Source organism: Platalea leucorodia (genome assembly GCF_965183815.1).
Source record: "Platalea leucorodia genome assembly, chromosome: 1".
Classification (NCBI taxonomy): Eukaryota; Metazoa; Chordata; class Aves; order Pelecaniformes; family Threskiornithidae; genus Platalea; species Platalea leucorodia.
The window spans coordinates 23,973,805-25,102,257 of record NC_138823.1 but is presented as its reverse complement, the minus strand read 5'-3'; the positions used below and the strand labels follow the sequence as shown (position 1 = coordinate 25,102,257).

Sequence of the window (1,128,453 nt, the reverse complement as noted above, 5' to 3'; positions counted from 1 at the left end):
TGAAAAAATAAAGTACAATAATGGTAAAGTGTCATTATGCTGAACAGACACTGTAAACACTCCAGGGGTCTAGAAAAGTAGACCCCCTGTGAAAAAGTGAAACTCAGAAAAACTCATCTGTAACCGTTGTACTCCTATTAGCGCTGAGCAACATAACATATGTTTCCATAATTGCCGCTGTGCGGCTGTGCAGCAGCAACATTTAGATGTGGGTTTCATTTAACCGCTAGAGCTGCCTTATCTGTGGCCCTTGTACAAGAGGCTGCACGGGCAGCACAGTCCCAGTTGAGCTGGGACCAGCTCAATTTACACGAGCAGCCTGAGGATGAGCTACAAAAAGGGGTGTCTGAGAAAAGGAGGGAGGTGACTGTTTGAGGAAGTATGGCTTTGCCTCAGGGGTTATGAGAACAGATAGAGTCATGAGCTGGGAAAATTTCAAGATGTGATCCCTGATCACATTTGTGATGTCTACATACACCCAACATATGATGTCTTTTCTGGACATTTTTTAGTTTCTAACTAGCATTCCTGTATTATACTTATCACAGATAACAAAGTACATATAATTGATTCTTCTTTTCTTTTGAAGCAAAAAGAGTTTATTCATCTTATTGTGAGTGTTGCTTTTCCCTTTGGGTTGGATTCAGTGGCAGCATTAGCAGTATCCTTTTACTACCTAACCAGGTTTAACTCAGCTACAAACTGTACTGAAGTTACTACAGATCTTCTTTGGCATCTCATACTTTTTCTTTTACTGCAGTTTTGCTCTGATGCCTTTTTCTGTGAAATATCATCTTATATTTGGATAGATTTTCCAAATATTTGGGGGCAGGGAGGGTTGAGGACTTTTTTTAACATTACTAGGAAAACATTAAATTATTTAAGATATTCTATCTCTACAATATCTATTACTATATCTAGTATTATTTTCGAGAAGCCTTTTATCCTTTGTCCTTTCACTACAACTTCTTTTTCAAAGTTTTCTTCCTCTTCAGTCTTTAAAAGCACAGTGATCTGGTGCAGAGGCAAAACATTGGCAAATGCCACCACCACCACCAGTGATGGTACTCAAAAAGCATGTTTTGGAGAGTTCCTGAATTAAAATTTTTAGACTTCACGTATAGCAGACGATTCATCATACAAGGCTATAACTTAGGGAGGCTGAACACCACTGCTGGGGATTTTTTTTAGGTCACTTCCTACCTAAATTTTTCCATAATTCTGTCATTTAGTGCATGACTCAGAAAATTGATAATAGAACACAGGACTGCTTGGGGAAACACACTTTGTCAAACTATCCTTTTTTCCTTTTTTAAAGGGGCTACGAAATGGATCAATATGGGGTCGAGTGTAAACATTATAAACTTGGACATTTCTTAGGCACTTCACCTGATACAACACAATATTTTGACTAGGGAACTAGAATGATATAGCAACAGCATTGCACATATGAAACAGATTGCAAAACAGCCAGTAAATCTCAACTGTATGTGAGCAAAGAATATTCAGTAAGTGAATGTTTCAAGAGAAATTCTGCAAGGATCAGTTTTTTACTCCACGGTGCTTAAAATTCTTCATCCATTACTTTAAAGAAAGCATAACTCATCAATAAAAAGGCCAGAAAAAAGATTGTATTTTGCTGTGAATAATTCAAGCAGAATGTTTAAAAAACCTTGGAGTGGGTTAGCAAAAAGCTGAAAGAACCATTAGAGAGTTGGAAAATATGCCATCAAGCGAAAAACTCAGGAAATGCAATGTCTTTAATAACTCAGATTTAGGAGGTGACTTAAGGACACCATATAAGTACCTAGGGAACAAAACTTCAGTACAAAGTGTCCTCAATGCAGCCAACAGAAGTGTAACAGCACCTAATGATAGAAACCTGTAGACAGAAAAATCGGACTAGAAACAAGCTGGTTTTCTGCTATTCTGCATCTCCATCCTTCATATTTGATAAAGTTTTGTAGGGGATTTTTTTTCTCCTTGGCAATTTTTTTGAGTAATAAAGGACAGTTTTTGTAAGGCAATCCATAAATTAATTCAGGAATTAATGAATTCAGGGATATTCTGTATCTTTTGATATGTAGAAGGCTCAAAAAAGAACTTGGATACTTAATTCCAAAACTGATGTCTAGACAGCATGTTCAATGGCTGCCCAACCTTACAAATGCTTCAACTTGCTCAATGTGTTGCTGCTCCCATGGTGCCTGCAGTTCTGCACTGCGGACCAAGTTTTCTCCAGCTTGTGGACCTTGGCATTCACCTCCTGCCTGGGCCCCAGGGGGATCTGGTAAGGAGAAAGACCTGATAATTATGTTTAACACACCACCAGTTTGAACAGGGCTGAGCAGGCTGGTGCCCAGCTCATGCACAAGCTCCCTAAAGCTGTTCAGCCACCACTGCATGCTCTGACAACACACCCAGCACAAACCAGCAGAAATCTGCTCCTCACAAAATGCAGAAGTGGCTCCTAGTGTCTTTTGCAGGACAGTCCAAGGTGCAGGTGTGGCTTGGCTGTTGCTGCCTGCTGTTTGCACGGAGGCTTGGAGCACCTGCCCTGGAAGCGTGCCTGAGAGCGAGCACAGGGTGACCAGCACAAGGACTCACGGAGACCTGGACAGACCTGCCACCCTTTCTCGGCTCCCAAGGTCCTCTGCACAGCCCTGGCAGCAAGGACAAGACTTCTTGTCCTATGGGCGTTGGAACAGTATTGGCAACAAAGGGAATTAACATCTACATTTCCTTATGCACTTCATGAAGCACCACGTTTTTGCAGTGCCATTGCCACAAACCTAGGTGTTGCAGGGCCAAACTTTCAGGAGTCAAATAACTCACACCAGTGAGTTATTTGCCTTTTTCAGATGCCTTAAGAATATGAAGGGATTCCTAGAATTGCGTACAGAGCCAGCCAAGATCCTAATCCTCAAACATATAGAACTAAAACACAGCAAAATCAACACAGAAGTGTGGGAGAAAAGTAAGTGCATGCTCTTTACAAATTCATAGTCCTTCAAACCCTTTGATCTGTTTCAGTTCCCCTGGTTTTATATATATAATGAAGTTCATAAACTGTGAACCATGAACAGAACTGTGCAATTCATGTATCATCGGTCCATCACCATCAGGTAAGTCCTTTTTACCACAGGTGAGAATAAAACACTTCTTTGTCATTACATCTGTGTTTGAATCTTTACTGAATTTGTTTTCAACCAGCAGCATGTTCCTGGAATTATGGAAAGCATCAGCTGAATGGAAAGGATCCGTGTAAGAAGACAGTATGGGTTTTCAAAAGATCTCTCTCTTCATTTCTTTTTAGAGGCTATATAATGTACTGTGTACAAATTAGAATCATGTAAGTGTCAAGGAGGTGGCTAGCTATGGAAGAGATGCTCAAAACAGCTAAGAAAAGAAGTTAAGCACACATCTGAAGTAGAAAGGGCTTGTGGACATAGCAAAAGGGTAATGTTTTGGGGGGGATGATGAGATATGGCGTATTATCTATCTGCTTCTTCAGGAAAACACATTAGATACAGCCTCGAACCCTATATCCTTATCTTTTATTTAAGTGATTTTAAGTGATAACAATGGAGAATCATAAAGTAATTGACAACTACTGACAAACTGTAACATACCTGCTTTACATGACAGTAGTTTTAACCACAACAGACATCTAAGCAAAAAAAAAAAAAAAAAAAGGTCTTGTCTTTATTTAGGAAGGGTAGTAGAGAAAGAAAAGTTTGATACAGTTTTACTTTCAAGCTATTGCAGAAATTTTAAAATCCTGCTGTAACTAGAAGGAACTTGCATTGTATATTTCTTAAGATAGCAAGTACCTGCTGATCCAGCACGTCAGGAGTCAGTGGAGACAGCTTCATTTCAGTGAGCACTGGACCCAGGAAAGGGTCAAATTATAATTATATAGTTATATAAAATTATATAGTTATATAATATATTTATTATTTTATTATTATTATAACTGTTATTATATAATGATATAATTATAATTAAGGCTTGTGCTCCCATTGATAGACTCCAATTTGCATACGCATTGGAAACTCTGCTTGATTAATTGCAGTGCAGTGTGGTTTATAAACCCCATGAGTTAATATTACAAGTACATTATAATATTTCCCATCATAAGGCTGTCAGATACAAACTTTTGAAGTGATTTAAAAAATATGGTTTGATTTCTCTATAGACTAATAAAGACACTTAATAGTACAACAGCTTTATGATCTTGTTTATAAGCATTTCAGACCTTGCATGTCAATAAATAAAAAGCTGAATTCCTCCACTGGCAAAAGCCATAGACTTTTTATTGCACTAACGACCATTTTTATGTATTTATTTCAAGCTTTTTTACTAAGGTCTCAATATTTTCTTGCTTGCAATAGAAACTAACAAAACTTTTATCTAGGCCTTTGAGAAACCTGTCTTGCTTCTGCTTGTCTACCCAATGCTAAAAACTTTGCTATCTATAAATATTTTACTGCAGTCAACACAGACAAAGGCAGGATAATAAGCAAGAGCAGCAGCAACTACAAGCAAGGGAGACGTGAACCTAAACCACATTCACGTCAAGGGGAGCAGACAGTTTCCATCCCAAATGACAGCGCAGGTATCATACCAAATTTTCTTAACAAGTGGATTGAGTCAGGTGGTGCCCAATGAAAAGTAATTAATACCTTAGAGCAACTTGACTTGTACAAATGCCATCTCAGCTTTTATTCTGATCCAAGTAGTACTGGAGGCTTCAGAACAAATTTTGAAGCAAAGAATAATTAAAGATGTTGTGAAACATGAACAAGTGATAAATGCAGGATTAGTTTCCCAGCATTAGGTTGTGCTCATCTAACCTGCTTTTTTTAGGCAAAGGAAATGCAGTAGATCTAATCTGTCTGCACTTCAGAAAAGCATTGCCGCAGAGGAAATTCCTACTTGAAATAGGAACTAGGAGAAGGACTGTGAGTATGGACCTAGCTCATGGCAATAGGAAAACGGGATGAGGGAGTGTTCAAAGGGGAAAGTTAGAAAAAAAGTTATTAGCAATTACTAAAAGATCATTTTGGGAATCTTATTTAACATTTAACTTTTTCATTCATGAAACTGGCACGCAAAAGTGGAAGTTTTCTGATAAAACATAGGAGAGTCAGTAGGCATTGTAAATATAAAGGATAAGGAGGATCTTGTTTGGAAAGAACTGAATGAACTTAAGAATGAAGGAACTAGAAGAGAGGTGAAATACTATAGTATAAAATCAAAGATCATGTATTAGGTAGGATTTATCCACTGGCAAACAGGTGCAGCTGCATCTATAAACTGAACACAAAGACGACCATCAGCCATCAATGGTAATGTGGCCACTGAAAATTAAAATGAAATCCTAGACCACATCAGGCAAAGTATTTTCAATAAACAGAAATATTCCGGTGAGAGTTCATACGGCGTATCATGTTCAGTTCTGCCACACGCACCCACAGGAACCAGCTCAGCCCATATGCAGCGAGAACTTGCTTGCTGAGTGAAACAAGAGCGAAGGCTGAGAGAGAAAATGGTTGCTGTCACTAAACACACTAGCTAGGCAAGCCTTGGAGAAGAAAAAGAGCTGTTTAGGTTCAAAGACAACATTGGTACTAGAAAACAAGTATAAAATGGCCATAAATACATTTAGGCTGGAAATTAGTAGGAAGTGTCCAACTACCAGGAAGGTCTGAAACAGTCCTCTAACAGCAGGAGGAAAATCAATTCACTGCTGTTTTACTAAAGCACCTGCTTTTAAGATGGAACGTACTTTCTGAAATGTGGTTTTTACATTATGTGGTTGCCTGTGATAATTCAAAAGCAGCCTACATCACTGGGAGTTTCTTCCAGACCAAGAACTATCCTTCCAGGCACTGAGAGAAGCCAGGAAAGGAAAGAGGAGACTCAGAAAGCCTCTGGTATCCAGTTAGCAATCTTGAAGAAGATTAATAATTGCCTGCAGATCAAAGCATGGCTTGATAGAAGTCTCCAGCTTTTTCTAACTTAACATCTTCCAACTTTCCTCTACCCATCCTCCCAAATGTTGACAGACTGAACAATGTCTCTCCCAAATCACAAAGAAGTCACACTGTGGGAGTGGAGGACAGAAGCTTGGCATTTGAGGAAGGACAAGTGGCGAAGAGACAGTGAGACTCTGTCACGTGGGGAATACACAGAACTGCTGGTACGGTATTAAATAAATAGCAAAGTTGATTAATAAAGTCAAGGAAATAATAAGCTATCTCATAAAAAAAATAGATGCCTTATTGTGCTGACTGACTGTCATCATACCCCCTCCTCCAATCTCCAGCTGGGATACCTTCTGTGTGTTCAACTTGCCAACAGCAGCAGGCTGCACGGCCTCTGGGAAGAGCAAGTGTTGGGACTTTATGCGTAAGTTGGAGCTGAAGCGGCCAAGCCGAGCCTCGGGGTGCTCACATCATCTCCTCACCACAACACTTCTTCTCCCTCCTTTTGTCTTCCTCTGGCCACTCAGCTGGTGCCTCAAGCCACAGCACAGTGGAATCTTCAGGGGTACGGATTCTGTATTTTGAGATGACAGAGCATTATTTGGGACTGTGGCTGGGGCCTTGTCCTGGGCTGCATTACAAAGGATGAAACAGAACGGGTGAACTGTTCTGCACTTGGCTCTGCTGGGTTTGCTATAATGTCTATCAATGTTCATCTGCCTTTTTAATTTTTTCCCTTTCTTCTAGCTACAGGAGAGGTTCAGAAGCCAGTGCTCAGAATGAAAGATGGGGCGAATCCGGCCCCTTTCCGTTTGAGATTTGCTTGTCATTCACATCCCTGTTTTTAGGGATTAGATTTTGTACACCCACCTCACAACTGATTGTGCCTTACAAAACTTACCCAAATTAGCTCTGCTGATTTCCAAGTTTGCTCACCATCCCAGCAACCCTGGAGGGGTACAAATCTCCTCTCTCGGACCCCGCTGGCACCCGATGTAGTGGAATTGGCAGGGCTTAGAGATTTTACCCCTTTCCTGTTGGACGTGACGGTGAGCCCGGCTCACCTCTGCCATTTGGAACGGCTTTCACTGTTGTTTTTTTCCAGGAAACAGAAATCGTGATTGCTTTGGAACAAAGCAGGGGTTTTATTTTTTTCTTCTTCGTACATAATAAAACCGTAAGTGTTGATATAAGCCCCACACTCAGCTTTTATCACCTGGACTACTGACTGTGCTGCTGCCCTGACAGCTGAGAAACGACGGCCCCTTCTGCCTGGCCCGTTTCTTTCGCGATCCCCTCGGCGTTTCCCCCGATGGAGACTCCCACAGGCTCGCCGCGGTGGCAGACACCCGCATGATTCACCGGGGGCTGTTTGCCTTGGCCCGGAGGTCCTCGGCGCGGGGAATGGGATTTCCATTCCCCGACGTTTCCCTTGGTCGGCTTCCCTGGAAGGGAGCGCGGGCCCGGCCCGGGGAGCACGGCGCTGGCCGGGGAGCGATGCCGCCGGCCCGGCGCTGAGCCGCCAGACCCAAACCACACCGCTTTCTTCTAGCGGGGACGCCACGGCCCTCTCCTGCGGGGAGAGCCCCCTCGGCCGGGGCAGGCATTCCTCCTCGGGGCCGCAGGAGCTCCCCTCGCCGCCCCCTCGCAGCGCAGGGCCAGGTCTGACAGGGGGGAACCGGCGGCGGGGCCGAGGTGCGCGGCGAGCGCGGGGCGGCGGGGCCGAGACGGGGCCGCCGCAGCCGAGAGCCCGGAGGGGCGGGAGGGAGCGGGGCCGGCGGCCCGCGTCCCTGACGGGGCTGACGGGAGGGAGCGGGTCCCGCGTCCCTCGGGGGGCAGGCGCGGGGCCGGTGGCCCGTGCCCCGTGAGGGCCGTCGATCCCGTTTCTTCCCTCACGGCAGGCGGGAGGGAGCGGGAGGACGGCCCGCGTCCCTTACACGGGGCAAGCGGGAGGGAGCGGGGCGACAGCCGGCGTCCCGCACGGGGCAGGCGGGAAGGAGCGGGACCGCGACCCTGACGGCGGAGGCGGCTGAGGAGAGAGGGGCCCGGCCACCCGCGGCTGCCTCCCGGGGAAGAGCCGGCTCTGGAGGTCTGGGCAGGGTGGCCGGGGTCTCCCTAGCGGGACCCCCCCTTTCCCTCCCCTCGGTACGGCTGAGACGGGCTACGGCCGCTCGGGGACGGGGCTGGCGGGAGGCGGCAGCTCCCCTCAGCCCGCGGCGCTCCCGGGGGGGCGGGAGGGGGAGCGCCGTCCGGGGCCGCGCCGAGGGGGGAGGAGGCGCTCCCGCGCTCGCTCCCGGCCGCCGCCGCTGCCCGCCGCCGAGCGGAGCGGCCCCGCCAGCCCCTCAGGTAAGCCCGGCTCCCGGCCCCGCTAGCCCCTCAGGTAAGCCCGGCTCTGCCGCCCGCGCTGCCCGGCCCCGCCTCGCCTCTCCCGCCCGCCAGGCGGGTCCGCGGCGCCCCTCCCGGGGGCACCGGCAGCCCCGCTGCCTCCGGAGCCGCCCGGCGGGGCTCGGCATCGCTGACACCTCTGGGGCACGGCACAGCCTGCCGTCACCCCCGCCCCGGGGCCCCGGCTGGGCGGAGGGACGGTCCTGCCCCGCGGCGGCGGTGCCCGGGGGCCCCTCCGGGTGAGGGGGCGGCCGGGGAGGGCCCCGCGGCCGGCGGGGGCGGCAGGGCCCCGGCGGGGAGCGGGAGGCCGAGGCGAGGGGCCGCGGCGGGGTCCGGGGCTGGGTTGAATGCTGGGTCCTGCTGGGGGGGTTGCGGCTCGTGGTTCAGCCGCAGGAGAAATGCTGCCCTTTCGTTTGGACTGCATGGGACTGAGCAAGCTCCCCATGTGCCCTCTTCCCCGTGCATGCTTCAGTAACTCATTTAACGGTGTATGTGCTGTAAGGAAAAAACCCCATTGTATTCTCAAATCAGCGCAGAATCGGAGCCAAACTTTACCTAGAAACATTTGTTAGTGAGTAGCCTGCAGGTGTCTTTACCAGCTTCCAGCAGGACGGGATGCGGCTTATCCCGGTGCAGGGGGTACAGCCCCGCAGGTAACTGCGCTGGAGCAGTCGCCTCTGACATGCAGCGTGGGCCTGAGAGCAGCGCATTTGTTGGAGATGGAAGGAGCGGGGAACGGTTTGCTGCGTGTAATGTACTTACCCTGGAAACCCAACCTAGATGGTGCTCTTTAATCTTATAAAAATTGTTGTGGCATCTTTAATGACCGCATACTCCTGTTTCAGAAGACAGTTCTTTCCATGTCAGACTGGCTGCTGTGACTGCTTAACCGTGGGTTAGTGTTGACTGGGAGGGAAGAATGCAACCTACTGATTTATGTAATACTTCCTAAATGCTTGGGTTTTCTTTTGGGGCTGTCATTCAAGGGGTGAATGATCCTGACTGAGATCTGAAAAGGTGACATGCTGTGTTACATGTTATAGCTGTGCTACCGTCAGGCAGCTGACTACTTTCAGAAGAAATTATCATACTGAATCCCATCATAAATTCTCCTGAAATCAAGAGCTTAATAAAATGCATGTATGGCTTTTCCATAAAATCCTATAAAATGTATAAAATAATTTTTGAATGATACACTTTTCATATAGATGTGTCAGCTTTAAGCACTGGATTTTTAAAACTTTTTCTCATGTATCAATACGATTATAACTATATTCATCAAATTAAATTTGATTTACTTTATATCTTAAGAAAATGTAGCACTCAGTTACACAAGGCTGCAGCTAAGACCCTAAATCCTGCACTCAATATTCACACCTAATTACTTTACGTGAGTCTTTCCATTGACTTCACTGGGATTTCTCATGAACAAACTAACACACACTCTAGTGCTTATGAGCTGGGACCCTGGGACCCAGCTGTAATAGTAAGAGATGTTTTAGTCAGTCCAGGCAAACTAGGGAAAGGCTAATCAGATCTAAATACTCTCCCGTGACTTATAAACTGTCTCCATGAGAGTGTAAAACACTAAGCACTGCTATTTAATTATAATCTGGACATCATTAACAAGCTCCTTTTGTATAGTGTACTCATTGTTATATTGTGTTTTCGTTAAGAGTACGGAGTATTTGGAATGGAGTGGTTTTAATCCCCAAATTACTGTTTTACACTGGTGTGGGGGTCAGTACAGGTTTGCAAATAAGTTTCAGAACTACTGTATCCTTTTTTTCAAAAAAAAAAGCCTTTGTCCTTGCAATTAGCAGTCTGTTACGGTTTGTGATCACTTCACAGAGACAAAACTAAGCAGCCCACATATGTATTGTATGTCATATAATATATACTTTCATATAAATACCTACTTTTCATGGTAAAAGTGAAGCTTCTCAGTTTTGCCATGCTACTCTTCTGGGAACTTTGTGGAAACTCTGATGTCTAGATCAGATTTGGAACCAGAAAGTGCAAATGAGTCTTCCCCAAAAGAACAAGATAATGAAAAGGTCTATTGTCCAAATGGCAACTGAAGAAAAATCATAACATGGAGATTGATGCTGTCATAAAATAAGAATTCCCATTGCTAACGATTGCTGTCTGACCACTGGAAACTATGCAGAGTAAGCCATACTATGGGTGTACTGTTCTACAGCATCCCCAGTAACTTTTATAGGGCAAGTTTCTGAAATTACTGAAATGGTCATCAGCTTCAGCTCTGCTGGGGTTGGACCTGATGGCCTACAGAGGTCCTTTCTGACTTCAATTATTCTATGATTCTGTGATTTAGTAGTTATTAGTTTTACGACAGTGGTATCAGGAAGTCTATATGTGATTTAGATGAATGACTTAAAATAATTAATACATCCCTTAATGTTCCTTAGTTCATTAGAGTTGCAGAAAATTAAATTATACATGTAGCGTATGTATAATGTAGCATAATATACTCTAAGCCCTTTAGATAACTGAGTCCATTGTGTAGAAGTCCTACCATGATATTTACACCTCACAATAAAATCTAATGCAGAATTGAAATGCCGATCTTTGCTCTTTCCCGTACGCTGTATGTTTTGGTGTGTGTACTCATCAAGACATATACGTGCTTATCTGACCCCTGTGCTTGAGTAGGCAAGCTGCTCTTCCCCCATGCCCATCGCTCTTCTGATGGCTTCCAGAATGTGGTTGCCCTCCTGTATACTCTAGCACCTTCAGCCACGCTCTGTGTACAGGTAGCCATGCACAGCATTGGGTTTGTGGGAGTATTTGGCTGACTACTAAATGTCATTCACCTCCCTTCGATGAACTGCTCTATAGTGCATTTTAGGTCTTCCCTTTACAGTTTCAAGATGTAAGTTTAGTCGACTGTAACATTTGCTTTTATTGATCTGGGACACAACTCAGCTATGGGCATTTGTAGCAGCAGTCAGAATAATTAGGTACTGATGGAGTTTGTTTCAGCCGCAGCCCAATTGCTATGCAAGGCAGGGGTATCTCTCAGTACAGAGGGCACTGGAATATCCTTTTAGCTGCAGAGGTAGGGATACATGCTGGATGAGGAGGACCATGTGAAAGCATAGGAAACAAATCTGGGAGACTTTGTCAGTCTGTGGTTGTCATCCTGTCCCCATCCGTGTGCAGACATGTCTGGAACAGGCAAATTGCCATCAAATGCTGGGGTCGCGTCCTGCAGACACAAGACAATGATGTGTAGCCCTAAAACTTCCTGTCAGGAAACAGACCTTCATGGACCCATTGGAAGGATTTGTCCCAGTCTTGTGCTGGAGTACGCAACTTCTGGTCCCAAGCCCACTGCAGATTTGGGTTACTCTTACTGTCTGGACACTCACTATTTTAGACTGATAAAGGACTGATCGATGTTTCCAAGTCAACAGTTAGTTTTGTTGTTGTGGTTGCTTGCTGTGCTATTATGAAAGCTGTTTGCATTTGGGTTGTCTGTCTCAGAATACACCTGAATTACTAACTGACTTTTAGATAATGGGCTTCCCAGATTCATCTGATACTCCTGACAGCATGAATAGCCAAAGTTAGTCTCTTAAAAGGAGCTGAAGAATGTGTTAAGAAGGGGAGTACCCCTCTGTTGCTTTGCAGGACTTGGTGCAGGGCTGGGTAGGTTCATGTGCTCTCATGCCATCAGGGTTGGGGGGCAGATGAGGAATTGACAAACTTAGAGCACCTGCAACCTTGTTCCTTCTTAATGATTTAACCGTATCAGTGAGATGCAGGTGACAACCATGATTTTAGGGGAGTTCTACCTGTCCTGTGCTGCTGAGCCTAGTGAAGCCCTCCTTGTGCAGCAAGGAGCTGCAGAAAATCCAGTGCATCATTTGGTGGAACAGGATGATAGTAGACTGCTCCTTTATAAGGATGAAGGCAAGATGGTGCTTCTTGCTGATGTGCTAAATATCATCCTCCTGATTGTGGCCAGCTGCCCCCACATAACACCTGCATAGCTAGGAACAGATATTTTATGATGTTGGACTCTGCAGGACTCTATCTATTTTTCACAACTGGAAAATGCCTGAGTCAGCAATCTGGTCCAGAAAGACGGGGGAAATTATTAATACTCAGTGTCCTGCCACCCATGCCACACACAGTGATTTTAATGAGTAATGGACTAGTAATGCATGTGTTGGCTTGTGGATAGTGAAATACTTCGGAACATGTTCTAACTGATAGTTAACAGGGCTTTACAGTGCCTGCTGTCCTTAATTTGTTTTAATTTCTGAGGTGATGGGATTGAGAATGAGATATTTTGTGGCTTGTATGTAATAGGAGCTCATTGGTTTTCCAAGCAACTCACTGTGCTTGCTAACTTGGGCACACGGACTCTGATTTTACTGACTTACGTGGATCGCTTACAGTTTCTTTAACTTCAGTAAAAGCTTTTGATTTGATCGCAGTTTCCTGTTATCTTAAAAATGGGTAGATAATAAGGACTGCTGAACGAACTTCAGAATGTTTTCCCTTTTATGCCCTTACGTTCTTTATAACTTAAAAACACTGATGTTAGATCTTCTGGCAGCTTAATGAAAGTAAATGGCTGTCTCCTTTAACTATCAAACACGGAAAGCTGAAGGCAGCCTCTATAGTGGTAATAACTGCTGCCTCTGGTGCTTTTATTGTCTTCCCGTTCCTTCCCATCTATGATGAGAAATTATATAGGGTTCAAGAGAGTGGATATTGCAGTTACTAAAGGTGTTGATGTTCCAGGTAACTGCTGAGAATTTCCCCTTCTGTGCATTGTGCCAGTTTTGGTGGCAGCTGGTGAAGGTGGGGAGGTAGGGGGTTGTGGAGTTCATGTTTCTGATTTAGCCTTGGAGGACAACTTGTACTGCAACATGAAAAAGGAGACTACCTAGAGGAGCAGGAGGCATGAGTTGAAACATTTTACTACCATGTTTTTCCAATTTCTCTTTCAGCATGATCTGCCCAGCAAAGACAGGTACATTTTTAAGGTACCTGAATGAAAGAGGTGGTGGGTTTCCCAATTCTGCGTGAAAGAAATTCCCCTGAAGTGGGGTAGGAGATGGAAGGGCACTGACTTCAGCATGAGCCACAGAGCATCTCTTCTCTCTTGGCATTATTTAAGTTATCACAGGAAAGAGGACAAATCTTAATAACATGCACCATGCAGTGGAGAAGGTCATTGATTTATCACCCCTGGCACTGAATATTCAGTAGTGTCTCTGTCCAAAACACAGCCATCAATCCCTTATGAGGAGACTTCCATGGAAAGATATTTGAAAGGGTAGAAACAGGCTTGTGTTGCTTGAGTGCTGTCCAACAAAGGAAACGGGTATTTTAAAGATGAAGTCTCAATTTCATTTTTCAGTATTCTTACACTGTAGTTCATGAAAATTGAAAATCCATAGCTGTGCATCACAAAAATTATTCTCTTGCATGAGTATATGGCTAAGCAAGCATAGGTAAAATTGATAAGAAAACACCATGGAAATATTTCTGTCTTGACTAACAGCCAGTTAGGGAGCAAGGGAAGCCTGAAAAGAACAAGAGAGCCTGTCTATTTACTTGCCATCTTCTAGGAGAATCTCCTTTATACCAAACTTCTTCAAGACAGCTGCAGATATTGCAGGCAGCCCTCATCAGATTGTACCTCTGTGAGCAGCAGTTGCCTCTTCACTGTTAGGAGCTTCTTCACATGTCCAGCAGAGCAGTGTGCTGCACTGACTGCTCCAAGGTTGCTGTGGAAGTCCTGCATAGGACCCGCTTCTTCCTCTCTCCACGGGTAGGAGAATGGCGCAGTGGAAGCTGGTGGATCTGGTGCTCAGCCTGGTTGAGCCCCATGTATTGCCACACCTCCTCTTGGTGTCTTCTGCTTTTGAGGTGTTTGGGATGTTTGTCATGCGGTGACTTGGTCTTGGGTCTGCCCAGGGGACTTTGCTCCCAATGGTATAATGCTGAATACTCCTGCTGCAACAGCTGGAATTGAAGTTCTTGAAACATGTTTTCCAAGTAGCCACAAAAATATGTGTTTGTAAGTTTGGTACTGTGGGAGTGCATTCTCAGCTGGTACAGCAAGGGTTAGCCAGCAATGTGAAGCTACAAAGGGCTGTGCCAGCAGCCTGGCTTAGCCTGCTGGGAAAATGAGGTGTTAAATACCAAATGTGGTGCAATAAACACCATCCAACTTCTAGAGCGAAGGCAGGGGACCTTGCAGAAGGCGCAGAAAATAAACAGAGAACTGTGGGAGGACTGTATGTGGAAGAGCTATGCAACCACAATCCAAACTGATCATGTAAAAATGCAAGCAGAAGTAGACACAAATACGTACCTGGAACTAGAGCAAAGCAAAAAAGTCCAGAGTGTCATCACCTCAGGAAAGCAGCACAGAAGCTTTCAGTGTGAATGAAAGGGTGGCAAGAGGCTTGGATCAGTGGTATGTGTTATCACATACACAGCCTTTGGCTTTGGGAACATGTTGGGTTTTTTCTCACTGAAAATGGATGCAATTTCACTTTAATTTTTATTTTAGATTATCTTACACATCGGAACTTGTAAGATGAGGCAGCTAAAGCTCTCTGCTGTTAAGCATTGCTTTCTCCTGAAACAGTATGTTAAAACACTGTTTGTGAGGGTAGGAGTGTGTTGATAATAGTTTGGGTTTTTTTTAATCAGAATTGGATCGTTTTTGGTGGAGCTTTAAGTAAGATTATTTTCTGGTTATCAGGCTGGTAAAGATATTGAGATCTAAGGTTTCTGAATCAAAATGAAATACTGTTGAACAATAGAAGTTATGTTAAGTTTGAACAGAAAGTTCCCCAGAAAACTAGGCACTGTTATTCAATGCTTCTGTTTCTTTAGTACTCCCAACCGTACTTTTCAAAGGGACTGGTAAAATCATGCAAAAATTGAAAATGTACTGCTTTAATATGTTTCAGAATTCAGTGACAGCTAGTGAATGATTACATAGGCTTTTTGGTTTATATGGTCAGCTAATCATATGACATTTGCATGCTATATAAACACGTTCCTAACAGAATTCAAAGACTTAAAATTATAGCAAACAAACTTTTTTTTTCTTATTGCTGAAGTTGCTTGGGGACAGTAGTGAGCCTAGTGAATTTGAAATTGTGATCAAATACCAAAAATTGCTACAAAGGCATAAAATATGTTAAGTGCCAGAATGTAAGAGGGGTGAGTTTGGGGTACTTTTCAGAGCTGGTAGGACTGTCCTGAGTCACGTCTTTATCACAGTTTCCTTTGGCACCATGCTGTTACTGGCTCGTTCAGCAACGCATTGTGAAAGTGCTCTGCCACAGTAGCCTTGGTTCTCCGTTAAGGTGCCATCAGGAACAGGTAAAATGGCTTGACTTAGAGATTAGCCCAATCTTCACAGCTGTTTAGGATGGATAGGAAGGAGGGATGAGTTAGGCCACTGATAAGTAGGTAACAGCCAGATAGCCCTCTTGAAAAAACTGTTCATGCCTGGTTCCTTTGGCAGCCTTGTAAGGAACATATTTCTCTATGCTCCTTAGCTCTCTGAGCATGGGTTCTATGTTTCTAAAACACTGGTGCTAGAACTGGCATGTATCCTTGAGGCCCATTTGTCTTGTGTGCGGAAGGAGCAGGCCAGAGAGAGAGGAGGCCCCCTTGCACAGCCCTGTGTTTGTTGGCGATGTTCTGAGAAGTGAGGAGACAACCTGGGAGAAGCTTCCAGCAGTAATCTCCAGCAGTAACAACTGTTGCCTCCAGCAAAATTTTGTCCCATTTTCAGTGGTGCATTGCAGAGTCCGTCTGTTTCTGACTAGAGCACTGGAAATACTCTACCAATAGCACCATCCGGGTGTCCATGCTGCTAGGGCTCCAAAAATTTAAATTTTTGTGGCCCCTATTATAAGCACCAACTATTTACATCTATTTCCTAGTTTGAATGGCCTTAAATCGCGTGTTACCTGTTACTGCATAATATTGGACATTTAAGCAAGGCTGGGCATTTTGAGTGCAAAGACTCAGTTCATTTTGCTCTCTGGCATATACTCCAGAACACCGCGTTCACAATTGGGGATGCTGAGTAGGATACACAAAAGGAAAAATAGATTGATAGACAGAAAAAATAGAGCAATGTGTAATGGTTGTGCAGGACAGGCTAAAGAATAATGTATAAAATCTCTTTATTAGACAGAAAATATTTACTCAGAATTTACTTTTCTGCCAGTGAGTACCTCATGGTGAGAAAAAAATCAATTCTCTATCTGAACTGGGGCATTTAGTTGCCTTCTGTTACAGATCTGTGGCTCTATGTGCTTATCAAGACCCTATTAAATTTTTTTTCAACATCTTAGTTACTTAACCAAGAATTACTGTTAAAATTGGCACTGTTTGTAAATTTTCCACTCAGATTCAGGTAGAACAGTTCTTTGTTGTGAAAGTGGGTAGTTGTATCCATCTCTTGCGCACCTAGGGGAGCTCTTGACTAAGCTTCATCATATCACCAGTTCCAAGGCTGAATCTAGCTCCTGTGAGATGCTGTCTTCACAACCCACAAGAATAAAGTTTTGGGGGAAGATAGGCAGAATCGCCACCTGAGGAAGCCCACCAACAGGGGACATGGCCAGATGATCAGCCTTTAGCGTGTCGGTCTTAGCTTTCTGTTTGTGGGCACAGTCAGCCATGGCTTTTGATGGTGCCGTAACAAACTGCTGGGCAGGAATCATCTCTTAATGTAGGAATTTTGCCATTAATTTGTTCTTCCATGTGACAAAACTTCTCCATAACCTATGGCAAGCTCATTGCCAGTCCTCAGAAGTCTCTTTGAGTAAACAAGATTCATTCTGCACTGTTATCTTCATGCTAGCAACCACAGGCAGTCTTCTGAAAAGGAAGCATGAGCTGTCACCAGTTCTTTTGTAGTTGCTGTTTCTGGAATATATTCCCTTGTCTTGTTTTAATTCTCCAAGATTTTCTGAAGCAAGTATCCCTCAGACTACAGGAACCATTAAACTTCTGAAAAAATGCAACGGAGTGCTGAGTAGAATATGAAAGCATATTTGTGTCCTCCTCGTACCTGTTTATGCTGACAGGCTGACTGAAGCAAAGTTCCTTTTCTTGCTTTAAAAACACTTGATTGTTACAGATAGTTGTAAAAGTCAATACATTTTAAATGTTAACTATGAACTTCAACTAACAATACTTGTAAAGACTATGCAGGGTGTGCTTAACTGCTACTTTATTATGTAGATCCTCTTTCTTGAGGGTGTAGATATTATTCCATGCCAGTATATCTGCATGTTTGTGTGTGATGGGAGGGAAGCAGTGCAGCTGGGTGGCTGGCATGGTTACAGTGTGTCTTCTTGTGTAATCAAAGAGCTCATTGCTTTCTCTCCTTTATTGCAGGTTCACATCCTTGAATGTCCCTATATTTCTTGAAGATGAAGAAAATGATTGCATGCTTCTTCCTGCTGTTTGGACATACTCTGCTTTCTGCTGTCTCTGTCATGGCAAAAGATCTCCCTGGAGGACATTTCACCCGAAGAAGGGATGTTAACTCACAATCTCTACTAGGTAAGTTACAAAAAAAAAACAACCCCAAAAGCCCAAACCCCACCACCAAAAGCCATCTCAAATACAAATGATAAAAGGTATGAGCAGCTGACCAAGCCTTGGCTGAGTTAGTTTATAATAAAAAGGAGATTGCCATTTGCAAGCAGGAATATGAGAAAGTGTTTTGACCAGTTAGCAGCTATCGAAAGAAGGTGTTTACTTTTGGAGTACTAAATCTAAGTGAATGGACGATAGTAATAAAAGCACACCAGTATTACCAGGCTCTTGTCTCCAAAGCTGCATGCATTGTCTCTCTGCTGCTTCAGTCTCCTGCCTGATACTCACAATGAGCCAACTCCGCTAACCATGTGCTGTCAGCCATGTTCCCCACGGAGGTTGCCATCAGGAGATGGGGCCAGTGAGGCTCTGGTGGAGGCAGCAGCACTTTGTGTAAGTGGTATGAAATAAATATTTGCTACAGGATTGTTGTCTTGGAAAAAAGACCTTATTTTCACTGTTTAGAGAAAATACATATTGGTCCATGGAGGTTCTGTCAAAGCTGCCTTTTACCATGACAGCAAGTTTTAGCTGTCTAGGTGTATGTGCTGTGCATAATGATGATTGAATGGAAATCAGTGGCTATTGAAATGAGGCTTGTCATTAAATTACTTTATGTTAATCCCTCCCTTTTGTCAGGTTAATTTTATTTATAATGAGTAGCTCATTTTTCCCCTTTTGACAAAAATCTGAGGACAGGATCTAGCAGTTGTAGCTTGTATCTGTCATATTTTAAAACATTAAGATTCATCTCTCTCTTGTTGATCATTGCTTGTACATCATCAAGCAGTGTGCTGGTCAACTTTTTCACCTGCTAACAGTTCATGGCTTAGAATAATTTTCTTTTGCTCATTGTTTAAAGTAGTTGTCAGGTTATACAAACACAGCATGGATGGGGCTTTGGACATGGCCCGTCATTAGGGATTCATGATACACATCACCAGTGTCAGGTATCTCTCTCCAGCCACTGGGAGATGTTAAGTGGCCTGCCTCCCCATAAAGGTGACCTAACCTAGGTGAACATGGCGAATGTGAAATGTCTTCTAGAAGATGTATTGGGAACAAAGAAGAAACAAAGGCACCCATGGGAGAACGGGTGACAGAGAGGGGAGCACTGAGTTTTATCAGTGAAACTCTTCTCCAAACAAAGCGTAGTCCTTTAAATATGTAAAATTCCATGAAGTACCACTCACAATCTGTCCTTCGTTAAATTAAAACCATTGTTTTTCAATTCCTATAGAAAAAAATTTAAGCCAAATGACAACAGATTTCTCTTTCTTATTCATCTTTCTCAAAACTAATAGGTGCAGTCTTGAGACACTTGGGGTTCTACAACTGAAGGCTGAAAACCACAGTTCTGGAAATCTAGTCCATCAAAAAATATGGATGTGGAACAGCAAAGAGAAATACCCACATTCACACCTTACTCAACAAGCCTCTCAAACTTTCTAAAAGCCTAAATTCTAAAATGTGATTAAATAGCAGCCCCTCCCAAATATTTTAGGGTCCCCAGGAAATACCCTAAGTGAGCTTATTACTTTAAGAAATAAACTACCTGTCTCTCTAGAAAATGAACACAATAGCAAGGTATTACGTGGAGAAACTAAAAGGTGTCATGTTTCTCAGCTTGCCTTTTTTCCCTGTGATTGTTTACATTGCTTTTATAGCCTTTTTTTCTTATTTTAAATAGTGGAAAATATATCAAAAGAATTAGCACTCAATATAAATCAAAATGTATAGATTAAATTATTCCTTTCTTCTTTCAAAAGCCAAGCGATTTGTGGTCCCTGCTTTTGGAAAATTCTGGATCCCTGTTCAGTTTGGCATGTGCAGGATGCAAACAATTCTGGCATCTGTGGCTGAAAGAACCTTTTCAAGACATTAAATGATGCAAGAAACTTGGGACATTCTCTGGTCCAGCCCATAAAAGTACGTGGCAGTTTGGAGTCACACTCTTGGGCCTTGCATTCTGTTATAATAAATTAGGTCACCTGCTTCAAATTCAGCAGCGCATATAAACAGTGGCATGGTTAAAACGTGCCTCTCTGTAAAGAACAGACTGTGTAAAATGCATGCCACTCTGCTGGAAACCTGTAGTGTTCCTTAAATGACATGAGAAAGAACGGGGCCAAACCATGATCTCAGTGACATGAAGTCTATTGACTTAATAAAATCGCTCCAGAATTACAGCAATTTAACAGGGATTAGAAGCTGTCCCATTCTATATAATGCGTATATTATAAATAGCGGTGGTGATGACAATTGCTGCTGTTGTGGAAAGACTTGGTTGGCAGGCAGAAGTGAGCAATATAGCTGCAAAGATCCAACGGATACCTGGAAAAGTAATAAAAGTTCAGGTTGTTTTTTTTTTTGGGGGGTGGAGGTCTCTATGTTTTTAGGACTAAAATGAAGGATTATGCTATGTAAATATTAGTAGCATTAAAATAATTTTATTCCTTTTTTCTTAATTTTACCAATTTTTAAAACAAAAGTGTACTGCTGTGCTAACTATTTAATGGTAAAATACTAGTAGTGTCCATGTACAGAAGTAAAAGTCCTTGCCCCAGGAAACTGTCAAGATAAATAAGCAAAATGGAATGGACGAAAAATCCTGTGGGATTGTCCACATAGAGATAAAAGCACTTTGGGATCCAGCTTTAGGAGGATTTAATTTTTCTGCAGCTATGCACTAATACTTCATAGATTTCTTAATTGTCTTGTTAGGGCTAATAGCTTTGTATTAGTAGAATTATTAGCTATAGAAATAATAATTTTAAACAACAATAAGTGATGCAAAGATCTGCCAAATTAAAACAACACATATTGAGGTTTAGCAGAAAGACTGGGGATAAGAGAAACAGAAAAGACATACTTCATTCCTTCTGAAACCTTATATTAGTACAGTTTTAACTATAATAATAATAATAATAATAAGCTATCATTTCAAATTATTGTTGCTATAGCTAATAATTTCTATTAAAGATATGAAATCTTTTGTGCAAGGATCGATTGGATATAAAGTGTTTGGAACTCTCTCTATGTGGCCCTTGACAGCCAAACTGCTTTGCAGGTTTTTCTTTCTTTAAACACTGAATCAAACTTCAAAGTATTTCAAACTTGTCAATTGTGCCAATTTGATTAAATTTGTTAACATTTTCTTAAATCTTTCTTGCAGCATATTAGTTGTAGAACATGTGTCGTTGCTTTAGAGATAGAAAATATACATGTTTTTCTCATAATAACAGAATTTGTATTAGATTGGTGGGAAATACTGTTTTAATGTAGGTGTATTTATGTGTTAAAGGATCATTTCCATAGTCCTGCAAGATCTTGTGAAATAACAGAAAGAAATAGGGTGGTCCATTTGTCTCTCCTGTAGCAGAGGGCGATTACCTCTTCCCCTTACGTGACATATGAACTAAGTTTTGCCTTGTCTTTCTCCTCATCAGTAATTTGATCCTGAGTATTGGATCTTTGGCCTTATCCTGATTCCTTAAAGGAGATTAATCTTCTGTTTTAGAATCTTCTCTTTTAAAGGCTTTATCAGAGCTCTGAAAAGTTTTTACTTAGCGCTCTGACAAAATCATTGTTCCTGCTGAGCACAGCTGCTTTGTTAGATTACACACAGATCGCTGAAAGCACAGTTTGCCAGCTTAGCATTGCTTTCTGGATACTAAAGAAAAGCAGTAATGGAAATATACTTGGCTACATGGTTTTAAAGATAAAATTATGTCTGTCACATTAGCTACTTCCCTTCAAATATAACTGAAGTGGACTTCTGCACCTAAACAGGCCGATGAAGAGCAGTGTCAGTTGTCCAGGGTGGTGATTTCCATACTGTGATTTCAAGGCCATGGTCAGAGGCCCACAGCACCTTTCAGCAGGATCCATGTTCAGAAGCAACACGTGCCCAGTCCTTGGAAGATGTAGCTTTTTTTGGTGTTTTGATGTTGTGGGTTTTTTTGGTGGAGCAGATTTGGGACTTAGGCCCTACTGCGGCTTAATCATTTATTATAAAACAAAGCAAAGCAAAATTTCAACATTGTGGAAAAAACACAGGTCTTTGTGTTGTTTTTTTTTTTCTTGGTGAACTCTCTTGTAAACTGGGCGTGTATTTCATGTCACATGGGCATGTTTCTTTGGAGAGCTCTGAATTGGATGCATGGGAATAATTGAATAAGCTGTAGAATAATATTCTAAGCAATAACATTCCTTCTGTTCCTTAGGAATATAAAATAGGCACCTACCTGTTTTTGAAAATAACTGTTTAAGTGAGGAGAAAAGCTAACTTAGGGGGCATTCCTTTAGATACTACATGATGCCAGAAGAAAGAAACTACAAGAGATTAACTGATACTGCACAAAATTGAAACAGAGAGGGGAAAGGAGGCCCAGAAGGAAATGTACTTGGCTCCTGTTCAGTAGAAACTGCTGCTAAACACAAATGACCCTGTCTGTGTTAAATTATATTTTGCAACAAAATATATAATGATTTATCTCTTGGTTGTATATATATGATTCCACTAATAATATGGAGGGAAGTAATATGAAGTACACAGAGTGCTCACTAAATTTATGAATTACTTGCTACAGTCAGTTAAAATTATTCCAAACATTCTTATATACAACCCAGTTTTAAACTTGTGTGTTTGTAACTTTCGGATTCAAGAACATTATCAGGTTAACCATTCTGGGTTAAATTTTAACTGCAAATTAGAGGGGAAAATATGTGACAAAAGTGAGTCCAGTCCATGATGCTTCTGTGGAATGCAGATAAGATTTCTGTTTAGTTTTCATTGAATTCATTGTACATTTATGTGCTAAGAGCTGGCCAGAGATCTCTAAATCCTGCTAATGTGGACTGCTAAACAACCATGGGATGGTAACTGCTGGAAGAAACTAATTCACAGCCTCAGCGTATGCATGTATGTGTTATTTCTTCACATAAATGCAATCCTGCCAAGTTTTTTTTTCCTCAGACATGTTAAGTAGACTCATTGTAACTGAAGTCTGCATTGCAATTGAAGTCAGAATTGTGTCATGATAACCACATCATGTGTTTGACATACTATGCTGGTATAGTATTTGGGGAGATCAAAACTAGTCCAGGTAGTACATAGAGGTAGGAAGAGGCTGCAAATTACATCTTCTGAATTATCACATATTTAGTTAAAATATAAGCAAAATCCTAACCAAACTTTTATAAGGATACAAGGTAATCAAATACATATCAATTTAGACTCTCTCTAATCAAAACATTAAATTGCCATATGAATAGACACGTGTTATATTTGGAAAGAGAGAGAGCAAAGCATTTTACAGTCTGTGAAATCACCCGTTTCTTCCTTCTGAGGTGTGGAGGTACATCTTACAATCATTGTGGCTCAAGGCAATATTAGCAATTGCCTGCTTTGCTTCCCAGTAGTGATTGTCCCAATAGCGGAGAGGTCTCCTGTGGACTTTATGCCAAGTCTTGAAATTTCAGGTTTCACCTTAATCTCTCAGCTGTTGGCCTCTCCCCTGCAATAGCTGTTGTCCATTATCTACCTGGCTGGGGTCTAAAACAGTAGCAGGAAGGTTGCACTTGCTCAGACCACCCCGCTCTTTAAGGTTTCTGGTTTTGTTTGCAGTGGGAGACCCTCTCTCTGTGGCTCTGAGGCTTGATAGCCTGGCTTGTGCTGAGGCTGTGCCTCCCAGGCCCTAACAGGGGTCCTGGAGTCTGAGAAGGCGAGATCTGAACGAAGATCGTATACCTGCCTGGCCAGTTGTTCCCTGCAGAAGCTGTTATCTCTTAAGCAGGCCCAAATAATGAGCCATGAGGGCTAGCTGGGACCATGACAGACCCCAGGGATTTGTGTCATATTCTGAGTACACTCATCTGCAGCCAGTTATCATGGAGATCAGAAAATTTGGATTTGGTCTGTGTTAGCAATTTTTAACCACATAACAACATTATGCTTGCCAACTGTCATATTTAGCATTCATTATTGATTTTCAAGTCATGTATCAAAATAGCATACACTTTTAAGCCGCTTAAAGGGCAATTCAGTAATTAATATTATATGGGATATAGCTCTATTTCTAGCAGCACAAGAATTTTTCTTGTATTTCTTTAATGTGTAAGTATTTCCTCTAGCAAAGCCTCTTCTTTTCCCTCCTTCCTCTCTTCTCTTCTCTTCTCTTCTCTTCTCTTCTCTTCTCTTCTCTTCTCTTCTCTTCTCTTCTCTTCTCTTCTCTTCTCTTCTCTTCTCTTCTCTTCTCTTCTCTTCTCTTCTCTCCTCTCCTCTCCTCTCCTCTCCTCTCCTCTCCTCTCCTCTCCTCTCCTCTCCTCTCCTCTCCTCTCCTCTCCTCTCCTCTCCTCTCCTCTCCTCTCCTCTCCTCTCCTCTCCTCTCCTCTCCTCTCCTTTTCTTCTTTTATGTCCCCCCTCCTTTTTTTTTTCTTTTCCTCTTTTCCTTTTCCTTTTTTTTAAAAAAGTGATTTGTAAGTTTTCCACAAGTAGGAAAGAATATCTGCTGCTACAGAAAAAGATGAGTCACGTACTAAACTGCAAATGCTCTTTGTATTTCTGAAATTGTTTGTTACAACCCCCACAAATTACGGTGAAATACCATTTCTGTTTGAAAAAGAGTTTGCCTTGACAATAATTGACTGAGTAAAATTACAAACCGTTTTTATGTGTATATTCTCAAAGAGCTCAAAGCCTCCTCTATGTATTTTGTCTCGAAGGAAGATCAGGCCAAAAGAAAGAACACTGAATGTTCAAAAATGTGGTGTGTTTGCCTTCATTGTGAGTGCTTTAGCTTAATAATTAAAAAAAGCACATATGTGCAAAATTAACTTGAAAATCCTTGAAACAACATTTGTATAACTTAAGGAACATTTCATTTTATAGGCATGAGTGGGTAATGAGACACTATTGTGAATGAAGACAACGTGCCTTTAAATTGCTTTGGAAGCTAGAAGACACCGTCTACTTAAATAAGTACTTAAATAAGTACTGCTTACTGCTGAAGTGGTAGAACTAATGGTTTGCCAGTGGGCATGATGTCCCACATATTTTTGGGGGCAAGGGGAAATGGTATATGGCACTATCCCATGGCGCTGTTAATGAAACTCTTCTGGAGAAGAGTCTAATACTTAGACCGTTACCAATGGATAGAAATATGTGGTTTCAGGTCAGCTGATCAATGAGTAATGTTGAGGTTGCTAACAGCTTTCCCCGTAAACAAAGGCATGGGTGACTTTAAAAAGAAGTATGGATAAGAGTTGTTAAAACGTTAAGCTAATGTCCTGAAAGCAGAAAAGCACAAACTCATTAAGGTCACATTTTTTCACTGAATTTTCTATGCTGCTACTAACAATTACTTACTTGCTCTATCTGTTCCTTCTCTAATAATTTCTGTGTCCTTCCAACAGCACCCCAAATAGTTCAGGAAAGATAGGAGTTTCAGATCTTCAAGGAGAAAGATACGAAGATCATCTTCCCCATACAATCACCTTTTTTTGTGTTGGTTGTGATTTGTTGTTTTACCAATGTGTGCAGGAAAAGACAGAGTCGCAGGCAGAATAAATACCTCCAGGCTGTCTGTGGGAACTGGTCAAAGTAGCATTATCTGTGTGTACTACAAGGCTTCTCCATCAGGGCTCAGAAAATTACTTCCTCCTCTCTCCTGGGTGTGAGCTATGCTCAGCTGAGGGCATGTAACATTTGCTTCTGTCAGGAAGCAGTGGGTAGGTGTTGATGCTGCCGGGACTGGCATGGGGATATCAGGATGCTTCATCCCTCTATCCAGGTGTTCCCCTGCCTGCAAGGGAAGGCAACCCACTCCCTGGTCCTCCTGACCGTGAAAGAAGGTTTGACTCCTGTCAGGAAACCCAGTAGTTTCCATCTCAGAACAGCTGAAATATGCAAAAAGAACTAAGAAACTTGAGAGTACCCCTACACCATACTTTAGCTTCATGCCAGAGACAGCAGCAGTCTCATGAAGAAATGGAGAAATACTAGGAGTCAGTTTCGGGACTCTGGAACTGAGAGACTTTATATTAATAATGACCTTGTTATTTTGGAAAGGATGACAGGGAAGGAATAGAAATAGTGAGGTGAAATGAGAACAAGGTAATGGACCGTCCTGCAGTGACTGACAATGAAGCATTTGCATGTAGAAGGAAATGGAAATCTGTGGACAAGAGCCTACTGCTGTACAGTTCTCCCAGAAATTTTGGAATTTCAGAAAAGATTTTGTCAGAGGCAATAACGAAATGTCTGGAGGCTGTGTTGCACTGTTGCAGTGTGAGAGTGTGAGAGTGTTCCCAGATGAAGAAATTTGTAAGGAGGAATGAGTGAGCTGCCAAACTCATGATGAATCTTTGGGTTAGGGCCAGAGGCCTGTGAGTTTGGGGAAAGGCTCTGAGCAGGGATGGGGCCAGGGAGTACGGGGGCAGGTCTTGGGCCCAGGGTCTGTCCCAGAGGTGGAGTCACCTGCAGAACTGAGTGCAGCATGTATGCATGCCAGGAAAGGGGTACTGAGAAGTTTCTAATGTTTACTTCAGGAACTAGGTATGATGATATCTGAAATACACCATACCATCCTTTGCACTTCTTTGAATTAAAATGAGAAAAAAGAAAAGGGGTGGAAGTTAACTTACACAAAAAGTCTCCCTAGAGCCAAGAAGTGCTTGGAATTACTACTATTCTCATTTACTCTTGGCAACAACCACAAAATGTGTTTTCCAAACGGGAACAACGTTACATTAACCACTATGTACTTCATGCTTGATCTTTGCAAATGAAGCTACTGCAGTTTCCTAGAGGGTGCATGTAGGTCGTACATAGATAGGTCTTTCTTCCCATCAGAGCGTTCTGCTCTTAGTATATTTATGAATGAATTGCAAATTTGAGTATTCTTTTATGACTGTATGGCAAGAAGATTAAACCTTCTTGATGAACTGAGAAATCTTTTGGAAATATCTGAGAACTTGTCAAACCCAGTCTTTCTGGCTGTATACTTAGCTAGGGAAAACCAGAATTCTGGACTTTTAAGAACAAATATTTGACACCCAGCAAGTTCATACGTTTTGAAACAAATTTGGTAGGAGTTATACCAAGATTTATAAAGAAAGAAGTTGCAAAGAAAAGAGAGGCAAGTAAGGTTGAGGGCTAGAGGGAAAATGAAATAATAAAATGGCAAGGAAAGAAGAAAAATTTAGGAAAAAGTTTTATAATGTGCTAGCTGGGAGAATAGTTTTCTCCTCTTTTATGTAGTTCTGAGTGAAGACTTTTGTTCGGTTACTCAAAGATAAAATCTAAAAATAAACCTGGTGTTATTGCTGGCAATGTCACAGGACATGTAATTTTCTGTATATACATTACTGTGGAGTGAGCTAAGAAACAGAATATATTGAGTCTTAAAATTGCCATTAATGCATTCCCTGCTCAGGCAATAATTTTTCTATGATCTCATTTTTTCTTAACTGATCTCATCCTTCCTTTTTGCTTAAATTGTCTTACTCTATAACAAACATCTTCATGGAACTAGTATTTACTTGTTATAAATTACTTTTTCAATGTCTTAACGTTGCTGTAGTATTTACCAAGTTGAGCTAACCTCCTTTTGCTTTGCATACAGCAATGGCCTTCTTTAACATTTATCCATTCTCATGTATTAGGATAAAGACCTACATAACCAAATAAGTAATATCTAGATTAAAAAAAAAGTATTAAGGGGTCATAAAAATGTAGGACAACAACAGAAAATAAATAACTCATTTTTAAACAGTCAGTCTTTTCAAGGGAGCTGACTTGCAAAAACTTTTGAAAAATCACTGTCTAAAACTTGGGTCCTTTGAATGTGTTCAGTTTGAATATCCCAAAATGGAAATGTTTGAGGAAATTAAACAGTGCCTGGAGATATTCTTGGGATTGGGACTCCAACATTATTGTTGCTGTTAAATTGCTGGAGCTGTCTCTGGCCCACAGTGATTAGCACTCCCAAGCAATCCCCGTGTGTGATTCAGAGGCTGCAGGGGGACAGGGATTATTCCCAGTAGGCAGCTTGCATACAGCCACTCTATTTTAGCGGGAAGGTGAGTTTAATACTGTGGATGCAGGCCAGCTGGCTTCTGAGCTTAGCTTGTATCTTAGACTGCTCTCTGGCACTGCGACCAGCAATATAAAGCAGGCTGCTTCTGTACTGCTAAATACCCTGAGCTTACAGACTGGTTGCATACACATTGCTTATTAGGATGGGTCCCTGGCTCTTGCTACTTCCCATATCATGCCTGAGGATTGTTTGAGAAAATGTTCATTATCCTAGGAGAAACAATACCAGGAACTGTTCTAATGATTTAACAGCCTAGAAGAGTAAATTCCATGGCCCAGGAAAACTCCCTGGTGCTGCTTTAGTTATATTAAGGCAATATAGCATTAGTTAGAAATAAGCTGAGAGGGTACAAACACTCTCAGACAGAGACCCTGGGTGGGTGAGCAAAGTCAAAGCAGCGTGAGCTTCGTCAAAGCGAAAGTAGGGGTTCAGGCCTGAGCATAATTTGCTTTGAGAAAGGAGTAGAAGGAAACTTGCAGAGATCAGAGAAAATAATTTAATAGAATTTTCAGCTTTAGAGGAAATTAAGATGCTCAACATGAAATATTCTTTTAAGCTTTGTTTTATGTATCTCTTCGTAATTGAATCCCAGCTGGATTCTTCCAAGTAGAACTGAAATTTCCTTGCATTGTTAATTCTGCAAAGGTGGCATCGCTGTAACTGTCATTTACAGACAAACTGGATATTGAGTGGAGGAGGAGAACATACTTACTATTGACTTCACCTTTCCTTCCCTTGCCTTGCCTGTCCTTGTCTTGACTTTCCTGGCCTTGCCTTTGCATAATACAACTCACACTGAGGGTTTAACTTTTGTGTTGGCAATACAAAACCTCTGCTGACTTAGAACTTAGGTTTATGGATGAGTAGCTCTTTTCAATGAGTATGTCACTTTTCATAAGAAGACCTGAAGGGAATTACTTTTGGGTACGAGGATGTTTGTCAAAGTTGTGAGAAAGTTCCCTGTTTAAAATGAGAGCTGGTAAGAGGAAGAGGTTATAGTTTACAGGGCAAGTGCAAAAGCACGCAACTGCTAAAAAGGTATCACTGAAAGTTTATCTGAGGGGATGAGTGTTCAGATCTGTTAGTCATTACTGACTGCCACTCCTCAAAATACCACCCAGCTGGAGATTTGCTTAGTAAAAGAGTTACATTTTATTTTTCATGGAGCCCATCTCAGCTAAATCTACTTTAATAATTACAAGGTTATTAAAAATTCCCACCAAGTCAGAAGGCAAAGATTTTAAATACATTTTAATTTGGAAATTTTTGGTGTTTCTATACATAGAATTTTGCTAGTGACAGTAGTTTTGAAATATACTGTATTAAATTCAGACTGATAGATTTTTCTTAAGTAATTTAGCACAATGGGGTGTGTTTCTGGTAGTACTATCCACTAATGCCATCCAGGTTTTTTCCCATCGAGGTTCATGCCTGACTTCAAAATACATAACCAAGTCTCTTCAGACTGGGATCCAAATCTTTATATTCAAATTAAAAGGATTCAACACCATGTCTCTAGTTTTAACTTCTTTTAAGGGAAATAAAATAGCAGTCATTTTAACCTTCTCCCTTCTCTGCCCTTCCCCTCATATACACACATGTATTCTTAGCCTTTTTTCTGTAATTATCTTTCTTTCCCCTCGCTCTGCTCCCACAAATAGTATTTTAGTGTTATCTTTGTATTACAACTGTGCTGGAATATTTCATGTTATATTAGTAAAAATAATTAATAATTAGATATGCCACTAAGATAATAAGGTGAAAAATAGTTAATATGTCAGAATATCTGTAACCCATTAGAACTGGAATTTTGTTTCTGCTCAATTTGGCTTGCATTCAGCATCCTCTGATTTTGAACGAATAAGCAACCCAAGCATATTCCTACGCTTATGAATAAAGCCATACTGTAGACTGCACATGAATAAATCCAGGCAGTCATTTTTATTGTCATCAAAGAGCATTTTTATTCTATGCCCACAAATGTTCTTGGTAATCTGTGAAAGAGGCCTCTGAGTTAAGAAGTGAAAACAAGCATCTTTCTCACCCCTTGCCTTGGCAGAAGTACATGATTAGCATTCATCAGCAGTCACAAGTGAACTCATGTAAAGGCTTGCCTACAGACAGATGTTTTTCCAGTTGAATCTTTGATTGGCCCACTTGTACTTGTGCAGTATGACATGACCTTTAATTATGCAGTCAAATACTATTCCACCGAGCATTTGCCTCATTCAGTGCACAAGATGGATGAGAGTGAACTGGGAATTGAATTGGGTTGGGCAATAAGGAAGATTACTGATTAGGGGTATCTTAGTAAGATGAGGACACCACTGCAGTTTGATGACCATCCTTGCCACCTTTAATCTTTCAAGCCAGGCAGACAAACAGGCAACTAGCGACCTCACAGGTTTATTCATAGCCACAAGAATTTAAGAACATGAGCAGACACACTGATTGAAGCCATAGGTCTATCTAACCCAGTGTCCTGTCTCTGGCAGCAGTCAAAAGTTGGATGCGTATGAAAAAGTTTAAGGGCAAGACAATACTACCTGCAGGTATTCCCCCAACTGCCATGCTTTTGTGGCTCAGGGATTTCCTAATCTGGAGGGCTCTTTAATGTAAATACTAAACCTCAGCTGATTTCTCTTTACCAGCATCCCATTAAGCCCTTTGAAGTCCTTTTAATCTTCTGCCATATGCTGCCTTCTGTGGCAAGGCTCGTGGCTCACCTCCCCCTGCTTGCCTTACGCCTGCCGTGTGCTGGCTTTCTGTGAATGGTCAGTCCCTATCCATTCTCGTCATGAAACTCATGCATATGTCTGACATTCTTTCAAAAAAGAAGGATGCTGAGCAGAAGCCAGAGGATGTACCCAGGATCCCAGAAAGCTTGTAGCATGCCCAGAAGGGAGCCAGCCTTCACTTCTGCTGTTATCCATGATAGCTTGGCCTGCCCGCCTGTGCAATTGTCAGATATAGACATACTCTGTGGGATTTCTGCTTTAGTGGCTCTTGGGGAAAAAAAGACTGCTGATGGGTGAAATAGAAGACTTCAGGAAGTGTATGAGTGCTCTTTTGGCCAAGTTAAGTGCCACTGTAGACAACAGGATTTTCTCTCTGATGCAGCCACAGAATTTCTGTGTGATGGTGAGCTAGTCCAATAGACGAGACTTTTCCCAGATGGCCGTTCAGGATGCGTTTGAAATCACTGGGTTTGATTTGCAGAAGTGCTGAGCACTCACAGCTGCAGTTGACTTCATTGAGAGCTGTACTTTGTACATGCAAAGTGCTGCTTAATGCCAAGTTCCCTGAAAACTCACTCCCTTCACGTCTCGTATCAGTCACTGCAATTAACAGATGCTTTTGACCTGAATTTCTTTGTGTTCTGTTTTCTCTGTTTGTAATGGAGGACTGATACCACCCTGCCTCATTGGAGTGTTAGATTTCTAAATTCTCAGGCACTACTACAAAAAGCATCACAGTGCAGCCCACTGAAGTAGTAACTATGTAATTCAGAGGGGGTTTCCATCCTGTACGGGGTATGAGGTCAAAATCTCAACAACAGTGACAAAACAGGGTACGGCACAAGTATCTACCCATTCCACTGCTATTAGCCACTCTGGGCACTGATCTCACAAAAAAAAATACATATATATATACTGATAATGTAACAGGCAGCTTTTGTTATTTACTGGAGGCTAAATTTATATTGCCCAAGTAGCCTTAGTTCTAGCATCTCCTATTTTTCCTGTATTTTCCCAGCACTTGTCACTGTGTTTAGACAGCAGGTTTGAGACTTCAGGTCAACCTGAACCTATTTGTATTTTGAAATTCTTGTAAAGCATTTTTGTTTGCATTTTGCCTTCCAGAAAATACTTGCAAAAACAAACGTCTGGACCTTGTCTTCATCATTGACAGCTCTCGCAGCGTACGTCCTTACGACTTTGAAAAAGTGAAGGAGTTCATTTTAACCATCTTGCAGTTTCTGGACATCGGTCCTGATGCCACCCGTGTAGGTCTGATTCAGTATGGCAGCACAGTCAAACATGAATTTTCGCTGAAGACTTTCAGGAGGAAGCAGGATATCGAAAGAGCCGTGAAGAGGATGATGCACCTGGCAACTGGCACCATGACTGGACTGGCTATCCAATATGCAATGAACATTGCATTTTCAGAGTCAGAAGGAGCTCGGCCTCTAAAGCAGAATGTGCCTCAAATTATCATGATAGTGACGGATGGGAGACCTCAGGATCCAGTGGCAGAAATTGCCACTAAAGCACGTAACTCAGGAATCTTGATTTTTGCCGTTGGAGTGGGAAGAGTAGATATGAACACGCTGAAGTCCATTGGGAGTGAACCACATGAAGAACATGTGTTTCTGGTTGCTAATTTCAGTCAGATTGAAACGCTGACCTCTGTCTTCCAGACCAAACTTTGTGGTAAGGTTTTTATCTATAGATTTGAATGCATAGGTGAAAGTAAAACACAGAAAAAAAAAATGCATTAGAATTAAGCTTTTTTTTTACATGGAACCTGTTAGAATATTGAAAAAAAGGGAGACGAGCCAGACAACATTCAGAACAGCAGTCATACATATGGGGAAAAACTAATTCTACTGCTAAGTGCCATAAAATGTGATCTAATTCCTAGTGGTCATAAGCAGTGAGGCAAACACACATATCATGATTTTCCTGTTCATTGCATAACAGCAATAAATTTACAACCCTCTGCTATCTGAATATTAGATAAGTTGTTTCATCTATTGATTTTAAATGTGATCTCCCTTAGTACTGAAAATTCAAACTGATATACAGTCTTTTGGTTATTTAAAACACTCTATGGAGTTCATGGATTCCTCTTCCAAAGCTTACATGTTAATTCTATGCAAACAGTTATCTCTGTGCATGCTTTGTGACTGGAAGTGAGACGCAGAGACATGGTAATGTTTTTATTCCATCCATTTTAAATACAGAAAGTTAGGAAAAGCCATTACAGTGATAATTCGTACAATAAAGGAAATAATATTTTAATAGGTATTAATTTACAACAGAGAAATCGCTTCCATCTGTAATTCCCTGATAAGAAATTACCTCTTACAAATATCATGGCATACATAATTCATTTTATTCCAATCTGTGTACTTAATATAATTTTCTTCTTTAGTTTTTCCTGAGGTAAGTATGAAAGATCTTCGTACAGATTTGGCATTAAGCTGAGGCATTTTCAGCAGAGTCCAGAAAAAGAATGCATGGTGAAATTGAATGCTCGCTCATCTCTAGGGATGCTTTTGCCAGAAAAGAACGGAGGCTTATTGTGAGGATAGTCTGGAGAATTTTCCTTACTTGATCTTTTCCAGAATTGTTTCAAAGAGCAACAGGGCTCCAGCTGAACTGCATCAGCACAAAACACCATCACAGACATTCATCAGATAATAGATTTTTCCTGTTTCTTCCTTGCCGTATTATTAGCTGGCATAGTAAAGATACATTTGAAAACCAAGAAAGAGTAAACTAAACATGGATTGAGAGTTTAAATGGAGTGAACAGCAAATGCTTCAAAACTTCATCTTATTGGATTTTTTTAATTGCATTTTAGAAACAAATCCAGTACAAATACCACTTATTCATTTTTTTTTCTGACTAGACAGTGGCCAGTAAATGTATTAGAGATTTATAGCTCACTTTTAATCCAAATACATGTGGTCCTCAATAAAACCACCCCCCCTGCAGATGGAGGAGTATGGAGGTGACAAGGATTGCTGCTGCCTCCTTTTCTCAGGGAATGCCTCCACACATTTGCTGTGTCAGGAATTGAAGGTGAGATCCAAAAACGCACTTAAAAACCGAGATACAGATGCAACAGAGAATTTAAGCTGTTAGATTCTTATGGATTTCAATTTAAGGGACTAAATTGCAGATAGGATCCTTACTATTTTATTAAGTCTGGGCTGTGAAGCAGCATTCAGCTTGCTGAATTTCAAGAGAGCAATCTAAGCATCCATAGCCTCTGCTTCCTAGAACACCTACATTCCTCCCGGGAAATGTGGTTAGTTTTTTAAAGTCCTCCCCAGTGTGGACCCAGACGCAATGTCATTGTAGCTGAATCGAACATCTGGACACCTTGTTTCTTTGCTAGAGCAATTGAAGGCACCCCTCTGGTCAAGTCTCCTGGTATGCAGTCTGCTGGACTTCGTGCTGTGGGAAAAGACCTTGGCACCTGAGCTGTCCTTGTGTCTGGATTGCCCTTGTATCTGTGGGAGTGTGTCTTCCTGGTTCCTGCGAAGATAAGAGAAGAACCTGGCCAAGTGATGAAGCTCTGTGGGGAAAATAAAAACTAAGCCAAACTAACCACTGTTTACCTATGGATGGCAGAGATTACTCAGTGCCTAGCAGCGATATTCTCAGAAGAATCCGTATAAACTGACTGTGCTCCATCCTCTGCCAAGTCAGACTTTCTCTACAGTTGCTGCCTTTGGCTGCCAAAGATTTGGGGGTGTCAGAAACAGCAGTTGAAGCCAGGGGATCCCAGAGGCCTCCTCTTATTACCAGTCAGCAAGGTAAAAGAGAAGCAAACAGTATACTGGAAAATCGGAGGCATGAGGAGTGAGACAAGAGTTGAAAACTCAGAAGAGAAATGGAAATGGGGACAGGATCCAGGAAAGGAGGTGGAGATTGAAGAGAAGAAGAGTGAGAAAGACGGAAGTTGGGATGGAGCAGTCAGGAGCAAATAAAGTCTTTATTATTCTCCTGTAAAGTAGATAGTGGTATCATCCCCATTTTACATTGGAGGAGCAGAGGCACAGAAACAGGGTTAAGACTGTCAACATCGCCCACTAACTTTAAATATTTGACTCAGTGCAATTCCTGGTCTGATTTTCTGGGGCATTTAGCATTTTTAGACTAATAAAACATACCAGTCACAGCTCTACAGCCTTCACTTGCAGCTGAGAGCCCTGCATTCTTGCAAATCCAGATTCAGGTGTCTCTAGCTGAACACATACAGTGTGAAGGTTGATGCTTGCTTGAAGATACTGATATTATTGGCTTGCCCAAAGTCAAATAAGGACCCTGTGATAGACAGAGATAAAGTCTAATTCACAAGGCTCACATTCAAATTCCTTAACTATGAGATCACCCTTTCTATTACTTCAGTCCCTGGCTGTGTCCACCAAACACATCCTGCAACAAATGAGAGTGCAAAAATCATACAGACAGCTGCCTCCTTCACCGCAGAAATCTGACTGATGACCAGAGTACCACTGACTTTGAAATGGGTGCGACAGAGACACTTTGGAAAAAATTTTATGTGATAGTATATTGGAAGATTGGTAACAGGTGGTAACAATATATTCTCAGAAGGGACTGAGTTACTGAGACACCTATCATTCAATGCTTTTTTTTTGCCTTTTTTTTTTTTTTTTTTTTTTTCATTTTTTAGTACTCTGTTTTGCAACCTTATGTTCTTTTGGTATCGGAGGACTGACTGTTTTTGTAGTAATGTTCTATAGATTCACATTCTATAGCATTAGTATATGGTAAGATTTTCTGACTCTTAAACTACTGAAATGAGTATATTTTTCATTTGTTGCATTTGAAAGTGCTTCTTTGGTCATAACAAGCTATACCTGATATTGAAAGCTAGTGAAATATAGCCAGGAGGAAACTTCTGTTTAGAAAGTGTCAGAGGTCATAAGCTTCATTTTCAGAATGACAGAAAGATGAAAAGACAAGAAGTCCAAGCAGGTCTGTATTCACATAAATAAAAGTACTTGAGAAGTTTTATTATGGCAGAAGATTATGAGATCCAAAAAGCTGATTAAGAGATTTGGGAATTGTGGTGGTTTGTATATTAGTAATAAGTGCATAACTCTGGTAACCATTCCAAAGACCAGATACATAGTCTGTGTCTCAAAACCACATTTTTTTTTCCACAAGTACCACACATACCACATGTTAAGTTATTTATCAGGCTTCTGTTATGGCTGCTAGAAGATTACTGTTAATATCTATTCCATAAATTTTGATCTTCGTTGACCTAGCACAATAAGGAGCACATCAATCCCTAATTGTTTTTGAGCAAAATAGATTATTTTCTACACAATGTTCTCTGAGAAGTAATTCACATATATATTATAGAAATTACATACAAGCAATGCTCCACAACATCAAGGATATTTCTTAATTCCCAAATACAGATCTGGAGAAAAATAGTTCAGCAATGGACTTGGCAGAATGGGCCCACTTTTCTTTTTCTTTCTTGCTGTCTCAGTCTGTTGCATTTTACTACTTTCTATTAGAGACATAAAATGCAAACAGATTAAAAATAGACTCAGAAAGACTTATACGCTGGAGTGTAGCTCAGCTCCCCCTTACTGAATCTTGGAGATGCATGACCTCGGTGTCATCATGAATTGCTTGTATGTTCGTCAACGCTGATAACTAAGCAAGCAAGATTCTTCATCAAGTTGTTTTCTAGTCATTCTTCTTTAGTATTGTGCTGTGTGGTGATTTTCTCCATTCAAGAAATTGAATGTCCTCTAGAACAGTTTGAACTTAAATTCCACTTGTTTTCTAATTTTGAATGTGGTAGGATTGTTTCATTGTCTTCTTGGAACCACCAAGTAATTAGTGTTTCCAGATACTCTATTGTATATTTTTATTTTGTTTCTATCTCCATTCCGCATGTAATTTCATGTCCAAAAACATGCCACCAATGTCAACCAGACAGAAAACATATAAATTCCTACTTTTTTTAGGAATAAATACATAGTACTGTTTGTTGGGGATTTTTTTATTGTCTTATACACTTAAGCTTCCATTTTGTCTTTACTGTCAACACTTAATTTGAAATTTCTAAATTACTTCAGTAAAATTTTCTACACCATTTTTTTAAATAATGACCACAAGTAAGTAAGACCAGCAGTAAATAACGTTTTACTTTTTTTCCTTCAGTGCCCCATATGTGCAGTACAGTTGAGCATCGCTGTGATCACTTCTGCATAAACACCCCTGGCTCCTACGTATGCAGATGTAAACAAGGATACATTCTGAATGCTGACCAGAAGACTTGCAGCAGTATGTTATCTTTCTTAACTTTTCTCTTTCGTGCTCCCAAAAAGTGCTTAACATCACATACCCTCTTTGTTGAGCTCATAAAGAAGGACTGAGCCCAGTACGTGATTAATGGTAATCATCAGAAAGAGTCTGAAAAGGTGAAGTTGTAATTCTTTTTCTTGTTTTGTGCAAATGAAGTTCTTATAAACCTGTCTGAAATACATCAAGCTAATTTTTATACACAGCTCTTCAGAGGTACACTGTAACTACATAAAATTGCATTTTAATTTTATTGGTGTAATAAGTTCAACAATGAAGCAAGAATCAAAGAAAGAACTGTTTTATCATCTCACATGAAGTGAATCCAAGTACTTTAGTAACTTGTCTAGATAGCAACCAGTACTAATAGTACAGAAAGGTGTAATAAACCCTGTACTAGAGAACTGTGAAATAACTTGCCATTCTGAAAAGCTCTTCCTAACTGCTGCTTGAAGTATAAGGGTTTGCAACCGTTCAAAGAATAGTTTCAAAAGTCTTGCTTATGCTCTCATTTCCTTCTTTAAAAGGGTTGACTTTTTTCAATTTTAACTAATTGGCTTTATAATTTATAATAACAAACTGTATTTCACTTAGTTGTGATTTTTGTAAGCAATATTTCTTTTGTCCATTTTACCTTGCTTCCTAGTAATTAACAGCAGACTACATTAGATGGGTATGCCAAATTTATTTCTGTATCCAGCATTATTTTAAACAAATTTTGCAATACTATTCTTACTTACTTGTGGAAAATGTACTTGCTAAAAATGCAGTTTCTTATCCCACGACAGTGCATGGATTCAAGTGAAATTTGCCAAACTGATTTTAGCCAGAAGAAAAATTTTGGAAAACGTCTTTTCAAAAAGCTGGAGGAGACAGTCATGGTGAGAGCATAGGATGTACCCCTCACAACTGATAATTTAGAATTAAGGTGAAGGATGCAGGCTCAAATCCTATCCTTGTGTTTGAACTCGCGTGTTCCACATCTCAGGAGAGTGCCATAAAACAATCGGGTAGCTTGGGATTAGAGGGTTCTTAGTCTCTCTTGCCTAGTGTTGTATTTTATATCAAATACTTAATGACCACTGAAACAGCGAGAATATGTCAGTATCTGAGGCGACTCTGCAGCTTGGGGACTAGAGTCCTTACATGTGCAGTGGGACACATGGTTTCAGTTAGAGCCTCAGTAAATAGGATGGGAACAAAAGAATGTCAGCACCAGAGTGATTTGCACATTCTGGCTGCTGCGTGGAAGCATCTTCAGACCCTTTGGGCTACAGCAGGAAACTACGAGCTATGGGATGAGTTACTTTTAGGAATCTCTCTTTTCTAGTCCTTCTCACCAGCATCCTTCACCAAATGTAGACATTTGTCATTTGCATGTGTGTGAATTATAGGGGAATGCTTTGTGTTAAATGGAACAAATTTAACACTTCATTTGTGTTTTTGTTTTCTCAAGGAGACGCAAAAAAATTCAACCCAATCTGGAATATTTCCTAATTATTATTTGGTTTAGCAGCTGAGCCAAGACAAGAATAGTGACAAGAACGTTTTTTCACACATTTTTCAAAGCCCATTCCTGCATCGCTTTACTTTTTTTTTTAGCTATGACTCAGTCTTATATTAGTTTTCCCCACTTACCTGTCACACATGATTTGCTTGACTGTGTACTTGCTTTGATCATCAATCAGACGATACTAGATTGCAGTTTGCTAAATATGAAAGGGACATGAGTCGTTCAATGTGTTTGTAGCCTGCTTCTAATGGACTTTTTTCTACATCACCAAACTATCATTTTAGCGATTAGCACTGGAAATCTAATATTGAGAGCCATCAAATTGGCCTTAAATGTGCTAGGATGGTGCAAATCATTGGTGAAGGAGGGAGATGATATGGTAGCAGTCTAGACAAGGTCAGACCATTATGTCTAAAAACTCCCCAGAGAAGTAACAGAATTCATGAGGAAAGGGACCAAGCCTGGACAAGCTGGACAGCTTATTTCTGGAGCTAAGGGGAAGCATGGCAATAGAAAAATACACAGTCTGCGACCATTTTAGTTATCTTCATCGGCTGCTGATTGTCCATAAGTGCACAGAGACACTCGCACACAAGTGTTCCTGACTTGACCTCTAAATAAAATAAATCTTCATCATGTTTATGTTTAGTGCAATACATGATCAACATAAACCAGATGTATTTATCTAAGGTTTGGATGTATTTGTCAGCTCTTTCATGAACAAATAGTTTCCTTACGTATATATTTTAACACTTTCTAAATTAAACAATGCAGAAAACATGAATGGTATGTACCTAAAGTTATATTCTCTTTTCATTTTTCTGTACGTAAAGTTATACTCTTCTTTCATTCTTCTGTTCCCTTTTTTTATATTGTGAGAGTACACCGTATCAGCATTCAGTTTTTAAAAGCCCTTAACCAAGTGACTTCAATCAGCAGTGAACTGACAACTTTGCTTCAGGCTGGAAAAGGCTGCATTTCTGTTTTGAATAGATGATAGTTTTGTTCCTTGATACATTTCATTATAACATTCTTTCTAAAAAAATTATTTCCTTGCATTGAAGGACGAAAATCTGCCATACTTGTGATTTGTTACTTTCCACATTAAAAAAAAAAAAAAAGAAAAAGGCAACTCGGCTATCTTCCAGAACAAAACTAGGGGAAAAAAAAGTTCTTTTGTTTAACTTGAAATATTCTTACATTTATTTCAGTAAGATGGTTTTGCATTCATGCAAAGGATGCTCCTTTTACACACTCTGGTCTAACTTTTCTAGAGTGGTTGTGTCAGATACTGGCTATTCTTTACTCATTACATTGTATTTGTTTCACTTAATCTCTTCCATTCTTCTCTAGAGATGTTCAAAACTTACATTAATTCACAAAATAGTACAAAAGAGGAAATGTAGCTGAAAGAAGCTGGAAAATTATCTATTTGTGGGTGTTTATACTGGAACAAGAGAGTTAAATGACTGTTTATACTGTTCATCATGCCACTTGATATGAAGCAGACAGCTATAAAAGAAAATTTGTATTTGCTTGGCTAGTTTCCTCAAACATGTTCCAAAAGCCTTTTTTGTAGCTGTAAATGATCATTATGTGTTGAGCAGTCTTTGGGCCTGATCCTGAGCAACACAAAGTACTTCGCTTTCCAGAGATTTCACTGGGGAAATTTGGGGTTCTCAGAAAGCTTTAGTCTATAGAAAGGAAAGCCCCATGTGCTTCTTTCAGCCAGATGCTGAACTGACCTCATCTGTCATAGTAATTTTTCTAATGAGATCTTTTGCTTGGGAGGGGTAGCTTGCTATGGTATTTTGCACAAAACTGAAAAATTATAAAACTCAGAAATGAAATATCCCCAAGTCTTTTGGTCTTGTGTTTTCCTTTTCTTTTCCTTTCCAAACTTGTCATCATTTATCTGGGAGGGTTATGCAAAAAAGAAAAAAAAAAAGACACAAATAAACACCTTTTTTTTCCAAAAAAAATGAAGAATGCCCTTCAAACTTTTTAGAGAAACACAGTCAAGCAACTCTGCTAGGCGCCATTGGCCTATCCATAGTCGTTGCCTTCAGCTGAAGGAATGAGCTCCTCAGCTTTGAGTGGTTGTTCCCTGGTGGCATAAGACTTTCACTGTTTGACAGAACATTGGCGTGATCTGTGTTAAAATGAGCTCATCTCTAAAGAGTTGTTCATAGCTTCCTGAAATTTATTTTTGATCTATAGTCTACCTGTGCATTACAGAAGGTCAAAGAATTTCATATTCATGCAATTATGTTTTGTAGCTCAGGACCTTTGTGCTGTGGAGAAACATGCCTGTGAGCAGATTTGTGTGAACACACCTGGGTCTTACGTCTGTCAGTGTTATGAAGGGTATGAGCTTGATGCAAATGGAAAGAATTGTGTCGGTGAGTATGAGTTTAGCAATTCACATTTGACACAAACCAAAGGGAAATTCAATGTAAATTAATGACCAGTCTAGCCATAGACAATGATGAGAAGCTCTCTTCTCCTATGTGAGTGGTAGATAAGGAAGAATACATATTGGTATGTATGTAGGCCTTTACTGATAATGAATGGTGACTTGGGAAAATTGTTCCAACTGATTTCACACAGAAAGTAACGTTGCTGTTTTAAAACGACACACCAAATGTGTTATTCTGGATCCATGTAGGTGGCCAGCAATGTACTGGCATGACATATGTGGCCATTAAAAAACAAACAAAGCCAGACAAATTCGGTAGCTCCTCTCCAGACAGAAGTTATACATGGAAGAACTTGAAAGTGGACAATTTCTTGCCATTTCTCACTTGGTTTTATGGTCATGCCTGGAGAGATTTCAAACTCTTTTTGGCAAGATGACTTTAAGGAAAGTTTAGCCCCCCTTAAGAACCCATCCACTATGTGCCTTTAATTTTCGCTGTGGGCAGTAAAGAAGCAAACATCAGCTCTAAGAATTACAACTCAAAAGACTGAGTGTGGAAATACAGTATAATAATTTTTTAACACAAAACATACTTTCCTCTCTATTACCATATAAGTATCTCACTCTTCTTCCCCGTTTATACACAGTAAATACTTTTAGGATAATCTTTTTCACTAGCCTATTAGCCTTCTTGTAAACTTTTCATCCCATGCTACAGTTTGGGAAAATACTGTCTTCTGGTATCCACCACAAAAAAACCCTAGTGACTCCTTGAAAAAAAATTGCCTTATTTTTTAGGTATTCTCTTTAGGCAAGCACTTAAATGCATGCTTAATTTCAAACACATGCTGAAATCCCATGGAAGTGAATCCAAGTGAATCTTTGGCCCCAAATCTGCCACAGGCCACCACGAAGCTTTTGTCCAACAGCTTACTCTTTCTTGTCATTTTAAACAACTCTAACGTAATACAATCTGTCTCTCATTACCTTCACAGAGCTATTACCTTGCAGGATAATCCTATTTTGAGATGCAAAATAGATGACAGTTTGTGGAACTGAACTTTCTGCATGTAGTTTCACATGGGACACACAAATGAGGTTCTGAGGTTTTTTAGACCTAGGATCACATATGCGGTTTTGAAGAACATTCACTCTGTACTTACTCTTCAGAAATGTTTCCTTTACTTGTAGCTTCATGATCTCAGTATAAGAGTGTTTAAAATTCTCAGCATAATTTGGCCACTAATATACCATTTTAAGAACTTGCTTTCTGAAGTTGAATTGTTTTGAAAATGCAGCTAATAATGGCTATTTAGGCAGGAAGGCCTGATAGATGTTCTGGCCCAAATTTCTACATCTAACACTATGCAGAAGTTCATCCAATAACCTTAGCTAATCCTCATTACCTTTACCTCTGTTAAGATAAAGTGTATCTTTCTCTGTTATTGATTTGACTATATCCTGAGACAGAAAATCTGTGACTTCTGTTGGTAGTTCTTTCATCCCCAGTTCATTCCTACCCTATATTTTAATTCAAAATATTCATGCTTAGTGTCATCAGCTGTTGTTACTATTTTCTCTCCATTAAGTTGAAGGGTCCTTTACAGTCCAAGATATTCTTACCGGGAAGGTAGCTACCATAGCATCATAGGGATAAAAATAAATTTTGGTGAAATTCTTTGTATGTCAAACCTACTATTATAAATACAAAGTCTATTTTTCTTATTAAAAGCTTCGAAATATTTCTATGCCGTTTATTAAATTTCTTACAGTGGCACTTGTTTTTTGCCTGTTAATTTCTCTGAAAAGTCTAAAGAGTGCTATTTAGAGGTGTGATACATCTTCAACATTTTTTTTCTACCTCCTCACTGACTCTCTTTGGCATGGAGAGATACAGGCTTATTATAAGCTCTATTGATGACATTTGAAGCTTTTGTATTCTCAACTATTTTCAGTTATTTTCAAAATACAGTTCATGCATGGGTTCACTATGGTATCTTGCATTTTATAGCTGTCTTTCCTCTCCACTTGATTTCTATTCGTGTATACCTAGTTTAGCAAAAAACTATGAACTTACACTATTCATACCCCTGCAATAATTAGCAGTATTAATTGTGATTTTAAAGCACATTATTAGCACTTCTATTTTTCAATTTTCTTTGGCATTTATTTGACCATTTAACTTTTTCATTTCTTACTGATGCATGTGAATAGTTCAATGTATATTAATTATGTTTTACCCATGCAGAACTTAGCCTTTCTACATTTCCTGAACAGGAAAAGATTGTCTGGGTAATTTGCAGTTTTGATGCTGATTTGTCTGCAAATCCTATTAGCCGTCAATCTCCAGAATTTGACTTTTCAGATTTGAACAATTTGAGATTTTTGAGGAATATGCTACTACCAAGAATTCACAGCTTCTGTAGATGTGATCACCAATGAATAATCATCCTTGCTGGCAAATCTTGTAAAGGAGACTATGTATAATACTGAATCAGTAGTGATAGCTCTCAGTTTGCATTACTCTTAAGCTAGTTCATTTCAGTGAAGTATTTATTATCAAATGAGCAGGATCAGAAGAAAGATCTTGATGTACACATATACCAGAGACCACTGAGTACAATGACAATTTTGCAAAAAGCAGTGACTTCATTAAGGTTACTCTCTCCTCTTCATCCAGTGAATGGAGAATTTCAGTAGGACATACACATCGCCGTTCTCTCAAAGAGCCAAAGGCTTCTCTCTAAGATATCTAAGACTTCTAAAATTTTAACTCCAGCAAAAGTAAATGAGAAAGTGCAGAAACTCATTTCACAGGCAGGTTTATTAAGTTCTCTTCCTTCTTTCTGATGGGCTAATTTCTCTGGTTAAGGATCAAAGGCAATACTAATTGCTTTATTGACACATGTCAGCCAGTTACCTGAATGGCAATAAAATCTCACCACCAACAGCTAACAACTTATCCATTCAAAGTGACCACTGTATGGCCAACCACTCTGAGTGTTTGCAACACACAGTTTATGAACACATTTGTAGACTAAATATTTGAAACTGTCTGCTCAGTGATAAGTATGGCTGGCAGAGCTCTATCACTTCGCCTTTTTAAACAGCTTTTCATGTTAACTGCCCTCCTTTCACATGAACAAAATCCTGTCAGTTAAAATTTGGTGGTAATGAGCCATTCTTTCTCCATCATGCTCCTGGACACTCAGTCTCTCCACCTTCTTGGTGTTGCTGGACATGCTGTCCTCTCTTTCCTGGCACTGGTGCTAGACTGTGTCCACATTGCTGCAGCTGTTGGGCTTGGGACCTCTTCTCCTGGCAGTGGTTTGGCTGCTGGCACCTCTCTGCAGTCCTGGCACCGCTAGATTTTTTTGGCTGCTTTCTAAGTTCTTACAAGTCTTCCATGAGTCTGCTCTACTCTTCCCCCACGTTCTTTTTCATCCTCCTTATGCCTTTACTTATTCTGTCACTTTTTCTTCCTGCCCTTTTCTTCTACCCTTCGTCTTAACTTACTTTGTTCTCCTAAGCCTGAATAACCTATATAAACATTGTAGGAGTAAAACAACAATACAAGAGAAAGGTGACCCTTGCTGTCCACAGTTCAGAGAGGGCAATGTAAGCACCCAGAGTGCAAAACTGGTAACTGGAAGTAAAAGACGGCTCTCATCTCTTACCAGCTAATTCCAAGCAAGAAAAAACGGGGTGGAACAAACATGGGGAGATGGCAACTGAATTATTTGCATGCTCACTAAAAAGGTCATTAATTCATCCTTTAGAAAAGTTTCTTATTGAACTAGACATGAGCTAACATTAAAAACATAAAAAGTGAGATCTCTAAGTGTTCACATTCTAGTGTTATCTCATGACTCAGTGCAGAAATATGAAAATAATAAAACTTAAAAAAAATAGGAAAATATTATTCTGCTTTGCTCTTACACAAACTGTGTATATTTTCTGCATACCAACTAAAGGATTAGGGTACTTCAATATAAGAAATATAGATTTATAATTTTTCTCAGTCTTTTCAGGAAGATTTAACTCCATGGACAACTTACCTACTTGCTGACTGGAATGCTGTTGACAAGTTTCCCGTCTAAGCAAGTACCACCTAAATGAAACGTGAAGCTAAAAGTGAAATGAATTTGTATGTCAATTACTAGTGCCAGTCTGCAGGGCTAAGGCCTGCCTGGAATTAGGGCAATTTGTATACAAAAATTATAGGTAAAAGGGAATAATACTTATCTCCAAAAGCAACTGTCAAAAGAGAATGGTCTCACTTCTTAATTGTGTTATTGGAAAGGCATTATTTAAATTTATATGTTCATTATTCTTACAGGCCAACAGACCTAGTTCTGTGAGTACGAGGTCCCCAGAAGGCTATAAATGGAAATAAGCAAGCCTGGAAAAATTATTTATTTCTTTTTTTTTTTCCCCTTTCTGTCCACAGTACATTAGCAGCTAAGTAGCTGTAAAAGGGCACAGTTCCTCCCTCAAGAAATTGTTATCTGAAAGTGCTTAGGGTCATAGTTGCTCAGATGTTGATAATAAAGCATTCCAAGACCTGTTTAGTTGTCCCTCAAACAACAAAGCTGGTGAAAGGGCTGGAAGGCATGTCCTGTGAGGAGTGGCTAAGGACTTTGGGCTTGTCTAGTCTGGAGAAAAGGAGGCTGAGGGGCGACCTCATTGCTCTCTGCAGCTTCCTGAGGAGGGGAAGCGGAGAGGGAGGGGCTGAGCTCTCCTCCCTGGGATCCAGTGATAGGACATGTGGGAACGGTTCAAAGCTGTGCCAGGGGAGGTTCAGGCTGGACATCAGGAAGCCTTTCTTTACCAAGAGGGTGGTCAAACACTGGAAGAGGCTTCCTAGAGAGGTGGTGGATGCCCCAAGCCTGTCAGTGTTTAAGAGGCATTTGGACAATGCCCTTAACAACACGCTTTAACTTTTGGTCAGCCCTGAATTGGTCAGGCAGTTGGACTAGTTGATTGCTGTACGTCTCCTCCAACTGGAACTATTCTGTTCTATGCTATTCTATTCTGTTCTGTTCTGTTCTATTCTGTTCTTTATAATCATTAGTTGGGCAGTTGCAAGTATTGTGGTTAGAAATGCATTTCGTTAGGGTTTAAATGCAGAGGAGGAGGTGACTTTATGGAGTGATCCATATGGGCTGTTTCCCAGGTATGATGCTAGACAGAAAAAAATTGTATATTCTTTGGCCTACTTATTTCTTAATGTGTCTTTTAAAACACTCAAAAATGTGCATGTGGTTAAAATTAATTTAAGAGGAAAGCTGACTAATTGTATGACACATTATATCCTTGAAATATATATTCAGTAAATACGTTTTTATATGAAGCTATTCAGTCTGGAAACAGGAAGGTGCTTGCCAGGAAAATGATCTCACAAAGTAGCCAGTAAGTAGTCTAATTTGACTTGATTCAACACAAATATTCTGAAGAGTTAAAAGAAGCTCTTTCAAAGTAACTAAATGGATTATCCACTTTCCTGACTACATGACCTTGACTAAATATCTTAGCACACCCAAGTATACGCATGATTTGCAAAGGCAGGGCTATTGAGGAAGGAACTGATTTCATTACAACAAATTACTGCCTCTTAAAGCAATTCGGGAGGCTCAGCAGTATAAAGTAATGAAAAAATTACTCAGTTGGCAAAGAAGGGGAACCTGTGTCGTCAGATGTCTGCTTGAAGCTGAGCACATTACTGTCTTCTGCAGAAAGAATCAGGTAAACTTGCCTAATGTGGGCCTGGCAGCTCTTTGGGGACAGAACACCTGCTTTGTGACTTATCTTTAATTTCTTCTAAGACTTTCTTTGTGAAGAAGCAGCTTAACCTGCAAAGAAATTAAAAAAAAAAATCATTTAACTTCTTTGGCACTTTTGAATGGGCTTGATTGAGTAAACTCTTAAGTATTACCTTATTACCCTTTCACAATCTATCTTGTAAATATGGGTTTGTGTAATAAATGACTGGACTTATGAAATAAGTGACTGGACTAGCTATGATATTTTATCTCTCTCATACAAAAGACATTATATAATCAAAACATCAGTGGTGAATATCAGCCTGAAGCTCTCAGGCCTCATAGCTGCAGCTGCTTTGTACAGGATGAATCTGGAGCACATTAGAGGGAATGAATGTACTGAGAGAGTCCTCGGTGCAGAAGGTCTTGCCATTGGTCTCCTATATACTCAGGCTGCATGAACAGCTCTTGAGAACTAATGCAGCTGGGAGGGAACTAAGGAAAATTAGAGCAATTCCAGGACTGGGACTGGATAGACAGAAGACAGAACTAAATCAAACAACCTTTGCTACACCCTGACCTACAGTGTGAACATCTGGACAGAGTTACTGACTGAGGTATGGTTTCCAGATCTGAGAAAACATATTGAGAAGGCTCCTGACAATCCAAGACCTGATAAATGTTCAAAGGGTAGGAGAAATGATCCAGGACTCATATAAAATCTGATTTACCAACTGGTATTGAAAGTGCACTACTTTTTGCAGAAAGGCTCTTCAGGACAGAAATTATGTCAGCTTTTCCTTTTTTTATAGCTACTGTGTGTAACTAGTACCATAATATCTATGCATAAGAGTTCTAATTTTGTTTTTCTAATTGTGCCTGTTTATCTTGTTCTCTTTCAGTTGTAGACTACTGTGCTTTGGATAACCAAGGTTGCCAACATGAATGCATTAACACTGAGGACTCCTATTACTGTAGATGCCACCCGGGGTTCATTTTAAATCCAGACAAAAGAACTTGCAGAAGTAAGTTGTAATAAGGTTTAATTACAAACAGTTTGTACTTCTGTCTTCCAGGTCTCAGCAGTAATACTCCCACTGGTCCTGGGGACACTGAATAATGCGTCAGGTATAGAAAATGTTGGAGTGCCCTGGAAGCCAAAGGTCTTGAAAGCAACGCAAGTTGTTTTGGGGGGTAGTTTGGCTTTTGGGGGGAGGGGCTAAGGATAGGCGTCCCTCCTATGAACAGGAAGCTTTTAACATGAAACCAGGCTCCTCTTCAACAGTAAAAGCCCAAAGCTTTGTCTTGCATAATCTCTTTGATTATCCAGATTTTTCAGTTAGAATATCATGTCCCTAGCTGGGTAAGCAAACAAGTCTGTACAAGACAATTTATAATCAGCTTGGTTTGTAAGACAAGCTGAAATTAAATAGAGTAGTTCCACAATCAGAGGAAATATTGCAGCCTATTTTCCTATGGATTTTTCTCAAGAGTGAGTTCTTTGATAGTGTGCCAAAGCTCTGGCAACATCAGGATCTTCTACCAAGCTTCCATGTTTCCACCAGCTTATAATAACTTCATGGCTTTGCTTGTTTGTTGTTTGTCAAATTTGATTGATACCAGGATAACAATCTCAAAAATTACCAGAGTTAGGAGTGGATATAAAGCAGAGGGGAACCGACAGACCATAAAGTCCTCTTGCCAAAGCTTCCTGTAATTGGGAAAACAAGCTAAAACCTCCACAGTGCTTAATGTCATAACTCACTTTCAGGAAACATGAAGGGAAAACTTTAATGTACCTTCCTAGTTAACTTTCTTCATAAATATGCGCCTTGATAACAAGAAATGTTACTATTGTGTCTGTAAGTAGACAAACTCCATTAGTTTTAGGTGAGTGGAACTGCTGATGCCAGTGGTGAATTTAGCCCATATCATTGAATAATGTGTTCAAACATTATTTATCAAAAAATGCATCAATATAGCACTGCATTTCTGTGCTTTTTACAGCCTTGGGGGCATTTCAGTCTTTATGATGACAGACTATGTTAACGTGTAGACTGTATTGTGTATTGTGCTTGGTTTCTATTTCACTTAAATTTAACATTTAGAAAGAAAGCATCTAATCCAGGCTGTACATCTGACCTTATGATCAAGGGAGAGAGACACACACTTCTAGAAGGCAATTGCCCACAGCTCTGACAAATTTATGGAAGTGCCTGTATTTTCCTTGACTATGCAGGGAGCCTGGATGACTTGACAGACCAGACACCTAATTTTTAGATGGTCAGAGTCAGGGGAGATGAATTTCCTGCCTCCCCAAGGGTCAGAGTGCAGTTTGTACTGGTTTACGTTGTTTGTAGATTGTATGAACTCACCCATTTGTCAAGTATCTGTCAGCTAAGCACTGGCTAAATTCTCTTGTACTTCCACATATATTTTCACATCCATATATTTTTGAAATCTTATTATAGTGTAAGTGCTTTCTACTGCCCAAGCACACATTTTTGTTAATACCTTCAATTTAAGAATGTGGATTTTAAGCAGTGTTTTCTCCCCCAGTTTGAACTGAACAAAGACCTTAAAACTGCATAAACTTTTTATATGTCTTGAGTGGTTTTTAGCTTATGGTCTAACTAACTATGAGTTATTTTAACCTGTTTAAATTGACAATCCACAGAATGCTGGAAGCTGAGAGAGTGTTCTGGGAAAGTAGTATTTCAGGCTTGTCTGTCTCTATCCTCTGACTTAGGTATCTATTGCTTGAGACAGCACGTTGGGCTATGTAGACTGTCAGTCTGATCTTGTGCTGCTGTCTTTATGTTGGAAACATGAAAGCTTTCAAATGCTGGTTGGACAGGATCTCTGGAAGTCAACTACTCTAGCCTCCTCTTCAAAGTGGAACTGCCACGAACTGTGGATCAAGTCAGCTATGGTTTTGTCTAGTTGAGTCTCAGAAAGCTCCAGTGGAGAGTCCACAATTTCTCTGGGCAACCTGTTCCACTGCTGCACTATCCGTCTAGTGAAAAACATTTTCCTCATGTCCAGCGTGAATCACCCAAGCCACAGGTGGTGACCATTGTGTCCTTGTTACATGATCTGGCACTACCAAGAAGGGTTTAGCTCCGTCACCTTTGTAGTGACCTACAAGGAGTAATTCTAGGCTGCAGTTAGGTAGTAAGACAGATTCCTCAAGTTCTCTGCACAAGTCAGGTGCACTATGTCCCAGCAGTTGGTATCTGTTGAGCCCTCTTCAGTTTATTCCCTTTAACTGCGGGGAGAAGGGAAGGGATTGGTCCAGAACTGGAGAAAACATGTCAAGTGCAGTCTCCAGCTGGGCCTGGCAATAGCCCTTGTTGATCCAGAACCTGACCTGACTGACTTCCCAGCTTAACCATGGCCTTGCCTTGCCACTGTGGACCTACCTGTCTATCACTGGGCTGTGTCAGACCTTGGCTGCCCTCAACAGGAGTGGCCTCACCTCATCCTGACAGGCAGGCTGGCTTCCTGGCTGGACCTCAGACCCGCCTCAGCAGCGTGTACTTGTCTGATGATCTGGGCTTCTGGTTAAACCTGGCTACCATTTCCAGGCCTGCCCTGCTCACCTTGCTTGGGTACTGCAGGGCAGTGCCTGTCTGGCAAGGCCCCTACCCTGCTCAGCTGTATTATCGCCCTTGGCTTTTGGCTCTCCTTCCCTTAGGGAGCCGCTGGCCTATGCTGCTCCCTGACAGCAGGTCACTTCCCAGTTTGTACAAACTATGGGGTGTTTCCAGCCCAGGTGCAGAACTTTGCAATTCTTCTTGCTGAACTTCATAAGACATCTTCTGGTCCAGTCGTCAGGTTTATCAAGGTTCCTCTGTATTGAAGTTCTGCTATTTGCTATTCACTGTCCCTAATTTAGTGTCACCCACAGATTTGCTGAGGGTGTGCTTTGTGTCATCATCTATGTCACTGATTAAGATGTTTAGCCATGTGACCCCCAGTACTGTCCCCTGTGGTACTCTGGTCATTCATTATCAGCAACCAGCCAGACATGAAGCCATTGATCACTATCCTTAGAGACTGGTGGCCTGGCAAATTTTCACCCCACCTAACGGTTCTTTCTTCCAGCCTATACTTCCTCAGCTTCCAAATGAGAATGCTGTGGGAGGCAGCATCGAGAGCTTTGCTAGTGCCAAGGTGTATTACATCCACTGATCTTCCCTTGTCCACAGATGCAGTCATTTCATCACTGAAGGTGAACAGGTTGGCCAGGCATGATTTTCCCTTGGTAAATCCATGTTGACTATTCCCTATAATCTTCTTGTCCTTCATATATTTGGAAATTGATTCTGAGAGGATGTGCCCCATGATCCTGGGACTGAAATGATGCAGATTGGTCTGTAGTTCCCTGGGTCTTTCTTCTTGCCTTTTTTTAAACATGAGTGTAACATTAGCATTTTTCAGTTACCAGGGACCTTCTTGGTCCCTGTGAATTTTCATACATGATACACAGTAGTGCCACATCACCTAGCTCTTTCAGCACCCACAGACGAATACCAGTCATCCCATGGATCTGTGTATATCCAGTTTCTCTAAGTAGTCTCTAACCAATGTTGCTAGCCCCTCTCCTTCCCAAACTGTGCTGGTACACATGTAAATCTGGGAGCAGACTTTGTTTGTGAGAACCAGGAATAAAAAGGGCATTCTTTTTTTCAGCCATTTCTGTATTGTTCATCACTAGGTTGTTCCCCCAGCCAAAAGACCCACATTTTCTGTGACTTTCTCTTTGCTACCAGCACATTTGTAGACTCCCTTCTTATTACCCTTAGTGTACCTCAGTAGTAACAGGTCCAGCTGGGCTTTGTTTTTGTCCCAAAGTACCTAAGCAATCGTTTTATACTCCTCTTTTGTCCTTGGTCCTTCTTTCTCCCTCTTTGTGTTTCAGTTCACTGAGAAGCCATTTGATCTTCTAAACAGATTTTCCAGTACAATGGGATCATTTGTTCCTGTGCTCTTAGCAAGTTTTCTTTAAAAATAATTTAGCTCTCCTGGGCTTCTTTCTCTTCTTGGCTTTTTCCCAGGGGATTCTTCCTAGCAATTCCCTGAATAAGCTGAAATCTGAGCTTTTAAAATATGAAGTATGAATTCTCCCCTCCCAGCCTTCTGGATTGTGAACTGTCATCTCATGGTCACAGGAGCAAGTCAAGAAGAACATCACCCCTCAAGAATTCGTGTTAAGGAGTTATCACCAAGTCTGTGCAGAAACCTCCTGAGTTGCCTGCACAACGTCTTACCCTCCCAGTAGACGTTTGGCTGGTTGAAATTTCCAACGTGAACAAAAGCCTATGAGTTGGAGACTTCTGCTATCTGTAGAAAGCCTTATTCACTACATCCTTTTGGTCATGTAGGGTAACAGACTCCACCACCAGATCCCCAGTGTCATTTCCCCTCTGATCTTGACCAGAAACTCTCAGCAGGCACATCTATGGTTTCATGTTGGATCTCTGTGGAATGAAGGAGATCTTTAACATATAACACAAAAGTATGCTGCTCCGCAGGGGAGTGCAAGCTGGGAGCCAAGGATGGCTACAAGGCAAGCAGGGTCAGTAATCTCTCTGACAAGGCCTTTGGTCCCACAGTACCCAAAGAAGAAGAATAAAACAGGTCCTATGACAGTAACCAGGCTCAGCCAACAGTCCAATGATGTCCAGACAAGTCCATAGTGTCAAGAGAGGTCTAAGGCCAATTCAGGAAATCAAGTCAGCCAGTCAGCAGGTCAGGATCAGCAAAATGCAAGGCCAGGTGCAGGCCTACCTATAACATAGCTCAGGCAAGAACCAAGGGTGAGAGCTTGACATTAAATGCAGCTCCCAAGCCAAGGGGAGAGGCCACAGACAAGGCTTCTCACAGCTCTGTGCATCTCTGCCATGTTAACTGCATTCTGTTTTGTTGTAAATGCTTTAAATTAGTTTAAAATTAAGGGAGAAAATTCCATCAGGTTGCAATTAGGGAAAAATCAAAGTGACTGGACATGGTAGGCCATAGAGATTGATTCAGAAGGAGCAGTCAGGGAGGAATGAGCAAATACTATGTCAGATCATTCTCTTTCAAGATGCATGTCCTGAATCTAAGCATAAATAAAACTTACTAAGCCACTTTTCCTTACACTTGATATCTTCTGAGCCTTGCTAGTAAAATAAAGCATGGATCAAAGAGCAGTGTAGCTCTTAATGCTGGGAAAGTCAAGACAGCATGAGAGCTCTTCAGAGCAAAAGTGTCCCCTAGCTCCCATATGTTATGAATCACGCTGCCTTTGAGTCAGCATAAACAACATGAAGAAACAAACTTCAGATCACTGTTTTTAAAATGTTTGTAAATTTAAAACCTTTAACATAAATTTCTACATATTTGGCTTACGTACTGAATCTCAGGGATGATCACCAGCTAGCCAAGACTCACACCCATGCCAGACCAGATCTCTGCATCAGCAAGCAGACCTTGGCCTGGGGCGCCAGCTCCCAGAATCTTGTGATTATCTCAGAATCCTGGCTTTCCTTTCAAAAATAGAAAGTAAGCTTTCATGCTCATGGCTACAAAGAAAAGCTTGAAAATGTAAATGTTGTCAGTACGGTCATGCATATCTGACGAATGTTTTCTCTGGGAATTACTCCAAACTTCTTAGAATGGAATACAAGGAACACAGCTCATGAGGGCAACCCTGCCAACACAGCAGAGTACTCTATGTGTGGCTGGAAGAGAGCTTTGGTAAAGGAAATGTTCTATAAATATATGAAGTGGAGTTCATAAATGATAAAATACTCCTCTCAGGTTTTCTTAGAAAGCCACGTTCCACTTTGTTTGTCCTGAAAATATAGGTGGTTTATTATTGCTAAGAGTTTTCATCATCTATAAAAGCTCAATTGCATTAGCCTGCCACACATACAAGGAAAGAACTGTCCCTGCCTCAGGAAGCCAATTACCTCTGGGAGTAATAATTAACCTCTGAATGACAGTTTTCAGGTTGTGTAATGAGGTGTTCAAAAGTGCCTGGATGTCTTTAAAAATGTGACTTACTTGATTTGTGACTTGTTTATCTATTTTTAGCAGTGCTGAGGGGTTAAGACCGTTCTTTGACTAGTATAAGTTAATTAATTCCACTGATACAAAACTAAGTGATGGCCAGACACTGCATCTAAGTGAACATCAGGTTCTTTGACTTCATCAATAGTGGTAAACACTATGTGGTAAATATCCCAGTGTTTACTGCACAATTACTTTCCTTTTTAAAGGACTTTATACACAAGTAGTAGCTGTTTCTAGACTTTGCTCGTCTTCCCTTTCCTGAGCGTTTTACATGGAAGAACTATGTAGCAAACACCCAGAGCTGTTAAAACACCAATGCTCCTGATGACCTGATCTAATGAATGGCACTCAAAAGCATGTCTGTGTATTTATTACAGATCATATCTAACTTGCTCTGAGTAAAATAAAGAGGCGATTTTGATGAGGCAATGTATAGGACTTAGCTGAAAAATGTTAAGAAATAGTTAAAATTCTAGCTTCTCTACTGCATGTAGTACATGTGTTCTCGAAGAATTCATTGAAGTATACATATCAGGTATACCTAAGTATAGTAGATATTTGGAAAAAAGGAACATTTTATTTTCATAGTTGGAAACAATATGGTAAAAAGTCAGAATGGTGCCTACGAAAAAAAAAAAAAAGAGCTTAAGAAAAGAAAACAAAGTAACTGGTTTTTGCCTAGCTTATTTCTGAGGAATTATATTCTTCAATGACACAATATTTTCCCATTTAGGACCAGACTATTGTGCTCTTCAGGACCATGGCTGTGAACAGGAATGTGTTAATACAGACGATTCCTATTTTTGCCGATGCCAAGAAGGGTTTAGACTTAATCCAGATAAGAAAACATGCAAAAGTGAGTAATCCTTTGGACACAATAAAGTTCATCTGCTTTTATTTCTTAAACCTGCTGTGAATGGTTTTCCTTCTGAAAGGATGAAAGTTTTCTCTATAATTAAGGTTGAAACAAATGTTTCTTTATAAACCTGAATTTTAACGGAGCCAGTCATGCTGGAAAAATATGCTCTTTGCTGTTTTGTAGACTAGATTCTACATTAGATGTTTTCTGAAGAGATTTATGGAAACCTGAGGCGTAATATAGAGTGCCTCAAAAGCAATAAGTTCATTACTTATTTGAAACTTTCTGACCTTGTCTTGTAGTGACACAAACAGCTTTAAAAAAAAAAAAAGAAATTAATCTTGCTTTGACCAGTTGGTTTAGCCAAGGACAGATGTATTTCATTAGCTTGGGAAACTATTGGATAGGTAATGTAGCTATTAAAATCAACTTAAAGTCACACATGAAACCCCACAGTTTCCTAAAAAAAATTGTAAAAACAGCCTCAGCAATGTCAGGGTTCTAAACCAGTCATGCATACTAAGTACTTTAAAAAGACTTTAGTGTTACAGCTCTTCTAGAGTGGGGGCCTGGATTCACAGCAGATTTTCAATGTAATGTTGTTAAAGTTTAAGGAGAATATATTCAGCAAAATGAACTATCCTGATCTGATGACTCAGTTGTTGCGGGGAGGAGAATTGTATGGCTGATATTTTATGAATAAGAAGCTTGCTTGGAGCAACGTAATTATGTTTCTAGATGCTTATCTGGTTTAACCAATTTATCTGGTTTTGGAACTGTTTTGGACTTTTCAGTCTTAAAGATGCATTCCCATGAAGCATCTTTGTCTACACAGTGCCGTTTTTACAGTAATCCATGCTATTCTGTTTTTTATTATCTCTACGGTATTTTAATACATTCAGGTTTTTATAGATTGGATACGCCTTGGTGAGTATAGGAGCAAAAAGAACAGCATTGTGTAGAATATTTATTGCCAAAGATGTAATTGTGAATTAAAGGCAAATTGTAATTCCCATTTGGGGTATTTTTCCTTAACCTTAGGGGGCTTTGGATTTGGCTGTAAACCTGGTGACATTTCTAGGATTAAGCTCCTATTCCAAATCTTATTATAACAAGGCTCATGTTAGATAGGCTTGTAAAATAAAGTAGAACCATTTGCATATAGGCCCTCCTTATAAATCAGGGAAAATGCATCCCTGGTGACTAGCACCAGGCATTCCTCCTTCACCACAATGAATGACTTCTGATGAGCAAGTCTATGGGAGTCTAAGTGAAGTCTTGCATAGCCAAGTATTTGCAATGCGCTCTCAGATCCTCAGCTCACTATCAGCTTTAACAGGTGTCCAAAGCACAGAATCCAGTATAGTTTAATAAAAGTGAGTTTTTCTAAGCTGTTTTACTTCAGAAACCCTCATGGCTGGCTTGAGTTCTTCACTGTTTTTCTCTCCACAGAAGTAAACTTCTGTGCTTTAGGTCAGCATGACTGTGAACATGAATGCGTTAACTTGGAAGAGTCATTTGTGTGCAAATGTCATCCTGGATACACCCAACGACATGACGGCAATATGTGCAGAAATGAATGTGTCTCATGAACTGCAGCGACTAGTTACTGCAGTGGGGCAAGGTGTGAACAGAATGACAAAACGCTTCTGGGTCCCATTTGAGATCTTTCTGAGTGATGCAAACCTATGTTACTGTGAAGTCCACCATGAGCCAGGCCTAGTGAAGTCATGCTATAGTGAGATCCCTGATCCAATAGAGAACTAAAGCAGCATCTTCCCAAATCCAAATAACTGGGAAAATGCGTTCAGCCAAGGTGTCTAACACAAAGGCAGTGCTTACTGTTGAACACCTGTATTATTGCTATGGGCTGTGTAAACTGCAGCACACCCGATACTGATGTAGGCTGATACGCAGAGACTTCCCCCTTCTATATGTTTACACTTTCAGTGATCTGTTTGATAAAATGTCCTCTTTTAAGAAGACTGTTACTAAACGAAGGATCAGTGTTGCACCAGAAAAACCCAGCAACATTGCCCACTTGATGTCACCCGGTTTTTAGAAGATACTTTTATTGCAGAGAACCATTTTGCACATCATCTAAAATATTGGCAGCATCTTTCCCTGATGTACTTATGACGTATTTTTCCAAAGGAACACTCAGCCACTGAAATTAAAAAAAGTTGATAGGCCAGGAAGTCATTATTTTAAAATAAACCGTTAGTGATAAAGCCATATTTAAGGAAACTTGGATGTGTTGCAAGAGCTCAGAACTTTTTAACAATTATGGTTTTAGGCTATCGCAAGTTGAATATCTAAAAATTAATATATCCCAAGACACTCATTGTTTTTAAAAATACTGAGCCTTCCCTTGTCCCTTCCCCTTCTTACATTTTTTTTATATGCATGTAATGAAGCACACATGATGACCCAATTTACAGTTATACTGATTTCTAAAGCCTGGTAATTAGCAGCTTTGTGATTACTCCACTCTTTGAAAGAGAGTGTTAAAAGATGCTGCATGAGAACCCAAGGTATTTAAACGTTAAAATTCATATTAGTGTGGGTGTTTGTATTGTAAAAGATGGTGCCAAACAGATGCAATTTTTCACAGAGAATACTGGGGGGGTATTTTCTTTTTTTTTCCAAAATTTTTTGTGCGCTCTGAGAAGTTACACAAGCCTCTTCGTGATGATGTAAACTCTTGGAAAAAGGAGAATGTTCCAGCTGGAACTTGCTTTAGCTAGTAAAACACTTTTTCAAGCCAATGTTATTTCTATCTATGTATAATGGTAAATCTGGATGAATTACTGCCAACTTGTTGCTTAGTTAAATAAACTAATAAACAACAATATTTAGAACTCAGTAATTTTACATTAAGTACAGAATTTTTTCATGTAAACAAATAGCTGCAGACATGTCTGTTCACATCTGTAAATGATTTGCAAATAGAGACATAGGAGACTGTGTTTGTGTCTGAGGGAACTCCACTACTTTTGATCAAGTTAAGCTAAAGTGATTTGGTCCTATATAACTAAAAATAGCCATTAAAAAGTCGGCAATAAAATATTACAAGGAAGTTCAGTATAAAGCTTTTTTCCTAAAATGTGCTTTTTCTATACTTACAGAGTCAGCACATTACATGGTACATCTGCAAGTGCACGTATCTCACCCTACTGCTTTGCTGTCCATTCTGTGAGACAGTGTAATTTTTAAACCCAATTCACACCTCTCTCTGCTTTCCCCCACCCTTCATCTTTCACACAACCAGTTACATACAAGACTAAAAAAAATATTCCATTTTATCTTACTTGGAATAGGAATAGGAAAATCAAAGAAAAGGAACATATTAAGACACTCTCACACTCATCATTTGTATCTGTCCCCCACTAGGCTTTAACTGCTTGAACCTGTTGGCAGGTTAGTTTTAAATTGGTGATTTCTCATCCTGTTGAAAAGGAATTTACTGTTTATGAAATAATCTGAAAGCCATAATTTCTATTTCAAGAGATACTAATACTCATACTTTCTCTCTGAAAAAAATTTATGGTGAACAGAAGTGAGTCTTGCTTTTTAAAGAAAGGAAGCATGATTCTGCGGATAAAACCAGGCGGGATGTCAAGGTTCTCCATTCACTCCACTTCGCATTAGTTTCCCTTTGTGATTTTTGGCAAGGGAGATCTGCACTTCGTCAAGTTTGTTATCTGCCAAGTGGGGTTATTGTATTCATTTCACTTAGGTGGTGTACTCAAATAGGTGGGGATACTGTATAAATAAAAAACTGTACTGATCTTTTTCCCTTGCTCTGCAAAGGCATCGCGTACTAACTACAGTGTCATAGTGTATGTATCTAAGGCTCCAATGTGATTTCTTCAATTATTAACACAAATCAATAGGAGTGGACCACTGTGCTGAAAGCAATCATGGCTGTGAGCAACTGTGCCTAAATACTGGTAGCTCCTACGTCTGTCAGTGCTCTGAAGGTTTTGTCATCAATGAGGACCTAAAAACCTGCACACGTAAGTCTTTTGAGAACCTCCTTGATCTCAGCTCACCTGGGAAAGGTTTCTGTTTTCATACAGGGAAGAAGACACACCTTCAATTTATTCTTACAGTCTGCATTTCGATAATACTTTAATAATGACTTGAAAGCAGAAACAGACAGAAAAAGGACTTAGGAAAGGATACTTATCAAGATAACTGTAAATCCTCACATATTCAGAAAAGTTTTGGAAGATCTGTTCATCCCCAGGTGTTGAGGACAGTTTTTCAGTCACATGACAAATGTGTCTGACTGACAGGTCATCTTGACAGCAGTGTCCCCCAGGCAAACTGCATCAGCTTCCCTGGGGCAGGAGAAGCGAGGGCCCCACACTGAGCTTTACAGTTTGCATGGGAACCCTTAATAAGTGAACAAAAGTCGTCCTAACAGTTCTCCACCCTTTATAAATGTAATGATCATTGAAAATCTTTGCAGTTTTGCAAATAGCTGAATTGCCTCCTTCACTGGAAAAATAATATATAGAAAGGGCCAGGAAAAGAGGAATGTGAATGCATTTTGCCTGTTGACTTTTCCTGGACCTCTTTGATGAGAGAGTTTTGGCCACTTTTTCTACAGATTTTGGGGGTACATTATTTTTTAAGCTTGTTGAGCGTTAGAACAGGTCCAGAGTTTGCTCCTTTTCTTGCACTCAGGCAACACGGTTTTAACAGAAGTCAAACTGCAAGTGCTCAGTCACAAAAATTATCTAGGGAGAAGTGAGGCAAATCAGAAGAGGCAATTTGTCTTTGTCTTTAACCTTGTCTTTGCCTCCATACTAACTTTTTTAGCCCCATCCAATACCTTGACAGACTTTGCTTCTGTCTGCCACTGCGGCTCTCTCTAAAGGGACAGACAGTAATGCAAAAGCAGAACTAGTGTACATGCAACAGCGATAGGGTCTACTAGGAACAATTTATCTAGACGTTTATCTAAAAGAACCGCTGGAAATTTAGAAACAGCCGAACTATGGAGTTTTATCAACTTGCAAATGGAAAATCCCTTTTCCTTTGTAGTAAAAAGAGGTGTTTTTTTCACTCTCGAGTTATTTTCCTCCAGGCTGTACTTGGAGATCTATCAGCAGCATTAAAACAGTGCTGTGGCTTCTGGAATCCCTCTGTGCAATGAAATGGAGCCCTTTTGAATAGCTCCTCTTCTGGCCAGCATCTCCTCATATATATTTAGGAAAGAGATTTGTCCTGCTCCTGAGCTCCAGATGAGTTGTTGAAACCTTGTGGATGTTTTTAGGCTATCATGAAGAGTTTTGGCACTTTGGGATTTCCTGAATGAGCAGTTGAATGGGAGGGATTAGCATTTAACATAGACCACTCCTAATGGGAAAACATCTGGGAATGACAATTCTGGTGTCATATACACAGACACAAGTATCTTAAGACAGCTGTGGGAACACCTGAATGGTAAACAGATTTCTACTCTGACAACTATTTAAAAAAAATGAGTGACACTGTGTGTGTAGCCAATAGACAGTAGCAAGTGCTGCCTGCAGGATCCCAGGGGTCCTATGTCTTTCTTTGTATTACAGAGAAGAAACACTTTTAGGAAATTTGAGATGAAAAATGGACCATATTTAACAGTACTTGTCGTTTACAATTCTTTGCAAAAGCTTGGCTAGTCTAAGCCAAAGCCCACTGAGGTCCCTGAGAGGTTTTCTGCTTGCTGCCACAGTGTCAGACACACGAGTGAGTTCTGGGGACTGCCACCTTCACATCGGGTCATTTAGAGACTGTATTTAAAGAAGAATGTTCACAAGGTAGCTTTTAGGTCTTTGCCACTGTCCTATATAAAATCATTGCTGAAGTGTTCTGTTTTGTTTTTTTTTTAAATTCAATTTGTAAGTACTGAGACATGGACTCTGTTGAGCTCTGTTAAGCATAGGAAAGCATGATTTCTCAACTGCTTAAAGCAACCAATGGAAAGTACACCACAAGGCTCTCTTACATTTTATTGAAGCTATATGTATATCATATATTATCATATATTATATTATCATATATTATATTATCACATAAAGAACTGGATTATTGTTTAAGAAGTTCAGTGTATTTATATTTTCTTGCTTATATGCCATGCAAATACTAGAGATGAAAAATAATTGATTCATTATTTGTTAAATTTTTTAATAACTTCAATTGCTGCTACAGGAGTTGACTATTGTGCTCTGAGTGATCATGGCTGTGAACATTTGTGTGTAAATGGCGACAGATCTTACACTTGTCAGTGTTTTGAAGGATACAGGCTTCGTAACGATGGCAAAACATGTAAACGTAAGTTATTATTCAGCAACTCAGAGTTAGATTTTTATTACACACATAGAAGAAATATGGAAGGTAGGATTTGATTACCTAAACATTGGCTGTCCAGAGTCTTTTTAAATGCTCGAGGATTCCAAAAGTTCATAGTTTCCCCTTTGGTGTCATATTTGCCAGCAGTATGTCAATATCTTAGATATGCTAAGGTGTCTAAAGTGGTACTGGATGCATACTTTCAGGCACCTGAATCATACCGTAAATGTCTGTGCCATTTAAAAAGTAGCCCTGAAATTAGACTGTTGTAAAATTGGACTATTTTATTCTGACATACATCCTTATATGGGACAACTGTAATTTTCTTCTCAAATCAAGGGAAAAAAATGTAATGTTTCTAAAGCCTTATACAGCATGAAGCTTGCAATATTATTAATGGAAAGTTCATTTTGTCCAGCATGGGATAAGAATGATTGCAAAAGAGATATCATAATTGCATTACATATTTGATTACATTGTGCAGTTATGATAAGTGGCAGATATCAAGAAAAAATTAATTGCAAATTTTTCTCCATTCTTATAGCTTTGATCACTAAGTGATCAAAGAAGAATCATGGATAAGTCTCTGAAAAACAGACAGGCATTAAGTATTTTGTAACTGTAATCCCAATAATATCCATAGATCTCATCAACATCTGCTGTTAAAAAACATTTACAGAAAAAAAATTAAAGTCATCCAGATATTACCATGACAAATGAAAAGTTCCTTACTCTTGGTTTGTGTATCACACCACCCCCCTACTTTATTATTCCATGCAAACAGAGACAACTTCTGCTTGTCTCAAAAAGCACTGACGCTCTAAAAGCAAGTGGAATGTTCTGTCCATGCAGAAGTCCGGAGGGATCTAGATAGATTGGAACATTGGGCTATGATTAATGATGGGATGAAATTTAACAAGTCAAAATGCCGGATTCTGCACCTAGGATAGAGTAACACCGGGCACAAGTATAGTGGAGAGCAGCCCTGCAGAAAGGCATCTGGGGGTGCTGGTCGACAGCAGGCTCTGTATGAGACAGCAGTGTGCCCTGGCAGCCAAGAGGGCAAACCGCATCCTGGGGTGCATCAAACACAGCATAACCAGCCGGTCAGAAGAGGTGATTATCCCGCTGCGTTCAGCATTTATGTGGTCTCACCCTGAGCACTGTGTGCAGTTCTGGGCCCCACAGATTAAGAAGGACGTGGAGGTCCTTGAATGTGTCCAGAGAAGGGCAACAAAGCTGGTGAAAGGGCTGGAAGGCATGTCCTGTGAGGAGTGGCTAAGGACTTTGGGCTTGTCTAGTCTGGAGAAAAGGAGGCTGAGGGGCGACCTCATTGCTCTCTGCAGCTTCCTGAGGAGGGGAAGTGGAGAGGGAGGGGCTGAGCTCTTCTCCCTGGGATCCAGTGATAGGACATGTGGGAACGGTTCAAAGCTGTGCCAGGGGAGGTTCAGGCTGGACATCAGGAAGCCTTTCTTTACCAAGAGGGTGGTCAGACACTGGAAGAGGCTTCCTAGAGAGGTGGTGGATGCCCCAAGCCTGTCAGTGTTTAAGAGGCATTTGGACAATGCCCTTAACAACATGCTTTAACTTTTGGTCAGCCCTGAATTGGTCAGGCAGTTGGACTAGATGATCGTTGCAGGTCCCTTCCAACTGAAATTAGTCTAGTCTAGTCTAGTCTGTTCTGTTCTGTTCTAAGTCCTTGCAGGAAAATAAAGCGTGTGGAGAAGAAAGTAAAAGCAAGATGTTAGTTTATCTAATGTTAATTAATAGATTGTATTTTATTTTATTTTGAAATATGAATTGTATCTAAATTCTGTATCAGAAAACCCCACTGAACATCTGCTTGCCCAGTTATAGCTGATGATAATTTTCCAGAATTTCACAGCAAGATCATATTATTTGTCCTTCTCACTGCCCTTAAATACTACATACACTTCTGTAATCCTACTTTACAGAAAAATGACAAACAAACACCTTCTCAACTTAAGCACAGAGAAAAAAAAGCATAACTTTCAGGTTTGAGCAGGTTCATTACTGAAGATAAAAAGATGATGATAGAAAGATCTGTCTCTCACCACAAAGTTTACTTGAAATGTGGATGTGGGATTTAGGTGCCTTTGGAAATCTCTGTGGGTCACTAATCTGCATGCTAGGGACACGTGAAATCCTACAAACTCTGGAACAGTGCACTTTTCCTTAATAGTAAGGTTGTAAAATTAGCAGGACAAAGATGTACCTTTTTGTTACAACAAAAAAAAAGACAGTAGGTGCTATAAATGATTTGCACGATTGAGTCCAGTATGCTAGCAAGGACAAGAACATTCAGTAGCTTGGAACTGTAAGACTTTTAATATCTTGTCCTTAACTAACACAATTTTTTATCTGTTAAATTATTCCCAGGTAAAAATGTCTGCAAATCAGTCAACCATGGCTGTGAGCATATTTGTGTTAGCGCTGACAATTCCTACATCTGCAAGTGTCGTGAAGGATTTGTATTGAGAGAAGATGGCAAGACATGCAGAAGTGAGTGACTGGTATCTGTTGAACATTTTTGCATGTGCATCAGGCAAGGAAAGAAAGGATTTTTTCACTTCTTACTGGGAAAAAAAACTTCCTTTTGATATCTACATTTCTCTAACATGTTTTCATTCAAAACCTATATTTATATCAATCATTCCCAGGACGGGACATCTGCAGATCAGTCAGCCATGGCTGTGAGCATATTTGTGTTAATGAAGATGACTCATATGTTTGCAAGTGTCATGAAGGTTTTCTGCTGAGAGAAGATGGGAAAACATGCAGAAGTAAGTACTCTGATAATTACTCATAGACTGTTATCTACAATATGTAGATTTGTGGAAGTGTTCTAACAAACACAACAACAACAGTTTACTGTTATGATATAGGAGTAGTATTGTTATACCTGCCAGAAGCTTGTAAGAGACTCTGTGGACAGAAATAGTCTATTTTAATAGGCAGTCTGGTATGACTGGAGACAAAAAAGACTCACAATTTTTCATGTACCAAGAGTTAGAGGTGTTTGCTGCCTAAATTTTTGCCCATTTCTTCTGGTGATATCAGTAGACCTAATAAAAGCTATTACCTCTCCCTGCATGATACATTCGCTGTAGATGTGCTTTAACCAAATATCATCAACTATTCTCAGATAAAAACATTTGCAGTTCAGTTGACCATGGCTGTGAACACATGTGTGTTAATGTTGATGAGTCATACATCTGCCAGTGTTATGAAGGATTTGCACTAAGGGAAGATGGAAAAACATGTAGAAGTAAGTATCCTTATCTTTAATAAAAGATTTCCTTTATAATCTGTGCATTTGTAGACGTTTTAAATACCAGCAACCTTATTTTTTTCCAGATAAAGATGTTTGCAATTCTGTTGCCCATGGCTGTGAGCATGTTTGCGTGAATACTGATAGTTCATACATTTGCCAGTGCTATGAGGGTTTTGTATTGAGGGAAGATAAGAAAACATGTAAAAGTAAGTTATTTTATGTTGCTGTATTTTTTGCACTCAGAGGTCTACGGAAGAAACATATTATGTTAGAGGTAGGTCTTCTTATAGGGGATTTTGCCTGACCAAAACGGGGATAAATTCTTTATTTACTGGGAGCTTATTACTTTTAGTCTTTAAAGATGTGAAAATGTTCTCATTCATCAAACTGTAGTAAATAAAATCTAAATTATTCCTAGATAAGGACATCTGCAAATCAGTCAGTCATGGCTGTGAACATCTTTGTGTTAATAATGACGATTCATACACTTGCCGATGCCATGATGGATTTGTACTAAGGCAAGATGGGAAAACATGCCGAAGTAAGTAGCTTATGAATAAAAGAAGAAATTTCATTTTCCTTTTATTAGGCAATTATTCACTGATTCATAGTGGTCAGAACAGAATATTGTTCTCTATAGATCATAAGACTTCTATGAATTAATTATTGTTTGAACTAAAAATACATTTCAGAAAATCAGCCAATTTTAAGGTTTGAATGTAGCTTTTAATATGTGAACTTCATTTCTAGATTGAGTATGTTGACTTTTAATCTTGAGCATAGGATGCTGCTTCATTTTACTTTGATGGGGTGAAGTTCTAATTGCCACTGTGTTGTGCTGTGTATATTCATGCAGATCATGACTTAACCTGTTCCTTAACTTAACCTCTTAGCATGTTCTTTTGTAAAAGATATGCAGATGAAACTCCTTCATGCTCTTTATATGTTTTCTAATCTTTTCATACGTCTCTTCCTGCTCCCCTAAAACCGCTGCTATTTATCAGCATCCTTGCGGGGGCACCACAGAGGTACAAAGTCTTCTAATAGGAGACAGAGCAGGGCCCAGGGTAGAGGAACTATAACCCACCTAATTCTTATTTGAATGTACCTATCTTTTCTTATCTTTTATCTTTTATTTTGAATCTATCTTTTTTTTATGACCAAAGATAGCGTTAGTCCGTGACCAAAATATTCTGCTAGTGCTTGTGTTCAGTTAGTTATCTACCATGATCATAAGCTGTTTAAGACTCTCAGTCACACAGGTGTCCCGCGTCCTGTAAGTACAGCCTTCATTCTTTGTTTCTAAATGTATAAGCTTAGTTCTGGTGATTTTAAAATACATATGATCTGCTGTTATCCAGCTTGCAAAAAGATTCCTGTCTCCTTCTATCAGCAGCTGCTCTATTTTTATTTGCCATTCTCTCAAAACTGAAGTAATCTACAAACTTTGTCAGTGATTATTTTGTATTTTCTTTTGGGTTGTTCATAAACATGTTAAGTAGTAGAGGAGCAGGGCAAATTCTTAGAAAGAAAGCCACTTGATATTCCCCCATTTACAATTTATTCTGAAGACCTCTCTAGCCAATGTTAATCCATATAATGTTGATTCTGTAGTCTGTTTTCTTAATCAAAATAAATACAAAGACTGCTGCCTTACTAAATGCTCCATCATAGGAACAGCATGAGCTCTATGAACCAGCCTCATAATCAATTAAAAAAGATATTTATTTAGTTTTCCAGGATCTATTTTTCCATAACACCAAGTTGATTGATATTAATTCTCTTTCTTTGATTTTACTCTGAATCCAGTTCCACATTATCTATTCCATTATTTTAATGCAGATCAATGTCAGCTGACAGGCTTACAATGAACTACTCATCCTTTTCAAACACTGGGACAACAGCATTTTTTCAGTGTGTGTGCATACGCTGGGGATGGAGACTGCTCAGTGTTTTGGGGCTGCCTTGGAGTTCTAGGTGTTACTGAAAAATAACACTAAGCATCCAAGGTATTCTTCAGCCAGCTCTTTTACAACTCTTCGCTGCAAGTTATCTGGAGTTACTGATTTAAAAATGTGTGTGTTCAGTAGGTGCTGTGTGACCTACTTCTCAGCTGATGAAACTCTTCAACAATATCATCAGTAGCCTATTTCATAAGTTCAGCTCTGAATACACTAAATATTTTTAACATTTCCGCATTAAGATTGGCAATTCTACCATTTCTGTCTATTAATTAACAATACATTGTTAGAATGCTTTTTGTTCCTAATAGTCTTTAAATAACTTACTCAGGCTATCCTTTATTTTGTTGGCCATGCACCCCCTTGTCTTTTATTTATTATTTTAGTGTTTTCAAATTCCTAATATTTTCATGTTCAGTAAATACTGTGAATGTTCCTTTCTTTCAATCATTATTCAAATCTTATAGCTGTTTTCAATTTCAATTTCTAAATGAGGTTGCTTTTTCAACTACTCTGGGATTCTTTTTAGATTATGGAACTACATTTTTGGGGGGTATCTAGAAAAATAACTTTAAATAGTGCAATCACTCCTTTTTTTTTTTTTTTTAATTATTTCCCCCATCCCAAAATACTCTGGCTCATATTTGCTTTCAGCTGGGTAAAATTCATCCTTTCGAAGTAATAGCCATGTCTGCTGCTGGTTTGTATTTGATTCTGTTTATAAACAGCAAATGTGTCTGAGTTGCACACAACTGTGTATAAGCAGATGCTAATATTTACTTACATGATAATTTCTTCTTTATCTGCTATAATGGGATCTAGTTTAAATTGTCATGTCTTAAATGTAATGCTTGTTGAGTTAGAAGATTGTCCTCTAGTAGTTTTTGGATTTTTTGTATTGGCAGTATGAGACCTCCAGGTAATTTGGCTCAGATTGAAGTTCTTGTATTTCTTCTCTACACATTAAACCTAAGTATTTTGCTGAAGAGTCAATCTGAACTTGGCTGTCAGTACTGTTCTGCTTTCTATGTAAAGGTAGTTCGCCATTAGCAATCGAGAATATTTTCTTTTCTGTTGCAGTGAAAAAGAAACAGGGAATGCTGATAGATGGCTACACTTCATTCTGTGCTTTCTCCCCATCTGTCCTTCTTGAAGAGGTTTTAACCAACTGGTTTTAACATTGCAGTCATACAAATCCTCCCATCAATTTTCAGCAATACCAATTAGATTTTATTTATCCTCTTAAATGAGTAGTTCCTGTTCTTCTGGGGTTTGTTTATGCAGACTCTTGGCATTGATGTAAGGATGTTAAAGAATTATTTTACTTCATGTCCTGTGGTGTTTTGCTTAATTTTGTTTTTACCAGCATGAATTTGTGCTAAATGACTGTGCTAAATTATTCCCTCCTTTCACTCTTACTGCTCTTAATGTAAAGTCTTCCTCCTTAATCTAGTCAGATTAATCCTAAAGTGATTTATTGTCAGTGGGAAGCCATCCAAACCATGCAATTCTTTCTGCTCAGATGGTAAAGAACTCATGTTCCATGTAAGCTAAGCTGTCTATCATTTAACTAGCCAGAGATTTGCTTTCAGTTTGCAGGCTTCCATCTTTCTTTGCTCATGGGATTACCCCCACGGTCTTTATATTTATAAAAAAAGTTTAACTAGCAAATCACATCATTAAATATTATCTAACTATTCCCAGGCAAGGATATTTGCAAATCAGTCAACCATGGCTGTGAACATGCTTGCGTTAATGCTGGTGATTCATTTGTTTGTAAGTGTCAGGAGGGATTCCTGCTAAGAGAAGACGGAAAAACATGCAAAAGTAAGTAGTCTGATATTTATCAGCATACTTTTTATCTGCAGCTCATGCTTGTGTAGAAATGCATTAACCAGCAAGAGCTGTCATCTGTTTTCAGATAAAGATCTTTGCAAATCAGTCAACCATGGCTGTGAACATGTTTGTGTTAATACTGATGATTCATATATCTGCAAATGCCATGATGGGTTCCTACTGAGAGAAGATGGGAAAACCTGCAGAAGTAAGTAGCATGAGAGCTTAATTTGATGAATTATACATGTAACCGAGGCCTCTGCTGATGTATGTTGACTACCAACTCTTCTGTTTGCAGACAAGGATGTTTGCAATTCAGTCAACCATGGCTGTCAACAAGTTTGTGTGAATACTGAAGATTCCTACATCTGCAAGTGTCATGAAAAATTCATATTGAAGGAAGATGGAAAGACATGTAGATGTGAGTAGCCTGAGCTATAAAAGTATGTTTTCAGTTGAGGCTTTTAAGTGTTGTGGCTGTGAGTGTTTGCACATGTGTATGTTCGTGATTTCCAACTATTTGAGCTGGTTAATAAAAGATATTATCTCTCCCTGATGAACCTCACCTCACAAACTCCATCCACTTTCCTCAGATAAAGATGTTTGCAACTCAGTTGACCATGGCTGTGAACATATTTGTGTTAATACTGGTGATTCCTATATCTGCAAGTGCCATGAGGACTTCATACTGAGGGAAGATGGGAAAACTTGTAGGAGTAAGTTGTTTAATCTTTGTTTTGTACTTCCTGATCTGTAAATGAAACACACTATGCAACGGTAGTCTGTTATTTGTGTCTTTAATACAGAATCAACTTCATGGAAGTGAGCTCCTTCATGGAAGATTATTGCCATAATTTTTACATTTTGTGAAAGTTATTTACCTAGCTAACTGTGCTAAATATAATTTTCATTATTCCAAGGTAAAAATATCTGCAAAACAGTCAACCATGGTTGTGAACATGTCTGTGTTCCAACTGGCGATTCATACACGTGTCAGTGTCACAAAGGATTTATACTGAGGCGAGACAGGAAAACATGCAGGAGTGAGTAGCTGAAACTTTTACGGGGAATACGTTTTTTCAGTCATGAAAGAAATAACAGACTTAATTTCACTCAAAGCTTGTTCATGCCAGTTTCGCATTTGAGAAATGGTCTAATAAGGAAATTCTCTTAACAATTCTCAGGTAAAGACCTGTGTAAATCCATTGACCATGGCTGTGAACACGTGTGCATTAATAATAATAACAATTCATACAGCTGTCAGTGCCATGAGGGTTTTGTCCTGCGACAAGATGGGAAAACATGTCGAAGTAAGTAACTCAATATGTCTGTCAGCCACTCTTCTCTGGCATTGCTACATAAACGAACAAAGATGTTATACTCCTTTGTCATACATTCTTCAAATATCATGTTTGGAGTCTTTGAATTTATAAATGTGTTAAATAGAATACATATAAATATTTCAATTTTTCCTAGATAAAGATGTCTGCAAATCAGTTGCCCATGGTTGTGAACATATTTGTGTTAATAATAACGATTCATATATCTGCAAATGCCAGGAGGGATATGTACTAAAAGAGGATCAGAAAACATGCAGAAGTAAGTACATTTTATTTAGAAAGCATTTGTTTCTTTGATTTCTAAAATTACTTGACCTCGCTTCAAATGCCTCACTTCAAAAAATGCCTCACTTCAAAAACTGTATAATATTTGAAAGCCCAAAGCATATGTGAGTGTGATAGAAAATGTCTTGAACAATTAACTTGATGCTCTCGTAAGTAAAATACTAACAAATTGGAACAGTTGTTTTGGTATAGCATCAAGTAGAATAATTCTTTCCAAACATTAGGAAAAAGCCAAAGTGAAATCGTATTATCAAGGAATGTGCACTTTAATCAGATCCATATACTGTGGAGCTTTTATCTTTATATACTCCATTTTAAAATATCATTAATTCTATTTGCTTATCTTCTAACATGACATGCTTAGAGTATGACATGCATTTATCTCATCATCCCTTAATACTTGGAGGAGAAATTCTTCTACTGGAACTCAGTAAAAATATTTATTCTGCAAAAATGGATGCCTTAGTTGGGGAGACTATTATTATCAACAGCGTGGTAACATGTTCATGCCTGATCTCAATCCTAACTAAAACCATTCACCATGAACTGCTGCCCTATCTTGACTTATGCAATGATATTGAGGTGGTTCTGATATTCATATTCGTTGCATTTCCATCACCTTAGTACGTGTGACACATCTTTTCCTCAGATGACTGCAGAAAAGAATTCTTGACAGCAGTTTTAAAATAAAGCTATTGTCGAAGAAGAAAAGCCCAAGCTTTAACTTATTCCTACACTGACTTGGTAACGGACATCTTCAGTAAATTTCTGCAGTCAGCATAATTTCTGCTGCACAATTCTTTCTCATATAGTGTTTACAGCATTCTTACTATACAAACATCAGAAATGAGTAGAGCTCAAAGTTCATTTGTCCAGACTAAGATGCAAATCTTACACTCCTTAGCATGGCACATTCTCCCTGGATATTACATTGATCAAATAGGAGCTGAGCATCTCTGCAGCCAGCCCCTTGCACAAAGCGCACTAGTCTATGCCTGTCGAGGCAATTGCTTTCCAAAATAAGAGAACACCTGGCAGAACCAGTCTGCAGCTTCGAAGACATTCTCCAGTCCCTAAATTCCCTAACCTTGTCATGGATGCACAGTGCCTACAAACTGCTTTGATTTTTACGTGTGCACTTGCCAAAAAGTATGAGAAGTCAGTCTCCTGACAAACTCCCAGCTTTAATGGGTAAACCAGAAAAGGTTAATTTCAGTAATACATAAGGCTTCTAATTACAAGGTTGTTAGAGACTTACAAGCAAAAAGCTTATATAAACAATTCTGATCCATGTTTAGCAGCTAGGCACGTTTCTAGCATTTACTCTCTCACCTATAGTTTTTTAGCTGTTTTTCTGCCACTAGAGGTTTAAGTCTGTGCTATAAAAACATGTGCATTGTTTGAATTTTGTCTTGAACCTCATCCTAAGCTCTACAGCAGGCTACCTAACCCTTCTCTTTTCACTCAGCCTTCCCCAAGCTCTTTGGCTTTTGCCTCACTGTTCTCTGCCACTCTAAATATGACCCCTAGGTTTTCACCTTATATACAAGTGTGGCTTCACTGACTCATTTCTTTGTACCACCTTTACCTTTTTGCTACTTCTGCAACACAAATGCAGCTCCAATGATTCTCGTCCGTGTCTTTCAGTGCCAGTCATCTACACGATTGTAAAGTTAGCACACTGGCCTATCCCTGGAAGAAAATGATGGCAACTCTGTCTCTATATCCTATCTATGTTGTTCAGTTATGCAATTCTCTCCCCTTAAGAGTCATTCTTAAAATTTGCTGATTGTTGCTGTATTTTTAAGAGTTGTAGTATTCTGCAAAGCAGTATGTCTCAGTAAGTATTCACTGTGATTATAGTTTCGTTAGACTCCTGGTCATAGGCACACACTTAGCTTTTGATATAGACTGTATACAACATCTTTAGACACACTGGCAAGGCTGGATGAGCCAGAAACAAGGTACTCTGGATGATCTCTGAGTTTATGCAGTCCCTGGGTATCTATCTAGGTCCCTTCTTCAGCTTTGTGGATTTTTTTCATGATCTGAACACTCTGCTGCTTATTTCACAGGATGCACTGAAGGCCCAGTTGACCTGGTGTTTGTGATTGATGGATCAAAAAGTCTTGGAGAGGATAATTTTGAAATTGTAAAACAATTTGTCTTGGGAATCTTGGATTCACTTGAGATCTCACCCAAAGCTGCTCGGGTTGGTTTGCTTCAGTATTCCACCGAAGTTCGCACAGAGTTTACATTAAGGCAGTTCAGCTCAGCCAAAGACATGAAGAAAGCTGTATCGCAAATGAAATACATGGGGCGAGGTTCCATGACAGGACTGGCTCTGAAGCAAATGTTTGAGAGAAGCTTCACAGAAACAGAAGGAGCAAGACCATTTTCAGCAAATGTCCCTCGAATCTCCATTGTGTTTACAGATGGACGAGCCCAAGATGAAGTCTCTGAGTGGGCTGCTAGAGCAAAGCGAAATGGTAAGTGGAGATGTTTTTGACTCATTCTGAAATGCAAATATTGTTAGAAATAAGATGTGGTAATAGTATGGATGTGCTAATCAAGAGAGCATTTGCCATAGCAGCCTGGCTAGTACAGTGACCACTGTAGCAGAACATCAGATCTTTGGTGTTCACAGGAGCCTTTGCTACAAGGCATGTACGTCATCCCTAGTGCAGGACCCATGAGGAGTGTCTCACCACTGGGGTTCCGTGCCACCCACAGGTAGTGGTACTACCCACCTGGCATGCCATGCAGTGCCCTGAACTTATCCGCTAAGGGTAGACATTTCATACAGAGATTTGGGAACACTGGGAACTTCATCGAAAATTGTAAGAAAACAATTAAAAAAAAAACCCAGCCTGTCTCTTCAAAATACAGAAATCTATCCTCCTGAGAAATATTACGGTAATAATTGGTTACGTTATATTTTTATTTACATATATTCTGTATTTTTAACCAATTTTATAGTGCTGATGGTGTTCTGAAAGGAAGATGAGTCCTCTTTACAAAAGGATATAGCTGTAGTGTTGTCTATCTTTCTGTTTCTATGTGCCTTATCAGCTGATATGCTGAAATGTAACTGAAAACTAGTGATTTTTAATTTAGAATCTGTCTGGGCAGAAATCCATCCTCTAGGACACCTGTACCACAAATCAGAAACTTCTCAGCTGTTTAGCAGAGTCAACTGAAAATTTCAAAACTTTTCAAGAAAATAAAGGATCCCTTCTTTGCAAAACATTTTCTATTTTATGAGAAACTGCTTTAAGAACCATGGCTGATGGCCCATAACACAGAGAAAATAGCCAGACTTTAGAAGATGCTGCACAACTTTTTTTCTGTTCTTGTTTTATTGACTTGATATATCAGTCATAACTTGATACATGATTAGTATAGCATCGGTCAGGACCGATACCTCTCTATAAGGGGGAAAGCGGAAAATGTCTAAGGATATGAGAAGAGAATGTGCTAACAAGCGTGCCATTACAATGAAATATAAACAAAGTGTTTTTTAAAATATTAAAAACAAAACCAAAGATTTATATGCTAACTAGTGAGATCTGGGAATGTACGTGGAAGATTTACAGGACTGAAGAAGGAAAGAATTACAAGCCAACCTTGCTTACTTGCTGAATGAAACCTCAGCTCTGGACTGCTTGCACTGATATTTGTAATGCTACAAGCCAAATCCATCCCTTGTGTAATTGCAGTGTAGGCAATGTAGTAATGCTGAATACGAAATTGGCCTTGAATGCTTTATCACTGATATCTCCAAGTCTTTAAAAAGCAACAGACCTCAGCATGACTGGTCCATTCATTAAATTGAATCAGCTTCTGGTGAATGTTTTACTTGCCTGGCTGAAGTGCAATGGTAGGCAGATTCATGACAAAAAGTAAGGAGATGCTTATGTTAAATGTTAAAGAGTTGGAAAATGCATATTTCATGATGTTATCAGGCCCAGGATTCTTTGGCAAAAAGGTTCAAGTTGCAATTCAGTGAGTGTGTAGCTGTTATTGCCCCATGATGATGAAGAGATATCAAACCTCCTCATCCTAAGTTTTATCTGAAACCAACCAGATGAGAAGGCAGCCTCTGCTCTTGAATCTTATAAAAGAGCTTGAAATGCTATGAAGCTAATAGTTGTGTTATGAATCACAAAATCAGTACTAGTTGCGGACGCTTTCTAAGCCAGAACTGATGTAAAGAGAAATGTTGTATCAGATCATATTTTCACAAGAATAAAAAAATAACTGCTGAAAAAGAGAACATTGAAGATCACTATGTTTTGTATTCATTGCTTGTTTAAAATCTGTCTGGTGAGAGGGCTGTGAACTAGTTCCTCCTTCCCTGCTTTCAGAGTGAAGAAAACTACAAATCCTCACTTACTTTCTCCCTAGCATCTCTGCTGGCAAAATGCTTGTGCTGAGCATCCCTGTTGTAAGGCTCTTTCTCTCCTGGCCCCACAAATCATTTCTTTTCCCGGCAGCTCACTAGTGTGCCTTACAGTGTAAGACTCTAATCTCAATGTGCTCTGAGGAGTTAGATGAAACACTATGTATTTATATTTTTCTGAAAACATTACTGCCATATTTCAGGATTCTGCCCCATTTGCTAATATATAACAGGTCTTCCCATCAACCCAGTAATTAGCTTTATTGGACACACCGTACGTACACCGACACTTTTGGTGCAACTGTGAGGCTGACTTACGTGATTCTCTTGGATGTTTTGCAGTACTCATTCTGTGTTCATTTACTATCAGTAGTAGTCGGGCAACTGTTGTCACTTTAACTTAAAAACTATCTGTTAAATTACAGCAAAGCAGTAAGTTTCAACACATCTCTCAATAACTAAAGCATATTAAGCTCGTTCAAAACCAATTTTGAAGTTACACAGCATATACATTTCCTGTGCTCTCCCTTCTCTCTCTCTCTAAAATGACTAATGCTCATATTTTCCTCTCATGGAAGAACAAGGGTTTAGAACTGCTGATGTAATAATTATGTGCAATTTCTTTTGAATCTAGGTATAATTATCTATGCCATTGGAATAGGAAAAGCAATTGAGGAAGAGCTGCTGGAAATTGCTTCTGAGCCATCATATAAACATCTCTTCTATGCTGAGGATTTCACAGCTATGGAGGACATAAGTGAAGAGCTAAGAGCCCAAATCTGTGAAGGTAACAGTATTCCACTTTCATTGAGATAGAAGAGGAATGAACGGTTATAGATTTCTTGCAGGCCTAAAAGGACAACTAGTGTTATAGTATAGGTCATAGATCATTGCTGTCAGACATTGCAAGGTGTAAGTCACTCTCAGTAATTTTTCTGCCCTTTAATATGTGAGGAATATGTACCCTTAATCTATCACCAGGTAAAGGTATATAATAATTGTCTTTATTTTTGATAAAGGTTCCATAAAATGTACACTTCTGTGCCCAGAAGAATCAATTGCTCCCTCCCCTTTCTTTTTCTACACTTAAGTCAGCCATGCACTGAACCCCACCCCACCAAAGAAGCATGATCCGCTTCATTAGGAATGTGGGAAAATAATCAGGGATTTGTAACATCTTAATGAGAATAAAAAATTACTCTTAAGACCAGTGGCAAAAACCTAAACAACAGCAAAACAAATCATCAAGAGCTGCTGTGCGTATTTATAGAAGACTAAAAATAGTTCATTGAACATAGATTCACAGCTACAAAGGGTGGATCTCAGTTACGCGTAAGCTCCAAGTTTTGCTCCACAAACGTGGAAGGTTTGTTCCAGAAAGCACCCTTCTTCACTCTGGCACAAACAGCCTCTATATAAACATTCCTAGATGAATTTTTGCAAGGGGAAGGGGGAATGTGAGCTGGGATGAAAGCTGTTCAGCCAGAGAGAGGACAGCATGTCTCTCCCACTCACACATTCCCAGGACTCAGTATTATTTGTACATTCAAATTGGTACCTGAGCAAAACTCAGAAACATCACTGTGAATAATATTAGTCATAGCACTAGAATTGTGTAAGATGATTCCATTTTCACGAGTTTTCATTTGGTTGTTTTTCTTGGAATTAAATGCAAACAGGTTTTATTTTATTCTTTAACATTACTGTGTAAAATTGGCTGGCAAGCAGCAGTGCATTTCTTCCTCATCCAGATGTCAAGGAAGAATCTGAAAAAAAGAATCTGAGAATGTTTCCTAGCTTGTATATTCTTTGTGTTTCTCTCAGTTCTAAAAAGTCCTAGTTCCATCTTTCTGAAATACAAAATACTACAATAACATGAAACCAAGTCTGTTCAGTTAACCTTCTTATTAGGCAGATAATCTGCTGATGACAGCATGCCATCTTAAAAGCTTGGGGAGACGCCAAAACCAAAACTATCTGGCAACGGGTATAATTCTCACTCATTAGCAAACCCCAGAGCTCAGTGATGGAAATGCATCCTTCAGGTACCCACAGCGGTGTTCAGCAGCCACGATTTTCTTTTTTTTATTTTTTTTTTTAAACTACGTTACTTACCATATGAAAAATAAGTAAATCCTGCCCCTTTGTGGCAGTTTCTAGACTACACCTCTAGTAACGGCAGAGCTGGTGCCTCTCAGCTTCTGTCCTCCTCCTCTCTCACCAACAGGCAATGCCTCACACCTGTGAACTGAGGACTGACCCAGCCTTGTTTTTCTGGACACTCCAGGACTACCTATTGCTCATCAACTCACTCTACCAGAAATTCTGCTCCCAAGCCTGTTACACAAGCTGAAAGTTCTTTTTTTTTTTTTTTCCTCTGTTTTAGTTTACAGCCTAAATTTTTTCCCTCCTTTGCAACAGCAGTAATTTCATTTTTACTCCAGCCTTGGTCCTTAGCTGAGGACTTCTGAGGCTCCAGCCTGTGAGGGCAGTGGGAGACCCTCTGAACCTCATGGACTCCACTGACAAAGCCTCTCATCCCCAGTCCCAGCTGTGGATGGGCTGCATGTTTCCAAGTAAAGCAGAAGCCCTCCAAAACTCCTTTGGGGTAAGGCTTTTTCCTTTTATTCTGCAAGAAAGCATCAGCCTTGTAGAACAGCTGCTGATTACTATTAATTATTCTTGATAACTAATGGTAAAGAAAAAAAAAGTGGGTTTCTCTTTTGCTTATTAAGAGGACTTCAGTCAGAAGGTTCCCATGCATTGCCTTGGTTAATGTTCATTTCTCATCTGACTGGAAGCACTAACGAGGCTACAGCAATGTCATACACAATACGCACTCATCACGATTGCCTCTTCACTCCTGTTCTGAGCATGTGCATTATGGGAGCCTTTAACTACATGGTCACACGCTATTTTTGTCACAAGACCCCAGCCCTGGTCAGATGACAGTACTCAGCAGTCTCCTCGTCAACATTCTGTTCTCCTTCCAAATTGTGGATCATCATCACTGTGGCAAATAGCCACTGCTTTTGAAGACACACTTTTTTGAAGACAATTTCCCACAGGCTTTTCCTAACAAAATACTTAGGTTTTGTTACAAAACAGAACACTAAAAACAAACACCCAACTTTAGCATTGTTCACCAACAGATTTGAATGTTTATGTTCACTGCACTGACTTCACCAAGGGAATCGGTTAGGGTAGCAGCCTCTGTCACTACTTGTCTGATTATTCACAGCTTTACAGAGTTGATGAGATCAGAAATCTTTAGGCTCCAACCAGTTTCTGAAGCCTGAAGATGCATTTCTGAAATGCCCAATTCCTGTCCCAAACTGGAGACCTTCTGCCACACCTCTACCAGTGTATCTATCAGTCTTCTTTCCTGTCCCTTACATCTGAATACTAGTTATTTGTCTATACCAGCCCAGCGTACAAAGCTCAAACTTTTCAGGTCAGTTCTGCTCTTCCTAGACAGCCTCCTAATTAGCCTACAGCTCTTAAACAACTTCTAGAGCAAGTCGTTACCCAGGGTGAAACACTCAAGGTTCATCTTACCTGTTTCTTCCCTCCTACACGGGAAATCTCACCATCCTTGTTCCCAGCTGATCATTCTTCTGATGGACTCCTCACCCAGTTTGTTTCATTCCTTACCTCCTGATCTCATCCCACACCTCTCTGCCCTGAACTCTTCTCCAAAATCTGTGTTCCTTCCACCAGCTGGTTCCCACACAGACTTTTTGATATATATATAAATACTGTAGTTCTGCCCACTGAACTCTGGTCTTCTCACTCAGCCACTCACCTCTGTTCATTCCCTGTTCCTCAGGCTCGGTCATTCCAGCCCACCCAGAGGGTCTCATCTCCTTCCCAGTGCTATTTAGCACAGCTGCGTATTATTGTGCATCTGTCAAAATTCACTAGACCAATGGAGATCTCAATAGCTGTAACAAACCTGTGGGGCCCAGAAGCATCTTCCACCTCCCTACTGCATCTTCATGGCATATCAGGAGAGTTTGCACCATCACCTTTTACCCTCACGCATTCACTTTTGGTTAGGGAACTCGGGATATTCACAGGGAGGCAGTCCCAGATGCTCCATCCGCTCCCCTGGCATAGTCGATCAAGTCATGCAGTTGTTAAATGCGTGTTCTTCAGCTCATCTGGGCCATTAAGGGCTCCACAGTTAATTGAGGGTGAAGCATTTATTTTCTAGGAAAGAACCCATTCTTAAGGAACCGAAGCTGCCCCTACATTACCCTCTCGCGGCAAGAAAGGGGTAGTGCACAGAATGACTCTTCAGGTGGTTATACCTACACATAAAACAGGTTTCCATTTGTCTCCAAGCACCCTTTGACTAAAAAGATCGGTACGGGGAGTCTGGAATAAAATCCTACATTTCAAAAGCTGTGCTTCCCGAATTAGAAACTTGTATTTTTGCTTATAACTGTAATGCATCAAATAGACTCTACTGCACCCTTCTCACCTAAACACTATCAACTCCCTGATCAATGTTTCCCATTATAAAGGAGAAAACTGAAGGAAAGTAAGAAATTTTTTTCCTTCTCCAAGCAGTTTTTATTCTTATTCAGTTCACCCCAAAGGACTGATAGATGACAATGAAACATGCAAGAATTTTCACTGAAGGACACAAAGTAAGTTGCTGTCAGTTCAGATTGCTTCAGTACTGTTAATCTATTCATAAAGCACTTCTGGTTTTGGAAAAGTTCCTCTGATAGTCTGAGTTGAAGGGTGAGTCCTGGAGCTTCCAACACTGGACCTCTTCTAAACTGCACAGGTATGAGGCATTCTCCACGTGTTATGACAGACAAACACCGAGTTACTGGTAAGAAACATCTCCATTTCTAGGGAATGTGAACATTTCTATTGCTCCTTTTGAGATCTCATTTCCTTTGGCAATTTCTTTCCACCAGCCTTGAAAGAGTCAGCTCACCAGCAGGATCCATCATCTGGGAGGCTTCGTAAGACTGGTCCACAGCCTTCAGGTTGGCTGTTTTAACTCAGTGTCCTGCTGTCTCCCCAGATCATTGCTAAGTTGCCTCTTCACGCCACCTTCTGTAGAGAACCCTAACAATTCACCTATGAGAGAATTGCTCATCCCATTCCCCTTTCTACCCGCCTCCAAGCCACTCTCCTTTCTGCAATTCAGATCTGCTTTGTACAAAATATTCATTTCACTGTAACAAACGCATGGCTGCATGCTTCTTACACCATCCAAATGAATTCCTTCATGGGGAAACTTGTATTTCAACACTGTGCTTGGTATTTTAAAGCATGTTCAGCTTTCAATCACATCTGTTTCTCACAGGAACCTTCACAACTCCCTTTCAGTTCTGCAGTCCACAACTTAAATCACATATACAGTAAATATAGCCTAACAGCTCGGTTCCTTCACATCTTTGTATCCCTAGTCCTCTCCATGAATGATCCTCACTGCAATCAGTGAGATTACTCACTAGTTAAGGAGAACTCTGTGCATGTGAGTAGAAAAAAAAAAAATACTGTATCATTAAGTGAAGTGGGTTTGATTTTTAGACTTTTGGGGGGTTTCCTGCAGGACCTGAATCAACCACAATAGCCATCACAGATGTCATTGCCTGTCCCAATCTTGCAATACACCACAAGTATCTTTTTGAAGACGGTCACACTCACTCAACAAGAACAACAGGTAATCAGGTTACCTTTGTTTGGAATAATCCAGACTGCTCTTTGAATATATAGGCCTGAGTGTTGTGCACTATTTTCCAGTATTTACAAAATCTGCCCCAGAGCACTCCTTTGGATGTTGACCTGTTTTGAGAACAGGAAGCTGTATTAAACCTGCTCTGCATTTATAAGTCCTTGTCATTTCCTCCCCCATCCCATTCAATCTATTATGCTTGACTGTTTCTGTTTTTCAGCAAAAGCTTCGAAAGATAAAGACCAGTGCAAATGTGAAAACCTTGTGACATTCCAGAACTATGCAACCAATGAAGTAAGAAAACTCACCCAGCGATATATCCTTTCAGAATAATTGTTTCTTGTATGTAAGACAAGGGGAGCAGGTTAAAAGAAGTAATTTTAATGCGCCAAGTCTAAGCTGTCTCCATAGCTCAAAATCAATCTAGTGTAATGAAAAGCTAAGCTACTTAATAGATAATGTTAATCTCCAAGAAGCAGGGCTTTTAATATTTGAAATCTGCCTCTCCTTCATAGAAGGGACCAAAATATTAATAAGGATCTTAACTTTTAATAATCCCTAACAGTAAACACTTTCAGGGACAGCAAAGAAATGACAGGTTAAATTCAAGACTTAACACTCTTTGCTTTGGGTTATTTCTTCAGATGGTATCAAAATAGCATTTACTGGCTACAGGAGTCAGAATACAGGACATGTTTCCCTTCTGAACTGCTTGGTGAAGCACCAGATGCAGCGAGTCATTTAAAATAATAATCCAAATGAAGAGGAATTCAGAGGACTGGGGTCTGGTTAATTGTGCATAAACAAATATGCAGATAAAAATTAGTTAAGTGCAGATCTATAGCTTTCCCTCCCAAAAGTTAGTCTGTCTTTGCAAGGGAGCTGTTAGTACAGTAGCCTTTACACTATCTGTAACATCCACCAGATGTCTCAGGAGACAACAGCAGCAAATTGGCAATACTTTTTGCAATATCTTGCATCATGCAGTATTTATGCAGTGAATTCCTGTGTGTTCTTCATGAAAGCTGCATCTGCCTAATCAAACAGTAAGAAGACATCACATTTATTTAGGTTTTGTAACCGTGTGCAAGATCAATAAGCACTTATTTTCTGCGCAGAAGAGTGCAGCGATACCAACAGCTCATAAGCATGTGCTTCCTAGACAAGCACAGCTTCAGACTGAGGAACCTGCGGAGGTAGCAGCCTGTCCCGTCAGGCTCAGAGCCCTCCATGGTGGTGGCAGCAGGCAAGACCACAGAGGGCTCTGTGAACCTGATGCAAAATACTGCATACCAGTTCAGACCTTACCTCCAGCTACTTCGTGTAGCTGCACCAGCCAGCCTCACCGTATCTCTCACCTTCCCAGGTGAATCCTTCAGCAGGTAGCTCAAGGAATCACGTTCTGATCACTTGATTAATTTTAAGTTATTCCATGCAAAGTAGAATTACTTCATAAGGGGGTAGAAAGCCATCGCATAAGGTTATTGCTAGGTGATTCAAATGCTCATCAACATTTATACTTCTCTGGGGGGACTTCTCCAAAGTCTCCAAATGACTTCGGAAAAAAATCTCTGGGTCATTTCCCACATTCTTTAGAGCATTATCCAGACACACGCAGTTCCAACCTAGATGCTGACAAGAAAGGAGACCACTCCTTCCCCCTTCAGCAGACACCTTAGCCTCTTTACTGTCATCTCCTGCAGCTGGGCTATGAGGAACTTGGAGCTTACTCAGAATCAAAGAAAACAGAGCTTAGCAACGTGTGCTTTTTCCTTTACAATTTGCGCAGGCAATCCTGTGATTTTTAGAGTCCAAGAAGGACTCGGGGTGATGGAAAAGCTGCTGACACTGAGCCAGAGACCTAAACATTTTGATAGGAACAGTGCCGAGCACTTCCCCAGAGCACTGTGCCACCACTGCTTTGAACAGAGTAAGAACCATCCAGTTTCCTCTCCATTACAAACCTCATTTCTCTGCCTTATCCAAAGAGCAGCTCAGATACTGAGTGACAGACTAGTTCTTGGTAACTGCCAAAGACTCTGCTGGCCAGTCCCCATCCGACGGATCTGGGAGGGAGGAGGGAGAGGGAGAACCGGCTACAAAACTAGCTCCGGTTACAGAATACACATTTAGAGGGGCCAAACTGCTGATGATTTGTATCCAACTACATTTAATTTTTTCAATCAATAGATGAATGCAGTTTCTACTGCTTGAACTTTGCCTCTGTAAACACTTGAGAAGCATTGATGTTGCATAGAAAGCAGCTCAAATGATGCTGCCATGCATATAGTAATCCCTTCTGTATGACAGACAGTTGAGCAATTACCAAACATAAACCTGATGTACGGGTTAGTCCCCACAAAAGCAGCAGCAGGACTGCCACTCTTGCTCCGTACTGGCAAGGAGATAGGTTTTCCTGCTGCCAATGCAACACGGGGGTGGGCAGCACGTGGCTGTTCTGGCCAAACTCAAGAGGCTGAATTCAATTTGCGCGTGTACCCTAACCAATTTCTAACAGCCCCTTGTCAAAGATCCCGCTTTTATATACCCAGTTGTCCCTTTCTCCTTGTGCAAGACCTTAAAACATTGAAATCAAGACACCAGATACACAAGCAAAGAGTGGGTGCAACAACTTAGTCCCTTTAAGGCGGGCATCGGTGCCTTCAGTTACCTCTTGATGCTAGGTCCCCCCTTCCTCTCCGCTTCCCCTAGCTCCAGCCTTACCATGGCTCTTGGGAGAGGTGGTCAGGTAAACGGTACCCATCCCACCTCCTCCTGCAGCAGACACAGCACTCCTGTCAGCTGGAGGTGCTCCTCAGGAAAGCGATGCTGTACACTCCTTTGCATTGCTACGGCTTCTTACTTTCAGTGCCGCCAGCCCTAGATCCCATGGAGCTTCTTGTGCTCTACACCTGTCTGAAAACCAGTGGCTTTGTAAGAACAGTACCCTATGCTACACCACAGCAGGCATTCATACCGCAGTCACGGAGCTACGTATGGTTCTACAACTGTTCGCTTACATGTAGTTTTCCATGTGATTAAGTGAAACATTTTTTAAACAGCACTAACTAGGATAAATATATAGCTTCCCTTTGAAAAAGATGAAAACAGCCACTTTTCAGAACCACCAGCCTTTTTAATAAGCTGCAGCCTGAACTCCATGTTGTGGTATGCCTGTTAACAAATGGGGCTTCACACAGCTTTCTCAACTCAGCTGATCAAAGCAGAATAAAAGTACAGGGGAGTCTTGTATCAGAAACTACTGGGAGTCAAAGAGGGTAACAAAGGAGAAACAAGAGCGAGTTTATGGACCATTGCAATCAAGCAGCTGACACTTTTTCTGTTAATGCATGCTATCTGTAGCTCTCTTTCCTTAACTTTTGTCTACTGGAAGAAATGACGAAGAGAATGGAAGACTTGGAAAACAGGCTAAAATACTGATCAAAATTTGAAGTGTATACTACACTGTATATTTATACATACAAACTTGTCAGAGCTATTTTCTTAAACTGGTTCAAAGTAAAATAACAAATCCTTGTGTCTGAAGTTGAAAAGAATATTTTGGATTCCTGCATCTATATACTACGTGTCCTGTCTTGCATTGATTGCAGATAAGAAATATCAAAAATTTTATATATATATATATAAACGATTTAGTAACTAGCAAAAATTCTAATTAAGCAGAACTAAACAACTGAAATAAGCTATGCAAAATAATAAAATGCTGTTATTTTTTGAAGTGAAACCTCCATGTTTTGAAGTACTTCTAGGGTATGAATTTATTTGGCTTGCTTTTCAGTATTTCCCTCCTCCACTCACTCTGCTAGTATTTTAAGCACCCTATCTGTGTGAATATATATAGTTCTATACATACAGACATACATAAAAACAGAACAAGTGGGACAGCATTCACAGCCATTAGGTTTCACTTATATTCTTCCAACAAGAGTAGACTACTTAAGTCAGTTGGAAGTAAAACTAGAAGTTTATACATTTGTGTTGAAACTGTGATGAAAGTAAATGAGCAAAGTGTGAAGTCTGCTGGGTTATCAGGGTATCACAATCCGAAGTTTCAAGTCCTTTTTCTCTTAACACATCCAGACCGTGTAACTTCTCCCTACTGGTCCTCGGTCAGCATTCAGTGATTCCCTAACTTTCCTGAATGCAACTAGTATTTTAATTATGAAACCATCTTTTGGGCAATACAACTAGCTGCACACCTGTCTGTTACAAACACTAAGACACAAATGAAAACAGCAAATTGATTCCAGCCATTCTGGCCAGCTGAAGTACCTTGAAGTTTTCCTCCTTCCCCTTGGAAGCAACAGCGCTCCTCTGCTAGCTTTCCTTTCACGCTAACAGCAGTATCTAAGCTCTCTCTTGAACCGATCCAAATCTGGGGTTTAGCAGGTAGAAACACCAGCACTTCCTCCTTTGATTTGACACACGTTGGTTTGCCTCTTTACTATCAACTTCATCTATTCTATACCAGAAGCAGTAGCTGCAGCAAAACTAGATGAAGTGATCTCAGATAAGCCAACAAGTGCGCATGGATACGTAACAGCAAGCTTTAAAAGGTACCCTGTGCTTTGGCATACTTTGGCAAACAGAACGCAAGTTCTGCAAGGACACCGGTACATACTGGTTTTCATTAAGTGTTTCTTTTACCGCATGTCAGCAAAGTGCTGGCACCTCAATTAATAATCACTAGTAATAAGAAACATGCTGCAGTCATGGTCTCGCACAGAACAGGCACAAACCTGTAAGAAACCAATGTCTTCAGCAACAGTGACTTGAGAACACCAGCTCATCTGTCACTAACATAACATCTTCAAAAAACTAAAAAAAGAAAAAACAAAAACAAAAAAAAACACACATCCAAAAAAAAAAAAAGGACTAATTTAAAATCAGCTTTGAGAAGTTAATTTGTATCTTATTGAAAGTATGATGTTATACATCATGTCTAGCAGCTATCCTATTTGCCATTTGACAGACAGATACTCTCTTGGAATGAGAAGACAAAGGGGATAATTTGCATTAGTACTGTGTGATTGATTTGGTAAAAATAGTGTGAATTTTTTTTAAGGTAAGTAAATCCTTTGGGGTCCCCCACCATTATCCCAAGTTTGCTACTGTACCTCACGTTACGAATTGTTTTTGCATTAGAACTCCAAAACCAAAAAATAAAGAAGCCCTAGCATGTTGGGATTTGGCACTACACTTGCCGTGATCAAGTCTTACTCCACTTACCTCTCAAGATCCACTTCTAGATAAAGAAACAGGTAAGTTTTGTCCTGGGAAGGTTATTTCTAACAGAACAGGAAACACAGCAGTAGTAATGAATCTTCGTTTATATAATTTGTTGCCTAAAACCAGCAAAAGTATAATACAAATTTTTCTTAAAACAGATCTGTAACCAGTTTTATTGTAGAAATAACACCTTTACAGCATTTACTTCTCACTGGTTTGTTCTGGCATGCTTCTAATGATGTCAGAGTCACCTGTAAAACAAAAGTATATTGTTACAAGAGGACCCACAGAAAGATCTGTTCTCGGGAATAAGCCAAAACATTAAAACAAACAAACAAACAAACAAACAAACAAACAAACAAACAAACAAAACCAACACACAGATTCTACAAATAGAAAACTTAAAAGCAATACAAAGACAGTCTGTTTAGGAAAAAAACAAGTAATTTTCATGGCTTGATAAAAAAATACTTGTAACTGTATTTTGCTAATCCATACACAATATTTTTACAATACTTATGTACCTGTCACTAGCATTTACAAAGCCAGTACTAGAGCAACAATCTAGTCCTGGAGGACACAATGCGTAGTTTTAATATAGCGAATGTCTAGCCTCCCCTGATCACGAAAATATCAGGACAGCGAGAATATTCGCATTACGTTACACAGCGATAAGATTTACTTGCAGTTCCTTAGCTTACAGTTAGCCCCCCCCCGTCTAAAATCAAACATAAAAGTTAACGTTTTGAAAATTAAGTTTACAGCTAGTATTTGAATAGAAGCTAAATAAAGTCTTCTGAAGAAACAGCAAATTCAAAGCAATGTTACTTGGGGAATATTCGGTGAAAGTTATTATAGAGACATTAAATCTGCGTGTATGCATTTTAGTCAACAAGCAAAACAAAAGTTTGATTCTTCTTTTACAAGATTTTGGAAAGAGGATGCGAAGTCACCTAATTAGCTGTCTATATGAGGAACCTGAGCGACTCTCTGGGACAAAGAGTGCTACCAAACCACAGTAATTACAAACAGATTTACAGTTTTAAGTTTAATATAATTTTCAACCCTGGATTAGTATCCACCTGCATATAGGTTGTTTTTGTATATATCATTCTGGGAAGCAGGACAACTCACAATCCTTTGTCTTAGAATGTTGCACCAGCTCATATTCTAGCTGATGGGCTCAGGAACATGTACCATAAAGTTGCCTCCCAGCCACTGAAACCTCATTACAGACAGACGGGCAGACAAAACGCACGCTCACAGGGTTTAGCAGTAACGGGAGCTATGCACAAACATAAGCAGCAGTAATTCCAGGTTCTAAGAACCTAGGACTCACAAAAGAACAGGATCTGGGTTAGAGGAAATTACAATTAAGAGTTAAGTATGACAGAAAAGGACAGCAAAGTATGTCGTCATCCCTGCACGTTGCTTGCTCAGTGCTGCTACTCACAAGTGAGGGGAGGAACCACCGATACATAGCCATTTGGTCACTATCCCGTAAGAGAGACATACCTGGGTCGATGATAGCCAGTGTGCACACTCTGTAGTATTTTCCGCACGCTGTGCCCAGCTCAATGTTGTTGCCGCTATAGTGATGGACGCCAGTCTTGGCAAGCATAGCGTAGTACTCGATCTCCGATTTTCTGAAATTCGAAAACGAGGTGTTACAGTACTGACAAACAATTCTGACTGACTGTAATACAGCGAGAGCAGCTTTAACTCCAATCACCCTTAAACCTTACACAGTTTTCGTCCCACCCAGAAAAACACATCTGTTCCTTGCCAGCCAACATCACTACTGCGTTGTGGTTCAGGAACCCTTATCCAGAAGTATGCTGAAGGTAACAGCAAACCCACTTCTAGAGTGCAAATCCTTGAGGTTGCTCCTACACATGCTCATTTCTACAGGAAAGAAGGCGATTCAGGACTTTCAGACTTCCAAGAGGTTACAGGAACTAAGCCAAAGTGCATAAACAATGACCCTTATCGATGCTGATACCTAGTGGCCAGATGCTGAACAGAGATCTGACTGCCACTAGCTGTGAAAGTGTATTTTCTTACAAAAAAAAAAAAAAAAAAAGTCATCAATCTATATTCCCTTCTCTTCTGATTTCCACCAGGAGATTCTAGTGATCAATACTGTTCCTCAAGCACTTTTGGGATCCCCACTAACATGCTGCCTACTCTAACAGCCCTGCCATTTCTCAAGCATCTAATTTTGATTTTCTGCATTTAGTTTCCTGAATCTGTCAATATCCCTTCAAGATAGAAAGGGCTCAGAAATTCAACAGGGAAAATGTCAGGAAGTTTGTAAAGATTTCATTCTCAAAAAAGCAATTTCACTGGCCAGGAACCTAAATTTATAACTTACTTGGACAGCAAATTTTGTGTGGTTCAAATATTTTAAATCAGTGTCAATTGCTAGTTTTCCTACCTATAAAATTATTTTCCAATACACTACTCTGAAAAAAACCCCAGGAATTCAGCTCCATATACTTTTAACAAATGCTATCACAGTGTGAAACGCTTACAGTGTCTTCACTACTGTGAACTCTTTGAATTAGAAAGCTAGAAAAATGTTGGGAAGCATTTCAACACATCCACACCTGAAATCATCATCCACCAAAAAAACCATCACTTTTATTTCACAGCACTCTGGACTATGCCAGCAAGTATTCTGCATTAATGATTCACTGTAGCAATTAGCATGAAGTACACGCTGTATTTGCACAAAGAACCTGTCTTAGTTTTGAAGAGAACTGTTTTTTCATACATCTGCTTACCTCAAAGCAGGACAGTTGTTGGCTAGGATGACCAACTTGGCTTTGCCCTGCCGAATCATTTTCAGAGTCTGTTTGTATCCTAGCACATATTTACCACTTTTCATAACCAGCTGAAGCCTGGAGTTTATGGACTCTAGGGACTTTTTCTGAAAAAGATGTAGAAAAGCATTATTGTATGTTACTTTACATTTTGCAAAATGGCGGAGAGCATAAGGAAATGAAGAAATTCCAAATACAAATAAATTTTTAATATTTTCCCTATAATTTGCAACATGAAATAAAAAAGCCAGCCTACCATATGAATATGAGAAAGCTTGTGGATAAAGGGGTTGCTGACACTAAGTCTTCCCAACTTCATAAAAATACCTCTTACCCACACATCTTATACATCTCAAAGCATTGTTGCTGCAATCTACGTTAGTCAGTAGCATCCGGGTGTATTTGACAGGCCTTTATCAAAGCGCAGCTAGTCAAGTCCAAGTAAATACTACTTCTGCCTTTCAAATCTAAGCCAGGTTTAGAGCATGCCTCCTCCCAAGGCACGTACTAACAGCGTTATGTCGGTCCGCAGAAACAGGTAATGACACGCAGTATGAGCTGAGGCTCCAACAGGAGAGCGTGATGCTCATGCCAACAGGCAAGTGCATTTGCAAGAACGACCACCACCATCTAACAAGAAAACCAGACCTGCTGGAGTTCGAAGAGAAAGGCAAGAACATGGCAGGAAATGCAAAAGCCGCGCTCCGCCCGCACTAGGAGCTCAGCACCAGCTCCCCCCTCCTCCAGCTAGCACAGGGGCCCTGTCAGCGCCCCGGGAGAGCGCACGGGAGCGAACCGAGGGCAGAGAAGCCGGTGGGAGGCGGCCGCAGCCTGTGCGAGGAGGGGACGGCCCGCGCTCCGAGGGCCGCGACAGGCGACTCGGGCCGCGACAGGCGACGCCGGCTGCGCCCAGGGCCCCCCGCCGCCCCCGGTCCCCGCCACAGGCCACGTCGGGGTCCGCGCTGCCCCACCGCAGCGCCGCCCGCCCCGCCCCGCCGCCCCGTCCCGCGCAGCGCCCGCCGCTGGCGGAGGCCGGGCCGCCGCCACGTGAAGCCGGCGCGGCCCGCTCCCACTCACCGTCTTCTTCGCGGCCACCATGTTGCTGCCTGGCGTCGGGTCGGGCGGTAACTGGAACACAGGGGCGAAGAGCGGAGCGGTTAGCACCCGGCGGCGGCCCCCCGCGCCCGCCCGCGCCGCCCCGCCCGGCCCCACTCACCGGAGACGCGCCGCCAAGATGGCCGGGCCGCCAGAAAGGAGCGAGCTCCCACAAGGCATCGCGCATCCCCGCGCCGCAGCTCTCGCGAGAGCCGCGCGCAGCCGCCCCGCCCCGCCCCGCCCTCCGGCTGCCAATGCGCCTGCGCCCGGCCACCCGTTCCTCGCCTCCGCGGCTCCCTGCCTCCCTGCGCCCTCCCCTGCGCTCCGGCACGGAGCGATTTTAAACGCCCTTTTCGCCGTCACAGCCTTGCGGGAGACTTCAGGCGCTGCCCAAGGAAGCCCCTTGCAGGGGGGGTCCCAGGGGGCCTGAGCCTCCCGTCCCCTGTGGGGACTGTCAGTGCCGCCACAGGGCTGATGTGGAAAGTTACGGTGTGGAGGAAATCAATCTCTCCGGCATCAGAAGCCACTGGAGCAACAGGCAGACGTGCGGGTCTGACGCCACGTTCCCCTGCTGTAAGCGCTGAGCACTTCATAAAGCAGCACTGCCTTCCTTTCACCAGGCCTGGCGGCAGCTGCCTGCCCCTCATTCATAGAATCATAGAATCGTTAAGGTTGGAAAAGACCTTTAAGATCATCAAGTCCAACCTTTAACTTAGCACTGCCAAGTCCACCACTAAACCATGTCCTCGAGCACCACATCTACCCGTCTTTTAAATACCTCCAGGGATGGGGACTCAACCACTTCCCTGGGCAGCCTGTTCCAGTGCCTGACTGCCCTTTCGGTGAAGAAGTTTTTCCTAATCCAACCTAAACTTCCCCTGGCGCAGCTTGAGGCCGTTCCCTCTCATCCTATCGCTTGTTACTTGGGAGAAGAGACCGACCCCCACCTCGCTACAGCCTCCTTTCAGGCAGTTGGAGAGAGCAATCAGGTCTCCCCTCAGCCTCCTCTTCTCCAGACTAAACAACCCCAGTTCCCTCAGCCGCTCCTCATAAGACTTGTGCTCCAGACCCTTCACCAGCTTCGTTGCCCTCCTCTGGACACGCTCCAGCACCTCCATGTCCTTCTGGTAGTGAGGGGCCCAAAACTGAACACAGTACTCGAGGTGCGGCCTCACCAGTGCCGAGTACAGGGGCACGATCACCTCCCTGGTCCTGCTGGCCACACTATTCCTGATACAAGCCAGGATGCCGTTGGCCTTCTTGGCCACCTGGGCACACTGCTGGCTCATGTTCAGGCGGCTGTCGACCAACGCTCCCAGGTCCTTTTCCGCCAGGCAGCTCTCCAGCCACTCCTCCCCCAGCCTGTAGCACTGCATGGGGTTGTTGTGACCCAAGTGCAGGACCCAGCACTGAGCCTTGTTGAACCTCATGCAGCTGGCCCCGGCCCAACGATCCAGCCTATAAATTCTGCACTGCTGCCATAAATACACTGTCCCAGTGAGATGCAGCCCCGGGCTGAGCAAACACCTGGATTTCAAGCATTAAGCATGCCACTGAGCTTGGGAATAGCTCTGGGCCTGAGGCTGCGTTAGTGGGTTCAGTTCTGGGCTCCCTTAGCAAAGCCCGCGGGTTTGCTGGGGGCGATGGCAGTTCTGTCCCACGGAGCTGTGCGGTGGCCTTGGCCTGTGCGAGGGCAGCTCAGCCCTCTGCTGTGCTGGAGTCACGGCACAGGGAAACCTCCTCCTGCCCCCCGTGGGCTCTGGAAACCATCAGCTTGAAAATTAGGTTGCTAAACACACACGCACTAGCTATGAACATGCCTGTGACATGAGGTTCTCAGTTTGAGGCTAAGAAGGGTTGTGGCTGATCCCTCGGTGGTGTCTGGCCTAGGACAGACACCCCGGGTTGGTGCAGGGAGGAGCAGCGGGCACCAGGTCAGCTGGCGCCTGCCTGGGCATTGCGGGGATGAGCAATGTGGGTGCTCGGGGTGTGAGTTTGGGGGGTTCCCCTGTGACACCCCCCCAGGAGGAGGCCTGGGGATCCACCCACAGGACAGCAAGTCTTCTACTGGTATGGCTTCAGGCTCTTAGGACACACTGCACCAGAAATGTATACCGGTGTATACATTCTCTTATGAAATTACAAAGCTAGCATAAAAGCTTTTCTAGACTTGCCTGGGTTGGCACAAGCATGGAGAGCATTGTGCTTGTTGGCTTTAGGAAGTCTGATGCCTTTGCCAATATGGGATATGTAGCAAGAACCTAAAAAGCCAAGCCAAAGCACATTGTATTCAGTTATTCTAGTATGCTTATATTAACAGAGCTTATTTCAAATAAGGGAAATAATTTATAGCAATATACTGTTACGCCTTTCTACTGGTATGGCTGCCTCCATGCTGACTTTTTTCTGGTATATGATCACACACCTTACCCAAATATTTATAACAGGTTAACCTTCTCAGTGACACGCAGCCTTTGATCAAAATGCACACCAGCATCCCAACCACTTTTTCTGTGTAGACACTGGGTAACACCCTTAGGTTTTGACAGATCAACTTGAGCACCTAGATTGAGATCTAAACTGCTAACACTGAGATAAAGATGAGATAAAGGTATGTTAGTAAAAATATCACCAAACTTAAGCGGAGTTTAAATATCCCAGGTGAAACTCAGAGATTGGTCTATCTCTAATTGTGAAGTCCTCTGGGAATAATTTCTAGATTTCTATAGTATATAAATAATAATATACTATATAAATAATAATATAAAAATGTTGCATTTTGATGTGTCTCTATAGCCCAAATTCACTTACTGAAACAAAATAAGTTTTGGCCCTTTACAGAGCATAATTAAATCAGTTTTCAAGTGTACTTCAAACTTTTACTTTCTTTGGCAGCTGAAAAGTAAACTCCATTCTACATCTCATTCTTTTCTTCTTCCTCTCCGTGCCCCAGCACTCAGGTGCATTGCTGTTATTCCTACAGTCAAATTGTGACTCTGATTTTAATTCTTTAAACTTTCACCTGGTTGGTTGTGGTCAGGTGAAACATTCATCTCTTCTCGCTTGTTGAAATTACTGGCAAGAGAATATAAAGCTCAGTGGGCCTCAGGAAGCCCTTGGTGCGATTCCTTTCGGCTATGCCATGTTTTGTTACCTTGCCAAATGTGGGAGCCGCGCACGGCTCCGGAAGAGGGAGCTGTTTTCAAGGGTACCCTTGCAACCTCTACTCAAATTAGGAGAGCATGCAATCCTTCCCTTAAGAGTTTATGAAACTAGTTCTCTCCAGTGATGTGTGTTTAAAAAAACCCTACATTTCCTAGAGAACTTTCTGACAGACACTTTGGTCATTGGACCCCAAATTCTGTCCCTACATCTGGGTGGAATAGGGATCTGTGGGGGGGAAATAGATGCAGAAATGGGCACTAATGTCTCTCACCCCCCAGATGTCCCTTCTGTGGCCGTGAAGGCCTCTCCTGGGTCTGTGGTCCATAAAGTGTCCTTTATAAAGGCAAAGGGCCAGTCCAACTCAGATGAAAGCAACACTAGAAGGAAGAAAAGGCTTTGGCCCCACCAAAATTCCTTAAACAATATTATACAGCCATTGTTTTGTTAAAAATCAGCAGCTGGGAGTGGATGGGCATTTACAATGCAGGTGTTCGAGAATTAAAGCATGGGGGAAGGCAAGTCAGGCAGAGCTTGGCACCCAGGCACCCTCCGCAGGGGACACTGAGCTCCCCTCCACAATGAGGCCGTGATACAGCAGAAATGAAAGAAAGGGAGGGAAGCAGCAGACAACGTCTCCATCTCCAACAAACAAGTCTCAAGATGGAGAGATCCAGGGAGCAGCTGGAAACCTCGGGAAAAGCAGCATTACTTCTCCCAGCACTAACAGCAGGCACCGTGGCCACATCCAGCCCTCCTGCCTGCCCCGCCAGCCACGCTCAGCTCGGGAGATCAACGCCTTCACGGGCAGAGTCGGGCATTACTCTGGCTCAGGGGCTCTGCAGGCTGGTGCACAGTTTGGCAGTGAAGATGAGCATGCAGGGGATGGAGAGTACGTGGGGAAAGCAGGGCCACTCCTCCTCCCTTACCGCTTCTCCCACCCTGGCCTTACTCTGCGCTTGCCTAGTGAGAGGGCAGGGGCAGGGTTTCCAACGGAGAGGGAGAAAATTTAATTCAAACTGGAGAGCAGTGGTCTGGAAGGAGGTCTCTCACCACCTTCCCCCCCTAAAAACGCTGATAAGGTTATGTAAGAAAGCACCAGTCAGAGGTGTGAACCAGGAGAATGAGAGCACTGTGAGAAAAGGCACTGGTGGAGCATTGACCTACCCCAGAAACTGGAGAGCAACCTCATCATTTTGGGCCTGGAGGAAAATGAAACCAACTCAGTGTATCTGAGAAATTCTAAGTGACCTAGAAGATGGAAAATATCTACGATCATAAAGAAGCCTTACTTTCTTTGAGTCTGGACACGTGATCAGAGATCCCTGAGTCATGACTGGAGTAACAGTCTAATGGCCATCCTTGAGCTGGGGCCATAACTTCATGATACATCGACTTCAGTAGAGATGGCAGGTGAAGGAATTCCCACTCTGAGCCTTTTTTTTTTTTTTTTAGAGTTGTTTTTAAGTCAAGTCAGTACTTCATTTGGTGATGCATCCCACAGCAACACAGCCGGTGGGATGTCCTGCTGGGGGTGGAAATGTGCAGCTAGGGAGCGGGAGACGAAAGGGCCAGGCAGGGAGCTCCCGCGGTAGCACTGACGCCGACGCCAGTGTATCGGCAAACGACAGCGCGAGCCACGGTGGCTGGCTATATTCATACCTGAGGACAGACAAGCAAGTTCATGTGTTTTCCTCCACAGCTGGGGCTGGCCAGGATCACCCATGGGGTCTCTTGCAGCAGTTCAGCTGCAAGGACTAAGCACTGGGCGTACTGCAGATGCGGGCCTGTCTGCACAGCACAGGCACACGTGTTTCTGCAGAGAGATCCCAAAGCAACTTTTTCTCCATGTTATGGAACCCCAAACATTGCCCCCCCAAAATGCAATGGTAATAATACTGTCAGCTCGCTAATAGGGCGGTCTCATTGCTCATCGAAAAATGACATGTAATCTGATGACAGTAAAATGAGGCACTAAGAAAAAAAGGTATGTGTGCTAATTATGTATGCTGTTGTAGACGGTGTATAGTTAACTGAGAGCAAAGGCTGGAAAAAAGAAGAGAAAGAGAAAAGAAGAAAGAGAAAAAATAATACTGAAGTCTAAAAAATGAGCAGTACATGGACATCCTATGGCACAGCCCGGGATGGATCATTCTGTTAAATTCTCTGAACTTCTGAGATCTTTATAAAGCTGAAGCGGCAGCACCGCTGACCCTGAGAGAAAGCGGGGATTACCCTGACAGCCGGGGAGGCAGAGGAACGTCTGAAGCTGTAGCCCTGCTTACCCCCCTTCCCTGAGCATCAGCAGGCAATGGGTAGAGCTCAGGACTTGCTCCTTGTCCGAGCTGCTGAGATGATAACAGGTCCTGAGATGAGAACAGGTACTGAGCCGTTACCAGCAAAGAACCAGGAGATGTTGTGTGATGGGACTGGGGGCGGCTTTCCAGTTGTGACCTCTGCTAATGCCACTGCAAGGGGGAGGCAGCCTATCTTTATCTGTCCTTCAGGTGCCAGAGATCACACGCTAACCCTGAAAGACAAGATTCAATTCAAAAAAGGAGACTGATCTTTTGAAAAGCTAGACCTACATCTTTATTTTACCAGTATGACCAAAGTATACTATTTTGATAGGATGAAAACATGCAAAAATACAGTCCTGTTCTTACATTTTCAGTCCCGTCAAAATCTCTGCACAAGTACACAACGTTGTGTGAACACCTGCAGCCATTATTTTCTCCTTTTGCACTTGTCAGGGCTATTAAAAGTGACAGGCTGTGTTCTCTGATAATCATCGCATTTACAGCAAATGCAAACATGTTCATCCGATTTTCACAGGGTCATGCACCAAACTATCCCCTGTATTGTCAGGCAGACAAATGCAGCTCTTTGTTTCAGATCACTGGGAATTTGGAGTCCCAGTAATGCACAGGTCCACTGGATCCGGCTGCAAACCTCTCCTCGGCCACGCTTCCAGCGACTTTACTATGAAGAAGGAAGGAAAGAAGGAAAGAAAAGAGGTGTAGAGGAAAACGGGCCAAGTGCAGAAAGGTTATCTCATTAGGGAACAGGGCAAATCTTGAGGTTAAATACTGTCTATTGAGAATACCTGGATATCTGCACACCTTGGACACATTTTCAATCGGTAAAAGGATGCTAAGTAGTATGTGTGTATGCACATATATAAATATATACATACATAAACACATACATTTGTATACCTGTATGTGTAGCCAGCTTAAATACAGTGCCAGTACAACAAGATACTTGCACTTTCTAAGGGCCAAATTGTGCAGAAATCCACAGGCACAGATTTCTAAAGTTAGTAATTAGTCTGATAAGAAGATCTTCAGATTCCCTCCTTTCCAGGAAATTACAAGGTATGTCCTAGGAGCTAAGTTTCAAGGTCATTGCCATCCCAGGCAAAACGAAAACAGCAGTTTCAGAAGGCAGTTCTCTGCAGTTCATAAATCAGCATCACAGAGCAGCCTTCAGTGGAGCTACACAAATTTGCATCAGTGGAACATTTGGCCTGAATTATCTGCCACGATAAACAATTCAGGATATTTTATTGCCTGGTCAGTACTGGTCTTTCTGTACCGAACAGCCAAAGAGTTGAGAAAAGGAGTCACAGTTTAAAAAAGAAAACTCATGCTTAATACAATGTTTTGAAAAGTCTACTGTGATTTGTAAAGTCCTAGAATTTGTGTCTATCAGAAAGTGGATATAGATTTAATAGCTGCAGTAGGAATCATATCTAAAATATTCAAAATTATTAACAGCAAGTGAGCTCTGGAATGAGTGAAACAAGTTTGATCATGTAGTACTGGCCTGGGGAACTTAAAAATTGCCAGGATCTTAGAGAAACCTTTACTAAGTTTGCTTTTGGAAGTGTATTTCTGTTTGTGTATGAGGACATAGGTATTTGTTGCTTTACCTCTGGAGATAGAGCTATCCCTGAACACTCCCAGTTTACATCTTATTTTAATTTCCCAATTTATATTGCTGAATAAAATAGTTTTCCTTTGTAAAAATAACTAATTCAAGATGATTGTTTAGTTAGCTTGTTTTTAAAGGCTATTTTTAGCTACTTTGGTACTGCCTTCATTGGGGCAGTACCAGGGTGGTTCAGGTTAGGGAAGGCAGGGAGTCTGTGGAGAGGTGCCCTGCCCAGGGAAGGGACAGGAAAGCTACCAAGGATTTTAATCTGCCAACATCACGCTGCGGCCGCTGGATCACTTGCAGTCATTTTTTTGGGACTCCGTACAAGCACGGGGCACAGCTTGTGAGTGGCACCACCACGGCCCCTGCCCCCATACCCTCTCACTCCCTGCCCCTGCCTTCGCCCACCGCCTGTCGCACCCAGGAACCTCACCTCATTTTCAGTCTCAGGCTTATCTCTCACTTCCCCAACCCTGAGACTCCTATTTCCAAAGCTCCTCACCCTGCCTCTTCACTGGAAAGTGCATGTCACTACCACTTACCCTGGCCAACAGGTGAGCATGCTCACACAGTGATACTCACTATCTAGAAAGCAGAAATAAAAAGTTTGAGCCTCACTGGCATCAGCCCCAGCCCTATCTTGGCCTCAGTGGCATTTGCTCAGACATACAGAGGCTTGAAGAAGCATGCACCAGTTCGCATTTGCACGGTGAACTCCTGATCTACATCAGCGTGTGTAAACGAGCCTCGATGGGAAACCCATGGAGTTACCGCTTTTGGTGCAGGGGCGAGCATCTCGGTGCTCCCAGCAAGGCAGGACAGCGGCACAGAGGCAGCTGCAGAGCAGCACATTATCCCGCGGGAATGTGTTTGTGCTGAATGATCTGCAAAGGGCACACGTTGTCCAAGCCTGACCTGGTACGTGGCGATACAGCTGATACACTGAGGTGCCTTGTCTTGCCATGGCCCGACCTATGTCCAGCTCCAGCACCAGCTCTGTTGTCTCCAGTCTTCCTGCTGAAAAGAGGCAACTTCTCCTTTACTTGTGGGAGGAGGGAAGAAGACCATGAAATTGTTATTTAGCGATTCTGGGAGTTACCTGCCAAATGGCCCTTGGGTTCTCATTTCTATTTCTGTACTTTATCCAAGGCCTGTTTAAAGAACGTGAAGTACAGAGCAGCCCTGGCCCTCCCCGTGAGCGCCCTTGGCTGCCGATACATGCCTACGCACGTGCCCTCTCTCGGGCCTCGTGAATCTTGAATTCCTTTCTGCACTGTTTCAGTAAGATGGATGGTAGGTGCACTCTGCACAACCTGCCCTTTGGTTAGGACACAGAGGGAAGCAGGTACGAAGCTCCGCAGGCAAGAGAAGGAACTGAATGTAGCTTTCCCGTTTTTATTTTCCTGAGTGCCCAGTGTTCGATGGGTCTGTCCTGGTGGCCCAGCCTCCTTGCTTTGTTCTCTGAAAGAACATCGCAGAAGAAAGGTGGGATATCAAACACGTTTGCCATCCCTCCCTTGCATGTGTGCTGTCTGCCGGCAGCCTCCTCAGCTGTCAGGACTCCTTTGCAAGCACAGACACTTCTACTTTCCGACCTGTGGCAGCAGAGCCCACCCCAGCTGGTAGGCGATAGGGGTGTGCCTGGGTGCCTTCACACGCACATCCACCTCTGACGCTGAGGCACCCGCATCTGTGCTGTACAGGGAACCCACGGGTGCCGTGTAGGGAACCAGCCGAGCTCCCAGCACAGCGCTGTCGGGATTTCACGCCAGCAGCATGAACGTTAGATATTTCTGAAATTAACTTTTAAGTTGCTAAGCCCTTCGTTGCACTTCTGCTTTTGTGCTTACACAGCAGCATGCTTTGCTCATGCTAAAGTTACCATCATTTCACTGGCTAGTGTCTGGTAGAAACCTTATATACAGCCACAGAGAAATCTATACAGCCTACAGTTTTTTCTATTATTTTTAAAAAGTGTCCTAAAAATGAACTCAAGCTGAGGAAGCAGAAGTTAATGTGTTTAGGCTTACGTGGTGTACTCCCTCCTGTGCTGCTCCTCGTATGCTTTCCAGGCCATTTCCCAGCGTGACAGGGGTGCACTCAGCGTGCATTGCACATGCCATGAGTCTGATGGCTCCAGGGTACACCGTGCATCCATATGATACATACCTTATCTGCATCGGTCTTTCCCAGGTGTGCCAGAGCTTGATGCTTGTGCTACAGTGCTAGTACGCATACCATACCACATGCCCAGGGTTTCCATATGTCCTGCAGCCGGGCTGGAGTTATTGCTGCACCTCCACCTTGGCTGCAGGACATCAACAAACCCTGGACAAGTGTCCGCGGACAATATGATTTGTCTGGACAAGCTTCTGGATGGATAAAAAACGTTTATTTAGAAGAATAGGTGATTAAATTTGAAGGACATAATGAAACATGTCTTGGGTGCAACAAATAAAATACACTGGACCTGCTTATGCAAGCAAATATATGGCAAACATTCTTCATTCTTACTCTTTGGGAAGTTTCTAAGTCACCTGGACTTCCCTGGACATCTGCCGATTTGCCTATATGCAAATATAAAAATCATATTATCTTTATTTTACCTTTAAGGCTGATGGTAAGGATGTTACAGGTGGCTGCTGAATCCAGAGGACTTTGCAACCTGGGGACTCCTCCTTGCCTCCCGGCTGCTGAGACCTCAGAGGCCTCCCCATCCCAGCCCCGCGGATGCATCTGCTGCTGCTCCCGTTTGCAGGCAGGGCCAGCAGCGAGGCTGAGCCCGCTGCGTGCGCGTACAAGCACACGCACCCGGGACGCTAAGGCAGAGCGCTGCGTTTAGCAGCACCAACATAAACCACATCCAGCGTAAGCACGGACAGCCCGGTCCTGCTGCTCGTCGCCCGCTGGTCCGGCCTGGGGTTCCCTACAGAAACCCCACACCCTCATCTCACGTTCACAAGCACAACCACTTGACGGACCCTCAAACATCAGCATGGCCTCAAGTCGGTCTCGTATCCCTGCCCAGACCCTGGACCCTCTTACCCGCCGCATGGGTCTCCCTCCACTCGATGCTGCCCTGGCTTGACGTTTGCTCGCGAGCTTTACCTAGGGGCACACGCACCCAGGATTAAGTTCAGCTGCTGCCGCACAGACCTGCGGTCCCCTTCGCGGCTGCTGCCACTTAGACCTCGCGGCCGCGGCAGACAGCACAGGACAACGCCTCAAGGTCGGGGATGAAGAGGGCGGGCGGGGGGGGAGCGGGGCAGCCCCGCCGCCCGGGGGGAGCGCTGGGAGGCACCGCGGCCAGGGCCACCCCCGCCGCGCCCCCGGCTCCCTCGCTCGGTGCGGCACCTCCAGCCCCTCCTCACCTCACCTCACCCCGGCCCGGCCCGGGCAGCCGGGAAGGGGCCGCCGCGCCGGCCGCCGCGCCCCGCCATGGGCTGCTCCAGCAGCGCCCGCGGCCGCCCCCAGGAGCCGCCGCCCGCCGCCGCCGGGCCGCGGCCACCGTGGGGTGAGCGGGGCCGGGGCGGCGGGCGGGGGGCGGCCCGCGGGGTGAGCGGGGCCCGGGGCGGCGGGCGGGGGGCGGCCCGCGGGGTGAGCGGGGCCGGGGCGGCGGGCGGGGGGCGGCCCGCGGGGTGAGCGGGGCCGGGGGCCGGCGGGCGGGGGGCGGCCCGCGGGGTGAGCGGGCCCGGGGGCGGCGGGGGCCGGCCCGCGGGGCTCGCTGAGGGCGGGAAGCCGCGTTGTCGGGAGCCGCCGCGCTGCCCCGCGGGGCGGCCCCGTCCCCGGGCCGGCGCGGCGGGGGGCGGCCCGCGGAAAGCCCGCGGGGGCCGGGGGCCGGCGGGGCCGTCCCGGCTTCTGCTTCTGTCCGCGCTGCCGGTGGAGCTGCCCCTCGTGAACGATGTCTTGGTAAACGGCTGCTTCTTGTAAATGAATCGGTCGCGAGCTTCCCTTCCTCCCCGCAGACTTTGTTTTGATTTACGGATGGGTGCTGTTGTATCGAACCTTGTCAATCCTGTGCCGCCCCCCCCCCCCCCCCCCCCCCGCCTTAGAAGAACAGTCAACTAGCAATACCGACCCCACCGCCCTTCCTTTTTCTTACAAAATCTGTACATCCACCCCAGCGCAGTTCAGAGCGCCGGCAGTACTCTTGTGAGTTTGACTCGGCTCAAGTCACAGAGGATTAATTTTGGGTGCCAGGCGTATTTGTAGGATGCTCCATAAGAATATCCTTGCTATTCAGTGGCAGTTAAATAAAACTTTGTTTCCATATTCATCATATTTAGCTCTTTGCTCCCAGGGAGGTTTGGAAACACTTGTGTAAGAACCTGCATGCTGCAGTTAGAGCTACTGGCCTCTCCAGGAAGATACATCCTGAAGACAGATACTTAAAAGTTGTTTGCCTTTCATTTTACTGCATTTCTTTCCTGTATTCTTGAGTTATAATATCATCTGTTGCTGTTACTCTGGCTGCAGCATCCCTGCTGAAAATATCAGCAGAAATCTCTTCATACTGCACCTGCTGTCTTCTTCACCTGGTCAATGTACCAAATTCCTCTGCCTTTGCATCCTCTGCTGGAAGATGTTTGCACAGGAACACTGAAGGGCTCAGGGAAACAACTGAAGCAATTTATTCTGAGTATTTAAGGAATTCTATCTAAAGGTTTGTTCATGTTAGGGTATGAAATGTACTAAGTACATAAACTAATGTCATGGTAATGGGAAAGTGCAGTTTGTAGTTACGGCTGAAAGATTTCCATTAATTTGGCTGTTACCAGCCAGATATGTTAGTTATTTTCTAATTTAGTTTTATAAGAGAGGGTAATTTCAGAGAAGCTTCTCTAAATGTGTTAATGGAAAAAAAATGTATTTAATTTTCTTCCATTGATGTGTAACTCACAAAAATGTGAGGCTTTTCCAAAAAGAAAGAAAGAAGGCAAAGGGAAAAATACTGTAGCAGTGGCCCACTTAAATTCACTGTGCTTTTCATTGTTTCTCCAGCTGAAATTGTCTACAGCAGGGAAAAGAAAGATTACAAATTTAAAAATAAAACAAAACTGGAATGCATCCTAGGAATGTTGACTGCCACATGATGTTCATTCTTCTTGGGGATAAAGGTATTGAACAGATTACTGGGAGGATTTATTTTTTCCATATTAGAGAATTCTTTGCATTTCAGATGAGAGCGGAGGAATGCTTCCAGGGTTTCCAGCAGTGCGTGGCATGGCAGTATTTTATAATCCAATTTATATAAACATCTTGATGAAGAGAGGGCTAGCTGGAAGTTACAGGGCTGATGTTTATAGGAGCTGCAGGAGATTCCTAATAATAATGGGTTTGAATTGTTTCTTTTACTGGTAATACCAATTGAAAACTTCGTATAACACGCTGGTTTTCATGGCTCATTTATTTCTGTCTGTAGGTTTTAAACGCTCCCTGTCCATGTGGTACCAAGCAAGGTGAAGGCATGAGAGGTGTTTAAAGAGATAAAACATAAAATGTGAAAAGATCGAGTCTCTGGTCTCTGAGCATACACTCCTCTTTTTTTAGTCACTGCTTAGAGTAGTTTAAGACTTACTTGCTGTTATTCTGTTGGGTATCTGTTTCACATTCAGCTTCGTGTTAGGAAAAGGAGTGCCTGGAAGACAAGGTGTGATAGATATCTAGAGAAGGTAAATAGGGAAATATATTTGCTGTTTCTTTAACACGAGAACTGTGTCACTTGATGAAATGACTAGCAGCAGGCTTAAAACCAGCAAGAACGTGTTTTACAGGGGGTGTAAGTGGGCTGTAGACCTCATTGCCACTGGTCATGGTGGAGGCCAAGAGTGTGAATGGATTGAAAAGGGGCTTGGGCAGGTTCACAGAGTGATGTTCACTGACGGACTGAAACCCGTCCCCGGGGGCTGGGTCCCCCCACTGCCCCTCGATAGCTGCCAGGCTCTATCTATGTGAATTTGGAGGGGTTGTTTGGACCTTGGATGATTTTACCGTTCCCGGGACAAATGAGATTTTACGTGTCCAATAGTCAAAGTTGCTTTCTGTCTGTCTTGACAGTCCACATTCCCTGTTCTTGCCCTTCTCCTTAGCCATCCTTCCCCGGGTCTGTAGGCACACGCTAACTAGGCGACGCTTGCTGGGGAGGTGTTTTGCTTGAATGCCTTGAAAGAACTGTGAAATGATCTTAAGAGCAGCAGTAGTCAAGCAGCTGTTTTAAGAGCAGGATGTGTTACGTTTTTTCGCTGTTCATCTATGTGTGTATGAAGTATCATACGGTTCTGCTCACTGGCTTTGACACTGCAATCATAATTTTCTCAGAAAATTCAATTTGTCCAGTTTTGTAATCATTATATAAACAGATTTTGTGCATGAATTCTCAGGGTTTTCATCTTGACATTCCTTTGAAGAAGGTTAAGTACAAGCTCTTGTCAAACCGAATTTAATCAGAAAGCTTTTAAGTCAGTTTGATGGGTAGGTATAGCTCATTTCGAGTCTTCAACTTTTATCCTTAAATACCTGTCAGAGTAATTTTGCCGTTTCTTTATTCATAAATTTTGTCTGCCAAAAAGGCCCATTGCTTAACTTAGCCAATAAGTTGATGAAAGAAGCAGAAGTTTTAATTTGTTTAGGCTTCCTGTTTTTAAATGTTTTATTAGACAAAGCGTACTACGAATGGTAGTTTAGTATTTAAAAAGACAGACAAACTGGTTTTTGTTTTAAGAAATGAGCACTGCTCGCCCTCTGGGATGAGAAAGTTGTTCTCGGTGTTTTTCGTTCAGCACCGCCACAAGTTTCCCACGTGCGGCCCAGGGCAGCAGCTCCCTCCTGCTCGGCACGTTGAGTCTGTGCTTGGTTTGGGGCAGCAAAAGGTGCTTCCTTGCATAGCGTCCCATCACAGCAAACCTTCGGCACGCTTCAGATCCGTAAGGCAGAATGTAATAGAACATTGACCTGTAAACAGGTCAGCTCTCTTCATATAAAAATCTATGATGTGCATCAAGCCAAAACTTTTTTTCTATGTGTGCCATCCTCTACTGGATATGTATAAGAGCAGCAGACCTGTGAAGGAGTATTGCCCGTGGCCAGGTGGGAGCTCTTTGGCAGATTCTGCTTGTGTGGTCCCCTGTGGGTCTAGTTCTCATCCAGCTTACGTGCCCACTCATCAATTATCTGTAATTCTCTTTTTTCTTTCCTTGTTCTGCCATAACTAAAAGCATCATCAGGTGAAAACACCTTGACTGCAGACAATCATGAAACCATAGCTGACCAAGCACAGTTGGACCCAGTGGAGGATGTGAGTTTTGCCTCTGAGGAGACAAACCGGGGCGAGCATCCACCAGGAGAGGAGGCTGCAGCCATGATTCTGGCCGTAAAGATCAATTCGGGCAGTAAAAGGGAAGAGCCAGAGGGCACCGAGCCCCTGCCTGCAGGAGCGGAGGAAAGCTCTGAGCTGCCGTCTGCATGGCAAGAGGAGAGCACTGGGCCTTCACCTCCAGCACCGGGAGAAGACGCTGGGGCACCGTCGCCAGGACCAGCAGAGGACAGTGGGCTGGTAGAGGGCAGTGACAGCTCTGTAGTCGAAAGCATCGAGAAAGTACATATTACTGAAGAGGACCACCTCATTGAGGGTAATATTTGTGCTTTCATAAATTCAGGAGACCAAATTCTGCCTCCAGGGACTTGTGCATGGGTCCTTTTGACTTTACTGAGAGCCTCACATGAGCTTCTGGAGTCAGAATTTGGTCCAGGGAGTCTGTACAATGTGGAGCGTAGAATGTGGCTGGGGAAGCCTCAGACTCACAAGTCCAAGCTGTAATAAATTTAATCAGCATTTCCAGTCATTATCTCTGCTATTTCATTTCATGCCCTTTTTGTTCTTAGCAGGTACAATGCCCCACCATACCCCTCATTTAAAATGTTGTGTTTCTGTGTAGCTCAGACACGTTCCTTAATATTTACAGAGACCAAAGGCTGTATTACTTAGTTACATGTATTAATTGTAAAGCAACTGTCCCTGTGCACATGAAGTTGGAGGGTGCATGTCTGGATGTAGAAGCAGCAGCATCTCTCTGATGCACCCTTGGCATATCCAGCCTGTCCTAGAAGCTTGGCTACTACACAAGCAGAATAGAAGTAGTAGTGAAAGGACATAGGGATGGGCTTTCCAAAAATGTTTGGAGCTGACTAGCTGGGGAGGAAGGCTGCTTGAGGAAGCAGCGGTGTCTGAGATGGCAGGTTATTTCCACGTTCTGTGAGAGGGACCTCTACTGGGAGGTATGGTCATTGCCAGAGATTGCAGGCTGTGCTCATCTTTGGGTTAGTGCCCAGAGGACGTGTCTCTCCCATGGACTGCACACGCAGAAGGTGAACACTTCACAGGAGGAATCGGATTTCTGCTAAATGGTACAAAGCAGCTCAGTGAGGAATTGGATACTTCCTGGGGGAGCATTTCTTCAAGGAATAAGCAGGTGAAGCGCATGAGAAGTATTTCATAGAATCATAGAATCATTTAGGTTGGAAAAGACCTTTAAGATCATCAAGTCCAACCTTTAACCTAGCACTGCCAAGTCCACCACTAAACCATGTCCCTAAGCACCACATCTACCCATCTTTTAAATACCTCCAGGGATGGAGACTCAACCACTTCCCTGGGCAGCCTGTTCCAGTCCCTCACTGCCCTTTCCGTGAAGAAATTTTTCTTAATATCCAGCCTAAACCTCCCGGCGCACCTTGAGGCCGTTCCCTCTCATCCTATCACTTGTTACTTGGGAGAAGAGACTGACCCCCACCTCTCTACAACCTCCTTTCAGGCAGTTGTAGAGAGCAATCAGGTCTCCCCTCAGCCTCCTTTTCTCCAGAATAAACAACCCCAGCTCCCTCAGCTGCTCCTCATAAGACTTGTGCTCCAGACCCTTCACCAACTTCGTTGCCCTTCTCTGGACACGCTCCAGCACCTCCATGTCCTTCTGGTAGTGAGGGGCCCAAAACTGAACACAGTACTCAAGGTGTGGCCTCACCAGTGCCTTAGAGAAGTGCAAGACGCAGGAGAAGGACTGATGTGTGTGAAGCCCAGAGCCAGCTACACGCACTACCACTAACCCTGTGGCTTTTCTGTGCACGTCTCTGAACTGGCTATATAAATCTGACTCCTTGCATCCCAGTAGCTGAGCATGGGGGTTGGCTTGCCCTCTCCTGTGTCTCTTCACAAAAGAATTTTGAGGTTTCTTCTACATCAAGTGGGCATCTATCATTTGGAATTAAGTCTTGTTTATGTAAGTAGTAAATGACTGGGTGCTCACCCATAAAACACGTAGTCTTGCCCAGCTGGACACTCCAATTTCATTAATGAACATTTCTAAGCTTCAGGACAGTGCTGGAGGCAGAGCAGTACACCCTGATCGTTGTGGTATGACCTCATGACCATGGAAACAAGTTTACAACTGGCCGTTTGCCTGAAGATCAGTTATGGGGCTTTGACCACCACCAAGTGATTTCGTGCTGCTCGCAGGGCAAGTGAATGAGGCTTTTGGGAAAAAGAGTTTTGCTCCTATTTGTTCCAAGCTAGAAGTAATAACTTGTGTGCATTTTCTTTCCATCAGGCATATGATGAAGAAGGGACCTTCCATTTTTATGCTGTGGTGCATATGATACTTAGCACTTGTTCTGCTTTCCTTTATTCTTCAGTAGCTGTGCGAGTAAATTAATTAGGTAGCTGTTTCCCAGGGAAAGCACGGTTTCAGCCAGACCGGCATGTTACCATGTTTTCTATTTCTGTTTTGTTCCAATTGCAAATAAAACTGCACATATATAAAATACAATCCAGGAAAAATAATCTGAACAGAAATAGTACTCATGATGTGTATTGAATAGAGCAGCAAGGGGATTTTGAGAAAGCATCAGGAGAGCTTTACGGGCATGAGGCACACATGTAGCAGGATGATGGAAAGTGATTGGGAGCATCCTGTTTGTTCCCTATGGATTCATTCAGGGGGTACCTTCGTAAAGGGCATTGGAGAATTGACAAAGTCGAGTCAGGTTTACAGAAAGGAGCTGGGGCACTTGGTGCTTTTCTCAGTGGATCCTAATTTGATCTCCGTGGTTACCGTTCCCAGGTGAGACGGGAGAACAGGTGGAAAGTGAGCTGCTCAGTGAGATAGTAAATGGAGGGCCTGAAACAAAAGAAGAAGAAACAGGAGAAGCTGTGGATGGTGCAGCAGTGACAGAGATAGGTATGTTGACAGAGGAGGGAAGGACCACATGGGTTATTGTTTAGGAGACAGAAAAGACTGTGCTGTCCTTAATGAGCACATCTTGTCATCCCCCTGCCAGCGTACTGCTGCTTTCTGCATCTTAACACAAGAGAGAGAGTCATAAATATTATTGTTTACATTAAGAGATATTTTTGGAAGCAATCAATTGGAAGTCATGCTTTTTGCATGGGTCATCTTTATATAATACATGAGTCTTACCGGTGATAAATTATCCCTGTTTGGGGAGAATGCTAGACTGTAATATGCAGTCTTGGAAAATAAAAACCTGTGTTAAAATCATGACTCTGCTCATTATTATTTGCAGGCTTGTTTTTATGAGCTCATGCCTTAACGGCGCTTTATGATTTCCTTTCTATGCCAGACAGTCATTTTAGATCCCCTTGTTCTCCTTATCAGCTGAAATCAGCAGTGTAGCGCTGGGATGAAAGCACATTGCACAGCAAATGCAGTCACATGGTGGGAGGGAAAAATCACAGGCCAAATAAAATGCCTTTGGAAAATTGTAACACTAGTGAAGAGAAGAATTCGAGGGGATAGGACTGTCCCTCTAGCAGACTTGGAAATTATGTTCACAATTCTTGTTGTCACAGTCTTTCTCTAAAAGTTATTTCTTCTCCCTCCACATATACTAAGAATCCCACACTCATTTACTTTGAGTCCATCATGTAAGGTATTCGCATGCCCCAGAAGGCAGAGGTTACCCCATGGTATTGCTGGAATGTGGAAAACGATGAGCAGGCAATGCAGATACCTCCTCCCTTCCCCCAGTGAACATTACTGCAGTGATTGAACCCGCTTTTCCTCTGTCCCCTCCCTCCTAACCACTGGCCTATGTAGCCATGCTCAAAACCTCTATGGGCTAGTGAGTATATCTGTAATTCAGAAGAGGACAGCTTCAGCAGGAATGGGGGGAGATATCTTAGACCAGCACCTTTCATGACTTCCAAATGAACCTCTTCCACCTGGGGTGAGAAGTCTTTGGTTCCTTCCCAGTGCTAGTATATGTTCTGGCCTTTGAGCTGCTGAGTATAAAGGGTGAGGGCTCCCTTAAACAGACCAGCAAGGCGTGTTACGTCTGTCATCCTTCCTGATATGCTGGGAGGATGCAGAGCTCCATTTGGGGGGAGATAAATGGGAAGCACCAAACTCGTGTGTTCCAGCAAGGTGGAAGTGTTGCTGGGCAGGTCCAGAAATGTGCATTTGAAAGGATTGGCAAGACTTTTGCAAGCCACCTTCTGTCACTGGTGGAGAAAGACAGTTAAAAGTGGGGAGACATTGAATATCTGCAATGATTGTCTTGCAGGGAGCAGCCGTGTAAGAAAATCTTAAACAAGAGGGACTATGGGACAAAATATGAAGAGCCACTGCCCTACAGGGCAGTTCAGAGCAGCCCCCTGTCTTATTCGTGGCTGCTGGCACTGCTGAGTCTTTAACACAGTCTTTAACTGTGCCCGAGATCATTTTATTTGTCTTAGCTGTCCATAAAAACTTGTAGTCAAGGGGGTTGTTCAGTGCGTTTTGCCATACGCATTAGGCATGCCTGTGCTATTTTGTCTTAGTTACACTGAGAGCAGCAAGCCAGCGCGTTCCACCTGTGCTGCAGGATTACGGAAAATGGTTTGCGGTGTGAGCGCTGCAGCCTGGCAGAGCAGTAGGGTGGTGGTCAAGCTGTTTGGCCAAGGTATATGTGCCTTTATGACCTTGTGATTACTCAAGTGGAATTAGATAAGCAGAGACCAAAAAAAGGCACTCACCTCCCTTTAATTCTCATCTGTTTAACTGTTGGTGACCTTTATATTGTTACTTTTTAAGCTAGCCTGTGATGACAAGCTATTGTTGGCTGTTGGGAACTGTGCTCTTGCAGGATCTTCAAACTTACGCCATACAGCTTTGCCTATGAAGTCCAAAAAAGTTTATTCACGCAACTTGTTTTTAATGTCTTGCCCCTATGCTTTTGCAAAGAAATATCTGTGCTGTGAGTTCAGCAAAGCACTTAATTTGCTTCTGGGAAACCTCAAAGAGCAGCAGCACCCTCCTCCTGAAGAATAAGAGAGTTCATCATGTAATGATTACAGCTTTATCGAAATACTTTCTTCATTTACCTGCCTTGACAATAGTCCCCCCAACAGTTTTGTAAGGAAGCAGAAAGAGCAGCCCTGCTTCTGTGTCCGTAATACATTTCAGATGATGGGAGTACCGATGCAGACAGCTCAGAGAACAGCTGTGGGTGAGAAGAGCAAACAATGTTAAGAATGGAACAGTAGCCATTTAAATCTGGGATGCTGTTGTGTAAGGGAGCAATTCTTCTATCTTGAAAGGATATTGAAGAACTAAAACAAGATTCTGGGCAGGGAAGCAAGATCGCTCAGGGGAATGGAAAAATTATTACTTTGAGAGAGATCAAATTCAGAGTCTTATTTCTGAGAGGGTACGACTAAGAGGATATGAGCTGATCCTAGTGCAAAATAAACAGTGCGCTAGAGGCAGCTGAGGTCCATCTCTGAACAAGGGAATGCTCAGTGACACGCTAAGCATGTTGAATCCAAAACCACTAAAGGGGATTTTTTTTTCACCTTATGTTAGCAATGTTCATGCAGATTAACTGTCAGACTCTCTGTCGCAGAGAGTCACTGCAGTTGGACGTCTCTCTCCTGTCACCTGCATTCCCCTGCAAAATTCCCAGCTTCCCTGTGTTCCCTACCCAGCCTCATGGTAATACCACCATTCACTGCAGGGAATTCCCATGTTCCCAACCTATCCTTGCAGGATCTTCTGGCTGGGAAAGAAGTACCTTGAGCTGGAGTGGTCCAACACTATGATTTCTGCCAGTCATCCCCTTGGGCACCATCTTTTAGCTGTCAAGCAAGCCAGCGAGACTCATAGCTTCTCAGCTGCTGATGGCCAACACATACAGTTTCAGGGGCTGGGTGCAGTTCCTCAACCGTACGCTATCATGGAATAGTTGAGGTAGGAAGGTACCCCTGGAGATCGTCTAGTCCAGCCGCCCTACTCAAAGCAGGGTCAACTGGAGCAGGTTGTCCAGTTGGGTTTTGAATATCCCCAAGGATGGAGACTGCACAAACTCTGTGGGCAGCCTATTCCAATTGGTCAATTGCCCTTACAGTAAAAAAAAGGTTTTCTTACATTTAAATGTAATTTCCTGTACTTGAATTTATGCCCTTTGCCTCTTGTCCTTATTTAAGACTGCTGTAAGATTTAATGTCCATGAGATCTTTGCCTCTGTATCAAATATGACTGAAATTATGCAGTGATTTCAAAAGTTAAGAGAAAATGCAGCAGGGTGGGGAGGAGCATAAGACTGTTGCAGCGTAACTGGATTTCACATAGGTGGTATTAATATCTGTAAGAGGAAGACTGTGTATGAATGGGATGGGGAGGAGGAAGCAGAGCCAGTGGATGCTTGTGGCTGCTTCAGAACATCCTTACAGATCTGGGAGAAGAGCGGATACCCCCTTCATGCTGTGATGCTTCCAGGGAACTTTCACATGTAAGATTTATTGAATATCAAGTTGTACCCTCAAGTAATTGTTAAATTATTTTTTTCCATGTGTTTCAGAGACAGCTAATAACAAGGAATAGAAGTTATTTCTCTATGAACATCATCTTCTTGGGCCTGCTCTTCTGTCCACATGATCATTTTTTAATTTTATTGGGTTGGGAAAATAGAAAAGCTTTTATGGATTGAGCCATGAGCCACGAACATGAATAAGAGGCATCAGAAAAAGTTTTATATTATATATATTTTTTGAAGTCAAGCTGCCAAGACTTCAAGTGTTTGAAATACCTGAACTTTCACCTCCCTGCCACAGAGTGCCTTCTGTACACGTCTAGCACAGTGGGATCATTTTCCAACACCAGTATAACCATTCAGTTTTCAATTAGGATTTTTTCCAGGTTCAGATAACTAACTTCAAACCTTTGGAACCTTCAACCAGCATTATATAGGATAAAGAATATAGTGTAGCTTCTTTTTTTTTTTCTTAATGGTAGTATGCAGGCAATTTCTCTGAGTGCCTGGACTACCAGTGTATGGAGCTGCTGAAGTGTATAGCACGCAGAGGACTGGAAGATGAAAGTGCCCATTTACCAGGCTGGAACTAAATGCAGCGGTTAGTTTTTCAGAAAATGGAAGATATACAGGGTGCAGTGTCCAGGACCCAAGTGGGTGTCTGCTGCTCACTCTCCGTTTTTAAACCCGAATTTATTGCAAGGCTAGTAGTACAATATATGTGATGACTTCTGCAAAAGAAGAGGGCATTTTTAACCCCGAGGAGGTTTTGGTCTTATAAATTCTAGCACACTTACTTAAAATAAAAAACTTCCCAGCTGTTAACATTCATGGTGATTAATAACCTGTCTTTAGCTGTGTAGCTCCTCATATGCATTTGTGGCTTCTAAAATAGATTTCTAACCAGAGACATACATAAGCCTTTTCCCAAAGGAGAGGTCATCTATTTTATTTCCCTGTAGTGCTGTCCTCCAGAAGAAGTATGCTATCAGGCACTGTCTTGGTTATTTTCCAAAATGCTAAATAATCATTTTGGAGCTGAAGCTGAATGGCAAAGCTTTCAAACAAATTTCCTGTGAAAGCAGGCCCTGAATATAATTGATGTTATGGATCTGATAGAGGGTAGAAGTTTGTTCTGATGGTGAATGTTGCAAAGGGACTATACGGTATCATTGAGGACTGTGTTTACAGGATTCTCTGGCATAAGGAAGTAGAATATGGAGAAAAGGTCTGTTGTCTAAAAAGGGCAAGCACTTGTTGCTATTTTATTAGCTTTACTGTACAAAAGGACTTCACAAAAATTTTGCTGTCACTAGCAAATTATACAAATCCCCTCTAAGAGCTAAATTTTGTGCTGCATGTGCACATCTGATTCCAGCTGACTTTGGTTTGTATTAAATAATCTAATTGATATTCCTGGCCTATCAGCCTTTTGTGTAAGCTGATATTCCTTGGCTATATCACTAAATCTAAGGTTTTCTGCTTATCGGCGCTCTTACGGACTTGTCAGCTTCATTTAATATCAACTTTCTGTAGGCAATACCATAAACTTTTAGAACCAAAATGTGTACTTTCGGGTTTTTTAGGAATTTGTTGTAGAGTTTTATTTTTTATTTTTACTAGCCTTCTATAATAGAGAAGTTAAAACGAGCAGCTAGTTCTATTAAGAATCTATTGACATTAAAATGGGAATTAAAAAGTCAAACGGAGGTAGTCAAGCTTTTTGTCCACACGCCCAGGTCATTCCATGACAAAAAGCCATGAGAAACGTACCGTGCCCTTGGGAGAGCTGAGGAGTGGGGGAACAGGTCCTGAGCAGGATGAGGAATCCCCGGGGTGATACAGGACTGGGCTGGGCCTTCAGCCAGGGTCCAGGACACCCCAGGAACTTCCACCGTCAGCTCCTTCTGGTGGCTGGTTTCCTCCTGTGAGCTGGGAATTCGGTTCAGCCACCGGCACCTGTGCCAGCACCGTCAGTCCTGCTCCCAAACACAGGAGATGAAATTGGGAGGGGAGCTGTGCTGACTACTTGCAAGTTGCGTATTAGATCATGAGTTGCAGATTGACCAGCTACGTTGAACAATTTAAAAGCATAAACCAAGAGGAGTTCTGTGACAGAGATCAGTAATATTAATAACAACAGAAACAACTTGGAAATAAAATATGAAGATATAACGGAGTCAAGATAACCCGCTCACCGCAGCATCACTCTTTCTACCACTGTTGTTACAAGGAAGACGGGTGACAATACGTCCTTTCCTCACTGTTCAACTTCTTCAGGTCATTAAGCAATGCTAATTGGAAACGAGGAGTATAAGCCAGTCAATGACTCAACAGTATCAGCCCTTCTCAGTCATCTTCAGTCCTTACGTATTCTGTGATTACAACAAATGAAAGCTATTTTTCCTAAGAGATGAAATACGCTTGACGCTGTGCTAAACATGAAATGTTAATCACTTAAATTACCACAAGATGAGAATTTGGCTGCTAGATGTATGCTGAACATCCCTACCTTGACAAATACGTTGGGGCCTAGCATTCCTGGTCTGTAAGCTACCAAAACACATACTATGCATAAAGGGCCGAAATATGCGCAGTTATTTGCCTTTGCAAACCTGGGACATCATAGAGATTGCCAAGGGCAGAAATTGGTCTGTGGATCAAAGAGCTTTCTCACATAAAGGCTGAGAAGAGGATATGCTCCAATGTCTGTGTTTACAGGATATACCTCCAGAGACAGGGCAATATACTTTAGGGTTTGTTTTTTTTTTTAATATAATCAAAATAGAAAACAATCCTCAGAAATGCTTATCGAAAGTTAGACAATTTTCAGCCCTTAACTTATCCACGGTGGAGGTAATCATTCCATGCCGCAGAGTGCTGGGCAGGACACTGGGAGGAATAGACTCAGTTTCCAAGCTCACAAGAAAGTTGTTCTGGTAGGAATTTTGTTTCAATTACCAATAAACACAGCCCTAGAAGAGGTTAAATTTGCACCCTGTCAGCTCTATGCAGGCACATACGCACCTTGTGTTCGGATCCCAGAAGATACTTGGCCTTCTGGCTGGCTAGGGTTGGCTCTGTCAGCCAATGCGGAACTGCTTCAGGTAAAAACTGCAACAAGAGCAAGGTGCTTGTAGCAGAAGATTCGGGTGGTTTAAGTTTGGCTCTATGTTTTAGCAGAGAACAAAATTTTATTAAAATCATGTACTGAGCTTTATTTTTGCATTGTTTAATCTGTAGAGAATATAATCTTTTGGAGGGAAAAAACCTACTTAAAAACGTGGAGGAACATGTAAATTTAAGTATTACTTTTCTTGCACAGAAATAGAGGACCTGTTTTGTTGGTTTTTTAGAAGTTACCTGTGATTGAAACAAATTTTAAATGCTGAAATTAGTTTGCCACAACCTGAATTGCAACTTCATATTTTGCATGCTAGAGGCTCAGTCTAGCAAACAAAAAAAAAGCTAAGTTAGCTCTAGTTAAAACAGAGTTTCTTAAATGTTTGTGTACTTTGCTGAACTAAGAGATCCACAATGCTTGGTTTTCATATTGGAGAATTATGGGGCTTAGCCTTTTTGTCTTAAAGACTAGAATCAAATAATATAACTCTGCTTAAAAAAATAAAAGTTTTAAACATCTCTATGGAAGGCTAATTGTTTATATTGAGAATTGCTATGTTATAGCTGTAAATAAGAGAGTTTATTTCAGTTATTCTAGAATTCCAGTACTTGAAGAATGCAGATTTAGATCTGAGGCACTGAAGAAACTGTGCAGCTGGTCTCCAGCTAAAAGCTAAAGAATCGTAGAGCTACAAGTGGATTTTAGTTCCTCACTTTTTGCAGAATGGCACCTACTTACTGATATGAACATTTCTAATGGAAGTAACGTGTTGTGGCTTGTTAGCTGCATCCAGCATGCATTTATTTTCAGGTGTTTCACTTACATTTCAGTCCTAGACTGTACTGTGGAAAGCAATGGTATATTCACCCCCCTTTGTATTGGCAAAGACACCCAAAGGAGTTCTAGAAAGGATCTGTATCAGGAAATGGACAAGTCAGCACACACACAAAAAAATCAAAACTGCCATCTAGCGTTAGGTTCAAGGTTGGCAAGAGGCAATAGCACAAGTAAGGCAGCGAAGACCGTGAGAAGGGATAACCGTAGCGATTATACAAGGCTGAACTTCGCTCGTGTTCGACACTACTGAAATCTGCTGAAGGTGAACTTTAACTAAATCTGCTGCAAATAAGTGAAATATCGTCCAACAAAGTAATTATATCCAAGCAAAGCTGTAACAGAGAAGCACAAATATAAATTAGGAATCTGTTTAAACGTAACTCCATTCAGTTAAGAATAATGTAATTGACAAAGTGAAGCAACATTTGCTCTATGTTTTCTAGAAACTCATATTCATGTTAGTACTAGCTCCTTCCTAACAAGTCTGGTCATGTTTTTTCTTAGGTGGGACTGCTTCTTCAGTCAGAGCTGTAGAGCATAAAAGACATTAATAGTATAGCCGAGGAGAGAGAACAAAAGCAGAAGCCAAGACTAATAAAGTTTACGTGTAGGAAGATATATATGCAGAAAAGTCAGGTACTTTTCAAAGGTTGTTGCTTGGAAGTTCACTGTTTGAAATACTGAAAGCATTATCTTGCTTCTAATACAAGTAAGTATCTCCCATTTTGTCAAGGGAAAGCAAGATAATGCTGTAAAAAAATCCATACATCTGTACATACTTGCTGTGACAACCTCATTATTAATCTTTTTCCTACAAAGATACAATTTACAAGCTGAACAAAAAGCAGGAGAAATGGCCACTTCACACCATATCAAGGGGTAAATGGGGTTGGCTGTTCTCACAACTTTCCAACTGCCCTTCTGGTGCACGCTAAAGCGATACCAGGAACGCATGAACAATACAAAATACAGTTACTGCAGTAGCGCAACTGAAGGACAGCTGGAAAGCGTGGCTGACAAGCAGGAAGGTAAGAAACCACAAGTGGGACACTTAGAGTTTATCCAAGGATGGAAGATGATTGACACAATGTGGCTGTGGTATTGAACGCAGAGGGATTCTCAGACGAGGCAACACCTGCATGTGCCGTGGAAAGGCAGACAGCAACAGGGTGCTGCCAGATTGGATCTTTCTGGCATGCTTACCACATGAAAATCATTAACTGATTAAAAGTATGCGAGATGATCATCCGTAAGCATTGTACACAGGAGACAAATGATACACACACAGGAGAACTGAAGTTTGGATTTGAGTTGTTGGACAGTGAACCCACAGTATTGCGACTTGACCTATGGCAAACTGGCATCATGCCCTCTCCTTGCTATACCGCTGGTTTTGTGGCTTACCAAAATTGAGTTAGTTTGGTCATGCGAGATGGGACTAGAAACAGATTCTGAAGCGCTCAGTCATGGCACGCTGGCATACGAACAGCAGCCTCTGGAAGGAGCAGCCTACAGGATTCCCTCTCACAGTAGACTTGATAAAGCAGGTACACGTTTCTACCACTGAAACGGTACATTCTCCCGGCTGCTGTGTATGGCTACTTTTGCTTTCTACACAAAGAAAGCGAAGATACAGTGACAGTAGCATCCCATATGTAATTGGATGGGCATCTTCACAGAAGAGAGCAAAACAAAGACATGGAGGTGGACAGATGACAACAGAAAAGAATTTCTGCTCATTTCCCCCCAAATAAACCAATACTGTGCTTAGTCGTATGGCTGTGGGGAAGACAGGGAATCAACTCTACCATGAGGTAGCTGACTTGCAAATGAGTTCCTTAAAAACATGGTATCCATTTCTACATGCTTAGAAGAGAAATGCAGAGGGATGCAATAACTTACTAGCATCACCAGTCTGACTTCTCAATATTGCTTCATCACCCCATCAAGCAGATGCTTCTGTCCTTAATGGCAGAAAGAAAAATGCCAAGAACTGTAATGCCATGGTAGCCGAAAGCTTCCTGTCTTGGAAGATTATTTTCATCCTTAGCTATTAGGAGATAGATAATAAACCTATTCTTTCAGTTTGAATTATTTCTTAATGAATAAGCAAGATAGGGACTTTTTTTTAATGGAGTATCAAAGCATAATGAGCAAAAGAAAAGTCTGTTCCCAGAATAGACAAGCACAGTTTCACAGATGCAATTATCATTTATTCTCATTAAACAGGATTTTTTGTTTGTTTGTTTTTTAAAAAATCAAAAGCTAGTAAAAGTTGAATTGCTATGAAAAAGATTATGAAAAAGGTTACAGGTAGAGATTCATTTACAGCTGATTTAAAGTTAGCACTTTATTTCAGAAAAGTGTAATTTTCTTCTTTCTGAAATTAATATTAACTTTCTTAAGCAATTGCTTCCATATGAAAAAAATGTGAGTCCCAACAGTAATCTATTCTGTAAAGGAAGAGTTTAAGACAGTTCAGAAACAAACACAGCAGAATTCCCCAAAACACAAAAGTGAAAACATACGCTAAGCAATTCAAGTGTTCCACTGTTTTCCCATTTGTCATTTTTTCTTATTTAAAATCGTTACTAAAAACCTACTATTCCAAATCATTAGTTTTCCATGTCCAGATCACCCATAGTATAACTGTCATACGTTCACACAAACGTGTACTTAATATCTGAATATCCAGTCACCATCACAAAGGGCGGGCCCTGTCCTGCAATCAAGCTCGTCTGATTTCAGCAGGACTCCTGGAGATTTCAGGGTTTGCCTGCATAAAACTCACTGCAAGCTTGTATTTTAGCTTGTATTTTAGAGAATCCAAGGCCACAATTCAGAAGAAAGCATCTTTCCTCGGTAAGTTTAGTGATTTCACCTGTATGTAACTGCTGATAGTCAACTGTAGGAATAGGATGTAAGGGAGAAGTATTAAATTTAAAACTGCTGTCATAGGATATTCAGTCTCTGTTTATAGTCAGGCTGAAGCATCTTGGAGGGGTCCCTGAATAGCAATAGCTTCAATCTCAACTCGGGCACCCTGTGAGAAAACAATGAAGAAACGTATTAGGAATTTAATAGATCTATTTTATTATGCAAGTGGATGTATAACACACCCTTGTAAGAACAGAGTGACATTTGAGGGAGATTATACTTCTGACAGTTGTATTACTAGTTTAGCAATGTTAAGTAATACTGACAATTCACTTTACTCTTACTTAAGTATCATAACCCCTTATTTCAAGTGTTGTAGCCATCTTCCACCATAAAAAAAAAAAGTATCTCTCATATTCAGATCTCTTATCATCTGTGGGAATAAGACCGGTATACTTAGGAAAAAAAAAAACAACAAAATACTGAAGAGTCTTCATTAAAATAATTGCAATTGAAGCTCTTCCAGAATAAGAAAAGCTGTCAGAATGCTTCAGAAGTAAGGAATTTCAGAAAATTCATTTTTGGTAGGCAGAAAAGTGACACTTACTTTTGGCAAAGCAGCAACCTGATAGGCTGCTCTGGCTGGGAAGTTTGTCTTGAAAACTGTAATTTAAACAGAAACATCCACCAATCACTTACCTTTGCTTGATAAAACACAGTTCAAAGTAAGCTGTATAAAATGCGGTCATTGGAACAGTTTCAGGTTCAAGGCTACAAAACAAATAGTCTTCTGTGCCAGCTATCATTTCCCCCTTGTTGGTTTTTTTTTTGGTCACTGACTGGTCTAACACCTCAGCAAGCTACCATTCATCATCAAGAAGGCAGCTACAGTTGTGACCTAGCAGCCAGTGATAACTTGCATTCTGCTGACACTGCATGGCCTTAACACCAACTTGGCTGAAAAGGAGGATTAAATCAGAACAGTGATCATCCAATTGCAAAGACAAGAGAGTGGGAGAGGGCTCTTGCACAGACAGAGCAAGAGGGAGAAACAGGCCCCTGCCAAAAGAGCCATAAGCAAAGATCCCAGATTGGCCAAAAGTCAACAGGGGCCAACCTTACTCATATAAAAGGAAGGCAGAGTTAAAATAGGCCCTTGACCTATTCCTCCATTCACAATTAAGCCTGGCACTCAAGGATACTAAAAGAACAGGGGAAAACAAAAAGAAAAAAAAAAAAAAAAAAAAGGATATTGGTCAAGATATAAGAGTCGAATGTATAGAATCATAGAATAGTTTGGGTTGGAAGGGACCCTTAAAGATCATCTAGTCCAACCCACCCCATCCAACCAGACTTTGAACACTTCCAAGGAATTTGCGTAATTAAATATAAGTTTTACTAGCGAGAGTTAACGCTAAGCTCAGAAATGTTAATTTCAGGGTCCTGCACTGACAAGGCAGGATAATAACTCACAATCAAAGAACAGCAGCAAATGCTCTCTTGAGCTACACGTAGGAGACAACAAGTAACTGAGTATCCAGCTGGTCTTTTTTTACCCTGCTTAAATACACACACAATTCCATTTTGACATGCAGAAGACTATGTTGATAGCTCATAAATAAAAGTACTTGTTCAAGACCAGATGTTGCTATCTAATTAAAAGCCAAAGCTATATAAATAAGGAACTTCTGTGCATACTCTCCCAAATTCTCCTGTACAATATGGCTCATTGGAATAACCTATTTCAGCCTACATTCAGTTTTGTTAACCAAGCATTATTTTTTTTTCTTAAGTGGACCCATGTGTCTCATCCTTGTATAAAAAAAAATGAGCCCTGTCCCATAACAATAACCCACAAATCACTCAAAGATACAAATCAACTTTAAAGAAATAGAGATACAAAATCTGAAATTAAGCATTTGAAGGCTGCCTACAGTAGAATTACATGAGGGACAATACCCCATCTGTCAGGGTAAAGAGGCACGGAAGATCAACCTGCAGGGATAGCAGGAGTTGATCTTCACATGACAGTGAGTTAGTGGGATGGTAGGACACAAATCCACATGAAATTGGGCTGTGCTTGATCTGGTGCTTGCAAAATAATTTTTTTAAATGTCATATTTCTACTGGAATCTCAAAGAATCTGGAACTACATCATCTGAGTCATTAAAACACTTTGCTTACTGTGAATATAGTTAGTTCCACAAGCCATACTGGTAAAACAGAAACAAAAGATCTACTTACATTGTTTGTAAATATCATTAATATCATTGAAGTCCTTCATGTCTGCCATCAAAACCGTAGTCTTCACAACTAGAAATTACATAACTGCAGTTATTTTGGACCTCTGACTTTTATACAAAAGTTGAAAATTGTTAGTGCATTTCTTGCTTTTATTTCACTAATTTCTCTCAAATATTCTAAAAGTTTTGAAAAGTTTTGCAAACAGATATTGACCATTAGAGCTACCACGTAGAGAACCATCTAAAAAATCTGAATACCTAGTACATAATAAACTATAAGGAATTAAACATTCCTGGCCAGCTCTGAAAATATCTGTTTTAAATTTTGTTCTAAGCTCAGTTCTTCCAAGAGGCACAGAACTGATAAGCAGGTCAAATAAAAAAGCTGTTGTAAGCCAACTGTTGGCAAAAATTACATCATATATAATACCTGCAGCCAAAAAAAAAGTCCATAGAAGGCCTGAAGATATAGTCTATGCTAGAATTTTTTACCCATGACTGCCCAAGCCAACATTAATCCTGGTTTGGCTCCACTATTACAGTCATCCTCAAAAAAGGCACTGAAAGCTCCTAGAGTATTAACGCCATAGATACAGACCTGCTTTACCTGGAGCAAAGTCTAGGATGCTTAAAATGCCTGTAGTCAGTTGCAGCTTTGTCTATACCTGAGCTTCATCAGTTAGAATTAAAATATTAGTACTGTGGACAGGAACTTACAGCAAAAAGTAGTGTCCCATCGGTACCCACCACAAACACTTGCACATTGATTTATTTCTTTTCTTTTTTAACCCAGACTCATGATTCCTTTTGTCTCCTTCAGCTATTGGTAACAACTGCATGTTTAACAAACAGCTTTTTTTTTTTTTTTTCTTTAAAAGGTCACTTTTTTTTTTTAAACCAGGTAGGTAAAAACAACCGCTTGATTGCCACCATCAGCGCAACACTTACCATTGCCATAGTCACAGCCTGCAGCTTTCAGGATTTCTCCCATGTTTTTTAGAGCCTAATGAAAAATGAGACAAAAATGTTTAAGTATCAGCTGGGTTGTATTTAGCTAAGTATGTAAATATGAGTTGTAATCTGGCTACATCCATGTTATAGTATAAATTCACCCAGCAAATCTTCAACTGTCATCAGTGAGTAAGCAAAATCAGAAATAGACTAAAGGGTAAATTAATAAAAGGAAGCTTCTAATAAACCAAAAATATTAAACCATCCATTCATTAGATGTAAAATGCATGATGCAGCGCCATCTCATCCTACCTATTATCTCACACAACCTCTTTGCTGCTGGGGGAACAAATCTTTCCCCGTCTCAAAGCCAGGCTTTTTACTAGGGTCTGAACCTTTGTTACAAATATTGATTCTTTGCTACACGAAATAGAGATTCCTCCCCTGACCTCCACATTGTTTGAGTGGAAAATGACAGGGACAGGACGGAATGACTTCCTCCTGCTTTTCCTTCATCTTGGAGGATGTGTAATGCATTCTCTAGGGCTCTTCAATTTCTCATAAGTCCATGTTTAACTGAGCACTTGCCAACTCCATTACAGGTTTATTGCTAGAAGACATCTTACCTGCTTAGCTTCTTCCTTTGCCCCTCCAGAGACAAGCTGCCCGGTGGAAGGTTCTATACCTATCTGTCCGGCAATGTACATCGTCCGGTCTACTAGCACTGCTTGGCTGAAAACATAAGTGACATTTTAGGTTTAATGTTTCCCCATCGAAACATTTAACTATCTGAAAGCACACTTCACATTTTCTTCAGTAGTTTATAGTATCTCAGAAAAATAGAGGACTTAGGTTATGCACGCGCAAGTCTGTATACACAGTCATATGTTCAATCTGCTTACGCTGTAGGAGACCTGGGATTAGATCACCTACAGAAAAACATAGCTACATTAGCACAGCTCTTTTTTTGAGCTAAAAAACCCCGTTTCTTGGAAAGGCAAAAGGCATGAGTGCAGCAACACAACACTAAACAGAGCTACACAGCTTCCACACTGCAGATAGGACAGAGGGGAAGCAGAGTAAACAAACTTTTTGCACGTGCCCAGATAAATATTCCATCCCAGTTTGATAGGTAGACAATACTTTTCATCTACATCTCAGCTGCAGAGCAATGAAGTTTAAAAAAAAAAATTAAAAAACCAGCTGATTAGTAAATTTACCATTTTCTTCTCAAATGGGCACCACAATAAATGAGTTACAGCTGTGAGGTGAAGCCCTGCACACTAGTTTTCTGGCATTATTCCCCCAGAGTCATCAATTTGGCCTGTCAGCACACGACCTTGATCACTCCATTCCCAGAACAATCACTCTCCTCTCACAGAATAACCTTGATGACCTGTTGGCTGGGTTAGTTCAGAAGAATGCAGAATTCAAGCTATTAGCAAAACATTTTTATATAAATGTCAGGTGTGTTTTTGCTGAAGTAGAGTTAGCAATTATTAATGTCTCTAATTACCACAAAGAGATTAAAAGATTAAAACCAAGATTTAAACTACCTAGCAAACATTATGCAAGACACATAATTTACTTCTCTTCAGCTGGTAATTAAAAGTATTTTGCAAAAAAATTAGAGAAAGATTCTTTTGAAAGCATTTGTGGTGAAGAAAAACACTGTTTTTCTTATCTCTTTCCATTCCACAAGAAAATGCACTTTTTTGACAGTTCAACAAGCCTCTCAAGTTGCACAAACTAGAGTTACACACCTCCCTTAAGTATCTAAATTAGGAGGTTAACTTCCCTTTAATGTCAGTGGAGAAAGAAAGGGCCTCTTTCAGTGAACATTTTTATTACGTTTCTTCTCTTAATTTTCTTCTTTTCTTAATTCTCTTAATTTTGCCCCTCTGCTCTGGTGAGACCCCACCTGGAGTACTGCACCCATCTCTGCGGTCCTCAGTACCAGAAGGACATGGACCTGTTGGAGCGGGTCCAGAGGAGGGTCACAAAAATGATCAGGGGGATGGAACACCTCTCCTGTGAGGAAAGGCTGAAAGAGCTGGGGTTGTTCAACCTGGAGAAGAGAAGGCTCCTGGGAGACCTTACTGCAGCCTTTCAATACTTAAAGGGGGCTTATAAGAAAGATGGGGACGGACTTTTTAGCAGGGCCAATAGCGACAGGACAAGGAGTAATAGTTTTAAACTAAAAGAAGATAGATTCAGACTAGATATAAGGGAGACATTTTTTTACAATGAGGGTAGTGAAACACTGGAACAGGTTGCCCAGAGAGGTCGTAGATGCCCCATCCTTGGAAACATTCAAGGCCAGGCTGGATGGGGCTGTGAGCAACCTGATCTAGTTGTAGGTGTCCCTGCCCATTGCAGGGGGGATGGACTAGATGACCTTTAAAGGTCCCTTCCATCCCAAAGCATTCTATGATTCTATTCTATGAATTGAGATTGACTCAATTGGATTGTCTCAATCCATTGACTTCACAGGGTACCAACCTAATTTAGGGACTCAACAAAATGATTACAGTTAGGCAATCCGAACAGTGCCATCAGTCACATCCTTCCTTTTACGCCTGTCCTACATCCTCCTGTAATTTCATAAGGGGAAAAAATAGCAAGTAACTTATCTGATATAGTAAAATATCTTGCGTGGTGATTATTTTCTCTACCATCAACTAACAAAGCTAGAGTAAATCACAAAACTACACCATTTAAAGAAGAGAAACTAGTGAATGAAGTAGTTTTCTAGCTACTCCAGTCTCGTTCATAGAAAATATGTGTATGAACCAAACACTTATGATTCTTTAATTTTATTTTCTTTCCTACCATGTCCTGCTTTGTTTGAGGCACAGGCCCTCAGACCACAAACTTGTTTCTGTCTGAAGCACAGAGAACCATGCAACAAGAAGGTATGAGCTCTCTAAAAAAACCAGATTGTCTTGTACTGCTTATTATAAAGCAAATGACACAACGAAACGTTTATCCCAACAAAGGCCTTTGGACAGTCCTAAATCACAAATAATTGGGGGAAAAAAAAAGCTGAAGCCTTCTGATACCACTGCCAGATCAGTATCTGCAGCAGTCTTATTGGGTCCCCTTCTCTGCTCCTCAACTTCTTTTCTTGGTATGCTTACCAGTGGAATTCTCCATGCACTGAGACTATTAACAATTTACCAACTAAAGGGTATACTTCTACTGCAGTCAAATGCATGAGTGAAATTCAGAGAAACTTCAATTACACAAACGCCAATCACACTTTAACTGCAGATGTATCCTACAACTAGGGTCAATTGTAGCTACTCTTTAATCTCTGATTCAGCAGAGATCGGAGCGTGTGCCTAAAGTCATTAGGGTTCAGTATACCCAAAAGCATAACTGGATAGACATTATGACCTTAGAATAACATCATCCATCAGAGAGATGGTGTTAAGAAGCATGCTCTTTAAAGACAAGGACTGCAAAGTTAATCAGATCTTCTTTACACAAATGGTTGTTGATTAATACAAGAACGGTACCTCTGCTGTGTCTTTTAAAAAGTTTAATATCATTAATGAGATGTATCTAGATACACATACAATGAGATTTATATATATATATACACATACACACTCACACATATGAGTCTTTATATATCTACCTACCTACCTATCTCAAGGTACTGGAAATTGGATGCAGTAAAGGAAATACAAAAAATACATTAAAAATAGGTCATCAAAAAGCATACTGAAGGGCTGTAGCAGAACCAGGAATGCAGCCCATACATCCCAATTCTTCATTCCATATTAAGCCCTCATTCCTCTGTTACCATGCTCAAGACTCCACAGCAGAGATGTACGTGGCAGTTATTTCTTGTGCAACTTTTGCTCAATGGACTTTGACAAGTCTACTGAAACTTGGTAAACTAAGTTAGTGATAAACTTATTGATGTTAGACCCTTCATAGGATTAACAGGCTGCCTAACAAGCAGTATTTCATCAAGAACTACCAATAAGCACAAAATGTTGGAATGCAGTTAATCCACAAAAGAAGTGGAGAGCTATGTTGAAGGCTAGGCCAGTTGGGGTGGGTGGGTGGCCGTTGGTGTTTGTGTGTGTGTGTGTGTGTGTAGCTAAAGAACTGTTGCCTTCTCTATGTCTTAGATGTTCTCTTAACTACAAGTGATGGCGGGCCCCTGGTTGAAATCCAGTTTATTGTTTACAGAAGTTAACCTTCATGTCATGTCTCTCTGCTTCTACACTTTGTATTTCTCCATCTTCCTAATTCCTATAAAGAACACACAGTTTGAAGCTCAGAAAACTCAGTTTCAAAGTAATGGAGACAAAAATGCACCTAGAAGGCACTAAGATGCTACAAGTGGAAAAGTTTAAACCAAAGGAGTCTATGTTTATATTGGGAAAACAAAGCCTGAAAGCAGAATTAAAAATTCCCAGAAAATGCCCTGGGAAAAATCCCTCAGTACCTTTATATATGAGTCTACTATAACTATTGAACAAATAGCAAAGAGAAACCTTTCTCCAATTAAAATTGGGATTTTTTTTTTTTAATTACATTCAGAACCGTTGCAACTAACAACTTACTTGTGAAAATGTTGAACAACATCTTATATATTTTTACAGCAGTTAGTTTTTAGACTGAAAAGCATTTAAACTTCCTGGCAGTCGCATTCAAAACAAGAAAAGATTTGCGGTGCCCAGGGAGTGAACTCTCCAAGCGCGTCCTGGTCGGGCTCAGCCTCCACAGCCAGCCTTCACTGCTAACTTCCCTACGCAACATGCTTTTTTCTAGACAAACACTTTTCTCCTTGAGGGGGAATCATTCTTTCTCTTGCATTTTTTTTTTTCCATTCGCTGCTTATCGCTAATTTCAGAATTATTTTCCCCAACTGACTTTTTGAGAGACGTTTACCAAACCTCACCTAAACGGCCAGGACCCCCGCTCCCAGTCAGGCTGGAGCCCGCCGCCAGCACTGCGGACCCACTGGTGCCGCAGGGCCCCAGGTGACCGGGGCGGGGGTTGCCGGGGAGGCGATGGGTCCCCACTCGGGGGAGTGGGGGGTCACCCGCACCACAGCCCCCAGGGCTGCCTGACAGACCCCCCTCCAGGGACCTGCTCAAAACCCTACCGGCAAAGCCCGCTCCTGCTTCTTCCAAGAGACCCCGCTCTCGCTAAGGCATACCTGTAGGGACCCAGTGCAGCAGGGGCCTTAGCAGTGCTGATTATTTTCTTCACGAGCGAGGCCATAGCTGCCAGCAGCCGGCTCCTGCCCTCCCCTCAGCGCCCCGCCGACTGCTGCCTCCCGCCGCCTCCCCCCGCCCGCCCCATAACGCCATGGCGCGTGCGCGGCCGCTGCCGCCCGCAGGGGGGTCTGGGAAATGTAGTCCGGAGGGGGGGCCCGCGTGTGTGGTAGCTGCGCCGCGCGCATACGCGGTGCTCAGGCTCGGGCGGCCGCGTGTGGCAGGCGTAGGCCGCGCCGCGGGTGCGTACCGGGACGCTGCCGGTGGCCCCTCCGCTCGCCAGCCCCTGCCCGCCTCCTCGCCCCGCTACGGAGAGGCCGAGCAGCCGCCGCCGGGCGCCTGAGGCCTGCCTGAGGGGCGGGTTGGTGTGACCCTCCTCTCCGCACGCAGCCCGGGCCCTGCCGGAGATGTCCGGGGCGAGGCAGAAGAAGCAGGCCAAGAAGATGAGGAACCAGCCGGTCAGCATCACCCTTCCCGGAGAGCCGGGGCCCTTCCTCGGCGGCGGGAGCAGAGCATCCCTGTCCCCAGGTACGGCTGGGGGACCCCCTATCCAGGCCCGGGGTGGGTGAAGGTGGAGAGGCTGTGTGTCGTCCCCCCGCCCAGGGCTGGGTGTCCCCCGCCCAGGGCTGCGTGTCCCCGTCTCCTCAGGGCTGGGTGTCCCCCACCCAGGACTGGGTGTCCCTGTCTCCTCAGGGCTGCGTGTCCCCCACCCAGGACTGGGTGTCCCCATCTCCTCAGGGCTGGGTGTCCCCCCCCAGGACTGGGTGTCCCCGTCTCCTCAGGGTTGGGTTCCCCCCCCAGGACTGGGTGTCCCCGTCTCCTCAGCCCCGGCGGCCAGCGAGGCGTACCCAGTGTGGGAACACCCTGGGGCTTCGTCCCCTGCCGTTGACTTCTTTAGCCCTGGTTCTGCCACAACTCTCGTTAGTACGTGCTTCTCTGTATCATCCCTTCGATTACACAAGTCCCTATCTGCCCGCTGCGGTTTCTAGTCTTAAAATGAATTTGGATGTTGTACCCCGTCCAGCGACCTCCCTTCTCTTTCTGTCAGAGCTAGGAGCCACTGGAGGAGCTGATTAAGCCTGCAGGCCCTGTGATAAATGCACTGTTTTTCAATCGGATCAGCATGCCTGACCAATTTGCCTTTTGGCGCTTGTGGCTCCTATATCTATGGAAGAGCACTGGCAGGAGGCAGCAGGGTGTTTCGCTAAAATGGCAGCGTTGCTAGGTCATTGCTGGAGCATTTCTGTACACAGGTAACCTTTGCAGCTGAAGACTGAAGTATCCTGTCAACCTGTATGCCGGATGGGTGTTTCGACCAGCATCCTGTATGCTTCAATCAGACTTCGATTTCCACCCCCACCCCCCCATTTCATGTTTTTATTTTGTTACCTATATTATTTCTGGAAAAACAAGCACACATGAGAGCAGGGCCTGTTACTGTGAGGCCTTCAGAAGTTGACAGATTACATCTTGTGGTTGAACAAAAAAATGCTGAGGTGTCACTGCATGTTTGGGTGACCGAAAAGTTCCTAAGCAGACAGAATGACATAGCAAATTATGGTCAGCCCTGTCTGAAGATTTTGGAATATCGTTAAAGGAGTACTGCCAAATTAAACACAGTTGTCTAACTTTCTTTGTAGCAGGGAACTTCTAAGATTACGTGGTTATGGTTTTCTGTCCTGTTGAATAGTATGGGTTTTCATCTGTATGAAATTCTTCTGTAGCGTTAGTGAGTATCTCGGGTTTATAGGGCTATTTGGTAGAAGCAGGAAAGAAAAAAATCTAGGTATGTGTTATAAACTATGGATCTACATAGTACCTGAAATAATTTTTTTTAGATATGAAGTCAGTCACTGTCTTTTGAAATACTCTTCCGTCTTCTGATTAAAATAGTTAGTTCCTCCATTCTTAGGCTAACTTGATAGTGAAAGGATGTTTTTGTGATATGAGTTAATTGCTGTCCACTTACCCTCCCACGACTGACTTGGGAGTAGGTCTACACAGGTTTGCTGACTCAGGCAGCATCCATCTCTCTCTCCCAGCTGTTTCCTTCTCACCTTCACCTTACAGTCTGGACAGTGCTGCTCTCAGCCATGTGGAGAACCCAGATCAGGGAGTTATTCCCCATAAAAACTAACATCTGTTTCCACCCCAAATTATTTTTTCATCTGAATTTACTGCAGTTCTGTGTGATGTGTGGTTGCATTGGGGCTGCAACAGCACTACTGCTGAACATAAAACTTGAGCTTCATGTTTACTTTAAATGGAAAAAGGAGGTTCCTTGACATTTTAAGTTCACATGAACTGAGGCTGCTGAAGGTGAATCTGCTCCTGGCTGTTCCTCATGCCAATGATAGCATTTTTGGGACAATGTGATAGGCTTGCTTAAGAAGCTGATCAACCTGAAGACTGATTTTTTTAATCCCTTACCCCATTTCTCCTGATGCGCAGGTTGATTTTCACTAGAGGAGCTCCCTGAATTGTATGGCCCTGTGTTCCTTCAAGCAGTCATCTTGATGCAGTGGGTGGGGTGGTGGGAATGGCTGTCTTGGCCCTTTTTAGTCCAGTTGTCCAGCATGAGCTGCCTGAGAACCATATCTCAAGTTGTACTAGAAATCCTAACCAAGACTTAACTGAATAGCTTGAATATAAACGAATCTTTAAATATGGGCTTCTCTTAAACTTGAAGTACTGTTAGGCACTTGTCAGTCTTGAAAGGTATTTCTGTACCTTAGGAAGCTTACTGTAGGCTTTAGTTATTTAATTTCAATATTGGTTTAAATGCCTGTACCAGTAAAGTAACTTACTGCACCAACATATATGTATCATGCTTACCTTATTTATTGCTGTAACAGAAATACACATCAGTGAGACAAGAATACATTTGCTTATAGGAAAAAAAAATCAAGGGGCAAGAGGGAAAAATATTAACTTTGCTGGTTTGGTACTAAAACGCTGACTAGACAATAGTAAAAATCACTACTGATGTTGCATAGACTGACTTTAGTCAGGTCTTTCGTATTGGATCTAATAAGAGTATTGGAGGCAAAGTCTGGATTGGGTACCATTTTCAGAATGTGCAAAAGTTACTTAATCTGCTGCAGGCTTGCTGCAGGACAGTGCAAAATTTTTATTTCTTCCTATAAAAAATAACTTAATTCTTCTGATTTCTGATGGCTTTTTCAGGTACTTATATTAAATATAATAGGAGGAACGTGCAATGCAATCTTAGGAGGAAAGACTGTGTATAGTTATCAGTTACTCAGACTGCTTTGCATTTCTGTTACCTCTTTTCATCTTTAAACCCTCCAGGAGATGTTCGTTCTGAGCAGCAGTATCAGCAGCAGAAATTTTCGAATCAGTCATCTGGGCCTTCTTACAGGAAAGACCAGTATTTTCCAAAAGGGCAAAACAGAGGAGAGAGAGGCAGAGGAAGAGGAGGATGGCAAGGAGGATGCCAGAATGTTTCTGAGGAAATGCCGAAATACATAACAGGTTTGTATATAAGAAAAAGGTCATAATTTATAAATTCAGGGCAACTTGCTGGTGAGTAAAGTTGCTGTCTGTCCTTGGTTTTGTGCAAGAGCAAAAGTGAGAACTGATGCTATGTTCTTCTGTTTTTCTTAATTTTCTCCAAAATACAGAAGTAGTTGTGTACTGGAATGAATGACCAGCTGTTGTTCAATGAGTCCTTTCAGACTTCTGAGTTGAAAAGTTGCACTTGTAATGAGGGATATGCATTTTGGTTTCTGTTTGCCAGCAAAATGAGTACTGACAGTCATCTGCTTTTAATGTAGCCAGTGAAACTGATGTGAGTTAAAGACAACTTTTCATCTAACAGAACGTTTATATAGGAGAGCAGATAAGCATTTTAAAATGTGGCGGTGCGCTGATAGTAGATACACTTCCATAAGCATAAAACAAGACCGATGTCTGGATATTTTATTTGATTATTTAAAAGGGTCTGTAATATGATTACTGCTTCCTTTTTTTTTCCCCTGCTGAAGTTTTTTCATCTCTCTGAATACCATCTGAAAAGATTGCCACTCTAATTTAATAAAGAAGTACTTAATGCAAATAGGACTTGTTGGTTTTACCACGGCTTTGGGATTCATTCATGTATGAGTATTTGCTTAACCGTATCTGTAAGCTTGAGAATATCTAAAGAATTGAAATTTCTTCAGTAATAGTGTACAGTATTTACTTTTATCTCAAGAAGTCATTAGACTGATATACTAGGAATACTCTGCTGGAATTCAGTAATTTATGTACAGTGTCCCCTTCTTTGATTTTTGCCATTTGTCATGCTCTGATGCAGTTCTTTTCGTTCCAGTGTCTACCTTTGCTCAAGCTCGTGCTGCTGAGATCAATGCCATGTTGAAAGCAGTTACGCAGAAGTCTTCAAACTCTCTAGTTTTCCAGACTCTACCTAGGCATATGCGAAGGCGAGCTATGAGTCACAATATTAAACGCCTACCCAGGCGGCTCCAAGAGATTGCCAGGAAAGAGGTATAAGTGTGTTTTATAGCATTTGATAGACTGTATAGTGGGCATAGTTAATGCACAATGTTCAGCTGTACATTTATTAATGTTCAGACCTGAGCTTATGTGCAAAACTTCCTTGTGTACACCGGTTCTGAAACTTTGACTGACATTTGGATTCAAAATGCAGGAACACCACAGTTGTAGATGGTAGCTCAAGTAGATCTCACCAACCACTTGGCTTTGTGATTATTGGACATCTTGAAAAGTTATTAGAGTAGTGATGATAAAAGGGCCCACTGCAGGAGGGGTTGTTCAGGCAGTGCGTTAGTCCCAGGTGATCCAGGAGTCCTCGGTAACACCTGTTTGCCTTGCACCCCACCACAGCTGTAGGGTGTGACCCTGCTGGCCTCAAGCCAGCATAGCCCGTTTGTGACTGACACGATGGTTCATGTGTTATAGCTCAAACGTGGGAGGTACGCTGGAGTTGTTGGCAGGCTGCGTGCAGCTTAAGACTTACTGATCAACTCTTCCTTGTTGCTTATGAAATGCTCTCATTTTGTGGCAGCATCTCAATGTTTAGTCGGAATGCTGCTATGGAGTTACTTGCTCCTTACCCACTGTGGCCTTCCTGTGTGGTTTTTTTTTTTTTTTAAAAATGGGTTCAGCAGGATTTTACTGTGAAATGATCTGTCTGATGTTTGGCATTGATCACTTTACCATCTCTAGACGCTTCTTAAAGTGATCAAGTGAGTTTGCTTGGTAAGTTTTCTATGTATCAAGGTTGACTGCTTAACATATTTCTTGCATTCTTTTTTCCCTTGCATTATCTTTTTTAAGTTCTTTGAGACCTTACCCCCTCCACCTGGAGTTCCTGAAGATAATTGTTCATGATTCAGAAATTGCTTCAGGTATTTCCACACGTGTTCCTTAGGGCGTGTTTTATTGGATCTTCATAACCTGTGTCTCTTCTTTTGCTGCTCTGGCTGGCATTCTTTTTGCTTTGTTAGCCATGACAAGAGATGCAATTTGGCCTGTTTTCTGAGAACTGAAGGAAGAAGGCATGCGCTCTTTTGCGTAGTTAGTTATGTACTCTATCTTTGTTAAATAATCTAGACTTCTTTAATGTTTATGCTTGGTTCTTTTGTTTCCTGCTTTTTTAACTCCTTTCACGTGATAGCCTTTCTAACTTCTCTGTACATGCTCACACTTATTCTCCCATCCTTATTTCCAGTCCTTGTACGATTCCTGAATTTTTGGGATTATTTAATTGGCCCTGGTGCAGCTGTGTTTCTTATGCTATGTTTTTCTCTCCTCAGGTCTTTTGGTGTAGTTTGTGTCTTTGCACAGGCTGTTTTGTTTCATGTTTTCTTGCAGTTTGTCATACCTCCTGAGCTATTTCCTTTTGTAAAGGTTCTGCCTATTACTTTTCAGTGTTTGAACTCTGCTTCTTCAAAGTTAACTGTTCTGATTCTGCTGCATTTTCTTCCTTTTTCTTAGATGCTTTATCGTGACCATTTTCATCCAAACATTTACCTGGACCATCTCTTAGCTCTTCATAAGCTTAAAGACATAAATTTTTCCTCTGCAATACCACATCCCTTTTTCTCCAATTGTCTTTCTGAATGAATCGGTCACATACCATTGATCCAGTGGCTTATATTGCCTACTCTGTGGTGGAATGATGGGTCTGATGGGAACACATTTTATTTTTTTGTGCATTTCTGCTTTGAGGTCATGGTTTGCTTCAGTGTTTTCTCTGCTCTTGGCAGTGATCTTCTAGCATTCTCATTCCTTTGCTGTTCTTACAACCAGTGGTCTGTTGTCAGCTATTCCTTCGTGAGCTTACAAAGTACATCCTAAGAATTTTTCTGTGTGTCTTATAGTCCCTATTTCTTTCTACCACTTCTCTTCACAAAAAGACAAATCAAACTGATTGAGAGAGTCAAGCCTTCCTCTCCAGCCATGCATTCACCTGTAATATAATTCAGACCTTGACTGGGTATTTATCAAGAATTTCACCAAGACATCACCACGGTCCTTTGCTGTTTGCTTCTAGGCGTTGTAGAATCCTTAGGGTCCTACCTGGCAGTCTGAGAGTCCCTACTGCTTCTGTACAAGCTCATATCTCCACGTGTTCCTAATGTCATGTTCATTTGTTCATGTGGATATATTGATGCTGGGCAAAAACTTGGGAAATAGCAGATCTTACTGTTCACTGGTGATTTTCTGAATGTGTCTGAGGATTTTGGTTTATCTATGGGTTCCAGTCAAACCTTGATGCACTTGTGTGGATGGGGCTTGTGTATAAAGTTTAAAAGTGTTAGTTAGCCTCAAGAATTACGGAGAACTAACATCAGAATAAAGTATAACGTAATGCTAGTGCTTCCTGTATCCTTATACATGCCAGCCTTTTTCTTCTACAGAAGTTTGTCCTTTTGAGATTTACTTCAATATCCTCTCTTTTAAAAACAGGCTGAGAAAGCTGTACATCAGAAAAAAGAACAGTCAAAGACTAAATGCCGCAAAGCTAGAAGGCGCCACATAAATTTGGTAGCAGAGTTTAATCGCAGGCAAAGGAAGAATATTTGGCTGGAAACGCATATTTGGCATGCAAAGAGATTTCATATGGTAAAGAAATGGGGATACTGTTTAGGAGATAGCCCTACGGAGAAGAGCTACAGGGCTTGCTACCGAGCCATGACAAAACACTGTCTTCTTCAGGTACCACATTTACTTCTGTTTTCTTTGTTATTTTGTCAAGGTGAAGTAATCAACTGTTCAGTTATAATGAATATTTCTGTCTCTTCGAAGTACTGTTATGTCAGCTGTTAATAACTGCTAAGTATGAAATGAGTGATTTCATAATTATAATGAAGGGTGGCAAGTATCGGAGAGAACAGGATGAACCTTTAGAAGAGTCTTAGTCTAACTATGACTAAAATACTACATCTTCAGTCTTCTCAAGAGCTAAGAGGTTCAGTGAATCCCTGCATCATCTTCCTGAGCAGGATGCTATTGAAGACAGGCACTTTTTGGTCTGTTGGTTTGAGAGGCAGGTTGGCCCTAAAACGAGTAATGCGTGACAGCTCTCCTATAACTAACAAGTTTAAGTTCAAAAAGAAAACTCATTTCTCTGTGACACAAATTTTAGTCAATGAAAAATTATTACTTCAGTGTAAATTGTGAAGCTGTGTCTGGTCCTTCCTTGCCAGGCTCACTTTCACGAGCTATTCTCACTTCACCACTATCCTGTTGTTTCAGGATTTATCATATTATTGTTGCCTGGAGTTGACTGGTAGAGAGAATGAGCTTCTGAAGCAACTTGCTCGAATATGTAGCACTGACGCAGGTAAATTTTATGTAGTTCAAAATGAAGTTAAGGTTCTGAATAGACTAAAGGATGACCCATCCTTTTCCTTTTTTAATATCCTACCAATCTCAGTAGTACTACCAGAGTTGATACTGAGTTGTGATTTTGGCTGAAAAACATAATTAAAATGTCTCATACTAGGACTAGACGTTCTTATTTTCAGTTGCTTATTAATAAACTAATTGTGGTACATGTTCTTTCTTTGATACCGTCCCAGCAGCCAGACTGAATTTCAATGTTTTCTTTTTTAAACAAGAGATTATTTTGGTTTTCGGTAAGTGTCGTCTTCTTTAGGATTAACATTTGAAGAGGCTTGTTGTCTGTCTGGAAGATTCGAGGGTTCCCTGAATCTTTACCGAGCAGATCGCTATCCTGAGGATATGCTTGGTCCTGTTACATTTATTTGGAAACCCAGGGATGGGTCTGAAAACAGACAGTTGTGGATCTGGATGCATCCAGCTCTCAAACAGGTATTTTTTTTCTTTATAGTTGAATTGTGATTTCTTAATGCATTGTACATTTTTAATGCTGAAGGTACCTTCTGAAAGGTGTAGAAGAGCTGGATGTAATACATGGCTTTAAGAATTTAAAGTTGGAAGACTGTCTGCTCTGACAATATTTATGTTCTGCAGCTTGTTTTTATGAAGCGTGGACAGAAGGTGCATGCCTCTGAGTTTTTTTAGTGTTTGAGCTTGTTAAGGTGTCACTTGCTTCAGGATACATTTGCAATATGATGTTGCTTGATTCACATCCTTCGCACTGGCACTCCCAACAGCCTAAGTTTGGTGTCATCACAGCTACTTATAATCTGATACTTAGCTATGAACTTTAAAATGCAAAAATAAATACAAGTAAAATTTTGTGCACAACAATTTTTCTTATGTTAATTTGAGTGAGAATAAATTCTTAGCAACATTCAGTATTGCTTTCAGCTCTTCATAGTAAGCCCTGGACTTCAGCAGAATGAACTTGATTCCCTTAGATCCATATAGGAAAATAAAATAGCAGAGTGTAATTCTTAAAACTGTACTTAAGCTTTACAATGCACTGCTTATCATCCTAATCCAAACTTTTCCTTTTTCTTAAGGACATGCTGAGAGAGTTAAAAGCAATTTTTCAGTGTTCAGAGCCTGAAGAAATCTATGTTCCTGAGCCTATTACAACGTCAATTCAAGAGGAAAAACAAATGGATGTTGTTCTGAGCCTTGGCAAGAAAAGAAAGAAGGAGGATAAAGAAGGAGAAAAAGCTGTGCCAGTGAAAAAAATAATTGGTGATGGCACTAGAGATCCATTCCAGTCCTACTCTTGGGTCTCCCAGACTACTGACATTGTGATCAGGTTTGTTCATAGTAGAGTCAGAAACTGTGACCCTTATCGGTTAATATAGCTGCATTCTGGCTTAACAGTACTGGGGGAAAAATTGTGTGTTGTACGATTGTACATTCACTTGAAATTTTCCTCTGCTTCAGTGACAGAACCATGGAGATTCTCAGATATCGGTTGATCGGCCCATTATCACACTCCGTCCTTACAGAGACCTTGAAAGCTGCTTCTCTCCAAACAGTAAGGAAATTGGCAGTTTGGATATTACTGTAATTTGTATCAGGTTTCTAGAATGTGGAAGCTTGCTTTTGCTACAAAGAATCATAAACTATCTAGCCTTGCTTAGTATAAAGGCTGACTTAGGTACTTCTGCTCTGTTAGCTTCTCTATATTGAGCCACTTGACTAACGCTGATCTTGGGAAGAACTCCTGTCTGGATTTTAAGTGGGGATAGGAAGAAAATAAAAGCAATGGTGCTGATGTGCAGGCTATGCAGTTTCTGCTGTAGTGATGTATTGTGCTGAGAGGTCCAGAATAATTCACATTCTCTTTCACAAATCATAGGTCATGTTTCTCGAGCAATGAGCTAGAGCACCTAGAGCTAAAGGGCAAGACATGTAAGGTATAGGAAATTTTTGTGTTTTCAATCAAATATGCAGTTTCTCCAGGATTTAGTATTTTGTCCACCTCTTTGCACATAACATCCTTGTGGTTTTAATGGGGCTTTTTTTGTGTCTTGCAGCAAACAGGATGAGGGCATGAAATCTCTGGCTTTCTGTAAGAAATAATTCATGACAGAATTAGGAAGCATTATGGATTTCTTTGTCTAATTTTGGAACACAGGTTAAACTGAACATCTTATTGGGGATTACTGTAAGGTGGAGTATAGGAGTAGACTGCATCAGAAAAAAATTATTTTGGTTTGAAACTTGAAGGGGAAGAAAGCAACCATAGTGATTAAGGCAAACTGAGAGTGAATTCATACTGATAGAAAATACTGAATGAGCACTTGAATTTAATCAGACATGTTGTTTTCCAGGAGATGGCAGATTCAGAGTCAGAACTGAATAACTGGTGGGTAGAAAACTGCAAGGACTCTGAAAAAGTATCTCTTCATCAACGTCAAAGTGCTATCTTTGAGCTATTAGAAGGTATTTGGGCATGTGGGTGCTATGGGAGGAAGGGGAAACTCTTAAACTCTAGTGGTCAAAACTGGCGTGCTAATAAGTTGACTTCGATTTGGAAGTGCTTATTTTTTCCTTGATCAAGAGAGTGATGCCACTGAGCATGTGCTTAGGTAATTATGGTGGCATGTCAAAGATTTGAGAAATGTTACATTAACTTTTTTTAAGGGAATTTTAATCCTCTGTGTAGTCCAAACTCTTAATAGATAAACTGAATCTTGTTTCTTATCTTCATGAACTTAGATTTGAGATTGCTGATGGGATATACAGTCTGACATATGCTCTTACTCTCTTACCCCCATACACACCAAATTAAGGCAATAAGTTGTACAGTACCTCCACAGATAAAATGGTAGGCTCCTCACCAAGGTGAAAGTATTACACCTTGCTTTATATATTTTTGTTTCTAATGAAGAGTTGTATATTTGGCTGAGTTGTAAAGTATCATAAAGTTAACAACATCTCACTTTCTAGCACTGAAGCAGGTAAGGAACTGGCTTTGGTAGATCTCACACTGTACTCGAGCTATCCAGTGTGAGGCAGTTAAGCAGAGATAAGATAAAACTTTTAAAAAACATTTTTTAATTTCCTTTCTCTGGAAGACAAGTACAAACCAAAGGTTGGTTGTTCTTTAAGAGATGTGCCAAATGCGAAGGATGTATTGAGTCTGTAAGTTGTGAGAATGACCTCACTTCTATGCTAAGCATAAATGTAATTGCAAACTAAGTCTTATGCTGCTATTGTTGTCTTTTGTTATTGGACATTTAACAAGCATTGGTGAGTTTTCAAAACATGTTAAATTGAGTACTCTGGATTGCTTCTCTGGGTTACCGTGATGTCACATCCCTGCAGGCAAAAATGCACAAAATAGTAGTGCAGAAAAAGATCACAACTTAAGTGGTGGTTTCATGGCAGTGTTCATCTGTGTATTTTTAAAGGGATAAGTTCACCATCAGAAATGCCACCAGGTACAATACTGGGCCTCACTGTTGGAGATCCTCGAGTCAATTTGCCAAAAACGAAGACAAAAGCCATGCCAGACTTTGAAAAATACCAAGGTAAAATGTCTTGCTTATATTATACTTCTCCTGGAACTGCCAAAGGCAAGAGAGTCAGTTTCTCTCTGTGCTTTTGTTCTCATTTACTGTCATCTTCTACTGATTGTCTCTTGCTGTTTTCCTCTAGCATTCGATTTCAGAATGTTTCCTTCCCCTTTCCACAGCTCCTGGCAGAACAGAAACAGATTGAAAGTTGCATAGGTTTTAGAACAGCAATTGTGAGGGAGGGACATGCACCAAAGCTGGTCTTGTGCTCAGTGGAAGCCTCTGTCTGACCATACAGATGATCCAGGTTCGAATCCTGGCAAGGCCAACCAGGTGCTAAAAGCTACTTAGTAAGTTTCTGTTTGGTGTTTAGTCTTCCTGATGCTCTTTATCTCTCCAAGAAGATATCTGCTGTTTCTGGTTTGTAGTCCTACAATGATGAAAGTTGAAATTCCACTGAAAAAAAATATTCCCATTGCAAGATCAGCATTTCAGATGGCCATGATGCTGGTTATGATAAAAAATGAAAAATGCAAGCATAACTTCTGAAACTTTCATTGCAATGCTGACTTACACAACATTTCAGTGCAAAATTCAAATTCAGTTGGGTTTGAATGTCCTTGAAAAATGTGCAAGAGCATATACAGTATACAGCGGGATTTGTGTACAGTGCTGTGTAGGCGTTTCCAATTAGGTTGACTGGACACAGACTGCCTCACCTGATATGAGAAACATAATAGCCAGCTAGCAAACGGTAGCAAATAGGACAAGTTGAAGGTTCCAGAGACTTGAAAATACTTCATTTCCTTGGTGGTGTGTTTGCAAGACGCTAGAAGAATCTAGCCTCACTTTTCACTTAAATCAGGTTGAACGCCTATTTCAGTTACTGTCTTTTAGCTCTTTGCACAACTCTGTTTTTTGGATTTTCTTACATCCTCCTGTTCTACCCTCTGTATCTAGAACAGTCTTTCTCCTGTTAATTAGTTCTGCTCAGCTAACTTTCTCATCATTAATGTTCCTGTTGGAAATGCTGCAGCATACATGACCTCTACTTTGGTTCCTTCCTGTTGAGAAGTAAGGTGAGCTATATAGCACTTGTTTACAGATACTGGTTTGAGCTGGTAGAGGAGTTAGCAACTACAAGAAGTAATTTGGCTCCCTTCATTCTGCTTGTCATGTCTGTGAAGATGTGTTCAAGAAGGCAAGATCAGCAGAAGGCATCTGGGCATTGGAAATGTCTCATAGTAGTTTCTGTCCCGCTGCCAGAGATGGTTGTCCCTCAGGAAGGAGGGCCATGGTAAAGAGGTAATGATGTAAGAGAGGGAGTCAAGAGGAAGAAAATACCGGCGCCTTTTTTTCCTTTGGCTGGCTCAAAATGGCAAGATCTTTCTACTTGGTGTTATCCTTCACTTGCAAAAAATTTTCTAAACCAGAAACATTCAGAAAATCTGGTGTTGCTTTCTGGTTCCTTTCTGAATGTTTTTTTGTTTCATCATGAACTTAAAACTGCATCTGCCCTCTCTGACTTTTATTCGGAGAAGGTCCTTGATCAGCTAGCAAGGAAAGGTAAACTGCATGATACCTTGTAATTTAGGTTCTGCTAAAGGACTTGTGTTACACAGGCACATCACTACTAAATAAGTTGAGTAGGCAAGATAGACAATACAGCTGTCTTCTAGTAGAAAATCAAAAGGACATCATGGTAAGGGAGTAGAAAAGGAGAGGCCAGCCCTCCTACAAGAAGCAGGTAAGGAGAGAATACAGGGAACTAACGGTTCAGCAGGGAAGTGGCTGCTGTTTTCCCTGTTTCCCACCTGAGTGACTTCCTAATGCTGTGTGGGAAGAGTTACAGGATCATTCAGCATCTCCTGCATACCTATTACATGTGCAGTGGGGGAATCCTATGCCGTGGTAGTTCCTCTCTCCTACCTGAGAAACTCAAGACTGAGGTGTAACTGCCACTCTGCTGTCTCCCTCATTGAGTATTCCTAGGTGTTAGTTGGAAAGAGAGACTATTGTCACTCTCCAAAGTCTGTCGTTCCTAACCTAATTTTGTCATTGGCTGTATGACAGCTACTACCTGTGCTATATCTCTGCCTTAACAGGCCTCCTTGTTCAAGTAGTTAAGAGCAGAGAAGTTATATTTTTTTTCAATACGTCTAGAAAATTAATCCATGTTAGATTATTAAACTCAGATACTTCTATAATTTTCTAGTCAGGCGAAAGCATTCAAGTGCACTTAATTCTTGGTGTTTTTAAAAGAAAAAGTAAAATTGCATATGTATTAATAAGAGGAAGTCTAAACATAATCAGTGCCGAATGTATTTTATGTCTAATCTGTTCTCTCTCTGCAAGCATTATGCTTTATTGCCACTATTTACTGTTTCAGGACCTGTTATAAGGTCTTCCTGAATTCTGTCAGCTTAGTTTGTAATCTTGGAGCGTGGGGTCTTGTTGCATATTTCACTGCCTCTATACACGAATTAGATTTATTCCTTTTTCCTCTAAGCCTCCTTGATTGCCTGGCAAGTTTGCAGGAGTTAAAAAATCAGTTAAATATATGAAGGAGAACCTGTTGAGGGCTGCTCAGTGCAAAAGGATCACCATTAACTGAAGAAGGCTGTAAGCCACAAGTGGCTAGGAACTGGCAGAGTGAGGAAATGCAACACTACGTACTGATTCAAGTGTTGTACTCTTCCCCAGGACCCTGTTATTGGCCATACTTGGAGTCAGATTACTGAAATATCCAGCAAGAATTTAATCAAAAGCAATATATTCCCAAAGATTATTCTAGTTTGATTTAGCCCTTTTGCCAGCATTTTTCCAACCAGTTCTGTCCCCTCGTTCTACTGGTTCTTTTCATAGAATCATAGAATTGTTAAGGTTGGAGAAGACCCTTAAGATCATCAAATCCAACTGTTAACCTAACACTGCCAAGTCCACCACTAAACCATGTCCCTTTTTGCCAAGAGTGACCCAGGAATGGAGACTATCCTCCTCTTCAGTTTTTTGAAGGGCGATTTGTTTAACCAAAAAAGGAAGGAATTTAATCATGGTACGTAGTATACATCACTACAGCAATAGTATTACCAACAGTTCCCCAGTTACACCCATCCAAAAAAAAGTTAGACTTTTCTAAGATCTGTAATTCCATTTGGGTGGTATTAATTTGCCCCTTCTGTAAGAAGAAATCTTTTTATGAGCTTTAGAACTACATGAACTTTCTGAGCCTTGGTTTTGATGTAACCTTGCTCAGATGTGGTAATATAGTGAGCTGATCTTTATTTAAGAAATTTTAGTAATCATTTGTTTGCCTTAATGACATGTCATGTTGATTGAGCAATAAAAAAGAACCCTTGCTGTGTTCCACACTTTTTTCCCCTTTTTGCTTCCTGGGCATTCAAATACTTTTAGGATTAGTATTAGTAAGATTGAAGTGGCACTGCATATGTTAGCATATTCTGTATATGCTTTAGCCTCTCTTGTTCTTTAATGTTATATGAAAGCTAACTCATTTTCTTAGGAAATCTTTACTAATTTAAAGATGCATTGTTTGTCAAATGAGTGAATAGTTTAGGTAAGTTACAGCCATCATCTTTGCTTGTGGATTGTCATACATGGAATGTGTGAAATGATACACATCTGTCCGTATCCCTTTTTTTTTTTTTCCAAAATGCTGTTCTAAGATATGCCTGTGTAGTTTTCCCCTGTGAGTGACATGCTAACAAATCAAAGGTAATTTCAGTCTTTCCCAGTTACTCTGACTCCTGAATGCATATGCGTGTGTGCAAGCTGTGTGTTATAGACACATGCTGATGGGATTTAATCAAAAGACCGTCCTCACTTCTGCAGGCTGGGGGATAGAAAGTTTGTGAATAAATCGCATTTCACTGCCTTCTCAGCAGATTTATGCCTTCTGGAAATCAAGACTCCCAGTAAGCAGTCAGTGCTTACATGACTGCAAATTAGTGCTGTCTTTTCTCCATTTTAAAGTATGCTTCTGACATTTGATGATAGGCTTTTACTGTCTTCTGTGGGAGAATATGAATTCCACTGCCTTAAAAACCGCTCAACACGGAGCATGGTGGAGCTTTTAAACAATCAGTGAATGAGATGCATAGAAGGAGAACGCATCATGAAAGATAAGTGAGCTAAATTTCCTTCTGCAGACACAGAGCCCAAGTCCTTGCCTGGAAACTCACCTCTTGCAGAGGTTTAGGTATCTGGCATCAGTTTTCCTGGTACCACGCACCCCTGTGTACATATGGCTCTGAAACTGCTCCCTAGCCGTGCTTATATTTTTGCTTTTTCTGCTCTTTCCTCACAGAGGGAAGGAAAAATTTCATATAGAAGCACTCTTACTCTTAGGCCTGTCTTCTAAGACTGTTAAGATAATCAGCTATACAAATCAGAACAACAGCTTGAAATGGAACAAAATCATCCTCTATCTGCCGGTGTTTTCTAAGCACCAACCATTGACACCAGCAGAAGTAGATTATGTGCTGATTGTCGCTGAGCTTTGCGTGCTTAGTAGTACAACTCCCTATTTCCTATACTAGCTCTAACATCTTACTTCCACTATCATCAGCAATTTATTCATCAGTAGGGTTACTTCCCCAGCAATCTTAAAATGTGGACTGAAGAAGACAGGAGAGAGGTAAGAAATAAAGAAAGAGAACTGGTGTGAGAATTTGGGATTATGATTGGAATTATAGTATGCTTAGTAGAGAGATTAAATTCTCTCAGTGGGGATCAAGGAGAAAGAATGTACCAAGTTAGAAAAGGATATTTTAGGGTAGTGAGGGGGATATTGGATGGACTGTGGTGATTGAAAGAGACTGACTTAAAAGGGCTTTCTAAAGTGGAAAAAAAATACTCATGCCATTATAGAATATAGGAATTGTAAATAACTCCAAGAATATGACAGGGACAGACTGCCTAAACTGTGGTAATAGAAAGAAGTGATTAAAAAAAAAAATCAGAAAAAGTTACAGTGAGTAATTTACAGTTGAAGGAACTAGAACATGTTTACATAATTTAACATAAAGAGATTCTGGTGTTCACGAATTCTTTCTGTACAGAAGACGGAAAAGTCACTTTCCTTACCTTGTGTTTCCTTGTACTTATCTGCCCTTCCCCCTTGGTTATCTGTAAGAGTCAGGAAGGAATTCCCCAGCACCACTACACACAGTTTTGTCGCTGTCTTCTTCCTTTGAGGAACTGATATTTGCTGTATCTCCAGACAGAATGTGCTTTGCCTCTAGGAGTACTGAGCTCTTTTAGGTTCCTGCTCAGGTTCCTGTCCTTAATTTTTGGTCTGAGAAGGAATTCTTCTGGCTTAATTGTCAGGAAATTAGCAAGGATTTCCTTTTTAGTTGTCTCATTCTTAATTTGAAGGAATGCTACCCTAATCTGATAATTTCTTTTGTATTTCTTCCCCTCATGTAAATGTAACTCATGAGCAAGAATGCGTAGCAAGCCTCAGCTTAATAACACCATCAAACTGTCAGGAGTGCTGCCGTATTTAATATTTCTTTCGAAGGATTTTGCAACTCTTAATAATGGGGACATCTGAAAGACTGTAGACTTTAAATAAATAATTATTGCAATTACCTATTGTATTGTTAGTACCACTGAATAATCCATATCTTCTGTGCTCAAAGTCTTTGTCAACATTAACTGGAAAGATTAGCTGAATATTCTTTTGAAAGACTAAGTGATTTAAACAACAAAACAAAACCCATACTAGCTACTATAAAGAAAATTAACTCTATCCCAGCCAAAACCAGCACAAATATGTAAGACCTTGTAGATGACAAAATGACCACAGTCCCTGTAATTTTTAATCACAGAACTATTAATACGTTTGTTGTATTGTTTATTGGTAAGAATTATTTTACTTAAAATGTGGATCAGCATGCATTACATACTGTACACTGAAGGTTTTTAATCCATAGGTCACTAAAGGTAGGCATACATTTTCTCTGCTTTGGTTAGATTGCGGAGCTGAAGAAGAGAGAGGTTATTTAATACCTCAGTGGTCAGTTTTAAAGCTAGAAGTGTTACTTATCTTCAGTAATGCACACAACTGTTGGTCTTTGCAGACATAAGCAAAGAATAGTCCCTTCCTTGAAGTGCAGAGCCTGAAAAGATCCTGAGTGGGAAGCTAGTGCTAAATCAGTAGTTGCATGCTAGTCATATCCATAAAAATATTTCCTGTAGGTACGTTTCTTAAAGGTCATCCTCACTTCTCTTACAGGTTTACTTAGGCGGACTTATTTCAGGCTTTGTAGTGTTGCTTTTTCTGATTTTCACCAAACCTGTTGAGCTTCGCGCTTTGCCTGAAAGGCGAGATTCCAGAATATTAAAGGTGGCATGCTAAAGATGTAACTTACATTGCCAAAGGTGATGTCACTTGTAATAAGAAATGCCTGTTTGTAAGAGGATGCCAGGTTAATGCTTTTAAAACTAACAGTTTATTTCATATTTTGTATTTGGAAAAACATGTGATAGTAAGATATTGCAGTGATGCTTGTTAAGCTTTTAATAGTCTGTTTACGTAGTTGTCTGCTCATTGTACTTACGATAGTGGAGTGGTTTTGGTAATTTGATACTTAAGCCACAAAAATTGTTTGAATTTTGTTTGAAGGTTCTCTTCTTTTGTAGATAATGATAAAGTTAGGCAGCTGTACCTGGAGGGTGTACCTTTAGACTGTGCTCACAGCTTTATCTGGGACCAGGACATCTGCAAGAACGTCACTGAAAATAAAATCTCAGAGCAGGTAACTAAGAAAGTGGCTTGCCATGAAGAAAATGGCTAATGGTCCATAGAGTCCGTAGAGCGAGGCTCTTGAAACCTCTATAAATCCAAGAGCAGTAGTTTCCTAATGTCATAGTATCCAGCTGCTGAGTTGAAGTGTTTATTTTGTAGTCTTTGTGTAATGTTCTTGCACAACCGTTGTTCATGATTCAATTAAAAGAAGACTTTATTGGATTGTCTACAGGACTAAATAGTTGTAGGTTTATTTATGAGAAGGGTTTGGAATTGGATTTTCCTACATCACTTTGACTCATGTGCAGCAGATAAAAGGGATGAAGTGGCACAGGGAGGCTCTGGCCATTCATTCCTCAGTCATAGCCAGGATGATTCTCCTGACAAAAGAATTGTAGAAGTTGGAAGGAAATAAATCCCTCTGGTTCTGAACTGCAGCATGTGGTGTTGTGGGTATTCTGGGCAATACCTGTGACTTCTAGATAGCATTAAATGTGCTGTTACAGGTTTGAAATCGCCTGTCTTGACACTTCCATTGGCAATGGAGGAGCAACCCATAAAATGCATGGGTAAAATCGTGATATAGTCACAAGAGGTGATAAACTTTCAGCACCGTTGTAATAAAAAAGAGAAAATATTTGTACAGCAGAAACACCTCTCTAAACATTGTCTTTATGAAAATCAGTTTTGTGCTCTTTCAAATTGGCTGCCATAGTGTAAAAAAAGCAGAGTACTTACAAAATACTATGCTAGCGCATAACAGTTATCAGCACAGTGCTTTTGTATATGACAGTCTTCTTCATACTGTCATGAAGTGTAATGTTTACCTTATAAAACAGCTGATGCAGAAGGGACATGTAAAGAGGCAGTCTGATGGTCTGTTTTTTATAAATGTATTCTTAATGTGGTACAATGAAATATAACAACTGGTGACTGACAAAGCCTTGGTGCCCGCACGCTTTATGTGAAACTGTTTCGTGACCAAATGTTCTTCCCACCTACCTGGGTGTGGTTCAGATTTCCTCTGTGTATTGACACTGTCTGAAAGCACCTGTTCGGTCTAGTCTTGTGCACAAATCTATAAATATAAAGTTGCAATACATTTTTCTCCTTCTGTGCTATACATTGTTGCTCTGAGTTTCAGTACCTGCCCTCCATCAAGGTCTGTGGAAGTAAGAAGGGGAGAAAAAAGGTCCTTAATACTTTTTTCTAAAAACATTTTTCCTGCCTCAATGAAGGTCAGTTCAAACGTGTAGCATATTGCTAGTATATTTTTCCTAGTTACAAGCTCACCTCCTCTCTGTGTCTTGGAAGGGTATCTAGAAGAGGGAAGAATGGTTACTAACTTATGGGAAATGTCTCCTCCTTCTCAGGATTTAAACCATATGAGAGCTCAATTACTGGTACCTGGATCACACCTTGATTTGGGTCCTTGTGAATCTAAGATTCCCATACTGTTGGTGCAGCAGCCAGGGAAAATGGCTGGAGAAGATCGACCAGGATGGGGGAGTGGCTGGGATATCTATCTCCCAAAGGGCTGGGGCATGGCTTTCTGGATTCCTTTTGTAAGTGACTTTCATTGCAACTTGCAAGTAAATATGACAAATTATATAATTTGGTTCAAAAGAATTGATTTTAGAGAGTATACTTCACATTGTGTAACCAATTCACAATTACAGGATCAAAATCCCACTTTAAAAGAGAGTGTACGAACTGGTTGATGCAGAGGCTTGGTCTTAAAATCTTAAACAATCGCATTCCACACCTTCTGTTGGGTATAACTGTGCCCACATGGCTGTCTAAAGCAGGAAATCAGAGTGGAGAGTAAGGAGAGACAGCTGATGCTATAGCTCTTTGGTTTTGTGTCTCTAAGGGCATATGTCTCTCAAGAGAAATAATTTGGTGCCTGCTGCTAATGCATTTCCAGCTTGGCTATCTCCACCACTCTGTCAACAAATTGGTTGCCTCTGATTTGGGAAAGAGCTTGAAACACAAAGTTTGAGTTAAGCTTGAATACTTCTCTGGTGCCATTTGGAGCATCCTGCTTTGGATGTTTAGATGGCAGTTTTAATGTCTTTCTGCAGTTCAGTTTATGCTTTTGAATGTGCAGGGGGATTAATTGCAGTGATACCTATTGTACAGTTAAAATAAATTGGGCAGTGACTTTGTTGGAGTAGTATGACATTCCTGGCAATGTACAAGATCAGAACCTGTGAAATTCTCTTCAGTTTTATTGATAGTTTTTCAGAATTAAATTTAAAGAGCATGACTAACATTTTTGTTGAAATGAGCATCTAGAACTGTGAAAGCCATACTTAAATTTATTTTTTTTGAAAGCTAGAGTGATAAACTTTCCCTTTTCTAAAGCAGTAGCTTCTGGAGCATTAATGGTTTTTTTTTTCAGTTGGGAACCTGGAATCAGTACAAACACTGCTTTTTTTGGGGTTTGGTTTTTATAACAGATATATCGAGGTGTACGAGTCGGTGGCTTGCAAGAGGCTTTAAAGCATTCCGAATATCAAAGAACGCCTCACACTCCAAATGATTTCCCAGACTCCCAGGCGGGAATGCAGTTTGCCAAAGAACTGGAAACCAGTCTTCTTGAAAAATTCAGACGGTAATATTAACTTCAAAATTGATTGCAAGAATGAAACAAATGAATACTTCTTAAAATATTTCCTTAATTATCTGTTGTGTTCATTTAGTCTTGGACTTTATTAAGATCTTTCACTAGTGTTTTAAATCCTAATATTATAAAAAAGAAAAGAATCCTAGATGTATTTAACAGAAAAGCTCTGCTGAACAATGCATACAAATTAACTAAAACCTTCTATTCCCAGAGATATGCTCCGTTACAAGGCTGTAACAAGGCTGCATAACAATAAAATAAACAAAGCTATTTCAAACTTCCTTAGCAGCAAATGAGGGAGGAGGTAGGAGAAGGCAAAGGCAGAATATCAAAGTATGTACTAAGTGTTACAGAATGAAGTGAATGAAGAGGTATATTTCAGTGTCCACTTTTTAAATGCCAGGTATTCTGAAGTTTGCCTTCATCTTCACTACAATAAACACAGAACTCGTAACCATGAGTATGGGGTAGCTGGAGGTGTGCTCTGCACCACCTTGTGTTGGCTTCCCTTCCAGATAGGAGGGGGAAGTAGGAGAAGTTTAGAGGAAAAGGTGGTGGTGTCAGTCAGAGTAGACAGAAATACCCAGCATGGGTGAAAGGATATGGTGGTCAGAAATACAGCAGTGTTGTCGGGAAGTATAACTTTGAAATTCTTGCTCAATGAGATTGCGAAGGGAATGCACAGTTAACTTTCTGTTCTAAATACTTGGTTTTGAAAACAGAAAACATTATTAGACCAGCAGGACAAAGTAGGCAGCCTTTTGAAGTGCTAGGTACTGAATAAGGGCCCAGGAAACAAATATTCTTACGTACTTGATTTATCATTTAGACGTCCACCTGCAAAAAGAGCAAATTATGTCAAGCTGGGCACTCTGTCCCCTTTTCTCTGTCCTTGGGGGCAGCTGACGAAGAACTGGGAAGGAAGAATGAAAGCTTCAGGAGAATTTGTACATCCTTCTTCCCCACACCCTGAGTGCTGCACAACTGAAGGGCATAGCTTTTGTGATCCCAAAGCAGAGGTGGTCAAAGAAGCTTCCCCTGAGACTGGTGAGGTAGAGGAGACCATGGAAATCACAAGCTCGGAAGGTGTCTTAAAGACAGAGGAGGTTACAGGCACCCAAGACTTCGGTGAGAGAGGTGAAACTATGACAAGTGACTTTATTGTTCTCAGGTATGTCAAAATGATAGACACATGTGAGCTGTTATTCTTTATTGGGAATTATTGAATTGGGGAAAGGAAGAGCTCAGCCTTCATTATTAAGATGAGAGAATTATTTGATCCAAATAGAGTGAGAAGATTAAATAGTTTTGTTATGGATCAGGATTTGCTGTTGAGTGGAATTTTTTCTCCTGCTTTTCCCCAGCAAACTTGGTGACTAGATTGGCATATTCTGCCTGCTTCCAGGTGGATGAAGCTTTTAGAGGCTCATATTTGTGATTTTAAAACTGTTGCTATGTAAATCAGCTTGCATTCTCTTTTCTAATATATCATCACAGGTGGTTCTTGCACTACTTAATAAGGTCTATAAAGAAAATAAAGAATCCCCTGCATTCCAGTGCAACGCATGAGGGCAGCAACAGTGTTTGGAAAGTGCTTGAATGCAGGTCTTTCATTTTTATGTAGTTATCAGGGGAAGAAAACATTGGCAGTTCTGGACTGCATTAATGTCACTGAAGGTTTTAGAGCATTTGTGATTTAACAAGTTTTGGGGGTTTTAACAAGTAATGTCTCCTTCTGAAGAAATAGCCTTGCACATGAATTCCACTCACCCATGTTCTTTTTGTGCTCAGAGTGATAAACATACCAGCTTGGAAGGTTGCAGAAAGCCCCAGGGCTTTTTTTAATCATGCTCTTGCAAATATGCAGGGTGCTGGATTTCTGTTGTACTACTTGTTAATAACTATCCCTGATGTTTATGTTTAAAAATTTTTAATAGGAGTGAGAAACTACTAATGCAGTTATCAGCCTGGTGCTATCCTACTGCTGGAAAAGATAGGCGAGTCCGCCTTATTTCTCGACTGGGACAGAAGGAAATGACTGAAGACGTCTTTTGGCCAATCTTGATGAGCTATCCAAGGGCTCTTGTATGGGTCAACTTGTCTCTCTTGAGAAAGGGGAACCCTGAATTACATGCCATGATTTGCATCCCAACAGAAGATGACTTGCTGCATCTAAGCAAAGACAAACTCTTCTGTGGTCCTCAAGAACCTAAACATCGTGACATATTCAAGGACAAGGTACAGAAACTAAAAGAGGAGAAGAAGAAGAAGAAAAAGGATAACACAAAGGCTTTAGAAAGTGACCCCGTGAGTGTTCCAGATAAAGAAATGGCTGAGGAGCATGAAGATCTCATTCTTGGTCTTTGGCCAGACACTCTCCCAGATGTTACTTCCCACTGCTCCAGAACTCTCTTGGGATATGTCACTCGAGGGGATTTTTCATTGGCTGCAGGCTGTGGAGAAGCGCTGGGTTTTGTTAGCTTGACAGGGTTACTTTGTATGTTATACAAGCAGCCAGCAGATAAAAAAGGGCTTGTTTTGTTAAGAACTCCAGCATCTTTCCAGTACAGATTTGCAAGACTTACTATTGAGGTTTAAATATCATTGCAATGCAGTAGAATGCCAAAAATGCCAAAGAATGTCTGTTTTGTCTTCTGTGGCCTTTTTGATATGTCTCAAGTTTGAGGTGATTCTGAGCCCCAACAACATCTTGGAGGATTATGAAATAATTAGAAAGCTTTGTAGCATTATTCATGAAAATAACTAATGCATAAACAGACCTAATGTTACTTTGATGTCTGCATTGCTAAGGATTTCTAACAGTAACGCATCCATTATCCTGATCTTCTTTATCTCTAAAGAAGCGTATTGTTCATTTTTCACCTCAGAGCAGTGGATGCTATAAAAGTACACAGAAGATCATTATTTTCCTTTTAGAAATCTTTTGGTCAGATGGATTGTAACTTTCCAGTGCATCGTTCACCTGTAAGTGCATGCGATCTGGACCAGTGTATATAGCAAGTGGCTTTTCCTGATTCTTTGTGTCAGAATGCATGTGGCTGCAGTGGAACAGAGCTAAGTAGACAAATCTATTAAGAAAGCAGAAGGATACTTACTTTGGTGGAAAAGCTCTGTGCTCAAACGAAATGCAAATGAAATATAGCCCAGCTGTATAATCTTGAATTATAGCAGCTGGAGCTCTTAAATTGGAAAGCATATCAGTCTCTCTAGTCTGAGAGAGAAAAAACTCTATTTTTGAAAGGCAGTAAGCCTTCCAGATGCAAATTGTTGTTGGTGGGTCAGGATACATTTTCTATTAATAATAGGGGATATTTCGGTTCCTTAAAACACAAGGTTATTTTTGTATGGAATGGGCTAGGATTGAAGGTTTCTTCATTTTACTGTATGGTTTATGAATGTAGTTCAAATTCATAAAACTTGTATGCTGGAGGGGTGAGGGGAGAAAGGTGTTTGATTTGACTGGGGCGGTGTGGGTTGGTTGGTTGGTTTTGGTGTTTTGGTGTTTTGGTTTTTTTTTTTTTTAATGATAGCCTTAATCTTCTAGCCATTCTTGAGTTAAGCAGCTTGAAAACAAGTTTACAATAATACACTGTAGTTTAATAGCAGCATGACACAAATATATACCAGTTGGTAAAATTACCCTGAAACGATCATGTACAAATAAAAATCTAATCTATTCTTGATTTAGGAGTCTACTGACTTAAGCTTGATTCTTTAAGAAATTAAATGTGGATCAGTTAATGACTTAGTCTTTCGAAGTATCAGTCTGCAAATTAATTCCCTCATTCACAGTTTTGTTTGAAAAAGTCTTAGGTGAATAGATAAATGTTGTTTGGAGTTGTTTGTTGGAGGAAGGATTTAGAGTGCCTTACCTTCACAGTTATTAAAATTTAGGGCCATTGTTGGATTAAACGTGGCACACACATCCAGAAGGGGGGAGAACATCTCTGATCGCAAGGGAAGTATGGGAATTGGAGCTGGATTTTTTTTTTTAAGTCTTCAGAAGACTGATTTAAGAATCATGCACCAGTCGGGAGTTACAGCGGCACGTGGGACAGAAGATGCAGCCTCCAGCACATCTTGGACTATAGCTCCATGAGAAATCATGCCTAATGGCTCCAGCATCGCTCACCTTCCTTCGATGCACCTGATAAAGCACTCGTTGTCCCAGAAAGGTCCCGAGAAGCATCTGCGCAAAAGCCGGCAGATGGCCCTCGAGGAAAAAGCTTGGTGCTGCACAGGGCTGGGATTCACATGCTCCACGTTGTGTGACTGCGAGCGCTGCAGCCTGTAGGTACGTGTGAATAAGGAGCCCTTAAACGTTACAGTCTGGCTGCTCTGATCAAGTTCTCTTGGGGTAATAATCCTGGATTTAATGAACCTTTTGAATTGTGAGCCCAGTTGAAATATTTCTAGGATCAGAGTTTCCAGACCTGTGCTTCATGGGAAGAAAGGAGGGGAGGTGATGCTTATATGGCTTTTTCCCCGCTTTGCCTCCCTCATCTTCTTAGTAGATAGATATTTTCTTGCCTCACTAGACTGAGCTTGTATGTGAGAAAGAAAGAGAAGAAACCCCCCACCCAAGCTATCATTTTTTCTTTTCTGCTTGTAGATCTTTTGTTCACTGAATCTTTCCCAGGTTTTTATTTTTTTAAAAACATCTGGAGTCTTTTTTCTTTTCCTTCTATTGGTAATTTCTGCCAGGTTTTCATTTTGACACTTCCTGTTACTTTTCTTTGATTTCCATTCTCTATTTCTGATTTATGATCCTTCTCTCTGGTGAGCCAATGAACAGAAACTGGAATCCAAGTGCATCCTGTTCTGTATATCTTGTAATATTGTTACACAGTTGTTTTCCTTTAAGTCGATGATTTATGCCTTAAGACTTCACTCTCCTTGTAAAATGCACTGCAAGCCCGATAAGTTAAAAAATGTTCAAAACTCTCAGCCAAAGTTTGTCAGAAAAATAGTGTGACTTTATGTAGCTGCAAGGAAATTTTTATCTGTGGTTGGGATTTCCAGATTCTGAGCCTCTCAAGGGTGACTTAGTCATAAAACCGTGTCAACACCGGATAATCAAACTGTGGCTAATTAAACCTGTGTTATCTGTGCATCAGCTGGACAGCAAGTCTGTGTTCATCGTGTTGAATCAGGTGTAGTTTGCAGCACACATCTGTTCTTGGGCTGTACCTTCCTGCAGTTACTACCCACTGGCTAACTACCCCAGAGCATCTGGATCAGCTCCCGCGGGCTCTGATACATGAGCATTTTTGGGAACCCAGGAAGCTCGCTCAGTGAAAGAAGCTCTCACAAGCGCTCCGGCTCCCATGCTGTTCTCCAGGTAACTTTCTCAAAATGGATGCCAGCACAAACCCTTAGCTCTCATTCCTTGCTTGGCAAGAGCTTTTGGAAGCTGATGAGAAGCACAGAAGGCAATTCTGGCATTATCTGTAGCACTGTGAAGAGCTCGAATGCTACTGCACTGCTCCTGTAGCTTTTCCTACGGCTCCCTCGGAGCGGCTGAATAAACGCTGTACTTGAGACTCGCCTGGTGAAGGGTCTTTTCCCAGCCTCTACCATGACTTACATGGTAGTTGCTGGCTATGTTAAGACAGGGGCAGTGACCAATAGACCTACCAAGCTGAGGGTCTCGTGACTGAGATGCGCATTCTTTACCATTGCAAACCCAGAAAATGAGGTTTCAGAAGCGGGTGGTGATTACTCTGTGGAATGAGGTGAGGTGGGACCCTGGCCAGATCGTTGTGCGTTTGTTAGAGACGTTCAGGGCAATCAGTTTGTTTAGCAGTGCATGAGTAATGGAAGAAGTTACCTGGCAGAAAGGCAGCTGGGGTTGTTGAAACAACTGTGGGAAAATAATTGGCAGGGAGACAGACCTCTGGATGGAGGTGGAAGCCTTGGGGGATCATGGCACACACAGACAGAGGGCAGTCAAATGCAGCGTGACAGTTTTCTTTCAGTGCTCGAAATCTGGAAGAGCCCAATGTGTCAAACCTGATCCATTCACATGTCCATGTGAGGTAGGTAGTAGGAACAGAGCTCAGGGGAGTAAATTACCAAAGGCAGGTTTCTGAAGCGCCAAGACTGAGAAAAGCAGAAAAGAAATAGTGTTATTTTCCAAAAACACAACATGCAAAAAAACCCAACCCCAAAGTCCCATGCTTCTAAATGCTCTTCCCAGTAGTCAGCAATCTAAATAGCACCCGCAGTTTACCTCTTGCAAATTCAACTCAGCTGTACTAAAATTCTTCCTTGCAAACACTGGTCTCACCAAATCCCTGCAAGAGCAAGTAAACTTGTACTGAATAATGAGAACTCTGGGAAAGGACAGAGGAGATGGGCTGAAATCATTTTGTGGCAGCTTTGAAAGTCAGAGCCTGATTGACCCTGGACAAAATAATGACTTCAAGGGAGTTTGCAAAGTAAGTGGGGTGACAAAAGAACAGAATAGACAAAACATGACTTTCATTTATTGCATTGGGTCTCTGTGAAGAAATACAGTTTCTTCTATAGTAGGAAAAAATGCCTACCAAGTATGATTTTTTTTTTTTTTTAAATTTTTTTAGACACTCCAAGATTTGCATAACATGTACCAGCATCGGCTTGCTTGACACATTTTAGCTGTCTTTTCATCGTGGGCTTACAGCAGTGCTGCTAATCTGACAGCCTTCCACAGCTAAGCCCGATTCTTAAGAAACAGTAATCAGAAAGACATCCAGGACACAGCAAGAGTAAAGCAGAGAATGAAAAAGCAGTCTGAAGGAAGAGAGCAGCTCAAATTTCATGATCCAAATATGTGAGGATTTGCTGTAATTTCTAGAAAGGATGGTGCAATTCGGTATTTCATTTCATCTCAAGAAGATCAAATAAATAGCCAGGATGAGAAAGGCTGTTTGTTGCAGCTCAGTCCTTCTCTCAGCATCCTGTTTCTTAGCCCAGAAAATGTTTTCTTTTAAAAAGAATATAATGGTTGTGATGGGTGGGAGAGCTCATGCATCTGTAAACCCATGTGCCCGTCAAGGCTCACTCTCACACACCACTTTTCTTAATTACTGGTTTTGTTCTTTTTTTCACATTGGGTAATATCAAAAAACTTTTTTTTTTTTTAGTCTTTTAGCAAAAGGATGATGTGAAAGCAAGCTTGCACAGGCAAAACCTGAGTTATTTAGAGCTTTATCACTCAAAAATGAATGTAAATGCCACCTTAGAAATAAGCCACCTCCTCCTCCCCACCTGAGGCACCCTAGTTGTTTTAACTGTGGCTCTAGTGACAAATCCTATGTGGCTACAGTTGTAATTAATTATAAATACCACACATGTACTTCTGGAAAATCTTACCTGGCTTGTACCAGGTGTCACCCAAGGCAGCTTCACCCACGGGCGAAGCCAGTTTCTCAGAATGGGTTGGGTTGGGTGAGAAAGAGGGACCACACACATCAGAGTCTGTTACTTCTCCTTAGCACTCCAAAAAATCCAGAGTAAGTGCATGGAAGAACAAATTGTGAATCTGCAATTAAAAATACACTTTCCAGATTGGCAGTTGCTTAATGCAGTGATTTTTAGTTTTTTTGTTTTTGTTTTTTTTTTTTTTAGATGCATGTGGAAATGGTTTTGATACAGGCCAGCAGCAGGGATTAAAGGGTTAACGACAGATAATTTATTTTCCTGTAAGACAAAATGTCTTACAGGAATCAATTGCATCCAGGTTTTCTGAATATTTTTACAATGCAATAATTCTTGTAAATTAGTTGGCAAATATATCAAGGGGGTTCCAAATGAAATCACAAAAATGTATGAAATTGGCTAAGAACTGTAACCAGATTTTTATTCAAAGAGAAGCAGATGAAAATAAACATTAGTGCATCAATAAAATAGTAGTCCAGGGAAAATCTTAAAAGGGAAGGAATTGTAGTTTCCGTTAGTCCTTTTAAGACTTTCACTGAGCTACTGTATTTTGAGGCGTTAATGGTTTGTAAGCATTAGAGTAAATTCTTTCTTAAAAAATTAGCTGTAGCTTCTATTAGTGTCTTTAAGAACTTGCTTTTATGTCAGACAGTGACACAACTTCCAAAATGGCAACCCCAAAACTACAGATTTCTGTAGCCCCTAAAGTGTCTCCAGACCTGATGCTGGGACCGAGGAGGTTTCCAGGGCAGTGCCCAACCTGGGTGCATGTGCCCAGCGCCGCCAGCTGCGACAGGCGCTGGAGCGTGAGAAAGCAACCTCTGTCGAAATTGTGCCTTGAGCAACGTGACAGCACCCGCTGCCAAAAGCTGTGGAAGCCCATCCTTCTGCGCTGATGGCGAAGCTCTGCGAGTCCTTTGATGTTGGAGAAGTCTAACAAATAGCTTGGAGATCCAGATCCTGGCATTCTGGGCTCATTTGCCAAAAAAAAAAAAAAAGGAAAGAAAAAAAGGAAAAAAAGAAAAAAAACTTTCGTTTTTTAGGTTAGTAGGCATGCAGAAGGCTAGTTTTACTCCTTTTTAAATTGTCCAACAAAACCAGAAATATCCAGAAAATAGCAATTCCCTGCCTGAAGGCTTGTTTCTCACATCATATGCAAGCAACCCCTTTTTGTCGTACAACACACTGGTGTAAAGCTACAGCTCACCAACGTTACAAGATGTTCCTGTGCAAGTGCTTGCATGTGGGCAACACAGGTGACGCACATGGTAAGAGGGTTCCTAACAAATGTACATTTAAATCGCTTCTTCCCTTGGAGCAAATCATTTTCATTGATTGCCGGAGGAGCAGAAGAGGTTTGACACAGGTTTAAAATCAAAACTTCCAAGGCTGGAGGTGTTTTTAATCTCTCCTGGTAAGAGAGATGGTTTGAAACTTGAATTTTCTCTTTATTTAGAAAGGTAATTTGAATATTATTCTATATTTTAACCTGTAAAAATGCCTCAAGTTCAGTTCCTTTTTCTTAGTAGAAGATGTCCTTGCAGCCTGTTGAAATTATGTTGCGGATGCAGTAAAATAGATCACATCAGAAAAATGGAAGTCCTAGGAAAGGCCTCCCTGTAATACAGACCATAAAAGCATACTTCAGCGAGATGTTTGGGGAAGATGTTCTGTCATTCACATTTTTAAACAAGACAAAGATGCACCAAGTACTGTCTTGTGGCCTGCCTCAGGCATCCATCCCTTCCAGGGCTAGAAAGGTAGATTCAGTTCCCACCTGGAGTTTTTTCCAAGACCTGTACTCGTACAGGACAGCGAGGAACCTGATACACGTCCCATCAGCGACACAAACTTCTGGCTGTTTCTCTGGCTGGGCACTAAGCCCTGTTCTTGGAGTCTCCTGTGTAAACCATAGCAGTCATCCATTTGCTGTTTTGATTTTTTTTTTATTTAATTTCTTATGATTTTAGAGCACTTCAGTTTTTTACTTGTAGTGCTGTAGCCTTGGAATTATTTTCTATAGCACATGCACTTTAACATGTACATTAAAACACAGCAAATGAAGAGTTAGATACAAGTCCACAGCATTAGCATATGTGTCAAGTAACGGATCTTTCAGTAGTTAAAATGTTGTTTTTCTAAGAGGTAAAAGTATTTCAAACCAGCAGCGTAGCGCCCGGGCAGCACCCCAAAGGGGACCTCAGCCCGTGGGGGGGTTGGGTCTGCAGCCCCCACTCTGGTTCTCATCAAATCCTTCTGTGAGGTCCTCTGCTGAGTTCCCACCATGAGTTCGTCCCCAGTGCCCTCGCTATTTGGTGTGGAACAGGGGTTTTTTTTGACAATTTTCCTGTTGAAGTGTAGTAGAGACCACAGAAGAGGGAAAGGCCACATTTATGCTGTATCTGTGTGTTGAATTCCACTTTGGTCCTACTCTGAGTAACTCTTGGCCTTCATTTTGAAATACTGTGTATTTTTTATTCAGATTTCCTTCTGTAAAAGGCCGTCAAAAGCTGAAAGATGACTGTTCCACAGTACAAGGAGGGATACTGTTAGTCTGGCCAAGCAGCTATCAAAAATATGCAGGAAATACAACATAAATTCATTTTTCTCCAAATGTTTTCTACAGACAAGATCCCAGGCTATTAGGTTAACTCCAGAGACTGTAAAGACAATAACTTGAACTAGAAGTCCCAGGACAGTAGCCAGGTTTCATGTGGTCTTCAGGGATGGGAACAAAAAACCCCACCAAAAATAATAACTTCCCTTTCACCATTGAAAACAGTCAACTCCACATGTCAGCTAGGTTTCAGAGTTTATTAAGAAGCAAGAGAGGTGACCTCTTCTATCTGCAAGGTCATTAAATTGATGGCCATTAAAAATTTATTCTTATCCAGATCCATTTGCAAAATTAATTTGCATATTTTCAAGAATATAAATTAGTCTATGGGGACCTAGACTTGGAGAAAAACATACAAATTGCAGTATCTGTTTCCTCCTTTTCAGTCCTCACAATGTTAGACCACTGAGTATTGAAAAATATGAAAAGTTTCAGCCAACCTCCTGACTGAAGTTTGGGTCTCCATCTCAAACAGGAGCTAAACAGGGTTTCTGACCTCACAGACAGGATATACTTTTATCCCATAATACAAAATTATAGAAAACCCTTAAAAGATTCCCCTTTGAACTTTGATTGCTATCATTAAAATTTCTTTTCTTTAGGATATGACCTGTCTTCTTTCATAGACTGCAGTAGGCACCCTTCAATTAACTGGATATTTTTCTGTATGTACCTTCAGTTTTTGTCATGGTAAAATTTTTTCAAGTGGAAAATACAAGGGGCAAGATTGAAAAGCAGATAATTTCTCTGAGCCTTTAGACATCCAGGTATTTTTTCCCAACTATGAAGCAACATATGAGTATGGTTTTCCAATAAACTGAAATATTAATTTAAATAAAAAATACAAATATTTTTAATAAGTTTTCTGTTTCCACTTTCAAGCCCTGACATACCCTTGGATAAACTTGCAGGGCACTTCTCTTCCTTAAGTCTCTTTTGGGCACCAGCATGCACTCTGAATTGATTCCTTTCCTCTAAAGAATAAAACCGTCAGTCTCTGTTTCCTGCCACTTCAAATTCAAGCTGGATGTTGAAGGAAGAAAAATGGTGATTGGCAGAGCTTGGAGAGGGAGCCAGGGGGAGCGAGGAGTGCCAGCTCATCCAGCAGAAAAACTCATGCGAAACAATTCCTGGTCCAAGGAAACCAGACCAAAACTCTCACTCTTAACATCCATCACTGATAGAAACAAAAGCTGTCGTGCTTCTCAGTGTGTTCCAACTTAATGAAGGGACAAGCAACCAAAAGGGAAAAAAAAGAGGAACCCCCAACTGTGACAGCACATATGAACAACATCTCTTCACGAGGGAAATAAAGCACTGAATTAAAATTTATGGCTTCCCAGTAGCATTACATACCCTGGGAACAGTGAATATTTTGTTCCTTCCCAAAATGACAAGTGTTAAGATCATAAAATCAAACTCAACTGGAGTAGCAAATTGATTCTAGACTATCTAGTTCTTCCAGGCTGTGTCACGCCGCGCGGAGTCAGTGGTTGGTTGCCTAGGGTAGCAAAATATTAGGAATAACACAGTATTTAGTGACTGTTCCTTACGAGCGTGCCTCGGAGAGGGGAGGTGTGTTCATGTGTTACTGTGCTTAGCGCAGCAGAAACCCTAGAACTGAGTCAGTCCTGAGTGTTGCCTTTCTAGCCAACTTTCCAACAGCAATGAACTAATAGCATTTCCAAAGGTTAACATTTCTGTAACTTTGCCAAATGGTAGGGTCATGCCCTGTTTTTCTGCTAATACAATTTACTTCTCTCATTTTTTTTTCTCATGACCTTTTCCCCACTATTTGCCACCATCCATTTTGGCCCTTTCCCATGTTGCTACAGACCTCTAACATACTGCTGAAATTATCAGCTTCATATTTGTGTTTTGCTCGGCCTGTCCAATTAAGTGCTGCAGAACTGCTGTAGCTGTAACGAATCTGCCTAAGCCTTAGCTCTAATCATGCAACAAACAAGGTAGCCCCTTAACTTCGGATGCGTGCAAGGTTACTCATGTGTCCAGTGTGTTCAGGGCTTATATCTGGCTTTAATGGAATATTAACTTGTCAGCAGTAAGCACATAAGCACATGGCGACATTGCCCTGGTGTTTACCCTTACAATTTGGTGCCACATCCTCCCCCCTGTTTTTTGTTTCAATGAGGCAACGCTGCGTTCATCCTAGAAGAATGTGTTCCTGGAAGCCTTGACTCTTGATAAGGAGACCATCAACGCTTTCACCCCTTGTGCAGTTACTGGATACAGGTGTTCCCGCCCTTTGCTCTGGCACCACCTCGTTGTGGCCAGAGACGGGATAATGATCTGGATGCATCCCTGGTCGTATCTGATGTTGCATGTCTTTTATAAGTTTAGTAGTCCTTCGGTGTTGGAAGATATCCAACACAGCCTCAGGAACTCTTCCCGCTGGGTCTGAAACTTTTTTCTTAACAATTTTTTTCACAAGTACGGTGTTTTAATCTTTTCCCCTTGGATGCTACATACTATTCCTGATACAGCTGATGTGATGTCTCAGAGGGCCTGCAAGAGATCAGGGCTCCTGTGCCATCTCCTGGCTCAACAAAGCCATTTAGTAGCATGAAATGCAGTGAGGACAGATCAGGTATTTAGTAAGAAGAGATGCCACTCAGCCAAAAGAAAGTAAGAGACACAAATGAGAGATGATCCCTGTCCAAAGATGTCACTCTTCTGTTCAGGTTTCTCTGAAGAGATGGCCAGCATTTACTGTATCCTTGTGTTGTTTTTTAGGCTCTATTATTCCCTAGTTCTCAGAGAACTGGGCCTTCAAAACTATAATTCCACTGTGACCATATTGTCTAGTTAGATGTCCAACTTGTTTGCATTTTCGGAGCACACCGTATTTTTTTTAGCCCCACCGGATCTGCAGGCGGCACTAGCAGAAGAACTTAGACAGTGAGCAGGAGGTGGCCCACAGGCTTCCATGAAGCTCTCATCTGCAGCCAACGGACGGCCAAACGTGCCAGGCTGAGGCTTACAGGGGAGAGCACTACTGTACAATTTTGCAGTCTGCAAGAGCTCGCCCTGGGCATGGGATTTGTCCTTCTCTCCTTGGCTTCCTCAGGCCATTTATTTCTGGAGACAGCAGTCCTGCACGTGGCTGTTTGCTGCACAGAAATGCACCAGGTGCAGGTTTAATAACTGAGTGAGAAAGTAACACCCTACCCCACGTGCTCGTTAGGTGATTTCCAAATCCTTGTAACTATCAAGTCGACAACAAAAATTTCCTCTGGGACCTGGCCCTGTGCTGCACTCCACGAACCTATTTCCATAGCAAATGTCACTGCCTGAGACTGCCTTTTGCTTTGAAGTCTTGCTTGGAGGGTGGGGGAAGGCAGGGAAAAGGTCTGAGTATATTTTTATAATGAGGACAGGGTTTTTTTCTTCACTTCCTGCTCATGCGGTAATGGCTGAACTTTGCTTCCTTTCTTCTCGTGAAGGAAATGTGCCAAAATAAACAAAACCACCAAGCTGCAAGCAGCCGCGACGCTGGGAAACCTGGAACCAGGAGGCAGCAGTTTCCTAAAGTTAGGGACTGAAAGTGAGGTTAAAACCAAAGCCTTTTTACTATGTCGACCTCTGTTCTGACCCTAGGTTTTCTTATAAACCATTGCCTAAATAACTTACATGAAGACAACATGAAGAGAAGCAGCAGGAGAAGGACATGTTGGCAAAAAAGGGCTATTTTGGATATGCCAGCAGTGGGGTGGTCCACAGAAGACGCAGGAGAGGCAGAGGAGCTGTGCGGTGGTGCTGCGTGGTGCCGAAGGATGGAGGGACCAAACGGGAGAAACAAACTGAGAGACTAAAGGTGCTGGGGTGGGTTAATGGGAAGCCTCCTGTGAGGAGGGACTGTGGGATAGCTGGCGGAGGATGCACCGCTGAGACCAGGGGAACGTGCCTCTCCGAGGCGTGAAGCTGAACAGAAATGAGAGGAAGGAGGTGCCTGCCCACCTCCTCCCGGGACCATCCCAGCTGACCCGCTGGCCACGGTCCCACCGGCATGGTGCTCACGGCCTGGCCCGCCTACCCTCAGCTCCTTACCAGGGCCAACTATTTTTCAGCTGCTTTTCAAACTCAGGCTTGGGACCTGTATTTTAGCTCAAAGATAAACATTTTGAAAGCTGTCTTCTTTCTCACAGTACAGGCACGAGGTGTTTTTAATTATCTTAGGAAAGCTTTCCTTGGCCAGGCCAATTTGCTCACTGTTTCTCTTGAGTAGGTTGTCTGTTTGTTTTGTGGAGCTGGCCTATAAACCGGCTATTAGGGTTTATTGTATAACATTATCAAGAAAGTAATCTTTGAAAAAAATGAAATCACTTGTAACAACCCTTTTTTTTTCTTTGCAAATAACTCCATAGAAGCCAAATGATCTCCACAGCTGACCACCCAAACCTGCTGGAAAATGCTTGCTCCAAATGAAAATGTTTAGGTTTAGTCATGTTTTAGTCCTAAAATGTTTTAAGTGATGATTTGAGCAGGAAAAAGAAAGTTCTTCCTGTAGAGGGATGATATGGGAGAAGGAAGACTTCTTTATTTTTCAGAATGATATGTTTTTGAGTCATCAATGCATGATAAGTGCGGAGACAGGCAAGTCTTGCTCTTTGCTAGGTGTATGTCTGTTATACACACACACACACAGACACACACACATGCACATACTGTTATATAAAGAAAGCAAGCAATGGGGAGAGAAAACAGCAGCGATTACTACACCTACTGGTTTTATTATTGGTTTTGCTGTGCAGTCTCTGAACCACGTGGGTGTTGATGGCTGACTTCTTAAGAGACTTAATGAAGGTTACCTTTGGAAATTTTGACATTCACGATGATAAATGTGCTACTCACTTAGAGGAATTCAGTTATCTTAAACAGACTATGACAAAAATTTAATTTTGGTTTTTTTTTTTCTTTGACATACTTCTGCATTATTCCTTTTCAGAGCTAATGCCAGTATTTTTCAGATTACTGTAATTTTATTGCTTTCCTACTGACAAAGGGAAAAGAGGTATCTTTCTTAAGTGCTCCTCAAAATGAGCAGAAAAGCAAGACCATTGTAAGTACTGAAAGGAGACTCCTCAATATTTACATTTTATTACTATTCAAAAGGAAATTTGACTGGGCGGGAGTACTGATTCTAGTCAGACTCACCTTTCATGTCTTATTTCTGAGGCAACTCTCATTCACTGCAAAAATGTTTCCAGACTCTTAAAAGGCTACTCCTCAACCCAGAAAATGAAAGAAACCCATTAGGAAACCTGGCTCTTTTCAGGGGTCTGTACATTTACTGTCCATATCTTCTAGAGCCCACCCACCCTTCTTCCTTGGGATGCTGTTACACTGGTGACTGCTGATGCAACTTTCCTTAAAATCTACACTCTCTCTCAGTTCTTGCATGTTTTGATCATCACTGACATCAGATAGAGCATACAAGGCATCAAATGTATCAGCTCTAATTTTATACTCTAGTGCACGGGAATACCCAGGAGATCTTACATCTCGGGCTTTCCACACATGCCTGCAGAAGAACAGCATGGGTTACATTTGCATTGGGGTTTAAACATTTCCTTTGCTATGACAACAATTAGAGTGCTATTTTCTATTTCGCTGTAAGTTAGTGCTGTGAATAACACTGGAGAGGTCTAACCACCCCCTGGTCTCCGAGCAATCCCTCATGAACTCCGCAGCTTTAGGGAACAACGCAATTCTGCTCTCAGATGTTATTGTGTCCATGGGAGAGTGTTTCTCAACCTGTGCTCTGGGGACCACTCGTGGTCTGAAAGACTTCAGAGAATGTTTTGTGAGATCACTCTAAAACAAAGCAAGTCTCCCCACTATCATCTCCCCCATCCCAAAACTGCCCAAACCCACACACACATGTTGCCACAACTTTCAAAGGATGGCCTAATTTTCAGTTGATTATTCATGAAGACCACTGCATTAAGACTGCTCAAGCAGCCTGCAGCTTAGTCCTCCAAAATGTTTGGAGATCTTTGGATTAAAAAGCATGGAGGAGCACTGCTTTGGAGAAGTGTGTCCACTATTTTATTTATTTGGGAAGATACAAAATATCTGCCTCGTGCATTGTCTGTACTCTTTAGAGTCAATGACAGATTGCTGCATCAGGCTTCCATCTTCCACCAGGTGCTTAATACTCAGGAATGAAGCATACTAGATGCAGCAGTGCTAGTAATAAAAACCAGCAGTTTTGTATTATTATACTCCACTCCTTTTGTCTCCTGGACACCACCTCAGATGCTGCTGAAGCCCTTACTACCACTGTTGCAGTAGTCTAGGTTGGCTTTTCCAGTGTAAATATTGCTCCTGGAATATCTCAGCTACTGCATAGCCTCGGCTCAAATGCAAGTCTTTTCCCTTCCTCACAGCTCTGCTATACAGCAAGGAGGTGCTTTCTGCTATGCACAGAAGTTCACATTGCAGCTTTAGAGCTGCAGGAAGCCAAGACTGAATGTAACAGCTACATCAGATTGTGGAGCACAAGACGGGGAGAGACCTCCACATCAGAGGCCCCTGTGCTATTGCAGGCAAACAGATCATATATTTTGCAGGCTCCATCTTAAGACTAGTTAGGTTTCTTGCTCCTGCTGTTTCTACTGTAAAGCTTGTTCCAGAGCTTGCTTCTATCAGAGCTTGCTGGAAACTTTGTAATTCCAGACACATTGTTATGGTACATGTAACCCTATTTATTCTTGTGTTCATGCTGCCTTTTATCTTAGTAAATTATTTGTACTGCAGTCACACCCATGGGCCCTACTCAGATGCCACTGAGCACCCAACAAACTGCATATGGAGCTGACCCAAAAGGATTCAGGATGAGACTCCAAGCAGAAGATGCCAAACACAAATGTGTGCAGAGGAGTCAAACTGGTGTCCTGACTGCTGACAGCTCTGGTGCCTCTTCCATCACAGGGAACATAGAAATACCCCAAAGTCCTGCTGTGAAAGGCAAATGGAGGGAATGGGAAAGGGTCAACAGGAGTGGTTGCTCCAGAGAGGAGGAGGCCAGGTTTTATGGCTACACCTACTTCACCTGAATTCAATTCTTTGGAAAAAAGGAACCAAAATGTTGCCATACCTACAAGCACACAGGAATTCAGGATTGCCTTTTACCTATGCTGGGGCATGGTCTGTTGTAAGCGCAGGCTCAAGGCAAGGGTCTGAATGCCTGCCAGTGACCCCCAGCTCACCCCAGCAGTTTTAGTTACTAAGGAGCTGAAGGAAAGCACAGGGACTCTGGTATCCGCTGTGGCTTCTGCAATCTACGAGCACCAACATTTGCTGAAATAGAGTTAGGACCATTCCTATAATTTCTTCGCACAAATGTATTCTTGTAGGTTGATGTTGAGATCATCTTAACCGATGCTTTACTGCAGTGTGTGTTCCACGTTTTACCCTGTTTCATACAACCCCAACTACAGCCTAGCTCTGCCTGTGGCGTGATGTGTTTAAAGCCACCATTTAGCATAACAAAACAAATTAACATAGGCTTGAGTTTTGGCCAGCCAGACACGATACATTTTTAAGCTATGATTTTGTTTTGGCCAATGGTTAAAGATGACACGTTTAAAGCTGTGATTTTATTTTGCATTAGAAGACTTATTTATGCATAGCAAGTAAGCATTTTTTCCAGTTCTAATGATATTTACTGCATGTTGCACAACTTCAGTCTCTAAGAAAGAAATAAAGAAAAGCTGCCCTCTGAGCACCAAGTGGCACAGCACGTTGCACGCTAATGAACACTTGATAGGGCTGGTACCCCTGATATTAATCTATGCCACACAAGTACCCAGTTAACCAGACATATCCACAAACACATTTTTCCTCCAAATAACACTATTTCAAGAAGGCAAATGTCCTGGTCTCGGGCACAGCTGGCAGCACTGCTTCATCCTCTGCTGTAAGATCCCATTTTGAGCTGATCATAAAACTCTGCCAAATTTCTACCATCTGAGCTGAAATTTTTCATATGAGGTGTTTACCTCAGAGTGCCGCTGATGGTTGATTTAACAATATGGTTTAACTTCCTCAGAGAAAAAGGCAGTGAAAACTGTTTATTTCTTAGCAAAACAGCAGCACTGAATTTCTTTTCTTTTTAACGTAGGCGGAAAGAAGCATCTTGTCCTGATGGCCATATGAAGTGCCACCACAGCACCCTCCAGACTGCAGCAGCAGGGTCACGGCCGAGCAGAAGTCCTCATCCCCCAATAGCCCAGTTCTTCCAGTTCTGGAAGATGTAGCTAGTGGTCTCCAGTTCAGACTGCGAAAGGATTTCAACTCGGCCTTTTAAACTTCACATTAATGTTTTGGCCACTAAGAGGTACCCTGGAGCAGCGTGTACCCTGAACACGCTTAGGCCATAGAAAGCCATTTGTTCTGTAAAGAGCTGCGTCCTTTGAAGCCATGCCCACCTCCTCCACCCACGGTTGCAGGGCACCCTCCGAGTGCAGCTCGTGGATGGGGATATGCGAATGGTCCCTAATCTGCTGCAAGCAGCGATGGTGAGATTAGCAGAGGTCTCCCTTCATCGACAGTGAAGGCAATGTGAGGATGCTCAGCGTGCACTGTGTAATGGCGTTGGCTTTGGTCCGTTCAGCTGGCAGAGCTGTGGAGTGTGATGGCAAGCAGCTGGGGGAAATGCCATTTTTTACTCAGCACAGCCTTTGCAAAATTACAGTTTGTCTGCGCTATAAGTGTCTAGGTAAAGTGTCTGGGAAGTACGCATCCAGGATACTTCTGGAATTCATGTGAGTACTTGTTTGACATAAGTGGGATTCATGAAAGGCTCAGCTCAGTTAAGCATCTGCAGCATCAGACCCTGAATCAGGGAGGAGGGGGCTGACGTTCAGACCACTCCTTGGCAAAATTGTCCCAAGACTTCTCTATCTCCTTTTCATTCCCTTTCAAGGGTGCCCTTTTGGGTTCCCAAATGAAGACTTCGCTGACTGCAGCTGGAGAGCAAGGGAGCGCAATAAACAGGAAAGTAAGAGTCTATTTCTCTCTGGCGCAGCCTGCCTTTTTCTAGTCTGGATGGAAAAGAAGACGAAAGTCCACGGAGCACTTGAGCGAACAACAAATGGCATAAGAACAAATGCAGCAAAAGGGAATGCCAAGGTTGTCATCCCCCGTCAGCGGTTTGGATGGGTTTCCTCCTCGGAGAAGCGTTGGGGAGGCTCGAGGCGGGACCTCGTGCAGGAAGCAGGTGGTTTGCTTTACCAAGAGCCATGTGTAATGGTCAGGGAGCTGCGCCGCGCGCCGGGCCAAGCTACAGCAGATGGGCTGCAGTTCGCTCCGCTCAAGGATATTTTTCATGTTATGTGTGGAAAAGAGCAGTAACCCTTGTTTGTTATATGAGGCCTTGTAGGACTTTGTTTGGAAAAAAGCCATTTTTGAGATAAAAAAAAAGCCATTAAAAATGTGAGTCACTGTAATCACATTCAAAGTGCTCCAGCATGGCCTTTTATTTGCAAAGACTTCACTATTAAAAGCAGCTTTTTTTTTTTTTTTTAAATGAAGAGTTCCACCACAAATTGCCTCAGGCTAATTGAAGTGACATTACTGATCTGTTCATTTGAAATTACTAAGAAAAACCACCCCACACACCTCAAAGCACTGAGTTCAAACTATTCACAGTGCAAGGGTACTAGCAAAACAGCTGTGCCTGCTCTGTGGTGTAACACGGGACCTTAGGCTGTAAATGCACCACAATGTTCTCTCCAACACAAATGCATTTCAAAACCTAGATCCCCAAAAGGGCTGGGGGAGACTCATCCCTTGTGCAGGGAGAAGAAGCAGGACCAGAAGCACAGGACCCTGTGGGGAGCCTTGGGCACCTCAGGGTGGGGGCATCCACAGCCCGAGCAAATGGCTGATCACCTGAACGAGCCAAAGAGGCCAGGGCTGGCACGCACATCCCGCTGCTCTTTGGGGTTTGGATGCCCCATTCAGCGTTAGCAGGTGCTTGGGTCCTCTTGGAGGGTAGATGCCCAAACTTTCAAAACAAATCCTCGCCATGAGGCTGTGTGCGGCAAGGGGCAGAGGGAGCAGAAGCCTTTCTGTCATATATGATAAATATCAGCATCTTTTCACTCTGGTGCACCATCACCATCCTTGAGGAGAGACCAAATGACCTGGGCAGGGTCTCCCCACATCCAGGCACCCCTCCCAGAGCCTATTTACTTACTGCACCTTAAACAGTCACTGAATGAGTCACCTGCCTCTCAAATCCGGGCTGACCTCTCAAATCTCTCAGGTGCTGGAGGAAGGGCAGCTCTGTGAGGTTGCTTACTACCACTGCCAGGTGCCACCGCATCTGTGCCAGCCCCTGGGCCAGAGGGCTTCAGGGTCTCCTGCTGTGCTGGGTCTCCCAGGGACCTCTGAGCAGGGGCACCTACTCTTTGGACTGTCACCAAACTCAGCAATGAGTCAGAAGTCAAATAGCTGAAAATAATCGAGGCTGCTGCACCTCTGTGTGTGCAAAACAGCCGCTGTTAAATTACAGTGTCAAAACAGAAAGTGTAGGCACCTCCCAGGAGAGGTGGCAGGGCTGCAGCTGTGGGAAGGGGGGAAGCTGGGCACCCGGTCACGGCACACTGGGGCTGGTCCAGTTCTGTGCTACTTCAGTGCTGCTAGGATCTGATTTTTACTCTGTATTTGGCCAATTGCAGACACTGGAAAAATGGAGAGAGAGCAGAAAACAGCCGCAGAAAACAATTTGAGGGCTGACAGAAATGTCTGATGGTGAGAGACTTGAAAGGTCCGTCTGTTTGGCTTAGTGAAGAGCCCAAGTCGTCTTACTGTATTTTACTAGAGGGACTTACCGAGTGCTTTAAATCACTGGCAAAAGACATAGAGCTGCAAGCTAAATCCAGACAAGTTAAAATAGACACAAGGCACAGTTCAAAAGCAAACAATGACTCATTGCTAGTACAAATTACTAATGGCATTGGTGGATCCTCTACTTTGACTAGTAGGAGAGGACGGTGTGCCTTCTTCTGTAGATGGGCCAAAGGGTTCACACAGAAGTGCTTGGAGGAGGTTGCCTGACTGGAGCTGTGCAGGAGGCCAGGCCAGATGACATCGAGCTGCCTTCTCATATCAGCAACCTGCCGTTATTCACACCGCTGCATCGAATCCTACAGCACATCCACGCACCCAGCATCCAGTCAGTATTGTCAGGACGTGCCTGTTAGTTAACTGTTAAATATTGTCTGGAAAAAATAAACACATGGATAACTGCGATGCTTAGTAATAGTAAATCATATTCCTCAGCTCCTTTCCCTTGTAAAACACAGAACAGCTGTTCTTGGAAAACTGAATAGAAGTTTCAGTACTTCGTTGTACTCTATTGCTGTACAACGTGTTACCAGCAGTAACCTTCAGTGACAGGTAAGAACTGCCTAATTAGCAGCCTCTGTGCCATGCAAGCTTTCTCTCTTACGCTTAGCTGAGGGCATTACAGAGCATTAGACAGCACAAAGCTCTAGGCCTGGTACACATGCTATTGAAATTCAAGAAAAACATTTAAAATTTTTTTCAAATGGAGAGAAAAGTCCTGATCTTGTGTTCGTGCTGCTCTGGATTTATGCCCACCAGCTATCAAACAGAAGACAAATGACAGTGCTGTTCTTTCAACCAGTTTAATGATTCTGGCAAAAGACCTGGCAGCAGACTCCAAAGATTTCATCTAGGCAAGGCAATGCCTATTCCAAGAGTGGAAATCTCCAACTGGAGAGCTGGCAAGTGCATGTTTGTGCTGGAGGCTTAAATCAATCATTTCTGTTTTCCCCAATGTGATCTAGCAAAGTACAGAAATTGGCTCCTTCATCAATGGCCACAGGCCACTTTTCATGTTTAAGGTATTTGTGCCATGGGCTACAGTGATACATTCGCTTCATGTAAAACTGTGAGTGTTAGACCACCTGTTTAATCATTCCTTTAGAGTAGCTCTACTTTGAAAACTGTCAACAAATGCCTTGTTGACACTGCTGACAAGGAGTCGAGGAGACCACTGTGTATTAGTGCTCCCCTGGAGTTATTCCTCTGTGTTCATGCAAAACTCTCCTGCCACCACGGTACATTTCTGATTCTGCTGCCAAACACCGTCCCCTCATTGTTGCCTTGTGAACTGACACAAATTCCCCTGGCACCAATGCCTGAGTCCATCAGCAGTCAAAATGCTACTGAAGATTTATACTATTAAATGCACTTTCTCCCTCAAAGGCTTGGACAAATTTTAGGGGCCTAACTGAAAAAATGGAATTTAGATTAAATAAGAAACGTACTCAGCAGCCACCTAACTCTTTATTTAGGGTCCATTTGTTGTGCCTGGAAGTTCCTGAGGTGCCAATAATTCTGCTTCTGTGGATACCCAAAATTGCCCTTGCTTACTCTAGTGGGAATCACAAAGTAAAGGGAATGTAATCAAAGACTGTAGGTTTGTGCAACTTCCTTGTAGGGCAGTACCCTATAAACACTTCCCAGGTCAAGGGAAATGCCCTGGCAATACAGTATCTTCTTATCAGAGTAAGCCTGTGGTGTGTACCCACCACACAGTGTAATTTCCACACAGGGAGGACCTGGCAAGAGCTCTGCATGCAAGACAGTACATGCCAAAGAGGCAGTGATAGGATGCTCAAAGGGCCCAGACACCAGAGGCTGGTTCAGCATGTTTCAAAAATACATTTATGTACAGCCTAACGGGCCAGATCAGCTGCATGTGCTCTGAACAGATTTAACACATGACAAGAGGACAAGGATTCTCTCTAAATGGTCATGACTGCTTAATATGTAGTGATGTATTTGCCTCCTTGTATAACTCAACAGTTACTTCAGCCAGGGTGCTTGGAAGGTACCTCTACCTTTCTCCCAGCTTCAAAAGGTTAAAACATCTCCCATGTGCCAAGGGAATGTCTTATTTCCTCTCCGCTTCGCTAGGCAGAGAATAGTCACCCTTCACTCCCAAATCAGTTAAAAAAAAAAAAAAAAAGCCAAACTAAGACTACATACAAAAGATATGGAATTGCTATTTATTCGCTGATGTCCCTAATTCCCCTAATTCTATCCCAGAACCCAGAAACGTTTCAAACAGAGGATTTCTCAAACTCCTGAGAATCCAGAGTACTAAACGTTTCTCTATCTTTTTCTCCTGAAGTGGCCTCAGGTTGTAAATCTTCCAGCTTGTCCCTCCAATAATAATTATGGTAATTAGCCTCTCTCTCCTTTGGGCTAGTTGCTAACACAGTCCAGCTAATTTCTCCAAAAGAAATAAAGAAACAAATTGAAACAAGAGAAAGGCCAAGCCTCAGAGGACAGTAACAAAAGGGCAAACTGAAAGACAGCTCGGTCTAATCATCTACACCCCACTGTTATCAGAGTCAACATTTTGCTCTGCAAATAACCAATGATCCTGCATAAAGTGGGTTGGAAGGAGATATAGCAAGGGGAGACCATTTTGAGTTCAGAAGACTTTTGGTCCCAGTCCATCCTTCCAGTGTTGTTTATGCACCTTATAGCAAACAGTCAATGGAAAGAAAAAAAGTCAGTCCTTAGAACAAGTTGCATAGTCAGACACGTGTCTGGGCTTCTAGCTGACCTTAGGATGTTCCTTGTGCCGCAAGATGCCTATCTTAGCCCCATGTGGAGCCGCTCAACGCTCACTATGCACAGCCCAGTGAGTCTGGCTCAGGGTTTTGCTTTAGGAGTCAGACACTTAAAAGTGCTTCAAGAAGCTCGTAACTGCTGCATTTGGGACATGGTGACACAGGAGGAGTGAGCTTAGCAGGATGCTTGCTGTATGATGAAGCTCCTCAGAAGGAGAGAACTAATGTAATACTTCCCCCTAAAGAAGAGATGTCTCACTCCCTCTCCTCCTTTTCCCCTTCTTCCCACCAAACACTCTGGTCAGCCTGGCCAACCCAGCAAGGAGAAGAAAGCAGATGGTTTCTGCGGGGTGAGCTGAACTGGCTCACAGAGAGCCAGAGGCCAAGCAGGACCTCATGGCTGGGAAAAAGAGGGTGAGACTTTCAGCAGCACTGAACCCTTCAAGCAGCATACCAGGTGCATGAAACCACAGAAGCTCAAGCCCCTATAATGTTCGACCTCTCTCCTTTGGTTTTAGGTGACCAGCGCCCTTACACACAAAACGTGAGGCCGCCAAAAGCTGGGCGGTAGCGAGGAGCAGGCAATAAGCCTGCCAGGTGAACGCCAGGCCCCTACCATGGGCAGAAATACAAATTCAGTCCAGAATTAATGTATTTTTTGCCAGCTGAAACCATTTGGTAAATGCATCCTGATATTTTATGGCAAAAATTAAACGGCCTCGCTCTACTCCAGAGCTCCCATTTCCAGGCCCATGGCCAGTTAATACTTCATCTCTTACCGCAGCATGACCAGCAGCGGAACAAGCGCTAAACGAGTCCTGCTGGTTCTGGTCTGTCAAAAATCCCAAGCTGGAGCCTGGGGGACCACGTGAGCCGCCGCCTGCCCACCACGCCTGCCCGTGGTCTGATTTCCTCAGATCCCGTGGAGGATCTGTTCAAGAAAGTTCAGTCTGCAGGTGCAAGTTTTGCAGCTTATATCTGGCCCACAGTTTTGATGTCAGGAAAAACATTGCAAGAAAATAACTCATTATTAAAGAGAAGGGCTCCAGAGACTTTTTTGTATTCTGGTGAAAGGGCTTTTCTTTTAGCAGGCATTTGCCTGTGGTGTTTGCAACCTAAATATCACAAGCAGAATCTGAAAATGACATAGTTTAGAAACTGATTCTTGAAACAAATCATGTCCCTTTCTTGGCAGAGCAGTAATGAATTCTCATCACTGAGTTTTTCCGATCTTGTAATACATTAATTAGTTGGAACATGCTCGCATCTCAAAAATCATGTCAAATCACAAGTTTTAATTGCACATAATTCCCGCCAGTGTTTTGCTCCATAAATTAATTTCAATTACATTCAAGTTTACAGAAAACATTTTAACACATTTTTTTTTATAAACCCATAGGAAGAAAAGAAGTGTTGTTCAAGAAGAAATACAGTAGTTTAAAATAAATAAATTTTGCCACCGATTTTTACATTTGATTTCCTGCTTTAAAGAGACAATCCTATACCTGGTAACCCTTATTATCTCCTCCAGCCCTCCTGAACCCTGGAAACAGATTTTGGAAAGATGCCCAAGGCCAATCATTTAAAAAAGAAACAAAACCAAATCCTTTCACCCGTTTGTTTCCCAGGTCACAGAATGAAAAACTGTAGGCCTCCTATTTCCATCTTTAGCACACACTCTCACTTGAGACTTAGAAAGGGGCTTAAATTTGACTTGCAAAAGAAAGAGGCATGCCCTTACTCCCTGGAGAAAGCATGCAAAAGGAATGTGCTTTTTTTTATTTTAAGCTTTAGAAACTTGAACTCAAGCTGTAAGAGGGGAAAGGAAGGCCACAGCCAGGCAGCTGGTACAAGTAAGGTGCAGACACAGAGTCCTGTCCTGGGCCAGCTGGAGAAGATCCACATTGGAAAACAACTTTACAACCCCCTGCCCCACACCCTGGCTCCCGGGACATTGCTGCATAGGAAAAACTGCAGCTCTCTGTGCGCTTCGTAGGGTTTGAAATGAAACTGTCTTATGGATCTTCATCTATACCTATTTTAAAATGAAATAAACGATTATTTGGGAAAAAAAAAGACCTCATTTCCTCATATCCCACTGAAATAAAATACACACAGCCTATGGCCCCTATCCATTTCTACAGATTAATTCAAACCTAAAAGCAGTATCATCTTGTCCAAGACAAACAATTTTCAAGAGCACTTTCACTTGTTTCTGCAGAGGAGGCGTCTGACCCCCACTGTGCCAGCTGAGGCAGATCGGTGCTACCAGGCAGGGGTAGGTGGACCACGATGAATGCCCAGAAGAAGCTTTCTTGCCAGGAGGCTGGGACTGAGGGACACTGAGACCTTTGACAACAGAGCCTGTATTGCCGTGCTTCCCATCACTGCTGGCTCTTCAAATCAGTGTGGAGATACTACCATTTAATGAAGCAGAAATTGTACTGTTATGATGACTCTCTGTGATCCTGTTTTTTACAGCCTTTCCTCATCCAGGATTGCCAGTGTTTTAGGAAGGAGGCAGGAGTTCCCCTGCTTTTCTTTTTTAGGAGTATTTTCCCAAGACACATCAAGGGAGGGAGCCTGGCTACCCCATTCCCTCTGGAGAACTTTGCACTTTCTTCACTAAAACCTTGTTTTCCTGAAAACAGAAGCTAAACCTCAGGCTAGACTATATTAACAGATAGTATAGCCCAGCCCAGTCCAGCCCAGTGCACCGGACTCTCCTGGGAAGATGTAAAATGTCAAGTGTGGTTCCCTAGCTCTGCCTTGGCTGGACATCACAAATGTGTGCATGTGCGCACGTGCCTATGTTTATGACAAAGGCTCTCTTCCTTTCCCCTCCTCACACAAGTGTTTATTTCCTTGGAAGACAAGAGAATTAATCTGATGGCAGAAGATAATCAGGATTTTCCCTCTACACATAATATAAAATACTTCGTGAGTACATATTTGGGTATACTGTATATATGTCCACAGTTTTGACTCCCAAACAGGAAGGATCAGATTTTTAAAAGTATTATACATATAGCAGAGTACTTTGAAGACCCTTATGAAAATTCTTCTCATTTGCCACCTTTGTCTTTAAGCATCTACATCTGGGGGGTTTCAAAGGGGAATTTTTAGAATCCTGTTCTGTGCCTATTTGCATTTCAAGGCAATTAACACTCTAAAAATATCCCCAAGAGGTATTGATACTAGGAGAATGTTCGGTTTCATTAATGGTTATTTAGTTTTTCTTAAGGCTTCCTTTATCTTCAGAACACATTTGGGACAGCCATGGGATAAATTAAGTAGGATTAACTAATACTATGACTCATCAACATACAGGAGTTCAACATATACTTGAATACGTCCAACAAAAAGGTGCTGCCGATCCTTGCTCCAGTGGCGTTCCTCCTGTTAATTGGCATGTAAGGTGCTTTCTTCTTTCAGCTTTGACTTTTCACCGAGTCATCTTCATTATTCAAAGTGCCATAGCATGAACTGTGAGAATCTGGTTGTATTTTGCCTGTCAATTTTTGTCCTAAGGAAACGGGGTGAGAGAAGGCAAAAACAACAACTCTGTGAAGAATTATAATAAAACAAATCCCCCACCAATCCATCATTTCAACATTCTTTGCTCCAGTAATCATTGTTTTCATTTGACTGGTTGTAACAATAGCTTGGAAAAACTCTGAAAAATTCTTTGAAAAATCTGTTGGGAACAGGAATAGAAAATAAGGGAACAATATATTTATTAAATATGACTAGAGCACATTTGTGACTCAGCTCTCCTAGGTCACCTCATTATCTCATATATCTCATTTTTAAACAGAGAGACAGAAAAAAAGCCTGACTTACCGGGAATATGTCCATAGTCAATAAAAGGAATTTGTAAATGCTCCTCTTTTTTATTTCTTGCAATTACAAATACACCAAGGAAAGATAGGAGACACCTGCAAAATAACAGTGGCGTAGTATCATTAGAAACAGTTCACTGCATCTGAGATGAGAATTTCTTTCCACGTTTCTTTTTGAAGGACTCCCAAACTCAAGCTGCTCAGTTTATAAAGAAACTTTTCTTCCTGGCAGCTCTATAAATTTATCCTGGGCTCCCTTTCAGTCTAGTTTTTGCCTCCTGAAGCTTTATTATCAGTTCCAAAAGCTCTGCAGGCAAAATTACACTTTCAGCAATATATACCTAATCAAATGCCTGTGAGTGTGAGACCACAACTTTTGAATCCCTGAGCGAATCTTCACAGAGCATCTAAGCTAGCATTCTAGCATTTGCGATTTCATTAACAATTCAGTCTAGCTGCAGACAATCAACATCTCTGTTGTTTTTCTCGTTTGACTTTGTGTCTCAGGGGCAAACAGTAAGCCAGGAGCAATGAGAAACTGCTATGCTTGGATAAATCTTCTATCCGCTCTGTGTTGGACACAAAACCACTAATTCCTGCCTGCCAAATACATGGGTTGAATTTGCTCATCTCCATTTTCTGTCACTTTTCCTGCAGTCAAACAAGATAGCGGTTGTGTGCACCTCCGTGCTGACTGTAGAGCATGAAGATGTCTGTAGCTATCAGCCCCATTTATTTGACAGCACTGTGGCAAGACACCCCCAGCAGTTCTGGGAGATGCTTTTAACCATCTCACACCCATTACCAAGTAACTGTCACCTGTCCCCAGAGTTGTTACGGTGCTGGTAGCCAGCAGAAGGTTTCTGCTCTCACAACATCTAGGCCCTTCTTCAAACGTTTATTGTTAACAGCTTCTTAGCATGCTCTGAACTTTTCCACAGGCATGCTGTGTCCTTCTCGGCACAGGAGGATGAGGGAGAGATATTATAGTCCTGCCTTGTAGGCAAGCAACTCATGTAATTGCCCATGCCTAATGGCAGCAAAGACCAGCCCGACACGCCAGTGGAAGGTAACATGGGAGGAGATTTCTCGCAGTTGTTGAAGCACCCCCTATAACATGATCTTGGTGGAGAGCAGTGATTTCTCCTTCCTGCTGGAGGAACACATGCTGCTGGTTTTTCATTCCATCATGAGATTAGTAGTTCATAAGTGTCTCACATTTTTACATATTTGGATTCAAAACCAGGCCTCCAAACTCCCAAAGCATAGACATCAATCTTTCCTTTAATGTTTTTTTATCCTACTATAATGGCTATTCCATAATACTTTAATAACAAGACGGGTTTCTTCTTACTGAGAAAAGAAGGGATTCCGCAAGGCAATGCTGTTTCAGTACAAACGTTAGTGCAGATTTTAGGCCGATACACTTACCCGAACAGAAACATGAACACGTTCAGCAAAGCTGCACTTTGGAATTCCCGATAAAATACGACCCCTGGAATGTGACAGAAACAAGAATTGCAGATCTTGACTGGCTTCCAAGTGATATGAATTACAGCTGGGAGGGTCAGGAGCAGTGTCATGCTCAAACGGAGCAAAAAAATCCCAAATAAGGTATTAATACACATTGTGATGGGTTCACTTTATGTGCCCATATTCCATTTTCTAGGCTTTCTCAAGATACTTCATGGGACTGGAGAAGATTTAGTCTATCAGGTTGGAGCATGTGCTATGTTAGTAACTGCACAAATGCAGGTATTTTTTGCACTGTCAGCAACAGTTTTTATGCAGGTCAAACTCAAGGTCTTATTCACAAGCAGAGTCATACCAATATAACTAACAGGTTCTTCATGGATTTAGTTAAGCCACTCCAACAGACCTTGTGGACATCTTAACTCCAATTGGGAACAGGTTTTTGATAACTAGCTGTGTCCCTGATGTTTACACCAAGTTAAGGGCTCCAGCAGCCAAGTTTGCCAAATCTTTCTGGCTGAAGGGATCACTAGCTCTTTCTGGTTACCCCTCTTCCAGGAATTAGTACCTCTGCAGTGGAGGTGACAGAACCAGATGTGTATCTGGATCTCAGCTGCCCCAATTCACAGCCAAGTATATTAGCTTTAAACCACTGATGAGCATAGTTTTGCTTAGAAACACCAGAGTGTGAACCAGTGCAGCTGAAGTGTGACTGTATCTTCAAAGGACGTAACTTGGGATGGGGGAGTCACGAGATGAGGTATCTTCTACGAGCACCCCAGCAAGATTCAGCAGAGGTTGTTCTTCTAAGCCCTACACTGGTTTAACTAACCTGGTGCAAATGCACGTGTATCCAGTCTCAAAGCTATTAAGCCATTCCTGAATAGGTACTTGATCTTTTAAGGAGGCACAAGGCCAAATTCTCCATATGGTCACAAGAACGCAACCCCCTTTTGGCACAAGTCTCCTCTCAGTCACAAAGTGTAGGTCTCTTCTAACACAGGTGCTGAGGCAATCTGTGCGTGAAGCTAACTCCCCTTCTCATTAATGGCAGCTCTGCATGAGAAACTCCTGAACAGCAATGACAGGAAAGCCCCCAGTGTGTGTTAAAATGAGTCATAAATGTTCTAACAACATGATCATTTTGGCTCATTGCTGATACAGCATCTTAGTCGTCCTCCCTGCTCATGTTCTTACACTGCACACCATTTCCAAGATTTGCAGTCCCTCTTTAACAACGCTGAGTTCAAAGTTCTCACCCAGAATAAAATGTTAAATGCTTAAAAGGTCTTTGGAGTCATTTTATTTCCTTCACTTAACCTAGAATTCCACCTTCTGAAATGGAATATACACTAACTACTCTGAAACACAGCTGGTTGTCATTTGAGTAGTTTGCCAGGCTGTTAAAATTACTCTACCAGTTAGGATGTGGAGAAGCTGGTGTGCACATGGTAAATGCATTTACTGGATGTCAAGATGAGGCTGGGATAAATGCAGGTACTTCTAGTAAGCCAGCAAGGCACAGTAAACTCTACATATCAATTCTAGAAATGCTAGAATTTGATTATTTTTATTTTGCTTTGTAAGTTGTGAACTTACTAATTTTTCAGAACTTAAACACCTGTCACTTAGGAAAAACTTCTTTTTGTGAAATCAAACATGATGGTTTGTGTTCCTGTTCACCGGCAGTGATTCTTGAAAACCTGATGTTTAGAAAATCATTCTGTAGAGGCAGAAGGCCAGAAACAAACCTGAAATGATGGCACTGGTGGTGAAGAACACAAAATTAATGGGCACAACTGCTGTCACTTTGTACAGATGCGTTGCTTGATTCAAGAACCTGGAAGACAAGCGTTATTGCACCTCATGCCTACAGGAGGTTCATTGTACTTTAAGTCAGGTTAAGCCACTTTCTGTCAGTTTAACAATAAGCGTGACCATTTCTTACCACAACAGCAAGTAGCCCAGGACAGATGCATATGTGTATTGAATTTACCTTCTAGTTTTGACTCTGCAGAGTACAAACAAATAGCCGAAAGCAAGAAGGTTGGTATGGATTCTCCTGGCCATAGGCTGTCATTGGAGAGTCCTCTGAAGCAGCGTTGGAAAATTTTTGTCTGCCACAGATAAGGGAGAAATGCTAGGGTATGACTGCCTATGGTCTGCATCAGTTCTTGGAAGCAGAGCTCCCTGTGAGCAGCCAGGGACAAGTTGCTCTAATTTAAACAGGTTGTGTAAGGGTATATTTCCAGCACAGACATGAACACGCAAGTCCTTATAGGAACTGTTTTACTTTGCTGAAGTCCACATTGCTGCTACTGCTCAATCCAATTTGGCTAAAACACATATTTGTATGTTTATCCACGCAAGCATACCCCAGACACTCTGTCCTGCTGGGAAAGTCCAGGAAGGTGGCTCCAAGCCTGTGCTCCTTGAGTTGGAAACTCTCTGCTGTGCTCCTCAGAAGGGCAACACAAACCCTTACCAGAATCATGAGCAAGAGTGTGCAGGACAACAGGAGCGTCCACTGCAGACAAACCTGCAGGACCGAGACATTGGCCATGGAGCAGCCTGCACAGTCTGCATCAGCAGATGAAAAAGGCAAAGCAATTAACCCACTTGTACGGAGACCAGAGCTGTCAACATTTACCCATAGGGTGATGAATCATGAGTGTGAACTCTCAGATGCACCGGCAGATACTTTGTTATGTGAACGGTGCATTTCAGACCAAAAGAGAAAAATCAGGAGGCTGCAGAGTGTATTCAAAACCTATAAAAAGAACCATACTTAAATGTTTCACTGGTACAATATATGTGCACAGTAAAAATCCAAGCTTGGATCTGTTTTAGCCATTAAAGTAATTGCATGGTTATTTTAGCAACTGTTGAACAGTCTCCATGGTGCTTTAAAAATAAAGAAATCCTACATATCCACAGGATAGTCAGGATTTTGAAGTCATTGAAAACACCTCATTATTTTCTCCCATTTGCAACAAACTTGGTCACAGGGACTAAAACAGTGATACCAAAGCCCAGCATTGAATCCAGGAGGATGTTTCAGCACAGGCTGTTCTGAGCTAACACACGACAGTCAAATAAAATAAGAGAGGAAACAAATAAAATGAAAAGTGTAGAATGACAGCACTGTCTCTGTTAGAAAATGTGTCCAACAGAGAAGAAAGAGACACTGAACCCAGGGAACAAAATGGGCACATTTCACTTCTGTTTTAACTTTGACCCAGCAAATGAAAGAAAGAAAAAACTGGCAAGAAGAAGAAGTTAATTCAGCAGCTTCCTATTTACCAAGATTTTATTTCCTATTTTAAATGCCCTGAGCTGTTCTCCCAGCAAAGACAAGCTGGATGTAAATCACTCTATAATCTGTTACAGGGGAGTTCCTGAGTCAACCATGGAGAGTCACTGCATAATAACACATGGACTTTCTGATTCCACATGGGAATGGTATGTTCTGCCACAAGAAAGCTGGGTTGGCTCTTCTACCGGAAAATAATCATGCAAGTAAACACTCAGACTCACACTGGAGCAGTCTAGATGAGATTACTGAATGATGCTATCAGCACCTGAAGCAGAGGGACCGGCATAAAGGGAATGGACTCTCTGTTCAGCTGCAAGCCATATTTTACCACGCTGCCACCCCCAGCAATCTGCGAAGGCAGCATAAAACAATCACTTAACAGGCCAGAGGCCAGCAGGGAAAACTCTGATGTCCCCTGCACACTAGAAGTTAACTGTTTCCTAAAAAGGTACAGACATACAGGGTAGCAAAGTGCAACATGCAGATTTCATAGAGGCAGGGAGAAAGCTGGGGTAAACTCTCTTCCTTGGTCTGATGAGTGACATAAGCTAGGGAAAAGAGATGCATAATGAGGGTAAATGTGGCCATTTGAGTATTCAGCAGGGAAGGTTGCTAAAAGTAACAAAAAAAAAATTACATAAACATAAATTTTATTTCATGAGTTCAAAACCTGTGCCAAAACTAGAACTAAATTTGAGAGGACCTTGTATAAGGTGATAAAGAGATGAGGTAGCATCTGCATAATTAATCAATAATAAACTGAGACATAAAGCCTAAATAAAAAATATAATCAGCTGTACGCAATTCATGTATCTGTGAAGGCGCTACCAGGAATTTGTTGCCTTTAAGTGCAACTTGGATCTGGAGTCGATATCAGTACTGAACAAAGCGGACAGATAAATGGGTACAAAAGTTAAGAGATAAGTAGAAACTCACTTACTTGACTTGGAAAGCACAAGAAGTTGCCATTAAAACAATCATGATATAGAAAACAGGATAAGTTAGCTGCATTTTCCCCTTCGCAGAGAGTGTTATCATGCTGGCCACAGCCTTTACAGCAATGACAGTCGGCGATGCTGAAAGGGAAAGGGAGAGATTAGCAGGGCAGGATTCACAGCAGGGACCTCAGAGCATCAGTGAGGGAGGACAAGGTGCCAGGTCAGAGCCACAGAGCTCATCATCTGACACACTGAGGCAGGATTTGGGCACCTAAAGCCAAGCGTGTGATTTTATAAACACTTGCTAGGCTACTGCCTCAACTCAGAGTGGCCTTAACTCCATGTGTGCTCTGTGTTTTGCTTGGAAGTTCTTGTAGCACTGAGGTCTGCAACCCTGCATCTACCCAAAGTTTCCCCATTCAACAGGGTAGCTGAGGTCAGAGTCAGATAAAATCTTGCAAGGTAGGACTCTGTGTGCGTCTGAGAGAGGCTGAGCGCAGGTAGAGGAAAGAACTGGATCCGTTTCCCACTGCTGGGCACATGTCCTAAACACTGGAGTACCAGTCAGGTGGTACAACAGCCTCCACATCTTCCAGACATGCTTTATTTAGCTCCAGCTGCTAATTTGGAGCCTATGGTGCATTATTCAGGTCTGAGAAGTCTGAGGGGTCTCGTTATCTGTTCAAAGCATCTGGGACACCTCCTAATAGCAGCCTACATGTGACACCAGCAGCCTAAAATAACTCCTCACCTTCAGGATTTCTCTACTGAGACGGGAGCTGGCCAAAGCTGGCCAAAGCTGACTTTTGGGATCATATCATGAAGCACCTAACTCTCCCCACTGGTTATGTACAGAGAGCAGACAACTAACACAGGGGTCTGTGTTTCGTTTCAGGGCCCAGGCTCTTAAGACCATTACTGGATTTAGCCCACCAAATAGAACACTTCAGTAGTGTGTTTTCAATCCCTTTAGTCACTGTCATTGCATCACCACAAACAAATCTCAGACAGCAGGCAATGGTTTTAATACATATTGCCAGTTCAGAGAAGTCTTGCAATATACATCTTTTAGAAAAGGGGCTGACAGTTCAGCTAAGAGTTATTTTAGATTTCCTTTTGGAGTGCGCTCTTGCTTTGTTGAAGCTAACCCAAGAAGGCTGTGATTACTGCAAATAAAATATAACAAATTCAAAAGAAACTAAAAATTATAAGAAGAGTCAGGGTACAGAGATGACCTTTGAAGAAAGGTAACTGGTGGTCAGGAACACTGTCTCCCAGCTGGGATCTAGTTCCACCCTCTTCCAGAGCTGAGGAGTGTTGGATTTCAGTGGTCTGATTCATCCTCCTGTAACTGCAAAATTCAGATTGGCAAGGAGAGCTGCACTGTGCAAAAAGTTCAGGCCAAGGGCTGGGAGAAAAGGTGGGGCAAGAAGAACAAATTCAGGTCTGTGGTTTTGATTGCAAGCATTTTTCTTATAGCAAGTCCAAAAGTTCAGGGGGAGTTTAAGAGTTGCATACATCTTATGATGTTCCTGTCATCATGAAATTCACTTTTTTCATGACAACCTTTCCACCTAGTACTTCACTCCTTGCTCTGTAATGGAAATAGGCGGAGCAGTTCAACAAACACAGCAGTAAAAGTGAGCAGAGGAGGTCAGATCCTGGCCTGCAGTGGTGCTGACGGTGTGATAAAAACCCAAAAAACACACTCAAGCCCCAACAAGCAGCCTATGTAAAAACTGAGATGTGCACTCTAACATGGGGGAGTTATTATTTTAAAAGAACACTTACAGGTAAAAATTAGTAGTTTGAATTGTCCAACTAAGGGTAAAGATTGCTGAAAAATTGTTTCTGAAGAAAGGGCAGTTTCCATCCCTTTTAATTTTAACAAACCAGAAAAGAAAGCATCAGGGTGTTTTATTTTTTTCATTTGAGTTTGAGTTTTTTTGAAAAGTGGAATGATCTTGTTAGTTATAGTAGCCCTGGAATAAGTTTCAAAACCTTGGAAATCGTTTTCCTGTCTCTGATAGAATGACACCGCCCCAAGGCTAGCGTGACAAATGATGTCACTTTCCAGCTGTTAGGGCAGGAAACTCAGAAATCCCACTTTAATCTGAAATATTTCCCCCAAAACTTACGATAACTCCAGTATATACATGAGGTAAGATAATTCTCACCAAATGAACTTGCAGAGTTCTACTAAGCAAAATGTTTGCAGATTTTCTGATCACCTCTGTATTTTCTTCACAATTAAAGTAGCTCTCATATCCAATGAAGCTCAAAGGCTGCCTTCTTTTAAAAGAAACCTTTCTACATTTCTTTTGCATCTGTACAAACCCTCCACCAGGAATGCATCTGTGCAGATATGAGAAAAGGCAGAAATCCCCTTCCACGAGCTGCCATTGACAATTTTCTGCACAGAGACCCCAAGCCTCGTCCACCCCTCCCGCAGCCAGGGCCCTCCAAGAGCAGTACGTGTGTCAGACAGCTGGGAGCAAAGCTGATGGGCCTTTTCTCAGCCCCCCATCATTTTGCTCAGCAGAAAGGTTCAAGAGCAAGCAGAAGACTCTAAGTGTAGCCTCGTGGGGACTGCCAGGCACCAGGACGGCTGCAGGAACTAGAGCCAGCCACAGTTCTGGGTTTCCTGCTCGAGGGAAATGTCAGTATTTCAAAAGTTCCCATGAACCAGGACTTGTTTGTTTGTGTCTTCTTTAATAGAGCAGAAAAAATGACACATTTTTCCTGAAGCTTCATATGTTCATGAAAACCTCAGCAGCCACCAGCTGAAATTGTTATTTTTGTTTGATTGCAGCCTGACAGCCAAACTGCAGTTAGTGCCTGCTGGGGCACAGGTCTGTAGCCCTGCTGCTGTTCAGCAGCTCCACATGTCCCTTTGGCACCAGTGGCATCAGGGCTGGCAGGCTCCACGGCAAAATAAACACGCAGGGCTATGCAGCCCAATGGCCCAGGTCTCCCAGAGCCATGTGTTGACCTTGCCTGGGGCAGCCATCATAGTGGGTCTGCCCAGAACGGCAGCAGTCAAGTGTAGAAGCCCATCTGGGGATCTTCAGGCTTCCAGCTATGCGACAAGGAGGCTGGGCCCGCTCATAGCTCCTCATGGCAGGGTTGGAAGCTGCAGAGCAGCTCAAGTGAGCTCTGCCAAAGCTCCCAGGCTCCATGCTAGGATCTAAGGGATGGCTGGACTCACATTTCACTCCTCCAAACCAAGAGCAGTCAAACAGTTAGACCTAAGGCTTTTGGGGCTCTTCCACCTCTGCCTCATGCAGGGAGCATGGAAATCCTTCAAGGGTTCTGCAGAGCTACACATCCTAATGTTCCTAGTGCTGGGAAACTTAAATGGGAAGACTGTCCCAAAAACGTTGACCTGAAAGTCTGAGCTTTTCAACTGGGTAAGAAACCAGTCAGCGATCCGAAGGAAGGCAGTTAATAAATCTGTGAGGGTTTTTCACATTCAGTTAAATCTAAATTGTGTAACTGGCTAACTTTAGTGAAATTCTGTTTTTTCAAAACACTCATGACCAGCTCCATTAGAAATGTGCTTTATAAGCCTTTGCAGACTCATACATGGACCCGCTGAACTCAGTGAAAATATAACCATTGACTTCAGTGGCACAGTTCAAGCACCTTTCACTTCAACCAAAGAAATGTGGTGTCTCATCAGGGTTTCATGGACAAGTGACAAGACAAGGATGGGAGAAGACACGGGGTGGTGACAAATTCTTAATATATCTGCCTGCAAGCAGTGGAGCTTCAGAGATAGCCTCCTGACATTTTTTGATTCAAGTTTAACCTTATTGAAAGCTGCCTGATAAAATGATCTCCCTTGTTTCCATGGGTATTGATTGTGGCAATGTTAATCAGAAGGCAAACTTCAGTGGCCCGCTGAGTTCTTGCTATGCTTCTGGAAAGTGGTAAAGTATGAAATGTTGCATATGCAAACAGGCATAGATAATTCAAAGAAAAGTTCCCGTACAGTCACAGCATATCACTGCATTTGCTTACAGAGTGCTTACAAGGTCTTAAGCTGCTCTGTTTTAAAGAACTGATTTTCACAGCTAGCCTGCTGTCCTGGTTTCAGCTGGGATAGCGTTCATTTTCTTCTTAGTAGCTGGTATAGTGCTGTGTTTTGGGTTTAGGATGTGAATAAAGTTGAAACACTGATGTTTTGGTTCTTGCTAAGTGGTGCTAAGGAAGAAGGAAGGGGACGTTCGGCGTGATGGCGTTTGTCTTCCCAAGTAAGCGTTACGCGTGATGGAGCCCTGCTTTCCTGGGGATGGCCGAACACCTGCCTGCCCATGGGAAGCAGTGAAAGAATTCCGTGTTTTGCTTTGCTTGCGTGTGTGGCTTTTGCTTTACCTATTTAACTGTTCTATTTTATTTTACTTCAATTATTAAACTGTTCTTAACCCATGAGTTTTCTCCCTTTTACCCTTCCAATTCTCTTCCCCATCCCACCGAGGGGGGAGTGAGCGAGCGGCTGCGTGGTGCTTAGTTGCTGGCTGGGGTTAAACCACGACACCTGCTCTCCAGAACAAAGTTGCAAACAGTTCCCTTTCCCAGGATTTAAAGCTAAAGTGTTATTTAAAAAAAGCTTCAGAATACCATTGCACACAGCATATTAATTTCAGGAAATCGGTAAAAAAGAACTAGTCCCAGCAACAGGCATAGAAACTAAGTTTCATAATCAGCTTTCCTCTTCAAAAAGAGACCACAGTAAGAATCATGTGAAATGTTTCAATGATTCTCCTTCAGCACACTGCTTTGAAATGTCCCTAATCTAAACTAGCTGGGGAGACTGAGTGACAAGGAATTATCAAGTAACAGACAGGAACATTGAAGTGAATAATATGTTCTTACCCAGTAGTGCTACCATCATTAACAAAACCACGATGTGCTTCACAGCCTTTCTTTTGTAAAAATAGAGGAGAAGGCAGAATATTATAATTTCTAATATCTGAAAATAAAAGGAAAGATAGTTAGAGCTGTGAAACTATGTAATAAATGCTCCATTCAAAGTCTTTGAGATGTCACATTCATTTTCTCTGCTCTAACAGTTCAAAGGCAAATTACTTTATTAAGCATCTTCTGCTAAAAACTAACCTTATTGCCAGTTGACTGAGTTATCAAATAATTGTTGTCATTTATCTTTCCTATTGTAGCAAAAGTTAAACTTTGAGCATTTCTTATTTCTTTAGTTTTTGGTTTTGCACTTCTAGCTATATTTTGTCACTGGTAGCATTGAGAAGACTTTTTTAATGTGACAGCAAAAATACCCATGTTTATTGGTAATAATTCTTAAAGAAACTCTACGATTCCTATGGAGTAAAGCACTTACCTGGAGGAACAGCAGTCTCTCCTTCTAACTATGGTATTCCTAGTGTCACTCTTTCTGACATGGAAGCTTATTTTTACTACCTTCTTTGCCCTTCTCCCCAGTCCTACTAAAAAAAATCCCCCCGAACACTGTCTTTTTTTTCAAGCTTTCTGCCATACACCGTAAGGAGGAAAACATTTATTTCATGTGGTGGTTCTCAAATTACAGGTACCTGTCAGGAGCTTACCTTGAAAAGCTCAATGACACAGTAGCAGACCACACTGCGGACATCTGCAGCTGCTGAAGCAGCTTTACCTACACTGTGCATGGTCCAGACTTGCTCCTTCGATAACACCTGACAGCTAAATGACAGACAGTTAAATTTACTGACTTGTTAATGTGTCTCTTTGCAGATTCCCTTAGTAACTCTTCCCTTTTGCTGTCTCAAAAACGTGGGTATTCTCCCTCCTACACACGTTGCCCAAATACTCCTCCATGCCTAAAGAAAACAGCAAGAGCCAAAAAGCTTTTGTGAAGCCCAGAAGACTCATGAAAACAGGGATGCTGGACCTCTGCACTGAGAGGTGCTCAGAAGCTTGCTAGCCTTAGAGACTGCATGGAGAAAGAGAAGCTCATTTGTACATGTTGGAAAGTAATCAAATGGGGGAAATAAGACAGAAAATGAGGTTGTCATCATTAATGAATCTGGTCATTGTCATTTTTTACCAACAAAAAAGGTCATAGAAAAACCTCACGTCTATCTCCTTGCTTTCATGACCAACATACTAATTTATGTTTTATTATGCCACTCCACTCTTAAACCAACAGTCGCCATAAGGCAGCACTAGACTTGAAAAGACCTGGGTGTTGTGCTGATGAAATTTCCAAAGAAGAGACTGAAGAGTTACTAGCGGCGGTTATATAATGTGACATAGCTGATCTCTCATGTTGGAGAGTGACTGCAGCAGGAAAGCAGTCATCAGCTACATTCAGCTACTAAAATTCTCTACCACACTCACACCTCCCCCAGTTTAGTAGCGTTCAAAAATATGAACAGAACATAATTATGCTTTAATTCATTTTTTATTTACCTTCACACGGATCCCTTACTCCCAAAGACAACTGAGAGACAATTGCATCTCAGAACATTAAAAATACAAATTTAGATTTTATATCACCTTTCTTTAAAAAATGTCAAATATTTATCACAAGATCAAAAAAAACGGAAGTGTTTTTGTTTTGATTTTTTTTTGTAAAAATGTGTTGAATATAATAAAGCATTTTGCTGTTGGTTAAAAAAAAAAGCATTCCTGGACTAATCCTTGTTTAATAACCTCTGCAATCTCTTGTGGAGTGCTGGTCTCATCTCCCTCCAAAGTGACATCCCTCCCCACCAGGCTTGCACCCAGAGGTGAAAGCTGGGCCATCAGACAGTAGAACAGAGGCCTTTGCCTCAGTCTCACAGTAAGTAACTTGGCCAGCCTCCCCAGCTTTATTCAACAGTGTAACACTGACTATATCTTAACCAGGAACCAAGGCAGAAGTCATGCCAAGATCTGCAGACATGTGAGTTCATCTTGGCTGCCCTGTGGAAAACTACGACAGGGTTTTGAGGGAACTCGAGAGGAGAAGTAAAGGTAGCAGCTTCACTCTTCATGCCACTGGCAAACACATCATAGGGCCAGAAGGGAATACCGCATTATCAGGCTGCAGCTACAACAGCCTCCGAATAGCTTCAGTTGCTATTTTGACAGTGAACAATTGCTAACAGAATGGAAGAAAGCTGTGCTAAATAAATATTCCCCACATGGAAAGGTACACAGGCTAAGAAAGAAGTTCCAGGGATGTCCCAGGTATCCTCTTCCCTGACATGCCAGTTCAGGACTCGCACACAGGATGGTGTGACTGGGACGGGGCCATGGCACCAGGTAACACAGCACTGCGAAACCTGCTTCCCACCAAGTGCAAACCTGAGCACCCATCGCCTCTCCCACACCCTCAGAGTGGTTGCCACAGAGTGTGCAGAAACCCATGAGACAGCCCTACCGTAGGCAGCCAGCTACACCTCAGGTATTGATTCATTTTATATCCCCTAGACAACTTTAATCACGATGCCAATAGAAGGAAGCACCATCATCTGCCCTGTGACTTCGATTTCAACCTACGCAAGAACAATCATCCAAAACCAAGCCCAGGGACAGTCGCTGGCTCAAACCGCTCCATCACGCCAGCTCTGGTGTTCCGCTCCCTCTTCCACCTCACTCCAGCCCCCAGCATGGCAAGTAGTGCCGAGCACCACTGACCTCGATTGAGCCAAGTCACTGTTGCTGGCTCTGCCCATCAGCCCTCCATCAGTCCTCATCCTGTCATCAGCTCTTCTCTTGCTAAAGCTACCACAAATTTCCACTGTGATCTCCTCCTGTTTAAAAGCAAATAAACGCACCAAGAAGACTCACTTCTGAAAGGAAACAGCCAAGCAAAACCATCAAAAGGACATAAAAGAGTCCCTGACGGCAACTTTGGAAGGGGTGCACAGGTCTGTGTGCTTGGCTGCTTCTGCCTCAAGCCCCAAGAGCAGGAGTGGTGTAGGGCCAGAGATGGCAGTCCTGTGGCCGAACGTGGGGAGAAATCTGATGTTTGCTTTTCAGGGCTGTTATTTAAGTTTACTCAGCTCTGTCAAGTCTCGCACACTAAGCATGAAATTCAAACAATTAGTTCTCACCTCGTGCTGCCCAGCAGCCAAACTGTTCTGCCATGGTTCTCTGCCGCTTAGTGACCCACCAACAGGTCACCTTTAATCACAAGACAAGGGAGAGGCCAACACCTTGAGTCACTCTGCAAGCAGAGTGCATGGCTCCTAACAGGACCTCATGCAGACAGGGACCCTCCTGGGGTACCACAGCTGTTACCTATGAGTGTGCCCTGAGAATTACCCAAAATAGCACTTGCTCTCATAGTTGATAGCTGTGATAGTGTTAAATACAAAGTCCAGGAATGGGAAGTGCGTAGATTGTATCAGCTTCACATATTCTGTTTAGAGGAATTGAAGGAACTTGACCTGCTAACAATCATTTTTGCTATTATAACTAATCTCTACTGAAGTCTCCTCAAGCCCACATCTCATCAACATTTTTTTATAATTGTGATGTTTTCCATGTTTCTAAGCATTACCAGAAGGCACCAGAACAAAATGTCACATTGTCTGCCTCAACTGTTTTTCTGGGATATACAGCAACATAGGCACCAATGAACCAGGAGGGTCTTCTGGGCACTTTGAAGGAAAAGCAGAAATGCTTTGAACCTGATTTTACAGAGATTAAATATTAACAACCCAATATTCACTATGCTTCTGTTGAGGGAAACCTAAGAGCTTCATCTATAATTGATGTCTTCTGTAGTGACTCAAAGGGCACATAAGCAAAAGAGAAAAAAAAACAGTTAGGATAGTAGTTCTTGCTCAGACATGATTATCCTACTGCAAAGTCTCAGAAGGTGACTCAAAGTTGTCTCATGTGGGAACTAGAGGCTATTTCTGCAGAACTCCTCTGATGCCAGTGGAGAGCCACATGGGGACAGTTTATCACCCACACAGAACATTTTGTGCCATTGGGGCTTTGTATTTCTCAGCAGACCACACTTCAGGTCTACTTTTAGAAAGACTGTTGGACTGCATTATACTGCTGTACTGTCTCCTCGCTATATATTTATACTGGAAACTCTGCAAATTCTGCTGCGCTTTTTTATATCTCGGCAGCCAACCTGTGCTAGGCATTTTACAAACAATCATGAAGAGCTAGTTCCCTGCCCAAAGAGAATGTTTACAGCAGGGTTTGCTTGAACTCCCAGCAGCATACCAGGATAATCAGGCTGGTATCTCAGAGTCTCTTGTGGGGCCTTTCACTCCTCCCTGTTCTTTGGACAGAAGCAGCTCAAAACAGATGAATCCAGGGAGCAGAAGGAACAAATAAAGCTTGATATGTTGTTGAGTCAACAAGATTTGCTGTGTACTTGCTCCGTCCTTCCCTGCAACCCATGCTGTACATGTGGAATCGGATGCTGGCTGAGGCAGGGAAAAGAGAGAAGATGGGAAAGTCCAGGGGTGACCTAGCACCTCCTCATAATGTCTCCTAAGAATATAGCACAGTCTTCCTAGGCATTCAACTGTGTTCTTATTAACTTTTCCTGAAACAAAGTCAAAAAAGCCCTCAGATGGGGAAAAGCCCTTTTCCAGCAACCTGTTGGTTTTAAGAAAATGTGAAGACCATATAGCACAGAGATTTCTGGTGTCACTGGGTGTAGATGGAGAGTTTTTTCACTCCACCACCTGTACACAAATGGGTGATGCAGCAATTTAAAATCAGTGCCTAAAATGCCAGGCTGTTGTAGTGTCTATAGGTGGAACTGCATGGTAGAGGGGGATATTCAGTAGGAGAGAGAGAGGGTCCTCCAGTGAGCACCAAGACCCCTCTTCTGAACTGCCTCCTAAAGAAGTCCCTCTCCCTCTGCTGATTACATGGATTTGCTGAAGCTCTTGCTGAGGCTGAAGCTACCCTTACTGAGCACCCCAAAACTCTTGGGCATTGCCTTCAAAAGCCTCTCTACTGCCTGATTGAAAGTGCATGTTATGATTGATGGAGCATGATCTTTAATTTCTTTCACTGAGCTGTATCACCATCTTTCAGAAGCTTTTAAAATGCACAAAAATTTTAGCAAGGGGATCAAGATTTTTTTGTGTTACCGTGTACTTTCTGCTTAATCAGTAGTCTCATGGATAGTTAAGATGTATTTAAAGCCTGCAGGTTGGCTAAAAGATTAAGGTCCTTAAACTGTCTACTCAGTGGCTTTCTAACTGAACTTCCTACTGAGAAAAGCCTGGGCACTAATAATCTAACCCGCGTCACTTTACTGGGGAAAAAGTAACTGCTTCTGAAGCTCCTATATTGCATCTTTCACATTCATCTGGAGGAACAAATTTTCAGCATTCCAGAAAAAGAGAGAGAGAAATTCCTCCTACTCACTCTGGTCTTGTTCCTGATGCTAATTAAATACATCAAAGAGGACGTATGGTATTTGAAGTTTGTATACAGATACTTTAATCAAAATGGTATTTTTGTATTTGAATTCAAACTCAGATTAACTTGAGTGGCAGTGAGGCAGGCTGCCTCTTCACATCTCAGCTCTATACAAAGCTCCTTTCGGCCAGGCTTAGCAACATGGGGATAAAACAGAGTAATATGAAAGAAAAAAAGCAGGACCAAGAGCATACAAAGCCTGATTTTTAAAAGCACAAGTCCATCACATTCCAGAAAAGCACTCTAACTTAGATGTACATGCAGACAGCGTGGCATGAACAAATATATAGGAAATAGAAGCAGTGCTAATATTTAGGTTTTTCCTCAAGCCCACTAAAACCCAAAATCTTTCCATTCTTGTTAATCCTGCACAACTGTGACTTTCCCCTGGCACGTAGTTCAAAAGACATCTTTTGGTTCAGCATACGTTCAGCTTGGGGACTGGAGTGATGACCCAGAGACTCGCTCTCTCTCCCATGAAAATCACACAATTTATCTTCAGGAGCAGTTTTTCTGCCACTAATGCATAATGCTGCAAAAATCCCAGTAACCCTCGTTTTTCTGATTTAGGGAGTAGTATGAACACTGGGTACTGATAGACGAAAAGCTGGACATGAGCCAGCAATGTGCTCTTGCAGCCCAGAAAGCCAACCATATCCTGGGCTGCATCAAAAGCAGTGTGGCCCGCAGGTCGAGGGAGGTGATTCTGCCCCTCTACTCTGGGGTCCTCAGTACAAGAAGGACATGGACCTGTTGGAGCGGGTCCAGAGGAGGGACACAAAAATGATCAGAGGGCTGGAACACCTCTCCTATGAGGAAAGGCTGAAAGAGCTGGGGTTGTTCAACCTGGAGAAGAGAAGGCTCCTGGGAGACCTTATTGCAGCCTTTCAATACTTAAAGGGGGCTTATAAGAAAGATGGGGACAGACTTTTTAGCAGGGCCAATAGCGATAGGACAAGGGGTAATGGTTTTAAACTAAAAGAGCGTAGATTCAGACTAGATATAAGGAAGACATTTTTTACAATGAGGGTAGTGAAACACTGGAACGGGTTGCCCAGAGAGGTGGTAGATGCCCCATCCTTGGAAACATTCAAGGCCAGGCTGGATGGGGCTCTGAGCAACCTGATCTGGTTGTAGGTGTCCCTGCCCATTGCAGGGGGGATGGACTAGATGACCTTTAAAGGTCCCTTCCATCCCAAAGCATTCTGTGATTCTATGATTCTGTGATTCTATGAACCAGATACTCACCAAATATACCAAAAAAGGCCAGCTCACTAAGTAATTCTGTACTCTCCTTGCTGTGAGCTCTTGGGATACATTTGGAGCAAATGTCACCAACAAGTATGTCCCTGTTACTGTCAGTGTTCCTCCTTCAAAGAAAAGGACATTTTGGTAAGACAAAATTTGTTAATCATGGTCATCCTTGCTCTCCAGCTGACTTGGAAATAGTTTCTAGAAAAAAATTTAAATCCATTTAATCAGATCTGGGTTTAGGTAATTGGGTTGCCTTGCATTTGTGGTCTTATCCAGTATAATTTTTATTAAAGACTCAAAGGATTTTGGAAATATGAAAAAGCTGTCAGTAAAGCCTCATGAATTAGGGTTCCAACTCAGCAAGGCATTTTCAGATACTCTCAATTCTAATACCAAGTGCATGACAAAGGAGAATCGATCCTTTGTATTTCTCCCAGGCACAAAGCAGGTCATGTAAACTTACGCTAAACTGAAAGGACAAGTTGCTTCCTGAGGCAGACAGCTAGATCATTAACCAGGGTAAATTAAGAGAGTTCTCCTGAAGTCAGTGTGGCCACAGAGATCTGCACCAGCTATGGACCTGCCCTGGAAACATTAGGTGCAACAGATATGTTCCAGTCCAATGCTCATGTGAAGCTGTCATGAAGCCAACATTTTGGCTGCTCCCTGTTGTATTTGCAGACCTATGAACTGTTTTATAAGAGGTTGATTTGCAAAAGACTGTTCAGCCATTAGGTTGCCAGGGCCCCTTTTCAAGGTCGAACTTGCATTATTGTGCTTTTAATAAAAATCTGGAAGTTCTGCCTTGTGGACAGCCAGCTGACAAACACAGATGTTCATCGAGGTATTGAGATAGAAGTGAGCCGATCCTGAGCTCATAAACTGTATTGGATTAAGGAAGATATTAGCTAATCAATTTTTTTTCACGTAATCTTTAAAATTCTTGGCAAACCTATAAATTGGTGTGGAATACAAGACTCAGGAATACAAAATAAAGCATATCCGGAGGACTTTGCTGGCACTGCTATCGCGCACAGTTCCTTTGGAAAAGCAGAACTGTTCTATATTTATGTGCTTGCAAAAACATCACCATATTTCCCATCATACAGCTCATTCCTATGGAATGTAGCAACATTGTTAAATCCTTCTTGCAAAGTCGAACTCACAGAAATAAAATAAATCAGTGCTTGAACACTAGCTAAAGCAACATACAATGTACAAGGCCATAAGGGAAACATGATCAGTCAAGGGAGGGGGGATTTTGAACGTAGCAGCTGAGCTGGCAAACTTGGATCCCAAACCTAAATAAATATTATATAGTATTCCTGGAAGAACACTGAACAAATCTCTGCAAAACATTCATGAGAACAGCTGGGATGTCCTTGTTATGGTATGGACAATCAAGCCTAGACACTAGGAACCCCACAGAAATACCAGGTGCCCCGTAGCAACATCAGGTGCACTGTCCCAGCTGAGATGGCTCATGTAAAGCCCAAACCCTGAAATATGCTTGTCTCTCACTATTACTGTGTTTAAGCAGGGCAGTTTTGATGTGCAAAAACCATCTTGGACACGGACAAAACTTTGACATGCTTTTACAGTGAAGACCATGTTTCCCAGCAAAACATTGACAACATGATTATTTGTTCTTTGAAGTCATAAAATTAATACCAAAAAGGAAGTTGTCACTTTTAACTGAGCTTGAATTTTTGTGCAATGTCTATGCAGTAAGAAACAAAAACCCTTATATTTGAATGAATAACTCAATAGTTTCATTGTTTTTATTAAAATTGTGTTGGACTCATAAAGATAATACTAAATACAACCTCAGAGGCAAAAATAGACAATGAAAATAAATGTAAGCAATAAGGACACATAAGGAATGAGTTATGGTTATAAGAGCAGAGGATTTGGGAATGCAGTCTTTTCCACATGCATTGAAGGTTCTCTCCTTTTTTGTCACTTCTTCCCAATTTTGAAAGTATCTATCTTGAAACACTTGCTTGGGAAAGTGGGACTGTGAAGGTGGAGAGCTGTGTGAGAGCTACAGCTTGCTAAGCATATGGCGACACACATGTCCATATTAGCAAATGCTTACTTACCCAATATATCAGCAGCCCTCAGGGTCTTCTTTAGGAATAAGACAGAAATAAATGCACTACCTAGAACAGAATTTAAAGACATTTTTTATATTTGATTGATAGAATAACAAGTGCTATAGCAAAAAGCTGCCCTGGGCCAAGTATAAATATATCTCATGGCCGTTGTTTTTGCACCATACCATGATATAACCAGCCAGGAGTCCATTCCGGCAACCAACCAACCCTCAGTTTTTGCAAAATTTTAAATGTATCCAGCAGGCTCTTACATAGTTGAAGGGATGCAATACCCTTCCCGTCTCCCACGCAGACACAGCTTAAACTGCTCTGATTCAGTCATATGTGGAAGTGTCAGGAAAGCTGGGCACCAGTCAGCCTTACCATTCCACTCCCCATTTTGCCACCAACTCACTGTATGGACTTGCTCAAGGCAAATTACCTCATAGAAGGATAAAATTCTGCTTCTTTAGATTTCAATGTATAAGAAAAGTGGCAGCGGTACAACTAAGAGGAAGAAAGCCACTGCAAAAAAGTAATATTTAGTATGAACTAAGAGAGTGGTCATGATGTCTGCAAACAAGCAGGTGGAAGAACCAACATCTGCACTCTACAGGAGCACCGCCCATGGTCTTCTAGAGTGATTTGTAATGAGGAAGGAGAAAAATGGAAGCGAGCCCTGGAAATGACCTCCTGTTCCCTGGGCAACTCTTCCCCTTGTTCAGCTCTCACATCTCCCCTCTGCCCCCTCCTAGCCCTGCCTCTTTGGGATGGGCAGCAGTGAGTGGGTGAGCAGCAGTAGTGATCAGGCCAGGATTTCTGGACGTGGGCTAGCAAGGGAAGAAGGGGTTTGGACTTAAGATAGATAAGACTGTTGGCCACCTGGCTCTATTCCAGCACACAACATTAGAGTATCTGCCTCTAAGGAGGAGCAAAAGGGGCTGAATAGCTCCTATGTAAAAGATGAGAAATGGCTTTTGGGAGAGGTGCATCGGTAATGTTAGATTCATTTAGAAACCTCAAAGAAAGACTCTGCCCAGGAGGGACAGTGAAGGGACACATTGAACCTAAATCATGGGGTGCTGTTACAAGAGCTCTGTTCCTGCCTACAGTGTGAAATTCTTGGTTTATTCTTGAAATAACAGTTCAACCTTTTTGCAACCATCTTTGCCTCATTATGTCTATTGTTCTGATGGAAAATTTAATTTGTGGTTAGCTAGTAGATGTACTCTAGATAAATCTAGGGAGGTTCATACCAAGAGGTAAACAGAGAACTGGAATTCAGCATCACATCTGTGTTATCCAGTCAGTAGAAAATCAAATGTAGCAGAAATAAATTTAAACTGTATCAAGGGTGATGGAGATCTATGCAAATTAATAAGTGCAATAAAAGAATCTTCAACTGAAAATGCCTCCCTGAAAGTAAGCTGCCTGACACAGTTTTCTTTATTCAATGTTGCAGCGACAACTTTGCTGGAGAAAAGACACTGGTATCCAGGCAACACTGGTAATAGCAGAGCTACCTAGGTTTAGAAAAGAGGGAGGACAAAAACCAGGAAAGAAGCAGCAGCAACCCCAGATAGTGCAGGAATTAATTACTGCTCTGTCTCCCTGCTGTCGTAGTGCTCCCAAACTCCACCGCAGCCCACCCACCTAGGCAGTCACTATCACAGCAAAGACCTGTTGCTTAATGAACTGATGCCTCAGTGATTTTTTTTTTTGAGTACCCCCTTGTCTGGGCTCTCTGCATTCAGCAGAGATCTAGTAAATGCAATTTAGGGTTCAATTCCAGTGTTGGCATCCAATTTGGGGTGAGATGAGTTATGCCCAAAATTCCACTGCCTACTTCTCTGGAGATGACAAACGGCAGCCTGGGGGGATCACAATCTCTGAGGCTGGCAGTGGGTACAGGGAGGCACTGGAATGCATCCAGACAATGAAACTTGTCACTCAGCCTGTCATCTGCTTCAATAATGCATTCAAATGTGGCAAGCTCTTTCTCCAGAGATAGCTGGTAATGCACAAGAGATCATGAGCTTAACAGAAAGTATGTATAATTAATGCTCTTTACAATGTGTAATATGTAGAGGAATCTAAAAATAGGAGATGTTTCAAGAACACATGTTAGGCCATCTGGGACTGGAGGAAAAACTGAAGTAGAGGGGGAGATGCAACACCAAGGTGAGGAGAGTGAGATCCAGGAGAGACTCTGAACACAAAAGACAGCTGTCCCTGTGGATAAACCACAAACACTGCGTATTCATTCAGGTGAAGAAGAAAAGCAAATGGGGTAAATCTAAGCAAAGAAGCAGAGAACAGTTACACAGACCTGATGAGATGCTAGAGGACATACATGACTGATCAGAAGCCTGGCAAACTCTGGCTATTACCTTCAGGGCTGAATTTTAAGCAAGTTACGGTAGCACAGCCAAGAGAACACCTTGTTATTACACACTGGCTAGCACAATATTTTAATTTTATTTGTATTTTGTTAATTTTCTAGGTTTTGAACTCCATAAGTTCGACTTTTAAATAGTCTTTTATGTTCTTCAATTTGCAGGGTGGGTTTGAACCAGGTAAAATCAAAGAAAGCAAGGTCAGATCATCTTGATGCAGACAGTGGCTCACTAGGAACGATGGGCCAGAGGAAAAGGGTTTTTAAGGGAGCCTGTGAGCCCCAGGAGCACAGGCTGACGTTTGCTCATTTTGCCTTCTGCTGGCTTTGCAGCTTTCCCTGGCCAGCAAGACAAATGGCAGGCACCAAAGCGTACGCCAGGATCCCAGTGAGAAATGGCCCTCACAGCGGCTCTGCCCCTCTTCCTTAACTCCTTTGGGCTCTGGCTCACAGTCTCAAGTCCATGTAGTTGCTTAAGACATTAACTCCTCCAGAAAAGGCAGTTTAAAGACAATATGCCAGATGGCCAACACGTTCCCTCCACCATCTCCTCTCTGCCTGGTGGCCTCCAAGCTGACCCTGCTGTGAGCAGCAGGTTGGGTTGGGGACTTCCTGGGGTCCCTTCCAACCTGAGTTATCCTAGGAGTCTGTGAAACCTTGGCAGAAGAGTAAGTGGGCATCCAGAGGCCACAGCTAAGCCTACCAGATATTTGAGTTAAAGCCCTTACTGCATCCCAAATTCAGCTCCTAAATGGAGCCCTGCTGAAACCCCTGTGTTCAGCTCCCCACGCTCTCTGCTCCTTTCCCGCCATCCCTCAGACCACAGGCAAGGTGCTTCCCATCTCCCTGCCTCTCCTCCTCACTACCAGTGATGTTACACCCTCGCACTTTCCTCCTAGCCTGCTTCCCATTCACCATGATTTCGTCCCATCACCACAGCATGAGTCCAACTTCCTACCACCCAGCCCCAATTTTCCCTTCCCACGCCAGGGTCCTCTTGTTCCCCCTCTGTCACAGAAGCTGTGTGCCTCCTCCTCCTACAGCATTATACTGATGTGGCAAATAAATCACTGAACATTATGTTCAACTCTACAGATGAATAGATCGAGGAACTTGGGCAATTGCTGTGCTGAAAAGTATTTATATGTCTTTGCAACTGTTCATTTGTTTGCCTGTTTTTTTTAATAAAAGCTATAGCCAGTTATAGAGATTGAGATCTGTCAGAGTGAGGAATAGTCTCTGGGTTTTTTTTAAATTGTTCCACAATAAAATATAACAATACCAAAATGCAGACAAAAAATTGTGTCAAAGTGTAAGTTGGCAACAGCTTGGCAACAAAACAAGGCTCATTGTTCTGAAGCCTCATTGGTTTTGAACCACTGGTTTTAGCAATACAGCACACACACAACTCTAAGCCCAAATTGTCAGCCTGTAAGTCATTGAAGCAAAGACTGCATCCCTGGTCATCTGAGCAGTCTTGTATACTTTTGGGTGAATCAGAACATTTTTAGCTTTTTAACTACTTATTAAGGTAAAACTTTCAAAACTAGGCCCAGATCCTACTCCCACTGAAAGTGGTGGCAGATAGCCTGCTAGATCAAAAGAAGGGCAGAAAATCTGGAAGATGATCTGTTAAGGATTAAACATTACAGAACCAATACATCCTAAGGAAATCCTTGAGTTCATTTCATGCCTTAATTGTGTCATGCTTGTATTAAATTGAGAAGTAAATAGGTCCTGTAAAATATCTGTATCTATATGATAGAGCCTTTCTGAAGGCTCATGAAACTCTTCAATCTGGAAACTAGTATTTCATATGAAAAATATTATGACTTGGCACTACATCAAAATCATGATAAATAAAAACTATTGGGTAGAAAATGGGAAAAAAAGAGTTTGTTCAGGAGATTAATTTCTATGCTGAAACAACTTCATCTTCTCATACATCAGCATAAAACAGGCTGGTTTTTATTCATTATTTACTGAATACATATTCAGTGCAGCATGTGAATTTCAATTTAAATTTAAAAAAATGGTAGAAAATGTCCATTTTCTGCATGATATGCAATTAAGTGTCTTAAGGGAGGGCTGTAATGATGCTACACATAGCTTAGTCAGCTGCTCACTCTCTTAGGAGAGTGATCGTTTACAATTCTCTCCATATGTAGGTTTTCTCCTGTGCAAATAGAAACAGAGTAGTGTGATATGTAGGTTCTGCCACTAGCAGACACTGAATGGTGAGAACCCAACTCACAAAACAACTCCTCTGCCTCCTACACATGAAAGCTTCAGTTAGGATTGTTTCTTGTTTGTTTCTTTTAGAAAGCGATAATACCCAACAGGAAAATTTAAAGATAGAAAATACATACTGATCTGTAGAGTTTATTTTCTGTATTTTGTCCAATCCAACCTTAAAAAACTCAAATGAAAGAGTGTCCGTCACTTATTTTTTCCTACCCAAAACTATTTCACAAATAAATACATTTCATTATTAAGTTGCTTTCCTGGTACTGAGGCTATTTATGAATCTCATCTTTTTACCTCTATTTTTATTGTCAGGTCTTACACTAAATAATTCCTTTCATAACTGTTCATAACTTCAAATATTAGTATATCCTTCCTTTTCCTCTTTTCAGTTCTTAGGCGAGCTTTGTGTACTGTTCTAAATATATTAGTACTCTCCTCACAAATGATAGACTGCTTTTACTGCTTCTTTCTTGTCCAATAGTTTTCCAATAAAACCACAAAATTTAATATTTGCCTCAAATGTTCATTCTGTTAAGCTTAACTGATTCAGTCAGGTAAAGGCATTTAAAACCACCCATTTTGCAGAATACTTTTGTACCCATTTCATTGGTGGTCTGGATGAAATACCAAAGGAGGAGTAATAGCCATGATTCAAAGACTATTGTTTAATGTTTGCACCTCTCCCAGTTTGTGCAACGAGAAAAACATTTCACTTTGAGACCAAGCATTTACGCTGTTTTATGCAGCTTAAGGGTCTGTCTCCATCTAATGAAGCAGTTTAAGTTCACCCAGTTGATTTTGCACTCAATCTGTTCAGCAGTGCTCAAGCTGTGAGGATGCAGTTGCTGCCCATCCCATTTTAAGATGTGACCCTAAGGTATGCTTTATACAGACAGACCCGCAGTCTGCCTTCCAAGCTGCAGAGATTCAGGACCATCCCAGTACAGAAGCACTTGGAGATGCTTTAATCCATCCCCAAACTCAAGCTATTGTAGTCTGCCACACAGTCAGGAAGATCTGGAGACATGATGAGGCAGGTAGTACATTTGATCACTGCAGCTCAAATGAGCAGGAGGTTAAGGGGGCAGAGAACGGGGAGCAGGTCTTCCTGGGTAAGTACCAGTATTTCCACAGGGGATCCAGAGGTTGCACACTAAGAGGGGGACAAGAAAAAGGGCTGAACTGTTGAGGTTGCCAGTCATGAGAGGAATGTGGTTTAGCTGAAGGATAGTGTGAAAAACATTATTTTAAAAAGTGCCCAAGCATTTTTATTAAGCACATTCAGAAGGAAAGGAGCTGGTTTGGAGAAAGGAGCTGTGCTCACAGCCTTGGAGCAGATGAAAATATCTCTTTCCTGCGCAAAGGGCTATGGGGGGGGACAGAAGGACAGGAAGCACAGATGGCCCCTAATGCCCATGCACAAAACACAAGGACAGGCAAGTCCATGTGCACTCTGCAGGCACTGACAGACAAATCACAGCTGGTTTTGAGGGCCTGTAGCACCATCTCCATGGTGGAGTCTGGACATAGACAATTCATGCCTGAGAATCTCCCTGCCCTGACACTATTAGCTTAAAAATCCTTCATCTTATCCTGCCTACATCTCAGATATACTGTTTTGCTCAAGGGGAGGGCAGGAGCTCAAGGAAAAACAGTCTGCTGACCTACTGTGGGTCATTTTGGCATAGACAGGGGAGAGAATCCAGGAATGAGGAGGATGGATGCATTTAGATCGGTGGGACCTGGGTCTCCTTCAGAGCCAAAGCTCTGTGTCACGGAGGATTAACACGAATTCGGGGAAACTTAAAGAATATCTGTATGCATAGCCAGATTTAAACAGGGATCTAGCTCTGCCCAAAACATCTGGGAACAAATTCATCAGAGCTAATTGACTACTCAAACCTATTCTTAGTTTATATGACAGATATTAATGGTGCACTGAATACAAGGGAAGATATTACGGACTTTAGTTGGTTGGTGCATGACCTCTTGATAGCTATCCTGCACACTGAACATGTAACATTTCTAATATGATTAAATATTAGTTCTGGAAAAGTGGTGGACAAAACATGAAACATTCTTCCCAATCCTTAATGCCAATATGCTAATAAAAAAGCAAGTCAAATATCAGAGGAACTGTTCAAAAGAGAGAGCATTAAGGTGAGCTTAATTCTGGAAACTGGATTTAGGACATACACACTGCCGAGAGAAGGAAGAACCCTGAAAATCCTGTTGTTGCATCTTCTAGACAAGTAAAAATGAAGTATTTTAAGAATAGTCTGGTGAATGTTTCCCAGTTCTCATTAGTAACAGAGTTCTCAAAATCCCAAGTTCTTGGGCCACAAAGATGTCACATTACAGTGAATAGGAGAAATCCATTTCTACGAGAATATCTGAGAATCTTTTTCCTAAAGCACCATCAGGGATAGCAATTTTCATAGCTTAAAGCAATTTCTTGCCCCACAGCTATTTAGAAGGAGCATATAAAAATGCAAAGGGATCTCACAGAATCATAGAATCATTAAGGTTGGAAAAGACCTTTGAGATCATTGAGTCCAACTGTTAACATAATTACCAGGTCCACCTCTAAACCATGTCCCTAACCACCACATCCATACGTTTTTTGAACACTTCCAGGGAGTGTGATTGCACCACTTCCGTGGGCAGTCAGTTCCAATGCCTAACTACTCTCTCTGTGAAGAAGTTTTTCCTAATATCCAAACTAAAACTCCCCTGGCGCAGCTTGAGGCCGTTTCCTCTTGTCCTATCACTCGTTACTACGGAGAAGAGACCGATCCCCACCTCGCTACAACCTCCTTTCAGGTAGTTGTAAAGAGTAATAAGGTCTTCCCTCAGCCTCCTCTTCTCCAGGCTAAACAACCCCAGTTCCCTCAGCCGCTCCTCATAAGACTTGTGCTCTAGACCCTTCACCAGCTTTGTTGCCCTTCTCTGGACACGCTCCAGCACCTCCATGTCCTTCTTGTAGTGAGGGGCCCAAAACTGAACACAGTACTCAAGGTGTGGCCTCACCAGTGCCGAGTACAGGGGCACGATCACCTCCCTGGTCCTGCTGGCCACACTATTCCTGATACAAGCCAGGATGCCATTGGCCCTCTTGGCCACCTGAGCACACTGCTGGCTCATGTTCAGGCGGCTGTCAGCCAACACTCCCAGGTCCTTGTCTGCCAGGCAGCTCTCCAGCCACTCCTCCCCCAGCCTGTAGCGTTGCGTGGGATTGTTGTGACCGAAGTGCAGGACCCAGCACTGAGCCTTGTTGAACCTCATACAGTTGGCCCCAGCCCAACGATCCAGCCTGTCCAGATCCATCTGTAGAGTCTTCCTACCTTCAGGCAGATCAACGCTTCCACCCAGCTTGGTGTCATCTGCAAACTTACTGAGGGTGCACCCAATCCCCTCATCCAGATCATCGATAAAGATATTGAACAGAACCAGCCCCAACACTGAGCCCTGGGGAACACCGCTCATGACTGCCAACTGGATTTGACTCAATTCACCACCGCTCTCTGGGCTCGGCCGTCCAGCCAGTTTTTAACCCAGCACAGAGTGCACTTATCCAAGCCGTGAGCAGCCAGCTTTTCCAGGAGAATGCTGTGGGAGACAGTGTCAAAGGCCTTACTAAAGTCCAGGTAGACAACATCCACAGCCTTTCATCTCAGCAATGTCAGCCTAAGCAAGTTAAGTGTAAAACAACTCTCTACAGGATGATGAAAACTGCAGAAGAAATGATCTCTGATACCACTGGCCTCTCCTCATCCCGCCCCTCCCCCCCCCCCCCCCAAGTTCTTTCTGCAGGCAAAATCAAGACAATGAGCTAAAAACCACAGCAGCCTAAAATTACCCAAGCTACATGTAAAACATGATTTTTGATTTTTAAGTATAAAAAGCTTTTTAATGATCACATCAAACATGTATTACTCCTCCACTTTTAAATTAAAAATTTACCAATTTCTCCTCTTGAAGAAAACAACTGCTGTCTTCTCAAACTATTTAAAACCCTGAACAGATGTAGAGCTTGCATCATTGCAACCACACACAGAAATACTTCCACTGTGTAAGAAGAAAAATATAGTCTTTGTAGCTTAATTCTAAGAAAAAAAATAAAATTTACTGGTGTCATTCCAATTCATGGTCTGTGGTGCTGGATTCTTTCTAAAACCAGCCATCAGAAGCACCCAGCTCAATAGAATGAAGCACAAACTTTTCACTATTTAATTGATACCGGGTTAAGTGCAAAATTCAGTTGGATGCAGTTAAATGTGGTAGCACAGCATAATAGATGTTGGCTCCATCTATTTTAAGACCCAGGATGCTTCCCGTCTCAGAGGTCTGGAGATATATGATGGATACAGCCCAAATCCGTTCTGGGCAGAGACTCCCAGACTATCCTCCTCCAAAACCCTGGTTTCCAAGCAAGGGAAATTTTCCATGCAGACCCAGAGTGACGGAGATCTTCAGAGAATCTCCTAGATGACTGGGCATACTGCAAAGCACATTTCCCCTCAGTACACCATAGGTACTGAGTACCCAATGTCAGTGAGAACCAGCTCTTACCATGTGGGATGGGTTGACACCAAATTTGGAAAAAAATGCTTATCAGAAGGGTGGTTCAGATACACATTTGATGTTTGTTATCAAGTGCTTAATTTCTTCATTTAGAAAATTAACTTATGAAAGACATTCAACAATACTTCAAAACAGCTGCCAGCTAGATTGTACAAAGTCCACCCTCCACCACCTAAAAGATGTCACAACTTAACGAGAAAAATATTTCTTGGTCTTTTAAATTGGAAGACCTGCTGCCTAAACTCTCCTTTGCCCAGTTGTTAGTAGATGATGCTCATGTGTCTTGGTCAGTTTGTCATTGCCCTAAATGATGAACTCTTCTAAAATTAAAAGGATGCTCACACTCTCTGGCATTAATTTCAGAAGACAGGAAAGTATCTTGTGGTAGGAAATGTTACTGGGAAGTTACTGTTGTAATTGGCTGTCTATATAATTTTTACTTTCCCTTCCTTAAGGGAATGTTTGCTAGACTAAATAAAATTTCAGATATCTCTGTTGTTTGGGCTATGAAATGGATAGTGTCAGCTGATATATGGGAACGGAATATAAGATATTAAAGTGCTTTCTGGGGTCTTCCAGGATAAGCATTTGGGGTCAGTTAAAAAAAAAAAAAAAAAAAAGTGGATGAGAATTTTGATAAGATATAACAGTTAGGAAAATGGTTTCTTGGTATTTTTTATGTCAGGGGAAATGGAAAATGGAGGAAACAGATGCAACATTTCTTTGCATATTGCAAAGGCAAAGAAGAAGGAATCTGCCCAGATAAAAATCAACCCTAAATGTGACCTCTTCTTTGTAGCAGTTTAATAACCAATAGATGTTTTTCCCTTCCCATTGCTTTTGACTTCTTCTTTCTAGTTTTCTGTATTTGCATTTTATTCAGTCTGGGCAACAAATTAGATTGGTCAATGTCCCTTTATGTTCAGAGACATCTGGAAATGTCTACAGTTGTTAAAGATATAACTACTGCCACCAAAATCACACTGGGATATGTCATATTAATTTACATTTTCATCTCAGGTGAACTAACATGGCTTTATATCTCATTCTCCAAAATTCTGCAATAGTTTAACATTAAAGGTTACAGTAAATTGCCTGCAGTTTCCTTCCCCCACTATCTCTTTGCTAAATTGCACCCACATATGGTTGGCTGTCTCCTTCCACTACAGCCAGGCAGTCCACCGGGAAGATGATTCATCTTTTCTACCTTCCCATGCAGAATCACTCACTGCAATGTCACTTCCAAGCATGAAACTGGTAGCTAGAGACAGACCATGAAATGTTATCACTTGTCAATAACAAGCAAATGAGCTCCAGCGTATGCAGAGCTGTTGTGATATCTCAGCCCTGGATGTTTCAGCTGTGGATATGACGCGATTCGATTAAGGGATACAGCTGCACCCTGTATTCCTGTTCTCACAGCCTCTGTACAATATTGCCCTGTCCACTCTGCTTTGCATTAGCACAACATGATAACATATTTTAAAATGTAGGTTTCTTTATCAAAGAAACAGACATCTCATACCTGTCAATACCTTAATTACAGAAAAATCACATGAAGTAAAGAGTAAGATCATATCAAATTAATCCTAAGAACAGGACTTCTGCTAAAGTCTAATTAATCTGTACACGAAGGAACAAATTGACAGCTTTGATAATGACCATAAATAAACTAAACATCTCAGGAAATTTCTAGGCCCTTTTTGTCACACCCTGCAGAGAGTCAAGCAAGTTTGCCCATGTCAACATGAATCATGGTGATGGGCAGGGGACAGGCAGCAGAAACCACTCGGTGTGACGGTAACATAGAAAACACACCGTAGGTACTCAGGACCAGACCACAGCTCTGTGCAGCCAGCAGGATGCCAGGCCCCTGCCTTGGGGGCTTGCAGAGCCAGCAGCACTGGTACAGCACTGGGTGACCAACTGGCAGGGACTAGCAGAGCACAGAGTGACACAAAAGACAAAACTATGGAAAAAGAAAGATATTAAAAGAGTCTCTGAGTTAAGAAGAGAGTTTGTGTTAAACTGTCAGCTCATGTGATTATATGAATAATTTCTTTTCAAACCACAACATTAACATTTTCCCCTTGTGTTTCTGCTGCAGTTCGTGCGGTATTACTCCTCTAGTCACAAACAAGCGTTTGATTAAAGTATGTACCCGAGCAAGAAATGGCAAACTGTCTCACCTATGACAGATACACATCCCAGTGGAGCGACAAGGGCAATGGGGGCAAATCCGTAGGCTGTGAAATTGCCCGCCTCTCCAAGCCCCAGGAGGGTAATCCCACACCACCATAGCTTGCTCATGTAGTAGGGCTTCGGCTCTGTTTGGCAAGCCAGTCGGAGATGAGCGCATTTCTAGAAAATTAATTATTAGGAACAGGCATGAAAAGAAAGACTTCCATTGTGTTCTTATGTCTGACAGAAGTGGAATAATTAAGGGGGCTGTCAACTTCAAATTCCAGGTACGTCAAGGTTTTCTTTTTAAACATGACTTTCAGCTTGTTGTTGCAGACACACTGCTTTGTGTTAACTCAATGCTGCTTCAGATGTGTGCTTTCTTAGCCACGGTGGAAATGACTGAAAAATTGGACCTCTGAATAAACCTGAAAAATATTAAGTGAATACTAGCTAGTGCTTCCTAGCTATCACTGCACACCTCTGTTCTTCTCTCAAAGCAGTTGTGCTGTGAATCTGGAAACACTCAAAGGCAGGAGATGGGGCAGAATCACAACTGTGGCAATGAATTGGGAGAAGGGGACCAGACAACATGGTGTTCCTGCTCATGGTGTTCTCCTGCTCAAGGAGAAAGGGAGTGTAAGGAAATCAAACTCCCCTGAGCCACAGACCAACAATTCACAGTAACATCCAGGATTTTGCATGTTTCATTCTTATAAACAAACAAACAAAAAAAGCCCAAAAGAGAAATGGATATTAAATAATATTGTGAAATCAAGAATCCAAGTTTCTGCTGAAAACCAAATCGGACAAGTTCTTAACTGAATCCTGAGCTCTAGTTTCTCCCCATATTCTTGTAGGAATAGCTCTTGAGGGCACAGTGTGATTGAGAAGATGTGCGATGAACACAGGAGGGTGAGCTCAGCTGCTTCCCTACAGCCTTCTTTCTCCAGATGTCTGCCTTCTTTGCATAGTAATGTGTGTGGATGGTATTTAGGTGGAGGCTGTTTATAATCCAGCTGAAATACATGGCAAATGGTGGGCTGTTCTTCAGCTGACAACCAGCTAGAGGGAAGAGAGGGAGGATAACTGACTGCATGGTGGGAAAGGGAGAGAAAACAAAAAAATTTGGCCTGTCCATTTAATATGAGTGTGACAATGAATGTTGAGATCTAGGGAAAGTCATTATTCATATTTATAAAATATTGTTACTAAATGGAGAAAAACCTATTTTAGAGGATAAATAAAAATTTCAGTTGAAACTGTCTGTCAAATGCAATGCAGAGCTATTGGATTTTCCTAAACAGTATTTAAAAAGTTGGAAGATAGTTCAAAACCAGTAAATTATGTTAATGATTACAAGCCAATAGAAGTCTGTCTGCATGCCTCAGTACATCCCCTGGCAAACCATCCTCTTTGGCACTCAGTGCCCACAGCAGACAAAAGATATGAAGTCTGGACAACATCGTTATTATGGGCTAGGCCGAATTTCCACTTCACCAAGAAGAGTTTTTCCATTGCAACAGAGCCTCTCCTAGTACTGACACTGTTAGCAGGTTGGAACTCATACTGGAGAGGCAGCAGTCATCTCAACCTTCCTGCCATCTCTGGCTAAACAGATTTTTTTCTGTGGGATTCTCCAACTAGAGATACTTAAAATAGAAGGGAATCATTGAAGAACCTTCCAGCATTAATAAAATGAGTTATTATGAATAGAAGATGTCATATTCCACAGCTTTCTGTTTCATCCTTTACAGAAAAAGCAAGAAGTAGCTTTATATGAGACATATACAACTCATAAAATACAAGCTAGCAAAAATAATTTTTCTGGACATCTTACACATCAATGTCTTCTGAGTTTTAAAAACTTTTGTTAGAAGACCTAAAAATACCATGAAGTCTACAAGATACAGATCATAGTGAATTATTTAACTTTCTACTGAGTATCTATTCTAATTATTAATACAGAAAGGATTTTATAAATCTCATCCTACAACCCTTTGCCATAGTTGTAAGGTCAGCACCTCCCATTGCTTTTATGATTTAAAATAATATTTACTCAGATTATTTCATCTTAATTGCTGAAGGAAAACTAAATTGGTCAAAGTTGCTTTGGGGCCCAATATTGCAAAAAACTTTATGTCTCTATGCATTTAATTACGCCAATTGCTCCATTAAGCAGCCCCTAAGACCTTGTGATCAATTCCATTTTAGATTTGGACACTCTGAGACAGGTTCACATGACATCCAGTGGGACCACAAGTGGGTCACAGCTGGCATTTCCTTATGGCACATTACAAGGAGGAGGAGAAGTTAGGAATTTTTATTCTGTTCCCATATGGGAATCACAGCACAGAACAGGTTGAGAGCTATCATACTGCCAACAGCTACAGCAGGACATCAGTTAAAGAGAGGGAATGTTTATTAAATGCAACAAAATTTGTATTTTGAACCTCATCATAAAAACAAATTGTAACATAAATTACTTGCTAAATATAAACAACTCAGAATAAAGAGAAATAATTTTATACCTGTATATTCAAAGAGACACTAATCAGAAAATTTGAAGCAGCAGCAAGTAAAACTCCCAAGAGCTGAGTCTGCAAGATCACAAAACAAAGAAATACAAAAATATTTATTAGTTTAAGAAGAACAATGTAACAGTGGTTTTCTGATAGCACATTGTAACCCAATCAAAAACAAATTATTGCACTTTTCAGTCACTTACTTCATGCTGCACTGAATAAACTGATTAAAAAAATATCTTTCCACAGTTGACTAGGGCTTAAGTAGTAAACGGCTGGGAATGGAAAGGGCATCCCACTGCAGGAGGCGGTTTTGCTGTCTGTCAGTAGAACACCTTCTTAAATCCCATGAAAGAAAGAGACTAGACAGGTCTCAGTTGAACACTACACACATGCATTCTTCGTTTCCGAAAAAAAGGACCTGTTTTATTACATAATCCAGAAGGAAAATCAACAGCAATTGAACCGCTCGTATTGGAACACAATTATCTTACGTGTTAACATATCCACTGTTTGACAGGGCAGCCAGTACATAGGTCTCCTGACAGTTTCTTTAATGTATTGTGATATTTCATCAAATTCTTTTCTAATCAGCCTGTCTAATTTTCAGTGAGATTTTCAAACTTTCTACGAAGCTGAGAAATTAAAAACATTCAAGCAGGATTCATTATTTTGGAAAGCAGCCATTTAAAGATGCCATTTCTGCATGCTCAAATAACAGGTACATGGTAGAGCTCCCTGTCTACTTTCAAAATGTTTTAACACTTTGTACATTGTCATAAGTGTATTCAAGATCCATTCAAGGTTGCTGGTATAGTGCTGTGGGGAGCCCCATTAGCTTGTAAAGACAAACATACTATCAGTGAGTTTTTAAAAACAAGGTCATGGTAACATAACCCAGCATAACTATTGCTTGCAAGCTGTAAAGCAGCACCCAACTCAGTGCTCACAGCCTCAGCTTTTATGACTCTTCTCCAAGAAGGTCCCTGGGCGCCTGTGAACAGGCAGTGCCTACCAGCCACAGAGACTCTTGCCCCTCAACATTTCTAAAGAGGCAATATGTGGTCCAGCAAGCACTTGGAGACAAGAATAGAGGGGGATTATCGTTGTGGCTAGATAATTCCCAGACTAGGAAAGAGCATCCCCAAAAGTGTGAAGAAAAAACAGCCTTATTATAAATGGATTATAATATTCCTATTTAAGAGATACAGCTGAATCCAACTCTCTCCAGTCCATGCATTTCTGTAGGGGCTTAGACTCAGAAGGAGATGCAGACAACAGAATTACTCTGGGTGAAACGCTTGGCCGACTGCCAGGTGTCACCAAGACATGACTGATGGGTACAGGGGGATGCAGAGAGGGGGATGCAGGAGGTGAGAGGGCTCCCTTTGCTCACACACCTTCCATGCTAAGTAATACAGCACCAGTGCCACAGTCTGTGTGCAAGAAGCATCCAATGAGAAGCATTACTCAAGAGTTTTGCCCATACCCTCTGGTGCCTGGCCACTGGAGGTCCTTCCCATCTTGCATCCTCTCCGTCCCACCCCAGTATCCCCAGGTGGATGCTCCAGCAGCCCGTCCTGGACTCTCACACAAGGTGTATTTTCTGTGCTCTGGGAACACCCTCCACTGGGAGCAGTGGGGAGTGTGTGACAGGACATCTCAGCACACCTCGGCACAGATGTCTCTGCTGAGATTAGGCACTAACTGTTACAGGGACACAGGCAGCCTTGCAGCCTCCTTACACACCAGAGAAATGCTGTCAAATGGCCCCCACCCAGGGCTCCACAGGAGCAGAGGGGATGGGTTTTCCTTCCTGAGGCTTTGATGATGATGGTACTACATCTTGCACAAAGTTTGACCACTTCACAGGTGGATTATTGCACTCCCCTCATCATCTTGCACACACAGCAGCTTCAATAAAACAGCAGTTAAATCAAAATTGTTTTCTTGCTCCCAAAGGCTTGTTCTTTTTAAATGACAATATGCTCCCTTGTGAGGGGGTGGAGAAGTGGCCTTGTGAGCCTCGTCATGAAGGGTTTAAGAAAAAGGAGACAGCAGGGAATAGAAAACAGAAACTGCCACCTCATTTACCCCACCATTTTATTGTTTTCACATCAGTAATTGTAGCACATCCACATTACTCCCAGCAGAGAACCCAGTCTCTCTGCAGCTCTTTCCGTTTCAGCAGCCGATCCTGCCCTTATGGCTGCATCTCTGGATAACACCTTGCAGCTCCTCACTCCCAGCTTTCACCAGCGGGTCACAGACACTGTGCAGGACTCAGGAGGAAACTAGCACCCCAGGGAGGAAACACAGCTGGTCTCAAGCCAGCCCAAAGAAGGGTCTCCATCCAGCTCCGGAGTAAAACTTACATGCAGCTGGTGGGTGGAGGATGAGGCTATGTGTTCCATCCATCATCCAAAAAATTGTGCAAAATCAGATCCACGTACGGGTACTGTTAATGACCTGAGTACCTGCTTCCAGAGACTGTGAATCAAATGCCCCTTTGATGGCTTTACACACTGCAGGGATAGGGACTCCAGCAGGAAGCCTTCCAATGCCCTGCATCACTGCTGTCCTCTCCAGAACTGGCTGCTTTTGTACTGTAGTGGTTGCTTCCTCAGGTACATGTGAGCTTGGCTCAGATATCCCTGTAGGACACACAAGATTTCTAACCTGATGACCACCCCGTTTCTGAACAGGAACGATCTCCCAGAAGCAATGCTCTTTTTACAGGTTCCAGAAACTGCCAGGAACAGAAAGCAGCTCAAAAACTTGGGTCTTCTCAGTCTTCTCCTCATTTTCTGGGAAATACTGAGACATGTGTGACCGATGTCTCAGTACTTCCCTGTGAAATACCAAGATCAGTGTTTCCCTCAGCATTGCCACTGACATGTCGCACGGACAGTGGCGTCAGGGGCTCCCCACGGCAGCAGGGAAGGACCTGGTAGCCTGGGCCCATCCTCACCCAACCAGGAGGAGGGCAGCTGGGGGCACCAGGGCAGCCCCAGCCCCAGGCATCGGGCACCTCCCTGGAAATGGGGACAGGCCCAGGCTGGGCCGGTACATGGGCCCCTACGTGGGCCCAGCTCAGCAGGGCTGGTGGCTGGACACAGCAAGGCTGTGGGGAGCTGGAGATGGGTCCTGCTGTGGTGTTGCTGGAGCAGGGACTGATGGCCCCAGGGGCTTGAAATGGGCCCTGGCAAACACATGCAAAGCTATTGAGGTGACACTCCCTTGTGTCTAACTTGGGCCACTTCACGTGTCTGCAAATAAGCTACAGGTAAAACAGCGTGTGTTTTTCATAGTGGCAGTCTGGGCTCAAAACTTACCCTCATTGCTCAGGTCATTTTATCATAATGACCACATGTTTTGCCTGAGCACTGCTGTTGGCATATATACTGCGCTGCCTGCTCCAGACTGACATGTGTTAATGAGCTCTGGATAATATGGTAATAGCACCATACTTCCAAACCCAGGGCTGGACAGAGCCCTGAAGATTAAAAGCAGCATATGATGCCCTAAGGAGGTCAAATATCAGATGGATCTGTTCTGGGAGATGAGATGAAAGTACAGTAACGCCATGCAGCTATAGCATGGCAAAGCGGTCTTGTACAGGTTCATACTCAGACATGCCAATATTAAAGAAAACAACAGAGAACAAAAATGCGGTAAAGAAGAAAATTTGATTGCAAACTTCACAAATCAGAGCGCATCTTAAATCAGCAGGCATCATCTAATGCACAAGAGCTATCATGCACAGCAGTGCGCAAAGCAGGAGAGAAAAAATAGGATACCATATCTCAGGCTAGTAAAACCATGCATGAATGAAAGATGACCTGCAACAGAAGATAGATCACCCTGTCAAACTAAAATAGTTGCTGTATTGCCCTGAAGGCCACCAGAACCATTCTGTTCCCATCTTCCCATGTAAAAGTCTTCATTATTTGTGTTGTGTCAGCAGTTCAACATCCTTTAGACTAGAGGACTGGTGAAACAGCCAGTTTTAAAAGTAATAAACATGATATTCTCTGAACACAGAGTTTCCAGTTGTGATATCCAGTTGTGATATCATCTGCAGCACTGCAGGGCTTCCCACACACAAGTCTTGAGACAAACCTTCGTGAGGGAATACAGTTGCAGAGGCAACTTCAGAGCCATGGTGCTACTTCAGTCAACTAAGGACTTCTACAGGAAAAAGCCTTAAATATTCAAAACTGTTGGCATAAAATGCAAGTCCCTTCATCACCAAAACATCTGTCTGAAAGGCCACTTTGTCAGACCCTAGATTTCAAACTGTTAACACATTCTTCCAGTGCTTCCAAATGCGTGAGGCTTGTCACAGAAATATCCTGCCCTTAAGTTTTCCAGAAAGTAAAAACACACGACAGAAATTTGATTTCCTTCACCTTAATATGGTTTGGAACAAGCCATGAAAGTCACTTGCTGGCTTTGCAGTCCCTTCTGGACAGTCCCCAAGCACACAGATGATGGACTCAGGCTGTGGATCTGCCGACATTTTCCTTGGTGGCAGAGCTGGCTGGAGGAATGACTTCCCCTGGCCCCGCATTCCCTCACTGCCTCGTTTGCATTAAAACAACTATTTGTGAGGCTGGCAAGGCACTGTTCCAGGTTTGAAATAACCCTCCCAAAATATACCCCATTAGCATTATGTTCTTTATAAGCCACCTGCCAATGTTTAACACTGAAGGCAGATTAAAATTCACAAGCTACAGCAAGGGTTTTGAAATGGTGACCCCACACAGGTTGCCAGTGGTGACAGTGGCCAAGGGGATGTGACTGCACAGGGGACTGCCAAGGGTGAAGAGTTTGAGAAGTGGCAAATTCACCTTGAATAAGGCACCCTCAGCAGTCGCCTGGCATCTCCCTTCCAAGCTGCGTGAGGCTCTTGCACAAGCCCAGGGGTGGGGAAGGGAGGTTTGAAGGATCGGTCAGGAGGCGTCCATTTGCCAAGTGGAGTGGCAACATATTGCTATTCAAAATAAATGAGCGGCAGCGCGGCATGTTGCTGCATACAGTCCTGCTTCGAACACTCATGCAGGACTTGATGCTTATTTACCCTAACACCTTTTCACATCATTCTGGAAGTGTTTTAAAAGGCATTTTACATCCAAGGTCTCTTTTTATTGTCAAAGTAAGGGGTTTATGGCAAATGAAAGCCAGGCTGAAATCTAAATCTTTGGCACTAATTCTAATAAATTTATCCCTTGCAGACTAAAATCTTCACTGGAGACTCGGTTATACAGGGAGATGCAATTTATCGATATTATGTGTACATTTTCCTAGTGCACATTAAACAGCAGTTGCCATGCCTATGAAATGAAAACTTAGAAAGATTAACTTAATTTGCATTGACTAAAAGGTATATGGCCATTATTTATGGAAACTTGCTATGTCTGTAAATTGAACTGAGGAGCAGAAAAAAAACACTTCAAATGGATGTTGTTGGCTCACTCATCAAGGCTAGTTAAACTGTTCCTCCTATTTTTCTTTATTTCTGCATTTATTTGTGATCTAAAGGTGTTCCCAACAAATGTAATGACATATACTGCTTCAAAAACTACACATTTTTTCCAGCAATTGGGATTTTGTAAGATCTCAATGGATCTTATAAAAATAAGGGGGGGGGGGGGGGGGGGGGGGAATGCCTCCTAATCTTCCAATTCTGAGTTAACTCCGAAGCAAGGGCAATTCAGAGTCCTTAACAAAAACCATATTTTTCAAAGAGCCACCATGTGGAATTAGGAGAGGCTTATCATTCAGCTATTATTATTCACAGAGTTCTGGCTGTACTCAGTGCTTTACAGATGTATAAAGAAAACAAGGTCCTTGTTTCAGTGGTTTTCATAGTGCAATTCATATACTCATATATGGGTTCAGGCCCATATGAAGTACTGAAGGAGACCTGAAATAAAAGTAAAAGGGCAATTACCAGTGTTGGAACATGTAATGAAAATACATTTGATTTGTTCGTTGTGACATAAAAGAAAAAGGACATTGTTCAATATACAAGAAGGAGAGAATTAGAACATTTGGCACCATTTTCGTTAGGAACAGAAGGAGAGAGGAGAACTTGGTAACTAAGTCAGGATAAATTTGAGTGGAGACAAGACAGTTTGTAGGTTTTACACAGGTTGCCAGGCTGGATTCCAGACCACAATAGATAAAGTTACTATCATCTCATGAATATTACAGTACCCTTGCCTTCACTAGGTTTTACCTTTCATTACCTCACAAATTTAAAATACGTATCTTTTTTCCAGAAAAGAGACAAACTATAAAGGCTGGAAGGAGAGCCTGGTAAGTTATCAAAAGGTGTGGGAACTTGAGAGGATAAAGCAACTGCAGAAGTGGGACCCTTCTATTCATCTCCATGCTTTAATCATTTTCACGAGATCTTATTTATATTCATCAGTCTGATTACTTTAATTAATGTCCATAATGGATAATAAACTGAGCCGAAGAATATGAATTGTGAAATATACTAAAGTGACTTTTGATATGCTCACTAAGGTTATATACAAACATATCCATCCGCTATAATGTTAAGAAGCATTATGGGTAGTAAGTTTTTTTTCCTTTTTGAAGAGTTACAGCCAAACCTCCCAACTCCTAAATTTCAATTTCTTATTCTCAGGAAATAAATCTCAAAACTAGAAATATATGGGAGAATGGGGAAGGGGCAGAATGGATTTTTACACTGTTCCTCAGGTGAATAGCCTGGGACACTTTGCTGCATAATCAAAGACCATTCCATGGTTTTTATACTGCCTGTTAAATTGCAAATAAAAACCTCTCCAATGACTGTATAACAGAGGCTTTAAAAATTTCAATCAATCATAGTTGATAACATCTTAATAGAAAGATTTTCTCAAGGACCATCACGTAACATCTCCATGGCAACTACAGAAATTACATACCAGGAAAAGCAAGAATAGGATTATAAACTTTTGCCAGTTTCCAGGTCCCTCAGGAGAAACAAGGAGGCAAGCCAGCATTGCCTGACCAGCTTCTCCCACAAAATGGCCAGTTGGCTCGGAGACACTCCTCTATTGCTGCCCAGGAGCAGGCTTTCTGGGTATTCCTCTTTGACCCTGTCTAGTTCCTAGTGTACAAGGTAAGGTTCAAGCCAGACCACTCAAAACTTAGGTACATTAATTCCCTGATGCTACCGCCTGGCTCACATTGAGAGGCTGCGCTGCTCCTCTCCTTGCTTCATGTGGCTCCCTGGACCCCTAAATCGAGAGCTGATGAGGGGACACAAGGCTCCTGGGGAGCTGGAGTGTACCAGTTCATCCCTGCAAGATGGAGCTAGCTCTGCCTGTGCTCAGACAGGCAAGCTCAAAGGGGAGCTATCTGAACAACAGAGTAAATAGCACTGTTAAGTGTTACATGAGGTTGCAGGACAAGGCACAGAGAGTACTGTTGAAGAGATGGCTCGCTCTGCATGTACACACAAACATGCCTCCAAACCAAGCGTACCTAGCTCATTCCCTCTTGTTATTGTAGTACAAGTCTTGCTGAAGTACCAATGAGCTATTTCTAATTCCACTGAAATCAGATACACAAAACCCTGACAGCAATGTAGCCAGCTTAATACATTATTTACCAAATCCTAAAAAGAACTTTTATATAAAAATCTCCCTTTACCAGCTGAGAGGAGCAGGGGAACGACATGCTTTTTCCAGCATGCACCTCTCCAGCATCACTTTCCAACAAAGACAGGCTTGTCTCCCATCCTGTCTCAATTAATCCTCTGTTAGCTATAACTAACCCTTCCTTTGATGTGCACAGAAAACGCTTCTCCACATCACAACCCAAGTGAACATGCTCCAGTGTTGAAGCCCCGGTGTCACGCATGCAGGCCAGGGGTAAACGTAGGCTGGAAATGAGGACACTTCCAAGCCAGTGGCGTTTCAGAACAGTTTATAACAGGAGTAACAACAGGGGAGGGGAAAAAGAAAAGACCTGACTGCATTTAGAATGAAGTTTGATCCATCTGTTAAAAGAATTACTTGATTTTATGGTAGGGGAATGGGCAGCCCTAAGGCCCTTCCAGTCTGCTGTTCCTACGGAGGAGGGGTGCTGTACATTAGCTCCTTGTTTTCCTTCCTGCACCTCACGCACTTGGCTCTCCTAGTTTCATTTCCACAGAGAGTGTTAATCATTTACAGATAGTTCCTAATGCAAAAAAAAATGACTGGACTCCAGAAGGCAGAACCTTCTGGTTAGCAACATTATTAATTTAAATATAAACAACTGCTAGATTATCATTGATGGTTTAATAACAGGAGGTCTTGCACTCTCTAAAATATTCATGTGTACGTATATGAGTGCATACACACACAAACACACAACTGGATGCATTTAATTTGCAGATGCTTCTGGTCAAAATTTTAAGATGCAAATCTGGGGATAACAAACTCTTTAAAGAAATGATCTCATATGCAAATTTCTTGCAGGGGCCTGAGATACAGGCAATGGGCTCATGTTTTCCCAGCTGTCTCTCTGTGACACATTGCAGTTGTGCATTTTGATCTTTTACTACAAAACGTAACCTGGTTTAAAGTATTGGTTACCATTTTCTAGTTCATAGGGGGCATTGACATAAGGAGTAGGTGTCTAGTTCACAAGAATCCAAAACATTTACTACATAGTTGCCTTTTGTTGCAGAAAACAGAAATCAGTTTAGCTGGATGATCCCTTCTAGGTACCTTTATCACCTTTTTATATTCTTTGTTGCACTTAAAGAGAAAACAAAAAGTGGTGAGTTTTTTCCCCAGTTTTGAGTATTATTGATCTTTCAGCAACTGTACCTTATATGGATTCTCCCATATAGAACTTGATGTCTTATTTTCCGGTATTTTAGTGTTAGTATAAGATATAATAATTAGCAAGTTTCTTCCTGACATGGATTACTATAGAGATGAGGCCATGAAGATAAATTCTGTCTACTTGCAGGAATTAAAAAAATGGAGGAGAACTGAGCACCCTTTTCCTGAGTCAGATGCTATCATCTCTATGCTTTTGTAAACCCCTCATTGCTTTTTAGTTTGTCCTAGTAGCCCCTGACCTGTAGTTTTTGTGGTTTAACTCCAGCCAGCAGCTCAGCCCCATGCAGCCACTCGCTCACTCCTCCCCAGCAACATGGGGGAGCGAATCAGAAGGGTAAAAGTGAGAAAACTTGTGAGTTGAGATAAAGACACTTTAACAGGTAAAGCAAAAGCTGCATGCACAAGCAAAGCAAAATAAGGAATTCATTCACTACCTCCCATCGGCAGGCAGGCGTTCAGACATTACCAGGAAAGCAGGGCTCCATCACATGTAATGGTTACTTGGGAAGACAAATGCCATAACTCCGAATGTCCTCCCCCTTCCTCCTTCTTCCCCCAGCTTTTATTGCTGAGCACGTCATATGCTATGGGATATCCCTTTGGTCAGCTGGGCTCAGCTGTCCTAGCTGTGTCCCCTCCCAACTTCTTGTGCACCCCCAGCCTACTCGCTGGTGGGGTGGGGTGAGAAGCAGAAAACACCCTAACACTGTGCAAGCACTGTTCAGCAATAACTAAAACATCCCCATGTTATCAATACTGTTTTCATCACAAATCCAAAGCATAGCACCATACCAGCTACTATGAAGAAAATTAACTCCAGCCAAAACCAGTACGATAGTCAAGAGATGGAGCTAGAGTCTCGATCAGATGAAAGCTGCTATTATTTGTTTGACTGAAGCTTCCGCAGACACTACAAGCTTTGCTCTCCATCATCTTGGCATGATGACTGAGTCATTACTGCATGATAACACAGATACTGAATGATAATGTTCATGGTGCTTTAGTCACTGCAGGGAGCAAAAGATTGTCACTGAAAGAGACAGAAACAAAGCAAAGAGATTAATGTCATTAGAAGTCAATAAATACAAGAACCTTGTGACAATTCCAAAGCAGGAAAAAAAAAAAAAAAAAAAAAAAAACAAAACCCCCACAAAAATGGAAAAGAAACATTAAGAAATAGTAGGTTAGAGACATAAAATAAAGTAAATGAAGTCACAATCTGTTTACTCCCAAGCTGGAGCCCCAAGAAATTAAAGCAGTTTTTAATTGGGAGTTAACTATCTGGGTACGAGTCTGTAAAAAAAAAACCATATTTTGGTTGTTTTTCACAGGAACCTCTTTCCAGTGGGGATATCCTTGGCTGTTGAAGAAAAAGGCTTCAAGTGCAATCCATATCAGCTGGCAAAATGACTTTGTTTTGAGCAGGATGACAGTTAAGTCATTGGACATGTTAACTAAGACATTGGACACGTTAACTAAGACTCTGGTGGAGATTTTAGCTCCCATGAAGCTGATTTGGTTCTAGGGGATTAAATATCAGCAAAAGCTAGGCTTGTTCACAAAAGATGTACTTCTATGCTACTACTTCACCTCAGCTAGCATGAAGAAGCCATGTCCAAGGAGCTAGCATTTGCTTTGCTGTGAGTCATTGCTTCCACACATGCAGGAGTTTCCTCCAAACCTTGCACTCATCATGGTCCAGACCTTGCATTCACCATAGGCCTCTGCATCACAGGGTTGTTTCTGCAGAACACAGCAGGATATGAAGAGGAATATAGCCAAAGAGTCACTGTGTGCCTCATCCAAGAGTTAAACTCCAATGATCCTGTGATTTCTCTCTATCACGGTTCCATAATCTTTCTTCATTTCCCCATTATGGGCTAAACAGTTCATATCACCAAACAAGGCCAAAGCTTCTAGCCTAGGTGACGTAAATCAACCATGGACATCATGGAGGAGAAAGTGGTTATACTGGTATAACCTCAATTTAAGCAGTACACATCTGTCTGATTTGATATTGACTATTTACTTTTGAGCATACTCTGCAAATATAACTGCCACATTTCTTAAGATCTCTGCTCCAGGCCTGGCGTTGATTCGCACACCAACTGGCTGTCTTTTGAAGCTGCTGGCAGTATGTTTCAAAGTCCAGATTAGTCACAGAATGGAAAGCATATCTCCCAACTGTTCACATTAACAAATGCCATTCTTCTGGGACAATCTGTGGTGACATTATAAACATGAGCGTAACAGTTTATACATGTCACCAAAACTCCAAATGGAATAATCACAGCCTCCAGTTACCAGGTTAGCCAAAGGCCATCACCTCACTTATGACTGAAGTGCACGGTTTGCTGTTTGCTCATCTATCTAAAGCCTTGGTTTTTATGTTTGGTCAAATTTCTACTTGAGTCATTTGGATCCTTTTGATTCCTTCAAACAGGAGTTAATCAGATCCAGCAGACTGTTGGAGACATGCAAGGATAAGATTCAGACATTTTGGTTTTTTCGATGCCCAAAGCAGACTTCAAGAGCGTAGGAAGAGAAAGATCATACTTCAGCTTCAAAGAGCAATAAAGTCTTTGGGTCACAAAATCGTAAGGGGCCACAGTGTCATAGGTGATATTTTATGAGAAGGGCAACTTATATTTAAAAAATTATATCAATGAGTATTTTTCTATCGATTTAGCCAGACAAACTACCTCATCAAGGAGTCAAATGAGCGCTAGGGCAAATGAAACAGTAGAAGCACAGATTCAAGATGGGAGCAATACCACGTCTTTGGGTGGCAGTGATGTCCTAGATCCACACAGCAACCTCATGAAATCTCAGTAGCAGACAGGTGTTTGCCTGAGCAGCCAGACCTTCACCCTACATCACCTTGCAACTCCCAGGCAAGGCTGTGAGACACCAAAATCAACACGGCCAATTTAACTTAAAGTCTATTATTTGCAGAGTAGTCTAGAAGTTGGGGGCAGGGAGGCCAAAGAGCTGCACTGAGCCAGACACCTCCAAAGCAAGGCAGGGATTCAGATTCATCCCATGCCTAGTATTTCCTACTCAGTGCTGACTAAGGGAAGAGGAGAACTCACCCTACTCTGCTGGCTCCAGACTAAATCTGATTCTGCTGCTCTGGATCACTGTGCTGAAGAGCAGTGCCTATGTTTTAAGGCCTGCAGTCAGTGGCTGAGCTGGATATCAGACAGAGTCTGCACTATGCCCCCAATCTTTCTGTAGAATACCATTTTGAAGCAGTCCAAAGCAAACTAATTTCTGCACTAGGTAGGATATGTATAACTTGTGACTCAAGTTTCCTTGCATTTGTCTTCTGGACCCCACTTTCTGGCAAGAGACAAGAATTGTAATGTTCCTTATTGCCTAGAAATTTCCAAATTAACATTCTCAAACCTCTTAAAACAGATTAGCATAATTACGAAGCTCCTGTTTAAATCACTGTCACCTTAATCCTGAAAAAAAAAAGAAATCAAATGCACATGTTCTTTAATGTCCTCAGAAAAACTGAAAACTCATTTTACCATAGCAGCTGTTGGGAGGGGAAGCATTGAAAACAGCCTGAGATTTGGGAAAAATAGCCCAGTGAGAATCAGGGAACAGGCACTTGGCAGAGCTATAGCTGGTGCTCAGCATGGCCCCAGCCCTGCAAGGGCAGTTGTTTCCAATGTCCTGGCTGAGGCATCCAGGAGGAGCCACCAAGACTGCTTCTGTCAAAATGAACTGTGAGTCAGCCTAAATAAAAGAGCTTTGCTCACCAGCTTCTATTGGCTGTCAGGTTAGGAAGCACTCATTCAAGTAGCTCTGTCAGCAATGCTGAAGAGATGAAAGTGTCCAGAACAGATGGAGGATGAGCTCTCCCATCAATAACATTTGCTTTGGGTCTGTGTGCCCCAAGCTCAAAATGTGGAGCTGAGTTGGTTTGCTGTATCTGCTGCCCAGCACCATGCTGGGCTTTGGGGGGGAAACCATCACAGGCACCTGACTCCTTCCAGCCTTGGTAGGAGAAACCCGGGCAGAGTGATAGAGACCTGCCAATTACACAGCACTAGGAAATTAGGCTGTTCTGGGACCGAGAGCAGTGCCTGGTGGAAACCAGATAAGCAGGTCGCTCCTCTGGCTGGCTCAGAAAGCTGCATGCTACCTCCAGTCTTTGGGCTACTTTCCCACCCAGAGCATCCGTTCCAGACCTGCTGCCCCATCCCCTGCCTCCTCTATAGTCAGAGGTATAAACAGCTCCATGGCTTACTCCCACTCTGCTTGCAGTGACTGAAGGAAAAAAGCTACATTTCCCTAAGGAATTGGAGTCATGATGATACAAACATGCTTACGGTACCGTGCAAGGGGACAGACAAGGGGTAAGGGTCTCCTGTGCTTATATCCCTTACCTTTGAGTAATGAATAAGTTCCCATGCAGCAGCTGATCTTTCCTTAACCTGCAAGCTGCAGCTTGTATAAGCTGTGTGCTCATTTCACACCAGACATGTTGTGATCTTTATATCTGCAGGGACAGTTGATGTTTGGCAAGGCTGAATGGATGTATGAGGTTGCAAAAAAGATACTGGTGATGATTTCTAACCAGTGCTCTATTTTGCTGTCTCATGACAGCTTCTCACTCACACTAAAACTAATCAGAGCACAATCTCCAGCAGATCAGACCCACAGCTCTGGCAGAGCCTGAAAGCTTGGGTGCAAAGCTGGCCCAGCTGACAGTCCTACATTTATGACCCAAAGCCACACATCCTTTTCTAGCAGAGCTTAATTAAATGGGGACTAAGCCATGGAAATGCTGCTGGATTCCCGGCAGCAGAACAACGCCAGAAGAGCGTGCATTGGCACTGGCAGCAACTGTTTGCAATGCTTCTTCATTATAAGCTTTGACTTTTGGATTCCCTATGACTGATTCAGAAAAGGTGTATTTGAAAAGCTGAACAAAGTCCTCTTCCTAACTTTTGATTTATAAGGGCTGAAAATAACACATTTCCCACCTAAGAAAACAGTATGCATTTTCTCCCATACACATTCCTCCATAAGATAAAGGAAACTGAAACTGTGTGAACTCTGAAATCTGACAGGTAAAGAACAACACAGTGAAACAGAGTCAGTGTTTTGATACCCTTGTTTGCTTTCAGTGAACAATTTTAGAATAAGGAGCTGGGGGGAAGAGGAAAAACTTTTCACCATAGTCTTCACAGATAAGTACAGCCGCAGAGAGCTGGGTGAGGACATGTTTGTCTCTACTCTCCCCATGCCCGGGGACTGGTTTACCGCTTAACCTGAAACAGTTAACATCTGCAGTCCATCAGGGAGCAGACTGCAGCATGCGGTACCCTACAGAGACTGAGAAAATGGCATTAAAAAACCCCTACAAAACACTTGAAGTGGAAAAAAACAGGAGTGTTTGCCTTCACCTTTAATAGCCTGATAACATCTGCCAGTTGCTTCTTGCAGAGGAAAGCTGGCCTGGTTGAAACCCATGCGCGCTGTGGCCGTGCTGCCCTTTTGGCTCCCCCCCACACTCCCATGGACACCTTGACTAGCTCTAGACTTTTCCCTGGTTGAAAACCATGGTTGGAAATTTCATTGTTGAAGTGCTTAAAGTGTCCTGGTGAATGTTTGTAGGATGTGCCATGACAACTCTTTTCTCTGGTGGCAGCGCCAGCCAAAGAGGTGTTTCCTCAGCCAAGGGAAATGGAGAAATAACCTTCCTCTCCATGGTGGCAGCTCCCTGCCCTCCTGCACTGGGTCTCTCACAGCACAGGGGCATCAGCCCCCACAGCGGCAGAATTACCAGCAGGGACTGTGCTGCCACTGGAAGAAACCAGCACCAAACCATGCCCTCACCTTGCTGAGGCTCAATGGCACTAGACATCAAGCCCTTAGCAAGGGCGGATGAGTTGAAGCACTGAAGACTTTCTCCTTGAACAGAACGAGCTAAAAACCTGAATTGTGGCACTTCACACAAAATCTAGATTTCATGTATATGATAGAAGACAGCATAGAAAGACCTCACAACGATGTGTTTAATCCGTGGGATTTCTCATCGCACCTGATAGCAGCCACCACCGCCTGCTGATTAGAGCACACGAAGGATCAGGTTTCCTGGCTGCACATACTCGCCACCTGCACGTATGGCCTGTGACGGGCTGTGATATATTGTCATGGGACAAGAGGCCACGGATCCATCTAAAGGAGCTGTCAACATTTTAAACCTCAAATGTAGAGCTGAAATGATTTATTACCACAAGCAACGAAATAAACCGAGGTGAGTGTCTGGGCAGCCAGTAATAACTCCGAGTTTTTAAGAGACAGGCAAAGGAGGAAAAAGAAGCAGAAGTGAAATGAATTTCCATCTCTTGAACAACTACACACAATGACTACACACAACAGCCATGCAAATTACTGAGTTGTGGAAGAAGTATTACATCCGAGCTTTCACTGACTATTGCAACCCAGCTCTTTTCTCCTTCTCTGATACAAAGTCAAACCAAGATCAATATTGTAGTTAATAATCTCAACTGATCTTGCAAAATGTTTTTGTCTGTAAACAACACTATTGGAAATAAACAACCTTTGAGAAGTGCTGAGGGAAATAAAAAAGGATTAAACTGAAGCCATTACATACACTTTCTATTAAGCAGACCAAATCTACATGTGGTGGCTTCTTATGTTCATTACTCCAGCAGACCCAAAAATATTACAATAATATTAGTTTGTCAGGAAATACTTCAGGTAACTAAGTACATATTTCATCAGATTTTACAGCATCATTAAACACGCCCATGTCCCATGACAAACATCACAGGGCTGAGACAGGGAAGGCTGTGGGAGCACAGGATCCTGTGTTGCAGTTTTCAGAGGCGCAGTTCCTCAAGCAGCATCAACCAAGCTACATCCGCACTGATGCCAAGGAGAAGTCCTACCTCCACCCTTTTTTCCCACAACCTCGCATTCCCACTGCTACCCTCGTGCCGACAGCTAGCACCAATTAGCCTGATCAGGGACCTGGCAGGAGAATAACCCCAATTGAAAAAAAAAACCACAAAGAAATGTAATGCCAGCAAAAGGACGCATTGTACTACATAGCCACATGGACATAGGCACTTTAACTTCTTCTTCCAGGGAGCTGTGTGTTTAGAGACATTGTTTAAGGCTTACTCTAGTGCCACGGATTTCCCTAATGCATGTGTCAGATCTGCTGATCCCACGTGAATGTCTCTGATGCCCATGTGGCACTAGCCAGCTGTGACTGGAAGCCATGCTGAGCCCCTCATGTCTAGGGGCTCTTGAAAAGGGATCTCACTCTTTCACCTCCTGATGGTTTGTGGGGCTGAAGGGGCTGAAAAATATCCCCACCCTGCAAAAGCAATTCACCTCAGCGTTCCTGGGATGTTTCCAGGCAGATGACAGCTGGTGCAGTTATGGTCTCTTGTAGAGGCAGAAAACAAAGAGCTCCTCTTCAAACCAAACCGAGAGAATGAAATGGCCTCAAGAAAAAGGGAAGGGAAAGAGCCCCTATTTGAAGACCTGAAACTGGGCTGATCCACTGAGTCACAGCCAGGATAGGTGGGAATGGAGGGAGGAAATGGTTTCTGATATTTCCAAAAGTGTAAAATTTGAAAATGGAGGTGCACAGAAGAATTTAACTCTTGGGAAAATGAAGGCTGGCAGCAACACATGACCCATAGTTACCCATTACCTGCTCCAAAGCCTCAACTCTACAAGTAAATGGAAGAACAGAAAACCAGTCTTGCCTGCTGATACCCAAGTAACACTAAAAAATGATTCAGGTCTTCCCAGAAAACTACCAGGCTTAAAACACAGCAAGCCTCACACAACCACCTGATGAAGTACGTGAGCAGGGCTGGGATTTTTTGCAAGCAAACCGATAACCTCACCATGACGTGTAGGTGGGTGTCCCCATGCCAGGGGAGTTCCCTATTGCTGCCTTGCTCCGGCAGCTCTGCAAGCACTCCCAGCCCCAGGGCCCTAACTCCCAAACCCACAGTAACCCTTGGCTCCATGCTCTTCTCTCCCATAAAAGATCCCAGTTCTGGTCCTGGGAAGCACCACAACCAGCCATCAGCCAGGAGTCCTGCTGCTCCGGGGACCCAAGCACAGGAATTTACAGTTTTCCTTCCATCTGAGAACACGGGGCTGAGAAATGCCTCCTGCCATCTGGATATAGACCCAGTAGCAAATGCAGAATCCAGAGGGGAAAGTTTTTGGGACCTCCCCTGGGTTATGACCCGCTGCTGGGTTGCTTGCAGAGAAAGGACAGCAGTTAGTTGCAAGCCATTTTATGCACAATTTATACCAATACTTTGCATCGTAAAAAAGTGCTTTGCTTCTTATGCAGTGAAAAACAAGAATGTTGAGTATCCTCCAATGCCTCCTAGTTTGTGAAGCAAAAAGCAGGGAAAAGGTAAAGGGTTTAATCAACCTCCAATTCATTTTTATTGTTAGCAGATGCTACAACTTGCTAGTTCTCAGGGGCCACTTCAGTCTCTCTTTTGCTTGCCCAAATACATTGTCAGCACTGACAGTGACAGAGCCACCAATGACAAAAAGCAGCAATGCTCTAGCACAGAACAGCACAGGTCTCTGCCTACTCGGAAAGGTTCCTACTCGGAAAGGACTGCTTGGAGGGGGAAGCCAGGGCAGCACGGGCTGAACAACGGGGTGAAGAGGGAGCAGGTGTCAGCAGCAAATGCGTGCTGGAAGGGGGCTCTTTTCAGGACAGTGGGGACAGGCTGAAATGATTACCCTGCTCTCCCCAAGCCCACTCATTTCTGGGCCCCAGCATGGTGCTGCACAGCAGGCACTTACCTTGTGTGTGCTGTACCAGGGGCCGGAGAGGGGCCCGCTCCCGGTGGCTGGCCCCCCAAAGGATGTGTTCCAGGATGCCCACTCCAAAACAGGGAGGATGCCCATGTCCCTGCCCTCAGGCCCCAGCCACTGGCCATGCCATACACTGTTACACCAGTGGGGATGGGTGGCTGTCAGGATAGGTGAGCAGGACCAGAACGTGGCACTCGCTTCCTGGTGTGGGAGAGGCTGCTCCTGTGGGTCACCTGGCACCCAGTGTGTGCGGCCGAGGGCTGCGGCTGCCGGTGGGCACCGGGAGACCCTCAGCTGGGGAGTATTTGTAGCGCAGGAGAGGAAGGGGAGCTTGACAGAAGGTTTTGCTGCTCCTTCCCAGGGCATTCAGGTACCTTTTTTTTTTCCTCTCTCTGACTTCCCCAATGCCCCACCCTGCTCTGAAAAGGTAGCCTGGGAATTTAACTCCTTCAAATCAGTGCCTAAATCTAATGGTCAATTATTAATTCCTCACTGCTAGATTGCAAGAGTTGGTAGTTGTTGTTCCCATATGCTATAGTCACTCGCATAAATTCTTACTTCTGTCATGTGTTCTTCTCTTCTAAGTATTTCCTGAATAGTTTCTTCGCAGAGATTTCAGGCAATGGGTTTATTCCCAGGCTGTGGCTTTATCCATTCATTCTGTTAGTTTTGATTTGATCACTTAAGCTCTCCTGGGGAAAACAACAACTAAAAAAGCTCCTTAAAAGGGAAATTAGGAGCTAGCAAGGTAGGAGCTTGGGAGAATTACATGGGAGACAGAAATAGGCTTCTAGAGAAGCATAGAAAGGAAGAATTAAGCCACTGCATCTTCAGGCTATGGACAAAACAGCTGCTTGCAATCCAGAGAGCTTATACTGTACCTATGAAGTATTGGGTCGTATTAATTTATCCCGTTGGTCAGCTGGACTTGAAAATGTCCAAAGTCCTGACAACTAGCGTAGCAGACAAGGGTCAGCAGTCAGTTATTCTACCACCTGCTACAGCAGAGTTTTGTCCTACTCTTAGGAAGAAGTGGGATTGATTGCTTAGTTCCAGTGGGACTGGTGGTCCTACCATCAGCAAGATGCATCAAGAGAGAAGAGAACAAGTCAGCATGCAGGAGAGCAGGCTGGGGACTGAGCTTCCAGCAGGCAAGGAGATATGATACCTGAAATGAGCAGCAGCAGCAAAGTTGACTGCAGAGAGAGAAATGAGGATACAGCCCCTCAGTATGATTAATTTGTTCTAAAATGGAAGGAACATGCAATTACAGGAAAGAAACTGAAGTTCAATTAATATTCTCCTACTTGACTACATAACCAATGCCTGCATTAGCCACAAGGATGTTATTTGAATCCAGCCAGAAGGTGATATAGGAAAGGCAGAAGTAGCAAGGTTCAGTGCTTCAGTTAGATGATGATGTAACACCCCAAAACACAAAACCTTGCCTTATAACAAGAAATGTTTTGTTCATGTGTGTGGTGTAACTTGAAATACCAGTTTCTGTGATCGCAGCTCCAGTGAGTCCTCTGTAAATACTGGAGCTAGCTGCAGCCATGTATACATAGGTACACTGGAAAAAAAACAGCTCCAATATTTCATGGCTATGTAAATTGCTGCAGACTATTTTTACAGTGTTGCATAATTATTCTCTGGAGTCTAAGCTTGCATTTAAAAAAAAGTTTCTAGGCAATTTTGGTTATGGTTGCAAAAAAAACCCCTTTAAAGTGGAACTGGAGTGTAAACTGCTGCAGTGATATTTGCCCGGTCTAGAGAGATTTGAAACAATAGCTCAGAAGGAAGTGTGAATGGACCCATTCTTCTGACTGGAGCGCTAAACTGGAAGTCTGCTGACAATTTAAGTGTCAACATCAGCTACTTCAAGGCGGATCATTTTAGCAGAATCACCAGGCAAATGTTCTTATTTGTCATCCGCAATTTGCACTTGTTGGATAGCAGATCCTGGGGCGAAGAGGAAAAGCAGCGACTGGTTGTCAAAGGTTGCCGGCCTGAGGAAAGTTCTCCTGTTCCTCTGCCTCCTTCACCCACAATCATGTCTGCCCCAGCTCAAAACGGGGAGCAAAGAGGTCAATGCTTCCCCAGGCTGGGGAAGTTGTCTTTGGTAGCCAAAAGCCACAGTGGTCCCCACCAGCTTGCTAGTGACCTCTGCAGTATGGTTCTCTGTTGCCAAAAATGCACAAACTGGTAAGAGATTGAAAAGGAGTGTAAGGGGAGTGGGAGGAGAGGAGCAGTCTGAAAATATCTCTTGAGGACAGTTCTTGTTGTTTTGCTTCTTTCTTGTTGGTTCACTGCCTAAAATACAAATGTGACTGTGGTTTTCTCTTGCATAAGAGAGCTATTGGAACAGGTTTTCTGTAATGTTGTCTGTGTGCAGCCCTTGTTGAATTGCTTTTGAAGTTGGTCTAGCAGTGGCGGATCACTGTTCTGCACTGAGTCCAGACATGCCCACTCCATCTAAACACGCCAGGGGCCCTTATGGTATCCTTTATTTATTAAAAATCTCTGATTGTCTTGCATGTATAAGAGCCCGAAGTTATTAAGATGAATTTAACCTTTCTTTACATTGTAAGTGAGCCCTACTAAGAAAGTAAACAGCATTTTAGAAACTATTTCTGCTCAGTTACCACCCTCCATTAGAAAAACCAACTCAGTGTGTGCAAATGTCCTTATACTTGCTCATTGCTGTTTTCAGGCTGAAAGTGATGCTGAGGTGATTGGCATAAAGGTATTAAAGCCCTTGGGCCTGATGCTTAAAATATTCTGAGGAAATGTCCCATGGAGTGGAAGCAGAAGATGGGATCTGCAGGATGTTTTGTCTGAGAACATTATTTCCAGTTTTCAGTGGTGCTCAGCTGTGCTGCAAGCTTCTGCCCAAAGTCAAGTTCTGTTTGAGGGTCCTTCAAAGCAGGGGTGTCCTCTGCCAGATGGGTCAACAGAATAGAGTTCAAAACCATGGAAATAAAAGGTGTTTTCAGTGGGCACCACAATACACTAGCAAAACAGCACAGCAGAGATACAGCACCAGAGTCCGGGTCACATCACTGGGGACGTGTTCAGAATGCACCATGTATGATTCCCTGCATGTGTATTTTCGGTTGTTGTCCTTGTTGTACTGTGGGGAATCTGGGGTAGCTCAAAAAATACCTCAGGGAAAGTATCTTCAGAAAGGTGACCTGACTTGCTATTGCTGGCTCTGTCTGTCTTTACACCAGGGCAAAGGCAATAGAAGTACAGGTTTGTGTCTGGCTGTGGTGGCTGACCCACATCAGTATCAGGACAGGTCTGATCCTCCCTGTGAGTAGCATCTCACTCCCTCTGAGTAGCAGACAGCAGGAGGTAGCACCTGTGAAGATGGAGTAGATGCCTCTTGAGTTGGTTTGCTAGAAAATCTCAAGGTTGACTAAACTGAGTAATCTGCAAGGTGGCAATCTTTGACTCCTCCCATGCTATTGCCAGTCATTTTGGGGTAGAAGAGAAGCGGCTACACAGCCTGAGAAATGACATCCACCTTCTCTAGTCGTTCCCATCAGGCTCTTAGCAGCTTGGGTTACTTCTGAGCAATGGAGACACAAGAGACTATTGTGGGTTTTAATTGCATGGATTCCCTTACTTTGATGCTGTATGTCTATCTGATATTCTTTGGACAAGCATGGGTCTCTGTTAAGAAGATGATATTCCTCTGTTGAGTCACAAGGCTTTGGCAACTGCAATGGGTGCTTTGTCAACGTCAGGTTCAGATGATCTGGGACAGTGCTTGATCCATGTGTCTCCCTGAACTCTGGCTTGTCTAATATTAGGATCACATAAACCAACAGAGTCATTACACAGTTTCCTACCTCTAGTTGCTTTAGCCTCCTGAAGTCATCCATTGATAGCTTGCCCTGGCACTGGGGTCACTTCATTTCAGATACTCAATGCACTTGGGTGTCTGAAGAGGAAACAAGAGGGCCTTTCGTGCTTGCTTGCCCATGTCCCATGACTCTTCTGAGCTTACACTTCATCACTGTAGATGAATGACATTCTTAGCTGAGAAAAGCCCACATCCTTGACCACTGGGCTCTGATGACAGTTACCAAGACTCCCCAAGCCAGAAGATGAAAGAGGTTATGGTTTCTTCCTCTGCCAAACAGGAAAACAGCCCTTCCTCCAGGGTACCTAGGTGTTCCCACCACCGTCTGCTCTATACCGTGAGGACAGAGCCAAGGTGATGGGAAATTCACTGCTGGGATGGATGGCCCCAGCTGGGTGATACAGGAGAAAGTTGAAGAGCTTGCTTTTACCTGCTGCTCAGAGGACATGGCTGCTAGTGCCAGATTAGTGCAAAAAGTGCTAAGCTTGTGCAGGATGATCAGACATGTTTCTGAGTTAAATGTCTACAAGCAGAGTTTTGCTGGGTCAGTTCCTGTGTGTAAGGCTGTGCCTGTAGGCCTGAACCTGTGAGCTAGGGAATCTGCCTGGGGTGGGTTGCAGGCAGTGAATACTGTGTAATGTTAGTGCAGGACAACTTGTGGAAGATGTGTACAGACAATCTGTTGATTTTTACAAGCAGCTTTCGTCTCCCTTCCCCCAGCAGCTTTACAAGTCCATGATGCAAGTATGTACTACTCCATGTGCTGTCAATTACAGTTCTGACTGGAAGTTGCTTTCCATCTTGAAGTCTACAAATGTATGGAAAACAGGAGTCCTGGAATCAAGATACACATTACAGACCTTGGAGAAGGCTTTTGTCCTTCCTTTCTGGATGGTGGATCAGTGAGAGATTTGCAGACTTTGGACATTTTCATTTTTGCCTTTTAGACCCTACCAATTTAGGCTTAATCCTGATCCTTTTAAAATCAATGGCAAAGTTCCCACTGACTTCAAAAGAGACGGCCTGAGCTCTGAAATACTTTAAAGAACAATTTTAAACAAACAAACCTAAGATGGATAAGAATTGCATTTTCTCTCTCTATTAGGCATGCAACTTATTTTCTCCAAATGTAAACGTTACCTGGAGAGCTAAGCAGTGATGTGTTTTTTATTATTTCTTTAGGAGGCTACAGTACCCAAAGTATATTCCATACATACTTCTTCATTTAGAAGCCAAACATAGCTATGTAAAGTGAGCAGCTTGTTTACAGTAGGCCCTTATGGCTTGCTATCAAATTAGTGGCAAATCAGGACTGTAGTAAACAGAGGTCAAAGATCAAACCCACAAGTTCACATAAAATTCCAGACCATATACACAAAATTTAAAATGCAAAATCTTCAAATCACAAGACCATCAACTGCTCTTAAAACTAATCAAAAGCAGGATAAGGACTGGAGGAAATGAAATTTAAACATGATTTTAATCCAAATTTTAATGGAACAGCTACATCATGGATATCTTTTAAACCATGACAGCTGACTCCGTGCTACTTATTCTCACTTGCCATGAAACAAGATTTTGGTACATCTCACTCGCTATTCATACATGCTGTTTTGCTTCTTTTTCTCCAAATAAAGATAAAATAAATTACATGAGAAGCGTTACCACCGAAGACTTTACAGTGGCTCTGTTACTGCTAAAGCCCATGGTAGTTTTGCATCACTCATTTTTAGTGCAATGATTCTCCGTGCTCAGAATGGGAAATAGTAAGATGCCGTTTGCTGTTTTGTGCTGGAACGACTGTGTTTGAACACAGTCAGGTCCCTTGGCTGGTGGTCCCTTCCTTGCCTGGAGGCCAGTGCCCATGTGTCTTGCAAGAGTTCGAGGACCATGCCAGCCCCATGCGTGTGTGTTAGACTAATCCCCAGTCTGAACTCATCTGGGAGGAATCCTGTTTCTGGTCCCAGCTAAGGGAAAATAAGAATGCAGACTCCTTAAAACCAAAACTTATTTGTTTAATGAAGATTTGGTTACTGAATGCCACCAGATGTCAGCATACACTATATGATTAAAAGCAAGTGTCTAAGACCTCTGAGAAGTGAGCAGTGATAAAACTGCCTTCCGTCTCATGGAAATGATGTACTGGATCAGCTTTGCTGAGGGAAAAATTATGGCAGGGATTAGCTGGAAGAAATTGCCTGTGAGGTTTTGCTCGAATATCTGCTCAATTCTTCCATCCTCGGGGGGTGCCCATCTGCCTTCTCTTCACCCCTTCTCTTCACCCCTTCTCCCCACCCACAGACCTGCAAGAAGCCTGGATCAGCCCTGTCCCCAGTCTACACCTCCCTGGGGTTTCCCAGCACGGGCACATCTTCCTCAGATGCAGGGCAAGGGAAGGAACTCGGTAGGGATCCAGAGAGCTGCTTTTCATACACGTAGCTAGGGAAGATACACCTCGACCCCACATACAGCAGCAGTATCTGTGCTGGCTGTGTAGGAACATGAGAACTCACCGAGGAGGTGGGCACAGAGAGTGGCTAGTGATGGCTTAGGGAAAAAAATATGAGTAGCAGGAAAAGTGGAGTGTGATTTTTTTCTTCCCTGACATACTCTTTCCCACTCTGGCAAACACCAGAAAGCCAAAGCTGGTTTTTGGATCATGCAGTTGAATACCTGCTCAGAACAAGTTTTAGACTATAATCTTTGTATATGAGGGCTCTATTTTCTCCTATTGAAATCAATGACACAGCTCTTCAGAGTAAGGGCAAACCTTTGGGAACCTGCAACCAGGCTTTTTCCCTGTCTCTTCTTACCTGTCTTATGGCAGGAGCTGTAATACAATGAAACATGCCTAGTCTACATCCTGATGGCTTGATGATTTAAATTTTGCTACAGCTGGGCACAAATTGTACGTTTTCCTTTTCCTCCAGTCATGCACCTTTTAAAACAGGTAGAGCAACAAAGCTTTGTAGTGTAGTCCTGGCCTGAAAGGCTCTTTCAAAACTGTTTTTCTTAATGAATATGTACAGAGCTGAAGCCATTATTCTGCCACTGTAAATTTTGACCTAAATCTGCCACTGTCCACACGCATCCCAAGCAGTCAAGAGAACACTGATCTATCAGAAAGTACGAGTTCAAATAAGATAGCCAGAGCCCAAGGGACAGCCGAGCAAGGTGACGTTCCTCTGGAGCTGGGAGTCAAAATGCCGTACAGCTGAGTTTTCCAACACATGCCCTCTTTTTCTTTCTTAGAGATTTAATTTCATTTTGAGGATTTCTCTGTGTTTGGCTGAGTTTCTGAGTGTACAGCAGCTTTGGTTGAAGGTCCAGTACAATAGCTCCAAATGCACTGGCACCCCTCCAGACTTCGCAGCCATGGCTACTGTGCTGCAGCAGATAAATTCTGCTGCAAGCACGTGCTGTTGTCACCACGCACCAGCACAGCAGATCTTCAGCTTCAGGGGCAGCTTCACAGGTCACACATTCATAGGGAAGACACAAAAAGCACAGTGCTTCTGGACACTATCAATGCCGTTGCCTATGTGCTATTCAGCTGCTTTGCTCCTGCTCAGCCAGTCTGGCACGTCCCAGAAACATCAGATGTCCATACGAGAGGCACTCGTATGCAGACCATCTGTGCAGCAAGCTCACTGCACGTGTGTATGCAGTAACATCACGGAAACTCAAGCAATCCACGGGCAAAAAATCCATCGGGTCTTTCAATCTCATCCACGGCATGAGCTGGAGCAACCTGAGGACGGCTCTATTTGCGTCAATTGAGTGTCACCTAAAGAAGGGCACGTCCCGCCTGTGTCTTATGTTAGTGGCCTAGCAGTAAGGCTAGGGGACAAGTAGTCATGAGATTGTCTGGGGAGTGCCTGAGTGCCCGTTTAACCTGGCTCTAGCTATGGTTTGGGGAATCCCCCCACCTTTGAAGGGGATAAGGCAGGCACCTCGCTTCAAATCAGTGGAATATCCTTAAACAGGATTTGGGTGCCTATGTGCCCTTGAAGATCTGACCTGTGCCTCAGAAACCTTATTCCACTGAATAGCCCATTGACTTCAGAGGAAGGAAACTGCATATTATAAAATCTGTATTCCAAAACCACAGTGAAACCAGCCCTGGAGCCAGATACTTTATGTATTACAGCCTTGACAACACTTACATATGGTGGCAGTGAACTGAAACAGCGTATGATAAGGTCCGATCTGGATTGGATCTGTTTGAAAAAAAAAAAGTGATTTAAAAATAAAAATTATGGTATTTTGGTAAATCCATAAAATCCCTGCAATATTAAACATAAAAACTAAAATAACCTGAGGCAACCTCCAGGATAACTGGACTGAGAAAGCACTGGCTTCTTCCCTCCAAGAAATAAATTGTTAACATGAATATCACATATGTTTGTGTGTGTGTGAGTGTGCTGGGAGCAGGGGAAGACCTCAAGTATGTTTAATAACCAGTCAATTGATATCACAAAGCTTGTATATACACAATATTGCTTGTTAAAATATTTGGGGAATTGGAAACAAGCTTTCTTCACATTACAAAGGACAAAATCTTTTTATGCCTTTGCGTTTTAAATTAAGATTCAATAGGTTTATTTCCTTAGAAGTCCTGTTTTCATAAATGTACCATTTTGCCTTTTGAGAACAGATAAGATATCCGATTATAAACTAGCTTTTATAAATGCCAAAGATCAAAGTCCAATGTTTTTTGCTTTAACTACAGCAATACTCACTATGGTGTTTCGGAAATGCTGCTTTCATCCTTGTAAAACCATCCAAGCAAACAAAACCTGTACAGATCTTCAGAGATGGAGATAAACTCTTTGGATTATTTGGACAGCACAACAGTAAATAATAATAAATCAAGAACATGGTGATAGATTTCTTTTGCAGAGAACGTCTTCACTGAGGTGTATGGACGCAGATGTTTCCTGAAAGAGCAAGTAGAGATCCCCGAAGCATTTGCTGCAAAAGTGCAGATGTTTGCTTTGGTGAGGAATACTACCATGGTATAAGTAAACAGGATTTTGCAGGGGTATCTGTTGTGGGAAGGAGTGTTATGTTTTCTTCAGGCAAATGATGAATTTTTAAGTACTTCACTGAAGAAAAAGCTAACTGCATTAATGGAGAAAATACATATTTTGCCTGTGATCTGGGGTTTTTCTAGACACAGTTTTGTTAGAATATGTATTCAAGTTCTTAAAAACAATTCATATTGTTTCATCCTGAAAATACCTCCATCAGGGATGCTCCATGAGTTTTAACTTCCTTTGGGGAAAGTATTTCTTTTCTTGCCAGAAATTTGGTTCCTTATTTAGAGCCTGTAGAACATTCCTTCCTATATATATTATATTTTTTACCATATTATAATAATTTTAAGATGAATAGATCTTTTTTTTTTTTTTTTTTTTACCTTGGACTGCGTGACAGTGTCCCTTTTTCAACTTAGACATGAGGAACTGATCTTTCTTCTGAAAATACCTTTTTTATTATTAGAAAGCCATTTGTGATACAGAGTTTATAGACTGTTTATGATAGTTTTGAACATGATGGAAAGAAAAAAAGAGCAGTATAAATTGAAATCAAGCTCTACCAGACAAGGAAACATATTATATAAGGAAAAGATTTACAGGATTTCAATCAAGAGTGGCTTATGTGTGTAACACATGGAGAGTTTTCAGTTTGGTTGTTTTGGATCCTCCAGTTCCTCATCCAGTCTTTGCACATGTGGAATAAATGGATTCCACCCAAATCTCAAGCGTGCAAGGTTTTCCTTTGCCCTGTAATATACTCTCCTGAGCAGAATAGGTTTTGTGGGTTTCTCCTAAAGGTGATCAAATCCCAGATGCACGTGTGGGTGGGGAGAGAGACCATTTCCAGTCCACAGTGGAACAGGTTTTTTCAACTATTAGCAGAGTTTCATGCAGAAACCTACTCATCTCTTTATAAATCAAATGCAGCAATTCTTGTTACTTAAATAAGCACGGTTTAGAGTGTGCACAGATATCTTCACTTATTGCCATGGTTATATAGGTCAGGTTTGTATCCACTAGTTTGCTAGCTCAGGACATGTGTAACTGAAACATATGGCAGCAACTGTGGAGATAGGCTTTATAAATAGCTGAGAGAGAGATAGAAACTGTAAGCCAGAGGGGATTTTAGGTCTTTGACATTTTGAGGAGGTTTTATTTTTTCCCTTTTTCCTCGAGGGTGATTTAGATTCTCTGTAAGAAATGGTATTTTGGAGTTTGAAGGCTATAACAGGTTTCCCTTAACTTTTTACATTGGATGCAAGCTGTGTTTGCCATTTCTGTAAGGTCTTGTCTCGTCCTCCTGTCTTTTCTATTTTTGTGTTATCCTCCAGGATAAATCTTTTGTATGTACACATCCTCCCTTTTCCCTTCTGTTCTGGGATATGAGAATGGCAAAGTAGGGATTATGCCATTAAGCCTGTGGTGGACTTCTGAGATATTGCATTTATTTAACCTGTACGGTTCCTGAGTCTGCTACTTTTGAAAATCCAAATGTAGACAAAGAAAGACTACTAAAAAGAAGAAAAAAAAGTTCTAATTGCTTGCTAAAAAGATTGCAGGGTTAGCTTGGGAGATGAGAAATCCCAATGGACAGGCAGGCACCATGCCCATGTCACAGCCCTTCCCAGTCCAGGTACACATGCCCATCCCTGGTGGCAGGAGGGAAGACGGATTTGGGACACACTGTCTTTCAGCTTTCAGCTGGGATTGCTGCGCGGCAGCTTCTGCTACAGCCTGCTGGAGAGGCTGCCTGGCACGCTGCAGAGCTGTACGGTGCAGGGGATGGGGATCGGGGCAGCAGGATGCTGGGTTGGACTCTTCAATTGCTTTTGTAGCACTGCACAGATATTCAGGTCAAAGTGGGCTAAAATGACCTTTAGCTATTTTTGCCTTACCTATCTCTGAATGTGAATTTCTTACCAGTAGCAGTCATAGCACTGACAAAGCTGCTTGGAAAATAGATTTTTTTTTTTTTGCGATTTTTTTTTTTTTTTATTTAGACCTAATAAAAAGCACAACTCAGTCTCAGGTTTCCAAATGAATGTTTGAAAATTGTCCAGGAATGAACATCTTGCCACGGAAAAGACAAAGAAGAATGAAGAAAAGCAAATTTTTCATTTGAAAAATTTCAATGGAAAACACATTTGCCAGGCATTTTAGCTTTTGTAGGTCACCCATCAGCCTCAGGTATGGCTTGCAAGTGTTCCCTGTGTAGATACATCAGTGATTTTAAATAGCATGTTGCAAGTATCAAGCTTTTTTAAAAAATTAGTTCAGTACCAGTAGTTCAATTTTATGTTGTCTGAAGATGCAAATACAGATTCCTCTAATCCCCATATTTTCAACAAAGAAGGGTGTATTTGGTGTCTGTTATTGTTAAAAATTTGCATTCCGGTAGCACCTACAATTCCCCAGCACAGACAAGACTCCACTGTACAAACATGACAAAACAATAATTCTTCCCCCTAATAATGGTTTTCACATGGAGACCAACAGCAACTTCTATTTGCTCTGTGCAGTTTGATTCAATGCTCCAAGGTACTGAAAGCAGCTACTTCGAAATCGTGTTAGATCTCTGCGTGCGGTCACATCATAAGCAGTTTGTTTGTTTAGGATTCCCCATGTGTAGCATACTGTCTGGTGGTGCATGCTTATTTTCCAGCACATGCTGGTGCTGCTGAACTGTCAGAGAGAAATTCCTTCCTTTGCAAATGTAGCAGTATCTTTGAAGTGGTTCATTGTGAGCTGCTTCTCAGTAAAATTGTGTGCAATACTAACCACGAGGGAAAAAATACACAGGAATTGAAAGGGAGGTGTTTTTAAATTAAGTAAAGAGAAAGCTCCTCTAGGGATGGCTCAAGTCTTGTGTCCCTACAAGGCCTAAATTCTTACTCACAGTTCATGCTTCCTATTTATCCAGTGGAGAATAATGTCAGACAAAGACTTTCAACTGACTAGAAGTTTCACAGGCTTTCATTTGGGTAGTTCATATAGCAATACTACATGGGGACCTGGCTTTGTAGGAGCTTTGTACATCTCATCTTGAAAATCTAATCACTTCAAGGCACTCCATCCAGACACCGAAGGCTCTGAAATCACTGTCTGCTTTCCACAGGACCTTTAGTGCTGCAATGCAGGGTTAAATGAGATGTGTATAAAGCAAGCCCAAGTGTTGTGCTGCACCAGAAGAGCACCCTGTGTCCAAAGTGGTCTTCCTGCCATCTCAGATGTCAAGGACTGCTCCTGATTTCCCACCTTTCAATGTTTGAAGTTCCTCTATTTCAGAGATAATCCAGATTTCTTCTGCTCGTCTTGCAATTCTCCAAACTGTGTCCTTGAGCAAAAGTTGATCCTAAAGGATGTGGCTGGTCCTGAGGCTTCACAGATGACTTACAGCAACCTCATGGGGACTGCTACTGGAAGACCTTTTCCTTTTCTCCAGATACATCTTGCTCCAGCCCTGGCTGCACACTCCTTCCCTCCTCTCATTTCAGCTCTTGCACTCCTACAGCCCTGTGGAAAATCAGAGACTTGAGCCAATCTGGCTGAAGACTCTTTTTTTCTTTTTTTTTTCCCCTGGGTTTGTTTTATAGCTTTTTCTGCTTACAGTTACCCTTATCTTGATGTAAAAATCTCCTAATTCACCCTGTAAAATATGCACACACTACAGTATGCAAAAATAACATGTTACTTCAAGTTTGCTTAAGAATCTGGTGTGAGAAGTCCCACAACTACCACCCCTCACCAAAGCCCCGTGTAAAGTGATGCAGTGTGTGCACAGGGTGACTGAAGAGATATGAGCAGAGTACTGAACATTTTGGCATCACCTGGGAATAATTAACCTAATCTGAAATACAACCAACTGTCCTTTGGTATTTAAACTTTCCTTATATATAATTAAACCATAGGTTCCCATTTAAATTTTAAATTAATAGGTCTTGTAGGTGCTATTTTTTCTTTCTTCATAGTTGCCTAACGGCAGGGAGCCAATGAACCCTTGCTTTTTGGAGCAACTGAATTTTAAATAGTGGAGCCTCAAAGCCTGCACAATGTTTTGCCATATTTATCCTTGCCTAAAAGCACTGACTGCCCATTCAGTCACAGCATGGAGCATACACAGCCTATTAATTGACACTTTCCTATTCTGATCTTGGTTGCAGCCTGCCAAAGTTACTGGGAGAAGAGGGGAGATTTTGCTTGTTTTGAGACTGTATAAAAAAAGGATGATCTAGTTCTCTGAAGATCATTACAAAAAAAAAAAAAACCCAAAAAACACCAAACAAAAAAAAAAAAAAGCTTGTTGGCACTTATAGCCAGTAAGCAAAACTACACGGAGTGCCTGCACCATGCCATTGGAATGATGCTGAGGGCTGGGGCTCAGCCCTGCCCTGGCCGCAGTGCCTGCGGCGTGCGGCTGACTCACCCGCTGCCCAAGGAGCTCAGACGGGAGCAGGAGCAGCCCAGGCCGCTGATGCTCGGCCTCCCAACAGCTGTCTCGCAGGCCTTGTTTATGACGGGAAATTACACTGTGGTAGTCACCAGGAGTCCCGAGCAACATGTTCTAACATGATGTAATTTCCCAGTGTAAACCATCCCACCGGTGTCTCTTTCCAGTTGCAAGGCCAACAAACAACATTAACATTGGGCTCAGCTGCTAGTATTGCAAAAGTGTCCAAAGATGCCAGTGCGAGGAAGGTGCAAGCCCTTTTCTCATGTGCTTCGAGCCCAATTTAATGCAACTGTAACAAGCCCAGGTGAGACTTCACACCTATTCTGCAGGCAGAGAGATGCCTCAACTTAATTATGGCAGCTTTAAATAGATTCCATTAAGCCAGTGCACTTCTTCAGACCCAAGGTTGCAGCCTGCCTTTCTGGGTACAGCTGTGATTGCTGTCCTCCCCTCCGTTAGCACCACAGGGGATGTGAGCATCCCCACCCCTCCAAGCAGGTAAGTCCAAATCATCCTGGGTGACTTAAAACAGTTAAAATTGTTGGCCTGAGCCAATGCTGGGGTTAGGCTACAAAGCACTTCCACCTGCACCCCCACAAGCAAGCTGCAGGGATGAAGAACGTGGACACCTGCCAGCAGTATCTTTTCCATCAACACAGCTGGATCCTGAATAGGACACCTGTCTGTGCTGAGGAGTGGAAAGTTGCACTAGGTACCTCTGGGGTGAGCAGAGCAAGGGAGAGCAGGGATCTCAGCAGCTACATGTGCCGCTATAGCACAGGCACTTACACAGTCTCACAGCTCTGAGTTACTTTCAGATTTATAAGATATACACCAATACTGACATTCCCCCTGGCTCTCTAGCCAACCAGTGGTACTTAATGATTTCCTACAGGCAAAAGCAGATACTTCAAAATCACAAAGTCTCAGCTTCCCGTACAATTCTGCATTTACACTTGACAAAAGGTGCTCTCAGGACAGCACAGTGAGGGACAGAGAAGCAGAGACAGGAGAGCACAGAAGGAAAGGAACACTGAAAATTACTTTGATGTACTCAGCATCTTGCCATATGGATGCACTTTGAAGGAGGAAAAAAAGATTATGGTGACAACAACAACAGTAACAGTAACAGCAGCAACAACAACAACAACAACAACAACAACAATAATAATAGTAGTAATAATAATAATAATAATAATAATAATAATAATAAATACTTTGCAGTTGGTATGGTGCAAGGGCTAAAGCAAGCAAGCAAGCACTGACCTCACCCTGTCAGCAGGGAGAGCATTATCTGATCTCTTTGGTCTCACTCGTGACATTTTTTCTTATATAAAACTCCATTGACTGTAGCTGATTTACACCCAAGTAAATAAAAGCAAAAGCTGTTGTAATTACTTGATCCTCAAAAGATAGAGGAGAATCTATAGTTAAAAGCCTGATTTAGAACATTTTTCTCTTTCCTAGCTAATTGATAGAAGCCAGCATTTTCTGTCAGAACAATGTCACTGCAACGCAGCAATAAACGTTTGTAGAACTGAGCCTTTTTGTAAACTCCTTCCAGGCTAGGTGGATCACTGAACACGTGCTCAGCACATCAGAGATTAATTTATCCTTCTTCTTCTTTTAGTGTTGGCAAGCAAAGGCACAACAGCGTGAAGTGCTGTATCTCCAGGGACAGCATGGTCCTCGAATACAAACATGATTTCAGATGGAGAATTTAGGAAACCTAAATCCCACAGCATCTGATAGGCTCCGCTTGACGCCTACACTTGGATTTCTCACATTTTGCAGCTAGGAGGGGCAATATATTTGTGTTTATGGTGGAAACCCAGAAAACCTGGACATAGAAAAGGATGCTGTAAGAAGAAAGGTTGATGTTTGCTTTGCAGTGCTGTCCTACCCACCACTGTGAGTAAAATGCGTTCCCTTTATATGTCATATGAATCCACGGTGTCTCTTTGCCAGGCTGCAAGCATCACTACAGCCTTGTGGTCTTTGCTCGATGCCCTCAGCTCCACCACTGCAACATTTGCTGGCAGCAAGGAAAGCCCAACCACAGGTGCAGGTGTCCCTGCTACCTGCCATGCTGGAGCACAGGGCCATGGGAGGCTGGCAGCAAACACGGGAGCCACAGGCGATGTTTCCCTCTCCAAAGGCACTTCGATACTTCAGAGCTGACAGCGATGATCTCCTTCTTCAGCTGGTATCAACAGGAGAGAAGGTAAATACACACAGCGTGAAAATCACCCATCCACAAAATCCTAAGTGCTTGAATTACATTTAAACACCTCTGCACAGAAATGAGTTTCCTCTGCAAAAGGTGTCTCTCTTCAGACAGCAAATACTGTTTTAACACTGTCACTTCTCACCGCACAGCCACAATTCATTTGTGTCAGCCGGTCATGTTGTCATGAGCCTGGTTCTCTCTTGGTGACAGTTGATAGCCTTTATGGGACTGATAACGTAATCAAACCCAGAGAAATTAATAAAAGGTAAAATATTGTCTCAATTTTGCCATTACAGCATAATGACAAGGAGAAAAACGTGCCATTTGTTGCAGAGTAGTTGGATTTAATACTGAAATTGATTGGGCTTTTGATGGAAGCTTTTATTTTAATCAATTGCCATCCTTGGAAGAGCAGGCGTTACTTGCTGAGTGGCTCTAAGTGGCATATTAATATTGAGATCTTTAGCTTGTTTGCAAAATTGCCACCAATTTCTTAAAGCTTACAAAGGAGACAGTAGCAACCCATGTGTCCTCCTGTATAAAGCCACTGATCTCTTCAAAATTTGTCTGTGTGCCCGCAGAGACATCATTAAAACTGCATGATGCTGAAGGCTGCGGTGCCCAGGAACAGCCCGCACGCTGAAGACAGCAAGAGCTGGCTCCGAGTTAAAACAGTGAATTTGTATTTATTTTCTTTTATTGCTTACTCATTTATTAAGCAGGAGAACATTTGTCACTTGCTCAGTTTTTCCAGCGCTGCACCGTCTCCCTTTCTCTCTTTCTGCACAGTCTTCAGCCGGTTTATGTAGGACATACACGCTCTCTCCTACACCCACTTAACTCCCAAGGTCTCTGAAATGCCTACGCCCTTTATATCCACTAGAATGCTTTTTTTTAAAACTGCAGCAGATGCGGAGCCCCACCTCACAAAGCAGGGGAGGCAGAGGTCACCCACTCCCCAGGGAGCGGAGGAAGGTGCGGGCAGCGCATCCTGCTCTGCGGGAAAGCCTCCCGCATCACCCTCCGCTGAACCAAGCCGCCGTGCTGACCAGAGGACCCCCGTCACTGACAACCGCTCTAAAAGCCAAGTTAGCCTTGCTCTGTGTAAGTAAGGATATGTAAGACGCTGTCACTGTAAACAGGCCTGAGGGACTCGAGATCATTAACACCATTAAAACGAAGCTTCATTTCTTCATCCTCGCAGGGCTGGAGAGCAGCAGAGGAGTGAGAGCACCAGCTCCTGCCTCCTCACTGCGCGGGCAGAGGGCAGGCAGCCTCTCTCCCTCCCCGGGCAGGTGCCTGCCCTGCAGCAGCTCTTTCCAGATGCCCCTGCCCACATTGCCTTCCACACCAGCGTTCTCCTGGCTTGTCAACCTCCTTTGACCCCATGCTGGGATCGGGGCAGCATAACCTCACAGAGCTGTCGTTCGACGAAGATTTCTTTTGGTGGCCATCGTGCCTCCCTGCCGGGAAACAAAATCTCCCTCTGATAACAAACCTTGCGTGCACTCAGAGCCACGGGCAGGGCCTTTTCCTCACCGATCGATTCCCATCACTTTCTCTGGGACTCTTGCTGTTCTCCATGATGGGACCTTATACATTTATACTTACTTATGGCTTTACATTGTTTCATTTCCTGCCAGTTTCTCACTAACAGCCTGCTTTGATTTAACTCCATGTGGCCAGGCAGGATATGATCAGCCAGGAAAACAGAGAGGCTCTTGATATTGATGTAGTGATATTTAGGAAGAAAACAAAACACATATATTTTTCCTCTTTCTTTCCTCCTGAGGTTTCCAAATACACCTTAACTCAGAGCAGTAGTGCAGTAAGGAAGAGTCCCAGCACTGGGGGAGAACAAAGACAGCCTATTGCCCCTTCCCTGTCTTTTAGGAAATGGAAATGTGAGAACTACTGTGATCTTTCATGTAGGTGAAAAGTTAAAGTCTTAGAGGAGTGCCTATTCATTACCTGACACTCTCATTGCCCTCAGGATTAATGAAAATTGGACAGCAATTTTGAGTCCTTTCTGCTTCAAAAATTGCCTTATTTTTAGAAAGAGACATTCCTGCATTTATTTTGTCTCTATGTGATAGATTTTTCCTTTCCCGAGCCTAGGACTTTGTACTTGCCTTTATTGAATTACACCTAATTGCTTTCAGACCATTTCTTAAATTTATCAAGATCATTTTAGATTCTTCTCCTGGCCCCCAAAAAGCCTGCCAGCGTGGTGTCATGTGTGAATTTCACAAGCACATTTGCTCTTCCATCATTCAAGTTATTCATGAAAATACAGAACAGTACCAAGCCTAGGACAGATTTCTATGAAACCTTATTCATGCAACTTCTATTTGTCAGCAAATTCTTGAGAACTACTTTTCGAGTACCTTTTTAATTACATTTTCCAAGTATTTGTTCATCCTACCCATAGCAGTTTCAGCTAGACCAGGCTGCCAAGTTTCTGCATGAGAACATCATACAGAAAAATGTCGAAAATCTTACTAAAATCGAGATAGATCACATCTACTTCCCCCTTTCCATGATCTCCGTTTCTTTCCAAAGAGGGAAAGTACATTACTTTGATGTGATCTGTTCTTCACAACTCCATGTTTCTGTTTCTTATCATATTTTTTCCACCTAGGTGCTCCTAAATTAATGCATTTATTTGAATAACTTGAAATCATTGCAAAGCTGTCTAAGTAAGTTATGAATTTTCAGACCCTTTCTCCAACCCTCACCCCTTTTAAAGGCAGGTATTTTTATCTATCTTAACTCTGCAATATTGCCACAATTCAAAGTCAAGTGCTTCTGGACAGAGATTGCTTTTGATAACTCTTTGACTCTCCAAGTTTTATTAGGCCCTCCTGCATGAAACATCTAACCTACCGCAATAAACTACTTCTATTCCCCTCTGCTTTGTCCTAAGGCACTGGCCCCTTGTTACTATTAACTACATTGTGCATCTGCTTAAAACTTCTTATTTTCCAGTCTTTTTGGTAGGATTTCTTTACCTTCTACATCAACTGCATTTAGTGAAACCATTTTGGTTTGGTTGGATTTTTTTGCAACTCTTGCTGTGGGCAACAGCTTTGGGGTCTGTAAGTCTTTCTCACAGTTACCTCATTCTTATATTGTAGTTTCTATTCAGCTTAAGAACATGCCTTTTTTTCTCCTTTTTGGATTTCCAGATGAAGAGGAGCTCTTGAGTGCACTCCTCCTGAGGGCAAGAAGGTCCAGTAACCCCAACAAAAAGATTCAGCTGAACGTGGAGAGGGTGATGCTCTGAGAATGGTCTGCAGTGAACCTATGTGTGGGTGTTTTAACAGGGAGGGCAAAGGTGTTGGGACAGCAACAACTTGTTTGTGGGCCCAGTGATGTCCTTTAAAAGCGAAGTTGTGCTTCAGGGTTCCTCCAGTGACCAGGCAGATGTGCAGGAGGCTCCAAGCATCTCCACCAGCATTTTTTTCCCCATTCCCCTCACTAGGAAAAGGCAAAACTTTGGCTGAATGAGGGAACTGATCCGGTAGAAACAAAAGCATACTTTAGCAGACGCTTTTCTTTTTACCCCTGATCTGATTGACAACAAAACTACACAAAACACTGAGCCAGTGCCACAGAGGCAGCAGTAGCATAGCTGGAGGCAGGGAACAGCAGGAACCTCTTAAATCTCCTCCCTGGTGGGGACAGGCTTTCCGCAGGCCAGCTCTGAAGGGGAGACCAACTTGCAGATCTGAAGTAAGCGCCAGTGAAATGCCATGCAGAGCAGAGCTGGTCAGGAATTTTTGCTTTAATTATTTTTCCCCGCAAAAAAGTTTACATTGCAACTTTTGGCAGGAACAGGGCAATGGCCAGAAACTTTCTTTTTTAAATGTTTTGTAAATAATTGAAATAGGATAGTTCAAGGGGTTTTGATTCAAAGCCAGCTTTTTTCAATCGTAAGTGAATTTATAATTTTAAAAATATGATATCAACATCAGAGCTATTTCTAGATTATTACCCAGGCTGTGCAGATGAAGGGGACTCTGTGGATTAATGGCTGCTCCCTGAAAAAAAAAGAAGTGCCGTGCCTTTAGGATGGAATTTCCGTCTTCTTCTTCCTTTCTCGAATACAAAATATTTAGCCCTCCTTGAGGAGGAAATGTAAGAGAGGCAGGAGTGATTGCTGCGAGCCACAAAATGAGCAAGGGTGACCTGGATCAGAATTCAGGAGCTAAACCTGACTTCTCTGGGCTGCACCCTGATGAAGTGGGAAACCTTCTGCTGTTCAGTGACTTTGAGATGAACAGTAATAAAAGCTTTAACTTCAGGCAAGGCTGCCTAAACTTGACACAGCAAAGAAGTGGACCCAAGCAGAATTGATCAGCTGAGGGGGCTGAACAGTCAATCAGCGATTTACCCTTGTAAAAAGAGGATTATAAAAACACAAGGTAGCTATTCTGGTTAACAACATGCTAGTTAGCGATAGTGAAGCTTTGCATATGTCCTAAGTAACATCAGATAGCTCAGTTAACTCCTGAGATATGTGCCAGAGAAGTAATGGCAGGGTCTGGCCCTGCTGGAATGCGATGACTTTTAAGAAGTATAAAAGTCAAATGAGTTGTTGGTAGTGAAGATATCTTCCCAAGATGTAATCATGGAAAATTCCTTTCAAGAGCTGGTGTTTAGACCTCAGAAAATGCACAGCAAATTGCATTGTGATTTATTTGTCAGTGTCTTTATAGGTTGGGCGTTACTTTACCCCACAGCTGGAGTCAATTTTTAATATTTAAAAGTGGAAAGAAAGCAAAACCTAAACACATACAGATCTGTCTGTTTTAGATTGTACTTTTCCCAAACATTACTGTTTAGAATTGAACCCTGAATAGATTTCTGCAGAGGCCAGCTGGCAACACAGAATTAAAATAACTGGGACTGGGTAGACTGTATAGAAAGACCTCCTAAACTGCAGTTAGCTGATCTGGTATTCATAGTCCCTCCAGAAATAAATCTAATCTTTCCCTTCTTCTGATAAAGGACATGTGGTTCCATCTTCTTTTTTTTTTTTTTTTACCTCCACCTCTTTTTCTGTCTTCGTCTCTTTCTCTCATTCTTCCATAGCAAAGCGCTGCACTGAGTAGGTGTGGTACAGTGCATTCTTTAAATACAGTAGTTGCTGGTTACCATGAGAGCCTGCTGAAGAAACAGATAAATAGAGTGAGGTGGCAATGATGATTTACATCACTCTTGAATCACACACATTCGGAGCAATTAATGGAGAAATAGACGACAAAGAAATTTTCCGGTGCCCATCAGCTTTTACTCGGTTAGCCAGGAAAGGCTAACGAAATAACAGCTGGAGTCAGAAAGAGATCCTATTTCAAAGCCCATACTGTACCTACACTAGAAAATTCAGTCTCCTGTGTTTCGTGCTCAAGCTTTGTTACAAAGTTGTGCCTGGTTTGCTGCAGCATTAAATGAACTGACAGGCCAGTGCTCAAAGCACAGCTCTGAGGACCAGGATTTGGGGATTTTATTGCCTGTTCTGCCAACAACGTGCCAGGTGATTTCAAAGCTTAGGCACAAAAGCAAGTTACCATGATATAGCAGATAATCACACAACGGCTAAGCCACAGTAACTGTCTGTACATGTGTTTATAACCTCTAAGTCTGCCACTAAAGGCTAGGTAACAACTTAACTTGATCCGCAGAGAAAGACAGTTAAGTTGGATCTGCTGTGGGCTGAGAGCAGAAACAGAGACACAGCTCAGCTGATGCACAGTGAGTTGTTAAGCCTGTGTCTAAGTACTGGGAAAAATCACTTTCCTTCTTCATATCTCAACTACAAACTGCAATGACATTGCCTGACTTACAAATGTCATGTTACCGTAGTCCTTACTAAGGTCTCAGAGATCCCCAAACAGAAGGGAGCAATGGAAATGTTTTAGCTGCTTTATTATTACTGTGGATCCACCATACAAAGAATCAAAAACTGTTAAACCTATTCCCAACCTTCGTCCTTTTTTTAGGGAGAGGTACCTGTGGAAGAATTGTTGTGCCAACTGCCAGCAGCTTCCAGCTTCTCAGAGCCTCTCTGTATTATAGTAGACTACACATGGAAACAAGGCCATCTTTGCATGGCATATCAGACTTCACGCACAATTTCAGTCTCCAAGTTGCTGGTGAGTGGCCCTGGCACCCCTGCAGGGAGCCATGGATATGTTTACCAACAAAAGGGCTCTGTAATATGCAACATATGGAGATATGAAAAACAACTCTAATTGGGAAAGGCACAATCCCATTTGGTAACATTGTTGTACCTCTTAATAGTATTTTATTTATTCTCTCTTCCCTACTGAGTCATGGTGGATGCCAAAAGCCAGGACCACCAAGCAAAGCTGGCTCCTTCCCAAAAATATGCCTTGCCTGAGTGGATTCGCTCTGTGAAGGATTGCAGGGAGATGTTCTCCTTCAAAGATTTTTATATGATTGGAAGGGATGTTGTAAGATAGGCAAAGAATGCTTCCAGCTGAGAAAGGCTTTAGCTTCCTGCCTGTCTAGTCCAGAGCAAGAAACTTTTTGGCTGTCTTTGTGGAGCTGCTGTCTGCAGACCACAAGGCTCTTGGTTCAAACCTCAGCTGTGAAAATGTGCACTAAGGAGCGTTTATTCAGCAGATGGGGGACATCTCTGTTTGAGGAAGGCAGCTAATTCAGTGTCTGGCCAGCAGCTGGCAGTCCTGGCAAATTGATATATTTTTTTAAAATATCGACTCTTGTGGCTTGTCGTCCCCATCATGAATTTTCTTATCACTTCTTTGAAGATTAGCACAATTACAAAAGGTTTCTATTACAAACCTTTCAGAATCAGAAGGGATCCTTAGAGAAACTCCTTGCTCTTAAGGGCATCTGGTCTGTACTGGTCAGGCTCCGTCATGATGGGATTAGTTTATCTTTCAGAAATCTGCGGGGGGCGAGAAAGGTAATACAGATTGCTGTAGTGGCTAATAGGAAACACCAGTGAGGAGAGCTCATTGCTTCATATCTTAGACTCGATGTGCATCCTTTGAAAAGAAGCATTTTGCTAGCTCTAGAGGCTACCTGTAGTCATAGGAAACATGGCAAGGACTTGTCCTGACAAAACTATACTTCATGGGAAAATCTTTTGTTTCTACTCCTGCAATGTTTTTATTTGAAAAATCTCTTGTTCATTCAAGCTTTCACCAAATTAAATAAGCACAACCCTGCCTGGATTCTGGGCAGGATACGCAAAACCAGGGCCCCTCTCTCTGGGTCCGTGACACTGGGCCAGCCCAGCCGGCCAGGTCTGCCATAGGCTCTTGGCAGTCAGGACTTTGCTTGTAGGCCGGGTAGCCCCGGCGTCAGGGCCTCTGGCAGCCAGCCCCGGTCTGCAGGGCTGAGGGAGGGATGCCAGGCAGCACGCCCTGAGTCTGGAGACCCAACGACTCCAAAAAGTGAGAAGCTTGCAAGCTCTGGCTCTGACCAGGTCTTGGCTCCCCAGGTCAGGGCAGGGATGCCGGCATCCCGCAGAGCCTCAGGTGGAGCTGCCTGATTCCTAGCTGCAGAGCCAAGTCCTGGGAGGACTGAGACAAGCCCCAGCGTTTCTGTCTACAGGGCAAGATAGGAGCATGGGACTGCTGCAGCTCCTGAACGTAAGTAGGAAAGACAGGAAAAAAGTTTTCAGGCCAATTTGGCCCAAACCAATATTTCACAAATTTTTCTCAGATCAGAAACTGGACCACCTAGTGACACAACAAAACTCACATGTTAAAATGACTCGCAGTACTAAAATGGGGAATCTAGTCCAAACTAGAGAGGCCACCTAAAGGAGACCATCCCCATCCCCAGCATAAATGCAGTCTTATTATGAGCTGCATTTGAATCTTACTCATAGGAATTACATGCTCAGCTACCTGAACGGAAATGAGTAGATTTGGACTAGATCTACCTTTTTGCAAGAATAACCCAAATCTTACCCAAATATTGCAAAATTTTCATGTCCATACAAAAATTCTCAAGATCAAGGAAATTAAAGAAAAGCACTTTTTGGTGTGCAATAAGAGCACAGGAGAGGGAAAAGAGAAGCATATAACATACAAGGAGAATATATAAAAAGTCAAGTCAGACAGAGAAATATAAAGGGTTCTGTCTCTCTCAGGCCACAACCCATTTTATCCATAGCATGTACGTGCCAACAGGCATGCCATTCACATGTCCAAATCTTTTTTCTCTCTGGGGCAAGGAAGACATAGATGTAGAGTCTAAGGATGGAAGGATACTTGAAAATCATGTAGCTGGATCTCATATGACACAGAAAATCTCAGGGGCTGATCTCTGCATCATGTCTCAAACTTATTGTTGAACACATCCATATACAGACTTGGCCAAGAGAGACACATCCCTAAATAAATTGTTCCAATATTAATTTCTCCTCAATAGTAAAAATGTGTCTGTACATATCTACCTGGGAAGATCTATTTTAAAAGTGGTGTGGCAAAGGAAAAGATTTAAGGCATGTTATCAATTTTTGCTCAAGATTCAGATATGACAATGTTCTCACCTAGCTGGGGCATGAGGAGGTTTGGCCTGGGTACATTTCTCTAGAGAAACCAGATGTGTGTTTGCATATCCCCAAGACTGACTGCAGTAGATAAATGTGAGCCAGGACACCACAGCCCTGCCAATGTTTCCTCTGTTCAGCATCACTTGAATGTGATGGCCTTGCTGCAGTCACTCCAATACCTTAGCCATGGAGTCGTCCCAGTGACATGCCTCTAAGCTGAACAAGGCAGTCTCAGAAAATCCTTTCCTAATTCCTGTCGTTAAATCTCACTCCCCAGGGTCGCATGTGTTCACGAGAAGGAGAGGGAATTTTTTGTCATGCCACTCTAACCAAAGCACTTCTCCACAACCCAGAGGAGGTAGCACCACCAGCAACTATAAAGGTCTGTATGCAGGTAAGCTCCGTCCTCATAGAATCATAGAATCATAGAATCGTTAAGGTTGGAAAAGACCCTTAAGATCATCGAGTCGAACCGTTAAAATATCCTGTCTGAGAAACACCCACAATCTCAGAAACTTTTACAGAGACTCTCCAAAAAATGTCAGGGAAACAAGCTATGGAACAGTTTCATCCTCCTGACAAAGTGGTCAAGCAGATCAGCTAGAAATGTGGCTTGCAGGAAGAACCTGAATGGAGGCTCTGGGTCACTTTACCCCCAATTGTAAATAAGTACCTGTCATATGGCACAGGTGATCCTTCCCAAAAAGCAACACATCTCTGTACAAGAGGAGGCATACCCCAAAATAGGTCCTCATTGGCACAAATGATACAACAGTGTGCAGGGAGGGAGCAATTCCAACAGCAGCAGTGAAACCAGCCTTCCTGTTCCTGGTGAAATATGACTGATACACTCCCTGGAGCGGCTTCTCCAAGCAGTACAGCTCGGTGTTATTGCTGGGTATGAAGGAAAGAGCATTAACCTTCAGAAACAAATCCTGCTCCTGTTCTGTGTCAGGTTTTATAGCACAAATAAGGAACATGCCCAAAGGGTCTTAGCAACACTCTCATATTCCCTCTCAACAGTTTGGTTTTAAATATGCCCAAACAAGCTGTTGTCCGTCTCTCCCAGTTGGCAGGAAAGGAAGCTATAGCGCTGTAGCACTTAAATTCCTGGGTGAAATCTTGGCTGCACTTAGTCATTGAGGTATTTGCTACTTACTTCAACAGGGTGAGAACTGCACAGCTCTTTACTTGCCTGAAACCACAGAGAGGGACTATCTGCAAAGTTGGCTGCAGGAGGCTTTCACAGAGCTGTTTCATGGGATTTTTAAGACTGCTGCCCCAGGAGAGGGATTCTTTATGGTTTCTCATTTGGCAAATTCATGCTGCTTTTAAATTCTGCTATCATATACACAAGAGCAAACTCCAAAGTTTGAGGTGTGAGTATGCACCCCAGGGCAGAAATTGCTTCTTTTGATAAAAAAATTACACAGGTTGCATGTGAACTCCTGGACTTGTGAGTGGTTTTGAGGATCTTGGTCCAGGTACACACCCAAGATGTGTCCCTCTTCTGTACTTGGACAAGAACTGCCTACAAATGGTTACTGCATCCTCCTACACCCAAGAAATACAACCAGAAATGGGGCCTAAGCAGAACCCAGTGTGTCCAGTCAGGTACCTGGTATGAATAATCAGTGACCATATCCGAGTCGCACTGTACAGCCTGTCCACTGCTGCATACAGAGATAACTGGTGATGCTCCATTGCAGTTTATGTTGTCATTCTTTACTTAATGCTAGTCTCAATCTATGGGGCACCTATATTCTAGGGGCCTCTCTTGTGAATGTAAATGCTATCTGCAAAGCCCTCAAAAGTGAGAGCTCCACTTTTCTGCACAGCGCTACATTCACTGAATTTATTTTCTGGGCTGAATTGCCACTTATTAATAATGATAATAGCACCTAGCTTGTACATAGCATGCTCCAACAATACATCTCAAAACGTTTCACAAAGCAACACAAATCCCTTTTATTTCCATATGCCCCTGGAATGTCCATATTCTTAATTCAGCTTATTGCTTTACACAATCTGATACAATTCAGGAGGAAAAGGTGAAGAGGGACGCCTTCACCTGCTGTTGTTATCCAAGAGAACATCACTGCTACGACACATAGATGGAGAACCTGCAAGAAAGGGTAGGTGCAAACAGGTCAGTGAAGAGGGAGCCAGCAACTGTATGGACCTAGCCCCACACTCATGCACAACTGCACTGAAATCGTCCTTGTCTTTGAGTAGGTGTAGAAAAACCTGTAGCCTAAATTTCACCTATCTCCTTATGGCAGTGGGGGAGCCTCAGAGAGTGATTCATAGGACCTAAATAAGGCAGTAAGCAGGCAGCTGCCTGGAGCTAGTCAGTAGGAACATCAGGCACAGGAAGGCAAATGGAATTTAGCCCCAGTGGGCTAATACAAAAGATCTGCCAGCGACCAACTCGCTGCTTGGGTGGTTCTTCTGATGGTAGCTTGTGGTTTTGTTTATTACTTTCAACAAAGGAATGAGGATAATAAAGATTTCTGAGTCTAAGTTAATCTTGTGAGGCTCGTAAAAGTTATATTCTGTACCAGTTTTGTGTTAGGCACAATCCAGTGGCTTTTATTTGCCTGAATGTCCTCGACTTCTGAAATATGCACAGTACATGGAGATACCAGATTCCACAAGAAATACAAGGATGAAATTCGTGTTTATTCTGCATTAAAACACCCAGTGTTGAATGTCAAAGGCCCGTCAGGAGAAAATTTCTTGAAAACAAAGCACCTCAGATAGAGCAGGATCAAAGTTTTACTTTGGAGTCAGACGCTGTATTTTCCAAAAAAATAGCTATACTCACATGACTAGCAAATAGACCAGAACAAAATGAGAGTTTTTAGATAAATTATGCTCTTCTGCCAGCTATTGTGAAACTCTGAAAACCTACGCATGCTTGTAAATCACACTTACATGGAAGGAGATCTCTAAATGCACTGTGACTCATACAGCTTAAATATACAAGGATGGATCGTACACTGCACAGTGCTGGGGTTTCTTTCAGTATTCTACATTAACAGACTCGTGGCATGCAGCATTACAAGGGAGCATTGGTAAGAGCACTGGGGAAAGAGAGTGGCTGTTTACCTGGCAGATTTTGAGGAATAAAGATCCAGTCATCATCCAGTCATCAGTTACATCCAGTAACTACTAATCAAATAATTACCAACAGGACATTTTTAAAGCTTTGGAAGGTCTCATTTCACTCAATAAGGAAGGAAAATATACGGCCATCCTCAGAACATTATACTGCAGGCTTATGAATCTGCTCACCAATGTAATATAGGGCAGCTTTTCTTCTTTTGATTCCTTATAGTTATGAATACTCAAAAATGAATTGCTTACAGGCTTAAAGTTAAGTGCATGCTAAGTGCTTTGCTGGACTGTTGCTTTGCTTAAGTGCTTTGCTACATTCTCAGTAGACTGTGGGGTCAAATCCTCATCTGTCTTCCCCATGATTTTGGCATTTAATCTCATAGTCTATGTCTACATAGCTCTGAAGGATGATGGACTCAGCAGCCCATGCATCTCTGAGTCACTTGGCTGCTGCAGTGACCACTGGCTGGTTGCTTCTGCAAGAGTGCCTGTTGGTGGGTCATCGTGTGGCTGTGTTTGGACATGTATTCCCACATCCCCTGGAGCGTGTGTGCTGGCTGTACCTCCGATCGTGCCAAAGAGGGTAGGAGTGAGGGTGGCTGGCGTAGACCCTCTTGATGGGGGTCCTGAGACTGCTGTTACAAGACAGTGGAGATGAAGTCCAAGACACGCAGATCTTGATTTGAAGCTTGTTTGAGCAGGGCGTCAGGAATCTATCCATGGCCTTCTGAGCATTTAGAGTCTCAAATGAGCTCCACTTGTCAAAAACAAAGACTTAAAGACAGCACTGACATGTTTTATACATTTTTCACATTATTCCACAGTAATGAGGACTATAAACATCCTTTATTCAGAACTGAAAGATGAGATTTTTGGAACATGAATCTTTGGCAAATTTGGTAAGGAAGTTGCCTGGAGCACTGAGTTTGGCTGATGAGTGTACTTGCAGGCTTGTGAGCCAGGATGGGGCAGCGTCAGCAAACGCTACAGGAAAAAACAAAGAAAGAACTCTGCTTTGCGCACATCTGCCCTGGGAGCCTGCTTTCGGCCCCGTCCATCGATCAGCACATGCTTGAATGCTTCCTTTAACTGGGGCTCTGAAACAACACAAACCATTTGCTCTGAAGGAGGAAAGGAACTCCTGAGACTTCTGCAGCCTGAATTTTGAGCATCAAACACTAACATCATTAATTGCTTCCAACCGAGCTAGCAAAGCCAGAGCGATGCACAGACATCTGTGCACGAGCAGCTCACATTGAATGCATTTAGGAACGTTGGGGCAAGTCTACTTGGAAGGCCAGTAATGTTCACTAGGCAAGTCAGTCACTGCCAATTATTCACTGTGCTGTAATTCAGAACACAGTCCTTATGTTACAGATTTAGTTATCTCGGCCCCTGTTCAGAAAGACTTAGAAGTGCAAGGCACTCTGCTTACAGGCTCTGGCTCTGCACAGGGTTTCAGCATGTGAAGGACACCTATTTTCATTGGAAGAGACTCACCAGCAGCAACTGTCAGACTTTGGCCCTGTGAATTTTGTTTGTGAAAGGAAAATTTTAAATTTACTATTTGACTTGGAAAACAACTGAGTATGAGTTTGTGAACCATCTTGCCATTTGAGGAGACAAATTAATGAACCCTAGTAATATATTAGTCCAATCACCTCTTTTCTCCTATTGAAAAAAAAGATGTTATAGAAAGAGGTTAAAAAATGTTGTCTGCCCGTTGAGCTGGTGCCTGCATTTCTTGAGTTACGAGGTGCATACATTATGAGCCTGGAGGGATGCAGAGTTTTGAGTGCATTTCGATGCCTTCCACTCGCTTTGTCATTGAGATGTTTGCTGACAACCTAAAAGGGTGGAGGCACCTCTGCAGTTCTCTCTGGGGGCTTTTAAGGTTTATTTTGCATTTTTGTTGTATTCCAGACTTGCAGCTGTAATTTTTCTACTGTCCTTTTGACATTATTACTGACCATGAGTTCATTTCCTTACCCAAACTGGCTGAGGCCTGTTTGTAGCCATCCCTTTCCCTTGCCACATTTTAGGCCTGAAGAGGGATCCCACAGCCAGAGTCTCTGTGCCTTGTGAGTGGAAAAGGGGGAACACTCACCCAGAAGCCCCACTTTCCCCTTGTCACAGGCAAGCATCCTCTCTGGCCCCAGCAGGACTATGCAGTCCAGGGGCCATGGAGATGGGCACTAGCAGTATAGCAATGTGCCCAAGAGGCAGGCAGGACCACCACCACCAGCTGTCACAGAGAGACCCCGTACTGTCACTAGTTGTGGATCAAGCAACTCATGTTTCCCACAGGCCAGACTTACCGCTCATGGCCCACTGCTGGTGGAGGGGGCTGGTGCCCTCTGCCCAAGCTCATCCTGCAGAAGCAGCTCTGCAGAGTCAGGCAAGCCTGCAAGGAGTCTCTGGCCTTTTACATGCAAGGAAAGTTCCAAGAGACTCTGTAACCCCAGCCTGTCCCCTCAGCCCTTTCCCAATCATCTCACATTTTTCAAGCCCCAAGGTCTTTTACACAAGCCCCCAGCACACCACATGTGCACCAGCGCCAAGGCAAGGAGGAGCCAGGTTTGGCTGGGTTTGGCTCCAGCCAGGGCCACAGCTGAAGCAGCTGCACCCTGGCCTGTGTCCAGCTGGCATGGAGCTGCTCCCCGAGTGTCCATAAACACAGTTGCTAGCTTAAAAACAGTGTGCAAACACAGCCAAACTGCTCTTTTACCTGGGCTGGTAGGAATGCCCATGACAATGCAGCTCACTAACTCAGGTTCCTGTATTGCTTTCCGTTTGGTTTCTTGCTGCAGCATCTGAATTGTCCAAAGCTGTCAAACACTCAGAAGATATGCCTACAAAATAGAAAACATGAAATCAGTTTAAGTAGGAGCTTTTTAGCAGATCAGTCAATCCCTTCACTGTTTGGTGGGTTTTTGTGGTTGTTTTTGGTCTGTCTTCTGAGGCATTAAGATGCATGTGCATCATGTTGTGAGTTTTTCCTCTGCTGTCCTTCCTTTTTCAAATAAAACCCAAGATTCTCACTCAATTACTTCTCTCTGCAGCTCTAAGAAAAAAAAACAGAAATATGATGAGACTTGTGTTAAAATCAGTGTTGGCAGCACTATATCTCATACATTGAGTTTTTTCATGGCAGAGAGTAACTTTGCCACTAGCCCAGAATATGGAGCAACACGTAGTTTACTCACAGATCACAGCCTGGTCACCAACTGCCCCTTATTCTAGGGATTTATTATATTAGTAGATAACTTCCCTTGGCAAGCTGGTTGTCATATGGATGAGGAAAACAAACCTTCACTTCATGGGTTGCACAACTCATTTGAGCAGATGATAAACCATTAAGATGCATTGACATCAGGTAAGATCCTGTTGCAACCCCTCCAAGCCTCTCCCACAGCCCTCACATCACATTCCCAGCTGAAGAAAAGCTCCCAGCACCACAGTCCTTCGGCACAGAGCTGAGCTCTCAGAAGACATACCACATTGCTTTATATGTATATAAATAGCCTGTATTGTCATCATGAGAGTATCTCATCCTCTACAGAAGATGGCATTCAGTGCTGAATATTCACTCTCAGCATCAGTTCTTTTGAACTTTCTATGAGGGGGGAATATTTTTAATTCCCCAGACTTTGCCAAGAGAAAGATAAATGACCATGGTGTAAAATTTCCATATTTTAATGGCACCCATTTTATGTTCAGGCTTGGGACTTAGAAAAATTGAGTTAGTTTCATTTCTGTTTATAGCTCATTTCTGCTCAATTTCCTCTCCTGCCTTTCCCGCAGTAACTCAGCGTGGCAGGGCTCGGGCTGCAGATTCTACAGGAAAATGGTTAAATCTGAGTTAAAATTTGTTTCACTAAAAATACACTCACAGTTCATACAAACCTATTTATTGATCCTATTTTCAAAAAGCTTCACCTGTGACCTAACTGAACTAGACTACAACACTCTAAGCTTTTGATGATATGGATTTTCCCAGATATTGCTTACTGTCTGTTTCTGATTCATATGCATGTTCCTGATCTATGACAACTGGCTGGTTTATTTTTAATATCATTGCTGCACATGAGCAATAAAGGGTGACACTTCTTCAGAAACCCACAAACTAGCAATAAGCTTCTTCAGTTACAAAGGAAAAGAGCAGAGCCCTGCCATCAAGGAGAAATCATCAAATCTGGGGGAGAAGTTGCAAAGAGAAGAAAAGGGTCTTCATACGGTTTGCAACCCACATAGGTTTTTTTTTGGCGACTCAAAGGTTTGTTGCAATTGCCAGCCAAGTGCTACACAGCGAATTCCGGCTCCGCTGGTGCTGTCAGAGCTGCTCTGGTGCTCTGAAGTTAACCTAAAGCTGGCTTATGTAGTCAGATGTCGTTTTTCCAATTGCAGATGATCATTGTGGAAGGATGGAGAAGGTCACTAAATGGACATGTGGGGCTACCATAGATCATAGTCTAAGGCTCCCTGGCTCCTGGGGGAGGAGAGGGCATTTCACAGGGGACACTCTCAGTGACTTTCACAAAAGGCAACCACAGATGAGAAAGTACAATCCCAGGGCTAAACAGGCACTCGGAGGACAACACTAGGCTGGCCTAAAAGGTCATTTTGCTTCCCCTTCTTAAAACTGAAATGACTGTAAATAAAAGCCTCCTCCCCAGTGGCACCATCTCTCCAGCCTGCTGAAGTGGAGTGGAAAGAACAGCAGGAGCGTGACAGCGGGCGCAGCTGCTCTCGGAGGGGCCATGGAGGGAGAAGCCGAGGCCTCAGCAGGCTCCGGGAACTGCTGGTGGCTGGGAGCTCATGGCTGGGACCACATCACCGAGATACATATTGAGCAGTTATTCTCTCTACAGAGTGAGGGGATGTTACACTTTAAATTTCTAGACCTGATCAAGGTTTATTCAGCGAGTTCACAACTATACATAGGTAAAGAGCAGTTCTTTTCCAACAACACCGCTTTATTTTTCATCACGTCTTCAGCTGGTAAAGGCAATCTGTATAAATAATACACTTCCACCTTGGCAAGGTACTAGATCTAATGTTACACAATGCTCTGATGATAATGTTAGAAAATATCAATAAAGTGAACACTAAGGTGATGAGGAACCGACACATCATAGTGACAGCCATTATCAAATCAAACTGGCTTTATTAAGGGTCTGTCAGGCTGGGTGCTGAGCCTGGCACTGTTTGATATCTTCACTCGTGATCTGGAAGCATAAAATCATTGCTAATAAGATATTTGGTAACAGAAAGGTAAATAATTGTGTGGGCTGGACAGTTATGCAAGACTGAGAATCCTCACTCATTCTATCTAAATACCCTTTAATACACGTAAATTCTACGTTATATACTGCTGAACAAGGAATGAAGACCAAATCTTTGCAGAGAGGAGGGATCCTAGCCTGGGATGAGTGACTCAGACTAGGTTCCAGTAAACAAATACCTTACCAGAAATTCCCAGTGCAATATTGTAGAGGAATTGATGGTGAGAAAAACTAGGCGAAGTCTGCCACTGAGTATGGGCATCAAAACCACAGTACTGTGTATCATCAGCATTTTCTTTCTCAAGTTTTTTAGAAGGCTTCTGGGAAACTGAAGAATATGCAAAGAGACACCAAAGTATTGGAGGGCCACAAAAAAATCCCTTAAATTGGGAGACTTAAAGAGATCAGCCTGGTTTAAAGAAAGAAGACAAAGAACTAATTTGCAAGCACATTAATGGGAGAAAATACCCAATTTGAAGGGGCATTTTGTTTTCATGGAGAAAAGCATAATGAGAACCATGGATGGGAGATGAAGCCAAATGAATTCACACTGGAAATAAAGCACAGATCCTTAGCAGTGAGAACAATTAACCACTGGGAAAAAAATTGGAAGGGATGGATTTTCCATAATTTTCTCATAATGTCCTCTATTCAAGTTTGAATGCCTTTCTGCAAGCTAAATTTTAGTAAAAAACTAGTTCTTGGACTCAGAAGCAATGGGATGTAATTGAAAAGCTAGAGATACACAGCAGGTCGGGCTCAGCTGGTAGTCCCTTCCGGGCTTAAAAATCCCCTGCATCTGTGAACTGTGTTGCTAAAAAAATTGCCTCATCTCCTAACAAGTGTAATAGGCAGAGAAATGTTCTTGGAATGGATAACCGTAAGCTTTGATTGGCCAGTGATACATATCACTTAATGAAACCTAAAATGAGGTGACAGATACCATGAAAAACATGACTGATTGATAGAAATTGTTCAGATGTTTGTTGTGAGCCTCTGCTGTTAAATTTCTTTGTTTGAATATTTTTCGAAGGATTTCTTGGCATGCAGAGGTGATTATGTGCCTTATTGTACGGATGGGAAGAAAGCACTCTTTTCATGACGATGATGCAGACCATATTGATTGTAGTAGTCAATTTATTAGAGAAACAAGTTCCAAAATGCATACCATTTAGTTGCTTGGGGATTATAGTCAGTTGCAATTTTTCTGCTAATTTAAGTTACTGTAGAAATAGAAATATTTCCATGTTGATTTTATTTCAAGAGCAATGAGATTGCATGTCTAGTGCACAGCTTTATTTGACAGAGAAACTTGTATCTGTATTATATCACTGACAGCTAGAGCATTTGCCTGAAGAATACTACGGAAAGGTCATGATTACCAAGAGAAACATAAATGTGTATGCACTTACTAGCTTATTTGACTTGGAAGCTTACAGCTAGATATAGCTGAACAGAGTATTGCAATAGGTAGGAATATTTCTCAGAGAGGGGTGTAATCAATTTGTAATTTTTAAAGAAAACCATGAACGTGTAGGCAATCCACTGTTCTTGCCTTCAATTGGCTTGTTGGTCTGTGTTACATTATTTTAAGCAGCAGTTGCCTATTAGGAGATTTGTGAAGGTCCTGCTGATTCTGAAAAAGCAGGTTTCATGTGGACAGATTGAATAATACTACTGTGTTCAAGACTTTGCTTCCCACTCTGATCCGTTTAAATTCTTCAGGAAAAGAACGTGTTCTTGCTTGTAGGTATCTCATGTATGTCTCTTCCCTCAGCAGATAATAACAAATATTTCCCCGAAGTTGGCTTTGTCAGAAAATGTAGCAGCAATTGCACTGAAAGACTCAAGCTCCAGAGAGGGGAAAAGTTCACCTCCCTTGGTAAAGCTCAGCATGCCTCTGAAATCATCCAGGCTCTCAGTTCTAACTGCCTTTCTCTCCCCCACATCACAAAAATAGCCTTTGAGTTCAAAATGATCACATACTCATCTTACATAAAATGCACAGGTTCCCAGAGAAACTTGTGTCCTATTTGCTGAGGCGTTTACAGAATTATTTCGATGCCTGCACATGATGGAAAAAAATCAGGGCTTGTGCTACTGTTTTAGAACTTATACATGGACTGGTAATGATAAAAAACGTAATGTTAGAAATAATAATGGGAATAGCACTTCTGCTGAGGGACCATCAAAAATAAGACTGACAAAATGAATCCTTTTTTCTAAAGGAAGCTGGAATTCTAGGTATTATGTCTATATTGCCTGCCAAGCCTGGACCTAACGCTGTGTTTGAGGCCCAAATCACCTGCCATGTAGATAGGCTGGACAGATGTCCATTCTCAGGTGTGAGTTTTATGTGATCAATCAAGAGCACGTGGATCTCTTCTGCCTTTGAATGTGTGGATGGCACAGGCGCATGAATGCTTGAACCAAGCCCACTACTATACATTTAGCCCATCAGTCCCTGCAGGGGCATCCCATAGCCGATGTCAGGCAGACAGGTCTGCTGCAGAGGACTTTCTACGCAGGTTTGACACAACGTGCGCTGGACACTTGCTGGTGAATCCCTGCCACGGTCACCAGGGCTGCAGCAGGGACTGAAGGTCTGTGAGGAACTTCTCCTCTCAGCTCTGCAGGGAGAGTTAGAGGAAAATCCAAATCTGTCCTTTTCCTTTTCTGCCCAGCTTGCAAGCTCCCTGATAGCTCCCCAACAAGCTGAAAATGGCCAGTACTGACCCTTGAAGGTTGAAATCACACATTTTTCTCATGTTGGTACAGTGGGTGAAGAGGACAAGCCATGGTCAGAGATAAGACCTGAGTCTTTACACATTCACTTCATAATTTTGGGGTATCTACTTCCACATATGTACCAAGACAGCAGAGCATCTCCCTTTATACCTGCTGCAGCAGGTGCTGGGCAGTCCCAGGTCTAGTCCTCACCCCAGTCCCTGGCTTACAGGACTCACAGCCCCAGTGCCACCTCCCTGGTCCTGCTACCGTGAACAAGTGGAGTTTCTGTGCAGCTCACCTTGCTCCTTTGCTAGCCTGCCTGAGCTTCTGGTGTGGGATCTCCTGCAGGTCCACCTGCTCCCACTTTGCCTTCTGGAGTTAACTGGGTACATCCCCATTACTAACATCAAGGCACGTTCTGCTCAGCTGAGGGCAGGTGGCCACATGAGCACAGGATTTGTAATTGAATTAGACTTCCTAATGTGAACCTAACACGTTCCTTGAGGCAGGACCTGGTCTCTCTGGCAAAGGTGCTCCTGCAAAGCTGGAACCTAATGAGCATTTGGCCTAATGATCAAAGCTGGTCATTAAGCTGCGTGGGGGTGGAGGAATCCCTTCCCTGGAGCAGTTTTCTTCTCCTCTGCTTGGTCTGGGTGGGCTGCTAAGCTTAACTCTCTGTACAACGCTCTGAAGAACACTCCCCTATCAGAGGATTCCCCTGTCTTCTTTCAGATCTCACTTTTATTCACACATAACCGTTTAAGACCAACTCTAAACCAGGAGCCAGCTCAGCTTTCTGCCTCCCAATGAACTGGATTGCCCCAGGAGGTGACAATCTCACTGTGCTCACTGTACAGCAGGCATCTCAGCTGAGAGCCTGGCGCTGCTGCAGGGCTCCTGGCCCCGGCTTCCCTGGTGAACCGGTGAGGATCCTGCAGGAGGCATGGCACTGAGGGGCAGCACTGTTTGGTGGCACACTGTGTGGCTGTGGCTCACTGCCCGAGGCAGCCAAGAGGCAACCCAACACAGCGGAATGGTTTTCATCTCACCCACATTCACTTGAAGGCACTACTCTGGGCTGCACCCTAAGCAAAATGTCTTAACCTCAGGATTTTAGGGTTAGGACATCCTGGTTCAGCTTATCCTACTGGACAGCTATAGGCAGTGCCTGGCCCTATGTGCCAGGTAGCCCAAAGCTGGCAGCCTCTGACCTTCCTGTGTCTGCCTGCACCGCTGTCTAGGCAGGCACACATGGTTAATGCTCTGCAAAGACACTGCACAACAGGGTTGGGCATCCCCTCTGGTTTTAGGAACCTAATGCTAAGTTCCAGTAGGTGTTTGCCTTTCTTGCACCTTTCCCCAGGGACCTCAGATGTCTCCAGAATTAGATGGTTACTGAGCTGGGGTGTTTGGGAACCACATTTTTTTGCTCTGGCTCCCACAGATCCATGCAGACAGGATCCATGTATCCAAGTCCTTTGGAGAATCCAGCCCCAGAACGAAGTCTCCTTGCTGGCTTTTCTGGAGACCAGGTGATTTTCCAGCTCCAACCCAAGCCTAATACCTTTGAGGGGCAGTTCATTAGTCACAGACGGGAACTAAACACAACTCCCATCTGTTGAAAAGATCATCTTTTTTCTATTTTTCCAAGAGAAGGAAGTTCTCAAGAACCTAACAGGCAATGTGATTTGCATTAAATACAACACATTGAACTCCCCCTTAATTTAACTACAAGAGGCAGTACACTGCTATCAATGCCCTACTGTGGTTCAGGGATTTATCCAAGTAAATCCTAGTAGGGGGCTATTTAATCAGCAGAGTCCAAACTCAGAGTTTGCAAACAGACCTTAAAATAAAAAATGTAGAAGTGGGTTAGACTGAGCAGGCAGCTTGGCATTCCTTAACACAGAGGCAATTTGTTTTCATAACTTCTGTAACTACAGCCTCTCACCCCTCAGCACATAAGCACCAATCAACCTGCAGGGAATCATTAGCTTAAAACAATCACCAGCAGATTTCTTTCAGGTCTCAGGAGTGCCAGGGACTGCAACACTTGTCGTTTGGCATTCACTGCATCCTTAACCTTTCCAAAGGCAGCTAGAGAGAGCAGAAACCAACAGAGAGCCTTTCAAAAATCTTTTAATAGCTGCTTTCTTCATTTGTGTTTATAGCGACCATAGCTGTTGCAAAAAGCTTTCTAAAGCACTCCAGGCCTCCCTGGAGCAAAGACTGGCTGGTGCTGGGCATTGTAATAGCAGCACATTGTTTCACAGGTGCAAAGTCATTCTAAACCCTTCCTTTTTCCTCTCTCCGGAGACCAGAGCTGGCCATAACTTTCCACACCAAGCTGTCCAAGTCTGGTGTCATTACTGCAGATGTGGTTTCAGCACAGTGCGTGGGGCTGGGAATTGCACTGGCAGCTCACTAATGCTGTGTCTCCACACTGGGGACCCTTTCATTAGAATCACTGTGTTGGCTGAAGAGTAACATTTTAATGACATTTGCAGATGTCATTCAAACCATGGGTGGCTTTACCCATTTAAACATAGCGTTTAGGCTACATGGCTTGGTGCAATTGGTGCTTTGTGCCTTTGTAAGCAAGGTCCTTGTGAACATTTCTCACTTGTGAACAGAAAAGTCCAGATCCTCCATAGCAGCTGAAACTACTTAGTAGAACTGAGGAGCAGGGACAGCAGGGACTATTTAGTGGCTTCTAATCTTCTGTTGTACTCTGGCTTCAAACTGAGTTGGAGAAGCTTAATCCCATTTAATGCTTTAAGCTCCTAAAGGATTCACTGGAAGACATACGCTTAGTCCTGCTACAGTCTTAGGTGGAGAATAAAGCTGAAAAGCTGCTCCCTAAAAGTAATGGAAATGTGATTTTTCTGCACTGTTATTCCCATGTAATCCAAGAACCAGGATCTCTGTGCAACATCTATGCTATCTATGCCAAAGAGCAAAAACTCCTGATCTCCTTATTCCTCAGTCGGTGGATCTGCAGCTACAGCTGTCTTGGTTACGTGCTTTTTACATAAGGCTGCCAAAATCACCAGTTACCTTCACTCACAAAAGCAGTATCTTCAGACTGTAGCCCTTGTCATTTGAAGCATCCTTACAGAAAGCATGTGGCTCTGCAGTGAGACTTCTGTTAAGGCCAAGAGATCCAGATCTCATTCATAATAATCAGTATCTCCAGCATTACAGTGACACCTGTGGACAAAGCAACGGAAGGTCCATGATCTTTCTGCTGCCCCACTGAAGCAACAAGAACCAATCTACCCATGGATTCAATGGTGCAAGGCAAGGTAAGGAAATGCTCTTTTTATTCATCTCCATGCATGTGCATCCTGGCAGCTTCCTTGCCAACATTTCCAAAAAGTGCTTCACAAGGTGACCAGTCCACTGCCTGTCCTTCTCACATGGCTGCAGAGGAACAGGCATAAAACCTGATGTACTAGACCTGTTCACTGCTGGCCTGACTGCCTAGCCATAGAGCAATAACAGAGGGTGAGAGTGCCAACGCTTGTCTGCTATTCTCTGAGCAGCTTTTAAAATTATATCCTGGTCCCAACAATCCAGACATAAGGAAAATGTATTGCTGGTTGTGGGTTAAGTGGAACACACCGTGCTGGAGTATAGAGAGGCACTTCTGGTTTCACCCAAAAGCACCCGGTCAGTTGCTGTCTTTGTGGAAATGACGCAGAACTGACTTCTACATCACAACCTGTCTTGCCGACATGACTGCAAGACATCAAGCTTTCGGGGAGAGTCCAACAAAATAACATCTCCTTTGGAAACCATCCTTCTGTCTTGGTCATGGGGTCTCAGGGTCAACTGGGAGACCCGTTTGTGTGTTTGGGCAAGTGCACATGTGTGTGTGCATGTCTCTGTGCATGAGGCAACTGGAGCCAAGAGGACACAAGGGCTAGGTGCTGCGTAGGCTCGGTGTCTGACCTTATTGGGGATCCATAGTGTGCCCTAGGGGACTGGGGGGCATGTGTGTGTGTCTGTGAGTGGTGGAGTCCATAGCAAGTGGAGATTGGCCTTTGCTCCAAACCCTGGCCTACACTTTGTCTTGTCCGTTGCAGTGTATAAATCATCATCTGTGTAAGTAAATTGAAAAGCACCAGAGTGTTCCTAGGCACGGAACTCAATCACAGTAACTGTAAGGTTGTAAGAACAACCCTTGTCGTGCCTTGGGTCTGTGCCAACAAACACTCCTAAACAGTCTGAAGGCATGATTTGAGATGTAGCTCAAGTTAGGGTTTGCATGCAGTCATCCTTTTTTGGAAGCTAAGCGAACTTAAGGCCCCTCCTGTGCCAGTTAGCTGCAGTGCCAGAGATTCAGCCTGCACACATTTAATTTACTGACTGAGCTGTAGGCACAGAACCCTTCCTTGGGTCCTGCACCCCCTACTTGGTCACTGAGCATGGTTCTCCTGCACCAAAAAATTCGGGATATCAGCCTGCCTCGACTATGGTCACTGGCCCTGCTTCCTACCCAGCTCTCTGCTGGATCAAACATTAGGTTGTACCACACACCCCCATGCTCAGCACTGGCCCATACCTTTGCTCACATTGCCCTTTCTGAATCCCTCCATTGATTCCCCTGGTCTAGAAGTTCAAGCTTTTGTCTGTACTACCTATCAGTTTTTCTAACTCAAGGTTCATAAACATCCATGTACTACGCTCACTGGGAAAGCCCTGTTTGAAAATCCTCTGTCCCAAAGCCTACGCAGCAAACACTTGCAGCAGGTAGCCCACTAATGGGCTGAGACGACCACTGATCAGGTTGACCAGGATTGTTTTATTGTTTCTTTGTGCTGAAAGGCTTGAACTCTGCCCCTAAGGTAATGGGCAAGACAGTGAAATATATTTCTTGTGGAAAGAAAAGATTTTTTTACTTGCATTTCTCAGCACTGATGGACTTCAGAGGAATGAACAGAAATGCCTAACAGTGGAATGGAAACCCCACATGGTGTTTCTCCTCATAACCTCATCAGGTCTCAGTGATACTAATCCCCATGTGCCTGTCTTTCCTGCAGGATCTTAGTGATTCCCCTCGGTGCCTGCTCTGCACCAACCCGTATGGCTGAGCCATGGCAGCAGCATATTGTGGCGTGCCAACGATAAGTGATGGGGTACAAGAGCTCCTGTTACCTGATCCTGCCTTCAGAGAGCAGGTTGCTGCAGTCATGTTATAGGTCCTACTGCAATGTGGGAGGGATGTTGGCTCTGCTGGAGATAACATTTTAACCACGTGAATCTCACTTCTGCCTCCACCCTCCTAGATCAGTCACAATTTGTTTCTCAGAATTTTTCAATGACAATCTCTTTCCTCTTGCTACAAATTTGAGACCTTCCTAAGCAGATGGATAGAGTACTTGCTGGTAGGAGCCAGCACAGAAGAACAACCAGCTGGCCATCATGACCCATATTTTCCATTGTTAAGGGACTGGATTAATAAATACAATGGGATTAATAAATTCAATAAGCAGTGAAGAGCACAAGGAAATTTCATTGCTGGTGCAAAAGGGAGCACATCCCCCATCACCAGTGATGGTGCATTTGCTTAGCGCCAGCATGAAAGTCATCCCAGAGAGTCAATAAAGACTAAATCTTGCCAAACAAACATGATCACTCCTTTCTTACTGATTTACAAAACCAGCAGACGAAGGGAATGAAGAAGGAGCCTACAGCCAGTCCTGACAAAAGCCTCAGCTACAAAACATGACTTGAAAAATGAATGCAAGTTGGCTGGGAAATGAGCACTGTCACAGAGATTGAACACAGGCTGTGAGTCCATAAACAAAGAGGAACAAAAGATAAACATGAACATAAAAAGCCGATGGGAGAATATCTGGGGCACGGATTGAGTGTGGGGAGGGGAGGAAAGAAGGGCTAGAAATCTGCTCTAAGTCTGGTTTTATTTCATGTCTATTAATGATCTGGAAGGAAGCAGTAAACACCACATTAATTCAATTTATATTTGATGTAATGACTCCTATGAATTAGAGAGGTGTTGTGTAAACCAATGGGGACAGACACAAAGCATAAAGAAACCTAGACAGGCTGGAAATAACAAAATGACAGCCAATGGGCACAAGGCAATAGCCGGCAGGAGAAAGCTCAACCTCAAATGCAGACACGAAGCGGAGAAATGTGCTTAAAGAAGAGAGACAGAAGGTCCTAATAACGGCAGAGACCAACAAACTGGCTATGAGCTTGTGGAGCAAACTCATCCCAAAGGAAGCGAGAGGGTAAGTATCTGGACCTATTGATTTATGAGGAATTAAGTCAATGAGATGAGTTTGGCTGCATGACAGCTGAGCAAAGAGAGCAGAGTGTGCTCAGGCATTAATGTTGAGAGAATCTGCTGGAGGTGAGGAATCACCCTGGGGACTTCTATCTATTTGGACACTGTAAACACCACAAAGGAGGAGGAGGACTGATTTATGGAGTGGAGAGGAACAAGGGTCAGAAACAAGCTAAAAGAAATATAGGCTGGCTCAGTGACAGGGTGAGCTGTATTGCCCTGTGAAACAGCTACTGTGGAGGGGTCTGACATTTCTTCCTCTGAATCCCTTAAAACTAGATTGCATAACAACACATGAGAGAACGGGCTCTAGGAAACATGTTTTTGTCTCTGAGAGGAGGGACTGACTGAATATACAGGGCAATGGCAGCCAGGGTGACTGCGGTCCAGATAAAAGGGTTTGTCTGCTAATACATAGACTCATAGACTGATAGAATGGTTTGGGTTGGATGGGACCTTAAAGATCATCTGGTTCCAACCCTCCTGCCAAGGGCAGAGACACCTTCCACTAGACCAGGTTGCTCAAAGCCCCATCCAACCTGGCCTTGAACATTTCCAGGGATGGGGCATCTCATCTGTTGTGACATCTCATCTGTTGTAAAATCCTAAGAAGAGATGAGCCTCTCTCTCCCCTAAACTGCCCTCACAGCACAGTTGTTGGGGAAGGAAAAAGAACCATAAAACCAGGGGACAGCTAATGAAAATACAAAGAGAGAGGCCAAGGAACTAACGTGAGTGATCTGCCAGTACATACCACTAGGAAAAAGACAGGTTCAGATCAGGGACACTTCACAGCTCAGGGGCTGCAGTATTCACTGGGGACAAGGGAGACTTGAGCTCTCTGCCCCTTTTGCCAGGCTGAATTTGAGCCCACATCTCCCAGTGCCGCAAAGAGTGTCCTAACCACACAGCCTAGCAGAGGGAGCAGTGGTTACCAACCCTCCCATTCATGCTTTTACTCCCATCAAGGGTTTACTGGGTTACAGGATGAGGAAAGAAAATTATGTTCTCATCATGAGGGAGGTCTGGCTTACAGTCCCGGGAGAAAATGCTTCAGTGGTCAGGAGTGACTGCTCTAGCAGCAGAGTTACTGAGCTAGAGAAAGGCATCCACTCAGTCTCTTCTCCAGGAGAAGGGAGGAGGTCCAGGGAATCTGAGAAACGTTCAGCAGAAGAAAAGGGCAGGGTGGCAGAGTGAACTGTGAACTTCAGAGCTGACTGCTCAGCACAATACAGATTTGGATGGCTCTGGAGGCAGGACTAGAAGCTGATGATAAGAGGAACTTGGCTGACAGATGTGCAGATGGCTCAGAAATCTAGGCAATCTGAGGGTGAAGAGGAAAGGGCAAGGGAATTTTGAGGTCTAGTTTTGGTTATGGGGTAGGTCAATCTAGCATGAATATCTTACAAGATAATTGTTTTAAGGTGTTAAACCTTCTTAGTGCACCATGAGAACGTCCAAAAGGTACTGGAGAATTACCCTTCATTTAGATAACTCATTTCCCCAGACAAGCAGCTATAATGCATTATAAAATGAGATCTCATGCTCTGGGCTGAAGGGAAGGAGAAAAGAAATTTATCGAAAATCATGTTTTCAAGCATAAGACACTGGGAACTGGCTTCCCAGCTGTCTGGAGAAGATAAGGACAAAAGTGAAAGTGAGGAGCATTTTAATATATCACTGGTGAGGGAAGCATTAAACTTGGCAACAAGCTGTATTTCTTTACTTAGGCAATAGACAATGTTTTGAAAAAACTACACAAGGATGGAAATAAATTTCAAAAAAAACACTTATGCCTTACTGCAGACAGCTGGGAAGGCACCCGAACTCCAGATCCTCATGAGCAAGGGAGAAATCACACCATACAGAATCATAGAAGGTTTTCAAACATTAAGTATTTCTACTTTGATTCTCCTTATTATACAGACAGCCCAAGAGTGAAACAGCCATCTCCAATCCTAGTGCAAAGAACATCTTCAATATGCAAGAGGTAAATGCCAGGCTCATGCTTTCTGTGTACAGCTCCTAGAGACACTGAATCACACAATAGCTGAGGTTGGCAGGCACCCCTGGAGATAGTCTAGTCAATCCCCTGCCCAAACCAGGGTCACATTGCCCATGATTGTGTCTAGTAGAGTTTTGAATATCTCTAGGGATTGAGACTCCACAACTCTCTGGGGAGCCTGTGTCAGCATTTGACCACCCTTGCATTGAAGAAGTTTTTTTCTTATGTTTTAGTGGAATTTCCTGTGTTTCAGTTTGTGCCCATTACCTCTAGTCCGGTCAGTGGGCATGATGGAGAAGAGTCTGGCCCCATCTTCTTTACACCTCCCTCAGGTATTTATACACATTGATGAGACTCCTTCTCCAGGTTGAACAGCCCCAGCTCTCACAGCCTGTTCTTGTATGTCAGATAGAACCATAGAATCATAGAATACCAGGTTGGAAGGGCCCTCAAGGATCATCTGGTCCAACCTTTCTAGCACAATCTAGATGAGATGGCCCAGCACCATGTCCAGCTGAGTCTTAAATGTGGTCAGCATAGCGGAGTCAACCACTTCCCTGGGGAGATTATTCCAATGATTGACTGTTCTCAAAATTTACCTCTCGTGTCCAGTCGGAATCTCCCTGGCAGTAATTTGTACCCGTTACCCCTTGTCCTCACCATGTGCCTCCCTGTAAAAAGCGAGTCTCCATCTTCTTTGTAACCACCCTTTAAGTACTGGGGCATGGTGATGAGATCACCTCTAAGCCTCCTTTTCTCAAGGCTGAACAAGCCCAGCTCTCTCAGCCTATCCTCATACGGCAGGCTACCCAGACCCATGATCCTCTTGGTGGCCCTTCTCTGGACCCCCTCCAGCCTGTCCACATCTTTTTTGTATAACGGGGACCACAACTGTACACAGTATTCCAGGTGTGGCCTGACAAGCGCCGAGTAGAGTGGAATGATGACTTCTTTATCTCTGCTGGTGATGCCCTTGTTGATGTAGCCCAGCATCCTATTGGCCTTCTTGGCCGCAGCAGCACCCTGTTCACTCATGTTGAGCTTCCCGTCCACCGGGACCCCCAGGTCCCTTTCCACAGAGCTGCTCTCCAGCCAGGTGGATCCCAGTCTGAGCTGCACTCCTGGATTATGTTTTCCCAGGTGCAAGACCTTACACTTGTCTTTGTTAAACTTTGTAAGGTTCTTGTTAGCCCACTTTTCCAGCCTATCCAGATCTTCCCGCAGGGTGGCTCTCCCTTCCAGAGTGTCTGCTTCCCCACTCAATTTGGTGTCATCTGCGAACTTCATCAGGCTACACTTGATCCCATTATCCAGATCACTTATGAAGATATTGAATAGCGTTGGGCCCAATATTGATACCTGGGGCACCCCACTTGTGACGCGTTGCCAGTTTGAAAAAGAGCCATTTACCACCACCCTTTGGGTGCGGCCCATCAGCCAATTCCTCACCCACTGCACAGACCACTTGTCCAGGCCATAATGCATCAGTTTCTCCAGGAGGAGGCCATAGGGAACCGTATCAAAGGCCTTGGAGAAGTCCAAGTAGACAACGTCGACTGCTCGCTCCATGTCAACCGAGCAGGTCACTTTATCATAGAAGGCCACCAGATTTGTCAGGCACGATCTGCCTTTTGTGAAGCTGTGTTGGCTTTTCCCAATCACGTGCTTCATTTGACTTGTGATGGTCCCCAGGAGGATCTGTTCTGTGACTTTCCCAGGGGTTGAAATAAGACTGATGGGCCTATAATTACCCGGATCCTCCCTTGAGCCCTTCTTGTAGATACGGGTAACATTTGCCTTCCTCCAGTCCTCTGGGACATCCCCCGATCTCCACAATTTCTCAAAGATCATAGAGAGTGGCCCCGCAATGACATCAGCCAGCAGTCTCAGCACCCTCGGGTGGATGGCATCAGGGCCCATTTATTTGTAGGGGTCAAGCTCCTGTAATAATTCACATACTGACTCCTTCATCACTGATGGTGGGTCTATGTTTGGATCCTCCTGGATTTTTGTTTCCAATGCCTGGGATCCAACAGTGTTGGTAAAGACAGAGGTGAAGAAGGTGTTGAGAACCTCTGCCTTTTCAGCATTGTTGGTGACTGATTCACCTCTACTGTTTAACAGTGGGCCTATGTTTTCCTTCTGTTTCTGCTTGCAACTTACATACCAGAAGGACCCTTTCTTGTTATTTTTGACGTCTCTGGCCAGTTCCAATTCAAGTTGAGCTTTTGCCTTTCTAACTGCATCTCTGCACGCTCTGGCAATGCCCTTGTAGTTCTCAGTGGACAATCTTCCACTTCTCCATCTCTGGTACACATCTCTTTTGGTTTTAAGCAGACACAGGAGCTCGTGGTTGAGCCAAGGGGGCCTATTGTTCTGCTTACTTCCTTTTCTTTTATAGGGGATAAACTGGTTTTGTGCTTCCAAGAGAGCATTCTTGAAGAACTCCCAGCACTCACTGGCTCCTTTATCCTCCATGGAAGCTTCCCACAGAATCCCTCCCAACTGAGCTCTGAGCGAGCTGAAGTTTTCTCTTCTAAAATCTAGAACCCTTGTCTTGGTGCTAACCTTCAGCATGCTCAGCCGGATCCCGAATTCCACAATATGGTGATCACTGCAGCCAAGGTTGTTACTGACCGAGATATTACAAAGCAGGTTTTCTTGGTTTGTGAATAGCAGGTCCAGCAGTTCCTCCTTCCTGGTTGGGACATCTAACATTTGTAAGAGGAAAGAGTCCTCTACGCATTCCAGGAACTTGATGGATGACACGTGAGCTGCTGTATTGTTCTTCCAGCAAATGTCTGGGTAGTCACCTATGAGAACCAGGTTCTGTTGACCAGAAGCTTACCTTAGTGTCCCAAATATTGCTTCATCAGCTTTATCGTCGTGGTTTGGGGGTCGGTAGCAGATGCCCACTGTCAGGTCCTGCTTGCAGACGACCCCTCTGATTTTAACCCAGAGGCATTCAATAGAGCACTCACAATCACCATAGTTGACTTCAATACATTCGAGGTTTTCCTTAATATAGAGTGCGACTCTTCCACCTCTTTTTCCCTGCCTGTCTTTGCAAAACAGCCTGTAACCGTCCATCGTGATTCCTCAGTCATGTGAGTTGTCCCACCATGTCCCAGTTACTCCTATGATCTCATAACCTTCTGACTGGGCACAGAGCTCCGATTCCTCCTGTTTGTTTCCCAGACTGTGTGCATTTGTATACATACACTTGAGGTGGTTGCTCCTCTGGTGCACATCTTGGGAGACAGCTAAGGAACACCCATCGCTGCTCTGGTTGGCCCAGTTGGATGTGGTGGCATGAGCATTTCTGTTTTGGACCCCACCCCTCGAGTCCTTCAGTTTAAAGCCCGCCTCACCAAGTTAGCCAGCCTGTTGCAGAAGATTCCCTTGCCCCTTTCTAGACGGGTGGATTCCATCCCTCCCTAGCATGCTATAGTCATCGAAGAATGCCTCATTGTCGTAAAAGCCAAAACCCTCACGATGGCACCAGTCACATAGCCAGGAGTTGATATGCATTATGCACCTATTTCTGGCTACCCCCTTCCCTCGAACTGGCAAAATGGAGGAAAAGATAACCTGGGCACCAATGTTTTTCACTTGCACCCCCAGGGCTTGAAAGTCTTCCTTGATTTTACCCAGGTTTCGGCTTTCAGTGTTGTTCATGCCTACATGAAATAGCAACAATGGATAATAATCCGTTTTCTTGATGAGTTGTGACACCCTCTTGGCCACGTCTCGAACCTTAGCTCCTGGAAGGCAGCATACCTCTCATGACTCCCTATCAGGTTGGCAGATGGGTGCCTCAGTACCCTTCAACAGAGAGTCACCCACTATGAGTACTCATCGTTTCTTTTTACGGTGTCCACTGTGCGTTGCTGGTACAGTTGCCCCTTGCAGGGGGCTTTGCAGGCCTTGCTCATGGGTGTCCTCAGCTGTTAAGGCTTCATATCTGGTTTTGATTTTGATGGTGGAGGGTGCAGGTTGATGTGGAGTCCTGCTTTTTGTGAGTCACCAGGGTCCAAGGTGCCTCATTCTCAGTGGTGTCTGCCACATGGCTCTGAAGCCACCTATCTATCTCTGTCTTGGCTCCTCTAATACTGCGCAGCCTTTTGACTGTTTCCTGAAGTTTGGCCACCTGACGTAACAGATCATCAACCTGTGCGCACCTTATGCAGGTACTTACCTCTTCATCAGGGGAAGGGTTTGGGCGCTTGCTGCAACCTACCGCCTGTACTGATGTTTCTTTTCTTACCAGATCCGTCTGGGTGCATGCGTCAGATGTCTCAGGGGCTTTCTCTGTAGGAACAGTGGTTTTGGCCCTGAGGCGAGTGCCCACCATATTGCCAGAGCCCTAGAGCACTTCCCTGGGCTGTGGGCCTACAAGCGGGTTGCAGAGCCCTGCCTGCACAAACTGCTACGCTGCGCCACGCCCTTCTGACGTGCCACGCCCTTCTGACACGCTACACCCTGTTTGCCCGTCCTGGTCACTTGTGCTCTCTAGGGGATGTTTAAATCTCCCACCATAGCTCCTGGCAATGCCCACGCCGCATCAGCCGCACGTCAGCCTCACTCAGGAGAGCTGCCGGCTCCTGATGGGTCCCTCTGCTCGCCCTCGGGTTCCCCGGGCTCCAAAAACCCCCTCACCTGCCCCAATCTAGCACTGAGCCACAGGACTTACCCTTGCCGCCGCTGTGGTCCTTGCCGACTGAGTGCCGTCGGCGGTTAAGCTGCGTCCTGATGCTTGAGTCCCTTAGACATCTTAATGGCCCTTCACTGGACCAGCTCCATTATATCCATATCTCTCCTGTACTGGAGAGTCCAACACTGGACCCAGCACCCCAGACATGTCTCACCGGTGCTGAGCAGAGGGGAAGGATCACCTCCCTCAACCTGCTGGCAACGCTCTACCTAATGCATCCCTGCAGGTGGTTGGCCTGCTCTGCTGCAAGGGCGCATTGCTGGCTCATGGCCAGCCTACCATCCCAGGAGGACCACCAGGTCCTCTTCTGCCAAGCTGCTCTCCAGGCAGTCAACCCCCAGCCTGTGCTGTTGCAGACCATTGGTCTGGGGCAATTTTTAAATCTCTTTGGCAATAAAGGGATACTCTCGGTTCTGCACCCTTTACATGTGCACTATGAGGCAGTCCCACAGATAAACCTTTCTCCCTCTCCCCTGAGGACTGGACAAGCAGTGCAGCAAAGAGGAGATTTCAGCTAGCTACTGGGAAAGACGTCTTAATGCTAAGGAAAGTAAAACGATGGAAAATCATGCAATCGTGAAAATTCTGTCACTGGAGCTTAGGCAAGTGTCTAACAGGAATATAATAGGCCTAGCTGATCCTGCTTTCAGGCAGGGGAGTGGATTAAATGAACTTTCAAAGCCTTTGCTGTGGTTCTCTGCTAATTCACTACACAAAAATAGCGGCATCGATATTTGAAAAACCTTACCCTGTTATTCGAGGTATGGCACCTATCATCAGACACAGTGCTGAAACACAACTACTTATTCCCAAAAAAGGCATTTTATCGTCTACTCCTCTTCAGGATCCTGGTGTCCTACAAACACAGACAATTTATCTTCCCAGGGCTCCTGAAGATGAGAAGGAAGTATTACCTTCCACATTTACTCATGGTCATTGAGTCAAAATTGCCAAAACAAACCATAGACTTTGGTTTCTCATTTGAGATGCTTAAGAACAGTTTTTTTCAGCATCTAAAACATATCTTCAAAGCACAGTTCCCATAATAGTGAGTATTCAGCATATCCCATATCAGATTCCAGTTGTCAGGGTTTCCAGAAAATCAGTTACCATCTGTGAAAAGTTTTGAGTTAAGTGACTAGCCCAGTGTTACATAGGAATGATGTTCAGGAGAGTAATAACAAAATCCATAATAGCAACAAAATCCAATACCAGGACAACACTCAGTTTCCCAAACCACAGTACAATCCTTTCCTATCTTGAAATCCTCTGCCATCACCCTCCAAATTCCACAGTTTCTGCAATGAGGTAACCATGATTCATCCCACAGCAGGTCCATCCTCTGCAGTGAGGGAAAAAAAAAAGCAAAAAAACCCACCAGTCTGCGGTCATGCAATTAGAAATTGGAAGATAATGCACATAACGGACCTGAATTATGGCAACTTTAGTTCTGGCATTAGCCTGGCTTGGCAATTATTAAGATCTTTTCTTATGGGTTTATTTTTTTTACTGTTTCAAGTCATCTCTTAGGTTTTTACAAAAGCAAACTGGAAAGACAAATTCCTCACATGGAACCAGCTGATCCACAGCTGGGTAAACAGCAGAGCTGGAACTTTTGTGTCCTCAGCACGGTTCAGCGGGTGCATAGAGAGACATTGGCAGAGCTGCTAATACTGATACGCTGTTATCACCAGATGGTTTTTGCATTTGCGTATCTTCAGACATGACTCGTGCATTCCACAGGAAAACAGTGGTACATCTTCTTTTCTTGAAAAAGATACTCTTTGGACAAATTTGCATCTCCTTCTGTCCCTCCAGCTTCTTTCCCTCAGGTTTGGTTAATTTTATAGGTATACCAGCATACTGGCTATCCTCCAGATATAAAAAAATAAAGCTATATTGTTAAAAGAGCATCAGTTAGCTACATTTGTCTCCACAGATTTTAGGGACAAATAACCCACTGTGGATCTCTAACTGGATAGGAAAGCTAAGTACCTTCTTCCTGAAACTGTGCATAGTCCCTGTGCTGATTTCTGAATCTAAAATAAGACTGAAAGCATAGGTCTCCGTTCTGATCTTCCACAGGTTTTATATACTTCCAATTACACTGACTCCTGTAGAATTATTTTCAGATAAGTAACACCAGCAAGTAACAGTGGTGTTATACAAATACTTTTTATCATTTACATATGGCTGTTTTCCCATGTTAAAAATTCACAAATGATCTAATACATATGTCTACACATAAAGGCCCAATTAATTTCTTCTTTTTGACAATGTAAATCTCTTACCTCAATCAAAGTCAACATAGAGGCACTAATAAAACAATTAGATCCGAAGTACCTCTGGTTGTTTAATAGCTTTAGACCTGTATACAAATGGGTCTTGGTCTTCCAGCTTGAAATATCTACAATAACTGAAGAAGTCTAATGCAATTCCCTGCAGAAGAAAAGAAGCCAAGGCTGGAAGTATTGCATTTGGGATGTAGAAGCAAGAATCACAAAATCAATTATCCAGAATAAATTATATTATTATTAACATCACTCAGAAGCTGTGTGAAAGAAGACAAGCTGAAAGGATGTGTTTAAACATGCCAAATGTGTTTGGGATATCTCAGATGTATTTCACTGTCCTCAGATACGAACTGATTGTTTTTCTATTTAGGGCTAGCTAACTTACAAAGCAAGTCAGTACACTGGGAAGCCAGGAGAAAGTATCATCAGAAGAAAAAAGGACATGTTTTTGCCTGATCGTTGCTACTTGCAACTCCAGTGACTTATGGCATAAATCTGTATAACATCAGATTTTTACAATTTCTTTGTTTCTAATGACTAGGCAAAATCCCTAAATGAGCTAACTCTTATGGAAGGCTTTGAGCCAAGTTCAGGGATGATGTAGCCCATGAAACAGCAACAGTTAGCAAAGGGACCAAAATCTGATGCCACTGATCAAGCTGGGTGGTATGGCAGGAACACCAGGCCTTGAATTGTAGCAAATAAAGCACATCTAATTGGTATTTGAATCATATCCCTACTTCTTACACCCTCAGCTGATATTTGTGCTACATACCTGTGCACACATTTACTACCACACATGTTCCAGTACTGTTGCTCCATTAATGGTGCTTGATCTCTAATTCACACCCACTGTTTTGCTGCTCACCAAAAGACCATCATGTGCCTAAGAGTCAAGAGGGTTAACATCTACTTGATATACTGAAATGCTCTGCTCACCACTATCAATTGTCAGGAAGATCTGCACTAACAAATACATGAGATTCTTTAATTAAAGTAGAATGGCTGAGGCTGGCAGGCACCTCTGGGGAGCCTCTAGTCAATCCCCTGCCCAAAGCAGGGTCTGTTACAGGTGGTTGCCCATGATCTTGTCCAGTCAGGTTTTGAATACCTCCAAGAATGGAGACTCCACAACCTCTCTGGGCAGCCTGTGCCAGTGATCAATCACCCTTGCATTGAAGAAGTTTTTTTCTTATGTTTTAGTGGAATTCCCTCTGTTTCAGTTTGTGCCCATTGCCTCTAGCCCTGTTGCTGGGCTCCACTGAAAAGAGTCTGGCTCCATCTTCTTTGCACCTCTTTACCCAATCAGGTATTTTATACACATTATTGAGATCCCCTGGAGCCTTCTCTTCTCCAGGCTGAATAGCCACAGCTCTCGCCGCCTCTCCTCATATGTCAGATGCTCCAGTCTCTTAAACATCTCAATGGCCCTTCACTGGACTCGCTTTAGTTATGTCCACACCTCTTGTACTGGCGAGACCAGACCTAGCAGTCTGCACCCCTTTGGAAGAGAGAGGATTCTTATTCTGCACCCATGTGTACAGAAAATCAGCACCTTCCACTCTGGGAAATAGTTTGCCTCTTCCACGTGTTTATTCTTTAATTCCTTCACAGGTAGAGAGTTGCAAGTCTTTCTGAAAATCACCTGATGAAATATATACCCTTGGAAAAGAGAAGGCCAAAGCAATGCACCTGCACTGAAGGTAGGCATACCAGCTTCTTGTAGCTGAAGTTACCTTTAACAAGTAGCCACAGCAGTGTGATCATAGTGATATGGATCTCAGTAGAGAACAGCAATTCAAGTACAGTTCTGGGAATGTATATGTTGCCAACTTATGCTGAAGTCTGGCCTGGCCTGGCCCGTATTATCATTATCCGTAAGAGCCAGAGAACAGCTAGAGCGAGAATGCCTCTCTGCACAGTACTTGCATGTTAATTTGGCTATGTAAGCAAACACCTTGTGTCTTATCTCTTCTTGGGATGACCTATACTCTTGGGCCAGTCTCCAGGAAAGCCCCATCTTCTGCATAGAGAAACCTCACCACTGTTGTCCCTCCATCTTTGCCAGGTTGTGTCTCTGATACAAATCTACACAGGTTAACGCAGGAATTTAGTTAGGGGAATTGGATCTGTAGATAAGAGAAGTTTTCCTGGCTTAGTTGTTTGGCTACATTGCAACAAGAATACCCAACGAGAGAGTGTTTCCTGTCACTAAAGGCATCATTGAGGAATGTTTAATTCTTAGCAGAACTGCAGTTCTTTTTCTACACAGTCCAGATGATATAAATAAATAAACCATGAAATGTTCAGAGAAGACAAATCACCAGTCCATCAAAATCCCTGATAAATTAGTTCAACAGACTGGACTACAGACATGTTCAATGAATCATCATCACCAAGAGTAAATAAATTCAGATTAAGCAAAACTTGATTGAATCATGCTGAAGTTTGGCACTTAACAAAATAGATCAGTCTGAAGTCTCACATTAGGAACACATAATCTCTTAAGATTTATGAGTGGTTTTGCTCACCACATATGTTTCTAGGTTACTGTTTTCTGTGTTGAGAACTGGATGCTCTGAGTGTACAAAGGTTTGCCTGCTATTACTCATTTTAATCTCCGAGAAACTATTCTCCTTGCTCCCCACTTTGGGGTACAGAGCAAACTTTTACAGTAGTATACTTCCTAATTGCTTCCTCTCCTGCAATAAAATTCCCAGTTTCTCCCAGGTTGTTTTCGATTCCATCTGATCATTCAATGCTGCTTGCTAAGACATCTGTAGCATGTTATGATACAGCCAAAATGCAAATGGACTGAAAACTGAACTCAGTCACTTTGGTTCAGCCATTGGAAAGAATCCTCAACTTCTTAAATTCAGTGACACTATCCTCACACACTGGTCATTGTATTAATCTAGTGGTAGCTGCATATTAGGAACAACACATGTCCATGGAAATCTTTTAAACCACAAATCAAGACAAGAAATAACCTTCCCACTTTTTATCAATAATTACACTTGTTTAATCTTTACATCATGGCAATATCCAGAGGTCACAATCAGGGCGGAGATCTAGACGTGCTGACTGCTATGGAGATGGGAAGGTAAAGTCCTCTACAAAGCAAATTTAAAAATCATAACCACTTGAAAATCTGACCTCAAGTTCTCCTCTGGTGTAATAGCATAAAACCCTCAAATATCTTTGCATTTAAGGATTTCTTTGTGCTGTAAATATTGGCTGGGGATACAGTTGGTGTTATTAACCTTATCATACTAAGAGGTATAATATGCAGTACAAGTTCCAGACTAACAGTGGCAGGGACTCTCCTTTCAGCCTTGGATGGCAATCATACTTCACAGAATGCTTAAAACAACAAACCAGGATTTACCAGCCAGCATCATGGATTGCAGGTCAACATTGTCAAAAGTTGATATTTATAACCTGAGAGTTATCACACAGGCAACAAAGCCTGGTGTCTTTATCCAAGCAACTGGGTATATTTTCATCTGGAAATATTGGTCTTCCCTTATGGCCCCATCCCATGTTTTACTGAAGGAAGTGATACAATCTTTGGAGTGCCTGAACAGCTATGTCCCAAACAGTTACAATTAGAGTTATGGCTGAATTTTAAGTACATTCAGTACAAGTCAAAGTGTGCTCAACATAAATAGCCTCTACAGCTATAGAAACAAACAAACGAAAAAGTTCATAAAAGATTAATTTTGTACCAAAAAGTCCTGTACTAAAGGCTAAGAAGTGTTGGTGGTTACCATATAAGCAGTGCCTACACACATATATGTAGATGCACACACACAAATAATATTTATCATGTTATGACACTGCTCTGAAATAAGCCTGTTCATGGTTTCTCGTGAAATACAAAAGTAATATTCACTGAAGCAAACATGCCCTTCCTGAACCTGATGCTCCAGCCCATCTGTAGGGCAGACCGGACTGCTTTACAAGGCAGCTTCTTCTGCTGGCTGTAGGACATTGCTCAGTCAGACCTATTGACGAGGTCCCTGTGATGCTAAGTTAACCCTTTAAATTAATCCCAACAATACTGAGAACAGAGAGCAGAGTTGCACTGCTGTTTTCCCTACTGCTACACCTGCGAGAAGGCTGGCTGAAGTACATCTTAGCACACGTTTTGTCCTAGGAACTGCAGAGACACAATCTGCAGAGCATGCGTCTATGTCAAGCTCTCTCCAGAAAATATGGCACAAGGTGGACATCCAAAAGAATGCACAGCTAGTGTGTGCACTTGGCAGGGGACACCGGGAAATGAGAACGGAAGAACAAGGGGCAGTGGAACAGACGAGAAGGGAAGAAGAACCCATGTACCAGTGGCACAAGCACCGCTGCATCTCAAACAGCTCTTATTTCCAGACACAGCAGCAATACATCTGCTCTGCTTGTGGCAGATTGTGTGAGTCACAAATAGGATTTCACAGCCAGCGGCAAACCTGTGAGCCATAAAACCCACTCCCTTCAATTACAAAGTGATCACCTCACAGCAATGTTGTAAGGCTTGATCAACTGATATTTATAGAGCACTTTGAGATCCTGAGCTGAAAGTCACTTTAAAAGGCTACAGATTTTTCATAATGTTCATATACCACCTGCTCAGACCAGAAGCATTCACTTTTAACATCACTTGAGCCGGCCACCAATCTCGTATCTCCACAGGAATTTCCTAAAACAGATGTGGCTGTCACATTTAATCTCTCTTTCACTAGGAACTCTGAGAAAAAGGAACTCCTGGAAAAGGAAATAAAACAAATTGCATTAAAACTGATGGTGAGAAGAAGCCCCATAATTCTGTTCCCACAGCTCATGGATTCTCCATCTGTACCTTTCAGAAAGCTGCCATAGTGACTAACTCTGCGAGCTTCACAAATTAGACCTGACCTAGATTCAGTGAAGTCTTTGTTCAGCAGCTGGTTAGTGTAATATTCCGACTGCAGCGGAGTTCAGAATTGCTCCACAGAGTAGCAGTTTGAAAAGAAAAACAAATAAAATGGAATTCAGGTTTTCTTGTGCTCACAACACGCTGGCCCTCGCTCCACTTTCTACCGAATGAATCAGTCAGCGAGACGAATGGTAAAGTTTAAATTATTGCTGTATTCTCATAATTCCATAGTATACACTCTTGAAAAAAATTACTTCATTATTTCCTCTTACTCTTTATTATAGGAATAACAAACTCCAGGAGAGCAAAGAAAAGCATGATCCTGAAAAACAGAGGTGGTTATAATTAAGTGTATCGTTAAGTGCTTTGTTGAATTGAGGTTAAAAAATTTGAAGTTTAAAATCATGTTAGCTAAGGATAAAACAGTTCAGAGGCTTTTTTATAGACTGATCTGAATCATATGAAACTCTTCAGAGCATGGATCTGGACTGGCATGCCTTCAGAAAAAGGTTTCCCATGATGTTTTGGACTTTCTGCATTGTGTATAGAAACTGAGCACAGACATCCCAACATGTTTCAGAAACTTTAAAACCTTTTTTTTCCATGATAGAAGTGGGAAACATTAATTAGAATCTTGTTTAGTGATTTTTTTTTTTAATTGGCTTGTTCTTGTTTTAAATATAATCCAAAAACATTGAAGTGAATCAAATCCAAAGGAAATAGTTTCTTGATCCTTCACCCACTAGTGAGATCTCTCTCTTAACAACCAGAATATAAGGCATAAAAGAATGTTCATGCTCTTGATCAGACCCTCAGATAAGCAAGTCTGACCTTTAGGATAAATGACAGCCCAAACTGCCTTTGAGATACATTTCAGGAAAAGTACTACCATTGCAAAGTTACAGTGAATGGCTCAGAGATGGACTGTTGCTGCGAAGAATTCGTTAGTATTTTCAAAAGGGGTGCGGGGTGCTCTCCCATTCAAAAACTCAGACATAAGCATTACGCAGGCTATGAAAAAGTTTTTAAATTCCTTTTGCTGTGTGAGCAGTTATTAAAGAATAAATGGTTAAAGTTGATTGTCTGTTTTCCACTAAGCCAAATTTTTTTTAAAAACCTATAGCAATCACAGTAAGGCTTTGCGTGGCACAAAATCTTTCTCTTTGTGCTTTAGTTTCTTACAAAAAAAAGAAGTTGCTGGAGGCAACACCATTACAGAAACATATTTTGCTGGCTGCATTTAATGGTCATGTATCTCCCAGATAGTGCCCTTCCAGGCTATTTGCTACAAACATCTCAAGGAGAGAGAGATTTATCTTAAATTCCCAGCTGGCAAACTCTGCACATGGTGGTTTATGAGGCAGTGGTGAATGGCCCACACAAACTGGGAGAGAGTACTCACAGCACCTGCTTTGGGAAGCTTCAGGAAACACGCTAGGTGTGTTGTGCCTTTCACTCGCTCCCTTTTGGCGATGCTGGGCAGTGAGGATGTACCTGTGCTGCCAGTTTGGGACCATTCCTCTTCAGGCCCATGCTGCTATTTCTTTAGTCATCCAGGAGCCTTAAGCTTCTTCACATGCAGGCTGACTTCAGAGGCAAACTTTGCTTTTCTCTTGGTGGAGCAACTGGTGCACATAAAGTGGAGACTGAAGAACTGTGAACACTGAAGGCCCCAATGCAACAGCTAAATCCTTCACAAGCAATACGAAGATCAAACAAAGGATTTGATGTTGCGTGGCTTCATAAAAAACAGACAATGCTGCTATTTCATACTGAAGAAGCTGAGACCTATGTTTAGGAGGCAGGAATCAGTAGCTTCTGAATCTGTGCTGAGCTGCACAAATATTGGGAGGCGGAAAGGGCTGGAGCACTTGATGGTCCTCTATGATCAGAGCTGGGTCTTAATACTTATGTTAGCTCCCTGAAATCTTTCCACTCAAATCTCTATGACCTCAGCCAAAGATCCAGTAGAGCTTTCTCTCAAGCTAGAATATGGCTGCAGACACCAGATGTTGCAGCATCAAGCTGTTTGGGCAGCCATGAGGGGTGACAGTGACAACTCAGCCATGGAAAGCAGATGGATAGTGCATCTTCTGCTCTCTCCCTGCAGAAACACCTTTGGGAGGTGCAGGGATTGTTGCTGGTATGGCTGCCTTCCATTTCCTTTGCTTATTTGTTTTACCTCATTCATTGATCTAGCTGGACTTTAAGGTTTTCAGTTGTAAAATAAATACATTTGGACAGATGAAGTGTAACATTCACTTATGCTTCCCTCTTTTTTAAGGTTGAGCAAAGATGTTTATGATTCCAAGCTCTACCTGGCCCACTGCAGACTAGCCTCATGCTGTGTGGATGCTGGCCATCAAATGGCAGGCTGTACCCAAAGGGTGGTGGTAAATGGCTCTTTTTCAAACTGGCAACCCATCACAACTGGGGTCCCCCAGGTATCAATATTGGGCCCAACGTTATTCAATATCTTCATAAGTGATCTGGATAATGGGATCAAGTGTAGCCTGATGAAGTTTGCAGGTGACACCAAATTGAGTGGGGAAGTAGACACTCTGGAAGGGAGAGCCACCCTGCGGGAAGATCTGGATAGGCTGGAAAAGTGGGCTAACAAGAACCTTACAAAGTTTAACAAAGAAAGACAAGTGTAAGGTCTTGCACCTGGGAAAACATAATCCAGGAGTGCAGCTCAGACTGGGATCCACCTGGCTGGAGAGCAGCTCTGTGGAAAGGGACCTGGGGGTCCTGGTGGACGGGAAGCTCAACATGAGTGAACAGGGTGCTGCTGCAGCCAAGAAGGCCAATAGGATGCTGGGCTGCATCAACAAGGGCATCACCAGCAGAGATAAAGAAGTCATCATTCCACTCTACTCGGCGCTTGTCAGGCCACACCTGGAATACTGTGTACAGTTGTGGTCCCCGTTATACAAAAAAGATGTGGACAGGCTGGAGGGGGTCCAGAGAAGGGCCACCAAGAGGATCATGGGTCTGGGTAGCCTGACGTATGAGGATAGGCTGAGAGAGCTGGGCTTGTTCAGCCTTGAGAAAAGGAGGCTTAGAGGTGATCTTATCACCATGTCCCAGTACTTAAAGGGGAGCTACAAAGAAGATGGAGACTCGCTTTTTACAGGGAGGCACATGGTGAGGACAAGGGGTAACGGGTACAAGTTACTGCCAGGGAGATTCCGATTGGACACGAGAGGTAAATTTTTCACAATGAGAACAGTCAATCATTGGAATAATCTCCCCAGGGAAGTGGTTGACTCCACTACGCTGACCACATTTAAGACTCAGCTGGACGTGGTGCTGGGCCATCTCATCTAGATTGTGCAAATTCTTGCCTAGAAAGGTTGGACCAGATGTTCCCTGAGGGCTCTTCCAACCTGGTATTCTATGATTCTATGAAATGATCAGTCCATCCTTGCCAATACTTCTAGTGACAAGGCTGGGCAACAAAAGGCAAGGGCAGGCTGCCAGGCTGGACCCTTCTGCAGAGCACTCTCAGGTAGCAGCTGAGGCAGGCCAGGCAGAGCAGAGAGCGTGCTGGCAAGGTCTCTGCTAAGAGGGAGGGGGTGGAGGGCAGTGGGGCAGGTCTCATGGCAGGGTATATGCTGTATACCGTGACTATATGGAGAGAAGAATTGGACACTCATCAGAAACTCATCCAAAGAGCTGGGAGGGGGAGTCACTGGCTTAAGAAATTGTGTTCAAAAGCAGAAGTACAATTTCAATGTTGTTACTGTTTATTTGAAACAGAGGATTAGCTAAGGGTGTCTCCCAAAAAAGTCAGGAAGTGCCAAGAAAGAAGGAGATAATACTGATCCACGTGGCAGGCAATGGTGGCAACACTGGAGCTGGCCCACCATCGCAACGCTGAACAACCCTCACCTGAAGCTTACTAACCTGTGTAAAGTATTGCATGGCCCTTTGCGGCTCCAGGAATTTAGGCCAGTCTGTGAGCTTGAGTCAACTAGCTCGAGAGATTTCTCCTGCCCTTTTGCATGCTGGCTTCATAATCAAAATCAGTTTTCCTCCCAGACTGAAACAGGCACAAGTTAGGAGGGGTTTTCTCATATTCATGCTTTTTGTGTAAAATGTTTCCAAGTAGGGACTGCTCCTCCTGCTTGTGTTCAACTTGTTTTCTTTATTTAAGATTGAAATTCCTGTGTCACAGATATATATATCTATGGAAACAAGAAATGATCTCAATTATTCTTTTTAGAATAAAGGGCCCAGATTAGCTCTGGGTGAGCTTTTTCTCACTTGCTTAGAGCAAGTAGCATTTTCCCCATCTTCTTCAGAAGTGCACAGAAGAAAATTGGGAGACAAAACACACTGCACCATCTAAGCATGAGCCATGTTCTCAGTGAGAGCAAATCAGCTGAGAATATATCAAATCTGGGGATCTGCCCAGAGGAGCTATGCTGTAGCTGGATTTCCCATGGCTTTGTTTTCTAGATACACAGAAGTGTGAGAAGTGTAAGGGAAGAAACACATGGGTAGGTTCCAAATGCAAGTGAAATAGCCTTCAAATGCTCCAAGTCAGCTGACTGACAGCACAGAACTGGGCTTTTTAGTCACAATTTAAAACTAATAGCTATAACTTGGATCCAAGCAAGATCCTCTTTCTCCCCATCTCCATTCCGGCAAACATCAAAGAGGTCATGCCCGCTGTTGACTGAACCAGAGCCATTGGGAAAGTGACAACTGAACTGTATTAGGTTGTCATCTTACATCCAAAACTGCAGATCTGAAACACCTTATTTGCCATTGCTTATTGCTACTGGCAACGGTTACTCCTGCAGCTCAGCTTTTGGGTTTTCTTCATCCAAAGGAAATATAGTTCTCAGACTCAATGTAAACGAAATCAAGGTAGTGGAGCTGATCAAGAGGGTCACTTCAAAAGCACAGTCCCAATCCCAGATAACATGCTCATGCAAACATACTCACTGCAGACTCCTCTAATATACTGTCAGTGGGGTCTGCAGGTGTGGTTCATTTAACCCATCTCAGACATCAGTTTTCAGTAGTGCGCAGAAGGTTGAAATTCTACCATCTGTACTAAAAGAAAGTCACAATTACCTAATGATCCTTTCTTGCCTTGCACTCCATGATTCTGGGATATGGTGATTTAATTAAGGAAGATAATGCTCCCCACAGGGCTTGCAAAAGCAAATATTATCATGTGTCCCCCATAGTCAAGAACCGGGTGGAGCAGACACAACAGTGACTAAGCAGGTCAACTCACAACAAAAGGCATAATACTGCAGAGTCATCACAGTAAAACTTCATTGCTCATGCAGTCAGTGTACCGCAAAAGATCAGTATTGTCATTCTGTTGAGGCACTGTCAGCCAAAATGAAATGTTCAGTTCATGTTCAGTACATGGTTCAGTTTCTCTAGCTGCCAGATGGCCTTTCTGTGGTCCACTGGAGTTCCGCTCCATCACAGTGGAGGTCTGTTTTCAGGCATCACTATCACTGCCTTGTAAACTTCTAGCTTAGGAAAGTGTTTGACTCGCTTCCCTCCCCAGTTTTATACTGCAAATGCCGCAAGAGCTTGCGCAAAGCCTTTGCCTCCTAAGAAAGGCAGGCATGTCAGTCAGGACACTTGGAGAACGAGCAGATTCATAAACAAATGGCACTTTTCTGCCCGTGGTTACGGGAGGTTTGACAACAGCTGAAAGATCATGCAGCAGGGCTCATCTCAGCTTTCTTTAAACTTCCAGTGAGCAAAAGGTGGCTGTAGACTGCCAGCAACCAAAAGTCGTGAGAACGGGCAGCTTGCTGATGTGAGGGGGGAAGAACAAAGCGTGTTTAGAAGGATCCCTTCTAGAAAGCAATGCTTTCTGTCAATCAGGAGTTTTCTCAAATTCAGAGACAAAAAAATTCTGATGTACTCAGATTATTTGGATAACTATCCAGAGAGGGACATAGCCTTTATGAATTTGTTTAATCCATTTTCAACTTATTCATTCTTTTAGACTTGGCAATATTCTACAACAGTCCTTTTCCAGTATTTAAATGAGCAATATATGCAAAACTATTTTTATTTCTTTTAAACATATTCACCAATTGGCCATAGTCAATAGTTGTGGCAGTAGGAATGTTGTCACAAAAGGATCTCAGCTTCACTCCCAGTGGCCTGTGAGGCTTTGCAAAGAAAAACAGATCATATCTATTGATCTTAAACCAACACATTAAGGCCCCAGGATTTTCCAATCCATCTGATGCAAAAGGAAACAGTCAACAAGAATGTACATTTGAACATGGCTCCAGAGACAGAGAGGGACCTTCCAGTAAGTAGTAAGTTCAGACTGAAGTTCCACCTTCAGCCTAACAGGCGGTTGTGTCAAGTCCAAAGCGAATCTACCTACCACTCAGTGGAAGTGCTGATAACACCACTGACTTAGGTCCCGTATCTTCCTTTAGACTCCATTCAATATCTCATTGAAAGAGCTGGAGATGTTGTCAGAGGACATGCCTTCTTAGGCAGCAGCTTCCTACACCCAGTCAGTCACTAGCGCAGCAAAAATTCCACATTCCATCCCGGTTCAGGTCACCAGAAGCCCAAAGCAGGGTGTACAGTCAAACACATGGCGGTTTGTACATCTTGAGACCCAGACTGGCCCTGACGGGGACCTGTACATATCCCATGTCTTTACACAGTGCTGGCACCTTCTCATATTCCTTAAATAACACGGTACCATGCGTACCAATGAAACAAACCCGGTCTCTCTCACACAGTCTCGGAGCCAACAATTATAACCAGCAGAACCAAAGTTAGTTGAGCTTTTGTAATATTGCCCTAGGGTGATATGAGTCACCCATTTATGTCCCCACTCCAACAGGCAATTCTTTCATGCTTCCTTACTTCTCCCTCCCAGTCCCACCTTGGCACTCCTCTTTCATCCTCTCCAGTCCAAGAAGCACCCACAGGGCAATGGAGACAAAGTGGTGTTTTATATTTATTTGATTTATTATTAATGCATCCTGAAATTTGCTCTTATCTGACACATCACAAGCTCATTTTGTGCAAAAATGACATATCTGATTCCTTTTGACATAGCAAAGCACATCTTTTGCCTTGGATTCCACCAGTGATAGTGCATCCACAGCAATTCACCCTGTACGTACTGTTGGGAAAGGCAAAAGCACTAGGTCAGCGACAGGATCCCTACTTATGCGTCTGTGGAGCAGAGCGCACGCCTTGCAGAAACATTCAGATGAAATTTGGATTACTATCTTGAGTGCTGGAAGCATTTTAGCCTTATTAGCAAAATGCTCTGGCTGAGCCAATTACCCCTAATTACAGGAGCAGTTATATTGGACTAGGGGGAGTTGCATCCTTCCGCAGTAACTGTTTATCTCCAATATACCTGCGTAAACTTCACTGTGCCTTTTAACGAGAAAATACAGGTTAGAAAAGTGACCGGTGATTTTTCCAAGATAAGAACAGAGATGGATAAATACATTTCCCTAAATGAGTATGAGGTTGCCTATAATCCTTTTTCTTAGCCAAGTGGCTTAGAAAGTGAGAATAATGTATAAAAGCTTGTAAATCCTCTGAACATATCTCCACTTAGTTTCTTCCGAAGCAGCATTAGGGAAAAAATACCGAATTTAAGAATAAGAAAGAAAAGTAATGAAAAATAATTTTTTTACAAATTTGCTGAAGGTGTTTCAATATGTTTAAAGCCCCACACTCAGGATAGCGCAGAGCTGGCGAAAACACAGAGGCACCACCTGAATGAGTTATTTTTGTTCTCCTAACGGTGAGTGGGAAATTACAGCAGAGAAGTTCTGTGATTTATCCAAGCCCTGGGGAACATGGGGGGGGCATCCAACTCAGAAATCTCAACGTGGTTGTTCCCAGTTCTGTGTCCTGCTACCCCTTGCTCCAGGCATTAAAAGCCAGCATAACTGGAGCTCCCCAGTGCATGGTTCACCAGCAGAGCCCTGAGAGGAGGACGTTGTCACAAACTAACCTAACAACTATGCTGCTGCTGGGAAGCAGGAGAGCTGCCTCTCTGGAGATGAAAAGCCGTTGTTACAGGGATACGACCAGGTCGCCACTGCATTTGCGAAGCCTCCTCCCGGCTACGTGCAGTCTCTTTCTCCTGTGCGCCCCTTCCCAGGAGGGGAAGAGCTGGGGGGACTGAGCTGAATGTCAGCAGCACTTTTCCTGGCCAGGAGGGCAGCCTGGCGTGCGTAATTCAGTGTGGATTCAGCATCCCGTGAGATGCCACTGGACGTGCAGTGAAGCACGCGGGGACCCAGGACCCCGACCTGGGGCATCTGTGGCAAAGGGAGGGACACGCTGGAGGCCCATGGGGGGGAAAGGGAGGCAGGAGGCAGCCGTGCGCTCCCCAGCAGGAGAGCAAAGCAAGAGCAAGCACCAGCCAAGAAAAGGTGAGCAGGGGCAGCGCCTGTAAGAAGCATCGTCCCTGGGGGGCTGAGGGCGCTATGGGCCCACACACGCCACCGTGAGAGTGTCCCCAGAGGTGCTGGGGCTCCAGGCAGACACAGTACCAGCATTGGTGGGACGCGGTGGGGTGACCACAACACCCCAGGTAGGAAAGCTGAGCAGGCTCTGGAGACCTGGCCACTGACATGCACCAGGACTTACTTGCCCCACTCCACGCCTGCACTCAGTTGCCTGGGCTCTTATAGGGCTTTTCTTTAATACTGGGGGGGTCCCTTGTAAATAGGGCTCGTGCTGCCAGAGCTGGGATGTATAACCTCTCTCCCCCTCCAAGGATTTGAGGAAGAAGATGAGGGCAATGTATTGGGCTGGAGTGCTCGGGGCTCTGCCAAGACTGGGAGAAGCAAGCGAGGAGGCATCATCCCCCTGCATCCCCTAATCCTGCAAAGCGTTGACAACAATCCATTTCCAGCAGCCGGACTCCGGACGCAGGGGATCATGAGCGCGAGGCGGTCACGAGGCAGCCGGGGGGAGACGATGCGGGTCAGCCCGGTACAAAGCACCCGTCGGGGAGCTCAGGCTGGACTGGGTGCACGGTGGGCTCTGGCAGGCAGGGACTGCCACCGCTTCCCATAGCTGCCAGGAGCAGCCTTCTCCCCGGGGAAACTGGGGCTCATGCCGGGCTCGGCAAGAGGAGGGAGATTTCTTCACAGCCGCCTCCGGCATGGGCAGAGGCTGCCATCGGTGCCCATGTAATTAGACATTATTCCCCATACCCCCCCTAAAGCTCTGCCCCGTCAGGAGCAGCAGCGCAGGGAGCTCGGGTTATCCCCCCCGAAATCGCTGGGCGGGGTCGCCTGGGGAGGCCGGGGGCTCCCAGCCGGGGCCTGGGGGGGCGGTGGGCAGCCCCCCCACGCAGCCCCGCTTTCCTCACACCAAATCGCTCTGACGAGCCATCGCCCCCGTCCTTCGTGTTCTCAGCCCCCGCAGGGACGCTGCCCCGGCGCCACAGCGTGGGCGCAGCGGGGGGGGGGGGGGGGCGGCGGCAGGACCCGCGTGGGCCGTGGGCGGGGGGGGGCAGCGGCGCCCCCTCCCCCGGCCCCTTCCCGGGGCCCTGCCGGGGCTGCGCGGCGGCAGGGTGAGGGGGCGGAGGGGCTGCGGGTGGGCGGCCCCCCTCGGGAGAGGGTCCGCGGGTGCCCAGCGCCGCGGCGGGCGCGGGTGGGCGTCCCCCCCGGGGAAGCTGTGCCGCCCGGAGCCGGCGCGAGGCCGGAGCGCGGGGGGAGGAAACCCGAGTTTGCGGCGCCGCTGCCGTCCCCGCGCAGCGCCCGTGCGCGGGGGCAGGAGCGAGCGCGAGCGAGCGGAGGCACCGCCGGCACACCGGCTCCGCCGGCCGCCCCTCGCCCTCGGCCAGCCGCCCGCCCGCCCGCCCGGCCTCCGCGCCGCCGTCCGGCAGCGGCAGCCCCGCTCGCCCGGCGGGGTCGGGCCGGGGGGGAGGTGGGAGCGACGGGGGCGGGCGGCAGCCGCGGGGGTCGTCGCCATGACGAGCGCGCGTGCCACCGCCTCCCGCCGCTGAGCGGGGCGGCGCGCGGCCGCTGTCCCTTCAGCACCGCCCGGGCGGCGGGGCCGCCCCCCCTCGCCACCGGCGGCGGCGGCGGCGGCGGCGGCGGCACCCCCGGCAGCGGGGCGGCCCCGGCAGCGGCGGCGAGGCGAGCCCTGGCGGCCCCCGGGGGCGGCGGCGATGGCGGGCCGGGGCCGGGGGCAGCAGGGCGCGCCGGCGGGGGGCCGCGGCCGCTGAGAGAGCAGGTAGGGCGGGCGCGGCGGGGCGCGGAGCGGAGCGGGGCGGCTCCCCCGCGGCGGCGGCCCGCGCGGGGCGGGGGGCGGCGGCGGCCTCGGGCGGGGGCGGCGGCGCGGGGCTCCGGCCCCTCGGGGGAGGCGCGGCTGGGCGGGGGGAGCGGGGCCCCGGGCGGCGGCGGCCCGGGGCGGGGGGTCCTCGCCTGGCGGGGCCGGGGCGCGGCGGGAGGGAGGGAAAGGTCCGGGCGGACCCGGTCGCCCAAGGGCCGGGTGCGATGGGGGAGCCGCAGCCCCCCATGCAGTGCGGGAGCGGCAGCCGCAGCCCAGGTGAAGGGTACGGCAGGGATGGGAGCCTGCGGCGGGAACAAAGGAGCCGCCCTCAGCGTCTTCAGTAGGAGGTGGGAGAAAGGAAGGGGGGAAAAGGGGGAAAAGGCGAAAAGAGGGGAAAAGGGAGAAAAAGGGAAAAAAAGGGGAAGAGGGAAAGAAAGAAAGAGAGAGAACGAGAGAAAGAAAAAGAATGAGAGAAAGAAAGAAAAAAAGAAGGAAAGAGAAAGAAAGAGAAGAGAAAGAAAGAATGAGAGAAAGAAAAAAAAAGGAAAGAAAGAGAAGAGAAAGAAAGAATGAGAGAAAGAAAGAAAAAAGGAAAGAAAGAAAGAAAGAGAAAGGAAAGAAAAGAAAATAGGTGAACATGCTGTAGATTCGCTCATTCTGCTGATTTTCTGTGCAATTGCATCCTAGGTTTTCATTCCCCATACACCTTTGGAAGGAGCTCACTATGACAGGGCAGAGTCTGAAGGCTTTATCTGAAGCAAATTTTGAAGACAATGAGATCAGCATCAACGTCGGAGGCTTTAAGAAAAAGATGAGATCCAACACATTATTAAGGTTCCCTGAGACCAGGCTGGGCAAACTGCTGAGCTGCCACTCAAAGGAGTCGATACTGGAGCTCTGCGACGACTATGATGACACCAAGAATGAATTTTATTTTGACAGGAATCCCGAGCTCTTTCCTTACGTGCTACATTTTTATAACACCGGCAAGCTCCATGTGATGGGTGAACTCTGCGTGTTTTCTTTCAGCCAGGAGATTGAATACTGGGGAATCAATGAATTCTTTATAGACTCCTGCTGCAGTTACAGCTACCATGGGAGGAAAATGGAGCCAGACCAAGAGAAATGGGAGGAACAAAGTGACCAGGAAAGTACCACATCTTCTTTTGATGAGATTTTGGCATTCTACAACGATGCCTCTAAATTTGACAAACAACCCTTTGGAAACATCAGGAGGCAGCTCTGGCTCGCTTTGGATAATCCTGGGTACTCAGTCTTAAGCCGAATCTTCAGTGTCCTTTCAATAGTGGTGGTGCTGGGCTCCATCGTGACCATGTGCCTCAACAGCCTGCCAGACTTTCAGATTGTTGACAGCAACGGGAACCCCGAGGAAGACCCTCGCTTTGAAATCGTGGAACACTTTGGTATTGCATGGTTCACTTTTGAACTGGTGGCGAGATTTGCAGTAGCTCCTGACTTTTTAAAATTTTTCAAGCATGCCCTGAATTTGATTGACCTAATGTCTATCCTTCCATTTTATATTACCTTAATTGTCAACTTGGTGGTGGAAAGTAGTCCGACTTTAGCAAATTTAGGCAGGGTTGCACAAGTCCTGAGACTTATGAGGATCTTTCGCATCTTAAAGCTTGCTAGACACTCCACAGGTCTCAGGTCTCTTGGAGCCACTCTGAAGTATAGCTACAGAGAAGTGGGGCTTCTTTTACTTTACCTCTCTGTTGGCATCTCCATTTTCTCAGTAGTGGCTTACACCATTGAGAAAGAAGAGAATGAGGGGTTAGCCACCATCCCTGCTTGTTGGTGGTGGGCTACCGTTAGCATGACCACAGTTGGCTACGGGGATGTTGTGCCAGGCAGCACCGCTGGCAAGTTGACGGCATCTGCATGCATCCTAGCTGGTATCCTAGTGGTAGTGCTTCCCATTACGCTGATCTTCAATAAATTCTCCCACTTTTATAGGCGTCAGAAGCAGTTAGAGAGTGCCATGAGAAGCTGCGATTTTGGTGATGGCATGAAAGAAGTTCCGTCAGTCAACTTAAGGGACTACTATGCCTATAAAGTTAAATCCCTTATGGCCAGTCTTACCAATATGAGCAGGAGTACGCCCAGTGAGCTGAGCCTGAATGATTCACTGCATTAGTGTACAAGTTTGACAGCAGTTTGCATGAGAGCTATCAAGAGCTATGTTTATAAATGTTTTCCTATTTGTCTTCTTTTTTCCTAGAGGATAGTGTTGCTGACACTGCACTAACTTTGCACTTGAGAAACTAAAGACATTTCTATTACAAGTTGACAGTTTGCACATTTTCATCCTGTTGCATAGGTACTAAATGCTGACTTTTCCATACAAATGTTACCACTTCCATGACATTAGTGCTAGCAGTATAGTGATGATCTGTTGCTTTGTGCATTTCCTCATCTGAGCCGAGAAATGAACGTACCCAAGTGGAATAAAAATTCTCAGCTGTGACATGAGTAATGAAAAAATCACCTGTCACCTATACTGGTTTCTGTACTAGTGTAGGACTTCCCATGCATTTTACAACAGTTTAAAACAATCACCTGTGAATCACTGACACGGGAACACTTTTCCCTATCTTTGTGACCGGTAATTCTGGTCATCACGTGTCTGAAAACACCTCTGAGCTTCACGTTTCAATGGAAGTTTGCTTACTCTTGAGCACGTGTGTTAAAAACTGGGTGTTCTTGTTCTGAAATGTTATGTGTGGTAATATTTTTCAGAAGCTCCTAAGCATAGACCTACCTCTGCTTCAAAGATTAGATCAGGCCCTTCAGGCCCCCTGAAGAAGCCCACCCCTCATTTTCAGACAGCTACATATTCAAAGACTAGGTTTCCACGAGTGACTGTGGGTATGGAGGCCCATGAAGACATCTCAGGTTCCCATTTCCAGAAGTGATCTGCACACAGCTCGGTTCCAGTGAAGCTGAAGATATGCTGTATTTCAGTCCGTCAAAATGGTTCTGAGATTAGACACACAAAACCGTGGGCTTTCAACAATTAGAAGCTCCAATGAAAAACTTGGATTTGTTTAATGAAGCGAAATATTCCCACACGAACAGTACAGGCAGCATTTTAGGAACTGACATTCATATACTGCAAAAAGACTAATTATAAAGATGCCATATGTGATGCCGAGATATAAAATCTAATTTTATCGGGAAAGCTTGAAAGCAGGTGTCGATGGCAGACAATTCCATTAAGCTTTCTGCCAAGAAAAAAAAAACCCTGTAAGTCACATTTTCCCTCAGAAAGGAACTCACAACTTACAGCTAAGGAAGAGTATAAGGGCCTAAGAAAGGAACTGATAAAGGAGAAGAGCTTAATACTGCACTCACTGTGGGCAGATCCTCCTACCTGCTTCTGTGACGAAACAGATTTAAATCCTTTCAAGGGCTGGCCTGTACTTTTTTTAAAAAAAAAAAAAAAAAAAGACGTGACAGAGCAGATCATCTGGGTTTTCAAGAGTAATCATGAATCTGCATAAACTTATTTTTTGAGTGCTCAGCCTCTTCCCTTACGCAGTTGTACAGAGATCAAACACTTGCAGCCAACAGGCAGAAGCCACTGCTTCCCTCTCTTTAGACTTCTAGAGATCTGTGCTATAAAACAAACTACTGGCACTCACTGGGCAGAACAGCATTTCTCTTCAGATCCTGCTGCTTTTCCATCCCATTTATTACACATAATGTTCCAATTAATTTTTTTTTTTTGTTTTACTTGTAAAGACTAGAGAGGTTCAGAAAATAAATTTGAACTAGTTAGAAGAGAAATTAAAATACTAAAGCTAAAATACTAAAGCAAATTGTCATGTTTGGAAGCCTGTGTTTTTATACCACAACAAGGAGTGGCCCAACTGGCAGAATAAAGCAAATATCATATGAATAGGTAATTCCCCTTTTTAGGCTATCAGACCTTGCTGTCTGGTCTGGATCTTTTATGTTTCTGCTCTATCAGCTCCACCTAAAACCAGAAGGCTGAGCACCCCGGATCAGACTCCTGTATGCCCAGTGATCTATCACAGAATACACAGTGTGAAATAACTTACCCCCGCACCGTTTCCTTTGAACACCCTCCCCTCACGTCAGTTAATAGTTGATTTAGGCCATGAAGCATGAGGGAAACGGGTCCTTTCTAACCTAACCAAATAAAACTCTTGGAGATTTCAACATAGCCTGCACAAGTTATAAAGTCAATAGGCAAGACATTGCTTGCTGTCCCTGAAAACTGAAGAGCCATATACATGGCCCTGAAGGCAGACTTAGATAACCCAAGTTAGGTGCCAAAACTTGAAACATATTTTGCTAAGGTTTTCACTTCGGGAGGGCTGGTTCAAGTTCTCTGCTGGGTCACAGGCATAAATTCAATAGTCTTGTCCCTGCTTCATATTGCACGTGTGTAAACTATCATACAAACGCCCATCCAAAACACGGCACAGCGCTAGGTTGCCCATTGGATTGAAATACCATGAAAGAAAGAAGGGAAGGAAGAGACGGGCTTGCGCAGCACATGCATACACTCCGGTGGGGTTACATCCTGCGAGGGTGGCAAACTCTCCCACTGATGTCAAGGACGCTGCAAGTTCTCCCTAGGCCTGTTGGTGGGGGTCTTCAGAGAACCCAGCTCCAAGGAGTGGTTTTAGCTCAGTTTCACAAGCAGTAGATTGACGGAGTTGAAAACCAATGACTTTCAGGGCAGTTATTTGAAGAGACCTGTAAACTTGCCAAAGAGTCACAAATTCCCTCAGCTGTTGCTAGTTTAGCATCGCAAAGGTTGGATTCAAACTTTGCAACACATCATTTCAATAACCTATGGCTTATCTTATGTTCTAGATTTATTATTATTTGTAGGGCTGATGCTGTGTCATTTCTGCAAATATTGAATGGAATGTGTCCAAATTGCGTTTTACTAAAGAAAATGAAATGCCCCAAGGAATTATGACTTTTATTGTACTGGTTGAAAGGAATTTTCATTATTGCTTTTTTATATAAGTGCTTTGGATCAAAGACACTAAATAAATAAAGTACTGAAATTTAATATGTTCTTATTATCATGACAATGACTTGACACAGTACACAGGAATTCCCTTCATAAACTTAACTAACTCCATGTTAAAAGTAGTCAGATTTTTGCTCCCCCCTCCTCCAGAAGAGCATTCCAGAGCTGCGCTGCTCTCCAAGGCTTGCGCAACTTTTATCATCATTTTATTAATGGCTGCTTTATATCAGGTTTTTTTTCTCTGTTCTTTAGCTTAAATATTTCATTTTCCTCTTAGTGTTTGTATGCATGGTGTATTTATAGACAGCAACCCTATGACCTTACATGCTTATTTTCACGGGATTATACCTGCCAAGCTTCCTTGTAGTTTTCTTTTTGCAAGTCATATTCCCCTGCCCATCCTAGGGGATGTAGCCTTTTTTTCTGCATTACTTCTGCTTAGATTTAATCTGTTTGAGCCAGCATTGTACAGTATTGTATCGCTTTGTACAGCAGTTTTAATATTTCCTTATGACTAACAGAATTTTTCACCGAGGAGGATAACAATTGTTCTAACTGAAGTAATGTTGTCTTAGCTCCCCCAAAATATCTAGGTAAGGAAGAATGAGGCACACCCTTCCTGCCATTTTATGAAGTAGCCTCTATTCTAGGGCTCAGTCCAATAAGTGCTGAGAATCCTCATCTCTCATTAAATAAAAGCTACAGAAAAATGTTTACACTTTGAAGGAAAAAATTCAATCTCTCCAAAGGCTCAATGAGGAGAAGAAGTGGTGTACTTTCTGAGTAGTCAGTACTTTTGCTAGACTTCTCAAATCACTGTTTGGTGAGAGTAGGGCATCTTCACGTCTATAAAACAGCGGGTCAGAAATGAGGGACAAGAGGACTAATTAGCTGCTTCCTCCAGCGTTTGAAACTTGAAAATCGCTGTGGTCAGAAATCTGCTTACTATGGATGTGCCGTTTAATGAAAAACATTGCACTTGGCATGTGCTCCTCCTGCCTTGTGATGGCCACCTTCCTGGCACCAGCGAAAACGCTGCTCCTTTCGGCTGAGAGCTTTGAAGTGCTTAAATGAGGATTATGGTAATATTTCAAATGAGGCAACTTGCTTTATTGCCAGGAATAAATTGTTAGAGAATCTTGATTTCTAGTACAAATCTAGGCTATTATGAGTCGGAGATGTCCTTGAGAAGCAATATGTTACATTATTTTCCTGAGATGTAAAATCTATATATAGATTGTGATTAAGCTTTTTATGTATGTTCAGATTCTGTATTATTGCCTGGTTTATTATTCACTTACTTTCATCAGTTGCTAATTCTCTCTTTCCCTGCAGACTATTTTATCCATTTCGAAAGCAGACTGTTTTTTCCTCACATATTATATATAGCATGAGCTACTTCACATTGCAAACTTAAAAGCAAAGAATGTTGCATTTAATTTTCCAACTTTAATACCTCCAGTATTTGTACATTTTTGTACAGGACTTTATGAGACCGCAGGGAACTCCTGTATCTGGTGCTCTTTGTACTGCATTTCTTGTCCCAGTAGTGCATAACACACTCAAGAACTCAGCTTTGTGCCACAAAATGGAAATTAAATGCATACAAAAGTATATTTCACCAGGGATTAAGAAGTGATTTAAGTTTCAGGATATTCTGAGTATATGTTATAATCAAAGAGAAGCCTGGATCTCATTGTGAAGATATAGGTTTCTTTTTAAACATATACATCAAGCTAGATTTCTATTTTTAGAAATGCTCTTAATTGGCAGTGGTGGGAGGGGAACCCACATTTTTCAGTTGAGCAAATAGCACAAGCTTCTTGTTCTCTACCTCACAGATTAGGGACTAAGCAACATACCAATAGCACTTGTAGGCGCTAAATCAACTTGACATGACCTTTCATCTCTTCCAAAACAACCCCCATCCTTAGAGGCCCCAGCTGCGCACATATAAGCAGCAGAAAGCCCCTGGAGGAACTGCTCTTGCTGTGCTCGTTATCTGTTTCCTCTCACAATGCTCCTGACTTCAATCTACCTTTGATGGTACTTTCAAACAACATTCAACCCACAGTCACCACTCGTATCCCTTGGTGAGGTGTTGTGCCAGAACTATTCTTTTCTCATCATGTTGTTATTCCTTTTTTTTTTTTTCCAATTTATGCACCTGGCTTTCCATTAAGTTACACCAGAAATTAATTTGATCTCCTGTAACTTCTTTTCAAGTTGCCCACTATTTAGGCAGGGCTAGAAGAATATTCCCATCCAGTTTCTGAAGTATCTTTTACTGATTCTGCCTTTTTCCTGTAAAAAAAAAAAAAAAGAAAAAATAGAAAAATAATATTATGTTTCTCAGCTGAGAATAATTTACTGGGTTAACAATGCAACAACAAGCAATACATTATTCAAAGAAACAATTCTCTGCTTAGTTGATTCAGAGACAGCCGTAATGTCTGTGCCTCCAGAGCAATCATTAGGTTTGTTAAGAAACATCACCCTCGTTAAGGATCGTGGATCTCTTCGCCTCTCATATATAAAATTATGGGTCATCAACTGGAAGAGGCAATTTCCAAACAGTCTAGAAAGCATTTCCCAAGATAGCGTGACACTGCTGGCAAAGGTCTGCCTCTGGTATTTATTTCTCCTGCTAGTACAGAGGGTGGAGAATTGTCTCACAGGTGTTGAGACTTAAACTGAGCTCACACTGGGCACTGCAGAAATTTGTTTGCCTGACATCGCCTCACCCTTTACACACAACCCTAAATCATGTAAGTCCTCCTTTGGATAAAGGCATGCATCTGGCTATAGGAGGCAGTGGCACAAATCCAGCCCTTCAGCTTCACAGAAGTGTAGAAGAAACATCAGCACCTCCCACTCTCTTTCTTCTTTCAGGTTACCAATGGGGTTTGGCTTCTCACTGATCCCTGGTCAGAAATAAACAGGACTAAATTTTTCGGGATTGGACAAAGTCTGCTATAAATCTGCCAATTTCTTCCATCTATCTAAAGCACCCTAAGAGAGCTGCCCGCTTTCAGATGCACGGTCCAACATCTGCTTGTGGTCACCACATGCACAGGCACTCTGCGTGGCGCACAAGTCTGTGTAGTTCTGAGCAGACTCTTCCACTGATTAGGCTGTTGGCCTTCAAAGAAAAGTTTTAATCACATTTGGAAGATGAGTGGTACTCAAAACATCACGGGTTGCTTGCCAGCAGCCACTGCTCTGCCCATCTTAAGTCCTGTCCCCCTTGCTTCACCCTCCCGGCCTGTTTGCCGTAGCCTGACGTGGCCGTTCCTGCAGCCCCCATGATGTATGATCAACGGGCGAGGTGGTGGCGTCGTAACATAGCAAAATGAGTGGCTGGAGTTCCTGATTTAGGAATGTCAATCCCACCAACTTTCAGTGGAAATTCTCCTTTTAAATTACTATGCTATTTTTGAAATTCATGTTCTGTCCCATTCTAGGAAATGTTCTGAACATCGACACCCTAGCATAGCCCTTTAATGACCAGCCATTTAATTACCCAGTAAATTCTAATGTATTTCTATTGTACCAGTGCCCAGGCACTCCAGATTAAGGACTAGCACCTCTGTATGTTAAGTTTTCCAAGTATGGCAAAAGACAACACATCAAAAATATGGCTTACTTTTGGGAAAAATCCATTCTCTGTGTTGTTTCTTCTTTCCATAACGAGGCACAGCTTCCTACTGTCGCTGTTAGTATGATCCTTTTTCAACATTTTGATCCCTACCCTGAAGACCCAAAGGAGGAAGCCCTGGGTGTATTTTTCTCCGGCAAAGCGGCTCTCGGTGTTCCCTGTGGGAGCACGCTTTAAAGAAGACAGCCGAGACCTGGAAAGAGGCTGGTGCTGCATGCAAGCACCTGCAGGAAGCCTGGGTCATCCCCATCCAATTCCCCCTTATGCATCTCCTCCTCTCTTGCAGCCAGCGGAGAGGCAAGGCAGGCTCCCACAACAGCAACACCTCAAATGGCCAAAGTCAGGATGCAGCTCCTTCTCCGATCCTTTCATGTTCAGCCTGGCAGGTGAGCTGTCAGGTCTGACAGTTGGGTTTTGCATGGGGCTTCTCAGCTGTGGTACTGGAAACGCTTTATAAATATAGGGCAATTTTGTTTATGCTCCTGGTGGCAAAAATGCACCGAACCTTCCTTATAGTTCTGTTGGCAAAGGCAGCCCCGCTCCTGGCTCTTGCGTTCCCCAAGCACAATGAACTGGAACCATACTGGAGCTCTCACCAGTGCTGCCAGGGCAGTGCCGGAGAGCGCAAAGGACACCTCTCCACGTGAGCTGTTACGCAGCGCAGGCCTGTCCGCCAGCACGCAAAAATACAAACGTGCTTCCTCACACCTGGCAGCAGCCTCAAAGCACTGAAGCCATTCACATGCCCGGAGATGGGAGTCATGCTGGGAACAGGAGGTGGCAGGTGTTCCCAGGTGCGTTTGATTTTCTTAAGAATCCCTTTAGATTCAGAGAGAGGTCAGTCCAGACACACTAAGAATATAGAAGAAAAAGGCTACATGCTCTGACAGACATTTAATGTTTCCTGAAACAAGGTATCTAGGATATCAGAGAGTTTTCCTTCCTGAGAAAGCACAATTAAAAACACAAAATGCGTCTCTCCATCCTGCTAGAGAAGGTGAGAAAAAAAGCCATGGTGAATGAAAGATTAGTCTACTTGGATTCTGGGCTTTTTAAATAAAACATTAGTCCTGTACAGTCCAGAAAAGAAGAAGAATAACCCTGAATGGAAAACAAAGCTGCAGCCGGAAGAGTGTTCAGATTCTTTGCTTACAAAGCGCCCAGGACAGCTATGTCTTGCACGGTTTCATGTAGGGGTCCGGACCAAACATCTGAGGCCAGCTTCCCGAAGTTTAGATTCCCAAATTTTTAAGCACAGCACAGTGTTAGGCATACCCTCCCCTCACTCGGGTCAGCAACAGGCAGCTCTTACGGTATTTCAGGGGAGCTGAGTAAGCAAATATTAGGAAAGCAAGGCCATGCAGCTTCTGTCACTTGCTGTGACGAGGGGACACAGCAGCTGTTTGGGTCTGCAGGACAGCGCGCGTTCAGCCCCGAGCAGCCTCATTGCCATCGATCAGGACAGAAGCGGGAAGGTGGCTCAGAAATGCGGCAGTAATCTCTTCTTAAATGTGACTGAATCGCTGTTCCTCGTTCTAGAGCGAAGAGCTGAACTAAACACTTCCGTTCAGCATCTGTCTATAAAATAAAATGTTAGTCAAACACTTTGCCAATAAGACTTCCTCCTACTTCAGCTGCAAGATAGGACCTAACCATCATGCTTTTTGTGGAGTCAGTAACTGCAGATAAGTGCTAGATGTATAAAAATTGTGCCAGTTGATGGGCTGAATAAATCAGTCAACCACATTTAAAAGGCTTCAAACTTATACACACTCTTGGAATAAATCTGCATTAATTGCTGGGATGCGGGGCTACTGTATTGCTGGTTCTGTGATCCTAGAAATCCTCCATTCCTTATTTATCCCAATAACTACGTATTTGGGGGCTGTTTAAACATCTGGGTGCCAACAAAAGAGTTATAATTACACTAACCAGGAGAAACAGGTTTATGGAATCTAATACAACTCTATTGCCATCGATTTCAGCCACATTACATTGTGGAATACAAACAGCCCCAAAAGCTAATGTATTTCTATCAAAGCTGAGCAATCGGTGGATGTGCTTCCTTCACAGGCCAGGCTGCTGAAAAAATACAACAGGTACATATCTGTCCATCAAGATTTTCTAGCACATACCCATCCTGGGTTACCAAATTACTTGTGATTGGTTTGGAGTTTCTAATGGGATGAGAGAGACTCTCGGAATGAGTCAGAGCAATATTTCAGCTGTATTAATTGAAATACTGAACCAGTACTTACTGCATTAGAGACTTCTGTTCACTTTTCAGAGCTGAATCGGGTTTGGATTAAGCAATTATATGTGTATATAAATCAGTGCAGTGTTGAATATTAATACAGTCACCTCATTATTTTCCGGATGGTCTCAAGAACTTTATTCTGTAAAGATCAACTAACAGGAAAACCAAACCAAAACTTTTCCCGGATTTTAGGAGACTCAGAAAAAGTTATTTTATTAATTGTATTTATAAGAACAGAGTTTGATTTGTTTCTGCATTTTTTAATACAAAACACTTTGAAAAATTCTGGTCTTCTTCCATAGTTTCAGCAGGGAAAATTGGTAGATGACAAATAAATACGACTTATCTACAGACTAAAATAAGGCCTGCATTTTAAAAAGAATCTCGTGCTTTCGGATATGGTTGCTAAGAAAAATGGTAACTCTACTTAATCCTTCTTCAAATAATCTCTGACCTCCATAATCTCTGGACTATGACACCTGTTTTCACGTGCGATGAGAGATCAAAAGGACACCTCTTGCTGTTAAGCCTGTATACCCCATTGTACTGTAATAAAAATGAAGTATCAATTGATGCATCACACTAAAGGCTTAGTGTCAGATAAATCAAATCAAAAGCTTTTGGTCTCCCTCTTTGATGTATTGGCCGAGAGTTTTTCCTTAACAGTAACCATGCAGGCTTTGGGAGCGCAGGAGGAGTGCAAAGCAGCAGAAAGATCTGAAGAGGGGGAAAAAGTAGTGTTATAAACATCTGAAGGCCATGGCCATCCTCCCGTGCATCGGTCCTTTCAGTGACACCAAGGGAATGAAAGGACAAAAGGTGTGTGGGGGGTGTTTGTGTGCGTGCCTGCGCACACCTGCGCACGGCGAAAGAAAGGTGATACCGCTCAGCTCCAGATACTGTCCCTGAGGGGAGAAACAGGACTAGGAGGGCTACGTTTCTCTCTGGGAGTTGGCTAGGGAGAGATACTGTAATATAAAATATCTGTCCTCAGAAGAAATATCCACAGGGAGAAGAGGCCAGGTCTTCAGTAAAGAACATGCGGCTTAATTAATTTGACAGAGAAAACTATATCCAGATACATTAGCATGTGGCCATGTATATTTACAAATTTGCTTTCTGAAGTTGTCACACCTAAAGAAAAAAATTTGGAAGGTTGCTGGGGTTCACTGTGCACAAGTAAATACCATTAAGCTTTTCCCCCATTGTGACAGACAGAAAACCAGCATTCGAGCCCAGAATCAGATTACTTTAATTCTTTCCGATGCTTTCCTGTTGGCTGGCCCCAGGCTGCTCCCTGCTTGCTGCCCAGTTTACCCCTCTGAATTTTCTGTGGCCTTTAGAAAGGCCTGTTTGCACTGAACAGGTACCAGCACCAGGCGACAACTCTGGCTGTTCGCCTACAGCACATGAAAACTTCCCGCTCCCACCAGCACTTCTAGCAAAGATAAACCCAGTGCCTACAGTAGGAACTTGGGAGGCCGAAGAACAGCACTACTGGACTAAGAAATGTCCTGGCGTAGGGCACAGAACGATCATTAGCTGATGCCATTACACAGGCTCTTCCACTGCACTGAGAGAATTTCCTAAGGGCCACTAAACATTTTTTGTACATCGGTATGAAAGTGGACACAAGGAACTTTTTCCTTTCCGAGGGTTAAATGTGATTTTCAGATACCTTGGCGTGGGCACGCCTGCATCTGCCTCAGGGGCTATGGCCATGCTGCAGTCCTGCCAACACAGCAAAGTTGCATCAAGAGCCGTTTGCCACCGCAGCCTGGCCTTGTCCCTGGGATAAGGAGCTGGCTCTTGCAAGGCTTCCTACACCACGGGCATTGGTTTGAGCATAGGGCTACCCTGAGGCTGATCAACAGCTCCCAGATTCATGCTAAGTCTCTCGGTGGCAAAGTGGTACCCACTGCTTCGTGCTGCTTCCTCACACTTTGCAGGAGCCTCGTGCCTCCACTACAGCAGGGGAGGGAGAGGAGGAGGAGGGTAGGAGGGGGACAGTGGTTCCCAGCAGGGCACAACGCTTACAGGACATCCTGAGTAGGCGTACAGCTCATTCAGCCCTCTTGATAAAACCACCTCCACCCGTGCCCGCCCAGGGTTAGAGCATGGCAAGGCTCCCCATGCAGAGACAAACATCATCTGCAGGCGAAACCCTCCGTGACCCCAGAAAGGAGCGCGCGAGGAAAGGAGGAGAAACCACCACTCTTTCAGTGACCTTGACTGGGTTTTTTCTCCATGTTTATTTACTTGGCACTGTTATGGTATGTTTCCATTTATAAAATTTCAAAAAATTAAAACGTCTATCTTTAAAAGTGGCAACTGAATAAATAAAGCACAAACATAAAAAACAATAAACATGAATGGAAGAAAATCAGATGTGAAACAGCGATGTAGAACAGTAAGTTACACAGATGACTACCTGATTCGCTTTTGTCAGCCAACGCTTTTTTTCCTCACATCCATAGTCAGCCTCATAAGCAACCTGGCCAGGTGCAAATGCCATATGCTTTTTCTTTTCTCCCTGAATACACTTTTTATTAACGATCTCTTTCTTCCTGTTTCTGTAACAAATACAGCTCTTCTCCAACCTAGAAGACTCTCTAAGGCCTAGTGAAACTAAGCATGAATCCACACTGAGGAATCTGTGAAGCAAGCAATGGAAAAAAAGTACCTAGTAACTAGTCTGCTTGGGACTGAAACATTCTGAAGGAGAAAGATCTGGTTAGAATCTGAACATCCCGTACTTTCAAATGAAGGGAAAACAGGACAGCCGAGATGTTACTTCAGTCATCTCTGAATAGAAGAGGGTAAAAGCTGTTGCTGACATTCGCGTTTGTGCACCATGTCCCAAGAACACCTGGCTCAGGGGATGCTCTTAGAAGTAATGCCCACGTTCATCTTCCTGAGCAGGGGGAAGAGAAGCAGCAAAATATGGGGAATTTTCAAGTATTCTTTAAAAACCCTGACAAATTAAAACAAAATAAAAAAAAAAGGATGAGAGCACGCTGTGTAAATGGTCGTCCCTTTCCATAATGAATACACTAAACAGAGAGGAGAAATATATTTTGTGATAAGGTATTTTAAAACAAACTTAACAGGGCAAGTCCCCGAGTGCAACTTAATGACTTCACACTGAACCATCAATGTGATTTTGCCGTTCCTCCAAAAGATGAAGCCACCCCTTCACCTAGCACGATACAATGGTGAGAAACACCATGAGCTACCCAGGCCTTGTCTTCTCCAAGGCCTTCATTGGCAATAGTGGACATAACACTGCTGCGCCACAGCCTGGTAGAAATATCCCAAAGCCAATTTCCCAGCCAGCTGTATATTATAGAACATCCATCATCGCTTTTCGAAGTACGGAAAGAAATGCCACAGTAAGCTGGAGCCCTTGATATTTATGAATGCAAAGAAATAAAGACTTCCTCGCGTCATAAGGTCTTTTTAATTAGTTTTATAACCACATATACACTTAAAATGTAACCCTCATCGTATCACATTGATAAAACAGCGTGCACACGAAGTGCCTTACAGTATACATTCTGCTTGGAAGCACCAGTGCCTGTTAACGGCGACTAAGGCTCTCTCACGTCCTTGCGCGCGGATTCACTCGCTGTGAGCCGTATTTGTATGTGAAAGTTCAACGCACCGGATGGAGAAGCAGCCTGAGCCACCGTGCGCTCCCACCTGAATATACCTGGGCAAATACAGGCAAGCTATTATTTACGGTAGATAAACAGTAAATAATTATAATATCCAATAACTGTCGGATTAATTCAGATTAGCAGTAGAATTTTGTCACTTCAGACATACCGTGGTTCCCTAAGGAGTTTTGTTCACAAGTCCCTTTTACTAAAGTGTCTTTGTGGGCAAATTCTTAGAGAACAATTTTTAAAAAATCAGAAAATAAATGGGCTATGGAATCAAATTTAAGACATTAAACATATTCAATTTTTCTAGTGAAGCCTATCCATTACTTATTGTTCTCATTACGCTAGAAAATCAAAGGAGCACCTAAAGCTGCTCATGTCCGCTAGTACCTCCAAGGAAAGGATGTCTGTGAAGACTTCCAACGTATTGGGGTGGTGCTCAGCTCTCTCAGGATTAGGCCTTTAGCAACCTTAAATCGCAGAGGGAGGGACTTCCACAAAGTATTGAGGATTTCTGTCCTCAGACTGGCCTGATACTCTTCCATTGAGATCCTCAGACTTCAAGAGCTTGCAGCAATGTCTTGAGCTGTAAAAATCCTTTCCAGAGCTGACTTTGAGAGCTGTGGTTTTCTGCACTCACAGCTGGGCTCACAGCATTATAGAAAGGAAAAAGCATGAGACATGGCTATGGAAAAGAACATTAATGGTTACTGTTAACATGATTTAGCTTCAGTTAGAATGAACAACAAGACGACATTTATACATGAAAAATTAGCTTTTATTACAAATGTTTAGTAATAAGTAATGATTTTTCAATTTTTTTTTTTTTCTTTTTTTACTTACTAAACCTAAACATACAAAGTCAGAAGCAAACAAGAAATTACTTGGTTAAAATCTTACTGAAGGTTAACTTGTCAGTAGTTCTATCAGATTTCCTGCAAGGCTTGCTTTTAAAATGTCTTATTTATTGTGCTATCAGCTTTCCTTTACAGAGATGCTCATCCTCCAGTAGAGATGTGTAGTCATCAACATGGATGATTCGATTCATTTATATAAACAGAAGAAAGAAAAAATAAGTTGCATCCATCTCTCAATATAAACCCTATTTCTATACATTACACTTGCACATAATTTAGAGCCTGATACACTGGCTTCTGAAGCCAAAGACAGCTCTTACACTGACTGCAGCATGCACCATATCAGAAGGGCAACATTACTAATTTCATATTAATTGGTGAAAGTATTCTTTGGTCACAAACATCCTATATCTACCCAGTGTACAGTATCTCAGAAACTATTTTTTGCCTGTTTTAAGTAGCTTGTTTACATTTTTATTTTACTCCATGGGTTTCAGATTTTTCTCCTGCATGTATAATCCATACCTGTGTGCATGCATGTGCACAAAATTTATTTGCGTTGTTTCTATGCAGGCAGATCAGGAGTGAAGAAAGGATGTCCTTTATCTTCTGATACCTTTCAGATGTCAGACTGCAACAGCTCTAGTCTAAAATGGCCTTGTACTGGAGTCCCTCTGGATAGGCAATTCATTTTTAGTGCACTGCATTACTAAAGTTTTCAGAATACACAAAATATGAACATTGTGATCATTTTATTACATTGTCTATTACACCGTAAAGCCACATTAGTCACAATCAAAGTCTTAGTTTTGGTGGGAAAAGTTTAAGAGAGTAAGGGAAAAGAACGCTGCTAATGATGCAAGCGAGAGTGTCTGGACAATGACACTTTGCTTAAAAGGCACACCAAGAAAAGGCAAGCTAGGTTCCTCTCCTGATGGTTTAAATCTGGTTTATATTTTTTCTTATACATATAGCTATGCATATATATATGTGTGTGTACACCTACACAAATATACGTACGCACACACACCTTTGAGTTTTTGAGAACAGAAAGTTCAAGAATTAGAAATTAATTTTAAATAAATAAGAACGACACTAATAGGGGGAGGTTGGTGCTGATATCTTTTGCTGCATTATGATTATAATCTAATGACAGAGTGATACGATTATACCGTTTTTTACTTTACAGCATTTCATTGTATAAATGTGAGGCGTAAGACCACCAGGTGCATTTATCTTGCCTCAAGTAATTTTCATGGATCTTCTGTGTTCTTGCTTTTTCATAAGGGATGGTCATTACTTTAAGAAACATGAAGAAAGTTCAGGGTAAAGTTGTTCTAACAATCACAATTAAAATTTATTTGTCTCTAGGGTTTACATGTCAGAGCGTGGCGTGCACGCAAACACACACACACAGAATGACAATGACAACAATGGCTGCATACAGCTCAAACCCAAGTACTGGTCCCGGCATGGCTGTAGTATGCTGATCTTGTAAAAACTTCTGTTTTCCTTTTGCCTAAGCTTTATGATATAATGCACCGTTTCCAAAATCTGCACTGTTCCATCTAAATGGTCCACATATGATGGCGGTAAATGTTAAGAGGTATGAGATGATTACTAACTTCCAGAAAACATTTAACAGAAGATGCCCATACAGTAGTCACCATTAAAAGTTTAACAGCTGAAGGCTGAATGTAAAGATCTTTTCAGCTGTATTATTTAAAGAAGTACGACTATCACAGTAAAGTTATTTACACAAAAGGCAACAAAGTAAAGATATCAATAGAGAACACAGTAGATTGTTCAGAAAGTGGATCACATTTTCTGCTAAGTCTGAAATATTTCTTGCAATATTGTAAATTCTGCCTACTAGATATCCCACAATATAAACCAGACAGAAGAACTTGTAAAAGATATTAAGAGCTTGGTCCTGCATTTCTGATTCCCCAAAATCTACCACAGAAGACCACAGGAATTTTGAATGTTTAGCGATTGCAGGACAAAACCCTCAGAGGACTGCAAAATGTTGCTTCTTTTCAGTACTTATTATATATAAAGTATTCAGTTGATTTTCTTTGGCTTTTAAATTACTATTCCCTTCATATCTATAATGTGAAACAAAATCAAACCAAACCCAAACCACTAATAACTCCCCTCTCCCCTTAAAACGGTGATAAAAAATTAAATGAACCAAAAAGCATATCGAGAAAGTGTAGCTGTTACTTCATTATAAAACTACGGTGCAAAATAGAGGTTTATACTGGTCAGAATTGCAATAGCAATTGGAAATTTACACTGAAGGAGTGACTGCAAGTATTGCTTCTCCTGAATAACAGAAAAATCAAAACTGATTAGGCACTTGTTTTCTTGTTTAATGAGAGATCATTCAGTGTATGTAAAAATGATAGGAATACTCTCTAAAAGAATGCTCTGTATATTGCTCAACTACAGCCACAGTCCCTGGTTCAGGAGAGCAGAAAAACATGTGCCTATTACTTATTTTATGCTTACATCCTACTGGTATGAATGGGCTGGATACATGTTCAAGTGCTGTCCTGAACTGGGATGCTTGCTGAAATTAGAGTTTTAAAAGATAATATAGTGGTGAGCTTCTTTTCATTATACTACAACACCAATTTTATCTAATCTGGCTCTGCTCTCCACAATATTATCCTAGTACTTCCTAATAAAAAAGAAAACAGGCATAAAATAAATAGGATAACCAAAGATTACATAATAAATACGCTACTAAGTGGGAGGAAAATACATTGCAACATAAGGCTCTGTAGTGTTGCACAATCAAGAAATCGTTTCAGGTGCTCCAAAACACAACTCCTAATGTACAACACCAAGTTACCATTATACACCTGAAAAAGATTGGGAAGTAACAGATTAAATTTCTATTACATTAAACATTTGAGAATATAAACAAGTGGTAATGTGTTTCACTGCCTTTGCAGAACAGCATATGTATGTTCTTTCACTGCTCCAATTGTCATTGCTTGTGAAGGAAAATTCAAAAGACTGGGTTTTTGAAAACTCTCATAATCGAATTCCTTCAGACTTACAAAGTTACCAGTGTCCACGCTGACTCATAGTATCATCTCTGAAAGTAAAACAAACTCAAAAATTTTGTTGCCTCCGTTTCTTTGCATCCATCGCATCTAGGATAGGTTGCCTCTTTGCAGTGTACCTCTGACGAAGCTCCTCAATTTCTCGTTCCATCATAGGGTCCAAAGCCTTTAATCGCATCTGTAATTCTTCTAAACTCAGATTCTTTAGCTGTAAAACAACCACCAAACAAACAAACAAAAACCCAAAACATTATAAAGATTAAAAACTATTTACAACAAAAATGAAAACCATCACCTTTCATAATCCTTTAGTTTACAGTTGCAATGTTTTTTATTGTTTTTTTTTTGGTTGTTTTGGTTTGGTTTTTTTTTTGTTTGGTTTTGTTGTGGTGTTTTTTTGTTGTTTTTTTTTTTTTTTAACACGCTTTGAGCATATGTATACACATATATAACTGTTTATATAACCAAAAGCCTTTAGTATGCTCCACAGTAAATAATTTAACAACATATGAAAACACAAACACACACAGTACATTTAATTAAAAAAAAAAATAAAATCACTTTGCAAATAAATATAGGGCTGGAGTTTAATTCATTAGGCTGGAAAAAAGCATGCCACAGTATACACCATTATATTCATGTATATAAATTATATTGCTTAATCAAATACTTCGAACTGAACTTCAGTCTCTTGTAGAAACCTGAAAAACAGGGACAGCTGCTGTAAGTAACAGTCTGACAGATATTTAGAGGTACTTTCTGATAAGAATGACAAGGCACCCGTCTTCCTCAACAGATTGCTGCCAGAACTAGTCAAAGCAAATTGCCAACAGAGTGTTTAAATAATACATGAAAAAATGTCCTGAATTCATGGGAGGGAGTTACCTTTGACCAAGCTCTTCTCTTTCTAAAAATATTTTCTCACAAATGTTAAACAGTGCATTACATTGCATTCATTAAGAGTGATGGGTCATATAACAAGTAAATCGCTTCACTGGCTTGCTGGCTGCTGCGAGTAAGCTGGAGTCTTGTCGGGTACTGAGGCACGTCAGGCACTACTGCCCCAGCTGCTCTTGCAGGGAAGGATCCACATTGGAAATACGTTCCTTTGGCTGGCCTATGTATTTTTTTTTCCCCCTTGATGAAGTCTAGTGCCTCTCTGCATTTTCTCTCTTGTCAGAATTGCCTATGTGCCAATTACTCTTCACCGAGTGTGAAAAATATCAACAGATTTCAAATAGCACAAATAATTTCATCCCAGTAAAGTGATAATCTATATTTTGTTTGCAAATATTCTGACATTGCAAACAAGCACACCACCTAACTCAAGGGCAAAAAAAAAAGAAAACATTTTCTGAATCATCCTATTAATGAGTCAATACTTTGTTCATGAATCTAGGGCAGTCTTCCATCAATACAGTCTGATCTGTTTTCCCTGAGGAATGAAATACTACTTTTCATCTTTATTTTTATCAGCATCTGAGGTATATAAATTAGCAACACGTATTGCTACATACAGTCCAAACCCCAGCCTTATGACTTCTACTAATAGACTACATCGTACATAGTAAACAAATAACTTAAAGTCTTAATAAAGAGGGAGTGAGATCAGAAATTCATAGAAGAGCATATAGAAAAAGATGCACATTTTCATGCAATGTCATTTTAACAACGAGATTCCTAATGAAGAGGAGAATTAAAATCCAGATGTCAAAATATCTTCCAGGACCAAAGATCCTTAGACTCCTATGAGCTTCAGAGACCTCAGATGCGCTCAGTAGCTCATCAGTAATGTCTGTCACTCCCAAGGACAAATGACACCTTTTGTTTCTTAGGAGGGGAAGAGTTGCCTCACAAGGAATTAAGTATCATCTAGTTTACTGTATTTCCCCCATTTATAATATATATTCCCCTGTTTAACTGATCCCAACACAGCACAGATAAGAGGAGCAATAACCCCATGGTTTTTAGCACGTGTGAGAGGAGAAACGTATTTGGGGCTCCACGGACCAGCAAATGGATTAAGGAAGGCACCGTGAATAATCTCGTGTGTGAGTGTTTTGTCAGAACTGCCACTGAAGGAGTCTCCTACCCGCTCTGGGCCAGCCTGGGCAGCCATTTATTCCCTCTCAGTCACCACTGTAGACATCAAGCTTACACTGCATAGAACAGACTCCAACTTAGGCGATTGCATAATTATTCTGTACTGAAAAATGTTTTTTTTATAAATTGTCAGAGAACAATGTGATGGGCGAGTTTTTATTTAAACTTCAATCAAGAAACAGAGCCAGCAAACAGAATTGAATATTCTTTAAAGATCACAGACAGCTGGGCTGGAAATTAAAATATAAAAAGAATGAGTTTTTAAATCCAGGGAATAAGAATCGTTCAGAATGATCGCAACCACATCACCCAGGGGACCCAGGGAGCCGCAGTACTCCTCTGTATGAATGGCTGATGCTCGGGACATTCAAAGGAAGTAAATAACAGAAAACAGGAACATTAGGAAATGGAAAATAGAGTTATGAAGGTCTCATCTATCTGGCATCAGATGCTGGACTAGGCAGGAACAGTCAGAGAGCTCTATGTACTATAGAAAACCACTTAAGCACATCTAAAAGCCACAGCGACTCTAGGATGTGTGTGTGTCCATGGATGTACGTGTCTCCTTGGTAAATTTCAAAATATTTTTTCTTGACTACTGCCTATGCTATAGATATTACCTCACGAAGCCCAAAGCCTGCAAAAGCCTAAATGCCGAATGCAACAGCAAATATATCAAATGAGATGCGCAGAAATAATTCAAACAAGATATTTGATTATTCCTATGTAATTTATTCCCCTGCACGATAAATACTTTGATTCAAATTCTTAAAGCGATAGAGCCCATGAGTCTCACTTTCACTTGCTAACAGTTCTCAAGTTAAACTACCATAAATAATTCCCCACAACTAGGGCTACCAGCATTAATGGGAAAAGAGAGGAGAGCGTTCAGCTGTGTAAGCTACAGGAATTCAAAAAGGCTTTAAATTATATTTTGATAGCTTTTTAAAAGCTGTAAGCTGTAGCAGTTCAGTAATCAGGATAGTATTTGTCTGACCATGATAGATAGTTCAATTTCTGCCACTCCAAATAACGGAATCAATCATGTCCTTCTGGAGATCAAACACCCACAATCACACAACAGACAGCAATTAATGTCAAGATGGGCCACCTCCAAGACAGAGGTCTTCAGTGACTGGAGTTTCTGGTAAAAGCATTTGCCTTCACTGGGACCCTTCATATCACCAGGTAATCAGTGGGTTTGGGGAAGCAACAGTCCGAACTCCAACTTATAATGCCATGAATCTATCAGTTACGTACAATAACATGTAATATTCAGAAAGTGTATGCATCTGTTTTACACACACATATAGTCTTTTAGAGTGGGTATGCATACTCAGTTTTCCAGTGGAAAAATTAGGTGTTTACAGAAAAAAAAAACCCTTTTCTCCTGAAAGGTATATTTCTTAACCTAATCACTAAAGGGAGTTACAATGTATAAGGGAAGCAAGGAAAAAAACAAGGCAAAACCATCTCCAGAGCCAGATAACACTGAATAATTTCTTCTACAACCCAATGGATTCTCGAGACACAGATGCACCCAAAGAAGCCCCGCTGAAATTCTCGACTCTGCTTTGCTAGAGCAAAGGAAGCTGACTTCGCCTACAAAGAGGCCAGCTAACAGCCATCCTTGCAGGGCGAGCTCCCCGTGGTGCACGCTGAGCGCCAGCAGCTTTTGCCTCTGCCTTCTCCTCTCCCTGATGTAGGGGAAATCCTGGCGGAAGAAAGGTACCCGTGCAGAAGGGAGCCGTGCATCAACCCAGGCTTCCAGTGGCAGAAGGTCCTTTCAGCCGCACCACCTTGAGCTGGGACGGGCAGCACAGAACCAAAGCATAACTAAACCTTTTAACTCAACTTACTCTGGTCAATACTAGTCTCAGGTCGATTGCATTTTTTACGCGTCTTCGAACAGTGACACACAAGGAATTCTTCCTCACATACTGATGTGGTCGTCTCTCAGAACCAAACTTCAGCAAGGGAAGTGCAACAATTTTTACTTTTTTGGTCTTTCAGTCTAACTTCTTGCATCCCAGGTAGATCAGCTTCATTTGGGTCAGTATTTTCAGCAAACCAAAGAATAATTACTTGCAGTCAATACTACTTCTGCCTGCAGGAGGACCCACACTGTACCTTACATATTTTGTTCGCAACCCTGGTCAAATCATACTGACGAAAATTCAGCCCAAAACAGGCACTTGGAAAATATATATGTGTTCCTGGCCACAGACCTGAGTTCTGTAGCAGTAGGCTGAAAAGGAACGAGATAAAGTACAACCAAAAAAGGACCTTCAGAAGTCATCAAGTCAAAGGGTGCAATGCAAATCCTGACTACCAGCTTCTGCCTGTGTCCAGCACAGGAGTCAGGAGGAAGGACATCTGAGATACTCAGTGGTGCTTGCGGTCCATGGATTTAGGCGAAGGGGTCTGGAAAAGAGTCTGGAACTCATTAGCCACACTTGGCCAGCACATATCCATAGCCATCCAAACTTTTCAGGGGGCGAAAGCCAAAGTTTTGGTGGATGTAGCACACTATAATCTTAATCCACCCTTGACAGCTAACAGAGGTAAATAAAAGCTCTAGGCCTGTGATGTTTTCAATATGATAAAATTAGATTTCATTAGTAATTCCATAATGCATGAGTTACCATTGCAAACCTCCAGTCTATCAAACTAAATTATGGAATACTGCCATTAAGACGGTGCAACAAAAACAAGCAAATGTATTTTCAGGGTTTAAATTGTTAAAGAAAATAGATATTCAATCAAAAAATAATCTGTATCAAGTCTGTTGTGTTTACTTGAAAAAACAAATTCTTCCTAGCAACTACTTAAATGAATCTTACAGATGCAACACGCCTTATTAGAGACCTTTGATTAAAAAAATATGGATTGTTAATACTGTATTCTGAGTCATCTATTTTCCCATCTGCTAGTAATTCCTACAATATGAACTATCAACAGAATGGCTAACAACAATAATTTTCTAAGGCAATTGCAGAAGTGGGTTGCCTATAGCACTTTCTAAAATTTAACCAGTGCATGCCTTGGATTGTTTTGTGTTGTTAGTGGCCTCAGGTAAGAGAAACTCTTTCTCTCCAGCTGTTCCCTTCCCTCTGCTGAGCAGAATTTTCTTTTCTCTAATGGAATGAGCTCCACTGATGATTTCAAACTCCTTTTTTACTAATGTAAAAGGTTAGACTTGGGTCAGGATCCAAAAGGTACAAGGTGGGCCTTTCTGACCATTTTTTCTGGTCTACAAATTCAAACTCAAAATCCATGAATCTGACTTACATAGCAGTTTTCTCAGGCCTGTATGCAAGGAAATACTCCATGGTTATTCCGTCTGTTCAGCTGCTCCTGTGCAGCAACGAGGGGTGAACTGCTGTATGTCCTGCGCTGATAGAGCAAATTGTGCTGACCTGGTACAAGCAGCGTCAGGCAACGAGCTGTCTGAGACGCACTGGCCACGCGTCAGAGCTCGGACTTGCTGTCATCCCCACCCCTGTTGGCACTACAGTGGGCAAATCAGTCACAAGAAAACAAACTTGGATGGGGGATTGAGTGAAAGCATTTCTTGCAGGGTATTTGAAGAGCAAGCCTCCTTGTTGCAAAACATGAAACATGGGGTTATACAAATATAAAAAGGATGTCATTTACTAGCATTATTTTTGACAATTTATGAGAGAGAAGGACCGACAACCAAACTTTCAAAAGCCAAAGTTCATCCCACAGGACTGCAGTTATCTTAAACATTTTTTGGGGTAAAATAAGCACATGACACTGAGAGAAAATTAAAGATGGACAAGTTCATGTAATTTTAAAAAGTCTCTTTAGGGACAAAATTCTATATAAATGTCCCATGATTAATTCCTATTTTCACTAGTAAAACCCCCTCTGCGCAGACATTAAAACTGTACAGTATTTTAATAACACAAAGCTAAACCTCAGTTACCACCATCAACATTTTTCAGCTCTAGAAGGCTTTTCTTAGCTTCATACAAAGTTACATTTCAATAGTAAACCACCAAGGGGGGGAAAAAGTTTTCTATAGCATTAATGCCTACTATCATTTGCATACCTTTGTTGAATACTGCCCAGGGCTTTCCTTTGAGCACATTAAGTACTGCCAATCCTAAAATTCCAAAATCATGAGCTGGGTCCTTCACCTTCATTAAATTACCATTAAAATTAGATTCCTAAAATAAGAGGTTTTTAGGAGGAGGGAGGTGTCTTTTTGTTTCCCTTTTCATTTCTGAGTCATGAGGAGGCAGCTAGAATCTAAATGTTTCTGCAATTAAAAAGGCTAAAAAGTTCAGGGGAAAAAAATCTAGTAGCCAAAAACTTTAATGAGCAATCCTTACTACGGGAACTGAAATCTAAATAAAAGCACATATTGTCATGAAACACAGTGTAAAATTGGCAATAATGCTAACTCTTGCCTGTTGCAATTTTACCCAGTTCCTGACAAAACAAGTCATGTAGTGTGTATTAATGCTTTATCATATCCTAAGCAGTTCAAATATCGTTTACATTGTTTTTACCTACTATAGCAGCTGATGTTCATGTAGTTGCGAGGTATGTAATTTTCACTAAAATAAATAGAACAATGTAGAAGTATCTGAACACGGGGAAATAAATGGCAAGCAGTGTATCTCAAAAACCTGGCAGCAGGTAAACATCCATTAATAAGCACCTTTGAGATCAAATCTTTAGTATCTGATGGATAATAAGTTTAATAAATAAAATTAATTTTAAAAGTGTACAGAAGGAAAAAATCCTACCATTCCCTCTTTCCTATGTCATTTACAGAGAGTGTATTGTTACATTACACAGTTGAGTCTACTGAAGCATGACACTTTAATTTGATATCACCTTCTCTTTAGAATTGCATCATCCATCACAGACATTTTTAAAAATTACTTTTAGAGTATCACAGGCAGAAATTCACAGTTTGAAATGCCTCAAGAGAAAATCTTGGTGTTTTTTTATATACTGTGATTTTCTATACCAGGCATCTAAGCTTAATGGTACAGTTAGCCCTGCAGAATACTATAAATGTTTACTGGAGCTCCCAACAGAGTAAATAATCTAAAGCTTAGGAAAAACACTCCATCTGGATACTCACCATGCTATTTAAGCTTGATTGCAAATATACCCACACAGTGCTGATAGCAAAGCAGCTACCACACCTGATCTAAAAATATACAGGATTTCCCCCCAACCCTTTCTGCCTTGGGAGAAAAAAAAACCATGGGAAGAAAAAACAAACAAAGACAAGACCCCAAAACACCTTTTCAAATATTACCAAGCAAAGATATAAAGCTTTAAAATGAAAAGGAATTCTTTAGCTAGAGCTCTTAGTGTACTAAGTAAGTAGTATCAAAAAGCCAGCATTTTATCTCTATTAAGCTGTAGCTCTCCAGGGCAAGTGCTTTTAGTTGTCCTTCATAATGAGCTCAGCTATCAGCAGGTACATTACAGTGCCCTTGAGTTCAACGTATCACATTTCAGCAAACTGGAGTTATCATTCAGCTATATAAACTCAAATGTTACCTTCATATTCAAAAGTTTTCTCAAGTTAAGGCACTGCCTCCTTGACATCCGATTCTTCCATGAGCGGATCATTTATAAAATGTTCAGAAAATAAAAGTATTACATTTTTGTAAAATTCTACTAATCTCATGTACATGCAAGCTGGATTAAGAACAAAGATAAAAACTATTTGGGATGAGAGTAATTTTAAAAAATAAAACCATTCAGTTAAGACCCCCAAACATCCTAAAGATAAAAGAAAAAAAAGAAAGATGTTCCCAGTTTTGCTAAAATATTTTGTAAATGCAAATCTATATTGAAAAGTAATGTTAAAGACGTAAGTAACATGAAATAGAAGTCCTGAGGTTAAAACGAAAGCTGTATTAAAATCTACAAATTCATGAAATACATAATGGTATCATTTAAAGCTATTTTTCTTCAATAGTTCCATTTAAGATTATTTTAAAAATAGAAAGAAAAATGGAAACACATTGAATAATGAGTTATGACACAACAAGATACATGCATGCACAAAGATAATCTTGAATTTAAAAGCAGACCCAGAAAAGCACTTAACCTGAAGAGCAATGGAAGAGCCTAGAAGAATTTTAAACCTTAAACTTCAACGTCCTAGTGAGGGACAATACAAGTGAATCTCAACTTTCTTAGAAGTACAGAATGTTGATCCTCAAAACTAAAACAAAAACAGATACAGCAAAACTAAATTTTCCTAACAGAAAAAGTCTGTTGGAGGAGAGACGCACCCCCAACCCAAAACATACATTCAAATTTATATCTTACTTGCTGAGCAACCTTGATTCAGTTATATTCTTTATAAGGAAGAAAATTCAGTTCAGTTTAAAACAGCCAGTTTAGAAAGGATCTAGGCAAATAACACATCATCTTTAATAAATGGAAAAATGATAGACATACTGTTTGCTGGGTTTTATTTTATTTCATGCAGAAAGCGTTCTGGTAGTCACGTACAACAGAGGATGGGTTTCAGCTACGTTCAGTACAAGATGGACAGGAAAAATCCTATAGTCCGGAAACTTAGGGCAATTTATAGGCAACAAATGCCAAGTTTTCTAATCCCTGGGGGAAGGAAGAAAATATAGCAAAGACAGCAAAACTGAGACATCAGTTGAAAGAGGCCTGCAAAACCTCAGAAAGAGCAGAATTCGAATATAGCAACTGAACAAAGCCAGGGCTAGGCAGAGAGATTTAACTGAGCTGTTAGTCGCAGCAGGGAGAATCATAGAATCATAGAATCGTTAAGGTTGGAAAAGACCCTTAAGATCATCGAGTCCAACCGTTAATAGGAGATCCCTGCCTCAGGAAAGGCGCACGGGTTACCGTCTTGGGAGAGGGATCAGGGAGAGGACGACAGCCAAGCCTACCTGAGCTTAAGCACCAACACACAGCCTGTGGACACTGCACGAGACCTGTAGCGATGTGGGAGGGGAGACACAATCCCCTTGCCCGAGGCTACCAGCATCTTTACTAGAGAGCAGCAAGTTTCATTTTCTGTACAACTTTAAGGATGTAACAGAAGCACTGTTAGCTTTTAAAGAATGAGTCTCAGTCTGTAGTTTCTCAAATTTTCTTTATTCCTTCCTCAATCGTTTTTTGGAAATCTTTTTTCCCCCCACAGAACTGCTTCACTACCTGTTTAGTTTGATGTGGTTCACAGTTTTCCTAAGCACTGAAAGAACTCAGCTTGCTAAAAGATTTGGGCTCCCAACGGCAGCGGCATGGCCCGTGGAGCCCCTGGACAACAGAAGGGCACTGTTCCAGTCCTGCGTCGCGTTCAGCAGCTCACCAGCCACACGGGCAGGAGGTTTCATTTGCTTATGACAGCTTTGATGTTATGAGAACTGATTAAAATTGTTTAGAAACTTTTTTATTGTGCTCAAGAACTGAGCAGATTTTTTTTTAAATCTCTTTACACCTTAAACAATGATTTATTAACTCTTCCTAATGCTGCCTTCTATTGAAGTCTTATCTACAAATCATACCAATCAGACAGATACTGCAGAGTTTCAGCTGGGTCATTAAAATGGATTTCGTTTTTCTTTTGTCAAAATGCACCAGCTCCACATTTGTGAAACACAGCTTAAACACTGACTATCAAATAACCTTTAATCAACCTGATGAAATCCACCTTACGATGGTCTAAATCTATTAGACAGCTACTGTCTTGCTTCTAATCCAGACTAAATTAGATCTAAAATAAGTGAATAAATATAGAAATGGATAATCTATCAAATAGCACCACTTAGCTAGCAGCTTTTAAATAATATACAGCATCTTTTCCTTTACAGACATGTAGTAGGCTAGTCTCACTACAAGTAATACACTAAGAAATATCCCGAAAGTAGGAAAATACAGAACAAGATAATAATTGATAATCATTCATGTCAAAACACATTAATTAAGCCCATGTACCAACATACAACTAAGAGCAATACTAAATTAAAAAACCAGACCACTCTCATCTTAATGAGCAAGAAATCCAGGCTATCTCAACACTGAACAGTAAACTTAACCATAATCTAATTCTATTCTCTAAAACACAAACCACTCTGTGAAAAGTGTGATGCTCACTCTGTATTAGTTTAGAAACTCCATTTATTCATTGAACAAGATGCAATGATTCAGCAGCATATTCACTTACTGAGTCCAGAACTGCCAAAATCATTTGCCAAAGAAATACTTTATTATCAAATATTTTGTCTATGACTCAAACATTAATGTGATCAAGCCAGAAATTAGCAGTTCTTTCTTACCTTCACAGTATTATCTCCTAGGAAGCTCTACAGCATTTGATCTATTTGCTTTGTCACAGAGTACAGAACAACACTAGTTTGTTTAATTAGGTTTTTCAGATTATAATCTGCAGATACAGTTGCGGTTTATTACTCAATGCAAAAAGGTACTGTGCAAGCTTTTGTGTCAACACTGTTCATTAATCCCAGTCCCAATTTATAGCGCTCACTATTCCACTTCGGCATCTCTGGAGTAAATTATGTCAATTATATAGCCCACAACTAGGGAATGGTACGAGCTCTGCAAACCCTTATGATGTGACCCAAGTCTCAGTAGAATCTTTCCGGCCTCTCTGCTGGTTTTCCAATTCAGCTCTTGAGTGATTATCTAGGCTTCAATTATGTTTCAGTTTTCTAGACTTAAAATCCATAAAGGAAAGGAAAATAATTATAAAATCTTATTCATTGCACAGTATATCAACAATGAAAATGCTACACATAGTGCACTTGAACATCTGTGATATTCAAGTGTCTGTAACTTCAAATCTAAATCCCTCTCCAGAAAACCACTGTTGGGAATTTAATCTAGGTTTTAAAATTGATTTAGTATTCATGATTTGGAAACTGAAGTAGAACCAAGGGCCTCATCTATATTATTTCCAACCCTAACTACCAGGGCAGGAAATAATGAGAGCTCCCATCAAGCTCCAACTCATGCCAAACAATCCATCCAGCACATTCCTAGACCATATAAAAAGGATAAGGAAAATGTGAGCCAGACAAATGCATTCCTCAAATGCAAGGTGTCAGTACTCAAACAAAATCTGTGCTCAATGCAGTCAACTGCTATACAGCTCACAAGCTCACTTTAAATAAAATTATGTGTTTCACAACCGTACTTTCAGAAATAATTAAAAGCCAAATTTGATTTCAATTTACAGTGCCTTGTAAAAGCAGTTCAATTGCTTTGACCATCTTCAGAGTAGTGCTTTTCCAAAGTAAAGATGAAAATATAAACGTTGAGGTTATTAAATACTCTTGCAATGTATTTAGAATACATCACTGGGGTTTCTGCTTACAGAACATCTATTCCTCAGTTTGAATGGTATCCTGCATTCAAAGACATCACACTGAAGAGAGACAAAGTACAAATTAATAGGACTGGTCCCATATTAAGTGTCATTGTTCAGAATTTGTAAGCATAGAGAGGGTGTGAACAACTCCCTCATCACCAGCAGATCTGATGCATATGCATGAGTACAAATGCAGGGAACATAGGTTTAGTGTCAAAAAGACTGCATATCTGTCCTGGACTTTCTCTGTTAAATATGAATTTAGCAGCACACACAGATTACTTCTTGATCCAGTTATTGCAAATGTCTGGATGTGGGCATTAGCATTTACTGTTGAAGAAAAACTACTCTCAGAAACACATACAAATATATAGCATACATTCTTGAACTGATGCTAACGAAATTCACCTTATGTGGTAGAAGGATGGGGGGGGGGGGAAATTATGAGTATCTTTATAACGTTTACATCCTGTCACAAGCAGAAAACAGCACCATATCAAATAGTTTAAAACCTGGTATTAACACATCACAACAAATCCTAAGAACCTCAGAAAATTAAAGAGTCCCCAGCATTGGTCTCCTCTCCCCTTTCCACCCAAAATAGAGAGATGTATTTTCATTTGGAAACTCAAACAATTTTCCGGGTAGATTCTACTGGTGACAGAGAAGTGGCTTTTGGCTTTAAGCCACCATCTTCTGAAAAGCTGTTACAGTTTTGAATACAAACTGCCTTGTTGAACTACCACACATATCGAGCAGTGGACCAACTAGCCAATTCTTTTCTCCCAGAAGAAACAAACTGCCAGCTCAGTTTTGGATAGGGGAAAAATTATACCTCTTTTTCTGCTTACTTGCACCGCTGCTGGAGACTTTGCATTCTTATGGTCTGAAATCAGAGTGTAATCAAAGACTGGATGTCCCAGCATCCTATCATCAGAGAAGTTACACTAACAATTTAAGAATGCTATAGACATGAAGGAGGCAACGTTTTGTTGGGGGTTTTTTTGACTACACTGAAAAGGTAAGGTTCTGTGGACCTGGTCCATCAGTTCATTTTTAAAAATAAGTAATTTTGATTGCTTCCATTTTCATTAGTGATTCTGACTTTAAACACTTATTCACAGAGGTATTGGCTTCTTGCAGCCCTTACCCATTTCAATCTTTCATTTCCATCAATATCTTCCCTTGCTTTAAATACAATCTTAGAGAAATATCTCATTCTGTTGGTTTTGACATTAATATCTCCAAACATCTTCCATTCTGTGACTTTGTACTTAGGACATCTGATGGTCTGTATTGCACAGAGAACCCTAGTAATTATGAACTAAATGCTGAGTAACCTGGTTGATGATGATGTTGTTAGAAGGCCAGTCACGTTTACCAGATCCTGGCCATTAGAATAACAATAGCAAAGGAGTAGTTTCAGTAATTTAGCAATTTCTCCTACTTCCACAAATGTATTCTATTTATACTCTCATAAGTAGCAACACATTACGTAGCATAACACCTTGCCTAGAAGCAGCAACACTGCAAAACTACAAGGTAATTTAACTTAATCATATTAATTTGCTTAACTATGCTGAAAATATTTCCCCTCTTGCTCAGCAATTTAATATCATGCAAAATTTTGAAAGCAATATTGCTTGAAAATTGACAGATTTGCTATTTATTGTTGCCATAACAACCACAGAAGATTGTGTAAGAAAATACTGAGCAATAAAGGATGAAACGCCATAGAAACAGATAAGAATAGAACAAGTTGTGTCAGCACTAGCCTGGAGGAAAATTTTAGGCACAAACAAGTTCATGGATAGAATTATGAAAAGGTGGAGAAATAGAAAAAGGCAGTTAAGGTGGGAAAAATCAAAAAGGTAGTTATATGGCATACTACCAGTGTTCTCCAACAGAGATTACATGCAGATTAGTTGAAACCTCCAAGAAAACTAAAACACATTAGATAAAAATTCAGCAAAGATCATGACAGAAACTTGTTTGTTTTTTTTTTTTAAATCTCTCTTGCTTATAACAATACTGCTGCAGCGTTGCACGATATAAATAGTTAAAAGCCCTCAAAACCAGAATACAGTAATAGCTAAATTGCTGCCAGTTCTACATGGTTTTCTAAAATTCCCTCCAGCAGAAGGAACTGACAATTGACTTAGGAAGTTATGAAGGAATTCAAATGTAGGGATCTATTTTCCTGTAGGTCAACCCACTACTGCACTGTATAATAAATGTAAACATGAAATGATATCATTTAATCTCTGCTCCTCACCTTTCCAACGACCTTTCAGAGAAAACATCCTGGAGCCTGAATTTTGTTTGACATGGAAGTCGTACAGGCTGGATAATATGACATTCCTACCTACGAGCAAAACACCTTTAATGCATTTGTCTCTCATAAAATAAAAATAAATGTTATACAGATACGTCTATATCAAAGCTAGAATCAACACACGGACCAGTCAAAATCAAAGATTTGTGTACAGTAGAAGAAATAATACATTTACAGCTCTTTGTTTAAAGAATTAACAAAGCCAAAATCAAACCTCTCTCTAATAAAACTCCTTTTTGGATGTTATCCACTGACTTGTATTGAGAGCATAATAAAGAAAAAACACTTTCTTTTCACATCTCTCTTGTTTCAAAGAAGGACAAAAAAGCAGATGGGATTAAAATGGAGCTCAAACCAAAGATGGTAAATTTAGATTTGATTCAGCAGACATATGAAACCCATTATATAAAGAAGGGAATTCTTGCATAAAAGAGTTAGTTCAGGTGAGACGCAACTAAACCAAAGACAAGGATCTTAACAGAAAGAACAGCCTTGATTTGTTGCTAATAAAACAGCAGTAGAACTTGGGAGCAGTCTAAAAAAGGATAGAGATTAAGGAAGCAGCTTCATTCTACACTTAATCTGATCTAATGACAGGAGGTAGCCAAAAGGGTCAGTCCTGCCGTGTGAAACCCTCAGGCTCCTGACCGCTTCCTTACATGAGATCTACTAATTCTGCAACTGCAGGGTGAGCTGGGAGAGAGGGGAGGGGAGGACAAGGGGGTGTCAGTTGTTTTTTTGAGCACACCAAACTGACTCAGCCCGATTGAGAGGAACAGAAATGAGCAGGTGCCCCCTTCTGCCATGCCTCTCTTTCCATAACCCCCACCTCCTGAGTAAGTCTGGGGTAAGATGCCAGCCATCTACCCCTGGCTCCAAGCTACAGGGGCCAAGGTCAACCCACGAGCAGGGCAAAGACAACAGCTGACTATTGACCTCAGACCACAACCTGCACCTTAGCATAGAGGTATTCATCTGGATCCCTCTTCTCAGAGGCAAATTAGCAGTAGTAGTAGTAGTAGTACTGAAACTTGTAGCAAATTAACTTCCTTTGAAACCTCCTCCTTTGCTGAATTTGGACAATATGACTCGAAGTTATCAAGACTAACAGCACAAACACATAAGTCTCATTTCCTCAGGAAACAGACCAAAAATAATATACAGCTAGACTGCACAAAAATCTTCTTTGTATAGGGTATTGAAAAATTGGAAAGACCAATACAATTAAATGTTAACAGAAAACACACAGTAAAACTGAGTATCCCATTTTGGATAAGTATAGGTTGGCGGGGGAATCGTAAAAATCTATGAAAGATGGCCGTGCTTTCAAGACAAAGTGAGTAAAATTGATTTTATACACTACAACTACTACAGAATTAATCATATAAAATATTTCCCCCAAAGCTCTGGCAACAGGATTAGCAGTTTCCTCAAATTCAGTCTGCAAGCAGAACTGTAAACAAGTAATTTAAATGCAACAGTGGGGGATTCTGCAGGGCTGAGGGGGCAACCAACACAGAGGCTTTTCTCTTTCTGGTATTCATAGCACTTTAGAAGAAGCACAGGGACAGCGTATCCTCAGCACATTTTAGGATTCACGTATATTTGACAGTGAAATAACAAGACTGCCCTACCCATACCAAAAACGGCAGGGGATCTGAAAACCCAACAAGCTGTAAATGAAAATTTAATACCAGCAAGCAAAGCTTTTTTACCAATTATTTCTTGTGGGTTTGGGAATAGTAGACTTAGAAAATGCAACTGTAAACTTTGTTCTTACTTCACAAAGTTTATTTAAATGCAAAATGCACACAGCAAATGCTGTGGTATGATCACCAGACATTATCAGTGGGCTACACAATACATGCTTTTGAAAACTTGTTTATAACACCACCTTACAAAATAAACTATTGCAATAATTTCTGAGGTTTTTATATCTCTTTCTAATATAAACTGAAAATATCATGAGAAAAATGAAAAGGGAATAAAAGCAATAGAACAAGAATCTAGTACCATGGATTCTTTTATTATCTATAAAAATTTGATCTCCTCACATTATAAAAAGAATGTGAATTACGCTCCAATAGTGGATGTAGATGGGAATGTACTCAAACGCTGCAGTTATACAACAACGAATTTTAAAACACACTCTAACTCATCAAATGTATTTCTAAAAAGCCTTCACACCCTTGAAGAGGAAGAAATACTGTCTTTGGAGAAAAAGTTCAAGGTGTCACTGACAGTCCGCCCTTTATGTTGCTTCACTGTTACCGCTGAGGTCCTGACCTGTGTTCAATTAACTGCTCAGGCAGCCCCTGGTTGAATTTGGAAGCATTCAAAAGATTCACCCTCAGAAAAGCCTCCAGTGACTCGGCATCACATCTTCTCACCGTTGTGCAAAAGCATGACTTTATCAAAAACATTACAAATTTAAAAGCAGTACACGAATAGCAGAGTCCACAACTGTTGTGATAGCTCTGATGAAAATGCAAAGACAATCTTAACACTTCAACAAAAATGTTTTAATTAAAATATTTCAATGAGGAAATTGCTATTTCACTTTTTGCCACAGATTTTGATTATCATTAAAAACAACATAACTAATTACAATAGAAGTTTAAGTCACAATCACAGTCTCATTAGGAAATATTTCAGCAGAAAGTGAATGCTTATTAGGAAATTCTCTGTCCTATGAATTAAAAGGCATCTGTGAACCTACTGAATATAAAAAACAGGGAAAAAAAATTCTGCAAGTATTGCAAAATACTTGCACAGCCTACCAAAACTCTCCAAATACTCAGATTTTACAACACTGCGAGAAAAATGTATCTTACTCCTGAAGTAATGACACCTTTTACTGATAAGGACTACACCACCTCGTTCTGTTTTACTTCATACTATGCAACAGGTAACACTGAGGTCAAAAGGTATTACTAAAATGACAGGCTATGATTACTCCTAACCTAAACTGGCAAACGAAAGGCAGTGGGGAAAGGGAGGTTTTCACTCACTGCCATTGAGGGCAGTACACCATCCAGGATAACGTGAATGGCTATCGCAGTACCTATCCCGTAAGGCAGCTGGCTTTTCATGAAGCAAAGTTTGAAATGCAGTCAAATTGTATTTAGATTCCCTGCATCACATCATCATGACATATGTGCTAATTTAAAGGAGTCAACTAATTTCAGGTGACTGTTTTGAAAATTTCAAAATAGGAACAAGTCTGAGATGGCTACTGTCAACAACAAAGCTCTAACTGAACGTGGTTCAGTTTCACCTTTAAATACATATACCGTAAAATATCACTCCTTAACATAAGCCTCCCACAGACAAAAACTAGAAGCCCTTCTATATTCAAAATGTAAAGTTGCCTCGTATATCCACTCGGGAAGGAAGAAATAGAAAGAAAATTTTGGCAAGCAACAGGGACAGGAAACTCTCCATTAATGATGCCTACAATTGTCCATCTAGATATGAACTTCCTAAAGCACCAGTGTCAGCATGAGCCTGACATTCACAATAAACAATCTTAAGACATTTACCAACCTCCTGAGATGTCTCCTGTAGATCTCCCTAAATTGACATTGAGTCCTGCTGTATTTACAGCAAAATTCTATCTCTTGCCTGCTTCACAAATAGCCATGGCTGCTATTAGCAGAAGTAATAAAAAGCAGCATTTTTACTCTGTACTTTTTTCCCCATAAAACAACATATGCTTTTTTTTTAATTTACAAATGTAGCAAAGATTCAACAGCAACCACCACAGCAAGCAGAAAAACTCCTTTAAAGAATGTATCAAGTACGCAGGTATGCAAGACATTACTTGTACATAAAAATATATATTCCATGTTCATGAATGCATCGAACACAGCAATTCTAGTTAAATTTCACAAAATGTTAGTTGTGATCATGGACTGCCTGGCACTAAGTACCATGTATTTAGATGAGTACAAGGCAAAACAAAGCATGAAGTTTGCTGGCACAGCCAGCTAAAATATAAAACTAATAATAAAAAAAATATGGATAAGCCAGCCAGCTTTCACTTAAATGCCTGACACTTACTCAGTTGATAACCACCTGTATACAAGGTCCTTGGTAGCTTTAAAAATACCTTTTTTCTTTCTTCTTTTTTTTTTTTTTTTAAAGAATAAATAGTCTTCAAGCTATTTCCTATTATATCAAGCACAAACACGTTTTCATTTAACTTCAGGAATGGAATGTGTCTTATTTTAATCTTTCACCTTTGTTCAGTTGAAGAAACTTGCATTGCTGATAATAAGAGACAAACCAGATCTTATTAAAATATGATTTATGCTATGTGTTTACATATTCTCAGGGACACTGCATTCCAAATTGATAACCACTTGTTTTCGTGGGGTTTTTTTGGTTGGTTGGTTTTGGGTTTGTTTTGTTTTTTATGCTTTTAATGTAGTCAGTTTTGCAAAGCAGCTAGCAGGATCACCAGGCTCCTGAGTCAGTAGTTTCATACATCAGTCACTCATTTCAATTTTTAGCTGAAAAACTCTAGCACGCATCCCATAAATCATGGTCTGGTAATAGACAGGGGCATTCCCATGGCCCTGGCACCAAGACCCACTTTTGCAAAGGGGACTGCATATTCCCAGACAGGGACTGCTGCAGGAGCTGCACAGTTACAGACCCTGCACATATAGCTGCAGGTCTATGCATGTAGGCCCTCTTTCTTCGAGTGCCTTGTTAGATCCCAGCACAGAAGTGTGTGTATGTATCAACTTCAAAATGGACACATACAGGGTGGGTGCCAGCTTCGCTGTATAGCCTCCGGGCTGCAGAGGAGTGTTGGCAGCTGCAGTAGGTTACCATCAATTACGACAGCTCCAGCATATGCTGCAGATTGCGCCAGCGCCACACAGCCCAGGTATATTCGATCACCTTTGCTTGCTTTTTGAGATGGGCTTTGCAATGTACAGTTTAGACCAGTTACTTTATTTTCCAAGTTAAGAGTAGGATTATCATGTAATAAGAAACCAGATTGGCAGCAGGTTCTGAGAAACGCATACTTTTGTGGATCCAAGGTTGTCAGGACAAACTGCAAAAATAACGAACTCATTTTACAGTAGAAAATAAGATTAAGGAAAAAAAACACAGACAATAGGAAACAAGATTAGTTATGTAGCAGTAAACATGGGGAAGGCAAAACCATGAAAAGAAATAAGGGTATCTTTAGAAAAATAAGCAGTAATCTGACATGAAAGTAACTTCAAACGTTACCACATTCCTACAACTACAACTAAACCAACCCAGCAACACCATGGTACTCCTTCCTCCTCATCTGGGAATTCAATAAGTCTAAATTCTAAAACAGATAATGAGATATAAACAAAGATGAAGAATTATTGCCTCCTGCTGACCCACTTGTCACTGTTTCTGGGCTTGTTGAAATTCTGGTCCTACCTCTACAGAAATACAAATAGCAAAAGGAGTTGTCCAGCTATTCTGTGTGAGCATTCTGAAATTCTCCCTCAGGAAACACGGCATAAGCATGAAGCTCAGCAGCTTGCTTCTGGTGACTGCATTTCTACATGGCTGGCTACTCCTGATAATCCTTGTGAGGCATCTCTCTTCAATTCCTGGTCACTTTTAAACAGAGTTAAGATGTTGATACAAACTGCGAAGAATAGGGGTTCTCTCACTGAAAAGCATTTCCAGGTACATTGTAGTTCTAAAGAAAATGTGTGACTCTAAACAATCTAGTTCTTATTTCAACTGCACTGAAATGTTCTAAGTACCAAAGCCCATGAAAACAAAGTATTGACATTCCTTGTTTCACCTGAATTCAGTGAAGCCAATTTACAGTATTCCAAAGGGACTGATTTTAGAGGGTGGACTTCTTTTTCTTTTTTAAAAAAAAAAACAAACAAACCAAACACCATCAACAACAACTCCCCCTAAAAATAAACCAACCCAAAAAACCAAACTCCACAAAAACCCTGACAAAAACCCCAAGAACGATTCACATATCACTTTTGTAAGTACTAGCTTAAACTTTATGTTCCCCTGTAGCTTTGGACTATTTTAATTTTTTAAGACAAATCTAACGGATTTCACTTGCATATACAAAATATAAGCAGCATACTTTACTGTATTTGTCTTCAACTTGACTTATCCCAAAATATACACGGCATGAAAAAAAGGATGGGAGATGGAAGACCAAGAAAATCTCCCTGGTTAAACCAACTTCCACGGGCTGTGCCCTGGACCGGTCAGATGTGCAGTTTACATCCCACTCCAGCCCCGCACTGTGGGAACCGCAGGGCCCTCAGAAGAAGTTTATGCGGGTCAGAGGTGCAGAAGCAATGAATGTCATCACTGAGAGATGAATTCTGCCTCTGTTAAGGTTTGATTACTGTGTAGTACAGTGGTGGAAATTTGCCACCACTGTACTATACGGAGCATTTACAGAGCATGAAATTCAACTCACTCGCACAAAAGTAGTCCATTGTCTTTCAGGTATTACTTCTGATGCTTTGAACCAGTTGCTCGGTACCGTGGCTGTCAGTGGAAGTTCACCCTAATAACATTTTACAGAGTGCCTCATACTCTGTGGTGCCTCTTAGTACCTTTTTTCTTTTTTTTTTTTCCCCTTTTCTTTTTTAAATTTATGCCATAAAATTGTACATCATACATATTTTATTTCCATTCAAATTCAACACTAGTCATGGGAATGTATTTCTACACTACAGGTACTTTCGTAAAAATCTGTGAGTAGTTTAATTTAAAAGCCATGGACAGCAACCTAAAGCAGTTTTTGACCATGCAAAATGTTTTATAAATAGTTCCATGTGCGCTGTTCATCTGGAGTCTCAGTAGAGACGAATAATGACCTTGTATTTCATTCTCATTTACTCTGAATTAGCCAAACCTTGTGTTTTTAATTACATACTTAATACACCTGGCATGGTCTAATTACAGAAAACAAAACATCGTTTAAACAAAAGGTGACCTTGAACTTAGTCTATCAAAATACTGGTTAACTTTTCAGTTTTTAACGAACTGCCAAGACATGCAATAGCAATTTTACAAATGTGATCATATGCCTTTAGAGCAACAGACTTACTGCATTAGGAAACATCTGTACACACTCTTTATGGCTTTCCTCATTATTAATGCAAATCCCTCTTAGATTTCAATAGTGCTATAAACAGTTCTATAGGTAAACACCAAGTTCACACTACTGACATTTTTAATGTGTTAGACTATACTAAATCTAGATTTGACAAGCAGCAGCCTGTTGAAGCTGAAGCAACTTTTTTCAGAAACTAGTGATTTTCTATGAGTATCGCAACTACAAACAAAGGGAACATGAAGCTATAGCAATGACGACATGCTGCAAAAGAGGCAACAGAGGGCTTTGTCACAAGAAACTTAAATAAATACATTAGTTATCCTACTGCTGGAATGTGGTTACTTAACCTGCTTGAAACTGAGTATGTGCTTAAATTTCTTCTTCAGTTGTGTTGAAGAGTTTCAGTGACAAATTGTTTTTACAAGAATGCTTCAATATATTAGGGAATGGTCTTCACATATCTGATACAGGTTTTTTACGCCTATTTGTGACCAAGTAATGCTAAGAAATTAGGCACAGCATATTTAACAAAGCATCTGGGATTTAAAGTCAACAGAATGTAATGCCTACACAAAATTCAATAAAGCCTAAAATTTCTGTAATATAACCAGATCACATATCATTTTATGTTATGTGGGTTTTTTTGACATTGCAAATTCATTTTAGTACAGGAATAATTTAAGTACACATTCTCCTCAAAAGATTTCTAGTCATTTCCTTGTACTTGTGACTTTGGTCATCGTTACAGCCCTAGAGCTTCCCACCTCAACATGCCAGAACAGCGAACGTATAGTGCATTTGAGGGAAACTATGTCAATAACAGTATTAAGGAAAGACAGGAATTAAGATTTGAGCATACTCAGCAAAGATCTACCAAACTACTGGCTAATATATAAAGAGCTGGCTTTCAAAGATGTACTCTCAGAATACTTGTCTATGTTCTGTATTGCTGACCACTGCATACTTCTAAACCAGAATACTCCAACGCACAAGGGGTAGAGAAGCTGGCTATTAGAAATTTTGACAATGTTTCAGCATGATAACAGATTACTATCACCGCTGACACAGCCAATGTTTTGAACATAGATGACAAGAAAGTTAGAGTGTTTTGCATGTATAGGAGGTCTGAATTGGTAGATGCTTGTTCAGAAAAATAATTCTTCACCCATCATTAGGTTATACAAATTCATATGAAAGTATCCTATGTAGATAAGCAAATATATTCAGGGTGATCATGAATGGTGACAAATGTCCACTTAACTTACTGGGCTGGCAAAATAAGGATGACAGTGATTGTCTAAAGGAGAAAAGAATCCCAGACTTTTAATACCCAACAGATGGAACTCAATAAGTATATGAAAAGAAATTAAATAGTAAGAAAAGATTTTACAACATAAACCATATATGTAATAGATGTTGATTAAATAATGATACACATCTCTTATTATTTAACTGAACTGCAATAGCATCCAAACCAAGACTCCATTGCCTGGCACGTTCCAAAATGTCCAGAAGGGGACACAATCTAAATGAGATACGCTTGTCAGAAAGTAGTATATCATTTGAAAGTCAAGATGAGATATATGGGAGTTAGCAGAGTTTACGCTTCAAATGAGACCTGATGGCAGGACTCCTTCATCTTATTCCAGCTCTGCTATGAACATATTGTGGAATCACCCACTTTCTGTCTCTCTGCCATCATTCTCCTGATAACAGCATTTATTCATTTTTCATTTATACAAGGCTATAGTTAAGAAAGTCCTTGAATAAATACTCAGATCTGAATCCTTCTTACTCTCGTCTCTCAACCAAAAGGTTTCTGCCAGTGCGATTACATTGCTTTAGCTATACCAGAAAATCCTGCTCTTACAACATAGGCTATGCCAAACACAAATATTACACCCACTAATACACTGTGAAAATAATTTGTCATAGGTTCAAACAGTGTTTCATTCCCTTCAGATCTGGCATGACTATGCTAGTTTGAAATGAAAATAATCCTGTCTATCAAACAATGCTAGTGACATGAACATAACCTGGAGCAAAATAGGTGTGTTACATTAGCAGAGAGGAATAACGTCAGCACCAGCGTTTAAAAAGGTGATCTGGAGAAAAAGCCTCGAGACAATGCAGGGCAAAATGCTCTAATATAGCTGAGTTCTCATGAACTCTGAGATGAATGGGCACAAAAAGTTAAAATGCAGTTTATCGGCAACTAAAAAACAGCAATAGTTTTTCCTGAAGAGTATTTCCCTAAATAGGAAAAGAAAAAAAAAAAAAAAAGTCACCATTTCACAAGCATGACACAGGCAAATTAAGATAATATTTTTGTTCAATTAAATCTGATCCAAATAAAATGACATTATTTAGTCTCTGAACTGTTCAAAAGCACATCGTTAATCATTTCTATAGCTAGAAATACAGCACAATAAACTTGTCAAAAATATTGCAAGAAGGCAAACCTATGGAGAAAATAAGAACACAATCCTAAAAGTCAGTACACAATCATCTTCTTTTTTTTTTTTTCTTTTACTTTGGAATCAAGAGACAATCCTAAAAGTTTCAAAGACTGTTTCCTTAAGTTGGCATTCATATTTCTAGTAATGAACTTAATTAACCTATCTTAATAGATGTATAGTGTAAGATACTTTCTTCTTTCGAGCCCTTAATACCAGCCATAAGACATCACAATATAGTCCAAGCAGAAAATCATTCACTCTAAAAACATTCCTACAAACCACTGGATTACATGAATGAAATACTGAGACTGAAGATAATGGCTCCATCTATGCTTTCTACACTACACAACTATTTTAATAATCCTGGCAGCATCCTTAAGGATAAATTCTTTGCTGTCTACCAGTGGCTAGACTCTTCCTTCTGTGAAATCAGCAGTTTATTTACACGATATCTGAAAACAGTTCACACATGAAACAACAGAAGGGTTTTGTTTATTTGTTTGTTTTTAAACTTGACACTGTTTTGTATTAGTGTCCAAAAGGAAAGACTCCGAGCTTGAAAACCTTTTCTCTGAGTCTGTCTAGAGTCCATTCAATGTACAGGCAGAGTGAGTAGCTCCTTAGGGAAGATGGCACGCGGACTGACTAGTCTCCCCTGGCTGTGCCAAGGGGTTGCAAGGCAGTTACTGTATTTTTTTTTTCCATGTGCTGCTGTTCCAGATGGAAGGATGGCTTGTCACAACTTAAAATTAGTGGCCTGATGACAGATGTCCTATTCCTGGAGAAGCAGCTATTCCCACCCGTGGATGCTCATGATGCAAGTACAGAACCAACACATGGGGGAACCGATCATATTCTTGGCAGCTACTGACAACTTGGTTATGCTCCAGGGACCTTCAAAGTAGAAATGAACTCCAAATCTTTATAATAATTTCTGGGGCGGGTATTTATACACTCATGCATATATCACTTTATTTGTGCAATATTCTCCCTAAGATAGACATGTAAGGGAAGATTTAATAACCTATATAACTTGAGTAAGTTTTATTCCTCCTTGAAGGAGTAAGAATTGTTGAAGATTGTTCAAAGAGCTATAACTAGGCATAACATCATAAAATTTTAAACTGAAGATAAAAAAAAATAGTTTAGCTGTCAGATCTATAAAACTGTGACACAGACCCATAACAAAAGTGATGGAAATACCTTCAATTCAGATATGTTAAGCTAGTCTGGAAAAAGCATTCGGTAGCACGTTGTTGGAACAATCTACTTTAGCGGCGATACAGAAAAGATCATTTAGTAAGTAATTTTAATCTCTCAGTTTTCAGATTAATAGTAGTTTGGACAAGAACTACCTTACTAAATAAAAATTACAAGGAATGAAAATCTTGGAATCATTATTTAGTTGCTAATTTACTTTAAGGTGACCTCTACATGTACGTATACTTGAATTACCATGTCAACACATCCCAAGTATACGAAGCTCAGAAACCACCAAAAAAATAAATTGTTGTTCTGATCATTTTGAGTTGTAACGGATAACAGCAGTGGACTTGTGTGGTTTTGTGACTCAATGTTTTCTTTAAGTTGGGTGTTCATTTAAACATAAAGGGAAAGTGAAACTCAAGTGTATCTGAAATAAAAATTTTGAAAGGTCACAAAAAATCATGACAGTCTACATAAGTCACCTTTTACACCCTTTGCAAGAAAACCATCTAATTACAATATTTTTGGACCTATCTGCTTTTGATTTGAAGGAACTTGTACAATTCTTTCCCAACAACTTAGAGAGTCAGTATTTCCAGATTGTTTAGGAAAACCCCAAAGAGCTAAGGTCAGAAATCGATGATGCTCAGGTAGTAGTGTATTCAGGTACAACATGGCTTTTCTGCCTGCCCACAAATTCATAGCAGAAGTAAGTGTTCCTCAAATACAAGGTGTCTTCAAGGTAACCCTGTCTACCCACAATTTAGTGGCAGATGCAAAATACTATTGAGACCCTGCAGATTTTCTCACATAATTGCCTTAAATTTTCTTGCTTACAGCACCTGTCAAACTACTAGATACTCTGCAGAAAACATGCAGAAGATAGACTCCTGACTAAAGAAAGGGTATTAAAAACACAAGTTGTAAACTACAACTTAAATAACACAGGTAAGCCAAGTTAATGCCATGCTGAATTAGACCTAGAAACCTGGTATTTGCAAAGAGGAGGGATGAGAGGGCCAAAGAGGGTCAGTACGAATTCTCAGCGGGGCAAAGCTAGAGATAGGCAGATATCTTACAGACATAAGAAAGCTTAAAGTAGTTGATAAGTACAAATTACTGGCTAGAAAATCTAACTAGATCAGAATTAAGTTTATACATCTTCAGAGTTCATACTAGAAAAGGTGATAAATCAGAGTTGACAGAGAATCTATTGGCAACATATAGCTGACATAAAGAGTGCTTCCTGTGCAACTTGTTATATGCCACATCTGAGATTAATTTAATACAAATTATTTGATCTAGTCATTCATTCATTAACTGTTATCACAGTGTTGTGCTTAACATTTATAGTAAAGGGAAAGGTGAAAGGAAGAGGCAGAATAAGATGAATCTGTTTGTATACAAGCAATGGAAAGCAATTAAAAAACGAGAAAAAGCATTTAAAACAAGGGTTGCAGGTGCTATCATCAGTCTTACTGAGTGTAAAGCAGTTTTTGACTCAGTTTTTTACTTGTGTAGTTATCAGATGACTGGGATTTTACACCTATTACAGCAGAAACAAAGCAGCAGCTCAAAAAAATCCCTTCTACCCAATTTCAAGAGCCATCTTCTTTCTATTCTTTCCTTCTTTTTTCATACTGTATGGATATCCAAAGAATTTAAGTTTTAACTGAAATACCAATAACTGCTGAAATAAGAGAATGTGAATGTCTTATGTAGTCACATTGGCATATAAAAGTATAACTCAATATATTACACCAACTATTTACCTCTACAACTCTGCTTCTCTAATACGATTATAATTAGATTGTATTGCCACGGAGAATAACCACAGTCCAAGCTTTCCTCTAATTTTGATTGCTGCTAAAGTTTTTCCCTTCATCTTTGTCCCAGAATGCCTTACTACTGAAAAAAAATCCCAGTTCTTCTAAATGCCCAGATAGGAAATCAAAACCATAAACCTGGCAGTGAAAGAGAACAAGCATTACAGTTTCCAATGTTACCAGAAGACTTGCAGCCTCATGGTGGTTTCATTATTTTTATTTTCTTGCAATAGTGTGTGAAGTTAACAACCCCAAAACTTAAACGAGTGTTTGTTATGTAAAGAACCACACATTTAGATGTAGGATTCTTCAAGTAGAAAATTAAATAAGCACAGTCCAAACTGCCATTATCTCATCTTAAAGTTATTTACCCTTTTCCTTCATAAACATACATAACTACAACCTTGCCTGTTTATTAAATCCTACAATTGTGTGTCCCCTCTATATGCTCCTCATCAGAACTGCCATATTCAAAACCAGTTTTGTTCCTTTTTTCCCCAATTCTTTCCCACTTCCACTATTTTTCCTACTCAGTAAGAGTTTTCTGTACAGTTTCTAACTATTTTTGCATTTAAAAAAATTTTTTTCAAGGAGCACAAAACAAAAAAGCAAAACAACTTCTAAACTTATGTTTTGTTCTCCCTTAATTCCGCTTCTTTCATTAAGCTAGTGGATGTTGAAGTATACTTCCTGAAATTCTCTGTTTAATTCCCAAAGGGTTTTTTCTTCTTTATAAATAAGAATATATACCACCACGTAAAATAAGTTGCTAAGCAGTAACTAGAACATCTTTGAAATATGCTGCTCTTTGCACAATCCTAGAAAGATTTTTTTTTTTTTTTTTTTTTTTGCCTTTGCAATATTCATAGGCAGGCCCTGCTGCGAAGGTTGCATATGTGAGGTACCAATTGGTAAATGTGCATCCCTGGTTCCTCACATCCAGAATTCCAAGTAGCATTTAATGGGACTTCAGGCAGAGTTAGGAATATACATGTGAATATAACTTCTTGAAGAAGTTCCATTACAAGCTGAACCTACAGGTTGACTGATGAAGAAACAAAGCCTTCAGGAGAACAATGACTGAAGAACCACTCTCAAGAGCTGCATCAGGCACCCAGAAGCCCTCTGTGATAGCACCATGCTTACAAAAAGCACGTATGGAATTTATTGGGACAAATCTACAAGTCTCAGGGATGGACACATTTCTCAGATCTCAAAGCAGACTTGTGCTCATGTGGATGCACATGAATTACACCCCTAGCCCTCTTGCAGTAGATCCTGACCCAGCATGCTATTCTCATTACGCTATACCCTTGTGCGGAAATCATTATGCATGCGGACATTTTTGCCGTCCATTTGAAAAGCTGAACAATCTTCCTAAACCTTCTTGTCCAAATTTAAAATAATAATAATAAAATATCTGATGTCTCAGTCCTGGATGTGTGTGACTTTGATAACAACACAGGCAGGTTGATTTCCTGCCTTGAATCAAACTGCAGGAACCACACGAAGTGCAACCTTGTACAGTTTTTTCCAAACATAAAGAAAGCCAGTATGACTCAAGATATATTTTCCCAAGTACGTGGTAATCACTAGAAAAAACTATTTTCACTAAAAGAGTTAGAAAAATGAAAAAGTGAACGTAGGCATAAGCTCATAGAGATGATCCACGAGGGGATGTAAATACAACATTAAAATCTCAATAAAAAAATGATTCATTAGATCAGCCAGAAAACTCCTATTAAGCTCTTGGGAAATGTCACTGAAGAACGTCATGAAAGCATTTCCAGGAGAGGTGCACCCCTAAAGAGTGCCTGAAGAACAACTGCTATTTTTGTTTTCAAAAAATGATCCAGATCAAAGGGTAAAAGACCTCCCCCTCACAGAATCATAGAATAATCTAGGTTGGAAAAGACCCTTAAGATCATCAAGGTAACTGTTCAAGTTCAACCGTTAACCTAACACTGCCAACTCCACCACTAAACCATGTCCTCAAGCACCACGTCTATCCGTCTTTTAAATACCTCCAGGGATGGGGACTCCACCACTTCCCTGGGCAGCCTGTTCCAGTGCCTGACTGCCCTTTCAGTGAAGAAATTTTTCCTAATATCCAACCCAAACTTCCCCTGGCGCAGCTTGAGGCCGTTTCCTCTCGTCCTATCACTTGTTACGTGGGAGAAGAGACCGACCCCCACCTCGCTACAGCCTCCTTTCAAGCAGTTGTAGAGAGCAATCAGGTCTCCCCTCAGCCTCCTCTTCTCCAGGCTAAACAACCCCAGTTCCCTCAGCCGCTCCTCATAAGACTTGTGCTCCAGACCCTTCACCGACTTCGTTGCCCTCCTCTGGACATGCTCCAGCACCTCAACGTCCTTCTTGAAGTGAGGGGCCCAAAAATGAACACACTACTCGAGGTGCGGCCTCACCAGTGTCAAGTACAGGGGGATGATCACCTCCCTTGTCCTGCTGGCCACACTATTTCTGATACAAGCCAGGATGCTATTGGCCTTCTTGGCCACCTAGGCACACTGCTGGCTCATATTCAGCTGTCTGTCAACCAACACCCTCAGGTTCTTTTCCACCAGGCAGCTTCCCAGCCAATCTTCCCCAAGCCTGTAGCGTTGCATGGGGTTTTTGTGACCCAAGTGCAGGACCCAGCACTGAGCCTTATTGAACCTCATACAGTTGGCCTCAGCCCACCAATCCAGCCTGTCCAGGTCCCTCTGTAGGGCTTTCCTACCCTCAAGCAGATTAGCACTCCCCCCGACTTGGTGTTGTCTGCAAACTTACTGAGGGTGCATGCCCTCGATCTCTTCGTCCAGATCATTGATGACCTGGACCTCAAAACGTAGAGGATGAGTACAAAGCTGGCCACCACCCACAGAAACTAGTCCATTTAGCTGTGTATGTACATACAGTCAACTTCCTAAAACTTTTTGATACGGATGTTCTCAGAGGATCAGCGTAGGATCAGGAGACTTTCAACAATATGGCCTAAGATTTAAGGAGTCAGACAATGCGAGTCCCGTGACAGTAAGCCTGAAATCCCAAAACTAACTGTCATCATGGAGAGGTGGAAGAGATTCTAGAATAAAAACTGCCTTCATGAAGCTAGGGAAAACTTATGTCTTTTGACTATCATAACTTTCTGAGAAGCATTAGTAAAGGTAAAATGCAAGAAAAAGATTAGTAAAATGACTGTGACTGGTGTATTAAAGAGGTATCCAAAATGGGACCCTGTGGATAAACCAGGCCAAGACCAAAAACATTTATTCACTTAACCAAAAATATTTCTTCATCATTATCAAGAAAAACAGGCCCACTGAAGCATCTCAGGTTCCTGAAAATTGTCTTGAGTATCATCCTGAAGCCTAGTCACTCACAGTTCTTCAGTCTCCATTGCCCAATATTATCTGGAATCTCAAGAAGTAGATAGCCAATGGGTCTGATACTAGATGTATCAATTCCAAATATCATGAGCTTTTCTGCAGAGCATCAAGATCTCATACCCTCTTGTTTGTTCACACAAATTATTGTCTTGGTATGTTCATGTTCTTGACATACAGAGGCTTAGATTGTTCCTAATACTATGTTGCCACAGTGGAGCACAGGGTGGGATATATCCATTTCTTCAACTGCAACTGCCCTTTGGGGTGTATCTGTACATAGCATGTGCCTGACTGCTGAACTTCACCAGCTGTAATACTTAAACATTCACCAGTGTACCTACTTGCCAATCATCTAGCTGTTGCAAAATATCAAGACGGCTCCGTGCCAGCTCTGACTTGACCACGATTCTGAGGACAGCTAGTCACTCCAGCAAAAAGCCAAGAAATGTGTTCAGGCCACCCTGAAGACCTTGTACTGCAGACAAGGCCTTCTTCTGAGAAGTCCCAGAGAAAGCTGACAACTTTAATGAGTAGGAATTTGGAAGCAGTACTTCTGTACATGTGACATGGGGCAATCTGAGGACAGTTCTGTAAAAAGAAATTAAAAGACAGACTGATTCTCTGTCTCTGGCAGGCGTGAGCAGTTATGTAGAAACTCACTGAAGTGATCTTAACTGTAGGACAGATGGTATTTGTGCTTTACATCACTGAGGGGGAACCAGACCTGGCGCTCTTTCCAATAAAGCAAGCATCTGCAATGGTGCTTCTTAGTTACTGAGCTATGGCCGCACAACAGAAGTGCTGTTGCAAGGAAAAGATAAAGAGGGGCTGGTATAGACCAAGAAAACTTATCCTTATGTGTCAAAGATGGAGATGAACTTCTAGCTATAGAAGACTGCTGAAATGAGTCTCACCAGGTGTGGTGGGTTAACCTTGGCTAACAGCCAAATGTCCACCCAGCTGCTTCCTCACTCACTCCCCCCTCCTTAGTAGGATGGGGGAGAAAATAGGATGAGAAAGCTTATGTCTCAAGATAAAGACAGGAGGATTGCTTACCAACTACCATCATGGGCAAAACATACTCAACATGCGGAAAATTTAATTTATTGTCAATAAAAATAGATTTGGGTAATGAGAAATGAAAAAGAAAAGCATTAAAGCAACACCTTGCCTCCTCTCTTTCCCGGGCTCAGCTTCACTCCTACATTACAGACTCTTCTATTCACCACCACCACCCCCCAAGCAACACAGAGGGATGGAGGGTGAGCAGTTATGGTCAGTCCCTAACAGTTCCTTGCTGCCACTCCTTCCTCCTCATACTTTTCATAGAATCATAGCATGGTTTGGGTTGGAAGGGACCTTTAAAGACCATCTAGTCCAACCCCCTTATGATGGGCAGGGACATCTTTCACTAGATCAGGTTGCTCAAAGCCCTATCCAACCTGACCTTGAACGCTTCCAATGACAGGGCATCCACAACTTCTCTGGGCAACCTGTTTCAGTGTCTCACCAACCTTATAATAAAAAATTTCTTCCTTATGTCCAATCTAAATCTACCCTCTTTCAGTTTAAAATCATTGCCCCTTGTCCTGTCACTACAGGCCCTGGTAAAAAGTCTCTCTCCATCTTTCTTAGAAGCCCCCTGTATATACTGAGAGGCCACAGTAAGGTCTCCCCAGAGCCTTCTCTTCTCCAGGCTCAACAACCCCAACTCTCCCATCCTTTTCTCACAGGAGAAGTATTCCAGCCTTCTGATCATTTTTGTGGCCCTCCTCTGGACCTACTCTAACAGGTCCATGTCTTTCTTGTACTGAGGACCCCAGAGCTGGATGCAGTACTCCAGGTGGGTTCTCATGAGAGCTGAGCAGAGGGGGAGAATCACCTCCCTCGACCTGCTGACCATGCTTCTTTTTTTACACAGCCCAGGATACGACTGGCTTTCTGAGCTGCAAGTGCACATTCATAGAATCATAGAATGGTTTGGGCTAAAAGGGACCTTTAAAGATCATCTAGTCCAACTCCCTTTTTAAAAGCATTTTAAGGCTAGTTCTGCTTCTCATGGAAGCAGAAATAGTTGATAATTGAACTCTCAAGTCTTACTCACCTAATCAGTCCCTATTCTCATCTCACAGTATGCATCGTAAGACATCTACTGGGCAATTTTGTTACACATGCACTATTATATGAAGGCTGGGTTGGACTGACTCTTGTGTCTTGTTCAGAGAAATACCTCTGTGGGAGCAGCTCATATTAATCCTATGCCACGAGCAGGAGAAAGAGTAGGTTGATCTTCCTTGTTTCCTTCCATTCCCTGTTGCCTCCATCCAGGCTCCCAGTAGTCTATTCCTCCTTTTTACTTTCTCTCTCTCTCAGTCACCATACTTATTCTAACAATTGAAGACACTGTGATCTGGGTACCAGTGGTTAACAATTCAGCATTCAAACCTCACCAATATTGTACAGTGGAGGGCTGTTGTGCTTGCCTGAAATAAAGGTTGCTTTTCTTCCTCCTTTTCCTTTTTAAATAGGTATGAAATGTCATTCTATGATTCTATGTATAAAACTCTGAAAGAATGGTAAGTCACATACTTGAAAGACGTTAGGGAAGAACATGCTTACAACTCCTTAAGCAACCTTAATTTTGCTCTTTTCTTGTTATACTTAAACACCGTAACACATTCTTTAATTATACGACTATGGGTTAAAACTCCATTAAAGAATGGGCCCATAATGGGTCAAGTGATCATAAATGCATCACTCCCTAACTTTTGAGCATTTGATTTCAGCACCTAAACACAGTTTTTAACACTTTTTTGCATTTAATGAGATCAGTTGAGAATCTTTCACAATTATCACATCACTTTTTCCCAGATAACCAACAAACTAAACATCACAGATGAACATTCTCCTTCATATGTGGTCTTATAATCTCGTTAGAGATAGAGGAAGGCTTTCGATCCATGTTATTGTTATTGCTTGTTAGAGCAAGTCTGAAATAGTGCTAATAGATTGGGGGGGGGGGGGGGGGGGCAGCTAGCTAGAGCATTCTTTCTTGTCATAGCTCCCACTCAGTAAGGCAGAGGCTCCAGTATTACTATAAGTAAGGTGCTTCACTGGGCTCCCAACTACTGCTGTGTATCTGAAGTGCAGCTATGATGAGGACTTCTCTTGAAATTTATGCTTGGCGAGAATGTACTTTCCTTTCAGACATGGATCACATTACAGTCATTCTTCTCACTCCATAATAAAAAAATTGCACTAAATTGAAAATTGGATTACAGCTCTACTAACCAAACATTTCTGTTAGCATACTATACTGTTGTCCACTTACTAAGTGACAGTTTTCACAATAAGCACAGTACACTCCAGATGCCAGGTGAAGTTCACTGCGCTGATTTTCAATTCAAAGTTGTAAAATAGTTTCTTGAATTGACCATCTGCAAAGTCTTCTCTCTCCCATATGTTACAATGGCAACTGCCAGCAGCAGAGGCATTTCAGAGAGTAATTCGCTGATTAAAACTGTCAGGCTATTTTTCAATGAAGGCATCTCAGCTCTGGAATTAATTTCTCCCTAACTCATGGTCAAACAGCTTATGTTTGCTGACTTCCATAACATGGGACATGGAACTGCAGAACAAAATGATCATGGTGTTTGGTGACAGGACAGTTTGAGGACCACAGGATATGGCAACTACCATTCTTTGGAGATGTTCTATTTTGGGAAGCTGCAATAAGATAGAGAAGATGAACAAAGGAAGAACTGAGTTGAAATCAAGCTAGATTAGTAAACTGCTCCATTAGGACTTAGGTAATATGTTTTCTAAAGTATCTGTGCTAATTGTAGGGTAACATAGGGATCTGTAAAAAAGGTGGGTGTAGGAACACAGCTTGGTGTTGGAAGTGATACACCCCCTCCACATGCACGTGACTGCTGAACCTCTGAAACTTAGCAGCACTCAGTCCTCCCGAGCTGCTGTTGCCGTAGCAACAGCTCTTTAAAACGTGGAAAACAGGTCAGGTAGTTTCAAACTAACCACTGCTTCCAACATCGCTGGTTTCCCCCGTAGTTTTGAGTTAGCCCGCCTCTGAAATGACCAGTGGGCTGTTGCCATAGTGTCATTAGCCAGCAGAGAGGAGAAAACAAGGCTCTTGAATTTCACAGGCCATGGGGATGCTTAAGTAACACGGGGTTTGGCCTCCTTCCACCTATCACTCCTTCCCCCAAATCCCTCAGAAATCCTCTTCAGAGGCATCAGCTCTTTGCCATCTCTTTTTCTCTGCAAATATCCTTTACTCTGCAAACTGCTTGGGGCTTATGTTTTTTTCTTTCTTTGTTTTGTTTTGTTTTTTAAATAGAAGGGCACTGCACAATTTGGGAGTTAAATCCTGTTAACCACTGAGCATAAGTGAAAGGTGCATTATTTGGCCATAACGTCATTCCTTCAAAAGGCTCTCTGTTATAGTACCATTCAAAACACGCTAGCAGTTGTTGGAGAACTTGACGCAGGGAAAAACAACCCCTGTAAACCAGGTATCTTTGAAACATGTGAAAAGGAAGTTAACCAGCTCAAGAGACAACAAATGAAACAGCCGAGCACGTACACACCAAGCTGCACGATGATCAATGCACTCCCACCAATTCCTCCCCTGTTTCTCGGAAGCAGCATTGGTGGTGGGCTGCACAGAGGTGCTCATATCTCCGTGAATCATTAGTCGCAGACAAAATCCCAATGGACAAGTGTCAGTTTCATTTTTTTTAATTCAATGTCTTTGTTACTTTAATTGAATCTGTCTGAATGTAGGCTTGCTTACGTCGGTCTCTTTATTTTGACTCACAGTGGTACTCTATTAGTTAATGGAAACTCTTTAGAAAGACAGAAATAGCAATGAAATTTCTAACTTTGCAAAAGCAAAATAAAAAGCCCATTCCACCCTATATACACATCACAAGCACCATGGAAATATCACATTTCTATCTCTATGAACATTATCAGGATAACAGTTCTCATCTTGAGGTGATTATCCATCTCTGCAGAGTGCACGTTCTTCTTGTGCGTAGATGGCATTTAGAACATATGACTATAATTAATGGCAATCTTAAAGGAACAATTAATTTCAACAAAAAATAAATGATCATTCTGTGAAAGTGATAATCCAACTGACACTGCAGGAAAAAAAAAAAAAAAAAAGACCCAAACATTTGCACTAGAAGCACATGAAGAACTACCTTCAAAAAAATATAAGCACCTCCTCCAGGTTCTAGTGGGACCAATGCCCAAGGATCTCCCCGTAAGAAAGCCTCCTCTTCCACTCACACACTTCTTAAAGTAATTCCCTATGCCAAAAAGCACAATGTTTAAAGAGGACTCAACAAAGTATAAGGGAGTACAAATGAGCTGTCCCAAAATGACTAAGAGAACTTTTTGGATCTAGAGAACTTTTTGGAGTGATGGGGAAGTCTGGTCCGCAAGTCTCTTCAAAGAACATTTTTTCCTCCATTCTTACTTGAAAGAAGAATATTAAAACATAAAAAACAACTAAATATATTGGTCTGTAGTGACACCATGAGGGAAAAAAAAAAATCAAACACAGTTTTTAGAAAGTTCCACCTAATTCACAGCTACAAGCACTACAGCCCACTCATACAGTATCATGCAGTCAAGGCTGCACAGTTTGCAAAGTTCCTGCTTCTCAGCTGAAGACCTAACCATGTCCATGACCCTAGTCTGCTGCAATGCAAAGTAAAATAAGTTAAATTCTTCAGAACGGTTTAAGCTGACTTGTTTTAATTCTCAATGTGGCACGCTAAAACTTGTCAGAGAAATGCAGTTAGGGTTCTGAAACAGCTATAACTATGCTGCTGTACCTTCAGAGCTTTCCTACAGAGAAATTTTGTCCTGATATGTCTTACTTAAGTTAAAAACCTAACTTTTCTTACTAGCATTCTTATATCTGTACAACTCCTACTATCAACACAAACGTAAATGTAAGCAATACCAAGATCTTGAAGTACATGCTAAATAAGCGTTAATTCTTCAGGTATTTCTTTCCTAGCAACTAGGCATACTTGCCCTAAACTAAGGAATACTGAGAGAAACGGTCTAAGCTGTGAAATTTCTAACCTTAAACCTAAACGCAGTTTCACATTCAGGCACACAAATGGAAGTGGTTTCTTTAATAATCTGAGCAGCTAAACTTAACATTGCCATCAGTAGGAGCTTTGCCACTGACTTCAGCAAGTATGAGATTAACCATTCTATAGAGAGTTTGTCAATAGCTGCAGCTTTATATATTGGGCTTGCATAGCTTTATTTTTAAATTGTTACTCATATAACACTATGAAATAAGTATAAAAACTTGCCAAATTAATTCTGTGGTTTTGTTGGGTTCCCCCACCACCACCTTGGGTGATTTTACATAATTTTTCTTTTTTACCTTTTTAGGTACTGGTGCTATCCATGAGGCACACTTTTATCCAGACACAAATAACAATGAATGAAAAAAACCAAGTCTCCAAACAGCTACCTTACAGCTTTACACAGCACACACCTCTATAGAAAACCTCACCTTTTTCACCAAAAATAAAATGACTAGTGAATAACAATGCTACAACTCCCAATAAACAAAAGTAAATGTGGGCTATAAGGCATCAACAGACAGAGATCTAATGTTAAAGAATGACATGTACATCATTGTAATGTATAAATTTCACACATTACTAAAAAACAAATAAATGAGAATAAGAAGTGTATTCTTATAGAAATACAGATTTTGCTTTCAAGTTTCATAGGAGTTCCCTTTTATCTCTGAGTTATGCAAGTTCTAAGAAAAGGAAACAAAATTTACATGTAAACCAAAGTATTCTGGGCAATCCCTGGTTTTGATAAATGTGTACTAAGTCCAACCTAACAGGTATCTGAAGATATTTGTTCCAAATAACAAGGAACTCCAACTATTATGAGCCCTCTGTTTGAAGTCAATGCCTTAATGCAGAAGTCTCCTTCATCAAATTCTACAAGTTATTTGCAAACAAAAACCACACAGAATTTTTTCCGTTCTTCATAAAGCTCTATAGTATTAAATGTCAGCCATTTAATTTCCAGTATTTTGTTTATGAAATATTGTTAACATCTATGCTTAATATATAGTCTACACATGGTACTTATTGGCTGCTGATCAAAACATGAGGCACAGAAATCTAATACAAGCTTTTTGATTATTGAGAGTTAGCCATGTGGACACTGAACTAATCCAAAAATTTTTTTCTGTTGAATTGCTAGAATCCTATCTGACAAGTTCTCATGCTCCTATTTGAGTCCAGTAAAAAATAAAAAAATAAAAAAAAAAAAAAAAAAGGAGGGGGGGTAAAGCTAAACCGGAAAAAAAAAAAAACCACTCCATGTTCTTTATGAAACTACGTAATGAGGAAATCCTCTTCAAAACTAAGGAGTTACAAAAATTAACTTAAAACAGTCTTGCAAAATTCCAGTCACCCAGTCTCCTGAGGCAAGTTTTATTTTTACTTCTTTTCATTATCATTAATCATCATAGCAAAGAGTAGAACAGATTTTGTTTCTCAGTGGTAAATTTTCATTATACTGTCATAGAGATTATTTCAAAGAATTCTGCTGAAACCCTGAAGTAGAACACGCACCTCTTGGTGTCAGCACTCAGGCTGAGGATCAGGCATTACACACAAAGGTGTGGTACGCTGTCTTGACATTAACAGTGATTCATGCAACATGGAAACTATTTGGATTAAGTATATCTCTCCCTCCCGCCCCCCCCCCCCCCCCTTTGTAAGAGAAAACAGAATCGAGAGACCTGAAACTGAATTGGTTTGATGGACAAAAAAGGATCTTCTAAAACTTGTCCAGCCAAAACTGGTTTTTCCAAGTATTTCACAGTTCTTTCTAGGCTATACACATTACTTAGCTATTACACAATGATCTCAAAGAAGTATATTAGTACAGACAACTTGGTTACTAAGGTAACAAGATGTTACTTTAAACCAGCAGTGCTGCCCCAGCTCATCAGCTTCATTCATTTCTTTCCTTTTATTCTCTTTAAACTATGCACAAATTACAGACCTGCTGTGTAACTGAATATATATACACTAGAGCTACACTGCAGTGTCTCTATTCAACCTTATGAGAAAAAAAAAAGGGGGGGGGGGGGTTAGATGATGCAAGCGTTTAAACTTTTTGGAGTGAAGTAGTTTCATTCTTAACTCTATACTAAGAATTTGAAAGTTGGATGAAAAATAAGTTTTAAAGTGTCTTCTCACTAGAAACTATCTTGTAATTAAAAAACACATTGCACATTGAAACTATTTGACATGATACAGTAAGACAGCAGGGATGCTTTAAACTTTCGGGAGAGAAAACATGGTTAAGTTTTATTGACCGAATCTTGGCTGAAATATTCCAGAGGCAGACTCATGTTTGGAAATAAGTTAACTGCTAATTGCGAAAATTGTCAAGGTTACCCAAGGTCTAGCCCCTCTAAAATACTGATGCTCCTAATAAACAAAGTAAGTATGTCACTGTTTTTGAGAGCTTGAGCTTGCAAAACCTATGTGTTCTAAACATCTTTTATGATTACAAACATCAGTCCTCAGCAGTAGCTTAAAAAGCCTAGGAAATAAGGCCATCAGAAACATTTACAGGAGGAGGTCACCTACAACAATCCTCTGCTCCAAGTGGTATCAACTCCACCACAACTATTCCTGACATGTTTGTTTAACCAGGTCTTCAACACTCACAATAATGGCAACTTCTGCAACCCTCTGGGGCAATCTGCTGTCGTACGTTGTTATCCTATTAGACGTTCTTTTTACTATCTAACTTCAAATTAATTGCTGCAATTCAAGCCTGAGTTCTTGTCTTACCTTCAGAGGACATATCAATAATAAGTAAAAATCTTTGATTTTGTTTTTCACATGTAAGAATGGAGAAAGCTTTTTGGCCTAGAAGGGTGACTTCTGTGCTCTTTTAGGATACAAAACTCATATAATCTTTGTCAGACAGCACAATTCACCTTCCAAAACTGCAAAAGTACAGCACTGGCACTTTGGCATGAATGACTCGGTGATCAGAGTACCAGCTTTAAAATAATCCTATAATTTAGAGACAAACAGAAAGGATTGCTTCTGTTTACAGCCTAAACAATTTAATTATATACAAGACCAAATTACTAGGCTTGATTTTCAATTATTTACTTCTATACTAATAGGGGAAGGGACATATTAAAAGAGAAAGGATTCTATATTCAATATCAGTTAGAGAAACACTCTGCTCAAGTAATATATTCCCCCACTCTCTGCAAGAAAAATAATTCTCCTTTTGTGGTCAGAATATACAAACAGGATTTTGTAAAATCAGTCAGTATTTGTCTTGCAGAGTTTTTTTTTAAAAAAAAAAAGTGTACTAGGTTGGTCTGTTCACTTTGCCTAATGGGAAAAAAAAAAAAAAAAAAAAAAACCACGAACCGATAATGCGTTTTTCAGTTTACATGTCAGGCTGGCGCAACCTCCCCTGCTGTCTGCCTGAAAAGCTGCACGATAAGCCTAACAAACCACAACCGTGACCTGCAAACCATCCACAGTGGACTCCTAATACGAATCTCCCTTCCATTGAATTACCCACACACCTTTCATTTTTTTAATAACCACTCAACACACAAGAAGCTTCTGTACTAGCCGCCTATTTTAAGAGGCACAGAAAACCTCCACTGCTGAGGTTCACACTGACCTCACAAAATGAGCTAGATAAAGCACATTATATTCATTATATTCATTTTCCAGTCTCTCCTCTCTTAGCCATCTCTGAACCGAAATTAATGAAATTCTGCATGCAGACTGCGGACACCAATACTACTTCGGTTAGCTATATGGCATTGTAAATAATCTTCTGTTTATCTCATCTGCATACAGCCCATGCAAACCCAGAAACCTAAGTTTCGTATTTGCTTAGTTAAGAAGACGTTCTTCCTGTCAGCATCTGGAAATGCTTCATGATATTCAAGCAACTAATTAAAAACAAAGCAAAATGAATATATGTTAATACTTCATTTAAAATTTTCAAATGACTTGGAGGAGAATCTCAAATGGTTGAAAACAGATGAAATACATGCATTCTCATTAATTAGAAAGAAGACTGTACCAAACTTACTCATCTGCTGCTTAAATAAAATCAGAGTAAACCCAGCCAAGGTTTTGGACAAAGAAGTATTTCCAATGAAGCTAACTCAGCCTAGCTTTATTACTGAAGTTTTAATTAAATGCTATACAGCCTTCAGTCATTCTATAGTATTTACTTTTTTACCGAATCAATTGTCACATTATATGTTTATAAATGTTAACTAAAATGCTCAGTATCTGCAATACAATTATTTCACAATGATTATATTATAATGTATTTGTTCTGGTTGAAACCCAGAAATATTCTGCCTAGGGTAACAGATGGCTTTTTAAATTTTTGTTGCTATTCCAGAATCTTTAAGTCACCCAAAATGCATCTACTTAAACATGATACTGCAGTTACTGCAAAACATGATCTACATGTTCACTGTTTAATATTTAACAATCTGGACACCATTCCTGTTTGGAAATAATTCTACTAAAGACAGAAATCATTACCCTAGCATTCCTATAATAAATAGATTTGCCTTTTTACATTTTATCATCTCATAACGAAAAGTAAATGACTCATTTAAAATGAAATAACATATTCGATCAGTGCAAATGAAGTTTAACAACTCATTCTGAGTAATGTTAATTCACAGGTTATCATCAATTAGATATCACTTCACTGTAGTTCATGTAAATCTTTGTTAACGTAGTGTTCCACACTAACACACGTTACTAAGGGATAGAAGGATTTACAGAGCAATTTTATATCTTAATGAGACGTAAAATGTCATCATACAGTAAAAATGTAAGCAGCAGCAGGTTATTTAACAACACGTACACATAGCACATTAATCTAGCAAGCTAACACTTACCTGTTTTTCCCCACATGATAAAAATTTCAAGCATTTCTTGCTTATTAAAAGTTCACCTTTTTTTGGTGAAAACTATCTGCTATAATAGCCATAAAAATGTAATAAATGCTACACAAAATACCACAAAATCTTCAACTGTGAAAGACAAAAAGAAACTTCAGCAAGCTGCTTCAACACCACCTTGCAGTTATACTGCTCATTTAATACACAGCTCTCTCCAGCATGTACATATCTCATGGAAAACATTCCCCATGGAAAGAACAAAGCTATTATAATAGCAACATAGTCATACAAATACATAATATCTATAAAAAACAACTGTTCTTAAAAGGACTGGTCACTTAGATGGTTGAAACAAACACATCATTTGCTCTAATTAGGCACTCTGATCCAAACTGCTGACTTGTGATCGAAGACTAAAAGTTGGCCCATTAAAAAGTTAAACCTCATTATGAAAAGCTGCTTATACCATGCATCATTAACATTTCTATGAATATCATACCCATACACTATTAGCTTTACCACGTCTTTACTTAACCAAAGACATTATGCCACTTTTCTTCACAATGAGTAGTATCTTGTTGATTAGGCCTACTGGCATCAAGGTTTGCTCTGAATAAAACATCACTTAACCCCAAGTAAAACTGACAGAATCAGGGTTAAAAATACTGCTTTAATTTTGCCATCTGCTGCAGGCCCCTTAAAAATAACATAAATGTGTAAAAGAATTGCCTATAGTCTGATAGTATTCATTGAAAACAAAAATCCACTATGATCCTTCAGTGTGAAATATGTATTAAAAGTTTAATATAAAAGCTGAAGTTTGAATAAACACTGGTTTGTTTTTTGTAAGATTTATATCCAATCAGAGCTTCAACACTTTCATTTCAAAGGCTGAAGTGGAAAAAAAAAAAAAAAAAAATAAAACAAACCAAAACATTTACAAGTACTTTCCCAGAAATACATTTCTCTAAGATTCACTGATATAAAAGACCCATACTTCGGGTTTTCAGAATTTATCATGGGACAAAAAATAGACAACAAAATAATTGTAAACAAAGATCAAAAAAAGCAACCCTATACAAATTCCTAGTCACAGAAAAGATGACTTTCAAAAATGCTTGGGGTTGGTTGTTTTTTGTTTTGTTTTGTTTTTTTCTTCTTTAAAAACAAGAAGAAATGTAGTATAAAAACTCCAAACACCCCTTATGCATGGAAAACAGCACCTTAGTCCTGAAGCATACATAACAGGGTAAATTTGGAATAATGTAATATTCACAGTGACTATACAGTACTAGAATTAAGTCTAGTTGAAAGTTATTTGCAATATACCTGATTCAATACAATGCAAAACTGCAGTGGCAATTTTTTCTCATCAATTCATGGAACATTACATCAATAACCAGCACAGATTGATCATGGAACTGAAGGCCCGCAGGACCAACAGTCAGAGATGGATCTCAAATTCCCATATGGCATCAGTGAAAAAGAAATAAGATCAGCTTTTGAATTTGAAAACAGATGTACTTCAACAGTGAAAAACAAAGCATAAGTATGTACTTACAGAAGAAAAAACGCTGCTAAAATTACTTTTTTTAAATCTCAGAGTGATGACCAAAGCATCTTAATTTTCTTGGAAAAGTCTTCTATTTTCATTGGCAAGAAGTTTTTAAAACATTTATGTCAGGGCAGAAAACTATGCCCACACAAAAACTTTCAAACCAGACTTAGTGCTAAGTTCATTTTGCATTATTTTATACATTCATTTTTCTACCTTATGAGAAAAGTTTCCTGTATCATTTATTTACATTATCTAAAAACAGCAGCACGTGTGTAAGACTAACTGCTATATCTGCATTACATGTAGACGTATATTTAAACAAATTAAATAACTATGTATTGTTTTATCAAATGGTAAAATATACTAGGAATAGGATAAAATATCACCGTGACCTAAAGCAAATACACCATTTGGGCACAAGAATTAGCTTCCAATTCTGCAGGTCTCACCTTATACATAGAAATAAGCAAACTGATTAGTTGCAGGGATTTATATGGATTGTTTCTTCCTCCTGTTCCCTTCTCCCTCCCACCTCAATGGCACTTTTGCTTCTCTAGCTTATGCTCTAACAGACACATACAATAATAAACTTGTAAGTCTTTCCATTCGATATACTTGAGTATCTCTTCTTGGCATGGCACTGTCATTCTGCCCTGGCTCACAAGTAGATTACTTGTTGGCTGCCAGCACTGGCATGCTCGGTACGACTTACAAGGGTATATAGGTAAATAAGAATAATAGTATCATTCAGCAAATGAGTTTGGTGACGTCCAACTTACAGAGCATCCCTCCTCTTCTACATAGAAAGCTGGAGTACTCTTAGAGTATTCTAGCATTAAGTTAGATTTTGATCATTTATATTTTAGTTCTAGTGTATCAATCCCTTTTTTTAAATAAAATGATGACGGTCAGCATTTACTGTTAGGATCCCTTTCATAGATCCCATTAAGGCTAATTCCAAACAAAATACAATGGAATTATTTAGTACAAAAAGTTTCCATTATTTACCCCTTTCATCAATCATTTAAAGACTTCATGTCAGCAACTGAAAACATTCATGTTGATCTTACAAAGAGCAGACAATACATTATGCATGCTGCTCACTGATTTATCCTTTCAGAAAGTCTCTTGCAGGCCACTTACCAATACCGCCACTCGCTGTCTAAAATATAAATAGAAGTGCTTCTGGAATATATAAATAAATAATAATTGCCTATGGTTCAAACCAGCAGGCTGTTAAAACCAATATCCTGTGTGACATCAGCTGGTACCAGATACTTCAGAGAAATGTATTCTTGAGTGGACTACTCTGAAGCAGTACATCCATTATTGAAGACTCTTACTAAACTCTTTCTTAGGCTGGCTTATCTATGGAAGTATTTGGCTTTTGTCATGCTTAAAACAAAATCCCCCCCAGTAACTGCATACATTGCCCATGCAGATAGCTATTCACTTTTTTTAAAAATCCTATTTGGTCTTCAATCAGAATCATTTTGTAGTAACAAGCCTTACAACACTGCCTTTTTAGGAAGTCAAGGACAAACTGCACATCATGTAACTTCCATGAGACACTGGAACAGGTTGCCCAGAGAAGTTGTGGATGCCCCATCATTGGAAGTGTTCAAGGTCAGGCTGGACAGGGCTTTGAGCCAACTAGTGAAACATGTTCCTGCCCATGGCACGGAAGTTGGACTAAATGACCTTTAAAGGTCCCTTCCAACCCAAACTATTCTATGATTCTGAAGTCTTTGACTTGCCAATCTAAGACCACTAGCAAGGTTTGCCTACAACACACAAAACAGTTAGTTTCTGAAGATCAGAACCCCGCAGGTTTGGTTCTAGGACAAATTCCTATTTCAAGAAGACAACTTCATATGTACAAGCAATGTCAACAAGTTCCACAGGATTATCCACGCGTGAATTATTCATGAATAAGCACTTACAGAATCAAGATCTTACCATTTACAAGAAGAATCATTTTAGCCTGCATTTCTTAACAAGTAATGGGAAAGATAGAATGAATTTTAAATTGTTCTAAGGGCAATTTTATTGCCACTGTAATAACCTCACTTAAATAATGGCCAGTTATTTTCCAATGAATGGTGCAAATAATTATTTTGTTAGTCAATTATCAGGATGATGACTATTGCACTTTATGGTAAAAAAAAAAAAAAAAAAAAAAAAAAGGCTTAAAAAAATCCCACCCAAACCAAAATCCAACTTATTCAACTCTCCAGCAGCAACAGTTTGTACTGTGCTATTTAACTGGCTTTACTCCAGTAGCTTAAATTTAAGAGTCAGCTTTATGTAGAAATGAAGTAAGTGAAAACTGGGAAAAAATTCCCACACCTACAGCTGTCACCTAAAATTAAACACAACATTTTTCTCCAAATCCCAAGTGTACTTTCAAAAAGGTGCCATGTGATCATATTTAGCTACTGCACTGCAGTTAAGAACATGTTTAATCCACAACAGATAAACTAAATTCTTTCATTCAAGCATGTTAAAAAAATTAACAAAGGTGAAAACCAGGTATAATTATCTACAAGTCTCGAAACAGTAATTATTTATTTCCCTTTAAGAGCAACCTACAACTTAGGAACATTTTCTTTTTGCCCCTGTTATAACTTGCAACATAGGCAAAAAGAAATAAACTACACATATTTGGAGGGGGAAAAACCCCACCCTAAAACAGACAGACTGGTGTTAGATAGAATAATTCTATGTAGACAGATGTGCACTATTGGAATAGTACCAACAAGCTGGCTTATGCAAAACAGTAGGTGATCTTAACCACCTCCAAAGAGAACGATTAAATGGCTCCAATCCAGTTTAAAATGCTTATCATTTCGCCAAGATACTCAGCAAACGTGACAACAATATTCCACACCTGTAGCAATTTATTTATTTTTTTAAAATAGAACTGGATCAAATTTTAAAGTTGTTGTAACACATAAATTATAAAGAACCAAAAATACTTTTAAAAAAAACTAGTTACAAAGAAGTATATTCATAACGTCACATACCACTCCCCATTAAAAAGGTCCTGTGTTAAGCAAATGTACTTATTTCAACAACCAGCATGAAGCATTAAGGTTAGATAATTGGATGGTATTCCTGAAAGTTTACTTATTTTACTTGTATTAACATAGTTATAGAAATGGATTAACTATTTTTGGCACATAAAAAATAAACAGCATGCAAGAAAGTAAACAATAAAAATGTACTTACGAAATCAAAGTCTCCATCTTGAGGGACTTTCCAGTTATCAGGGAAAACGTTTTTGGATATGTGGTAAGGTTCATGCGTGTTCTGATTACAGTTTTCAGGGCTTTTATTCTTGGAATCTTGTTTATCAAAGTAGTCCATGAAAGAAGGTCTTTGAACTTGTGGTGAAGTAGCATTTCCTTAGTTGAAAGAAAAAAAAAGTTAAAACTATTTAAAAATTAAAGATTTACTGCACTATAAAATAAACTCCACTTATTAATCTTCTTGGATTTCACAGATACTAATACAGTCATCTTTATGTGGTGCAAGCCTCTATTTGTCCCCTGAGGATCTTTGGCATAAAAGCTCATAGCCGAAAAATGATATTTTTGTAGCAAGATATAATGTGGAGAAATATTGAAGACATTTCAGAGTTGCACACACAAATAATACTAGAAGTTACTTCATACAATATCTATTTGTTGTTATAAAGACTGAATAACACAAGGTGCTAAGCATCCCTTTGGGTGCTGAATGCCCGTAACTTCAAGGCCTGGTCCATAGGCACTTGTAGGAAAGCAACAGAATTCCACCAGTTTCACCAAAGATTTAAAAATTATTTAGAGAAAGAACTTGCAAAAAACAACCACACAAACTATATCTAGATACTGCTTAATTAAATTCATTGCCAATGAGGATTCTCAGCAAATTATGGGATCACACTCTACAGATGGCTGCAAAGCACCCTATCTCCATGGTGTGGAAACCCTGGAGGATTTTTGTCATCATCTGTGCAGCTCCAAAAGCTTTACAAAGCAGATCAAGATCAGCATGAACTCCCATTCTATTATCCTTTTAATGAAACTAAATGTAAAAAAAATTATCTACAATGTTAAATGACTGAAATTTGTTTTCATTTGTGGGATTTCAAAGCAAATTCATTACTAAATAGAACAATAAATAAAACATAAGAAATGCTTTAGTAGTTCTACATAACTGTCACCTCAGAGACTATATTCTGCGTAGCATTGACTCATGAAACGTGTACTTGCTTGCAGTGTAACACATTCTACATAGAGAAATATGAAACAGGAAGAGAGATACAAATAACCGGGGGGACACACACACCAAAAAACAACCAACAGGTAGAACTATACTTTTTAATTATAAGCATAATAAAATAATTAGGAATTTTTATTTGACCTACTTGTTTCAAAAAGTGAAAAGGTAAACCACTGGAAATATCTTTTGAGCCTGTGTTTAACATGATCACTAGGACTTGCTGATCTTCTTATCTGGCTTTACTTTTTCCTCTTTCCATTCCCTCCGTCTAAAGATCTTTTAATTCACTCTAATTTTGCTGCATGATTAATAGTGGCCTATTTTTTCCATTAATGCTTATTTTTGTACTGCCATCTTTTATATCATGTTGATTTACTTGTTCTTTTCCTTCCGCTTTTTCTACATTATTCTGTTCCAGTAAGATTTCTTCTGGCTTTTCTAATGTGTTCTTCTACTGTCTTGCTCTGGGCTTTACTGCACTTGACTCCAGTTGCTTCTCTTCAACTCCGCGATGATTCCTCCATTCAGTCTGCCATGTTTCCATACACACCTTCTCCTCCTCACATTTTTTTTTAGCTGATTTTTCTCTCAGTTATTGCCATGTTCTTTTCTAATATTCTTGTCTAATCCCAGATCATAGTTATCTCTACTCACCATCTTTTAAATAATAACAACCACGACCACAACAAAAACATTCAGTGAACTAAACTCTAGGTTTAATTTAACTGACCGCGTAACAGATACCTCTTCTCCAGAATCTCCCCAAGTTTGCCCCCACTGAACTCAAGATCATTTGAATGAGGTTTCTGGATCTCTTGAGTCTGGGACTGAGGAAGGGATGAGAAGTAAACAGCAGGGATGCCAAATAACTACAGAAATAAGCACTGAAGGGCAAAAATGGAAGACTCTCAACTTTATCAAAGCATAAATTTCAAAAACAGATCCAAGAGAAGGTAGTAGTATGAAGGAGGTGGAATTAAAAACAGAAATACAATGCATTTTCTTAATACAAACTTTTTATTACTTGCTGTTCACTGCCCAAAAACCCTGGAACTATTTGTACCAAAAAGATAGGACACCACATTGCTGGCCTTTCACAAGCAATTTTCTTTTGCTGAGATGGTTGTACTTATGTTTCATCCTTGAGACATATGTATAAACAAGAAGATTACCAGTGTCTCTGTTAGAAACTCTAAGTACCAAAATGTTGGCCCATTACAGGTAAGATAGTGGTTTCTGTTAACTGAAAGGAGGGAGACTAAAGATTTTCCAAGCACTGCTCTTAAGTTTTAGAGCTATTTATAAATATCTTCCTTATACATGTAACAGAAGACTCCCTACATACATAAAACAAACCAACCGCTCCAAATTCCTTGCTATCAAATGCATATTAAGGAAAGTGGGTCAATAGGACTGAAATTACTCCAAAATGAGCAAAGAACATATTTTACACTTTGAGGACTTGTTCTATTTGTTTTGATAAATAAGAATTTAGAACTCACTTCTGATTCCAAGTTAGTATACTTAGTTAACCCATTTAAAAGAACAAGAGCTGCTTACCTTCACTGCAAATATAAAAAAAACACACATAAAACTAGAAATATTATGCCTGCAAAACGATGAGACCAGAGGTGTTTCAAGGTTTGTTTGGTTTTTTCCCCCAATGTAAAAAAAAAAAAAGATGGATTTATCTCAAGTTTCATTTTTAAGGTTTTATTTTATTTTTACAAATATTTAAATGAAAAAAAGAGACTTTCTTAGATCTCTAGCTAACCTAACACAAACAAGTTTAGTTAATATTTCATGAAAAATGGGATAGGTTGACACCTACTAGTTTAAAGGCCCTATGAAGGCTCCTGCCTCTTTTGTATCGACGTTACAAAACACTCAGGCTCTTTATGCCAGACTAAACTGATGTAGGTTGCACTTTTTTTTTTTTTTGCAAAATGTAAGGTTATTAGAAGATCATTTTGCTCTGAAAGCAGTTTTTCTAACTTTCATGAACAACAGAGTAATGGTATCTTGTCAACTGTCTTTCAAGAACAAAGAAATATAAATAAATAAAAAATATATAAAGATTCCTTTAAGGACAATTAATTCACTCAACTAGCCAGTAAGTTACTTTTTACACAAGCTATATATTTGCCATGAAAAATCTGCAGCACAAACAGTATCACTCCACACTTGCACTGAAAACCTGTTGTGCAACAGGCTGTTCCATCCTAGGAGGATCTGGATTTTCCAGTTCTCATTTTTCTTTGCTCTTCAACAAGAGGTGATCAGGTTTAAAAATGTTTGCCACAGTTTCAACATTTAAGAATAACAGTCTCTTTTATCATCCCTATACTTGCCCACAATAAAAGCAGCAGTCTGAGAAATTGCTGGCAAGCCAAGGAACTCAGAGACCCCTATGGGCACTGAAAACATACATTATACCTCAGCAATACCCCTGACAGGAATACAGCTGATGGGGATATCCTCAAATAGTTACATAAGAGAATTTCTTCCAAAAAAAAAGTATGCTGGATAAAATGAATGAGGCAATGACATAACACCAACTCTACTACACTATTTCAAAAACATATCATAGCTAAAATAAATAATTCTAAACACGCATTTCAAAATAAGAAGGAATGCACGATCCATTCTAATGCATGTTTTGATCAAATTCAATTGATGTAATCTATAAAGAAAAATGCTTTTGTAGAGATGTATTTCCAAGAGAAAAGTATTATATTAATATTAAGTTGATTTTAAATCCGTTTAAAAATTCTGCTGTTAGTTGTTAAATATTTATACTCTATATTGGGCTGAGCCACATATACATTCCCCCATGCTGGTCTGGCTAACTCAGGGCCAGCTTGTTGGCAAAAAAATACTCTTGTCTTACTTTGTCAGGTGGAACCCTTCTCTCCACAGCAGGAGACATCTGATCCTCAGAGGGCCCCATGGTCATAAAAGTCAAACCTCTGTCAACAACACCAGAGGCGCAACCAAGTGTTGACCCATAGGACCCATCCACTCCTCCAAGGCTTTCCCTTCACCATCATGACCAAGAACATCCTCATAACCCTGGAGTTACTCTTGAGGTCACTCTCAAGGTCTCCTCTGGCAGTATCATTGGCATGTGCCCACATGGATGGGCAGCAGGAGACAGTAGTCTAAGGCCTGGACGAGACCTGGCAGTCTTTCAATGTTGTGACACTGGGCCCTGGGCAAAGAATAACTTTTCCTAGGTAGCAAGTAAGGTCAGCAGATAAGGGCATCCAGCTCCTACAGAAGGGAGTCTCCCACTACAATTTCCTGGGAGGGGGCAGGTGGTGGTATTTTGTTTGTTTGTTTGGGGGTTTCTGGGTTTTTTACAATTTCCTATGGGAATTCTCTAGTCTTTCTCTTGCTCTGTTACTACCAGGGCACTGGACCTCTTCTGCAGCTGCAAATCTACAGAGGAAAGCTTTCCTTCTTTTGCCAAAGTCACAAGCTTCCACAGCCTTCCCCATCCTGGAGATCTCCATATGCCACTTCATTGAGAAACATTTCCAGCTGCTGCCTCTTCAACGAAGTTGAAGGGGATCAGGCTCTCCTGTCTGCAGTGTTTCTGTGAAGATCCTGACAGTGTCTTTATTCCCTCAAAATATACTGCTTTGTCACTATTAGAGTGAGAAGCAATATTACAATCAGCTTTTAGCCTTCTTTGGACTATCACCTCTACTACAAAAGCTACAACAGCTTATACAACAACATATACTACTTAGGCTTTATATTTCATACATTCCTACCACTACTTTCTCACCGCACAAGGTGGCCTACAACACAGTGGCAGTAAATCTCCTGGGAAATGGGAGACAGGCGCTTTGAAAACAATAAGGTTGAAGACAGACTGGAATTTTGACCTCAGTCTCCGGGCAAACGCACTTAACTACCATGTAGAAAGTTACCACAGCCACCTCCTTCACCCATATTTTAAGCAGAAATTGTGACTGTATTTTAGGAGTGGGTGAGTTCTGCTGCTAATACATGCCTACTAGACAACCACCTCAGAGAACGAGTGGTCAGCCTACTTAGTTTCTGAATGGCAAGGAAGCATCAGCAGAAACTAGATCACCAGTTCCTTAGGCCAGAGCAGCTGGGAGTCTACCAAACGATGTATCCAAGAAATGTTTGACTGCAGAGAGCTGTGTAACAAAGTGGTTACAGAGTTCGCAGTTTTCCCACCGCAGTGAGTTATGCACCCAAGTCTTTACTCAAATTCAGGCCTCGTTCAGTATTTTGTAATATACCTATTTATCAGAAATAATTGCAACTGGCATTTAAATGGAAAATCAACATATTTTTCAATCAGCTGAAGCCTTCACAGACTTTTTGAAGGACTATGAACTCAAATTTAAAGGCTTTTCAATGGGGAAAAGTTTCCTGTACAAAACATTGCTTTGCTTCCTGAGAATGAGACTTGTAAAACTGCTTTAATAACTTTTGTTCTATTTTTCCACCTTCTGGAGAAGAAGAAGAAAATACTCAATGACACTACTATTATAAACCCATTAGTTCATTCCAGCTGAGTTATACTTTATTTCTGTTTTCAGCAAAACAAAGAAAATTCATGTTAAGCTAGCATTTTGCAACAGCTCTTGAAGCAGAATTGCCAACATGATGTTTTTCTTTGAAAAAAAATTCCCATTTATAAAAGATACTACTACTAGTGGCATAAATGAACAACTTTATTACCAATCACAGGAGAGAGCTCAAGGACTGGAATACGCTTGGAAATGCCTATCATCTCTTTCTATATATAGAGGAGTAAAGTACTAGTACACTTGCATACAGCATCGAGCAAACTGTCTTAACGTGGGCACAGTAAACATGCTTGAACAAAATTACATCCATGAAATATCAATGCCTGTGTCACAACACCACTGAAACCAGCCCATAATTAAGCTTCCTTGCTGAATTCCTGTAGGACATGGGTCATAGGTTGTTATAAAACACATAGTAGCTTTTGCTTTTCAGTTGAAAAAACAGCTGTAGGACTTAGGTCTTCCTAAAAGTTACGAAGCATAACTCAGAGCTACCCAAGCATCCACCTCCTATTACAGTGGAAACCAACTTACAGTATGGCACAATCTCTTACACTGGATGGACTGAAATCACTAAAAATAATAAATAAAACCGACTCATGAATTCTCCTTTCAAAATGTAAGTTCTACAGCGTGGTGCATGTCCCGCTGTAATCAAGGATCTCGTAATACAATAACACAAGAAAGTTCAGTGAGTAAGTGCTAGAACCAAACCTGTCACTTGCCAGCTGAACAATGAAACCATCGCTTGCCATCAGGCTACCTCCAGTTCACTGGCTTTCCTTCACTGGAGTTACAGGTCTCAAGACAGTCACCTATGGGGGAGGAGGGGGGGAAAGGAAGGCTGCTGCCCCAAAGATTATATTCTTCTGTTTGATAAGAAGGAAAAGCGTTTAAGAATTATATTGACTAAACCTAAAATATTCCATGTCTTATAGGGCAAAAAGTAATAAAACAAAAACCTGACCGCTTTTCTATATTCTATCTGTCAAACGCCACTTCATTAGTTCACTGTCCTCTTCTAATATATTCATTACCAACCATGAACTATCCAGCCCAAAGCAGATGGCAAATATAAATTTAACAGGGGGAAAAAAAAGGGAGGGTAGAGGGGGTGTGTGTTAATGAAAAGTAGAAAGGAGAACAATCAGAAGTACTCTTGGTGAACCAGAAAGCCCGAACACTAAGCCTTGCCGAAAAGCTGCAAAGGAGATGCGGGGAAGCTGGTCTGAATACTGGTCTCTGAACTGAGATATGAAAAAGCTCCTACATGAAATTAAATACAATCCAAGCAGCTGAACAAAAGTAGTACTACCTTCCATCAATCCCACTCTTTCTTCCACTCCACATTAAACCTCCTAAAGTTAAGCTCTGTCCTCCCACCTCTCTGTATTCTGCGTTTTCTTCCCTCCTTCTAGGTACATAGTCTCTGCTCAGAGCACGCACAGGCATACTAAGCAAGAAGGCATAAATGTTATTTATTGCTAGGCTGTATATTGTATGTTGGGGCAGGATGACAGGCCTCTTTTTGTTCCAAATCCCAATTTTATCTGGGCACAATTCCCTATTTGTGAAAAAAATATGGTTTTAGTTATTTTCTGTCATGGCTCCCAGAGGCCTCTAAGCATGGGCACTTATAAATAAAAACTTATTATTGTTTCTTATTTTGTCCTTGAGCAGGGAGACAAAAGGCAGAAGGAAACAAAACGTGAAACTAAACACAAGAGCAATTAAAAAAAAAAGTTTGTCATAAATATTTTGTGTCTCTAGGAAGGAAATGAAAGCCCTCTTCCCTAGTTAACTAAGTTTATTTCTCCAAGCTTCTTGCTTGCAATGTCCTATTATTCAGAAGTATCAAAGAGTACCTTTAAGCTACCTGTTCTGATTTATTATAATGAAATCACACAAACATCTGGAAAGTGCCCACCTTGCCTATAAACGTACATTGGAAAAAGCAACCAACCTCCAAAATCTTGTGTTTTTGTCAAGCACAAAGCAGCACAGAATCTCTGTCTGCCTCTCAGGGAGAGCAAGGATTTGCATGTCCCTTCCTGGTGACGTTTATTCAGGACATTTGCTATTGCTCCTGTTTCAGCCAATAGCACATGAATCACAGAACCAGAGAAGGACCAGCTATGGTGGACATGACATATTTATTTTCAGCTGAGAGATGTGGAGGCCCCATTCTTGAATTATTTCTAGTTTTTAATCAATGGGTGTCTAATGCAAAATACAGGAAAGTTCAGCAAGTAAGTGCTGGAACTGAACCTGTCACTTGCCAGCTGAATGATGAAACCATCACTTGCCATCAGGCTACCTCCAGTTTGCTGGCTTTCCTTTGCTGGAGTTACAGGTCTCAAGACAGTCGCCTATGGGGGGGGGGGGGGGGGGGAAACATGCTGTCCCAAAGATTATATATTCTTGTTTGACAAGAAGGAATAATGGGCTTAAGAATTATACTGACTAAATGCCAAGGTATAGAAAGGTAATTCCCTTTCTAACAGATTCTTACTGGAATCAATTAAAAATGGAACCTAAGAGTACATTTTAAAATCAGTGTCTCCAGCAACATAGCAGACAAACAGGACACGACTAAGAGATTGCAGTGCAAACCTAATGACACTTTTTTTGGTCTGTTTGGCATACTAACAGGTATTTCCTCTCTGCACATATAAAAACTGCACGGATAGTTATTAAGCCTCAAGTGACTTGAAAGGCCACACTAAACCCTTCTTCATAATACTTCTTCTACCCTAGGAATTACTTAATTATCCTTTACTCCAAATTTGCTTCAAATTTGCTTGTAACGTCTTTTTTTTTTTTTTTTTTTTTGGCATCACTCATTTTTTCCTTAACTTGTTGAAATTGATGAGTTTGAGACTGCTTGTACTAACCCTCCATTAGCCTCACAGCTTAATAGGCAAATACTCGTTTCAGCAGGAAAACAAATTAAAGCACATACTGAGTGTTTTCCTGAGGTGAATCATCCTGCTTAAACTAATCACCAACCAACAGGTATGTTTACTATCTTATTGCTGAGAACACTAGGGGAAGGGAAGAGAAAAAAAAAAACAACAACAACAAAAAACAAATTACCAAAACAAACCACAACAACCCTCCCCCCACCCCAAAAAATAAAATCAACAAAACCTCCCCTTCCTTCCAATTTGCTGCACATTAAACCGCAGAGAAAACATATTCCTGCCTTGCACAAATTACATCAGGTGTATATGCGCAAACACAAATACAACTTTATGTTTGCTATAAAGCATTCAACAAAGTTATTTATTTGGCACTGATTTCCACTCTTGAGACATTAGTTTTATTTATTACCTCCCCCTCCCGCAAACAGTTGCCTGGAGTTAAACATCACATTGTGCCTCATGAAATCAGGCACCTACAGCTTGAGTTAGATTCATCTACTGATGCTGCCCATTCAAGCAAATAATTCTATTAAAGTCTGTGGGCCTCATTCTGCAGTACTCTTCAGCCAAATAATGAGCACATGAATATGTAGGTACATAAGTTAAATAGTTAACAAATACGTATTTATGCATATTTCAGTGTAAGTTACAATTTTATACTTTAAAACATTTGCAAATTTTTTTTTATTTGTTAGGTACTCTCTCACATGCTGCTGAAGTCAATTTGGACTTTATACTTAGGTTTCAACTATTTTTGATCATTCCCTTAAATCAAGCATTATTGAATTACATTCCAACATATGTTCAAATAATAACACTCAATTATAAAATAAAAATCTGCTAATTGATCATGAGTTACAAAACAATTTTGCAGCAAGATGTGTACTGATTGCTGAACCCATGGAAAGTCATGACAAGTTCCCAGGACCACTGACATTCAAGCAGCAGCTTCTCACATAATCACATCGCTTCAGTTTAGCTCCAAGGAACTGGTCCAAATGTATGTGAGAGATGAGACGAAAAGCAAGAGACAAGCAGTAGAAGGGAGAATTCACAGAAGGCTAATCTTAGAGTCCTCCAGAGAGACTTAGCAAAGAACCAAAACCAGGCTTCTGCTTTGAATCTCCCACTATAGTCACCTTTTTCTCCACAAACTATAGAAAGCACTTAGGGACACAAATACCCCTTCTCCTGTTTTAACCACAGAACTTGACACGTAAAAGCCACTGATGATACAACGTCCTCATGCAGTAAGAGAAAACATTATTAAAAGAAAAGTAAATTAACAACATACTTTTCATGGTCCCATCTTCCTCTTCATCATCATCGCTGTTTATTACCATAGTCCCCAAGTCTGATTCTAACATAGTACTGTTGTGTTCAATCATTGTCTGAGCGCCTTCACTCATCGTGCTTGTGGCCCTCATGGTACCAGCACTCTCTGAACTGGTCTTCACCATGGTGTGAGAGTCCAGCTCATCTTCGTCCTATGAAGAAACATTTGTCAGAATGCAGCAGATCATTTTAAAAAAAACCCAAAGTTAAGAAGCAATGATTTAGATGCTCATTCATTAGTTTTTATATCTTCACATGACCTAGTTGTACTGCTAGACTTCCAGGTTTAAAACTTTAAAAGAAATTACAAAATAAAAAATGTTCCCTATAAAGGAAGAATATAAGCTTTCTTTCTCACAGATGTACAGCAGGATGGATACACCAGAAATGTGGCCCGCACACTCACTTTTCATCAGCAGCCAGTTTTGAGTATCTCGGCGATTTTCATGACCCATTATACCTCCTTGGGTTCCAAAATCAGTAGCACATTTTATAGAAAGTGATTTGGTTGTTGTGCAATGAACTATCAGCAAGGATTTGTGCTGATCACCCTTAACTAAATATCATGCCCAGCATCTTACATTACACACAGCACCCAGATGACAGGCACCCATTCAATTTAGGTATTAAACAATCCTCCAAAATAGTTTTCAAAGTCCACTGCAGAAACAGAAATATCAACTTGGCTTACTTCAAGTATTTAGTTCTCTTTAAAAACCTCTGTCACAAGAGCAAGCAGAATGTTGATACTATGTAGAAAAATACCTGTAGAGCAGACACTTAACTACTAAGTGGGTGGGGGAGCTAATATCATGACAAGATACAATAGCATTTTGAATCAGTGACAATAATGGGCCAGGAATGTGAAACAGAGAACTAATGGCAATCCAGTTAATGAATTACAAAATTCACATGGAATACCAGTATTTGAAAACATTAATGGGAAATCCCACTCGTTTCCAAAGTCTGATTTAGATTATATGCACAACATCACAGCATTTCAGGAATAATGTGAGGGACTATACACATTTTCTATATGAGTAAAAGCTATTACCCAAGGGGAAAACAAAACAAAACACCACCCCCAAACAAACAAAACCAACAACAACAAAAAAAACCAAAACAAAACTAAAAAAAACCCACCCAAGCCCCCAAACCCTACAAGGTCTGGCACTTTCTGTTTCTTACTGAACTTGTTCCTTTCCTTTCCTGTTATTCCCTGAGGCAGCAGACAATTTGCCTCTAGTATAGACCTAAGTGCACGAGCCAGCTACACTGCCTGAGTGCCTGCTCTCTAACGGCTGGTCTGAGCAGATACTGAGAATTGTAGTTAGTAGCAATACCAATACACCAGCTCCTGAAAATTAGTCTATTACGTTTCAACTAAGAGACACAAAAATAGACCTAATTTTGATTCAGAGAGTCTGGCTAACAGCATAACGTACTGAAACCAGGACACAGATCTAAATCCGTGATTAAAGTTTCAAATGTCAAAAGAATCATTCTTTTCCGGATTATACTTTGTAAAAATATTAAAGTTCTTCATTTGCGTTCTTTCTGGCTTTTTTTAGTTGCATCCTAAAACACTATATTTAGTACCCTACCCTTAAAAAAAACTATGATATTCCCAAAGATACAGACAGTTTACAGCGACAGCGCTAGAGGACTGTGCCAGTGAATAAATGAGAATATTTTAGTACTGCTCCTCCTGGTGGCAACTTTAATTTTCTTTACACTTCCCCCCCCCCCCCCCCCCCCAACATTCTTGCTAACCCCAGTGGTTTTTACAAGTTATATTTTTCCCTTTCTAACAAGGGTACTCAGAAAGTAAAGTCCAAAAGTGTCTTTTTGCATTGCATTTTAAAAGTGCCCGAACAACTAAGTTATTATTTCCAAGTGCTTCTTTCACTACTGCAATACAATGCAAAACTGACTTACAACGTACTGCTAGTTCTCCTATTAAGCACTACAAATGTGGCATCTCTGATGTACAGGCAGGCAAATGTCTGAGCTTAAGGCACAGTTATATTTGATTTACAGATTTGTTTGACTAATATTAATATCCACTTGCAGTGCATATGGTTCTAAACTTACTAAAACCGAAATCAGAAATGAATCAAACACTTTCCTGAGGCTTAAAAGTTTTATTTTAGAAGTTAGTGGAAAAAAAGTGATGGCTAACAATAAGAACAAGTATGAAATGGAGTCCTAAGTGACCATTTTCATATCTTCTGCTTCATTAAAAACATTGATATTTTATTTCTTCAGTCAAATCAAGTCACTGGATTTGTTCCAAAGACTAGCATTTCATTTTCCAGCGTAAGAGTGTCAAAAGCCTTTATCTTACTCTTATCTCTCAGCAAAGAGAACAGTTATCTTCTAGTACCTAGAAGACTAAGGATCACAAAAGCCCACCTTGGTACTAAAAGAATAGTTGTCCCAAAAAGGGCGATACATGACAATTTTGATCAACAGTGTTTTCCCTAGATCAGGAATGATGTACTGAGAGAGAGAGGGCAATATAAATTGGGAGGGAGGCTGTGCCTGCCCCAAAATAATTAAATTTTGTGGGTTAAGCCAGATTGCTCCCAGAACTACCATTCCAGTATTTCTCACAAATATGAGATTTAGCTAATATGTAGACTATACTAGATCTGAAAAAGTAATTTTATAAAAATATCCAGTGGATCCAAGTCATCTAAGTGCACATTTACAGGAGAGATGAAAGTGATTCTGTTGTACAAATTCTGATTCATGCTTTACAGTTTGTAAATATTAATGTAGAACTTCTGATCTGTTGTTAAAAAAGGTAAACCCACTCATTAAATAAAAACAAACACACTCTCAATTTTAACCAGGAAAAAAATATAAGGTATTAAAGCTGAAGTGTCATGTTCTCATACTGTTTATGAAAACAGATCCAAGAATCAAGCAATAAAACCAGCTAACTCTGGAATTAAACTCTTTGCTGTTCTCTTGTGTACAAGTAATAAGCACGAAACTTGTATTTGATAGGGGCTTGATACACCAGTAGACAGCAACAGAAACAGCGCACGAGCGAGAGGACTAACATCTCTTGAAATGCTACAGAAAATACAATAAACTACAGAAACTCTGAACAACATTACAGCGTAAAGTAAGTACAAGTAAAACATTGCCAATAGCCCGCAACCCTACGGGACTAACTGTTTGGATCTCCTTATTTACCAAAATAAGTTAGAAGATTAACAAAACCAACCCTTAAAGCATGAAAATGCAATCATAGATACGTGATGATCAGGACAGCCAATTCAAAGAGACTTTAGGGGAAACAACAGGCAAGACTTTAAAATATGCTCGTAACATAAAAGATCTCATCATCACACGAGAAGGTTTCTCAGAAAAGATGGCCTTGCACATCATACCTGAGCCTACATCATGATAGAAGCGAGTGAGCTGAGGTGATGAAGATTAATGGATTTTTCTGTTGCATTTTTAACATTCATAGGAAAATAGGGGATGAGGACTGATAAAGAAAAAACTAAAGACAAGCAAATACAGCAGCTTGCCTTTAAAATCTCTTTAACTATAGTTTGTGCATGTAAAAAGAACACTAGAGGGCACCAGAGACAGCTAACTAGGCTGCAATACATTAAAGCAAGATTTACATGCTGGCAAAATTTAGTATCCTGTAAAATAATTTCATTTACTATTAACACCTCATCATCACCTTTGAAAAATGTGGCTGTAGTCACAGCTATCTTTTTGTAAAAGCACTGTAGTAGCTACATAAACACATAATACAGTTTGGTCAAGAACAAGGATTTTGTAAAAGTTCCTAATGTGTACAAAGCCCAACTACAACCTGAGTACGTACTTAATACTGAGCATGCATTTAAGTTTAAACCCATCAGAAAAACAGGTAAAGACTTAACTTTCAGCACACACTCAAATCCCATCAAATTCAATAGATATATATCACGAAACAGCATTTAAGTTTGTTTTCTACCTCCTTCTAATTGATACACCTAGTAACGATGACCTGCTGCTCACAATTACCTCCCTATGTTTACTCTTCCTATAATTGGTTTCTGGCTCTAAATTGCCGTGGATTTTAACAATATGCTCTGAAAAAGCTGTTTATGCCCATTGGGTAGCTATATTTCACTTGACAAAGTATCTTTACATATTTCTAACTCCAGGACACTTAAAAGACTGCAATCAAATTTAATTAGCACATGTCAAGTGTTCTTTGACTTAAAGGAAAACTACTATGAAAACAGAAAGTTTTAACACTGTTTGACATGCAAAGTTACATATTTAGATCTTTATACGGATACATAGATATATCATATACATACTTTCCTGCATCTTTCATGTGTTTGTAAATATAAAAGCCTTCAGAAAAATACAGCCTAGTGTATCAGATTTAAAATACAGAATAACTCAAATGACTCACTAGTTCCTTTAAAAGAACTAAATAAATATTGTAAAAATATAAAGGAATAATTACAGCAATTATTTCGTAAGGTCTCAAAAGAAAGATGCCAATTTCTCATAATTAATATATGATTAAACAAAGAAACTTTTGTATGAATGAATAAATAAGCCTACATGTAGGAATAACTGATTATTGATGGTTGGATAAGTTGTTGATAGTTGTCAACCACTACGTGTCTAAGAAAAACAAAAATGGAGTACTGAAGCAGTAATTCCTTGTTTGAATATTCTAAAATAATTAAGCATTTCTCTCATAAATAGAGACATTAAAATGTAAAAGAAAACATACAGGAAGAGCTGCTTGTTAGCTCATTCCTTTAAAGATCCACAGAAATAAATATTTAGACATGTTTCCTGAGAGCTGCCAGGCAACGAGTTACTTTACATTCCCGTAATACAGCTGCCCAGCCTCAGCATCCAATTCACATCACACTTCAGAAAATGCACGAGAGAAGAAATTGGTCATGTTTAGTACTGCCTAAACTAACATTTAAACTTTGATATTGGGATTAACCTTCTGTAGAATACACCACTTGCAATTTTTGCTTAATTAAAAAAATCTGTACAATTACCTCAGCACCTATCAAAACATGTCAGTTTGTCAGAAGGCATTCTCATCACATGAGCAGCTCTCGTAATAGGCATAAAATCAATTCAGAGCACACTATTTGTAATGATATTACATCTCTCTGGAAGGATACAGACGTGAAGACTGTATTCAACCTGGCCATTTATTTACAGCTGTATAATACGAAGGTTTGAACAGAAAAAAATATTTTAAATTGACAACTTCCGATACTATAAAATATTCACAGAAAATGGTAAAAATGAAAAACAAGAATTAATTTTAGGGATGCGACTCTTCCTCACCCGAAGGAAAACAACCTGAATCGATCCTGAAGATTAAGCACACAGTTGTGAAACCTTTGCATCCGATTAATTCTCCAAACCCACCCACTCCTCTCCATTCTACTTTCAGATATAACCTGAGTGCCCATTACAATAAATACATGGCTTTAAGAGGGAATTAAAGCTATAAAAACTTATTCAAATGCAACAGTTAGGGTTAAATCTGGTTTCCTAACAAGAGGAACATCATAGTTCGAACATTTTGCACCTTTCTTCTTGATAGGTCCCAAAACACATACCAGTGAGTAATGAGCACAACTGCTCATGCTTTACATAGGAAATTCTTGGGGGTTTAGACGAATAAATTCAAGCCCCCAGCAGGTTAACTGAAATCGTTCTTTTTCAACAGTATATGGACTCAATTCACTGCCCATGAGAGAACTTCAACATTGATAGACTCTACTTGACACTAACATCAATATTTGCTCTTGCTTTTAGGTGTTATTAAATATGCATTTCTCCAGGTTTGAGTCTGCCTTTACACTCCTGCAGTGAGAACTTCACAGCAATATCATTGGGAAAAATCCACTGCTAAGGTATTATTTTCCAAAATTTAAGTGCTAGGTGGCTATTACTTTCCAGCTGAACAGTGACTCCAATTCCATGGACTCCAATCTGAAAACATTTCTAGATACTTAAATATGATGAAATACATGCATGACTTACTGTCACTACTACTACCCAAGGTAACGTAAGGACTGTCATTATCTGTTTCTAGAACTGCTGCCATCGTTGCAAGTTGGCTTATCAAAACCTGTATTATCATTTGAACTGTATGTTCATGTAGTCATGCAAACTATGCATAAGCAGCCCTTTATATTTCTTCAGGGTTCTGTGGAAACTGGTACCTAAGGAGGAGGAATGTGCAATGGTTATTTATCTTTATGCTTGGATGCTGGACTGCTGACTTCATCCGCTACAGTATACCAAACTGGTACTCGTATTATGTGTTTTCCCTTTCCAGAAGGGAAAGAATAAACACTCAGAAGCGTAAAAAAAAAAAGAATTGGTTTATTGTTTTTCTGGCAGTTCCCCAAACAAGTTCCAAATAAAATGAAAAGACAATCTTTGAGCTTATTTTGAAATTAAGCATTATTTCAAATTGAAGTGGGGGCTTTTGGGGGGTTTGTTTTTTGGTATTTTTTAAAATGACAAACACAAATGTTCCAATGCTTTCATTTTATTTTTCTGGAGTTTATCCTCGTTTCCTTTAATAACTTGTGGGTTCATTGATCAATCCCTGCCTAGTACGCTTTAAAAACGAAAATCTGTGCTGTCCAGAATTTCACTTAATTCAGGCCTCAGTCACACCTACATGTTTGCTCAGGAGCCTTCTAGCATGCAGTACATGAAAAACACAAATTCAGGAAACATGGTACAGAAAACTTCTCTGATTAAATAAAAAATTGTAACAGTTTGTCCTGCTGTTTCCTAGTTTGGCTGGTTATGTGCTTTTAGCTGACCAGAATCTTTAGTGACTGTAACTGGACAAGATGCTGGTGTCATCTCTCAAGTGAATCTGAAATTTCTTAAAATGACGTACTGCATTGAAATACAGTTGCAAGATATGGGAAGTCTGCATTACAACCAAACAATTATTAATACCAGTTCAAAACAAGATTAGTTCTGCGTTGTGACAAGACAAAAGCTATTCATAGGCCACTACTAAACATGGAGTTTTGACAAACTGTATTTGTCAACAAGGAAATCCCTCCTCCTCACCATCAGTATTCTTCATTTCACTCACTCGTACCCTCACTATTTCTATTAAAGCTAAGCATTTCTAAACTTTTTTCACTCAAGGCTTACCAAGCAATGCAAAATTATTAAAGGCATATATTTACTGATAGCAAAAGTCATGCTTACTACCAAATATCACATTAACAGTTTCAACAAAAGTAAAAATATCATCCTAATTACAAACCTTATCACAGATTGTTTTTTAGAATCATAAAACCATATGAAAATTTAGGGAATTAAAACATCTCAACAGCATAAAAGAACATAAACAAAAATCTTTTTAAAAATAGGAAAAAAAATCCCTTTTTACTTAATCTTTTTATGACAACAAACTTTTGAAAAAGTTTAACTGTTCAATATAAACCTTACAGCAAAAATAGCTGGACACCCTCTTGTCCATTACAAGACATTTTTTCACTAGTAAATACATGGTGGCTTATAGTCTTCCTTCGATAAAGCTGATGGAGCTAAAGGGATAAAAAGGCACAAAACCTCTCCAGAATAATCTCCAGGAGTCATGAAATTTATCTATCCATGACCAGGATAAAAACCATGAAATTATCACACTGACAAGCACCACTTCCCACTTCGCCAGCAGCACCTGCTAGTACTTCCCTTTTGTTTGCTCCACCTACAAGTGGCATATCAACTTCTTATCTTTGCACATGGGCTCTACATGTGGAACTTCCCCCAAGCTCCAAGAGATCTATTCCTTCCCCCTGCTGAAGTTTACAAGAATGACACAAACTATTTTTAAAAAAATATCCATTTTCTTTGCCATGAGCAAAGCTGGCCTTTGCTAGAGAACTACAGTTAAACTCTCAATCACCTTACCATGGTGTTACAAACACATCCTCTGAATTACTGTTGCTTCAAACGCACATAGGTCTGTAGTAAATGTAAGACAGCCTGACTTACCTTAGCCCACAATGAATTTGACTACAGACTATTGGTGTAGCCTATCCTACTACCGGACCCCTCTCACAGCAAACAAAAGAGACATAAGATTAGAAAGGTTAATCCGTACGTGTTTTCCCCAAAGAAAAACAATTACAATAACCCGTTAAGTAGAGTTAGAATGTGTAGTTCAAGCAGCTAACACCCCTTAGCAATATGCAGTAACCACTCACTTGAACTTAAACTTCTCTTCTTATGCTCTAAAATATTAAGGGATAGTTTGCATTAATCTCTTTTATGCTTTGTATTCGGCCTACCTTCAGTGTCACTTTAAGTCCATCCTTCACAAAGTTTACTTTGCATTAAAATAGACCCATAGACGCAGCCAGCTTATCTTGCTGATGAAGCAAACTGCTTAGCTCAAACATGCAACCACAAAGGCTTATGTAATTACGTCCAAATGCAATATATTATGCACTCAATATCCAGGATCCATCTCTCTCAACATCTCCTGCAAATATCATTCGGTATTATCTATTAATTTTAGCTAATCAATTATAGCCTGTAAGTCAGCATCACCATAGAAAACTAAAAAGGAGTACAAGACATCAAATTACTAAGGATGATAAAACAACTTCTAAAAGAACTCCAATAATTAACTCCAAGGATACTGTAGAGCATAATGTGCACGTTCAATGTATTTTATTATTTTTTTAAATAATTCTGAAGTCTTTTACAAGTACAGAAGTACAGTGGGCTTGCCCTAAAAAACATACCCTTCTTTTCAAAATGTCCATACTGCTAAAGTTTTCATCCAGACTCTCTCATCCTTCTTGCTTATTTGTCATCTTAAAGTCTTAACTAGTTATCCCCTGGAGCATCTCTCCTGTGAGGAGAGGCTGAGAGAGCTGGGACTGTACAGCCTGGGGAGACCTGAGCTCATGGGAGACCTCAATGTGTACAAATATCTGAAGGAAAGGTACAAAGAAGATGGAGCCAGGCTCTTTTCAGTGGTGCCCAGTGACAGGACCAAAGGCAATGGGCACAGACTGAAACACAGGAGGTTCCCTCTGAACATCAGGAAACACTTTTTCACTGTGAGGGTGACCGAACATTGGCACAAGCCGCCGGTGGAGGTTGTGGAGTTTCCCGCCTTGGAGATACGTAAAAGCTGTCTGGACATGGTCCTGGGCAATCAGCTCTAGGTAGCTTGAGTCGGTGGGTTAGACCAGATGGCCTCCAGTGGTCCCTTCCAACCTCAACCATTCTGTGATTCTGCTCTATCAGCCCTGCTAACCAAATATACTTCTGTTGTTTTCAGATTTGAGGCACCTATCTTTCACACTTAGTGACAAGCAGAGTCTCACTGTCTTTTTAAGTCATAACCTGTTTTCTGACTGCACCACGAAAGTACATGGCAAAATTCCCATCTACTGCAATGGTAACACAAATAACAGATTCCTGCCCCAATCCTGGATTTGAGGTTCCCTTATACTAAACACAAACTAATTGGGGGGTGGGGGTGGGGGGAAGGAAGTGTAGTTGCTAAATGGTTCTTCACTCGAGGTGGACCAAACTTGTGTTGCACCCTTCCACCCAGTAGTGGGAGAGGGAAGGTGTACACCACATACTGAGCTGGCATGGATTGTTTCACCACTGTCTGGCAATTTGATTCCGCATTTGAACCTCAGACTAAGTAATTAGATGTCATACCTAATTTTGGGTTAATGAAAAAGACATCAACAACGCCCAAGTGTTTGAGGTCTACAGCTCAGAATGCAATAATAGGGAAGAAAGCATGCTAGTAAAGACATTAGGTTTTTATGTCGGTAATAAGTCAGTCTCTTCAGAGCTCAACTATTCAATATATCAAGTCACAAACATCAACTCTGCATGTCAAGTCCCATATCTCCACAAAGGCAACATTTCCTAATGTAAAAAAAAAAATCCCAGTCTCCCCTGCCTGTTTTATTACTGACTAAGCATATGTAATCCAGCGTAAGCCATCTTTATAAACACAAGCTATCAATACTCCTAGAACAGAAGAACATCCAGCAAACAAAAGATCATACTGTCTGTTGGGATACAAAACACTCCACAGAATCTGCTTGAAAAGTATTCCTATATATAGATCATCACCTAACACTCTGTAACACATAACAAGGATTCTTCAGTTTGGGATAAGGCAGACTGCATTACTGCACTGTGCTTCTCTGTTTGCTCAAAGCTGTAAGATTTCTACTAACGTTCCAGCCTCCATCTTCTCTGTGTGTTATTCCTGAATGACCTTGGCTCACATTGCATGTGTGGCAATACAATTCTTTGAAGCACATACTGCTGGATTGCACAAGACTGCCCTAAAATAAATCACGTAGGGAGAGTAATAATGCCAGGAACACTGACTTACTCCTAACATTGCCAAACAACGCTAAATGCAACCTATTTATCACACGACCTGCTTCTCTCCTCAAACATATGCTGACAATGTCATCTGAAGAATGAAATGCTGTCGCCATTTTCACTTTATAGGTGCAACTTGATTGAAACCATATTGTTATCACTACTCGCTGTGCTTCATCACAACCATTCTGCATATTAGACTTTACAAACAAACAAACAAAAAAAAACCCTAAGTGCCCTGAACTGAAAATTAAAGCACTTGTCTAGAAGCCCATATGTGAAAGTCTAACCGTAACACTTATGGTGGTTTGTTTTGTTTTTTTTTTTTTTAATGTTAGTCTGAACAGCTGAAGTTGACATGGTTTCTTTTCCCACCTCCTAGAAAAACTTGTTACTAGGACATCTCATGGAATAGTCATCGCTCATAGGCTAAAAACTAGGTAGAAACCTGGTAAAGAAAAGTATTTGAACACAAATGTTTCTACTTCTTCTCATAGGAGAAAAACAGCAACTTATCTATAAAGTACAAATAGTTATAGGAAAAAAGGTACACACCGAATTTTCTTCCTCCTCTTCTAGTTCTCTCTGTTGTTCCTCATGTCGCTTTGCCTTTATCTCCATAGCTTCAGTGATCAGGTCCCTTAAAATTGAAACTGGCTTGGCATTCTTAATAAATGTATGCTAGGGGAAAAAAAAAAATCATTAAATTACATAATATCATTACAATAGTTATGCTTCAGATGTAATTACAAGTATTATTCAACACCACGCATTTCAGTGATAAATAGTATTTTACATTACACAATGATTAAAATATACACTAACACAACATAGAATCATAGAATGGTTTGGGTTGGAAGGGACCTTAAAGATCCTCTGGTTCCAACCCCCTTGCCATGGGCAGAGACACTTTCCACCAGACCAGGTTGCTCAAAGCCCCATCCAACCTGGCCTTGAACACTTCCCATGATGGGGCATCCACAACTTCTCTGGGTAACCTGTTCCAGTGCCTCACCACCCTTGTAGTGAAGAATTTCGTCCTTATATCTAATCGAAGTCTACCCTCTTTCTGTTTAAAGCCACCACCTCTTCTCCTATCACTATGTGCCCTTGTAAAAAGTCCCTCTCCGGCCTTCTTGTAGGCCCCCTTATACACATATACATATATAACATACAATATCTTTTAGCTGCTTCATAACTAAGATTTTAAATAACCACAAGCCTTGGGAAATGTAATCATATAACAACTGTTTTATAGTTAAGGATATAGTTGTCTAAAGGAAACGTGCAGTAAGTAGTAAATAAATAGAGTGGTGATTGTCTGACATAGAAAAACAAACTTTTTCAGATATTCAGTTACAGAATTTAATTAATCTTAACAAACTGACAGCATAAATTAGTGGCTATAAGCAGAGCAACTATAGCTGCCTACTTCAACAGACCTGTACTTTATATGTCATAAAACATTTCTTGATCTATAATGCTGAAATGTGGAACAAGCAAAAAAATATATTACTTTTATCAGGAAGATTAATTTTTAATTCAAAGTCGTTTAAAACACCACTTCTTCCTTTAAGACGACATGTGCACAATACCATTTACGTTCATTTTGCTGTCTAGTAAACACCTGCTGTTAGAAAAATTCTGACTTTTGCATCATTATATGCAAATACAATTTAGGCAAAACGTAACTCTAAGCACCTCAGAAATGTATTATTAAATATTAAAAAATTGTTCCACAAAGAACAGAATTGATGAAGCCTAGTGTCCTTTACCTATTACCTATCTTCTCCCTTGATGTATTAATTCAATTACTCTCCTTTTTCCTCCATGATCTGTCCCCACAAGCAGTACTTTCATTCCCACTCACACCCACCCACAGCACCTCCAGCTCCATCACACGTGCTCCAAATTCCAGCTGGGGGAAAAGGCAACACGTACTCATGCTGGAGACAGTATTTGGTTTTCTGGCCAGTCAGCACGTGAAAAGAGGAACACTGAAGCTTCCCCACCCGCCCTTACTTGCACACATTAATGGAAGTCTCTTCTATCCAGCTGCCAGTATTCAGCTAACCATATGAACTTCAAATCTTTAAGGTCTCAAGTGCTGATTCATACATCATACAAAAATCTCTAACTGTCTAATTTTTACTCTCCTTGCAGTCTACATTTTGGTATTCTCACAGTCTGGAAAATAAAATATTCATAACATGACTTATGAATTTGATGATCTATTACTGGAAACTACTTTGCAGAATTCTTATGTTCTCCTTGCAGTGGAGTTCACTGGAATTTAAATTTTAAAAGAGGCTCTTGCTACCTAGAGACAGAATAAATCTAGCATGAGTGTCTCACAGATGAAATTTTAGAAGATCAGATTCTTATGTAAACTGATGAACAAAGAAAATTAAGAATAATATTTACCAACAGCAGTGAAAAGTGTAAAAGAACACTAAATTATCCAAAAGTTTAATGAATTAGCAATCAGGAAAGTAAAAGGAGCAAAGGACCTAGCAAAATTTTTCACTTCTGTCTCATTATCAAAGCAAGCTTATTTACAGGAAATTTTACATTCCATTTCAATCTTCACAGAACCTATTATAATTTTTCTGGAAAACTTTTCCCCCCCTCTTTTACTACCTTTGTTCTTTGTTTTTCCTTAGTTACTTGTAGGCTTATTATCACAGCGCTGAAGGCAGTGGATAAGACAAATACAGGGCCAAAGGAGAAAACTTTCTTTGCATTTTCTCTCCCCGCCACGCACTGTGTGGCCCCTGTAAAATTATGTCCATTTCACAGAGACTAAATCTTTCTTGATAGATCAGGCTCTCCTGTTTGATTTTTGTAGTTCTTTGAAATCTTCTGCTTTATTTCTATCTCAGTACCAAAAAGATGCAACTGTTAAACTTCTGCAGCTACTAGAAGCTCAGGTCAGCGAGCGGGCGAAAGCCTGGGACACCCTGCCCTGGCTCCATAGGTCCACACTGCCAACTGTGGCTCGAATTTAGAAGTGCCCACTTGGTATAGCTCAGCCCAAGAACAAACTCGTTATACCATACCTCTGCATCAGACCCTTCTAGGACACAGAACAACCTGTCTGCTTAATTTGACATGACCAGAAGGAAAGACTGAATATACTCCATGGGTGGTCCACACTGAGGGGTAACCAGGGCTCAGTTCCTTTACTTAACACTTGCCTAAATCCTGAGATCTATTGAGGGCCTCTAACCACAAAGCAAGGATCTGATTTTAACAGCAAGAACTAGCCCTAAACTATATAAAGAGCAATTAATTTTTATAAGTGGCAAAGAAGAAATAAAATGAGGGTAGAGATACAGGAGCTAACAGAGAAAAGACCACAAAATGGAAAAGAAATAAGGCATCATAATAGTTAAAATGAGATTTGCCCTTAGAAATTTTCACAACAGTTCTGGTTTGAGACTAGAGGAAAAAAGCCATAAAACTTGCATTTCCTCAGTAACTTAAATACTGACCTGTAGCAGCTGTGTTGCTGTAGCTCTTTGTTCAGGATTTTTCACTAAGCATTTCTTCACAAAATCTGTGAATTCATCAGACCAGAGCTCAGGCTTCCGGAAGGTTGGAGGGGGATTTGTAGGAATCATAAAAATAGCCTAGATAAAAATCAAATAACAATAGCAAGTTTAAACAAAACATATCAGCACAGCACTAAAGCCAAGTAAATAAATTGCTTTATCCACCTTTCTTATCAGGCTAAGAATCTGGAAGACAAATTTTAAGTAAGTTAGGATTTCCACTCAGATTGAGATCCAGGAAGTAAATCCATCTGCTACTAATGTACCTACTTCCCATTAGATTTTCTCTATTTAAACTGTACCCCATTAAGCACATCACTTGTTATTTTATCTATTGCTGTTTATCGATCTTGAGAGACGATTTTGTTCTTTCAGAAATTCTTAGTAATAGAAGTAACAGCACTGCTTGTTTAAGCAGACATATAAAGTTGCTGTGAAAAGCCAAGTTCACCTTCTCCTCTCTTAACTGCATTTAATTTTATAGGAGAATTGCTTAGGAAATTTGGTAGGACTACTATTTCCTTTTGCATTCATAATTCTTCAGATGTAGTTTTAAAACTTGCTTTTCCTAATAAGATTTAGAAACATATGCTAAAAGACCTAAGACAACACTAAAAGATGACAAAAATAAAATAGTCAAGTAACTTGTCTACTAGCAGTGAGAATTTTCTTGAAATTGAAAAGGCAACATTTTACCAATATAACAGAAATTTCACGCTGTCGAGAACCATATGCGGACAGATTTTTCAACTAGGAAAAAAGATCCATGCTATATAAAAAAATGTTTGTCCTACTTAAGATTATATACATAGTGCCATTTTCTTTATGATTTTTCCCAGGTTTTCCTCTAATTATAGATTTACACTTGGGGGGGGGGGGGGGGGGGAAGGCAGTAAAATTCTGAGAGACTACTGTAAAATAATCGGAAATTTTGAACTTCTGCACATAATATCTCAAATGCATTCAGTATCATTAATTAAGATTTACACATGACAGCAACACACTATTCAGACCTAGGTCTATCGACAGAAATAATAAGCTATTATTTTCTTCTAAAACCAGGTTCAATTCAACCACATTTTCCAAAGTGAAAGGGAATAAAAGTTCTTAATTTGTTTTCCTACAAGGATAGACAGAAATATATACTCAGAAAAGGGGAAAAGAATGAAATGAGGTATTATGCACACCATTAACATCACAGAGGCACCAGAAGCTTCAGCCTGTGCTTGAAACATGGGAAGAAGGGAGAGGAAACTTACTGAGATTTTATTCATAACTTCTTAAGAAGTCTGACTGGCCTTGAAAGTTAGGTAAACTTGTTCAAACCCTCATTCTAAAATTCTTTTCATATGCTGAAGAAAAGCAGAACCCATGCAGAATGACGTAAAAACAGTTTACTATAATTTTAATGAAAAATTATTTCAGTACTGAATAATTTGCTTTAATTCAAATACTTAAACATTTACAAAACTCATTTCATTATCTGTCTAATACAAGAATTACAAGAAGAGACCTGAGCATTTTGTTTAATAAAGATGTATGCTACAATAGCTTTATATTTTCAGTGTGCAGCTGTGCCAAACCAGTATATGAACTCAGACAGGAAACATGGCACTCTATTACCCTGTAATTGGCCTTACCTACTTCACTTATGATACAAGATTAATCATCAGTAGAAGTGAAGTGCTTCTGGTATAAAGCAGTAGCTAACAAATTCAGCTCTTTCTGTCCTTGAAGGTAATGATCTCTTCTGAACTTTGAACTGATGACTTTTAATCTTATCTTCAGCTACTTTTCAATAGCTACTGCAGAGCTAGCTGTTAAAACACACATCTGTAACAGAAGACTAGTAACTTCTGTTTGTGGTGTCAAAATATATACCTCCTGTTTGATAATAAACATTGATCTGTCTCTCAGCAGGTAAGCAAAGCTTAGTTTCAGAGTCCTACTCAGCTCCAATGTTCTGGGAAAAATATTTGCCTTTGCCAAATATTTTCATCAACTACACAGCAATTAAGAACCATGGCAAAGAAGTGACTTCTTTATAATTCACAAAGGACAAGGAGAAGAAAGAGGGAATTAATGAATCATTCTTTTATGGCAGGCAATAAAAGTCACAAAAGGAGATATCCAAGAGCTAGAGTTAGGGTCCTAAATCCACATTTATGCTTTGTATGTTTCTTGAAAATACCTACTTCAGCAACATGTATATTTACTTAATGCTTAAACTGTAGGCTTTTTTAAATCTTGGTATGTGACATGAACTGTGTTAGTTGAAAAAAAAAGTTTAGATGTGCTTTTGTAATACAAGACAACATATAGAAACCACTTATACCAAATGTTTAGTCCGACTTGTTAATTATGCCATGCACTTGCCAGCGTATACCTCTCCCCCCAGCTCTCAGCACTCCCTTTCGTTAACTAGCCCAAAATGCTGGTTTTCAATTCCATCTTCCCCCTCTACTTCCTCATTTTGGCTTGCATATTTCTCTGCATAAAAGTTAAGCTTGCTCTCTCTTTCAAAACACTCTATCATTTAGCTTCCAACTACTTCTGTTTCCTTCCAAAAAGCTTGCAAAGCAATCACTGGGGAATTATAAAGCTAGTCCCAAATCTCCAGGAATAAAAACAAAAGACTTATCTAACAGTAACTTATTCCTCATTTGTGCTTCCACTTTTTGTCAAATACATCTTTTCTATCCTAGAGAACTCTGTTCTATTTTAAAACAAAACTAAGCTGTTTCAGTCACACTGTTCCATGGGTGCCGAGGGAAGTAAGAAACCTGAGAGACTTGGTTTTTTCATGCTTCTTTCACCTTACCCTGTACTTCTCCACTCCCTGTGTTCTCCCAAACTATTACCTGTAGTAATTTTTTGCTTCCACTCCACTTATAGTTCTCTCTAAAAGTTTCCCACAGCTATTGGTATTAGTTCAGTTCTCACAGTAGGGCTGATGACAATGCTCATACAGCCAGCGTTAGGCAACTGTTGCTTAGAAGAAAAACCAAACCAACCCAACAGCACCAGCTAGCACTGAACATAAGCTACCATTCACCCAATTACATGGGCTGAACTGGCAGTAACAACTGCAGGAAACATTAGGAGGAAATTGTTCAACACAGGGGGCAGGCTCTGACATACTACGAAAGAGCTGGCGCTAATTCTTCTCTCCCACCTTCAATATCACCTTCCATGTTTCTCTACATATCTTGAGACAGACTGGCAAGTCTTACTCAAGTAACACATCAGATATACAGCCAAGATGTTAGATTGTATGACTCAGTCTTCAGTTTTAACCATTCAATCATCCTTTTTTTTTAAAAAAAAAAAAAAAATCTCTATGCTGCGAGATGTCAGAACTCAGGCCTGAGGGACCATGGCAGCTTAATCAGAGCTTGTCTTCACCCGTCTGTAGCAGAGAGCCCATTCCAAATTTGTCCTGAACTGGCCCCTCCTCCTCTGAACCTTGAGCCCAACTCTCTACTTTGAATCATCTTTCATACATTGCTCTGAGGCAAGCCCTACACCCTCAAGTGAAACCAGAATCCAAGGTGAACTACAGTATATACATGACAAAGGATGGGGCGTGCGGGCAAGATGCATCATCCAGGGCAGCTTTTAGTGGCCACTTCTGAACTGGGCACTAGACAATCTCACACAGTTTCTACCACCATAACCGTTGCCTGGCAGCACTTACCTGCCCCATAACCAGCAGTTACGGTTAAACTGAATACTGGACTGAGGACCAGGTCTTAAATGAGAGCAGAACTGCGCAAGTCAGCACATGATTTTCTTTTTCTTAAAGTGCCGAGCATTTTAAACAATGTCCAGGCTGAAAACATTTTTTTTGTGAAAGTTCTTTTATGGACAATTTTATTGGCGTGAAAATGTAATCAGATGAATTAGGAAATGCAAAAAGAAAAATGAGACCCTCATATACTGCATTTGGAATTTCTTAATCAGAAAATCCTCGCAGCTCATTCTTCCTGTCAGTCAGGGAACTACATCTATATTTCACACAGCCCACGAGCATATTAAATGACCAACAGTAATTTGGTAGAGGTACTACATCTTTTGGGTTTTAGCTCCTTGAATAATTTATCTCTACTGCTTAGTTTAAATAAATGACTTGTAATAAATAGCAGGAAATCAAAAGAGTAACTTCTACTGTTATTATTTGCCCAGTATCATGAATGCTACTTACTGAAGGAGAGAGTAAAGATTTTATATTGTGGCGATTTTATAATTTTCATGCTGTGAAGCTCCATTGCTAGAATCTACAGAGAGAAACTTTTTTAGAAAGAGGGTAAGGAAACAAGACATTCACAGGCAATTTGTGACTCCATAGTTTTTGGCACCACAATTATACTACTTAGTTTATCGATCTACTGCAGAAAACAAACTCCAAAATACATCTAAACTCAATAACACATTTTAGAGTACGAAATCCTATTTAAGGCTGGGGGGGGTGTTAAATATTGAATACTGTAACATTTTATTAGCTTTAGAAACAAAGAATCAGCTGAAAGAGACATTTTTCTCTTCTTTGTGATAGGTGTCATAGAACTTCCCTCCCTTCTTGAATAGCCTTCAAAAGGCTATTGAAATACCACCAATTATTCAATTACACACTTCAACAGCTGTCTAGAAATAAAACACCAACATGGACAAGAAGGGTAAGATACTAGTAGGTTCTGCATTGGTTTTGCTTTGTTGAGCTTTTTTTTTTTAAAAAAAAAAATCAGAACTACAATATTCTTACAACAAAGTTTTTTGCAAGACTTTGTACCAGTGGAAAACAAAGTTACTGAACAATGTCTCGTTTTTAAAGGCAAGGAAGTCGGTTTATGACCTGCTTCAGTGTAGATAATAAACGTAATTGTTAGAAGCACCCTAAAAATCACCAGCTTCCTCCTCCCATCTGCAAATGCAGTAGTTCATGAAGATCTAGTGCACTCACACTTCTTGTGCAGAATTACAAACAGGTCTGGTTCCATCAGACATCTATCAGATACCTGATCCAAGGAGATTCTCAATATCTCCCAAGTTCGATAAAATCCCTAACTGGAATCTGAACATGCGATACAAAATGTTTGAAAAGCTTAATTCTCCTTCTGTGTGAAACATTACTTCTCTTGAAGCAGCCAATACCAGTTTTTACTCTTTCTTTTCGGAAAGAAGAAAGTGGCTTCTCAATCACGCACCAATTCTCACTCATCCAATTATCTCTTTCTTTTTGGGGGGGGGGGGGGGAGGGTGGAGGGGAATAAGTGCTGCTCTTTACTAATCTCAGTGACAAGAGCAACATGAACTACAGAGATCAAGAAAGAACCACTCAAATCAAAACTGTGCATCCAATGGCCCATGCAGTGCTACTTTCTTCATTTTCACTGCCCGTATCATACCTCGCAGACTTCTAACAGAGAAGTGGCTTGAAGAAACACACTAAAGCAGAGCATTCATTTCAATTTTGCACAGGAAAAGTGAACAGTTTATCCTGAATTGAAGACTAGAGAAATGCAGAAGTTGTCAAAGAAGTTTCATCCTCCTAATTTACCACTAATACTTTTTTGAAACTGTGTGTCATAAAAAGCATTTACTGAAGGTATGTCCAGTGAATAAATAATCCAGACTGATGTAGCCACCCAATGGACAGATAACTGCTTCTCCCATATCTTAGCTAAAACACATTTTTCGTTTAAGCTAAAATATTGAAGAAGCTTTTACCAATTTAAGGGACAAAAATGTTCATTAAAATGACTTATTTTTCAGTCAACTTTAATAATGAATTATCGAAAGAAAAATGTTTGGAAATGCCATCTAAAAAAAAAAAACACACCAAACAAACACCAAACAAAAAAAAAACCCACCCAAACCAGCAATTACATTATTCTGAAAGCTAGATCATCAAAACAGAAAGGAGACACTTTTCCTCCTTCACAAAATTTAGTACCAAATAGTACCAAATATTAAAAAAAAAAACCACACCTACTCCTACAAATAAAATTACATTTCCAACATTAAACGAAAACTTAAAGATTCCTATCACTGCTCAACCAAAAGGGCACTTTCTTCAATGGGAGTTCGCAATGACTGTTCATCCCACCAAGTAACAGAACAAGAAGGCCGTGCTGTTACACCCACCTGCCTCACAAGCTCCCAGCGAAGCACTGCTAGAATTATCAACACAGGCCTAAATGCAGAAGGAATAAGTAGAGATTCAGTCCAGAGAACAGCTGGACAACAGTAATTGATACAGAATTTTTAATCCTAATGAAGGGAAATATATGTGACATATAACATACAATTCTATTGTGCTCACCTCAATAGTTCTTCAGTAGTGATCATTGATCAAATCACATACACAATGCTACACACAGTAAAAATGACACTGAAATTATTTTAGGATAAAATGACAGACATTTCACATATTAACACCAGGAGCATTTAAAAAAAAAAAAAAAAAAAAAACAAAACACCAGAACAGGGAAGAAGAAAAAAAAAAAAAAAGAAAAAAAAAAAAACCACCCACACACCAAAACCCATATCTGTTACCAGTGGTTTAACAGCCATTCACTGTCACAAGCTTCCCTCTGGAACGATGACCTTTGCTGTTCAAAGCAAAGTATGATGCACTTAAGATGTAAAGTAATAAAGTAATAAATACAGAAAAAATACATAATGGAAAGAATAATCACATGATTAACAGCAAAGATGGGTTACTGAGAGATAAGCCATTTATATTGACCTGTATGTTTATTATTGCTAGTAAATTCATAACATTTTGACAGCGTTACAATAGGTCAAGAATGTAAAGATACCAATCTCAAACATTTTGCAATAGTTACTGCAACTGTAAATCTACTGAAAAGAATCAACCCTTGCCTTCTTAGCACCGTCACACAACAGAACTGTGCCTCAAGATTCACCTCTGAACTTACTGTTTCTACTAAAGGTGGGAGTTGGACTTAAGGATCCTTATGAGTCCTTTCCAACTTGAGATATTCTATGATTCTATGATACTTCCTTTAAAAAAAATTGCTTTAAATTTTCAGTTTGGGTTTGTTTGGGTTTTTTTACTTGTTTTAAACAAGCTCATTTATACAACTGATTTTTAAATCCCATCACATATCATAACTTTAAAGTTCTACCATATCCTGAGACAAATCTGCAGTAATATATTTAAAAGGCAGAATTTATTGCAGTGGGTGTTACCGAATTAGCAAGACAAAGAGCAAGTTCCCCCTGCTAACTCATCTAAAAGGATTGTGTCATCTGCATATGTCTGTTCATTATCAAACCCTTTTTTCAGATGAGTAACAAAAATATTTATTACCACAATCTTTTCCCAGAAATATCACCTCAGCATGCTTTCCTACTGCCAGTTAATTTACCAATTTACCCAGGGCTTTTTTTGTTTTGTTTTGTTTCTGAAAGTTTCTTGACCTCTCATACGTCATCACTTGTACTATCAAAGAGATCTAGAAGCAACTCAACAAATTACTTGATGGAGCTGTATGCAAAGAAACAACTTTATCTGCAGTGGCAAGCAGTGGCTTCCTTATTTCTTATTCCTCTCCCTTCAAGCCCAGCAGCCCTATCAATCTTTCTCCAGGCTTTTTTCCAATGTATTTTAAAAATTCCCTATGATTTGAGGAACTCTTCATGACTTTTGCCTGTAGGTTTTTTGGCTATTATCTTGTCCCAACTTTCCATCTTCTACTTTAAAATGGAATAGTTTGAGTTTTTCTATTCAATTCAGCAGGGCTATTTTGATTTCTTGAACTCAACGCTTCAGCACAAAACATTCCTGAATTCTACCATTCAACTGAACGTTGTCCTCCCATTTCCATTTTGTTTAGAGACGTAACATTGAAGTTCCCATTTCATCTGCAATGTTACGAAGTCATTGACATCAGTGAAGTTACACCAGAAGAGACAGCCAGCAATCTGATCCTCAAAATTCTCCCCTCCCTCAACTTAGATAGCAAGCCTTTAAAGAAGGGCAACAAATGCCTTTCAAAAGTCTGTAGAAATGAAAATAAAGCATGGAAATATCTGCAACATCATGAAAGTTTTTTAACTGCTCTTTGGCTTCGTTGGGTTTATTTTGTTGTTTCTTTGGGAGTTTTTTTGTTGTTTCTTTAGGGTTTTTTGGAGGGGAGGGGGAAGGTGTTTTAGATAAGTGAAATTACACAATTTTTAAAACAAAGGCATTCACTGAAAACAAAAATAATTTCAGGCTGCTCAAGATTTTGTGCTTAAACTACCCCAGGCAGCTAAAGGTTTTGAAATTTTTTTTTAATTGACATATACAGGAATTTTCAGCAAAAAATACCTAACTTGCAAATAATCCCATACAGGTACAAACCAGCATAATTATTTAACATTTTATTGAAAGGTTATATTGAAAGTTCACATCCACAATAATTGCAAGTCTCCACATCTTTACAGAGTCCAGGAACAAAACAAAACAGAACAAAAAAAAAAAAAAAAAAAAAAAACCACCACACACAACAACGACTAAAAAAATCCAAACACTACCAGAAACGAAGACAATGAAAGTCAGCAAGTCTTACAAGCACACACAAGAGTTTCAAACACCTGAAAGGAACTGCAGCATTCAGACACCATCTAGGACAGTATTTCCAACAATTTCACTCACCAAAAGGAAAACCTAAATGAGCCACAAATTAATTCATTATTGTTGTTCTGAAAAGTACCCTCAATCTCAGCATTGGGTGAGCAAAATACATTTAATCTGGAGAAGGAAAAAGGTTGTACACATGTATGCACATGTGGGGTTTTTTTAAGATTTTTTTTTTTTTTGAGGGGGGAAGAGTTTTGTGTGCGTTGTTGGTTTTTTGGGGTTTTTTTGTTTGTTTGTTTGTTTTTTGTTTTTTTAAGGTAGAAAAAATGAAATAGATATTAAGCTGTCCTTAGACTGAAAGAATTATCTGATGCAGTGGTTTAGCCTTCTAATTCAATTTTTACTTGACGCAGACTTGGAAAAGAAGGTATTTGTAAACATAGTTGTATAGGAGAAAATTTCCTTTTGATAGTGACGGGCAACACCTCCTCTTTGTGAGGAAATCACCATAACAGAGAGATGGGGCCACTTCAGACCACTAGCCACTTCGAGGTTCTACTGTAACCTTCAGGGAACTTCACCAACATTTAAGCGTCTCTCAGACCAAATGATACATTATGGCAGATATTTGCTCAAGAGCCAAGCAACTCACTGCCTAAAGGATATTTCCCAGCCACACAGGTGTCCAGGAATCAACAGAAGAAGTAGGTGTCTTCATGAATGTTGGTATGTCTCTCAGATAGAAGCATCCTGCTATCACTTAAATCCCCCCTTTCACAGAATCCAAGATCTAGAACATAAGAGAAGAGTCCTGAACCTGAACAACTTTTTCTTTTTTCAGCATTGAACTTGAACAACTAGTTTCTTATCAGTTACAAAACAAGGAAATGGTTCTGAAAGTGCACATTACACGACTGAATCCAGGGAATACTCTTCTGATTAATTAAGGCTTCTTTCACCATAGTTTCTTTTACTCCTGATTCAGTACTATCTTGAAAATTCATAGACATAATGCCTACAAAGTTCCAATTCTGTTACCCAGACTAAGAAACTTACTTTCCTTCCAAGAAAACTCCAACAATATAGCTTACTTTAACAATAAAATATTTTCTCTTCTTCCCACAGTATTTTCTGCAGTTTCTGAGAAAATGAGGCAGTGATTACATCCAGAAATATATTAACATTTACTGAGACATGAAGTGGAAAAACTGCATTTGCAATTCTATTTACTAATAAAAGAGTCAAGGAGTGAGTAACTTATATTTGTGAGAAAAAGCTGTAGTAAACTTGCTGCACATTAAATGTGAAACCTCTGCCATAACCACACGCAGTAGTAATGACAGAAGGCATTCAAGAAATATGCAGTAGTTCATCTTTATTCAGGATACATTAGACCTCCAGCAGCAGTATTGTGTTCAGTTTTAGGCACCACACTTTCAGAGATGTGAACCAACTGAAGAGGGTTCAAAAGAGAGGAACTATAATGCTTAGATATTTAAAAAACACAATCTGCAAGGAAAGACCGAATGAATCAGGATTGTCTAAAGAGGAGGTGACTATAGTGAGAAACACAGTAACAGTCTCCAACATGTTAAATGCCACTTCAAAGGAGGAGAAAATATTATTTTTTTCAAGTCTATAAAGAACAGAAGAGCTAATGAGGTTACATTTTAACAAAGAATATTCACGTTACAGAGTAGGAAAGTTTCCAATAAACTACCGCAGAAGTTCCAGAATTTATTATTGTATTCTACCAAAAATTATAGACAAACACAGTTTCAGAATTGTATGATCAAAATTTGGGCATGTGTTTTGAAGATCTTTTCTACCACCACCTCCCCGTTTGCCCTGTGTTCATGCAAATTGTGCAATCTCAGAAGACATAGTATTTTCCCCACATCTAACCTGAAAATTCAGGGGAAGAGTGCATTACACAAAGATGAAACCAAATGAAACTCCATGTACATTCTTCACAGGTTGCGCTCTCTCCCTGCAACAGCTCCTCTGTCTCTGATTTTATGTGGATTATGTAAGGACCTACATTTAAGAGTCAATACTTCGAAAGGTTACAGGCAGCACAAAAGAAAGCGGGAATTCAATCTCATCATGTCACAACTGGGATAGAGTCTTGCTAGAAAAATAATCTGCACACTGTGAATTTAAAAACCTACAGTGGCTGACAGCTCACTGGGATGTCCAAAGGTGACTTTGTTAATTTAGAAAAGAAGGAAAAAAAAGGAAGAAAAAAAAAAAAAAAGGGACTCTCATGTTTGGTCAGCCTAGGTACAGAAACAGAATGATCATGTTTCTTCTGTTAAACATGAAACACAAAGGAACAATGAGCAATGCTTACAACCATGTTTGCTGCTTTTTCCTTCACCATTTACAATGGCAACAGATGAACAGCTGACAGCAAGAGCCAAGCCACCAGCACCAGGAAAAACGACCCATTCACTTGCAGTGTTCAAACTAAGAAATAAAATTAAACTGACAGATTACAATATTCCAGATATTAAATGCCTACATCCCACTGAAATAATGGAGATGTCTAATTAATTACAGAAGATTTTCTAGTCTATGAAAGAGTAACCGAGTATTAAATTCTTATGTCTTAAAACTCTGTCTACCTTCAAGCAAAGAAGGAAAACAACTTCTCCTGTCTCTGCTCCACTGACACCCGAGGTACTGAGAGAATACAAGACTCAATGGCGCTGCTTTCCCAGCTACCAGGTACGTACAGAGAACAGTGTTACTGTCCTTGCCTAGCTAGTATTTCCAATATTCTCCCTAATAGTGCTACAAAAATATCATTTACATTGTAGCCCCTTAATTTCATTGCTAGATTAGTGTAAAAGTTACCTACATCCTTTCCTATAAGGAAATGTAGTTGCTAGAGTAAATCTAACTTTTTCTTCTACTCTATAGGCCATGATGCAGATACAAGCAGTAGGAGGCATCACAAAGTAAAATCTGGACATTTGAATGACCAAATGAAAAGAGAAGTATAACCAAGACATAGTATTACTTCCACAATGACACTAGTCTTACATTTTAAAAAATAACACCCCTTGTAAGCCAAAGTGAATAATACAACTACAAGAACAAAGTCAGAGTTAAAATTCAAATATACCACTGGAACTGATACTTCAGTTCTTCATGGCACTGTTATCTTGGTAGGTGTAACCATTGCTCTCTGAAACAGCGAAAAATATGAACTACATAATGGCATTCAAAAGTAATCCTACCAAATGACAGAGGTAAAACAATAAATCAAATTCTGGACAGATTAGGTAGATTAAAAATAAATTATCTTTCTAAAATGGTATTGCGTCTGATGAAACTGGAATTGGTAAGGATTGGTCATGATTTAATAACTGGCACAACATACATCCTAAGGAAAATTCTTCCAGAAGGGAAAATGTTCCAAAGAGGATACATACAGACAAAATTCAAATGCCAATTATTATTTTTTAAAAGAAGACAGTAAAAAGGTAAAATGAACTGTGAGCCAAAGTTGGCTCCCCGTATCTTCAGTTTTATTTATCAGACTGAAAAATCTCTCCAACTTTCTCTTTTCCTGTATAAGACCAAAACTATGAGATGTTCTGTTTGTATTACAATTACAGTAATTCAATGCAGGTCACTTGCTTTTTACTGAGTCCAGATGACATTTAGTAAGCTAAACATGGGCCAATTAGCTTTATTTTTTAAAAAGAAAAAAAAAGAAAAAAAGAAAAAAAGAAAAGAAGGGAGAGCTGATCGCCGCTGGGTAGGTCATACAGTGGCTAGAGAACACAATTGCTTGAATTATGTTTTCACTAACATCAAAACACAGAACTGAAGCTAAAAACTACCTTTTTTTTAATGCACCCCTTCTAGATTTCTCACATTGAAATGTACTAATTTAAAAGCCATCTCTTTCCCACCCTGAGGTGATAGATACAAACAGACTCACTAGAAGTTTTGTTGTTTCCTCTTTCTTCCCTCAATTTAAAAAAAAATAAAAAATAAATCACATTTTTAATATTCTAAGAAGTACAAACAATGTAGTTACCACTTTATTTTTAATATCCCCAGTGGCTAACTAACCTTTTCAAGCCTGCTCATTTGAACTTACCACAGTAAAAAAAGAAAAACACAGCACTGGAGATTTAGTGAACACTAAAAATAATAATGGTCTAAGCCTCTCTATTTCTGCAATAACATTTGTATTCTTAAACCAACCTGAACTGCCATGTAATTGGCCATACAATAACCTTTACTGATAATGCAAGAGAAACTAGTTCCAGAGGGGTAGGAAAATCCTCAAGCTTATCTCCAAGAAGCAAATAAACAATATGTCTTTGTTAATGTCTTAGTTGTGATCAAGGGCTGAATCTTTTCTGACAAAAAAAACAGCTATAAAATGATAATTAAAATCTATGCTACTAAATAAAACATTAGTTTAGACTTAGTGTAACTGACTGCAAATCTGCCAGTGGTATTCTTTCTAACCATGTCTGCATTTGGCACCTTTTTTTTCAGAAGTTTTCCACCTCTCAAACAGTACTATCAACTACTAAAGTAAAATGTAATATTTTTTATAAAATAGTAGCTCAGTTACTTGTTTATTCTACAACACAGCGTATTATGCAAGTTAGTTACTATTTGTATCATCTCAAGGTTTTGTACCCATGTCTACTTCCTCCCAACATGATCTGCTCAGCTTTTAACAAACTTCACCCAATACAGGAAACAGAAGCATAATGCAGACATGCTAATTAGATGCCATTATGTTAATGACATCTAACACTAATTAGATGTCCTCCAGACTTGGTCATCGTCTTCAAAATACTGCACACCCTAGAGGAACTACAGACATGTCATGCAGATAAAACTGTTTAGTTGCATGTACATGATATCACTCTACACGAACAAGGACATCGAAAAAAAATTTCTTCATGTAATTAAGAAAAAAGCTCATAGCATAAGATGTACCATTCTGAGCCCAGAAAGATATACAGACACTGAGATAAAAGATCCACAATAGTGTGAATTGGTTTTGCGTCTAAATTTCTTCGCTTAAACCTTCGTTTTAAACAAACCTGAAGGAATAATATTAAAAAAAATAGCAAGCATCTATCAAGATTCCCAAATTATTTAACCTGGAATATTTTATTGCAACACTGACAAAATTTTATAGGTTTTGGTTCTGATCTGTGGTCTGTGTTGTACTGCCCTGTCCAAACACTTACTTATTAATCACATTTTCTAAATTTTTGTTAGGGTCTGGTTTAACCTGTTGCATTTTGTTCCATTAAAAGACATGTATCATAGCTTCCCTACAATGACTGACACTGCAGAGGAAAAAAAAAACAATTGAAAGCAAAGCCCTGTTACTATAGGTACACACAGAAATAACATTCCTCCACAAACAGTTCAGGGAACAAAAATTTACAGCCTGTATTACTGGAAAAATTACAGTTTAGCAATGTGGCTGTTAGAATCACTCAAGTATGCAAATAATATAGCAATGGTTGAAGCAGTGACTAAAAATGCTGATATTGTATAAATGGGCCATATCATACCCATAATTCCTAGTAGCTTGTCCCCAGTTTATACAAAAAGACCTCAAGGCAGAAGGGGGGAAGGAATTTTGAATGCAAAGGTTCATCAAGACATGGCAGCCCTATACAGTTACGTATATATGGCCTTTCCTCTCTCCTTCAACAGATGCATTAGCGTTCATACTCCCGGCTTTCTAGCAATATGATAACTATTCACTGAGTAAACTACATAGTTTACATGAGAAGTATCTCAAAGAGCATCTTACCAAGACTCGTCTCACTTTAACAGCCTCCAAATGGCACAGTACTTTACAGCATATGTATCGAACTACCAAGTGAAGGCTTTGCAGATCTGAGAAAGACACACTTTGAAAATGTTGAAGATCTCACCTCTCTCTCTTGCTCTAATTGTATGTATTCATTCCACTCAAGCAGCTTCACAGAAATTCCTCTATCCAACATGATGGTCCCCAGCTTTAGATAATAGTATCTAAAGAGCTCCCTATAGCAGAGACAATAGAGGCAAGAGATATTCATAAGCAAATAGAAAAATAAGCATGCCTGACATCTATAACGTTAGCTGAAGGATGCATGCAATTTGGGGGGGGGGGGGGGGAAGTCAGCTGGTTAGCTTCCCAAGAAAATAATAACCTAATCCCAATAAAAGTCTGCACAAAGAGTCACAAAATTAATCAAACTGCTCTGTTCCTCTGCAGATCCGAGGTCAACAAAAAGCAAGACTCAATTAAAAGGTGCGGATAGAAGCAAATGACTACAGACTCGAAACAATTTCTGAGGGATACCAGAGAGTCACAGAATCACAGAACGGTTGAGATTGGAAGGGACCTCCGGAGGTCATCTTGTCCAACCCCCCTGCTCAAGCAGGCTACCTAGAGGCAGGTGCCCAGGACCATGTCCAGACGGCTTTTGAATACCTCAATATGCTCCAGCACACTTCCTAGCTGAATAGGGCTCCTAGCACTCAAATAGAGCATGACTTAAGAGAAACAGTACCTCATGGAAGCCAATAAATGGAGAAGTAACACAAGTGATAAAAATCCTAAAGAAAAGGCTTGACATGAAATAGGGAGAACTGTTACCTCCTGTGAATTTCCAAGGCAAAAAGACCTCCTTTGGAAGTCCCCCATCTCAAAGGATATGTTTCAAATGTCTTGAAACATTGTCCCAGATCCCAATTTTTCTGAAAACTGTCAGAAGCTGTTCCTGACAAATATTACATATAGATAAAGATAAAAATTGAGCATACTGAACAAACAGCTTCATACGGACTTGAACCTCCCTTGACTTCTTCCATCCTTCCTTTGCCAGTGTTCCTCAGGAGACTGACCCTCATCTGGGAGAAAGCTCCTCTTGGGAGATTGCTGCTCTTGGTCATATCTACATATAATGTCCTCAAGCCACAGAGGAGCTCTTATGTCAAAAGTTTCTGATGTGAGTGATGAGAGGTGGATAATAGTGTCATCGCCTTGTTAGAACAGGATGAAGACTGATGCCCCCATACCAGGCAACCTGAGTCTGAGAGATATCGTCAAAGTTAGTTATGAGCTAGCACAGTGTGGATGCAAATTCCAGACATACAGTCCATTCATCCAGACCAAAGCAATATGCTAATATAAAACAGGGCCACCATAAGACTTTGCATTAAGAGTGCTGTGACTGTACCCACAAACTCAACATCTCTATTAGTCCTTATTTTTTTCTGAACAGTCTTTCCTCTATCACTGTTATTTAGAGCTGATGTCTTCCCTCTGCAACCCTACACATTTAGCCTAACACCAGGCTGCAAAGTGCACCCAAATCTATTTCAAATCAGAAATGAGAGCAACTGAATTGGAATACAGCACGAGCTGGAAAGCTGCTGAAGACTACTGGCTCAAACTTCAGGTAGAGAAAGGCTGGGTGCTTTGCATGAGACATGAAGTCTGAGGGCAAGTGATAAAGCAAGGGTTTCTCTAGAACAGACAGCAAGACCAGAAAGCGCAAAGGGCGATATCTTGATTATTCCTCCTGCGGTTTCTCTTGGCTCCTTACAAGGAGCTGTGTGGGGTGATGTTCTGAAGCAATGACTCAAAAACAGCATAGAATACCCCAAAGGGCCTTTCCTGTGGCATAGCCCCCGGCACTGCATAACCAAGGCCCCCAACAAGCCCAGTGTCCAGTGAATTATCATCTTTGTCCATAAATGGATATGCCTGCTGAAGAAGGGAATAAGCCTTCATAAGTTAAAGGGAACATAAAAACATAGCTAGGAATGCCATAAAGATGATTAAAGAAGTTATCCAACGAGGATAAAGAGCGTTTACTTGAAGAAAATTTCACTTATTTTAAGGGGGCCTTTATTTTAAGCAGTACCAAAGTCCATAGACAATCCTAAATCAGCTGACATACAAAAGGAAAGGGAAACGTGAGATACCTCCACCTTTCCTTTACACGCAGGAAACTAAAATGAGGGAGTATGAGCGTGCCTGTTACAGACTGCTGGGCTGCAATGCCTTACTATGTTAGACTGAGACAAGCAATGATTTAGAAGGGAACCATGTAAAGAGAAAAGACAAACAAATAATTCAGTTGATTGTGTTGAAATTCAAGCACAGACTAAACTAAAAAGTTGGTCTTAAAAACAGCAGCAAAAGTTTTAGATAGGACAATTTCATTCAAAGATTTAATGCCTGTAATTATATTTTTCATACGACAGTATCCAATGACTGGAATTCAACGTTAAAACAGTTCCACGTGAATCTGCCTAGCAGTACAGATAAATACAGAATGATTTACCAGGAGCTCTATTGAATTCTGCTCTAAAGGACATATCTGACATCCAATTAATGTTGGGAATGCATAACAAGACCCATGTAAACAACAAACATTTTTTTACATACTAGTTTAGCATTCCCGAGACACCCATTCTTAGCAATAAAACTGACAAAGCCTCAGTTTAGTATCAGACGGAGACTGAAGCTCATCACAGCTCTTGGGCATAAACATTTCATAAAGAGCTATATAGAGACAAACAGTTCACACTGGTGTGGTCAGCAAGAAGACATCATCCAAGTTACTGAAAAAACAATGCCTTCTGAGTGTTGGTAAACATGGAGATTAAAAAAATAACTAAACAAATCCACACTTTTTTGCCTGCCTGAAAATATCCAGCTGTGGCAAGGAATTATTTGCAAATACATATAATCAAAGAACTCACGTGTGTGTATACACACATATATATATATACACAGGAGTTCTTTGAGAGAGATATATCCATACATATATATCCCTGTATACAAAAAACTAACTCCATTCATGGAGTTAGAAAATTCATGTGGAAATCAGGGAAAAAGACAACAGTTCTGAGCAGATCTTGTCTGACCTTAACAACACAGACTAAGCATCAAAGTTTGGCTTTAACTTACTGTGGGGGACCATCCAACCATTACTCTGGCTCAAAACAGGGTCATCTAACACTCTCCAGTTCCAAAACACATCCCATGCCTGCCAAAGGACACAGAGTCTTTTTTTGAGAACGACTGTTCTATGTATTAAAAATACAGATTAAAAATAAAAAAGCTAAGCATACATATTTTAATTGTCTATAACAAGTAGTCACCTTCATTTTAGTAGTGAATACTCAACCAATTTCCTTAATTAAATTCTAAATACACTTAATGATAAATTGAAGAATTGAAAACTTAGAACTTATAAATTTGCCAGTTTCTGTGAAGAACAGCATCCGAAAACAACACGCCTTACCCTTGCATGCCACCCGGCATTAGATTTCTCTGCCATTTGGACTTAACACCCCATACATATAAAAGACTCTCTCAAGGAAGGAAAAGCCATCTTTGGTTGACTATCATTGGAATGGTTATTTGAAACCAGTAATCACACAATTCTTTCAAATTCTTATCATATTACAATATTTTATCGGAAACAGATGTTAGTAGAACAACTTAGTCAGAATTATTGAACAACTTTTCTTTCAATTTCATAACAAATTAGGCAATGCTTAGTTGATGCATCTGAAAAAAGTTACAGAATCGCAAGCCCTAAGGCACAGGACTGGGTGTCATAATTTAAACCATCACCAGCCGAAATGCAAAAGCATTAGAAACATAACATTTTACTCTGTAGAACAAATTTCTCTTACAGATGATAATCTTTATTTGTTAATAAATTCTGAAGTCTCAACAGCAACCAAAAGCTGCCATTTCAGTGTCAAAAGCCTAGTAGAAGTCTTACAAACTCAATACTAGAATTCCCTGAATGTTTACACCTAAGTACTGAAACATAAATAAATAATTAAATAAAATTTTGTTTATTTTATTTATTAAAGGCCATCCTGGGCATAGTGATCATGAAATGATAGAGGTTTTGATTCATAACATGAAAGCGAAAAAGGAGTTTAGTGAAGGGACTAATACAGAAGTCACCTCACCTTGTGAGTCTACTACAGCAACTGAGCCTAGGTAACAATTCTCCATTTTAAATAGAAAGGAAGATATTTTCAGTGGTTGTCTTTAGCTCCGGATTTTGTGTCTTGGCCCTAGTAATCCAGTCACTCTGCAAGGCTATTTATAAAAACATAACTGTCAAAGGAAACCAAAAAAGGTGGAGACTTTTGTCAATTGCTAAAATTCTAGAGTGTGAAATTGCTTATTTTAGTAACATGCACCAAGAGAGCCTTTTGTTCAAAGTAATGTTAAAAAAGGAAAAAAAAAAAGTTACTGTGTAATTGCCAAGGTTGCCAGTCTCCATATAGTCACCATGTGTCTTCTGATAACTGTTATGAGTTAACTGTGTTACAAATGTAATTATGACATTCACTATAGACCTTTTTCTTCTGTTAACAGTAAAGGTTAATTTTATGGAAAAATAAGTTCCCTTGAGGTCTGAAAGAAAGCTGAGCCAACCATGTTTTTATTTTCTGAATATAGGTAAGTAACCAAGGTAACATCCTAACTAGACTATTAAGCAGCAGTGGGAAAAGAACGCACTCAGTGCATGGAACAATACCTGGAGAACACGTATGGGCCTTCATGGCTTATGAAAATGAACATTATACACACTGACTTCATCATCATTCATAAGAAGAAGATAAAGTACTATGGGGTCAAGAACAAACTCTACAAAAAGCCAGCTAATGAGTTCAATTTGGCCCAGGAAGCCAAAGTGTGCTATATCAAAATCTATGCCTGTAAGGATTGCCAAAGACAAGAAGTCAGAAATATAGAGTCCTAATGATTTTTTTGTTTGGTAGGTTGTTTTTTTTAGTCTGAAGTTAACACCAAAGTTCAAACACTATTATTCAGAAACAGAATTTTACCCTTGCTCTGCAGTTACGTTAAAATATTTACAAAGGAAGAGGTGATAAAGAAAAGGAAACAAAAATGAAGGGGGAGGCTGTTTTCATTAAAACTTTCTTTCCTGCATATCTGCACGTAACCTAATGTTAGTGTTAATAACCCTCAAGAGCACTAAATATTGATTTCCTTTTTTTTCAAATATGAGGAAATTGATTTGTACGATACCATTTGCTGAAAGCAAAGCATGCCTAAATACAGGCCAGTCTTCTTTAAATCATCTGTCAACCACAGATGTGAAAAATAATAATCACAAGGATAACTTAATCTACCAATGAAACACTTTCAAGAAGCAGATGAATCAGAAACAGATATAGTTTTGATATGTGAAGGGGATGCTTGTAACTGCATCATGATTTCAGAAGAACATATATATAATATACGATAAACCTAACACGAAAGAGCAACATCCTGCTTTGACCCCCCTCTTGCATAAATCAAAGTCTACGAGCAAACGTGCAAAAGCAAGTCTAATGAGAACAGCTTTTGTGAACAGTGAAAAATGTGTTAAGTAATTTAAATGTTCTGCATGACTCAGAAATAAAGGGTAGGATTAAACTTAGACTACAAGAATGTAGTTAATCTCCTTCTAGTTTCTTTGATGGGGCAAGGAACACGAGAGGCTTTCGATCAAAATAATTGATGTGTCTTGAAAGAGAAATCAGAACACTTCTTCCCAAAGTTTTTAGGTTTTTCCACCCAACTCTTCAAATACTATAAATACAAACATGTATTTTTCCATTCGTTTGAAAGTCAATACTATTGAGAGCTCAGGTACATCAAAAACTCAATATACAGGGTTGTTTGGTATCTCTGGGAATCTTTAAAAAAAATAATCTGTACCTCTAAAGCATTTCAAGACAGACAGAAAGACAGGCTGGGTGCTTGGGAGCAGTTTCTCAACAAATCCTCCATCTGCAGACCTTTATGTTCATGTATACTAAGATAAACTTCTTCCGCCAGAAAGGTGTTTATTTTTCCCCCCCAATCAATATCACATCAATGAAACAATTTACAACACTGTTAAAAAACCAGCTGTGTCAGCACAGCTGACGTGATACAATTATGCTGATGTAACAGCTTCTTCCACAGAAAAGGGATATTACTCTTCCTATGTTTCCAACTCCTCCAGTGCTCCTCTGACAGCATTAAACAAACTGAACTCATTATTTCTGTAGAAAATTACCCCATCTCAAAAAAAAAAAAAAAAAAAAGGCAAAGCAGCTTTCTATCAAATCAGAAATTTGGATCAGCTCAGTGACAATACCAGACAAGTTTGTCAGGTAAGACAAGCGTGAGAGATCATAAAACACTGGGTGCAAAAATCCTGACACACCTTAGGGGTGTTCCCTGCCATGGCAGCAAGCCCAGTTGATTACATTTTACACTTCTGTTAAGTTGGGAGAAAAAGGTAGCAACGGCATTTAAAAATTTGTGATTATTTTCTCAACTATTTTTCTGAAAGGTTTGGGGTTTTGTTTGTTTGTTTTTTACACTTTAGGAAGTATTTTAAAATTTCTCTTCATACAGTTCAAACTCTGAGAATTTTTGTCTTCAGTTACAGCCATTTTATGCAAGTTTTCAGAAGAACCCTGGATGACAAAGGTTGCAACTGAGGGTGTTGCCGTGACATTCTGGTATAGCTAGGATGGATGGAGTCAAGCCACAGCAATATCCATCTTCTGCATTCATTGAGTAAGTTTGTCCAGGACCATTGGCCAGTTGTCCCATACTGCTGTTCCACCACATAATCATTGCTCTTGGGACACATGCTAGATAAAACACATGTAGCATAGACATGTTAGTATCACAGTCACACGTGTGTTGTGTAGCCATATTATGGGCATGTTAATCCAGCTGATTTTTCTTAAAGCTCCTTTCAGACAACACTAAAGCAACTTTAGGAATCGTAATGCCAGATCAGAAACATTGCAAGAGAATGCACTCTCTCCTCCAGTAAGTTAATTTAAAAAAAAAAGAAATTTAATAGGTTAAACTTTGTATCAGGTAACTTAATGCTGAACCAAATCTTAATCTACTCTCAACTCGCATTAACTCAACAAGCCAGCAGCAGAAATACTGCAGCGTATGCTTTAGCCCCTTAGAGAAATGCAAATCTGTGCCCACACTCAGTCTAGGCACGATGAATGACTCCAGTATTAACAGTTATGAACTGCAGCCTGAAGCAGCAGGTATTTTTTACACAGAGAGAGGTAAACATGTCAGCGAACTCAGAGGCCAGGTATGTTACTTTGGATACAGACACACATTAGCGCAACGTACTGCTGCTGAGCTGGAGCCAAGTCACGTACTGCCCTCCGAGAGCACTGCTATCTGAGCACCCATCAACTTTTCAACACCCATCCAGACAGACATGCCCTTTGGCTTTTAGCCTGTCCTACTGTTCATCCAGGGCTACAGCAGTAAAACCTTCCTCTAGCACCGTCAGCTTACTGTAGTATTTCCAGTCTAGCAAGAACCTTCTAGCTATTTCGTACTCCACGTATTTTCACACCAGGAAAGCAGCATCACATTCAATTGCACCAGAGTCACCGTTTATATATCACAATTCACATGAATGCAAGAAGGATCAACTTTTAAGAAATTTCGTACTGATTTCTCTATACAATTCAATTAACCTGACTGTTTAACAACACTGCATTCATTAAAGCTCCTCTTCTATTTTGTTCTAAAAGTTTGGAACTTACACATGCTCATTTTCACCCCCAAAAATCAGGAGGGGAGACCTGATTGCTCTCTACAGCTACCTGAAAGGAGGTTGTAGCAAGGTGGGGGTTGGTCTCTTCTCCCTAGTAACAAGCAATAGGACAAGAGGAAACGGCCTCAAGCTGCGCCAGGGGAAGTTTAGGTTGGGTATTAGGAAAAACTTCTTCACGGAAAGGGCAGTGAGGGACTGGAACAGGCTGCCCAGGGAAGTGGTTGAGTCTCCACCCCTGGAGGTATTTAAAAGACGGGTAGACATGGTGCTTGAGGACATGGTTTAGTAGTGGACTTGGCAGTGATAGGTTAACAGTTGGACTCAATGATCTTAAGGGTCTTTTCCAACCTTAACCTATGATTCTATGAAATGCTTACCACTTCTGAATATCAAAAAAAATACAGTTTGCACAAATTAGTTGTATTATTCAAAGAAACAAACAAAAAGCAAGATGGAGTAACATTCCTCCCTCATCTGACAAAAAATTAAAGTATTTAAAGTGCACACACAGTTGCTCTGGAGAAACTCCTGAAGAAAAATAAGAGGAGGACAGTACGGGCAAAGCTCACTTGTGTCTGTACGTACCTGCCCAATGCAGACATGCCCTCTGTCCCAAGGTCAGAGTTCATGATTATTACATTTCTTAAGGAATATCTCAGTTGAAACAGATGACTATTTCAACACATGCATGTCAGTTTGCCCATAAATCTTTTGCTTGCTAATGCTACCTGCTTTACATTTACCTATGTAAACATTCACAGCATGAAAAAAGGAGCAGCAGCAGAGGGAATACTGGGCTGCCATCTCTATTGCCAAGCCTACAGTCGCAGCACCAGAATGCTGGGAAGTACCGCAGGGGCCATCATAGGTTCCCATCAGAGGTCCTCCCCACTAAAATAGTCTTTTCTGAGAACAGACCATTTTGTTATCTTCCAAAACTATGCTAAATTTCTGGGGGAGAATGGAAAACTTAACACACCTGAAACTTCCCAGACTCTCCAGTATTTCCATAATTCTCACTATAAATCAGAAGTTCTCTTGTTAGTTCTGATTTGCTCCACCAGAACACCAACTTTTTTTAAATCATCAACAGTATAGCATGGAGTTCAGGAATATACTTTGCAGAGGAGGCTTTTGTTGGTAAAGCAAAGTTTTTCAGGTATGCCGGTAACGATAAGCAGTATTTCCAAGAATTACATCCATGTTTGCTTTTCTGATAATGCATTAAGATTTGAGGTGTTTGGAATGCCATATAATCTTCATAATCAATGTGAATTCTCAGACATAGTAACGAGCCACAGAAGAAAGAAATCTGGAGGTAACACTTGTGTTGGCTTTCTTTCTTTCCCATGGGAATGCCAATAATGAGAACTTATATCTGGAATAAAAAAATATGGATCCATACAGCTTTAAAAACAGACCATGCTATCTAAAGACTATGAACATTTACTCTACTTTTCAGAGGTAGACAATACAGCTTTCAAACACAGCTTTTTCTGCCATAGGATATCAAAAGTACTTCCTGTATATTCTCTCAATGCATTTTTAAAATAATGCAACACACACTATCATTAATACAGAAATTTCTAATACAAAAAATCACAAATTGCATACCCAAATCATTCGAGTTAGTTCACAAACTACTGGCTGTGTGTTAGAGCTTTGTTTAAGTATTTAGTCAGTAAAATAAAAGGCTGAAATGAAAAAGCCAGGCTGGTTTCATTCTGCTCTAAAACCAGGGTGGTCTACGGGCAATTTTTGATACCACTGGTGTTGCCGGGGAAACAAAATGAAAACAGGTGCCATCAAATACAAATTAAAGATTTAGTTCTATTTTAAACTACCTTAAAACAAAGTTTCCATAAACTTTTTAACTGATACTACTACAAATTTAACAATACTTTATAACAAGAAAAGGATTATAAGTTGTCTTCAGACCATCAAGTTTTAACTGAAACAAATTTAGACTGATTGGCAACCCTTCCTTTTAAATAGATTTCTTCCATAAATATGCATCATCCTCTTTAAAAATGACCTAGTGTACATTTTAAGGCAATATAATACCAAGACAGAACGAGGGTACATACAGTCTTAATAAGCTTTCTACATTCCAAATTTTACCTTCCTTTCAATCTAAGCAATTTTTTAGATTTTTTACAAAGTAAACAGCCAGCATAGACTTAAAGCATTTAAAAATCTTACTGTGAGTAGCAACAGAAGCTTAATATTTTCCTCCTAATCTGATTGCGGTTTTCTTCCACGATTAAAAATCAAATATATATCCCTTTAGCTAAAACGCAAGTAAAAACACACTTTTGCTTTTAAAAACTGTAATAATGTGTTAAGAATTTGGCAATATAGTAGTCAAGGTCTCTTTAAAGCACTTCCTCTAAGCCAACTAGCTATACTGACAGAAAACGTGTCAAAGTTTAAGAAAAAATGAACATGTAATTCACTTCAATAAAGAAGCATTGATTCAAGCTTCCAAGAAACTCTTAAAATTATTTACTGAGTTCTTTTTTGGCTTAACAAGACACTAGTCACACACAAAAGTCCAAATAGTCCTACTTCAATTAAAACAATACACAAATTCCCTCCTCTTCAATAAAGCTAGCTGCCAGACCTCTGAATAAAAACTAACCTTGTATATTCTGTGTTAACCCTGGAACTTCAAAGATGATAGAAATAAAAAGAAATAGAAGCATCCGTAGTAAATATATATAGCTCTTCACTTAGAAGTTTTCGTATCTGCGGCATATTTTACAATATCCCGCAGGGTATTATAGAATTTTTAGTAAAAGGAGTTCTCATAAGTTTGTGCATAATCATTTTGCTGAATGATTTTCCAATTCCATAGTGCCAGTTAAAAAGAAATTGAATAAATTCAGCATACAATGATGTGTAAAAATGATGGAAAGGCTTTTTCAAATAAAAATATCTGTAAAGTTAATCAATAAAAAAAAGTCTTGCAACATTAAAATTGTGATTCTAGTTTTAATGCATCTTGATGATTTACTACTCATTGCGTATTTCAAATAAAATTTACTTGAGATCTTCAAGTTGCAAAACAGCTTTGCTTTGCACTTTGATCTATGTTTACAGTTTTACTAACATCACAAATGAGTAGATCTATAGCGATTTAAAAAACTTATGAATGAGCTTTTGGGTGGGGGTTTGTTTGCGTGTTTGTATTTAACATTTGTCCAGGGAAAAAGCAGCCAGCTCAGCAGCAGAGTATATTGTTAACCTATGCTGCGCTAGGTTTGTTGAATACATTCATAGCTTTACCCACATTAACAGTTCTATCAAATAATCTTTAACAATGCTTATAGATATAGGGCTTGATGCAATGCTCACTCAAGTCATCAAGAATCCTTCCATCAGTTTCATGGCTTCATTCAGCCTCCATTTATTGTTCCAACATCTTTGAAAAATAATATTCCCAGGTCAAACATTTTCCTATTAAAGTGTCTTGCAAATAAATGGGTAGTATCTTTGTATGGTCCTTTTTTCAGATTAGCACTTCTAAGAATCTGAATCATACACAAAAGATACACAGCATTACATGAAACTAGCCAACATCAAACTTCCTTTACAGTTATTTTAGTTAAAGTTTCAAGTTAACTCACTTGTGTGTAATTATGAAATTACTGTACTGATCCTCCGCTTACTTTGAAAGTGATTAATCAAAGTCAGAGAAAACCAACCATCAACTGAAGTATGTTTCAAATTTCCTATTCAGGGGTAAGTCTAAAAAGATGAACTAATTTAATTTTAATTAAATCCTCATTTGGAAGCATGAAATAAATGTTTTCCATTTAATTCAAATTAAACTCCAGTTCCAGTCCAAATTTAAAATATTCTCCGCTTCTGCTACTTTATTACACATGACAGATTAACATTTCCTTTTTGTGCACGTATACAACCAACAAACCTAATATCATTAAAAAATGTAAAGATTTTATACTTTTAACAGTAATAAGCATATTATTTATTCTACCTCTAAAAATTCTAGTGACATGAAGGAGTGAAGATGCATTCTCCAAACCACAGTGAAACATTTATGCTAAATTCTATAACCACAAACACTTAACTGCACTTTCGTTATACTGCAACAGTTTTACTATGTGAACTTTCAAGCCATCTCTTCACTGAAGGAAAAAAACAAGCTAGAGAAATGCAACAAAAAAGAAGAGTAGATAATAAAAGCAATACCTACAGGAAGACAACAATTACATACATCAGACTGTAGACTTTTCAGAAGCTTTAATGTGGACAGGACTAGGGCCTTGTCATCCTCCAGTTTAATCATCATACACACCTCAAGTAATCTAATGTTTTCACAGTATGTGTATCAATGCTAACGTCATATCATTCTGTATTGATTAGACAAACAAATATGAATGAACGTGAACCTTTATAAAGCATTGATTTCCTCTCATCAGTGAGCTCTTCCAGACTTGACATAGCTTCCCCTGTCTTACCTCAGTAGCATCTTCTCAATTTCTAAAGCTGAACTCAACCCAACCCTGTTTGCCGTTATGCCCACCTTTCACTTTCTTCTGCTCCTTACATCCTGCTCTATGTCATTTTTCCTCTCTATGAAGAGCCAGATGCTGACAAGGTAGTATCTTGATTAAAAGAAACTACATTATCAGGCCAGTTCTGCACCCCTTTGTGAATCTCTAGGGAAAGAGAACTGAACTACTGTATGTATCCAGTCTTACGTGGTTTGTACTCTCAAGAGTCCCATAAACCAGAGAGATCTGTCAATCTTTTCTGTGGGAAGAAGGGAGTACAGGCTCTTGATAAAGCAATGTGGCAAAACCTCTTCAAAAGTTCCTTGGAGTATTAGGGAGAAAATATTTCTCATCTGTAAGTTTTGCCAGAGGACAAATGACATTTTTCCTATCTTGCTTTCACAACAGTATTACAAACACTCTCCTTTCCACATGAAATGGGCTGATGTTAGGCATACTACCCCTTTGCACAACAAACTGTCAAGTCTCGGAAACTGAATGCTGCCACGCTAGGACATTACTCTCCAGGAGGCTCCATACATTTAAGTGAATCTGGTAAAGTCAAGCAATGAATTATCAATTGCAATTTAAGAAAATAAGCAAAATATCACAGGCTTTATTTCATGTGTTTTGCAACTGGACACCTCTAAATTTGTCTTCAATGTCTGAGGACAACTCACATACTATTTCTTTTACTCTGTTCATCTTTTTTAGATAAGCCGTGCTCGGTATATAGGAACCTTCATTAAAATTCTATGCTAGACATTCTAAAAATGGTAAGAAATTATATTTCTATATCACAAGAAACTAGACTATACCCGGGGCACTTGCCTGGGTTGACCTCCTTGCTCATCAGGATATTCCCCACTGTCTCCTCTACAGCGAGTCCAAAGAAGGGCTGGTCACAAGCAATAAGCAAATTAAATCCTTTTGAAGTTCACTTCCTCCATGAATCCTGTGGGCATTAAATACTAAAAAAGAAGTTATGTTCAAAAGGGTACTAAGTCTGTATCTATGCCTAGTATTTCCACAAATAATACGAGCCTAAGGAGGAAAGCACCTGAATCCTCCCCAGATCCCCCTACATATATAAGTGAACACCAAGCACATTTTAACTAAAACCATAAATCATAACTTTAACTTTGGAGATCCATAAATATCTTGGGGCGGGGGGAGGGAATCTACAGAGCAGGATCTCTGCAGCTCTATGAGCAGTTTGCCCATGAGCCACAAGTACAACTTTGACAAACAATGATTTTTCTGCAGGACCACAATTTGCGTTTCGTTTCAATCCTTCTAAAAAACTGCTAAAAATAACTCTGCCACAGTGAAAACTAACGTCAAACTGACACAATTACCAAGTACCTAAAAACTGACTCTTTTCACCTAGTAAAAATGACATTGCTGCAATAGTTAACAGTTGCCTTAATTGTATTCCAGATAATTTATAAATGTATTTCCTCAAGTTAAGTTACATTAACAACCCATAGAAAACTTGCTTTTACATATGTATTAAAGAATGCTGACAAAATAGGCAACCAAGTCCAACTCTCATTACAATTACAACAAGCACTAACTGGCATCTTAACTCACAGAAAGAGCAATTCTCCTGGTGATCAGCAGATCTAATATCTGGATATTAAGGTTTTTAGCAAAGTCTATGCAAATATCTCATTTAGATATGCACATCAGGTATTTGCTCACCAAAAGATGGAATACACACAGATGTGCAAGTTCAAATGTACACAATTACTTACTTTAATTTGCCCAACATTTATCATCTCTCAGTTCCAGAAGCCGTGTTTAAAGGAGTCAAATCATGAATAGGGTTTTAGGAATTGGCCTGCACCTCAGCAATAACTTACCACACCAGTAGCAGTTCAGGTAAAGAGGTCTGTTCACACACTATAAACATTGATCATTTTTCAAAGTTTGTTGTTTTTGTTTTCGTTTTTTTTTTTTTTTTTAAAAAAAAAAGAAGCCTATGCTTATTTTGACAAGTGAAATAAGTCGTGAACAAAAAAGCATTTGACACTTTTTTTTTTTTTTTTTTACATGTACTGCTGAAAGAAGTGTCTTAATCTGTTGGGTTTTTTTTATTCATACAAAAATCACCATACAACAATTATTCGCATTTTGATCAGAGCAGGTGGACAGGTTGCTTATTGATTTGAAGTAGCAGCATATTTAAATGAAAATTTAAAGCTTTCTTTTTTAAGAACCCTTAAATAAAGTAAGTAATTTCCTTAGAGTTCAACCCTGAAAAGAAGGTTGTTGAACAGAAAAAGAAAACTACCAAAGATACAATTCCCAGATCAGCATTTGTATTAGTATAGGTACAACTGGTTTGAACCACATAATACTACTACTGTCTCAAAGGAAAAATGCCACATATCCTATTACCATATGGAGTTGCATTTCTCACAGTGATTTATGTGGGAAGCAACTCATTTGACGTAGATTCCCCCCCCCCCCCCCCCCCCCCCATCTATCAGAGAACATACTTTATTTTCCGTTAGACAAATACTATCTGGTATTAATTGTGCTCTTTTTTTTTCTTGAATAAAGTTATAATACCTATTTTAAATTTTGGCTATAGAAAGTACCATAGAGGCAAATATATTATGAAGCAACACCTGCCTTCAGCCGCCTGCAAACTGAAGGCCACTGGAAGTTTACCCCATGAAGTTCAGCTGTATCATGGCAATAGCATTTAAAGATGGAAGAACAGATGAGGTGTAGAAGGAGGGAGGCTTTGTGGGGGGACACTTACCCATGAAAGTTCTAGAACCCTGTCTCATTTTATTGATATGCCCAACTAGAAAAAGTCCAAAAGGACGGGTAGGACAGGCTACAAAAAAGTCAGTTTGTACAAGACAGGCATTTGTAAGGGCCATCTCCAGAGAAGCTCCACAGTCTGCAGACACTTACTAGTCTGTCAGAAAAAGGAAGAACAATCTCATTCCTTCCCGTCAGACTCGCTCTGCATTCAAAGGGTAAATGAAATCCAGAGCAGCAAAAACAGCATGGCAGTACTGCACCTACAGCTATAGCTCCCAAGCACAATGGTATCTGGATACACTATGACCTTTGATGTACTTACGTATACAGGAGTTTCCTTAAATAATGATTAAGTTTGAATGACAATAACTTTACAGACAGCTCAGACTCTGGTTTTGCAACTACTTTAAGTCAACCTCAGCACCAACTTGGCTGATCCCCAAAAAGGGATGATCCAATTCTCCTTCCGGTTGTAGCCACGCATTTTTGTCCCCACCTACTCCAAGCACTGTGTTAACAATATCAGTGAAAGTTACTTCTTGTTACTTGGTTCGTTTTCAGATGCATCAGTTTTCCAATCCAATTTATCATGTGGCCACCTAAATGCTCATTCCGACAGAAATGGGTGATGAAAATGTATGGAAACAGGAGGGAATACCACCCCTTTGCGGCCATCGCCTGCATTTAGGAGAGTTTAAAGTAAACGCAAAAACTCCATTTAAAGCACAAAGAGGTCCAAAGGTCTCCCAACAGCTCTTTAGGAAGCATGCAGCAAGACACATGCTTCTCCAATTCCACTCTACTGCCTCAACCATATCACATCAGTGTCTTAGATCCCCACTGTAAATATACATTATACAGTATATCATCATTTATTGTTTAAGAATTTAGAATGAATATGGCATTGTGTAAGACAGCACACACTAAAATTCTGTCCTGAGAAATCACATTATTTTAAGAAAGGCAAGACACAGTGGAAGATCCAGAGGAAGGGGAAGTCAGGTTTTTTGTTCTTTTAACTATACACATTCCTACGATTCAAAGAACTGAATGTGTTAGGGTCTCACGTGCTTTTTTCAAGACTTAAGATTTAACTATTTTAAAATAATGTTAATACTTTAAGTCGCTTGAAAGCACACAGAACATCTAATTAAGGGAACTATCATAACATAGAATGCACAACAGAAATATTTCTGGATCCCTGAGGAATCACACTCAATGAGTCCTACCACAGCTCACTGTCATTCTTTCACAAGATTTTGAAGAGGTAGTAAAATAATGTACAATCAAAAAATCCATATTTTAAATCTGTTTAAATATTAGCTCACTCTACCTAGAAACAGCAGGCAAGATCTCAAGTTACAAATTAACAAGAAGTGTCTCATAGAAAGTTCTTAAAAGGAAAAGGACTTTCAGAAGTTAACTCAAACTCTTTTCTAAAGATAAGCAAAGGCACTAAAATAAGAAAACGATATAATATACTTTTACAAACCTACTTTAAATTAAAAGCAGTAAAGCTGCGATAAGATAGGTGAACTCTCAAAGAAAATAATAGAAACCGATGAGACAATTCCATCTGTTGAAGAAATGCAAGAATGCCTGTACAGAAAGACATCTGACATCGCCAGAAGTGCTTTTTCTTTTTCCCTCTCCTCAACTTTTGGCAGAAAAGGCATAGACGAAACCATTTTCTCAGTGACTGAAAAACTGGTCTCAATCAGACAGCAATGCTCATCATGACACCTTCCTTGGTTCTTGCAGCTTTACACAGCAATAATTCCACTTCAATCTCCAGTTTTAATGCAATATGCTGAGAATAAGAAAAGTGGGAAATGGTAGATTGTTGTAAGATACATCATGAATAAAAGATTATTACAAACAGATTAGCCCACGGTGGAAAAGACACAGGCTAAGCAGGAGGCATGGATAATCTGGGTAAGTGCCATGGAAAAATAAATATCATGATTGGACTTAAAGCAAATGGAAGCAGTTCAAATTGGCTTCCTCCAATTCACTCCAGAACATGTGATGCCCACATGTCCATTTCCAACAAAACCTCACCATAAAGAAACAAAGGCCAATACTGTGAGTGTTGAAAAATGCATCTACCACCAGCTTCGTCCACACCACAGCAACATGAATTATTGCAGCTGCCTGATAAGCATGCAAGAAAAGAGTTGGAGGGGGTGTTCAGCTTTTTTGTTTTGTTTTTTGGAAGAGAGCTACCAGCATTTATCTGCAGCATACTATCCTGTCAGTACCTGTCGACCTTGCAAAGAGCAAACTTCATACAACGCAGGTTGCAGTTTTACAATTAGTCTACAAGGCTCACTGCATAGCTGTGGCCACAGGCAGTGACTTCACTCAACCCACTTCCTCTGTCCATCTACGTGCTCCTACAACTTCTCTGGCTCAGTTCTAGCAGGTTTCTGTCTGGTTAGCTTTTCAGAATATCAGTTCCTTTATCCAACTCCTTGTGAGGCCACAAAAACACTAGTGTTTGCTTAACAGAAAGGTCAGGAACTCCTGGCTAGGGATAGGCTGTCTCTATAAATCAGCAGCCCACACTTAAATTGATCATGAAAATCACAGCCCTGCAGCAATAAGTGATCATGTCATTGTGTGAAAATAAGGAAAATTTGTGGTAAGGGTGGTCCCAGAGAAAGGACTTCGAAAAGCAGCCATTCTTAAAGGTTTAAGATTAGCTTTACAGCAAAGTGTTGTTAATCTACTTGTTAACAAAGCCAAATATCAGCAGTAGGTGGATTATGATCAAGTAAAAATTTTGCAGCTTAAAGGATCTTTCACCAGAAACAACTCTTTTACATGACAAATTTGAGATCACGGCTTGATTAGCAAACACAGAAGATATTTCAAAGGCATGTTACCTATTTTTACCAAAAAGCAAAATCACAACTGCTATAACAAAACAGTGTCAATCTTTATGCTTCCATTGTAGATTTAAAAAAAAAAAAAAAAAAAAAAAAAGAGGAATTTAGAAACAAACAGAAATAATAAAGACAGATATTGCATGAAAAGGAGAAACTGAGCAAAGCAGTTAATGGTTTGAATTAAATTCAGACAGTGGTAGGACATAAATACTTTATCCGAAGAGGACAGCATACATGCTGCAGTCAATAGGGGACACGGGAGTGCAGCTGTTAAAACGTATCACTGCAGCTTCAGAGTAGGAGATTGCTTTAGAACCACACTGAAGCCCCCTTTAATTAGCTCCACTATAAATTCATAACTGCTCATCCCAGCAGAGCAATCAAAGGTAGACACAAACACTGTTAGCCACATTAACCCTGGCAGCTGCACTGACTACTGCAATCAACATGCTTTTAGCCCTGCTGGGTGGGTTAGATTATCTAGGTCTGAGTGATTTTTGGACTTCTCAGGAAATTCCTTGCCATTTCTAGTGGCTGTATTGCCACGTTTTAGGGCAACCTTGAGGACATCTGTATTTTTTCCTCCTTTAGAACTACTTGAAAACACTCCTTCTTTCATGAGAACTCAAGAGAAAATACAGAAGTTTCACTTTTCATCATTAGCAAAAGCACAAAAGGACTCTGACACCAAATATGTGAGGCATTCCCTAATTCTGACATGAATAAAGCATTACAACTTACTGGGCTGGCAAATGGTCTTGACCTTTGAGCCTCAAACCAAGTTTGACAACTGCAGGTTCTGTTGAACGCACATTTGCGGCAGAACCAAGTGAAATAGCATTGATGACACTTACACAGTCAAATATACTAAACCAGGAATACTTCAACAAAAACCCTGTTGGTTTTCCCCCTCCAACGTGAAATTTCATTTTGCACCCCCACACACACTTCTCATTCTTTCCCAGCTGAAACTAGTACAATTCTTTGGAGTAGCTAGAGTGTGGTTAAGCAGAGGAAGCTATGCTTGTTTGCATGGAATCTGCTATTTCCTCTCTGCCAAAACACTTGTTTAAAGAAGTCATGTAATATTTCTATTAAGCTGTAAATGCAGTAGACAAGGAAATGGCCTACTGGCAGTGCATTACCTTTGTGGCAGTGCCAACCAGCCTACAGCAAAATAGTGCACATGGTAATTTCAACATGCATTCCCAAGTAACAAAATTGTGCCTTACATAAATACCACAGAACTCCAGCAACATGTAGAAAAAGCAATGCAAATTTGCTGAAGCTTTCATGCTTGCCTGTATCAATTCTGTGTCATAACTAAAACAAAGTAGGAAAGCATCTACATATGTCCAAAAGTCCTGTGAAGCTGTATCATATGACACTGGGAAAACTATTGCAACTTAAATCTGTGTATTTCTTGTTAACCACTGTAAAAACTCACTAATAAAAATTAAGAAAAACTGTAGGTATCAAATATACAAAAGAGTACTAACTGCATACAAGCCCTTAAAAACCATAACGTAATTTATTAACAAGAACACATGTTCTATGTAATCCAGAATTGTTGTGTTAAATTACTTTGGCCTTTGATAGCATTCATTTGATTACAAGAATTATACAGATTCACAAGCTTTCAAACTCAGTGACCTTTGATTTATAAGCAGCTATTGTCATGCATATAAAAATCTTTTCTGATAATGTAGTCCTCACCTTTCAACAGTTAGTGCAACTACATATAACGATGTTAAAATGAACTCAGACGTAATTAAGACATTTCCATTAAAAGTACAACCAAAAACCCCAGCATGATCAAATGTATTTAATTTGTAATGAGTAGTTCTTAAAAATATTTTTTAAACGTTATTTCATCTTAAATTAAGTTCCCATAAAAAACAAGCTTGAGAGATACTTTTGTTCTCAGCTTTTGTCTGAATATTTTCAGTTTGAACAGTAATTTTAAAATAGTGTACACAGAGGGAAGAAAAAAACCAAACAAGGTGCAGGAAAATTATGAAGCTCTGCTTCCAAAATTATGTAATGTTTCTAATTGCAAAACACTCACTAGCTTTAACCGAGCTGCGCATTGCCATAAAACTTCAGGAAACACCTCTGCTCCAAAAAGCACACACAAACAAAAATCAAGAACCCAACAAACAAAAACATCAAGAACCCAATAACACCACATACACTTGAACTCACATATGCAACACCTTATAGTAATCATATATGAACAGTACCTTCTCTTTCGAGGGTGGTGGCTTCCTTTTATTAAGATCTTGATATATGAGGCACCACCAAAAGAAAACTGAATAATCTAGTATGCGTGCCATTTTTGCAGCAAATCACAAAGATAAAAAAAAAAAAAAAAAATCTGCTTTTAGCAATATAAAGTGCCTTATTAATACCAAGTGGGCTTTAGATATAAACAATTCAAGAACGAAGTATTTATTGATGCTCAGTGCAATCAGTGTAGCTATTCTATAATTCATATCAAAAAAAATAAAAGCATGACTAATAGTGGCATCACTTGCTCCTAGATACATGTTGTTCGCCATTAACTTCTCCAAGTAATTCCTTTATAACTGCTACTTCTCATAAAGTGACTAATTCTATTTAGATTTTATTTTGCAAAAGTAAACTAATTCAGTAACAGACTTTAAGAGTCAGTAATAAATACAAACTGTCAGGTGTTACTAATATTAGCAGTGGTCACATAGGACAATCCTGAATCCTTCTTTAGGTCATCTTTACCTCAAAACTCCCTTTCAAAGGAGGATGGCCTCTTGGTTCTGGAACTCACCAAGTGCACGTACAGTATGAAACAGGCTCTATATGTTGCCTTCAAGTCAATTAAGCACTTATTGCTTTAGTTCTCTCTCAAGTGGAGCTAAAAGCATTCTGAAACCTTACAGAGATGTGTTAAAACACCAGCAAAATGCAGCAAATAAGAAGCAAGACAGCAAGTAAAAATCCTTAGTCTTAAAATCTTTGTCGCTAAATGTACAGTTTTATGATTCCAGTATTAGTTTCTTGAAGTTTTGGGTTTCTTTTGTTTTGTTTGGCTTTGGTTTGTTTTTTTTTAATACAACAAACAAGAAACCACCACCAAACACACTTACCCTCATTGGATGAATATCAGCATACGGAGGCTTTCCTTCAGCCATTTCTATTGAAGTGATACCAAGGGACCAGATGTCTGCCACGCAGTTATAGCCAATCTCTTGTATTACTTCAGGAGCCATCCAAAACGGAGTTCCTATAACAGTATTACGTTTTGCCATTGTATCCTGTAATTATATTATTTATGCAATTAAAACAGAGATGTTTATTCTCAGATTCTTTTGATATTGATTCTATATTTAAAAGTTAAATTAGCCACCCAAAAGTCAAATGGTAGTGACTTCCAATTAAGACCAAACAGATTCAGTCCATCAGCCTATAGAGGCCAAACAGGTGACAATGATAATAAACCTCAAACAAAAGTTGTGAGATTATCAGGCACTTGAAGTACACTGGGTTGTAAAAATTAACAACTAAAAACTAAATAGCCCTGCAATACATTAAATACTCATCATGATAAAGAATGCTGTTTCTACCACTAGTCACTCCTCAGACACAAAATTCAAGGCAGAACAAAAAGACGAAAGTAAAAGAACATGGTTGGGAGCACTAAAGCATTTTTAAATTATCTTTCCACAGGTACTTACTGTTAACTGGCCAGCCACACCAAAATCAGCTAATTTTGCATGTCCCTCAGTGTTAAGAAGGATGTTTCCAGCCTTTATATCTCTATGTATTTTTCTCATAAAGTGCAAGTATTCAAGTCCTTTAAGAGTAGATTTCAGAATAGTTGCAATTTCATCTTCTGTTAGCTGCAAGAAAACATAAAACCATTTTCAGGTATATATATAGCATCTATATATTTGAACTATTTAAAACATGATCATTTCATAATTATTATTATTATTATACATAATACAGACAATGTACCTTCAGTATTTTAACACTGGAATATGCCCAATAGCATTTACAATTCAAAACTCTGATCTACTAAATTGATCCGTATAGCTAGATTCTTGCACACCTAGAGTCCAGTCAGAGCAAGTGAGCTGCAAAACTAGAGAAGGGGCTGACTGATACAGATCAGATGGCAGAATATGCAATATTCTCTTGCCTGTCAATCAAAAGTTACTACTCTTTAGATGTTGGAATCCTTCATAAAGACTGCTGCACAGTTTCTACGATACACAACTACTAGATTTATCAGTAAGATCATACATATTAATTGTCAAGTTATGCATTACCTTTGTCAGAACAAAGGTCATGGTGGTTGCAACCGGACTAGATGGCACATAAGAGAATACTTCCCTGGAAAAAGAGATAGCCCTTTCTCTACTGTGGAAGGCTAGAGCTACTCCTCAAACATCCATGCCCTTGAGTTCTTTACACAGTTTGCCGAACAAACTAGCACAGTCCTACACTTGCAAAGAGATGAAAGGAATGCCGTGTTTTCTTTATTTCTCAGATTCCTACATATGAAATGCCTGCTAAGTCTACAATCAGTAGTATCAAACTTTTGTCCAGCAGCTATTTCCGAGTGCCTTACTGTTAGTTTCTCATTGCTGGCAATTTACAAATTAGAGAGTACGAATTAAGAGTTTCTTCACAAAAACAAAACCAACATGGAACAAAAAGCAAGGGATAAAGGTGTACAGAAAATAGCCAAATAATTATTTATCACAAAGCTTGCAAAAAATACATTCATCAGGGATAGCTTGCTACTTATTATCTGTAAGGAGATAATATAGCATGCAGAAATACAAAAGCCAGAACAGCTCCCAACTCATTTACAGAATTTTACTGAAGTCTGTCAAGTAAAGCACTCCTTTTAAGGCTAATGCCTTCATTTTATATAGAATGCAAGTAAATGATAATTTTTGAAAACAACTATTTCTCACTCTGCCTGTGCTCCATACTGACACAAAGCTGTAGAACTACACCCATAGAGATGTGCCCCAATGACCTTCCCAAAACCGTGCTCAGCCCTGACAAAGGACAACTAAGATGTCAGAAATGATTGAGAATAGATGCCAGTCAGATGCTATGGGCTTTTTCTTAAACCATTCTTCTCTTCTTGTTGCTGATTGATGCAGAGAATGAATGCTCACTGAACTTTTGGGTTCTTTTTAACCTTTTTAAATCACCTGCATCACTCGATGATTGCTAGATGATATCCTCATATGAAAATATAATCAGATTGAATATATGGCTCTTCAGTTTCAGCCACAAATATTGTATTTTTTTTAAATATCTACTAACATTAATTAGCTTGCTGTCTATGCAAAGGTTTCCTGTTAGTTCTTAATATTAAATGTAGTTAATCCACACAAGCTATGCTATAATATATCATGTTACTACCACACTATAAAGTTGTACAATTGAACTAACAGAAATCCTAACATTGCTGGCCTTGAATATATAAGACAAGCCACATTTTAGTAAGCACAACTACCACTACAGGAAGATAATGCAACATGTTGGCCCGCAACTTTCAAAGTAGTTGCGGGCTATTAATATCTTCTGGTCTCTAAAAAACATACTCCTTTACATAACTTTTACCACTGCATAATATTAATGTTGTACAGCCATGCTGAATCTTTAACAGGTTTCTTTCTGTTCTTTAATAACAGCATGGCCTTCAGTTACTTCTGAGAATTAAGGCAGAAGATTGAGACTCTTTAGAACTTTAGAGTTCCTGAAGTCAACAGTACATTTTGCATAGTTATACCCAGCTCTTTCATATCATGTTTGCTGTTTATTTTTCAGTCGGGATGAATGGAAAGGTACACTGAAATTAGTCAAGTAACTGAATACAAACTGAGAAACAAAACTGAAAATTTGACAAGTACAGGGCAGGGGGGGAGGGAGGAAATCGCAACAGGGATAGCCCTATACCAGGTACTATGAAGAAGATTAACTGTATCGCAGCCAAAACCAGCACAGATATTCATTGAACTCTGTAAAAGCATCACAAAGGAAACACTAAGAACTCTTTTGCTTGAGGGTTTTTTTTCAAGCAGACCAGACAAACTTCAGTTTCAAAGGTTCAAAAAAAAAAAAAAACAAAAAAAAAAACCCAAAAAAACCCACAAAACCAAACCAAAAACAACGATTAAACACCTACTATAAATAAAAAGGTGATGTAGACTGGGCAGTCCAAAACACTTCTCTTACTTGCTACTTTAATATGATAGAATCATAGAATCGTTAAGGTTGGAAAAGACCGTTAAGATCATCGAGTCCAACCGCTAACCTAGCACTGCCAAGTCCACCACTAATATATGCAGAATTCATATACTGTCACAGATGATACAAGAAGCTGCAAGTATCAACTGGCAACAAGCTGACAGAAATTTCATTACCAAAGAAAATACAATACAGTAAAAAAAAACTTGAGATATGTTTTCATTTATCTGCTTCATAAACTACATGGACTACTGAGTAAGTCATCAGCTAGCATAGTTGTTTATCTTTGGTGCTTTAGATCAACATAATAGGAACTCATAAGCTCCTGAACAAGTCTTATCAGAGAAACAGTAAGAGTGAATCTTTTGCAGTTACCAGACACCCTGAGAACACTTCTCAGATTTTGGTCAACATTTATTCTAGAATAAAAGCAAAAACACAGGCACAATTCATCCCATGTGATACATTTTCTCAAGGAAATAGAAAGAAACTATTAATGCTGTTCAATTACAGTACATTGGTGCTTTAATATAAGAGCTAAGCAAATGAACTTGACACATTCTTAGAAATGCAAGAAACTGGAAAAATGAAGATGAATACTCCAGTTTGGCTGCAACACTGGGTTGCTGTTTTCCCCTCTTTCTCTACTTTTCCAATCCTATACAGAAATTAAATTAAGCAATAGCAATTCCTTCCAGTTTCAGTTTTGAAAGTGTTGGTTCACATCTGCACCTCTCTCCAAAAAACAAAAGCACCACCAAAAGCCCACAAGAAACAAAAAACCCACTCATAATCACTCTAAGCCAACAGAATGACTCAACAGAAAGGAAAAAATTATTAGTCAGCAAGATTATCTGCACTTGAGTTGCTCATAAGTTTTAATTATTTAACAAACAGAACTACTTCCCTATTGCAGCTTCTATCCCATCTCGTAAAACCTGAGCGTGGAGCCCAAGGACAGTTACATGTACGTTTATTTAAACAGCAGCGCCAAGCTCCAGTCCCTCCTTTCACTGCAGCCTACAGCAGCAACTCCCACCGCGTCTCAGCCCTTCCACTGAACAACTCTAACTGACCCTGGTTAAAAATAAATCTGTCTGGCAAATTATTTTTCAAAAAAATTAGTTCCCTGATTCAATTCACAGCAGAGTCAACAAGGATGTAGCAGAGTAGGAGCTGCTCAAATTGGCATTGCTTTCCAAATAAGTACATGTGTTGCTATACCCAAAGAGTCCCAGTGACTTTTATAAACCTTTCCTTATGCAAGCAGAGGATTAAATTGATGGTGGCATTAGCTCCATGCTCACAGCAACCAGTTACCGCCTCTGCTACGTATTATGCATTCTTTGCCTGCCATTTATCTCCGAGATCTTTCAGTGTTTCTATTCAGTGGCACACTGCTCAAAGCCTTTATTTATGCTACTTCTTTATGCTGACTGCTGTGCTGCTTCAGAGGACTGTATGCCAGGAGAGCTGAAAACCCTGTTATACACAGCGCAAACAAGACAGCTTTCCTGGCTTTGCGTCAAGGGAGTGAAACCATCTACCTGATCTGGAGTGAAACAAGAAGGGACTTTAAATCAACTGTAAGATAAACTGAAGTATGGTCAGAAGGATATCTGGAGAAAGAGACAACCCTCATTATGTAACCTAATAATTTTGTGGTGAAGTACACTAATTACAGTGATTTTGTGGTAAAGTACAGAGTGATTATCTGAAGACTCACACTACAGGCAATTTAAACTCTGGCTATTAATAAATATCATGAATGGTTTATGACATGCTGAGTGTAACACTTTCTGCCAGAGCTTTGCCAAATCCACCCCACTTCAGAAACAATACTGTCCCGAATCTCCAAAGATTTCCATGCAGTTAATTCTGAACACACATCAAAAAATGATCCAGAGCACTGACAAATGTATAGCAAGACAGGCATACAACTTACTGCCTGCTTTCATCCAGAAACAAGTATGATGAGAAATTATGCTTAAAAGGCTCTGCAGAGAAGGTCTCTCTTCAATATGTTGTGTTCCTAAGGAGGTAAATCCTTACTTTTAATTCTTGAGAAATTAGTGGCTAAACCACATGGAGATCTTTGGGTCAACTCTAGATGGGGAAGTGCTTTTGCAGCTGCATGGCAAAATCCATCTCTCAAAAGGAGAAAGTAACAGAATACCTGTATCAAAAGGTTGACAAAGAAGCTAAGGACTGAAAAACCAGCAAACCAGAAGAGAGTGAGTTCTAGAGTACTGCACCCTGATATACCATCTGGGGACCATCAGTAAAGGAAAGCTCTAGCCTGGCTACATGTAACAAAAGTAAGAATATTTAAGTAACATCAAAATACATACAGTGGTCAGAAAAGCCCATAGAAGTGAATGTCACCTATAAGAAGTAAGCCGAGAGCACAAGTCATGTTTATCAGGAACAGCAGTAACAGGGAAAAAGAAGCGAGAACAGGCTTACTCTGCCATAAGTGTTCTGAGACACATCAATCCCAACTCCAAATGTCCTAGATCCATCCACTTGTGCTTCATAAAATGTGTGTGGTATATATATCTCCGTAAATATGTATACAAAGATCATATATATATAACGTGATACAGTTACTGAAGTCATTCCTGCTTATATTATTGCTAAACATGGCCAAGTGTATGCATAATAGTACAGACAAAAGGGTTAGCTTTAATATATTTTAAAATTTAGAAGGACGCAATGAATTTCCAGCTTTACTCAACAAGCCAAGAAAGCACACTCGCCTCCCCTACACAAAATAACCTTTCCAGAAAATAATGTACCGTCATATTGATCATTACCACGCAATCACAACAAAAAAAAAAACTTTAAAAAAAAAATCTTTCAAAATCATTAATTTCTTGATTTTTCTGCAATTTAAACTTTTTGCAGAACATACACCACCTATGCGTACCACTGAACACTTACAGAAATATGAAATCCTCCAAAAAATACTTATAAGGCCACAAATATTATTCAACTATGTCAGTATAACAGCTGAGCCATACATACGCTATTTCTACCCTCACTGGACACACAAAGCATTGCACAAAAAGTTCTAGTTATGCTGCCTCTGTAGACCAAAACTGTCTATTGCATTTGGTTTTGCACAACATTAATGGTATTTAAGTATTCTGTATGCTGCAAAGGCAGCAAATGGTATCCCAGGCTGCATTAGACAAAGTGTTGCCAGGGAGTGGAAGGAGGTGATCCTTCCCCTCTGCTCGGCACTGGTGAGGCCATACCTGGAGCGCTGGGTCCACTTCTGGGCTCCCCAGTACAAGGGAGACATGGGCATACTGGAGGGAGTCCAACAAAAGGGCCATAAAGACGATTAAGGGACTGGAGCATCTCTCCTGTGAGGAGAGGCTGAGAGAGCTGGGACTGTTCAGCCTGGAGCAGAGAAAGCTCAAGGGGGATTTTCTCAATGTTTACAAATATCCAAAGGTGCAAAGAGGATGGAGCCAGGCCCTTTTCAGTGGTGCCCAGCAGCAGGACCAGAGGCAATGGGCACACACTGAAACACAGGAGGTTCCCTCTGAACATCAGGAAACGCTTTTTTACTGCGAGGGTAAGCAAGCACTAGAATGGGTTGCCAAGGAAGGTTGTGGAATTTCCCTCCTTGGAGACATTCAAAAGCCACGTGGACATGGTCCTGAGCAGCCAGCTCTACATGGCCCTGCTTGAGGAGGGTGGTTGGACCAGATGACATCTAGAGGTCCTTTCCAACCTCAACCATTCTGTGACTCGGTATTAGCATCATTTACAACTAAATAATTCCCTACTGCAGGATTAGGTGCATTTATGCCTATTTGAATAAATCAGGGGCAGTTGGTTTGTTGGTTTTAGTTGACCGGTCTACATTTCAAGCTTGCATGTCACCCCAATATAAAGGAATCCAAAATATTTAGCTACTAAGGAACATCCAATAAGTTAGTTGATGGAACAGAAGGTAAGTATGTGTTCCTAAGGAAGTAAATCACTATCTTTAGTTCTTGAAAAATAAGTGGTTGAGGTCCCTGCTAACCGGAAGCTAGCCAATGTTACTCCAATTTACAAGAAGGGCATGAGGGAAGACCCAGGAAAATACAGACCTCTAAGTCTAACCTCAGTTCCTGGAAGAATTATGGAGAAGATCACACTCAGTACTACTGAAAGGCATTTAAAGAACAATGCAATCATCAGGTACCTTCAACATGGGTTCACAAAGGGAAAGTCCTGTTTAACTAATTTGATATCCTTCTATGATAAGGTCACCCACCTAGTGGACGAAGCGAAAGCAGCAGATTTAGGTTTTTGTGGATTTTAGTAAGGCTTTTGATACTGTCCCTCACAGCATCCTTCTGGACACAGTGCGCTGGGTGAAGAACTGGCTGAATGGCAGGGCTCAAAGGGTTGTAGTGAATGGGGCTACCTCTGGCCAGTGACCAGTCACCAGCCATGTCCTTCAGGGCTCAATTCTAGGGCCGGTTCTGTTCAACATGTTTATCAATGATCTGGATGCTGGAGTTGACTGCACCATTAGTAAGTTTGCTGATAATAGCAAACTGGCAGAGGCTCTTGACTCTTTTGAGGGACAAGAAGCCTTGCAGATAGATCTAGACAGATGGGAGCATTGGGCTACGATTAATGGGATGAAATTTAACAAGTCCGAATGCCAGATTCTGCACCTGGGACAGAGTAACACCGGGCACAAGTATAAATTGGGAAAGGAGCGGCTGGAGAGCAGCCCCACAGAAAGGGATCTGGAGGTGCTCGTCAACAGCAGGCTCAATATGAGACAGCAGTGTGCCCTGGCAGCCAAGAGGGCAAACCGCATCCTGGGGTGCATCAAACACAGCATAACCAGCCGGTCAAGAGAGGTGATTATCCTGGTGCACACAGTGTTAGTGCGACCTCACCTTGAGTGCAGTCCTGGGCCCCACAATTTAAGAAGTATGTTAAGGCACTCAAATGTGTCCAGAGGAGGGCAACACAGCTGGTGAAAGGGCTGGAAGGCATGTCCTGTGAGGAGCGGCTACGGACTTTGGGTTTGTCTAGTTTGGAGAGAAGGAGGCTGAGGGGCGACCTCATTGCTCTCTGCAGCTTCCTGAGGAGGGGAAGCGGAGAGGGAGGGGCTGAGCTCTCCTCCCTGGGATCCAGTGATAGGACATGTGGGAACGGTTCAAAGCTGTGCCAGGGGAGGTTCAGGCTGGACATCAGGAAGCATTTCTTTACAAAGAGGGTGGTCAAACACTGGAAGAGGCTTTCTAGAGAGGTGGTCAATGCCTCAAGCTTGTCAGTGTTTAAAAGGCACTTGGACAATGCTCTTAATAACATGCTTTAATAACTTTTGGTCAGCCCTGAAGTGGTCAGGCATTCAGACTAGATGATTGTTGTAGGTCCCTTCCAACTGAAATAATCTGTTCTATTCTATTTTTCCCCTGCCATGAGCATAGCAGTTAACCCCATTTGGATTTTACAATGCATTCCATCATTATAAACTTGTATTAAAAGGACATATGCCTGGAGACAGGTTACCTAAATGCATCAACGGCTTATGTCTTCATATATACAAGATATGCAAAAAATGTTTTGTTGGGAAATATATAAAAATACATTTTTTTTGTTTAAACGCAACAGAACACAATGTATCATTCTTCTTTACATCATATAGAGACTAGTTGGCACATAAACTAACATAAGACTGATGCAATTTGGGGGAACAGATGAGGCAGATACACTTTCTGAGCCGACCAATTCTTGGAAGCAACAACGGGCCAAAGTACACAAAAACAGACCCAAAGCTCCTCCAATTATTCATTTATTCACAAAAATCTTACAAAATCACAAATAAACTCTTAATATCCACATCAAAATACTTCCCAATTATGCCTCCTCCCTTCTTTACCCTAAATCACAGGCTCTCCTCATAAGGATGGTTAAAAGTCACTACGTAGTTAGTGTAGCACATGTGTCCTTACAAGTGACTTTCAACTTACAAAGGCCAGCTAAGTGCAGAATCAGCCCATAATATACCTTGTCATAGCACACAACTTGCCATCTACTTAATATCCAGTACTCTCTAGTTCTAACAGTAGTTGATGTTGACATAAAAGTAATGCCATTGATAACTACCGCACAGTACAACTAAAAGAAACAGAACTATTTAAAATTTTAATATTAGGAATATGTTACAGTCAGTGTTGCTATCCTGGTCTGGACGTATGGTTCTTATACCATAATAATACCCATATGGCTCGATCAGGAATATGTTCCCTGTTAAAACAGTTGATTTATTTTATTCTGAGCTTTTAAACATACAGCACCATCAGCATAGCATGCTCTGTATCTTGTACCTTAGTATAATTTCACAGTCATTATCTTTCTCCTTCGTTTCTGATTTCCAGTTGTGTCAAGATCCTAATTTAAAATCCTGTGGAACATTTATCTGCTTGATATCTTTGGCTAGTTCTAATTCTGTATGCTGTGGCCCTTTGATGGGTTGGTGCTACCTCCTAAATACGAGTCAGCCATGAAGCAGCTTCAAATCTCTCATCATCAAAACCACATGCAAGTTAAACATTGAAATGAATGTGAATGATAAAGGTGAACAACTCTACAGCCTACATGAAAACATTGACCATGAAGCCAATCCTTAAAATGGAAATTTGGAGCAAAGCAGATCACAACAAATTCAGGTGTTCCACATCTATTAGGAGACCAGTTAATTCACGTATCTATGTCTAACTGGCTATGGATGCCACGCACAAAGGAGACTTAAGGGTGCATTTACACAGTCTATCACACACTACCTAATCCATGCAGCTGTTGGGACAACTCATCTACAGGTTCTCTGCTCACAGTCAATCATTCTCCTTCCTCTGAAGGGGTCTGGGTCAGCTGAATTGCTTTAACTGCCTAAGTCCATTCCCAGCTGCTCTTTTTACACTAAGTAATGCATGCACATTAAGTCTGATGCTTCCAGGAAGTATCAGATCACTGAATCTAAACAGTCTGATTAGGCCGAGCACACCCAGTAAGTCCACTCTCATGGCAAATAAAGGCATCATGGTACAATCATTCTTCCACCAGAAACGATGGAGCTCGAACATCACCGATCTTATCATAATCACATACCTCTCCTAGTCTTCATTTATGTGAAGACAAGGCTGGACTAACAAAGAGGCTGAGATGCAGGAGAGATGAGCAAATGAGCAGGGGAGAAGAGATGACAATTACTACGACACCCTTCCCACTTGTAATACTTGAATTATAACTCATGAATTACGGCAGAAGGCTTCAGAGGGGAAAAAAAGAGAGGTTACAGTTGCAGCTCTAGCCTGAAGTCAAGGTTAGATTCTGGTTCCCACTGTCTGCTACAAACTTCAGTGAGACTACACTCTCCTGAAGCCACTTTCCTTGAGCTTTATTTTCAGAGCAATTACCTTTCAGACTTCTTGTTTTAAGCAGACCTGCATGCTCTATGTGAAGACAGTGCTCTTCAAACAAAAATCACAGCCTATGTCTTGAGTGAGGTACCAAATCATGACATCTAAATTACTTATGATGACAAGGTTTGGTCTAAGACTTTAAGTAATTATCTTAAACTAATGGAGATAATCCCTTCTTCCTCCTATATTATAACTAAGGGGATACATCAATATTATGGTAATGGATGGAATAAGAACTCACTACAATAGAAAAATTACCAAGTATATACCAAAATACTCAAGTATAACAACTTAGGCATAGGATCATACGAAGGAAGTGAGGCAGCAAGTGTCATTCTTCTTACTGAGCCCAAGTCATGCTGCATGTAAAATCATACAGAAAATATGCCGCAATAAACATAACATGACCATTCACTGTGCAGGTGATAATCAGTGTTGGTATTTTTTCATATTTGTGTTTCTGACTACATAATCCCAGTAACATAACTTTTGTAATGTCTCTTGAACGTAACATGCAACAGACCCCACCTTCTCTTCTCCTTAAATTAGCATTTTTATACTGGATAATTCAAGATAGTGCTAACAAATTAGAGTCTTCTACCTGTAGTTCAAAAATGAATATAGCCTAGCAGCAACATAAAATCATCTAAAATATCTAGTGGCTCATATAGAAAACTATTTCAGGAAATCTCAGGCATCTCCCATGGTCACACACTCAACATTAGCTAGCACTAATAAGTACACATAGGAAGATCAAGAGCTGCTTAGAATACAGAAGTCAGACTCCTTAGCCCTTATTCTTTACTACCAAGTTCCAGCTTGCTCTAAGACATCTACGAAGTACTCAGCTGGCTAACCAGATGTTGAGCACAACCTTGCAAGTAATGTAGAACAGTGCAGAGTGTCTTCAGCACTGTACTAAATACAGTTAACATGGGAAAACACATTTTAACTATGATTCAGTAGCACAACGACATGCATTTGTCATGTCTACACACAGTTGTGATCAGCACCAATTCAGTTAGTTGGGCTGTTCAAAGTCCTTTTCCGACAAAGCACTGTGAATAAGGTCAAGAACCTCAACGGAAGTCCTAACCACAGGTCATTTAAAAAAATACAACCACATGCCTTTCAAACAGGAAGCACTTATTTGAGTTTTCGCTGTTTAAAAAAAAACAACTTTACCATTATATAAAACATATTTGCAAATAGATCACTTGGCTCACAAACTACACACCCGTTCACACCATCCACACTGGTGTGGATCATCCAGGAAGCCAACTGTCCTTAGAACTGACCTGTAGATGTTCATACCAATATCTGACTAGTTAATAACAGTATTTATTTTAATGGAAAGATGAAGGTCAGAAAAAGTTTGGGAAAAGATAATTCTGTCTTCAGAGCAACTCTTTTAGTATTTTGCAAATAAACACCAGACCTCAGGTTATATACTATTCTAATAGTATATACAGTGATTCCTCACTGAGTGAGCACGATCCACTAACACTGAGTCCTGTAGAAAAAGGGGGAAAGGGAGGACAATTAGTGTTTCACACTGCACAGGTATCAGAGGATGCTGCATGACCAATCTTAGTTCTGAAACTTCCCAACTTCTGACTGCAGCCTTATTTGCAGCCTTTTTGCCAGCCTTATTTGCATGTAATATATACATAGTTATTTTGGAAACAGATAAATAACAGTGTAGCTCTAACTTGCTCTTCTTTCATGACAATTAACCAGCATAACACATGCGTCTTATTTCTGGCACACAAACAACAAATACTTTTTTTCCTGAGATGAAAGCTAATTTTCTCCTATGAGCTAATTTCCAAGCAGATGGACACAGTTTTACTGCAAGGTTGCAAGAAAGGTCTATCGCTTTAAGATTCAAACACCACAACCCATTTTTGAAGGAACCTACAATGCTACTCTAAAGAACTAAGGAAAAATAATTCCTAAAAATTGAGATAATGCCACCCAGCGTTTAGGTAACAGTCAATCGTTCATTACCACAATAAGGATTTTTTTTAGACGAGCACTGAATAATCTCTGTGCTGCATTGCAGAAGCTAGTATAGACTACCTTGGTTTATAAGGCTAGACACAGAATAAGGCAACCAGGATGTTTCAGATCAACTTCTTTCCTCCTCTCCCTCAGTCTGGCTGTATAGAAAAGTACTTGCAGAGTCTTGGCCCAAAAATCAGCCTCTGAACAGTAACACAGCTGACTAGCCCATTGATTCAATTCACCTCCCAGAAGGCTTACCAATAGAACATTGTCAGCAGCATATCCAGGATGGACTTGTCCATTGCCATAACTTCTGGCCACCAAGATCAGTTAAACAAGTTAGCTAGCGCAGAAGGAATTTCAGTCTTTGTGTATGGACTGGCTGGCTACTAATTAATCCATGTGGGCTCAACTGAGGAAGATATACTATGATAGATGCTACTTAAACAGAAAATGTAAGTGTTATTAGGCCTTAGATAACCAATTTACAGCTGCGAATCACATGTATTTTAGTGCAGCAAAGACCTATAAATTAAAACTATTTCAACTGTGAAGTTACTGAGAAGCATGACTGCTTAAAACTACAAAATAACATTCTTTTGAGCAAAGTGCCTTTAGCCCAGTGCGGTAACAAAGGTCTGCCCTGGACCCCCATGGTAGCATAAAGAGAAAGCAAAACCAGAAGGACATTCAAACACAGCATCTAAAGATACAGATACACTATTCATTTGAATTACTGAAGCTTAAACACAATGAAAAAAGTAATTAGCTAAGAAAACATGGCAGAAGATAATCAATAAGAATACATGAGGTGATGTATATGTAACTGATAAATAAACTGGTATGTAAAGGAAGTCACAGTTCAGATACAAGATGCAGGATCTCTGGACCCAACAGCACACCACCTGTACAGGAGTATGTTGCTACACTTGTCACTTACAATACTATCCCAAATAAGAAGGTTTCGTCTCATAAACCCACTGCATAGCCACTACATGGTACGCTACAGCCAACTGAATTTGGTCCTCGAAAGAGACAGGATTAGAATGACTCAGTTAATCATGACCAGTGGATGAGCAAGTGCACCCTAAATTATCAGTAGAGAAGCAGAGTGGCTGGTGTGTCAATACTCCCCAATACATTAATAGCAGCCAGCAGGATTTAAAGTATTGCTTCACATTGTAATTATTTCATTCTGTTGCAAGCTGCCACTGAAAAAGTCAGTTTCATTCCTTCTTTTCCTTCCCTTTCCCCACTGCTCATTCCTAACCTCTCTCTTGCATCAGATCCAGCCACTGTGCTGCCATAATAAGTCCTGAGTTAGCTCACAAGGGAGTGGGGACGATAGACTAGAGAGGAAACGTTCCCCCATCAGATCATCAAGCTTATCCAAGATCACCCTGCAGCCACACAATCACTGCATCTGAGGCACAGAACAGGCAGGAACACATCAGCCAGGCTGGAGGATAACAGTGGAACTGCCCTTTTTGGCAGGAGCCCACAGTTTGACTGTATAAGACACACGTACCTCCCAAATCAGTCTCTCAGAAAAGCAGACAAAACTAGATATGCAGCTTTGTTGCCTTGGACTGATGAGCACCACATCTCAGGTGAGTTAACAGGCATCCTAAGCTTGCTCCAGTGCTGCTGACCCACCTGGCATGCTAGAAAACTCTGAGGCAGAATTCCAGAGGTCGATTTAACTTCAAAGTAGTGGCCTGGGGCCTCTTGGACAAGAGCCTGCTCCTGTCAAGCTGAAAACCTCTTGATATGAACAGGCTCCCAACAGTCACTAGAAATCTCCTTAATTTTGAATTCTGCTTCCCTCATTTCTGGTCCATTAGAGCAAAGCCCAGCATTGTTCACTCTCTAGACAAAAAACCAAAACTTTTGAAAAAATAGGGGAAACACAGATACAGAAAAAGAAGATAGGTAAACTCTTAGAGATAAGCAACAAGGGCAAATGCATAATAATGTTTCCTCCCCAAATATGAGGGGACAGCCACCTTTTCCTAAGACTTATTTTGATATGATGATCCTAATGACCATTACATTAAAGTAAGGGTTCTTACTTTGACTCTCTCTTCCTCAGTTTCTTTTCCTTACATACGAGAAGGAAGAAATGAACGTTTCCTTGGCCCAGCCACAGTCTTCACTTGACAACTTAGGAAAGTTACAGAACACATAACCCTGTGTGTCTGGGCCTATTCAATAAACATTCTGATAAAATAAGAATCAATTCCATCCTCACTTCCAAGTGAAGACATTTTTTTTTCTTGTGAAAAGTACAGTGAAACCAATTCTTGTTTCCATTAAAAAAAAAAAAAAAAGAAAAAAATAAGGTCACCAACAGAATGCTGAAGTACTTTAAGCAGCATCATTCCAGTAACAGAGTCACAAGCTTCCTATCACACAGTAGTCTGGGTGATCAGGTCACTGTTCTACAAAGAGCAAGAGAATTCAAACAAGTCCAAAGCCTCCACCTAAATCTTCCAAAACTTGCAAGACATAGGCATGGCAAGTGAGAAATGGAGGAGTTTGCTTTGCTTTTTTTGTTATATGCATCAGAACACACCCTATCCTAAGCCAGAATAAAAGTTCTATCTAGCCTGGTAGCCTGTCTGAATGTAAGCACATGTCAAGTAAACAGTGATAGCTGTCTGCATCACTTTCCCAGAGATCTGAAGCACATGGATTTCCTGCTCCAGCCATTAAATATTTGCATTCAGCCACAGACATTTTTTCCTGGTCTTATTCAATTGCTTTTAGAAAACGAACTCTTAGCATCTATAAGATCTTCTATAACTGTACAGCAGACCTCATCATCACGTGTAGAGAAAAAATTTTTGCTTTGGATCTACTAACACAAGTGATCTCTTGTTTTTATAGCCGTATCTTACTCTCTTTGTGCTACTCATGGTTTTCAAAACATTCCACCTCTTCCTCCAGGTACCTCTTTTAAACACAGAAGTATGCTAATCCATTTAGTACCTCCTTCTAGAGAAGTATTCTTTACTTCTGATCACCCTTATCACCTTTCTCTAACTTCCATAGTTCTGTTACGTCATTGGTACTATTGTAATCTTTGGCAACCACTTTACTTGTTCAGTTATTTCTAAACATTAAGTTGAAGTGCTCATGAGCCTGTATATAAAGACTTTGCCTCCCCCATCAAGCCAAATGTATCTCTTCACACTTACTTATGCTTAGTTTCTCAGTCAGACACTCAGTACCACAAAGCCTTTCAAGTCTTTCCCTGTTTTTACTACTAGGAACATAACCTCTCTCATCAGTATTTCTACCCTTTTTCCCCCAAAGAGGAAAGCACAGATCCATGTAGTATTCCCAAAATGACCATTTACTCACATCCTCTTTTTACTTAAACCAACAACCCATCTATGACAGAACTCCCCATTTACTCCACTACAGGTGTGTTTCTTCAAGAGCTTCCGGTGTGGAAGCCTGTGCATAAACCTTTCAGTACAAAGCACATTCAGACCAACTTTACACCAACCAGCATTATTTTTGTGCCCAACAACTCCTTTATAGGACTCTACTAGCCACGCACTGCATGACTTCCCTTTACAAAAGGTATCTTGTCTTTACCCTCATTACATGTATCCATGTATTTACTGATTATTCTATCTCTTAGAATTGGATTTATGCTATTTAATCGTATCAACTTTAATCACAAACAGCAGTAGAAGAGTTAGTTTGTCTGATCATCGGTATGCGTTTGCTCTGAGACTCAAACATCTCTTTCCCTCAAATCTCTAATATCTCTACTATGTCAATATCTTAAAATAGATATAAGAGAAACTAGATTGCCTGATTTATTTAATATAGATACATACACATATACACACACCTTTTTTTTAATATAAAAAATTCTAGCATTTTCTATCAACGCATACACAAGTTTGCTCCTTATTTTTCTAAATCCTGTTTTAAATGGGATTTTTTTTTTTTTTTTTTTTTTTTAATTCGGGACTAGTTTGCACCATTTATCTGAGCTTCTGACCCTTGGATAATATACAGCTGTAAGGGCACCAGTTTTAAAGGCTGCAGGAACTCCAGCAATCTCCCATTGTTTTTGGCTTTTCCCCAGTCATCAGTTCAACATTACAGCAGCCCTGATGCAAGACACCTTTTCCATAGGGGCTCCCTCTAGTCGGGACATCACCCCCACTCTCTAATAAAACTAACTCCATTTTCTGTTATGTCTTATTTTCTAAGCCTAAACATTGTTTTTCTCTCCTTCTCTTTCCCTCTCTGCTCCCACGTATGGTGCAAGGAACATTTCAGGGCGCGTTTATAAAATGTAAAGAGCTAGCAAGTAGAGGGCCATCTCACAGTACTTGTTGGTAAAATGAAGAGCCCGCTACTGAAGACAATGGACTCAAAGGAACTAGAGATTATTCGACATCTACAACAAAACATTTTTCAGAGAAGCTGTTTTTTAAGTAGAACTAACAAAGCCTGTTTCCTACAGGTTTGCATCCTCCTCTACATTACTGCTGTTACAAGCCCGCTAAGACTCTTCCACAAAACCCTCGGTTTTGGTTCCCTCTCACATTCCTTAATTAGCATCCCTTCCCCTTCTCATTCCTTGAGTAATGCAAATCACTTCTCATGCTCCCCGATTACTGAGTGGGAGCAAGACAATTCTATGCGCATGTACTAAGTGGCCTGCTCACAGACTGCGAGGTGGAAGGGTTAGGGGGAAGAAGCCACACACAGTTTTGCCTTGTACAAAGCAGTAATTTTGAAGAAACTTACAGGATCTTCATATTTCAAAATGCATTTGCTTCTGCTGCTGATCACTCCACAGAAGAATGGACAAACAGACACAGTCAGAGCAACTGCACGAGCTTATTTCCTGAGGAACCAAGGCACAGATACGCCCCTTGGCATCAGCCAAGATCTTGTCTCGTAACTCTGACTTTTGTTCTGGCTTCTAGTCGTAATTCACGGTTTAATTTTAATAGGTGTTATACATTTTTTGAAAAAAACTCACCGTTTTATTACGAAGTCTAATTATGTCCGAAACAGAGCCAGCTCCACAATATTCCATAACAATCCATAGATCCGTGTTCTTAAAATAGCTGCCATAGTACTTGACAACATAGGGACTAGATGGGGAAAAAAAAAAAAAAAGTTAGATAAATAGATGAATTCTTAGTAGGCGGGAAAAAATCATCATCACAAGTGTTGTTAAAAATTACAGTTTGACACATACTAATACAGATAAAGAGTGTAATGAAATACATTTTAAAATTGTGATTAGCTTAACCAATGCCTTGCTAAAGTCTGACTGCTTAATAAAATTATAATACAGACATAGTTTTCCCAAACATTAGTGTTCTGATATAAAGCTTTGTTTTTCCCCTCCTTTAAGGCCTCTCTTAATTTTTAACTCTTCTCACAAAGTTATTGGATGTTTCCCTTCTCAAAAAGATTGCCTTGTTTTCTTCTCTCCTGAGCAAAAGAACATGGAAAGTCACTCATCTTTTCCTGGTTTTGCAAGCATGAACTTATTTCAAGTACAGATCTAGACTTCCATATTAAACAGAATCTAGTGTTGGTTTGAACAAGACTTCTAGATTTGCAAATGCACTTTCATATTGAAGTGTCTCATGTGAAGAGACAGTACTGTCATAAACAGAACATATTGCCTTGCTACTCATCAGTTTGTCACTTGACATAATGCTTCCTTGAAGGCACTTGCAAACGAAAGGCATAAACAGATGTGGTAAACATAACAAGGATCATCCTTCAGAAAAGTGATTAGATGGTGTATTTATGGAAATAAAAGGTTGGAGGGGTTTTTTTGAAAGAACTTAAGCAAAGGAGATTACAGTTAGATTGCCATCTATCTCCCACAAAGTCAGGAAGTAAGACACTGAGATCTCAGACGGTGGCTTCTAATCAGAACACCTGCATTGTGGTGTAGAATCAAACACTATTTTGTTTTGGAGCAAGAAACTGTATTTTAGGATCAGCATGTTTGGCAGCAACATTTTTTGTTAGAAAACTGATGTAAGAAAAAGAGAGGACCTATGGTTGCCTCCTGCAACATGGTGCTATCTTTATAGAAGATGGCCAAAACTACCAGCAAACTACTTCATTAAAGAGCAACTGTTAGTACTATAGGAACTTGCCTTTACAGAAGGCAAGGCGGGCCAATTCCCTCCTAACTAGTCAAAAAGTCTGCCGTTTACAAGTACGACATACTGATCTTGCCCCTTATAATTCCTGAAGTGAGAAAGGTTACTATTACTTCTGAAGAAAACCCACTGTTTTTTGTGACCATCTCTTGCCAGATTTACACTATGCTAGTATTCCCAGCAAAAATTGTGTATTATCACAAATCAGGACAAGATGATCTTTTCAAAACATCGAGTGCTGTGCAATCTCAAAACACTGTTCACATTTGCTTAAAGGCTTGTCCCAGTTAACTACATGGGCCAGCCTTTTCCATATCAACTGCTTGTCTTAGAATCTACAGTTTTCCCCTTAGAAGATCTTCAGCATATACAGTGTAGCTAGTTCTAGAAACAGGCATGGAGAAGAAAGAAAGGGTAAAGTGTTAAGATTTAATCATCTTTTATTTGAGATGCTACAACAGCTCAGTGCTTTTCTGTAATATCTGTGGAATCATCACATGTGAAAATAAAGTACTAAAAAGTGCGTCATCCCTCCCATCAGTACTGCACAGCACTGCATTTGCACGAAGGCATGCGACAGGTATACAAGCACGTGGTGCAGAGTTGCAGCCCAACGCTTCTTTTCAACCAGAGAATGCCTGCATCTTGTTCACTGAATGAAGAGTTTGTGTTCTAAAATTCTGAACTCTTACTTTAAAAAAAAAAAAAGTTATACAATAGTACGTCTCCAGTAGATACTAAATGCAACACGTTGTTCAAAGAAAAGCAGGAAACAAAGAACAAGGGCAAAGAAAAGGGGGCAGGACAGGGCACACAGGAATAAGATGCTGAGTAGACCCACCTAGGACAAGAATGAAAATCTCACAAGAAGCATAGTACAGAAAGAAAGGTGAAAAGTTTAGAAGATTCTCAACACTTCTTTTCCCTGTCAGTATATTTCACAGACATTTGTTTTAAGTACCTATTTCAATCCCGGTCTAGTACTAACAGACATACACACACTACAACCTACACCACTGCTTCCAGTCAGCTCACGTGGCTCAAGCCTGTGCAGCGACTAAGGGCTGCTATCCTATCACTGACCCCACAGAAGAATTCTTTCTGAGAATTCCTAAGGTCCAACTTGTTCAATGTCTTGCTTTTTTTTAAGGGGAAAGAAATGAAACAGGGGAAATAAAAAGAAGAGCACAGCAACAAGACAAATCAAAGTAAACACATTTTAACTCTTCCAGTGCACAGAAGAGCTAAGGACCTACTCTGGGAATCAAATCTAGTTCCACAGTTAAATAGACAAACAAGATTGCTGCTTCCTTTTTAATCTGTACCTGTTACAAAACTCCAATTGGCCAGACAGACAAAAATAGTCTCACAGGGATGACAAGGATTTAAGAAAAGCCCCCAAAAAAACTCCAGGGCCCCAAATCCTTTTAGTATCACCTGAAATAACCTCATCACACATCTTCATGGAATGCGGGAAAAAACATAAATCCTTCCTTTTCCTTCCATTCCCCTGCCTACACATTTAACAAGCTTCTAGCGTTCAGAGCAGTCAGTGCCAAAAGGGAACAGATTACGAGGACCAGTGTGTTCATAGGTCGCAAATACTCAGATCAGGGCTTGCAGGCAGAGGTTCTAAAGAAGTCTGAAGAACTTGCATTTTCATGTGCTAGATACAATGTACTCTGAGATCTCTGTCCCTGTACTTAAGGATAGATATTTGAACCTTCTCTCCTCCTTCACGACCCTATAGACAAGATGCTGTGGAGCAGTACAATCAAGCTCTGTGTAACATCTGAGCAACATATTCAGCAACAAACCTGAATTAATTCAGACTGCATTAAAAAGATTGTCTTTAAATCTGGGATGAGTACTGCTCATTGCCAAACAAGAGCAAATTTTTCATGTAAAGACAGAACTTCAGCATTGACACACCACAAAAACACAAACACAATTGAGAAATAACAGACCACTTGCTATAATACAATTCACCAAGTTAATGACTAAAGGAATCAATATTTTAAAGAAAGTCTCTCCTAACTAGAGTGCAAACCTTTCCTGCTCGCATTTTGAATCGTGAACAATAGACTCTTGTACCACTGATCAGCCTTGAATAGACTCACCCTAGGAAAGCTGACTTAGAATTTACAGCCAAAACCTTGAAAGATTACCCCAAAACTCCCAAAAATATACAAGTAAAAAAATTTATAACACCATAGAAAATAGGAAATGCAAAGTAATTTCTGCATCCTTGCAGACACTTAATGTTAAGGCTTCTATTCCAACAATACTAGCAATCATAAGATATATAATTGGTGAACAAATATAAGGTAACAGTCCTTCTTCAGAACTATTAGAAGACCGTTCACTTTTTAAAAGGTATGTTCCTGCATGAAAGAGGCAACTGATAGAATACTATTTTGGAAGTTAACTGCTAGCCATTAATCTTGTGCTAGAAACATCTTTATCTGTCTTCTGAAACAGGTAACTCAGAATTCACAAGGCCTAAGACATTTACAGGAAATATTAACCTTCGGGCTTCCCAGTGCAAGTAAAGTGAAGCAAGCATGGAGAATTCTAAGCAGAGGCAAGTACTTATTCTTTCAACAGTTTCTGTTATATACATTATTTGTACTTCCTTCAATCCAAGCTAAGAATAAGAGGAGGTCCACAAAGTGATTCCTTTAAGTAAATTGTCCAACACAGACTGCTTTAATTTTCCATACAGTTTCACATAGACTCTTAGAAAGGGAGCTGAATTGTCACACCTACCTGTCACATTGTTGCATTATAGAGATTTCTTTAATTATTTCTTGAAGATCTGATTCCACAGGGACTTGTTTAATTGCTACAACTTGCCCAGACTCTTTGTGTATTGCTTTAAACACACTACCATAAGACCTGAAAATAAGAGGGAAATTTTTTTAAGTAAGATAAACTGCTTCTCATTTCCATTATGCCAAAACTTTAAAAAAGTCACAGAAGCCATATGTTCACGCAGAAGTTCAAGATTTTTTTCAGGCTGCAAAAAATTCAGTTCAGTCAGGACCTCAGGAGACACGTGCCTCTGAAGAATGAATCTTTGTCAAGATGTAGTGTATCTAACTCCAGTACAAGCCCAGCCACCTTTGCTGCCTTAATAAAAAATGGACATCAAAAATGCATAAATATATTTGGGGAAGCATGGAAGTCTACTGATGCATGCATTTGCTTTATTAGCAAAACTTGTCTAGAGAAGCATTCCTTAAGGCATTTACAGTCACTCTCCCTGTAACTTAATATTCCACCACATGCTTTATATACTGTTTCCATCTGATCCCATCCCCTCATAAATAGCTGCACTTACCCTTCACCAAGTTTCTCCAGGACATCAAAGACTTCTTCAGGCTGCTTAGTTAAACTATCTTCACTTAGCTTTTTCAGTTTGCTAAAAGAAAGACAAAAGTTATTTGTTTGGAGTGGGGAAAGACACAGAACTCAGGCAAATTTTCATCCAAGTGAGCAGACAGAAAGAAAGATTATAAAGAAAAACATATTCCAATGAAAATAAAATGCCTAATTAAAGTGCAATAATAAAATTTTAATCAACCATCACATAAGATGGAGAAAGTTATGACAATTTTTGTCATTATCACTTTCCCACTAACGTTTGCTCAATTCAAAGCAACATGAGACCAATTTGCTGTTCAAACCACTTCCTTTGCTAAAGCAGAAACAGCCAAAGAATACAATAAAGCTCACCTTTCGTCAAAAAGCAACCAGCATGCAAACATATGATTACTACTGCCTAGAGTACCCCATGTTTTTATCTAAGAAAGTATAAACCAATCCCTCACCCACATGCAGTACCCACTTTCTAAACTATACCACTCATGAGCCAGTGAATTCCATCAAGTTAAAAGCAGAACCCAGAGTCAAGATGACTCTGAGAGCATATTGTAGCACCTCACCTTCACACGTGGTAGCAGAACACTGAACTTCCAAGAGTTGAGCACTCTAAGACTTGTTGGGGCAGTCCCTTTTGCGTCTTTGTGAACACACACAGGGACAGGTACAACAAAATCTCTAATTATATAACACCACCATATTTTGCCCTCCAGTTCTCTCTCACACAGTCTCAAATCACTCAGTATCACCCTACAATTTCCCCCAGCACCTTCAACCCACTCTTACCACTACCCTTTGTCCTTTACAAGCAGTCCTAGCCTTTCGCCAGTCTCCAGCATTCCCATCTCTCCAGGCCCCCAGACTCCCAGCAGATCTCAGAACACAACTTGGCTGCAAGCTTGTGATGGAGCTGACGCTGAACATAGCACAGGAAAATATAACCGCACACACATTGCGGTGAGGACGGGTGGCTTCAACATGTAAATCCTTCGTCCTAAAGTTATAGGGACTTTTGCTGCAAGATTGAAATAACAAGCTAACTCTATATGAGAGCCAAGGGCACTATTAAAGTAGAAGATGAGCTGAAGAATAGCTGGTGGTGTAGTGTTAGATATAGACAATGTATTCCATATGCAGGAGGAGGAAAAAGGGGGGAAAAAAAAAAAAAAAAAAGAAACTTTGAAGCACAGCAGACCATTGAGAACTCATGGAAAATATGTTATCCTGTGACATGTTCCTGGAAATGGATACAAAATAGGGGAAGGGAGGAGGGCATGGACAGCAGAGACTGTCAGATCTAACAGTGGAAGAACAGTGTTCAAAAGAAACCCCTTCATATTAAGAGATGCAATTGTGCGATATACAGAGCTAATAAAAAAAATACAGTGAAATGACTGATGAAGGAATTCCTGAGTCAGAAAAGACTTGTCTTTACTTAGATGGTTGGCAGTAAAAAAATTTAAAGTAATTGTATAAGCACACAGGTCAGATGGATTGGTGTTAAACAAGAAAAGCAAGGGGGGGGGGGGGGGAGGAGGGTGTACACATTTATATATCAAAGAACTATTTCATGGGTGTAGCAATTATATGAATACAAAAAGCATCCACAATCAGTAAGGAAAGGTGCACGAACTGCTGTAAAGACCATGCAGTTTGCTTACAGTGAACAGGCAGGAAGCTGGAAAGCACGTGTGTTTAAGGGAGAATAAAAATCTCCACAGCAAAGGAAGGGCACAACTCATGAACACGAAGAAAAACAGCAGAAAACTCAAATGAGAGCAGCTAAATAAAGTCTGCAAAAGTAGCCTACAAATCAAACACAGGAACGCATAACAACTCTGCTTTCTTTTTCACCCTCTCTCTGCCTGTTAGGGACTAGAAAACAGAAAGATGGAACTTAAATCTTGCAGGGAAGCACATATTACGGAACACGTGTAAGTTGAGACAAATAAAAAGAAGGGAGGGAGAGTTTGCAGGTAGGTATTGAAGAAAAACAATTCATTTTCCTTCTTTTGTTTCAAATTCTTCTTTCCCCTCTGATCACGTTATCTGCAGCCTTAAAGGCAGCATTCACAGAATAAGTTACTTCAGTCATCCGCTGCTTGCCACCAACAAAAAGCATGCACGGTATGCTTACAATACCAGCAGAGCCTCAAAAAATGAAAAGCATGACCATTAGCTGAGTCTCTCACTTGATCAAAGAGCTGCGTAAGAGAAGACGTACTCAACAGAACAGTGGAGGGATTGAACTTTTTAGTAACTGCAAGAAAAGAGAAAACATACAGTAACCCCAACCAAAGATGTCTAAGAAGAGAACACTTCCACCTGCTCATCAAAAGAGCAATGCCTGCTACAATGAGAAGGAGCAGGGGAAAAAAAAAAAAATCCATACCAAAAGGGTTCCAGCAGTACCATTAATGCCAAAGCATTGGTAGTGCTTGAGAAGAGCTAGGGAAACAATCACAGCCATAAACAGATCAAAAACAATGTCACTGTCAAATAACAGATTATCTGGAGTACTTAAGAGGCAACCTGGAGACCAAAGAAATAAGCATTCTGTAGTTTTAAAACTATTTTCACATTATCCAACTCTGACAAACATGTTACGAGACCAAATAATACTTAACACTAAGGCAGCTAAATATTAAACCTATTCAGAGGAAGAAAGATACGTCAACCTCAGGAATTTCACCACCAAATACACTGCTCAAAGTATTTCACAGCCCTTCACAAATATATTGTAAGAATACAGATGCTAGGTCCAGCGTTCAAGTGACAGCATTAACACCACAGAAAGATCCTAATGACTCAGATTGTTTAATGATTTCAGTTTCTAGACGTTTAATAGACTTCCCATCTCTTTAACTACAGAACAGCATGTGATATACCCTAAAAGGGTTGCAATAAAGAAAGCATTTATGAAAACTTCATGAGAAGCAAGGAGGAGGAAGACAACTGTTGTAACAGGCTGCAAAGCACTAAGTAGAATACAAGAAAAGACTAGAAATATTATCTATTATACTGGTTAAAAACAAGTAACTAAAACTTGGGACAGAGAAACACTGTTAAGACTTTAGAATCAGCTTCTTAATCAGGAGTTGTTTGTGTGTGTGTGTGTCTTACCATCCACACTTTGAAACTGTGCGAGATAAGACATATAGAGCCAAACATTTCAGAAGGATCACTGCTTTTTAAAAAGCATTAAAGTGTTCTACATGGGAAGTGAATACTATGAGCACCCAGTAAAATACCTATCTGCCAAGGCATGACCAGAAGTACAGGGCAGGCGGGGAGGGGGCACAACTGAAGAGACAAAGGGCTCAAGAACAATCAGAGAGAAAGAGGGTGTCTCACTCCTCTCCCTCACAGGTCCTCCACTTTCATAACACAAGCATTTAAAACAGAACAAATAAATCGGTAAATTCAGGCACTGTTTTATTCTGGCCACAGGATACAAGTGCCATATATATATTTTATTTATATATATATATATCTGTGAGGAAGTCTAAAAGGAGATGTGTAGAAGACAAGTATAAAATCTTGGGAGAAAGTAATTCTGCTTTTGTTTGCTCCAGAAAATCATCAGGTAGTGACTATGGGCTATTTCAGTAGTTTTCCAGAAGAGCTGTTCCTGAAAGCAGGAGGACTAACTAAACTACAATTCTGGGACAACAAGAGTTGTCAAAAGGATTTTCTTGTTCCAAGCAGGTTTAACTTTCTACATAACACCTAATCTCTTAAACAAGAAAAATACGTCCTAGCAGAGAATTTTATTTTTATAAATCCAGTTGATGTGAGAAAACATTTATACTTTGCATAAGCGGAATCTTACGTGTCATTGAATATGTCAGCAAAACTCCACATAACCAAATGCAGAAAAATCTAGAAACAGCAAGAGGCACCCAAGACTACCAATCCTAGCATAAAGATCAGAAAAATCTGAATTGAGACCTGAAAGAGCAAGAGATATGTTTCCCCTCCCCCCCAACATGAAAAAAAAAAAAAAAGTATTAGTCTAGTGTTCTATGGTCATTACATGCAGACTTTACAAAATAAATTGGTGATGTGCTACAGAGGTAGGCATAAAAAAACCTGAAAGCTAACAAAGAAAAATAAAGCAGGACTAAAGAATAAAACTCCATCCATTACTGTCATGAGTTATGGAAAACTGGACAGCTGCTCCATGAAACATGAATATATGCGGTTTATTTTGCAGAAGAACTAGGACATTGAAACATTTAAAAAGAATGGCTGGGATCAATTATACTGATATATTAAAAGAGAAGCTAGTAAGAGAAATCACTGCAGTCATCAGAAATAGAGGTGGCATGTGAAAGCTTCGAGACATTTACACTGCTTTACACCATTCACACAAGTAGAAGCAAGGTTAAGACAGTTTACATTGTTGTGTTGTGTACTTAGATTTAGTTTTCTACCAATAAAACCCAAGCAAACTTATTTCAGGAGGAACTTGACAGCTGTCATCCATATGACCTTACATGCCCATTGACACAAAAATTAAAACCAGCATATTTTTCACAGACAGTTCATATTTTAAAAACAAGTTTTTCCCTTCCCACAAAACTTAAATTTCAGTGAAAATTAAACTGCCCGAGTTTAAAGAAAGGACTGGAAAAACATTAATTAACAAGCTCCATGCTTGTTAAGAGGCCTTTTATTTGGCAGCAGCATGCAGGAGATGGGCAAGATTAAAAACTATGTATTTGACAGAAATGCATCTCTAGCTACTTTCCTTTTCACTTGTATGCAATTTGTCTCCTCATACCCCAGCATGCTAATATATCCAGAAAAATGCAACAATAATAACGGGCAAAATTATAAGACTCAGAGGTAAATTTTGTCACTGACTATTTCAAGAGTGAATGTCCTTTTTAGTGAGGGAGAGAAGTATAAAGCACATCGGAAATACAGTTAGAAATTCAGATGGAAGAAAACACTGCATCAACTACCATACAAATTGTTCAGTATAAAATCAGAACACCTACTCTAAATTATTTTTAAAAGTAAACAAAATCATTCTGAAAAGGACTCCTCCTTACAAGTCTTTTGTTACTGTTGCAGTACATTGGTCAAACAAGAAAAGCTAATGATTTTGACAGCATCCCCATTTAAAAGCCACAGTGGCCTAGCCTGTCACTTGGGCATCTTCACTGCTACTTTCTGAAGAGTTGTTTTAACAATTTACACAACACAAAACCATGTCGTATCCTTTACAGGGAAAGGAGGCATAAAAGTGTCCTATACCTGTGAGAGAACACTGGGATTCTAGGACATCTATGCAGCTTTGAAGTGTTCACATGAAATTCTTGCTAACTCTAGATGAGTGTCTTGCACTACAGATATCAGGGCAATAGATCCCTGTCAGTACCTGCTCCTATGCATGCCAGGCACCAAAGTAAAGAAGTCCAGTGCTTACATCTGTTTCACCAAGTAAACATGGCATGTCCATCCCAAGCCACTACTGCATCCAAGGCAGGCATCAAAAAAATTCAGCCCACAAAAAATAATCTGTACTTCTTCTAGACTTGCAGAAAAAGCAGGTGGCCTAGCAGAATAGTTGGGAATGCCAAACATTCAGAAAACTGTAAAAAACAATGGATAAAGGGATATATATGGACATTTATGAAAAACTTAGTTTAAATCATATGAAAGTCTGAGTTGATATCTTATGAAAAACTGCGTTCAAATCTTCCCTCCCACTAAAGAAACAAATCCATTAAGTTCTCATCACATTCAATTTCCAGAAATAAGCTTCAAAAAATATGGGAAGTATAAAAAAACGCCAGGGATTTTAGAAGTTCTCTCATTAGCTTTCTAACTCTTCCTGACTGAATCTAAGGATTTAAACAGCTCCTCACTTTCAATTAGGCCAGACACACATCTCCAGCTTGGTAATAAAGTTAGAGCAAATCCCAGATCTTCCAAAAGAAATCTTGTAGATTATGCTAACTTCAAGTTTTGTTTTCAATCTTTTGATATCATCAGATCCCAAGCTTTGCACTGTTGGTGGTAACATTGATTACTCCTCAGACATTCCCATTTCTTCTCCTAAACCCTTGCTGGTGCCTGTCCTACTTCCTTTATTTGAGACATGCAGCACTGTCAGCCTGAAACTACAGTGTAGGCCTGTCTCTCCTCCTCCCATCGCCTGCTAAAAACACTCTGCATAACAACTAGGAATCAATTCTTGGTCAAAGTTTTCAGTAGTAGATACTGTTACTTGATGTATCATTGGAGGGAAAAACAGTGGAAGTTCAAGACTGCATTCTTCTCAAGTCCTGTCATCCTGCAGGAAGCTGTTTTAAAGACTATTAAGGGTTTTAAATGTAGAGTGTAAATGTTTTAAAGTAGACTGTAAAAACTGATTTATTATCTTCTACCACCAATTTACATTGTGTAGTCCCTGGATTTTTCATTAAATTAACAGGAAGCAGGAGTAAAATACTTGGAGCTCTAAGACAGTAAGTATATATGTAAACTGAGTAACTACATTCTGTATACCACACAACTACATTCTATGTAGTATGTAACTACACCCAAAAAAGGATTGTTCCAATTTAAAGGTACGATTAAATTTAATACGGTTAAATATGATTAAAGCAAAATTGTTTTGTGCACTAAGACAAAAGGGTCACATTTAAAGCAAAAGCTCATGGTTTCACAGCATTACACAAAAAGAAGTCAAATGATAAATGCTCAAAAAAAAAAAACCCGCATAGTAATTAATATGACCACGTACCCTATATATTTCAGAAGATACATAAACTGTGGGAATACTCTTGATTTTTGCCTCTTCCCACTCCCTGATTTGCAATTGCAACTATGCAACGCCCACCCCCAGAAGCATCTCTCCACCAGCGGGACACAAGGGCACTTTCTAATGTGGAAAGACAAGAACAACTACTGATGTCGCTTTCTTTCACAGACCTCAACTATCAAGTGCACAGACCGCCCCCCCCGCCCCCGGCCACAAAGGGCTCTTCTCGGCGATGAAGTTTCCCCTCATTTCACATTAAAACCTTCTTCTTGTGACTCATCCAGCCCCTATGGCTTTGCCTCCACCTGGACGTTTATCCAGGACGGTTATTTTGGGGAGTCTCCCCCCCTACAGATGACCGCAACACAACCCCTCCGGCCGCCGGGGAGGTCTCAGCCCCCGCCGCCCCCTCACGGCGCCCAGGACCGGAGCCTCCCCAGGCCGGCGAGGGGCCGGCCCAAGGCATCACCCTTCGCTTCCGGGAGGGGAGGGTCGTTACCTCTTGGGCGCTGCCTGCTCCATGCCGCTGCTGGCCCCCCGGCCCCGCCGTCCGGAGGGGGCCTCCCGGCCGAGCCCCTGGGCACAACCGGGCCGGTAGCCGTTAAACTCCTCGCAACTTTCCTGCGAGCTCGCTGGCCCTTTAAACGGGGCTCGCGCCCGCCCTCGGCCGCCGCCGCTCTCGGCCTCTCTCAGGCAACCGCCACTACCGCTACCTACCCGGCTGCCGGCGGAGGCCCGCCCCCTCGCCCCTCTGAGTGGTTACAACCCGCGCCATCGCAAGCGTTGATTGGGCGGCGCGGAAGTCGCTCAGAGCGGCAGGAGGGACGAGGCCCCACCCCACCACGGGAAGAGCGGGCGGTGTCGCGCCGGCGGGAGGGGAAGAACACGGAGGCGGCGGCGGCGGCGCCGCCGGGGCCGGAGGCCGCGCTCCCGGCATGCTCCGCGCGGCCGCGGCCCGCGGGGCACGCCGGGAGCTGTAGTCCTCCCGACCAACCTGCCCTACCCGTTCCTGCAGCAGGGGCGACCGGAGCGGCCTGGCCCGGCGGGGCAAACCGGGCGGCGAAGAAACAGAGACCCGGGGCCCTGAGGCGCCGCCGGGGCGGAGGACAGCCGTCCCTCCCGCACACGCTGACCTCATCCCCCGGCTCTCGGAGCTGGGCCGTCGGGCAAGGGCTAGGCCTGGGGCAGAGCCGCGGCCTGGGGCGGAGGCCGAGGGCGGCTCTTCCCCCGCTGCCGCCCCCGGGCCCTGTCGCCCCGGGGCAGCGCTGCCGGGCGGCCTGCGCCTTTCATCCGCCTGTCTGCCCCAGCCAAGGGGCAGCCGCGCTCGGTGCCGAGCTGCATCCAGCCCCTCCTCGAAGAGTTAAAACTCTTCACGGACAACTGGCTCCAGAGCCGGGCAGAGAGGAAGTCTGCAGTTAGTCATGGCAGGACGGGGGAGCTGCTCTCCGCAGCTGGCTCGGCTGACGCAGTGCAGCTTTGAGGTGGAAAACGCTAGCACTTGGCGCTTGGCTTTTTAATGCCAAAGTATACAAGTTGCCCTGCAAAGCCATAGGAAGCTGTCACGTAATTATTCAAGCAGCAGATTTTAGGCCACCGAGTACCATGTGACAGTTATCTGCAATTTCTCCACAACTTCTGACTTTCTGCTGTTTATGTAGCGATTTAAGATACTGAGAAAGCATCCAAGTAGATCCAGCCAAGTCAATACAAAAACAGCTTAAATGTTCAAGCCAATTTCTGTATCCTTTCCTGAAAGTAGGTTTATTTGCCTAACTAATGGAAGTTCAAGGTAGTAAAACACTTCTAGGCAAGATCCATAAAAATACTGAGGTGCCCAAGTTCCACTTTAAACTGATTTTAGATGTGCAAGTATAACAGCACTCCCCCCCTAAAAAAAATCCGCACGCCGTACCTAATTTCATCTCTCTGATGTGCATTAGCAAGGGAATATTGAATGACTGAAGTCTTGCTGTTGTGCAGGTCTCCACTTTGGCTGAGTCAATCCAGTCCAGTTGACTCACTGTGGTCGGGCTAAATGCACAATGGCAATATTTAATGAACCCATAAAACAAATCACACACCACCATATGACCTTTTAGGTTTCTTTGTTTTTCTGAGTCATGGAAAAACTGCAGTAGAACATCTTCCTTTGCACAACAGATTAATGCAGAGCTCTTCCAAGTATCATCCCACAAGCCAGAGTGGCTCACCAGCAGTACTGCCAGATGTGTCCATACCATAGACAACTGTTTGTAGGAGATGCCAAAAAAAACCACCCAGGAGAAGGAGCCAGCAGATGCCTCAGATGCAGTGCAGTATGAGTGCATTAGAAAGTGGTGGGGAGGAACCCTGCAAGACTTCCCATCCCCCAGTTCTAGGACAAGTGAGGTCAGGCAGGTAGAAGATGCCATGTGGCTAGTGTTCATCTTTTTGTTTTACAGGCTATTCGGCTATACCCACTGACAAATTGTTATTTACATTTCACCAGTTTCACCTAATGAAGGGTAGCCTGACACCCCTGTTTGGCTGTGATACTCCTGGAATGCAAAGGCTGTCTCCACATCCTTTAACACAAATCTTTAAGGCAATATTTTGTTCAGGTTATTTCAGAGGAGGCAGGTTTTTTCCAGCTCCCCCACTCAAGCCAAAGCTGCGATAAACTATACATTCAAGCAAGGAAAAAGAGTCTTAGAAAAAATACAGTTACTATATTATCGTTTTAACAGCAAGACAAAGGGAGCCAAGAAGTGCTCCCTCTCCCCATTCACACACATATTTCTTTCTCTGGAAAAAGTTAGGCTAAACAGCCTAGTCTGCTGCTCTTCCCTCCCCCTTTAACAACAGTTGACAAGAACAAGTCTGAAGAAAATTTGTCTGAGAATAACAGGTTTAGATATTTGCTCTCTTCATTCAAAATGATTTAATACCACAATCTCCACTCCCAGAAAATACCCTGACTACCTGATAATTGAGGAAGAAGTGGGCAGGAGTATCCTCCATCTATGCCACCGAAGAAAGAAAAGTGTGAAAAAACCCAAGATGCCAGAAAAAGTTCAGTTCAGTTTCAGTTTTGCCTTATACAACTGCCAGAATGCTTTCTAAGTGCAATTATGCTGAAAATAAAATATCATTAAGAACATAACGTATATACCATAGCATTTTTCAAGATCACTTTATTCATCTCTTACAATTTCAAATTGTATTTTTAGTCCGTGATATTGGAATAAATAACACCGTCTCACCTTTCCCCTGCAACATGAATTTGGGAACCGTGCTGTGAAATATAACCCTGATCTGGTATTCAGTACACTACTGTACCTGGCCACCAGCAAAGAAGGAACTTTGAAAGGGAAAACAGACTCCCTCTGTTCTACTACCTCATCGAGGCTTTCCAGTCAAGGGAAGTCTAGATGTTCTGGAGGCATGAATATACTATGAGATTGCTGGTGTCTAGACAACATGGAGATGAGGAAGTTGCAGACAATCTACATGAGTTTTCCCATGATTTCTTCCAACAGTGGAACTATATAACACTGCTAAGAAGGAAGGTGAGTAAGAAAAGGCTTAATGTAGCCTAATCTTAAAAATATAGGAGAAAACTAACTGAATTACTCTTTTTTTTTTTCCTAAAGTATTTCATCCCCTTCGCCAATTTATCAGCATGCATTAGGACTTCCTTCTCTGCAGAACTGGCATCAACATCAAATATAATTCCTTAGACCAAAGGATGGATGAAGACCATACTTAGTTTTTGAGTACTATAATTATTTTATATTATAATGTAGTTTTGTAAACAGATAAAAAAAAATTTATATTATAATTACTTACACTGCAATGGAATCAGCAATCATGATGGCATGGACAAGTATTAGGTGCTGTATAACCACGAACTAAGAGAGTCCCCAAGCCCCTAAATATATGAACAAAAAAGTTGCAAGATATCAACCCTGCCTCCGTTGCACATAATTCATAATAAACCTGAGAAGGATAAAAATTACTTGAGAATCTCATGTCTGAGTTTCTAACAGGTATTACTAATGGTAAGATTTAAATTCCAAATACATACTTCAAAGTCATTCATAAACATCATGCAAATAAATTATGTATGTTATAGTAGGGACCTTATCTAGCCTTATTTGGTAGCAAATAAAAGCAGCATTTACTTCAGAAGGTATTCGGTCAGGCTCATTTAAACAACGTGCATTGTAACTAATACACGGCGCTACTAGAAAGCAGCAGCATTAATAGTACATGTTTTCCAAGAGATACATGTCACAAACACCTTACTTACACTCTCCAAACAAAATACCCCTAGTCCTTTGTCATGTCCGTGGTGCTTTTCACAGCCTAGCTCTTTTCCCTGTGTGCTTCTACCCTTTCACCACGGTAGCCCCCCAGTCCTTTCACGGGGTCCTCAGTGCTCTCTACCTCAGTGTCCCCTCTATCACTCCACAGTAGCTCCATTCACCCCCTCAGCATGCCAAAACCCGCAATATCCTTACCGCCCACATGGACCCCCAAGCATGCCCCCTGTGCTCTGTACAACCCCTCCACATCACTGGTATCTCACCGTGCTTTGGCCCACCCCGGCGTTACCCCGCAGAGTTAGGAGTATCCTGTGTCTGCATCACGACCCGGTGTTTAGCTGGCAGGAGAAGGCTGCAGGTCAGTCTGCAGCGTGGTCCCAAAACCAGCAGCTAAGGACAGAGTTCCCCTTGCTTTTCCCTCGCCGTGGGGTGGACAGCTCCACAAACAGGGCATTCTCTCCTCTACCCATCACCTATAAGTTTTGTAAAAACAGAAACTTACTATCTTTACAAACCTCCAGCTTTTCATCAAGTGATGTTGGCCAGCTAAGTCACAAATGATTGTGAAGGGGAGAAAGGCAAGGAATGTCAGGCAAGCACAAAGACAGAATGAATGCAGGAGCCTGATTTCCTTAGAAACCAATTAATAAATTCAGTAGACAAACAGTCAACAACAACATGTTTGCATGTCTCTCCCTGTGACTGCCTGATAGCAATCTGGTATGCTGAAAGTTAAGGAAAAGGCCTTGAATGAAATACCAGCTTGTTTATACAGAAGATAAGAAAAAGTGACTTCTGCCTGTATTTTTTCCTACCTATCATGTCTAATGTGAAGTAACCTTGAAGGCTTATCTAAGAATTTGTTATATGCTTTCCTAACCCTGTCAGTCATAAAATAGTTATAAATAAAATATAAAAGAACAGCATATTCTCAAGTTCGGACTAAAATTTAGATTTTTTTAAAGCGAGTTTTTAATCAAGCTTAGGAATAAAGAACAATTGGGTTTTATTTCTTTTCCTGAACTAGTCACAACTTAATGGTTAATTAATGTCACATAAAAGGAAATTGACTTTTTGCTGGTCCAGCAAAAGAAAGATGCAGAAAATAAATAGTCAGGAAATATAGGTACAGATTCTGCCATCCATATCCACTCTATTAAAATCGGCATGATTCACAAAATTCCTACTTGACATTAAAAAGAGCAGTAAGAACCTGCAATAGTAAAATACTAGCTGCGCTGCTGCAATTCCTCTCACTACCTAGTATACATCATTTTGGTATCCAAAATATCATTACTAGACCTAAAGACATTTGTTGATTAGGATAGGATTTTTCTGTTGACTAACCATTTAGCTCACAGTCTTAGTAACAGTCTATATATAGACTTACCACTTGCTATTTTTCCTATTATAGCACACTATGGTAAAAATACACCATGGATACAGAGTTGCTATTTACAATTAACCACAGAAGATATTCCGGTCTGTACTACAGCTGCATTGATTGTGCTCATGGGATCTATGGATTGCCATCAACTTGAAAAAAAATCTCATTTTGGTTTGTAAAACAATTACTGTTGTTGTGGTAATACTCAGGGTTACTCCAGATTCCCTTATACACAAAAAATATTCCCCCTCTTTCGGGGGGCAACCATCTGTTCTCCAGTCTGTAAAGAGGTGTGCTCACACCTGGGAGAATAAATAAATAACATTTCACTAACAAGGCTTGATGGCTGCATTAGGAATGGAAACTAGTATCAGTAACTAAAGAATGGTTGAATCATCGTTACTTGATGAAGCAAGTACCACACGAAACAAACTTCAGCTGCCTGAATACATACAGCTTTATGCCCAAGGCTTCCACCACCATGAAGACTGCATTTTCTCCCATCTTCCTTTAGCTCCTGAGCTGAGAGTTTGAGGAATACACAACAGAAATGTTTAGGGAAGATTAGGATATTTTTTTTTGTTTTAGGGACAATGCTTTCAGGAGGCTAACAAGACCCATTTTTTCAGCTTTAAAGAAGGGAAGTTTCCTTGCCCTTGTGGGCCTTTCACAGAAGTGCTCAAAGAGAAGTATAAAAAGGTGGGAAGCACAAGTGCAGAATAACAAATGACAAACAAGGAGAACCCAATGCAACTGGAAAGCACATCATGAATACTGAGCACTACAAAAGCAATGCCATGAAATGCTTACAGCTTATTCAGTTATAGGGCTTTTTTTTTTTTTTTTTTTTCAATAAAACCCTTCCTATTTATTTCTGAAGCACATCTCCAGCTTGCTTCATAGCCATAACAAAGCAAGTGTTTTGTATGTGGAAGAATCACTCATTCTAAATGCTTTAAAATCCAGAAACCACAAAATTTCAGTTTCCTACTTTTTTCCAACCTTTCCCAATCAAAACATGCCAAAAGATCATAATTCAAGTCCAAATAAGCTACTCATATGACATGTACAGTCACACTTGAAAAACAAAAAAAAAAAAAAGACCTAAATACAATTCTAGTCTTAAAACTTCACAAAAAAAGTTCAGTGGCATAACAGCCATTTCATGACTGACTGTGAAGTAGTGGGTCTGATTACGAGATAAGATCCTGTGGAAAGTAGAAATATATTCAAAACAAGAAAAAGATTAAGATTTGCACTTACATTCCCGTTCTGCTCTTAAAAGCAGCGGGAAGCCTTTCCCACAGCAGCCTGTGTACTAAAGAAACAGCAAAGCAGCAAATAATAAAGTTTCACGGAACTGGCTTTGTACGATGTACTGGTTTGAGCCTCCACTAATCAGGTTCGGTTTGGTTCAATAGAGGAGAGTTTTATGGCACCCTCACCGCCACCCAGGATAAGTACTTAAACTACTGTCACTACCAAGCAAGGCAACTTTCTGCTGAAAACAAAACTTTGAAGTGACTGAGTGTACGTAGGTCAGGCTGTAAAAACACAGCAAAACATAAAGCAAGTTACTATCTAGAGAGCTTATGAACCCCATTAAATTTGAGACCTAAGGTTTTTCCACTATTCCTTCACTAAAAATAATTTTTCTTAGTTGCAAGGAAATAACCATTGGAAGATTAATGGATTTTTTTAATAGCAAAAAAGAGTTTATCAACAGCCATCAACACTGCCCATTTTCACCCAGGCTAGGTTTAGCAAAAAGAAAATGTTCTGGTGATATAATTTTCTCTGAGAGCAGAGGAAAATAGAGCAATTCCATATGCTAGGAGCTTTCTTAATGGAAACAGTTAATTTACCACATGAGGAATATCACATGCATACCACTTCCACCTAAAATGAATCACTCCTTCCAGTTGAGAAAACTGAGGTCTTTTATCTTCCTCAGGGTGGAGTCCATCTCCTCCCATAGATCCCTACAGAGTAAAACTGCTAATCGTTTTAAGATTTAAAGACATTACTTCTTTTGTGTTCATATATCACATTTCAGTGTCTTCTAAACAAGAGAGAGCTTAATGTTTTTGTGTAACCTTGAACTGGCCGGTACACAACTTTTATTGCTTCATCCTTGAGCTCTTCTGCAGTTCCATGATCTAATTTGTTACACTGATGGTATTAAGCTGCTCTTGCAGGATTAACGATACGCAGTTTAAATTCCTTAAAGCTAATTTTAAAATGAATGTGCTAATTTGAATACGAGGGAAAACAATGAAAAACCGAAACAGAAGAAAAAAGCCAAACTAGATGTTTTAATAGATACTGTGTCTCTCCTTCAGTAAGATTAATAGATAGTAAATCCCTGCTCTGTCCAGTTCAAACTAGGCAGAATGTCTCTAGGACCTGATCCAAAACCTGTTAACATCAACAGAGTCTTTCTTTCAAATATACTACTTTGGGGATCAGTTCTCAAAGGAGAGTCCTGTCTAATTTGCTCATGGGAGTGTGAATATAAATGCAGACTTTTGCTTGACTGGTGTTTCCATCCTCGGCCCAATTCATCTCCCAGGAGGATGGAGGAAAGGTCAAAATCAGAGGCAGATCACATTAGACACTACCATTTATTTCACATAACCTCTTAATAATATGTTATAGGTTCATTTGATTAGAAACCATGCAGTCAGAGAAGATAAACAGTGTAGAAGTGGTCACCTTATCATGGAATAGATACTAAGCATCTGAAATTTTAGACAGTGGGAAAATTTGCTGTTCAGAGTCACAGGGACACTTATGCAATGTTGTATAATACGCATTGCATATTTATGTATAATGCATTACAATATCAATGTATAATATGCATTGCATATTATATGACACACAATGGTATAGCAATTTTAAGTGAGAAAATATGTAGGAAGATTAAAGTCACACAACTGTGTTAGAGTACCCACAAATATATACAGCACTAGTTATACATAAAGTAATGGGAACAACACATTATAAACACAAATGCTTGATTCTCTGCTGTATTCTTGCCATTTATCTTGACCTTTCAAAATGGTCTTTCAAAAACAAGTACCTCATTTTGGTGGGTGTGGAATACTCAACAGCTCTTAATTAAATGCCTCAAAGGCAGACTTTAAAACTGTGTTCTAAAGTATATTGAATTAGGCTCTACAAGACCAGTTTTTGGCACCTGTTCTTGAAATGAGGGGGGAAAAAAAAAAGATAGTGAACCAAGATTATGCATTATTTTCCAGGAATTCAGCAATTTCTTGGAGAGATTAAATTTACTGCAGCTTTGAAATAACAGGGTTACTGCACATTCTGAATAGCTGAGTGTCTCTGCAGGACTGGATAACAGCTAGCACAGGGGTCCTGGGGGATTTTATTGTAGCTAACCCATCCTCCTGTTCTGTTCCTACTTTTACATGCAAAAGAAAATGTTTGTGCTTAATACAATATTTATAGCTATAAGTAATAGTCAGTTCCTTTCTGGTTTTACTGTACCAGCATGTACAAGAAATACATAAAACTATATATATTATTGCTACTACTTTGCAAGATGTTGTGTATATTGTAAAGCTGGCTCTCTAATAGAAGGCAGCTAAAGACCTCTGCACTTAAATCTGCCAAAGCTGATACAGCAATCACAAACATGTGTTGTTACACTTCTTGTGGCTCATCTCCACATGGTGCAGCTGTTGTGTTGGCTAAAGAAAATGCAGGCCCAAGGGAAACAAATTTAATTCAGCTGGGATGACTTCCACTAAAAAAAAGTGTTTTAAGGAGAACAGGTGTCTTACAGTAAAGGGGGATTGTTTGAGAGGTTTTCCCCAAACTTGCTTTGCTTCTAGGAAGTTTGTTCTAAAGTGGTGTGCCTGTGATAATAATGTCTTGCAGTCTATTTTTTAAATAATACCCTTCAGAAATGCAATGGATTCCAGAAATTCTATTTTTGTTTGTTTCTCTTAGTCCTAGGACAGGAAGGCTAGCACAGGACCTTATCGCACAAGTTAGAAGCTGGAGGGAGCCTCATTGCTGTTATTTGGATTCCTCAGCCTTAAGAAGGTTTGTTTAATCAACAAATGACTGTGCCAAGGCAGACCCACAGCTCGTGTAAGTCACCAGTTGACAGCCCAAGAGCTGTGCCAGTTTATACCTATATATCTATTGTTTTAAGCTTGATTTTTTTACTGAAGTCACTTAAACATAGCTTCCTCCTGAATGTTTTCTTATTTACTCAAAATAAATAAGTTATACTATGTAGTCTAATAAAATGGTATTAAGTGTATGACTTTTTTTCTTTTCCAGAAAGGCATTTACCTTGCGTACTATGATACCTTCTCTAGTTTTGTCATGCATTCCTGCCTCTCTGCTTCCTGTGTCCTCTGGTATATCAGAGTGGAAAGTGTTTGACTGATGCTCAGCGGCTGACTCAGCAGCCTTCCCACCCTGGCCAGTAGCAGATCCCACAGCGCTGAGGCAGCAGGATCCGTGGAAGCTGGGAAACACTGTTTTCCCAGCAGGCTCTCAGGAGGTCTCCCTCTCTTGGCGCTGGTTGAACCAGCCCTTCGGAGAGACAGCAGCGGCCAGCAGATCTTTCTCTTCCTGTTGTCAACCCTCTTTCCAAAATAAGGTTACTCCAGAGGGTAGTCTCTTGTTGTGTAGGTGTCTTCATACTGCAGTTTCCTCCTTTGGGCCTGTTTTTTCTGTCTCCCACAACATAAGAATTCCTTCTCTTTGGGGAAACAGAAGTCCAAACGAGGGATGATTTTTCCACACAGACCCCATTCCTATGGACTTGGTTCTTCTATAGGATGTATAGGAGCTGCTCTTGGCTCTTCCTTCTCAGGTCTTAACTAAATAAATGTTATGACGACAACCTTCTGTTCTTCTTTTTGCGAGGTTAAGCTCATTAGCTCTTACATTAATCTTTATTGCTACATGTTGTGTCCTCAGAGTGTCTTATGCAGACCTTGGGCGGTTTTTTAGGCTTATTCTCAAGTTTCTAAATTGGAGACCCAGTACTCCTACTGAATTCCTCCTTTTGAATAAAATCCAGAACTCACTGGGGTCAATTGCAACATTCATGAGATTTTTGTCCTCTGTCTATGTCTGCCAATAAAGACCTGCAACAAATGTTGCATTTTTGCAGACTTCCCCTTACCAAAGAAAAGGAAATTCTTCTGCCTTTGCCACTTTTCTCAAGCAGGAATTGTGACAAAGCCCCTAAGTCTTGCTGACGGTAGGAACTGCCACAGCCATGCCTGATGTCAAAAGCCGGGAGTAGATGGATGCGGACTACACCCTGCCAGTGAGGGAGAAAAGCATCCCAATGAACAAAATAAGGAGAACCAACTGTAGAAGGAAACTTGCGTTCACAGTGAAGCCATCATGGGGATGCTCACTCTTTACTGTGTGTATGTACAACCAGTAACTTTTCCAAACACTGAAAAAAAAAAGAATTTATTGTTGGTAGAGTGAGATTAATTCAGCAGAGTGTCTGAGTGTCACCCAAGGAAGCTGGTTAAAGTGATATCTGAATTTAAGACTAACCTCTTGCTTTTCATGGCATTGGAGCATGTGCTTATCAGGGAAGTTTTATGTTTGAGGTTCAGGGAGAAGGTGATGGCCATCTCCTCTGAATGCTCTCGATGACTGATTTTTCAGAACTCTGCTGGCATTCTTCCAGCTGGAGGCCTGGCCATTAGATAAGCTTAACATTATCGTGGCCATTTGCAGAACAGATGAGAGCAGAAATAGCAAGAGGAAATGAGAAACCTAAGAAACCTGCTGGAACTCCCTGCAAATAAAGATCCAACCTTGGAAGGAAAAGTCTTAGATCCTTCCACTGAAAGAAAAACTGGTAAGCATAAGTTTTCAGCTGCTGAAACTATAACCGCTATCCCAAGGGAGATAAAAGCACCAGCCAAAGAAAGACCACCGCAAGTGCCAGCCTCAAGAAATCTAGCAAACATTACACTTGCTTCCTTTGTGAGAGTCTGCACAAAAGTTTTTAGGTATTACCAGCTAGGATCTATTTGCTTCTGCTTTCAGGTTGTTTTTTTAATGACGAAGCCCGTGGCCATCCTGGCTAAGACTCCTGTTTAATAACCCCTCCTTTGCCAGTATTTAAATAGTGACACATGGCATTGGAGCATTACGCTATCAGAAGATTTGACAGATATCATTTGGCAGATCCTGTGGTGGCTGTTCACATCACCCTTCCAGCTGCCTCTTCCCCCTCACTGCCAGAAATTACTGTTTCTGGAAATGGCTTGGCAAAAGGGGCCATACCTGCAGTTCAGCAATTCTAGTTCAGTCAGATGCCGTAATTCAAACTTGTAAGCAGATATAGCTGAGGGCCATTCGGTTTTGTTCTTAATAGCTGAAGTCCCCTTTACATTGGCATTTGGAAATGTTGTGAGCAGCGATCCTTGGCTCCCACGTTTTCACTATCAGGGTTTCACACAGCAATGGAACTGATGTGGTGGAAACAGGAATGGGGCTCTCTCCACTGATAATTTCCTGGCAGAGAGAAAATATTAAGTCATCTTTTTTTAATCAAATAGTCTCACCTGAGTAAATATTCTAGCAATTCCAATTTTTAATTTTATTATCGTAGTCTATTGCTCAAGCTGTGTTTTCTGACTGTGCAGCAATAATAGTGCTATGAGCACATGAAGATTTTTCAAACTGGCATTGTGTTCAGTTCCTTTTACATTTCCACACATAATCTGCATAACATTATTAAATCTTTCCTGTACATTATTTAGCCTCTGGGATCAAATGAAATCATACATAACTGGAACTCTTTGGGCTTTGACAGATGTCGTCTGGCAGATTTTTTGCAGCGGTTTAAGTTGTTACTGCTCTCAGCTATTTTCTTGGCCTTTTCCTGGAAAGGGACATGTCTCAGCTGCTCTGGTGGAAAACACTAACCTCTTAGCTTTCAAAGATGATAAAAGCAGGTTTGAGTTACTGCACCGGACTTTCAGCTGAAATGGCTGAAGCAAAGGTATGGTCCTTCTCACCAGCTCACCTACAGGAAGAGTAATCCTTCACAGAGAGCTGTCGAAGGGCTTGGGACGGTAACATGGAGGGCTCGCTTGCAAGCTCGTGGAGGAATATTTACAGCATCTTGCCTCTGGTCCATTTTCCATGGGAGAGCACAGGGAGGCTGGCTATTCTCTTGAAACAGTGATGGTTGTAATAAAAACACTTGACTTTTGCAGCTTTTTCTTTGTAGGCATATATAGATTCTTATGAAATCAGTCTGCTTCACGGGCTGTCTCCTACTGTGGATCATGAAGTCATCCTAAATAACATGGTACCTAGACGGTGCAGAGTTTGTTTCCTTTCATCTGTACAGCTGTGGAAGGCTTTTTATGTGCGGCAGAGCTTTTTCTGCCTTACCTATTTTGTGAATAACTTCTTCACTAAAGAGAACTCTGGGCTTATGATCTCTGCCTAAGTTACCACACTTTCTACAGATTTGGGCTGAATAAAAATAGTCATCCCAACATCCCTCATTTGTTTTTTAAAACCTCTGTATCAACCATTTAGTATGGCAAAAAACCCACACCATCACATTTTAATGAGTTCAGGCGGTTTTGAACAACTGAGCATTTAAATCTGTGAATAAACTTAAGAATGTGTCACTGCCTTCAAGAAGCATACTTTAGTTTTAAGAAACCACAGCTGCAACAATAAGATGGAAATTTGACACATGCTAGGTTGAAGGTGGCAAGGATTAAAGGTATGGAATTAGAAAAAAAACCCTTGCACTGTTGAACAGAATATGGGACATAAATCAATGACTAACTTTGGCTAAGCTTTGCCTTATGGAAGTATGCAGCATTGCAGCTTTGCAGTTATCAGTATTTGTCATCTGGAGTATCAGTACACATGCCAGATGCAAAAGAGGGGCCCAGAGAGAACATGGGGGATGAGGAAAAGAAAATTAATAATTTTAGTGACAATGTACACTGTTTTGATGTGAAACAGAACTTCTGTAATATTTCAAGAGACTTACACACATATATATATGTATGGACAAAAGCTGTTGGAAATAAGCCTTTGACTTCAAAATGTGCCTGATTAAAAAGAATACTGATAAGAATTAAGATGAAAACAGCTGGAGCTTTGACTGCAGTTATGTTTTCTTCTGGATGTTTATTTCTAGATCACTTTTGCAGCTGCTTTTATCTACTCCTTAGAAGTTCTTGTAGATTTGAGGAACCATTAGCTCTAAAAGTAAACATCAGCTCTGGTCTGGTTTTATATATCTTCTTGAAACCATTGAGGGGGGAAAAGATAACATTAGACTAATGCTGAACTAGATCAGACTCAAGTGATGCTTTGAACAGCCTTTTAGCATTTCAGGCTCCACCTGTAACTTTAACAGAAAGTCAAGCATTTCAAATATTCTTCTTTACCAAACACATAGGAATTACCAAGCTCTAGGAATGAAAATACTCTTTCTGAAAAACTTAAATTCATGTCTCACTGTGGTTCAAAAGACAGAATGCTTTCACGTGTGCCTCCACTATCTAGGTACAGGGATGGTCCTTAAAACCAGTTCTGCTTCCTTTCGGTATCTGTCGTCTATAAATATTATGCTTTGAATAAAACAAAACTGCAGTTTTGACTCCACTCCACTCTATTTTGTTACTGTAGTTGTTTTAGAGTTTTTTAATAACTGTGGTTTTGTACTTGCTCAAGAGCTGTCTGCTTGGAGACTGGCGAAAGGTCAGGGTTAACCCTACTTAACCTTAGCTAATGACCTTTATTGGTGGTCTCCTTTTCAGATCTCGGGAGTGTCAGCAATGCTGCTGTGGCCACCGACTGACTCTCATACCAGCTCCTGCTGAAATAAGCACACTGTATTATATTTACTTGATGCTTCTTCCCAACAGAAATTCTTACCCTGCCACACTGGTCAAAGCCCTCCGGCCAAAGTCACAGACTTCTCTATTTTCAGGTTTCACAAAGAGTTCAAGCACAAGATACATTTTGTTCAAGAATCCTTTCAGGTGGATTCATCAGTCTTCTTGTCGGGCCTTTCTTGGGTTCAGTAAATATTGTTTCACTTACTATAATCAGCTTTGATATCGCTGTCATGAGCATTTCTGTTAATGATGGAGGCTTCCTCACAGCTCTTCACAGGCACTGTCCTAGGGTCCCTGAAAGCCCCTAGTCTTGCAGACACCACCAATTCTTGCTTCCATCACAGCTGGGAAGGCTGTCATTCCAAAGCATGCCTTGTCCCATGGTCTCTGCTGCTCCCCTCCACGCACACCCGGCCTCCCGAAACGGCAGCGTGCTGCACCTACGCACGTGGGCTCCATCCAGCAGTTCAGAGACAGGCAACAGTGAAATTCAAAAGCTCCTGGTTGCATTTGAACAGCCAGTAATCGTCAGGACAAATTAACTGGGAAAGGGGAATATATAGTACACTTGAAAGTTTGTAGTGTGGCTGACAGTATCTCTTTCCTCTCTCCCCTGATCTGAAAAGCTGAAAGTAAGAGGCCTCGAGGCAGTTCTGTTTCTGCTGCAGTGTAATGTCCTCAGCTTTCAGCACTTCTCGGGTGCTAAAATGAGTTCTGGTGTTGAAATGAATGGGGTTTGTATTTTTCTTGGAAACAGTTCCCAAAGGGGTGTTTGAAAGAACAGCATAACCAACTAATAATTTTCACCAGCCTGTCATAGGTGAGCAGGTCAAATACATGAAATAGTTAATGCAAACAAGGCAGATGTGCAATAATCATTGCTACCTTTTACAAGATGGACCATGCTGTCTAGTATGGACGGAAGAGGAGAAACATCCATTCGCTGGTTTTCATCCTACCATTTACCAGCCTGTGTAGGTCCCTCAAATACTTCTGAGGGGTCTGTGAAAGGGAACTCAGGAGAGCAGCGGAATGCCAGTCCTCTGAGCAGGGCCCTGTATCACCACGGGAACAGAAGACGGGGGACCATGAGCAAAGAGGGTGGAAACCCACTGCTGGGTCTCAGTTCAGAGTCATCCTGACTTTACATGCTTTCTGTCTGTTGCTGGCTCACAACACCCAGGGAGGAGAGACTGTCTGCCATGACACACTGAGTGTGCATGGTGTCATCTGAAGGGCTCAGCGGGAAAGGAAGGGAAAAAGGGAAAGAAAGGGAAGGGAAGGGAAAAAGGGACGGGACAGGACGGGAGGAGACGGGACGGGACGGGACGGGACGGGACGGGACGGGACGGGAAGGGAAGGGAAGGGAAGGGAAGGGAAGGGAAGGGAAGGGAAGGGAAGGGAAGGGAAGGGAAGGGAAGGGAACACGAGGCGAGGTGAGGCGAGGCAAGGCGACACAGAAGAATGTTCTTTACCAGAAAGTATTCTGACTGGTCCCTGCTCAGGTAGATAGATACATTATTGAACTGATCCGTTCCCGTTCTCAGCCGTTGCTTTTACGGTGCAGCCTTTCTGTACCCCAGAGTGATCTTGTCCTGATCTTTCTCCACAGTGGCTGTGGAGAATTCATGGAGAAAAAGGGCTCTTTTTTCCCATTCCACAAGCGAGATCCAAACTGTTCTGCTCTGAAAAGCCTCCAAGGTGTATCAGCATCACATCCACAAGTTTCATCTTGCAGCAACTGCCCTCTCACCCAGCAGGATGGTGCACGCAGTGGTGCTATGAGGTGGCAGCAGGAGAAGCTGAGGGGAACACCAATGTTTAAGGCAGAAACAAGGTGGTCATAACAGATGACTGAGTGCCAACAACTTACCTCATGGAAAAGGACGTGAAAGCAGGCACGATGCAAAATCTTGCCTAGAACGGTAACTGCTCTTGGATTTTTTATAATCTTTTATTCATTTGTTTATTTTTATGAGGCAATCTGAAAATACTGGCCCTGATTGAGGAGATCTTTTAAACCAGCAGTAAAACACACGCTCGGCACGTGACTTTGGCATATAAATAAATTGAAGCACCTGCTTAGGTACTGCCTTGGGTAGTTATGAACTTAAAGATGCACTTAAGTGCTTTTTTGGATCATACCCAGCAGAGATACAGGGTAGTGTTGAGCCCTGGCAGTGTCTTTAAGAGTTTTCAAACGCCTTACCGTGGTAAGTTTTCCCTTGATTTCCTTGTATTTCAGGAATCTTCAAAGATTCTTTAAAAGACCCTGATTTTATTAAGTAGAGCAGGGTTTCATCAGTAGGGTTTATCTGGACATCCTAGGGGTGAGTCTGCCCGGGAACAATTGGTACTTTTTCGTAATATCCATTATTGTCCTGTTCTTTGAATTAGATGCCACAAACAACTGAAAAAACACGCAGAGATTAATACAGACATTGTGCACATCTGTAAGTGATGATTTGCATATGCTCACACCGTGCTTGTAATGCTCTGAAAATATCTGAAATGCTCTGTAGTATCCTGGTTTATAACATATCCTTCGCCACAGTTTACACATCGAGAATGCATGCTGAAAACAGGAAACACGCATGCAGAGGGTAGGTAAGGGGGGATTACAGTATACATACATTCAACAGAATAGTCCCAGTTTAAGAGTATCATAAGCATCAGGCTTGCATAAACAAATCAGTGCTTAACCCGCAGATGTATCTAATGACCATATGGATTCTGCATGTTTACAACTGGAAAAAACCCTCTGAGCTTTTCTATTGTTTGCTGACTTTCACCCTATAGTATTAATTTTATTTGTGAAAATCAAGTTATTCACTGGGGTAGAAAAAGTTCTTAAAGGAAATGGAGTTGTTTAATATACGCCACAGGACAAGATGTATGGGCCCCCTTCTCTGCTGCCTTGGAGTTCTCATGTCCTAGGTGAGTTACGAGGCATGCGACCAAATGTACAACTGCATTTCTTAAAGCAATTTATTGCTTTTATACAATATTTCTCTTAGATTTCCACCCAGCAGTTGGCTCGGAGATTGCAAACTTAACCATCCTTCCAGCCTGAGGCAGCTGCAGAACTTCATGGGTGCCTGAAATCCCCCTTTCCCCAGGAGCAGAGCGTACGAGCCCACGTCTCTGCAGCAAGCAGGCGGCCCTGAAGCCCCGCCGACCTCCACCTTGTGGACTCAGTTACTTGGCACATCAGCAAAGTGTGGTAAAATGCCACCACCCAGGAGTAAGCAAAGCCTGCCGGCCTGGGGACCATCTGCAGACCCTAGGCTCAGCTTGGGGGGGCTGAAATGATAAGAAAGGGGCCCACTCGTGTGCGATGGGTGTCTGTGCTTCCAGCCGTGGCTGTAGGCAGCAGCCCTGCTCAGTGTTTCTGTGCTGACGGCAGGAAAGACGTTAGCCAAATGGTTGCTTAAAACAAACCATAGTAAGGTACGGCACGTTGTATTTCTTTATGTCTTGACAGCTGCTCATTTCAGGCACCACAAAAACATCTCATTGCTGATGGCAGGGAAAGGAAGGCGTTAGGTTAGAAAAGTCCATTTGTCAGAGGCTTTTCTCCCCTTCTTCCCTGCAGAGATCCACAGGCAGCAGGCTGGGATGAGCGGATGGAAGCCGCCGGCTTTGGGCTGGGCTGGGTAGGCTCGGCTCGGAGCAGGACCTCTGCAAGGAGAGAGGTTCTCCGGGCAGGAGACGGGCATCCCCGTGCTGGGGGCCGGGGCCGGGCATCCCCTCCGGCGCAGGCCGGCCGCGCCAGCGTCTGCCCCCGCCACCGAGCCTTTGCTCCACGGAGACCCGCGGGGCCGCCCCGGCCCTCCCGGGCTCGGGCCCCGCCGTCGGGGCAAGGCGGCCGCGCCGCAGCGGGCGGCGTCCTCGCCCCGGTCCCCGCGGGGCCGGCGGCCGCCTCCGCACCCTCCCTCGCCCTGGCCGCACCGTGCGGCCGCACCGCGGCACAGCGCGGAAGTCCCGCGGGACAAGGGGTCTCCAGCGCCGTGCACAGGGCACGGCTGGCCTCGGCCCAGGGCGGTCTGACGCTTCTCCCGGGGTGCCCGTGAGCCCCGCGGTCTCCCGGCGTGGGGCCGGGAGCTCCCGGGAGAGGGGAGCCGGGGCGCAGCGGCGGCCAAAGAGCAAAAGCCCCCCCGGGGCTCGGTCTTCCCTAGCGAGGGGAAGGGGAGAAGCAGGCAGCCGTCGGGCCGGCTGCGGGGGTGGTGCCCGGCGGGGAGGCGGCGGGGCGGCGGGCAGGGCGGCTGGTCCCGCTCCCTGCCGCCCGGGAGACCGCGGGCGAGGGGGTGGCGGGGGTTGCGAGCCTGTGGCAGACGCGGGCGAGATCCAGCCCGCTGGGGTCGTTGTGTGCTTAATTGCTTTCTTTTTTTATGGCAATTAATAGCGGCGATGTTTTACGGGGATGCCAGTCTGAGGGGGGGAAGGGGAGATGCTGAGCGGGAGGTGCATCGGCGGCGTCCCCCGGAGCCTGCCGGCGCCTCGCCTCCGGCCGCCCACGCCTTGGCGTTTCCCGACTGGTACATTAAAAACAAAACAAAAAAATCCCGCCCCAATAAATCTGAGTGAAGCAGGTGATGATTTAGTCACCGAGAAACACCAGCGGAATCAGATGCCACATCGACGGGCGGTCACTGTTTTCCTTAAAAAAAAAAAAAATAAGTCCTCGGTGCGCAGCCCCAGCCGTTCGCAGCACCGGGCTGTCCGTCGGCGGGCGGCAGCCCGGGGCTGGGGCCCGGCCCGCGGTGCGCTCGCTGCCGAGCGGCGTCTCTGCCCTGCGGGCACCGGCAGCGCTCCCCGAGGCCGCGGCCGTCGGGAGCCGTCGGGGCCTCCCTAATCCCGGTGCAGGGCACCCCCGCACCGGGGACTGTGCTCCCGGCCCCTTCCCTCGGCAGAGCCCCTGCCAGGAGCCGCGGCCGGCCCGGGTACCCCGGCCGGTCGGTGCTGCAGCAACACCGGCCGCGCCGCCTCCGCTGCCGGCCGCCCCTTCTCCCTCCGGCCGTCGCTCTGGGCGCACACCTGGCTCCCACTGAAATTCCCCCCCCCATTTATTTTAAGGGGGTGAGTCCCCCCGCGACCGCAGCCGCCCACTGCTGACAGCGGCGGTTTGCTCAGGTCTCAGCCGCTTCGTGCGTGCACCCCGCACGGCAGCCGCGCACGGCGCTCCGCGGGAGGGCCGGCCGGCCCCGCCGCGGGGCCCCGCTGCCGCCGAGCCGCCGGCCCCGGCCCCCGCCCCGGGTGCGCTCCTGTGCCCAGGACGGGGCGGGTGGTCAAGGTTTGCGCCCAGGCTGCGCTGCCAGCAGAGGAACTGCTTTAATCTGTTCCTCGCAGCGAGAACAAACACCGCCCGTCTCCTGCTCCCCTGGACGGAGTCCAGAGCTCGGGATGTATTTTTTGTTTTTGGGGGGGGAGCGGGGGGAGGCTGAGATGACCGCGGCGGTGTCGGCACCGGATGGGAGCCGGCGGCGCGGGGTGCGCGCTCGGGCGGCCGCGGAGAGCGCCGCTGCCTCCTCGCCTCCTCGGGGCACGGCGGCCCCCGTCTCCCGGGCGGTGCGGGGAGACCTCGGCGCCGGGAGCCGCCGGGACGCCGGCCCCAGCGCGCCCCGCGGCCGCGGGTCCGCAGCGGGGACGGAGCCGGAGCCGGCAGGGCCCCGCGCCGGCCTCCAGGGGGCGCTGCAGCACCGCGGGCCGCGGCCGCCCGCCGCGGGGCTCGGGCCCCCCCGCCGCCGGGCCGAGCCCCCGCCCGCCCGGGGCAGAGCGGGGCGGCCGGCCCTGCCCGGGCGGAGCCGGGCACCTGCCCGGCCCGGCAGCGCCCCGGCCCCGCGGGCTGCGCCGTGGCCGTCGGTAGCGGCTCCGCTCACCGGGCGGCGGGGGAAGAAGGCCCGCGGGGGCGGGAGGGGCCCGCCCGGGGTGGTGGCGGAAAGGTGACGCGGAAGCGCGGGGCTCCGGCGGCCCGCGCGCCCCGTGGTGCCGCCCCTGCTCGACGGGTGTCCGCTGCCCCGGAGCCCCCCGCGACGTCCGGGCGGTACCGGCGGTACCGGCGGGTCTCGCCGCCAGCTCTCGGCGCGCACCTGCTGGCCGGGCCGGGCCGGGCCGGGCCGGGCCGGGCGGCGACGCGCCGGGGTCACCGGGCGCTCCCCGCCAGCGCAGACGTGAGAGCCGCCGCCGCGCTGCCGGTAGCGGGAGAGCGCGGCTTTCCCCGCTCCCGCCGTAGCCGAAAGGTACCACGGGCGGCCGGGGAGCGACCCGCCCGGGCGGCGGCCCTGCACCCTCCGCCCCCCTCCCCAGGCCCCTCGGCTTTTTCGTTGGCTGGTCGGTTTGGGGTTTGGCGAGGTGGTTGTTGGGGTTTTAGATTTTTTTTTGTTGTTATTTGGTTTTGGTTGTGGGGGTTTCCTTCCCCCCCAGCAAGTGCGGCTTAGCTTTCCTTGCTGTAAAGGGCAAGAAATGATGGTTCTCCTGAAACAGCCCCCTCCGATCCTTGTGGCCAGGGGGGTTCCTCCTTGGCATCCGCAAGCCAGCAGTGCGGGGCGGAAAATGTGACCGTAAAGTCCCCTTTCCACGTCGTTCTTGAAGCAACCGGCCTCGCTCGAGAAAGCAAAATAACGAGGGCATGCGGCTGCCTCCCCCGCGCCCTGCCGGAGCCCCCCGCCCGGCCGTGGGCGGCGAGCCCTCGCCCCACGCAGCCTCCCGCGGCCGCCCGCACCCGCCTCGCACCCGGCCCGCGGCAGTCGCTCCTTCTGCTCCCAGAGTTGTGAACCTCGGTGTCCTCACTGCCCAGGAGACGAAATACAATCGTATTTAGGGTGACTTGGTTTTAAACCAGGGCATTTTCCACGCAGGACTTTATGAAAAGAAACGAAAATCAGCCCGAGCGCCCGGCGGCCGTCACGGGCTGCAACGAGCGCCAGCCTCGGCTGCGCTGCCCTGCGAGGGGACACCTCCAAACCTTCCTCCACCGACTCCTGTTCCCCCACTTTAATTAATTTTTTTTTTTCGTACTGTATACCAAAGGGAGAAAAAAAAAAATCCCGATGTAATCGTCACTTGTGTCCTCTTCTCTTCCACGGGCTAGAATTAACCGGCAGAGACTCTACCTTGAAAAATGTTCAAAGCTGGTTTTAAATGCCATTTCTTCCGACATCTTTTTGTACTTCTCAAAGCCTACTTCCAATCTCCAGTCCAGATTATACAATAAATTCCCCACGCATGTGATTTAAGTAATGCACAGAACAAGATAACGTTGCAGATAAAAATTCAACCCAAATTCGCTGTATGCAACCAACCGTGCTGCAGCTAACGACGAAAATGAATACAGTGCTCTAATCGAGAAATTCGAAGAGGGTCACGGAGGCCCCATTTAGCAGTAAATTCCCCGGTAATAAATCGAAACTGCTCTCGAAACTATTTGTGTGTTCCAGGTAGGGACTGTGTGCTTAGTCACCGCGCAGGGGGACACCTCCGCACCGGTTCTCCTTCTGAATCTGCCTTTAGGCACCTGAACAGCAGTTAAAGGGCAGAGCCGAATCGCTGAAGTGTCGGTCCACAGGGCGACCCGACCCGACGGCCACCGAGCCATCTGGACGTGAGCGTTACCCGCACCTACCGGTCCCCTCGGAGACGCGGGCGCCCACAAACCCCCCACGCTCTGGGTTTGGGGGGAGTTATTTTAGTTATTTAAGCAAGTCGCGCCGCGCGTGTCACCCTGGCCGGGGCACGGCGGGCGGCCGAGGCGGGCGGGGCGGCGCAGGCAGCGCGCAAATCCCCGCGGCCGCGGCCGGCAGCGGGGCGGGGGGCGTCGGGCCGCTCTCGGAGGGAAAAGTCACCTTAGGTGACGCGCGGGGGGGGGGCAGCGGGGGGCGTCCTGCCCCTTTAAAGCCCAGTTGCTACCCAAACACAAGTAAACAGTGGGGCCGGCGCGGCGGGGCGGGCCGGGGCCGGGGCCGGGGGCGGTCCCGTCCCGTCGGGGCGGAGCGGCGCGGCCCCGAGCGCGGGTCTGTGCGCGCCGCGGGGTGGGCCGGCGGCGGCGGGCGGGCGGGGACAGCGCTCCACGCCACTCACCGCTGAAATGTGATGGACCGGGCAGGGGGCGGCTCAGACTCTCGCCGAGCCTCGCCGGGGTCGAAGGCGGGAGGCTGCGGGCGGGTGGCGGCGGTCTATGCCGGGGCGCCGGGACCGCCGCAGCCAGAGCTCCCAGCCGCCGCCCAGCCCTCTGCAACATGCCGGCCGCCGCCGGGCCCCGGCCCCGCTGAGCGCCCCCGCTGTGGATCTAATGTCTCGGTGAAGGTGCCGCGGCCGCCGCCTCGGCTTCGCCCCGGGAGGAGCAGCCGGCTGCGGTAGGTAAGTGGCTCCCCCGGCCCGCTGCCGTCGGCGGGAGCGGGGCGGCCGGGCCCCGGGGAGGGCAGCGTCCCCTCGGCGGGGAGCGCGGGGCCGCCGGCTTTACTTTCAGTTTGCAGCGGCGGCGTGGGGGTGCGGGTCTCCCCCGCACGCCGCGGGCGCGTTGGTGCGGGGCCGGGCGGCGGGGGGCTCCGGGAGCGCGCGGTCGGTGCCCTCCACGCGAAACCCCTGGCGGGGAGGCGCCGGTCGGTGCGTGGGCGCCGGGGCCGAGCCGCGGGTCGCGCCGGAGGAGTCCTCCCTCGCTCCGTGGAAGCGTACCTGGCTGCGCGGGCAGCGGCGGCCGCGGCTCCGGGTGGGGATGGCGGGGAGCGGAGGCGCCCCGGGGCCCGCCCGCTCCCCGGGAAGCACCGCGGGGCCTCGGGGCACGGCCCCGGCCCCGCCGCGGGAGGAGGGGGGCGCCGGCCGGGCCGGCAGCAGGCGGGCGGGCAGGCAGGTAGAGAGGGGCGTGCTGCCGAGGCACCGGGCTTTAACTTCACGAAGCGCTGTGAATGGCAGGGGAGAAGGAAGTGCCAAGGTCTAAGTAACATCCGTTTTTGGTTGACTTTCCCCCCCCGCACCTTGAGTGGCCTCAAAATCACGCACGAAAGCGCGTTCTGGTCGTTTTTGGTACGTTTTAATAAAGTCACCTCCGAGCACAAATAGTAATCGATGTACCGTGCTTCAGGCAACGGCGTAGCTTTTAAAGTTTTTACGTTAAAATACGGATTTCGTGTTCGGAATAGTTTTTCGGACTTGGTTCTTTGAGGCGAAAACGAGCGCCCTGCAACGACACCCCCACACGTAGCCGCAAAACGCGGCCGTGAAGGACGAAGCTCTGCCCTGCAGAAATCCTGTACCTACCTCGGTCGTAGCTCGTAGCCGGTGGCTGGGAAAGGCAGCCGCAGCGAGCCGGGATGGAGGCAGGAGCCGCGGCAGCAGCCAGCGAAAAGCGATTTTATTGCCTCCGTGTCGGTTCCTGGCGGAAAGCGAATAGGAACTCCCGCTACGACATCTTTAAAAATAAGTCTCTATATATAACCACCCCCCCCAAAAAAAAAAAAAAAAAGTCGCCATATATAATAGGTCGTATCGATAACACTGTCCCCGGTCTCGATACAATCACAAACGAGAAAAACTGGGCAGCAGCGGAGGAAATCCGGGAGAGCCACGATTCGAGGAAAACGAAAACAGGGGTGGGCAGCGCTGCACTTCACACCCGACCTCGTTGCCGCACTTTTTTCCCGGAGGGCCAGTTCGGTGCGGTGCCGCAGACGGGGAGGAGAGGTATTTTAGGAAAAACATCCAAAAGTCCCTTTCCCCCCGGCGGCTGCCCGGTGCCGGCGGAGCGGCCCAAAGCCTGGGGCCGCGGTGCGGGCTGCGGCGCGGCGGCGGCCCGGAGGGGCCGGGAGCGGAGCGCGGGCTCTGCGCTCCGAGTTTCCTTTATTTGTGGTGGTGTTTTCGGGGGTTTGGGTTAGGATTTTTTTGGGGGGAGAGTGTCCTGTTTATTTTGGAAACCACGCGTTGCCGGTCCCTCCAAATCCCAAATCCCAGGAGGTGCTGGGGCACCCTCGGCCCTACCTCTTGTTTGCAGGCCCGGAGAGACCCCGGCGCTTGCTTTCGCCGCTTTTCTGGGTCGTAGAAGCCGCTTGGCTGCTGGAAGTGAAGCCTCCCCGAAAACAAAATAAGGAGAGGGCAGGGGCTTGCCCCCCGCGCCGGTGCCCCCCTGCCCCGCCGGAGGGGAGCGTCTCCCCGGGGGCGCCGAGGGGTCCCCCCGGGCGGCGGGAGAAGCGGGGCCCGGCGGTTTCGGTTGAATGGGCTGAGCGAAACCCTCTGACAGTCACACACCGCGCATTAGCTCACGGCCCCGCCGCTCCGGCGGAGCTCCCGGCCGGGGGACGGCGGAGGGGGTGCGGGGGGCTCGGCCGGACGGCTCCGTCCCGCCGGGGCTGCGCTCGCCCTTCCCGGCCCTGCGGGACGGAGGGAGCCGGCTGCGGGGCAGCGCCGTGCCGGGCTGCGGGGCAGCCCTCGGGGGGCCGGGAGGCCTCCGGGCCGGCCGCTTTCCTCGCCGCCGATGGGAGCGCCCGGGCCCGGGCGGGCTGCGTGGGGCGGCCCCGGCCATCTGGAAGGGATCTCAGCGCAAAGTGGATTTATTTAGGACCTGCGGCGCGGGGGGCTGGGAAGGAGGTGTGCATGCGGGGCAGGAGCTCCTTTTCTCTCCCTCGGTTATCTTGATAAATGAGTTGTTGTTGAAGGAAGAAAAATAAGCACCCGAGCTGGGATAAACGCGGGGTCTACTCCCCCCCCCCCCCCCCCCCCCGCCGCCGCCCCCCGGGCCTGCCTCGGCTCTCCGTCAGCACCCTGCTCCTTCCCGGGGAGGCCCCAGCCAGGAGGGGTCGGGGTCGGGGCCTCCGCGCCCGCGGGGGGCCGGGCGGAGGGTGGGAGCGACGCCGGGGGCCAGCTCGGCGCGGGGGGCAGGAGGGAGGCGGCCCCGGGGGTCCCCGGGCTGGGCGCTGCGGCGGGACGGCGGCGGGCAGCGGAGCGGCCCCGGCCCCGGCCCCGGCTCCGTTCCGGGTGCATTTTTCCACGATTCGTTTAATTTGAATCTGCGGCGCCTTCGGTTGGCTCGGCGCTGGGTTTTCTCCTTTATATTTTAATTCGCGGTGGGTGTTTCTGGGAGGGATATTTTTAATTTTTTTTTTTACGCTGTAGCTTCTCCGGTCGAAGCGATCGCACCGGTGGCCCGGTGGCGGCCGCCGGCCCCGGCGGAGGACGGGAGCCGGGGCTGCGGCGGGGCGCTGGGGCCGCGGCAAGGCAGCGCGGCGGAGCCGTGCCGGGCCCTCCCCGGCTCCGCCGCTGCGCTCGCCTCGGTGAGGGGAACCGCGCTGCTCTCAGTAAAACTCTCCTTCCCCTCCTTTTTCCCTCTTTCTTCCTAGGATTTTTTCCCCCGTCTCGAAAGCCCAGCAGAGGCACCCGCTGCACCGCCGGCCTGCGCCCGCCCCGGGAAGATGGGAAGCAAGGCTCTGCCGGCCCCCATCCCGCTGCACCCGTCCCTGCAACTCACCAACTACTCCTTCCTCCAGGCTGTGAACACCTTCCCCGCAGCTGTGGACCAGTTGCAAGGTCTGTATGGACTCAGCGCCGTGCAAACCATGCACATGAACCACTGGACATTGGGCTACCCCAATGTGCATGAAATCACCCGCTCCACCATCACGGAGATGGCCGCCGCCCAGGGCTTGGTGGACTCCCGCTTCCCTTTCCCCGCGCTCCCCTTCGCCACGCACCTCTTCCACCCCAAGCAAGGGGCCATCGCCCACGTCCTCCCAGCCTTGCACAAGGACAGGCCCCGCTTTGACTTTGCCAACCTGGCCGTGGCCGCCACGCAGGAGGACCCCCCCAAGGTGGGGGAGCTCGCCAAGCTGAGCCCCGGACTGGCGTCGCCCCTGTCGGGCATCAGCAAGCTGTCCCCGGACAGAAAGCCCTCCCGCGGCCGCCTGCCCTCCAAGACGAAAAAGGAGTTCATCTGCAAGTTCTGCGGCAGGCACTTCACCAAGTCCTACAACCTCCTCATCCACGAGCGGACCCACACGGACGAGCGGCCCTACACCTGCGACATCTGCCACAAGGCTTTCCGGAGGCAGGACCACCTGCGGGACCACCGGTGAGGGACCACCGCGCCCGGGGCCGGGCTGGGGGGAGCCGGGGGGCGGGGGGGAGGCTGAGCCGCTCCGGGAGCCCGGGGCCGGGCCGGGAAGGCAGCGGGAGAAATCCCCGCTCCCACTCCGCGGCCGCGGAGGGGTCAGGGCAGCCAAAACCTGCGCTCTGCCTGCGACGGGCACCCGCGCTGGGGGGCCGGGGTGAAGCCCCGGGGCTGTTGTGCTCCTGAAGGGCGACCCTGGGGGTGCGGGGAGGAGGACGGGGCGCAGGTGGGCGCTCCCCGGCCGGCCCCCCACCACCTCCGCACCCCGCGGCCGGTGCCGAGCGGCGCCCGCAGAGGATCCGCGCTGCCTTGGGGCGAGAGCGGGCTCGGGTCCCGCCGGCGGAGCAGATGCTGTCCCGATCTGTCACCAGAGAGGGCAATCACGCCTCCATACGAATTACTGCAAATGTTTTGCACCGACAGAGGAGTTTAATAATGAACAGAATTATACGGGAGGGGGAAAATGAAGCGGGGGGGGGGCGGGTTTGGGGGAGCGGGGCCCGGGGGCGGGTGGGCCCCGCGCTGCCGGCAGCGCCGCTCACCCCTCGGGTTGCCTTCCAGGTACATCCATTCCAAAGAGAAACCCTTCAAGTGCCAGGAGTGCGGGAAGGGCTTCTGCCAGTCCAGGACCCTGGCGGTCCACAAAACCCTACACATGCAGGTGAGCCCGGCGCTCCCCGGCCTCCTCCGTGCGTCTGCCGCCGGCGGGGACCCGGCCCGGCTCGGGTCGGGGGCGGCGGCTGCCGGGGCGACGGGGCTCCGGTGCGGAGGGGAGCGAGGGGGCTCCGGCACTTGAGGGCTCCGTGCTTCCCCGGGGGAATGGAAGCGGCCGGCGGTTCCCTCCGCGGCCGCGGGAGACCCGCGTAAAAACGGCGGCCGCGGGAGACGGGTTAAAGCCGGCGGGGAGGCGGTCGGCGGCGGGGAGCGAGCCCCGGGTTTGGTTTTGTCCACGCCGCCGCTTCGAGGCGTTTTTCGTTGAGGGCTCCGGCCCTGCCTCGGCGGCGGCAGGCGCGGGGCGGCGGGGGAGCCCGGCGGCGCGGGGCGGCGCGGAGCGGCGCGGAGCGGCGCGGAGCAGCGCGGAGCTCCCTGCCCGGCCGCCGGGACCGCCGCGGTGCCGGGCGGGCAGCGGGAGCCCCGGAGCGGGAGGCCGGCGCGGCGGCTGCTTTTCCCTGCGCCCGGGGCGCGAAATGTCACGACTCGAGAACGATAAAATAACCCTTTTGGGGCAGGACAGGGTGAGTCGGCGGTGTGCCGCCCGCCCGGGGCTGCGCTCCTTCGTGTCCAACCCCGATATTTCAAGTTGTGCGTTGCGATTACAAAAAGTGCAGTAATACGTTAAACCAGGTAGTTTGTGAAGGATTAATCCTTTGCTTGCTTCAAATCTGAACAGGAATCTCCACACAAATGCCCCACATGTGGAAGAACCTTTAATCAAAGAAGTAATCTGAAAACTCACCTTCTTACCCATACAGACATCAAGCCCTACAACTGCGAGCAGTGCGGCAAAGTGTTCAGGCGAAACTGTGATCTACGGCGGCACAGTCTAACTCACACCCCGCGGCAGGACTTCTAGAGCAGCCAGGGACCCGCGCCCGCTCCGGCGGCTCCAACTTGCCCATTTTACTCAAGGACTGTGTTGTAGGAACTCACAGACACGCACACACACCCGCGGAGGCACAACACGCAGACTCGGGGCCAAGCTTTTCCTACCACACGTCTGCGAAACTCCTTTAGAGAGTGCGGACTGCAGGATCGGGCCCCTCTCCAACCCACAGCCAGGCGTAAAGCTCATCTTGTAGATACTCGCGGCTCATTTTAGAGCTCTGTACAGAATGTGGTTTTCTTCGTTCGTTTGTTTCGTACCGTCGTGTCAGATGCACATCGATAACAAATCGGGGAGGCAAAGTATCTCTTAAAAGTGTATTTCAAAATAAATCTTTTTTTTTTTTCCAAATACCTCCTGCCTTGTTGTATTATTCTCTGAACATTTGGGCTTTTTTTTCCTGCTGTGTCAATGCAATGGTAAAGCATATTGAATAAATTTCCTAGCCGGGTAATTTTACTGTCACAACAATTCTGGTGATCGCTTTTGTTTGGCCTGTTTCACTGTCGCTGTTGTGTTATCTATTGTTAAGTAAAATGAAAGTGCCGTATTTGAGAGTTTATAGCTCTATTACTTAATAGTATGAATGTCTAAATATTAACTTCTGTACTTTATTTTCCCGAACGAAATTTTTTTTTTTTTTTTTTAAAGAAGAGAAAGAAAGAAATACTTGCAAATAAACAGATCTTAGGAAATAATGCATAGAGCCGTTCTTACGCCAAAGCGGCTTATTAGTAACTTATTTGCAATCAGCCCGTGTATTGTAAAAGTCATCCCTCTCGCGGAGATTGCAGCAGGCAGCCTCCTGCCCGTAGACTTTGGCCACGGGCAATTCACCCGCGTAGACAGGGACTTTATCCTGCAGAAGACGATTCTTTCCCGACAGCTCTGGAAGCAAACAGCGAGGCGCAAATACCGCCCCCCGCCCCGGGGCTCATCCGCGGGTCCCTCGCAGGGCAGAGCCCGCCCCCCCCCAGCCTCCATCCGCGCCGCTCCGCGCCCGCGGGAGCCGCCCGCTGCCGAGCGCGGGTCGCGGCCGGGGGGCGCGGAGGGGCGCCGAGGAGAGGGGCTGCTCCCCCCTCCCAGGGGACCCTCGGCCCCCGCGGGCGCCCCCCCTTCGCTCCCCTTCCCTCACCGCCCCTGTAAGCCCCCAGCCGCCCCCCGCCTCAACGCCCGAGTATGCAGGTAGCAGGGTGGTGGCATGGACACCCGACCTCCCCGCCCTTGTCACCCCTCACTGGTGGTTCTGGTCCCCTCCGGGAAGGCCTGGTGCCAGCGCTGAGCCATTTTCCCTGCTATGTTGCAGGGTGACTTGGATGTGCAACCCGTCTTCTGCCACCCCACTGCTCTCGTCACTCCCAGCACCCTCCCTGCAGTGTCTTGGGTAGTTCGGGGCCCCAAAAGTTGTTCTTTTCCAGGCTGGGGACACCCGTCCTGCCCTACTCCTCTCTCAAACAAAGGACCAGGTTAGAATGGCAGGGAGAAAACTGCCCCCCCCAGCTCATGGAGCCTTGTCTGGGGGGGAATGATCCCGCTGCCCCCAGCTCAGCGGGGAGGGCTGCACTGCTGGCCCCCACCTAGGAGGGTGCCGGGGCTCCGGGGTGGTCTGTCCACGGTCCCACCAGGCCTACGGGGAGCAGATGCTGACAGGACTTGGGTGGCTGTGGTGTCCCCATCCCCGACCCTCCTTGGTCCTGCAGCAAAGAACCGTGCTGCCTGAGCCCTGTTAATGAATAGTGAGTCAAAACCAGCAGCGCCTGGGCTGCAGCCGGGCCGTAAGCGCAGAAAGGGCTGCATTACTGCCTGCGGCTACTTGTCATCGCCGTCTGCTGCCTCTGCAGAGGGCCACTGTGCCCACCCAGGGGCAGGGACCCCCAAGGCAGCCCTGCTCTGCCCCAGGCCAAGGCAGCCAGGTGAGTTACCACTGAGGCAGCAGGCATGGCAGTCTCAAGCTTGGCCAAAATTTCTTAGGCAGTCAAGGCCTATCTATCTGCTCCTGTCCAGCAAAATGGGGAGGGAATACAAAGTTTCTGCAGACAGAAATATTGGTCTGCTGGCTGAAGAGCGGCCTCCCTAGTTAAAGTTTATTTAAGGGCCATCTGCTCTCCTCTTCACTCCCCAAGATGTGCACCCCTTCCCTCGCCAGGGTGCTGCACCCCTGGGACAGCCTTCCTCCTGTGCTGGCAGCCCCCGTCCTCCCTCCAAACTACTCTGCTCCTCTCCAAACCTCTCCCCATGGACATCTCTCACTCCCTCTCTGTGGACATCTTCCCAATATCTGATTTCTTCTTGTCTGACTGATTTTTCTATTCCTAGTGCATTCTGTTCTCCCAGTACACTATTTCTTCTACGTTTCTCTACGCTTATTGTTCTCCGAGTTCCTGTCCCCAGGCCCTTTTGCGTCCCCAAGTACGCATGGTGAGGCTGGGATAACTCCGTTTGAGTAAACACCCCTGTCAGGATACATATGGGCTTAGTCCGCTCCTCCTAGGCCAAGTTCTATGTGCAGTTTGTTTGGAAAGAACTTAATCAGATGAACGGTATCAAAGGATTAAATTAAAATGATTGCATATAGCTACGGTTTTATTTAATTGGTTGGGGTTGCGTGTTTAATAATCTTTCCCCTGAGCAGACACAGACTGTAAATTTATCTTCTGAGGATTTCAAAAGTTCAGTGGCCAGAACAAAGCCCAAATTGCTGAAGAGGAGCAGTGACAAGTATCTCTAACTGTTGGTCCCTGGACTGGTTTTTAAATTTAAACCAGTAGCTATCATCTTAAAATGTCAGAGGATGAGTTAGTATTTCTCCTTAACAGCAATACACTTGCCTATGGCACTGACATGCTCCATTTGCTTTTTAAAAGATCACATCTCCCTGGGAAATTTCAGAGACAGCTATAAAGAACATGTTAAAATACACATACGATTTGTTCGTATTAGACCTGTTGGGAACAGAAAGACGTTCTGTAAAGCTATCTCTGGCGCAGGGCTAGGGTTTTTATAGCCATAAAGTGCCATCCTGACTTTCACAGTGCAAACACTAAACACACTAATATCGCCCTGACTGCTGTGTGTCTGTGTGAAGTATCTTCCTTCCCTCTGGAGCTCAGTCCCAGCACACAGCACGCAGCTCCGCGCTTCCACAGTTTCCTGGAGCTTCCCAACCCACCTGCCTCCCGCTTCCCTGTGCTCCTCTCTCTCTCATTGCCCTCTTTTTTTGCTGCTCTGCCTGCCCTGGCACCATGCGTTCTGCACCTTTTGCTGTGTTTCAGGCAGCAGCTGCAGTGGGGTAGCAGGGAGAAGGACTAGCTGTGCTGCATACCAGGGAGAAAAACCAGTAGATAACAAGATATGCTCTGGCCATAATCTCCATTTTTGGGGGCAAATCAGATTGAAAAAATCAAAGTCCTTTAGGTTGCATCCAAAAACTGAGCTCTTTGTACATTAATTGCTGAAATGGATGCTGTCTGCAGCTGATGGCAGAGCAGCTCAGCCCAACTATGTGTGCATAAGGCTTTTCTATGAGGTCAGGTATTACATAGCAACAGCACGCCATGCTATTCCAGACCAGCTTTTCTGGCAAAGCCCAGCTTTGTACCAGTCCCACCTCAGAAGCAGGCACAGCCCAGATCTAAATGGGAAACAGCACAGCAGCAACCCAGGAACGTGGCACGGCCGTGTCTGGCTGGGGCTAAGGGCTGGTGCTGAGGGTCCCACTATTTGAATAAATCCAAGCCATTTGAGTAAAACATGTGAAAATCCGTTATTTATTGAACTTCCCACACACACATACCCCTTTCCTTTTTCCTCTTCCTTTCTCCTTGCTGCTCTACTTCTGGATGTTTGCTTCAGGAGCTGCTTCTCTCGCCCCAGCCTCCTGTGCTACACCCTGCCTCCTGCCAAGTCTCCCCTCCATCTCCTTCCCTACTTTTTTCCTCCTGTTTCTTTTGTGCCTTCCCATGTCTCACCCTGTCTTTCAACCTCTCTTTTCCTTAGCAAATTCCCTCACTCAGACTTTTTGGTTCCCTCTTTTTGAACCATCCCAGCTTCCACTTGTTGCCTTGGTCTGTCCTGTATCCACCAGCCCATACAAGCTCCCCTCTCTTCACCAGCCCAGACCTCGTTTTCCCTGCCTGGTACTTCTCACCGGGATTGGTGGTGTAGGTGGCTGGCAGCAGCCCTGCTGCTCGGGGTGGGAGTGCAGTGGGCAACAGCACTGCAGCCCCCCGACTTCGTGGCCCTCATGGAGGTCAAGAGGAGCCAATGGTTTGAGGGGAATGAAAAAAGCAATGTACTGGCCCCAAAATTTCAAGACTGAGTTTGCAGTTAGTCAGCTAAGCTGGGCTGGTGGCTCAGAGCCTCTAATCGCTCCATGCTCCTGATATCGTAACTGCATACTCCTTTATGTGTGGAAGAGTGACTTTATTTACCAAGCTACATTACACAAGGATTTAGGCGTATGTTGCTTTTGTATTAATATTGTACTATGTTTCCAGTTTATCTTTCCCTCCTCACAGCATCTCTTTTCCTCCCTAATTACAGAAGCTTTCATTAGTTCTTTTTCCTACTTATAATGGTGTAATTATGGCAAAAATAGCATAGCTACTAGCCAAAATGTTTGGGTTTTTTTTTTTTTTAAGTTATTAAAGAGAGGAGTACTTACATTTAAAAATATTTATTTACATTCAAAATAAAGGCATCACATCTGTATAAAACATTCATTTTAATCTCTGTTTTCAGAAATCCAGATGCAGATGTTTGTGAAACTTTTCCTTCTAGTCTATCAAACAAGAGATGCAAAAATATTTATGCCGAGAACACTAAACATCTTTTCTAAATCTGCAGCACTAAGGCAATGCAAAGTGTAGGCTGCTTCCCCTCCTCCGAGCCTCCCTCGCGAGCCTGAGCACCCTTTCCCTGGCGCGACTTTCAAATACTGCCCAGGAATTTATGCTAAGCGGAGTGGGACCCCGAAAGCATTTACAGTGCGGTGGCCTTGCACCTTCATCCCCATGCAGCTGAGCCAGAGCCATGCACGGCTGCCTTCCCCAGGAAAGCTTCTTCCTCCGTCAGCACCAGGGCAAAACTTTGCAGTGCCGACTGACTTTAAACACTTATTTAAAAATCTACAGATACAGAAAACCCTGAGCTCAGCCTGAAGGGAGTGGTCTGTGCAGCAGGGCCCTGCCAGCATGGCTGTACCAGGGGGAGTGCAAACAAGCTGTGTCCCCAGCTGACACACAGGCAGGGGTACAGACGGCCTCGGCGGAGACCCCGCATGCTGTGCTGGGAGAGGCGCTGGCCCCAGGGGATGGACAGACATCTCCTCTCAGACTTGGCCGTGCTGGTTGAAGGCGGCATCTCTGCCAGCTGCAGGCTACTGCTAGCCCCAGCACCCGGGCCTGGTGGCTGTCACGGGGCTGGTTTGGATTTTGCGAGCTGGGGGAGCACTCCCACAAGCCGTCCTGCTGGTGACTCCATCGAGGCCGCAGCAGAACGGGGTCGAGGAGGGCACTGGGTAGTACCTGGGCTGCTCGGGAGCAACCGAGCGAATCTCCAGGCTGTCGGGGTCCATCTGCCATTGCCCTCCTCCCGGCAGGAGAAGGGGAGCAGCAGGACTTCTGCTTCCCTGAAATTCTCGTACGATCCAGAGAGTGGCTCCATCGCCTCACAGGGCTGAGGGCCGTGGCTGGGAGACTACAAACCCCCACTCTTTCGGCTTTTCCTCTGTGCAGAAATCCCCCAGACTTCTGGCTTTGCAATGAGCAAACTTCACCTTCCCTGTGCAGATCAGCAAGAAACCTGCCGGTGCGGGCGGCGCCGGTGGTGCCTTGCCGCAGGCAGCGCTGCGAGACTCCCACTCCTCTGGCAGCACCTTGACCCGCGACTCCCTCGCTGCATGCTCACGAGGGATCTCGTACGCACTAGGGCATTTTGGAGACCCATTCGTTCCTCTGGGGGAAGGACACTGATTGATTGATTGATTGCTTTTCTTTTATTTTTTTTTCAAGCATAAGAGGAAGTAAAACCTTTTTTTCCTTGGAGATTATTTACAAGGCATTGTCTCTGATATTGCCAGCTGACATCCTTTGGCGTCACTAGCACTCAGTGCACTGAAGATGCCTCAAGGTGTGTCAGTTGTGCTTCACGTCAGTGTGCCTTGATGTATCTCTTTGGCTGGGATTGAAAGGTACAGTTTCTAAATCTCCTGGTGACCCATTTTGCATGGATCACTGGTGTGCTAGAATGTAGCTGCTCCTTCCCATCGTGTTAATGCAAGTTTGCCCACGTTGAAAGCAGCCTGTGCTCCAGGTGCCACACTGAGCACATGGGGAGAGCTTGCGCTTGAGCCTCTGCATGAAACGGGCACGGCTGCTACGGGCTTGATATCTTCTGCACAAGTTATGTGCTTTAGGTGCTTTCGTTGCTATATCATGGTCCTTTTATTTAAACCTTGTAAATTCTTTGGCTTGATAAACACAGGCAGACAGCTGGATTATGTTAATCTGGGGCTCACAGTTAGCAAGCACAGCGAATTCTCCCAGGTTGCGGGGGCACCCTCTCCTCCCCGGGTCCCATGGGCCCCACCAGGCTAAGATGGGTGACGATGCTCAGAGTCAGTGTGTCAGCAGGAGGAGGACCAAAGCTCCTGTGAGGGAGCAGCTCAGCACCACCTATGGTCACAGGCTGGCTGCTCGAGTGCCCTTGAAGCCAGTCCTGGGGACGGCCCTAATTAATACTTAATTAATACTTCCAGGACAACCCTGTGGCTCCCTGTGGCTGCGCGCTGCCCTGTCTGCCTGTGTGCTGGTCTGGCAAGGAGGGCGGCGGGTAGGCAAAGCCTCGGGGGCCTTTCTAGAGGGCCTCAAGGCCCAGCTGCTATGGCAGATGGGATTTGTGGGCAGTTCCAGCCCCAGGCGTGCTCAGGCTGCCTGCAAGGGCAATGCAAATGTGGCGCACCTGCCTGCAGGGCACCCTGGCCTTCAGAGCCCTTTCAAGGCTGCCTGGCTGGGGCACAATGTAAACCTGGCCCTGATTTAGTCCAGGAGCTAGTTCTGCTGGGATGAATCATTTAACCACACAAGCACCCCATGACTCTGCCTCTCATTTCCATGTTGTGGCCTCCTTTTCCCACTCCACAGTGGAAATGACGGCCTGATCCTGTCCTGGAGATGCATGGGCATGGACCGCAACAGAGAAACGCTAGGAAAACAAGGAAGCCTTCAAAGGGATTTCAGTTACATAGATGACAGAACAAATCTGGGTGAATGGGTCAGATCCTCCCCATCTTCTTTTGTTATGTGCCCATTATCCTCCCAATTTTCTTTCATGGAAAAGTGGGTCTTGAAAATAATGCTGCATTAAGAGGTATGTGGCAGCTCATACCATCACATGCCATATTCTTGCCAAGCTACAACCATATCTTTGTCATGATTCATATTTTCAAACTCCCATTTTCAAACTCCATTACAGTTTTTCAGTAGTTCAGCTGTGGGCAACTCACATGTTTCTGAGTCTTGTTTGCCTAGTTAAAACAAACAACAAACTCTAGACACACAAAGTTTTTAATGAAACTGTGATGTAGTCGCATGGTCCTGTCCTTTCCTGGGGGCACAACAGGCTCAGTTCCCTAAAATCACCCAGGGATTACGGGATTATGGTGCAGGAGCGAGGGCTGTAGGTGGGGACCTCGCTGCCTTTGCCCAAGTCGAGCCCTACAGAGGCAGCATTTGTCTGGTTGTTTCGGCAGGGTTCTCCAACTGGGAAGTGAGGATACAGGCAGATGAACAAGTTACTGCAGGGGAAACAAGGGGTGTGAAAGTTCGGCATCTCAGCTACTGCCAAGAAACTGCTCTTATGTATTCTTTAACCCCCTTATAAATGCGAATTCACTTCCCCTCTCCCACAAGGGATGAGATACCTGGGTTTAGCTACAAGGTATTGCCAGGCAAGAGAGTGCACGTGGACACTTGCCACCAAAGAGCAGCCAAACTGTAGGTTGATGCTACCTTGTCCTGCAGTTAGTTGGTTGTCTCCCTAAACTCTGGGGCACAACAGGTTAATTTCCCTAAAAGCCCCACACCGAAGTCCTGATTCAGGTGAGGGAATGGCGTGGGAGCTTCCCTGCTCGCTGGCCTTTGCCCCGCAGCCACTTGCAGGCAGCAACCTGGTTTGACTGAAACTCTTCAGGTTTCAGCAACAGGAAATTGCAGATGAGCGAACGTGCTCTAAAGTGCACTTACACAGTTTCAGTTGCAAGCTGTGAAAAGTAGCAGCTCCCCGAGCTCTCAACTTTAACACTGCTATTAATACTGTTTTTTCTAGTAGCATTGAGATCAATGGAGGACCAGAGCCTCATTGTAGTAGACAACCTCCCAATGACACTCAAGAAACCCCCATCCTACCATCACACAGTTCGCTGTCTAAGCATCCCAGCAAACCTCCAAGCACATTACAGTGGCCCAGCCACAATAAAGAGGGTTAGGAAGGCAACTTTATTTTAAAACCTAGTTTTCTGGGGTTTCCTCTGCCAGGCAGCAGCAGAGGCACACTGAAACACTCCTTACGGCAATGATAGATGCTGTTCAGGGGCCATGAGAGGAGAAACTGGGGTTTTGGCCAGTGCATTATTCCTTCTCCCTGGGGAGCCCCAGGGACTGTTCTCATACAGGTGCTGGTTGGAGCGCTGGCAGGGAGAAGATCCCTGCCCCAAAATTGCATGGGCTTTGTAAACTGCCCCCGAGGACTTAGCACCACTCTGGTTTCCACACTACGCTCACTGGTAATTTAGACAGACTGTGATAGTACAAAGGCTGGTCAAGATGGTTGAATGAACTCCCAGGACTCCCCGCAGCACTGGAGCCTGAAAATATGTTCCCCCCTAAGCAGGCAGGAGAGGGATGGGTGCACGGCTGGTAGGAGTAAGGCTGGCTGGTTTCTGCCCCGTGGTGAGGCAGGGACCCTTCCTGCTCCCTGGGGACAATAGGTCCCATCCTGGGAGCAGACTGGTTTCAATATGGGGGTCTCCATCTTGATCCAGTTTGGATGGGTCAAGACATGTTGAGACATGCCCTTTCAATATGCTGCATTTTATTAAAAACAAAGTAGCTGTGGGCCAGATTGTAAAACTAGGTGGGCCTCATTTGTCTGTCCCTACTGTAAGCCAATGAAACCTTCAACATATCCAAACTCTCACCTTTTTACCCATTTGAATGAAAAAGCATCACTAATAAAAGAAAATGACTCACCTAATGCTAAACCTGAGCTCTGTAGATCAGCTTTGATCAAATTCACTGACATTTGGGTAACTGCATTATTATAACTAAAACATCTTTTAAAGGTTTTTTTTCCAGACGCTCATTCTTTAAACTTTGCTTTGATCACTGTGCATATCCTTTTCAGCAGAAATTTGTCCACAGAGGGTGAATTTTTTTCATTTGTTTTTCATATGGATTCTCTTTCCTTTGTTCATATTTTAAATCAGTGAAGCTACCCTTCGAGCTAACCCTTATAATAAAAATGCAGCTACTGTGTGGCTTTTAACAACTCATTTAACCCATCTGTGTCTCAGTATTCTTGTTAGCAACCCAAGGAAACTAACATTTATGCAGCGAGGCTGATCGTGAGGCTAAATTAGATATTTTTTTTGTAGGATAAAGTAAACATTTCAGAAGGGCAGAGCAGAGAAGTGGTAGTCTCTGTTATGGTGGTCTAACACCACCAATTTGTAATATGTTACAACAGTAGTGTTACAAAATGCTGTGTAAAAGAATATTTCTTTCAGAAAGTAGTTTTGAATTAGTCCAAGTGCTCCAGTTTCCAAATAAGAGTCACAATCCGAGACAATTAAAGTAAATGGAAGCAGGAATGTGTCAGGACCATTACGAATTAAAAGATTGAAATCACTGGAGCTGGAAGGGAAAAAATTTGCCAGTGTATAAATACGTGTCTGTGTATGAAGCTCAGCTTTGAATGCTGAGGAGAGTACAGTTTGACTTTTCTTTTTCTATGGAAAAAAAATCACACATCTATGATGCAATAAGATCTAGTTTAGCATTAGAAAAATGCATTTATAACCAATTTTCCCCTTGCAAGCAAGCAGGAAGACTATTTAAATTTTAATTTGCTAATTATTGTTTATTGTCATTTGACCAGCCAGCTGGGGAAGGTAGACGCCGATTGTTCATTCCCAAAGCGGGCGGCTATCAGGCTCTAGAGTCAAGATAGTACTTATTAGTGTTTTTTTACAGCATGGGCAGAGTTCTTGTTATAGGTTGTAATAGCGGTGGATTAACTGCAAATAATCTTCAAAACTTTGAAGTCTAAGGCTGTAGCACCTTTTACCATATTCTAGAAAAAAGTGAATGTGTTCAAATAACCTTTGCTGGTGAGAGTCTTCCCCTGTCTCGTACCAAAGTGCAGTCTTTAAGACTCGTATGACTGCCTGCGCGGCCATTTTGCAAACGCGTATGCACGTCATCTGACAGAACGAGCCCTTAAACTCTGTACGGCTTCTGTCACGAATAAAACTATTTATGAGCGCACACATTTGCAAAGATCAGGCCCCGCGAACGTTAGCTCCACATCAAGCTTGTTAGGGATGGCTTGTTTTCCCAAAACACTTTAGGCTGAGGATCCCTATTAATATAAAACTGCTTCAAACAGGAGATAGTAATTTTTTAACGCAGACATTCTCTAATATTTTCATGATGTGGCTCATACCTTAATAGATAGCAGTTGCGATGCAGATCTAGCCGTGCAGCCCACAGTTGCATAACATATTTGCGGTAATGAGAACCCTAGCTGACATGGAAAATTAATATTAAGAAAATTAATATAAGGAAAACCTTTAATGGGCTTTTGTCTGTGTCTAATGCAATTTAGCAGTTAGCAGAAGGAAGGAATTTAGTACCAGGTGAGTAGCCAGCTCTTCAGAAATCATGCTTTGCTGACCACATTTTAAGACCTGCTGTTTTGACTTAGCGCATCAGGAGGAATATCTGCGTCATAAACAACAGCATGAAACATCTCATTCACGATCCCACCTGGCATTCTCAGCTGTCAGAACCTTGCCCACAAGAAAAAGTCCCTTGGCACAAATGCTTTTCCTTTTGGTGCCCTTTCTGCCCGGGGAAGTATTTTGAAAGCTCAGAAACTTCAGCAGGGCAGAAGAGCAGATTCCTGCTCAAACCCACCTGCCAGCAACAGGGTGAAAAGAAATGTTGTCTTTTCATTAGCAGCATCTGTCAAGTCCTCTGGCAAAACAGAAGTAGCAGTTATCACGATAAGAAAGGCTGCTCTGCTTATTTATTGCATTTTCAAGAAGCGTAGTGTTGTAGCAGACGCTGTTTGGCACAACAGGGGAAGAAACCCTGGATGGGGACCGACCTTCTCTGCCTCCCACCCCAGCCTCTCACGCCTGCTGCCCCCACAGCACACCACTGCCACCCCGTCAGAGAACACCGATGTTGGTATCGGCCTCTGTTCAAGGTGATCTGTAAAAGGCAGAGTCGTTTAGATGTTAGGGTCATTTTGTCTGTTGCCTGGATTTCTCTTGAATCATGTATGAAGGAAGTCTGGCATATTTTTCCCCTTTTTGCTGCTAGGAACCCCCTTTATTTCCTGGGGATTGTGGATGTTAGAGATGATGGAAGCACAAGAGAGCTGACGTGACATGACAGAAATCAAGGGGGCGAAGAATTCTTGGAAGAAAAGCCGTTTTTTCAATTTAGACAGCTTGAAATTTTCTTGTTTTGTTTAGCTCCTACCTAAATTCCTTGAAAACAATACTTAGTGAGAGGGAGGGATTTCTTGGTAAACGTTGTGTATTGTCTGCTATTTTTCAAGGACTGAACAGACTCCTAACAGCCTTCTGAGTCCTCTCCTAGAGACACCAATTGTGAGAGGAAGGGTTGTATTTGATTGATAAGAAACTTGTGTGTGTGTGTGCAAACGAGAAGAGCAGCAAATCCAACTCCCTCATCTCCTTTCCTTCGTGCACGCCAGATCACCTTTAGCATTAGGCCCAGTCCTGAAGCTGCTGCTTTCAGGCAGGTCTCATCGACACCAGCCGTGGTTGCTGACCTGCTCTGGGTACAGAATCAGGCCCCTTCTTTCCAAATCCCTTCCCTTCACTCTTTCATTCCCACAGCCCAAAGGAACGGGAAAATGAAAGTGAATTGTTTTCTGCACTTGTTCAAAATAAAACTGAAACAGATGCCAGAAATCCTCTAGACGTGAAAGATAATAATTATTTTCTAAAACACTGACATCATCTTTTTTTTGAGAAAACCTCTGCTGCTCATCCTTTTGTTACTGAGAGTGCATGTAGGCACAGAGGACAAGGCTTATGCTACCACAGAACTGACAATCTTCCTGGAAATCCCAATGGACACATCAAGAAATGTTGTTAAGATGAAGAATCTTTCAGGATTTGGATAGCTAGTTTTACCCAGATCAGAAATAATTTATTCGCCATAACTAATTCAGAGAATCTTTAAATCAGATTGACTAGCAATATGTTAATATTTATCATCATCTCAAATATTGGCAATAGCTTGATCACATTGTTCAGAAACAATATATTTATGAAACACATTTATAAAACATAAATATTGGTGTCCATTCTGTGCTGTGCATGCCTATCTCGTTTATTTATATCCCCAAATATTTAAAATAACTTCATTTTGCAGAATGTGGATGATTAATTCATAATTAGTTCATATATGAAAAGAAACAAAGTAATGCAAAATACAGTATTTTTTTTCCCCTGGAAGACTGATATAATTAAAATCAACTTTTGTTGGTTGTCTATGTTTTTTTATGTAGAGTAAATAACACATATATATTTGGACACATATACATTACCCCCCCCCCCAAATATATATGATGTTTTGTGGCTAAAACAGTTGCATTTGTCATCAATAATAACAAAGCATGGACTTGATCCAATCGCTTTGCAGTTTTCTGTCACATAAATGCAGTAAAGAAATATTAAAATCATATATAATTATACTCACCATATTACAGTAGAAAGTTTTCTGTCTAGATTTTGAACTCTATATTCATCTCCACTAGAAACTACTATTTTATCTTGCTTTACCATGTTCCTTTCTTGTCAGAAAATTACTGCTTATATTCTCATAAAACATTCGGCAGACCCATAAAGATAAAAATGTGCACAAAGAATAGATGACAAAAGTTTATATCAAACACTACATATCAAAGCGAAGAGACTCCACTTCCCTTTTGCTACCTCCATCCGTATATTTTAACGTTAATCAAATCATTACTACATCATTGCTGGTAGCCACAAATGGTTTGTATTAATTCATTTCTTCTCATTCAAAATGATTTTTATTAAAATTATCATTACATCAAAATAATATGCTAATAAACATTTTAAAAAGTTGATAAACTAGAACATTTGAACTTTTAGTTCTCGTTAGGTGGACGTAAAACCAAAAACACATCAAAAGAGAGGAAAATCTAAAATTTCAATTAATCTTAACCAGAAGTTCAAGCTATGAGAATATCGAAGAGACTTTGTAATACCTAATATTCCCTTAAAATGTTTAAAATCCACATGTGAATATAAAATAACTTCTCGCTTGACTTCGTTGACCCAGAATTGTCAGTGGAATAAAAAGTTCAGTAATTCCTTAAGGTAGCAAAGTGTGATTTGCTCTGATTTCAGCTTAAATTATCTATTTATCTATATCTGCCTTTTCTCTCTTTCAGAAAGCAGAGAGGATTTGTTCATTCATGGTCTTTAAAAACACTGCCTTATTTTCATTAAGCTAAGCCCACTGCTGATGTAATTCTTGCATTACAAAGGTCTTAATTTAAACCATGACATAAATGCTTTTCATCGGTTGATTTTTTGTTCTTTGTGCCAGATTTCTTGCATTTTTAAAATAAAGAATATGGTGTGTAATAACTGCTGCAGGACAGGCTGCTTTATTCTTCAATATGAAAGACAAATGGGGTGTGACATGCATACGTTTCAACATGCAGCACTTACTTCTTCAGGACCTTTACTTTTTCCACTGTTTTCTCAGTAGACTATTTCACTTCCTTTGAATCAGGCCTAACGATAACACTGGATTTGAAGCACAGTTCTCGGCGTTGAGCACAGTGACGGGACCAAGAGGTGAAAAGTGCTTCTAATCTCTCTCCTCTCTCTCTCCCCCCCCCCCCCCCTCCCGCTCCCTGCCTCCCTCTCCTTCCTTCCCCCCTCCACTCAAGGATTTGGGGTCTGCAGATGATAATTTACAGAGCGTTTTGGAAGAAGGGTGGGGATGCATTCCTAACACCCCAAATCCTGGTTTGCATTACACATTAGGGATTTCAAAGCACACCAAGATTTAATCATAATCAGAAAGTAGAGAAATCGTTTCTACAACATTCTGCAATGTTGAGTCTTTTTTTTTTTTTTTTTGCTTTGGTATCACTGTAACTAATATAGCAAAATTGTATTGTCATCCTGTCATACTATCATTGCAATGATCGATGAGCTATGCTAATTCATCTGGGAAAACTGCATAACTTGTTTAATTTGTGTATTATTTCAAGTTTAGGAGCTTGGTTAATTTTCAGACGGAGTCAAAAGACACCAGCTGTTTTTCTACTTAAATGTGAAAGTACAGAAGAAATTTTTCTTGATTAACATTACTAGAGACAAATCAAGATTACAATGGGAAGGATGCAAATATTTTATTTAAGCAGAAGTTTCAATGTGATCTAGCTGTAGTATGCTAACACCAAACCGCAGCGTTAGTTCTCCACGAGACAATATTGTCAGATACAGAAGAGATTTAGAAAATCTCAAGTGAATTTTTAGAAAGAATAAAATCTTTTAATGAACTCTGCATCTACTGCATTTTAGGAGATGTTGACCTGATACTTCTATACTTGCCCTAGCTTTATACTTTGTCCTTAAACAAATGCTTCTAAAAATTGCTGAAGACAGGATACAGTGATAGACTGACCTTGAGTCTGTCAACTTTCTTGTATTATGCAAGACATTACATGAAATGGAAAAAGTATAATTTTGTATTCAGATTAAGTATCTGTAATTAATTAATTTAACTTGATGTAAAGTAATGTAAACAGATTAATTTTATTTCCTGAATATTGAGCATCTCAATAAAACTGAAGCTGGGGAAATAAATATTTTTACTATTAAATACTTAGGACTACAATATGTTTCCTATTTCTAAATTGCAGACTATATCCATAAGGTTTGGCTTGTTATTTTATCTTTTCTCCTTTATTCACATTGTTGTCTGTGCAAAATTCTTTTGTATGGACCTGAGCAGAAGAGGAGAGCAGGGCTATTCTTTAAGGGTGTGTTCATCTTTACATTTTTTAAACCTATTTTGATAGATTTATATCAAGGCTGAAGTAATTCACTCTGGGACAAAACTTGGCATCAAAACTTTTAAATACAAGCACATTTTTCTTTTGATTTTTTTTTTCTAAAGAAATTTAAAAATCAGTCGGCATGTTCTTAAAGACGAAGGTTTAAGTCCTGATCCATTTGAAGTCAATGGGAGTTTTGCCATTGACTTCAGTGAAGCCAGGACTTCCTTCAAATGATGGAAAACAATTACATTTAGTATTTTCAGATGGAAAATTTGTGCTTGTATAAATTAAGATTGTCTCTTTTGTGGGGGGGTATATATTGTATAATCCATAGCGTGAACTCATCTCTGGATATCTTTTTGTTGAGTGACTATCTTTTTTTCATTAACATAAGTAACAGTTCAACATATGTGGTTACTTAAGAAATTCCTCAGGATCTTTAGTGGAGTCTTTCGGGATAAGATGTGAAATCAGCCGTTGTCATTCATGACAAAGATCCCACATAATTTTTCCAAAGGGTTAGGCATGCCAACGAGAGTGGATCAGCATGGGTGGTTATATTTTGCCCATGCACTTTCCATCTGAGGTTTGGATCTGAGGTGGGATTTTTGCCTTTCCTACCCTCAGCTGCTATCTGGTGTTGCCTTGCATTTAGTAACTTACACCTCTAGCCAGGCCAGGAGAGATGCGTGAACTTAATTAACTTGCTTTGCTTCACAGAAGGACGAGGTTATTGTTGGCGAAATCCTGCTCGCCTTAATCAAAGGACTAAACCAGACCCCTGGAGAAGATGTTAAGGACTGGGGTGTACCTGCAGGATGAGCCCTGAGATCCAGCCTCTCCCCCTCCCAGGTAAGGTTTTTCAAAGGAGATTTATTGCATGGCAAACGTGGAATTTATTCTCCCTTTCAACCGGCAGTACAGCTCTGGTTGTGTTCAACTACCAGTGATACTAAAGGTATCCGAGGTAGGTGACACAATTTCTGTATGAGAGACAAGTAGTTCAACCATGCCTACCCCAAACTCCCTGCCTCAGACCCTCTGACCCCCGTTGCTCCCTTCCCTGGGGCTTTAACCCCACACATGGGGCCTTCGGGCTGAGCCAGGCTGCCGTCGGAAGGGCAGCTCCTTCCCCACGCCCGCAGGGCGGGACGGGGTCCGGCTCTGCCAGTTAGTACTGGTATTCCTGCAAGTGTTTCAGGACGTTAGAAACTGGACCAGCTGTATTGTCATAGTCTGGCCCGAGAGGTGAGCCAGCATTTAAGGCCTTTTTGGGTGTTCCCTTTGGATGTGAGATTGATGATAATTCTCTGGTGCAATCCTGTTTATTTATCAAGAATAAACAGAGTCTGCTTTCCCGAACCCAAGGAGGGACCGACAGCAGCATGCAACGTCTTTGCCCAGAATCCCTGGCCAGCCCTTCCAGAGAGTTTTCTGCTGAAAGGGAGCTCTACTCTCTGCTTTCCTCCCTGGCTCTGCCATCAGCGCTCGTTCAGCTTCACCCCAGCTGCTGTCTCTCCAAACACACAGATTTTGTAGACGTTTCTCTCTGTTGCCTGTACACCTCGCGTTGTCTGCACCACAGGTGCAGCCCGGGGAGACCAGAGCTTCCGTGTGTCTCCCTCCTCCACAAAAATGCTGTGAACCTGAACCAACTGGGTCAGCAGCATGGCATTATGGCCATGCCTTCCCATCCCGGGCACAGGTATGACAGGGCTGCCCTTGGCGTGTGTACCCTGGCGGCCTGCCCTTCCCAAACGCTCGGCAGAAAGCTGAGTGAAATGTGTCACCTAATTGTCCAAATAAATAGCTCCTTCTGCTAGACAGGCATGTACCATGGCCTTTCGAGCTCAAGTGAGTAGCCTACCGTGCTCGTGATGAACGGACAATATTGCAAAGGCTTGAAAATGCAAGTGCTGACAGTAAGCACCGAGGCGAGGCTGAACAGTAAGTTGGGCTCGCCTAAAGTCAGCGATTGCTCTGTGAGCAAACATGGAAACAGAGCCAAGAGAGTGAAACACTTGGCTTTTATTCCTTCCTTCACATATAATGTTCTCTCTCACCAAACGCTTTCTGCAAATGGAATCCCTGTATGTCTTGGCCGTTCTCTGTATGTAAGTGTACTATTGCAGTGTGTAGCGGCCTCCACACATACACTTTCATCGTTGCATTCCTTTCACCCTTTTTTGGGGAATAGCTGTGTTACATGTTACTATTATCGATAGTTTGCACTTCCATAATTATATTCTTTCCAACGTTTTCTGGGGAATAACTACATTACATGTTAATACTATCAATAGTTTGCACTGTTAACATGCTATTATACCCCCATAAAATCTAATAATAATTTCATATTTATAATACATAGCTCTACAGCCCCAATCTGAATTTATGTATGTATGACCAAACACCATTTTTTTGCTGTCTAGATGAAACATTTTCTAAGATTTTAGAAGGTTGTTTTTTTTACATCAGCATGCTGTGCAAAGCCTAACACAGATCCCACAGCAGCTAGATGTTGCGGGGACTGCCAGGCAGCCCTATGGCAATAGGATGTTGCCTTGTGATGCTGTCTTTTGTGATATAGATTTAACATTACCTGGTTCTTCATTGGCATAGTCCTTCCACACCTGCCTTGGCAGAGGGCTATCTTCCCACCTTCTGTCTCCACATTTATGATCTGTTGTGTTATGTCTATGACCAAATATATCTGGTTGATGTATTTGCAGTTTCAGTTAAGTATATAAGGTGTTTCACAGTGTGATGAGAACTTGTCATTTCAATTTGTGTAGCTTTTAGGGTATGCAGAAATAACGTGCTTCTGCATGGATCTCCCATTTTTTAAATATTGTAGCCTTTTTAGTTTGTTGCTCAGAGTAAACACTGGCCTCTGTATATCCATCCTGCCCTCCATCTGGTATTCTGAGACTGCAAGCAGTAGTAAAGGTGGGGCTACAGACATCAAAGATACTCATACGTCTTGAAACTAAAGCACTGTGCTAAACTCCCTTTAATGCTTCTGTGGGAAAGTGTCTCCATATGTCATCCCATGTATTTTCTTTGCTATTTAAAGTATTGCTTAATAGTACGCTAAGCTGGTGGAAAACTATTTGCTTTGTTGGGTTAGTTCTACTCTGGCTTAATGCAGGGCTGGGTAAGCACCAGAGCCGGCACATGGGAGTGAGTGGGACCAGGACCAGCTGGGGTGGGAGGAAGAGGGACTGGGGCACCTGGCAGGCAGTGGGGCTTCCATTGCTGGGAAGCGGTTATCAGCCCAGCTGAGGGGAGAAGTACTTGGCTGGCTGGGAGGTGCTGAAGTGGGGATGTAACTGGACTTGCACTTCATCAGTTGCACAAACTCTCCGTGAGTAAGTGGGATCTGTATCTGGGAAGTACTTTCAGACCTCTCCCACCCCCATCTCAAGTCCTACTCCTTTTGGACTGCTCTTCCCAACTTCATGCTTTCTCTCTCGTCTCCTCAGCAATTAGAGCATCTTCCTGTAATCCTGTCCTCTTGTTTCTTGTCTTCTCTCTGTCTTGTGATTCTCCCAGCTCTGCAATCACTCTTTTAACAAGTCCCCTGGAAACTCCTTCTTATGCTCCCCTATTGATTTTCAAAGGGCTCTTTCAGATTTTGACTTTGATCTCCTTCTGCTGTTTCTCTATACTTCATCTCTGGACCACCTCCTTCAGAAACAGAAATGTAGAAGTCATTGTTGCGCTGGTGATTCATAGACCTACTGTGCACCTCCTGCCTCGTCCTCCTGCCTTTCACTTTCACTGCCTGCTTTCAAACAAAAAAAGTGCATCCTTTCCCATTTCTTAAATCTGGGCCATCACACAGCCAGGAAGGTGGAAGTCATGAGACCAGCAGGATAGTCACTTCTTTAGTCTGGTTGTTTCTCTGGACTTTTAAGTCAACTTCCTTTAGAACCTCAATTTTTTAAATTTGAGTTTATTGTTCCCCCCTCATTTATAACTACAGATCAAATGTCTTGTAAGACTTTGTCCTTCTTAGAGCCATTATTTCTTTTCCACTCCAGCACATGGTGACATCTGTTATGTCTTTCCAGCTTCTGGAGCTTTGGAGAGGCAGTGTTGGACAGATTCCTTCCCGGCTGTTCTTTGACACCATTTGGGCTGCTGGGCCTTCTTGGCTGCTGCCCTACTCCTGCAAGACACCATGAGCAAGAAATCTGGTTGAGAGGTGCGTCCTTGAAAAAGAATGTGATAAGACTGACAAGACTGTCTTTCACCTCACAGTCTAGTTATCACTAGATTAACTAGTTTACCTGTGTTATCCCAGTGGTCAGGAGCCCTACTCTTGCACTAGGACTTCCCTTGTACAAGAGAGGGTTACATTAGTGAAAGTCTTTGTGGACAAACTATTCAGCTCAGCCCTAAATCTCTCCTCTATGCTCTCTTCTCTGTCTTCCTGCAAGATGTGATCAGAGTGCAGGAGGCTGTTCGCATGAACACGCTTGGTACCACCCTGCCTGCGTGTTGCACAGTTACACCCTTTACATCAGTGGCTGCGCTCAGCCCCACGTGCACTTTTTTATCACAGTATCCCAGGAGGAAAAGTTAGAAGCCTTCAAATATAATGCTTTTATGGGAATAAGGGTGATTTTTGAAAGGGGATTTTTAAATAGAAGGTAGAAAATTTCAAGGCTTCTGCTAGTGTAATATGTAATAGTGTAACTGTAATATGGCATTGATATGGAGGCTACATTATCAAATGGTAATGAACTCCAATCCTAAAGGATGTGTGTGGCCAGCAGTTACAGTTTTTCTGAGGGCTTTTCCTAAATCTTCCTCCTCATGAACCATGCATGACTCAAGCTTACCATATAGGAAAACTCTTTTTTCTCTCCCCCCAGTTATACTATTTATAATATAAATTATATATTATAATATATTTTAATATTTTAAAAAAATGTGTTTTCCAAAGACCTGCACTTATGGAAAAATACTTTTGACCATACAGGAACTCAGTGCCCACTACCTGTTATCCAAAGGATCTCATAGCATTTGAGTCTGAAAAAATCAGGTCTCACACCTCCTCATGAGCAGCCTGGTACTGTGATATGAGAACTGATTTGCATTTAGGAAGGTTGAAGAAGAAGGGATTTGAGCAAGATAGCTCCATACATTCAGGACTAGAAAATTGCTGGTCCATAAATTAAAACTTTTCAGAGAAATCAAGTTCTACTCTCTTTGTTGGAAGTGCAACTTTCTTTCTAGCCAAAGGAATGAGCATGGTCGATCCCTCTACATTCAGTTTTCTGGGTTTGAAAATTCAAATACAAGAGAAAGTATCTCTCTGACTCTTCTATCGAGGGACCCATTTTCCTGCACTGATTTGAGTGGGGCTGTACCAGTATAAGTGAGGATAGCACTTGACTTGACCCTGTGTTCGTGCTTATATTATTGCCCCTATTCACAGAGTGGAAACTTACTGGATTTTTTCCATTAGGAGGAGAAATTGATGATAGGAGTCAGGAATGTCTTGGGTTTATTTACAAAGCATGTACTCAGAATCTTGTTTCTCTGAATGCAGTAGAAACAAACAACAGGCACTTTTCTTACTCAAAGTTTCCAAGTTTGCTTCTGTAGCGCAGCGTGGTCCCCGTAGAGCCGTGCTGCTCCGGTTTGGGCCCCTTGCAGGACTGCTTCTCTGGCTGTTGTTTCTTATGGACAGCGAGACACGCACATGCACCCCCCCCACCCCTCCCATCTAAGCAGCCGGCTTCCTAACCTCCACATGCCACAGCGGACTCTGGTTAAGCTCAGCCTACTTCTGATCGGGCTCTGGCACCATTCGGGTGGCATCTTCCGTTGTCTCCAGCCTCCTACTCCTGAAGGGACTAAATTGCTCTTTTCATTTAGCTCAAAGGACAGACACGTGCATTAGCTTTACTGAGGTATGTGACTGTAGATTAAAAAAATCCACTGCCGTGAAAATTCCATATAGATACAACCCACATGCATACATGCACACGCATGCACACACATGGATGCGCACACAGAGCTTCCGAGCCTTTGGAACAGCTGAATAACTTGTAGTATAACAGAATTACAAAATTGTTTCATAGTTGTCTAAATAATTTGCAATTCTCAGTTCCTTTATTGTAGGCAAGCTTTCACACTAGTTTTACAACAGCACAGCTTATCTCAGATCTGTGGCGTGAACTTTTGTCAAAGGAAAATAAATAAATGACGGCAAAAAATCTTGACAGTTAAGTATAATTTCTGAATGCCTGCAACAAGACAATGTTCTCACATTTCAAACAAGTGCTAATTTTTATGGTATTGAGCCAGTCATTCTTTAGCTCTGCTAATCACATTTTGATAGGAAGGTGCAGTGTATAAAGTCAGAAAGAGATTTTTCCTCCCATGAAAAAAATTCTGCAAGCATTTCAAACTAAAAAGGTGGAGAGACTAAGGGCAGGCACAGTTACACTGCAGTGTATTTCTCAGCTCACAGTCTTTAAGCTCTTTTCCATCTAGAGTAATATTTACTTGTAGCAAAGAACGTTAGAATGATTTTAATTGCAAGTGAAGCTAAAAGCAGTCTCTCATTAGAACGCACTGCACAAAAGTGGAGAGCTGATGGAAGCAAAATATTCTCATGGAATTGTAGCTTTGCAGTGTTTCCATACTTTCTTCCCAGGACGAACTGCTTATAATCTGAAGTGCACAAAGGTTCACTTTTTCTCTGATCTCTACAGTTCCCTGATCTCAGTAATTTATGTATTTTCATATGGAAAATTGATCAGATTCATTCCATTTTAGGCTCATATACACTATGCTAAAACAATTTAAAAACTATTAGTTGGGTGTGATAAGCATTATTTTTATCACATTTACATCAAATAAGAGAATAGCTAATAGTTTATGAAACAGATTCTTTGAACCTGATGTTGGGCCAATAAGAAAGGGATGTTTTCAGTGATTCTTTTCATATGTGTATTGGATGTACATATTGCTTGTATTTGTCAATAGCATTGAAAGCTATGACTAGATAGGACAAAATAAACATTTTTAAACATGAACAGACTGAATTAGTAGCAGTGGAATGCATTTAGTTAACTAAAGACATTGTCCTCAGGCACTAAAGAGATCATAATTACAGTTGCAACTCCACCTTCTGGCTTATTTTGCTCTGAGGAGTCCAAGAGTTTGGATTCTTTATTTTGAATCAATGTGGATACTTCCTTCAGGGTCTGAAAAAGGAAAAATTGACAGCTACATTCCAAAGAAAGCTTAGCTGGATGGAAAATGACTGCTTGCAATACTAACGTGCTCTTTGTTCAGTGGCACAAATCAGTATCATCTCTTTAAAAGTGTGTAACTAGGATAAATATTGGATATGAGACCAAAGAGTTCTCTTCACTTCAGGAGTTAAAGATTTCCATATGAAAATAAGCGTATATGTGTGAAATCTTTTTTTGAACAACCTTCAACAAATTTGTGGGAAAAATACAGTGGAAAGCTCTTCTAGTCAGTGGCGTTTGGGCTATTTCAAAGAAACACTGTGGGAATGCTAAGATAAATGAATCAGATGGAGATGGAGAGTGAAAAAACAGCTACATCCTTGACTAATTTTGTTCTGTGATATCAAAGAGTCTCAAGTTTTCCATAGTTCTCTCCTTATTTGTAAAGCTAGGCTACTGCCACAGACACTCTTCTATACTGAAGACAGTATTTTCAATGTTCCTCTTCGCCACACCTATCCGTAGCAATTAATTTTCCATTTACTCTCAATGGCTTCAGAACAACATCCAAACTCTTAAGTTCTTGGTCAGAAGGATTTTAAGCGCGTAGCTCTCATTTAAAAAGGAATCATACACAGATTTGGTTTTAAACATATTTCTGCATCCTTAGAAATCATTAGGGACTGAGAGTCAGACATGGGACTTAACGGAAAAAGTTATAACCCTGTGTAAAGACAAGCCCCAGCAGTGGAACAGTGATAAATGAAGCTGTTCAGGCTCCCTGGCATGTTGATTCTGTGGAGTACATTTTACTGAAACAGTTTCCATATCATGTTTGGCCTCATGAATGTTCAGTGGTAGAGGCCAAATCCTGTCCTCAATCCAGTCTCTGCAATTCCCTTCAACCATGTTGCAGCTTTCATCTGTTTTCTTGCATCAGATTCTTTCACAGGAATTCAGCCGTGCCAAGCATCTTGAAGTTGTATTACCAAGAATGTTTCAAGTACAAATCTCTTAGCCTCATCCCTGAAGACAAGCGCCTTTGCCCAAGTGCAGAAGGGTTTGCTTTGCCCTAAATCCAAGGAAAAAACTGTCTGTTTTGCACCATTTTGAGCTGAGATCTTGGCCTTTAAAGTTATGGCATAAACATAGGTGTTGAACCGAAGTAGGGTTTGGACTTTGGGAGAGGAATCAGTGTCAAGAGGAATCTGTGAAATGTGTTCAGGTAAAGAGCATCTTCTCTAGTGTGTCCCCAGACTGGCCCATCTGTAGGACTTGGGAAAAAGAGCATCTTAATTTTCTCCATTACAACCCACATTCACAGAATGAAATTACAGCTGTGCCTTGGTCTGATCGCTGTTTCCACCCCCTCCCTCCCCGGCCTGTCAACCCTTTCTCCCTTCCTTCTGAGCAGAAATGAATGGGAGAAAGGGAAATGAAAGGGAAGCTTTTGTTAGTCTTGTCTCAGGGCTGGCTGAGGCATTAATGGGCCAAACAAAGTGTCAAGACCTCCTCAGAGGAGAAAGGACTAACGGAAAAAACCCTGTGAGAAGTGAAGGCAAAAAAGGGCAGGAGCGCAAGGGTTGAGGGCTCACAGGTAGATCAGGAAGGTATCGGGGGACCACACTGAGCAGAGGACCCCCAAAAATGCCCATGAGGCTGCAAGTCTGTGGGTCACACTCAGTCCTTCACATTTCCTTAGATAGCATGCTGCACCTTGATAAAAAGCCTCTCCTTACACCACCCTCCACGCTCCTCCACCTCACCGTGACAGTCAGCACAGGCCTGAGGGACATCCCCTCTGCTCCTGTCCTGCTCCACTGGCAAAGTGCCCGGTTTGGCTCCAGGGAGGGCTGCTTTCCTCTCCCTGCTAGCCCCAGGGCAGCTTGCATCTAAAAATGACCGTGGCTGAAAGTTAGAGGAGAGAAGATGTGTTTCTACAATGCTACCATGTTATAAAACCTAGTGTAGACAAGCCGATGCAGGAACTTGCCAGTGCTGGGACATTTACAGGGGCATGGATTGGCTTTTGGGGTGCTCAAACATGTTCCTAGCTGAAATCTTGTCTAAGAGAAGCTTCAGGCTAGAGACGGGAGTGGGTGGAGGAGGGAAGGAGGGAAGCCTCGGAGAAAAAGCAACTGATGGCCAACAGCGAGGAAATGAGGAAGGTATTGTCTCTTTCCCTACTGAGAACGGGACCATTTCCTTTGAAGAAGAAACATCTGAGAAATAATTTTAAAATACTGTCTCAAAACAGCTAGGACTAGCAGACATCAGTCAGGGGAAATCTGTCTTTAAATTCCAGGCATTGGAACTGTATTTCTATTGTGTTTGAACCAATTCAGTCAACCCCACTTAATTTCCATTGTTGAGGGAGTCTAAAGGAGGCAGGAAAGAAAGAAAAAAACAAAGTCTACTGGAGAGATATGCTGAGAAAGAAAAGAAGTTTTTGAGAGGAGAAAAAAAAAAGTGGAAAATTGACAGGAAGACTAGAAAATGTAGCTAGTGAAGTAATTTTTTGGTAATTTTTTTCTGTAGAGATTTTGTCCTCAGACTATTGTAACCATCCACCTGTATAGTAACTATAAATACACACTGGACATAACAAGCTAATCTTCTGACTTTCCTTTGCGTCACCTCTATGGGGAAAATGCCTATCTGACATGTAATGCCTATCTGACATGTTGTCATATCTCTTTGCGTTTTAAACCTGTCCAAAATGAAAAAGTGAAGCAGTTTGTTTGAGTTGCAGAAGGGGTTTTGGCTTACTCCCCATGAAAATATGATTATAAATTCCTCCTGCATTTACTGTTGGCATATTATAAACAATTGAGTCCACTGATTACTGGGTTATATAAGAATTCTTGTGTTATTTGAGACTTAATACATCAGGCGCTGTACAAAAGTGACATACCTATTTTTTAACATCTGAAATCCAAGCTAAAAGGAACTTTTTCTGTTCTGTGGGATTTTTATTGCTGGCTGGGGGAGGAGGAAAGAAAACTGTGGGAGTTCTTGCCTCATACTCCCAAGCTGATTGCTTTCAGTGCAATTTTTACCCATTTGCAGCTGGGCTGTGAGTATTCCTGCTCTGTGACAGTGATGTCCCCATCCAGATATTCAAAATGTCAGTGTCCTTATTTAAACCTCTGGGGTTCAGCCTCAGCATTTGATTCAAGATTTTGAAAGTCCTGGCATCTATCCTGATGCTTCTTGATGAATTGTAGGGCATGAAAGAAACTGCATTTTGACCATCCCATTTTACCTTAGTTGTGGCATGCCACATTATCTGTCACAGATGGGAAAAAAACATGTGAATGAATGTAATCTGTTTATTGGTTTATGGTCACAAAGTCCTCAAGGGAGTGTTCCAAATCCAGAATGCTGGATTTGGTATTTCAGTGAGTTAGCAGAAAGACATAGCTTCCTATTAACTATATGCCCAGCAGCGCTTAAAGTTTTGGTAAAGTCATCAAAGGTGCAGAGCAGGACATTTTTATAAATAACTGATTTTTTGGGAAAAAGCTTTCTGAGATCTTCAAAATGCAAATGTAGAAGAGATTATCTCTATGGGGATGACCCAGCTGAAGAACATATTTTCAGAAAACAATACTATCTCATCCTATGGAATACATAGCTCTATGCATTCTGTTGTATTCTATCAGTGTTCTATAGTATTTGCCCTATTCTGATGTATTCTTACAAACTGTATATTTTTGCCTATTACTGACATACCAGGGCAAACCCGAACCTTAGGTATTTGGGCAGGTGAGAGTGAGGGTGTTATAAATTTGCTTTTTCTGCAAGTTGCTCATAGGTTAAAAGCTTTCCTTAAAGAAAAAGCAAAGCATGGGCAGTTACAGCAAAATGGACTCACATTGTCCCTTAAGTTTGCTTCAGCTTGATCATGAAAGGAACCTTGATATTAGTAAGAGACATAATCTGAGTGAACTAGCAGTCTTCATTCTTTCAGTTTGCCTTGTCAATTGTGGAACCATTTTTTCTGATACAGGGACATTTTCCTAGTCAGAGAGCTGTGAAGACCATCATGTTCATTTGCTGGAGTCATGAAGCACCCAGCAGTATTTGGATCTCTCCAGGTCACACTGGATTCCCAACAAACTCCAAGCACATAAGGTGTTTAGAATGGATCATAGATCCCATTTGATAAAATGTGCAAGTGAGGCATAATGTGTAACTTATTAAACTGATAGCTCAGGAATCGATTACTCATTGGAAAGAGGCTCATACAGCAAAGTAAGAACATACTGAAGAAGAACGCTATTAAATGGGTTTCTACAGGCAGGCTGTGTGGTCCACGACGTTAAAAGAAGCAGCAGGAAATCCTGTGTTCCACCTTTGATTCCACTATCAGCTATTTAACAGCATTGTTTATTAATATAATCATTATTTGTACAACAGTGTCAGTTAGAAGCTTTAAATACGGGACCCCAGCTGAGTCATTTACTCTCCAGGGTTCAGTTTCGCTATCTGATCTGAATCTGATCTGAATTCTCTCAGCGCCAGGAGGCACACAAGGCGCGAACATCGTTCTTCCACTTCGATCGGTCCACGGCTGCGTGCTCTGGAGTCCCAAGGGCCACAGCGCAGTCTTCCGTCGGTTTCCCCCTCAGGACACGACCGATCCAGCTCCATCTCCTCCTCCTCACTTCGTTACCGATTTTCTCCATCATTTCTGATGCTCGTCGTTTCTGCAACTTTTTTTTTTTTTTTTTTTTTTTTTTTCCCCCGGGAGGAGGTAGTTGGCCTCCTGCCCAACCCCCATGACTTGGAGGGCCAGTGGTTTTTCTGTCAGGGTGGCCTTCCCTTAGGCTGCGTTGGTTCGTGGCACCTTCTTCAATTTTATCCGGTGCACCCTCCAGAGAGGGATCCCCTATCCACCACCCAGGGGACGCGCCTTCTAGCCGTGCAGCCCCAGCCGAAGGCAGTTTTGCTATCTCATAGTAATATTTCAGAGCCATGTTGTTAGGAAGACTTAGCAATGTTTGCTGAGCACTTTGACGAAAAGAAGCAACACATTAAGGTATAAGGAGGGTTGTTATTTTAAAAAATCTTCATTATTTTTCAAAAGCAAATAATTTTGGCAAGATGATAAAAGGAAGAAAGAAAGAGGGAGTGTAGGACTGAAGACAGTATGTTCGTTTTCATCTCACTAAACAGTAAACTCTTTAAGGAACACTATATTCTTTCATTCTCATTGTTCTATCACCCAGCCTCTTGCACTCAAGAGCAGTCATTTCATATCTGTATTTACACTTCTCAAGCCATACTCTGTGCTCGTGCTTTTCAGCACTTTATACATTTATTTAAGGATCAACTCGGACCACTTATTCCTCTTATTAGGAAAACACATCACATTCACACATCACAGCCTGCAACTGCAAAGCTATTATAAATCATAAGATATCAGTGACATCCCCCTTTCATCTTCTCAAATATGCAATGCTCTTTTCAGGGGTTTTGCTTTCATTTAGGTTGCTTTCCTACTTCTTCCTTAGGATTGAAATAAATAGTCTTTCATTTCTTTTCTCAGCCAATAGATTTTTTTTCCTCCTGATAGTGCACAACAGCGTGATTGTTAGTTGTTGGTGTATGCAGGTCAATCTATGCATCTTTGGCAATCAAAAGCTATACCGCAAACACAACTCCCTTACCAAAAGGCAATGCCCACATCAAGACCATTCATCTAATCTTTTTATGCTCAAATTATTACATTAAGTCTATCGGTAATATATTTACTGTACATTTTCTTTGTCTAAGTACCAGTTTGGGGATGAAAAACAAGGATGTACAACTCAAGTCATGACATCTGTGTGCTATGAAGAACAGGATAAAATGTTGACGTTGCTTTCAGTGGTTTTATGCTGAATTCAAGTAGTATAAATTAGGTAAATGTTCAGTGAGAGCAAAAAGTAATTCAACCTAAAGAAAAAGACATAACACAGAAGAGACAATGTCAGGAATAGAAGGAGGATGTCTAGAGGAGAGGGCAGTCGGAAAGTGTCACAGGCAGAGAGAAAAGGGGTAAGATTTGGAGGATGTGACTGTAGAGATGCAGTCAGGACAATTAAAAAATAATAAAACCAAAGAAGATATTATCCACTTGGAGCCCTGCTGGTAATTCTGTAGCATACTTAAACTTCATCCACAAGTTGCTGCTTGTCGGCTCGTTAAGCCAATCACTTGCTTTTTTAATTGCCTGTATTGCTGATGATAAGCATGCAAATGTTTTGCGGCAGTATTATGTGACATCTACTTACCATCATTTAAAATATGATGTAGCTCTGAAGAAAACGTGATTAATGAGATTCCACAGGTCTTTTGAAATTTCTTTAGTTATGATTATGAAAAGTAAAATTATAATTTTTAAAGAGATGCTAATTCCTCATGAGCTTTAAACAAATAAGCAACAAACAGTCTGACCTGGACAGTCCAGGTAAATTTAGCTGGTGTGAATCAGTGGCTAGCTTGTGACACAACTAACTAAGTGGCATTCTGACAAATTTCTTTGTATTTTCTCTTTAATTTTTAATTTATTTTTTCTCTTTCACCATTAAGTCCATCGCTTGTTCTTAGCTATCTGATTTTTAAAAATTGTACATTAGTTAAAAAGTCAGATGTGTTCTGTGAAGCTGAAGTCACAAGAAACTGACTTGACTGCGCATGAAAAACATGCTGGAGATAAGCTGTTTGTCTGTTTTTCTGCCTAATAATGAAAGGTCCAACTCTGTAAATTCAGTTAAGCCAAGCTATCTGGAATAGGAATTCAGTTTTTTTTAAAAGACACTTTCTGAAAAGATTCATTTCCTAATCTATAAAGGGGAAATGGGCTCTTTTTGGACTAGAAAACATTATCTTCTCCCGGGTTTGCAGGATTATGTCTCCACTGCACGAACCCAGTATTCACACAGAATTGTGTAATGGTAAAAGTATTTGGCTGGAACAGCCAGCTTTATGATTGACTGATGATATTCTACTGAAGAAGATCTAAGTGAAGATAACATTTTCAAAAGAAAAATATTGCTGGCACTTGACTACCTGTTCTGTACAGCATTTATTCGCACTTGTCAACTAACCAAAATAAAACCTTTAATGCTGCCAATTTGTGACCTCCTTTGCTGTAAAATATTCTGTTACTAAATCAGCACTTCTCTGCTGTCTGTGTTTGTCTTAAACCTTTTTGTGAAACAGTATCTGCCTCCTTAGAGCCATTTACTGCTCTTGCTGTGTACGCAATGAGAGTTCCGTGCAAAGATCAAGGGGACATTAGGTGTAGTTACATCCAGGTGATAGTGATGCAGGGTTTACTTTAGGGTTGCTCATTTATTAGGATACATTTTGTGTGTTCTTACTGAAGGACAACTCAGCGGTATTGGAGCCTGAACTCATTGTTCTCAACATTTAAATGCTTTTTATGCTGAATAGTTAGGATGAGCTGGGTAAATGTTTTGAGGTTTTTTAAGGTTACAAGTTAAAGCCACATGAAACTACAGTTATGTTTTACCAGCTTAATACAGCCATAAACTGTAATGCCTGATTTATCCTGATGAAATAATGAGAAGATGTTAACATTTCTCAGAATAATCTGTGATGAATAGGAAGTGTTTTTGCCTATGGCTATATTGTGCTAGGGTCTGATTATATCAGAGCTCATAAATTATAAAGTCAGAAGGGACCACTGTGATCATCTGGCTTGGCCTCTTTTATAATACAAGCCATGGGACTTCCCTGAATTAATTCCTGTTTGAACTGGAGCACAAAGTTTAGAGAAGCAGCCAATCTCAATTAAAATATTTCCAGTGATGGAGAGCCCACAGCAACCCTTAGTGAATTGTTTCAAGGAACAACTATTCTTGCCCTTACATTTTTGTGCCTTATTTTTGTTTTGAATTTGCCTCAATTCAGCTTTCAGCAATTAAATCTTATTATGCCTTTGTCTGCTAGACTAACTCTCATTTATCAAAATCATATCCCTGCCATAGATACTTATGGTCTGTGATCATGTCATCTCTTAGCCTCGTCTTTCTTAAAATAACAGATTAAACTCTTTGAGTCTATTGCTATAAAACATGTTTTCCGATTCTTTTATGAGTCCCATGGCTCTTCTGCACAGTCTGTGTAATCTATCAGCATCCTCTATGGATTGTAAACATCAGGAATGGACTCTAGTCAATCACGAGTCCTACCAATGCTAACTGTAGCAGTCATATCATCTTCCTCACTCTTTGTAAGTACTCCTGGCTATATACCCTTAGGATCCCTTTTGGGTGCAGTGCCCGTTGAGAGGTTACATTCAGTAGGTTACTGACCCTCAACACTCAGAGGTTAAGTCAAATTTTTAAAAGTTATGAGTGATTTAGAAGTAGAAAAAAATTATATCAGAAGAGATTTCAATTTCGTTATGTAGAACTAACTTATATCCAGACTGAACATAGATGGACATGGGTGCAGGAAAGAATTCCCCTCACTGCCTGACTCTCATATGTGTCTCTGTATATGGTTGTGTGCAACAGCTTTAGTGCTTAGTGGAGCAAAAGGGTTGACCTTCAGGTGTTCCACTCCACAACAAATCAAGTGGAGAAGGGAAGGGAAGAGAAGAAAGCGGTGGCTCCACCCAGCCACACACCAACAGCAGACCTTGCTCCCCACCTTTCCACAGTGCAGCAGAGCTGGGCCAGGAGGAGGGATACCCTCTGGCATCCCCTCCCTGGGCACCACTGGTCCCAGGAGATTGTGAGGAGAACATGGGGAGACAAGGGGGTGCCCGGACACGAATTTCTCCAGATCCACGTGACAGTGAAAGTCTGGGATCATTCAGTTTTCAAGCAAGGGTAGTGAGACAGTCAAGACAATTCAATAGCCTGGCAGTATTCCTTCAGCCTTGCATGCTGTCTTCTCTGACCAATTGCCTCCTCCAAGTCACTTTATGCTTCATTTTGGCATATGAGTAAGCATCCTCACACCACTTCAGACAATGTCATCAGTAATTTGTGACTTGCACAGGCACCTACGTAAACCAGCCACTCACCCCCAGGAGACCCGTGACGATTGTGCCGAACCTCGTTCCTGTGCACAGTCGCTGTTGTTGCACGAACTGTTTAGATTAAAGCTGATGCAGGTATCGCTGCTGATACTGGCATTGTATTTACTGTGGCAGTATAAATGGGCCTTCAGCTCACAGATGTTATTGATATCAGCCAACAGTACAGGGTAAGGATGGACAGGTTTTATACAGTAAATAACCCCGTGATAATGTCCCCATAGGGAATATATTTATACTAATGTGTCCCATTTACTGCATTTATTTGAGATACCAAAATTAAGTGCAAATACCATGGCCAATTTATGTGTTTAGCATTCTCTTACACACCCTTGAAGTCTTAAAGTCATTAGCATCATACATATTTTAACACACTCATCTCTCTCTTTTCTTAACTGTGTGTGGAATCTAAGATATTTTCCTCAGGGCTTGGAGAGGTGTTGCTCCACACTGTGCTGTAGCACAGGGTTTTGGATATACCCCGTAGGAGTTTAATGAATGTTTATCTTCTTATAGTGCTAAAAGGCTGTCTCGTACTCAGTCCTTCTGGTGGCTGTAGTTTCTCAATGTAGTACTGATCATATCTCCATCAAGGTAGATTTTACTATCCCTCACAGCAATGCCAATGTGCCAGTGTTGTAATAACGTCTCAGAGAAACACATGCTTGCCCATTGCTTTATTGTACTAACAAGAATTTACTTCTTCAATGCCCTGAGTTTTTTCAAGATCACAGTTTGTCATGGGGAGATCCCCGGTTACAACAAGGTCTCCTGGTTAGAAGGCAGTTAGGTTTTTGGTGGTCATGAGTCATCTTTTCATACGCACTGTTCTTCCTCATCCTCTCACCACCACTAGTGACAGCGATGCTGGGGCTATGGATGCAGAAATATGCAGACAACATTGTATGTGGCCTCGGAATGCTGTTCAGGCTCTTGGTACATGTATTTCGCTGTTCAGGAACGGCTGATTGTATAATTTCTTTGCTTTTTGCAGAGATACAGACTCACACTGTGTTGAGGTGATTGCAACCACCCAAGTTACCACGCTCCTGGGTTAAGTCACTGGCTCTCAGTTGAGAAACAGTCTCAATTCACAATATGCAGCACAAACCCAAAGTAATACAGGATAAGTTTACGCTCAACTGTGACAGTTCTTTAACGTTGCATTTGCATTTGCAAGAGATGTACGAATATTTACCGTGTAAGTAACTTCTAGCTCAAAATTGTAACTTCTTGTGGTGCATTTTCTCAAAAGGTCCATTCCTCTGTGCTCCAAGGTCTGCTAGGGATGCTGCGGTTTTTCATAGTCTCTTTTGCTGTTTGGACCACATTTCCCCACGTCTCACATCTGCTCACCAGGTTCCTGGATATCCTTGATATAGTTTGGCCAGTTTGTTGTGCCTCCCGCTCTCCAGATACAGACTTCTCTTCCAAAATGGCTCTGCTTTATTCTTGAGAGTTTCTATTTTCAGTCATCCAGCTGCCCTTACATACACTGTCTCCTATGCCCAATTCATCTTGATAGCTCCAATAATTTTGAGAGGCAAGCAAAGTTTTTCCCTGATGCCTGGCTACCCTATCAGAAAGCTTGACACAAGCACTTGTAAATCTTCTTCTTGCAAAGTTTATTTTCAGATATTTTCCAAATCTCTGCCTTGAAACCAGCTGTATAAGAATAAAAAAAAAAATAGGAAAACTATCCACTTTGCACATACATTGGGCAGAGGCCCATTTTGTTTTATGCCTGTTTGAAAATTGTATATAGCTGGATTTTCTATCTGTCAAAGTACTTCTTGCTTATTTTCCCTGTTTTCATGCTGCAGGACTGCTCTGGCTAAAAATTAATTCTGTGTATACAGCAGTAGTCTAATTTTGCAGTGTCAGAAGCTTTTGTTAAAAGTTGTTTATGACTTTCTGCCCTTAAACATACACACGCAACTGTATCGCAAGACTCACTTCCCAGTGCATGTTTTTATCCTGTTGGTAAGAGTGACCTTGACACAAAAGCTATGGGATATTTCTGTTTTCAGTGCAATGCCTCAGTCCTGTTTCAATAGCATCATATTGTATGCTTGCCTATTGGTTATAGTCATTAATTTAAAGGTGTAAGATATGTTCCCTGATAGGTGTGATGGCAGCATCATGTTGAAGTGGTTTTCTTACTGTAGCATCTTTCTCCAGTAGCTGCACCAAAGGTTTCCCACACGTTCAAGAGTCTTGGAAGAAATATCAATAGATATTTCCCATGATACAATAAGCGAAAGGAGAGAAAATAGTGTGGAAAAGAATAAACATAAGTAATAAAATATATGTAAATCAGATGATGAGAATATAAAATGAGAATGTCATGGAAAAAGGCAGACAGCAGTTAGCCTTCCTTCCCTCTTCTGCATCTCCTCCTCCTGCCCACCACCGCTCCCTGGGAGTCAGATACTCGTTAGCATTGTCTCCACGTTGAGCCCAGCAGTGATCCCTGGGCTTGCAGTGAGCCACGTAAGCAAGCTGGCATGGCACAGATCACTGCTGTGCAAATGAGCTAGACAGGGTCTGGCAGCAGGATGGCGTAAGGCAGAACTTGTTCGTTCAGGCACATTTCTACTGCTTATCAACCCATGCCGGCTCAGGCAGAAGTTTCTTCATCGGCGGTGTAGACATGGCCTAGGCTTCTGGACATTATTTAACACATGAGACTAAACAATGTTCCGGGGCTTTCTGTGAGCTCAGACTTTAGGGACAGTGCGTGCACCTGCTTTTTCACACACATAGTACAGGAGGAAGCCACTACTATGCAGGTTTTAAACCAAAGCAGTATCCAGCCCTCAACAAACCCTGCTGGACAAGACTCTGTTCTGTGGCATAACTGGCATACAGGTGAACCAGCCTGGAAACTGCTTACCATAAGAGAAATTAGGTGACTGTAAAAAGGATGTGACATCATTTTATGCAAATAATAACTAGATGCTTAGAAGGTGGCTGGTATTTCATTCTCAAATGATACAAACATTTAATTGATGGTTTAGTCCAATTGCTACCAAAGACTGGCCATAGTTGGCTGTAAGACAAGGACTGGGTCTCAGAGTTGCTGTCCAAGTCTATCCTACTTCCTACTCCTACTTTATTTGTAAGACAGAAAATGCTCTGAGATTCCTGGGGCACAAGTAAGGCGCAAGTCTTTCAACATCATTGCTTGCTGACGGGCACTGACATCTTCCCTGGCTGGCATGATGAGCTAAGGTTACCTCTAAACTGGTGGCCCTGGAAACATTTTGGAGTTCCTGAAATTAAGCAAGCAACATATCTGCGTAGGAAGTCCATATTATGTTGGGCTCTCACTTTCCTCCTCAGCTCCATTGTACCTCCATTTCCATCAGAAAGAAACTTAGGCACCCTGTCCAGAAGCGAGCTGCCTTGTGTTTTAACCAGATCCCCAGTTTTGATCTGAGGAAACAAAACACCAAAACACCAAACACCCATCCACCAGGATGTCTAAATGCAGTCTGAAGAGCTGAATAGTTCTTTTTTTTCTTGTAAAAATTTCTCAGCGAAGCTGAGGAGCAATGTAGATTGGTATTAGGTTGAGTGGAGAGCCTGAGAACAGCTTGAGGGCTGAAGACAACATGTGTGGACTGGATCACACAGTTTTGCTGTGTGGTGGAGGCATTGAACAGAGAAAGCACAGAGCAACAGACAGGTTCGATAAACTTCAGTCAAGATCTTGTTTTTAAGTGCATCAGTGATCAACAATGGAAGGTGTCATGGGAGCTGAGAGGGAACAAGGGGAAGCAAGGGGAACATTGCAGAGGCCAAGAGCCACAATTCTGAAGGGCTGTTGGCAAAGTACACTTTGATACACTTCCTCCATATCTTCACCGAGTAGCTGGTGAGTGCTACATGCTGAGGCTCTGGCTTGCTCGTCACGTAAACTAAGAGCCCAGGCAGACTGAACCATCACTTCTGTGAGTGCTTGCCTTTCCTTCCCATGTGGTGTAGATTGGAGATGTGGCTGCAATGCCGAGTGCTTTGCTGACCTGCAGAGGCTTAGGTAGACTGCAACAAACTGTTCCAGCACAAAGGCTGGAAGTCATATCTCCGTATTGTCCTTAGTTGGGTGGGCAAGAGGAGGGGACATTACCTGGAGAAAAGCTGTAAAATATTTTTCCTGATAAAATCAGACTCTTTGAGGAAAGTGTGAGCCTTTCGGTGCCACTTAGCCAGCCCTGAGAGGGGCTGGCAGCGTTGTACCATTTACACCTCAGTCATTAGCCACAAAAGAATCAATAGTTACAGTTGTCCTTCCTTGTACTGCTTTGGGGAACCTCGCTTCTGCCATGAAACTGCTCTTATCTTGTTTTTTTTCTTCTCTGACATGCCTGAGGGCAAGCACAAAAGACTAAAACCAAGTGTGACAAAAGCATGCTATAAATACTGTCCTCTGAAAAGTCAAATGAGCTTTTTCCTAAGACCAGGTAAGGATACTGGTCCAGGCCAGTTGCTCAGCAAGCTGCTACCAAAATCTTACTTTTCAAAACAAAGATGCTCCTTGTTCCTTTCAGGAATAAAAACCTAAAACCCCCTCTCCTGAGAAAACCAGGAGAGTTTTTCCAAACAGGAGCAGCAAACCTTCTCCCCTACAACACTCACCCAACTACTTTCAGTCTCGCTGATACTTTATCACTCAAAACCTGAACCTCTTTAACAGTCGTCTGAGGGTGGATCTATCAGAAAAGGAGAACACACAGGAGAAGGAGGTTCTGTGCATATGTGGAAAAGCGATCTAGAAGAAAGTGGGGTACATGTGCCGAAGAGAGGTTGAACATGTGTTTCAGTAGGACGTTGTATTACAATTCCCACAGAAGTTGGGTCTGACATAGAGTCTGTAAGCAGGCTTTGAATAGATTTGTGGAGCCTGCGTGTACAAACACGTATTGGGGAAATCTTCATGTACCCACATATTTGTTTTAGTTTTGAAGTGCTGGTGCAATGTGTGTGCATAGGAGAGAATGAGAGCACATGTGAGTGAAAGGAGAGAGAGGCAGTTTCTGTGGCTATGTCAGCAGAGCATAAATATGTAATTTGTAGCATGGGAAGAAGCCAGCATAGAAGACCTCTACGGTGATGAAAGTATGATGAAACATCTGGGTTAAAAGATGAATACAAAGAGAGCGCACGAAGAGTCAGACTGAGGAACACAGGAAGGAGAAAGAGCGATAGGAAGGATCCAGAGAGACAGGGAGGGACAGCACACAAAAGGCAGAGGAGAAAAGCGGGGGAAACCAACTGTTGCGCATTGTAAGAAAAAAACATCTTAAAAGAGAAAAAGATAAGAAAGTTAAAAGGGAAGAAATAGTGTGACGACATTGGAGAAATACAAAGAACAAAGAGCCAATTTTTAAAATTGCTTTTGGTTCATGGGATTTTTCTAGGGAAAGGACTTTCTGGTTTTTGGGGTTATTGCTGTTTTGGTATAAAATGTGCTGCAGATCCAGAAACGTGCTTACAGTCAGTCCTGGTTGCTTGCTACCTCTCTCATGATTTTGTCTTTTTTTTAATTTGGACAAGATTTTTCTTCATTGCCTTGACAAGCCCCCTCAAAAAGCGACTTTTTCTAGTGTAGCTATGCATCACTGTTACGGGCTAGTGTTCAAACTGTCCCATTTACTTACCAAAAAAATTCCCGTCTCTTAAAAGTTCTACAGATTTTGCCATGTTAAAGGAAATTCTCTGCCATTCCTCATGCAGTTAAATCCCGTCACACACATTGCAGGGAAACATGATAAGAGAAGCTTCCCTCCTGGGCTTGCCTGAGATATTTCCATACAGTGCAGGTGGGATATAAACAAGTACAGGTGGGATATAAACATAAAGGGTGCAATGGAGGTGAGCACCAGCTAGAAAAGGGGAGTAGAGAGCCAGGGAGAGGAAGGACCTGGAGGTGAATAAAACACAGCAAGGGCAGTCAGAAGACAGGCTGCAAGAAGTGGACAAAAGAAAAACAGAATATAAAATAAGAAGACCTTGCTAGGTAGAGGAAATGAAGTGTCATGCGAACTGAAAATGGAGTAAAAACCAGGATTTAAAAGGAGAAAATTAGTAGGGAAATGGAAATACAACAAAATTTGTACAAGAAATCTAGAATGGTGGGAAGAAACTAAAGGAAACTGTAAGACAAGGTAGAGAGAAGTAGAAATAATAAAATAATTAGAAGAAAAGCAGAATAATAAGCCAGTGAGTAATTTTTTAAAGAGTAAAAATTGACTGAAATCAGTGTCCATTTATTTATAGGTATAGGGAAGAGATGCACTATATTTTTATGTAAAACCTGGGAGCCTGGAAACAAATGTTTAGACAGGCACTCCTGCTGGAAGACAGATTTTTGTTTTCCTTAGGCCTTTTGTTAACACACAGTTAGACCTCCGTGGCTAATTGCACTGCTGTATTACTGATCATGTTATGTAGAGCATATTGACATTGAGAGAGGGTGGACAGGAGGCACAATAGGTTCAGTGATGTGTACATAAACATTTCTAGCTACGCCCTCACGGGAAAAAGTTCCAACTCTCTCCACACAGAAAAAAAGTCAAGACCTTCAAGAAAGCAAGCACTAGAGATAGGTCTAAGCTGCAAGATTTTTAATCCTGCAACAAGATAGAAAGGGATGCTATGGAAATTAGAAACTGGGTTTAGTTTCTTGAACCCAACTTCTATGTATACACACCCCCATTTATTTTACTGCAGTGGTTAAGGTCTTTGGGATTTTCTTGGATTAATTTCTAACCAGAACCACGTCCCGTTATTCTATATAATTTTGACCCCAGTTTTGCAGCATTATCTGCATTAGTAAGCACTTAATCATGTGCATACAGCCACTGACTTTGCTCATGTGTGAAGGTGCTCACCACTGTTAATAAGGCCTTCTAAATGTTTTAATTCACAGAATAAACTGTTCTTTTGGTGTGAAACTGTACTTTGTATTGGTTAAACACAGGCAGCTGGATGGACTTTTTATTCGTTTTAATAAGGGCAACAAAACTGCCCTTTTGTTTTACATTTTCTTGTGCTTAGATTGTACCCTCATTCGTTGTATTTCCTATTTACAATATTTAATGTAGATAGTTTAAAATGCTTATAAGAGCGAGGCAGGGAACAGTTTAACCTCTGACAAGGGCAGCATTTTTAAATTCAACTGTAAGCACTTAGTTAAGAAAAATCTGTTTCCACTTTCCTGATGGGATCCCTTTAAACAAAATGCAGGTTAACTACATACAGCAAAGCCATGATTTCAGCCTTGCCAGAAAAGGCCAAATCCTGCAGATCCCTATTCACATGAGCAGTCTTTCAAATCCTGAGTCTTTTCCAAGTAGAAAGAAATACTCATGCAATTTTAGGATTTGCAGAATTTGGCCTCCAGCTAACAACTTGGCAAAACTTGTGCCTCCACAATATTTGTAGTCCCAAGTAAAACCTCCTAAGTGGTTTTTGATTCCTTTTCAGTATTAAACTCCTTTAGGAAAAAATACTGCTAGGTGACGAACTTTCCTGGGATTCAGAATGTTTGCTAAAATGATAACAAAACAAGTCCCTAAAAGCTGAGTCATGGAATTTAGAGAAACAAAATTTTACAACGGTGTAACCTAGGGACGAATGACTTCATCTTACTTCCTCTATGGATTTACATGAATGTAAACAAGAAAAAGAATTTGGCTTGGAAAAGCTGATTGAAAATTGAAGGATAATCTAGTCATTTTTAATGGGCCAAATTCTGTAGCCTTACTAGAGCAAAATTCCCAATGTTGTCATCTGACATTAAAAGAATGTTGCCTGACTCAGGGCTCTAGCTCTGTAACAGGAGATGCACATCCACTAGAGTTAGTCTTTTTATTCCCTTCCATAAATATTTTCAGAAGTGAAGCAAAGGTTTTGCTTTCCTCTGTTGAAAGCAACTAAGGGTTCCTCTTTTTCATCCTATTTGATACGAAGTGCTCCAGCACGCCACTGTCTCTTCTTGCCTGGTGCAATGAGAATGCCTCCTCCTGCTTCAGCCGACTTTGTTCAGCAGATATTTGAGGGCAATATGTGTGCTAATCTCTACAGCGATCCTCCTGTGGCCAGTAATGTCACTTCATATGGCTCCATTACATTGCAAGCCAGGACAGAATCGAACCGTATTCAGTAATCTTACCAGGAAGGAGAAGATAAAATCCACAGAGCAGGCATTCCTCAAGCAAGGTTCACAGCAGAAAAAAATAAAGCAGAGCTACTGTAGGTTCACAGCAGAAATACAACTGTTCACAACTCCAAGGCATCTCTGATTATCCAAAAGGATTTGGTAAATGTCCAGAAGGAATGATATGGTTGTCTGCTTATGTGGGAAGAAACAAACTGGATAAAGTAAATTTCTTTCAGTGACAGACATCTGTGATTTTTTACTGGGTTTCCCAGTGAAATTAGCTCCAAAATGCTAGTGGTAACAATATAGTCTTGAAGAAGCCTGCCTCTGAATGTTAAATATTATTTTATTCTGAATGTATTTTCACTGTCTTCTAAAATCAGGCTACTGATTTTGCATGAGTCGAACTAGACAACCTAGTTGAGAACATTTTATGATTTAAGCATCCTCTAAAATGACCCCAAAATAGCTACTCCATGTTTCATAGTGCCATAATTTTGCATTCTGCTATCTCTGGAGCTCTCCCTCTCCTGCACTGTTCCCCCCACTGAATCTATCCCAGATGCAGCACTAAGTACAACTTTATCCAAGACCTATGCTTGTTCTGCCTCTGAAGAGGAAAGGAAACCTTTATCTGGCAATTTGTATTTTTGGTTATTTGGTTCTTAACATATTTCAGGCTCCTTCAAATTAGTCTCAGAGGCCTAGCTGGCATATAGAGCAGAAGGCGGGTGAGACAGTTCATGATAAATGGAATTTATCATCTCATGAATATCAGCACCTCATTTGTGTATGTGTGTGTTTTCCCCATTGCTGAGTTATTTATTCTTGGTAATAATACTGAGTCGGACACCTGAATGTATCATTGCAGACAGACCTGTGTTATTTACGCATTTTCACTAAACTAATCCTTGCCACAGGCAAGATTTTAACCTTGTAAGGGGTTGCAAGCTGCTCATGCATGTAGTTGCTCTTCCCAAGGAACAGAATGTGAACAAAGTTAGACTCGTAGTCCCGGTTCATGCCTCATTCTTCCTCTCCTGTGGGGAGGAATAAGGGACAGAGCCACAACCATTTTAAAACCTCTGAAGATTCTTTGATAAAGATGAAGTTTTATGTGAAGATCATTTAAGAAAAATAATCCTGGGCTGAGGAACACATCTTTCTTAAAGTGACTGTAATTTCTTTATTAGGGACAGGAAGAAAGAAAAATACCAGCTCTTGTTCACAACGGAGATAATCCCAGCTGTCACGCAGCTGCCCAGGAGAGTTGAGTCCTGTTGGCTCCAGCGCCTAATTCCAACTGAGCAGAGCACACCTCGTCTCAAACAGTATTTCCATTTAAACAACCTTATCACCCCCAACCTGGTAGCTCTCTTTTTTCTTTCCCTCCAGCAGAGAAGATCCCAGCCTGGTGATGCTGGGGGCCGAGCGGGAGGCTGCGTGGCCGGCGGTGCACCTCTGCGGGCAGGCAGAGCCAGCTGCCTGCCGCTGGAACGCAACGCTGCTCCCGTGCTGAGTGCCGGCGGCTTAAAGCAGAGTTACGGGCAGTGAAGTTGCTACGTTAAGGCACACGCTCTTACTCAACAGAGCTGTTCCCTGCGTACCCTGGAGTTAGAGCTGCTTACTTTTCTGACCAAAAGCCTGTTTTTACTATTGTTAGCACTGCAGAGCCATGGAGCTCTGGGAGGGTGAGCTGGCTTCTATTCTGTTTTGCACATCATCAACAAAATTGTCAGCTAATTTCCTATTGCAGAATCTTTATTACCAGCAATGACCTATGAGGCAGAATGAATATTTTTTACTTCCAGATCTCAGGTGGAATATGCAGGTTGGCAGCTGGAAAAAACAGATTTTTGACCTGTAAACTCAGCAAATATGATATGGAAGTCATCGAAAATGAAAAGTAAGGATCTTAATTTTGTCCCTGTTAAAGAATAACTGAATTACAAACACATTTTAAAAAAGTCTGTTTGTTTTTCCTTTTCTTTTTTTTTTTTTGTCAGCTGTTCTTTAAGGTTCTGTTAAGTGCCTTGGTTTCAAACTCATGTTGAAACATATAGTTTTCCTAACCCTAAAACTGGTGTCCTACAGGTGTCAAAAATAATGAGACTGGCTTAAAAATCTTAAGTTCCAGAAAAAATAAGGTGGGATTTTTAAACTTCTAACCTTTTGTCAAATTTGTGTTTGTATTTTCAGATGTTACAAATGTGAGGGGTAGAATCACACTTAAAGAAAAAGAAGCTTAAAACGGTCATGAGTTCATTCAGGTACAAGAATGGCAGTTATAAAGGAAGAAGCAAATATTGAAACTCAAGATAAAATCTTGAGACTTTTCACAACTGAACACCACCATCCCCCCAGACCAAAAGCAGCTCTTATTCTGGAGTTCACACTCTAAATCTCCACTAAGAAGGTAGAGCAAAGATATAACAGAATAGTGTCATTTCGTAAAAAAGAAATTAACTTTAAAATACCCTGAAAGTAAAGCCACTTAAAGCTCAGCAGCTGGTATGAAAAAAACCTGAAGCACTGAAAGACTTGCAAGTGCAAATTAAGGTGTATTTCTCCTAGCCATTCCTAAAGTGAAGCAGTTTTGTCTCTAGTCCTCTTTGCCCAGTGAATACCCTTTTTGAGGTGAAGACAGTTAAAACTAGACTATTTCCTTATGGTTCCTCGAGGTCAACAGGAGTTTTAAATGTGAAAGGACTGCAGCACTTAGTCCTTGTCTAGTTAGCCATTATAGTAAGACCTGTTGACCCTATAGTCTCCTTACCCTATGCTGATATTTTAGGAAGTCCACAAACCAATTTAAATTATTTGGAGATTAAGAAAATCATAAAGAAGAAAAGCATGTAATTGGAAAGCATCAGTCCTCACGGAGAGTTGACCAAATCAAACTTATGCTGGAAAGGTTATCAAATATTCTGTCAAAAAAAAAAGCGGGGGGGAGACATTTGCACAGTTTGTACCCTACAGTACAAAACCCCATCCCAGGCAAGGATCCAGTGGCAGGAAATGTAGTGCAATTAGATATTGGAAGGAGGAATAAACAAGGGTTGAATTGAATTTCTATTAGAAAGCTCATTGTAGCTCTACTTCTACAGAAGCTACGGCCACTCAACATAATAAACAGCCTACAGGTAGAGATCCTAGTGCAACTTCAGAAAGAATAAGAAAAGTGGAGATCATATGACTGACCCCTCTACCCCCACAAAAAGAAGCACTGAAAATAAGTCACTGGTGTAATATGGAGTAGATGTTCACGCAAAGAAAACATGAAAAGTTTATAGATCTACAGGGTATAAGGTTTTCCTTACTATAAGACTTCTCCAAGGTGTAAAATATGTTTTAAAGAACTACTTATCCTATTGTTCAAAAATGAGCTACTTTTGCTGATACAGAAGCTCATGACACACAATTTTATCAAAGGTTTGGCTGAAATCCAAATAAATTGTTCTGTGTGAACTTCTGTATTTTTATCAGCTTTGCAAAACTCTAAAAAGATAAAGTCAAGATAGAAGGCTAATCAAACAGAGGGAGCTTTTTTTGCCATCCCTAAAGGCAGTGAACTAATCCGAAGTTAGTAAAACTAACATGGGTGGAAGCAGTTTGCACGAAATTATTGTCAGCAACTTCGCTCATAACACAAAGTAAAACTTTTCTGAGATTCAAAGTGCCTGTTACACTTCTGAGAATGATTTTATTCCTTTACTGTCCCATTTGCTCCACTTACTTTCGGCTGGGGCCCGAATATAAAGAATGGCTGACTTTCTGGTGTGCTGAGTGCAACCTTAAGCCAAACCAGTCACAACCTTTTTTGATAGCTGTTCCCTTGAGTTTTCCAGCCCAGATCTTCATACGCACAAGAACCTGGGAAGCTGGAAAACTTTTAGATTGCTGGGTATCCCTCCAGGCTGAAATCCTGAAAATCATTGCAGGGAAAACAAAATTAACATACTGCATTAATTTTATTTCAGAATACACAACTTCCCTGAAAAAGGTGAATGAAAAAAAGCTACAAAATAGCCCGTATTTGAAAACCTTTGGATTTGTGATGCCTTTATTGCATATTGTACCTTTAAGTTGATGAGAAATTACCTGTCTCCTGAGACAGTGGCCATTTTGTTTGCAGTTGCTGTTAGGCAAGAGAGGTGCACTCCGTTTCCTCCAAGAACAGAATTACTTTTATTTCTTGGTTTTCATCTTGAAATTAAAAGAAAAACAACTTAAAGACCAAGAGGAAGTGGAATGGTTTTGTGTACATACATATATACATACATATATATGTACATACGTTTATATACATAAACCCAAATATATTAATAAACATATATAGAAAGTAAATAAACATAATCTATAGCCTTAGATGGAGTTATTAATTGGTACTTGTCTCCATTTTCATATACATTTTGTTGGAGAGAAAATAAGAAGCCCTGCACTAACAGATGTTGCAGAGCTGCAGTGTGGTGTCCACAACACCCTTCTCCAGAAGCAGTTGAACACACTGAAATTCCAGGCTTGATCCCTTATAATCACATCAGGTGTTATCACTGGTTTGCAAATCATCAACATACATAATAGTTTTAATCAAACATCCAGCTATAGATTTCACTAACAAAGTGACTCAAATTTTGAGTAAAAAATTCAGACTTCAACTGCCAGTGCAAACCCACGTTTTCTGTGACAACTGCTGACTTCCACAAGTGCAATAAGGGAAACTCCAAAAGGCGGTAGAAGAGCCCCTTCCTTGGTATCCCTATCGAACGAGCCCATTTTGTCCTTTGGAATAATGCATTTTATGGTATTTTCTACCTTGTTTGGTATTTAGAGTTGGAATTTATTGCCAGGCTTCCTGGCAGCAAGCTGTGCAGGTTGCAGGCGGAGGCTGATGGAGGTGACTGAATTAATGTGGTGGCTGTTTGGAATGTCGTCCAGCTGCCAGGGAGAATTATGTTTGTTTGCCTTTGGCACAAGTGTGAAAGGAACAGCCGTAGATTTCAGAAGTGTGAGTCTACATTTTTATATCTCACACTAATGAATACATTTTTTTGTATCCTATACATTTGGGGAAATAGTAGGATTTATTTGTAGATTTTATTTACCACTTGTGTGGTAGAGAGGGAATGTTTCCTCAGAGACCGAACTTGTACTTTAGGAAAAAAAAAGGAAAAAAGAAGAAAAAAAAAAAAGAAAGAAAAGACCTGACTAATCCAAAACAGTGTCAGTAAAAGTCACCCTAAATGTCACTATTTTTGCAACTATAGTTAAAGTCAGATCAAAGGATGGGGAATTTCAGCAAGGTTTGAAAAGTTCTTCATGTAACATTTTGGGGGGGAGCCGGGGGGGGAAATGTCACTGAAAGACATAATTTTGTATTTGTTTTCTGCTGGAATTTTATTTCTTCCAGTCAGATCTTTCCTTTACCTATAACCTGTCAGTTATCCCTACACCAACCTCCTGGGCTATCAACAAAGGGTTGATAATGCTATTTGTAATGTGCTCTGATGTGAAAAGTGCTATAGAAGATTGAATTGTTGTTGCTGATAGGACCAGAAATTTCTCCAACTAGATCTGTCAATAGCTGACACTAAAACAACAAGGTACAAAGTGCATTTGAAGACTGTCAGACACCATTGCTTTTTTGTTTTCTCTAGCAAACTATTCCTTAGATAGCTGACTTGACCTAGCGTTGTTTAAAAAGATCAAGGGCTCAGTGGATCAGAAAGAAAAAAAAAAAGATGGAAAAGAATAATATTAGTTACTCTATACTATGTAAAGCCTAATGGTCTCTTGTTCTATTATAGTATGTAAATAAAACTGTCACTTATACCTCTTCTGTTGGTCTTAATAATATAGAAAGGACAAAAATTTTCTGGTTTTGGGTCAGTAATGGACCAAAAATAATAATTTGCGAAATTATTTTTCAAATAATTATTTGAAATAATTATTTGCAAAAAGTCATATTATAGGACAGATTTTGAAAAAGAAAATAATGAATACTTTTATGTAGCTTCGCAGTTTCTCTGTGCAGACATGTAACTTACACATATGATCGGGAAAATTGCAAATGAAAATAAGCTTTGCAATTTAATAATTTTAATGATTCTAAATTTATTGTTTATATGTTAATTGATTGCTGTTAAGACTGAAATATACTATAACATAATTCAATGACTATTTGAGGAGAAGCAAATATATTAAACATTAATGAGAAAATAATTTGTTGAATTAATATTCCTCAAACCCTTGTTTCATTCTAACCATCTAAAAAAATGTTTGCAACCTTGACCAAAGCCTATTCCCTTCAAGGAAGGAAAGATGTATTAAGCGGCATGACCAGCAGGAGAAAGAAAAATAGATGTGAATTTGTAAGCAGGACTATTTACCGGTAGGATGAAGATGTGAGATATCACTTTGGAGATGGGATTAGGGGTAAAGAGGCAGGGACAAGAACAAAGAAGAGGAAAGCAAAAGAAGGAAAAGGTGGGGGACAGCTGAAGGAAACAAGAATAAAAAGAACAATAGAAAACAGGGAGTGGAGGGTAAAGAATGTGACAGAGAAGAAGAATGAAAAATAAGGGTCAGTGGGGACAGAGAAAGAGCCTAAGAAGCCAAGGGGAAAGAAAATAAGAGAAGTACATAAAATAAGGGCAGGATGAAAAAGCTAAAAAGGGGGGGAAAGAAACGTCCCCAAATGAGTGCTAAACTGAAGGGAGAATGATAAGTCCTTCTTGGGGCGAATCAGTGCTTCCCAATTACCCACATGCAACCCCTCTGAGGCACCCTGTGGTCATAGCTGTGCAGCCTTGATGCCAAGACTACTCTTGGGAGCTGTGGTCCAGGGTCAGAGGGAGCAGGAAAAGATGGCAGAAAGAGTCCTGTGGCAGCGAAACCTCACCTCTCCCCGAGCCGAGTGCTCCTGCCAACAGATCCAGCTGCAGCCAGCTACGGCTGGAGTCGCTTGGTGCTTGCTCTGCGAGCAGGGTGAGCCACCCAAGAGCAGCAGGGGTGTTGCAGGCAGCCAGACCTCTGCAGCTTCCCATCTTCTTTGTAGGCCGGTGCCTAAGGTGGTGAAGGTGGAAGGACAGCTGGAGAACAGAGCAGCAGGAGAAATAAGGAAAAGCAAAACCTGTTGTAAAAAGGGTCACGAAAAGAGGGCAAAAGAGGGAAGAGAGTACAAGAGAAAAGCAATTAATGGTTGTGGCCTCTTTACAGGAAGAAATGACTCGTACTACATACATGTGATCCCTATGTGAGCTGTGGGTAGGAGAGGCACAGCAAGGAGCCTGCTGTTGCTCTCATGAGCTGAGTGATGTACATGAAAGCACAAGAGTGACACACATTTATGTCTCAAATCCAGCCACTCTTAAATGTGGAAATACTTCTGCTAGGGCAGCTCAATGGAGAGGTAAGTATCAGTTCCCTTCCGATCAGCTTTGTCCTTTTCCAGAAGGCAAGCCCGGATTTATTATTTATTTTGCCAACATGGCTGTATTCGTCAGCAGAATAATTAGTTGAGTCAGTAGAGCTCTGGGAATAGACTTCCAGTTGACATGCGCTCCCTCTTCTGGTTGGCATTTGCCTCTACACACCAAGATCAAAATAAGGACAAATTTGGTTCCTCTAGCTTTTTAAAAGAAAGAGTATTAAACGTTCTGCTTACTCTATTTTTATACGTCTGTGAGATCCCTGCTGCTCATACCCTTGGTGGACCAATAGCACATGAAGATTGACACCTTCTGCCTTCAGACAAGAGGTTTTACAGTCCATGAAGCCCATTCATGGAATTGTTTGCTAAAACGGTATTTCTGTTGTTTTATTGATCTGACTGTGCACTAGTGCCACTGTTTTCTTCCCCACAAGGACAGGTTGCTCATGCTGCCTCACACAGCCATTCCCAGCCGAGCTCTGGAACGCAGGGCAACCAAAGCTTGATTTTGGGGAGATCTGATACATGATCAGCTGGACATTATTGCAGGTAGTCTTGCCAGTTCACTTAATCTGAATGCATTGATAGTGGGGAAATGCAATGTTAAAATACATCCTTGGTGAAACAGCTCAATCTGAGAATTTCTGTGAAAAGAATTCATTCTTTGCTTTGGCTGTGGCCTGTTACAGCGTAACCACATGAGCAAGTACCCACACTTGGTAACACAGCGGTGCGGTTCAGAGGGCTGAAAAATGCTGTATTCAGAGCTATGGTTGTTAGGGCTGGGTGGCCTCTGGTACGACCATCAGCCACAAGAGTGCCAGATATCTAGTAGCATGCCTCACAGTTTGAGTTAATGAACTGAATTCAATAGCAATCAACTCCTGAATTCTAATCCTGTCTCTAACACCAAGTCCTGGTCTAAATCTAGTTATGATCTTCCTGATTTGCTTCCACATCTACAAAGTGGGAATAATCCATACTTATAATACTTACCAGACACGCCGAAGCAGATCTTCAGCATTTACACTTCATATCATCTGTTAAGCTGCCTCAGCCTTACTAGGTCATGCCTCTTTGGTGCTACCACATAAACGTTAAACTTACCATCATCTGATCTTTGAAAAGGGCAGCTCCAATTCCCTGCTTTTTTTTTTTTTTTTTTTTTTAAATTACCCTTTGAAATACTGTTTTAATAAAAAAGAACAAAGAAAAGTCTACTTGGCCAATTCTTATGTCAAGATCTAGGACAGATTGCTGGATAGTATTTTACATTCAGACTGAAATTATTACTTTGGCCCTTAGGCAAAATGTACCAGAAACTTGTCTTGGGTCATGCTAGCAGCGAATGATGAAGAAAGGAAACATTTTTTTTTTATTTTAAATATAGTCTGTGAGTTTTTTTCAAACATAGAGACTAAATTTAGACGATTGTCTTGGAAATAAACTCAGAGAAAATTTAGATTTTGTTTCTGTTCATCAATTTTCTAACTGTTCAAGTTTAAAATAAGCAGTATCTGTCAATTGCTATTTCCTCTTTCAGAAAGTTTTCTTTACTGGTTTTAACTGTTTCCTATCATTATCACAGTTCAGTGCTTGCAGACAGTAGAACAGCTGAACAAAATCGGCATGCACTAATATTTCCAGGACTTTTTCAACCCACAGGCAAAGCTATATTCCATTTGTCCATAAGAATTTCACTCAAAGTTGTTGAGATTTCTTTTGGGTTTTTATTGCATGAAATCAATATTCAAACATATATTCAGTTAAATTAAATTATCAGCTAATGTTTGCTAGAGCTTATATCTAACCTGGAAAAGTTAATTTTTATAGTGTAATCCAAATGGAAATGTAATTTGTGTGAGAATTGCTTTACTATCATTGTCTACAACATTACTGCAGAATAAGTCAGCACAATGTTATGGCATTATTTTTAGGACACAAAATGCTCAAGGTACACTTAAAAAATTTGCTGCTATTGCTATTGCAGTGATACAGATACGGCTTAAATGCATATGTATCTCAAAGTCTTTTTATCAACACTGTACTGTTTTGAAGGAACAAATCAAATAGTGCTAACTTTCATTTGAGAGGAAATAAAGCAGGCTGATGGGGCTCATACTCATTCAGCACTTCTTTTCTAACCAAACACCACTCATCAAACAGAAAATTTGCTCCTTTGGATACCTGATTCCTTGTAAACCCAGAGAAAAGCTGACACTTTAGAGACATCTTGGACAAATATTTTGCAGCTATAACACACAAACAACTCCAGTGACAGGAATTCTTGTGGCACATTATAAAAAATGGAGATATAAAACCGCCACACCCAGCCCTTTTGCTTACATCATTGGTCCCCAAACTCTGCTTCATGAGTGCCTGCTGAGTAGATTGTGGCCACTCAGGGAATACCACCAGGCATAGGTTTAGGGAGTCCTGCGATGCAGCAGAGTACAGCACTATGGCCTGTCACCTGCCTTGTGATAAAATACACCACATGAGTCCCCTGGCATACAATATATTTCATGGCTAGATGATGCTCCACAAGCAAAAAACTCAGTGAACAGCAACGGCTTGCCCTGCTGAGAGAGTTGCCCACCTCAACATCAGAATGGATTTCGGTCAAAATGAGGAGGAAGGGCTTCACTTGCTTATGGACACCAAATAATGTGGTAGTGAGGAAATTCATCTTGTCCAGGGTACATCCAGGTTTAAATCACTGCTGTCAGATTTGAAGCAGTGTCTGAAACGAGGATTCACCATGACAGGTAACTACTCAGCTCCAGTGGTGTGTCTGTCTGTCTGTCTCTTTCTTGGACTGTCTTACTTTCAAAACATGCTGAAAAGTCTTGATTTCACCCTGTATCAGAATGAAACCAAATGCCAAAACCTCAGAATTTTTCACGAAACAGAATCCGTGTTTCCTGGCCAGCCCTATTATTGAACCTTAATATGATACAACATGTGTCCATATTTGCACACATGGTCCACAGCCCTTACACATGTGTAAATCCTACTGAAGTCATGTATAAAGGATCAGGCTCTAAGGCTGTTATAGAAAAAGTTCATGTTTCACTAACTTTTTGGTATTCTTTGAAGATATTACATTAAGAGTAAATATAGAGAAGTACATGTTATATGCAAGATTTTCAGAGAACATTTAACTTCCACACCAGAAGGTCACATCTAAGGCAATATGGTCTTGGAACAAGTTCAAAGTTGTCACACTTGATAAAAATAGCTTAAAGGGCACATAACTGTGCTGGAATACGGGAAAACAGTGGAACATGAGAGGGAGAATGATTGAAGGCCCCATTACTAATTATGTACATACTTTGCTGCTATTGAAAGCTAGGTTTCCAAGCATGTACATGGTACTTAAGTTAAATAGAAGTGCAAGCAATTAAAAGAATATAAATGCTTTTGCATCATCATATCTAAGGAAATAACATATTACAAATATAATTGTCTAGAATAATGGAAAGTCTTTTACCAGTAAACAGAGGATAAATGAACTTTGTTCCTAGTTTCAAAATTATGTTTATACACTTACATTTTTGCATTAGTTATTCATCTTTTTGTAATACTTTCTTGAAAAACAAAACCCATATATTTATTTCGCTAATATAAGAAACTACATTAACTTTTTTTATGTTTCATTTGAAACCATTGCAATTATTTTGTAAGTAAAAATAATTGATAGTTTCTTCTAACATCCTGAAAGAGGGACAAATGTACACAACAGAGAGCCGAACTTTAGGAAAACTTAAATTATACTGGAAGATGGGCTGTTATAGCACAATATGTGGTACATTATAAACAAAAGTTTACATTAAATTGCCTCTTGAAATACACGTTGTATCAGCTTGGCAGTCATTAGCCCTTAGGATTGTGTTCTATGTATTGGATACCTGTTAAGCCACAGCCAAATCTCCTGATGATACTTCAGCCATGCATTTAAGTGAGCATAAGATAAGATCCTATAGCCCTTCTGCAAACTGATTCACTCGTGCAAAAGTCCCGCTAAAGGGGAGGTTGTTTCATAACTACCACAACACTCAGTAAGTCATGGGTCATACGTGCCCTACATGGAAAGCAACACCATACATCTTCCAGTTTAATGTTTTCATTTATTTTATTGCCACCTTAACTTTGTCTCTGTAAAGAACATGTCATGCAGAGGAATCTTTTGCTTTGCTTTTGATTGAGACATTTGCTATATTTTGCACATACCTTTTAATGATTGATGGCATGGTGCAATCTTTGTGCCAAAACTTCAAAAAAATTAATAGTTGCTGATTTTGTAATGCAATACTTTTGACTCAGTTCTGCCCAGAATTACTACATGCAGGGCTCAGTCACATCCTGATCCTATTTTTCTCAGTGAGGTTCTTAATGGTGAGAAAATGAAATTGCTATCATCTTCCATGCTTGGAAACAAATTATTTATTCATCCACATTCTTCCCTGGAGAGAAACTGCCTCAGATTCAGGTTTTTTTGACCAGGTTTCCTCTCATAGATTTATGTAAATTACCATGTAAGGTAATTTATTTTATGGCATCAGTCTACAAAAAAGTGTGTTTTGTGACAGTGGCACTGTTTTTGCCATAGCAATGAAGTACCTAAGAACTGAAGGTACCCCTTCAACCAGAGAAAGATGTCCAAAAGCAGAGGTATCTCACGCCTGTCATGGTACAAATAGCTAACAGGAAGATTTTATCTTTGATGATTAGGAAGTAAATGATAGCAAAAGTGCCTGAAAGCCACTCAAATTGGCGATAGAGAATAACCAAAATCCAGGAGGTGCACTGGGTGCACAGAACTCTCTATACCACCCTTTAAAAATGTATAACCAAGGGAAAAGGTTACATTATACTACAGCAGAGAAGCAACAATGTAATTTATGCTGCTCAGTTTAAAAGCATCACATTTTTATACAATAACAAAAAAGCAGAGAGTCTGAGTCATTAGAAAAATACTTGCACAGCTGGTAAATTGTATTTTCTATGGACCTTATACATGTGATTCTAAGCGCTAAGTATACACATTATTAGGGTCAATCCAAATCCAGGCTGTTGAAAAATCCAAAGTGTTGGAGGATTTAGGATCTTCCTGTGGATTTTGTTGTAGCCTCCACAATCTATGCTTTCATTAAAATAATATATGTTCTAACTTTCCAGGTTCTGAAAGGAGCCTTTACAATGTTAACCAGTGCACTGTCTCACAGACCGTACAGCCGACAGATTGAAACAATACTACCAGGATATGTAGAATAATAGCAATATTTATTCTGTATTTTTGTCTTCTTAGAACAGATTGACCACTGATTCAGAAGCAAAGAACTACTGTGATATGGCCCTGGCTTCTCACTCAGTTGGAGATGGTAATGTTTTAGTGGTTTTAGTGCTAACCATCTATGAAAGAGCACAAAGGGTAGCACGCCCCTGGAAGACGATCAGGGTCTGCGTGCCTGTTACAACCCCGTTAAGAGGGATTGTGCTGCTCTATTCTTCCCTCTTTGTAAAGTGAGAGTGAAACAGTCCATCAGAAGTTTGCTTAGCTGGGAAAAATGGCACATCTGCTGTCCATTCTTTTTTTGTCTCGGTGTCTGGAAAGAAGTGCTTCATTTCTTGTTGCATCTGGACAAAGACAGACCTACTGGAGGTGCTCCCAGCTCCCTGAACTTTCTAGGATACTTTGGTTTAAACTCCTGCTCTACTCAGACTTGGGTCCACCTACTTTCCCAGTCATATTTACACACCACATTTCTTTTGGCTGTATTTCTTTGCGGTCAGTATATCCCTCGCTTTATCTAGTGCACAATTCTGAGAACTGCAGCGAACAGGAAAGCTTTTAGTCCCCTTGCCAGTTCACATAGTCTGCTGCTGGGAAGCCCTTGAGCTGGAAGAGATTAGAAGCCATATAATTCTTCATGAGCCAATGCCCATTGCTTTTAACTCAAGTGGTTTTAAAGGCCATCCAAGTAATGCAAACTGGATTTGCATGACTCCGGTCCAATGGATTGGATCTCATTGAAAGGATTTTGCTACGAAAATTATTTGCATTGCAGCAGAGCTAAAAGCTGCAGTCAGGAATCAAAGTAATATTTTACAAGACACTGTACAAACCCAGAACAAAAAGATGGTCCCTGCCTGAAAAATATACAACATAAAGGTGTCATCTGGCTTTATGCTTTCCCCAGATGTAACAGTTGGCATGTGTTTTGTACATCAGCTTTGCCACAGGAAAATATGTTGCACCTAATTGCATCCTAAGGTAACAGATAACATGGAGGTATGACTGATGGATGGGGAGCCCAAGGACATAATCGTATGACAGTGATCTGCCAGGCAGGGAGGGTATCAGTTCCCTTGCTCCTAGCTGTTGTCATTTTGGTAGACATCCTGGTGACAGTGAGTTTTAAGAAATGAGATGACAAAGCATAGTGAGGGTCTTTGTGGATGTTTAAAACATGTTGTCTCTATGTACGAAAGACTGCTTAGGCGATAACATACACAGGGGGAGAAACTTGGTGTCGGGATGGTGATTTGCATCACTGCCAACACAGAAGTGAGTATGGATCTGCTGCAAGAGTAAAGGAGGGAGAGTAAGGGTAATGTGCTTGAAAGAAATGCAAAGCATTTAAAACGATCCTTTGCATCTGTTGTGATACGCTCGGACAACTTATGGAGTGATGCAAAGGGGAGATTGGTACTTTGTAGAGAAGAGAAATGGTGTAGATTTGCAATTGTCAAGTGCTTTAGAAAAGGATGCTGTGGTACCTCAGACATGAGATGATGAGAGCATGAACTTTATCTTTGCTAATTAATAGCAGCTGCACCGCTTTCAGAAGTTTTCCATTAGTAAAGTTTAGGTTACCTTGATAATAATTTTGTCCAGCATCCCTAAAACAAGTATTCATCCTTTCTCAGTATCAAATTTGTATGTCTGAAAGAAGCAAACACAATCTCCTATGAAATACAACTATTTCTCCCTTTCCACACAGATTTGTTTCTTGTTGAAGAAGAAACTGTGTGAAACATGACAGAAAGCAGAGGTATGAAGAGAAAATAGCCTAAAATGGCTCAGTTTTTCCAGGTAATTTGTGACCAGAATTAAAATCAGCAGCTGTGTTCTATTGGAAAAAGAACACTTTTTCAGTACACTAAATTGTTAGGCCTAATTTGCATTTCTAGAAATGTCATGTGTTTGTTTGAAAACACAATAAAAGTGATGACAAAACATTGGATGTAAGGGTATGAGATCCATTACTGTAAACCAGGTGATTCATCTGGTGTCAGCCTTTGAAATAAAAACTAAGAATTCATTTTTGAGAGTTCTTTTCATCTCATAGATTCATACATATTTGTTCTTAGGCATGAGATACCTACGTAGAGCTTGAACAAGCTATCAGAAACCTGGTGTCCTGATGTCACCAAGCTTTTTTTTTGCAGTCTGTGTCACAAGTGTAAATTACTAATAGATTGGGTTAGTCATATTTTCTTTATTTTTTACATAGACCTTAAGAATTTCCAATGTGGAGCAAGATTCAGAAGAGTAAGAGCCATCACTAATAAAATTCTTTGCAATATCTCATACAACATTATAATAATCTCTCACTTAAATCATGCTATAAACATTTGGGTACTTTATAAAACAGTCTCTCAAATTCTGGCTACCTTTAATAATCTGGGGTAAGTCAACACTCTTCCCATCCTTCCAGGTTTTAGATTATATAGAGAAAATAATAGGTGTATATCATGTAATTGAAATAGCATCGAGAACACTGATTTGAACTAAAACTCAAAAAAGTGTAAATTGGATGGTATAATTATTCATCTTTGGACTAATGAATGATATTTATCTGTACATAAAGAACTGTTCACTGTATTGTGGCTGGATGATATAAAAAGCATAAGAAGTATAACAAGTTCTTGTGCATTACATCAATGCATGTTGGATACAGCACACTGGAAATCAATACCAATTGCTAGTGACTGTATTACATAAAACTATGGACTGAAAAAAAAAAAGTAAGCTCTTGGAATAAAACACAAGATATGCAATGCTGCCTACTCAGTGAACTTAAGATTGAAAGGAGAAGTTTCCACTTTCTCCAGCTTCCTAGATTAATGTTGTTAGCAAAGCTGAATCTAAAATGTGGACAGAAAATTAAATGAATGAAAAGAAAGAACCCAGGCAAGTAAGTAATTGATAATGGCTGCCTAGATAGTAAGAAGCACTTGCTTAAAAGCAAGAACAAATCCACAGTGTCTCAAAACTTCTAACCAAAACAAAAACGTCTCAAAACTGCAACCTGATGAATAGATGGTGTACCTATCTTCTAATCACCTTTTCCAGGTGTCTTCTACATCCTCTGCGTTGTATTCACCTGCTCTGTTTTCTCCTCAGTTTAAAATTCAATCAAATCATTAGGTTTCTGGCTTTGAGCATTGGTGTGGTCTCCTTTCTGGTGTCAGGGGATGGTCACTTGTTGCCCATCTTTTCATGCTGTCACTTCCTCCAAACCTCCTGCTGTGTGCAGGTATTTTCCCCAGTCTCTACATCTTGTTTTTCAGGGGCAGAGGGAATGCTGAGCAGTCATCCCCTTGGAAGTGGGGTCCTTACAGAGATTTTATATCCATTATTTTTGGAGTGGTGTGAAACAGCTACCTACTTTCATGACAAAATATATCAGAAAATCATTTAATATTAACCTCTGTAAATTTTTGGAGAGAAAAAGATAAGCCTACCTAAGGCCTGTAAGCTATATGCTAGTATGAAGAGCTAAAAAATTATCAAAAGTTCCAGAAATGACAAAAAGCTTCCCTCACGTAGAAGAGCCATGTATCCCAATTGTATGCTGTACATGTTCTTTCTCTAGTCCTTTGTCTCTTTCATAGTCTGATTTCAATTTATATAGTCTGATTTCAGTGTTAGGACCCATGTTTACTTATCTATAAAGTCCAAGAAGCCCAGGAGATCACTGCTGAAGTAATGAAGATTTTATTTGCACGGAGCTGTGGCTGCCAGTCAGGTTCCAAGGGTGGCTTTTTGGAGCTGACACAGGTTTTCTTGGCTTTGCAGTTCTTGTAGCTGTTCAGCACGTCTGATATTCATTAATATCAGCTCTACAATATGCAAATCAAATCTAAGGACATTTCATTTACATTAAGAAAAAACTTTAGAACAGACTTCAGCTCCTGCAGAAATGCTCCTGGCTCCAGCTGCAGGACAAGCCAAAGGAAAGGCATCATGGAGTGTTACAGCTTCACTGAGAAACTCCTTTTGCCAATAAATAATGAAAGGAACTGGATTTTAGCATAATTCAAGCAAAAACATTCCTGAGCTTTGCCATTTCTACCTTCATCCTCTAAAGAACCAACCAATGACACAGAAAGAAGCTGTCAATTACTTTTTATCTTTTGATAACACATAATATTTTTAAAATCAGGAAAAATTCTAATAGCAGAATGGTATTTATAAATATTTATTTGAAATATATATGTAGTACTATACTATGTTTATAGTATAGTATTTGATGCATTTCATATTTATTGAAAATTATTTGTAAGTACAAATACATATAAAATTACAGATTTGTAATTTTTTGTAAATATAAATACATAAATATCAGAGAAAAGTCATCATTTAACTCTTGAAAAGCAGGACTACTTTAAAAGAATGTATGCTACAAGTTGTCATTAGCAATACATATGTTTTGCATGAACAGTACAGCAACAGTCAAGCAAAAACCTGTGTGAAACTTTTAGCGCATAAATCTCCTCATGCCTGGAGGCAGTAATAAATTACATGTTTCTTTACATATACATTTTAAAATTGTCAAACATACATTTCATGTACTGGAACCAGAAACGATACCTTCTTCGCTGATTTTTTTGATGTATTCCATAATTAAGTGTAGAAGTCAAAGACACCTCATTATACCCAAAGGATACATTAACACTTTAAGCATATCGGAACAGGTCAAATATCTTTATATACCCTAAAATTTCACTACTGCAAGACAGATAATTGTTCCTTTTTGTTACAAGTTCAACAAAAACTTGGAAAACACTTTCAAGTTTTAACTTTACTCATTTAGATGGGCATGCATACCTCTTATGATTTACCTGGAAATTATACTCCTAGAAGACCAAAACTGCATTTCTTGTACATCCCCACTCTGTTCAATTCAGGTTTCCTATCTTGTCTTTCATTCATTCTGGTATGTGAATAAAAGTTCAGTGCCACAGGTACTCTGGAGACACAATATAGCCTCTGTATCGGAGGTCTAATAATTCCCAAAGCAATCTGAACATATGTAAAAAGAATTTACACGTGCACCCTACATTTTAAAATACCAGTTCCTGCAGTTAAATCCGTACATTTGAGCGCACCGTCACTGTCTGGACCAGACCCTTTCCAACCTAACCCTGCTCACTCTGGTCAAGTCGGTCGTTAGTCCATTGCGCACCCTTCCGAAGAGGGGGTTCATCAGGTATTTGCCCTGCTCACTCACAGCGAACTTTCAGAGGAAACACTGGGGGAAGCTGCTAAAGCCCCTGAGCCGGGTTAGCCCCCGAATCTGCATAAATGTGCCCCGCTCCCCAGTGCCTGAGCATTCTGTCTCCAAGCTGCTACAGGGATTTAAATTTACCAGAGATTTAGAAAGTGTTGGGAAAAGCGATTTCCTAAAAAGCCAGATGAGGCAGCAATGAGCTGGGATTAGGTATCAAAAGCTACTTGCTTCCGGAACTTTGTGACCTTCGTTCACTAAATTAATACTTTCCAGTTTTACTTAGTACAAACTTAACCATTTCAACACTCTTGCTCATAGGTACAAACTCTATTTTTTTTTTTCTTTTGAACACTGATTTTCCATTTTAAAGGTGCCACAATTCAGTCTATTTTCCTTTACACTTGAGAAAAATTACTACTTCAAGACTACAGCTGAAGCTTTTTTCAAAATTCAGGGAATAGAAGAACGAACAAAACTTACAACAGACAATCGCTTGCACCTTTAAATCTAGAATATACCTAATATTCAGATTACAATGAAAACCTATGTGCAATTTTTAAAATTTTTTATTTGGGTTTATTTTTTCCAAATTTCAAATCTGTGTGCATTTTGGTGAACCTCAAAGTAACTCCATAGTAATAAAAGTGGCATGGCAATTTTTGTTTCCCACTTTTTGATGGCTATATATGATTTAATAATTAGATACATGACATCACTAATAAGCTAATGATTCTAATAGTGAAACTTATATTGACTTATATTGCCTGCTGTTGTTGATGTAGTTTTTAAATGTCTGAAAAATATTAGATGATGCATAATTCTAGTCAGTTTAGTCATAAGCTCAGGAAATTCCCAGTAAAACAGAGGGGAAAATCTTAATATCTTTATAATATATTTTTGATATATTATAATATATACACATTTATATACATATATATAATATATATAATATACAATATAATTTACTACAAATAATAATTTGTAGTAAAAACAGAAAAAGGAACCACCAAGAAACATTACAAATTAACTAGTCCAAGTTTTAGCACCTAGAACAGTAGAGGAGGAAGAAGCCCAAATAATTTTTATTTCCTTCACAAGTGTTTCTAAAATATCTCAGTTTTGCTTATTTAGGATCACCAACTCTTTCATGCTGTCAGTCTCATACTGTCTACAGGGCATCTCAGTAGGCTATAAAGAATCACAAAATAGCAAAAACTCTTCTCCCACATGGATAGACTGAGGGTTCCTGGGACCAAATGCCCGCATCCATGCTGTTGTACTTGGAGGCATCGGAGCAGGACAGGCAGAATCGGAGCAGGATAGACATGGACAGCAGTTTGCCCAGTAAGTTAACCCAGTTAAAGTATCCATATTAGCTAACAGACATAGTGAAGGAGAAGTTCAGAGGATTGGAAACCTTCGTCCAGTGAAAAAAGATGTTCCTCACAGGTTGTCTCCCAAACCTCCTTGTCAGTAACCACCTCAGATTCTCTCATGTCCTGCAAACAGCCTGGGCCAACCTACCTCCAAACCCCTCTGCTCACAGGGCTGCCCTGGGCTGCCTGATGCACAGGAGGCAGGGGACTTGAGTTCTGACATTAGAAGCACAACAGCTGTGAAACACCACCATCAGTACAGAGCTCTTTCCAAAACGGTGCTCAAAATAAAAGGTTGGTTTAAGTTAACGAACAAAAGAGGTAGAAATGAACTAATATGGCTATTCAGGTTTTTTAAAATATCTATTTAAATGTCTAATTTCCTTGTTTTTCCCCTTGACTGCAGCCTCAAGTAGTGGGATATTCACTTAATCATCCCCTACCTTTTCTCAACTTTCCTCATTTTTTATGAGCTCTATTTTTCCTCTCCATTTTGCGCTTCATTGATCCCACTTCTGCTGCATAAAATGGGAAATCACCCATAGCAGCAACAACACTGAAGCTAGAAACACACCGACACTCTCTTTCATCAAGATGCAGTCCTGTGCAGGTAGATACATTTCCTGAGGACTTCCTTGAAGTCCTGTCCTCTTTTCACTTCTGGCCAAATGTTACACAATCTTGTGTACACTTTCCCAGCCTCCAGGTTGAACTGTAACTGTTTTTGCTAGCTTTTAAGGCATTCAGAATTACTCAAGTCATATGAACGAACAAGATGTGCATACCACTAGATCTGCACTTTTTGGTTATATCTATCCTGCACGTTTCACTGAATTGCTGAAATACTGAATAAATCAGACTAGCTCAGGCAGCTGACATTTCCAGCAGGCATGCCCTCGTTGCTTCAGTATGCCCAGGTTCATTACTAGACACCACCTACCTGCTACCTGCAAATTCTGCATGTACTCTGCTCTCATCCCTTTGCACGTCAGAGACCTCTTGTAAGACCTCCAGCTGCTTTCATTTCATGCCATCCATTTCCTTTCTGTCAAAGACTGATTCCTGCATGGCCCCTTCCTCCCATTTTTTCTATTTTTTTTTTCTTCTGTAGGAAATAAATTATTCAGGGTGTCAACATACTTGAACTGGAACTGAGATGGAGGTAGTTATAATGAAATGCTAATAACTGCCAGGAAAATTACAGAGTTGTTCAGGGCTGCTGGGTCTGCCAAGCAGCTGCCAGGAGCACTACGTGTCTCCCCTACTCTTCTAGTTTACTGATTTTCACCAAAACAGGGCGTTGTGCTTCAATTCCAAACTTTCAGAAAACATTCCAGCGTTGATTGGATGTGTCATTCAAAAGTAATCACACAACGAACAAGGAAACAGAGGAATGTTTTTCTGCTGAACATGAGGGCTTTTGATGTGCGCTTAGGGTGTGCTTCAACATTACACTTCTCTGTTGGCACATCCCTCTGTTGTGTCAATGCAACTCTATAGGGAGGCCGTGCTATAAACGAGGTTGCTTCCATTAACACAGATTATTTCACCGAGCTGGCTTGCAGTGCAGACTCCCAAAAAGTTTTACCAGTAAAATTCACCACTCCCACAACTCTAGCAGAGGGACAGAAACATGTAGCGGTGGCGTAAAGGAACTCCTCAAGAACCTTTGCGCTAGAGAAATTACAAGTCAGAAGCACATCTTTAATTAAAGACCACTGATGCTGTTAAAATGTTTTTGTCCCTCACCTGCCAGCTACCACCTTTTAGCCACACGTTAACATGCCACAGCTGCTGAAGAACGGTCAGACGCCTCGCTCGACTACGAGCTGTGGGAGCGGTGACCTTCATCGTAAGAGGAAACACGTCCAAGCTGCTTCAACTCTTTCTGAGGTGATACTGTCTTACGGGCAATGATTCATCAGTGAAGATGGCATAGAAAGTGAGGCGACGGTGTATGTAAAACCAGGGCAGATTCATGATTAACTCAGCATGTTTATACCAGAGGCAGCGCAGACAGCTAACCCGTCAGGAGCTGGGGCTTTCAGACCTTGACTGGCTCAGCCAGATTTCAACATACGTACTGCTACAGGAGGTGGACCCCTACCCGAGGTCTCGTTGTTTGGGCCCCGCTTCACATGAACCTACCCCATGTGCCATATATTGCTTTCTTTTCTGTTTTCAGCCATGTAACTACACCGCGCAGATTAAACACACAGGATTTCAATTTTCCAGGAGGAATATGTAACTCAACAGGCGTACCCCAGACTTTTCTTTAAAACTCAAATCAGAGGCCTTTGTAAAAGGTTATTCATTATCTACATCAAAGCAGTGCCCACAGGCACTGCCTACTGCGCTTCACCCTGGAAAAAATGGGCCCAGGCTCTTTTCCAGATCATCCACATGCCAACCTGTGAGGAGCCCATTAACTCACGCTCTTCCAAATGCGGGCCCAGGGCATTCGCTTGCTGCCAGGAGCAACCCCAAAGGGACTCAGGGCTATTGGGAAGGGCGTTTATGATCAACGTATTGAGAAGAGCTCTGGGCACAGAGAAAATCGAAGGTATTTCAGAGTGACTTTCTTCTCTCATGCAAAACGGTGAAAGTCAGAGCCTAATCAGAACTTCACTCAAAAGCAAAAATGGAAAATGTCCATCTTTATTAAACTCACTGGAAACAACCAACGCGTTTGCCATCACTGAGATTTGCGCCACTCATCAATATAACGTGAATCAAAATTTGGGGCCGGAGTTGGCTGAAGCCCCACAAGCAACAGTAACACAGCTCAGGGATTCACGGTGCTGCGGGTTAAAGCCCGCCCTCCCCACGGAAGAGGCCTTCCTCAGGCGACAGGAACGTGCACCCACGCGGAGGCAGGGCCTCCGCCGCCGCCCGAGGGGACGGCAGACACGGACCCCGGCCCCGCCGGCCTTTCCCGCCCCTCCGCTTCCCGCCCATCGGGACCCCCGCGGCGCCGCTCCCTCCCGGCCCCTCCCACCTCCCTAACGGCCACCACCGCCCCGCCCCGCCCCGCCCCGCTCGCTGAAAACCCCGCCCCCTCCCCGGTGCAACTCCCGGCCACTCCGTCCCGCCCGTCGCTCCTGGCAGGCCGCGTGACCTCCGCCGGCTTCAAGCCCGACTTCCGTCCCCGCCTCGGTGCTCTCGACAAATCGCTCCGGCTGAGGACGTCGGAGGCGGCGGACGCTGGAGAAGAGTACACGCGTCGGAGAACCCGGAAGTGCCCGTGCGGCGGAGCCGGAGCGGCAGGAGCTGCCTGCGCGGGGCTCCCGCGGCCCGGCCGGCCCGGTGAGGGCGGCGGCGGCTGGGTGGGGGGCACGGAGCCTCGGAGGTGTTCGGAGGGGCAGGTAAAGGGGTTCTGAGAAGGCGTGGGGCTGGGGGAGGGAGGTGTGAGGGGTGTCCCGACGGTGTGGGCGGGGGGTTCCCGGCTGCGCGGGGGTGCCCGGGGGAGGCTGGGGCGCTGATGAGGGCGGGGAAGGGTCTCCTCAGGGGGGGCGGGAGGAGAGCGGTGGCAAGTGGTAACGGAACGTCGGCTTGGGCTTTGAAGGATTTTGGTTTGCTTAGAGTTAAGGGTGGCACGAAGCTGACGTTTTTGCCATGTGCACGATACTCAAGGTATCAGATGGGTGAGGTGTTTCTGAGGTGATGTTTTGGTATGGACTTTTATCAGTTAAAAGTGGCAGGGTTTCTGTCACTTAAATTTTATGTGAAGGCATGGTAGACTGCTTGACCTCCTTCTTCTCTGTTTTTTTGGTTTGTTTGGGTTGGCTTTTCTTTTGATTATGAGCAAGCCAGTTACTAGTTCCGATATATATATGTATATAAGCTGGAAATTTGTAAATGTAAATAGATGTGCTTTCATCTTGGTATATATTTCATCTTTATATGTAAGTATATGTATCTTTACATATAGACATGTATGTTTAGAAAGCAGAATTTGAAATATTATTTTTCACATGTCCAAACAATGTGACTGTTGCTTTATTGAAAATTAGGCTGACATCTATAAATAATATTTCATTGACTTGTCTTTTTTCCTAGTGCTTGATCTGTGATACAGAAATCTTCCAGAATGCTGGAGTCCTATGTAACTCCTATTTTGATGAGTTATGTGAATCGCTACATAAAGAACTTGAAGCCTTCAGATCTACAGTTGTCACTCTGGGGAGGAGATGTTGTACTTAGTAAGCTTGAATTAAAGTTGGATGTACTTGAACAGGTATGTTATGTTTACAGTAGTTACAGCCTGGGTCTTTGATTTAAAAGAAGTTGACTAAATAATTTACGTTGGCCTGCACAGATAAATCTTCATTTAGTATTCACTGTTTTTATTCTTATGCATATCCTTTTTTTTCCCCCCTGCATTTAGTTATTCTTGCATTTATTCCATGCCATTTGTTTAGTAATGAATGGTAATTCTTCGTGTATTCTGTAAGTTATGGGGTGTGAAAAGAAAGGCTTTTTTGTGGACCTGTTTTCTTCTTTCAGTAACCATTGTTTTACAGTACGAACATTAACTAAATTTCTTTTCCAGTCATATTTACTAATTGCATATAGTAACTAATCCAAAATGCCACAAAGTAAAGTAGGATCTCTTTGTAATTATGCGTACTAAACACAGATTTGTGTTCTCTCTATTGCTTTATGACTCCAGTTTTCATAATTTCAGTTGTATCTAAACTTTAAGAGTAAATGAGGGACAGATTTGATCAGCATGTTTGTGTAGATTAGATCAGAGGCTCCGTAAAACTTAGCCTTAAAAAGACAAGCTTGACCAAGTAAGACACTCAATACAGAATTTGGAGCCTGCTGTCAATATGAACTGGTGAAGTCTTAGCCAAGGGACTGTTTCCTTCTGTGCTCATCTGAGTTGACAACTTGAGGAGTTGAGTGTGTGAGATAGATAAAGCTGTTTTCTGTTGTGCATGGTGTAATGAGGCTTAGCTAGAGTCCTGTGTCCAGATGTAGTCCAACTGAAGGAGCTGAGAGAAATGCAGCAAAAAATAATGGCAGATTTAGACAATTAGGCCATTGAAAGAAGAATGAAATAGACAGGGAATCTGTTTTTAATTTTGAATAAAATAAGGTGAGACAAGATAGGGCAAGAGTTACATGGATGAGACAAGAAAGAATGGAATAAATTGCACTCAGGGAGACCTAGATTGGACATCAAGGAAAATTTTCACATGTTTTTATCGAATTATGAGGCATTGGAGTAGACTGAGGAGACTACATGGTTTCTATAAGGGGAGACCTTTTAAAATGTGAAAGAAATACTTATGGTTAATTATCTTTTGATCCTGTTCTGGAAGAGGAGAAAAATCTTTCAGAAGATCCTGTCCTATTTTCTGTGCTGCTGTAAAGAGCCTGATCTGTCTTCCTTCAAGTATTTGGTGGCCTCTGTATCTTCTTTCAAGTCTTTTGGTTCCTCATTTTCTTTGTACAGCTTGTCCATACAGCTGATATGGATACTAGACTGCAGTTGTGTAGGATATGTTCCTCCTGTGAATATTCAAAGCCTTTTTAAATGTATATATTATGGAATCAAAGAAGGGTTGATCAGAAGGGAATTCTGGAGGTCATCTAGTCCAACTTCTGTTTCTCAGCAGGGCTGTTGCTAGCATTACGTCAGATCAACTTGTGGTTTTCTCCAGTTGAGTCTTGAAATGTCCTTTCTTGGTTGTGAAAACCTCCTCTTTGGGTAAACTGTTCCAGTGCTATACCATGTAGGGAGAAAGTTTGTCCTAATAACAACTGACGACTTGAGATGAATATGTCAAACTTGCTATATTACCTGGCGCTGCCAGGATTTTGCTGCTGTCATCTATGTTGTTCCCTTTCAAATAGTTGCAGTTTGCTGGTAGGTGATCCCTGGCTTCATCTTTGTTTGCCAATGTATCAGCTGGGTACCTAAATGTCCACTGCAATCTATTGCTGTCATGCCTCTTGTAAAGGCAAATGTTGCCATATATACCTTTGCTCATTCTCATCAGCTTGAATGGGGATGTGAATATGTGATGAAAGCAAAATTTAGCTCAGATTAATTTTTTTTTTTTTTTTTTTACAGTATTTGGCTGTGTGTTTATGTGAAATATAGTGATCTTAATTTGGTTCTTGTTATTCTTTGGAACTTGCCTAGACCCACAGACTGTATTTAGGGTGTCTTTCTCTTTTTTGTAGAAGGGATGCTGCTTTATGCCTGCCCAGCAAAACTCTTTGAGTATGTAGTATGTGCTAATATAACATCCCCAAGCCTTTGCAGCTGGCAGGGAGCTCCCCTGAAAAGCTAAAGTCTCCAAAAAGTTACCAGTTTATGTTATTTTATTTGAATTCTCTGCCTGAATGGATCCATGATATCCAAAGTTAATCACTTTCACTGCTCTTCCCTTGTAACATCCTTTCTGTCCTGTGCTGTTATCCCCAGCATGGTTCCCTGCTCCTTATCTGGCATAAATGCAGCCTTAATTTCATGCTTTAGGCTTTGGATACACATGCACATACCCTGGATATCATTGTCTGGAGTTTTAAACGTTTTCAGAGGATTCCAGCTTTTGTGCAACTACACATGATTATTTAGGAACATTAGGATAGGTGCCAAACTACGTGCACAAAACACCTTATAACAGATCAGGGAACAAGTTTGCTTTCTCCCTTCACTCCTTGCACTTCAGCTGCTGTGCGGGTTCCCATGTCATGTTGCGCTCTTTCGGGCCACCAAACAGAATCCCAAAGAACAGATGAGAACAGAGCACAAACTGCTGTCTGTCTTCTAGAACATCTTGCTTTTAACTATTTTTGGGACCAAGTTGGAACCAGTACCTTATGAAATCAGATGTAATATAGCTGTTGACACAGAAGATTTATCAAACCCAAAGAGAACATTTTAGTACCTGAAAATACTTTGCATGTTTTTATGTATATTTATGTATGGTTTGTATGCTCTTATTGCAATAACATTCAGCTTAATTCAATAACTCTTTGTTTTTGTCCTTCCCCTGCCCTCCTTTTTTTTTTTTTTTTTTTTTTTGAGACAATACCAATTCTGTAGTGAAAGATGACTACTGGTTGGTACTTGGGTTCAACCTTCTAGGTACAATGTAGCTTTGGTACATAATTATGTCACTCTTTGAATAGCCAGTTAATTTTATAATTATTATCTTTAGTTGAAGATTAAATCTAATAAGATTTTGATACTAGGTTTCTTTTTTTTTTTTTTTTTTTTCCTCCTATCTGGGATGATTCAATTACTAAAAGACTAAGCATTCCAAGAAATTTTCCATCTGGCACACTGTACAGAAACTGCTTCAAGAAAGCATTTTATAATTAAACTTTAATATTGTTTTATGGAAAAGCCTTTTAAGCACTTCTGGCAACTTTTTTGTGAGATCACCGTGGTATCAGAGGTAACAGAACTACGTATGAACTTGGTAACTAGCTTGTGTGTAGTGTTTCTGTTGACACAGTGGTACCAAAGAGATAAGATATTTGGTTAGCTCTTCTTGCTGCTTGTGTATATTTCCATAACATCATAGCTTATTATGTTAGCTGTCTTACAAACTCAGAAGGGAAAGATGAAGTGATCTTTGATTGGAAGACAAAGGAGAACTTGATCTAAAAATTATTGAGTCTTATTGTAGTGTGGACTTTTCGTACCTGAAAGAATTTAAGAAGAAAGAAATATAAAAAATGGTAATGTACTTAAAATAATTTTAAGGAAATGAGGGCATTAAAATATCCTTACTGTAAGTGTCTGTGTTATGTGCCACTGGGTTACTTATGAAGTACAGCCTTGAATGTGAAGAAAAGTATTTGAGTTAATAATGACATGGAGGAAACAGTACTTGTTTATCACCCCAAAGTTTGGGACAGTCCTATATTTCAGAGCAAGGGGAGATTTTAGGGCAAGGGGAATTAAGATCATCTAGTCTGCGGTCTTGCATGATGTCGGTCAGTTATTTATGTGTCAAGCCCAGGAGTTTGTTTTCAGCCGTATCATAATTTTTTGAAGGATTTATATGATGTAATTGTAAAGACTAATCAGTCATAAGTACAAAAGATGTATTAGGAATTTCATACAGTACTTAATGAAAGGGGAAAGATGGCACAGGAAAGGAAGAGGAATAAAGATGGTCTTTGTTATGTTGTATTATGAACAAGTTACTAAATTTGGGACACATTTGTTTTGTATTGTCTACTGAAATAACACAACCAAGATTTCTCTGTATTGCTTTAAGGAAACTTGCTTGTGCAATTAGGATAATGTCAGACAATATTTGTATCTAAATTCCTTTGGAAAAGAACAACTGTGTCTTCTAAATATGCTGTGCATTTGGTCATATCACTTCATTCTGAAGGAATTCCTACTTCGGTTTCTTCAAATATCTTAGTTAGCTAGACAAAAATGAGGATGTGTTAAAGCCATCCAGCAAATGGTGGAAAAATCTCTGTTCTAGAATGCCTTTTGAAGTAAACTCATAACTTATGCTTGTGAGCACAAGTCAGGATCTAAATAGACATTGCAGTATTGATGAGTGACATAAAAATCACGTATCTGCTAGTCTGCAAAGGGAATTTATTTCTATTATTCTTAATAGTGATAGTTCATTGTCTTGATTCATGAAAGCATTGTCTCTTAAGTTGTAACGTATTTGTAGATTGTGTATTTTTTTGATCATTTATTTCTGTGGGCCCCCACAAAACTGTGGGACATAAGGTATTTTTTCATTTATTGTATGACCAGTGTAGCAACATCCATAGCTAAACTGCCTAGTACTTGCTTTTTGGTGGCTTAACTGAAATTGTCTGGATTAAAATTTTATTCGTGTTGATTGTAAGCCTAAGGCTGAATTTTTAGGGGAGAGGCTTTTAGCTAAAATCCTTCAGTGTATTTATGAATGAGATGAAGAAAAAAACACTTTGTAAAAACAAATTAGCGATTTTCTTCAAACTGCTTTTATGAGAAGGTCTGTAACTATCATCTTTTGGAATGGGGACTTGAAATTAGATGTGATTTTGTATAAGCATGGCTGAGCTAGGAGTCAAGATTTCCCCTGACATGAGAGGTGTGGGTTTTTTTTTTCTTTTTTAAACTTTGTTCATGAAAGCTCATTAAACCCAAGAACTAATTTACAAACTGAAAGCTGTAATTTGCAAAAAATAGAGCTCTAATTTTGTGTACTTGTCTTCTCTGAAGATTTTGCCAGCAGTGAATGTACTGCATCTACTCTTAGCTCTTGGATGCAAGATGAACGTTTTCATAGTACCAGTAGAAAGTCTGAAGAGGTATCAGCCATAGAATGGAGATGGTGCTCATCTCTGTGATGGTGCTAGGTATTCATGCATAAGAATAGTTGACTCTTGGATGACTGATTAGAGGCTATCTCAGGATGCTAACTTGTCACAGTTGCACTAGTGTGCAACTGTGAACTTAGGACACGTTAGCTACTTAAAAAAATAAAAAAAATTTGTGGGTTTTTGAATCATATCACTAAGATTTAATTACAGGTTCAAGATGTTAGGCAAATAATGACATTAACTAGCTTCACAGAAATATTCTATAGGTAGACTTTATAATATATGACAAGTACTAAATGCAAAACCCAATTGTCCTTAGATTTTATTCATGTATAACTTCTATACAGCAGGGATAAGTCTAGTGTCAAGCAGTGCAGGCTTTCTGGATCCACTTCTAGATGCGTGTATCTGAAATTCCCTAGCAACTTGCGTGCTTGACCTCAGAGTTTCATGGACCTTCTGTATTTAACTCCTCCTCATTCATATGAGTACTGAGTCTAAGCATTTAAGTATCTAAACTGAGCCAGGGTGCAAAGGTGCTTAAGCTCCAGGTTGCCCAGTTTTGCCAGGTAAATTCTGAAGTTGTGAACAAAGGTTTATGTCCCTGAGTTTACTAAGAAACACAACAGTTAAGAACCTAATGGCCAAAACTATTGCTCAGCATCTAGGAGACTTAAATTCACTTCCTTTCTCACCCTGACAAGATTCACACCTATAGTTCCCAGCATCTAAGATGAAGACCCGAACATTAAGCTATAAGAAACTCCAAGTGAAGATATTTGTTGTTTTTTTCCCCCTGTTAAAACTTTAAACCTTTGTAGCCAAGTATGTTAGGATAGGAGATCAGAAAGGTAAGAAGATACATCATTGTTGTAGCCTCATAATTAGAATACTTAGTATTGAGAATGCTGACTTAAAATTCTGACATAATATCAAATATTGTTTGGTTTTGGTTTTTTTATTCTTATTTTGCACTAAGCACTTATTTTCATTATTTTAAATGTGATTTCTAGTCCTTGGACCAGGTCTCTAGCTGCAGGTGGCCGGTCAGTCTGATAAACATTAAGCTCATGCTTCCCAGGAGAACTCCTAAGGCTACTTGGGAAATTTCAACCTTTTGGATCCAAAGTAGATGAAGGCATCCAATGTGCCACTTACCTGAGATCCAAAGAATTTATCTCAACCCCTGCACCTTGTTTCCTGCTGACTAGCTGCATGTACCAGCTGGCTCATTGAGGCTGTCCTGCAGACGTCTGCTCTGTGCATTGACTGGGTGGAGTGCAAGGCATTTATCAGGAGTTCTGGACTGACTTGCACCAGTTTTTAAAGCAGTGTGACGTCCAAGTTAGGCCTTGATGAGGAGAAGTCTGGGTTTTGCCAATGAAGAATTTATCAACTTTGTATCTACTGAGCAGTTTGATGTGAATGGGGCAACACCTTGAATACTGTGGATAAAAAGACAAAACAAAACAACACAAAAAACAAACAAACAAAAAAACCAAACCAGATTAACTGCTTCTCTAGTGATTGCTTCCACCCTGATCATTGAATTACATAGGGATTCTGCAGAAGAAATAATACGACATCAGGTTTTTAGAAAGGATGTCATAAAATACATGAGCCAAGAGTCACATCAGAGTAGCAGTTGTAACTCTGCTTCTGGCATTTCCTAATTTAGAGTGCCTGGCTTTGTAACCTTAACAATTTTTAGTTTTTTAACACAACCATTTTAATGTCACTTTTGTTTTAATTCATATTACAAATATTGAAAATGGAAAACATTTTATCTGATTTACTGGGTATAACACACAGAAATTCTAAGTCAAACAAAGTGCACCAAGTAAATCTTTGCTTTATGGAGTGATTTTTTTTTTTTTTTTGTTTCAATTAGTGTTTTTGTGTTGACCCCTAATCTTCGGTTTGGCTTGTTTCCTTAACCTTTAACATTATTTTAACACTAGGAAAGAAAAAACAAAAAGAGTACAAACTGTACTTACATAAAATAAAGGGGCCAATTAAACATGTATCTAACAAAAAAACCTTCTCAGTATTTTTTACTAAAACTCTTTGTTGTAAGTACATCATAGCCTTTGTATGGGCTTCATTTTTGTTTGTGGCCAGTCTTAAGAGCACTGAGCTCTTACAACTCAAAGTACTAAAACATTTTGGAAGAAATTGCCTTGCTGTGGCCTTGTCCGTGTTTGTTTAATTCCAAATTTGTGTTCTTCTGAATAATGCAGGTTGCATCTCAGTTTATGTATTTACTTTCACCTGGTTCATTTCTGTTTTTCCCTTGAATAGTGACACATTTTGCAGTACCTTCATGCAAGAGAGGTGTTTTTAAACTGTCTTTTATCAAGGACGTGATAATGCAGATATCTCTTTTGAACAGACTAATTGTAATGTAAGTGTGTACGCAATTATAAAGCCACTTGCCAAACGCTGTGGCGCTCTGCTGATTTGGGGAGGGAGAATAACTTTTGACTTACGTTTTGTCGTAGAACCTTATTATTTTAAGTTACAGATGTGTCTTGAATTCTGATGTGTTTCAGTAGTCACTTCACCACTCTTTTTGTTGTTGTTAGGAGCTGAAACTACCATTTACTTTTCTAAGTGGGCATATTCATGAACTTCGGATTCATGTGCCATGGACAAAATTGGGATCAGAACCGGTTGTCATCACTATCAATACGATGGAATGCATCTTGAAATTAAAGGATGGAGCTCAGGTAAGAAATACGATGAATGCTTTTCTAACATTGAGAGGCTGATGAAAATAATAGCTTCTATAGGTCACTTTCTTTTAAGCCATCCGAAGAATCGGGTATGTGAAGCTGCCATCATTCATCTTCTGAAAGGCTAATATTATTCCCATAATGGCTAGTATCTTCCTTTATGTATATTTTAAATTCTTTATTAGCTGTAGTGGTGGTCTTGTGGATGTAAAAGTGTGTTAATAGTGCTCTGCCAGAATTTTCCTATGACTAGACAACAAATGGATTTCAAGAGCAATATAGCATCCTAGGTGCTTCCAGCTTCTGCCTACCAAGAAGCAGTGCTGGTTGCTTGAGACACTTGGGTGTGGCACCACTGGGTTTTTGGGATTTTTCAAAAGATGTGGTGTTATTACTGAAGGAGTGCTTTAAAGATCCTGGAGTATAATTCTTTTTTCCCTTTAGAAGTTATAGTACTTGCTTTGAGTGTACTTGGAAGACTTCTTACATGTAAGGGTCTCAAAGGGCTTTTTGTTTAGTTGCTCGCAATAATTTGTTAATTACACGATTTCACAGGCTCAGGAAAGATTTCGTTCTGACACAATGAAGCTGAAATACGCAGTGGCTCGATTTTGTTTTATGTCTAACTTAGTTAACAAAAAGTATTTGGGTATGTTAATGTTGAACTTGTTTTTTTTTAGTCAGTGTGATGCTTTAGAGACGTTTTGTGTTGGGGTTTTTTTGGTTGGTTTTTTTTTTTTTTTGTAAAGTTTTGTTCCTATTTCAATTTCAACATAGTCCTCCAGTTATATTAAGGATCATGCAAAAGAAAATTCCAATTTGAGCAAAGCTCTCAAGTGTTTGGTAGGATGCTTGATGAGCTGTTAACATTTAACATCAATAATTAGATATAAGCCAGCAAGAACACTGGAAAACACTTTTCCATTATGTTTGATATTTCTCGTAATATTCTTTACAGTTCCAGAGCTAAAAGCCTTTTGTTGCTGGAGTAGAAATCTCTAGTCCTGAGTATGCCACCGACAAAGCATATCCTTGCATTCTGTAGTTACACTTAATCTATGTGCATATGTGTATTTGCATATACACACGTGTATGCACACCAACAGCCAAATGCTAAGTACTTTTCCAACGTTAAGGTAAGATTCTGAGGCCACATGTTCCATCAGAAATAGCTTTGAGAAGCAGCAAATTACAACTAATTATAGAAGTTGCAGAAAAATATTTGTAGCCCATGACTTTGTGCAAGCCAGAACTAATATTTGATATTGGACCATGCAGATGGCTACTGCTGGAATGATCAGATTTCCTGCTTGCATGGTATTTGAAACTTAAATTTTGTGGTGCATACAGCAAAAGGTCAAGTGTCGCGAATGTAAAGCACTCAAAACAAGTATTTGTTACAGATGTTTAAGAGTCAGAGGCAAGAAAGGATTTTTGAAAATTGCAACTGACATTTGAACAAATTATTCAGTGGCATGTACACTCAGGAGGGTAAAATTTGGGTCTGTGCCATAGAAGGATTATCTTTGACTAACAAGAATGTAAATGAAAACACTTTTATGCTGTTTTTTGAGGCTATGGTTTAAAAAGTTGACAGCTTGAATTTTATTTCTTAAATTGAAATTTGAAAGTTTTTTTTTATAAAAAGAAAATGTTTTGACAAATTCTGGTGTTCTAATTTCCAGTATGACAATGTGCTTGGCTAAAATCAATTATCATAAAAATCTTTGTAATCAGTGAATAAAAAACCTGAATGAAATAGAATATTTCTGTGGAAAATGGTAGTAAAATGACCTTTCAGTGAATTTAGCTCCAACTGGAACTGTTCTGCCAAGAATTTCATATCACAAAGAGCATATTGGCAAGAAAGTTTAGTTTAGTTCCCCCAAGTTTATTGGCTTGATCCTGCATTTCCTTCCTCAGGTGAAACCTCTAATGAGCATGTGCATAACTTCACCTGAGCAAAAAATAAAGCTTCTGACCTGAACTTAGTGTGATGTGTATTCTTTGGAAAGGGGCTATTTCAAAGAATGCTTATTTTGAAGATGTATGGGGATTAAAACACACAGCATTGTTTGGAGCTATTGTCCAGTGAACCCTACAGGTTTTTTTGTGAGCAAAAAAGGTATCTCCCTTTGTATATTTTTGAGTGCTAGCCCCTTGGAAGTGCTTTTGTATGTCTGTGCTTTACTCTCACTAATGCTGTGTTGTTGTTAGTTCAGTTTCAGTGATAGCTTGGTGTTTTTTTTTGTTGTTTATGCTATTGCAGGATATCCTCCTCAGCTGAGATAAAAGTTTGGGCTAGACAGTAATGGCTCAACTTGTAGTTTTATGCTAATATTCTCCTTTTCTAAGCAGAAATGTTGTGTAAGTGGTAAGTTCACCTAGTAATATACAAAATCCACAGTGTAGAATTAGTGGTATTTTTAGTGAATTTTGAAGTTTGGACATTTTGAAGGTCATTGGCTTTCCCTTCTTTCTGTGCTTTTCTTCCGTCGTTTCCTTCTCTACAGGTGATACTACCACTTCCAAACCCAGAATGTTTAATAAATGTGGCTACTTTATAAGAAAATGAAGCTTAAGTGCATCAGGAACAGAACTTTGCAGTGATGAAAGTGGTGTTCTATTGAACATGCTTTATATGTGCTCTTTCGGTTATGATTTTGATTAATGCCAGTAACTGAAGTAGAAATTTGGTGTGAGGCTTTTTGCATTGCTGTTTGTTGCCTGTCAGCTTAATGCAACTGTGCCTGTTTCTTTACTCCTTTACTCCTGAACTGCAGCACTGAGTTTTAAGCATGACCATTTATAATGTTATCAAATTAATGAAATATGTTCGTAAGTATGATTTGAAATGTGTTTTTACACACTTAAATGTGGTTCTGAAGTTTGCTTGGCTTGTATTGTTAAGTTATGGTAATTGACTCCCATGAGACTGTTCTTCATGAATGTTATGTATTGTTTGAGAGCATGGCTAAAGTTCCAGTACTACATTCTTCTCATTACTTATCTCTATATATTAGATCTCAGGACTTTGATCTGGAATTGAAATCCCCTTGCTAAACCTCTGTTGATGCTGTTTCTCCTCCTAGAGTTTTTCTCCTTTTTGTCCTGTTGGAGCCTTCTTAACTTTTTTCTTTTCTACCCAAACATTTTTTTTAAGGCTATTTGAAATTCTTTGCTCATTTCTCTTCCCCGCTCCGTGCCACAATGCTTCTGTGCCCAAACCAGAGGCTTTAAATTCAGTCTGTGGAAATTGGGAAGGACAAGCCTGTGTCTGTTTCCTTCACCTTCCTGACATAACTAACCACAAGACCAATGTTCTTTATGTTCAACCTTGAATTCTGTGGTTTTTATTCTTGGAACTGACGCAAATGAGGAGATTCAAGGAGAAATGTATTATCTCTATTACCGCTTCACTTTTGAGTCCTTGCCTTTAATCAGGACATGGTGCATCAGGAATATGCTGATGTATATGAACATGAAAAGTCTCTCTACTCCAAGGATAACTAATTATGGAATCAGGGAAGACTGTTAGATACAAGCACTTACAGGGGCACAGGGAAACCAAGTAGTTGTTTGGATCAGCATACAGACAATTAAGCACTGTTCCTTTTGTGAGGCATGACAAAGAAGGTTTTGAAGGAATATAATAACTTTGTGGAAGCAGTGGAGAACAGCCCACAAGCACGACTGTCAGAATAGCAGACACATGCTCTTATCTGACAATCAGTAGATGCTGTCATCAAAGAATGCTGAAAGCAGAAATTGATCTTGACTGGGAAATGATTGAGATGGTAGATAGGGTGTGCAGAAAGGTTATGAAGGACTTTGGAAAGTGAAGACAGAAGGCTTGTGTTTGAGGGTATAGTTATATAAAGTGTTTGCTTAGGTAGTAAAGCTAGCTTAGGCGGTAAAGCTAGCTCCAGGTCTGAAGCAGTGCTTTGCTGTTTTTCTCCTTCTCACCTGGGTTGTAGTAGTTCAATTGGATGTGGCTGTATGGACAAGTGGTGTGTTTTTTTTTCTGTTTGAGTGTATACGTATGCTGTTCAGTGACAGCAAAAATACGGTAAGACTTGAAGTCAGAGGATTAACGAACAGTCTTTAGTGGCCCACCTTTCTGCTTTTCTTTTGCTTGTGTAGGAGCTCAGGGTCTTTATTTTTGACATATTTTCATTTTGTACTTACTCATTTTCATAGTGGTGTCCTTAGTTCAGTAAATCTGATACTGAGTTTTAACACTTGTATGCAAAGTTTAAGGTGAATATTCTATGGACAGCTGTCCTAAAGGAAGCAAATTATGTTGTCAGCTAGTGTTGAATCATAACCTCAGGTTAATGATGAATACGAAATTTGTCATTAAGCAGCCAGTTCATGCTGCTTTTATTTGTGTTTTAATAGCTTGACATAACAAGCTATAAACATTTGTTTTTGTGTGTGTACATACAAGTAAGTATATATAAGTAACAAAACAGTTTTCCTTATTACTTTTAATTAAAATGAATTCCTATGTGTACATAGGACTTTAAGTACAGTTTAATCTTCTCCAAAGGCTCAGGAAGGTTTGGCAGGGCTTTTGGTGGAGTTTTATGCCATTTTCTGTCAAGAACTCTTTCTGAAGAGTTCTTATGTTTTCTATGAATTGTTTGATGTGAAAAGAAATATTTTAGGTAAGAGATTCTCTTTCAAGGATACTGTCCTTCTAAGGGGGAAATACTATGTCCCACAAATCTCTTGCAAAAACATTTAGTAAGCTTACACTTTCAACAGAGGAAGCAGTAGAGTAAAGGCAGGCTGCAACAGCTGCTAGAAAAGGCCTTGCAGCATTTGGTTCAGACGCTTGTCATCTTTGTAATTCCAGTGTTTTCAAATGAGTGACTGAAGAGGAGACACTGAACTGCTTTGCTTAAAGCTGGATTAATGCTCATACGTTCTAGTTGGGCAAGCAAGAGTGACCATGTAATTTACTTACTTTTTTTCTACTAGGCGCTTTCATATGAAAAGTCTTTAAAAGCAAGGTATCTGACACTTTAGATTGCAGTAATTCTGCTTGCAAAAGAAGAAATTGCCTTTGCTGTGGATTTGTTCAAAGATGCCTGCAGGCATGTTTCTTAATACTGTAGCTGTAGAAGTTCTTCCACTGCCATACTGTTGCCTCAACCTGAATAGCTGGCTTGCTTACCTAAGTGCCTGTTACCACGCTAGTCATTTTGGACAGTTTTCATGTGAATTTGTCAGCATATTTCTTTTTGAAGCCCTTTTCAGGACTTAGTAATGGTGATTTCAAATGTCTGAAACTGATTACTATGAAAGGTGTGAGTAGTCTGACTTGATTTCTTCTGTGCTTGTGCCTGGCCCTAAGGAGAGCTTCCAATGTTGGTGTTCTGCCTACAGGCAAGGATAGAGGGGCAATCCTGACCTAATCCTAGTGCTTAGTCTGGGTGAGTGAGCCTTGCTTCTAGGTGTTTCTTCTAAAGAACAAGACTTGGGTAGTAAGCACTCTTGCCGTCTGTGCCATGCAATACAGGGTGACATCTGCATCGGCAGCGCTGTACCTAGCTCCTGAGAACACCCATAGGGACAGGGCATGATAAATTGTCTCAGTATCTTGAGAATACATGTGACTTTTGTGAGAAGGATCTGACTAGGAGGACGCTTTTCTGAGCAGCCAAACAGTGGATGACAGAGCAAGACAAGGAATGTATGAGTGCCCACTGCACCAGAACTGTCTGGTGGTTGTAACATTTTACCAGTTTTTCATTGTGACAGTACACGTGTGCATGAAAAATGTAAACAAGGTATGTTTTCCTTTCTTTCTGCCAGCCTGTCTTCTAAACATTGTTCAACTGGCTGAAAATTAAATGCTTATTAGAAAGATTTAAAACTTGATAGTTTCATTCCATGAAATATTTAGTCCTGCAAATGTCAACATTATCCATGTTTAAAAAGAGAAGCTAGGAACACTGTGTCAGGCATGTTTACTGTGGTAGCAGGTTCAGGAACAGAAAAGCAGTCAGAAATGTGTTTGGGGCTGTATTCTTACTAAGGAGCTCAGATTTTGAATGCAGGTTATTTCAAGAGGAGTGCTGTCAAAATCAGCCTAGTCATTATTAAAAAATGTATTGAGATTGTATAACACCAATGATTTTCAATAGGTTTTTTTGTATTCAAATGGATGCACTTTGTGAACTCTAAGTGTAATAAAGAGAACACAAGGCAAGGGTATGGCTCGGTGTTGGTGTAGGTGCTGCAAGATAAGGAAGCTGCCAGGAGCTCTGTATGTAGTGACGCTTTTCCCTTCAGTGCCTGTAGCAGCTGGAGCAATAGTACCTGGTAAGTAAATGTTGCCTTTCCTCAGCTTGCCTGTTGTCTTCTGAACAAGACCTTCTCTGTGTACCTCTTGGTGATGTAGTTCAGATCACGTTTGTGCTTTTGAAGAAATCTCCTGGTTGTCCAGACTTACTGTGCTTTGACCTCCATCATGGGGTGGTCTCAGAACTAATGAGCTGGATCCCTTTTGGATGAAACTAAAGGGAAAATGTACTCTAGGAGCCTGGTAATGTGCTCCAGCTGCTAACTGAAATTAATGAGAACAGTTGTCTTGTGTGAGCTGTTAATAGAATCAATACTCTGTGATCACCAGCCATGGTGTGGTCTCAGATTAGGAGCACCGTGAATCCCGCTAGACAAGTTGATGTTTTTTCAGAAGTTATTCGGGCTGTCGAGGTTCAGAAAGTCCATGTCTAACCCACATTTAATGCCTGCTTCTCCGCTTTTCATAGTTAGCGTGTCTGTGACAGTAGTCATCTCACAAAACATCTAATTATGGACATGGTGCAAGCACCACTTTTTAAAATTTTCCCCTCCTTTATGAAAGCACATCCCTCTAGTGTTTTCTGAGACTGCACTAAATTTGTATGTTACTCTTATTCAAGGGTTCGGGAAAAAGTTTACATGGTAAGAAAGCAGAATCTAAGCTTCCAGAAGGATAGATTTTTTTTTTTTTATCCATCAGCTGGTAGCTGTACAGCTAATTTGACATGGACATATTATCTTATAGCTGCTATACTGGTGGAGGACTGCTGTTTAAAAACAACTTTCTTCCAGAAGTAATAATGCCTGTCAACTGTTGAGGTTCAAGCCCTCAGGTTCCCTAGCTGCCGTGTCATGATTTGTGGTACTTTGTATCTTTTAGTGTACTCATACAGTTTGTCTTAGGTGTGTGGACTAGGCTTCTTGTGATCTATTCTAAATTGCTTTTTTCCATTTCCAAAACTTAAATATTTAGAATTAAAGATTATTTGGTTTTTATTATTGTTTGGCTATATTGGTTTAGACTGGCTCATTGCCCTTTTAAGATGTCTGTTGTGTGTTCAGGAACATGGCCTTGCTGAAGAGGAAATATCACTTTAAGTGTTAAACAACTCATTGCCCTCCAAAAAACAGTTTAATTGTCCTATAAGTTCAAGAAGGACATACATATATTTACTTATGTATAAGCATGGGTTATATACATTAATGTTTTAATTCTTTATACATACAAGTACTTGCACATGAACTTCATTTTAACTCCCAAATCAAGGTCCCAGGTTTGGAGGCTGAGCTTTTTTTTCCAATGCTTGTGCAGCACTAGCTCTGTACTTCATTTAATATATGATCTTTGTATAAGCTGTTAAACAACCCTGCAGCTGCAGAGACTGTTAGTTTAGTGCAAGGAACGCGTTTGGAGCATGCCTTTTTAAGTTAGTTGGTCTTATGCAGAACATCATTTGGAGATCTGCCTTTTTCAAGTAGCAAGAGGAAAGGATAATGCAGGTAGGAGTAGTACATGGAGGAAGGCTGGGGCAGCCAAGTGGGCAAATAGGTTAGGTGAGAAGAGATTAAAGCCACCTGGTGGATGTGGAGGAGAGAGGTGTGTTTTTGGGGTAGTTGGTAGTGGTCCTTTAAGCTTTCATAGCTTTACCGTTAATTCTAAATACATCGTTTAATCAGATGAGGGTAGCACACTTACATGAAGAATTTGTTTACCTTTGAATACCTGACTAGCTGAGAAATCTCTCACTTCTTTTGGTGGAATGCTGTCAGGATGCTGCATTTTGGAAAGGTATAATCCTAATTTTGGACATGTTGGAGTAGTTTTCCACGTGTATGAATCTTTTGGGGAATCTTGCATAGCACTGAATTTCTTGAATCTGTCATAATATTTCAGTCTTAGTAGTTTAATATATTATCATGTTCTCCTATGCTTTGAAAATTATTCTTTTTTTTTTTTCTTTTCTTCAGAGTGGATTACTAGAACACAGTTATTTCATGGGTTTGTTCCAAAATAGATGTGTATATGGGGCTTGCTGTTATCTGGGTCAACTTGTATTTCAGCAGAAATCAGTGCTTTATGCAACATGTTTCTGATTTGCGCTTTTTTTAAAGCGTTTGGCTTTTGGGAAGACACCTTTTAAATGAATCTTTTTTTACTTTCCCTTCTTCAATTTTGTTTATTGCCTTATTTTTTCTTACCGTTTTTTTTTCTTTAAATTTCTAAGTGTTTTGTTTTAAAAACACTGAAAATTTGGGCACTGACTTCCTAATTAGCTTCCTTCTTTCTATTGAGTGCTCCAGTTTAGCTATAATTGTGCTTTGATATTTGGCTGCAGAAGTTGATTCCTCTTCTTTTTGTAACCTCTTCACCCTTCCATGCTAGGTCCCTTCCTCTGTCAGTGTTCCCAAGTTCTGTAAAATATGGTTTTGACAAAAAGTAACAAAATAATATCTCAGCAGCTCCTCTCGGGCTTGTGAGTATTTTGCCTTGATTCTTATCATCTTTCCTTCGGTTTACTTAGCTGATGGAGCTCGCTTAGTGCCTTCCGTCTTGCTTCCAGCTTTAGCCTACTTCTTCCCATGTGCTGGCGTTCATCTTAAAGTGAGGCAAATTGGACAATTCGCTAATCTCACAAAAACCAGAACCAGCCCCCAAAAGGCGATGAGGTTGATTGATTTCTTTGTTTGTTCTGTATTAGTGTGTTGAATTAGTTAGCTGGCTGATCAGGTGAGGGCCAAAGATGGCATACAGAGAAGACTCCACGTGTAGGAAAGGCTCAGCTCTGCTTAGCTGTGTTGTCTAAATGTGTCCTTGACTGATCAGTCTCATCCCACTAGATGATATATTGAGTGGTTATCAGCTGACCTGCTGGACTGACCTTTCCAAATGATAGCCAATGCTTCCCCCCCCAAGAGTAATTTCCTGGAAATAGAGAATATTCAAGATCTGGTGCTTGTCTATTGTAATGCCATGTCAATGCACTTCGCAATTTCAGTTGAACATACAGAGTGAAGAAGCAGACCAGGTCCGTTTTCAAAACTGAGTTGGTTGAGAAATAACACGGTGAGAATTCAGAATCTCAAGATTTAGCATTAAATCAACAAATGTTCATATAATGTTTCCCAATACTATCATCGTTGATGGAAAAATAATTATTTTCATGTGCTGAAAATGGAAGTCTTATGAGCTTGTTGCACATGGGCTACCATTCCTGAAAACAAGAGCCACATACCAATCTGTGAGACTTTCCTTGGAACTGGAGTGTATTAGGAGTAGAGATTTGTTGGTACAGAAGCTGCAAACCGTGCTGGGAGTATGTCCTGGCTGAAGCGTTTCACCATTTCTGAGTTGTGGAAACTCGCATATTCTTGGGAATATTTTATTGTTATCAAATAGGGTACAAGTAACAGTAATTTTAACCCACTTCTCTCTGTGTTTCTCCCTCATTACTCTTTTATTTTTGCTTCCATAACATTCTCTGAAATTGATTCTAGTATTTGACTGTAACTTGCCACTGGGAAGTGGCACTGTTGCCACTGGCAAGTTATGTTCTAGTTAAAAAAAAAAAAAAAAATTAGAAATCAAATTATGTACGCCAACAGCCAGTAAAACCGCTTGACCCCCAAATATGCACATTTCTCTTTAGTCATGCACATAAAAACTTATAAACCTATGCCAAATGTCAGTGTTAACAAAATCTGCATTATTTATTTTAACCCAAAGCAGGTGCTTCTCTTTTCTGCATGGATAATCACGTTTCTGTGCTCACCTCTGTATGAGTTCTGTTGTGCAATACAATTTCACTTTACTGAGCTGCCTCTTACACATTTCTTTGGCACTGAACGTTCATACATATCCCACTTTTGTTGTTATTCCCACTTTGTCTGTGAAGTAGTTAAAAAGTTGACAGTTCAGTAGTGTTGCCCATGTGGAGGGGAAGAGTTTTTGTCTCAGAGGAAGCTGATGTTGCTTCTTTTACCAATTTAAAACTGTAGTTCCATTATTTCCTAGTTTGTTGCTTTAGATTCCCTTGCTTGGGGGATCATAATGTTACTTAACAAGTGAGGAAGCAGCAGACCTACTTACCTGTTTTGTTGCATTGGTGTAGAAAGCTTGTTCTTTATACATACGTTTATGTGTGTGTATATATACACGTGTGTGTGTGTATATGTGTGTATCTATATATGAATATTAAAGACAGCTTCACATCTGACTTTTTCACTATTGCTTGATGATAGGGAGGAACAGTTGGGACAGGAAATATAAATAGCATATAGTACATAAGTAACCAATTGCTTTACAAAGTCATAATTTCACTGTTATTCCATGTTTTAGTAAGGCAGTGATAGCAGTGAAGAGCTGTTTTCTGACTGTTTGGTGGGCGGGCACTGTCATGTATGCCCAGCTGAATGGTAGTCAATGTATATTTAACTTATTTCCTTTCTTCCCTCAAACAAACCAAACCATTTTTTTCTTCTGGAGTTCTTTTATGGACCATCTTCACATGTTCTGTAATCACTAGAAAACTGCAGATCCCAGACTGAGTATTTACACTACATAGCACAGCTATATTCTGGAAAGTTTACATTAAGATTGTGAATGTTACAGTTCTTCATATTTATAGATCAAATCAGCTGAATTTGCTGTGTGCAGAGAGAAGGGGAAGAAGATATGCAAGGGATTTCTGTGCTGAAAAATGAACGTGGAAACTGAATGTCAGGTTGAACTCTTGGCGAAGTACTAGGTAGAAAGCGCGTTGTTGAAATGTAAATAATAGTTTTGTTCTGTGCCAGCTAGGATAGGTTGTATCCAGTACTTTTTTTTTTTTTTTTTAAGTGGCTGTGCTGCTAGGGAATTGAAGGGATTACATGTAGCAAACCAACATCTTAGTAAAGAAATGGATGGCATAGTAAGTAAAATACTAGAGCTAATGCAGTGATGACCATTGTAACTTGTGTTTAAGGACTTTGGAGTACATTGTGGGTTTCAAAGTTGTGGTGGATTTGAATATGAATATACTAGAATTGCTTTTAGTGAAGCTTATTGTGGTATGTTTCTTTAAAAAAAAAAAAGTCAACAGGTTAGTAAATAGAAAAAACTATTAATACCTCCCACTAATGCTAGTGACTTGCATATTCTAAAATATTTCAGATGAGATTACCTGTGTTAAATTTAAACTATTTACTGTCTGTGGGATATGTATGAGTACAAAGGGGGTGTGTGCGTATGCACACAAGTTTTCTGAAATGAACTTTGAGTGCTCATGTTGGAGAAAACTTCATCAAACTTAATGGTACCTCCAAAAGGTGACAGGGCAGTTTGGTTGTTGAGGTCTTCGCGAAGTTCACTCCTGACATAGGTCCCATTGAAGATAAACCTTTGGCTCTGTATCTCATGCTGTTAGTATCTTGCACTCCAAAGACTTTTAACCTCCAAAATAATACAGCTGCTTTGGCAGGTCATGCATGGAGGTACAGTGGAGTTTAACAAACTATTGTATTTTGAATAAACTTAAGAAAACTAGTAATTGTACAACTTAGGAGTTGCTTCAGAGTGACTGTTTTGAATACAATGACACATGCTTCTGAGCTTATTACTCTTCCTGTGATACTGCCTGTCACATACAGATACGTACAAGTATCACATCAAAATTAGCAGGGAAAATAGCACAACGTTTTGCCAGAAACTTGTGCATTAATGCATAATGATTTTGGAAACATAGAAGTATCCTGAGTGCCAATGCTTAAAAACATAACACAAATGCTCTATCTGTAACTTTATGTATTGGGAGACTATCTATGACGACAGCTAAGACGATGATACAAAAGTTCATCTATTTGAGGAACTGCGCTGTGGGATAGTCCTGGGCAGGGAACTAGCCAAATTGGTATGTGTTAGCCAGCCAGCAGACCTGTTCCTCCCTGCCACAGTCCCTTTCCTTCCTTATGGTGCAGAGTAGGGTGTTCAGAGAGTGGAAGCTGGCTTGTACGTCACTGATGAAACTGAATTTCAAATTTAAGGCCAAGTTGCATTTGCTGTTACGCAGCTTGGGGTTCAAACCTGCACAAGCTGCTTTCAGAACAAGGTTGTCGCAGCATAACAGTCTTTACTGTTCATGGTGATGCACCAGCTAGAAAAGGTTGTTTGGTTTCTTTTTTGCTGTGGTTAATTTGATGAATTGGTAATTGGGAGTGATGTTATGGTATGTATTCTTGAATTTTGGAAAGTAACCCATTTGCACAGGAACAGAGACAAACAGTGATTCCTGCAATGCTGTTGCTACAGAATAGCATTTCAGAGCAGACCTTTGTTTTTTTCAAGTTTCTAGGAAAAAGCCCCAATATTAATCTTTAATACACTTGATTACTGAAAGTAGAAGCCAACAAAAGTATTTATTTATTTTAATTCTGCAATTAAGGTGGGCAAGTAAATCGAAGAGTTGAAACTCAGATACCACAACCTGACTGATTTATATTCTAGAAAAGAGGTTTGCTAATGCAAATACTAACATGTAAGTGGTGTATTTCTCTTTATAAAACACAGAAACTGTTCTGCTGTGTAGATACAGGTATATAAAGTAGAAAGATAAAGAGAAATACTTGTACCTTTACTGATTTTACTTAGCTTTTTTTTTCTGACCCGCTTACAGCAAGGAAATACAATGCTAATAGTCAGTGTCTTTGTTCCAAGGTACAGGGTGAAAGGATTTATATATCATTTTTGGCATAATTCCTAGAAGTCTAGGGTCAGATTCTGATTCAGCTTTCCCTGGCGTAGGTCTGGAGTACCTCAATTGATTTACTTTGGAGTAATTCCAGATTTGTCCCAATCCAGCTGACATCAAATCAGGACCCTACAATCCAGCTTTGTTTCATGTAGTCGGGTGAAGAGTTTGGATTGGTATGGTTTAACGGGGAATGAGGTGAGGTAATGCATTTAAAAATATTTCCTTGGAGAGGAAGTAGATTTTCCTCATTTGTTGATAGATTAAAGCATAGTTAAATTTGCTGGAATGTATTTTAGCTCCTCATTATAGCAAAACCTACTATTTCAGAATGGGCATGATTACAGATTTTGTAGTGGAAAAACCCTGTAATTTATCCACCTTTGGTAAAAGCATCTTAAAATTCCAGAAGACAAAATACTCTTAATTCTTTCAAGTACAAAGTGTACTCTGAAATTATAGCTTGTTCTTTTTGGAAAGAGTGGTATTTTCTCTGAAAGGGTGTGATTCAATTATAATTTATTGGATGCAGTTATTGAACTTAAGCAGAAAAATTCCCTTTATTCACCTATTGCTTGTGACTTACCTTACAATACCTGCACTTAGAGTGGTTCCTGCTAAATAATTTTGATGCACAGCTGATGTAGCTTGTGTTTTATTTTGAACACTTAGGGGCAATAATAAACTCTATCCCAACGAGCTGCACTTTCCCAAAAGAATGGGGAAATGTTCAGGTTTAAATGTGCAGTTTTTTTCGAAGGAAAAATCACTGTCTTACCTTTTTACATGCCACGGAACCCCAGGGAAATGGTACTGTGCTGCTGGTGATATCCTGGACCATCTTCTTAGTTTAACTCCAACTGTTAAATAAACATGAACTTTAACTGTAAATATTTATTTCTTTGCCTCTGGAGAAAATAGAACAAGCTTGATCCCTCTATTGAGAAATATGAATTTTTTTTCTCCTCCCTCCCCCAGCTTTGACAGGTTTGTTTAGTGGTTCTGCCTCTGACTTGCTAGGAAACCATATCCTGAGGCCGTCACTGTGGCTTACTGAGGATCCTCACTTGGTGTCCTTTACCCAGGCACCCATCAGCTTTGGACTGGCTGGAGTCTAGCAGGGCTATCTATCAAAGCGCAAAGGTCTAAAGAGCCCAGAGTGCTGTAAGGTGTTGCCCTTCATTTTCAATGTAAGTCCTTATGCATTGCACCTAGTCGGAGGATGAATAACACAAAGCTGCTTTACCCTTTTTATTTTATATGCATGAATCATTCTTCTGGAAGATTTTTGTCATATAAAGGGCTCTATTGATTGGAGTTATGTAATTTGCAAGTATTTTCAGTTAAAGCTGAAAATGTATTTTGATTTCATTGGATAGCGAGGCTTTTTTTTTTTTCTTTTTTCCCCTGTTAGCCTGTCAGCATTATTCAGCATTTCGGGTTAGTGTGGGACTCCCTGAAATGAGCTAACAGAGACTGCAGTAGCAGTAATGTGTAATTACTTAGAATTGGGCCCAAAGCTCATTAGTCCTGATATTTTAGAATTGTGTTGATAATTAGGGACTACTTTTCAAAGAACCATGGTGGTTTTCCACGCAGTTCTGTGAGCTGAGTGGTCTTCTGATCAGTGCAATTAATGCTGCTCCACAGTCTACCGTGGGGAGCAGTTGTGTTCCAGTCCTTTGGATGGGTGGGCTGCTCTTAGGTGACAGAAGATTGTCATATTTCATGGCTTCTAGGAGACTTTCTGTGGGTGAATATTGTGTTGTATATGTGTGTAGTTCTGCTGCCTTCTGGAAGCCTCTGCCTTCCTGCATCTCTACTGGATTCCAGGTGTTTAAGCTTTCTGCCCCGCGGTTTTTCCCCAGCAGGGCCTGATGAAGACCTGAGAAAGAGGGCGGATAAGAGTGTGCTGCTGACTCCATGTAATTCATTCAGCCTGTTCCTGATGGTCCTCTTTCCCATGTGTTCCTCAGATGTGGACAGTGACAGGGTTGTGGGGTAAATGCGTTGTTGTGGCAGTGGGAAGTGGCCATCTTTCCTGGAAGCTCTTCAACCCTTTTCGCAGCGTGCATTTAAATATGGGCTCATTATAGGATGGGGGAGAGGCTACAAGCCTCCTAGATAAAATGGTCGTGGGGAGCAGGCTGCCTGCTCCAGTGCAGTCATCTGGTGTGCAGCTGAGGCTTTTAGGAGAGGAGCCCAAAGGGAGCAAGCTACATGAATTGTCCTGCCATACCGCATATGGCCTGTGGGCTATAGGTTGTTCGTCCTAGTTTTTTGCTTACAATCATGAAGAACATCAAGATTTTGCAGTAAAATTTTAGAAAAACACTTAACAGCATGAGAAAAATCTGCTTAAGCCACAATGAACTCTCTTAATTCTTTTTACCAGCTTTCCACACAGAGGGAGCATCTGGTGGACAGAATAGATCAGAGTCCTGAGTGCATATGCTAGTGGTTTCATTGTCATCAACAGACATTACATTTTTGTTGATTTATTTTGTGCAATGAATAAAACTTCATTTCCTGCTTTGTTAAGGATGTTCTACTTTGCTTGACTTGTATAAAAATGAACTATGGTTGTATCCATATAAAAGTTGAAAGCAATTGGGTGGACATCTTTTTTTTTTTTTTTTAATCTACTTAGGCGTATACAACGGTTCTTTTCATCTGAAGTCCTCTAGTTGTTGATGATGCTAAATCTTCTGGAGTTAGCTTTCCTTCCTCAGGACTGTTATCTAAAGGTCAAGATACTCTCATCTTTTCTTCATTCATTACATATCTAAGAGTATTCCACTCATAAATGTGGCTTATAAAACTGTAGTTTATTATCCATATACTGATTGTTTAAGCACTTCTGTCCTCAGAAGAGTAAACCCAAGTGAACTGTGCATATTATCGTTGTGTGTATAACTCAAATTAACTTGAAAAAAGAGCATGCAATAGCTGCTGAGTCATTTTACTTTGGAATTTGTGATGAAAATATAATGTCTGCAAAATGAGATTTTCTTTGTAGTGAAATTCCAATGTTGTTTTTAGCCTTTCTTTCTCTTTTGTCTTGGAAAAATAAATGAAACAAGATATTGAGTTTGGAAGAACACAGAGCAGTATTTTCCTGCTTGTCATAGCAGGACCTGCACATTTTTGCAACTATTCAGTATAGAGTTGTATCTAATTAAACTGCTGTTCTGTTGTGTGTGACTTTTAGCTTGGATGTCTGGTTCTCCATCCTAGACTGTGTTTCTGGCTGTATTTCCTCCGAAGCATTACTGTCATGTTTTTCACTGAAGTGCCTAATAAGGTACAGGAGTCCTGTGGCTACAGGGCACCACCAGGCATCACCTCCCTCTTTTGGAGGAGAGAACTGGACACATCCAGAGCTAGTGTGTCTCAAGGCCACGTTTCACTTCAGGTGGATGTTTTTTTTGTGTGTGAAAACAGCAGAATATTTGGATCCGACAAAGTAGTGTTGCTTTCAGGAATATTGGAAAACTTTATTTGAAACAGAAATACCAAAATACAGTTTTTCAGAAATCTGAAAGTAAACTTTGGTCCTTCCAATTAAATCATTTTTTCCACCTGTCTTCATCTTGATCTAGTAGTAAAAGCAAGTATCAAGGTAATGAGACCACAGGAGCCTGACTGCAGTGAATTGGCCAGTTTTAGCATCCGGTGTCAAGCAGACTTGCTTCAGAATTGCCGTCTGACAAGCATTCATCTTCCCTCTCGCCATACTGGACCTGGCTGGAGGTTGATGATTCTGGCCCACAAATTCTTAATTTGGGATGTAATTATATGATTCTGACTCTACTTGAGGGTAAACTGCAGCTAATTTGAAACTAACGTGTTATTTCTTTATCCATTGTTAAACCAATCTAATCCTTATACTAACACTGAGATCCTATCCAGTCCTTGGCACCAATGGGACTGGTGCAAGTCCTGTGTGCATTGCTTGCTCGTAGAAGATGGATCCTAGCTCTTGGTAACTTTTTATGACCTGCTGACGCTGGTATTTTGTGATTTCCAATTTAGTAGGCTTCTGAGCTCTCCTGAGCAGAGAGCAATCTTATGTGCTCCTTTCTCAGCTTTTGTGGAAAAGAACTGGGAGGCAGTTTGCCAGTCCTAGGAAAAAATGATGGGTAGTGCCACAAGGGAGAGAAAGCTGCAGGGGTTGCTGCTAGCAGTCCTTTGCTTGTGAGATACCACTGTAACACAAACACGAAGGAAGTGTGGCTTGGTGGGATTGAGCTTGTAATGAGTGGTGGTGCCCTTCCTCTTTAAACTTTGTCCTGTCCTGCTCTGCTTGAAGACAGTCAGAGCAGCACCACGTGCATATGTGTTCCTTTTCCCCCACTGCCTTGTGCCTCATCCCAAAATGATCTTAATTTTTAAGTTCTCTTTTTCTGTCCACTCTGATGTTTTTGACTTTTGCTCATTTTTTGATGCCTGACCTGTGAGCTTTGCCCGTCTAAAATGTCTGGTGTACGACATTTTTTATCTTTTATGAATATGTAACATTCTTGGATATCTTCACCTGATTCAAAATCTTTAAGTAATGGTACCTGCGTCTTTAATGTGTAGCATGTTTATATTTTATACTCTTGGTTTTTCATTTGAAGAAACACATTTCTTAGATCTGTGCAAAAGGCTTACGTATCATAATCTTAAGTGGAGTGTTCTGCTGTTTCCACTGTTTATTCCTGCCTCTAGGGAGACATGTAGTGCTTTCTCAAGTGATTTCTAAAAGTAACCTTCTGAACACATTCAGGTCATAATAGCATAAAAGCTTCCTTTGTAAATGATGATTATTTTTGTCATTGAACACTGGTGTAATGAATTTAAATGTTGCACGATCTTGTCATCTGTGCTGGCTTGATACAGCTTCTTGCACAAATCAAAATCTTTTTGCTATTTATTTCTATTCTTGAGTACAAATTCACGTGTTCTGTCACATTTACTCTTATTATTGAATAAGAAATAGTTTTGTTCCCGCAAGGTTATCCTCTTCTTTCTGCAATTCAAGAAACATAAGTGTGTTCCTAAATATACATTCTGCCTTTGCTCTGGTTTGGTTCCCTGCAACATGTGGCCTGTTCAAAGAGAAACAGGGGCCTAGTCTGTGTCCTGTTCTGCTTCTGAAAGGCACCATACATGTAGAAGCAAATACTGAAGTATGGTGCTTCTTGATTTCAAGTATATACTGATTAATCAGTAATGATTCTAAATGAAGAAGAAGAAATGGTAGGGGGGCAAGTAGAAATGACAGGGGGGCAGGCAGGAAGATGGGGAAGGGAGGACAGGGATGCTTGCTGACATCCAGGTCAGCCCACGCATGTAAGAGTTTGGTAGGCTTGAACATTTTCATAATGATTCTTAAGCTTTATTCCCTGAGAGACCTCATATGTTTCAGCTTTCTACTCATCATTTACTTCGGATCACCACTTGCTCTGCTACTTGCTACTCTGTAAGATGCTGTTCTCCACCTGAGCTATTTTCTGCTGCCTGAGCTTATGCTTTGCCTTTCCGAACTTCCCTTCCTTGCTTCAGCCACCTCCCTCGCTTAACAAACCCGTGGTGCTTCAATTGCTACTTCATTTTTAATATGAATATAGATTTCTTGAAGCTATTGCATAGTTTATTTTGTCTTAATTAAAGGAGTGCAAGACCTGAGTTTTGGAAAGGGTTGATGTTGTATTTTGAAGACGAGTAGTGTATAAGCACCCTCCCCACCAGAAAGCCAGGCCTTAGAATCTTGTCCTGCAGTCCTGTGCCAGTTTCCATAAGTATTTGTTTTATTCAGAATCCTGATCTAAACTAGGCTGAAAATTAGAATAGCAACTAATTAGAGGACAAAGGTAATTTTTACCAATGAAATGTTTACAGCATTTGGAAACATTTATTTCTTAAAGATTAACAAGTGCCTATCTGACAAAAACAGTTATATAGTACTGTCTCTGAGTTTAAATTTAGACAATAATAAAAAAAAAAAGATATTTGGATTCCATTAGAGTAGCTCAATCCCTTTAATACACTGTTTGGATGAATCTCATAATTAAAAAAAATCGAACACTTGTACAATTTCTTATGGGAGCTTTGAAGTATTTTCATTTGGCTTGGTAAGCAGAGGCAGTGTGCATGGAATTTTCTGATGTAGGTTTTTTTTCTGACAGTAAAAATACAAATAATAGTAGTCTTTATTACACTTGCATTTATTAATAGAGCTGTTTATAAACTCTCACTTGATAAAATTTTTAATGAAAAGCAGTTTATTTTAGGAAAAATTGCCTTTTCTTTACCCTCTTGGGAATGATACTGTTGTCCTGTTTTTCTATTTGTTCTTTTGGGAATTTTCATTTCTAAAAAAATGTTATTGCATGAACTGTTTAAATATTTGGTGTTTTGTCCAAAGCTGCTCGTATAGAAAACCACTTATATATTTTCACTAGGATGTTAAATATTTAAGACTGAAGTCAATTAATCACTGGAATGTCATGCCTCTTCTTATGATCCATTTTCTTAATTGAGTCATTGCTTTTCCAACCTCTTAGCTATGTTCCCCTGAAAGGGGTGATTTTAATTATGTATTTCATTTAACACATTGGGGAACAGTGATACATAATATGCTTTTCAATATAAATTTAATCACAGTAACAATATGAAATGCAAACACTTTTCTACACCATTATCTTTTTTTTTTTTTTTTTTGGTATAGTGTAGGACTTGGAGAAAAAATTTAGTAGTAGTAATGTACCTTGTGAGTCAGTAGAAAGAGGGTTCACAGTATGGCTTTGGGTGTGTGTTTTTCTTTTTTTTTATTGTGTGAGGCTGCAGATAACATGTTCCCATGTGTTGTGAGTTACATTATCTGCTCAGTCAATCAGTTCTTCTGCTCCTCTGTAACAGCAGCTGCGATAAACTTTTAGCAACATGTAAGTTGTTGGAAAAAGTCCCTAATTAAACTGTTAAGTTTATCAAACTTCAAAACTAGTCTCTAATACATGTACATATTCAGAGACAATACTCTTGTCTCCTGTTACATTGAAACTAGCTGCCTGTTGGTGTTTGCTGTGTAGTTAGCTAGTTTTCTTTTTGTCTTGGGCCAAAAAGGCCCAAGGTAGGTTATGCAGAAGGCTTCTTGTTGCTACAGGGTGTAGTGTTTAAGATGCTTCAGGAGATCAGTTTGGGGACAGCAGTGTTGCCGCTTCACTGCCCTTATGGTACCTGCTGAGAAGTCAGCAAAGCCCCTGACTCCCGAGGTCGGCCATGGCTATCCACAGCCCTTCCCTCACTTTGTGGGTGGCCCAGCAGGTTCCCCAGTTGTCAAAACTCATGTGTAGTCCAGTAGCTTTACCCAGTGTGTTTCATTGCTGTGATATGTATTGCTCTTAATTAATGCAATTCTGAAACCAGTAGTTTGGTTGCCCAAAGATTGAGTTGAAAATATTTAGGCATTTTAATTTCCTCCTTAGCAGTGGCACCTGCACAAAACACCACGTGAGCAGCAGGTAGTCTCACGATTCTCTGGAGGGTACGGTTTGCTACAGCTGGTTTTACTGTACTCTTATTCAATAAAATGTTTTACTGAATATCTCATAACAAGCTGCTGTTATACAGTCATGGTGGTATTTTGTAATATACCTAAAATAATCCACCTGCATGGTTTTCAGCAAAAGTTTTAATGAACTGAGTCTTCCCCCACTGCTGGCCTCCTTCTACCTCCCCACCCTGAGCTGGAGAATGTCCCAAACTCTGCTTGAAAGGTGATGCTGGGGCAAGGTAACTCGGGAACTCAGGCTCCTTCCACCTGAGAAACACAACTCCTTCCTCCAGAAGCGGGGTGGGGTGGGGAGAGAGAAAAAAAAAACAACTTTGCTAGGTATGCAGACTTAACAAACATGCCTTTCATTGCTTATCTGAAATGCTTGAACACAGTATCTTTTTTCTAACTATGTTGTCTTATATGGTCCTGTTTTACATCAGGAACAACGGGATGTATCTGAGGTACATGCTGTCACCTAGTTTCTGAACATTCTGCCGCGGGATATTCAGATGGTTTAAGTGGTAGTCATCTAAACAACTCTATGCTAGTATGGGGAAAGACCTGTTTCCAATAACTTTTATAGATTTTGCAGTATTTAATATAAATCTAGTAATATCTGTGTATGTAATTGTCTTTATATGATCAAAATCAATTATTGGACATACTTCCACATTCAGATGCCAAATTAAAATTTGCTGTCAAATGTGAGTGAGGTTTCTTTTTCCATTTAATAATGCTAGAACTAAGATTTACCACTCTGTGTAGTTCAACTTTAGCATGTTGCAGTTGATTGAAGTATTGCTGTGAGATGCTTATGGGAATTTTTTCATGCTAGTTGGTTTGGCTGTTATTCAGAGTCATTTTCATAACTTCTTCCAAGCTATTTTGGTAAACTTACAGATCTTGCATATAATAAGCCATTTAGTAAATTTTAGTCCCTTTAAAATCTTGTTGAGAGACAATCACACGTTTGAGTTTTACATAGCAAAGGAAATATCTGTGAAAGAGAACAGGGGCAATGTCTGCTACTTTTTCTTTTTGCCTTGGGTTAAGCCGGGTGACTGGCCATGCTATGACTCTCACTCTTTGGTGAACGTTATATTTCTTGTGTATTACAGATGCTGTTTTTATGGAGCCCTTTGGTTTTTGTATCTATCGCTCTGCTTTCTTGTTTCCTTTGTCTTTTGTCACCTTTGTCGTGCTATCCTACCTCCATTTCTGATCATCTACTAGTCTGTCCTTTTTGGCACTATTCAGTAGTGAATACTGGTGTAAGTAATTACTGAAAAAGCTTCCTACCGTCCTGGATGAATAGGCTTTTAAGACTGACAGGAGCTTTTTGATCATCTAATCTGATTTTCTTATAAGAAGGTGTCTATAAATTGAACTAATTTTCCCTGATCTTTAGGGCTGCCATAAATCAGGTTTCTTCCTTGGGCTAACATATGACACCCAAAAAATTAGTTTGGTGTCTGAAAGTTTTTCTTGGGTAGATTTAGGGAGGATTTTTTGAACTTGATCAGTTTGTTTGCAGGGCTAGCAGCCCTAGGAAACTGAATATCTCTGCTCTTGCTACTGCACACTTGGAAGTACAAGAGAAAACTTCAGCTGGGTGATTTAATGATTCTCTCTGATGTATAATACCACCACGGGGCTGGTGCTCTCCCAGATGCATGCTCTGCGCTAATGGCCCCTGCAGGAGGGGAACAACATGAGACTCTTGGATGGAAGGCAGAAACAGAGTGCTTTCTCCCTTTTCCCTCCTGACATTAGGAAGAGGAGGAGGATTTCATGTTCAGAACTTGTCAAATTACAGTGTCCCAACCTCTGTAACAATTTTAACAGTAGTAAACATACAAAAAGACTCAACTGGACTAGTCGCCTGTGGCTGGTGTCTACTTTCTTTATTTGATATTTGGCAAAATGAGCTATGTTATCTTTTGATTGCATGAATATAGGTGGATGGATGGACTTAAGCATAATGGAGTGTATTAAGCAAAGTGTAACATTTGCATAGGAGGAGCGAGGGAGAGAATAAAGGGGGTGGGGACCAGAAAAGAAGTGCTGAGTATGTTGGTGCTTCTTGAGTCCTCTGGGATGTGATGCACACTGTGTATTTCTGCATATTTGTTTCCTCAGCACTGTGTGGAACGTGCCCAATTTTTAGACTGGATAAGCAGCTCGTGGTTTTTTTTGGTTGGTTTTTTGTTTGTTTGTTTTTCGTTTGTTTTGTTTAATTCAACTGAAAAGCCCCGCTACTCTTCAGCACTTGCTCTTCTGTTCCTGCAGTTTTCTGTCCTTCATGACGCTGATGGAGCAGTCAGCAAAAATTCCTTTTGGAGGCCCTCAGTTTGTGGTGCTTTTGAAGACTTTTGAAGTTGAGGTTAGAGTTGGTCAAAATATTTTTGTGAGGATTTAATCTTGTTCAAAAAACTTAAAACGTACAGGCGTTCTGCATAAGAGAAATGTTGCCATCGTCTTTGGTCATTTGCCCTTTGGGATAGAACCCAAAGCTATGGTGAGGAGTTACTCTATTTTGTTGCTTTCTGCAGCTGTAAATCAGAATTGATAAGGTAAGAAGTGAAACAGTAAGAAGGAGCGATACCCTGAAACTGGGTGATTCCCAGGCATTTTTATGTGTGATTTTTCAGCAGCCTTGAAGTGCTTTCCTGCTTTTAGAAATGTGTAAATAATCAAAGTTGTCACCGTCCATAAATGTCTTGATGCAACCCATTGAAAATCAGTGCTGTACACCTTATTTAAACATACCAATGAGAGGTAACAAATACGATTTCATCAGTGATTTGCGTTAATCGGAGCTCTCTGAAAGAGAAAAGCTAGCATCTGTTTGTTTGACTCCTCTTTAGTGCCTAATTACAGTGCAAAGCTTTTATTCTAGAACAAATCCCAATTGCCCCTATCATGTGGAAACAAGAGAAATATGTTTAGAGTCTTCTGTTATCTCACATCATGTGTGTTAGGTTTTGAGACACTTAGTTTTTATGTTTGGAGCTTAAGAAGTCCTCAGTCTGATATCAGAAGAATGTAATATTCCAAATACATGTAAATAACTATTTTTGTTGTGATTAACCTAAAATGATGTAGTGGTGAGGATGGTTTGCATCTTAAAAGAAAAATCTAAGCCTCTGCTTGGTTTTCTAAACCAAGCATATTCTTATGTAATAAATAAATAAATGAATATGGTCTTCATTGTATATTTCTAGCACTGTTGTTTTATAGACTAAAAACCTGATCAGACAGGGAAATGTTTCACGTTGAAGTGTAAACCTGAAGGGGGGGGGCGGGGGGAACAAACCAGGCAAAGACCTTTCATTTACCGGGATAGTTATGAATAGTTATGGATGTTTGTTACAAAAGTAACAGACAAAAAATATTTTCCCTGACCTACAACATATACCACATGCAAAGGTTTTGATTAAATACAAAGATATTTTTCTAGTAAAATACAACATTGTGAATACCACAGATGGATATCACTTACTTGATACTTCTCACAGAAAATGTTTTCATACACTCTTTTGCAAAGCTGAGTACAGGAACACAGATAACTCGTGGAAAATATTGTGGTGTATTCAGGCCATCTGCTTTTTTCTCTTAAATTTATTTTGCAGACTGAATATGGGGGAAAAACTTCATAGTATGAGTTTTGTCCATGCAGATATGTATGGGACCCTTTTGTTTGTGGGAGTAGTTGTACAATAATGTCTTAATAGATAAAGTGTCAGATATCTGCTATCATTAAGCAAAAGTGTGTAAATGTATAATATAGGTATACATACACAAACTCATATAGGTATACATACACAAACTCATATGTAAATACATACCAGTTTAGCTGTAAGTATATCCACAGATACTGTGTGTATATTAATCTGTTTTTATATACTAAACTGATGAGCATTGCGAAAATATCTTCATGAAGTAATCTTTCTTGGGAAGTAATTAAAGACTGCAATATAGTACATTTGTGCATAGGAACAGAGGGTATGTGGTGGGCAAGTGTGCACATAATGTGGTTTATAATCTGGCCACAAAAGAACAACAGAGGTGGAAGCATCCTTGTTTTTTGAGATCTTACATGTGACATGTTAATTTTTAGTTGGAAATGACATTTTAGTAAGCTGTATCTGTGTATCTAGAAGTATTCATAGTTCACATTTGTAGATTAGTTTCGCATTGACACTTGTGATGTAAAAATCTATAAGGAGATTAGATGATCACACTGTGAGTAGTGCTATTTTTGTTGTCTAGAGTTTTTATGAAAATCATAAAAGTATATATACAATTGATGATTTTCCAATATTCTATATTGTGATTTGACATGAAGTTTTGGTTTCGTAATATCGGTGCTCTTTGTTCTTAATCTATATTGTTACTACTTTAGTTTTCAAAGAGCTACTAAAACCCACAGGTTATCTATCTCCAGTATTGCATCTCTTACTTGTTTAACCATTGCATTGAAACTGCAACTCCTTAATTGTATTCTAAATTAATTTTTATATTGTGTTTCCTATTTAAACTATATTTGTTCATCCTAATGCTTGTAGAGTATGGAATAGTTTAAAAAAAATGACTGCGTGTGGATAGAAAAAGGCTGTTCATTACTTGGCACAAATGCTTACCTACATGTAAGTGTGCCTGTGCGCTTCCACAAAGGGAGCAGGATTAGGATGAAGTTCTAACTGCCAGATCATGTTTCTAAAAAAAAAAAAAAATATATTTAAAAATAGGTATTTAGATATCATTGTGTGACTATGTTAAGAGACTCATATCACCATGCCACAATCGTGTCCTGTGGTAACTTTCTTGATATGTAGCGTATTGTATATTCGAACCTTGTATTACAGCTTAAAAACTGATTTTGAGGCTCACATAGGCATAAAAGGACTATTTAAGCACTGTACACTTTAATATTCATTCAGTATTAAGTGGGGGTGTGTGGTTCTTTGCATCCTGGCTTCTTGACCAGAAAATTAGGAAATAATGATGTGCCAGCCTGTTAGCTATGTGAAAGCTAGTTGTGTTTTTTTTTCTTATCAAGTATAAAACAAATAATTAATCTCTTCGCACAATGAATCACAAATGTGTCCCCCAACAGTAAATCTTGAGAAAAGCAGCCCTCGGAATCAGTTGACGGTGCTTATTCAAGATTTCAGAAAAAAAATTGCTCAAACTTACATGTTTTAGAGCTTTATATTTCCAGAGCAGTTTAACAATATGTATGTATCAATACTTTCTGTTGAACAAACATAGTTTTTAAAAAAATTTTACTTGTTTATTTATTTTAATGGTATATAGGACTCATTCGGAAGTGATGGTTGCAGTGTCCAACTTTGTAGGCACAAGTATGATATAGCTCAACCTAGTCTGTGAGATGTGGAGTAAATATTTGGCCCACAGGTTGCTTGAGGGGGAAGGAGAGGAGGCCTGCCTGGAAAGAATAAGGGAAGGTTGTCTGTGTATGGTGGATTCAGGAGCGGATGGACGATGGTCTGTGCCACAGGAGGGTGCTAAAGCATGAACCTGATCCCTGGGTGATTGCCATGGGTGGGCAATCCTGGATTGTCTTAGTCCTTGAGTTATTGGTATTACCTGAAGTTCAGATTGAGACTTTTTGTAAAGTGAGGGATTTGCCTTCTGAATAATGGAATTATCTGTTGCAACTGCTCTTCAGGACTGCAGATAAGAAGCATCAGTCAAGGAAAACTCTCTGTACATTTGGTATGAATGCAATTGCACTTAAATGAATTTCTAGTATTGTGGGTAGTATGCTTTAAGTTAATTTTTGAAGAAGCTAAAACTATCCACCATCCCAACAAATATATGCCATGTAAATGATAAATGTTAGAGAAACCTGAATGAGTTGATGACTTAATGGTGTGTTACCTGTGATTACTCATGTCAAACTTCAATTTATAAAAAGATTTTTTAATGTAAATAAGTAGATAAAAACCTGAGGAATTGCAGATCTAAGACAATATTTTTTGTGAGTTTAGCTTTAAATATATTCCTTGGCCTATGTTATTCAGTAGTTTTGTTACAGATGATGTTCCATGTTTTAATTTGAAACAAGATACATTATTTTCTTCTTCCACACTAAATTCTCCTTGAGCTTTCCTGCTTGGCATTATATGAGATTAGAGGATGTTTCCAGGATTTTAACTTTCCCACATACATATTTTTTTCCCCAAGTTCTTTTGAATCTTGTTTCTCCATCCTCTTGTCCAATTTTTAATCTCTTGTGCATGTGGCTGGAGTGCACAGTTGAGCACCAAACAGTAACAGTCCCGTCCCCGTTCCCCCCAGCTGCTTTCAGAATATTTGTATGTTTTGTTCCCTGGGGCACTGCACTTCTTGCAGACGCTCACCTTCCTCCCTCGTTTAAAACCTGTACTCATTCTTTCATTGCAAATTAGACCAGAGATAAAAGAAAAATTATTTTCCATTCAAAATGATTGGCACAGATTTGGGAGAAGGGGTTTTGCTCCTGATTTTATATTAAAAAAAAAAATCCCTTTTGATTAGCTTGTACCAAGGAAAGTATATTCATTGGAAGAATTTTGAATGTCAAAATTTGTGTGAGGAAGGAAGTGGCATGCACGTGGTGGTCACTAGAAAGAATAATAAATGTTGGATCCTGATAAAAAGTCCTTACTGCCTGAGAGGAGGCACATTGTGTTTTAAACTAACCAATGTGATAAAAATTTACGTATTATAGTTACAGAGGTCTTTTGTAAAGCTTCACAACATTTATAATGTAGTGTTGACAGCTACACTTCTCAATATATATATAGCATTCTGGTGGTTTTGTGTGATGGATTGCTGACTATTTTAGAAGATAAATTTTTGTTTGTTTAGGTTTAAGGTAATGTTTCAAAAGCTTTCTTACTTAAAAAGCAGTACACTGTAAATAGCAATAAATTCCTTGAAATGGTGTAAATGTCGCAGGCTGACAATTGCAAAAGAAATGACTGATCATAAGTAAAAACTTCTTAATGTACATGTTTTGAATAAGTTGCACCTATATGTACTTTTTTACATTTACTTACCAGGAAGGTTTTGCAGCCATTCAGCCAGCTTTTAGTTTAGTCCATTAGTTTTGTTAACTAATGTTATTTAGATAAGATGTAATTGATAAATTACATTTGGTGAAAATCTGTTCTTCCCCATAGTGGTATCTTAAGTTAACTTAAGTTAACTTAAGAAGAAAGAATAAAAATAAAATACAAAATTTAAAGCGAGTTGTCACAAATACAGTAGGGCTGTTAATGTGTAATTGAATGTTTAAATACAAGCATTTTGATAAAGTTATCATCTTGGTGTTATGGAAGTTTTGTGTGACACAACTAAATAGCTGGAGATAACTGGAACTGGCCACTAACTTGGCTTCTGTGTTTAGAATTTGATCAGCTGAAAAGTTAGAAAACTATAAATTAGGACAAATGATGTTTCAGCCAGGCGTATGGAAGTCTCTAAAATTTAACATAGTTATACTCACCCAATGGATTTTAATTTGTTAAAGCTATTTGAATATCATTCATACGTAGCATTAATAATAGTTGCATAGTATTACATGTATGTGCAGAGAATGCAAAAAAAGTATACTGTATGAGCATAACTATTGGAAATAAGTTAGGAAATGAAGTTTTGTCTTAACATAGTGCTAAAAAGCCAGTAGTATTCTTTTTGTGAAGACTGTGCTTAGTTCTTAAAAATGGGAAGTATTTTTTACTAGTGCCATGTCAATGTTCCAGTCTCCTGCTGTAGATCATATTGTGTGCCGAGATCTTACTTTTTCTGTAATGAAATTCCCAACGCTTTTGAATTTGCAGAATGCAGTGAAAACTGTAGAGAGTTTCAGTAGTGCTGTGCCTGTGGCTGAGAAATATTATTCTTACTGGAGCCTCCCTGCACTGGCAAAAATATCCTGCAAAGTACCATTCCCAGCTGGGGAAGAATTCCCCTGGTGCATGTTCTGTGGAGAATGGCTACAAGCTCAAATTTGGCTTGGACCCATCTCAAGCAGTAGCTGAGGAAGAAAGGACTGCTAGGCTAAAATCTATGACCCCAACACATTTCAGTTGTGTTGGGTTTTAAGCTTGGTATTGTAAGGAAACCAGACGTGCATCATGATGCGCATGCATCTTCTTCTTCTTTTGCAATGGTCCATTACGTTTTGAACCTATTGATTAGTTCCAAACAGTTTTGATGGAGAATTAGTCACTTTAAGGATAATAACGTATAAATTTATGAAAATCAGTGGCAGATGGGGAGACCCCTGATGGGTATACTCCTCCTTCTGACATTGGCATATATAATCCATTGCCATTTCATTACCTCCTTCCCTCTCTTTCCACCCCCAGCGGCTGCCAAAAGCCAAACACTGCCCAAATGATGCTCAGCAATGAAAAGAGCTTACTTGGATAGCAGGTTCTCCAGGCAAAGCTCTCTGCCTCAGGCCTTCCTCTGCCGTGTGTCAGAGGTTTGTCCTGATGTCAGGAATTTGAGAGCTGAGGATTACTCAATTCGCTGGGGCCCTGCTGTAGGTATGCAGCTCAATAGCATTTGGGATTAGGAGAAAACTTGGTCTGGATGGTATTATACCTTCCTCTGAAGGAAGTGGGTAGCAAGGTTATGTTGTAATAAAAGTTATTACTACATCCTTGGCAGGTGCTTGGTGGAGGGAATTCTTGCACATAGGGTCTGGCTTTCTAATAAACTGCAGTAGAAAATGTGTTAGGGAAAAGTACCCCCTAAAGAAAGTGTGAAATGGAGTTGCAAGTACAACCCACTAGTACAGTGGGGGAAACAAGTACCCTTAATAATCTGCTACCACAAGGGAAAGTGACATCTTGGTGAAGAGTCTGGGGCCAGTTGAAATAGGGTTGGGGACTAGTGCTAGCCCTCTAGCAGGTGGAACAGATTACAATAGGAAGTGACCTGAATGGGCCAAGTTTTTGCTAATGGTTCCCAGATGTTGTTTAATGAATCAGTGATGTGATTGAGCCATGCTCACTATGGTGTTTCGATCTTCCTGCAGTATTCAGGCCAACATACTTGATAAAGGCTAGAGAAATAGTGCTCAGCTATTTTTAATTAATATTTCAAGGGACCTGCAATAAGGATGAGAGTATGTCCAGTCTTTGGTACAGATCTTCCAAAATAGCACACAAAAAAATTAAACTGGCTTAAATACTGTCACTGTACACAGAAGAAATGCAGTGGTGTACGAAAAAAATGTTTGTTGTGGTGCTGACCAGTTCAGTGGCTGGACCTGTCTGTGGGTGAGGTGGTCCTGTAACAGCCCCTGAATTGTGCCTTGGGCTGGATGACAGCAGAACAGTCAAACTGTTCTGGAGTTTCCATGTATGGAGATAAACCGTTTCAACTTGAAATATTCTGTTTTGTTCAGACTTAATTTTCAAGAGAGAGTTGGTTTTTTTAAATATATATCAGTTCTTTTAACACTCTTAATTTCATTGTGTAAGAAAGATTTGATTGTTTCTGAACACAAGTTGGAAAAGAGAGTAAACATGTAGGTCACTTCTTGTCTCTCTTCTTCTCATGTTTGCAGTCTCTTCTCCTGAGTGTGTTTCCCGTCACTCTTTCCTCCCAGTCCTTCAGGGTAAACTGTTTCAGCCACTCTTCCTTCTTGCTTCCAGGCACAGAGAATATGTGGGGCAGAAGGAACCTTTTTAGCCCATATCCGTATCGGGGATGCCCCACATCATCAGTTTTGCTGAAGGAGCTCACCTAGCAACTAGTCTTTCTGCTACGTCTCTCCTCCCAACTCCTTTCCTTTCAGGCCACCTTGGTGTGAGAATTACTGAGTTACAGAGTTCTGAGAGTTTGTGGAACAAGCATTTAGGAATTACTTTTTTTTTTTTTCCATCCCTTCTATCCTTCCTTCTATAGTAATGCCAAATCTGAGTATAGCTGCCAGTTGCTACTGTAATATTTCTTACTGTTTGTTGTTTTCTTCTTTGTAGCTTTGAGAGCTCTAGTCATGGATCACAACTCCACTGTGCTAGGTGTTAAACAAACACAGAATAATGTTACAGAATTAAGATGCCCTCACCCGTATCCCCCCAAACCAAAGCACTGGGCAAACTTCCTGTAACATGAGGAAGAGTGAAATCCTTAAAAAGCTTATCTAAGGAGAAATTGCAGAAAAGCCATTTTGAGATTTTTTTTTTCTATTAAAAAGCACTTACATCATGGTAGGTGGCCTCATAATTTTTTAAAAACACAATAAATATATCAGAAACTTTACTAGATGATCAGTTAACAGTTTATAGTATAACTTCTTTCCAAAACAGACAGAAGATATTTGTACAACTCCCCTCAAAAAGACTTGCAAAGTCATTTTATTTGTCGCTCTGTCTTGGCTGTTGAGAAATTGGGGTGTATTTCTGAGGAGCACTTAGTGAGATTAGCCTGTTTTATTTATCTTCAGCCCAATGGCCTTATCGCCATTGGGTTTCAGACTCTGACAGCTCCCTATCTTGTAAACAAAGGAATATTCCTCTCAAATACCTCTGATAATCAGCTAATCAAAATAGCAGCAACATCACAGGGAGATGTTATTGCCCAGAAATCAATAGGCAGACAGCACACATTCTGCATGATCAGTGCAACAAACTTCCTACAAGCTTCTTGGCTTTCAGTTGGGGCTGCTGTGGCAGCGTTTTAGCCTGTCCAGGGCTTTCACATGTATTTTTAACTCATACTTCTATTTCAAAGTACATTGTGCTATATGGAATTAACAAAACATGGCTTATGATAACAGACTGAGAGATGGATGTAACCTCCTGATCTAGTACAGGGAGCCTAGTGTGCCTTGCTGGTCACTGCTGCTACTTTTTTCTCTGAATTTAACATCAGCTGAGATCAGATGCAACAAGATGCAAATGCAGGCTAACACCTTGTTGAATTATTTCTTGATTGCTCCAGCTTGTCCATTATTCTTAACCAGGTTACCCTTGTTTATTCCCCCCAGGCATCAAGGTGCTTTGCCACTGCACCTCTGCCCCAAATTCCTTGGTATTTTTCCTCCATAGTGTGGTACATCATTTAAAGAGTTGATTTTTGATATGTTTCTACATGAAATAGTACTGAAAAAAAATTTAAGGAGAAAAATAAAGACCTTCCATCGTGCTGTCATCTGCCTTAGAGAAAAATAGAGCTTAATCTCTGAGTACTCATTCTGAGGTATGTGATTTGCCAGTTTGAAAAGATTTTAAATTGAGTTTTGTAACAGTGAAAGAAAATGGACTGTCTTGAATAGACTTCTGAAGGTACAAGAAGTGTATATGTATAAGCTATATGTAACTTGCATATATAATATAGGACTCCTTAATTATTCTACAAAATAGTAACCTAGTCTGATTTGGCTGAATCTTCTTCTCAGTGTTTTATACTGTCACAATTTTTAAATAGACATATATGTATGTGTATATGTATATAATTTTAAATTTAGCGTACATTAGACTATTAACTCACACCTTCCAAAAGATTTACAGGTGTCATGTTTAAGTCACTGATTTTGCTCTGTTTCAGTGTTGTTACACTTCTAGTTTGCTGTTCATTAGAAAAATAAAAAAAAAATCTGTTTCTGTTAACTCTTAGTAAAATATTCTTTGCAGGATAATTGTGCAATGAAATTATGGAGGCTGTATTAGAGTTGATGACTCATTTGTAAGTAATGCTTGACCTGTGCTAGCCAGCAGAAGTGTTGTTGCAAGGTTAGACAGAAGTGTAGTATGAATTAATTTGTCTATTTGTGTATGTATATAATACATGTTGACAATTATATAGCAGTGGGAAGTAACCAGATATCTTTTTGAAAGCAAGATCTTGATGGTGCTTACCATTCTAATGAAACTTGTAGCGTATTTTTAAGACAATATTTTTAAAAACTTGTATTACTTTTTGTTTCATTTTTGCATGGAGAGGAATCATAGAGCAATTTGGGATGATGTCTGGAGATGATGTAGTCAAACTTCATGCCCAAAGCAAATCCAATTAGAGCAGGTTGCTCCAGGGCTCGGCCAGCCAAGTGTTAAATAGCTCCAAGGATTGAGACTGCACCACCTCTCTGGGTAGCCTGTTCCAATACTTGATCCCTCTCCTGGTGAAAAAGCTTTTTTTGCCCTGGTTGGAATTGCCTGTGTTTCAGATTTGTCAGAGGTGAACGGTGAGAAGATGAGTGGCAATGGACACAAAGTCTGGCTCCCTCTTCTCTGTACCCTCCCAGTAGGTGGCTGTAGACAGCAGTAGGATCTCCCTTCTCCAGGCTGAACAACCCCAGTTGTCTCAATCTCCCCTGAGGGAGAGCGTATGTGCTTCAGCCCCCTAACCGCCGTGGTGGCCCTCCATTGGACTTGGTTCTGATGCATCCATGTCCTTGTACTGGAGAGCCCTAGACTGGGTGCAGTATTTTACACAACGTCTCACAGGGGCCAAAGAGAGGGGAAGAATCATGCCCCTGGCTTCACCCTTGCTAATACAGCCCAGCACACCGTTGGCCTTCTTTGCAGCAAGGGCACATTGCTGACTTGTGTTCGACTTGCTGTCCATTGGGACCCTTGGATTCTCTTCTGCAAAGCTGCTGTCTAGCAATTTGGCTCTTAGTCTGAACAGTTACACAGAGTACCTCCATCCCGGGTGTAGGACTTAGCGTTTGTGTCTGGTCTTCCTGACAGCCCCTTTCTTCAGCCTCTCAAGGTCCCTGTCAATAGCAGCCCTGCCCACCAGTGCATTGGCTTCTCTCCCTAGGTTGGTACCATCCCCAGCCTTGCTGAGAGTACACTCTATCCCATCTTCCAGGTCTTTAATAAGTATGTTAAACACCATGGGCTTTGTACTGATCCCTGAAGGATGCCACAAGTAACCAGCCACCAGTTGGACTTTATACCCCTGATCACAACCCTTTGAGCCCAGTGGTCCAGCCACTTTTTCACCCAACTTATCTCCCACTAGCCAGTTGATATCTCACCAGTTTGGGAATAAGGTCTGTGCAGGAGACTGTGTCAAAGGCCTTGCTAGAATGAATATATTCTAAATATTACTTTTAATCTGGCCACAGGCAACTGACTACTCAGCCATATAAGCACAGTCCAGTAGTGGGAAATGAGTTCCTCTCTTGCAGTTTTTGCATCTTGCAATTTAAGATATGCTTTACAGAAATAGAAATATGTATCTCTTACTGACTTGTAAACGATATTAAGCTCATTGTTTTAGAAATGACGAAGGATCAGAAAAAGCAAAATTTTGTAGAGGAAGAGAGAAAATGGCGATGGAGAACTCTTTGCAAGTTTGTGCAGTAGGTACTTAGGATCAGTTTGGTGTTTAAGATTTTAATTCATAATGGTTATTGTTTTTACACATTTCCCATCTGTGTTTTTTTTTTTAAGAACTCGGTTTTCTTTAACTTGATTTGATGAAAGCAGAGGGACAATATTTGCATAAATAGCTAAGTGATCCCCAAGAGAAAACATTTTTTTTTCCCATGAAGCATGCTTATGAGGTATTTTGGAGGTCTTGCACGTTAAATAGGATTTATGTATTTTTAAAATGAGAAAGTGTCTTTTTGAAGAGAAAAAGAACTACGTATTTTATATTTGGAAAATAGAATAATGAACAAAAATAATAAACTCCACTTACTAGGAAAGATCATAACAAACCTCATCTAGTATGTGTTCAGGTGTTGCCAATTGTGATTTGCTTTAAACCTTGCAGTAACCATTTTTATATTGCAGTAGAAAATTGACTGAGGAATGTGTATGTAAATTTACTAGCTTAGGTGTCTTTAGCATGTTACTTATGACTTGAATAGTTTTAGATGTAACCATAGTGCTCTAGAAAAATATTTCAGCCGAGTACCTGGGCTGACACATTTGCCAAAAGGGGAGAAGGAGCCTGGTTGTGCAAACTTCTATTTGTCCTCGTCCAAGGTACATTTGTATAACAACTCCCATAAGCAGGACCTCATCTTAAAATTTTTTAAGTTTTCTAGGCTTTACTTATGATACAAGCTAGTGGGAAAAGATATTTTTGTAAATGAGTGTTATTTTCTTTAAAAATCATCTCTCTAGATACATCATGAGTATTTTTAGTTTTCCGCTGTTGTGACTGTTTTTTTGGAATCACCCTGGTTAATGCTAAAATGAATGGGCATTTATTAAATCTCATACTATAACTATAGTTATTAGCACTTTTAGAATGTAACTCCCTTCCCTCCCCCAGTATAATTTTGACTTTAACTTTAAAATGTTTGTCATCTAGTGTGAGGTGGATTTATGGGAGTGCAGTAGTTTTAGTGCCTTTTGGCCGGGTGTTTCTGATGACATCACTGTGATCTAGACACAGTGTGTGACTCCAGTTGGTTCCAGTGTTAAATAGTTTCATAATTATGCTAGTTTTGGCAGTTTGCTTGGAACTTTTCCCCATCTCTTTAATGAACATGTTTTACTTCTGGGCTTATGAGACAGCCACATGTTTGAGAAATTAATAGTGTGCTCTTAAAGTTAACGCTGAGCAGAAGCGTGCAGATACAGAAAGCTTTTGGATATACATCTACATAGGAACGTAGTTCCTATAAGGCCATGGCCACTATTATCGTCTTCTGGTAATTAAAGAATACAACATTTGTTTTATAAAGTATCACTAGCTGTTGTGAGAAATGGTGTGTGTTCATGCTCAAAAAAACCCCATGCAGCTCTAAAACCTTTTTGATAATTATGTAATGTAAGGAAATGCATGGATGTTACCCCAGATTAAAAAAACCTTTTTTCAAATGTTTGGTCAGGTTGAATTCTTCTTAAATGTAGGTGTACCGCTACTTCATGGGGATTACGTCACATGGGTATATTTCTGAGATAAATTTTTATGTATTGCATTTTGGCACCATCTTGGAACATGTACATTTTTGTTTTGATTACTTTTAGGTCCAACTTGCTCTAAATGGTTGCAACCATTTTCCGTTGCCACAGACTTGTAGCTAAGGGGAATGTAAAAAGCTTATTGTATTAAATTCATTTATAGGTTAAGGTTTGAGACTTTCTTTCAAAATTAACACAATTTTAAGGGTTCTCCGCCCCTTTCCTTTAAAACTCCCTCCCCCCACCCCAACCCAGTGCGCTAGTGCATATCCCTAACTATCTGAAAATGGTAAAAGCTTAAACCATTCTTATTTCATCTTTAAGTGTTAGTAATATTCTATATGATTAAAACATCACATAGATTTTGCATGAAGTTATGAGAAGATTCATCGAACATGGTTGTGTCAGTACGCAGATAGAAAAGTTAGGCTTGAATGTAGTCAGGCTTGATACAGTTAACACTTCAAAAATAGAATATCTTCCCCATCCCTTCAGCCCCCCTTTCTTTTTCTTGTAGCCAACATAAATATTAAAAGGGAAGTGTAATGTGATCCTATCAGATCAAATAATTAAATAATCGCACCACAGCATTCTGTACAATCTGTAAGTGAGCTCAGGAAAGAAGGAAATGTGCTAATTGAGCTGTTTGGTCACTTTGACATCTTGGGGTTTTTTTGCAAGTTCAAAACATAAATAGCAGTATGGTGGCTCATCTGAAAAAATATTTTCATGCTACATGTAAACTAGTTTCCAAGAAAAGGGTATGGTTAAAAGTTATTTTAAAAAATTAGCTTAAGAGTCTATGATCTAATTTTTTCAGTAAGCTAGAAATGTGAAGGAGAGGTGAGTTTTTCTGATTACGAAATATGCATCTTGATGAAGAGGCTTCCATCACCCCAGGTTTAAAGATAAAGCAAGAGCTTCAAGCTGTCGTTGCTCAGGTATGCCATAGAGTGATGGCTTTCTAATGAAATTGCAACGTAGTTAGAAGTTCTGAGAGAGTCTTCAGGAGACTCACATTCCTCGATGAAAAGCATCAGAAGGTTGTCAAGAAAAGAAAGCAAACAAATGCCCTCCGAACAGAGTTGATGCTAAACACCTATTTCATTTTTTTATGCATTGGAATGGGCAAGTCCTGTATGACCAAAATGGCCAAATAACCATAAATTAAAAAACAATAAACAGCTTGTTTCAGTATTATATTAGTGACTGGAAAAATCTCAAATCCTTTATGGTAACTCACCCTTCTTTTAGAAGCTATCTTCTACCCTTCTAGTGTATGTGGGTCTGTCTCCTGCAATTTCTCCAACTGGGTTCAACTTTCTTCCCTGTCTGCCTCCCCCCGGCTCCCCCTGGCTAAGATTATATTGCTCATCATCTTTTTTTCTTAGTGAAATGGTATTTCCACTTTATCAGAGAATTTGAGAATTTCCCTCTGTGTCCTGTTTTTCTAAATATGGAGTGAAAGAAACCCTCTCTTCAATTGTTTTCGAAGTTGTAGACTTCTATTTAAAATGTATCATTACATGTAACAATTTTTTTTATTTTTCATGCAAAACACATTAAGAAGCAAGTAATGTGAAGATTCTGTTTTGTAATTTCTCTGATATTATTAAAAATGCCCGGCAGCATGCAGGGAAACATGATCTGTCCTGTACAAAAACTCAGCACAGTTTAAGCTGTTTGCTTTTTGGTGGTTAGAGGACTTAAGAATATTATAGCTTCTTACTGCGGTACTTGACATTTGTTCCCTGAACCCTTCTTTTTGTGAACACGTTGTGTGATCCTAGTAATGCCATGACCCAGAGAGCATTTAGCTCTTTTTCTGCAAGAGACTACATCTATTGAGGAGATAATTTGGCTTGGGTCAAAAGTTGTAAGAATTTGCTTCCTCTCTAACGTGCTCTTCTAATACACTTACAAGAATATTTGCGTTACTTTGCTTGGCTTTCTTGCACTTGAGTCTTGTAGTTAAACTGTCATTCTGGAATGTAATGGGAATACTAGTGGGGTATTTAAAACCCTAAATTCAGTTAATTAAGATTTTCTTGTGTCTGCAAATTTCATCTTTAAGGCTTATATCATATTCTCTAATTATGAGCCATGTTTTCTGAATTCCTTAAGGTGAATAAGCTATATAGAAGCTCAAGATGAGCAAGTGCCCTCAGTTAATTTATCTGTTCTGGGGCCATGTTTAACTATTTTAGAAGTCTGCAAAAATATTTTGCTGTGTGAATCAGTTTCAGTTAGCTGTATTAGGAAGGACACGACTCTGACCACTTGAAACCATCTGAGGTGGTTTCATGAATAGGCATGTAAGCTCATAAAATTCGGTAGTTTCTCATATTTGCTTTGGTAGTCTTCAGGGCTCTGTCTCTGTTTGAAGGAATGTTTCAGCAGAAATGCAGCTAGATGAAATGTGTTCAATTGAAATTAATAGTTAAATGACTGAGGGTGTTTCGTGTTTTTTTTTTTTTTTTTTTTTTTTTTAAATAGAAGTTAGTGAAAGTATTAACTGCAAATAGTTTTTTTTATGTTGTCCAGCTAGTTTTGTAATTCCTGTAGTTAGATACACGTACAGGATTGAATTGATGGAAAAACAGTAACAGAAGTTTAATTTACCAAAGCTTTACCAAGTTGTTCTCGCCACATTTACTTTCTTTTTGTTTAGTTGACTCAGTTGCTCTCTTTTCCTCTAGCAGGAAGATCATGAAAGTTGTGGTTCCAGTTCAACAAACCGCAGTACCACGGAAAGCACGAAATCAGCAGTAAAACCACGACGAGTTCAGCAATCTGCATCTCCTGATCCTGATTTGCCTCCAGGTAATCCATAATTTCAGAAGCTGGATTGTATTTGAGTGATAGAAAATACCTAAATTTCATTCAGGTGGCCACAATGTCTAAGTTAGACTATTATAATCTCTGTCCACCTACAGATCATGTAAAGGTGAGTGAACTACTTTAATACTATAAAATAGAGGCAAATTGCAATAAAACGTAGTTAATCCTTATATCTTTTCCTTCTATTTTATTGAATCCTTAAATTTACAGAACTCATTTATAGTGCAAGATAGATTAGTGCGAGAAACATAGGGGTAGTGTGTTAGATTTTATCCTCTGCTGCTCTGGTTCTCCTGTTTCAGATTGCTGTATTTTCTACTGCTCATTAACTGCTCAGTGGTTGACAGTAAGTTCTCTTCTTGTATGTTTTCAGACATTTTGTTTTCAGATTCTTGTAATAGTTTTAAAGGTAAGGTTTTCTCATGATGAGAGTAATGATTCTGAGAGATATTTCTTACTGAGTACGGTATCTACTGGTAGAGGTGTTCACCACGTTTTCTTTTTTTTGTTGTTTTTTTTTTTTTTTTTTTTTTCTCTTCCCCCCGACATGGAATTCAGCTGATTTGAACTTGGAGATATTTATATGATATAAAAATGCCTAAGGAATAATATATCTGATTACTATTGCCTCTGAGTTTGCACAGAAAACTGGAGTATGAGGTGGTGTTTTGTGCAGAAAAATGAAATTGGAGATTATTGGAATGAATTCCAATTTGCCTTCCTGAGGCATGTAATTTTAGATGGGTTAAAGACATGACAATTTTGTGTTAGGCTTTTTTCTGTTTTTTGTTAACAGAAAGTTTATACTTGCTTCGAATGAAAAGAGAACACTGAAATTTAGTATGTGGAATATTATGTACTACAGAGTATCATCTTGCTTTGGAATGGGTACTTGAAGAGCCAGATCTGGAGGCTCTCTTAAAGCTCTGAGATCTAATAAACTCCGGTGGCTTGGAATTGCGGGACTCTTGGCATCCACCATGTCCTACCATGGACAGCGCTTCAGCTCTGGCAGTTCCTTGGCGTTTGGTTCTTTGGGTCTCACCTGTGACCAACAGGAGTTAAAACGCTTGCCAAAGAATCGGATGATTATATTGTCTTCAGTGACAGTTTCAGGATTTTGGTTTCTGAAGTTTGTTTCTGTCAGTGTTATCTGTGCACCTCCCAGAAAGGTGTAGTTTTAGTGAAAGGCTGGAGGTCTGCTTCTTGTAATGTTGACATCTGATGAAGTTAAAACATTCCAAAAGATGTGTTTCCACAGATCCAGATGCAACACACGCGTTGAAGATTGGTTTACGTGTCGCCTTTTATGAATATATTGTGGTTCTTAATGACTAGTGTGCTTATACGAATTGCACATACTGTATTTGCAGTACTGTAGCAAATTATCAGATCTGGTGCCCTCTTATGTTACTATTTGATACATTCTGTAGATGTACTTTGTGCTTCTGTGAAAATGTAGGACACTGTCACCTCCTTCATTGTCATCACGCTCCTTCTTCAACTGCATAGAGCATGTTGGTAGTGAAGTCTAATGATTTAGAGAGCATTAGTGAAATCTTACCTTATTGAATGGACAGTAAGTTACTTTCCATGTGGTGAAGGTCTCTAAATACAGTTGGTTTTGGTTTTTGATGCATGAATAACACTGTTTAATATAGAGGTCCTATGTGGTAAACAGCCTCCATGAGGAGTAGAGGCCTGTTTATAGGAAGATTTTATTCTCTGTGGTACAGGATATGGCTTTGCTAAGCTTTAATTTGCACATCCTGGATTTTAGTAAGATGTTGAGTCATCTTCTTAGATTTGGAAGATATAGGTATCGTACTACTGTTGTGTTTTGTTGAAAGATTTATTTGTCCTTTAGCTCTTATGTGGTCTCAGAGGCGGAGCTAGGCAGAGCTTAGCTAAAAATGTAGCTTTGGTAACAACAGAGTGCTGCTAAACTTCAGATGTTTAGATGTGACCAGTGTGATGATATCAGTTCTGTCAATCAATAGACCACACTGGACTGTAGTGCTACAATATTTTGGAGTGTTGGATCTGGAACTGCATTCGTAGCTCTTACTGCACAGCGCAGCCTGCCGGGTTCTGGAGAATTTGGAAAAAGCACTTATGTGGATTTTGTGTTGCACCTCAGGAGAGAACTTACCCCTGCAGATTTTCTAGTATTTTTAGTTACTTTATCATAGTATACCTGAATTTTAGTGGCAAAGATGGTCATCATGTTATATCTAAAAATTACAGGAATAAGAAGCAACCCCCACTTTTTCTCCCACTTGTATTTAAAACAAACCTTTTTTTTTAAAAATTGTATTATACATGAACTTACTGATGTTTTTATTACTTTGTTTAGAATAGTAAGAGTTACAATTTAAATTAATTTTTTGAAAGACTAATCCTCACTCATGAGAATCTGATTCTAGTATATTTGAAGCTAAACTTCATTAGAAAGCTGATACTTGTGTGGTACTTCTAGCGATATACTGCACTACGAGTATGGAAATGTCTTCGCAGAAGTGTGAAACAAAGTTTTTATCAAATCTGTGACCCTTGTTTCATTTGGAAGATATAATTCTGCTTTTTTTTTATGTATTCAGGCAAAAAGACACACAGATAAAAGTATTATTGCTCTTTTCCTGAATACTGCTGGAAACTATCAGTAGAACTTGCCTTTTTTTTTTTTTTTTTTTTTGTCTGCTTTGATGCTGGATTTGTAATGTTTTTGTCGTTCACAGCAGGAAAATGTAAATTAGATTGACTTTGAAAGACCCTTGAAAGCAAAACATTGAAAAAAAATTTTGGGCCTGTGGAGGGACAGCTTCACTTTCTTCAGTGAAATTAGTACCTTGCTTTAAAATCGTAATTAAATTACTGGTTATGATTTTGTAGTTGCTCGTTATATAGTCTGCAAAATATTTCTATGCTGAACTTTAAGAAAAGCAATGAAATGCTTTGTGCTGGCTTCTATTTATATATAGGTCAGTTTACACCACTCTAGTGATGAATATGGGTCTCTTATGCCCCTTAATTATTGAAGCAATACATCTGGTTTTCTGAATTCATATAACCTAAAATATGTTTCTCACTTTATAAGTGAGAAAATTCTTAAAAACAAGTTATTCCACATATTTTTCAGTAGTTTTTTCAGACTGATATGCCAATAAGGTAAATTCGGTTTATGTTAGAAATCTGACAATACTAAGCTGTCAAAATTTTGACTTTCGCTGGATTTCCTGTTTCTGTAGAAAATGGCTGAAAACATTTTTCCGGATTTTGTTTTAATACAATTACAATCCTAGTAAGATGACAGGAGATGTTAAAATGCTATTTCTGTCCTACTGGAACTAGCTTTCTCAAAGGGTGATGTATGCTTGAGAACAGTAGAAAATGAAGCAAGCTGAGTTATGATAAGAAATGTCATATGTGTTTTACAATTAAGATTTTAATATTGAAATACTTTAAAGCATAGAAATGTATCTGATCAGAATCAAAATATTATGCTAACAGTAGCTGAAAGCATGTTTTGCATTTGATAAGAGGTGGCTGGAGGCTTTGAATGCTGAAAAAGGAAAAACATTGTATGTCAACTGCGTAAATTTGCAGTTGTGCAACTCAAGAAAATCACTTATGTAATGGTAAAATGTTCCATATACTCTAAGGTGAAAAGTAATGTTTGAGTGTAAAAATGATGAATAGCTAGAAAAGGCAAGTAGAACGGAAGTAACAACCTGAGCGTGCTCCTACTGATCTCACAATGTTTTGATGATAATTTTAAGTTTTGTTTGAATTAAAATGTTTGAAATAAATGAGTCTTTTTTTAATGCAAGTTTCAAAAAACTACTCTTGAAGCCTGTGGATTTAAACCTGTATCATTAACTGGCTTTTTTTTCCAACGTAGTTACCAAACTAGACCTCTATAGCATGTATTGAATGTGTTTTTACATAGAATGTGAGTAATGTTATAAATTTTAAAACATAGAAATTTTAAGACTTGTTTTTTTTTCCAGCAAAAGTGAGTTAGCTCCATAGTTACATTCAGCATACAAGACAGACATGAGTATGGATAGTATTTAATATCTTTACCATATTGGTAAAATATGAGTGTTTACCGCATACTGGGAATTCACAGACGAGATCATTTTTCCAATCACATTATGGCTGAAAAAACTTAAATGGATTTCTTCCCAACAGGCTTCAGTGCAGGTGCTTACTATTTGGGTTGTTGACAGAAACTGACTTTGTTTATACCTCACAGGAGTCTTACTGAGCATGACGTTGGATATATTAGCTTTTAGAATGAAAAAAAGTACTAGGCATATTAATGTTTAGTTAACTTTAAAAAAAAAAAAAAAAAAAAAAAGGTGAGGGGGCAAATGGGCGTAATATATGCATACTTGAAAAGTAACCTAGCAACTGGTGTTCACTTTTCCAAACCTATTTCTAAATATCTTTCAAGTAAAAAAAGTCACTGTCATTAAAATTCTTTGCCTACAATAATCCAGAGTCTTTTCTTAATTAGTTTGAAAGTTGATTCTTGCCACCAAAAATTAATCTCTTATGCTATATTATATTCCCAGCATTTACATTTTTTTTTTTATAGTTTATTGCATTTCCAGGATGCTCATTGACTTAAAATTCTTTAACATTCAGTGCAGTTAAGTTGTGTGATTTTCAGATGAATAAAGGACAATGATACTTGGTTTGTTTTAATGTTGATTTTAAAAAAGAATACAAATTGGAAATAATGACTTTAGTAATAAATGAATTTGGCATTCGGTCTTCCCTCTAACTCCTAAGAATTTGTTTTATTTTATAGGTTATGTTCAGAGTTTGATTAGGCGTGTTGTAAACAATGTCAACATTGTGATCAACAATCTCATATTAAAATATGTGGAGGATGATATTGTTCTCTCAGTCAACATCACTTCTGCAGAATGCTATACAGTGGATGAGTTTTGGGATCGAGCATTTATGGACATCTCTGGTGAGTAGATATTTTTTGGTTTTAAGTATCACAGTGGAGGCACTCTTAAATTCATATAGAAATTTGCAAGTCTAGTAAAAATGGCTCTTTTTGTCGGAAGTAAGGTATTTTCTGCCTGTGTTCATTTCTTATCAGTTTTTCCCCTGTCCTTCATTTTGAAGAGCCAATTATAATAATATAGATTGATTCTTAATGCATACTTGTATGATCACAGATAATTGTACAACATGTTTTGTAGTCCTCTCTGCTCATACTTGCCATCCTTCTGTGCTTGCATTTCATTTTGTGCTTGCTGATGGCAATGAGTGCTTAGGCAATCTGTTGCTATTTTTGTGAAGGAGCAGTGGCATCTTAAGGCGTTCTGTTGCAATTGTTTGTGATAATCTTAAAACTCTCTAAACAGGCTGGTTAGAGAGGTAGTAAAATGTGCTGTGCTGTACTGAGCATGGCATACCAATTGCAAGACATTCATTTTGCTTCACATTTTCAGGGGAAAAAAAAAAAAAAACAACCCAACTTTTAAATTTTTGTCTTGGTCTTCAGTATCTGAATGTCTCAGTCTTTGAATTACCAACGTTCACCTGTAAGTCTAGGTGTTCTTACTGACATTTGGTAGAGGTGGAATTTGGGCACAGTAGAAGTATTTTAAGATCACACAGAAGATTTCTGGCAGAATGGGGAATGTAATTAATGGTTTCCTGACCACTGGACCCATTTCTTTGTTCTGGCTAAAATTATTAAAAACGGATATGACAAAATTACAAAATACATTTCATATTAAGGTCACTATAATAGCTCTTGTTTGCTTTGGAAGATTAAAAAAAAAACTTTTGGGGAAAATATGCAAGATTCTTTCTGGGAGAATAGTGAGGATAATTATTGGTCTTATGCTTGTACATGAAGCAGTACTTTTATAAACAGATCTAAGGTACAGTGAAGGGATGAAAATTTGAATTGGGTGTAACTAATTTGTTCTCACTTTTTAAGTATTCAGCTGAAAAAGTCTGTGACACCTTAAATTATTCTCTTTAGTCATATAAACAAGTATTTTGCTGCTGATTTAAATAATGACCACACAACTATCTTGTATTGTTTTCTTCTAGATAAGAACATGTATGCATAACTTATTTTTCTTATGCAATATATTTTTTTAACTTGTATGCTTCTTTTAAAAGCCACTGATCTGGTACTGAGAAAGATGATCAACTTTTCTGACTGCACAGTATGTCTTGATAAGAGAAATGCTAGTGGTAAAATTGAATTTTACCAGGAACCTCTGCTGTACAAATGTTCCTTCAGGACTCGTCTGCATTTTACTTATGATAACCTCAACTCCAAAATGCCATCTATTATTAAAGTAAGTATCCAAAATAATTTTTTTTGCTACTCACTTGTGATGTTTTGAGGTTTTTCAAAATATACTTTGAAATTTAAAGTAAAATGAAAAGCTAATGCTGTTGTTTTTGCTAAAGGGATTTTTTGATTGTTTTGTTCATATGATGTAATTAGTCTATGTACAGTAAGAGCATGTAAGTAAGGAAGTAATGCTCTCTAATATTTTTTATTTTTCCCAAAGTTTTAAAAAAGAAAACATAATAATTGTAAGGAAGAAAAAAAAAAAAAAAGTCTGCAGATAATCTGCTAAAGGAAAGAAAATACTGTATGCTTTAAGGTGCCTGCAATAAGATTGAAAGGATTCTTTACGTATGTTATTGTTTCAAATGTAGCTCAAACTCTCATAAATGACAAGAAACTTCAGTGTATTAACACTATGTAGTGAACCACATGAAATGGATTAGCAAGCCAAGCTCAGTTCCTAGTGAGCAGGGGTGCAATATTACTCATGGTCATCTGACACTAGGTGACACGTTTACATTTTGCAGTGCAGAAGCAAAACGTTGAGTTGGTGGAGAGACTAAACTACCTTTCACACCTACTCTTTTTTTCTGTTCTGAGTAGTCATACATGTAAGGTTTGTCCTCCCTCCTTTCCTCCCTCTCTCAATGAATACCAGTGATGCCCATTTAGTTAGTTGAGAACTCTTTTAAATTAAGACACAGACTTTATACCAGGCTTTTCCCAAGTTTTAATAAAAAATAATCTTCAGGTGTATGTACTGCATAATAGTAAATTTTGAAATAAATTTTGATGGGCATTTCTCAAGAATATAATTCAGAAGTGTCATTCTTTCAGTTGGGATACTGCATTTGTTTGACTCGTGATGTGATTCAGGAAGTCCTAAGCTGTTGTGAACTGAAGGTTGGAAGTTAATCAGTAATCATGTCCAATTTGTCAAATGCCCCTGTTTCTTGTACGTGCTGTACAGCTGTATGCCTTTCAGTACTTCGGACAAATTTGCAGATTTGTGGATATGGTATGGCCATATGAGTATTTATCCAGATAAGAATTGTCACAAAATGCTGGATACTTGCACACAAATGCCTGGTAGTATGTATGTTTGCAGAAATCTCATTTTTTCCTGTGCAGATCTTAATTTAATAATTAAATATACAAAGATTCTGCATATTAGAAACAGAAGGTTTTTTCTTTTTTTTTTGGTTCAGAGTAACTGGTAACAATTTTGGAAATTCGCTTATTTTGAGTTTTATAAACAAGAAGTTATATTCAATGATATTAGGACTTTTAACCATATATAACTTCAGAATCTATATGAACTCCAATGATAATAAGGAATCATCATATGACTGTCTATAATTTACCAGTTATGGTCTCTATGTTCTGTGGTGACAGGATGATTACTGCATATAGACAGTAAATCTTAATGTTAAAAAGCCTGATTTTTTAATTAGCTGAATAGTTTTGTAAATTTTGGAGAAGAAATCTGTACCTAGCTCAAGTGCTATATGCCAGTTTTCCAGAGCAAAAGTTTATGGCCAAATGACAAGTCTCTGACAGCACGCTTCAATGGAAATGCTGACACAGTCTTCCGTATAGTTTAAATGATACTGTTGTTGTAAAAATGATGATGATAATGATTATTATATTATTACTTATATTTTTTTAGTGAATACTGGACTAAATTAAAACACATGCTAGAATGCACTGAGGTGGTAGTAACTTAATTCAATTTGTATTAAACTTTTCTGGTTATCTTTGGTGGTGGTCATTTATTTCCACTGCCCTTTTTTAAGGCACATTTCAGTTTGTTCAAAGATGTCTTTTAGCTCTTTTTTTTCCCCTATATACTCTGGGTTTTTTTTATGTTGCACATAGTTTACTTAGCTTTTTATCTTTTTCTTCTTTTTTTAGTTTGTGTCTTCTTTTTTTCTCTTCAGTCTTCAAACATAAAATACTGTTTATGAAGATATTCAGGAATGTGCTCAATTAAATCAAAGCATTTAGATATATGATGCTAGATAAATATTTAAGTGAATTAATAATTGTTTATTATGGTCCAAAGGTAATGATTTTTTTAATCTTAAATCATTTCTAGTGTTTCACTACCATACCATTATGCAATGATTAGATTTACAGATCTGTTGACCCTCACAAATTTTATATTTGGTAACTTTGTATGCATGGAGATTGAATGCTGTGGATCATCAGGATGCAGTTTTTTAAAAAGACCGTCTTTAAAATATTTGACTATTGAATAGAAATAGCTGTGTCTTCTTACAATTGAAGTAAAAGGAGTTGTTATCAGTCAATGTAACTACTTCATTAATGGAATTAATTCAAGGACACTTAAAGCTTTTTAAAAGTCTCTGCTGCAAATTAAATTACTGTAGCTTCAGTGTGTCTGAAGGGTAGATTCCTGAATGCCAGCAGGTTGTGTTCTGGTGGTTTGGTTCCCAGCTAAAGCCAAAAGCCAGCAGCACTCAATCTTTCTCTCCAAATCTGTGAAGATCTTTATTATGAAAACTTTCATACTGTGTGTTGTTCACTTGGTAAAGCGCATCTGTTTTTCAGTCTTGAGTGAAAGTTTCCAAGACTTCCACATTTGTAGTAGCATATGCTCTTTTGGTTTCTTTGTAGGGACTAGAATATGTTTATAACCTGTGTAATTTTTACTACTATGTCTATTGCAAAGTTTTAGCCAAACTAATCTTAATGAGTTTGATTAAAGTTGAGACTTCTCAAAGGAGGACAGTTCTTAAGTACTTGGATATGTGTTTGCTTTTAAATTGGGAACACTAAGCTCCTATTTTCAGTTTTAGAATGAATAGTATACGTGGGGGGAGGCAGCAAAACGTGTAAAACTATTAGTGTTTTAAGCTTTTTGTTGCTTTTCTTGTTGAAATCATCATAGGATGAGACAACCGTATGACAGATGAGCTGATTTGCGCTGGGGATGTCAGTCCTGTCTCCCCCTCTTTGCAGCAGCACTGACATTTGTCTGACCTGTCAGTCATCTAAGTCAACTCAGTATGTTGACAGAAAGCTAACTGGACAAGAAGAAATAAACAGTTTTCTGCCAGTTTTTGGTGAGATGAGTCAGCTTACTGAGGGGCAGATGAGTTCCACTGGCAATGTAAGAGCAGGATCATGATGGTAGGGTACTACCAGACAAGAAGTCCAGGAGTGTAACGTAATTTCAATTGAGCCACTATATAATTATGTTCATTGCCTATAGTGCTACCTAGTGTTCCTGTCCTCCACTATGACATATGTCCCTTGTGTGACTTTTAAAAAGGCTTCTGGCAAAATAAGCTGCTTTTCTTCCAAATGTTAAGACAGTTATTCGCTCCTTATCCTTCCTGTTGTTCACTTGCACAGAAGAGATTTAGTATTGACAACTTTTAATCAACCGACCCTGAAAAATTGGTATTGACTGATTAATTTTTAATTTCCAAACTGTATTTTAGGATTTTACATGCTGTTTTCTTTCAGGGAATTTTAAAGAATAGCAGAATTCTGATACCTAAAATCTTTCCTCATGTCTACATTGATACTGATACTATGTTGTCACTCATTCTGTATGACTAAGGCTGTGGCTTTATTAATTTACTCATACACATTAGTGAAGTCTTGTTAGTATATTAGCATATTTTTATACAAATATTTATTTTACTATTGTTTTTTTACGTGCCCATGGATGCGCAGTACTGTTTACAAAGTCATTTTTCATGTTTCTCGAATTGGATTGCATTAAGGCCAATGCTGATGTGTCGTTACTTTCCATTTTCATTATTTTCACCCACAACATTTAGAAAATGGACCGGGAGCTAGAAATATGTCTAGTGTTACAGACAGTAATTTTATTACAATAATATTATTTTATGCGGCTCTTATTTTAATGAAAGGTGGCTTTCTTATCAAGTCTGTTTTTGTCTTCGTAGCATAATCACATACTCATAAAATTATTCCAAAGTATTGAATGAAATAGCTAAAATATTTAAAGAAGGATAAATTTTCATCCTAGTAATTACAGTCTTTACAGAGCCTGCTTTCATTTAGAGAAAACTGCTTAATTGCATGTTTGAACTGAAATATCCAGAGAATCCGGTTTTCTGCACTTCAGTTGGAATGAATCCTTTTTCCTCCCCGTTACTTGTCCACTTGCAACAATGTTGGGAGTGGGAAAGAATCAAAATGAGGGACCTTGTATGCTAAAACCAGTATATCTAGGTTTTCTTTAACATGCAGAGATTTTTATGAAACTCTATATTGAAAATAAAAGTTTAATCAGATGCTCTTCTGTGACTTATGTTTTAGAAATTTCTTCAGCAACAATTGTACAAAATATATATATATATGCAAAATACATTAAATCTGACTTTTCAACCTGAAGATCTCTTGTGTAGCAACCCAAAGAGCATGTGTTTTTGACAGTCATTGTTTGCAGCCCTTTGCCTTGTGTTGTATTGCAGCTTTTGTTTTTAGAAATTAGAATGCATGTACAAAATGAATATGGAGTTGTATGGTTTAAAAGTTAGCTTTAATGATGCCAGAGCTTTGTTACTATTTGCTTTTGTTCTTTCATGTTACAGATTCACACGTTAGTTGAAAGTTTGAAACTTTCAATCTCTGATCAGCAGCTTCCTATGTTTATACGTATAATGCAACTTGGGATTGCTCTTTATTATGGAGAAATAGGCAACTTCAAAGATGGGGAAAGTGAAGATTTGATTTGCCACACTAAAGATACGTTGGGAAATATCACAGGTAAATACAATTTTTACTTTTAAAAAAGAAATGTTAAAAACATTAATTTCTTCGGTTTTTACAAGTATAAAATGGCTGAGGCTAGTCATTGCTAAGTATCTTGGCAGTCTGCAGTTTGTTAGAGGCAGTTCATTGTGCTGGGTAAGTATGCAGTGCTCTAACATCTTTTTCATGTTATGTTCTGGAAAGTATTCTGATGGTCCTGACTAAACTGAGGTTAAACTTTATCTAAAAAGACCATTTTAGGAGTTGTGACACAGCAGGGTATTTTGGATTTTTCTGTCACTACGTCGTGTAACAAGGCACCTGTCCTTAGGCACCTTTGACTTTTCTCTTTTATTTAGTTCAAATGTGGCTGCTGCCAAGTGATGTGTTTTTCCATCTTTCTTTGGAACTTGTTACTGAGAGTGGATATAGCAGCATTTGTTCTAAACAGCAAAGTATTACTTTGCGCTATCTTTTCAGTAGTTCTGTCCTTTTTACGTTGTCTAGTCTCCTCTGCTTTTTATTTTCTTGTAACACATATTCCCTCTTCTGTGTGATCTTCCAAGGTAACTTACTGTGACATGATCTTTTGAGGAGCACTGCACTGATGAGGGGTGAATTCTCTTTACCTTTGTGTGATGACTTCCCATCTGCTGCTTCCCAAATATTGCTAGGGTTACGACAGTGATGCATTTTGAGCTGTGAACCTTTCACTCCAGTCTTAATTTTATGTGACTTTGATATGAGATACCAACTTTACTGCTGTATTTCTATTTTTTTCTAGTTGTATCATGTAATGTATTTGAGTATTGAGGTTTTATGCTAGATGAGTTGTTAGGAATTTGCAGCAACATAAGAAAGGCATATAGGTGCTTAGTTTATATTAAAATCTAAGGGAAATAAAATTTCAAAGTAGACATTAGAACCTAAATACTTCCCTGTTTGTTCACTTCTATGTAAAATATAAAAACAGAACATTCAAGAGCCAAGTAGTCATATTGATTTACATCATACTATCTTTTTTTAGTAATTTAATTAGGAATGTCATGATCTTGAACATCCAAGCTTGAATCTGAAGTTTTTGTAATGTATCAGGCACTAAATAAAAGAGGAGGAGGAGGATGGACTGTCATTCCAAATTCTGAATTTTCTTCTTTTTATGCTTTTGTAGAGCAGAAGTTAATTTACTTGTCAAAACAGGGAACTTACTTAGAGATTTGTGTTTCAATTTTAATCTCCTCAAGACATAAGTTTTGAATATCTTTCCAAGGTTGAATTTGGATCTAGGGGAGTAGGAAGAGATATTTACCACACAGCCAAGAACATGATAACTTCTAGAAAATTCTTGGAATTATATGTGATATATGTGATATGTGATTATGTTATATGTGATGCAGCACTCTTAAGCTATGCTTACGTTTATAGTATTACAACAGTTTGAAACTTTGTGTAAACAATTAAATTAATTGATTTTGTTCTGTTTAAGAAATACACAATTTTAATTGACATAAGTTTATAATTTTTTCTTGTCCTGTGTTGCTGTCTTCTCTGGTTTCAGAGAAATAAGTACATTATTGGAAGAATGACAGCAGTGGAAATTTTTTTTTTTTTGCCAAAATATAGCCTTCAATGTTGGTTGGCACAGAACTCTTTCACTATCATGCCAGATGTAGAATTCTCTGTCATGCTCCTGCTATGTGGAACTGAGCAAATAAATAAGATGTCTGTAAATAGTTCTCTTGTATTTTCTCTAAAGCTGAAATAGTTTTCTGCCCTAGAAACTATTTGCCTTACAGGAAATGTGGAGTTTGTTACACAAAACACATGATTAAAAGTACTTAATTAATATTCTGAAAATAGTAACTTAATTTTCTTCTGAGACTTAAAAAGCATACAGTTTTTAGAAAAATTAGTGTGCATTTTAAGAACTCCTTGCATCTAACCAATGTTTTAATTGTACTGTTTGCAGGAGAAAGGGTGAAGAACTTTTTCTATGAAGAGTTGCATTACCCTTGCCTTCAGACAGAGGGTTGTCTTTGTACCATGAATATCTTTCTTTCGTTCCCATCAAAGTTCACCCAAATTTGGCCAAGTTTTCATGCTATAGAGGATTATGATGTATTTAGAGTTGCTTGAACGTCGTAGCTGAATTCCTGGAGCTGCTAGGGCGACTAGGACCCTTTGAATATAGGAAAGATGTTGAAAGAATAGAGAAATCATATGAGTCAATATGAGAACAGCTGGGATTGGTAGGCAGTGAGTTTCAGACAAAAAGATCTAAGGGTTGGAGGCAAAGATTAGCTGGGTAACGGGAAGACTGGGATGAACAGCTGTAACTGTGGAAGAGGATGAAAGTCTGATAGGAGAGGTACGTGGGTTTTGTTTGTTTGGCTTCTTTTGTTTAGGGTGTGAGATGGGTGGTGAAACAAATAAAGTTTAAGTGAAGATGAAGGTTAAAACAAAAGGTATCTGCCTACAAATGCTTAGTCTTTTCTGCATGTAGAATGGAGTTTGAGGTTCTTATGTCCAAATATGAGTAAAACCTTTGGCAATGCGTCTCTTGTCATCCTTATTTCTAATGTATGTCCTTAGGAAGGTTGAATTGAAATTGTTGTCTATAAATCTCATTTGTATTCCTTTTTTTTTTTTTTGAACAACTGTGAATATGAATTCCTAGTTTTTCATAAAATACCCATCTAAAAAAGAAGTAATATCATGTTACTTCACAGTGATGTACACAAGAGTTGTCAGAAGGGTCAGAAATTAGACTAAGGTTGCAATGACAAGAACTACCAAGGAGGAAATCTGTAATTTCCTATGCAATTTTTGTTCAGCTACACTGTGCTCAAATATTGTTATTGTACTTAATTACATGATCATATCTATTTGACAGAACTATCTCCTTCAGAACACAAAACAGATGGCAATTGTTGGGTGGCCAAGCCAGAGCTGTAGACACAGTTCTAGAAGTCCATTTCTATCTTCACTGCAAAGTATTTTGCCACTTAAAGGCTAAAACTGCTACCAACTGGTTTCTTCATACTATTTATGCTTGTTTCCTGCATAGAGTTTAGTATATATGTAGGCATATGTACACACACGTGCACACGTACATACATACACAAAATAAAACTTTAAAATATCTAATGATTTTTTTCTCTCGTTCAGTGCAGTTAAGCATGAGTGCCAAATTGACATTAACCAGGTTACCCATACCATCAGTTTGTGATTTTAGTATTTTTTTCTTCTGACTTCATATTATATCTGTGCCTGAGATGGAAAAAAACTCCAACACTTTCTTAGCACTTCATGGTGCATTTGTCATCCAAATTTCTAACCGCAGATTTGAACTTTTCTGAGGAAACTTCGAATTTTCAGAAAAAAAATGTAATCAAGTACAATAATAAATGACACGTATTATCTGCTGAGCTATATTAGCCACGTTTTTTTTTCCAACAGTAACGCTTCATGAAATCCAAGACTAATTCCACTGGAATTGTGCCTAAATTCTTTACAGTTTAATAAAGTACAGACCTCTTTTATAGATTATGTTTTTATAACTCTTTGAAAGGGTTCTGAAGATTCATTAAACACTTTTAACTCGGTACTTATTAGTAAGCAGTCCCCACCCTTTCAGTTTAAAGAATTTACTGGGTTCAATTATTACTAAGTCTTTCGGATGGAACTTGCTTTTATTATGGTGTTGTTGACATAATAAAATCAGTCACCTATCCATGTCTAAGAATATACCAGCAGCAGTTTGTTTGTTCTTATATACCCAAACGTAAGACCAAGACCTTGTGATTTGGCAGCAGGGTACCCTGTGTCATGAACATGTAATTTGTTGCCTGAGTAAAGTCTGCTCAAATTCTGTTAAGTTGAAAGCATTCAAAATACACGGGTAAAATTATAGGTCAGAAATACAGGTAGAAACTTTGTAGTTTAGTATGTAAATTTGCTTAGTATTGCATGCATGCTGGACAGGGCTTTTTCTTCTGAGGGGTTGAGGGCTGCCTGAATTGTGGGCTTGGATGTCTGACTGTGCTGGTCGTGCGAAGGAGGAAATGGATGCATTTCAGTGCAGAGAGATATAAAAGTGAGAAGGGTTTGGACAAGAGCCTGGGGCAGAACCAGCAGTTGTAGCTGTCATGGGCTGGGACTTGAGAATAAGCTTTTGGTTTGTGGTGGAAAAAATTGGCTAATGTAACTAGAAAAGTATTTAGTCATGAAAGAGGACAAGAAGCCAGGATGCAGGGGAGAGCTGGAATTTAGTTGGATGGAGTTGCTGAGGTTGATGATCTAAGGCTGAAATACTAGAGCTGGTTAAGTAAAGAATGATCTGAGAGGTTTGAAGAACAGGAAAAGCTCAAGCAGAGGAGGTCTGGCACTGGCTGGGCAAAGAAATACAAACAGTGGACTGGAAATGAAAAGCTGCATGGCTGAGGGAGGGGTGCAGGGCAGGCCGGGAGACAGCTGAGATGGGTCTGCACGATGATGTTACAAGATGCTAAGCAAGACACTTGGGACAGATGTGAGAAGCTGGAGTCATGAGCAGTATGAGCTACTGAGCTTCTGAGAGTGGTTTTAACAGTTCCTAGTGCTGCTTCCTCTGAATGATTCCCTTGAGATTCTGTATTATGAAAGTTTTGGGTTTTTTCGTTCTCTTTTTTCTTTTTTTTCCTTTCATGAAATGAAATCCATGGCAGATGTGATTCCAGCTTATGAAGCATGTTTCCTAGGTGTAAAATGGCAATAATAACAGTGCCTTTCCATCCCAAAGGAATATTGTGAAATTCTCTGGTATTTGTAAAGCACACGGACTGTGTCGTGATCTTTACTCTCAAAAAACTAAACGAAAATAAAGAAGGCCTTTGTGAATGTGAGTAGTTAACTCTTTTACAACACTAAACAGAATAAAATATTGCGTAGATCCTATAAAACTCATTTTTAATAGGTTGAAGTGTTCCTTATTGAAGACTTGGTGGTAAGAACAGTAGCGTGGGGAATTTTTGGGGTACCAATGGAACAAAAAGCAGATCAAGAGAATGAGTTTAATATATTGCCAGCTTTGGGCTGAATATGAGATTTGAGTTGGCTGAGAAAACCAAGTGCAAAGAATTTGTGACAGCAAGAAATTCTAGGTGAGCATTAGTTGTTGGAGAAAGAATTGACTCTGCAATACTCTATTAGGATAAAAATGGGAGAACTGAAATAGATTTATTTATCCATACTTGACTGAGGAAAAGCAGCTGTGGACTGTATTAAAGAGTTTGGGTAGAGGAGAGTTATTCCTAAACAGTGGAGAAAATGATCCCCAGTTTGACTGAAATGAATGAATGAAATAAAAGGTTTTGTGTGCCAAATCACACTTTCCTGTGTATTTTTCTTGTCCCTGCACTTTTTATCTGTCTTGTCTTGAGTGTTAAAGAGATGGAGATACACATCTGATCTTTGTACTGGGGTATATAATATTGTTTCAGCTCTTCATGTTTTCATGTGGTTTGTGGGGTAAATGACCTGTGCAGTAAACCCCACAGTCTTTTTTTTTTTTGTCTTTTTTTTTTTTTTTTTCTTTTCTTCCAGTCATCTAGCTCCGTTATTGGAGCTTCTTCCTTGCCTATGTACTTTGATATCCTCCCAAGGAACAGCAGGTATATTTGCAATTCGTATTTCAACAAACTGTAAAGATGCAGAGTAGACAGACACCTGCAGAACAGGGCTCGTGGGGTCAGTGCATTGTGCAGCAGTCTAACAGCCAGTGTGACAGTGAGTAACTTTGTTGTAGGGCATCTGTAAGAGTGCATTGTCACTGGTTGCTGAGATCCCATGTGTTGAGGGTGGGTATCAAGCTCATTGTATGGAGATGGCCAGATTTCATCAATTTGGAATACATGTTTAGGCACATAGAATTGTTTACCTCTGTTAACATCAGTTAAATGAGCAGCAGTTAAAATGAGTAGCAAATTAAAAAAAATGAGTAAAGATTAGATCTTCCCAAACTGTGAAGTTCCTAAGTTGGGGAGATTAAACTTGTTTATATTAAATATTTTTATTGTTTTAGGAACTATAACCTTTTTGTGGAGAACTGGATTTTTAGGAACGCCTTTTAAACATCTGTTGTATGTTGTCTTGCCATTTTTTTTCTTGAAAAACATTAATACTCCTTCTAAAGTAGAGACCCCCAAAAAATCTGACTAAATCTTTGAAAGGCATGACTCGGGTTGACCTTTTGTTTTTACTTATTACATAAAAGCTTTAAATATCAGACCAGTTTTTCTGCTGCTGATTTTAGAAGTGGCTTAATGTAGATGGCAGTATGCAAGCGATTTTTTTTTTTTTTTTTAATGCTTCCAATGAACAAAGTGTATTTCCAATTGGTCTGCTTAAACTTGTTTGCAGGATTTGAAACAAAACCACTTTTTGGATTGGTGTTGTCAGACAACTAACACCTTCCTCTCTCTATTGGGTATGTGCACTTACATATCACTTTGAGATTAATTGTCCTGTGATTTGTATCTCAATCCAGAGGCACTTGCCATTTTGTTGTGATATTTCACATTATTTAGTCTCCTTTACCATTAAAATATAAAATAGATCTCCTACCTCTTGTCCTGGTTTTGGTGTTTTAAAGTCACTGCTGCTTATTTTGTAGTTCACCCTTAACTATCTCATACATCTGCTCCTGACTTTACTGAGGTTGGGATATTGTTTAAACAGTTGGGATTTTAAAATAATTGATTAGCACCCTCAAGTAATATCATGGGGAGAACTTTAGAATAATTATTCGTGTTATTTCAGCACTTAAGAATTGTTGTGGCATCATTCTTTATTTGGCATTTTCTTAACAAATTTGGAAGGTGATTCATTCTCTCTCTCTCCTTATCTATCAGTTCTTTGCTAGGGTAATGTAAATTTACAGTAAGACAAGACAGGTAGACTAGGAGTGGAAGCTTGGGAAAGTTTGTTTAGTAGATGGAGGTACATACCATGAAAAAGAGGATTCTCTAAAGTTGAACCTGAAGCTTTTGTATGTTACAGTCACATTCCACATCCAGTAGATTGTGCAACTTGGCGGTAGAAGGGAGTTATGATTTCTTTCCTTGATTTACCTTTATCTGTAAGGTGGGAGCATATTCTCATCTAGTAGGATCCAGAGGTTTGAGTTTAAGGAAGGTTATGTTCTCGATGCAGAAATAAGAAGAAACCTTTAAGTCTTACTATTTTGCAGTACTGATTCCTGGCTACCTGAATCACTGTAGTGGGTTGTCTTGTAGAAAATAAGTGTGATACCTCTTAAATGTTTAAAAGTACCAGCACTTTTAGCAACCAGCGTGTGACTTTGTTGTAATGTTGTATTCGTGCTACAATTATGATAGCATCAGATTTTCAACTAGAAAGTGTTGGGGGTACACTTGCTTTTAAAAGGAGATGTGGAATACCTTTCAGACTAGAGTTTGGTACATAGGATTTCTAGTTTCTGCTGGTGTTGGTATCATTTCCAGTTATGTGCAGTCTCCTTCATATTGCTGTGCTAGTGTAATGCATGTGGAAAAGATCATGAGCCACTATTTTTTAATATGTACTGTGACGTAAAACTAGTTAAGCGTTAAAAATCTAAGCTACTAGCATAGTAAATATTATGAGTTATCTTGTGGCAGTCAATTTATTGTCTTTCTATGGTATAGATCCAAAATGAACATCTTCTTTCAAGTGAAATTCAGTTTGGCAACACAGCCACTGACTAGTATAAATATATTACAAACATTGAACTTGTTGGTTTTTTGGGTGTTTTTTTTTTTTTTTTTCTCCTGTACATTAGTAATTTCTGTGCATTCCTTATATAATAAATACATGCAAAGGAAAGTCATACAGAAAATACTTATTACTCTGAAAGCATGTATGTTACTACATTTGAGATTCTCCAAGGACAGTTCATGCTACAAACACCAATTTAAGGGCTATTGCAGTCTCAAGGTCAGCATCAAAGCTGTTGTTATCAGCCAGATAACTCTTGTTCCTTGCAAATTTCTCCTTTTTTTAACATGATTTATTCCATAAGTTTTGTATTCATAATTAATGATAATGTCTTCTTAGCTGTGAGTTTGCAGTAGCTTCTTTAGCTTATAGCGGGTAAAATATGAATGAGGAAATGGATCTTAATATCTATATTATTTAGTGATACAGGAATGAACGTCTACAGCTGTGTTCTTGAAGTACTTACCAAGTTTCATTTATGCAGTTTCATGGTTGATTCAACCAGATGAAAATTTATGCTATTGCCAGCAGGGATGGTGAGGCATTCCCTCCCTCTTCCCCTAGTGCCAGCACTTGTATTTATGTAGCCACAGGCTAAGCTGGATCAGCCTTACCTGGCTGAAAACTAATACAGGCAGAAAAATAAATAAATACAGAGAGAGTAATTTTCTGCTGGGTTAGTTTCAGACTTACGATTAGAGATAGAAGTTTCCAGACTCTTAGAGATGAGTATCTCAAACCCTTTAAAAGAAAGGATAGTGTATTTCTGAAGATCGAACTTGATTTGAATGTGGAAACAGTGATATGCAGTCACACTGCAATCTTGTAATTTATATTAAATGTATTTTTTAACTGGAATCACTGCCCTACGCTATGAAGCAAGATTGTTCCAGTGTGATCTCAGCTATGGGTAGCTAGCAAGAGTGGATTTAGAAACCTGATGAGTAGGAGCATTTTGTCCTTTAACAAACTCATGTATGTAAAACATAAGGGTTTTATCATTATATTTCACTGTCCTATGTATTTGCAGTTGATGCAGTGGTTAGTGTAGTTAGTTAAAACCAAAGAGACTTTGTGTTTCCAAAGTACATACTCCCCTTCATGCATTACTTGTGATAAAGGAATTTACGTTATATTTATGCTTCAAAGTGTTTAGAGGATGTTGTGGGTTGCTTACTAGGCTGTTGTGCATTTGTTCCAAAGTTTCGCCGTTGATTACATAATGGTTGTAGTAGTTTTAATTTAGTGATAGTGTATAGATATCACCATTTTAGTCTAGCTGCTCTTCTGTCTTATTTTAATGGCTTCCAAAATATTAATAAGTGTTATAAACCAGACTATTATTTGGCATCTTTTACTATTGTCTCTGTGTGTACACATACTGCAGCAAAGAGGTATGCTAAATGATGGCTGGATTTTATGGCTATGTAGACCAAATGTTACGCATGACCCAAGTCCTACACCTCCAGATTTTCTTCTCTTTTGGCAGACCTTCCCCTGTTTCTTCTGTGCTTGCCAAAAACAGTCTAGGCTAAACTACTCAAGTCATGTTCTATATCAATTCTTTTTCCTTCTATATCTGACGGTTCTGCCTCTTGGCCATTTCCAAGGCTTTACGTGCACCTTTTCTGTATTTCCTCTGTTTCAAGATTTACATTTGGATTGGAATCTGATCTCTGACGCTCTTTTGTAAAGAGAGCAGGAAGGAAGCTTGCATTGCCCTTGTGGGAGGAGGTGTCCTCGCCTCCAAGCGTGTGCAGAGAATTCTCATGAGTGTTTCTTCTTATGCTTTCTCCCATCACGCAACTGTATAAATAATTAGACTAAAAGACTAAAGACTAAAAGCTTTAAAACTTGTAAGAGTGGATCCTCTGAGTTTAAAAATAAGTAAATAGAAATGGAATATGCCTATTTTCCCTTCTTAGTTAAATAATACATTCAATACTGTTCCGCTGTGGGAACAGTTCTGCATCCTGTACTACCTGTGGTAACTCTGAAGCAGTTAATACCCCTCGGGAGTCCCGTAGGAGTGGTGATGAGGCCAGATAGGCTAAGCTAATTGTACTGTTTGTACATGCACAGTGTTACCCATTTGGATCATGAATGTTAGACTTTTATCTCTGGGAAAATCCTTGTTTTGTTCTGTATACTCTCTCTAATATCTTTTTCACAGAGGACCAACGTTTGTTGTTTTTTTTTTTTTTTTGACTCACAGGTGGCATGCCAGCTTTTTTGAGTGTAGATAAACCAGTATCTTTGAATACTTTAAAAGCTGACTTTTAAACACAGGATGTTTTCAACCTTAATTTTTGGATCTGTGCTGTGTTTACATTTTCCTTACTATGGCTTTTCCAATTGAAGTCCTTTTTTATTTCATTTTAAAATTGAAAATGACAAGATTGTAATATATCCTTATTTAGTAGGGTTTAATTTGCAACTTCAGAGGGGCTTTAATGGAAGAAGTCTTGAAAGCGTGTGGTATAGATGACAAATTCTGGTCTTGCCGCAAATGTACGATAATAAAATTATTGCAAAGATCCTTAATGTTTTTTGGAGGAAAATGTTAATGAATGAAACAAGTGTTTAGAAACTTACATTCAGAAATGTAAAATTTCTACTTATTTTCTCTCAACATAAACCAAATATCAGTGAATGATAGGTGGAATACTGTCCTAATAAATTTCACATACTATAATTTTGAGTATAATAAATTAATTTTCAAGCATGGTTGATTAGAAATTTGACTTAGTTTTTTGTTTTAAAAGGTGCAGAAGATGAAACAAGCTCAGTAATGCAATATCCAACACAGTATATTAATCAAGATCCTTATTTGCATCAAGACGATGACCAGCAACAAGGATGGGTTTCTTGGGCTTGGTCTTTTGTTCCTGCTATCGTGAGTTACGATGATGAAGAGAATGGTTCTAGTGGAACCGATGAAGGAACAACGCTACATCAGCAGAAATCTCAATCCCTCAAGGATCCCATTATTTCAGTTGGGTTTTACTGTACAAAGGCAACTGTGACTTTTAAGGTAAGTATTTCTCTACGTTGTATTGGATTTATTTGGCTTGTTGAGCAACTGTGTAAAGATTATCTGAGGGCTTGTCTACGGTTTGATTCGAAACAGGGCATATTACATTAATGGATAACGAAAACTGAATGTTGAAAGTTCCTTTCATGTCATAATGTATTGCTAATTGCAATATGAGGTGGTTTTGCTATTGGAGGTAGAATTTGAGTATGAACATTTTAATTTTAAAGGGAAACCACTTGTTTTACTTAGATTAATATTTTTTGATGGGAGAAAAAAGCTTAAAAGGCTTTCTCTGAGTGTTTATTGCAATATTCTATCCATCTGATGTTTTATATAAATATACTTTATCAAAAAGCTTTAGCTTCACATAGCTCATGAATTGGAGGATTTTTTTTCTTTTTTTAAACTATAATATGTGCAAATATGAATTTAAGTTGATAATGTTGAAATTATTTTCCATGGGTTGGAATTGAATTAAAGAAACAAAGGATAAATTACACATTTTTTCTACATACATACTTTATAGCTCAGACTATGAGTTGAGTATTTTCTGTAAACAAATCTCAAAATAGTTGCTGCATTTCTTTCTATTCCTTTTGTAAGCTTGCAGAAGGGAATATGGGGAGTCTGAATAAGATATTGAGATCATAGAATCAGAGAATCACAGAATGCTTTGGGATGGAAGGGACCTTTAAAGGCCATCTGGTCCAACCCCCCTGCAATGGGCAGGGACATCTACAACCAGATCAGGTTGCTCAGAGCCCCATCCAGCCTCTCCTTGAATGTTTCCAGGGATGGGGCATCTACCACCTCTCTGGGCAACCTGTTGCAGTATTTCGCTGGATGTACTGATGCAAATTAAAAGTTAAGGTTCCGAATTAGCAAAATATTTTTTATACATGCCAAACTATATGCAAGCAATTCTATGTGCACAACCATCATAGAAAGTGGCTCTTGGTTTTACAATTAAACATATGTTAAATCAAGGCTGGAAGTCTGCAGAACAGGAGATAATACTATTTCTACATGCAGCAGAATAACTAAGGTTGATTTTTTTATGACTTTGAGCCTTTCAGATGAACTGCCATACTTTCATAACCCTCATATAATGTTTATGGTCCTACTTATACAGTCAATACCATCAACAGCTCCCTGTCCCTTTTCTGCCCGTTTGGCTTGTCATCTGTGCACAAGAGTTTTCAGTGGCTTCATGGCTGCTCTCTCTTAGCTATTTTTGTTTGGTGGCATAGCAGAGCATTTAGCTGCTCAGCAGCTGTCAGAAAGGATGAGAGAAGTGACTTTGGGAACTGCGGGCATTCTTTGGGGAGGTTAATGTTTTAAGCCTTCAGTCTCCTGCTAAATTTGGTTGCAAAATTTGAGGACATAAAGCATCAACAGGCATTCAGTCATGTTCTTTTCTGTCAGTGTGCTTCAACCTTCCCTTTAAACAAACAAACAAACCAAACAGGCTAAAAAGAAATAATTGAAAATCTTTTCTTCCTCCTTTGATTATATCCCTCGAACACCACTTAAAAAAACTCGAACAACCAACCAAAACTCAAATTTCTCACTTATCATGGCTCAGCATCTTTTCTTTTGCACTTTGTCATATAGTAGTAATTTTGTGTGCTTTTCCCTCATGTGAAAAAACTCATTAAAAATAATATGAACTTTTTTGAACAAGATTTTCTGGATTGGGCTTTCCTAATCTTTCATTGGGAAGCTTACACATTTTATATTATGAAGCGATAATAACTACTTAAAATGTAACTTCTTACGTTCTATGAAATTGAAATGTGAAGTGATGTATGATACTAATACGGTGACAGTTAGGAGGAAAACAGAATTCATTGTTCTGCTTGCGTGCAAAGAATGTATGGAATTAATTTGTGGTTCATATTTTGGTAAAAAAAAAAATAAGGTCAAGTTTCTGCATTAGCATTCTGAACAGTTGATATCGTTCCAGCTAAAAATCATGCTAAATTAAATGTAGCATTTTCTAATAATGGTGAAAATGATTCTTGTAATGTCTGAGTTCTTTTAATCAATTAATTGCTTTTCCTCTACAATAATTGCATACAGCTGAAGGGTGATCAGTGATTTTTTTTTTTTTTTTTAATCCAATTTTCTTGGACATTAGGCTTAAAAAATTTTAATTTGAAACAACATCCATGTGTATCCACTGTTGAAAATAATGAGAGCTTGTGGATATTTTTATATAAAAATCAGAATTTGAACTATTTAAGCTGCTCAACATAAACTTAAGTATTTTTTTTAATGCAAACTGTAACACCTTCATTATTTTGTGCCTCTTTTCTCCTTTTTCTTTGTGGGTTATATGCTTTTTAACCTAAGTGTATGTGTTTTACCACTTTAAATTTTTATATCAGAATCATGCAAGAAATATAAATGCATGTTTCTCCCCATTGCCATGACAAGAAGCAAAAATGAGTATTGTTGTAATCAAAATGTTTCCTTAATATTATCATGCTGTTTTAATTATTTGCTGGGAAGAATAAATAATGTATTTATGGATTTTTACAGCAATTTATAAGCGAATTTGATACTATGTTAATAATGCAGCTGTGTTCATCTTTTCACATAGTTTCTCTTTAGATAAGCAAACTAAAAATACTATAGTGGATTTAAAACTTTCTGTTATGGCATACTTCAACCAGAATTTGAATATGAGAAGTTCTAATATGGATAATGCATTACAGCTGTTTAACTGCACCTGTTTCCTGCTTGTTAATAAATTTTAGCCCATAATTTAATTTGTCTTCATCAGTTCTGTATATTAATGACATTACTGCTGTTTAATACTAATATTGACTTATATAAGGTGTTTATCCTATTGTTTCACAGCTCACTGAAATGCAAGCTGAAAGTAGTTATTACAGCCCTCAGAAAGTAAAATCCAAAGAAGTTATATGCTGGGAACAAGAAGGAACCACAGTTGAGGTAATTTTCCATTGACAGGGTTCTTTGATTCATTATAAATACTGTAGTAAGTAGTTACTAATAAAATATTTTGAAATTATTTCATTACTGATTGTTCATATTCTGCTATATTGGATGTGTTTTTTTTTTTAATAATCATGTGGATGGAAATTCTCTAAATTTCTAGTGCTATAGTGATCAGACTCTAAAGTAATTCCTTCCTTCTAAGTGCACTGTTTGATTAACTTGCTATTTATTAATGCTCTAAATATATAAACCTAAACATATTTTGCTTCACTTTTCTCCATCTTTTCTATTTCTCATGGAGTAGAATTCTTCAAAATATTACTTTTTTTTTCCCCTCACTAGGTCCTTATGAAAGGTGAACTTTTCTTTGATTGCCAAATAGGTTTTGTTGGTTGCCAAGCTATGTGCCTTAAAGGAATTATGGGAGTTAAAGACTTTGAAGAGAACATGAATAGGAGTGATGAAGTGAGTATATTGAAATATCAGTTGACTTGCTGAATAAGCAATTCTGGTATGCTTTAGAATCACCATAGAATCATAGAACAGTTTGGAATGGAAGGGACCTTTAAAGGTCATCTGGACCAACCCCCCTGCAATAAGCAGGGACATCTATGACTATATCAGGTTGCTCAGAGCCCCATCCAGCCTGGCCTTGAATTTTTCCAGGGATGGGGCATCTACCACCTCTCTGGGCAACCCGTTCCAGTGTTTCACCACCCTCATTGTAAAAAATGTCTTCCTTATATCTAGTCTGAATCTACCCTGTTTTAGTTTAAAACCATTACCCCTTGTCCTATTGCAACAGGCCCTGCTAAAAAGTCTGTCCCCATCTTTCTTATAAGCCCCCCTTTAAGTATTGAAAGGCTGCAGTAAGGTCTCCCAGGAGCCTTCTCTTCTTCAGGTTGAACAACCCCACCTCTCCCAGCCTTTCCTCACAGGAGAGGTGTTCCAGCCCTCTGATCATTTTTGTGGCCCTCCTCTGGACTCACTCCAACAGGTCCATGTCCTTCCTGTGCTGAGGACTCCAGAGCTGGATGCAGTACTGCAGGTGGGGTCTCACCAGAGCAGAGTAGAGGGGCAGAGTCACCTCCCTCAACCTGCTGGCCACGCTTCTTTTGATGCAGCCCAGGATATGGTTGGCTTTCTGGGCTGCAAGAGCACATTGCTGGCTCATGTCCAGCTTTTCATCCACCAGTACCCTCAAGTCCTTCTCCTCAGGGCTACTCTCAATCCCTTCATCCCCCTGCCTGTATTAGTACTGGGGGTTGCCCTGACCCAGGTGCAGGACCTTGCACCTCATGAGGTTCACACGGGCCCCCTTCTTAAGCTTGCCCAGGTCCCTCTGGATGGCATCCCATCCCTCAGGCGTGTCAACTGCACCACTCAGCTTGTTGTCATCTGCAAACTTGCTGAGGGTGCACTCGATCCCGCTGTCTATGTCATTGATGAAGATATTGAACAGCACTGGTCCCAGTGTGGACCCCTGAGGGACACCACTTGTCACTGTTCTCCATCTGGACATTGAGCTGTTGACCACTACTTTCTGGATGTGACCATCCAACCAATTCCTCATCCACCCAACAGTCCACCTGTCAAATCCATATGCCTCCAATTTAGAGAGAAGGATGTTGTGGGGGACTGTGTCAAAGGCCTTACAGAAGTCCAGATAGATGACATCTGTAGCTCTTGCCGTGTCCACTGATATAGTCACTCCATCATAGAAGGCCAATTTATTTATTAAAATATTTGATTGCAAGAATTTAGAAAGGCTGCTGTTACCAGTTGTGACTTAAGTTTTTTGAATGTGTTACTGGAATATAGAACTCAATGATTATTCCTTACAGTTGGAAAGACAAATATCTAAGAGTGAGAAGCTGCAAAACATAAGTCTTTTTTTGACAACCCCACTACCCCCATCATTATGTATGTCTACATACTTTGATCTGCACAACAAATTAAAACAGATTAAAACATTTGAAAACCTTTGAAAATACTTAAATCAACAGAAGATTGGAAGGGAAGAAATGGGAACACTGTATGCTAAAGAAAATAGAAGTGTGGCTCAAATATTTAATAAGTGTTTTGCCTCATTTTTCAATAAGGTTGATAAGAGCAGTATCAAGTGAAGGAGTAAAACACTATTAATTTCTATTTCAAATAGAAGCAAAGCCTGAATTGCTTAATAAGACAAAATCAGGTATCCATATGAACTGCTCTTAAAATATTTAATGAAGTGGTGCATGAAATACTAAATTCAAAAATGAGGATTTTTGGTTGAACTATAGATAGAATAGTGTCCTAAAGTACTGGAGAACTGCAATTATTATCTGTGTTTAAAGAAAAAACAAATAATGGAGCCAACAACAGACCTGTTAACTTGATGTTAGTGCTCTGTGAAGTCTTAGTATTTTAAGGAGAAAAATAATGTGGAAGAAAATACAAAGTGACTGTATATTAATATAAAATATCTTCTTATTTGGAAAATAATCATATCCTGTGCTGTGATAGGTATGATGGGACAGGTTCTTATGCTTCCCTTGTGAGAGCAGCATGGCTTGGCATCCATCTCAAGCGTTTGTATGCAAATGTATGCAGCACAGAAAAGAAACAAGAAGAAACAGATATCTTTACAGAGCTGTAGTGTATGACAGTATTGGGATTATAGAGGTGTGGTGGGCCACGCTGCATGACTGGTGTGCTGCAGTGGATAGACATAGGCTTTTCCAGAAAGACAGGCTGGGGAGGCAAGCATGAGCCGACTGTAAAAGATGCTCTGCTGGCCTTGTTAGATACAAGGGAGACATGGTTGGGGATGTGAGGGTGGACAGCAGCCTCGTCTGCAGCAACTGTGAGATTCTGAGGTATAAAATCATGAGAGAAGTGATTTTTGGATTAGGGTGGGTGGGTGAGCGAATGAGTTTCCTGTAGGTTAGTTGATAAGGGACATTTGGGTTTTTGCCCCCTTTTTTTTTTTTTTTTTTTTTAATTTTTCTGCCACCCTCTAGGGTGTGAATTTAGAGAAAATATCTGCTTTTGTGAGAACCGTGGTGATGTTCATGTTCTCACCTTTTTTCTTTCTCTACTGCTATAGTTGGGACTGTGCCTTTCATAAAGGGTCCAGCTTTGTTGTATGTGATTTCCCCGTCTGCCCCTGTTGTCCCTCCCTCCATCTATTCTCAATCTCATATAAATAACCTTTTTGGAAGAATAACTCTTGATGAAAAAGTTGTGTTGATTTCAGAAGGATAGGGGGTTTGCTATATGGAGAAGGCATGTAAAAATCTAGATGAATAAAGAAGAGTGATAAGGTAGCAAGCAGGACATACCTTGAAATAACTGCTTACCATGAAGAGGATAGATAAAGTGTCTGAAAGGCATTGGTCAGTCAGAGAAATGGAGTATGTAGTGACAAGATTGTGTATAGTTAAGAGGATGGGGCAGAATTCAGAGTAACAGTGATCTGAGGTTATTTTCTGTTAAAATGAAACTAGTATGTTCTGTATCATGGGCTGTATAATATTCACTAGCTCAGGCTGGTTTTATTAATTGGAAAATGGGAGGGAGTGGACAGGAACTTCAGTGTTAATTGAATAAAGTTATTCTAATTGTCTTATCATTCATAATGAAATATGCTCTTGAGGGATGCTGCCATGTCATTAGTGTCTTGTGACAGAATTGAAACTGCTCTGTTAACGTGACTATTTTTTTCTCCCTTGCTGCCTTATTATTTTCTACTGCTGCATGAAGGAGGCCTACTTCTTTAATTGTGGAGAAAATTTGAGTGCAAAAGGAATGACATACCTTACGAATTCACTATTTGATTACAGAAGTCCTGAAAATAATAGTATTCGTGCAGAGTTTATATTGGATGCAGCTCATCATAAGGTCAGAGAATTAGTTTTTTTTCTAATAAGGATGTTCTAATGCTCTCTAATGGATTTCTAATGATTATTTACATCTGTGTACTATTAGAGGACTTATTTTCATTGCTTTATGTTTAACTGAATCCTACTTTGCAGATGGCCAAAAAAAAGTAAACCTGTTTGTGTTTTTAAAAAAAAAAAAAAAAATAACAAAACATGTCCAAAAGAAACCTCAAGCTCCCCTCCTGCCCCAAAAGCTGAATTAATGCCATAGTTTCCAAAAGCACTAACTACAGAACACCTGCAGAGAAAAACAGAGATATGAGAGAATGCTAGCAAAAGGTCAAGCTTTAACAGCACATACTTCTTTAAACCCAACCAGTAAGTAGTTCATGGTCTTCAAACTAAGAAGTGCTCTCTTGGAAACTGGATCTTGGGCAATGTTAATTATATTGTCTGTGTGCTATATTTGTCTACTTAGAGAAATTCTTGCTAATTCGGCCTTTGGTAGACAAATTTTCAGTCACTGATAGTCTCTGTTGTTCTAAATTGTGCAGTAAAACTTTATTCCCTGATTGTCTGCAATTATTAAAGACTGGATGTGATGACCAAGGTGGTCCCTTCCAGGTGTGTTCATAGGTGGAGTTCTATGCTCTGTGTTATCGTACAGGTAAGCCATTTACAATTTTGAATATATCTAATTTCTTTTAAATTTAAATTTTACAATTTTCACCTTTTTAGTACTAGTGATGAAGAAGTGTAACCCTGAAGAATCCCATAAAAATTGAAATTAATTAGTGAAATCACAAGTATTTAGCCATATTCAAACATTTCCCATAGTGTGTTCTAGTTTTAAGCTTTACTCTTTCCTTGGCCTGTCTTCGATGCTTTTGTGATTTGATTATATTATGCATAAATCCCAATGATTGCATAAAGTTGTAATAAGTTTCCTACTGTTTAAAGATAAAACCACAATATTCCTTAAATAAAAAAGCCAGAATGAATGAGCTTCAGTTTTCAGTGTATTTAATTAGGCAGATCTCTTGGATGCAAGAAGTCAAGTGAAGAATATTTACTCCATTAAAGGTACTAATTAACTAGATGTTATTGATGAATTGGTCAGCATGTCCACTGGAATTATGGATGTGCCTTTGTGTGGCCTCAAATAGAAGTTACATTACCTATCGGAAAGGTGAATTCTTTGGGATAACCTCTGTCCTTTGTTTTGATAAGCCTTTCCGTGTGTTGATGCACAAATCCAAACATGAATATATCTCTCTCATACCAACCTATCAGTTGGTAATCTCAAGATTCTTTCCTTATACGACGTTTTCTTTGTTTGCTTTGCTTTGTTGGTAGGAGACGTACACAGAGATAGCTGGAATGCAGAGGTTTGGGGCTTTCTACATGGATTACTTGTACACAATGGAAAGCACCAGTGGCAAAGGTACCTTTTTTCCTTTGTTTACCCTGTTAAATAATAGAAACAAAGACTTTTCATGCCCAGCTGGTCCTTGACCAACTGTCCTCTAACTTACCTTAGATTTACCATCAGGTTCATTGTTAAAATGGTTTCATCTTCATTGATGTGTTTGAGATTCGCTGTTTTGGTTAGCTGTTGATTGTTGGTGTTCTCCCCGCACCCCCCCCAATAAGTAATCACAATGATACCTTTTATAGTCAGTTGCTAAACTGAAAATAGTTCTCTTGTAGCAGTGGTGAAGTTCATAAACTATGATGTCTTTTTTTTTTTTTTTTAAAGTTGTTGTCATTATTGATTTGGGGGGGGGATGTGTGGAATCTTTTGAGAAACCCTGGATGAAGGATGAAGTTGATCTTCTACTTGGTGGAGAAGATGAAAAGGACCGTCATTTTCTCCTATGAAGAAAAATGCAAGAATGAGAGAGAGTGTGGAGAATGAATCTTCAAATATACATATCTGAAAAATGTTATGAGTAAATATTAGCACAAATCATATACACATATACTGGCTAATTCTAAGTAATTCTTGAGATTCCTATCAATTCTTTTGTAAATCTGAGACAATATAGTGGATTCAGTGCAGTAAGGATATCTGCATTTGTGTGTGTCACAAAAGCCAGGACAAAGGAGTTAATGTATCAACAAGTAATACATATATATTTTTATACAGATATTTTTATCATGAATTGCGATGTGATTTTTTTTTTTTTTTTTTCCTCCACCCCTGGGAAGATTATCATCTACAGCTGCTGTTTTGCAGTTTTATTGCCTAAATAATGCTTTCTTCCCCACCTGCGTATTTATTATCATGAACAGTGTTTCTGTGGACATCTGTTGGGAACTTCTTGCTCTTTTGTGACCAAACGTTTATCTGTCCTTGCTACCTAGTCTGGGAACTACTATTACTGCTTCCTACTCATATGGGGTTTTTATTGTGTGTTTTTGTTTCTATGTAAGAGAAGTCTCAACTCCTAATGTTTTTGTTTTCTGGACTTGTTGGACATCAAGTGTAAAAGCAGTAGAAAAGAAAAACTTCCAATTTGGTTAGAGGATGGATCATGCAAAGCTTACAAAAAGAAATAAATGATGCTATTGCCTTTGATAGTAGAGGGATACACTAGGTAATTTAACAGTTCTTTCCTGGCCCTGAGGCTTTCCTCTCTGTACTGTGAGTGTGATGTGAAGCTGAGAAAATGTATATTAAGTCAACTTTCTACTGCAGTCTACTTCTGGTTTTAATAAAGAAATAACTGTTTAATTGCATGCAGAACTTCTGTGTAGAGAAGTTGAAGACCTAGGGTAAACCTTATCTCCTTTTTAAATTTTGGTATAGAAATATGAATATGCACAGATGATTTGATTATGAGGAAAAATTGATTTTTGTGGAGTATTTTGTCTTGTTTCTCTGAATGCACAAGGAATTTAATGACATATGCTTTTCTGACTGTAACTAATCCTTTTTAGAAATTGCTGAACTCAGAAACTGCCCCCCCCCCCACCATATTTTCTATCTTTTTCCCCTCCTCAGCTTCTCTTCTGTTTTTCAGTTTGCTCTCTCAGGGCCTTGGCTTTTATTTCCCGAGTCAGCCACCAGGAAAACACCTCAGAAAAACGAAGCTTGGCTTCCTATCAAGCCTTGCTGTGTGCTTTTATTTCAGTATTACTCCTCTAATTTCAACTACCTGACTACATAAAAGAATAGAGTAATTAATTTTTAAATTAATGGTTTAAATGGTTGTTACAGCTTTAGAACCAAGAACTTAAAGCCTTAAATTTTCAAATAGTTTTGTTCCTCAGAAAAGCAAATGTGACATTTTCTGCTAGTTATTTTCTAGCTAACTTTTCTGTATTGTGAGTCAATTATGTAATTATTAACTAGAATGTGAACAAATAGATGTAAATTATTTCATTTCAAAAGAAGGTATAAATACCTCAAGATTTTGAAAACAATATAAATCTTGCTACATTTTTAAGATAAGGTGTTGTTATGGAAGTATTTATGTAAAAGTTTACATTTTTTACTATTTCTTGCTTTGCCATTGTTAACTATGTTTTTAGTTACAATCAGTGCACACCACCTTCCCCTAAAAAACCTAACCCAACTTAAGTTATAGGAGGCAGTCACTGTGATTGTAAGATTTTTATCTGTCAAGGCAATTTTGGCTTGACACCTTCTTTGCCCCTTTAACCTTTCCTGAAGCTCACGATTACTGATTAAACTGCAAGTGCCTCATGGATAACATTAACCTCAGGAGTTTATCTGTCACTTATAGAAGTGCATTAATCACTTCTAGTATTTTGAATGAAAACAAGATAGATAGTTGTGCACAGTAGTCTTATTTTGAAATTCTGCCTGTCCTTCCCTTCCAACTTTATTTTTCTGTTTTTATTTTGTATTTCAATGCAAAATAGTAATTTCTCTAAAACATTGTGTAGCCTATCAGTTCCCTGATCGCTGATTTGCATGACCTACAGATCTAACAGGGTGTACTCTTGAAGTTATGTTTTGTTTATAATGTATACCTGTCTATTTTGGTGGCAAGTTTATTATGCAGCACTCTCATTTGAAGATTTTTTTTTTTGTCAAGTAGAATTAGACATATGGTTTATGGAGAGCTGAATACTTGGTGATCAGAAATTATTTACCTTTATGCATCTGCAAGGTTTCAAAAGAAACCTGTGATCACCTACTTCTGTAGCATCAATAGGTTTTCTATCACATTCTCTTTGTACATAGTTGGAATTAAATGGAACTATTCCAGAAAGTGGTTTGTATAAATGCTGTCACTTCACTATATCATTCATATACATACAATATATACAAATAAGTATGTTTTTTTCTTTTTGAAAAGGTAGGCTGTTATTACTTCTAAAGCCTTCTGGCCTTGATATTTTTTTTTTTATGTGAGGTTATGGTTTTTTACAATTCTAATAGTGTTCATCTGAACTGGATACTATGTAGAATTGGAAGGACAAAAATGCATGTTAACTGCATACTAAATAAAGCATACCCTGACAGCAGGCTGTATGCTGGCTTTTTTTAAAAAAAAAAAAAAAAAGTCTTTTTCAGGGTTTATTAAAAAGGTTGTAACTTCAGTTCCTTGTGAAGATTTACAGATTTTATAAGGTAGTGTCTTTCTGTCCTCCCCCCCTCAGAAATGGTAAAAAAACCACCAAGGGAAGCAGAGGCTCTAAGTGCTCTCACCATCAACTTCTGTTGAGCTTTTTTAGGGACAAAGTGAATTCTTCTGCTGGGTATATTGGCCTGTAAAGACCTGCAGAGCATTAGGCCAGCTCTCTGTCAAATTCGGCATAGTCTCAGTTTATCTGAGGACCTTTTCCTCACCAGTCCTTAGAACGAAGATCATTTTATAAGAGTATGATTTAAACATAAGGGACCCCCCCCCATCCTTCCCTCCTTTTCCCTGAAGCTCATTTTCCCCCATTAAAAAGACTGTTTTGAATGAGTACAGTAAAGGAGGGAGGGAAAAGGGAGTGTTCCCCTGGAGGGTGAAAGACAACTAGGTTCTCTCAGGCAACCAGAAATTAAAAATGCTTTCTTCCAGTTGGCTTAAAAGTAAGATTTGCCTTGAAGTTGTGAAGCGTACCATGCCAGGCTGCTTAACCACAAAGCCTCAACTACTCAGGAGTTGACAGATCCTATATCTCTTTGACAAAGTGGGTAGGTCAACTGTCTGCAGCAGTTGCAGCTCCCGCTGTCCAGTCTGATGAGCTGAGCTTGTCTTGCCATTTACGTTAGTATGGACAGATGGTGTCAGTGCGGAAGATGGTATACCAAGAATTTGGAATTGTCAGATTGTTCTGTGATTTTGGGTCATAGTTCTCTACAGGTGTGTTTAGTTTGTTACTGTAACAGAAAGGCAGGAGGTTATCAGATTTATGCAAGGAAATAGGTTGATTTGCATCTGGGCAGATGGGTGAAAAGAGGAAGGGATGGGATCTATCTCGCATTGAATAGGTGTACAAGGTCCACGTTGGGTAAGAGCTTGGAAGTCACTTGAAAAATACTACTGTTGAGAAGGATCATCATAGAAGAAGTCAGTCCACTGCTTACACAGACTTTGGTTTCTGTGGCATGACTTGATCATGAGTACAAGGAGAACATATCAAATGGACATCTCTGCAATTGCAGATGTGTTGAATTGTGGAAACCAAGGTGAAGCTGATGGCAGCGACTGTGCATTTCCTGGCTTTCCTATTTGTCGCAGCTTTAACCAGGGGGATTATGGAGTGCTGTGCTAAGGAGTATGTGCTATCCAGATTCACTGAATGAATTAAACTGTCATCCTACAACTTTATCTCAGAACTTTTTCATTTTTATAGGTTAAGTGGTCTCGGAATCCATTTAATCTTGATGCTTATTTTGTCAGACTGTTCATTTGTGTAATGGTTAGCAAGACATTTAATGTTTAGTGCTTGTATCAAAGCAATGAAGACACTGTCAAAGTGATGATTTATTAGAGGGGAAAAAAGAGTGAAATTCTGCAAACTAAATATGTTAAAGGAGTGAGGGTATTTTTTTATAAGTCATATGTAACAGGAAACTGTTTGATAGCTGATGAGTAGCCTGTACACAGCAAAGGTGTGATTTCAGTCTACCGCATTACCCTACATCTATATCAGAACAACGATAACTATAATTGCTACGCTAGTTGCCATTCTGACAACAAAGGTTATAGATCTTTTGGATGCAGAGACTAAACCACCCTTTGTCTTTGTAGTGGTCACTCTAAAAATGTTCTGAGACATAATGATTAAAGAAGCTTTCGTTCTTGCTGCCCATGCTTTACCTCATCAGTGAACGGAAGGAAGGGTCAGCCTGGTTTATGAAAATGAGAGTGGGATTCTCATTGCTGTTCTAGCCTGTGTACTAGCAACTAGGATTTCAGGGGCCTATATCTGTAGTTTCTTCGCAGGACACCTTTTCCTTGATTGTTCGGGATGGATATCTTTGTGATAAACCATAGAAAGTTTTGAACAGTACAGCTGTCATTGGCACCTGGGGTTAAGTTGCCTCAGAAGTTTGAAGATAGTTTGGACACCTTCAGAGAGTCCCAAGCTCGAGAGATACAAAGTTAATGGAAAGGTTCCCAGGTTGTGCTGTGCTGGGAGGAAAGGCAGAATCTTACCCTGTTTGCTCTGCGTTAAACAGGAATAATGTTTGTTTAAACATGTTAAGCCAGTTATGGTATATTTGTGTGTTCAACTTGCGTTGTTATATTTTCTGTATATTTATAAGTCTGTGATCACAGGATTTGAAACAAAAGTAGCTGAGAAAAAATATTATGTCCAATTGTTTGGTGTAATTTGTTGTTATTTATAAAACTTATTGCAGTTTCTGGGAATCAGCAAGACCTTTCTTCAGTAAAGAGTGAAGATTTTGGAAATGTTCAGGAGATGTCTACAAAAAGCCTCATTGTGGGACCTCTCAATCTTCGACTGGATAGCAGTGCGGTACACCGGATAATGAAAATGATAGTTTGTGCTCTGGAACATGAATATGAGCCATACAGCAGAACTAAGCCAGGTTTGCTCCTATTGCATATATGCAAATATACAGAATTAAACCAGACCAAATTCAGTGCCCTTGAAGGTGCAACTTCCAAATAGTTAAAATCCAAATCTCTTAGGGGATTTTGAGTCCAAAGAGCAAAATTTAAAATAAAGATAAAATGAATCATAGTATCCCTATCAGTGTTGGATATACCTCTGAGATAATTTCAGACACTTTGGAGGCCATTTGTTTCAATCACAAGCCTGTTGTTGCATAAGGAGGGCTTATTTTATTGACAAATCTAGCTTAATTTTGGAGTCTTAGTATCCCTGTTGGTATGTATTTATTAGTTTGAAATAATAGTTATACAAGATAAAAATGCATGGAGACAAGCTATGGTAAACTGTTAAGATGAGTTTCTGAGAAAGACCTATACAGACTTTGAAGTAAGGAGAATCCAGTTACGATTGCATTTAGCCTTATGTAGAACCAGTGTGGAATAAAATTATTAACTGGGGGGGGGAAATGCTTTCTGGTTTTTTGCTAGTCCCTAACCATTTCTGAAACAGCAACTGTAGGAGATATTTTATAGATTTTAATCAAAACATATGTAATCTTGATTTATTGTAGATATTATGGATGGAAATAGAACTATGCCAAGTTCAGAAGAAGTAGCATCATTGGAAGAATACATTCCCACTCGACTTACAACATTCACTGTTCTTAAGTGTACAATTATAATCCCTGTGGCAGAATTCAATTTACTAGACCACCTGATGCCCATAATCATGGGTGAGAAGGTATGTACGCACAGATATTTATTCAGTTCTTTATATCAGCATGTGCTATTTCATGTAAATTTTCTCACTGGGCTGTTATTCCGTGTGTCGGATGTATTACTGAGTTCCAAATGAGATTGGTGTCCATGAGCCTTCCTTTCACATACGTAAGACAAATGGTGTGTGCAGTGACTAGCTAGACTTGTAAACTGAAAGTGTCATGTACTGGTAGGAAAAAAGAATTTGGAAGAAAAAAGATTTTTAAATCATCAAGCAGATTAAAAAGAAGTATCTCTGACTTGAAGTTTTTTTTATGGAAACCTTTCGATCAGAAGAGTACCTGCTGTCATTTTGCCATGCAGGTCTTCCTAAAGTTGAAGTCTGAAATATTTGAATACATAGGCTCAGTACAGACTTCGTAGATGTTAACAGCCAGCTAGCTCTGTGTGTACTAGTCCCAGCCAGGACGCCAGCAGGACTTCGTCTGTTACTGAGCGTTTAACTGCTGAGTGACTAGCTCAGAGAGCCAGAAATGAAATTTTCTTAACAGCCTTAATTTGTTTTATCTTCTGGATAATTGTAGTGTAACTCCAGCTAAAGAATCCTGTACTGGTTTTATTCCTACAGGACTCCTTCCTCAGTGCACAAAGCTGAGGCACAGTAGGGATGAATCAGTGTTTTGTAGTGAAGACTTGCAGTAAGTTTACCTCTCGCGGCAGAGGCTGGAAGGTATTTTATGGATAAGGAAAGGGACGGGAAGAAGAAGAAGAAAAAAATCAGTTCTTGACTGAGTTCAATTTCTAGGAATTTTCATCTGATAGTGAAAGTGTTTTATCACACTTCCAATGTGTTTTTTCACAAGTGGACACTAAATACATGTTGCTTGTACTTAAGGATGAGCTTTTTTAGTCAGATGTATTTCGTAGAACTTCTCAGTATCTGTGGTTCCGATTAAAGCAATGGCAGTTAGGCTTTTACTTGTTAAGTACTTTGCTATGCTAAACATTCAAAAATTGGCATTCAAACTGACTTCAAGAATTAGTGAATTATTTTTGTATCAGCCTTTCTTTTCAATGATAATTTCTTGTCTAAAATGGAGATGAAGTTGTATATTCTGAAGGTGTTGTGAAAGTAACTGTATTAGTATTTGTGAAGCGTTTATATCTAAGAAAGGTGAAATCTTTTTTTTTTTTTTGGAGATGGATTTGAGTAGTATTACATGAGGGAAGGCACAATGACATTAAATTATCTTCATAATGTAATAGATACCTGCTGACTAGGGGAGCACTGCCTAACTTGTGCTGTATTTTTTTTATAGAATGTGCTTATTTATGGCATGTTTATGTGGTTTACGATTGTATGTGTATGCACAAGAGGACAGAATATGGAAAGTCTTAATTTATGGCGTTTCTTATAGTGTGCTTGTATAACCATTTTCATTGGCCTTCTCCAGGCTGAACGACTCCAGTTGTCTCAGTCTCTCCCGAGAGAGACCTCCTGTGCTCCAACCCCCCAACCACTTTGGTAGCCCTCCAACAAACTTATTCTGATATGTCCATGTCTGTCTTGTACTGGATACAGTACTTCATTTTAATGGATACTATGAAAAATATAATTGGATGTGTAAAATTGCAAAATTTATTTTTTTGGAATGGCATCTTTTTTTTTGCTGAGATGTCTGGCATGACTGCGAATACATAATAATACATGACAGTGTAAAGGTTGGATCAGCATTAGTTTAGGATGGTGAGAGTGCTTTGGAGTGATAAAAATGTAAGCAAATATTTTATAGAACAAAATATTTTGACTTTGCATATTCTGGTAGTGGGTTGACCTTGGCCAGCTGCCAGGTAGTCACCCAGCCACTCTCTCACTTTCCCTCCTCAACAGGACAGGAGGGAGAGAATAGGATGGGTCGAGGTAAAGCAGGGGAGATCACTTACCAATTACCATTACTAGTGAAACAGACTCCACTTGGGGAAAATTAATTTAATTTATTGCCAGTTAAAATGTACTTAGATAGTGAGAAACAAAGACAAGACTCAAAATAACACCTTTCCTCCCTGCCCCCCTTTTTCCCAGGCTCGACTTCACTCCTTCATTCCCTGGCTCGGGGAGGGGGAATGGGGGGGTGCGGTCAGTCTGTAACAGTTCATCTCTGCCACTCCCTCTTCCTCACACTTTTCCGCTGTTCCAGTGTGAGTCCTTCCCACAGTCCTTGAGGAAGAATCTGCTCCAGTGTGGGCTCTCCACAAGGCTGCAGAGTCCTTCAGGGCATATCCACCTGCTCCAGCGTGGGGTAATCCACGGGCTGCAGCGTGGATATCTGCTCTGGTGTGGTCTCTTCCATGGCCTGCAGGGAAATCCTTGCTCCACCGTGCTCTCCTCCATGGGCTGCAGGGGAACATCTGCTCTGGTGCCTGGAGCACCATCTCTTCCCCCTCCTTCTCCTCTGACCTTGCTGTTCGTATTGCTGTTTCTCACTTTTTTTTCCCCTCAGTCCTCTCAGCCTGTGTGGCATTTTTGCCCTTTCTTAAATGTGTTTCCACAGAGGTGCCGCCAGCTTGGCCGATGGGCTCAGCTGTGTCCTGCAGCGGGGCCGTTGCAGCACCGGCTGGAACTGGCCGTGTCTGGCACGGGGCAGCCCCCGGTCTCCCCTCACAGAGGCCGCCCCTGCAGCCCCCCACTGCCTCCACCTGGGCACCTACACCCGAGACAAATATGGATAAAAAGTTTATACGTAAATTTTGAACTTTGAAGAACGTATTTTGAAAAGATTGAAGGATTCATATTATAATGACCATAAGGCCACGGTATCTGTAACAGTTCATTACATGTAGATTTGCTTGTGTGTGTAGGGAGATAAGAATATGTAAATATGGTAGATAATACATCTGTAGTGTAATAATTGCATGGATTTTTTCCCCCCTCCCCTAGAACTTAAGTGGACTGTTAAATGCTTCAAGCTTCCAACCTCTGCGGCCTTTACCTTCTGTCCGAATTTTGGTGGATAAGGTTAACCTGGAGCACTCGGTGCCGATGTACGCTGAGCAACTGGTGCACATGGTCAGCAGCCTCGGCCAGCCGTCTGACAACCTGCTTCATTACTGTTACTCACACTGCTATCTGAAGGTAAAAGAAGGCTTGAGATCTGTTCATTGCTGCAATGTGCTGAGAAAAATTTGATAGAAGTATAGATAATCCTAAGTGTTAGCGTGTTTCTTGGGAGAAAGTTTTAAGCTTATCTAAAAGGATGTAGAGTAAACACATTTTACAGAATGTTGTTTGGGATTGCTGCTTCTGACCTGAGCCAAATGTTTTGTAATATGAACAGAAAACTTCACATGAGGAAACTACAGACTGAAGCCCCAAGGTCTTTGTGGCAAGATCGAGTTAAAATAATTTAGAAAGAAACCTTTCCCCTTTTCTAGTGTAACACTTATGGAATATGTAGATTGCAGTGAATTACACTTAGAAACTTGATGGGATGTTATGAGGAAAAACCATTACTTCTAGTAGTATTGATAGAGCAAAAGCATGCTAGTGAAGGTATGCAATCAGAAACTGTTGCCAAACAATTTCGGTTTTTTCATTACAAGAGGAAAAACCTCTGAATGTTCTCAGTTAAAGATCCATTATATGAGAGGAGTTCTTATTTTGAAGTTGGGGGAAGTTTAAGAAGCTACTGAAAAATTGCTTTGAGATTATTCAGTTGCTATCTGCGGAGATTTTTAGTAGAATGAAAAAGTGAAATATCAAGAAGAGTTTTAAAACAGGTCTTGCGACCTTTTAGGATGTGCTCAGGTAGTTTGAAACCTTTTGGGTGCTACTAAAATGTAAATGTTTACTAATAGAACTCTTAATTTTGCTAAATTTTTCAGTTATCCATTCACTTCTGTGCTGATATCTTAATAGAGATTAAAACAATGAAATCCTTACTATCTGCGTAAAACAAACTCTGTCCTAGAATTGCATGGCAAGCTTTTGGTTTTCTGGGTGACATGTTTACCTTCTGTCACATTTAAAGTTATTGGTATGGCAATATTGCCAGTCATCTGTGTAGTTTTCAGTTTGAGGGGATTTATTTCTATTCAAAAAGTTTTTAGCAGCTGTTTGATCAGTGTTTGCAAAATATGGACTTCAATTTTGAGTTTTATAGGATTCATTTGCTAGCTTTAATGTAGGCCGAAATGTTCTGTTCTTATGTGAATGGTGGTACAGCATGTTAAAAAGTCAATTCTACAACCATTTGTTTTCTGTATTGAACAGGGGAAAATCGTAAAGAATAGTTGTGATGAACCTTTCTATAGATGCTCTTATTAAGATAAAAAGCTTTGAAGGGAAGCTCTCATTTCCTTAAATACCATTTTTTTTAGGCCAATAATTACAAAAAGTGATTTTATTTATTTTATATGAAAGGCAATGTGTAATCTGCAAATTTAAAGGATATAGAATAACGTATTTTAGTTGATAAATTATAATTCAGCATTTTTTAAAAATTCAGAGTGTAGTTAACATTTATTTTTGGAACAAAGAAAATATTTTTATATGTATTCCTATTGGGACATTATTTTAGGTAGATTTTTCTAGTTATATTTGTGTTTGGGGGAAAAGGAATTATCTAAAAATTGTACAAAATTTATTTCATATTTATTGAGTATATTTAAAAATGTGTATATTTTGTTATGAAAGTGATCTAATCATGTGATAGTATACCCTTTGACCAACTTAATTTGTTTCAGATATTTGGTTTTCAAGCAGCACTGACTTCTTTGGACAGTAAAGGATTGTACTGCTTTCCTGTTCCAGTTATCCCCTCATTCAGTACTGCTGTTTATGGCAAGCTGATCAAGTTTCCCAAATATTGGTGAGTATTAAGCTTGTACAGTGTATTTAAGTAATGCGCTCAACTACTTTTGCGTTTCTAATGAACGATTTAAAAATGCCAAGCTCCATATATATACCTAAACTTCTCTGTCTCTTCTGTCATATTCTACTGTTAAGTCTGTTATTATTAATAAATTTCTTTGTAAGGATAGCTGTTAGTAAACATTTTAGACCCTTGTTTGGTTGAGAGGACAGACTATGCAAGCCCTATAGTAAACGGCTTTCTTCTAGACCTTGTAGAATTCTGTGAACCAGTTTCCATTCTTCCTTGAGTAGATACAAAAGCTGAAGTTATATATTGATGGCAAGCTCAATGTGTTTAACTGAACAGGTCAGCTCTTTCTGTTTTAAACTCAACCAAATAAAAAGCAACAAATGGGGGGGGGGGGGGGGGGACGACACAGGACACAGAACAAAACAAAACACCCCAACTCCACAAAAAGACAGTCTCTACCAGACTTCTAGTTCTGTTAGTCATTACAGTTGAAAGTGTTTTAACATTGTGATCAGGTATTAAGCTGTTTGTAGTAGTTCAGATTTTAAATGCAAACACTTCTGTTCTGAAAACAATTCTGTGCTTTATTATAAAATGAGTTATGTATTTTTTTTAAAACTTTAATGCCATGGAAATTCAGTATTTAAATTTAGCTCTATAGGTTAAATCTTATGATCATAAATGTCAGTGTGTAATAGTTTTTATTAATAAATCGTATTTATAAAAACTATTTTCAAGAAAATGCATTTTGGCAATATTTTGGACTGGACATTAGTTTTCTTTATCCCTCATTTTGAGCAGTAGCTGTCTGTAATACTACTTTATGACTAAATCCATACAAAGAATCTTACATAAAATGACAAGATAACAGGAAAACAGGTTAATGTGTTAAATAGTTTGGCTTCAAACATTCTATGTTGTATAGCTAATTTGTAACAGTGAAAGTTTAACGGTTTATAAAAAAAAACCTATGTCTATCATTGTTCATGGTGCTACATAGAGAATATACTAGTTTCTCTCTCACAAGCTATGATACCATGTTAAATATAAGAGGTTTTTAGCATAATCAGCACACCACCAGGTGGTAGCAGCCTAATTGACTTTCTCATATTTTCCATCAATAGTTTACAAAAGTACTAACCACTTCAAATGAATTGCTGTTCTGTTGTGGTGTTTTGCTAAAAAATAATAAATGTTACCAGGATAATCCATAATTGGCACTAATCAGAGTACGTCAGTACTCTGGTAGGATTGACAGCCTTTCCTGACATGCCCTGACTTTTAACACTAAGTTCTGGTTAGTGATCCTTGTTAGTAAACTGTGGAAATAAATTAGTGTTTAATGGTAAACTTAAATTTATTTAGTAAATTATAAAACATTGTGCAAAACAAAAATGATTTTAGAGATGAAAAAATGGTTGAAAAAAATCTGTCATCTGACAAGTTCACGGTATTCACGTGCTAGTGCTTTCTCATGAGTGCACTTGCGCTCTCTTTTGTGTGTGCCTGTGCTCACTTTGCTTGATCTCTTGCTTGCTCATGCTTGGTTTCTCGTGCTTTTCCACATGCGCTGTTGCATGCTTGCCATCACGCTCTATCTCATGTGTGCATGGCCTTGTGCTTGCATTCTCTCTCTCCTGTGCAGTCTCTGCTTCTCTCTCATGCTTTCTGTCTTACTCACTTTCTTTCTCTCTCTTTTAAAAATACAGTGTATTACGATGTGTGCCCAGCTGGAAAATACAGTATGGTAGGCTAATAACATAGAAAAATAAAAACGAGCAGTAGTTTTGGGAAGTGGAGGCAGGAGAATGGTCCTGTGTTAAAATAATAAATGCTGATAGATGGTTTGCTAGTAGATCTTGTAAGACCAACACTTATTGTGGTCTAGTGTATTTTAAAATAATTTTAATAGATTTCTCATTTTGTGTTATGATATCTTTCTAAAGCTTACTCATTTATTACCAGTGTGAAATAATTATATAAAATTAACTTATTCCAACAATTTATTTAAACTAAGCAACACCAATTTGCGGGTAATAAAGTAGAAAAACAAATGAGTACAGCAGCAGCCTGGTTAAATGAAGTGTAGTTTGAAGTGAATAAAACTCCAGATGAAACGCATCAAATAGCACTTGAACTAAATCGAAATCAGCATGAGGACTGAGAGCTTCATTGAAGTCATGCAGTGAGTGAGAATTAGTCTGGTAGGATAACCTGGTAATGTCATTAAACTTAAATTCGGTCCTCCCCCCCCCCCCCCCCCAATTATACCACCTGCTTTATTTGGATTTTTAGATTTCACATTCCAGAGTTTCTTAAAGTACACACATCTGATGCTACATGTGTTCTTCTATTTCTTCGTAGAAAATATATACCACAGACCATACCTTTTAAAAACAAAGACATTTTATGAACTGTTATGGAATCCCTCAGGTAGTATGTTTTGAGTTAGCAGCGAAAATCTCAACTTTATTTCTGACATAAATCAGTAGAATAGCTTTCTTTTCTAGTTTCAGTATAACAATCTCAAAATGTATACAGTGTATTAAATACTGTAGCAATATTTATTTTTTAGAACTGGTTGATAAACATCGGTAGCATGCTTTAACAGATAAAATTTCAGCAACATCAGCCCAGTAAATTCCAGTAAATAACCATAAACGTTACAAAAGTGCTGTTTTGTTTTACCTACTAGATTGATGTCTGCTTTAATTTCAGTTAATACACTTTCTTCTTATAGAAGAAATGTGCTCAAGCTCACTGGGTAACTAAGTCTTTGACATCTTTTAAATTGTATAGCTAATCTATTTTTATATTAAAGTAAAAACATCTGGTCTTTTGTTTTTGTCAAGCATTACAGGATGCAAAATACAATGTTAATGTCAATATTTTACAACTACTTTATGTAGTGTTGCATGCCAGATTGTAAAGCAGCTTTCAAAGCTTTCAGGAGGATGTCTAAAAACAACTGAGAATTAGCAGAATATGTTCAAAAGCCTAGAATGAATGACAAGAATGTTTATTGCCAAACAGAAATCTTGAGAGGAATTAGCTGATTTCTTTTTCTTTTTTTCTTTTGGCTACAATGACTGTGGTAACAGATGAGGTAATTAAGTGTAAGACACTTCAGTGTTATAACCCTCTGTCACTTATACAATATCAATTTATTGTACTTCTGAAGAACATTGAAGTAACATTAAAGAATATAGGTTCTGAATAGCCTTCCTTTTATTTTTCTGATAGCTGGATTGATAGTGAAGTGTGTCATCTGTATGTTTTGAGCCAGATATTGGTCCAGTGTTATGTGTTATTTTATTGCTTTTCTTCTTTTTTTGACCTGTCTTCTCTAAGTTCCCTTTCTGTGACAAGTGTGTTCTGGACTTTCATTTTCCTTTATCAGGTCTGTGGGAAGGTTCTCACTTACTGTCTCCACCTGTGACAGCTTTTGAGACTCTCAACGCTGGTGGAATAAGGTTATAAATGGGGATGATGTGATCTATCCCTGCGACCTTTCTATTCAGCTTCTTGGTTCAGTAGTTTATTTTCAAGGGGTCTGTTTCCTTGATAATGAGTCTCTTCTTTCTCATTTTGAGACCAGAGCAATAGCTGCTGGTTTGCTGTCTGCAAGGAAGCACCAGTACAGACTTGACTAATAGATGGTCATGTTAAATTTGAGTGTGTGAATGAATCTTTTATGAACAAGTTCAGGACCTGCTGGGTAAATTAGTATGTAGGATTTTGCGGTCTGCACTTTAATTATTAGAGAGTACAGAGCAGTTAATTTATTGTTCTTGAATTGTTATTCTATCAGAACAAATCTCTGGAATAGAAACTTGCAAGTAGATCTAGATAATTGCTGGTAAACAAAAAAAGAAATCTTTGAGAGAATAAATAAATGGATATAATTTTTGCAAAGATTCCCTCTTTTGAACTGTTTTCCACAGGTACTGTCTTAGGAAATAAATTTCCATGTGACAACATGAGATTTGATTTGTGTTGTCATCGTGCCTCTTTCCTTCAGTGTTTTTATTGAAGAGCTATCCATTATTGACAAAAGCTGACAGAAGTTTAAAATTTGCTCTGCTGTTAAAGGAAGTCACATGTATCGTATGCTGAGTACCTCAGCTGCCCAGAGATATGATGTCACTTTTTTCATTTGAGAAAGCTGTGGATTACAGTCCTGACAGTTATTTTATTAATATGTGCCCTCACAGTACTGAAAGATTACTACAGAAATCTAGATACAGAGATCCTCACATGGAATATATATGTGCAGTTTCTGTAGGCTTTGTTTTTATGAACCCTTAAGAACATTTATATAATATAGCTGCTCTTAATATTTCAACAGAGATTTAACTGTAAAGGTAAATATTTACTATGTCTCTAGAATCTGTTACGTTTACATTAGATTGGCACCTTAGGTTTTAACCTCCTTTTGGCTAACTATTATACAAGGATATTGAGAAACATGCTTTGCCAGTGATCTGAACATCAGCATTTTGTTTTCTTACCTGACTTCCTAGCTTTTATTTTGACTTTGTTACTGTGTAGTTGCCAAATGGTTGCTTTGTACACATAATTTGGTTTAACTTATAAATTTGAAAACTTAATGTTAAACATTACAAAAACTGAGGATTCTAAAGATCTTGTGTTATTACTGTTTAGATTTCTGCTCTGTTACTGTAAAGGTGTTTGTATTTTTATACAGCTTTACTTCCATTTTCTTCCATCATGTATTTCTTACAAGGCAAACATCCCTCTCTTAATTAAAACCACATAGCGGTATGCCATACAACTGTATTCCTATTGACAGAATTCGTTCTTAGACTCCTTACACAATCTCCTTAGACTCCTTACACAATCCAGGCCACAATCTTAGACTCCTCTGAGTCAAGAAGTGCACCTGCTCATGTCTCTTTTATGGGTCATCTTGAAAATCCTGTGTGCATTTAATGGTATCGCAATGAATTGACCAGAGTGAGAGCAATTCATATTGATCCACAAGCAGTGTGGCAGATGAAGATCTGGCTTCTTGCACAGTAAGAAGTTCTTTAGCAAGGAAATTAGCTCCTGCTGACGTGGCCTTTACTGACAAGGTACTACTGTGATGACAGTAGGAGATTTTAGGATTTGCTGCTCACTGAAGAGAGGGTTAAAAGTGTGGAATGGGGGATCAGGTGAACTCTCTGTTACTTTTTTGATTGAAGCATCTTCGCAGGCCATGTCCAGTGGACTAATGCTGCTTAGAACTAGAAATCAAAGTAGATTTGTGAGCTTGAGAGTCATGAGATGTAGCTGTCATGCAGTTCAGTGCAGTTCTGCTAGTAAGGGCAAGCGGACCCTGCTGGCAAGAAACACAGAGCCAGATATCCATAAACTGTGAACATTAGATCATAAATCTAGGAAGTTTTCCAATAAATTGACACTTGGGTTTTGATTTTTGGCAGCCTGTTTTATTGACTAGTCACAGTAAATCAAGAGTAATGTCAATTTAGATTGGTTGTGGATTGTGTTTCACATGGGCAGTTGAGGGGCATGCTCGGTTCCTGGGTCAGAAGCAGAAACAGGTTGAGAACACGTGAAACTCATTTTGTAGCATTCAGTTGTAACTATTAGTTATGTCAGTAATTGGATATAACTGCCAGATGAAAAATTCAGGGTATCCTTCGAAACAGAAAAGATCTGAGATTGCGTGCCTGAACAGATGCCATCAGTGTATGGGAGAGAGTTTCAGCCACATCAGCATCATGTCAGTTAGAGCTAGCACGTGTAAAAACCTGCTTGAACTATTGAGATATGCCAGTGATATGGGCAGTGCAAAACCAGACAGAAGCAGTCATTCTCTTGGGTTCTGCAGAGGTGGTTGTGTAGAATTGCCTCAGATGTGAACAATCAGTCTAGGGAGTGTGCTGGATTGCTTCAGCATTATGTACTTCTCTGCCATTGCCTAGAAAATGCATCAAAGAACATAATACTAAATCAGAGTTGTTGGGTTTTTTTGTTTGTTTGTTTTAATTTATTGGTAGTTGTTTTCGGTATGGCTTTGAGCAAAGAATTTGATACTGTCAGAAGTTTGGTTTACTGTGCATCTTTGTGTTTGTTTGAGGAGTAGGTATGTCAATATATCATAGCAAATTGTGAACAGTAATATAGGGTGATTTAACAATTCTAACAGAAGAATGATTTTCTCATTGATAACACAGTTTAACATATCTTTCATTATGAAAGTTAAAGTAGGTCATGCTTGTGTATAAGGATGAAGATGCTTAAGGAACTCGTGTGGAACATTTTCTAATCTGCAGTGATATTAATGTCTCAAGTTTCAACATGAACATTTTGGGGCACTTTTCAACTGTGCTCTTCTGGAAGGAGCTGTTGTCAGTAAGCAAGAACAAGCGTCCGTCCAGGAGGGGTTTTGTATTCTGAGTACATGACTTGCAGCTTGATTAGTGTGACTACAAATTAACTTCAGTTGGAAACCTCTAGTTTAATTTTTTTTTTTTAAAATCAAGTCCAGATCTAATCTTACTGCTTCTCAGCAGATGTGGCAGGCAGCATTCAGCAAATCTGTTAAAAGTGCACTTCTAATCAATGTAAATTGGAAGCAGTTGTATTTTTTAGTGTTGTCCATGAGGAGGAAATTCAGCAGAGTTGACAGTAAAGGGTCGTCATTTGTAGTGTTTCCAGTGTAGTTATTTAGACTAATTAATTGTCAAGGCTCTTCAGTGAAAGTAAATTAAGTCTATTAACTACTATCTGTCCAGGGAAAGTGATTGCACATGGTGAGTACTTTATCCTGGTTGTTGTAACTGTTGCCATTAGTATTTGCTGGCATTTGTACTAGAAACAAGCAAATGGTATTTATTTCAAAATGTGTAGGATTTTCAGGGTTGAAAACGCATTTTGCTTTACTTGAGACTGTTTGTCTCAAAACTTAAAGCTGAACTGCTGTTATGCAGCATAAATACCACAGAAAATTTGAATCCCTAATATATATTCCTTTTGTATTGGATGTATTTGGAAATTCTGTTTCTCCTGCTTAGTGTTACCACTGTCTGTAGAAAATATCTGGTTAGGATTTTTGGTGATATTCTCAGTTTATGATGCTTTACCCATGTAAACTCTGGCCAGAAAGATCCACTGGTGACAAGTCTTCACAGACAGTGTTTGTCCTTTATTTCTCCAAAACTTTGCCTGCAATTTGGTGGCTTTTTTTTTTTTTTACCCCCCCTTTAAGTGTATCTGTGAATCACAAAGAGAAACACAGTCTCTGAGCTGGCATCTATACTACTAAATAAAACATTCCAGAAACCAGTCTGTGCCCCTGAGGCCTGGTGGCCTCTGATGGCTCAGTTCATGTCCATATGCCTACCTGTAGCTTTCCCTTACACTCTTAAAAGGAGGAAAAAAAAATTAAAGCTAAGGAGGATATGGTCAGGCTTCAGACTGGAGACAGCTTCTGGCCTGCTTGCTCCCTTCAGCATTGTCTGAGAAAGTGCCAGCTGCTGTGGCCTGAACCTGGCAGGGAGCAAGCTAACAGGTAAACAGCATGCACAGCCACAGACTGTTACTGGAGCCTGCACTTGGCCTTCCTTAGTTGGCAAATAAGGACATAACCTGCTTGAAACCTGCACCCTGAAACTGAAGGGCGTGGAGTTCAACTGTGGTGTCATTCTGCTAGCCACCCCCATTCAAATGTTGGTCATTACATAGGATTTTGAAGGAGTGTACCTTAGTGTTACAGTTGCTCTCTTACCTTTCACTTTTTTCTTTGCAACTTCTTTATAAGAAAATGCCATGGGAGTTGATAGGACTGAAAACACTGTCTTAAAAATTTGTAGTTGTTAAATACAATAACTTGAAGAAAAAATTAGATTCTTTCATGCGTTAGGACTTTTAATATAGCTCCCTATAGAATTATGTTTCTGAAACTGTATTTTTCACCTTGTATGCTATATAATCCTCCTTCACCAAAGCACTATGTTTAAAGGCTTCTTGAATAAGCTATATAGAAGTGCTGGTTTTGTTTATCTTTTTATCGTTGCATTCATTATTCTTATGGAGGATTGTTGTGTTGCTGGACAAGCTGCAGCATATCCTTCTTTGACTCTGCAGAGCTTCGCTGTCAAGTGGTAAGCTTCATTTTCGCCTGGAGTAAGGTACCAGAAGCTCTATAGTCTTAAATTATGCACCTATTTTTACAAGCATGTTAATGTGACACGCAGTTGAATTTGATAACCATGATAAATGGTGACTAAAAACATTTTATTAAAAAAAAAAAGCTGTATTTATCTTCAGTTGGAGCAACAAATAAACCAAATATAAGGGCTTATGTGCATGTTCACCTGTTCAGCTGTCCATAATACCTTAGCAGCATTACTGCATCTGTGTTCATCTCTAGGTAGGAGAAGCATACTGTCCTGTGTCCAGTATCATTTGTTTGCTGTATTCTCCTCGTGCTTGTTCCCTCTGGGACCCAGATGTGCTTTTTCTTTTCTATGGCAATAGTCCTTCTCATAGATCAGGATCTGTCTTTGGTTTTAGGCTAAGTGTTTGCGTGTTGTTTGTGTACAAGGAAACTTCCTCACCATTTTTCCTCAAGGACTTTTATCCTAGTTGTTTATAGCTTTGTATTTTTTTTATTATTTCTTTAGCAACGTCTTTTAAAATAAGTAACCTGTCAGCTGTACATACTGAGGAACAGGTACCGTATTGAACACATGCTAATGTTTGGTCCTCCATTGGGCCTGTATATCTGACAGGCATTGTCTGATTTTCATTAGGTTTTAATATTCTAAAGAACATCAGCTCCCAGTTTCTGAACTAGATTTTCTTAGTATGACGTGTTTTGGATGAGAACATGAGAGGGCAATTTGAACAAAAAAGGAAGAACAAGAGAACAACTGAAGTCAGGCTCATGTGGGATGAGGCCCTTAAACAGTAAACTATGAGAATAAAATCTGTTTATCAGAACAGATTTGGAAAACAGTTATACCTGTTACAGGTGCTTCTGATATTGATGCAAGAAATGGAAAGGATTATGTTGGTTGAGACGCTAGTATAAGAATTGTGGATTTATTTTTCAATTAATCAGAATTTTTATCTATTATGAGGTGTATGTTTTTTAAACAAAAGCCTACAGGATTTTAAAGTAAATTTTAATTAGTTTTCTTTGCTGATTTTTAGCTAGCGTTTCCTTCAAGTTTAATGACCGATTCAAAAATGAAAAATCAAATAGATGGAAATATATTTGGTAAGCATGATTAGAATATTCCTTTGATAGTCAAGAAATGTGCATGTACATGCAGAATGACAGAATTAAGAATCTGGTTTTGTATTTTTAATTTTTAAAAGAAGGGAAAATGGAAATGGAATTGTTATAATGCTGTCACTGACAGTCTCTTGCTCTGAAAGTACTTGTATTTGTTATACTCTAACTTTTATTTTGCATACATCTTGGATTTGGCTGTGTACATGTATCACAGCAAGAAAATGTTTTTCTGATTTTATGTTTTACTGATGGCGTCTTTTCTTCAGTGTGTATGTATGTGATAATTTTGATGGTCTTGAAGACTCACTAGGGATTGTGGAGTTTGTAAGTAATGAGGTAGATGTAATGAAACTCTCACAGTGAATAGACCAAAACTGAACACAAAAAACTATATCCATAGAATCTGCTTCAAAGTTTGTATTATTTTTGAGGAAAGAATGTGTAAAGTCAATGCCGAGTCAGCGCTTAGGATGGTAAATTTAGATTTAACAATAATTGTAGTCTTTGAAGTAAAAAGTATTACGCATTTCCTGAGATTTATTGTTTTGCTTTAAATAGCTTCTAATATCCTTTAAAATTCGTTTGAGGTTGCTAATTAATGAGGCCACAATATAATAATTTTAACAGCCTTTACACTCTTTCTGCTGTTATGCAGCGTATACATGCGAATCAGTAGCACACCTTGTCCATTCATGTCCTTGCTGTTGATGATACCCTTGATCCATCCTTTGCTATATTAAAGGCATTTCTGGTAATGGGAAAAACAAAGCACCCTTCCCTCCCTTCCAGCAACTTCCTTTTGATGCTGTAACTTCTATTTTAATGGATACTAGAATTGGCTTTTGGGGTACTTTCAGGCAAGGAAGAGTGTCTGGTCAGCTGTGCTCACTCTGGCAAATGGAAAGGTCCTCACCATAGATAAGGCCCACGAGCTGGGCTGTTTCCTTGTAAATAATGTGTATATATAACTTTCGAACATGTTTGATAATTTCCAAAGTGTTATAAGAAATAGCGAAGAAGAAAGTCACATTGCAAATTTGAGGTAGGAAAAGAGTTTGAAATTTGAAATCATTAGTAGAATGGAATAGTCTAAGAAATGAAATATCTGCACGTTTTGAAATAAATTTATTAGGAGATAACTAATTTGTATTTAAGATGCCAAATTTTGCAGCTTTGCTGGGAATAAGAAAGGTAATTTGACAGTAACTTGAAAACAAAATAATAAGTGCAATTTTAAAAGATCATATTGGACAGGAATCTGTATCAAAAAATCCTTACTTGTGCTTAATTGTGCTAGTAATTCAACAAAATTCTATCCTACAAAATCATATCCTGTATCCTACAAAAAAAACCTTGTAATTGACTGTATTATTAGCTGTTGAGTTGACTCTGTGAATTTCCCTCGGATTGAAGGGATAGTTTCTGAGAACTGATGCTCTTACTTCTGACAGCATGAAAGGATGATGGAAGTAGTTGCTGTTCTCAGGGCTGCCATAGTCATGACTCTTGCTCCCCTGATAACACCAGGTTAAGCGTGGATCTCCTTGCCAAATGACAGCAGCCTTTGTGTCCCATTCCTGTTTTGTGGCGTCGTGTTCAGCAGATGACTGCGTTTGTCCATGCAATTTTCTTCACTGAGCACCAGCATGTTTCTGAGCCCTCCTGGCTCCCTGTTTTACCTGCTAATGGCAACCAAATGGCTCTGTGTGGCAGATTTAGAGGACTGATTTAATGGCTGTTGCTGCTGCTTCTGGGAGTGTGTGAAGGGGTAAGGAGGAGACGAAAAGGAAGAGGGAGGGGGAGAGGTTGCTTCTCTAGACAGTAAAGCAGGCTGCTCTGTGGTAAGTCAATTCCCCAAACCCTGTTCTACCTCTGTGGCTACTGAGATTGGATTACACTGTGGTATCCGAAGCAATGACACTAGATTTACAAAAGCAACAAAAAAATGTAACGCTCTGTTTTAATAAATGTAGATCTTTGCTGTTTGGAGGTTTATGGACACTAGCAACTTTTACGTGGTTACCTCTGGTGGTTTTGGTGGCCTTGGTCATCTGCAGTTGTTTAGTTACAGCATCTCCAAGTTCCCGCCAATTTCCCCCTGTCAGGGAAACTATCATTTACCAGGAGGTAAATGATAATGATTGCATTTATTTTGGCATTGCTGCTTTTCTGAGTAGGAACTAGTTCTCCCGAGAAGATACATGGCACAACTCAAATAGTAGATGTAAAAGTGCTCTGCTTCTGGTATGATTCTCTGTGTACTACCCTCATCAAGCCGGTGGTTCCCTATAAAATGTCCTTGCTTCTTTCTGGGCTTTTCTGTTGTTTTGGGGTTTTTTTGTTTTGCCTTTTTTTTTTAATATGTTTTGATCTTTGGTCACTGTAATAAGTACTGATTTTTCTCATTTTTTTCCTCATATTTTCTCATTTTTTCTTATATTTGGATCTCACTGGATATAACACAGCTAAATGTCATATCCTTTCGCTTGTCCCCACTAATATCCACAATCAATGACACTAAGATTCCTAGATTCACGTTAAAAAGTTACAGACCTTCTTGCAGAAGTAAAGAAAGCATAGATGTTTAACATGTACATAAGAAAAAATGTCCTAAATTGGCATTAATCACAACCCATGAGGAAAGTTTCTTATCCCTTGTTTTCTTATTTCCCCCTCACACCTTGTGGAGTTCTGGAGATGCAGTTCTTCAAAGATACAACTTTATGCATGAGATTCAGTTGTTTGATGTGTGTAAAGCTAACCATATAAAGAACGTAAAGAAGACTAAGGGCTCTCTCAGAGCAGAGAACTTGGAATGTTATTCTTTTACAGATTGTTCTTGTCACTTTAATGATTCTTTCTGGAGGCAAGTATTAACTAGTGATTAGAAAAGGAGGTTTTTTTTCAAAGAAATGGCAATTAATGACTGACCTCCACTTGCAGTTTGGTGGAAGTTCAGATCCCTAGCATCTGTCCCATTGATGAGCTTTCCCAAAGCCAGTAGGCTGAATTTGATCTAAACATCCTAAATACATTTCTCTAGTGCAGCTGCAGGTTTAACATGGTCTGGCGTTACAGTTTCAGCAGCCACCTTAGTTTATCATGTGTCCAAAAGTAAGACTGAAAATCCAACCCCTTGTTGGGTTATCCGTTGTTGGTATCAACAAATTTCTAGTTCAAATCTGTTGCATTTTGAGGCACATAGGCAATGACTTAACTGGAAGTGGTGATAGACTGCTTTCCTGCCTTCTTTCTTAAACTTTTAATCCAGTGGGTGAAAGACTTACTGATGCTTAGTGTGGCTGTTTTCAAGCTGAGGGAAATTAAGACTTTCCTACCCTCACATTCCAGGTCTTTGTTTTTTCTTGCAGCCTTTGACATTTTCTCTTGGTGTCTCACAGCAGATAAAGTTACAATGAGGGTCCCACTGAGGTCGCTGCTTCTCACTTCTTCCTTGTTGTTTCAAAAACCAGTATTATTATTTGCATGGAATGATTATAATTTTTAATGATCATAATTTTTAATGTCCAAATGTAACAAAACAAACTAAATGATTTTAAAACCAGTCCAAGTTTAGAGCTCCCAACGCGTATGCCCAGAGTCTTGCATTGTTTGCTTCAAAGGGATTTTTTTTGCAAGGTTTCTTCCTTTTAGATATTTGTTTGAATTTAGTAATTACTTCTGTTCTTGTAGTAATGCATTTATTTTTCTTTGCGGTATAAAGCTAAATTTTATTGTTCCATTAAAACACACGCTGTAATGAGAATAGGGAATGGATATTCTCTGTTAATTTCCTAAGACATATTGACACTTGTACTTTGCCTGCATTGTTTTGTTTTCACAATTGTTTCAAGGAAATCTTTTTTTTTTTTTTTTTTTCTGAAATTCACATGAATTAACACTTTACAAACATTTTTCATCCTGACAATTTCAATTCCAGAGCTGATGTTAAAAAAAAAAAAATAGTATAGAGAAGTCAGTTTTGAAATGATCGTGTTGTTCTCTTCTAATCCCATATCTAAAATTTTCAGAAAGTAAAAAGTAATTTTTTTTATTAATTGGAAAAAAAGTAAAAAATTGGTGAATCTTGAAGTTTTTCCCTTGTAATAAATTGTATGATTAGCAGTATTTCCTACAAATAAGAGGCAAAGGTAGCTGCAGCTGCTGAAAATTCACCTGTGTAAGAGATGACATAAGATGTCAGGCAGCCTTTAGTGAAGCCTATAGAAGAGCAGAAGAGGTTTTGAAGACATCAGTCTTGGAGATGTTTTTGGAATGAGGTGTTCCAAAGCGGGTTTAATTATTATTTTTCGATAATAATTAACTTGGTCCTCTAGCACAAATAACTGTATGTTGCTGTCTGAAGACAAAAAATTGTGTTAGTGTATGCAGCCATGTGATGGGAGTGTTTTTTATTGTGAGCAGTAGTGACTTCAGTCTTGCATTTAAAAAAAAAAAAAAATTCTAAGACTGTAGTGGTTAACTTCCTTTCCCTTTCTTCTTCTCCCTGTGTGCTCCCTTCAGAGTTTTGATACTTGTTATTAAGTAGCTAGACATTGTTTCCCTTACCCAATAATAGTTGCTTAAATGTTAAAAAAAGGATCAAAATTGTCATTTTCTTTAAGTTGATATGAAAGATCAGATTAAGTAGAAATATGGATTTGTTGTAGGTATGTAGATGAAGCCTTTGTTCATGTCAAATATAAAACCAGCATACATTTTCTGTTTGCCTAAGAGGAAAGGTGTGCAAATGCTGACTGAAATTATTTAGGCACTTAAATTACATTCAGGTTCTTCTAAGGCACAGTTGCTGGGTTCTAGTAGCAGGTTACTGGTTTTGTTATTTTGGAAAAAATGAACTCATCGTATTTTACTGTACAGGATATGAGTAATAACAAAAATTAAATTTTTGGAAACATTTTGCAGGTTCCAGCTTTGCAGTTGGGGACTCTATATAAACCTCTGGAGCCAGCTGTTCACCACTATATTCTTTCAATCACTCTGAGGTGTTGATTTTAAAAGAATAAGTTGCTGTTCCTAAAGTCTACAAACTGAAAATATTTCATAGCAGGCCTGTGAACTTACATGGACTGGTTATATTGGTGCCTATGCACGGTGTATAATGAGGACCAATTCATGTTTTCATTCAAAAACTGCGAAGAAAACTATTTTCTTTAATGGTACGCCAGATTTATCCAGATATTTCAGCAAGTCTGTATTACAGTTTGTCAGCAAACTGGGTACAACCAAGGTGTATTTAAAAATCATTTAATTAGGACAGATTCATTTTCACTCCATGCCACTACACAGCAAGACTTGCTTGTTCATATTTCCTTAAATTTATTCTGGAACTTGTCCAAGTTCAGCTTTAATGAGTAGCCTATCCTGCTAGTTACATTAGGATTTATTTTCCCCTAGAGAAGAGTGTTTGAATTGGTAGTTTTTTAACCTGTTCAGTTAAATGAACATATGTTCAGAACTGCATCTTAACTCTTGAGTGTAAAGATTTGAGAAATAATTATTTCTATTGTTGTTACAGTTTTAAAGTGCCGTTTAAATAGTGGGTTTAGACTCCAACTACGTGCCATAACTGTTTTAATATGGTGATGAGTTTTGATATGAAGTCACATTCAGTTGCTTAATACAAATTTAATGATACAATGTAGAAACACAGATCTGACTTGGTTTACTGAAAAAATTATTTGTACTTGTAGTTTCACTTATTGCTTGAATATATCTCTTGGGTCATAAAACTTGGTTAAATATAGCTCAGTACCTTATTAATGATGGATTTTCTGTATTAACAGGTGCAGTTTGGTAGCAAACTTGTATTTTAAGTTCTTTTAAATGCATTATTTGTGTTTCAAAACTATTGTAACAAATCCTGAATTATAAATGTACTTTCATCACTAGCCAGGGCTAGTTAAAATTTCCTTTAAGCAACATTTGCTGCACACATGGTACAATGCTTTCCCCCCACCTTGATTTTTTTTTTTTTTTTTCTATAAAAAAGGATTTATTTTCTTCAGCTTCCCATTCCTCCAAAGTTATCTGAAAAGGAACGGTAGACTTTATTCCTATGGGATTATTAAAGTACAATAAGCGTAGAATTTGCATATTGTTAAAAAAAAAAATTCATACACTGGTATTACCCATAAGGGACTATTTTATGTGAAACTTTTAAGTTTTAAATTTAGCATAGTTCAGTACAGTAGCTGTAATATGTATTAAACAAATAGTCAAACTTCTAAAGCAAAATCTTTTCTGCCGTCATATTGTGTGCTGTGATTGTCACAGCTCTTCACAGACTCCCCCCTTAAGATAAGTGAATTTGTTAATACAAGTGTGTTATTTTAGATGGAGTTATTGCAGAGTCATGTTCGTCCTGAATTTTGCTGAAAAAGGTTTTCTACCTTCTTTCTTCCTTCCCAATTTTACATTAGGGAACTCGTCTTTTGAAATATTCAGACACATTTTTCTGAAATATTTCGTTTTAATCCTGCAAAATAATATTCAGAAATAAGAGGGAAAAGTAGAAAATACAAGTTATCTGAAAGGATAACAAAAGGCAAAAGAACAGAAAGGAAAAATGTTACAGTGCACTTCTGTGGTGAGATAAATAATAAAAGATCACAATACATGGCTTGAAAAAAAGGGATACTAGGAAACATTCTGATTGTTATCACCGTGCATTACATTTCTTTCCATGCAATGCCTGCAAAAGCTTTGCTAACATGCATATCTAGTTTTCCAGCTTCAATTCTACATAAAAGTAAATGGTTTGTGCTGTCTGTTTAATCTTGAGTTTTAAATTAATGTTTTTATTGTGCATATAGCATTTTGTTTTACAGGGATGGATTTTCGTAAGTACAGAATCACCTTATATACTCCTTTAGTTATGCACACCTTTTCTGCTTACGTTGATAAATTACGGAGCTTAGACTTACAGTCTAGGAAATGCTAGGAAAGCAAGTTCAAATTCAAACTTGGGACCAGCATTGGAAAAGGCCGCAGTGTTGCAGTCTTCACCTGTGCTTTTCATGGAACCCAGATCTTTTCTTCTAGCGACTATACAGATATATGTGTATTTACATAGAGAAATGTATGTGTATCTGAGGAGCTGAAATGGGAGATATGTTTTATCTAATTGTGTCCACAAGAGAGTGATCTTCACGTGTCCTCTCACACGTGTTGTGTGGTAGAAATTGTCAGAATATGTTCCAGGCTGTTAGTTCCTTTTGGCTGTCTATCTGAGTCAGTGTTTTTCTTTAGTTTTTTTAACCAGGCAGCATCTTTCCCTATTTCCCTATTTAATACTAGTAGTATTTTCAGCTTTTGTTTTGTCTCTCCTTAAAGTAGTTTTAATTTTTTAACTAGCTTAATTTTTTGAAGTGTAGACAAAACCTTTTTTTTTTTAAATGGCTTTCTTGTACCAACAGATTCCAAATGTGTTTGGATGCATTCTTTTCTCAGATGACCACGTGTGGTATTTGTACTTTTTGGGAGAAGAACATTTTCAGGAAAGGTGTGCGTTGTGTTTGAACTTCAAACTGGGAGATGGGAAGAGCTTCAGGAGTTTTGTACAGATATTTCTTACCCCTTTGGTGACCTACTGTGCTGCAGTTGATAGAGTAGTGATGTCGGGTAGCGAGGCCAGCCAGTGGTCTGCTCATGTACTCTAGAAAGATCTTTACATGGCTGTCAGAAGAAAAGGCAGTTAGGAGATGCTTAGTTCCCCCAAACAGGGCAAATGTAATTTTTCTTGTTGTAACTCACTGTTTGGTGTCAGGGACTGCTATAAAGAAAAGAAATAAACAAACAAGGCTAATATAACATCTCTTCTGAAAAGGCCTCTAATGAGTTTTGATTTTCCTAGCAATAAAGACTGTACTGATGCAAAATATGGTAGCTCCAAACTGCAAAGACTGATAGTTTCACTCAAACAATAGACTGCCTTTTTTTTTTTCCATTCTGAAGGAAGTTTCTACTACCAGACACAAGGCTGAGTTCTCCCATATAATCATGAAATGTTTTTCCTTCATCCATATTTTTCTGCAAATGGCATTTGAAGCTGGCAGCACAGTTGTGTCATTAGCTTCAAATGAGTTGCAGCTCAGAGGCAGTCTTGTTGCTGGTTTCCTCCCCCTTCTTCTCAACATTTTTGAGACAGGTAATCCTAATTCCAAGCTTTATGAGGTTGAAAAACCTTGGTCTAAAGAATAGTGATTACTATTACAGAAGGCTACAACATCTGTTTTTATTTGTTTTTTGTCCTCCATCTGTATTTACATCCATTTTCTGACAATCTTTCATGAGTATCTTTTTTCATAGAAATCAATTTTTCTTTTATTCCCTTGTTTTTATTTTTAGTGAGGAGCAATGGAATTGGCTTTTGTGGATGGGCTTTATCTATGAAACTTTGATTTATGGGGTAGACATCCACAGCTGAGATTATGATCTTAATCTCCCTTTATGGGCAGTGGGCAGAAATAGTGACCTGCAGAAAGCAGTTCATTTACTCCTCAGACCTAGAATGAACAGATCTCTGTTACGTATGTAAGTGCTGTTTTCTCTCCTTTTACCTTAAAAGGATCTATACAGCCATCTTAGATACGGATGTTTGTTTATACTGTAGGTATCTAGCACTTCATGAGATAAATTCCTCTTGTTCCAGAGAAAATGCTTTTCATTTAGCTGTTTCCTGGTATTGATGAGGAATCAAGGGAGGAGATCTGTTTGTGACTTCAGGTGAATCCTTGTATGTGCAAGTACAAATTCAAAGTGATGACATTACCTTTGGCTGTATCGCCATGTCAACATGGTAGTTGATACATGTCTTCTGATGTTCAGAATGCTTGTTTCCAAACGATGCTTCATATGTCACACAGGCCTTATCTGCAGTTTACAGGCCAAAAGTGTTAGCAGCAGAGTATTTTGCTATCCTGGTTCTTCATCTAGATGATAATGATCATGGGTCTGAGAAGTGATGATGTGCTTTTTTCTTCACAGTTTTCTTGGTGAAGGGCCATTCTCCTAATCAGGTGCAGAATGTGCAAAGAATTCCTACTTCTTATTGCCAGAATTTTTTGTCACTTCATGCTGCTACAGATTTTAGAGTCTGAGCATCAGGAACGGCCTGTTTCTGAATTCATGGAGCCTCCTGCAGAGTATCTACTGCTCATATGATTTCATGTATGTTAGGTCATATGGCTGCAAGCATTTTCTTGTGGAGCCAGATAGGAGGTGCAATGTATTGTTCCTTGGAAGGTTTTGATTTTGCAGATCTAAAGAGCCATTCAGTGTCTGCAAGGGAATGTCTTTTTATACTTTCATTCCCTCAAATGTTTTGGTAAAGGATGCTTTTTTCCTCGGCTAAGGAATTGTGTGAGCTGCAGCAGCTTTCCTTCATTTGACGTACTGATTCCCAATGGAACATTAACCTAATATTGTTAATTTTCATGTGACTTTAGGCTTGTCCCTACAATCTTCTAATGGAGGAGATTCTCCAGAATGAGAATGAGCTAATCAGTGATTATAGTTTGGGGACTCCGGAGAAAATAATGCTAAACAGCACAAAAATTACATTTAAGTGATGGAGCAGGAGGTGATTAGGGCAAGAATAATAATGTTGTAAATATGCTGCAGGAAAAGGCTCCAAAATGAGACTATTAAAGAACTTTTGCAGTTTTTGTTGAATGTAGCAAATCAGTCTGTTACTTAATTTCAGATAACAGTGTATATATTAGGAAGAAAAAGTAACTTAGTGACTTTGCTATAGTTGTGGTAGAGCCTTCTTGTTGATAGCGGACTCTATATTGTCACAGAAGAATTTATTTCCAAATACAATGTCCTGTACCTTGCACTACCCTCCCAATGCCTGTCCCTGCCTATTCCTCCTCCCCAATTATAAGGTAAAAGGCATTGAAAAATATTAGAATCACTTAAGCTCTATGTCAGCCAAATATGGAATATAAGGAGAAATATGGAATGTGGGGCTTTTTGTTTCTATTTTGTTGTATGGATATTGTCTGTATGTGTTTTGGATCACTGGACATATCTTATTTAGTGATTCACTGTAAGGTTTTAAATAAAAATTTTTCAGAAAATTCAATTTTTGAACAGATTTCTTCTGTGTTTTTAATAACTTCACAATTTTATGAGTGGCTCTTATTTTGGTGGGAGCACTTGGAATTGCTTTTATTAAATACTTTAAAACCAAGAGATAATTAGATGAAAATGTATGATTTTTCCTCTCATGTTTTGGAGGGAGATTTAAAGTTAGCTCATGTAACAGAAGTCCTATTTAGGGTGAATTTTGGTATTATAAACAGAATCGCCTCTTACAAGAAGAAATTTAACAGGCACACAGCACCAGCCTTACAAACTAACTGCTTATAGTCTGGTATTCTGTGATTAAGTTTTTAAATTGTGATTTTTATGCACCAAAGTAATGATTTTCCTTTTCTTTCCTCTTAATATTTTAAACAGGACCAAGCGAGCTCATGTCCCGCTAACAGAATGCATATTTGAGCTTCCTAATTTGACAGTTCAAGCAACTAGAGCTCAAACCCTTCTGCTTCAAAGTATTTATCAGAGCTGGTGTCATCCTGTTGGAAATGTCAGTTCGGTGGTGGTAAATGAAGCTTTACTGAATGAGGTTTTCCAAACTTCAGGTAAATATGTGATGCTTTTGGTTAAGTATTTATTATGGTACAGAGCACTGCTAGTGAATGTGCCTACAACTATATCCTTTAAATCCAGGTTTTTACTTACACTGTTAACAGACAGAATGTTTTTTGTGTGTATATGGGTATTTATAGCTTATGCTTAAAATCCAGGATGTAAGCTAAGCCACCAAGCTTCACTCCTTGGCACCAATTTCTGGATGCATTTAATTTTCCCATACAGGATAATTTTTCCATGCTTCCCTCATCTGAAACATCCACCCTTGCTACTTTATATGGTGCAGTGTTGTAACTTAAGATCATTCAGATGTGAAGCTGTTGGAGGATATAAAAAATACTGCATTATTAAGGGCTTTATTAATCAGCGGCATACATGGAATAGTTTTAAAGGTCTGCAGATGTTTCTTAACCAGTTTCATAAATAAATATTACTTAACTGTTGTGAAATTGCTGAAGATATGCAAGTCTCAGTGGTGATGATACAAATAATGAAACTGGCTACCTGTCATCCTTTTACAAAACACCCATGGATTTTGGGATTAAATAAAGGATATTTACCAGCTTACAGAGGAGACCACAGTCTTCAAGTGCATAAAGGTCATCCAGAAGAAGATAAAGTATTTTTTATTTATATTTCTATGCAGGCTAGAATAATTTAGACCCACTATTGTTTAGACCCATTATTGTTTATCTGTTGTAAATAAACACATAGCAAGAATAAATTAGATCTTTTGGAATCTCCATCATTACCAGTCTTGGAGAATGTGTTAGGAGAATGATTCAGATGTAGTAAATAATGACTTGAAGCGGAACGGTAGATTAGACTACCACTGGAAGTCTTTATCAGCCCTATTTTTCTCAGTCCTATTTTCCTTTTTCAGTCCTGTTGGTTTTTAAAGTTAAATCTGTGTTGATCTGATGGTGCAAAAGAACTGTTGTATTTTCAGGTGCATAACCCTTAGAATAACTTTTAAGTGCTTAGTTTTTCCTTCTTTCCCAAAAGTCACTGATTCTCTTCATTCCTTGATTCTGTGTGGCTCACCTAAGGATGAGATTGTGAGGTTTTATTTTCAAGTACTGGTACTTCTGAAGATAGCACATTTACAATCCACACCTCAGAGAAATGTGAGAATACGGTCATTTGATCATTTCAGATGGTCTTAGGGTTTGTACAGTTCCAAACCAATGTGTTCCATCATTTAACACGTTTCAGTCCTTCAGTTCAATGAACTGTGATACAACCGTGCTAACAATGTATCTGCAGAATAGAAATCTGGAGCACACATTTTAAGTACTTAAAGTAAATGAACAGTATAGTACACTTGTTTTGGTCTTCTCTTGTTCATGGCTTAACGCTTGACCTGGTATATTTTATACTTCTGTAGTTGTACTTCACGTTAACTAGATGAAGGCAGCTTTGAGTTCAAGACTGTGAAATGATTGCTGTCTACCCTTTTGCCCTAATTGTTGGCTTGGTTGATTCTGTAAGTCTGCTACCTTTTGTTTGAATACCTTTGTGTAAAATCTAGTATCGTGCCTTTTTGAAAATCATCCTTGTACTTAGTGTCAGCTTCCACCTACTTTAACAGTAACATGTATGTGTGTAAGCTTCTAAAAAAACCTGACCTCACAGGGAAGTTGGAATTTCAGCTTTTCTTGTTGTTTTTTTTTTTTTCCTTGGTTTGTTTTTGGTTTTGTTGGGGTTTTTTTTGGTGTGTGGGTTTTTTTTTTTTTTCGTGAAGTAACTGAGGATAATGTCAATAAGGAACTTTTCAGTAAACAAGGCACATCTGTTAATCACTGATATTCTTTTACTAACATTTGGCTTAGTTTCTCCAATGTAAGACAACAGCTGATGAATGTTCCCTGGGGGTCCTTGATTTGGATTCCCGCCTGCCGTTGCATGCCCCTGCGCTCCTCTGGGCTTGTGCAGATCAGCCTTTGATGGGCTGATGGCTCCTGCGGTGGGCCTGGGAGTAGCCTGGCAGGGTATTACTTGGGCTCCCCCTCCTACCATTGTCTCTCTGAGCATCTTTGTGGGTGTACAGATGAGCTTTTATTGTATAACCTAACATCTCACGGAAGTAACAGCCTTTTTGTCAGTAGTATTCCATTCGATGTTTTCCATCTGATCACAGCTCATTTTAACTATGCACAGAAGTAGTAGAAAAGTAGCTTTCCATCCTTGTGGTGTTGTGGATTAATTGTTTCTTTGATTAACTTTGTACAAATAATGCAAGTATAAACACGTTTGCTTTTTCTTCTATAGCTCTTTCCCTTTGTTCCTTGGCTTTTTCTGATTTTGTTTCTATGAAATTGTAGTGTTCTTGCAGGAGAAATTAACAATATGATTAAAGATCTCCTTACCTTCACTTTATCTTACTTCCCAGGCGATCTCTTTCTTGAAATTCATTGCTTTCATTTTGCTGTTACAAGAATCATAAACTGTGTCTTTCATGTGTACTGTTGCTCAAATTATTTTCTACCTTTACATTTTCAAACTTCTAAAAGCCATCTTTCTAACTAACTAGAAATATAGCAGGACAAACAGCCATGTCTCTATCTAGATTCTTCTCCCCCTGTGAAAAATAAACAAAAAAGCCCTGCCCGGACATGACATTATTCTCAAAAAAAGAAAGGGCCTATTTAGTTTGTCTTCCTATTTTTAATGGTCTGCTGTTATCCAGAGGTTTCCAACAAATCTGCCTGCCTACAGTCTGGGTCACAGGATTTTACACAATCTTGATACACAGTACATCATCATGCTTTTTTGTCCTTTGTGAACAAACTGTGCCCACCTATAAAAATGTTCTAGTTATGCGTTACCCTTCCAGATCTGTTCTGTCAGTTTTGAAAATATACTGAGACTTCAGATTTTTTCTTCTGTAGTTTACTACTTGCACATAGCTAGGCTCAAATGTGTTTGCCATTTATTTACATAGCCTACATCTTTCTCAACTGCCTATGTCTGTATTACCACTTCTTGTGTGGTGACTGAAGAGAGTTATTGGGCTGAAACAGTTGTTGCTGAACTTACGTCTTTATTGAGGCTTTGTGCCAGGTGCTTTTTGTGAGTGAGTGATGTGCCTCGATAACATATTGATTCAGCATTACTTGAACTCAGAAGGGATACCACAAGCCTTTGTATCCTCTCAGCATAGGTCTTTTTTAGCAGGAATTATGGTCCCTAGTTGTATGCTTTTTCCAACACAGCCATCTCCTCCAGTTTTAAAACTGCATCACTGAAACTGTGCTTACAATATGGGCTAAGACATGCTGTAGGGAAAGAAGAACAGATGAATTAGGGGGAAAAAGAAAGGAAGGAAAAAGGGAGAAAGAGGATCAGCTAATAAAAAGGGAGGAAAGATGCAGGGGAAAACAAATCAAGGAGATGCAGGTAGAAAGAGTAGAAAAGTAGTAAAAGTTAAGAAAGCCAAAATTTAATAGGAAAACAAGTACAGATACATGAGTTGCAGGAGGAGGAGAGAACAACAGAGAATAGCACATGACTATTGGCCCTTTGACGTGCTGTGGAGAGTCTCACAAGGTACGAAGGCTTCTTTGGGAACCTGTCTGCTGGGTAGCTGCTGAAAGACTTTCTCTGGATGTAGTTTAAAAAAGGAGCTCTGCACTGTGTATTTCCACAAACATAGGAACAGAATTTATAGCTAGGATCTGTGGTTCTGTCGTACGGGTTTCATCTGGAGCAGAAATGTTTTTCTGCTCCAAAACTTCCTTCAAAACTAATTTGGGCTGAAGGTGGTGTAGTGATTCAGAACAAACTCTCAAGCTCTTTCCTGTACAAATTCTTGTTGGGAATAGATTCATGGAATACCAGGAAGGGAAAACTGCTTGAAGATTAATGCTCCTGTGTTCCCCACTTGCCTTCCTCCTGCTGCTCTTCAGAAACCTTTTTCTACTAGGAAAAAACCACTCTCCTCAAGTATTTCATAGTTTGTTGGTTATTAGACTTGCTGTCTTTATCAGATAGTCCGAGAGTTTCTCTTCTGATTAATTTGTCCAAAGGCAAGCTGGCTGAAAAAAGTAAGTTTTGAAGTCTCAAAAGCAAGTTGTGTATGTTTGGTTTCTGACAAAGTTTAAGAATGAAATGTATTTGTCATATGTATTAGTAAGGTCTGTTATCTTAAAAGTACTGGTAAGATGATGTGTACGGTACTGTGACTAGCTGATTGAGCTCAGAACTTGTGGAGGACAGGCAAAATGAGTATTTCAAGAAGGATATATGGTTTTTACACTAGATATTTATTGTAAATATGTTTAAATATTATACCTTCCTTAGCTTGAGACTATTTAATTCTGCTAAGAGCAGATTTTTAATTATAAATGATTTGGAATTTAAAGATACAGGTAATGGCTTAATGAGATTTTTGAAAGCACCTGACTCCCTTAATTGCAGTGACACCTTAGCACTTTTGTAATCCATAGTTTTAAATGCCTGCTTGGCAAAGGTTTTTTTCAAATGTCAACTGGTATTTTTATGGTTCAGAGAAGCCAAGACAATTAAAAAATTTGAGATAAATATAAACAATGAAGCTTAGTACTTGAATGAATAGGCTTTATTGTTAAAAAGTAGAAGAAGGATTCATACTGCCTAAAATAGCAGTTGTGCAAGAACAAAAAGAATAGAAAATTTAAAATAGTAGGTGGGAATACAAAGTGACAAAATGCAAAGTAAGAAATGGATAAATGAAACAGCTGCAAACAACTGTTTGCTCTTTTTCATGGGTCAAGAAAAAGGCATTATTAACTTTTTGATAATGCATTAAATCTAAAATAGAAAAAAAGAACAAAAGCAGTCTTCAACCCACACATAGCTCTCTGGAAATTTGTGTTTGTGTTTTGGTTTTTATTTTATAATCCTTTTGGTATACAAGCACAACAGTATGTTACATGTCAGTTAAATAATATGTTAGTTCTTATGCTTGCACATGCTTGTGAAACATCCTGGTTTTGCATTTCATCTGCTGTAAATGTGGAAACAAACGTATCTGAAATGCATCATGCTTTCTACATTTTTGCAAGTAGATGTATTGATGTTAATAAAATACTTTTACTATTATTATTATTATACTTTTTTTTTTTTACAGAAATAAGTGTACAAAATACTGAAATTTTAGGAAAATGGTGCCAGTTAAGATCTTTCAAAGGTTGAGCATAATTAATCCTATGGAGTAATTTTACTGTGTATTTTTTCATTATTTGTTAGTAGGTACCTGAAGCACTCGGTTTCTAACCATTTCAGCCTGCCAAGAAAACATATACATAGTCACACATGGCTTTAGTTTACTCTGGAAAACTGGAACTTGCTACCACTTTTTCCTTGTCCTATTCAGGTAGTTCATTATTTTGTTGACAGTTCTGTTCCATTAATCTGGTATTTTTGGGAAAATTGCTTGCAGACCTTACATTTCTCTATTGAAGGTGATCGAATAGGCATTTGGATCCCTCATGTAAATGATGTCTTAAAGTTAAAATAAAATCTACTTTCCAGAAAGTAACTGTAAAACTATTTTATGCAAGATTTCATGTGGGATACCTTAATGGTTGAATAATAAATTTTACCTCATAAAAATGAAATTCAATAATACAGTAGCTTTCTCAGCGCAGTAGCATCTGGTTGAATCTCATGAGAGCCAATATTTTCCAACTCATTAGGATCATGTCGTTCTGTATGTCGTCAACATTGACTTAGCCAAGCTACCTTTACTTACATAACCGCCAAACTATTAAATAGGTCTCTTGTGGAGTGAAGTCAAATATTCCTCTTATTTTGCTTTTGCCTTGGAAGAAGAGAAGAAAATGTACATACTGTAACATTTAAACATCTGGTCTAAACCACATCAGGGTAACACTGAGGAAAGTAACAGGATTCAGTATTCTTCCCAGGTGTACATATAAAAAAGGGTTGTGGAGCTGCTGCATAGTTCTTTTAACCACTTAGGAAAAAGACTGAAATAAGTGACTTGCCTTTCTAATACCCCTGTTTTTAAAACTACTTTTTTCCTCTTACCTGCTCCCCTGCACCAAACCCCAAAACACAAAACCCAGCAAAAGCCCAACATTTTGAAGTTTTAGTGGTAGTGCAGGTTGTTAAGCTCTAATCACTTCCTTGCAACATAGTGGCATTTAATCTCTGTTCGTTCCACATAATGTGTCCAGTTTTGGCATTCATTTTGAGGAGCATGATTTAAACTTTCTGTTTTGAAATAAAAGTGTAAGAGTGTATTCTCTTAAGTAATTGCTTGGGAGTGGCAGGATACAGCTATATGAAACTTGCACAGTATAAACAGTTTACTGTCTTGCATGGGTGATTGTACCCACATGTGTCCTCATCCTTCATGTAGGCTTCTGAATGCAACGCGTAAGTAGTATTTTTATACGTTGTACGTTTCTGTGAAAGTCTGGTAGATTATCAGCTCTAATTTCAGATGGAAACAGAGTGTGGATAAGCAACCTAAGCACAATTTGTTCTTTATCTTAATTACTTGAGCTTAATATAGTTGTGTATAATCTTTTTCCTCTTACTGTAGACATTTTCAGTGATATTCTTAAGTCATGAACTGACTTACACTGAACATGGGATAGGTGGGACATTTTATCGCTTTAATATGTAATTAGTGGGGTTTAGCTTGTTGAGTATCTTCTTAATAAATCCTCTGCCTGAAGCAATGATTCTGTAGTGGCCTGAAATGAGGAACTAACATGTGAAGTCTGCATGCAAACCAGTAATTATAATAGCCTTTTCAGTTTTTCAGTTTTTACACTAATAAGCTTTGGAATTGAAAAATACAGCATTCTGATGAAAGAATGGTGGTAGGCATGCTTAAGGCTGATTTGTAACGTCATGCTAGAGAATCTAATGTACTTAAAAATCCACTTGAGACTTTTTAAATGTCTGTTGTGGTGAAAGTGAGTGTATACATAGTGTCAACAGCACAGTCAAGGAGAAAAAGAAAAGCTAAAAAAAATCAGTAGGTTGTGACAGGAATACATACATATACAGGGAATCTGTAGATATACATAAATGTCTATAAGCTTCTTAAATTGAGTTGTGTTTCAGAATTGTAGGAGAGCTCAGTTCAGTGCGCATGTTGAAATTAACAGCGAACTCTTGTTGAGTATGTTGGTGGGCTACCAAAAGCAAGACACCTAAGCTTAGAGCTATAAATAGCGCCCTTCCTCCAGAGTCTGTAGTTTATTTGCACAAATAGCAATGGAAGCTGTGACTGAGAGCACCTGTTTTGTTTGTTCAGCTGTTAGCTTTATGTTATTTCTTGTTCTATTAAGAAAGGTGTGTTTGGACAGCAGGGAGGTAGGCTGCCTTTTTGCCTTGGTCTAGCTGCCATGTACTGCATCAGGTGAAAAACTCTACGGGGAGGCTGAGGTGGTGGCTTCTTTTCGAAGAGCAATAGAGCACGTTGAGACTTAAGCTACTGGAATTCAGTGTTATGATAAGACGACTGGGAAGAACATGAGTCATGAACCTGCTGCGTAATAGGAACTGGAAAATTTCTGAGAAGAGCTCAGAGCAGACACAAAAGAAAGCTTCAGAGATAACAGAAGGAAAGATTCTTTTTTTGGGGGAGGATCCAGAGGAGTTGTCAAATTTGGAGTGAACCAGGAAGCCATCAGTGGTTGCTGATAGAAGAATAAAGCATGAGTGAGAAGGCCGTAATGTTTTTTGGTGCCTGTGTTAAGAAAAAGGTGCATGCAGAGGTCCTGCAACAGAAGTATTGACCCCAGTCATGCTACCATTTGCTGAACAGTGCTTTTCAGAAGAGCAAAAGGAAACTATTCCTTTGCCCCAGCAAAAAAAATAATAGAGTTGTCAGAAAATTTTAAGTTAGAAGGGACTGCAGGAGGTCTCTAGTCCAATCTTCTGCTAGAGTCACCATCAGTTATGGGATCAGACCAAGTTCCTTAGGGCTTTATGCAGTTAGGCCTTGAAAATCTCCAAGGGTAAGAACGCCCTGCTTCTCTTTGCAACCTGTACCACTGCTTGACTGCTCTCATAGTGAGAGAACTTTTCTTCCTATCCAGGCAGAACCTTTCTTGTTTCAATATATGACCATTGTCTTTCATCCTCCTACTGTGCACCACTGTGAAGAGCCTAGCTGCGTCTTCATCACAGCCTTCTCATACATGCTGGAAGGCTGCTAATATGTCAAATGTACTACTGCTGGTTTTTACCTTTTTAAACATTAAAGCAAAATCATAACTGAGGAGTCCTAGCTAGTGCTAAAACTCAGCGATGGTGCCTCTGGAATCTGTTTTCTGCTCTAATTCTTATGACAACTAGATTTAACTTGAGCTTTGATGCTATCAGTACATACAAACTCAGTCACAGTTGTCTGATTAATAAGTATACTAGTGCATGACGTTGCATACTTCCAGCTCAGACCATCACTCTGTGGTAGTTTGACAGTTGTGGAAATTTCCGAAGTCAGTATCTCTACTCTTCCCCTTCAGATTAAAGAATCCTACTTTGTAGAATATTAGATCAGTTTATATAGTGAGATATTCTGAGAGGTAAATGAAAATACAGGTGATACAACACAAACAAATGATCAATAATTTGTCTACTAATTGTATAATCTTTTCTATTTATGGTTTCATGGGACCTCCTTTCATCTTAAAAATGTAAAGAAAGCTGTTGTGGGCTTCTAAAACTGCCTGTTATAAGATTTTTGTTCACGAGTTTCATTTTTCAGCCTTCAGTAGTTGCTATTTAAAAATCTTAAATATGTGCTATCACATTCTGTAGTGCTGTTTCAAAATGCCACTGTTGGAGTGAACATAAAACAAACCGTTTCCCCCAGTAAACAAATAATAGCAGATAATTTCCTTACATTGTAAAACTGAGGTACTGTTCAGGTGAATGCCCTGTATGTGCATTAAAATAATTTGTTGGCTATTAAATTTCAGTATCCAATTACAGTTTGGTATAAGAATCCCTGTCTGTGCCATTCATCTCTCCATAATACATCCATGTCTTCCATTTTTTTCTCCATTTGGGTAAATAAAAGTATTAAAATTTCTATATGGACATGGTTGAAAAATGTGTGAGGATCTTCCCCACTTTTTTCAGCTGCGAGTGCCAAGAATTGTAAGCATTAAAAAAGAGCTTAAAGATAGTGACTAAATTAGGTGTGTAACCCTTCTCCAAATTACTGTAGATCTAGAAGAAAATATTCCTGGTAAGTTTTCCCATGCTGGTTGTCACTTACAGATGTTAACGCTTTCACTGAAGATCTTTTCTTGGAAGAACAAAACCCACTATCCTCAGGTTTATGCATGTAAAAAGAAAAAAGATAATGAGAAAAGATTGTATTGTATCACTCTGTTATGTGTTTCATTTGGTTCGAGTGAAATAGTTTGTTCAGTAGTTCTGTTTGAATAACAACATGGGATTTTTTTGCTGTTGTAGGGTTAAAGTTAATAAAAATGCCTTGTGATCTTGAAACAACTTGGATCACTTTAAAAGAAATTGGAACATCTTATAGCACTTCTTCCTCGCTGTTATTCAGAATGAGAAATTTTGCAGTTTGGAAAGTAGCAGGCTAATTAGAGGTTTTGATCTTGATTAGGCAAGAAATACCAGCAAGGAAATTTTGAATGGAGTAGATTATTAGGGAATGTGAATGAAATGAAAAAATAGTAAGTACAGAATTGTTCCTGTGAGGAATTTCGTGTAGTAAAAATATGTTTGCTGTAGCAGTAATCTTTACTTTAGGGGAAAAAAAAAAAAAAGGCATAATCAGAAGTAGATAGATATAAGAATAAGCACCTTTTTTAAACTATTAAACATGGTATAAGCATGTTTTCCGTTTGCAAACATGTAATATTGAAGGCTCATCTTGAGTAGTGAGTTTACATAATGTGTGTAGTTTTGATCAAAGAAAAGTTGCATTAAGTTGAAATCATGTGGCAGATTACAAGTATTGGACTGCTGCTTAAAGCTTATTATAACAGTGCCTACAATACTAATAGTTTACAAAATACTAGTATGGCTTCAAAATTACTTTTATGTAACGAACTCTAGTGAATGACATGAAAAATTACTTCCCATTTGTGGGGGCATTTTGGTTCTTGTGACAAGGTAAGATGATAAATACCAATGGTGTTCCTGCCATAGAAAGATACCAGACTATTATGTACTGCAGTAGCAATTGCGAGTCTCGTGCCCCACATGATTTATTATTATATTAAATCAGGTTTTTTAAAAAGATACGTATTATTATTTTAAACCTAGAGAGTATAGATCCAAATCCCAGTTTGAAATTGCATGGATATTCAAGGAAAAGATATTATTCTCTGGGAGTGTATCTTGTAGGCGAGTTGTTAGGCTGTTGAAATGCAGACTGTATGAGGAGTGATTATTGTGACCTTGCAATAAAGAATAATGTTTTTCCTACGTGTATAGTCCACCTCATAGTCATAGAATAAAATTAATGCAAGGTACATGTAATAAGGTAATGGTAAGGACAGAAAGCAAATTTTTACTGGAAAATACTAACCTGCAATTAGAGCAGTGCTTTGACCATGAGTTGTTTAGGTTAGTGTTATGCCTCTGAAGGTGCGCAGTTCTTTTGGAGAAAAATTCTACCAATGGTAGAAATACACAGTAACATAAAAAGGTAGTAACAATAAAGCAGACAAAGTTAGTGAAACGTTAGGTTCTCAGGAAACTATAGCAAGCAAGAAAATTTTTAAATTAATATTTTTACAGTTTTGATTTTGCTTTTGGAGGGGAATTACTGAGGAATAAATGAAGAAAGGGAGGTGTTCTGTTAGTGTTATTTAACAGTATCCAGTGAATGTCCCTTCTGTTTGTGTGAAGTGTGATAGGAAAATTAAATATGGCACAGCAGATGTAACTGCTTTCATCTTGCTTTGAAATGTTGTACTATTATAGGAAAGTATTCCTTACTTTGCAGTATTGTTGTTGTAGATTTTTTTTTTTATTTTCATGAGTAAAGATACATATCACACTATGCAATATGTTAATTCAAAGCTTGGATTCTAAGGAGATGTCAGAGTTCTATGTATAACCACAGCTCCTGAATTTTGGGAGCTTTGTCTTATGCAAATTAAGAGCTCCTACATCTGCTTGACATCCTCCAAAACATACTTTGGAACCAGGGCTGCTGTCGATTCAGAGAAGAGTAATCAGAGCTCTTTCCAGAAACACCTTTGTTTCACTTGGTGATCGTCTAAGTAAGCATAGTCCCCAGTCTGAGCTTAGTTACTTTCTGTTATGATTACATCATAAGGCTGGTATGGATACAGATCAAACCAAATGTGTTTTACTTTTTCATCTCCTCCCCCTCCCCTTACCCTCATTTTTTGCTTTTTTTTGTTTTGAAGGCAACATGATAAATCCAGAGATTACACCTTCTTGTGCTGATTTCTCCTGTCTTTACACGCTGGCTTTGTTGCTGCATCTCATTCATGATCTTTTCCTCCTTCTACTGTTTTTATGTTGGATTCTGGGATATTCGACCCTTTTTCTTTTTCTTTTCAAACATCTTTGTTCTGAACTTTTTCCTTTCTCCTTTTGATTTGCTTCTTTTTCTGCTTTTCTTTAATAAGCAGCAGGGGATCTGATCAGTTTAGGTATGGAGGGGTAAAATTGTCTCTTGCATGGTAGCTTCAAATGTCATTTTTCATGTTAAAGATGCTTTTTCTGAACTGGGTATCTTTTGTAACCATTTTTTTTCCTCAGTTATTGCAGGGCATGGGGAGTGACTATGTAGAAAATACAGAAATTAAGAAGAAATGGAGATCTTGGGTAGTGTTATAGAAATGTTTTAAATCTAGACCAATGCAAAGGGGTTTTTTTGAAGTATTCCAGTAATTTTTCAATTTTTTCCAATTTAAGACATTGACATGGTTTTTCTCAACCTGCTGTTGGAAGAAGAAATGCTTCGTTGCTCTAAGGGGTCTGATCTTGTTAAAAAACTACATTTAGTTCTTTTTCATATGAATTGTCACCTTAGTGGGAGTATATTGTGGTCTGGCTCTATCTGTTTTCTGGGAGAAGTGAATACTGGATGATTCAGAGGAAGATGCAAGAATCCCAATGTTATAGAAGCTAATGATATATCCTAGCACCTCTGCAGAGGCTTTGAGTTCCCTTCTTATGTTAGCTCTCTTGTTTTATCTGGCTTGTGTGACATACCACAGCTGGATATGGCAATTTTGTTATGCCAACTACTTTATTCTTGTATTAGTTAGCATTTTTCATTCTCCTATATGTGATCTCAGATTTGTGATGTAGCCAAGTCATCTTCAACTAGATATTTTAGTAATCTGAGTTACTGGAGAGAAGTTTCTTAAAAAAAAATAATAACAAGTAAAAATACTAATAAACTAGTCCTATGCTTCACTGCAAGCTGACCAAGAAGAGTTTCTGTGCTGACTTAAAGAGCTGTCCCAACTTACTGTTTTAGGATGTCGAGGAGTCCTTGAGATTTCCATTTTCATCTGTCTTCTGGAATGTTTTTCTTATGTTTTTACTGCCTTCTCAAAGAAAATCTTTCCTGAAAAAATCTCATCTCTGGTATCTCTATATCAGCCTATTTAGTGTGAGCTCAGTGGATTGTGCTTAGAAGCTATCTGGTGTCTTTTGGTTTCAGCTTAGATAGCAAAAAAACATCTTCTAAATGTGGTTGTACCCCACTGTTTGATAGCTGGGTCCATTCAGCTTTCTGACCTTGTATTTTCTGATATTTTGGCTGCCGAAGGACTACATTAAATTCTGTTGCTCCCCTTTAACATGTATACCAAGGTGCCATCTCAGAAATCCAGACCCCAAGTAAATTTTGAGATGCGGAATTATACTCTTTTTCTGAGTACCTTCAGATTTGTTACCACTGTGAAGAATTAGCCATCTATTTGCAGCGAGTGTTGGCAAAAGGAGGAGTTAAATAAGAGCCTGGTGTAGTTGTTTGCTTGGTAAAAGAGAAGGCTTCAAACTTTTACTTCTAGAGGGTGGCTAGAGTTGGGAATAAACCAGGTGTTTTTCAGAGACACTTTGGATATCACACGAGTCTGTTGTGATTTTGCTATCAGAGGTACCCAGTAGAATGGAGACAAGAGGCAGCCCTGCCTGCCAGAAGGGAACAAAGTTTCCTTGTCCCTTCTCTCCAAAATGTACCAAAGCAAAAGGAGATTTTTGTTATGGTCTGTTACATACGAAGGAATTGGGAACAGAGCAAGAGGTGTGTCGTGGGTTGTGGGTTGGTTTTTGTTTTGTTTGTTGTTGTTGTTTTTTAAAAAAAAAAAAAAAAAGTTGTACTGTCTTTCATGCTTCCCATGATTTAAATGCAATTTTTGTATGAGTGCTTGATGGTGAATATTTGCTGTTGTAACTAGTTATGACTGTGTGCTTGGTATGCTCTTGGCAGTAAATGTCTGACTGGCAAGTTTAGAATTGTAGGGTATACAATGTAAAACACCTGTTTAGATATCTGTTATACTTAATCTTTTTGCAGATTCTTTTAGAGCCCCACTTAGCTTCTAAAGAATGTAGTTTGAGTGTATTCAACAGCTTTTCAAATGTTGTAAAATTGTGTTATAACTAAGATAACGTACATTCAGAAGGGTGAACTGCACTATTCTGGGCATGGTCTTAGGAAATTACATCTAAAAATATACTGTTTGTGCCAACAAACCAGATCACTTCAGAGACATTAGGAGTCCATAGATATTTATGTCCATGCTTTTTAGACTGACTGTAAGCTTTAAAGCAAAGCTTTGAGGCACTGACATAACAGCATTTGCAGTTCTGTTGAAAGCTCATGTGATTGCATCTTGCTATAGTTCTCATAGCTCCTGGTTTCATCAGTTAACTCTGTATTCAGTCCACTGAGCTTAGATGAGGTGGTTGTGATCACCAAAGTGCTAAGCACTTGATCTTCTGTCTTTCAAGAGAGCTTTTTATAAAACTTGCTTTGATGTGTACTTTGTGTCCAGGCTACTTTCCCAGTGGGATCATTTTTATGCTGCTATCCATTCGTATGTTGCAGTATCGCATATGTTATCAATGAAACACAGCTTGCCAGCAGATTTGTGCTTATCACCAGGATAGTACCTCTACCATATTCAGCAATAAGAACTACTTCTTTAATTCATAAAATTTGCCTTCTGTAAATTTGCACAAAGGCTTGAAAAACTCTCTTTGCATGTACAGAATATTCCCTAAATACAGGAAAAAAAACTAGCTGAAAAAGAGAATAGTACTGGACCAAACTACTGGTTTGCCCTCCCAATTCCTTTGCTACCTTCATTTGTATGATTTGTCTGAGTTTGAATATAAACCTTTAGGGGAGTTTCTTTCTAAGGATGTCAGTAATGAGCTATTCCAACTGAGACTTGAGGGGAAAATGATCAACAGAAAAAAGCTGATGATCAATTTTTAACGCATTGCAGTAAGCATTAAAAAGTCCACATGTATGGTTGTGACACAAAATAAAGAAATATGGTTCGGAGCATTCACTGAAAAACATATTTTTTCTAATATTTGTCTATCAAGCATTCAGTCAGATGCTACATTTGCTATGGTAGCATTTGATGAGAAAATTGGGCTGCAGAAGAAGAAGCTGCAGGCTTTATAACAGAACACCTTGGACCACCTGTACGAGTAAAATGGATGATTTTCTAGAGAACTAAATTTGTGTATTTCCCTCCCTGTTACATTCTGAAGCTGGTCTGAGTTATGAAGATTGTCATTTAGGTTTCTATATTTCCCAGTCTTTTCTGGAACCCATCTAACTGTACAACTGCTTCCAGGGTGAACATGAGGCTATGTTTTGTTGCACCATGTGGCTTTGTTCTTAGGCTTTCAAAATGGCATGAGTATCTGTATGTTAATTAGTTTTTTGTGATATTTTCTTTAATTTTCCATTGAAATTCTTGTTTGCTGTAATGCAATAAGATTTCTCTGTGTGTAGAATAACAATTTCTCTGTGTGTATGTATCACATTCCTTAATCTCCTTTGCAGTCTGTTCTTTCAGTGTTTTACTCTCAGTTGTTTGAATACAATTGAACATATTCTGATAAGATGTTTATGTCCTATGCATTTATAGCACTTTAAAAGTTTCTACCGCAAAGAACAGGGAAACTTGAAGCTTTAATATGCCAGCTGCAGTATATGCCTGAGTATTATCTATTTGGAATTCCAGTCCACACTTGATTTATGAAAGTAGAAGCTTCAGATAGATCACTGAAATACTGCAGGTCAGTTTGAAAACTTTACAAAGAATGGCAGAAAAAAGAAATTGTTTGAGGTGGCAGGATGTTGAAAAGACCTGATGGTGCAAAGAGGGGATTTGGGTTTCTGGGTTTCTTCTGCCTGGGGAAGGGGTGGCAAAGGGGGATGCAGTGCCAACACTCAGCACCTGCAGGGGGGTGTGACTCACTCTTCCAGGGCAGCTCCCGAGGAGCTTTGTGTGTCACCCTGCTGTCACCCATTGTGATAGCAACGCAGTCACAGTGCCCCAGGGCAGGTAAAAGGGGGGTCCTCTGCCAGACTGCCAGGGGGTCCCAGCCAGGACAGAGCTGGCCCCAGCCCAGGCTGATGTTATGGTCCAGTAGCATGAAATACGGAGAATAGTGAAGGAAGAGAGCCCTAGTATGTGAATATTCTCTGCATCAGTGAGCAGGACTACAACTGTTGGTAGACTTAGCTCTTGGAGCTAAGAATCTTGAATTTGATTATGGTGGTAGAAGCAAGGGTAAGAGATGAAGTTGAGGTGGTTGGTGGCATACATGTGGGAATGAATACTGGCTCTTCTCAAGCAGAGGTAGGTGCTCTTTGAAACCATGATGAAATGGTGATTGTGTCAGATTTCTTCATGTGGTGGTTTAAGATGTTGTATCAAAAAGGTCAGAGTTGCAATTCGTTCATTAACCTTTCTGAAATTTGAGGAACAGACTTTTAAGCAACTCTTCTCTAAGGCTCACTTCCCTCTTTTTCTATCCTGCAGTATGACTTGCAATTGCTGCCCAAAATGGTAGTAAAAAATAATGAGCAGATACAATAGGTAACATAGGGCCATGAACTATAGGGTAAATTTTTTAACCAACTCTGACTTTGCTTTATTGCTGTTTTGAAACTTTTTTCATTAATGATACGTTGTTTGATAAGTTGTAGTCAGTAGAGGTCTTTCTAGCATCTCTTAATCTAAAGGGAAAAGATATGCCCTTTGTTTCTGTAAAACTCACTTCAGTTTTCTTCTATACTTAGGAATCATGTTCTATTTCATTGAGGTAGTACAGAGCTTTTCTGTTTTAGTCAGCCAGAAAATGACCTCTTAGTGCAGTTGCACTTAAAATCACAGTTCAGAGCCAAAGTACGGTTATGGGTACTTCTCTGTTTGGACACAGCTTACCAGGTGGAGCTCAGAAACTTGCTGGCCACAGCGTCAGGATGCTTTCTTCTTTTCGTAAGCCATTGAAGAATTATTTAAACAAAAGAGTTAAAGTATTTATAATTTCTGTAATTCACTTTTTCTTTTCCCTATATAAAATACATATATACCCTTTTGGCGAAGCCTTTGTATTCAAGTGGGGAATATCTTTTCATTCTTTGCCATTTTTTGTCTTTGCTTTCACTGATTTTAAGCATATAAACAAAAAGAGCATAATGCTGAGAAATGGCTCCATGGTTGTCCTACATCAGATTAGCACTGTACGTTGTCTTGTCCTCCCAGAAGCCTCGAAGAACAGCTTGACTTCCAAATGCCATTCAAGTCATTATTTTGGCATTTGAAAAGCCACTGATCTTCTTAAGGCTCATGTGGACGTTGGAGTGGGAGACGAAACTCATAACGGAAATTATTTGCAAGCCTGGAAGAGTTGCTTTGTAAGAGGCAAATCTACTGGTATTTGAGGCAACTGCATCATGTATTCAAAATGAAACTTTTCTGTCTAGCAAAGCGAGGTGTAACAAGTTCTAGTAGCCAAAACAAATTCCAGTTAAAAGATGCTTTTTTTTTTTTTTATGTTGACAATAGTTAATGACTGCAACAACTTACCGAGACTGCAGGGGTTTTTTTTGATAGATTCATGCTGCTGTTTAAATATGGGAGAGTAATCCTGTGGCCTGTATTTTAAAAGAATTGAGGCTGGATGATAACAAGGATGCCTTCTTTTCCTTTTCATTCTGTGTTACTTGATGCTTCCACAAATTATTTTCTGTTTGAAATGTTATTTCCCCCAGATCTCTAACTGGAGCCAGCTGATTTCTGAACTATCCTTTTGCTCAGGCTGTGTCTATTTAACACAGTTGACCCTTGCTAGCTTTTGGTGCTAGCTGAAGTTGTATATTTTGCTATTGGTTTATATTTAATTTGCATCTTGTTGTGTATATGTTTTCTTTATATGAGGCTTCTGTTTGTTCTGTTGCATATTAATCTAATAGGTTTATCTGTAGTGAGTGGCAATTAAAAATGAAATGTTTCATCCGTATAACGAGAATACAGGCTTACAATACCAAATCATAAGAAAAGTTCACGAAGCTTGCCGACTGTGACGTGTTATAGAAGTTGGCTTGTCTGTCTTTTGCTTTACTAATTGTTTTAAATACAAGTTATTAAATGCGGTTAGGATAAACCCCGTGAAACTGACTGTTTAAATAAGTGTAATATAATTTCCTGATGATTGCCATGTCATTCATCAGTGCAATCTTTAAAATCAAAAAACCCAAAAGCAACAAACATATTCTGTTTTATAGTGACTCAGCTATTTCATATGCTACTGGAAACATTCTTTACCTTCTTAGGAAGTTATCAAGCAGCAACTATTGAATAATCATCTTTGTATGTATTGCCAGTAATTCAGAGATATATTGTAATTCTAGACATTGGCAAGAATCAGTCTTTTTAATTGAAGGTAGCTGGTTTTCATTGTGAGGCATTTGACTACCTCAGATGTTTTTTCTGTTTTGCACAATTTCTTTTTGGCAAAGGAAACTTCTTGATAGTAAGGGGGAAAAAAAGTAGAGAAATGTTTCGGCAGCATTCTGCTTGCTCAAGGTGTTCTGTGGAGGAGGTGGCTTGGGTTTGTACGATTTCAAATATTTAACATGGCTGTTCATACTATTTCCTTGCTAAAAAAGTTAATGGGTTTATGGGCTGCCATGTAATGTGGATAGAAGCCTTTTGATTTATCAGTTATCCTTGCTGTTGGCTTTGAAATGAGATTGTTCTGGCACCGACACCTTTGATGACGGGAAGGTAAAATAACAACTTCTTCACTTTCTGTCCTTGATGTAGGCAATCAACTTTATTAGCCTTGGAATCTAAATGTGTCAGATGAATTCCTTAAGCCTACTGTGAGTTGCCTGTGTTTTATCCTGCTTTTCACAGTACGACATAATGTTGTGCAGTACTACTATTTTTATACTTTTAGTTCCACACCTGTTTCTTTGTTTTTAGGGGGGGGGGGAAGACTTCCAGAATATATAAGTGCAATAGAGTTGTCCTTTAGATCATTCTCATCTGTGTTAAGAACTGTTTGATATTTCAGTTGTAGGACTCTGTTTCCCAACAAAAGTCATGTGACATCAGCAGTGAGGTGCAATAAGAGCTCTCTTAGGATTACTTTAAATAGAATGGAAGACTTCGGGTATATAAGGTTGTGTGGCCTTGAATGTGATTTTTATTTGATATATGAGCTGTGACATAGCTATTGCATGACTGAGATGTGCCTGTAAGCGATGTAGTGTACAGATGGGGTTTCTCTGAAACAAAGCCAGCGACTAAATCTGAATGTGCTCATTTAAAGGGTAAAGAATACTTCATAAAACATATGGAAACATTTCTATGTTTTCTCATTAAATAGGCTTCTTACTCCTTACGCATTTTTTATGATTGTTCATGCTAATATGTCATTTACCTGAATCAAGACTGCCTATGCATCTGTTTGGTTTAGTGACATTTGTATAATGTTATGAATATTTTATTTAAAAACACATTAAATATACTTTTCTATTTTATTATTCCAGAACTTTTCATCATTTCAATGGTGAAATACTCCTTTTCACAGAACTGTTGGAAAAAACCTTACCATTATGCATTGCAAAATATATGATTTAGGAAGAATGTCAAATGATAGTAATAGGGTGGTTGCACAGTATGATTTGAATTACATGGTTATTGGGATCCACTGAAATAAAACCCAGGATTATGTACATTTGAACAAGAAATGTAGACCAAATTTATACAAAGGATCTCACTCTACAAAAGCACGGATGCTGAAAATGTGCAGGAATCATAGCAGTCCACAACTCAACCGGGACTTTGTGTCATGCTATGTCAATAGGAGCTGGTGAGAATTTTGTGTGTGAGATAACAGAATGATAAGTAAAAATATGAATATGTAAACATACACTTCATATGTGGTGTTTATAAGGCAGAAGATAATGCTGATGTCCAGTTTTTTGTAGCTTAAAAAGAAAATTGAAAACTAGAGCAGGGCACAGAGGAGATCTGTAAAGCTCATATGAGAGCTGGAGAAAGAGACTTTCAATTGAAATAAGAATGCATCTTTGTCCTCTGAGATTTGAAAAATGACCTGATTGTGCCACATGTGTACTTTCAAATGAGCAGTAAATTGGGTAGCAAAGGATTCCTCCTTCTTTTTTGCCTTTTCTTTGATGAAACCCTCCAGTTAAACCCATGGAAATTGGCATATTAAAAATAAAGGACACGTTTCCAATAGTAAGAATGGTTACATTTAGACCAGCCTACCAAGCGAAGCATAGAAGCTTCAAAAAACTTTATGACTTAAGGAGTAACCGCTTCCTCCAGTATGAGTTAGGTGTCATCAGCCAAACCCAGTAGATACCAGGTTCCAAAGGATGCCATGCAAAAGGAGTCATTTCCACATGGGGAGTAGTCACACTGTCAACCACGCTGTTACAAGAGAATGTGATCGCTGTTGGTTTACATTAAACAGACAAACAAAACAACCTCTAGATAAATATGGAGAAGGAAACAAAATGATGTAAATGCTATTGAAAAAAAGACAACCCTTTTGCTTCAGGAGTCATATGTTCTTAATAGTTGGAGGATCGTCTAGGAAATGTCATTCAGACTTCCCCTGTTCTGGTGCTGTTCCTTAGGAATCCAGCACTGGTTCCAGGTGGGATGTTGGTCTGGGTGGACGTTTGGTTTAATCTTTTTACGTTCTTCAATGATATTTTGAATGCAAACTGTTTATGTGAAGGAAACATTTTTGTCTTAACTGAAGTGAAAATTTGGATTTTAGTATAAATGACATACAGCAAATATATGTTGTATAGTAATCATTTTTTATGCAAACTCAAATTACCCAGTACAAGGAACTTCTCTGCCTCGTTTCTTTCTTAATGGGTATTTCCTTCTTAATGCCTAGTGAAATTCTAAGAAAGTTAGTAATGACTTTTGACAATGTAGTGGCTTTTAATAGGAAACTATTAGTTTCAGGAGGTGATAAGTATTTTACTTTTTGTTGTCTTGTGTAACTCACCACTGGGACATGTGGCTGTCTTGGTTACTTGATACTGAAGATAGTCCTGCTGGATCATGTCATAGGAAGAAACAATCTCTTGCTGTCTCTCTTGCACACATGATATATATATATATATATATATATATATGTATTGATTTACATTACAAGCACTGTTGTAGATGTTGACTTGTTCTGAGAAAATGAAGGACGTATTCAAATGTTGTTGATACAGTTTTACTCAAAGCTCTATTACCGACCTGTTAGTTCTGTCTTTTTATTCTTTCTTACTGATTGTGTAGAGGAACTTTCTGTACAGTTTCTTTATCTTTGCTGTCTTGTCTTTTGCTTTGCTTCACTCTGTAGGGGCTTAAGTTGCCTTAAACTTCCATCTTCTCTTCCTCTTCATTTAATGTTTGACAGTCTGTTCTTTTCTCTTTTGTTGCTACCATTGAGAATCCAAAGCATCTAAGCTGCTTCTGAGCATATATGGTCTGTAATTACTTACAGGGACCCTGTGGAAGAAATACACATTATTTTTGCCATTTTATGGGGGGGAAAAAAAAAATCAAAATTTCTGAACAGTAATTGGTAATATTTTTCTAGTTAATTTGTTTGCAGGGATGCAAGGTGGAAAGTGTAAATCCTAAGTTTGTCAGTCCTGCCCACACATCTGCCGCCTCATTTTCCTGGTTCCAGATCCTTAGTTAGGCTTTACGTGCTTTAAATCCAAAACATCCTTTAGTAATATGTGTATAGTATCTTATATTATGGATTTTTTTTTTTTTTTTTTTTTTTTTTTTTTTTTTACTATGATGGCAAATCCATAGTGGGTTTTAACACTTTAAATGTATTAAATTTACGTAGTGGTGGCATTCGTAGCTGCTCTTCAGAATCACTAATCTAGCACAACAGGGCCCTGATGCCTCAGGTCTCTAGGCAGTAGGTCTAAAATGAATATTTACCTTTGCAAGGAAGGATATTAAGTACCTTAGCCAGAAACAAAGCAGTGGTTTCTGTTCTTTCTTTGTAATTATCATATCTCATTTGTAATGGATTGAGAGTTTTGCTTTGTCCCCCTTCAGCCCCATGGTTACAGTGTGTTTGAGCCACATTTTTTTTTTTTTTAAACTATTTTTTCAGTTTAATCATACCCCTAATGGAAGGCTTTAAGTGTTCAAGGAATAAACACATAAAACTTTGATCTAGCTCTTAAAAAGACATAGTCTTTTTGAAACTTTTGGCACCTCTTTATTCTTGTATACACTATTTAAGTGTGTTGGTGCCAGATTTTCATTGCAGGCATTTTCATAAAGTTAAGAGGGTTTTAAAACCTCATCTGTACTGTCTTACAAAGGATGTGATTTCCTATTATTTTTAGTTGATGTAGGATCGTACTACTGTGTAAAGGGGTGGTCCTCCCTTCTGCTCCTGACAGCAGCTTTCCCACACCTTCTAATGATCAGGCAGATATGTGAGCAGTTAGTTCAGCTTGTAGATCCAGCTGGAAATTGCTCCTTCTGAGAGTTATTTTTCAGTCAATTTAGCCATTTATCTGGCTTATTATGTGCCCACATGAGCACTAGGGGCAACTCAAGGCAGAGGGAATGATGGCATTGCCCCAAGGGAGAGCACCTCAGAGCTGAATGAATTTATAAGCTGGTCTTGGTGTCACGCTCTGCAGTAATCTCAAGCCCTTATTTTAATGCATCAGCTTCTTTGCTTTTACTTTCTGAAAGGTGCACAGTCTTGCAGGTTAAGATTGTTTACATTCTTTGTGTGTTTAAAATAATTATTAATACCCACTACTTTTTGTTTACTGTGAATTTATGTAAACTGCATAGGATTATTTGTGCCTTGTCTATTAATGCTGAAGTCCATACTGCCTCAATCAAAAGGATGTCAAAGTTGATGAAATTCTACATTCTGCTAGGCCGTAACTTACTTGTAGCATTGTGCCAAAAATACTTCATGCATTACTCGAGAGGTAAAATAGCTGAAATTTCTTTTAGTAACATCCCTACATTGAAAATTTACAAAGCAGATATCTGTAGTCAGCGTGTAGGTAGGATTTAGTCCTTCAGTTTTGAAATGGTGGGTAACTTTCTGTAAAGCAAAGCTGGTTTTTTGTTTCTTTTAAATAATACTACTATTTGGTCAGAAGTTGCCACTACTTAGCCAGTCTCGTATGGTGAGATTTCTGCAGATATACTGCCATAAAAAATAAAACTGTGTTTTTCTGGCCTTAAAGAGGAAAAAAAAATTTGACATTGAAAGGTTGTCATCTTATCTAGTTTGGAGATGCAAGAGGAGAGATTTAAAGTAGAAGTCAAGAGAATAGAAATTTTTGGTTGTAGGAAGGTGCATATGAAGGTTGTGTTTGCAAAGGGATCCTGCAATTGTAAAGAGTTGTGAAGCAAGCCTCTGTACAGCTGCATGGGTATGCTGTGCAAAGAAAATTAGTATTTGTATCCAGAACTATTCTAAGCATTAATATTATCCACAGTATAAAACAAGTTACAATGTTTTTTGTAAGAGCTACCACGCCTGGCCTGTAGATAATTCTTGGTTAATAAGAGAAGTCCTTCTCATGTGGTATTATTGGAACAAATATGAATTTATTCTGGTTGTGATTTGGGTTTTTTGGGGATGGTGGTAGGGTTAGTTTGCTTTCCTCTGTGTTCTATGCAAATAGGTAAGATGCAATCTCCTTGAAGTCTTTCGGTCACTTACATGTCCATTCTAATTAAATGATTGATTTCAGTGTTTTGCTTTATTTGAAATCTGTACAAAAAAAATCTCTGTGCATCAGGCTGTATGGCTGTATTTTGTGCAGTTTCTTACTAAAATAAGTAAATACATTACCTCATCTCTTAATCAGCCAACTATGCCACTGATGATCCAATGCTTATGGCATAATGCTGCCGCTGTTGAAGCTCAGCCAGATGCCAGAGGCCTCGCTGTAATACACTGCTGTAGGCAATTCTTAGGGTGTAGAGCCAAATACCTTTTTCCTTTGGTTTCATTTCCACTTTCATTTCCTTTGGGATTTTTATTTCCTAAGGAAGATTGGCCTTTCCTTCAATTGCTTGAATACGTAAATGGTCTACCTGTTTTGTGATCACTGGGTGCAATTGGAGTAAGAGCAAGTGTTTTCCCTTGTTTTCATCTTTGTTTCTTCATATTTCCCTTGAGTATGTCATGTCTTTGTATAGGTGTGGTATTATTTTTATACTAGCAAAGTGACTGATCAGCAACACAGATGAGATTTTTTGGTTTTCAAATTACTCAGTTTATACAACTGCAGCAGAAATATTTTAGACTTCTGTAAATCTTTAGGGAATGTAACTGAGAATTGTCAGCTTATGTGTGGCTGTAAAGCAGCTTAATGAATTGTAAAACTGCTGTGTTCCCTTTTTTAAAAATAAAACAAATGCATTATCTGTAAGGAAGTTGTTGGAGTAATTCTAAATGAGTAGGTTTCTAAAACTGCCAGCAGCCTCCATTTTTAACATTAACAACTGTCTTCTGGAAAAACAAAATTTGCTCATCAGCAAGATTGTTCTTAATCTTTCTTATTAAAACACCTGGATATTTTTGGCCTTACCCTACAGTGATGACATACTTAGCAGAGGAAATTAAAAAAATACACATTCCTTATACAAGAAATGAGATCTCTGTCTTGTTTTCTTTTGTTTTACACATTGCTTTTATGTGTGTCCATATCAGTATAAGCATGTTTTCTTCTTTAAAAGGCATTTGAATCTTAAGTATTAGGGTAGTATATCTATTTTAGCTTTGCTACCAGTGTTAGGAATCTTTACTCTTTTTTTTTTTTTTTTTAATTTTTATTTTTATTTGGGTCACTGTTATGGGGTAAATTGACTTTCACAAATGATGTTAACATCATCTTCTCTTTCTTTGATTTCCTGTTGTAAATAGTTTATGCCTCACGTATGGTCTGTCTTGTATCTTGTCTCCTGTTGCAATGAAATACTTTGGGCTGGCAAGATAACAACCCAGATCTTTTCACCTGTGAATGTACTGGCAGATGTATAGTTTCCCATGATAGGATGAAACCTATTGGAAGTTAGTGTGTTTAACATCAGTTGCTGTTTCATGTAGCTGGTCTACACATTGCTTCTGTGTACTCTGTGAAAAGGTTATTAGTTAACTGTTTCCTCTGGGAATTCATTTGAAACATCTGTCTGATTATTAATTATGCATTCTGGTTGGTGTGTTGAAAAAATTTCTTTCCTGTATTTATTGACATTGTCTGAAGTCTTGGGAACTACACTGTCATATGTTGTGTAACCACTACAAGAAGTAGCTAATGCATTGTGATGTAAATGGAGAAGCTTGATGTTAAAATATTTTATTTATTCTGTCATATAATTGAACTTAAAGAGGAATTCTCCCTTACTCCCCTGCTTATATACATGTTCAAAGCATGGCTGTAATTTGAAAAGTTTCATTACCGTGTTTTATTATCTGTTTGCTGAATAGGGGCTTCTTAGCACTGCAAAATTAATTTTCATTCCCATACGCAAAACTTCTGAATTTGTTGTAGTAGCATAATGAAAAGTCGTGAAAGAAGATGCAAGTTAGCTTACTTTAACATATCTTGTAGTGTGATCTTCAGGGAGAATGTCACTTAGCTCTACTTGCCTATTACTAATTCTTCAGTGACTTCTCACAAGTTATCCTGTTTATCCAGAAGAGAGAATCAAGTTCTTCACGGTGAAGCGTTTAATAGTTGAGCTCAATTTGTTGTGGTGAGAAGAACCGTGGTCTTGCCTCTGGAAATCATAATTGCAAACGAGCAACAATACCGCTGTTACAGATGCAGTAATTTTAGTTTTGTTACATAAGCAACTCAGAGCTAAGTTAACGTGAGAATTAACTTGAGTATGGGTAACCCAGATACAGACTGTAAGGAAGAATTTGATCCTTTTCGAAAGTCAGCATAAAGAGAAGCAATATTCACAGCAATTCCTAATTAGCATTCTTGCATGGACCCCTTAGCTCTAACTTCTGCAATGCTAGCATATGTGGATTCAAGATATGTATATACATGAAGTGTAGGCTTATGTTTTTGTTTGTGGGGAAAGAATCTGGTAAGAAGAAATGTTCTGTGATGTGTGTGTGTGTGTTTCTTTCTGGGAAGTGACTGGAGACTGTTGAGATCAAAGTCTGTCAGCAGGAGTAGTTAATGTGAGGTATGTGGAAATGTATGGTAAAGAAGATTCTATGTTGGTTGGTGGTTTGGTGTTTAGTTTTTTGGGGGTTTTTTTTTGTTGGTTTTTTTTTTTTTTAGGTTCTGTGTATGTTTATTTTCAGAGAAAGACTTATGGCTTACATTGTTAGAATACAGAGTTCTAGACATGAATGCCATCTTTCCACAACTGTTGTGTATGCTTGTGCCTATAGGACAAAACTAAGCCAAATGAAATAATAAACATCCTTATAGTTAGTTATTATGTTCCAATTTTTCTGCATTATAAAAGGAGGACATCTTTTCTGAGTGTTACATGCTAAATATTGAATTAATTTCCAAAGGAATGTCTGCTTTTCATTTTTAAGATGGTACTATATTTAATGCATTCTAGACATGTGAAAATGATTATGGAAATGAGGGTATGTGATCTGAGCTTCACTGCCACTTTGGTGTGCAGTGTAACCTGTGTTAAAGACCGTGTTATTCAACACTTCTGCTAATAAGGACAGTTTTCTGTTAAGCACAATAATTATCTCCTTTTATTTTTCTTTAGGAGACTTCTGTTTTAATATATACAGAAATTATAGTCTCAATATTGGAAGTTGCATTGAGAGCTCCACTGTTGATTTTTTTAAAAAGTTTTTATCTGGAAAAAGTTACTTGTCTGAAAATAAGTTCTGTTAATTGGAAAGGCCTATATCTTCATTCCACCCCTCTATCAAAGAAGAGTTCTAATTTTTATATCAGTGTTTTTCGAAATATTTAAAGTGTTTCTAAGTAGTAAATAGAAGACAGTAGCTCTTCTGATTTGGGGTAGTAGAAGGGCTGTTGCCATTTTGCCTTTTCTCTTAGAGATTGTTTTTAATGCTGTTTCATGACTAATCTCTCACACACAAATCTTCTCACTATGTCGATGACTGTATCTAGCAAAACTGTGGCTTGATAGTCCCTGGGGAAGAATAGTGGCTCCTTACAGTGACGCTATGTAAAAATGACCTGAACTATTGACTGTCCCTCAGTTTACTGTTAACTAATTATGGTAATTGGAAAAGTTTTAGTTAACATTGCTTAGTAATAAATTAATTGTTAAAATACAATGTATGAAGATCTTCATTTGGAAAGCTTGAAGGACTTAGGAGAATTGAGTTCTTAGCTTGACACAACAGCTGGTTGGACTGCTAGAAAGAAATTAATTTTCACCTGTGAGCTCACTCTCAAATTCTAAGAACAGATACTAGGTTTTTGTAGATTTATTCATGTAAAGAGGATAATATACAATGTATTGTTATATAATGGAGACATGTAGTCCTCTTTAAGGATTTAATTTAGCTAGGCTTTGACCATAGATTTATAATTAGTATGTAAATACTTAAAAATGCTAGGGAAGTAAATGGGTTTTGAAGATTAATTATCTGTTTGGTTCTTCAAGACTTCAGAAGAGTAGAGGACAAATAGTGTTCTATTTTGGTAAATAATGCACTTTGAATCCTTTGTTGAAGAAATTGTACATGAAGACGGGAGTTAAAGCTTTGAAAATCTACTGCACCAAAATATCTGCCAGGAGAATTTTTTCTGTCAAACTGTGTAAAGAAAGCATTACATAACATGCCCATGAAATGTGGATTTAATGGAAGGAAACTACTTATCAATGCACATCTTATACAAGTAGGTAGTATGCAAATACTTTATCCTGTTTTCCTCACAGTAATCTTTTCCCCGGATCTTTGAATAAGGAACATAAAGTTAGAATTTTGTTTTTATGTGGAAACAAAAAAGAACATGCAGTTTATTTATTGAGTTATTTTGCCTTAAATAGTATTATAGAATACAAAACAGTGGTAGTCGCTTACTGATTTAATTACCAGTAGATGTAAGATATACAATACGCTACAGGAAAAAGTAAAATCTCAAAGATGAAGCAGTTGTGTAGTTTCCAAGCAAGTAATCCAGGACACATTTAAAAAACATAAGAAATGGTTTAATTTCATTAACTGTGGTCTAATATGTTGTGCATCCCGCTCTTGGTAAACCACAGCGGCATTTACTGGCTATTGCTTCAAAGCACTACTGTTTTTCATCCCTTTTCATTGGCCAAATGTGTCATAAGAGCATTAACTAAAGTCTGGAAAACAGTTCTCATGGATTTTGCTTTAATGATAAATCTAACATATAGTGCACTTGCTGATATAATCAAGTGAATGGAATTTCCAAAATCTTGACTTAATGTCTTTTAAGTATGAAGCAATAATGTTTTTATGAAGTAGCTTTTAAATGGCATTTGTTGAAGTGGAGAGCAGCTGGATTAGAAGGGTCTGTTTCTAACTGCAATCAGCAATGATCATAGTATCATATTACAGTCACCCTATAAAATAGCTTGTATTTTAAGAAAAATGGGAAAAAAGTGGAGGTAGGAAGGGAGAGAGAAGTAAGCATGGTCTGTGTGATGCCCAAAGGGGTCTGGAATTGGTTACAGTTTGATAATGTTGCTTCAGCTGTTTGGGCAGCAGTGTAGTTCTTAATATAGGAAGTTCTTTATCAGTTTAGGTTTTATCAGGTTTTTAAAATGTTGTGGAGATACAGTCAATATGCATTTCTCAAGCATTTTAAGATGTTGGGTGACTTTTTAATTGTAATGTTTACCAGGATAAGATTTAACTAGAATAAAGACCAGAAATTACAGAATGTTTTACAGTTCTTCCCTCCGTTTCTCTGCACTACAAAATCTTTTTTTACTGCTTTTGCATTTGTATCCATTTGTGTAAATGGAATATATCTCTGCATATCCTACCTTGGTTTTGTCCCTTTTTCAGTTGATAGGCTCTTTAAACAGGGACAGTATTTTCTTTTGTTTCTTATAAATCTGTTAGTGATGGTGTGTTCTAAAATTTAAAAGTCACTGCTGAGACTCAAACTTTAATTTAGGAAACCATTGCATCCTTGCAGTAATTGTTTATGGGTTCTCTTCTGTAATATGTTGTATCAGTGGATTTTTGGTTTTGTTTTTGTTTTTTGTTTTGTTTGTTTCAGCAATAACTTATAGTTTTCCTGTAGTAGGCAAGATGTATATACTTCACTAAACTATCAAGGTCTACCTGTTTAACATTGTGCAGGAATGTCTTAAGTGTTAGGCCTCAATGAATGAATAAAAATTTTGGAGACATGAAATGCTTTTATTCAGCAGTGGTCGTGTTCATCAATATTCTTGAGTAGTTCCCAAGTGGGGGTCTTACATGCTTTAACTTTTACTAATTTGATAAAAAAAAAAGGCATGTTATCTGCAGCAGAAGATGTAGAAGTTCAGCAATGCCTTTATTCTAGATTTTTTTTTTTATTTGATTTATTCCAGAAGGGTTTGATACAGTCTTAGGCAGGATCTATTTAAGATATACATACTATAACTGTGCCTAAAATCCCAGCCAGCTAAGGTGGACAAATTGTTGAATTTGAGTTTAAATTAAAAAAAAAAAAAAAAACAACCCGAAAGCGTAGATGACTTGACTGTGAAGAAATTCTGAAAAGCATTTGACTTGTGTAGGCAAAAAAATGCACTCATCCCTGCCGTCTAGCTGTATAGATACATCCTTCATTAGAATAAGAACTGTGTTTCCCTATGAGTTAACTCAAATAAGTTCTTTTTTTTTTTTTTTTTTTCCTGGAGAGGACCTTTTGTTAGAAAGCACTACACTTGCCTGAGCTTTCTAGACAGGGAAGAGGGTCTATGGCTTGATTTAGCTGTACTGGAATGCAGTTCCTCAGGATATGGAAGTGGGCTAAGGGAAACTTGCATCATGATGTGCCTAGGTTTTTGTTTTTTTTTTTTTTTTTTTTTTAATTGTAAAGGGTTCTCTTGGAGAGCTCAGGCTGTCTCTCAGATCCATACCTACAACAAGGCCAAGCCACGTTCCTTATTTAGTCTGTGCAGGGAAGTAGGTCCTGATGTTCTGCTGGCTTCTGTAGAACTTTCTCTTTTGGGGAGCCCTACTACTATGAGACTGTTCAGGGCTCTCCTTCCTTGTCTTCTGTGTCTTACTAGGACATTCTACCCCCCACCCCCAGTAATGGACACTTGAGCACCATGCATTTGTAGTACCAAACTATGATGATAGTCTTAGTAGAACATGTGATTGGGTCCATCATTTTCATAGGTCATGTTGAAGCTTTCCTTCTGGAAAGGCTGAATCTGAGCGACTTGACAGCAGTGGGGCTGAGGTATAACACAGCAATTATTGTGGCGTTCAGTTAATCCAGAAGACTGTCCTGTAACAGCAAGGTTAAGATTATTTCTGTGTACAAGTAGAAGAGTTCTTTTAGATCTACATATATAACAGCAACACTGTAATAGTTCTGTGCTAATTGTGTAGTGATGGATTTGTATAATATTAATAAAATTATTACAAACCATGAATCCTCCCCTATGTAATGAATAAATCCCTCTGTAAGACCTTGTATTTCTCTAGAGAGAAATTAATGCCCAGAACCTGAATGTTTTTCTTGCGGTCAGGCAGGAAATACCTGCCAAAACCAGGATTAGAACTCAAGTTTCTGACTGATAGATCCATGTATAATCTGTTGTATCACTGTAATGCCCAGGGAAAACCAGTGCCCCTTACCCTTCTCCTCACTCTCTCTTTCTTCCTCTCTAATTTCTATTCTCTTATAGTTCACTGTATAGTATTGATTACCACTTAGGACAGCTAATTCCTCTTTTAAAATTTTTTGTGCTATTCACAGAAACACTCTCTTAAAGATTTCCTGAAAATTCAGGTTTTTGCCAAGAGGACAAGTAATTCAGAAAGGCAGAGTTTTACTTTATGGACATCACATTATTTTGCTCTATAATATAATGATAATCTTCAGTTGTTTTTCAAGAAAGATGTTTTAGTTTTTTTCTGAAGTAGGGCCTACTGATTTCTCAGGAGCTCTTACATGATGGTAGACCATTTTAATAAAAATTATTTTTTTTTCTTTTGAATACAGTTTGTTTGTCAATGGTATAATATGCCATTAAATCTTGATAACTTTGCCCTCAAACCATCGGTCTGTTCTGTGCTATTCCATTGATTCCTGTATCTTTGGTATGGAGTCGGTCTTCAGTTTACCAGAAAAGAGTAGTTCCATGGTTAAAGCTTTATACGTGTTCTCTTTTGTAGGCTGTAGATCCAGGATGAGTGCAAAATATGTATCCCTGACATTATAGATTTTTCTGTTTTGATTCAGAAAGATAGAGGTTTTTGCATAAAAGGAATAATTAACTTTGCCATTTCTATTTTCCCTATATTCTAAATATCCATTTTTCTGTATTGAAGTGTTTCTTTATGATTTTGTTAGGACATGTTTTAGTGGCTCTCATACTGAGTATGGCTGAATATTGTTCATCTCTCTGTCTCTGGTGCCACGTGTGCCTTTTCAGCATGTACTACAACCTGTTGGACTTAGAAGAACAGCTACCTTTATACCGCATGAGGAAATCACGATGTGATTGTCAGTTCCCTATCATTAATTCTAATGATTAGATCTTATGTTACCATAATATTAACATAACCTCTATGTACATTACTGAGCCACCAATAGTGATAATCCTGGTAGATGACAGATACATGGTCTTGAAATGTCATTAGGTCACGTTTAAGAAAGTGACCTTTAGGAAGCCCCTTCTCTTATTTCTTGAAATCATGCAATTAACTTAATGAAGAAGGGCCAGCTGGGAATGGATTCCTGGCTCACAGTGTTCCCAGGTGCTGCCAAGTACTGCTGTATGCGGGGAAAAAATGTGGTAACGTTCTCAGTGCTGGTCAATGTCCACCCTACTGATGTGTTGAATCGACGTCTTCCTCCCAGCACATGAAATCTGAAAGAGCTGTTATGAGTGTGCGATATGTCATCTTCAGAAAAGAGAGCCATGGGGAAGATCTGGTAAATTTTTGTGATTCTAAACAAACACCAAAGAGAAGCAAGCACAAATGCCTAAATATTGTTTGAACTCAAAGTTTAATGGATGAAATGCATCTAGGATATGTTCTGATAGTGTTCGTATTTTCTCATCTTTTCTGAGGCAATTTTTAAATGCTAAAATGCATACCGTACGCTGAACATTCTGGATAAGTAGGTGGCAAATTGTTTTAAAAGTTTTATTCATTTTCTTATTGATTCATTTTATCCTTGCTTTTGACATCTGAAGTTCCTTAAAGGAAACTTGCATAAGATTAGGCTTACTGCTTTTTCTGGTTGATTAAAATATTTTTAACATCTGTATGACCACCATGAAATTCTGTGGATGCTGGTGTCTTCCAAACAATTCTGAGAGAGAGTAATTTTTGTTGGTTTTTCTAAAAACATTAAAATCATATTTTAAACAAGCAAGCAAGTTAATTACAGTAAAGTGTTTATTCTGTACTTCTTTTTATCATGTGTTTTTTAGGAATTCACCTGTGATTTAAGCAGTTAGAGCAAAAAACAGAGAGATAGAAAAATGCTATGCAGCTATAGTAAATGTGACAAAGTATAATATATAACTAGTAAGAAATTTTATGATATACTAACTATAATTGATTCCAGTGATTTGTCTGTTAAAGCCAATCCAAATAATTGTAACATCTGTCAAAAACCAACCACTAGCATGAAAACCTTTTCACATTTTGCACTTAATAAACTATTTTATACATAAACTACCTTATTGTTTATATTAAAAACTAAAAAATATTCAGTCTGTTCCAGCCATTCTAACAAAAACTTTAATAAGTAGACATTGCATAAAAATGACACAATCCAGCAGTTATTTGGTAAGGCCAGCATAATCATAAATTTACCATCCATGCTTTTCCAAAAATACTAACCCATATTGTTCTCCCTGGACCTGTTGCAGGGATGACTAATCCAGCTGCTGAGGTCTCCCTTTATGTGTTTGATGGAACACTTGGCTTGCTAGACTACAGCTGTGTGTTTATGTGCAGTGCACACCTGCAGAGGCCTGACAAATAGCTGTAGTATGCAGAGTATACAAAATTACCCTGGCAGTGCTGCAAATAAGGAAGTTTCTGTTTTGAAGTCCATATGTGTGTGAGCTTGAGATGCCAGCTGGGGTATTTATGTTGCATTGCACAGATGTAAAACTGCCAACTGATTTTATACCAAATAAAGGCTAATCTTTTTATACATACTTGGTGTCAGAGTTATGAAGTGGTACATAAGAATGTTCTCACGACTTAGCTCTTTTAAAATAAAAGCTGACATTAAAAATGCTCGAACTTGCAATATGCATAGAGGGTAAAGATAAAAACGTACTGTATTTACCTAGATATCTGCTATAGCACAGTATCTTAAGGGTTTTATTATTAGTGATGTGTAGTTATTAGCTGCACATAATCAGGACTTGATTTATTGTATGCATATACACTATACTATATATCCTTTTTTCCAGGAGGTCACTTCAGCTCTGTGTTGAATCCAGTTTATGGGTTCTGAAATGCAAAAGCCCAATTTATATAGCTACTTAACTTGAAAGCTTTTGCTTTCCTATTTACAAATGTGTTTAAGCACAGTGATAATTTTTCATAAAATATACATATTTTGAAAATTGTTGTCATTGTTAGTAGACCTTGTTTGTGAAGATACTTTTAAAGGTAATATTTGCCTTCAAATACTTAAGAAATTAAAATGGAAGCACTAATATCATATGCTAAAACTAACAAATAGCACAGATATGTCTTGATCATCTTAGTCAGTGCCTTGACTTTTAGTACGAACTAGTCACAAAGACAACAAGGCGAAATGAATAGTTTGTTTTGATGGTTCACTGCATATACTTAAATACTGCATACTTAATCCTTTTTAAATGCATAAAAGGAGGGATTGGGGGAGGGGGTTAATGTGCAGATGTGAAAGTGGACAGTTTCCCTGCCTCTGACTACTCGCTTTGGAAGTTCCTTAAGCACTTAGTTACATTTTAGGCTTAACACACTTTCCCTTCAATTACATTTGGTTTTTTTTCATTACTGTATCAAGCGATTTTAGTGCTGGTTTTAGTTTGTTGTTTATTCTGGGCTGCTAAAGCTTTTGAACATGTGTAGAATTCTGCTTTGGCTTACTCTGTCACAATGTATACTTGAAACACATTTATGCTAAATGGGTAAGAACAAAGAAAATGGGAGCAACATTGGAGTATATCACTACAGAATGTGTCCTAAAGGACTTAGGAATTTATTTTGCTAAATGTAAGGTACAGCTTAGAAATGACTAGCCATCCCACACAGCTCACCAGCCTGGTGGAGCTTTTTAAACCAAAAGAATTTCATACATGCACATGTGCGCATGCACACGCTCACCCTGAGATAGCAGTCTTGGGCTTCCTGAGCTTAAAGTTAACATCTGCAAATATCTCCCAGAAACTCAAACATTATCCAGATTCACAAGGTTCTGAAATACAGTTTCTTGATTACTAAATTTTGGAGCAGAAATTTCAGGCGTTATTATTAGTTAGCTGAAGAGGTAAAGACGTACTGCAAGTGGAAGGAAGAGTTGAGCTGTACCCCCATAATACTGCAGAGGCATGTCTTCTTGGCTGACATAAGAGAGTTAAGTGTGCCTGTGAGATGCTTGTAGTACCATTAACTGCCGAGAACGAGTCTATATAGCAGAGAAGGCTGGGAAACAATACAGAATGCCAAATGTGAGTGAAAAATGGGTAACACTTCAAAAGAAGTTACTTCTGCTAGATGAGTATAGGAAGTCTTAATTGTTGTTATATCCTCTATTTAGGAAGTATATTTAAGACTAAAAGAGCAGAATTCTGTTGGTGTGTAAGGAAATATGTTGCAAAGATGGTTTAGCTATTTTGTGTCAGGGCCAGCTCTCTTATAGAAGGATATCACTTCAAACAGATTGCCGCCACTGCAGGTTGCAAACACACAATTGAAGGCTTCTAGTTCTCAGCTCATGCACAGATGTCTTTCAATAAGTTTAGCCAGTAATTTCTTCAAATTGCTCGGTTTATCAGCAGCACATGTCATCAATCCTGGAGTGGTTGCTCAAGTCAAGCTACAGAATCCTTAGCTTACAGACACAGCTGCAAACAGGTGAACAGGCAGAAAGTAATTTGTGCAGCTTGGTGGCTGTCAGACAAAAGACAGACAATCTGTGTTTAAAACAGATTGCAGGCCTTGCATGAGCCAGACAAAAGAGATTTCTACAACTGCAAATAATTCCAAGGTTAACATATTTTCCTTTCTGCCATTAGGTGATTTGTTAAAATTGGAAACAATGAGCATTATAAATCTACACAGAAACTAGAGATAAGATGAAAGAGAAAAACAGATCGCTAAATAAGTTTACATCCTTCTGTTGAAAAGCATACAACTGGCATTCATATAGACCTCCTTTTTATAAACTAAGCCGAGCTATAATACATATAAGGACATTGAGTACATATTTGAAATTGTGGTAAGGATGTCTAATTGGCAAAAGAAACAACATTGTAAAAAGAGTAAGTTCATAGTAATGTTCCTTTGTATTTTTTCTCTTCAAATTCTCCTTGGATATTATTCTAAAATTCTGTGAAGATTTATCAGGATCTCATTTTAACTCTGAAGTCCTCTACTTCCTCAGATATTTTAATATTGGGTGGATTTAGCAAGATTTACTGTACTAATTATATCAAAGTTAAAATTTGTAACAAACAAGCTTACTGTAGTGCTAATCTAATTACAGTAAGTTAGAAAACATGTACTTCCCCAATCACAGATATTACTTCTTCAAATGTGTGACTATAGAATATCCATTCCTTCTACTTCTCATGGGCTCTGTAAACTTGCCTTGACCTCAAAACTGCTTCTGCAGCATTCCATGAGGTACTAATCAAGCTAATGTAATATAGCCCTTCTTCCTGTTTTGTTCAGTGAGTAAGTACTTACGTGCAATAATAGTGATGGGTAATTCTATGCTTAGTTTAAGTTTCCTGGCAAATTTATTTTCCATGTTATTTAAAACTTATCAACATAGAGATATGTGGATGGAAGAAGATGCAAAGAGTAACTGTCTACTTTAGGGTAGCATCTGGTTTTGTGAAGATACAATTCTCTGCATAGAGGATAAATCAGTCTGCTAAGGACACTGTTTGAAATACATTGAAATCAATATGCTTTCTGTGTGTAATATAGTAATGCATATTACAGTGAATTCCTGAATACAGTTGTATGATTCTGGATAATCATGCGAAAGTGTTTACAGAAGTTATTTAAATTGTCCCCATTTTTTAAATGAAAAACAGGAGCTTACTTAATAGTATGTTCTTTTTGTTAAGTGGTCATGCCTATATTACGTACTTGAGTCCAATATGAATGTTGTCGTAATTGAAGAACGCTATTGTTAGGCTATTGCAAGTTTATACTTTTATCAGAATAAAGTAATAAATAATTCTGCTGGGAAACCTTACACTGTGGTTGAGTTGAAGAATTTCTTAAATTTCTCAACTAATAAAGAAGTATGTCACAAGCATGTGCTTTAATAAGCTATAGTATGGAAGTAGCCTTTTTCATGCTGTTTTTTGACAAAATGCTAATTCCAAGATTAAACTGTGTCCTTCGTATAAGCTACGTTACAGTACTTTCCTTGCATTTGGATTTTTTTCTTTTTTGTACCTTAATAGACAGTAAGATTTTTAACCTCTCAGAAATTAATCACATTAATGGAGATTTTCTATTCTTTGGCCAGGGAAGACATACATGTTACCTTTTTTTTTTTTTTTTTTTTTTTTTTTTGTAATGCTGACAGCATGTGTGTTGCTTGTTGGTTGTGCGGGGTATATGCTGTAGGTTGTAGCCTGACATTGTTATGGTGTTAGCATGTACGGGCTTCATGTATTCACTGTGAAGGTGAGATCATCATCTTTAAAGGATGGTTTTAATTTGTGTTGGTGAATCAAGTGGATACTGTATTTAAAGAGGGAAAAAAAGTGTACTCATGCAGGTTGCTGTCTGCAGTCCAAATTGCTGATCAGAGAGTCTTTATACACATCGGTAATGTGCTGTGCAATATAAGCTGAAATATATTCCACAAGGGAGGAAAACGGAATAGGTTACATACGCTGTTCCTAAGTGCAATGAATATAAAACTCCATTACTCACTTTAAGCAGGTGCTTTTTATATGAGGCTTTAAAGAAATATAAAACTGCTGGTGAAATGATTGGTTTGTACAGACACGACTTAACTTCCAGTACTTTGACCAGATAAAGAGGCTAAAAATATTTCTACAAACATTTCTTTAATGATTTCAAGGATTAAAGGTTAATATCCTCCTAGTATAAGAAACTGCCATTCCAGACATTAAATGTACTGTTTCTCTTTAAGTCCTCAGTAGTTGCGTAGAATATTTAAAAGAAAATATAAACATTTTTATTAAACTTAGAGCATTGTGTTTTTAAGTTTCTATCCTAAACAATGTATACTTAAATTGCTGGGAGGAACATAGTGATATCGTAAAGAAATGCAGTGCGATATAGAAAACTGTGATTGAGTAAGAATGATACAGCAGTTGGAAACAAACTCATCTTTAAAGAACGTGAAATCTTGTCATCTATGTGCGTGGAAAACTGTACATGAAGGGATAGCCTCAGATCTTTCTGTTTAAAGCAGCATATACTGTCTGAGAGGGAAATCATGGGGAGACTGTTCAAGATAATACTGATATACTGTATTTTAATCTTTTCCCATGTAATTTCTGTCATGTTTTACTTACCCACCCTGTCTGAATTACTGTCTTCCTGCCATTTCCTACTCCTTTGCATTCAGTGTCCCCAGCAGCATCCTCCGTTGTCCATCTTTCAACCACGCGACTGCTGGTTTTCTTCACCTCCCAACTGAAAGATGTTAATCTTCTCTTTTGCTTTCCCCACCATCCCCAGCAACTCAGGAAATCAAACTGTTCATGATTACAACTTAAACGTTAGTTCTTTATTATTTTTTGATAACACTGTTACTGAATACATCTGCTATTCTTTTGAATTTTTACAAACCTTTGCAGTTTCTTTACTTCTTGAAGAATTACTGTGTCCATCCTCTAGAATCCTTAGTTTGTTGACCTTTTAACTGGTCCATAACTGTTCTGTCCTATATGCAATTATCTCAAATTGAGCTTGGGAGAGACTTCAGTCATTACATATTCTGTTTGACAGCAAGCAGGTCATGCGTGTTACAGGGAAGCTCACAACTATGTGTAGGTCCAGGTGAGATCGGCATTTCTTGTCTCTTGCATACTAGGTATGTTGCATAGCACTTTAAGGTTTGCATCTGCTCTGGTGAATGAGGCTTTTTAAGGGCAAAGGAATACAAACTCATAGGAAACCAGGCTTTATTAGTTTCATAGTTGCCAAATAGCTTATTTAAATAGATAGGTCTTAGAGAAATGAGCTCCACAGTTGAAACAGAAGGTGATGAGATCTGAGATGAGCTCTGGTTCCTCTAAGACTTTGTTCTTTCATCCTACACTTTGCTGTCCTAGAAAGCTGTAGGTGTCCTTTTTCTCTAGTTGCTACACACCTTTTTACTAAAAGAGCTGTAAAATACAGGCTTTATTCCAGAGCCTAAGATATATTGCGCCTTATGCTTAGCACATTTGAAGAGAAGGCATTTAAACTGGTACTGGATTGAACTTGAACTAGACTTGATAGAAAATGCAGTTCAGGTTTTTTGTGATCATATTAGCATATATTAATGAGAAAAAGTGTTTTAATATACTTGTTGAGATTTTGTGTGAGCTGTTGAACTTATCCTCAGATACAGCAAAACTACTGTATTTGAAAGGGATAGAAGTTTTAGAAGACTAAGATGGAAGCAATGATTGCGAGTGCATGCTTCCAACCAAAGGGTGTGCTACTAGGGGTGGAAACTGTAAGCTCTTTCCGCTGTCCATCTGTCTGTCTTTTTCAGGATCTTGCTTCAAATACCTTATGGTGAAAGTTTCTGAAGTTCTCATTTATCTGTATCCTGGAAGCATTTGCATCCATGTCATTTTTAGCATTTGTCTATTGACAATGTATAGATACAAGGATTGATAGGACATGCTTTTTGAGAGTTAAAAATTCAGATTCTCATAGTGTTTCTGCGTTTTCTTGGAAGACAAAAGTTATGCATTAACTTGAGCTGCTACCATTTCTCTCAAGTGATACAGCGGTATCCGAAATGCAGCTGCTGAATTGTGCAGATAGGAAAAATCAATCTTTTTCTTCTTTTTGAACCTCTGTTTACAACAGCAGGAACAGTGCCACTAAAGCCACTTTAATCCTGTGTCCTGACCAGTGTCATGTTGCCAAATCTAAAATAATAGCTTCAATTAGCTGTGCTTATAATTGACGATGCCTAAATAGCCTGAATGTTAGCAATAGTAAGGTTAATAATAATAAGTTGCCCAAAACCACACTTTTCACAGCAACGTTTTAGAGCTATTTGCAATACTATATATGTTTAAAGATGGAAGGTGGTATTCCTTCTCTAAATGTTGGCTATTTAGATCAAAAGGAGCAGCAGTCAGACTATGCATAGATTGTGTTTCTGTACCCTATGCTGAGAATGTTTCAGGATGGTCCTTGTCCTTTTGATAGGTTGTGGTAGTAAGTCTGTGAATGTTTGCTGGCCAGCCTTAGTACACTGAGTAAAGGGAGTTCTGAAACATTTCCCAGCTCTGGTGTGTTTTCAGAAAAGTTTGTGGGTGTTTTTTTTTTTTTTTTTTTTTTTTTTTTTTTTTTTTTTTTTTCAGTGGTAGCTGTTCAGTTCTATAAGCATTCAAAATTAAAGCATTATTTTACCTGACTGGATAATCACTTAAAACAGACTATCAATAAAGAATTATTCAAAGGTGCTTCTGACCTAGAATGCCTTAAACATATTATTCCAAATGTTCTGTGATTTCTTCAATATTGGTTTTCAGTCTTTGAATCACAGGTTTCTTATTTAACTGTCCACTTGAAGCCAGATTTTAGAAAAATCAAGAAGTTTGTGGATTAAGGCAGATGGGGACCTGTACAAAGGCCGTTGTGTGGAGTCTTGAAATGGGAATGTAGCAATGGGCATTTGCCAGATTTAAGTGACTCTCCCTGTAGGTGAAATCCTGTTGTTCTTTAGCAAGCTGGGAAATTTTTTGCGATATGTAAATCTCCATTACTAAATGACAGTCCTACATCTGTTTTAGTGTTTAGGAAATGGAGAAGCCTTAATTAGTTTGCAGGCAGTTTAAGGATTAAAGTGGTTAGTTACAGAGATTTTAATATTGATCTCCAAGGTGAAGACCAGTGTATGACTGGCTGTGTGCTTGGCCCTGAAATCCGTCTGTGAAAATACTGAAAGTACATGAGGAGATTCATTTTTGTGTTATGTGTGTGCATACATATGGTTTTTGCAGCTTATGTTCTGATGAAGAGGATGGTAGATACTTACTCTGATAAATATTTTGTCATTGTTGCCCAGGAAGAAAGCAGCTTGACATCTTTAGAGAGTATTTCAGTCTGTCAATAACTGCTTTCACCCTTCCATGCATTTACTTTTCCTTTGAGTACCATGGTTGAAGAGAAGATGAAAGCAGAGGTATTTTTCAGGACAAGTTTCTTTTAGGTGTGGAACTGTGACACAAGAAGGTCGAGACAGTAGAACATCTCTCCAGCTCACCATACATTAGAGGCAAGACAAGTCTACCTTAATCCTGTTGTTATTGCCCTGTTAAGTCTTGGAAGTGGGTGGAGATGAAACAATAATTTCTTAGAACAGTGATAGGAAGACTGAAAACTGGTTGACAGAGTTACAAGAAAATAAGTATGATAATCAGAATAGCAATAGTAATGCTAAATAAAGTTGAGTTAGAAAAAAAAATAGACCTTTCCTTTGACACCTCCTTAAAATAAGCTGCCTGAATGACTGTTTTGAAGAAGAAGGAAAATAGTAGCCCATGAGTGTCTATGTTAGGGCTGCAAAATGTGGTCTGCAGACTGTGGTGACATTAAAAATGTGGAATTGTGAACACAGTAAAGATGTTTCGGGAACTTCATCACAAAGATTTAGTTTTACTACAGAAAAAACTGAGAAAGTATTTATAACCTGGCTTCTATGTTGTAGAAAATCTCTCTTTTTCTCTGTAAAAAAAAAAAGGGGGGGGGGGGGAAGTAGGAGGGGAGAAAAAACCCCAAACTAGAGACAACCTAGTGTTGTCTCTTCAGGTGTCGTGTGCAAGGAAGCACAGTGATCAAAAGAGATGTTGACGGCCCTATGCTGCTGCTGGTTTACTGCAACGAAGAACATGAGAGCTCATGCTCCCACAGTGCTTTGAATATGAGAAGTAGGACTGATGCCAGCTAGAGCTGGTCTTTGTGGCTTCTATTATGTTTGTACTGCAAGGAGGAGGGAGTAAAGTTTGGTTTTAGCATCAAGTTCCTCAGACGTGCCATCTCTCTAACCAAGTTCAGTACAGACCTTCAGAAATTCTCACTGAGGGGCACTCCTTAAGTAGACACCGAACACAAACGAGTGTCTCTCATGAAAGAAATGAGGTTTCTCTTGTGCTTTGATTTGTTTACTAGCTTTTCTGTGTTAGTCATGTAAAACTTAAATATATGTTTCTGTGAAAATAATTGGAAATTTTTTTCCTGATTCCAGTAAGACTTAGGCATAAATGTTATTTTGTTTGGTTAATAGCTCCTTGCTTTTATTCATGGATTGATCTTTTTACTGAGTTTGAAATCATTTTGACGTGTATGTGACAGTCTTTTAGTGTATCATGTTGCCAAACCATAGTTTATTGGTACTTAATGCTTTAAATATTGAAATTTTTCCTTCTGAAGCCATAACCTAAATATGGGGAGAATTCATGTGGTGCTGCTTCTAGAAGTTTTAGTCATGCCTTATTCGTTTCCTATTTCATATTTTGCAGTTCTCTCTTTTTTATGATCTTTCTAAAGAATTATTTATTGTATTTCAGGGATTTGGCGGCACAGAGTCCTGACTCTTGTCCTCAGAATCAGTACCATACCTCTTTTGCTGGTTTCCTGTCTTTTCTATTGATCAGTTTAGATTTTGTCTCTTGGTTTTCCATTAATCATTGCAAATTCACCTTATTACAAACAGATTGATAAAAGATGTATAGGCCACAGGTAAAATCATTAATTAGGTAACTTTTTTTTAACAGGTCTTAAATGATTGCTCAGCATTAATAGGCTTGTTAGCAGAAATCCTGGGCTGATCTATAAAGACACATTTGTGACCTGCCTTTAGGTGTTTGATTCCCTCCTGCTTGCATATAGAATGTCACTGAATGCAGGGAGTTGGGGCAAGCTATGTAGTTGGGTTATGTACATGAAGAGGATCAAAGCTATGACCAGAAAAGTGGGGGGGAGGATGTGAATGCCTGCTTTAAAGTGTGGGAGAACCTTCCTCGATGGTGTGATACTTCTGTAAGTATTTCTAGAACGGAATGGCTCTTTAGGCTTGGAGTTAAAGTGAGTTAGTGTGCACAAGGTGTAAAGGCGTAGTAGATTTTAAGTTAGAAAACCTTTCTGCCTATTTTTCAGTTCTGCAGTGTGGAAAGAACAGCTTTTTAGGTATTTGGTGATGTGTTATATTCCATGTGTGATAGTCTGATTCAAATAAAACAGAATATGCTTGATCAAGTGTAAGCATGGTTACATATTGGGAAGGAAACACTTTATTTTCACTGCAAATAGTTCTACAGTGGGCAAGATGTTTCTAGTATGAAAATCACACAACTAGAAAATTGTCATTTTTATCTGGAAGCAGGCATAGGTTATATTTGGTGGAGACAGGTATATGTATCTCTCTCCATAAAGTCTTTGATTACCATGTTCCTGATGAAAATAATAAATTAACTAAAGAAAATGTGAGGAGTACTGAAAAACAAACATGGTTGCTTTGTTCTCCAATTTTGACTATGCTGAGCAACAAAGTCAAGTAAATCCCAGTGCTGCTTTTGAAAGTGTGATTCCAGAAGAGTGAGTACAGCACAAATTCTACTTTGTTGTCTTGCACCTTGGAAATAAGCCTTTCTCAGGCTTCATTTGCAGGACGTTGAATTTGGATAATGTTGCTGTTGGCAATGATAGATTTGGTTTCCCTGGTTCCTCTTTGAATTCATGCTCAATGTCTTAATTAAAATCTTGTGGAGTGTTTGTCTCCATGCTAAATTTGCATTAGTATTTGGAGGCATGGAACATTTCTTATCTAGAAGTTTTAACATCTTCCTGCTCAATCAATCACCTGAGAAAACACTACTTCTAAAAGGTTTATAAACATTGTTGGGAGGGAAGGAAGCCCCAGCGTTTACTCGCTTAAACATTTGTTTGCTGAAATAGGTATTTAAGGAATATTTTAGCTATGTGTACAACTGTTGAGACTTTGATTTTATAATTATATTATCATGATGACAGATGATAAGGGAAAATATTTGGGAAGGGCTAAAATTACAGGGATGGAAACTACAGATAGTCAGAGGCATACATAGGAAACAAGGCTTCTTTCTTCTCTATAGAGCAGCTTGCCAATTTGACAAGTTTATGAGGGGATGGTTCATCATTTCCAAAAATTTTCAGAGACTGAAGAAAATGTGCTGTTTCCCTATATTAAACCTATTCATTATAAATGGTTCACCAAAGGCTCTAAACTTTCTGTGCTTTGAAAGAGAGACCTGTAACTGGGCAAGTGGAATCACCTTAGGTTCAGGTGATTTTTGGTTTTGTGATGAAAGTCTAGTTAGACATCCTAAGTTTGTTATTCCTTATTGTAGGCTCTGTATAGGACTCTAATATTTAATAAATGGGTTTTCTGAGTATCCCTCAGTCCAGAGCTGTGAGACCTTAGCAGAATTAATTTTTCTTGCAACTTCTCTTCGATTACTGAGGTGTGCTGTGGTTATCAGGTGTTAAAACTGAGAGCAGGATGATGTTGCCATTTGATGTCAAAGCAACGTAGAAAAGGAGGGGCATGATTATGCTATCTTTTCCTACTACTTTTCTATTTTCTTTTCAAATAGTTGAAAACAACTGAGAAAGTGTTCATCCTATCCCTGTAACAGGTGTTCCGGAAAGAAATAGCTTATTACTGCTATCAGTTACTACTTCGTATGCATCAAAATATAGTTGTTAATTATATGATCATGTATTGAGGGTTTGTGGGTTTCTTGAAGGCCAAGCTCTTCAGCTTTCCTAGCTTTCCAGCATGATCCCTAACTGCTGGCTGGGTGAAAAACAGTGCGCTGCCTAGTTTGAGCTATGCTTTGCTGACTGTCACGCATATGCTGACCAGTCAGGTAACAGGACAAATATACCCACATTTTCATGAAGATTGTAGGAAATAAACGTCTTTGATAATGCTGCCGTATCTTGCTGAAATTCAACAAGTCCAGGAGTTATTTGGTGAGGGAATATGAGTGAACAGAAACAAATAGGGAGCACGATCATGTGCAACTTGGTTCCTTGTTTTCAAATATGATACTAAAACAAAATTCAAGTTACACATGTAACTAATGTGCAAAATTTTAGTCTTAATGCAGAGAGGTTGTCCAGGGTAATGCATCTAAAAGTGGACTTCATGATGGAAAACATTTAGTTTTAAAAGTACTTAATCTTCCATAGTGAAGTGAGAGAAATGTATCGGACATCACACCTTGTATTTTGAGGCATAAAAATGTTGCTGAAAGATGGAAACAGCAAGAAGCTACCAGTTTTGAGAAGACTTGAAAGATGAGGGTCAAATTATGAACTCAAATTTGTTTTGCTTTGACTGTAATCTTGGCTGCTACTAACAGTATTTTATAATCTTTGTTTTGGAATAGACAGAAGACAAGGAAAAACACACTTTTTCCTTTTTTTTTTTTTCTTTCTTTTTTTCCCTCTTTTTTTTTTTTTTTTTTTTTTTTTTTAACACAATGGCCTCTATTTGCACAAGTTTATAGGAAGTATGAGGAGGCAGAGCCAAGACTAGGAAATACCCACAGATACCCTATCTGCTTTTCACAAATTCATCTGTTGTGTCTGATACCACACCTTACACCAAAGGGGATTTTCAGCTTTAAAAGAGGCTTACCCCGGGCAAGACTGGGAATGAGGGTATATTCACAAGACTAAAACTGGTAGCTGATCTTTCAGACTGAGAGCTACTGGTAGCTGATCTTTCAGACAGAGAACCGGTGGGATGTTGTAGTGGCAGGCACACAAATGGGTTGCAGTGAGCATTCTTTGAGCCTGAAGCCTTCCTGAATCACAAGTTCAGAAAAGGCTGGGCGTACTTCGAACACAGAAGACAGGTTAAATTTTGATAAGAAAGTATACATAATATGTGGAACCTGCTTTCACATGGCAGTATAGTTTACTAAATACCATGGGTCCCTTTGTATGCTGCTTCTATCTTCCTACCTTGGAAAGTACTTTTTATTCAGAAATCATTTTAATGTCTTACCAGAACAAAACTTAAATAAATATATGTCAAGAAGTCTGCTTACCAATGACTTCATATGCACTACCAAATATACTTCAATGGTTAGGAACTGGAACAGGCACAGTGAACTAAGCACAATTACCAGGTTTAATCCTAAATCTTCTGTTTCCTATAATTTTTAGGAATTTTTCCTTTCTAGTTAATATATGTTAAAGGTTGTTCCTTGGGTTAAGTCTTTGAGAGGTTTAAAAAAACTGAGTTCATTCTGTAGAGAATATATTAAGTTTCTTTAATGTGTCTAACTATCTTGAAATACATATCAAAATGCTTTTAATTTTTTTTTATCTGATATTCCATAATACTTTCCTTTCATAATTATGGATTTTGGAACAAATTCTATGTTACATATGCGAGGAAACAGTTCCATAATTATACTAATGTTTGCATAATTAACAAGCTGCTTGCCAATTTTAACTGACAAATTCCAAGTCACTTTTGCATGAGGGGAAAAAAAAACATAAAAAATGGTAACTTCTGTTAGTTTTTCCTTTCATACTTCTTACAGGTGTTGAAACTATTTATTTCTAATTTGCAAGTAAATTTATGTAATTTTTTTCTGATAGGCAGCGCTGTAGAGAATAGGAGGGCTGGCTTTCTCCACCCATGCTCTGGGGCTGTTTGGGGGGCTGCCCTCGAGCTCTGCCAACATATCTCAGTCCTGACTTGTAAGATTCCCTGCTGCTGCTGCCGCGGTTCTAGGCAGCTCTTCAGAAGTGCCTGCCAATTGCACCGATTTCTTCCAACCGGTGCGGTAGTTTTCTGGTGTGCACAAATGGGGGCTGAGGAAAGACCACCAAAACGTATTTCCACTTGTGACCTAAGGCAAGGTTTGAACTCCAGTTTCCGTTGAAAAATGTCAAGTGTGCCGTTGGCCTTCTGTGCCGTTCAGCTGCATGGATTTAATGCTTTACTTTGCTACTGAGTAAAATGTTGTTGTCTAAATGTAAGCTGAAAACACTTAGTCATTTTAAGATCTTGAAATGAAAGGGTCATAATAAAAACATGAAAGAGAATAGGTGAGGTGGCGCTTATAAAGTGAAAACAAAAGTGTATGTATGTGTATATATACTTATTTACTATTCCAATTTCTAAATGGTCTTGTGTGTTTTCCTGACCGTATCTATCTATATTTTATGCATAACTGTTTGTATTAAAATGCCAATATACAGCATTCTCTCACTTCCATTTAAAAACTGTGAATCACAACAAAAATGCTATAAGAACATCTAAGGTAGATAATTAAAGTATAATTAAGTTTAAATGCCTTGGTGAAGGAATATAAAAATATTTAAATTCAACAGGCTAGTACATTTGCAGTTTTCTTTTATTAGGTGTGAAATCTAAGAATCCCCTGCCAACTCTTGAGGGCTCAATCCAGAATGTTGAATTGAAGTACTGCGGCACATCATTGGTCAAATGTGCCTCTGGGACCGTGGGATCAATAAAAATTTGTGCCAAAGCCCCAGGTATGTGCAGCTGGACCATGTAAAACTTTATTGCCTGTATAGGAGAATTGGCCTTGCTTTTTACAAGGAGAGTTACTGAAACAAGAATTTACTCATTGTTCCTATGAATCAGAGAGGTTTTTTTGTATTCTGTTTTGGGGGGTTTTATTATTATTGTTAAGTGTGCCAGGATGATCCAGTCTGGCCCCAGTATAGTCAGTTTTTACACTGAAAAAAAAAATAAAGATGTTGGGTTTTTTTCTGCTGAGACAAATACTAATCTAAAAGCACTGAAGAAACTGGAATAACTCTGCATTTTCATATTACACAGAATATTTGCATTTTGCTTTATTTGTAGCATGATTTGGATGTATTCTGTTTATTGTTTAATGTCTCATTTTCCACTAATGCTACAAGTATGTATTTTGCTTGTGAAGTTTTTGAGGGCTCTGTGATAAATAGTTTTTAAATTTCTTTAATAGAATTTTTCTTGAAGAACATGCAGGAACTTTTCTGATCAATGTCCATGATCTCCTCATATATAAAGGCAGCTAATGTCAAGAGCATTAAAAACTAGTGTTTTTAACTCTAAATTGGGTTAATGGTGATTTTTAAAGATATTATTTTATAAGGTTGGGATAGAAATTACTATTTTAAAGAGAACTCGTTACTTTATTTGAAGTCCTCCTGGATGTAAAGACGTTTACAAGATAACATTAAGGAAGCTGTTTAATAGTTTATATGAGATTGCTCTTTCTATTTCCTCTTTTAATTCTGTACTTACAATGTTAATAGCTGTTCTCTTTGGACTAGTGAATGTTTATGTGTTGAAAATTTATCTTGTTACAGTAAAGGCTGTAAGGAGTCTAATCTTTATCTTAGGTGATGGTGGAAAAGAGAAGCTGATTCCTTTAATTCAAGGCCCTTCTGACACTAAAGACTTACACAGCAGTAAATGGCTCAATGAGAGCAGAAAGCCAGAATCTCTCTTAGCTCCAGATTTGGTAGCCTTTACAATCCAAATTCCACAGTATATGGACTACTGCCATAACTCTGGTAAGTGCAAAACTCTTGTTAAGCTGGTATCGCATTACATTTTTCCTATCCAATGTAATATTCAAAAGAGGGGCTTGGTATAAAATGTGCCAAATGCCAAAGTATCTTTTTCACATACTGTGCACACATTAGAATTACTTTAGCTCACTGTGAGACACTAAAACTAAAAGCAGCATTTTGATGTATGTCTCCTTCAATAAGGAATGCTTCATTGGCTTTTTAAATTATTTATACAGAACCTTTTGTAAACTTGGGGGGGGGGGGGGGGGCAGGATCCATGTTGAAAATATGCATTTTATTCTTTCTTCCCTTTATCTATTGGGTTGAGCTTCTTATACAGAAGTTGGCATACTGAATTCAAAATGGTTCATATAAATTTGCAGCATAATTTATAATTAAATGAAGAATTTGTTTTTCATAAAATTAATAATAAAAAGGTGATTTTTAAAATGCTACAGAGCACACATTTGATGTCATCAAACTTGGTGCTGTGGTGGATTTAAATGAGAGGTTAATATTTTCAGAGATTCGCTTAGATAAATTTAAGGGTGTTCTTGACTTTGTGGGCATAAATACTCTTACCTGACATTCTTATGGTTTCTGTGGGCTTTAAACAAAACATTGGTCTGTTTTAAGCAACACTGACAATTTTGAAATGTATCTAGTTTAAAATAACTATAATATAGTTTGTGAAATACACATAGATCTAGGTTTTGCTGTCAGTATGGTGCATTTTAAAAATCATGCTTTTGTGTTTTTAAAAGTTTATCCTGTTGCTATGCTAAGAGTGGAATCAAACGGGAAATAAAAAGAACCCCAAACCATCTAGTTTAAGGAAAGCAAAAAGAATTAGCTGACCCCAATATTATGAAATACAAAAGTAAACTGAAAAGTGTGCTTTTTCGTCTCTAAGTTTTTTCATGTGTAATGGTTGTTGAATGTTGTTAGTCTGAAAAGTAACAGTGAATTTATTACCATCTTTGTAATTTTTATGTGAATATGTAAGCAACATTTGATTCTTATGCAAAGTAAATATTTGCAAGCACTGTGCACTCCAGCAGTTGGTAGGTTATTTTTTTCAGTAACTGTACTTTTATGTTTCTTGGAGAGCATTATGTTTGAAATGTTTACAGCAGTGTTTTTATAACAATTATCTTAAGTTCCTGCCCTAAAACATTGCTGAAAAGCAATTCATGATTCAACAGTCTCTGAATTATTCAGATCTGTTTTTTAAAAAAAATGAAAATCTGTTGCACCTGTTGTCTCACTGAAGTAGCTTTTAAATGTTCATAATAATAATATTTATTACTATTATTAATTATTGCATTTTCTGCCTTTTTTGAGGATCTTTTCAGTTTAATTTTCTGATTTTTGTCTTACAATATTAATTACATTTTAAAGGAGCTGTGCATACTTACCTATACTATAGAACTATTGCTTTTGGTACAGGTCACAGTACATTTTAGCCCATCACTATTATGGATAGTCCAATTAGATAGTAGAGAGTACTTGATAGGTTGTGACAGGAGATGCCTATGAGAATTAAGGCACCAACGAATGAAGTGCGGGCCAGGTTCATATGCAGGGACTTTGAGAGGCAGAAAATTGGTTTGTAATAGACAGGTTTCTGTGATACCTGCTTTGTAGATGAATGGAGATACATTTAAAATGCTAAGATTTTAGAACTGGAAATTTACTGGACACTTCACCTGCCCCCGCCCCGCCTCAGTGCCTCAGGGAAATGGTACTGAGTGGTAGTCACTAACCTGCATGCTCAGACTCTAGCTCTGCTTCTGAAGAGTGTACTGCCAATGGTTTTGTGGCTTTTGTTTTTGTTTGGTTTGTTTGGTGTGGGGTTTTTTGGTTTTTTTTTTTTTTTTTTTTTTAAATCTAGGAAAAATTAATGTTTGAACTATCTCAGGTTCTATACAAAAGATGAGGGAGTTCATTAAAGCCTTCACTTTCAAATACTTGCTGAAGGAACTGAAGCAATTTAATACAGGAGATATGGCTATCCTTTTCATTACAACTGGGAAAACTACATGGAGAGAAAAGATGAAGTGATCTGAGAGCATAAAAATGTTTTCACTGTCAGTTGCAGTCACTTCTGGGAATTAAGGAAGCTATACTGGATAATTTGACAGCAAATTCAACTTACACCTCAGGGGACTGAAAGGGTTGTTTAAAGCTGTACTACTGGAGATGATTGTGCAGTACTGAAGTTGTGCTATTTGAGCAATTTATCCTAATAATGTTAGGTATGATGTTCTGGAATAGGAATTTGGACTACAGAGAAGAGTGAAGAGAGTAGTGCAACCTGCTTGTAGAAAGATTCATTCTTTCTTCATGCAGAAAGAAGCCATCCAGGAGAGATGAGAAAAATCATCTAGATTTGTTCAGTGTTATCAGATTGCTGGAGATAGGCCAGGGTTGGCCCATCTCTGTGTACAAAGCACATATACAAATAGCTGTATAACTGATGCTCTCGCAATACACACGATTGCTCAAAAGAGCTAAGGGGGAGCAGCAGTTCCAGCTTGGTGGGATTGGGTAAGTTGTCACCCAGCACTCGGATAAACTCAGTTTACTTCTCCCCATATACAAGGATTCAGAAAACTTTGCAAACTCAGTGTCAGTGGTGCTGCTGATCACACCATGCAGCGGGGCAAGGGGTATTGGAGCTGTGCAAAGCTGAAGAGCTGCAAGTTAGCCACCTCTGTTAAGAACAGAATGATATAATATCTTTTTGTGTGTAAAACCAAGAGAAGCAATTGCAGGGGAATTTCTGGGTACCCTGAAAGAATCTCAGAATATGATACAAGGCCTATGGAAGTGACTTTTAGAAATTTTTTGCTTGTATAGAAACTGGTGAAGAAAGAGTAACTAATTCATTATGCATCTGTGAAGTTGAATGGAAAACAACTTGGTCTAAAATCAAATGAGTTATTTGGATATAAAATGCCAAGGAGGAGGTTGTGCAAATGGCATGAGGTTTTTGAATAAATCAGGGCATATCTACCTGGAGAACAGGTAGGCGACCTTTCCTCCTCCTCTCCCTGTCGACTCAGCAACTGTCTACTATCTTGTACCGCTTGAATCATATGATCCAGGGTGACCAGGATGGTTGTGCAGCTTCCTTTTACTGCTTGTCTGTAGGTGGCCCTGCAGAGATTGAGGGTGTATTTACAAATTGAGTGAATAAAGCATTTTACACTAGTACTTTATTTATTTATTTATTTCACTTGTTGTTGCTGAGAGGAAAAGGAAAAAAATACGGTTCTAGTAGTACCACACCGCATTGATTATAATCAGCAAAGGAAAAAACTCCATAAAATGTAATTCCAAAAAGGGCAGCATTGAAGTGTGTGATGTATAGCACATACAGGCAAAGTAAGTATTACATATAACAAGCGCATACACTGATGATTACTTAGCGAGAGTGTTTTACTGTTTACAAAGTCTCATTAGCACAGTGGAAAACTGATCCACCTATGGCAGAGGAAGTATTTAGAGACAAAGAATATAAATATGATTTTGTTTTGTCCTTAAATACAAGTCTGCATGCTGGTGCTTTTAATTTTGGATACTTTTGTTGTATGAAAAACTACCCCAGGTATCTCTGTGCAGAGTTGTAAAAATTGGTGGTTATGTCCCCCAGTCTTTATCTAAACTGCAGCATATAAAATAAATACAAGAGAGGAGATTATTCCATTACCCCAGGGCTTGGGAAGGTCTTCTTACTGCTTCTCTGAAATAACCCTGGCTTTATTAACCTTCGGAGCAAGCTGCAGACCTTGTTTGTTTCACCTGGCCTTTGAGAGAAATAGGGAGATTTCAAAATGAATGCTGGTGTTAGTATTTAATTATGAGCAGCTGTTGAATAGATGAGGTGAGCTGATTAAGCTCTATTTGGTTTGCCATATTGAATAATTGGGAGTGCATGCACAGCCGGTGTATGGAGAGCTTTATTACATATAAATCAAGAGGAACTAAAATAAAAAATACAATTAATAGTTTTCTTTGAGATCAACTTAAATATTCGGTAATGCAGCAGTGAAATAAGGGAGTAAACAACAGTACCTGTATTAATATCATGTTCATGCGCGGTAAACTGATACACCCACTGGAGCAAAGTAAGAGTGAGAAGGCTTCTCTAGTTTGCAAAAGCTGCATGAAGGCTGAAGAGCAAATACTCAACCTTGTAAAAGTTGGTGTTTCTCATTTAAGTGATATTTTTCTTAAACTTCCAAAGATTTTTGGATTTTTTTTTTTCTTCTCTCTCCACTGTCAATATTTTGTGAGTTTAGATAAGATCACTCCATTCTCCCCTCCCCAGGACAAAATAATTTGTGAAGTGAAAATATTTTTAAGACTGAAGAAAGCATATCTTCAGACATGAAAAAAGTGACATAAATATTGTACCAGCAGGTACGTTATTTTTTTTTTCCTGTCACAAAACAGCTGATTTTTATCTGTTGAAACTGATTTGAAAGGAGGTGAGAGATTTTTACATATACTTGTTTTTATGCGTACACACTTATATATGCCCCCAACTTCCCCTTTCTTGCAGTTAAAGCCTGTCATTGACGTATTTTTTTATTTAATTTTGACTGCTTAGACTGGGGACACTGCAAAGTCTGGATTTTTAAAGCTGGAATAATGATATTTTTTTAAGTTCTCAGTTCTAATTTAAGTGAGTGCTTGTGCTAGTAAATAAATAATAAAAAAAAAAAACTTGTAAAAGGGAATCCATAAACTAGTTTGGAGTATTTTTGAAAGATTTGGCACAATGAATGAGTAAAAACGCTTAATATATTGGAGTAATTAAAGACAATTCACATTTGTGGTTTGGGCATAAATGTGTAAAAATTATACCCATCTATCTTATTACATTTCCTTTTCTCTCTCTGAGGATTTCACTATGTACTTTATCTGTAATTGTTGCCAGTTTTCTATCAAGTTCCCACTGGGCTTCTGGTGCAAAAAATCTTATCCTCTCGATGACAGAGCTTGCCTGAATGATTTCATGCTCTTAGCATTTTTGTTCACGGGAATTAGGGGCAGAATGTAACTGCAGCTGAACATAGCATCTATTTTTGTAATTTTGAAGTTTAGACTCTGTTATTGGAACTAAATGAAGAGATGCAGGTGTTCTCCAGTTCAAGTCCTTTGGGATTTTTTGATGGTAGATGCTTGAAAAGAAAATGCATGTGTTTCCAGAGTCAAACAGCAGCTGTGGACAAGGATTTATGTTTTTCTCAGAACTTTGGGATTTCAAAATGTTACATTTAATCACATGCACAGAAAGGAGAGCAAATGTTAAAGATGTTACATATAAAACTCAGGGACTGATCTTTTTACCATACCAACTAGTTGTGGGAATAGAGGAACAAAGTGATCTTTAATCTTAATATGAACAATTTCAAAAGGATTATGATAGTTGCCAGGACTCTGGTCTTTTGAGAACTGTGCTCTTGCAGCGCACAACATTTATATCCTCTTAATTGCTTTTAAAATCTGGCTTATTCTCATATTTTGCCTTGGAAAAATACGAATGCTAATAGTATAAGTTACTGAAAACACAGTATTCATGTAGTCTTATGTTGGAGTAGGGTGAATTTAAATTCAGATAAGTGTACATTTTTAGATGATTTTTTCTAGTAATGTCCTGTAGTTTTAAAAATCAGATTAAAAATAACAGTTCAAATGCCTGAACTGCGAGACTAAATTTAGAAATTTTCCAAGTTACAGAACTTGTGGGCAGAAGTATTTTGTGGTAATGCAATTTCTCCCTCGCTTTCTCTCTCTCATGATTTTGAAATTAGTTGATTGTAGTAAACAAAATGTCTTACATCTTTTAATTTTATCAGAAGTTCAAGTCGGGGCAGCAGATGGTGGTACTACCGAGCAGTTCAGGACGGGAGGATGGCGTGGGGAAGAGCAAGTTGGTAACAGTGGGAAATGCAAGTTATTTAATACCTGTCTGAGAAAGTAAAAGCCTCTTTTAAAATGCATTTAATTTTGTACATTTACCAGCTTGTGTGTGCTCCATCCTCCCCCATTACCCTCTCAGCTCAATATATTGTGCGCTACAGCCAGGTGAAGTATCAAGTATTATATATAGACCTGAATACCTCTGTATCTACTGTCTTACAAAGATTCAGCACTTACTACTTTTTCTGAGAGGGAAGTAAACTTGTCCTCAAGCGCAGTCTGTTGCTCTACTAGCTCCAATTATGAATTTCATGTCCACGGGAGCAGCAACAGGGAGGGACATACTATACTACGCTAACTAGATTAACATTATTTCCAGTGGGTTGCATAACTCTGGCAACTGGCAGTAAGTTCTGGTTACAGAAAGGTAATTGCGCAATGCAGGAATAAGGCAGCTTGTTCAACTTTCCATCAAGTTATTCTGCAAGTCCTCTTGGTGGAAGAGGTGTTTTCATCTCTCTGCTTACATTGCATTTGGTTTCTCTCAATATGCCATAAATCCTTCAGCAATACATGTACCCTAGAATTCTGAAATTGTGCCTAAATAGGATTCTGAGTTTTGTAAAATGGTACTTGAAAAATTGATGTTAAAAAAAAGAAAAAAGCAAAAAGCTACACTCTGTCCTATCAGTTGTTAGAAAATCAGCCTGTGTCGTTAAGTTCCCTGAAAATAGTTCTGTTTTTCTTTCAAGCCTGACTGACTGTGAGAGATACTGTTCAGCTGCACTATGGAAGTCAACAGAGTAATATCTTTAGCCAAACAAGTGCTTTTGCCTTTTTCCAATTTCCTTTTCTTAATAGTATCACTTAAGAGTTTGGTAATGGGGCAAAATAAGAACAAAACTTGGACAATGAAGATGGGCACTCAACTCCAAATAGCAGGAGCCTGAGACATTGCACTAGGAAATCGGTTGAGCGAGGGAGCTGGAAAGCCTGATTCTCCTCGGGGTTAATACCTTTTTCTTTAGAAACTCATTGCCTCACTTTCTCTTTTCTTTTAACTCAGGATAATAGCGTTCTGCTTATAGATAATGTACTTGATCTTGTAGTTCTTGGGATAGGAGTTTGTGCTTCAGTATTGGCAACTGAAGATTTGAGCTCTTGAGTGGTGGGTAATATGGGATAGGCAGCCTTTAAAGTGCGTAAAGAAACTCTCCCCACCTTCTCTTTAATCAGTGCATAACCTAGAAAATTCTGTAGAAGTAACTAAAAAAAAAAGTTGTTAAAAAAACTTTTTTTTTTTTTTAAGAAACCTTTTAACTCATTAAATGTGTAAAAGTTAGAGAATGGCAGATATGAGATTATCTCTGCTGTGCTTATTTTGTGTCTATGCATGTGTGTTCCATAGATCTCTGTTCACTTTACAATCTGGCAGTATCAAAGTGTTTCATATGGCCATCAAAGTCATATTTAACACTTCCGGTATTAAAAAAAAAAAAAAAAAAAATCTAAGTGTGTGTTCAAATGATAACCTCTATTTCCATAACAGTATAGGATAATGTATCTGTGCTTCATATATTTATGAAAATGCATTCACCTTTTCCACTTGTGGCATCTGGAAAAACAAGGTGACTAGGTACTTACTGATGGTGCAGAGAGTTTTGGAAATGTGACAGGCATAGGCGCTCAGCAATGGCTGACACATAGCTTTGGACACTGAAATCTGTTTTTAATTGAGAAAATGTATGTTGGCCAACATATTGGGATAGCTCCTACTCATTTTGAAAAAATGCCATGGGATCTTTAACTTCCATTTGGACGCTTCCCAGACATGGGCATAAGGGACTGTAACTGTTTACTTTCAAATGGTGTTTAAACTGTTTCCAGGTTTTATAATTGAATTATATTGCTCTCACTACCGCTTTGGTGATGTAAATGATTCATATAACATGGCTGTTTTTTTGTAATGAAATGCTAAATAGATATCACTGAATACCAGTACACTTTTGGTGGTAAAATATAAATGCATTTTGACCAGGTCAATTTTTGTTTTTCAGATTTTCGTAACAAGTGATTAAATAACATCTTATTGAACAGAAATATAGCACATTTGATGAAAACCAGCATTAAATGAAGTATCTGCATTATTTTAATGCAGAAGTTATGGTCTAGGTATATATTTGTTTCTAAATCTAAATTTTTTTTTTCTCAGTAATTTTTATGGTTCAGCTCTGTAGTAGGTTAAAAAGAAGCTACAAGTCACTCCAAAGATTCCAATGCTCTGGTTATAATACACACATAATGGACTAACAGTCTCATTTATATGGTTTAGGATGCAGTCTTAAATACACAGAGTGAGTGTTCAACCACATTGCCCCCTTCCACCCAAACATTACTGTCCTGAAGTTCCCACAGAAGTTCCTTTCCATGATGTTACAAATGGCCATTTGTGGTCACAAAATAAAGGTGTGCCATTCCCAAGTGACTGAATAGTTAGTTTTATGTAGAAAGCAACAGTTCACAGCCAGGATTAGACAAAGCAGGTTAGAATCTTGGCAGTATATTGATGAATTTTTTTTTTTTTTTTTTTTTTTTTTTAAATTCAACTAGATAACCCCAGTGATGAGCCCCAAGCTAAGACATATTCCTATAGTTGACCAAACTGAAAATTATTTTGGTCAGATTATCTTTAAGGTGTACAATTTCAGAAACATTTAAATTAGTTTCATTTTCTTCATGTGCTGTGAAGCTTCTGAAAATCAATTTCTATTTTAATCAAAAATCTGCAAACCATATAGAAATTAGTATTGCAGGAACCATCAGTCACTTTTAACCTTTAGACCATTTAATCTCTTCTGCGCTATATGAGCTGATTTAATTTTCTTTTTAGCTGTGCACTGAAATAGAACTAATACGTGGAAGATACTCGTGTATGTACTTGTTATGTAAGGTGGCAGAAGTACTTAAAACTGATACAAGGAAAACAGTGCACTGTGTAACTTTTCAGTTGTATTTAATAGCTAAAATTAGCCTATTTATATAATGTGAGCATTTAATGTTGAGTATCTCTATATAACAGATTTCTGAGTACAGCAATTTCAAACACAAATACTGTATATTTGAGATATCGTGACATTCTCAGTATCACATGGAGTACTAAATCTGTTTGAGAAATGCAGTGATAGGATTATAGTGGATATATAGTTTAATTATATAGCTAAATATTTTTAATTCTTAATTTTAATCTGATTTATGCTCTTCAGTAGAGTAAAAGGCATTTTGAAAAAAAACCAATTTGTTTTTCTGAAGTCGGTTCTGAAAGAGAAGATTCTAGGTGTTGCCCTAATCTTGCAGCTGGTTCAGTTAAGACAGAAACATTTGCTGGAGCAAAGTAATTTGCTGACCTGAGTCTTGAGTTCCCATTCAAACACTCTGCTGCTGATGCTGCTAATTGTTGATACTGAGCTCCATTTACAGCACAGCAAATTAATGCAAAGTCTTGTTTTCCTAAGTGTTTTCCTAATTCCTGATGTATTTTCAAGATTAAATAGACAGATCTGGGGGAAAAAAAAAAAAAATTGTGATTTTCCCCGAGAGGTTTAGCAAATAGATTCTTTATGTCTGTAAGCAGAATAGCATATCATTTTGGGGTTGTACTATCTGAACTTAATGAGAACATTGCATGATTATGCACAGAGGAGTGGGTGCCCTGACAATGAAAACTGAAAGGATGGGGAGTCCCGAACAAACGTGTCAGCTCTTACAGTTGGCACAGTAAGAGTCCGCTTGCATCTGCCAACTCTTCCACTTTTAGCCCGCATGCATCATCTGTCACTGTACAGATTCTTGGGCCATTTGCCTGGGATTGGTGCCAAGCTGGAGTAGTAGCTTTGACTATGCCACCTCATGTCCAGAAATCTTGGAAAAATAGCCCACTGCCTGTGGGAAGGTGGACATGAAAGGAGTCAGACCGATCAGAGTTTGAGCTGCATCTTTCTGAATTTCAGTGTTAACTAGCTGTCATGCCAGATGAAAAAAAGACCATGTTCTAATAATATGATACAAACCATAAATGAAAATGAAGTATAATCTGAAAATTAATGTTAGATATCAGAATAATAATCTGAATAAATCAGAGGCTGACTGCCTCTTTCCATCTCCCCCTGCCTTCAAAAGTGCCTATGCTTGGCTTATTTCTGGAATAAAACTACTTAAAACTATACAGAAACATTGCTTAAATACAATATAAAGTATAATATTAGAACTGGCTGTCATAGGGATTCCCCCCCCCCCAAAATGGAGAAAATAATGGAAATTTTGTAAATAGAAACAATTCTCATTAGAAAAATAAGAAAAGATACGATTGATTCTAATGAAGCATTAAATACAGTGTTTGGCTCAACATTAGTGAGCAGGGTTATGGAGTGCATGTGATGGATCATCACTTCTGGATAGTATTCTTTTCTGTTCTGTATTTGTCCATGGCATAGAGGGTAATCATGCAGATGTAATTAATCATCTTTTAAATAAAGTGGTCACCTTTTCCTCACTGGGCTTTGAAAAGATTATATGAACGGTATATTTTTTATATTTAGTGTAACTATGTTCATGTTTGGTTATCTATTCAATGGAAAGAAATTAATGAAAGGAGAATATGAATTATCTTCTCCCTCTAATTTTGAGCTCTCTTATAATGTCCATGCTGTGATAAGAGAAAGAGGAATTCGGTATTGAGCAAATCTTCTCTCTTGGTTGTGACCTGAAAATTCATGCAAGAAGATGAAAGATGTTCAATATGTCTTTGTAGTATTTAAAAGATATTGTACCCCAAGCCCCGGATTAATATTTTTCGGACATAAAGATTATTGCAAAATAGTTGTTTTGTACATGTTTGATTATAGATTCATTATTAAAAGATAAACTTAAAATTAGTGTGTTATTTTAAAATTGTATTTTTAAACCAACTTTTGGAAAACTTGACAAATAGAAAATAATCTTGAGTATAATGGAATTTTCTGGAAACAGATGTGCGTATTTTAAAGTGCACATATCAGTCCTCTAAGCAGTTGCATGTCTAAACTAATGAAGTAAAACTTTAGTGCAGGTTGCAATCAGTTGATGGAATTATTTTTAATTAAAAAAACAGGAAATAATTAAGGTATATTTGATTTTATTTTGGAGTTCTGAAAACAGGTGTAATGAAAATAGAATAATAATCTTCACAATACTAATTATATTTAGTATAAAGACTTTTATAATAATGTGAAGCCAATAATACTTTTTTTTATTTCTTCACTGGTAACATAACGCAGAATAAGTATAAGCCCGTGAAAGGGATGACTTAACACAACTGTTGATGTACTTCGAGTGAAACATCTTTATCAAGTTAATACAAGAAGCAGTCATGCCCTACTTGAATTACTCATTTATAATGGCTGAGCAGCAGCCTGGATGTGGACTTTGAAATCCTGGGAAAATAAGATGCATGCATGCATTCAAATGTCTAAAGTCTTTGCTTTAGAGCAGCTGTAAAATGTTGAAGTGAGATGTCAGCTACTAGCTGTTGTCTATATTTTTAGTCCAAAGGGAGATGTGATCATTTAATTGCTAACCAAGGTTAGTATTATAGTAATCATTGCATCCTCAGTTCAAGACTTTCTAGTCTCAGGAGCCATTTGAGCATTTAGGAACTAAGAATCACAATATTTATCTGCTTTTTTGCACACTTTTAATACACAAATTATTCCAACTTTATTTTAAGACCTTATTTGTTTTGTTATAATACATAGATTTTTTTTCCTCTAACTTTTATTGTGCTCGTAATGAGGGAGTAGTAATCCTATAGATTTGTTAAATATCAAAATAAAGCACATGTATGGGTAACAATTTCAAAAATGCTACCTGCGTGCTCACTAAGGATATAAGAGTATAATAGCTGGTAAAATCCATGTACTAAAAGGATGTCTGTCTCTTTGCACTCTTGGGATGTTGCAGCTTGCACAGTCTCTTGCAAATGACTGCATTGCCAGGTTCCTTGTCTTCACAGCTTGATACCATGTTTCCTTTGAAAAGATAGACGTGTAGGAAATTAACTGTTCAACTTTAATTTTTCTTCAAATGCTTGCACAAGGAAGAGTGTGCATCCCATTACACTTGAGTCAGAGATTTTTGAATAAGAAGTGCCAGATGTTGTGTCTCAAGTATCCTCACACTTCCCAAGTCAACAGTACAAAAGTAACCACTCTTCTTTTGCTGCAGGAATTGTACAAGCTGCCATGACACGAGGTGAGTGAGAGTGGGGAACACCTACTTTTGCTTGTTGAAATATCTGTAAGAGCAGTGTGAACTCTGTATTTGTGTTGCACTTCGGGGACAGACAACAATTTCCATGTTGTATCTATTCAGAGATACTCATAATCGTCTTACAGCAGTTGGTGAGACTGCAGGGGATGCTTACTTAAGGACTGTTCCGGAATTCATCAACTAGTTTTTTTCCTTCTTGTTTCTGTTACAAGTAGAATTAAGATTCCTTGTACTTCATTTCAGTCTCTTTCCTGGAACAGGGCATCTCTAACATGCACCATACAAACTTGTTTTTTTCCACTGGAAAATCACTATCTCAAAATTGTGGTTGAAGGAGCAGGTGTTTTCTATACAGTGGCAGCAAATTAAGCCACAAACTCAGAGATTGAGCCTTCCTTCCTGGTAATGGGAAAACTGAGAGGCAAGAATAATCCACCTGGAAGGTAGAAGTATGATGGTTAAAGTCTTCACTGATATTTGTCCAAGGCAGCACTACTAGAGGTATTGGAGATGCAGCCAGGGAGGACAGTATTTATCTTGCACTGTTATGCAAAGTGGGACATTTTGGAATGGTTTGCATTGCTCTTCTTCACTGAGGTACTCTACTGGGTTGCTCCAAGAGGATGATGGAGGGATATTTGCAAGAAGGATGCACTAACCCTTGTAGCCTTGCCTGTGGCTTGGCTCTGTTTGGTGTTAGCTGCCACAGTTTGTCACATCTTCTCAATGGCAGCAGCCCAGCTAGCTCCAATAAATGGTTTCTGTATATTGAGGTGTGAATATACTTGAGCAAGTGACTCCAGAACATTTGTTTTTAAGAGCATAGAAATTAGTAATTAAGAAGCATATGTGTACAAAAGTAGCATGAGGTAATGCTGAGAGAACAAAATGGTTTTCATTCATTCTCTGTGAGGTCTCATAGTGAAAAGCTTGCGAGTGGATGCTGTTATATTGGGAGCCACTATAACTCAGGATCAGTTACAGCAGCATTTTGGTCCTGGCTCTGAGGAAATAAAGCAACATCTGCGTTCCTGCCATGCCTTCCGCCATGGGGCAAGCAAAGTTCTGCCACTTCTGCCTAAAACAGATACCTCTGTATGTTACTTTTTCTTAATGCTCTTTCTAGGGGAGGTTATTGGCTCATAGCATGGCAGCCAGCATGTAGGACTGCTGTTTGTGTGCTCCTGAGCCTCTGACCTAGCCTTTGTGGATAGTTGTTTCGGGGTTCGCACCTCACAGGGCCATGAATCCCAACAGCATTGGAACACAGACGCTTTCCTACAGCTGCTGCTTCAGAGAAGCAGAACTAGTGTAACAAAGAAAAAAATTTCTTCTAACTAGTGAAAATGTGAAGCTAACCCAGCCTGCAGGCCTACTCCTTTTTCCAGAGAATTTTATTTGTTTTCTTAAAAGAGAGATAAAGCACTCTTCCTACCATTCAGTTCTTAAACTGGAATGCCAAAATAAGAATTCAGAATGGCCAGAGTTGATTTCTTAATTACCATTGGAAAAAAGTGGGAATACCTAATTACCTCTTACTAGACAGCTGTCATAATTTTCCTCAATATTTTCATGTTTAGCTGTACCTGTATATATACATGCATGTGTGTAAGTGTAAGGAGAGAACAAGATACCTATTCTGATTTTATCTGTGAATAGGATGTTCTGAGTATTGTAGATATTTGGGAGGAAAGCTTAGAAAAATAATGTTGTAATCCATGGTACATTGCTTGACCTACCCCTATAAATATATCAGAGAGCTACAACTTAAGAGAAAATGTAAATCTTTTAGCTCTAGATGCTCTTGTTTCCCAGAGGATTACAAGTGGAACAGGAGGACAGTTTCTTTAATTCCTTTATCCATAACTCAGTCCCTTTGGAAAATCGCCAGTTAGTTCTTCGTACCCCAGGAAGAATGCCAGCCAAACACTTGGTGGTTTTTGACAATTCCTACCTAGTTTCTGTCAGTAGTTGACATCTTTTAGGGAAATGCAGACAAACTCTCCTCATATATGGTGGGACAGAAAAATAGGGTAGTAGTTGATTGAGTTTTTCTAATATTCTCCAGTAGTTTTTCCTTCATAAGATAGGGTAATAATCAAATGTCTTGTGACATAATAGCTTCTTCACAGTTATTTTAGGAATTTTTACATGACTCCATCTTGCCTTGGCCTGTTGTGAATATATGGCAGCTGCAACACTTTTAAATGAAGTTTGCATGCCATGTTATCTTATACATAATAGATGGTTTAGTTTATATAAACCTGTATCAATGCTATCAACATAACTTTAGAGAAAATCAGTATTTTGAGCTTTGTATGGCTTCTTTACTAAATTTTTAGTGTGCTCTTATAAATTAAATTATCTTCCAAACAAATAGGCTGTACCTGATAAAGATACGTGTCATCCCACTGGAAATCCTAGACAAAAGCTATTAAGTATGGCAGGTGGAAATATGTAAAAGGTGGCTAGCATCACTGCTTTTAGTGCAGTAGTTTAAGAATAACGTTACACTTACTTAGAATGGTAGAATGTGCCTTGCATGTCAGTGTGCCAATGCAAATATTCAGACTTTTCTAAGGCTTTTTAATATGTTTCTTCTGTGAAGTGCAGTTTAATATTTAGTTACTGATAGTGTCCATTATTATCGTTATGCTTTGGATCAAGGAAAAGATAAAATAGTCTGAATTACAAAGCATTCAATAGCTTGAATTTTCTGCCTAAGGAATAACAAAAAGTAGCAGACTGAAGTTCAAATTTATATGGTGAATAAGTTTTAGTAGTTTTCTGTGCCATTAGCGGAACAAATTAAACTTTTGCTGGTTGAGTGCATATACCTAAACAGTGTAGTGTGGGAGGATTATCAGCCAGTTAGTCTTATTGGTTTATTGGCAGCAGAGCAGATTTAAACCAAATTTTCCCATGGCAGAGGTACTGTATCAGCAATCCCAGAAGTTTTCCTAAGAAATTTATGAAGTGGTATGAAAGTAAATTACTGAAGAGCCATCAAAGCAAGTATGTTATTAATTGACAATTTATTGACTTCATCCTTACTGCTAGTTAAAAGAAAAAAAGAAAAGGATTATGATTCAGCCTACACTTTGAAAGCTGCGTGAGGTCTTTGTACGATATTTCAGTTAAGCTGTAATTAATTAACTTAATTAAACAAATATCAGTAAAAGAGTAAAAGCACACTTATTCTGATGGCTCTATAAAAATAGTCATAAGATCAATGTAAATAAGTAATGGAAAGTGTGAAGCTGGGTCTGGTTAGGGCAGAGTGTAACACCAGTTATCTTTTGATCTTCTGAGAAATTTAGTCCTTGCTCAAGCAAATATCTCATAGGCCTCAGTGACTAATTGCCGAAGAACTGCCGGGTCTTTACCCTTCAGGTTAAGGTCAAAAGTATATTGCTGTTTATTATACCGGACCATTTCTTTGTGCCTAGGTTTAACGTGTGCAATTCAAACAGCATTGCAACTTGCTTTCATTCTTTATTATTTTACCTATGTTAAAAGAATGGGCTAGTGATTACAGTAGAAAGACACTGTCTTGTGTTAATTCCTTTTTCTTCTATTAACTTACTGGTCCTGGCTAATTATTTAACTTCTCCATGTATCAGTTTTTCTGTAAAAATATATGTTACCATCCATGTGAAATGCTATGGGAATTACCATAAGAATATTTTCAGACTTCTGCTTGGAAGGTATTACATGAAGCCTGGAATTTTACAGTGATGGTGGTTATATATTAAGTATTAGTGAGCATGCTGTAGGTTTTTTAAGCATCTAATATTTGAGATAGGAATTTAATTCCTGCTAATATTATGTTGAAGTGGAGGTCTCCTTAAGCACTAAAAAAATCCCTAAAGCTGTTTTTTCCCAGATTAATCATGTATAATTTAAATTTATAGGTTTTCTTATGTCAGTCTTGATTAAGACATGTAGATCTAATGAGAGGAATATTTTTCCTATTACTAATAGTCCCTAAAGCCTCCTGCATGTAAAATACATGAACTCTCTCCCCTTCTGCCTTTTTCTGACGCCTGTGAACTTTTTCTGTTGCTTTGAATAGCTGATAAATTGTTTGCCAGGTAGGAGGGAGAATGCTTGACTTTGACTCAGAGTTTAATTTCTTGAGAAAATATAATTCTGAGCAGCGTGTCCACAATGGGAGCTATTACAGAATAGTTTACTTCACTATCAGGTTTTTTGGCCAATTTACCCATGAAAGCAGTCTCCTAGAAATCTGCTTAATCAGTAATACTGTTTTGAAAATAAACATTGTGTAAGGATCTGTCCTTTTCTATTAACAGCTCCAAACATTCTAAATAAATCTAAGTAATTTTTTTCAGTCACCCATGATATACTTCCCTTCTTTGATATTGTCAGTTTTACCTACTTTGTTCATGGTACTTCAACTTTGATCTCGGCTAATTGCCATTAAATTCACACCGCTTACTGACTTGGCAAGCCAGAGCAAGTTAATGCTATTCATCATAAGGAGAACAGTTAATTTATTCTGTCCCCTCTAGGCATGTGCTTGTTTGTTTAACAGCAAAATGATTTGAGCAGTTTTACATATGCTGCTCATACATTTTCCATATGAAAATCAATAACAGAATTCTGCAACTGAAGGTTTTTAAATGTGTTTATTGCTTAAGACAGGTATTTAAAGATATTTTTTTCACGCTGTTTCAAATACTGCTTCTATCCCACAGTGAGATTTCACATGAGGTGTTTGGAGCTCGTCCTCAGGTCAAAGAAGGATTTTTTTGTCTGTTTGGTAGTTCTTCAGTTTTCAGAATAAAGACTGCTTTTGCCCACTCAAGCTATTAAAATGCATTTAAACAAAACAAATGCAGGCTTTTCTCTAGGGTTATTTTTCCCCCTCAAATGCCAGAAACTGTCCAGTCTTGGGTGAAGAAAAGACAGAACTTCCCAAGTCAGTCTCTGTCCTGGGGCATGCCCACTGTCCTCGTCCAGTTGATGTGGTAACTTCTGGGCACTGCATAATTTACCAGTGTTAACGCTGATAGGGAGGAATTAGTTTATTTAATAAGTATATTAACTTTAAATATTTTAAAATATTAAAATAATTTTTTAAATATTAAACAGTTCTGATAAAGCAAGTATGCTGTAAAAAATTTCATATATATTAACTTAAGCTTTTTTTTCTCCAAAAGGAGGAGGACTGCGTTCACTGGGAAATTGGATGGTGGCTATTTTTAAACCTTAAGAAACATCTATTTACCAATAGTAGGTCCTTTTCCCAGAGGATGTAATGACAATGTACATTTGAGGCAAGGTGTAACATCTAGTGCATTAATAATAAGCTGAAAATAAACAAAAATTATGTAGAAGATTTTTATAATATGTGTTGTTAAATTGACTCTTAATTTGAAACTGAGGAAAAACTTCAAATGTGTTTAGCAACATTATTACTAAATCCTCCTGAAGGCAGCTTGGGAGATAATAATAGTAGTTCATACATTTGCCAGTGTGGTTGCTGAATCTTTCAGAACTTCTTGGACCTTAGTTAATAATAAATTTTCTGCATTGTGAGAAGAATCTTTTTGATATAATCATCTCTCTTTAGAAAAAAAGAACAGGGAAGTACATTTAAAAAGTCAGAACTCATTTTTGTTTGTAGAAAAATATAGGAATGCTGTTTCCCCGCCCGCCCCAAACATTCAAATTGGATGTTCTGATTTGATCAAAATTCTTTGTGATTTTTTTTTAAATTTTTTATGAGCATCTGTTCTTTGGTGAGTTTTTTGTTTTGTTTTGTTTTTTGGTTCTTTATTTCCATGTACTCGTACCTTCTAGTGTTTTTTCAGTGTCTGCCTTAAGTCTGCAGAATTGATCTTACTGGAATATTCTTTGAATTTTAATCTGCCTAGACTTTTTAATGAATGTTTATATCACTGTGTGGAACAGCTGAGGTGTCTACTGCAAAGTTTTATGCGTTTTGATAACTAAGACAATTTAATTATCTTTAATTTTTCATGTCCAGTTTATGTAATGCATAAGAACATGGAGAGGGAAAAAATGTAGCACCAGTATGGTGGGAAAAATGAAGGATAAACCTGAACTTGCAGTAGGGCCCAGCAAAAACTCTTGGACAATACTTCTCAAGAAGTACTGTAAGACTACAGGGTGGTGAACTGCATCCAGATGCAATGCTACCATTCTCCATTACTTGGTTAAATGCTACAGTTCAGTAATTAGTGCAGTTCTGTTGTTGCTGATGTTTTTCTGGATAGTAACATGTCTTAAGAATCAGATTTAAAAGAAATGCTTCATCGTGCCGTCGTTGTTCAAACAATTTCACACCACAACAAGTTGCCTGTAAAGTGCATACAGTGGAAATCAAAGCAGAGCTCAGCCAGGTGCCAGAAGCAGTGTAGCCAACTGTGGAAGTAGAAACCTCACCTTAACTGACTCGCTCTCTTTCCTTCTTGCATTCCACACTAATAAGAAAAAAAATGATGCTCTCAACAGTTCTGTCAAGTGGATCTGCTAGAAATTGTGGTATGAGGACATTAATAGTAGCTTCAACATTAAAGTTTTCAAACTACTGTGCGGATGTATTATCTGTTCAGAATTGTTTTGAGTCCTTAGGCTCCATCATTTTGGAATGATGTATTGTAAAAGCTTTATTTTTGTTTGTTTTGGTTTTGTGATACAGTTTTCTCATAAGACTCATGTTAATGTTCAGGAAGTAAGATTTAAATAAGACACTGTTTCTTGTTTTAGTGAAGTTCGAATTCTTTCTCCAAAAGAATAAAATGTCATGTGAGACAGTTAAATACAGTAACAACTGAAGCTGTCCAAGCTAAAATCACTAGACCACCCAGGTCTTGGACCACCCAAGGGACCAACAACAGGCAATTGCCTGAAAGAGGTGGCCTTTTACTAGAGGTCGAACAAGTTGTTTTGCAGATCTTGGAAATATTTAATAGTGATGTCTTAATGCAGTTGCCTGCTTACTGGAGGTGGTCCTTATTCTGAGTTCCCACTGTATAAGCAGTGTCCCTGTGAAAATGGCCCTCCTTATTTACTTATGACCTTAACCTTACAGTTCTTTTCTCTTTTTAGGGCAAAAGTAAAATTAGTAGTTTAGCAATGTGTTGCTACTGAGTAGAGATTTCAAGTTATTACACAGTTTGTGTAGTGTCACGTGTAAATGAGATTTTTGAATGGGAGGTATTTGGTCGATGGCACTTATAGGATTTGCAATGAGAATCACATCAGTAGCACTCGTAAATCTTACTTGAACTGTCTTAACTGTAGTTCTGTTTGTGAGAAATGGTACAATAGGAAACCAGCTAATTCAGCGTTAGAATTGCTCTGTTCCCAAGCTTAAATGGCCTTTGGAAAATGTAAAAAAATCTCTTCTTTGGAAATTATTGAAAGTAGCAATTTTCATCCTTAAAACCACAGTAAAGTGATGTATATGAACTGTGTAAATATTTTCCATGACTGAAAATAGACAGTGATGGGAAATTCCCTTGAATTAAAGTGTTTCCTGTGGTAATCATAATTTCAAGATGGTTTCCCATTCTGTCCTTTTTTAAATATGATAGATAAAGTGTAACTCATAAAAATGTTACTTTGGGTTGGTTATGTTATATGTACATACTTTTGTAGCCATAGTGTTATTGTAATGATGATAACTTAAAGATACAAAGACGGTTTGCTGAGAGGTTATACCTTCTATTACATTAACTGTTATTTGGGCTCAGAAATCCCTCCATCATGTCTCAGTAAAATCTTACATTTCTATAACCTTCTTATTTCAGTAGCTAGAGAAAATATTTGAAAATAAACAGTGGCATGTTATGCAGAACTTCTCTAAAGCATATTGCTTTATTTCTTTAGCATCCTTTTCTATTATAGGTTTTATTTAATATCTAGTCTTCTGATTTTTCTTATAATCCTTTCTTAAAACTAAAATAAAGATAGCATCTAATTTCTCCCTTTTTGCAAGCTGGGTAAAGCACTGGCTAATTAATTAATTAATTTCACTACTACTAGAGGAGTGAAATTTATTTTATAGATACAAATCTATGTACTTTCATAGTGTTTTATTCAATCTAAAATGAATACAGGTGTTCTTATGGCCCTGTTGAAAGATACAAAGAATTCCTGTTCCATTGCAAAATATGAAGAAACTTTTAAATAAAGAGGACTTCAATTAAAGCCCTGTAAGCACCTGAGATGCTTCTAGAGCAGCAAGATACAGGCATGGCACATCACATGATGTGGGTGGTGTGAAGGGAGTACTGATGGGATACAGTGTAAACGCCTGAATGTTGTGCCTGTGGATTATTGTGGATATATGTATAGGTGTATATGCTAATTTTGATCTCCGCATTAATAATAGTTTAATTATCAAGTTAATATTATTCATACATAAGTTCCACAACTACTACTTTCTTAATTTAATTATGTTAAATACTGGTGAGGCAAAGCCCAGAATAACAGACCCAGCCTGTTTTTTTTTTAATTATTCTTTTATGTGTGTAAAGTATAAGAATATAGACTTGGGTCATCCGCATCATCAAATGAATTGCAGATACCAATGTAGTAACAATTTTAAGTCAGAATGGTTCACAAAACATCCAGTCCTACAGGCCATAAAGCCTTTGTTTTACCGCCCTATAATAAACTGAGTAAAAAAAAAAAAAAAAAAAAAAAAAATCCTGACATCATAGAATAATAGAATCGTTAAGGTTGTAAAGACCCTTAAGATCATCAAGTCCAATCGTTAACCTATCACTGCCAAGTCCACCACTAAACCGTGTCCTCAAGCACCACGTCTACCCGTCTTTTAAATACCTCCAGGGATGGGGACTCAACCACTTTGCTGGGCAGCCTGTTCCAGTCCCTCACTGCCCTTTCCGTGAAGAAGTTTTTCCTAATACCCAACCTAAACTTCCCCTACTGCAGCTTGAGGCCGTTTCCTCTTGTCCTATTGCTTGTTACTAGGGAGAAGAGACTGACCCCAACCTCGCTACAGCCTCCTTTCAGGTAGCTGTAGAGAGCAATCAGGTCTGCCCTCAGCCTCCTCTTCTCCGTACTAAACAACCCCAGCTCCCTCAGCCACTCCTCATAAGACTTGTGCTCCAGACCCTTCACCAGCCTCGTTGCCCTCCTCTGGACACGCTCCAGCACCTCGATGTCCTTCTGGTAGTGGGGGGCCCAAAACTGAACACAGTACTCGAGGTGCGGCCTCACCAGTGCCGAGGACAGGGGCACGATCACCTCCCTGGTCCTGCTGGCCACACTATTCCTGATACAGGCCAGGATGCCATTGGCCCTCTTGGCCACCTGGGCACACTGCTGGCTCATGTTCAGGTGGCTGTCAACCAACACCCCCAGGTCCTTTTCCGCCAGGCAGCTCTCCAGCCACTCCTCCCCAAGCCTGTAGAATTGCATGGGGTTGTTGTGACCCAAGTGCAGGACCCAGCACTAAGCCTTGTTGAATCACATACAGTTGGCCTTGGCCCATCGATCCAGCCTGTCCAGGTCCCTCTGCAGGGCCTTCCTACCCTCCAGCAGATCAACACTCCCACCCAACTTGGTGTCATCTGCAAACTTACTGAGGGTGCACTCAATCCCCTCATCCAGATCATCAATGAAGATATTGAACAGGACTGGCCCCAACACTGAGCCCTGAGGAACACCACTGGTGACCGGCCGCCAGCTGGATTTGGCTCCATTCACCACCACTCTCTGGGCTCGGCCATCCAGCCAGTTTTTAACCCAGTGCAGAGTGCACTTATCCAAGCCGTGAGCAGCCAGCTTCTCCAGGGGAATGCTGTGGGAGACAGCGTCAAAGGTCTTACTAAAGTCCAAGTCGACAACATCCACAGCCTTCCCCTCATCCACTAAACGGGTCACCTTGTCATAGAAGGAGACCAGGTTAGTGAAGCAGGACCTCCCTCTCATAAACCCATGCTGGCTGAGCCTGATCCCCCGGTTGTCCCACACGTGCCACACAATGGCACTCAGGATGATCTGCTCCATGACCTTTCCCGGTACCGAGGTCAGGCTGACAGGCCTGTAGTTCCCCGGATCCTCCTTCCGACCCTTCTTGTAGAGGGGTGTCACATTTGCTAGCTTCCAGTCATCTGGGACCTCCCCGTTTGACCGGGGCTGCTGATAAATGATGGAGAGTGGCTTGGCCAGCTCCTCTGCCAGCTCCCTCAGTATCCTCGGCTGGATCCCGTCTGGCCCCATGGACTTGTGAGCATCCAGGTGGAGGAGCAGGTCGGTGACTGCCACCTCTTTGACAACTGGGGCTTCATTCTGCACCCTATCTCCATCTCCCAGCTCAGGGGCCTGAAAAACCTGAAAGTAGTAGAGAGTATACTAATTATGTTTTTAATTTCTTTTAATAAATAATGATATGATGAAATAATATCAGTGATGAAGAAAGTGGTCAGCACTATTTGTAGGCATGGAAATAAGTTGTGCATTTTTATTACCAACTTTTCTACTTTTCCTCCAGTTCCCTAATGCTAATAATTCATTGCAAATCTATGTAAACAGACTCCCGATGAACAGTTTTACTGAGGGGAATGTTCTCGGCAGGGCTTTGTTAACCTGACATTCTGTGGTTTCGCCTCATAAAACTAGCAAAGGGCTCTCTGCGTGGAATGTTAATGGGGTGAAGTAATGAATGCAGGATGGGATGTAAGATTCGAGCATGCATAAAGTCCTTACTTGAGAGTTTTGGAGGAGAACCTTGCAGACAGTAGCTAAGAGATAAAAGCATTGGGAATTTTTTTTTAAGCTAGCAGTTGGCTCTCTGCTTGAAAACAGGCTTTGAAGTTAGCGATGGTATGAATCTAAGAAAGTAATTAAGAATTAAGCTACATACATTTCTTTTAATTTGGTCTTGGTGAAAGGAGCAAAGTTGAGGGTCATCCCCTTGGTTTTAACACAATTTAAAAAATTGTTCCTATTTCAAAATGTTCTTATAAATTATATTCTTTTTAGTTGTGCAGTAATGTACTGTAATGAGATTTTTCTTTAAGAGGAAGGTCGCTTGTGCAATACCTTTACTTTCTTTTCAAAAGTAGTGCTGTGGGAAACATTTGACTAAACTGATTTAAATTCCTGGAATTTGTAATTGCTTTTCTGGGGAAAATATATTCAATACTTTCCTTCATAATTCCCAGGGAACCAAGCAGTGAAATTTTTATACAAGTCCAGTGCTAATTAGTTGCATTGTTCAGGCATGACCTGATCTTGAATTTGGTGTAAAGGGAATGAAAACGTGTATGGATGAGCTGTTTCTTGTTCTGTGTAAGTGTGATGTTGAGGGCCCAGATCAGGTCTGGTGAAGCAGGTGTATTTATTTGTGTTACAGTAAAGCCACCCGTAACTGTCAATCTGAGGGTTTTGATCAGATCCCCCCTCCTGAATGACTTGGTCACTTCATCCTCTCACTACTCGGTGTTCAGGTGCTGCTCCATCAGAATGGCTAACCTGAAGGGCTTTAAGCTCTCCCTGTAACATTTTTAGATATGTGATAGCGAGAAGGGGTGGATAATTGTGATTTGAAACAAATAATCCTTGTTTTGGAGTGGGGGTGTCTTTTTTTTTCCCACAAGACAGAAGATTTTTGTATTTCTTGTTGAAGTACAAACAGGCAGTTGCATTAGAACAAGGTTTTATGATATGGAATGAGAAGTACTGATACTACGGAGAAAGGATACAGCTTATTTTGGGAATAAATACTGGTTCAGATTCAAGGAAAAAGAAATGACCACTAAACATTAGGAAAATTGCTTACTAGGTAATTCTAAAAGTAGTAGTCTTAGCTGTCTGATACTAGACAGGGGCGGGAGCAGACCTGGACAAACTCAAATTTGCCTCTTTACTGGCATTTGTGTTTATCTATACATTTGCATCTAAGATAAATGAAAGAATGGGGTTAGTGTCAGTCTAGATCACTACTTTCAGTTTTCACTAAGTTTTGAGAAAACAAGTTTATAGCACTGGAAGAATACAACTGTTGGGTTTTTTTGGGTATAGGGGGTGAAGAAGAGGAGGGATTTAAAGAGAGACAGGATGACCTTTGTAGTACTAGCATTGCTGGCTGATACCAGTTCGAGATAAATTATGGAAAATATGAAATTTCATATGCATATGGAGTACAATTAATGCTAGTAAAAATGGTCTTGAGGGAAAGTGGAGTGTAAGATGCTTGCTTCTATTAGCCAAATGTTGTTAAAATGAACAGTAGCACAATAAATATCACGTTGTAGTGTTGATGTAATATATGTGGGCTTGTGTAATTTACCTGTTTTAAACAATGAACTGTCTTAATTTATTAAGATTATTAAAAAGGCAGTTAAGACATTGCTTTATAATCTATGAATATTGATAAGGAAACAGATTTTTGAAGCTTTTCAGAATCTAACAAGATTGAAGAGTGATTCTAGAACAGTTGAAACTCAGAGGTATGTATTTTAATGAAGGTAATGATGAGAACGATTTATGAAGGGCAATCAATGTGTTCTCTGTTACTGGAAATTTTAAAACCAAGTGTGGGCTTTTTCAGAAGATATGTTCAAGTACAGCTATATGATTGAAGGCTAATTCAAGGAAACCTGCGTTTTAGTAGAATGAATTAGTTAGGTGGATGGAACATGACTTACTGCTGTCTCTTACTTAGTGCATGGTACTGATAGGATTTCTGTAATAATCAAAGACTATCTGGTAAGTTAGCAAATATAGAGCCATTTCTAGTCTTCCTCAGAGCTTTTTTCCTAAATTCTTAAGCTGTAGAATTCTGCAGTACTTGCTCTGCCTCTTGAATTTTAGAAATCAAAAATATATGAAGGAAAAACTTTAAGAGAATAATATGCGACTTAATGCCAATAATTGTCTTGGACATTATGTTTGCCATATTAAATGCAAGGAAGATATGTAGTGAAAACTAAGATTGCAGCTGGCCCCACTCTTGTCGGCATTCAGGTGTGCTCTCAGTAAAATGCAATCGAGTGTCTCAGTTCATTCATGCTTGTTTATGGTCATTCATAGAACTTTGAAAGTTTGGGTTTGTTTTTTTTCTCCTATTTGATAGCAAAAGTTAGAAGTTTGGTTTAAAATGCAGGTTTGAAATATTTGAATCTTAACAACCTGTTGAGTATGTTGTATACTGTTCCGCGGAACAGTGATTGCATTGCACTGATGGCACCCAGCTGCATGTGTCCCCTTTGGATAGTGCCTTTGTCAGTGCCTAATGAAGATATAAGATTTGGATGAGAGCAAGCTGGCTGAAAGCCAGATAAGATGAGGTGATGGCAGTGGTTTGAGAGAAGCAGCTGGAGGAACCCTTGGAGGTCATGTTATTCTTTGAAGGAATGTAACCAGTATTAAGTCTCAGAGCACAGAAAGTGTACTGACTAGGTGCTCATTAAGCCAAACTGGGTTAGTTTTTAGTTTTTCTTCCACCAAGAAAAGGTAAGTGGGCTCAATAGGACACCTTGTGCTGACAGTGATATAACAGAGCATTGTAGTCTCAGAAACTAAAGAGTGTGTAGTGGTGACTCTAAGTATTGTACAATCAGATCTTAGAATCGTAAGATAAAAATTAGTGTTCTTCTGTTTTTTCAGATCTCTTTTAGTTTATTTCTTTTTTTTTTTTTAATGCTCATGTTTTTAAGTCTGCCTTAAATGTAAACAAATTCTCAATCATTGAAACATGGGAATGGGTCTTTAATCAAGTGTTCACTTTTACTTCATGACTATAAAATATGGGGCACTGAACCTTTCTTTTTTTTTTTTTTTTTAACTTCCAGTATAATGGTGCATCAAGTTTCTGTTGAGACTCTTAATTTGCAAGATCTGCTGCTTAGTTAGAATCTTCTTATTACTAAGGACAATTTATCTGTATAATTTGCTTTTAATGTAGTTGTTAAAGTAAAACGTTAGCTAGTTACTCTCACGTGACAGTTAACAATGGAGTAAGAAGATTTAGATAATGTATTTTGTTATCTCTTTTTGAAGAATAACTCTATACATTGCTTCAGGAAAAGCAAAGAATGATGATAGCTGAAAATTTTAGAGGTTGTGCTTTACATTTCTTTTAAAAAGGTATATTTATTGCTTGGATGATGACAATACGTGAGAACAATATAAATTGCATACCTTAAATCTTTTACCAAAGGATAGGTGATAGTTTATAAACTGTTGTTATTTCAAAATAGAACCTTACTTAGAATGTAAGATACTGCATGAATAAGACACAAGACACAAGCAGACAATATTTATGCATGTATTTACTCCCGCTTCACTAGAATGAAAGAAGTAGCATTGGTTTTGACTGGGAAAATGTATAAACCTTTAGCTAATATGACCTTTTAATGTTTGTCCAGGATTGACGGTTGTGTAGTCTGGTTTAAAACTGGATGATAGAGCTTACTGTGAGAGTAGCAGCCTGAAAACAGGTCAGCCAAAAGTGGATTAATGCCCAATCTCTAGCCACATTTAATTCACTTGAACGCGTGATATTTACTAATAAACCTACTTTGTTGGCAAATCTTCAATGATTTGAGGAAAAAGTTTCCTTCATGTGGAATTTAATGGGTGATTTGAATAGTGTTGCATCACTTGTGAAAAAGCATCGTATACATCTGTTCCATTTGGAAAAAAATTGGAAAAAAAAAAAATTGTACACATAATTTGATTCTTAAGCAGTGTTACAATACCTCCACTCCATCCGTCAAGTTTAGGGTTTTTGAGTTCACAGCCCCCATTGTCATCGGTGTGTGTGTTTGGCCCTCACCAAAGTCATAGGGAGCTTTTAGAAGTCTTGGAGCTCATGTACTCTCCTGAGTAGCAGCATTTGTGGAAGACCCAGAGGGTCCCTACATATGTGCTCCCAAGGCTCAGGAGTGAGTTATTTCCCGAGAAACTAAAGATGGTTCTTCAGCTGTTCATAGCAAGAGCCTTTCTTTAATCCTTTTTAACTTTTCAACAGGGTTGTTTTATGCCAATACCAGTAAAGCTTGTATTTGTTTGCTGAAAAGGTCATGAACCTGGTAAGATTTGGGGCCAGAAGAGAAGATAGGAAGTCTCGTAATGATAGTGGTTGGAAAGCTAGCGCAACAAAAGCCAGATTAGTCTGCATGTAATGCAAGGAACCTCATAAAAGGCATGTTTCCAGTATTTTTCCTTTACCTCCTTCTATTGTGCTGTCCCCTTCTGCTCAAGCCCAGTGACCACTGTATTTTTACCTCATGAGTATCACATATACCTTTTGAAAAGAAAATAAGTGCATTAGAAGGTCTTAAAAAGAGAAGTTGGGGGCTAGTAAGAAACTTGCAGAAACTGTGAAGTTATATTCCTTCTCAAATATAGGAAGCAAACATTTAAAATAATCATCTGAATCCTCAGGCTGGGGGAGTTAGAATAAAGTTGTGACAAATATTTTATGTTGTGACTGACATTTAAGAAGTGTTTAATATATTTACGTTATTTAAACAGATCTGCTCCAATGTTTTGTTTAAGAGAGCATGAATTTCTGGAAGGCATTTGATGCTTAATCACATGAACTATGACTGTGGTATCATAGGAGCAAAATTATCATTCTACCATAAATATTTAATCTTAAAATATGGATTAAAAAAATTGCTCAGCTGCTTTTCTTTATCCTTTTAGTGAAGCAGGGATTCCATAAAATCTATTCGTTTATTTCCTTTGCTTTTTTTTCTGTTTTTAATACACTTCAAAAGGAAAAGATGTAGGAAACTGAACTATAACAATTCATTTTTTTTAGATTGTCAGAATTCAGGGACACTTCCTATATATTTCACGTTTGACAGAGAATTCAAGTTAAAGCTTAGACCTAATGTACCAATTTGTAGGATCTTTTTTTCTTGTATTTATTGGAAAGAGTCTAAATGTCACTTAAGACAGAGAGTACTTTTCTACCACAATCCCATAATTCAAGTATTAAGTAAGTAGAAATAGTTGGATTCTGTGAAGCCTTTATCTCTCTTACTATTAAGTGCCTGATGCTGAAAATATCAGCTAGCTGCTGGTTGGTTCAGTCTTTCTGGCTTCTTGGTTTGATAACCCAAATCAGTAATAATTCTACTTCATTAAAATGTCAAAGACCTAGATCTGTCTTCGCCTGATAAAGAACAGGCATTAGGGCTTTAGAGCTGTCACTATAGTCTCATTGGATTACGCAGCTAATTTATAGATTTGTCTGTGGCACAGCTCTTTTGCCAGCAATGTCCTTTGTTAACACCTTTCTTATCAAGCTTTTCTTTCTCTGCTGCTTATTTATTTGTTTCCTCTTCTGTGAGGTCTGCTAAGGAGAAAGTAATAGACTTTCTGCTGCGGTGGTGAGGAGTGTAACCAGTAGCTGCAGTGATAGCATTAGCAGGGTTAGGGCAGTGCTTTAAATTAGTGGCATGAGAGTGAGTTTGGTTTTATTGGGATAGAGTGAGAAGTTTGCCATACTTAGCCAAAAATAGAAAGCGATCGCACTCTCATAAGCACAAGACATCATTGTCTTGACAGGTCTCCTTCTCAAGAGTTTTTTAGTTTGTTAGCTTGTACAGTTGTTTGTTTAAACTGCTTGTGCTCTTACAGGGCTGTAATGGAGAGAATCCGAAGCACAGATGGTAAAGAAGCCAGAGTGTGAAAAGCAGAATGATCTAAAACTAAGGGAAGTTCTTTAGTAATAGTCTTACTGTGATAAGGAGAGATGTTTCATATAATTGAAATACTCATTTTTTTGAGGGGGAAGAGGGGAAAGGTATATTTATCTGGCTGTGAATCCACTAGTGAAAATACTGTGCGTACTAGAAATGCAGACTGCAGGGCAGGCTCCTTCTAATGTTTTTGCAATACTGGGAAATGGCAATATTAGCATAATTATTTATATACTTCTGTTTATTAGTTTTATAAGAAAAGGTACAAAGCCTGATTAGATGAATGCAACAGGCTACTTTTCCTGACCACAACTTTTTTTGGAAAAGAATGGCGATGCTGAACACAACTTATTTCCTGGAAAATAGCTTTGATTTTTATGACTGAATGTATAAACCCTCGTACTGCTTTGTCTTAAGTAGCAATGATGACAGATTCTTAATGATGATAGTATTACTGGAAAGCACTGTTACAACCTGCAAAGTGATTTCACACTTGCCATCTATTATTTTGCTGAATTATTAATAGATCCTTGGCTATATTTTATTGCTCTGAAAGTTAATTCATTGTGATGATAGAAAACTCGACAATTATTAACTCTTCGATATATGTGTAAACCCATACAGGTTTTTCAGTCAACAAATATTTCATGAGATTGCAACTAGTGAATATTTTTTTAATGGTAATATTATATAAAAATTGTATTTTGTAGTATGGAAAATATATAAGGCTAAAACATTTCTGTTTCATCTGTTGCCAACAAGATGCTCAAATGGCAAAAAAGTCAGTTTTCTTTGAAGTGGCGAAGATTGGCCAATCTCCCAAGCGTCTTTTGTTTTCATTCATTTCTTTATTCTTCTTACGTTGTTGTTGTGCATTGCATTTCCCCATCTCCATTGAAATTCCTCCTCAAACACTCTTTTGTGAGCCTGTCAGTTAGCACAGAAGCAAGAGATGGAAAAGGCTTGTTAGGTCACCCAGTCAGCCTTGCTGCCGATGAAGAGAGGAGAGGTCAGCAAAGAGGGGAGGCATGTTTTCAAGTTTCGTCTGATGTTTTTTCACGTAACTACTGGCACATTAAAAGTAAAGCCCAGCAGTTACTTGTGTTTTCCTGAATACTAATGGACCTGGTCCATGTAACCATAGTATATGTTTCAAACATCGTATTATGAAAAAAGCTTTCTTTTTTGATACTGAATCTGAGATCTGTGAAAGAAACTAAATGTTGATAGTAAGAAGCAAGTGTCTGTGTGTGGAAGATGGAGATAACGTATATATAGAGTGTATGCGTATGTTCCTGTTTATAAGGCAGGAAAGCTTCTTGTCCATACGTGGTTATCTGAAGAGGCTGCAACAGTGTCTTATACCTGCTTGAGACTGAAGATGATAGTCACCCTGACTGGGGGGGGGGGGAGGGAGGAGGAATTGCAATCTGTGGTGCCCAGAAAGAAAATCAAGCCTAAATAAATAAATGATATGGTACATAATTATCTCACATGAATAATGAATTTCATCATTCCATCATCCTGTAAAGGGTCTGCACTACAGATAAAAGGTAGTGCAATCTGAACTGGTAGTTTGATGCAAGTGAAATACTTTTATGTCTTTTGGGATGTATGCAATTTTTTTAACTATCAGATATGTATGTGTGTATGTGTGTGTGTGTATATATATATATGTATGTTTATACAAATGCTCTTTTCTCTCTATGCTTAACTTTATTTTGGACATTTTGTTTTAAGAGAATAGGCAGGTCACTTAGTATCTAATCTAATGGTATGATTAGTTGTCAGTGAAAGGGTGATGCTCTGGTCACTCTGAGTATTGCAAGTGCTGTGGTTAGGAGCACACAGGTTGGTTACATCCCACTGTCTGTGTCAGAGCAGTCCTAGATTGGCTTAAATGCATTTATGTGACCTGACTGGATAATTAACGAAATTAAAGATATCTGATAGTTTGATCCCACCCCTTTGAGAGAGTGGGAACCCTCCATGTCTTTTGAAATAAATAGGAATGTCTAACAAGGATCAGAGGCAAAAAATCACTCCACATTCCACTCAACTTGGGCACTAAATTTTGTACTAGCCCAACTTAAAACCTCTAGAGTTCAGGATTGATTTATTTATTGCAGTGTGCTTACAATTGTTTTTAAACTCCGAATATGCTGTCTTTTAGGTAACAAAAAGCTTTTCAACCCAGTAGGTAAAACTGGGTAATGTGTTTTGGTTCCTTGTGGTAAGGGAACTAGACTCAATGACTTAAAAAGTACATATGCCAGTGTCGTGTCCCGTCCCTATCCCCCCCCCCTTTTCTTCCCCCATTGTTCCCCCCCACCCCTTCTTTTCCCCCCCACCCCTTCTTTTCCCCCCCCTCTATTCAGGCAACAGTTACTAACAGAAACTCAGCGTAGTACCTGGAACCTGTTGCCACACTGCTCTGTTACTTACAGAGAACACAATATCTTCTTGATTTAGGTGGACAAGTTAGCCCCCCTGAGTTTTTACCAGGAACCCCATACGCACAGAAGGATTAATATATAGTGAGATTTCTTTCTTTCAATATGAACTTGTGCACCAGGGAATGTTTTATGTTTGCTTTTCAAAACCAAAACCTTTCAGCACATCTTTTCATAAGCAAAATTAAAATTCCTAGTGCCAAATCCAAAATGTTTATCTGAGAAATCCTGATTGAATAGGACAAACAAATGTCTGGGGAAAGAATTTTATCTGATACAGTAGCTCTCTCTGTGGGTATTCTGGTCAGAAGTGCAATTAAGACAGTTGTTAGCATTCTCCCTCTTTGTACAGGTTCTTACCATTAACAACCAAGATCCTTCTCAAATGGCCAGAAAAAAATCCATCTGCCTTAAGAGGAAACTCCCTGTTAGTTCCAAATTATGAAGAAAGCTGATATCTTTGCAGCCATAAAGTCAACTTCATGTGTAATGCACCCCACAATTCCCCCAGCTGTCGGCTGGTATGATAGCTATCAACATTATCACTAGACATGCTCTGTGGCTCTGACCCTTTTCTGCCCTTTATATAGGAAAGTGTCTGTTCCGTGATCAGACACAGATAATAAGGCTTTCCTTTCCTTGCCCCGGAAATCTACTTCAAGGTTGTCATTCTCTTCTAAGTAAGGGTGCTGTTTAGACCTAATACAGTCCCTGCTTGCCTCAAAAGTAACAGAGCTCATCACTGCTGCTTTGAAAACTGCAAGTCAAGCTTTGGGTTTGACCAGTTACTTCAGAAGTGACATCAGGCTATTGCGTCTTCAAAATGACTAGGTAGCTCCTGTGTATTTATAATTATGTTCCAAGTCTTCTCCCATCCCATTATCCATTTTCATTCCTTCTAAATCTCAAAACAGTTATGCATCACAATTGTTGAATGACATTGCCCATCATAGTTATTTGTGTGATACAGTAAGAAATTAGGAAGTTTTCTGTTCATTTTCCTTTTCATTTTTTACAGGAGTCTCAGATTCTGATAACTCCTTAGGAAAAAAAAAAAAGTAAACAAATACAAGCTATCATCATCAAATATGAATTTGTTTTCTATGGGGATTGAATTACATCTGTAAGTTGTGCTACTGCACGTAATTTTGGAGACCTCATTAGAATTTTTCAAATCTAGGTTTTAAACTTTGACTTCTGTATTCCTGTGTAGAGAACTAAGTTATTTTTCTTTTTTTTCGAAGTGGCTGGGAACTCAGCAAGCACATATTGTTGATATCAAAATGTTTTCTGAAATTGTTCCAGATTGGTATCAACTACTATATTGCTTTGTAGAACGTGTCTGTATATTTCCTGGTGTAGTGAGACTTCAGTGGTATTTGGGATTTTGGGTCCTGAGATGAAATGAGTATTTACAAATAACTGTGATTTTGTTTGAAGTATCATTCCTAGACTCTGATTTTTTTTTTTTCTTTACAGTTCAAAGTAGTCTTATTTCCACTTACTTTCCTATTTCCCTCCACTCTGTGATTTTGTGAGAATAAACAGAAGGAAAATCTGTGAATAATTGAATTAATGGTTTGGAGATGTTTATGAATAGTGGCTGGATGAGCTGCAGGAGAGGATGGAGGAGATTGCAAGGTGAAGAGACAAGAGAGTTGTCCTTTGGAAATGCAGAGTGAGGGAGAAATAGGTTTACCTTCATTGAAGGGTAATGGGAATGGCTGTTTTCATCCTGAAATGTATATACACAGTTGGAGGCAAGGAGGCTTCCACTCATTTTTTCAAAATTAGATGCAAATGCTATACCCTTTGCACCTTAGATGATGTAGGGTTCAGGATATTTTGATTTTTAAGGCAATCACATGATTCTTATTGAGTAGACTCAAGATCTTTTACCACCTAGGTTGATGGTACTTAAAGCCAATTAAGCATTGTATCATTTTAGAAGATAACCTTGTTATATAATTTCCATCTCCAAGTAGCACAGCTATAATAGTGGCTTGGAGTTCTGTTGATATGATTAACTCCACTTTTGAATGATATTTTTTTGTTTTTATTTCTGCATGAGTTAAGTAGTTGTCATTGAATCTTGAACACAAAAGAAGCTTTCTATTTTTTTGGTTGGTTTATGACATTACGGTATGTTGCAACTTGTGTTAAACTAGTGGGTTTTCAAACTTCTGAGTCGTACGCAGACTGCATCTTAGGGCCTGTTTTCACACATCGCACCCCCCGACCTTTTTACCACAAAAGGCTGAAAACTGTTGTGCTAGGCAAGTCAGAAGACTGTTTGGGGGACTGTAATAGTAAGTTTTAGTGAAGGGATCCGTGTAATGATCACTGTATGTTTGGCTTACTTTCTTGGTTTTGATTTTTGTTAGGGGATTTTCTGTGAAACATCGCAAACGTTTATGATTCCATAGCTCATATTCCTGCTCTGTCTTTTCTAATAAATTGTAGAGCTGGTTGCTGTGTTCCTACAGTCTTTCATCTAACAGTAAATGACTTCTTCCCTGTAGATTACCAGTACATTCAGGAAGCCATTGCATAATTGGTGGTGATTTAATCATCTAGTTTTGTGGAAAGGTTGTGGAAGAACTGGCTTTTTTTAGAGATACATGTGATGGTGGGTTTTTGCAGCTAGTTTGGGAAAGTGTGCCTGAGGGGTATAGGATGAAGGTTGAAAGAACATTCATTTTTGAGTCGGTCAGGGCTGTTGATTCAGCCCACCTTCAATTCAAGGGAGAAGCTGCTGCTCTGAATGTCCAGACAGAGGTTATCCCACGGAGATTCCAGCTACTCCATGGAGGGGGAAGGCAGCTGCCCTGATAGAATAATTTACATTGAGATAAGGTTCTAATCCAGGAACTGGTGACAATCCATAATAGCTGTTTCAGCACCTTGTTTCTTCAGACACTACGGACAAACAAATTCCTCCCCATCTGCTGCCTGTCTTAGGACAGTGCTGCATTGTAGCTATTGTTTTAGATTTACTAAGTGCAACACAAAAATAATGGTAGATTACTCATAGAGACGCTTAAATACACCGAGAAATAGATCTAGGCTCCAGATGAGGAAAAGAACAATTATTCTGTGGTCGTCCTTTAAACAGAGTTCTGAGAAGCAGTAGCCTTCCAATTTTTTTTTTTTTTTTTTTTTTTTTTTTTGAGTATGGTATTGAGAACCTTGTGTTTAAGACATTGACTGTGAACAAATTAATTAAGGTGACTGCTTTAGGGTGTTTTATTTTCTTTAACATTACTGCCCCCATATGGATATAGTCAGAACGTACAGTGGATGTAGGGAAGGTATTTTGTATATAAAGCAGTTCTAAATTTTTTTTTTTTTGTCAACTCTGAGGTCTTAGATTTTAACTTGCATTTATTTGCTTGGTATTCAAACAAAACAAGGTATGGCAAGGTAGGTGCTGATGCTCTCAAACAGGTAACTTGAAAATAAATGCACTTTTAAAGTAATTACAACTGGTAATTTTGCAAATGCACCTGTAGCCCACAAGTTTTCTAGAAAATCATCTTACTACTAAATAGAGATTCAAGCACTTAAACTTTCTTTGTAAATGAATTTTGTGTAAGTGTAGCTGCAAACTTTTAAAATACATTTCAAGATTTTTAAAATAAAATTTGACAGGTCATCTCTAACAACTTTTGAACAAAGTCATGTAGCTGGTACACGTAACTGAGTTAAAGATGATTTTTGTTAAAGCTAAGCATGGTAATAAGCTGGAAGAAATGCATCTTCTCATTTAGATTATCTAACTATCACTTAAGCCAGTTTTACTGCCAGAATTAACTGGTTTCTGTGAATAATTTAAAAAAAAAAAAAAAAAAGTAACTTATCTTTTTTTCAGTACTTTTGTGTGGTTCACTATATAGTACTAAATTTTCAGTCCTGAACTGGTTGGATTGAAAGATTATTTTTAACAAGCCCCATGCAGGAAAATCTGAAAATGAGGATTTAATAAAGATTTACTATTGCCGCAGCAGCATTTTTTTTAAATGGCTATTTCCAGGCAACTAGGGGAACAGTTAAAACTTTTTTTTTTTTAAATGAGTTAAAGTGTTACAGGCCAAGTCGAGTGTTCCTTCTTTATTCCAAGTAGCTCATTCAGTAAATTCTTTGAATGTCCCAAAGGGCTTTGGGTGGAAAGGATGTTTACAAGTACAAAGTCAGTGTTCTATGTATACTATATGCTCGCTTAACTCTGGTTTGTTTTAAACACGTTGATATGCATTACCATTTGCAACATTAAATTTGTTCCGCACAGAGTGACAACAATTTGTAATCTATTAAATGTAGTCAATAATGACTTTTGTTGCTTCAAGTACCCTTTTTGGTTTCTTTTGCATTTTAAGACCATTAAAATGGTACCAAAGAACAGGTTTTGCTGCATACGGCAATATTTTTTTCCGTGTTTGGTATGTAGGAAATCCTTCGTTCTCTTCAGCTGTATGGAATCCCTTATTTTATGTTCATCCTGTGTGTAATTTGGTAAAACTCGTTTCTCAAATTAAAAGACATTATCTTGCCTCTGAAGTGCGAATTTCTTTTGGAAAACAGGCGATAGTGTTTGTTCATTGTCTGTAGGAGAAAGAACGGGGGATATGTAGGCATTTACAACAACTTTTGTATCTATAGTAAACCTTTGTAAATACTAGCAAGTTGTCTTTTCAGTAACTTACGTACTTTTCAGATTTATCTTGAGGCTTTCATTTGCAATATTGGAATTAAACTAACACAAAATAGCATAGAGACAAAATGAAAAAAGAAATTACAAATGTCCCCTTATTGTAAGGATGACAAGCTCTGCATGATTATCCGTAAGCAACAAAAGCGTTTGTTCTCTATTGTAACATTTAGGAATTTGCCTTCCAAACAGGCAGTGCTGCCAAGTGGCACAGATCAGCAGATCGTGTGCCTGACAGTGTATGCTGCTTTTTACTGTGATGAACAGAAAAGGAATGGAAACATTTTTTTTTTAAACTATGGAAAATGAAACAGTAGCTCGACAACATATTATTCATGTCCCTAATTAGCTATCGATAATTAAGATATAATATGGATTAGCAGGGGTAATAGTATTTTAGGAAAGAAATTAGGTTAAAAGAATGTTTACTTCTGAACCGACTGTGTAGCCAGATAAGAATTAAAATCATGCTCAGTGGTAATGAATCTGCTGCTCTTCTGTGCCATTTTAGGGCAGATGCAAAAGCCAATTGCACAGGAGATAGCAGTAGAACGACTACAGAGAAAAATTAGCTGGCAGAATGGAGTGGAAGAACAGCTGTTGAAGTGGAGCTGAGTGACACGCTCCTTGTCTTGTGCCTTATTTTCCTTAAGAGAAAAAACTTGAGATCCACATGGTCTGAGTTAACTGATTCTTCTGTAACACCACTCCAGTGAATCTCTGTGAAGTGAGAATCCAAAATATGTAGGAGTTTCTTGTCCTATTACCATAACTTTTATTGAAAAAAGAACAAAATACCCTTAAAGTTTTGCTGATTCCCTGTTCCTGAATTTGTGTTCCTTTTAATGTATATTCCAGTTTAATCTATTCAACTGAAGAATATATTTGAAAGGCTATTTTCAGGTTTGACTTACAGCATCAAAATGTATGCAAGGCATCAAATCTGCTTTCTTGATTATTTTTGTTTAAATTTCAAGTAGAAATAATACAGACCTAGTAGGAACTTTACGTATATTTGCTATATGAGACCTATATATAAGGATTGTCATAAAACTTCAGTTACCAAAATCGAGTTCCAAATCAGATTACAAAATCAGATTACAGTAAATTATTTGACACACTGTAAAAGTAAATGGTACATTCAAAAAATAAACTATATTACAGGTTGAGTTTGCTGAACCAAAAGGGTAGGTGTAGGACAACATGTCTGTAAGAGTATGGGGTATGCTGATGGGTCACAAGTGAAAACTTTAAATATACTTAAGGGGCTACATTTGAAGAAATAAGGAAAGATGCTGATGAGAATAAAGATATTTGATGTATTGGGAATAATATAACATGGGAATTGCAAAAGAAGATGAGGCAGATGGAATGACGCTGTCAGATAACAGAATGGATGGAAGAAAGATTAGAACTCAGCGAGAGTAACTGTAGGTGGAGATAACAAGAAATAAAACATGAGTAATGATATCAATATACTAAGAACCTAAATTAATTATGCCTTAAAAATATATTTTTAAGTTTTCCTTTTGGGAATCCAACTTGCTAGATCTTGCAATGCAGTTAAATACTTTGGGTGGCTTTTGAATACTGGATTTCCACTGAGACCAGCAACATTGCCAGAATTTCCCATGCTACCATTTTCCATTGTTGGAAAAACAAACTTATCAAAGGACCAAAAGATAATGCCAGTCTGCTGCACTTACTTGATTTAAATTATACTAGCCTACCATGTTCTTGTGGGAACCTGCCATGTTCTTGTGGGAATCTCTTACATAACTTAAAAAAAATTACCCAAGCAAACAAGAAAAGAAACACCTCTTTTGTTGTCTCATCCTCTAAAACTGCTCTGCCTACCACTGTCATCTTCAGTATTAGCAAAGGACTGACAACTTGCAACAAGTATATTGGACACAACGCATATTGGTGCCTTTTTGTCCCCAAACGCAGATATAATTTTTATTCATTCCAATAAAGTAAATTTTGTAGCAGAAATTTCACAGAACTGTACAAATATATCCAAATTGGATGTGCTCCTTTGTAATTCCCCAGCAGAGGTGACAGAATCCTTCTCCTTTATCTGGAGCTTCTGTAGGGGCACTGGTCCATTTTTCTGCCCATGTAACACAGCTGAATTTGACCTGGATCACCAGATGGCACTGCTGGGTCTCTTTAGGGGGCCATACTGGTAGTCTATGCCTTGGGAGATAGTAGGTGACTATAGAAGCTGGATTTTTTTCATAACTTATTCTCTCATAATACCTTTTTTTCCTTCTTGATCCAATAAGCGATCTGGAAAGAAAATGACAGAAGATACATTTCCGGGGTTTTGGTGTGGGTGTTTTGTTTTTTGGGGGTTTTTTTTGTGTGTTTTTGGGGTTTTTTTGTGTGGTTTTTGGTTCCCCACCCTTTCCCTCTTACCATGGAAGCCTGACTCACGTATTCCTACTTCAGGCACCTAAGGTATGATTCATGGGCTGACATTTAGGATCCACAGTTTCCTGGTAATTAATAAAAACATGCACTTCTGTGTGGCAACTCAGTGCTTCCATTGGACAGTATGAAAATTGCATTGCCTGTGAATAAATAGTATCTCGGTAAAGGGAGATTATAGCTTCTCTCAATATTTTAAATTAATTTATTTTACACTATATGCTCAATTCATAATCAAAGAATGATGAGGAAAAGTTTCTTCACAAAAGACTATCTTTTTGAGTCATCAACTTAGAGAACTTATACAAACATTTTGCACTAATGGAAACTACTTAAAAGGTATTCAGAACTGTAGGTTGCTTCTGAATGAGGTAGTGACAGGAAAGTAAACTTTCATGTAATAATGATTTACATTACATTTGAGCTTTATTATTTGACTTATGCTATAGTGAAACTTGAGTACCATGAAGTTTGTGGCTAGAATAAATGACTTTTTCTTTTTCCCAGTAAGATATCTAACGTGCTAGGATCCTTGCATATACTGTGAAAGTTACTTTTGTAGCTTCACTTCAACCAGCTACCTGAAGGCAATGCTGGTTTTGGTGTTATCTGCCACAGGCACTTCACAAGCAGTCTATCTGTTTTGTATTTGTTAAGCACGAGATTGCTGACAGTACTCGAGAGTGAAAGAATGTGCAGAATTAGTGTGTGCCAGCCAGCATGCCCCAACAAGGCTGGGGGCTTGTGGGGTAGGGGCATAGCTGGACCGTCTGGGAGGACAGGCTGGTTCTGCTGGAAGGTGCTGGGAGCTGTGTGTATTTGTTCTTCAACAAGAAGGAGTGACAGGAGCCTTTGCTAGGGCTGGAGGAGTCAGTCTGCATATCCTGTGAGAGTAGGAATAAGTATGTGTATAATTTTTGAGGAGTATTTTAAATAGAATGATATCTCCTTGGTTGTAAAAAAAAAAAAAAACCAACCAAAAAAAAAAAACCCAACCAAAAAAACAAACAAAAAACTACATCTCAACATTTCTAGGTATTACAGTAACAGTGGTATCTTACATTAAAACTCTGTAGAATATATTAGATGAATTAATGCTAAGTGGGTTTCTGATATTGGGAAGAAACTGTTCATGGTTGTTCTTCTGTAGAATAATACAAAACTGCATTAATTTGTGAATTTTTATCAGTAAATGGTCACTTAATTGTAAATACTGTATGGATTACCCCCCAAAGTGTTCTCCTTATAATAATAATAATAATGTTTCAGAGTATAAAATGTGCTGTACATCAAATATGTGATGTTCAAAACCTCATCTATAAAATACTATCTTTTTTTCAATGTCTGTAACTGCTTTGCTAGCCGCTACAGCTGGAGAATATAAGATATGGGCATAACTACAAAAATTCAGATTAGATCCACAGATGATCTATTCATTAATTTGCTTTATCCTGCTTAAGTGAAAAAGTCATGTGTAATAAAGAAGTGTACAGTATGTTCTTTGATGTTAAAAATGCTCATCTTTCATGTCCAAGAACCCTTTTTCTGCCTTGATTTTTAAGCACAATTAGTATTCATTAGGTTGTGGTCTGACACAAAATAGATGTTTAAGACAGATTGTTTTTAACTGGTGTATTACCTTTATACCATACTTCTGGGGCAGGAGACGTGCAACATTCATACATTATCATGTATTATATTTAAAGAATATCCGATCTGATTATAGCCTATGAATACACAACCTAGGACAGATATGTAAAAATCAAAGTTTAAGGTTAATCTTGCCATCCATGTTTACCTTAAATTTTGAACTACAGCAGCTTTTGATGTTCGATACATTTGCTTATTGTATTTCTCACAACTGAGTTTCATTTACGTTTAAATACTACTTTAGTGTTTTCTTTCTCTCTTAGTATGCTGCTGTGATTGGATTACAGGTATCTTAGTATTTCTTGTTAATCATTATTGGAATTATTTCAAATACGGAACATCTTCATTTTTAGCCTGTTTTAATCAAAAACATCCATTGAAGTCTGTTATCCTCCTATTGTGTAGCTGAACGTATTGACAAACGAGGAGAGCTAGACAATCATATATTAAAAAATACAAATCCTTTAGGCTGTTAAACAATATTTCTTGTAAATTTGTAAACACGCTGCAAATTGTTAAAACAGAAAATCATAATGCAGCTTGTGATAAAGATTTGCTGCTCTGCAGGAAGATGTTCTGAGTTGTGTGGTTGTGTGAAAAGGATTAATGTAGAGTTCAGCATATAGTCACCTGAGTTACAAAGAATGCATAAGGGTATTAGGGACAGTTGCATTTAATGAAATAACTTAGGGTGCTGTGAGGTCTTCTGAGATTTGACAGATGCAGACACTAATGTAAACATGCTCTCATAACCAGCAAGCAGTGCAAGCAGCACAATAAGGTGCTTGCTTACTCAGTGTACCTTGGTATTTTTATAGCAATCCATGCAGGAGCTTTCCGGCTGAGGGTACAAGAATTTAGAGCGGATTCTATTAAATAATGTTCTTCCAATATGTCCGTAACTATAGCGGACTGCTGTTGTGAGCCTCCCTTTTTCTTTCTCTGAGGTGCACCACAAACACAACCAGATTGATCTGAATAGAAGTTATTTTTCTTAAATTAAGGAAGTACTCAAGTTAGTTACTGTGCAAAAACAACTTGGATACTCCTAGCTGTCAATGACATGACATTATTTTTTCTCAAATTCTCTGGGTTTTAAGTAAAGACAAAGATTCTTTTCTTTGCATATATCTGTAAAATAAGAACATGAAGTCGAAAACTTCCAAGGCAGTTGTATTAACTATTCATCTGCTTTTGCCTGGGACTGAAAACAGCTAAGTAACCAGAGTTATTTTGAACTATCTTGCCATGTTCTTCAGTTGGACACTGTTTAGCATCTAGCTTGTCACTCTGGAGATAGCTGAGCATAGATTAATATTTACAGAAAATTGATGTGGTTTTAATAACCTTTGGACTTGGTATAAACTTACATAAAAGGAGAAACCAGCTATGCGGCAATAGTAACAAAGCAGATAAAGCTTATTCCACATAAAATTAATGATGTGGTAAGGAGCAGGAAGCAACTGAAACACAGCATGTATGGTGCTGCTCCTTTTGTTAACAGTATATATCAACTGATTTTCTCTTAAATGAAACTTTAAAATTAATCAGTCCATGATTCAAGATGGGAGTTTTGTTAGAATGGCAACTGCATGCTTGAAAAGCATATACATCAGTCACTTTTTAAACAGTTTTTAGATGTTCTCACCAGTTAAGCCCCCCCCCCCCCCCCCCAGCCCAATCCAAAAGCCAAGTATCCACTTAGTATCACAAAACATAAAGCTATAAACAGGCACAAGACTTTGTAAACATCTGCATTTTATTCCAGAAATCTGGTTTCTACACGCAGTGTTACAATCATAATAAAGGACTATGAGATTAATGAGCTGGGGAAGAAGCAGCTGGTCAGAATTATTTCCCATAATATCAAGAAAATGAAGATGAGGTAAAATCCTCTAACTTTTTTCCTCTTACAGGTACAGAAATTGCACAGTATGCTTGCTGTTATGTTCACCTCTTGGTTTTAGAACTGGCACCTCTCCAGCCCCAGCACAGAAATACAGCTCTGAGATGTCTGGATTAACAAACAATTTGTTTAGTTAGTGCTATGGTTACATGGTAGGGACCATATAGGGCCCGCAACATGTGGTGTCAGGCAGCAAATTTATAATTGCATGGAGTATCTAAAGCATGGTTATAAGTAAACATTCATTTTAATGTTTGATTGCTTAGAATGCTTTTCCATTATTTTCTTATTGCTTTTTACCTGATTAGATTTCTTTTTTATTATAATTTTAATAGTCTGACGTGTACACTAACAAATGCAGGAAAACTTGATCTGAATAGTTTGTAGCAGGTATGGTTTTTGCTGATCTGTAAAATATGACGCAAGAGCACATACCACTCTTTCGGAGCACATCCCGAAAAGATCTGCTCAGGAAATTAGTATTCTGAAGACATCATGATATATTGTTAGCCATCTGCAGGAATATTTGCTTTGTAAATAAACCTAAGTAATGTTCTTATAATGCTTGTGCAGATGTTTTATACAGTTTACTTAACACTTTTTTTGCTAAAAATCTTAAATGAGGTTTGTAAAATCATAAAGCTGCAGTGTTCAGCTTATTGCCAAAATAATACTAAAGGTTACATATATCTGTTTATTTGTAACATTTCCCTCAGAAGACACTGTAAAAATGTGAAAGGTGATTTCACTTAAAATCAGTTTTTCAAGGCAATATATTTAAAAACTCCCACTGTGGCCTAAATGTATGACAGCAGCTTTCTGCACTTCTACTAGTTAAGAGATGCAGTTTTGTAATTTACCTTACCTGTGATTTTTCCAGTGCCCGTATTGGAGAAGTATGTGTTTTTTGAAAATAATAATAATAAATAAATAAACAAATTTTTGTAAATAATAGCCAACTAGACAATGTTCTTGATATTTTTAATGAAGAGAACCATTCCCTCAAGGCCAAAAGTGAAAGTAAAATTCCTGCTCTCAGTTTAGCTAGGAAGTTATTTAAAACACTGACTGGATTTATTAATCAAAATGTATATAATCAATTAAATTTGACCTTGTTTCAAGTTTTTTCAGAAGTTAGCAGTGATAGAAGAGGTTAAAAAACAGATTTGAAAATAGGTCTGTTTACATAATAGTATAACTAATGCTTTAATATATATTAAGCATAGTTAATCTAATATAGATTTCCTATAATTCAGAAATATTAGTTATGAGATTTAGCAAGCCTGTCCCTAATAAGTTCTTGATTAGATCCCCATGAGTGAGAAGATACTGATCATAAGTCTTGACACCATTCAAGAATGTGTATGCCAGTCTAAAAGAAAATGAGTTTACTATATTAGGTGTTTCAGTTTTTTGGATGCATCATGTCTAGCTCTTCTGAATCTTCAGAATAATTTATCTTAACAGCTGACCTTAATTGTACATTTGAAGTTTACAAACGTGCTGGTATTGAGAAGAATAACTTAGTTCTACATCAATAAATGATGCAGTAATTTTGAAACAACTAGTAAACATTAAATAACCAATTTCCCTCTTCACTGCAGGTAGAAATGAACTCCACAAACTTTGGTTTTTTCGTAGTTTTGTGCATTAATTTCTGATGTGAAAAGGCTAACAGTTCCATTTTCTGCTTGCTGCATTGGAGGCTCATAGCTTTGTTTCAGGCAGAATAATACAGCAACTTTTATAATAAACTAGTTTGGCGATCTGGATATCTTTAAGGATATTCTGAATGCTATCTTTCATTGATTTTTTTTTTTTTTATAATACTTTATGAAATTTATCCTGTACTGTGCCATGAAAATTTAAGCATCACCTTTAACTTAATCCTTTGATTTTTATGCCCTTTATATGACCTGTAAAGGCATGTTTTTATTATTTGTCTATTGGTGATCATGGTAACATTCATTATATTCTTGGGAAAAGTTATTTCAATAATTCAGAATTTTTGTTAAATTTACCTGGGAACCTTTATCTCTATGAATTGGAAGCTTATTTCAGTTTTTTAAAAATACTTTAAAAATATTCAAAATTGCTCTCAGTAATAAAGGCAGGATGATCAACAATCTCCTCCAGTATAACTCGTGTTGGTACTTTGTGTTGGATCCTTTCTTTTCTGACATTTTTAACATTAATTGCTTCATCTCTGTAAAAGAACTGTGATGGGCTGTCCCTTGCCCAGCTAAGATTCTTCTTTAATCTATATCTGTAACATCCATGGTGACTGTCACTATTGTCTATAGAGTCTGAATTACTGTACATTTCTAGTAGCATAAATGCTAGTTTAAGAAGTTAGCAAATAATTAGAGGACATGTCATAGCAATTCCTCATTGTAAGCAGTATATGTGAAGTTATTCTAGAAGGGGATAAATTCAATACCAGTAAAGGTGCAATCTTAAGTTTCATATAGAGATGACTGACTCTGTGATTAATAGAATAATTATTTATTTCTAGGTTTTGTGTTTATTTACAAGAAGATTATACAAAGGAAAGCTATTTATTCTGCTGAATTTACTAGCATCCCAGATGAAAGTTAGAGAAGTAACAGACAAAACTGCAGGCAAGGAATCTGGATTGCACTATATGCATTCAATATGCTGATACGTAAATTCAGTCAGAATTTTAGACAGTTTCACAATATGCAGCAACAGGGCTTTTCTCCTTGGTATTTACGCTGTGTGGGAATTTTTCAGTTACTAGTACACTGTATATCTTGGAAAAAGTTCTCCAATACATAATGTAATTAATTAGAAATCTTCTTTCTAGAGTCTCTTGAAATTACAGCACATTCCCAAGACTTTCTGAAGCTGGCTCCCCTCCTCTAGGTGTGAATAGTGTTATTTCCACATTTGAGAAGTCAGTGAGTTCATGCCTGTTTGTGTCTTGGTACAACCGTTTCAGTATATGTGGAGATGCTTATCAGTTCTCCTGCCTTTCTTACATGTAGGTTTCATAAGTTGGTTTTATATGACAGGTGTAAGTCTATCAAAATGGTGCTGTAAAGCTCAAAATCAAATTATCTTTAATGGACTTGTGGAATTTCATTCAAATTTGGAGTTAAGTTAATATGATGTTATTAAGTTTACCTCTAAAATGTGATTTTCCTTATTTGTGAAATTTGAGCACAGATTCAATGAAATAGGTTTTTTTTTTTAATGTGTGTGTACTGTCATCCACAAATACAAGCCCCTTTTATAATTATTGCCTATGCAGATGTCAGCTGCAAAAAAGACCAGGATTGACTGTCCATTAGAAAACCTGCCCATTTCACGCTCATAGTATCTAAAAATTGTATTTCTTTCCCACTAAGTAACCAAGCACTCCAAATTTCATATTTTTCAAAGTTGTTGGTTGTTTTGTTTTTTTTTTTTTTTTAAAGAAAACATTTGCTTTCCACGTGAGCCTTATGTATCAAGTTTCTGTTGGAGTACACAAATTAAAAAAGAAAAAAAAAGAAAAAGAAAAAAAAAAAAAGACAAAAAAGAAAAGTTTATTGTAGAACTGCCTGTGTAACTTTACCTATCTTGTAGTGTCACAACTTTGACAGTGTAACATACTGTGCCTGTTTTTCTTCTGGCTCATTGTTTGGCAACTCATGTATATGTTATTTATTGCAATCTTAAATCACTGGTGTAGAGCATGAAGTCTTCTTAAGCTATATAGAGGAATATATGAATTAATTAGGATTTTCTATTTAGAAGGTACATAGTTTTCCGTTCTTCCTCTACTTACATTTCTGTTATAAAAACGCATAACCTTACATGGAATTTCTACTGTAAAGCTTGCGTGCCTTCCTAAATGATTTTCTTATTCCTCAACCTCTGTCTGTGGGCATATTCTATTAATTGAGCACCTAAGAAATGGTGTGAAATCTTCTGTGTGTTTCTTGTTGCCTCTGAGAAGCTGTAATGTTTAACAAAAAAGGAAACAGAGAAGGCACATGAGGCATCTACTGCTGAAGAGATTTCAGTTTTATAACTTAAAGTGCAGGATCAGTTGGTATCCATAGCCACAACACTACAAATGTTCAACTGCTGAAGAAGGAATGAAAATTGCTCCCTTGATGCCCTGTTGCCGTAGGGGAAGAATCCTGTTGCAATTCCCAGAGGAATGCTGCTGTACAAAATTGCAAAATAGCGTTTTGGCAGACGATAGTGAGGTGTTTATAAATACAGAAGCTGAACTGTGTTAAGAAACTTTCTGGCAGTTTTCAGAGCATTTGCTGGTTTTAGTTTAAAACCCATATTATAAAAGTAACAAACTGGAGATTGTATTGAAAAATCACTTAGAAGGAGATAGATTGAGGAATTGCTCATTTTAACTATATCATTAGTTCACAATCTTCCTATAATGTTGTGTCACAGTAGAGGAGAAGGTGTGGTAGCACTCTACCAATCTGGGCATAGAGAAAGGAAAGGTGCAATCCCGATATTAGTGTGCTTAGGTATATTGCAATGCATGATTAACTGCCTACAGATCATAGAAATGATGGTTTGTAAACTGAATGTAGTAAAGCAAGCTTCACTCTGCTGTTTTTCATAGTAGAAAAGTTGAGAACGCTTATTAGGCACTCTGATAGCTTAGTTAAGGGTAATGCATTTGGATCATGACTGATATTATTCTCTACATTGAGAGATGATGGCATGTGGTCTTCTCTTCCCTGCTGGGACATGGATGAAACCAAGTATTCCAGCAAAGATCTATTTCCCATGATTTCAGAGCCTTGGAGCAGACCTCAGCTATTTTCTGCTTTTTTAAGCTGAATGAAATATTGATAATTCTAACATCATCTTCCTGGCTGTTTTTCTGGGCTGAGAATTACCCAGTATAGATGTCTTTGTTATGAAGTGAAGTCTGACCTTTAAAGACAAAGGTACATCTGCGCTTCTTTTCTGATGTCCTCCTGCTATATTTCTGATTTTACAGGTGCTCCACAAGTCTAGGAATGGTTCTGTATGACTAATCCTTTCAAATCCAGCCTGTTTAAGATAGCTTTGAAACTTCTGCTCTCCAGTGTTTTCTTGCTCTGTATGAGCTATTCACCTAGAACCCTGGAAGTTTGCACCCTGATCAACCTTGCACTAATCCATCTCACAATAGGTCATATAGCTTTTCAGCCTTGTCTATCCCTTATTGAAAACAACCTCATTCACAGCAAGAAAGATGACATGATAGATTGCTTATCCAAGTCAACTATGGTCCTCAACCTGCTGTTGTGCAAGCTTTCAGCTGGAGCATTCAGGCTGTCTTGAAGATTAATCATTTGTCCATCAGGATGCTTTAGTTTCAGTTTCAATCCACTGTCTGGCTGGTGCAGAGTGGTTTGATTCTCACAGTTCTCGCAGTCCTGTTGTTCTGCAAGGAATAAAAAATTCATTTAGTATAGGCAGTTTGAGGCTTTCCCTTTCCAAGAAAAGTCTTCCTGATATCCAGCATTCACCCGAAGAGGGCTGAGAATACCCATGCACAGGTAGAAGTTTTCGGATGAAGCTCCTTCATAAGCAACTGCAAGATTTTACTCAGCAATCACTCTGTCAAAACATTATTTCCCTCACTCACTTGCAAAGCAATAGGTCTTTGTCTGTTGACATGTGTTTTCTCAGTGGCTTGCCTCTCCATGGCCCTTTGGCCTTCAGCTGAAGCTCTCTGTGCAGAAGTTTCTGTGTGGAATTTGGTGGTTTTTAATGAAACTGTGCTGCGGGATTGTCTACAGTGATTAGAACTCATTTGTTGCCTATCTGGAGGCTCCGGTATCTTGGTCAATTAATGTCAGTGTAAATGGTATGTAAAGTGCAGCTACTGGTGGTACTTACACATTTGTATACATACTTACCAAGAACAATGCAATCATAAAAATCTACAAATAATATTGCCTTTGGAAAAGAGGTTCTGCCGTTGCAGTTTGTCTGAGGCTCTGAGGTCCACATCCAGGTGGCTGGACCTGGGGTTGTTCAAAATCCATTTGCTCTGGAGTTGACTATAGTAAATAGGCAATCATTTAAAAATGAAGAAAAGAAAATTACTTAACCAGTAAGCGAAATTCAAGATACAAGTGTGTATACATTTTTATTTCTGTGCTCTCTGCTCTGGGATTTGGAGAATGTATAATGCTTTTGGCATGGAGCATAGAGCGAATCAGGGAGCATAAATACTGAATGAATGGTATTGTGAAACAGAAGTTTCCAGGCTTGAATGCTTAAAACTGACCCTTTTGACTGACCAAAGCTGCATGCAGTGTTCTCGGTATCTGTGTACACGATGGATTTATGCAGTGATATAGATGATATTTTCTGTTTTATTGCCTGTTCCTTCCTTCCTACTGAACATTGAGCTAACACTTTTCTAGAATAAACAGAAATCTTGTTTTCTGAGTCACAGCAGTCAGCTCAGTTATCATTTTACATGTGAAGTTAAGATATGAGGCAGCGATACCAGTAGCAAAAGTATGTTTATCTGTATTGAATAAGGTGGGATACTTTGGGAGTTCTTCAGTCAGCCCTGTTCTTGGTTACTCTGGATAGCTCAGCAGAGTTGCTCACCACATTAATCTCCTGGAATGTCTTGGGCAGTGCAGGTCCCTGCAGGGCTCTGCCTTCTTCCATAATGAAAATCACCATGTTTTCCTAACACTGTTTCTTTTCTCCTAAATAATTCATCCAATCTCAAATTATTTGTCTATTTAACTTCCTCTCTTATCCCTTTTATAGGTAGCATAGTTTCTTTAAAAGCCTTTGATGAAACACCTTGTGGAATTTGTGCAGGGAATTCCAGTAGACTTCGTAACTAAATCTGCTTTGTCCTTATGCTTGTTGATTCCTTAGGAGAACACTAGGTTTGTGCCATAGTATTTCTTATTTTATAATTAAATTTGTTCACATTTTTGTTGCAGAATAGAATATGATCCGAAAAGTAGTACTAGACTCCTGAGATCAAATGAAAGAAGGGATTTGCTGCCCTACTCCAATCATTTTTAATCTCAGTCCATTAAATATAGGAATTAGCAAAATTCTTGTTTAACAAAAAATATCCATATAAATGTTTAATTTCTAGTCTGCTTGAGAAGATGTCTGTCTTCGGTAGTTCATCAGAAATCCATTCCATGGAATTACTACATTTTACAAGTGAGACTAAAAGTACTTGTAATCTGATAAATAGCCACCACAGCCTTTGATATAGGATCGAGGAGGTCTCAGCCAAGTAGAGCAAACAAAAAATTAGGAAAATTGCCTCATGGTTTCTTCAGAGCACCAAACAACTTTTTACTTTAATGGAATGTACAGTTTCCTCTTGATCCATAAGAGTGAGTAACTGTGAGTTCTCCTGGTTCCATATGGAAAATGAAAAGGAACAGCCTTGACATTACTACACGTATTTGAGTTCTTTTGTCGCAGAGCTAAACAAGTTAAAATTCTCAAATCTGCGTTAGCAGTTTGAAAACCTGGTCAAGTATGATCAAGTTAATGTAGTTTATGGCATTAGTTAGAGGTCTAAGTAATCTTTGTCATACAGGTAATTGTGGTGGTATCAGATACAGAGGCAGAACTTTTGGTAGCCTGAGAGCTAACTCTTCTACAGGCGAAGGTATCGTGATGCTAGCAGAGCAGATCTTATCCATGGAGTTTCATAATAAACACAGTCTAAGGACTTGGAGTCAGATTGATGATCAGATTTATAACATCAAATATTAGATAGCTTTCTAGTGGGACTTTGGCGGGAGGGGGGAGACAAAGGAACCAGAATTTGATAGATACCTTTGTAATCTGAAGAGGTTAGTTGTAAGCACTACTAGGTTTCTGAATACCCTCTTGCATAGTGCTCTCTCCAGTAACAGCCTCTCCTTGGAGTCAGTTTGGGCCACCCTGCATTTTCTGAGTAGAAACATAACTCCCTGGGCAACTTGAATGTTGTATTCCTTCCCCCCCCCCTCCCCCCCCCCCCTTTTTTTTTATGAGTAAAACAAACCAAGTGTTCTAAACACTTCATGTTTTCTAAAACGTTCATATCATTTTATTCACTCACTGACAATATGATTTTGAAGTCATTATAATATAGCCTTGCTTTCTATCTGTATAGTCCTTTCTGTCAGTTGAATTTAGAGCTCCTCATTCTCCTTATGTTTAGAGAATAGTAACTGTGATGGTTACATATATAAGCAGGACCTAAAAGTGAACATGAGGAAATGATGTTTGAATGAGATTGCATTAAAACCCTAGAAATTAAGGAAGAGGTGCTGTGCAGCTCAGCGTAGGAATATTACTGTTATGTTTTTGTAGATACAATTCAGTATTCATCTAAATGAAGGACATTTTTGTATACTACTGCTGCCTACGCATTTCCTGTTTTTCTTGATTGTTATTGCCTATTCGTTCCCTTAGCCTGGAGAAAAGGAGGCTCAGGGGAGACCTTATTGCTCTCTACAACTACCTGAAAGGAGGTTGTAGTGAGTTGGGGGTCAGTCTCTTCTGCCAAGTAGCAAGCAATAGGACAAGAGGACACGGCCTCAAGCTGCGCCAGGGGAGGTTTAGGTTGGATATTAGGTAAAATTTCTTCATTGAAAGGGCAGTCAGGCACTGGAACAGGCTGCCCAGGGCAGTGGTTGAGTCTCCATCCCTGGAGGTATTTAAAAGGCGGGTAGATGTGGTGCTTAGGGACATGGTTTAGTGGTGGACTTGGCAGTGCTAGGTTAATGGTTGGGCTTGATGATCTTGAAGGTCTTTTCTAAACTAAACGATTCTATGGTGGCTTATCAGAACATTCAATTGAAATTAGTCCCGTGTGATTTAGAGTTATGATTAACACAAGTCACACCCCTACATTATTGTTGCTACTAGTTACACTAGGTACTTAGCTGTGGCACATAACTTTAACATGTGAATTCTATCCCTGGGTCCTGCTGTCCTGCTGTGTGATTTGATAACTTCACTTGTCTGCCTCACTTTCTCTATTTTTGAAATAAAAATATGATGCTGACCTCTCTTGTTTCAGCACTTAATGCTTTTCTGCTATAAACCTCAGTAGGAGAGTTAGAAGGTCATGGTAGCAGTAGAAGTACATTCTTACTGAATGCTTCCAAAGGTCAAAAGCTGCTTTTTTTTAAAAAAAAAAAGGAATAGTGTTAAAATATTGTGGTGTGTGTATGCTTGAGCAAAGAATAACTGCTGTATGAAGCAACTGTATTTGATATTACAGACCGAAGTTCCTTAGTTCATGGGAAAATGTTACTCCACTACTTCTGTTTTAATGGAATATTCTAATATTGGTCTAAGCAACTAAACTAATTGATCTTAGAGTTATTTTAAGCACTTGGTGAATGTAAAACTCTATGAAAGTACAGTAGACGTGGAGATTTTTCTCTGAGATAAAATTGGGATAATGTTTACATAAAAGGCCATCTGTAATCATTCAAGGCAACCTTGAACAGGGAGACATGCAGACATATATTTCAGTAGTTAGACAAAATTTAGTAACTTATTGTAGCTGGTATAATGTAAAAATAATTTTTCACAATCACAAACTTTGATGTAGCTTGAAATATCTGTTTCCCTTTTCTGACTCAGCAATCCAGGATGAAATGCAGGACTCCGTCCTTAGATAAGCTGATTATTTTACAAGACAATCATATTGGCTTCTTGTTGATATTCCAAAGTGGACAGAAAGGTTGCATGTTTAATTTTTATGCTGTGTAGCTGTAATCTCTAACTCGCACTTCAGCTCTCATTCTTCAGCTTGGGATGTGACTGAAAATGGCTGTGGTGCCATAGGATAGCTAATTGGTAAAGCCTGTTTGGAATGTGGGTAAGCGAGCCATTTTGGCACTAAGCAGAGTAGTAAAGAGCACTCTTTTTCCCTTAGTTGACTCCCAGGCTAAAATTAAACAGAGTTAGATATTTCCACATTTAGTGATTTACAATGCATCTGTTCTGAGTCAACTAGCAGAAAGAACTAATTACCTATATGCTTTTATAAAAAAGAACTCTTCATTTGGGTGTAATATACAGATCTGCATTTTTATAGTATGCCTTAGTGGAAGTGCCCTTCAAAAGAGTAAGATAATAAGTAAAAAGATTATTTTTTCTTTCTGTTATCTTTTAAAATAATTGGATACTAAATTAATGATGCTAACTCAACCTGTGTCATTCACGTGTCCTGAGACATCTAGTAGTCATGAGCTTAATGCTAAAATAATTCATGGTGCAGTTTATATAGCAAGATGGCGTAATGTTTTCTTTAGTTACTTAGTTACTAAAAATAAACAAAACTTGTCAGAATTAGTTTTTATTGTAGATCATTCCCTTTGTTCATATTTGTGATTCCTCCCCAGTAGAAAGTGTATGTTAACTATAACTTAAGCTTCAGTTTCCTGTAGAGATTTTCCAGTTCATTTTATAGGGGAATATCTAAAATGATTTACTGAAAGTTTTTACTGGAAATAGCAATACAGATGTGTTTGGATACTGCATACGCACAGAGCAGAATTTAGAAAGGATTCTGCCAGAGTGATCCTTTATTGTTGCAGAGATAAAAATATATTTTTCTGCACATAAATAGCAAGGCTGCTGTATGTTATTGTTGTTGTGTTAGATGTTGAGTTTCAATAAGTAAATTTATGACTGAACTATTATTGTCTACTATTCCTAGTAAAGTTTTTTCACCAAAATGTTGGGAGTGACTCAGTAATGCAGTTTATGCAGTTTACTCTTTCACAAGATGCCTACGTCTCCAAAAAGACAGTCGTTTTCGCCAAGTGTTGCCACCTCCCTTCTTCTCAAAGCGCTCATTCACCTCTGTGCTCCTCTTCCACCATCCTGCTGCCTTCATCCTTTTCTTCTCTCTCTGGGATATTTGAAGCCCTTTCCCGTTCTCTTTCATTACCTCTGAGCATTCCTCAGCACCACCACTCTGCTGCTCGACTCTGCCCCGTTTCACCTATCCTGCCTTTACCTCTGGCCTCTTTTCTCTGCAGCTGCCTCCCCCAGGTATCCTCTGCCTCACCAGAAGTGTACCATACTCCCTTTTTGTCCCACTTAGTATACGCTTCAGTTTCCCTTTTGAAGGAGAGGGTAGGGCTGGAGCCCCAGGCTAGCGACCCCTCTCCTCCTTGCTCCTCCAGCAGCCTTTGCTCAGCACTCAAGGTGGGAGGAGGTGGCGGCAGGGCCAACCCAAGTGCAGGAGGCCCCAGGTTGTCCTCTGCGGGCCCCCTGGTCCCTTGGGAAGATGAGTGCTATTGCTGCAGCTGTCATCGTCCAAGGAAGCTTGTCAAGAAGCTCATCCGCAGGATGAGAGTGCCAAGCACAGCTGTGCTCTGCTGCCTCCTGTTCGTCCTCCTCCTCCTCCGCCCGTGTGCAGCTTTCCCTTGGTTCGTTCCTTCAGGAGAGCGCCGAAAGTCGGGGAGGAAGGAAATTATTTGCCCAAACTGTGCCTGGCAAATGACACCACGACTTTGAGGAAATTCTCAAAGGTTCAAAGATTAAGTGGTCTTGGGTTCGATTCTTATTTTTCAAATCATTTACTAGATAGAAGTAATAGATAACTCTGGCAAGAACTGGGATCTGGAAAGGAAACCTAGCATGGTATGGGACTAAGGTCTGTTTTTTCTGAAATGTAAATTTAATTAAAAGGAGAAAAGGGGAGGGGAGAAAAGAAAGTTCACCACAGTCTTAATGAAATCCAGGAAACTCGAGCATTGCGCTTTGACAGAGACAAAATAGCAATTAATTTTTTTTCTTAGACATGTAAGGAGTCTGCTGCCAACGTACAGCTTGGTCCTCGCATCAGTGAGATCTTCCTTGAAAACTGGGGGGGGGATTCTTATTTCTTGGCATGAAAACACAAGTTTTAAGAGGATTTGGGGGGGGGGGGCAGGGAAGAGGCAAATCTGAGAAACTTTTCTTTGACTTCATAGTTATTTATTTTGAAGAAAGCTGTTACACAGAAAACAACTTTAGGTGATTAAACTGCCCTTTGAATATAGTGGCTGAGTAGCAAATATGGCAGTAAATTTCAGTAATTCAGTGTGACAGAAGTGGCTTGGTAGGTGACCAAAGTTACCTGACAGTCAAATTGAGAGGCAAATAATGTAATTGCTTATCTGACTACTCGTAACTTTTTTTTTTTTTTTTTTTCCCTCCCAGACACAAGCTATCAATGACAAAAGCCAACTGGAAAAATAAACTATTTTGCACTCTGCTCTATCTTACTTTAGAGTTTTATGGGATCGTGCTAGTGTAACTTCATTGAAGTGAAAAGATAGTTTCAGATCAAAGCATAACTTAATTGTATTGAACTCCTTAGTTTTAGCTAATTTTTTGCAGTAAACCAGAAACTAAATTGAGTAACTAGCATCATGTGCTACAGTAATGCTTGCTTTTTTTTTTTTTTTTTTTTTTTAATTTTCAGGAGTCTGTTATAAATGTGGGATTTTTTTGTTGACTTTGCCTGTAGGCTGACTTTATTCCTCACTCTTTGGGAGGTCTCTCACTCCCACTTGTCATATCACATATACATTAAACCTTTCATTAAGTATTGCTGACAACAGGCGGTATCTCTTAAAGATGCAGGATTCTCTTATTTTGGTATTCAAGTATCTTATAAAAGCTAATGATTCTAGCATATACTTCATCAGTCCTCTGTTACCTTCTGCTTCCTTTTTCTAGTGTCCTCCGGATCTTGCCGCAAGGTGTATGCACTGCTCTTCTTACTTGCACGTTACCTCTTTATTTTATGCTTGACATCGGCTTTGCCTTAAATTGCAGATTTATTTCTAAGCTTTATTACTGACATTTAAAACCATCAGATCACATAGACTAGTCTGTGCATAGGAGTTCCTCACAGTGTGTGTTCCAACTCCAAGCTTGTGCTAGGCAGATGATTTATCTTTGTGTATTTCTTGACTGCCATTTTCCCATTGTACTCACCAGGCTTTGCTTGCGTCGCCCTGGCTTGGTGGGTCTTCTGCCATTTGGAATTCAGCTGGTTTTAAAATTTTGTTATGTACATTAAGCTTGTAACTTATCTTTTTTTATTATTTTTTTTTTCTTCCCCCCCCTTTTACAATTTTGGTGATGTATTATGTGTTTTGAGGCGTATCTTTTTCCTGGTCTTTGGAAGGTACATTGAATTGTGTGACAAGCTTTCTGAATTTATTTGAATTTATTATTAAATTCAGATTGCTGCATAATTATATTGTATACTACAGAGTAAATATAGTATATATTGCTTTAGGAACTATGATTCTTTGAATTATAGGACTACTGTATTTCTCTAGAACTTGGTGCTGGGACCTTCCAGTAACCAGGATTTCTGTTTTGAATTTATTTCATTATTTATTTTATTTATTTATTTGTTGTAAAGTTGCGAAACTTATGTGAAAAGATAACTGCCTATTACTACTTGCCACACTTTTTCAATATAATCGATATCTTTGTATTATATTAATCGATTTGCTTCTGAATTTTACAGCTCTGTAATTAAGTTCTGCTGCAATAGATACTTTATCTGTACTATTAAAACAAAAGTCTTACTAATACATAATCAGATTTTTTAATGCAGGTTTAATGGAAATAGTGCTTCATAAATTGGGTTTTAGTGTGCTTGACTTGAAGTATATGCTAAGATTTCTGGATACTGAGAATAGTTTTTCTCCTATTTTGAACCACAATGTTTCCCATGTAAGTTTTTCTTCACAAGCATAAGAAAACTAGAAGTTTACTTTTAAGAAATGAAGATATAGTAGCCCTATCTTGTAATCCTATGACTTCAAAGATGAGATTTAAAGAAAGTAAGATATATTGTAAAACTTAGGATAAAATCCTAAGAGCTCACAATTCCGAGACTGCCAATGTTAGCAGAGCTCAAATATTTGCCTTATTTTACCTAACTAGTTCACTAAAGAATATTCGTGACCACATTTACATGAGAAATGTTTGTCCCGAGCAGCTTTGGGCAGAACACTAACCTAAAGTGGACCTGTCTTTATTAAAAGAACCCACTGTCCCAGCCCAAGTTTTTCTGTTGAGGTTGGGGGGAGTCGTGCATTATGTTCTGCTCTTTCTGTCGAGGGTCTCATTGACTCATTTCTTGCATAATGTTGTTGTTAGCTGAGAATCTGAGGAAAGGTGTCGTGTGTATTCAGTTACATGCACAACTTTGTGAAAAAAAGCATTTTTCTTGGCAAAAAATCAAAATGCAATTCTCCACGTGTTTTTGTGTGTGTGTCCATAACACTGGCAGTGCTGGCAAGTTTCTCACTTTCAAGAAGTTATTGAAGTTTATGTTTTAATTATTACTCTTAATTGGAATTTAAAATAAATATATGTGTAAGTCCAATCCAAACAAAAGTCTGCATCAAAGATGATTTGTGTGTAAGAAAAAGGAATACGTATGTGGGGGTTCTTTAGCAGGTGGTTTACGTTTTCTTTTCTTTTCTACGGTGTATAGGTGCAGTACTCTTATCCAGTGTACAAGGATTAGCAATTAATGTTGATCCAGTCCTGTATACTTGGCTTATGTACCAACCTCAGAAACGAACTAGTAGACACATTCAGCAGGTATGTATTTTCGGAGGGAAAGGAGCGGGGAGAGGGGAAACTTTCTCTCCCATGTATGCCAGTAGTGCATTCTTGTTCCCCATATTTGTTTTCTGTCACCTTGTTCTTTGTAGTTTGCTGCACGTACTGTTGATCTTACTTTTAATTATTCAAAATGTTAAGTTTTGCATATTAAAATTTTCATTTCACAACATTTGCATTTATAATGTTTAATTAAAAGAATAGAGAGAATGTTTTTTGATGGTCACTGTTTAGGATCAGTATTTTGCAACTAGTTTTAACTACTGAGACCTCATAAGCCTCCCAAGTCTGAATAGTAAATCATGTTTTAACCATTTGGGATGAAATAATTGCATAACTTGTTATAAAATCACTACTCTTATTAAAGCCTATTTTAATAGGAGATGAACCATACAGCTCATAACTGGACATAAGTGGATGCTGTAACAGATTCTTTATATAATGTCAAAACACATATTTGCATACAAAGTGCTCAGAAAAGATACAAGAAGTTAAGGCTGTGGGTCTGTGTGGCACAATGTTTTCTTTGACGTATTCTTGACCTTAATTTTCACGCCCCATACTCCTGACCTGGAAAGAACACAGGTTTTGCCTGATTTTAAACTTATTTTTAACTGTTGTTTGGCAGACCAGTAGAACGTTCTAAAGCTTAATTTGTCATAATCGATCAAACTAGTGGTCTGTGTAGCCTGATGTTCTGTCTCATTTATAGCGGTCAATTATTAAGTGGCCAATGTAAGAATTTTTCAATACTTACCTCATAATTGTAGAACACCATGCATGTACGCCACAGGCCCTTGAAGGGGGGGGATTAACACGATCTGTAAACATTTCTGTTTCTTGTGTGTAAATGACCTTGTTAGGTAGTAACATTAACTTGAGTCCCGTTAAGCTCATTCTGCACCAGCACCATCTGAAAAACTTCAATGTGTGAATTGCTGCTTCACAGTTTTAAAAACTTTATGCTGTTTTTAAATGTGTTATTTGTCATTCCTGCATCATAACTGGAGCAGCACAACATTTCCTGGTATACCTCTTTTTTAAAACAGACGATTTATTTACTTTTGCAATACTGTTCTGTATCATTCCAAGATGTAATTGAGTCTGGTTATTTCAAATGCTCGTATAAAAGTGTTTCCTTAACATTAATGTATATAATCAGCTGTTACTCAATGCCTTCTCTTTTGATTGCCCTTGTATACTGAGTGACTAGAAGGGTTTAGTGACTACATTAGGAAACTTACTTGTCCATGGTTTTGATCACTAGTGGCAAAATTTTTAACCAAATTTTGATTAAGTAGTTATTTTGTAATTTGTGTCATTACCTTATACAGCCTTCTAAATTTTTTTGTGATCTGTTTCTGATTAAAATTACTGTATCACGTTTCTAATGTTATTAGCATGTAGAGTTGCTTAGTCATTTGAAATTATTTTAAATGTGAATTTGTAAACCTAACTGTCGACATCATACTAGTTTCACTATTAATGTATCTGTGGTAATAGACTGAAAATAATAACAAAAATTACGTTGTCTGTGGTAGTTTTGAAGAAACTTTATTTGAAAAGAAAACTATACCTGTATCAAACCAAAGGATAAAACTGAAGACTTTTTTTCTTTATGTCATACTGTAATTATCCTAGGATAAGTATTCTAGTCGAAGTTATGGCCTTGTATATTACTTACTAGAAAAGGTTTAGGTTGTTATCATAGTCTAATTTGTATAACAAAACAAAAATGCTCCATACAACTTTCATAATTTTTGAATATTTAATGGAACAACTGTAAGACGTGATGCTTTCAAGCAAGTGTTATGGTCAAAATGTTATTGATTGATACAGCTCTTTTCTTCCTCTGTTCTAACCATCAGTCTTATACAATTGCAACAGAAGAAAAGAAAATAGATCACTTCAGAAGTTCCTTGTGGGATTCAGAGATCTTAAATGTTAAGATAATGTACTTGATGTCCAACCCTTCTACATAAGTTATGTTTCTGTACGGTGTGCAAGTTATACATCATTCTTCCTCACATTTATTTTAAACTAAGTTGGGGGGAAAAAAAAAAAGGAAAATCTGGAAATAGAACTAGTCTTTAAGGCTTCTGCATAATTTTTTAAATGCGCTGGAATATTTGGTGCCAGATGCTTTCAGTGAGTGGCATTGTAGCGTATTACCTGTTTGTTACAAAGTGACAGTGCGTGTCAAAATGTGGGTGCTGTTACATATTTCAATAACGATTTGTGTGGCGGTGGTTGTGGCTATATGGTGAGTGCTCTAGGATAAATGGATGTAAATATAACTTGTTTTTCTCTATCCCTTCTAAATGTCAACATGCACCTATAAGTTTTTTCCATTGTCCCCTCTGAAGCACAGAAACAATGAGAACTTTGCAGTCTAAAAATCCATGAGGCTCTCTCAGTGCTTGAACAAATCTGCATATTGCTTTTGAATTTCTCTCATGGCTACTAGAAATACGTGGTGTAGTTCTTAAGTTTCTTTGCTGAAGTGAAAGCGTTGTGTAAAATAAGCCTCTTCTGTATCTATAGTCTTTTCCATTATCGCCTCTTATCTAATTGGTGATATTGGACATAGGTCAGTATAATGCTATTCTGAGGGGCATAACTGGATTTTAATCATGAGTAGTAATGCTTAGAAAATTTGGTTTGGCAGAAATGAAATAACAAGTCTATAAATACAAAGCACAAACAAGCACAGAGATTTTGTTGCATGCTTAGTTTATATTTTGTAAATTTTCCCAGTAATAATAGAGGAAGCTACTGAAGCAGTTTGTAGTTAGAAGTTCTGCTGTCTGTTATACTGTATGGTGTAACGTGCAGCATGCTTTCTTTAAAAGGTGATATGGCAAAGCCAATGCTGCTTATGTTTATATTAGTCAGGAGTAGAATTAACATCTCTCTCTGAACTGAACAAGAGGCAAACTCTTTAGTTTTCTTTTGTGTGAAGTCTGCAAAATCCTTTTAGTTATTACAGCAAGTTGTATGAGGTCTTGCTCCATAAAGAGCCTGTTCCAATGCTCAGTCACCCTCACAAGTAAAAAAGTGTTTCTTTACGTTCAGAGGGAACGTCCTGTGTTTCAGTCTGTGCCCATTGCCTCTGGTCCTGTCACTGGGCACCACTGAGAAGAGCCTGGCTCTATCTTCTTTGCGTCTTCCCTTCAGGTATTTTTATACATTGATGAGGTCCCCCATGAGCTTTCTCTTCTCCAGGCTGAACAATTCCAGCTCTCTCAGCCTGTCCTCATATGGAAGATGCTCTAGTCCCTTAATAGTCTTCGTGGACGTTTGCTGGACTCTCTCCAGTATGTCCATATCTCCCTTCTACAGGGGAGCCTAGAACTAGACCCAGCAGTGAGTAGAGGGGAAGGATCACTTCCCTTGACTCGCTGGCAATACTTTGTCTAGTGCAGCGCAGGATACCATTCACCTTCTTTGCAGCAAGGGCACTTTTGCTGGCTCATGTCCAAGCTGGTGTCCGATGGGACCTTTTCTGCAAAGCCGTTTTCCGGCTGGGCAGCCCCCAGAGTATACTGGCACATGAGGTTGTTCCTCCCCAGGTGCAGGACTTTGCACTTCTCATTGTTGAACTTCAAGAGGTTCCTGTCAGCCCATTTCTCCAGCCTGTTGTGGTTCCTCTGGATGGCAGCCAAACCCTTTGGCGTATCAGCCACTCCTCCCATTAATGAAGATATTGAACAGTATTGGACCCATTATTGACCCCTGGGGTACATTGCTACTTACTGGAGTCCAGCTAGACTTTGTGCTACTGATCACCACCCTCTGGGCCCAGCCATTCAGCCAATTTTCAGTCCACTTCACTGTCTACTCATCCAGCCCATACTTCATGAGCTTCTGCATGAAGATCTTATGGGAGACAGTGTCAAAGGCTGTACTGAAATCGAAGCAGACAATATCCACTGCTCTCCCTTCATCTACCAAGCCAGTCATTTCATCATAAAATATTATCAAATTGGTCAAGAATGACTTCCACTTGGTGAAACTATGCTGATTACTCCCAATCATCATCTTGTCCTTCATATGCCTCGAAGTGGTTTCCAGGATTAGTTGTTCCATCACCTTCCCAAGGATTGAGGTGAGGCTGACTGGCATGTAGTACCCTGGGTCTTCCTTCTTGCCTTTCTTGAAGATAGAAGTGACGTTTACTTTCTTCCAGTCCTCAGGCGCCTCTCCTAGTTGCCATGATTGTTCAAAGAACATTGAAACTGACCTTGTGATGACATCTGCCAGCTCTCTGGGTGCATCCCATGAGGGCCCATGGACTTACATAGTTTGCTTAAGTATTCCCTGACCTGATCCTCATCCACTGAGGGTACATCTTCCTCGCTCCATCCTTTCCACCTGGTCTCTGGGAGCTGGGATTCAAGGCTGGTCTTGCTAGTAAAGACTGAGATGAAGAAGGCATTCAGTACCTCAGCCTTTTCCAACAGGAAAAGAAGCTCATGAGTTTCCTGACTGGATATCAATGTGTATTCCCATAGGCAATGAAATATTTTAGCTGGCTCTTTTTTAGCTCTTTTGCCCTCCTGTTCCTTTCCTTTTCTAAACTCAAGTGAACACAAGAAGTTAGCTAAGATTGCATAATACTTATACCATTTGTACACATTTTAAAAAAATGTTTTATGTTGGTTTCGTATTTAACAGCTCTGAATAATGTACAAAGAAGAAAATACAGTTGTTTAGTGTCAGAAAAGGAAAAAAAAAACCCACAGATTGGTAACAGGGACAGGAAGTGGTAAGGAAAAGATATTTGTTATCATGAAAGTATTTTCACCTCATCATCAGCTGATGATCTTTCCAGATAATCAGTGTAGCAAGTATTACATGCTGCTTTGTCTAGAAAAAAGACACTATTGGTAGATCACCTTTCCTGTTTGGAGCACTGTACTGTGTGTACAGTGTGCAGTAATCAACAGCAGAAACCTTTGCCAGTTAATGGGTTAAAAAACAAAAAACCCCGAACACCCAAGACACAATATATATTAAAGTGGCAGCAAGTTATATTATTTTATTCTTCAATAATACTGAGCTAAAATAACTTGAGTCTTGGTGCAGAGCAAGTAATAAACGTTATAAATCAAAGTACTGTAACTTAAAGTTCAAAACTTATTTTCAAAATCCTCAGTTTTTGACTTGTAAGCTAGAGACGTCTTAGAGATGTTTTAATTCAGCACCTTCTGAACATCGTGCCTATTAAGATTCTTACACCAAATTGTTAGTTTAAAAGAAAAAACACAACCAGAACTTGCTACTTAATGTATATGTTAAAAAAGAGTGAATTTGTTGTGCCATCTTGTTATTAACCTATTATGTGATAGTTCTATTGGTTAATGGATTGATTCTCAACTTCTTAGTACTTAATATGGCAAGAATAAATTAAAAAAATATACTTTTTGATTTTGCTGTCCTTTAGTTCAAAATCTGAAGAATAGGTGAAAAGCATTCTGGAGAAAGCTATTCAATTTTTTTTGTACTGACACTTGGTGTGTTATACCTATGAAATGGAAATGCTAAGAAAGGTTTAAAGATATCAATGCTTATAAAGAATATTATGTTGGACACATGGGTAAATTTTTTGAATGTAAATGTTTTGCTCTTCAGCTCTACAGTTTAAGAATTAATGCATTAAGGAGAAATCTGATAAAAATGTAATTATTCTGATTTATATACAGTCCACGTGACTGCTCAAAGGAAAATCAGTATAAGCCAGACACGTTGTACTTCATCCATATGTTCCACATCAAAATTGCATATTTTAATTATCTGGGTGTTAAAAATAATCATATTTTTGGTTCCCTGAATTTGTTAGACTTTTATGAAATATGTTTTTGTTACCACCATTTTTTTCAGTGACTGGTAATAATCCATGAAGTTTGAGCAGCAAATTCAAAAGACATCTTATGTACCTTGCTTGACTGATGAACCTATGCTAGATTTTAAGCAGGGTTTAAACCGGCACAGAAGTTTGAATTGATCTTTTTTTTTTTTTTTTTAAATGTTCTTGTATGTGTCAGACAAAATTGGTGTTTGTTTTTTTTAAATACTTTACAAAAACAATCCATACAGACTAAAGTGGGCTATAGGTGTAGCGGCAGTAGATGTTAGTGTAGCATGTCCACCAGTTGCTTACTTGCTGTTTTTTAACAGTTCTTTAACTCAGCATATCTATAATATATGCTTAAATCCCTTGTGTTTCTTTGGTCTGAGAGCTCTGTTGAAAAGATAGACGCTTTAATGCTTTATGAAAGGTTAATTTGAACAGAATTTGGGAGAGATACCACTATAGAGAGTGACTTCATGCATATGTGCTGTTTACTGCTTGTTTAACATTGCCTCCCTATAAAAAGCAAAACAAAGCTACATTTAGAGGCCTTGTTTCCAGTAATTTTATATTTTATTTTGACTATTCTTTGAAGATTTTTTTTTCAGATGTGACTTGTTTTATTTTTGTAAACCAGTGGTGTTTTTCATATATTTATTCTCTTATAAAAGCCCATACTTAGCTTTGCACAGGTAAATATTTGAAGAGTTTGTTTTCCTTAGTAAAAAAGCCTTAGCTTAGCTTAGCTTTTTCTCATACTTTGATATGAGACAGTCAGGTATGTGGTGGTACTTGCAGTGAATATATAAATGAGCGCATGTAATCTTTTTGTTTCTGAAATGCACATGACTGTAAAGCCTTCATGGCTTGTCAATATTTTTCTTGCATTACTCATTTCTGTGAGATAAAATGACTAATTTTAGCGAAGACTAAACTATCAAAAATGTGTACCTACACATATATGCCGATGTATAGTATAAAGGTGTATGGCTGCATATTTCTGTCATTTTCTTTGGCCGTTCTGTATGTATGTGTGTGTTACTACCTAATTTAATGAATATTTCAGTAACAGAGTAGATCTAAAAGCAGCAGTGCAGGGAGAACATCCTTAGTCGTATACAGAAACAACTAAGGAAAAGACATTGCACCTTCTCCAGATTCGTCATGCTTTAAAGCACTGGAATGTAATACACCTACATGATTCCAGAATCCAGATTTCTCCCTTTTTTTATGAACATCTAGACCACAGAGGATTGTGTATCCCAATTCAAAACCAAGAATTTTTTATCAGCTGGGTAGGTAGATTACAGAATTGGTCATCTGCAATTCAATTTAATTTTTTTTTTTTCCTTCAACCTTTTTCTCTGCTCATTTTCTTATTTCTTTACCATTATCTTAGGAATTTTCCTGTGTTATAAAATCCTTTCCCTGCTTTATGGAAAGTTCATTGCGAGCTGAGGATATTATCAGCTCTTGATGGTATGCTTTGGGCAATTCTTCATTCAGAGGTCTGCACCAGAGGTTCCTCTGGAATGTTTGCCTAAGATGAAAACATTTTATCATCATGACTTGGTCAGTAGACTCATGTAGAACAAGTAATTCCTCTAATTTGATCTGTCTTAGGATGACTTTTGGAATATTGCAGATCTTTGTGTCTCCAAGAGCCAAACACTTCTGATAATGAATGGCAATGAATGAATGACACAATGTAAGGGTAAGTTTCAGTACCCAAACTTAAGATTTTTCTGTATTGTAGCAAAGTTGGCTGTTGAGGGTAGAGCTGTGTTGCCCTTCTTTAGTTCTAGTTTTTCTCTTCTACTTTGATAAATAGCAGGAAAGGCTTTGATAAAACAAGCATGTTTCTACGGTAGACATAATTATCTTCTTGGTGTGCAAAGATTTCTCAAATTATAATAGGTTTTGATTTTTGATATTGCTTGCAGGCCAAAAGCACTGTGTTTATCCCTATCAGGATCTGTCATCTCTTACCCCAAGGAACACAGTTAAGTTTCTGAAGGATGTAGGAATGAGGTTACTGCTTGCTTAAGGAACTAAAGCTACATGGGACTTGAGCCTTATATCTTCTACTTTCAGAGGCCCCTTGAAGCTGCTGATAGAATGCTTACATCAGTTGGTGAAAATGTGGGGGTTCTTGGCTGACATCAGTTCATCACATAAGTTTGGAAAGATTACAGCTAATCAGTGATTGGTCTTTTATCCCAGCAGAGCACTTTTCTGAGCATACCTGAAATTACTACCTGAAGCAGTCACAGAATTTCATTTGAATTAACAAGTTCATCTGCCAGGAAAGAAGGTGCTTTTGTGAACCCCAGGGGTTAGGCATGCCTAATCTTTTTAATTAGGAATTAATTTAATTTTAATTCATGTAATTTTATTAATTAATTTAATTTTAATTGGGAACTAGGCCTAATGCCTAGTTTTGTTTGAGCTCTCTGAAGCAGTTTAGGTGTGTGCTTATATTACTAATATCAGAAATCAAAAGACTGAAATGTAACTCTGTAGTCAGGCAGTGATTGTGATTTCATGATATTAGAACTTCTTGCAAGGTGGGCAAGGTAGGTCCTCCTTGCTGTTGGAGCTGATTCTGGCTCAGCTTGGACAGTCTTGCAGCACAGGGAAGTATTCTTCTCTCAGGCAGAGAGTGATTGCATGACAGCGATCTTAGATGTTCACAAAACACCATGTCTTGAGTAGAACTGCCATCTGTCCCCATTCCAAAGACTTCATTAATTTTTCTTCCTGCTTGCTGGTTGCAAGCTACTGCACATCAGTCTATCTGCACATAGCATCCACCATATGGGGTAGCTGGGTTTGGTACAATTTCAAAGATAGTAACCCATGTCTGAGCTGAGGTTTCCGAATTCAACATTTCACAAGCCAGTACTTCATTTTTTCATTCAGTAATAATATTTAAGTTCCTATCTTGGAATATTCTTTTGCCTTTGGTTTGTTGTCAGGGAGGTGACTGTATAGGTATCCCTCAAATGAAAGTTACTCATCTGCTCAGTTGATCATGTTTTCTTTAGAACGCATTTCTCATGTTCCCAGGTCTGCCTGCATCCTCTTCAGCCTCACAGTTGTGGGAAGTTATAATTGAGAAATAAAGTATTTAATTACTGAAAATCCCAAGTAAAACAAAATATTAATTTATTCTACCTGGGGCAAATTTCCACTAGCCCTCTTTTACAGGATATTTTAGCTTCAGTTAGTTGGCATATCTCCACATAAATCAGGAAATACTTGGGGCTTGGTATTTTTGGCAGGTTGTTTTTTAGCTATTATGTTTCTATGCCATTCTCTGATTTTAGATCTTTATCAGTTCCACAGTCATGTTGACCACACAGTATGAAGTAAAATAAAAAAAAATAATTTGTATCTGTTGATCCATTTACATGCATAAATAGCATATATGTATGTGTGTGTTTTGTGTACACATACTTAACATGGTGTGTAATGTGTTAGATTATTTGTGTCAATAAAATGTAAATTTGGAAAAGGATAGATTTCCTGTAGTTTTTTAGCCACCGCTGGAAAAGTAGTAAATTTTTATTATTTTGAGTACCATGAATTATTATTAAGCTAGTGTTTAGTGTATAATAGCCACAAAACATTATTGCATTGATAAAACTGTGGTCAGTATTCTAGAACAGAATCTGATTTTGACTTGGTGTCAACAAAACAACCTCATATAAATGTTGTAGTTCCATAACTTTATTAAATGTTGTTTATTTATCTTCTTTATAACACTACCAATTAGTAACTGTAAAGCTTACATCCCAAGTAGGTGTGTTAAACTTTACTACATATTACTTTATAGCTAGCTTTTTGGATTCTTTTGATGAAATGCTTATGATAACACTTGCCTGCAATGTCTCCTTTCCCATCAGATTCATCTTCTCGTACAGCTGTGGGGCTCTTGTCATCTGCAATTTCCCAAGCCACAATTTCCTCATCAGTTTGTGGCTAAAACCCAAATCTTGATGATCCTTTTCCATCTAGTTCAACGTTGATCTTTCATCTTCTGCATTCTTTTAACCAGAAATCTTTTGCCAAAAACCTGACAAGATTGTACTGGGCGTCATCAACAGCAACATCAGGCTTGATTTCAGTGAGCAAAGATGAAACAGCTGTTTCATTGTCCAGATCAGCACTCAAGCACTCAATATTTGGTTGTAATTTTTTCCAGCTTTGTCTGGCTGTGATAGCCTTGATGTTTTTCACTATATGACTAGTGGTGTAACTTATTATTATATTTTGCTGATCCATTTCTTCAGTGGTTCAGAAATAGATACTGCTTCTTCAGACAGTATTTCCATCCTATTGTCTTTTGTACTGTCTTCTATTGTCTGTGTTCATTCTTCAGAAACTCTTGCTTCACTTTGGCAAGTCAACGTTCTTGCAATGTTATGTCCAGAATTGTCAAATTATGGCTCAACTGTTGTCGTCATGGGAAAGCTGCAGATGGCTTTGCCTTATGCAAGGTTGTATCAGATAGACTGCTAAGTTTTGAAAATAAGTGATGTAAAGTGTCTGACGAAAGCTTACAAAACTTCCGACTCTCTCTGTATGCATGTGGGAAGTATTTCTGTGGTGCAAAACTTGTCTTTTCAAAGCTGAAGGGTTCTTTTGTTGTTGTTATGGCTAGAGGATGCCAAAGTGGCATGTTACTGTATTTGAGAATGACTTTTTAGTGCTTTTGGAGACAAAGCTGATGACTGTATGTTCAGAGGGAGGAGAGATTAGAGTTCTGTTTGTCATTGACATCAGTATTTTCCTATTAACTTTGCATACCACTGTATATATAAGTTGATTGTTTTCACTGGAGTAGGATTAAATAGTTGATTGTCTTTCTTATTTTAATTTACTTTTATAGTGGAAAATGGTGGAGGCGTTTGGAACTCATTTTCCTTCAATTAAATGATTTTTCTGTTTGTTTTGGGGTTTTGTATGCGTGCACGTGTTGCACACTGCTCGATTCAGTGATCTGTTTTCTATTGGAGAAAATTTACAAGCACATTGCCCGCCTCACACGAATTTGTTTCCCACAGAGATTCCTAATGCAACGTGTGAGGTTTCTCATTATCCAGCTATATGGATTACATTTTCACTCCAATACCAACAAAATTAAATTACACAAAAATTGATTAAGATGCATGTAATCCTAGTGTCTGATCTTTAGAAAAAACTTGTGTCATCTTTAAATGATAACCCACTGCAAAATCAACGGTAGAAATATTCTGCTTTTGTCAACTGGGATGCAGCTACAATTTACATAGCAGTTAATGCTACAGCAAAATGTTAACAGCCAACTGTACAGCAAAATTGAGGATCTAATTTTTTTAATGATTTTGTCTTTTCTAGCTCGCCTTAGTAAAAAACGTAAAAACAAAGCCACTAGACTGTACTCATTTCTGGACCTCCAGTTCCTTAACCGATGTGGATTAATGCACATCACTCTTTTCTAATCTTAAAATAAGGATGCAGTCCTTCAAACTAGATTTTAATGCCTCCAGTTTTGTTTAACAGTGTCATATTTTGAGCAGGTTGTCATTTATTGATATGCTTGAAAGACAAAACAATTCAAAATCAGTAGTGGTCAGAATTAAATTTTATATTTAAAATGTGAGGAACAAATATAATAATGTATAAATAACAATGCATCTTTTCTTTCAAAGTTCAATGAAGGTTGATAAATTTCTTAGCAAAACTTTGGGATCTTCGTATCTGGCTAAAATTTTCTAGTTTCTATTAAACATTTAGATAATTATTTTGCTTTGGTGATCATCCAGATTTATTCATGTGCTTTTTGATTGGCAAAAAAGCATGGTATTTTAAGTTAATAGATTATATTCCACTTTTTTGTTATCGTAAAGCTTTTCTTCAGACTAGCAGGACTAAAATAAAGAATTAGAAGTGCAAGTCTGAATGTAGCGTTTCATAATTTGTTTTCAAAATATATGTGCTCTAATCATTGTTTCAAGTTGTCTTCTATACATTTCAAAATATGTAGTTTAAGACATGCTTCTCCTGACAATGTCATAATTCAATATTAATGTGGCTTGGTTTTGAGTGGTTCACAAGGCACTTCTTTTTCTAGCAGTCCGTAGGAACTGTTCCACTTGGTGTGTCAGTAACTCGAAAAAAAGAGGATGAAGCATCAGTTGGAAGTGCACCTTTGGCAAGGCAGCAATCAAATCAAGCCTCTGAGTATGCCAGCAGTCCTGTCAAAACAAAAACAGTAACAGGTATGATCATTTAGGTAGTATCTTTGGGGTCCTGATAGTTTCATATAACACATTTTCTAAAATGAGATAAAGGAGATGTGCTTTCAATAGAATATCTGCTATTTGCCTTGGTATTTAATATTTTAGTCCATAATTTTTTCAGACCTTATACACTGTGATTAATCTCTTTCAGTCAGTCTGTTCATATTGCTTAAAGTCTGGCATGTACGGAAGTCAAGATTTGTGCAGGAACAGTTAAAATTCACTGGTTTGAAAATCACTCTCCCATAGAAAATGCATTTGTTGGCACTTCTGTTTCTGGAGTTCAAGAAATTATTAAATTTAGGAATATTTTCTGGCCATTTAAGAGTGCTAAAGTTAAACTTTGTTATCACTAATCAAGATGATACGGCTTTCTGAGATTTACTAGGCTGTTTATTCATATAGTACTGTCTGCAAGTAGTAAAGTAGGAGATCATCCAAAAAAAGTGACTATCCAGCTGAAACTTTTAGTAATCCTTCTGAAATACACTGAACAAATTCTCTTTTCCTTTGCATTGATGTTTATTTCCAGATAATCATGAAGTAATTCAAGATGATGTCTGCTGAAAGTGAGATGACAATCTTGTCCGTTAGTAGTAGGGTTAACTGTTATTTTGAGATTAAAAAGGACTAAAACCAGAAAATCTATTTGCTGAATATTAGGTGGGTTGCCATGTTATCACTGGTAGTAAAATAATAGATTCATTTCAAGGATTTCTTTGTTTCATTTATGAATATCCTTTATTTTTACCATTCATCCTTTTATTTTTACCATTCATTTATGAATTTCCTTTATTTTTGCCTGTAATGAAGTGACTATACTATGTATATTCTTCTTTTAACTGTATTTATCATCTGTTCTGCTATATCAACATCATAAATTACATGATTTGTTTCTTCTTGAGGTTAATTTCACCTGTGCCTGTCAACAAAGCCTAAAGGTGTAATTCACTAGAGAAACTTCTTTAATTTTGAATATTTGACATTCAAAACCACCTATTTGCAGGAACAGATGCTAGATTAGTTTGTGTTAATTAGCAGTTTATAAAAGTATGCATGTAGTTTGCAGAAGTATCTTTGTACTTCAGGTTTGAAAATTAGTGTCCCAGTCTGGTACCTGCTCAGCTTGGTAGCCAGTTTTGATCTTCAGCCTTTGTTATTCTTTACCTTGAGTATTATCTTTTCTGCAGGAATGATCACACCAGAATAGTATACTAAAAGAAAATGCTATTGTTCAAAATCTAGAAATGCCATGAATGTCAGTTTTGCTTTTGTTTTCGGTTTGTGTGAGTGCAGAAATGATAAAACAAAATTATAAATTATAAATAATGTCCTAAAAGCAAAAGAAGGATTTATGTGCATCTCAACTTCTTCCACTTTTTAATTTGAAGTCAATATCAAGAGGTGTTTTCAATTACTTAGTGCAACACACATTGCCGCAAAAATGAAAAGTTCATTTTTAGGTTTCATGTTAGCTACCGCTTACTTTACTCAATCAGTTTATCAAATAAGTTTAGCCTAAATGCTGGGTTTTTTTTGTGATTAAGCAGATATTTGGCTTCTCTACAAAACAATTTTGTGGCATAGAGTTTGGCACTAATAAATGAAAGGTGATTGTACTAATTCTCTTGAGAGATAACATTGACTAAGCATTTTCTTTTTTGAATTAGAAGCAGTCTTTTAAAGAAGAGAGTACTAAATTTGGTTTCATTAATTCTCAACTGTTAAAAATGTGTTGAAAAAGTTACTATTTTGTAAGTGAAGCTACATACATACAGCAGAGGGTCTACTTTGTTTGTTTTTAAGATGTAGTGTGCCTGACACTGCTGGTTTGAAGACTAGCCTATGCTTTAAAATGTCTACCTAGTTGTTATACTCTGGAGATAAAATGCTGCGTGTAATATACCTGATGTATTTGAGATTTACGTGCAAAAATGGGGAATAAAAATATAAAATGAATGCCAAAGAGCAAAAGCCTTGTATACTAATGGAATTATTTAAAAGGATGTTATCTGACTGCTTGAGTAGACCACGCAGATTTCCCTTAAAGAAAGAAAGGAGAGCCATGTCACACTGCAGTGCCATGCAGGCTTGTTCTCTGTGTAGCCTTCTGGAACTTCATGCGATGTTAGAAGCTTTTCCTGTAGAGTTCGTCTTGTGCCCTGTTTGCCAGAATTGGCTTTGCACTGGAAGATTCAGGGGACAGTAAAAACTAACACGTATATGGGTGTCACAAAAAAAAGTTTCTGATTACAAAGCCACCAGTTACAGTGGTTGAAAATGGTTGGATGGATGCAAGTGTGAAATGCGAGATCTCATTCTCAGAGAAGTTTCAATGGATCCTTTCTTTCACAATTTGTTTCTTTACAGGTATATAATGTGCTGGAATATAGTGAATGACTGACTAGTTTATTAAGCTAAAAATAGAGTGCCTGTGATGCTTCTCCTTTCTAATTTTTCTGGGTCCCTCACTCCCACAATTTTTCACTTTATTTCCTTTCTTTTAATTTCGCCTACTTTCTGTCTGAGTTTTCTTTCATTATTTGTCTCACCTTTTTAAACCAGGAATATCACACTGATTATAGGCCTAGGACGTATAATGCTACTTGGCGCTACAAAAGCGTTCTAGGTAAAAGGGCAACGATCCTTGTAAGCCTTGTATTTCTCAGTCATCAGGGCTCTAGCTGCAGATGCCTTAAGTCCTCAGAAAACTGAAATTCCTACATTGATAGCAAGCACATATGCATAGTCTTTGCAGATTGAATGAGACTGAATCTAAAATTGTGCTATTCAGGTGGGGATTTTGAATTTATCCTTTTCAAGTCTAGCATTATCTCAGCAGTTGCTCCCTTGAGAACTGCTAGGAACCAACCCTATGTATTAAATGAAAGCAGTTTGTAATCACAGCTGTAAAATGATTTAAAACATTGATCTTGAGTTCAGTTTATTAGTTAATGGCTGCTGACACTTTGCCAAAAATGAAGCATGGGAAAAGAGCAAAACTACTATTTATATGGTATCTGTCTGTGAAAATCCAAGGTTTCTGTTCTTAAGTCTCAAACTGTAGTTATTTATAAATCTCAACCGCAGAGGCTTCAAAAACAGAGTAAGGTAATAGAATATATGGTTTAAATTTTGTATGATGTGGCTGTGAACAAGCAAGGTGGTAAAGAATATTACAAAAAAGTATTAAGTATTTACCTCAGTTTCTCCATCCACCCACTTCTCCCCTTCTCAGCAATTCAGTAGTTCCCTGTTAGTTCAATGAGAAGTGATTTGCAGACCTGTAGGTATACATAGTAGCATAGCTCTTGTGTCTGGATAGTGACAAAATGATTGCTATATGTATGTATAAATATGTGTGTATATATATATCTCTCTCTCACATGTAGCATACCTATACAGGAAGATATTATGGGCTGCAGTAGATGGATAGGGCAGTCTTTGAAAGCTTTCCTGTGCACAGTATTGAATAATGATTAAAGTGTCTGTTTTCACACATTCAAGATGGCTGCTCATTCGTTACTAAAATAACTTGCAGATTTCATTCATATTAAGTTATTAAATAATTATAATTATTTTCACTTTGTTTGAAAAATACAATAACATTTTCCATGCTTAAAGATGAAATTGGTTTTTTGGGCGTTTTTTTACTGCCTCCTAGTGAAGTCTTTTTGTAGCCATTACACTGAAATTTATTTTCACCAACATCTACTGTGACATCCAACATTTAGCAGTGCTTGGAAGGAACCATGATATCCCAGACACAAATTTGATACTGTCTTGTGAGGTGTAACCCAGTGACTGTGGCACCTAATTTTTCAGTAACAGTAGAAAAGTAGCCTCACACATGCTCTTTAGTATGAGGAACGCTTTTAATGGAAGAAGTTACTTTAGAGAGGCTGAAAAGGTTTTTTTTTTTTTTTTTTTCTCACTCGGAATCCTGAAAGTTGACTTTTCTTATAGCCACAGGATAGGTAGGTAAGTGGAATTTAATGTATCCTATAAGAAGTCACGAACCTTTCAGGTGGAGTAGGCCCCACAGTCTCTTACAAAGGCACCTGAAAACTAAATGCCCTGTCCCATAATTGAAAGTACGCTTGTCACATAAAACTTTGCTGATCCCTTTTGTGCAACAGCCAGGTATTTCGTCATGGTACAGGGATGACTGCCTTTCAGCCATGTTGTGAATGTACATCAGAGCATGTGACAGCAGGCAAGTTGTTTTCGTGGCTAGGTCTAATGCCCATGACCAGAGATTGCTCCATTTCGATGTCTGATGGACAGATTGCAAGGGCATTTGCAAAAGAGAATTAAACAGTGGTGGGTTTTGGACAGCTTTTTTTCCATAGGCCAGGTTGATCAGGTCCACAGGTCAGAGCGCGCACCGGTCATTTAATTCCACTACAATTTCAGTATTACTGTGGAGTATCAGTCCCAAGTTCAAAGCTGAGAAGAGAATCCAGCATTGCTTCATTCTGCAGGAAGTGTATGTGGTGCGTAACAGTATGTGCATACAGAGAGAAAGTAGGACATGAAATCATTCCAGTTTGGAAAAATCTTTTACGTGTTTCTGAAACATTGATATTTTTTTCTGTGGAACTGTTGTTCTCACAGAGAAATAATTAGAGTTTTAAAGTTTCGTAAGTGCTAAGTTACACCTAGTCTACTATTCATTTGTATTTCAGGCAGGTGGAGGATAGTGTCAACACAAGAAAGTTCAAAACTCCGTCTGAGATGGCCTTTATATTCTCTGTCCTCTACAAATTGTCTGATTTCTAATAAGGACAGAACTCCCATTGCCAATTTCTACCTTCTTTACCCTGCTTACTTATTTTCCCAGAGCTTGTAGAAACATAGTATCTTTGAGATATTTGTCCTGTCAAATTTTATTTGTATTGACCAGCAAATGCAAAAGGAATTAGAGGACAAGCAAATGAGTTGCATGCATATGTGTATAGGATTGCATAAGCCTTCATTCCATAGGAAACCAGGAAAAGAAAGATCCCCACCTTTCCTTTCAATCACTTCCTAACATTTGATAGTGTACATATAATAACACGTTTATAAGTTATTTGTCAGATACTTACTATAACTGGAACTTCTCGGTTGTTATGGGAAGTGTTAGTAATTTGATTTTGAAAGCTTTACTCAAGTAATTCTTAAAGTTCTTTCAAAGTATACACATGCGATATTTCTGAACTGCTATTAAATACTTCTCCATATAAGTGGAGAAGAGAGGAAGCTTTAAATGTAGTCGTCTCTATTTTATTTAGACCAACTGCTGCTGCATTAATGTTCTTATTTGAAGTTCCATCTTAAGTGAATAAACTTTCTGTTGAGTACAGTGTAGCAGAATATAACCTCTATTTAGCAAAACTGGATGCACTTACTGATATTTTTTTTTCCTAAAGTACAACTAGAATGATGAACTAGATTCCTGCTAAAATGAGCTGTTGGAATGCAAAAAAACTGGCAAATGTGAGAGAAGTCTGGCTGGTGAGAAATCAGTGGATTATCTGAAGTATTTGAATTAGTAGGTCACTATTTCTGCTCGATGAACTGAATGATTATCGTTTATTCATGCCTGCTATGAAATGTATGACTGATAATTTATTTGGGAAGATGAATGAAATTAAATAGATGCTGAATAGGCAAAGTAAAATATAAGAATTTAAATCTGACACACATTTACCTAGGGTGCCTGAAAATACTAGGATTTTTATATTTTTATAAATGGGGTTTAGTTCTTGGAAGGATTATTTAAAAGGAAGGTCTCCAGGCACAGATGATTTATAGTAACTTTTAAATGGCTGGACAATCACATACCTATTGTGAGTTTTCATAGCTAGTAAAATGTTTGACTTTTGTGTTATGATGGCATGATTTCTTCAGTTCAGTGTGTGGAATTCAAAAACGTTAGTAACACAACGCCAATATCAAACACGCTTTCTGTATGGAGAAATTCAAAGTTGAGAGAAAAAGAATGGGTGTTTATTTTTAGATTATATTTAAAAGACTAAGGAACTTCCACTGTATTTTTAAAAAGGCAGAAAATTAGGCAGAATTCCTCCTGCATTTACCAGAAAAGATCTTGCAAATCCAAAGGCTGAAATTCTTACTTCATAGTATAAAATTTATTTGGAATGGTAAGTGATACTAAGATAAATTCAGGTATGGACTTCAGATATGAACACACATGCAACACATTCTTGTAATTACTAATACAGTAGCTCAGTTTTGCCTGTGAAAGGCTTTTATTGATTTGTATGAAAGTGTCAGTCCTTTCTTATTTTTGTTCCCAGAACTAAATAGGTATTTTTTGCCAGAAACAGTACAGCAATCATTAAGCATTTGGTGGGAGAAAATGCTGACCATAGCCATTCCCTAGCCAACACTCACTTTCACACAGAAAGATCCTTTCTGCTTGCACAACAATGTTAATATCACGTTTGTCTTTGTTTACTGACATATGTTACTCTAGAAAAATGCATGTTGGGTAAAAAGTCAAAAGTCTCTGTTTTAACACTTACTCTGCTGCTGACTCATTGAATGACCATTCTAATTTAGTCACTACACCTCTCTGCTGCCGTTTCCCTGGGTATAAAGGACTTGCTCTGGCTAGTTGTCAGGGACTGTGTGGCTCAATTATCATCTTGATTGATAAAAGTAATGTTTTATCTGCATCATTAGTAAAGTAGAATGCAAAAATGCTCAAAGTCCAGTAAAGAAATTATTTATGCAAAGACTATTGAGTATGTGGGCAAATATATTGCATATTTTTATATGCTTAAAAGGACTTCCTGCTGTTATTTAAGTTAGTTAAGTACTGCTTTTATTCTCAAGCATCCTGATGAAGGGTGCAAACTTTTTTATGTACAGGTCATCGTAGTCTAGCCTTAGAAAATATCAGTCATCCAGGAATGGGGATATAGGGAATAACTTGTCTCATGATACTGCAAAAACAAAATGTGAATATTTCTGAAACACTTCTGATGGATACTGATGGTTCAGAAAATATTGGTAAATACAGCTTTGAGCTTCACCTAATGGAGTCAGTGAGCCTGCTACTTAGATTAACTTTTTATTTTAAAATTGAATTGTAGGGAAAAAATAGTACATTAAGATAGGAAGTATTTTTAATAAGGTACTCCTCTGTTTTTTTGCAATTTCTTGTATATGTATAATGTTTTAATATTAAATCATGAAACAAAATTATTATATGGAAATGCATTCTATTGAGAACAGAATTTGTTTCTTTGGCGGTCATATATATACACAAAAGTGTGACTCATTTGTAATGCCTTCATATATCTCTGTATAGACATATGTGTTTAGTTCTGTTGTGTTGCAAATATAAAGATATGTAGACTTACAAGGAAAATTGGAATGCAAACCTAAGGACAAACAAGCTTTTATATAACAAGTTTCACTGAATTTTTACTTTTGCATTGTATTATATGTAGAAACCAAAAACTGCTGGCTTACAGAAAAAAGCAAGTAAGTTTTAAGTAGCTGGTGGGGTTTTTTTTAGGGGGTGAGGGTAGTTTTTGTTTTGTTTTACATATGAAGAAACCAATTAATCTTCCACAAAAAAAAAATCTGTAGTCCATTTAGATTTTTTCTGAGTTGTTTGAAGTTTGAATTTTCTCCTCCACTGCATTTTAATCTCATTTCTAATCCCTTAGACCCCTTGATCGGTTCCTTAATGGCTTGCATTTGTTGCAAACTCCTTGGTATTTTTGCTTTTATTTCTGATAAAAAGCCATATCTAATGCATGAAAATGCGAATAGATATTAAGAAATCCCAATGAGTTCTTTGACACTATGGAGACTATTTCTAATTTTAGCAGAGGAAAAATCTTTCCAGAAAGAGCCATGTGATAACAGTACGCTTTCCTTTGATTTCTTTCTTCCTTTAAATACTATTAATGTTCATGTGTTTTGCTGTCATGGCCTCTTAGTAACCATGATTAGTTTGCAATAGGATTTTTCTCAGCTTAACTGAGCTCTGATGTGTGAGAAGCTGTATGACAGATGATGTGATGTGGGAAGGAAAGCTTGCCCAGCTTGTTGAGGTCATATGACAGATGCATTTTGAGTACGGTCATACGATGGGATGGTGGAGAGACTATCCTACTGCAGGCTGCTGCATGGGTGTCTGGTTATGAACCTTGTCTTTCAGTAGGAGCTCTCCGTGCTTTTGGGGATCACTGAAAGTATGGGTTTGCCTGCAGCAGGATAACCTTTTCCTACCAGGAGGAAGCTGCTTCCCTCTTAATGCATAAGGTATCTGAGGCACACAGTGGGCCAGGAGAAGTGAGTCGTCTTGTGCCAGAGGGCTGAGACATGATAGATCTGTACCACATACAAATTAGGAATAAGGTATTAGCTTTTTATTTTACCTCCCTTTACTTCAATTACTTTCCTTACAGGAGAGAGGAGGAACTGAAAGCATGAGGCCAGTGGTGGGTACAGATTATCAGTACTCCTCAATCCAGTAGTGGATAATCTCTGATCTGTGACCTTCTGTGCTTTGATTTATTTGAGGAAATGTCCATTTGCCCCAAATCTTTGCACTTCAAAAGTTGTATTTTCCCTTTCATGTTCCTTAAGTCACTGAGTATTAATAGCACAGAATAGCACTATTTTCCCCAAAGATCCTTCTATTTTTAAAACTTTTAAGTATTTTATGGATCAGACTTCTAAAGCAACCAGTTCCCAGTAAGCTAAAAAACGCAAAGAAGGACGCATATGTCTATATAAGAAAGACACCTCTATCTAGAATTTATACCTATAAGTCTTGCTTAGTGGCATCTCCTACAAAGACAGTACGTTTATGATAAATTTTGCAGGATTGCCACTTGAAACTCCCTCTAAACTTTAACCATGAATTGCAAAATGAATTATGAAAACTACTGCTTCTGGCAGCTCAATCCTGATTGATCTGATCAGTCCTTTTTAAAAAGTCTGTTCATAACCAGTGTGTATTCTGAAATTGATGGTGAGTGTGGCAACCTCTGAGTGATTATAGTTGATTAAAATAGTTGTGGTGTATATTTTTACAAAACTACCAATTACACAATACGGGGACTAGAAGATGACAGTAGGAATATTTTATGTTTCTATACACTGTTTTTCTTAAAAATTTGACTTGTACAACCTGAAGCAGCTCCCCTCCCCTTTTTTTTCCTCATCAGTGTGTGTTTCAAACAAATCATATTTTCTGTCTAGCTATTGCTGACTGGCTCCTGGCTTCAACACAAGGCTGATTACAGTGCCAGGAAATGTTCCTAGGTTTTCAGTTCAGTAGTAGCTGAGTAGCATAATTATTTTAGGAGATTAACCTTCATACTGAGACAGATGGAGCTAATCGAGTCTACATGTCTACTCCAGAGGACTAGCCAAACACACACGATAGCCACACCAGACTACTACAGTCTCTTAGCAACTGTCATCTACTGATGGCCTTGCCTGACAGGGAATTAAGACGTTGTTCTGTCCCAGCATCCCTTCAGACAAAACTCTGGGACTTACCAGTACAGGAAGAAAATGAACAGAGGACTTCTTTCTTGTTTTCTTTTCAGGAGTTACATCTGTGCGTGTTTCTTCTTTCCACTCTGAAACACTTCTTATTACTTCTCTATTTTCCATGATTTCTGGTTGAATGGTTCCTTAGGTGTTTGTAGGGTTTCAAAGCTTTCTTTTTTTTTTTTATCTTTTGGTTGAATATGGGGTATTAGCGTGAAGCTGTTGTTTGTCATGGGTATTCCTGGAATTTGAATCAGCTTTTCAGGTTTGAATTATACATATATGGAGAGAAACAAGTGATGCTTTGGCCAGCTAATTTTATGTTTAATTCACGGATAGTTGTTTCTGGCGTTAGAAAGTTGATTCCCCTAATTGAGAGAGAATTAGCAGAGTGTGTGTTTCCCAGTGAACAAAACACGGGAGACTGGAACAAAACCTAGTTTTAGATCCCACTCACGAGGAATGCACTTGTTCAGTGACGTAGGATGTTGATATTCCCTGCCGATGGTGCTGTAGAATATATAGTTCTACATTGTATTTATCTGCTCATCCTGACTTGAAGCATTCCAGAGTCTCACAGTGACTTTGTATACCATTCTCACCCTTACCCACACTTGTATTCTGGAGTTCTACGCTCCAGTAAATCTTTTATTTTACTATTTCTTGATACTCAAGCTGTTCCTAATTCTTACCTTGTAATATGTGTAGTGTAGGGCCTGACTACACAGAGAAGATGGTGTGAACTGAGGTAGGGTTAAGAAGTTAAAGCAGAACAGCTATTCCTCACTCAATGTCTTTGTTTTAACTTAATCCATTCATAACGTGGATGGAATACTCACTGCATGGCATAAAAGTGTCCACATCAGAAAATGTTATGAAATAGCTACCCCACGCTGCTTTTCCACAGGAACAATTTACTTGTTTGTCTCTCCAGCACAGCTGACAACAAACAATCCTGAAATGTCACACTTTCTACATTCTCATGGTCCAATTTTCATTCTTTATCATTCTAATAGATCCATAATTGGAGCCTCGGCAATATCTGAGAGGACTAATTATACGGCAGCTATAAAAATTCTCTTTCACTCTTTTGACCACCTCTCTTTGAATCTTTTGCTTCCCCATCAGTTTAATAAAGTTAATGCTTCTCTTTCTTTTCAGACCATTAAAAATACTATTTGTTGAAGGATTTTGTCTAGAATATTAATCAACTCTGGTCTTTCCTAGCCTCGATGGGAAAAATGTCACAAATTAATTCCTCAAGTGGCATTAACATTGCATGCTCTTGTCAGAAATTCACCTCTCAGATGTTTCATTTTTAATTCCTTGTGTGGTTCCTTGCATGATCAAAACCGACTGAAGACCCAGTGATATGTATCAAAGGGCATATACTTTTGCTCACCTGAGTTCAGATGATAGCATAATTTTGTTTTAAGAATTTTTCTGTAGTTTGTATGCCACAAATTTCTCCTGGCTGTATAACTGGGAGACATAACTTGTCACACTTATGCTGATTTCAATTTAGTTTAAAATGAAGTTATGAAGATTTCATGATTTATTCCTGCAGTTTCGTCAGCTCAACAACATGTAGGCCAGAACTGGAAATGTTAAAGAAGCTGACAATAATTTGGTGGGTATCCTAAAACATAAGAAGGAGGATATTCTGTAAGAGTTGACAGGAGGAACTATGTACCACTCATACAGTCTTCAATGAATTTCTAGTTACTACTTGATCTCCTCACTAGTCCTCCTTTGAAGTTCTACTATGCTCATATTCAATTAAACGCTTCTGTTATCTAAAATCTTTTCATATTCATGTTATTAAATAACTAACAACTTCAGGAAATTTCTTTTTACTAGAAAAATTTTGCTGAAATATTTCATAATTTAGTGTCCTTAAGGTTGACAAAGTAAGAAAATGGTTTAATTTTTATGCCTTTTTTTGGAATCATACTCAAGGTTTTGTTAAGTGAATTTTTTAAAGAAAACAAATCAAAGGCTGTAATTTAATATGGGCTGTCTTTCATTTCTTACAACAAGTTCAGAAAACTGAAACCTTTTTTAGATTATACTGGCAGCAATGTATGTGAAAACCTCTTGGATTGCTATCCCGTCACCAAATAGGTTATCACATTTTGAAAACTGTCTTAATTTGCTTGGGTCAAGCATTCTTCATAATATTTTCTTAGCAGTTTACATTAAAAAAGTTTTAAGCATTTAATTTCATTGCATTTCTCACCAGGCTTAACTGATACAGTTGTATTGCCAAGTTTAAAACTAATAATAGACATACTATTATTACGTCCATAGTGAGACACAGTGAGAGAAAATCTCTTTTAGGATTTAGAATAAGTAATCTTTTTCTTTGCTGCCAGTGAGTATATTAGTTATATATTCTTCGTGTAACTGAGTTTTGTTGTTTGCATTAGAATCTCGTCCTTTGTCACTTCCTGTGAAAACCATGCTGAACTCATCTGAAAGCAGCAGAAGTCCTGAAGAAAGAATGAAGGAATTTATTGGAATAGTGTGGAATGCAGTTAAGCGCCTTACACTTCAGGTAAGATGAAAAGGAAGTGGAAAAACAACTATGTCTTTCCAAGCTTTATGATACTTTTTATGCATCCTAGTGCTTTTTATTAGAGGGTTTTTAAAGGAGCTCCCAAGTTTTATTGTCTTATTTCAGTAGTTTCAAAGTCTTAGAGAATGAAAAATAAAATAGAGATTTTTAGTAAATTAGGGAAAGAATGCTTTGGTTTTAGAATATTCGTTTTCAAAATACTTTTTTATATCTAAGGGGAAGATCCTTAAAAAAATTATATGAAGAAAAAACTCTTGTCACACTTTTCTGTATTATAAATATAGCTATACACCTTTTTTTATCGATAGATTTTCAGAATAGCTTCCTTTGTAAAAATATTTGAGGGAAGTGTGTATGATAAGTACTTTCTTGGAGTGCATGATACAATATCATGTTATACAGTAATGGCTCAGCTGCTTACTGGTCTACCTTTTCGTAAAGGACCAGTAGATGACCACTTGGATTAAACCATTTCGTCGTAGACTGCTCCAGATTGCGATTGCTGATCAGTAAAAGCAGAGTTTTCATGTGGCAGTATGTATGCATTCCATACACAAAAAAGGCCATGCTAGAAGTCCAGTGTTATGATTGCATGATCAAATACTAGATGGCTTAGAAGTGCTGAAATTAGGACTCTCTTCTTCCAAGTATGTATCAAGTGCCTGCTTAGAAATTACCCTAACTTAGAATTATTGTAACCTGTGCCTTTTGAACAGTGCATTCTATGAGGTTGGTATTTTATGGTACACTAGCATATGGTAGCAAAAACGTTTTTGTCTTAAAATAAAATAAAAAAATACAACCCCCCTCCCTATTTCTGACAGAAAGTAATCGTTGAATGCCTGTTCCTTCTTCCTACCAAGAAATATATTTATTTATATGCAGGCTCATCCCAGAACCCATGTCTATTTTACTCCTCTTTCATGCAGAAAGTACTTTGGGTTCAAAATATTAGAAAGTTTGAAAGTTTAAGTTTTGCCTGAGCAAGAACTTCAGACTAGTGACTTGATTGCAGAACATACTGAAGTTGAGGATATGTTTTCTATTAACTCTATTTAGTTTTCAGCCAGCTCTTTCATCATTATTTCATGAGTATTTTGCTTGTTTTCCTTTCTTTCTTAATGTTGTCTCCACTGGAGATTAAAATGGCTAGATAAGGGGAGTAAAGAGAGAGAATTTGTAAGCTGTTTGAAGGAAGCAGTGTATTTTTTTGTGTCTGGGTGGTACCTAGCACAATGAGACTCCCTATATAAATGAGGCTTACAGTTTGAGTCACAGTAAAAGTAATAATATAATAATGAGGATGAAGAGCTGGATCCTTTATAAATGGAAAAATCGAATCAGGACTGAGATATTCTGCTCATACATTTTTCAGGTACGTTTGTTACGTGAGCAACCAGCAAAGTGAATTTGTTTCGAAGGATGGTTAAGATACTGACCAGCTAAAGATTAAGTTTGCCTTGTTACCAAATAGAGAAAAAAAAAAGTCGTGTTCAAACTAGTGTTTTTTTTGTGGAGATGAAAGTTGATGACAGTGATAGGCGCATGTTTTCTCAGAGAGTAATTTGTAAATATATTGCTGCTTTGACATAAAACACTCATGGATTAGAGCTAATACTGGCAGAGAATTTTTTTGTATTAGATACTCTTTCTGGTGTTTGAGGTTCTAGATTTATTTACCTTTTACAGGGTTTTTTGGTAAGGTACTCATGCTTTCAGTTTTCATTATAACGATGAAATTATATTTTTAGTCTTTATCTATGTTGAAATTAAATGGCCCTATGAATTCATACAACAGCTTACACACTTCTGATATGTTTTATCCTTATGCTTTGATCATACTTGGTAAAGTATATGCCAGTATCTTGCCAGAAGGACATTACATGTTACCAGTGAAAAGTTTCAACAGACTCCGAGGAAACACCACAGGAAAAGTCCAAGAACGTGCTTCCAAACAAATATGCAGTAGTCCTCCTTAGTGAAATATGAAGGATTTCTAGATATGCTTGCAGTTCTTTTTGTAGTCCCTCTGTCTATTTTAATTAAACATATTTTTCAAGACAGAAATGCATATATATAGCTTTTTTCCCTCAATACCAGCCTAAATGGGAAAGCTGAAATTTGTGCATGGCAATGTATAGAGGGTAAGATGATGAGGGTTATGGCTCTGTTTTTCAATTCAAGTACAGTATGATATTTTATTAAACATAATACGCATTTTATTAAACACATAAATATATTTATATGTTAAATTCATACATTTTCTGTATTTTATTATCATTTGGCATTAAAAAGGCAAATTTCTAGAATATTTTGTCTGGTTAAATGCTGGAGTACTTAGACTCTAAGGTTTTTTCTAAAGCTATTTTCATGTTCCTGGTTCTTTTATTAACACGATTGTAGAACAGAAAAGTCTGTAGTTGTCGTCAGATAAAACAGAACTTCATAACTTAAAATCATCAAAGGATTATTCTTTTAGTGGAAGTTTGAGTAAGTAAATGTGTTTGGAACCAAAGTAACTGGAAAGTTTATTTTGGATCCAGAGCTGGTACTTGCTTAGCCCTAGCCCTGGCTTGCTCATGATAGAATATTGCATGAAGATTTTGTCCGTTGGAGTTGTGGTAAGCTATTAGTATTTAAGTGAAAAGACTTTCATACTTAACTATAAAAAGTTGTTTTTATTATTTAGTTGTTGTAGGATTTTATATGCAGCCTTGAAGTCTTTTTGGCAGTTACACTGTGTAGCAGGGTAATACTCACTTTTCACGTGTTCTTCATACTAATAGTTGCTAAAATTGTGGAGCAGTATAAACACAATTATTTTTAATTGGTTGTTAATGCTGAATTCCAGTGAGAATAATGAAGGATCTGTATTAAAAGCAAATGAATTAATGAGTAATGTTGCAATGAATGCCAACTAAATAAGAGTGTAATTATTACATATAAAACTTAGCCAGATATTCCACATGCCTTTAAATATCCCTGAAATTATTTGAAAAAATGAGTCTCTTTCCTGAAATTATTGAAAATAGTGTTTTCTTTAAAGCATATAACTTGTACAAAGTCTTAGTCAAGGTGAAACATTGATTGAAAGAACAGAAACGTAAGGACTAGAGTTTCTGTTCTTTGAACAGTGGTATTTATTCATGGATCAGGAAGAGATTCTGTGACTTGTAACTTAGCAGTTACAGCTTCGAGCAGTTATGAGACAGGATGATTTCTTAAGTTGGTTACTTACCACAAACTGACAAGAAATGAAATTTTCCATAACTAAATAAAAACTTCTCAAAATCAAGCTTTCTTAGAGAAGAATAGGAATGGTGCGTAGTGCAAAGACATTATGTTTTAAGTGGTCAAAGGAAATGCAGCTGATGCTTATTATACTCGTTTGTATGTACAGGTAGCCTGCTCTCTTACTCACATGCTCTGCTTTCCATTTATATAATTTTTACTTTTTGTCTAGCTTCAAAACATGGATTTCTGGCCTGCCTTTTAAAATTCTAGCAGCGTGTGTCTGGCTCAACTGCAGATGGTCTAACTGGGTAGGGCTAATTTGGATGTCAGAGGCTGAGGTCTTACAATAATGACCGCACCAGAACCCCTACATAAGATGTGTAATGGTGGTTCTTTGCAGTATTGGGAGTCACTGTGAGATCATATTCTGTATCTGAAACTCCCAGAAACACACATTAGCCTTTCTGATGAGAGCATATGATGGATGATGATTAATGCGGAGAGGGGCCGTTTCCCAGGAGACACCTTCATGTGAGTGTCACCTTGTGGGTCATCTTCAGTGCCTCTAATTGGTTTATATAGCTATAAAATGTGGGAAATGTGGGTTTCACTATCATGAAAGGCTGTAAAGACTGTTGTACAACCTGTCCCTCTTTGTTGCGCTTGTGCAGGATAACTATGGCGTGTCACTTGTTTTGTTTAACTCCTTCCCACCTGCCCTCCTCTGGTTAGGAAGATGTAATTCTTCTGCAGTGTATATGTCACTGTTCTCTCTATCGAGCAACATTCTCTTTTTATAAAACATGAATTAAAAATACTCCCTTTATTCCAGTAACTTAATACTTTCCTTTATATACAACAGAGGTCTTAGTCATTGCACTTTTTTAGGCTTATATATTAGTAAAAGCTTAGAGCAATATGCTTTGCGTAACTTTTTAAAAGTAGAAGGGAAAATACTGCTTACTTCATTGGTTTATCATTAGTGTACGTTACTTAGCATGTATAGGCCTTGACATAATAGAAATGAAAATAGGGGGTGATTCTGTTTCAAGAATTTGTAATAATTCCTTCTCTTTAACACATGAATGTGTTCAGTATTGGCAAAAGAACACGTTGCTACCAAAACTGAAATAAGATCCTTGAAACAGAAAGGATGTTGCCATGGAAAAATGAAGTAACACTCAGTGCAGCTGCGAAGCATTAATGAATAGGATATTTTTTTAAAAGATCATTTGTGTTTGGTGTGGCTTGGAGGGTCCCAACCAGATGGTTTCCATGAACAGGATCTGACCCCCAGCTTGAGGACTTCTTACTGGCAGATTACTTCATTTTCTTTCCCTTGGATTGTCAGATCCTTACATTAATGCAAGATTTACTGCTGCAGGTTTGTATTCAGTTACATAAATCAGTTACATTTTACATTAAATTCACAATTTTAGACACACAGTTTAACAGTTATTTAAAAAGTGTAAAAAGATTTATATGATAGCTTTAATATATGCTATTGATGTAGTTTAATTTTAAGATATTTGGATTGCATATATTTTAAAGCACTTCCCGATTGGTGAAGCAATCTGCAGCACACGTTCCCACTTTTGTCCAACGTATAATGCCATCATTTTAGGTGTACTCTTCCATTCCTTCACTGGAACTTGTTAATAGACAGATCTCCAGATTCTGTCAGATAAACATACACAGATTCCATTAAAGTTGATAGTTGTGTGTAAGCAGAACCTGCCTCTGAGAAGTTCAACAGGTGCAATTCAGTTTTCCACTTATTGGGCCCTTGTGCATCCAAGTTGGCAATTTCTCATGTAATTATAATAATTGCATGATTTGCCCTAAAATGTGGAATTTTGGCATATGTTCATTGTGTTGGCCTTTGAAATCCTGCAATAATGTTTTGCAAAATTCATTTACTCATATGAAACTTTAAATGAAACACAAGTAAGCAAACCATATCTGCAAGCAAATTTATAATATTCTGTATGGAGGGCCTGATGCTATCACGTAAATCCCACCAAAATTCATGGTCCAACTCCCATTCGGTTGTTTGAAAATGAATGGCAAAGTAATGCCAATGTAAACAGGAATTTCCCTTAGGCATTTGAAGGAGTGAAGCTGTTGTGATTCCACTTCGATATTCTTGATACAGCAAAGCAAAATAAAACAAAAATGATCTGAAGAACTTGTCTTCAGTACAAAGCTGTACTGAACTGTAAATTAAGTGTAAAAACTCCACTAAGTATTGAGATCTCTTCTCAAGAGTACTTTGTAAAACATCTCCTATAGATCCTGCTGCTGCTAATGTGATGAAGTATAGTATCTCTCCAAGTTGGTGGAATTTTTGGATTATTATTACCACATGGTTTGTATATTCAGACAGCATTTGATGTTAATCATCATGGAGATATATATATATATATATATATATATATATATATATAAAGAATGGGTGATTTGTTATAAACTGTTTACTCAGCAAATGCACTGATAAAACAAAAGTTATACTGATCATAAGTTCTTTTGTCATCTATTTATCATTATCCCACAATGGCGTGACCTGCAACCTATTACTAATAGACCAGAAAACGATCTAATGTGTCACTGTAAAAATCTTTGCAAATTGACACAATGACTAATTTACCAGTTTAAAAAAAAAATCCAAATCTATTACATCTGTAACAATACACTGTTGCTTTTCATCCAGTATAAATAAAGTACACTCTGCAACCTTGGATCAATAAACTACTTACCAAAGATGTAATTAACTTCATTTTACAACTCAAACAGTTCTAAAACTAGAAACAAACACAGACTTTATGTAACAATGTATTTATTTTTGCAAAATTCTACTTTTGTTTTTCTGCAGTGAATTCTTGTCATTTTGTCTAAGCAAAAGGGCACAAAAATGCTGAAATAAAGATGAATATCTGTGTTCTCCTCGCTAGGCTGGCAAAGTACTTACAGTGCTGAGGAATTCCAGCTCTATTGCAAATCACTATTGCGGTCTTGAGAGACTTTTAGCCTTCAGAGGAAGGTATGGAGTACAAACCTTGGTTATCAGTTTTAAGCTGTGAGGTCGTTAATGATGTCAAATTGAAAGACTCTATTACGTAAGTTTACAGCAAACAAATGTTCTTTTATCACAGCTACAAATAACATTTTGTGTCCAACATTTTGTACACGACTTTTCCAAACAATGTGAAGAAATGAACTGAATCATAGTTTGTACTCACTTAACAAAGCATTCAAGTGTGCAGGCCATTAGGGCTATTTGATATCCAGGTGCAGAATATTACTTGTGAGAGCCAAAGACGACTAACAGTCTGCAGCTTACACTGCCTCTCAGTTAACAAGTAGTGATGAGTTCAGTTCTTGGTTTGGGCTCACTCAGTCTTGCTTGAAGTTCATAAGGAGATGGCAGAATGGTCAGAAATGTTTCAGGGTAACAGCATTGCGTGAAAATAAAGGACAAAAAAGTGCTATTTCGTATGAAACCATATGCACCGCTTCTGGTTTGCAATGGAAACAGGACAAAAGCTGTATAAACTTCGTGAACTTTATTCGTTTCTCTTTCTCTTTGTGTATGTATGCGCCTATCCATTTGTTTTAAAGTCAGTTTTTCACTAAAGTTTGTATTTTTCCTAGTTTATCTGATGATTAACCTTTTTGGACATGTGTCGTGGTTTAACCCCAGCTATAGTAACTAAGCACCACGCAGCCGCTCGCTCACTCCCCCCCGGTGGGATGGGGGAGAGAATCGGAAGGGTAAAAGGGGAGAAAACTCGTGGGTTGAGATAAGAACAGTTTAATAATTGAAGTAAAATAAAATAGAACAGTTCAATAGGTAAAGCAAAAGCCGTGCATGCAAACAAAGCAAAACACGGAATTCATTCACTGCTTCCTATGGGCAGGCAGGTGTTCGGCCATCCCCAGGAAAGCAGGGCTCCATCACGCGTAACGCTTACTTGGGAAGACAAATGCCATCACGCTGAACGTCCCCCCTTCCTTCTTCTTCCCCCAGTTTATATACTGAGCATGACGCCATACGGTATGGAGTAGCCCTTTGGCCAGTCTGGGTCAGCCCCCCTGGCTGTGCCCCCTCCCAGCTTCTTGTGCACCTGGCAGAGCAGGAGAAGCTGAAAAGTCCTTGATCAGTGTAAGCACTACTTAGCAACTATTTAGCAACAGCTTAGCACTACTTAGCAAGAAGCAAAACATCAGTGTGTTATCAACATTATTCTCATCCTAAACCCAAAACACAGCTCTATAACAGCTACTAAGAAGAAAATTAACTCTATCCCAGCTGAACCCCGGACAGCAGGCTAGTTACTGTTGACTACAAAGTAAAGACAGAATTTTCCCTGAAACAGGTCTTTATAGAAGTCTTTATAAAAAGTATAGCTTATAAAATGTTGGTTAGTTCTAGAAGTTTAGCTATTGTTAACAAAAGCTAATGAACTGCAAAAAGAGGGCTTTCTCAGCTTTATTGTGAGAATGTTTTCTGACTCAATTACGTTTCTTGTAAAAAGCTGTGGAAACGTAGATAGATGTATATTTAGTTTATATAGCAACACCTTTCTGATCAAATTTACACACCAAAATCACACTTTTTCTTCCCTCCCCTCCCATAATCATAATTTACAATAATATGTTATTTTCCAACATTCTGTGTCATCTTTCCTCTTAATTCAACTAAAAGCAAAGACTATTTTCAGTCAACTGCGATGGATGAGTAACTTGAGATTTTGGACCAAGAGGAATACTCCACATCGGGGGGGGGAAAAATGGTAATCTGTTTCTGAGAAATCTTTCTTGGCTTTGTTTTTTCAGCTTGAAGTGCAATCTTGTTGTATATTCCTTCCAAACGACAGCCTGCCTTCCCCAAGTACTATTGTATCAGGCGACATTCCCGGGACTGTGCGAAGCTGGTACCATGGGCAGGCCAGTATGCCTGGCACACTTGTCGTCTGCTTGCCCCAGATAAAGATCATGAGTGCTGGACACAAACACATGGAACCATTGCAGGAAATCCCATTCGTTGTGCTGCGACCCATCCTGGAAGAAGGTACTGAGATAAACTCAAAAAAGCTTACTCTTTAATTTCCATTTTTAACAGTTTTGAAAATTATCTTCATTTTATTTTGAAAGCTTCTGATGTTGTGCTGCTTTTTTAGTTATGTATTATTGATGGCTAGAAATACTAATGACAGGGTTTGCCCCACAGAGATCAAAGTGAAACTCATCATCAAAGAGTGACACTTTGATGTGTGTGAGTGACACTGTTATCATCATTCTGTGATATGTTTTGTATGTTTGGTGAAGCCAAAAGAATTCAGAAGTGCGATTTTTACCTTCACTGGTTTTGTCATTCGAGTTAGTGTGTAGCCACAGTTGGTTTGACGTAACAGGAGGGGGCAGTGAGTTATGAATTCCAAGGCAGAATGGAGGCAGGTTAGGGAAAAACTCCTCATGCTAGCTTTGCTGGGGCGGCGGGGGAAGTCTTCGATCTAACGTTCAGACTGGACATTAGGAAAAGGTTCTTCACTGAGAGGGTGGTCGGTCACTGGAACAGGCTCCTCAGGAAAGCAGTCAAGGCACCAAGCCTGTCAGAGTTCAAGGAGCATCTGGATGACGCTTTTAGTCATATGGTTTAGTTTTAGGTAGTCCTGCAATGACCTGGACTTGATGATCCCTTCCAACTTGAGATATTCTATGATTCAGTGTAAAACGAGAAAAAAATTCATAAATATAGCAGACTATCAAAAGAATGAGACTTTATTGGTCAGCATGATAGGCAACAATTGTGTTCTGTTTTGTATTTATAGGGATTGTAGCAAGGATTTTGTAGAGATTTGAAGACAAAAATTGAGAAGGTTTGTATGAGTATTTAAAAAACAAAGTACGGTAGTTCTTATTTGAAAACCTAATATTTGATGCCAGGTTGGATGGGGCTTTGAGCAACCTAGTGGAAGATGTCCCTGCCCATGACAGGGGGGTTGGAACTAGGTGATCTTTAAGGTCGCTTCCAACCCAAACCATTCTATGATTCTATGGTAGAGGTTTGAGTTGTAGACCAATTTGAGGGAAGAATCAGCTTTTAACATTCTGCAACTGATTGAGAAATGAAAGGAGGGGATAAGCTGTAAAGGACCCAGCAAGTGTAAACAAGCTGCTTATGTTCAGTATGATTTTTTTCAAAATAGAGCCCTTAGAAACGATCAAAGTAAATGGATTTGTAGCAGTATTCTGAAGGAATACTGATGTAAAATTCTTGTTCTACAGATATTCATATGAAAAATTGTTTATTGGAAATAGGTGAGGCAAGTATCCCTAACAGTCTTGAGTCTTGGGGTTTGGGTTTATGTTAATGGTATCCATGAGATATCTAGCCTTATAACCAAGTTTAAAATTTCATGGAAATGCCAGTTGTTGTGGTTTAACCCCAGCAGGCAGCTCAGCCCCACACAGACACTCGTTCACTCCCCCTTAGCGGGATGGGGAGAGAATTGGAAGGGTAACAGTGAGAATACTCATGAGTTGAGATAAAGACAGTTTAATAGGTCAAGCAAAAACTGCACGTGCAAGCAAAGCAAAATAAGGAATTAATTCACTACTTCCCATCGGCAGGCAGGCATTCAGCCATTTCTGGGAAAGCAGGGCTGCATCACACATAATGGTTGCTTGGGAAGATGAATGCCATAACTCTGAATGTTGTCTCCCTTCCTCCTTCCCCCAGCTTTTATTGCTGAGCATGTTGCCATATGCTATGGGATATCCCTTAGTTATCCCTGTCCCAGCTGTGTCCCCTCCCAACTTCTTGTGCACCCCCAGCCTCCTCGCTGGTGGGGTGGGGTGAGAAGCAGAAAACACCCTAACACTGTGCAAGCACTGTTCAGCAATAACTAAAACATCCCCATGTTATCAACACTGTTTTCATCACAAATCCAAAGCATAGCACCATACCAGCTACTATGAAGAAAATGAAGTCTATCCCAGCTAAAATCAGTACATTGCTGTACTGTTAATTCATTATTGTATTCTTGAACTATGTTATTTGGAAAGAATTGTTGCTGGTTTGTGTATTCGTTCTAAGATGAAGAGAAGGAGATGCAGCAATTGTTCCATTGCTTTTGTGACAACATTTTCTGGGAAAATTATTCTGTTTTCTGCATACTTACTGCTGAAACATAAACATAAACATAAAGGTATGCTATGAAAAATGAAGTCAAAAGCGCATTCAAGAGCTACTCCTGCTCCCGCCATTTGAAATTCATTTGGATTTATAACAGTGTTTTCCCTCTCCCTTTATTTTGCCACTTACATTGGATCCTTCTCCTCCTTCCTGTATTTTACCTTAACTCACAGCCACAAAAATAAAATTGTAGTTTTTAATACTGAAAGTCATCTTAGACATGCTGCCAACTGAAAAGAAAAAAAAAAAAAAGGAAGGAAAAAAGAGAGAGAGAAAGGTATATATGTTTTTCCTAATAACTTTCAGTAGTAGTGATCTAATTTGCTAATTGTAGTAACAGATAAAAGATAAATAAATTTAACCAAAGTCCTTTGTTTGTTTTAAACTGATGATGTAATTTAAACCATTTATGAAAGTAAGAAGTCATTTGAATTTTGTCAAACCCAGATTTGAAGGAAAGATCCTAGTGAGAGAAAAGAATCCCCCTGGTTGGGATAAAGCCTATGGTAAGGAATTTATTTGTGTGTGGCTTTGCGCTCTGGGAATAATGCCAAACAGAAGTTCTCACAATCTTGATATTTTTGATTCTCTAATGGATCTGTTGCCTTCTCCCATGCCAAAACTCCCCCTTAAACAGACTATTAAAAATTTTTTTCAAAGCTTTTAAGTCACCTTCTTTGTTTCTTCCCATGTAGAGGTAAACACTTTGTATGGACTTTTATTGGGAGAGTCTCTTAATTTGCATTCTGTCTTTGGACAGGACTTCAGGGACATACCATCGTTCTTAAGACATGTTACCATCTCTCTGAAATTATATTTCTTCAACCTTGCTTTTCCTGGAAACTATTTTTTTGAATCATTCCTTCTTTTATAAAGAAGATATAAGTAAAAGGCTTGTTTACAAGGATTCATTGTTACTTTTAAGAAAGCTGTGTGCTTACTCGTGTATTTTTCTTATTACATGAAAACCTAAAAGACGAGGAAAAGGGAGCATAGTCATACTGTCATATGGGGATATTGCAGCCTAGTCACAGAGACTTACTGACCTCAAGATGTCAACATACTGTAAAAATAGCTTATACAATATCCCACATTCAGGTCTTTCCATTTGTTTTCAGAGTTCTGGTACATTTCTGAGGTAATTATATTTTGTAGGAATACTTAAAAGAACATTTTAAGTACTGTACTTCAATTCAGAAACATAATTTAGCTCAGTCATACTAAGTAACTTATGAACAGAAATGGATTTATCTATGTAAAGAATGAGATATTCTGTTGAACTTCTGTTGAATAACAAATACAACTAAATAAGTTCATACAAAATTATTAAATTACATTAAGTATTATCTTTATAGTTCAAATCAATCAAATGATAGATCCATGAGGTAGTATTCACTGAGGATGTTAAAACAGAATCACAGAATCATAGGGCAGCCCAGGTTGGAAGGGACCTTGAATGATCATCTGGTCCAACCTTTCGTGGCAAAGGGAACCTAGACGTGATTATCCAGCACCCTGTCCAGTTGCATCTTGGAAACCTCCATGTCCCTGGGGAGGTTGTTCCAGTGAATGATTGTTCTTACTATAAGAAATTTCTTACATCAAGATGAAACCTCTCCCAGTGCAACTTGTATCTGTTGCCCCTTCTCTTCTCCATTTTGGCTCCTTGTGAAGAGGGGGACCTTTGTACTATTTGTAGCTGCCCTTTAAGTAGAATAGTTACAAAGAAGAATTTAAATAGTTGGAAACTCAGTTTGAGTAGAACTGAAATGTTTAGAGAACTGCTTAGGGTGAGTTGTGACTTCCTGTGGATGCTTGTGTACACCCAATTTCAAATACTTGACAGTTCATCTATATACTGTCTAAGTTCCCAACCTATAGTGATAGGATAAAATGTGGTAAATTTACAGTTGGACAAAATATGTTGTTATGATCAGGACTTCTGGACTGCTACGTTGTCTTGCAAAAATTTAAAATGTTATAAAGGAAAATAACTTGAAGACATGAAGGGAACTAAAATTTTGCTTCAGATAAAGCACTAAGTTTTAGAGTAATAATGAGAACATTTTTGGCATCTATGAAATCTTCCTGTGTTTAGAAGTTTACATTTTTAATTATTTTAATTTAGAATCTTTTCCTGGCTTCCACTCATATTTTTAAACTAGTTAACTAGTTACTGGTTTTTTAGTCTGCTCAATCTGCTTCAATCTTTTTTTTTAATAATCCTTAGCTGGAACATGTATAATGTTCCTCCTTGGGTTCATGCTGGTAACTTTTATGAATCCATCTTTGTAAAAATGTTTGGTTAGGTCAGATACAGTAAAATATAGATATTTAGGTAAGAAACAGTAAAATACATTTTAGAAACCAGTGTTCAAAATATCTTACAATTGTTGTTGATATTGCTAGATATCATATTCGCATTCTCATCTGGACAGCAGTATACTGACAATCATGTAAATCACTGTATTCCAAACATTTAAATCTGAGAGATGGCTTTTGTTTGTGAAATATGACAAATTATATAACCTCACAGATTTTGTAGCATATGTTTAAACTCAATAAGCTGTCAACTGACTTGTAGGGAAATAGAAAATTGGGGCTTGTAATACTCGTGTGTGAATTAATTATAATGAAATGTATTGTTTATAAACTACGACGATATAATAGAAGCATATATATTTCAACTGCAAAAAAGGCAGTTAAATGTATAAAGTAGAGCAGCAGTATGTTGGCATTCTTAGAAGCTATCATCTTGCATTAGATGTAAAAAAATGTCCAACTTCAATATAATAATGTCAATATAATAATACAGAAAAACAATTTCTGTAAATTGTGAGATGAATATTTGACATTCAAATAGTGTGCTATTTAAGTTTATATTCAATGTCACCATCTGTAAAACATGGTAATTATTGTATTTAACTTATCTGTTATGGTTAATGACCTTATAAAATTCATTCTCACATTTTAGTCACATTCTTCACTATCTGAATAGCAATGAAGTTCTGCATAAACAACCTGTTAATGTTGCGTTCAGCTGTTAGAGCTCTCTAGTAGCTGGGTTTAAGTTAGAAAAGCCTTTGTGTTTGTGCTTACATTTGAAGTCAGTGGAACTAAATCTCATCTGCTGAAAGTGAGCTCTGGACTTGGGCACACAGCCCTTAGGGCTTTTGACTGGGTGCACCTAGGATTATGAAGCCATACAACTGCTTTCCTGTTGCATGACTGGGAGGAAGTACAATAATGACCTAACATGAAATGATTGCAGTATTTTTTTCTTTTAAACGTTGCGTGTCGCATGAGAATGTGAGTGCATTGGAAATCCATATAAAGACCCTGTATTGTGGATACAGAAAGGGAAATGAAGACAGTAGTAGTCAACATGCTTTTTGAAAATAGCATAGGATACCTTTAGCAAGCCTGGGAATAGATCCCAGATCATATGCATGATAAAGCTTTCATGATCTCTCTCCTACCATTACTAATTTTAAACAAACAAAATTTCTCTTTTGTACAACTGTCAACACTGTGTACACTACGCTGTGTACAACTGCCACTTCTGCAATCTGTTTTTTAAAATAAAGAGAAGTGTCGTATAAAAGTGAGAGCAAACATAGAACAATTATTAATCGTTAAGTACATTTATCAGTATTGTATGTTATGCATATGGAAAGGCTTATAATGAGCATTAACTCTAACTAAGAAACAAAGTGCATCAAATAACTACCAGAGAAAGTGCTGGCACATAGCAAAAATTTGTAATTATATATATTGGAAAAATAACTCAAAACACCCTGTAGGAAAGGAGTCTCGCTAAACTATTGCAAATAGCAGATAAATGATGAATGCCAGTTCTTTGAAAATTGTCTGGTGATTGCGTCAGTCGACTGCCAAAGATCTGAAAGTGGTATTTATAAATTTAAGAAGTTATCAAAGCAGTTGAAATATCTTAATGAATACATTTTCAAGTTTCTTAAATCAATAGTGATGTTCGAAGAAATTAAGGATTTGTGAGAGTGGTAGATCACGAATTAATCAGAATCTTCAACCATACTAGGGCTCTTTCATATGTATCTTTTATAATATTGCCCATAGGAGATGTGGGGCGAGCTCTAGTTCCACTGAAGGCAATGTCAGGTTTCCTTATAATATTTCAGTGTAAAAGAATCTCAGCAATTAGGTGACGAAATGATAAAATACATGGATGAGAAGGTTAGGTATAGAGAAAATACCTGCCAAGCGTGGCACTAACTTTTCCTTCCTTCCTACTAATGAATCATTTTTTAAATAAATCCTATAAACAATGTTACTTTTGACGTTTAGACACTTGGTTTCATAAAACCAATCTGCAAATGAATGCAAGTAAAGTTTTTTTCAAAAACAAATAAAGCAAACCTAGGTACAACAACAACAAAACGAGTATTTATCAAGTAGACAGTTCCAGTGTAATGTTAGAATGGTCACATAGTGTGTATGGAGCTGAAGAAGAGGTAATTGATAACATTAGGGGGAATTTTATAGTTGTAAATTTGCCATATCTTTACTACAGTGTTTATTCAGCATACTGTGGTTTCTGTACATTGATAAAATTTGATCGGTGCTTTCCTTTTAAGGTAGATAATGTACGCAGCATAGTAGAGTTAACATTCAGTATTTTCTTTGGAGATTCTTTCTTTCTAATCCATGAAATATAAACACTGTTAATTTACTGTGGTGGTCACAGAGAAAAACAAAGTTCATGTGTAGTAATTGAAACATGTCATTAGAGTTGACTTCGCATTTGAATTTTTTCCATCTATTACAATTAATATTTTGTATTTCTTGGCTGACTGAACTTGGAAAAAATACAGATTGCTAACTACTTTTAAATTTCTAATCTGAAACCTTTCCAAAATATTTTCAAGTTATTTTGGCTGAGCTGAATTCTTCAGTATGCAATAGCTTCAAAATAAACTACTGAAGTTTTCAGTTCTTTCTTAGGATGAGGCGCACAGACTCTCCTGATATATACTCATGACCGTATAAATTTATTGCTGGTGCCGCCTGTGGAAGAAACAACAGAACTCTTATTAAAATAATATGGTAAAAATATGTTTGGATCCAACTTTAGTTTAACTTCAAAACTTTTCTGAAATTTCTTTTAAATAATCACAGTTAACACTTAATTTGTGCTATTTCTTAGTGATGTGATTTCTCAGCAGGACAGTGTTGACCATAGGCCACACCAGGCAGCAAGCACAATCTCTATATATTATTTAAATACACTGGTTTGAATTCTTTATTGCCTTGTGAGACTCCAAGGGCCCATCCCAGTGTACATTTGTATTTGTCTGCCATCTTCTATTCTGATTCTCAAGACTAGCTCCCATGCTTCTAGGCTATTAGATTAATTTGGACTCTTCTTACCCATGACTCCAGAACCACATCTTGAAAAATAAAACCTCATACCAAATAATCTTCTGAATTTTAATATAGGAAGGAGAACTTTTCTTCTTCTCTTCCTCCAAATGAATGTGCTCTGTACAAAGATGAAGACCGTTTCAGCCCAGGCTGAGGTTTATGGATGCTCAGCAGCCTGCTTTGTTTGGATCTGAGACTGCATCCAGCCACTTTTATGTTACTTTGAATTGGGGCAGGCAGTTTCTCCTGGTGGACTGAAAATTCACATGCTGGGCACAGACTCTTCGTCATTCAAGTGGGGACAAAAAAGCCCAACTTCCTCAGAAGAAAATCCGATAAATGGAACGATGAAGACTTTCTTTAGAGGGAAAAAAAACCCCCTGTGTCGTGGTTTAACCCCAGCCAGCAACTAAGCACCACACAGCCGCTCGCTCACTCCCCCCCGGTGGGATGGGGGAGAGAATCGGAAGAGTAAAAGTGAGAAAACTCATGGGTTGAGATAAAGACAGTTTAATAGGTAAAGCAAAAGCCACACGCACAAGCAAAGCAAAGCAAGGAATTCATTCACTACTTCCCAGCGGCAGGCAGGTGTTCAGCCATCTCCAGGAAAGCAGGGCTCCATCACGCGTAACGGTTACTTGGGAAGACAAACGCCATCACACCCAATGTCCCCCCCTTCCTTCTTCTTCCCCCAGCTTATATACTGAGCATGATGTCATATGGTATGGAATAGCCCTTTGGCCAGTCTGGGTCAGCTGTCCTAGCTATGCTCCCTCCCAGCTTCTTATGCACCTGGCAGAGCACAAGAAGCTAAAAAGTCCTTGACTAGTGTAAACTCTACTCAGCAAGAACCAAAACATCAGTGTCTTATCAACATTATTCTCATCCTAAATCCAAAACACAGCACTCTACCAGCTACTAAGAAGAAAATTAACTCTATCCCAGCTGAAACCAGGACAGTATCCACCCCTTATTCCATACCATTTACGTCATGCTCAGGTCCCACATTATCCAATACATCCTCATTAACCACCACCCCACTTATTCTATGGACCACTCCTGTAAAATGTCTGTAAAATGTCCATAAACATCCACAAATGTCCACATAATGTCCATTGGGTTCATTTAGTCCGTGACTGGGCTCCATCGGTGATGGTGATCACTCAGGACAGGAGAGGTGGTGTGTTGCGTGGAGTTATTGGGCACCAAAGCCAGCTCAGGTCGGGTTACTGCTGCACTTGCACTGCTTCTTGTAAGGCTTCTCCTCCATTTGTTCAGGTGGTTCCTGCTATGGTAATTCCTATAACATGCAACTCAGATCATGGGTTACAACAATTTAAAGGTATTTCCATTACAATCTCCACCCCTGGCCACTTTGGGCCAGGATTAACATTGCAATGAACTCCTCCCCTTGCTCCTAGCCTGGCTAGCAACAAGGGGTTCCTGTTATAGTAATTCTCATAACATGCAACTCAAATCCTGGGTTACAACAATTTAAAGGTATTTCCATTACAATCTCCACCCCTGGCCCCTTTGGACCAGACCATTGGGTTTAACACTGCAATGGACTCCTCCCCTTGCCCCTGCTTCAGCTTGGACTTATCCACAGACTGTAGTCCCTTAGGGGTTTACCTGCTCCAAGCGGAGCCTTGTCTATGAGCCACAGTCTCTCCAGGGGTATACCTGCTGTGGCAGGGATTTATCCACAGCCACAGTCACTTAGAGGTGCACCTGTTCCCACATGACCTTCTCCATGGGCCACAATGCTTTCAGAGATATACCTGCTCCAGCGTGGCCTTGCCCGCAGCCACAGTCTCTTCAGAAGTAAACTTGCTCCATCATGGCCTTACCCGCAGCCACAGTCTCTTCAGAAGTAAACTTGCTCCACCATGGCCTTACCCATGGCCACACGCTTTGAGGTGCTCCAGCATGACCTCATGCACAGCCACTGATGCTTCAAGGTGTACCTGCTGCAGCACGGACTTATCCACAGCCACAGATGCTTCGAGGTGTACCCTCTCCAGCGTGGACTTATCCTTGGGCCACAATCCCTTCAAGAAGTATACCTGCTGTGGCACAGACATAACCATGGCCACAGACTCTTCGAGACATACCTGCTCTGGTATGGGCTTATCCACGTCCACAGGCGCTTTGGGGTGTCCTGCTCCCACATGGACTCATCCACAGGTCACAGTCCCTTTGACTCGAGTTCACACTGGAGTTCCAGCCTGTCCAGTACAGCAGTGCAGAAACAGCAGCGATGCCCTGGCCATCTGCCAGCCCAGGGCATGGCCGTTGTTGTTATCAAAATGTTCCCAGGCACAGCACAATAAGATGATAAGCAGTTCAGTAAGTAGCAAAAGCAAAAAGCAGCCACTAACGAGCACTATACTCTAATATACAGTAAGGCAAGCAAGCCCCATGGCAAGTACAGAAGCCTGCTGATTAATACCTAAACAGCAGTAACAGCTATAAATTCAATCTAGCACATTCCAATTAAATCTGTCATTATCTCGAACCCTTCGAGCCCCACGTTGGGCGCCAAAAAGGACTGTCGTGGTTTAACCCCAGCCAGCAACTAAGCACCACACAGCCGCTCGCTCACTCCCCCCCGGTGGGATGGGGGAGAGAATCGGAAGAGTAAAAGTGAGAAAACTCATGGGTTGAGATAAAGACAGTTTAATAGGTAAAGCAAAAGCCACACGCACAAGCAAAGCAAAGCAAGGAATTCATTCACTACTTCCCAGCGGCAGGCAGGTGTTCAGCCATCTCCAGGAAAGCAGGGCTCCATCACGCGTAACGGTTACTTGGGAAGACAAACGCCATCACACCCAATGTCCCCCCCTTCCTTCTTCTTCCCCCAGCTTATATACTGAGCATGATGTCATATGGTATGGAATAGCCCTTTGGCCAGTCTGGGTCAGCTGTCCTAGCTATGCTCCCTCCCAGCTTCTTATGCACCTGGCAGAGCACAAGAAGCTAAAAAGTCCTTGACTAGTGTAAACTCTACTCAGCAAGAACCAAAACATCAGTGTCTTATCAACATTATTCTCATCCTAAATCCAAAACACAGCACTCTACCAGCTACTAAGAAGAAAATTAACTCTATCCCAGCTGAAACCAGGACACCCTGAAATAATTGTTATGCTCTTGAACTTCTAAAGAGCAAAAACAGGTATCTGTTTCAGGTAAAATGAGAATTACCCATGTATCTTTCATTGTCTCATTTTCCTCACTTCTGTTGAGCATTCTTTGGGTTTTGGTTCAGTATCTCTTGCAGAGCCTAATTTTTTTCTCCAGGACCTAGTTATCATATATGGGATTGTACTGGGTTTACGTGGCAAGGTTTTGGTAGCCGGGAGGACTGCAGGGGTGGCTTCTGTGAGAAGATGCCAGAAGCTTCCCCCATGTCGGACAGAGCCAGTTCCAGCTGGCTCCAAGACAGAGCCGCTGCTGGCCAAGGCCGAGCCAATGAGTGACGGTGGTAGCGCCTCTGGGATAACGTATTTAAGAAGTGGAAAAAAACTGCTGTGCAGCAGCAGCTGGGAGAGAGGAGTGAGAATATGCGAGAGAAACAACTATACCGAGGTCAGTGAAGAAGGAGGGGGAGGAGCAGAGGTTCCCCTGCAGCCTGTGGTGAAGACTGTGGTGACACAGGTTGTCCCCCCTGCCCCCCTTTGGAGGATCTCACCGCACTGGAGCAGGGTGATGAGTCCTGAAGGAGGCTGTGGCCCCGTGGAGAAGCCTGCACTGGATCAGGCTCCTGGCAGGACCTGTGACCCTGTGGAGAGGAGCCCAGGCTGGAGCAGGTTTTCTGGCAGGACCTGTGACCCTGCAGGGGACCCAGATGCATTCCTGAAGGACTGCACCCCGTGGAAAGAATCCATGCTGGAGTAGTTCGTGAAGAACTGAAGCCTGTGGGAAGGCCCCATGTTGGAGAAGTTTGTGAAGGACTGTTTCCCATGGGCGGGACCCTACGCTAGAGCACGGGAAGAGTGCGAGGAGGAAGAAGCAGCAGAGACAACGTGTGGTGAACTGACCGCAACCCGCATTCCCCATCCCCCTGTGCCGCTCAGCAGGGAGGAGGTAGAGAAGTTGGGAGTGAAACTGAGCCCAGGAAGAGGGGAGGGGTGGAGGGAAGGTAGTTTTAGATTTGTTCTTATTTCTCATTATCCTACTCTGGTGCTAACTGGCAATAAATTAAATTAATTTCCCCAAGTTGAGTCTGTTTTACCCGTGATGGTAGTTGCTGAGTAATCTCCCTGTCCTTATCTCAATTCACAAGCCTTTCGTCATATATTTTCTCCCCTGTCCCATTGAGGAGGGAGAGCGATAGAGCAGCTTGGTGGGCACCTGGCGGCCAGCCACGGTCAAACCCACCACAGGGATTCTGCTTCAGTTTCCATACTCTGTGTTCTCAGTTCCTTTCGACTCTAGCTGGTAGCGCTGTTGAAGACTTTTTCTCACTAAAAAGAGTTCCTCTTGGCCTTTTGAAGACCTACCGAAATAATTCCCTCTGTGGACTTGCTTGGAAACTTTTCCTTTTTTTTCCCATCTATTGACAATCTGAAGAAAACAGATTGTACTGAAGTTCCAGCTATTTTGTTGTTCAGCTGGACACTGCCAATTCTGTCACTGATTATTCTTGGTAATGATTCATGGTAGGCTGCCAGTCACTTCTCTGGGTAGGCTCCCTCCTAAATATAAAAATGAAGTGCTCAGTTTATGTCTATAGTAATTTGTTTTTACAAAATCTGTCACCATTCTGTTCCTAGGAAGTTAAGTGGAGGCAGTGGAAAGAGCTGCACTTACCTGAGCAATGCATTGAGATAGGCTTTACTCTGTGGCACCACTCCGTTGAGATGCAAGCTGTAAATTTTTGGAAGAAACGTAATTTTCGTTTTTAATATTCAAACCTCTAAACAAGTATAAGTATAATGTAAGGAACTGTCTCTGCCATCCATATGCCGAAATAAGTGGGGAGTGGTTTGAACATACTCCTCAGGTTGAGGAAAATCGTATAAAGCAAAAAGGATATTCTTTAAAGACTATGTTGTACACGTTTTTTCACAGTTTGGGGTTAAAATTCCCAGTGGATTTTGATTTTTTTAAAAGTTGTAAAAAAAAAAAAATGTACTGCTATTGTTTAGATTTTGAGATATAGAATGGAACTGATAGTTGAATTATATTTGTGAGACTTTGGGATCAATTTAATGGTTGTTGATTTCACTTGCTGACTTCTAAGGGACTTCAGGATAAGGCCTTTACTGAGTTTTGAGAAAATAATAGCCTAATTTTTATTATGCAATTATTTAACTGTTTTTCCTTCTTTTTTATCATTAGGTGATGCTTTTCCATGGACTATTAGTCTGCATCATTTCAGTATATATACTCTTCTTGGACAACAGATGACACTTAATTTAGTGGAACCAATGGGCTGTACTTCTACTTTAGCTGTTACTTCACAGAAACTGCTTGCTTCGGGGCCAGAATCCAGACACTCATTTGTTGTCTGCCTCCATGTTGACCTTGAATCCCTTGAAATAAAATGCTCCAACCCCCAGGTTGGTACGTTTAATTGATTTATGAAAGGAAATTAAAAATAACTCTATGTAACTACAGTTGTTCTGCATTTCGTTGAAGAGGGTTTCTTCTATCTTAATTTTTTTTTTTAACTGGGCCATCAAGATCAAGGTGCTTAGATTAAGATTTGCTTTGAAGCTCTCTCAAGTTTTGTAATTTAAACTCTTCTCAAAATGTAATAGCTACAGTATAAATGCATCTTTAGGCTGATGGAGTGAAATGAATTGCAGATGTACCGTTAAATGCTATAGTGCTGTTCTGCTGTCACCGTGGATTCATATATTGAAGTGGTTTAATGTAATTTTTTACCATATTTTCATAGAACTAACATTTATTTGAACATAAAATGTTTTTGAGGCAAATAATGGTATCCTTTATTAAAGGGAAAAAAACCAGATGAATGTGTGTAAATAAAAGTTACCACTTCATTTATGTTCATTAAAAGGCAAAGGTGTTGCTAGATTTTTCAGAAAGTGCACCCTATATTTTACTGACCTGGATCAAGTTTGCTGTAGTTCCAAGTAGAGTAGGTTTTCTATGCAAAATATTGAGTAATCTTTACTGCAACTTCACTAACAAGTTTCCTGACAGTTGCAACATTTCCAGTGGTGCTGGAGAGAACACTCTTGTTGTTGGGAATTGCAAATCTGTTGAGGTCTGAGTCGGGCTCTGCATTCATATGCTGTCTGCTCCAAAGTTTTAGCCATATATGTAAGATTGTTTCAAAGGAAGTCAAGGAGAAAATAGACTGTTTATCGCTTCACTTAATAGAAGAAAAGGGAAAGAACACAGAGCATTATAATTTTGGTCTGATATACAGCACATCACATTACATTTCTGAAGATAGATGGACCCATGGCCTAGGTCTGGGAATACTAAAGCTAAGGTGGCCGGTGTACTCATTGCAATATGTTTCTCAGTTGCATGCAATTTTTCCCTTGCCTCATTCCACGTTCTATGAATGAAACAAGTGTTTTAAACTACGTATTTATTTTATCCTCAATGTGTGGTCTCCTGCCCCATTCACTGCCTTCCATCCAGGTTATTTCTGACTCATTTGCTATATGCCATTGTCTTCTGTACTGGATGGGCTCACACTCACTAGGAGGAGGGTTGGTAGAGTGACACTGCGCACTGGGCATGGCAAATTTAAAATTTAAAATTGAGCAGCCTCAACAAGGTCTACTCAGTCTTGTAAAGCTGTATGACAGGTGTGTTTGCACATATAAAGGGTTGTCACTGTTGTATAAATAGGAAAGGACAAAATTATGATTTTGCTGACAATTTTCCATTTTATATTTAAAGACTTCTGAAAGCTCTACTTTGCAACTTTGTGCTATTTCCGTAACGTTTAATGAATTCATATGTGATAATTTCACAGCCTATGGAAACCTGCCTTACTCTGTATTAATTTTCATAGAACTGTACAAAATTCATCTTGATACTGCAGCTATTCAGAGAATTGGTAAATATTTTGAGATATTCATGTAGCAAAATAGTTTGCTGCACTTGATTGGTACACTCTCAGTGAAATTCCAGCAAATTGTCTGATCAACTCTGATTTTTTTTAAGTCTCCAAATGTATTACTCATGGTTAATATATGTAATATATTAATAGTATTAATTTATAAGCGGAATGGCGTTGTTATAAGTGGAAGCCTTATCTAAATTTGACTTGCAAATTAAAAAGAAAAATGAAGTAAATAAAACACATTTTCAAGCTTTCCTACCAAAGTGTGATCAAATAATTTGTTTTGCACGCTGTAAGAAAATATTTGCACTAAAAAATTTAAATTTTAAGCTTCATGTAAATCGTGTTATGAATACAGTGAAATGTTAAAATGAAGTTGTACAGTGAAATATCAGACCAAATATTGTTGTCTTAAAGGATGTCTTTGTACACTGTGATGTTATTAATTTACTGAAGTATTATAATTACCAAAAGCATGTGGACAAATTATTTGAGTTTAGTGAAGGTTCTTCACCTGTACTTTCTTCCTTACATCTGCCTTACTTGTCCTTTTTGCTTTACTTATGCAAAAGGGGAAAAAAACCCATCAGTCTTCTTTAACCAGATGTTCAAGACCAGAAGATGGAAAATACAATTACATAAACAACGTTTGATAGTTATAAATTCACAGTAGAGAGAGTAACTGAAATTTGATTCTTTAGAATGACGGATTGTATTTTGTCTATAGATGACAGCCTTGAAGTAGGTGATACTTAGTGAATTTGTTAAGTGGCAGCAAAAGTGAAGTATTTTACTATGTGACTACTATGATTTAATATGAAACCATGTTCTGATGCTTGTGTCCCTTTAAAATCAATAGATACTTCCAGTGTGCAAAATTTCCAGGATATTGCCTTTTGTTGTAGTTTTCAATTTTGTAGTGATGTGTTATTTTTTTTTAAGTATAAAATGCTGTAACATATTGAACTTTACAGATTTTGCCAAGTAGTTAGTGGGGTCTTAACTGAGTTATGTGTGGTTTTGCTGGGGTGGGAGTGGAAGCAGTGAGAGAGGGAAACTTTTCTTAACAAACACTGGCAGAGTTATTCCTATTTTTGTCATACCATTTTTCTTCTCTTGAATAGAGTGTACTAAAAATAATTATTATATATTAACTGTTATACTCAAAAATACTTATAAAGGAGAGAAGCCTTACAGTTACAATAGCTCTTCCAATATAATTAGAAATGGATTTTCAAAATGTTAAGATGACTCATTTTAAAAAGTGCAACCAACAAGAGAAATCCTTCCATTTTAATGAGTAACAACCAATGAAATAAAGTGTATTAAAAATAACCAAAGACATAACTTCAGCTCTTTATCTGAAGTTTTTGAATTTTATTTACATATAGACACATGCCTTCTTTTTTGTTTTAATGAGGCTTTGTTGTAAGGCTTTTTGGTATTTTCTGTTTTTTACACATCTCAATGAAAATCATCCCCCTGTAACCAAGTGTGCCATTTTTCTTGGTGAACTTGTTTTGTCTCTGGTTTCAGGGCAGGGTAGAGTATTAGGGTCGTACTACTTGGCTGTCTGGTTGCTGGCGATGTTCAGAGAGATGGCTACTGCTGTTTGAAATAGCCACTGTTTCAGAGTGGCTGCAAAGATTCTAGCCTGAGCAAATTTAAAAAATCTCCCTGATAACATGAGTAATTACTAGCTTTAATGATTGGCTGTTGCAACCCCAATAAGATTTAAGCTCTTCAGTGTTGGATTATCTGATGACAAACCTCTTTACCTTGTGTATGAGCATGTATGTAAACACAGAAGTTGCATCATTCCTTCTTTTGTGTTATTTTGTGCCTTTATGAACAGTAGCACAATTAAATTTCTGGAAGCTCTGCTTCATTAAGACAAGTATAGCTTAAATTATCCTTTGGTTCTTGACCAAAACATATTTGGGGGGGGGGGGGGGGGGGGGTAGATTGCAAGCATGTATGATTTGGATACGTGCCTGTAAGCTATTAATTTTCTAGATACTCTTTTGCCAGCAGAGTGTCAACACCAGTTAATGTTATATTACTCAATCAGATGGACATTATTAGTTGATCTTGCTGGGTTACATGGAAAAGACTCAGGAAAACTTAGAAATTTGTAATTAGTAATTTAAAGGCTGCCAGTGCATATCAGAGTGCTACAGACACAAAATATTTTAAAGCATAACTAAAAGAACTTGTTGCCACAGCCAGAGTTATTGTTTGTTTGTAGATTGCTCTGTATATGAAGACAAAAAAAGTACTGAGAAGTTTATCTCCTTTAAGGAAAATTCTGTCAAGAGAGTATATGACCTGCTCAGTGTAAGCCTTGAAACTTCAAAAGAAAATCCAAGATGAATTAAGAAGTTTTTTATAAAATTCCAGCACTTCACCTCTTAAGAAAGGACTGTAGCATGTACTTTGAAACTTCATCGCACACTCTCACGCACAAAATCAAGTACTGTTTTATATCAAATGTAGATTGACAACAGTGTTTTTCTGCATCTGTTCTGCCCACATAAGAAGCCAGCTTCATAGAGTAGATATGTCCTGAGGCTTAAAGGTCTTATAAATATGAGAATTTCCATTTTTTATAATGGCAAGTTGGGTATGGTTTCCAGCTGTGGATCTGCTTATATATTGTTTGCAGTTTTCTCTGAGCTTGTTTTATACAGTGTATTGCAGTATGTTGTCATACAAATTCCATGATTAATGCTTATTTACAAAAACTTGTGTAAATATCTTAGAACTGAGTCAAACAATGTGCAAGTTAAACAGTGTGTTTCTGAATATTGGAATGACATATGCCAGGAGGCTATTGAGTTTGATAGTGGATATTCTTCCTAAAACATAGAACAGCTTCATATGCGCTGTGGGATCATTATTTTAATACCATTTAAATGAATAATTTTTGCATTGTTAATATTTCATAAAGTTTATGTATTTGTCTTTATGTATTTGTCTTTATGTATTTGTCTTTCTCTGGAGGCAGTATCTATACATATGAAATATAACATAAATTACCTTTGTTTAATTGTTAAAATTGATATTAGTAAAAGTTTCACAAGACCATGTTATTGGCTATGTTTTTATGAGCTACGTGCTATATTTTTAGACAAAGCACAGATTATTTTTATCAAAATCACTATACTGTAACTGATGTTAATTATTTTAATTGTGATGTAGTTGCTTATCAGAACATTATAAATGGTGAGAAGTTCAGTTCTACTACATTCTAAGTCTCAGTGGAGGACTCTGATGATTTTCTTTCACCTCATTGAGGAAAGTTTCATCTTAAAAAAATGTTTTTTTTCTTTTAGGTGCAGCTTATGTATGAACTGGCTGAGATCACAAGTAAAGTTTGGAATAAAATTCAGAGGAAAGGAATTCTATATCAGTCTTCTGTCTATACTGAAAACATGACAGGACCTGCTCCTCCCAGCTCTCCAGTTAAAAGTAGTATTGGTACCGCTCCACCAGATACCAGCACATACAGCCCATCTGCTGACATTGGGACCACTACAGAGGTAGGCTTTCTTAAAAAAAAAAGTGTCGTGTGAGTTCTGACTTACAAGGTGTGGTGCGCAGTCAAGCAAGAATCAGAAGGATCAGAAAGAGCAGTAGTGTCCCTATGGGAAGTAGCTTTGCTCTGATAAACTAATGAAGAATACTTCATTACTCAGTCTGGTGGGGAACAAAGGGTGGAGGGGAGACATTACTGTATTGCTCCTATGTTTATTATTTGTCTGGATTTTTTTCTCTTTGAAGTGACTGAATATTAACTCTTCTCAGAAAATTATGGTTAGTGTTTTCAGGTCAAGAAGCATAAGGCATTTTTCAAGTCCAGAATTACTAGGATAGTAACTGGTGTTTGGGAAGTACCTGTGATACCTGTGCTCCTTGTGAGTCATTCCAAGTAGCTTCAGCAGCCAGCCTGTCATGTTGAAACCAGTTACTATGATGCCCGAGTCAGTGGAGAGCTGCTGCGTGTGGACTGTATTGGCAACCTGGAGAGGCCCAGGGGCAGCGAAGGCTCCCAGGGCTGGCGTTGCAGGTCACCCAGCTGTGCCCTCACCCCAGGCCCATCCAGCCATTGTTGCCCTCCGTTTATGAATTACTTCTGGAGCTCAGTTCCTTCCCCTCTCCCAGCTGTCCCATGTCTCAGGAGTGCTTTTGTAACTCAGTCACACGAGGATTTGGGTATGCAGCTTCAAATATAAGAAAGATGGGACACTTGATTTTATGTATTTCTACTTCCTTAATTTACAGCACTGTGTAACTGCCTGGAGCAATCTGGTACCTGATCTTAATCTCTGTGTGTGCCTAAGACTGTAAAATATTATTTTGAGGCATGGGAAGGAGTTCTGCTTTTCTGCCATACCGAGGAAAGAAGGCAAATTCTTTTATCAGCATGAATAGTGTTAAACTTCATCCATGAGTATCATTAGCTATGAGTCACCAGGTAGCTGATACAGTAGAATGGGTGGTCACAGGAGGCTGTGCAACTGAATAGGCCTAATATTTGTGATTTTCTTAGGGCCCCTGTCAGGCTTACTAGTTAGAATAATGAGCTGGCCTTGTTTGTGCTCCAAGAGAGAGCCAAAAATGCGGAAGATGAGTTGAAGGTATACCAATGGTATATCATACGTATGCAATGATTCATTTGCAACGTAAGGCTATTGGAATGCAGGGAGACTGTTCTGAGAGACTGGGTTTCATTCTCAGGATAAACACAGGAATTTTGGGGGCACCTCGTAGAACAGTCCTGGAACACAGGCAAATACGCAGCAGTTTGAATGCTGAATGCAATTACATATTCAACAATATTTGGCCAGGATTGCTTTAACCCTATGTATGATTTATATTAATTCCTGAGCTTGGAGAAAATGAAATGGTGATTGCTAGTGTTTACTTTTTATATGCATCACACACACACACAGACACACATATGTAACTGTCATTAAAAGGTGTTTGAGCTAGAGTTTCAGTTCTTAAGTTGTTTCACTAAAATGTTTCTAAATTATTTGAATAGTCTTGGTTTTGGTGTATTTCTGTCTGTGTGTGATCTCAATTGTGAAAAATTTTGCCATGGATACAGAATTGAAGGTGAGCAATAATAGTAAGAAAACAATATGGTCACAAAAATAGTATTTTTTTCACCTACTCACATCAAATCCTTTTCTCACTAAAATCAGAAACCACCAGCTTTATAAATAATGATTTGTTTTGGGCCCTCTATATAGACAGCAGTATTTGGAGTACATGCTGTACTTGGAGCATTACTTGAAACTGATTCAGTAATTGTTTTAATCCATATGTTACCAAGATTATTTTGGTAATATGGGTCCAAGTTCAGCATCATATCCTACCCCTTTGCAAAATGTTGTTCATCATTTATTTAATTTTCTTCCTGTTCTCAACAAATGTTATGCACTAGCTAAATAAATTTTCCCCTGATCTAAATGAAGTTTGGTGAATTAGCCAACAAAGGACAATGTTAGAATTTGTGTTCAGTCTTTTCCACTCTGAAGCTAAGACCATAATTTCAATCTTGTTGGAATAGAAAGTTCTATTAAAACACATGGCATTAATCTTGGATTTTTTGCACAATAGGGGACTTAGAGTTGACATAGCACTTTACAACTGAGATTTGAAAACTGCTTTGAAAGGAATATATCATTGTCCTTAGGCAGGATAAATAAATTAAAAAATTGACCATGCTCTGAGGATATTATTAAAGATATGGAAGAGGACAGAAAGGTACAAATAGGAGAAAATGTTTGCATGAAGCCATAGTTGATATGACTGAAAGACTGAGGAATAGAGCTCCTGTCCATCATCTCCATTCAGAGCTCTCAGCCTAAGGTGTTCTGTCTGTGGCTGGGGTATGAAGGCAGTCCAGAAGAAAGAGCCAGCACAAGGGATATGTAAGTGCACAGATGGAAAAGCATCCTGAGGCAGGTGTTATTTGTTTAATGGAGACAGTGAGGTGGGAGAACATATTTCTCTCAGATATTTGAGATTGTAAGAAGTTCTTTGTCAGAAACTGAAAATGAGAATTAGAAGGCTAATTTTTATATTGTCAGGAAAAGATTCAAGGAGTTGTTCAAATAGGAGGGTAATATTTTTTTGCTTAGCAGCTGAGGAAAATCTTATTCCATTTCTGATTAACTGGGTGGGAATATTTGGTGTATTGAGGTGATTAAAATTTAAAAAGTATGTAGGGTGTACAAGGGTTTTAATTAATAGTAAAAAAAAAGAAAGGCGAAGGTTTTGAATTACTGTGGTTGAAAAAAAGACTTAGAGAGAATCTTTGTCATGGGAGGTCAAGGCAGAGTTTAGATTCCTATAAGACTAGTAGCTACAAAAATGCTATTTTTGAGTTTGTGGGTACTATCGTTTTTATGAATTTGTGAGTCAAGGTTTATAATTGAAGACCACCTTTGATATCAGTCTTGTGATTTCTTGAAAAAAGTTAGTGGTACTGTAAGGTGAAAAAGAACGGATAGCCAGTGGAGGATTCTTCTAAATTATTTGGTTGTTATGGGATGTAACTTCAAAGGTTATCTTGATCTAGTGCTTTCTTGTATTTAAAGACTGAGGTTTAAAACAAAACAAACCTCAAAAAACCAATTATCCCTTCACTCTTAGGACTAATTTTATGTCAAGTTAACAGCTGGTAGTAGGATGACCAAGTTAATGCATTCGAGATGATGTCAACAACATTTTCCAAACAGATTTTTATTAAGCCATAGGGAAAATGATCTTAAGCACTCTACCACCATTTTAAATCAATGTAGTCCTCACTTTACCTGAATTTTTTTTCTTTTTTATCTTTTGGTGGCCATCAGTAAAAATAAATCTCAAAGTGTTTTGAAGCTATACAATGAACTTTTGCAGATCAGCACATGTAAAGTAGCTAAGAACACTGTTCCTGAGACTGTGCACAGTCCTGTTGTCTGTGAGTTCTGTAGTACTGTTGGGGGTGGGGAAGGGAAAGAGGTAGGAGAATCACACTTGGCCAACCAGTGAGAAATAATAAAAGGAACCATATTTTCTTCTCACATTTCTAATAGACTATTTTAGACAATATAAATTAAATAATTTAGAATCATAGAATCATTTAGGTTGGAAAACACCCATAAGATCATCGAGTCCAACCATTAACCTATCACTGCCAAGTCCACCACTAAACCATGTCCCTAAGTACCACGTCTACCCGTCTTTTAAATACCTCCAGGGATGGAGACTCAACCACTTCCCTGAGCAGCCTGTTCCAGTGCCTGACTGCCCTTTCGGCGAAGAAGTTTTTCCTAATATCCAACCTAAACTTCCCGTGGTGCAGCTTGAGGCCGTTTCCTCTCATCCTATCCCGCGTTACTTGGGAGAAGAGACCGACCCCCACCTTGCTACAGCCTCCTTTCAGGCAGTTGTAGAGAGCAATCAGGTCTCCCCTCAGCCTCCTCTTCTCCAGACTAAACAACCCCAGCTCCCTCAGCGGCTCCTCATAAGACTTGTGCTCTAGACCCTTCAGCCCATCTGCCCCCATGGACTTGTGAGCACCCAGGTGGATGAGCAGGTCGGTGACTGCCACCTCTTGGACAGCTGGGGCTTCATTCTGCATCCTATCTCCATCTCCCAGCTCAGGGGCCTGAAAACCCCGAGGATGACCAGTCTGACTATTAAAAACTGAGGCAAAGAAGGCATTAAGTACCTCAGCCTTCTCCTCATCCTTCGTGGCAATGTTTCCCTCTGCATCCAACAAAGGATGGAGATTCTCCCTGTAACATGTTTTGTAACATAATGGTTGGCAGTATCTCCATAACACATTCTCTTCTGCGGTTGGTGGCTGTCTCTGAACTTATTCAACATATTTCCTAGTGTCAAAGTACAAGCTAGGTTTTCATTATAATGACATGGTTGCTGTCCTCTTCTTTGAGGTAAGGATTGCTGAGAATTTAAAGATATATGTATTGAAAAATTAGCTAAGGAATGTTCTCCCTTGTTCTTTTTCACAGTGAAAGCTGTTTGTCCTTTGAGAGTAGTTAATCACTTAGTTTCTCTGTTTCCTTTTGCTAACTTAAGTGCTATCACCATACTTAGCTGTGGATAGTGCAATCATGAAATTGTGCTTTTCCTTTATTTGAAGAGGGTAGGGTGTGAAGATGAGAGAGAGAATCTGGTCAGTTCTGCTGTCTCCAGTTGCTACTTTGAGCTACTTCAGTCTGCTGAGTGCCTCAGTTTTAGTCCATCTAACATAGACTTTATTTGAAGAAAAATGGCCTCCTTAGTATGTTCAGATATGCACTGAACCCCACCATAGATGTAGGGATGCATCCAGGTGGCATCTGTACAGCTATTCCTCTGCCCCAAAAGCAGGCAAAATGACAGGCCTTGTAGGCAAGAAATGTAGAGAGATTTTTTTATTGTTTTGTCTCCTGTGAAGTACAGCAGCTAGTTCTACCTGTCAAATTGCCTAATGGGCTGCAGATGGCAGTCTGTTATACCACGATATTTTAATGAGGCCAAGTTTTTCTCCTGAGTATGGTGTGAAGACGTAGTCCTCCACAGTCTATCCAAGTATGGATCATTGTATATAACATCTGTCTTAGACAAAGGACTTTTAATCTGGAGACCCTGTTTGTTCACAAGAGCCTAACTAGTCCAAACAAGTATTTTAAAACCCAATTGCATTGCCTTGCACCAAGGTACAGTTGAGGGGTGAATGTTTTTCCAGGTGCCTTCTGAAGAAGTAATTTTAATTTCAAAAAATGTAGAAGTGGGGTGGAGGATGTCAGAGTAACCTAATGCTTGTCAGCTTCATATGTTGTGGTATTCTCCAAGTACTCTTCAGAAACTGGTATAGAAAGTCTGAGCCATGGGGAGGGATTGGTGGTGTTTGGAGACAGGAAGGCAAAAGTTATCTTCAGTACCTCACAGACATGGCGATTGTAGGAACTGTCAGGAAAGTTAACCAGCTGAGAATAAGTGATACTGGCATGGAAGCAGAGGATGACTGAAAAACACATGCTTTCAGTGAATGGTAGAGGGGAAAGGCAAGGTAGAGGCAGTTGAGAAGACTGGAGCAGCATTCCACCATTTTCCTGGGTCTGATTTATCCCTCTCTGTGGTTTTGCTGCTGGTTGGAACTGGACCGCTCCTTTCCCTTCCCACACAGTCTGGATTCCATCAAAGGAGCAATAAAAGCAGATGAAGCAGTTATAGTGCAGGCACTCACTGGCCAGGAGACCTAACACCAACAAAACTTTGCTTGACTACTGTCTTGATACTAACAGGTCTGAAAACGACTTGCAAATGCTCAGAGAAATAGAAAAATACTTCTATTTTAATCTCTTTAAATACTGTGTACTTAATGTCTTTATGTTCTCTAAAATGCTAGTATTGATTACTTATGCATATATTGGTCTTTAGAAATTTGAAGGTACTTAAGATTGGCCTAGTGCTACTTGCAAAGAAGTCAGTGGGACCAAGGCTAGGTCCATGTTGTTTGATTTGGAATATGCCATCCTGTATTTGTAAATTATAACTTGTTCTCAGACTACCGTAACAGTAATGTTTTTAATGAAGGAAATGGAGGAGGTAATATATAAAAATAGAGTGCAACAGCCACAATTTCACCTTGCAGCTCTGTATTTTATAGTCATTATTACTGATAAGGAGCAATGTAGTATATAGAGTACCTAAACAATAATATGTGTTTCTACAGATTTGACTTGGGGAGATTTTCCAGAAGTTTGCATTTTATCAGAGTCTGTATTTTGTTTATATGTTCCTATATTTTTAAATCTTGAAGTCTGTCGAACAAAAATACTTTGCTGTGATAGGTATGTTTTTTTTTAAGTTTAGAGATTTTGCAGTTAATGTGTTATTTTGTTCTGTGGGAGACAAATGATTATTTTTAAAGCTTCTTTCAGCTGCAATGGACTTGCTATAAATGAATCGGAAGAAAGCAAACTCTCACAACTGTTTATATTAAACAGCAAAAGAAGTAATTTGTTTATATGATCTGTGGATGATTTATATTTTTAGCTGTGTGTAATTCTTTTCATGCTGACAAGTTGAAAGTGAGCACCACAGTCCTATGTGGATAAAGCTACCTAGCTTACTGAATTTTAGTCTGGGTGGTAATAAGACAGGGAAACATGAGTGAGAGGCTTAAGTATTGGAGGGCTGGAAACAGTTAATCATTTTTACCATCCCTTCTTTGGAACAGGAAAAGCAAAGGTAGTACAGACTACAACAGGCCACTTGTTACTGTTTACTTAAGTACAAACAGTGGTAGAAGTGTTTAGTCCTTGGGGAAACTCAGTGATTGAGCAAGAACGCAGAAGTTATTTTGATAAGGCATAGCAGTAGTGTGGCCAAACTGTGATCATCCCTGAGCTTTAGGCAGGCCAAGGATGAAGGCCTCATGTGTTTGGATCTTCCTGATGAACAAAGATAAATTCTGCTAAGAAAATAAACTCAGTATATTGGTCAATTTGCAACAATTGGTGAAAGAATTAAATTGTATATTTTAGGACTTGGCATGAGAAGTTGTGGGAAAATAGTTCAGGGTTTCTGACTCTGGCTTGATTTTTCTGTAGATCTGGAAACAGAGCAGAAAATTACTGCATAAACATATTTAACAATACCATGCTGGGTGCTGAAAATCCAAAATGAAAATTGAAACTGCATGAGAAGCAAGAGCACAGTCTCTCTTCTCACTTCAGTTTCTTAGTTTTTCACTGCAAAAAATTCCGAAGAGTTTGGGCTTATTTAAAAAAAAAAAAGACAGACATCAGCTACTGCAGACGGTCAGTTTTTTTAGTCCCTGTGACTCTGCCCAGCAGTTCTGGTTACAGTACCATTAACAGAAGGCTAAGGAGAAATGCAATCTCTTCATTTTTCACCTCCCAGAGGACAGCCATATAGCGAAGTCTGCCTTCAGAGGAGCATCTGCAGTGCTTCTGCCACTGAGAAAGAGAATGGGCCAATTCAACTGTTTATGTAGGTTTGAATGGCAGAAAAAATTAGATAGTATGTTCACATTGAGCTGTTGAAGTAGGGGATGGGCGGAGGCAGTAACCCAGTAACCTCTGACAGGGACGCGGTGTTGAGCAGCTGGGGATGTCTGGTGATAAGCTCTGCAGCTGGCAGAGCTGCAAACAGAAGAGGTTATCGCTGAAAGCCTTAGCTTAATGCAGTTTTAGCTATACTGTCAAGCTAGCTAGTCCAAGTGGTAGTACACACAAGCGGCCTGGAATACCAGGTGGGAACGCAGTAGCCCGAGTACAGAATTGTGGTGCAAAGCTAAGCAGGAGTGAGCTGAGGCCCTGGTTGGGGCTTGCAGGCCCTGTGGTAGAACAAGTTCAAAACCCTGGCAATTGCAGGTGCAGGTGTCTGACCCTCAACTTACTCTGCCTCTGGCTGTGTCCGGAGGTTCACAATTCCTTTATTACTGATAATATTGATTTACATAGATGTTCTCCATTTGATTCCTAGAAATTCAAGGACCAGTTTTCTTTTTCAAGTTCACTTCCAGAAACACGTGCATGCGTAGGCCTTACTTGTGCATTGACTAAATGAAGTTTTGTTCTACAGCTATGCAATTGTGTGCTACACAATTTGAATAGGATTTAATAAAGCCATCTCACATGCTACAGAAATTAAAGTGTGAGAAACACCTGCAAATCAGACAAGCATAAGCACAAACAACATTGGAATGATGCCAGCGAAAGCTTAGCTCCAGCAATAGTAACGGTAATTGCGAGCACCTTGGCCTCTTTTCCTCACGTGTACTTTTTGGTTACAGCATATCGGATATACGGCCTAGTCCATTATGTATTTAGAAAAGGAGGAAGCAGTTTCTAATGATACATCTGGGCCTGCACTTGTAACTCTGTTTTTTTGTAAACTTCATAGATATAATAGGCTTGGAAGTTGGTAGGCACCACATTCCCTAAAATTCAGGGTTTGCTGCTTTTAAATTTGATTGCACATTCCTGGGTTAATTTGCTTTTTATATATGTCTGGGTTTATGCTAGATAAATGCATTTCTTCAAGAATCTCACAAATACTGTTGTAAGTAACCTCGTGCCAAAATTATCAACCAGCTTGATTCTCTGAGAGGCATAGTACATCATTTAATATTTTCAGAAAAATAAACTTAAAGAAAAGTGTGGGAAAATGATAGCCTCAGTTTTCTACAGACCAAAGTTATCTATGTACTTAAACTACTAAACAAAAACAGCTCTCTGTGGAAAAAAAGTCAACAAAATGCATGAAGCATCTGAACATATTAAATTACGAAAATAAAAGAACCCAATTATAAAATTCAAAACTTGCAGTGGCAGTACATATTTGCTGTTAACTGTACCCCTTTAAGTTTAATTTACTATTATTTTCTTTGTTTTTCATGTATTAGAAATGTAGACACTTGCCAAAATTTTAGAACAAAGTTGATTTTCATACAAAAAGCATTTTGGAACATGTCCAGTGGGAGAGTGAGGGTGTGCATGGAGGGTGGGGAGGAGACTGTCTCTCATTCCCCACCCTCTCCACCACAGTTTGTAAGTTACAGTTTGGCAAATTAAGTGTGCCTACAGTACAAAAAGAACTTAAAAAAGGCTGCAGCTCAAAAAAAAAAAAAAAAAAAAAAAAAACCACCCAAAAAAACCCTTTTTATAGAATGAAAAGAATAGAGAGCAGCAAATCAGTCCACAGAACATCAACATTGGCTTGAACTTTGACTTGATCTGTAAACAAACATACTCTCAGGTTTAAATAAGTATTCTTTCTCTCTTTCCTTAACCTTTAATTGGTTTCCATTCCTTGATACCCTGTGAAATCCATCTGAGGATCTCAGCTAAGGGAAATTGCCCTTGGCTGGGTCCTTCCTTCAGAGCCGCCCTGCTGAAGGGATCCCCCCATTCCAAACTACTGTTGACTTCAACATCTCTAGAGCATGTGGGGTTTGAAGAGAACAGTCATCCCAGACACAACAAAACTCCCACACAGAAGCATCATCTTTTAGGGGTATCATTCAAAGGCAAATTATGAAGGTGTGGGAAGTTATTGGAAGGCAGAGTGTCAAAGAACTGTTTGGATGAGTTATACAAAAGAAACAACAAGAAGAAAGGAGTTTACTGGCAGAAATTGAAAGGCTCAGAACTGATGCCATGCTGATGGCATGAAATTGCAAGTCATGAAATAGGATGAGACTTCTCTGATGTCAGAATGAGGACTTTGCAAATAAAGACTCATTGAGAAGGGAGAGAGGATTCTTTCCAGCTCTGGAAGGATACATTTTTGCTCCTGCTTTTTACAGCTTTACAAGCAGGCAGAGTAGATAGTTGGAGGGGAGGCAGGCTAGTTTTTGAAGAGGGTGGACGGGGATAGTCAGAGGATGGCAAAATGTCTGGGTGGTTGCTGCATCCTGGCTTATGCCACTGTCCTATCAATGGAGCCTGCCGTGTCAGGAGAAGCAAAAGGACTAACATTGATTAGTACTGGAGAAGTGGCTGCTCTACCTACATCCTTTCAGTTGCTGGGGGATTTCCAGGCCTGACACTCTCCAAGGCTTATTTCCCAGTTTTCATTCCTTCCCCGTACTTTTCCATTGCAAGGGCAGGCGCCGGCATCCTTGAAGAAACAGAACTGAGTTTTGCTTACAATGCTGAAAAGATAGCACTGACAGCAACATAGAAGCAGATGTCTTGTAGGACAGTTAAGTGGCACTGGAGAGAGTAGAGTTCTTTGTGAAGACAGTAGGAAATGTATTGCAAAGGCATGGTTAGTCAACAGTGCTCAGATAGGAGTCTTTGGACAAAAAGGTCTGGCAAAAGGCAGAAAGGATTTTACTGGGGAAGCAAATAGGAAATATGAGCCACAGTTTGGCAGAAAGGAGTTAACCTCTGCCCCGAACGTGTTATTTAGCAGGTTCTACTACACCTCTATCTTTTCATCTTGTTGGGTGCCATATGTCCACTGTGCCACACTTGCTTTGGAGTTGGATGCATCTTAGTGAAATGAGCTATCTGAGGTTTCTCCAATTAGATGTACTGTGGCAGATGCTGAATATTATTAGATACACATCAGGAGACAGGCCCTGTTACATTTAATAATCTAAATTTGCAGACAATGTAAGAGAAAAATGGAAGAAGGAAGAGTGAATAAATTATAAAAGCAAGAGGGTCATGTTAAGTCCATGGCTTGGAGAGGGATTTCAGGTGGTTTTGTGTAAGAAAGTTTGCTCATTGAGAACATAATGGAGAAGAAATGCTCAAAAGAAAAAGGACAGGGAGGGAAGCAGGAAGGGAGAGAAGGCTGAAGTTTGTTTTTAAAAAAAAAAAGTATCCTTGAGTAGGTCCTTTCTGCCATTTTGTTTATAAGCTAGTTATTACTAATTTAAACACACTGACAACTTGTTGACGGTTAAGAACATTTCAGGGAAGAAAAGATTCTAAAAGAAAGTAGGTTTTATAAAAATTGGTGGATAAAATGGTATAGGGAAGTTTCCCTCTGGGAGGTCTGTTTGAAGGGAACCAGATGAATCTCCTTCTCCTTTCTCCTCCTTTAACTCTGGTTGTCTGCTTGTTCTCTTCTATGCTCTGTTACCAGCTCTCTCACCAATGGACTCATCCATTCATCCCTTGTTTCTGTAACTTGTCTTCTGTAAGTACATTCAGAATCTTCTTTTCCAAATTCATTTCCTCAGCTCCCATTATTACAGCTCCCACTCCATCCACCACACATGCAAATAAATATATACATACACAGACAAGTGTTCTTTCACTCTTTCTGGTTAATCTTGCTCATACCCTTCTGGTCCTTGTCCAGCTACTTCAGACCAGTCTGTACATTCTGTCTTATATAGAGAGCGCAGCGTTTCTCTTGTCTTAGTTTCTGGGCTAATTGCACCACTTCTGCCTTTGCAGCACTTCTGCCTTTAGGGACTCCATGAGGACCACACATACAATTGATAGGCCTCTAAGTACTGCTTTTTTCACAGAGCAAAAAATTCATTCAGACCAAGGCATAGGTGTTAGTTTTCTTCAGTTTGTTTCTGCAGTTCTTTGCTACCTCCAGCTCTGTGTGTGTTTGTTCATTCGTTCGTTTATATTCTCTGTCTCTACCAATCTGACCATTAATAAGTGATCAAGCATTTTATAGCAGGCATCTAGAAGATTTATGTAGAATAAAGATTTCATGGACAAAACCTGTCGTAGGACACTGAATATATAATATGCATTCTAATTTATTAACCTATTTGCCTTTTCATATTTAAGATGCTAGCATAGATTGCACCTTTTCAGAGGTTAGTACTGTCAATATTATGTGATTTTCTTACCCTTTTGTTAGTTCTCTTGAAGGTGAGCTACTTGGTTTTCCTATGGGTTGAAACTCTCCATTGTCTTTCTTTCATGCTCTGTGATCTCATTCCTACATGGCATTCACAAATCCAGTGAGTAATATCTTCTTGTAGTCTGACTTGTACACTGTCACCTAATGCCATATCCATGGTTCCCTGACACATTATGACTAATATTTAAGAAAATCTTCCCAACTATAGCAGCACTTGCTTTCTGTACAGTAACGAAACACTTCTCATAGAGAATGTTTTCTTCATCATGAACTCTTTTGCAGACTCTTTTACCACCTCCCTCTATCAGTTCTTAGCCTGAAGGTTTGTCTTACTTGAGCTATGGCCTGATTTTTTTCCTTTCATTTGTTTTAAAAAGTGAGATGAAGAGGTTCAAATGTATATATACTCCATTAAGAAACCTCATATTAATAGCAGCTAACTTTCTGCACCTCTAGAGTCTAACAGTTTTTCAAAAGATGGTCACCTGTGGCTCTACCAGTAGTCTGTTCAGAACTGTAAGCAATAATGCTTTATGTAATAAATATAAAAATAAATAGAAACATACCTGTTTTCTTTTATGCGTTTTGATTAATGCAAAGCCACTATCGCCATAGACAATTAAAGGTGAATTGAATCTTGTCATTTCAGCACTTCATATTACATCTGTTGAACTGGTCCAGCTCTTGTAGTCTCACGTTTAGGTATTATTTTCCAGTAACATATGTTAGTTGCACAAGCTCTCCCTTCCTCAAATGAATGAATATCTGGAGTGATAAGTTCTCTATGTCAGCTATTGGCAGCATGGATGGGTTCTTACCAATTATAGTAGATATCACTGAGTTTTTCAAGAGTAAAGGTTACTACACACAGATAAAGTACCTTTTCTGTTTCTGTGTAATCTAAGAGTTTTGCTGGGACAAAAAAGAAACAAATAAAATATGTTAAGTTGAGTGACATAGAGCTGCAAGCGTGAAGCAGAAGCTGTGTTTCAGTGTTTATCTGAAAAAGAAAGTGGTAAAAGTAATCACATTCTTCATTATGCAATAAATTCTAAAAGCACAATGTCACCTGCTTCATTTGGTGTATATCAGCTAGCCCAAAGTCCTAATGGATTGTGTGCAAAACTTTTGTAGGATTTTGACCTACCTTACTGTCTTCTCTTACGGTTAGGTTGGTGATAAGAGAACATGTATACAGGATAGAAATCCTATAATTAGACTGTAGGCCTGAGTTGGTTGAAAATGTGATTTATCAATGTAAATGCTTCCATATGAGCTATGCCATTAGGTTTGGGATAAGTTCTACCCATCTAGAAAACAGATGACTAACAGAACTTTCATACGCACATTCTCCAGTCTTATACTGAAGAATGAGTCAAGTATTGTCAAATTTTAATTTTGCTACTGAAAGTAAGTTTTTCTGGGACATTTGAAGCTGAAATGAGTGCATTGTCATTTCTTGCCTGACAGGTTAAAATGGATTCAGTCAAACTGCAATGCTTTCTGTGTAGTTCTGATTCCAGGGTGTCTTTCATATAAATCATCTCGGCTAGTCATTAGATAAATCTCAAAATTCCCAAACAAGTTGTTCATCATAGTTTACAATTCCTAATACCCAAAACCTTCTTTGAAAGTTAAGACTTCGGGTGTTTATTGGTCTGTAAATCTTAGAAACAATTTGGTCTTAATGGATCAAAGTGACAATGTCCTGTTCCTTTCATTTTGTGCTTGAATAATGAAGAAAACTTGCAACACTTGGTAGAGTTGCAAGTGAAGATGCTGGTGGATTTTTAGTGGCTTCTGGTTGATGTTGGTGACTGATGTATCCGTTACATTCAGTTTAATAGGCTGTAAATACTAGGAGCTGATGAGCAATTACATGTTTGCATCTTTCCTTTCCTATTTGGAGGCAGTACCAGCAATGGAAGACGATGAAGTCCTATGGCTAGTAAATATTTCAGTTGTGCCATCAAGAATTATCTGAACATGCCTGCAGTGCTCTGATAAGCCCTCGTAACAGGATTTTCAGTATAGCTTTAATTTGTCATGTTCTTCTCCTAAAAACATTAACCTTTGTGTCTTCTTTGTTGAGCCCTTAATGTTTTAGGGAATGAATGGAGATTATTGGTGGCACAGAAGCTTCTACAAGCTCATTTGTCAACATGTCATATATTTAAGAATATCGCAAGTGACAATCACCTTTTTTAAATAACAGAAATATTTTCAAACTGGCAACTAAAATGTTTCCGATTCTTACAAAAAGCTGTTATTTTGTGAAATCATTTTCCCAAGCAGTTAAATGGAAGCACATAGAAGAAGGGGAAAAAACCCACCCTAAAACCAGTGTGTATGTAGTATAGAAGTGTTACAGCCATACTGGATCGCTCTTCATTTGGCACCTCCAACAACTCTTTCTTCCTTTGCCTTTCAGATATGCACAAGCCTGCTTATCCCCTTTCCCATTGCATCTCAGAAAATTCCCGTCAGCCTGTGTTTTTTCATTGATGATAGTATTTCATTAGTGTAGAGTTAATGAGGAAAGCTCACTATGCCAAGTGGAACCAAGTCATGGAACCTTACAGTTTTACCATATAATCTCTGCCAAAGTCTCTCTGCCTAAGAGAAGAGGAATATATTTTGGTTTATTTTTTTTCCTGATGTTAAAAAATGGCTTAATTCAAATATACTGTCAGTGATTCTGTATTTATATAGTTTGGGCATCTACATCAGTCTAGACAGAAGAAAAAAGAGGAGCGTTGAAAAGCAATATTTTTTATCCCTCAGCTATTATATGTGTTTCATAGGGTGATTCTCTTCAGGGTGGTGATGATTCTCCGTTCTCAGACTCCATTACATTGGAACAAACAACAAGTAATATTGGAGTCTCAAGTGGACGTGTCAGCCTATGGATGCAGTGGATGTTGCCAAAAATTACTATTAAATTGTTTGCTCCTGATCCTAGAAATAATGGCACAGGTATTCAGCATTTTTTCCCCTAATATACTATTTTAAATTCCATACGTTATTTTAGAGAATGGTATTAGCTATTCAGAGCATTTATTGACAATATTAAACACTGTAATGCAGAAATAATGGGTTGGATCTATATTTTAAACTAGAGTGACAAGCTGTAGTTAAGTTAGTGCATGGAATCAGAATTCAGTATTGTTCTTTGGCATCAACTTCCTCCCCCCATGTGGAAAGATGATTATATTAAATTGGAAGTAAGTTGGTTGTTTTACTTAATAAGGTGCTGCATTTATTGCCTTAGAAGCAATCATGTTTCATTTTGATACGAGTTAGTAGCATGTTTTGTGTATATCCATGTATAGACATGTAGTTTTGTATTAATAATTTCAAATTTAAATTTAACATAATTATCATAATATAATCCTTAAAGTCATAGGAACTTTAACATGGAGTTCAATGTAGAAGTTTCGACTTCTGTGTTGAAAAGAGAAATATGTATGGCACACAGCTTCTCTTTTTTTTCTTTGAGATTAAAGTTGGATTATCGTCCGGACAATAATTGTTGGAAAGGAACTCGGATTCTATAAATGTACTGCAGGACTTCAAATATTTCTTTTGTTTTGTTTTTTGTTAGGAACACTGCGGCTTAGAAATTAACATTGTTATTCATAGTAATGTGAAAAAATACGGAGACTAATGATTAAAGCTAATTTTCAAAGAGATGTACTTGAACCTTTGATTTTTAAAAAACTAATTACATGAAAGAAAGAAATCTCAAGTATTGTTAGAGTAAATATCTTGGCAAAGATTTTTTTACGGGTGTTTTTTTTCAGGAATTGTACTATGAACACCTGAACTAAAACCACCATATATAAGTCTCTCTACACATTTGTATAAAAAGGTTTGGATTCTAGGATTTTTTCTGGTTCCTGTCTGTGTGACACTTGAATCAAAAAGTGCTTTATGAAAAAACTCTGAGTAGAAGTAGCATCATGCTATTTACAACATGTAGTGCCTCAGATATATTTCTTGCTTAAAAACTTGCAAGTTTCAGATTAATAACTAATAATTTTTATATTCTTTGACTATTACAGAAGTTTGTGTAGTCAGTGAATTAGAAGATCTCAGTGCTTCAGTGGATATGCAGGATGTCTATACCAAAATCAAATGTAAAATAGAAAGCTTCAATATTGACCATTACAGAAACAGGTAATTCCTGGGAGTTATTCTGCTTTTATTTCAGGCTGAAAGAAGAAGGGAGGTGGTTTTTTTTCTTGATTCTATCTTGAATTTAAGGTAATTGTTCAATTTCAGTGAAATGATTTTAACCTTTTAAGTAATAAAAATCAGAATTACATTTTCTCAGAATTATGTCTGATTCCAAAGAAATACATAGAAATCATTACAAATCAGAAGAGCGTTTTTTCACACTTACTGCTCTGTTGGTCCATTAGACAAAACCCATTCATTTTAGCTGAACTTTTGAATGGGAAATTCCTTAAATATTGCTTCATGATGTGTTAGCAAGTGCCAATATTTAATGATTTATGGTACTATACTCTTAGATATTAAGAAGTTGTTTGTAAAAAATGGAGCTGTTTCTTTTGCTGTGGCTTAGCAACACCGTCGTGCAGGGAGCTGAGCTGATTATCTGTGTCTGTGTGACACAGCATAGTGTTATAGAGACATGCCCAAGTAAACTTCCAGTAATTAACGTCGACCAGTGTATCATCAATATTATGTATGTTTAGGGTAGGTAATTAGGCCTACTATATGTCTTGCAACATTAGCAAGTCTTTTTAGTCAAATAGTTTGCTCCACCAATGTGACTGCGTTCATTTGGCACCCAGATGCACGGTTCCGTAGAGAGATTGCATGTGCCATCTTCTAGCTCATATTGGCCATGATCACACTAGTCTTGACAAAACAAGAGAGAGCCTGTGTAGTCTTTGATCAGCTGGGTTAGTGTTTGCCATTACAGATCAACAGATTCCATTATGGGAGACATAAATTAAGAGAAAATAGAATAGTTGTTGTGTTACTCCCTGAAAGGAAAAAAAAATAATAGATAAAAGCTTCAGAACATTTTTTTGGCATTGAAAATGACTAAAATATTTAGGAGCACAGATCATTTTGATGTAGGAGCCAATGTCTGCAAGGTCTTATTGGACACTTATTGTTCCCTGTGTACAATAGGAAGGAGATTTAGTATCAACTTCTCTAAGTTATCAACATTTCTGAGACTTTTTTTCTGATCAGCTGTCTAAAAAAAAAAAAATTAAATTCCTGTTCTTTTGCCTAAGTTACAAATGCAGTTATTGTTTGTACATATTGTAATATTTGATAATCAAAATTTGTACTTTGTTTTTTAAAATCTTTTAAAATCAAGTCATAATGCTTTAAAATGCTTTGGAATCCCAGTAGCTAGCTGTTGTTAACAAGCTGCTTTGTCCACAGATTTCTATGAAAAGCTAATGTTCCATTAGAAATGTTTTCAACTTCAGGGTGGTCTTGTTATATTCTATTCTGAAGTTATATTTAGGCTTTAAAAAAAAAAAAAAAAGTTATTACACTTGACAAAATTGTTACTGTTCTCATTTATATTTCATAATCTCTTCAGAGTACCTTTCTCTATCTTTAAATCTCTGTGGACTAAAACCAAAAGCAGAGAATAGATACGGTGAACATTCTGTCTTCCAGGCCAGGGGGAAACTGGCAGTCAGGACATTTTGAAGGAATATTTCTACAATGCAGAGAAAAGCTTTTGGTGAGATTTCTTTAGTAAACTAAAGTGCTTACCTGAATAACTCTTCTTAAGCAAGAGATTTTTCTTTATTCCTATATACGTTAAAAAGAATGATTACAAGAACTGTAGTACACTTAATAGCTCATTTTTTCTAAATAATTTTTTGATTTTGTAACATATATATGCAGCTTTTTGTTCACAGTTTCTTGGTTCTTGTAATTATTCTCCTTCCCATTCTAACAAAGCTATCTGCTGAAAATCCAGGGGTAAGTCCTTTTTCTGTATGCAGGATTTTACTATACTTTTATTCACATGTGTCTTGACCTCTTGCTGTAGGTTGTCCTTTCACATAAAATTTTACAAAGGGGTTTTTTTACCATTTTTTTTTTGCTTGATCCGATTGAATTTCACCTTTTTAGGTGAAAAGGTATGGCATAGGCTTTATCTTGTAGTTACATAGAACTGTGCAAGTGTAATGTAAATTTTTTTGTTTGCTTATAGCAATTTTTTTTTTTCTTATTTTGTCTTCCCCTCTTCCATGCCTTGTTCATTACCTCAAGCCTTGGGGAAGATTCTTGGTCTCTGGGGCAATATGGAGGTGTGTTCCTTTCCTGTACTGACAAGCTGAACAGACGTACTTTGTTGGTTCGACCCATCAGCAAGCAGGACCCTTTCAGTAATTTCTCTGGCTTCTTTCCCTCCGTAAGAATCTTTTTTAAAATTTTTACTACAGAACTTCCACTAATAAATGCCAGTTGGAGTAAAAATAAAAAAAATCTCCAATGGCTTTAGTTTCTTGTCATCTACATTTTTTTTTGTACTGAATATATTAATTACTTATATTGATTATGTTAGTTATGTTATTTCCCTCTTATCCTTTAGTAATAGTTGTCAGTCATTTTTAGTAGATATGGGAATGAAGGTTGATGGTTCACAACCTGGTACATAACAGCAGTCCACTGAAGTCAGTGGGATTCATTTATATTAAATATAAGTGAGCACATACAGTAATGTTTGGACACCAAATATGTAAAAGCCAGTGCTGAACACTGCATTTTGTTCATGTGATTCTGATATCTCCTTGGGGATTTAAGTATTTTGTGTTACTGCAATGTACCTTTATGCAACCTTTCAAAATTACTTCTTATCATTATGGTAATGCAACAGTTAACAATTTCATATTTGAGTCTTTCTTTTGAATGCTGGGAACATTACTTGCTGATTCAGAATATCTCAGTGTGGGATATTTAACCCCTTTTCTTCTTGCCTATTTATCCTTGAAAGACTTTATATATTATGACATTGGGCTCTTTATCATCACAGATGTATGGCTGTGTAGAATCTTTTTATGTTAGTGGAAGTTCTGTGTGCTCTTATTTATTTTCATCATGAATATTGATTTGTCATACTTTCTCTGGTTCTGTTTATTTCAGTTCTTAAGGAAATTAACCTGCTAATTTGTTTTAATTCACTTAATCATAAAAGCTTCTGGTTTTTCATCATTTAAGCTATGTATCCTGTTTGTTTAAGAAAGAGATGTTGTCCTTCTATTAATGAGGTTTAAATTACATTAAATTGTTTTTAATAGATTTAAGATGCTGAAAGAAGCAACTACTTGCAAAATGTAGTTGCTTTCATTTGTGCTAAATTAAACAAATTTATAGAATTCTATCAAAATGTTCGTTACACTGTTAAAATAGTGTTTTTCCTAGTTATTATTTTTACATTTTTCACTCACTAACAATGGATGACTGAAAGATTTTCAAAGATACTATGAAAACTGTACTATACATCTTATGGGAGCTAAGCATCTAATTGTCATCTTTATCTAGGAAATCTGTCTTCTAAGTGAAGGAATCTGCTATTTCTAAAGTATGGCGCAATGTAGGTTTATTTAAGTGATGTGCTTTAGCATGTGGTACTGCTGTTCTCTTTAAATACTCAGAGGTGATGAGGGCAAAATCAGCTCAATTCTTCGAGTAGTTAGTTCAGGTTTATACACCCATGTTCAGATGGAGTGAAGCTATCTCAGCACCCAAGTGTTATTTTAGCACCTATGGTATTTGCACATGTAGAAGGAACAATGCAAGGGAGTAAGATCTACTTCTAAAATGTCTAAAGTGAAGGAGAAATCAAAATATATAACTATGAAAAATTATCAGAAAATGTTTGGTAAATTTAGACTCTTGGATATATGGGGTTTTTTTGGCTTATTGGATTTGAATTTCATACAACATAAATAATCAGAAAAGAAAAAAATGTTCAGCAGTTCATAGTTTTAGCTCACACAATACAGTGAAGCGTGGACACGCTGTGGACAAATTGTCAATTCAAAAAACTGAAAGAAATTTTTTCTACTATTCAGAGACAATGGAAAGCTATTAGAAAATATAGAACTCTAAACATCCTAACTAACAGAGAATATGGCAATTGATGGATGTTATATGTGTATGTTTTCGCAGCAGTTTTTTTTTTTTTTTTTTCCTTGAAACAGACAACTGCAAAACTTCTAGATGGCTCACACCAACAACATGGATTTCTTTCTCTCACTTATACCAAAGCTGTGACAAAAAATGTCCGGCACAAACTGATATCAAGAAATGAACGAAGAACATTCCATAAGCTATCAGAAGGTCACACTGATGGTTCTCCTCACTTTCTTCATGAGATCCTTCTTTCTGCTCAAGCCTTTGATATGGTCCTCTGTTTTCCGTTGCTTAAGGCGATTGCAAGCATTTTTCAAGCCAGGTTGCCAAGGAGTCAAAAGGAGAAAAGGAAATCACCGGGCCAACCTATGAGGACTCATGCTCTAACTTCCCGCAACTTGCCTCTGATTTATATCAACACTGGTGTAATAAGAGTCTTCTTTCCCCAAAATGAGGAAGATCGTCATACTGCAGAAGGTACAGTATTTTATGTTAGAGATTTTTTGCTGTTCAGTATTGTAGACAGATACTCTAACTTAGTTAAATTGCTGACCATTGCTAAGGCTTTCAGTTTTAAGGGTCAGAGTTAGGAAACATGTAACATTCATGCTACTTCTCTGCAGATGTCCTGAAAAGTTTTTTTAGATATTTATTTGATCTTTGCTTTCCCAGTACCTATAGAGTTTTCATTTAAAATGGGATTATAAAAAAAAGAATGGCCAAGAATTGTGGAAAGAGAACTTAACCCTGTTCTGCAGTGGTGATTCTTGTGTCAGCTCTCATTACGCTGATACCAGTTCAGTCTTCCATAGACACCTGTTCCAGCGATGGAGCCTGAGCAGGGAGCCTTAGCTCTTGTGGAAATTGGCACCTAGAAAACCATGTGATAGTGAAGCAGGTAGATATTCTAGTTCAGTTTGGAGAAAGTTATTAAAATGTACCTCGTGATTGATGCCCAACAGATGATACAGTTTATCATTTATTTAGTATGTCTTAGTTGAAACTATTCAGACTCCATTATGTAAGAGGCTTTCAGGTGTTTACAGAGGTGTGGGTAGTGTAAGCTGTTCTTTCAAACAACAGTAAGTAGCCATTTGATCTATGGATAATACTTTTTTCTGTAAGAAATTGTTTTCCCTTCATACATAAAATATATTTATATCCCTATTACAATCTTTATGTATAAATAAAGACATGCTGACACTTAAATTACGCTTTGTAACATCTAGTGGGAATGCAATCACTTCTATTACCAACAATTCTTCTAGAGATTTAAAAAAGAAAAGGGGGGGGGGGGGGGAAGTGTTTTACTGGTATCATGATACATTTACATAAGTCCTATAGGTACGTTTGTTTTTTTTTTTTTTTTTTACCATTATATACGATAGCACATAATATAATCCTAAGAGTATAGTCTTTAGATTTTTCTCATAACCTAATTGCAAGAAGTGCAGACAGTGAGAATTTACATAGATCGTTTTTTTGCCAGCATCCTCTACAATTTTCCAACTGGGAATGCTGAAAACACAGGAAGATAAAATTAGACTGGCTCTGTTGGCAAGAAAGAATTATGATTCTGGTTGGAAGGGAGTTCTAGGGCATGCTGTCAAGGAAATCTTTTTTTAAAACAATGTTTTTGTAGCTCTGTAGCTGTATACTTCATTAAAAAGAAATTATAAAAAAAACTTTGTCTTGTTGCTATCCCTCGCTTGAAAATGCATGCAAAGAACAGAATTGCCATGGTTAAGCATGGATGTAGGCAGAAAAACCGTATATGCTTTTAAAGAATAATGCTACAGATTAGCTGTACTAAATTAATAAGAAAGCCAACTAACCTCTTCCACTGGAAAATTCTGAAATATCATCACTATGAAAATCAGCACCATTCTCCTTTCATTTCTTCTTTCACCCTAGATTTTCCCAAACTTTCATCTGTTTCTGAATGTGAAATAAATTGCTTCTCTCTTCTACTGCTTATTGTCTTAAAGAACAATAGAATTTAGAAACAATAATAAGGAGTAAGAGTTGAATATGACCGTGTTACTGGTGTGCTAGGTCAGAAAAAATGTTATATATTGTGGAGATATGCCCCCATAAGACCTCATTCATCATTTATTGATTAAGAGAGATTTTTTAATCCGATAAGGTTTGTGTGTTTCAAGTTGTGATCACTGCAGTAAAAGTGGAAAAACAATGGTTTCAGTTTCTTTTCCAGTCAATCACCTGCTGTTCATACCTTGTACCTAGTGATAGCTACCAAAACTATCCTCCCCCCCAAAAACCCATGTAACTGTGACTTACGTATAGAGTTAGAAAAAGAAAGCATATCTTTTCTTTATTTGTGCAGTCCAAAACCAAACTTGCACAATGAACTGTGATACACAAACACTATGAAATAATCAAAATCATGGTTTTTCTCCTGAGGACTTTACAAACACACATGCATGAATACACCCACACAATTTTCTAACATTTTAGTTTCATGGTTTTTTGCAGCAGCACCAGATTAACGTTTCTTTTTTGTGGTGGACTTGAGGGCAGCATTATATCCTGGGCAATAAGCAATGTTACTTTCCCTCAGAGTTTGATTTGTTAATACATTAGGTGGTGTTTCAGGCTCTGGCCAACAACCCACAGTTACTTAGTGATGAAGTAAAGACAACTAAATATATAAAAGCAATATAAAACAAATAGAAAGAAGAAATATTGCATAGCAGAACTCTATAAATAAAAAACGTAAATTGCAAAAAAATGACAAGAAGTGGTAAAGACAGGGAAAATCCACATCTGGCTGGTTTGAGGACAATAGGAACTTTTTTTAATACGTACTAGGAGCAAAATATCAGGAATCACTGGAATGGACATGATAAATTTGTTGATGGTGAAAAAGAAAAGGCAGCATACTGAAAAAATGTATGTCGTGCATTTGTAGAAGTGATATATTGTCACATGAGCACAACTCTGTACTTTGAAGTCTGTCGTAACATATGGTCTGTAACATCCTCCTTGCTTACTATTAAACAGTTTCAAATCAGTCAGACTGAGTAGCTTCTGCTCAGGGGTCTTAGTCTTCTGAGGCTAATTTTTAACACACCTTGGAAGAGCAGGTTTTAGACAACTGAAGGTATATCTAGTAAAATGAAAAGTGTGATGTTCAAATAAAATTAAGACAGGTAGTTTTATTGCTCTCCCTCAGAGAACATAAAGGAAAAAAAATCTATTACAGGATTCAGTTAATAAAGAATTACATATTTGTTACGTGAAAATAAATATAGTTTTATGGAAAATTAGTCTTGTTAAACACATCTAATTTTCATTCTTCATTATGGTTACAAAAGATAAAATGTTTGCAGATATGCTTAGACTTTTGTAAGGAGTTTGACACTGTGTTTCATGGTATTCTAATTTAAATACATCCCCATACGATATCTGTGGAAATGTTAAATGAATTAAAAATGGCTAACTAGAAGTCTAAAAAAAAATTGTCAGTTGAGAATAATAAGTGAAATTGGTATTTAATAATCTGAAAGTAAATATAAAACCATTGCTGCTAGCATCAATGTATGTTGCAAAGAATTTCCCGAGGAAAATAAAGTTAAGGACTCCATAGGCCATGCGTCTGGATCACTGTGCTTACATTGTTGCCTGTAGAAAAATATACTAAATCCTCTAAAGCTAAAGTTATATATCAAGAAAAAAATTTATGCAGACTATATCTTCAGGACTGGAGAGACTATACTGGGAAACAGTGGCCAAAAACAGCTTGAGGGTCATAGTGGACCCATAGTGAAAAGAAATAAGGAAGGTAGTTGTACTTCTGCGTATGGCAGATGATGGAATATCTTGTCCAATTTGTTTGCTTTTATAAAAATGGGTATTAATAGAAGTGGAGAGGCTGCTGGAAAGCACCACAAATGTTAATCAAGTGTGGGAGAAGAAGCCATACAAGGAAGCTATTAAAAGAGCATAATGTGTTTAGCTCAGCAAAAAGAAGACTGAGATGAGTGGATAAAACCAAGTGAGATTGTGAACAACATTATTACACTTGGGTCTGTAAGTTTTTCCTAGATGGTACTTAGATTGTGTAGTATAGACTTCTTTTTTCCCCCTCAAATTTTTAAATATTTATAATGACTGTGATTATGTTTACTACATTATTCCCATATTTTGAAAAGCTAATAGGAGAATTCATGGGTTAGTGAATGGAGATTTGAATTCATCATCCTAAGTCGTGACTCGGATTACCACTCATTAGAGACCAGCTGAAAATACTAATGCCTGTAGGTCAAGAAATTTTACACAAAAGAACCATGCCCAGCCTTGAAAAAAAATCCTAAATCGCTCACTTAATAGAGACCGTGATGAGTAGTCCTGTGTTCGTTTTGCTTTGCTAAGTGTCAGAGACAAATTAAAATTCTTAGCCTAAGATATATTTTATTAAGAACCACTTCTCAGAATAAGGCATTTGCCACCTAATTAAGCTGCAATTACAATCTGAAGTATATTTAATGCCTTCACTCCTTTTTCTTATGTGAGTATGGGGAAAAAAAAAATCCAACATGTTAAGTGTACGGTGGCAGGAATATCTAATACTTAGTACAATGCCTTACTCATGTTTTGATCTAAAAGTTGAAAAATACAGTTTCTGATTTCATCACAAAGAGGATTTTGTTGTCAACTTTTCCACCTTAGTTCTGGCAACCAAACCATCTGTGTATGATTTTGCTCTGCTTTGGGGACTAAAGGACTTGACTTTGATTTTTAAGTAGATGAGTTTCTTTTAGGTAAATCCCTTGTGTTCTGAACTAGTTGCGTGTCAGAACTTGTGTTACCACTCTGCTGGTGTTTACTGTGGTATGCCCTACAATCGTTTTAAAATATCATATTAGAATTTCTGTGAATTCTGTGATTTCTTATATCTGTTTAAAAATATACATATGTGTAGATATATATATATAGCTGCAAAGCACAGTGTCTTATTCACCAAGACATTGACGGGTCTGGAGAAGCCATTTTTGAAACTCATAGATTTCTCTGGTTCTTTCCACACCAAGCATTTCACTCTTCAGTAAAATATTTAAACTCTGTTCTGCTAATATCATTTTGTTTTCAGACCTCATATATGAGAGTCTTGCAGAATTTTGTTGGATGTGCGAGCAAGCGTGATGCCGTTCCGTCCTTTTTATGTATCGCGCTGGTGTTGAAGTGAACCATTTCACTCCAGATGATGAACTCTTTGAGCTTGCATCACGTGTTCTCGGGAGCTTCCTAGTTACTGTGGAGTCTTCTGAGCAGAACCTTATCCAAATGCTTTCTGTATGTCTCTGTGTGCTGAGAAGGAGATGCAGTAGACTCAATCTTTTCCTGTAAGGAAACTTCACAGGCTTTGTTTACTACAAGAAATGTGGTGCTATTTTTTTCTGGGCAGAACTTTGGTTTTCTGTCTAATATGACCACTGCTTTTAAAACTAAGAATTTGTACATGTGGCTGAAATTTGAATATGATGAAGTGGAAAGCAGAGATTTTTCTTCTTGGAGTAATTTTGTTATTGATGTGGAATTTACTGTCCGGTACTACGTCTTGGTCTTTGTATATGTGTCAGATTTCAGATTCTCTTGTTTCAGTCCTTGTGTTTGAACTTTTCATGTGTGTTGCAACCCATACCAAATGCTACTAGGATGGTTACATTGTAGTATCTGCAATGTTTTACATCTAAAGGACCTAGCCCCATATTAAAAAGGGTGCATGATTCAGTGCTCTACATGCTGATAGTTCAGCAGATAATTATTGGAGAAACAGATCACAAAGATGTCTGTGGGTTCAAGATCATTTTGGGCAAAAAAAAATTGAAATAAAAAAGCATCAGAGAAAACAAGAGGTCACAGACCAGGATTTAGTTGTGTGATAAAACTCTGTGGGGAAATTAAATGACAGTAGTTTTGTCTTTTATGTACCACAACAGTGCTATTGATTTTATGGCTTTTTTTGCATTAGTTGTTGCTCCTGAGCAGAACTGAATCCTTAGACATTCTTATTTAGATTTTTTTAAGAAATAGTTTTTCAGTGTTTCTGCTATGTGTATTTGACTTTTAATCAAACACATATTTTCTCTTCTCCCAACTACAGCTAATCCAGCAATTAAAGAAGACACTTTGGTTCTCAAGATTGGATCTGTCTGTATGGCTCCTCAGGCTGACAACCCTCTTAGTAGAGCTGTGCTCAGAAAAGACATTTATCAGTAAGTGTTGGGGGACCGGTTTGGGTTTTCATATATGGTCTCAGAAAAATTCATTTTGGGAGAAGTTAATTGATCAATAAAACGGGTACGTGCAGCCTGTAAAAATACTTTTCACATGCAATCTTTTGATATTCAAAACCAGGTTTTTCTGATTTTCTTCACTTGTGGGCTTTCAAATCCATTTAGACAAATCAAGTTCTTCTGTGAAGTGCTGATGAATAACAGAATTTAAATGTCAAGTCATTAAGAAGTTTAAGCTTACAGATGAGAACATTTTAAGAGGCTTTCTTTTATTCAGCTACTACTAAGTTCACCTAAGAGAAAAGGAAATTTTTTGTGACTACCAAAGTGCTCAGTAGCCATATAGTGTGAAGGAGATAGATCTTAATAATATAAATGGTAAACATATACTCAAGCTGTAGGATTCTCGATGTCATGTAGATCAAAGCTGAAAGGAACGCAAACTTCTAAGGAGCTCTTGCCCAGTAAACACGTTTTCTGTGAAAATGTCATGCTCTGGATTGTGTCACTAAGTATGTGCAAACCACACTAATCATATATAGGCAGCAAAACTGGTGAACATATGTAATCAACATGATAAAAGTAATATATGATCCTTAGTAGAGTTGGCACTGTTGCCAGACATGAAAGTATGGTTGCAAATAATACCAAGTGAGAAAAGTCACAGAAATACAGATGAACAAGTGTCTTATACTTCCCGTTGGTCTGTTTTTCAGATGTGGCAATATTTTTAACTACTTCATAATGCTCTTCAATAGAAATTACAAACATCAAAATCTTTTCCCAGCAGTAAAACATTTACTGCCTAGAAAATGACAACAAGTTTTACTTTTTGTCAAGACTAGGATTTTTAGGAGACCAGGAAATATCTCCAGTTTCTCTTCTGATCACTTAGGAGTTGTAAGAGAGTCCTTTTCTTCATATTTACATGTGGAAATACTTAAATTAGCATTTTTGCTTGCATGCTTGGTTATAGTAGTTTATCTTTTTTTGTTGTTGTTAAATGAGCATTGTATCTATTGTGTTATGGAGCTTTCATGGAAGAAATCTTAACAGCCTGGCACCAGCAACAGCTTTGGGTGGCAGGGCCTGATGCAACTCTCAATGTGCCCACAGATAAGAGATCTTCCTGACATTTGTACAGGCTCTTCCTGCTTCTGCCCTCTCTGTCCGAATCGACTGCCCTCTGATGTCTGCTTTGAGAGTTACAGAACCAACTGTAGGTTCCACTCTTCTCAGAGCAACCAAAAATTTAGCAGAAAAATCCCCTATTGTAAAGCGGAACCTGCAAGTTCCAGCTTCTGTAAGGTCGTTTTTGTCACCTAGGGGAATTGTTCAACGTTCCTTGTATGCACATTACAAATCAGTGAGTAAGCAACAAGAGGGGTGCGATTTACATCTAAAATCAGTGAAGCTACGCCAGTTTACATTTTTGAGTCTGATATCCTTGCATCGGTGGCTTTACCTGAAGTGCAGAAATTCCGTGCTTTTCAAACCAGAAGTCACTCAATTGTTTAAAGGTTCTGATGCCCTTTTGCATTATGGTTCGCTGGGTCTTATATACATAAATGTTCCAGACTAGATTTGTGCAGTGTATATTTGGTTTTCCTAGTTTTATACAGTTACGATATGGTCCAGTCCTCCTTTGGAAGTCAAGACACCAAATGGGTAAGGTAGAAATAAGCACTGGGCCACAGACATCTCTCGTCTGACTGTTACTGGCTTCTTTGTGACCAGTCTCACAACATCATGCTTCCTTTTTCTGAGAAATGTCTGCCATTTTCAGTAATTTCTTCTAACTGCTTCAGTGACCATTCTTCTAATTTCTCAGCAGCTGTCAAATGACTCAGTCTTATCGTTGTTCCTTTAATCATCCAATTATACTAGCTTTAGTGTTTTTAAAATACGTCGGGGCAGAGTGTCAAGTTACTTCGCAAAGTTTTATGAGACAATATTGAAGTTAGTAGTGGGTGGTCTTTTGGTTTTGGGAAGAGGGTTACTATTTTGATCTGTTTGAGCAAGCTTCAACACTTTTGAGCAATATAAATTAATATTTTTTTAATTAAAAATATTAAGATTCCAGTTTGGAGTCAAAGTAGATGCATTTTCTAATTACATGTTCTTTGATCCAGAACAGACTGTAGTTACAGAAGCATGGTTGAAGACAGCCATTCATTTTCTTACATGGCAGTCACTGCTTTTAGACCAGTGGAGTTGATTTCACCATTTGTCAGTTTTTCTTTGGAAAATAAGATAACACAAAGGTTTTTGTATTGTTAGGGCAGGACATACAGTCTGTATTCAAGGGAAAAAAAACCACAGTGGGATATTTTTAACACAAAAGGCCTGATGTTAGTATTTGTTTCTCCAAATATGAGATTTCTTAACTTACACAGTATTTGCCCTTTTTAACCTGCCCACAGTAGATGGTATTAGATAGCAAAAATGTATAACTGGAGTTAATACAGAATGCTTAAAATCAAGTAGTAAAATGAGCAAATACACACAATGTATAACTCATGTATTTTGGTGAAAGATTTCTTAGTAAATATCAACAGAGGTACAAGTAGTACAATATCCAGCTTAAGAGAGTCTAAAAAAAAAATTACAGCAGCATGTTGATTACTGAAGAATTAGCTGCTACAGCATTCTAATAATCCCAACATGTCATCTTCTGTCTTTTTCTAAACTCTTCTCCTCTAATTTGCTGCTGCTGCTTTTAATAGAATAAAAGAAAATAAATCATTGTCTGAACCACTGTCTTTACAGTGTTTCTGGAGTGGGGATACAAACTTAATTTGTGGTGTCACTTTGGTTTAAACAGTCTTCTGTTTAGGTCTGAACTACCACCACATGCAATTAATGTCACTTTTGTAGTGTTTCATGAGAAAGAAGAATTTTTGCTTCTCTTTTAGAAACGGTTCTTTTAGGAAGGGCTGAGAAACTTTTTCGTGGCTAAAGGCTGAATAGAATTTCCAAATATCTTTTGAATTTGTCCCAGAAATTCATACGTGAAAAACTGAATGTCCTCATATATCATTAACAGAATGCCAGTGCATGAAAGGTAAATCTGGTATGGCTGCAGGTCATACTAAATAAACCGGGCCACTTCTGGCCTCTAAGCTGAAGTGACTCCATCTGTGTCTTAGGAAAAATAGTTTACTTGCTTAACTTGGAGAGAGAACTAAATTGAAAATGGAACGTTGGAAAAATACTGTGCCCCAAAAGTTTGTGCGCAAATATTTTTTCAGGTGATTATTGGAAGTTGGAAAGAAATGTATTGACATAGTAACTTCAGTTTTCTTATACCATATAAAAATTAGTCTAAAAATAACTATTTCCTCCAGTAGAAAATGAATTAATTTAGTTTAGACTATCAGCACACATAGTAAACAAAGATGCATGTACCATAACAGTAAATACAGGGCTCCTGAAAGAAGTGCAGTGGCACATTTTTAGCTGCTCACAGTAAGAGGCAGTTTATCCTTTTCAAATTTTTTTTCCTACTAAATCCTAGGAGTTGGTTGGTTTGTTTTAATGGTTTCTCATGGTTTTCCAATTCGTAAACCCTAGCTAAGGTGTGTTTGTCTTCAACAAATATGACCAGAATTGTATGTTCCCGTTAAGAAACTGCCAGTTCTGTGGAGCAGAACTCGCAGATACCAGACGGCCTTGGGATGGGGAGCAGAAGTAGATTCTGGATAAGGATGCAAGTGAGGCAGCTGCCTAGCCTGGCTAAAGAGAGGGAAGAGTAGTTAATTAAAACTGTGGAGGAGTCAGATAGTCAGAGTAAATGAAGTTTCTGCTAAGCAGTGAAGGAGAGAACCACATTTTTGTGGGGTTTAATTACCTGATCATATTAAACTTAGGATTGGGGGTGCTGCTGCTTGGAGATGACTCAGCAGGCTGCAGAAAAACAAGATGATGTGGTCATTTCTTGGCTTGTGTGATCATGCTGTGTACGTTAGAACTTTTGAAGTGGCCAAATGAACAGTCAAATACATTTGACAAAACAGAGAAAGGTCTAGCAGTTTTGGGGAGGAAGAGTGCTGAGATAGGAAAATCATGTTAATGCCCTGATGGAGTGAAAGTCAGCCAGTTATTTGATATCAGAGAAATCACATCAGAGGGAAATTTTATAAATGCTGTAACTGCAGGAAAAAACAAGCATCTCTTTGTAGGCAAAAAATTGCATTTCTCAGTCCTGGGCTTGCTCTTGTTTGGCTCTCCGGCGTCTAGTAAGATAAAAACTCCAAATGAAGGTTTTTTTCCCTCAAGATCTTCATAAATCTCTCTTATCTATGGATTCTTTGGTACCTAGCATCAAAGGTATGCTTCTGCTACAGTGTTAGTTTAATGAAATTAAGAACTTAACTGTATGCCAACTACATAGAGACTTTTAGCAGTTGTGGTGTTTGTAGTAATGGTTTGTTAGCTTTAGAGGACATCAGTTAAGATTTCTTATTAGTAGTGAGCACTTCTCTAAAAACTTAATTAAATGTTTTTATGTGGAGAGCACTAAAAGCAGTTATGTGGCTGATTCTGTTACAAAAATCCAAGGGAAGCACAGAATCATGGAATAATTTCAGTTGGAAGCAACTTCTCTAGTTCATCTAGTCCAGTTTCCTACTCAAAGCAATTTAGATCAAGTTGCTCAAGTCTTTCTCCAGACAACAAACCTAGCCGATTATTTAGATCTGTTTGATAATCACTTGTCAAAAGAACAGATTTTTGATGGATATAAAGCAATTCTGAGGGCTCCAGGCCAAAAGATCCTTTTCTATGTATGGAGATGGCTGCAGCAGAGTAGCATCTCCTGGGGTAGCTCAAAAAGCCGCATTTCTTTCTTTGTGTGTCTTCATATGTTTTCCCTTTGTCATGTCCTTAGTTCTTTCTCTTTTAATAAAAGTGGCTAATGTAGAATATCAGCATGAATAAATTATAATGCTTTAAAGAAGTGGAACTAATCAAATGTGTCTGTAGTCGTCTTAACCAGTTTTCTGCCCAATTATCTCTCATTCTGTGAGGTAATTTCATCACCTTTTTACATTACAACAGTGTTTTCCCGTGTATATACAAACAGTGCTTAGTGCAATTAAGCTGAGCATAGATGGAATCCTTGAACACTTTCAGTTAGTGGAAACATGACATAAAAAGGACTGAATTAAAAAAAAGTGTGTATGTTGGGGGTTCATAACAATGAATAGCACTAGTTGTGCTAAGCTACCAGCAGAACTGGATAGTACGAACAGGAAAATGGCCGAGAAAACTTCATTACAAGACCCAGCAATTCTGTTTCTCTGACTGAAAAATAAGAGGATATAGGCACATGGATCTGCTTAAATATGAAGCAGCACAGACTTGAAATTGAGATGACATTTAGTTCTATGTCTGTATTGGGATAAGGGCCCTATTATACCAAATATTGTGCAAATTGCCTGCTCGATTATATAGATAATTGCCAATCATCCCCAACATGGTTGTTTTTAGCAAACTCTGTTGTGAACCATTAATTAATAGAAGTTTAAGGAGTATCCATGAACAGATAGAGTAAAATAATTTCAAGGTAAAATATTATTAAGACAAAAATGAAATGGCTGACAAAGAGCACAGAATACAGGCTGTTTAGAGGCTATTCTGAAAAGCCCTTGCTGATAAAGTCCAGAATAACTGTTATTAAACTATCAAGTTCTGGAAGTTTAGATGAACAGAATCGCAAGCTTTCCTCAGCTTGGCCAATAAAGAATCTAATTGTTGTCCACGCTCTGGATTCATCATTTTTGAGATCCAAGGATTTCATTCATGTCATACATCAAAGCTTAATAGTTCAGGTCTTGAATGTTCCATGGTCATTTTCATGTGTAGATCTTTCATAGATCAAAGCATAAAGCTGTCCTTAGACTGTTTTCAATTTGTGAATGTAAATAGAAATTCTTTAAACACCACCCCCACCCCACCCCCCCAAAAAAATTACATGTAAAGTGTTTAATCATGAAAAGGTAGCTGTAAATTATTTTGTGTTTTTTCTTAAAACTTTTCATCTATACAAGTCTTTTTTATTATAAATGTATCTAAATTCCTATGTTTTTCATTTTTGTAGTTTACTGTTTTCCACTGGTGTTTAACTCCCAAACATTTACAAATAACAAAACGATGTTGTTTTTCCTATAGAATACCTAATATATGTCTTTATTTCAAGGAGCTTTATCTAGTACATGCTTGTAATAATCATGTAATGCCCATAATTGGTTAAAAAAAAAAATCCTTCAGTTTAAAAAAAAAAAGGAGTAATAAACAATTTTCTGTGTCTGTGCTGATAGTGCTGGAGTGAGGGGAAGGAAAGAATGATGGAAGGAGTTTATGCAAGAAGCAGATACATAGCCAGCAGTCTGTGTGGAAATCTGTTTTTTCTTTCAAATGTGGTTTGGAAAAATCAAATCCTTTTCAAAACTTTTCAACAGCACCCACATCTGTAAGCATCTTCTCTTCAGAAATATTTTTTGTTCAGTATTAAATTGCTGTGGGACATATTTATATTCAAAAATCTATACCTTTAAATTATTGTTACAAAAAGCCTGTATTCTCTATAACTGTAGTATGAGCAAAAAGGTTTTCATTTTCAAACCAATTAACAGCTTAAAAAAAAAAACCAACTTTTTTTGCGTAGAAGTTTAGTATTCAGATAACTAAATGTTTCCCAGAATTATGCACCTAATACGAATATTTCCTTTTAAGAGTTGATTATTTTATAAAGTTTCTAATAAAACGTATTTTCCATTTAACTTTATTTTTTTGAATAATTCATTGAAGCTTATTTGGTAGGCAAACAAGGAATCGGCTAATGCTGACCTGAGTTTCTTTATTTTTCTTTGAATAAAGGCAACAAAGATAATCAGTGAAAAAATTGTATGCATACATAGTGTTTGATGGAAGTGCGAGCAGCTTATTAAAATGTGCATATGTACCATAGGGAATTACAAAAAGTAAAAGTTATAGTGCATCATAAAATCTCTATTGCAGTTTTTCTTTAATTTCAAAATGTTTAAAACAGCAGAGGTAATGTTCTGTAGGAAAATAACTTTTAGGGAAAAAAAAATCATGGTCTTTCAAGGAGAGGTGTTTCTTTTATTGCATAGAAGTTGTGAAACAGGGTTACACTACCACCATTTTCAGTTCTTTTCTTCCTGTGTCGAGGCAAAAAAATTGTAACAGTGAATATTTTAAACTTGTTCCTGTAATTTATTTTCTAATTTTTCAGATTTCAGACCAGGATGTTTTTTATCCATCAAGATATGTGGTTTTTTTGTTGTTGGTTTTTGTTTTGGTTTGGTTTGTTGTTGTTTTTTTGGTTTTTTTTGTTTGTTTGTTTGTTTTTGTTTTTAACAAGATTCACTCTACATTTAATTCAGATATGCGATCTTTTTTTTCATTTAATAATCTTTAGCTTTATTAATTGCTGAACTGAGGTTTAAATCAAAATATTCATATAAAATAGCGAGTTTTAAATATTGTCCTTTGCTTGAACTTGAACCCATTGTACTTGAACCCATGCTTTTTTTAGTATAAGGACCTTAGCAAAGTCATCTTTATCTTCCATAAGAATCCTATACCTCTCTCTGGAATAGTGCTTGGAAGCAAAGTCTTCTCCTGCTTTACATTTCTCTCTTCTTCTATCTTTAGTAAAGAGGCAAAAAAAAAGTCTACTTAGACCTTTCGCCCAGTAAAATATTCATATATATGGATAGCATTACATGGAAACACCACTCCTAATTAACATTGGCATGTTTGAGGCTATTGCAGCAGTTATTAATTTAAAACCCTCAGTGGAAACTAATTGTAAAATAACAGCTGGAAGTGCCCATTTAGTTTCAGAAATGTAGCTTGTTAATTATCTAATACCAAAAGCTATTCAAAGCTAAATTTATATTTGGAATTCAACTTTTAAAATGTTCGGCTTTAACTATCAATTGTATTTTTACTTGAAATTTCTTTAATTGTGATTTTTACTGGAATCCGCAATAATATGTAACTAATTTGCCTAAATACATATATTTAAAATACATTTCCTTATAATGTGATCATCAAAATAAAATAAATTTCATAATAAGAAAAGCATTTCTACAACTTTATTTTTCACTTTAATTCATCAGTTTAATCACTGTGTGCTCGATACACATACCCACTTTACATTTTTTCTTTTACTTAGTAGCACTGAATTTTTTATCTGATCCTTAGAATAATTTTTAGTTTCTTTGTGCAGGTCCTCATAGAAAGCAAATTGAAATATGCTTTATAGAAACATTCTTATCAAAGAGCACTGCCATTATTGTGTCATTTAAGCATCCATTTGTTGTTAATCAGGGAAGCTCTTTTGGAAACCTTATTAAATATGTCAGGAAAAAAAACCTGTCAAGTAAATGTCAATAAAGAATCAATTCAAAGGAATAAGCAATTCATTCAAACAGAGTAAACGTGAAATCTGTAAAATTGTTGAAGTTATTTTTTGAAGTCTCCTAGTAACTCTCAAACAATGCGTGTATTAAAAAAAAAAAAAAAATTAGTGTTAAAAGTAACATTCCTCCTCGATGATTTATTGTTACTTTCAATTTTGTTTTGAGAACTTAATATGCATTCTGTCTGCAAGGTTCCCTTCCTTTCAGTTGGGCGTGCTGCTTCTGACTTGGCTGAGGTATTTGCACAAATGTGTTCTTCACCCTAGCAGCATCCCAGCCCTCCGTGAGGAGGAGGGGGGAGGAGGAATGAAATTAATTTTGTGGAGATTCAGAGAGATGTGTTTATGTGTGCCCAATAGTTCTGCTCAAGAGGCAGGCTGAGATTTCAAAGAGCATCTTTGTAGATCTCTCAAATTCATTCAAGTTTGACCTGGAAGATCATGGGAACTTGCTCACATGTTTGGGAAGGACTCCAGGGACGAGGCATGGTGAGGAGAACCACTCTGAGCTTGGGCACCTTCTGGACGTGCCCATTCTTCAGCAGTGCATTGCCCTGGAGTGGTCTCCCCTGGCCTCGTGTACCAGTTCCAGATCAACGCCTGGCTAGCTATGACTGGCTTGTACACACACTTCAGCAGGCAAATACGATGATAACAACCTCATGCTCCATGTTCAAGTCTTGTTTTGGCTGTTTGCCTCACTGTAGTCCATTTGCGAAGCGGTGAAGGAGTTGCAGTAGAGTGAAGATCTCGGTCTCAGTGCTTAGGGCAACTGCATTTAGTTTTTCTGGTAAAGCTTTTGAGTTTACGGTGTGGTTATGATTGTTTCATTATTCAGGTATAGCTCATTCTCACTAACACCTGTGTGCGATTTAGAACTAAATTGGGAATAGGTTTTCAGGCTTCCTTTAAACTGGCCTGTGGGTTCAGGTCGTGAAATTCTCAGGTCAGACAGTTTAGCTGTCAACTTGGGAGACAAGCATGAGAAGCATCTCTTCAAAAAAGGAGTCTACGAAGTGTTTGATACCATATTTTATATAATTTATTGTAGCATGTACTCCGTTTCTTTGGCTATTTAATCAAGATGCCATCATTTAACAGCTTAAGGTCAGAAGTAAATAGCAGTTGTAAAGTAAAACTTTCACAAGGGCATTGCTTTCTCTGTTGTGCCAGTGCGCTACACTTTGTTCTATAAAAAGGTTTCTCAGCTGTGGGTAATCTTAACTACAGTATGTTCTGCAAAGTCAAGGCTAAGTTAAAGATACACAGCAGCCTGAACTCAGTGTTTCCTTGGTCTTCTGATATTTCTTGCTGTCTCAAATACTGTTTTAACACAGTTAATTAGTATTTGCTGTGTGGTATATGTGGAGCTTGACACATGAGGTTCATACAACTTCAGTTTTGAAATCTGTACTGTGTTTATGGTGACTGAGTGAAGGAGAGATTAGGATTTCCTTTGTTTGTACTGGTTTGAGGTGTTGTTTAGCATAGTGTTTTTCCATTTCCTTTTTTTCCAAAAAAACTGCAAGTCTGCTGCGATGAAGCCTATTATGGTGAAGCCAATCAAAATAAAATCAAACAAATCATACAAAAAATGTTTGAGTTTTGGTTAGTTTTAATCCTTTTAAACTTTTAATTATGTTTTATAATTATTTTATATACTGAAATGCTCAATGTTTTGAACTACTTGCCTTGATACTTCCTAATCTTTAGATGATAAATAAGTTGTTATGCATAGTTTTTGGTTTTGTTGTTTTGTTGGTGTTTTTGGTTTTGTTTTTTTTTAATGGAGACCTTAAGGTTATTGCAGTTCTTGTTGTCTTCTTCCTAGGAAGAGTCATTTCTTCTCCTTTTTGTTTCATAACCTTTTGCACATTTTAAATGAACCCCTCAGAAATCTCATGTCTCTGTTTCTCCTCAGCCAGCACTGAAACACACCTCCTTCACTGAACTCAGGTTGTGTAACTATTTGCTTCCCTTAACTCTAATAATGGCCCTTCCTCCCATTGGAAAATATTTTTCAAACTGTTAATTCTTCCCCAAATTAATTCTTCATTTACTATGGTGGAGAGAAAACATGTCGGGTGTTTGAAGAGCTCTTTGAGTAGGGAAGTCTCTCACCCTGCCACTAAAGCAAGTGATGCGCAGAGTAGCCATGCCCAGTGAAGGGGCTAGGGGAGTGAAGCATGGCCCTGGGCTTCCTTGGGGCAGCCCAGAGTAGGGTGGATGTAATGTTGATTTTTAATGCTACTTTAGCCGTGATCGTCTTTGGACAATGAGTTTTGTGCCCACCAAGGTTGCAAATCTAAACTTGAGCTGTTCTAAGACTTACTTCTCCTTGCAGCTCCATGATGTTGCTGGTTGTACTCGTGTATAGTGAGCTGGCTGAGGGAGCTGAAGGAGCTAAAAAAATCTGGGGGGCATCAGGCAATTTTTTTCTGTCAGATCATTGCCCTGAGCCTATTTATTATACAGGCACACAAGGATTAGCCTTAGCAAAAAAGTAGTATTGCAGCAACCTGGGCTAGGATCAGCTTAATCTGCCATCATGCTTCAGGCTTTTGAAAAAGAGCATAGAATCTGACACTATGAACTAAGAATTTTAATAAAATTCTCAGAATCAGCATTAACATTATTAAACATACTGTAACAGTTTAAAAAGATAAACAAAAAAAGGCACAGAGGCAAAGAAAAAAGACATTATATACCATTTAAAAATCCCAGAATACCTTTCACGGTTTACATACTCAGCAACTTGAATGCAATGAAAAATTTTGCAGATAAGCTGTAAAACTGGAAAATAAAAGGAAATCTGAAAGCTAGAGTTATTTTTTATGTGAGTTGTGTTGTATGTTTTATGTTATAAAGCAACATTATTGAAGTTTTTACATTTCTTTTCTTCTTTCAAGTTACCTCCCTTTAATCTTTCTTTTTCTCTAACCAAGTAGCTTTATATTTTGCCTGTTGTTGTAAAATACTGGGGGGAATAAGGAGAGGTGTTCGGCTTTCTGTTAATGTGGGAGAAAATAACTAGTTGGTCCTTGGGAATTAATGCCATTTTAAGAGTTGGAGTGGTCCCCCTATACAAGTTACTTAAGTGAAGTTCAGTTACTTCACACGGACTCCTTACAATTTCTTCCTTGGGTTTCCTTTTTTGATTCTTGAAGTATATGATTGAATCCACATATCAAGGTTACTTTTCTGTCTTATATAATGAAAATTAACATCCAAAAGTCTTGACTCTGATAAACAATTTATTCTAAAATAATTCAGGAAAGCTTTTAAAAACTTATTATTCTATTACAGTTTTCTTCTCAACTGTTTGTGGGTAAATATAATTTCCATCAGATTTGGTTTCAAGAAATGTTTTTTTTGTTGGAAAGTATTTTCCAGTGATACGTAAAGCAGACTTTTTTCTTTGTAGTATTTTTAATTATAACAGGATCTCAAGTTAAATGTAATGCAAGTTGTGTGCTTCTGTTACTGGGAAAACCATATCCCATTTGTAATGAGACATTTGTTAACTTCTGTATACAGATTGTGGTTCATTGCATAAATATTTGTGGGTTCTCTGATGTCCCTCACAGGGTTTTATCTATGACAAATTCATACCACAGTTCTTAAACTATGCTTTGGATAGAAGATTTCTTTCTTTTGCAAAACCATTTGCCAATGTCTTTCTTTTCCATTTAACATTTTTAAGTATTCCTACTTTGGTTTTCGATTATTTAACAAAAAGGATTATCAGAAATATACAGAATGATTACATGTTATTTGAGCATATTTCTCTATGGGATACTATTCAAAGCTCCCTTGACAAAATTAAATCCTTATTACTGTTACCCTGAACAACTCAAATTGTAAAGCAAGTATGGTTCCTCGCCCTTATTGATTTTCCGAGATAGCTTAGTGCTCAACCGCCTTAAGTACAGTCAAAAGTCATGCTTAATGTTTCTTATGTTTAAGCTCTTACTGTGCATACTACTTTTTCTCCCATTATTGCTATTAAACCTGATTATGCTGCAGTAAAAAACAGATTTAAAAGTTATATACAGTGGGCTTGTTGCATTTCAGAAGCTATTCTTTTTTTTTTTTTAGGAATGGTTCATATTCTTATGGGGTTTATTAGTTGTAGGACACAAAGATAAATGTAGCATTCTTTAGCCTCTCAAAACGTTTTTCATGCCCTCTGATGCTTTTGGTTGTTAGGGTTTTTTTGTTTTTTTTTTTTTTTCTGCGAGAAGGCAATGGCTAACACTGGTATGTTAATGGCTAACACAAGTGCATGTTGAGAGTAATAAAATACAGAGATAGTATCAGGCATCTTCATTGAGTTCAATGTCAATGATTGGCATCAATCACAGATACTCCGTTTTTCTGGCATGATAGTGTGTGTTCTCCAGCAATAAAAAAATAAACAGGTGTGGAAGTGATACAAATAGAACGTAGGAGTATCTATACATAGATATATCCTGTACTTGCAGGATAGGAACAGGACCGATTTGAACTCTTCCTCATTACCAAAGTTATTTAACTATTGAATAGTATTATTTAATCTTTGTATGTGACAGTGTTTCAAGGAACAAGAAAAAATTGCCGATTAGCAAATCCAGCTGCAAAGCAAATCTGAAACTTTTCTGTTTCCCAGTTTAAGGCTGGATGTGTATATATGTGTGTATGTATATTCAAGAAAAATACAGAGGAATGCAGTTCTCTGGTATGTGTTGGTTTAGACTCTCTTTCGATACACTTTATTCTTCAGACAGCTTGCAATTGTTGATTTTCCATGTTCTTGGCATAATAAAAAAATGCCTGAGATATTATGTAACTGCAAGTGTTGTAGAAGTTGCTTTTTAAAAATAATTTTAAAAATCTACATATTGTATTCTTCACACATTGCAGCTCATAAGAAATTTAAGCAACTGTATTTACTAAACTGGACTCAAACTAACTACAGATGATAGAATTTGCCATTTCCCAAATGGGCAAGTGTGGTGAGCTGGGTATTTGTGTGTGTGTTTGTATCTGTGTAGTGTCCTTGCTTTTTTTTTTTTTTTTTTTTTTCCTCCAGGCAGAAAGTAAAACTCTCTCTATAACCACCACCATTTATATGTTTTGGGTGCCTCGTGGAGTCAGTTGAACTACCTGACATTGGCATCTGTAGACTTCATGGTCAATGTTGTGAATACACAGGGATATTTTGAGTAGATAAGGATGCCTCTTGCCTGATATTGCCCTGTAAGTGGAGCTTACTTAAAACCTCCATTAAAAAAACATCTCTAACAAGCTTTGTGTACATGCATTAAAGTAGACTTTAACCGATTTAGTGTGAAGGCTTTGTATTTGATATTTACAAAAGCAATGGTGTATTCTGTGGCTTCCTATGGCAGGATGTAGGTTTCTAAGAATATGTTGTCTACTGCTGCCAAAAGCTACCTCAGCAACAGTTTATAATGAATGAGTATCCTCTTGAGTTCGGGCTCTGCTTGTTTTTGTCATGTCCTTTACCTGTTCTCTCTGGTTCTTTAAGACTTTTATATATTTTATGCTTTTGTCCTAAAGATGAGTTTTGAGGTCAGTTTCCTAATAGGTTTAATTTGTTTTGTTTTTCATCTTTCAAAGCATATTCTAGATATGCTAAAAAGCCTTTACATAAATAGCCCTTTTAAAGTGGGGCATCTGTGCTCATGTAAAAGTTTACTTACAAAAAGTTCAATATATTGGTATCAGTTTAAGATTTGGTAGTAGTATGCTTTTAAAACAAAAGCTACCAATTTATTTTTCATCATAGAAGAAAAAAAAGCTACAATCACTTCAATTTGAAATATCTATTTGTAAATTTAGGTTACAGTAATTGTATTTAATATCATGGAGGAATTAGTGGGTTTAAAATTGACTGTAAGAATGGGACGCAAAATGTGTGGCTTATACTCATAGCTTTGTTACGGATTTTAAGGTGAGAATCTATGTATCAGAATTTCATTTGTAAACTGACCTTTCGAGCAGATTTCCCTTGAGGTTTTGCTGCATCCTTCCACATCTTCTGGATGTTTTACTAAACTGATTGAAGATGTTTGGAAAAAAATTAGTCCTTTCAGTGATGTGCAAAATACTTCTCAATAGCTTTAGTCTCTTGTTTCTTTTAGAAAACCTTTCTAGGTTTCTCCATGGAAGTTTACACCCTTTGTCAAAGTTGTTAGCTGTTGAAAACTTTCTCTAATGGTTGTAAGTCAAGGAGAATGTGCTTGACATTTAGGTGTCATTCCGTTAGTCATACTTTGAGAAAGAATACAAATGAAATAGTAAAGAGGAGATGAAGTCTCTAGTAATAACATACCTAAAAGCTTTACCTTAAGTCCCTAAAAGAACTGGTGAAATACCGTCAGAAGGTATATCATAATCTCCACAATCCAAGTATGCTGTAGTGGAGCACTTCCTTCCTCTGCTTCAGTCCTCCTGCAAAGCCAGAACAAACTGAAAAATGCTGGTGGGGGAGTGGTTTGTTCAGGAGGATAATAGAAGAGATGGATGTTCAAAATCTTTTTTCTGAGAGGAAGAAAACCCTATAACAGATCTTAGCAAAGCTGGAAGGCTTTGCAGCTATGCTTTGTCTGGTTCTCAAGCAGTTGACAAGAAACCTATAAAAATCCAATAAGGAATAATGCAAGACAAGGGAGTTTGAGGGCACTCTGTACTTTGTTATGTTCAAGAAAAAATCTCTAAGCAAAGAAAGGAGAAAACTTACCAGATAAATTGCATTTTTTCCTGTGTTTTGATAATGCCACCTTTATTGTTAAAGTCCTAATATTTTATAAAAAGAAGACAGGAGAAACACCAGTTTGAACAATTGGCTTTCAGCTCTTCATTTCTTTAAGAATTAAAATGAGCATGCCTGCCTTTACACTAAACAAACTGGAAACACTTATTAGCATGTAGCTGATACTACATTTCCTCTGGAAAGAACTAAACATGAAAGTGCAAGAATCATTTTCTATATAACTGAGGTCTCGCCTGTTGGTTAGCTTCTGTCTGTGTAGCCAGAGTTTCTGCCCACAGGCATGTGAACTCAAAGCTGTCATTCACTCAGGGAACTAAAAGTGGTACAACCTTGATATTTTGTGGGCACTGATGGCTTTTCATTGACCTCTCTGAACTCAGGACTTATTCATTATATAGGACATAGCTGAAGAAAAGAAGTAAAATTGAATTTAAATCACAAAGGGAAAAGTTCAGACTTACAGGTACAAATATTCAAGATGCCCTCTCAGAAAAAATAATTTTAGGAAGGTATAATATCTTTTAAAAAAGAGGAACGACTGGGAAGAGTGGGAGTGCACCAAATTCCTTGCCTGAAAATACAATACAGTAGATGCAATTGTTATGCAGACATGCATCATGTCTGAAGAGGAGACTGTGGCAATTATAAAAAAAAGAATTGACATTCACATATGCATCAATATCTTGAGAAACCAGTTGATTTGCAACCTAAATTAGGAGGAAAATGGGAAAAGAATGAATGTCTGTAAAATTACTGTTTTGTCATGAAAAAAATTCTACATTCAGGCAAATCTGGATTTCTCAAGTAGGCTAATTGTGTTTTCAACAGGAAATTTATAAGCTTCTCAATCGGGTAATCAAACAGTCACTTGCTTTTTGCTATGTTTAGGTGATTTTTACTTCCTTTTCTGAAGTCGTCTTGACATCTCTTAATTTTCCACGTTCCACTGCAAAAGGATCACTTCAACAGTCTGAGCTTGCCCCTATGTTCGGGATTAAAGGGCCATCTTTCCATCCAGCCTGTCTTGGTACATTCCTGAGGCAACTTGAACCTTACTTTTGATGCTAGTAAATCTAGGTAAATCTAAATGTTAGGATCATAAAATATGTATTTATTGCATTTCAGAATGGAGAAGCGAGAACCAGTCTGGTTTCAACAGACTAGCAGTGGCTAACTGGCTGCAGTTTCATAACCTGTGAGCTGGGGGAGGTCTGGTTGAGCCTAAGTATTTTACTATCTTCCAATAACTTTTGTGTCTGAAACTATTTCCTTGTGTTTCTGCTGAATTCCAAATTTTCTAATGCGATCCAAAGGCATACTGTAGGTAAGTTGACCTTACTGCTCTCTACAACTACCTGAAAGGAGGTTGTAGCGAGGCTGGGGTTGGTCTCTTCTCCCTAGTAATGAGTGATAGAATGAGAGGAAACGGCCTCAAGCTGCGCCAGGGGAGATTTAGGTTAGATATTAGGAAAAACTTCTTCACTGAGAGGGTGGTCAAGCATTGGAACAGGCTGCCCAGGGAAGTGGTTGAGTCTCCATCCCTGGAGGTATTTAAAGAACAGATAGATACGGTGTTCGAGGACATGGTATAGATGGACTTGGCAGTGATAGGTTAATGGTTGGACTCGATGATCTTAAGGGTCTTTTCCAACCTTTACGATTCTATGATTCTAAGTCATGTAAGAGAATATTCAATAAAAAAGTAGCATGCCTTAATCATATCATTATAGCCTTAAAACACACAGCAAAAGTAAAGATTCAAGTACTCCCATACAGCTCGTACTGTGTATGAAAGGTGCCATTCTTTGTGTTTTGCAGCGAATGATTCATGTGGGATGATCAGATTTGTATAGATGGCTCTGGTTTCTTCTACACCTGACTAGAAGAAGCTTGAAACTATACTGCTTCTGATCATAATCATTTATTTTCTTTCAGTATGCACAAGATAAATTTTAATTCTCTTGGGAAATGTGAAATACACATTATTCAATATATCTCTTCTTTTGATATGATTGTAAATAATTTCTGCCTTTTGCAGTCCTGAGAATAAATTAAGAAATTTGTTTGCATGTTTTTTGTTTCTTTTTTTCCCCCTTCTTCAAACATGTATTTAGAAGTAAACTCTCCTTCAATATGTCTTCTTAGGCATAGATTCATATTGAATTTGGAAGTGTCATTAGCAATAGTTTAATGGGGTTTTGAGGAATACAAAATACTGGTTTTAACATGAAAGGTAATATATTTCATAATGGAATATGGAATGAGTTTTCTACTAGGACAGTTTCCCAGTGATATTTAAATGGAAAAAGCAGTGCAAGGACTTCAGAAAAGAAAAATTAAAGGAGGTAATTTTTAAGACTTTGTTATTGACATATTTTACAGTATCATATACAGTATTTTAAAAATAGTTCCAGCTTGCTATTATGAATACAATGATTCTGCAAAAAGAAAATACAAGTGGCATCTTGAGAAACTAATTTAATCAGTGCCAAAGATAAATGTGACTTGACTTGCAAAGTTAAATATTCGTGTTATAGAGTGGTTTCTTGTTGTATTATCTATGCTGTAAACATCATCTATTACAATATACACGTGCTGAAAATATGCATTACTACACATTGTTTAATATAAAGGAAAAACTAGTATGTATTTATTTCTAACGTTCTGTACTACTTTGTATAGAATTTGATTGATGTCCAGGTATGAGTTCGATATACTGACACAACAGTGAAAAGAAATCCCGTCCCATGTCAGCTTATCAAACACACTGTGGACAGTATGTCTTCCAGGTTGTACCATTGTACCAGGTAGTACCGCACCACTTAAAGAAATTCCATGCATGAAATATGAAGACTCTGTTCAGTGAAACTCAACCTCAGTATTTCCAGGTGAATTTATAGAACATCTGAAAAGACTGAGGTATTGTACCACTAAACTAGGTGAATCAACTAAAACGGAATGAAGTACGCAATGAAAGCAATGGGAAAATGACAAGATTATTTACCTTAGCTATGGGGTAAACCAAGTACACATGAAATACTTGAAAAATCAAAACTAAAGATCCTTTTACTGCCAAACAGCATTAAGTTTTGAGATCAATTCTTTCTACCATGAAACAAAAGCACAAAAGTCTTTGGGTTATATTGTGTTTTGGCTTTTTTGCTAACCCCCACCCCAGACTTCCATTCCACCCACTTAAACTCTTCAAGCTCTCTCCTCACTGACTCTATTTAGAGAAACTCTATTCCACTTGTTTTTTCTAGAAACATTTGGCATCCAAAAATATCATACAGACCTTCCTTTGGAATTGTGCATACTTACCATTTATACAGTCTGTCAACTGTATATTTATACTATGCTCCCTGAATTTTGGTGAATGCTTCAAAACTATAACAAGATCCCTCAAACTGTCTAAATATCAAACAGTATAAAAATGAAAAACTGATCTTCAAAAGTGCAGACTTGTTCATGCTGTTATTTTTGCTGAGCAATTTAAACAATAAAATTACACAAGTAATTAAACAGATGACATCTAAATGCACAGCTGCAAACTTCAGCTTTGTTTTGTTTTATGCCTTTTTTTTTTTGAGAGAGAGAGACACTGAAATTACTTTATAGTTTACCATACCATACCTTATCGTCGTAGGATCATTCATACTGTGTTCCAGATAAAATTCTAGGAGACAACTGCACTGTAGAAGTTCGTCAGCTTCTTTTCAGCCAATTACTGTACCAGAGCCTTTGGAACCAGGGGCTACTTTTAAACGTCTGGTCACCTCACAGGATATGTAGAGCATTTCCTACCCGTAGGACTAGAGGAAGGAAGCGCAGGGCCAAAATGTTTGATGTGTGATCTACTGTAATTCCTTTCATGTGTTTAGTAGCTTTTATATGATCAATGCACTGCTACCAATCCCTGACCTTGCTGTGGTCCAGTTGACTAAGATCTGACCTTCCTAAATGGATAGCAAATGGAATTATAGTAGCACCCACCTGGCACCACCACTGTAATTAATGGGCGTGAGGGGGTGTGGTTATTTTTTCCTCTGAATATGTACCTACTGGGTTTCAAAATAAAAATATTTAAGTAGTTATATAAATAGTATACATAAATAGTATCGTGATAAAAAATTGCAGCAGTTAATTTTTATATTTTTATGTGTTTGCATTCTTATAGCACTGTATATCTGATGATCTCAAAATGTTTTCTGTGCAATTTATTAATTATATTCACAACATCATTGTGGCATTATGCCCACAATATATATCAGTAAACTGTTGAAGAGGTTAATTTTGTTGCTTAGAGTCACATAAGTGAGTTTAGAGAGACTAGGAATGAAATCTGCCTCTCCTATTTTCCTTTGCTATGTTCTAGCCTTGCAGAGAGAGAAACATGTCCTGCAGGCCCGCAGGAGGCCTGCCCAAGCAGTCTCCCTAGTCCCAGACCTTCTTGTGCACAATGTATGAAGACCTGGCAGACGTAACTCTTCTACATGTCCATGCGTCCAGTTAGGTTTGTCCTCAAGCTCTGACCGAGACAGCATCTTCTATTCCTTTTGAGAGAGTATCAGCCACACGTGCAAAATAAGCACCAACCATTGGATTCAGTTCTCCAGATTTCTTCTTCTATATGTTCAAAACCAAATCTCTTTTCTCTTGCATTATGATAGCTCAGTGGAAATCAGTCCTTTTTAAAACAGTTTTGGAGGAAAGTAAACATCTGTATGACTCAATAGTTGCAATTGATGAAACTGGTCAAGTAAAGGACACAAAGTAGTTAGCCAAAGGAAAAGTGATTATGATTTTACAGTCTTTCATCTCTGAGCAGTTTGTTTAAGAACAGAGATTTTTGACTGTGGTGTCCATTTTTAAGAAAAAGCTTACAAAGTAATTGCAAGGGAAGACCTATCTACTTCAACTTGGCAAGAAAAAGCTGTACTGAAAAGCATTAGTAAAAAGAAAATAGCATATTTTGGTAAGATTTTTTTTGAAAAAAGTTAAGTAGTTTGATTATTACTATTATTATTTTCTCTAGGAGAGTTATTGCTGCACAACTGGGAAATTCTAGAAGCGAGAGAAGGGATAAGTCTGTGTTTCTGTCTATCCCATCTACATTTGTTTCAAATATGACTGACAAATACCTAGCTTGGAGATATTTAAGAGAAACAGTTGTAGGTAGAGTAGTGTGATAGCTTTGCCGAAGATCTTTAATACCTTCTCTTAATGTCCTTCTCTGTTTTCCAGGAACCGAGATCTTCATAGTAGTAGATTCTGTGCTGTGCTTGAAGTGTCCAGAAGCTCAGAGTGTCTTGAAATAGCAGTAGATCAAACTTCTTTTCAAGGCTGAATTTTCTAAACATGTATCCAACATGTCCTTATGTATTTCAGACTCTGACACTGAGGAGACTAAAAGACATGTAATGACACTCAGCTAAATCTTAGTACTCTTTTATTTGATGATCTGTTCTGGCTGATTGTGAGGTAGATGATTTGTTCTGTACATCCAATTGTCTTTTTTTCCACCAGGCACTTTGACATTCCTGTTTTGAGTGATGTCTTAGCACACACTAATCCATCATTGAATTATCTTTTTTTTTTTTTTATGACTTTAAAGTACCGAGTTCCATAATTTCCACAATATGCTTATCCTTGTATTACCTAAAGATCTTTATAGCTACTTGATGTGTCATCCTCTTCTTTAGCTTTTTTACACTTATACCAGTTCCTCTCTTTGCCATGATACTCATCTATAGGTATACAGAACGAAAATGGAAGCAGTGCCTAAGATATGCAAGTCAGACATTTATCCAACATTAGTTTAAAATAGAGGAAAATTACCCATTATACTTGTACTTTTGCTTCACTATATCAATTGTTTGAAGCAGTCTAGCACAATCAAAGACATTTTTAAATTTTTGTATATGTTTCAGTCACTGCTTGTCTTTTTTTTCCAGCATACTAATTGCACAAGTAATCTACCTCTAAGTTGATTTATGTCTATTCACAAAAGCTATAAACACTGCACATCATTACAGAGTTAGAAGTATGACCGTTGATGACTGCAAAACGTATTCAGTTAGCATTCAATTAATAACTTCTTCTCTGTTAGTAATGTGATGTATTTGCCCATTATGTAAATGTTTAGAAGTGGTCGGTCGGTCATTTTTACTTTGCTTATGGAGCTAGCACTTATGTTTTCTTTTTATAAGGGTCTTCCACATCTGAAGATGAACCCAGGTACCTTGACCACTTTGACTTATAGGACACCTGACATGCAGTGTCTTCTGTAGATAATGCTAATGTATCTGGCTGTACAGAATGCAACACGAGCTAATCAGGGGGAAGGTAGTTTTCATTGTTAAACAGATTCCTGTAAAGATTAAATGTAATGTTAAAATGAAAAGTGAAGTGAGTAGAGACATATGAACAAAATAGTATCGCTTGCTAATCAGTAAAGCATTAAACAAAGGAGCCTTAGTGTACTCAGTTTATATTTGTATTTAATAAAAATTTGCTGGTATCCAATCCAGAGTATGCTGCCAGCAAGTGTGGAGATGGGGCAGTAGCTGAGTTCTTCTGAGGCTGAGCTGGAGAGGGAAGAAGGAGCAGCTGCCAGCAAAGCCACTCATATGTGGCATACTTCTGGGGAAAAGAGGCAGAAATGGTGAGAACTGGAGTTTACTGCTGACAGCATTTGAGAGCCTGCTCTATTGACCCAGACTAAAATAAACTGTTTCCAACATCCCAGCAGTCATAAAGCACTATGTTTGTTAAACTATGAACAGGTCTCCCTATGGACAGATGGCAGGGTGGGGAGGCAAAGCTGAGGCTACGCTTTGGGAAAGATATGGAGCTCGCTCAGTATGGTAGAATGTGTACCCAGGATCACGTACAAAATTTTAGAAATTTATCAGGACCTTCCCTTCTTGCCTAAGGATGTCTCCTCCTCTCTTCTTGCAATAATAGAATTTTCTTATCTGCTGCATTTGTTTAATTTCAGCATTAGTGCCCTGATGCCATCTGTCTTCTCCCTCCTGTCCACTCCTGTGCCCTCCTTTTTTCCTCCTTAACTTCTCATTCTTCTTTCGGTCTTCCTCACAAATGTTTATTTTTAATCTCTCCAAACTTAGGCAAATCCAAATCTTCCATCATGAACTGTCATGCTACAGGGTTTATTTTATTCCTGTTCTAAGATCATGTCTACACATGTTCTGTGACATTGGGGAGGTTCTGTTTCACTCCCCGTGGCTCACGCGTTAGCTGCTTTGCCTGTGACAAAGAGGCATCTACTTGCTATAATTTAAAAAAAAAAAAAAAAGGAAAGCTGATTCCTGTTTGGGGTTTTACTGATAGAAGCTCAGCATTTTCAAAGGCCAGTATTGTATTCATAGATGTTCTAGGTTTACCACATTTTTGTTCTGTGTCCTTCTTAACATCTATGGCATCTCACTCCACATGGAACTGTGGTCCGTTTGCTTCCCTGAGAAACAGTTGTTTCAATTTCCCCTGTTTGGTATAACACATTTGATGGCCTTGTCGAGGAGAATAAGTTAGGAAACTTTATTGAATTGAATTGGGAAAAAGGCAGTTAAGGAGCATTAGGTCAGTGATGAATACTGCTGTGACTTCTACACTAGTTCAGTCATGCCTCATTCACAGGTGATGGGCTTTCAGACTACGTTTGGACTGGGACTCCACAAGCTTGAGCAGAAGAGGAAGGGGTCCTTTTGCATAGCATCTGTATCCAGGTCTAGCAAGGTGCCACTGGTTTTACCCCTATAAAGCAGAGGGTATACATTGACTCAAGCTTACTGTCTGTTTCCCTTTTAAATTAGAATAGGAAGAATATTTTACCACCAGACAAAACCTTTAATAATTGAAATTTGGATTGATAGGTTTGTCACCTCTGTACCTGGAAGCAGAAACCAGTGCACACAGAGATCTAGTAAGCGCTAACAAAAATTAGCTGTTGTGTGTGAAGTCTGTGAATATTTCTAAATCGTTACATAACGTATAGTCTTTAAATGCCATTTTCCTGGCTTGTTTAGCTTTTTGTAGGTCTCAGATGAGCTATAAGTGAATACATTTAACTTCTTTACAGTGGGTCTCAGAATTATGCCTATTCAGCAGCATGTAGTAACTGGTTCAACATGAGCTGTTTCTTATATAAACATACAAAAAGCCTGACCCAGACTAAATCAATTTAAAAAAAGAAAAGCATTAAAGCTGTGTTTCCTGTGACATGCTTATGGTCATCTTTGGTTGCTTATGATCTTACTGTATTGTTGACCAACTGTTTCATTCTACACCACCTGCTGAAAGGTTCAGATGGGATAGTGAAGTTGTTTTCAGAAGGGGGAACCAATTAAAATGATAACCCCTACGGTACATTTCGGCTGGTAAAACAGTGTTTATGCTGGGGGTAGAGAACTCGTGAATTTGGCTTACTCTGTTTCCCCGATTTTATTTGCTACAAGGATTTCGAAAGCTGCAGAATCAAAAAGGCTGCAGAGTTCATACATAGCATCTATGCTTAAGATTAGGCCAATTCTACTATGGTTTAACTTATTCTCATCCTTCTAGGAGGTATACAACTAATAAATTGGGGACGTACTGAGGAAATTAGTTGATATGGAAAACCAGAAATGAGTGCTTATGTAAATGCCTGGAGGTATATAATTTATTTGGGAAAAGGCTATATTTTGATGCTTGTATAAAACTGGCAGGATGTACTTTCTGAAAGCAATAATCAGCTTAGTCAAAACATCAAGGCATTAATAACTACTCCTCGTATTTTACATGTATGTGTAAAAAATGTTTTTCTTGAAGTGGGTAATCTATAGAAACACAATTTGCTTGTATTTCAAAGGTGTATCTAAAGGATCAGAAGAAGAGTTTTGTATTATATATAGGAGATTATTAATAGTAGGAACAGAATGAAAATCCAGTTTTTATATCAGCATGAAAGTATTAGGCTGTGATATCCCAAAGTAGTACAAACATTATCCAGTCCTTGAGATTTTACAAAATTAATTGGATCAAATAAAAAAAGATCCAATGGGCAAATCTTATACCAGCAATGTAATGCACTAGCACCTTGTGTCTGAATAGGACCTCTGTGTATTTTGCTGCACCGAAAAAAGTGTGCCAAAGAGTGATTTCATTGGGGTTTATATTTAAATAAGTAAATTTATGAGGGGAAGAAAGCCATTGTCACAATGGGGAGTTTCAGATTGGCGCATGCAGCCACGTTTTGCTCTAGGAATTTGGTTCACAAGGTCATGGTTGTGCTGAATGAGCCTAAGGAATATAGTGCTAGGTGCAGCTTAACGCACATTCTCAAGCTGCTCATAAAAGAACGAATGAAAAATATTCTTTACTCTGAAGTACAGGAAAGAAGAATTCATTATGCAGGTGAAATTAGTATCATATTCTGTATTTTATATACTTAACCAGATTACATAAAATATGCAATTTGGTGCTTTATTTTCAGTAATATCCCACAAAACATATATTCTAATATTTACTTGCATTACACAAAGTATGTAAATAGACACTGGGTCATACAATAATCTACTGTGGGTTTTTTTGGAAAAAAACAAAAAAACACACACACAGAACTGCGTTCACATTGATGAAATAATGCCTAGAAAGAATAATAAAAGACACAGTTGTTGTGGTTAGATCTCTCTATGTGGAAAGTTGACAAACACATTCTTGAGTTTTAAGAAACCACATTTAATTTTGAAACACCACTACTGACATAACAGATTTTCAGTGTATTTCTGCTAAGCATTTAAGAAAGTTATAGGGCTACTGAACAATGCCATCACACTGCCTCACCAGGAATGACTTGATCAAAATGGCTTTCCTGCCATTCACATGCCTTTCTGGGTAGATATGAGTAATTACTTAATTTTCTTAATTGCTACCATACTCCATTGGTGAAAATGGCAATGCTATTAGCAGTTTCAACTGTGTTTGGATTTGGGCAGCATTGGGATTGCAGCTTCAACTCACATGTATGAAATCAGTAAAAATAGGCTACAATTTGACATGATCATAGATTCAAAGCAAAAAATTTAAGATCTCCTTGCTCCCTTTGCTGGCTTGTTTTGAAAAACAAAAGTGATAAGTTCAATTGTGCGTTTTTATTATAATATCAAGCTATATTGTTCCCGGTGTAGAAAGGGCAAGGTAATTTTTTTGGAAAATATACTAGTGCTTATTAGCAGAAGACAAATGGTAGTAGGAGACTCCTCTAATACTGATCACTGGTAAAACCAAATGGTCTTAGTAGCCTCCACTCATCCAATAGCTCTTGAATGTTTTGTTGAAGTTGAGTGTGGCTGTTTCCCAAGCTCAGCTCAAGATTGAAATATTTCGTAAAATCAAACGTAGTAGAATTTAGCAGAAGCCACAAGTAATGTGGTTCACTCAAAAATGCTTTTTTCTCACTTGTCAGAAGAATTTTAATAACAAAGCACTGTACTGAAATTCCATGTTTAAGAGATTGAATTGTTTTTCCATCATCTTGGAATGTTCTTTTTAATTTTTATTCTTTGATAAGTTTGAACAGTGGAACAATTGTCTCACAATAAAGTTGTTCGTAATACTGATACGTAGCTGTTCTTTTTGAGGACTTGAATGTGACATCCTTTATCTGTTCAGTAGATAGGAGTTAGCCCTGCTTCCCCAAAGGCTGCTCATATGGACCTAATTGAAAGTCCAGTGAAGTCAATGGATTGATTTCATATCAACTTCGGTGGATCTGGCTAAATTTTGGAATATATTTATTTTCATATCTCCCATTGAATTCCATAGGAAAGAGGCAGCTGGATACTTTTCAAGATCTGGACTTAAAATAATGCTTAGATGTAGTCAAGAATGGCAAAATCGATAAATAAATTTTCTTAATTTTGTATCTTAATGAGTATCTGATTGTTCTGATTTTGACCTTTGTTGCTGATTTTTTTTTCTTTCTTTTTTTTTTTTTTCCTTTGGCATTACAGGAGAGCACTGAATCTAGGAATACTTCGAGACCCTGGATCAGAGGTTGAAGACAGACAATATCAAATAGATCTTCAGTCTATAAACATTGGTACTGCTCATTGGAATCAGTTGAAACCAGAGAAGGAAAATGGAAAAGGAGGGGCTTTGACAGAGAGTGAAAGAAATTCTCAAAATCCAGCACTTGAATGGAACATGGCCAGTAGGTAGGAAGTTTTGTTTAACTTATTCTTTTCTAGAATTACATAGCACAAATGCTGCAGATATCATTTGCAGTATATCTGAATCAAATAATTCTGTATTGTTTTGCTTTACATTACAAGCATATTTCCATGGAGTTTTGGATTATATATTTGAGATGCATATTACTATTATTGTTACACTGTAGTTACTGTCTAGTTACTGTGTGCCTTTGGTTCCAGTATAAGCTCTTTTCTGAGTGGCTTACTGTATGTCCATAAAAATAACTCCAGGGCTCAGAGTTCAGCTTCTCAGTCTACAGGCAATGGGAGGTTTTGGTTTTTCTTCTTTTTTTTTTTTTTTTTCTTTCCTGTCCTTTTTTTTTTTTTAAACTTCCTTTGTTTGTATTTTTACAAAGCTTGAGTAAAACCAGCTTAGACATTTCTAAGTTAGAGGAGGATAAAGCAGAACATTTCCTATTGGTTCTGAACTGTTTTTTGCACTTCTGTAACTAAAACCAGATGAATTTTGAAAATGAGATATTTCAGCTGAGTCTCCCTTACTATGTACTGCATGATATGCACATGCAAAGTCCCACCCTCTAGTTTCTGTCTTTCTAGTAGAAAGATAAAGTGTGCGTACACTTGCATGGTATTTTAAATTTTAAAGTTTTCAAATATAAAATAGGAGGGTTTAATTGGTAATTTGTGAAAATTTGAAATTTTAATTTAGTTTTAATATACTTTTTTATACTTAAGAACTCATACAGATGGCTTAAAACTAAATTTTTATAGACTGTGTAGCAGTCAGCGTTCTCTTTTCAAAGTGACAGGAGTAAGGTGGGATAGCCAAGAGCAAGCTTTCAGAAGTCATTTTGTCGATTTAGACACATTTCTGCTAGAAGATGCCTGTTTGCCCACACATTTATTTATTTATTTCCATTTAAAAGTCCTTTATATCTAATTCATGCAAAAAACAATCCAATTTTTATGAAACGAGTGCATAATTTTATGGTTCCCAAGATAAGATTCCTATCTGAATTGAGGGATGAGTTCCTAAAAATGATAGAGAACAACAGGCAGAATCATAAGGAAAGACAAAAATTGAACTATTGCTGGTTTAACTTTCAAAAAAAGGGGAGATGAGAGGATGCCCAGAGATTTTTCTGAAAGCTGTGACAAAAGAAGCTACGTGAGGATGGGATGCAGACTGAGCTTTCTAGTTGGTGAATTGATTAAAGACCAAGAGAGCAAATAAGCTCACTTTGGAGGAGTGCATGCAGGAAAACGATGTGATCAAGAATAAATTCTCGTTTATCATTGAAAAATAGAGGGCAGGAAAAGCAGATCTAACCAAAATAATGATAAAACCAGAAGGAGTGACACGAGTACAGATGAAAATTTAAACACAGTATCTGTTCTTCATTTATCAGGTCACCTGTTTCTTTCCTGTCTTAATGATTTTTTTTTTTTTAAACTACTATAATTCCATAGACCGTTTTTCTTTTAAATCCTTAGCCTTGAAAAAATGTGTATGACTTTCTAGTTGGACCTTGATGTTGGGCAAGTTGCCCGTGAAGTTCTTTCTCGCAAAACAACGTAGGGCCACTGGCATTTCTTGAAAGATAAGATGACACTAATCTCCAAAGGACTTTGGGCCAATGTGCAAGTTAAGCTAGCAAAACCAGCCACTGAGGAATTGGCTTTCCTTTTCCTTCCCATTGGTGACTGAAATTATATTGCCAGCACACTTTGGTCTGAGCTTTAGGGTTATAGATTTGGAAAGGAAATTTGGTGGGATTCCTGAAAAGCTGTTAAGATAAGAATAAGGGAAGCAGCTATTACAGATAATCTGAGTTCTCTTTTTTTATAACTGCTTGGACATTCTTCTTTTCCTCAGCAGACTTCCAAAATAAAATTTTATTACAATGTGTTTGAGAAATAAGTATGTTTGTTTTGAAATTGCTTTTGAATGAATCTTCTACTTGGGTTTTAATTTAGATCAGTTGTAATTAAATACATTAGTTTTTCCTTTCTGGTATGCAAGACAGTATTTTAATTCCAGCTTGAATTTGTTTAAAGAGAAAGTTGGTATGAGTGTTTTCTTGTCCTTTTGGCTTAAAATTTTACACATTTACTACAGTTCTTTTTCAGGTTGTTTGCATTTTTGCTTTTTAGTTGGCAGTCAGTTTTGCTGCATCTGGGTTTATTTTATGATCTGTGGAAGTGGTGTGCTGAGAACTGGAAGAACCTGCATTGAACTCTGCCATCCGCTGAGTTATTTCCAGCATGCACCAAGAGGGTGGCTGCATGGTGTTTTACATGGTGCTTAGTGTTTTCAGGGTGAAGTTTATCTTAAGATTTCCTGCAACTACTACAGAAGCTTTATTCTCTGACCTATTTGTGATACTGTTTTCTTTTTTAATTCTTTAAGTTTCTTAGACATGTTTAACCTGGAACATAATGAATGATTTTTGCTGAGTTATTTTAGGGTTCATTTCTTTGTTTGGTTTTGATATACTTCTATTTGTTTTTACTTATTGTTTAGACCCAGTGTTCTCGTTTATTAGGTTCACTGGGTTTTAAGATTCTTTTTTGAGATTCATTTCCTCATTTTTTAATTCTTAGGTGCTGTATGGTGCGGTATAGAATCCAACCTATATCCAAGTATTTCATAACAGTTACTTTACAGAAAACTTCAGCATAGATACCAGCCATTAATTTTCCATTCCCATTTCTAAAAGCATTACTGTGGTTTTTTTTTAAATAAATTAAATACCTGTAAAAATTCTGAAATAGATTATATTGTAATTTAGTCTACTGGGTTGAAATTTGGTCTTGTTGTAAAAATTTGTATGAAAACCAAATCACTTTAAATATAGGATCTATGGATATCATACAAACAAATATTTGAAAGCTTTTGACATAATTTATCATTTAAATACTTTAACAGTCTTTACAGAGAAAGTAAATCCTGCAAATTTTCCCACTAGTTTTTCTGAAGTTCAATATTTCTGGTACTTACTATCTCATGGGTTTGAATTTTTTTTTTAAACTTTTACATTGTGATTTGGAAAGCAAGCAGTCTTGCTTTGAGACTTAAGTGTTGAATATTTCAAGGTATTTAGTGTAAAATTCTTCAAGAGGGGCTGGTGTGATGCCTCCTGTGCCTCCGCAGGTCACCCCAAGAAGAATGGGGGAACTGGAGCACTCTGGTAGAGTGGGTGCCCTCTCTCAGAACAAAATGTCCAAATGCTGTGCTGCACTGAGGATCAGGGATCATAACTCCTCCCATTATGAAATGTTTATACTTCACTGTAGATGTTATAAAAAGCTCCCTGATGGTGTAATATATAAGAAGAATACTGGAAACAGTCAGACAGTTCTAATAAGGTTATGTACAAATGAAACCTGTCCACATTTATTCCCTTTACGAAACAGCATTTGGGGAGCTGGGAATACTTAACCAAAAGAAGTTTTCTTGATTGAAAACTGCTTTTTCAGCTTGCAGATCTCCTCCTCCCTCTCCCTCCTCTCAATGGAAAAAACAACAGCCCTGAAGGAAATAAAGAAATATATCCTCTCTTGAGGCCTCGCCCCCGTCCCTGTGCAATCCTTCTACAGCTCCCAGCAGCAACTTCTGCTTCCTGCAGCCTGAATAAACTCTGTTTAAAAAAAAAAAAAAAATTAATCGAGCTTAAAAGCATTACTGCTCTGTGTGGTAATGAATTGAGTGTGGCAATATACTGCATTACCGTTTTGTCCTTGGCATACCACCATCTGGAACAGCTCTCTGCGACTCTCATTGAGTGCGTCAGGGAGCCAATGGTCTGTTGTACAAAACTGAACAAAATACCACCCTTGCTTCACAAGGATCCTCAGAAAGGTTTCCTGCAGATTTTTCTTTGAATAGTTTTCATTTTCATGCTTTTTTGGAAAGTTGAAGTGCAGCTTGCCAAGTTCTAACAAGGAAGACCAGGAAAAAAGTGATCGGTAGATCCATGTGTAAGGAAGTAGGGGCATTCACTGTGAATCTTTTGGAATAAAATGCAGTACATTTGTGTTCAGTCCTGTATTTCAGTTGCTGTGTTTATTGTACCTGAAGTTGTACTTGTATTCATACTGTACAAAGCCTTACTCAATAAGATGGAGTATGTTATTTTCTTTATTAATCCACAGCAAAAAAAATGTTGCACAACAATCTTAATAAGATGAAAATTAGCTTTACTGAGGCATAATTATATAACATGTATAATTATATAACAATAGTTCTGCACAGCTAGATGGTGTACATTTGTTCATTTTCTAATTTTGATCATTAGGTAGTCCTCAAAATGTTGCTATGCTATTTCACTGTCTCGCAGTGTGTCTTTGCAACACCTCAGAGAGCTGAAAGGATGTGAGCTGTTCTGCCCACTGGCAGACGGAGGTCTGAGGCATGATGATGTCATTAGTAGTTAGATATCCTAATACTTTTGTGGATCAGGGATTAACTGATTTATAGAACTCCATGGGAAACCTGCAAGAGAGAAATCTTTCATAAGTCCTAAGTTAACATGCTAACCAACGTAACATCTTTGGATTTGTGTGCCTCACACTAACAGAGAACACTGATTATGTTGCCTATTCCATGCTAATACTTGTTTTTCTGCTTTTTCAAGTTGCAGAATTCTTTGTGAGGATTCCTCTCTCTGTAGATAGTAAACTTACATGGCATAAATGAGCTTTTGATTGTCATTCATGTATTGAATGTATGAGTTTCTCCCTGACCTATGTATTTTTTCAGTATATAAGGGTTCAAACTCTAGATTCAGTAAGGTATTATTAAGAAAAAAATTATAATTAAGAATAAGGCAAACATTTCCAACTTTCACATCTAGTTATGTTTAGCTCTTACTGGCCAGTATTTTCTGTTTGTTTCGATTAGTTTTTTCCACATAAGACAGCCAAGTGATAGTCCTTGCGCATTTTCACAGCTTATCCAGTCTCACATCATCGCACCTCCTTGATTAGTGCAACATCATGTCTTTGGCAGTCCTGCTTCCTCATATAATTTCAACATGCTTCTGAGTAGATGTAATCAAATACTGATGATTTGATTTGATGTAATGAAATGTTGTTGCTTTGATTACAATATTCTGTTCTTCACATTTTTTTTCTCTTCTCACAACATTTTTTGTCATATTAATCATTAGATATGTCTTTGCTTTCAAGGTACTTCTAGACTTCTATGTCTATCCATTTCCTCTTATGTGTCTTCTTTCATTTGCTTTAACACATCTACACTCACTGCTTCTCAGACCTCATCATACCAGTTACCAGAGCTGCCGCGTTTAATTTTTGAAGAAACACTTTCTTGCTCGCTCCTAGGCTAACCCACGTGTTATAAAGGCATTTCCTGTGAACATTCACAAAGTTATTGCAATATCTTCTTCCAAATCCTTAAAAAAACAAAATCATTTCTATTATACTCTAATACAAAAAATCGTAAGACAGGTTTCAGGTTGCCACTGCACGGATATCGTTATCTACGGTGCTGTTAGTTGTTCCCTTTTACGTCCCTGTCTGTGGGTGTGTGTTTTCTTATACTTAAACTGTAAGCTTTTGAGGACAGAGACCATTTTTGTCCTGTGCTTTTACAATGTGGATCTGCGGTCCATAACCAGAGTTCATGTTAGCATACAGATATAGCCCAAATTCAGCACTGAGTAAAAGGCACCTCCAGGCCTTATCACAAATGCTTTGCTGCCTTGTTGCTTTGCGTTAGCATATGGTCTTTCAAATGTGCTGTACTTTTAAGTGTAGATGATCAACTGCTTTAACATCTCTAAAAGTACTAGCTTTTCCTTTTTTTTCCAAGACAAATATATAACAGATGCATAAATGAACCATGGAATGAATGTGCTGCAGACATAGAGCCATCATTACGCTCTTCACAATCAAGTTTTTTCATAAGCTCATGTGGCGTACACCTGTGTTAAGTTAACGGTGCACTTAGGTGCAGTGTGGAAGACTTAATAATTCAAAGTGGAATTTGTTTCTTTGTTCCTTTTGTGCTCTTTCTCATATCCTCTCCCTTCATTATTTACTGTGCTCTGTTTGCCTTCTGTTTGTACTTACAATTATTTTTGCTAATACTTGATTTGGCTGAGCTTCAAATTCACCAACTAGAAATGCAGAAAATAGTAAGTAGAGCAGGACAGGGATACCACATAAGGATGATTTTAAAATAAAATTTAAAAATCAGCAATCAATCTGTATTACCAAAAAAGTCCTTAGATGCAGTGTACTGGGTATCTACTAGAATAACATTTGAAAATTAAGAAGTAGGAATACGTATGAGCTGAAAAATAATTTGAACAATGATCGAAGAGAACCAGTTGTGGGTTTAGGGTTCAACAAGTAACTTGCTTTTATAGCTCTCTTTCATATATTGAAATTATACTCGCTAGCAATATATGCCCCTTCAAGTGGAAGTTTTCTAATGTATAGGTGTTCTTTGATAGAACTGTTCTACTGTTTAGCTCTTTCATTTTCCTCAAAAACAAAGGCATTTCTTTCTCATCCTGTTGTGAAGGGGAAATAGGAATTGGGTGGAAAGCCATCTGGTTTCAATTTAAAGTGAAGGTGATGGCAGGGAGAGCAGCATTTGTAGAACTGGCAAAATCTAAGACCATTTTCTCAGTTGAAGATGTACGCTAACCACTAACGGGTCTGCTTTCTAATTTGGGGACCTACTTATACTGATCTTGCTTTAAAAACTATCATTACAGACCAGCAGAGCTACAGCTGACCCAAACGTTAAAGCTTTTAACGTAAGATGGTAGTTTTCTCACACTCACTAATTGGCTTGCTCTTAAGCATACTGCATACTACTTACAGTAGCATGCAGCCTGCTCAGCAGTGTTTGTGAAGGTCATTTGAAGTAAAAGTTTATTAGACTTTTGCTCAGTAAATACTAGCTCTGTGCTCTGTAGCATCTGCTGTTAACTTCTGTATACTGTTGTCCTAAATAAATTTAAAAGCTTTAAGGCCTACCCACATCTGGCAGTTTATATTCCCTTATAGATCGCCATGCTCTCTACATGTTTTGAGGACACTTAAGCAAATTGTTAGTAGAGTTTGAAGTATCAAAATCGAAATAGTCCAATCAGTAAATTGTCATCTGTGGATTTTGAATCTTTTGAACTTGACTGAATTACAGTCAAGTTATGATACCTATTTAATTTCTTTTTGGCCTAACTCTTGGCCTACAAACCATCAGTATTTGAGATTTTGTACTTTTCAACAGAATCCACTGCAGAACCACTACCTTTACTAGACTATGTATATCGATACCTGTTCTTAATCAAGGGATTTAATTTTCTATTCCACATGCAGTCCAGAGATTTCTGCATAGACGGCCATATAACCATATTGTTTAATGACATTAACATGGATAACTCTAGCTGATGGTGAGGACTAATTGTCTAATTGCGTAGTGCATGTGTCTGGCTCACTTGTGCAATTTATGCTAATGTCCAAGCTGCCATGTCCCAATTACTGGAGATGGCAAGATTAAAAGTAATACAGGGATACCTAACTGACATGCAGATGTATCTGAAAAGTCCTGCATAGATCTATTCTCTTCTTCTATATGGCAGTGTAGTTCAGTCTTTTATATCGTGATAGATAGTTGCATAATTTAGTGTATACTTTTAACTTGCATTGTTTCACAGTTGATAATTTTCTGGTTTGTAAGCATTGGAAAACTTACCTTGGACCAATAACTTTTTGATGATTTTTGGAGTTCTCCTTGGTGAAATGCAGGTATTTAGCATTTCTATAAATGATGACAAGTTAAAAGAATTATGAAAAAACTATCTTGATGGAAGGATTCTCCCAGGAATTTGAACTGTATCCTCTTTTAGGGGCTGAGCACCATCTTGGTCTCATTACATTTTTTTTTTTTCTCCTGATCAGAGGCTCTCAGATGGCATTTTGTGGCAATAGTTTATTTGACCTGACCCAGAAGATTCTGGTTATTTGGAATGTGTTGTCATAAGCTATTAGTGATCCATCTATAACAGGGTTGTGCCTCTAGGCTTAGTATTTGACTAAAGGTAAAAAAATAAACACGCAGCTCGAAAACAAATGCAATTATAAAGTTTAATGGCACAAATATTCTTGGCAAGCAAACATTGATATTTAGATGAAAAGGTACCAACTAAGAGCAACCAGTGACAGAAGCAGTGGAGGAAGACTGACATCCCTCCATTTTCAAGGCATTTTAAACATCTTGGGCAATAGTTATTATAAATTTAATGTGCGAGCCCTAGAGTTTAATCGGGTTTGTTAGTTCAATTTTTCATGTCTTTGATTTTTTGTGTCAGTTATGTTGTTGTGCGCAGAATTTTTTCACCCCAGAGTTTTAACGCATGAATTCAAATATTATGGAGGCTTCAGACAGCTATTCATGAAGTGAAGGGCATCCACAGGCAAATTTGAAAAATACTGATAATAAAGTTTGTATCTTTGTTCAAATGAGTTTGTATGGTTCGTTGAACAGTAGAAGAAGCAATATCAAATATCAAACTTGTCTACCTGGAGATGGGTTGAAGAGTCAAATATTTAGATGTGCTTCTTCTGCGAAATGAAGGTAGAAGTCTGCCTTTAAGATTGAAATTAACATGATTAGTAGTGATGATATTTAATGCTTATTCAGGTAGCAATCAAATGCCAAGCTGGTATTGAAGCAGTTTTGTGCTACATGCTAGTTGTAAAGAAGAATATGATTTTTTCCTCCTCAACAATTTATAATGTGATTTAATCTTTTTTTTCTTTTTTTTCTTTTTTTTTTTTTTTAGCATAAGGCGGCATCAGGAGAGGAGAGCAATTTTAACTCCAATTTTAACAGATTTCACGGTTCGAATAACTGCAGCTCCTGCAATTATTTTTACAAAAATTGATGCTGCAGAGAATTTACACCCAGAGGTTAGTACCAAATGTGAACAGAAATAGCATAACTTTTAATATGTGGATGATCTTAATGTTTTACTGTTCTACCATTTTAAGTGTCCAGGTGTTTTCAAATACAGAGATCGCTAACTGGGGGGGGGGGGGGGCGGGGGGGGGGAAGACTTAATCAGTAGCTGAAATGTTCTTTCTCTGCTGGAGAAAGAATTTGTGTGTAGCATTCAATATTAAAGGCATCCTGTCCAGAGGTAGATAAGCCTGTTTGCAATTCAGAAAATGGGAATCCTTTAATGATTTCCAGCAACATTTTTAAAAGATTTGTGATGGAAAGGTGTTGAGAAGAGGTGCTATAGTACAACATCACAAAACATTGTATTCACAAGCTTCTCATAAAGAAGCCTGAAAATGCAATCTATACACTATCTGTAGGAAGAAAGTTGAGCCGAGTTCTTTTAGCCAGATTTTCAAGCCCACAAATTTCCACAAAGCGTCCGCTCCCCAACCATTACTGTGGGTACTTCAAGGTATTCCAGATTTAACAATCACTTTTACCAGTCTGTGGGTCAGCTTGTTAATGATTAGTCTGTGAAGAATGTAACACACAAAAGGTACCGGCTCCCTCTTTGGTATTAGTTTGTAGCTCAAGAATTTAAAACATTTTAGGTAGGGTAAATATCAGAAAGTTTTTGTCATCTCACAGGGAGTATTTCTCATAACAGCTACTTCCTGGGAAGAGCAAAACTGGTACAGGAGTGTAAAGGGTATTAGGGGTGTGTATTGCAACGTGCAATAGGTGTACATTGTTGGAAAATAGCTAATGAGCACAGAAAGAAAAAATTGACAGCTTCATATTTTGTGTAAAGTATCAACACAAGGGCAGATGGAAAATTATTTAATGTAAAAAAGAAGTAAAACACTTAAGGGGTGGCTAGGATGTGTAGAAGTTACTCAATTAAAAAAAAAAACCAAACCTCTGAGTTTTACTAATGCTTATGTTCAAGAATTTCAGTGTTTTCTGTGCATACGTTCTTCTTGTTATCTGTTCCCTGGGTGACATTCACTGAAGAAGGGAGAGGTCTAGTTTAAATTGTGAAGAGCTTGAACATTGTGCAACCTTCTCATGAGAAGGGGCAGTACTTCTACTTGTTAAGCAACCCTTCTGCATTGGTTCTGTTTTTCATCTCTCTGTCGCTTGCCAACAGTGGTGAAGAGTTTCTTTTGTGCTAGATAACACCAATAAAACAGTGGCCATCCAGCTAGCTTTGCCAAGGTATTAACAACGGTTTACAGGCAAAGAGAAATCAGTTAGGTTGGTTATCAGTGAGTTCCAACACGATTTCATTATAAATCAAGCAGAGTTTATGTTTTAAAAAAAAAAAAAAGTACATCATTTTCTTGGAAGGAAAGGAGAATTGTAGTCATTGCCAGGAAATAAAAAACAAAATCTGACAGTCTACTGTTTGATACTACCAAGAGATGGAAACAAGACCTCACACACAAGATGCTTCTCTTGCAAAATTTATCTTAATAGTTATGCTATTGAAAGCAAAGTAAAGAATAAACCTCATCCTTCTTTAGAAGCCTGAGACACCACTGTCTCCTAAAAAGACCTAATTAATACTATATGAAATGTTGAAGCATTGACTACAGCAGAGAATCACAATACAGTTATATAGAAGCTGAAGATTATTTCCCCAGTAGCTGTTATCTAGTATTTTCCCCTAATTTCTCCACAGGAAATTTTGGTGTGTGGTCATTCTTTGGAAGTGAATGTGACAACAAACCTGGATTTCTTTCTCAATGTGGCTCAAGTACAACTTCTTCAGCAGCTGGTACAATCCAATATGGTTGGATTGGAACCTTCCAGTAGCATCACTGAGGTAGGTTTTTGCCTGTTTTGGAGCTGTTTTTTTTATAGTACCGTAGCTCTAATCAGGTGTTTGCATCATCTACACAAAATTATATAGGTAAATGAAATAGATGTATTATTATTGTTTGTTTGGTCAGCTTTAAAATGCATTCTAATGTTGTTCTAAAAATAGAATGTGTTATTTTAACTAGAATATTATTCTATAAATTAGACTAAGGTGATTCTGCAACATCTTATGTACAAGGAGAATTATGTAAACGATGAAGGAAATCAATTTTGAAGTAGGTTTTTGAGGTTCTTTGGCATTTAATTTTGACTTTTATTGAAGTGTTAGCATCTTCTTATGAGTTCACTTACTATACTGTGTGCTTCACTAAAGCCAGTAAACTATGAAATTTTTGCTGTGCCTGGTAACCACTACTCACATTAACTGTCTTCACTCAAGTCCGTAAGATTCAATCCACCTCTGAATATTCTCATACTTCAGTAAGAATGGTGATGGGTACATCATGAAGGATCCTTCATCTTCTGAACAATTAATCTCTCCTTTTTTTCTGGAATTTTACAGTGTTCAGCAACTATCTCCCGAATTTGTCATTCTTCTTTATTTCTAGAAGTTGATACCTCAGTTTTCATTGAAGGCCAGTCACTAACTGTGACAGACTTGTAAGTTTAAATTATTGAACTTCTGGGCTGATACAAAAAAGATAGGAGAAAATAAAGTGAAAACTTTGCCGTAAGAAAAAAATATGTATTTCTTATTTTCAAAACCAGGAATCTAAGTCAGGCTGACAGCATCTTTTAAAGACACTAGAAGTTAATATGTGACAAGGCACTAACTCCACTGGAATGGTGGTTAGACTCATTGAGAAATCTTTACAAATAAGAACAAGAGTTAGGGAGAGAGTTAAAGAGGAAGACATAATCAACTATTCCTTTCCAAGAATCTAGCTAATGGGAGAGCTGAAGAAACTTTTCTCCTTCCTTTCCTGAATCTCACAGATTCAGCATATGTGTGAGTTTGGGTGAAAGCAGGGAATGCTCTAGAGTAGCCAAACTACTTATATTCCTCTCTCCTCACCCTGTCAAAACCCCAGAAGTTGTTTATATCTTGCTAATCTAGACATCACATCATCCCACCCTCCTTTATCCCTTCCCAAGGATAGAGGGAAATAAAGGGCGTTGTCTCATTACCATGTTAAAACATGAAAGATGTAGGAAAGAAATGCAGTGTATCTTTCTTTTCCTTGGATGCTTTGCAGACACAGGGCCTCTTTTGGAGATGAACGTTATAAATAAGTATAATGGGAATATCTTCCATAAATAATTTGTGGAGCACTGTTTTGCTGTTGTCAGTGGAATGGATAGAATCAGAAGATTTGAATGGGTACCAAGAATTTTAGTTTTGAGATGGTGCTGTGCTGAAGTGCTGCATGACTGATGTGGACTGTACGAACTTAAAAGCAATTTACTACATAATTTCAGACAGCTTTTTGTTGACTGCATCCCAAGATACCCGTTCTTCATTAATATCTCCCTTGGATTATTGAGGTCTCCTATAAGGAGTAATGGGAGTATTTGTGGTTCAAGGTGGTGTTTGTCTTCTCTTTAATAAGTTGTAAAACTATATCTTGATTCACTATACTGAAAATGTAATATCCAATAGTTGGTTACGTTTTTGTCCAGTTCTGTAGGCTGATGTGCCTATATGAAGCCACCCCACCCTCTAATATATGCACATTTATTATTATCCTCATGTTTCTCCTTCAGTCTGCAGAGAGAAACATAATACATATTGTATGCTGCTGTTTTCGTCTCAATGAATGAAGTCTGGAGCCTGCACATGGCTATTCATACTTCACACCTGCTAATTATTTCATTGTAAGAATCAAAACATAATTTAGGTTGGAAGACGCCTCTGGAGACCATTCTTTTGCTCAAAAGAACACTAATGTCAAAGTTAAATCAGACTTTTCAGTGCATTGTTCAGTCAAATCTTTCTTTATCTCTAGGGAAGGAGGTTGCACTGCCCCTCTGGGTAATTGTCCTGTGCTTAACTAGCTCGCTCTGGCAAGTTTTTGTCCTTATATCCATTCAGAATTTTGCTTGATACAACTTTTAACCATTGCCTCTCAACATTTCACTATACATCTCCAAGAACAGTCTGACTTCATCTTCATAACCCTGCTTTAGGTAACTGGAAACAGTAATTTGATGCCCCACCACCATCCTTAGCCTTCTCTTTTTCCATCTGAACAAGCCTAGCTCTCACACCCTCTCCTCGTAAATCCTGTGCTTTAACCTGTTAACCCTCTTGATGATCCTCTTGAGCCCACTCAAGTTTGTCAATCTTTTTCTTCTATTATTGAGCTCAATGCTAGAGACAGTACACTAGATGTGGACTCACGAGTATCTAATAAAAGGAAATAATCTCACCTCTGATCTGCTGGCTGTGCTATTGTTAATGCTGCCCAGTAAGTGCTTAGCCCTCAACTCTACAGGGGCATGCTGCTGTCACGTGTTCAATTGGTTGTCCAGCAGGACCCTTGGGTTCTTTTCTGCAAAGCTGTTGTGTAGCTGTTGGCCTCCAGCGTGTATTTGGTTTGGGATTTTTCCATCTCAGGTGCAGGACTTTGCATTTACCTTTGACCTTCCTGAGGTTTCTGTTAAACCCTTCCTCCATTTTGTCAATGTCCCTCTGAATGGCAGCCCTATCCCTCAGTGTATCAACAACTCCCCCCAGTTTGCTGTCATCTGTGAACTTTCTTTGGGTATATTTTGTATCATTGCCAAGGTCTTCAAAAAAGACATTAAGCCTCATCAGACCTTGAGGAATGTCACTCTGTAACTAGAGTTCAGCTACACTTTGGAACAGTGGCCAGTGCTCTCTGATTTTAGTGGTCTAGTGTGGTTCTTACCCACCTTGTAGTCCACCCATTCAGTTCACACTTGGATCCAACAGTTTGGATACAAGTCTGCTGTGGAAGACTCTGTCCAAACTTTGCTAAGGTCAAAGCAAATGACATCTGGTACTCTATCCACAGAATAAATCATCTCATCATAGAAGGCAATCAGATTGTGGTAAGGCACGATTTGCCTTTTGGTAAATATGTGTTGTTTGTTCCCAAAAACTTTCTTGTCCTTCGAGTGCCTGAAATTGGCTTCTATGCAAATATGTTCTGTCACATTCCCTGGGTCTACAATGAGGCTGACCATCAAGTAGGTTCCCTGGACCCTCCTCCTTGCTCTTTTTGAAGAGGGGCATGACATTTACTATTTTCCAAACTTCAAAGGCTCTCCCAGACAACATGTCCTTTCACATATGATAAGGAGAATCCCAGCAGTGGCACTGGCCAGTTCCTCAAACACCTTTGGATATGTTCTGTGTGATGTTTTAAGAGAAAAATTGAGCTGAAGTTAACTATCCTCCAAAGGCTTTCCTAAAGTATTGCAAATTACCTAGGCTGTTACGCAGGTCGTAGTGATACACAGAACCTGTGCAGTGTTCCTCTTGCATTTGCATTCAACACAGTCTGATTCAGCCAGACAATTCATAGAAAATAGCTTTAAAATGTTTTTTCCCCACAGTGCCTATTTGCTTTGCAGGTTTAGAGCTCCTGGTTCATAGCATTTGAGGGTTTTCACCAATATTTCTATTAGAAGCTTAAGCATGATTAACAGAAGAGTAGGAAGAAACAGAAGAAACTGTATTCCCCATGGGAAAGTACAAAATGAAATGGAGAAACCAAGAAAGTTTGCATTTCCAAATCAGAATGTATGAAACCTGTCTTCCAAACCTGCCCCAAGATAGCATGGCAGTGATGTGGTTTTTTTTTTTTTTTTTTGAAGTTGAAAGGAATAGAACATTTTTTTGTAGAAGAGGCATTTTTACACATTTTTCAATAAATATTATTTTGGTATTTGTACATGAATTTACACCACTGAACAGTTTGCATTAAGTACTTGTTCAGTTATTTTCAAGGGTATTCAGAACGTATGCACATACAATGCTTCTCTTCAGGGACTCATGAATGAATGAGCAACCACACGGTAAATAAAAGTATGTAATAACAGTGCACACAGGCATTCTCTAAATAGGAAAGGGGATAAAGGAATGCCTTGAATTTCTTGAGATAACTGACCCTAAATGAAATTTGTTTTATTGATTGTCCTTTTTTCTGCTAGAATAATGAAAAGATTGAGATACTCAACAAAATCTTTCACAGGAATGTATCTGTCAAAAAGTGTACTTCAATACTGAAAAATGAACTGTACAGAAGCGGTAGGATTCAAGAGTTGCCTAAAAGTGGGAAGAGAATAAGAACGGTAAATTCTTCACAGTTTTTGTATGCATTGGTGCCACTTTAAAGACACTGCAGATGAAATATTGAAAGAACTCCTAGAAATGCATTTGAATTTTAACAGATCTGACCATGGACTACTGAAAGTTGCAAAAAATTCTTGTTTCTCAAGGTGTCCAGCTGATTGCAAATTCTGCATTGCTAGTAGGGATTTAGTCTTTTTAAAGAAAAAACAATCCAGCATATAGAATACACAGAATCATTGTTCAGATTTAGTGAAAAGGTGTAGGGAAATTTAAGGTCTGAAGGGACTTTTGAATACCACAAGGAAAGCTAGATTGGAACTCAGATTATGAATGGAGTTTTGTATGACAGTGACTTAAGGCAATGAGTGTATTTGCTTGACTTTCCTCTAGGCAATCCCATTATTACTAATTAAGATGATAATATCGACTGTGTATCTTTCCTGCAGGCAAGTTGTTCAACCATATTTAAAGATGTGGTGTTTAACCTGTTTTCAGGAAGCCATTTTTACAGTATGAGGTCTTATTTAAAGAAAAAGTCAGTAATGATGAACTGTATATTCATCTCATTGTATTTATTTCCTGTTAGTGTCTGTTCAGAGTTATGCGTATGTGTATAGTTACAGTTTATTTGCTTTTCAGCATACAAAGCTTAGAGTAGGATAGAATCATGGAATAATTTAGGTTGGAAGGGACCTACAGAGTTCATATAGTCCAGGCCCCTGCTCCCAGCAGGCCTAATTAGATCAGGTTGCTCTAGGGCTTCAATCAAGGCTTGAATACTTCCAAAGATAGAAATTACACCACTTCTCTGGGCAGCCTAGTTGACCACACAAATGGTTAAAAAAAAAAATCCTAATATCTAATTGGAGTTTCTTGTGTTCCCACTTGTGCCCGTTGCTTCTCATCCTATCACTGAGCATCTCTGAGAAGAGTCTGGCACCATCTTCTCTATGGAGTGCAATCAGGTAGTTGTACACATGCCCATGGATGCCATCTGATTAAACTTTTTGTCATCTTCCGATATTGCTGTCTTGAGTTTGCAGCCTTCTTGGTTGCCTTCTGTTGAACTCGGTTGATATTTTTCTTGTACTGTGAGGACCAAAACTGGACACAGTATTCCAGATGTGATCTCACGAGTGCTAAGTAAAGGGCAATAATCACTTCCTTCAATCTACTGACCATGCTTCTGCCAATACAGTCCAAGATGCTGGTGGCCACTTTTGCTGCCCAGAGACATCACTGGCTCAGGTCCACCAGGACTGCTCCGCAACCAGTTTGTATCATTGCTGAGGTTCTTTCTTCCCAGGTATAGGACTTCGCATTTCTCCTAGCTTAACATCCTAAGGTTCCTATTTGGCTCATTCATTTACCCTGTCTAGGTCCTGCCCTTGCACATATTCACTGTTTCACATTACTGAGTAGCCTCTGAGCTCAGTCATTCAACTAGTTTTTTATTCATCTGGTAGTTCACCCATCCAGAGTGTAATGTCCAAACTTGGATACAAGAATATTGTGGAAGTGTTAAAAGCCTTGCCAAAGTTAAGGTATATGGTATCCACTGCTCTACCCTTGTCCACAGATCCAGCCATTTTGTCGTAGAAGGTAATCAGGTAATCTGATAGCTGTCTGCTTTATGGATTCTGAGGAAGGTCAAAGCATGTCAGTCAGAAGCTTTGCTTTTTTCATCATAGCTTTGCCACTTAGCTGTGTTCATCTTTTTTGATATTTGGCAATGCTTTGCATTTTTTCAGAGCCAGTAGTTTCTACTGCTTGCAGTAAATGTCCAAGTAAAAACTATGGATATATAAAGTTTGTCTCTTTTTCTGCTTCTCTCTAGCACTCTTTCTGTAGGCCTCCCTGCTGATTCTTTCTCCAGCAAGGTGAGCACTCAAGGGTGCCAGCTATGTGGGCTGATGACAGCTCTTCCAGCAAGCAGCCCTTTGAAGCTAACCAGTATTCCAAAGAAAGACAACAAAATATTTGGGGATTCTGGGTATGATTTGTGGGGCAGGGGGTGGATCATAAGAGTCAAATGCATACACCTTGGCTGCCAAGATGAATGTTTTGGAGCTGTGAAGCCACAAGTATTTGAGAAGTGCAAATATCAAGGCTGAAGTAGAATCATCTAGAGTTGTATAAAGAATTATAGAGATATACAAGGAGTTATACAATTAAAAATGAAAGAAAACATTATTCAAGTTTGAAAGTTAGGAAAATCTTATTTGGTGTAGAACACTGCCAAAGGACATGACAAAAAGATGTTGAGCTGGGTCATTTCACTGTTTTTTTCATATCAGGAGCAGACTACCTGCTGTGGTTTTATGATTGAGCTGGTTCTAATGTTACAATCTCTAACTGATCATAACATCCCCCTATCAATTTCTTATTTATGTGATTTTATTCATCTGCTCTGGATTTCAAAAAATAAGCCACGTTTAGTTAAAATGGCAAAAATTAGTGAATTGCATTCTCTGATGAAGCATAAAAGTCATTAAGCAGGTAAATCTCTTTTATTAGATAAAAAAGAGCTTCAGTGTATTAAGACTGCGTGGGGCATGTGGATTTACCAACAGTAATTAGTTTTGTTATTCATAAATATCAAGTAATCATCATATTAAGTCTATTTTAAAAACAACCATATATAAAGAATAACACATGACTATTTTTGAAACCAGTATTTTCAAGCAAGTTAAATATTTATACTTTTTAACTAAATAAAAAACATATTTTAAGGGGGCAGAGATGAACCACATCATTAAGAAAGCCAGAGATGGGGATGCTCTTTGATCTATGTATGTACTCTGCCCAGTATCCCACAGAAAAAAAACCCACCCTTAAGTCATAAAGCTAATATAACATTCTTTCCTTCTCCCAGTCTCCTGACTCCACTCTTTCTTCTTGGTCTCCTACAGTCTACTTTGTTCCAGAAATCCACACATAAGTGTCTAAACTTCCAGTAGTCTTGACCTCTCTCACTCATGATATTCATATGCAGTTCTCCAGTTTTTTTATTGTGCAGTTACTGTTTTAGAAATTAGGTAATAAAAGCAAGGATAAATGTGGCTTGGTGTCTTCTGAAATTATTTGAAGACTTGTCCTGTTGCTCACACAGGAAGAAAAATTCTTCAGAATATCATGATACCTTCTGCAGGTTTTTTTCCTTAACTTAAAACGCTATAGTAAAGAAACAGATCTGAAGATTTTCCTTGCTGCTTGATACTTTCACTGGCAGATTTGCTTTTGTTCAAAATCTGTTGGGTTTTTCCTGGATCATCTTTTGGAAGGGATGGCATACTTATTCCTTTTGTACCATATAATCTGGGGGGTTTTGTTTGTTTTGTTAAGTCTAGAAAGCACCATTATAAATTGCTAGCTTGGTCTTTTTGATTTTGTAAATACCCTAAATTTTCACAAGTAATTCCTCTGACAAATTCATCAATGTTTTTGAGCTTACTGCACAGAATGTAGAAAGGAATTAACACAAAGATTTCAGACCCATTACTAGATAAATGTGATTGACATGACTAGTTAAATATAGTTGATAGGCGAGGCACATGATATAGAAATGTCCCTACTGGCTTAAACTGAGGGTCATTTATTTAACCCTACGTTAGCGTATGACTTGGAAACATCTCTGGGCCATTTTGTCTTACATGCTTGGATCATGCTCTGTTTTCAGTGTCTCTTTTCTTCCAGGTTAAGAATTCTAGTGGGTTTTTTTTTTTTTCAACTAGGATTGTTCCCTACAAACTGTTCCATTCCATTAGTTATTTTTGTTAACCTGTTCTGGCTCTTTTTCAGTTTTACAGTGTCCATTTTTGAGGAGTAAGTGGGGCATGGTCCAGACAAGGATTGGACCCCCAGACCAGAATTGCACCCAGTATTCAAGCTACAGGCAGGCACACATGGATTTATACGTTGGCACAGTGATGTGCCTTTTGTTCCATCTGCCTTTCCTGTAATTCTTGATAAGAGAATTCGGGTTTTATGGCTGCTACTGATTTTTCTTCCTTTTTCCTTATTTTTCTTCTTCCCTTTTTTCCCCCCTTTTTTTCCTGTTCCCCTTTTTTCCCTACTCCCTTTTTTTTCCCTACTCCCCTTTTTTTTTTTCCCTTCTCCCTTTTCTTCTACCTGACCCTTTCATAGAACTGTCTGTAATAAGGTTAAGAACTTGGTTTTAGGTGACAGTAGTTGAGTTGGAGACCTTTCTGGGTTTTTTTTGTTTTTCCTGCATGCATTGCTTTACATTTACATATATTGTATCTAATCTGCTATTTTATTGCCCTGTTATTCAGCATTCTAGGGTCTTCAGTTCTTCACAGCTCACCCGTGAATAAGTTAATATACTTAGAGAAATTTCTCACCTTGCTCTTCATTCATTTTTCCATTTATGAGTATATTGAATGTGATCAGCCCCAGCATAGATCACTATGAGTACACTGATAACCACGAATCATTAAATTGGCCTTGTACTCTTGCTCTTAGTTGATTCATCTAGACTAACTGATCAATTCTTTATCTAGGTGAGGACCACCTTCTTTATCCCACGGAAACTTAGTTGACTAGAACACACACTGAATTGAGCTCTTGGTCCCAGCTAGCACATTGCTTACCAACGGTGGGAACCTCTTATCTGCAGAACAGACTTTTCTCTTAATTACCCAAAGCCACAATCTTACAAAGTACTCTCTGTATACAGTATTCCAAGTCTGATGAGAAAACCCATCAAAATGGGGAGCAGGTTTGAAATCAGACACACTTATCTGTAGTGAGCTTGTTGCCTGATACAGTTCTGATTTTTCACGTGTTTTCCTCTTAAGTCATTGTGCAAGACAGTCAGAACTTAAAATAATAACCCCAACATTTTAAAATTTCAGTTGAAGTTCAGCTCAGTCAGCTGACAATATGGCTATCCTGTTTTCTTCTTCCCTCTGAAATTAATCTTCTTAGCAATGATACAGGCCTTCCTCTTTCCATGATGAATTTTCAGGGTTTTGGTTTTTTGGGTGGTTTTTTGGGGGTGTTTTGTTTTGTTTTGTTTTTAGATTCGCTCATTATTTTTCTGTTAGTTACAAACTTTGCAGTTTTGAGTTAAATTTGAAACATTTTCACTGTATCGTAGAAACATGGATTTGCATTCTATGTTTCATCTAGTTTATTTTACCCTGGATAAACAGTGAGAAATAATCAATAGTTAATGAATTATCTTGTAATAATACTTCTCACTATTACAATTACCTTGTAATTACTTCTCACAAGTAATATAATTACTTGTCAGTAATGTAATTACATGTCAGAAGTGAGCCTACTGCTGGTATATCTATTCATTGGCCCCTGAAGCCTCAGCTGTCAATGAACTTCAGAGAACCATCAGGTTTCTCAGCACCTCCTCTCTTTGTTGCACCTGACTAGGGCTCATGCTTAGAGAGCTTTTTCTTAAGTATTTAACCTGTTTTGTTGGAAAGAAAGCAATCTTTTAATGGCTGAGTTGAACAGCCATTTGTGACTCTTCAGCAGCAGGAGTTGAAGAGCTTGTTTGTTCTTTATTTTTAAAGGAAAAAAATGAAGTATCCTTTATGCAAGCAAATCTAGCATATTAAAAAAAAAAATGCCGTGACAAAACTGTGACATTCCTGAATATTCCTGTCCATATTATTCTGAGTTCTCACTGTTATATAATTAATATTTAATTTGCCTTTTTTAATGTGTAAATGAGGATATACTGAGGAAGGGGATGGAAAGTTTGCCAAGGGACTGGATTTAAGCAGATTGAAAGCAGGTGGCTGTCCACATAGTATCACAGTTTTGGCACATCCTTCATTAAGAAAACCTATGCCACTGAAATTAATTCACGCCCAACAGATGTTTAGTACCATAAAGGTATATGACCTGCTTGACACCAGTCACTGGAAGGAAAACATTTTTTCTTTTGATGTTTTGCATTAGGTACCACGGATATTACACGTGTCTCACACACTGAAAATGGAACTGATTTTCCTATCTAAGTTTTACATAAATGCACATTCATCCCTGCTGTTCAGCCAACGTAATTAGTGTTTTATAGAGAAGTGTAGGGTTCTCCAAGTGTGTGGGTTCAGTTAGTAGCGGACGTTGCATTGAAAAACAAAGTCATTTCTGTTTAAGTCAAACTGAAAAATCTTAAAACTATATAATTAAATTATGTCTAAATGTACTAGTAGTAAAAATCTAGCAGTAATCTAATGGGATACAGGTAATTTATCTTTTTAAAATATCATGGTTATAGTAAATGGATTTTTTTGGATCCCTGCCTTTAGGCCAGGACTATATGTACATATATGAATTTGAAGTGTAAAATTTCAGATTATAAATTATAATAATAATCCATACTTGATTATGATAAACATAGCTTAATCCAGTAAACTGCAATTATTCAGTTAACAAGACTATGACTACTCAGAAAATGTTTTTTTCTTCTCAATGTGAGTTCAACTAGATGGATTAATCTCCAATTCTAGTGACATAAAAAATTATTTAGTAAGGCTAGAAGACATAATACTGATGGTTGTTAGTTTTTATCAGAACATTACAATTCAAAATAGAATTCTGTACATGTGCCTTGAACATAAGATCAAAATGTAGTTGAAAGTTGTAGGTGCTCTGTTAGTGAAGTTAGAAGAGTTGAAGTTTTGGCATTGCTGAATTTCTGGAATATTTTACTATGACTATATAAGGAGAATAATCAGGATTGTTAGAGTTCTGTTTAACTTACTGATTAGCCTACTATAATCTTCCAAGTGCCAAGAGCTGTTCTTGACTTTTTCCTTTCAACAGTTTAGCATTGCAGGCTAGAATGATATTAGATCATAGCAGGCATCTATTCAATAAATAACTAATAATTAATTCAACAACTTAAGCCAATCCACTTGCTCTTAATTTTTTCCAAGCATGGGTACATTGAATGACACTGTTTCATCAATCGCAATGAGTCTGACTTCATTAAGGGATTATCTAATCATCAGTGCACATGGCTTCTCTTGGAGGCATCAAGTGGACTTTGAAGGATTGGTATTGATACTGGATTTGTTTGATTTTGGTCACTATTTAAGGTAGAACTAACGATTGGAATTTTTACTGATGTATGAACTTAAATAAATTAGGAGATTTAACAAACTTTAATGAAGACAGATGTATTGCTAAAATGGAATTGAAAGTATTAATTGGAAAATAGACAGGAGTGCAATTTCAGACAAATAAGTCACATGATTTGCCTGAATGAGACAGGTAGTTGGTGTTAAGGCTGAAAGAAATGGCATTAAAACTGATTTGGGCAAATAAAGAGGATGTCCTTTGAATAGTTGTCTAACAGTGGAAGCAAAGCTGACAGGTGTGCTAGCTTTTCTGTTATCAGGGGTTTTTTTGATAATTCAAAGTTTTATAGAATCTTTGACTAAGGTGACAGTGGAGAACACTGTGATTGGCATTACCTCAGACCGTAATATTTCCTTCAACTAATCCATCTTTAGATGAGAGATTTTTGATTAGAGGTATTTTTTAATGATTGTCTGTTCCATAAATAATTTTTCTAAAAATAATAAATCAGTGATAGAGAATCACTACAAACATTCATAAACTTTTCCAATAAGTAATTATTTTCCAATTTAAAAAGTGCATCTTATTTCTTGTTTAAAAATGTCAATCTATAACTTCAGAAATTCAGTATTTGCTGTTAATACCTAAGTGTCAGAGTGGCAGTCTGTGTTACCTTTTTTTCCTTTTGCCTGGAAACCATATTTAAAATAGCTAACTATATTTTAAAGCTGGAAGAATAAAAAGAAAATACACTGGATATATACTGGCTTTGAATCTCATTGGAAAAATGTTTTCCATGTGTATTGAAGGAGAAGAAATACTACTTTTTTCCTATTAAGATGTGAAAAAACTTCACTCTCTATTGACTAGATAAATCTTGAGGATTGTTGAGCAGCTATAAACATCATTAATCTTAGTTAGGAAGCTTGATTTCACTGGAAGTTTTTGGTAAATATAAGGATTAAGTAATTGTCTCCTGCCTCAAAAATAAAATACATTGTGGTTCTCTGTTTTATGCTTTGATTACATAAATATAGACAGTCATCAAAGTAGCAACCCTTGTTTAAACTATAAAGGTGTGATTTCCAAATGGACGGTATTTGGTGGTTTACAGGGCAATGTTGTAAAGATTAGCGTAGACAAAAATAATAAAGAAGTGATGATTTATGGGTAAATCTTTTTTTTTTCTTTAAGTGTTTTAATATTATGTAAAGAGTTTCATGCCAGGTCTCCAGTGCTGTGTTTTTACTTATTATAAGCCCTAGCTTTATACTCTTTTATAAATTCATCTTTGATGTACAGTAGACCTATTGTACTGACTTCTTCATAAAGTATAGTCTATTATTGCAGAGAATATTGCTTTGATCTGCTTGACAGGTTTAAAGTATGGACACATATGTGGCATTTGATAAATTACCTGAGGGGCAAAGAATGTTGCTGCCTTTTCATAATTATTCACTTTTTCAGAATTAATATATGCCAAATACTTACAAGAAGAAGATATAATACCTGCACATGGAGAACAGAAACAGAAGTGCTAGGAAAAGAAATACAAATATGAGTGAAGTGCAGTTAATGTCCTGATTTTGTTCAGTGATGCACCTAAGATTATAGGTGCAATGTTAATAAAAGGACCGTATTTCCTTATTCTTAAAAGAATTTTTAATATTCTGGTAAAAGTCTTTCCAATATAAATGATAACTAGTTTTACTGCTGAGCAGTGATAGAACAGGTGAGTTCGCAAGGAGTTTATTTCTTAGTCTGGCGAATCCATTTCCTGGTGTCCATCACTTACCACCTGGACATTTTTGGCAAGAGAGCATCTATTTGTCATAGTAGCATTTAGAAGTAGAAAATACGAGAATTCGTCTTTGAAAAGAAATGAAATACAAACTAACACTCATCTTGGTCTGCCGCTGTCCATGTAGGCATGCATGGATAACATATCTTACTGCAAGTCAATAAATCTTATACTCCTTAATCAAACATGGCCATTGAGGTCATTATCAACTATTTTCTGTACAGAGTACTCCTCCATAAGCTTCAGAGTAAGGCTAGACTTTTGGAAAAATATTAATTTCTACACAAATAAGAATTTTGCTTAAATTTACCCTAAATAATGTTCATGTCTAATAACTCTGCATTGGAGGTAATGAAGAATACAAAGCACAGTTATTTTGTATCTTCGCTGAAGAACTTAATAGTTACTATCAAATACTGACTTTTTCTTCACAAAATCTCTGTGAGGATCTGGATGAGGGGATTGAGTGCACCCTCAGTAAGTTTGCAGATGACACCAAGCTGGGTGGGAGTGTTGATCTGCTGGAGGGTAGGGGGGCCCTACAGAGGGACCTGGACAGGCTGGATGGATGGGCCAGGACCAACTGTATGAGATTCAACAAGGCTCAGTGCCGGGTCCTGCACTTGGGTCACAACAACCCCATGCAACGCTACAGGCTGGGGGAGGAGTGGCTGGAGAGCTGCCTGGCGGAAAAGGACCTGGGGGTGTTGGTTGACAGCCGCCTGAACATGAGCCAGCAGTGTGCCCAGGTGGCCAAGAGGGCCAATGGCACCCTGGCTTGTATCAGGAATAGTGTGGCCAGCAGGACCAGGGAGGTGATCGTGCCCCTGTACTCGGCACTGGTGAGGCCGCACCTCGAGTACTGTGTTCAGTTTTGGGCCCCTCACTACCAGAAGGACATCGAGGTGCTGGAGCGTGTCCAGAGGAGGGCAACGAAGCTGGTGAAGGGTCTGGAGCACAAGTCTTATGAGGAGCGGCTGAGGGAGCTGGGGTTGTTTAGTCTGGAGAAGAGGAGGCTGAGGGGAGACCTTATCACTCTCTACAACTGCCTGAAAGGAGGCTGTAGCGAGGTGGGGGTCGGTCTCTTCTGCCAAGTAACAAGCAATAGGACGAGAGGAAACGGCCTCAAGCTGCGCCAGGGGAAGGTTAGGTTGGATACTGGGAAAAACTTCTTCACCGAAAGGGCAGTGAGGGACTGGAACAGGCTGCCCAGGGCAGTGGTTGAGTCTCCATCCCTGGAGGTATTTAAAAGACGGGTAGACATGGTGCTTGAGGACACGGTTTAGTGGTGGACTTGGCAGTGTTAGGTTAACGGTTGGACTCGATGATCTTAAGGGTCTTTTCCAACCTTAACGATTCTATGATTCTATGATTATGGCTTTAGGAGAGAAATCAATTACGCTAGTGAACACATGATGCTTGCTTTTAAAATTCAAGGCAAATTAAATATCTGACGTCTTTTCCAGAGGAGGTCATCTAAAGCCTTCACTCATTTTCTGTCTTCTGCCAGTGTATTTTTCCCTGTCCCTTCCATCCCTATGTGTCAGGTTACATAGTCTTGTTCGTTTATTTTCTGTTAGCCCAAGTGCATGCTTCAGTAGGCTACAAGTCCATACCTATCCCATACAATCTGAAATTCAGATAGGTACCTAATATACTAATAGAAAACAGCGTAAGCTATTTCTTGAAAGAATCATAGCCAAATCCGTCATCTTTTCCATCCATCATTCTTTTCTAATTCACACATTTTTAATTGCAGTGATGAATGCAGCAGTCAACAATCAGTTGTTGCAAATATGGAAATACTTGCTCACAGTAGAAGTAGAAAGCAAAAAAATTGTCCCTGTTCTGGATCCCTCTCAGACCTCCCCTGCCCTTTTCTGGCATTCTATTATTTCTGCCTGAGTGATGAACAAAGCTTCAAAAATTCTTCAATGTATTTGCTGTTACTGTATCTGTGTTGCTACTGTTAGAATACAGTAGATCCTTCACAAATTTGATGCTTAAAAAAATATTTCTTCCCCCCAAACACATTGTAAGAATCTTATTGTTAAAGTTGGGGAGAAACTGTATTTAACAATTGAGCTGGTGAAGGATGGACTCAGATATACTGGTAAAATGGTCACACAAAGAATGACCTGGGACTGAAGCGTCTGGTTGGAATTTATATTCATAACTGATATATATTTCAAGCATAATTTTCAGTCAGAGCCAATAGCTAATGGACACAAGCTGTCATTCACCTGGGGACAGTGTTGAGCAAAAAGGGGAGGAACCTGGCGTGGGCAGATCTTTGTTTTCTTTCAGCAATTGAGGGCATGGCCTGCTGGCTAATGTTTTCTGCTTTTGTAATACCTGCTTCTAGGTATTTGACTTTTGAGCGCTCTGTCTAGGCTACCCAAGCACTGGCCGCAGCAGTGTTCGCCAGCCTGCCAGATGATACTTTGCTTCTAGACCTGGCTCTTGGCCAATCACTTTGAGTGAACCCCACCAGCAGATGTGACATGTTCCATAAGGCTAACCCCCCACCTTCTGATGAATTGCAAAGACAACCCACCAGCTTCCTGAATAAATGATGTGGATCCTGGGGGAGGGGGAGAAGCAAAAGTTGTTTCAACCACAAAATATTATTTTGAGAGTCTAACTAATGTAAAGATTGGATATTTCATAGCAAGCAGAATATTACTTGTAGTCATCCCAATAATGGTAAAGGCTGGGGGAGGTACAGCTCCTGTCTGCACAGATACCCGAACAAAATCAGCAAAGGCTTCAGTGAGTAATAGGCAATGCACTAATTACAGCCAACTAATTGTTAACTGAGAGGTCTCCGAAAGGGAGAAGGCATAGAAACCTCATCTGTGGCAGCCGATTCCTTTCTAGCCTGGTTGAATCAAACTGTGTACTGATTTGTCACGTTAGAGACATTGCAGTAATACCTGCAGAAGATATGTGTCATTCTCTGTCACTGCAGATTAGGCTTAAGAAAGCATTTCTGATAACTTATAATACCCTGTAATATGCTGGCTCGGGAAGTCTGGAATAGTATTCTGAAGAAGTATTTCTCTATGCTTGCTCTATTTATACTTTTTTCCCTAAGCATCCACTTACGGCTGCTGTCAGAGAACAGGAGTCTAGAAGGACCTTTGGTCTGACCCAGTAGGACCATTCTTAGGTTCTCTTGTAGTTTATTTCTGTTTATGGCAATCTCATCAACCTTCTGTTGTTGCTATAACTTCACTGTAAGATAAAGAACATGGGCAGCAGGAAGTATGTACGAAAGTGCAATTACAATTGTATCACACATAAAATTTGAAGGAATGATAGTTAATGGAGTTTATAGCAGTCTTTCTTGCCTATGGTACTTTAACAGAGCAAGTTCTCTTGAGTGAAAAAGCAATTTAATGAAACTTTAGTCAACGTTATCAATGCATTACTTCTGTGGAGAATGAAAAAAAAATGGTACCATATTTTTGTTGAAAACAAACAGAACTTTGTTTTCCATTTGTATTTTGTTTAAAAATAATAACAATCAGAAAACTGGTAAAACAAGTTCCAGATAATACTACTTAAGAAGCCAGACAGCCAAAGTGTGAAGTGGCAGATGCACATGTTGCACAGATGTTGTGTTGACTGGTTAGTATCCTTATGGAAAGCTTGTGTAATTGGAAGTATTTTTAGTATGTTGAAACTTTGAGAAGTTGGCATCCTCATTTACAAGTTTCTTTTGAAGAAGCTGTTTATCTTTTGTCTTTTGATTCCTGAAGTCTAAGGTAATCAGTATTAGAGAGCCAAAACAGTCTCAGTTTCTGTATTTTATATAGATCAGATGAATTTAGGTATGTCTTGATATCCAAAAGTGTGTTGGCACATAAAAAAGATAATGTTGTGTGAAGATAGCTTCCTGAGGGTTTGAAGACTTTTTTCATTACACGTTTGAAATTTGTTGCAATGACTAGAAGCAGAGCAAACTTAGTGTATGGTAACAGTAATGTCCCAGAAACAGTAAGTCTTGAAATGTGAACCAATAAAACACTTCTCAGAGAATTTTGTCTTTCCTGTAGTTTGCACAATTACGGATCAGGTCTTGCATATCTGCTCAGTTTTGCCCCACGTGTTAAAGCTTTGAATTTTCATTTCAGGGAATAGCAGATCATGCAGCATGTAGTCCCATATCTTTGATATACTGGGCTATGCGATGCTTTCTGGTGGGTTAGAACTACAGTAATTGGGGAATCACAAATTTATTGCAGCTGGTTAATATGTTTAATTTATTAATAAAATCGTTAGCAATGATCTCATTACCTGGGATGTGTGGACTGCATTTCTGCATGAATAATCAGTAAATGTAGCTTCCTTTTTTTTTCCGTTCATGATTGTACGTTTAAAAGCATGAGGCATTATAGAACTTCTCATTAGGTTACAAAGTGTAAAGTTTAAGATAACAGCCCTAAGAAACAAGGTAAAGAGAAAGTAACAAAATTTGGATTATTTAGATTTGCAGTAGTTTGACAGAGATTCTCAAGCAGCTTGCCAAGGGAATTAGGCTTGGTTATCTTCACTGTGTTTATTTTATGGCTTTGGAAATAGCGGAATATTCCTAGAGAAATGTTTTTTCAGATGAGAAGGATTGCAGAAAGTTGTAGTTCCTAGGCACACACCACAACTATATCTCCAAAGTACCTCTGATTTGTGTCACCAGCGTTAAAAGATGTCTTATGCTTCCATTCCTGTATAGTGAGACCACTTCTGTGTGCTCGAAATCCAGATTATGCCTTGTACACCCTACCTGATTTGTAAAAGGGAATCACTTCCATAGCCTAAAAGCTCCCGAAGTTTTGATAAGGAGGAATAGCATTTCGTATCTGTGTAATGTCCTTAGAATGTGAAAAAGGAAAATGAAGAACTAGGAAACAAAGGAAAATCTGTTTTGCTGTAAATCTTCTGTCATAGAATTACTAGAAAAAAACAAATGTTCCAAACTGATTCTTGCAACCAAAATGGCTGTGTTGAGGAGATCTTCATGCTCAGATTCTGCAAATATAAAATTAAAGACAAAAAAAAAAAAAAAAAAAAAAAGAGTTTATGGTCTCTCTTTCAGATACAAAGTGAAGACAATTTTATACAAAGCGAAGACAATTTTTATTTTACAATGAAGTGTCTGTTCAATAAGCATTCTGACTTACATAGTTTAGAAAAATCAATAAACATATGAAATAAGATAGATATTAAACTTACAAGGTAAAGAATTCTTATAGTAAAACCAAACTTAAAATTATAGATTCAAAGCGTATTTCCGTTTTGCTAGGAAGAAACTATTTTTTCCTGCTAGTTTTTAATGTCCACAAACACAAAAACTGTGTGGAAAAAAAATGGGAAGTTGTGTCCCATAGCTGCTTAAACACTGTGCTTGATTCAGGACCAATTTCTCTGACATTTTTCTTAACGTTTTCTGTGACCACTTAAATTAAGGTGGTATGATGTTCATGCATATCAAGATTGCACATAAAATATAGCTGGGGAGGAATTTACCCAAAACAATAATCTGCAAAAGAGTTTGTGAATTATAGGCATGCTTCCAAGTCTTCCTTGCATGGACACTCCAAATAATATTGCTTCAACATCAGAAGATATTTTGTATGGTTAATGAAAGGAAGCAGTTTCATCAGAATACTGTGAAGCTTCATATCAGTAGCGTTTGAAGACTTCCTATTTTCTTAAAGTGTAATGAAACTGCCATGCTGGAACATAGCTAATGGGAAAATACCTCACAGGGACTGCTGGTATTTTCTGGAAAAAAAAATAAATTATAACAGCAAAATAAAAAAGAAAGAAAGAAACAAACAAACAAAAAACCCCAAAGTGTTTATATTCCTCTGTGTTCACATTAATAGTAATTAATCTCTCGGGGTTTGGGGTTTTTTCTTTTCTCTTGGCATTTTTCTAAGTGTTTTAAGATGGAGCCTCATGGGATGGAACAATTTTTATCTGAGTTTTAAGTGCAAATTAGGGTTCAGTCCACTTTTTTTTCCCCCTTAGCGTACAGTACTTGATTATCTGAACCAGACCTTCTTGTCTCTGGTCTATAAATGACATTTCTTTTGTCTCATACTGCCCTTAGTGGAATAGTCTAAACAACATAAATGTTCTGTCCAGCCTCTTTATTACATAATCTGCCTAGCAGTATTTTGAACATAACTTGTGGATATTATTTTTATTATCAGTAACTTAAATATTCTTGTACGTTCTTATCAAAATAAAATGCTCTTAATAACTAAATGTTAGGTAAAGTTAATTTAAAAATTTGCCATTTCATATCATTTAGTGTATTAACTGAAAATTCTGAAGTATTTGTTAGAGATAATAAAAATATTGTTATGAAATAGGTCCAAAATTCAAACAGTTCTTTAAATTATAGAACACTTCCAAGAAATCATATTGGTTCATTTTGCAAAAAAAGGATTAGAAAAACAGAAACTGTGTAAGAATTATTGTAGTTTTGCCATAAATAACCAATATAGTTGGTTGTTGAAATGTAGGGAGAACAAAATCAGTAGAGACAACACGGTGGCTCAAACTCATCCTAAACAGATGAAGTGTGAGAGAACACGTGCTTGGACTTTCTCACACTGCGGACATTGAATGTGTCATAGTGATGATTTGCTTAATCGTCTGATGAGGAGACGAAAGTTTGAGTATTAGGTCACACGATGTATGACTGAGGGTTCTGTGTTCTTTGATCTTGACTAATCTTCTCCTTTGAGTCGTCTAACGCTTGTATACAGTAGGGTTTGATGCTGTGACAACATTACCTTTAGACAGCACCGGTTACAGTTTCTTCCCTTTATGGAACATCACCTGCTTGGTAGTGTGGAAAACTTGATTCTTGACAGTAATTGTAAACACGTGGATTCTGTAATTCTCTTCATTTTAAAGCGAAATCTGGGGAATAAAAGGAGAAAGGATAGTTGAAGCCAGTAAAGAGTTAATTGAAGTTATGGTTAGTGGGCAGTGAGCAATTTTGATCTTGAACTTCCCCGTTTTCTTTTTTCTGGCGTTCCCTCATGAGAAACAGTCTTTTTCATGCATTTTAACCTGGTTTTAGAAGTAAATAAAGCTAATATGATCACATCGTATGTCAGTCTTCCTCAAATCTACAATATTTTTGTCTTCTCAGCCAAATTAAAAAGCAGATTAGATGTCTTAATGTTAATTATTTTTTTTATCTGTTTTGTGAAAATCAGGAAGTGGATGGTGAGAAACCAAAACAGGTGTTGCCACTGAGGGAAAGCGTTATTCAATAGCTGGCAGTAGACACTGTTTGGCCGCTTGTGTGGCTTGTATGGACTGGGTGGTCAACTAGGGATAAATGTGCTGCTTAATTTCATACTGATTTTCTTAAGGCCAGAATTTCACTTTAGTACTACCCTGTCTCTTAAGCATCGAGGCATAATTTTTCAGAGTGTACTGCTGTTAATCATATTAGCTGCCTTCCTACTTTTTCAGTTTTTGTGGCCAGCTGTAGTCTGTTTTCAAATTCAGGTAATGCTGCATCATCTGAGACTGCCTAATAGAATGATACATCCTGTAGCTCATGCCAGAGGCTTTGACGGGAAAGAAATATGGGTATTTTCTCAAAAACTCATTTGCCTGTTCTAGCAGCAATTCAAGAGCTTTTCATACTGTTTGAAAAGTGACAAGAATACTTGTATGAATAAATTTTCTTTTTATCGGTAGTGAGTTTACACGTAAAAGAGAATAGCCTTCTATGTATATAAAATCAAAAGGATGCAAAGATGTTCAAGAGGTCCAGGTTATTTTATTGGACAGAGTTAAGTGGTGTTTACTGTTTCTTGTCAAATGAATTTGCATGAGTCTGAGCTCAATAGTATCCTTGGGCCATTTACAACCAGTTGTATGCTGAGCAGGATTAGCTATAGCTGTATTATAGTTCAATAATTTTTATAATGTTTTGAATTAAAAAAAATCCAATCTATGATCAGAATTCTGTATTCATTAGACTTTAGTAAAAGAATGCCATCTGAATCAGTCTCATCTATAATCTGAAAATCTATGTTCTGCAGCACCTTTGTAAGATGGTGAATGTTTAATTGTAAGGTGGCATACATTTCCTATTTCTGTTCACGTTAAAGACCTGAAACCTTGAAATGTGAAAGGAAGCTGTATGAGTTAATTCAATGTCTTTGTTTTTTCCCAAATACATAATAATATGAAGATGTGTGTAAGTTAGCACATTTGAGACATACGTGTGCATAGAATTGATGGATAAAATTCGCACCATGTATAACTTCATTTTCTTAGCGTAGGTTGTTCTACAGATTAATCTTATCCACTTAGGTAGTAAGTAGACTTACTAGATTTAATCTTTTAAATTGCATGAGAGTTCTTTTATAACAAGAAAGATTCTAATAAAATTAAAATCCAAATATCTTGATGTCTAACAAATGCTTTCTTCTCCTTGAGGTAGAAAAATCATTTCCCTCTTAAGTTTTTTCCTTGTGGTTGCCTATAGTTTGATATGTTGTGCAATAAGTTAGAATTAATCTTTGTTTGCTAAAGTCTAACAGTGTGCAATACAGTAGAATCTTATTTCATATTATAGGTGGGACACTATTTTAGCACTGCTGAAATAGTACCTCACACAGAGTTTTCACACCTGAATGAAAGTCACAGGCCAAAGAGAAACTAATCTTGAAAATCCATAAATAATGGTCTTGCTGCATAAAGAGAGTTTCTGACTCTGGTGAATCTGAAATGGGTTTTCATTTCAATTGAGAAAAACGTAGTGAGGACTCCTCCCTTTCTTGAGAAGGCAAAAAAGTCTTTCCCCATCTTTGTTAAAAGTAGATGTAAGATTTTTGCATTAGATTCTTGCTTTACAGTTTCCATTAAGCCAAGTTGTCTTAATTTCTTTGGCATGTCAGTGTGTTAGTAGTTCAGATGAAGACAAATAGACTATTTGTATTATTTTGGACAAGTAGACTATGTATTATTTTGGTTTGTCTAGTGGTCTGGACATTATTTTTGTTTCTGTGAAGTCTTGCTTTTAATGCAGTACTTTAGATTTGTGGAATGGCTAAATCTTTTCAACTATAAATGACATTAATTGTCTTCTGATAATTTTTACCATTGGCCTATTCTGTTCATACAGTTTTAAACATAAACTTGTAGCTTGATAGTGTCAGCAGAGTGCCAAAAATGTAACTTCTTGAGAATGCCAATAAAAACCCTTAGCTGGAATAGCTAAATAATACTTGCATCATTTTCCTGGTAGTTTTACTAGCACTTGGATTCCCACATAGCCACTTGTCGGATGTTTTCCTGAAAATAAAGTGATCTTTGGTTAGTTCAAGGACACTACCAAAATAAAGTCCTTGCCAGTATCTTGAGTCATCACCATACCATGTTTCCATTGTTAGGATGCTTTGTCTCATCATTTGATTTTGTTGCCAGAAACAGCAGGAAGATATCTTTTTGAAGGGCTGCGCAGCACTTTTTGATACTTCCTATGAGTAAACATTTTCATTCCAGTAGAAACCTAGATGAAATTCTTGTATTGAGAAAATGGCTGTGATTTTTACTAAGACTCTTCAAAGCAGAAATCTTACTTTTCAACAAAGCAAGAAAGAGGTGAGGGACTGAAGTAAATTTGCACTAAAATAGGAAGCCTTAAGAGAAAGGGTCCATTTTACAGATATGAAGGCAAAACTCATGAGGATTACTCAAAAGGACATACGCATGTTTGTGCATGTGCACGCATGCTCAGAGGTTTCACATAGAGAAAACCTCTCGTGACAAATGCTTTGAGTTCTATGCTAATCTGGAATTTGTAGAAATGCACAATTTCGTTTTATGCTTCAAACTTTTAACATATTTTAAAGTGCTTTGGAGAGTTTCATTAATCCCTCTGCAATAGTGCACAAGTTGCATCCACAGTCACACCATGAAAATTTTGAGATGGCTGAATTTAAACTAGGTATTTTGAATGGAAGAATATAGTTTGAACTTCAATTGAGGTTTCCAAAAGTAGACAATAATTCTCTGATGTTAATATCCGCACCCTGATCAGCAGCATTTCTGCGATTATGTGGGCTTCTGAGCCTCTCTGAATCCCAACAATTCATTTTTGTTCTATGCCCTGCTTGCAGGGACGTTTGCTTGTCTCAGTAATAATGATTTTCCACTTGTCTTGAACATTTGAATGTTGCACTGGACTTCTGTTGACTGGGGCAGAGAATGAAATAGTGTTTCTTCCTGGACACACAGCATTCAGACTGGAAGGATAATAAAAAGCCTAGCTGTATTTCATTTATTTCTAATATGTTCAGTGTATTCTGCCATCTACCGCAAAAGCCAATATAGTAAAATTACAGTGAACTACATTTTAGTACAGCGTCACCCTTTGGTGACAAGGCCCGCAAAGTACATGCGTAGGTTCTGTGGCTTCAATAAGTATGATGAAATCCAGTACTGTTTGTATTCCCATTTAGATAGTAGAGGTACTTGTCACACTTACTTATGTTGCAGAGTGTTTCTGATGAGTATGGAGGAGATTAAAGAGCGGGGCAATACTTCCATTTTTACATTTTTACAGCTAGGTTCACTCTGATTGAGTTACTGGTTGCTATATCAAACGGTGAAATCATAGATTATGATTGTGATAAGACACTGATATGAGTCATGCACATGATACTAATAACATTTACTGAATCAAATTCAGGTTTTCAGCCATTTCCAATTACTCTGAACTTATTTCTGCAGATAATTGGCCACCAGTACCTATTTAGAGAGAAGACTTTGTAAAGCTCTCAGTTGTTTATACATAGTATGCAACTTTGGTGTTTCTGCTATGCTAGTTAATGGGTTTGTTTAACCTTGCATATTAGCAATTTTTTTCCTCAGTGCATGTTTCTAGGCAGTATTTCTGACTCTCTTCATTTGGCTGAGACTGTACCTTCCCTACAAATTACCTGTGACTCATTGCATGAATCAAGACTGAAAGCTTCATTCTTGACTCCTCCTAAGTAAAGATTTCCACTGATTTTAACTTCTTCCAACAAAGCACAGGAGTAATAGTGACTTAGTGTAGAGTATTGTCAGAAGTGAACAGTGACAACAATTTCAAATTATTGGAAAGCTGGTTAAAATAGAGAACCCATAAAACTGAAAATCTGTTAGCTTTACTGAGTAGGGATCCTGCCTACAAGTTTCATGAAACTCCTATTTGTCTGAAGAACAGTGAGTATTTTAGGAAGTCAGGCATTTTTTCTTCACATAGCTACAGAGGTAATTGGGTCTGTGTGTTTGCATTAGTTCACCTGTGTTCTTGCAGTAATTTGTATGTCTTTTTTCCTTTCCCACTAGACTATGTGATCTGGTCTCCAAAATTTTGTTGATGCAGATCAGCCACTTTTGCTGGTTCTTTGCCTTCCAAAAAGGCCAGAAGAGAGTAGGAGAGATTCAGAATCACAAATAAATTATCTGCCAAACTCTAATTTTTTCAGTGGGAGATGGGCACCTAACTGATCTACATGCTCTTGAAAATCTCACTGTTTTTCATAAAATTCATTCTATCTGGCAGTAAGGCATTTTCCCCAGGTAAATGTTTATTACCCATGGAACATCTGGGGGTTTTACCCATTATGTCTATTGGATCCTTGGTGTTTGTACAAAGTAATTTCTCAGTAGGCTGGTCTGGATTGGATGCTTCATTGAGTCTTTGTCCAGATTTGTCCATGTTGAAGCCCACCATAGCAAATAGATTTATGCCCAGGATCAGTATGGTCCTGGTACCAAAATAATAAAAGTCAGAAGGTTAGCTTGGCTAAGCTGTGCATCCTGGCTGTTTGAACAAGGCTTCATGTATTTCCCAGCAAGCTGAACCCGAGTCCAGTAGCAAGTTTCCCAGATTCTTATGTGCTGCATTCTGACAGACTGGGAATTTTCCAGTAGGTGCTATAAAATTGAAAACTCATTTAAAAAAAAAAAAAAAAAAAAGATTATTTTTGTATATATTTGTATATATGATTATATATGCACATACATAATAACCATCATCACTCTAAACAGTTAAAGCTTGTTAGTATTTATGTAATAATTCAAGGAGAACATTGGTCCCTTAGGTAGACGGGTTTTTTTGTTCCATTCATTCATTTTATGCTTCTCCTTAACTTTTATTTTGCTGTAGATTAAAGATGTGATTAAAAGTAGTTCATAGTTGTGTCATACCACTGCATGTACTGTAGGTTCGGTATCGTAAAAAGGCTTTAGAGACAAACAGAAAATGCTAAGATACCTCCTCAAAGACTGTTTTTGATAAAATATTCTGTAGCACTACACTAAAGGATGAACATTTCAGATTACATTTGTAAATGTCACGTGTTACCATGTGTTAAATAGATAGGACTGTTCTGTCCATCTCTTGTTTAGGCTGTCTGGAGATTCCAGAAGATGGACCATCCTGAGCTTGCTTTTCAAATGTTATTTTCTCAGTACTAGGAATGAGAACCAACGTTTTTTAAATGATGTGCAGAAAGGAATACCTTGCACAGCCTATATAGCTGAATTAGAAGCTATTTGGAACACTAGCTTTAAGGCAACACCTCACAAATATTTTGAAAGTATGGACCATAGACATATTGTTCTTATGCTGTGTGCATTTCCATTTACAACAGTGCATATTTTCTGTATGGCCACTGCAGCAGTTGCATAATTTAAAATATTATACTTAGAATAATATTTAAGAAAGTATTTGAATAACATTCAACAAGTGGGAAAAAAAGCAGGAAAAAAGCAGTAATTGTTAGCGAACCAACAGGAACTTCCTGGCCCAAAGTTGGAAAAACATTATTTTTATGAAAAAACAGTATATGTAAGTAATATTCAGTAATATCTGCAATCTTTTTGCATCTTTAATGTAATATGCCGTAATAATGCCATATAGAAGTGTGTAAAGGCCAAAAGTGTTTTTCATTAAGAAGAAAACTTGTCTTGGTATCTAGGCCCTCTAATTGTCTTTAATGTCGTTATCAGCCCACAGTTAGATGGCTCCAATGAAATCGTAGTGCTGCAGTTAGAAGCTTTGAAAATGGCAGACCTCTGCAGGATATGTTTCATAATAATTCTCCGTTGATTTTCCAGAAAGGTATAAAGTCAAATCTCAGCATGGTTTGAGTGCTGGGTGCTTTGAAGCAGCCTCCTAGCACTGAGAGGCTAAGGCAGTTGGAAGACTGCCAGGCTTGATCAGTCAGAAAAGCCTGAAGATGCAGCTCCATGTGTCATCTGCTCCTGAAGTGGGCTTACAAAGGTCCTGTTTCTGACCTTTCGTTCCTGCTCCAATACCACAATTCTTTTCTTTATTTTAATTATTTTTAATCGAGTTCAGAGGGCCCAATTTAGGATGCAATTTTGAGGCTCATTAAGCTAATCCAAACTGGGCTGCCACAGTCTGTCCTTTTCCTTCTCTACTTTGTAGTAGTATAATGAGCCAGTGCAGGAAAACAAAACAGGCAGAAAAAACAAATACGTTTTTTCTCAGTTTTATTTGTTTGTTTGTTTGTTTTCCTGGGATTATTTTTTTGGATGCTTGAAGACCCTGAACTGTCTGTTTTACACAATCATACAAGGCACAAATGAGGAGACACAAATTCAGTCTGGCATGGAATTGCACACCAAGGCTGTGACAAACAACTTGCGAAAAATGGGGGTATTTTGTGGTGGCCTCGTTACCAAAAAAAACATATTCTGGAATTCTTAATTTTCTAGTCTTTAGTTCACATGCCACTTCATGTGCTTTACTTCCTCATGTAGTCTTTTTATAAAATACTCTGGACAAACTTAAACTTGATTTAGTCAAATATTAGGATAGATACAAGTTTATTTGGCTTGATACAGGTGAGATGCAACAACCTTAAAAAAAAGGGGGGGGGGGGTGGTAAGGCAGAAAAGATAATTTTCCAGACATCTGGAAGCTTTAAAACCTGCGGCACTCGACATCCCAGCACATGCTTTAGTGAGCAGTTGTGTGCCAGCAGTTGGACGTTTCTCACTGGAGGCTCCTGTACTGTGGATTTTTCTGCTTGTGGCATGTAGTCTGACTCAGTCTGACTTACATTACTGGAAATAATGTAGAAAGATGTTTGTTTAGTTGGGCAACATTTGTACATGACATCTTCTAATCTGCTGTGGATTTAGTTATTTTAATTGCATTTAAGATGCTCAAAACAGATAAAGGCTCTAATATATATTAAGGAAAAGGTTGTAGCATTTGATTTTGGAGATAGCTCACTTAACTGTATGCTTATTCAGTAAAAAGGCTGCAGGTAGAGTCTGTATTATGAAAGTCAAGAACCAAGTTACTTTACTGTGTTACAATAATGACTGTTTTCATTTTTCATACATTCTTTCATCCTGTCCTAGAAAATTATGCCTAAATTTGCATTCTGAGGCTCTGTTGAATACTGCTTTGAATCACTGCCAGGGTATTTGGCATTTGCTTCTGCATCTCTTAATTTATTTTACAGAACAGTGAATATTAGTCAATGGGAGAATATTCCAATTTACTCCAATGGGAGTAAATAACTTTGTTAAATTTCTCATCTCTGGATGTCTTAACAGTGAATCATCTGATATTTCTGTATTTAATAATATTAAATTATTTAAACTCTTGCATCTAAGAATTGTTCAGTGAATTCTTACTTGAAACGTACTCATCACATGAGAAACTTTTTGATCTGTGATTGAATGCCTGGTCAAGAAAACATCAACGTGTAGGACCCAGGGATTTTTTGCACCTAAGCCCAGTACTGTGGTAGGTGCCACCCAGTAGCTCTGTGATTTCCCATGACTGGTCAGTGGCAACACCACTTCAAATAATCCCACTGCAGGCTGTGACATGCCAATTCCAAGGGCAGCCTTGTTTATACAGCCATACTGGGTGCTGAATTAGGTAATTGGTGTGTCTCTAGTGTTTGAGAGCAAGCTTTCTGTTGTGAAACCACACCCTTAATGACTTAAATGTAAGTCCTTGCATAGTTTTTGTTGTCTTCCCTCCCCCTCCCCCCCCCCCAATGTACTTAGGCACACTAGTGAATGACAGTTAATTCAGCCTCCTGAAAGGTTCAGCTAGCTTGATGAGGCAAAGTCGCTTTCCAGAAAATCAGATCAATACTAAAGCCCCATTTAGTTCAGTATGTCTTTCTGCGTGGAAATGTGACCCAAAACTGAGACTGGTAAAACTGCAGTCTTCCACTGAAATCTTAACACTGAAATGTTACGGAATGTCATGCAAAATCAAGCTGAAATTTCAACTACTTATTTTTGAAGTGTCCAAGTGAAATATGGAAGCAGACTCCCATGGAAAAACACTGTTTCTTGGCTTTAGCGAAAAAAAAAAATGTGCAAAAATTAACAAACCCTCACCTTGTCTAAAGTAAATATATGTATTTATTTTAATCCAGATTTTTTCGTATAAAAGCAAAGATATGAACTTAAAATTCTGCAATTAAATTTAAAAATAACAGAAAAAAAAGCTAATACTTTTAATAAAAATATTAATGAAAAATTACTGTTGGACAAAGTACTCTGCCAGATTTCAGCCTGGTCTTTTTAAGTTGAAAGTGTTTCTTTAGGAAGAAAAATACTGAACACAAAAGTTTCTTACTAGCCTTTCATAGGGTAGCAAAATAAACATACTGTTTGTATTAAGATTAAAAAAATAATTCTCTTGGTGTTAGAAAAGACTTAGCATTTGCATATACCCATGTTACAATTGGAACACTTAGCACAGCTTTGATTTATGAATATTTGGATCAGTGTTTAACAGAAGGTAGCCTCTTATTCTACTTTTGAAGAGCTGGAAAAACATTGCACAAAGCAGCTGAGTTTGTATTGCTCCTTGCCATCACATCTTTCACATAATTCCTGCAGTAGTGTGAAAACTACAATTGAATTCCCGTCAGGAGTATTTCTGTAGGTCTGGGAGCCCATATACATGATTACACTTCAAATGAGCATCATTTCTTTTGCAGCAAATTCTGGTTACAAAAGAAAATTCCTTAATGGAAAAAAATACATTTGACTTTTATATGAAATAATCTATTTCAAACATTTCTTTCATTTTTGTTGTCTCTTTTTGGCTTGATTTAATAGTTCCCTTTTTGGAGGACAGCTTTGGATTCACATTATACAGAACTTTTTCTGCAGTTGGAGTGATATAAGTAGAAGCAAGTCTGTCTAGATTAAATTATAGGACTGAAGTTTTAATTTAAAATTTAAAAGAGAAACTTTATTAGTTGGGAAGTCATAATTTAGCAGTCTAATATGCTTGTATGTGTGTCTTTCATTATATTTTCCATGTGAGATTAATATATCAATTTACAAAGTAATTTTGATAATGGTCAGAATTAAAGTGAATCATATAACTCATATGCAAAACAAAATAAAATTGTTTTAGTTGAAGTGTTCAGTCAAACAATGTAGCAAACTTTGGTTAACCAAAAAAATGGTTCTTTAGATAACAATGATACATCGAATAAATTTCTAAGCTGTTGGAGACTCTCTGATGGAGTAGATGAAGTACTTAGAACAAAGCCAGAAAGAAGCTATGCAGTGTCTTCTTCATAATTCCAGTTTAAGCACAACAGAAAAAAAAAAACAAAACTGGAACATATTCCTTTTCTGTAGCTCAGTTTGTGTGGTAGGCAAGATTTTTATTTCCATGAAAATATTACTACTTTTTAGCAAAAGAAATAAAACTAGGTCACATGCCACAGTGATGGAGCAGATGTGATTGGCACTTTGATTCTGTGGTTTCACACTTGTGACTCTTTCCGTAATTTATGTAATGTGAAGAATGATCTCATGATTGGCTGAAGGGTTTTGATCAGAGTTAAGGAACGGCTATGCAGAGGCCTGGGAATTTTACTTCAACAGTGTCAGTATAGAACCATAATTAATAGGAAAAGCTGGAAAAATTATGCAGATGTAGATACTTTTGATCTAGAGTAGTTGCACTTCCAAAGATTGTTGTTTACAGTTATTCTATTAATTAAAGAATTATCCTGTAAAGTATCAGTAAAGGAAAATAAAACTGATAGAAATGTTTATAGTGAAATTTGCACATGCTTACCTTTGTTATTGTTGAAAACTCTTGAGAGATTAAGAAAGTGAAAATACAATGAAAAAATGCTGCCAATTATTGTAAAACACCTCTCTGATTGGGAAAATGTGTAATTATTGGTCTAAAGCATTAGGTTGTGTGTTTACCTTGATGGTTTTATTGCCTCTCTTTATGGAGTGAAAACTTTCAAGACACATCTCTACCATCTAAATACTTTTATCAGGAATGGAAAATAAGTCAGAGTTACCTGGATAAGATTGCAGTGGCCTCAGATGGGACTGCTTGCCGGTTTTGAAAAGCAAACGTATTTATTTACCCTTGATTTTATGATGTACTTCTCTGTGTGTGTTCGACAGGACGTGCTATTTCCATGCCCTTTCACTAGGTAGATATATGTGTCGTATGCCCTATTGAACTCAAGGGGTTGAGCTAGTAAAGTTACCTATCTCAACACATGAAAAGGAAGAATTAGCCACAGTTCCCTAGCTACTAGCGTAGCTTTCAACACCTTTTCTATGATGTCTAGTATTGATAGGATATATAACTGTGAAAGGAGGAGAAAATGCACTGAAGTGATCTAAGAAATAGACTATCATCCTGACATGTTTTTTCTAGCTATTGAAAACCTTTCCATATTGCAACTCATTCTGACAGTGAAACTGTAGAATTCCTCTGATTTAAGTACCATCTGGTTATGCTCAAAGCTTTAAAGCTATTATCTCAGCATAAAATTTCAGCGTCCTATACTTTTTTCTTCGCCAAACTATCCATTTTTAAGCCACAAATATTTTTCCAGTCCTTTCAGATTTTATCTAAAAGTATATTTTAACAGTATTTAAATAGTTCTTAAACAATAACAATTTATCTTGATAGATGACATGCTGTGTTTTTTCATTTTATTTTAATTAGCCATTGTGGAACCAAATTCCCTTTTGTTTTATTCCTTTGAATACTGTTTAATTATAGTTATCATGCCAAATATCTTAAAGGTTATTTTACCAATACAGTTTCATTTAACACAAGCCATGTGGAATCAATAGTCCTGTTTCCTAAAGTGAATGCTTGGAAAATCTTACATTCATATGTTAAGAGTACACATCCTTTCCTCATTAGTTGGAAAGTACAGGGATTTTGGCACAGGTTCTGTGTGGAAGCATTGTGCAGCTTTTATATGGATTTTGTTTTTAGCCTTTGATGACACTGTTTAGAATAGGAAGTATCTAATAAGTAAAGCATTTTGTCTAATGTGCTGCCAGTGTGTTTAATATATGCCTGGAGGTCTGAAACATTATCTTCTCCACTACAGTAATATGCATTTAATTCTCTGAAAGCAGAAGGTCGAACCTTTAAAAGGGACTCAAAGTACATTTTCAACTAAAATAATTTAAAACACATGGGATAGGGGACCAGAGTAATGTACAGTTGGTTTTTATGGTTTAATCATGATCATGTTAATGCACACCAGTAGCTAATTAAAGAAAACTTTTATTGTTCATTTTAAATGGGTTATGTAAAGAGTAAGAGAATTGATATAATACAGCCCAATGATAAATGTTACCATTACATTTGCTAACAGCAAGCTGATCTTGCTGGTTTTGACATCTTTAAAGTATTGGCCCATTTATTCCATAATAAAGCAAAGAATCTTTTTAGAGTTGTTATACTGAGAGTCATTCCCTCTCATATCCTTATCCCATTAGAGGAATACCTAAATGATTCCCAAGTTTATTATGAGGCATATTTTCAGGTTAACTGTGAAACTTGGTTGGAAGGCTTCATGCTTACTGAGCTGAAATTGATGCAAGAAGTTCCAGTGGTACTTCTGCACCTTTATGTTGTACCCAGTTGTGTTATATAAAGCTGTCTTGCAAATCATTACTCACTTGTTCCAACCTTTATAATATATGTGGTAAGAGCATACATAAGTCGAAGTTTCATTGTGGAACCGGGTGGCATGAAAAGCTGTAATAGGATATGGTGTCTTTCACCTTTCGGGCACTGGTTCATATTCCATGCTGCTTAGTACTGAGCAGAAGTTACCATCTGGCTGCTGTTCGGTGACCTGCGTGAATTGATTTGGGGTCTCAGTAAAGTTTCTGTAGTCAAATGTCCGCATAACAGGAAACTCAGCAGTTGGGACCAATTAGCACCCTCGCGGTAGTCTTCACAGAGAAACCGTAGTCTGGGTGGGGATGGAGACAGAGCTACTTTCTTACCTTCCTTGAGGTGCTTTACATAGACCAGGACATTTAGTAAATACTTAATTATAAAAAGAGGCAGAAGAAAAGAACTAGGCTTCAAGTCAAATCCATTTAGGTATGAGAAGAGAGGATCTGTTCAGAAACCAGAAGTACTATGCTTTCTCCCTCCACTCAGTCATACGCATGCCATGCTTTTCTCTCTGGAAGATTATAAAACTTATTAAACTAAAGTTGCTGGGAAGGGGAACCTCAATCCACCCCACTCCTACCAGTTTGATGCCAGTGCCAGCCATAGATGCCCAGAGCCTGGGGAAGGATCACAGGTCAGCAGGAGGGCACCTGAAGAGCAGCACAAAAGAATTCCAGCCACTCCAGCCAGTAAGTCAGCTTCAGCGGGGGCCCCACTTAAATGCCTCTATGCAAATGCACGTAACATGGGGAATAAACAAGAGGAGTTAGAGACGTGCACACGCCTGCAGGGCTATGATCTTATTGGCATCACAGAGACGTGGTGGGATGGCTCCTATGACTGGAGCATTGGAATGGAAGGACAGAGGCTCTTTAGGAAGGACGGGCAGGGGAGACGAGGAGGGGGTGTCGCCCTCTGTGTCAGTGACCAGCTGGAGTGCATGGAGCTCCGCCTGGAGCTGGATGAGGAGCTGACCGAGAGCTTATGGGTCAGGATTAAAGGGAGGGCAGGGACAGGTGACATTATAGTGGGGGTCTGCTACAGGCCACCCAGCCAGGGCGACCGAGTGGATAAGGCCCTCTAGAGACAGGTAGGAGCAGCCTCATGTTCACGAGCCGTGGTCCTCATGGGGGACTTCAACCACCCCAACATCTGTTGGAGGGACAACACAGCAGGGCATAAGCAATCTGGGAGGTTCCTGGAATGCGTTGATGATAACTTCCTTCTCCAAGTGGTAGAGGAGCCAACGAGGAGAGGTGCTGTGCTGGACCTTGTTCTCACCAACAAGGAGGGGCTGGTGGGGAATGCAGCCTTGGCTGCAGTGACCATGAAATGGTGGAGTTCAAGATCCTTAGGGCACCGAGGAGGGTGCACAGCAAGCTCACTGCCCTGGACTTCAGGAGAGCAGACTTTGGCCTCTTCAGGGATCTGCTTGGTAGAGTACCATGGGATAAAGCCGTGGAGGGAAGAGGGGCCCAAGAAAGCTGGTTCAAGGATTCAGGGATCACCTCCTCCAAGCTCAGGAGCAGTGCATTCCAACAAAGAGGAAGTCAGGCAAAAACACTAGGAGGCCTGCATGGATGATCAAGGAGCTCCTGGACAAACTCAGAGACAAAAAGGAAGCCTACAGAGAGTCGAAGCGTGGACAAGTAGCCTGGGAGGAATACAGAGAAATTGTCAGAGCAGCCAGAGATCAGGTTAGGAAAGCTAAAGCCCTGATGGAATTAAATCTGGCCAGGGACATCAAAGGCAGCAAGAGGAGCCTCTGTAAGTACGTTGGTGATTAAAGGAAGACTAGTGAAAATGTGGATCCTCTCCAGGAGCAAATGGGAGACCTGGTTACCTGGGATATGGAGAAGGCTGAGGTACTCAGCGACTTTTTGCCTCGGTCTTCACCGGCAAGTGCTCAAGCCACACTGCCCAAGTCACAGAAGGCAAAGGCAGGGACTGGGAGAATGAAGAACCACCCACTGCAGGAAAAGATCAGGTTCGAGACCATCTAAGGAACCCGAAGGTGCACAGGTCCATAGGACCTGATGAGATGCATCCACGGGTCCTGAGGGAACTGGCAGATGAAGTTGCTAAGCCACTATCCATCATATTTGAGAAGTTGTGGCAGTCTGGTGAAGTTCCCACTGACTGGAAAAGGGGAAGCAATAGCCCCATTTTTAAAAAGGGAAAAAAGGAAGATGCAGGGAACTACAGGCCAGTCAGCCTTACCTCTGATCTGGGCAAGATCATGGAGCAGATCCTCCTGGAAACTATGCTAAGGCACATGGAAAATAAGGAGGTGATTGGTGACAGCCAACATGTCTTCACTAAGGGCAAATCATGCCTGACAAATTTGGTGGCCTCCTATGACAGGGTTTACAGCATTGATGGATAAAGGAAGAGCAACAGATGTCATCTACCTGGACTTGTGCAAAGCATTTGACACTGTCCCGCACGACATCCTTGTCTCTAAATTGGAGAGACATGGATTTGACGGATGGACCACTCGGTGGATAAGGAATTGACTGGATGGTTGCACTTAAAGTGTTGTGATCAATGGCTCAATGTCCAAGTGGCGATCAGTGATGAGTTGCATTCCTCAGGGGTCGGTGTTGGGACCAGTGCTGTTTAACATCTTTGTCGGCGACATGGACAGTGGGATTGAGTTTGACACCAAGCTGTGTGGTGTGGTTGACACACTGGAGGGTAGGGATGCCATCCCAAGGGACCTTGACAGGCTTGAGAGGTGGGCCCATGTGAACCTCATGAAGTTCAACAAGGCCAAGTGCAAGGTCCAGCACATGGGTCGGGGCAATCCCAAGCAGAAATACAGGCTGGGCAGAGAATGGATAGAAGAGCAGCCCTGAGGAGAAGGACTTGGGAGTGTTGGTTGATGAGAAGCTCAACATGACCTGGCAATGTGTGCTTGCAGCCCAGAAAGCCAACCGTATCCTGGGCTGCATCAAAAGCAGCGTGGCCAGCAGGTTGAGGGAGGTGATTCTGCCCCTCTGCTCCGCTGTGGTGAGACCCCACCTGGAGTACTGCATTCAGCTCTGGGGCCTCCAATGTAAGTAGGACATGGACCTGTTGGAGTGAGTCCAGAGGAGGGCCACAAAGATGATCGGAGGGATGGAGAACCTCTCCTATGAGGACAGGCTGAAAGAGCTGGAGTTGTTCAGCCTGGAGAAGAGAAGGCTCCAGGGAGACCTTATAGCAGCCTTGCAGTACCTGAAGGGAGCCTCCAAGAAGGCTGGAGAGGGGCTTTTTACAAGGGTACGTAGTGATAGGACAAGACGTAATGGCTTTAAACTGAAAGAGGGTAGATTTAGATTAGATACAAGGAAGAAATTCTTTACTCAGGGGGTGGTGAGGCACTGGAACAGGTTGCCCAGAGAAGTTGTGGATGCCTCATCCCTGGAAGTGTTTGAGGCCAGGCTGGAGGGGGCTTTGAGCAACCTGGTCTAGTGGAAGGTGTCCCTGGCCATGGCAGTGGGGTTGGAACCAGATGATCTTTAAGGTCCCTTCCAACCCAAACCATTCTATGATTATCATTTAGTGCATGACATTGTATTTTCAATCCCTCTAGCCAAGTCAAGCATAACCTAAATGTCAGGTAGCTGCAGAAATTTTTGCTGCATAGAGGAAAACAAGAGAATACCGTGTAGTACTCGTAAGAATGTCATTCACTACAGAACCATGCTTTCTAAAAAGATTTTTCGTTAGACTGAGTTGATGGCTATGGACCAATTAAAAATTGCTGGGTTTAGCAGCTTATGCCTCCTACTTTGTTTCAGGCAGCATTTCCGTGAAATGGTATGGCAAGATTGTTTCACAGCTCCATCCCTTCTGTTGTCTGCTTGCCCTCAATACATGAGCGATAAAACCATCTATACCGTTTTTTTAAAGTGCCATCAGTGCAGGATATGGGCAAAGCACTTTATAGTTTACCAGACAGAAAGGCTGAGGTGTAAATAGCCTAACTTTGCTAGGATATCAGGAGGAATCAGAATTTCTTGGCTCACAATGTAGTAATTCATTAAAATGGTCTCTAGTTATTTTTACGGAGGCTGCATTAAAAGTGGTATCACATTTACAAGTCAGTGATATGAGTCTGCTGTAGAAATCAGCCACAAGGAATTTTATTGGTTATTTGAAAAATATGTACATGAGTGAATCTGAAAAGATTGTAACCAGAGCTGGCAAAAACCTTTTCAAAGAAAATCTCAGCTAGTTAATGGTTCTGTTTTAGGATTTCCTCTGTAATACTTTTTTCTAGCATGCTCATTCCTTTAAAGAAAAGGAAAGGGGGTTGCTCCCTTTGTTTCATAAAGCATAATATAAAGGAACCTTTAAAAACCTGCTTTTCTTTAACTCCCCCACAACCCACTTTCTGCAGTATATGTAGAATCTATTAATATTGCTGCATAAAGACTAAAGTTTGAAGAAATTCAGTAATTCACTGGTCTTCATTCCTGCAGTTAAGTTGCTGATAAATTTTGTAAGTACTTGTAATTCTTTATTGTATTTTTCAAGAGGAAGTTAAGGTATGGTTTGCTGTAGTTTATATCTCCCTTTTCAAAGATACACTAGGGTGGAGAAGATAAAAAGAAACTATTGAAATAGGTCCTATAGAATGAAGAAATGAAATCATTGAGTCAATGTGCGGTGGCAGCCAAAAAAACCCAACAAAATATTGGACATCATCAGGATGGAGATTGAGAACAAGACAGAAGGCATCGTTTTCCTGCTATATAAAACCATAGTGATCCCACTTCTTGAATACTGTGTAGAGTATTCAAGAAGTGCATAGTGGAGTTGCAGAAGTAGCAAAGGGAAGCTAAAATGATTAAGGTGCTGGAGCAGCTGCTTTGTGAGGAGAGACTAAAAAGGCTGGGATTTCCCTGTCTGGAGAGGAGAAGGCTGAGGGGGGCTATGGTCAAGGTTTACAAAGTCATAGCAGCAGTTATAAAGCTGAATGTGGACCTGAACATTCAAATCATGCAGTACAAAAGATCAGGGAAATGCAATGACACTAGTAGGAGATTGGTTTAAACCAAAGAAAAAAAAAAAATTTGGGACTTGCTACCCCAGAAGGTTGTGGAGGCCAGACACTGTCAGCCTGTTCAAAAAGGGAAGTGGATAAATTAATGGTTAAGTCCAGAAATGGTTACTAAAATGACTACACAGGTGTGTACCGCTGGCATCCCAAATGCAACAGCTATGGATGCTTGGGGAGTAGGAGGTGAAGGCTGCAGAAAGTGGCCAGGGTCTACGGTCTCCCTTGGCAGAGTCTCCTAGTGCTGTCAGAAACAGCGTACTGGGCTGGATGGGTCATGAATCCGAGCTGGGCATTTCTTATGTTAGCTCTTGTACGGAGCAGAGCAAAAACACTTCTGGGTAGCACAGATGCAAGTGTCAGTTATGCTGTGGAAGATATTACAGGGTGAGTGCATGACTCTCAACTCCATATGAGTCAGAGGAGTTGGCTATACAGTAGTAGTAGTAGTAGTAGTAGTGAATTTCTGCAGGGTTTTTTTCCCAAATATTTTAGCATATGCTCCCCACTTTGTCCTGAAGCTCTTTGTAGGATTTCTCCTTGTTTCAGGAGCAGCATTGGAAGTGCTTTCTTCCTGAAGCACCTCCTTGTCTTGGATATCTCTTGGTAATACCGATGTGGTCCCTGGACACAATCTTGCAACTTTTTATTTCACTCTTGCATTTCCTGTGATAGAAGGAAAGTTCTTTTTACTGTTTATCAGTGGTATATGTTTTCTTTTTGAAATACTTCTATATGCAATGATTTCTCATGGGAAACCCCGTGAATTTCACAGCCGAGACCATACGTAGCTTTGGTAAGCTAAGAACTCGTACCCCATCACAGAGGCAGTCTTTAGATAGTGCTGACATTTCCTTCAGCTTTGGTGTTTTGTATAAGGCAGCTGTCATTTCCATGACTCTTAAGAAAAACATTTTTTCTACAATAAAGTATTTATACATTTCAGCTTAAAATTTCCATTTAGTCTTTTTGTGATTTTTCAGTAGATTAACGTTACATTCTATTTCATCTAATCATGGTAGAATACTTTAGTACCAAAGAGGAGTTTTTGAGCATCAGTGCTTAAAACTGGAAAACAATTCTGATTAGGCTTTTTATTTACGTTGCGTTATTTCTCGGAGATATGGTTTTATATTAAGCCATAAATTTCTTGTAAATTCTTTAGAGTTTAAAGAAAGAGTTTAAATTTAAAAAAAAAAAAAGGTTGTTTAACCCTAGAAACCATTACTCCTTTTTTTTTTCCTTCACATGTTCTTTTGGCACTTTATCTGTTGTTAGTCATCATTTCATTGGAACAGACACCTGCTATGTTTTCATGAGTGATTACTGTGTTCAAGTTAAATTGGCAGATATTTTTTTATAATTCTCTTTTTTGACATCATGTTTATATAGTGATTGTTTGCTGCACTGAAATGGAAATAGTTGGGATATGGATATCTTTAATATTAGTTAATATAATATTTTCCTTTGCAGATTTCCAAACAAGAGCAGAAAAAAATGGATGTGTCTGACGGAGGAACAGTTGAGACTTCTTCCCGGTATAGCGGGGCACAGGACAGCGGAATTGGCAGCGACAGTGTTAAGATCAGAATCGTTCAGATAGAGCAGCACAGTGGTACCAGCCAGCACCGCATTGCCCGTCCTTCCCGCCAGTCTTCCATCGTGAAGAATCTCAATTTCATTCCCTTTGACATTTTTGTTACAGCAAGTCGAATCTCCTTGATGACTTATTCATGCACTGCCTTACCTAAATCAAAATCAGTGCAAGATCAGAAAGATGGTGAGAAAAGAAGCAAAAGCTCCTTGAACCTTCCAGAAGCAGGCTCAGGTGGCAGCCATGATACCACGAAGCCCAGTCAGCCATGCATTTCCTCCGTCACAGCAGATGATCTTTTGAACAGTAATGTTCCGCAGTCTACTGGAAGAAAAACGGGTCTTTTGTCACTGGAGAGTCTGCATGCTTCCACAAGATCGTCTGCTCGACAAGCCCTGGGTATAACTATTGTTCGGCAGCCTGGTCGCAGGGGAACTGGGGACATAGAGCTACAGCCATTTCTCTACCTCGTCGTATCGCAGCCCTCTGTGCTCCTGAGCTGCCACCACAGGAAGCAAAAGGTAGAAATATCGGTGTTCGATGCTGGTCTTAAAGGAGTAGCCTCAGACTACAAGTGTACAGGTAAGAGCATTTAACATTCACTCCTGGTTATAACTGCCAAAATAATTGCACCTCTCAAAATTACTGGAGTGGTGGAAAACAGCTGAGAGGCTTCTAGGATGTCTTTAAAAATCAAACAGTAAATATACGTATTTTTAGGTTTATACCCCACAGCTGAATCAAGTTAAGTGTGTAAAATATTTGAAATTAATTCAAATCTAACCTTTTAGCAACAAGTTCTTTCTGTTCCTCGATACTACTTTCTCATTACCAGATTGTGATAGGGATTGTTGCATTACTCTAACTTCTCAATGTTTTCTAAGGAAGTAAGAGTTGTAAGCCAAGCTGACTTCATAAAAAGCATTTTTTTTTATGACTGAATATCACAACGTTTTCCTCTATTAGCCTACTGATAAAATTTAAAGGTAAACATTGTAGAAGCACCAGGTGTTTTGATCATAAACTGTAAGAAAATTATAGTGATCTTCCGAATGACATCTAATGATGTCAAGTATTTTAAGTTTTCATTCAGCTGAGTAATAGGATTTTGCAAGAATTTCCTTCTCTTAATGAATGGCTTTTTTTTTTTTTTTAATATGCAAAGCTTATATTAAGAAATATCAGAATAACTGTTCAGAAGAAAATATTCTGAAAATTTCTTTTTCTGTCTTATCTGTACTGCTGAAGAGAGAAATCAGATGATTGCAATTCATTTGTGTGACCGCCACTACTGGGTGTAAGAATTTAATGAGATACATCATTACAGAGTATTACCCAAAAAAAGTTTAAATGAGGATGCAGAGATCTGCTGAACACGCAGCCAGAAAAGTGTGGGGTTTTAAATTGTTCACTGAATGAGAGCTGTAGGTAAAAAACATGGCTAGTTTTTTGTTGCCAGTGTTCATACAGCACACTAGTAAAAAGTAGTATATGTTTTTTGTGCAGCTAGACAGAATCTAGCCTGAATGAGATGGTATCTTTTGAAAATTGGCATTAGAATAATGTGCTTATGCAAAAGACTAAAAATTCTATCTTTAATAGATCTTAACTTTTTTCAGAAATCTGGTGGAACTTCTAAGAGGATTTAAACAGTGAGGAAGAAACTTAAAATAGGGAGAAGATTTGTTCTCTGCCATGTTTTCTTTTATCATTCTTCCATTTTTATCTTTCTCTGCTGTTGCTGTCCTGTCTTGAAAGAAACACAGCTGTCATGAATTTCATTTACTCCAAATTCCCCTGTGTATTTGTTAAATACTATATAAAAGGTGGTCATTGTAGCAATTAATGTGAAAAGAATTAATAAATCAATTAACAAAGCAAAGCTTGAAGGAAAGTTGGAGTAGTTTTAAGTTAAAGATTACAACTTCATTAACTTAGTGTTTTGGAAAGATGTGATAGGAGTTCTTCAGTTCTCATGTCAGAGGCATTCAAGTGTATCCTTGTACAAGCTGCCACCACATTACCAATAAATGGGCAAAGTTCTCTCCGTTCTGGTCCTGCAATTAACTTCTGAAGTCTTTCCCCATCTTCATATCTAAGGGAGCAATTCTTGAAAACACAGGCTGTAATAAAGTCTTCCTACAAACTGAAAGTGGATCACAGAGCACAGACGCATGGCAAGAAGTTTAAACAATAAAGATAGGAGGAACATACAGCCTGAGCGCTCCTTGTTCACCAGCAGTTGTTCAGTGAGACCCAAAGAGGTCTTCTTGGAGAACCAATGACTAGCCCTGCGTGGGTCTTACCCTTTTCTTTGGCTTTTTGTCTCCCGAGTCAGGCAAAGGTAAAAGAGTGTGGAGGCAGGAGTCAGACTTTATGTGAAGGCAGAAGTTCTGGTCTCATCCTGCTGCCTCTGTGGGCAGTAGTAAGTACCTTACTCGTGTATCAGACAGAATCCTGTCCTTGCTACCAAAGCATTAGGGCTCTTTTCAAAAGAATTTGAGAGGTGGGTGCCAAAGTTCTAGTGCCTAAAAACACCCTCCTAAATGTATTAATAAGTTAGTAAAACTAATCCACGCTTCAAGTCACACACTAATTCACACAGCAAAATAGGTAGTATAAAGTTTTTATTGCCTCTTGTTTAAGAAGACCTGCTGTGGTTGTAATTGCATCGTTCAGGACTAATGTTGTCATACCACTGTAGTAACATGTAAGTTTTGGAAATTTCTATTTTTCTTTCTAACATGCGTATTTGAGGGAAAACAGCCGTGAACTGTGTGTTGTGTATATATATGTGTGTGTGTGTGTGTATATACACACTATATATATTGTGTGTCATATAATACAGCATCAGGAACTTTGCATGGCATTTTCTGTGCTGCTGCAGTCGATTTCATCAGTCACGCCAATTATTCTTGACATTGTGACTATTGGCTGACAGTTTTATCTGAAAGAGATATATCCTCCAAATGAAGAACAATATAAAGTTTATTTGAAAGAAGCAAGTTAGCTTCTCTCACTCTGTACAATAGGTATACACTATATTCCTATATTTCTCTGTATATCAAGGACTGGAGGGTGGGAAGAGGGCATAAATGATGTTTAATTTACAGTGAATGTTGCTAAAGAATATTTCCAGTTAGACTCTCTAGAAGACTGCTCTTTTTGTGTCCATATGTATGCGTGCAACTGTCTCTCCATTATCTGAGGTAGGATGGGGAAGAGGAGACAAGCTAAACATAAAAGATATATTTTAACTAGATTATAAGAACTGATGGAGCATATTCCCCCTTTAAAAAAAACATTTAAACAGTGGGACTAGGCAAGCAGGCCTGATGAAAACATTGTGTGCGTTACATCGTGTGATGGAGATAGGCAACAGTGCAGCAGCAGCTCAGAAGGCTGGGCCTATAACATAGCAAATTTCATCACAACCTTAAAAATTGAGACTTGTCTGGGGAAAAGGAAAAATAGATGATGTTCGTTATAAAGTTTTATTGCTACTCCTATGGGGATGATTTCACATTACTTATACCAATATGGTTAAGCTTACATAGTTTAGCTATATATGGAATATGTAGATTAGATCCAAAACATGCTAATAAAACCTCTGCCATTTCAAATCATCATTCTGTGTATATACATACACCATATACACGGCATAAGAATATTTTAGGAATGTTTTAAAGCATTTGGAAAAATTGTTTTGAATCGATTTTGTTGTGTAATTCTAAAAACTTGACTACTGTTAGTTCAACGGCAGTAGATTCAGGTCTTAGGAAATAACATGCTATTTCTTACGGCTTTTCTAGAAGGAAAAAATCTATAGTTCTGAAACAACTCTCAAATCTTGCAAGGCAGAAGCAAATACAAAATTCTATTGTGAAATTAGGAAGGTCTTATTTTTTGATGGACGTTAGTTCCAAAAAAAACTTTAGAGTAAAGAAAAGCTAGTAATAGTTTGGACCTTGTTATGTTTTCCATCCCTCACCTCCCATTATCGTATTTCTAAGAAATACATTGTTCAGCTATAAATCAACAAAGAATACTCTAGAATTTAGAACTGCTTCTAACAGGTAGTTTGATGAGAGTCTGCTTTATGAAGCTTTGAATAAAATGGGGAAATTATCCTGTAAAACTGCACGAACATGAATTTTAAAGAGAATAATAGTTAATCCTGGGCTGGTGACAAAATTAAGGTTACTGCTTTATGATGGTTTACTGCTTTGAACGTGTGTAGAAATGAAGTATTTAATACTGTTACGAAGCCACATATATTTTATTGGGGCCATGGGTTTTGTTCTTCTTTTGAAAGATTTTAAGGTAATAGAGCTTAAAATTCAGGATCTTGCATGTTAAGCTATCACTCTTTTTTTTGTGAGAGAGAGTATTGCACAGTGGCTGAAACACCAAACTTCATCCAAGGAACTTGGCTCCTCTGGCACTAGCTGTGTTATTTTTTTGCTTACTTGCTGAAACATGAAAGAAATAAGAACTTAAGAATAAAATAGGAGGAAATAAGCTATTTAAAGTTAAGTACTGTTAGTGTGTTAATTAGCAGTTAGTAGCAGCACATTTCCATCAGGCCAGTGTCTGAATGTGGGAGCATTTGCCTGCCTTGGAGCTAAAGACTGGATGGTTGTGCTTTCAATTTCCTCGGTCCTTCTCTCCAACCAAGTCCACTGGCAAGTCAGTTTGTAGGAGAAGACTTATTAGGTTATTAAAATGTTAGCTCAATTTTATTATGGTTGTGCTAAACTGCTTCATTTGTGTTTTAAATTTTTTTGTAATTGCACAGCTTGATTGCAATTATGCTACTGCCAGGTGTAGGAACTTCAAATCAAAGTAGATAAATTAATGGAATAAATATTAACTGCTTAATAAGCACCATTAAAAAGACTAGTTGCTCCCTGAGTTTACTTGTAAGATTCTGTATAAATAGCCTGAAAGATACTATAAAACAAGCTTTTTTTTATTCAATGCTCATCCTACATTTAACAAAAAGGCATCTGCTAACCATTACTTCTTGCAAACAGAGCATTGGCTATTTCCACTTAAATAAAAGTGGGTGCAATTGTTTTTAATGTAATCTCATAAGCCACTTTTATAAATATTTTTTTAAATCTTTATTTGCTTTGTTTCAGGTAATGTAATCCAGATACAAAATTGCCTCATTTCCTGAGCATTGTGCTCTGGGCATTCTTGAAAAATCTTTTTTCTATTTGTTTGTTTGTTTACTTTCAAAGAGGAGGTTGTGGTGCTTGGTTGTTTTAAGGGAGAGAAATTTCTCAAAAAATATGTTATGCATGGAATTTCTTCAGCTTCCCCCAACAAAGCGTTTGCAAAAAACAGGCATTGTGAGGCCATCCAGAATTATTCTTGATTTTTTTTCTTTTTTTTTTTTTTTTTTTTTACACCCACGCCTTTGATGGCAGGGGGTCCATGAAGAGCAGATGCAGTAGCTAAGACCACATGTAACCTCTGATCTAACGGAGAGCCCCGGCTGCATGGAGAGCAGCGCAGGCTGGCTCTGGCAGGAAGTCTGATTCACTGCCGCTCTGTCGGCCCGTGCTTCCTACCAGGCCGGGAGAGGGTTTAAGGCTGTTTCCTAGGATAGCATTGAGGGAGTTCTGCTGGAGTGTCACCTGTTCCCCTCCGAGTATATTTATTGTCCAGTACATCTGCATCCATGGACGTGGCGGGGGTGCAGCCCCCACCCGTAAAGACAAGCTGGCCTGGGAATGTACATTCCTCAGGTTACTGTAAGTGCTCATTTTTTAACTTCCTGACACAGCACTTGTGAGTACGCTAGTAGAAATGTTTTCCCACTTGTGTTCTTTAAATTCCAATGGAAACCATTTTTAAAACAAGACCAAACGTTCCACTTCTGAGTTTGAAAAGCAGAGATGATTGCAGCATCGTACTGGCTTTTAAAGTTGACTGCAGACCAAAATATGATTCATCCATTGAAATAAAAGTGTGTTGCAGAGCTCATTTGCTCTGGGTAAAGTTCCAGCTGAACAGGCCAAGTTGCCGTCCCGTGCAAATGCTCGGTAGCCCTGTCCCCTGCCTGGTGGCTGCTGGGGTGCTGTGGATCGCTGAGCACCCCCGTTAAAGCCTCCCACGGGCTATGCCCCCGGAGCTGCCCTGGCCCTTGGCTGCAAACTGGAACAGAACCACATTTTGGAGAACGAAAATCTTCAAGATGTGAAATTTCTCCTGCCTCCTTCTTTTCCTTTCCCCTTACTCTTCAGAAGTTTGGATTTTGCTGTCTGCTGTTAACATAAGAATGAGAGGATAGCAGGTGAAATCAAAAACTTGCAAATTCAAATCAAGTTTAGGAAGATACTTTATAAACTGAAGTTTGGAGCTGAGGTCTGGACCTTAGAAAGACTAAAAGTGGCTTTGGATGTTTGAGTGGATTCAAAAATAGCCAGAGATATTTTTTTTTCCTAAAAAAAAAAAAAAAAAAAAGCGGGGGGACACGCAAATGTAGATGTATTGAAGGCCTCAGCTTCTCAGTCTTACAGATTTTAAATTACAGTCTTGGTTGTCAATCTGTGATAGTTGTCTCACCATTTTTCTTTTGCTGCCACAGACAAATTTTTCACATGGTGTAGAGGATAGAATTTCTGGCCGTCTTCACCACTCTCCACTTCTCAAGCCTTTCTTTTCTCTCTCTTGGCTTGCTGTGGAGTAATTCTAGCCTCTCCTTTTACTTATATATGTATCCCTTGGGTTTTCTCCAGCATTTTCTTTATACAAATAACTGCAAATTTAAGTGTTGATTTTTGGGAGAATCATAGAAAATGGAAATGGAAATGACCTATTATAATACATTATTCAGACCAGTTCCCTGCTGATGCATAATTGTTCCCTGTTGTATATTTTATAGCGTTCTGTCAAGTGTATTTTTAAACATTCTGAACGCTTCCATCATTTCCTTGAGGGCGAAGAGTCCTTTTTCTAACAGCTCTCCCCATCAGGAATTCCTCTCTTTTCAGCCTAAATTTTCTCTTTTTCATTCAGTTGCTCCTCTGGCAATTCCTATGCCCTTGGCATAGGGATTGACTGATAGATATTGTTTTATTCCTTTCCTGATCCTTAATCCTATGAAAATGCATATACTGTTTTCTACCTTAGAAGGTATTTTAATCAAGATACACATATTTCAATCTTTTGACCTTTGATGTAAATGAATTTGTCTTATCCAGATACATTTTATAGCTCCTATTTAGAGCTGCCTTCAAGTTTTTGAGATATACACCAGCCCAGTCAGTTTTGAAACCTCTGGATTTTAGCTTTCTTCTCATTACGTAAAAATTTATTTATTGATCCATATCTGGCATATTTGGATGTGCAGTCAAGTCTGTTCCAAATTAACCATATGCCATGGGCTTGGAAGCACTCAAACTAGTTCTTTGCGTGGCCCTTTGGGGTTATTACCTCCAATGCAAAATTGTGTCAGTGAAACTATCCTGCTTCCAGAATTAGCTCAGTTTCAGAATAACACAGTTTCACTTGAACTAAAAAAAAAAAAAAATAGTTTGAAATCAGTAAGGCCAGTGCTGGGTTAAAAGTAATATATTTTGTTGGACTCAGGCTAATTTTGTGCATTGAGGTTTCTTTGTGTTGGTTCCTAATCTGTAAATTCTGGAGTCCTTCTCATTATTCGTGTATCCCAGTCCTGCAGTGCCCCAGGTAATGAAGAGGTGACGGTGCTGCGCTCCTTGGAGACAGGACAGAGCAAAGTAATCTCCTGAGAGCCCCATGGTTCCTGTATTTTTTTGATTCTGTGCTTACGTGCTGCGGTTCGCAGTGCCCTGAGGGCAGTGTTTGTATAGCTAATGTATTAAGTCACGCAAGGATTTTCTGCTATGTAAATTCTTTTCATCAGAGATATTTTCATCTTTAAACAGCTACAACTTTGAAATAATTATTAGGTATTTTATAACATAAACACATCTTAGGATAATAGGAATATGTGTAAATGTGTTCTTCAAAAGAAATGTTTGACTAAATTTCCTGGATTTTCTGAAAAGCCAGTGGATGATCTGGGTTGCTATATACAGTATGTGATGATATCTTTCAAAAAGGAGACAAAATAATGGCATGTTGCAACGTTTTGCACCATATTGGTACGCCTATATGTTAATAGTAATACTTCTGAAGGAGCAATAACTTAGAGATCAATTTGATTCAGTGATGTTCATTGCACAATGTTCAGTAATTTTTACGATGCTCTACAGTATATATTCTGAAAAACATTAACATATTAGTTATTTATGATGAGCTATTAGCACAAAACAAGATATTATGATATAGATCCAAGAGATAACATCCTTGTTCAGAACAACCACAAAACTGTATTTTGGAAAAGATGTGTACTTTGGTGATAAAGATTTTTTGTTATTATTATTTTCAGTATACTAGGCAAACTCCAGACACAAGAAACAAGATATTCCCTAAAGCGGTTACTGTAGAAAAGGGAGTGTGCCACACCATTCTAGTTAATGTAATTAAAGGAAAGGGCTAAGAACCATAAAAATGTAGAAATTCACATGGAAAATATACAAATCCATTGTATGCAGTGACAGCTCTTAAATAACTGTTGAGAGCTGACTTTATAAATGTATAGTGGGAATAAAGGGAAGGAAAGGCTGTAATGTATATGCCATGCAGTACAAATACTGCTGTAAAGTCATTGCCTGAAAATTGATCAAATAGAAACAGAAGAATGTGCTAACTTTTGATCTTTTCCATATAGATCTGAAGTCATGATCAATTGGTTTCAGTAGGTTCTTTGAAATCACATAAGGGTTCATATGTGCCAAGTTTTATATGAATCACATGATAAGGTCAAGAAATACAAATTCCAAAGCTGACTTTATATACCCAGTCCACATATGACTGTGATACCACGATACCATATGTTGACTGTAATAGTGGGTATGTAAATGCTGTTCTTGAAAGGAATCCAGTCAGTAAAACTCAAATAAAGCAATTATAGCAGTTTTTAATTGACTGAAAATGGGAGAGAATAACATCAAGAAAATCTCCTCTAAGTCGTTAAGGATGAGGCAGACATTCAATAATTAACATAGCAGTCTTGATAATAAAGAATAATTGATTATTTAGAATTTGAGAACTGTAGTGCCAGAATTGATGACTATTATAATGAAGGTCTTGAGTTGCTAAAGATTAAAAACCCTTTTTACAGTACGGTTTTTGCCATTTGTGATATGTGGAAAATGAAGACAAGAATAGCACTTGGAGGAAATTAATTTTAATGCACTATTGTAATATTATAAACTGATCAAAGGAATACAATTCAAGGTGATATGCAAGAATAGCTACAGATTAGCTGTTGGGTGAAACTCCAAAGAGAATGTTATAACCACATTGTCATTATGCTGTATTCCTGAGATCTGGTAGCATTCTGGTCTTTTAGCCTTTATCATTTATCTTTCCATTATTATTTAATCTGTCTGGCAATGAAAATACGATCTAGAAGTAGCAGGTTTTGAGCACAGATTCTCTTGTAAGGATTGCTTAAGTGTCATCATAATTAAAGCTAAAATTGTGTGCTATTTAAAGTCATCTTGTGGTAACTGATGTCTTTTACTCATATTTTAATTGGTATTTTTCAGGTTTTCTCCATTTTGTGTAATTACAGCTTTGCCCTCTTGCCTGTGTATGCATGCATTGTTATGCACATGGGTCTGTCCGTAGGCACAAGTGCTATGTTTAACTGTAGTATTAGGAATATTATTTACTGTGTTACATTTTAAACTTTTTTATTTTATTTAATCAATTTTGTATGTAGCATTTTGTTTATGTATCATGTTCCTGGAATATCATTAATGACTATGATCATTATCACCTGTAGATCCTGGAAAGACTCTACCAGAAGCTCTGGATTATTGCAAGATTTGGTTGCAGACAGTAGCAGGAGAGGTAGATGCTAAAAGTGGTATTCCCCCTCCTCTTATCACTGTGCAAATTAAAGACTTCCTTAATGGACCAGGTAAGCATTGCACTTTAATCTCTATTTTCTAATGCAATCTATTTGTAGATATGCACACATAGGCACACACATTCGATCCTCAAAAAACTGTTGTATTCCTTGCAAATGAATGTGAAATTTTCCTCCAGCAGTTACCCTGAATTGAAATCGAAGTTGAGGAATGGTCAGTCCTGGACCAGCCATAGGCTTAAGGTCTAATTATTTATTTTCTTCCCAAGGTAAGTTTAGAAATTTTACTCCTCAAGAAGGCTGAGGTTGGCAAATTTCCAAGCAAATGAAACCTACCTGCTTCTAGCCCTAGAACAACTGAAATTTTATTACAGTTGTGTTTATAAAAGCTGACTTTTAAAATGTTTCTGAAGATTTTTATAAGCCGCCTTCTCTTGGGTTCTTTAGAATCTGGATACCTGGCATTGCAAATTCCTATCATCTAAAGTGTTGATACTGTAAAATTTAAAAAATAGTGATATTGTGTTTCTTTAATTAACACAGAATATAAGTGGTGTAGTATGAAGGTTTATTAGCATGTACTTAAAATAGCGTCACTTGAAGTTTTACTCCTAGAGTGTCAGAAACTCCTGCAAATTGCAGTATGTCATCCATTCTCTATTTTGTGAATTATGTATTCATAACTACATTACTATGTAGAATATAATTGAGATTATATTAAAAGTTAGAAAATACATTTACATTTACCTGTGCCATCATAATACATTTTTCCTATGCATATTTGTTATAAGCTGTTGATTTGTGTAACTCTCTCCCCTCCCGCCGCCAATATTCTTATTTCACTCAGAAGGAGCTGTTATCATCAGTCCTTTAGCGAGCAACTCTTCAGTACTGGGTTTTCTTATTCATTCAGTTTCCTGTTCACACAGTCTTACAGCACGTTATTTAAACCTGGCTCTACAGCAGAATTACTTATTTCCTTTGCGTTGCTTACTGCTTTAAGATCTGAGCACTACATAAATACTAATTTACCAGCACAACCCTCCCATAAGTGATGGAATAGTATGCTCTCACCATTTCACAGAAGGCAACTGAGAAACAGGGAAATTAAAGGTTTTCTCATTATATTAAGGTTACTAATTTAAAACACACAAATGAGTTTTCCAAGGTACTTAAAAATATAGAAATTTAGATGTTGGAAACACAGTTCATATTGTCTTTGGGTGAAGCAGTAGTCACTTCTGCATATCAGACCCCAGGAGATCAAATTGAACAACCAGAGAATGAGATATACGTATTTAGCCGCTGACTATAAATACTGTGGTTAAGTAACTTGAAAATCTGTGTTTTGCACCCAGGCAGGCAGGAGTCTCAAGGAAAGAATAAAGTACGTGAACAACCTCATCATCGCCCCTTTCTGGTTTTCTGTGCTGCCTTAAAAGCATTATTTTAAGAGAAGATTTTAAAACCACCTGACAATGCAGAGCTTTTGTTATATTGATCCTTATTTGGCTCCATTAATAGGAACCTTCAGACCTACTGCATGTTCTACTGCCATTTGAACAAAAGGATTAATTGATAATAATAGTAGATTTTCATTCTAATCATGACCAGCAGAAGATGGGTAGAGACACCTACTATCCGTGGCCTTTTGGTCACTGCTGCCAGATTGGTTTTCTTTTATCCTCCCCACTCCACTCCCCCCAATTTTTTTGTGTCCTCTCTCCCCACATCTGGCAGATTCCCACATTCCCAGACCATTCTTCTGTGCGTTTGCCCTTTCTCAAGGTTCTCACTGTAGTTTCCCGGCACAGCCTTTATATTTAATTTATTACACACCTGAAGGTGTTTTCTTGATGCTCTCCTGTCAGTAGGACAGACTTCTAACTAAACTAGCAAATATGGAAGTTGGTACCAGCTTGCAAAGTATACATTCACAAGTAGTCTAAGTGTCTACCCCATTCTCAACAATTTAGTGAGATCTCGAATCAGTGTTAAGTCTCTCCCCTCCATGGTATATGGCTAAATAGGGAACTGAAAAAACATAAATTAATGCATCATAAACTTCAGTCTATTTATTCTCACAAAGCATATAAAACTTCAGATACTTCCTCCAGGATCTCTTCTTAGCCAAAAGGCATTTTTTTATCATATTTTTGCTGCTAATTGGAACTATCATTACACATGACTCAACAGTAATTACTCTGAATTTTAATGAATTGCTTTGCCCATGTAATATAACAAAACAGCTCTGCATTCCTTTGCAGATTTTTCTAACGTCAGCTGTTGCCACTATGAGATCCTCTTCAAATAAACTAACCTTTAGCAAGAAGCCTTCCTTGGGGGCTGGAGGTTTCATTGGATGAGTAATGGAAGGCGCTTTCCGCATGTGATTGTGTCAGAACAGCACATGCAAAGAATTATGAAAGCTTGACAGCTCCTCAGCAGGCTACTGGAAAATAAGTTACTAACTCTCCTGGGGGGAAAGAAGTCCTCTAACCACAACCTCTTCCAGGGTGAGGTAGCTTGGCCGTCAGCAGGCCTGGAGAAAGTGTCTACATCACCAGATCCTAACGAAGCTGGCAGTTGTTCACTGAGGACAAGAACCTCAGCAAAACTCCTGAGAGCTCTTGTAAGGTCACCAGACAAACAAAATTTGCAATGGGAGGCATCACAGTTAATAAATTGAATAAATAAATGCACTGCTGGAGTACGCTTATGTGGCAGGCCTCGAAAGCCTGCTCTTTTTTGCTGAACGTTTGGCAAATAATGCTGCTACTAACTGGCATATTTTCTAAGGATGTACTGTGTGTTTTCATATTCATTTATGTGTGTGTGTTTTATAACTTCAGTAAGTAAATTATTAAAATGCATTGGATGCACTAGTAGGTGCTACCTGTTGGGTACAGCTGATCTGCTGTTCTGAAAAGTCAGCACGTTTTTAAAAGCTGTGCCTATGCAGACAAAAATCTGGAGGTAGCCAGTGGGATAACGATACATTTTCTGTATAGATTTTAAGTGTTCAAAGTTCAGTGGTTTAATTGTAGTGTCATTTTTCTCACAAAATACATTGTTGGTGTGCTGAGGCTAAATTTCAACTATAATAATCAAACATGCCTATGTTTTATGATGCAAACTACTATGCAACTAGTTAAAAGAAAAAATCTGCAAGTGGTTCCCAGTGTTTGCTGTGTTAGATAAAACTGGTACTCCTTGTAAATAGTTTGTCAGCTGAAGCAGATAAGTAGATAGTGTTCCACAGAGAAATCGTATGGTTTCACCACACAGGAAACCAGGTTGTCAGTCCATATTAGCTCAGAGATCAAAAAACTACAGCAAGTAGCTAAACTTGGAAACCACTAATTAAATGAGAATAACAGGATACATTAATGCACTTCTTGCAACATGAGTTGATTATTTTGTACATTTTTGGCAACTAAAGAAAAATGGTATTTCTTCCAGATTTAAGGTAATAGGATCCTAGGAGAAATAAGCATTCATCATCAGGCCTGTGGGAACAGACCTCAACTTTAACCCCACAATGTATTAAAGGACTATTCTTTCTCTTTCTGCAGTAACTAATTATTATTAATTTTTTAAATTCCATCTGCATCAGTTTACATGACCCTCTCTCTTTTATATTCAGTCTGTTACTGGATTGTACATCTAATTCTTGTCTAATACATATAAGTGAACTATTTATTGCTTCAGCATCAGATAGTATTCATTAGGTGAGGAAAAAATATGACCATCTTGTTTTAATAGTTTTTGAAAATGTATTCTCTTTACCCTTTAGTCCCTTCTTCGGATTTTTTTTTTAAATCAACTATGCTTCTTAACTATAAAAGCTGTCTTTCTGATGTATTTTCTGCATGCAAATGCAAATGATACAAAACATGTTTATGAAGTATAGCTTCATATGAATTGCCTTCAAATACTTATACATGCAAAATATAGATGGTTTATGCCAAAGTCCCCTTCCCCCAGCAGTTTCTTGGGAAGACATTAGACAAGGTGTGAATTAACTACGGTCCTTGATACTTTGCCTTCCAAAATAATTTCTATGAAAGAAACTGTCCAGACAAACTAAGAAATACCGTGTCCCACTGAAAGATGAAGCGAGAACTGGGAGACCTGGGGGATTGCTCTGCCCTGCCGGTCCCTCCCTGGCACTGTTGGCACACCACGAGGGGCACAGCACTGGATCTAGGGTTAGGCGTAAAAACCAACAAACAAAACTGCACCCTGGCACTCTCTCCAGCTTTTTTCCCCCTGTTTGCAAAGGCAACAATTGTATCCATTAACAAGGTCAGTGGTTTGGAGAAACCTGGAAAATAGCAGCTACCAGAAACCCGCTAGAATAATATCTCCAGCAGGTGATAGATTAGTTGGAACAAATTGGAACCATTGCACTTCAGCAATCCTGGTTTCTTTCAAGCTGTTTTAAAAATGTCGTCATTTTAATACACAATATCAGCCCTGCGGAACAGTCCACAGCAGGTTAATTTGAATCATATGATGTATCACTGCCCTCAGCTGACATGAGCTCTGTTCCATGTGTGAAGCCATAATAAATCCATTCCCAACCGAGGCAAATTCCCTGTGAGAAGGTGAACTAATCCAGGCCTCACACTGGCATGTTAGCCCTCCGTAATTGAAAGCAGGGCCACCTGTTCCCAGCACAGTTAGCCTATAGAGAGAAAATTAGCATTAGATCAGATACTTAATATATTGAAAAATCATTCATACTACTTGCAAGTTCAGCTGTGGGCTGCTTAGCATGACATCATATATAAACCTAGGAATGTGCCCACTTGATCCCAGTTTAACAGTTTTGTTAACCATGGTGTTTGTTAACTTTGAAATGAGAATTTTTTGATTTAATGAGAGCTGACACGTGAGAAGGGGAACTAGCCAGGGTGCAGACTTTTCTAATTAACTCTGGGTCATTTGCAAAACTTTTGAGCTTTCTAGTAGGTTTTTTTCCCTTTGCTCTTTTACAAACAAGTTTTTAAAGCACTGACACTGTAGCCATGAAATTATATTTATTTGATTAAGAGGGCAAGGAGAAATATTCCAAACAGGTGTACCAGCCTGTAGCCATTGCTTTGGTTTTGACACATCTATTGTCTGTAATATCAGTGTAATAATGTGTAAAATTATCAAAGTACCTTTCTAAAAGCAATGTCTACAACACTTAGCTTAAATGAAATTTAGTTTCTTAAATGCCTAAGTACTGAAAATGAAGACTGCACATTGAAACCACATGGATAAGTTTGAAAATATTTTCTTGGTATCTTTTTCAGTGTATTGGCATTCTTTTTAAAACTTATTTCAAACATTTGCCCAATTTTCTGAAGTCCTCTTTTTTCTTTTTTTTTTTTTTTCCTTTCTTCATCTATGTCTTAATATAGATGTCTTATTCAGCAGCTAAAGCAGATAATAGAGAGTTAGTATTTATGGGTTCTTTTCTTTTCCACAAACCTGCTCCATGACCTGGAGCAATTTATTTCATCTCACTGTGTTGTGCTTCAACTTCCCTGACTCTCTGTCGAGAGAGTTAATGTTTCCCTTAGCTAGGGTTTTCCTTTCATGGCAGTGCCTCCCAGTGCCCACATTATCATTTTTGGCCTCACCACCGAAGCCTTGACACACTTCTGTAATATGTTCGGTAATTGCACAGTTGCTTCCTTTCAGTCAACATCCTATGAATAACAGTAACCTTCCATCCTTTATTAATGGTATCTTTGGTCTTCTCGACCTACAACAATTTATTTTGGTTCAATTGTGGCAATTTAAGGAAAATAATAGAATTACATCACTGAGCCTTGTCTGAGATCTCAAACCCAGGCACTGGCTAGCTAGAGCTCTTAATGTCTTCGTGTCACCTTCGCAAAATGTCAATGACATACTAGGTTGTGGAAGTAGGGGTTGTTAACGCTGGGGAACACACCACATGGCTCGAGTTGATTAAGCTCCCTGAAGGCTGTAGTTTGCCATATTGGCGTTAGAGAGCTGCTTCTGTGGGGCTCCAGCACACAGGCGGCAGTAGGTAGAAATACTGAACAGTGACTACCAGCCTCTTCAAGACTAATTGGCATCTGTCTCAAAGAAGCAGAATGCAAGATGGACTGCAGATGGCCTCTGAAGCCTTGTCTCAAGTTTCTTCCTTCTTTTCCCTTGATCCAAATTGGGAATGATGAATTAGAGGATAAAAACAATTCGTTTGTATTCTTCTTGCTTTTCAGTTTCTTTTAATTTGTCTCTCTTTTGATGCCTGACCAGGGACAATTGAGAACAGTACAGCTAGTCTTTTCTTTACATGTCTCTCTCTTTCCTGTTTTTATAAATTTAATTTTTGCAATTCAGCCATTTCCCTGTTACTGAAGGGCCACCCTGACTCCAAATCAGAATCAGGGCTCAAGATTACCTTTACCTTCCTCAGATTTCCTCTGTTAGACTCCTTACATCAGGATGGGTGGCTCCCAGAAAGAAAGAATATTACTGGTGGTAAAATGTTTCATGCCTGTTGTCTGCTCCTCTCCTGTTTTAGGACTAGGAAATTCAATCCTCGTAAGAGTTTAGGGCAAGTAATAGTTTCTTCTATAGCAGTACTATTTACTAAGAAGTATAATATTTTACAGCCTTCTTGGGGTAGGGGAGAGTGAGGCCCAGGTCCAACCTGAGAAAGAAAAACCTGGCCTTTCCTATATTAGCTATGAGAAATAAAAGATCCACTGCAGAATGAGGGGTATGGGAAGTGAACAAATTCTTGGAAAACGCCATATTTTTCTCTCTCACAGTTCAACATTTCTCATAGTCTGTGAAAAGATTCTAGTCTTATAAATAAAGCTTATAAATAATTTTCATGGAGTTTACTTTCTGGTTTTTCAGATTAAGAGTATACTATGGTAGTTTATTAGTCATAGAAATAGTAAGCTGGTGTGCATTGTTATGGCATATATTAGAATAAGCCCACTGACTTCAGTAAGAGCTGGGATTGACCTAAAGCAACTCACTGGGAGCTCTGTTATTTTTGTGTTGCTTATTCATCCTTAGCCCACCAAATAAAAAGTCCTTTTGAGTAATATCATTATCCCAAGTTCACAGAATAAAATTATATCTTCACAGTACAAATCTGAATGTTATGGAGAACAAGGGTAAAATACTCATAACCCTGAAATTTTTTATCTGAAGCTCTAAGTAATAAAATGACAAAGAAAGAAATTGTTTCAGACAGAAATTTCAGAGTGCTGCTTATAGGTTTTCTTTTATAGATGTTATGATTTTGTTCAAACAGGCCATATTGAATCCATTGGGTTTTTTGTAATAGATTTCAAAATACATAATAAATGTAAGTAATATGATGACTAATGGGTCAAGTGAAGTTGGAACTTTTTAAATGAGAAAATAGCTGGAAACAGTTTTCAGGAAACTATTCCAGTTGATTTTTGGTCCCCCACAAGGTGTACATTAACATAAACTCCATAGAATCGCCTCTGGGACCTGAATTCCCTCTCTGATTTCATTATTGCAACGTGATTCTTTTCCTTTTGCTGTTAAGTCATCTCCTGGTGTGGTGGGAGCATATAATAAGTGTAATTTATTTATATTTATCTAATCTCCTTTTAACTCAATAGTTATTTCATCATTCTGTTTCCTAGTAGCTGTTCAGAAAGTTGTGAAGGGTAATTAGAAACGAGTAATTGACAGACATGTATTTACTGGGTAATCTAAAGAGATGTAGTAAAGAAATTGAGAGAGAGAAAGAACAATTCAAATTCTACACTCAAATGCTACACTGTAATAAAAAAAATATTGCTTTGATATCATCTAGTTCAGTCTGATTTAAACATAACCAGAAACAACTCACTTGAACGCAATCTATTTACATGCGCAGTCATTTCTTTACTATTTATTTGCTGGAAATAGATAACACCTGGCAAAATAAGTTATTGCTATTATGTCTTAAATCTAAAGAAAGCACGGGAGTATAATTGTGGTAGCCAGTCACTAGTAGGCAAAGGAGAGACTGATGTATTTGAGGAGTTAAAGGTGGCTTTGAGCTACTTTTTGCCCTGTCCTGATTCTGATGTAATTTAGGACAATTCAAAGAGTTGTTTGAACTATAGGAACCTGTGTTTTCCTACCAGTACAGAATCTGCACAGTATTGTGTGGTATGCTTCCCAAGGTGTTTAAAATCATCTAAAAAGACTGTTACCCTTGGATTTTGCACCCTGGAAATTTCATTCCAGCTGCATCTAGGTGACCCTTGACATTGTAACATCTCTTTTTAGCCCATTTTGAGTGACTGGAGAAGCTGCTGAACATCTATCTTCATCAACTGCTATAAATAGCTCTTCATGTTTCATCAGTTTTCACTGTTTCTGTCCGTCACTTAAATATGTTTTTCTTAGAAGAAATGTTAAAGTTTCTTTTGTAGTGCTAAGTATAAAGTGCAAAACAGGACAAAGACTAAAAACATGTTGATTGCTCAATTGGATTTTTATTTTTTGAACATTTTACTTAAAATGCCAAAGAATCTCCTTACATAATCTTTCCCCAGTTGTAAAAGTAACCTATGCCATTATGAGTGAGTTAGAATATTTGCAGTGAAGATTCCAGAGTTACATTTTCTGCAATTAGGCTCCTGGCTGCCGCTGCCTTCTGTTGGGGCTGATTCACTGGATAATCATAACTTAATACAAACCTTTGTCAAGTTATCAGTCACAACACCATCTTTCTGTGTGACATGTGCAGTTTCCAAACAGAAAACAGGGAAGTCATTTGCATTTCTCTGGTGTCCTAGCGTGCATTTTTTTTTTATTGCTCTCTTGGATGAGCGCCGTGTTTGTGAAAGCAGTGATAAAACACAGGCCAGGACCACAGGTGCCATGCATGTTCCACTGCTGAGCTTCACCAGTGCCCTGTGTCTTCTCTGCCCTGGCCTGAGGAAGCCCAAGAGGGAACTATTGCTCTCATATTCATCTGCTTTTATATCTTTCTCAATCAGTTTACTCTCTAACTTTAGCTTGACACCTTTTCTATCAACTTATGTCTAAGCAGTTTTTGGGTTGTAGGGTTTTTTGTTGTTTTTTCCTCTTCTGTGCTGTACTACCATAGGAAAGTGCTGGCAATAAAATGTGCCTTTGACAAAGCAGTTAGATGTGAAAGCTGTCACACCAAGCAATAAGGGTCCTTTCCTCATTTGCTGACTTACAGACTTAATTATGTAGCAAAGCCAAGAACATCTATTCTGTTTTACTCCTTTATTACTACGTCACCAGTGGAGAAAATTAAGTCAATAAGGGGCTTGTTTTGAAAGTGCCTAAATGATTCAGAAACCCAAATCCTAGTGTGAGCTGGATTTCACACTTGGGGCATTTTAAAAATGCTGCTCATTTGTTTGGTGGGGGTTTTTTTGTGTGTGTGTGTGTGTTTTAAACATTTCATTAGAATAGCACTCCTTTCCATTTGAGTATCATAAATAAATTAATATTGTAATGTCACATGGGTGTCTACTTTCTTCGTAAGTCTCCTTTCTCCATTAAAAGGGAGGAGAGGACCAATGATGTGTGCAAAAAGGCAGGCGAGTCTTGGGGTATTCCTTAGCGCCAAGAAGGGTGGACAGATTTTCAAAAGTGTTATGATATTTTTCTTCCCTTTGTTTTAATTAAAAATATCAGTACATAAGTATTTTGAAAAATCTTCCAAGTTGATTATGTGAGGGTTTGGATGCCTAGGAATCTTGCTTTCTTCTAATGTTCAGCTTCCTAGCTTTGATACTTGCCTTTTTACTAGGTCCATGTGTTAGCTAGTGTTTTGTCACAGTTTCTAGGAAGGCTTTAAAACAAGAGAAAGCATTTTCAGAAAACCATTAATTAAAATCGTAAGTTACAATTAAAATAGTTTTTCAGTCTTAAATTTCAGTTAGCTGTGGCTTGTGGAGTACTACAGACTTTTTTCTAAGATTGTTTTGGCTTTTTTAAATTCAGCTATAACAAATCTTACATGGCCATTAATGAGTTTCTCTTATCTTTGTAGAAAAAGTGCTAGTTTATAATTCAGAGACTTATCTATTCAGATACTAAAGCATCTAACTGAAGTTTAGAACCCTCAGATATTTTCGGGGTCAGAAAAGTGCTTTGTCACGTGCCTGGGACTCTCTGAAGTCAGTATAAACTTATGCTTAAGAGCAGCTCCGAAGCTCTGTTCCTGCATCCCTTTACTGGTGGTGTAAAAACGTGTACTTTACCTAAAGAGTGGGAGAATCGAGCTCATCGGTTTGCATCAGCATTAAGAGTAGAACATGACCCTGGACAAATTGAAACTAGGTCCTAATTGCGGTGAAATATTCATTAATCTGTGTAAAAACTTCAACAAACAGTGTTTCCTATATATATTTATAATGAAACTTGAAACTAAGTAGTGCTGTTTTCTCTGAACATTTAATCTAGTTTAGGTATATGCACAGAATTTTAATCATTTCTTGTTCTTGGGGGTGGGGCGGTGGGAATCAAACAGCAAAGTGAAAAGCAAACTTTTCCCCCTGCCCGGGGTAGCTGTCTCATTACTGGGTGAAAGCTGAATTTGAAATGAAACATTTTAAAAACTAGGTTAAAGGTGGATTTCTGTAATGAAGTATAATGTACTGATAAAAAGGCAGATAGAAGCACAGAAATAAGTTTCAACCATCATAAAATCCTGCTTTCCATCTGTGATATAACCTTGGTAATTGCAACATCTCAGCTACTAAAATATCACTGTTGTCAATGTTGTTCGTATTAGTTGTGATTTCTAAAAATTCTGTGAGACTTTTAGCAGTCTGGGAAGTACCAATATCCTTTACTAAGGAGACAAAGAACATTTTAAAAATACTAGGTTATTCCAATCTCCCTGGAAAACACAGAAATCTAAACACAGCTCAGTTTTTATATTTGCTTTTGATTTCACATTTCATCTTGAAAATGCATTGAAGAATACTGCATATTCGCTGTGTAGGAAACAACAGAATATACATGCTATTCACTCATTTAAATGTGTTGAAAATGTTCGTTGTTGGCTTTGGAGTTTAGTCAAATAGTTCTACTGGATGTAAAACTCCAGAGAATGTGAAGTATATTTTCATTCTGACACAAAAGGACTAATGTATTTACCCTCCTACACACTCGAATAAAGTGTGTGTCTTTCAGATAGCTGTGGTGATTCCTGGGAAGAAATAAGGAAATAAGATCGACGTTGTGACATGTTTCTTCCTTTATAACTGTGTATAGTGAACATTGCTTATAGTACTTTTCATGAGGTTTTAATTCAGATTTATTCCTAAAAATATTGTTTCGTTCTGTTTTACCACTGATTCAGTCCTTTTAATGAGATATGGTAGAAATAATGTTATCTCCACAAAATGCCGAACATTTTTACATTGCTTGAATAACTGCACTATAGCTTCTCAGATTTCTTTCTCCAATTCTCTCCTACAGCTGACATAAATGTGGACGTATCAAAACCTTTGAAAGCAAATCTCAGTTTTGTCAGACTTGATCAAATAAAGCAGTTTTTGAAGAAAATCACGACCACAAATGATGATGAGCCCAGGAAGGAGGCTGCTCCGTCAGCTGGCGTTATTCCAGATGAGAGCATCACTTTGATAAGCAAACACCCCAGTACAAAGGATTTGCTACCTGCAGCGCACAGCAACGCTGCGCAAAAAGCTTCAGTACAAGAAAACTTGTGGCGAGCCCTTTCCTGCTTCCAGAAAATTTCCATTCACACCGTTCAAGTGGTTGTTGAGATGGAAACCATCCCACATCCCAGTAAACCTTGTTTGTTAGTCTCTTTATCAGACCTCAGTGGGAGCCTCAATATTAAAAGTGGACATAAAACTGCAGGTAAGAGTTTTTCAAAGTTGGAAGTGCTACTGATTTCTTCAAGTGGTGGTCTAGTAACCATTTTAAAGCATGGGGCATTGAGGGGAACTCCTCTGGCTAACGTAATAAATCCACAACAGAAAATAGCAAATCCCTGCTAGACTCCATTACCTGAGTTTTCCTTTCAATGAGGCAGCACCCAAGAGCGCTTAATTTTGTATTTAATGTCCCCTAGCTTGTAATTACTAATTTATTGACAGAATTCTGGCTGGAATAGTGGTTACAAGAACCACTATCCTGGTATTCTGGTAATTCAAAGGGCAAAATTTTGACAGTTTTCACTCTATAACTACATTTTCGTGTTAGGACCCTGTATTTCTGTTTTAAAAAAATACAAAAATAATTGTTCAGAGCCCTGACGTATGCTACTATGTAAATATTGGGTCATACCATTATTCTCCTCCAGGCTTATGAAGTTTTAAGTTTTTACATGCTTCCTCTGCACTGCTGAGAGTCACCCAGGGAAAAAAGGCGCTCCAGCCTCATTACTGCAGAACTGCAAGGAAACTTTACACCTTGGGTACAATTAACAGGATACCAGAGACTCATTTAAAATGAAGACATTTTGAGTGTCTTTGTAAATTGTTTTATTAGTCTTTTAATAAAATTGAAAAGATGGTACATTTACATGATGTGGAGATGAGCCAGATGTAGGTAGTTGGCAGAGTAGCTTGTGAGGTAAAATGGTCTGTAGCTGAGAGGAACAAGTTGTAGGCCAAGAGAGGTGGTGATTTATTTCTTTTTAATCAGAAATACTTCTTCTCAGGCCAGCAAGTTTCAGTGCTTCTTTATTGTTTTAAAAGTTAAAAATGAAAAATTTAAGGTTCGTAGGACATGAAAGCCTGTGAAAGTGCTGGAGCCTGAAACTCTTGATTTATCCATAAATAAACAGCAGTACAGGCAGGAACAGTGCCTGCGTTCCCACGCTTTTCCGAACGAATCGCAACCCTAGCGTAGAAAGCACTGCAACTGAGTAAAAGGCCTTTCTAATGTCCTTTAAATAGTTCTTGTTTTCTTTCTAGTTTTCTTTCCTTCCATCACTTCCCCTCTATCATTTATACACTATCCGTCCCATGGTACATTATGGTATCCACTCAGCTTCGATATATCAAAGCCAAGCCTGTTCCGTCACTGTACTATAAAGCAATTTGGCAAACTCAGCAGCGTATATCACTTACCCTGGAGTTTTTCATCCTCCCAGAAGGAGGATGTACCTTGCCTTGCACGTTAAGCCTCAGAAACATTCTGCTACGAAGTTCTGTTTCTTAATTCTTCTGGCAGTCTGAGGAAGCCAATCTTTATTTTTCATGTTACAAGCTATACATGAATCTTCAGTATATTTGTAGTCTGGCAAGCATTGTTAAGTAAAGCAATACTGATGCGGAATCTAATGAAAATGGAAATTAGTTATTCTATATGAATAACTTTGATAACCAGACAATAAATAGACATCAACAGACTCTGTTCACATTTTTTTCCAGTTAAAGTTGCCTTATCTTTGTTTTATAAAAAGAAAAATACATGTGCATGAGATTTTGCATGCTGTCGTGATGATGCAAGAAGTTGTTATAAGTTTCAAGAAGTGCAAAAGACACACTTCCACGAAACTGATTGAAACTGTCAAAAATTCTTTTAATAAGTTGTTTGGATTTTTATTTAAAATCATTAATTTGAAACTAAAGTGCAGATAGAAACCAAAGTGGAAATTGTAACTTCAGGAAAGAAGAAAAATTACTTAGTGTGGGGGAAATGGTATTATAATCTTGTGTTAAAAGTACTTTAGAAGAATACCACAGTTACTAACTAGATTTGTTTTATTATTGCAAAGAAATTATGCAAGCTAACTCAATTTAAAAAAAGTGTAGTAGCTGTGTCTTGGGAGCAAGGAGTATTTAAATATGTCAGTTCTTCACTACTTTTCTTTTTACAAAAGGTTTTACAGCTATACCTTTTGAGCTAAACAGGGTTAATGTCAGATTTTTTTTTTTTTAATAGAATGAAACTAATACGCAAATACTTCACTGTGTCTTTGATTTTACAGTCAAGTAACTATTGTGACCATCTGCAGCAGCTGCATTTTACGAATTATTTGCTGAACCAAACTAAGCACAATGACAAAAGTAGTCATCTCAGATGTACTGTTAAAACAGAGGAAGAAAAAGGAGCATTGCTTGCCTTTTGTACAGTATGGCCATCTGCTGTACAGATGTTATTATATAGAATGACTTCAGATACAGTAATTGTAGAAAATTTTCATTAAAACCTCAACAATTTGCACTTGTTTACTTGAATCTGCATAACTCCCCAGTGAGACAACACAATACGCTTGGGGTTTCTTTGGTTCTCACTAGCTTTCTCTTTGATCCTTTTGATGTGCTGACTTTAATAAACATAGTTAAAAACACTGTTCAAAAACATCATGGAAAAAACTACAAAGGAACAATTATAGCAGTAGAAACTACACTAATCCCTTACTTACGCAAGCTATTTTTAGTGAAATATGTTTTTTTTACACATTTTATGTGGCAGTGTTTTATAAACAGTGTAAATGACCCCTTTTCCAGATGAGTTTTAATGTAGGAGATGAAGTTGGTTTGTAAGGAATCCTATTTGCTAGGAATTATTTAGCAAAAAAAAAAAAACCTCGCAAGAATGTATTGTCAGCATTTTTCCTCCCTTATAGAGGGAAAACAAAAGTGCGTGACCTTGTGTAGTGCTTTGATTTTTTTCACTGAAATTAAGAAAGAAGCTTGCCATATAACTTTTTTTTAATTATCAGTTTTTCCTCTAGACTTTCCTGGTTTAATCATGGAAGCTAAAGGCCTTCTGTTTTAATTTTTCTTCTTAATCTCATATGAAAGTAAAAAGATGTAGCTTCTGAAAAACAGAGGGGCTAATTAGTTGAATTATTTCACTTCTAACAAAATAAATTGTAAGTGTTGAATACTCACATTGCAAGTGGATCAAATTAAAACACCTCCATTTCTACATATCCTGCTGCACTGTTATACAACTCCAAACCTTTAGTGTGTCAAGGGACTTCATTTTTTGGACATTTTTCATGTTTTAATACAACAGTTACTTATAACAACATGGTTACTATTTCTGCTAGAATACTTATATTCTCCTCTGTACTTATGGTGAAATCCTGAGTATTTTGGTTTTAGTAAAGTAATACTGTTGTAGAATGTGATGCAGTGTATTGGCAAAAACCAAACCAAAACAAAATCCCTTTTCCAAAAAAAAAAAAAAAAAAAAAAAATTATTAATTTTACTTTAGAAGAGGCTACCAGTATAGTTTTTCTGATACCCTTAAGGCCAAGAGTTTAAGTCGTACTGATGTTAAATAAAATAATTCTCTGTAGTCGTTTTATATTTTGTGGCTTAGAGTTACAAGTTAAAACTTGTACCCATTTCATACAAGCAAATAACAAACATTTAGCTCATTTCTGGCAGCTTATTTGTACTGTTGACAGAAAACCCCAAGTTCAAGAACTATCGTTAGACCTGGCTCAGTGATTTTTGTCCTCTGAAGTATGTTGCATCTTCTACAAAGCGGCTGGAGCTCTGGAGTGCCATGTACCCAGTCAGATTTGAGATTGCTTGGTGTCACACTTGAGATACGTAGCTCACTCCGGAACAGTCACATGCCATTGAAGTGGAAATAATTTTTAGCAATGAATACTAGGATATAGAATGCAATTCTGAACATATGGCTTTCGGCTAATTTAGGTTTGGTGTTGAAATTAGCACTACCTACCTGCCAAAAGAGCAGATAAATGAGAGAAGCTGAGGACTGTACTCTCCCCAGAGTGAAAGACAGCAAGAAGCCTGTAGCCTTATTTTGCTCTGGCTGGACACAGGAGGGAAGTCTTGCTGTTCAGTGTCTGAACTGAGAGAGTTACGGACATAAAATATTCCAAAGATCATAGGCAGAATTCCCCAGCCCTTCGTCTTGTATGCAGAGATGATTACTTTAGCATATAAATAAGGGAAAAAAATAAACACTAGTTGAGTGTATGATAATCGCTAGTGTTTTTACTAAACCTGAAAGAAATTGCAAACTTAGGATACTTTACAGAAATATTAAAAATTAAATGCAGCTATTAATTGGTGTAGAGCAAAGACCAAACTTCATTTTGGACTTAACTGACTCTCTCGAGAAAACTCTGCTAAGGCGTTGTCATAGCCTTTGGATGCTGCAGATATGCAAGTTAGCCCATGGGGAAATAAAACATTAAATGAGATATGACTACCTAAAATAATATGCAGCAGTAACAAGCCATTTACAACACCCAGAAGACCTCTGTTACTTTTAGAAAGAAATATAAACTCTTTCCAACACTTGAACAATAGGAAATTAATTCTTTGTCAGTAAAAGCCAGAGGACAAACTAAATATTTAAATGGCCACTGAGGATTGAGGTGGAAGTGCAGCTTGTAGACAGCTATACAAATCACTAACAAACCTTAATGAATATTGGGTGTGGGCATCAGGGTCCTGTCAGATTTGACACCGTGTCCCAAGTAGCTTAAACCTAACACTCAAGAAAAGGTGGAGACCTCATCAGGTCTCTAACATCTGGGATTTTATTTGTCATTTTGGCATACCCTGCAAGCGCAAAAGAAAGAGTAAAAGGGGATTATCCTGACAATGAAATGAGTTACTGAATCTTGTGATAATGAAAAGCAGAAGAATTCTAATTCCTTTCTATAGTCCCTGAGGTGGAGGTGCGTTTATAGTTCTGCAGGAGTATAATGCAGGAGGGAAGAACAGATGGCCTAAAATCCATGAAACAGGACACCACCTAATCCCAGGACTGAGTACCACTATTAATCCTGGTCAGATTCCCTACTGGTACTTTGTAACAGGGTTCAGAATTGCTACTGATGAACTAGCACATTAACTCGAGGGGGGGAAAGAAAAAAAGAAAAAAAAAGTTAGTTGTAAGTTGTTGATTCAAGACAGTGTGCACTAATTTTGTAGGACTGCATTTACAGTTTAAAGAATTCGACTTCAAAAAGTAGACTCCAAGTGAAATTCAATTCAGAACAAATATGGTTATTTTTGTAATCTCTTCAGCTTTTATTGTGAAAGTAATTGCATATTATTTTGAGACTGGAATTTCTTTTGTTGTGTGGATCCCAGTGCTATATGTGGCAGTAACAGGTGATACAGCGTTTTCATGGTAGTCAATTCTATAGAATGTTTACATTCATGAGGAAATACAGATAACAGTGAACACTGAATGTTTTCTTTGTACGTTTTATGCTTTCTGTGCAATTCCTCCAGTCTGATCTACATTTTGCAGTGTGAGGTACAGAACACAGAGGTGAGGCATTACTGCCTGGTCTTAAGGGCCAGTTCCTTAAGTTGCTTAAATTGTTGACGTACTGGCAACACGTTTCTTCTTTTTCTATGACAAGAATATTTTTTATGGGATGAGATCACCAGCTCGCTGCCCAAACGAAAGGTGCAATTCCATAGGAAGTTTAGGTTACTGTGGCCGCACGTTTCCACACTCTGCCTTGTGCTAGCTCTGTTACTCGGACAGCTGTTCATTGAGTTGGGTCAGGGCACTGATCTGTCTGAAAACTAAGCCAACAGGAAAGAAAAGTTTCCAGCAAGATTGTCGCCTTAAGCTGGCTCGCTGGACAGGTACACGTTAATGACCGTGCTGGCACAAAAGAGAATTCAGAGAAGTATATAAAGGAGGGAGGGGGAGGAGGGATCGAAGGGAGGAGAAGATTGGAACATAGGAGCCTGGACCTGGACTGGCCTTAATCCTGGGGACCCACATCCCAAGAGTGCAGGGAAACCTGTTCAGTTTGTATGGCCTGGGTATATCTGTCAAGCCTTGGACTTGCACAAGCATAATTCACTGGTTTATAGAGGCTCAAACAGATCCAGTGCTGCCAGGCACTGTCTTCAGGATGGTTTATTTATAAGGAAAAGTTACCCTCTAGTTCACGGACTATTTAGTTTATCAAAGCAGTTGAAATCCAGTGAATCAAGCGTAGGGCAGAGGAGCAAGGACCAAAGCTGTAATTCTAATTCAGCCTTGTGGCAATTATATAGGGCTACATTTTGAGTGGCATCCACTATTTTGTAGTGCTTCATTTACTGTGCGACCATTCAATGTCTGATTTTTCAATAGTGCTAAGCATCTACAACTTTCTAAATCAGTGACAGTTGTAGGTGCCAGCTACCTCCTGAAAATAAACCAAAGTTTTCAACCAACCACCTAAAATTAACATGTGAAAATACATAGATTTTTTTAAATTGAAGAACCTCTCCATGCCCATCTGTAAAGCTGGAGTGAGAATGTTTAGCCACTTTTCTGAAAACTGCTGATACCTAAAAATAAATTGTTTATGATACGAGAACCAAGTATTACTCATGTCAGTATAGCACCCAGTCAGTTTTGAAAGCTGGACTCACGGCTGCAAAATAAACACTATTTTTGTTGTTTTCCATTATGCATTTTTATCCACTTAATGAGAATAAGATAGGGCAATATAGAGCTTTACAAATATATTCTAAATTATTGTGTACCAAAGAGAGCCTTGACCAAAAATGAAAATCCCTTTAGATCTTAACTTTAATATGCCCTGTCCGATCAGGCATCACAAAATCCAAAATTACCAAATCAACAAGCGAATTGAGATTTTTCAGCTATTTAGTATGCAGTAGTGTAATGAACATGATGTACCTGCCCAGTTATTCTTTAAGGGAGATGAGCTCATTTCAAATAGATAACCATCTTTGACTTCTCTTCTGATTCATCACTGACCTGAACTGCATTTGAACCTTGTTAGACACAAAACAAGCAGGATTCCTGGCCTGAGCTATAAAATATAATTAAGCCCTTTTGAAATGATGTGTAAAAGAACATAGCTTTACCCCCACTATAACCACTACCACCACCACAACCAATAAAGTTAAATCAAGCACTGCCTGTAATGGATTAAAATAATAAATGTTCCTGGATTTTAGTGTTTGAAGTATTTGAAGAAAACAGGCTCCCAGCAGCCAGGACTGCTGAATGCATGGGGACATTTATTAGTGACGAATTCAAGGGTTTGGCCTGTTTAAGATCATTACTTTCTGTTTACCGTGTGTTACACATCTCATGTTTTTACAGAGCCCACATGTGTCCCCATGTAATGCTGAAAAACTCTCTTTCACTAAAGAATAGTTAATTGGTAATCTGTAAACATTGTTCTCGTGGGGAGAATGAACGATCGTAAGATTCAGCTCGACACTAATGAGAAATCCAGTGCGGTCAGTGGATTGTTAACTAAATCTCTCCTGGAAAATTGTCCTTTACTACGTCTCACCATTTGTTTGCTACTGCTGTTTCCAGACTTGAAGAAATTGGCTGACTCTTAAATTAACTGCAGTATTTCCCTTGTAATTATTTTCATAGCTTTGTTACCCTTTCTTCTCAGAAGCTGCTTCGTAGAGGATACCTGCCAACAGAGCAGTGTAGCTCTAGTGTAACTACTCATTACATGATGTATCTGAAGTTTTCTTAAGAGGAAAAAAAATCATGTAGATAATTGTCAATAATTTACATATTCAAAGCTGTCTTAGTATCTTTGGCAACTTTAAACTAGCTACTGAAGTTACAGATATGAAGAGTGAATGCTCAGGAGCAAATACGACAGATTATCACCTTAGTAATGTGTGATATTAAAGCAGAAGGTAGTAAGGAAAACCACTCGCTAATTAACCTTCAGCAGCCAGATTGTATCTCTGCTGCGCAGGCGTGGAAGGCCCGTGGGAGAGCCTGGACTACTTCTTCAGCGTGCATGGCCATCCTTTGGGTGGGAATGCAGTCTGCCAGCTGCTGCGGTCGGGGCAGCCCACATCGCTCACATGCGCCTTGCCCGGTCCGAACCAGCATGGCAGGCTCTGCGCTCTGGGGCACAGTCTTGCTTCTGAGCTGCCCCAAACTCAGAAAAGCAATTTTCTTCCTAGCGCTATGCTGTGTAGCAAAGCTACTAGCTTCCAAGAGGCTTTTCAAAAGATAGCTTGACTATAGTCCAGAGCCATTTGCTATATTTGTTACAATACATGTGTTTCCATTTTCTTAAAACTCTTTTCCCATATAGAAGTTTGCCAATTAAAATCATGCCCTATGTTGTATTAGGTGACAGTGCAGTGAACCAAACAGGATTTGCAGCTATCTAAGGAAGAGCAACTGCACAGAGCATAATAGAAGGAAAAAAATTCCTGCTACATTTCTACTTGTTTCATTTGGAGTTGATTCAAATATCAGTATTTTAAAATGTTTTTTAAAACAGAAAGTCCATAGTTAATGTCAAAACACTGTCTCTCCCTTTGTCTGTGAACCAGGAAAAATAACAACTCTTTCTTGACACCTGTTTTGCCTAAACAGTAAGTGATTGTTACTGTAAGGCAAGGGTTGTTTTAATGTATTTGCTGCATCTATTAAAATGGGCCAGCTCCTTTTTCTCTATACACATGAATGGATTTATGCATACAGGGCAGTTTAACAAACACGGAGCCTCCTATTATTGGTAAACGCTAATATAACTATATTATATATAAACCCTAATATAACTATGTTTATAACTATATTAGGGTACTCAGATTCTATGCGATGTCTTTCTAAATGTTAGCATAAATCAAGTCTCTACTGACGAAAAAAAAGAAACCTGTTAGAATATCAAAGAAAATGTTGTCTTCTAGTAAATTTTCTTCACTATTCTGATCTCCCTCTTTCATTTCTGAGCAAGTTAATTTCTTGACATTACCAAGCAAGTGCCAGCTTTTTTTCAAACCCTCCTACGTATACAAATACCTGGATATTCCTCTTGAGCACGTGTCATCATAGGGGTAGTCCTTCCAATGGCATGCAGAAGCCTGGTGCAAGTTGTATTTTGCTCAGTTAGCGTGGCAGTATATTGTGGTGCTGTTGTGGGTCTGGGTGGAGTCTGACAACGGAGGGCTGGCAGCATTTTTTAAACACTGTCCAAAGCAAGTGCTTCATATTTATTAGTCTCTTGGAGGAGTATTTTAAAAGTCAGGAAACTATTTGTTCATAGAAGTAAATTATTGCACGTACTGAAAACTGTGTTGATGTTCATGAGCAATAGTCCAAACAGAACAAGTTAACTTCTACATATCACAACAATCGTTTGTGAAGATATATGACTTCTGTGTGGTGCCATCTCAAGTTCACTTCAAATGGAGGCTTTGATTTAATCTGTTTAAACTGAAGTTAGAATTTGACAATAGAAGTTTGAGAGAGAGAGATGAAAGGACTGACTGAAAATAGTGTGGGGGAGGGGAAAAAAAAAGAAAATAATTATTTTGCATCTTTACCTTTCTGAGATGATTGCTTTAGTCATAGGAAAGCAACTTCACTACCGAGCATGTACTTTGAATGTTAGTATGGCATTTAGCAATCTTAAAATAAGCTCCCTTTTAGTGCATACTGGTATATCTTCACTCCCTTCCCTTAGGATGTGAGATTATTTCTTTTCTAACGTCATCCTTTTAGGATTTCCATAGTAATGGTACTCCATCAAAGCTTCCCTCAGGCCCAGAGATCTCTTTATTTACTATTGCTTTTTAGGGTCTGCGCATACTTGTTCTTCATTTGTTTTCTTTAAGCTTCCTCAAGACATCGCTTTGTGCGAGTTTGTCTGAATGCTCTCTGCATTTTTTTTTTTTATTAAGAGCACAGGGGTTTTTATACTAAGAGTCACTTCCTCCCCAAAAGGGCACGTAGATATAACTGCTAGGAAGGACGAGGGTGTGATTCTTGCCTGTACAAGAGCAATCTGGGTCGCAGCAAGAAAAAGAAAAATCTCTCACTGAGTCCCTGAGCTTTTCCTCGTATTTGTAGGGCACAATCCATGGATATGTCTTGCAATATTTGATTTATTTAAAATTTACCAACACTTCCTTATCCTTAATTGTATCTTCATTTCTTATTGTTTACATAGTGTTTGAGAAAGGCACTGCTGATTTTGAACCAGCAGTGTTATGTGCTGAATGTTCAGTTCTGTTTCTATGCTGTTGGATATTGTGTTTTCTTTGTACTGTGTGGAGCTGAGATGACAACAGAAAAAGACTGCAAAGCATAATTCTTCCAAGTGTAATCCCAGTGAAAGAAAACATAAATAAAACCACTTGTATTCTGGCATTCCTTTTTCCCTTTTGTTATTTCTGCAACTTGGCACTTATTCCAATAAAACTATAGAACATTTCTGTATATTGCAGAATTGTGCAATAGTTACTGAGAATTTCTTCTCTTTAAAATCAAAGTTCCATGTAGCGTATTAAAAAAAAAATAATTTCCAAATATTGTAGTGCCTCTTAAAATAACTAGACTGAGCATAGCAGGGTGAGGGTGAGCCCTTCCCATAAAAATACCTCTTCTACTTGGTTTAAGACTGTATGTAAAGCTGCTTCATTCCGCAGTTTACAGGATCAAGTCTGAACCAGTACCAAAAGGAGAGGCGTCAGGGTGTGTTGATGTTGGTTTTCTTGATTATCACTGAAGTTCAGTGTCAAAAAACACGGAGCGGTTTCTGTTGTATAAACCTGTTACACATGAGACCAGACCCAGGGGTTCAGAAGCCAGCCTAAATAACCAGAGCTAAAACCCCTTTTCCAGTTGGTGACAACAGTCCTGTTGATTGGCATGGGACAAAGGTTTGCTCAAGCCCTTGATCATTGTTACTAAACTCCAAACGGCTCAAGGGAGAGATTCTTCTTGTTTGTGGTTCCTACTCTGGTTGAATACAATTCAGTGCCATTATTGCTATGGGGATTGTTGGACCACCTTCCTAGTAGATGCTGGATTAAAAAAAAAAAAAAATCCAATATATTTCCTTCCATTGTATAAAATATTTCTCAATATTATGAAATCATAATTCCCAGGATGCAGACAGGCTTCTTTCTGGATTCTAAGAGAGATTCATAGAAGAACTGCATGTATTCAAAACAGTGAGTTTTTTTGTGGGATTTTTCTACCAGCAAAGGTATGAAAATATAAAATGGACCTGTACCTTGAAACATCCGTACGTAAGCGTTATGTGTTTTTTAATCTTTTGCTCCTGGTAAATATCCAGTTTCATCAGAAAAATAAGCCGTGGGCATTATAAAGTATGGTGACATTCAATATTCAGAGTGTTGAGTCCAAGTATGAGCACCAGAAGAGAAAAAATTAACCCAACCTCAGATGTAGTAATTTTCATGTAAATATACAAAAGAAATACAGAGATACTAAGTACGGTTTGTTTTACTAAACACTGATTTGCAGTAAGTTAAATTCACAAGAGAGGTGACATTTCCAGATAGTGTTTCTTTCCTAAAAATGTTTGTGTCTTTAATGAGTACATAAGTTCTGTCATAAATCTAACCCGCCGTTATCATTTTTATGTTTTATAAAGCTATGTAAAGTGCAAATGGTTATGATGTGAAAAGTTTAGATTAAACTAGTTTTTTAAGTAAACACATGTTATATATTTTGAGTTACAGTAATAGTTTTGAATTATTTGAATTCAAACATTACCCTTATTCTCCTGCTAAGCACTCCAAAGTCTAGCAAGGCAATATTTTATAATAACTAACCTGAACAAAAGCAGAGAGAATTGTTCAAAATAGCTATTTCCTATCAGTTTAAAATATAATCAAGTGAAGCAGCTGTTCTTGTTCTTAATATAATCTTTTGAAAAAAATTTCATAGTTTAGTGAAAAATGTCTCTTCTCGTAAACCTTAAAATACTCACACATGTAAAAAGTCATAATGTTTTGGCAAATAGTTCTTTGTAAGGAATGTGCATGAGACATACCTTCTCCATAACTGCAACACTGAATAAAGCATGCTCAATAGCGTTGGAAGAACAAGCTAAAAAAAAAAAAAATCACGAGTCTTGTGGCCCAACTGTGATGCTCTTCCTTGGAGAGGAGAGCCATTGTCCACACGAGTATTTCCATGAAAGTCAGTGAGACTACTTGTATGAGTACTTGCTTGTGGGCAGAGATTCCCAGGCTCATGGTAAAGTGAATTCAGGAAATAAGCACATAAATGTTGGGAGAATAACTACGGGCGGGATTAATTGTCTCTCTGTCTTTTTAGGAATCCATGGATCATCTTTTGTCCTTGACATAAAAGATTTCCTACTTAAAACAAGTCTCAAAGAAAGAGCCAAATCTCTGATGGGCCCTTTTTGCTGCTCTGTTAATGTCGAAGCCAAGTGGTGTAAGCACAGTGGTGATCCTGGCCCAGAGCAATCTATTCCAAAAATATACATCGATTTGAGAGGAGGACTGCTGCAGGTCTGTATAAAATGCTTATGGTTCTGCTATTGAGCTGGACTGGCTTTGGATGATTGAGATTTCATCAATAAATTGCATGAAAGCCTGTAAAGCTTTGCAGCCTACAAAGGTCATTGTGTTGGGGTTTTTTGCTTGTTTGTTCTGGGTGGTTTTTGTTTTACCTTTTAAAATAAGTATCTATTTTTTCATGTAAAACTGTTGATTGAAAAATAGTGTACAGTTTTGTTTGGTTTGGTTTTTTTTAAATACTGCTTAAGCCATGTATTCTAGCTGTATGTGTGTGTTCCCTTAAAACTACTGGATCAAATTGCTAACACTTAATATCTATGACCCTGTTCTGATGTGTGTGTGTTTGTCTGTCCATGAGCTATGTGTCTGTAATGCCTAGGGGTAGCTTTAAGAAATACATATCCTTTCTTTTTAGACTTACACCAGTTTCTCAGGGGAGTAATTATAAACTGTTGTTTGTAGCAATTAATACTCAGTTTTCCATGCTATCCTCTCCTTTTTGGAAGTGCCCACAACTTGAAACCAGTCCAAGAAGCATGGGAGTTCTTGAAATGAAAAATAGATTCTGTGGGACTTAAACAAGTGGGCTTTAAGATATGTCTTGTTTTAATTATTTTTATTGTAGTATCTATACACACCAAATGTTTTAAAATAAATATATAAATCAAACATATAAAACACAAAAAGGAAATTTTGACATTTAGTCATGTCATTAGGTCTTTTCCCAGAATCGGCATTAGAAGTTCTTAAAACCACAGCACTGGGAATAGGGCTAATTCAATAATACAAATTTTAAAAAATTAAATCTTAATGAATAAATAAAGTGAGTTTGTTTCTCTGCTTCTTTTTTATTTGTTATTCACAGGTACTTGGCTGATTATGTTTACATGTTGTTAATAATAAAAAGTTGGGGATTTTTTTCCGAAATTTTGGGGTTTTGACAAGGATCAGAAAAATATCTATAAATCTGAGAAAGCCATTTATTATTAGAGTATACACTGGGATAATTAGCTTTTGCAAAAAACAATTAACTATTTGGTCTGGCAGAATACATTTGAGAATGCTGACAAAAGCATTAGCAATTCTGTTTCAAATTAATTTATTTATGGCTAATGATTTTACCAGCTCTAAACATGACCTCATCTACCACTGTTAATTTGTATTGCAGCAGAGCCTAGAGAGCTTATGTGAAATTGGTGCCTCATCTGTGAATATAGTAGTAGGAGTTCCATGCTCTGGAGTTCCAGCTGCCTAAAAATAAAATGAATAAAAGTGGGGGGAAAAAGCATTCCTCCCCCCTCCATCGATGGGGGACTGAGGCCTCTGGGATCAGCTTAGGTGACACAGAGCTCCTCTGAGGTCGTGCTAGACCAGGTGTGGGACCCTGAGCCCAGAGGTACTCCAGAAACTGCAGTAGAGATGCACCAAATTACGGAGATGATGTGGGTAGCCCAGGACTATTTAGCTCAGGACTGGCTGTAGCTGTGTTTCAAGAGGGTCTTGGTTTATTCCATGGGCTTACATGTAGGTGCAGAGGAAGAAAAGGCTTCCTTCTTGACAGCTGTACTACATGCTCTTTAAGCATCTTCTGATTCTTTTTCGTATTTGAAAATTGATATTACCCAGTGAAAAAACTTGCACTATTCTTTATGTGCGTACCTGACTTGTTTACTTTACTCCTACCCTTACCATGGACTTTTAAGTTACTGTCTGGTGATTTGCTTTCATCCCACACTGGTTCTAAGTCTTATTTCTTTATTAATTGCTAGTTCCTTCCTTGTCTTCGCTATTGCTTCTGGGCCCACTTCTGTACATGAGGACTAAAGGACTTGTCCTGTTAACGTGATTCTCTCAAACAGGAGTTTGATTTGAGAAAAGCGGTGCTGCTTGTTAAAGCTGGGAGAGAGGAACATCTGCTTGCCTTTTATTTTGCTATAAAGTGTATGAATCTTCTGGACTTTGAATGCCAGTTTCTAGAATCACAGAGTCATAGAATCATTTAGGTTGGACAAGATCCTTAAGATCATCAAGTCCACCACTAAACCATGTCCTCAAGCACCACGACTACCCGTCTTTTAAATACCTCCAGGGATGGAGACTCAACCACTTCCCTGGGCAGCCTGTTCCAGTGCCTGACTGCCCTTTCGGTGAAGAAGTTTTTCCTAATATCCAAACTAAACCTCCCCTGGTGCAGCTTGAGGCCGTTTCCTCTCATCCTATCACTCGTTACCAGGGAGAAGAGACCGACCCCCACCTTGCTACAACCTCCTTTCAGGTAGTTGGAGAGAGCAATCAGGTCTCCCCTCAGCCTCCTCTTCTCCAGGCTAAACAACCCCAGCTCCCTCAGCCGCTCCTCATAAGACTTGTGCTCCAGACCCTTCACCAGCTTCGTTGCCCTTCTCTGGACACGCTCCAGCACCTCGATGTCCTTCTGGTAGTGAGGGGCCCAAAACTGAACACAGTACTCGAGGTGCGGCCTCACCAGTGCCGAGTACAGGGGCACGATCACCTCCCTGGTCCTGCTGGCCACACTGTTCCTGATACAAGCCAGGATGCTGTTGCCCTTCTTGGCCACCTGGGCACACTGCTGGCTCATGTTCAGGCGGCTGTCAACCAACACTCCCAGGTCCTTTTCCGCCAGGCAGCTCTCCAGCCACTCCTCCCCCAGCCTGTAGCATTGCATGGGGTTGTTGTGACCCAAGTGCAGGACCTGGCACTGAGCCTTGTTGAATCTCATACAGTTGGCCTCAGCCCATCGATCCAGCCTGTCCAGGTCCCTCTGTAGGGCCCCTCTACCCTCCAGCAGATCAACACTCCCACCCAACTTGGTGTCATCTGCAAACTTACTGAGGGTGCACTCGATCTCCTTGTCCAGGTCGTTGATAAAGATATTAACCAGAAGTGGCCCCAACACTGAGCCCTGGGGAACACCACTTGTGACTGGCTGCCAACTGGATTTAACTCCGTTCACCACAACTCTTTGGGCCTGGCCCTCCAGCCAGTTTTTTACCCAGTGAAGCGTACGCCCATCCAAGCCGTGAGCAGCCAGTTTCTCCAGGAGAATGCTGTGGGAAACCGTGTCAAAGGCCTTACTAAAGTCTGGGTAGACAACATCCACAGCTTTTCCCTCATCCACTAATCAGGTCACCTTGTCATAGAAGTAGATCAGGTTAGTCAAGCAGGACCTGCCTTTCATAAACCCATGCTGACTGGGCCTGATCCCCGGGTTGTCCCGTACATGCCGCGTGATGGCGCTCAGGATGATCTGCTCCATAACCTTCCTCAGCGCTGAGGTCAGGCTGACAGGCCTGTAGTTCCTGGATCCTCCTTCCGACTCTTCTTGTAGATGGACGTCACATTTGCTAACCTCCAGTCAACTGGGACCTCCCTGGTTAGCCAGGACTGCTGATAGATGATGGAAAGTGGCTTGCTGAGCACTTCTGCCAGCTAAATTCTTAGATATTTTTCTAAATTTCTGTTTTAAACTTCAAAAAACTTTAAAATTTTAAACCTCACTCTGAGAACTTGTAGCACATCCAATGCATATTCTGTATATACTCAGTATTTGTACTTCAGATGATCTTTCGTATGTCTTTCTAGTCATCTTTTTTGCTGTGTCACTTCCTCAGTTTTTAATGCATTCCAGAATTCCACTTTGGAGCAACATGTCTTTGAACAGTTTAAACTTTGTATCTTTAAGGTTTTTTTGTCATATCTTGAACTGCAAGACCTGTGACTAGTCCTAGCATTATGTACTGCACTCAACTGTAAGTTCTTGCGTATCACTTTTAAGTTCTGTGGTCTTCCAGGCAGCATCGGTATCAATTGTAAGTGGTAAGAATTAATGCTTTCCTTCGAATGATGAAAAGAACACATTTGCCAAATGGGTTTGTAGAGATTTCTTGTTCCTGTTCTTTATTTTCACGTTAAGGATACTTGCAAGCAATTAAGGTATAAGCAGAGCAGGCTGAAAGCCATATAAAGTTCGTATTGTTTTGGGGAGGTTTTTTCCTTCAAAAATGACTAAATATTTGTATGTAACTGTTTTGTCTTTTCTCTTTCTTTTTCTTTTTGTCCTTTTTTTTAAAGGTTTTCTGGGGTCAAGAGCATTTGAACTGTTTAGTTCTTCTCCAGGAGCTTCTGTGGCAGTACCTCTCTAAAAAGGGCAGCGTAGAGACATTGGTATCTGAACGTACACACCCCACTTGTTTTTCTACGGGAAGGAATCAGGCCTCAAGAACTGAGCATACCTCAGATGATCTGAGAACAGGCCTGTTCCAGTATATACAAGATGCAGGTAAGAAGGATATTATTGCTGTCTTCTTTTTTTTTTAATTATAAAGTAAATACAGTAGTAACCTAGTAAAGATTACTTGCCTCTTACAATGAATACTTTACTTTTTTTGGAAAAGCAATTGAAAAGACATCTGCTAGAATGAAAAAAAAATACTTTCTTGATTTCTTTCCATTAAGCTGTAATCTTTTAAAAGTCAGGGAAATTGCTTTTATATTTTCTCTCCTTTTGATCCTGAGGGGTTTATTTTTAACTACTTTGGTCTCATAAACCAGCATGTTTCTTTCTAGAAATTATATAACAGATTATAGCTTTCTTTCATTTGACAGAAGCACAAAAACTGCCCAGTGCCTATGAAGTTGTGTTTTACAATGAAACTGAGGATAGTCCAGGAATGATGTTGTGGAGATATCCAGAACCCAGAGTGCTCACTCTTGTAAGAATTAACCCAGTTCCGTTTAATACCACTGAAGACCCAGATATTAGCACTGCTGACCTTGGAGATGTTCTTCAGGTGGGTAGTGAGAGTTTTCTATTTTCATTAACAGAAGAAAACGTTACTGCTGTAAAGTGAATGTTTTCAAACTTAGGTTTATTAAAAATAAGCACAAAACAAATGTTGGGAGCTCTATAAAATCAATAGCAGGTAAATTCCACAGCTTGAGCACATCTTTAGTTTTAAAACTACTTGTGCAAACATTTTAACCACTTACCTGTAATGTTTTTCTGTGACATAATAAGCTATAGCCAAATTTATTCTGTCTTCCTATGATTTCATGCATCAGTCTTTACTTAAAGATTTCATTTCATTTGAAACTGAAACACGTGAAGAAAGACCTGGTCTGAAATTGCCAAGATTCAGTGGAATCATTGAACTAAAAATTTCCAATCCGGCCATCTTTTTCTGTGTCTGTGATGGCAGATGGCTGTGCTTCTACTAGTAAGATCCACGAGGCAGAGAAAAAGGATCTATTTTCTCTTGGTTTGCTTTGAGAGGGTTGAAGTGGGCAGTCCAGTTTGACTGTGTGAGATCATGGAACTGCCCTTCAAAGGAGGGCTGAGTGTTGCAGCTGTGTGACCCTGTGCCCCAAAATTAGACCATACCTCATGATTACACTGATCCTTAACTCTGAGAATTTTTGCTTTCTAAAATACACAATCAGGTAGTTACATTCTCTCTTGTCTAGTGTAATTCATCTTTATAAATTCACTTACTCCTTGCACGCCTATTTTGATTTTTGCTCAATTTTAATTTTGTTAATATGAGTTTCTTTTTTATATTACAGATTGAATCTGTCATTATTTTTTTAAATTTGAATCTGCTTGTTAATCAGAATAGTGTTGTGAGTCAAGGGAAATAAATATCTCCCAATTCTTCCTATTTGTCCAGAAATGTTGAATTATATTTCATTATTCCTATAACTTTAAAAATTGCTTTTAAAATTGAATTATGCACCAATATGCTTTGAGTTATGGATAAGTAGCATAATCTTCCTCAGATAAATGGTATAATGTTATTACCATGCACATACTGTTAGTGAGATCATGTAAGTGTCCCACCAATTTCTTTGCCCTCTAGACAACCAAATGTCAGCTCCTTTCACTTATATGAAAAGTAAAATTAAATGGAAAAAAAATCAGCTCCACTTGGCATGAGGTTTGAATCAAAGATCAAAATTCTGTTATTGTATGCTGTCTTGATGACCCTGTAAGGTTGCTATGACAGCCAGCAATTTGCCTTCTTTCAGGATAGTGTTTTCAGAGCAGAGCACACCAAGTTTTTGGTATAATTACATTAAGCTCCCATTATAGATAACAGACATCGTGAACATAATGTATGTGCTTGTGTAATAATATGTCCCTGTACAGAGGGAATATCGGTTCTTCTTCAAGTGGGCATACACAGCTGGACTTCTATTAGTACACACGTTCTGCTGCTTTGTGCTTCCATGCTACGGCCTAGAGAAAAGACGGTAGTTGCAATCCTCTTTCATTTCCCCTGCAATTGCCTCGGACAGTAAGATAGAAACCGGGAAGCACTCAGCTACCAGTGTTCAGGTTCTGTCAGCTTCTACTGGTCTTCATGTAATTGTTCAGATTTGCATTTAATCTTATACGTTGGCTGCAGTGAACTGTTTCCATCAGTCTCGTTTTAAGTTTGTGGTCAAGCATCCCTGTATAGCTTCCCTCCATGATGCTTTTTACTGTGGCACACTTTCTTCTTAAGGTCTGTCAATTTTATGATTAATTAATTCTTAGTAAGTCTTCTATTACTACCTTTTGCTTTCAGTTACAAGGGCAGAGATGAAAGATACCAGCCAAATTAGAGGACATCTATTAAAAACTGAGCTCTTGGGCACATGGAGTGCAGAAATGCCTACGAGAGGATCCACATTTTGGTAGTGGGCCATTAATTATGGCAGCAACTGTTGCCTGGCTCTAGGTGGTGATTTATCACATTTTCCAGAAATGGCCATGCACCTACACAGAGCAGCTCTGCACAATGTAGATGAACAGCCATTTTAAACATGGACAATGTGCATTTTTTTATTAGTCTAACATAGATATGTGGGTGGAGTAAGTAATACAGAGTCAATTTTCAAATTCTTTAGGTAAGCTACATTTACCAAATACTCATCTCAAACTTTAGGTTCTGATTTAAATTAATCAGGAGGCCTTTCATCAGCTCCACTTTTTTCCCTGTACAGATATATGTCTGTTTCTTAATATACTGTGTATTTAGTGCATATGGAAAATTGATGAAATATAAAGAGAAAAAAAGACAAAACAACACTTTTATTTTATTCACTTCTTGACATGAAACATCAGAGGAACATCTGCAAGCCAAAGACTTCAGCTTTTTTGATAAAAGGATCTAAATTTAAAGACAATAATGATATTAAAGTATATTAAAATATATTTTAAAAACTTCCCCAGGATTGTGTACATGTTCAAATGCTCGGAGGACCCATAATGTCACCAGCTGTTCTACCAGTCTCCCTTAATCCTTTACTTCACATAAATCCAAGCAAAGGTGCACTTCTGTAGTTTGTCTGGAATTAAAAGTTTACCAGTTGCATGTTCTTTCTTTCCGAGTAAGTTGCTGTGGCATTTCATCTAGCTTTCTGTCTTTGTTAAACTTCTTTTGGCATATCGTTTTAATCATGGGCAGGTTTTAGAAGTCTCTTTGTTTTTATAGCTATTCTTCAAATTCCTGAAACTTGCAAAAGCTTCACCATAAAGAGAATTTTTCTAGATATTGAAGTTATGTGTCATCTGCTGTGGCCAAAGGATAAGCAAACAGGTTCAGATTATAAGAGTTGATATGAACTGTATTGTTTCTGTAAAACCTTACCTTGCTGCTATTTCTAGATTGTCCCAAGAGCTTATTTTCTTGTGCTTTTACTTGTGTTGTTGCAAAGGTAAGCAGTTGCACTGGTCAAGTTTCTAATACTTTACTTTTTTATAATCCCAACATTATTGCTTTTATTTGTGGAGGGAAAAGGAAGAACTGATGTTTCTGCCATGGTGTAGCATGTTGCATTTTCTTTAGCAATTTGAAATAGAAGTTTGATCTATTTGTTTGAAGGAAGTGAGAGAGAATCCTAGATGCACTTGCAAGAAACTGCATCAGGATTGTATTTCTTCTGGGAGATAGAGAGTATCTGATCTTGTTGTTCTTCCTGTTTACCGGACATTGCAGCCCTTTTCTGTTTAATTTTTAATCCCTCATTGTCCCATTTTCACATGCTACAAATGTTCTTTGGCCATATGTGACTTACCGTTCTTTCAGATAACTAGTATTTGATGAAACACCATTAGACTTCCCTGGCACCTCTTCTTAATTTTATAAGGAGTTTCTGTTCAGTGACATAAGGTGTTTCTTATCCTCAGGTACTGAAGCCACTGTCTGGCATCACTTCTAGCCCTTTTTGACTTGGAGACCTTTGCTTATTTTACTCCCCTTGTCTCTACATCGCTGCCAAGATCTTTTCTGAATATACCTTCTCAAGGCTGTTTTAAAGTTTATATAGTAGTATTTGAAAGTACATATACGGGTATTATTTTTGGAACACAAGATCAATGAAGTGAAGCAAAAATGGATTTGCTGCTGTGCTCACAAGTGTTTTGGGTGCAACCTTGTATAGCTAACTGAGAAAAAAAGTTAATACTGGGTTCTGGATCAAGAAAGAGATGTGCTATGGATGTAGAACATTCCTCAGTCTTCCTAGTTCCTTGATCAAAACTATGAATTCTTGACTGTTCTGTCAGCTTCTGTTTCATTTCTGCTAATGGTTGTCTGTTTTCCAAGCTGTGAGATTTTTTCAATCAGTGCTTAGAAAGCTCTAGATACAGCTAAATACCTTAGTAAAGGTGAATGTGGGATGAAGGAATATGCATACAAGAGCAGTAGTTTCATGTTCTCGTAAAAAGGAAAACTAAATAGACTGTGTCTTGTCCAAGTAATGGGATAAATATTGCTCTAAGCCACCACTAATATACCCCTTGTATAAAGGGGATCTACAGAAAAGACCTTCAGGCAGCAACTCAAATGTTGGTAAAGGCATACCCTTTTGATCTTGACTACTGCTAAGATTATTTTTAAAATACATGGAGAATAAAAAGCATATTCCACTGATAACTTCAGTTAAGACAGCACACATTTTATAAGAATGAAGTTAATCCCAGTGCTGACTCCATCTAATGTCATGTAAGCCAGGGTAATCCCTTACTGCCCAAATCAGCAAGGGCAAAGGGTAGAACGGTGTCGATGTGAGAATCATATTCACACCTCAGGAGCAGAGGAAAGTCGAAACTTGGAAAAATTTCACAAAATGAATTCAAAAGATAATAGGCAAAATGAAGTACCAATGCCATTACTATAAAATACTGAAGACTGATGCTAGTACATCAAAAAGGATGTTCACTGAGACTTTCTCGGTTACAGCAAATGAAACTTTTAAATCATTCAAGTAGGTTGCTGATAAGAGAAAGTCTGAAGATATGTGGATGAGCAACTTTAAAAGGCTATTTTATTATGTACTTGAAGAAAATATGTACACAAAACCAGAGAGACAAAGCCTACTGTTCTTGCTCCAAAACAGTTAATGTTACATTTAGGACACTCTCTTGTGCAGATAATTTTTATAGTAAAAATTGTGCAGATGTTTATAGATTTGTCTCAGCAAGTATTCATGTGTGAAGACTTAAGGCATGCCTCAGTTTCCCAGTTTAACAGTGAACTGTTTTCTACAAGGCAACCAGCTCGTCGTTATAGGGCAACATGTCCTTTATTTGCTCTATGACATTCTTGTTTCATGGTTAAAGTTGGAATCTGTTGGTGGTGATGATTCTTGTTATTCTGAATCTGTCCATAATATGTCTTCCACCGAGGACTTTGAAGCATGGTGATAGCCTTCAAGCAGAATATGTTTTATGAGGTATATAGAAATGTCTCCTGCAGGGATGTGAGAGTTGTAGAAGATATGTGAGCAACTCAGGAACAAAAGTGTGCTAGACAGTCTAAACTGCAGAGGAAGGGCTTCATAGTCTCTCTCCTCATCTACCAAATGATGAGAACATTGGCTTGAGCTGGTTACAAGGACAGTTGAAAGAGAATTTTGTAGCTATTTCCACCATCCCGATTGTTCTGTTTGCTTTGGAAATACAGCATTAGGAAGAAAGGAGTAAGAGCAATTTCTAATTCCAGACAATAGTTTATGGTTGTGCAGATAATGCCACTGTCCCAGAACATAAGGATAATTGAAGTAGAGTATATTCCACAGCATAACAAGGGACTGTATTTCAGAGCTGTCACGTAATGCTAAATTCAGCTGTGCCTGTACAGTTCCTTGAATCTGTTAGGTTGCAGCAGTTGAGAAAGGATAAGTGTTCTTCATTTCTGTGGTATTTTTACAATTTGATGGAGGGAGTTGCAGGAAAAAAAAAATTCTGTTAGTGATTCATTCGTGACCTTCAAATTGTACAAATACAACAGGAGTTAGCTACATTTAGGCATTTAAGCTCAAAGAAGGTGCTGCTGGATATCTGTGCTGTTGGGCTTAAAACTCTGCTTGCACTATGGTTCTAGTTTCCCAAAGTCTTCCTGTGTCTTCCTGAAGTCTTGAGAATCTCAGATTTACGTTTTTCTTTGCCTCTGATTAGCCTGGGTTATTTTACTTTTCTGATTTCATCTGGGTCACATTTTTATATGATTTATCTTTACCAAGAACAAGGTTGACAGGCTTGGGTTGGCAAGGGAGAGAGCAAAGATTGGGAGGGGCTCACCAAGATAGGAAAGCAAGGAAGTATTCTGCTTTTCTGTGCTGGCAGGTTAAGAGGACACAGAAATGGTTTCCTGTACAGCTGGAGGTCTCTTTTAGCTAGTGAACTTTTTACAGAGATGCTCAGTGTTTGCCATTCCACTGTAGAGTTATCTTTCCAATAAGGGATATTGCTGGCACTGCCCCATATTTCAGACAAAAAGCTATGTAATACAAGAGCGTTTACACAAGTGGCCATGGATTTAAAAGGTGGAGAAAACCAGATTTGTCTAATCAAAGTGATCATATAATGTGTAATGCTCCAAATTCTGAGCTCTCTGATTTTTAAGCTGCATCACCAACACAGACTTAAAATTCTTTCTCCTGGATTGTCATCCAGTGAGAGATACAAGCTGTTAAAGCTTACAAGACAAAAGGAAGATAACCTATGCCATTTGTTCATTTCTCCATATGAAGTTAAAATAAAATATCTACCAAGCTATAACCCCGACAGGTTTTTGTATTTGAGGATGTTTCCCTTGTGTACCTGCCAGGATTCCTATTGCATGCAAGTGTAGTCAGCATTATAACAGCTGATGAAAAGATGAATGTATGCTGAGGTCTCCTTTTTTTGGCCTTTCTTCTTTATATAGTCTCCTAATAAACAGAGCACTTATTCCTGCTTTAGAAAAGTGGTGATTAAATTAACCAGATCTCAAGATCTACTAGGGAAAATTAGGGCAGTGAGTATAGTTCTGAGGTTGCAAGGGCTTAACTGAGATTTAATAAAGAAAGACTAGGCAAATAAAACCACTCTGGTAAAATTCACTCAGAGCATTTGCTGAGATGGTGAAATTTCTTTTATGAGAACGTAAAATATTTCCAACTTCAAAAGGTGAGGAGGATTCAAAAAATTGTCTGTTGCATTGCCTTACATGCTTACTTTTTTTTGCAAACTCTGCAGTCTAGAATCTGATTTTTTCAACACTGTCAGCCAATAAACAGTCATTTTCTAACACCTCGTGGTTGTTTAAACAGTGGCTTAAGGAAGCATGAGCTTAAGAATGACTGACATTAGACCTACTGTAAGTCATTATTCCAGGAAAGATTTGACATGGCAGTCAACAGGAAAAGAATTATGATCAATGTCAAAGACATTCATTTTTTCCTTTTAACAGAGAATACCTCATTTTTGGCTGGCTCTGCTTCCTTTTTACTTTTCATTCCCTGTTGGGGCTACAGTGTTCAGCTGGGCATTTGAGAGTCTGGGAAATGAGCTTTTTGGGAAACCACAAATTTTATTCATGTTTGATTTATTTCCTACATTCCCAAGGCATCAACTATTTTGGAAATCCAGATGAGTTGTGTGTGACAGGTTAGTGATTTAAGTTCATAGCGTTATTAGATAATAAGCTGTAAAGTTCAACCGTGCTTATCGATAAACCTGTCGGTTTGCAAATTTTTGAATCTACTGCCATGCAGTTCAGTACTGTCTTCAAGGAACCAGATTTTTTAGATGGATGGTGAAATTTGTCTGGGATTTGGTGCTTTGTCTGGGATTCTGCTTTTTAAAACTTACATTTCTTGTTAATTCTACCTTTTGATGTTATTAAAAATGAGTGTACTGGTCATACTACTACTATACACAGACTGTATATGGTGGTTTTATGATCTCTCTACTGTGTGAAGTTGCAACAAGCTTGAAATGAAACAATACGGTATAATTATTGAGCATATCTGGTCATAAACTAGAACTGCAACGAATGCCTTTTATTCTAATGTAGGAAACTGCTTTCCCATCAGTAGAAGCAGTGTTTACATCCATGCACGTGTACAAAAATGGATGCAGGTCATCATGTGAACAACTGCTCTGTTTAAGAGGGCTGAAGGCTTGCTTGTAGCCTGAGCCACTTCAGATGATCTGGATGTGAGCAAGTTTTGTGATGCTGGGCAGAGTTTTGCACATGTTTTCCAAAGTTAAGACTCTGACTATTAATGATAAGTATTGCCTTCATTTTCTTGCAAGGAAGGAAGCAGGGGCTAAAGGAGTTGCAGTGTTACACAGTGAGTCTTAAGCAGATGTTGAAACAGAGCCCGTTCTCTTTAGGAATTCCAGCTTTAAACATTGTTTGTGAGCTTCCTTGCCTGAGAGTAGGATTATCTCAGACTTTACTAGTTTGTTACTGTATTTTGTGTGTATAATCTTAATTATTTTGCTGTGTGATCTTAGTGTTCGCTGCATTGAGATGAGACTGTATCGTTTGGCCTACAGTTTCTGTGCAGTCTGCAGGGAGTTAAGCGTAACTCGTTGGGAATGTTAATGGAAGTTGTGCATAATTTGCCTGTGCATCACACTGAAATTTACCCTTTGGGGTTACTGAGCCAGTGAAAATTCTACCGGGTGCCAGAGGACTGACGAAACCATCAGATTATCTTAATGACAGATTTACACTCTCCTCGTGTTCTGTACTTTTCAGATTTTGTAACTCTGATTTATGAAACTTTGCAAACCGAAGTCCTTCCTGCTGTACGCTGATCTTGTGGCACTTCTTGTAGGAGTCAGGCTTTACTGTGGTGAGAATATGTGGTCAAAATAGCCCATATACCGAAAATTACACAGTACTTTATGTATTAATAGACTGCTACCCTCAATCCCAGAGGTGTGACTACATTTCAACAGCATAGTGCTTATATTATTAATAAATACTGAAGCTTCGAAAATGAAAAGCCTTAAATAAAATGTGGAAGATTGTTCCTGTATCAGAAAAAGAGAATAAGGAGTATTGCAAGAAATAGGTAAGTCCCTATTGTAAGATCTCCTATCTATATACTTTTATTTCTCAATACTTACAACAATAAATTAAGACCCTGATAAATTAAATTAAATTAAATACTGTTGCTTTTGCTATTAGAAAAGTGAGTGATCTTCACATAAACTCAGTCACAAGATGAATGACAGTTAGTAGAAAAAAATGGGTTTGACACTTAATAGTACATACATTTTCCATTTTAAAAAGTCCTGCAGAAATCTTCTCAGTTATAGCATAGTGCTATTCTGTGCTTTCTTAACAAAAGCTGTTAGTGTGTTTGGAGTAATTTTTCCATAATGAAAAAAGCCAGTATCTGTGACAGATTACATTACTATACACACCTGCATTCGCTCTGAACCTGCTAGCCTGATAAATTGATAAGATAAGTTGGTCACATGCTGTTTTAAAAAGGCAAAGAACATAGTTCCTAATAAAAGAATGCTACATATTTCTTCTAAAAGGTTAAAAAGCATTTCTCAGGGCTCTTAAATTACCATATTCTGATACCAAGGGAAAATAAAACCTGGGCTTAGAGTCTTGTTTGTACTTAGAGGGCTTTCCGGACAGGAAGGCAATCTTGATGCAATTCAGTAAGCCACAATACCAGTGGGGCATTACAGGTGAAAAATTTGCAGCTGTACCCCTCACCACAATGTATTACAACTGTACAGTGGAATATTTCCTGTACAGAAATAGGGCTTGGTTAACTTTGTTTCCCAAGAGTAGATCACATTAAAATGTTATAAAATCATGATTTCCTGCATTTGAATACTTGTGGTTTCTCAACTGGTTCCAATATTACAAAGGGTTTTTTATAGCTTCTATTAGTTGAAGATGTATAGAAGCTTTTTTCCAAAGTCAGCTAAAAGGCAGTTATGTATTTTTAAAGAACAATTTCTCTCAGAAGACAGGAGTTTTCTTTCACATCTCTTTATTATAACTCTTTTTAATATTTATTTTATAAACTGCAGTACAAATGTAAATTTAAATAAAATGAAATAAATATACTAATAGGACCATAAATAAATTTGCTAAATGGAGTTGAAAGAGCCGAGGTGTATGTTATTACTCAGAAAGCAAAATAGTAGTTATTTTTGTTATTTGGCCAAATACCTCAGTATGGATAGGGAAAAAAATTAAATTAAGCAGGTATTGCATATTCAATTTTAAAGCGAGTATTTATAATTTAAATGTTCTAGCTTTAGGACAAAATTTGTTAAAACAAATTCAGAGGGAGGTAAAACAAATTCTGTGAAGAAATTATATGGGATAATTTTGAAAAACTTCTCCAGTTGTGGTATCCGGTTATTCCTGAGTGTTGAAAATTGAGAGTGCACCATAGTGGAATAACTTTTACTGCCCAAAATATACGGGTAGGTAACACATCAAAATGGTGTCAAAGTACAGAAAACCATAATAAAAATACAAAGGAGATTGAGCTGGGGGGACAGCAAATGCTTTGTACAGCTAGAATGTTTTTAATTCCAGTACTACTGCTAATCCTAATAGTACTAATAGTAGGCTAAACCTCACTGTAAACCACCACATGTTTTTTTCTTATTTGGATCTTCATGAAAAGGGAAAATTGGTGGTCTGTAGCTGTGCCAGGGGAGGCTGTTTTCCACACTGATATGATACAATCTCAGCCCTGAGGAAGGCTAAAAAAATGTTATCCAACAGGCAGTTTGGTTTGTAGCACGATTTCACAATGTCAATCACATAAGATAAACAAGAATGTGGATGTTGAAGTGTCCTACAGTTGTCCAAGATGTTGTTCCACTGGTCAGACTGGATTGTGTGTGTCGTGTGAACAGGCATATTACAGAGTTTTTATTCTATTTAATATTAATTTTGGTTTGAGCACATTTTCTACATAATATATTTTTCTTATTTTTTTTTTCTATTTTTATATAAATAATACTTCAAAATCAAATTTAAAAGTAATGTTCTTGGTAGTTATTGCCAAGAATTTTTCCCTAGTAAAAATCTGGATAAAGCTTTTTATTTCCTACTACTGCAACTTCTGTTCACCTAATGGGAGCATTGTATTTTTAAGGCAGTTGGCCCTAAACCAGTAAAATATCCTAATAACAGAATAGCTTTATTACAGAGCAATCAGTTTATTCATGCTCAGGAAGCTGGAGTTAAAATCTCAGCATGGGTTGGCGTCTGACACAAAGTGCTAGTTTGTATTGTATTCTGCCTCTCCTTCACTGAGGTGGCCCTGCTTGGAGAAGATAAAACACACACACGCTTCCTCTCTTCTGTGTGCGCTTTCTTGTACAGTAGTTGTTTCTGGAACAAGGATAACTTCGTTTCCAAGAGGAAGCGCCCACCATCTGAGGGACCGAGATTCAAGAAATGAACATTCATTCTGTAGAAGCTTCCTTTCTAGCAAAAACATGAATCAAAAGGAAGCATCGCTGAAAGCAACATTAAGCACATTCTTCTGTAACCCAGCTGTTAATATCTTTCTCTCTCAGCTGGAGAAGATGTATTTTGCAACCTAAGAGATCTGCGTGTGTATAGTTAAAGATTGATTTTTTTATATTGAGTTTAAAAATTACATGCTCCAGTATTTAAGTAATAATACAATAATACTTTTGTATACCCTTCATTCAGCAACCTCAAAGCAGCAGGCAGATAGCTGTAGCTTTTTCCTAGAGACAAAAAAGATGTTGTGAAAAAGATGGGATTAGCTAAGAAACTGAGATATTTTAATTATTTCTGTACTAAATGGCAATGATATCTGTGTCTGAGACCTGTTAGCATTATGACAAGATGTATAGTGAATAATAGGTATGATCATTTATGGTACCATGACAGCTTGTGGAAGTGCACTGGTGTTGGCCCCGTGCTCAGTTGGAGAGCTCTGCTATAGAAACATACCTAGTGCTAAGTGGTGTGTGCCCAAGGCTTTTCCAGTCCAAATTAGCAAAGTAGTCTAAAGCTGGGAGGATAACATCAGGTCACAGGAAAATCTAGAAGTATGTTGTGATCGTGAAAGCCTTTAAAAAGCACGTATGGATCACCAGTCATTTCTCTCCCATTGTGTCTTGTTATTACACATAACTTTAAGTGGGAATAAGGACTATCCATGTGGTCAATAAGATGTACAACACATGGATGAAAATGTTAAAGTGTAACATAGCGTTGACAGATTCTGTAGCGTTTCTTGACCCCTAGTTTCCAAATAGAAATTAAATTATTCTGGTACAGATAATGTAATCACGTTGTAATGCATTAGTGGGAATACTTCATGTTGGTTATTAATACTGTCTTGCTGATAGGTAACAAGCATGCAGGAAATTACTTGAAGGATGCAGGTTTTTAAGGGGGTTTTCGAGTTTGTTTAGGGTTTTTCTTTTTTGGGGAAATGTATATGATAGAGGTTTCAGCTCTGCTGAAATTAAGACAGGCTCTATTTGTAGAGAGTCGATGTATGTTACAGAGGTGATTCTCGTAATGTCTATGTTAGTGTAATATATATGAAGATTTTTTTCCTTAAAATAGAGCGAAATGAGAGATTCACAGAGAACAAGAATCCACACTCTCCTAATTCAAACGATTTCTGCTCCCAGGCAACTGTTTCAGCTGCGTTGTTTCTGTGTGTCCTGTACTCGCAGGGGGCAGGACTGGAACGGTCACTCGGAGGCGACTCCTTTCCTTCCTATCAGAATTTGTTAATACACCATTTTCATTCTTCATCAGAACAGTGCCACACAGTTTTCAGATCTCCCATGTCTATAGTCCACAGCAGTAAAGAGAAAAAGGAGGAACCTTCAAATTCTCTGCTCTATTTAAATGTGTTTATGTTATTAACAGTTTTTGTTACACAGAGTTTAGGCTGTTTTCGGGTAGCTTTTCAGTACTGTTTCTGATCTCTGTTGTTAATGCTGCTGAAAAAAAAAAAACATTTGACTGCTGTTTTGGTCTCTTGCCATAATCATACTTCTAAATAAGTGTTTGTGCAATAGTACGTGGTATTCTTGCAAAACACAACTTGGAGATTCTTGGTTAAATCTGAGCCCACAGTTTAATAATGGTGTTATGCATATGTAAGTGACAGGCTATACAGTAATGGTTCTGATTGCATTTTACACATGAATAAAATCATTGCAATTAAAACTTTCTTTGAGAGCTAGGGAAAACAACAAAAAGCCATGGAGAAGCGTCTGTGGAAGAAGCATGCTTGTTGTTTAGCAAAGAAGTTTGTGGTTAGATATGCTTTGTTAGTGTTTAGTTTTATAGAGGCAGCACTAGCGGTCACATTTTCTAAGAGGTAACAATTATCTGAATTATAGCTTAGGTTTTATTCAAATATTTTAAGGTAAAAGTACCATATTTAATTCTACATATGGGGAATTTTTTGTTGCAGCTAATTCACTTATTCCCACTGCCTATGACTCAGTTCTGGCGTTATAGCCCATTTCCAGGCTTTCACAACTATTATTTTTGGCAGCTAATATTGCCCAGAGCTACCATCTTTCCTTAAGCTTATCCAGATCAGGCATTAGTAATAAACCCCCTAGAACAAATAAAGCTAGATATGTAGGAATCAAAGATTCTAAGTCAAATAAGTCTTTTGCAAGCTTCAAACTAGAAAGCTTGCAGTTTGGACAGTCCCAAAGCATGAGCTGTATTTTGTATAGGCAATCACATAAAGTGTGACTTTGACTTTTTACTTCTAATGTGTAGATGACGTCTTGAAACATACTGTCTCTTGCTCTGGTAGATTTCTTGACATATTACAACACAGGAAAAAATTCATGAGCAAAAATAAAGAGGAATAATCTTTTCAAGATGCTTAGCAGCCTGCTTTAATTGTTAGGTGATATGTTCTTTCTGGCTACTCATACTCCTGAGTCCAGTGCTCATTCCTTTGCCTTTCCAAATTCTTCATAATTCTCTTAAGAGGTTACCATGAATTTCCTAAAAGGCAAATACACTATGTGAGGTTATACCAGAGCCTGAAGAGGAGTTATTACTTCTTTATGGCATAATAATTGTTTTAATCATTAAATCATAATAAATCATTAATTAATCATAATAAATCATTAATCATTAATAATAATAATTGTTTTAATCATTTTACTTTGCCATCTTTTCCTCAAGATAGGTTTCAATATTTCCACCACCTACTGAGTAGGTGGAAATATTGATGTACCTACTTTTTTTTTTTTAAACAATATATATGAAATCTGGTTTAGTTTTTTTTCAAGTTTTGATCTGCATTTATTTTCAGTCTTTATTTTCAATCTCTTTATATTACTTTCCTGTAGCCTTACTAATAGTTTTACATTTTTTGTATTGTAGTGCCACTTATGAAATTCTTTTATTGTGCTCTTTAACTTGTTCTTCCAACTCATTAATCTTAGTGGGAATAGAATTCATCACCTTGCTTAGCCTCTTTTAAAATGTCCACCACTTGCCATTCTGATCTAGTTCTGTGAGATTCTCATTAGGGAGACTTGCATATTAAAAAAAAAAGTTTTGTTGTGAGATGTAACCTAAAGGAAATAAATATCCTAAATAATAGGATAGATTTACAAGACTTTATTGCACACGTTACTCAGCAGCATTGGCAAGAAAAGAAAACTTAGGTGTTGATAGGCAATAGGAAGCACAAGACCAAACCAAGTATTCAAATATATTGAATCAGACTCCTAAAAAAATCTCAAGGTCTTTTAAGGACTGAGATTTAAAACTATGCAGAAATAAATACTACTGTATGTAGCAGTACCTGTGCAATCATGAAAGGCTGCAACCTTTTGTCAGAAATGATACAGATCCTTTAGTAATGACATAATTCCAAGACCTTATGCTATAGGAAATATGCTAAGTATTGCAATATTTTAAATACAATCAAATTTTTTATCACCAATGGAGATTGTGGAGGTTTAGAAAAGTAGTATGTGAGTGTGAATGACTCCACAATGTAGTATGAAAGATAGCGGATGATGGAAGTTGCTGTTTATGTGTTCATAGTTAACATAGGGGAATTCCTTGGGTATATCCATAATTGAAGGGTAGGAACATAACTGGGGTATTGCAATTTTGAGTGTTTCTTCACAGGCATTAAAGGTTAAAATAATTCAACACTGACAAGTTTTGAAGAAATACAAAACTCTGTAGTGACACTAAGAGCAAAAAGAATAAATACAGTGTGACTTTGAAAGATAGCTACAAACACAATAATGTAGTATTTCATATTGCTGCTGTTGTGCACAGCACCATTGTAGAGTTAGCAACACAGAACCAAGAAAGATGTTTTCTGGGTCATCAAGCCCAGCCTCCTCCCATCAAGGCAATGCTCGTTACTGTCTCCATCTTATTAACAAATCAAGCTTTTAAAAGCAGCTGTCATGAGCACCAAGGCTGTCCTCAAACCTCCCTCTCTTTTTCTGTTTGGGTTTCTAGCCTTACACTTTATTCATAGAGCAACTCAGTTTTGACCCATAATTTCTATAGACCTTTTCCTCTATTAACTGTTTATCTCCTGAGGTGTCTGGGTAGAGCAATCATGTTCCTTTTGTTTTCCTTCATTTGGTCCTCAACTCTGCACAGATCCCAGTGTGAGTTAATACAGTTTTAACATGAATAATTGGAAATATGTGCCATATTCCAGATGAGGCCCCACTGGTGTCTTATACAAGTCAATTAATAGTTGTCCCTTGCTTTTGGAAGTATCTCACGTGATGTCTCTCAGGATGGCATTTGCTTTTGCCAGGCATCGTCATACTGCCTCATAATTTTCCAGCTGACATTTACATATCTTGACCATTTCCAATTGAATATGCAGCTTATAAACAAATGTGTTTCTATCTTTATGTATAGGACATGTGCTTTTTGATGTTAAATAAATACCTTTTTCTCAGACTCTAGCCTTTGAAATTAAATTGGCACTCCTGGTTGGTATTGCTGTGCTACTCTGTTATACATGTTACTGGCATCAGAGTTTTGCTGACAGTTATCAGATACTTTTTTTTTTCCCCTCCATCCTGACCTAAGAAAAATTTAGTGACTGTGGTTGTTTTTTTAGTCTCTGGGTATCATTGTGACTTGACAGATGTAGTAAAAATCCATGTTTCAGGACCTGTGGTTCCACATGTTAATTCTTCCAGAATTCTTTGGTGATTATTTATGTTCCCTTGCCCTCCCCAGCTTGAACCACTGAGCTCCCTGAATTTTCCTTCTAAACCTTCATTCCTGTTAATTAATCAGCCTGCTGTCGCCTCAATGTGCATTATAGTCCTTACTGAGTAACAAGGAAGAATACTTATAGAGCTTTTTCTAGCTGTGTCTAGATATATTTGCATCTCTACCACATTCTTCATTCTTACTTTTTTCCTGGTTATTTATATATGTATGTCTACACACAGGCACACAGGGATAAAAAAGGTAATAGCACATACATATGCATTTTTTTACTATTTGCTTTATGTCGACTTGACTTTTAGTATTTCTTGAGCATGTACAAGTGCCATAACTGTGGATTTCTGTATCTTAATTCTAAAATCTTCATATCTTACCAAGTTTGCATTTGTTTTAAATTCATATTCTCATTCACTTTCATGCTATTACCAAAAAAAAAAAAAAAAGAGGCCTAAGGCACACTCCTTTAAATTCTATGCTTTTATTAAAATTTGTTTTCTATTTTCTTTAGAAATGTCTCTAATAACATTCTCTCCAGTTCAGTGCATCCAGGAATAATCCAAGTGGGTTATTTAGAGACTTAAAATTAGGGATGTGATTAAACTGAAGATACTATGTATTTATTGGGTTTGGGTTTTCAAAATCACACAGTTGTCTAAATAGCATATTCCATGAAAGGAAAGATCATGTGATTACAAGTACTTCGTGATTTGTCCCAGGATTTTTATTCATGTGTTGGCCCACCACAAGGCATTGCGTTGTCTGTCATCATTTTTACTCTGCATCTTTGATCATTTTAATATGACAATAAATGGGTAATTAATAAATTGATATTTTGTTATGTAATGAAATTAAAAGAGCTCATTCAAGAAAAAAAAAGATTAATGATAATTAGAATGTCCTTGATACCATGATGTGATGACATCTGGTGGATTTTTTGGCTGCATGATACAAATAATGATTAGTTGAATTGTCTTTGTTATTGTTGGATTCTGTGGAACTAGTAGCTATTTCTGTACCTAATAAAAGAAAGTTTGAAGTGTTATACTGCAATGAAGTTCTAAAAAATATTTTAAGTCAAAACAGCACAGAATCTGAGTAACGGTTACAATTCTGATTTTCTATATGACGCCTTACTTTTATTTAGTTTAGCTAGTTTTGCACTCTTAGCGTGTACAGTAAATCCCATTATATTTGGAATCAAGCATAAAGTAATTATGCCTTCTCCCTTTTATCACAGATTCCTTGCAGCTTGGAGTACTGGGATGAGCTTCAGAAATCATTTGTTGCATTCCGGGAATTCAGTCTATCAGAAAGCAAAGTCTGTGAACTACAGCTGCCCAGTATCAACCTTGTGAATGATCAGAAAGAGCTCATAGCCTCCGATCTTTGGAGGATTGTCCTGAACAGCAGTCAGAATGCGGCTGATGACCAAAGGTAATTTTAAAGGAGGAGGGAAAAACAGAAATCTAATGCTACAATCTTGAGAGATCTTTTTCAAGAGACTTAGGAAATAAGATACTGTTTTCATACGTGGTAAGAGTAGCTGGTCTTAAATGAGCTTCAGACGGTAGTTCACCTTCACGCAAGGGCATGGAGCGTACACAAAAAGACCTCTCGCTTAGATTTACAGGCAGCCTGGCAGCATCATATTCATCAATTTTCTGAACACAAGGATTACTGAAAAGCGAAGACAAACAGGCCATATCCTACAACCTCGTAGCTGCACAAGGCAGTAAAATTAGCTAATTAACAGAAGAAGGCTGAGGCGCAATCCATTGTATAACATAGCAGTAAACCTTCTTCCATGCAGCCCCCGTACATAGCCTTTATTCTGTCCTCAGTGCAAGTCAATGACTAAAATAAGCCAGGTGTCTATTTTAGATATATTAAACAAAACTTTAGTACTTCAAGAGCATTACATTATTATTCACACAGCTTGCTTACTATGCTAAGAATAAAAAAATTTAATCAGGGTTTTCAAACAGTAGGGATCCATTTTTCATTATGTTTACAGCTGAAAACAATGTACAATGACAGATTTTCACTCTATTTGCATTCATTCAGTTTTGGTTAATATGTAGAGCAAGAAGAAATGAGTACAAGTTCCCTCCACAAACAGCAGCGGAATTGCTTTCGAAGACCTTCTTAACATTTTATATTTAGAGCGGAAAACCCAGAATGACCCTGTTGGATCACTGGTATTTGCTGATTGTTGGTGCCTGTGTATGAACACGTGCTGGGATGAGTGTTGTAGCATCCACATATATGTAAAGTGAAGCTACAGAATTCAGAGAAATCAGGAAATACGAACATGGCTAACAAAATCAATGAAGAAAATTAAACATCTGGTTTCCATTAATAGTATCAGGTTGGAAATGATTTCTTGATGTTAATTGTGAAAGAATGCATTTTCATCATTGAGAAGTTAAGTGTTTTAGACAAGGTTAATTCCTCTGAATGTGGGACCTTGGCAAAATTGCCTTCCTGGTCAGCTTAACACCACAGAAATGTGAACTCGGTGGGAACTGAAAATGAAGTAGTGAAATTTAGTGGATTTTCTTCATCAAGGCATTTGCCACTGTAATCATGTTTATTGTTTTCTGCTCAAGTAGGGTTCATCACTGTATGCAATGTTTCATTCAGGGAGCTCTGATAAGCTAATGAGTTGTAATCGTTCAGAAAAACGCTAGGGTTAAAATGAAATACAAATAAGTAAAAAAAAAATACAAAACCAGTTTGGACGGTGATTAACATCAGAAACATTTTACAGCACAACATGAATTCACTTGCCTAGAAGGTCTAAACTCATGAGTTTTCAGCTCCACACCAGTGACCATCCTCAGTGGTATCAGTGTGTGAAGTTATAAAGGGGTAGAAATATCCTAATGGCCTTGAGGTACCAGAAGACTCCAAGGAAGACAATTGCTCTGTCCACAGCAATGATATTAGAAGCACTACGTCCTCCAGATTGTGTGTGTACACATAAAGCTAAAGCAGAAACTACAACTGAAAGAACGGGAATTGAACTGAAGCATTAGCAGTTCAGTGAATAGGGATAGCAGGAAAGGAAAAAAGGCAGCAAAAAACATGCACTGCACTACTGAAGCATTTGAAGGTCAATAAACACAGGAGAAAGAAGGAAGTCAAGGGAAGGTGTTATGAACGGCCAGCTCCTTAGGCCTGTGCATGGAGACTGCAGGGTCATTAGTCCTGATGCTTTTGGTGACCTGAGGAATTTATAATAGTTTTAAGAGGTGTAGTTTACACCTACATGAACCAACAGTAGAATGGAAAGTTAAAGATTCGTGTAGGTCAGGGTGAACTCCATCCAGAAGCCATAAACCTGAGAGATGCATGAGGAAAACCTCTGATTTCAGTCAGAGAAGAGAAAAGATTATATTCCCTGCCTCAGCCACAGTTTCACATAGAAATTCAAACTGATCTCTCTTTATGCTAGCTTCAAACAAGGCTGTACTGTAAGCTTTCTTAAGGATAACTGCAGGAAGGACTGGTGTGGAAGAAGTAGTCCTGACCAGGCTGGAGTGATCCTTCTCAGAGAAACTTAACGGGTCAGAAAAAGAGCAGCTGCTCCTCAGAGATGAGGCTTTGGCCTATGGTGTTTCTTGGAGACAGAGTAAATCATGCCAGTCACATGTCACCGACCAGAGTTTGAGACAGTTCACGAGCACTGAAATACATATAGTTTCAGCTACAAAACAAGTTTAAGGTAACGGTTAAGCCCTAAAGGATCACATTCTGTTAAAGGGAAGCCTTGTTTGGGAGGTGGTGACAGATACTGTGCACCTGCAGAGAAGGCCAACCTTTCTAGACCCCTAGTAGCATAGGAAGTTCATGTTGGCAGTAACTTTGATGAAACTGTGGCTCTATCTTCATCAAACAAACATATTGCTACCAGTATGGGTATTTTCTTGTGACCAAGCATCCTAAAATGTATTCTTGGATTCTACTTGACCAAAAAATCCCAAACTTTTTTGGTTTTAGAGAGAGACTGCCCCATGTCATGGTAAATTTCAATGTTAGGCTTGTTCCTAAAGCAAGTGTTTAACATGAGATCTTAGACTTGTGAGAAGAGCCACAACGAGCTGTGCTTAAAGCCAGTGCCCAGTGTTAGACCAGAAAACTTCAAGGCTGAGGGTATTTGCAACTGACAGCAAGAAGTGAAGACTGTATAAAAGTTGAATCTCGGTTTTCCTGGAGACTTATGATGATTTGACATTAAATAAATGCTGTAACTGTGTGATTGATTAGCAAATTTAATTCACTATTAATTGTAAAGTATAAAAATGCTTAGTCTTGTTGAAGTTTATTTTCTTAGTGTGATCTTGTATTTTGGGTCAGACTCTAACAGCTGCCATATGCATGCAGCTGCCGCTCAATGATAATATATTTTACTTCAGATTCTGCAGGGGTTTTTGTGTGTGTGTGTGTGTGTTAACCTCTGTGATATGCTAATTGTTAATACCAGAGAGCCGATCCCTTGTGTTTTAAGTACTTTCTTACTGATTCCTAACAGTTATAAAGTATAAAACTTAGGTGGCTCATGTGACAGTAAAATAACGTTTGTGAGAAGATGTGGATCCAGCTGATATGTTGAGCAGTAGCTGGCAGGCTGAAGTATATCAACCAATAATGACTATGGGAATATGCAAAGATGCCATGATCCAAATCCTGTGGTATGCAAGCTCTTCCTGAGATTGATCAAGAAGTAATTAGAAGTATAAAAATCAAGGAGCTATCTGGTTAAGGACCTAGTATATATGTGTATGTTGTTTATTTTTAAGAACTTTGTAGACTGTTCATTATTCAATGAATGAATAATGTTTGAATGAACATTTATGAATGTTTATTCAATGAATGAACACATCTGAAGTCCTAAGTGAAATAATTTAGCATTAGTATAGTGTCTATGGAAGGAATCGTATATGGCATAAATGACTGTTTATGGAAGTCCTCAAAATAGGGGATTTAAAGGAAATTATCATAGAATAAATTATTTTTATAGGTTGCATTTTCATGTTGCAGGACTAGCAAATTATAATCAAAATTACTTTTATTTAAAGCTCTGTTTGGGTGGTGAGATACTAAAGCCCCTGCCTGGTTTGGTTAGGAAGAGTTTATCATTCTCTGCTTAAGTGAGTTACGTTACAAGATGGTTTATATATTTGTGCATCTCCCGTCTAATGTAAACGGTATTTTTATAATTACTGACATACTAATTTGAAATAGTAATTGAAAATACCTTAAGATACAAACCATGAAACAAGTACAAAAACTTTTAAATAAGCCTTAAATTGCTACTTTTGAAAAATTAAAGTGAGGAATCATGATCATGTTTCTTGCTAATTGTTTTAGCTTTTATTCAAAGTATATGATGTACTGGATTTTGACCTCTAACAATTTGGGTTCAGACCAGCATTTGAGTCATAAATTAAATGAGTTAAGTGGTCTCTTTCTTCTTCCCAGTGGATATTTTCCCATGTTGCGGTTTCATCACAAATGGCAGTTTCAGTTTAAATATTCCAGTCTTAAAATAACAAGAATAGTGCAGGTCACTGTTAAGTCATTGTTCCCAGTTGTCATATATTTAACTTGAACTGTAAGTTACTGCATGATGTAAAGCTATCATACTTTATAATATATAATGATTTTGAATGTAGGTATTTTCCATTTTAAAAATTCTGATATTTCACAGGATTTCAAAAAAAAATAAAAAGAAATTTCTGGTATTAAAGTCAGGTCAGTTTTCTTTAGAATTTCCTCTGGTTTTGCTACACCCATCCCTCAGCATGATGTGCCAAACACAAAGCAGTAGAAGCTAGTTATTCCTTTTCCCCCCAGCTGAAAAGTTGCGGACAGTCCACACTGCATTTTGTAGCTCCAAAGCAGCCAAGAGAATGTGGGAATTTTTGATATTGTATTCATTTGATGTACGAATTTTGATTTCACAATCAGATCTACCTCTATGATATTAATGTTCCTACTATTGTTCACCAAGACCTGATAGAAAGTTTCCTGGGATTTCAGCTAACACTGCTTTATTTTTCTGTTTGTGCACAGCATATGATGAAGGACTGTGTCTTTGATTTCTGTGCTCTATGCAATGTAAAAGGAGAAAGTAGCAGTGCTGAAGGTCTGACGGAAGTCTACCTAGGCAAAAAGTTTAAATGGCGTTTAGTTTAAAATCATAGGGTCGTGGTAGTGATTGTAAGGACTACAGTCCCCCCTTAAAAACTGTTCACTCAATATTACGATCTCTTACTACAGTTCTTTTTTAAGGCAATACTATAGTAATTTGGATGCCACTCTTAGTATTTTTGTACTGTAACTGGTTTACACTGTTACTGTATTTTTATTTTCATAACAACATGGGGGCAATAATTCTGGATATGGTTTCTGGTTGAGTAAAAATCAAATGGACCCCTTCACAGATAAAACAATAACGCTTGAACAAAGTCTGGTCAGACAGGAAAACAGTGATGAAAGAATCCTTGCTGCATTTCTTTTCAGATGATTTCTAGAAGGTGAGCTCTCTGTAGAGTGACTTTCCCTTCTAAAATGTGGTTTAGCCCACATTGTCCTGCTCCTCTCAGTTCTCCACTGCCAGCGCTTGTCCCTCCCTACCACGGGAGAGGATGCAAGGCCAGTTCTGTCCCAGGGAGCAATGTTGTCCCGCCCTCGTTTGCTGCTTTTCTCTGGTTAGCTTTTTAAGCGTGTGGTTGAACTCTGAAGTTTGTTAGGGAATCATTTCAGTGGTGGGCCTTTTTGGTTTCTCAGGTGACTCTCCATGAGGAAACAGAAAGCAGTTTGGAATCATTTTGTTCCCAACATTTGGAGTTCCAGGAGATTACCTCTGCTTGGTCTGCTGCTTGTGGGGCAGAAAAATCAGAGCAAAGTAGGGCTAAATGCTTTAAGTTATTTCCCTGGTGTAAAGCTCCTGCCACATTTCCTCAAGCATGTCAAGTTGCCATGTAATCATTGTGGTTATGAATGAGAAATTACAAAGGTCCCATCACAGTAAAATGCTCAGTAAATAAAAAGCAGGTATATAAAATCTGACTAAATAAGAATTTGGAGAGTTTTGTTTGTTTTTTATGAAAATATCCGTCTCCAAAAAAAACATATCCGAGGAAATAGAAGTCACTGATAGGTGACTCAGGGAATAGGTTTCTGAGGAAAAGAAATTTATAATTTCAGAATAAACCTCAAATTTCAGAAATAAATGTTCTTCCTTTTTACTGCAGTTAGTGTTATAGCTGTTTGTGAAAATTAAGTCATAATTCAGAATATCAAAGTGTAATTATTTTTTTTAAAGTTCCTCATAGTTTGGTTAGCATTTGTTTGCACCCTTTTACCCTTTTTTTGTATTTTCATTCCATATGTCCCTGAGCTTCTGTTTCTAATCAAATGCAATGAGCAAAAATTCTTAAAATGTTGACAGTTATTCTGAGAGAACTAACCAGTTTCACAGATTCAAAATTATTTAATAGTCTAAATCAGCATATGAATTTTGGTGGCTTTTGGATTTCCTTCCATGTTTGTTCCAACAATCTAAGGAATATCCATGGCAGAGCAAAGAGAAGCATCCCATTTCTCTGACTCTAGTCCACTCCCATAGATGTTTTATCATGTGAACACAAAGAATAGTTTTGTTTCCAAAGAGGCCAGTTCTCAAAAGGCCTACAACACTGTTTTTGAAATGTAAACGGGCAATTTGAAGAGGTAAAGGAGCACAGGAAAGCAGCTAAAAATCTGATTAAGTGATCTATCTTTCATCCTTCACTGACCTAATCCATTTATGATATCCTGTCTTGATTCTTTGATAATTAGCTAATTTTAGTTGAGTTTTACTGCTACATAAGTATTTTGATTTATGGCCACAAATCTAAAGTTGGGTTTAAGCTCCATAAATAAATACTATACTAGCTAGTTACCATAACACAAAATAATACTGATAAATTTACCTATCCATGGAATTCTGTGCATTTGCAGCTGAACATTTCAAGTGCCTACTATATTTGTGCATAAAAAAATGTGGTCCTAAAAGCATAAGACATGTTGCTTTGAAAGCCAATGTTCGAATTTAAATTTGTGTTTGAATTTAAAATATCTTTAAAATATCAATGGAAATCTATTCACCGTGCTTTATAAAAGCTAATGACTTTCTGACAAAAATAGTAAGTTGGCCTTAGTTAATCCTCTGCTAAATTTTATTTTAAAAATAAAAGCAGTATTGGGCTGAGGATGTGGACTTAGTTTTCTTGAATCAAGTCTATGCTTTTAAACTAAAACTCTTTAGCACCAAACTGCAAAGGGATTGAGAATAAGGAACATTAAGGGTAGATTTGGCTTAAATTGGAAAGTTTATTTGTACTTCAGTGGTGTCTTAGCAACCTATAGAATTGTGATGTAGTGTTAGTTTCTCTCAAGAGACTGAAAGATAATGCTTGGAAATTCATGGTGTCAGGAGCACGGCTAGGAAAAAAAAAAAATCAGTGGGGTGGCATTTTAAATGTATAGTTAATATGTTGTAATAGGTGCTAGTAAAAGGCTCCAGGCTGAGCTTATAACACTCAGAGATTCTTTTTAAATGATGACTGTAGAATGAGAAGGGCAAAGGAAAGAAAGCTTACAGGGACAGGGTTTATGCATAGAAGTAGTTTGATGGTTGGAAGTTGGTTTCCTTAAAATAAAATGAAAAAAAAAAAAATTCTTTTGACCAGGTTAACTTTCAGCTCGTTCTTATAGCTTTATTAATGGTCATGTACTGTGTTTAGCTATTTCAACGATTAAAGATACCTGGGGTGTTTTGTTTTTATTTTCTGTAAATAATTCTTTGCTTCTGTGGTTCAAGTGTTTCAGTTTGTAAACTGAAAGTGCAGTGTGATAAAAGCATTGTTGGATTGCAGTCTTGTCTCCTATGTTCTGCTTGGGAAAAAGTACATACGCTACCATTAACAGTTAAAAGAAAACAATGACATTGGCTGTATCAGAAAACCTACATGGCACATGGTCAAGTCTTACTGTAAAGCGATAAAATCCTGGAACTGCTGAACTACCACTTTGTTATCTGCCTTCTGCAGCTCAGAAAGTGAATCTGGCTCACAAAGCGCGTGCGATCAGCTTGTAACCCCCACGGCATTAGCAGCCTGTACCAGGGTTGACTCCTGTTTTACTCCTTGGTTTGTGCCGTCACTAAGTGTGTTGATCCAATTTACTTATTTGGAAGTCCACCTCTGCCATCATCTTGATCAACTAGGCACAGGTATGTACTTCTTTATGTAGAATAATAAAAGCATATAGTTCATACATGCTGCTTAATCACCCGTTTGCTTTCTGTAGTCCCCATTTCCTCATTCAAACAGGCATTCTTCAAATAAATTGTCACCAACAGCAACCGGTGGTACAGACTTTAGGGTAAAACTGATGACTTCTGTGCATTGGGAAAGTACATACGGTAGGCAGTGGGGCTGGCTGATCAGCCCCCTTCCTCCCTCCGGAATGGGTAACTGTAGAAGCTGTCCAGTTTTCGTAGTCTGATTAGTGACAGCAGGTGCCACTTCAGTTTTGAGCCATCTTAGTGAATGAATTTGATCTTTTAAATTTTCCAGCATATTAACAGTACTATTAAAATATCTGAAGATTTTGCAACCCCCGTAGTAAGAATTCCTTGGAGGAGCTCTGAGAACTGCAGATTTAACTGTTATTTCAATTATGATCACTTTTGGAGCTACATCTGGTTTTGTTCAGTGCGCTCTGTCATTGCATTAATGGCAAATACATTCCAAGAGATCTTTAGATTATTGTCTGATTTTCAAATGCCAGGAATGCTTTCCATGGAAGATGAGCAAATATCTTAGATAATTTTGACAGGGACAGCTTTCTTCGTGAGTAATTTTTGTGTTACTGCAAGTATTACAATATATTCATAATCAAATCATACAAAGACTGACACTCAACGTCTAGCAAATAATTTCTTATCTATTGGCTACCTCTATCAGTACATAATCTTCCTCACTACTACACTCCAATTCCACATGCTCAATCTTTAAAATTACACATACTGGAAAAAGCAAAAATCAGATTAAAATCAAACCCAGCTGTTTTATTTTTCAACAGCGACTGAGTTTATGCTGATGCTGCTGTTGTTACAGCACCTAAAGGCCTTAAGTTTTGGGACTGTGTTGTGCTATGTTATACGCGAAGGGAGCACAAAACTTATTGTATCCATTATGCTTTTCTAGAATAATAGGGCTTGATCCTGGAAAGTGATGAGTGTTTTGGTTCCAAATCTGTAGAGCACTTGAGCATATGCTAATTTTAAGCATGTGAGTAGTTCCAGCAACATAAATAATAACATCAATGGAAATACTTGCATGCTTAATGTTACACAAGTGGTGTACGTGCCTTGTACTGTCTGCTGCCACAGTGTTTAGTGCTTTGCAGGACTGAGACTTCAGTGAACACGATAAAATCTTTTTAATGATATATTTCTCATGCTTTAGTCTCGGGATACTGTTTTGTTTAATTTCTAGTATTATGGGGTAATATGTCGCATCTCAGTGAGTTTGTGGTCTCGAACTCTCTGTATTTGCAGCAAAGACAATTTTCATTGTGGAGCCTGTTAGCCTGCACAGTCACATGTCAGCAAATATTATATTGCTAATATTTATTGTATTCATAATGTGCTATGTGTGGAATATCATATACATCTACTATAGCAAAAATTCTCACAGAAATATGGTCTCTGCTCCAAATAGATGGCAATCTGAAGTATTGTGCAGTGTGCAGATAAAGCAGTTTGGCTGGCTGGTCTATTTACCATGAAAATATTTTGGTTTGCAAATACTTTTTGTTTGCAGCTGCTATTAATTATGGTTCTATTTTACATCTAATAAACAGTGTGAACAGGATTAATTTCCGATTTCAGAAATGTCAACTCTTTTATGAACTTTACTTGTTTTCATCATATGTACAAGCAGATAAAACACAATTTACAAAAACCTACACAATGTGGCAATAGTGATGTTCTAGTCATGTTTGTTCTTTTACTTTTCAGCACCACCAAAGTTTCTTCAGCCATTTTCATCTGATAAGAACATGCCATCTGAACTAGAATACATGGTCGTTTCCTTTGATGAGCCTCATGTATATCTTCGTCAGTGGAGCGATGAGTCGATGTTCCAGGAGATCCAGTTTTCAACTCAAGCCGACTGTAAACTTTTGGAGTGCCGAAACGTGACTATGCAGAGTGTTGTGAAACCTTTCAAAATCTGGGGGCAGATTGCTATTTCCAGCAGCACAGTAGGAAGGCTATTGGACTGCACGGTAATGGTGGACCCCATTTTCATCAGCTTCGGCCAATATGCACTTCATTCTCTAAATACAGCAATTCAAGCTTGGCAGCAGGTATGCAAATACAATAGTGAGAAAAAATGTAGCTATTGTGATTAATTTAATAGCAAATTAGAATACCAACTGCATTCATTAAAAATATTCCAAGATGTAAAAGCTTTAATTTACGCTAGAAGTGTTTTTTACTAATAAACGTTAATTCCATGATAGCAATGAAAATTAGGAGACTACAAATGCTATGTGTAAAGGTAAATGTAGACAGAACTGCTTGAGTTTCCGTGAAACTACATGGATTTATATCAGAATAATCAGAATCTTGGTCTTGAAATGCATAATATTGCATTAGTTTATGAAAAGGTGAGTGACGCATGATACGTGAGCACAGCTCAGTCTGAGCGGTCTAGCATATTGTTTCCAGCTACTACTTCTATCCTTATTGAAGTTCAACACTAGTTTCGCATTACATTCTGTGCAAGCAGCATTAATGGCTGAAGCCCATTCCAGCGTAAGGAACCTTGCTTCTGCAATGACCCCTCGAAGGCCTGTAATTCCCTTACTTCACTATAGCCTTGAAATCAAATCATTCTCTTCATCTGCCTGAAGACCTATGTGGAGCCTGGGAATTAATTACCTATCATGGCACTACAATAACAAAGCCCCCAAAAAAGGATAAAACATCTGTTTTATATCAAAAAATTCTTTTTTAAGGGCATTCCATGGTTTTCTTGTTGCAAAAGGACATTCATAAAACAAGATCTAGTGTGATTTAAATCTTTACAGCTGGCTCAAATATCAATGTGAACAAAAATCTTTGTAGCTCCAATTTCTGTTTTTTGTCATATTTTGAACAATGCTTTTAATAAAAAACAAACATAGAAAGTATAAGAGAGTCCTTGGTAGGCTGTTTAAACCCAAAATATTTCTGACTTAGTACTAGTCCCTCATCTAAGACATGTGTGGCAACTACTGCAAAATGGCCTTCAGAAAGGTCAGTTTCCTCTTAGGACGAAAAAAAAAAAATCTCTCAGACATAGCTATACATATAAATAAAATATGGTGCATAAATATTTAAATGTTTTAAACCACATCACAGTGTGAATGACTGACTGACTACTCTGTGCCTTGAAGGAATATTCTGAGTTGAAAAAAATGGAATTGTATATTTGATTAAGTAGAGCCATATGTTGCATAGTATATTGCTGACAGGTACATTCTATGAATAGTTGGTACTGATTTATACATGGATTTGGCAATGTTAACATGAGCCACAGGAGGATATACTTCTGTAATTGTTGCTGTAATTTTCTCGTTTCCTCTCATGTCAAGGGTACTTGCCACCATGTTCTGATGTGGTGGGTATCTAGCCCTGAGTATTCGAGATTAAAAACTTGCATCGCTTTGAAATTAGGGAACAGTTAACACACAAGTGGGTTCAAAACGGCTTATTAAATTAATTGTTACCAAGATGTTTTGTATGTGGCTTTACCTCCAGATTGGGGGGGTAGCATGCACTGCACAGGGAGGGAATGAATTTCCCAATGATAAGCATTGTTTGATGTTTGCAGTTCACATAAAATACAATATAAATGCTGCCAACTAGAAGCATGAATTTAATAAGCAGGAAAGGTTATTTGAATTCTCCACATATTTTTTACTGGATTAATATCTGAAACAAGTGATGTTGTAGTCAGTGGACAGACAGATGAAGCATGAAGCAATTTAGCCCTGCACCTTTAGGTCAAGAGTTCAGGATTAACAGAAGCCTCTGTCAGTGTCTTTGTTTCCTAGATATGGACTGATTTTTTTTTTTTTTTTTTTTTTTTTTGTTAAGTAACGATGAACATTTTGAAAGTAGATTAAGCCTAAAAAACACCAGGCATACAACTTGCTTTATACTTCTAAGTCACATGCTGAAAATCTGAGAGGATTAGCACTTTTTAAAAACAGTTTCCCTTTTGAAATATTTCACTGTCTAATCTGAAATCCCTGTTTAAATACAAGCAGTAACAGGCTAATGCCCATCTAAATGCAAAGCTAAATTAATGGTTTTAATAATCAAATAACTGGACACGGAACTTCAAAATTGTTATTAATTTAGTTTTATTATTTAATAATAACATGCAGAGTATCAGGTGAGATAGAAAATGCATGTCTCCTGTAAATATACATGGGGGGATGGTTTTTTCCCCTTTATTTGGGCACTTAAGCCTTCACAAAATGTTTTAGAGCATTAGTGCTTTGGGGTATCTAGAGACACAGGGTCAGCTGAGAAAACAGCTCCCCAGGTATGGTACTAAGTGAGTATTCCTCGGAAAAAAACTCTTCCTTTGTTTTCCTAAACCCCTCAGAAGTTATAAAAGCTCCTGTTTAAACCTGTTTTGAACCATCAGAACTTCTCTTCCTTGAGGTCCGCATGGTGCTTAACCTTTCTATTGGCAGTTGCAGAAGTTTTCTTAATGAGCTGGGATCAGTCAGTGTGACATCTGTGATCACGGTAGTTTCCCCATCTTTCTACTATAAGCATAAAGAACAAAGGGAAAAGGTACAGAAAACTTGCATGTAGCTTCAGTTTAACTTTCTGGCTGATAATGTCAGGATACTGCCATGAGAATGAAGTTTAAACAATCGGAAGGAAAATGTTCTTTTCCCTTAGAGGAACTTTGAGGGAGATAAGAAATTGCTAAAGACTTTCTGTCCAAAAAACATTACTAGGTACTAAGGAGAGAGAGAGATTGTTTGTGTATGTGTGTGTGTGAGAGAGAGACAGAGAGAAGGCTTGCACAGGTCTTCGGTAGCTTGTGAAGCACACAGAAAATACCTTTGTGCATATAAAGAGGCCTAGGTTTTTATGGGTTTTTTTTCCCAGATCCAGAAATGCTTTGAAATAGCTGTGAGCTGAGACATGAGCAGAAAGCCCAGAGACAGGGAAAGCCTGGTGACTAGTATTATGTGGGATGTTTCTCCCCTCTCTGAATAGAATTCACAAAATATTTGAAAGCCCAATAAAGGAGAGACACTTTCCAGGCCTCTCTGAGAGAAAAGAACAGCTGAAAAATGATATAACGAGGGGCAGGAAATTGTCCCCCAGGAACTGACCTTAATCTGTATCTGATTCAGGCTGTTGATCTTTTGCTGATTCTTTTGATTTGCTGTTTTAATTCAGAGAGGGAATTTTTTTCCTAATCCACACTTAGGTGTTTTCAGCTCCTGGAGTCATCATTCACCGCTTCAGCATCATTGCCACACAAATGGCCTGGTTCTATTTGTTTTTATTATGTCTCGTTTCTCTACACTCTTTTATCAATCAAGATTTCCTCACTCCATCCTTTTGCTGATTTTTTTTTTGGTCCCTTTCTGCTTACCCTAGAAGCTTCTGCTGTCAGACTTCAGCAGCAAATTTACCCTGTGCTGGGTGCAGGGAGCTGCTGCAGCTCCCCAGGGACCAAGAAGCATGGGTGGTACTCTGTCTGGGAAAAATCGCCTGCATTTACTGCAAGGAGAATAAGAGTTGCCTAGAACCCTGCCTGTACAGTGCATAGTTGCCATACTGAGCTAAAGCATCCCCAGACTTCCTTGATGATCCTTTAGTCAGCTGCTATTATCAAGACTTTAGGCATCAGTAGCTCTCTCTTAAGCCTGGCAGTGTGGAGCAACACCTTATTAAGCAAATCTTGGTGTTTCCTTCGTTAAAACTTTGGAACTGTTATAAAATGGAGCTTAAAATATCTCTTTTGCTTAACTTTGAGAAGTGTTGCTGTTAAAAGCAGTGGATTCTATCAGCAAATCTAGCATTTAAGACTCATGATTAATGGCAGTCATTCATCAGCATCAAAATGTGTGCAACTCTATTAATAATCCCTGATGGGATAACATTCCCCCAGTACAATTTAGGAGTTCTATGCATGCCAAAAACTTGCTAGATTCTCTTTTCCTACAGTTTGTGTTAACATACTTGAAACTAAGTTAGTTAGTCAGTTACTGAGGTAAAAAGAAGGAGGTTCATCATCTTCTACTGTTGTTCTTCCAGTCTGTGCGTAATCAGCAAGAAAATGTATTGGAGTAAAAAAAATTTTCTTAAATTCCCCTGGGGTTATATCTAGGTTTGACTGTAACAACATGCTGAGCTCTGTGGATAGTAAATCCTCCCTTTTAAAAAGAACATTTTGCAAAGCTGTAACAGGAAAATATATGTATTTGTGGTAGACTTATGGGTATGTGGGTATGGCAGCTTGACAGTAAAAAGTCATAGATCCACCACTAGAAAATGCCAAAATAAACTCTGCACTCTGAAGTGGCACAGTAAATGTCAGCCTTTAGCATACACAGATCTGCTACCGAATGCGGTACAGACATATTGCTCTGTAATGAGTTTTACTCCTTTGAAAAAGTGAGATTTTGGTTATGCTTGCCTGACTCTTGCTTCACAGAAGATACCTGATTTTATGCAGAAGAATTAATGAGATTTGGAGAGAGGCTTTAATCTAAATATTCTGATGCTTAAATACTCCTAGGGTGAATAATTTTTTACACAAACACTCCCAGCCAGTCATTCTGACATTCAGTCACAAAAGGAATCACAACATGCACCTTAGGTTCTTCTGAAGTTAATAACGGTAGTGAACATACATCCAATGATGCTAAATTGGACATACCTTGCACACTTCACTTTTCAGAAAATCTGTTCCACGTGTATCACCCAGCAATGTGCTACAAGCAATGTACCAAACTCTTTTTCATGGATAACTAAGGATCCACAGGGATCTATGAGGAAATATTTTTCTCTCTCTCTTGTTTGATCTCTGAATTTCTGCAGGCTTCCAGGCACATTGTTATCAAAGAACTAAAGACCCATATGATCTTAGACAGAGGAGGTGCTAGCTTCATTATGTCCATTTAAAAGGTCCACTGAGAGAGCAAGGAGGGGAAAGAGAATCAGCTCTCAAAGACCATGGAGGTCCCATAAGTTAGAGAAGACGTCATGGGAAGAAAGGAGGAGAAAAGAGCAGCTGGGCTATATTGTGGAGAGAAGGGAACCAACCAACAATAAAGCATTGTCAAAAGTGTGTGCTAGGAAAGATGGGTCAAAAAGAGGTAACAAAAAGCACAAGAAGATTAATTCTTTGTGTTACACCCATTAAATAGCATGAAGACTATCCAAATGTTGCTTTCTTGGAGTAATTGTTCTGGTTGCTAGATAGTTGCTTGTAAGTGGAAGGTGCCAGCCCAGTACTGACTAGGACAGAAATATATGAGAGATGATCTCCAAATCAAATTGTCAGTCACACTTTGACCTCTCCCGTATAGGGGATTAGAGTTCGTGCCTTCAGGGGCGGAAGACCTGTAGCTCTGGTAATTTTTATGACTATCATATAGTCTCCTTGTGTCAACAGAGTGACAAGCAGCCAGATGAAAAGCAGAAAGAGAGGGATGGAAGGATGCTGCAGGCAGGAGAAAAAGTATTGTAAAATCTAAAATACTTTTAAAACCCGTGATAGTTTTTGATTTTTCCTATTGCTGTCAAATTGCATGATGCATTTTCAAACCAGCTTCGTGGAGCTGTGAAAATACTCCCCCCATGTCTCCGGCTTTTTCTTTAGTTATTTTTTTAAGTGTTGTGGTATCAGGAGAGAGAGAGTCTTCTGCTGCTGACCCACAGCAATGTTTCGAAGTCGAAGCAGCAGCTGGGGAGGAGGACGTGCAGCCTGTTGGCCTGCGAGATCAGTTGTCAAGCATGGAGAAACCTCTTCATGCCTCTCTGCTCAGCCCGTCGTGCCCCACCTGCCCTTTGTGACATGTCATTTCCAACTGAATTTAATTTCGTTGAAGTCTTTTACATAAGTTAGGAAATCTAGTTTTTATTGTCATTTTAAATCTTTAGAGATTTGCATTACAGAAACATAACGTAAAATATGTTAAGTCTTAGGATATATTTTGTCAACCCAAACACAAGTTTTTGCAGAGAGTAGAGTACTGTGAGACCAAAGATAATGGCGAGAGATCTTGAAGCATTTCTGTGTTGTAACAGTCGCCAGTGGGCAGACAGCTGCCAAATGTCTTGCAATTAATCTGATGCTTACTGGCTTTCATATCCCTTTCCTTTCAGAACCAATGCCCTGAGGCAGAGGAGTTGGTCTTCAGCCATTTTGTGATCTGTAATGACACACAAGAGACACTGCGGTTTGGCCAGGTGGATACTGATGAAAATATTTTGCTGGCTAGTCTCCACAGTCACCAGTACAGCTGGCGCTCTCACAAGTCCCCACAGGTATGTCAGAAACAGCCCTTCGAATGCAGCAATTGCAAAAGCTGACTGGTGGCTTTATGCATTGATTCGTCAGTTTTCTCTGTGGTCTCGACTCTCTCTAACGCTCCAGTTCTTTCAGGAGCCACACGCTGGGGCTGCATCGGAGAGAAAAGGTAAACAAAGAGTGAGGAAAGCCAGAAGTGTTTAGAAGTTTACTCGAGGGTAGAACTGGATGTGCACAACCGCTTTCTGTAAAGCTGAGCGATTGTGGAGACTGAAGCTTCTGAAAAAAAGCAAAAGAAGATCGCTTGCCAGGTTTTTATAACTAAGTGATCAGTGTCTGTTTTCTGTGATGTACATTAGAGGTTTGGGGAATTTTTTTAATGAATTGTTTTTACCAGAAGCATCTGTTCACTGAAATTGTTTGCAGAACAGGGTCAAACTGGACAAATCTCTAAACTCAGCATGTGCTTGCATTAGAAGAGATTTGAAATTGTCAGAAACACCCCACTTACATAGTTTAAATAATGCAGTTTCTGTTTCTTGGGTGTTTTTTTAAGGATAAACACTGAAACTGAAATAAAAGATTTTAAAATTATCAACAGGAAATATTTCAATGAAACCATGTTGTTGGTTTTCTTGAGTGGTGGTGAAAAATGGACTTTTCATCTTGATTCAAGATACGGCAAGAATTTAAATCTAAAAAAAGTGTTTATGAGATAGCGAAGCCATTTCTTCTCTCTTTTTAATATATACCCAGCTCCTGCTGAGTGGGAGACTAGAGACCTGTGCCATCCCACTTGCTGAGCAGCAGTCCGGCATTGAAGAGTTACTAAAATTTTTACAGATAGTAGGAGAAGTGTTGTGGATGGGGGTTCCTAACTCCTCTAGAGCCCTCGAAAATGGCAGTCTTAGCATGTGAGAAAGAAGGTGAAATTTGGATGATAAATCTAAACAGGAGCTGTGCCCACTTCCACTGCTGACGAGTTTCAAGTTTCACTGGGAAGCAGAGATGGTAAATTTACTGTGGTTTTCCTTCATATGTCAGTTGGTGGATATGCAAAACTACTGAATTTTACATTAATGCGGTAATCTGTGCAGAGCAAATTCAGCCAGAGTAAACAGTTGCAGTTGACACTGAAGTCAAGGTGTAAGTTAAGAGGAAAGCAGGTTAATAAAGGACTGTCTCACCCCAGCGACAGAGGAGTTGCTATAAACAGTGTGCGCTGGTGTAATAGTGCACAGAGGGAGAGACTTAGAGACGCTGGAGTACTGTACGTCCCTTGTCACATTTTCAAAAAAGACGTATGTTTTCTTATACAAGCAAAACGCCTGTGATGCCCCAGCCCATGGGCGAGCAACCCAAATGGGTGACTATGATCTGTGCAACTGGGCAAGCGTCAGCTTGCAAGGCAGGATCCCCACTCATCAGGTGACAGTACTCGCACTTGTGTTACGATTGATGTAACTCCCTCCGGTTGTGTGAGGGAGAAAGAACGACCAGGCTTGTGGAAAGCTAGCTAAATGTGGCCCATATTTCATAACCAATTATCACTTGCTTTTGTAGCAACCACCCAAAAAGTCATTTAAACCTTTTCATAAACACATGGAAAAAGAAGGCAATGCTTAAAGCAATTATAAATGAAACCAGAACTAAGTAAGACTTTGCTCTTAACAATTTTTCTTATACATTTTCTGGTTACTTATATAAAACTATTCAGTTGAGAGAATCCTCTTTTTGACCATCATTCTAGATAGTTCTGCTAATAGTGTAGTTCTGATTATGGTGTATTTCTAATAACGGTGTACTTCCAGTAATGGTGCAAACTGGAAAGAGTTTTGAAAATGAGGATTATCTCAAGCAAAGCGAGAAGTAGAAGAGTTAAAATTGCAGCTTGTTACCAATACTTTCTGTCAGTTGCAGCCGAGCTGCTAAAGACCACCAGCACAATATATGGCATTAGCCCTGCAACACCTGGAGAACGTAAATATTAAGACATTGATCTTTAGCTTGTCCTTTGCCGTTTTCATGGCCGCTATGTAAGTTTCTTATTAAATGAAAAACAAAAGTGCAGGATGAAAGGTGGAAAAGTCCAGCAGAAAACCAAATCACGCATTAGGGAGTGGGTGAGGTGACAGTAGGAACTTCAGATTCATTTTTCAGATATTCATTCTTCAGCTGAAAGTTGGTGATGTCAAAGGGTTTCCCCATTCTGTTTTGCTCTGATTAGATTCGGATTCACTGAAGAACTGGGCTGATAAACAGTCAGGAGTGTCATGTTGGATTCCCATGTCCCAGGAGATGGCAAAGCTAACATCTCACTCCTCCTGACTCAACCACATTGCTGGCCAGCAAGCTCTTCTAGCAGGGGGGCTATACCTCCCTTGTCCCAGCCCTTGGAGTAATTTCAAGAATATTTCTGCTCTTTTAACGTTTTTCAACAGCCATCTCTTGCTGGGAAATTTAGAGACTAAAAAATAGCACTGAGGTAATTTCACTGAAAACATATGGAAGCACAGGCTTTCCACACACTGTTGAGATAGAAGCAAATTTTCTTTACAAAAGTCGGAGAGTCTTGGCATCCATCTATAAGCCTTGTTCATTTGGTTAATGTTAAATACAAATCACTAAGTTTAGCATGCTTCAGAAAGACAGTTCATCTAAACAGTCTAAACAGCACAATCCTTTGTCATTTTAGATCATACGAAATAAGTTTGTTTAAATATTATTACAAATGTTGTCATGTAATTTTTTTCAATGATTAATATAAATCCTTGAAATGAAAACAAAAACTCAATTAAGACATCAGGTTGTCCCTATTATGCTATGGCACTTTTCTAATTGTTTCCATGCAAAACTATCTAGCAGTTTATTATCCAAAGGTCAGAATAATGCCCAAGCATGGACAAACCCTCCAAGTGTCATATTCATGGAATGCTAGATGACTTCATAGTTATGAAATTATTTCATTTCTCATGATAATTCCCAACTTGCCAAGTTAGTGAATTTTAAGAACTCTGAGAGCAGATTGTAAGATAAATGTGAAATAATCCATACTTCTGGAGTCAGGGACTTCCCTCCAGGCATTAGTTCATACTTGACTTACTTGACTTACTCTTGGGGATAAAATGAGTTAGGACAAGGTCTTAGATACCACATTCTCTTACTGGGAAAGAAAACCAACTTGCACAACTTCGGCTGGCTCATGTTTCTTGTTACACAGGCACTAAGAAGCAGCGGTTGCCATGAAATACTTTATTTAACCTCTGCAAAATGTTTTTTTAGTATGGCAAGGCAGTTCAGTTAAATGAAAATAAATAGCTTTAAAAGGATTATATTTCTTTCACATTCACATCAATAAAATTTTCCATTTTTCTTTTGCTAATTAAGCATAATGAGAGATGCAGTAATTGCCCATTTGAATTATTTAACACAATTAAATATATATACCTAAAATAAGTTATTTTTGTAGTAGCAGAGAGTTATATAATGCTTTATTTACATTTAGAATTAATTTTAATATTAATGAAGCTACTATAGCCTATAATTAAAAATTGTTCAACTTTTTCATGTTACGAAAACAGCTATAGCACACCAAGGATTTGGATTTATCAGCTATTGATGGTGTCCCTCCAACTGTTTGGCTTAACTTAAAGCTCCCTCCTTCCTTCATTTTTTCCCAGCCCGGATCTTCTACATTTCAGGGAACCTAACCTTTCTCTTTTAACTTTCACTCTGATTCCTGCAAGTCTCGCTAGTTTGGCTAATATTTCAGTAATAAGTCTGAGGTCTGATGCTCACTCTTCTACTCTGCTCCATCCCCCATGTTTTCCTCAGATTTCATGAGGCTTTGACCTTCCTTAGGGATAAGACACCCCCAACTATATAGTCCCTTTCAGAGTTGGGCTAAGTCCAAAACTGATGATATTTGAGGTTTTAAGCAATTCTGGCAGAAGTTGCCAGACCTCGTGAGTTCCTTTTGCAGATTTTAATGAAAGTTAGAGGTCTGTTAGATATCATTAAAAGGGAAGAGACTCCTGTGCTCTACAGACAACACTGGCTCCTGCGTTATTATTGGATCCAGTCAGTGCTCCTTATCTTGATCTTCAAGTTGCTTTGTGGGATGGGCCCCAGTTATGTCAAAAGTCATGTTTGTCTCCAAGACAGCTGTGTTTTTTAGGAGAACTGGAGCATATGATACATATGGTGAAACTCTGAAGTTAGAAGAGATCAGATCTTCCTAGCAATTTACTCAGAGTTAAGGAATTCTGTCTTGCAAGACAGTAGGCAGTCGGAGGGTCCCACTAGGGATCATAGCAAATGTAAAAAACAGCTATTCATGTGAGAGTCCCCTGAATGTATTCTGCAGAGATTGCTTGCGAATAAACAGCAAAAATCTTGTATAACATGCTAGTTACGACTAGTTATTTTCCCCATGCTCAAACTTCAGCGGAGTCCTCTGAAGAAGCAAAGAATAATGGATCTAAATTCATTATTTTGCTTTCTATGCAAAACAAAATGTTGCACAGGGGAAGTCTGCAGTTAAAGTAGAAGCTCCCAAACCTTTCTCCAGAGTCTTCTCCCAGGGTTATAGTAACAGCCCATTTTCACTTTTCACCGTCCTTAACTTGAAGCAGCAGGTGTAGTGGGTATTTGGGCAATGATTTCAATGAGAATGTGGCCAAGTCACTGGTTATAAACAAAATAGATGTATTTCTTATCAAAGTAGGTAAATATGCCTGAAACAGGTATGTCCCACTTTATTGCTACTTATATAGAATTTGAGGGAAAATATCTCTATCATTTGCTTTTCTGTTCTTCTGAACATACGCGTATAAATTCTTGAATAGATATTAGTAGTGGTTAGTATATTAGTAATACCTTCACTGGAACCCATTTAAGGTTTTTCTTCTCTTATTTTAAATAGTGTGCTTGCAAAGCATAACTTCTGCTAGAATTTTGTAAACACAATTTTTAAAGGCAGCTGTAGATTTGGAAATAGCTTTAAGAACCTCCTTCTCATTCTCCTACAAAAAAAAAGACTGAAGCCAAATTTTAATTTATGTTGCATCTCCAGCAGGATCATAATTCATTGTTACTTTTTTCCAAGTTGCCATTCTTTCAGGTATTGGATTATATAAAGTGTAAGATGATTTACAGTACTCTGTGGGTTCAAACTTAGAAACTGTGCAGTAGTCTGTGGGTTCAAACTTAGAAACTGTGACTTATATATCAGTTATTATTGGGATATTTTCCTGTTTTATTGTTTAGGGATGTTACAGATTCTCTGCACAACCTTTTGTACTTTACATAATCCTCCCCAGGTCATTTACAGAACAACATCAGGCAAAAAAGTTTTATGTTATTTTACACTGTTCAAGTAGTGAGAAATACATTGTTGCTTTCCTTTGGGGTCCCGCATTCAAAATCAATGGTTATGTTATATGTAATTGACTTTCTAGATAATATCTGGGGCAGATAAGAATTTATATTATCCATGAATCACATGAACCCTCATAATTTGGTTACTGTTCCTTAACCAAAAGACTTTCCTTTTCCACAGTGTGTAGAGCTAGTTCGTACCTGTGAGGTTCAGGCCTGCTTTGCAGGTTGTGTTGAGGCTCGCAACGCCTCCAGGAGCCCCTGAGGGTCACTTTATCTGCCAAGCTTGACCTTTTTTCTACTAGCCAGCGTGGGGGTGATGGAAATTGCTTTCTCCCGTGCTCCATACTGGCCTTCTGTCTTACAAGGGACGATGGTGTAGAACTGGTCAGAGCTCCCAGGTCCCATGAGAAAATGAAGCCATACTGAAATTCAAACTGTTTTGGTGGCTTCTGCAGCTGAAAATGTGCAGAATTGACATTTCATTCACTGTTTTCCCAAATACTAATTGATTTTATTGTTGTACGTCCTAATCCTGGTCAAGGGCCACCTTGTATCATGAAAACACAACCAAAAAATACCGATCGTCCTTCTCCTTTGATTTTTCAATTAAAAATTGCTTTAGCTTCAAGTCTTAGAATTCAGCTCCCATCTCCAGGTCTCCATTTCCTCCATGCTGCTGCATCATCACAGCTTTTATTTTACTCTCTCGCATGTTTTAAAATAACCAGCTGCTTCCACACCATTAATTAGGTCCTCACTTGATTCCTCCCAGTCTCTCAGAGTTGAGAGCGATAACCCTTATTCTTCCCAAAAAGCATTTTCTAGTTTCACTTAGAAGACAGATATAATCTAACTACAGTGAAACCAAGTTAACTTTGGTGGATCTACAAGCAACATAGAAATCAAATTTGTATCACTAAGCATTTTGAGGGCAGAAGCTTTAAATTACTCATACAGCTGGAAAATGCTGCCTTTTCTGGACAGGCTCCATTCTTAGTCTCATTTTTAATCCCCCATTTTAGTTTTCATGCCTTGTCATATGACACTTAGCTTTATTTACTCAGATCGTATCCTTCACTCACACATCTAGCTGAAAACCTAAGTAAATTTTGAGGAGTGCATAGAAACATTCTGTGAAGAGATGGGATAAAGAATACAGCTTTTGTAGCCATTTGCTCCAGTAGGAGCAGCTTCATCGTAGTCTGCCTCCCTGAAAGCAATTTCTTTCCCTCTCAAAACAGAAATCCATAATGGCTCAGAATTACAAATCCAAACCCCAGCAAAGTCTAGTCAAAACAAAAACCACTGCTTTATCTGTTGATATGTTTCCCTAACAGAAAATGCAGCAATCAAATGGTTACACACATGAGTGCCTATCTTCACGTATACAATAGATAGTCTGTTTTAAATTCTCTCTAAGCTATAAATTGCCACTTATCACTGGATTATATTTGTTAGAATGCTTTTGAAGTCCATGGAATATTTTCTGTACTTTTTTGCAATGACTTCTCTTTTCTCCTAACATATGTACCATACTTAGCTATAATTGTTGAACTTTTTTAAGCAGAGTGTCTCATAAATACTTAGAATTTACTTAAAGATTGATAAATGAAAGGGAGTTACATGGCAATTGCCATGAATCTGTAGTATTAAGTCAGTTTTACAACATTAGAGCTCTGCCTTGTTGAGTATCTAACACCATCTATTATGACGTCTTCTGCTAAAATAATGTTAACACCTGATTACTTAATTTTCTAAAATTACTTCAATTTTTATTTCCTGCCATATATCTCTAGATCGCTTAGTGTCATTTGCTAACTACTTCTAGCCATGTTTTCCAGAAATCTCACATTTAAATAACTGATTCACCCAGAGATCCCTTTGCGTTTTCATGGAATGCAGTTTCTTGGCTCAAAAGTAAACTTAACGCAGTACCCAATTCTTATATTGTTATGTCATTAATACAAATATATTAGATAACTTTAAAATAACTTATGAAGGCTGTTCCCTTTGTATGTAGCGTTTACCAGTATACAAACAGTATGTTTATAAAATAAGAAATTGCCAATATATGATAATAGGTCTTTTCTATTTTTCTTTCTGAACCATGAAGTTAAATGCAGACTAATCGTTGTGCTACAAAGAAAATTAGTAAGGCAGCATTTGGGAGCTAATGACTGCTCAGGGAAAGCTGACAGCGTGTTCCTTGGGAACATTCAACTCGTGAGCGAAGCTGTTTATCCAGGGTGGGAGACATCCTAATGTTGGAGCTACGTACAATTACTAATCATCAATTATGGCATTTATATGACATCTATCTTTGGAGCGCAGCGTATTTTGTGTGCCTTCTAGCTGAGACTGACCACTTAGTACCTTTTCTCATTATTTGGCTGTCATTTCCAGCTACCAGTCTCTCCAAAGTAAACAGTTTTCTTGTTTCTCTTAGTTTTCATATGTGATGAGATTTATTCCCAACTGCCTCTGTAAAAAACTGAACTGATTCCAGCCACTGCAGTTGGATTTTTTTGTTTTGTTTTGTTTTTCCTTTTCTGTAACTAATACTTCAGAATCAAAGCGACGTATTTGCTTATGAGTTTGAGTGTCCTAGTGCACAGCTTCCCTTAGTGTATTCCTGAATATAAAGCTGTGCCCACGCATGTGCACATCCAGGTGCACGCCCATGTGTGCACTGGCGCATATTAGCCTTTGTGCTTCCAGTGTAAAACTAATTTGAATCTGAATGCAACAGTCATCACTCTTACAAATTCAAAAGCCACCCACTGAATGGATGTTATTGTTGTGTGTAACTTGTGCTGAGGATACCACAAATTGCAAACAGGCTACTGAATTGTAATATCTTTGAAAGTTGTTGCTGCGGTTGTTTCTTAAAACAATATAAAAAAACCAACATCCAGCCCTTCACTGAGCCCAACTGGCCAGACCCATGGCCAGTGCTCTCTCTTTCTGGAAACAAATCATGGGACAACAGAGTATTTACAAATTTCAATTTTTGCTAGTGTAAATAATCAAACTTTGGGCCTGATCCTGTTCTCAATTACTTAAATTAATTAATGACAGATGTCCAAAATCAGAGTGAAATTCAACCCTCAAGAGAGAATTCCCACAAGGCCTTTATATAACTGTTTTAAAGGACTTAAGTGATGCTTAGGCTCTGTGCTGGCCCTCTGCAAAGAATAAATTTTACCCAGAATGCTTATTGCTTTGATCCCTTATATATAACTCACATCCTTAAGTTTGCACAGCCACAAAAGATCTATACAGAGCTAAATAGCCAGATCTTCAGCTGGCGTAAATTTATGTAACTTCATTGACCTACATGGAACAGTACCAATTTTCACTACTCGGGCTTAAAGAATCTCCATGGGATAGAGGTAAGTGCGTATGGTGGGTAAATGGATGAAAGGCTCTTCAAATGATGAAAGACTATATTGCTCTGGAAGTGATTTAAGTTAAACTGGAAAAAAGCCACTCCTTTTCCGGCATAAATCACACAGGGAGTATAATTATGCAGTTAAATTTCTTCTCATGCAGTCAAGCTTGAACTTGCCACCACATTTGTCGAAGAAATGAAATGTTTCCCATCTCTCAGCAACATGCTAAGTTCTGCATTTAGCACACATATATATGTGACCTATACAAGTATACATACAAATAGATTTGCATCCATCTTTATTTTGAAGGGAAGGGTATTTGTAATTTTCTGTCTTATTCAGAAGGCCAAAAATCTGGCCTGGACCTGTGTTCCATATCACCTTGCTGGTAATAAAGAGGGTGAATTTCTAGAACAGTTTCAAGGGCAGTAAAGAAAATCTCTTATTTCCTGTTTTATGCTCTCTAATCTACGTACCCTTTTTTTCTGAACAGTTGTGTGCTGGATTTTTACCATCCTAAATACACTGTTAAAGCAGGTAATTTACAGAAATGCATGATGCAGAGCCATCTTACGGTATTGTTGATTCTTCTGTTTCTATCTGAAATCACAGAATGAGTGGATCATTCAGACAACTGGTGTGCTTAGCATTGCTGAGTTTTAAAACCAAGAATATTTCTCTGTCATGGGAATTCCTATCCTACTGCAAGGCTTTTTTTTCCCAGTTATATATTGAAGTAGTAATTGCTTTCTTTCCAGCTGTTACACATCTGTATTGAAGGCTGGGGAAACTGGCGGTGGTCTGAACCATTGAGTGTGGACAATACAGGGACCTTTATTCGTACCATTCAGTACAAGGGCCGGACAGCATCACTTATTATCAAAGTTCAGCAGCTCAGTGGAGTGCAAAAGCAAGTAAGTATTTGATCCAGTTTGGAAAAAATGAGTAATTTAAGCTGTTATCTATTCACAAATTAGTCACTTTATTATTTATTCTCTCCTACTGGGGTCTGAAAAAACCCCAAGTATAGCAGTCTTCTGAGGGCATTTTGGGGAGTTTTTACAACTCTTTTCTTCACTTTGGTATGGATCTTAGCATTTAAAAGCTCAATTACCACCACATATTTTACATGTTCCAGTAAACATCCCTTTGTCTGGTTTTTAAGTTCTGACAGTCTAAGTTACACGTTTTAAGCTCTTGAGAAGCAGAATTTTTATTTTTTTTTAAGAAACTGTTCATATCTTATTCTGGGTTGTAATTCAGGCCTTTGTATTGTTAAAAGAGAAAGGAGTAATGACCAAATTAACATTTGAAAATGGGCTGCTGTGCAGCAAGTTTCACATACTGTCTTTGTAAAGAGAACTGTAGTAACACTGCAGTCATTCTGCCTGTGTTGGCAGAAGCCAGAGCATATGGTGGACATAACATGTTCGGCTCATGGATATGGCAGAGCGCCTTATGTTGTGCAACAGAAATACAGCTGATCAGACAGGAACAGTGCCTGGCATCACTGAAAGCCCTGCTGAGATTTTGCTTGGTAGGTTGTAGCTGTGGTGCACGCCCTCATTAATGAAAAGCAAATGAAGATGGTCGTAGCAAGGATACACGTGGAATGCTGTTCCTTAGTGTAACTTAACAAAAGTCAGATATATGTTCTATGATAAACAATTCATGTATTCAGCAACAACTCTGAGTGTAATTTGGTCCTCTTCTAGGTGGGTGCACTTAAAAACGGAAATATGCTACAGCCATTTAATGGAATTATAAGCTTTAAAACAGCAAACATACTGAAAGGTCTGGATTGCTGGATTGTGATGGCAATGTGAGGTGTCAGTAGAAACCTTTCTTCTCAAGTACATCACTGTGTCTGCTCAGAAAGGGCTCAGCATTCAGAGACCATCACAGTACTCTTAAAATCCAAACCAGAGCTATGTGAGCCATGGGCAGTACTGCTGAGTTCAGTAGGAGTGAAAGTGGATATGTTACATGTTTCTTTCAAGCCCGGATACTGCCTTAGCAATATTTCAAGCGTTTTAATGCCTAGGTTTCTATGAAATTGCACATACATTTGGCCAATAAAAATAATGTTTTACCATTCACTGCCTTCAGCAGTGCTTGGAAAAAACTAAAATAGGGAGATTATTCTTGTACAGGTTTTCACTCTATAACTCAATTTTGACCTTTCTTTTTCACAATTGTTTATATATGAGCTGCATATTTTTGTGTGTTTTAGATCCTAATCTGTGGAAGACAGACAGTCTGTAGTTACCTTTCTGAAAGTATTGAACTGAAAGTGGTTCAGCATTACATTAGCCAGGACGGACAGGCCGTTGTTAAAGAACACATCAACTGCCTTGCAGCCAAGCAGAAGTTGCCTTCATATGTCCTAGAAAACAATGAGCTTACTGAGCTGAGTGTGAAAGCTACAGGAGATGAAGACTGGTCCCGAGACGTATGTCTAAGTTCTAAACATACAGAACACAGCACTGTCATTCAGGTATGACTAGAAACAGGTTATGGAATATAGCATAAAAAATGCCTGAGAGAACCGGGGACTTTGCATTTAGACTTCCGTTTGATATGATGAAATGTTGAACATTATTATCCTGAAATAATTTTAGTGTAACGCTGCTGATCTCTCTGTGTACAGGTACCATCTTCAAAGAGTTCAATTACATATGTGTGGTGCACAATTTTGACTTTAGAGCCCAACTCTCATGTGCAGCAACGATTAGTAAGTACATTTAATGTCTCTGAAATCTACATGTTTATGCCTTACATGTCATATAATAAATTAAGGGCAGAATGACCCATTTTAAAGATTTATTAATAGATTGTTTCAACAGCTGTAATACTGGAATAAAATTAGCCTTAAATTGGTATATTCTTTTCTTTTTGTAGATTGTTTTCAGCCCTCTTTTCATTGTAAGGAGCCATCTTCCAGACCCAATTATTATACATTTAGAGAAAAGAAGTCTGGGACTGAATGAAACGCAAGTGATTCCAGGGAAAGGACAGGAGAAAGCACTGCAAAATATAGAACCTGATCTTACGCATCACCTGACATTTCAAGCCAGGTAAAATACTCACTTTCCTTGAAAATGGTTCATTTATATGGAAAAGAAGGAATAATTTACCTTTTAGCTTCTGGTGCATTTTTTCCAAGAGTATGGCATATGCAGAGGAGATACAACAGAACAAGCATATGTGGCCTGAAATGATATGATAGCAAATATTAAATTTGATATAACTATCCTAAGCACGTTGGCTTTTGTTTGCTTAAGCAGTTCACGTTCTTGTGTTTTGAAAAATAAATTCCTAAATGATCTTGAAATGGTTTTTGAGAATATTGAAGAGTTTCTAGGGTCTCAGGCACAAAGATCATTAGTGGCATAACAAATTCATGCATGTCACTTTATGCTCAGGAACTTGTTAGACATCGTAACTTGATTCATCCATGATTACCTTGAGAGTGTTCCTACCGCAGAGTATGCTTGGAAAGCTTCATCGAAGAAAATGTTAGTGCTACTAATGCTTGTTGTGTAAGTGACTGATTCTGTTTTCAATGACAGGGAGGAAGATGATCCATCAGAGTGCGCAGTCCCTATCTCAACCATGCTAATTAAACAGATAGCCACTAAATCTCATCCAGGTGGCAATGTCAACCAAATATTGTCCGACTTCTATGGCACCGCTAATCCTTCCCAGCCTGCATGGCCATATAATAAGAAGGATTCTGACAGGTAATTCTTTGCTAAACCTTCTTCATGGTTGTTGCATTGCCTTTTCAAAAACTGAAATCATGTTCAAGAAGACTATATGTGATCAACGTTGAATATGTTTTCAGTAATTACATGATTCCTGTATGTATGTAAGCTGCAGAATCTGTCACAGGTGGGAAAAAATTGAGGTTAGCCTAGGGGCTGCCCTTGATTACACTGAAAAGATTGCATCAGCAAGGATGAAATAAATGGAACTAAAAAAAAATGCACCTTCTTTAGCTCTAGAGCCTGTTGTTTATTCAGTAGCTCTTTATTTGAGTGCAGAAACAGGGAGTTGCTGTAGGTGGAGTTGCTGAAAAAAATGGAAATGTGATTTTATGACTACAAAAGTCACAGGTTTAGTTCTGAAGGATAGTGGTAATTCTATTAAGGCATTTTTTTTAATTGACCAAATTTAGGTTGAGCTTATGCAGTTAAAAATATGTCTTTATAGCTTACGTGTAGCTAGATCTGTCTGACAGCATCTCAGTGTGTTCCAGAATGATAAGGTAAGAGGAGATTGGTTTTCTATTTCAAAACCACAAAAGCCTTGCAAATTTCTGAAAATGATGGCTTATCATTTGTAATCTTGAATTCATTATTCCTTTGACTTTATCTTTTTGTTTATTTGTTTTTGAACAGCAACGAACAACTCTCCCAGTGGGATAGCCCAATGCGGGTAAAGCTGTCGGTGTGGAAACCGTGTGTTAAAACCCTGCTGATAGAACTCTTGCCCTGGGCTTTGCTTATCAATCAGTCCAAGTGGGACCTCTGGCTGTTTGAAGGAGAGAAGATTGTTCTTCAAATACCTACTGGGAAAGTAATTATACCTCCCAACTTCGAGGTAACTTCACTCTTCACGTTAACAGGCACAGTTCTGCTAAACATTCTGATTTTGAAGAATGGTTATTAATCCAGATGATTCCCACTTTCCAGTCACTGTTTCTGTTAATCATATGATGAGGAGTAGAAATAACAGTAGAAATTTCTCATGCTGACTGAGCCGCCGAGTGGGTAGCACGACATACTTGATAGCAATGTTTGAAGAACAACATGTCTTAAAGATGCATAGTTAAAAATAGTCTGTAAGACACTGTAGGAAGAAGACCTGCGTGCCATCTGATTCAGCAGCCTTCTCTCCTTCCTCCCGATTCAGCCAATGAATCCACAGCATGGGCATAATGTAGCAGCCCAAGTAGATTGCTGTAGAGGCCAAATATAGACTTTGGCCCCTGCTGTGCCAACCTGTCACTTGGGAAGTGTGTTGACCACAGTAGCAAAGCTGACAGCCTGGAAGGAATGTTTGGTTTGAGAGTGTTTTAGGTTGAGTTGTTTCATAGCTTGTATGCTACCAAAAAAGGTTTGATAATGAGATCGGGTGAATTACAAACAAGGAAGATTCTTTAGGATGCCTGCCTTCCTGAATTCAGAGTTTTGTGTAATGGATCTTCTCACATACCTTAGCTTGGCCAGGCACATGCTTTTTTATTGCAACCCCAATATTCTTTATTTTTGAAAGAATTAAAATAATTTGACAGAGGAGCTTGTCAATTCCGATTGGACAATATGATACTTCCTGTTTATTTTGCGATCTTTTTCCCCCCATGTACATCTGTTAATAAATAAAAGGTCTGCCTATTTACACGTCTCAGTGTAGACTATGGTCTTGATTCCACCATGAGGGTCAGTCCCATATCCACATTGTGGTTTCATCTGTCCTTGTACCACATAGAAGGTATCAGAGGGAGAAAGGGAGGAAATGAGATTGACTTCATACTGGAAACTACATTTAACTCTAGTAGAAGTGTATCGAATTGTCAACAAGTGATAATTGGTCTTTTTTCACTTGCAGGAAGCTTTTCAGGTTGGAATATACTGGGCAAACACCAATACTGTGCACAAATCAGTGGCAATTAAACTGGTTCATAATGTGACCTCTCCAAAATGGAAGGATGCTGATAATGGGGAAGTAGTAACATTGGATGAAGAAGGTTTTGTTGAAGCTGAAATAAAGCTTGGTGCTTTTCCAGGTCATCAAAAGGTTAGAAGAAAATTATCATGATTTATAACTTTATAATTTAAAAACGAAGTCATATAGCAGATGAAAGCAATCATTCAAATGTATGTAGTGTGAAAGCTCCTCCCTAATTATGTTAATACATGTACAACATAATCATAGAATCACAGAATAATAATGAGAGTATAAACAATGTATGAAGAATAATTTAAAGAATTAGATCGCCAAAAACATTCTGCCCCACTCATCAAGATAATACAATATCTCCTGGAAAAAGAATTAATGAATTCTCAGTCTTGTTTGGAAAACATTGACAGATGCAACTCAAAAGTATGTGATGTGGCTCCAGTTACGAAGTGCATGAATGTAGACAGGATTTCCACAGTTAATAAGGAAACGGCAGTTCTGTCACTGTATTTCAATACCTTTTGTAGTTTTGTGTGCGACCTCATCATCATTTTTATTATCTTACAGTTGTGTCAATTCTGCATTTCTTCGATGGTTCGACAAGGTATACAAATTCTACAGATAGAAGATAAGACAACAATAATCAATGATACATCATATCAAATCTATTATAGGCCACAGCTTTCTATTTCCAAACCCCACTCAGGAGAAGAGGTAAAGCACTCTGGATACTGTTTTTGTTTGTCATCTGCGGTATATCAGTGTTTAGATTTGTATGGTCTCAACTGCATATGGTCTCAAGAGCTCAAACAGAAGTCTTTAGACATAATAATGATAAAGTATTTTATATCATTTTAATTTAAAATACAGAATCCTGGGTAAATTCAACTCCAGTAATTAACTGTGTTCAGAAATCTGTGCAAAGCAGGAGATTCTTGCACATTGCAGAATTAGTTCTGCCTGTTCTCCATCTGTTCAGGCACTAATGGCCATTTCTGTAAAATAGGCAGTGTAATCCGTAGTAGCTGTTGAAATTGTTCTCAGAATTTTTACTGAGTTTGCGTGTAAAAGAGGTATATTGGCCTGGCAGGCTCAAAACTTTTTGTTATCCATTTGGGAAGATTCCAGTTATCTGAACAAAGCTGCAGAACTAGAGACATGCCCAAAGTTTATGTATTTCAGTGAACTGCATCAAATCGTGAATATCAGTTTTCTAATAATCACACAGTATATTTAAGGACTAGCTTACAGGAACCAAAATGTATGCATGGTCAATATATTTTAATCAACCATTTATACATATTTATTGAAGATTACATTTATAGTAAAATATGTGGAAAGAATTCTCAGGGTCAAACTTGCTAGAGGAGTTGGCAGATAAACAAATTTTTGAAGTTCCCTATTTCTGTATTGTTTTCCTTCTCCAGTAGTTTTCTTTACATTGCTATCTACATTTGCACAACATGCATTTTGTGGCAGTCTTATGGGATGGGGAATTGGAAGAATGTTGAGGCTAAAATCCATTCTTAGTTTTATATCTATAAATGGATTTTCTTCTCACAGTTGCGTTACAGTGATGTGACTGTTGCTTTTGGTAGAGTTATGTTGTGCAGCTGAGAGTGGACTGTAAATAACTGCTCAGTTAACTGCATAAGTATACCTGAAGACAGAATTTGGCCAAATAGCTTTTAATGCAATGGACTAAGCGCAACCTTTAGTTAGTTGTGGTCAGCTGGCTACTTGAGACTCTTCTGTGCAAGATCAACATGAATAAATTCCCTGTTAGGAGCCAGCATGTCGTGCTACCACCATCTCTTTTCTTTCCAGGACTTCCACTCATCAGACAGTACGGTGTTCAGCGTCAGTCCAGCCGGGGCGCCGCCCAGCGAGACGCTGAGCGCTGTGCCCTGCTGGGACCTGATGTCGGACAGCAGTCCCTTAGCTTCGGGGGCACCTCTTACTGAAAAACGCATGCTGCTGAGTTTCAGTCCAGGCGGCTGCACTGGGAGTTGTGAGCCGTGGAGCCTACCAGCTGTCATTAAACAGGAGTTTCCTAGACAGAGCGTGGCGGTGCCCACAGGGGTTTGTAGTGAAAGTGGATTTTGTACCAGGTACTGTACGCTGAACAGTCATGAATAATGAACTTTGCTTGTTGCTGTAAAGCCTCAGCTAGTAATAAACCATAAGAGATTAACGCAAAAGTCAGAGTAACACACGCCCCCTGTAAGTAAAGGCAAGTCTTACTTTAATGTGAAAATTATCTTTTGATGATTTTCATGCTTTGATTGTAAATGGTTTAATGTTATGACCATGTACAAGTTGTACAATTTTTATAATGTATGGGCTGCTGGTTTTCTACATGCATACAAAATAAGAGCATGAAAAGTTTATATTCGAGATTATGGTCTTTTTTAATCTGTCGGTAACAATTTAAGAGTTCAAGGACAGTGTGAAATAATACAATACAAAAATGTAGGTTTTGTTTATAAAAGGTAAAAATGTATTTTAGTAATAATAATAAGAGGATAAACAGGAAAAGCAAAAAAGGGATGAAACTATTTTGAGACTACAACAAAGAAAGATTTCCAAGTTTTAAAGCTTGAAATATCCAAATGTGCATTCCACTTATAAACAAATGCATCCAGCTAGTTAAAAATAACAGTCCAATGACTTGTCAGAAGCCTAGCTTTAATTCTCAGACCTGATATCTGAATCTATTCATGCTTATGCTGGTATAAACAAGAAACAATCTGCTGAAATTAGAGAAGCTACCTCAGTATATATTACCAGCCATATGATCTTTCTCTTGCCTGAAGTGCTTGATATCATTCAAACCCTCATACAGTTCCTCTGCAGGGTCTAAGAGGTATCATTGTGGATACTAAAGATTCTCACACAGACTTCAGATTAAAAAAAAATTTAAATGCAAAGAACAAGGAAAGGATTCCTTATAATTCTGAGACCGGCATAGAGGATCTCATGTTCCTGATCAAATTTTTAGGCTACTTGGATTTTTAAAATCACCATGAGGTGAAGTTTTTTAGAAATAGCCAATAAATTTACATAAGAAAAGAACAATTTGTGTTTATGTATGAAGACATTTTATGTAGCTAATGAGTAAAACTAAATTAATGTATTTTCATTTTGGAAATTTATGTAGTGATGATCCATAACATTAACATTTGAAAGGGCGATAGCATTGTGGATCATTCCAGGGGAGCAATCAGTTACAAATTTAGGTATTTGTTAAAAATATCTTTCATGTGTATCAGAGAAGTATGCGTGCAAATTCTTCTGGAAAATTTTAAAGATTTATGTCGAAAATTTGGGCCTACAGTCTCATGTTTTTAATTTAATACAAATCTCTGCGGGCTAAGGCTCTCATCTTGCAAACACACGTGCTCAATTTAACTCATGAGTAGTCTCTATGAAGTGATTTCTTCTCTAATGTTGTTTTTTGTGCTATTTCCACGTGTTCTTCTGTTTAAATATAATTCACAGTGGAGATATGTACTTGCCTAAATGTATATAAGTATCTGTGGAATTGGAACTTGATCATAAAGAATCTTACAGATGCTAGTTTTGAATGTTTTTAATTGTCCATAGTAATAATATGTAAAGATTTCAACCAAAACATGCATAATCAAATATATCTGCTTCTGTTTTAGAGCTATAGCACTGACTTATCAAGAGCATCTTGGCGTGACGTACCTAACACTTACAGAAGATCCTAGTCCTCGTATAATTATCCACAATAGGTGTTCCGTTCCATTGCTTGTAAAAGAGAACTTCAAAGGTAGGTAGTATGCAGTAATTAGAAACAGTGCACTGTTTCCAGTACAAAGTTGAGTTCAGTATGTGTTTTGGTTAGAACAAGAACTTGATGCCCTCATAAAAGTCTGTCTCAAAGTGTGAGACTCTGGAAGATACTGAAGCCTGGAAGCTAGTGGAGCTAATTGTGAGGTCAGGAGTATGATCTTACATGGCTCCAGGCTTTTGGGTCTCCCTGGTTCCAGCTGTCAAGGTGACTTGGCTGTAGAAAACTAGTAGGCAGTGGAGTTTTGCTGACATCAGTTCAATCCCATGGAACATTTAAATCTCCTCAGATTTGCAAATGTAACACAAAACATATTGCCAAAATTCCAGTTACAGTATGTTAATGTAATGATCAGTGGAACATTATTTATGTAAATCTTAGTGACATAAAAAAGAAAAGGAAAAACCCCAAACGCATAAAATTCCAACCAATAGAAAAGTAATGTTTTTATTTATTAGTAGTATTTCAGGCAGAAACTTCCTTGTTTGTGTAAGCATAGGTGAGTTTTGATTTAATACGGGTTTTAGAAAGCCCTAATCTTGTATATTTTATAAAATTTCAGATACACCAAAGTTTGAAGTTTATTGTAGAAAGATTCCAGCTGAATGTTCAGTTCATCATGAACTTTACCATCAAGTCTCCAGCTATCCAGACTGCAAAACAAGAGATTTACTGCCCAGCATTCTTCTGAAAGTGATGTCATCCGATGAATTAGTAAATGAATGGAGTGATTTTGTGGACATCAACAATCAAGGAACACAAGTAAATCATTACAAACTTATTTCCTAGTTCACAGCATAAATGGTTGTCTTCCTGACCTTCACAGTATATTGTTCCTCTGCAATAAGCATATCCTTTCTGTTGGTTTTGGGTTTTTTTATTTAAGTCTTGGGAGCTCTTCTTCCTAAGCCCATTCCTGTGGAAGTTTTAGAATACAGATTACCTTCTTCAGTGGCTGTTTTTAAAAATAGCTAGATCAAAAATACAGTCTTTCTAGTGCTGAATTTTTTCACTTCTTTTTAATCAACCTGATGTTCCCTTGAAAAATCAGTCCTGAAAATTTCTGGCCCCTATAAGCAAAGAATCCCACAGGATCCAGGAAAATCCTTCTATTCGGTAACTTAATTATCACAGGATTTTTATCCTTACATGTTATAGGAATCGTCACTGTCATTCTCCCTCTGTGTCTTCACAGAAGCTACGCATGTCTTTCTAAAACAAAACAAAACAAAACCCCCCTTTTCTTTCCTTGTGTTATTTTTCTCCTGTTTTGAGGTAAATGAAAACTTCCTTGACCGGAGTAATTCTTTTTGATGGGAATTTTTTCCATCTTTGAAGTCATTAGTTTACATGGAATCAACATAAACTGCTTGGTTCTTTGAAAGAAATAGTAGTTTCAGATGTTTTCCCTGGGGACCAATCACAAAATGCTCTTGATTATTGAGTGTTATGTTATATAGCAAGTAGTTCAGTTTCATTCAGCAAGCCAGTCAAGCAATGCAAGGTTTCAAATTTCAGTCATTAATGTTATGCCAGACCAGGGTTCTTTATAAGTATCTGGCTCCTAGAAGGAATTAGATGCTAAGACAACATTTGGGGATCATTGTCTACTTGAAGAACTCTCCAAATAAAAAGTGTAGCCTTCTGTTATTGAAGTTTTAGGGTTTACATGCAGAGAATTTCCCCAGGATGTCTCAGTCATTCTTTCTCTTAGAAAACTATAACTATAAGTAAATAAGGAATATGCTAATAGCTTCACATACAACTCGGTTCAGATTGTGAAATAACTGGGATTTAGAGGATCTTAAGTAATTTGTACTCTTTCTACCTAGTCACAGATAAGTACTTCTTATTCTATTATAAAGCAAATTTTATTAATTTACTAAAATCAAGGTATTTATCTTTATCATCAGAATCATCTGAAATTGGAATTAAAATGACCAATCTTTAAGATCAATGAGGGTTTTTTAGAATAATGAGGGTGTACTGAAAATTCAGTAAATGTCCTTTTTTCTCCAATTCCATCATGCAGGATTGCGACTCTCTTTCAGATAAGCAAAGGATTAAAACCGACATATCAAAATTAGAAATTCTTTTATATGCAATTCTCAGAAGAATAAGACATAATTTGATGAACGAAATTTAATTATCTGTACAAGGTTATTATAAATAGTGTAACGAGAATCAGTTTAAGTGCTGATCCTGCTAAACTTCCAAGTGTTTTTCCGTCTGGTGACTTGTTAACAGCAGTAAAGATTCTTCAAGACAAAAAACTGTTTATTTTACCTGTGCTAGCCCATTATCTTTGTGCTATTCCTTGAGTTTGCATTCCTTTAAATTATAGCTTCTGTCATTACAATCTAGTAAACAATTGTGTTGATGGTAGCCCTACAAGAAAAGAGAAGCCAGCTTGCTCTAACAAGGACTGCTGTGAGCTTTCCAAACATAAAAAGACCTTAATCTTTTATATTCTGGAAAAACACAAAACTTGCACAGAAATATTGCAGAATTAAGCTCCAAAAACAATACATCATTTCTTTAAGTAGAATATTTATTCCTAAGGACAACTTGTTCAGAATGAAAGTTTGCACATGTGTAAGCAATGCAAAAACCTGTTGTCAAGTTCCCATTTTCCTGCCTGCATTGTAAGCATTGCATTTTCCTGCATTGCATTGTAAGCAATGCAAAAACCTGTTGTCAAGTTCCCATTTTCCTACCATTTCTTTGTGGTGGCACCTTGGTTGTGAAGGTGGTGTCACCAAACCAGTTTAGATGGCTTAAAAATGTGTTCAGTGTTGAGTTGTTAAGCAAATCTTCATGAATCCAAAATACTACGTATGTTTTAGTCTTCATGTGTTTTGCATCATGCTATCAGCCATTCATCTAACCGGCTCTGAGCTAGGGCATAGCAACATAATGTTAATTTAGGGTTTTTTTTCTGGAGGGGAAGGTGGGATTTTGCAGGGCTCCAGGAGTATGCCTTTCTCCTTAATCCAAAATCACAAATTAAAATTTCCTATTTATTCTTTTCTCATATGACCTCCCCCCTCCCCAGCATGTCTTGCACATTTCTGGAGAAGAAGCTTCTTATTAAAATGTATTCAGTTATACAGTTAAAGGATGAGGTGCAAATTTCATCTTGCTGTACAACTGAAATACTTGAAGTATCAGAGCTGTTATTTTCTGAAATATTGAAATTTGTTTCTGTTTTTCCTGAACAGTATCATGATTCAAGTAAAAGATCTCAACCAGAAGGCATTAATAGGATTAATTCAAATTATGATGTTAAAAATAGTAATTTCAGTAGCATTCCATATGTTTCTAACTCTCTCCACTAGATTGTGTTCTTAACTGGCTTTGGCTGTGTTTATGTGGACATTGCCCATCAGTGTGGAACAATAGTCATAACTTTGGCCCCAGAAGGAAGAGCAGGACCCATCGAGATCAACCTCAACAGGTACATAAAGCACATAAAAGATGATAAAAAGCGTTGCCAAACAGTACTGAGAGGTCAGTCAGCTTTCTAAGTGTTAACTGACTTACGAACTTTGGCTTAACTGTTTGTTTTGTTTAATACTGCTGCATGCTCTGTGGCATATGTTTAGACCATATATTATGCTTTGTATATCACAGATGAAAAAGGACAATCTACCATCAAAAGTCATGTCACTTTACGGTAAACACTAGATGTGTGATACAAAAAGAGGTCCTGAGTTGTTCATTAACAAAAGGCATTTTCCATCATAATTAATTTTGATTGTGTTCCTCAGTTTAAAATGTATTTAGCTACGTCCTGCCATCCACAATCGTACAAGCTTCCACTAAAATTGGTAGGAAGTTTGATGTGCAAGGGCTGTAGAAATAGTCTTACAGTCAGTAATTAACTGTACTTGATTATAACACTCTTCTTTAGAAGACTTCCCCACACACCACAACCTGGTCCTCAGTTCCATTCAAGTGCAATTATAACACTACGTATTTCCAAGATGCAGAATGCCTGGCCTCCAGCAATGCTGTTACAATTAGAGTGGAATTTGTTGTACTGTTTTTATTTGCGCTGTAATTAAGTATTAATCCCTGAGAAACTGGTCATCAGCAGTACATAATAGCCTACTTGCTAGTTAAGCTTGGCAATGGGCAGTTAACACTGGCGGGGGGGAGGCCCTCAATGCCATCGGTATAAAAATGCTGTGGTGGCTTCGTTGGAGGGCACTCGCTGTGTGTGATGTGAAATGAATTATCCATAATAGTAACCCTCAGTAGTGGCTCCCAGAAAATATTGTAACAGCTGAGGCTGTACATGAATTATCAGAAAATTATATTTGTTGTCTGCTTTAATATCTGGCTCTGTTGCAAATCCAATAGGGAATTACTGTGTATGTAGAGATGTTCCTGTCCAAACTATCCAGCTGATTGATAAGAAAGAAAGAGAAACGTGGCATAGATGTGTAATATCCCATTTCTTAGAAGACCTCCTGCATGGTACCCGCTGTGGTGATTAAGGCTGCCAGATCCCATTAACATTAGCAGGACTTGCACCATGAGTTTCCCATGTATTATAGAGAATGTCTCCCCTGATAGCTTTTTGAGAAAGCAAGATGCTAGGTGAACTCAAAATACACGAAGTAACAAAACTTCTTTTCCCTCCTGTCTAGAAGTCAAGAGCAGACCCTGTCACTGAAAATGTTCATCAGTCAGTTAAGTCTTGCTGCGTTTGATGATATTACAAACTACAAAGTGTCATCCGAACTTCTGCGTCTCACAGCGGACAATGTTTTCCTCCACATGGCCCCAGCCACCAGCTACCTGAGACCTCTGTCGCAGGAGTTCCAGCGGGACACAGTGGAAGGCCTCCCACAATTTCATAGTCTCCAAGTGTATTGTGAAGACTTGCAACTGGACAATCAGTTGTACAGCAAATCCAATTTCCATTTTGCAGTCCTGCTGTGCCAAGGAGAGAAAAATGAGACCGTGCAGTGGTCCAGAGTGAACAACCTCATTGTTTGTAACAAAGATTTGGAAAGCTATAAGGAAAACTGCTTTATAAAACTCTGCATTGCTTTTTCCGAGGAAGAGAATTTCATGTTTCACGTGAATGACCTCAGCTTTGAGCTCAAACCAGCTAGGCTATATGTGGAAGACACCTTTGTTTACTACATTAAGACTTTGTTTGATACATATCTTCCAGAAAACAAAACCGCTTGTCAATCCATGAATACTTCAGATACTACCCTGATACTGCCTGAACAAGTGAGAGAGCATGCAAGAGCTTTAGTCAAGCCAGTGAAGTTAAGAAAATTAACAATACAACCTGTTAATCTCCTTGTCAGTATTCATGCTTCGTTGAAACTGTATATAGCATCAGATCACACCCCTCTCTCCTTCTCTGTGTTTGAGCGAGGACCCATCTTCACCACTGCCAGGCAACTTGTCCATGCCTTGGCCATGCATTATGCTGCTGGAGCACTTTTCAGAGCAGGTCAGTACTTTTCCATAACATGTAACATTTTTACTAGGTACCAGGATTCTGTGATTGTCTTTCAAGCTGAATAACCTAGATGTTAGCCATACAATTATTGTTTTCCTCAAACACTGTTTGATAATAATATTTTCAGACACCTTTCATGTCCTGCCATACGACAGAAGGGAAATAAAATGGCTGAGCAGACACCAGTGAAGATTTGTAAAGTTGTGCTAAACATTAGCCAGCCACCTGCAGGCTTTACGAAACCCTGAACACAGCATAAAAATGTATTCTAGCTGGCTTAGGTTTTGTCTTTTTATATTATAGCACTAGTCAGAATCAACCCACATTCCTCACATAAACTCCCCAAAACTACATTTAATCAAATTATTCAGCATGTTGCTCTGCATTCAGAAGTAAATTATAGCCCTGAATGTTGTTTTGTTGTTAAAACTCCTTTTGGCTGCAGTTTATGATTAGGAATCTGTCTTTCTTCATACAGCCTTCATGCTAAACTGGCACACAGATGTTTGTTGTCCTTTGATCCAAGAACTATGAAGTTTGCTGTTAGTAACTTTTTTCCATATAGGATCAATAGTGAGCAATTAGTCTATTAGGTTAGCAGGTACATTCTGTTTCCCATAAATATTAATTTAGAAATAATGAAATTTGGTCTCTGCTGTGTCTTAGTGTAGAACGAAATTTATGCCTGAGACAGGAGGAAGCTCCTCTATGATCACACGCAAGTAATGTACTCCACACTGAAACATGGGATTTATTTTCCTGCAGTACTAATGGTCAGATTTTCTGAAATCCTGGTACTTCATTTGTGCCGCAAGCATAGCTGCGACCTGATTTCTGTGCACAGTTTCCAAAATTGTACACCTGCATTTCCAGTATTTATAAATAGAGAGATGCTGATCTGGTCTTTCACTGTGTGCATACCTGACTTGCATAGCTGATTATGGCAACTGTGTACACAATTGTGCACCAGAACATAGTGCACCCATTCATTATTTTCTTGCATTATTTTGCATGCAAAATTTGCAGGCTTTTCTTTTTACTACTTGTTTGGATTTGTTTTACAGTCAAATCCCATAGTACAAAAGGGGAGATGCAGTTTCTTGCTAATTAAGAGTGAAACTGTGGCCAAATATGGTCCACAGTGTGACTGTTTCTCCCCACAACTGGCTAGGAGTGGTGATACAAGTGGTGATAGACTGCAGCAGGAAATTGGGGTTATACCGGCTTTTCATCCACAACATCCCAGGTGAGGCACATATGCTCGTGAGGGATTCCTGAGCCTGGCCTTGGTCATTCCTCCTGTGTTACCCTTGCAGTGTGCAGCAGGGCAGAGGCCACCCCTTGCTCTGGGCTCATGATGTAGCTGAAATCAAGCAGGTTTAAATATTAAGAAATAGGGTTTATTTCAGTGGAACTTTGCTTCAGAAAAATACATAACCATATATTCAGTTACTACTTAAATCCCACTCAAAGCAGTAAAACTAAAATGTATTTTCGAAAGGGGTTACCATGATTAAAATGGTGAATTGTGTTGATTAATGTCTGCTTGGACAAAGAAGATGCTTTCTTTTGAAGATTTTGTGACACTTGTCAAAAGGCTGACTATGTCAACAAAGTTAAAAAGGAGGAAAAAATCAAGCAAAAAGCTTTATATGGTCTGCAAACCCTGAGTCCTCTCCTCACCATCAGATGAGTTACACTTCTTGGATTGGTCTTTTATGGAAGAGGACCTCACTCTCCTGCATTTTAAACACATTAATCTGCATAACGAGGGGTTGTTTGAGCCCCCCTTCTGCTCGCCACTGCCCCATGCATAAATCGTTGTAGCATCTGCACAAATAGCATTCCCATACAGCTATGCCTTATGCTCCAAGCGGGATATACTCTCATTTTGCCCTTAGCTGTGTGCAAGACCATTGCTGCCCCATGGGAGGGACAGGATTTGCCCCAAAGCCTGCTAAAGGGAGTATATCAGGCTGCCCCATATGTTGCAAAGGAGCAGCCAGAATCCATGACTCGTAAGCAATGAGTGGGACTGGAGAGCTCTGCTCAAATATGCTGATTAGCATTGCTGGTCTTAAATTAGCAAAACTTGCAATGGAAATCTCCCATCCTTTTCTAATTAAGTTGGCTTCTATTTAAAAGTTAATAAAATTCTATTTTAAAATATTACTGGTATCAGCCAGATCTAACTCTATAGTTGCCTATAAAGAAAATGCAGTGGCTCTCTGCTAATATAGTCATAATTATTTCATATTAGTGGATATAATTACTAAGCATACCTTGGGAAATGGTAACCTGATGTGATACTATATTTCTGCAAAGTAAAAGGCAGCACAGCTTGTGAATTGAGTGATTATTCCTGATTCATCATTTTCCTATTCCCGACTTACTCCCACGCCTTCCTCCTTGGGTTGGGTGGTCCATGCCGGCAGTGAAGAGCCATTAGTTTTGCTGTGAGCATTGGCCAGGGAGGATGACCCTTGCTGCAGGTTGCACGTTCCTCCCATGTGCTCTCCAAGGGTGAGCATGCTCCTTCCAGAGCTTCCCAAAATGGACAGCCCGCAGGCCAGGGCCAGACTCCAACAGCCCATCCCTGGGATACCAGGCAACCTCTCAGCTTTGTGTTTAGCTGGTTTCATTCCTAGTTTTAATCCGGTTTTCATTCCTGAACACGCTGGTGAGTGGAGTTGGAGTCTCTCGTGTCCCAGCCTGGCAGTGCCTGCAGGGCAGCAAGGCATTAATCCGCAGTGTCGTGCAGCCCCTTCCTGTCACCTCATGCCGTCCCATCACCACCTCGGGTGGATGCCAAAGACATTTAAAAAAAAAAAAAAAAAAAGGCTGTTTGTAAGGGATTATTGCAACATTATTGATCAGAAGAAGCAGAAAGAGCATCTCTTCCATCTGTACACGCCACCCCACCCCTCCAGCTTTTCATCACTTCACACAGTGGCAAGGATAATTTGCTAAGAATACTGCAGTGTGGGAGCCGCAGGCCCAGCCTGGAGCGCTGGCTTCCCCTGCTCCCCGGCAGGGAAGGACTGCCAGGGCGACGCTCCTCTCCAGGGCAGGCACCGCGGGGCCACAGTGCTCGTTGCTGCTTTGCTCGTCGTCTTGCCAGTAGTACTTGATTTTTGTTTTCGTAGTCCATCCCACCCTCTCCCTTATGTCCACTGTGTTTCCCTTTTTTTACACTACATGAACTGGCGTTCTCAACCTGCCAGGGCTGAAATGTGGGACAGATTCAACAAGAATAATAGATTTTCCGGGAGCTTACAATGATAGTATGAGATTAATTCATTTCATATGAGTAACATTTTCTCTTCTGTTCAGTTTCATGATTCAGCCTTCCACAGGAGTGACTGGGAGGGGTTACTACAAAACAAGAAAAGCATCTGGATAGCAGGAGTTTGCAGTGATGAGATGGGAATGAGGAGGGCAGCGCAGACCAAGGGCCCTCGGCGGGAGAGCAGGAGGCCAATCTGTCCATCTTTCAGTCTCCTGGCCCTGTCGCGCCTCGTGTCACTCCAACAGTGCCAGTTGAAAGTCATGGTACCAGGGCTCAAAGACCAGGCAGTTCCCGTTTAAAGTTTATTGCCGTTTCTGAATCGCTCTCTCTGGGCTGCCGAAAAAAAAGTTATGCAGCACTATTTCCCTAATAAATCTGCTGCCAACCAGCCTGAGAAAGACAAGACCTGCAAACAGCTTTCCAGCAACAGATTGCTGCACGCTCGGCCATCCAGCAAGCTGCTGGCAACCCTGCGTTTATATAGGAAACCAGATCCGCAGATACCTCTCCTGGGATATGCATAAGGAATACTCCCCTATGAGTAACCTAATCAGCATGTAGATGTCGTTGCTGTTTACACAACTGTACTGAGCAAAAGACATTTGTCTGGCTTTCACTGCACTCTGAAAGAAAATGATCAGCTTAGAAGGGTTGGGGTGGATTTAAAATAACTTCTTAAGCACTTGTCAAAAATCTGCATCCCTTTTCCTAACACTCCATCAAGCAATTGACCTCCACACTCCGGTAAAGCAGTACATTGTATCAGTGTAAACTCCCTGTCACAATTCTATCACATAAGGATGTGAAATCACAACGCTGCCTTATAGCGTCTAAAACCGACCCAGCGATCTGAACTTGCAGTCCCGTTCCTCCGTAGCTGAGAGGCTCTAGCATCTGCCTCTCTAGCACACTTTTAGCAGAAATACGGGAAGCTCCTGGAAGGAAGTCATTCTAAAGCTATTTGTGAGTTTGCCAAAAGGATTTCTTTGATTTACGAAGTATGAAAGATTGCCATTTCTGAATTCATAGTGGATGAGTTATTTCCCGTGTTTTGCTCAAAGGAAGTTCATGATGCGATGAATTCTAGTGTGAAAAAGAGAATTAAGGAATAACCTTTTCACAACTGCTGCTTCTGCAGTTTTTGCAGCCGTAACATGTCTCGTTTCTCCACACAGGCTGGGTTGTCGGATCATTGGAAATTCTCGGAAGCCCGGCTAGTCTGGTGAGAAGCATAGGGAACGGCATAGCCGATTTCTTTAGGCTCCCCTATGAAGGGCTGACCAGAGGCCCAGGAGCATTTGTCAGTGGAGTTTCCAGAGGAACAACATCATTTGTAAAACACATTTCCAAAGGTAGATCTTTCACTTTGTTGCTCCAACTACTGCTTTGTTGTCGTGCGTTGTTAAAGGATGTGTTAAAGTTTTAAACAATATTGCTTGCAGCTTTGTTTGGCTTGCTAGGCTGCAGCAAAATGCTGGGAGGGTAACAAAGCTCGTATATAACATCTTATGTATTAAACAGATCACCGCTTAACTACAGTGTGTAAGAATGTTTCAGAAACTTCAGAATTTTAAACCTCCCAGTGGGAAACAGAGATTGGCTCAGCCAGTATTTCATGTGATAACTGCAGAAATATTAAAGGTGTTCTGTACTTCTGCTAACCATCAGAAATTCTACACTGTGTCGCCTCACCGTATTTATTATTTCTTTTTTTCAAAAAAAAAAAAAAAGTAGATACAGTTGTCATAACTGTGTAAGTATGTGGATAGGTTTTGACAGCAGGGCTGGGCTGGCCTGAGAACAGGAGCAGCTTTTGTTTTGCGAAGCCTGTACAAACAGTGCCATCGCGTGGCTTCAGCCGCCCCGGAGAGAGCGCGGCGCGGTGCCCCAGCGCTCGCTGCTGCTCCAGGCTCCCTCAGGACACGTCCTCCCGGGCTCCTTCTGTAAACATTTGTTTACCTTTCCATCACCCCCCTCCGTTTAGGTTAGCCTTACAGAAGTTTGGGAGCTGGGGAAGGATGTTCGGATGAGCTGCTGTTCCCGCTGGCCAGGCAGACCTGGTGCAGGCTGATGTAAAGGGCGTGACGTGGACCACAGGAGCAGTGTGGTGATGCTTAACAAACAGTAAAGCATGTTACGCATGGGCGACTTTTCAATTGACTTGCTGTTCTGCTCGTAAGCTTGGTATTTCAGTGAGGCATAGAACGTTTCCGTGTTTTAAATTAAAGCATTTTGATCCAGACCCAAATGTAGATCTCCATGTATTTAGGTACACTGACGTCAATTACCAATCTGGCAACAAGTCTTGCTCGGAATATGGATAGGCTGTCACTGGATGAGGAGCATTACAATCGACAAGAAGAATGGAGAAGGCAGCTTCCAGAGAGCCTGGGAGAAGGACTGAGGCAGGGGCTGTCTCGTTTAGGCATTAGCCTTCTAGGTAACGTACTATTAAATATCAAGTTGAGTGATAATACTGTTTTCTGATCTGCTCACCAGTCTTTTCTACATGTGAGTTAAATTGCAAAATCTGTTTGTTTGGGGTTTTTTTCTGTGAAATAGCCTCACAGTGTGTATATGAGATACTGTTTCTTTTAATCAAGGTTCAGTGACTTTTGTGTATGTGTTTTGCTGATAAAATAATAATTGCAGATACAGAAAAAGTTTGCACTCTCTTTGTGAAATAATATTTTCATTGGTACATGATGCGTAGCTGAGAAGAAAAGAATAATTCTGCATTGGGCAGGGTGACTTGTAACTAAGTCAGCACAAAGACGTCATCACACTGATGTTTACTTTCCAATGAGTTATAGAAATGCCTTCTGAACGTGCTTGTTTTTGCTGCACTGTAGATATCAGGGATTCTTAGTTTTGTTTGAAAACCACTTGAACTTAGTGCAGATGTTAAGTAAGCTTTGATGAGGAATTCTGCTTTTACAAAGAGACCTAGATCATCCTGATTCAGTGCAATTGTATTCGTCAAGCAGCCAAGTGGTTGGGTTAGAAGTGAAGATTACTCTGGCCATTTCAAAATAGTACCTAAAAATTTGAAAACTAACCCGCACTGGAAAAAATCTCTGTGAGAAGTTTTGCAGTAAGGGGCTGGATATTCTAGGTTTCTTCTACTTGTCACACAGCAAAGGAATGCAGAACTGTATTGTTTGGCAGAGTTCCTCGGTACGTACTAAAGAGTATGAATCCCTTTGAGATCAAAGTGACCAAAAGCAGCCCAGTGCAAAAGGTTAGAAGAGCTGAAGCTTGAAAGGAATTTGTCCTCTTTCCTAATCTTCAGTAGTGTACACAACTCCTAAATTTGCAACCGCAACCCTGAAAGCCCCGAAGAGGAAGTGGTAAAAATGTTACAAGTTTGGGTTAAGTTACTGGAAATTATTTTAAGCAATAACATTAGATGATGTGAAGCACTGTCATTTGATAATGCCTGTAAACCGGCAAGTGAGTGTCCTGGGAGAAATGTGCATAAAGGAGAAATTTCATATATTAGTAGCTACTATCCCAATAGTAAGCGGTTACTGGTGTTGCAAATCAAAGGCAGTTCGGCAAAGGTTTTATTTTTCCTTCTTGTTTTATTGAGCTGAGGGCAGTCAGGTTGAGTAGCTGGATGAAAAATTATACTTTTAGAAGCACTGTGTCAGCCTGGTGTATGTGTGCAGGTGAAATGGTTTGGTGATCTTGGCTCAGTTATTAACAAGACAGCGAGATAACGTGGCAGCTGTCCCCTTCTCTGACACACCAGAGCCCTTCAGAGCTAAAAGCGTCAGCTGTACAGCCTGAAGTAAAGAGCAAAACTTTGTAGCTTTGGCTGTAACAAGGCAAAGTTTCTGCTGTTGAGGAAAGCTGGGAACCCGTAACATGCATGCACAAGTACGCTGTGCCTGTACCTCCCTGCGCACAAGGCTTCCGTTGTTTGCAGGAGTACGCCTAAGTTAAACCGAAAAAGAGAGTTGGAATTTCCGTGTCCCTGATTTGCTAAGAAATCAGACTTCATGTTAGAAACTTAGAGCTTCATATTAGCATTTAAACAGTGCTCCTCCGCAAGCTAGGATCTTATTCTTACTCCCGCTGTTATTATTTTGAGATTCCTCCCTGCTAAATACCTCTGTTCTTAGCAGTGGAGGCAATGAAGCACCCAGATAAATAGCTACAGTTACTGCGTAGCTGGACTTGATAAGTATGGGACCTCTCACTAAGGGAGGAATCCGAAATATTCCACTGAATTTGTATCAGGCATAATTTTTTTATTTAAACCTGATTTTTAAAAAGCATGTTTTCTCTGTATACACAGCAGCATTCATGTAAATTGTATCGAGACCTAAATTATGAATAGACCTAGATTTCAATTTTAACAAACGCGTCAGAAAGCTGTTTCTGTCCTGACCATTTAGTTTAAAGAATATTGTGGCTTCCCCAAAAAAACAGGCGTAGTTGAAGGGGAGGTATCACTGTGCTGCCTTTCACCAGCGTGTTCAGAGTAAAGATACTAAATACACTTCCAGGTTCTCCATACATACTGAAACAAAGTGGAGCTGCTACGTTATTTTCCTTCACAAGGATGAAAAGTTCAGATGAGCACAGGAATGCAGAGAGCAAGACCCTTCGAAGCCATAATTTCTACGACTTTCTAATTGTAAAATTGAGAAGTGTGAAAAAGATTTCTAGGATAGTCACAGCGCTATCATGTTTATAAAAGCCATCTGACTCATGCTAGCAGCCTAAAGAATTGCGAATCCAAATTTGGTGCCTAGGCAAAGGCATGTAAGAGCCCTCCGTTCACCGATACACTGTGTTATCTACGCAGAAAGAGTTGCGTTTCTGATTTTTCTGAAAATCTGTCTCATGGTGGCCCTGATTCAGCAAAGCACTTAAGCATGTGCTTAAGAGCTTTGCTGTATCAGGGCCAAAATCATGTACTCTTGTCTCCTCCTCAGTGCAAGTTGTTCCCTGTGGTACATTCTTAAGTGCTTTGTCCTGTCTCGTTTTAAATGACTCAAGCACTGTCAGGGTGTTGTTTGATTTGATTGTTATCTTTGGCGGGCTGTCGTCGTCTTTTCTAGTTTGGGGGAGAATTCTAGGTCATTTTAGTAACACTTGTGCATGACAAGAAGCAAAAGCTTGCGATAGGTGTGTTTTTCCTTTTATATGATTAGACAAAAATGCAGTGAAATTGTATGTAAAATATTTAGATGATCGGCACTCCCTACCAAGGAACTATCTTTTGCATTTTGCATGACAGGGTCAAGCTTAAAATAATAATTTATAACCATGTAAAAGAGAACATTGAAACTATCGGCTTTATTTTCAACTACTGATTCTAGTGAAAAATACTGTATTGAAGTAGTTCCCTTTAGGAGGCTGAGCATATCCGAATAACCAAAAAGTTTTGCACAATGGCAAAAGTGCTCGACATTTCAGTTACTCCTGCCTGCTTTTGGGGAAAGTGAATTGATAGTAATACTGACTGACAGTGTAACTCTGCTGCTAGAGGAGGCAGAGCCTGGATTTCAGCCGTATTTTCGGTGTGAAACACTTGCAGCAATCCTGAAGGACAACACAGAAAAGAAAAGGAAGCGAAAGGGTTTCAGCTTGGCTAGTTTCCAGCCTCATGGCAAAGCATGGCCAGTTTCTCCTGGTGGGGGATTTTTTCCAATTATTTCTTGGTCTGAAAGAGTTTGTCACAAGCAGCCTGAGCTTTGCTACGTTCTGTAAGCCATGCTACCTTCACCAAACACTGTTAGTCTGCGCAGGAACCAGTTGCTGCCCGTAATCAAATTCTTCTTGAAGTAATACTGTGATATACTCTGAACTATCTGAATTTTGTAGTTATCAAAGTATCTTTTTTATGGTTACTGAGCAACATGTATTAACCAGAGTGCACCCCAGCTGATGTTTAGCAGATGTTACGATGTTGCTGGAACCTCTTTGGTCCAGTAATGGAAGAATATGTTTTTGTTTTGTTGCTTTGGTGTTTAATTTTATTGAGGTTTTCTTTATACATACATAATGTGTGTGTACATATGTGGACATGCATATAAAATTGAATGCCTAGGGTAAGGAAAGAAAGAAAAATGGAGAATGGTTTCATTTAAAAAAAAAAAAAAAAGGGCAAGGGACATTACAAAGAAGGGACAGGGACAGCCGTAGGACACCATAGATGTCTCTAGACTGTGAGAATGAGAGTGGGAAGGGAGAAACCCCTACATGTGGTTCCATGCTCTGCTTCCCTCATACCCTACTGAAACCTGGAAGGAGAGACCTTCTATGGTAAGTCCATCCAGCATGGTGCTCCTACCACTAACTTTATGTTCAAAAGAAAGAAGCCACGTGGAGACCAGGGGACATCTGCTTTGCACAGTTTCTGGTGCTAGGAGATGCAATAAACCTCACGCGTGTGTCACCATTATCTCACTGCTGTTGGGTTTTGAGGTTGCTCAGCCTTTGACCTTTTTTTTTTTTTTTTTTCCTTTGCCCACACATGATGCACACAGGAAAGGAGCTGCACAAATCTGGCTTCCCCATGCAAGGGTGATAGGACCAGCACTCCTGAATGAAAGGAGTGAGGTTATAGTTCATGTCATTTGTGGGCATGACCACAGCACGTGCATGAGTTGTGTCAGTGAGTTGCAATTTGAGATAAGAGATTACAAAGGGAGAGCAGAGAGGGAAAAGAACGTCATTGGTTATATTTTTTGCAGGTAGAAAGACAGGACTCGTAAAAGCATTTGAGGTACGAAAGCGCAATGGCTTCACAGACAAGTTCAGAGCATGCATAAAATGGCAGAATAACAGAAAGTGTGGAAGTACTAAACAACTGGCTAATTAAGCTATATATTATTTGGAGTATTATATAAATAATCTTATATAACATAGCCACAGCAGTTTCCATTCTGTTTCCCTGTCCTCTGGGCCTAATTCCAGCTGAGAAGTGCCTGGAGCATACCACAGGTCCTTTGGAGTAGGCTCTTATTTATTATTACCTTATAACATTGCTCAAGTGTATTGCAGTAAATAATTTACTAGTGCTAGGACTTAGGTGGATTACATTTAATAAGGCAATAACTTCTGTTCTGAAAGTGCAGTTGCTGCAGATGACCTCGATAGATAGGGTGAAGGAGGTCACAGGGTAATGTAATACTGTAACTTAGCAGAACACCAAGTATTGTTTTATGCCTTCAAATGCATCACAATTGTACAAAAGAAGAGACTGGACGAACAATCCCAATTGTGTAATGCGGTGTTGGGGTATTATTTTAGGCAAGCAGCAGGAGCAGCTGGTAAGTACTAATGAAACAGAATTCAATTGAAAATTGTATCATTTCCATGGCATGGCATTAAGGAAGCTTCGTGGCCTCTGCGGTACAAAGGGTGAACGTTCAGCTGCACGCTCAGTTTCGGTGAGTGAGCTCCATAAAAACACTGGGTGTCACATTAACAATAGACCAGCATTTTCTGGGAAAATACTATACATTTATCAGTAAAGGGTACACATATAGAAATTGGAAGCAATCTCTCTAAGAGAAGAGGGAGGCATTTATGGGGGATGCAAGTTTCTTGAATGGCTGATAGATAGTATCCCAGGGACAAGGATCTGGGGAAATGTGTGCTGCTTCTCATCCTTGTCTTTTCTTTGGACAGAATGCCATGTACAAGTACAATATTAGTTCTTGTTGTTCAAAGTTAGTGACTTCTCTGTTTATCCAGTGACAGTAACTAAAACCATCTGAAAACCGGTTAGCAGCTAGCTGACTAGTGCATGTCACACTGGTAAACACATGGGGCCAAATACCTCAGCTGCGATTGTCCGAATCTGTGGAATTACACCTGGATTTGCTTCCACACACAAAGCAGAATCTTCAAAGATGTCTGGGTTGCAGTAAAAATGCCTGGTTACCAAGGTGACACTTGGTCCTACTCCTTAAATAATTGTTTTATCTTGATATTTGCAGCTGAAGGTGCAAACTGAGAGCTAGCCGAGGAGCCTGCAAACTTGCTTTCCACTGAGCAAAGAACCCTGGATCAGGCAGGCCATTTTCTAACTGATGCCACTTTGTCCAATCCTCGTACTCTTAGCGATTTCCAAATAGCTTATCTATCAAGATTACAATAACTAGAGACATGTCTGTGGTTAAGTGGCTCGAGTAAACTCAAGATCAAAGAAATGTACCACCTCACATACCTGTTTACATTTAGGAAGATTTAAGTCGGAGTTCTCTGTTGATACTAAAAGCTAGGAAGGTCACTGTGTCACTTGTAAAAGTTTGACCCATGCGCATTAAAGTAAAATATGATCGTTTTCACAAAAAAGTAACAAAAAGTCTCAAAGTCTAATTCTGCTAATCTTAGTAATATATCAAAAGTTGCATTAGCTTATGAACATTTCTGGCAGTGGACGAGGATATAAAAATGATCTATTGAATACAGGCAGTTTTTATTCTCATGAAGTCAATCTCAGGCTTACGTGAAAATCTCATTTCCATAACAGCTCACGTCTTCTAAAACGAGTGGATTTGATTCCGAGCCCGACATTTTCAGAATTGCTACAGAGAATGAGCTAAACTGAACTAACTCAGCAAAAGCACTTAGTGAAAGCAGTTGAAAGACGAAAACATACTGTCAAGTTAAGTGATCTAAGTGTTTAAAAAAATAAAATATATTAAAAAAAGGAAGTCGAGATTTAACTTAAATGGAAGCTAAGGTATCGTTTAGCTAATTGGTCGCATGCTAAATAGCTGTATAAGAAGGGCGGCATACAGTCTGTAATCCAAGCAACATTCAGGTCCAGTAGTAACATTTCCTCTTATTCTGGGATATTAATCTTCACTAATTACAAGGGACTCTTGTTTTTTCAGGTGCAATTGCTGGGATCGTGGATCAGCCGATGCAGAATTTTCAGCGAGTGTCTGAGGCCCAAGCTTCAGCCGGGCACAAAGCCAGAGGGGTCATCTCGGGTGTGGGGAAAGGAATCATGGGCGTCTTCACAAAGCCCATCGGAGGGGCAGCTGAGCTCGTCTCCCAGACAGGTTACGGTGAGTTTCTCTATTTCCAACATCTCCATTTAAATTTTAAAATGCTCTTCAGATACAACCTGCTGTGTCTTATTTGGCTCAGTAGATGTGTGACTTACAGAAAGATTTAGAAATGCCACCGCTGAATAGTTATAAATGTTGTGCTGGTTTTCTTAAAAGCCATCATGTTGTGCTTCTCTCTTGTGTTACCGATCAGCGTTGTACAGCCACAGAAACACAGAATGCAGAAAGCATGAAGTAATCCTTGGAATACAGTAGAATTAGTTGCAGAAACATATGTGCTTACAAAAGAGTTTTTGACATAAAAGTATTAGAGCAACGCTATATCCAATTACAGCGTTATTTTGAGATTGCTTTGTTACGGCAAGGAAAGGGTTGTGCTGTCTCTGCACAGAGAGAGACTTCTGTTCCTGGGAGAAAGAAGTGAGTCGTGTAGTGGGAGCATCCCCCTTAAACTGGAGAGCTGTGAGAAGACAGTCCCGTTTTTGGATACACGGGTAACCTTTTAATGACCAGAGGTGGGTTTTCCACCTAGATGAGTGCTTAGTGGCAGTGGTGGTGAATCCTTTCAGATTGGTGTGAATACTTCTGGGTGACCCAAAACTGTAAAAAATAAAAATAAAATATCAAAATACACTAATTTCTTTGTTTTCAGTATCACTAAATCAAAGCTGTTGGTCTGGATGTTTAAAGTGGGGGCAGGAGAGCAGTCAGGGAGAAAAAGCAGGGAGACCTGTTGATACAAGAACAATGTGTCAATAATTTTGCTTCACTAATTACACTGGACAAACCTGGAAGATTTGAGCCTTTAATCGCTAGTAATATTTATGTTTGTGATGTGTTGATTAGAATACGAGTAGTTTTCCTAGGGCTTAAGTTTAAGATATTGTTTCCACGCTTCCCACTACATTCAGAACTCATTCCTTGAAGCAATCTATTTGAAGAAATAATGAAACATTTAATTACTACAATGCTTTCAATTTAACATTATCTTGTTTGTATGAGCGTAAATAATAACTGCTCTCCTGAGTTATGCATCCCATAGGTGTAAAACCTCTATCGGTAAAATCAGAAACTTGTCTCTGTTGTCAGCTGGCTGTGTGTTGTTTTTGCTGCCCATGGCATTATTCTTTCTAGATTTAATTCCACTGCAGTCTTTATCAAGAAACTTGTAACAGTAGAGGGACACTTTTCATTGCGTTTACGGTATACAAGGCATCATGTTTTCCATGAGCATGTGACAAAAAGAGTTAGCCAGGAAAAAACATAAAAACTGTATCAATAATAGCTGACAGTGCGTGAGAGGAAAACACACAAGAGTTCAAGTAACTCTTACCCACAACTGGATTGGAAGTGGGACCGTGCCTCTTGGGGGGGACCGAGGGGTGGGGGACCACACAGAAATAAACACATGTTCTCTCTTTCTCCATCTGTAAATAACATTTTCACTCACATAATGCTGAGAACCTCGGTAAGCCAACTGTTACAACTGGGATGCTGCTTTTAAGCATTACCATCAACATGTGTGCTAAAAATTAAAGGGTTTTTTTCAGCGCTGATGTTTTGTTTAAATTATTATCCATTGTGTAAAAAGGAATCTAAGTTATTGACACCCTTATGCGAAAATGCCTTTTGCTTCAATGGAATGCTTAATTAGACAAAAGAAAATTTCTTTGTTTATTTAAAGAGTAACTTTGCAGTAAACCATATAACACTAGTGCTTGCTGCTTAACCTATTTCCTGTCTGTCTTGTAAAAATTTTTAAAACTACTTAATTTGGGAATTTTTTTGCAACCTACTCATTCTTTCTGGTGACCATACCTCATCTTTAAAAGTTTACAAGCCATCTGAAAGCATACATACTGTATCATCTTCAGCTTTGGATAGTCTATTTAGAAACCTGTTTAACTGCTTCTTGTAGTCTCCATTCTGTGCTGGCACTAAGAAGAATTCACAATAAACCAGATGCCCCGGGAGATCTCATAAATGTATATGGATCTGTGTTTAACAGCTGGATTAAGTAACTGAACATTTAAATACAGTATCTAGGCAAACTTGCCTTCTAATTTGTACCGATCGTGACACGTATATGGAAGTATTTTAATATTAAGCAAGAAAGTTAACAACGGTCTTGATTTTTTCTACATAAATCCTAAGTGATGTGTCCGATCCTGCTCTGAAATGATGGCTCTCAGGAGCATTATGTTTCTCTTGATTGCAAGTGTATGGCTGATTTTTAGAACACACAGTGGGGGTTTTTTTGTCTCTTGCTAATGCAAGATCACCGGGGTTAAGTGCACAACTCTTGCATTGTAATATTTAATGAATTATCTTGACTACAGCTTCCAAAGTTGTGACATCATTTTGGATCTGCACTATTTTATGAACTGCTCTGAACAGATGACATCACTGCAACATGTAACTGTTTCGTAGAAAACAACTACTAAAAAACCGACATTCTCTTGCCACAGGTATTTTGCATGGAGCTGGACTTTCTCAGCTTCCCAAGCAGCGCTCTCATCCAAATGATCAACATGTTGAGCAGGCTCCAAATAGCCACGTCAAATATGTCTGGTAAAATTATTTAGACACTTGCTCATTTTTACATCCACATTGTTTATTAATAGGTTCTGGCCTGCGGTCAAGTTAACAGGCTGCTTCCCTAGGAAAGGCTGAGTTATGGCAGTTTGTTTAGGAACATTAAACACAAAGGTAGTGCATAGAAACCCAATCTGCAAGTGATGGGCTGCTGATCTGCTTCCAGCTTTGGAACTACAGAGCTGATCTTTATTTAATGGCATTCAGTGAGTTCTTACTTATTTCTCATTGCACCGAGCCCAAGAAAAATACTGCATATCCCCAGAAACGGCTGTTAGTGAAGATAGCTTTATTTTCTGTACTGAATTTGTAAGCCACTTCTCAGGGTAATTTTTCTATTAGGATGGGAAATAGGCTGACCTAGCATAGTTATTAGGCCAATTTTCCAGTGAATGATTAAGGGGTTTTGATAAATAGCATTTTCACATTTATTCTCTAAATCTTAAGTCTTACATCTTTCAGTAATGGAGATCTGGAATATACTCCATGGCTTCTTTTATATTTGTAGGTGATAGCTACAAGCTTAAGTAAAAACATTAGTGATCAAAAGAAGTCCTGGAGGATCCAGTGCATAACACTGACTACTTTTTTTTTTTCTTCTTTTTTTTTTTTTTTCCTCCTTGATAATGCAGGAAAATGCTGCAATCTCTAGGAAGGCCGGAGCTCCATATGGCCTTAGACGTCATGATTGTGAGTGGATCAGGCCAGCAGCATGAAGGCTGCTTGCTGCTCACCTCAGAGGTGCTCTTTGTGGTCAGCATCAGTGAAGACACGCAGCAGCAGGCATTCCCCGTGACGGAAATCGATTGTCTGGAAGATGATCAGCAAAAAGACCTGCTGAAGGTGCAGCTAAAACAACAGAGAGTGCCTTCCGATTCGGAGGTAAAGATTTGAGTACGATTTTCATTCGAAGATAAAGTTACGCTGATGATGGTGCTTCTGGCAACGGGCATGCTCACGTGTGGGTCGGGAGGCCGGAGGTCTAAGTGCCAAACCAGGGGACCTGCTGTTCTCATGCACCTCAGAGTTGACTGTTTTGCCCTTTGGGTGAAGGGGACGTGTCTCCTCCCTTCTGTCCTCTTATTGATCGTGACATCTCATCTCTGTGACAGCAATTTTCTGAGCGAAAAAGTAGAGGAAGTCTGGGTTGTTGGGAAGCACCACCTCTTTTCTGAAGAGGTTCTCATGGCTACGTGTGCGTGAGGTGTTTATTGTTTGGCAAGTCAGCGTTGCTGCCGGTGCCTGCAAAGTCGCAGCGAGAACAGTTCCTCTTACTCTTCTGTGAATTCTGTTTTAGCAGTGCAGTGGTGCTGATGCATGCTCCTTTCAGCATGTTTCTTATCTTGCCACTTCCAATGCAGTGGTCTTACATGGCTGCTAGCTGTATTTACTTCCTTAGATCTTCCTTCTTCTGCAAATGCTAACTTTAAAGTGGATCCGTTCTTTTGCTGAGATTGGATGCACCAAGTGTTTGCCAGTAAGAGCATAAATCCTTCATCTTCATATTGAAAGATCTCTAAGCCATTTGAATACTGAGGGTTTGGATTAATTATCTTCTTTTAATGGTAGAAGAATGTTATATTTTTACACTTTCGGGAAACAATGTTTATTGTATTAAATTCTCAAGTGGAATCATATGAGAGATCATTTCAAAAGCAAACACGCATGTCCTGGTTGTTGTTTTTATAGAAGTGTCTCAGGTAGTTCACAGACTGCTATACCAGAAATTTCTCTGTTTCAAATATATGAAAAGAACATATGTAAAACCCCATGAAGTATGAGGTGTGCCAAAAAGCAGGGGAGGCTTCAGCACCTTCAGTAAAATCCTAGCTTTGCTGAAGTCACTGAAGAGTTTTGCCATCAATTCCAGCACAGCAAGGACTTCATCTGTGTCATGGCAGCACTTGGATTTCTTTGTGAAAGCTTTTTTTAGTGCTGAATTCTCTATTTACATTTATTGTCTTTCCACTAACCTCAGTCTCACAGAGTGCTGTTGACTGAAGTTGCCTTCTCTCACCACAAAGCTACATGAGGCATTACTTAAATTTTGATGCGAGTGGGCAAAGCTCAGCTTTTTTATCCCTGAGTGCTGTGTGGTTGCTGGAGCCACACATCAGACTGAATCCAGACTATCCTGCTCAGTCCAGAGCTACTGTCCTGGAGGGAAGAGGAAGATAATTTGTTCTCCCTAAGGCATTTGATGCACTTAACCCATCCTAACCCGAACTTTAGCACCAGCCCAGGTCTTTTTTTATTAGGCTGTAGTGTGGTGGCGCTTGTCTTTGTATCTGGTTATCCAAGGGGTGAGGAGTGGGCTGCTGCTCTGGGGGAAGGGCTGCTCGCCCAAAGGTTGCTGCAAAAGGGTGATGAGGCAGAGGGGCTGCCTGTCTGGGAGAAGGGAAGGCAAGGGACAGGGAGGCTAATTCTAGTCCCCACAGCTGCTGCAGCTGGGAATGTGTAGGACTTCTGGGCAAGTGGCTCCTGTACATGTACAGGGCAACTCTACATGGCATGTGCAGAGTCCAGTGTTCCCACGCACACATGCTAGTACACTCATTAAAGGTACCTGCTCTGGAGGTATTGGACCAAACACATGTTTTTTTCAGAAGTTCTGGACAGAAATGTGGGAGGCCTGCTCCAGTGGCATAGCAGTGCCAGGAGCTGTAAGCCTTGAGCCACCCAGCTTCAGTACACAATCTCTTTTGCTGAGACAGGCTCTTGAGAATACAGTGAAAATGTATGGCACGATAAACGCGGTGAAGAGTGCCTGTGCCCCAGATGGAGCAAAGTCAGTGACGGCAAGACAGCAAAAGCTAAGTGAAGCTGTACAAAACAGACCTGGCAAAATATTCCTTTAGAATGCAGATGCTGATGCTGAAATCTGCGTGAAAATTTAAAGAAATGTGCTATAAGGAGGAGCAGTTGAAAGTAAGGCAGACAAGAATAAGAAAGTTCAATTTTTTTTTTTTATGCTAAGGCAGCTACACAATAAAAGATTCCAAAGGCTTCATAAAGTTTTAGTAATTACCTAGAGTTAAGTAATATTCTTTTGTAATTAATTATTATAGTTTCTTGCCTTAGTGGATTGGGAAATGTCATACTTAGTCATTTCCTTTCTGCAGCTGAGCGTGTCAGTTCTGTGGTGCTTGGGGTGCTGTGTGCAGCGCTGGTGCTGGTGGGAGCCAGGGCCTCCCCTTCAGCTCCCCGACAGGAGCAGCAGGCTGTGACTGGCAGGTGAGCGGCCTCAGAGCTGCAGAGCTACACCCAAATAGACACGACTCCTAAATATTAATGGTAGGCCATCCTGTTGCACGGAATATCTCCGCAGCTGAAGTGCAGACACGTCTGTACATGATGACATTAGTAAAGATGGCCAGAATTTTTAGCTGGAAAATGCCCAGGCAGGTCAACCAAAATATTATGGTGAGTTTAGCAAAACAGAGGTAATGTTATCAAATGTAAATTATGTCTATTTTTCTGATTTTTCTGATTAATTAGTCAAAGATCTTAGAAATAATACAAAAAATTGAAACATTTCATTTCAACATTATAAAAATCCACTTTTTTGTCTTACTGCTCACAAAAATAATTGCCAAAAGTTTTGTTTCAGCTCTGCCCAAAACAGTTTCTCCCTTTCCCTCTCCTCGGCTTCTTGGAACTATTAGGAAACAAAACATGAGTTATTCTACAGCTGTAATCACCAGAGATGTTATAGAGCATATTTTGACTCCTTCAGCAATAGGTTTGCCTGATGACTTGTTCTCCTCCACAATATAGAACTTAATCCATCTGGCTAGGAATAGCCTGGATAGATTCTTGAAAACTCTGGCACTGACAACATTGTTATTGAAAGGGAAGCATTAATTGTACTTGGATTATCTTCCAAAGTAACTGAAACACTGCTTGCTTCCAGACAGACATCAAATTCAAAAGACCTGCTCTGCCAGCTGGTCTTTGTATAGCTCATAACATCAAGAAGACAACAAAAAATTGAAGGGCCCTGGAATTTCAGATATTCCAGAATTTCTTTGTGATGATCTGCAACAGGGTTGTCATGATAGTGCTACATGTTATCATCTCTGGAGCTGAAAACCAGTCTCTGGATTTTTCAAAGCAGTGAAAAAAACCCTAAAGAACCACATCTCCTTAGTCAATGTGCACAAAGCAGCCCGTCAGTGCTACACGCACGCCCGGGCTGCACAGCAAAGGTGCTGTAGCTACTGTAGAGTTAGAATTGCTGAAGGCTTATTCTTTATAAGCCATAATGGGAGGAATTTTAGAAAAATGCTGGAGTTCTTAACTCAAAAGTATGGCCTTCTAGCATGAAAGGACATGATATCTTTAAGATTCCTCTAGTAGGTGCATTAAGCAACCCTTGACTGAGTTTTGATTCATTGAATGGTCTGGCTATTAACATTATAGTTGTTCAAAGTAGTAGGCTAAGGCACTTAGTGACAATGTTAGGTCCCATTTAGGAAAAAATGTAGGATAACAGCAATTCCAAGTTTCTGTTGTTGTCTTGACAATATAAGCTAAACTGAAACTGGCTGGAGAAGCAGACGGTTGCAGATGAAGTCACCTGGAAGCAAGCAGGGTCCCAGTTACTTTGGAAGACCATCCAAGTGCAGTTAATATTTCCTCCTGAATAATTATGCTGTATCTGTGGGCTGTAGCCTGGGGCTGAATGAAGAATGGGTTCACTAGCGTAGGTGAACGGGATGCCAGCACCCTTTCCATCTCCCTTGATAACTTGGGTGTTTTGGTCAGTGTGGAGGCAGAACTATAATCCAGCTTCCCCTGGGCTTATCTACCTAGAAATAGAAATTGGGAAAAAATGTGGAGCCACCTACCTGCAAGATTTACCCAATAACTTAAAATCTAGTTTACATAGGTGATACTTCAGCATTTTTCTCTCCTTTCAACTGGTAAAACAGACTGACTGCTGAGAGACTTTTTCTATGCCGCCAGATTGAAGACGTGGTTCAGACACCGTTCTCCACCGTTAGCCATGAGTCTGCTGCAGCAGTCTGCCTTCTGATTTTTCCCTCCCTTTAAGGTCATTCATGGAAACCACACTCTCCTCTGCCTGTTTCATCATTTCTGCTGTTTTTAGGCAGGGGCTCCAACCTTGAGCTTCTGAGCTTGTTCATGAGCCCACTTCCTTTCGCATTTTTGTGGTGGTGATTGAAAACAGGAGTGTTTCTACTTGCTGAGCAGCAAATTCATCTCCAAAGGCATAGTAAAAAAAACAGGCGACTGTTTTGATTTGGATGTGACATCTGTCACTATCTGTCAGTCTTATTAATTCTTTCTTCAAATAAGCAAGGGTTTGTTTAAAACGAGCCTTGCAGTTAAGAGATGTGACAAGATATTGATCGTGGATGTTAAATTGAATCCAATGGCACTGTTTGAAAATATCATCGCATCTAGTGAGGCATGTGCAAAACTCCCTGAAAGACAGTCAGAAGATAGCAGTCTTTGAATCCTTAGCGTGACATCCAACAAACAAAGGCATTTAAACCCTACAAAAATGAAACTGGTCAGCAGTTCTCCAAGTGTAAATAAGGAAGCATCAAAGCCTAGGCCTAGGATAGCTTCTGCCTTTTTGTTCATTGCTGTATTTTGGAAATAACTTCTGTTGTGAATGACTTTGCTAGTGATACCACTGTAGCATCCATGGCGGGATTTCTGAAACACATTTTTTTGAAACCATGCAACTAGCTTGATGCCGGCTTGCATGCTTTCCCTTCTCAAGCTAATCCTGGTCATCTTCAATTTCTTCTTCAAAAAAAGGGCACAGCAGATTGATCTTCCAAAGCCAGGTTTGCCCATGGCTTTTCATCTAATACTTTATCTGGTTGGAACCATACGGTAGATGCCACCTTTCTGTTGACAGTATTTGTTTTACTGTATTTTTTTCCACTAGAGGTAGGTTACTTGCATCCTTCTTGCTAGAGCCTTGAACCTCTACATATTTCAGCCTGCAAAAAGGGATTTCTTCAGAGGAGTCCTTCCAAGTCATGGTGGTGGAGAAGGCAGTTTGCATAGGCACCTTAATTTCTTCTCTAGAAACGACACACCCAAACCATCTTTAGTAAAACCCTTTTGTTTAAAAAAAAAATGTAATTGTGTGGGTCCTCTGACCCAGAATGGCTTTTTTGGTTACCAGAAGCAGATGGATATATCCCGTTATAGAACATACACCTGGAAGATAGCTTCTAGTCTTTATTTTAAATCAAGTAAGTTAAAGACTTAAACTTAATTGCTCAGATATAGCTATGGGCTGTCTTTAATTGTACTTTGTGAGAAAATGTTTTTGCTAATTAGAATTGGTATCTGATAAGCTTTGCCAAGAGCTACTGGCATTTTTCTAAAAGGGGTTCAGATGCTTTTCCTGTCTACAGAGTTCATCTGTTGTAAAGATCTACTCTTGACCAAGGTGTCCCTCCCTGCAGTTCTCAAAAGATACTGCTTACATTTTCTATGGCAGAGTTAGAGCTTCTCAGAAGCATCCAAAACAGCAAAGGAGAGGACTAATCCGCCAAGCACTAAACTATGGGAGAACACTGTTGATTAAAACATCCATTAAACTATTGTAAGAAAGATCCCAGGGAGGAAGATTTTCAACAACAAAGTAATGTGGAAGTTATTGTCCTTACTACTAAGTTCAGTTACTGTCAAGTACTCAGTAACTATTTTACCTTATCTGATTTCAGGCAGATGGAGCTAGAGAGAGACTGTCAGAACAACAGTACAACCGCCTTGTGGAGTACGTCACGAAGACATCGTATCACCTCGCTCCCAGCACCGCGACAGTGCCAGCATTGCAAACTGTGGCTACCGAACACCTTCCAACTATAATGAAAACATATCAATATGTAGTTGATCCAAATTTTGCCCAAGTATTCATTAGCAAATTCACCATGGTGAAAAATAAAGCCTTGAGGAAAGGATTTAATTAATAATTATTTGTGGCGAGTATAGTAATACCTTACCGGTTTGAAAGTAATGCTTCCTCTGCAGTAACCTACATCAAGTAGAGATGCATATAATTTTTGAGGAGTTAGGAGATGATAACGAAGTTAAGCCCAATAGCTTTTCAACATTCCTGCTCCCTAGCCGCAGTACTGCTGCTGGAAGAAAAGTGTTCTAGCAAACAAATACAGTGAAAAGGAACAGCCCTGGACTATAGCTCAGTCAAAATCCTTTTGCTTTTCAATAACCAAAACTCAGAGAATAAGGAAAAATTGTGTGCATACAGACATTTTCGCCACACACACAAAATGTGTATCAATACCTACTATATCATATTTTAGGGTCTGCCAGTTTCTGTTATAAACCAGGTTTATAACTCAGCTGTAAAAACTTGCTCAAGGCTGAGCCTTCCCCCCCCACGCACTGCCCCCAACGCGTACATCCTGAGGCAAAACATTTTCCCCCACTGAATCTGGAAAAGCCAGTGTGGCTGTTCTAAGTTACTAGTGACAGCTGGGTTTTAGCACCACTTTAACCTTAAAATAGCTTCCTTTATTTGACTGAAGTTTTGCAGGACATTAGTCCTTAATGTAAACTAGTGCCTTTGTGTGGTTTGGAGAACAAAACATGAACTACAACATGAATTTATTTTTAAAACTGTCTGTATACAGAAACTTTATTTTATCCACCATCGAATTTTCAGAAGGACTTTCAATGTATATATGACATTGTGCATTGTCTGGTCGTTAGCTGGAAGCCAGGAACATGCAGTTCAAGAATTTAAGAAACGGAGCTCAGTCTCCTTAAAATCTACCAAAAATCTCGAAGCTCAGTGTAATGTAGATGTGCAGGTGCTAAGTATGGCCTTGTTGGGCCTCGCTTACTTCTGATCTGCCACCACTACATAGTACGTGCTCACTTAAGCTCTCATTCATTTTCTGCTTATCATCTTTGAACAGATAAAACCAGGGATATTTACAAACAAGACCTTTCAAATAAATATGTTTGTGCTAAGCTGAGTGAGATTTTTTTTCCAAGTTGATCGAAAAGTATGGTCCCGCAGGCGCTAATTACATTAATAGTTAATGACGCCATCATGATACACTTATGAATATAATGTTAAACACATCAAGACATATGAGCTTTGTAAGTGTCTTACTCTGGGCACAGTTAGATTACTTTATAAACCAAATCTGGCTATGGCAGTTTTGTTTTAAAAAGCAAAAGCTTACTTGGTTTTCAGCTACGCGTGTTACTTTTCTCCCCTTTTCTACGTACTTATGGACATGAATTTTGTCTGGGGATTCCTGAACGTGGCGGGAATTGGAGACAAGAACTGGAATAGAATCTGATCATCGTTTGGAGCAGATACATGTGCTTTGTAGTTAGTAACTTCTATGCATACTTGATATGACCAAATGCACAGTAACTAAGAATGTAGTAACTGCAATGTTTTTTTCGTGAGTTCTGTTTTGTTAAAAGGTATTTCTAAAAGCCGTGTCTCTTGTGTACTGCAAATACAGAAGCCTGGGATCTGCATCGTCCTTTTCTGACTGTGAAATAAGCCCATCCAGTGTCAACATTTCATACCATGATTTAATAACTTAGTCATTGTTTAAATAACACTATTTAAAAAATGTATATGTATAGACACACGCGCGCTTCATTCCTGAATATTTTATGGAAATAGTTTAATACTTCTAATTTTGCATATTGGTGAGTAAATTGTAATATAATAATGAGACTGTTTAAAGATAATAAAGCTATTCCTATAATACTTGTTTTCGTGCGCTGTTTGGTCATTCGGTTGCAAGGGAAGGAACAGATCGCCGTGCAGAACAATGACGAGGCAGACATACAAGCTTCATGTAGACCCCCTTAGATTCCAGCTGGTCACTGGACTTCGTCATGTACCAGAAAATGCAATAGATCGTGACAATACTTTGGAAGTAAAAACTGACAATTAGCTTGCCAAAAGACGTGTGCTGAAAAGTTTTATCCTTTTGTGACTAACTGAATCAAAACAGCACTGCAGTCACCGTTTGAATTAGACTGATCTGTTCATTATTTATGTAGCACACAAAGCAGCCAAGAGGATACAAACACACCTGTAAAAAATGAGGGAAGGCAGCAGTTTAAATTCTAAAAGTTTGTAGATTGCGGCCATTGTTTAAGATACATTTGTGTTTATCCTGAATTATATTCTCCTGGAATAAACACTTGCTTAAATTACACTCTTCTTCAGTGAATTAAGCTAGCATCTTTACTGCATTAGGCAGGTTCTTTCTCCCCCTTCTGACCACATGCATGGAAACATGTGTGGAGGCGGCATATAAATCAGCCTCTCCTACATATGAGCTGTGTGAACTATGAAAACAAAGTTGTCCAAAGAGCAGCTGCCTGTACTTAGCTGCTAAAGCGCTCCAATGTGTACTCTTAAAACATGCCTACTCGCCTAATGCTCTTTAGACCTGGAGAGCTCACAACTTCAAATCTATCTTTTTAGCTTGCTTCCAGAACAATCAATCATTCTTCAAACAATCAAGAATAAAGCAAGCCAGCCAGCCAAAAATGCGAAGGCATGGTCAGGCTTATACACAGCAAGACCTTTCCCAAAGCAGTTTAGGTCAAACGATTCCTTTTTATGTATTATTTCATACATAAATGTAGCAAAAACCTTTACAGACGGTTGGGATGGTCTGAGAGCAGACAAGCGTGGTTTTCAGCTCTGCATCTCCTAGAGACAGCGTGCCAGGCCCTGTGACGAGCAGCGGATTAGGTTCTAACTCGCAGAGGTCTGTCTTGTCCTATGTGAAGTCCCACTCCCAAGCGTTGTTGGTAAGATAGGATTAGCTGAACTCTTGCTGGCGAAGGCAAAAAGGAAAAAAAAAAAAACAAAAAAAACGGGGAAAATTGATGGGTTGGTGCTGATTCCAGAAGTGAAGGTTACCCCTTCTGCCTACTCCGGCGTTAGGTACCCCGCTTTGCCCTCCCTTCCCACGCCAGAGGAAAGCGAGCTCCGGGCTGGTTGGCCTTGCCCGCCGAAAGGGAGTAAGGCCTTGCTCTGCACCCTTTGTGAAACCCCAATACATGCAGCAAGCAACGCTTAGACCCTGCAGGCTCTCAAGGCACAGACAGAGAAGCTGTTAGAGCTCACCTTTCTTTGTTGCTGTTGAATACATTTAGCCAGAGACATCTTTGAGCTCTGCTGTATGGTCAAAAAGCTATCATCTATCTTTTACCTTTGGTCACAAAACTCAGTTCTTTCTTTAAATCAACGTGTGCTGGTAACTGAAGGAACACAGACTGCAACGATAACTGCTGTTGGCTATAACTGTTTAGAAGAAACTTAGGCTTTAAGAGTAAATTAATTTATAGCAACTGGAAAGACTATAGGGGCTAGAGCTGCAAGGGAAGCCAGGCCTACTAGCCTGCGCACCTGGCAGTAGCAAGTTTCTTCGCCGCTGAAGCTGTCAGTATGACTAAAGACCCCTGGCTATTTAAACCTGCAGACATGCCTGAGAAAATGTTAGTCAGTACTTAATGGCATACAATGTTTATACTGTACACTGGGAAGATAAATGGGTATCATTTGCTATTGTTAAGCTCTGGTTTACATTTGTAAGAAAGAGCAGGGGTATTTTGATTACTAGATGGTTTCCCCTGCACCATGAATGCCAAATTCTTTCTTTGCTTTAAGGAAGCACTGCCGGTATGGAAAGTTTAAAGAAAATCCCATGTTGCTCTCTAATAGTGTGCTGGATCAAATAATACATTACTTACACGCTTTCATTAGTCCAAATGTTGCTCACGGATACCTATTAAGTGTTAAGTAGTTAATGATCCATTTAAAATAATGATGAGAGTTACTCCAAACAGGATTTGGAGACCTTCAAATACAACGCAGATGGCTTAATTTGTCATGCTGCTTCATTCAAAGCCTTCCCTCCTTGCACAAAATCAGCTTTGACTCCTCTCCTGCTGCCCACGTTCAGCAACCACGAGCTACACTCCTATACCAGCTTCAGCCTCAGCAACAGGCAAGGCACAAAGCGCGCTCCCAACGATGGGCGTCGTGGCACAAGACAGAGCATCAGCTCTTGGACTACACGGGACGTAGCGGAGATCACAGCTATGCTTAGCTGACTACTTCCAGATATTAAAAAGAAGATATCTAGAAGCAGCATGCAAAGATTCTCATTACTGCAAGATCCTAAAATAAGTATTTCTTATTTTGTCTGCTTTTACCCTCTTTCCCCTTGTACATCAAGTATCTGTGAACACACCTGCAGTTTAGAGTCATCTTCCAATTAAGAGTAACACACCACGTGTAAGAGTGGGCATTTGCACGGTTTATAAGTCCTGATGTAACAGCTCGCTGCTGTAAGGAAGGCAACACCATGATGGCAGCAGGAAAAGGCAGGGAGGCTGGCTAGCGTATTTCCAGAATTCCTCTCCACATTCTTTCATCTCAAGGTCGGTTCACTTTGCGAAGCCAGAGGTAACACAGACCCTTCCAGCAATCCAGCCTCTCTCTTCCCCTGCCAACCATCCTCTTGCATATTCCCATCAGCACCTGGGACAACCTAGCAGTAACTGTTTGGGGATATACTTTGTCATCAAAGGTGGAATTTGGCCAAAACAGAGTTGCAACTAATCCCTTGGGGAAAGAAAACTAGACTTGGTCATCTTGAGCAATTTAGATAGATAGACTTTCCACCGCTCTTCCCAGCATCTGAGCGTTCTGACATTAATGAAGACAACCAAGCGCCCCTGACAGGTATTTTATTTATTGAGTTACATTGGAGCGTGCCATGCACTGACGTGCATTACACTTTACAATTCAGTGAACAAATACGGTTCGGTCATCAAGTCTCCTTAGACTGAAGGGGATCTGCAAGATAAAAAAAAAAAAAAAAGATTATGTTGGACAAACTTCATGCTCTAAGTAAACATATTAGTATGTATGAATGCAAAGCAAGAGAGAAATGTTTATGTGGTGGTTTAGTCTAGAGGAATTCCCCTTGTTATTTCCTGATGGTTTAAGACTCACACACCCTTCATGTGGCAAACAGAAGTGAAACATGGAACAAATCAAGAGCTGGAACAATACTGCACAGCACATCAGATTCACTGTGCATGCTGCACTGATAACTGAATCAATCTTGCTAAAGGCCTGAAAGAGAAAGGAATGCAGCTTTCAGCTAGGAGCCAGAGAGGAAACAAGTGATGTAGGCAACCTACCAAGGAAGGAAGAAAACCAAATTCAAATTGCTTCTCCACATTACATTGAACACAATCCAAGACCAGCTGCGCTCCATGACAAGAGTCATGCAAGTGGTTAGCACTGAACTCTTAGCTTGGCCCTTTATTCTACTACTGAGCACACTACAGAGGTAGGATGCTCCTCAAATTTATACTTGCGCTTAGTTTCCGTTGTCAGTACCACCACACAAAGTCCACGCCAAGTAGACACAAGAGTGGAAGTTCACACTTAGGCACCAAGTTGCCTACGTGCCCAGCAGGAACAAAGTCGGTGCAGAGTGCCAAGCTAACACCTTAACTAATGAACTCTCCTCCCCGCCTGCCCTACCCTTTCCTCAATTTTGGGGCTAAGCACTGATTCCAATGTGCATATTCAGTGAGGTTAAACCACTGCATTTACCGCCACATACAGAATATATTCCAATAAAATGGGAGATGTAGAGCAGGCATGACCACTGCACCCTTTAGGTAACTATACCAAAAAAAAAAAACATCAAAGTCAACCTCCATCCATCTTCCATAGCTAAAATTTAAGCTACTGAGGCAAATGAAAATGTCTTCCATCTGCTCTGTGTACTTGTCCTTTTCACAGTCTCTCCAAAAAAAACAACCTCTTTCTACTATAAAAGAATGAAAAATATCAGTTCTTACATAAATAGGCTAAAGAATAAGAAGCATCGGCAATTCAAACAAAATCACATATAAAAATTTGTCTTTCACATTTTCTGTTGAGCTGGTGTAATTAAGGAATGGAAGAAATGTTTAGGAAACATTTAATTTTAACAGGTGCACACAATGTGCAACTTTTTTATTTTTTTTTAAGCTGCAAATGGGAACATAAGCTAACTGAGAGTGAAGCACTATTTGCACTGAAAAAAATCCTGCTCATGATTCCAATTAAATGTTCAACATGCATCCTTGTTGACAGTGTTTGTTTCAAATGATTTTACCACCAGATGGCCTTTCAGAGTACTCTGATGAAGGCCACCTGACTAAAGAATGCAATTCCAGTGTCTAAGAAAGTTTAACACTGCCTATGTATTAGCAATAGGACCGAATCAGAGGCAGAATGACCAAGATTAAAACCAGGTAAATTTATCATTTCATTATTTATCTTTGTTGCAGTCATAGCTAAAGAACAGAAGTTTCCCCCTCTCACAAAACAAAACCCCAAAGGGACTGCCACAGGTGTTGGTTTTTTTTTTTTCTTTTTAAATTTGTTAGAAGAGCTGAAGCTCTGCTTTTTTTATGTAATTGCGTTGTGCAGAAAACTGGTAGTTGCAGGTTGTCACACAACAGAATTTAGTATTAACAGTGTTAAGTACAAATCTTTTATTCAATCTTGCTGCTTTAAGCAAACAGGCTGAGAAAACCCAGCTGGCCAAGATAATTAGAGCCACAGATTATCACATAACGATCACAATATGAAAACATTCCAAAAGAATGAAAAAGCCATCATTCTAGATTAGTTTGAAGTCATTTTAAGAGAAGCAGAGAACTTGATGTAAGAAATTTGGATCAAGAAAGGGGGAGGAATTCTTTATTGCGTTGTCACATCATGAGCTTGTGCAGTTTAGTGAGAGTGCTTATTAATAACTATGACAAGGTTGAAATCAAAACTTTTTTTTCCCTGGTGTTACGACAAACAAAGTTTGGTAGCCTTCAAACAAAAGGCAGTGTTAAGTGCTAGGAAAACAGTATTGTGAACAAACTTCTATTCAAGCTTAATTCAATATGGCAAAAATCTGAGTATTAGTACACAGAGCTGTATGCCACTGCAATTTTATATATATACACACATATGTATGTATATATTTAAGTGTATTTCCCCTCATGACTAGTTATCTTCTCCCTCTCAGCAACTTCAAAAGGATGTGTGGAAGCTGTCTCTGTTTCTTACGTTAAGATGCATGCTACGAGAGAGAAACAGCCTTTCCATTTTCTCATTCACTGTACCACCACAAGTACGCAAGTAGTAGATATAGACAGCCCGGAGCTAAGCAGTTCAAGATGTGACAGCATCCACATAACAGCAATATCAGGCAAGTCTTATAGTTTAATACAAGAGCTTTCTCTCCTCTCCATGGCTGCATGAGGAGGGAAAGGGCTGGCATCACTCTGTGCGAGTCTCCTATATCACACAAGTCAAACAAATTACTCAAAAGGTACTCAGGAGCTTTCTATTCTGCCCTTACTCCCCAGTTCCCGTATTTCTTCCTGTTTCTATTACCCAGAGGTCTCTCAAGTGCAATGTGTATTGCTTTTCTTTGGAAGCACCTTTCTATTTGATCAAAAAAGAAAAACCTCCAAATAGAAGCACAATTCACTGAAACAATCTAACTTACTCTTGTTCTAATGCAGAGTAGCTTATTACCTGTAAATGCAGGTTACCATCATTTGGGTGGTGCAGACTCAAACACACCAGCTGCTCTCATGACTTCAAAGTCCTTCATGGGATCATAGTTTTTATAGAACTCTGCATAAGCTCGTTTTCTGGGATCAGCAACTCCAAACTGGAAAGTAACACACAGAAAATTAAAGCTTGCAAAGATTTACGAACAGAATATTTTTTCTATTAGTGCTATGATTTGTATGAGTGGCTATCAGTCTAAAAAGTCTTTAGCTCAAACTAGTAAAATATTACTTTGTTCCTGCTCAAATCCAGGCTACCTGACCATTGGTCAAGAAAACAAATGTCTGAAGTGAAACTTTAAAAAGAAAGTCTGCTACAAGATAGCACATTACACTTTTGATCCAGAAACACTTCACCTATCTTGACACTCAAGTGTCCAATGCCCTCCCTGCTAATAGTTTTATACGTAAAACAAGCCATCATGGCAAGTTTTGTGCCTATGGGCAGCTGCAAAACCGTAACTCCAGATAAAAGGGCATCCTAAAACAACTTGAGCTACACTGTAGGTCAACTACTGAAGTCTGGTAAAATTTTACAAGATTGCCAAAGCCACTCTTACAGCTCACCAATGCGTAAAGACACAATCCTGACTCTTTGGATACTCATTCACCTGAAGCACAGGGATATGCTCAAAAAGCCTCCAAAAATGTGAAGGAAAGTCCAAGGTGGGTTTGTCCAACAGTATCTAACATGTAAGTAAGTAAATCACTACTGAGATCCATGTTACTACTTCTACATATGGTCTGCTGCCTTACTAGTGTATTAATGTGGGGGTGCCAAATAAGGTATAAAACCACAGACTATTAAAAAAAAATTATATTGTAAGTCTGACCACAAACAAGCTCACCTACCTCTTTAACAGATGTGCTGAGTAGATATTGAGCTTTATCTGTGCAAGCTTATTGTTTCTGATAGATATTTGTTGATCTCTGAGAAGATTAAGACGACTGTGATATTTTTGTGAACAACCTGAAGTTAACTTAATTTCTAGTCACTTTTATCAATAGCTTCCTGAGTACTCAAATGCTGCAAATAGCGTCTGAATGAGTTCAGTGGGCAAACCAAGATCCAGTTCTTCCACAGTAATTCAAACTGTGTTCCTTGCTTGTGTGTATGAGATCCAAGAATTATTTAGTAAAAGCACTCAAGAACAACTACCACTCTTATCTTTGTCAGAAGTCCCTTAAGGACCATGAAAAACAAACTCCAACTTGTAAGTGGGTTTTTCTGGAAATGTAATGCTCCATTTCCACACGACACTTCAAAAGAAAGAATAAAAGCACCATACTAGCCTTCCCCACACTGATATCTTCAGTGTGAAGGATGGGTTTTCCAAATTGCTTATGAGCAAGTTTTCTCAAATCAGTCTAGAGATAAAATAAGACTTTGACAACTCTCTCAAGTCTCGGATGCCGTGACAGAGAGAGACACAGACTATCTACAGTTAATGTGCATCAATCGTGCGAACAATCAAGAGTAATCTAGGACTAGGAGACTCAAGGTTAAGTTGTCACGAATTGCGTGATCTCGATCACACAGCTTAAAGCATCAGGTTATCACTTCTTCAAATGAAGATTAGGAAGATTTATTTATGTTCTGGAAACATGCTTACAAAAACACATTACTAAAGCTTTCTGATGAACAGCTCAACCAAATCTCAACAAAAAAATATTATGAATTCTTACAATACTCTAATGAGTCCAGTTTATAATTGAATGACTACAGAGCTCACCTTGTACAAAGCCGCACATCCCACAGATACAAAAAATGCCCCAAATAGGTGAAACTTCATCCGCCTGGCCAAAAGGCGCCGCATTTGTGGCTTAGGCAGTAGTGCAGACGACATGGTGATTATATTTCCTAAAAAAAGAAAAAAAAAAAAAAAAAAAAAGAGACAAGAGAGAGAAGGGAATTGTGGGACAAGAACCTCTACTTAAATAATTTCCTGTAACTCTATCTAGAAAGATTGTGCTTTTTGTATTGTGTTATCAGCATCTTCACAACAGAAGCAACAGCACTCCTATTTGACTTTTCAATGAGAATATTTAAGGGTCATCATTCAAGGACAACCTATTTGTGACATGAATCTAAGCAAGCTTTTATACTCCTTACATCTAGTACTCATGGAATCAAGACTGGCCTTCGCTGTTCATACTAAATCCTTCCCTCCCTGCAGGGTCTACCACTTCAGGCCTGCTGTCCTGGTGTTTACATCAGAAGACATTCAGAACATTGATCACATTTTATTCACGTCTAAGGAAAAGCACATGCCTCTTGAACTCGTTTGTGGGTTTTTTTTGGTTTTTTTTAAGTAACTGCACACCCTATTGCATTCAAAGATGTTTTTTCTATCCGGTAAGATATTACTAGGAACCTCCAAGGCCTGAAGCAGGCGGCTCTCTTGAAGCACAAGGTTCACCCAGCTGGGAGCGGCTCCGAGGCCGCGCTGCCCGCAGGCTGCCGCCGCCCTCGGTGCAGCCTCCTGCGCTCACGGAGCGGGATGGAAGACGATGGTTTTGTCCCCAGAGCCCTCGGCGCTGACCCAGAGCCGCGCAGGCCCGCTCTCCTCCCGCATTTAAGAGGACCCACCGCAGACAGGCCCCTCTCCGGCCCCGCCGTGGCCAGGCTGAGACAAGCCCGGCCCCGCTCCCCCCTCACAGAAGGCGCTCCGGCCCCTCGCCGCCCTCCGGCAGGGCGTCCTCCGCCGCGGGGCCCGTCCCCGCCACCCTCAGGGACGCGCAGAGGTCACGGGCTGCCGCCACGGGCGGCGGGGCCGCGGCCGAGGGGAGAGCGGCGGCCGGCGGCCGGCGGGGTGCGGGGGCGAGGGGGGGCCCGGCGGCAGGAGGGGGAGCGGGAGCGCGGCCTCACCTCAGCGCGGGCCCACCAACGTCCTTCCGCCCCGCCGGCCGGCCGCCCTCTGCGACACCGCTACCCCGCATGCGCGGGAGGCGGCGGCCTGCCTACGGCGAGCGGCTCGGCCCAAACCCGGCGGGGCGCGCACTCGCGGGCGGGGGAGAAGGGCGATGGGCCTCGCCGTGCCGGGCCTCGCCGTCGCCGAGCGGGAGTCCAGGGAGGAGGGCGTGCCGCCCGCCTGAAGGCCGCCCGGGGTGAGGCCGCAGCGCCTCAGGCCTCAGGGAGCGCCCTTGCCTCGCCTCAGGCCGCCTGGGCCCCGAAGACCCTCGGCGGGCGCAGCAAGCGCCGCGCCGGCCCGCCCGCCCGCCGCCGAGGCGGCCGGCGTTTGCCCGCCGTGCGCCGAGGCCAGCCCCGAGCGCGGCGCCGAGCAGAGGCGGGCGCACGGAGCAGCCTCGGCGAGGCCTGCCGGGCTGAGCCCCCGCGCCAGCCAAGAGCCCTCGCAACGCCGCCTGCTCGCCGCCCCACCGCTTCCCCAACAAACCGGTGCCCTCCGCCCTTCCCGCATGTGTCGGTCGCTTTTCCAGAGCGGCCATCAAACCCAAAGGGCTGTGATGCCAGAATACACGAAATAATAATCTTTATAATAGAGTTTGCTAAGAATGATTGGCCAAGCCTAGAAACAAATTAAGCAATTTGTAATCCTTTCTAGCTATCCCTTAGCCAGTTTTCGTACCTTTCTTGGAAATGAGGCACACATGTGCTTTGCCCATGGTTTCCACCTAATCACCACCAGCATATGGTATTGTCGTCGTTTTTATTCCTGGGGAGTCTCTGTGGGATTTACACTAAATGCTATAAATTCCTGCCTTGAAAAAACTGAAGCCTCTCCTGTGCAGCGAGGTAATCGTTCAAGCCTTGCACTCCCTTGCCAAAGCCAGCAGATCTTGACATCAAATGACAGAGGAGATGGGCCCTTAAAACTGAAGAGAAGTTGCTTTTCCTGTGATGGGATTAAAGAAGAAGAAAGTGTCAGCAGAAAATTGCAGAGCAAAATCTTACAGCTGCAGCTACAAGCTGGGAAAGTGGTCTTTGCAACAGTAGTCTGAATAGATGCAATTTGGACAACGTTCCTCAAACTGAAGAAAAGTTTGTTACAATAGTTGAGACCAAAATGAAGAATGTCTGTCCAAGAGTTTTTCCTGTGTGGTTTAACACAAAAAGCCAAATGTGAATGACGTCATGCAGAAAGAATGACAAGATATATCTGTAACCTGAGTGTGGGGGTCTGAGGAAATATGTGGGTCCACAAGGTCGACGCTGTTCCTGAGGCGAGCTCATGCGGTCATTCGGTGAGACCAGGAAAGAAAAGGCAGGGAGGGTTGTCTAGGGGATGTTAAAAGCTCCACTCCACTTGCCCTCGTATTACTCAATGATGTCAGAAAAAGAGGATACAAATGGAATAAAAGCATAGCAGGTTTCATGGCTACTATCATTATAAATTATATATGAGGAATTTTCCTGTAAACACCAGTCTTGGTGAGACAGAATATTTTGGTGGATGGACCTAGGTCTGCAAATAAAATCTTGATAGCTGTTTTCAATAGCTTACTTCATGGCTGGCCAGGTCATTAAATTCTTTTCTGTGTGACCAGTTTCCCCATGTGCCTGAGATACTGCTGGCTAGGCATCTTTGTGTTATAGTTAAGATGCTAAATGAAGTGCTAATTGTTATTATTCTTTGACGTCATTACTGTGGAATACACAGCCAGCTCCTTATTGTTCTGTATAAAGGGCAGTTCGGGACTGTGCACATAAGGGATAGGAAAAGGATAGAGGATACGTTGGAGGAAGAGCCGTGGAAGGAGGGCAGAGATAATCAGCTCCATTAAGTCAGTGCACAGAGTTGCTTCCTATGGCTCCAGTTTCTGAATGTGTTATGTGGCTGAATGTGGTTTTGGACCAAGTGGACCCCGTGCATCCAAATGCATCAAAGCAAATAAACCTTCTGAAAACACTGAGGCGTACGACACAGGGGCAACAGCAGACCTTTCCTTCCCAATCCAGCCAGTCCCTGGGGTTTCTGGCACCTGCTCCAGTTGTCTTTTGGACATGAACTGTTTGCTCAAAAGGTGCCACAGTTAACCAAACTAGAGTTTGCAGCCCTCTTTTCCTCTCCAAAATGCTGTAGTGCCAGCAACAGTTGACGCTTCTTCATGGGTCCTTGAAAGGGATCATCTTTTTAGGAGTGAAGGAAGGCATTAATGCTAAATCATTTCTTGTTTATGCTTCACTGAAATTTAAAATAAAATTTACCTCTGACTTTACTGAGAGAAAATTTAGGCAGTGAATCCTTGCCTTTTCCACAAAGAGTGCCAGCTGTGATACTTACGACTGTACTTTCTGTGGTGTGGACTGGAGCCGACTAGGAACAGGACTGTGACAATCGAGTGATTTTGCATATGCCACAAAAAGTCTTTAGATAATCATAATCTGGATCAAATTAGAACCAAAAATCTACTGGAAAAAGATCACATGGGACATCAGCAATCCCGGGAGCCAGCTGCATTCCTGAATAGTTTATTATAAAATCTACCTCTCTATCATAAAAGAAAAAAATAATTAAACAACGCTATGTGCCACATATGAAAATGCATACGTTTATGCTCCTCCTCCCGTTTCTGTGCCAGAAATTAACTAATCGAATACTCTCTTACCACGGCTGTGTCGACATCAATCCATGGTGCTGTGGAACAAACAAAGAGATTGTGGCACAAGAAGTTATTTAACAGAATTGGAATGGCAGCTGTACAAAAAATAAGGGTGAATCAATGATTCCTAAATGGAAAAAGTCAAAATTAGTAGAGGGAAGAAAAATATTTTTGTACTTCCAAAAGGGCATTATAAACAAAGGAGGGGAAAAAAAAAAAAAGCAAAAGTTCAAATTCGAATAAATGGAGCAAACAGGGATTTCACAAGCCTTTCTTGATTTTATGCATGCTTCTGAAATAGAAAAATCTCAAAAAAAGCAACTTAAGTTTTGTTCTACTTGTAAAGAGACAGATTTGGGTATTTTTGTACACATCAAATAGTGATATAATTACATGAATGATCCTGTGTTTGGTACCATCGTGAGCTATATTGTTAAAAAAAAAGAGACTCGGCTATTTCCCACAGTCGAGATATGGCTGATGTGTGCATTCGGGCCCAAGAACCAGAAAACACACCAGGTTTCACAGCTCAAACATTAACATTCATGTGATAATTTTTTTCCACTTTTTTTTTCTGAACTGGAGTGTGGTTCTGTATTAATTGTTCTCACTCTGAAGGCCTCCAGGTTCAGAGGGCCTATCTGAAATAGATACAGTGCTTATTTCGGCGACAGGAAAACCTTGTTTAGGTGAACTGGATTTTTAAACAAGTAATACACTGTATATGTGTCATTCTTACCTAAAAGTTTGACTTAGACAAGTCTGACTTCATCATTCATTGCCAGAAACATGCTACATCATCATCTGGTTTCTCAGGAAAAAACAAAAACACGCCCACTGAAACACCTCCGTCCAGTCCCTGTTCCTTGCTCAAACCCCTTAAAACGATGCCAGGATTCTTTTTTCTTTTGTGTTTTTAAATGTTATGTAGCCTGTCTACAGTGGAAATAAAGTTATATCAAAGACAATGTTTTTATACTCTTCCTTCACCCCTCTGAGAGGTGCCTTACTCTGAGAAAATTTTTTCATTCCTCATCTTTGTTTTTCCAGACAGGAACCTGTGGAGTTAAACAACCTTTACAGACAAATACTCCAATCTACAGTTTAACCAGTCAACACACCAAATTGTTCCATGCAATTCAGTCTTCACAGTCCCACCTTAGCAGCTGACAGCCCATCAGATGTAGGCCACAAGCATCCCTACCCTGGGTTCAGCTCCAGAAGGTGCCCTGGGTAGAAACAGCGTGGGAGCAGAGTTTCTCCTTTTGAAAATGAAAGCAAGGAGCACAACACGAGGACAAAAGGCCAAGCTTTTCACACTCCTTTTCAAAGCACAGTTCGGTTGATGTGCTGTGACACAGGGCGAAATCCTCTAGCTCCAATCACCTGCCATATGGAAACTATCGTATGGCAGCCGATGGCTGCATGACCTGCCCAGCAATCCCGGTGAGGCCGTACACACAAGCACCTGGTACGTTGACCAGTGCTCTCCTCCTTGGTCATGGATGCGTTACAGTAAGCCTGAGCAGAAGATCCATGGGTACCCTTCAGTAGTCCAACGCCACGGAAACAAGGAGTGTTCTTCATACCTTAATGGGGTGTAGACCAGACCTTTTGTTAGCTTCTGTTTTTCCTAGATGTGACCAGTGATCATATGACCTCCAGGAAAGCAGAAAGCAGCCAACAACTGCTGATGTTCACACGGCTGTAATTTTGCTCAAGGAATTAATTCTCACAGAAAATGACAGACCAGCTTAGCTGTGGGTGTGAAACAGTGGCTGGGAAGTGGGAAAGCCTCCTTCAAACAGAAGATCGGACTTGCTCTCCACAAGGCATTACCTTTGGACCCTTCCTTGGTTACGTTCAGTGTGCTTGCTCTGGGCAGCTCTTGGCTCAATGTGCTCCTCTCAGAGGAGCGAGCTGTGTAGAGAGGAGAAGAGGCCTTGCTGAGGTTAAGGACTGCACCCCAAGACAGTGACACCTAAAAATTTGCAGTTGTAGGATTTAACTTAGAGACATCTATGCCCTTTATTTGATTTACCCAGTACAATACAGAGCTCCTTCTGACAAAAAAGGCTGGCCCAGGGTTTGTGTAAAGTGCCACTTTTGCAATTGTGGCAAGTTTTTAGACCTTTTCTCATAGGTTTGTAAACCTCTCATTTCAGTCTGTTTTAATTGATGCTGAGGTGATGACATGGTAAGTGTTAGGAGATGTTGGCACGTTTTCCTTTCTGGGTCTGAAATGACAGTCTAGAAGGAGTGGGGGGTGTCTCTTTCACATTTGTTGTGACTTGTATCATCATACTGCAGTCATGTCAACCAAATTGTGTCCATTTATGAAAAGAGAGTTCATGAACACAATTAAAAACAAAACTAAAATAACAAGTGCCCCAGAGATGATGTATTTCTTGACCTCTTCATGACCTGGTGAACAAATTGTGAGCCTGAAAGCTTGTCCGTTGTTTCCAATTACATCACCTGGTCTAATAAAAGATATCCCCTCTTCCTAAAAAATGCCATTGCTTTTGTTTATTTTGGTGTTGGAAGAACCTATCGACTTAGGATTGCTATGTTGTGTAAAAGCTCCATAGCTTTTATTTGGTATTTGATGGTAGTGCAAATATAACAGATTTTCTTTACAATCATAACTTTGGCAACACTTGAAGTCCCAGCAGTCAGGGAGTCTCTGACTACTAAAATCCCCAGTGGAGCTAAAATCCACGTCAGATTGTGGTCCCAGGTTTGAAAGGTGAGGCACAGTCAGACATGTGATGCTTCCAGAAAGTAGTCAAATCATCTGTTCGTGTTTTTTTAACAAACTTGTTATTGGCATAAACTTTTAAAAATATGTATACTTAAACCAGCCTGTTTTAACTTTACTGTTTTGTTTGAAATAATCTAATTAGGAAATTGTGGCTCTCAGGTTTCTACTGCATTGAAATTTTTAAGCTTCATGATTAACAAAACTGGCAATAGATAACAGCATAAGCAACCTTAGTTAAATATATTTTGATTAAATGAGTTCAGGATACGTTTTCCTAAGACAAATTTGGCCATGTTCAATACGGCATTACATGTAAACGTCTGGAAAAATCGCAGTGTTTTTCCAAGCAGGAGGCATGAGATTACTATAATCCATAGCCTCCACCACAGTATTAATTAGCATGGCTCACTAACCAGGGACGTAATATTTGTAAATGAAACTCTAGAAGGGCATCAGTAAGGAACAGGATGTTGAAGCCAAATGGAAAACATGAACCAATAAAAAGGCTGAACTAGCTAGAAGTGCAAGCTCAGCCTTTGAAGTTAGTTCAAGTACTGCATGCTTTAATTTTGGTGTAATCTTATGATGGGGGTACAAACAAGAACTCAGAAACAGATTTTGTAACATTTGGCCCAATTGTAGATGAATCAGTTTGTTGATGGTTACCAACAATTGCACAGCCAGAGAAGCTGTGGTCTTTGTTAAATTAGATTGAATAATTGGCTTCAGTGGGAGTTTCGGGTGCAGAGCAAATGAAGTGTCACGGCCCTCGACTCTCGTAAGATTCCTTAGCAGAGCCTAAGCTTTTGCATTCAGAACAACCTGAATATGGATACAGAGAAAATAAGTCCCTCAAGAGTTCATCTACTCGCTCCCCTGCCCCAATATGAGTCTGAAAATACTTAGTCATTCCTGGCAGATGTGCATATCTTATCTGTTTTTAGAACCCCTCTGATGACAATAAGGATACCAAAAGCTCTCTGGGCAGTTTGTTTCCAATGCGTATCTGTTGTCTCGGAATACAATCTGTGATTAGTCCTACATTACCTTGGCAAGCCCAACTAAGCCTATGTATTTCTGTGTTTTGATTTTGTTTTGCTTTGTTTTTTTGTAATATAGTTTCGTGTGGAGCTGCAGTGACAAAGCCATGCTTTCCTGGTGTTTCACTCAAAAAAAAAAAAAGATCACTGTTTTCGTCCTTTCGACAGCTTTCTGAAGGCCTGCTATGGCCAGGTGTTGAGCACCTCTGGAGACGTGAATTAAGAGAACGAGTTTCAATACATTCGGCAAATTTCAGAATCAGGCAGCCAGGAGTTAAGATGATCTTTGGACTGGAAGGTCATAACTGGAAGATGAACACAGTCATACACACTCTCTTTTTTTAGATCAAGCATTCAGTTCATTAGCTTGAAAATAGTAAATCATTTATCGTAGTCTTCAGTGAATGGTCCCACACGTGCTGTTAATTACTTTCTCATTTGGGAGAAAAAAACACAGGGAAAGTTAATTTTTTTCTTGCATATGTTTTCTAGAGGAAAAAGAACTCCCCAAAAGTGCATTTATTTTCTCTTTCCAGCAGCCATGCAGACCTCTGGAAAGAGCCATACTCCTCAACAAAGCAAGTGTAATGGCTCTGTCCTCTCAAATGCAAGCGAGTACAAACCCAAACATTTTAATGAAACACAAAGACCTTCATTTCAAAAAAATACACAGAAGAAAGTGGTTGGAATATTGTATTAGGAGAAAGATTATATACACCAGACTTAAGCCCTATGTGATTATGACAGTAAAATAGTTTACCAAACAAGGTAATTTCATGCGTATATTTGTACAGTGTGTATATATATGCACACAAGCACAAACAAATCCATCAAGTATACATTTTATGGACATGTATACACACATATACACATACAAAACTGTAAAGGTGTAAATTACTCTAGAGATGTGACAGATTCAATTCCCAAAGTACCTTTTTCAGGAATGAGTGGTATTCAAATCAACCACGGTCTGGGGTTTGCAAAACCAGTACTGATCAGTTGGGTCTCACAGCTGGGATGAAATTCATTTAGTTGCCTACAGGTGAAAACTACTCAGAATGCTAAAAGCTTGTTGGTTGCATTTACTGAGCCATAGGCACCATGGCCTATTATAATGAATATTTCCAATGAAATCTCTGTATTTACTGACTTTGACAGATGGGGAATATTGCATAAGCTATTGTGTGCCTGTGCATTCCATGAGTGTGATGCTGTGTTTTTTTCTTGCTTGCCTTGTCATTTGTTTCATTTAACTTTCTCATTAATGGCACAATTGCTTTGCTTTGTTCAAAAATCCTTTTCTGAGAAGCGAGTATTACTTTCTTTTTAAACTTCTTGCCAACAAAAGATTTGCAAACGCATATGGTACAGAGGAATCGTGTACAAGATTGTTTTAGAGGGAAAAGAAATATCTAAAATTAAAAGCACAAATCCACTTACTACATTTCCACTTTTCCTTTGACATGAAATGAAAACTTAACGTGAGAAATGCACACAGTTCATCAGCATACTCTGAACAAATACATAATTAACATGTGGAATAAGCAATGCTGTTGTCAACGCTTTCACATATGTTACCATGAAACTAAAATATTTTAATTAGTAAAGAAATAGAGGAAAATCCAAGTAAATGCAGCCTGTGCTTGACATATAAATTACCTTGGCTCAATGAATATTAAAAATAAGAGAATCTCATCTATACCTTGACTAGGACAGCTTAGTGGGTCCTGCATAATTCCAACCTGCTCCAGCTCTCTGATAAATTTTTACTTGGCAGAGAAGTATCCATCGTGGCCATTGTGCAAATGCTTTACTAAATCACGGGTAGAAATCAAAATGTGTGAGTTCGTTAGCAGGTAGGTAGAAAGTGTAGACTTTGGTGTTTTGTATTAATCCAGTGCGTTTGACTGACAGAACCTTATTTGAAAGCTACATAATTAGAGGAAAAATAAAAAACTATATAGCAATACCATGTGGCTTCTGATTTGGGAACTACAATTTAGCCTATTAGACATGGACCTGTTCCAAAAGTGCACATTAAAACAATCATGCATGAAGGAGTTAGAAACACAGATGTGAATTATAACTCTCTGAAATCCTGGGAATGCTCCAAATCAGGCCATTAGAGGTAGGTTTGAACTGTTAATACAGATCCAGATCTAAAATTTTTGTTCAAACCTGTCTTTCCCTAACATTTTTACAGCAACTACTGAATGTATTAAAACCAGCAATGTTCCATAAGCTTAAAAAAAAAAAAACAGTTAACCCCATCTTAGCTGTATTCAGACATGACTCACAATGACTGCCTAAAAGCATTTCTATAAAAAGGCAGTAACAAAAGTCATCAGTTGAATGTAATGGGACAGTTTAAACAGGTCAAATTCAAGCTGGATTACTGCAGCTCCATTGGCCACATACAGCTGCACAGTGATCGGTTTGGCCCAGTATTTAACACTAGAAACATAAATAATTTAAGGATTTTCTTTTCCAAGTTTGGGACAGAACTTTGACTTATCTGGTCTCTTTTCAGTCACTTTTACACACACACAAGATAAAGTCAATAGTTTTGACTGGAGCAATAGTGTTGGGTGGGATTGAGGCTGGCCATTTCACAAGTGTACAAGTGGTAGAGGATAGAAAATGTCCCCAAGTCTGTAATACTGTACAGGGCTAGAGGCACAGAAGGAGCAATGAAGGGACACCTGCCATATTTCAGTACTCCCAACAGCAGGAAACTGAGGGTCCCACATTTATGAAAATACCCAGGTCATTGATGCTTTTATCTTACCTGCTTCATTAATGCAGGTTTCTCTTTTGTTTTAAATCAAACATATTTGCAAACTGAGTCACAATGATTCTTCTCGTGTAAAAGATGTAGAAGGTGTGGCACAAATCAGTCTGGCCTTGGCCACCCAGTACTGTATAATAAGAGAACCAATAACAGAAACTGGGTCTGCTGAATCTGGCCTACTGCTGTGTCTGCAAAGCACCTCTCTTCGTTGCTGATCTCAATGCCTGATGATTAAATACTAGATTTCCACACCTTGAAAGGGACAAACGAATCCACAACTCAGAGGCTAAGACTGTTCCCCCTTAACAGTACTTTAAGAAACAGCCACTAGAAAGAGATCATGAGGAGTACGGAGGCAATGGCAGAGCAGCATTGTACAGACACAAATGAGAAAACATTTTGCCCCTTTTTAAATGGCCTGGTGACCACCACTACCAGTCTTGTAAACTGTTGTTAAGTGTGCACCTTAATAAAATAATCCAGCACTACATATTTTCAGGAGTTCGTTTCATAGTCTGATACTTTGTGTCATGCAGTAGCAGGAGAGAAGTCAAAGCAAAATGCATAAAGCCCCTTCCTGATGTGCGTAGTCACAGTTTGTGTTGATATCAAAAGTATTTGAATGAGCAACTTCAGGACTGCACCCTCAAAGATTATAGAATGTTTTAATAAACATGCCAGGTCTGATGAGAGAACAGTGGAATACACAGTAATAGCATCTAAGTGTAAATATTTATGAATCCAAATGACAGCTTAAAAAAAACCCAAAATAGTCCCAATATGTTGCATTACTTGGGAGTAAACAACAAAAGTGAATCTGAATCAATATGATTGGATTGTGTATTTTGAATGCCACTAAAGCATAAATCCATCCAGAAGGGTTTCTAGGTTTGCAGGTTTCTGAAAAGAATTGTTTTTATTGCCTGTAGCAGCAAACTCCACAGAGAACTGTTGTAGACTTCTGAAAGTCCCAGAGTATAAGTAGTTAAAATAATCAAGGAATAAAGTTTTAGTTATCTAAAGGGAGAGGTGCTAGGGTGTCCTGGTTTCAGCTGGGATAGAGTTAATTTTCGTCTTGGTAGCCGGTATGGGGCTGTGTTTTGGGTTTAGGATGAGAACAATGTCGATGATACACTGATGCTTTGGTTCTTGCTAAGTAGTGCTAAGCTGTCTCTAAATAGGTGCTAAGTGGCGCTCACACTGGTCAAGGACTTTTCAGCTTCCCCTGCTCTGCCGGGGGCACAAGAAGCTGGGAGGGGGCACAGCCAGGGGGAGGGCTGGTCCAGACTGGCCAAAGGGCTATTCCATACCATATGACGTCATGCTCAGTATATAAGCTGGGGGAAGAAGGAGGAAGGAGGGGGACATTGGGTATGATGGCGTTTGTCTTCCCAAGTAACCGTTACGCGTGATGGAGCCCTGCTTTCCTGGGGATGGCTGAACACCTGCCTGCCGATGGGAAGTAGTGAATGAATTCCTTGTTCTGTTTTGTTTGCGTGCACGGTTTTTGCTTTGCCTATTTAACTGTTCTAATTTATTTTACTTCAATTATTAAACTGTTCTTATCTCAACCCACGAGTTTTCTCCCTTTTACCCTTCTGATTCTCCCCCCATCCCACTGGTGGGGAGTGAGCGAGCGGCTGCGTGGTGCTTAGTTGCTGGCTGGGGTTAAACCACGACATAGGGTTGTTGAGTAAAACTTTTCTAGCCCTTTAAAACTGCTGAGCTCACATAGGTGGTAGACAAGCAACCTGAGAAAGAATAGATCTCAAGTACAAGATAAAAAGGCAATAGCAGTGCAAGCTTTCTGAAGTGATCCAGAGTCATCATTTAGAACAATAACATCTAATTCGTCTCTGTACCTGTTCAGTTCTCAGGCTTTCTGCTGGAACTGGCCATACTCATTACTTGGTCCCTCGGGACGAGACTAAAACCACTATTGCGTTTCAGATGTATCACCAAATAGGAGTTATGGGGTATCTGCCATCGCATCAGGTTAGATTCAGTAACCCAGAAATGAAAGGGTCCCTGTCTCTTAATATATTCCCTGTGCAATTGCTCAATATTTCTTTAAAAGTAACAATAAAATGGACATAATGATATGACATGTATTTCTAGCATTACTAATACATGGGATGCTCCTCAGTTGCATACTAAAGACGTGGCCTATAAATGACTGTCCATGTGTGTGCATATACACACGTATATACACATATAGATTTCAGTTAACATGGAGACAGAATTGCAAACTGGATTGAGGGTTATCATCGGTTTGCAGAACTTTGAGTGGATAGAGCCAGTTTGCAAAATTCTCCTCACTCATTGAAGTACATAAAGTACTTATTTTGTTTGTTTTTAAGTTTGATAGATGTGTATGGTATTAATCATAGTAACTGTCTGGGACAGTAGTTTTTGCATGGGGGCTGGTAAATTTTTGTTAACAATTTGGCAAGGCTGGAACATATTCACAAGGAGTTTTATCATCATCTGTGACAAATATCTAGATAATATTTTTCATTTTAGAAGTAATCCAAGTATGATTCAAGTCAAAGCTACCAGCATAAGATAAGCATTGTCTACATGTTATTTAGGTGTCTCAAAATGCCATGAAGGCAAGAATACAACAAAACAGAAACTGACTGCCGCGCTCCAGCGTTTGGTTGCGTGCGCTGTACTGACCACAGCAGTAGAAGGTGGTCTTTCACGTGTTTTTTAGACTGACGTGCATCACTGCATTTATGGCATGTCATGATTCTTCTTTGCCTTTCACATTAATGAGTGGTAGGCCACACAGTACCACATGTGCTCTGCTCACTACAAGATGCTACATTCCACCCTCCTCAGATGTGCTGAGCATTAAAATTTAGCGCATCTGTGAAATTTGGGAAAACACGAAAAACAGGGACAAGAATTTTATGTTTTAGTGCCCTGTGGCTTCCACCCAAGATGTCTTTCTCAGGTCACACCACACGAGCAAACAACCCAAACACAGAAGGAATGGAGATAAGCATGAAGCAAACTGTCTCTGAACTGTGGGGAAAGTAGGAACTGAACCGATGATCTCCCTTGCTCCTTCTGCAAAGACAGATGAGCAGGGCAGCTACACCCATAAAAGAGAGTGTCTTTCTTCACTGCCAGCCTGTCTGAAGCAACGCCCAATGGAAATCCCATACAATTCTTGGTCGTTGTGTCAAGAGTGAAAAAGACTATTAGTTGTCCTTAGCTGTCAGTCCACATTGAGGAGGAAAGCACTCATGAATGGTCCTTAGCAGTATAATCTAAGAGCTCCAAGTGAAGGACCTTTACTTCTGACAACTGAAAGAGGGCTGCATGGCTCATTCTTCTTGTCCAAGAGGTTGGGATGGGTAGTGGAAAACAATCCTATCCCTAACTTAGGGGTAGTCCTTGGGAAATCAGCAAGCTGAAGCTCACAATCAGTTGATCATGCATTACACACATGTAGAGACAAATGGAGCCAAGAACTTTGTGGCTGGGGACTGGTGTTTAAAGTGGTCTGAAAAATGTGGAGAGGTCTATCATCATCCTGTCCCCTGCCTAGCAGTTAATTCTGGCCCTGCCCCCTCTTAACTTTATAATTAATCCTTTGGCACTAGTCCCAACATCAACTCCGCCCCAGTTCTTTTTAAAACTCTTAAAATTGTAAAAAGAAGCAAGAAAGTAGGGAGAGCTACACAAGAGCTATGAGCCCCTGCAACCTTCTGGTGAGAAATGCCTTGGGAGGAATGATGTTTTACAAAAGTTCTCAATCACATCTGTGTCCTGATGTACTTTAAGCCTTTCTTGTGGATCAAAACTCAGAAATGAGGCAGAAGGTGTACTTTGGACCAGGAATCAGACTGGATTGGTAGCAAACAATAACAGGGTTTGACTTTATGATAGCTCAGACACCTCATGATTTATCCTTGATGAACCAAAGTTGTGTGAATTGCAGTAGTGAGAGCTTAGTGTGCCAAGAGGCACTGCTTCAGGGCTGTCAGTTCAATGCAGTGTTTTACTTATTCATTGGATCAGGCACTGAAGAACTGGATTTGATTATAAGATCCTTAGGACCAAGACCACCTAGTTGTTTGTACCATGCATATTTCAGTGGAATCTTGCTCTGATTTGAGCCTCAAGGTATGCTATTAAACAAATGAGTGACACAGGCGTCAGTATCACAGTCATGTTGATATGGAACACGTTGGAAGATGTTTCTTTTTACCCTTGACTAATGTCCCATGGTTCTTAATAATATTCCAAGTTGTCATCTTTGCTCTGGAAACGTAAGTACAAACCTTGCATGTACATTATTTTTGTGTCTCCTGCCCACCTCCATTGAATGTCTCTGCAGTCCCTTCCTCAGAGAGATTTTGATCTGCCTGCAAAAGGTAACAGAATGTCATTGCTGTGTTGCAGCCAGTTGAAACAGTCAGAACAGTTCTTCAATAAATGCATCAAAAAGAGAGAAACAAGGTGTGGTTGGGTTGGCCCTCACTAGCAGCCAGTCTCCCACCCAGCTGCTCACTCACTCAGTGTCCCGCCCCCCCCCCCCCCCCCCCCGGACAAGGGGAGAAAAGAGGAAAAACAGGAAAGAGAAAAGAGAAAGATTGTGGGTCAAGAAAAAGACAGGGAGATTGCTTACCAATTACTGTTGCAGACAAAACAGACTCGAATTGGGGAAATTAATTTATTGCCAATTAGAATAAGCCATTACTGATTCACGTAGTGGGAAACAAAAACAAGAAAAAGAAGAAATGAACATTTATACACTTTTCCCTCCACCTTTCACAGGTTCAAGTACACTCCAAGCACCTCTCCTCCCCTCCTTGTTATCACCACAGGTTACACTCAGTCCCTTCAGTGAGGCAATGGGCAGCCCCTTCTTCCCTCTCCCTCTTGTCCTGTGCTGCAGCGTGAGTCCTCCATGGGCTGCAGGGAATATCTGCTCCACCATAGAGCACCTCCTCCTCCTCAGCCGCCTCCTCAGCCTCCTCCACCTCCTCCTCCTCCTCTGGTCTTGGTGTTCCCTCTGTTGTTTTTCACCCTTTTTATTTCATCCTCCTCTTTCTGGCTTTCTTTGCTCGTTCTTAAATATGTTTCCCCAAGGTGCCACCATCTTGGCTGTGGGGCTCAGCTGTGTCCTGTGATGGGTCCGTTGGAGCCGGCTGGAACCATCTGTGTCCGGTACGGGGCATCCCCAGCCTCTCCTCACAGAGGCCGCCCCTGCAGCCCCCACTGCCATTTATACCCAATACAGAAGGTGTGACCTCCTCTGTAACAAAGTGGAGAGAAGCTGTCCCATCCAGAGCACTGGCGGTCTTTTGTAGATATCTCACCCCATCTGCAGAGTGATCAGATCACCGCAGAGAGCGTGATTGAGGAGAACCACCAGAGGGTCATGATGGAAGAAGAGGAAATCACTCAAAGGCAGTGGGAACACTTGAGCTATTGGGAGGGAAGGGGCAGGGCAGGCAAATTTCCAGTGGTGTTGGAGAGCGGGCTGCAGCTGAAGCTGGTGGGAGCGGCCTCTCCAACCACTCAAAACCTCTGCTTTCTCCTTGTGTTTGCCCATACCACAGGTTTTGAATAACAGGGTGGGCCAGGGACTGCTGGGCTGGGCTGCAGCAAGGACTGCAGCCACTTGTAGGCCCTCTTTGAGCACTGGGCCCAGCTGGAGGTTTCTCAGCTACAGAGCAGGACCAAAGCCGCTGCACAAGGACTCCCCACACTGATACAGCTGCGTGTGAAGCAGAACTGCAGTACAAAAAGGCATAAATGTATGAAATATAGTAGCACCTGCAGAGGTGCATAAGGTCCAAGGTGACTGGATGACTTTAACTGCAACTAGAGGAGGTGATAAGAGGGCAGAAAGAGAACGTGAGGGAAGACTCAGGAATGCTGCAGTTTTCTCTGAAGCCACATACAGAAAATGCTGCCAGAAGAAGAGTGTGTTCAGGCACTGGGAAGTTTAGAAGAACTAGCGAGGGCAGGACACCAACTTGCCTGAAATAGCAGTGTTGAAGTACAGAATTAGAAGAGGAAGGAGGAGCAGAGAAGGAAGGGGAGCAATAGTCCAAGTTCTATTAATTTTTTTAAGTCCATCTAATTTCAGCATAGGCTTAAAAAACCAAAACAATCCCCCCAGGAGATTCTTCCATCTAGGAATTCGAGCTTTGAAGCAAAATCTGTTTTTCTGTCTGTATCAAATCTCTTTGCTGTCCCACTTCTTTCTCCCATTCTAATATTGGCTTCGGCAGAGATGATCTATTGCTAGTTCTGTGTCAGGCCCTTGCCAGTAACTCCATGGGGTCTGAGCTTCCTCCAGTCATCTCATGCTCCTATTTAAAATATTTTAACTGGAAAGCTTAGATAACCACATTTCAGAGACTACCATTTTGCAAGAAAATTCCATCTGGTCAATATTAGGTCCACTAACCATGGTTGAAGTGAAAAATAATCTCGCCTTCATGTTGAGGCTGTACAGCTTCAGTTAAACGTGATTTGGAGTGGGATAACTTGCTATTAATGAGCATCAGCACTGACAGCAGGAAAACTAGCTTTTCAGAATTCAAATTTCAAAGCACACTTGTTGGCAGTCTGATACTCACTTTCTGTTTCTTGGGAAGATTTGAGTGTTTCTCTAAAATCACACTACTCTTTGGATAAATGGTGGATTTTTCAGAGTTTCCAGGCTTCGGGAAGGACATAGATGAGGTACCTGCATATGGAAAGAAAATTAAAATTACAGGAAACTGAAGGGGTTTAATATTACATAGTGCTTTTGCTAGCCCTACTGCTAAATTGGGATATTTAATGAACAAACAGGTCATAATATCCTTGGGGAAGACCTAAGAGGATATTCTCAGCTGAAACGATGATGAAGCAATGCTTCTTCATCCCCTGGAGGCATACTGACAAACAAAAAAGTTTCATCTCTCTGGTTGTATGTAAGTTGATGAAGCACAAGAAGCCAGGGAGGTGAAATATGTATGTGAACCAAACAGGATTGCCATGTCACTCTGCAGAATGAAGAAATGACCATATTCCTCTCTGCAGTAGGACCTGTGCAGTAAAGGCAATGCTGATACCCTGCAACTTTCACTTTCCCTTTCTTAGAAAACTTACCACTCACGAGTATGGTGCAGAGAGCAACTCCCCTGCAGACAGCATAAGAGAGGCAGAGGTTTATGTACACAACTCCAAAGGAGAGCAAACAAAGTCCTTATACTGAGAGAATTTCACCTAAGCTATAAGCTTGTCCTCCTAAACTACAGAGCTCGGTTAACAACCTGTAAGGAATGATGATGAGTTTTTCTCCAGATCTTCTTGCATTTTAAGGAGTATTCTCTCCTGCTCCAAGGCTTCTATGTACTTGGAATAGGACCAGGAAGCCTGCAAGAACCATTAAAAACCATCAGCCTCCAGACCATATCACTGTAGTTCCTGGACCATTTCAACAGTGAGACAAAAAACTTATTTATGTTATATCCCTGTTATTCAATAATCACAATTATTAAGAAGAGAAGTTTTGTCATGGCAATACTGGAATCATGGGAAAAATAGTATTGCTGCAAATAAGTGAATCTCAAAACACCATGAAATGCAATTTAAGCAAGTTTGACAGATATGGTGTTTACATTCATCTATTCTCCATCCCTGGTCTGAGTCCTATTCTCTCTCTTTTCGTCTTCAAAACCTAAATACAGCAGACCTTTCCCCTCCCAAAATATCAGTCTTCTGTGCTACTGAGGACTTCATTTTATCTCCCTGCCACATCCTTCCAGTGTGTCCTTTCTCAAAGCATCGAAGGTCTCATTAGCCTCACAGTTGTGAAGCTCACAACCTCACTGCCTGCCCTCTCCAGCAGAACGCTGCTACCACTAGAGGCAGATCAACTGGAGATGTCATCCTTTCCTTTTCTAAGGAAAAAATATTCTCTTTACATTGCAACAACCACAGTTCACGTTCCATGTAAATTTTAGGTCGCTCTCCCAAATCAGTATGGGAACTGTACTTTCATTTGGCCTTTTTTTCCTTACAGCATGTGAAGTTTGGGGCCAATTTGTCATGTCATGACTCAGTAAGAAGAACTTCTAGCATCTTCCTATAGCAGAAAGGGGCTTGGAGAAGAAACTGCTCTATAAAAGATCATTGCTCTTTCTGCAATTACCTGCCTCTTCTTGAGGGCTTAGGCATATGATATTGATATACTGGCTCACCAAACTCACTTTTTTTTTTTTTTTTTAAACAGATATGAGCAAAAGGAAAAAGGTCCATTTAAGGGATAAGAGTATGAGCTTAACTATGCAGTTTGCACCGTGGTTTCAGATTTTGGGGGTATTTCAGACTGCCTGTTTCTATATTCTGCTAACGTAATGCCAAGGGAAGAGCTCTCTGGAATACAAGAGGTGGCCAAAGTGTGATTTACTCCTTCATCGCATGACATAGCTGTGATTATGTGGTTGCACAGATTCCCTGTTATATTATGGCAGTATCAACTCAGCTATGAATGATCCCTTGATATGCCGAAGGTGTCATGTCTATTCTTCCTGTCTCTCCAATAAAATGGCTGTTACCTTGTCATTACAGATTTGATGCATCATGAGGGTTGTTCTGGAAGAAGAACTAAAGAGCTATTTTCTGACAGATTTTCTATTCAAATACCTAGATTTCCTAAATTAGTTCAGCTTCAGTTTTTGATGTATGAGCAGAACAGGACTCAAGCCTAAACCACATTCTTTCAGGATATGAACTTCACAAGTAATGAAAAGCTTCTTATTCCAGAATTGAACTTCCTTTTCTTCAATTTATCTTTAAATAAAGATTCTTTTTAAATCTACACACTTAAAGGGCTTAATATGTTGTTAGATATTAATACTACTCAGAACCTAAATCTTAAAAAAATTAATAAAGAAAGAAAAAAAATCACCTATAAGGTAGGTAAATATATAACAGCAAAGTTAATTGTAGAAAAATGAACAGTTATCAAAGAACCATGTGATAGTAGTATTCAATACCACACCCCATCTTCCCATTCTCCCAAGATAATTTTATCTCTCTTGAATAATGATATCTGTAGCAACATGTTTATTATTCACCTGCCACCCGTATCCATTTGAAAATAATGCCGGTCCTCTCTCCACACCAATCTCATCTACCAAAGCACTGCTTGGCAGACTGATGAGTTTTGTCCCCACTTCTTTGTCCTGCCAATAATAAGAACTCATAAATAGATGTAAAAAATAGTTACCGAGCTAAAGTAAAAAGCAAAGTCTGAGGAAGCAAAAATTTTCATTGGAAACAAGATAGTGTCCTATGCAGTAATGTTTTGTAATGCCCAGTTTCATAATTCATCATGTTGGGCATAATAAAAAATAGCAGAAGATACTGCTTTTTTAAAGCATTTCTTTGTCCTAATTGAAGTTTCCTGACCTCTACAGTCCTGAAGACTATCTTCCTTTCAGCTTCAATACCTGCTCCAAAATATAGCTAAGTGAGAGGGCAGACCTGCAAGAGAACATATTTTAAGGACAGAGAGGCCGTTGTGATCCTCTAATTTGGCCTCAGGTATAAATGTAGAACGTAGGATTTCTCATGATTAGTTCCAGCTTGGTCCAGTAGCTGCGAATGAACTACAGTATACATGTTAGGAAAACATTTAGGAATCTCATTTAAAACATTTACAGTGAAGGACAAGGCATTGTAACCCTTGGTAAACCATTCTAGTGATTAACTATTTGTCATTTTCATGTTGTTTTAGTGTTTTATTAAGGCTGCACCTTTGCACATTCTGTCTGATGATCCCAAAACTCTTTATAAACATTAATCAATGTTTGTATTTAACCTCACATAATTAACCCCACAACATCCCCATGAGGCGAGTAATATAACCCTGCCATGTTGCAAATGAGAAAGTGAAAAAAAAAAATAGAGAGGTCAAATGGTTCCCAAAGTCACTCAGAAAGTCCCTGAAAAATCTGGAAAAGGATCAGGATCAGAACATCCTACATCCTTGCTGCCAAGGTGCCTTTCCTTCCTTATCATCCCTACTCTCCTAGGGACCCATCATCTATAAAGAGTGACTTTTGGGTATAGGACTTCCCAGGCGGTGTGGTGTTTATCTTCTCTCCAGAAGCAGGCTTACTAACTTCTGTGGCACACTCAATGGATGGAACAGGGATGCCAAAGCAAATACAGAAATAGCGTGTATACTAATATACTACAGTTTATGTTTGCTAGCTTTCTCAATGAGAATGGTGAATTAAATGAGGTCTTTAGTAATGTCTTCTCATAATAAATTAGGCAATGTTATGGCAATGTCATATCCCATGACATTACACCACTTACTAACAAATAAGCTTACTGCTGAGAAGCTTAAAGAGAGATGAGGGAAACACAGAAAAGGAAAATTAATGCTTATGGTTTTACCTTTCTCTGCTAAGGGCATGGAAAGAGTAAGTACAGATTTACCATGTAAGTTAAACTATTTTGTACACTCGAAAGCAAAAAATCCAAAATCTATTTTGGAGGTAAAATGCAATTGCATATACAACAAATTACAAATACTGGCATCAAGGCAGTCTGCAAAACGCAACTAATGATATTTTTTAAAGGATGTGACGTGCATCTAGCAGTTAACAAAGAACAGATCCACAGACGGGCCAAAGATGAGCCCATATAGCTGTGCCACACTAGGGGCAAATATGTGAAAACAGAGAAGCAAACCATGCTCTCCCAAGACAATATCTTTTAAAACAAATATTTCAGATCAATACTGAAGCAATCACTTTATGTTGAATGTTCGAGCTTACTTCACCCTGTACCTGCCCATCCCTGCTTTCCAGACACTAAGATTAAAAGACGTCTCTGCATTGTACAGTGCTTGCATGTCAGCCACTCCTCCCCTGCACTGAGTCCATTGCCAGGAAGCCTTCAATAGGATTTGCCCCATAAATAACCAATAGGCACACACAAAAAATATTGAGCTAGTCAAATAATACCAAGTCATGCATCATTGTCCAGTGAAAACCTCCTTGTCTGTCCATTTTTTCCATTATACTACATAAAAGTCCAACTCTTATCCAGTCAGTTCAGAAAGTGAGGTGAGCACAGGTAGACTGGGCACCCCAGGGACAAATTTGTGAGAAGGGACAAAGTAAAATTCCTCCCCCGGGACCATGATTGTTCCATTTGACATAAACTCAAAATGGCAACAGATGGGGGGGGGGGGGGGGGGGGGCAGAGAACATATATAAGAAAACAAAATACCGTTTCTAACCCTTGCCACAGCTTTCCTCTCCTTCAGCATGAGCCTGGTGGGGCAGAGGAGCATAGACATTATTTTAAATGCCAAGAAATCATCATCTTCTACAAGCTGCCAAGTGAACCTGCTATTGCTTATGTTGGATGAACCTTATCGATATCCTTCAGGGATACTGCATCATTTGAATAGTTACGTTGTCACTGAGGGGACGGAAATCTCAGGCAAGAGAACAGGTTATGGCAAATTCTTTAAACAATAATAGAGGGGGGAAAAGGTTTCAAAAACTTATTGGTTCCACCTTTTCTTTCAAGAGATTTTAAAAGGTAACTGGTTTACTGATAATTTTTTGTGAGAAGAATAGTCTGCAGACTGTTTACTGAACTGCTTTCTCTGCCTCTCACTTTCTAAAACTTCTTACCCTATTTCCCAGCTTAGAAGGGTAATTCACCTTTCCCAGTTGTTCCCCATAAAAGTTAGGCTTTTGCCCTCCTGGCCAAGATTTGCTCTTTACTTCCTTGGTCTTAATCAGAAATCTTATAGACAGGCAACAAACAGATGGAAAAAATAAGTCTGTGAAAACGCAAAAGTGCATTACTTTGAAATATTGCATTCTTGCACTATAAGTATTGCCGGTGGCCTTGCCAGACATATCTGTATAGAGGCAACGTGCTTTGGAGAAAGGAACATGAGTTCTTGGATTTTAGATTCCACTTGACATTGGTGTGTGGCCTTGAATAACGCTTCACTGGTCCTTGGTTTTCATGTGTCTAAAAGAGGATATCAATGTGTACATGTTCTTACAGGCATATATGTCTTTATCTGTCCAGGTACTCATGTGGTTCTCATCATGGGTAATATCTCAACACATGTGTACATGGTATTTAAAATATGTAAAGGTCTTTTAATGCTACTTATGATAGTTTGCAAGTCCAATAATTTCTCTGCCCTTAAAGGAATGTTCTCTCCTCAAAGCTGGCCAAACAATTACATTTCATAAAAAATAAACTTTTGCAAAGCCTATAATCAATAGGGAAAAAAATCCATTATATTTTAATAATGAAATTCCAAGAAAAACAATTTTACAAGCAAGCATTCCGCTGTAGAGGTCACAGTTCTGTTAATGCACTGAAACTGTCTGGAAACTCATTGTGAACAGTCTAACAATTTCACTGTCAAAGCTGAGAAATATTCAAGAAAAGACAAAGGCTATACAAAGCGATTAGCACATAAATATTTTTAAAAATAATGTGCAGACTTTTCAAATGCTCCTTCTGAAAAACAAATCTGAAATCTGTTTTTGTTTTGTTTTGTTGTGCTTTCAGTAGTGACCCAGGACTGTAAATTCTAAAATAGGACAGTACATACTGAAAGTGCAAACAGGTCTGCAGTTACCCATTGTACGCATGGACCTTACACAGTTGTTTTTTTTTTTTTAAATTCAGCCCTCTTTTTTGCTCTTCTCTTGGCACAAAAGATGACTAAAATACATTTTCCTGTCTGCTTAATGAAAGGAGTATTCCACTGACTCATCTGCTTCAAGTTAAACATATGTATATGCATTGGCAGCATTGGGAACTAAGCGCCCTAGGACCGGGTCACATGTAAAGCTTCAAGTCTAACAAAAAGATTTCGGTAGCTTTGGATCAGGCTGAGAAAGGGATATTTGACTTCGTGTATGTTTGCTTATGAGGGAGTTTTTGTGCAGTTCGTCAGCTGTCATCTGAAATTTTGTGAGCCTTACCTCTGCTGTTTTGCCTTCCTTCTTTCGCATCTTTTTTCCCTTTTTTCTCTCCAAGGCAAGTAGAATTTTGTCACTATCCAAATTGCTTCGAAACTTACAAAATTTAGGCCAAAATTTAAACAGAAGTGCAAAAATAGTCATCTGTGCAGAAAGAAAAGAAGGTCAATCTTGACCACATTAAGAAAACAGAGTTTACTGTAAAATAAAATGTAGTTTACCATGAGAATGACAAACTATTTCTTTTTGAATACACAGCCTTGTTCCTCCCACGTACTGTGTCCTGACATTTCAGCCCAGCTTTGCTCGGCACATGCTTTTCATCAGTGTGTTTATTACTGGTGAGAAATCTTCCTAAAACACAGTTAGAAGGCACTTTCTTTTTTTATATTTCCCTAAACAATTGTTTGCATTAATGAAAACATCCATCATTTTTTACAAGTATTCCTGATAAAATATACACCAGTAGAATTGCTTTTGCACCACTGTTCTGCTCAAGTATTTCAAGTATTCAGTTCATTAGGGAGACGGGGTTTTTTCCCTCCTTAAGAGAAAGGAAATACTTTTTTGCCTCTGGAAAGGCTCTTAAACCACATTACAGATCTATGAGCAAATCTTGGATAATTTTTAAATGATATAATCTCTCACAGGGTCTTTTTTGAACTAGAATAAGAAAAACAATTTTAGAAAAGCAAACAGAGGGGCTCAGTGAATTCTGTTGCTGCACGTACTAAGGCTCACATTTTTCAATTTATTTAGATGTTTAATTCTCATTGAGAAACTTGGCTTCAGAGGAGCCGAGCATGCTCAGCACCTCACTGCTTCTGGCTCAACAGACTTGAAAGTGACATGTGAGTCACTGTCATTTTCCAGTCACAGCTTTTTGGCTAAGTTCTTCCCTTGGTTTTGTGCCACATTTCTGGAGTTCACTGGGTTTTACGCAGACTGAAATGAGACTTCTTATTTCTCTTAGGACCTATATGAACCCTTTTCTCTGACAAACCATTCATCTTTTGTGATCCAAACACTTTATGGACTCACAGTTGATGTTTAAAGGTGTTGGTGGCAATTTTATAGGAAAAGAAGAGGAACTAGCTTTCTTGAGTTTAGAAGATAAGTCAGAGAAGACAGTGACGAGGAATAAGAAAATAGTAAGTCTGTAGTAAAGGTTTGCAAATTGCAGTTCAGTCTGATTAGTACAAAAATCAGAGAGAAAATTCTCTACAGCCATTTAATACAAACTTTCTGTAATAAAGAAGGGAAAGAAATTGAATAAGTTAAGCTTTGTGCTTTACTCACATCTGCATTTTTGTCATAAACTACAAAAACTACAAACTTTCTAACTACAAATTACTTCTCTGGCATTAACCAAGTGGTAAAGAACAAGCAATTAAAAACATAGATAGAAATCATTTCTACTGCCAGAATTCCTAACACAGACCTGGATAACACCTTTCCAGGATCAGCTAGCTGTCAGAGATTGTCCAGTTTATTGAGCAGTAAATATCTGAAGCCTCTCTGTCCTCTCCACCATACAGTCTTCACTGAAATGCATGACTACAGTGTTCTTCTTCATGCCCAGGCTTATGTATGGAGTCCAAATTGTCACATAAGCAACAAAGACTGTCCTTAAAATCAGACATGGACTCTAGCCAGATCTGTTACAGAGATTCTCCCAGCTTCTTACCTGTGCTTCTCTAAAAATGTAAGGTCCTAGTTCTTTCCTGTGCTCCAGAATCTTCTTTGCTTGTTCAGTTGGGATGTCAATCTGCAAAGCTGGGGGTACGGCAGAATTAATAAAGCAGTTGATAATAGCTGTGATCTTTTTCTGGACTGTGGCATCATCACAATGGGAATGGCACAAGTCCTGGAAGACAAAAAAGAGCATTTTCAGTCAATGGAGAGACACAAGACCCTTTACAGGGGCCCAGTGATCAAAGAGTTATAGTCATACAAAAATAATTATACAATAGATTTCTTCAGTATGTTATGACAAAATTCTTATAGCAAATGTGCATGGTCAAAGACATAGTTAAGACATGAGTGGGACTTCTGGTCTGCAAATGGAGATATATAGCAGTCATTGCTTTTAGGTGATAATCTCTGCCCGCGTGTTCTGATAGAACAGGATATTTTTTATCCTGCATTCAGTCTAAGTACATTACTGGCAAACACGAGGCATTTCTGAAAAGAGAAACACACCTACAGCTGTGAAATGCACTGATTTTCACAATAAGCCTGCTATGACTAGCACAGCCTTGTAACTAAAAGACAAAGAAATGCTCTAAATACTCCAAGAAAAGAGGGGAATTATTTAGAGGGTACAAGGTATTATAACCAGGAATGTTGGCACAAGAGGGGACAATTTCAGCTACTTGGACAATCTTCCATTCATTGAAATCTCCTAGTTTTCCCATTCATTAAGATTTTCTAGTTTCCCAAAACCTCAGTGTTTGAAATAATTCTGTGCAGAACAGAATACAAAACAAACCTGAACTTACAAGGGTGAGATCTCAAAGAAACACCGGGGGTTTTCTACATTTTCTAATGTGATCCTATTGTTCTTGTAAAACATGTTATTACTGTGTTTTCACACTCTGACAATGCTACCATTGGACTTTGACAGGAAGGAAAAATAATTCAAAGAACTTCCTTCAAACGCTTTGAAACACGAACTTTCCATCTATCCATAAACATCAAGAAATTTCTATAACACTAAGAGATTATCACATATATCTACTAAAGACACAATGAGCACTCTAGGGAATTTTCAGGAAGAAGAGCTCTCTAAATGAAGAATGTGCATTTAGTTTTGGTATAGGAGGCTGGCTATTTACTTTGCAAAGAAATTAAAAACAGGGCTTTTAACCAGAAATGTGGTATGTGAAAGAGCTGGCTTGTTTTATTATTAATACTTTTGAGTTTTGTGAAGGAAAAAAAGAATGATAACAGCTACAATGAAGAAAGTAAGGCAATACAAAAACATATTCAATATATCCTAAGAACATATTATAGCTTCCTTCGCTCATCTAGCATAGAAGAAAAGGCAGAGAGCTGTAGTAAGAGGGAAGACAAACAAGCCATATGATATGAAGAGGGATGAGACATGAGCATAGAGGAACAGATGGAAATGATCCACAGAGTTATATTTCTTCATATTTGTTAAAAAAAATTTTTGTGTGTTTTTTGATTGTCCCAAGATGTGCCGCCAGCCCGATGGGTTACGAGGAGCAATGCAGTCATTGACTCCTAAAGGGAGTTCTGTCTAAACTGATGGCATGATAGGGCTCAGACAATACAAGTATGCACTGTGCAAAGTGCTGCCCACGTCTTTGGCAATATTCCTCCAGTTCAGCCTGACCCACAACACTCCTACTACTCCAGCGCTTTGCTTCTATAAAGAGCATCAGCTGCCAACCATGACAAATCGCATGCATGTAGAAATATGGTCAGATTGTGCTTTTTCTTGATAAGAAGACAAATAAAATTAACATAAATGTAGGAGGGGGCGGGACATAAAACAATGAAGGCTTTCTTCAGGGAGCAGATCCACAAAGAAAACAGTCTAAACTACACTTCACGTTAATTTGCAGAAAATTCCCATGTCCTCCACAATGTAGCAATGAAGAGTCACAAATCTGAAAAAACATCAAATATTTTGAGAAGGATTTATGTCATGGAACTTCAGGTGCCCTTATGTCAATTTTCTAGTCTAAGCTAATCACTCTGTAACCAAGATAGAGACAGCAGCAGCCCCAGAGAGCATTACAGCCAATAATTCCTCACTTGGGGATCAAAGACTCTGTGAGGAGGGCAGATTGCCCCCTGGAAACAGAGGAGCTTCAGCTTCTAAAGCAGACCCCAAATTCAAATGCATAAAATTAAACAGTGCAAATACACCCACATGCCTGCAGCAGGATCTCCAAGTGCTACTGCAGCATCACATGTGTTTACCTCCTAATTTCTGAGCATGTTAGCTAACCTCATGCTCCCTGCCTGCCATGTGCACACAGGCTGTGTTCAGGAGCCCAGGAGAGGCTCTGCACTCCGGTAGCACTTTTGCGTCAGCAATATCCCAGAGGGAAAAGGAATGAGCAACAAATGAAAGATCCATGGTGCCTCTGCATTTGGTCCAGGGTGCTACTAGGAGGCTGCAGTGTGACTAAAGGCTCACTCCAGAGTTTTCCCATTGTGTTTCAGCCCACACTTTCACAAAGGGGCATGTATATGGGAGAGAGGCAACCCCTGCTGGCCTTCCCCATCATGTTTTGCCTTGGCCACGTCCTCAGCTGCAGTCAAATGTGACTACAGAGTGCAAGGGAGCTGGGGTCTGCATTGTACATAAAAGCTTTTTGGTTAGATACTATCTTTACATCTGTAGATTTGAATGAATTTAAAAGTTTTCTCTGATTTTTGAGGGATTACCAAATTCAGCAATAATCCCATTGTTTAATAGTATGTAACTATAAAGAGAGAAATAACATTTTAATGCTTGCATATTTTCTACTGCTCAATAGATGTATACCAAAATCTGGGCATTAGCTAGTTAGCCTTTAGAGACTCAGAAGAATGATACAGTTTGAAAAAGCATAAAGAAATACAGGGATAATACATTCAAGTCATTAAAAATAGCTACCCTTAAGAAGTGAGGATTTCTGTCAGAGAAAAAACATTTTGAACAGTGAAAGAGGTTTTACTATTAACAAGAAAATGCCTGGAGATATTCTTGTTAAAATTGTCCTAATATGCAGTAATGGATGCATTTGCTTACAAATTGAGTGATATTCCTCTTGCTCCATTTTACCACCGTACCTTATACTTCTGTACCTCTTGCCAAAAGAGCACTCCATTTTCCAGTAGGTCTCCTTTCAGTGACACAAAGCGTTGAAACTGATTTGCTGTCACTGGATTCAACAGCACTTTGCGGAAAGCAATTATTTCACTAGATGAAGAAACCCACTTATTGTCCACATGCTGTCAAAAGGAGAAATAAATGCACCAAATAAACTTTGTTTCAAAAAGCAATAACAAAGCCATTAGTTAGCGTAAGCTGTCTGATTCTTATCTTTGCACCGACCCTAACTTTCAGTAGTTTATGAGTTTATGACATGGATACAATAGAATGTGGCAAGGTTTCATTTCTTTCTTTCCTTCTTTTTTCTTTTTTTTTTTTTTTCCAGTTTGGTTTGGGCAACATTTTTTGGAAGATGTGATGTGAGAGGAAATGACTGACAATGATTTAGACCATATGACTACATACTATAAAGTATGGAAACAGCTATTGTTATTGATTATGGCAACAGGCTACTTTTCTAGAGAACAGTTTGAGTTTTGTGCAAACAAACAACAAAGAAAAAGGAACAGACAAACCACATAGCTTAAAGTTGTAAAATGCTTCTGACAGGGATCTCACCAACAAAATGAGCTTTGAAATGTGTTGCCATGATCACCAACAGAAGCCGGAGAGTTTGCTCTCTGTGGAATAAAGCTGCCAGTAGTAAAATAGAATTTAAAGTCATCGAGACATTTTGGAAATCCTCATGCTGCAAAGCACAGAGCGGTAGGCAGCCAGGAAAGGGTGGAGAAAGAAAGATGGCTTAGGCAGGGACAGTTTGTTTGAAACGAAGTTCAGGCTGGCCTGCCTTCCTGAACAAACAGTTCTTGTGCTGTCACTGAGGAGCAAGCCAAACAACCCCCCTTTGTTATCAGATGGATGGATGAATGAAAACTGTCTTCTAACAGTGGTATAAAACTCTCAAAGTCCTGGCGGGATGGAGTGCTGTTCAATGGTCAGCATGGGACAGAAACATTTTTAGTTGCTACAGACGGTCCTGGAAATCTAACCTGATTCTAAGCAGAAAGTCTTCCTGCAGCTTCTCTTAAAAACAGGGGTTACGCTTAGTGTCCTGCTGCGGAGCCTGCTGGGGATGAGAGCCTACCCTTGCGAGGGGGTGGGTGGTGGTTGTCCACAGGGTCCTTTGGTTAAAATAAAGTCGGCTCAACTTAGACAGTAAGGTGGCATCTTCTCAGCCCTCCTCCAATTCTCCAAGCATGTTCTATCCCCTGTGACCAGGATTTAGGCAACTTTTGGGAAAAATTATTCCTGGGGCATATTCATGAAGGGAAGAACAAAGCGTTGCTCCCACCCCTATACTAATATACAAACACTGCTTATTTTATGGGTCAACAACCTTGAAGCAGAACATAGAAAATAACCATCTTCCTGACAAACAGACAAAGGGAAAACTCAGTTAACAGAATCCACATGCACTTTGGATCCCTTTCGAGCTAATGGTTTGCATGGGTAATTGGTGACCGGGCCTCCAGTTTGATTTCAGCAGACAATAAAAGTTCAACTGAATAAATGTCCACAACTTGTATGTTGGCAATCACAAAGAGTTCACTGCTCTTCAAGAGGAAAAAACTGGCAAACATCTGATGAAATGTATTATTACAAAGCTTTAAGATGTTTAAAATTGATATTATCTCAGTGCTGTAAGATTAAAATACAATTCTAAATGAAACAGATACTGTGAGATATGATTAAACCTGCCCACTCCACTGCATACTTCACATTCTCTTTTGTGTCTGCACGTAATCCACTCGCAATAATAAATAAACTACCAGATGCTGGAATGAACAGCTTGTCCCAATAAGTCCACTGCATGCAAAATACAGATAAATGTGAATTAAAGGTACAATACCAGTTTGAGGAGGGTTAAGAGTGCTCCAAAGCCCAGGACAAAAGATATGTTTTTTTCAAGTATGACCTCTCCAGCCAGGAAGGGAGAGAAATTTACCGTGAACATCCAGCAGGGAGCTAAATTCACCAGTAACGTGAGTAATCAGTCCACTGTAGCCAATACAATCATGCCTGCTTTTGACAGCATTACATTTGGGCCTCACACTGTCAGCAGGGAAATTGTGAAGGATGTGCAAGGTCCAAACAGAAAAGACACTGAAACAGCAGACACAAGAGACAGTAAAATTCACTTACCTTCCACATCCTAGTAGTCTTCTCCTGTTTTTGGCATGGAAGATCTTCAGTTATGTCCCTTTTCTATGGTTGAACAAAAGATTATAATTGTATTTTTTAACTCTTTTTGTTTCATATTCAGCCCTCTAATGATTGAGACCACAGTGGTAGAATAGTTGATATATCTTCATTTTGATCTTTATATCTGAAACTTGTTGTGGACCCACACTGAATGCCATCCCTTGTTCAGCCATAAATGAGCACATGCTCATTAAGACTGGGGAATTAGAGAAGACAAGAGGCAATGGCAATCAAAGCGTGCTCTTCCACTGGTTTACCTTAGCCATAATGTTCTGAGTGACCACTTATGCTGGGAACAGATTTTGGGCTATAACTTTTTTTTTTTTATGAAATGTTTTTAGTTCCTTTGGACAGCTGTATCAGAAGTACAGGCTTGATCCTGCAGCTTCTTTGTAGCAAAAATACACCTCAAATCAAGGGCAGATTTTCTGAATAAGGACTACATAGCATGCCCACAGTGTTTGGTCACTGTGAAATATGAAGCCAAGTGGAGAATGTCATATGGTTTCATTTCTTCTAAAATATGTTCTTCAAAGGACCTTTTCATCCTCTGAATTTGCAGTAAGAAAGAGAAAAGAGCAGTCAGACATAAATGGAGTTAGGAAAAGACTGAAAGCTCATTAGAAGTATGTATTTCCTGTAAACTCTTTATTAGAGTCAAATACAGCATTTTGCAAACTGCACAGGCTACTCTCCCTGCCAGCACAGTGCAGCAGGTGCAAGAAGAGGCATGAGCTAGCTTCCAGACCTGGAAGCAGCTTAGCCTTATCACATGGTTTTGTGCCACAGCTCGTAAAGGAGGCAGAGTTCAGCTAAAAAAGGGCAGAGGGTTAGGAAATTTTGCTTTAACATAATCATTATTAAAATTACAATTTGCCTTATCAGAACCTACAGTTTCCAGATTGCTTAGTGCTCTGAATCAATGAAAAGGATCCAGTTCAAATGCCCTTCTGACAACACTTCCAACAACCTTCTTGATGTTAAAAAGAGCATTAAAAGCAAGTTTTATGAATCAATGCAGTCTGCCTATGTATCTGCTTGGTGGAACTGTCAAGTTTCCTTCTGCTATGACATTTGCATTTCAGAGCTTTTGGGAAGCGCAAAAAAACAAGTCTTTTTGCATCTGTCACCAGCAGGATGATCTCCCTACGCAGATCCCAGTCACAGAGGCACTCTCCTAAAAAGGCAGATGTTAGCTCTGCCCGTTCCCCAGTCTTTCTAATGAGCCAGCAGGAGTGAAAGGCATCTCATTCCCAGTTTTCTGGCAACTTTCTGAAGTATCCAATTGGAAACAAGGCTTGTGGCAGTTAACCTCCCCACTCAGCAGAATTTCACAAGTCCTGGATTCATTTCTACAGGCATTGCAGCTCCAAATAGGAGAGTATGGACAGTGTGAGAGAGAGAGAGAGAGAGAGAGAATACACCATGTGAAGACCACTCATTTGCTTGTGTTGGTGTCCCCTTGGGCAAATCCTTTACACAAAGCAGCATTTCTTCTGTGTGCAAGTGTATGGCTAGGGCAGACTGGCTTATGGAGAGTGCAGCACTAGAGCAAAGATTAGTTTACTCCCCTGGCAGCCTGACTGGCAGCAGAGCTAACACCACCTCGTTCAGATTTAGGATCTAACAATAATACTGTCCGCCAGACTAAGCCTTCAGAGGAACTGCCTTCACAATTATCAAGCTAAATGCTTCAACCTGTACATGCTAGAGCGTCTCTTTCAATGTAAAGTGAGTGTGAGCTGTGGGCTGCTTTTCCTCTGAACCATTTTATCCCAATGGTAAATTATAAGCCAAACAAAAAACAATGCCTGGATGTGTTGCTGTTGTTAAAAAATTACCTTTGCTTGTCCCTCCGCCCTGTGGTGCTCATCTGCCAGGAACAATGGCAGCCATTGTTTTTCTAATCTCTTCTGGACGCATTGCTGAACTTCTAGCAGAACCACTGCCGAAAGTCGATCATGAAGTATTTGTCCCCATCCTCCACCTGAATGTATTAGCTAAGCAATCCAAATACAATAACACATGACATAAACTTTTGTGTATACCAAAAGTCCTTTATCTCTCTACATCCTTGATTTAGCAAAGCATGAGCTTAACTGTAAGCAAAGCATTTAATGCATGCTTACCCAAGGCTCACATGTACTTTTCATAAAAGGGAACAGATTACATTTGTCCCTACCTATAATAGAATACAGACTCTGACAAATAATACCCCAGCTTGACCGAGTGAATTTCCTAAGTATCAAGATATATCAGAGTACGACAGCTCAGACTCGCTGTCTGTGGCTTTACTGACATGCTAAAATAGAAAGCTGGAACAAGTCACTCTGCCTGAAAGCCATTTTTACACTTTTTCTGAGCTGTGTTGTGCATGGTCTGGCTGCGGCCTCAGATCAGGGTTTAAGACAGATGTTCTCTAAGGACGGGGGAGGAAGAGCCCAAACAGGAAAGAGGGGATCCCCACAACCAGAACAGAACCAGATTTCTGGCCAAAAATATAGGTAAGATTTGAGGAGATATCTTGGGGAAAAGCTGGAGTAAAGCCACTTATGGACTTACTCAGTCACATTCAGTGTGATTGTTCTTTATGAACGGTTTTGTAACTGGTACCTGTTCTTGTTGTTCTCTGGTAGCTGGGCTGTTGGGCCCAAAGAAGTATGTTTTGTTTAAGTACTTGTTTTTAATGTCCTTAGATTTTTCCTCCCTTTTTTCTTTGTCCTTGTGGAGCATCTTTCTGAACTGTTCAATATCTAGCCAGCACATGAGATCCATGCTACAAACAAATTTAAACAGAATGTTATTTCAATATTGAGTTAATTTCATCAACATTCTAGGGAATTATTAGTTTAACCACAAGCCACCAAAGTGTTCAAGTCCTAAATACCAGGTCAGATTGGACTGAAATTTTGTGTCATTTTTTCTTTGCTAGTACCATCTGGTGAGACCATGGCACTTGCTGAACAGGCAGATCAAACACTTCTTAGGGACCTCATTTAGGATCCCTTCTGGGGTACCCTGAAAGGAGTAACCTCCTCAATGTGCTGCCACTAAATCCAGCAGGGACTGTGAATCAGAGCCATAGTGCAGAGCTCACAGAGAGAATGAAAAACAAAACAGATGAGAATTTGAAGCAGTACTGAGGCTGTGAGCCACCGAGAGACGAGTCAACACCTCCTGTTCTGACTCCTCATCGTATTGCCTGAGAAAGGAGCAGGGATGACAGCTGGGAACGTCAGCCCCAGAAATCACCCCTTTCCTACCCGTTGTGAAGTGCTAGAGCTTAAGTCAGTCCGCAGTCAAGCAGACAAAAACAATTTATGGTAAATTTTGTTTCTAGGGCTTTTTGTGGACTGCCTGATTCTACTACTTTTTTCATTATTCATAATAAGTGACAAATAATCTCCCTATGCAATTTTTGATCTATAATCATAATCATTTGAATGTATACTATCAATTTAAGTTTGTTTTAATGGAACATACATTGGTTTTGTTCTTTAAACCAGAGGACAGAATAAGTGACATACCTACAGTTTCAGTTTAATTTATATGACTGTTTTCTGATAGTGTCTTGGTAGCTGAAGTTTTGTGATCATTTTAATGAGGACATTCACTGTATTTGCAGCAGGAAATATGAAACATTAAATGCAGGCAAATCTGTTTCATTTTTCCATTTGGTTAATAGCTGCCTTTTTCAAAGCATTAATCTATGAGTAAGACTTTCAAAAGCACCCGACCGATTTAAGAACAGATGTCCCCCTTTCAAAAGTCTTTTGAGACCCTTACAGACCTAAGGTCTATTGAGACTGAAATTCTTCCATTTGCTCGTTCATCACAACATGAATAAGTTCACCCAAATGCAAGTAATCCAAGTTACTGTAGTTTATGGAGTTACTCCTTGGCATCTGTCTATGACAACCAATCAAATATGTCCATCTTATTTAAAAAGCAAAAAATATAATCTTAAAGTGTGTTAGGTTAAGCCATTTACAATGGTGGCTTATCATAGCATACTCTAGTTTTTCCTTTCAATGGATCAGGAGCATGTGCATAGTCAGTCTTGCAAGACTAACAAGTGGTAACCCAAATAACACAAATTGTCCTGCAATTGTGTGAATATATCCTATATATTTAACAAAATATTAATTAATGGAACTTCGTTTAGTTTCTTACCAGAATTTGTGCCCAGGTACTCAGCAGCCTGTCCTTCCTGAAACTTGGATCACTTACAATTGGACAATGACTGAACCATAAATTTTGATGAAGAGGCAAATGACACATTTGTTGTTTTTTGCTGAAATTTTCCAGACTGAATTAGTTCTAGGATCCCTTCAGCTTATAGTACCATTAAGCATCTTTACTGTAGCATGCCAGCTGGACTTCAGAGTTACTAGGTCTGGACCCAGCTCTAAAACACTGTTTTGTGAGACTTGTTCAAATGTTTTTCTTCATTATGAATTTTTACAAAAGAAAATGTCTCCATAAATTAAACATTTCTCTGTCTGGCTCTATCACTTAAGATGGGACTTCTTGTCTGTGATTAACAGAGTGGCAGGAAGTCCCAGAAGCAATTCAGCATACCTGTCCAGGACCCCACCCTTACCAGTGACCTATTCTCTGGCAATTCCTACCATTTCCCCAGTTAGAGAGGAACTCTCGATCAGTCGTCTCCAAAGTGGGGTGTGCGCATCCCAGGGGGTGTGCAAGATGATTCATTGGGGGGCAGGAAGAAAATATTAGAACTTCAGTAGCACATGTATATAATTTATAAAAAAATAAATATGCATATATTGAGGGTGCATGCTCAAACATTTTTTACTGATGGGGGGCACGATCAAAAACATTTGGAGACCACTGGTCTAGACAACTAACTCAGAAGTCACTTGACCATAGGCACCCACAGCATAAGAATCTCCATCTGAACTCATTACCTACAGTCTTTTTGTAGTCAGTGAGCAGAAATAGCCATCTTTAGTAATGATCCATCCAAACTCGTGTTAGATGTTACCTTCAGAATTAGAAGAATTGTGTCCAGCAGTATGTATTTCTCTCTCTGACTACAAAGGGAACCTATGATGATAAGCAGAAGTGATGACATTGAGTCTTGGCCAGAGAAATCCTGTGCTAGATGTCCATCTCTGGACACTTTTGAAACAGCTGACCGATATCCAATGTAAAATGATAACAGTGCTTGACTAGAAGCAAAAGGCAATAAGCAAAGCATCAGCTCATGGGAACCCAGGTTAAAGGAAGGAAGTGACAATTTAAGGACTTGCTAGCAGTTACTTAAAAAGTATATTTGCCTTTTCCTAAAACAGGATAGACATCAGTGTGGGGCTTGGGGAAAAAAAAATAAAGGTAGCAAACTCACATTTACTTCTGCTAGAACTTCTGGTTAGATCTTCATTTTTAAACAAATGGGCTCACTTTTTCAAAAACCCTGCATAAACTGTATTTGCTACGAGCTGGTACTTAATTCTGTTCAGATCATTGCAAACACAAAACTGCGGTTGCTCTCACACTGTGAGAATAACGTAGCTGTCTTCTATTTGTACATTTTTATAACATCCATCTTTAATTTCTAAAATGTACTAAATTGAATCTGTACTAAAAAAGAGAAATTTTTACTCATTATAGGCTAATTGCTCTACTCAGGGGTTTGCCACTAATCAAAGCAGAAACTGAAAGCAGAACTGTAAGACAAACATGATATGGCAGGAGAATTTTTACCCCCAAAATGTTAAGACAATTCAGTTGTCTGAACAATGTGCATGTGTATTTCATAAATATACAAACACACTTTTAAAAAATACTAAAATCTGTGAACATTTAGATAGCCAAGATCCCCAGCAAAGATTTCTTCTGAACTTAGAAATGGGTAAAATAATAATAACAAAGAAACGTACCCAGCAGAACGCTCATTAACAAAAGCCCAGAACTGTTCTAACTTCTCTTTGTCATGGATCAGGTCAGATAGCTTAGGACCTGCCAGTTCTTTGGCAACTTGACGCAAGTGCTGATTTTCTTTGAGAGCATCAGGGCAGGATGGAAGACCAGTGTCAGCAACAGTACTCTGAGGGAAGAAATTATTTCACTTGCATAACTGTTTTTTTCATCACTATATTTTGCTCAGTCTAATAATCCTTGCCTTAGATAGCTTCTGTCTCTGTAGAACAGCTTTTTGATTGCTGAGAAAATAAATTGAGTTAAGGCTCCAGCTCTTAATCAGCTTTAGTTTTATGTTTGTTTTAAACATACCAGTGTGTGCAGATTCCATAATCAAATAAATGAATTTATACCTGTAATTTACTTGAAATCGAGGTATTTACTCAAGATTAAGGGACCAAAATACATTCCACAGACTTTAGTGGAAACTGTCTCATTGACTCCAGTCATACTGTGGTCTGATCTTGATGTAACTGACAGAAGACCTGTATTTGTAATTAATACAACGGCTGTCAATCATTCCCCAAAATGAATGGTAGAAATCGGACTATTTGCTTCTCCAAAATGGCATGTAGTCAGTCTTTCATTGCTGATACTCAAAGTGTTAACCCTCTCTGATAGAAAAAGAGTTTGTTTTTGTTAGTAGGTACTTGTCTTACCTCATCCTTGGAACCACTCTCTTGATGCAAAGCCTGGAGCTTTCTAAAGTACACGGAGTCCAGCTGTCGAGTTTCTTCCACCAACTCCACCTAATAAAAATAATATCTTATGTCATCCCTACAGTACACATTATAGAAAGATGGAGAACTGGATGGGCACCTTGCCAATGACAGTGGATAGAAAAGAATATGTTTGCCAGTAATGAGATTGATATTTAGAAGACACTAGAAGTCACATCCTTGTGACAAATAATCAATTAAAAGCTCTGGTAGAAAAAAATTTTCAGATCTCTGCAGGATCACATGTAGATTTCTAAAGAACACCACTAAATAACCTAAGTATATCTTTAAGAAAATAACTTTGTATTTAAAAAATTGCTAAATTATACTGTGTATGTAATATATTGTGTATATTTTGTATATATTATATTGTGTCGGACTTACCCAATTGCCTATACCAGCAAATTGTATGTCAAAGTGCCACTGAGAAGCAGAAAAACAGGTCTTAAAACTATGACTCTCAGTGGGAAATGTCAAAAAGATAGAGTGCCACAGATTTCCAGAAATGGAAATTAAGACAAGAAAGATGCTATAGCTATAATATCTAAACAATGAAGATTGTTTAGATCTTAAAGCTTTCAGACTTTCAGTCTTGTCCCCTTCCTTAGTTTTATACCAGGTAATGCCTTAAAATACTAAATTGTGCATGATTAGAACTCATGAAGTATTGACATTTTTTAACTTAATTAGAAGCCTTATATATATAACTAGAGCAGTTCTCCATGTTATGTGCAAACAATCGGTAACTGCATAAGGAATAGTTTTGTGACCCTCTCGGCTGACTAAACTATTCAAATGCGGGTTTTAGGATATTTAGCAAAATTGAGCCAATGCGTTATACTGATTAGCACACCCATTACAAAGATTAGAAAGCTGTGGTCATCTTATACAAGAATTTATGTGCAAGAGAGAGAAGAGAGTTTTTAGATTAATATTCATTGCGCTTTTGTCTAAATGTGAATACCACACTAATCACCGTGTTATCTGAATGCCTTCAGGCTCAGTGTAACTCTATTCCACTATTATAAAGTGCTTTTGGGTGTTCTTTCCTTTAAAAGAAAATGTAGTTTAAAAGTAAATAGGAAAATAATTCAGAACATTTTTATAAAGTTTAAACAGAAAGCAGATAGAGGCAGGATGAGAGTCAACAATAAAAAGGAACACTCCTATTTTCATGTTTCATTTAAAGATAAAAATGTAGATACATACTGACCATGTCCCAAATAAACAATTTTGGACTCACCTAATTCTTGATAAAATATCTTGTTTCATTATGGGCCAAATATATCCTGCTTTGTGGTAGAAGAAAGGGGAAGAGTAGAGCCAGGGACTGAACAAAATACAAAGCAGACCTTGTCTTTGTGCTGGGAAGGAGTGTGCCTAAGCATAAGCCTGCGCCTAGTACAAAGAGACTCTAGTGCCTCCTAGAACAGGTCATTTTATGTCTGTGTATTATAACTCTTCACAAATGCATGTATTGTGCACTCAAAAGGATTTAGTTCTGGTTTTTCGTGCTCTGATTAAGATGTTTGTGGTGTTAGGGCACTGAGAAGTCTGCACGTAACTACACTTGCAAAGCAAAGCATCATCTAAACTGAAAGGGCAATAGATTATCCCTCGGTTAATTCAAGGAGGTATAAACTGACACACGCATTAACTTAACTTAAAGCAAAAGTTTATGTTTTCAGTTCTTACTTTGGAGGAATTCTTCTGTTGCTAGAGGCAGTGAAAACACTGTATTCACAGAGTGCTCAAAAGCAGTGTCCTTTTTATACCAAAAATGATGTATAATAATACTCAGCTGAGTTGATGACTTGACTCAGTGAGGACTGGCAATAGATACTAGACAACTAGTATTGATAATACACATGGAAAATATACATTTACAAAAGACTGTAAAACTAGTCTGATAGAAAGTAAATAAAATTTCATATTAATGAAAGCATTGATCAATTACATGGTGTTCTGCAGGTCATAAACAATTATAGCTGAAATAGCATAGAAAAAATAATTTATCCAAAAGCTTAGAAAAGATGCTGAAAAGCAAAGAAAATTTTGTGGATGTGTTTGGATGAATATATTTCATTTTAGTAAGCTTTTTTCAGTGTTCAAAGTTTCGAAGTTTCTTAAGGAAATTAAGTTATCACAGGATGAGAGGGAAGGTCCCCTTGTGAATTAATTAGAAGGTAGAAAATACAAAATAAAGAAATAAATAACTTTCATTATGGGGTGGGGTTCCTATTGGAGTCTCACAGGGTTCTGTGCTGAGGTTGTTTTTTTAAACATTCAGGAAAAAAAGGAGGTGAGTGAGGAGACAACAAAGTTTGCAAAATGATTCCACAGACCAAAAAATGAAATTAACTGTGAAGAGCTGCAGAATTTCAGGACACTTTAGCATCTGCATGATAAAAGGGCAGCTGAATTCAACAATGATAAACATTAAGTCATTCCAGTGAGCTCCAAATTAGGGCTTTCCATTAGCTGTTATTACTTAGTAAAAAGATCTTGGCATCATTGCAGATGGCTATTAGCTTACATTTTGCACATCCACTCAAAGTTCACCAGGAGTCAAAAGGCAATTAGAATCATAGGAACAATTAGGAAAGGAACAAAGAGCAAAACAGAAAACATGACTCTGCCACTGGATAATCCTTAGTGCATCCAGATCTTGAGTATTGCTTGCATGTCATCAAAAGAATATAAAATAACGGATACAGATGGGGTGATAAGTGCGACAAAGGTATAGAACACCTTCTGTAAGAGGAGATGTCAGACAGTCTAGGATTCTTGAGTTTCAAAGGGAGGTAATTGAAGTGGGATGCAACAGAAACATGTAAAACCATAACAGCACTGAGCATATGACAAGATAACAATTGTTCACTGTTCCTCATGACATACAAAAGTAGGGCACCAGGTGAAATTATCAGGGAGGGGTTTGCAAACAAACCAAGATAAGCATTTTTTTCTCCTATTGCATGATTAAACCATGGAACCCACTGCTACAGTGAGGCTGAAGGTATAAAATGACCCAAGACACATTTACATAAACCCATGGGGGGGGGGGGGGGGGAATCATCAAAGACTATTAAGCACAAAAATGTGGATAAGACCTCTGCTTCATGAATCTCCTCAGTTGCAAAGTGCTGAAGCTGGCAGTACTGCTGTATGTCTTTTTTCCTGTTCTAATACTGTATTCTTAAATGTTTAATACTGGTCACCACCTAATCGGCTTAGAAGACCATTCTCAACTCTGCTTTTAGTTATCTGTTCTCCTAGTTGTTCATACATGCGTGCACCATATAGTAATAAAAATACACTGTACTACGAAATTTCCGCAAAAGGATTTCAGAATGCTTTGCAGGGGGGAATGGATGCATGGTCTCATTACAGGCTGACAGAAGTACCAGCAGCAAGTAATCATACATCCTATAAAAATGGAGATGCTTCATCTAAGGTCACAGTGGAGAAAACAGGAATGAGAACTAGCTTCCTGCCCTCCAACTACTGATTCTCCACTGTAAGTTTCTCCTTCCATATCCAAGAGAGAGATGTTAAAGACTTGGAATTAGAAGCTTGACCTACAGCTGGTAACTTGTAGGTAAGTTTACAAAGAGCGGAGAGCCACAGCAACCACCACTGCCTCCACCATTTCTTGTTCTTATTTGTCAAAAGCAGAGTCAGGATTGCAGCCATCTCCTCTGACCTGCATGAACCTGCTCAATTCAAGCCTTCAGAGGCTTTCTGGGATTAGAACTGAGTACACCGCTGAGCTGCCTACTTCAGGAAGCCTGCAGGGCACAGTTAGCCCTTACACAGCAGGGCAGCTGTCTAAAAAGTGTTTGGATCATCATATCACATTTCCTCTTATGCTAAGCAGTAGCTGGACTTTAATTCTAAACACCAAGAAATACTTGATACAATTGATACGGACCTAGCATCACTGTACTGACACTCTAGAAACACAGCTTATTTGGTGCTTACCATTAAAAACATAGGAGGCTTGTGGGCAATCCGTCATAAGAAAATTACTTTTGATCAATGGCAAGGTTGCCGAAACATGACACTTCCTGAGTGCAAAGAGAAATTTTGCCATAGCCAGATGCATTCCTCCCTAACTCACAGACCAAAGGGTCTGTGAAGCCTGTGCCTTTCTTTCAGGTGGGAAGTCTGCTCTCCACAGGAAGTTCAGGCTGCTCCCCGCATCAGCGTAGAAAGGAGTGGGTGAGCAAAACATCCCGTAATACTTGTCCCTTCCTGACCATAAATGTAACAGTGTTGCATATGAAGGCTCTTGCGATTTTCTGCCCCGACATCATAAGAATTTTTCATGGTGTCATCCAGATCAGTTACCTTTCCATAAGTGTATTTATCTGCTTCCACCATCTTCATCCATGGTTCTAGCAGAACAGTGAGGATATATTCTTCTGCTGGGTCAAAAAGATCCTCAAAAGCTGGGTCAATTTTCTGATAAATCATGTTCTTCTTACTCTGATGAAGTCCAATGTCCATGCTGGCAGATGGGGCAATGTAAGTTGCATAAAGGAACTACAATAAAACGGAAGAAAACTGTTTCTTAGCCATCATTCATTCCAATGGTCACAGTCCATTGAAGGAGAGAATTACTGCATATTTGTCCCCCAGTGCCCTGCTGTGTATTCTGAACATATATCTAATTACATCTGCCTTGTTTCTACCAATATTACTATTTTGTCCAAAATTCAGTTATTGCCATAACTGACCTTCCTGCCATTTTTACTCCTACTTGTTAAAATGCTTAGATCACAAAATAATGCTTAACGTAATTTTTGCTTGGAGATATTTGGCTAATTCTTAGTTAGATGCAGATAACTACAAACATTACAGCAACTGCACTCGTCATGAAGTCACATTGTTTTGCAGAATATGTGCTGGGCCAACTTGTGAAGGAGTCTTGCTTCTTCTGAATAGAAGGGAATTTGCAAATTTAAGGTTAAAATCAGTGAAAAATTATAAGATTTCATTCTGTGTGGAGATTCTCTTGCACAGTTCTTTGACATTGGTGAGGCTCCATCATGGTACAGGATCCGTAAGAGAAGATACCACTGCACAACTGAGGTCTATATCCTTACCAAAGCAAGGACTACAATATGCTTTTTTATGAAGCACAGAGTTTGCCATTGAACATGTACCAACAGAAGAAATCTGAACCTGTAGAATGTTTCCTTCTCACTAGCAGCTCATTCTTGAAACATAGAGTAATTTTTTTTATTTATTTCAAAGGATTTTTATTTTCTAAATAGTCCTGTAAGTCAAATTCTTGGTTTTCTAAATGTTTCATAAATTGCTATGAAAAAGAACATTGAAGACTCAGAGAAAAACACTTTCTTCCAGGAATATCTTAGAGGAAGATATTCCAGAATAACTTTCTAATACATCGTGATTCTGACTGCAGCTAGGAACTCAAATGAAAAAAGATGCTGCCATAATAAATTTCATGTACTTATAAATGTTTTGTCTTCTTCATATTGTCAAAATCTAACTAATTTTCAAACGTATGGTCAGGGGATCAGATTAGTAACATAAATCAGAATTTCTCTCTAGGATGGCACTGAGCAGCCCATCTTCACTATTTATTATCACACATTTTTGACAATGAAGAATGCAGGTTTCTGATAATTCTCATTTTCCTTATGTTACTAAAATCCAGCTGTAACTAGCAGATGTACGAAGCAGTAGAAAAGAAGAAAATAATACATTAACTCTGTGTTCAAGCAGTAATAAAACACTGTTGTGTTTAGATTTCAAGCACAGTGGGAGAATGTTTGAGTACATTAAATAATTATGTAATTATGTTTTTGTTTTAAATGAAATTCTGATTTATTAGACTCTTTCTTTCAAACAGCAACAGTACTAGACTACATCCCCATTATTTTGGACCTTAACAATTTGAAACAGACCCGTTAGACTCTCCTGATACCAGGTCACTGAGGAATACAGGGCTACGATAGCTGACATCCATCCCCCAGTTAGAACTTGTTATGATTACTGTATTTACTGTCTATGCAGAATTCCACACCCTTTCTACATAGATCTAATTACTGAAAACAAAGGTGGTTTGTGGCTATTGTGGCCCGCGTTATCAGTGCAATAAAGACCCCCAGATGTAAAGGTAAGGTCAAAGAATGAGGGCATCCACAGTAAGAGTCCTAGCTGAAGAACAAGACCACATTTATCCTAAATTATGCCCTTATAAGCAAATCCCCAAATAAATTTAAATTTAACAGAGACATCATTAACTAGATTTCATAGTGATTTCAAAAGTTGGAAGTTATTTTGAAGAACCCTAACACTAGTAAAGTTTCAGTTACATCATGTTCTAGTCTGATCCAAAATATTTGACATATAAAATAGCCAAATTAGAAGGGACCAGTCCAATGATATAAAGATGTGGTATCTTTAAAAATAGACTTTTTAAAGAGGGGTTAACCATTTTATTTGTCATTAGGGCTACATTGCTCCACATGTTATGACTCATAAAACCACACACAAGGGATCTGTAAATTGGTGAAAAGGGTCCAAAATAGGTCCTCAATATTTTAACACACATTTAACCTGGTTCCTTAAATGGCTGGTCATTTTTAGCATAGTTTTAAGAATAAAATCAAAACAAACACTCCACAACTTTCTTGGGCAGAACTATTCTTTCCCTCATGATTTTGTATGAAATGGGTTAACTTGAGTATATTTGTTACTCTTCTTTAGAGCTGACAAAAAATATCAGCATACAGAGTCAGAAATTGCCCAGACTAAGGAAGCTTTGGCCAAAAACTATTGACAATCTGCTCGCATAAACACTGTCATAATATATTGCCATATTAGGGACTGCCTTTGCAGGCTGCTCTACCTGCAGAACTGCACCCAGTCCTGTATAATTTCACATGCAAAACTGGAGCACAGTAAAGAGAGATATTTTTTTCTGGAAACAATAGTTAGGGCTGGTAATAGATGTGAAGCAGAAATTTAGAGGTGGTTAAGCTAGCTATAGGAGCGCATTTTTCTAAACTCAAAGGACCAGACCCTCAGTGCTGTAATCAGGATGACCTCTTCACTTTTGAAGGATGCAGATTTACAGTGTCTGAGGATTTGGCATGGTGCCGTCTTTTTGCTTAAATTCTTGTAAGAATCCATTGCTATGGGATTTGACCCACCAAGTAAAAAGACTGCATCACAAAGTGACAAAGCGAATGCATGCACTTTCAGATACGGGAGAAATGAGAAGCCTTCATCCCTGTGTCCCTTGCTGAGGGTTCACATGCATCTGTAGATCTGCACTGATTTCAATGCAAGGACTGCAGGGAAACCAACTGTGAAGAGTTCTAGACATGCCAAAAAAGAGGAAAAGTGTCTGTGTTCACAGCCTTCGACACTGGCCAATGAAGTTAGCAAGATATAGGGGGAAAATACATTGTATCCTTTAAAAAAGAATATTCATAGCCTTTTTTGACTCCCATGGCATGGAAACCTTGTGGTTTTCTGAATCTCAGTGGAATAGTGAAACTGTTGTACCACCCAATCTCCTAAAGGATCAACAGGAAAAAATTACATTAAATAATTAACTTAAAGGTTATCAAATTCATACAAAAATCTGAAGCATGTGACATCAAGTGCACATCGTACTTCATTTATTTAATGTTTTGTTCCTTTTGTAAAGCAAAGAGTTTCCCTATCTGCCAGCTATACCTTGTCCTATAAATGTATTAGAATATGTGATGGATTGAACGCAAAACACTATCTGGAAATTTGGTCAGTTTGCATCTTGAAATTACTTATAATGGCACACATCTGAAGACATGAAATGCTTAGGAAATTCAGATTAAGACTTTGGCCTCATTTATGACTTTCCAGATCAGGGATTGTTCAGGCGTTGGGTTTTGGTATGAATTCATCGCCAGATGAGAAGGCTTTGGTAAGCAATCTCGGAATGACTAGAGTGAAGCAAGAAACACAAAGAAGATTTAAGTCCAAGTGCTTTGTATCGCTGCCCAAAGGCATGGATATTGCTCTGATCTAAACGAGGGGCTTGTGCAGCTGCTTGACAGAATCATATGATGGAAGAATACAATGCACTGGCTGGTCTTAAATGGAAAGGCTAAACTGCCTTAACCCCTGTCATCACTTTCCACTAACATAATCTTGTGTCTGACCCTAAAAGTTCACAGTAATGATAACTCCCATTATCTAAATTCATTCTAGTGTAAAAATATTGTACTTCCCATAACTATTACATTTTCTAACTCTAAATAACTTTTTTTATTGAAAACTACAATATGTGTTTCTTTATTGCCTTTCTTTCCCAATTTATTTTACACTCCTGTGCCTATGTTTATAGTGAATAACCATATATGTTCCTGGATGATTACTGGTACTCATCATTTTTCTTATCCATCAAATTTCACTCTCACTATAGTTTCTTTCCCTGGATGAATGAATATACACCTTGGAATGCATTTTCTTACTCTATCATAAAGCTGAGATAACAATGCCTAACAAAGGAAACAATGAGTAGCAGATACACAGCAATCCAGGTTTGCTCTTGTTTCAGCAGAAGCATGCAGAAGCTTGTTTCAGCAGAAGCAGGCAGAACACATACAGAATACTCTGGATGTCTCTTTCTGTAATAAATAGTAAAATACATATGACGATGTGTTGTGTGAATCTGATCCACATTCTCTTAGGAGTATTTGGAATGACTATCTTATTGTGCCAAAGGTGAGCGCAGAATTTGGGAAGGCATCTCTTCCATAAGCAGACCCTGTAGATTGGATGCAGCTTGCCTCTTTACCGTGTTCCAATGAAAACAAGAATAATTTTTGTGCAGCCTTAAAAGGCAAGCTTGAGAATGATACCAAATGTTGCAGCACATGTGTTGATTTGTTATGTTACATTTCAGCTGTTAGTTATGCTAATGGAACAGTTTCACATATTTCGTTTTGATGTATTTACTTTAATGGTTATGTCTATGTAGCTCTCTGCAATTGCCTGGTAACGCTGATTGTACAATGTTCTGCTGTCACCACCAGGCCAGCACTGGAAATAAGATAAGAAAAGTAAAAAAGACCTGGGCCTTAATTTTCAGCCATGCAACCACTGCAGAAAGAGCGTAAGCTGGCGTGAAATGAAACCAAATTGAAAACCAGCATGGACCATAACCTAAGATTTGGCCTGTAACAAAATATATAGGAAAATGAAGACACAGTCTAGATATGGTTAACTTGCACGCCTGTTGTGAGCAGGGTCCCTAGCCACACACAGGCCTGGGCAGATACAGGAGACAGACAGTCTTAGGGGTACAGCCTGTTGCCCTCAGCCTCAGGCCATAAGTAGAGCTGGAGGGGAAAACAGCTAAATAGGGTAGCAGTTCAAGTTAGCCAGTGTGTGACAGGAGAGAGGAAGAAATCTGTGCCTCAGCCTCTGCTTGGAGTTCTGTACAAATAACACTGATTCAGGTGAGAATTCTGGACAAATATGCAAAATTCTGTCATTTGCCCCAGTAAAACCTCCAAGTAGGAGAAAAAGACAAATTCAAGGAAGTCCAGATGCTCAGTAACATAAGCCATACAAAGAGATTATTCTCTGCTGCACTCTACAGATATTTGTTCCAACAACATGTGAAGTAGCTTTGCTCTATTACAGCATATATTGAAATATGCAGATAGGATATACTCCTACACGAGGTTTACAGAGGAAAAACAGACTGAAGTTTCACGAAGCGATTTTAAAAGTTGCTTGGAGTCCTTCTAATGATATCACACTGCTGCAGCTTCCTTCCCTGGCAGTATCAGACTATTCTGCAGTTGGTGACAGCTATCCACACCCACGCGGTGAACCAGTTCATTTTTGCTTTATTCCCTGACTTAAAGTGCATGCTCAATTAAGAATACTCATTTATAGGAAATATCAGTTCCACTTGATAGTAAATAAGGGTCTAAACATCAAATGGGGGGAATGACGACTGGGGAAAGAGCATGATGCCCTGACAATCAGAAAAGGAAAAACAGGACTGACAACTGAAAGATCTATTTTCATGACTAAGGTCATTATCTGAGGTCTGGACTGTGAGACCTGCAATTCTAACCCACAGGGGAGATGGAAGTAAAGGTACAGCAGAATTAGATGATTTAGAAAAAATGTTATCTCTGATGTTAACACTAAGCAGACAGTTTCCAAATATGACACAGAGTAGCAAAGGGAAGATTAGGTAAACAGAATACAATAGATAAAACTAGGAACAGACAGCAGAGCCTAGAAATCAAACTATGCGTGCTTAACATTTAAATCAAGAAATTCCATGGAAACAATCCAAAGAGTTTCTTTTATTGTCCACAAACCAGATTTACTTTGGTGTGGGTTGTCAAGATTTGGAAACTTTTCTACTTTCTCTCTTTTTTTCAGTCTTTACGCTGAACAAATGTATTTGTGAAGGGAATGAACAAATGTATTTGTGAAGGGAAAACACATTATTTACAACTTACTTGAGCTTGCTTGCATATTTTAAAAGGATGAAGAGTTTCTTGGTAGAAAAGCTCATGATAAGCCTGTAGGTCAAACCAAAAGTATGCGCTGTTCTTCCACAACTAGAGATGAAAAATACTGTAAGTTATTGCTACCCAAATATCACAGCTTTATAAAAGGTTGACTTTCCAATGCAAGTAATTATTTAGCTCCTTGAGGTCATCATAAATCAAGTTCAATTTAAGATTAATTTAATCTTCTGTTGCATACTGGCAGACGGACAACATATTTAATGGCATTGTTACTGTGATACTATATCTTTTATTGTATCCTATATGCATAATTGGCCATTAAAATTATTAACATTGTAGTTAACATTTGAAGAGTAACCACATTTCAGTGGCATAAAGCCAGTATTAAAGAAGAAATGCTGATAATGGACATGCAGAATTTGTGCCATGGTGAAATAGCATTTTGCAGCAATAACCAAAACAATTAAATATTGTGTACTTGACATATGGTACTGTGACTGTCATTACATTTTTATTATATGCATTTCTGAGGCACGGAGTCTTGGCCTCATTTCATAAATTCAAATATCAGAAGATCTTTCAGAAGAAGGAGTCTAGATCTTTCCCCAAGCCGTCTCTTTTAATGATGTGCTTATGGGGTTTGGATCTTAAAAATATCCTGAAACCCGCATCGCCGGACAGTAAAGAAAATGTTCCAAAAAGATAGGGGCAGGGAACTTTTCGCTCCACATACTGTAGCCTGCCAGACTTGGCATATGAGTGCAATAGGCTCCACAGTTGTAGACAAAACCTTCAGGAAATAATTTTCAAAGTAGTCTGGCACCTGCAAAGGCTAGAGGAGATGTGGGTGGGTGCCTATCTCCCATGAAAAAAAAAAAAAAAAACAAACTTCTATTTAGATTTCTATCTATACACATTTAACATTTTTAACTGAAGGTATTCAGCTTTGGAAACATTGGCTCTTGCTTTCTGGTAGCCAAAGGCATTTCTAGCTACTGCTGCTGGATTCTGGGTTGTGCCAGCGGTGAAACAGATGTCCATCTTGATTGCATTCAAATCTCCCCTAAAGACTCAATTTTTCTGCAAAGCCACTAAACACTGACTCAGATTCATAACTTGTTCCAACCAATCCTCAATTTACACCCAGCAATGAATGATGGATCTGCTGACTGCAGAGAAGAAATAGTGTTATGTTTCTCAGAAATCCAAGAAGCTTCGTGGAAGCAGAAGAACGTTTTTAAATCATTGGAGATTTTGGACATCACTAACCCGACAAGTAAGAAGGAGGCAGATTATCATGAGTAATAGCATAGCAGATTTTCCATCTTTTTTAAAAATGTTTTTTGTGGGTTAAGACCTCATTTTTTCTGCCAAGTTGAAGGCTAGTTTTTAAAGATGGTTAGTCTTTTTTTATCCCTGATGGTACAATCAGATTTCCAATAGGTTTGAGACAGTTAGGATCTGACAGCTTGGTTAAGACCTGTCATTAGTTTGAATATACACATGAACAGTTTATTGTTGTTGAGGGATTGGAGTCTCACAAGTAATAATTCATCCAGTCATCAATCTTTCTTTCTCCATTTTTTTTTTTTCAGTCTGGCTGCCCTCTATAACTTGGCATTCAGTCAATTGTGGACTAAATTATCACAGGGTAGGAAAATGTTCATACCTTATTCCCTGACTTCTCACAGAAGTGTGTGAAGTAGTAGCCTGCTCTGTTCTCCAAATAAAGAGACCGTAGCATGCTTTCCATTCTTGATCCCCCTAAGACAACACTGCCAGCAGCACTTTTCCCCTGGACAAATAAAATACAGTTATACAGCAAGGAATAACAGGCTTTCATTACTTTCAAATGTCAGTACATTGCAATGGAGGGCCATGCAGTGTGTTCAATTAGTATCTTCATCCCGAGAAACCAGACTCCATTTTCTACTATATATGCAGTTGATCATGGCTCTCCATACCATTTTCCCACTAAATATTCACATCCAATGGAATAAGTCTGATGGCTGAAGGCATGCAGAGTACCAAAATCACCATAGCATCCCTTAGGTAGTTCCTCAATACTTGAAACAGGAAAACAAACCTGGCCTTAGTTCTGTCATTAACTCTTTAGCTCCGAGTCTGGGGAATTCCAATGATACTAAACCATATCACTTTGCTGTCAAAAGTTGCCTCAGCTCAGGCTACTGTGTTTTGAACCAACAGAAGTTAACAGGTGGTTATTTGGTCAAGCCTCAAACGATTAACTATCATGGAACAAAAGATATGTCTCTTGGGGTTACACCACTGACATCAGCACCAAAATCATGAGCATTTTAGGGGAGAGGAAATCCATGCCCTTTACTGCGGCTAGCTGCTGGCGCATTTCAGGAAGAATACATCCATTTTGACAAGGCTCACAGAGAAGCCAGAGGAGGGTACAAACTAGGAAATTAGCTTCTGATGATCACAAGAGAGAAACTTTGGCTGACTTGCCATCTCTGATAGCAGAAATGGGAGCAGATGAGTGTGGTGGCTGACAACCAGCTTCTTTCCAAATAGTAACAGGGGTGGAGAAGGGCAGGAGGAAGCCAGACTTCTGAAGCAGAGCAGGAAGATCCCACTCCCCAGTATGAAGTTAAATTATGAATCCCTGCATTCCCCTTTGCATCATGTTTGTGATGGCAAATTGTGGGGTCCTGACTGTAGGCTCCAGTCTAACCCTGTAAGTGTAAATGGATTAGTATTTTCCTCCCTCAGCCAGAAGGAAACTCTGCATGATGAAGCTGTATAAAAACTAATAGTTCATGTTATGAACATTTCCCGAAGATAAGTTTCTAACTGCAAATGTCCCCTAATTGCAAAGACTAGCCTTTTCTTCTGTCAAAATTAACAAAGAAGTAAAATGACTGCAGTGAAGTAATAAACAAAGTATGATTTTGATGTGAAAAACAAACAATCGTGTGCTCAAGTGATCAGCAAATTCCATGCATATGTAAACAGGCCCAGATCTCATAATATGGGGGGTTTTTTTTTCAGTTGTGAGGCCATAGAGTATCAATACTGCCATGAAACAGCAGGCTGTTTCGAGACCATTCCACAAACCTGAAAAGTTTCAGATATATTTTAAATTGCCAAATCTTGGCAGTTCACATGTTCGATTTGTCAGCATTTTAAAAGTTACTGAGAAAAGGCTCCTATGTGCAGCCTGTCCCTCCTGAGGTTTGCTGGATTGAGGGCCTGCTTAGCAGGCAGTAATTCAACAAAGAAAAGAATGAAGTACACAAGCAATAAAGAGGAATTGTATAAGTGAAGCATTTTCCTCTTATGAATTTTACTATTTTAATGACTTTCTAGGGCAGATACAGTTTTCATTCTAAGTCTGGTATACTTTCCTAGGCAATGATTCCGCTAAAGCATTTATCCAGTGAGTTTTCCATAATAGTCCACTGAACACATGGTCACCATGGAGAAGATCAACACTTTCTAGTGAAAATAAACCTCTGTATGTGCCATGATTTCCTATCAAATAGGTGACAGATACCACACAGAAAATGCTGACATTCTAATTATACCTCTGCATACGGCATTGACATTCACATAATCAAACCAATTTCTCCTCATCATTGGCTATTTCCCCTTTGATACTACAGAATAAAGTGTTTTAACCCATGATTCAAGACAACTAAAATTTTAAAGCACTGCTTACCGGGAGAAGCTCAGCGTAGGTGTACTTTCTGTGACCCTGGTATTTGGAGTCTGCAGTGCCATCCAAAGCTAAGCAATGAATCATGTCTCTGCTCACTGACTTTGGCCTGGATCCACAAACAAAGAAAATTTTCAATACCTATTTAAGAAAAAACTAGGACTGCTTATAAAATATACAACTAAGAAGAGACATGAAAGAGGTAGAATGACATAGTGAATAGTAGAGGAAAACGTACATGGAGTTCAAATTTATGATAAATGTAAAAAATCTAGAGGAATACTTTTTCATGTGGCCCTGTGGAAATCCCTGACACAGCATATCTTTGAGGGCAAGCGCTTGAGACAGGTTAAAACAACATAAATATATGTAGAAAATATCAATGATTATACAAGAGAGGGTAAAACACTTTTGTTTGGAGTGTTACCAACACTTTGTGTTGGTAAAACACTTTGTGTGCCTTTTGTGTTGTGGCACAAATAAATGAGAAACTAATCAGCCAGGGAGGAATTCTCCATGCACGCAATCTGTACCTTCACTAAGCAGATTATTATATATAAAGAAAAGTTTTCATGAAAACAGTAGGATCTAAAAGCCTTTCATAAATATTTGAGATATATTGGTGTGCAGAAAGATGTACAAGGGACTTTTGTACTTACCACTTTCTGCTGCTAAAAATGTCATCCCTTTGGGGGCTCTGACTTGATGACAGGGTAGATGATAATCTTAATGATCTCTTCAAAGAGAAATTTGGTGTAGCTAGTTTTAATAAAGTTGTTGGTGAGCTTGTTCTACTTTTCTAAAAGACATAAAAGAAAAATAAGGCAATTCTGATTATTTTTCCACCTTTGTGTTTTCTTAACGTGTTCTCATTAACTACTCAAAAACATTCAAGAGTTTTCAGGACCATTTTTCGTTGTCAATCACAATATGTAACACTGCAAATTGCAAAAAGCTTCTCTGAATATCTTCCGAGATTTTTCAGCACACCTTAATAACCACTATAACTTTAAAATTACATTTTCAACAGGTAGAAATATGTTACGTGCACTTTGCATAGAACCACAGAGGATGTCAGGTGAAAAGCATGTGAACATGTTTTGTGAATCTTTACTAAAAGATTACCTTAAGTAGCTCACTATAAACCAGGGCTGTAAGACAGATACAATCACTCAGACTAAGAGAGAAAGGGGGCATTCTGCCACGCCATCACTGACTTATTTTGAACAAAATGATGCTCTAATTTTTTGGAGAGGCCAGCTGCATTAAGAGTACCCTCAGAAATTCACCCAGAGTTGCTGCTCGTTCTAAGCTCTTGCAAGCACAGTGGAGCTGGAAGATTCAAAAGTCCAGATTTCTCACAGAAAAAAAAAAAAAAAAAAAGAAAAAAGCAGCAAGAAACGGTCCATCAGCTGATTCTGTGAGGTTCATGGATGCCAGATCATAGTTTTCCTCAAGTGCTGAACTCAACAGGGGCTGGAAAACCTGCGGAGTTAGGATCCTGTCTCCCTGACCTACAGCTAGTCCTGGGTCATTAGCACACCTTGTGAAGCCAGAACTGGTCTCTGTAAGAGGCAGCTGCTTCTGGCTCCCATTCCTGCTGCGATCAGCAGGAATCTGGCTCCTGAACCCAGCTTCTTCTGAACAGGAAATCTGTCCTACTGTTTTACCTCCATTATATCCATGAATTAGCTTTTTAAAAAGTATAATTGTAGTCTAAAACTATCCAACTCAAAGTCACAGAGGTGTGTGTGAACAGACCTGTGGCATAGACCATCCAGTTCTTGATAACCACAGTCTCAATTCACATTCTCCAAGTACCGTCTGTCCTGAGGCTTAACACTGTGTTGCTGAAAACCTGCAGCTTTCATTGCAGTTACCTCTCAAATTCAGGCTTTCAAGGAAGAAGAGAGTCAAAACTGAACTGGCCACCTGCAAACTACATGCTGTGAAAAGATCTCTGTTGTGTGGCTCATGGCCCTCCATAGAAAGCAAAGATCATGAGTAGCTGATTGAAGGTCTGCGGTGATAGAAAATGAGCAGAACTCTGCCCTTTTTACAAACATGTGGGTAGATTCAGAGTAATTGCAGTGAAGTTGTAAGAATTACTCTCAGTTAAGATAAGGCTGATTGAAGGGTGGAATCTGCACTGCTAGATCCTTAATTTTACAGTTCTTGGAATTTTGAGCTAAAGTATCTATCCAAAAAACTTATGAAATAGCCAGGATGCAACTGAGGAGATAATTTGACTCAATTTATAGCAACCTGTTGCATAACATATAGTAAAATTTTGTTGCATTTTTTATACATAACCATCTGCAACAGACCAGTTTGCTAAATCTTGATTTCCTAACAACCAAGTACCATATTCTTTTCTCACTGAATTCAAGGAGTTTTATCATTATTTTTGATGGGACAAGGCTTTGGTTTTCAATGTTGCAATCCTACCTACCTGAGGAAGGGAAGGTGGTATCCTGGGCATGCAAGACTTAGGTGTCAATGGTAGCAATGATACCATTTGCGGAAAGGGATCAATATCCACCCTTGGTCTCTCTTGGCATGTGTGCCAGAGCTTCAGTTTTGCACTGGCAGTTTCTATTTCTGTTGAATGAGTGACACAAAATCTGGGACCCCTAGGAAAAAAAAAAAAAAAAAAGTAGAACTTTCCCAAAACATGAAATACTGGGCTATTTGGCTTCTTTTTTTTTTTTTTTTTTTCCCATGATGGTGTTTACTGTATCAAGTATGGTGCTCTATGCACCTAGAATTAAAAATCAGTTAGTGTTAAAGATATGTTTATTACACTCTTCCAAATCTAAAACCAAGCTACCCATAAACTTAGGTTGCAAATTCTGCACCATTACATAGTTGCCTTTGTATGAGTCTGCAGTAGGATATGCCCCATCCATCCTACAGCAAAGAATGGTTAAGGATTGTAGGTCACAGGACACAGACCACAACTCTCATGAGGCTCCACAGCAAAGTTCACAATTGCAGGTATTTGTTTATGCCTGCAATTTGTTGATTCCCCTTGTGGAGGAGAGACCTTCAAAAATTTAGCTTATGTTTTGGAAACAGGTTAGAATTTTTATCCTCGCTTAAGCTGTCAATATGTAAAAGGCATTTTGTATGACAGACATTGAACAGTAAAGTCTCAAATTCCACATAGATGTATACACAGAGCATCCTCAGAAACTTGAGAGGGGCAATATGGGGAACAGGTTAGGACAGAATTAACCTTCTGTGCCTGGAGGGATTTCCCTACCCTGCAGCCTAAAGTTTAGTTGAATGGTATCCAAGGCAGCTATACACAAAGTAGCTCAGATACTCTGGCAGTAAAAGAACAAGGGCTCAGTAAGGCAGATCTACCTGGCTTCTCAGCAGATTGCAGTGTAGTTTAGGCTCAACTAAAAATTCAGAGGCAATATCTGCTAGTATTTACAATTATATTGCTTCCCATAATTGCAATGGGATAAGTGAGATGAAATAAACCTAATAGGCTTATCAAAGAAAATGGGCATTTGTTAAACAATAGAATCTTAGTTCATGTTCATTTTTTCATACCAGTAAAGAAGTAGAGGTTTCACTACTTCAGGCTGAATCCGTCTTAAATGCCTTATATTCCACTGATGTCCATGCAGTAGATCAAGTCTGAGTAACACTTCCCAACTGAGGAAATAGTCTCCACTGCTCAGCAGATAGAGTTTTTTCATCTTACTGAGTTGCCTTGAGTCAATAAAAATAGTCATATAAGCATGTATCAGATGCTATACAGAACTAAGTACAGTTCATCCTACTGGTTAAACTGCTGTCATGCAACATGTTTTTAATTGCAAGTGGCAGAAGCCAAAACAATTTTTCCACAAATTAGAGACAGGTTGTGTATAAGATAAAATGTGCAGTGCCTTAGAATAGACAATCTGAATCCAGCAGCGCCTTTCACTAAAGCAGTTTGTCATACTGAATGCCCTACCTGTGAATTTAAATTCTTTTATTTTTTTTTCTTTCTGTTGCCATCTGTTTTCCAAATCTCTTTCTAACAAAGCCTTAATCCTACAGTGATTCTGACTTCATGTAAGCTTTGCAAACATGACTCTGCAAAAAGAGTTTTATTAGCTTCAGAAGAATCATTCCCGACTTACCTTGTCAGGACACTCATGATTACTTTAATTGTGTCCGTTCTATTCAAACATGACAATTTATTCTGAAATCTCAAAACCTGTGTTGGTCTGGCTGGGTTACAAGTATTAAAAAGTGAATAACTGTTAAATAATGGGAAGTACCTTTGCTGCCTTGTAGTGTCCTTAAGAGCCTTTAGTCTTTCAATATCCATCCAAAGCCACCAGTACCTCTCCCCCAGTGTTCCTTTAATGAACTTCTTGAATCTTTCAAACTCGTGTCTGTTGCCGGTGTCGTAAGTCCTGTGACTAATACACCAGGCAGCCCTACTGTCTGCCCCATCACTTTCAGAACTTGATCTTATGCTTACTTCTTCAGTATCTCGTTCTCTTACATCTCCCTTGGAGTCCAAGACAGTAAATGGAGAAGAACTTTGGGAAAAGAGTGACTCCGCAGTACCACGGGCAAATTCATTATTTGCTAACTCGTGTATAAACACTTCAGGCTGTTTGTGGAAATCCACATCACTCTCAATGTCAGCAGCTGTCTGGCAGGTCAGTTCTGAAATAGGTTCCTTCATTACAAATTGACTATAAGCTGGTATGAGTTCTTCCGGTGTCTGAAAAGTTGTGCTTTCCTGTCCATTTTCTTCTTTTGCTGCACTGTCCCATTTCGGGTCTAGATAAACTCTTAACTGAGTGTGGGAAGGAGGTTCAGCAATAGCCACAGAAGAACCCTTCTCAGCCTCTCTGGATCTCTCCCTAATAATGTCTGCTTTTGCTGATGCTGTCCTTGAAGGGGAAAGGAAACTCCGTTGGTGGCATTCCTTAGGCAGGGAGCCTGCTTCTACATTAAATCAGAAAAAAAACATTGAACACCTTTTGATTCAAGACTGTTCTCTTGCATATCAACATTTCCAAGTTAAAAATTGCAGCATATTTATATTGTGCTGCTGCAGAACAATCAGACCATGTCACGCTGCAAAGCAGGGAATAGCAGAGGTGCTTCTGCTGTTGTTATCTGGCTAGAAACTCAGCCCCATGATTCATGAACTCATTCCCTGTTGAATTCCAGCAGAGCAGCAGAGTTCAGGAACAACTCCCACTGGAGCCAATTGTCTTGTTTACTCAGCTGAGCATCCCAGCTCCTCAGCACTTGTTAAACCACCTTGTTGTGCTGCAAGGCCTGGTTTCTTCCTGAGCATTTGGTCATAGTTTGATCAAAGTCACAGTATGTAGCAGGATTGGTTTTTGTTTAGGCTTGAGGAAGTTAGTAAGTGATAATTCTTTGTCTGCTTATGTTGATTATTGCAAAAGACTAAAACATCGAACGGGCCTCTGCCAGTTGGGTAAAATCTTGACATACATATATTATAAAATATATATATACGTATATTATAAAACAAATTATTTTGTCAAGAGCTCTGGAAACATTTAACAATCCTGCAGTCCGGTCTACCACCCAGAAATGGCCCCTTTCCATTTAGAGATGTTTCATAACTGACAAGTTCCAAACAGTGACCAGCCCTGGTTTTTTGGTCTACACTTCTCCACTTAATTCCTTTTACCCAACTCCTTGTCATTCCAATGCTGTTAAGCATGCCCTGCCATCCTGGTCTGCTGAGAAAGAAACTTACTGCTTTAACTTGCTGAAATATCTTTTCTACTTCTGCCAGACTTTTTTAGCAAATCGTGTACTTCTGGAGCATGTTAGCAAAGATGACCTTGACTATAAATACTGCTTAGCTAGGCTCATGCTGTACAAGTCAGCCCTGTAAAACTCAGCAGAATAACTACAGATATTGTGAACAGCAGCAGAATCTAAGTGAAAGTAAAAAAAAACCAAAGTCATGATTCAGTTGTGGCTCTACACTATCTTCATATCAATCCAGTGGTTAAACTATAGAATAAACAATATCTTCTGTATTTCCCTAAAGCTAAGATGTAGGCTTTCATACCCTATTGTATCACTAAGGCAAAAACATTGTCAGTGAGGAGACTGCTACAACCTCTGAGCACATGCATTACATCAGACAGTGATAGAAAAGGGCTAAATCTCTCAGATCCACTGAATTCACATTTGTAATGTTATCAGCCTGTGTAACCCCCTGTGGTGGCCTAGTCAATAAATGGTAATGGCAGTTAGACATTCCTTCCGTCTTTCTCTGAAAATAAGCCACGTCTAACCAGTGCAGGCCACTGTCACAGACAGACACTTGGGTTAGGAACATGGCATAGAGGTTCCCTGTTCTGCACTTAGATAATTTTGTGTGTAGGTACATGTGGCACAATAAGTTGACATTAATATAAAAATCAGTGTAATTAAAAATCTTTTCTTATTTCTAAACTATTTCAAATGTTTTTGCTTGAAAAAGAAAAATTATAGCTTCTCAACACAGTTCTGTGAAATTGAAACACGAGGAATGATTTCACAGGACCTGAGGGGATTAGGGAGAGAGATACACAGCTCTTGAGTAATCAAAAGCCAAGTGGCTCAGGGTTTTGCTTAAGACATTAATTGTTAACCCTGATCCAACTGAAGCAGTGAGCAAGGAATTCAAACTGGATTGTCCAAGGAAATACCTTTAGCTATCGAACTCTTTCTAATTGCAGGCTGGCTCTGAGGAACTTAGCCGATGCCCTTTGTTGCTTCCGGTGCCTGACCCCTACACCAGGTGAATACTGTGCCTAAAGAAAGTTTTCTGACTGAAAGAATGCTGGATTTCCCATGAAAGAAGCATAAAAAAGAGTAATAAGCACATGTAAAATGAAGGTCTATGTTGTAAAATAAAGTTTTCAGTGAGAAGATGTAAAATACTCATTGAGGCAAACTGCTGTTGACTGCAGGACAACTGCAGCAAAAGAAGAGACAGAGAGGCTTTCCATAGGCCAGCCCACTGCAACACAGAGCTACACTACATTACGATGCTCTACAAGAATGGTGCACTTGTGAACTCTCTGCTCAAAGCACTGCAAAAATTAGTGGTAGACTCATGAGCTGCAAACAAGTGCAACTTGAATAACTTCATTAATAATCTATGTATCAGTAATGTATCTTCTGGAGTTATCATGTCTTCCAGTTTTCCATTCAGCCATTGGACTTGGAGGTCCCAGCAGTGCAAGTCTCAAAGTAGAATGGCTGCTTTTTCCTCTGAGAATGGGGGAGAGAGAACTCCTAGCACATGAGCTGAGACTTCTCTGTTCATCTTGCTACTACCTACACAGCAGAAGCAAGGCTATGCAATCAGGTATGTCCATATGTGCGTCTGTATGTTCTCTCCCAGTACCTTTGAAACCTGCTGAATGATTTCAGTTAAATTTGATAAATAGACAGGAGTGTCACAAATGATTACATTCTATAAGATTCATAAAAATTGGCAGTCAAAAGGCCTTTAAGTGCCCAACATAAATACCCTGAGAAGGTGGCTGCAACATAAATCATACATTATCAAATACCCAAAGAATCCAGACAAGAAAGTCTTTCAAAACATATCAAATGGAAAAAAAAAAAAAAAAACTCAGCTGAAACTTACAAACATATATGAGACAGAAATATCTAAGAAAAGAGGCTTCTACTATCACAAAATTACTTGGCTACTAGCTCAAATTTTCATTTAATGTTGTGGCTATGGAAAGAAACAAATCCCTATCTGAGGCCTAAGATACCATGCGATACTCAGAAGGTAATAAGTGGAGTTAGCAGCAATTCCTTGGAATGCCTTTTCTTGCCACCTAGTCAGAGTTGTGTTATAAATACTACGGCTGAGCTCCTGTTACTTACCCAGAAGGCTGTCTTTTTCATTTAATGAATCGTCCCTTTCATGCTGCCCAGGCAAACACTGAATATCTTGAATTTCATTAGAAGCTACAGGATGCATAAATGAATCTGTAGTTTTCATGGATTCACTTCGTTTTGCTAATGTAAACCAATCCTTTGTCTGAGAAACCGTAGCCTAGGAAAAGAAATGTCACAGAACAATTCAGATTTCTCTATTTATTGCACTGTTTCTGAGAGCAGAGGGCTTACTGTCTGTAGTCATTTTATGCAGTCTGTTTGTGTAGATTTCAGTAACGATAGTTCCCAGTGAAGAGAGCTGTATGACAGTGGCTGAGTGTACTTGTAACAGAGCTTCTGTTTAAGCTGTATTACAACCTATCAACCTTCTTTAGTACAAAGAGCTTTGAAAATAAGGGATATTCAGAGAATCAGTTGTCCAATTAGGTTGTGACCTTGGTTACGATAATTTAACCCAATGCATTCAATGTAGCTTGATGTTACACCCACTAAACATGTTTATTTTACCTGGCCAAGCGATACGTAGAACTTCTTCATAGTCAATGAAGTGTCATCCTCCTCAGGAGGGGGAGGACTTGGATCTTGCTTCCTTATCCAGGGATAGTAGTCACTATCTATAATGAAATTAATGCCAGTCTTGCTCCATTCTACCTGTGATATCAATTTAGCTAGCCTGGAATTAAACATTGTGACAAGAAAATAGTTAATTTTAGCTTTTAGCAGAGAAACAGTTGATTTTTTTTCCTAGAATAGGCAATAAAAAACATGATCACTCTAAAAATAAATTGGTACAAGGAACTTCATGACCTGCTTTATTATTTCACCCCTCACCTGCTGTCACATACATAAACACCAATACTGCCATTCCATAACCCACCAGCTTTACAGTTGGTGGCCTGCTTTGCATTATCAAGCTTTATCAGTAAAACTGATTTCTGTCAGGATGATCTTGCATGTATCTATGCAGTCCCAAGCCCTGCCAAGAAGCCCTTGAACATTTTGATTGATAAAATGGAACTATTCTGCCAGATTGCAGAAGACCTGTGTCACTACCAGACACTACCTTTCCTGGTCCTGATACAAGCAAACTTCCAGCAGCAATGCCACAGCAGCCATCATACTAATTGAACTTTCAGATTATAACAAGACAGCTGGCGCTACCATGTTCAGCTGGCTGCTATATGAGGACTTCATAGTACTGAACAGCACTGCAGTGCTACCTTGTGTTAGTGTGAACCTTGCGATGTTCAGGATAGGCAATCCTAGAACCACGTGGTGATAATGAGGATGCTCTGGGCTCAAGAACTGTGGCAGAACTTACTCAGTTATGTTAGAAAGCAGTACAAAACCAACCAAGGTGCATGTGAAGGGAAGAAGAAGCCTATGCCTGAGCCTATGACCATGAGCTGAATACCCACTTTCATTTGTCCCCACTATTTGAGGACAAATAGGATTTCATTCTAGGGTTGGGGTATCTTCATCTTTAAATGCAAGTTCCCCCTTTAGCATGTCAGCCTATCTTGATCCTGATTCAGGAAAGCAACTTAAAATACTGATGTCAATGAAAATTAGGCACGTGTTTAAGGTTAGTTTTATGTAATTCTCTTGGGTAACTCAGCTTGATTGAGGAAATACTTTGCTATAGCAGAAGATCAAATGTTTAGTGTTTCACAAGACCCAGATACATGTAAAGCAGGCTGCTATTAAAGGTAAAATGAAGTACTCTTTCATGGTTTGTTTATTCTTTGCACAGTTTTCTCCTTGAATTGAGGTGCAGTCTTTGGGATATTGAAAGTTAAAAACATGTTGAAATTTTTCAAGAAGTCCATACCCCAGTAACTAGTCTGTCATTACAGTCGCCAAACATGACTTTTTTCAACCCTAACAGCAGGCTGCCTCTCCTTATAGGACCCCTAAAACACACTACAGTTATCAGCATCTAGACACAACCTTAAGAAGGGATGTAGAGGCAGATCCTTCCAAAAAGCATGCTAAACCTCCTGAACATCTGCTGAAAGGACATCTGGGAAACCATAGCAAGTGTATAACTGTAAATCATCCAGCTATGCCACAGCATCACCCAGAGAACTTTGCAAAAGGAAGTCTGACCGTAGGCCCAAAGATACAAAACTAATAATTGAAATAAAAAGGACTGGCTGTTTTTTCCAAATAGATTTCATAGATTCATATCTTTCACTTATATGGCCTCCATATTGATTAGAGAAAGATGCATTGCTATCATGATATGTCAGTGGAACAGAGATTCAGAAATCAGCAAACCCTACTCTTACTCTCTCTGTAATGATGTAATATAATATGTAATTCATGGTCAAGGAAAATTACAGAATGATGAGTGAAAAAGTTCACTGATTTTACTTTATCCAGGTCACTAAAATGCTAAAATTAAACAGGACAAGAGGGAGGAGAAAACATATTAAGGGTACCATCAAGATGAATTAGACAGAAGAGAAAAATGTACAAATTTAAAACTGAGAGACAGCATAAAAGATTGCAGTACCTGTATTCAAAGTAACAGTCACTTTCAAGAAATGCTGGAAGCCTTTCTTTCTTAATCCACTGAATTGCTTGTTCTCGATCAAGACACTATGAAAAAAGAAATGCCAAAGATGTGCAGAAGTCTTGATTTTCTTGTTTTGTTTGCCATTTAACTGATTTTCTCCATTCCCCTTCTACAGAAGCATTGTCTCAGGAAGACAAATACGCAATGAACATCACCTTTGTTATCCAGTTTAGCCTTAATCATGCTGGGACAATTGAGTTACTTTACTTTCCGATTAACAGCTAACAAGGTCTAAATCTGATTTCACCTATAAGAATGCCACTTTTTAAAGAAATCATAGGTGTTTTTTCTTCAGAAATAAAGTGTGTATGAATCATGCTTTTACTGTACAATTCCAAATGCAGCTTAGATGCTCATAAATTTTCTGCAATAGGAAACTGCTAATTTTTCTGATTTTATCACATTTTATAAATAACCACTATTACATTTTTCCTCAAGAATTTGAGGAGTAAGAAACTCTTAACTTAAATTATACTCCCAGAATGGGAGAGCTGTGGATATTAAAAACAAAATCAAACAAATAAAAAGCCAATCAGTTATCACCTTTCCCGCTTTTATCTTGGAGCATTGCATAACTGCATTGCACACAGTAACTCTTGTAGTGGAAACCTAAGTGCGTTATGAATCGGGCCCATAAGATTTCTGCTCATGTGGTCTAAGCCTCAGTGCCTCATCAAAGCAGAAAGGGAGGTGCCTCCAAAGATTGGTTTGAGGGGTGGAAGGGAGGTGTTGAGCAGCGAGCTACACAGAGCCAGCTAACCAAAAAACTATGCCTAGAGTCTTACAGAGTGCAAGCTCTCTGTCTATGGGCCACAGTGATCCATAGCACTTTCCCTTAGAAATGACACATGGTACACTTTTTAATATTTTTTTTAAGAGTGTGATTTTTCCACTCTTAGGGAATGACCTGTTTTATTTATCTGAGGTGCATTTTTCCTTTTAGTGAAGGTGAGACTGATGATTTGGAAGAATGCAGTAACTCCACTTGTCCATAAAACCAGGTGAAATTTGGGCATGGATGCTACTTGCTATATCAAATAATCAGTTCATGTAGATTACATTTTAAATTTTCTTTCCATGAGCTAATACTCCATTAGGGACAAGGGTTATTTCTGCCTCATATGTATCTGTAGGAGATTAAAAAAATCTGAATTACTCAGAAAGTGGGTGGTTTCATTTAGAGAGAAGAAAATATTTCAAAATATGGAAAGCTTATGTTGGCAGTGGCTCATACAATGTAATTTGTGGAGATGGAGACTAATTACTCCCAACCATACAGTGTATGTCTCTTTTTGGTAACTGACAAGCTTTTTCAAAATACAGAAGATGGTCTCTTTAATTTTGCATTTAACATTTATGTATTTACTGACTCACAGACCAGTTTTTTATCTGAGTGATTCATAACATGTTCATGTCTGTACATGGCTGGTACACAAAATTATATATACTATCAGAAGGAAAGAACCTCTACTTTTTCCCCTTCCCCAGAGAAAGATGCTACATTTAATCTGATGGGGTTTGTTACCTTGGTTAGCTTCCTTACCCAGTCAGCCTTAGGCCTTGCTGGGACCCAATCCAGCAAAGCTTTTAGCACGTGTTTAAGTTTAAGCATGTGTTTAACTTCCCTTGATTAAAGTTAAACACATACTTGAGTGCTTTGCTGAACTGGGGTTTCTCTGAACTAAGGTATGTGGGATGCCAGCCAGTTTCTTTCCATAGTTGTGATCAATTCTACCCAACTCCACAGGTTTTTTTCTTAATATATTTTATGCAAAGTTGATTTTGACTATTGATAAGAAGATACTTACCTCCATATCAATAATTTGCAAGGGTACATGCACACATGCAGAGAACTTTTGCTTATCTGTAAATTTGTAACAGTCTGAGAGGGAAGTAAAATACAGAGAAAAATACCACTGGGTGTATTTCTTAGGCAAGACGTGTTTAAAGTCAGGCTGTAGCCTGAAAGGCCTAATAGGATTCTCCAACCATAGCTCACTTTCGTTAGTAATATGCCAGTGATGGCCACTCAAGGTGACTTTTTGTAGCAATGTAACATTCAAAGCAACTGTCAATCCCTTCAGTCAGTGTGAAGACAACAGTCAAAGAGCAAAGGAGGCAGCATCACCCAATGCCTGAATGATCAAATCCCATCTGATTTGAACTGAACTACTTGATGCAGTTGGTCTGGGATGACATCTTCTGGTTCAGTCATAGTATAGTAAAATGAATGAAGCTGATGTCTTTCACCTTGTGTAGTTGCAGTAACAATTTTTGGCATGCTGTTTTGTGGGCTATTTTGTTCCAGCTCAGCCTTGAGATGCCAAGCTGAACTGGATGAAGCATCTAGGATACCTGTCCAGTAAAGGAGGAGTCAAAAATAAGAAGAAACATCACCCTTTCCCCCAAAAAGGAGAAGAAAGTGTACTGAGGCATACTGCTCCTCAAAAGGCCGTAATGCTTCCCATCTATGGAAAACGGCCCAGAGAAAGAAATGTATTCTTAAATAATACAGGAGCCCTGTTGCTCCAAACCACATGAAAGATGTAAGTAATAGTGAAATGCCTTTGAATTTGTCAAGAAAGGACATCCACAGTTTCAGTGGTGCGAAGTTATCCCAGAGAGCAACGTTAGCGACACTTCCACAAGCACGCAACGTTTCCTCAGTTGAATCCTGAGAGCAAATAAGGAATCGAGAATAGCTCTTCTGCTTTTGTGCTCTCAAGCAAAGTATTTGTGAAAATAATTATTTAACATGGTAGGGATGTCTGTGAGCCTTGTCCTAATGTACCATTTGTCCAGTTTAGATGCAGGTAATTGCAATCCCACATTACTATCATTTTGTTAAACATAATTGCCTTTTGACCTCTCTCAATACTGTTTTCTTTTCTGAAAATCATTAAGCTTATACTGGGCAAAGCAGCAGACTGTTACAACTCCCTGATTTTCTCTCAGCTTTCCAGCTATGACATAATTTAGAGCAGCCGCCTCTAAAAATGTAGCAAGACCTTAGACTGGCCTTGAATGAAATGAACTGAAGTCACATCAGTCACACCAATGCAAAGTAAGCAAGAAAGGAATAAACCAAGTATCCCAGTGAAATATTTTTTCTCCTCCAAAGCTATTGTTTAGAGGTAATCTCCCACAACTAATTATACTGTCTTGTAGTCTCTCAGGTGCATATGGCGCTTCAATTCCCGATTTTAACATCCCTAATTTGGTGCTGAAGAAAGCCCTGAAAGTAAACAGGTAAGAATACCAAAATTGACAGTGTCTGAGCAAGTCTGAAACAAGAATTTTTTTCTAAAATCCAACCTATCTTTCCATGAATTTAGCCTTCTTGTTGCCAAAGATTATTTTCTCTGGCCATTTCAATTGATGCTAACCATGTAAATCCTTTGGGAATTAATGGAAGAGAGACTTATGTGTTGCCAGACCACAGATGAGCTCATAGCCACACAAGGAAATTAATTAATAAGGAAAGACTGAGATGCATTAGTTTCAGTCAATTTGCACATTCCAGGGATCACTAGTAAAGTAACTGTTGTCATAATATTTTTTCTTTTAATATTAAAAAGTATTCAGACCACACAACTGAATCCTGCCCTACAGAATCTTCAAAATTCTGTGCTACAGGATGTACATGTGTAACTCCATTCACTTGTCTGCTAGACACATGTGTGTTGCAGGGCATAATTTGGCCCATCATTATGTTTTCCTAACATAAATTAACATTTTTCCCAAGCTACCAAGCCAAACACAACAATAACTACTGCCAGTATCTCTACAGTAAGATCTAAATATAAATGCAGGGGCTATAAGATGCTTACCATAGTGCTGTAATTTGGATCAATATTGAAGGTTGGAGAAGCACTGCGCATTTTGGAGAGCTGCCCGTCATTCTTTGCTTTCCTTAGAACATCATAAATGGGATTTGGAGATTTCTGATCATGTAGAATTTTTTTCAGCTGGCTTTCCAGGCGTTGTGGGGCATCATTAACTACTTCAAAAACCCCAAAGTCAGAGTTAAACTGAACTGGCTGGGCAAAAGTCTGCAAAAGAAGTTTGGAGGGTTTATAACGTTGTAATAAGGGAACTCTTTCATTTAAGAACATTACTTTTTATAGTATAGAAGCGTCCTACGGAATGCAAGCTGGTATTATGAGACTTCTTTCTCTTGCCTGCTGTAGTTTATGTTTAGGGCCCAGAATAGTAATTTTTCTGCATTCTTGTTCTTTAGTCTCTTCACTGTATAGCTTTCCAAAGCATTCCTACTTTTTGTCTCAGCTATGCTTAAGTGTCAATAATTTAACTCATTCTAGACCACAGACTATTCTTTTTCACATGTAAATAATAGATCCAGTACACAGATGCCTAGAATATATAATTCACAGTGACGGTATTAACTGTTCTGCAGGAGACTACTTACCTTTAGGATCAGATCTCCAGTGTTATTCTCCCATTCATTACCACAAACAATCAAGGCTTGGAAAGATTAGCAATGAAGCTGACCTTTCAAATGCAAGATGCATTTGAGGAGGATGAATCTGAAGATTTCCACATGTAGGAAAGGCTTTTCACCATATTATTACTTGTAGGTCAAACACCTACCAAAACCTATGGCCTGTAGTAAGTTTTATTATGCATCACTAGTTCAGTCAGATACTGTATAATACATGAGGTAGACCAAACTTCAACATCAGCTATGTAATTGTAACTTTAGTCAACTCCAAAAAACCCAGTGCATGTGTACACATTAAAACAGAGCCATCTTTCATCTTTTGAGCTCTGGTATTAGGTATTTCCCTAAAATACTATCTTTCAAATTCTGGTACTTGAAATTAAGAGGGAAAATATGGATGGATTTTACAGCAGTAATGGGGGATACCCAAGACAGTTATGAATATGAGATCATATACAACCAGAGCATATAAGCATCTCTGTGCTGAGCTGGAGGACAAGAAGGCATGTTGTATTTAAGAACTGAAGAAAATCCTGGCCATATCCAGATGCAGTGCCAAAATTCTTTTTGGCTTCTTTCCAGACAGGATCCCACCTGGTGTTTGTACAGTTGTCATTCCCCTGCACTTAATAAGATTATTTTATTTTTTCAAGCACTGTATTTTTCATTTCCTTGAACTTTTTCATATATCACATGTATACACACATAGGCATAATTCATGTACATACTACATATGCTAAATACATGCTGCATATAATATAGAAATATATTACAGACCAATTTTATTCTTCTTCACACCTATATAAGTCCAAAGTAACCGTGTCAGTGTCAGCTATTTTGTTACTTCTGTTTGAAGCACCCTTGTTGATCAACGTCTTGTAGAGCAATGCCCAAGATCGAACCATGTGGCTGCAACATGTTGTTACAACATTCCCTACTTATCCCATAATGTCTCACTGTGGAGGCTCAGCCTGGCAAAGCACGTAGCGTGTGAGAGCTTTAAGTGTGTGATTAGTGCCTATGACATCAGACTGTCACTGCTCAGAGCCATGCATTGAATTGCATTAGTCTGTTTAGTTACCTAACTTCAGTTGAAATCATGCCTTGGTTTTTGTTCTCTGACACCTTGTGCCTCTTTTGGCATTAATTTTCTCCAGGGTACTCTGCAGGTTTTAGTGGTTTTGCTCCAGATGTACTGAACAGCATTTTAAAGAGGCTTTTATGCGTAGTAGATTTCTCTATACTTCATTCAGACCTCCTCCCAATTTGCTGTGTGTACATTTCATTTACTTTCAAACCTAATTTGGGCTGCTACCAGCTTTTAAGTGACTAACTGTGCAACCTTAATAACTTTCAAATGTATTCTTCCTTATTTATCTTTTCATGTTTTTAAAAAGGAAACAGAAGAAAGTACACTAAGAAAAAAGGTGCTTCAGTCTCTCAGGATTTGAAATGCTCTTGCTTGCAGAAAAAAAAGCAAACAAAGTGCGAATTCCATAATATAGGGCTACATGACTAGACATGACCAAATTACATTAGTTCCATGTTATTCAACTTGAAAACTAAGCAAAGACAACATTAGTTTATCACACACATCTACTTTTACTTAATCCTTTGTAACTCACTCTAGATCTAGGTTTTCCAATACACATTCTAATTAACTGAATAGAAAACACACGGCAACTTTAATGTAGTGAAACAGATGCTAGTGTTTTAAAATCTTTAAAATGTAAAATGTATTGCTATTTTGGGAGTCTGACTACAAATCATTTATAAGACAAATATACTAATGGAACAAAAGAACATACACTCATGGGATAAGAAGATTAAGACTTCATACATACATACTTGACTGAAAAATGTGGTTCTAGTCCAGACTTTTGGGTTTTGCACCAAAGTGTAGATAGCTATCCCCAGGAACAAGCATACTTCTTGTATCAATCAGAGAGTAATCAGAGTAGATTCCCCCTTACTTGACACTAGTAAGACTACATCTGGAATACTGCATCCAGTTTTGGGTCCCCAGTACAAGAAGGATGTTCATAAATTTGAGTAAGTCGAGCAGATAGCCTCTGAGGTGGTTGGAGGCTGAAGCACTTGCCCTGTGAGGAGAGGCTGAGGGGACAAGGCTTGTTTAGCCTGAAGAAGAGACAGCTCTGGGAGGACCTACCAGCAATCTTAGAGTACTTACAAGGAGGTTACTGGGAAGATAGAGCCAGGCTTTTCACAGAGGTGCCTGGTGGGAGGACAAGAGACCATGGTCTTACATTGAAAGAATAGAGTTTTCAACTGTATATAAGAAAAAAAGGTAACTGTGGGACAATTAACATTGGAACAGACTGCCCAGAGTGACAATGGAATCAGTTGTTGGGGATTTTCAAGACCAACTGAAGAAAGTGTCAAGCAACTTGCTGTCAACACTAAAGCATTGACTCTGTTTTGGGCTGGAGGCTGGACTACAGACCTGCCCAAAGCCCCTTCCAGCATGAGTGATCTATGATTCTGTACAAATCCCAAATTCTACCAGACAGAGCATCTCATCAAAGTATTGTATAAAAGCATTTTAGAACAGTTTAAGCCTTTCTGGAGCAGCATATTTCACTTGCTTCCTTAAGAAAACCAGAATGATAAATCAGAATGTTTTTGTAAGCATAATAAAGGAAGAGGTAAGTCCTGACCATCTTAACTCATCCCTACCACAAAAATAAAAGTGATAATGTTATGACAAAAATCAAGTGGGAACACACAAAAAAAAAAAATTAACCCAATTTCTTGTAGGAAACATTTTCCCAGTTACAGTACAGGACAGAGAGGATCAGTCAATCCATTTCCCTCTCAGTATGTGAAAAACTTTGGAGCAAAACACACAGTCTAACCATTCCCACACATTACAAGCCACAAAAAAACCCCTGCTCAATACCCTGTAGTGAACTTAAAACCTTTCCCACAGAAACCAAGTGCTGTAAAATCCTACAATGTTTCACAGAACAATAATGAAAGAGGTTTATGGCACCACCAATATTCTAGGTCATTGCAATAACAAGGAATCTCTTCAGTGAAGATGCCTATGTTAAGGAGTGGTTGATAGCCTACAGTATAAAGGAAAGGGAAAAAATTATCCATGCCAATCTAATACACTAAGAAATGTCTTTCTTACCCCACATTTGGCAAGTGTTCTGGCTTTTTACACACAAGTAAAATACATTAACGAAAGACTAAGAGTATCAATGCATCCTTCCCTACGTTCTCTCTCTAGTTTGAGCCAATTTTTGATCCTTTGAAGATAGAGAGGGAAAGCTCCAGAGCCAAATTATACCTCAAGAAGTTAAGAAAAAATAAATCAGGTTTGGCAGGAGCCTTGAAGCTTGGGATTCATACATTATCAATTTAGCACAATAAATAGGATCAACAAGGAGTTGAGAATACCAACAAATAAGAAGTCTACAGACTTTGCAAACTGTTTCACTAACAGGCAATTTTCCCTTTGAACCCAGTATGACCAATGTAACTCAGTGTAGTCATCTCAGCTTCAGAAAAATCTCCAAGCAAACAACAAAAAGCTGTTTTCAGACTGTGGTACAACCATACTATTACATAAATAAACAATTGTATGTACATTTTTTACAGCAAAGAAATTTCTTAGCTGTCAAATGCACACTGAATATGGTTTCAGCTGAAGAATAAATAGAATACATAATTCTGAAACCTAAAGTTATATACTTAACTGAAGGGAAGGCAAATTTCTCTCACTCCTCCCAAAACAGAAACCAAAACAGCATCCATCACCATGTTGCCAGGATATCAGACATAAAAATCTCACTGTTCTCTGCCTTAACAGTTTTCAGATACACTTCACTTCAGATACACTTAACAAATGTGTAAGTATGCTCACCACATCCCACCCCGAGTAATGTAGTTTGATCCCAAGAGAAACAGAATGACCACTGCTTGGCTGCCTCTTAGGTTAAGGCCCTGAAAGGGTGGGAATGAATAGAGACCTCATCCAGGAGCTTTGCCAAAACTTCCTTAAGACGGGTATGTGTGTATCAAAAATAAATGTCAGTGAGAGTTCAGACCAGAAGACAATATGAGCAGCTCTAGGAAGTGCCTGGAAAATTCACACTGCACATGGTCAATGGCAAATTTCCCATTGACTTTAATAAGTCCAGGATTTCCCTTCCGTTGCTGAGTAAGACACAAGTCGCAACCATATACCACAATCTAATTAAGAGATAAGAGCATTTTGAGTAAACCTGCTTTCAATAAGAAAAGGTCAGGAGAGCTTCTTTTGCTTCCTTGAATATCAAAGATAGCAAACAAGTTTTAGTCCTGGGTAAGACTCAACATAACATGCATGTAGGGCCTTACTGATGTAAAAGCCTTTTTAAGGGAGACTGCATTGGCACCTGCAGCCTCCCTCCACAGACCTGGAAAAGACAAGAGGAAACTAATGAGCATGGATTGGTGCCTTGAATTCATGCATTGATGCATTGAATTATTCACAACCATCTTCAAAACAGAGAAGGGCCTGAACTGTGCGGCAGAGTGGATTGCTTTTTGCTTTCTGCCCTTTCTGTCATCTGCTACTCATAGATCAGGCCTGTTTTTACTCTTGACATACCAGGTTTTCAGGACCATTCTATTTTCAGAAAGACCAATTGGCCCAAACTTTGTTGCTTGTGCTTTAATTGTTTTCAGAATCATCACCTACATCACATCCTGGATCCCAGACTACTCAGCAGAGTCATGTTTAAGTTAAAACTGTTAGTTGCATATTGGCTCATATCTGTCTTCCTAGACCATTTAGCATAATTTTTTTAATCACACCACAATAGTTTGTACTAGCATTAAAATTATATCAAGGAATCTACCTACAGTATGCTGCCTCTTCTTTCTGTGTGGCACTATTAATACATCTCTGTGCTCCTAAGCAAGGAAAGGAGAATGTGTGTAATGTGATAAAAGGCATGAAGTAATTGCTTCATTCTCTTTTTTTTTTTTTTTTTTTTTTTTATGAGCGGAGAGCTTTTATAATGAGAACAACTTTCAAAAGAAGTAGTCTTCAAATCTGAAGTTGATGAAACTGTGGTCACTTGGTACCTTTCTGCTGCAAGGGAAACCCACAGCCAGGGACTTGCCACCAAGACAGCCATCTCCTGAATATGCTTTAACTGAGGTGCAGTTAGCTCTTTGTCTCTAGTGCAACTCTTTGAGGTCGCAAAGAGGAGGAGCATGTCTTCATCAGGATCACTGGTCACTGGAAAATGAGGGCTAAAGCCCCAGCATGGACTTGGGGTGGAACAAGCAACAGGCAGCTTGTAGAGCACAGGAGAAACAAGTTGGCATTACTGAGCTTTCTTACTGAGACCTCCAACATTGAGCTGGATGGTGGTTTCTGACTTCTGAATTTTCATTCCTGGCTGTTTTAAATACATGGATCAAAGATTCAAATTCTAGGGATGCCTGACCAGCTAGAAATGGAAATGTATCCAGGCCAAGGTTTCTCTTAAATCTTTCATTTTACATTAGTTACTAAGGAAGGTGTAACTCATTTGTATGTCATGTAATTGGTTTCTGCTACTGTGAAATCACTGTACTACTGGCAACAAGTGCCCTCGTGGGTTTTTTTGCATTATTTTGTCTTTTAGAAATATTTTCCTTACAAACTATCCTTCATTACAGTATATAGATCTTTGGAGTACCTAGGTATTTGTGTGAGATTGTACTGAATATTATTATAACCACAGGATTGCTTAAAGGATATGCTGTAAATCAAAGAAAAAAAAAACCTGCTGCTGCTATAGCAAGTCCCCAGTGATGATACAATTTTCCGTACACTAGTGGTGCATTGAAATCAACACAGAGGCAGTCTTTTAAAATAAGCATATGCTATCCCTGATTTCTTGTATCAAGTCACACAACATTTTCAGTTTAACTTGTTGCCTAACTACTAGCACACCTGGGTAATACTGTTCCCAGGCAACAGTGTATAAGCATAACAAGAATAAAGCAATGGAAATTTCAATGTGGTGTTTTAGTAGAAACCTTCTGAGAAGGAGAGGGAAATGGGGAATATAAGGTATTCAAACCACAGAACTCAAGGCATTAATAGAACTTAATTCTGAAGAGGGTAAATCCTCAGGAAAAGGTCAAAGAGAAAACAAAACCAATTAGGAGAACATTACAGATAAAAATAGCTAATAGAGCATCTGTTTTCATGAAAATATGTAAATATATAGAAGAGAGACCATGTGTCATCTTAGAAACCTACCAAGATTACCAGTGTAAAACAGTGTTTACTCAGGAGTGTCTGTGAACTCTTTTCTGTGGCTTCCAGAGCAGTCAGGAGTGCCTGGACAATCGCTGCAGTTCAGAGCTGCTGAGCTGTGCCAGGACTGCAGGCTGAGGAGCCCTCTGAGGACAAGGAGAATTTTGGCCTCTAATAGATGTCCTGAAATCTGTGCATGTCCAAGGAGACCCAGAGACTAAGCAGGCTGAACTTCTTACCCGCTTCATCCTCTGTGATTTGGGGAAAACTTGAAGCATAGTTTCCAAGTAAGCAGCAAAGGCGTGGAGGATGGTATTCCTGTGCTAAGAACAATCTGGCACATGGAAGGAGGCCTGGATTTAAAAAGCTGCATAATTAGGCTTGGAATTAGGCAGATATCCTAAAGCAGCTGCGGGGGGGGGGGGGGGGGGGGGGGGGAGGGAAAAAAACAGCCCTCTGGTTTTTTTCTTCCATCAGTGACTCCCTAGCTTTGTAAAAATTATTCTTAGGAATCTTGCAGTGTGGTGAAAGCATGTAAAGGCTGAGCTCCTGAGAGAAGTCAGTATCACTGCTCTGCACAAAACCCACACTTTAATACAGACTTGTTTTAATACCTCCAGATTCTATTTTAAGATCAAAAATTGGCATAGGGGACCCCGTCCTACTTTCCTTAGTTCTACAGCTCCCATTATGTGTACTTTTAGACAAATCAGTGGTTTAGAGAGTACGTCTAAGTCTAGTTGTGTTTGGTAAGCCTGAATCATAACTGAATTTATTCCAATAGTGGCTGCACCATAGTCTTAGGTCCAAGGAGCATCAAAAAATATTCTACCCCTTCCTAATGCTGGTGGTGGTTCCTACCAAGCAAATTGCAGAAATGGGTATACGTTCTCATAGTGCAGCCTGTTGGGCTGCAGTGCTTTAGGAGGGGGACAGGCTGCGGGGCAGCTCTGGGGTAGATCGGCTGGGAGACCCCACGGGAGCCATGAGCGACACTGTGGGAAGGTCTGTGCCACCCTGCAGGGGCGTATGGCTGTGAGGTGTGGGGATGGAGAGAATGGGGATAGTCAGGGCCAAGACTCCTAAGATGAAGTTGGGTGAGGTTGCTGCACTGAGGGAGCAGGACAGTACATGTGACTCCCATGAGAGTGTGAGGAGGCAGGGTAGGTGATGGGGAAAAGAAGCAAAATGTAGGGCAAGTGGTTAAATATAGCGCATTGGGTATGGTGGTCTAACCGCAGATGGGTCAGCACACAGAATACAGTGTAAGGCTGCATCCTTCTAGCTGCAGATGGGAGGAGAGAAGGAGGGGAGTGCCAACTTTGAGGTCTTCACAGCCATGAAGAGAAACAGAGTTGGTTCCTGAGGAAAAGTGGTTATCAGTCACTGAGTACATGGCCAGAAGAATGTAAAAGGACAAACAGTTGTTATGTCAGCATGTCATGATACTAGAATAAAAGTGAACTCCTTATGCTTTTTAAATAAGTATTTACATACCTTTTTCATTTCTTGTTGATATTATTTTGGTGCACTATGATTTAAATATGTGAATTTGCAAGAGAAGATCTGTCTCTGGAAGTCCAGAAACTTATTTTTCCTGACAGATAATAACATTGAACAATAAGAGTTGCTACCATTAAAATACAGATGTATTGTAAAAGACACTTCATTTCCCAGTGGCAAAATGCAGAATGTTCTAAGCTGGATTACCTTACTACTAATTTTAGTAAGGTGTTTCTTGTGTTTTGCAAGGGGTTTCTGTAAGGTACTTACCGGAAGACTCAAAAATTCGTTAAAGTAGTCCACAAGCATATCATCTGTGGCTAAGCATTCTTCCTACGGAGAGACAAAACCACACAGTAAGGCTTGTACTAATCTGCACTAACATGGTTTGAATGCACTGTTGCCTCAAACAATGATTTTTCCATGAGATATGACATGCAAACTTTGACAAAACATTATTTCCCATTTTTGACAATATAATCTTTGCATCATTGTTATATTCTAGCCATTGCACACTGCTGAGGTCCTTAGCAATTTTAAAAGCACATGTGAAGGTAAGTCCCTTGCCAAGAAATTTACAGATAAAGCCTCCATAAACCCAACAGCTTCTAAATGCTGGAAATCTGCATGTTTACTTTTGAAAAAATGTGCAGTCTAGAAAAAAGCTAACAGTCTAGAAATTCCCCACATTATACCTTTCTCTCTCGCATCTGGGAAGCAGGGGAGTATAAAAGTTCACTGGAGCCTGCTTCTGCTCCCACTTTGCTGCTTGGGGATGTTTGGGGAATAAAAGGGAGTTCACTGACCTATAATTTGGCTCACCAAGCAAGTGGTATATGGCATATTTGTAATCACAGAACTGTGAGGCTTCCTGTTGACTTCATCAGAAGTGAAGACTGCATCTGCAGGTGGTTTTGTACCCTTTCTGACCCCTGCATTTTAAATCCTGCTAACAAGACTCAAAAACTGTAGAATAGAAATTAAATTTTTTTGCTGTTGACATCAATAAGTATAGATCCCAATCTTACTTCTAATGCACTCAATACCACCACCACCTCCATTTCAATTCAACAGAAGGTAAAAGTAGAACATTGTTCCATTGGTCTTTAGAAATCCGTCTTCAATATAATGAAGACTCCTGAACAGTTTTTAATAGTTTCAGTTGCTTGAATATTCTATTATTTCTGCCTTGCAACACAAGAATGCACCTAAATCAAATGTATTTGCTGATATCAGCAAAGGTCTTGTGACACAAATCTTTTTTTCTCTTTCTTAAGTTCATAGCATTGAAATGTGCTAGTGAGAAATAGTGTTAAAGAGAGGTTATGCACAGTGTATGTGGTATCACTTGTAGGCAGGCAGCATCTTGATCCAAACTCCACAGTGTCTAACCTAAATAGAGACAGCTTGTGCTTAGGTAAGGTAGAAATCTTGAGCGAATCTACTTTAATATGAACTCAGGAAGGCCCCTCTGTGCTGCATGACAAGACCTGATGGTGTTTGTCTGGCCTTACTCTGCCAACATTTATTCCTTAGCACTTGTGGTTGCTGCTGTGACTGACACAGGACAGGCAGGTTAGCTCACGCTCGTTCCTGGAAAATGCTAACAACACTGAAAGCAAGGCTTTCTGCATTACAGAGATCGTGCTTTATTTGGATCACAGGCCCATGGTCCAATGCAGTTGCAGTACCATGGACCTAGAGATGTTAGGGCACTGATTAAATAGGAGAATTTACCAAAGTGTCTAACCCAAAGCATTTTGAAGTCAACAGAAAATCCTCTTGCTAATGTCGCTAGGCAATCAATCAGGTGCAGAAATCTCAATTCAGCAAGTGATAACAAAATTAACAAAAAAAATCAGTAGAAACAAGCTGCAGTCTGCCTCATGTTTGGTTTGGGTAATGCACAATTAGACTTGACACTGATAAGGATGAATCTGAAGACAGCTAGATATGATAATACCCCATGTAAATATTTTATTGTTTCAAAGGACTTATTCAAAACAATTCATTTATTACCGGCTGAAGTATAAGCTCTTTAAGAATATGCAGGTAACATGTGTTTTTAATTTGCCAAGGATATAATTCTCTGTAGTCCCATATAACAGCAAGAAATGTAAACGCAGTGGTTGATTAATCAATAAAATGTTTATGATCTTATTAATGCAAGCTTTACTACTTACTGATCTTACTGCATCTATACACAATATAGATATAAACTATAATAAAATATAAACTACTCTGGTTTTTGGAGGGTTTTTTGTGATCAGTCTTACTTTCATTTGAAAGCATAGTTGCACTTCCACATTTGCACATTATAGGTTATGAAGTTGCATATACAATACTATAGCTTAGATTTTTGTGTTAGGAAGTATTTTGTTTCATTTCTTCCCATGCCATCTTTCCTGCTGCACAGTCCAAATTATGACAAGAAAAAGCTGCCTTACAATTGCAACTGGAGGTCAAGGTGTGCTAAAAATTGGTCTAAAACTGCAGTTTTGCCTTAAATTGGTCCAAAACTGCAGTTTTGCCTTCATGCAATTTGTGTACTAATAGGAATATCCTGTGCCTGATTTCTATCACTCTTTTAACATTGAAAGGAATTTTAAAATCATTTTGGCAATGGTATACAACCATTTCTTAGATATTTTGTGGGAAAAAAACTAATGACTTTCTATCTATAGTATTTGATAGCTTTGCCTATTACTACCATCATGAAAAAGCACAGAAAAACAAAAATGTTATTAGACACCAAAGGAGAAGCTGAACGTGGGTAAAAGTGGCACTACCTGGAAAGGTTTTCATTGCACATTGCAGCACCCACTAAAATGATAAATACCTCTCTACTCTTGAAAAATATATAATAAATGGCATCTTTAAATGTCAAAAGTTAAAGTTAGTACAAAACCACAATCCTGCATAGAACTCTGACAGCTTCATGTCCTCATGTGAAGTTCACCTGGAGTCAGACATGTCTAGTCACATTAAGTAGCCTGCAGAATCAAGGTTTAATGCGATGTAAATGTGCAGTTGAGAGATATTTTCATATATATGTGTTTGTTCTCATGTACATATTTATATATGCTAAATATCTGCTATATATATCATTTATCTCTAGCTGGATTCAGTCTTGATTCTGTTTATGGTAATATATTAGTATCTAGAGGCTACCAAATGGAATAGCAATACATTTATACTTTAAAATACACAGTAACAAAGGCATCCAAAATGGGGAAGAGACAAACATTACCTAAGCTGCAAGATTTAAGGTGTCATTTCATATGAGGTAACAAGTAAACATATGTACCTTTCAAATAAGACAAACATCATGGAAACCTACAATTAGCTATGAGCAAAGGGCAGAAAAGGTAAAGTAAGAAGATTGTTAAACCTGTCAAGTTGAACCTTATAGTTGATTTTTCCTTCCTTCATCCTATTTCACTTTCCTTTCCATTTCCATTCTTATTCTCCAGAGTTTCCTGTTTCTTTTTTTTTTTCTAATTATTTTCAAACGAAGTTTTTTTGTGTCTGATAAAATTGTAAGAAATTACTCGGTACTCCATATGTAGACAAAGGAAAGAAATGAGAAATCAGACAATAATTTCCAAAAGTTTTTTTGCCCTTTTTCTCTACAGTTGCATGACAAAATGAATGATCAAGCCTTATAAGGCATACTTACAAACACTTCTTCTGTTATACATGGAGGCTCTGAAACACAAAAATGAAATATTATATGTTATCCAAGCAATACAATCAAGCTTGTTCAACTATGATTACTGAACAGAAACAAAAAGTAGTGAGGCATGACAACCTTCCTGGATATTCTGAAATAAAATAACTTAGCCTGAGGAAACAAAATAAACTCTAAGAACATGCGGTAATGTTGACCCATGCATAAAAAGGTTGAATATCACAAGAATGATTTAAATATAATGAAAGTATCATTTAACTAGATTCTTCTCATACATATCAGTTAACTTCTTTTCAGCTTTCCTCTGCAAAATTGATTACTAGAAGCTTGCTGGTTTTAATGAAAATACAGGTTTGTGTGAGACTCTGGGAGCCTTGAACAGCAAATATTATGAATCATATGATAAAATTCAAAAAAACGTAATTGTGGGTGTTCCCAGATAACCAAATCTTACTCATTCCAGGAGAATATTCCATCTTCTGTGATGCCATTTGAAGGGAGTAAAGTTCTCTCTTCAGATTGATGAATTTTGCTAGGCAAGTTTAAACCTAGCGGTTCAAAATATCCCTCTTTTATATCACCCTAGGGTCAGACCCCTGTCTGACACAGAGTCAGTCCATCATCCTGTGTGGAAAGCACTACGTACCAGTGGTAAGCCTCTTCGGCTGCATCCTGGGTCTACATACATAAGGGCTGGCGCCCACGCCTCCAAGCTTACAACCTCATTAGCAAAGGTGAAATCCTTGACTGCAGACCAGAAATAGAAGCTGGTGAGTCCCTGGGCCTGGCTGGGGACCGCTGGTCTGCAGCCGGGCAGGCTGGCTCTGCTGCGTGGCTCACAGCAAGCGGGGTTGCTATGGCACTGCAAACAATGCAGGGGATGAGCTGAGCGGTAAGCAAATACTTCTACTGCTGATGCAAAGCTCCCTGAAGCAGACTCGGATATCAGGCACACGGGTGATATCGTCCCAAAAGAGATGCCTGTGAACTAGGAATTGGAGGATACTTGCAGCAAGAAATTAAACGCTCTTTTCTCAACTGACCTAGGCAGTTCTTAGTTCAAAATGATACTCTACCTTCTCCTACGTTAGCAAAACCCTTCAGCCATGTGGGATTTTGTCTTAAAAAAAATCTTGCACCATATGACTAATGACCAACAGATTTACATCAATCCTACCTATGGTAGAGAACTTCCACTGCAGCCAAGTAAGAAAAGGTGAGGAGCTTCATATTGCTAAGGCTGAGATGAAACCCGGGCTGTTTCCTAACAGGTACAAATGGCTCCATTGTGGTGTGCCAGAAACACAACCTGCAGCCTTGGTAACAGCCTTCCCCGCTTCCTCCTGCTGCCAGGGCCCGGACCTAGCAGAAATCCCAAGGCACCTGCGTTTTCCCCCAGTTAGGGACAAGTTTATAAATAGCATAGGTGGAAGGAGAAATGACATTAAGAGACATAGAATAGAGTCTACTCCCAGAATGTTAGTTTCTTCCTTGGCTCAAGGAGGTACTCCAGAATATAAGAAAAAGTCACATTTCTGGTATGGTCAGCGAAAGCTGTGCACAGAGAAGGGATTCAGGCTCCTATATGAGAATTTCCGTGGAATTCAGGTGTTCCATAATGGGGATCTGACAACATCCTACCTAGCACATATCTGATCCTAGAACTACATTAATTCTTCAGGCACCTTCAGGTGTTTTGGCATGAAAGTTCCCTCAAAGGTTCTACTGCTGCTTATTTCCAGAACAGCACTGATTGCAGTAGCTTGGCATAAATCCCACTGGGATCAGTTGTAAAGCATATTCAACAGAAGCAAAGAATGAAATAAAAAGATTCAAACTTAAGTGAGCTATGGACAATTTAAATAGCATGATCAGTATTCTGATGAAGTATTTACTACCCTTAAGTTCTCTGTACGCAAATTCTATTCAATAAGACATGACAAACAGTAGGTTAACACTGAATGGCATATGTTTAAACACGTGATTTCTTAGTGCCACGGGTCAGGACGTGTTCTATTGTGATTATGAAATATTTCAAATAGGTATATCTAATGTATATGTAAGAGAAATATGCATAACAAGATAACCCATAAAATGTAAAGGGAAACCTTTCCAACAGGTAGAAGAATTGCACTGTATTATCTCATAACCAAACTACTTAATATGATTTCAAATGTTTAAGCTAATGTTCATTCCACTCCTTCTCCCCCTGCCCCTTTTTCTTTCTGATTTAGGTTTAGACATAGTCTTTGGTGTATAACATTCTCCTGAGCTTCCCTCGTTGCTTGTAATTTTTGAAGCAAAAACAACAGAAACATGACAAATGCATCTCTTTTAAAATTAGAAGTGGAAGCCACAAGTCAGCTTAGATAGAACTGAAGTTTGGAAATGAGTCAATAAAAAAGCAAAAGTCCTTTTTCTCTCCTTCTGTCATTTGGTGTATCTTGGTATAAAACTCTTAGGTCTTTGTTTTCTTTGTGGTGTGCTTCAAAGATTGCATTTTGGATTAAGCTCATCAGGAAATACTGTGTTCTCTCATGGAGAAACTATTAGCAGTCATTATCACTTTCTCATTATCTTAGTTAACAACACACATTTGGATCAAATATTTTGTGTGTGTGCATTTCAGTACTGATTTTATATTAAGTGTTAAAATTTCACCAGCTAGTGAAGCTGAGATATAAAGATTAAGCTCATTTTCCTCCTTTTCCACATTTTTCCTCTTTCCATGTTCTTCTCTTATTTTCATTTTGATGCTTATTTATCTTAGCAGAACTGAAAAATGTTTCATAAATATAGTCAAAGCCATGATCTATCCCAGAAAGCATCTGATATTGTAGAAAAGATGAATGGCTAGGCGGGATGGAGAAAATGGTAATCTAGCAGAAGGCCAGCACAGGAAGAAAAATGGGAGGAATACATAAATTGGTTCTCTCCATCCCTGCTGGCATCTCCTTCCTCTGCTCACTACTGAAGAGCCATTTGAAGAGGTGAACTTTCAGTCAAGAGTTTAATCTGTCATTGTCCCTTTCCTCCACACTTGTCAGAAATTTATGCTTTCAAGCATTTACCAGGGAAAGTGTTTCAAAGAATCACCCAAGCAAATCAGATCAAAACTGCCGAGACAACTTTGCACTCAAAGAAACAAGCATGTAAGCGATGCCAGCTTGCTGGGTGAACAAGTCTCCTCCTTGTGACTTGCTCAAGTAAAGACGTAAATTGGGTTGCTTTATTAAATCCAAATGCACACTTGTGTTTTTAGGTGCTGACCTGCATTTGATTCCTGGCAGTGGTCACAGTGAAGTCATGAACATCCCCATAATTAATTACTCATTCAAAAAGTAGCAAATACTATTAAAAAATGCAGATAGGCATCTAGAGGGATCTCCAAGGGCAGCCAGGAACTAATTCCCATCAATTTTTAATAGAAACTCCCTATCTCAGATACAGGTGGGCGTTTCATCCTGTGATATCTTTAATACCTAAATATATTTACAGAAATCCAACTTTAGTTAAATGTAACTACTCTTTCTTCTTTGGATGATTGCCACATACATTTTAACTTTTGCATCTGAAAGCAGCAATCTCAAACTGAATACAGGTGCTAGGAAACCTATTTAAACACTGACTGCAGAACTGCCAAAATGGGAGTCAGATCCTGAGAGGAAAGCACAAATTGATCATCAGATAGCTGGCCATTAAATGCCTTAAATTATTCTGTTGGCAAAATGGCAGAAGCTGCCTGTTGTGGTGGTACGGCCTCTGTGTGTTGAATCTGATAGTTCTAGTTTACAGCACAGTTTAATGCAATTCTGTGGCTGTCGGAAAAAGTTAATGCAGACACCCGAGGAAACAGTTATTGGGAGCATGAGCACTCAAAAGAATTCTGAAAGGAGAAAAAAAAAAAAAAACACAAAACATTCCTGATGATAGTCTAGGTGAAGAGAAAAAAGAAAGTGCTTAAAAATAAAATAAGAAGGGCTAAATAGCAAAGGAAGAGATGCGACATAGCTTTGGTCTATCGTCATCATTAGAAACCTTTTACTAGTGGAGGAGACTGTCAGAGGGAATGCAGGTCCAAAGAGCTTGACCTCTACAAAAATCTCTATTCGGATAGTCACTGGACAGGTCAAGGAATATTCTCCATGTCGCCAATGGCCCAAGGATTCCTATAACAATCTTATTCTACCAGGACAAGGTAGACTTGTTTTATCAAGTTTAAAGGCTTTAAGTAAAGTTTGATTTCCCTTTGCTTAGTATGGGTCTTCGAAAAGATAAAGGGAATACAGAGGCATACCTGGAAAGGGAATCAGACTTTGGAAGGACCACTTAGCAATTTGTGATATACATTTGTACTCTTGCTACCTCATACATGCCAGCTACCTATTTCATACCTGATCCCTTCAGAAATTTGTATTAGTGTCTTAAGAGGTACCTGCTAGAACTTTAGGAAAATATCAGACTATCTTTTCTAATTTTGGAAAGGAGCATTAAGACTTAATTGAAAAAACTATTAAGCAAGATTGTGGCAGTTTGAAGAAGTGTATTAGAAATAAAGTCATTCGGTGAAGACAATATGAAAATCAGGAAAGAACTACTAGACCCACAGCTATCAAACCACATGCAAGATGATACAAAAAATGGCATTGTGCATAAGTTTACAGCAAGGCAGAGAGAGTTTATTGCTAGCAGCCCTACTACAGTTAACGTAGCGTAGCTTTCAACTGAAACATAAGATACAGATCAGAAGGAACTATGACAGTTATTTGTCACAGAGATTTCACTATCAGGGGATGTATCAGAAATTTTGGCACTATGTACAAAAGATTGCATTGTCACTGTCTACTCTCTATTTTTCATGTAGATAAACTGGAGTCATGTTTTGTAATACACTTTGGCTGTGCTAATTTAAGCTTTGCAGGTTTACCACCACTTCTTACTTTTAATTATGCAAGCAAATTTCATGACATATTTTTTTTCTGGGGTTAATTGTAGCTTTGTTAATATCAGGTCAGTTCCTTGATCTTGGCTTAACAGATGTCCTAGCCAACTAAGGGCCCAACACAAGAGGCATATGAAGAAGCTTCATCAGATAGAAATAAAATATGCCAGTAATACTAACCATGTCCTTTAACAAGATCATCTCCTGGTAGTAGGTGGTATATACCCAACAAGAAAGAGTAAATTAATGTGTGTCTTTCCAGTCTTGCTGTTACAATCAAACAGATGGCAACAACAGTCCCCAAACCCAGGATTACCCAGGTGAGAGCTAAGTTACCCATGTGGGATATTACTGATGTATCGAGCCAGTGGATAGCAGCAGTGCTGTTTGAGACCGCAAATCCCACTGACTGTCAGTTCCCACCTTGCTGTGTTATACTGCCATGGCTGCTTGTGTAGCTGTATAATGAAGCAGACTGGGAGACTGATCCAGCTAAAAAAAAAAAAAAAAACGTCAGGAGGAAAGAAGAAAAAGGTTTCATGTACATCAGCTTCCAGAACCCAGCAGTGTCAACACAACAGGTGTTAAGAATGGTATAAGAATCCATAACTAATAGGTGCTCTGTAAGATTTCAGTAATGCTTCAGAAAAGCATACAAAATCACAGCCTTCTTATTTTGTAGGTATTCTACTTTCCTACCTATTGCTCTCCTGGGCTCCAGAAGTACCTAGTTAAAGAATAAAGAACACATTAAGTTCCCAAATTCTCACCCAGTCTTCATTTAACAGACTAAAACTAAAAAAAAAAAAAAAGCAGCCATTCTGATATTGTTTAAAATATCTTACATGGGAACACTTAGCCCTTTCCCAAATTTGAGTTTAAAAAAGTTAGTGTTTTCCCTTTCTTGTTCATTAAAGCCATCAGAACATCAATTAAGTATGCATAAGATGCATACAGTAAGATATTTCTCCTGTGATCATTTTAAATCATGATAGAGTGAGGAGGCACTTGTACATACTTTGTAAAACTACATTGGATTTTATTATGAAATATATTTTCTGTAGTTGGGAAAATAAAGTCCAGAGCGTGCAGCTCCTGAAATTATCAATTCTCAAATACTTCAGCTGCAACACTTCCATGGGAGTTACATTTTGTAGCCAGCACCAGGATGGCATGGAGACTGCCAGATAATCCAAGTCCATGGCTGAGAGAGGAACTGAGCCAGCAGGCGCTGTTTAGGCCAATCTATGATCCTATGATCTTGCCTGGTTGCTGTAGGACCCGGCTGTGGGTCCAGTACAGCTTCACCCTGTAAAGGAGGCCCTGGAGAAGTAATACCATCTGAATTGCTTTCCAGGATGCCACTCTTCTTTTAAAGATTTTAGTATGCAGCTCCTGGGGGCAGGAATTATGGCCACCCTTGCTTTAAGCCATTCAAAACATTTTGCATTTGTAACGTTGAGTTAGTGTGTAAGGGTTAAAGCAAGAAGAAAAACCAACTAAAGTTCTGTTCTGTAAGAAAAATCTTTGGTGCCCCCTTGTGATAAAATATTTTTATCAACAGAAGTATGCATTTGAAATCAAGGAGTATTTTCAGTGAGGAAAGCAGTTCAACCCTCAAGATAGTTTCACATTTAAGTTAGTTAATTGAGCAAAGCATTTCAAGAATTAGTTTTCTTGTGATCCATTCTGTGTTGTATGACATTCTCCCTGGACTACTCTATGACAATTATTTAAACCAAGGAAAAAGTCCAGAACAGGAACTTAAACAGTGCACCAGTGAGCATTTCTGTTTGGAGCAGAAAACAGGACCTATATCTTGCCCTTCACAAAAAAAATCACGCTCCCTCTTACTATGTCCCTTTGGGATACAGAGTCTTGGAACAATTTATTGACAGAAACACTTCCAACAGCAAGGCTGGAGAATAACTGCATCCCAATAATAGTTTTTGTACACCACAACACAGTACACAATAGGAAAGAGATAAAGAAAAGTAGAACCTGAAATTCCAATATTTTGTGGGAGTGCTTCTTTTGTACAAAATTTTTCCAAAGACTGGAGAATGTTCTCAACACAACCAGAATTGCTGTTTAAAAGCCAAAGATATTGCCATTGCCACAATCTGGGGAGCACCTAATCTATCGAAACATGCACCAGGAAAATGTGATGGATTCATACCAGAGGAAAACCTAATTTTGTATCCCAATGGTCTACATATAGGCTAGGTACTGGGCTACTGAGTCCTGGCAGAACAAGGCATTTCTAGGAGATGTGTTCTTCAGGCCTCAAATAGTGTATTACACACAATTCAGTACTTAGGGAACTTTAGTGTCTGCTCAGTGAACACGAGACAGGAGTCCTCCATTTAGGCATCAGCAGCACTTTAGGATGATAATTAACATTTTTGCTGAAGTGGAAGACCACTGCACAACTGCTGACTAATTCTGCAATAACCTTGCAGTTCCAAATGATAACTTTTAGCAGGTGTTACTATATTTATCTAGGGTACTACTGCTTCCCAGCTAGCTGTCGCTCTTTTGCCAGAATTTACTATCCTCCTACCACTTCAGCTGGTTCTAGTCATGACACAATGTCTAAGTTTAAATAGGTTACGGAAATAGGTTTTTCACTATGATTCAGGACTGAAAAGAAGCAGCAGAAATACAGGCACAGTTTCCACATCCCATTTGCCAGAGACTGAAGGTACCCACAGAATTAAGACACAACAATCCTTGCAGAACTGTTTTCAGAGTGACTTTTAGAATGCAGAGGGGAAAAATTGGAGGGGCTTTTAAACACATGAACTCCACTCTCCAAGTCAGAGATCTATTTTTATATGAAGCTTCTAGTATTCAACATCAGTGTTTATGAGTTCATTCAGAACACCATGCCATCCATATTTTCAGCTGATGAGTTGGTTTCTTTACTACTCATCCATTAGCACCCAGCTCAGTAAGGCCTTACTAGCATTTAGGCTTCCAACAAGTTTGGGCAGGTACTAACACTGTGCAGAGGCTTGTCAAAGTTAGGAGGAAAAAAATGTGTTAACTCTTTTTGTAATGAGAATTTCAACTAATCAGAGTTCAGGAAGTCAGAAAGTAAAAGCAAGCTTTTTTTTTAACTAAAATAAACACATCATTCCCAAGAAGCAGTCAGATTTTGTTGGGGCATCTGACAAGTGATAACAGAATCTGCTAGATGTTTTGCATCAAAAAATCCTGTAAGATTCACTACAAAGAATTTGTACTTATAAAAATATAATATAATCACACCAAATACGAAATCACCATGAGACTGAAGTAGAGAAAAAAAGGCTGAAACTTAGTAGTACAAAGTATGAGGTTATGCACTTATGGTTCAGTAAGAATTTATGCAAAAAATTGGGATCTTTTTCAAAATTTGTGAAAGAAGAATGTGGGAGTACTACACCTAGTGACTAACCTGCAAGTGTGCAGAAGACATAAAAGAAATGCTAATCTTAGTATGCATTGGTCAAAGTATTTCTGGTAGAGAAAGGAAAGCCCTAACATCATTCAAGGTCTTGAGGAAGTTTTACCTGGAATACTGGCTGCATAGATTCAAAGAATAGATTCCAATGGAAATGGTGAAGAGTCGTTAAGACAATCCATGAAACAGAGGTTGTATCGAAGAGATGAGACTAAGTTCAGAATTTTTTGTCAATGAAATAAAGAGTGAGGGGGTATTTATACTACATAATCATAACATTGGGAAAAAAAACTCTAAGGGGAGGAACAGATGTATAGAATAGCTATTTTAATAGCAACGCTGGAAAAAAAAAAGGCAACTGGTTAACTGAATAGTAGAGCAATCTGGAATAGGTCTCCAACATAAAGGTCATGATATAGTATTCTATCCACTTTTAAAGACAGAACTTGATGAGTTGACATAAGAGTTGACACTAGACTCCAGGAGTCCCTTTCTAATCTGACACTCCTGTATTTCTTCATGTGCCTATGAAAACAGAAAGAAAAGGAATTACTTCTTGTATTAAAATTAACCCAAGTGGCCTAAATTGCCTAAGGGATACTAATGAATAACTAATACATGGAACAGGAAAAATAATCTGACATATGTTGATGAGCTCCTTAATTTAATGAAGGAATTTTTTTTAATCATTTTTAGTTAGTTAGTGATAGAACATACTAACATTCTCTATCCTATAAACAATTCAAAATATTTATAAGAAAATTTTGCCTAAGCTCTTCCATACTTGTCACCAAGGAAAGAATGATCAGAGACTGAAGTAATTTCAATTTCCTTCTCACAGACCACTTGAGGTTTTTATGGTTGCTGCTCCAAAAAAAATTTATGAAGTACAATTCTTGCAGCAACATCTGTCAGCAGCACAAGGTTACTTCTAAGACTTCTTTTCTAAAATTTAAACCCACAGCTCTGGCTCAAACCATCACCTTCAGCAATCTAAACGCATTCTCTGGGCATCCTCTGTAGGCACTATCACTCCTCCCACTATAGATCATGCCTGTCTGAAGGGAAATAAGGATTGCAAAAATAAAGTTTTCAGCAGCAAATAAACCCAATATTATCTTGAACATTAATTTTAATCTCATTATCCCCATCTTCCAGTGTGAAAGAATTCACTCCTCGCTTTCCAACAATCTGTTGTCAACTGTAAGAAAAATTATTGAGCTGGAGAATAATCATGGGCAGGATATTTTAGGAAACTCTTGACCATTGTCATTTCTACCCAAGCACCACTTCTGCATCCTTCTTGGTGCTAGCTAGAAGTGTTACTATCTGACCTCAGGTCTCTGAGAATTAATTCAGCTCAGTAGAAAGATGCCAAACGTGAATCCCTAGGCTCCCTGACACTCGTGAACTGGTTTTTTGTTTGGTTTTGTTTTGTTTGGGGGAGTGTGGTATTGTTGGGTTTTTTGTTGTTGTTTTGGGTGGGGTTTTTTGTTGGGTTGTTTCTTGGGGTTTTTTCTTTGGTTTGGGTTTTGGGTTTGGTTTGTTTGGTTTTTTTTTTTTTTTGACAAATTAGGAACCTATGTTCCCCTTTACTATTTCATTCAAGTCCAGACTCATATAGCTTAGTGGTACCTGATGGAGACTAATTAAGGGATACAGTATACAGAAAAAAGCATTCTAACAGGGACTCAGAAAAAGTTACTTCCATACTCCTACCCCAAAAACTTAATTTCTGTCAATAACACAATCAAATGTCATGAAAGCATTTCGATTCCTTTCACCCAAACTATTAGATAACTATAACATACCTTGTGTTCTATTAGGTATGTTATCCTTTACCCACACATTAAATACATCACTATTTTATACCTCCCTTATGTCAAGACATAAACCTAGTTTTATTAAAAAAAAAAATCAGTCAGAGAGGAGCATTACCCATAGACGAGAAGTCTGGCTTTCTCACTTTCCCCCACCTCTGGTGTAGCAGTGGACGACAGCAGAGAACTCATTTCGCCCAAACACCAGAACATAGTTACATTCATGATAGACCTAACTGAACAAGAGACATTTGATTCAAGAAGAGATTTTTGTGAGGCAGATTTAGAAAGAAAAAAAAGTTTTAAACATGCCAAAACAGGGCGGGGGGTGGGGTGGGGGAAGTGTTTAAAATTGTGAAATAGGATTCAAGTATTTTTTCCTCTCAAGCTACTCCTTCTTGGATGGACACTGTAGATGTCAAAGTTATTACCTTTAAAAACAAATAATGTCTATACCAGAACCAATTTACCACCCCTATTCTCCCCAAATTATTCAGATTTTAGCAAAAGCAAACTTTTTGGATAAGGTCACACATCTCTTAGCAGATTTTTTTCCTCAAAGGGAAAGGATACTTAACAACTGATTCTTAAACTGATTTCCCATGTGGCTTTCCATCCGAAGGTACACCTGTTTCAGAAATACTTTCAGAACTACTGCTAAAGTTTTCAAAACAAGGCTTGTACCTCATGTATTTCTGGACTGGACTGCAATACTGCACATCAGAGAGTGAGAGGATTTAGCTCACTGTCTCTCATAACTCTCCCATCAATTTAAAGGATGCATTTAAAGCTTCTTTTTTTTATATTAGAGATGTGAACCACATTGGTATTTAGAGATGCTGTACTTATTCTACATTGCAGTTACTACCATCCCCTATTTTATTTGAGAGTTCAATGACAAGAAACAAAACTAATCCAAATTAGTTATTATAAAATTACAAACTATATGCATTCAGATTCTTGTGTAATATAACTTCCTACCTAGAAAGTACCACTTCATCATGTCAGTTTAACCTTTAATAGAAACTAGTAAACATTTCTAAAAATGTATAGTTAGTTACTTTATACCTAAGAATAAAAGAACCAGTCCAATAGTTCTCTGAACTAAATCAACTTTTAAGTAGACCTTGAACAACTAAAGTTCCAAACAATTAGGGAAGTGCAAATATTAAACAAATCAAATAATTTAGCATTTTTTCAGCTTGCAGTCGTCTCCTCCTCTGTAATGACTTGCCATTCTTCCTAAACCAAAACTATATGCACACGCATATCTCTATATTCCCCAGCTTGTCCCAAAAATCCTTCCCCTCAATTGTTCCCTCCTCTTCCAGTCTTCCAGTTCAAGTGCTACCAGTCTAACCCTACACAAAAATAATGCAAGGGCTTAGCAAATACAAATAAGTATAGAATAAAAGTGTTGATAATTTTATTCATGCAATAAACACGATTTTCTGGCCAATATATTGAGTTTATCCCTTCTTTAGTGATACCATGTTTGGTTAATAAATTTAGTATTAAAACTTCTATGCCATTTTACTAACCATGTTGTTCCTCATTCTTCCAAATGCTACGTGGAGCTATTATCCCAGAAATCAAGTATGCCAAAAGTACTAACCAAAGTACAAATCACAACAGTTAGAGATGAGAAATAGGAAGTGATGTTTCCAGAACATCCTGAAGTGAATTATCCTGGTCCATTTGTCATAAACATCTGCAGGTTGTGTGGAAAGAAAAAAGTCTCAGAAGTTAATTGTAATTTTCAGACAATAAAAATAAAGGTATATGTGAATAAGTATTAATAGAGGCAAATACACAGCTTATTGCTTAGTTGAAAGCTCTTTTTTTTTTATCAGACTACTTTTTAAGTAGCTCAATGATAAGGCTTACCTACAAATACACAGTAAAATCACAACATCACAAATATAACACATAGGACAAAATCAGAGGGAGAGTGAGGAAGAAACACCAGCTGACTACAAGTGTTCTGCAAGGTGCTTGTGACAAATTAACTCCTTGAAAGGACAAGTAGGACAATATCAATTAGAGAAGTACATTGATATTATCTCATAGAGCAAGTACTGTGTCCACTTCTGTCACCTGTATTTCAAGGTGTTTTTACAATTGCTAGGAGTTTAAAAAAAAAATTATGAGGTCTGAGAGGCAGATTAAGTTATTTTTCTGTAAAGGATCAGCATATTTAGTTCAAGAGCAAAATCAGTGAATTGCCTTAATTAAACCTACAGATAGAGAAAAGATGATTTCTAGCAGTAGATAATCCTTTAATTCAAGCAGAAGTATGAAGATGATCCAGTACCTGGGAGCTGAAGTAAAGTCACACGAAGTATAGAGGTAAGTTCACAACAACAAGGGTAATGCAACAGCATATCTAGATAGGTGAATATATACTGTATCACCTTAAATTTTCAGGTAAAGACAAAAACTCTGTAAAAAACAGTACAATAGAATATCCACACAGCATCAGCTTGATTTAGAAATTACTATTCTATTGACTTGCATTACAGTGGCTAAGAGAACAACAAATTATTCTGATATAAAATTAAGACAATATATTGCTTTTGAGGCATCATCATTTATATAGGCAGAAGTATTTTTTGCATATGTACCTAGTGCCCCACTGTAAGATTTTTTAAAACATTTACTGTAATTTAAAGTGAACAATAAATAAATCCCATTAAAAAGATTTTTTTAGAAAAATAATTTTCTTTAATTTGTCATTAAGACAAGAACCACATTTTTAAACATCTATGAGGTCCTGTAAGCTAGATATTTAAGACTACATTTAAGATACTTTATTAAAAAAATTTAAGATGTTAGTAAGTGCCTATCTACTACAAAACAGGTAAAACGCGACAAAATGTTTTAAAATGTTCACTTTTTTCAAAAACAAAAATATATTAAATTGATTAAGATATCTTGATAACTTCTCATGTATATAAGTCCGCAAAAACACATTAAATGAGACTTTCAAAATCCATATATTTAGGAAGAATATGAACAAGATTAGGAATTTGGGAGAAGGGGAAAGGAATCAAATGTAAGGACTTACATGCCTTACAAATTTAGAGTCTTTTTAAATTTCTTCTACTTTGGGCACTTCCTGGAGGAGCATCTTTTTTGTTCTTCTGTTTTGCAGATAAACTATTACATTCTTTTGACCCATGGAAAGCATGCAGACATAAGATACAGAACTCAAATGCACATGCCTCTCTGCTACATAGTCCCCGTTTCTTTACCAATTGATATTTAGCAGGATATTGACATCTTGGACAGGGTTTTAGAGCTTCGTCAGTGAGCAGAGTTTTAGCAACCTGTAGCAAGAAGAGAGAGAGAAGAGCTACTTAGTTCTTGTAAATGAAAATTTTCTAAAAACTGAAAGTAAAGAGTTTTTTAGCTACCTACTTTTATATATTCTTCCTGTCTACTAGTTGAATGGGGAACAGAACTGCATCTCCTGGGTGTAAGTTCAGTGTATAAAGGTGGTATTTGTACTACAGGAGTTCTGGCTTGAGCTTGAACGGGCCTTAGAGCAGATCTATTGAGAACATTAAGTCTTGTGGCAGCATCTTCAGCTTTCAAGAAAAATTCCTGTTAAAGTTTATAATTATAAAGAAAGGAAAAGAAAAACACAAAAGGAAGCAAGTCAGGATTTTATTTCAATTGGAATTTGCAGCTGATTTTTGCCTTTTTTTTTTGTTTTCCCTCTGCAACAACACATTAGAAAAGGAAATCATGTATAGTGCATATATTTCCAATTAAATGTTTATATTTAGTAAGGGAAAAAGAGACAGGAACCATTAAATACAAAGTCCCATGAGTAGGGTAAAAAGCCAACTGTCTTTTAGCACTCTCTACTGGTCCTCCTGTTTCTGAATTAGGAGACATCTCAACAACAAGCATGGAAACAGTAAACATAAGTTTTGTCACAGTTAGAGGAAGGTTACACTGAAGTGTGTGTGTATACATACGTGGAGGATCTAAAAAAATTATACTGCTATTAATATGCTTACTTTTCTAGATAGCCCTTAAAAAACTTCTATATATCCTTCTGATGTTCACAAGTACACCATGAAGAAGCTTAGGGACGAGTAGTCCTGAAAGTAATCAGGAAGTAGTCTAGAGTGGGTCCTACTGCACTGCAGACTAGAGTGAAACTGAAAATGAGAAACAGCATGGCACCAAGGTATGAACAGGGTTTAAAATCCAAAGCCAGAATTAGTTGAGGAAGAGATCCTACAGTATTCTCAAGGAGGAGGGGGGGGAAATAAAAAAAAAAGAAAGAAATTAAAGAGTATCACATGGTTGAAAGACTAGTACTCAAACTGTGGACAGTTTAAAAGCAATAAAAGCAATTACATTCTCCTGTTAGAATCCTTCACATACTCATGTTGGAACTGCCTCTGTCAATTACCTTTCTGTAGCTTTACAAGATGTTTCCTCTTTCCTCTGACCTGTCTTCTTTCACACTTGAAAAAAACATTACCTTTGAGACGAACCTTACCCCAGCTTCTTCTTTCAGGTGTTTTATGTACAACTTTCTCCTCTTATCTGCACTTTTATCTTGTACAATAATTTCACGCCAGTTTTTGCTTACTTTCCAAATGCTGGAATAAATGAATGAAGAAGTTATCCACTTTCACATTTTTGCCAAGTAGTACAGAGGTCATGATAGTAAGACTACCTTTTAAAGATTTTTGCATGATTTCATATACTGTTGGTCATTTCACAGACCACTGCTATGTACTTCAAGAGTTCACTGTACTGTTATGAAACACAGATCTCATGTACTCTTACGCACCACTGTACAGAATAATAGAAGAGTCTAGAGAACATCTGCAATATAAATAACACAGCATATCTTTGACTTACAAAATTGAATAAGTTTCTTCCTTCCACATAAGCCACTTACCAAGTTTGTTTCTAAAGTCACATCTTTGTGTTAAGTGTTCTGAGAACATCCGTGCCCTTATACTTCCACCTATTTTCCCATTCCCTTTGTAACTAATAATACATATGGCACTCGAGTTCTTTGAAAGAAGTGACAGTTTCTATTGATTAAAAACTAATCTAGAACATTACTCATGAAGCAAAATTCTTTGAGCATCTTTGTGCTTAGAAATAACTGAGGAAATTAAATACACACATTAAATAAAGGAAAAAATCTAGAAAATGTGTTTTGAGTACTATGCATTACTGGAGAACTTATAATGAGAAGAAATTACTTTCTAGGCTTAAAGAAATTTTTAATTTTTAATTTTTTAGAATTTACAAGTACTGTGATTTAGTTTTAAGTTTACTAATTCCTGTGCTTGACTTCTTGTTTGGTTGGGTTTTAGTTCCCCCATATAATGTATTTTTAGAACTACACAGAAAGAGCCACTTGATTAGTGGTGATAAAGCTTTTTAATTTCCCCAGAAACAAACAAATTCTATTGACAAGACCTGCTATTCCAGAAGTTAATTTATTTCCAAAAACATATTTTCACTTTTTCTGGGAGAGAAGGTAAAAAAAAGCTGTAGTACTTACCTGCATAGACTTTCCACTGTCAAAGCATCTAAAACTATAGCAAGAACATGTTTTAAATTTCTGTATTTTAATTCTGTTAAAATATCTAATTTTTCAATGCCCATTTTCTTGCCAATAAGTCCAGCAAGAACATGTTCTACTGCAAATATTTCTGTTCCATCAATATTCTCTGATATTTGATTTTGGTCTGATTTTTGTCTTTGCGAGCAAATTTCATAAACTATTTTCAGGGCTGGAGTCCTTGAGAGATCTCCGTGACTTACAACTACATCTCCACTAGGCTGTTCCTCTAAAACTAATGCATGGTCTTCACTGACAAAGCTTCTTTCTTCTGTTAACATAGATGCTGAAGTAGGAGTGCTGCCATGATGATCTTCTGTCTCTGACTGTGAGCCTTGTTCCCGAAGAGTGGATAACCTTCTAACTCGTTCAAGTTTTCTTGTCTTTCTTTTACTACCCAGAATTCTGGTACCTTCTTTACATTTTTGGAAGAACTCTTGGAAAGATCCCTCATGATCAGACAATGAGTCTTCTGATTTGTCCAAATGAAGTGAATTATATCCACTATCCTCAGGTACAGAAAGATCTGGGTAACTTGCCAGCTTAACACAGGGAGAGCTTATATCACATCTTTCAAAGTTAAAGTTCTCTACAAGACTGTTGATAGAAGTCAGGAACTTACCCTCGCTGGCCTCAGGTAACACACTGTAAGTAGAAGTTCTAAGCAACTCATCACTAACACTCATAAGGAGACTTTCACTGAACTCATTAGCATTACTAACAATAACATCCTTACACTGAATTGGAGATAAACATTCTGGTTCTAGCAATAAGGGGTCCTTACATTTGGACTCATCTAGTGTAGAAGTCCTTTGTTGTGAAAAGGAAAGTCTCCGTTTTGGGCAATTGGGATTAGAGTCCTCAGTTTTTGAGGCGCTAGTTGTCAGAGATTTGTAACTTTTATCCTTTGGAGAATCTGAAGCTGTTTGTGAAAGTTTTTCTTCGGAGCTCAAAACACAAGAGAATGTTTTTTTCCTGCTGCTTCCTGAAGAACTAGCTTGTCGTTCACAGCATCCTACCATTGTGCCAGCTGGAACAGTCCTAGGTAAAAGCAGCCTCCTGCATATTGAGGAGCCCTTTCTGATCACTTTAGGAGTTTCAAAAAAATCTGCACTTCTATTTTCTTCTCTTCTTTCTAATAAGGAAATAGAATTCATTTCATTTTCAATAGATGATGATACAGGAAAGAGGGCATTTGGATGAATATGCTCAGAATGCTCCTGTAGCAATGATAAACTTTTTATACTCAGTGCTTCTTTATGTTCTACATCAGGATCTTTTACTGACTCATTGCTTCTGCTGTCCAGAAATACTGGAGTGCAACATGCGTCTTTGAAATTGGAGTATTTAAAATTGCTGCTGGGAGATGTTACTCTATTTCTTTTAAGAATATTGAACATTACTGAGTGACTGTCTGACATCTTCTGCTTGGCACTTTGACTTTGTAAATGAAGATACCAGTGTTATTTCTGAAACAAATGATAAAAGTAGTCACCAAAACACCCTCAGATTACTGAGAAAGCCTTGTATAAGTTGTCAAGCTAGCAGCCATGGCAGAAGTATTTTCATTAGTCTTAGCAGAAACAGTGCTTATACATGAACACAAAGATAAATTACAATCAAGTAGATGGTTAGAATGAGTGATTAAAATGCATAGTATACTGTAACTGAGGCGAAATACATGCAGTTAGCTAACTGATCTGCCAGTCCTCATCCAAGGAAAAACACTTCAAATAAGCAACACAGCAACTAGAGTCTCATTTGTGCTGAATTCAGTGAGAAAACTCCCTCTCATTCCAATAGGACCAAGATTTTTATTAGCACTGTGTTATTGGTTCATCCAACTACTAATGGTTCAGTCCTCAAGAACTAGCAGAAGCTCTGGTCATAGATGAGTTTAGACAAAAGGCATTTTCTCTTTAAGAAAAATGAGGATTAATTATGAAGTCACAAGTCTACAGGTCTCCCTATTATTTAGATCACTACAGTCCCTGGAGAGAATAAAATTTGACCTCTAGTTACAAAGTGAACAGTGCATTCTTATCTGCCTTAACAAGTAAATGTTATTTTGTAAAGAAGCTTTCTGCTTTTGCTCAGCTCTGTGGGTAAATGGAGTGTTCTGAAGATTTACACTTTAAAGAAACTGATGGACTGACTATACATCCTCTCACCATGTACACAGAAAGAAAGTTTCTTTTAAACTTAGTAAGTATAAAAGCCTTCAAAAGTTACTATAGATTTTCCTAGAAAAGTTACAAGTGGCTGATGTAGCCATTTAAGTAAGAGATGTAAGAATACAGACTTACTTTTTTGCCATTCATACATGGAAGAGTTTCTCCACCCTAACCAGAGTGGCAATAGCTCACTGCTTTCTACACACGAGACATGGTAATCGTATAAAAGGTGCTGTGAATAATGCCCATGTGAGGGCTGGTCTCACAGAAACCATAGTAGTTCACATCAACGTTTTAAGACTTACAAAATTTGAATCAGCACCTTTTACTGGGGTATGTTACTGGCCTCTAGAACTGGTATTTTGGAACAAAAATCTGGAAATAGTCGTTGACTGTTCAGAACAAAAAAATAGGAATCTTTAAAGGTTGCTTAAACACCAAGTATTAAGACACTGCTAATATCCCAACAGTCCTGACTTAGTCAAGCCCTAGGCCACCAAATATGAGCAGTGGGAACCCAAATTGCCTGGGGGGGCAAATTATTCTTTGATGATCTTGGGTCACTTAATCAGCATTTTTTGACCCATACTGAAGGCACTTTATAAGATCATTGCAATATAGAAAGTGCTTTGTTTTGCTTTCTACTGTGAGGAGACAGCAACATATAGAAGTTCGAAAGGAACAGGATATTAAAGAGCAGTCTGTGAGAACTTGGCATAAAGGCGTACAGAATCATGCTAATATCAGTATGAAATCAAACGGACTTAAAACAAACAAACAAACAAATCCATATAATTGAGAAAAATTCTTCCAGGAAAGAAAGGTATGTGAAAATAATTTCAAGACGACGACAAACTCTGAAGTCTGACCTGTTTCCTTTCCCTCTCCCATTTACCTCTACAAGTACCTTACTTTCACACTTGTTTTCCCTCACTGCTTTTTCCTTATTCCCTGTTTTTACTTGGTGAAATAAATGACAGCACAAATAAGAAACACGAGGGCATAACTTTAAGCTAGTTATTACATGAATTAGGGATAACTTCCTCAACCAGTGCAGGACGAACTCCAAGCAGTGTCTAGTGTTTCATCTGCATCACTTGTCAACATTTTAGGCAATAGGCTAAAAATGCTGTGTCATGAACTAGAAAATAACTTGTAAAAGATAGGAAAAGGGTATAAAGAGTCTCTGTGTAATGCAGTGCTGCTCTTCAGTTGATTATTCACACTATGAGCGGAGGACCACATCAGCATAGCTCTTCTTTTTGTAAAAGGAGGAAGACCTACAAGAGACCTGTAGTAACAATAGGGCATTATCTTTGTGTAATCTACAAAAAGAACAGAGGTTTCATTTTCTATGCTGAATTTTGGTGAACTGCAGTTAGTTAGCAAACGTTGCCAGGAGGTATTCCTACTAAAAATGCTGATGGACAGGGGTTTAAATTTTGAATGCTATTTAGAGACAGCTATTCAAAATCCTAATTCCCCTCCCCCCCCAAAAAAAATCACATACCCACACTTACCTTTAAAAAATATTAATATTTTCCATAAACACAGTCAAACTAACCACACATTTAACAAAAGTGCACAGGCTTGCAGGTTTAGAAACTTAATGTTCAGGCAGCATGCTGAAGAAACAACAAAAGGAAAACTCACGCTTGCAGTTTCATTCTCAGACATTCCATGAGAGAAATTATCTAATCTTATGAACAACTGAGAGTAGCAGAAATTTAAGAAATATTATAGTATAAAAGAATTTAAGCAAACTTGTGTTTCAAGTAAGATAAAAATCACAGAAAAACAAGTTTTTGCAGCTGTAGGAGAGATCAGAATAGCAGAATTAAAGGAATGTTGACAACTCAAGCCAAAAATATACTGTAAGTACGCCAATGTCCAGCAGGAGGAGCCTGTGAGCTTACTATATTGATTTTGAGAGAACAAGTTTGAGAAAATAACAGGGAAGCCGCTACAATACAGATATTCAGTGAAGAATGTCCATTATGCTTCTTGACAGCAAATCCTAGTATACACCTCAGTTTTGTATACACATTAATTTTTTTCAAAACCTATTACTTGTACAAGGTAAGATTTAATTTAACACAAGGTCTCATTTTACAAACACAGTACAGAAGGGAAAGCCTTTCAGAGGTGCTGAACATCTCTCATAATAGAACGAGATGCTATTTATATTCATAAGAGATGCCTAATAAAACCTCTTATGACTTGCCTGGTGTTTTATAAGCACTTCTTTTTTTATCAGGAGAAAAGTTTCATCTACTGGATTTGATACATAACATCAAGACCTTTTCATTTGGAGATCTTGAAGTAATTTCCCAAAGTACTGTTAACCTTGTTTTAGACATCATAAAATAGATGTGCAAGGAAGAGAAGACTGGTCACACGGCAAGTCAGTTACAGAGGAAGGAATAAAATCCATATCTGTTAAGTAAGTGTATTCTGGTGCTCTATACATTTCTCATATCTAATATTAATTTTGTAGTTCTCAAATTGATCTACAAGTCAACTGCAAACTTTCTGGCAGTTTACGGAACAAAATGTTTCATATTCAGAGACCCAAACTAAGTTAAGAACAGGATTCAGACATTTAGACAAGGAAAAACTTCTGATAAGCTTAGTCTTACAAAGTGTCCTAAAGAGGTAAAAATGTTGGTTACTAGAAGGCAATGTAAATGGTGCCTATAACTTAGACATGAGTTCTAGAATTGAGTCACGCCTGTTCCTGATACTAATTTCCATTCCCCAGTAACACACACTGAACATTTATGCCTCAAACAAGATGTTTTCTGTCCATGTTTGTCACCATTCACCATTGTTAACAAAACAGATAAAGGCAAAGTTTTGGTGATACAAGAATATTTTCTGTTATTTAAACAGATATCATATCTGCAGTAAAACTGACTTTATCAGAAGACTCTGCTCTTTGAGCACCCAGATCTAAAAACAGAGAAGTCATTAATACCTTCAGAGGTATTAATATTGAAGATGGCATAGCTAAAGCCTATCTGTAAGATGTGGGTCACTTACCCTAATTTGTGAAGCAACTCGAGATCTTCCAAAGCAAAGGTGCTGTATTCAAAGTATCGCTTACCCCTACTGATAACTGAAAGTGAGAGAGGATGCAGAGAGAAAAGAGAGAAATGTAAGAGGAACGTTACCCAGCTGAGACACAGTTTTCAGTTGGTCTATATATGCGTTCACTGCAACGTCTAATTACCCAGCGATGAAGATTATTGAGGGCTACCCAGGGGCCGGCACCCGAGGGTCTCTCAGTCACCTGGGATGCCGGACACCAGCAAAGCAACAGCTTCACCCCCCCATCTGGCAAATCGCTGGGCGTAGGAAGCAGAGCCCAGAGCCCCCTCCCACCGACAGCTGAGGCTGTCGGCGGGGCTCCCTGAGAAGGGGTGAAGGCGAGGAACCCCCCTTCCCGCCCGGCTGGAGAGAACGGGAATCCTGCCGCCTCCGCAGCTCGCCGCCCGGCTCTGGGGCCCGTTGCCCTTAGCGAGAAGCCGCTTCGCTTCCCTCCACCCGCGCCGGCTCCTCGCGGGCGGCTACCGCTGCTTTCCCTCGCTTGGATTTGAACTACCCGCCCTTACCAACCGCTGCCGCGCTGCCTCCCCCGCCCCCGCCGCGCTGCGGCCCTCGGGAGAGCGGCGCCGCCCTGGGGTGAGGGCAGGGCGTCGGCGGGACGGGAGGCCGAGCAGAACGGCTACGCCGAACGGGCGGGCGAGCTCCTCAGGAACGCGGGAAGATACCGGCGGGGCTCGCCCGTTTCCTCACACTTTATACTCCAGCCCCGCGGCCCCCGCCGCACCCAGCCCACCGTTAAAAGCGCCCCTGCGTCGTCGTCCCCCCCCCGCTCTGCTTCTTCACAGGTGCCTGGCGAGGGTGAGGCTTTCCCGCCTCGCCGGGAGCCCTCTCAGCTCCCTGCCAGGGGGCGCCGGGGCTGAGGGGCGGTGCAGAGGCGCTGGTCGATCGCGGCCAGCCGAAGGCTTTCACAGACAATGAGCCTTATCTGCACCACGACCTTTAAGCTTGACTTATGAGGGTGCTAATTCGAGTTAATTAGTGCAGGAACCAAACAATCACAGAGCGCTTGTCAAGCGCCATCTCCTTTAGATCAGCTGTCAGTCGGGTGGGAGATGCTCGCTGACGTCGCCTAGGTTTTGCCGTGGTTTTGGTTAATCGGTACATTAAAACAAACAAACAAACAAACAAACAAACAAACAAAACAAAAAAACACCACCAAAACCCACAACCAACCAACCAAACCTAATACTTGGGTGCCTGTTTCTCCTGGGCCCGGCAGGGCTAACGCGGCGCTACACAGGCTGAGGCGGGGGAGCTGCCGGCGGCCGTGCAGCAGCCGCCCCGGCGGGGAGCAGGCGCCTGCCACGCAGGGACAGGGGAAAGGCCGAATAAATCAGCGTTGTCTTCTCCTGCTGCTGGCTATTTCTCTCCTTCACCTCGTGATATAACATTTAGCCCGGGTGGTCTCTAATTTTTCTGGTTCTTCCCCTGCTTACGCTTCCAGTTTTCTCCCTCCACCAATGTCAGATCTGAACGAGAGATGCGAAATCGTCGCGAGTGAGTCTAAAAGCAACGCCTACAGGCAAAGAAGCAAAGTAGAGGCTTTCCAAAGAAACGTCGGAATTAAGTAACGGAATTAATTCCTGGACGTGAGGTTTGGCGGGTTTGCAGCCTTCCCCTTTGGCGACCTCCGCTCCTCCAGCCTTGCAGAGCCGACCCAGGCCGAGGGGGGCCTGAGGGAACTCGCATTTAAGCGTTACCTATCCAGAGCCGGGGGAAACTGTGACATTTTTAGATAAAGGGTATTGTTTTATGTGACTACAAGGCAGCGGCTATGGGTAAAAAGAGAAAGGCTCTTGGGATATCTCCCCCTTCCTTTTTAGAGGAAGAAATCATTAGAAACTTTCAGAAATGTAATACAGCTTTTCCGAAAGTGCTTTCTGCAGCATCATCTATTTCACATGAATCAGACGAAATTATTTTCAAAATAATCGTGTTTATTTATAAAATAAATTACCTTTTCTGTGAAATTGGCAGCTTGCTAGCTCCTTACAGCGGGGCACAGCAGCTGCATGTCTCTGTTACTCAAGCCCGGATGGCTTCTGTGGCTTGGATCAAAAATAGCCAAGAAATGTAACGAGTTGTAATTGCGGCATTTAATGCAACGCAAAGAGGCATCACACCAAAAAGCGTCACAAAAAAAAAAAAAAAAACAACCCACACAAAAAAACAAAACAAAAAAATCCCCAAACAAACAAACCCAAACCCCACCCAAATAAGCAGGACCCGAGAGCGTCGCTGCCACAGAAACAGACGCGGCAAGGCGCCCGCCCCGCACGCCTCCTATTTTTCCAAGGGAAGAGTTAAAGAATGCCAATTATCAAGCAATTACATGATTTCTTTCTGAATAGTGGAGCCCTTCTTTTCGCAGAATTAACTTTAACTGACTGTCACGGCGGTATTATTAGCAAATCCTTTTAAAAATATCGGTTTGGCAAACGCATTTTAAATACGAAACGAGTCCGGGGAAATAACACCAGTTGTTTGTTATTTGTTTATTTATTAGATGG

General features: G+C 39.5%; 12 protein-coding genes across 28 annotated transcripts; 5 read left to right on the top strand and 7 right to left on the bottom strand.

Annotated features, from left to right (window-relative positions):
* Nucleotides 1-8,292: 8,292 nt before the first annotated feature.
* Nucleotides 8,293-83,664, top strand: MATN2 (matrilin 2). Its single transcript, XM_082329915.1, has 27 exons — nt 8,293-8,336; nt 17,799-17,966; nt 31,966-32,535; nt 37,048-37,170; nt 40,981-41,103; nt 47,785-47,907; nt 54,678-54,800; nt 58,700-58,822; nt 61,005-61,127; nt 63,546-63,668; nt 63,827-63,949; nt 64,312-64,434; nt 64,524-64,646; nt 64,859-64,981; nt 68,106-68,228; nt 68,323-68,445; nt 68,536-68,658; nt 68,831-68,953; nt 69,158-69,280; nt 69,422-69,547; nt 69,714-69,836; nt 71,938-72,351; nt 74,899-75,051; nt 79,199-79,270; nt 79,843-79,953; nt 80,186-80,281; nt 83,354-83,664. Exons 2-27 carry the CDS (start codon nt 17,813-17,815, stop codon nt 83,404-83,406), a joined length of 3,840 nt encoding a protein of 1,279 aa, XP_082186041.1. The 5' UTR covers nt 8,293-8,336; nt 17,799-17,812; the 3' UTR covers nt 83,407-83,664.
* A 1,694-nt stretch (nt 83,665-85,358) lies between these two features.
* RPL30 (ribosomal protein L30) lies at nt 85,359-89,319 on the bottom strand. The gene is made up of 5 exons (XM_082329904.1): nt 89,257-89,319; nt 89,118-89,168; nt 88,002-88,147; nt 86,731-86,861; nt 85,359-85,466 (listed from the first exon to the last, which is right to left on the bottom strand). The coding sequence occupies exons 2-5, from the start codon at nt 89,136-89,138 to the stop codon at nt 85,417-85,419; spliced, it is 348 nt and encodes a 115-aa protein (XP_082186030.1). The 5' UTR covers nt 89,139-89,168; nt 89,257-89,319; the 3' UTR covers nt 85,359-85,416.
* A 26,848-nt stretch (nt 89,320-116,167) lies between these two features.
* Nucleotides 116,168-125,379, bottom strand: RIDA (reactive intermediate imine deaminase A). The gene is made up of 6 exons (XM_082330165.1): nt 125,251-125,379; nt 120,695-120,800; nt 120,066-120,120; nt 119,119-119,187; nt 117,482-117,537; nt 116,168-117,040 (listed from the first exon to the last, which is right to left on the bottom strand). The coding sequence occupies exons 1-6, from the start codon at nt 125,313-125,315 to the stop codon at nt 116,978-116,980; spliced, it is 414 nt and encodes a 137-aa protein (XP_082186291.1). The 5' UTR covers nt 125,316-125,379; the 3' UTR covers nt 116,168-116,977.
* A 104-nt stretch (nt 125,380-125,483) lies between these two features.
* Nucleotides 125,484-149,571, top strand: POP1 (POP1 homolog, ribonuclease P/MRP subunit). Of its 3 annotated transcripts, XM_082328705.1 has the most exons (15): nt 125,484-125,836; nt 128,621-128,803; nt 129,642-129,817; nt 132,266-132,514; nt 133,055-133,142; nt 133,458-133,633; nt 134,251-134,501; nt 134,633-134,726; nt 135,526-135,637; nt 136,609-136,728; nt 143,380-143,495; nt 144,859-145,050; nt 145,948-146,102; nt 146,944-147,285; nt 148,052-149,571. In XM_082328705.1, the coding sequence occupies exons 1-15, from the start codon at nt 125,716-125,718 to the stop codon at nt 148,710-148,712; spliced, it is 3,036 nt and encodes a 1,011-aa protein (XP_082184831.1). In that variant the 5' UTR covers nt 125,484-125,715; the 3' UTR covers nt 148,713-149,571. The 3 variants fall into 3 exon arrangements, with proteins under 3 accessions (XP_082184831.1, XP_082184832.1, XP_082184833.1); XM_082328706.1 differs by lacking the exon at nt 146,944-147,285; XM_082328707.1 differs by lacking the exons at nt 125,484-125,836; nt 128,621-128,803; nt 129,642-129,817 and adding an exon at nt 130,629-130,701.
* Nucleotides 149,572-173,248: 23,677 nt separating this feature from the next.
* Nucleotides 173,249-224,879, bottom strand: NIPAL2 (NIPA like domain containing 2; the record flags this gene model as incomplete). The annotated part of the gene is made up of 11 exons (XM_082311432.1): nt 173,249-173,343; nt 173,661-173,755; nt 175,091-175,154; nt 176,884-176,972; nt 179,389-179,524; nt 184,265-184,361; nt 191,042-191,163; nt 193,150-193,209; nt 204,559-204,730; nt 207,082-207,150; nt 224,775-224,879. 11 exons carry the CDS (start codon nt 224,877-224,879, stop codon nt 173,249-173,251), a joined length of 1,104 nt encoding a protein of 367 aa, XP_082167558.1.
* Nucleotides 224,880-291,308: 66,429 nt separating this feature from the next.
* Nucleotides 291,309-292,742, top strand: KCNS2 (potassium voltage-gated channel modifier subfamily S member 2; the record flags this gene model as incomplete). The annotated part of the gene is made up of 1 exon (XM_082313003.1): nt 291,309-292,742. The coding sequence occupies one exon, from the start codon at nt 291,309-291,311 to the stop codon at nt 292,740-292,742; it is 1,434 nt and encodes a 477-aa protein (XP_082169129.1).
* A 13,271-nt stretch (nt 292,743-306,013) lies between these two features.
* On the bottom strand, nt 306,014-443,771 carry STK3 (serine/threonine kinase 3). The gene is made up of 11 exons (XM_082319584.1): nt 443,528-443,771; nt 436,210-436,290; nt 435,636-435,764; nt 431,717-431,831; nt 414,706-414,870; nt 414,118-414,285; nt 378,514-378,651; nt 375,575-375,700; nt 364,554-364,746; nt 354,724-354,899; nt 306,014-309,341 (listed from the first exon to the last, which is right to left on the bottom strand). Exons 1-11 carry the CDS (start codon nt 443,548-443,550, stop codon nt 309,183-309,185), a joined length of 1,473 nt encoding a protein of 490 aa, XP_082175710.1. The 5' UTR covers nt 443,551-443,771; the 3' UTR covers nt 306,014-309,182.
* A 22,131-nt stretch (nt 443,772-465,902) lies between these two features.
* OSR2 (odd-skipped related transciption factor 2) lies at nt 465,903-471,601 on the top strand. Of its 2 annotated transcripts, none has more exons than XM_082321668.1 (4): nt 465,903-465,974; nt 468,944-469,671; nt 470,272-470,371; nt 471,183-471,601. In XM_082321668.1, the coding sequence occupies exons 2-4, from the start codon at nt 469,016-469,018 to the stop codon at nt 471,255-471,257; spliced, it is 831 nt and encodes a 276-aa protein (XP_082177794.1). In that variant the 5' UTR covers nt 465,903-465,974; nt 468,944-469,015; the 3' UTR covers nt 471,258-471,601. The 2 variants fall into 2 exon arrangements, with proteins under 2 accessions (XP_082177794.1, XP_082177793.1); XM_082321667.1 differs by having other exon boundaries at nt 471,101-471,601.
* Nucleotides 471,602-533,693: 62,092 nt separating this feature from the next.
* On the top strand, nt 533,694-1,019,424 carry VPS13B (vacuolar protein sorting 13 homolog B). 14 transcript variants are annotated; one of them, XM_082316762.1, is made up of 63 exons: nt 533,694-533,820; nt 534,515-534,692; nt 542,353-542,496; nt 580,691-580,811; nt 585,649-585,816; nt 586,992-587,173; nt 591,768-591,942; nt 602,448-602,716; nt 605,585-605,680; nt 606,029-606,151; nt 609,434-609,571; nt 610,909-610,996; nt 616,388-616,579; nt 617,177-617,346; nt 620,263-620,457; nt 622,068-622,192; nt 641,967-642,151; nt 688,707-688,841; nt 689,703-689,876; nt 702,069-702,095; nt 746,449-746,558; nt 758,552-758,699; nt 770,681-770,808; nt 778,900-779,134; nt 792,008-792,228; nt 797,054-797,260; nt 811,904-812,075; nt 813,164-813,278; nt 815,376-815,517; nt 817,310-817,718; nt 823,369-823,480; nt 849,744-849,947; nt 858,767-858,893; nt 860,612-860,755; nt 899,492-900,194; nt 909,502-909,639; nt 921,070-921,477; nt 933,638-933,837; nt 937,936-938,143; nt 938,452-938,654; nt 955,609-955,805; nt 963,473-963,654; nt 965,449-965,798; nt 971,848-972,009; nt 981,525-981,680; nt 983,000-983,263; nt 983,417-983,500; nt 983,668-983,843; nt 984,339-984,509; nt 985,170-985,371; nt 986,380-986,568; nt 987,019-987,165; nt 988,279-988,562; nt 990,120-990,247; nt 990,831-991,030; nt 993,607-993,725; nt 994,924-995,747; nt 1,000,221-1,000,397; nt 1,001,315-1,001,485; nt 1,007,910-1,008,086; nt 1,010,558-1,010,660; nt 1,011,317-1,011,566; nt 1,017,401-1,019,424. In XM_082316762.1, exons 2-63 carry the CDS (start codon nt 534,546-534,548, stop codon nt 1,017,644-1,017,646), a joined length of 12,147 nt encoding a protein of 4,048 aa, XP_082172888.1. In that variant the 5' UTR covers nt 533,694-533,820; nt 534,515-534,545; the 3' UTR covers nt 1,017,647-1,019,424. The 14 variants fall into 14 exon arrangements, with proteins under 14 accessions (XP_082172888.1, XP_082172887.1, XP_082172889.1 ...); XM_082316761.1 differs by having other exon boundaries at nt 580,688-580,811; nt 758,555-758,699; XM_082316763.1 differs by having other exon boundaries at nt 580,688-580,811; nt 938,470-938,654.
* A 3,004-nt stretch (nt 1,019,425-1,022,428) lies between these two features.
* Nucleotides 1,022,429-1,028,322, bottom strand: COX6C (cytochrome c oxidase subunit 6C). The gene is made up of 4 exons (XM_082330466.1): nt 1,028,206-1,028,322; nt 1,027,070-1,027,197; nt 1,025,299-1,025,437; nt 1,022,429-1,022,553 (listed from the first exon to the last, which is right to left on the bottom strand). The coding sequence occupies exons 2-3, from the start codon at nt 1,027,181-1,027,183 to the stop codon at nt 1,025,318-1,025,320; spliced, it is 234 nt and encodes a 77-aa protein (XP_082186592.1). The 5' UTR covers nt 1,027,184-1,027,197; nt 1,028,206-1,028,322; the 3' UTR covers nt 1,022,429-1,022,553; nt 1,025,299-1,025,317.
* A 3,902-nt stretch (nt 1,028,323-1,032,224) lies between these two features.
* Nucleotides 1,032,225-1,105,547, bottom strand: RGS22 (regulator of G protein signaling 22; the record flags this gene model as incomplete). The annotated part of the gene is made up of 28 exons (XM_082315820.1): nt 1,105,493-1,105,547; nt 1,104,835-1,104,863; nt 1,101,426-1,101,488; nt 1,092,753-1,092,974; nt 1,088,860-1,088,945; nt 1,086,849-1,087,014; nt 1,086,327-1,086,498; nt 1,082,711-1,083,392; nt 1,081,992-1,082,153; nt 1,080,880-1,081,060; nt 1,079,087-1,079,226; nt 1,078,431-1,078,536; nt 1,076,409-1,076,534; nt 1,074,728-1,074,829; nt 1,068,567-1,068,761; nt 1,064,157-1,064,246; nt 1,063,458-1,063,624; nt 1,060,165-1,060,327; nt 1,059,393-1,059,551; nt 1,057,492-1,057,554; nt 1,055,307-1,055,468; nt 1,052,182-1,052,361; nt 1,050,498-1,050,638; nt 1,046,592-1,046,699; nt 1,044,783-1,044,885; nt 1,044,102-1,044,211; nt 1,032,738-1,032,879; nt 1,032,225-1,032,487 (listed from the first exon to the last, which is right to left on the bottom strand). Exons 1-28 carry the CDS (start codon nt 1,105,515-1,105,517, stop codon nt 1,032,225-1,032,227), a joined length of 4,308 nt encoding a protein of 1,435 aa, XP_082171946.1. The 5' UTR covers nt 1,105,518-1,105,547.
* Nucleotides 1,105,548-1,118,136: 12,589 nt separating this feature from the next.
* Nucleotides 1,118,137-1,122,082, bottom strand: FBXO43 (F-box protein 43; the record flags this gene model as incomplete). The annotated part of the gene is made up of 4 exons (XM_082307330.1): nt 1,118,137-1,118,385; nt 1,118,477-1,118,662; nt 1,119,576-1,119,678; nt 1,120,602-1,122,082. The coding sequence occupies 4 exons, from the start codon at nt 1,122,080-1,122,082 to the stop codon at nt 1,118,137-1,118,139; spliced, it is 2,019 nt and encodes a 672-aa protein (XP_082163456.1).
* Nucleotides 1,122,083-1,128,453: the final 6,371 nt, after the last annotated feature.

Coding starts and splice junctions, on each gene's coding strand:
- VPS13B (XM_082316755.1), top strand. CDS start 534,546: ATGCTGGAGTCCTATGTAACTCCTATTTTGATGAGTTATGTGAATCGC. Junction 642,152..688,706: donor TGAGGTTTTCCAAACTTCAG/GTAAATATGTGA, acceptor TTCTTTTATTAG/GTGTGAAATCTAAGAATCCC. Junction 986,569..987,018: donor CTTTTCCAGGTCATCAAAAG/GTTAGAAGAAAA, acceptor ATTATCTTACAG/TTGTGTCAATTCTGCATTTC.
- RIDA (XM_082330165.1), bottom strand. CDS start 125,315: ATGGCCTCGCTCGTGAAGAAAATAATCAGCACTGCTAAGGCCCCTGCT. Junction 120,801..125,250: donor GCTGCACTGGGTCCCTACAG/GTATGCCTTAGC, acceptor TTATGTTTTCAG/CCAAGCAGTGCTAGTAGACC. Junction 117,538..119,118: donor TAATGATATTTACAAACAAT/GTAAGTAGATCT, acceptor TTTAAATTACAG/TTTTCAAGACAAACTTCCCA.
- RPL30 (XM_082329904.1), bottom strand. CDS start 89,138: ATGGTGGCCGCGAAGAAGACG. Junction 88,148..89,117: donor TGGTGGCCGCGAAGAAGACG/GTGAGTGGGAGC, acceptor CATCTTTTTCAG/AAAAAGTCCCTAGAGTCCAT. Junction 86,862..88,001: donor AACAACTGTCCTGCTTTGAG/GTAAGCAGATGT, acceptor TTCGAATTTCAG/AAAATCGGAGATCGAGTACT.
- STK3 (XM_082319584.1), bottom strand. CDS start 443,550: ATGGAGCAGGCAGCGCCCAAGAG. Junction 364,747..375,574: donor AAGAGGAGGAAGAAAATTCG/GTGTGTACCTTT, acceptor GTTTCTTCATAG/GACGAAGATGAGCTGGACTC. Junction 309,342..354,723: donor AAGATGGAGACTTTGATTTC/GTAAGTACATTT, acceptor GTTGTTTTACAG/CTAAAGAATCTGAGTTTAGA.
- OSR2 (XM_082321667.1), top strand. CDS start 469,016: ATGGGAAGCAAGGCTCTGCCGGCCCCCATCCCGCTGCACCCGTCCCTG. Junction 469,672..470,271: donor GACCACCTGCGGGACCACCG/GTGAGGGACCAC, acceptor GTTGCCTTCCAG/GTACATCCATTCCAAAGAGA. Junction 470,372..471,100: donor ACAAAACCCTACACATGCAG/GTGAGCCCGGCG, acceptor AAATCTGAACAG/GAATCTCCACACAAATGCCC.
- POP1 (XM_082328705.1), top strand. CDS start 125,716: ATGTCCGGGGCGAGGCAGAAGAAGCAGGCCAAGAAGATGAGGAACCAG. Junction 135,638..136,608: donor TATCTTTGAGCTATTAGAAG/GTATTTGGGCAT, acceptor GTATTTTTAAAG/GGATAAGTTCACCATCAGAA. Junction 146,103..146,943: donor CTTCTTGAAAAATTCAGACG/GTAATATTAACT, acceptor TTTATCATTTAG/ACGTCCACCTGCAAAAAGAG.
- MATN2 (XM_082329915.1), top strand. CDS start 17,813: ATGTCCCTATATTTCTTGAAGATGAAGAAAATGATTGCATGCTTCTTC. Junction 64,982..68,105: donor AGATGGGAAAACATGCCGAA/GTAAGTAGCTTA, acceptor AACTATTCCCAG/GCAAGGATATTTGCAAATCA. Junction 68,446..68,535: donor AGATGGGAAAACCTGCAGAA/GTAAGTAGCATG, acceptor TTCTGTTTGCAG/ACAAGGATGTTTGCAATTCA.
- COX6C (XM_082330466.1), bottom strand. CDS start 1,027,183: ATGTCGTCTGCACTACTGCCTAAGCCACAAATGCGGCGCCTTTTGGCC. Junction 1,025,438..1,027,069: donor GATGTGCGGCTTTGTACAAG/GTGAGCTCTGTA, acceptor GTTACTTTCCAG/TTTGGAGTTGCTGATCCCAG.